The sequence below is a fragment of the Lepisma saccharinum genome, chromosome 7, assembly GCF_977018435.1.
Source record: "Lepisma saccharinum chromosome 7, izLepSacc3.1, whole genome shotgun sequence".
NCBI lineage: Eukaryota > Metazoa > Arthropoda > Insecta > Zygentoma > Lepismatidae > Lepisma > Lepisma saccharinum.
The window spans coordinates 12,608,205-13,761,637 of NC_139235.1; the positions used below are offsets into that span (position 1 = coordinate 12,608,205).

Genomic DNA, 1,153,433 nt, shown 5'->3' on the forward strand with positions numbered 1-1,153,433 from the left:
GGGTCCTGAAATGAGGTAATGTTTGGAAATAATTTGCAGTCATCAGCATACAATAATACTGAACATTCGGAAGAAATATATTCGTGAATCTCATCCATGAAGAGAGAGAAACACAGGGGCCCCAGATAACTTCTTTGGATCACACCGGAAACTACCGGAAACTAAACGTTACCACGACGCCAACGTTTTTATATATTTTTAAATAAAATAAATTCTGCCTTGGTCAGCATATTGAGTTTGTGTTTATACGCGTATTATTGTGAAGGACAAAGTTACTTAATTCTTTCGTAAGAGTTGTTTGTCGAGTACAGCACATGTGGCCAAATAGAGAAATACAGGGTGAGAAAGAAGATGGCGGAGGAAAGTGGAAATAAAATCTAGAAAGAATAAAGGAATAAAGAGAAAAAGGAATAATGAGAGCTAGAAAGAGCGAAAGAATTCAAGAGATAAAGGGATAAGGAGAGAAAGAGAAAGTGAATGAAGTCAAGAGATAAAGGAATAGACAGAGGTTTCAAGAGTGAAGGAATCAAGAGAGAAGGCAATAAAGAGAGTTAGGAAAACTGAAGGAAAGATAAAATGGAATAAAGCGAGAAATGGGGAGCGAAAGAATCAAGAGAAAAAGAAGAAAGGAAAAGAGAAGGAAATCAAGATATAAGGGAATAATGAGAGAAAGAAAGAGTGAAGGAAACAAGTGAAAAATAATAAAGAGTGATAGATAGAGTGAATGGAAATTAATACATACAAGAATAACGGGAGAAAGAAAACTGAAGAATAGCTAGAAATAAAAGAATAATGAGAGAAAGAAAGAGAAAAGGAATTAAGAGAAGAAGGAATAAGGAGAGATAGAAAGAGCGAAGGAAGTCAAAAGATAATGACATAAGGAGAGAAATAAAAAGTGAATAAAATCAAAAGTGAAAGAAGGAGTGAAGAAAACCCAGAGAAAAACGAATAAAGTGTGAAGGAATACATAGAAAAACGAAGAAGGAGAGAAGGAGCAAAGGAAATCAAGAAATAATGTAATAATGAGAGAAAAAAAGTGTGAAGGAACCCCCCAGACAAAAAGCAATGAAGAAAGAAGCTCGAAATATAGGGAGAAGAAAGGAAGAAACTCGAGATAGAGAAAACAAGTGTAGACATAGAGAATCAAGGATAAAACAAAAGAAAGAAGGGATAATATGAGATGGGAGAAACACGAGAACAAGTAGGAAAGAAGATAAAGACTGAGACATATGAATGAAAACAAATATCAAGGAAGGAAGACAGAAAATGGAAATGCGAGAAATAAAATAAATTAAGAACTACTAAATAATCGTTCACAAACAATTGAGACAACTTTTATTTTACTTTTAACTTTATCCCCATTTATGTCTGAATCCACAATTCCTATGTGAACTTTCGGTTTATGTGTTCATTTTCATTTATCAAAGAACATCCAGCATTTTGAAGTTTACATCCGATCACCATCAAGAGTATTGACGAGCAAATGTGACGAAAATGTAAACTTTAATTAGATAACAAAATGTAATAACATTTTTAGGATACAACATAATAGGATTAGTTCTTGTCAAAATACCATTTAAATACAAAGAAATGAAAATGCATTTTTATTAGCAAAGTTTGATTTCATTATGACAACATGTACATAAAGCTATTGAACAATATGTAAAGAGCATTTATGCCATGCATTTATTACTTGTAGTATAAGGCTCTAAAAAGTTTAGTTACAAAATAGAACGTCGTGGAAACTATCGGCGTTCTATTTTAATATTAATTCCACTAATTGGTCTCACTATGAGCTCTTTCACAACTGAAATGTCTTCTCTCCTGTCGAGTGCTGTGACCTTGAACTTTCTCAAAATGGCTGAAATCAGCGTCTTCTCCTCCAGCATGGCAAACTTCTGACCTGAAATAGTAAGAGCAACAATTATATTTGTCGCAATAATAGCTAATTGAAATCTTTCATGTTATCGGATACGATTGTTGCTTCTGTTTGGCTTGCATATTATTTATATAGTTTTCGAATTTAACGGCTTTCAAGTTAGAGTTGACGAGCTGTATCTTTGCGGGTGAACCCTGAGTAATCCCGGATGCGCAGTAGCAAGGGGGAGGAGCTACAGGCTGCGCGTCATTCTCATCTTCCTTCATAAGAGCTCTGGACCACCCAAACGGCGAGAAGATGGCGGAAATGTTTCATTTGATTTTTGTCATTTAGCGTTTCTTTTCTGCCGATTTTGGTAATCTCAAGGATGAGGATAATCCGATGAAATTTAGGAAGAAACAATAAAGATCACTCATGCCAAGGTCAGGATTCTTTAAATACCTCTTCCAGCAGGCCTCATCGCCAGGGAGGTATCAACTCGGGGCAAGCCCCGGCAACTACCAATCTGTTGAGAAAAATTTCCAGTCAGGATTCGAACCTGGGACTACGGCAATGTATGTAACCACAGAGATACAGTTCGTCGACTCTAAGTCCCTGTACTCTAATTTACACAAATAAACGCATTAAAATCATTTGCTAGAATAAATGTGAAATTATAATCAAGAATATTCCTGAGGAGCTGGAATATTTACTTCCATTATCTTGAATTGATGCTGTATGTAAAGTTTAATTAATCAAGTATAAGTCAGAATAAGACTTAACTAAAAATTTAAAGAGATAGGTACGACGTATGTAATAAACTGTCAGTTTATTAATTTATATAACAATTATCGTAGAAATATTTTCACGGAAATGACGAGTCTCATTCATGGAAAGAAAAAAAACAAAACCGTTTTCATGTCTGTACGACAATTAGTTCTCGAAATACGATTTATTTTGTACTTCGCGACAAGTTTGAAAAGCGCGCGCTTGAGAAGGTCCCGTGAGGAGAGGCTTTAGCCTCGCACGAGGCTCCGTCAGCTAAAAGTTTTAACCTGCAGTTTTAGTGTTTATGAACACACGCATTGTTATCATGTAACAGTGGAGTGAGATATAGAAATATGTTGCCATAGAAACGCTCCATTTCAATATTAAGTGACGACCCGCATTGAAAGCTAAGCTAGGAAAATGTCCAGGGACGAAAAATAATTATAATTGCTTAATTATCATAATGGAAATGAATATCGCTAATGGAATGATCAAAGCAAGGGAGGAAGTGGAATTAGCATATTTTTGGTGGATTCTGGTTCTTTGCGTCACTCAGCGGAACAGTCGGCTAATCAAATATTAAAAGCAGCCTAAATTACCAGGGGGTCTTTTTGAGCATTATAACAGGCTTTTTACATGCACGCGAAATTGAATCCTGCTTCCGGCCAACCGGAAACTGATCACACACGCGGCATCCATGTTGTTAATGAAACTGTGGTTGCCCAGTGATTGACGGCTCGTCACTTCGACCTACCCTCCTGACCGAATTGGTCTCCACGGATAGCACGCTGCTGCGACAATAAATGTTTCTGGGTTCGAATTCCGGTTACAGTGTGGACGTTTCTGTCTGTCCTTTTGCCCTTGAGGTCGTCAAATCCTACTTCATCACCGTGGTTAATGAGAAAGCTCTCATAATGTTGGGGGAGATGGTTCACCCTTGCGAGTTCGCTTGGTAAACGATACATACATTTTTATATTCACCGAATTCGAATCTTGTATTACTACCTATGTGACCGAGCATGTTGAGTGGTCGAATCATAAAAATATCAGTGAAGGTTCAATAATTACGCGTCTTGGCTTGTCCAAGAAGAAGTGATAGAAAACATATTTCAATTTTATAAACATTTTTAGTATTTTACGCGACTTTTCTTCCATGTTATTCACTTAATTATGTTAGTAGAATAAAGCATGTTTTACAATTATGCATCCTGAAATCCATATCTGCTGTGCTCAACCTTCTTTCACAATTTTGCATCCTGAGAAGAATCTCTGGTCTGATGAGCGTACTTCTCTTACAATTGTGCATCCCGAAAGTAACCTCTGGTCTGATGAGCGTTTATTCTTTCACAATTGTATATCAACAGAGGAATCTGTGATGTGATGAGAGTTCTTCTTTTAAGATTGCGCATCCCGAAAGTAACCTCTGGTCCTATAAGCATTCTTCCTTTTCAATTGTGCATTTCGAGAGGAATCATTGGTATATTAAGTCTTCATCTTTCACAATTGTACAATCTCAGAAAAATCTGTAATCTGATGAGCGAACTTCTTTTATAATTGCGCATCATGAAAGGATCCTCTGGTCTCATGAGTGTTCTTCATTTAAAACTGTGCATCCCAAAAGAACTTCTGGTCTCATGAGTGTACATCTTTTAATAATTGTGCACCCTGAAAGAACCTCTGGACTCATGAGTGTTCTTCTTTCACAACTGTGCATCCCAAAAGAAATTTTGTCTCCTGAGTGTTCTTCTTTTAATAATTTTGCATCCTGAAAGAACCTCTGTTCTCATGAGTGTTCTTCGCATTCTGAAAGGATCCCTATGTCTCACGAGTGTTCTTCATTTACAACTGTGCAATCCAAAAGAAATTCTGGTCTCATGAGTGTTCTTCTTTTAATAATTGTGCACCTGAAAGAACCTCTGGTCTCATGAGTGTTATTATTTCACAACTGTGCATTGTGAAAGGATCCTCTGGTCTGACGAGTGTTCTTCATTTACAAATGTGCAATCCAAAAGAACTTCTGGTCTCCTGAATATTGTTCTTTTAATAATTTTGCATCCTGAAAGAACCTCTGGTCTCATGAGTGTTCTTCGCATTCTGAAAGGATCCCTATGTCTCACGAGTGTTCTTCATTTACAACTGTGCAATCCAAAAGAAATTCTAGTCTCATGAGTGTTCTTCTTTTAATAATTGTGCACCTGAAAGAACCTCTGGTCTCATGAGTGTTCTTATTTCACAACTGTGCATTGTGAAAGGATCCTCTGGTCTGACGAGTGTTCTTCATTTACAAATGTGCAATCCAAAAGAACTTCTGGTCTCCTGAATGTTGTTCTTTTAATAATTTTGCATCCTGAAAGAACCTCTGGTCTCATGAGTGTTCTTCGCATTCTGAAAGGATCTCTATGTCTCACGAGTGTTCTTCATTTACAACTGTGCAATCCAAAAGAAATTCTGGTCTCATGAGTGTTCTTCTTTTAATAATTGTGCACCTGAAAGAACCTCTGGTCTCATGAGTGTTCTTATTTCACAACTGTGCATTGTGAAAGGATCCTCTGGTCTGACGACTGTTCTTCATTTACAAATGTGCAATCCAAAAGAACTTCTGGTCTCTTGAATGTTGTTCTTTTAATAATTTTGCATCCTGAAAGAACCTCTGGTCTCATGAGTGTTCTTCGCATTCTGAAAGGATCCCTATGTCTCACGAGTGTTCTTCATTTACAACTGTGCAATCCAAAAGAAATTCTGGTCTCATGAGTGTTCTTCTCTTAATAATTGTGCACCTGAAAGAACCTCTGGTCTCATGAGTGTTATTATTTCACAACTGTGCATTGTGAAAGGATCCTCTGGTCTGACGAGTGTTCTTCATTTACAAATGTGCAATCCGAAAGAACTTCTGGTCTCCTGAATGTTCTTCTTTTAATAATTTTGCATCCTGAAAGAACCTCTGGTCTCATGAGTGTTCTTCCTTCGCATTCTGAAAGGATCCCTATGTCTCACGAGTGTTCTTCATTTACAACTGTGCAATCCAAAAGAAATTCTGGTCTCATGAGTGTTCTTCTTTTAATAATTGTGCACCTGAAAGAACCTCTGGTCTCATGAGTGTTCTTATTTCACAACTGTGCATTGTGAAAGGATCCTCTGGTCTGACGAGTGTTCTTCATTTACAAATGTGCAATCCAAAAGAACTTCTGGTCTCCTGAATGTTGTTCTTTTAATAATTTTGCATCCTGAAAGAACCTCTGGTCTCATGAGTGTTCTTCGCATTCTGAAAGGATCCCTATGTCTCACGAGTGTTCTTCATTTACAACTGTGCAATCCAAAAGAAATTCTAGTCTCATGAGTGTTCTTCTTTTAATAATTGTGCACCTGAAAGAACCTCTAGTCTCATGAGTGTTCTTATTTCACAACTGTGCATTGTGAAAGGATCCTCTGGTCTGACGAGTGTTCTTCATTTACAAATGTGCAATCCAAAAGAACTTCTGGTCTCTTGAATGTTCTTCTTTTAATAATTTTGCATCCTGAAAGAACCTCTGGTCTCATGAGTGTTCTTCGCATTCTGAAAGGATCCCTATGTCTCACGAGTGTTCTTCATTTACAACTGTGCAATCCAAAAGAAATTCTGGTCTCATGAGTGTTCTTCTCTTAATAATTGTGCACCTGAAAGAACCTCTGGTCTCATGAGTGTTCTTATTTCACAACTGTGCATTGTGAAAGGATCCTCTGGTCTGACGAGTGTTCTTCATTTACAAATGTGCAATCCGAAAGAACTTCTGGTCTCTTGAATGTTCTTCTTTTAATAATTTTGCATCCTGAAAGAACCTCTGGTCTCATGAGTGTCCTTCGCATTCTGAAAGGATCCCTATGTCTCACGAGTGTTCTTAATTTACAACTGTGCAATCCAAAATAAATTCTGGTCTCATGAGTGTTCTTTTTTTAATAATTGTGCACCTGAAAGAACCTCTGGTTTGATGAGTGTTCTTATTTCACAACTGTGCATTGTGAAAGGATCCTCTGGTCTGACGAGTGTTCTTCATTTACAAATGTGCAATCCGAAAGAACTTCTGGTCTCCTGAATGTTCTTCTTTTAATAATTTTGCATGCTGAAAGAACCTCTGGTCTCATGAGTGTTCTTCGCATTCTGAAAGGATCCCTATGTCTCACGAGTGTTCTTAATTTACAACTGTGCAACCCAAAAGAAATTCTAGTCTCATGATTGTTCTTCTTTTAATAATTATGCACCTGAAAGAACGTCTGGTCTCATGAGTGTTCTTCCTTCGCATTCTGAAAGGATCCCTATGTCTCACGAGTGTTCTTAATTTACAACTGTGCAACCCAAAAGAAATTCTAGTCTCATGATTGTTCTTCTTTTAATAATTATGCATCCTGAAAGAACCTCTGGTCTCATGAGTGTTCTTCCTTCGCATTCTGAAAGGATCCCTATGTCTCACGAGTGTTCTTCATTTTTTACAACTGTGCAACCCAAAAGAAATTCTGGTCTCATGGGTGTTTTCCTTTTAACATTTGAGGGGTCTAGTGAGAGAGGGAGCTATGCCACTATGACAAGAAATGGAAATAAATTGAGTTTTCTAAAGCATTGCGTTGAGTCATAATTTGTATAAGAAAGGGTAATTTTTTTTCTGAACATATTGTTAGATAAATTATTCAAAAGGAAAAATATGAATTTCAATATAAATACCATTTATTATGAACATGTATGGTATATTGTTTTAGTATACCCATGCGGAAAAATCAATCTAGCACATCAAATACTTTGAACAAGGCTTAAATACTTTTGCTTCAGTGTATATCATGTTCACAGGGTTACATATGATCTACATAAAGACAAGTTCATATGTCTTCTGGAGGATCTTCACTGTCCATTGTTTCTGTGGAATTTAGTTTTTGGTAAGCACCATGAAAAACTGAAGGAATATAAGGCATTATTGCCATGAGATCTTTTAACTTCAGGGCTGATATTCAATCTAGCACCAGTTACTGCAACACAACCTCTGCCACTCCTATTGCAGACACCATTAGTAAGTGGCATAGCTCCTTCTCTCACTCAAAATGCTGATGAGAACGTATTCAAGAACTCAGAAAATCTGCTGCAGAACAAGCGGGAGCTATGCCACATGGTTGTAGTTCACATGATAGATGACAGGTGGTAGGAGAAGACTGAAAATGGCAAAAAATAAAATTTTCAAGATTTGTGGCATAGCTCCCTCTCTCACTTGACCCCTTAATTGTGCATCGTGAAAGAACCTCTGGTCTCATGAGTGTTCTTCATTCACAACTGTGCATCGAAAAGAAATTCTGCTGTCATGAGTGTTTTCCTTTTAACAATTTTGCATCCTGAAATTATTCTCTAGTTTGGCAAACTGTATTCTTTCACAAGTGTATTTTCTGAAAAATCATCTTTGGTTTGTCAAAGTTTTTTTTTTTATTTTGCAAGTATGAAGATTAAAAATAAATGTGTGGTGGAGTGAGCATTCATTTTTAACAAGTGTGTGCACTGAAAAATTTTCTATTTCGTTAGGCATCCTATTTTACAAGTGTTCATTTTGGGAAAAAATATAGTGCAATTCTCATTTCTGATGCAACTTAACAGAAGTATAATATCACTTACCTATGCAGTTCCTTGGTCCAGCACTGAAAGGAACATAGGAGTAAGGGTGTCTTCCCTTTATTCTCTCAGGGAGAAAGTTATCCGGGTCGAATATTTCTGGATTAGGGAAATTTTCCGGGTTGTGATGAGCGTCATATATGTTAATTGAAATGGTTGTTCCCGCTGGAATTTTGTAGTTGCCTAAACAGAAGCAGAAAAGAAAATGAGAAAATTCTCAGTTATATTTGTACTTACCTAGACTCTGCCGTGATTACTTACAATGAGAGAAAAGTTTCGTAAAACAAAATGCATCACGAAGTAACAACCTAGGCTAACATGTGGTGCATTCTATTTGTTAGTGTATATTATCGTGTAATATTATTCAAAATACAATGGGGCCGAATTGAAACGCCCTAATTTAAACTGTCTGTAACTCCACATGTATTTGATGCATCCAAATGAATTATGCATTAATGAGTATATATATACACAGGGTGTCATTTTAATGGCGTCCACGGACCACAGATTCGTGTAGAGGACATCAAAACAAACAACTTTTCTCAGTAACATTTTTCACGTTGGTGCGTCAATTCGACGCTACAGCCGTTCAAAAAAGACCGTTTTGCCGCCTGGATGCTGGCAACCCAACACAACATTTGATCGTATCTGTGACGTCATTTCCTGCGGCAAAACAGCGCACGCTAGGGTTGCAAGGAACACACAAATTTTGTGAAAAATGACAAACTACCAACCACATTATTAGCTGTAAAACGAAGCGAGAAACGCGTCCAGTAAACCGAACATCATAGCCTAACAGCCAGAAGATCAGCAGTCATCTCAGGGGAAGGGGGAAGTGACCCAGCGATATGAGAAATGGTAAAAAACGTATTCAAAATGAAGTGTCATTATCGGATTTTGTCTCAGCCTACATGTCAAATATCAACAACAATAACTTTTATTGTACTTACAACTTACATGTGGCTGTTTACGCCCAGCTACATGTCAATTATATTTGCAAATCGCGTTGCAAGGTTGATGTCTACAGGTTTGTGTCCAGATGCCTTGTGGTACTTTGTGCTGATAACGGAAGTATCTGAGGTTCACGTTGTTACATTACAGCTGAAACACGTACAACCACAGTAACAATCTAATGATGAATCAGTAGCGAATATAGTGCTCTGTTCGAGTTGCAAACTATTACATGTGTATCCGGTGCGTAGATAAACACAGTCATCGGAGAGTTTGTTTTACTACTATTTATATCCCTGTATTTTCAACCATTTTTGTCACTTGCCTCATAATGCCCGAAATATACATTATATTATGTGTTGCTTACCTTTGGAATTTTGAGTTCTTTCATTTCTATTTTGTGAGCTGTTCAGTGTGTCACAGAAGGACGAAGTGGATAGACTAAATTGTAGATGCCAACTTGGTAACTAGATTTGCAAATATTTGACATGCAAGCTGATACAAAATTCGATATGACCACTTCCCCTTGAATTCTATTTTCTTTCTACTATTTTTCGTATCGTTTGTTTACTTCCTGTTAGGTTACAGAACGTGTTTTCTTGTTTTGTTTTACGGTACATAATGTGGCTGATTGTAGCTATGTCATTTTTCACAGAATATGTGTTATCCTGGCAACCCTGTAACGCATCGCTGCACGATGGGATATGACGTCACAAATGCAATCAAATGTTGTGTGTGGTTGCCAGCATTCAGGCGGCAAAACGAGCTTGTATGAACGACTGTAGCGCCGAAACGACGCTCCAACGAGAAAAATGTTACTGAAAAAAGTTGTTCGTTTTGATGTCCTCTATACGTTTCCGTGGTCCGTGGGCGCCATTAAAATGACACCCTGTATATATATATATGTATATATATAGTCCTAAAGTTTCTGTGATCAAAGTAGTAATTAGTACACTTAGTACATTTCTAGATGCGCCTGACATTACCCCACTAGCAGTGGCGTATACTGAGTCCAAGATCTGGCCTATCTCACTATGTCACGTGATCCTAGGCTATGAATAGAAATAAATTTATCAACTCCTAAGAAATCAGGTTGCCAACTCATGGGAAATCAGGTTGCCAACTCATAAGAAATCAGGTTGCCAGCTCATGGGAAATCAGGTTGCCAACTCATGGGAAATCAGGTTGCCAACTAATAAGAAATCAGGTTGCCAACTCATAGAAAATCAGGTTGCCAACTCATAAGATATCAGGTTGCCAACTCCAGAATCAGTATCATCATCTCACTTATATGAATAATATTATCTACAATTTCTCCTGTATTTTATTCTATAGACTTCAGGCTTCGCAGATAGGCTAGCTAGACCAGAATATACAGTTCTGCCCACTATAATTTTTTCCTGTGGGGTCATGTCAAGGACATGGTGCATTCAACCAAAGTGACAACTCTGGTACCGCTTCGTGATAGGATTACATGGGACAACCACACATGCTACAGGCAACCTGATGAGAAATCGAGTATCGGCTGGACATCCTCGATGCGACTCGTGGGGCGAACGTGGAAATGTACTAAAAAATGTACCAAATGCTCTAAATGTACTAATTACTACTTTGCTCACAGAAACTATAGGACTGTGTATATTCATTAATGTATAATTCATTTGGATGCATCAAACACATGTGGAGTAGGAGACAGTTGAAATTTGTGCGTTTCAATTCGGACACCCTGTATTAATATTCGTTTTTTAACATATAAGAACACCAGGAGATGAGTAGTTAAGGTACAGTCTCCCCAATGAACAAGTTGTTAAGTCGTAGCCTTGTAATCAAGGTGTCTCGGGTTGGATACCCGGGTGGAAGTAGTACCGGTATTATTGTATTATTGCATAATCTTTATATTATCTTTAGTGTATTATAATGATCATTATGTGTTTTTTTCCTTTTGTTTTTATTCATTTATTGTATCTTTGACAAGGGTTGGTTGTAAGAACGACCCATGAGGCAGAAACACGCCTTATTAATTAAGGACCATTCTAATGTATTCTAATAATTTTTTTTTACTGAAATAGACATTGAATGAACCACACTAGAACTGAAATATAATAGGTTTTATTAATCTAAATTTATCTATGATCTTTTTTAACGCTTAAGAATCGAAGGGTATTTCAGATCATGTGAAGTCACCTAAACTCACACACACACACATTCCTCTCTCTCTCTCCCTCGCACACACACACACACACACACCTCTCTCTCTCTCTCTCTCTCTCTAGAAACACACACACACTCCTCTCTCTCTCTCTCTTTCTCTCTCTTTCTCCCTCTCTTTCTTTCTCCCTCTCTCTCTTTTTCTCTCTCTCTCTTTCTCCCTCTCTCTCTTTCTCCCTTTCTCTCTTTTTCTCTCTCTCTCTTGCACACACACACACACTTCTCTTTCTCTCTCTCTCTTTCTTCCTCTCTCTCTTTCTCTCCCTCTCTCTTTCTCTCTCTCGCGCACATACACACACTCCTCTCTCTCTTTCTTCCGCTCTCTCTTTCTCCCTCTCTCTCTTTTTCTCTTTCTCTCTCGCACACACACACACTTCTCTCTCTCTTTCTCTCTGGAAACACACACACACTCCTCTCTCTCTCTCTCTCTAGAAACACACACACACTCCTCTCTCTCTCTGGAAACACACACACACACCCCTCTCTCTCTGGAAACACACACACACTCCTCTCTCTCTCTCTCTCTTTCTCCCTCTCTCTCTCTCTTTCTACCTTTCTCTCTTTTTCTCTCTCTCTCTTGCACACACACACACACTTCTCTTTCTCTCTCTCTCTTTCTTCCTCTCTTTCTTTCTCCCTCTCTCTCTTTTTCTCTCTCTCTCTTTCTCCCTCTCTCTCTCTCTCTTTCTCTCTTTTTCTCTCTCTCTCTTTCTCCCTCTCTCTCTCTCTCTTTCTCTCTTTTTCTCTCTCTCTCTTGCACACACACACACACTTCTCTTTCTCTCTCTCTCTTTCTTCCTCTCTCTCTTTCTCCCCCTTTCTCTTTCTCTCTCTCGCGCACATACACACACTCCTCTCTCTCTTTCTTCCGCTCTCTCTTTCTCCCTCTCTCTCTTTTTCTCTTTCTCTCTCGCACACACACACACTTCTCTCTCTCTTTCTCTCGTGTCTCTCCATCTTTCTCTCTCTCTCTTTCTCCCTCTCTCTCTTTCTCCCTCTCTCTCCATCTTTCTCTCTCTCTTTCTCCCTTTCTCTCTCTTTCTACCTCTCTCTCTCTCTCTCTCTTTCTCCCTCTCACTCTCTTTTTTTCTCTCTCTCGCACACACACACACACTTCTCTCTCTCTCTCTCCATCTTTCTATCTCTCTCTCTTTCTCCCTCTCTATCTTTCTTCCCCCCCTCTCTCTCTCTCTTTTTCTCTTACTCTCTCGCACACACACATACACTTCTCTCTCTCCATCTTTCTCTCTCTCTTTCTCCCTCTCTCTCTTTCTCTCTCTCTATCTTTCTCTCTATATTTCTTTCTTTCTCTTTCTCCCTCTCTCTGTTTCTCCACCTCTCTCTCTCTTTCTCCCTTTCTCTCTCTCTCTCTCTCTCTCTCTCTCTCTCTCTCTCTCTCTCGCACACACACACTCAGTATATTTTTACCCAGCTTGCAGTCCTCTGTGGTCGTTCGTCCGACACTTCCCACTGTTGGATACACTCTCATGGTCTCCTTGATGCATCTCTCCAGATAGTGGAGGCTGTTTAAGTCTTGCATCGTAGCTGGTCGGTCGCTGTCACCGAATATTTCATGCAGTTCTTCAAATACCTTTTCCTGCAAGAATAACAACACATGATGATGAAAAAGCATATCATGTAGTAGGAACATGCCTACATATTGATCAGACCATCTCCAGAATGTTGTAGATAAGCACGGAAATAGCATCAGTAATCTTTATGGAATGAAAAGGTAACATATTGGTCACACAAGTACTCTTCAGGGAATTTTATTCTCTCATTTGTTTGTGGTGATAGAGCATACGGCATCGGTCTAGTTCATTGATTTAGTGTCTGCGCCGTTTGCACTATGTTCTGGAGCGGCGTAATGTGTGGTGCATGATCACGTGTTGCGTGCTAAATAATCAAACGAACTTTTAATGCAGCAGACAGGCATTTGTTGAATCTTCTGAACTTAAGCACCGCTATCCGCCCACTTCGTTGAACATTTCCTTTCACCAGCCTTGTCGCACTCGCCTAATGGGCACGATGTCCCAAGTACGGTACCTACACGGGGCGGCAAATTTTACAATCGAATTCCCGGTCCCCGGTGGCATATTTTTCATTCCCCGGGAAGGGTCCAAATGTCACAATAGGCAGGAGGTGCCGTTCGTGCGATTGCAAACGATCCAGGTCGAGATCGGATCTCGGGACTGTAGGGTTGCTCAATCAGAGCCGAGGCGGGGATTAAATACCTTGAAATATGACACCTTTAAATTTACCTGAGAACTATCGCCTTCAATAGGAAATAAACACAAATAGCATTATACCTGATACACCTGCTACCTGTAAACGTAAATCACAACTCATACGAACAGTAAAAATATGTATATATATATATATACTTGTCCAAATGTCACAATAGGCAGGAGGTGCCGTTCGTGCGATTGCAAACGATCCAGGTCGAGATCGGATCTCGGGACTGTAGGGTTGCCCAATCAGAGCCGAGGCGGGGATTAAATACCTTGAAATATGACACCTTTAAATTTACCTGAGAACTATCGCCTTCAATAGGAAATAAACACAAATAGCATTATACCTGATACACCTGCTACCTGTAAACGTAAATCACAACTCATACGAACAGTAAAAATATGTATATATATATATATATATATATTATATATATATATATATATATATATATATATATATATATATATAGTAAGTCCCCACTTACTCATACGTGCACCCATTATCTCATCCATACTCTTGGTGTGTTTCAACATGAAAAATGCACTTACAAGGTTCTTATTCTTCAACGTGCTCTTTCTTTTGTTAATATGAAATTAAATTAGGTCATTAGTCTTTGCTCCTGTGCTCAGTACTATCAAAATGCTCCAGTCCTCGAAAAACAATTATCAGAAAGATAGGTAGGCGTGGTCGAACCTTTTGTTGACATGAACATACGCATCAGTACCGCAAGTATGACTTCTTTACCAATTTCTCGGACGGAGGTCTTACAGCAAGCCTCTCTCGTCCTTTGAAAACAATTACCTCTCTACAGGGTGATGCAATACTTAATTAGTCTCCAGCTGCCGGAACACTTTCTTTAACATCGGCGCGAGCAAAAATTACATTATCACTATACAATAGAATAACACCATTAAGCCTTGTTTCCATGATATGAAAAACTCAATATGCTGACCAAGGCAGACATTTATTTTATTATAAAACATAAACTAAACGTAACGTTTCAACCTTCTAGCAAGGTCTTCTTCAGACTCTGCACCAAGTACTAATGTAACAAGGTACAAGACAGGACGATATATATACACAAAAATACTCCCCTCCAGATTATTACTGTAGAAAGTTGTTCTGGAACATTCAAGCAGGTGGCTTTTCCTTGTCAACTGTACTTTCACCTGAAAGTGAATGTGGTTGGACTCTTTATCTCACGCTCTTTTTCCTTCATTCTTCTTCCTTCTTCTCTCCTCTTTCTCTCTTGTCCTTTTCATTCTTTCTAACATCTTCTTCCATTCTTTGTTTATCTTCAGTCCCCCATTACGGTTCATTGTGTCTTCTTCACCTTTCTTCTCTATTTCCTTGGCCTCCTTCCATTTTCTCACTAGTATTCTCTTCTCTATGTCATGTCCTGTTTCTCTCGTGTGTTTAAACTTTCTAATAGTCTGGAGGGAGTATTTTTGTGTATATATATATCGTCCTGTTTTGTACCTTGTTACATTTGTACTTGATACAGAGTCTGAAGAAGACCTTGCTAGAAGGTTGAAACGTTACGTTTAGTTTATGATTTATAATAAAATAAATTGCTGCCTAGGTCAGTATATTGAGTTTTTCATATACAATAGAGAATACCACGCTTGCACGACCCTGGGCAACTTAACATACATATTTCAACAATTAAAAGACCTTTGAGAAGTTAATAGAAACGACTGGGTGGTTTGTTACACTACAATGGAGCATACTTCAACAAGTTACATTTAAATTAGCGTAATAAAATGAGCTTTATCTTTAAATGCAGGTGATCAAAAGATTAAGATTAAACATGAAACGACCTATTTTTTTATAATTACTCGAAATGTAAGACACGAGAGTTAGGTTAGGGATCCTGATACGATTTTGGCTTTAGTGATAGGTCGTCGACAGAAAACAATACATTCGCACGTGGATGTGAATCAACAGAAGAATACTATACCAGACTCAGCTACGTTGTCGGACGTTGAATCTTTCTTTGGTATGATTAATCGCAGTTGGTTTCATCGTGATGAAAAATGTTCATTCGGTCATCCTTGGCACTTTCATTCCTCGGGTAGCGTTCTTGACTCGTCGTTTTCCCACGTCGTGCGTCTCTCTGTTTCCACTGGCGGCGGGCATCTCATGAGCGTCGGTACAATCGGGCGCTGGATGTTCGGGCTGTAGCGTCGCAGTGGATGGAGTTTGGCGTTGGTGTTGGCTGGCTTCTATGGCGTGGAACGTCGATGGTTTTGACACTGGCACTAGTGCGTCGTTGTGGACTTGGAAACCCGACGTCCCTCCTTTTCTTATTCGTCTAGCCGGCCATAGTTTTGGATAGTCCTCTTTTCAAAAAACGAAATAACTACGTATAAATTCGTCCTCTAGTGAGTGATGTAAGTACACGTATCGCAACGCAATGATAGCCACACGCTGATGGTCCTCTAAAAACACTAAGTCCACTGCAGAAGGAGCTCCAGCACGGAGGTGCTCTCGCAACGAGATTCGCGGAAAACTGTGTTGAAAATCCTGAGCCCTGCCGTTTTATACAAGATTCGAAAATTTCAGTTGGAAGGGACGCTAGGATGAGCGTGGTTTTGGTTCCAGCGGAGTACAATAACCTTGGACCTATTGTTCCAAAATGCGGTCAAGACGCGTCTTCAGGTAGGAGCAGCGGATTAAGTGCTCGCCTCACTGTGCTCGCTCGCAGGATTTAACAGCGAATCGTCCAAAAAAAAGAACATTTCTCTCTTACGTCGTGGATACTCGGTTAATCTCTTTGAAATAAAATCCAGTTATCATTTTTAATGTGCCCCTTCTGTTGTCCAAATTACATATAGATCCGCCGATGGGAAGCTGAGATATATCATAAGGTCGATATTCGTACAGGTGCGACGTAAGGAATGAACCTTATTACTGTGGCTCAGAAACGGTCCTTAACTTTCGTTGTCTCGCTTGGATTTCATTTTCAGAACAAATACTTATGAAAAATTCACATGACAAAACCAAATCTCACGCCATACATAAGTCATATTATGATTAATTATACATAATGAAAAATATTGAAATGAGATTTACATGTCACTGGATACCGTGACAGCCTGACACCTAGAGTCAAAAAGTGCAGCAAACTAGACGGGGCTTAAGAGAAACGGTTTCGTATCTCGTCTTCTTTACCCTCTCTCTACCTGCACATCCCTCCTCTATATAAGACCATAGCATATCAAATTTGGCCAACGTCTTTTCGTATCTTCTACAAGACAAGTAACGTAGTCTTGTTCAAATATCAGCAACAACCATATGGACCCTTAGTTGCCAGTTGGCCTCCCCGATGGCGCAGTGGTAGCGTCTACGCCTTGTAATCAAGGGGTCCCGGGTTCGATACCCGGTGGAGGCACATAGTGGTTCGGATCCCACTTTAAACTGCAGCGCCAGCCCCAATGGACATTTCCACTTTGACATGAAAAACGTTTTAAATCCATTCATTTTACAGATAATGACACAAACATGAGACGTGCAAAATATCTCGCCGATATTTGTTTCGGTTCTTGAGAAACACGCGTTCAAACACCGCAGGAATTCACCTACTATGTCACGGATTTGAAAACGTCCTCTCCACAGACAGGAGGTCCTCTGACGTCATCACTTAGAAATGCGTGCAGGCGGGGCTTCTGCTCGTCCCGACAACTTAGCATGAGCCGCGGAAGCGACAGAAAATTCACTTGCTCCTGTGTAAAACAAGTATCTTACAACTTCCAGTGCAAAACTCTGTGCTCCATTTCTTGGAGATGAATTATGTCCTAGCAGTATAGTAGTATTTACTATAATTCAGCCACTCGGTAGAGGGTTTTCCCATTAGGGTGACAAAGCAAACCTTCTAACAATCAATGGCTGAACACGTGAACATCCTTGTTCATTGCGAATACATAGGTTAGTTCTGACTGGCAAGAACTTAATATTATAGGAATGCCCTTTCTGGAATTACAGTTATTTTCGTCATAATATTTTCTTCACAAATTTTAAGATAATACTTTTAGAACACACTGGTTTACCCGCCAATTTCTGCAATATAAGAGGTGATACGGTATAAAAAGGTACGGTGAGTTTTTAAATTTCCTGCAGTAAATGACAGTTTTCTTCATTTAATATATATTGCAAATTTTTGTATTTAGCCTACTTTTACGTCGCTTTTCCGTTCACTTTGTTTAACCACAACGATGAGAACGCATGGTTAATTTATTATAATTTATTTATTAATTATCATCTCTAACATCACATTTCTTCCCACTTTTGGCTAATCGCTACAATGAAGATGAATAACTACAAGCTGTATTCGAAGTCGGGGTGCAGGAGTTCACTCCCTCCCAACACACACACTACCACCAACTGCACAATCTAAGTATCACCCAACCTGCCATGATAAGAGACGAACTTTTTCTTCTGTTCCATCTCATTTCGAAATCATTCATTTGTCCCATCTCCTGTTATGAGACGAGACGGAACATGCCTCGTCTCGTGAGCAACACTAACATTAACAATAGAAGCATCCCCCTAGCTGTCCCCAAAGTCTCGAGCAAACATCCTCCCATGTAACAATTTCCAGTCCAATGAAATGTCACTCACAAGGAAACAATCATGTTCAGGTCGAGAGTCAAACCTGGAACATGCGACTTCCTCAGATAAATCATGAATTTTGTGTATAATAATTACAACGCCAGTTCATTCCTGGTAATTCTGAATCTGCAGTTTGATTTGCATATATAAGCAGGATAATATTTAGTTTTCGAGGGCTGTACCGTCGAAACGAGGAGTAAAAATAATAATAATAATAATAAAAAAATATATTAAGAAAGGTTTTTTTTTGTATTTATAATGATAAGCCTCTGCATACGTTGTTAATTCTACATTTTTCTAGACTTGAGACGAGAACGAGAATTGCCCTCCCAAAACCGAGACGGATGTTTATAAATTGAGACGAGACTGTCAATGAGACATTTACAAATAAACACGAGACAGACATTTACTACTCTCAACGAGAACGAGACCAAGGCTGCCATGTCTCGTCTCGATAAGATCCTTAGTGGTGAAGTTGTGAACCAACCAATTAATGCGTTCGGGGTAACGAGATGAGGCGGCTTTTTTCGCAGTACAAAATTCAAAATAATTATATCGTACCATTTCAGTATCTGATATTGTTATACACATGGGCGTATATATAGTTCACGGGGGGGGGGGGGATGGATGGATCAACTTTTGGTATGATTAGGGTTGCTTTATTTCGTAAGTGAAAATCCAGGACACTGCTGGCCGGAAGTTTGTTGGGGAGCAAGGGGGGAGGGAATGTTAGACCCGACAAAGTTGTGTGTTTGTAGTCACGAAATATTGATACTTTTCTGTTCATCTTGTGCCACTACGTTTTTAAGAACCAAATTTCTTTAATATGATTCGAGGGGGGAAAAATAACTGATTTCATAGTCTCAATGCAGTTTCAGTTTCCGAAACTATCAGGAAATTGCAGATATTAGTCTGCAGTCCCATCTGGTGTGTATAATTACGAAATTTCCTTCCCATCCGTATCCCGTCCTATACGTCTCTAATTTAAGAGAATGAAATAAGTCCGAAGGAATTTTTTATGAACAAGCGGATAGAACAAGGAAACTGGTAATTTTAGTGAACCAAAAAAAGATAGGGGTTGGACCCGTTGAATCCCCCTTAAATACGCCCATGGTTATACACATTATTTCCTTGTAATCATTATACATAAACTAAGTATAGATATGTACTGTGCAACTAATGTAATCTTCTCAGTGTATTTTCTCTTATCTGCACAAAAATGTTTGATCATAATTTGCGCAACAGAAATGGAACACAAACTGAAATTGCTTTATGGAAAAGAAAGTTAAATAGGCTTTATAAATAAAGTGAAGAATGTGAAAATTCCTATTTTGCACTACATAGGGGTTACGGAAAATATCGATAAATATAAGTTTAAAAATATTTTTGAGTGTCTGGTCAGCAATCAATTTTATAAGCAATATTTTTCGCATGACCTGAGAACACACACGCAGCTGAACCCTTTCATTCATCTTGCACGTGAGCAGCACGGATATTTCATAGAAGAATGATCATTACAAAGCATAGCTTTCCTTTCTCCTATCGCTCCTTCTTCCATTATTTAAATCGGTACAGATTTGTAAAACTGCTGCACGTGTTCGCTCACCGTGGGCTACCCATCCGGAACTGGACGCTCGAAGCAGACGACAAACGAGCTCTCCCTAAGGAGTGACGTAGTAACATGGCGGCGGCGTGTTTTCAGCGCAACGCTAGCCTCCCAACTTTGGAAGTCTCGTTTCTGCCTTAAACTGGACGCAGAGAAACGCGAGAACTTGCAGGGGTCATTTTTCCAGGGTGTAGTTTTTAAAATTGTTGTAAAAAAAATTGAGTGGAAATGTCCATTAGCCTTACTGTGCATAAATTGACTTAAAACACGCACTCAATCAATTAACCTTAGTTGTCAGTTTTCTGTAACGTTAAGAATGGGAATTTCAGTTACCTGAAACTCGGGATGTGTGCCTAGAGCGAACAGTATCCAACTCATTCCAGTCGCTGTTGTGTCGTGACCCTGGAAAAGAAAAGAAATTGTGTTAGGTCTATGCTATTGTGCACTAACTTGTTATATCTTGTCCCTAAGTATTTTATTACGATCTTTTTATTTTGGAACACACCTTTATTTTTATACTTATATACATCTTTATTGTTATTTTGTTTACAAGCTTTGTGAAAATAGGCCAATACAATCGATGTACAGTGAAACCTCAATTTTACGTTTTCCAGGAGACCAAGTTGAAAAAACTTAAAATGCAGGAAAATTTAAAATCGGGGAGACATATAATATTTTGATATGTTGAGACCATCTAAATGGAATGTATAATGAAAGAAAATGTGAAATCCGGAAACGTAAAATCGGGGTTCCACTGTATATTATTTCTGTTAATACGCTTCTATGCCTCCTTTGGCTATTCGTGACAATGGGGTTAAGTGAGGAATAGACGAAATTGATGAGGCGAATACTCATACGGAGGGTGGGATTCAAACCCGGAATATTTGGTTGCTCTTGAATCACTTGGGTATCTATCAGGCAAGAATCGATGTAGCTCATATCGAACGGCGGCGCTAGGATTAACCATCTAGGGGTGCTGAGAGTGTGCGGAATGAAATTTAGAGGGGGGGGGGTGTTCAAAATAAAGAAAACATGAGAAACATGCATGTTTTTCCTTCTAAATAAAATACCAATCACCTTTTCGGCATCTATGATAATATGGCGATGAAACTGAAGAATACTAGCGACTTGTTTCATTTTTGCTTGATTTTAGCACAACAACGACATGTTTAGATATTTGAAAGGAACAGCTTGTTCTGGGGAGGCTAATGACATACATGGACGGCCGGATGATTTTATTTCCACAGGGAGGGGAGGGGGCAGGACAAACTGCAACACCCTTACAATAATTTACATAAATTTCTGCGAAATGAAATTGTGTGTGCAAAGTACGAGGTGGTATCAAAAAGTTTTGCCTGTTGAGGTATAATTTGTTTAATAATGGAAAGATTGAAACAATGAATACACATATAGTTTGCCTGTAGTGGCCTCTACTCAGAGTTACCCTTACACATAGTTCCCACCACGTTCGATGCATTTGTGCCAGCGTTTCATCCAGCCCTCAAAACCGGTTTGGAAAAATTCCACAGAACACTCCCTGCTCCACCGTTTAGACCTGTTTTAACCTCCTGTAGGTCCTCGAATCTCATGCTACGAAGCACAGACTTAGCTCCGACTTTATGGTATCCAAAACTCTCAATCATTGCATGTGCTGACCCATAGGACATGTGCACTGCAACAGAAATTTCCTGGATGGTGATGCGTCTATCCTCTCGAATGAGCTCATCATCCCTGTGGCGGTTGTCGTCGGTCAACGACGTTGATGGCCTGCCACTCGTTGTCATGTCCACACTTGCGGTTTCTCCCACCTTGAACTTAACTACTTAAGTCTGAGCTAAGTCTCAGCCGTGCCGCCCCGATCATATTAATCTTAAAAATATGTTCGACGTTCTCTTACAATATTATGCATAAAATTACTATGGTGTACAACAAAAATTATTCGTACTGTGATATCATTGTCACATATTTGTAATTGATTTATTGATTGATTTTCTTTATTTTACTTCGATTTTTGTACCACTTTTGGTTAATTTGCGAAGATGAGGATGAGTGATGACATGATGAAATTGATGAATGGACACTCGCAAACATCCGTGCCCAGGCCGAGTTTCGAACTCGGGACCCCTGGCGTTGTAGCGCGATGTACTAACCACTCCGCCACGGGGGCCGGCGTAATTGAAATTGTAGATATTTTTGTTTTGAAATACCTTGTAAATAATGACTTAGTTATAAATTAGGGATCGAAGAAACATATTAAGGAGGAAGTAACAACAAATGCATAATCATGAATGCCCGAGACTTTATGTCCTATAAAACTGTAAAATATGTATATAATTATGTCATATAAATTAAAAAATATGTCATGAAGAATTACAAATATGTCAGAAAAATGCAGAAATATTCCCAGTAAAGCCAAAAATATGCACAACAGTACTCTCAAATTTCTCCCCTACCCGATAGAGTAGAGTAGGGACTGTAATATACCGAATGTTATTTTTACTTTTGACTGATATTTGTGAAAAGCGAAAAAGGCAAAGAAATGAGAACGAAACTCCTTTACTTCCCTTGCAACAATGAGAGAGAACATTATTCCTCAATAATGTTTGCATGGCTATCAATTGTCCGCAGGATATAAAAAGTGGGCACCATCTAAGAAAAGATGGCACCTTTCTTCCTCCTTAATTTCCATATCCTGCCATCGACAATATGAACTATCCGATGTGGCTACGAATAAACAAATATGAAATAACCGATTATGTGCGAGATAATTACGAAATTATACAGAAATATATCTTATTACAACAAAATTGAAGAAATATGTTGTAAAAACGCGAAATTGGTGAAATATGTCAAAATATGCTTTGTCAAGTTTGTCTATTTCGGCTGATTTTCATCAGATACGTAAATATCTCACCCCAGTAATAGATCCGAAGCCAAAACAGTTATAACATAAAGTCACGGGCCCTAATTATGTTCACATTTTTGTTTTAATAAATGAGTTGCTTATATATTGAGTTGCTTAGAAAATAAAGAATGTCGAAGTTGACATTACATGTGATAAATCTTACTATTTTTTACCTACAGAGAACATATTTTAGTCTTTATTTAATTTTAAATTTTGTTTTGATCTAGATCATATAAATTGTTATTAAGCTAATATGGATTTCAAGACACTAACGACACCTATCGACAGCCTTATCGTCTCAATCCTGCCACATGAAGGGACAATTGTTCAAATTAATTCAGGTAGAATTTTACACATGAAAAGCAATATTTTATGACAATTATCCAAGTTGCTAAAACTTGTAAATATCGGGTTCAGTTGTTCAAATGTGAACGCATATATTGTTTCGCTCGTCGAGTAATTTATTCCCCCAGTATAAACAAAACCGTAATTAATAAGCTACGGGGGAAAAAACCTCTTTAACAATTTCACTCGTTATTACTGTAAAACCACACCAAGTAAAAAAGCTAATATTGTGTGTTGCCAGGTCAATTCTCTTAAAAGTACTATGCATTTATATTGGAATTCTGTGCTTGGTTTGATATTTCCCCAACCAATGAACACAGGCCAGCAGAATACCATTAAGAATATTAACTTGTATGCAATGTTAACTGGGTATAATTAATTGCCTTGAGTACTATTTACCCATCTAACAATAAATTCCGAGATTTCTCGTCTTTATCGGAAGTACGTACTTACTATTTCGTGGATGATGAGAATTAAACCTACAACTTGAGTATTTCTAGGCAATGGAAAATGTAACAATTAAGCTTAGGTGCGACCAAAGAACCATTGTCTCTAACATTCAGGCAATAATGCACGGCATTGTTGATGTTTGCGATTCCAGATTCGAATTTCGTAATATAGGAGGGGGGGGGAATACTGTAAGAGAAAAAGTGAACGTTGCTCTCATATTGGGATAACATTTTTATTTAAAAAATAATTTTTGTTGATTTTTTATTTGTCGATTGCTTGCATGGCTTTTGGCACCATGCACATATATATAGTTTTTCTTTATAGAAAGGCTTTTTTCTAGGAAATGGCCCTGTAAGATATTTGAAAGTTTGATTAAAGCAAATAATACATTTTTCAGATACTGTAACTACTATGGAAGTGTTTGTTGAGTTTGGTAATGAAACTAATAATAATTTCAGTAACTTTTCTTCCAGTGAAAGTAAAATATTCTGGATGTACTGTATAATTGTAACTTAAAATATTAACTTAAATATTTTTATAGTCTTTGTACCTGAATTTTGGAGATATTTTAATGATAGTTCGAAAAATATCAGCTGCCATGTTTATTTATAGTTTAATAATATTAACACTATTTATGGTTTAACACGATTAGTATTTTGTATATTTTTCTACACAAAATGTTTGCTATTTTTGCCCATAAAATTATTGAATTTTTTAAAATCAAGAGAAATCCTGTGTTTAAATTTCCTTTCGTATGAGCTTCACACCATCAGTGCATATTTCCTTTATTTTCCTATCTCAGAACCTAATAAACACCATTAAATGATTACGAGATTAATGTACTTTCACCAAAAGTGCTTCTGATATCTACAAAATCCTTATGTAAATTATTTAAATCCATCCACCCTGGATAACGCCCCTCCCCACACAGACTATGCATCTTCACTGATTCACTTTGTGTGTATGATGAGCCGTGGCGGAGTGCTGCGACGCCAGGGGTCTCGGGTTCGGATCCAGGTTTGGGAATGGGCATTCTTTGTGAGTGTCCCTTCATCAATTTCATCATATCATCACTCATCCTCATCTTCGCGATTAGCCGAAAGTGGCAGAAAAGTTAAGTAAAATAATCCTAATTAACGAAACACTTTGTGTGTGTGTGTGTGTACATGTAAACTTCTCATAAAATTTGTTTTGGATTAAATGTGTCTTGTCTGCGATTATTTTTTTTTTTCATCCCTCGAATATTTTGGGTGTACGGTTACGAGCAATAAACACTGAGATAATTACTTTCTCAAATACTCGCTTTATATGTGTTGCCAATGTCTAGGGTGATAAGGTAACTTCAGTATTAAGTCAAATGCAAGTTCGGTCATCGTCGTTGGGTTAGGCAACACGCGTAACGCCATTCAGAGGAACAAGTATTTAAGTATATTATAATAACCGGTGGCGCAACACCCTTTGAGGGCCAGGGTCAACCTACCGACAGCCGGTCTCATCCCCACCTGCCAATGCGGGCAGATCATCCAAGCAGTAATGGGGTGACGTGTGGTCAGCACGACGAACCCCAAGTTCCTTGACCGATACTCAATTTTAGCTGCCCAACGCCCTTACGCTGGTAAGTGACCACCGGCCCCATGAGCTGGCCGGAATATTAGGAGAAAAGTTGTTACGCGTCCCCAGTGAGACTCGAAACTGCGCGCCTCCCGTGGCCGGACCCCGAAGCATGACGACCTAGAACGCACTGCCACGGTGCGGGACTATTTAAGGATGTTAGAGTCCCATTCTTTTATTGCCGGTGACCGTACCTCGAACATGAAAGTGTCCACTTCTTCCCTGAGCTCCTGGTCGGTCAGCTTCTCACCTTCTTCCGAGGCTTCCAGCAGAAGATCCAGGAATGCCACTCTCTTCTTCATGCCTGAAAGAGTCAAGGATTATAATATGTTAATAGCATTGTAAAATATATTTAAAAAATCTGCTACTGTTCTTCTTTCACGTGATGATTCACTTACCAACTATGGTTTCACTATCCTCATCATAATCTTCTTTCAGCTGCTTTGTCTTGGCTCGTTCTTGCTTTCTTTCCTTTATAACCTGTAAAAGATAAAAATGTGATGTTAGGTTTATCAATAAACTGAAATATAATACGAGTGATTTCCTAATTTTAAATTCCCTGCGTTGTTGGATGAGCTGTTTTGACAGTATACCTTAACAAGGGTTCGAAACGCAGGGCTCTAACGTAAAACATCCTAAGGTTGCAACACTGCCGGCGTACTATATACCTAGGTTTAACGTATTGTTGCTGAATGCCATGAACATGCGCCTGTCCTCGGAACGCAACACTGCATATGTCAGCGATGAGGCTTTTGATCCCGCATAAGAAGTAAATGAAAAAGGTTTACAAACAAAGAGAAATCTCTAGTCATAAATCATGAAACAATATGAAGAGCAGGATGGCTAGTCACCGGGAATTATTTGACAAGGGTTCGAAACTCAGGCTCTGGTGTAAAACATCCTAAGGTTGCAACACTGCTGGCGTACTATATACGTAGGTTTAACCTATTGTTGTGTGAATTATTGGCTCCGGGAATTTACGCCTCAATTTTTCTCTGAAGACGTGAAAAATCACAATTTCTCTTAATCCAAATCCCATTGAATTTGTACCTATTTATAAATGCGCTGAGGCACGTTTCCCACAGTTTAGCTTTTGTATTTACTGAAAAAGGAGAAGAGAAGAAAGTTGCATGAAAAATGAAACAGAATTCCCTCAAATCCATATACTTTGTTAGTGTTCATTGCAGAACAATCTATCTGGGTGATGGAAGATAATGGCAAGATAAATTATCTTGAAGTTCTAGAGTTGAATTTGAGTTTAAAATTCTTGTACAGTTAACAATTTCTATTAGATTGGTATATCCCGTAACATTTGTGACTTGTGTTCAGAGACATATTTCGAGTCTTGGGATGCTAAATGGCAAATTCAAACTCCCCACTAGAGCGCTGCAATGAGCGTTTTTTGCTCGACCGGCAAATAGTTCGCACGGGCGACGCTAGATAGCGTTAGGAACTGCCAGCTCTTCGATCACCATGACATCACTAGCGAATTTCGCTCGAACAGGCAAAACGATCATTATACGCTCGAAGCCCAGTAGCTCACATGTAACCGTAATTTTTCTTTAGTATTGCCCCTTCAAATTAAAATGTAATTTAGTCCATCTTTACAATACATAGCAATTTATGAAAATGAATAGATGATTATGGGCTGAAACTACCAGGACAGATTTTTACGAATATATTTGTACGATTATTGTCCCATTAAAAAGGTATTTGATATTCTATGTATTCGAGCGAATACATATACCATTTAATTTAATTGAATTAGAATTTTTGGATTCATTGGAATCACACAGATCCTTTATATTGTTAATATATCTGTGTGTTTATGTGTGGGTGGTGAGAGGAGGTAGAAATACAGAGAACAACTGTCTGCATGTAGGTACCCTTGAATTTGTGGAAAATATGCCTTGAAAGCCGGGAACTATACGGTACTTGACTTTCATCATGGTCCTAGAGTGGCCATTCTGAAGAGACATTGAGTCCCATAGGTATAGTATACCCAGAAATAAAATACTTTGGCTACTCCAACGGGCCACGTTCTGGCATCCAGAGCGTATAAACCTACCCAACCTTTCCACAACGAACTGACATACACTCACATAACAACACCCCATAAGTCATTAAGTCTAAGCAAATAGATAGTCAAGCACTAAAATACCAGTAAATGCAAATAACGTGTAATTGCAATTACAAACTACAGATACCCATCTTCATTATGTTCTCAATATATTAAAACTAATAAACTCATATACAATGCCTTTTCTGGGCACCAGAATAGGTGTATACTTTTTACTGTTTATATCACCTTTATATTATGTATATATTCTTAGTAAATAAGAACCGATTCAATTCAGAGAAATGGACGTCCTGGCGTATTTAAAGGCACCAGTAATTGAGTGCATACCCTGGAATGTATGCTGGAGGGGTAGTTGCGGGAGTTTCCAACTGCTTATGATCTATATATATATATAAAAAAGTCACACCCAATTTTTTTCCGTCTACAGCACTTTTTACTCCTTTTGCCTATTGTCTTAACTTTTTGCCGGTCTATTAGGATAGTTCATAGTCCTTGCAAACCATGGTTTCGTAGTAACAATAGCATAGAAATGAAATCAATCCTCCAGAGTCTTTAAAAAGTAGTGTAAAACATTCTAAGATTGCAACACTGCTAGTCATTAGTGCGCGAAATTCTTGAAAAAGAGTGGGCAAGTTCCCATCGACAACCAACGGCATACCACAGCACCCGGCTCCTGCGCCAGGGAAATTCTTTGAGTGAATTGGAATTTCTCAGGAACGTGGCTTTTCATTTCCCTCCGCCAAGCCATAAATTGAGACGGAGGCTTTGAAACGCGCTGACATCCTTTAAATTCTTCCACGGCTCTGCAGAAGATGTTGAGGAAGTAGATTATTACGGAGATATGAGAGATGCGGGATCTATGAAATATATATTTAATGTTGTTATTGACATATATTACAGTGGTATGGAGGTCAACATTCTTACAATTAATTTCATGAGATTTGCAAGGAAAACCCCAATTTAACGTTTCTCAATCTTTCCCGTCGCACCGTACAAGGTGTCCGGATCGAGAGGTTCCCGAGCAGTATGGTTACCACTTTTCCCGCCAGGTGTCAGTACGACCGTAATTCACCACGCTATGGAGTGCAAGCACGCAATGCAGAAGCAGATGTCAACTAACTGTCATAACCTATTTACTACTTGACAACTTCTGTGGCGGAGTGGTTAGTACAGCGCATTACGATGCCAGGGGGCGTTCCGGGTTCGGATCCCGGCCTGAAGGTTGGTGTTCCTTGCGATTCATCTTATTAACCGTCACCACAAGTGACGAAGTAAAGTAAACCAAATCAGTCAGTTATCAAACGTATTTAGTAATTTCATTTATATTACGGCATCTGATTTTTTTCTCTTTATAGTTTTTTTTCTATATACAGTACAGTGTTGGTAATAAAATGTACAAGTAGCACCGAGTTGTAAATCGGCCAATGATGTCAATATGTCTGTCGAGCAAGGGCGCACGCAGAGTCAACTTTTATTACTATTATTATTGCTTTTATTGTTGCTATTATTTTTGTTTTTATTATTATTAGTACTCTACTACTACTACTACTACTTCTACAACTTATGTTTTTTTAAACACATACATTTGTAATTTTCATATTCTGTATATCTACACAATTTTCATAACTGTATATTTACAAAAAGCTGTTTTTTATAGTTAGATAGTCAGTGTAAAATAGACTGTAAGCTTAAACCTTACTTCAAATAATAATAAAAATAATTGCTGTAACTTAAGGCATTGTAAGTCCCAGAATATAATATATTTTGTTACAAAATATCGCTACAATTTCACCATTCAAATTACACTAACTCTTTCCAGAAATCTCAGGGGGGGTCAAGTGCCCCCGCCCCGACCTTTGCCAGCGGGCGCGCCCTTGCTGCCGAACGTAGCTCTACAGCAAGTTGAAGCATGCGCTTTTCGCGTCATACATCTCTCCTTCAATTTCACCTATTCCAAGGATTCGGACTCGAACGGTAGGGGGAATCCCCGGGTGCAACAGTGCACTTGTCGATTCGGACATGACTTGTAGAAAAAAAAAGTAGCATTTCAATATGAGTCTGAATTAAATTATCTTGGGCTAATTTTGGATTCAAGAAAATAATTACAAACACACATGTGGAATTCAGAACTCAAGGTTACCTGGATATCAGCTCTCGATAGCTCGAAAACATATCCCAAAATGGCCAGGAGTCGTCTGTACAGCAAACGAACGAAAATAAGACAGACCTCTAAGCAAGTAGTGAATCAGGGGGGGGGGGGGGAAGGGGGTCAATAAACGCGTGAGAGGACGCGGTTGCTGCTACCAACTGTTTGCAGCAGCGTCAACTACTTTGCTCCACCCGCTCACTTTCTCCCCTTCTCTGCCATTATGCGCGACCTTTGTTTCACAGATTCCTGGAACAGACTATAGCTGATATGATCATTCGGCGCCAGGAAAGCGTCAAGAATTATTAAAGCAATTTGAAGGTCATACCCACTCACCTTGTCAGTAAAATCATGAAGAATTTTTATGCATTTTGTTGTTGTTCTCCCAGCAGGAGTTAGGTAGAATACCAAATCAGAAAAAAGCCAAGGTCGAAAGTTTCTGTATATGATCAGCTCACTTAATCTACAAAAAAATATGAAGTCAAATCAACATGGAAAATTACAATTAAAACAAAAAAATATATAAATTATATGCCCTAACCTAATTTTCCTAAACAAATTTTACATTCCTATAATTACATTCGAAATTTAAACAATTATAGTGAACTATACAGTAAGGGGTGTCTCAGAAATATTTTCGCTTTTGAATCCGTCCTCTGGGGCAATTCGCAAGTTTGAGAAATGAGACAGATCGCAAACGCTTGGCAACATTGTTAATATTTAGTTGCCATGGAGCGCTTTACTGGCAGCAACGTGCTTTTTGTGTTCGTGCATTTTATAAAAATAATGATTCTTATGTTGTTGTACGTCGTTTGTACCGGCATCATTATAACCTGGCAGGAATGAGAGACGTCCCAATATTGAGTGAGAAAGTTTGAAAACAATGGAAGCACAATGACGAGTAAACCAAGGACATCAAGATCGAACAGAAATGTTGGCCGTGTGCGCCACACTGTTGGTGATGATCCTCGCCAATAGTTAATAATTGAATGTGAAAACATGAACAGTCACCATTTGTCCAATACTCTTTTCCACAAACAAAAAATTAATGTTTAAGCTTTCTTTTGGTAATAAATTTATCTTTATACAAAAAAATTAAGTATTTATTTTAATAGTTTTAAAAACGAAAATATTTCTGAGACACCCTTTATATTTCTGATCTATAAACTTTAATATTTATTCACAACTTAAAATCTTTTATTTCTGCGTTTTTTTCTAATACTAATTTTCTTTCGGAATTTATTCTTTATTTCTTGCTTAAAACAAGTTTCAAATTTTTCTAAGAATTACCTACTTGTATACTACTTGAAAGTTACCAGTTTTCAGTCAGAATTACTGCTTAAAAGGTACTAATTGTATCTAACAATTGAAGCATTGCACCGAATAACGCTGTATGGCACATTTCAGTGAATGCGAGAACAACGGATAAAACCTGTTGTTAGTTACTGGACTACAGTAGAAACAACATAAAACCTTATGCAAACACAGTAGCAATCTTTATGACTGGCCAGCTTGTAGCTAGTAGAAGCAGGGCCGCTGCATGTTTTCACTGGTAACTCAGCACATTCCCAAAAGTACCATACAGCGTTATTCGGTGGAATGCTTCAATTACTTACTTTTAAAATGCTTAAAATTTTTCAATTTTGTCTCAGAATTACATACTTGTATTATGCTTAAAAGAGTTGCCAACTTTATCCGAGAATTACGAATTTTTATATTGCTTCAAACTTGTCAGTTTTCTTGGAGAATTACTTACTTGTATATTGCTTCAACATACTCTGATGCGATTTCCGATTGGGCATTAACTCCAGTCCCCATTGCAGTTTCTGAAATATTCGAGAATAATATCTTTACTAAAGAAACTAAAAAAGAAGTGAATAAGTAAAAGTCATAAAACCGTTAGGAACAACAATCATTGTAGATGAAAATTCGAATTTAAATCTGATAATACAGGAAATTAATTCCCCGTATTTAATAAGTTTGAATTCTTAATAGATACTCTATCTTTTCAAGTATTTATTTATATTTTTTCTTCATTCAAGTTTTTCAACGACCTACACTCGACGAAGAGGTTATAATCTCTGTAAGAGCAAGGTAGATGGTTCATTTCATGATTATACTAACTAGGAATATAGGGAACCAAAAAATACAAATCTCTCGAGATAAGCAATACAGATGGATGACTCTACTTGATATGAATTTTAGCTCATCATATAATATTTGTACCTTTAGTATTTTCTGAAATGTCTCTCTGTCTGTCTCTGTTTGCCGAAGAGCTTCCTCGATTTCATGGTTGTAACCATATCATCTTGTATTGAAAGGGTTTCTGGTTTTATCCACGGTGGAGTTAGGATCTCATCACTTTAATTGTAGTCACAGAACCGGTTAGTCTGTCTGAGCATAAAGTAGACATATGACAAAAAAAAACTTTGTAAACAAATCCATATTGTTTAAAAAACACTGCATTCTACTATGGAATGTCTTGCCCAGGATTCCATTATGAGGCCCCCCGTTGCTGCAGTGTTGAACGTTAGCTACTGTGTCAGAGCCGAGCAATGTAAGTTTGTTTTCCTCTGAACAAATTTTATTTTTGTAGCTCCATAAGGTTCTCAATTTATGATAGTTGACGAAAACACATTACCATAACAAACAGTGTTGAAATTGTATCCTCAACTGTGAAAAAAGATAATGTGCTCCTCTGTGCTTAGCACCACGCAATGAAGGCGTATAGGCGGTTACGCCCCACACTTTCTTGATCCGGTCGTGAGTAGGGGTGATGTGATGAGCATCATGCCCCTGACCGCCTTTACCCCCCAGGGTTTCCCCCAAGGTACCCATGTCATTCGACGCTGGGTGAGCGCCGGGGCAGCTTCCAACGTTAGAAAAGTTCCCGGATTTGAACCGGCCGGGGATCGAATGGTAGTCAGACGCGTTACCGACTGAGCCACCGCATCCTCAACTGTGTCATGTATTTTTTGTTTCATTTGCAAGTACTTACTAACGACTTCCCTGTGTCATTTGGTAATACCTTTACTTACCTTCTACGGGATTTGCAAAACGTGAGGAAATCTAATCGTACGCAGTGAAAACTTCCTGAGTTATATACGCAAGTGTGTATGGATTTACATTTTCCTACATGTACATTTTCAAGAATAATGAAATGTAGGTAATTTCTCTATGATGATGAACTTACCACAGATAATATCCAAAGCGCAAGCTGTAATGTATGGATATACATTGAACTTTCCAGAACCAACTTCTGCTTTTAGCTTATCAACCAAAATGTTAGCGTTGTCGTTGAACACTTCCAGGAAGTTTTCTAGAATTTTGAAGTGGAAAGTTGGAGTGATCATTTTGCGGTGAGAATGCCATTTCGCTCCTGCAGGAAGAAAGAAGGAAATATTTGTATACGAGTATGTTATGTATATTAAAGCACTGCATGGGACCATTTTCGCCCGGTCCTTCTCGTTCGAGTTTCCCACCCTCGAGCGTATATGCAGATCAAGAATTATCATGGCAGGTTATGTTATTTCGAAGTTTCGACAACTTTGTTGCCCTGCCTTCTAGTCCATATTGTGTCCTTATCTCCATGTCTTGGTTGCAATTCTTATTTTTGTCTCTTCCATTTCTTTTCGCAAGGTTGTCGTGTTACTTGGGTATGGGCATCTTGAAACATTGTATTTCAATTGCCACGTATTGCCTTAGGACCAGGTAATTGGAGCAATAAACCTAATTTAATTTACTCCGAACATGATGAGTTTTTTTTAGTAAACCTTTAATTAACAGTAATTGAAATGCTTTAATTCGGAACACTAGACAGTCACTCATTCAAGTACTTTCCAGACATAACAATGCTTGATTTTCCTTTTCACTAGATTACATTAATAAACTGGCATATTGGATTTGTTTCTTAATTAAGTCTAGGCATTTTGTGAATGCGTCTTATACCTATCTCGTTCGAATGTGACAATAGTCGTAGAAACATACATGTAAAATATCCTGACAGTTTCAGCCCACAATCATCTATTTCATTTTCATATATCATTCTATTGGTAAGATAGACTGAACTACATTTTAACATGGAGATAATGACTATGTTTACTTAAGTTTCAATTTCACTGGACTTTTCCCATATTTGAGGGCTCCCTAGCACAGACTAATTAAGGTTATACGTGTGCTACTAGACTTCAAATGTATGCTGCTCGTTCGAGCATTATTCGCTCGAGCGGAAGAGCTGTCAATTCCGTACGCTATCTAGCGTCGTTTGTGCGAACTATTTGTCGCTAGAACAAAAACCGTTCATTGCAGTACACTTGTGTATCTAAAGTCGCAATGGATGTATTTCTATCATATCTAAGTCATTAATGTCAGACTTCTGATTTCCTCATTCACCCAAATTTTAAGGGATATTTCGGTTCCAATGATACAAAAATGGAAATATATGACATCAGCTTTCGAAAAAAAACTACATTATAACAACTATTCTTCATTCCACCGTTACCACCATTCTACATTTGTTGTACATTACTTTTTACCTGTACCAACATTAAGGGCAGACATTTTTTCTGCTTATATCAATGATCAGTTACATGAACGTTATAAACATTCTCTTCAATAAGAAGGTTAAAATTTATTAGTTGATAAGCTATATATTCCAGCTAATTATGTAGCTTAGCTAGTACCTATTTCGGGGGTTGCCATGTGTCTGGGCTTGACTAATGTTAACGGTGTCTCGGAGAATGAGTTCCTCTTCAAAATCACATTTTCTTTTCGATAAATCCTGATCAGCAAATGATGGTGTGTGCTGCTACAGCGTTATTAAATAATGCATGAAATGTTAATGCTGGCCTCCGTGACGGAGTTAGCGTAACATAGGTACCAGATTCGAACCTTGATCAGAAATGGATGTATCACTGTGTTTATCCCATCGTCAATTCATCATTTTTGTCATGATCAACACAAGAGCTAGAAGAGCGCCAAAATTGAACAAATATAGAAATAGGAAAATAGGTACTGCTTTCTAAAAATCACTTCCCATCAACAAAATGATCGTGATGAGAGTTTTGGTTCTTTGTTGTTTGTTGTAAAACTATCAAAACGTTAAATTTTCCATCACCATTTTACCGTAAAATAACTCCACGATTGCAGTAGAAACAAAAAACTTTAAACGATAAAAAATATTTTGCTTGAAATACCGTTGCGTAACTGTTTACAAAAAAGTCTAAGTTTGCATACATTTATATTTCCTCTATCAACCAACCGCGCCAAGCGTATTTTCCGAAATGTGGGTATGATGTTTGAATACTAAACTGTTTGTTAATATTTTGGCTGTACCATCCATACTCACCCGTGCTTGTTAGTAGCCCGGTTCCCAGCCATGGATGCAGAAAATTGTAAAACGTCGATTTATCCAGATGTTTCGAAGAACCTAGAACGACCTGTAAAATGAAAATAGTTGGCGTAAATTCTTTGAGTTAGTAATTGGATATTATTGTTTCTAAGATTTCCTACATATGTGTAATTAAAATATATATTGTACAGTGGGATCCATGAGTATTACCGTCCAAATTGTCCATCCCCATGTTCGTGAACTTTCTTTGAAGCAAAAAGAGCTTCAAGAATTAAAAGAAAACTCAAAACAAGCTGTTGACAACTTCTGAACTTGCATATATAAAAATCAATTGCTTAAAAACATATAGGATGCACGAGAAAAATTAATGAAAATAGTCATGGACAATTTGCACGGTAATACTCATGGATCCCACTGTACTTCATATGAGATTTGAATGCCAATAATTTTAACTCGTTATCCTATTTTTGTATTTCTAATTATCCACATAATGTTCTTCGGTTTAAGTAATTTTCAACAAAAAAACATTAAACAGGCTTTTGTTAATATTGTTCCCTGCTTACGTCTCAATAAATATGCACTTTGTGCACTTAGTTGAATGTAATTACAGTTCCGGTGATAACATTTATTTTATAATGGTGCACCCAGAACCCTCAATAGGTGCAACGATGTTGCTACCATATTTTCACACTGAGCAGCCACCATCTTTTGCAGCCTGATTTCTATCTACTAGTTATTAGATTGTTAACGATTGTTTCAATAGGTTCCAGATCTCCATTAGAGCACGATAAAGCTGGTGTTACTTATATCTTACTTAGCGGATACAATGTTTCAAGCACAAAAGTGTTTTCCAGCTGTGAATGGTTCGCAAAACTTTTCCAACAGTTGTGTCGTGTTGGATACAGCTAATGTAACATATTCAGTAAGTTGGAATCACTTCTCTCATCGACATTGAATTACCTTGAATTGTGTCATACATTTTGATCCATATTATTATATTTAGAGAATTATTTCTTCCAATTGCCTTATAACTGAAAGACCAAGTGCTAATGATATACGTTGATGTAATATCTTACCTCAAAGTCATTTGGTTTCATTATATTCACTATAGGAATACTTCCAGCCCAGAGTCTGTATATCGGACCATATTTCTTAGTTAGTTCACGTGAAACTTGAAGCCTATCTGCAATATAGTATAAAATATTATAATTGATAATATTTAGTATAAATAAGTATGTATTGATATCGTACCAAATTAATGTATATTGATTAAAGGGTACGATTATCCGCAAAGCGACATTACATTAGATAAATATGAAATATACTAAATCGGATTGTTAGCTGTTTTTAAGATTTTAAATTCGATTCCTTTTTTTCTATCGAACTACTCCCCAATTACATTTTTAACATTCTAGTCTATGATTGTATAAAATGAATAACAGGCTATTGTAAGGTATTTACTTTATAACAAATTCAACAGGATCTAAAAAATGAAGAAATCCTACATGCCTTAATATAAATAAATCACCTCTCCTCGAAAGTGATAGGCCACGTATGCAACTAGAAAAATACATGGTATCCCTTGTTATTCACTTTGACACATTGTTCTGTCTTGGCATTACAATGTTTAACCATATATCGTCAGGTGCAATAATTAATTCATTTAATGAAACAACAATGAAGAGTCAACTTGATACGCACCGTAGTAACCATAGTGCTTGTGTTCGTCTTATTTTACCAAGTGTGTGGTGGCTGTAGGAATGTCCAAAAGTGTTCTTGGTACGATTTCGTGTTGGTATGTATTAACTATTTGAAGTACTGGGTAGTATTTGAAGGGGAGAAGAGAGGAAATTATCCTTCCTGTTCCATCCTACTTTGGTTGCTAATCTTTTTTGCTTGGTAGGGGTATCTACATGTACAATCCCGATGCTTCAACTGTATTTGCTGGCATTCCTTCCCCTGCACTGGAAATGTTTGACACACCACACTAATGAACTATATTATTTAAGATATTATACACTGCTGGACAAAATAAACCGGACACTTGCATTTTTTGTGATAACTCATAAATTCTGGTTCGAAGGCTAACTAAATGTTCAGAAACTGAATTAAGTACGAATGCATAAACAAAGTCCGGGCCTATGAATGGTGCATATGGTACTACATGATCTGCCAAACATTCTGTAATATATCATTGCAATTCAGATGTGAAATATTAAGTTGTTCGGTTTTTTTTTGTCCAGCCGTATATATAGTACATATTAATTCCATGTATTGGTCATTTTGCATTGCATTAGAGTTATGTTATGTAATAGCTACACTCTGTCCTTTGAAGCTCTGCAGCTAGCGAAATGAAAATATTTTTCACATTCTTTAGTGATGATCAAAAGTCCGCTGTTACTTGCACAATAAATGGATTTACTCTAATTCCTAGTAACTTGTGTTGTGTTAGAAATTCTTGATATTATTGGAATTAGATTATGTCGCTTTCTGCCCAATTTGGCTAATGGCGACGATGGGGATGAAGAGTGTCTGGATAAGTATGCACTAAAAATACCTAAAATATGCACTAAAAGATGCAGGATATATAAATAAATATGCACTTTAGAAACCACCTTATCCTTTTTTAAATGTTTTCTTTCAATTACTGAAAAAACCTACATGTTAGGAGATATTAGGTAATGTTTCAGCTCATACGATTTAGCATGTAAGAAATGTAAAAATTATTACATGTTGAAAGTTCTGAATTATTTCACATACTCTTGTTTACTTTACTCTGCTGTTTTATAAATGAAAGAAATATTACACTCCTTGGAGATGATGATTGCACTTGATTACAAGATGATATTGTTAAAGATTACATGTTGTTGACAGATACTAATGCTTACCTTCTCGCGATGAATTCAGAAAAACTGATACAGTTCCTAAGATGGGAACAACCGGAGGTCCTGGTATCTTGTCAATGTCCTTGCGCTTTCCTTTTCCGCGGAGCAGCAACAGAAGAATCGGGAACAAGAGAATAAAACACAGCACGAGAGGAAATATTGCAGGCTCCATGCTTATCAGGTACTGGAGCGATTCTGTACTCAGATTTTATACACATTTTTACTCTGAACTTTCTTGCGCAAATGTTTACAATGCGATTTGCTACAGTTCATGATGAGCTGGCTGTTTTTTTTATTGCTTGTTTTATCTTCGAATGTCGTCTAGAGAGAGGGGATAAAAGAGAGCGAGGATGAGATGAGAGAAATGGTTGGATGAGAGATATTGAGAGAGAAAGAAACAGAAGGTGTGGGAGAATGAAGGAGAAACAGTAAGTGTGCGAGAAAGAGAAAATGTGATAGAAAGAAAGATAAAAAGTAGGAGAGAAAATAAACATGAGAAACAAAGAGAGAATGAGATGTGAGAGAAAGAAAGAGAGGGGGAAAATGTGACAGAAAGAGAAAGTGTGAGAGAAAGAGGAAGTGTGAGAGAAAGAAAAAAACGTGGGAAAGAAAGAGAGAATGAGTTAATGTGAGAGAAAGAAAGAGAGGGGGGAAATGTGAGAGAAAGAGCAAGTGTGCTAGAAAGAGAAAATATGATAAAAAGATCAGAAAGTAAGAGAGAAAGAGAAAAGTGTGAGAGAAAGAAAGGGAGAAAAAGAAAACGTGAGAAAGAAAGAGAGAGTGAGATAATGTGAGACAAAGAAAAAGAGGGGGAAAATGTGAGAGAAAGAGGAAGTGTGAGAGAAAGATAGAAAGTTTCATAGAGAGAGAGAGATAAAAAGAGAGAAGGCGAGAGTAATAGAGTGATATAAAAATAAATGGAAGAGAAAGAGATAGATGGAAAAGGAAACAGAAAGTTTGAGAAAGCCTGAAGAAAGAGTGAAAATGGGAGAGAGAGATAGAGAAAGAGAAGAGAGCACAATAAAGAGAGCGAAAATGAGAAAGATAGAGATAAAAATAGAAAAAGAGAGTGAGAGAAAGATAAGAAGAGAGAAGTGAGGCAGACAGAGGAAGGCAAGGAGAGAGAAATAGAGAGATATGGAAATGTGCGAAAGAGATAGATAGATAAAGAGAAACGGAGAAAAACTTTAAAGACGCAGGTGGAGAAAGAGCAAAAGAGAGAGAGATAGAGAAGAAGAGATTGCTATAGAGAGATATACAAAAAGTGAGAAATAGAGAGAAGTAAATAAAAGGATAGATAAAGAGAGAGAGAGAGATAGAGCAGTGCCAACTGTCAATCAAGTACACTTCATTCCTTTCTTCTGATTCGGAGCAACATACATTTTAGTACCGATAAATTTAGGAATGGCGATATCGACGATCACAATAATATCGGTATCGATATTATGTTTACTATTTCATTGTCGATATCGATATATCGAGGTCGATATTTTGCGATATTGATTCTTCTTTATTCAAAATTTCTACTCGATCTATTGTAATATCGTACAGCCCTAAACGCTAATCAAACTTGTTAGTCAATTTCACGTCTTATCAAAGTATTGTGAGAAACAGATACGTTTTTAAAAGTAATCATGAGTAGATGAAAAAATAAGACCATGACAAGCAACTGAGGGTACAGGCAACACGTAGACCCTTGTATCCTTATGTCATAACTTATCATGCAGGTTGTTTTCAGATAAGAGATACGGTAATAGTTGCGACTGCGAAAGCTCCAAAGGTCATATTTACCTTTATAGAATGGGGTAATGCAAAGAAGGACGGTTTGCATAAACCTTGGCGAATTTTAGGAAATTTTATTCCTCCATTAGCGATATCGTTCCGAAAGGAAGTAAGTAATTATTATATTTTTCGCTTTTGTCGAGTTAGTGGAAAGATCATTGGGAAGCTTTCCGACCAAATTGTCAAGCGTCAGTTGTCACTTGGGAACGAATCTTTAGAAACAATTGCAATCTTTCGCACTGGAGCGACACAAGCTTCACGTGTCACTTGCTTGTCGCCTCCGTCTGGTAGCGCATGCATGGTGTGATTTGATTCTTGTTATCTAGCGTCTCTTTTCTGCCACTTTTGGATAATCGCGACGATGAAGATGAGTCGTGATATGATGAAACTGTTGAAGAGACACTCGCAAAAGAACCCAGCCCGGGATTCGATCCCGGGAGAACTGGCATTGTACCGCGCTGTGCTAACCACTCCGCCACGCATGTCGGCTCAAGTGCCTTTCAGTCTTCTGATACTCTAGTGTCACGTGCTGTTTTTTGCTTGCCACTTCGGTCTGAGTACTAATAGGCTACCTTATGTGATGGTCGTGTCTGGCTGTCCGCCGATCGACGCGGCGGAGTGGTTAACACAACGCGCTACGACGCCAGGGGTCCCGGGTCCGAATCCCGGCCAGGGCATTGGCGTTCTCTGTGAGTATCACTTCATCATTCATCTTCATCTTCACGATTAGCCAAAAGTGGTAGAAAAGTGAAGTACATAATGAACCAAATCAATCGAACTTCACCCTTAATTGTAAAATTATATAGAAAAACACGTAACTGCAACAATTTTTACTATAAATACTTAACATACAAAAAAAATGAAGTAGCATGCCCTTTTACATATGGTTCTTTTCTCTTTTTCCAGGTAGGTGTTATGCAGTAGATAGCATTAATATACATCTTGTGCAGTTTTCCCAGGTAAGCTTTTTAAGTATTTAAGCACGGTGAACTTAAATTCATTAAAGGAAAATACAAATACGAATACAGAAATACAAATGGAAATTTCCTGAAACTTGTTAAAATGTTTTCTCTTTCGAGGTTCATGGAATCTAATAGGTAATTTGTGCGCATTCATGCTTATACTCATGCAATTGGAAATCACCTTTGTCACGAGAAATAAATTACTTTTGATTATCTTATCTGTAAAGACAGAAACATGACCAAGCCCCCCAAAAAAGAAACAGTTGAACATCTGACGCCATAAGTGACCTAGAATTGTGTTCTTTCCAACCCGTCGTTGTTAGGAGCGCGATAATGCCATTCAACAGGTTTGCAACATGTGTGGAGAGAGATATGAGCAGAAAGGAGAGATAGTGAGGTAGTGAGAGAGAATACTGAGAGACATGGTAGCTGCAGTGAGAGAGTGTGGTTGATTGCAACAAAGAGAGAGGAAGAGGAGGATATCAGCGTAAAGGTACAAAGCGAGAGAGAGAGAATTGAACGCAAAATAGAGTAGTATGAGGGGCGAGAGGGAGAGAAGGGTTGAAAGAGCAAAGTAGGAAGCAAGAGATAGGGAAGTAGAGAGCGATAGGTATAAACCAAGAGGAATAGTAAAAGATGAGTGAGAAGGATCAAGGACAATTTGGTGCTACGTAATTTTGGTGCCACACACTTGAAGCATGTTGGTGCTTAACATTTGGTCTTTCTCTTTACACGCCCTTTCACCTCTGACCTCTGGCATTCACTTTCACTTTTCAGTGACCATAAATACTGAATGTGAATACTCATAAAAGCATTCTGTTAATAATTCATAATTAGAAAAAAAAATTAAAAAAACGTAATCGACGCTTTGAGAACTTCTATTTATTACTGGAATACTGGAAGTCCTAAGAATATTAATTCATTTTTCTACACAAAGTTATACATGTATATTGCTTGCACCAATATTAGAGGAAAAGGTCTAAATATGGGCCCCTTTGCTATTTTGTCATTTTTGGACGAAAAATTAATATATCAAGCACCTGCCTTTAAAATGCATATCTATGAAATATATACTTAAATGTAATAGCATGCTAAAGTGTAGAAGGTCTCTATGTTTTTTTTTAAAAAAAGCAATTTCCAAAGAAATGATAAAATGATGTATTTCAAAATTGTGGTCTAAATATGGGCTACTTGTGTCAATATCACAAAAAGCAATTAAAATTTTAAGAAACAGTCATTTATAGCTAAAACATTATAAAATTCATATTTATGAATAATCTGTTGTTTCGTAAATCAGGCGGAATGGGAAACATCGAAATTAAGAAAAACATCGAAATATTTGTTGAAAATGTGATCTCAGCATTATACCTCATGTCATAGCCCATATTTAGACCATCACGCTCTTTTTCTTCTTCAATTTATTTTCGCTCTCTGTGGTACATATTTCACAAACAAATCATGGCATTATAAAAACCCACATTTGTTTTATGTACCGCTAATATCATAACCTATACAAAGCAGATGCGAATTGAGAAAACGCTGAGTTAAAACATACCTGCAAAAAGTTTTCGGAGGTCGCAATTCTGTAACAGCGTCCAAGGCCGAAACTAACCACCACTTTCTCTTTCGAATTGGCTCCGCAACCTTTGTCCTTGACAGATAATCAGTTTCCTTAGCCTCTGCCAGCCAAGCTGCAGCACCCGGGAGCGCTGATAACTCCAAAACCCATATTTAAACCTTCGCCCATATTTAGACCTTCTCCTCTACATGGCACTAGAAAGTCCTAGCACTGAAATGTCCTACTTCCGAGTGAGAGAGGGAGATAAACAAGAAAATGGAGAAGAAAGAGAGAGAGAAAGAGCAAGTAAGAGAAGTATGAGACAGTAGTAGAACAAGAAAAAGAGGGACAGATAGAAAGCGAGAAAAATTGAATGTAGAGCGCATGGTTAAAAGTGAAGTACAGACAAGTAGAAAGAGAGAATGTAAGACAACGAAAAAGTAGGAGTGTAAGAGGGCAGTAGAAAATAGAGAGGAAACAGGAAAGGAGAATAGGTAAGCGATAGAGAGGGGTGGAAAGCGAAAAATAGAGATCGTCGAGAGTAAAGGGAAGAGAAAAGTGGAGAGCACAAAAGACATATATCGAGCAAACGAACGATATATATATATATATATATATATATATATATATATATATATATATATATATAGGGAGAGAGAGAGAGAGAGAGAGAGAGAGAGAGAGAGAGAGAAAGAGAGGATAAACAAACAGCAATAAAGAGAGGACAAGACATAAAGAAGGACGAGAAATAGTAGAGAGAGATAGACGGAAACAAACAGACACAAATATCCGTGCCTTATCCGCGTGTTCTTTCCACCAATTTCCAAGCACTATTAGTTAATCTCGTACACCACTATAATTTTTCAGGCTCTCACTTCTAAATCACCCCATTCACACGATATCCCAGGAAATCCCATTTACAGACGCGTATGTGAGGCTTATCTCTCGTATTCAGCTAAGGCTTGCCTCCACTTTACTGTTGTGCCGAAGTTAAGTACGCAAATGAAACAACGGCTTCCAGTGAGTATAGATTAGCCGGGAATATATGTCACGGTGAAGTACTTAATTCAGTGATTATTCGAAATCTCCTGTGATTCCGTGAAATCACGCTCTGTTCGTAAATGTGAGGGGTCCAAACTGTTTCCCATACAATCACCGTGATGAGTAAAACTTCTAATGACCGTTCACTGAGTCGTCACCCTTTTCAGTAGCCTAATTGCATGAGCAATCAGTTTTATGACGTTCTCGAATATCGCCCTCTTATGTTTATTAGCAGGTCATGCCCATTGTTATCTATAACTCGGGAACTTGTAAAACTAGGGCAGGGGCGGCGCCAGGGTGGCCCGAGGGGGTGCTTGTTCAGCACCCCCTATCCAAGACCTATATTCTACCGAAGACATTACCTCTTACAGTGTCATATTATGCCAAGTCGTTGTCATATCGAGGGCCGAATGTTAGGTACTGAAGTGAGACTGTTGTTATTATTTACAACATTTTCTTGTGCTGTTGGCAGTCTAGAAAGAGCAGCGCCCTTGTCTTTACTTCTTCAGAATTGTTTCTTCTTGTGTTTCAAGTAGTCTGTGTTTTTCGATAAATGTATGTAGCTCAGTATCAGTTCTTGTTGCACTGTTGATACACGGTTTTGTTGTCCACCTACTTGTTCTTCCCCTTTTTTGAAGTGCCATTGGGAAAAAAATCGGTTGCTTTCGAGTATCATCAGGTCGTTCTCGGGCAATTATTTAATGCGAGCGAGTTTTATCGTGACGGCCGTTTCCTTGTTAATTCGTTCTATTTGTTCTAGTAAATGTACAATTTCAGACTTTCCAACGACTGGTAAGAAGATGCCCAAAATTCGCGAAGAAATGTTGTGCTTAGTTGTTGGGAAGAGTGAGGCCCAAGGGATTGTAACTAAGAAGTGCTGTGCAGTTATCGTTTTGTCCTGACACCACAACATCTGGCCAGACGGAAGGGAGGCTTTGTATTATGTATAACGAACGCAACGGAACATTTTCAGAAAAGTGAAGTTACATGGAAATGACTACTTAATTTCGTATTTATTGTGTAATTTTCTTTTTCAAATTCCAGAACTTTAGGTTGCCTTTCTTTTACCTAACGCACACAAACTGAACACTCAACAGTTGTCACCTATACAACGAATTTGACATGGATTAATAACTAAATATTGTACCACAATTGGTTGTGCCTTGTAATCAAGGGATCCCGGGTTCAATAACCAGTGGAGGCACATAGTGGTTCGGATCCCAGTTTAAAATGTAGGTCCAGTGTCGATTAGCCGGTGTGCATAAAGTGTACTTAAAAACAATGGATGTCAATCTAAAAGTGTACATTTCAGTAACGGTAATTTATGTTAATTATTATAAGAATACTAGCGACTTGCTTCATTTTTGCCTGATTTTAGCACAACAATGACGTTTGGTAATATTCGGTTTCATTAGCATATTATCATGACTATACTAAAAGTTGATAGATATTTGATTTAGGGACTAAAACATGCATTCATATTTCATGTTTTATTTATTTTCATCGTAGCACCCCTTAAATTTCATTACCCACCCCGTCAGCACCCCCAGATGTTTAATACTGGCGCTGCCGCTGAGCTAGGGAGATAAAATTTGATGGACTGGCAAAAGAAGACAAAGTCATTGCCGGCCTTCGTGGCGGAATTGTTAGGTCACGCACTACGACGCCTGGGATCCCGGGTTCGAATCCAGGAATGGGCATGGGTGTTCTCTGTGAGTGTCCCTTCATCAATTTTATCACATCATTACTCATCCTTATCTTCGCGATTAGCCAAAAGTTGCAGAAAAGCGAAGTAAAATAAACCGAGTCAATCAACCAATCACGGACAAAGTCATTCTAGTTCGTTCCATCATCCGTGCAGGCCATAGTACAGTCAACAGCAAAGATAACAGTAGGCATATTATCCATCGATATTTTCATTACTTTTTTATTCCGCGTTCTCGATATTTTTTTAATGAATGAAATTCTGTTGATTCGAAGCAGGTATTATCCTCTGTATATTGACGTTTTTCATTTCAGTTCATTATCATCGCGTTGTGTAAAACAGACCGAGTGGAAATGGTGAAGTGGAAATTCGCCCACTGTTTGTTTTGCCGTTGGGTGTACATGTGATACGATCAGCACCGTGCTTGGGTGACCCTTTGCCGCCATCGTTCCTACAGATATCCATTTATTAGCAGCTGAGTAAGTCCCAGAGCTGAAGATACATTGTTGGATAAATTCTCAATTGGGATCACCCACCCTGGAAATCAAACCCAAGTCTCATGTGTGGCAGACATACCGCCTAACGACTGGACCATCACATCACATCATCAGATAGACCGATAGATGCACACATTTTGATCACCTTGGCTGCCTCATCGGAAGAAACAATTTGCCACGTGACTTCATGATCAAATAAAGCACGAGATCTCGTATATCCATTAAAGAACTATCAAGTACTAGATTAACCAATGGCGCCAACCTTTGAAAAACATTGGGTGGACTGAACTCCTTGATATGTTTTATAATTTTATGTAAGAATATGTGTCATAAGTAGGCTAAGAATTTCCTTCATAATGCCTTTCTTTTGTTCCTTGAACAGAAAATGTAGGCACTTACGTTTAAAACCCGTTTCAGGCCATATGTGAGAGGAACACATGAATTTTACAGTGACCTGTTTTGCCTATGGCAAAAGATCCTATTTCGACGGATTTATATGTTTTGGTACTTTTTTTAGAATTGTCAATGCCCATCGATCCTCATCCTGGTTATAATCCCTTATCCTCCCTTACTTTCCTAATAACTAGGGAAATCTGCTAAATTAGATAACTTCCAATAAATATTATATTTAGCACATCACTAAATTTTGAAGCAAATTAGCCATCAATTGACTTGGTAAAGTTTAAATACTAAATATCATTATGTATTCAAATGAAAAAAAAAACATTACCTGATAAAGAAATTCTCTTGGAAACCAGCAGTCACTTTACACGGAACTTTTCATAGCTGCCATCTGGAAAGTAGGGAATGCTGGGGAATTTTACACTGTTGCCAGACAACTATTGAAAGTATACTATTTACCCATATAGATAACATTTCACTAGATGTTTTTTTCAAAAATTGTTTATTTTGTCCCTTTAGTATGAAATTACCGTAAGGTAATTTTATCAACACCTTTTTTTTTACCTTTTTGAAAACATTTCAGAACCTTTTTTTCCGTTCCCGATCATAATTTTTCACCTTAAAATCCTTTCCCTAGAATAACGATATGTCCACGAATAGTGCAAATAATATAGGACACTGAACAATATATTGAATATGTAACAAACTTTTATGAAATACTTCGACAACACTCAGTCATTATTTAGGTTCCGAAAATCCTTTAGGTGTATATTGACGAAACAATTTGTTTCCTTAAACGCAGCTAAAGTAAAATATAATAACAGACAAATTATTGGCTAGGCTCGAGCCCCACAGGCCCATATAAATTGCGCTCATTGATTACAGTCCATCTGATGTTGATAAAATAGTAGTTAATGGTTTCAAAACTCTGGGATTTATATTTAGAAACACAAAGGAAATGCAGTGTAGTAAAGCCTTAACAGTTGTGTATAATGCTCTGGTGAGGAGTAAATTGGAATACGCTAATGTAATCTGGAGTCCTTACTTCCAATTATGTATTGAGAAACTCGAACGAATCCAGAATAAATTTTTAAGATATCTGTTCTTTAAAAAATACAAAAAATCGTCTTATGTTTTAAGAATACCTTATAATATGCTACTAACTGAGTTTGAATTTACCTCTTTGATAACTAGATCTGATATTGCAAAGCATATTTTATTATATAAAGTTGTTAATGGTCTAACCGAAACAGAAGAAGTTTGCAAAGATTAAACTTCTGTACTAAACCTCAATCATTAAGATTGCGTCAACCGTTTATATGCACTTGTTCCAAAAATTTGGTCCATCAGAATTCTGTGGTCATTAGTATGTGTAGACTACATAATAATATTGTTAAGGATAAAATTGATGTAGATTTTGCATTCCCTTACGCAAAGTACATATCAGTAATAAAGGGCTACTATTCAAGACAAAGTTAAGATGTAACGATAAATGGTATTTAATTTTCTTATTTTTATGTTGTGTATTGTATGTATTGAATTGCACTTAACGTTATGGATTTGTATATTATCTTTTATGTTTATATGTTCGATAATCTGAAAAATATCAAAATGAGAGTTGGGTGTTTATCTCTTTTGTTTAGTGCGGGTTTTAATATGGAGTTTCGTTATACTGTTTGAAGTCTGAAGCTTCAGCTTCATGTATATTGGTACTATAGTATTATTCTAGTTTTATAATTTCTATTTTGTTGTATTAGTTGTATTATGTTTGTCGGTGGGTATATTGTATTGTATTTGTATTGTATTTTTTTATCTTTTTATTTTCTTTTTTCTTTTTTTTGTGTTGCATAATGTGAGTATTGTTGTAATATCCCATTGTAATTGGAGCATTGCTCTGTTATGGGATTGCTTATAAATAAATAAATAAATAAATAAATAAATAAATAAATCTGCGTTAGATGCAACCATCGACGCAAGTGTAATACATGCAGAATCCTTGGTACAATCAAATATCTAATTTGACTTTTTTTAAAAAGTTAGTTTGACTTCGTTGCACAATAATTGTAGCCTACAAGTTAATTTTTAATTGGGAGGCTTAGATAATAATGTTGACTCTCATTTTGTTTTACACGTCTGAAATGTTCTTGTAGTACTAAATATATGACATATTCATTCAAATTATAACGTTTAAGTAGAATTTAAAGCCGAATAAAAACAGAATGTTGTAATTGTATTACCCACAAACATTAGCTTTCTCGATCTACTATTTATTCACTTTTATTTATTACATTTTTTTATGTCAGACCATGGGACGCAAGGCCTCTTCAGGTGCGAGGCCCCGGGCGGTTGCCCAATTTACCCACCCTTTGCTACGCCTCTGAAAATTACTATTCTACAGAAAGAAAGGGGCCTCTATGCCGTGACGTCAGCTAAACGGGCAATCCTACACGGGCTCACCTCTAAAAATTCAACCTCTTGTGATGTTCGTTGCTTGCTAAGTAGCGACACCTGTGGTCAGTTTCCGGAAGCTTGTTGTTGCTTGTGTAATGCTTGCTTGAATGTTGCGTGTTGGATGTTTTCGTGTGATACTGCTGCATTTAACGTTGTGAGAGTTTTATAGGGCATAAAGGTATTAAAGCGTGAGAGTTTATTCGCGAGCTTACTGCGAATATTGTATCGTGAAGTGTCGTGTCCAGTTCTTCTTAATAGTAAATTTGTGTTGTACGTCGGTCTAACCGCAAAGCAGAAGCAAGAAATGTGCAAGGCCACGAAATGATTCTAAGGTAAGTTAAGGTAAGGTCGACACCGGATAGAGATTTCAGTGAGTTAGAACGTACGTAAAATGTTCCGTGATTCACAGCTGCTTACTATACGACTTACTCTGAAAGCAGTTGGCTGAATGTTTATTTCACGTATCACGTCAATCACAAGGTGCCATTAACTCACGGAGATAATGTCAGTGGTTCGTGAAAAGTTGGATACACGCTACACATGCTGACAGCGACCTTGAGGGGAAGCTTTCGCAGCTTTCTGTGGTCATAGTCACTGCACCCCAGTGATGTGCGTCTACACTTAAACAATGATAATCTACATTCTACACGTGGACTATTTTATACACTTAGATAACGTAACCTAGGTAAACTACATGGCGAGAGGTGGTGTAGCAAAGGGCGGTGTTGAAGTTAAACAAAATTATACTGCGTATTAGTTGCCGGTGTGTGAGAAGAACCTTGTGTACTCTTCTTTACAATTGTGAACAATTTCTCACCGAGGGAAAAAAACGCAACTTAGGAAATATTCTAGGGTTTTCTGGGAAAGGACTACTTTTGCCCCACAACCACCACCTGTGTTTTATTTCTTTCAGGTAATTTAGCTTTTTTCACAGTTGATTTGTAGAAAGAGAAGAGAGATTTTTTTGTAGAAAAGAGATTCTTGTCAGTTCGTTAGGAACAAATCTAGTTGAAAATGTCACATTCCTTTTTCGAAAGTCTTGAAAATTAATTTTAATATAGCTTAGATTGTCTATGTAGTATATGTAAATTACAGCCAAATGTAATCTACGCGTATATTCTGTGTAGAATACACGCATCTATAGACGTAAACTTGTAGCGTACTACGCATCACTACTGCACCGTCACCATAGACAGTAGACAGCAGGGTTGTTAAAGGTCCAGGAATTTTAATTAAATTCAATTCCGGTCCAGGATAGAAAATCAGCAAGCATAAATGGGTTCTGGACCGTAAAGAACCTTTTTATCTCTAAGTTATTTCAATTCTGTCCAGGAACCTTTTCTCCCGATCAATTTAAATACGGTCCGGGAACCTTTTTTTACTGCTTGAATTCAAATACGGTCCAGGAACCTTTTTCTGAACCAATTTAAATTCGGTCCAGAAACCTTTATTCCAGGATCAATTTAAATACGGTCCAGGAACCTTTTTTTCCGAATCAGTTTAAATAGGGTCCAAGTTCCGTATTGAAATGACAGAATACGCAACTTGGATCGAGTACGGACCTGACGATAGACAAGGTAGAAATGGGCGAAACGCAAACGATGCAGTCACGTTGCCCCTCTCTATGTAGCCCCAATCTCTCTCGCGCGTTCCTGCACTTGGTTGTAGCAGCACTACCCGTCCCTGTTGTGATATCTGCTGGGAACACAGCAGCCTCACGTTACCTCATCGACGGCTCCTATTGGCTGCGGTTCCTGTATCGGATGCCGGAGCAACATGTGACTGGTTTGTTTGAACTCAATGTGACGCCATACTAATATAGTCCATTGCGTTATGTACAGTAACTCTTCTACAGGGGAGTTTTTGAACCTGGCCAACGAGAACAACAGCGTTATGATTTATTCCCTGCGCTACGTTTTCTACAACCGCAGTGTGACATTCTAATGTAAAACGTTCTCGCGGACATTTTTAGAAGGCAACTTTTGATCGGTCAACCCTGGTCCAGGAATTATAAATAAATTCAATCCCGGACTGGGAGAGAAAATCAGCAAACGTAAATGAGTTCTAGACAGTGTATAACCTTTTCATATTTAAAGCAATTCAATTCGGTCCAGGAACCTTTTCCGGATCAATTTAAATACGGTCCAGGAACCTTTTCTCCGGATGAATTTAAATTCGGTCCTGGAACATTTTTTTCCAGAATGAATTTCAATTCGGTCCAGGAACCTTTTTTTTTTCAGAATGAATTTCAATTCGGTCCAGGAACCTTTTTTCTCGCATCAATTTAAATACGGTCCAGGAACACTTTTTCAGTAACAAATTAAAATACGGTCCAGAAACCTTTTTTCAATGTAACAATACGCAACTTGGACCGAATTTAAATTGTGCGAGAATAAAGTTCCGGTCCTGCAGCGGAACCCAACAGAACCCATTAGAATTTATGGGTTCTTGAACCTTTAACAACCCTGATAGACAGATATATCGAGAAGCAATACTAATAATCGCACATTACACTAGAATCTTTCTGTCTCCAGCTCAACTAAAACATGACATTGATAATCGCTCTCTGGTAATGTGTACGCAGTTTTTTTCGGATGGGGCTGGAGCTGTAAAGGTGGATGTACCCTGGACCCTCTGTACCCTCTCGAGAAAGTGTAATTTGCATGATTTATGAAGATTGTGTTGTTTATGGGCGTTTTACGTTGTTTTTACCTAGTCCTTAGCATGTTATCTTACCGTGAAGCAGAACAGCACGAAGGCTTCGCGCAAGTGAATATAGCACCCAACACGACATTCCACAACAGCAGCTACAGTTTTACGTCGTTAGGTTTGGAACTGATAGCAATTTTCGACGTGTTCTTTCCCTATTTCAGTGTGGATACAAACTTTTCTTTACTATTAAAAAGCAGTGAAAGTACTCCCAAAAGGAATTTCACTTAACGCGGGCCATATTTTGGAATCAAATATCTCCGTTATTTGTGCTTTCCTCGCGCTAGAACCAATTTTATATTATGTAAAACATCGAGATATGTCGATTAATAAAAGATTCAACGTCATTCTGGAGAGGTAGAGTGGGTAATCGGCCCCAAGTTGGATATTCTGGGGAGCGAGTTGGGGATACACAATATAATATTTTCTAATTATAATTTTTTTACCTTCGTTTTAAAATCTTTCAAGGATAACAATGATAATCGGAGGATATTATAATGATGCTTCTACCAATTTGGTTTTAGCCTGTCCTTTACTGCTTTCATTATTTCTTTTTTTTATATTTTCTCAATTTCTGGAGGAGTTTTAGCATCAGCTCCTCCTTACGTACGTCCGTGTGTGTTATCGAGAATGCTTCAATTTTCTGTTAATTTTTAACAAACTGTAGTCTCCTTAACAAGTATGCTTCTCGGGTATTTTATAATTTAAAAAAATATAATTAATGAATTAATTATTATTACTGCATATTTTTATTATAATGAAGGGAGTTGGTTGTAAGACGAAAAGTAGCTTTATGTACGTTTTGAGGTATTCGTGTCGCCACCTAAATTCAAAACCGATAAATCGATAGCAATTTGTTTAGAAGCTTTAGACACTTAATCAGCATTATCAACTCATTGCTTCATTAAATACAGGGTGAGAAGAATTGATTTAAAGGATCCAAAGAGAAACATTTGAACATTAAACTAAAACTAATATATTTTCTATGAATTTGTATTATAAAATATTTAATTAAATATTTACAATTTATGTACAAAAATTGATTATTTTTCACGAATTTCGCGTAATTTCTGGAATTCAATTGGTCTTTCGCCGGGGTTGAATCTTGAGGTTGATGCCGTGCAAGGGCCTCAGGACCAGTTCCCCAACGGACACGATGTCTTCCTTCTTGTCCAGAGCAGTGACCTTGAAGTGTCTGAGGATTGTTGAGATGATAGTTTTCTCCTCCAACATGGCAAACTTCTGGCCTGTAACAAGTAACAAAGATATTCTAGTATTATTTGATTGAATATTGTTGACATACTTTTCAAACAATGAAGAAACTCGACACCTAATATTGGTCTAACCCTCTGATCACATCACAGTGTAATTTCGATGAAAAGGCAAAAATTGAAGGAGCAACAATACGTGACGTCACACAAATGTTTTGGCGCTTCACCGGTGGTGTAGTGGTAACCCTTCTTCCTTGTAATCTAGTAGTCCCGGATTCGATCCAAAATTAAACTGTTGCTCCAGAGCCGATGAATCTTTTCGAGCATAAAGGGAAGAAACACACTGTGTGTCAGATATATTCTGATTGTTTACCGAAATATGCTATCGCCACGTGTTCATGAAGAACGTCTTTGCCTATTGTGTGCATTCTCGTTTCGCCTTATCAGCGAAAGATAAGATGTTTTATAACCTGGCTGCAATTTAAATGTGCTTGAAAGCAAAATATATTTTAATGGGGTACAGTTTCTTCATTAACATTGAAATGTACATTTGAAGTTGTTATGATAGCTTCACAACATAATTTTCCATATCAATTGTTGTACGTTTTGACGCAAGATCACGTCTTACGTCTTACGCCTTCTATTGAAAAATATATTTTACATGTAAGTATAAACAACATGTTCTTGCTTATAAAGTTACGAACAGATCATTAGCTATACTATGTTGAAACTGATTACCCTTGGAAATTGTGATCTCCATTAGCAAATCCTCAGCAGAGCGTATATTCGGGGCTAACTAAGCTAGCTGCAAAGCCTGAATCCCAGAGAGTGCACTACATAACATTCGATTAGAAATTGTGAATTTCTGGAGTTGTCATTCATTCATTCATTCATTCATTCCTTTATTTGGAACCTAACAGCTTTTATGCCGTTTTTTGTCCATAACAATACACACACAATTGTTTTACAATTAAATTATCAGTCCAACGCCCCTATTTTACAGATATTATATATATATATATATATATATATATATATATATATATATATATATATATATATATATATTTAAGAACATTTTGCCTTTTACAATTGTATGTTACACTTCCTTAAAAATGATAACAAACTATAACCAATTCTCACATCTGGATTAACAATTAAACTTAACAAATTTGTTGGAAACTGAACTTTTAGATTATTTAAAGTTTTATACAAGATATTTCTCTCTCTATTATATTTTGAGCATTCCAGTATTATATGTTGTGCATCTGCACTTTCCCATCCACATTCACATTTATTATTGTTCGTTATTCCAATTTTGGATAAATGTTGCCTAGTACACAAATGGCCCGTTCTCAGTCTATTAATTAATACAATTACATTTCTTGTAGCACTTACATGATGAAACCATGGTTTTTGTGTTTTGAATTCAGCAAATGGTCTGTATGATTCTCCAACGGTTGTAAGTTCATTTCGACACCAATCAAACCATTCATTCAGAATTTTCTTCTTTACTCTAGGGAGAAGATCCGTATAGTATAATGATAGGTTCGTAATATTTGGGAGGCGCACTGCTTTCTTTGCACATTCATCTACATGAGAATTACCTGTAATATTGCTATGAGCTTTAACCCAAGAAAACTCAATGATTTTTCCAGATTTTTGTATTGTTTGAACTAATTGTATGCAATTTATAATATAAGGGGATAATTTGTAAAGACTCTTGTAAGAAGATTTAAGAGCCTGTAATACACTTTGCGAGTCAGTAAGTATTAAGAACTTTCGTAAATTTAATTTTTGGACATATATTAAAGCTTGGTAAATTGCGTAAGATTATGCTGTAAATATTGAACAGTCTTGTGGAAGCCGAAATAATAGGTCTGTTTTATGTTGTGGATCGTACACTGCACATCCAACTCCTGACTCACTTTTAGATCCATCTGTGTATATGAAATAAAAACTTGGCCATTGAGTAAAATATTCCGATATGTGCAAATAACGAGGGAAATGAATATTATCCAGAGACTGTTGAGGATAATCTAATGAAAAAACAGGCCGTGAACGCATCTGTAGAACATCCTGATATTCTTGACAAAACGAATTATACAATTCTATCCACATAGCAGATTTTCTGTTTGTTATTTTTCCTGTTTCATGTAAGTGTATCATATTTGTTAGCACATTGTTGAAAGGATGCTCATGATATGATTTCACTTTGAAGAGCATATTTGCTGCTAACATCTTCTGTCTACATGAAATGGAACATTCACCCGCTTCCATGTATACTACTGCGTTTGGAGTGCTGTTCATAACTCCTAAACATCTTCTCAAGAATTTCCTCTGTATGACATCAATGGAATTCAATTTTCCTTCTGTCAAGTTACACATTGCCAATAGAGAATAATCTATCATAGGCCGAAAATAATTCTTGTAAAATAAAAGCATAACTCGAGGATGACATCCCCACTGAGTATTTGCTATTGCTTTGAACAAATTAAACACTTTTTCTGATTTGACTTGTATTGCTTTAATTTGGTCCTTCCAAGTTAGTTTTTCACCCAAGATTACACCTAAATATTTTACTCTGGATGTTATGGGAATTCTTGTTTTTCGGGACATTGAGTGAACTATTGGAGGTGTTCCCTTTTTACTAAAAATTGTAATATTAGACATTTTATGGCCTAACTGGAGGCAAAATTTTATGTTACAGCAGATAGAAGTTCAGAGTTGTTATAATAAGGAAGTACTGATGAATAAGTTGTTGTCTGAGTACAAGGCAGTATTTTCAGAACCATCAAAGATCCAAAAGTTATCTTCTCCACTGTCTGTATCCGACCTGTTAGATTTAAACTTCACTTGATGCAGGTGTACCCTTCTCGTTGTTCCACCGGCATTGACCAATAACAAGCGTCTTCCTAAATGACCCGTAACTGTAGCTGTCAACCTGATTTCTTTTGACTTTGCAACCTGGCTGCCATTTCCATGGCAACGTGGCTTTCTTGAAGATGCCGAGAACGAGCAATGTTGTTGCACTTTTTGACTCGATTTGACTCTCTTTGCACCGAAGCGTCTAGTTGGTTGGTTGGTGATTTCGAGTCAAGTAGTGTATTTGGTGTCTGCACTACCTTTCGGACCGGTGTATGTGTGGTGTATGGTCACGTGGTGCGTGCTAACTAATCAAATGACCGTTTAAAGCAGCAGACAGGCATTTGTTGAATCTTCTGAACTTGAACACCTCCATTCGTCTAGTTGGTTGAACGTAATTTCCTTGCACCACTCTGACACTGGATACACCTGCACTGCTCCAAGTGTCACAAAGAGCAGCCAACTACTTATACACAGCGTTTAAGCAAACCTAGTCTTCTCCCTTCCTACATACTGATATAGTTCAGATCCCAGCACACGCCAATATATCTTACTGGTGGTTTACGCCGTTCGATATGTCAGTATCTATACCACTACAAATGAAAAATAGCCTGATTCAGCTATTATTCCCGGTCATCCGACAGGTTGACCAGAAGGATGTTCACCTTCCTTTCCCCTTGGCAGTGTCATTTTTACATGCCTATATAATTTCATACATAAAGATGTACATTTATTAAAATTAGTAATTTTTTTTTTACATGAACATCAGAAGAAACGTCCATTCCTAGTTCGTTAGCACAAACTAACTGCAAACGTAACTAATTTACTTTAAAAGGGTTACTTTGCAAAGTCTTACACCTACCTATGCAGTTCCTTGGACCAGCACTGAATGGGATGTAGGCGTATGGATGGCGAGTTTTCACTTTCTCGGGAAGAAAGTTATCGGGATTGAATTCATCGGGATTCGGGAAGATTTCGGGATTGCGATGGGCGTCGTAGATGTGTATTGATATTTGTGTGTCCTTTGGAATTGTGTAGCCACCTGAAAGAAAAATAGCCCTTAATATTATCCATAATGGAAAATCATCTTATACGTACAGGATAGGTAGGCCTATATCATATCAAAGCAAATGACACATGCATTAAATGGATTTTATTTAACCGGTACTTTTTTCTCATAGCTGAGAATAAGAAAGTTATTTGTGTTAATGAAAGAAATTTGGATGAATATATAAGAATGTACTATCATAACAGAATGTACAACAGTGTTTTAAAAGTACTAATAATGGATTTTGCATGATTATCATTTGTTTCTCCACACCACACCCGAACCTGTCCCCCACAGAAAGCACATGAAATCGTATGTACACACACATATTATACATATTAATGGCCTGTGTCAGATTGAGGTTTGAATCATCTGCATATATGTTGCACGAGCATTCCAATGTCATGGATGAGACTACATTTTTGACATCAAAGTGACTATTCTACTGATAGTTAAGCACAATTTTTCACACAGTTTCTGTACAATGAATTATGGAACTAAACACTGTTGATTAAACATAACTACCCTTAAAATACTTTCCCAGATTTATAGCTACAAGTTAACAATTTTGTGTCTCGAGTGGGATAATACATTGCCTCTTTACTTAATAAGAGATTTATTTTAATTTCCTTGAATTTTCAAATTATGAAAAATAAATTATTTAATACAAAGATGAAGTAATTCACCTTTGAATATTCTAGTGTAGCTGAGGGGTAAATGTAACAGTTAAAGGAGAAATTAATTGTTTTTGGTGTCACGGGTGGGACACAATACATAACAAAAGTAAATCAAAAAGTTAAAATAAACGAACCAAATGTAAAAATACCTTCTTACATAATTATATATAATACTTGAATTTTTATCCAAATGACGAGTTTAGATTGTTGACTCACAAGATAGAAAAAGAAGTTAACGGCATTTCATTTCATTTCAAAAATTGAGATTCAGGGGCACTTTGACATGGAATGCCCAAGATATATACATATATATATAATAAGGGAGAGTTTAATGAAGACCTTAATTTGTTTTTGTTTCTTATCTACTAGATTTCTGTATGTAGGGTTGCACAAGTCTGCTGCATTTTAGCACATACCTATTGCTGGTCTACATACTGTATATTTTCAACTTTGAGCTAGTGCCTGTATGCCTAAGAAGAATAAGTCTTTGGGGTCCACGTGCAGTCACTTATGAGCCACTGCGAAGGCCTTTCCGCCCATCTGCCTGCGAATCTGAGGCCATTGTCGAACTTTTTCTTCCATTAGTAATCTTGCTGGTGTGGTAAGCATGCACAGAGATATTGAATTTTCATTTATTGAGAAATTTCTTTAAATACGTTTTAGGCTGTCAGAAGGCACGAAACCACTCCTCTTCACTCGTACGAGTGTGTAGAGGGGACGCCATCTTTGAAATGACAAAAATGGTGTTTTGAAGCTCACTTGATTAGTGTTGCAGCCTTGAGGTCGTTTTGTAAATAACAGTTGGTACCTCATGTAAAATTGAGCTGTATAAAGTCTGTATTGGATTTCTAAGGTTTTGATTTGATACTTCTGATATCTATCTATATACATAAACAATCAATTGCCTGTGTCAGATTGAGATTTAAATTATCTGCATATAATATGTTGTAATTTTCATTGCAACTTCCTAATACTGTACCTTAGTTCTCCATATTTCTCACAGGATATATTAGAACTATAACTGTAAAATGATGTACGTTTGTCATGTAATACTTACAATATAATTTACTCTCCTGTGTACGTATATTCGATATACTAGTATTTTTAAATTATTTGATCCATTGTTTAAATTATAATAAGATTTTCGTTCACACTTGTAAGCTAGCTGTAAAATCTTGGGTTTGAAAGTGATATATCGTGGCTTTTACAGCTTGTATATAAACCTCCAGGCTGGGTGCAAACACGTGGCAACAAGAGAGGCTGCAGACAATTGCATTTGTATGACGCAGTTTATCAAACTTGCGGTTGAAGGGATGTTTGTGGAAGTGATCTATGGCACCAAAAAGGGACGGAGAGAGATGCTATTACTGCCCTCTGTGGGCGGTCGACATTATGTGTCGGTTGGTGCCAACAGGTGCAAGTTAGTAGCAGCTGGGTACGTAAGCTATCATCATGTGAATTCAGGCGTGGCAATGATTGCGATCGTGAATGACGTCAGAAGTCTGTTCTGATTTAGTTCTCAGCTCCAACTGTTCAGATCTAAATCTGGTAAAAGTCGTTTTCGTGTGGGTTGAAAACTTAATTAATCTCTTGGAACATTCTAAATTTACTAAATTTATTGGTGCAGTGGAAGATAAAGTTAGAGCTGCGTATAGTGCATAACCACGAATTATGATCGCTTTAGAACAAAACAACGATGAGAAATTCGTGTAATGCGAGGTTCATTGAAATGTGTGGCAGCAGCTTTTTATTTTCGATGCATGTTCATTTGATTTAATTTTTGTTATTTAGTATCGCTTTTCCGCTACTTTTGGCTAAACGCGAAGATGAAAATGAGTAATGGTATGATGGAATTGAAGAAGAGACATCACAAAGAACACTCATGCCAGCATTCGAACCCGGAACCCCCTGGCATCGTAACGCGCTGTGCTAACCACTCCGCCACGAAGGTTGGCACCAGGCGTGTTCAATCCATAATTTGGAATAGCGTCAAGATTGTAAATATTGTTTTTAACCATTTCTTTATTTGAAAATTTCCATTAACTCTAATAAAATGCAAATTTAAATATATTTCTTTGATGCTTGTATCGCTGCATATTAAAGTAACTAGACAGAAATGTGAAAATGTTTTATTCGTGATGAATAAACATGATATGACAAATAAATATACCATCCACATAGTCGCGATCAGCCGAAATTGGCATACAATCGACGTTAAATGAAACTACAAGTACGAATGGTTGTGAGCCAACAACATGGCGCCTACCTTGTATTTTAAACTTACCTAGTTTGAAGTCCTCTGTCGCTGTTCGACCTATCTGAGGCACGCTCGGATAGAGTCGCAAGGTCTCCTTTATACAGCGCTCTAGATACTGCATGTTGTTCAAGTCCTGCATGGTCGCTGGTCGGTCACTGTCACCGAATATCTCACTAAGCTCCTCAAAAATTTTATCCTGCAATTTGATAATAATATTAGTAACAGTAGAAAATAATAACTGAAATAGAACAAGTATAATCTTAAACTTTAAAACGGCGTATTTACCGGGGGATCAAGGCATACACTGTTCCCTGTATTATTTTACGTCAAATAGTTGTAACTGTTCTTAAGAACTTTACGTTTGCCACGGTTCAACCCTTGAAAGGAAGATCGTACCTGGTAACACTGACCATGTTTTTATACGTGATATACCGACGAAGAGTGTCTATTTTCAATAAGGCACTTAAAAAAATAGTATCTTCTTCATCACAAGCGAGATATGGGCTTGTGTAAGCTAACAGTCACATAATTCAAATGAGTTCTGGTTCGATTCAGTTTATGTCTGTGGTTAGAATTCTACATCAGACATGTTTTCGATTAGCTATCCTACCTGTGCACAAAATGCTTGTAAACCCTTTGCCATACTTTTTGAGTTTTATCTGCCTACCCTAATAAGGTATATAACTGACAGAGGCGAGTCACTACTTTTTGTACAAACACATGGCTTGTGTTGTTTGTCTTGTCTATCTTGTAGTTAGGTTATCGCTTTTTTGTACATGAATTCAGTGGTGGCATAAAAGCTCTGCAACTGGTAAAAATTGTGTTTGATAGCTTCAGTGATCTCTGATTTGAATACTGGATGAATACTACATGACTGTTCGGTAAAAAGAACGTAAGTCAAAAAAGGCAATTTTTCAGCAGGGAGTTATTTATGTTAATTCTTTTAATAGAGAGCATTACAGACATGATATGCATGTTGACATCACTGTATAGAATATTTACATGTACCCAATATAAATTTATATTTTTAATATTTCTTTAATTGGTTCATTGTTACTTAAATGCTTGCAACAGAAAATAGGAGTTTGTGTCTACCTAAATATGTCGATAAAACTTTGTCATTTGTTAAGGCTGGATTTTCATTAGATAACGCTCCTCCATTGGTTAAAGCAACATTTGAATTTAATTATACTTCTTGCGTATTTAGATTGTGTTTTAAGTTAGTGACACTTGACACTTATTAACACTGACTTTACATTTAGAGACAGTTCGTAACTGGTTAAGACTGAATTTATCACACCTCGTCATTGGTTAAGACCTGAATTTGCATTTTGGTGACATCTCATCATTCGTTCAAATTGAAAATTGCTTTTGTTGGTTACACTTTCTCAATTGTTGAGATTGAATTTACGTTTTCTGATTTTGGTTACGTTATTCATGAATTTTGCATTTAAAGTCACTTCTTCATTGATTTTGCATTTGGTGACAGTTCATCAACAGTTAATACCGAATTTACGTTTTGGCGACCCCTCGTGACTGATTGAGAATTAATTTGCATTTGTGACACTTCGTTGTTGGTTGAGACTAAATTTGCCTTTTGGTTAGACTTCGAAATGAATTTACATTTGGTGACCTTTTATTATTACTTAATACATTTGGCGACACTTCGCCTTTGGTTAAATTATAACGTTGAACATACCTGAATTTCTGGATGTGACCCCAAGGTGAACAAAGCCCAGCACATTCCTGTAGCTGTTGTGTCATGACCCTGAAAATTAAGATATAGATAAATTCTAAATGTGTTCTATTACATATTGGCATAAAATGATATTGAGCTTATTTTAAAAGAAAATGACTATAATTCGTAAACAGCATACATTTTAAGATAAGAATATCCGACGTTTCGGTAGGTATAAAGCCAACGTCGCCAGAAAAAGCTTAAAGGAAAGGGAATGACAATCATCGTTTCGTCATTGTACATCATTTACTCATCCAATCAGTATGTAGAATGTATATTACCTATAAAAAGAGAATACATAACAACAATATGAAAATTACCATTCATATTACTGTTCAGGAGAACTGTCATCATTAACAAACGTGAAGTAATTCATTTGTATTTGCATCTTAAAACAATAATACATCAATCAGGTGAAGAGTCGGCATCAGTTTGGTGAGTAGTCGAGTACTGGAGAAAGTATTTCAGTAGTTCTTCCCTGTGACGTTACATGCCGACGTCTGCAGAATTACCTTGATCAACAACCGAACAGTGGCTTTAGCAAGCGAAACTTCTTCCAGTACTCACTTCAAAGGTAACGCAAGAGTGACCTTTGCTCTTGAAAGCTTGGAATGTTGTCCAGGACGTACTTGATTGCAGTTAGCTCTTCAAATCTGTGTTTTTTTTCAGAACTCGCTTACTCGATAACCATAGAATGATTTTAACGCTGAAAAGCGTGAAATATTATCCAAAACTCTCCTGGATGATCATATAAGAGTGGAGTTTGCACGAAAAGCCTGGAAAATTCTCCAAAACTCACCTGAATGAGCATCTGTGGGTGGAGTTTGCCCTGAAAAGCCTGGAAAATTCTCCAAAACTCACCTAGATGAGCATCTGAGGGTGGAGTTTGCCCCGCAAAGTCTGCAAAATTCTCCAAAACTCACCTAGATGAGCATCTGAGAGTGCAATTTGCCCTTGAAAGTTTGGAATATTCTCCAAAACTCACTTAGATGAGCATCTGAGAGTTGAGTTTGACCCGGAAAACTTGGAATATTCTCGAAAACTCGTCTAGATGATCATCTGAGAGTGAAGTTTGCCTGGGAAGCTTGGAATATTTCCCAACTCACCTGGATGAGCATCTGAGAGTGGAGTTTGTCCCGGAAAACTTGGAATATTTTCCAGAACTCATCTATATGACCATCTGAGAGTGCAATTTGCCCTGGGAAGCTTGGAATTTTCTCCAAAACTCACCTAGATGAGCATCTGAGAGTGGAGTTTACCTGAATGCCGGGAATATTCTCCAAAACTCATCTAGATGATGATCTGAGAGTGGAGTTTGCCCTAAAAAGCCAGAATATTCTTCAAAACTCACCTAGATTAGCATCTGAGAGTGGCCTTTGCCTTGGAAATTTTCGAATGTTCTTCAAAACTGACCAGGCCAGCAACCTTACATAATATTTCTCTTCCTTCCAAGGAAGGCCTCTAAAACATACTTATAATCCATTACGTACCTCAAACATGAAAGTATCGACCTCTTCTCTGATTTCCTGGTCAGTTAACTTAGTTCCATTCACAGACGCCTCTATGAGTAGATCGAGGAAGGCTTCCCTCTTCTTCATTCCTGAAATTCGTAAACGTACAGTAGCGATAAAGATCAAAATTAGACTATCTTAAATTCAATGTGCATTCTCCAGTTTAATTCATTATTTTTTTAAAAAAATTAGCATTGGAGATATCCCAAATCTTGCACAATCCAGGAGAATCTTCCTCAAATTACTCGAAACTAGGTTTCTTTCACAGCCGATGTGTGTAAACCGGTTTAACTATCCTACCTCTCCTCCTTAGAAATCTATTTGGGAGAAGCACATTGTCTCATTCGGTGACGGTGGTAGAGAGACAGAGGTTGAACGTCCATTGTTCTTCTACATGAAATGCACTTTTTATATGGCATGCAGCATATATTATACGAGACTGGTCCCAGAAAATATTTTCGACCCCATCTGCCTCGTTACTTAAATCATTTCATACGCCTTCGTTGGTTTCAGTGTCAACACCTAAGAGGTATCTAGGTGCCTACATTTACCCATTGTTGTTACATTACCAGGGGACGAGAGTTGAAAAAATTTGGATTGGTCTTTGCTGTTTTACATTGTTTTCAATTGCATCTTAAAACTTTCGATATGCTTGAGGACCTCTACTTGTCCACATCCTAAGGAAATTTCTACATTAGAGTTAAAACTCGTTTGGTATTTAAATAAATATAAATACAGCATGCATTGTAGTAAATAAAAATATTTTCTATTCTATTCTATTCCATATTTTTGTTAGGAACTTACCGACTGCAAGTTCATCGTTCTGATTAGTCTGTTTTCCCAATTGCTTCATCTTCGTCCGCTCCTGCTTCCTTTCCTTTATCACCTGTTATAGAGGAAAACAGATGAAGTAATATGAGATCTCTGATGTCCTATTTCACTTTTAGACAGAAAACTATACTGGTTGAAAATGTTTCCATGACACCTTTTTCAACTGAATTATTTTGAGACAATTGTTGTGCTAGTTTCAACAATAATTCTCAATTACCAATGCATTGTTTATCTAACAGTGTCATGAATGTCACAACCACTTAATAGATTGTATTGTTTGAATATCGCCGATCACCACGACAACCTATCAACGATCTATGCTACTGATTTTTATAAGGCACTTGTCATACCGGAAAGAAAGCTCTTGTGGTTACTCGTTAAAGTCATCTGCCAACTGCGTGAAATCTGCTCAATGAAAAACATTGCATCAGCAACGTGAATGGAAGATTCTGCTCGTGGCAAGTGATCAGGTGGCAGATTCTACTTCCTTATAATACCACTACCACTACTGGAACTACCCTATGGATGTATGGGGCTACCTTCTGGTAAGGTACCAAAAAGTCAAAGTAGTACACCTCGGAAATAACTTCTTTTGTCCATCGAGGCTCTCGCACCTGGACTCATAGCCAGAATAATAATTTGTAGGGCTGTGTTGTCATGTGGTTGTCCTTGTGTGTGCTGAGTGTCTCTTTACAGCCTCAGCATTAAACCTATGTAAGGCAATTTTGGTCCTCAGAGATAGTGTAGTTTTAGTTCTTGTTTAGTAATGAATCTAACAATTCGTTATAAATAATGAGCGAGGAAGTTTTAACAGAGGTATTTTATCTTATTCTTAAGGGTCTGTTCTCAATTTTGTTTTAGTTAGGACGGGCTCTATGAGCTGACGTGACAATACCATACAAATTATGCAGTCAATCGATATACTACAAGTACTCAGTTATTCTAACGATAGGTTGCTTCTTTTAATTATTGTATTGCTCACGTGTACCTATGATTCATTATAACATTAGATTATAGAGGAAGTGTACCAAATGTGGGCCCCGTCCTTAGAGCGGGCCCCATACATTTCTGCTCTTGATTATGCTGTAGCTTGGCGGAAATACATGGACCTGGTAGCTTACGTTATTCTCACATACAGTGCTTACGCCCATGTTGATTACTGCGTCTGTTGTTCTCGAATCAGCTCGTGAGTGATTTTGGCCAAGTGGAAAGTTTTATTACTCCCACGTTCAATTGTCGTACTTCGATCACGTGCGAGATAAATGCGTCAACTCTTCTATGAACTTAATCCTAGGTATATGAGCTATCTTTCTATGTAACTGGTAAGTAACAGACGGGAATGAGTGAGAAATATTTAGCATGAAAAAATAAGCACTTGTGGTCCTAAAGTGCACCCCCCCCCCCACGTCTTTCCAGTGGGTTCTGTGCTCTTTATGGCCCCATGTAGATTGTACAGGGGCTGACAAAGACATTTGGATTTGTGATTACTGTAAGTCTTTGATTCTTTGAGTTTTCTTTGAAGATTCCATTCTTCTCTTTCTTTCAGGTTATCAAAGTTTCTTGTGATACAATGTGCTTAACATTCAGAAAACATTTTGTTTTATTCCACAACCTTACATGTATTGTATTTCAGCTTATATCACTATAATTTATGCTGTTGCTAATTGTACTAAATTTAAGGAGGCCAGTTTATGAACGTTTTTTCCCAATGTTCAAAATTGCATCTCTTTGAAAAAATTAAAATTTTCACAATGAAGCCATTTTTTCTCGCTATGGGAGGAGATATACTAAATAAATACATAACGAACTATTTCAGGCATAAGTACCATTTATTTTTGCTTGATGCTTTTCTTTATATGTGGCTCAAAACAAACGGGGTCCCACATTTGGTTCACTTCCTCTATGTATTATTCTTGACGAATATATCCTTATCACATTTCTTACCTTTTCAACAATTTTATACAGAAACAAAACAGGTCAACATTAATTAGAATTATAAAGGAATAGTTCACTTATAATACCACGGATTTTACTAGCAAAAAAGTTCAAACTCTCACCCTATTGGTAAAGCCGTGCAGTATTTTGAGACACTCTGCAGATTCCTTTCCTGTCGGACTGAGGTTGAAAGTCCAGTTAGGATACAGCCATGGACGAGCTAGTCTGTAGATTGTCAGTTCACTTAGTCTGAAAAGATTAAGGTTCTTTGCTTACTTTACCGATTGGAGTGGAAACTTGATATGGATTGAAGTAAGCGGCCCTCTTTGGTGGAATTCTTAGCACAGCGCTCTACGATACTAGGAGTGGTTCGATTTGAGACATGAGTGTGCTTTATGGGTGACAATTCATTAATTTCATCACCCATTCTCATCTTCGCCATTGACCAAAAGTGGCAGACAAGCGAAGTAAAATGAACAAAATCAATCAAATCAATGGTTGAATTAAAGAGAGAGAAGTGAAATCATACGATGAAAAAGAAAACTAACTTTTTCTATTTATGATAACTTGTTGATATCTTATCGTCCACCAATTAGAGAAGTTTGCTTATTACATAAAACCGCAGATTGATTGTTATTTCCAATTTGATTATCTGCAAGGAGCTTCGAAAAAATCTACTGAACTGGACTTGAAATGTATGGGAGCGTGTGAAACTGAAACACGATAGAGCAAATGCTAACACGACAAATAAATAAATAGAAAATTAGTTGTTAGATAAAAATTAAACATGTACTTTTGTCAATTCATTCTCCCGTCATATATAACTTTTGCGATTTACATCTTAAGCTGCTTTAGTATACAATGGAATAAACAAAATATTAAAAAATGTTCTTTTAAATATTTTAGAATGTATGGATCGCTTATGCTATAGCAGTAACTTTATATCAAGATGATTTGTTATTAGTTATTGTAATGTAACTTATGGATTAATTTAGACATGTACGTTACCTGTACACTGCATTCACGTATCCAGAAGAGGACGATGATTGTGCGTTTATTTTAGTCCCCATTGCTGTCTCTGGAATGCATAAAGATTACTAATAGAGTTTTGGAATAGGAATCGCCTTTTAGATGAAATTACTGATACAAGTAGGTTAGTTCTGCACAATTTACGATAGTTAAATAAAGCAAGGTTAGTGTTTCTTGTGAAACGTAAATAATTTTATGACTTGACTTCATGTTAAAATAATGGTTACGACACAGGTGTCGGAAGTGAGGGTACAATTGAAATACACCCCAGTGGTAATTTAGAAACACCTTTAGAGGGACAAGGGTGTATTAGTATATTGCAAATGCCTTAAGCAAGCAAAGGTTTGAATGCCGCGATAAAATTGCAGGAAGTCGATTACAGCAAGCAAACGTTTGAGACTATTGCACACGTCAAATGTTTGTCAGTGTGGAACGCATTGACTATGACCTGGAACTATGCTAATCACATGAGTTTACCCGAGTTTCACACAGGTTTTGCTGTCATGCTGCGTGCCACTATTTGGGATTTGTTTCTATAGCTCAGTTGGCACTGTCATTCGGGTGTAAGTTGTTCAAATGATCCAATGATCTTTCTCAGCTTGTAAATTCTTTCACATCAGTTTTATATCAACAAAGCATCGGCGATGATGGGTTAAACCATTTTGAAACGTATGTTTGTCTCCGCGGTATTTCACCCTGAATTGATATGATTCGAACGTCGACCACTTCTTAAGGCTCGGCTAGAGCTTTGGTTGACGCGAAGGCATTTTTTTCTATTTCCTTTCAAAAACCGCTGTGATATTTCAAAATCCGAATAATTGCATGTGCTGAGAATTCCTTCTAGAGCATTCCCGTGAATCTTCATGTGGTTTGCTATCGCTTTTGGCTAGTTATTATCAATAGTGTCGTGATTACGTAAATTATTGATAACATCTAGGCAATAGCGAAGGCAAACCACGTACACATTGACGTGAATGCTCTAGAAGGAATTTTCAGCACATGTAATTATTCGGATTTTGGAATCTCGCAGCGGATTTTTGAAAGGAGATAAAAATTTGAAAAAAATTGCCTTCGCGTCAGCCAAAGTATACTCTAGCCCTTTTTTCCGGCTGAATTTATATGCGGTCTAGCAACCTCCCCCGCGATTAATTTAAATACGGCACATTAACCTTTTTCTGGCTGCTTTAAATTCCGTCCAAGAACTTCTTTTCCAGACGAATTTAAATACTGTCCAGGAACCTTTTTTCGGCTGAATTTAAATTCAATCCTTGAACATTTTTCCGGATCAATTTGAATACGGTCCAGGAACCTTTTTTCCGGATCATTTTAAATATGGTCCAAAAACCTTTTTTTCCGGATCATATTAAATACGGTCCAGGAACCTGTTTTTACTGATCAATTTAGATACGGTCCAGAAACCTTTTCTCCGGATCAATTTAAATACTCTCCACACAGAGAACTCGAAATGCATCAAATGACACACCTAAACGTGTAATCTTGGATTATTAGAAATTGGCTCGGGGTTTGATGCACTTTCACTGCATCAAATGGGATTTCGACTGTGGAGTGTGTCTTTTGATGCATCTTAGTGTGTCAATTACCCGTCCGATGGGATTTTATTCATCTAAATGCATATCTTTCAATTTACACACTTATATGCATAATTCTTTCTAAGCAACTGTTTGATGATTTTACTTACCTTATATGGAAAATAAATTTTGAACTCTTACGATAATATGAAAGGAATTTTGAATTTATCAGCTTACAAATTGATTGTTTGATTGAATTGGTGTTTTAAGTCCACTTTATGCACAGTAAGGAACTTTTCCCTTGCAGGTATGCAACCGCTTGAGCAAGAAAAAGAAAAAAATTGATGCATTTCAATGTGTCACTCTACACACTAAAGATGCATCAATTTTTTTGACTCCAACGGCACGTTTAGGTGCATCAAACGAAATATCCACTTTAATGTCATTTGACACATTTATTTTGATGCATTTAGGTGCATCTTTCAGTTTGATGCATTTTAGTGAATCATTTGACACATTTTTAATGTGTCATTGGAGTCAAAAAAATTACGCACTTTTGTGTGTCAATTGACACACTTTGAGTTCTGTGTGCAGGAACATTCTTTTCAATGAAACAATACGCAACTTCTACCAAATCTAAATTGTGCGAGGAAGAAAGGTTCCAACCCTGCAGCGAAACCCAATAGAACCCATTAGAATTTATGGGTTTCTGTACCTTTAACAAACCTGCCCACGATGAGAACACTTGATTATTTAGCCTAACCCTGAGCACAACTTACCGCAAATGATGTCCAGTGCGCAGGCCGTGATGTAAGGGTAGACGTTGAACTTCTCAGAGTTAACCTCCTTCTTCAAATTCTGCACCAGCACCTCTGAGTTCTCGTTGAACACCTGCACGAAGTTATCCAGGATCTTGAAGTGAAAGGTGGGGGTGATCATCTTCCTGTGGGAGTGCCACTTGGATCCTGGTGGGACAGGAGGAAAATATGAGTACATGAGGCACGAGTTACACGTTCTCTAGCATGTGTGACATTTCCATAGAAACGAAAGCGTTTATAGATTTCTTTAGGAACGTTAATTCGAAATTGGTTATATGTGCGTGATTATGTCTTGCCCTCTCGCATGTTGAGAGATGGGGTTCCTCAATGCTCATAATTACTTTGGAAATGCATCTAGAAGTGAAGGAAGAGATACAATTGAGCACATTCGCTTTCTTTGAAAAGTTTAGAACTTAACGTTCTGTGTGTACGTGCTTAAATATTGTTCAAATATTTAAAATATTATTGTATATTTCTTAATAATAAATTTCAGTAAGTATTGTCCGTTTCGCAATCGTTAGTAATGCTTCAAGTAAACGAATTTAATAGGCCCATACGAAAATCACTTACCCCTGTTTTCGGGGCAAAATTCCCCTTTCTTTAGGTTTCCTAGCAATGTCGTTTGCCACGGTGAAGAACAAACATGGTAAACACGACAAGCAATTTAAGACAGGCATGATGGAACTATTTTCGTATTTTGAGTACTAAGTTGTACATAACTGTTTATGTAATCTCTGGACTGAATCATCTTATGTAGATGCCATTCTTGTTTGATGCACGTTTTCAAACTAGGATTTGAATAATCTGCGTTACTGTTCATCTCGAGGGTAAAGCAACTAACTAACTAACTCTCTAGCCTTCTTAAAACCGGAGGTTTATAGCTGCAGCAACACAGGCCTTCCATCTGTCCCTATCCTGAGCAAGATCAATCCAATCTTTTCCATACCTACCGATTTCCATTAGGTCAATCTCTCCATCTTCGTCTTGGCCTTCCTACTGGTCCTTTTAAACATTCAAAAGGATAAAGTATGAGAACAAAAATTTCAGGTTTTCCCCCTGGAAACGGACGTTGCTAGGGACGCCAGAACAAGGCATTATCAGCCTTAAAAGGAGGTGAGTGAGTGATGATTGAACTATGTACGGCGAGTTTTAGAGCACCCGACCCAAAGACGAGTAGCACAAATAAGCATAACTTACCAGAGATGAATTTATTGTAATTCGTTTATCTGTGGTTTTACTGAAGTCTCAAATCTTGTTGCCATGACTCTCCGAAAGATGAGTCCGAAGCAACTATTTGATAATGAGCCAGCTAAAAATGTGCTACTATCACCACAAGATAAGTCCTATCAGCTTCAAGGTCAAGAGATGTTTTGCACTCTTATTCTTGTTGACAATGTTACATGATACATTGTTGTTGTACGTCGAATGTGGTGCTTGAGATAAGGCGTTGGTGTTGAATAACCGTATCTCTGAAAGTTCAAGTATGTAAAGCTGGCAGATGATAGAATTTTTAGTTTAATAAATGATTAATAGAATTCATATTCAGGTACGTTTGAAAGTTTTGCACAAAATATTACCTCATGGTCTACTAAAATACCACTAGACGTATTTACGATTTCGTCGGAAGGATTGTGAGCAAGGTAGATTGATATAAATCAGGTTGATTTAATCAATTTAAGGAAATAGTTTTTGGAATAATGTATATAAGGTTTTGTAGATATCAGAATCACTTTTGGTGAAAGTACATTAATCTCGTAATCATTTAATGGTGTTTCTTCGAGTCCTAAGAATGAAAAAAGAAAGAAAATATATGTACTGATGGGGTGAAGCTGAACTTAGTTCACTGTAAACACACTTAAATTTATCTAGATTTAAAATTCAATATTTTTTGTTATAAAAGCATTTTGTCTAGAATAATATACGTACAAAATATTAATCATGCTAAACTGTAAATAGTGTAATTATCATTAAACTGTAAATAATATGGCAGCTGATACTTTGCAAACTATCATTAAAAGAAATTCCCAAAATTCAACTACAAGGACTATAAACAAATTTTAAGTTACGATTATATAGTACATCCAGAATGTTTAATTTTCACTGGGAGAAATGTTACTGAAATTATTATAGTTTCATTAACACACTCAGCAAACGTTCCCATAGTAGATTCATACTGCATATACAGTAGCAGAAACAGAAAAATGCATATTTACATATAATTGTTAATTTGCTTTAATAAAACTGTTGAAGTATTTTACCAGAAAAAAGCCTTTGGAATTGGGTGGGATAGATGAAATGATGAAGACTATACTTTCCTGAAATTTATTTGTATTTAAATGCGTAATATTAAAATGTTCATTTTATTAAACAATCTAACTGCACATTTAACCGCTCCCTCTCGATAATACAAGAGTTATCGAGTTACAAGTAGATGCTACAAAGATATGTGACTTCACGATAGCGCCGCCGTCTGCTAGCGGAACTGAATTTCAGTTGCAAATCTCTTCCATTGCATTATGGTAAACAGTCAGTGCTTGGGTGTCCGCACTGTTCAGTCCGCAGTTCTTAAATAAAGTTCGACATTGTGAGATAGCAGCTTAGTTTATTATGGCACCAAAGAGGAATTTGCAAGATTATTTATATACTTCAAAGTGGATTTATTTCTTTTTTAAGAAGTGTAAAGAATGTGGTAATGGATATGTAGACACACACAACTTTGTCGGGTCCAGCACCCCTCCAAGCTTCCGGTTAGCAGTGTCCCAATTTTCACTTATGAAATATATCAACCCTAATCATACCAAAAGTTGAACCCCCCCCCCGTACGTGAACTATATACAGGGTGACTGGTAATTAGATGTATTCCCTGAAAGGGGTTAAAGTAGAGACAATTTGCAATAAATGTGACCATATGATACCCCGTCCGAAAATTAGTAGTTTTCGAGATAATCGAATTTCAATTGTTTTTTTAAAAAACTGACACTTTTCCACAGAAAATCATGAATTGAGAAAAAACTGCTCATTGTATGGAACTTATTTCAGCGTTTTCTGATAGCTAACGAATAAGTGGTTCGTCGAAAAAAAGTTTTTCCCAAATAACAATCACATGTAAGTACCGGGTGGGTCTAAACTTACAACTGATGATAAAAAAATGCACTCTTAGTTTACTTGGCAACGTATTAATAACAAAAATGGTATGACACGAAGCGTACAAATTACTTTAATTACTTCCTTGTGTCATCTGCTATCCAACAAAGTACAAATGTTGCTGACATTGACATTTGTGTACAAGAAATAATACTTCATTCATCTTCATGTGAATGGAATCAATGAACAATACAATTAAAGAAAATTACACGTCTTGCTCAAAGTGGGCACCTCCGTTACGAATGCAGGCACGCAGGTTTTTACGGACATTTGTTCTCTTAACTCGTGATGTGATGGTGTCCTTGATGTGTTGACCAGCTGCTAAGATCTTCTCCCTGAGATCTTCTTGCGAGTTTACCGGTGTCTTGTCATGTGGCTCCAAATGTAAAAGTCGCAAGGCGTCAAATAGATCGGGGGATCGAGCTGGGCAGTCATCATGCTGATAAATCATGTCACGTCTTGTAGCTAGAGTCACATCCTCCAACAACATTGCCATCCCGTTCCTCAAAAAATGTTCATAAGTGATGCCATTTAAGATTTGGGGCAGGAAAAATGGCTCGATCAAATGATTGTTGATTACGCCCATCCATACTTCTGCCTGGGCGTGCGACAGTGGCTGGATGAAAATTACCCAAAGAAATGCATTGGCCGAGGCGGCCCGTTTCCCTGGCCGGCTCGATTCCCCGATTTGACGTTTTGCTACTTCTACATTTGGAGCCACATGACAAGACACCGGTAAACTCGCAAGAAGATCTCAGGGAGAAGATCTTAGCAGCTGGTCAACACATCAAGGACACCATCACATCACGAGTTAAGAGGCCAAATGTCCGTAAAAACCTGCGTGCCTGCATTCGTAACGGAGGTGCCCACTTTGAGCAAGACGTGTAATGTTCTTTAATTGTATTATTCATTGATTCCATTCACATGAAGATGAATGAAGTATTATTTCTTGTACACAAATGTGAATGTCAGAAACATTTGTACTTTGTTGGATAGCAGATGACACAAGGAAGTAATTAAAGTAATTTGTACGCTTCGTGTCATACCATTTTTGTTATTAATACGTTGCCAAGTAAACTAAGAGTGCATTTTTTTATCATCAGTTGTAAGTTTAGACTCACCCGGTACTTACATGTGATTGTTATTTGGGAAAAACTTTTTTTCGACGAACCACTTATTCGTTAGCTATCAGAAAACGCTGAAATAAGTTCCATACAATGAGCAGTTTTTTCTCAATTCATGTTTTTATGTGAAAAATTGTCATTTCTTTAAAAAACAATTGAAATTCGATTATCTCGAAAACTACTAATTTTCGGACGGGGTATCATATTGTCAAATTTATTGCAAATTGTCTCTACTTTAACCCCTTTCAGGGAATACATCTAATTACCAGTCACCCTGTATACACGCACATTTATAAAACTATGTATCTTCACCTACCTGTGCTCGTAAGCAACCCGGTTCCCAGCCATGAATGCAGAAATGCATAAATTGGGGCCTTGTCTAGATGCTTCGAACTGCTTAGAACAACCTGGAAATAAATCATAGCAGTTCTCTTGAATTATACAAATTTTGAAATTAATGAATGCGTTCAAGCATTAAAATTTTGGGGTGCGTCGGCACATATATTCATTTTAAACACTTCAAAGCATGGAGGAAAATATCCTCCTCTTATCTGAAGTCCTTACGTGCAAGTTAAGAAAGCCGCTCGAGAAATATTAGAAGTTAAGAAACATTCACAGGAAGTACACAATAGATAAAATTAAGGATACCCTAAAATCTATCTCAGAAACAGTTTAAGAGTCCCGCTCTTCTCAGAAAGTTAAACATCGCGATAAACTACAAGTGTCAGGAAAGCGACATAAATGAACAAAAATATAAACACGAAACTTCAAATTTCTTAACGAGAAGACACTACCTAATAATTACTTACAAAATGAAACCGACCTTTCATTTACCTCACGTGGGGTAACTTGAATAAGTGAGGCAAAATTATTTTCAGGAGAATGAAATCTGACTTACCTCAAAATCCTTAGGGTCTAGGATATCGACTTCCGGTATCCATCCAGCCCACATTCTATACAATGGGCCATATTTCTTTGCTATGTCCGATATGATGTTGAAAATTTCTGGAAAATGTGAGATAAACAATAAGAAATATAGGTTATCTTTGTACAGTAATAAGAAATCAGTTCACTTGTGGTTAATTCTTTAAGACCTGTTGGTGCAAAAGGGCCTCCCCGATGGCGCAGTGGTAGCGTCGTCGCCTTATAATCAAGGAGTCTCGAGTTCGATACCCGGTGGAGGCACCTAGTAGTTCGGATCCCACTTTAAACTGTAGGTCCAGTCCCAATTAGCCTTGTTATGCATAAAGTGGACTTTAAACACCAACTAAATAAATCAATCAATCTATTGGTGCACAATACCGCGTGTTTCATAAATAACTGAGTGGTTACAAAAAAAAATATTGCAAGTACTGAACTTACGTTAATGGAATCAGTCCAGAACGAAAGAGGAACCCAAACAGTTTCTTTTAACACCTGCAAATGGTTCAATGTATGCACCACGGCTGACACGGCACGCATCGACACGATTGTCTCTCATTTTTTGTAACTTTTGTCCACTCACTATGCTACAAAGGGAAATATACTGTCCTTGCCCCCCCCACCCCCCAGTTATGGACTGGTTATGGAATATCTAATACTGAAAGTCACTAGAGTTTTACCACAGTAAAGTTCCCCACTGCATTGGAAGATGAGAGTTTGGAGAGTGATTCTCTAGAATGTGGTTACGTTTACTTTTGTTGGGACAATAGGACATCCAGTGTTGAATCCAGATATTTCCTTCGTGGAAGGGGAGGGGGGGGTGATATCAAACTTCCCGGGGGGATGCCATAGAAACCAAATTATAATACTAAGACTATTAAATTACGCCTTATGCAATTAAGTGCACAAGCTCCTCAGTACCAGGGGTGTAAGGGGGTGATTCTTCCACGTTAGACACCCTGGACTGCAATTTGCAGACTAACGAGGCCCTGGCGACTGGCCCTATGGCCAGTATAATTCTGTGTTGTCCTGTATTTTGTCCTTAAGTGTGCTGAGTACCCCTTTACAGCCTCAGTTTTTAACCTAAGTCAGGATGTTTTAATATTTTAGTTATGCAACGTTACAGTTATGTTAAGTTATGGTAAGGGGCTGGACCCCGTATAATGTGACGGATGCAAAATAGCCTAAGTGCTAACGCACTCAAAATTTTATATTCAAATTCAAATTCGTCAGTACCAGCCGTTAAAATAACTGTTAAAAGTTGAAATTCATTACAGCAGCTTACGTTACACTATCCCTGCCTCTCTGTGTCCATTGTTGAGTTTCAATGACGGACAATAATTTAAGTTCGTTCATGATTTTGACTTTTAATTAAAAGATGACTGAATTAGTGCATATTATTACGAAAAAGTCAGAAAAGGTAGGTTGTACGTTAAATTGAAGTGAATGTAAATGAACATGTATATCAAATTTCTTAGCTACGAGGGGCGTACTATAATGATTTACACATTATTTTTGTTTTTCAGGTCCCATGGTACACTATTCAAGAAGTGAGGACTGGCATATGAAGCTACGGGTCTAGTCTACCGATTGCAGGCAGCAGTGCCCAAAAAGGATTCCCGGTGTTCACACAGCAGCACGTTACGTACATCATTGTCAGTGGACTATTGGACAACACGAAAAGCGACTATAATGGTAAGCGTTGGACAAGTTGGTTTCTATGGAGAGAGGGTGTGACTACAGCATAGGTTTACAGACGATTGGTGACAGTGTGTGTTGAACACGCACCTTAACGGAGAACCGTTTAAAATTGGGTGGAAGGCTGGAAAACAGGATGCACGTGAACAGAAAAAGGGAAAAGTTCTGGATAGAAAGTGACTGTGACAACGCCAACAAACATTACACAGGTTGAGCAAGTCATTCTTGAGAACAGGTACATCACGTTTTCTGAAATGGAGGTGACCACGGGTCTGTCAAGAAACACCCTGCAGCGAATCGTGCACCTGTTCTCAAGAATGACTTGCTCAACCTGTGTAATGTTTGTTGGCGTTGTCAGTCACTTTCTATCCAGAACTTTTCCCTTTTTCTGTTCACGTGCATCCTGTTTTCCAGCCTTCCACCCAATTTTAAACGGTTCTCCGTTAAGGTGCGTGTTCAACACACACTGTCACCAATCGTCTGTAAACCTATGCTGTAGTCACACCCTCTCTCCATAGAAACCAACTTGTCCAACGCTGACCATTATAGTCGCTTTCCATGTTGTCCAATAGTCCGCTGACAATGATGTACGGAACGTGCTGCTGTGTGAACACCGAGAATAATTTTTGGCCACTGCTGCCTGCAATCGGTAGACTAAACTCGTAGCTTCATAAGCCAGTCCTCACTTCTCGAATAGTGTACCATGGGACCTGAAAAACAAAAATAAAGTGTAAATCATTATAGTACGCCCCTCGTATTTTGCGAAAGCTATCCCAGGTTATTGATATTTTCTCTAATTCCGGAGGAGATCCCCACATCCCCCGGGGCTTCCTGGGGATTCTGTAACGAAAAACTGGACATTTGGGAACAATGATACGAATATTAAAAACACTAACCTTCACGGGATGCATTGAAGAACGTCGGTGAATTTCCAATGATGGGGTAAGCTTTCGGTCCAGGTAGCTTGTCGATGTAGTTGATGACCCTGGCCCTCTTCCGCCATCTGGTGGCAAGCACAAAAAGCACGGGGAGTAGAAGAAGAGCGTACAGAATCAACGAACTCATCGCGACCACGTTGTCGAATCAAGTGACGCTCATAAACACTCTTCTGCACTGCAACGATAAGCTGGGAAAGACTGTCACTTCATCATGAATGCACTGTTTTCCCCATTTCCTTGTTATCTACCACTAATCTCGTCTCATGGTGATTATGCTGTTTTTAGGCTCCCTGTTTCCGATCTTGTAATCTCTTCTGACTTGTTGCAATTTGTGACGTAATCCAGCCAGAAGCCAACACGCGCCAAGCTCTCGGTAGGGCAAGGCCACAACAATTCGTGACCTTCGCGTGGTCACGGTGCAGCGAAAGCAGAAATGACAGGGGGCAAATAACATTCATTTCGTGGCAGGATATCCCAATTACCACTGTCCGGTGACCACGGGTAGGGGAGAGGGAATCAACTGGAGGAATGCTATTATCTTACTGTAAAAAATGGATGCCGACCTCCGTGGAGGAATGGTTACCACAGCTTGCTCTCACGCCAGGGGTACCGGGTTCGAATCCCTGCCTGGGCATGCGAGCATACCTTCATCAATTTCATCATATCACGACTCATCCTCATCGTAGCAATTAACATGAGAATGAATGCTGATAAGATAAAGTGGATGAAGGGACATTTTTTGATAAGGGGGAGGGCGAAGTGAGCCCACCTCCAACCGCATACATTCAAGGGTATGCGCTTAATTGCTGGTGTCTTTAAATAAACCAGGACGTCAATTCCTGTGAATTTATCGGTTCCCCTGCCTTTTTATTTCTTTCCATATTTATTATTTATAATATACAAACAAAATATATATAATACATAATATAAAGGTGATAGAAGAGGTACAAAGTGTTGACCTACTCTGGTGCCGATATCAGAGGTGTTTAGTCTTAATAAAGGGCGTCCCCAAAAAAAGTAACCAAAATGTAGAAGGTTACCTTATGTGTGCCTTTTTTTGGTTTTACTCTATTGAGAGTATAATAAAGATGAGTGTCTATAGATCGTTGTTGTAATTGCACGTCTATTTGGATTTAATGATGTTTTGATACTTGGTTATCCATTTATTGATAAATATTCTGGGGTTCAGAACAGTTGTTTAGACTTATTGACCTATAGGATGTTGTGAAATGAGTGTATGTTAGAAGGAGTGTTGTTGTGGAAAGGTTGGGTAGGTTGAGATGCGATTTGGCATGCACAAACGCTCCTCACTAATGATGAAGGGACAACTGGACCACACAACACAGTTCCTACAGAGAATTATACTGGCTTCAGGGCCAGTTGCCAAAACCTCGTTTGTTTGAAAAAATGCAGTTCAGAGTGTTTTATGATGTTGACATTTGGGTGCCTAGAAATGGTCACCCCTTAACACCACTTACTCTTTGTAAAAGAATACTGCTCTGCTTTAAGAATTCCATGGTGGCTACTCACCGGGAATTCCTTGAATTCCGAGATTTATGCGTGAATTATTGGCTTCGGGAATTCTGCGTGAATTTTTCTCCATAGACGTGAAAATTTGCAACTTTTATTAATCCAAATCCCTTTGAAATTATACATACTCCCTATGTCCCATAATTATTGTCCGGTACATTTTTGTTTGTTGTCCCATAATAATTGTCCGATAGGCAAACTGTGACATTGGTGTATACAGAAGAAGAAAATAAAGCACGGGAATGAGCCATACAACGTTGTTACTCAAGGATCAGTACAAATTTGCCGATCAAGTATCCAAAAGAACATAAATAAAAAGTCACCATTTTGGCATACTGGACTATAATTATGGTATAGAGGGAGTATTTATTAATGCCCCTTTCACAGTTTATTATTTTTTTTATCGAGGAAGGAAAAGAAAAGAAAGATGCGTGGAAAATAAATTCTTTCAATTCTAGTGTCCTCTGCAGAACAATCTATTTGACAGACTAAAGATTATTGCAAGATATCTTGAATTGATTAGGCAAATTTGAGTTTGAAATCCTTGTACAATTAACAATTTTTCATAGATTAGTATATCTCGTAACATTTGTGACTTGTGTTTGTACATGTATTTCGAGTCTGAGTATGTGATATGGCAAATGAAACTCCACAACTTACGTTAATATGTTAAATGTATGTACCGTTCAATTGAATTGAATTAGAATTTTTGGATATATTGAAATCGCAGAGAATATATTGGTGTGTGTGTGTGTGTGTGTGGTGAGAGGCGGTAATACGTAAGGTTGAAATAGAGGAAACATCTGTTTGTACCCTTGAATTTTTGGAAAGTTTGACTTGAAAACCAGGAATTATACTTGAATTTCATCAAGGTCCTAGTAGGGAACCGTAGCCACCCTGAATTCATATTTTGCTTAGTTTTTCCGTTTTTCTAACTCTTTTTATTCGTGACGATGAGGAAGAAAGAACTCTCATGAAATGTGATTGGCCAATCGCCACTTGCTTCACCAGGGTCAAATCTGAGATTTCTATACTCTGTCCCGGCTATCTCTGAAGCAAGCGAACGAAAGCAAGTCTCTGCGCAAGTACTGACTCGAGAGGTCTAGGCTAATGAACGCGTGAGAGATAAGGTGGTTGAGTGGAGGGGGGAGAGCGACTGCAGCTACCAGCCTTCTCAGCAGCGTGTACTGCTTCGCTCCGCCCACTCGCTTTCTCCCCATCTCTGCCGCTACGCGCGGCCTTGCTTCACAGATTTTCGGGATAGGGTATAGTAATCAAGGCATGGGTTCGATCCCAAGCGGAGGCACGCAAATTGGTCAGGGATTACTTCAAAATGTAGATTTATGTTGAGAGGATTAGAATATTTAAAATTGATGATTGGAAAATATACGACGTCGTACAACCGTTTTCAGGTATTCGGGAAGTACTTAAAAAAAAGTAAAATATGAATAAAACTACTGCACTTATGCGCAGAAATTTGAATAATCAGAAAGAGAGACGTAAAAAAAATCTTACTGTCAAATCGTGCAATGGAAACTGATTCGTTATCATTGTGTTTTGATTATTTTTCCTGTTTGTAGCACAACGCTGTCCGAATACGGAAATTGCTGGTGCAGTAGGTGTGCGTTTCACGTGCGTCAACGACTGTATTTGAAACCGCCACAATTAGAGTTACCAGACGTCCTGTTCTCCGCTGTCATATCCTACATTTTACTCCTATGTCCGGGGTCAGAGAGGAACTTGAAAAGAAAATATTATAAATGTTCTATATTTTCATTGTCACATAGTTCGAATAAAGAAATATATTTAATATTTTTTCACTGCGTATTTCGTAGATACGCGTAGCCTGTATTACAGAGAACGCTACATTATTTTGTGGTTTTTACAACATTTTAGACTCTTTAACTAGTTGCGAGTGAAAGATCACATGAAACATTTTAAGACCAAAAAGTGCATGTATTGCCAATTGTGGCTTCAAGTTCTTTCACAATCAGATATTGCCTTTTCAGGAGATGGTGTCTGAATAATGTGTACCAGAATGATTTCCGTAGGCAGCACAATGTAAAAGGTTAAGAAGTCTTAAAATGAAGCGAATTTGAAAGAGCGAAAAACAAATTCCCTTCGTCGGTGATGAAACATTTCCTTTCTGTAGAAACTAAATATCAGAGAAGCTATATGAGAAAACAAATCCCAAGTGACATCAGGCAGTAATTGCATATCGCAAAAGAACACATACATCCCAAGATGAGAAAGAAAAAAAAATGTCAATTCTGCAAGAGACTCGAACTTGCTCTCTTTAGACACCTTCTTACTACTTTCCCACTTTCTTATTCGAATAGGCTCAGTTGAAATTTTGTCTTAAACGTAGTTAGCAATCTTGAAAACTATTAATCTGCCTGCTATTTCTTCTAGTTTATTTGACAAGCTAGAATATACTTTCTGAGGTCTGCAACTCAGAACTAGATTTTTGTGGTAACGTATTCTGACAAGTTTACTCTAATGTGGCAAATCTCCTGCATATTCCAGCGTTATTTGATTGAACATTGTTGACATACTTTTCAAGCAATGAAGCAATTCGATTCTTAATATGCATCTTACGATCACATCGCAACATATCTCCGAGTGTAATTCAGTTGAAAAGAGAAACATTGTAAGGTTACTACTGCATTTACTATTTTTAATGCAAGGAAGTGTGAAGTGTCAGTGTTACATGTTCCAAACAATTTCTAATTTCTGAGCTTTAGTTTCAGAATTCGCCACTGCATTTGTACATTACAGACATTTGGATTCTAAATCGATTAATGGGTGACCACTGGATTCGATGCTTCAGACACTCAATCAGTATTATCATCTCATTGCCTCATTTAACACAGTGTGCGAATAGTTGATTTCAACAAGTCGTACAGAAACATTTAAATATTAAAAAAATATATTTATTTTCTATAAATTTTTACTACAAATATTTAATTAAATATTCACACGTCTTGTACAAAACTAGATAATTTTTATGTAATTTGAAATAGCAACTATGAAATTCAATTGGTTTTTCGTCGGGGTTCAATCTTGAGGTTGATTCCATGCAAGGGCCTCAGGACCAGTTCCCCAACAGGCACGATGTCTTCTTTCTTGTCCAGAGCAGTGACCTTGAAGTGTCTGAGGATTGTGGAGATGATGGTCTTCTCCTCAAGCAAGGCAAACTTCTGGCCTGTAACAAGTAACAACGAAATTCTACCACTATTTCATTGAGCATTGTTGACATACTTTTCAAACAATGAAGCATTTAGACTAACTAATGTTGGTCTTACGATCACATCGCAACATATCTCCGAGTGTAATTCAAGTGAAAAGAGAAACATTGTAAAGTTCAACATTGCGTGACGTCTAGAATAAGTACTGTAAAAGTAAGCTGCATTTACTATTTAAAGTAACAGTTACTTTTAAAAAAGTAATTGTTACAGAGTTAAGTGTTCGAACAAAGTTGATTGATTTGATATATTTTTATTCGCTTTCTGTCAATTTTGTCTATTCCCGAAGACGTTTTTGAACAATGTAACTCTATAGTGTATATGTAACTTGTTACTTTTAAGATGTAACTTTGCAAAGCCTTATACGTACCTATACAGTTCCTTGGTCCAGCACTGAATGGGACGTAGGCGTAAGGATGGCGACCCTTCACTTTCTCGGGAAGAAAGTTATCGGGATTGAATTCTTCGGGATTCGGGAAGAATTCGGGATTGCGATGGGCTTCGTAAATGTTTATTGTTATCTGTGTATCCTTTGGAATTGTGTAGCCGCCTGAAAGAAAAAAAACAACGATAAATAGATCTTACATTTCATTCATAAAAAAAATCATGCATGATATCAAAACTAATGGTAATTTATATGCATGGTACCTACATGAAAAGTACTGCTATACCTTACAGGTGATGGGAAATAATTATTTACTTTATTCAATATGTTGTAGTTAAATATTCTGTATTTGATATACTGTGTTCATAATTTCAATTTTATAATACGTATATGCACTATCTGAAATATGGCAATTGATATATTAATTCTACACAGATGTAATATAAAGCTATTTTATATCTGTATCCTAGGCCTCCCCGATGGCGTAGTGGTAACGTCGTCGCTTTGTAAGTGGACTTAAAACACAAACTCAACCAGTCAATCAATATTTCTGTATTCAATAGATATTAATATTAAATGCCTGCCTCTGATTGACTGTGATATAATTTTTCTTTGTACAATACATTGTAATATTACTATGTATCGGACAAAGAAAAATATTAGCTATGTATATCTAATACATATTGTAATTTAATTTTCTTGGTCTGGTTGATTGCACTTAAGTGTCGAATACATTATAATTGTAATTATTTGAATCTAATCAAGATATTGTATTCCAATTCCCCACATCTATTATGAGATGATGTAGAACTGTATCCGTAAAGTGTTTAGGTTTATCACTTAATGGTGTTACGTGTCACTGACTTTATCACTGTAAAATGATCCTTGCTCCCATAGCGGAGAACAGCGACACGGAAATTACCACTAAAGACAAGAATAAATTAAAGAATCTTTGAAAGGAAACACTGAATCAGATAACAATAATATTAACATAGAACAACCTTTAATCAATTAAAGGTGCAAAAATTCCACAAAAAACCAAACCACACATCCTTGGATAAGAATACAAAAAAATCACATTATTTTTCTCAGCCCTGGCCCAAAACCATGGTAACGGTTGAAGTTTTTGCGTGCGATGACGTGTGACCGGCCAAGTGAATGCATCACTTCAATGTGAAGTCACGTGAAATGACAAAACGACAGTGTTGCAGTATGCAGATATTAAACACCAGAACAAGAACAATGTCTAGATGAGGATGTGTTCTACAGGCTATGGAAAAGGAGATGCGATAACCACTAACGCCGTCAAACGGTTGGGCGGGAACTTTACGTCACATACCATGAAGAAGTAATAGGATCTGAGCTGATTATGTCCTTCGCGATTAGTCCACTCAGAATTACTTCACTTCATCAAATGATTTACTAAATCTCATCAATTTACATTGTCGAATTCATTATTTGAGTTTTTTTTTTGTTTAGGTACAACATCTTCACCGAAGAGAAAATTATGCTCATTTCTTTGTTTTCCTTGACCCTGTACATCCAGGGTCAAGGAAGTCAGTAATAAGGTGTGTTATATACAGTGTACGTACAACTATAGATTGAATTGTATCTTCTCCAAATATGATGTTTAAAGAAACAAACTGCCGGAGAACTAAGTGAGGTGAGTGTACATTATTATATTACTTTTATAGTGGAACCACAAGCAAAGAAACCTGCGCAGACTCGCGACTCCTGTGCACCGTACTCCAATGTGGAGGGGAGGGGGAGAGTGGAGCATGCTCTCTTATAGCCCGAGTTGAACGGAAGAGGAGGAAGGTTCTTTTTCATGTGGTCGCTCTTGTAAGTAAGGGGAACTGTGATTGGCCATTCATCTATTTTATCACTTCTTCATAATCTCAATTGACTTAAATGGCCGGAAGAGCAAAGTAAATTTATCAAATATAAATACAAACACGTACCGTTTAATAAATAACCAAAATGGAATGAAAAGTTAGCAGTTTGTATTTTTATTGCTTTATGTGAATATGTAGGGAAAAAGCGAGAGAGAATTGTACACCAATGACAAAGAAATGGTAGGCGAAGTATTTACCAGGATTATACTCCCTACATTCCTGCTCATAATAAGGAGTCGAAGGTAACTTCCTTAAGGATCTTTCTTCGATGTAAACCTAGAAGTTGACTTTTCAGATTACGTACATAATATTCTGGGCAGAAATGCGCACTGCAGATTCTAGCATTAGCATGATTCACGTTAGCGTTTCCACACGAATCCAAAGCTCGGTGTCCGAAGAATCCTTTTGAAAAACGTATATAACGTATATATTATGTTCAACGTACTTGGAAGATGTATCTTGTGCTGAACTAAAATAAATAATAATAACAAGTGGTGTGCGGTATCTCGGAAAGTCGGGACCGGGATAGGAAAGAAAAATTCCGTCCCTATCACGACTTCAGCAAATGACTTCCCTAAATTTCTGGATCCCGAGCAGTCGGGAAATACCGAATGGTCATTTTAAAACGGTATTAATTCTTGACGTTTTCTACATTGCAAGTGTCTGGAACTTATTGGAAATTGTTAGTTTTCATTCCAGAAATGCAAAGAAAATCACTTAAGGTGAAAATGAGAATTTGAGATTTCCCGACTAGTCGAGAATATGAGATTTCCCGACTAGTCTAGAATATGAGATTTCCCGACTAGTCTAGAAATTGCGAATATTTCCCGTCCCGATTGTCGGGATTTAAAAAAAATTCCCGTTCCGATCAAAAATATTCTGTCCCGCATAACAATAAGTACCCATCTATATTTATTTTCAATTTGTCTGAAGCCACAAAATGTAAATGGGTGGAAATGCTCATTTGTGTACTCGATTTCGTGTGTTCAGTTTCTGGCATGGTTTCCTATCTGCATAGTGCAACACTAGCCCATAGATTTGGAATTCATTTCATGGATAAATTCACCTCTTACCGTCGTTTCGTCATTACGAGTAAACAACGGTTTGGGCCAACCTATACTTCTAATAACCTTGATTTTTCTCACCTATAAGTAACAATCTCCTAGAAACCGGAAACCTTCAGGTTAGGCAATAACCATGGGAGATTACTTAATTGGATCTATGGTACTAAAATTCTCGTCTTAATATAGGGAAAGTGTTCTGATTTGAACTTAACATTTTTAATGTCGAAATATTCAATTAGACGGAGGTGTAACAGCACTTCAAAACTCATTTCCTTGATTTTGATATAATGTTAGATGTTACAGCAAGCTCTTGGTAATAAGAGTTAAATGACTGCAGACAACTGCATTTACATTAACGATATATGAGGTTGACGAATTGCAGGGTTGTTAATGGTCCAGGAACACATAAATTCTAATGGATTGTATTGTGTTCCGCAACACGACCGGAACCTTTTTCCTCGCACAATTTAAATTCGGTCCAAGTTGCTTATTGTTTCATTGATAAAATTGTTCCTGAACCGTATTTAAATTGATCTGGAAAAAGAGGTTCCTGGATAGTATTTAAATTTAAACGGAAAAACGTTTCCTGGACTCTATTTAAATTGGTCCTGAAGAAAGGTTCCTGGACCGAATTATAGCTGATTTTCTCTCCTGGACCGGAATTGAATTTATCTACAATTCCTGGATCTTTAACAACCCTGGGATTGTTAAAGATACAGGAACCAATACATTTTATTGGGTTCCGTAACAGGATCAGAACCCTTTTCCTCACACAGTTTAAATTCGATCCAAGTTTCGTATATGTTTCATTTCAATACGGAACTTGAACCCTATTCAAACTGATCCGGAAAAAAGGTTCGTGGATCGTACTTAACTTAATCCGGAAAAAGATTCCCCTATCTATAAGTTAAAGAGTAATTGAATGATATCTTGTGATTTATAATTAGGGCAAAATAACAGAAAATCGAAATATTTTATGTTGAATCTATCTAGTAATATAGTTTTTCGACGAGTCAAGTTTCAAAATTGTAAGTTGAGTAGTTCCGAAGACACCTTATGTACCATAAGATGGAGATTTTTCAGATTATTTATCTTGAAAAACAATGATGATTGCCAGATGAATTGTAACGAGATGAATAATGTTACCTAGTCTGAAGTCCTCGGTTGCTTTTCTCCCTATATTAGGCACGCTCGGATAGAGTCGCAAGGTCTCCTTTATACAGCGTTCTAGATACTGCATGTTGTTCAAGTCCTTCATGCTAGCTGGTCGGTGACTGTCTCCGAATATGTCATTAAGCTCCTCAAAAACTTTATCCTGCAATTCAATAACAACAACATAAAATTTGGTAGTAAATGGGAATTTAATATTACGTAATATTGAGCTCGAAAAGCATTTTAGAATTTACAATAAAGACAAGCACAATGTCCCTCTATGTATTTTACTTGCAAATTATTTTGATCGAAGCTTCAAGGCCTCACCTCGATTCAGTAATTCGCTTCTTAATGCGACATTTGTGTCCAAGCTGAAGTTAGTTACTGGTTTAAGACTGAATTTTGTCTTTTGGTGACACCTCGCCACTGGATAAGACCGAATTTGCATTTCGTGGCCGTTCGCGACGGGTTACAGAATGAATTTGTGTTTTAATTACACTTGAAAATAGCTACGAATGAACTTTAGTAAAATTTGCCACGATTTAGGGCCGAATTAAAATTTTAGTGATAATTCATTACCTGTTAGTGAAGAATTTACTTTTCGTAAAAGTTATTACTGGTTGAAACTGAATTTATGAGGTAAAAGCTAATTACTTGTTAAGACAGAACTTGCATTCTACTGATATTTTGCCACTGGTGTAGAATGGATATACATAAGGTGAGAGTTTGGAATTAGTTCGCATTGAATTTGCATTTGGTGACACTTGGTAGTTTTTGAGACTGAATTCCGATTAAGTGGCAATTCCCCACTGATTAAGCTTGAATTTGCATTTGGTGACACTTGGTAGTTTTTGAGACTGAATTCGGATTTAATGGCAATTCCCCACTGTTTAAGATTGATTTTGCATTTTGTGACACTTGGTAGTTTTTGAGACAGAATTCCGATTTAGTGGCAATTCCCCACCGATTAAGCTTGAATTTGTTTCTTTGGTCACACTTTGCAGATATTTATTAATTAATTTTCATTTAGTAATACTGCACCACTGGCTAAAAAATAAATTTGCTCTGTCTTTAATTGGGAATGAAGTTCGTCATCGGTTGAAACTGAATTTGCCTTTTGGTTTCACAACGTCACTTGAGACTGAATTTATATATGGTGTCATTTTGTCACGATAACACGGAATTTGAAGTTGGTGACATTTAATTTGACCACAAACTAGCCATTGTTTAATTTTCGTTGCACTGGACGTACCTGAATTTCTGGGTGTGACCCCAAGGTGAACAAAACCCAGCACATTCCGGTAGCTGTTGTGTCGTGACCCTGAAAATGAAGAAATACATAAATTCTAAATGTGCTCTGTCAAGATGGTGGCATTAAATGATATTGAGCTTATTTTAAAGAAAAATGACTACAATACATAACCAGCATACATGACTACTAACTTACCTCAAACATAAAGGTATCAACCTCTTCTCTAATTTCCTCGTCAGTTAACTTGATTCCACCCACAGACGCCTCTATGAGTAGATCAAGGAAAGCTTCTCTCTTCTTCATTCCTGAAATGTGCATGAAGAACTAAATATCAACATTGAACTATCATAAATTGCATAATCATACCTTCAGATAAACACGAGAGAAATAAATTACACAGAACTTTATGTAATTTAAAGTCCAATTTCGAATAAATTTGACAAGTTTGGTGACCAATCCAGATGGGATATAGTTTAACATTCTTAAGAAATTGTAACATACAATCGCATGGGCGTTACTTGGGACCTAATTAAATTTGGACTTAATTTTAAGGGAGTAGGATCAAACTGGGCCTAATTTTGAGGAAGTAGAATCAAACTGGGCCTCATTTTGAGAGGGGGGTAGAATCAAACTGGGCCTAATTTTGAGGGGGTAGAATCAGACTGGGTCTAACTTTGAGGGGGTAGGATCAAACTGGGCCTAATTTTGAGGGGGTAGAATCAAACTGGGCCTAATTTTGAGGGGGTAAAATCAGACTGGGCCTAACTTTGAGGGGGTAAAATCAAACCTTGGGCTTAAGTTTGGGGGAATACACTCGAAAAGTTTTGCATCCAATATAAACAGCATTCAGGATAGTTTGCTAAATAATTATGACGTTTGTGAAATCAGAAATATTATTATTTATTCCTTTGCTCCTCAGGTCGCCTAACTTGTAAATTTTAATAAACAAACCTGAAATTTGGGGGGGTCAAATACCCCCGCCAAGTTACGCCTATGTACAATTGTAAATGGGAATGATTTTATTTTTGTTCTAAATAGTTTTAATATAACTTCTGTGAAATAAAGGTACAAAGGAAAAAACGATATTTTTTATTTAAAGCAATTATGTATTCTAGAAAGAACTCATGGACAAGAAACGGCTTATCTGTTCGGTCAAAAATAAAATATCGAATTTTAGTCCTTAAAAATGAAAGGTATTAAATGTTTAAAATTTTTAGACATTTGTAGACGTCTTTAGGTCAATATTCGTAGGGATTTTTCCTACATTAAAGTTAAAACTTCCTAATTGTCTTTATATAAAACATCACATTTATTTGTCCTTGTATAGCCTACTTGTATTAGTGGGCTTCCCCGATGGCGCAGTGGTATCGTTGTCGCCTTGTAATCAAGAGGTCCCGGGTTCGATACCCGGTGGAGGCACAAGTGGTTCGGATCCCACTTTAAACTGTAGGTCCAGTCCCGATTAGCCTTACTGTGCATAAAGTGGACTTAAAACAACAAATCAATATCAATACCTACTTGTATTAATATTTTAAGTAACTATAGTGATAGATGCAATATGCGAATTATAATACATGTATTAGTTTTGTTACGGACTTACCGACAGCGAGTTCGTCGTTCTGCTTGGTCTGTTTTTCCAATTGCTTCATCTTCATTCGTTCCTCTTTTCTTTCTTTTATCACCTGTTATAGAAGAAACAAACAAAAATGTATGAGTTCATTGATGTCGTTAGTTACGTCTAGACAAAACATCCTGACGATTTAAGTTCTTTCGTATAAGATTTCCAATGAAAACGTTTCTATGGTAACCTTTTGATATGATCCACATTTTTATGTGACGTCACCAGTAGAAGATATGTCACTAATGTATTTATTTTTTGTAAAAGAAAGCGTAATTTCTTTGTTATTATATGTAATATTGCACCCTGTTCGTAATATATATCTTTTGTTTAATGTTTATTGTATTTTATGCTCTGTTATGAGTAGTTTAATGTATCTTCATGTTTGCAAGAGTGCACTATACGAATTTGTATTTCTAAAGATGTATAGATGTCAGTTTTGTTGGTAGTATCCTTTTGTAGATAGTGAATGATTCATCTGTACTTTAATCTGTGTTCTCGAAAATAGTATAAAAGCGAGGATATCGCTTAAGAATCATCACACTTTTTCGCCACGGATCGACGAAGCTTTTAAACTTAAAAATAACTCCTCGGTGTTGTGCATACATCTTGGTATGGTAGTTCGGGGCGCAAGCTAGGCCTATGTGATCATAGGTACGCCGATAGCCATGCATTGATGATATGCACAATACTGCAACCATTCTACGTAAAAAAAAATAAAGTTAGCCTAAGGATTAATTTGGAAATAAAAGGCTAAAGAGCAAATATTGGCTCAGTTATCATTGCATATCTCTTGGTGTGGTAGTTCGGGGCGCAAGCTAGGTCTATGTGATCATAGGCTTGCCGATAGCCACGCATTGAGTTTATGCGTTTTAATTGAGTCAATTCATCGACAAAGCGAAATCCTCGCCTTCGTCTCAAGTATAGTTGCATTATAATTGCAATAAATAAAGAATAAAACTTTTCAGTTTATACATACGGCACTAACGTGGTTTTATTTCTCTGTGCTGTGAATGTTGTCTTTGCCTAACACTATCCCTGTACCTGAGAGGAGTTTGTGCACTTCACCGAGTCTCATTGTTCACCGCTGAGTATTATTAAGTTAATATTAATAGTAAAATAATACGACGCGTGAAGTAATTGTGCTTAGAACGTATCAAGTGGCAGCTCAACGTGTTGGCTCGATTTTGTAGTGTACAGTGGGATCCATGAGTATTACCTTGCAAATTGTCCATCACCATGTTCGTGCGCTTTATTTGACCCAATAAGAGCTTCAAAAATTAAAAGAAATCTCAAAACAAGCTGTTGACAACTTCTGCACCAGCATACATAAAATCCATCATTTAAAAACATACAGGATGTAAGAGAAAAATTTATGAAAATAGTCGTGGACAATTTGTCATGCAATACTAGTGGATCCCACTGTACAAGGGCAAGACAATTGTTTAAAGTTGAGATTCATTGTGCAAGAGCACTAAACTTTTATATTTGTAGAAAAGCACAGAACTACTTCGTTTGAAATGGAAAGAAAACATTTGCGTAGCGCAAATAAAAATCTTGCTTCAAGTTCAGAGCTTAATGTTCCCGATTGTTGTCGGAACATTGATAAAGATAAAACCACATTTGTGTGCAAGAAATGTACAAAGTTTCTACATTATGAATGTTGTGGCTTAGATGTTCGATCTGAAAGCCACGAAGCTACCGATTTCGTTTGTAAAGAATGTGAATCATTGTCTACAACTATTACATCTGATCCATTTAATATGTTTGAAGCTTTAAAAGCCATGATTAAAGGAATTAGCAAGCAGCAAGTTGAAAGTATGGAAACATTACAGGCTGATATTAGCAAACAGTCTGAAACATTGCAGGCTGATATTAAACAGCAAGCTGATTCCATTAATAACTTGAAGACTGATATTAGCAAACAGTCTGAAACATTGCAGGCTGACATTAAACAGCAAGCTGATTCCATTAATAACTTGAAGGCTGATATTAGCAAACAGTCTGAAACATTGCAGGCTGATATGTGTAAACAGTCTGAAGCATGGAAAGCTGACATTAAACAGCAAGCTGATTCCATTAACGACTTGAAGGCTGATATCTGTAGACAATGTGCGCTATTAAAGGATGATATCGGTAAGCAGCACGATGAATCTATGAAAGCTTTAAGAGCGGAAATAGGCGAGATGGCCTGTGAAATACAACAACTAAAGTCTGAGAACGAGAATACTAGGGCCCGATTCTCTGAAGAAATTCGGCAGGCTAGAGAGATGGACTTTGATGAGTTCCGGCGTAGCTTGGCAGCCGATGTTAATAAAGCCACGGAAAGTGTTCGCATCGATGTAGAGGATATTAATTCGAGATTCACTGAGGAGTGCAATAAGATTATTGAAAAACAGCTGACGATGGAACAGATATTGGCCGAGGCCGAGACTGACAAAATACAGTTCCGGGCTGAGGTCCAAGAAAATATTAGTCAGATTTCCGTCGTTGTGTCTCAAAGAAGCAAGGATGTTGAGGAAATAAAGACTCAGGTAGAACAACTTACGAATCAGTTAGAGACTATGCACGTTTCCCGGCAAACGGAAACAGAAACTGGATCTCGAACAGCTGGTCACCCGTCTGCAGTTGGTGAGAGTGCAGTGTTGCCAACCATTAACATTGAACTAAATGAAGCGATGGACAGAACAGGTGGAGAGAGAACTAGAAAAGACAAACAAGTATGTCGCCCACGAGTTACTGCTGATTCAAGAGCTAATGAAGTGGCCTCTACAGTTCCACCTACCTTTAGTCTTTCGGGCGATGATAGAGGTTACAGAGAGCGTGAATCTCCCAGGGCACGGCATCGTCGTTATGAAGAAGGGGCAAAGAGGAAACGTCTAGCAAGGAAGAAAGATCGCAGTTCCTCCTCTTCCAGCACCAGCTCGGACTCTCAGTATCAAGCGAATATCAGGAAGCGAACTCGAAGGCATGGAAATGTGAGAAGCGGGTCAGATGAGTCACCACCGCGAACTCAGCGATCAACGACGACAGGAACCCCAAGGATGGCAGACCTTAATTCCTTGTCCAAGTTCAAGGGAGACCTGGAAGCCCAGAATGCTGAACAGTATTTAAAAGAACTCAATATAAACTTTGATTTAATGCAAGTTCCATACGAATACCGATTGGAAATTATTCCTCGGTTATTCAAAGGCCAGGCTGAGCATTGGTTTCGAGCAAATCAGTTGGAGTTCAGGTCCTATTCCGATTTCTGCCGCCGTTTTCGCAAGCAATATGCTTCTGAAGAGGCCAAAGAGAGGCAGCTGACGGCAGTGAGATCTCGTCGATATTCAAAGCAGTTTGGTATGAGTATGGAAGAATACGCATGGTCCATTTACTCAGCCTACCGCAATCTGTCTGCCCGTTATGTAGAACCAGAGATAGTGAACTTAATTATCTCTCAGCTTCCATATAGAGCCCGCAGCCTGAGTTTGGCTAATTCTCCTCGAACTGTACGACAGCTTGCTGATTTTTTGAAAAGATTCGAGGTGCTTGAAGAGCAGGACAGTTGGAAGCCTGTGTGGAATAGGGAAGGTGCAGGCCAGGGAAATGCTCCCAGACAAAATAGAATTGGAAACCAACAACCCAGAGTCAGACAAGTTATGCAGAACCAGAGGAATGGATATTCCAATTACAACAGACGACGTAATCCTCCTAGAAGGGATGGCAGGAAAAACTACGCACGTGGGCCGCGTCGTTCCAGATCTGATCCAGAAGACCATTCCTGTGACTCTTCACGTAACGCCTCTGAACCCAGTAACTTCAGAGCGACGGCGCCTCCGTTTGAACCTTCTGCTTCACGTTTGACGAACGAGCAACGTCAAAGCGTCGACATAACAAGAGACTTTTGTTGGGCACCATCGACTAGTGCTAATCCGAGTGGTATGCAGTCGGATTTAGCCAGTCGCCCAACGTGAATTCTTCGTTCCCGATCACGGTTGGGCTAAAATCTTGGACTTCTCTGGGAACCGATGACAGCGTTATAAATAGTGAAGATAATCATCTTTTAGTTGTGCTGACTCTCAATGAAGGAGAACAAAGTTTAGATAGAGCACTACAACAGGCAGTTAGAAAGGAAAATTTACCCAGGGCTCCGTTAATTAAAGCAACTGTAACAGGCGTCGATTTTATTTGTGTTCTGGACACTGGCAGCGAATGTAATCTCATGAGCTACGCCATTTGGAAGAAGATTAAAGAGAAGCTGCCGTCATTGCAGTTACAAACATGTCCAGATGTTAGGCTGACTGATTTCACTGGGAGAAACAAAACTAGAGTTGTAGGATGTAGACAAGTATATCTGGAGATTGCTGGAAGAAATTTATTGGAGGACATGTTTGTCTTGAAGGGTCTCGAAGCTGATTTTATTTTGGGCTACCCATTCCTCAGGAAATATGAAGCAGGAATTGACCTACAGCGCGAGAAGTTATCCCTCACCGTAGACGGAGTTCCGGTAGAGCAGGACCTCGTGAATAATGGATCTTCGAAAGGGACATATGTAAGAAATGTCCGTGAAGATTCCCATGTCGATCAGTGGACGGCTAGTCCTGACGACATTCTGCAGAAGGTCAATGCGAATGAGATTTTATGCGAAAGGGGTAGAAGCCAATTGAAAGAAGTCTTATTAAAGCATAGAGATGTATTTTCCGAGAGACCAGGTACTATTAAAAACTTCCAGTGTGAGATTGGACTCACCACCACAGAACCTGTGTATCGATCTCCATATCCCATACCTATAGCAAAAAGGAAACTCCTGGAGGAAGAATTAGAAAAGTGGAGACAATGGGGTGTTATAATGCCTTGCAATTCCCCTTACTTGAACCCTTTAATTGTAGTCGACAAGCCTGACGGTACAGTACGCCCATGCATTGACTTCAGAAATTTGAATAAAATTGTACGTGTTCCACGAAATTCAGTTGAGCCCATTTCGGATGCCTTACAAAAATTTAAAGGTGCTCGTTATTTTACAAATCTGGATCTGGCTTCTGGATATTTACAGATCCCTGTAAAAACTGACTGCCAACCATGTACTGCCTTCTCCTATAAAGGACGTCAGTGGATGTTTGTTCGAATGCCTTTTGGTATCTCTAGTGCTGTGTCAATTTTCATAGCTTCCATGCATGCTGTATTTGGTCCTGAAACCGAAGAATATCTAACTCAATATATGGATGACTTGCTGATTTTCGACAAAGAACTCTCCAAGCATCTCGAACATCTGGACGAAGTGTTGCAGCGACTCCAAGAAGTGGGCATGACTGTAAAGCTGCGAAAGTGTGAATTTGTCAAAAAGGAAATCACCTACTTGGGTCACGTTGTTTCTGGAGATGCGATCAAAATCCAACCAGACAAAAATTCAGCCTTTAAGTTATTTCCTAAATCTAAAACTAGAAAGGATGTTCGGAAATTTCTTGGCCTCGCCAACTGGAGGCGGAAGTTCATTGAAAATTTTGCAGCTAAATCTGAACCGCTCACCAAGCTGTTAGGTAAAAATCAACGTTGGATTTGGGGAGACGAGGAAGAACAAAGTTTCCAGCTACTGAAGAATGAACTTGTAAGAGATGCTGAATTAGCACAGCCTGATTTTGAACAGGAATTCTGTATCCAATGCGATGCTTCTGGGAAAGGATTGAGTAGTATTCTTTTCCAAATGGATGGTGAAGAGAGAAAGGTCATTCAGTATGCAAGCCGAAAACTGAAGGAGAACGAACGCCATTACTCCATCCATGACTTAGAATGTTTGGCCATAATCTTTGGAGTTGAGAAGTGTGCTGTTTATTTGAAAGGTAGGCCCTTCACTATGTACAGTGATCATAAAGGGTTGGTATGGTTACAAGACGCCCGTAACTGGAACAGTCGTTTGACTCGCTGGTCTTTAAAACTCCAACAGTACCAGTATAAAATAGTATACGTCTCTGGTCGCCAAAACGATCTGGCAGATATTTTATCTCGGTATCCTGCTAATGATATACCCCAGATTCATCCTGAAAATAGCCAGCAGACATTTAGAATAAACTACCTGTGGGCCGAAAGAGGAGAAATAGATGACGTCGACAAGTGGAGAGAGGCACAATCTGAAGATGAATTCTGCAAAAATTTACTCCAATCTCTAAATTCTCAGGAACCTAACCTCAGATTGCACCGTTCCTATCGCATTCAAGAAGGAATTTTATTTAAGAGAGGATCAGACAATCAGTCCCTTTGGAAATTGTGTGTTCCGGTGGTAATGAAGCAACCTCTCTTGAAAGTAATTCATGATGAAGCTGGACATTTTGGAGTATCCAAGACATTGAAGCGATTTGCAGTACGATACTTTTGGAAACGCATGAAGGATGACGTGATACAGTACATCCGAGATTGTGAAATTTGTGCCCAGAGTAAACCAGACAAATTGGGGATACGTACTCAAAGAGACCCTTCATATCAGTCCCAAGCAACCTCATGAGATGCTTTCTCTGGACTTGATTGGGAAGCTTCCTCGGTCTAATGGATACCAGTACATCTTGAGCCTTATTGATGTGGGTACACGTTTTGTCTCCGCATATGCTTTACGGACTGCCAGCACCACAGAAATTATAAACACGCTTCAGAGAGGATATTTTGCTCACTATCCAAACGTTACGTTTACCCTGAGCGACAGAGGAGCTCAGTTTACCTCTAAGCAGTGGCACGAATTTACCAAAAAGCTTGGTATCCATCACGTTTGCACAACAGCTTACAATCCAAACGGGAACATGGTAGAACGAGCAAATCAAGAGATAGTCAGATTACTTCGTTTATTTTGTTATCGAGAACATCAGACTTGGTCTCGATACATATCAAAAGTTGTTTGGTTAATTAATTATTCCATTTCTGAGACTACTGGATATTCACCTGCTGAACTATTCTTCAACCATCCCATACCCAGAGAGATCCTAACCCATTTCAATTGGCCCGAACGGGAAGAAGCCCAACCGGATTGGAAGTCCAAATTATTCTTAGCCCAAGTCAGGGAGAAGAAGAAGCTGTCGAAGAATTTAAAACAGAAGGGAAACGCCAAGACAGTGACAGTTGGAGACTTCGTGATGGTAAAAAACCATTCCTTAAGCTCCTCACTAGATAGGACCATTCAAAAGTTATTTATGTTGTGGATAGGACCTTATCTAGTGGACAAAGTGGAAAATAATGTTGTGACATTGCTAATTCCAAGGACTAAAGAATTATATGGTAAGGTTAACTAAGATAACGTAAAACTGGTGCGTTTTTCGGAGGATAAAAAGAAAGAATTTGTACTTTAAAACTAAGTTTCCTCCAGGTAGATAACTTCCTTCCTGAAACTTAGTTTCCGAATGGAAGGGGCAGATGATATGATCCACATTTTTATGTGACGTCACCAGTAGAAGATATGTCACTAATGTATTTATTTTTTGTAAAAGAAAGCGTAATTTCTTTGTTATTATATGTAATATTGCACCCTGTTTGTAATATATATCTTTTGTTTAATGTTTATTGTATTTTATGCTCTGTTATGAGTAGTTTAATGTATCTTCATGTTTGCAAGAGTGCACTATACGAATTTGTATTTCTAAAGATGTATAGATGTCAGTTTTGTTGGTAGTATCCTTTTGTAGATAGTGAATGATTCATCTGTACTTTAATCTGTGTTCTCGAAAATAGTATAAAAGCGAGGATATCGCTTAAGAATCATCACACTTTTTCGCCACGGATCGACGAAGCTTTTAAACTTAAAAATAACTCCTCGGTGTTGTGCATACATCTTGGTATGGTAGTTCGGGGCGCAAGCTAGGCCTATGTGATCATAGGTACGCCGATAGCCATGCATTGATGATATGCACAATACTGCAACCATTCTACGTAAAAAAAAATAAAGTTAGCCTAAGGATTAATTTGGAAATAAAAGGCTAAAGAGCAAATATTGGCTCAGTTATCATTGCATATCTCTTGGTGTGGTAGTTCGGGGCGCAAGCTAGGTCTATGTGATCATAGGCTTGCCGATAGCCACGCATTGAGTTTATGCGTTTTAATTGAGTCAATTCATCGACAAAGCGAAATCCTCGCCTTCGTCTCAAGTATAGTTGCATTATAATTGCAATAAATAAAGAATAAAACTTTTCAGTTTATACATACGGCACTAACGTGGTTTTATTTCTCTGTGCTGTGAATGTTGTCTTTGCCTAACACTATCCCTGTACCTGAGAGGAGTTTGTGCACTTCACCGAGTCTCATTGTTCACCGCTGAGTATTATTAAGTTAATATTAATAGTAAAATAATACGACGCGTGAAGTAATTGTGCTTAGAACGTATCACTTTTTTCACAATTATTACGCACTAATTGTTGTGTAAGTTTTCAACTAGAGCCCAACGCAGCTAACTTTGCCGTGGCGCAGATACCAATTTTCGTTTCGTCTCCCTCTCTCTTAGAATCACATGTTCTATCCTGCTCGCCAACCTTCCCATTGTTGCCATATTGTCATTCCATTCCTGGACACACTCGCGTAAACATAATTGAAAACAATTTAATAGCGCTCCAGCTCGCGGTTCACACCGTTCGGTAGGGACGGTAATGTGGCAATATAGCATGGCGTAGTGGTTGCTTTTTTTATGCAGTGCATGTTCATCGGCTAGCTAGTGACTAGTGTTGCCAAATGTAAATATGAAGCACTATTTCTGTTACGGGAGAAAGGCAAAATGACGGTGAGTTTTGTTGGATTGTAAAGTGTAAACACCATATTTTTATTATAAGTATTTGACTGGTTTGACATTGTGTGCCAGTATTGCGTGTGTGTAAGTGAAAGTGCATGTGTTTAGTTGGTGAACGTTAAATTCCATAATGCCTTGAGTATTATTGTTCATATTTCATCACTTTAGAATTGCTCAAAAGAAATAAATTATGTGGATACATGAGCATTTCAACCCTCGACTCAGGCACCGGTACGTGTTCTTGTAGGAATTGTGTGATGGAAGCTGTTATTTTTGCTGCTTAATGCGATGCATGTTTTGCTTTCTTTCTTTTTTTTATGTCAAAATTCGCATGTTTTGATGGGTGACAAGTTCATAACAAAAGAGAAAACCGCACAGCTTATCGTCTGGTGGCAATATATGTACTTCTTATTCTTGTTGCGGACGCCGGCATCGTATGTAAATGTACAACAAAGGCAGCCGACTGTCGGCCATCACAGAGAGGCAATAATACTGCTTAAGGAGGAGTGTTTGTGGTCCAATTGTCGCTGTTTAACACGTTCGCAAGTTACACTGTTCTACAAATTTTCACTTTTTTCTTTTACAGAAAGGAAAGTAGCTCTTTGTTACTGAAATTGAGCTCTGAACACGAATACGAATTTCATTTTCTAAGATTGGCTCTTAATTTGAGTTACGGCATAATTCATGTTACCCTTAAGCAATGCGTTGGCTCTTGGGGGGCAGTTGGGAAGAATTAATACAATTCAAATTTTGAAATTAAAGCGTGAAAACACAGATGAGAGATGCCGTGAAAGACAGATGCAAATTAACTTAATGCTGGTGATGCTATATGATAATTCTCTTAACTTTGGGAAAGCATAACTCTCTTTCCTCTACTTTAAACACATCCATATTCAGCATCCTCATATTAGTAAAGGTTGGGTACTCTCATTTCTGTAACAAAACGTGTTTAGAACAGTGTTATTAGTTCTCAAACCAGTGGTAGTGTCAGTCGTGCATCACATATCGTTGCAGTTCCAGTATCAGTGTGGACGGGCTTATTGGGAGTGAACAGTTAAAATGCCACCAGGTTCATTAATGCAATGGAATAATAAAAAAAAATGTTTAATTTTATTTGAAATCACTATGAAGAAGTGTTCTTTACATCATTTTGGGTAATTTTACGCAAGGATTAGTCCACATTTAGCGGTTTTAGTGCATATTTATGTACATATAAAGCCACTTGTTAGCACATATAAATCCCAGCCCTGGTTATAATGCATGGCGTTTAAAACTAACGTTAGAGCTGAGTTCTCTAATTTCCTTGTTCTACGAACAGCTGTGCCTCGGCGCACTGTAGCGATTTTTCTATCGAGCAGATTAGCAACACTGGTTCTCCCGTTCTACTGCGTCGATCGCGGCAGAAATATCTGGGTTTGACTTCTAACATTAGTCCAATGAAAGAATCCGTGTTTCATTTATTTAACTTCCCGTGCCGAAGTAACACGACAGCCGTGCAAAAAGGAATAGATGAGACGAGAAACAGAATTATAGCCAAGACGTGGAGATAAGGCCACAACACAAACTAGAAGGCATGCCAACAAAGTTGTAGAAAATTCAAAATAACTTAACCCACCATGATAAGTATGTATCATGATCTTTATTTAACAAGAGATGCATCAACGTGTGTGTTATTACAACTGTTGCATGTGTGTGTCTCTATACTCTGTCCCAGGAATCTCTGGAGCAAGCGAACGAAAACATGTCCTCCGCGCAACTAGAGGGCTTGACCAAGGAACGGTCGAAAAGGAAAGTGAGTGAGTCCATGGAAGGGAAAATTTGGCCCACCTGCAAGACGATTGCTGCAGCGCGTACTGCTTTGCTCCGCCCATTGGTATTCTCTCCTTATCTGGCGTTATTCACTGTGCTGCTCCACAAATTTCTGGGACAGACTATAGCTGAAATCTCCATTGAAAGTCCGCGGGTTATATCATACGGCTATAAAACACTCCCGTATCTAGATGAAGACACAGAGTACAAATGTCCTGGGTTCGATACCCGGTGGAGGCATATATACCCAGTCCCAGCTAACTGTGGAGCACGTCCGAGCATACCGTCAGAGAAGCGAGTGAAATAAAGTGACCAGAGCGACGCAGTACACGATGCTGGTAACTACAGTCGTTTTTGCCCACTCCACTTAATTCCGTCTCTCTCACGTCTTCATTGGTGGAGCCGTCTCGCGTCACTACGTGCGCAGATACTTGTTTTCGTTTGCCTGCTCTACAGTTAGCTGGGACAGAGTATAGTGGTTCGGATCCCACTTTAATCTGTAGGTCCAGTCCCGATTAGCCTCACTGTGCACAAAGTGGACTTAAAACACCAATTCAATCAATCAATCAATAAAAGAACAGAGTACAAATGAATATCTTACCCTCCAGGATTTACTAGATTTTGCAGTTCAAATGCTCACCTTATTGGTAAAACCGTGGAGTATTTTGAGGCATTCCGCAGATTCCTTTCCTGCTTGGCTGAGGCTGAAGGTCCAGGTATAGTAGAGCCAAGGACGAGTTATCCTGTAGATTGTCAGCTCACTTAATCTGAAAGGGTTACGTGCATTCTTAATTTACTGATTGGAGTGAGAGACCAAAATTACTTGTCTCCGAATAATTTTCCCATAATTAAGAAAATATGACAATTTTCATTTTCATATATATTTTACCGGTGTGCCCATGTCGACATCCGTAGCAGGGTAGTTAACACAACGCGCGACGACGCCAGAGGTCCTGTGTTCGGATACCACTTTCGGCACGGGCGGGAGTGGTTCGCTTTACTCTGTTTGTAAACGAATAAGCATTTTGAAACAAGGGGTATAATAACCAGATCACTTGAAGTACAATTTTTTTTAAAAAAAAAAATTAGATCCAGTGAAATGTATTTGAAAAGAAAGGGTGAGCCCGCGACCGACCACGTGACTCAAGCGAGCGCAACCGATCCCGTGTTAATCGTTGTTTCTGCTGTTCTTTGAATTGTTTGAGTGAGGTAGCAGACGAAATATAATCTGTTAAGGCAGATAAAAAATTCAGTCGTAACCATGACTGTGTACCTTGCGGTTCCATACATACACGATAATGTCAATTTACTTCTATCTACTTCAGTTTCACACACTTTTCTACCTCTTGTGTTTATCACGATGAAGAGGATGAAATAATGAACAACGATACATCATTCTTTACCAGGGTTCGAACCTGCAACCTGCGGCTTTGTAGCACTTGACACTGCCCCAGTTTGACAGGCATGCCGTAAGTGTATAGTCAACTGAAGATGATATTACGAAATCTTGTTCACCTTGTGTACATACATCCTGTCCAACTCTTGTCTGTTATGGTGATACCGTAGAGTCGTAAATGATTTTAAGTATTGCTTGCAAACACTATATGATTGTCACGTACGTCAAGGTGAATTTTAAAAACATAGGTGCAGTGGAAACTCACATAATTAGTGACAAATCACTTGGATAACATAATCTATCGTGTTGTCTGTGATGAATTGTTGATAACATATCGCCAACTAATTATAGAGCTTTGTTTGTTACGCAAACCAACACGGTAATTGTTACATTCAATTTGAATTTCAGTTGGAAGCTACGTAACAATGGCCGAAATGAGTTCAAACTCTTTCCGTGTGTGAAACTGAATACACGATAGACAATGGAAAATTACTTAGATCATGTACGTTTGGTAATTAATTTTCACGAACCTTACTTGTTATGAACTTGTATGGCACTTTTGAAAATTTGTTCTTTTATGCAATGCATTAAGCAAAATATACACGACGCCAGGGATCCCGGGTTCGAATGCCATTTTGGGCATGGGTGTTCTTTGAAAGTGTCCTCTCATCAATTTCATCATATCATTACTCAATTTCGCAATTTATCCAAAAGTAGCAGAAATGTGAAGTAAAATAAGCGAAATCAATCAATCATAGCAAAATATACACAGTCCGTCCAGTGGGAAAGGTGACCGGTTTTTTTTTTTTGCCACGGAACCACCAGTGCCATCTATGGAGAGCTATATGTTCTACGTAGCGACACATTTCCACTTTATTCCGGCAAAGTTGCACAGCGCTAGCTAGCATCGACGGTCGACACGTACGGATCTTGTGACTGACAGTACCTGCTGAACGTCGGTCGGAAACGGAGCAATGGAGCAACGTGCCAACATTAAATTCTATTACAAATTGGGTAAAGTGCAACAGAGACGTTTCAAATGATTCAAACTGTTTACGGTAGTGAGGCATCGAGTCGTAAGAACGTGTTTAAGTGATATACAAGATTTCGTGATGGTCGGGAGAGCATTCAAGACGATCCGCGATCAGGACCTTCAGTGACTGTGCGAACTGACGAAAACGTCCAAAAGCTGGCGGAGATTGTACGCAAGGATCGTTGTGCATCTGCAAGGTTCATGGAGGATCTCACTGGAATTCCGAAGTCCACAGTCCATGGCATTCTAACCGAAAATTTGGGCAAACGGAAGGTCTGTGCGCGGTTTGTGCCACACACACTCAGCGACAAACAAAAACATTGCAGAGTGGAACGAACACTGCAAACAAGCAGCTGATATGGATCCAGGGTTCATGTCAAGCATTGCAACAGGTGATGAAACATGTTGCTTTCAGTACGAACCACTCACAAAGCGTCAGAGCTCGGAATGGAAGGTCTAGCCTATCCAAAAACGAAGAATGTGCGCATGCAGAAGAGCCGAATCAAAACTCTGCTCACTGTTTTCTTTGATTCCAAAGGCATCATCCACAAGGAATTCAATCCAGAGGGTCACACTGTGAAGCTGCGTATTACGTGCGTGCATTGCATCGTCTATTGGCCAGGATTCGTAGAGTTCGGCCTGAATATCGGGAACAGTGCTCATGGTCTCTGTTGCACGACAATGCACCCGTGCACAAGAGCAGGTTGGTACGCCAGTTTTTGGCCAAAATAGGGACACTGGAGCTCGATCAACCCCCATATTCTCCAGATTTAGCTCCATGCGACTTGTGGCTATTTCCAAAACTGAAATTGGCGTTGAAAGGAATGCGTTTCGACACCATTCCAGACATCCAAAAGGCTTTTACCGCGATTTTGGAGGCAATTCCGACACAGGAGGTTCAAGACTGCTTCACAAAGTTCTACAACCGCTTCAGTTCATGTGTTGACTCACGAGGTGTGTATTTTGAATAAACGTTATTGTAAACTACCAGGCCACAACGTCTTGTTTTTCATTTCTCAGAAGTCACCTTTCCCACTGGACGGATTGTGTAATACACAGAGTTCGTTTTAAATGTTTTGAAATTTACACTATTCTATTACCTTTACTTGAGGCTAATTTGTTAGCAGCTATTGTAATGTAAAATGTAACTAAGATAGAGATTCCTTAATTTCGGTCTGTACTTACCTGTACACTGCGTTCACGTATTCAGATGAGGACGATGATTGTGCGTTTATTTTAGTCCCCATTGCTGTTTCTGGAATACATAAAGATTACTAATAGAGTTTTGGAATATGCCCCTTTCGTTGCGTTTCAGATTATATTAGTGGCGTCTGGTGCGGGACACACCCAGCTTGCACCAAACGATAAAACTCAATGCCAACACCTGGCCTACTAACCTAACAATTCTTAATCTACAATTCCTCTTAGATCTATACTCTGTACCAAGTATCCCTGGAGCAGGCGAACGAAAACAAGTCTCTGCTGCGCAATTTGTGACGCGAGCAGGGGGGAAATCGACTGCAGCTACCAGCCTTCTCAGCAGCATGTACTGCTTCGCTCTGCCCACTGGATGTTCTCCCTGGATGACAGTGTAATAATGAGTATAGGTTTATATTATAAGGTTTTGACGTTTGTTGCAAACTGGTTGTATCCCGAACCAGACGCGATATTAGTGTACAAAAAACATTTATGTAGGTTAGTTTTGATTTATGAATTTTTTAAAAAAAAAATCAAAGAATATGTTTCGTGATGTAGTTGTTGATAGTATGAAACTCCCATAGTAAAATAGTGTGGGTAGCAAGGGTGTAAGTTGGCAAGTACTAGTGGCAATTGAGAATCACCTTTACAGGGACAAGGATGAACACTAGATATGTCCTGAGCAAACAAGAGTACAATTGCCTTGAGGAATTGCAGGAATGCAATTACAGCAAACAAGCGTCGAAGATCAATGCATACAAGTGTTTGTCAGAGTGGAAAACGTTTACTATTACGTGGACACCCAATGGACTCATCCTTGCAAGAGCTCTTGTAAACACGTGAGTCCACTTGGATCTCACAGAGCTATTGTGCTGACAATTAGCAGAATTTAGCTTTATCTTCTTTTTAACTTCTATCATTGTTACAAAATTGGTCCTTTTATATTCTTATTAACAATGAGCTCCTAAATTCAAGAAATAGTACAATGAGCATTATGGCTCACAGGGCTCAAATTCAACTTCAAGTTTATTTGAATTTGTCGTACTGTTACACATTGAATGAAGTACAGTGGGTTCGTTTTGGCTCTGGGCCGAGATAGCGCGTGAACAACTTTAACCTTCCGTGACTTGCGCTTATTTCACTTCCCCGAGCAGTTGCATGTTGTACTTTGTGACGATCACTGGTCAATCATTTGCACAATTAAATTCGTTTATAAATATTTCGAACTAAAACGCGAAGGTGAAGATACAACTTCTATGGGTCTATATATTAATGAAATAACTGAGCAATATGCAGTTCGCTATTCCCTTTATTTCTAATTCCATTACATCCATTGCTATATACGACTATTGATTCTCGTTGCTATAGCAACGTTAGAATTCCAAATATTACCTAATTTATACAGCGTTTAGTGCAATAAATAACATAAAACATAATTAATGTTTTACAAAGCAGTTATTATACATTTTTAACTGCTACTTGGAAGTGACTTGTATAATATGAAATTAATAATTTGAATAAACATATAATTATATTGTGCGGATCCACAGGACAGCCACAACTTTTTACAACATATGCAAATTAGCTGCTTTTACAAGTTTAATTTATCTTGTATTTCTGGACTTTTTTTACATTTATATTATATTAATTTTTTTGTTATAAATTGTTTTAATTTATTTTTCTGGGTGATATTATTTCATTAATTTTAGAGAGACAGTCCACAGTGGTTCGGATCAAACTAAAGGTCCTGTTCCGATTAGCCTATGTGTGCCTAAAGTGGACTTAAAACGCCAATTCTAATATTCTATTTTATTATGTTATATCGACGACAAGTTTTTTTTCAAAGAATTTACCATCCACATATTATAAGCAAATGTTTTGTTCCTGCACATGCTGCTTCTTGAGAATTTTATGCTCAATATTTTCTTCACTCAGGACACTTCAACATCACTAATTACGCCAACATCCTTCTCCTCACCTGAAGGTTGTTGAATAAATCGTTCAATTTCACTTGTGTCTAATCCATGTGACATGTTGAATAAAACAAAATCGCTCGCAAAACGTACGACAACCAAAAATAAAATACTACGAGAGAAGGCGCATGTTGTAAAAGTAGAACATTCACTGACAGTAGACCAAAATAGAGAGTTCGAAGCCCTCATTTGGGGCTCGAATCATCATGTGGGGCTCAGTGTTGCCAACTCACCCCACGAAAATTTCACCAACTGATATTTTGAAGCCTTTTATGATGTATTTGAGGGCAGAGTTGGCAACACTGTGGGCTCACTGTAGCCTTTTATGATGTATTTTGAGGACAAAGTTGGCAACACTGTGGGCTCACTGTAGCCTTTTATGAGGGGCTTATGTACTGTCTGGCAACACTGGGGGCACAGAGTTGGCCTGTGGGCCCACTGTAGCTTTTTGAGAGGGGCCTATGTGCGCCCAGAGTTGGCCTGTGGGCCCACTGTAGCCTTATGATGTATTTGAGGACAGAGTTGGCCTGTGGGCTTTTACTGTAAACTTTCAAAGGGCCTGAGGGGCCCATGTACCTATGTCTGGCAACACTGTGGGCTCTTGTCGTAGCCTTTTATGAGGGGGGTCTATGGCCCTCTGTTTATATTTGCCAACCCATCCGAAGACCACTATCTCTCACTGGCTAAGCTAACCTACAAATAGTGGCAGCACTGACGAGGCTCGAATTATTATTTCAGGCTCGAATCATCATTTGACGCTCGAATCATTATTTGAGGCTCGAAACGAATCACTAAATATAAAATAAAATAACAATGCCTATGAACCTGTTTGGCTTCAGGAAGCAAGCTATGGAGGTATTCGCCCAAAGCGCACCATCGCCACCTGCAAGCTGGGACCTGTTACCCTCCCTATTATCTAAACTCAACGGTTTGTTGATTATACACTTGAATAGCATCCTGACCCAGTACGACGAGGATGTGGGCAAGACTTTCTACATATTCAACAACAACTTAAATTATTACCAATTCCCAATCTCCGGCAAACTGCAGTTTGACATGAATCCCGAGAATAAAGGAGAGGCCAAAATTTCCTCCGGCAAGAACATCTATCGCATCAAACACGATAGGATGAACAGAACCACCACGTACGATGTATCTGCTGGCGATCGCCTGTACATAGAGCTCTTGGACGACTACGACCAATTCATCCCTCTTTTCATAGAAATGAAAATTAGCTATCCTATAATAAATAACAATAATGCCTAACGATATTTTTGGCCATACGAAACGCGACGACCATGGCGACGAGCTTCTCATGCTCGACGTCAGGGTCAAGAAGCTGCGAAGCGATCTGCAGGCCCTCCAGTCCACGCTCAACTCCAGCCTCCAGTCCGAGATAGCCAGCTTGCAGTCTCAGTGCTTGGACCCTGTACTCAAGATTGATGCAGAGCTAAAATCGCTGCTGCAAAAATACACCGACCTCGCGTCGATAGACAATCTCGACAAGCTGGCACTGAGTGTGGGCAATCTGCAGAACAAACTTCTGAAGCTGCAACAAACGCAAACCTCAGACGTTGAACAGCTGAAACAACGCTTGCAGGATCAAACAAGCAACATCCAGACCGAACTGCAAACTATCATCCAAAGCATTAAAACACAAGACGACTACGATCGCGTGAACGCTAGTATTGCTAAATTGCGCGAACAGTTTCAATCTTTCGAAATCCCTACGTTGGAAAGCATCAAGGCTGAGCTTCAAACGGATGCTTTGCATGCGGCCATCAACGAAGTAAAAACTAAACTCCAAACGCTGGAGGATTTTATCAACAATCTACCGTCGTCCAGCGAACTGAACGCCATTGCCCGTAGCGTGGCCAACATCAAAATCCAACTTGAGACCTACGAGGATTTCGGGAAGCTGCAAGGCACCATAACCCATATTGAGGATGCTCTTGCTGTCATTAGAAATGATCTGGCGAACGTTCACGATGAGCTGGAAACCAAACTGCCGGGCATCAGGGATACACTGGCCAACGTCCAACAGCAAATCGCTAAACTGGAAAATCTGAATGCAGAATCCGAGTTGTCTCATTTCCATCACTTGATCGACGACATACAGACTAAGTTGGAAACCCTGCAACAATCTACCCCCACCCAGGATGACATAACACAACTGCAAGAAGGCATACGTGCTGCTGCCGATGCCTCCGAGTTGGACGCGGTGAAAAAAGCTTTGGAATCGCTCCAAAACACGGTGGCCACCCTGCCTACCTCTCAGGAACTGAAAAGCGTGAAGAGAACTCTCAACCGAATACTCAAATCCGACGACATCAAAAACATCCAATCCGAAATTGAATCAATACGGGGGTCTGTCGCGACTTTACCTACCAACCAGAACATCACCGAGCTGCATGAATTGTTTGCGGAAATTAGAACCCAGGTCCACGACCTTGTAATACAGAGCTCCAAGTTGACGCTTGTAGAAAGCCTGCAGCAGATTATTGCCAGCGTGAAAGAGCAAATTGGGAGTATCGAGGCAAGTCAGGAATCGACTATAGCTAATTTCAGCACCCAACTACATGACTTAAATGAAAAATTCAAGAGCCTTATTGTCGATGTAAAGATCAAACCAAACTACGACACTGTTGTTCATGCTATCGAGGAACACCTGGAATCGGTGAATGGTAGATTGGAGGATGTGGAGACTGAGGTTCGAACCAACGTAAACACTCTAAATGCCAGCATCGACAATCTCAAGTCTACGATTGTCATCGAACTGTACAGCATACCAAACAGAGAGTTCTCCTCCCCTTTCAATCCAGGTTACAAACTCTACATGTTGACTCCTGCAAAAGCCTATCATCAATTTTTCCTCGCTGGCACACTTCAGTTCGTCAAGGTTTCCTACTGGTCTTTGCCTCACGCAACCCACTACCCAATCATGACCGTGACGAACATTGGCGACGAGCCTAAAATAAGAGGAGTTGAGCTGGTCGATTTCACACACCCCGAAAGTCGCGAGACTGCCTATGCCGAAGATGCCACTCAAATTATCGACATAGAAATAGGTGACAAGCTGTATATAGAAAACCCAGCTTTGTCTGCAGCCAGAAATCCCATCCAGGCTATATTCTTATTTTCGCGCCATGTCTAGGCAGGGTATCGTGAACGAGCTTCATAAACCTGCACGACGAAACTACAAACGACTGGCGGTGGTGACCAAAGGCGTGGATGACCTTTGGCAGGCTGACCTTGTGGAAATGAGTAGCGGCAACCTAAAAAATTTACATAAAATCAACAAAGGATACAAGTATCTTCTTACTGTTATAGATACATTTTCAAAATTTGCGTGGGCTTTGCCCCTCAAGGCTAAAACAGGTGTGTGCGTAATGGAAGCATTCAAAACTATTTTCAATGAAAGTGGCAGGCGACCTCGATTTCTTCAAACGGATAACGGAAAGGAATTTTACAACTCGATATTTCAACGGTTTGTTCAGAAGCAAAATATTCAACATTACTCGACTTTCAGTCACATCAAAGCCAGCGTAGTGGAACGTTTTAACCGTACTCTCAAAACACGCATGTGGAAACGATTCACGCTTCAAGGTAACCACAAGTGGGTCAATGTGCTTCCGGAACTCGTAAACGACTATAATCACAGTTTGCATAGCACGATACGCATGAAGCCTGCCGATGTCAGCAAGTCTGATGAGGCACGACTGATCTCTACTGTTTATTGTCCCAAGTACCGGCCCACTAACAAAAAACCGAAATTCAAAATTGGAGATCAAGTAAGAATTAGTAAATTTAAGCGCATGTTTGAAAAAGGCTTTACCAAAAACTGGAGTACGGAACTTTTCACTGTTGCTCGATTGTTACCCGGTAACCGTCACACGTATATAATAAAAGATAATCGCGACGAAATTTTGAAAGGGCGATTCTACGAGGAGGAACTCTCTAAAACAAAATACCCCAATACGTATCTTATCGAAAAAGTATTACGTAGAAAAGGTGACAAACTGTTGGTGAAATGGTTGGGACTCGAGGAAAAAAGTTGGATCGACGCAAACGAGGTGATTGTGTAACGGGTGCTTGGGATGTGGTGAGGCGACTGCCAGATTTTCCCCCGGAGCGTCAGGCTAGGAAAAACGGCGAACTGTTGCCGGACAACATTCGCTGCCTTATTGTCGGACCTTCAGGGTGTGGGAAAACAACTTTACTTATTGATAATTTTCTTCTTGCTCCCGACTGGTTAGATTGGAAGAACAGGCACTTGTATGTTTTTTCCAAAAGTTTGGAGCAAGCAAAATATCAACAGCTGACAAAACTGTACGAAGGGCTGAGCATAGCTACTTTCGCCTCCGAAGTAATGCCACTAGACTGCTGCCATGAAAATTCGGTGGTGGTCTTCGACGATGTCATCCTGGAGAACCATAACGAAATTCGCAATTTTTTTACACAGGGGCGGCACAGAGGCATGGACTGCTTCTACCTTGCTCAGACTTTTTCTAAAATTCCCAAGCAGCTTCTCCGAGACAACGCTAATTTTATTTGCTTGTTTCGTCAAGACCACACCAATTTAAAACATGCTTACGATGATTATGTAGGCGGGGACATGAACTACAATCAGTTTTCCAAATTTTGCTCTTCATGCTGGAATCAAGATGATTTCGGATTCGCCACGATAGACATGACGAGGAAACCTAATGACGGAAAATACAGAAACAAAATAAACAACTTTCTAAACGTTGCGACGTTACAAGAAACGTCTTGACGTATTATAAATAACAAATGATGAAACGCAAACTCGCAGACGATAACTTGAAGCTGCGCGACTACCTGGCCAAACGCTTCAGGGGTTGGAAATCAGAGAATCGCGGAATTTACGAAGAGAAAAAGCGACAGGACCAACCTATTATTGATGCTATAAGTGGACTAGGTAAAGACATCAAAGATGTTACCGAGCAAAATAAAGATTTAATCAACGAGCTCGTGCCACTTGCTGCTCGAAATTATGCTGTGCCTACACCCATATCCAGTATTCACACTACCCCGTTCGAACTTGGAGCTGCACCTCTGAGACGTCAGGTTCTAGGCAGTACGTCTTCGGACAAGGTAGTTGAATTAGGTCCGTTGGCGAGAGATTACCTGAGCACCGGGAAATTTGAAAAGGACGAGGTGTTTGGATTGTACCCCTCTGTGGAACCTAACGAGGGTGTGGTTTGGAAAATTGGAAAGTCAAAAGTTACGTTCGAAGGTGACGACGTGAAAATTAATTTGGGCGAGAAGAACAGCTGGACTAGGTATCCTGGCACTGTGCGCCTGTGGGAACTTATTACCAAAAAGCAACCTAAAGATTATACAGACGAGGATTACCAAAGTTACACAGAAATTTTAATCATAACGGATGCCCTGTACCAAAACAACGATGCAACACAGAATCGCGTAAAATCAAGCAGTGGAGAAAAATACAGGAACCTCATCAAGCCAATATGGAACCAAATTAAAACTGGCAGCGGTGTCAAACTCTACAATACCCTACCTAAAGAGTTTGTTTGGGTAGACGACGTAAGGAAGCTTGTAGATCGATTGCTGGTTATCGCAGGCGAAGAAAATGCAGGCAATCGCAACTTCCACAACGAGAAGGTGGGCATCATGGACATGATTAGCACCAAGCTTAGCAACTTTATTGTCAACGACAACAAAGGTATAGGTTACCTTATCAAAATCATCAACACCCTGCCTCCCAAATTCTGGAATGTGGCCGAGGGTCGAGGTCTCGTGAACGACATCATCAACAAGCTACCCTTCGAGATGCATCTACCAGGTTACCAATACTGCGGACCGGGTACTAAACTGGAACGGCGACTGGAAAAAGGAGACAAGGGGGTAAATCTGCTGGATGCTGCATGCAAGGATCACGACATTGCTTACAACACATATACGAATTTAGATGCGCGTCACGATGCTGATAGAAAATTGGAGCATGCCGCGTTCGGGAGACTCGTCAGCAGAGACGCCTCGCTGGGAGAAAGAGTTGCAGCATTGGGCACGACCATTGCCATGAATACAAAACGAAAATTGGGGTGGGGGCTGTAATTAAATAACATACAGTAAAAAATGTCTACGCATATAACAGACTTACCAACAGAAGTGTTATACAAAATATTTACATTTACTTTCGACGATAGTCACGAGGATGTTAAAAAAGCTTATTGATTTAGTTAAAATAACACCACAATTTCGCTTGCCCTGTGAAATGCTACTTCTGGATCATCTGAGAAAAATAAGCGGTGTAAAATCTTCTTCTTCTCCCTATGCTCTTTTTCGGGCTGCTGATGAAAAATTGGCTGATAAGATGGACGAACTTCACGAGTGGAGACAGGGGAGGAGACGATATACAGACGACTGGTATGCTTCAAAATGCTGAAACCAGCAGGATCATCGATCACTTGATCGCATTAGGCAATGCCGAAATTTTTTTCTATAAATAACACACTGTAAAAAATCTACGAGACCAAAAAAAAATATTTCTTCGATATGAGTGAAAAAATTAGTGACGTCCAGGCATTAAAACAAATGCTAAATTTGTCAGTCGAATATATAAAAATTCAGGAATTGGAAGTGGACAAACCTTATGCAATAACTTCTGGTTCAATTGTTGCAACCCAGTTTGGTCCTAAAGTACGTCTGTTGCTCAACGGACAATACAGTCTATTTTTACCAGATCGATACGCTAGCATGTTATCCGACGAGAAGCTATCCATTTTAATCGAGAACACAACTCGAATCGTGTACAAGGGGACAAAAGAACTTCTTGGTAAGAAAACAAAGCACATAATCGAATTTGTTTAATAGCTGCAAAGTATATATAAATAACATACCGTAAAAAAATTACACGGGAGGGAAAACAAAAAATCTCTGAACATATATAAAATAACATACCGTAAAAAAAAAATTACATCATGAAGCCCAAGGGCGTCGTGTACCAGATACCATATTCGAATCTGAAAACGCTGGGTGCCCTCAATGGGTTACTCACCAAGAAACAACGCGAGAAGAAACGTTCATGCTTGTCCAAAGGACACGGAATGAAATTGCTGCTCAGCACTCCACAATTGAAAAAGTTGCAGCATTCGCGGAAGCAGCAGAAGATTGGAGGTTTCATATTCAGCATTCCGGCCATCTTGGCAGCTTTGGGTGCAGTGGGCAGCTTGGCAGGAGGCAGTGCCGCTATCGCCAAAACCGTCATCGACTCGAAGAAGAACAAGGCGGAATTGGAAGAACAGAAACGTCACAACCTGGCTATGGAAAAGAAGGGGAAAGGTGTGACCAAAAAGCGAAAAAACAACCTCGATGCTTTGAAGAAATATAAAAAAAAGAAGAAGCCCTGTCCAACTTCGATATTGAATCTCTGATCGAACTGTTGGGAATAAGAAACTTTAGAGGTGTTTTCATGTCCGATTCTCTACCCTCTGCTGTGAAGAAAAAGGAGTATGGCGTGGTCAACCTGGACAGTTACAAAAATCCTGGTACACATTGGATATGCTACCTCAAAATTGACGATGACAAAGCATTTGTTTTCGATTCGTTCGGTGGCACACCGCCTGCCAGGTTGGTGAAGTATCTCAGTGTTGCCAACCTCTACTACAATGACAAACGCATCCAGGGTTTCACCGATGTTAACTGCGGCCACCTATGCCTTTCCGTTCTCGCATACATGTCTAAAATAAATAACCCCTCGGTGGAGCATTTTCAGAAAGCATTGTGGTACCTAAAACACCATGGGAGTGTTCCATCTCACCAGCGAGACTTCGGTCTTGAAACTCGCGTTGCATGACGACATCATCTATCCTAAATCTATTGCTCTTCGTGCATTCTACAGCATGTACCTGATACCCAATGTCACGGAGCACAATAACAAAATTACTGTTGGAAATGAAAAAATAGTTATCACGCCAGGACAGTACAATCTGTCTACCTTGCAAGCCCAATTGCCAAGAAATATACTGCTATCTCAAAATTCTGTAACTCACAGAGTTGAAATTGTGTCTGCTACGGAAACAGTAGACCTAGGCACTGTTGGAGAGCTTCTGGGATTCGAGAACAACACAAAACTCGAACCTGGCATCAAGCACATCGGTGCCAACATTCCTAAATTTCTAGCCATCGAGACTCTGAACATACATTGCAACGTGGCAGAAGGCATGATCACCAAATCCTCGGATGGCATCCCAGGCAGCCACAAGCAGACAGGTATTATCGCTACGTTCAAACCAAACTCTGAATTCATGGAACCGATTATCTACACACCCTCACCACCGATATACTTCCCTATATCTCGTAATCGCATAGACAACATAGAATTGGCAGTGACAAACGAGAAGGGGGAGGTGGTGAATTTTGCCGGAGCTACTACCACCGCCGTCGTGGAGATTAACGTATAATAAATAACAATCAATCATGGAGCAAATCGAAAGTTACGAGTTGCAATCTTTCCCACCCAATCGTCGCACGTTCGCCAATTTGAACGAACCGAACAGGGAGATTGAATACGATGTGGACGTTGGGGATGGGTTCATTCACCCTCACAGAGCTGATTTGTATATCAAGTTTGATGTGGTGAAGAGAGACAACGGGGAAGCATTTAACGCCAATGCAAATTTAAGACTTGTGGACAATTTTGTGCCGCATCTGTTCTCGCAAGTGGAAGTTAGAAAGCATGGCACCGTCATCGATAGGGTTGACTACCCTGGGATTACTTCTACAGCTGTGGGAACACTGAAACTCTCTAAGACCGATGCAGCATACTACCAGGCAGGGGGATTCGAAGCAGATACAAAAATCAAAACTCAAAGCCACACAGTACTGTTTCCCATGCGCTTGCTTCCAGGCTTCTTCTCCGACTACACGGAGATTATGTGGAAGGGTGGCTTGCGCGTCACTTTTCGCAGAAGCGCCAACGACAACGATGTGCTGATGCGTTACAGCACCTTGAGTGCAGACGGTGCAGCACTTGCCAACACACTACCCGACGCAGCCAAGTGCGTCATCCAGTTCATGGAGCTGCGCATGCCTGTGGTGGAATACGAATCTAACTACGGTCTCAAGTACAAAGCCGACATTTTGAAGAACCCCCAAGTACCCATCCAATTTTACGGTTACCAGTGTGTGCAGAAACCTGCTTCCGGCAGCCATTTTGAATTTGATGTTACTACGCAGTTCAACAGCATCCGGTACGATATGCCTGAGTTTACGGTCGTGCTCTTCCAGACGGGGAAAGATAATAACCAAGAGAAAGATTCTAGCCAGTTTGATAATTGCAAAATTAAAAATGTTTACCTCAAAAATGGAAGGAATGAAGTTTTTCCACGCGAGAACTACAATCTAAACATTACGAACAACGATTACCTAAAACTTTACGAGGCGTACACAGCTTACAAGAGAGTGACTTCCGGCAATGTGGACGTGTACTACAACCCCAACGAGTTCATAGCTCGCAGACCCATGTTTGTCATCAACACATCTAAAAGAAAACAGGTGGTTGTTAACGATCGTACCAACATCAAGATTGTATGCGAGTTCCACGACGCCTTGCCTGCAGATACTCTGTGCAGTGTCATTCTTATTGCAGAGAAAACATTTGTGTATGACGTCAAGAATGAAAGAGTAACTGAACAGTTTTAGATACAAAAAAAAAAATTAAAAAAAATAGCACACAATAAGAAATGTGGAATTTTATATACACAAGTACAAACTACAATAAGCAGTTTCCAGAAGTTTAATTTTGCTGTGCCATGCATGCATGTAATCGAGGAAGTTGAAGTAAATTAAAATTGTTTTTTTTTTTCATTTTGCATTGCCTATTACTCTTTGTTACACTCTGGGCAGGCCTTACTAGTCTGAAGGCGATAGTGGCCCCACGGAAGTGTATGGACCCCACATTCAAGAATACACCTCTTATCGTCGTGTGCATCCAGAGCAACTTTCCTGACAATATTAGTTGTAAGCACATGATTGACGCTTTGGATACGATGCTCTTTTTGTAGAATGGGCGATTTTGTTCTGAGGCACTCGAGGTAATCCTCAAACTTAAGGTGCTCCCGAACCACTTGCCTGCTTACACCCTTTGCCTTTTTTGTTACAGAACCCTCAGCCCGGATCGCATAGGCTTTGGCACGAAGTCCAGCAAAATCCACAATCACATCCCCGTCTTTCTCGTCCTTGAGTTTGCCGGGTATTTTTTTGTTCCGGGGCAGAATTCCATACCGGTTTAGCTGGGGATAGCCCGATGTGTCGAAGAGCTTGACAAAAGCTGGAACTTTGGCTATATCACCATACGCATCGGCCGTGCGAACATGGTACACCAAGCTGTCTGTGTCTGTGTAAAGGAGCGAGATATTGTGCTTGTAGTGTGCACGTAGTATGTCGTAATATGTCTCGAACATGCACAACTTGCTCAGATCCAAAACTGCAGCTCCCACATAGATGGGCTTGTTGAGTAGCACCTCGCCCTGGTTCATGTGAATCAGAGACATCTGTTCATTGTAAATTGTTCGAGATCTGAACAGCGAGCTTGCAACAAGTCGACGACACTGTGTTTTCTTCGTCACCAACCTCACATCAACGCGATTTCGCACATTCTCCATAGTCTTCCCAAATACCGCATTGTTCATTAATTTGAAAAAATCGCGATCAAGTTCCGAAGTGGCAGCAGTACGATGTTTGGTGTTCAGTTCGATGTACGGCTTCAACCATGGAGACTGCCTAAACAAGAGCACGCGGTGAACTACTTTGACCGAGACCTCTTGCTGTATTAACCACTGGAGGTTCCGGTAGTGTAGCACATAACATTTTTTGGGCTCCAAGTCCATGACGAGCTTCGGTTGATCCGAGCCAGGTGGACATTTGAATTCCGGAGCAGGCGAAAGGTCGCAGAATGTATCTTGCAGCTTCTCGGGGAACTCAAGGTCCACCTCGGCGAAGAACCCATGTTCCAAATCGTCGAAGCTTTCGATGTCGAATTTGGAAGGATCAGCCCACTCAAACTGTCCTGTTGGGAGTGGCTGCATCATGGAGTGCCCGTAAAGATTATTCACGTCAGTGTACATGATGTAGCTTGATGGTTGGGAGGGGTCGTAACCAGTGGCCATGTGGTGATTGTTGGCATGTGCGAAGCGTTGCGACACTTGGACCATGCCGCCCCGGATAGCTCTCTCGATGAAAAGCATGATATCAACATCGGAGATAAGTGAAAGTTTAACTTTAGTCAGCAGGAGCATGGCCGACCATGCCAGTCCAGGAAGGCTGTAAAAATATACAGGGTCCAGGTTGTAAATGTTTATGGCAGTCGCCCGAAACGCCTGGAACACATCGGCAAGAAGCGTCACATCAAGCTTCAGGTATGCATCGTGGTAATCACCAAAAGTTCGGCAACCCAACTTGACCCACATAGACTGAGCATGCTTGTACTCCTCGTCGGTAATACCTGAACCTCTCAGCTGGCTGTAGAACTTATCCTGGGGAGGCAGCAACTCTTCTTCCAACTTGGAAGAGTCGGTGACGTATTCATAGGGGTAGACCCCTTTACGCCTGATGAGTGCAACATCTAAGTTCGGGAAACTTGATGTAGTAATGGCTAGTTGGTCGTCTCTGAGCTTCCCAGCAAGAGCATCCAGGCTTGCCTGGAGGAACCTCAGAGAGTCGAGGAACCGAAGCTCGATGCTCCTGCTTTTTGAGTCGGGGATCGGCACCCACTTGCTGATGCTAATATAATGCTCCTCGTTCTCTGCCAGGACATTGATTCTCGCATTGTCGTACCCTAGATGTGTGACCAAGTGATGGAAATCATATCCCGAGCCATTGTGAAAAAAGACCGGTATGAAGCGCGGGTCCCTGGCTCTCAAGTTACATCTGTTGCACCACGGGCCAATGTAGCTTCCGGTCCCATAATGGTCATGGTGGTGGACCTTTTTGTTATCGTCAGTGAAGACCGACTTGCAAACAGGACAATTTAGAGCTATTTCGTGCTGATGCTTGTCTTCCGGAGACAGAGGCAGCATGGGCTTGGGGGCTAACAGCACCTTCCCTATCTTGATGGCTTCCTGTTGCATTCTCTTCAGGAAGTGTTTGACCGGGTCGGGACCGCGATACACATAGGGCTCGGAGGCAATATGGTCTCGCCACACCACAACATAGGAGTAACTCGAGGCCTCGTGGATTTGGAAAGGAATAGTAGAGGATGTTTCGGGGTTGGGCTCGCAGTTAGACAGAGGTTGAAGAAAAGCCTCGAAGTCTGCTACAATATAGGCAGGATGCTTCACCATAGCACTGTGCATGCGAAAGCACTCTACTGCACCAGGTTTGGGCAGGATAGTTCGTGCAGGCTTGTTGGTACCACAGTAGAGCATGTGGCGAGCTAGCTTCTCAGCAGCAATGTTGGGTCCTCGAGAGTGTTTGAATTTATATTGTTTTTGGTTGTCGAAAGTGGACAGGCACCTGCGACACACCACGATGTGACCATTATGTCTATTTTTCTGATTTGAAACAAGCCGAGAGAGGGAACGGATAAGGGTGTAATGGTGATGGGTTTCGTTCTTGATGAGCAGGAGGTTGATTTCTCGTGCACTATCATCATCTACATCACTTACCCGAATAGGGTAGACGATGTTTGCCTCGGTGAGACCGTAAATATTGATGGCTAATTGCAGGCCCAACAAGTCACGAGCACGAACCTCAAACTTGCGAATATGCGAGACTTTTACAGGGTAGGCAATCCCGGCCATTGCATCCTCCAGTTCCGACTCATACTGCTTGTAGTGTGCAACACGGTACGAGTGGTTTTTCCAGTGAACAGGGTGCAATGCTGCCAGCACCGACCAGAGGAAGCATTTGGTGTCTTTGTTCTGAATATTGAGAACAGCTTCCCTTCCTTCAACCTCGGGTGGCAGGGCAATATAGCTAGACCCTGCCAGTGGCAGGAACTTGTTAAGTGTCAGACAAAGTTCGTGGGGGTCGCCACACAGCGAACCGCCCGAGCCTTCAGCCTGATGCTCCTCGTGCTTTGCCACAAGCTCCTCGACAAACTTGTCGTAGATGCTGTCGAGGTCAGTGATATCTGCCTGATGCAGTGTTTTTGCTTTTGTGGCATGGAAGAATTTATATATTTCATCAGACGGTTTCTTATACTTGCAGCATAGCACAGCATAGAATTTAGTGGAGTGTGTGGCCAATGCATCGTTGAGGATGGATATTATCTTAGCTCGCTCGCTCCCCAGAAAACTACGCACATCGCAGAAGCTGTCTGATGTTATGTCAAAGTCTTCTAATAAATGCTCAAACGCAAATCGGTCTGCTTTCTTCGCCAGCTTGACGCGTTTGGCAGGTGGCGATGCATCGAGGGAGGTTACTTCTACCTTTCGCTTGGAAGGTTGCGGTAGAGATGTTCCAGTGCTCTTGCAAGTAAGCTGGTGTCGCTTGAAGTTGGCAATAGAAATATTTTTTCCACACTTAGAGCACAGTTTGGTCGCACATATTCGCTTTTCCGGCACACAAGTACGACAGTGTCTTTGAAAATGTTTACTTGACACAGCAGTTTGGCACGTAGGGCAATTTTTTACAGAACGCATAATGCAGAGATTTTTTGGGGGTATGTTATTTAATATCCAATGGTGTGCAATGCAAAATATAATTGCTCACTTTTTTTAACTATTCTCTATGACCTTACTTGGGTTGTTTTTTTCGCCAAATTATATGCTTCTAGTCTCCTATACAATACAATATACGTACAATATTGTTAAGAGCATCATATTTGAGCAAGTTGCTTGTCACCTAAACACTACAGCTGACAGGTTGGTGAAATCTCACATCAAAGCAGATAATACGCCTCAGTCTTATTTATATATAATTTTCACGGGTGTACAATATTGTCAAAAGCGTCATATTTGAGTAAGTCGCTTGTCACCTAAACACTACAGCTGACAGGTTGGCAAAATCTGAAATCAAAGCAGATAATACGCCTCAGTCTTATTTATATATAATTTTACGGGTGTACAATATTGTCAAAAGCGTCATATTTGAGTAAGTCGCTTGTCACCTAAACACTACAGCTGACAGGTTGGCAAAATCTGAAATGAAAGCAGATAATACGCCTCAGTCTTATTTATATATAATTTTTACAAGCGTACAATATTGTCAAAAGCGTCAGTTTCCCTAGAGGTCTCTTTTTCCATCTTCCCTCTATACAGAATCGACAGCTTCCCGATTTTCATCACGTAGTTCCTTTTTCATTCAATAGATGGCAGAGGTTGTATGATCTTTCAAATCTATGACGCGTATGTTTGCGCTGCTCAAGTTTTTTATACCATTTCAAGCGTGTTTTGTTCAGTAATTTCTCATGTAAACAAACCTTCATTTGTTACGTCTTGCAAACATGTTGCATAAAAATGTTGTAAAAGATTCTGCGATTGAAAAGTTGCTTTTCGATAGCCATGAAGAGGAAAATATGGATTTTGGAAGTAGAGGTGAACACAGGGGTTCATTTTGTGTTAGTGAAACTGAAAAATATAGTGAAAATGAGGAAGAGGTGGCTGTGGCAGGAAAAATATAAAAAGTTGAGGAATAGAAATAGAATGCAAAGGTGTGTGTGTGATCAAATTTATTAGGTGAGTTTCTAATTATCTTTCAAGTAAACTGCATATGTGCAAACTTATTACTGTACTTCCACTTCAATATATAAAATTGCTTGAATAGTTTTCACAATATTTGACATCTTGTTTTGCTGTGCACGGGAGATAGCCAAATTTAAATGGTATTTCATGGCAAAAAATTGTCATTTAAATAGTAAGCGGATAGGTTAATATGGATATTGTCACACATTTCTCTTATTTTATACTGTTGTAAATAGAAAAGATTATGTACGGTAAATATTTTGTATATTATAGGGAAAAAATGCAAAATATCCCCCAATTTTAATTCGATTCACCTCTGAATCGAATTTTTACATATTCTCACGCCGCCATATGTTGTTCTATTTTGCTTCTTTTACTTGCCTTGCTTAATTAACTCTCGCTAATTAGCATTTTTTTGGAAGAAGTCAACTAGAACAACATATGGCGGTATGAGAAATATGCAAATTAAAGAATATTTTAGTAATATAAGGGCCCTAGCAATTAGCTTCGTCGACTAAGAGTACTCTTTTAAACGTCTTCAGCTAGATCGTATTACTACGCGAGGACGTTTAAAATGTTTGGGTGTTGAAAAAGTTTGACCTACTTTTTATTTCTATTGTTTGCTAATAAATAACGCTGATAGTACCTCCTCTCTCTCTCCCCTTTTCTCCTCTGCTGTATGATCAAGATTTTGGAGAGCAAAACATAAAATTTGCATGCATCTGATGTCGAACTAGAAACTTTCGGGGAGTCAACATTATTTTTTTACTCAGTCGTCATATAACATGAACACACGCAAACATTCACATGTGCTTTTATTATTTTGTGTTCGGTAAGTACAAGTTTATTCTTACATAAATTATTGTTTAATTTAATAAATTGTAAACTCAGTGCTATACTAACACTCCTGTGTTTCATTATACAGCTCACAGGTTGAATTGAAAGCGAATGTTGCGTGCATACGGAAATAACACAGAAAAAAAAAAGCGAATGGAAGCAATTTAAAATCAGTGGAGCAAGGTTAGTATTACGAGAACGTAAAAACACGTGCTTTCATTGTTGTCCGAATTCGCGGCAAACGTGGAGTTGGAGGGGAGAGCAGAGAGGCGCGACAGATGCACGCTTGAACTCGCCGTGACCCTGCGCTTGGCAGCCATATTCTTACTTTCACTTTGTACAGACAACATTTACTGATTAGACGATGTAAAACTCAGTGATACTTTAACAGTTTATCGATAATACTGAATGTAGAAAAATTGTAAATAATGAAGTAGCACGTTACATTTTTAATATAACTAGTAAATAGGTGAAAATCATTGTGACGTTTGTTTGGCGTCTACCTTCTGCTTTCGCACTGTGCGCCTGCGCCCCAGAGCGCTGTGGGTGAAGTTCGGGCTGACACCTGGCGAGAAAAATGACAACCATACTACAAGGGGACATGTAGATTGGGACGACTTGCACGTGACTTCGACGGCACTCGAGAACAACAGGAGAGAACGGTACGGAGCGCTTGCCAATCGGGACACAGCCTAAGTTGTACAATTAGGTACAAGTATTGTACAATTAGGTACAAATTGTTGTACAATTATTTCCCCCAGTTGCCCAGTTGGAGTTGGGGGCATAACACTGGTATTCATGTATTTTGTTTAATATTTTATTTCAAATTCACTGTCAGAAACTAGTGTTGCCAGTTCCTGGATGTAGGTTTACCTACTCTGTTGGTTGTCACTGTCAAGCTTCCAGTATTCGTACAGCATAAAAAAACAAACTATAACCCCCTCAACAACGCCAAGATGCTCAATAGCCTAGCAACACATCATGAAAAAACATGCCAAGAGGACCCAGTGGGTTTATAAGTCAGTGCTGCCACTATTTGTAGGTTAGCTTAGCCTGTGAAAGATCATATAGTGGAATTTTTGTGAAGTGGGTTGCCAAATATAACAAGGGGACAATGGGTCCCCCTCATAAAAAGCTACAGTAAAAGCCCACAGGTCGCCAACACTAGGTCCCCAACAGTGTTGCCAGACATAGGTACATGAGCCCCTCAGGCCCTTTGATAAAACTTTACAGTGAACCCAGTTGACAACACTGTCAATCTACGGCAGTGTTGCCAGATGTAAACAGGGTAGACCCCCCTCATAAAAGGCTACAGTGGGTCCACAGTGTTGCCAACTCTGCCCTCAAAATATACATAAAAAGCTACGAAATAGTTGGTGAAATTTTCGTGGGGTGAGTTGGCAACACTGAGCCCCACATGATGATTCGAGCCCCAAATGAGGGCTTCGAACTCTCTATTTTGGTCTACTACTGACGCTCATTGTTCGAAACCTTATTTGCCACTGACAAACCTTTAGGGGAGTTACTTGAACTTATGGAAGTGGTGGAGGAGAGTCAAAGCAAAGAATAGACACGGGAGCCACGTTGAAACGATAACAAATGCCTTTGTCATTAACAGAAGAACAACGCTGTTGTCAAATTTACAATGGCGCGCGTCCCGAAGGGTTAAACAACTCTTTATAACAGAGGTTAGTACTCATTATGCAATACAAATATAATTGTCTACATGCTGAAGATTTGTGCGTAAATAATTGAGACGTTACGGGACGTGCCAAAAGGAACGCACTGTAGATGGTAACACTGTCAGGTCTCCTGGAAATCACTTTTAGGATATAAATTGAAAATTTAACTGGCAACCTAGGTTCCCAGCAGCCTACGAAGGGTATCATTGTAAATACTCGTGACACCGAACACCACTAATGCTGTTGACTAAAAATAACAACCCGAAGTTTCTGTTTTTAATCACGGCATACCTGTTCGAATGTATAGCGACAACAACGTCACAGTTGAGGCGAGTTTATTTACATAATGCCATAAGGCTACATAAGTAAAAGTTTCTTGCCAGTTTGATTCTCACTTGTGAAAATAACCAAGACCACAATGATTCACTGTTTATATCAATTCTCCACGTTGTATGGAAGAGAAAGTTCAGGAACTATGTGAATGGTGAGTGAAAGTTCGGGAACTTTAACCAGTATAAAATGTACATAGCCTTCTCTTCCATATCGTGGTTTGTCGAAACCATCACAAAGTGTCTACTTTAAGGAAAACCACTTCTTTTCCCTGTGTCAGAATTCAAAATGCGCTGCCTGAAGGGCTGCGACGTTGCACAGAGGCTTCCTTATTACGTCATTGCGTAAATGATTTTATTGACCTCTGGTGGCAACAATGAATATCATTCTATCAAACTGGCACAAATGAAAGGGAGATATAACAAAATGACGGCTCCGCGAGCACTATGGTCCATATCCAGTACTCTTCTTGCTGGATCGCCGCAAAGGCTTAAGAACAACAATACTTCCTTTCAATCACACTACTAACATGCAACCTAACCAAACTACTTCCACCCTCACTGCAAACACCTAAAAACCAATCAGACTAACCCAAAATATAATAAATATGAATTAAAATAGTAACACACTAACAAAAATGTAATCATATCTGTTTCGGAAAGCCGAACAAATATGGAAATCTGTGATGATACAGTGGTTCCCAAACTTTTTTGTTTGACGGCGCCCTTAGTGTTTCAAGATTTTTCCGTGGCGCCCAAGTCAGAATGTAGGCCTATTTAACACTTGCAAAGCTCACTTAGTGTAGTTACTTTGCTTAAGTTAAAAAATTAACACATGTTTCAAATTCAGAAACATTTTACGTGGGTTGTAAATAAAGTAGTGGCAACACTGTCAGGAAAAGGTGATAACACCCTGCATGTGTTATCAGGCAGTGAGCAATGTCAGTTTGGGCCAATGTCGATGTGTGGAGTGCCAAACGTGGTCGGTACAGCGAGTGCTGTGGTGTATGTACGACGTTGAAATGAACACCGTTTTCTGCACTGCTCTAAAACATGTCTACAAACTTAGAACATTGATTGTGGATCAAAATCCAGGTTGCCTGTGGAAAAAATGCACGACAATGTCAGCAAGACTTTCATGAAGCCTGTAGCAACAATACCTAGCCGTATCTGATGGTTGCATAATGGGTAAGCGCATTTCTTTAGGAGATTGCGATGCGTCTGTGAGAACAACCTCAACATGAGGAAAATTGCATCATCCTGGGTTCTCAATATTATCACCATTGTGGAACCTTCAGGTAAAGCTAGTTATTGTTGCTTCAGGCTTCGTGCAAGTTTTGATCATATTCTTGTGCATTTTTGTCATGATCGAACCTGGATTTTGATACACAATCACTGTTCTACCTTTGTAAACATGTTTTAGAGCAGTACAGAAAATGGTGTTCATTTCAACCTCCCACATACACAACACCACTCGCTGCACCGACCACTTTTGACACTCCAAACTAACATTGCTCACTGCCTGATAGCACATGCACGGTGTCATTACCTTTTCCTGACAGTGTTGCCACTACTATATTTACAACCCACGTATGTATGTAAAAAGTACTAAAGAGACACGTATTTCGAACAATCATACCATTGACTGAATTCGACACGTGTAGACTAACAAGTATGTGCCATTCAGTGAAAATATTGGCATATTTCTCGGCGCGCACTTTGGAAACCACTGAACAAAAGAGAAAGAAAAAACGGTCGGAAAATCTCTTTAAAAAACTCTCAAAATTTAAATCAAATAATGTTAATGAGGAAATGAGGCGTTGAAAGTTCCGTGGCTCACAAAAAGGAAATGCTTTGCTGAGAAGCTTTGCGAAGAACCTTGCTGAATACAGAAACGTCAGTACAAAGCAGAGGTTAAGATTTCCAGCAGTGAAAATACATCTTCTTTGCACCTTTCAAGAACTACATGCTGTTAGAGTTACCCACGAGGAGAACACTTGACTATTTAGCCAGACAGAGCCCCTGAGCACAACTTACCACAGATGATATCCATGGCACAGGCCGTGATGTAAGGGTACACGTTGAACTTCTCCGAGTTAATCTCTTTCTTCAAATTCTGCACCAGCACCTCTGAGTTCTCGTTGAACACATGCACGAAGTTATCCAGGATCTTGAAGTGGAAGGTGGGCGTGATCATCTTCCTGTGAGAGTGCCACTTGGATCCTGGTGGGAGAGAGGGGAAAATACAATGTTTTTTCGGTCTAGTCGCCCACAGAACGGCGGTTAACACTGCGGAAAGTATAATCCCGTCTGCCGGCAAACAGGATGCAATATCCGTGTAACTGGAGCCGCTAGCTATGTAATGTAACGTTCTCTCATTAACGTTGGATCGAACCAAGAACCTTTAACCATTGAGGTTAGTGAAGAAACTCGAGGTATCATTCATTCTCTTGATTTGAGTACTCGCTCTTCTTGGTAAGTCTAATAGTAACGAGATAGAGGTACTAACTACACACTTGGAAATGACAAAACACAAGCATTTGGATTTATACCTAGTCTAGATCAACATGGTTGGAAAGGACTATACCTGTCTGTCTCTGATGATAAAGTTCCGCTGATGGCTGATCGAATCGAATTGTGATCGACCGCTCAATCTCCTCAGTTGTTACTTGTTCGACGACTCCAGGCAAAAGACCCCACACCACCCGTTGCTCTCAGTTTTGTTCTCTTCCCCGTAACCCTGGTTATTGTCCTGCCATTTGCTCATCACCTTAACTCTAGTAAACCAGAAAGATTTGTTAATACCTGACATGGCATTCTTTGAATGAGTAACCGCCGATGACTGAGGTTCAGAATCCTGACTTGATATGATTCTCTATTTAGAGAAGTTTGATACGGTAATGAAGGAAGCTCATACAATTACATGGACAGTTGCAATTAAAATGAGCACGTACCTTGTTTCACGAGGCGTTGGAAGTGATGTCCTCCTGCAACCACACATTTACGGCATTTTTAAAGGAACTTTCACAATCACGTATCAGTTCATCTTCCAAAATTGCTTCAGTTTCCCTCTTGATATATTCTTTCAATTCTTCTAGTATGGTTTCAGGTTTGAAAGCTTGGTAGCTCGCCATGCAGACGTCATGAAAATGTATGTTTCTTGTTCAAACCGCCAGAGGGATTTTTGATCGTACTTCAACTTTTCTCCTCATTAAGCACACGCCGTTTTAGCCTTTGCTTCTTATCAAGAACAGGCCCTGATTACCTAACTTTGGTCACAAGTATCCATCCGAACACTGCCTCTGTGTAAAACATGAACATCCCTAAACGAATTCGTAATGAGGTAAGAGTCGTGCATAAAATTACGTTGTTTCAAATTGTACGGATAGCGTGGCATTATTAGACTGCAGAAAAGCACCAGTAATACGTAAACTAAACACTTGATAACACCTTAACACTTCACAAACACATGCAAACTGGACACCAGCTATCTGACGCGTCCGGTGGCAAGTCAGCGTACAGCTGGGTCTATATGCCGGCAGATGCGAACTTACTTCTCGCCGAGCTAGCCGACGTTCCGCAGGCGACTCAACGAAACAGGCACTGTATAAGCACCCGAGGCACGTTCTCTACCATGTTAACCAAAAACTAAAAATGTTGACCAAGGCAGAATTTACTTTATTTTTAAAATATAAACAAAACGTTACCTTTCAACCTTCTAGCAAGGTCTTCTTCAGACTATGTACCAAATACAAATGAAATAAGGTACAAAACAGGAAGAGAGATATATATACACAAAAATAACTCCCCTCCAGACACAAGATAATTAGATAGTTGTTTATCTGGAACATTCATTTCCAGGTGTTCCAGCAGGTAGCCTTCTCCTGTCAACTGCTGTTTCATCTGACAGACGATTTTGATAAACATTTCCTTTCATCTGGAACGTGGTTGAACTCCTTATCTCATGCTCTTTTTTCTTATCCTTTCTTTCTTCATTCCTCTTCCTTCTTCTCTCCTCCTTCGCTCTTGTCCTTTCTACTCTTTCTAACACCTTCTTCGATTCTTTGCCCATTCCAGTAAATTCTGTCTTCTTCCCCTTTCTTCTCTATTTCCTTGGCCTCCTTCCATTTTCTATCTAGTACTCTAGTAAAATAAATTCTGCCTTGTTCAGCATTTTGAGTTTTTGGTTATCATGGAAACATGGCTTAATGGTGTTATTCTAGCATGTGTGACATTTCCAAAGACAGAATAAATCATTTTCGTTTTTCTTGGTTCATTGAGTTATATAACAATTGTGGGTACGCCAGCGCTTGGGGTATTTGAACCCGTTACATTATACGAGGTCATTATATGGCCCCTTACCATAACTAGAATCAACACTTGTCTCTGAGGAGTAAAAAATTTTTCCGTGTGAATAGCTGAGGTAGTAAATGGCATTCAGAACATGTATGGAAGAAAAATGAGGCAACACACAATCATACAGAGAATTTTACTGGCCATTCGTCCAGTCATCAGAGCTTTGTTGACTTGCAAAACTTCAGTTACCGGGCTGTATTACGTAGAACTGAGATTGACTTTTAAATGCCTTCTCAAAAGGTCATCCATTACATCTCAGTTTCCGTTGGAGAAGTTAATGTGTAAACATTTGGGTGTGGGTGACGAAGGTTGTATATAAGTATATAAAAATGAAACTGCGTGTACGTAATTATGTTCAAATTTTTCACAATGCTTGGATCGTCTTCATTTCATATTGACTCAATTTATATCTCTAGTGTAAATGTGGACCTTTGCGGATATATATCAATCTAGAAAATCCACAAGATCGGAGACTTTACCTACCTGTGCTTGTCAGCAACCCTGTTCCCAGCCAAGAATGTAGAAACAAATAGCTAGGGGCCTTGTCTAGATGCTTCGAACTGCTGAGAACAACCTAGAAACGAAAACGATATGGAAATTTAGTTTTAATTTGAATATTCATAGAAACTATAGGGATGAAAGAAAATTTTCAAGCTCTCTTGAAGGCGATATTCTATCTCTGGATATCATTCTGGTTAGTTCCTGATACTACCGAGAGATAAAGTCACCTCCATCTTCACTTCAATCTCTGAAGATGAGAGTAACATTAGCTCTAAATCCCTGAATATGAGAGTGAAGTTAAGTCTCAGTTCAGTTCTTAAAGACGTTACCTTTCAATCTCAGAGAAGATGAACATGGCATTAGATCTCAATCCCTGAATATGACAGTGACGTTAGCTCTATATTGCTGAAGATGACAGTGACGTTAGATCTCAATCCCTGAATATGACAATGACGTTAGTTCTCACTCACTGAATATGACTGTGACGTTAGATCTCAATCCCTGAATAAGACAGTGACGTTAACTCTCAATCCATGAAGATGACAGTGACGTTAGCTCTATATTGCTGAAGATGACAGTGGCCTTAGATCTCAATGCCTGAATATGAGAATGACGTTAACTCTCAATCACTGAATATGACTGTGACGTTAGCTCTATATTGCTGAAGATGACAGTGAGGTTAGATCTCATTCCCTGAATATGACAATGACGTTAACTCTCAATCCATGAAGATGACAGTGACGTTAGATCTCAATCCCTGAATATGAGAGTGACGTCAACTCTCAATCACTGAATATGACTGTGACGTTAGCTCTCTACGTCTAAAGATTAGAGTGACGTTAGATCTCAATCCCTGAAGATGACAGTGACGATAACTCTCAATCACTGAATATGACTGTGACGTTAGCATTATATTGCTCAAGATGACAGTAACGTTAGATTTTAATCGCTAAATATGACAATGACGTTAGCTGTCAATCACTGAATATGACTGGGACGTTAGCTCTTATTCCCTGAATATGATAGAGACGTTAGCTCTCTATGGCTGAAGTTGACAGTGGTGTTAGGCCTATCGCTGCAGGTGACAGTGACGTTAAATCTCACTCTCTGAAGATGATTGTGATATTAGCTCTCCATCCCTGAAAATCACAGTGACTCCTCTCTATCACTGAAGATGACAGTGGCGTTATATCGCAGTCCCTGAAGATGAGTGTAACATTATCTCTCGAAAGCATATCTGGAACTAACCTGGATGATATATCACTAGAATGCTTTCATTATTGGAGATCGTTTTTCTTAGTGTGCAATATTGGCGAATTTATAAAATACACTAGAAACAGTTCCCATCAAATGACTGAGGGCATTTAAGAAGGTTCTCGATAAGAATCCCATTCATCTTTAATCTCTTCATTCATCCTCATTATCTGGACAGGTTGGATTCGTCTTTAAACTAATATACAAATCTAAGTTTCTTCGGAGCATAAAGTAGTGTTACGTCTCGGTTTATTTCCCAAAGAAGTACAGAAATGATACACGAATGAAAATTATAAGAGATATTGAAACCAATGACTTACTTCCATATCCTTAGGGTGCATGACATTGACGTCCGGTATCCATCCAGCCCACATCCTGTACAATGGACCATATTTCTTTGCCACACCCGATAATGTGCTGAAAAGTTCTGGAGAATATAAGAAAAGTAAGTAAATGGCAGGTAATTTATTAATGCAATACAAAAATTAATTACAATTGTCATGCAGTGCCCTGCGAACTGCACCAAGGGTAGAAGCCCGATCTTACCGAGTTCGAGTCATACCAGACAATGCTCTATTTAGGATTTTATTTTTTGATGAGCTGAACCTGGAGCCTTAAATGTTGATACACATTAATTTAGTTATTTGTACGCTTCCCTCAACGCACAAAAACTGCACTGCTAACCGATATTCAGTTTTTAAAATATTAATTTATTTGTTGATTTGTACTTTTTCCAAGACACACATTCCTACAAATCCACCACGAAATTGTTTTTCACGGTTATACATTTCGGAAAGGGATGACTCAAGCCCCATTAGATTAGCTCTCCTCTTCGATAAGCTCTTGTTGCCAAAGCGTACATTGATATATTAAAATTTAAAAAAATTAAAATTGTTTGTGTCTCAGCACTTACGCTATTTGCACCCATGACATTACACGGGGTCAAGCCCCTTACCATGAATAAATAAAATCAACACCTGTCTCTTGAGGACTACAATCTCCTTACAAATGTTAAAAGCTGAGTCTGTAAAGGAGCACTAAGCACATATATGAACATAACACAACCTTGCATAGGATTATACTAACCGTATGTCCAGACGCCAGGACATCGTTGACCTGAAGTTACCCGGGTGTAATAAGGTTGGCTTTTAAGATCTTACCTTAAAACCCCCAAAGTGTAGAATTTTTTGTGATTAATCGTTTACATATTTCAACTAATCAGCATTGATTCACATCGTCGCAATAAACGTATGGGGAAAAAACGATCTTTTAATAACGAAATGAAAGCAAATAAAATTCAATTTCTATGAGATGACTTAACAGTGACATATTTTCACGTAATTTGGGTTACTGTGGGTAAATTTCCTTTATAATAAGTTCACAATTAAGTGCTAAATTTAGTAAGGCCTTTGTGGCATGGTTGCTAAAGGTGCAGGAATTTTAAATAAATTCGATTTCGGTCCAGGAGAGAAAATCAGCAAGCGTAAATGGGTTCTGGACCATAAAGAACCTTTTTTACCTGCAAAGTAATTCAATTCGGCCCAGAAACCTTTTTTCGGATCAATTTAAATACGGTTCAAGAACCTTTGTTCCGGATGAATTTAAATACGGTCGAGGAACCTTTCTTCAATGAAACAATACGCAATTTGGACCGAATTTAAAATGTGATAAAAGGTTCCGGTCCTGTTGCGGAACCCAAAGAACTCATGGACCTTTACCAACCCTGCTTTGTGGTGCATATTATGCCACTAACCTTCACGTGATGCGTTGAAAAATGTCGGTGAATTTCCAACTATAGGATACGCCTTCGGCCCAGGAAGCTGGTCGATGTAGTGGATGATCCTGCCCCTCTTCAGCCATTTGGCGGCAAGCACAATGAACACGGGCAGGAAGAGTAAACCGTAGACAATCAACGAAGTCATCGCAACCGTGTTGTAAACTTAAGTCGTGCTGGACCAATACTCGGAGTTTTGTATTCTTGCACTGCGTCGATAAACTGTAAGAGACTGTTACTTCATCACTTTTGACCTCTTCCTTGCTATCTGAGTGTTATCTCCTGACACGATGATTCTGCTGCTTTTAGCTTCGAAGATTCCTACCTCCTTATCTATTCTAACTCGTTCCAACGTGTGATGTAAATGCAACCATGAGCCAACCTCTCGTTCTGTACTGCAATGCCATTAACATTCGTGACCTTCTGGTGTTGAGTACATACAAATGACAGCGGGGAAAATGACATTCATTGTCCAGCAGATTACATGTGTCGCCCAGTAATAACCGGAAATATAGAGGTTACCTGTGCCGCCCCCGTGGCGGAGTGGTTAGCACATCGCGCTACGACGCCAGGGGTCCCGGTTTCGAATCCCGGCCTGGACATGGATGTTTGTGTGTCTTTTCATCAATTTCATCATATCATCACTCATCCCCATCTTCGTAAATTAGCCAAAAGTGGCACAAAAAGTGAAGTAAAATAAAACCAATCAATCAATAAATTATTGCTACCTGAATCTTTGTACCAGACTAATGTTAGGGTTCTTAAAAGTCCAGGATAAATTATATTCCAGTCCAGGAGAGAAAATCAGCAAGAGTAAATAGGTTTTGGACCGTAAAGAACCTTTTTATCTGTAAAGTATTTCAATTCGGTCCAGGAACCTATTTTCGGTATCAATTTAAATACTGTCCAAGAACCTTTTTTCCCGGATCAATTTAAATACGATCCAGTAACTTTTTTTCCGGATCAAATTTTAAATTCGTTCCAGGACTTTTTTTTTCAATGAAACAATACAGAACTTGGACCAAATTAAAATTGTGCGAGAAAAAAGATTCCGGTTCTATTGCAGAATCCAATAGAATTAGAATTTGACAACCTTGCTCTTACGTTTAATGCGAGGAAAACAGTTTGGTTTTATAATTCTAAAGTCTCTAGAAACGCAATGGATGGATGATATTCAACCTGACGTCATCATGAAGTCCACTTTGGGAAGAAACAGCATCAAGTCTGGCAAACAGATTTGCGGATGTTTAGGAATGCAAAAGAAAACCTTGTTACAGCGAGGAAATTTAGGATATTTTATACCTATGCATTCCTCACATGTTCATGATATAATCATACCTTGAATCATTTCGACAAATACCATACGCACAATGCGTACCCGGCATGTTTTCAACCCAGGATCTGATCTGTTTGCCCGAAATATGGCGGCAGGGCGTGATTTCGCGCAATGAATTGTGGGGGAAGTTGATCGCTGAATGCCATGCAATGAATCAATAGGATAGTTTGTACCAAAATTTAGGTTAAATTAATATTTGCTAGAGAAGTCGGGTCGGGTACCCTATTCTACACCCTCGAATTTTGAATATTTTTTTTCATTATGAAGATTATGTGATCCTATTTGTGAATTTTAAAAAATTGGAGCGCGGAAAGAAGTATTTACGACTGTACAGCCGTTTAAAGTTGCGATTTTGTCGTTTGAAATTGTTGAGTCCAAATTTCCCACCGGTTCCGGGCTCCGCCCCTGGGGTAATTGACTTAGCACCCCCTACCGCTACCGCGGCCCCGCCTTTATCTATAGAGTCCCTTTTAAAGGCATGTTAGAAATTGGCCGAAGTCACCTGCCCCCAACACTATTTCTCACTGTTTTCCGCATCGACACATGAAGATACAAAAAATGAAGGCTAAAATTAAACCAAAGAAGGTAACTCACCTCTTTTTACCAAGGCCAGGTATTGAATTGTGGGTCGAAGTTCAATTTGTAATTACAAAAATGAAGTAACACCTACGTTGAAAGTCCTTGTTGTCCTTTTCCACAGAATACCAACCTCCACTCCCTTCCCATCATAAAAATTAGAAGTCGCAAATTATACCATCCCACAAGTCATTTAGAAAAAACAACCCTCCCCTTTACGGCATGCAGTTGCAAAAGAAAATAATTATTTCCAATTTCTGAAGTCGCATAAATGAAATCCAATGTCTGAAATGTCCAATCCGCCAATATATCACACAAATCGCAATTGCAAATGTTCCTATTGCACAAGTCAATCATAAGAAGAAAAAGAAGAAAATCAGACGTGCGCCTGTGACTTCAATCGATCATCCGAAATCTTCAGACTTGCGCCTGTGACATGAATGCATCATTCGCCATCATAAAGGTCTGAAAAACCTTTTTGACGTTACGCAAGGAATTTTAATTTCATAAAAAACGTAAGTTTCGTAGCACGTAGATCTAAAAAATTACTTCCCGCGCTATTTAGAAACAATGTTTATTATGAAGAACTAATTTTTGTAACGAGAATATTTGAAATGTGCGAAAAATCGAGGGTGTAGAAAAGGGTACCGGAGCCGAGAAGTCATTATATGCACTTGTATCTTTCTTTTTATGAAGACGATTATCAAAGAAAATTCTGTCTGGCTCAAAATCATATTTGTAAGATAATAATCTTGAGGTCAAAGATTGAGTGTTTTTTATATGTGGCTTCATAATAGATGGAATTGAAATGTAACTTTATTAGAGTTCTTGACGAGATTTATTTCTTATGAGGTGATGATGTGTTTTTACAGCAACCCTGATAAAATATGAGAATTCCCCCCCCCCCTTCTCTCTCTCTCTCTACATCCATTCCTTACTGCAAGGGTTTAGTGGGATGAGGTAAGTCAAGTCCAATATTAGTACTGTCTCTCCCGTCGAGAAGAAGTAATTTTTAACTAGGCTGCGGATTGGACACAGCTGTCTCACACATCGTCATTTGCTGCAAGGGTTGAACCTTGCAATGTGTCGTACATGTAATGTTATTTTAAATTCTCATCGAACGTGCCGATTTTACTTTCGTCAGACAAGGTTTCTATCTTCCCAACTGTTAGGCCTAATCATCCATGTCGAGAGATGATAGCAGTGTTTCAAGAAATGTTACTAGCTTTTTGAGAAGAGCGAGTCTCTCACGCTGTTGCTGAGGAAGTGTTTAGTCTCTCCTTACGTTTTTAATGTGTTGTATGTATCCTGTGCAGATCCTTTACAACCCTGAACTTTCAACCTTTCTCTAAGGGCTCTTTACACCCTTTTTAAATCCCGTAACTGGCGTGGTCCCTGGGACCCGTGGCCTAGAACAAAGCTCTCGCTCTCGGAAGCAATAACACGCACTTCCCTCTCCTTTTCGGTAGCTTTATGTTTTGGAAAATCACGTAACCTGCCCGCACCACTTCGCTAGCTGCGTTTTAGTTTCAGAGCAATAGACACTCGTGGGTCCCACGGTCCCACGCGACGCTGTTTGCGTAAGCGAGTTGACGATCCGTTTTTTTAGTGAAAATAACCTTGACACACATCAATAAGTTGGAAGCGGAAGTGAATTGTCAGATCTGGAGTCTGATAAATAGAGCCCGGAAGTTCAGGCATTTATTTTCGTTAAAATAGGCAGGCAAAACGGCATTTATAATGTGGAAAATAGGCACTGAAAATGAAAAAAAGGCAAAATAAACCGAAAAAGGGCACATCTGGAAGTCGCTTACTTTTATCTATAATTTCTTGCAAAATATTAAAATCTACATTGGGAAGACCATTTCAATTTTCTCCGTCTTGATTGCACATAACTACAAGGTGTTTTTTTAAAGTTCTCAACATTCATTGATAGTCGTCTTGTCAGAGAGAATGTTTTTCATAATAGAAAATGATCTTTCTACTTCGACAGAAGTTATTGGAGCATACATAAAACAAGCTAATGTAGCTGGACTCATTTTGGTAACAGCATTTTCACCTTTTAGAATATCACAAATTGTTTTCAATTGTTTCAAGTCCTCATTTGCACTCACTACCCGTTCGCACTTTTCCGCAACAGCTGACCCCTTTTCTCCTGGCACTTCCATCATCTAATGCATAGATTCCTCGTAGATTTTCATGGATGCTATAATTGTAATTGTCTCTGGCAATGCACCATAATGTGCAAAAATAAACTTGAATAGCACAGGAGTTTTTTCACTTCACGAATTGAAGCCGCTTCATTTTCTGGAAGAGCATCGATCACCTCACTGATTTTTTCAAGGTTGTTAACATAATATATAGCTGCTGATATCCAGGTTCCCCATCTTGTCAAGACTGGTTGCGGAGGTAAACTAAGCTCAGGCGCAACTTCCTGAAATTTTCAGGTTCGAGAGGGAGATTTCAGAAATATCTTCTTTGTGTTCGAAATCAACCTCTCCACTTCAACAGTCAATCATGCACAAGAAATGTTAACCGAAAGGCAATATCCGAACTCAGCATGAAATACTTTTTTCTCACACTTTTCTCCTTCAGCAATGTTGAAAAATGCGTGAGTTCAATATTACTTAAATAAGGCGAAAATTATTCACATAATAAACAGAAGAAAAATAAATGCCAACAACGTTTTTGGGAGAAAACTAATTTATACACATTTTTTAAAAAAATTGTCAAATTTCATTGAAAAAGGCAAAAAAAGGCATTATAATTAAAAATAGGCAGTGAGGTCCCAAATAGGCAAAATAGGCAAAATGAAAAGGCTTCTAAAACATTCGAAACAACATAAAAAACGTATATCCGGAAAGATTTTATCAATATATGCAGTAGATAAAAAGAGGCATTTTGCCAAACGTCCGGGATCTACTGATAAAGGTGATAATGAAGTACTTATCTCCAGTGATTATCGCTGCGATCAATTAGCATGGGTTCGAATCCTTGCCTGGGCATGGATGTTTGTGAATGTCCATTCATCAATTTGATCATATCACCACTCATCCCCATCTTCGCAAATTAGCCAAAAGTGGCACAGAACGCAAAGTAAAGTAAAGCAAATCAATCAATCAATCAATAATTTTGACAGAAATTATTTTGTGTGATTTATTTTATGTCATTTTGTTTTCTTTGTGTAATTACATATATGTTGTGTGATAATTGAACAACTATATGATTTTTTTGTATCTTACAGTCACATAAAATTGTACTTACAGAGCCGTTTTGAAAAAAGGGCAGATTTTTGTAGCGTTAGGTAAATTGAGTAATAAAACAGCAATAACGGAAATAGTGTACAAAGGTTTGTCATAATTCCATAAAAAGGTTCAAAATACATGATAATTTGTAAAGAAGTTCGCTACTGTTTGCCCTTTACATTACAATCTGGCACCATGCAAGTTACGGGTTAACTTTAATCTAAGGATTTTAGATAAGAAGTGTTTTTTCTCTCGTGTTCTTTGAAGGGCGTCAAAAAGACAAATTTTCCTATACACACAAAACTTATAACTCCCCCATTCATTCATTCCAAGGTTTTACGATTAGGTTGTAACAGTACTAACATCCAACTTAGAATTTAACTCATTATTGAAATAATCAGTCCAAAATGTATATCATCAAGTTTCTCATAACCTTAAAAAGTACTAATATATGTTGTTCACATGTGCTTTCCCCAATTACTCCTGTGGGGGCCTCCCCGACGGCGCAGTCGTAGCGTCGTCGACTTATGATCAAGGAGTCCCGGGTTCGATACCCGGTGGAGGTATATGGTGGTTCGGATACCACTTTAAGCTGTAGATTCAGTCCCGAGTAGCCTTTCTGTGCATAAAATTGGAATTAAAACAACAATTCAATTTCAATTAATTCTGCACTTAAGCAAAACACAGATCACACAATAATCTAAATAACAATATCTTCTTATTAATAATAATTAATACTTACGTACCTCGAATTAAATTTTCCCAGTTCTGCTTTATGATTTTTTTACGTCATACGTTTTTCTTTCTTCCCCTTTTATCAGGTGTTTGTTGCTTGGAAGAAACAATGCAAGTATTGTTATATCATCGATTTCCTGTTTCAAATCTAAATATAGAAATTCCAAATACCATTTTCTTTCTTAATCGAACTCTTTTACAAAAATGTTTCTATGCCAACCATCTTTACTCAATTTAATTGTTGCCTCATTGACAGTAGCGACGATAATGGCTATAATAACCATCTTGCGAACTTAATAAGGGAAATGGCGCTATATTTAACAAGTTTCATAACTTTTCGCTGTATTTCACTCTAACTTTCCACACTACAACTCCCAGGCTTTCACTCATACAACGTTCACTATTCCATAGGCTACCGAATCAGTTCAATATAATCTCAAACCAAATAGATATATTCACCTCATATTCATGTTTTATCAGCAACATTGAAAAAATTGTACATAAGTAGTGCTTTTGTGAAACTGATCTATTTACCTTGGTACTGTTTTGGCTTGTTTATTTTTCTTTATTTTATGTTATCCTTTCTTTTGTGTTTTTAATATTAATCTATTGTTTGGAACAGTTCTTTTCCACCACTGTCCATATCTATATTTCATTTCTAATTATTTTCTAATATCATTCAAGAACTCTAGCATTTCTTCATATTTCTAGATCTTTCCAGCATTTCTCCGATTTCGCAGCAACTTCTTGCCAGTATTGCTGTAAGATTCCCCCTCGCAAACCCTAAATCGCCACACATGACCCATGACGGATTCGCCCCGAGTCTAGCCTCGCATCGCACCCATCTTTACTTCTGAAATCCCTATGTCTTTACACTAAACGTTCTCGCGAATATCTTAAATCTGGCAACTATCGGCTAACCTAGCTCTCTCTTCTATTCATCTTTCCACTAATGGCCCAGAGGCAGCCACTGCTATTGTCAACTGTGTGTCTCTCTCCAGCCATTCTGGCGGCACAAGTCATAAAACTCATTGTCTCACAATAACCCCTTTTATACGTCCCGATCATCTGGTCTGCATCCTCCTGTACTGGTTGCAAACTCCAAAGATGTGTCACTAGAATTATAGTAATATAATAATATGGTTGGATACTTTGCTTTGGTGTGGCGGGATTATATTGCCTGAAGGCATAGGAGGTTTGACATCACTGCAAACTGTCCTTTGCTGCTTGTAACTTTTCCCTCCAAATTTCCACCAATAGAATTCAAAAAGTCAACTCAATTTCGGCATAACCATAACATTCTAAATTTTGTGGAAACAGTTTTGGCTCGAATACGGTGAAGGACGGAGGTGTCGAATACCATCGAGATCCGTCGGTGACCACTAAGCAGTACCGAGTGTAAGAGATATTATGGTGGACAGTGTTAAGATACCTAAGTGTGTGAGATGACAAAAACAAGTTGACGTCCAAGTTGCTATGCTTATTTTCAGTACAAGTTTATTGTGCGGACAGTGTTATAAAATACATAAGTGTGAGCAAGGAACTAAATGCACCAATGGATCGGTTTGACCAGTGTAGAACCGGTGTTTTGATAAAGGACCACAGGACGCAACAATAGGAGCTTCACCACGGCAGTGTCGTCCAGGAACCCATGGAAGGGGTAAGAAAACGAAATTAAAGAACAGTGCGCCAGCTCAGGTGATTCAGTAATCATCCCCTCTCGAAAATGTCAATCACAACAACTAGAACTTTTGTATCTAAAAACTTTCTTCTTTAATTATCTTAATCAGCATTAAACTCAAGTAAAATTGTTTCCAATCTTCTTTTTTTGTTTTAAGTAATTATCTTTATTTGCAATGAAAACCTTCAGTGGTGTCCCACCCCTACCGACTAGCTAGCTGGAGGCGGACTGTGGTGATTGTTTCATTGGTATTAGGTTGTATCTACCGAAGGATTAGTTCTTAATCCTGAAGGTAGCGGCACCCTAATATCCGTGCCTCTTTGGCAGTGACCACTGTCCGCCGATGCAATGGAAGAGACCATTGCATCCAAGGATGTTGAATTGTACCATCGCATGTTTTACTGTTGTTTCTTTCTGGTTTAAAATGGCTTCTGCAGTACTGGAAATTTCAATAAATAAATAAATTAATTAAGGGCTTCTATACTAAAAAGTAACAGAAACTCAACGATTTGAACACCATCGTCAATATGCAAGAATAATGGAACAAATGAAACAGTAATACGTAGTAGGTTGCATAATAAATACACTATAATGAATACTACAGATAATGTAATGATTTAAATGTCGACGAGTGTAAGAATTTTATTACAACAAAATACCTCAATTTATTTTTTTATGTAATCATGTCTGTAGAAAACTTATACCTATTCTTGCATTTACACACAAAGTTAGTAAATTCTAGGACACAAGAGAAAATAACAAATGTTTTCTAGTGCTCATCAGTGTTTGAATATAAATTACACTCAGTATTATCAAGATGTTCTAAGACCTCTTGGAGACAACTAGAGAACACCATGAGGGTCCTAGGACCATACTAAAAAACAATATATTTTATTAAGTAATATCGTTTTAATTATGCACTGAATCCTCTCAGTTAATACGATGTCTTGAATAATGTCCTAAACATCGTATGCAAGTAACATTTCAGCAGCTTTCGTGATTATAAACTATAAATTCTAATGCATGTGTTTCTTCTTTTTACAGGTAAGCGTGCACGAGTTTAGATGGTGAAGCGAACAGTGTTCTTGGAAGAAAGGTACGTAATTTGTAAGGATTTTTTAAAAATGTTTGTTGTTGGGAAATCCACAAATTCATCCTCCTCGTGGTTAGAGTTCTTCGGGGTGTGTACTACCTGAATTTTTGGTTGTGTCCTAATTGCGAACAGTCATAATTGCGAACAGCGCCTAAATCGTCCAAATTGCGAACACACAAAAGTGAGAAATAATTCCATGTCCTAATTGCGAACACATGGAACTGAAAAACCTGTTTTTAAAAACAAATAAAGGTAATGACGTAGAGAGACAGCTGGCTAGTATCAATCGTAACGATCTGTAGAATCTTTGAAAATGTAAGGTACGAAGAAGTCCAAATCCCAGACAATTAGCCATCACGTTTCCAGACAGGAAATATCTAGAAACATCTAAGGAATGCGTTGTCAGACATTGCCGAGCTTCCTTGATCGCCATCGTTGTAAACAGGTGTAAACAATCGCAATCAATGAAGAGACGACAGGTAACTGATTCGGCATTATTGAGGAGATTCGATTGCAATAAATGTCTGGAGTCAGTCGCGGTGAGTTGAGAACGAATATTGAGAGGAGAGTCACGAGCATTAGATGAATAGAGGGAGAAGTACAATTGGAGGAAGAAAGAGTTAATGCGAGTCGCGAGTCGGACTCTTTGTACAGTCACGACCATAACCATACTTCGCAGAAATTCAGCTGCTATACAGAGACAGGTATACCTTTCCATTAGCCAAGCTGATCCAGTCTTTGGGCGTTTAATACTCAAACGTTGTGTTTTGCCATTCATATGTGTGTAGTTATTACCTCTCGCACCTTGCCATCACGCTCACCATGAGTAGCGAGTTGCTCCATGTTTAAGGATGAATGATCAGTGAGCTACATCACCCAGTCCGATCCCAGATACCGAAGGTAATGTTACGCAATAGCAAACCTGAGAAACTTATCATGGTCTTCTGCTCTGTAAATCCCTCCAAGGTTATTTCACTCTGTCTGTCTACGTAGGCTTTCATTTGTGTGTTAAACTGTTAATGTCTCGAAAACCCCTTAGTGCCTAAGGACATATGGAACTGCTTCTGCAGGAGGCACCAGACAAATAATGCAGTGGAGCGATGGAACCACAAAATCAACAGTGAACTAGGTAGGCAACATCCAAGAGTTGAAGACTTTGTAGAAACTTTAATGACATGATTCTTAAAATGGAAATGAACCTGAAAGGTGTAAAGTGGAAGAAGAAATATGGTTTATTGGACGCAATGACGGCGAAGAGCGCTAACAATTATAAGAAGATTGGCGCTATTCCTAAATTTTTAAGAGCAGTGTCATATATTTTGAAATTTGAATTTGAAATTTAGGTGAAAGTTAATAATTATTAATTGACGAAGATAATAATTGTATTATTAACTGACAAATCTCTTTTCAGTTAAGAATTGAACAGTATTTTGTCGTAGGTCACACTTTTATTATTAAAATATATATACGAGGGGATGCTGAAAAGTTCGTAGTCCGACCAAGTTCCCAACAAGAAGGTCACATTATGTCTTGAAAGTACATATCCTTGTATGTACATATACCAAAAGGCATTGCATAGGCTTTCTTGTTGTTTCAAGTTTATTAGGTGACCATGTCTGTTTCTCCATGACAATGCTTCTGCCCTTCGAGCAGCAGCAACACAGCAGAAATTGCGAGACCTGTGCTTTCAGTGTTTTGATCATTTACCCTATTCCCCCGATCGGACTACTTTCAGTTTCCTCAGCTCAAACAGCACCTGAAGGGACGCCATTTTGCCTCAGATCAGGAGGTGATTACTCCGACAGAGCATTGGTGCGAGGAGCAAACTTCAGAATTGTTTTATAAGTGGTTTGCAAAAGTTGGAGCACCGGGCCAGAAAGTGCATTGAGCTTCTAGGGGAGTATGTTGAGTAACTATGAAGTCTCATCATTCCAAGTGCATTCCTTCTACATCCGGCTACGAACTTTTCAGCATCCCCTCGTACTTCAACGACGAGTTCAATAATGTCGAATTTTCTATGACACTGGCCAGTCTCAAGTGTTGCAGTCCCTAAGACAGAAAAATGTGTTCGCAATTAGGACACAGCTCTTCGGGTTATTCCCGTTCAAGCAGCAAGTGTTCGCAATTCGGAATGTTCGCAATTCGGACGACACCGAATTTTTTAATGCTTTCGGAGCTTTTGAGAGTTATTCCACACCTGCCTTCAGCGTAATTACACCTGTTCAAGTGGAACTAATTTTCCGGAGAGGTAGACAAACTCTGTCACTTGCCGACAGTTCTGTGAGAATAATACAAGGCACGATACTTAAAACCTTTCCTGCTACCTTAAAATTGATCATAAAATGTCATAGGATTTCGTTAAGAAAGCTTAATGTGCTTTCCTTAACATGTGCGAATGTGTTTGCCCGACTTCGTGCTGTTTCTTCCCAAATTACAGGGTGTACGCGATGAACCTCCGGGATTTTGAAGTGATGGGAAATTAAAACTAACACCCCTGCACATTTCTTGGTAATTTTATTGCGAAGAGCAACTCAAAAAGTTTCTTACAAAAAAATACCACACTTCTACGTGAGCACCTTTAGTGACACGAAGAATGTCCAGTCGGTATTCCATTTCGCGCCACGTGCACTGCAGCACATCGTCATGGATGATATCAATGGCAGCAACAATTCGGTCAAGCAAAGCATTCACGTTTGGCACCTTCGTTGAGTAAACTGAGTCCTTAACATAACCCCAGAGGAAGAAGTGATATCTGATCTACGTGGTGGCTTGCCGGATCGACTTCCGCGGGCTTGTCAATGCTTTCTCTTGAGAAGACGCCATTTTCACAAAAGCGACGACAGCGCTGCCAAGCACGACGCGCGCAAACTAAAAAGCAAAAACACAAACTTGAGCGTATATGGCACCAAATACAAAAGACCGGATTGTCGACACTTTATTTTCTGATTTTTAATATTGCGTCGAAACCCCGGAGGTGTAACGTGTACTCTGTACACTGAATGATGAAGTCAAGTTGAGTATCATCCAGTACAAAATAAGATCAAAATACAAAATACATTTACATTTAACTTATGTATAAAATTGCTCGTATGCACATAATACACACTTGGAGATGCGATATCGAACTTGAAATGTGTTTATTAATGAGCTGTTAACAACAAAAACCTTAGTACAACGCTGGTATACTTTACAACAATGCATAGAACATAACAACAATAGGAAGAGAGAAAAACGTTTATTTGCGGAATATTATAAATATCTACAATACATTAATGTTATAATACATATTTTTAGTATAATTAGTAGATAAACATACATGATAACCATTTTAAGGTTTAAATAATTAATAATTTGAGAAATCATCTGCTAGCTAACGGGTGTCAAGTTTTGCAGTTCTGTAAGCGTATGAGCCTACTTAATGCTGAACTAATAGTGGCGCGTGGTGTTAAATGTAACGTTTTCCTCATGTGAGTTCAGACGTGATCATCTTCGTCAGGAAGCAGGAATAAAATAATCGCCATGCAGAAAGCTTGTCATCTTGCAGATAGAATCAAAATTGTTTATTCAGAATAATAATTACTCGTGGCGCAAAAGCACTTGAAGTCCAAGGCCTATATACCGACTGTCGGTCTCACTCCCACATGCCTCAGCAGAGGTGGACGATCATCCAACCAGTTACGGGGTGACGGTGTGGTCAGCACGACGAACCTCCATTTGATGTAGGTTTCCACGACCGGGTTACGCTACTCATTCCTAGCTCCCTAATTTTCTCATAATGATAGGTGGCCACAAGTCCCATACACTGGTCGAAATCCCAGGAGAAAAGTTGTTATGCCCCACTCCCCTTTCCCCCAAAGGAGACTCGAACAAGTGCGCGTCCCGTACTTTTGTAAGTATGGGTGCTAAACTATGTATGTAGTTTTCTTTTCGTTTTCGTATGTTTTAAAAGGTAGTTAGTTGATGCTTGATGCTCGTCTAGGTGTTGGCTATGTAGTTAGCTAACCTATCGGTAGGTGGCGGCAGCGTGCAGTATGCAATACTCGTTTTCGCGCGTACAGAGCACATGGTCTGTGATTACAGAACGTGCGGTGTGGTGTGGTGTGGCGTGGCGTGGCGTGGCGTGGCGTGGCGTGGCCCTTGTGAATGATCATGCCATTTCAATATCAAAGCGGGTGTTTATTGTCGAGGTGTACTTCGAAAGAAAGTCATATGACTATGTTAGAGAACAATTTCGTGTTAGATTTCCACGTGCACCTGTGAAAAACAAGTCAAGAGTAATGCGAATATTCAGTCGCCTTCGAGAAACCAGGAGTGTTGCTGACAAGAAGAAGAATAGGCGTGCTTCAGTATTGACAGAAGGAAAAATGGAAAAGGTACGTACAGTAATTGAACGGTCTCCAAGGAAAAGTTTGCGTAAATTAGCATCGCAGATAGGAATATAGTTCGGGAGTGCACAAAGGCAACAAAGAAATTAGGTATGCATGCATACCGCATACATTGCGTACACGCACTTAAACCTCCAGACACTGTGTTAAGAATAAGGTACTGCCAGTGGTTTATCAACCAGGTGGAAAGTAATGGGATGGACTTCCTGGATAATATGTTTTTTAGTGATGAGGCGTATTTTCACCTTAGCGGTTACATCAATAGTCAGAACAACAAATATTGGTCAACACACACCACATATCTTACATGAATCGCCACTGCACTCGCAGAAGATATGGGTTTGGTGTGCGATTTCTAGACGACGAATAGTGGACGTGTATATCGAGCAAACGCACGTACTCTACAAGACCTGGTGCAAGCCATTACTCAAGAGATGAATTCCATGAGCCCTGATGTCCTACGAAGGGTGTCAACAAATATGGTGCTAAGGGTTCGGACCTGCCTTCAGGAAGAAGGTTGACATTTCCAACACTTGCTGTAAGACATTACCATTTGTGCGTAACTACATATCATGTATCAAATCAAATGTGAGTATCTGCATTATTGTCCATAGTGGAATTATAGTGTATAGTATCATGATGTGCACGATAAAATGATCACCCGTTATTTAGTTTCCGGTTTTTTCATGGCTCTTTTGTCGTGATTCAATCTTGAGATTGATTCCATGCAAAGGTTTGAGTACCATTTCTGAAACACACAAGATGTCTTCCTTCTTGTCCAGAGCGGTGACCTTGTAGTGTCTGAGGATTGTTGAGATGATGGTTTTCTCCTCCAACAATGCAAACTTCTGCCCTGTAACAATATGAAGTTATCAGCGTTTATTGCTTACAAGTGTTAGTACTGATACAACACCTATACTCTGTCCCAGCTAACTGTGGAGCAGGCTAACGATAACAAGTCTCTGCGCAGGTTGTGACGCGAGACGGCTCCACCAATGAACACGTGAGAGGAACGGAATTACGTGAAGTGGGGGGAAGCGACTGAAGTTAACAGCCTGCCCATCAGTGTGTACTGCTTCGCTGTGGCCAATAGATTTCCCTCGGTTCTCTGACGCTTTGCGCTACCTTGCTCCACAGTTAGCTGGGACGGGACAGGGTATAATTGGGATTGCTTTCGTTATTGTATTTGGTCATTAAACATCACTCCTTTATTTTATCCTCCATCAATGACGGCATTGACACTCCCAATTATCAGGCGAATAACACAAAATAATGAATAGTGGAAACAAACACGAAATAATTTAGAATTTAACCTAATTCCATCTCAGTACGTAGGTCCATATTTCCTATTTCTCTTTTGTCCTGTCCTACACAGTAAAGATTTGATTGGAGAAATGACTATTTGTGACAGTCACTTCTCTCTCTCTCTCTCTCTCTCTCTCTCTCTCTCTCTCTCTCTCTCTCTCTCTCTCTCTCTCTCTCTCTCTCCTCCTCCTCTTTTTCTCCATATTCACTTCCATCCAGCAACAGTAAAACAAAACCACGACCGTTTTTTAAAGTAAAGCTCTCGCAACGAAAACAGTCCAGTCAATGTCACGCCACCCACCTACAGTGTTGCCACTAAGCAACAATTTCAACCGACGAAATCAACGCGTGAAGTGTCGATCGAGCAGCTTAGAAGTGTGGCAACCCTGGAGGGCCAGGAGTGAGGAGGAGGCAAGGGGAAGCTCCGACCTTGACTGGGCTGTTTTCGTGGCGAGAACTATAGTACATGGTTAACCTAAATAATCTTATTGCAATGATTCAGTTTAAAAAATATATTTATGGTGTAAACAATTGCAATTTAGAACAATTTATTTATCTTTATCTTGGAAAAAACCTTCACCACTTCATTTCTCGTGAAATTATAGCCTGCTTTGACAGCCCCTTTTCATTTAAAATGTTTCAGTTGAATTCAATAAATATGGCGGCCAACAGGATTGTGGACCAAAGCTTAATACACACAACTATATTTGCCAACGAGTCTGTTTCTATGACAAGGACCCGGGACTTAATGTCCTGTAAACCTGTAAAAAAATTTATGTAATTATGTTATAAAAATTGGAAAGTATGTCAAAAAATTTAAAATATGTCAAAAAAATGCAGAAATATTCCCAGTAAAGCCAAAAATATGCACAACAGCACTTTCGAATTTCTCATTACACAAAAGTCAGAATCTTCCAGGGAAGATCAACTAGGTTGGGGGTGGTGTATTAAATGAAGTCAGAAGCCCTTTACTCCACGAGAATGGAGATTCAGAAGTGAAGAAAAGGTAAAGAAAATTAGAACAATTAAAACTTGTTTATGGTGATTCTCGTGCCCGCGCAACAATGACTGAGAGCATTTTTCGTCAATAATGTACTACGGCTATCAATAGGTGGGATAGAAAAGACGGTATTATTCTTGAGTACGTACTAGTTGGTAAGAAAAGACAGCATCTACTTTTAATTTCTTTGTCCGTAATATTCTTATCCTACAATCAATAGTATAATCTATCCGTTGTGCTAAATGTACGAAGAAAAAATATTAAAGATTATATGTAAGACAGTTACGAAATTACGAGAAAATTGAAGAAATATGTTGTAAAAACGTGAAATTGGTAAAACATGTCAAAATATGCCTTGTCAAGTTCGTCTATTTTGGCTGATTATCATCAGATACATAAAGATCTCACACCAGTATTTGATCCGATTCCAAATAAGAAATGTTATAATGTCCCGGCCCCTAATGATGACCAAATGTCATTTATAGTGCCGGATCTACAAGCCGCAAAACCCTGCAGTGCGGGGGGGGAGACAAGTAAGGCTTTATGGGGCCCTCAGTCATTGACATAGTAGAGGGTTCGCGTATGTAAAAATTAAACGTAGTTACTCAGGGCCACAGAAACGAATACAATATATACAGGTAAAGTTCCCTGTGCATATAGCACCGTGCCATGATGGCATATTTAGGGTATGTGGGGATGGGACCCCACACATTTTCGATGTCTGACATCTTGGAGGTGATGTGATCAGTACCACGCTCTGGCAGCCTTTACCTCCCACTGGGTACCATTTCATTTGAGTCTGGGTGGGCCCTTGAGCCGCTTTGTGCGGGGACAAAGCCGGAAAAATTCCGAACTTAGATCGCCTACCCCGGGTTTCCCCTGTGGCAGTCAGACTAGAATCAGATCAGGCTAGAATTTTATGAGAAATGCAGTGGTGAAGGTTTCTTCAACCTATCTTTAATCAGGAAGAAGTTATGACTGCATGATTGTAACAAATGTATAATTTTTGAGGTGTTAAAATTCAATATGGCGGTCACCAATATGCTCCGCTTGGAGCACACCAATGTGGTTCCCCCTAAGCCTAACCTGTTTCTATCATGACCAATTGTACCCAGCCTAACTCCTTTACTTTAAGTAGGGGATGTTAAGGAACTTTTGTATGTGACTTTGTCAACATATGATCAAGAACTACACACACACACACACACACACACAGAAAGTTATCGGGATTGAATTCATCGGGATTCGGGAAGGCTTCGGGATTGCGATGGGCGTCGCAGATATGTATTGCTATCTGGGTGTCCTTTGGAATTCTGTACTCTCCTGAAAATTAACAATGAGCGAGAACTTTTCCTTTAGTTTGTAATCTTGAAGAAGCATTCTGTATATGCAGTATGTTATTAAAAATGAATAGTTAAGTTTCACGTATAAAATAAGAGCGACAGTCAGTAGCGGCTTCTGCGTATTTGCACATTCGCACGTGCACACCCAAATAAATCGGCAATGCAATTATTTTTTATTAAACTTATTCACTGAACACTATCTCCTTCAAAACATCAAACGTTCCGAAGCCCAATCGCCCCATCGGCTTCGCATTACCAGTGCCTGCCGCTGAGATACGTTCGCTCGGAACACAAGTCGCCTGTGCTCGTTGACCGCTGTTTGCAGCACGCAAGAAAAGAGAAGGGATTTACTCTTCTAGATCGCGGTATTATTAGATAGCCTCCGAACTTTTAGGTGTTGAAAATCTCATCAATTTCTTCCTTTTTTTTCTGTATACAGCGTGACCAAAAAGCCCACGCAATACGAAAACTCTGTTATTAATAGAGATAGCGAAAAATGGAAAGACAGGAACGTTGTTGGAAATATGCAGTTTCAATCAAATGTGATTATATTTCCAACATAGAATGCGCCGTTGTGGCTGGTACGAGCCTCGACGAGATCGAAAATTGCCTTGTTGCCACATTCTTTGTTCTTAAGGGGAGGAGATACAGTTACGCACCAATTGTGCATTTATTTCAATATCGCCCGAATGGGCACTGCTACCAAAATAAACCCTGGGTGTGCTTAGCACAACGCCATGAAGGCGTATAGGGGGTGTGGAGGTAACGCCCCACACTTTCTTGATCCGGTCGTAAGTGGGGGTGATGTGATCAGCACCACGCCCCTGACCGCCTTTACCCCCAGGGTATCCCCCAGGTACCCATGTTATTCGACGCTGGGTGGGCGCCGGGGCCGCTTCGAACGTTAGAAAAGTTCTCGGTTAGGACGCAATTCGCATTTTGGTTTTCAACGCCCTCCAGTTGGACACCAAAGGGGTCCGTCCCGGGTTCGATACCCGGTGGAGGCACATATAGTGGTACGGATCCCACTTTAAACTGTAGGTCCAGTCCCGATTAGCATTATTGTCCATAAAGTGGACTTAAAACACTAAGTAAATTAATCAATTAATTAAGTTGGACACCAGTCGTCACAAAGTTATTTCCCTACTACTCACTAACGCACAACTTCATATAGTATTAACGTTGCACAAAGCAAAACGAAAATACACCAAAGTTTCTGCACGTAATCATTATTTCAGCGTACCGTTAAAAAGAAACGAAATGAATGCAAACCAATGACACTATTCTGTCATTCCATTTCCCCGTTACCAAGTTTTTGTTGAATCCTCACCTTCGCTTGTTTTTCAACTCAGTCCGTTGTCAGGTGAAAACATTCAGGCGGGTTCACTTCCTCTGCTTAGGTGGAAAAATGACGTCAACCATTACAGACGATGACGCAATTCAAAACATATGTACAAGTTTCAACAACAACTTTACCAGTCTAAATATAGTTGTCTGTGATATTCTGAACAGTTTTTGAAATAACAAACATTTAAAAATCTTAATATCTCAACAAATATCAAGCAAACATTCAGGTTCGTTACAGGTTGCACTTCACTCGTGGTTATGTCTGTTATTGTATTTTGATTACGGTTCTATAGTGGGTTAAGCTAGAAGTGATATGTCACTGAACGTACCTGAACACCGGGATGTGATCCCAAGGTGAATAGAATCCAGCACATTCCGATAGCCGTTGTGTCGTGACCCTGAAAGATAAGTTAGTAGCCTGTATTTAAACGAATTCGAGCTACTTTGTATTATTGGCAGCGTTATGTGATAACGAACTTACGTAAGAACAATTGACCGAGATTCAAGAGAGCTCAAACCGAAAAATATGAGTTGTATCATCAAATAATACCCATGGACTTGAAGTGATGAGAGGGAAGCAGTGTCAGAACTGCAGAAAGTACAGTAAAATTTAATCAAAACGCTATCTCCAATACAAAATTCTCTTGCCTGCGGTGATCGCGCAACTCTCCCCTTCACATGTTTCTACTAGTTTTCCAATTATACTCAACTTTTTGGACACTAATATACAGGGTGTCTCATAAGTAATAGCGCAAACTGACACAGGTGAAAGTACACGATAATAGAAGCACAAAAGTCTCAGTAAACATGGGTCTGCAAATGAGCCGTTCTGGAGATAATCCCGAATTTGTGATTACAAGCCGACACTGACTTCATTGTTTGTAAACGTCGTCCTAGTTGGTAAAATGCTAAGAACATGTGCGAATGTATGGCTAAAAGCCGTCATTGATTGCATTTTGTAAGTACCCAGTGCTTTACTCCTTGCGCGTTCCGAAGTTTGCTCTTCGATTACAAAACAGAACATTTCCGAGAGGTGGCGTTGTAATAAAACAGAATATTTCCGAGAGGTAGTACGGCTTGTATCCACACATTCGCACACATTATTAGCATTTTACCAACTAGGACGACGTTTACAAACAATGAAGTCATTGGCGGCTTGTAATCACACATTCGAGATTATCTCGAAAACGGCTCGTTTGCAGACCCATGTTTACTGAGACTTTTTTGCTTCTATTATCGTGTACTTTCACCTGTGTCAGTTTCCGCTATTACTTTTGAGACACCCTGTATATTATTCTTCACCAATGGTGGAAACTATTATAAGCCGTAATATGCTATCTTTCAGCCTTTTGTAGTTATTTCAGCGATTGTTTAATAATTCAAAAATTACTCTTAATTCATCTGAGCCTGTAAGACACTACATTGCTTTGGTATCTACAATTAATACTGAAGGCTATAAAGGGGCAATACCATTCTGGCGTTTGTGACATTCGGACAAATTTAGATTCATTCTTTAATTATTTTCGTAGCACCTTCAAATGTGCAACTCTATCAATTCATGTAATTTCATTTTCTTTTGATGAAAGTTATTTAATTTGAGAATATTTCTCCCTCATCTCAATTTTCAGCTGCAGAAAATACACTTTTTTCTAATTGTGACGGGTGTGACACTTCTGAGACATGACTTTGGAACCTCCCTTAGTCTTTCAGAAAACTCTGTGCAATATATGGGTTTACTGAAAGAATTTTATTTTATTTTCACAAAGCAAACTTTACTCGACATTTAGATGCTTTTACTTTCAATAAATATGACTACATACTTTCTATATAAACCTTTTTGTCTGTGACGGATGTAACAAAATTTGTGACGGGTGTGACACCATGCACATTATTTACTTCGTAGGATTATGGAACAATGCAAGGGCTATGAAAATTATCATACGTAGATTCTTCAAACCAAGGTTTGTTTGAGAAATGAAGTAGGATACTTCAGAGCTTATGAAACAATAAGACAATTAGAACAAAGTTAGAATTAATTTATAGTTTTCTTATGGTAATGAAACTAAACTAAATGGAGACACCGTACATAATATCCCATTTCTACTATAAAACTAATATGTTTGAAACAAGATGTCATTTAAAAGCCATGAAACTAATGTTTGTATTAATAATTCCAAATTCTGCAATCGTTCCATTAATTTCATACACAATAAGTGATATTGTAATAAAAATAAAATTAACCTTGTTTATCCTCTTTTACATGGAATGAATTATAGGCAAAAAAATATAGAATACAATAAAGTCAGTGATATTATTCGTTTCCCTCAAATCAAATTTGTCCTTTTTAACAAGAAACATGAGATTCACAGATTACCAAGAGACATTATTAGGGAGCTCCTGGAATGCTTATAGACGTGCTAAACCATTAAACGTGCCTCAGATATTAAATCAATAAACATGTTCATTAGATTTGTCAAGATGTTGAGAATATGGCAAAATACCTCATGGAAGCTCTTATGGTTCATAAATCTAAATCATGTCTTCATGATAAGTCTTCAAATATTTAATCATTTTATCATTACCCCAAACATAAAGGTGTCAACTTATTCTCTCAGATCCTGGTCAGTTAATGTGATGCCATCCTCAGATGCTTCCAGGAGTAGGTCAAGAAAGGCTTTCCTCCTCTTCATTCCTGAAATATTCGTCAAGCGAATTCTTACACATGCGGAACTTCCAGAGGTCAAATATGAGGTAAGGGTACAGACACGTAAAAAGCTTTCTTCAAACGCTTGTCATCCACCGCCGACAAATGGTAACAAGCTGTAGGTTGTTTCCAGTGTGGCTGCAGACAAAGGAAACGTCTAAATTTATGAACTTTCGCAGCAAGTGCGTACAAAAAGGGAGAAATGTTTTGAGAATTAATGTTCGATGCTTCCAGGCAGTCTCATTAAAAAAATAACAATTCATTCTTCAGGAAGGATTGGTTGCTGGAGCCCACGTTCCCAATTTCTCGTCAAGGATTCTTCTATGTAAATAGAAGTTCTCATCTCCATCCTCATATAACTAGGAAAATAGTTACTTTTCCATTTTTAACAGTAGAAAAAGGTGGTATTCTCCAAATCGTTGTTATCGATATTAACATCTTGCACTCCTACAGTCCTACTCCCTTTCTACATTTCTGACATTTCTGTGTATTCCACAAGAAACAGTTCACTACCACTTTCATTTGCATCTACAAACTGAACTTGTTTCCAGCTTCCTGAGTGGCCACCTATATCACTCTTAAGCGCTCCAAACCTGCACTTGAAAGTGCAAGGAACATTCCTGCTGATTCCACGCTTCTTACGTGTCTGTATCCATAGAAAATTACTCCATAGCTCAATCCTTGAAACATACTTTAGATTCAATTAGAAATTACTATATACAGGGTGACTGGTAATTAGATGTATTCCCTGAAAGGGGTTAAAGTAGAGACAATTTGCAATAAATTTGACCATATGATACCCCGTCCGAAAATTAGTAGTTTTCGAGATAATCGAGTTTCTATTGTTTTTTCTAAAAATGACAATTTTCCACATAAAAAGATGAATTGAGAAAAAACTGATAATTGTAGGGAACTTATTTAAGCGTTTTCTGATAGCTAACAAACAAGTGGTTCGTTTAAAAAAAAGTTTTTTTCCAAATAACAATCACATGTAAGTACCGGGTGGGTCTAAACTTACAAGTGATGAAAAAAAATTGCACTCTTAGTTTACTTGGCAACGTATTAATAACAAAAATGGTATGACACGAACCGTACAAATTACATTAATTACTTCCTTGAGTCATCAGCTATCCAACAAGATACAAATGTTGCTAACATTTACATTTGTGTACAAGAAATAATACTTCATTCATCTTCATGTGTATGGAATCAATGAAAAATACAATTAAAGAAAATTACACGTCTTGCTCAAAGTGGGCACCTCCGTTACGAATGCAGGCACGTAAGTTTTTACGGGTCATTTGGTCTCTTTAACTCGTGATGTGATGGTGTCCTTGACGTGTTGACCAGCTGTTAAGATCCTCTCCTTGAGCTCTTCTTGCGAGTTTATTGGTACCTTGTCATGTGGCTCCAAATGTAAAAGTCGCAAGGCGTCAAATCGGGGGATCGAGCCGGCCAGGGAATCGGTCCGCCTCGGCCAATCCATTTCTTTGGGTAATTTTCATCCAGCCACTGTCGCACGCCCAGGCAGAAGTATGGATGGGCGTCATCAACAATCATTTCATCGAGCCATTTTTCCTGCCCCAAATCTTAAATGGCATCACTTATGAACATGGCAATGTTGTTGGAGGATGTGCCTCTAGCTACAAGACGTGACATGATTTATCAGCATGATGACTGCCCAGCTCGATCCCCCGATCAATTTGACGCCTTGCGACTTTTACATTTGGAGCCACATGACAAGACACAGGTAAACTCGCAAGAAGAGCTCAGAGAGAGGATCTTAACAGCTGGTCAACACGTCAAGGCCACCATCACATCACGAGTTAAGAGACCAAATGACCCGTAAAAACTTACGTGCCTGCATTCGTAACGGAGGTGCCCACTTTGAGCAAGACGTGTAATGTTCTTTAATTGTATTGTTCATTGATTCCATTCACATGAAGATGAATGAAGTATTATTCCTTGTACACAAATGTAAATGTTAGCAACATTTGTACCTTGTTGGATAGCTGATGACTCAAGGAAGTAATTAATGTAATTTGTACGGTTCGTGTCATACCATTTTTGTTATTAATACGTTGCCAAGTAAACTAAGAGTGCATTTTTTTATCATCACTTGTAAGTTTAGACCCACCCGGTACTTACATGTGATTGTTATTTGGAAAAAAACTTTTTTTTAAAACAAACCACTTGTTTGTTAGCTATCAGAAAACGCTTAAATAAGTTCCCTACAATTATCAGTTTTTTCTCAATTCATCTTTTTATTGTGGAAAATTGTCATTTTTAGAAAAAACAATAGAAATTCGATTATCTCGAAAACTACTAATTTTCGGACTGGGTATCATATGGTCAAATTTATTGCAAATTGTCTCTACTTTAACCCCTTTCAGGGAATACATCTAATTACCAGTCACCCTGTATAATCTTTATCGTGCTCTTTTTATGCAATTAATATGTGAAAAAATCAAACTTTATGATTTACTGTTAATAGTTCTACATTATACTTAATAAGGAATTGCAACATAATAAGTCACACTGCTTATATGTGTAACAAATGCACACATTTTGAACACAAACATAAACTAGATATGCTACACCTACATATATCACATGTTTAACAACATTTATAGTATCATGCCTTCGCATTAGTTATTTGAAATTTTCTAATTTATTACTGTCTGGGTGCAAACTGTTCCTACTACTTTGAAACCATCAACATGACAATTATTAGTTATAATAATAATCTTACAAATTGTAAACAAATCGAGAAATTTTGGCTGTGGTCTATTGAAGATACAATTGTTTCATTTCTGCTATCATCTGAAGCCTACATGTAATCAATATTGATATATTGAGTCTCTTTTTGGCCCATGTTCAGAATTTGGAAGCAGCTACGAGAATGCAAACTCCAACAGCCAATGAAACATTACGACAAATTCCTCAACCAATCACCAGCACCATCCGAGTATGAGATAAACCACTTTCATTCGAACCTCAATCACTTGTGAAAGCTGCTTAGCAATAGTAGTGGTCTTCGGTTCTTACTTTGGCTGTTAGCAGACAAAAATGTTAAATAATAGATGAATCAAAGTAGTTGATGGGTATCCCAAATTATGAATTATTTATTTTACTTTGCTAGCGAATGACAAATTTATAATCATATTGTTTAATCTCCATCTCGTTTCCAGAATGCAGTGTTCTATCTGGTAGGTAGAACATTGACACTCTCAAATCAAAGCTAGTGTTGCTTACTATTGTTCTATCTGAAATTTCAATAATTAATCACATACTTAAATACCTAACCAAACAACTTCTTTTTAGAGAAGCTTCAACATATCAGCCTTTGCAATGCTACAAACTTTCAGCGCAATTGTGACAAAGTCCCAAGAAATATATCATGTCAAACTTTAAAGGGCTCTTCTGAAAAATTGGACATAGAATATATACATTCTCAGTGGACATTTTGCAAACAATTTATTTGTGATTCGACAAAATCAAACGACTTATAGATAAAACTTTTTCATTTAGTGATACACTATTGTAAAGCATTCATGTAGAAATGATCTAACCTCGAATTTATAGAACTTTTAAAAATCTTTGAACGTCAGACATCATCCTTGCGTATGCATTTCGAACTGACAATGTGAACAAATGTTTTGGGGAGGGAATGCAAGATGCATATTCAAACTTAATCTTAGTTTAAAACTTACCGATTACAGGTTCATCAATGCTGCTATTCTGCTTTGCCAATTGCTTTGTCTTTTCACGTCCCTTCCTCTTTTCTTGTATCACCTGTTTCGTATTCGGGAGAAAGAAAGGAACAAGAGTTATATCACTGATGTTCTATTTCATACATACGTTCAAATATACTAGAACTTTCCATACCTCTTTCTATCCAGTCTAAGTTTTCGTAAGAGTTTCTATAGCAATCATATTTTACGCAGTAGCTCAAATTGTTGTACATGTCTGCAACAAACATGAATTCATTAACAATTCATGCTTGATGTTACTCTCGAAAGAGAATTGATCATTTTCTGCATAACACGTTGTATTGTGAAAACATTTCCATTTGTCAATAGTGTCAATTAGAATATTTATTTAAATCCATCTTTGCATCTATTCAATCTGTTACCCTAATGCCATCAGTTCAGAAATATGTAATACATTGTCAAGTCTATATGGCGAATTCCACGAAAAGTGGAACAACTTCATGTAAATAACAAACTTAATCAATCTGAAAATTATTAATGTTTTAATTGCATTAAGGTTTAAATGTTTGTGAATGCATATAATTTACATATTTCACCAACAAAAATTACAAGCATATTTCGCAGACAAATGAGGTCAAACTTTGCTAAATTTTTCAAGCGTCACACACGTAACACATTTTCGTTAATGCTTTTCATGTATTCAGGCTATGTCATCAAACTCAAGTTTTTCGTTTCTTAACAGACACCACAAAAGACTTAATAATTCTATGAAATCCGTTCATTATGAATATTTTAATCCCATCTCATGTCTAGAATCTTACATTTTATGAGTAAAATGTTACGCTGGAATGCACCATATCTGGCTAAGAAATTCACGTTGTTGGCAGTGTTAATCTAATTGTGCTAGCCCAATCTATTGCATCTTGGCCTGCATTACCTCTTACCCTATTATTAGGGTCCCTGGATGTATGACTTGACATCATACCTACCTATTAATAGCTCATCTATTTCGCTGCACGTTTTGGCTATCCTTTCACTTACATGTCTAATTGGTCACATAGTGAAACACCGAGTAGTCTACTTAATTGTTTTGGTATCAGGTACTGTATTTGGTGCCTGCACCGTTACGTTGCGTAAGATACTAGTATTTAAACTGGAAATACTCACTCTATTTGTAAAATCGTGAAGAATTTTCAGGTATTTCGCATATTCCTTTCCTGCTGGGCTTAGGTTGAATACCCAGTTGGAATAGAGCCATGGCCTAACAATGCGGTACATCTGCAAAATGATGTAACTTCGTTCAAGTTTATTGATAGAAAATAAGTTTAATTAAATTATTTATTCATGATGTGCACGTTGGAACAAAAACAACAGTCATGATGGAATGATTTGTGAATAACCACAAACCACAGCTGTTATACTCTGTCCCTATTATCTCTGGAGCGAGCGAACCAAAACAGGTGTTTGCGCAAGTAGTGACGCGACACGGCTCCGCCAATGAACACGTGAGTGGGTACGGGATTCCGTTGAGGAAGGGGGAGAGACTGCAGTTACAAGCTTTCGCAGCAGCGTGTACTGCTTCGGTCTACCCACTGGATTTCCCCTTCTCTGCCAGAGATAGCTGGGACAGAGTATAGGTTACGCAGAGACATTTCTCTGTGTTAAGTGTTTCATCCATTTCCTTCTCGTCGTTGCGATTAACCGTGAGATTTGTAAAAGGAAACTATGTACAAAGCAAATGGACGGGAGCGTATGTTGAGTCAGGCGTTCGTTTGGGAAATCAAACAGGGTTTGGGTTTAGTGTGTGACAGAATTCACCCTTTGTCCTTGTGGACAATTTAGTCTAGAGCTGCAAAGTTTTCTAAGCAACAATCTACTAAAATGGATATAATTTGATGAAACTGTGAAGTTTCCACTTCATGATTCCGCCATGGAGGTTTGACTAATTTTCCAGGAACATCTTTGAAACATCTTACTTCACTTTCGTAAGACTTGACTGAATTGTTTGAGCCTGTACTCAAATTATGAACACCACCATTTGGAAGCGAAAAGTCCGCTGATGGCTGATATCCATCGAACACTCCATGCAGAGATTTCGGCAAACGCCAATATCTATTCCCCTAGATAGGCTGATTTCTTGATAAGGCATAAGGTGGATATCCAGAATTAGAATTCATATACACTGGAACAGGTGGTCCATAAAACCCATATGGACTAAAATAAGGTGATACAACTGGGTGATAGGGAAGGAATAGATTAGATAATCAAGGGCGCTCAGCTTCAATACACATTGGTTCTGATTTTACTTCAAACTGTACATCCAGTCACGATTAGTCTTATCTGCGCATGAAGTAAACTCAAAACTCCAATTATGAAACTTAGGCAAGCTATGATGTACAAATTCTCTCGGACTATTGACCAGGTCAATTCTGGAACAGTTTACAAGCTTTCGGGAGCTATTCTTATCTTCTACCCTAAAGATATCCAGGTCTATCTTCTGGGATTCAGTGTTCCAAAACTGGGATCTACTAGCCAATCTCGTTATGTGTCCTGGACTTGATCCAATGGCTCCACGTGGCCTAGATTTGTTCCTTGCCTGCTGGTTCTAACTGGCTACACTTCTCCTCTGCTGTACTTCTATGAGTTCATCCTTTCTAGCCAGGCGGTCTCAGAAGCTTAGTAAATCCTCATATTTCTTTCAGGTCTGCCTATTTTTAAGGCTGATAACACTATTGCATTATTTCATACATTTATATTCAAGCTAAGTGAAAGATTAGTGAGTTAATTTACAAATGTACTTACTTAGATTGTGCATTCACATATTCAAACCAGGACGACGATTGTTCATGTACATTGATTCCCATCGCCGTTTCTGAAACATATAGAGATAACTTAAGGAATTTTGCAAAACATGTAAAGGTATTTCTCTGTTTTGCTATTTGTTTCAATTTGCCGCAAATTGTTCTACATGACCTCGTATTACTTAAGCCATCACTAAAATCGATATTTAGATGCTGGGGAATGAATGGACTTAATTTGAATGTCGTCTTTAAGTTTGCAGAGTTATTGGTGTTACAATAAACGTTTACAATTGTCGACATCACTTTGAACAACCCTCTGGAACTACCTACATTAAAAGGTATTCTCATGCTTATTGTTAATGCATTAATGTAATAATTGACTCAAGACATGTGTTTGAATTTGGTAGAAGAGGGGAGACAAAAGGGTACATTTTTCTTGATGTAATGGATTTATTACGTATTTTAGGGTCAGGTGGTAAGTAAGGTAGGACTTCTACTCATAATACTACATCAAAGCAGTTGCGCATTAGGGTAGATATAATAAACATCATTGATTCACAAAGTAGCCATTAATAGCCATAATATTTTCTTTTTGTCTAAGATAAGTCAGGGGCCTGATGCCTAATAACCTAATCCTTGAATACTCTACTTAGTTGCCTTTTTCCTCTCGTTTGGATTCTCATTACTCTTTATTGCAGCATATTTTACTTCATTAAACTCCTACTTTCATCTTGGTATAATTTGTGGCTTTATTCTGTCAATGCGAATGCAATATTTTGACGATTCGTTGTTGGTTGATTTGGTGTTTTAAGTCCACTTCATGCACATTTAGGCTAATCGGGACTGGACCTGCAGTTTAAAATGGGATCCGAACCACTATGTGCCTCCACCGGGTATCGAACCCTTGATTACAAAGAGGCCGCAATATTTTGATGAAAATGAGGTTGAAGCAGAATTCAACTCATCCTTAGTACTAATTTTCTTGTCGTTCTTTTTTCACATTTTTGCCATGTTTATTATAAGTGTAACCCTTAAAAACGATATTTTTCTCACCTGCAATCCATTATTTACTAGGGGCAATGAAGAATTATTAAAGTCCAAAAGCTCCTCCAGGAATACAAAATTATGACACTATAGGACACTCATCGGACCGGTTATAGCTTATGGTGCAGAATCCTGGAACTTGCATCCAAAGCAGAAAGCAAGATAATGTGCTTTGAAAGAGAGATCTTACGAAAGATATTTGGCCCCATTAAGAATGAAGATGGATCCTGTAGAATTAGAAATAACATGGAGCTAGAAGAGTTGATCCAACATGAACACGTGGTGAGATACATCAAATCACAACGTTTAAGATGAGCTGGACATCTGATGAGAATGGAAGAGGACATGTTACCACGCCTGGTATTAAACCAGAAACTCGGGAAGACCAAAGGGAAGATGGATCGATGCGATTGAGGATGATTTGAATAGGATGATGTACGTAATTGGAAGAGGGTAGCGCAAGACAGAACGAGGTGGAGGAAGATTGTTTCGGATACCAGAGTCCACCAAGGGCTGTAGTGCAAGAGAAGAAGAAGAAGAATGAAGAATTCAATTGTTGATTCTTTACATGGCCTTCAAGAATGATCTGCCAGCGCGAATATCACATTAAGGCAGGAATATTCTTTCCCAGCTATCCTTGCGATTTTCAACTAACTATTCTATTAGTTGTACACTATCAGACTGGGTAATTATTTAGTCGCATTAAACTTACCGCAGATAATATCCAAGGTGCACATGGTGAGGTACGGGTGGACGTTGAATTGCTCAGAATTGACCTCCTCCTTCAGTCGCTGCACGAGAAGCTCTGAGTTCTGGTTGAACACCTGCACGAAGTTATCCAGGATGTTGAAGTGGAAAGCGGGAGTGATCATCTTCCTGCGGGAGCGCCACTTGGTCCCTGGTGAGAGAGTGGAAAATTCAAGGGTGAGGATTAAATTTTTCAGAGTTAGTTTCCTTACCGAGTCACTGCACGAGCAGTCTGAGTTATGAAGTGGGTGAAGAAGTTTCCTCGGAATATCATCCAGGTGATTTTCGGATAAGTTTCCGAGCTAACGTCACTCTCGTCTTCAGGGATTGAAGTGCAGAGAATAGTTAGGGTATGGTTATATGTATTTTATGTGGAAGGGTTACGGTGTAGGTGGCGAGTCAATCAGGTGCCATCTCTACGACGTCGGCGCTCCCAGTCGACTATCGACTACTCGTTGAACTACTGAGGTCGACTGGGCGTTTAAAGTTATATATATATATATATATATATATATATATATATATATATATTATACACACACACACGTTCCGACATTTTATAAAAGCTGCAAGATAAAGTCGGTTCTATACTGTTACCGATAAGAATGGGTAGTTAGTGAGAAATGTGCTGTAATACAGTTTTTTGTTGGCGGTTAAGAGTTGTGATCTGACTTCGGGAGAGTCCCATTGCAAGGCGTCAAGTAAGCCAAAATTTCGCCTATCTGACGGATCCAAATGTCGCCCATGTTGGAATATCTTGACTGTTCTGGATCCCGAAAAGTCGGAATTCATTTCCCCAAGTCTGCACCTGAGTTCGATAATTCACGCGCCATCGTTTTACTTTTCAAATACAATGCCCTTTGACGCGTAAAAAACATGGAAAATACACAATAAAATATGCCCTAACCCACCTGTGGGAAAATACACAATAAAATATGCCCTAACTAACTTACCTGTGCTCGTTAGTAACCCTGTACCCAGCCAAGGATGCATAAAGGAATAGGTTTGACCCTTGTCTAGATGGTGTGAGCTCCTTAGAACAACCTGGAAGTAAACACGCAAGAAATAATTTAGTACATTTTAGTTACGGGTGATTTGTATCTAGATAAAAATGTAAAGTAACGCATGTATTCGTTAATTTCATAATGTTATTTGTTAACATTTATGTTGCAGATAATGTTAATAAGGATTAGTCTTGCAGTTTACATAAGGATCGAACCACTATACTCTGTCCCAGTATCTCTGGAGCAAGGCCACGCATAGCGGCAGAGAAGCGGGAAAAATCGAGTGGGCAGAGCGAAGCAGTACAGGCAGCTGCGAAGGCTGGTAAGTGCAGTCGCTTCGCTTCTGCAATCCCGTTCCCTCTCATGTGTACATTGGTGGAGCCGTCTCGCGGCTCTACATGCGCAGATACTTGTTTCCGTTCGTCTCCTGCAGAGATACTTGGGACAGGGTATAGTTGGTTACGCAATTCGTCTACTTCGTTGATTTCGTGTCGAAGTAGTGCATTTGGTGTCTGCGCCGTTCTGGAGAGGTGTAATGCATGGTGCGTGCTAACTAATCCAATGAACGTTTAAAGCAGCAGACAGGCATTTGTTGAATCTTCTGAACTTGTTCACCTCTACTCGTCTACTTGGATGAAGGTCATTTCCTTGCACCAGTTTAACACCGGGATACACCTTCACTACACCGAATGTCAACACATGCTACGAACTAGACGGGACCAGTGGTTCGGATCGCACTTTAAACTGTAGGTCCAGTCCCAATTAGCTTATCTAGCATAAAGCTGATTTAAAAATGACTTCCCAATCCCGGCCAGGGCGCTCGCATGTTCTCTTCACTTGCACTGAAATGATCTGGCCGAGCCTAATGTGTCACATTGCTATACCTATTCCTCACTGAAAGTTTTTACCCGCCCTGCCACTGTTCTGTATGGTAATGCATACTCCCCGCAAGCCTCTGGCGCTCTGAATTTTTATCCAACATCACTGCTCCAATTTGGAAACACAGTGGGGGCGATTGGGTTCCAAAACTTGGGGGGAAAGGGAAGGTGCCAAAACTAGGGGGTAAGGACAGTTTATTTTCTCCTTGTAGATAAGGTTTACCACAGGGGTGGATCTTTGCTATGTGCAGTACGTATGCGCAGTCGTCCGTGTATTCATTACGTCATCTGGGAAGAATTGGGTTTGGTGCGGGGCACATTTAGCTACTAACACGTCGCAAAAATCGGAACAAGCAGGTTGTTGATTTTGTAGCGTTCGATTTATTTTTATTGTATTTTTGTACTTGTAGACTGCAATCATGTCTAATTGTGCAGTAGGAAGCTATGAAAACTATAACCAGAAAACTAAAGGAACTGACATAAAATATCATAGATTTCCAGTCGATAATTGCGTAAGTAAACAGTGGATTCATGCTTGTAGACGAAATGTAAAAAATGCAAGTGTGCAGTGCCAATTATTGTGAAGAAGACTATGTGCGAGATCTGAAAGCAGAACTTCTGTATTTTCCACCAAAGAACGTGCTTAAACCAACTGCAGTGCCATCGCTAAAATTACACCCAATTACTTTAGTACCAAATAATCGAGGAAATGTTGTAGTTCTCCTAAACACTGATCTTCACAATATGATTCGCTTGCAGGACTTGTTGATAAGATGTGCAGAGATGTACGCTACGAAAGACATGCAATAAGGAGACGTGCCCTAAACAGGCTAAAGACTATGCTGCCAAAAAAGAGAAAAATATACATACAAACTGCAAGCAATGTTTCGTTGTTGGAAAACATATTCGAGGTTTACAAAGGAGAAACACACGTCTGCATAATGAAGCAAATAAATTTAAGATTACAAACAACCTATTTCAACCTGCTTTAACTAAATAAATAAGTTCGAAATCTTCAACGTAACCTAACCGACAGTATTACAAGAAAAGTCATCAATATCTTGAAAATTTGTTCAACTAGTGCGAAGTACGTAGTGAGCCTAACCGATTTGATTGATTGATTGATTGATTTACTTTATTTTACTTCGCTTCTTGTGCCACTTTTGACTAATTTGCGAAGATAGGGATGAGTAATGAAATGATGAAATTGATGAATGAACACTCACAAACATTCATGACCAGGCCAGAATTCGAACCCGGGCCACTGGCGTTGAAGTGCGATGTGCTAACCACTACGCCAAGGAGGCCGGCTTGTGGAAACAAAGAAAGAGAACGACGGGGAGGGGGGTCCTTTCATATTTAAGAAAAAGACAAAAGCAAAAAAATATACCAAATTTGTCAATTTTGTATTTCTTTGTAACTCTTTCACTATGCAATTCTTCTTTAGCATGCAACGTTTTTTTATTAAAATCACAATATAATTTATGAAATGATGAAATCTGAAATGCTAATGAGAACACGGACAACCTTCTTTGTAACATATCGATCAATTTTCAGAAACATGAATTTTTACAATACGTTTGCATGTGCAATTTTCCCTCTTTTAAAAGTAGCATCTTTTAATTATGTTACTAATCATTAAAGGAATACCTCAATACCATCCCGAAGTATGATAATTAATATTTCCCCCTCAAAGTAATGAAATACTTTCCATCTCTGAAACTCACATAGAAATGATAGCGGCTGTTTGCTTCGGCCAAGACCCGAACCGAGTCACCGAGCATAAACGAAGGGGCCCGATCCTCCCATATGACGTCACGCGCTCGTGCATGATCGGCAATTTTCGGATGGCGCTACCTTATATATTAAGTTACTTTGGGTTTACCATAGGTAGGGACCAAAAGTGAGGAGGGAGGCAAATGCCTCTTCCTTTTCGTTACTGCACAACCATGCGTATAGAGCGACCACAAGGAAAAGAACCTTCGGCGAAAAAGTCTCAGCGCACCTTCACCTCCATCAGTTCAACTCGGGCCGTAAGGAAGCCTGCTCCACTCTGCCCCTCCCCTCCACGCGCGAGTACGATGCACAGGAGTCGCGGTTCTGCGCAATTGCCTGTGGTTCCACTACAGTGCAGGAGTGTCCATTCTATGTATGCTAGGTATCAATTAGCATGTGGTGTAAGTGGAACAAACATTTTTCTGCGCCACTGTTATTCTAGTCACGTGTTGCCACTATTAAAAATCCAGCCCTCGTACCAATCTTATGTTCATTAGAGCTCATTTTGAGAAATACTTCAAACTTCTTAACAACAGGTAATGCCGTGGAGAGTGAAGCCGATCTTTCATTCACTACATTTAGAAGAACCAAAATACAAGTGAACCAAAATTATTTTCAGGATATTGAAACCAGCGACTTACCTCGAAATATTCAGGATCTATGATGTTAACCTCGGGTATCCATCCAATCCACAGTCTATACACGGGTCCATATTTCTTGGCAATATCCGTAAGAATTTTGAAACACTCTGCAATATATGACATGGCCACGATGATATGAAATTTCAAGGTACTCATGTAATCTAATCTATAGAACTAAACGAGACAATTTAATGTTACATATAGTGTTTGTGAAATCGTAAAGAGACGATTCTACAACTTATAAAGGTGTCATTTCATAGAGGCAAGTTTGGTTTTGAATATACTGTACTCGTCGAAGTGTTGCCGAAACTATATTGTATTTTATACGCCGAGGCCATTTCATTTAACAACAGCCGACGGGCCGGAGTCCATTGTCCGGCCGCTCCAGACGACACAGGATGTACGAAGGGGAGAGAATCCACCGCGCATGCCCTGAAGAAGACGTAAAGTCAAACTCGACTTGTGTAGTCTAGAAGTACACTACTGTACGAGTGTCGCTGTTGCAATTAGTGCAATGCAGTGTACGCTTGAGGAACAGGCTGATATGGTGTTCGTGTATGGACGAGCAATTGGGAACTGTAAGGAAGCAGGAAATTGTATCGGACCACGTATCCACGGCGCAGACATTCAGCGCACACCATGTTTCCCAGACTTTTCCAACGATTACGGGAAACGGGGCAAGTGCGACCTCAATTCCACAAGTAAGGAGGAACTGCAAGGACACCCGACCTTGCAGAAGCAGTGCTGGATCAGGTGGAAGGACAACCATCCAATAGTACAGGGACTGTGGCACGTGAAATTGGTGTGGCCCATAGAACTGTTTAGAAAGTTGTTAGGGAGCAGCAGCTGCACTTTTACCATCCACAGCCTGTCCATGCCTTGGGTGCAGCATGTTTCGCACCCCACATCGTGTTTAGTGAATGGTTGCTGCAGCGCTGTGTGGTCGACCCCCAGTTCCATGCCTGTGTGCTTTTCACTGATGAGGCCTGTTTCATGAGAGACGGGATGCTGATTAGTCGCAATATCCATGCATGGGCCGATGAAAATCCCTGTGCCACAGTTGTGAAGGGTCATGAACACAGATTTGCTGTAAACATGTGAGCGGCCATTGTCGGGAAACATTTCATAGATCCGTATCTTTTACCGCCACGATTAACTGTACCAGTGTACACTGTGTTTCTGCGAGACATCCTCCCCGAATTATTGGAACATGTCCCACTTCTGGTTCGTCAACGCATGTGGTTTCAACTTGATGGAACCCCAGCCCACTTCGTAGCTGGTGCTCGTGAATTTTCTGACGCAGACACAGCGGTGGATAAGGAGAGGCGGACCTGTTGTTTGGCCTGGCCGTTCATCTCATCTGATGCCACTTGATTGTTTTTATGGGGTCATGTCAAAAGTATTGTCTACGAGACACCTGTGAGTAACGTAGAGGAACTCTTGGCAAGAATCCATGCAGCCTGTAATCTGGTCCGAACGACTCCTGGGATATAAGAGCGGATGCGACAGAACTTATTGCGACGCTGTCATGCCTGTATCGAGGCAGGGGGCGTCACTTTGAACAACTGCTGTAATGATGGCTGCAGTTACTACTCATTAAAGCCACTACAGTGATTCTTGTGTGTTTGTTTTCCACGTCCCCAGACATCTTTAACGGTTCCGTCCGCGACGTGCTGCCCTTCGAAGGTTTTGGCTTGTAACTTTTGACTGAGGTATTTCCGAACCAGGGTACCCTATCTCATTTTGTTGCCTTTGTTCCCTTCCATCATCTCTGCTCCGCTATGAGTTATGTGATCTTCCGGCAACTGGACGATATAGAAAACAATTTCTTTTGTTCCGAGCCTATGAATCGGACGAGAGCTAGGGTGGAGCCATGGTCGCATACAGGGCGAATAAAAATCGTGATTTTTATGAAATCACGCTAAACATGAAATTTTTAAGAGTGGTGCTATATTCTTCCCACGCTACCTCTCGTAAATGTTCTGTTTTGTAAACGAAGAGTAAACCTCGGAACGCGCATGGAGTAAAGTACTCGGTGTGTATCAAATGCAATCAGTGACAGCTTCTAACCACACATTCGCAGACATTAGCATTTTACCAAAAAGGACGACGTTTACAGACAATGAAGTAAGTGGCGGCTTGTAATCACACATTTGCGATTATCTCGAAAACGGCTCGTTTGCGGACCAATGTTTACTGAGACTTTTTTGCTTCTATTATTGTGTACTTTCACCTATGTCAGTTTGCGCTATTACTTATGAAACACCATGTATGTGTTTGTGTGTGTGTGTGTGTGTGTCTATATATATATATATATATATATACACACACACACAGGGTGACCTGTAATTAGATGTATTCCCCGAAAGGAGTTAAAGTAGAGGCAATTTGCAATAAATTTGACCATATGATACCCCGTCCGAAAATTAGTAGTTTTCGAGATAATCGAATTTGTATTATTTTTTTAGATGACAATTTTCCACATAAAAATACCAATTGAGAAAAAACAGATCATTGCATGTCACTTATTTCAGCGTTTTCTGAAAGATAACAAATAAGTGGCTCGTTGAAAGTAAAGGGTTGATCTAAACTTACAAGTCATGATAAAAAAATGCACTCTTACTTTACTTGGCAACGTATTAATATCAAAAATGGTATGACACGAAGCGTACAAATTACTTAAATTACTTCCTTGTGTCATCAGCTATCCAACAAGGTACAAATGTTGCTAACATTCACATTTGTGTACAAGAAATAATACTTCATTCATCTTGATGTGAATGGAATCAATGAACAATACAATTAAAGAACATTACACGTCTTGCTCAAAGTGGGCACCCCCGTTACAAATGCAGGCACGCAGGTTTTACGGACATTTGGTCTCTTAACTCTTGATGTGGTGGTGTCCTTGATGTGTTGACCAGCTGTTAAGATCCTCTCCCTGAGCTCTTCTTGCGAGTTTACCGGTGTCTTGTAAACTAAGTCTTTCATGTGGCTCAAAATGTAGAAATCGCAAAGCGCAAATCGGGAGATCGAGCCGGCCAGGGAATCGGGTGACCTCGGCCAATACATTTCTTTGGGTAATTTTCATCCAGCCACTGTCGCACGCCCAGGCAGAAGTATGGATGGACGTCATCAACAATCATTTGATCGAGCCATTTTTCCTGCCCCAAATCTTAAATGGCATCACTTATGAACATTTTTTGAGGAACGGGATGGCAATGTTGTTGGAGTATGTGCCTCTAGCTACGAGACGTGACATGATTTACCAGCATGATGGCTGCCCAACTCGATCCCCCGATTGATTTGGCGCCTTGAGACTTTTACATTTGGAGCCACATGAAAGACTTAGTTTACAAGACACCGGTAAACTCGCAAGAAGAGCTCAGGGAAAGGATCTTAATAGCTGGTCAACACATCAAGGACACCATCACATCAAGAGTTAAGAGAACAATTATGCAAAATGTATAATGTTCTTTAATTGTATTGTTCATTGATTCCATTCACATGAAGATGAATGAAGTATTATTTCTTGTACACAAATGTGAATGTTAGCAACATTTGTATCTTGTTGGATAGCTGATGACACAAGGAAGTAATTTAAGTAATTTGTACTCTTCGTGTCATACCATTTTTGTTATTAATATGTTGCCAAGTAAACTAAGAGTGCATTTTTTTATCATCACTTGTAAGTTTAGACCCACCCGTTACTTAAATGTGATTGTTATTTGGGACAAAAGTTTTCCAACCAACCACTTATTTGTTAGTTATCAGAAAATGCTAAATTATGTGGCCGCGGTGGCTCAGTCGGTAACGCGTCTGACTACCATGCTCAAGGTCCCGGGTTCGATCCCCGGCCGGTTCAAATCCGGGAACTTTTCTAACGATGGAAGCGGCCCCGGCGCCCACCCAGCGTCGAATAACATTGGGTACCTGGGGGAAACCCTGGGGGGTAAAGGCGGTCAGGGGCGTGATGCTGATCACATCACCCCCACTCACGACCGGATCAAGAAAGTGTGGGGCGTTACCCCCCCACCCCCTATACGCCTTCATGGCGTGGTGCTAAGCACAGGGGAGCACTTTACCTTTTTTTTTTTTACCTTTATGTGCCGTACAATGTGCAGTTTTTTCTCAATTCATCTTTTTATGTGGAAAATTGTCATTTTTTAAAAAAAAAATAGAAATTCGATTATCTCGAAAACTACTAATTTTCGGACGGGGTATCATATGGTCAAATTTATTGCAAATTGTCTCTAAACCCCTTTCAGGGAATACATCAAAATTCAAGTCACCCTGTATATATATATAATATGTGTGTGTGTGTGTGTGTGTGTTGTATTAACAGTAAATATATCTCACCCTCACGCGATGCCTTGAAAAATGGCAGCAAATTTCCAACAATGGGGTAAGCCTTAGGACCAGGCAACTTGTCGATGTAGTAGATGACCCTGGCTCTCTTCTGCCACCTGGCGACAAGCAGCAGAAGCACGGGAAGAAGAAGCAAGGCGTAAAAAATCAACGAACTCATCACGACTCTGTTGCCGAACTAAGTCTCACTACACCTACACTCACTTCTGTATTGGTGTACCGCGTCGCAAGGTTATCATTCAATCGTGAATTCGTTGTTGACATCTTAGCCTGGCCTCTTGTTATCGTACAGCCTGCTAATATGGTTATTTTTGTCACTTTGTTTTGCACTGCAATTTTATGACCTACCAGGTTTGACTGTGACGCAGTAAGATTATATCTACCACAGTCAATACATTTGCTTATGCAAGAACACGAGTTGAGTAAACAAGACAAGTTGAACCTGAGTTTATTATACAACTGCACTATGTTCAATGGGTACTAATGATACATTCATCAATGGTTCGCATAGGTCATTTGAACACACCAAATCAGGATGAACCCATTCTACTTGACGGCAGGGTTGCTAAAGGTCCAGGAATTTTAAATAGGGGAAGGTTGCAGAAATTGGGCCAGCTTTGGTTTTTCTTAATTTATTTCTCTATTAATGACTAAATCGATTTTTTTTTTTAAAAAAAAGTATAGAACATTACATGCAATTTCATCGGATAGTAATAAATTCTTAAATATATAAGTACTAACATTTATAAAATAAGAAAAAGTAAATTGGATAAATGGTCCAAATTAGGAAACGTTTGCCTAATTTGGACTTACAGTTGCCTAAGTTGGACCTGAGGAGTAAAACTGTAAATAACAATTATTGTTAACATTAGAATGAATTAAAAGTGTTTATTTTTAATACAACAATTTTCATTATACTTACTACGTATTTACTGAAAAATTGGAAATATGAAACTTACGCTTAAAGGATCTACACATGACCCTTAATGTAATGTAACATAAAGAAACATACAATCTTAAGGGGAAATAATATTTGTATGTACTGTTTTACGCTGATGTATTAACATATGTATTAATCATTCCGGTATCACTACTTTCCATTGTATTCTACAATTATATATCTATAGGTATTTTATGTCTGTAATTATTGCACAAGTCTTTGTTCTTGTATGGTGAAAGACAAGAGAAAGGGCCAGATTGTTTAATTTCATTATTGATTATGTTATTGATTACTTGTATTATCGGTTGATATATGTTTATATATTTGCTAATTGTATTGTTTTCTTTGTGTTGTTCTTTTTTCTGCCGTCTGTAATTGGAGGTTTACCTCTGTTGAGGGCAGTAAATTAATAAATTAATAAATTTAAAATATTTTTGTTGAAACAAGCAGCTATTTACCTAAGTGAAATATTTTAAAACTAAGAAAATACATCGGCAACAACAATGTCACTGTAAACAGTATCGCCCTCTCTATTTCTCTGCTTGCCTGACTGTCCTTAATGTAAAAACAAAATATAAAAATACGTAAAAAAATCACTTTGAATTTTTAATGAACACAACTGAATTTCAAGAGTAAAACTAGACATCTGCACTTGGTTCTGAAAATGTTTTCAAAAACGTGCATAAAAAAAGAAGGTGCCGATAAAATGCCTTTTTTCAGGTCTAAACCACTTACATTAATATTATTTATTCCACACTGTAGCATATACCATAATTAGTAATGATTGCATAAAGTAACCAGATTTTAGGAAGTAAACATGGCAGTTACTGGATTTCAATCAACTTGTTACTCAATATTTCTTTGTTTTTTTGTAATGTAAGTCACTGACGCTTTGAGCTCAGGAGATCCTTATATGTGGAGAAACTACATTATCTTGGGAACTATTACAGCTGCAATGATTACACTGGGGAACAGTGAAATTGCGGCACAGTGTTTGAGAGCTAATTTAGGGCAATTTCATGCTGCTGAATAATGATATAATAATATATTTCCTGAATTGGCTCTAATTTATGAAATAAATGCAACTAAACCAAAATGGCGGAAACATAAGACATACATATAAATGAACTTCCAACAACAATTTAATATTTTTTTTGTGATTACAATCATTATTATAAAAATAAATTTATATAGGCCTATGATCAAAATAATTAAGAAAATATGTACACAATGAAGTAACAAACTATGTGGAACGTTTTCTATACGATTTCCTGCTGTATTGCTTTTTAGGACAATCCCTCTGTAAGCTCCAACAGTAGTCGGCCATCACGTGGCGATCCCACCGTCCCTGGTACCTTTCTTCCATTATCCTTATATCCTGATGAAACCTTTCTCCCCGTTCTTCACTAAAATCACCAACGTTCTCAGGGAATCTGTTAATGTGGCTATGCAGAAAATGTATCTTCACACTCATATTAGCTCCCAATTTCTCAAAATTTTTCAACATATTTCCAACTATATCGGGGTACTTTTCTGCTCTGTGATTCCCCAAAATGTTTTTGACGACGGACACAAAGCTCAGCCAGGCCTCAGATTCGATGTAAGACATGTAAGTTGTAAAATTGGCATCATTTATAAGTGTACGAATTTGTGGAGGTCCGTCATTACCTGTCTTCAATTTTTCAATACTTAGTCCTGGAAAAGTGCGGCATATATATTTGAAACAATCTCCACTTGTATCTAAGGCCTTGACAAACTGTTTTATCAACCCAAGTTTAATATGCAGTGGCGGAGGGATGATTTTGTCCCTATCTATCAGCGGTTCATGAATGATATTAGCTTTTCCCACTAATATTCTTCCTTGGGGGCCAAACTTTTATCATCCGATGCTTTTCTCTAGCACGACTGTCCCACAAACATAGGAAACAGGGATACTTTGTGTACCCACTTTGTTGTCCTAGTAAAAAAATCACCACCTTCAAATCCACACACACGAGCCACATATGTTCAGCATATTCAATTTTTTTCTAAAACCATTTTTATGTTTTGGTATTCTTCCTTAAGGTTTGTTGAGTGTCCAATATATTGCCTAGCAATGCTTCATAAGTTGCCTAGCAACAATTTACAAATAAATAAATAAGTTTCTTATGGGAATTTCAGCCCATTATCAAATTTTGATATTACCGAGAAAAGCATAGAGTTATTTTACCTCCTACATTTTCCATGGTGCGTTTATTTTTATAACTGGAGTCAATTCAACTGAACCAATCATACAATTGGCAATCACAGCTGTTTTGTGTGCTGAAACTGTTATTAAACTTTATGCCGCAAAATATTTTTTTTTTTTTGTTCCCCAGTGTTATATTATACCATTTTATAGCTCTCGTTCTGCTCTACAAAATGAGACTATAGGATTTTATGTAGCTGCTCAAGAAGAGTCAAAGTCGTTTATTTTTCTGTCTATTTTTTTTTACAAAACATGAAAGAAAAGGTCAAAAGATGCTGAACCATCAAAAGTGTTAAAAAGGGGATGATGTGCTAATCTCACGAAAAGGTGCAAAAAAGTGTGTTCGTTTTACTTGATTTCATGTCCTAAAATACATATCTCAAACGATCGGTTTGAAAACAGCTATATTTTTGGAAAGGTGCTTCACCGTAAAACCCCTTCCCTGGTATTTTTTTTTGACAGTATCATAGAACTGCTACAATTTCACAAGGATCTACTAATCAAAAGGTCCTGGGTTCCATTCCAGGTGGAGTTACATTGTACAGTGATTCGGATCCCACTCTGAAGTTCCGGTCCCGTTTGGTTTTTCTGAACAAAAATTGAAAAGTAAACGAACCCTTCTAATTGTCTTGATGTGAATGAATACACACACAAATTCACACACACAGCATGCAGCACACGTACACATTTAGGGTGTTATTAATACTAAAAATCGGTATATATATATATATATATATATATATATATATATATATATATATATATATATATATATATATATATATATACAGGGTGTCATTTTAATGGCGCCCACGGACCACGGAAACGTATAGAGGACATAAAAACAAACAACTTTTTTCAGTAACATTTCTCTCGTTGGAGCGTCGTTTCGGCGCTACAGTCGTTCAAAAAAGCCCGTTTTGCCGCCTGAATGCTGGCAACCACACACAACATTTGATTGCATTTGTGACGTCATATCCCGTCGTGAAGCGATGCGTTACAGGGTTACCAGGAAAACACATATTCTGTGAAGAATGACATAGCTACAATCAGCCACATTATGCACCGTAAAACAAAACGAGAAAACACGTTCTGTAACCTAACAGGAAGTAAACAAACGATACGAAAAATGGTAGAAAGAAAATAGAATTCAAGTGGAAGTGGTCATATCGAATTTTGTATCAGCTTGCATGTCAAATATTTGCAAATCTAGTTACCAAGTTGGCATCTAGAATTTAGTCTATCCACTTCGTCCTTCTGATGCTAATTGTCTGTGACACACTGAACAGATGACAAAATAGAAATGAAAGAACTCAAAATTCCAAAGGTAAGCAACACATAATGTAATGTATACATATTCAGGGTATTATGAGGCAAGTGACAAAAATGGTTGAAAATACAGGGATATAAATAGTAGTAAAACAAACTCTCCGACGACTGTGTTTATCTACGCACCGGATACACATGTAATAGTTTGCAACTCGAACAGAGCACTATATTCGCTACTGATTCATCAATAGATTGTTACTGTGGTTGTACGTGTTTCAGCTGTAATGTAACAACGTGAACCTCAGATACTTCCGTTATCAGCACAAAAGTACCACAAGGCATCTGGACACAAACCTGTAGATATCAACCTTGCAACGAGATTTGCAAATATAATTGACATGTAGCTGGGCGTAAACAGCCACATGTAAGTTGTAAGTGCAACAAAAGTTATTGTTGTTGATATTTGACATGTAGGCTGAGACAAAATCCGATATTGACTCTTCATTTTGAACGTTTTTACCATATCTCATATCGTTGGTTCACTTCCCCCTTCCCCTGAGATGACTGCTGATCTTCTGGCTGGTAGGCTATGATGTTCGGTCTTCTGGACGCGTTTCTCGCTTCGTTTTACAGCTAATAATGTGGTTGGTAGTTTGTCATTTTTCACAAAATTTGTGTGTTCCTTGCAACACTACCGTGCGCTGTTTCGCCGCAGGAAATGATGTCACAGATACGATCAAATGTTGTGTTGGGTTGCCAGCATCCAGGCGGCAAAACGGTCTTTTTGAACGGCTGTAGCGTCGAATTGACGCACCAACGTGAAAAATGTTACTGAGAAAAGTTGTTTGTTTTGATGTCCTCTACACTAATCTGTGGTCCGTGGGCGCCATTAAAATGACACCCTGTATATATATATATATATATATATATATATATATATATATATATATATATATATATATATATATATATATATATATATATATATGGTGTCGCAAAGCTCTTTCAACAACGCTTGGGTGCTGGTAGATATCATAAAAACAAGTAACTTTTCCCTATAAAGTTTACCTCGAAAGCGCTTAGTTTCTGCGCTATAAGCGCTTAAAATCTATCCTGTACGTATGCAACCCAACACAGCAAACCCTTGCTCTGACATAACTACCAGGGGCGCGTGGCAGGGTTGCCACTAGCGTTCCTCGGTAAGAGAGACGACTTGAGAACAACATCTTGGGAGTCTTGCCTGAGCAAATCCAAAACATTAATGGTACTTGCGATGTTGTAAGAAGCATTGACAGTATTTACAAACTGACCAAGACAAATAATGGGCAGACTGAAATTCAGGATTACTCATTCTAAAATATCTACATAATTGATTGATTGATTTGGTTTATTTTAATTCGCTTTTCTGCCACTTTTTGCTAATCGCGAAGATGAGGATGATATGATGAAATAACAAATGACACCAATGTCTAGGCCAGGATTTAAACCCGAGACACCTGGTGCAATATCAACAATTGCAAGGGACACGTGAGATAGGGGAAATCCATGAACGAAGAAATTTAAACAGGATGCGTTTGCTGCCTCCTTTCGAACACGTAGACTGTAATGTTATTACAGTTTATTTGAAAATTATTACTTTCTGTGCTTGCGTTATTGCTAATCGTGTTCGTCTCATAAGGAAATAATTGCCAGCCTCTTTAATTTAATGATTAATTGATTCATTGAATGATTAATGGCTTTATTTTACTTCGCTTTTTGTACCACTTTTGGCTAATTTGCGAAGATGGGGATGAGTGATGATATCATGAAATTGATAAATGGACACTCACAAACATCCATACACAAGCCGGGATTCGAACCCAAGAACCCTAGCATTGTAGCGCGATGTTCTAAGCACTCCGCTACGGGGACTGCATTCAATTTAATGAAAAACGTCGTTTAGACATGAATGAATTCACACATTAAAACTAGTGCTGATTAAAAGCCAAAGCCAAGAAATGCATACTTATATCAAGCGCTGAACTGTAAATGGCACTCTTATGGCACATTTGCGTATTATTTAAATTTGTTCGTTCGTGGATTTCCCCTATCTCACTTGTCCCTTGCAATTGTTGATATTGCACCAGGTGTCTCGGGTTTAAATCCTGGCCTAGACATTGGTGTCATTTGTTATTTCATCATATCATCCTCATCTTCGCGATTAGCCAAATTGGCAGAAAAGCGAATTAAAATAAACCAAATCAATCAATCAATTATGTAGATATTTTAGAATGAGTAATCCTGAATTTCAGTCTGCCCATTATTTGTCTTGGTCAGTTTGTAAATACTGTCAATGCTTCTTACAACATCGCAAGTACCATTAATGTTTTGGATTTTGCTCAGGCAAGACTCCCAAGATGTTGTTCTCAAGTCGTCTCTCTTACCGAGGAACGCTAGTGGCAACCCTGCCACGCGCCCCTGGTAGTTATGTCAGAGCAAGGGTTTGCTGTGTTGGGTTGCATACGTACAGGATAGATTTTAAGCGCTTATAGCGCAGAAACTAAGCGCTTCCGAGGTAAACTTTATAGGGAAAAGTTACTTGTTTTTAAGATATCTACCAGCATCCAAGCGTTGTTGAAAGAGTTTTGCGACACCCTGTATATATATATATATATATATATATATATATATATATATATATATATATATATATATATATATATGTCTTCCTCCATCTTGCTAATATGTAGGTGTTATATGTTTCAAGTTTCGTGTATCAGTTCAATATTCCCATGTAACAATACCTTCAGAACTGTACGTCTACTATGCGAAGCTAATTACCACTGGTGAGTTTTTCTCTCTATTTGACAATTGGTGAAATATTGTGTAACCTTTCACTGAAATTCTAAGATAATACGGTGTGTGGAGGTTAAGCAGTACTGTACTCCAGTAGCCTAATGATGTTTACTGTGTGGTAAGCAAATACAACTGACGATAGCTTGTGTTTCATGCAGTCGCAGGGTACATTGATATTTTTTTACAACACCCTGTGTGCGTACACAGGACTGATACTGTTTATTTTCTGCGTATAGGACGTCATAAGTTTTCGCAATTAACTTGAGTCAAGATCGGTCAGTTTTTGTTATTTTTTGGCATGTACTGTATACTTTGTGTTGGCCTCGTGTAGTTCGCTACACTTTTTGACACTATAGCTATTGTATGGTATTGCGGCGGGTGCCATACAGGCTGGCAAGGAAAATGGGGAGCGGGGAAGCTACTAATCCATCGCGATAAGGAACACAGCAGCCTGTAGAACGAGGTGCGCGCAGTACTTCCTCCCGCGACTTCGTAACTCTCGGCACCACCGCTGTTGTCTGCGGCGTACTCCCCGCTCCCCAGGTGTATCCCGGTGTCAGGCTGGTGCAAGGAAATGACGTTAAACCGAGTAGACGGATAGTGGTGTTCAAGTTCGGAAGATTCAGCAAATGCCTGTCTGCTGCTTCAAACGTTCATTTGATTAGTTAGGAAGCACCACGTGACCATACACCGAACAATACACAGCTCCAGAACGTAGCGCAAACGGTGCAGACACCAAATGCACTATTAGACAGTGGCGTATACTAAGTCCAAAATCTGGGCTCTCTCACTATGTCACGTGGTCCTAGCTATGAATAGAAATAAATTTACCAACTCCTAAGAAATCAGGTTGCCAACTCATAAGAAATCAGGTTGCCAACTCATAAGAAATCAGGTTGCCAACTCATAAGAAATCAGGTTGCCAACTCATAAGAAATCAGGCTGCAAACCCATGGGAAATCAGGTTGCCAACCCATAGGAAATAAGGTTAACAACCCATAAGACATCAATTTGCCAATTCACGATTCAGCATCATCATCTCACTAATATGAATAATAAAATTTACAATTTCTGATCGATTTTCCTCCTGAATTTTATTCTCTAGATTTCAGGCTTCGATAGCCTAGCTAGCTTAGAATATACGCTCCTGCTAGACACCAAATCAGCAAAGTAGAGGAGTCGGTGTTGCATCGCGGAACCAACAAGACCCGCGACTGCAGAGAGAGTCAAGAAGTGCAAACTTGACCGGGCTAGTAAGTCTCCTTCCTTTCTCCTTCCTTCTTACGTCTATCAATTTGCTTTTTGTCTTTAATCTCTTTGAAGTCTTGGGCCTCCTCGATGGCGTAGTGGTTGCGTCATCGCCTTGTAATCAAGGGATCCCGGATTCGATATCCGGTGAAGGCACTTTAAACTGAAGACCCAGTCCCGATTAGTATAACTGTGCATAAAGTGGACTTAAAACACCAACTCAATCAATCAATCAATCTTTGGAGTCTTGAACAGAGTGCACAAGGTAATTTCCTTACTGAAGGTCTCGCTATGACATTTAAGCGACCTTGGATTTAGCTCCCATGTAACCATCTTTCACACATTTTTCCAGATTTGATGCTAGACAATATGTAGTGTAGCACACATTAGTGGTTTAAAGATTATTCAGTCTCAATCTCATTCCGATCCAACAATCCATAAATGGGCATGGCTTTTCAAAATTATTTGAACGATAACATGACGTCGCGTAAGGAATATAGCACTACCAGCGATTGAATATCTGGTGAAATATATTCACAAATATCCTAGTTTATTTAGGAACGGGCCCAATAATTCTACCGTCAGTTGGCAGGCTGAGCAGAAGTAAAATAACTGTCGGTAAGGAGAAGAAAGCACTTTGCTTCTTACAATTTCACGCAAGCTGTCCGTGTTGGGTCGAGCAATGTTGATGTTTTTTTTGTTCAGTGATGAATCTACCTATACTCTGTCCCGCGAATCTCTGGAGCAAGGCTACGCATAAGGACAGAGATGGGTAGAAGCGAATGGGCGGAGCTGGAGCAGTACACGCTGCTGCGAAGGCTGGTAACTGCCGTCGCTTTTCCCCCACCCCGCAATCCCGTTCCCTTGCACGTGTTCACTGGTCGAGCCGTCTCGCGTCACTACTTGCGCAGAGATTTGTTTCCGTTTGCTCGCTCCAGAGATTCCCGGGACAGAGGAGACATTGATTGGATGTGCAGCTATCAGCGATCATCACCATCTACGTTTACCACAAGGTCATCGGACCTCTTCCCCTGTCTAAGGTCTGCCAGACGAGTCACTCTTAAAGCCTTTGTCATCTTCGACACCGATATCTCTGCACGATACAGCCTTAGCTCCCCTCGACAAATCGGCAATCGGACTAGCCCCCGCTGCGTCTCAGGTTATGGAATGGAGGACACAGATACCGAGCTGTTTGGTAAAGTGGTGGCAGGACAGTGATGCCAACCCCAGCATAATGATGGCAAACATAGCACAATTTCAGATTTGCAGCAGTTCAGTTGCTTACACGAAAAAAATATATATCGACAGCGCCACAAGGCGAGATGTGACAGAACATTAACATGAAGTGTGGTGGTGACAGATGCAAGACACAATTAAAAATCAATAGCATAATTTATAATTATGCATTTGCATTAAGCGTGGAATATTCACAATAAGACATGATATCAAAATTACTTTCGTTTGGATAATAGAAATACAATTTCAGAAATTATTTTTTGCAAAAAATTAAGAACTCATTTGTTTGTTTCAGTATTTGTAATTTATTAACTTCAAAAGTAACAAATGGCAAAATTAATTTATTTACTACTTCTTGATGTTTTCTTGTTAACAATTCCTTTTACTGCAACAATAGAACACTAATCACAAAACATGTTACTTTGCATTGTTTTGCATTGCATTGTTTATGCAACATAATATTTTACACGGGCAGAAGCCCCCTCTACGACATTACCGATAGTGCCACCTTAACCCCGCCCCCCTTACAGCAACATATTTTTCACATAAACATTTTTCGTACGATGTGCATTTTTGTGATATTTATACTTTTATTTGAAAATGGACCACCCTGTATATTAAACAATGTGTGACGTCATATAAATGTTTCAGAAAACGCAGAACGAAAAAGAGAGCATACGGACATGAATATGAAAAGTAGACAATTTTCCTCTGTGACCCACACTAGAAAAATATCATTATATTAGGCATATATGATGTTTTAGATAAGTCCTCAGCTTGGAATAACAGCATTCTGCTTAATTCCCAAAATCAGCATCTTTAATAAAACTGCCACAATTACAAAATGAGACTCTGTATACAAGAGAGGTAGCCATTAAATTTGTGAACGAAAATCGAGAATACATTGAAAATAGTTCCAGTGTGCGTGTACGTGCGTGCAGAATAATATTGATAGTTGGTAGAGATATAGTGCAAAAGTTTGATGGTTTATTCAAACTGAAAACATCATACGTGTATACAACATTACTACAATTAAAGGAGGTAAGCGTGATCAGTTGTACAAGGTCATTATGACTGTGTTGCATATGTTTCAAAAAGTACATCTTAAAACTGTTACAACTGTTAAAACTAATGACAAACATAAGGAAACTTGCAATCTAACAAGAAACATTTGCTAGGTGCAATTTTTACGTTTGTCAATTGAACTAGAAGAACTATTAGATTTTAGCTGAAGTATATAAAATTGTGTTATTTGGAATTTAAAATGCATATTAGTTACAATGGTTTTATGTACTACACCATATTAATTATTTGTCTCTCTTGTCTTTGTACGTGTTATATACTTAGTCAGCACTACTTTACACTAACATAATATTACAACAGACAAAGAAGCGAAACTTAACATAAATTCTTGAACTTTAAAGTATACAGGGTGTCTCAAAAGTAATAGCGCAAACTGACACAGGTGAAAGTACACGATAATAGAAGCAAAAAAGTCTCCGTAAACATGGGTCTGCAAACGAACCGTTTTGGAGATAATCGCGAATGTGTGTTTAGAAGCCGTCACTGATTGCATTTTGTAAACGCAGAGTGCCTTACTCCTTGCGCGTTTCGAGGCTTGCTCTTTGATTACAAAACAGAACATTTTCAAGAGGTGGCGTTGTAATCAAACAGGATGGATCCAATCAGTACACAGTCTAGCAATGAGATCTCCAATGACTTTTCTTACTGTATTATTAGCATTTTATCAACTAGGACGACGTTTACAAACAATGAAGTCAGTGGCGGCTTGTAATCACACATTCGCGATTATCTCGAAAACGGACCAATGTTTACTGAGACTTTTTTGCTTCTATTATCATGTACTATCACCTGTGTCAGTTTGCGCTATTACTTATGATACACCCTGTATATTTGCTACCAATTTTATGTTGCTGATATTTAAATATTTACAGTGCTTATGGTATGTACAATGCAATTAACATTCGCATACTTCATGAAACTTAATAAGCGAGTCCTCTATTTCACTTGCTCTTTATTCTGGGTTCAATCTTGAGGTTGATTCCGTGCAAGGGTCGAAGTACCATTTCAATTATACGTACAATATCTTCCTTCTTGTCCAGCGCGGTGATCTTGTAGTGTCTGATCAAGGTTGAGATTACGGTCTTCATTTCCAACATGGCGAACTTCTGTCCTGTAAGAAGCAGAGAAATATTTTGTTACAAAATGAGAATTACTCTCGGTCATGGCATTCTAAACTATATTTCTCGTTGATAACAAGAATTCAATGCAGTTGTGTGTAATTGTATTGCAAAAGTAATATGTTGTTAAGAATCCTTTTAGAATAATATGAAAAACTCAATATGCTGACCAAGGAAGAAATTTATTTTATTATGAAACATAAATAAAATAAACGTAACGTTTCAATCTTCTAGCAATCTTCAGACTCTGCACCAAGTACAAATGTAACAAGGTACAAAACAGGACGATATATATACACAAAAATTACTCCCCTCCAAACCGCCTTTCAGGTGAAAGTACAGTTGACAAGGGAAAGCCACCTGCTAGAATGTTCCAGAACTACTTTCTTATAGTCTGAAGAAGACCTTGCTAGAAGGTTGAAACGTTACGTTTAGTTTATTTATGTTATATAATAAAATAAATTTCTGCCTTGGTCAGCATATTGAGTTTTTCATATCATGGAAACAAGGCTTAAGGATGTTATAATAGAATAATAATAAAATTTGTTTCAGCTTTCCCTGTTTTTTTCTTCCTTTATGGACCCCCTTATTGACTGGTTTAATTTGTTTCTTATCGTCACTGTGAATACTACATGCATACGGTTCATACATGTTTTAAGTGTGAGATGAAGTAAATTATACCTACCTATGCAGTTCCTTGGTCCAGCGCTGAAAGGCACGTAAGCATAAGGATGGCGACCTTTCGCTCTCTCGGGAAGAAAGTTATCGGGATTGAATTCTTCGGGATTCGGGAAGATGTCGGGATTGCGATGGGTGTCGTAAAAACGTAATGTTACTTCAGTCCCCTTTGGAATAATGTAACCTCCTGAAAAGATATAAATAAAAAGTGTTCCTTTCTATAAGTAGCATTTTGTAGTACAGGGTGAGGCAAAAGTCCGGCACCACCCTTTTAATTTGAAAACTACTTGACGGAGGGCGATGAAATATCGGATATGCGTAATCGGGGGGGGGGGGGACACCAGATGGGGCTAGTGTGTGTCATGGTGGCCATCTTGAAATCCGCCATCTTAGAATTACATCCAGATTTTCAAATGGGAAGAGAGCCATGTAGCATATCATTTTACATTTGCGTTTTCTCAGAAATAAGAATATGAAGTTTTTTTTCCTCTAACTTTATTTGGTGAGAATATTTCACAGTATACCCACAATAAAGAATTATAGAATAGATATTGTGAGTAAACGTATCGCGGCCTATTCACTCAGGTTCGATATGTATGACAAGTGACACATATCACACCTTGAAACATTAGCCCGTGCTTCGTTCTATTACCACATCTACTTGAGAGAGGCAGATCCCCATATACTCATTACCCTGCGTGCGGGTATATGTGTATCCCAACACAAAGAACTTGTATAACAAATCTTAGAAAGTTCGACTGTTGACGTAGTTACTCAGCACTCAACAGTTCTAAACAAATCACGATTTAAATTCACCAAACGGTTGGTTCTGGACATCAATATGGCGTCTGACATGTTAAGTGAAACGAGAAGTAAAAATGTGGCTTACCTAGCTTACAGTCTTCTGTCGTTACTCTTCCTATATGAGGCACACTGGGATAGAGTCGAATGGTTTCTTTTATACAGCGATCTAGATAATGCATGTTGTGCAAGTCTCGCATAGTTGCTGGTCGGCTACTGTCTCCAAATACGCCGTTCACTTCCTCAAATACTTTGTCCTGCAATCAGAAAAGTACGAGGGTAGTTTGAAAAGTAAGGTAAACGACGCAGAGATGGCAGCACCATAATCAAAATCGAAGCACGGTCGATAAGTTTGATCCTTCAAACGAGACCTTGCAGATCACGCAAAGTAGGTGAACGTGCGAGCGATTTCAAAAATGGACAAAACCACCAGGACAATGCACCTGTTCACAGAGGTTGCTATGGCTAAAATCCATGAACTTAAGTTCGAATTGTTGGATCATCCGCCCTATTAGACCGATCTAGCTCTCTCTTGACTTTCATTTGTTTCCTAACCTCAAAGATGTCTCGGAGGACAACGATTTTTTGATAACGATGAAGTGATTCATGCTGTGAACAGCTCTTTTGCAGACCAGGAGAATTCATTTTATAAACAATAACCTCAAATCTCACTGGGCTGAAACTCTGCAAGGGCTCGTATGAAGGATCAAACTTATCGACCGTGCTTCGATTTTGATTATAGCGCTACCATATCTTCTTCGTTTACCTTACTTTTCAAACTACCCTCGTAATCGAAATAGTAAAATAAGTGTTACACAATTAATTAAAAATAGCCATTCATGACTAGAGGTGGTGCCGGATTATCCCCTTGCCTGAGTATCATCTTCTTCACACAGTTTGCATCATGTCATCACTCATCCTCATTTTCGCGATTAGCCAAAAGTGGCACAAAAGCGAATTTTTAAATAAACTAAATGAAAAGCATTACCACTGGGAAAAGTTTTTTTATGCTAAAAATGTTAACAACACTTGTTTTATGTGGTAAATATATTAAAAATGTGTACTGAAATTATAACAATATTTGACAACAATTAAAACAAAATTACAGCTGTTACCATATTGACAGGCAACAGTCGCCTATGTTTGCTGATTTTTTCCAACATATGGAAAGTGCGTGCTTGTAGGAGAATATTGTTCTAAATATCGGACGTTTCGAGGTAATTCATTCACTTTATGCACAAGTTTATCAGACAGATAATACTTCCTGCACAACTTGGCAAAATATGCTGAAAATATGGAGGGAGGATTAGATAATAACACATAAATATAGTTTGCTACGTATGTTTGACATATTTTTCAAATAGTAATACCCCGTATTAGCCCCCTCCTCCAAATGCTGGCTCCTGAGAAAAAATGGCTGGCGGTTGAATTATTTTTAATTTTCTGTCTATGCCTAGTGCAAACTTCAATTTAATACCATGTAATTTGTTAAAATTTTTGTTTCATGAAATCATGTAGTTCAAGCTTGAGGTATGAATGTCTGAGGACTTCCCTAGTACCAAAGAATACACATGGGTTGGAAATTTAATAGTGGCAACTATTTATTCTCAAATGATACAAAAGAGACACCCCTGTGAAACTTTTACAGCCCTTTGATATAGTCACCAGCCAGCGATATGGAAGATGTAGTATTTCTGTAGCAGTGCATGTTCTGTTGATGGTTCGAATGGAACGGTCTATTGTCTGAAGAATCTCTGGAACAGTCTGGAACCTTCATCTTAGGGATCAAATAAAAGGCTCAGGAGCTGGTAGAGAATCGGCCAGCCCCATCGAGCTAACAAATCAGCCACAGGTTACGCTACATGCACCCGAGCATTGTCCTGCAAAATGATGGGAGGATTCAGTAGAAAGTGTCCCTGTTCTTTCGCACCGCAGGTCGCAGGCTATGTTCCAAACATGAACAGTAATACTGCACATTGACGGTATGTCCTGGAGGTATGCCGAGAATCACAAGTACTTTCACATTAGTGGGGTTCTAACTACACAACTTTAGACCGCCAACTCCAACGATACTCTTTTCCTCTCGTAACTGCGCATGCGCCTCGTGTTGGAAGGAAGAGTCCATTTACTGGGAGGTAGCTTAGGTATCAAACTAACATGTGGTATAACTGAGAAGCACCGGTTCTGTTTCATGGCGTATATATAGCAGAGTTTCCACTATTAAATTTCCAAACCATGTATAAAGATAAGAAGCAAGCCAAACTATATTCTCGTAAAAATAATGTAATATTCAGAAATTTTGAATGCATATCCTAATTATTACGATAAATTTTACGTTATGATAAACCTTGCAAACTATACGCACCTGAATTTCTGGATGGGATCCCAAGTTGAATAAAACCCAACCTAACGCAGTTGCAGTCGTCTCGTGACCCTGGAAAGAAAAATGTATAGGTCTAGATGTGTTTTTTTAAATATGTGAGAGAGTAGTCTCAAAATAAATTTCTTTATATCGAAATTGTGGAATGCTATGTAGGAATGGGGAAGCAATATCGTCACCAATGGTTAGTTTCAAATGTGTGTTGATTGGTTCGCATGTAACGATCATGTGTAAGTGCAGCCGGAAGAATTGCGTCTCTTATTTGTAGTAGGAATTGTCATTATACCTCTTGTCCAGACTTACGGTGGGCGCCCTACATGCTGGCAAGGGAAGTGAGGAGCGGGGAAGCGACCAATCCAGCGGGATGAGAAACGCAGGAAACTGTAGAACGAGGTACACGTAATTGTCTCTCTCCTCGACGTCGTAACTCCCGGCGCCACCGCTGTTGTCTTGTTGGTCTGCTGCGTATTCCCCGCTCTCCACTTCCCTTGCCAGCATCTAGAGCGCCCGCCGTAAGAGTAGAAAAGACCTATAGCAGGGTGGAATTAGCTAAAATTTTGCTCCAAGCCGGAATTAAATACTATAGAGAAGATTTTTTTGGGAATGTTTCCCAATGTTATTGAAACTCAAATCCAAAGTACCAATGATGGAAGCTTGGGGAAATCGTTTTATAGGAGGATCAGTCACTAATTGGTGGAATTAGCGAAAATTTTGCTCCAAGTCGGAATTTGAAACTGCAGAGAAGATCGTTTTACAGGAATGTTCCTCAATGTTAGGGAAATGATGGTAAGAGATGGAAGCTTGGGGAAATCATATTCATACATTAAAATGTAACACATTCCAGCTTGTAACATACTCGTTACGAGGTAATATAATGAAAGGATCTGGTACTATCGTGTAAGAGATTGTCTTTTGTTTGATCACGTGACGTTCTCTGCTCGGCGAGAAAAGGCTCCGCCTGTTAGGGAGTTCTTCCTTCCTGAGCAGCCGCAGAGTGCACACACATATTCTAGGTTGTTTATATGGGTTGTACTTTATTTGTCTGTAGGTAAATGAATACGTTGAGTTGTGTTAAATTATGATGATACATAAGGAATGTAAAACAAATTGTGGCTCAATTATTTAATCATATTTGTAATAAACAAGCAGATAATCCAAAATTAAATACATGTTTTAATTAATGAAACAACAAGACATCTGGTAAAATATTCATGGGTCCACTGCCATACTTTGCTATCTATTGTAGTTACCATTTGTATCTATCTTTCTTTTGTTTTAAGGTGGTTACAAGCTACTGCCACAATTCATGAATGAGAATCAACCTTTTGATAAAGTTTTGTGTTCTTCCTGGCAATGGCTATTTAGTCTCTATTATAGTTACTTAGATATCTAGATTTGCCAAAGGCGTACTGGTTTAGCATTCTGGCCATAAGTTGCCCTGAAGTAGATGAACAACACCTCCAAAGATCACTCCTTTAGTAATTGCTTCCGGGTCATATCCTAATTCCACCCTACCACATGGACATAATAGAGCCTGTCTTACAGACGTGGGCGAATGGCAATAGTTACTAAACGCACATGGTTGGCGCATAACCATTACCTTTTTACATTCATTGAGAAAGTATACGCGTTGCGTGAATAAAACGACATTGCATTTACATATTGTAATGATTTGGCTCTGTATAGTTATAAACATAAATAATTGAAATATGCACTTAAAGGGTGCTAAATAGAAAAAACATGCTTACTTTGGAAAAATTCTTATAATTTTTAAATGTTTTCTTTCAGTTACAGCAAAAACCCTACGTAAACTGATTATTTATCTTTTTCAGCCTTTACGATTCAACATGTAATAAATGTAAAAGTTGCAGTTCTGAATTCTTGCACACACTCTTGTTTACTTTCTATTGTTGTTTTAAACATGAAAGAAGAATCACATTCCTAACAAACTATGATTGCACTTGATTACATCATGATGTCTGACATTTTTAAACTTGAAAACTTTTTAACTCCTGCTTTCGGCAAGAATATTTTTATGCGAAGAAAAAAGTTGCTTCTACTTCACAAGATACAATTGGTTAATATTTTAAGGCAACAGTATTTTACAGGTTAAGTTAAGATCATTAATATAGTGTGTCCATTGCATTGTTGTCATTTACTTCTCAAAATGAGTAGTTGTTTAGTGTTTCCGCGAAGACGATGAAAGAAGTCTTATTTCCTGGTTTTGTAGAAGAAAGTGGAGAATAAGCAGGAGTGTCAGAGGGAAATAGGATATTATTTTTATTAAGAAGACAATAATCCCAACGAACAGCTGTAAAATACAATTTTAATGGTGATTGTTGGCGAATCACTGATCGCATCTCTCATTTAGTGTACCATTAGTGGTGCCATTTTACTATGCTAAGGGATTTCAGCCGTTAACACAGAAATTTCGCTTCCTGTGACACAGAGCTGCCGCCGTTAACACAGGAATTTCGCTGCCCATCCTACGGGGCTTCCGCTGTTAATACAGGGAGCACTCTCTTTTCTACGGAGCTACTATCGTTAACACAGAGATTTCGCTCTCTTTGATACGGGGCTACCGCTATCTACCGCCGTTAACACAGGGATTTCGCTCTCTTTGATACGGAGCTACCGTCGTTAACAGAGAGATTTCGCTCTCTTTGATACGGGGCTACCGCCGTGTACCGCCCTTAACAAAGGGATTTCGCTCTTTTTCTTACGGAGCTACCGCTGTTAACACAGGGATTTCACTCTTTGCTAGGGAGCTACGCCGTTAACACACGGATTTATCTACCTTTGCTACGGAGCTACCGACGTTAACACAGGGATTTCGCCCTCTTTGAAACTAAGCTACCGCCATTAACACAGGGATTTTGATCTCTTTCTTTCTGAGCTACCGCTGTTAACACAGGGATTTCACTATTTGCTACGAAGTTACGCCGTTAGCACAGGGATTTCGCTGTCTTTGCTACGGAGCTACCGACGTTAACACAGGGATTTCGCTCTCTTTCTTACGGAGCTACAGACGTTAACACAGGAATTTTGCTCTCTTTGCTACGGAAGTACTGCCGTTAACACAGGGATTTTGCTCTCTATGCTACGAAGCCATCGCCGTTAGCACAGGGATATCGCTCTCTTTGCTACGGAAGTACTGCCGTTAACACAGGGATTTTGATCTCTTTCTTACGGAACTACCGCTGATAACACAGGGATTTCACACTTTGCTACGGAGCTACCACCGTTAAAACAGGGATTTTGCATCATGGAGCTTCTGTCATACATTGGTCTCAAGTGGAACAATTGTGAGAAGATTCGTCTTCGCCATATCACCGTGGATTTTATTGAAAAATTCTGGTTGTATTTAAGATGCCATGTAAATGAAGATTACCTTACAGGCGAGTTTAACCTTTTACAAAGATGAACATTCTCCCGAGAATAAATCTGAGATAACATCCTTATCATCGCGAAGTGAGTACTAGACAGGCCACCACAGTACTAATTCACAACTTACCTGGTGAACAACCTAGAGAAAGTCTTCATCATCCGTTTCGAGGTAAGATTTGTCAATAAGAATGTTTCAGTAACATATTGAGCATTACCTCAAACATGAAAGTTTCAACCTCTTCTCTCAGTTCCTGGTCAGTTAACTTGGCTCCATCCGTAGATGCTTCTATGAGCAGATCGAGAAATGCTTTGCTGGTCTTCGAACCTGAAATGTTCGTGAAATAATTTGTTACATGCACAAAATACAGGTGACCAGGAATGTGTTCAATTTAATGTAACTGTGAATAATTTTCGTTATTTTAAAATAGAATATTTAGCCATGAGTATAAGCATTTATAGACCTATAATTCGATTCAAATTCGATGAGTTACTTTAGCCAATCACAAATGCATGTATCGTAGATACAATTCAGGTTAACAAAATATCTAGTCACTCGAAAGTAAGAATTATATCATATAAAACAATCTATAAGTTGTGTGAAACTGAACACAGTTTATTAGCAAATGTCAAATGGAAGTAGCAACTAACCTCGAATTTATAACAGCATTAGAAAAGGAGAGAATAATGTTCAAATATTGTACTTTATGCAGCTTTCAATTTTAAGGATCAAGTGTGTTTTTTTGTAACGGGTGTCCCACTAGCTTTCGAACCCGAAAAAAACGTGATAATTTCCGAACAAACATACATAGGAAAATGAAATTCACAATACACGTACCTTGTTTCATGCTGAACACGAGGAAGTGTTGAACATAAACACACGCGTCAAAACAAAGACGGTAGGTGGCGCCAGGGGAAGTGGTGCGTGTGGGTTAGTGTGATGCGCGAGTCCCTGCATCGCGAGGATGGATCGGTACACCGTACCAGAACGCGTGTTCATTGTAAAGAAATATTGGATATCGGGATCGTATCAGACTGTTCAACGTAAATTTGGACGCCGTAAAGGACCATTGAAGGTGGCAGTTTGGAGCGCAATTTCCCGACAGCGTATCATTGGACCCATCTTCTTTGAAGATAAAGTAAACACACAAGTTTACTTACACATCTTCAGTACATTTGTGAATCAGCTGGATGATGAATGACTGCGTCGCAGTTATTTCCAACAAGACGGAGCAACATGCCATACTTCCAACGTGTCCATGGCAGAAATTGAGTTCTGTTTTGGTGACAGAATCATCTCTAAAGGATTGTGGCCGCCAAGATCCCGAGATTTGACACCTCCGGATTTCTTTTTATGGGGTTTCCTTAAAGGTTGTGTCTACAGAAAGAAACCACGATCACTGCAAGAGTTGCGAAACAACTTCGAGAATGCGATTAACGAGATCACACCAGAGAATCTACATCGGACTTTTCGCAATATGGAACGCCGTGTATAAACATGTCTGGACGTCCAGGGAAGACACTTGCAGCACCTGCTGTGACGATCATGTATTCAGCATGAAACAAGGTACGTGTATTGTGAATTTAATTTTCCTATGTATGTTTGTTCGGAAATTATAACGTTTTTTTCGGGTTCGAAAGCTAGTGGGACACCCTGTATATGCTTTCATAAGCAAACATAGATGAGAGAATATAGTATTGTACTCATATTTTTTTTATCTGCATCTACCAAATCTACAAGTATTTTGCGTTGAAACTTACCTACATCGAGTTCTTCCTTTCGGCTGTTCTGCTTTTCCGATTGCCTTTGATGCATATAGATCTCCTTCCTTTCCTTTACCACCTGTTTGGTATTCAGGAGAAACAAATGAACAAATGGTATATTCCTTACGCCTTATTTCAAACATAGACATTTGAAGCATCGAAGATTTGTCACGTAAGAGTCCTATGTCTTCCGATATTTCATATTAAATTATTTCTATGACAATAATCATATACTTAACTATACTGCTACTTATTGTTGTGCGAGTCTTCCACAAAAATGGTTCCATTAACAATGCATGCTTCATTTAGTAAACTAAAAAAAAGTAAAGTGCTTCCCTGTGCTTTGCACCACGCCATGAAGGCGTATAGGGGTGTGGGGTTAGGGCCCTACACTGTCTTGATCTCGGCCAAGCTGGAGGTGATGTGATCAGCACCACGCCCCTGGCTGCCTTTACACCCCAGAGTTTCCTCCAGGTATCACTTTATACGACGCTGGGTGGGCGCCGGAGCCGCTTGAACAGGTTAAATGAGTCCCGGTTCTCCTCCTCCGAAAATCGAACGCGGGTCTCTCGCATGGTAGTCAGACGCCCTAACGACTAAGCTATCACCGCTTTTAGTTACAAAGTTATTTTAGTGTGTGTCTTCTTAGCTAATATATTATGTACAATTAGACCTTTTATATATGATGAGTGCTCGGAGAACTATTGAGTTCCCGCTGTGCAAGTCTTTAATCGGAGACATAAAACATTACTGTTCTTATGGTATCAGTGTTCTTAATGAGATGATGTTGAATGAGATTATCCATAAAGGAAGGTTGTGTACATAAGACAGGAATATATATACTTTTTTTTTGTAAAGTGTCAGGATGAAACATTCAATTGTCATGTGTTCCGTTCAGCACAATATATGTTTTGTCTGCTTTAAATCGACTTTATGATCAGAGCGAAATTACATTTTATTGTGATTTTATAATTTAGCAGTGTGAAGTCTACCTCGACCGGGGATACAACCTGGTGATTACAGGGAGATGGTGTTACCACTACACCATTGCAGAATTTCTTACCACAATATCAACACCTAAATATGTTCCTGACTATGGTTACAATACACATGCTTGTAAATGAAACTGCCCGCAGTCTGGGTAGCTTGTTGCAATATTTGATATTAAATAAAGAAAAAGACAAATGTCACTTAGCATAAAATTATCTTCACCCTGGTAATAAAATCGCCATGGCCAGCAGTAACAGGCCAAAGAGCATTCATGAAGTCTGTACAACAAAATTATCTTCATTGTTTACGGATTATACAAAATCCGTAATATATAAGTGCAAAATGTATTTCAATTAAAGGGCTGTTGCATAAACAAAGCAATGTGTTTATGTTGTTCTTGAAAAGAATTTTTAGTGACTTGTTATCGCTTAGACAAGTTTCCGAACAAATATATTTTTCAACGTGAAAATTTCTTTAATGTAAACACATGAACACAATAAAGATACGTAGAAGTAGTTAGTATCAATTAATAATTCGTTTGTTACGTAACGCAATATGATAGTAAAAACACTAACCTTATTTGTAAAATCGAGAAGAATTTTGAGGTATTTAGCATATTCCCTTCCCGTGTGACTTAGGTTGAATATCCAGTCAAAGTAGAACCAAGGCCGAGAGTACCTTAGTGACAGCAACTCGATTTGTCTGCAAAATAAATGTTGTGTCTGTATTTCATCGATAGTAAATGAATTACTGCAAGCTTTGTTTAACGCTGAGAACTTAAGAAAACTGAAATCAATAAAGTCAGAGTCAGCTATAATCTTATTCAGTGGATTGACTTGGACCCTGTAAACCAGAGTTCATAAGTTCAAATTATGGGTAAGTTATCGGTATTATATTATGTTTGTTTCCTCTTCCACTTCATCATTTTCGAGGATAACCTTGATACGTGTAAATTCGACATAAATTTCAAAATATATACAAAAAAATCATTTTCAGCTTCGTAACGGAGTACCAGCCAAGTGGAATCAAGTTGGGTGTCAATTCTGTTGAAGGAATCATATTTTACTTCATGCCACCAATTATGAAAACTGTAATATACTAAATCAGCAACAAGTTAGATGTAACCGAATTAGTGTTACTTCAATATTCATGAGTTACAACTCATATAACATGTTTCCTGTGTGAATGTTTCACTGTTTCACTAACGACATTAAAAATTACCATGATTTTCCATTAAACTAAACTTGTCTTATATATTTATAAATATAAAAAAACATACAGATAATAACATACAGAGTTAATCCCTATACTTTCAAGATGAAGACGAACATTTCATTTAGTTCCTTACCAAACAATAATTGTGTTAATTTTTGTTGAACCAAGAAGCTGTGACATGCCCAGATTAAACATTATAATGCCGTACGTGTTGTAAAATAAAGGACCTTGCTGCACGTTCAGTGGCGACTTTGGCGGGAAAAATAAAAACACATTTGTGAGCTCTGTCCTAGGGTCCTGACTTTCTACCTCTTCATTCATGTAGGTTGTGTGACTATTATGTACAGTGGGATGCACAAGTATTTCCCAGTAAATTGTGACTATTTTCATTGTTTTTTCTCTTGCTCTCTGTGTATTATTAAGGAATTATAATGGTACAAAGCTTATTAGCTGCTTGTTTGACAGTTTGAATTCTAGAAGCTCTCATTACGTAGAACACAGAGAATAAACATGGTGTAGGAAAATTTGCCTGGTAATTTTTGTGCATCCCACCGTACCCACGAATCTCCGGCGTTCCATGGTACTTCAGATTGTTTCCTATCTACTCTTAATGAAGATAGCACTATTGCATTTTCTAATACTGATATTTTCATTCATTATCATCCTTTGTTTATCATTAGGTTAAACTTGTACTCACCTATACAGTGCGTTCACATATTCAGACGTGATTGACGTTTGTGCATATACTTTGGTTCCCATTGCTGTTTCTGAAATGAATAAAAAAACCTATAAATGATTTTGTGGATAGCATAAGATTCTTTTTCGCTGTGTTTAATTATGAATTGTCCATCTACCTGCTCATGTTAGAAACAAAACACTGTAGCAACGATTATTTTTGTTCTTATTATATTCATTGGTATTGAAGAAATTCTGTATTACGGAATTATTTCATACACAACTAGTGTTTATCACGGTTGTCAGAAGAAATGAATTAAAAGAGAATCTTGCCTCTATCATTTTAAAATATTGTTATATTTAAAAACAATGTGCACTATAAATCTCGGTTTATTTTAATAATTCAGCAAATTATGTTCATACCATATATTTGAATAACGTCTACTTACAGTGTAATGGTTATGATTATTTTTCCAATAAACTTGTAGTAAGTTATTTTTGATGAATACATACTTAGTTATTTCTATAAAACAAAAACAAACCTCCATATTTCCTCTAATAACAAAGTTGAGGAAAACTAAAGTTTGACTAACGTTTAAATTCCTTTAGAGTAAGCAAGCATTTTAATATATATAAGGAATTCTAAAAGAAGAATTGAAGGGCTCAAGTGTAAAACATATTAAGTGGCATCTTGGTCATTTTTGAATTGCAAAGTAAAATTTGCCAACCTTAAATTTTCGAGTGAAACTGCCCTGTCATACAATTTGCATTGGACGCAGTGAAGCCTTCTGAAATTGGTAAACACAAGACGAAAATAATTTATCTAAGGATGAAGGCCCGTTTCGCCTCATTGCGTTTTCACATCCCCCAATACAATTTCAAATTATTTATGTGACACTAACTTTCTAAGGCGAAACGTGATATCCCATTTCGCCTTACCCTGTTTCCTTACACAAAAAAATTTTCCACCAGGACATATTATCAACTTACAATCAACCTAACCTACTCTAACCTAACCTAACCTGGTCGGTGCTCCTGGGTGTCGTGGGGAGGAGCCAAGGTAGGCAACATCACAAGCTCTGCGCTCCCATTATGAATTACCCTTCAAGTCGATAATATCCCCTGGTGGGAAATGTTTTGTGTGTAAGGCGAAACAGCATAAGGCGAAATGGGATGTCCCGTTTCACCTTAGAAAGTTTGTGTCACAAAAATCATTTGAAATTGTATTTGGGGAGGTGAAAACGCAATAAGGCGAAAGGGAGGACACGATCTATAGTATAGCTTCTAATAACTTTTTTTCTTAATGAACTCAAAAATGACCAAAATGTCACTTACCATGTTTCACACCCGAGCCCTTCAATTGTGTTTCGATCAGACCTCTCCCTTAACACGTTTTCTTGTGACGTGTCGGTATTGCATGATGATAAAAGCATACCTTTCATTTCGCTTAGATCTTGTAGATGCTCCTTCTCTTGAAGCATGATTCTAAAATTGACGGGGACATTGGCCATATTTCTTCTATATTATTTGGCAGTGAGAGTGGAAATACTGCACTAAAATACCTATTTTCATCGTTAGCAGTTCTTAAATTACGTACTTCGGCTAATTAAAATTGATGTGTACATGTGTTGGATGGGCTTCAGGATGAAAACTACTATTGGAAAAAATTGACAGAAAACTCACGTTTTATACAGGAACAGCAACCCAAAACACGGAGTATGTTTGAAACGATGTTTTCACCTTCTTTACCCTATTATAAACTAAATATTCTTAAGGCCCCTTTAGCATTTTTGCTAGCATAACTGCTATGTAAATGCTTCCAAAAATCTTATAGCAGATAGTACTTTTACACCCAAGCATTTCATGTAACGTTTAGGTTAGCTTTTGCGATTAAAATGTATAATATATACAGCACGAAAGGCACGTCGAGTTACACCGGTGTTTATAATTTAAACAACTGAAATAATATTTCATACGTTTACTGTATACGTTATAAAGTATGTATGTAAGCAGCGCCATTGCTTTATATCTAAAACATTTTTGTATGAAACTTTATTCCTCTCGATTACATAGTTATTGGCTTTTAAAAATGTGAAGTGATACGTTGCTTACATCTCGCATGGCCGCCATTACAGCTGTACTCGTGACTTAGAGCTCGCTTATGATTGGTTATTCTACGAAAAAAGCTACGGAAATATGACCGATTCTATTCTTGAGAAATGCCATGAAATATGCCTTGGTATCTGAAATTCCATAAGATTTTTCACTTTACACGGTATAATTTTGGCCATGGTAGAAATGTTAAGAAAAATGGCAAGGAAAATGTTTTCGTCTAAAGTGGGCTTTAGTGTTGCCAACCAAGAGAGCATTTGACTACTTATTCAGTGTTGCCAACCAAGAGAACATTTTGCTACTTACTCAGGCTTAAGACTTTGCTACGACTTACCGCAGATTATGTCCAAGGCACAAGCCCAGATATAGTGCTGTACGTTGAAGCTTTCGGAGTTAAGCTCCTTCCCCAGCAGCTTCACTAACAGCTCTGCGTTCTCGTTGAACACCTGCAGGAAGCTGTCCAGAATCTTGAAGTGAAAAGCTGGAGTGATCATCTTCCTGTGGGAGTGCCACTTGGCTCCTGGCGAGAACGGAAAAAGCAGGGAATTGAAGATTTCAAGTATTTAAGTAAAGTACCGCACTACACAAGTATTACATTAAGACAAGAAATTCATGAAAAACTAGAAGAAATGCAAAGTGGGTTGAGACCAAGCGTATGTGCTATGTGAATGCCTTTTTACATCAAGTGAGATTAAAGAGGAAGTTATAGAATATGATGCAGTGAACGTTGTCCATTTGCTGAGTTATTGCTAGTTCTAATATAATACTTGCTCATGCTGTAAAATAAATCTTATACCAATTCTCTACTTTTATTACTTTCTTTCCATTGCACCATACCAAAAGTCACTTATTTAACTGGCAAGAATATCTTTGTTCACCTGAACACGAGAGAAGAGGCGCTCTCTCCAAACGTAGTAGCTCGAAAAGCACTAGATAATTGTTAATGTTCAGTTAGCATTACAAGCTGATAGAGACCCATTGCCACTGATATTTAGAGAATTAATGAAAATAATGGATAAATACATGTGCCTCACATTATTTCACTCCGATGTTAAGTAAAAGGTGAGACGACCATTTTAGACACTTTTCAGAAGTTATGTACTACTCTCACTTTGTAATGAAAATTCAATTTTCGTACCAAGTTTTAAAACCTTGTTATAAATATGAAATAAACACTAACAGAATACATCAAATCTCTTCACAGAATCAAATTGTATTTACGTATTTAAAAAAACTGTCTTTGTAACCTAAAGCAGAGGTAGGTGGCCTGTGATTAAGATACAGGAAATTCGCAGGTGAATAATCCAAAGCTTCTACGTGTAAGTATGCCAAGTTTGGACCAATATGTAATCCATGAATCAAAAATTAAATGCGAAACTTGAATTGACACCAATGCCTTCGAGACATCAGTCCAAGTAACATTTAGCGCAATAGTAAACCATTAGGTATGACTCTCTAAGAATTTCAGTAGCGAAAATATGTTAGTTTGCAGGTGGATATCAAACATGGACACGTGCTAGGGCACTGTGGGTATGTAGCCATGCCTTCACCTACCTGAACTTGTCAGCAGCCCCGTTCCAAGCCAAGGATGCATGAGTGAGTAGAAAAAGGACCTTTCTAGATGCTGGGAACCTCTTAGGACAACCTAGAAAAGAAAACATAGTGAGAACCACATTTGTTCTATTTATAGAATTTCAAAGAGAACGGTTGTTTGGAAAACACAAGAATTGGGCACTTTCTCTTTTGTTATCACAACGATAAAACATTGAAGGCATAATGGGAAAAAAATGGTTATCATAGCTTAACGCAGAATTGAATAAGCTAATTTTGATGTAACTCGTATCTATGTAGGTCTACTGGTTAATTTTTAATTTGAGTCCAAACTCTAGTATCTATAATGTTTAATCCGACAGTAAATAGTACCAGAAAAAATTTCAAAATATTGAAGCTGTCCACTTACCTCCATATCATTCGGCTGTATGATGTGTACTACCGGTATCCATCCAATCCAAATTCTATACACGGGTCCATATCTTTTCGCTACATCTATGTCTATGTTGAAATGTTCTGAAAAGATACGTGAAGGCACTGGTGCATAAGACTGCTGGCAATGAGATGCAATTCCACGCATGGGTCAAACCAAGTTCTCATTCTGCCCTGATCGACTATTCAGGCTACATCTACAGTTTAAATCGGAATCCGAACCACTACAGTACGCTAAGTAGGACTACCAATAATCTTGCCCTCAATAATCCCCCCAAAACAAAAATTTCTGGGGGGAGAGATTTTGTTAAAACACCAGAAGATAAGCAATTACTTTTGACTTCAAATATACATTACTATGGATAATATCGAAAACACATACAGTTGCGAATGTTAAATCTTCTCTTACACTTACTCTATCTTTTTCAAGAGATCATTAACAGATGTCCAGCCAGTAACAATGTACACAGCTCAAAAAAAGTAAAACAAGGCTGCAAGGCAAATATAAGTTTGAAATTGGATAGATTTATATTCAAAGAAAAGCAAAAACTGAACAAAAGCTTTTACATAATACAACTAACTATTACAACTTTTTCGTAATTTATTGACATCTTTAAGCTGTAAGTGAAGGAATTAGTTTGTTACTTTATATACATATACATATATGAGTCGGTGCATAAGTTCGTGGTGTTTTATAACATACGTTAACAGGAATACAATAATTAATTAACACAAGAATTCAGGTGGTAAGATAAAACATTGTTATTGTAGTCTAACAATACACAGTCACAACAACACTCAGTCAGTCATTAATGTAGCCTCCTCCATTATCAATGACCATCTGCCAACGTTGGGGAGGACTTCTATGAAGCGCCTGTACAACTGCTGTGATTTCAGTATATTGCATTAGCCCCGTAGACAGCTTTTGAGTTGAAGAAATCCGGTAGCCAACTTTCAAGAGCAGCTTCATTAGGAAAGACTTGCTACTGCTGAACTTTATCCTCGGTTAAACTCGAAGAGCAGAATGTTCCGGAAATGTTCAACTTTGTCCACTTGACACTCCATCTTGTTTCGTTCGCAAAATAGACAAAATGTGCTCAGAATTAGAATACACTGTGTTTTTACGAACACAAAACTACGCAATGACAATGGAAAAAAGTGGATAACGAACTCTTGGCAACGCAGTGTTGCCAACCCATAACTAAACGCTACGAACTTATGCACCGACCCAATATGTGTGTAGGTTAAGAGCTTCCTTCCCCCACCTGCCTTCAATGATTTAGCACCCCGGTGCTAACCGTGATTCATATTCGGAACCGCTTGATTACAGGGCAACAATAACAGCCATTGCTTTAGGAATGGTTTGAATCAATAGTGAAACAAACTGTTTCAGAATTAGTAATTTTTTTTGTTTGTTTATTTCGTTTAACTCTTCTGCATTTTCTGCACTTCAGGGATATTTTAGTCTTTTAATTTATATGGAAAACTCCTTCGAAACTCTAATAAGTTTACTCTAAGATCTAGTTACAGAAGGTCGCAGACTGTCGTGGCTCTGGGCTGGCTTAATTTATATGCACTCAACCTTCGGGCAGTTTGTCTTAATGAACTGATAGCTTTGTTGCAAACCGTTATATTTTTTGAACGTGAGCCAAATTCCGTTGAATATAAATTGACCATATTAACCGTTGAGTAGCATTTCATGTACAATCACCGGCAAAAAAATTAGGACACCAAGATCCTGAAATACTATACCCTGTCCCAGCTAACTGTGGAGCAGGGTTGCGCATAGCGGCAGAGGAGGAGGAGGGAAATCGAGTGCTGAAGGCGCAGCGTTGCCAACCGTGCGGTCCTGACCGTACATGTACGGACATTTCATGGCATATTCGGACGTACGGTCCAGACCTTAGTCCGTTCGCTAAATATACGGCTTGTCAAAATTTGCTCTTGCAGATTTATCCCTAATATTTCCCTAAGAAATTCTTAAACCAAGCGTACGGACCTGGAGATAAAAATACTACCCGTTTGCCATGTGCGTACGGTATTGTCGCTTTGAAATGTTTGCAACGCTTCCAGAGCGAAGCAGGGAAATCGGGAAACTCCAGTCGTCCATTACGCAATCCCGTTTCTATCACTGTTCATTGGTGGAGCCGTATGGCGTCACTACTTACGCAGAGACTTGTTTTCGCTCACCTGGTCTACAGTTAGCTGGTACAGGGTATAGCTTCCCTGCAAAGTGTAACATGTGTTGCCTAATTTTAAAGCGGTGGTAGAATTTTCCATTGAAAATGGTGCTATTAAAATCCATTTTTCGCCATAGACTTAGGCAACACACAAAAAGACGCCTTGCAGGGAAGCGAGTATTTGAAGATCTTAGTGCACCATTTATGTTGCCGGTGGCCAGTGGCGGCGATTAGGGGGGCGAGAGGGGCAGTTGCCCCCACCACCACCACTTTTCGCCACTTTTGCCCTCACTCTATAATAAATCTTATATACAAAGGGAAATATACTGTCTTGGCCCCCAGTTTTGGCACCTTGCTCCCCCGGGTTTTGGAACCCAATCGCTCCCACTGAAGGTGGCTGTAACTTCACTCTGTCTTGGGAATCTATGGAGCAATGGCACGCATAACGGTAGAGAAGAGGAGAAAGCGAGAGAGCGGTGTAAACGGCTGGTAGATGCAGCAAGGTTTTCCCTCCGTGCATTCGCTTCCCCTCTCACGCGCTCATTAGCCGAGTCCAGCAAGTCCAGAGGACTTGTTTTTGTTCTCTCGCTCCAGAGATTCCCTGGACAGAGTGTAAGTGCACGTTGGGTCTCACTTATAGCACACTTCTCAACCATCATCTTGGTTCATGCCCGCCCTTCGACTTGTGACGTCACAAAATTTGCAATGTGTTCATGCTAAGAGCCCGTAACACAACATGCCTAACCTAACAACGAAAACATTTAGCGGGACGTCAGAAGACGAACGGCGGGCGTCGACCAAGAAAGGTGGTTGAGAAGCGTGCCGTCAGATATACCCTTGCATATTCATTCCATCCCCTTAGTAAATCTGAAAGGAAGGTTGCTAAAGGTGTAGGAATTTTAAATCAATTCAATTCCGGTCCCTGAGAGAAAATCAGCAAGGTAAATGGGTTCTGGACCGTAAGGAATCTTTTTATGTTTAAAGTATTTCAATCCCGTCCAGGAACCATTTTTCATAATCAATTTAAATACGGTCCAGGAACCTTTTTCGGGATCGGTTTAAATAAGGAACTTGAAATGAAACAATACGTAACTTGGACGGAATTTAAATTGTGCAAGAGAAGGTTCCGGTCCTGTTACTGAACCCATCAGAATTTATGGTACCTTTAACAAACCTGTGTGGAAGCTTAGTAACTAACCGTCACGTGATGCATTGAAAAATGTAGGCGAATTTCCAATTATTGGGTACGCTTTCGGCCCAGGCAACTTCTCTATTTGGTGTGCAACCCTGGCCCACCTCTTCCACCTGGCGACAGTCAGAAGAACCAAGGGAAGAAAGAAGAGAACGCACAGAATTAACGAGACCATCCCGACTCTTTTGTCGAACTCAATCTCACTACACGAACACTCACTTTTGTATCGCTGTGTCGCGCGATAACAAGCTACAGGTTAGTTTTTATACTAATCTTGCCTTGTTATCAGTAAGACGGTGAAATTTAAGACGATTTTTTAATTTCTGTTTTCCCTGCTTTGAGTCTTGTAATCTGCCAACAAAACCAATGGGTTTTGTAAAGTGTGACGTAATAAGCCGATATCTCGTACAGGAAATATTCTCACTTGTACACTCCTCTTCACATAAAGTGGCACAATTTATGGGGTTGAGCAGTTGAAGAATGTGCCACTTTATCTGAACAGCAGTGACGACTATCTGTGATTTCAGCATGAACGACAATTGTGGGATACGACATTCGAAAAATGGTATTTAACTTTCTTCAAGATAACTACGACTGTTCGTCTGTACGTTCAATGACATTGTGATAACATCGTAAGCTTGTAATCAAAGGATCCTCGGTTCGATACCCAGTAGAAGCATAGAGTGGTTCGGATCCCACTTCAAACTGTAGGTCCAGTCCAGATTAGCCTTTCCGTCCGTAAAGCGCGCTTAAAACAAATCCTGAAAATAAAACCCCGTTCGTCCGTTCCAACTACCAATAAGTGAGAATCTGTGAGGGCTACAAACACAGAATCAGGTAGCAACACTGAACATATTTTCCTAACCTACATGAACAATCAGTTCATGGGGGTTGAAACATGGTGCCTGGATGTAGGAGACAAATCAGCATCCATCCTCAGTGTGCGAATTAACGTGGGGGATACAGCCCCCCCCCCCACACAAAGAATTTTATCTCTGGCAAAAGACAAGCCAGGGATGTTTTTATCCCCCTGAAAAAAGTGGAAGCATATAGCATACAATTTTTTAACTAGGCAATAAACATGATTGAAAATAATTTGTGTCCATTAATGGAGCAGTTATGAAAGATTTCCTTGTTTAAGAGTATGTAGCCTTGTGAACTAAAAGAGTACGCCATTTTGCAACTGGAAAACTCACCGAGCCAACAGCAGCGTGTTTTCCACTAATAAAGTTTTCCTGGCATAATTCTGATATTTGACATGTATTAAAGTTCAGAAGAAACATGTAGACTCAATAAACCCGCAACCGACCTCTGTGACTGGGTGGTTAGCACAGCACGTCACAACTCCAAAGATCGCAGGTTATTATTTTTTTCTATCAATTTTGAGATGCTGTTTTTTTGATTATACAATTAGCGCAAAATGTTTACTAAACGAATGAGAAGGGGTTTGGACACCCTCAACCCTCAATTTAACTATACAAATTGGAAAGGTACAAAAGATTTCCATCTATTCTACCTTTGTCAGCATTAGGATACGTGAATGTTTATGCAGGCCACGAACATTATGCGACTGAAGTATTGAGGATTTCATGGTCGAGAAAGTAAAAAATCGTTATCACCCTGTTTCTCTCAGTGAGAACTCCAGTTAGCATGTGTATACGCTTCACTCCTTGTAGCTGGAATCGGAAAACTGGAAATTGCTGGAAATTTCTGGAATTATATCCAGCGGGGACACGTTTTCGTGTGGAATAGCCCGTAAGCTTTCGCACAACCTGGCGAATTAAAATTTCAAAAAGGGGTCTTCTCGTGCGAATGAGGGCGTTGGATTAGAAGAAATCCTCCGGCAGCAATGCAGCTCTGCGATAGGCTAATTGTCACGCACAGTGAGTTAACTCCCGGATTTCAAATATGTTAAAAAAATGGTGCCTTGTCCTTGCAAAATGACAGCAAAACTTGGTTATACAGTATCGCTGGCACGTTAAAGAAATAACGATAGTTCCTGAAAGCAGAATTTTAAATGAATGAGTCGATATTTATCATAGTCAACTAGCCTATTGTGTTGTGTGCATTGCAAATTACCCTACAAAGCATTATAGTTACCATACCTTAGGCAGATGTATGTGTTAGAAAGAGGGTATTTGCCCCCTGGGCGGCACTCTGCAATAATATGTTTGGCTTTCTTTAAGTATTTTGTTTTCTATCAAAGAAAAATATCATCTGTTTCATCAAGAATTGTCTGCTATAAATTGATATTATTCCTGTTGCTACAGAGCCATGAAACATAGTGAAAAAGGAAAATAAATTGTTCGTGTTTTGAACCACTTCAAAGGTATATTACTAACATCGTTTCAGGGCCTCTTCGATGGCTTCGACGCCTTGCAATCAAAGTGTCCTGGGTTCGATATACGCTGGTTGTACATATTGGTTCGGTTGGACTCCACTTAAACTCCCAATAAAAAAAACTCAAACGCAATGTTTTTTCACTAAAATAACACTTGAATTTCAATAAGATCAAATTTGCGTATTTTTCAAATATTTTTTACTGGTCACGGCATAAGTGTTCTTTGTGAGTGTTCCTTCATCAAGTTCACCTAACCGTGATTCGTCCTCATGGTCGCAGTTAACCAAAAGTGCCATAAAATCGAAGGTAAATAACTAATTTACACTACAATACACTATGCTATCTTAAAAATTTTGTCATATGACCACAGATCACCTATAGAGAATAGAGAAGCCAATCATTTTTTTTGTTACTAAATTATCTGTTGTTGTTGTTGTTGTTATTATTACATATATTTTATCTCTTTTTTTAGGTCAGTAGAAGTCAACCTCTAACATTCGCTGAGTGGTAAGCTATTAAGCCATTAACTTTAAGCTAATTTATAACGGGACAGTGTAGAAGTTAAACCGTGGATGTAAACCTAATGGTAATACGCTGTACCTGTACCTGGAGGTTTCTCTAAACTAAATGGCAAGAATGTGACTATAGTTTTTTAGCACTCGGTATTTTTTGGCTTAGTTAGACAATCCCTCTATTTTCCCCTAGTGGTTGCTTTGCACCTAATGGTAAAAATGTGAATATAATCTTGGAACACCCTGTAGTTTTCAGCTTGATTAGACAACTCCCCCATTTTCCCCTGGGAGGTGCTCTAAACTTAGTGTAGTTTTGGAACACCCTGTACTTTTCAGCTTCATTAGCCAACTCCCTCTTTTATCGCTCCGAAAGTTAACTAAGGAAGCACAGCTAACAGGATTAAAAGCAAATAAGGCGCTGGCAACCCTGGTGGAAATTTTTCATGCAGAGCGAAAAGACTGCAGCCTCCGGTGTAACTGGAGTGAAGCAGAGCAAATCCTGGCAGACAGGGAAAAACGCCCCCTGGGGGAACGGGGGGGAAAACTCCGCAAGGTTGAACTATTCATCAAACGCATGACAAATGCAACGGGCAACACAAAGTTAATACTATAATGCTCCGGAGGAAGAGAAATGATGAAAAAGAGCTTTTCAAATGAGGCTGCAGGGAGGGAGGGGGGGGGGGTTGGGGATTAGCAGGAAGATGTTGTACAAAAAAAGGCTCGGGCATGTGCAAAAGAATATTTCATGCTTCCTCATTTCCACATCAGAGACTAGGCTCGGGGACTACAATAAAGCCCATGTGTGATACATTATTCACTGCAGCCAGAGTCCTCTGTTGGCGTTTTCCTCAAACGACTGGCACGAAGGTGGTGGTCACCCTGCTGCGCCCAAACTCAAAGTCTCCATTGTGCTAAGGGCCTAATTTATGAGGGACAATTCGACAGCAGGTTCCTTTGTTGAATCACGTCGTGTATCCTGACGGCAACAATTGCAATAGCCGAGACACTCTTGCCACTTGTTGATTGATTACGCTGCTAAACAAGATTTTGTTTATCGTTGTTGTTTGATGAATTTTTATGGATTTCGACCTGCTGAGTACGAATCAGGCATTGTCTTTGTCGTAGTGTCAATATGTTTGGACATATCACATTCATTTTGCGTCTCACGGTAAAGTTTAGTCTGAATAACGTCCATGTACGGGGGGAAGTCAGTTAATAGGTCACAAACTGATGTGGAGTGGTAGCGTCGTCGCCTTCTAATCAAGGGATCCCGGGTTCGATACCCAGTGGAGGCACATCCCACTCTAAACTGTAGGTCCAGTCCCGATTAGCCTACCTGCGCATAAAGTAGACTTAAAAACAACGATTGAAACTTTTCCTCATATGTAAGTTGAGTAGTCATGGATGACAAATGTATCTGTTCTACACACATTTTCAGGTTAACGATTTAAGTGTCGTAAAGTAACTGTTGATAACATTACTTCAATAACTGTTATAGCTACAGGTACCTACTTTCAAATGCAGGGGTGCATGGGGGACCCTTTCCGAATACACCCAAGTGTTACACTCCCTTGAACGTAGTTCAAACTGAACTGTATTTTGTAGGCCAACGAGGTTCTGGCGTGTGAACTCACAGCCACTATAATCCTCTGTGGGGCTCGTGGTGTCGTCCATTTTTGTTTGATTCTCCCACCATACCGTCACGAGACCCAAGGCTGGTCCCTGGAGACACAATTGGGGGCGTTAAAATCTTAGCCGTACCGGATTTCACCCTCTGTATTGGAGGGTAGGATCCGTTGACCAATGGGCGACGAGTCCAAGGTAGAGCAGGTAATTAATGTAATACAAATTGAATAGATATTTGACTGAGGTTTATTTAGTAAGCACTCCAATAGAGTAATAAAAGGGAGAAGCTAGGGGCGGAAGGATTACCACCACAAAGGGGCAGGTACTTATCACGGGATGCTGGAACGGTTGGCTGGGCGCTGGTCCCTCTGGCTTGCCTGAGGCGTCTCGCCTCTGGACAGGGCCAGGCTTATGCCCCACGGCTTCTGGGCGACCCTGTAGCCGATTCTCCGCGTCCGGCACTGTCGCGCTCTCGCGACACGATCTCAATCCCTTGGCGTTCTCTTTGGCTTCTCCTCCTGAGGCAGGTTGTTAACCCCATTTATAGTGCTCTCGGGAGTTAGGAAATGCTGAGGATAAGTTTTCCGGGTATGGTCGGTAACGATATATCTCATCATCATTCATCATCATTCGCGATGAGCCAAAAGTGGCAGAAAAGCTAAATAAACTAAATCAATCAATCAAATACTTTTTACTCAAGAAGTAACTGTTACTTGTAACTGCGTTACTAGTACCTAGTTACTTTCAAACACGGTGATACTGAAAAAACGAAATACAACAGCAAAGATATGTTCAGGACCTTTCCTCAATTCTAACTTAAGAATAACACGTTATCCTAACAGTAGACCAGAGAAGACATATAATAGAAAACGTATGTAACATTTCTATATTATTCACGAAAATTTTGAAAAACTCAATATGCTGACCAAGGCAGTAATTTATTTTATTAAAAACATAAACTAAACGTAACGTTTCAACCTTCTAGCAAGGTCTTCTTCAGACTCTGCACCAAGTACAAATGTAACAAGGTACAAAAACATAATAGTCTGGAGGGGAGTAATGTTTGTGTATATATATCGTCCTGTTTTGTACCTTGTTACATTTGTACTTGGTGCAGAGTCTGAAGAAGACCTTCCTAGAAGGTTGAAACGTTACGTTTAGTTTATGTTTTATAATAAAATAAATTACTGCCTTGCTCAGCATATTGAGTTTTTCTTATCATGAAAACAAGGCTTAATGGTGTTATAATTGAAAATTTTGAGTGCTCGAAAGACCTTCAGTAACATTTCTAGCATTTTGTCACAATTCTTTCTCTCAGGAAAGCCTAGAATGTAACTTTCAGAACAAGAATATCCCATCGAAATATGAAATCATTAGATCGAAGCGCATTGGTGTATATCTCGCGCATAACCTTTTGCTTCCTTAAAAACTTTGGAGAATAACTTCCGAGTAAATTCACTCGGATGTTGCGGGATGGGTTTCGAATATCCGTGACATTGGAAAGCTTCCAGGAAGGCGAGAATCTCATCTTTCCGTCGATGTTACGGAAATCCGATCTGTGCAGTGCGACCGCCGATAAGAGGGGAAACGCTCGATCAACTTCATATGCAAAAGCAGTATGAATATATGCAAAGCTCGCGGATTCGGTTACAACATGGAAGGAATGATATCTTGTTCGATTTGTCGTTTTTCAGTCTTTGTGGAGAAAGCTCGACATTTTAGAAGCAATGAATTCTGAATGATCTGCCCACGGATCCTGTTTCTGGTGTCTCTCTAGGGTTTGGAGCAGATCTGGGTAACTCGCTGTAAATGTGAAGGAGTGCTCTCGTGCGCACATGTACATCGTAGAAGGAAGGTGCTGGAGCGTTGTCAGATTATAAAGCAGTTTTCAAACCTAAGCGCGACAGGGTTTTTTTTTCCACCACAGTGACCAGCGTCAACCACAACACAAGCCCCTTCCAGTCTATGGTAATGTTCCCCGTACATGTAGCACCATGCCATGAAGGCACACATTCTCGATCTTGGTTATTTTGGAGCTAATGTGATCATCACCACGCTCCGACCACTTTTACCCTAGGTATCCATTGATTTGGGGTTGGGTGAGCCCCAGAGCCGGTTTATGCGGGGACAAGACCGGAAAAATTCCGACCTTAGATCCCTGGAATCGAACCCGGGTCTCCCGCGTGGCAGCCAGACGCCTTACCGAGTAGACCAGGAAAAGTATTCATTACGCATGCGCTATCAACAGATCGTCTGTGCTTTCGCTGTGTATAGTTTTCTCTATCATGATATCAAACACTTGGCACTGAAATTGGCAGTGCTGCAGAATTTGGCAACGCAGGAACAGGTGAATAATGAAAGCAGCTGTTTGCCACGTCTTCGCTTCCTCCGCTCGGATTGATAATTCGATGACAGCGCCACGTGGGCATTTTACCTGGGCCAAGCTTTACTAAGCAAATACAGCTTATTCATACAATCCAAGACATTGATCGGTTTAGCTTTCAGTTGGCCTTGCACCCTCTTTCTTGCCCCTGCGAGGCTCGGAACAGGTTGGGATAGCGAACCATCGAAATCTCTCTCTCTCTCTCTTTTAATATTGCAATGATGTGTAGGTTGTCTCGACTCTGTCACACGGTCTAGAAGGAAATTGCAACACTACATTCCAGAACTAAGATAGTGGTGAAATAGTGGAACCACAAGCAACAAAAACCTGCGCAGACCCGCGACTCCGGTGCACCGTACTCCCGCGTGGAGGGGAGGGGACAGAGTGGAGCATGCTTCCTTATGGCCCGAGTTGAACGGAAGAAGAGAAAGCTGCGTGGGACACTTTTCGCCGAAGGTTCTTTTCCTTGTGGTTGCTTATAGCTCAGAAGTTTGCTGTGCGAATGGAGTTTCCAATGATACAATCGGTTTTCTCTACTCGCTTGCTGCAAACAGCCACGGAGTAACATATTTCGAAAAGTGCGAGCGAGCCTCAGTCTTCACGAGAGACATAGTACAGTGTTGCCACTTCGTGTTGTAAATTTGAACTACTTTTTTGTCGGCATTCGCGTTCTCAAGGTCTCCACAGCCTGTATACGAAGTTTCACCGCAATCCTATACTTCTTATGGTCTCCAGAGGGCTCTTAGTAGGCGAACTTCACGACGTATTTAGGGGGTGTTCCAGGGGGTCCGAACCCTCCCTCCGAAAGACTTAAATAAGTACTAAAATTAAATAACAAAATAACAAATTACGTAACTAAAATTATACTTGTCGTTTAATCCAGGGTTATTTACTTCTGCCAAACTTTATGCAAGATTTATTACTACTTATAATAATATGCATAAAATATTATCAGGAACTTTTCTTTTCGTCAACTGAGTATAACAAATTTTGCCGACTTTAACTGTACGTAGACCAGCTCCAGATAATGAATACGTGCTGTATAGCACTATCCTCAATACCGCCTTTTTTACCTATTCATGTAATAGAAATATAATATTAATTAATTTGAATATTTTAATTAGTACTATTTTAATTAATTTAATATAATTATAATTATAATTATTATAGTTTAAACATTATTATTATTATTATTATTATTAATATATATGGATCTGAAACTTGGTCCCTTACATTGAAAGAGGAACATAAATTGAGAGTATTTGGAAATTAGATCCTTAAGAAAATATTTGGACCTACAAGGGATGAGGAGACAGGTGAGTGGAGAAGGTTACATAATTTGTATTCATGTCCAGATATTATTAGAATAATTAAATCAAGAAGACTTAGGTGGGCAGCCCATGTGGCACGAATGGGAGAGGAAAGAGGAGTTTACAGGATTCTTGTTGGGAAACCTGATGGTAAGAGACCTGTAGGAAGGCCAAGACGAAGATGGAGGGACAACGTTGAGATGGACCTAAGAGAAATCGGTAGGGATGGAAAAGAGTATATAGATCTTGCTCAAGATAGGGACAGATGGAAGGCCTGTGTTGCTGCAGCCATGAACCTTCGGGTTTAAGAAGGTTAGAGTGTTAGTTAGTTAGTTATTATTATTATTATTTCGAGACACTTGGTTCGGACCCCCCCCTGCTTTCCAAATATATTTCTAGATACGTTCCTGATTGTGGCCACCCGCCATGTATTGATAGAGCAGTGCCATTATGCTTAGAGAAGACTGGAGCGTTATGCCTTTCTGTGGACCCATGACAGTCTCGGCCCTTTTCTGCTTTATCGATCGTCGTCCGATTGTAAATAAGACGAAAACCATCGGAGAGCAGCTTGGAAAACGCTCAGGAACAAAAGAATCGCCTACGCTGAATTTTATGGCCGCATCCCATTGCGGGCTCGAACCTCGTCTCTAATGCTCCTTGAGGGGCCTTACATCTTTTGTTGCCAACAAATTGAAAAAGAAATCTTTGGACAGAAGAAGGTTTATGGTGGGCAATAGACATCTATTTCTCTTGTGCGTGCGTGATGGGTGGGGGGGGGGGTTGGAGGTGGAGAGGGCTATATACAAGTACACTCTTCATCTGCGTATGTATGAGTTCCATTCGCTGTCGATAAGGAATTGCAAGTTTCAAAAGGGTGATTGCATTAGGTCAAGTGGACAATTGAATGCGGAAGGTTTTATTTATTTATTTCCGCATGCGTCGGTCTGTGTGGAGTATGGTGGATTGGAAAACGAAAAATCCACAGTCGTTCTCTATGATCGTGTTACGCTACTCTTCGTAGCTCCACAATTTCCTCACGATGGTGGGTGGTCACCGGTCCCATACACAGGCCGAATTCTCAGGAGAAAAGTTGTTACGGTTCCTCCAGGAGACTTGAATCAACGAGCCCAAAGCCTGACACCTTACGCCGTAGGCCCTTACCCTCAAAGGCTGTTGCGCTACATGTTCTTTATATAGCAAAATTTTGTTGTCTTCTTGTTTCAAAAAGATGAGTTTGAAATTTCACATCCATCTGACGATTCTAACGCTCGCCACAACGGTTTTGAAGTGTTTTGGGTATGCAACCCCGCAATACATGCCACTCTTAAGCAATTTGAAGGCATTTTTCCACCTGCGAGCATGGCTATGGAGCAAAAACTGTATGTACCGTCACCAGCAATAAAAGTGGGACACCTACATCCAGAAATACTGTCTCCCCGTTATGTGTGTTGCCTAACTCTACTTGGTAATATAAATTACCATTGAAAATTTGCTATCAAAATCCACTTATCGCCATAATGTTAGGCAAAACACATAATGTCTTCCAGAGAAGAGAGCATTTTTTATTGCTGGTAACTGTACATACAGTTTTGCTTCATATACAAAAGAGTGGCATGTATTGCGGGGTTGCATACCCAAAACATTTAAAAGGCGTTGTGGCGAGCATTAGAATCATCGAGATTTCTACGTGAAATTTCAAACTCGTCGGTTGACTAAACTCCAATGCACTTTTGCTCTTGACTGTACAACAAACGGAGCGTAAAACTCTTAATATATCGCTGCCTTAAAGCCATGGCATAATTGGATACGTGTCAACAATGAAATTACAGTACAGCCGTCCTCTTTGGCCACAAATTAAAGTCCCTTATTTACCATCTTCAGCTAAGAACATTAGCGGATATTATATTTACTTTGCAGCGACATTTAGTGTACACTGTTGCCGGACGATCTTGCGCTCTTTTTTTTCTCTCTGAGTTCCTACAAAACCACAGTTAGGCACGTGAGATATTGTCTCAGCCTCGCCTCATTGCATTGCGAGTGTTGCAATTTGTCTTGTAACTCCGGGGTTAGCTTGTTCAGGGAAGACGTCCACCAGTAGAGGGCAGGGTGGTCGCTCGCGGCTAACAAGAGGCAAATAAAGTTAGCCGTGATGTCATTTGACGCGTCAGGAAAGTGGAATGGAGGATAAGAAAGGAATCACCCAACTAGTGTTGCTACTGTGCTATATTGTTTACAATATGCGGTGTGTTTTTAAAACACTAGCTTACCCATGCCGTACGTATCTGAAGAGGTAGCGGCTAAGACTCCCATACTTTTAAATCAAGAAACAATTTTGTTATTGAATCGCTGCTTCCTTGGTTTATGTACGTCCAGTTATATAATAAATTACAACTATTAAAAAAATTACTATCATTAAAAAGAATAATTATTGCATGAGTGTCACACATATACAGAGTGTGTCGCAATAAGTAGCTCCACAGTACACCAAGGCAGTGTTTATCTATCTTCTATATATATATAATTTTATGTATGTATATGTATGTGTGTATATGTGTTTGTTCAGCAATATCTCTAGAACACTTGGAGCAATTTCAACCAAACTTGGTACACGAATCACTTGCAATCTCTAAAGAAATATTGTTGGGGTAAGATACCCACGGAACTCCTAGGGGTGGGGATGGGAAGGGGACATAAAATAGCATCCTGTTGGGTGGCATTTTCATGTCATATCCTGCAAGTTTTGCTTCCTGCAACACAGCACAGCGAAGTTGGTTGCCTACACAGAAGGTGCGATATTGCTATCCTCGAGCAATTTCAACACATATCACTTACAATCTGGAAAGAAATACTGTGGGGGCAAGAAACCCCTGGCACCCCTAGGGGGGGGGGGGAAGAGGGGTGACGTAAAAATAATCGAAAGTGACAAATATTAGTGTGGAATCCATGGTTTTCGGGGTCACTAAGATGAATAGTGACACTCCCAATGCCGTTCAAATCCAAGTTAATTTTACACTATAGTTAGAATTCATTATTTTCCTGGCTAATAGAAGATTGGGATAAATAAATACCCGGGCAACGCCGAGCAATCAGCGGGGATCATTTCTAGCACGTATTATGACAAGTGAGTATGTTTTTAAACCTTCTGAGGTTACACTTATAATGGTAATCAGAAAGTAGTAGTTATAAGGGTACATTATCCAGTTGCTTGTAGTTTCAATCTGGGTCTACTTTTTCATGGACCACTCTGTATTTTATCATTTACTAAACCTCAAAAAGAACATATTTATGTTGCATTAATGTTTTTATTGTTAATATACGAGCAGTTATATGTAGAAATTTTAATAAGTACAAAAATTACCATCATTGCCAACAAATTGTACGCTGTTACAAGCATGAGTGGCATGTCGAAACACACATCCAAAAAGGTGGAGAGGGGGAGGGGCGGCTGATAAAATTAAAATAAAATGAAGGGACAATTTGAAATATCTATGGACTACACAACAAGAGCTCGACAAAGGATCATACCCCAATCATGAAAGTGTTAGTATATTGAGTAAATTTATTGATAAATAAATCAAATCTACGTATAAACAAAACATAACTTGATGTAGTTTCTTAAACAATATGTATTTGTTCGTAAGCAGAGCGCGGTACGACGCCAGGAGTATCGGTTTGGAATCCATCATGGGTAGGCCCGTAGCTAGGATTTTGTTTCAGGAGGGGCTCATGCCTTACCAGCAGTCTACATCTAGAGGTGAAAAAGTGGAGTGCGGTTAGAAGCCCTGAAGATGAATTTCTCAGTATATTTTAAATTATTATACAAAATGTTTAGTTCTGCTAACGGAGTAAATTTAATTACCCTTATTTGTAGGATTTTGGGAGGGCTTCAGCCCCCTAATCAGTCAGTCAAAAGATTTGTTCCTGAAATGAATGTAATCGTGGACTTAAAGCAGATTTTTAAGTTGTTGTAGGCCTACACTCAACCGTACATTCATTTGCACCCCCTTCTCTTCCTGTGTTAGCCTACAAGTAGATTAGCCAATCAATTAACATTTCATACATAGCCTACGAAATATTTTTTCATAAGTGCACTCTTGACTTTTTATTTCACGGTTTTTACTGTGAACTGCTTGTTACAAAAGCAAACAGAAGTATATTTCCCCACGCTCGTTACACTAATTAAGTTAGGTAAAGGTAAAGGTAAAGTGTTCCCCTGTGCTTAGCACCACGCCATGAAGGCGTATAGGGGGTGTGGGGGTAACGCCCCACACTTTCTTGATCCGGTCGTGAGTGGGGGTGATGTGATCAGCATCACGCCCCTGACCGCCTTTACCCCCCAGGGTTTCCCCCAGGTACCCATGTCATTCGACGCTGGGTGGGCGCCGGAGCCGCTTTCAAATGATTATTTTGCCTTACGTAATAATTTGTGCGTTGTCAGCCCTGAAAAGTTCTTCAGAATTTCAGCTGTAATAGAGGGTATTTGAAATACCTTATTTATGCAGTTCTGGGGCTGATAGACACATATGCTATATCTCTCACATTTTTTGTACTCCTGCTGTTTCGGATCTTAGTTGTGCATTTGCAGCGTAGGAGTTGGCAACCCTGCGACTCTCCCGGGCCGCTAATTCAATACGGGATCTTTCGGAGTAACAGTCCTGAAAGAACCAGCGGCAGGGCCTGAAATATGGCGTATGTCCGCCAAACGTTGTCCTGGGTTAAGTGGGCTTACAATTAGATTAAGACATGAAGTGTTCTGGGAGAAGGGCTGGAAATTTAGGACTTCATTCGCTGCGTCGTTGACTCTTAATCCTGGATCCCATTTGCCTCGTGGAGGGAGCCTACGACATTAAACTGCTGTGTTGTTTCTTTCTCCGCTAGTGGCGCTTTCTTTCAAGTTCTGAAAGCTACTATGGTAGGGACTCTGTGCCAGTGTTGCCAGAAGCTGGGAGCTCAATTTACCTTTTACCAGCTGAAAAATTCCTATGTCCCTTCTAATTTTTCGTTATTTACAATGGCCTAGTTAAAGCATGTGCCTTTCCTCCCACTCAACCATTTTCATGGTTTAAAAAATATCATGTTCAAACTCAGGATATCCCAATTCAGGAACTATGACGAAAGTTCCCAATTTCAGAATTATGACGATAGTTCCCAATTCAGGAATTATGACGAAAGTTCCCAAATCAGTAACTATGGCGAAAACCCACAATTCAGGAACTATGACGGAAGTTCCGAAATCAGGAACTAAGACGAAAGTTTCCAATTTAGGAACTATGACGAAAGCTCACAATTCAGGAACTATGACGACAGTTCCAAATTTAGGAACTATGACGACAGTTTTCAATTCAGAGAACTATGGCGAAAACCCCAAATCATGATCTATGGCGTAAATTCCCAATTCAGGAACTATGACGACAGTTCCCAAATCAGGAAATAAGACGAAAGTTCCCAATTCAGGAACTATGGCGAAAGCCCACAAATCAGGAACTAAGACGAAAGTTCCCAATTCAGGAACTATGACGACAGTTCTCAATTCAGGAACTATGGCGAAAGCCCCCAATTCATAATCTATGGCGAAAATTCCCAATTCAGGAACTATGGCGAGAGCCCACAATTCAGGAACTATGACGACAGTTCCCAATTCAGGAACTATGCAGACAGTTCTCAATTCAGGAACTATGGCGAAAGCCTCCAATTCATAATCTATGGCAAAATTCCCAATTCAGGAACTATGACGACAGTTCCCAAATCCGGAACTATGGCGAAAGCCCCCAATTCATGATCTATGGCGAAAATTCCCAATTCAGGAACTATGGCGAGAGCCCACAATTCAGGAACTATGACGACAGTTCCCAATTCAGGAACTATGCCGACAGTTCTCAATTCAGGAACTATGGCGAAAGCCCCCAATTCATAATCTATGGCGAAAATTCCCAATTCAGGAACTATGGCGAAAGCCTCCAATTCATAATCTATGGCAAAATTCCCAATTCAGGAACTATGACGACAGTTCCCAAATCCGGAACTGTGGCGAAAGCCCCCAATTCATGATCTATGGCGAAAATTCCCAATTCAGGAACTATTATTTTCACGTGTAATGTTTGAAGTAGAATGTTACCATCTCGGGAATCGTTGCCTCAGGAGGGAAGAGGGAATGGTAAACCGATTTTTGAGAAGTTCTTATAGTTTCTGCACGTTCGTCACGTTAGGTTTCACTCTCTTCTTGTTTTAATCACTATTCTAAAATTGCCATTCTGTTTTCCTTAACCTTATCTTATCTACAGCTGCAGTAAAGTTCTTATCTAAACAGTTTACCGAGTTGTGTTGTAATGAAAAACTTCCATAAACCTTAAACTCACTCATATAATTAAAGTGTAGCTCTGAAAGTCCACCACTTCTCATGTCAAGTAAGAGTAATCTAGATTCCTTTGCGCTTCAGGTGACGAAAGAAATGTCATCATGCATTTCAAGATTTTCCAAGTCCTGATATTTCGTTATCCACATAAGGAAAAATAAATTTCCTTAACGGTCTTGAGTTTTTGAGATCGAGAACAGTCTTAAAGTTTTGAATGGGCACAAGTGACGAAATTGTTTTGAAAATGGAAGTTTTTACTCAAGAAAAGAGAAAACCATCAAACTAATTTCTTTTGCGCCAAAGACGAGTTGATCACTATTTTTCCTATGTATTTTAGACGTTTCGAGGAATGTTCCTAGACGTCAAACTCTGTTAGTATAGCTTGCTTTTGGTGCTTTATGCACAGATAGGCTAATCAGGACTAGATCTATAAGAAGGACAGGGTGTCTATCTCTGGGAATCCTAGAAAAGTCGTGGAAATGTCATGGAAATTTACTGTTTCTGGAAAAATCAACATTTTTGTTGTAGTGCACTTGAAGTAGATTTCTGAACAAATCCAAGAAGGACAAACAAGAAACATTTAATTCTTTGTGTCTTTGAGTTTGTTATACCTAGTATTAGTGGTAGTTACAGTACAAATTGCATATTAAATACAGGGTGTCCAGACTGGAACTGACAGTTTTTAAATAGTTATTACATTTCAGCAAACGGAGCTTTTTGTTAAGAAAGCTTTGCAAAAGCAATAATAGATTTGTGAGTTTGGTTAAACAAATTTTCATACATGTGCAATTATCAGCGGCGGCGCTAGTGTCACTCAATCAAAGATGGTGTCGATACAGGAAAAGCACGCGTAGCCTATAGAAGTCAATAAGGGAGGCGAGGAATCAGCTAGGATTCCAAGGTCCACTTTTCAGGAGGTCGTGGACAAATGGTTACGTTTGTACGCATACAAGCTGCAGTTTTTGTAAGAAATTTAGCCAGATGACAAGCCGAGAAGACATTCATTTGCCAATGACATTCTGCAGAAGTTTGATATTACCCCTGTAGACTTCTTTCCTTTGGGGGGGGGGATCTGGCCAAAAGATCTACAATAATTGCAGGACCGTATTTAGAATGTTCTTTTTTCTGTAACCCCTCAGATGCTATGGAATGAATGCAGGTTGGACATTCTCCGTGTAACAAACGGAGCTCATGTGGAGTTATACTGGGCTGTAACTGCTTCCAATAAAACTTGTTAAGTTTGCTTTCAAAATGTATGTTTTTGTTTCTAGCCACTCCTTACCATATTAGCATAACACACTTTTGAAAACTGTCAGTACCTCTCCGAACACCCTGTATTACATTAAAAGGGTCATTATTTGAAGTAGAAATCTTGTCGCAATTTTTGGGTTTTCAACGATGTGCACGCCACATGGTGTATTTTTTCTCTTTTCTATGGACCAGTACAGTACCATCAACCCACCCCCCTCCCTTTCGGTAATTAGCATGATGATGATTGGCAAGAGACAAGGGCGTAATGAAGCGGGCAAAAGATGGAGGACGAGGTGGAAAGTAGTGCTTACGGGATCTTCCCGAAGAGGTTTTTCTTCCTTTGAGAGGATTGTTCCACAGGCTGAAGAGGGTGGAAGGGAGAAGGGGTGCTTAATGGAGAAGAGTGATTAGCCCGGTTCGCTTGCTCCTGGACCCACTTTGAACTTGTAATGGTTTCCATGGGTTTTGTGGAGCTTGATCGATTACTAAATGCATGGGAATCGAACCACTTCTGTTTTGCTGAACCAGGAGGAAAAACCGGATGATGAGGGTCTTCGCTTTTCTTTTTTGTCCTTGCTTCCTTGTCGTTGGATTGCGAATGGAGCTGTCTCGTTGAATAATGCATTGCCTGCGCGGATACAACCTGTTGTGCTTACGGACTGATGTTATATCGAAACTTCCAGTCTCGTCTCCAAAACATAATTAATATGCAGCTTTCCCATAATATTATTCAGCGCCAGATATTAAGCCACGCTCAAAGCTGCCGTGATGTATTCATATGGGAAACTGACATTGTACGATGGAGAGAGAAATGAAGACCTTAAAAGTCTGGCAAAAATTATGGGATACAGCTCAAATGTTCAACTGTTACTTACAAAACCACCTCAAAACCGCAGCCTTGAGCTTCGAAACGCCATTTTTGTCATTTTAAAGATGCCAGCACTTCAGCCTGTGACAGCACTTCCTGTGGAGGGGTAAAACCTACAATAATTCTCCGGCAAATGAAAATCCAATATCTCTATGCATGCTTACCACACCAGCAAGTTCACGACTGCAGGAGGAAGTTTGACAATGACCTCAGTTCGCAGACAAATGTGTGAACCTTCGCAGTGGTTCATAAGTGCATCCCAAAGATTCTTCTTCCTGAGATATATAGGCACTAACACAGACTTGCGCCGACCTCCGTGACTGAGTGGTTATCACAGCGCGCTAGGACGCCAGGTGTATTGGGTTCGAATCCTGGCCTGGACATGGGTGATATTTGTTGCTGTCCCTTCATCAGTTTCACCATATCATCACTCTTAATATTTGCGATTAGCCAAAAGTGGCAGAAAAGCGAATTAAAATTAACTAAATCAGTCAATCACAATCAAACCTTAAAAGGCTGATAATATTTGTAGGAAATAGCTCAAGTTTGCATGAGGTGTCAACTGTTATTTACAAGACGACCTCAAAGTTGCAGCACTGATGCAGCTTCTAAACGCCATTTTTGTCATTTAAAGATGGCGCATTCTCTATACACTTGCACCAATGAAGACGGTGCACTCTAGAAGCCTAAAACGTGTAGAAATTCCCCGCCAAATGAAAATCCATTATCTCTATGTATGTTTAGCACAAAAGGAAGTTCACGAATGGAGGAGGAAGTCCTGCAGTGGCCTCAGTTTGCACACAGATGGGTAGAAAGACTTTCGCAGTGGTTCATAGGAGATCAGAAGAGTCTTCTTCTTAAGGTACACAGGCACTAACTCAGGCTTGCGCCGAACTGCGTGGCGGAGTGGTTAGGGAAGCACCCTACGACGCCCCAGGGGTCCCTGGTATTGTACCGTGGTACGTTAACCATTTCACAACATAGTCAAATGGCGACCTTAATTTGTTTCATTCTTTATCTAGTAGATTTCAGCATGTGGGGTTTCACAATTTTGGTGCATTTGAGCATATAACCACTGCTGATCTACATATATTGTCAAGCCTGAGATAATATGATTGATTGATTGAATCTGGTGATTTTATTTTGCCTGTCTGCCACTTTTGGCTAACCGGGTCATTTTCAGACAGTAATTAGAACTTGGACATCTGGCTTTGTAGGGCGCTTCCCTAATTACATCGTCACGGATTTCGGCTCAAGTCTGAGTTAGTGTGTGTGTATATCTCAAGAAGTATCCTTGGGATGCACGTGCAGTCACTTATGAGCCACTGAGAAGTTCTTTCCACGCATTGTCGAACTTCCTCCCATATTCGTAGACTTGCAAATGCACGGAGAAATTAATGTTTAATATGTCGGAGAATTTCTTTAAGATTTAGGCTTACAGAGGGCACTGGTGTGGAGGAGGCGCCATCTTTAAAATTACAAAAATTGCGCTTTGAAGCTCAGTGCTAAGGAGGTCGGCTACACACGGGTTCGAGATATACATAATCTAAACTCGTACCATATTATGAAAGATAAGGCGTAAATCGTCAAATCCGACACAAGTCGGAATACGTCAGAAGGGAAATATTTTCACACCAGCTTTAATCCAGAGGGTCAGTCCCATTACTGTTTTTGATACTTCCTTTTGTTTAAACAAGAAACTGTTCCCAAATTCCGCGCGATGGGTCGCTCCCCCGTGTACATTTGTTTGCGTTTCGTTCGACAGTTTCAACTCAACCCAACTTCAAAACTATCAGCGTGTATGGACGAATTACAATCCAGATATCTCGATAAAGTGCGACCTGCACCAAACCTCTTCTCATCATACGCGTTGTTTGCTCTGCCCCGCTGTGATAACTCTGGTGGGAAATGTGTGTTGAAAATTGAGCATCGCTCAGCCGGCGATTTGAAATTGATCCTCGATATGGTACACACCTGGGATCATCCATATGGGATTTTCTGTAGCCAATGTCAAATAATAGCAATATGTATTCATGGGATGTTTCGTTGGAAGTTAGAGAACGTTCCAAATACATGTATGGTACCTTAATTACAGGTGTGTATGTATTTGCAGGGTTACCCATAAGTCATTTGACACGTACAATTATTCATCTATTCATCTGCATTTCAAGTTATATGTTGTCATTAAAGTGGTTGTCTGATTGACGTCATTTATATTACTCGATTTTCTGCCACTTTTGGCTTATCGCAACGATGAGGATGAATGATGATGAGATGAATTGGATGAAGGGACAATCACAAACATGCAGGGTGTCTCATAAGTAATAGTGCAAGCTGACACGTTAATAGAAGCAAAAAAGTCTCGGTAAACATGGATCTGCAAACGAGCCGTTTTCGAGATAATCGCGAATGTGTGATTACAAGCCGCCAAAGATTTCGTTGTTTGTAAACGTCGTCCTAGTTGGTAAAATTCTAATAATGTGTGCGAATGTGTGGTTAGAAGACTTCACTTATTGCATTTTGTAAACACCGAGTGCTTTACTCCTTGCGCGGTCCGAGGTTTGTTCTCTGTTTACAAAACAGAACATTTCCAAGAGGTAGCGTTGTAATCAAACAGGGTGGATACAATCAGTACAGAGAATTGTACATGCTTGTGACCAATTCCGAAATGATCCGGGGGGTGTTCGAAATAATATTACCAACTAGGACGACGTTTACAAACAATGAAGTCAGTGGCGGCTTGTAATCACACATTCGCGATTATCTCGAAAACTGCTCGTTTGCAGACCTATGTCTACTAAGACTTTTTTGCTTCTATTATCGTTTACTTTCACCTGTGTCAGTTTGCGCTATTACTTTTGAGACACCCTGTATATGGACGACACAACACTAGCCCTCCGGAGGATTATACTGGCTCTGGGTCTAGACGCCAGGGCCTCGCTAGTCTGCTAAATGCAATCCAGGGAAGGGAGGTTTGGTTTTGGGTCTCTCTCTCATTCACAAACATTTATACATTAATGCAATTAATTAGAATAATAATTTTCAGATTAATTCATTTTGCTATATTCATGTATTACGACCACTTTTTGTGGAATGTCCCTATAAGTGTTCCACTCGCGCTGCAAAAATTAGGTAATTGTTCTTGATAGTTTCGGAGAAAAATAATTCCAAAATAATTCAACACGCCTCGTATATAATCGAAAGTAAGTTTTTTTTTTCAAAAAATATATCTCTGAAACTAATAACAATATAGTTTTTTTTCTGTGTTGATTATGTTATAAGCTGGTCTAAAAATATTTTTTTCTGCATCAATTATACGTAGATAAAAGTAAAAAATTGATTTTAAATATGGCGGGGCCCACATAGGCAAATCAACATCTCATTGTCTATTTACTGGGTGATATATACCCACAAACCCATTGCTTTCACTTCTAAAGACAAGACGCTACAGTTTTCGTTCATTCTAATCAAACAAGGTCCAGAGAGCTTGGGAAATTAGCTCTGAAGTTCCCTCGTAAATCACTCGGGGGGGGAGGGGGAGACTCTCGGGCGGAGGGGAGGGGGGATGAAAGCTATCAAAGGTAGAGATCTGAGGAAAGGTGATCGAGTTCCCTGGAGCCGGGACTCCTTTGTGGCCCCGACAGCCCCGGCTGGTCTGGCTCCGTTCGATACTCGCCTGCCTCATTGTGATCTGACAAAACACCGCGTAAAATCAACTTCGACTGCGGTCTCGAATTGTGCTATGCTTAATGGGTTCCTCCTTCGGTGGCATTGCATAGATCCGTGCTTCGAACGTCGAAGCAATTTGTTTCAAGATCGGTTTTACTTGCAGCGGTTTCATCAGTTAAGGAAACTTCAACGGCATCGATTCATAACATATCAGTTGATCAGTAAACGTGCTGATAATACCTTATGCCTATGGGCGGCATCAGAAATTTGTCTGGGGGGGGGGGTTAAGTTATTGTCAAGCTTAAATACAGAAAAGCTAAATATGCTGACCAAGGCAGTAATTTATTTTATTAAAAAATAAACTAAACGTAACGTTTCAACCTTGAAGCAAGGTCTTCTTCAGACTCTGTATCAAGTACAAATGTAACAAGATAAAAAAACAGGGCATTATATATACACAAACATTACTCCCTGCAGACTATTAGAAAGTTGTACTGGAACTTTCTAGCAGGTAGCTTTCCCTTGTCAACTGTACTTTCACCTAAAAGGCTAAACATATTTACTTCCATATAGAATGTGGTTGGACTCTTTATCTCACGCTCTTTTTCCTTCATTCTTCTTCCTTCTTCTCTCCTCTTTCTCTCTTATCCTTTCCACTCTTTCTAACACCTTCTTCCATTCTTTGTTTATCTTCAGTCATCCATTCCAGTTCATTGGGTCTTCTTCACCTTTCTTCTCTATTTCCTTGGCCTCCTTCCATTTTCTCACTAGTATTCTCTTCTCCCTTCCTATCTGCTTAGCCTCATCCCACTCTATGTCATGTCCTGTTTCTCTCGTGTGTTTAAATATCGCATTTCTCTCTCTTTTAAGTCGTACATCATCCCTCTGTTACTTCAACCTGTCTTTTAAGCCTCTTTTTCGTTTCTCCTATGTACACACTCTGACATTCTTTACACTTCACTTCGTAGATAATCCCTTCCTCTTCCTCTTCTCTGTTTTCCTTTTTCTTGTTTGCATTTTTCGCTATTCCTAAGAAACTTCTTCCTCCCTTCCCGTAAGTTTTAATTTTTTAATAAAATAAATTACTGCCTTGGTCAGCATATTTAGTTTTTCGTATCATGGAAACAAGGCTTAATGGTCTTCAATACAGGGTGGTAAATAACCTTTTGCTAGGGGTCCACAGTAAAAAGTAACAACAATTAAGAAATTATGGTAATACCAAATGTTTACTATGACGATTGTGATTACAAAAACAAGATTAAAAGTTACCGGTAGTATGTCCGCCGTTTGCTTCTCTCACAGCACGAAGACGATCAGGGTAGGAGCTCAGAAGATTTGCAAACAAAAAAGCATTTTCTTTGTAGGATGCGAAAGTTTTAAACTAGTGACGTATACATGCTTTTGCTTACATTATAGTTCACCGGACATGTCACCATAAAACACCTGTTCACAATCGTCTAAATGTCATGTATGTGAATTTAATAGGACTACATTCGAAAAGAAACCCAAGTCTTTAAACCGGGTATCTATATCCTCTACCAAATATCTAAAAAAAAGCTTTCGAACCTATGATTTCCCTCTAACTCCTGAACAACCACCTTCCTATTATTTAGACATCATACTATCATAAGACCAGAATGGACAAATGCACTCAGTAAGAAGTCAATAAGAAGTCAATTGTGTTTCGAAGAAAATGGACATTAGTAATGTTGGAACATATCATATACAGTAAAACCTCGTTAATCCGGACTAATGGTGGGGATAAGTTGACCGGTTTAACGAAAGTCTGGATTAACTGAAATAACCTAAAAGAACAGTAAAAAGTGCATTAAAACTGCGTTTATAGCAACAAAACACGTTTATTATGGTTTAGTTAAAAGGTATACGCGTAAATACACTATACAGTACAGTACAAAGTCTGCGAGAAACAGAATTTCATCGGTGGTTGACTGCCTTTTATTTGGGAAGTTCTCTCTTGTTGACTTCTAGCCACATTTAAAACCTTTGATTCTGCTTCTTTTATTTTTTTTACCTGTCCGGATTAAGCGAAGTCCGGCTTATCGGGACCCGGATTAACGAGGATTTACTGTATACATAAGTGATTGTGATAATAGTACCTGAACTCAGGAACTTTGGCTAGAAACCGCAAAAGCACGAGGTGTGAGCCAACCAAATGATGTCGACGATGACGCCCTCCTACAAGGTGAATCAATTGTTTTCAATGTTTCAAGGATAGCCATGCCAATTTCTTGCTTTGCTCTAAGAACTGAAGGATTTCGGTTTTGCATTACAATTATAGTACTTTCAGTACTTGTAGACAGTCATAAAATATACCAAATTCCATTATAAATGACTTTGCCAAATGTTTTGACGGTTCATTAACCTTGAGCTTCTCATGAGTCGATGGGGGTGAAAGAAACGAAGAGAGAAACGTTTGTTGTAGCAGAACAATGTGTCCTTCACTGTCACTTCTAGGAAGGTTACATTGTACCTTCAACAAAGGAGCAATGTACGAAGGGGAACTGTAATTATCCTTTGTTGTTTAGCTCTTCACGATTCTCTTTCCTGCTGTTTTCGTGTAAGAATCCCTAAAGTTCCCAGACGCGAACAGAATATCAATTTCTCACAGGTAGAAGAGAACGCAATTACGATGTCATGGCTGGTCTTTTGTTTGTTTCTCTCCATCGGACACCAAAAGGAAAACCTATTAACAACAAGCCGTAATGAGACTTAGACTCTTCATTTAACTCTGTGTAAGCCATGGAGTTAAATAGACACCCACTTAATGAGAGTGGGGGGGAATACACGTTCCTCTCAGTACTATCTCCCCCCCCCTTGATATTCACTATGACTTAAGACTGTCTTATATGGATTTCTTCAAGATGCTTTCATGATTTTGTTCGATTACGTTGACCAGACAGAAAATCTTCTAATTGTATGTAGCTAGGTACTGGGAAATGATTTTTCCATCAATCTGAATCTATATATCGAGACGGGCCCGAACCAAGAGTCTCACGTGCAATAACAACAATAACGTTCATATTATTATTATTATTATTATGCGAACAGGTAAAAAGATGATATAAGAATAAAGATGGAACACCTATTCATTACGTACCTACTGTCTAGTTAACTAAAATTTGTATAAAACAGCTCTCCTACCAATGAAATTAATTTCAAACATTTTAAAATTGATTATTTATTGAATACCAAAAATGTTTTTAGACCAAGCCATTGACCAATATTTTTATGCGTATAATTATTAGTAGTGCTACCCATAAATTTTCGCAGACACTGTGAACGCAAAGCACTATAGTCACAATTTAATCCTTATCTTTAAATGTAAGTTCTGAGAAAACAAATCAACTTCATATTACACTACAGTAAAAAATCATTCTGCTAATTTAATTTGGACATAGTAATTGTTCGCACCCCCTGTACTGCCTGTGAATACCTCCTTGTTCACAAGGTACCTTATTACGTTCCAAGACGTGACTGATTCTAGTGCTGAAATAAGGAGTCGGGCAACATCATGTCAACAAAGGGGCACTCTTGTAAAACAAAATTATTGAAAAGAAGTTCTTATTGTTATAATTGCTTTTATATTGTTAACAGATGAACATATTTGAATCCATGTTATTTTTTTTTCGTCAAAGGTGTGTGATATGTGTCTATGATAGATACACACCCATATCGCGCGCGCGCACACACACACACACACACACACACACACATATACATACATACATATACAGGACTATTTAAAATGATCGTCCTTGTTTTAGAAAATTGTCTCGCGTTGTATACTTCAGATATGATTATAATGTACTATCCAAGTTTGTGAATAGCTGAACTTACAAAAAGAATAATTGGGATCCCATATTCAGGTACTTTCCCCCATATTTTGAAACCCTGTTTCTCTTACTCTTATAACTCTTGTGTGTATATATATATATTATATACCGGGTGGTGCAAAAGTCCCGGAACGGTCACATATCGTGAGAAATACACATCGATTCGGAAAACGAAAAAATGCGTGTTTAATAAGTGAATGAAAGCTATTCAATGATATCACACTTGATTCCCCACCTCCGCCCCCTGGGGGTGGAGCGGGGGGCAACTGTGAAATTTTGAATGGAAACCCCCATTTTGTATTGTAGAATCGGAAAGAGGACTTAATTCCGAGTCCAACGAGATATCAACCATCCTCCTAGCGTCAAGACCTTTCAATAGAGTACATGGAAGGGGGTGGGGGGACGCTCTGCCTTTAATTGAGCTAGAGTGAAAGCGATTGCAGATTCGGAATCTGCCCGTAAACCCCGGAAATCGGCAACTAATAACAACATAAATGGTACTACAGTACAGAAGACACACCAAAACACAAAATTAACGCTTTTCCACACGACCTTCACAAAAATAACACTTTCCACGTGGCCTCCATCAATTTCAAGTGTCGCAACGGGACAAGGCAGCATTAAACACCTTCTCCAATATAGCCAGAGTGATCATCTCGCATGAATTTCGTATGCGTTCTTTTAGCACTGTGAGATTGGCAACCTTAGTTTTGTAGACCTTCTCTTTGATAAAACCCCAAGCAAAAATCCAGTGGGGTAAGGTCAGGTGAACGGGATGCCCACATACGAAGAGATCCTCTCCTATTCACATGTTGGGAAAGGTAGTGTTGAGGTACTCTCGAACAGTGGTTGCGAAGTGGGGCGGTGCACCGTCTTGTTGGAGGACTTCTTTTGAAATTGATGGAGGTCGTATGGAAAAGTGTTAATTTTGTGTTTTTCTGTCTCTTTTGGAGAAGTTTAAAAAAACTAAGTTTCTGTTGAAAGCCGTATTTTCTTACGTAGTTGAATGTATTGTGCCCATTAATTTCATGAGCCCCCCTCATACATATATATCTATTTATTGTTGTTTACGAAATATTTCCGGTGGTAATTTTAGGTGCCCCACCCGTTGAATCACCAAATCAATTTGTCTCTCGAAAACATGCTCTCAATAATATGCGTTGAAGTATAAATCAATCATTCAAATGCACTTTCAAATATATTAGTTAACTGAAATTTAATTCTTTACTTTTTAAAGTACAATGATCGGAAGTATATTTTATGTTGCAATGTGATGCCCAACTTGAATTCGACCCATGCATTTCTCATGATAAGCAACATGAGCCGAATGGTTTACTGTGAAGTCCTCCAACCCGTGGTTAAAAGTGGTTCTGATTAAACCATCCCAAAGTCTTTCATTGCACGTCAGAAAATTTACGAGATTTTTTTACATCGGTTTCCCTTCGAAATTGCTAATTAAAAGTTGGCTGAAGAAAGATACTCCAGTCGCCTGTTCTGCTTTGATATTTATTAGTCCCTGTTGGATGCCAACTTTCGGAAATCTTGTGTTGCTGACGACGTCGTGGTGATTATTTAACCTTCTTTCTAGCCTGTTCATTGTTGCCACGTGGCTACATACAGGTAGGCTCATAATGTTACAGAATGGACAACTGTATTCCATTAGGCATCTCTGAGATTCTTAAAGGATATGAAAACAAAAGCAATGTAAAAGCTGTCCGAGGAAATAACGGTCTGTGGTAAGTCAATTACCGTTAACATCCACGTGCACCGCACTGAGGAGAAATGTGTAATGTTTCCTGGTATTGTTGCCCTATTCAGAGCCCTCTACAGAAAAATAGTTCAAATTCTCACCACCAGGTGGAAATTTGGCGCTGGAATTAAAATTCCCCTACTCGGAGCCTTCTGGATGCTATTCAAAGCAGCAGATTGCAGTGAAACTTGGTAGAGAGGCTTTGCAGACAATGCAGAAGCCGGCGAAAAATAGTTCACATTTTCACCACCAAGTGTCACTGAGGCGTTGCAGTAACAACAACCAGTAATTTGAGTTTATGTCTGTACAGCAGCGTTTAGTATGCGCCCCGTCAACGTGAATGAAGCTTTAGAAGCGTAATACAGCGTCATCAATGGTCTCGCGAAGCATTTCCTGGGATGATGTTCACTGTGCACCAGATTCCAGCGCCACATTTCAACCTGGTGGTGAACATTTGATGTAATTCTTTTTCCGTCAGCATTCGCTTCTCCATGCTCTCCATAGCGCCTCTACCAAGTTTCACAGCAATCCGATGCCTCGAACGGGCTCCAGAGGGCTCTGAGTAAGTAGCAACTTTAACTGTGACCACCCGGTATAAGCACCCGAGATGCTGTTATGTACTTAGCATGTCTGTACTACCCTAACCCACCCTTTACCCTTTCATAACCATTGACAATGCAATTATTTCTACCTTTGACTAGTCACAAAGCGGTCAGCGTCTCCTAGGACAGAGGGAGAATCCGGTATGACCAAGCCTTAAAGGTCTGCACGCAACATCTTATGTGCTACAAACCTGTACCTCATAAGTAGGAAACGGATTTTAAGGTGCAGCACCCTTCCAAAAATATTGCTGCTTTCATGCCAATCGTTTGAGGTATATACAGGGTGGGCACAAAGTTGCTTTCCACAATAAATGAAGAATTACTTGTTTTGGTGAAAGCGACTTTGTGCCCACCCTGTATTTTAAGAAATCAGTAAAATGAACACACATTGTTGCATTGTTGTTTTTCGTGAGATTAGCACATTTATCCCATTTTCACACCCTCCTTGATGCTTCAGCACCGTTTTCCTTTCTTTTCTTTCATGTTCTGTTTAAAAATTGGACAGAAAAATGCACAATTCTCCATCTTTTTGAGCAGCTGCATAAAATCCTCTATTCTCATTTTGTAGAATAGAATGAGAGCTATAAAATGGTATAAAATAATCATTGCAGCTCCAATAGTTCCAAGATAATGTAGCAAAACCCGCGAGAGAAAACCCAAATTTAATAATAAACCTATTCGGCAGAACTACAGTTCTCTATGCGGTCCGCGCGCATTATATATACAGGAGGCGCAGAAAAATATGGCATTGAAGAAAGGTATTTTATCAGCACCTTTTTTGGCACCTTTTTGAAAACATTTTCAGAACAATTTTTTCCCTTACCCGACCATAATTCTGCACCTTAAAATCCTTTCCTATACTTCGCTATAAGTAAGTTTTAACTAATATTCATCCAGTTGAGTCCCATAAGTAAGTTTTATCCAAGTTCCTCATGTAAGTAACGTTTATGTAATGTTTCATATTCCTTTGAAGGTAGGAAATGCTCAAAGGAAGGCTTACTTGTCCCTGCACAAAGGTCTCTTGTAGGTAGACACAAAGGTAGTCATGTGGATGCCCGAGTTCTGTGGACCTGCAGTAATGCGAACAACAAACACTTCCACTTTGTCGCTGGGTCGTGTCTTAAAGCTTTCTGCGGTGAGTAGAGAAGCCAAATTGCTGGTTCGGTAACCAAGCAACGGACAGCATTTCGTCATCTGTCCTGAAGAGAGGCACTGCAATTCCCTAAATCACCCTCAGATGCTCAACTTTTTAGAAATTCTCCTAATGGCCCTCTTCGTTCGTCAGTGTTGCCACATCTGTGAAAATTTCCCATTTTGGAGGGAAATTTGAACCGAATTTTTAAGCCAAAAGGGAAAAGGCAATTATATTTAAAAAAAAAAAAACACTTACCGAGGTTCCAAGTTCGTAACCGGAATTTCCTTATTATTTCTGCTAGTTTTAGTATAAGTCTATATATCGATATGTCTATTGTATTTTCGTCACTTTTCTGCTTCTTAGGTAAGGATGAATGACGATGAAATGGGCAGTGGGACAATGACAATTGTATGTTCACTCATGTTCACATAAAATGGAACACTTTTTAGGGTTGGGTAGTAGTGAATGTGCCACTATAGGAATTGCAGCTTTCCTGGCGACGTGATTCGAACAAGTGTTCTAAGGTTATCAATCAGGTTAATTCGATGTTACCGTCCAATGTATGCGCTCCAAACGTTGGATGCTAACATCCAATTAACCTGGCTGACAACCTGAGAACACTTGTTCGAATGTGCCACTTTGTATGAACAGGAGTGTACATTCATGTCTGACCAGGCTTACATTCTGAGACATCTGGCCAACGTGGATAATTTTCTTAAACTTTTCTATTTCACATTTGAAGCATTGGCTTACGAAAATACTACTACTTTATTATTATTATTATTATTATTATTATTATTATTATTAGTGCTTTGTCTCTTTCAAGTACTGTTCAAATTGGTTTGCTATGTTATCGTGTTAGTTTGTAATAGTATGATCGTAAGAACTATTGTACTGTGTTCATAATCGATCGTGCAGCCATTGTAGCCACATACACACACACACACACACACATTTCTTTCGTTGAAATAAAATGTCATTAGATTTATTATCACCTGTGAAAAAAGTGCTGGCACGACGTACCGTTGTGTACCACTAGAAAAAAGCAATTATTATTATTATCAGTGCTTTTTTCAGTGGGAAGAAAGGTTCATGTACTCTTCAAGTTGGCTTGGTAATGGTTCATCATAAGAACTTCCAAAATATATTCACAACATACGCATTTCTTACGTTAAAATGTGTTATGGGTTTTAATTTTTCCAATGAAAAGGTGTTGGTATGGCGTAGCATTGCATATCTCCATAAAAAAGCACAATATTGTTATTGATTGAATTAAAAGATTTAGGGTAATGTGCACCTATAACATGATACGTGGAAGTGAGGTTGACAATTGGGTGTTCTACGTGGAGGTGAGGTTGACAATTGGGTGTACTACGTGGAAGTGAGGTTGACAATTGGGTGTACTACGTGGAAGTGAGGTTGACAATTGGGTGTACTACGTGGAAGTGAGGTTGACAATTGAGTGTACTACGTGAAAGTGAGGTTGACATTTGAATGTACTACGTGGAGGTGAGGATGACAAATTGGGTGTACTACGTGGAAGTGAGGTTGACAATTGGGTGTACTACGTGGAAGTGAGGTTGACAATTGGGTGTACTACGTGGAAGTGAGGTTGACAATTGGGTGTACTAGGTGGAAGTGAGGTTGACAATTTAGTGTACTACGTGGAGGTGAGGTTGACAATTGGGTGTACTATGTGGAACGATCGCTCCTTACACTCCATTGTATTATTATTATTATTTATCAGATTTCTCATATGAAGGGGAAAAGTGGGAAATTTTGCCCTTGAATGGGAAATTATGTCCTCAGAGTGTGGCAACACTGGTGCGCGCTCTCGTCTGCCTCTGCGGACTGCAACAGCCAAGTTTGGTAGCTTTTCTTCTCCATGCGTAGTGCCGCGTGCTCCGAAGAGAGCACGGAACGCCGGGTCGCCTGGAGCGCTCGTTCCAGCTCCATGATGAGACCTTCCAGCGACGCACACCGCACGGTCCAGCGGCCTCTTTTATGCTGACCGCTGTGATCGCCCAACCAGAGTTCCGCTCTTAAAATTGGACGGCAGAGGAACGGTTAAAAATAAAAGTGGCGCACTTTGCGAAAGCATACACTCCTGCACTCCACGATAATATTCATGTTGGAAGGAAACGAAAACATTTCAATTTCTGTGTGCGTCACGTGTGAAATGCCGATAAGCTCGCGTTTCACTGAAATTTCCAAAAATAGTCAAAAAGATCGTTCACTGGAACGGCACAAAGAATAGAAGAATGCTCGTGTTCCATCGATACGTTTGATTTTTTTAAAAAAATGTCACAGAATACTCACCTGTTTCCTGCCAATAGTTAGGGTGCTTCTAAGAGGCTATTCAATTCTACAACAATGCTGAGTATCTTCAATTCAAATCTCCGAGCTTATCCGGATTGCATTAGTTTAGTGATCTTTTCTCAGTCCCTCATCGCAAATCCTCAAATCTAATGGGGGCTATGCTTTTTTAAAAAAATAATCGATCATATATTTTGCCATCCTCTTGTCCACGATATTACGATGTTCTTTTCTTTCGAAAAAAAGGGGGTTACAATCCCTTAATCCCTTTTAACCACTTCAGTGTGTTTGCTTTGATTGATTTGTTTTATTTTACTTCTCTTTTCTGCCAATTTTGGGTGATAGCGAAGACGAGTGTGAAGAAACAGTCACAAACATATAGGAACGACACAACACGAGCTTCACAAGGGATTATACTGGCTGTGAGTTCAGACGCCAGAGCCTCGCTAGTCTGACAAATGCTGTCCTGGGTGTATTTCGTGAAAGGAAGGTAGACAGTTTGGTATCTAGAAACGGCCACCCCTTACACCCCGTAATGGTATTGGTAAACAGGGTGGTGGTTTGTAGTGGATAACTGAGCCAACCGACCCCTTTCTGGCTTAGGGCCACGTCTATTCCTTTGTAATCAAGGCGTCGTAGGTTCGATACCGTGTGGAGACACGTAGAGATTCGGATACCACTTTAACCTATCTGTGCATAAACTGAACTTAAAACTCAAGTTCTCACCCCGTTCTGGTTTAACTGTTTTCTCCCAGCTGGCTTGATTTTAATAACAGCTTTTCATTTCTGACTTTAAAAAGGTGTTTAAGTTTAATTTATACTCCCTCTGTCCCATAATTATAGTCCGGTATGCCAAAATGGTAGTACAGGAAATACAGACGAAGAGGCAGATGGAAAGCACACGGATGAGGAGAGGCACAGTAGATCAGTCTTCAAGATTGTGAAGAGGAACAACGTGACCTTATCGCAACGAGCAAGAAATACCGCCCAGACGATTACCAAAAGGGGGCGTTGGGTTGCAACACACCGGTGTGGCACTGTATGGCAACCGGTCTAGCAAGGCACGCTGCAAATCGTTAGTAGAGCACTCCTTCAGTGAGTACATGTGAGAAGAACAGCCATTAACACACAACCCATGACAGGAAGCGACATGGGTAGCAAGAACCTCACGGACAGTAAACGACAGGCAGTGTACGAGTTTCTCTTTGAAAACAGTACGGCTGGGGTAGTGAAGAAAGGTGCCATGACAAGTGCGGCTGAGAAATTTCACGTAAGTACGAGAACAGTACGTCACATTTGGCAACAGGGGCGGCAGTCGTTGAAAGATTTGTGCTGCGGTTGCATCTCGGATGAAAGGCAAAGTCGGACTAAAGAAGAAGGATCTCGCCCTACAACGACTACAGCACCTACCGCTGCGAAAGCGGCAGAATATTCGTTCAATGGCAGTGGCGCTAAATGTTGCTAAGAGTACCCTACACAGGCGTGTGAAGGCAGGAGAGATCAGAGTTCATACGAATGCACTGAAGCCATTATTGACCAACAGCAACAAGACGGAACGTCTAAAATTTGCCTTGTCAATGCTGGATCCTACCACAGTCGCTTGTCCTGAAAGCGGAAATCCGAAGTTCAACATGATGCTGGAGACAGTTCATGTGGATGAAAAATCGTTCTACCTGATGAAGGATGGTCAGAAATTGTACTTTCTGCCCAACAAACCAGACCCGCAGTGAACATGTAAAAGCAAATCTTTTAATCCCAACATCATGTTTGTGGCTGCCGTCGCCCGGCCTCGTTGGGATCCTGGTCGCAAGCAATGGTTTAATGGTAAGTTAGGCATTTGGCCGTTCGTCAGCAAGGAACCTGCCAAGAGGAACAGTAGGAATCGTCCTGCTGGTACAATGGTCACCAAACCATTAACTGTTACCAAAGATGTTTACCGGGACATGCTCATCAACAAGTTAATCCCAACAATAGATGCACAATGGCCTCGTTGGAGAATCCAGGTGTCCGTTCAGCAGGACAATGCGGGTCCGCATATCGTTCCCAATGACCGCGCCTGGATGGATGCTGCAGGGGCCAGTGGAATCACTTTGGATCTCCTATGCCAACCGCCAAACAGTCCTGACATGAATGTTTTAGATCTGGGGTACTTCCGGGCAATTCAGTCTCTCCAGCCTCAGGCAGCTCCACAAACTATTGATGAGTTGATCGCCGCCGTTGAAACATCTTTCTCTGATCTGAAACCCGACAAGCTCAACAACATCTTTTTCACTTTGCAGTCCTGTCTCATTGAAATTATGCGCCTCCAAAGGTGGGAACAACTACAGGATTCCCCATATGCAAAAAGCACACTTAAACCTCCGAAACGACCTGCCATCTCGCTTGGAGTGTCCTCGGAATATTTACGACGAGGCTACAGCAGCACTGCAGCACTAGATCTAGCTCATTGATGGGATGACAACCTTCCTGGACCAACAATCTCTTTCGTCTTGATGTTTTATTTTGTCGAACTTCTTGGTCACTTTGTATTGATCCTGGATTGATTGCTTTTTATTTATGTTCTTTTGGATACTTGATCGGCCAATTTGTACTGATCCTTGAGTAATAAAGTTGTATGACTCATTCCCGTGTTTCATTTTCTTCTTCTGTATACACCAATGTCACAGTTTGAATATCGGACAATTATTATGGGACAACAAACAAAGGTGTACCGGACAATAATTATGGGACAGAGGGAGTAACAAAAATAAAGTTTTAACAAAACGCCATTATGTTTCACATATGTATGTATATGATGATTACATGTATGTACGTTACTTTAATTATATTTATTACTAGCGACACACGACTATCGTATTTCACTTAGATATATAATGCACACAGCGCCATCTCTTAACCACTATAGTTTATAATATGAATAATCATTGTGTCTATGTTCAAGTCTTAGGCTGGTTTATAACATGCTTCACACTATTTTTGACTCCCTTACGGGTTGAATTTTTAAAAGATTCTTTCTTATTACGTGCTTACGTCATAAGAAGAACACAACACTAAAAAGGTTTAGGTTTCTCCGTCAAGGCACTTCGACCGTAAACGTTTCAAAATACAGTGTGTCCATAAAGTCATGGTGGAATTTCAGACTTCCACAGTGTCCGATTAAAAGGACTGTGTTAAATGTATAATTAAATTTTGTAAAGAGAAATTATTTCCATAACATCTTTGGCTGTTATCCATTTGAAGCTTCGGAACGAGTCACAACTCTCGAAGCAGCCAATCAACGAAGCGAGCCGGTGACGTCATCTCAACCCAGAACCTATCTCTAAGATCCCTGCTCATGCTCTACACGCCCAGTAGGCTGGCTAGACAGACTCGCGTAGTCCGCTGGAGATGTTCCGAAAGTAATTCGACTCTACCCTGCAAGCCTTGAGGATTTTATGGAGTTCCAGTGTTACCGACTGGAAGAGTTATCATAAGGGCAAACTGTTGTAATAAGACTAAGTACGCTTGCTGCAGTAGGATAGTGTTTTGTCCGTGAACGTTGCACAATGTTAAACTGTCGCTGTCATTTGTGTGGAATAAAACGCATTCAAAGGATTGCCAAGTGTAATTTTTGTCTCCTATTTGCATTACATTTAAGTTTTTATGAACAAAAGTAATACAGAAATATTGAGAACATCCGAGGGAACAATGTAATTTATTTTCAGATTTTTATAAAAATTTGCACAGTTGAAAATCGAAAAAGTAGAGGTGGTGGTTCTGAGAGGCCCCCACCTCCTAGGGTAAGCGAGAGTTAAGATTGAAATGCCTAATTTTTTCTTCATCTTTAAAACCCTGAGTCTCTTTTAGTAGACCTAGCTTCTCAAATATTGCGCAGTTAATCTCTAGCCCAGGGATTTCCAAACTTTTTTCGTTTCTCGGTGCCCTTAGAGTTTCAAGATTTTTCCGCGGCGCCCAAATCAGAATCTAGGCCTATCTACTAGTAGAGGAGAAGGTCTAAATATGGGCGCGAATGTTTAAATATGGGTTTTGGAGTTATCAGCGCTCCCGGGTGCTGCAGCCTGGCAGAGGCTAAGGGAACTGGACAAAGTTTGCGGCGCCAATTCGTAAGAGAAAGTAGTTGTTAGTTTCGGCCCTGGACGCTGTTCTAGAATTGCGACCTCCGAAAACTTTTTGCAGGTATGTTTTAACTCAGCGTTTTCTCAATTCTCATCTGCTTTGTATAGGTTATGATATTAGCGGTACATAAAACAAACGTGGGCTTTTATAATGCCATGATTTGTTTGTGAAATATGTACCACAGAGAGGGAAAATAAATTGAAGAAGAAAAATAGCGTGATGGTCTAAATATGGGCTGTGAACCTGAGGTCTAATGCTGAGATCACATTTTCAACAAATATTTGGATGTTTTTCTTAATTTCGATTTTCCCCATTCCGCGTGATTTTCAAACAAGATTATTCATAAATATGGATTTTATATTTTTTTTTGCGATAAATGACTGCTTTTTAAATTATAATTGCTTTTTGTGAAATAGCCACTAGTAGCCCATATTTAGACCACAATTTTGAAATGCATCATTTTACCATTTTTTGGAAATTGCTTTTTTTAAAAAAAAATGGAGAACATCTATACTTTAGCATGCTATTACATTTAAGTATATATTTCATCGATATGCATTTTAAAGGCAGGTGCTTGATATATTAATTTTTTTCCTCCGAAAATGACAACATAAAAAGGGGGGCCCATATTTAGACATTTTCCTGTATGGTTAGATTCCTTGCCTTAAGTTAAAAACATTTCAAATTCAGAAAGTAGAAAGTACTAAGTAAGCACATATTTCGAACAAGTGTAATTACAGTGACAATATTGGAACATTTCGTGGCGCCCCTGTGAGCCAGCCATGGCACCGCGGGGCACACATTGGGAACCACTGCTCCATCCTGAGGAATTATTAGGTTCGCCGGGTGCTTAGGGGCAATCGGGTTTACCTCCTGTTTGCCCAGTGCACGGTCGACGCTGAACTTTCGTTTTTCAGCCAGGAAGTGGGTCTGCAAGGTGGGGGAGGAGGAGGTTCTCTGCTTGTTGAATAAGTTAGGAGCGGCAGAGTGCAACAGCACTCCTGGGCCTCATCTTGCCGCCGCATTGACCCCCCCCCCTTTCCTCTGTTCCGTTCGTTGAACCCCCAACCCTCTGCTCGGGGAGAAAGTTTGGAAGAAATTTCACACGTTTGTCCACAGCAGGATACATAGATAGAAGTCTCCTTTTTCTGTGGTTGGAGCTGGAAAACTCTCACATCATTTGTTTTCTATTTTGTTCCCATTGAAGATTTTCAAGTGCGGAACTGACCGCTAGATACTTCCGTTGGGGTGACAGCGTCAAAATTGATGTCACCATTCAACTCAGTACATGGCCTTCCTCGTTGGACGTCACGAAAACATCTCCATAATTATTTCGGTACCTTGGCGGTGGGCAAGGGCGGGAATATGCCTCCTCTCCCAAATTTCATGTTTATAAAAATTTAATTTTGCTAACCTCCTGGGACCAGGGTTGTTAAAGGTCAAGAACCCATAAATTCTAATGGGTTCTGCTGGGTTCCGCTGCAGGACCGGAACCTTTTTTCTCGCACAATTTAAATTCGGTCCAAGTTACATACTGTTTCGTTGAAAAAAGGTTCCTGGACCGTATTTAAATTGAGCCGGAAAAAATATTCCTGGACCGTATTTAAATTGAGCCGAAAAAGGTTCCTGGACCGTATTTAAATTGAGCCGGAAAAAAGGTTCCTGGACCGTATTTAAAATGAGCCGAAAAAGGTTCCCGGACCGAATTGAAAATACTTTACAGATAAAAAGGTTCTTTCCGGTCCGGAACCCATTTACGCTTGCTGATTTTCTCTCCTGGACCGGAATTAAATTGATTTAAAACTGGACCTTGAGCAACCCTGCCTGGGACCTGAGGATCAAGGTAATGAAGGGTAATATTTGTGATTTCGCAATTATGACAGTTATTTTGCATATAATTCTGGACGCTATTTTTCGAGTCGCCTCTCATTGTTAAGCCAAAAGTTCGATTCCGAACTTTGTAAAACCAGAAATTCATGCTAATGTGTTATTTTGTAATGAGTTTTTTTTGTTTCCTCATTTCAAATTTTGTAGGATGTAAATATCACAAATCATGGCACAAGACGAGAATAGTGAAGAACACACACGGAATGTCGATGTTTGATATGCCACGTCCTCTCACGTGAGCATCTACCAGCTTAGCACAGGGTAGAAACGATGAGATACCTCTGGGTACAGACCAAGGTTACTAACACTAAGAATATATGAAAAGAAACAACATATTTAACCCACTACGGAGGGTACAATTCGTACTATATTCTTGAATAATTATATACAAGTGTTAATATCTTTGTAAATCCTTTTATACAATATTATTCTTCTGTTGTGGCTAACCTTCTTTATGCTTCTTCTTCTTGTAATCAATATGGCCTCTTCTTCTTATGGCCTCTTAATTAATGTGGCATCTTCTTCTTATAATTACTGTGGCATCTTCTTCTTATAATTAATATGGCATCTTCTTATAATTAATATGGCATCTTCTTCTTATAGCCTCTTAATTAATGTATCATCTTCTTCTTAAGGTGCCTTCTTCATGCAATTAATAAGGCTTCTTCTTTTTATAATCGCTAAGGCTTCTCCTTCTTGTAATCAATAATATTTCTTATCCCTTTTCTTTATCGATCCAAATTGACGGAAATAAAATCAATCCCCCAGACAAACAAAGAGAAAGGGGTTAGTTAAAGATCGCCGCCTAGCCGGCGCTAACCTTAACTTTGAGCTACAGTGTATGCGCTTCCAAATGTGCTTGGGTGCTGCCGTGAGATGGCGCTACACCTGGGAAATAACAACCCAAAAGCCACACGAAACTCTAAGTTCGTGGGAACCGAAAAAGACACAAAATCGAAATTACAATTCGACTTCATTACTTTTGTATATTAATCACTTATGCCGTTACTGAATGATAATTCCCCTTTTCTCCTTATTTATATCCTGTTATTATGTTAAATTTATTTATTTATTTCCTCATAATTAGTATTAATATATACAATCACTCTTTCATCATATCTGCTCTTTCCGTTGTCTCTATTTACAATCGTATAAGTTCTCCTGGGTGGTGCCATCTCTTACCCACTTTCTAGACTGCTTTATGCATCACCTCATATAACCGTTGTTCCTTTTGCATGGTGCCATCTATGGTCCTTTATTTCAAGGAATAGCAATGCAGTTTGTGTACGTGACACAAAATTCCCCTCCTCTGGGCAAAATTTTTCCTTTTGAGAAGTTTCGTATGCAAGGAAAAATTTTCTTCAACATCCATTCTTACTATTCACTTCTCATGTGTACTTTTAAACATTTGTTTAACGTCTTCTGTACAATTATATCTTTTTACATTATCTAAGTTTTCTCTTCTTACTTCCTTTGTCACCATATCTTGTATAACTATAGTGTTTCTAAACGTTTCTAATACATTATACGGACCTTCGTATTTGAAAAACAATTTTTTAATTGTACGGTCAATGGCCTTACTTATTGGGTGTGTTTTACAATAAACTATATCACCCCTCTTTACTTCTATCTTCTTTCCTTTCACTTCCTCTTTTGACGTCCTCTTCTTTCTTTTGTTATACAGATCATTGAAAAATTCTTTCCTTGTTCCTCTTTCCATAACCTTCTTCGGCCATTCTAAATCATCGAAAATCCTCGGCTCTGCTTCATATCCCAAGAAAATCTCTGTCGGACTCATATTTGCCTCAGCTGATATATAATTATTTAATAATAGAACTATCCTGTTAATTACTGCATACCATCTTGTATGATGATCATGACAGTACATTCTGAGTAACCTCACAATCTCTCCATTGTAACGCTCAATTGGATTTGAACTTGGATGATATCTTGTTACATTAATCAATTTTATCCCTTTGAAATATAGATACTCCTTGAAATACTCTGAAGTAAATTGAGTTCCGTTGTCTGTCAACATTTTCTTTGGACTACCATAATGTTTGATAAATCCTTCATCCAACTTCTTGACTATCTCTTTGGTTGTGGCTTTCTTTAAAGGATAGCACATGATAAACTTGCTACATATGTCCACACACGTCAATATATACAAAAATCCCTTAGACCTAGGTAATGGTCCTATTAGATCTATCGAAACCATGTCTAATGGCCATTTCGCGATAATATGTAATTCTTCTTTCCTGAATTTTATCTTTAATGGTTTAGTTTGTACGCAAACTGTACAATTTCTAAGATGGTTAACAACGTCACTCTTCACAGTCTTCCATACGTAAAATCTTCTAGCTAATCTCAACGTTTTGTCAACTCCGAAGTGGCCAGATCCTTCATGCACTACCTCGAGTACTCTTCTTATCAAGGTTTGTGAAACACTAATCCTTACTTGGTTCGGATTCTCATAACTAACTTGGAAGACGATGCCATTTATAACTTTGTATCTGTTCTTTACCTTAGACATCCTTGTTTTCTTGTTTCCTTCCTCTCCTTTTAGCACCTTGATAATATCCCTTAATTCCTCATCTTCCTCTGTTCCAACTCGCCATTCCTCTTCTTTAATACCATTTACTTCTTCCTCAGCGATAGCGTTGATTTCTAGCCTAATGACTTCCTCTGGTTCCTGATTTCTCTTTAAAGGTGCTCTGCTTAGAGTATCTGCAACATGGTTTTCCTTTCCTTTTATATCTATAACATCAAAACTGTACTGTTGCAGTAATATTGCCCATCTCGTAAGCCTTGCATTCCACTGTCTTGCAGAATTTAACCAAACTAGACTCTTGTGATCACATACCACCTTGAATCTCCTGCCTTTCAGATATGCAGAGAACTTTTCTATTCCAAATAGTATCGCCAAACACTCTAGCTCACTTATCGTATATGCTCTTTCAAAGTTCTTCAAGCTTCTGCTAGCATATTGTATCACATTATCCTCATTGGATTCGTTTTTCTGAAATAGGTATGCTCCCAATCCAATGTTTGATGCATCGGTACCTAAAAAGAACATTTTCCCGTTATCAGGTTGGCTTATAGCTGGTTCTTGTATAAGGTCTTGCTTAAGTCTTTGGAAAGCCTCCTCTTCATCTGCTTCCCATTTCCATTTTATATGTTTTCTGAGGAGTTCAAATAATGGCTTGGCTTTGCTTGCAAAATTTTGTATAAATTTTGATCGCCAATTACATACTCCCAGGAATCTTTGAAGTTGTTTCCTTGTGTTTGGCCTTGGGAACTTGCTTATAGCGTCATTCTTGTCTGGACACATCTTTATTTCACCTCCAGATACTACATGACCTAGGAAACGTATTTCCTTCCTTGCAAAAGAGCATTTTTCCAATTTGACAGTCAATCCTGCTTCTGCCAATTTACTTAATACCCAATCTATTTTTTCTATGTGTGTCTCCCAATCTTTCGTATGTATACACATATCATCCACGTATATAGCAAGCCATTCTCTTGTTTCTATACTAAAAATTCTATTTAGAGCCGTCATAAAAGCTGATACTGACGAATTTAAACCATATGGAAGCCTTCTAAATTGAAATAACCTTGATCCATATCGAAACGCTGTATATTTTCTAGACTCTTCTTCTATTTCTACCTGAAAGTATCCCAAAGTCATATCAAGTGATGTGAAGTATATGCTGCCTGAAAAGGTGTGTAGTAATTCATTTATTCTTTCTACTTGATTTCTGGGAAGTAGCACGTGTTTATTTAGCTCCCTTAAATCCAGTACGGGTCTCACACCTCCATCCGGTTTGTCTACCACGTGCATTGGGCTTACGTGTACGCTATTGGAGTTCTCGATTATCCCCCAACTTAACCATTTCTTCAATTCCTTTTCTACAGCTTCTCTCTTTGCAAAGGGTATAGGATATTGCTTTGACACTATTGGACTCGCTGTGTCTACCTCAATCCTATATGTGTATACATCCGTCACTCCTGGGCGTTGGCTAAATATTCCCCTATGTCTCAACAAAATATATCTTAAATCTTCTTTTTCATTTTCTGAGATCCAATGACACTCATCCACTTTAGCTTGTATTTCTTCTTTCGATGCATTATATTTATGGTCCTCTCTTTCGACCTCTTTTTCATATTCACTTTTTTTATTTTCATTTTCAAGTATATCATCGTAGTCTTTCTTCTTATATACTGCATCATGTTTATGATATACAAGGCTTTGCTTCCTAATGCCTATTTCGCTCTCAGAACTTTTTATTTCATCTTTCATAGGGATATCTACTTTCATGTTCTCCATTGATTCTAAATTTTGCCGTTTTTCTTTTATGTGTATGTGCCCATTGTAGTTTTCTAAGAAAGGTACTCCTAGGATGATATCACACCTCAAACCCTTTATCACCAAAAATTTTACTTCGAAATTAGCTCCTCTAATGCTCATCATTATTCGTACCTATCCCTGAATTTTGTAGTCTTCATTTCCCGCAGCCATAACTAATCTGACTTTGTCTTTTTCAGAAGCGTCTAATTTTGCTTGTGGGTATTTCTCTTTAATTCTCTGCCAAAATTTATAGCTCATTACTTCGACAACGCTCCCACAATCGATCAAGCATTTAACCTTAATTTCAATAATTTCTGCTTCCACATACAATGATCTTCCAGGTTTTAAGTTTTCAAAACTCGGCTCTCCAATCAAAAATAACTTCAGAATTCCTTCTTCATTTATCTTATGTTCTCCCTTCATATATTCAGCATTTTATTTTGCTCTCACACCTGGGAGTTGCTGCGAGAGCTCTACAAGTTTAGCCTCTCGACCGATTCCACGTTCCTCGACTCCTCATTTACCTGCTGCCATCCAGAATTTCCTACTTCGTTCTGCACTTGGCTTCTGACTAATTCCACTGCTTCTCTTCGCTCTTCATTTATCTCAGTATTTCCCCTCTCGTTCCTCTCGTTGTAATTGTTTCCTCTAGGTTGCCTTTCATCTATCTCCATCCTTCTTTCTGAGTTTCTTCGATTCGCATTTTGCCAATAATCATTTCTTCCTCTATATCCGCGGTTTCCTCTCCACGATCCTGTATTTCTTCTATTATAATTTCTTTGCTCTTCCTGAACATTATTTCGCCTTCTGCTGTTTCCGTTATCTTCTAAGAATCCTCTTCCTCTGCCTCTATATGCATTACTGACTTCTATGTTCCTAATCCCGAATTCTTGTTTCCGGAATTTCTGCTCTTGACGTTGTTCCTCTTCAGGATGATGCCTCTTAGGATAATATCTACCTTCCTTTTCTTTATCCCATGACCTTTGCGTCTTTTTCAGCATGTCATCTGTCCTAAGGTATTCAATCAATTCTTCCACCTTCCTTAACTTTACTACAGCCACCGCTCTTTGCGTCCATATTGGTAGTGTTTGTATCACTTGTCTAACCAACTCTTCCTCATTCCATTTTTCATTCAAATTTCTGAAGCTCCTTAACGTTTCCCATGTGTGTGCTTCCAAACTCTCAACCTTGGACCAATCTATATATTTTCTTTTTAATGTCTCCAATTGCCTTTCCTTAATTTCCTCACTACAATAATATTCCAAAAATCTTTTACTAAACTCTTCGAATGTTCCAAACTTGTGCTGATTTAACTGATACCAGCCTGCCGCCGACTTTTCAAAACATCCTTCGATTAAGTCTAGTATCATATTTCTTGGTATCCTCAATAGCTTCACGTTAGTTGTTAGTTCCTTCAGGAATTTTCGTGGACACTTGTCAGATATATTTCCATTAAACTTGGGCAAGTGTTGTAATTCATTAGGTTTAGGGATTCTTGTCTTATATCTTTCCTCTTCCAAATTAATTCCATTTACCTTGTCCAACCATCTTCCATTGTCGCTTCCTTCTTCACTACCTTTCCATTTCCTTTTCTTTCTCTGATGATTCCTTTCATGCTTTATTTCCTCTTCTGTATTCGATTCATCACTACTACTTTCCTTTTTTATTCTTTTCTTTTCGTACTCTCCTTTTCCATCATTTCCTTCTCTATTGAAACCTATTGGCTTATCTTGTATTCTCATATCCTCTATTTTGGAAATTATTTCTCCATTGTACTTTACTCTCTTTCTTTCCTTTGTCGATCTTACTTTCGAGGGTTTGTATTTTCTTATTACTCTCCTCTAATTCTTCCCTAACTTCTTGTCGTTCTCTAATTATCATTTCTCTGAATTTCAAAGTTTCTTTTACTATTGTTTCTTCTGTCACAATTTTCATTTCTTCTACTCTGCTTTCTACTTCCTCTATTTTTGAGATGTTAATATCTATCTGCTTCTTATTTGCAAAATTTTGTTTTCTAAACCTGTACTCGTCTGCTGACATTCTTCATTCACCCTTGAAGCTTTCCTTTCGATCTTTCTATTAGTCTCTTCATATCTTTTATCGGACATCCTCATCATTTCTTCTATCTTTCTCTCAAATGTTTTCCTGTTTTCTTCACATACTTCTGCCACTTCTTCCATTTTCTCTCCCAACCTTCTGCTGTTGTGATCTTGACTTTCTTTTATTTCCATCATCATTTTCATCAACATCTCCATCGTATTTTGTTCTTCTTTCTTTCCTTCCTTTTCCTTTAACTTTACTTTCCTGCATTCCTTGCATTCGTATCCTTCTCCCCTTTCACATATCTTCTCATATTTTTCTTTGCGGATTCCTTCACATAACCAGTGTTTCATTTCTTCACATATCTTACACTGTATTATTTCTTCCTTATTTCCTTCTTCGCCACAACATATATATTTTCCTTCTTCCATATTTGCTTTACTTATCTTTCCAAATTCTTGTTCTTCGCGTTATTTCAACCTCTGGTCTGTATCGAGCCCCACACGTTGGTCGCCATTAATCAATGCCACGTCCTCTCACGTGAGCATCTACCAGCTTAGCACAGGGTAGAAACGATGAGATACCTCTGGGTACAGACCAAGGTTACTAACACTAAGAATATATGAAAAGAAACAACATATTTAACCCACTACGGAGGGTACAATTCGTACTATATTCTTGAATAATTATATACAAGTGTTAATATCTTTGTAAATCCTTTTATACAATATTATTCTTCTGTTGTGGCTAATCTTCTTTATGCTTCTTCTTCTTGTAATCAATATGGCCTCTTCTTCTTATGGCCTCTTAATTAATATGGCATCTTCTTCTTATAATTACTGTGGCATCTTCTTCTTATAATTAATATGGCATCTTCTTATAATTAATATGGCATCTTCTTCTTATAGCCTCTTAATTAATGTATCATCTTCTTCTTAAGGTGCCTTCTTCATGCAATTAATAAGGCTTCTTCTTTTTATAATCGCTAAGGCTTCTCCTTCTTGTAATCAATAATATTTCTTATCCCTTTTCTTTATCGATCCAAATTGACGGAAATAAAATCAATCCCCCAGACAAACAAAGAGAAAGGGGTTAGTTAAAGATCGCCGCCTAGCCGGCGCTAACCTTAACTTTGAGCTACAGTGTATGCGCTTCCAAATGTGCTTGGGTGCTGCCGTGAGATGGCGCTACACCTGGGAAATAACAACCCAAAAGCCACACGAAACTCTAAGTTCGTGGGAACCGAAAAAGACACAAAATCGAAATTACAATTCGACTTCATTACTTTTGTATATTAATCACTTATGCCGTTACTGAATGATAATTCCCCTTTTCTCCTTATTTATATCCTGTTATTATGTTAAATTTATTTATTTATTTCCTCATAATTAGTATTAATATATACAATCACTCTTTCATCATATCTGCTCTTTCCGTTGTCTCTATTTACAATCGTATAAGTTCTCCTGGGTGGTGCCATCTCTTACCCACTTTCTAGACTGCTTTATGCATCACCTCATATAACCGTTGTTCCTTTTGCATGGTGCCATCTATGGTCCTTTATTTCAAAGAATAGCAATGCAGTTTGTGTACGTGACAGATAGTGCGGTGGAGCAAGGAGGGGGAGCGCTAAATCATAATCCTGCCTAGTTACGGGCTGAGAGATTTTCTTACAAACTTCTTGTCTACAACTCAGTCCAGCAGTGGGACTCACATAGCCTGGATCCGAATCCAAGACCTCTAACTATCGAAGGGTTTGGTGTGGGGCATTCAGCTGCTAACAGTCGGTTCCTCAAACATGCTGATATCACCAAACGTGAAGTTCCAAATCAACTAACTTCCATTATTTTCACAATTATAATTCTAATATAACCTGCGTCGTTAGGTTAGAGGGCCAAGTTTAGAGCTGTTAGCAACTCACTTTCGCGACGCGTTGGCAGCTGTCTGTGCCTCTCACTCGGCCCAACTGTCCAGCACGAAATTCTATTCTATGGTGTGTTTAAAATGACCGAAAAGAGTCGTCCACTTCAGAAGAAACGTTCCAACACGAAAACATGGACATATTTTAAAAATAATACCATCTGATTTTATTAGTAGTTTTATGGTTATAAATAGGCCAGAAATGAAAGATGTAAAACAAAATTCATATGTGCTCCTTAAAAAATGTTCTGAGATGAGTCGAAATGAAGGTGCAAATATTATGTTTTGTTGTGGGATATGCTTGTACTGAAAATTGTGTAGTGTCATATTTATGGATAGTGAAACAAGCACAATGATTCCGTGACCTTGTTATATCTCTTCATTATCTTACGAAAATTATAGGTAATTAAGTAAGTACACATTCAAAGTAAGTTTATACTATGATGATGCAGACATCCTGCAATCTACTGAGCTTTTATTAATCTTCCGGCCATGCGGATAAGACCAGTATTCGTATCTCATGAGCATACTCGAAACGAGTCAGGCACGTGACGCTGCAGTGGAAGCTCCTCCCACCCAATAGTTTTCATTCTGCTGCGCATGCGTAAAAGGCCACTGATCATATCTTCTGCGCATACTCAAAGCGAGCCTATATAGTAGGTGGCCTTGATGAACGGGATCTGCGCAATGCATACTTCAGATGTTACAGAGTGCATCTTTATCGCAGCATGGTTAATGTAGGCTTGCTGGCTAGCTCCGTGATTGAATCTGCAAATGTTGCTGAGTTGATCGAACTGTACAGGTTTATGTTTAGTTGAATCCACAAAGGAATATATGGATAGTGATGACTTGGTTCCGTCTTAGTTGAATATCAAAGCATAAGAACGTACAACTGAGTTTTAAATGTTAGAAAAGCACCAGTTTTCGCAGTAACCATGCAAAACTCTTAAAAATTAATCTTCGCGAGCCGGCACCGTTGTAGACCAGCTGAATATCCCAGGGAGCGAGTCCCACCAATCCAATAAGCTTAATAAAGCTCTTATTTTCTGCGGGTCCGAAAATGGAGTCGCGGATCGCATTATCTCACGAGTTAATGGAACGGCGCTATGAACGCGGTAATCCGCTTGCCAGCTCCCCCGGAGTTGATGAAAAGAGTTGGGATAGCTGAGAGAGCGAGTCTTCCATGAATGTGAAACTCGATACGCTCGGTTTTCCGTTACCAGGGATTCGCTAATGAGTGTGTGTGCGTGAACATGCGTGGGGAGGAATTGTGGTAATATCACTGAGCAATATGCGTTAACAACGGGATGTAGGGGCATAAATGTTGTCACAGAGTGCCAGAAAACAGTTTATCAATAAAAACTTGTTAAGTTTCGGTTGGTGCAATTACATCGTGCAACAATGCTGTTAACCTCTTGTCTCTGTGCCTGAGTGGGTAGATGGGCATTGTTGCAGGTTATTAAAAAACTTCAGTGTCCATTTAGCCTTTATGACATTAGCTTTGTGCTAATTGTTGTGTGTAAACAGAATTTTAATTTTTAATAACGCATTGTTGTAACAATTTCCAACAAAACGCGTGACTGCTTTATGTTCTGATAGGCTAATTGAGAACGAATCTACAGTTTCGAGTAGAATCGGAACCAGTACGAGATGGGCCTTCACACAAAGAACAAATTGATTTCACTGCTCAACAAAATGAAACTTGTTGAGATCTGTTTTGGAAATGAGAGGTGATTTAACATAATTCGAGGACGCTGATTACGAATATGCAATCCGTTTTCCCCCCATCAGGTCAGATATTTTCACAAATTGTAAAAATATATTCCACATATCGATATGTACATATTTGCTTGCACCAGCAGCTAGATTTATCTTCCAGAACAACGTGAATTTTCATAAGAAGTTCGAAATGTCATTGGTGACACATGCTTAACTCATGCATGTTTCTGTTTTTTTCGCCTGAAAGCTCCAAAAAACAGATTTCCTCTTGCACCAACGTCCAACGGTAATCCACCATCCGACGCTCAATGCCACTGATTTCCTGGCGACACCTTAACCGTGTTCTTCACTTAGTTTACCCACGTTAACGGGAAAGCTGTCTAATTGAGAATGAAGAAATAGTTCTTGGGTTTAGTTCTCTTTTCTATGCCGCACTCCATGCCATTTCTTTCCTTGCTTCTAAGAGTGAATGATCTGTATTAGGCTCTGTCCGAAAGGTAAAAAGTGCGGACTTGAAGCATGGTTTTGGCGGAAGTGACGGCACCTAGTACAGTTCGAAAGCGCCAAGAACAGAAGCACGCAAGTACACAGCTCGCAGTACAGATGGTTGGTGACTAGGTCACGTGGTTTCCACACTCGTTGTTCATTTGTTTAAAATCACGGAGGTAGAAGCAAGGTAGAACCAGCAAGTTCTTGGTTATAGTTCTTCTAATGTGTGGAAATGTATGTGTACGAGCATTTGAAAATGCAATGTGATTTCTATGATGAAAAACAAGTGTTTAAATGGCGAGGAAAACAACGAGTACTCAGTTTTATATCCTGATCGTATTTGGCGCTGCAGTCGAAGTGCAATTCGAAAGACAACACTTCCAGTCCACGGCTTGAAGACCGCACTCCAAGACCATACTCGGTGGATGCTCGCTTAAGTACGGTCTTGTGCCTTTCAGACACGGCCTTAGAGTACTGCATCGAACCACTTTCGCTCGCTCAAACTCGCTCGAGTGTGCTACGCTCGAGCGTACCGCACTCGTAGTGGAATGATTAACAACGTCCCGTATTTCAGACCCTAATAAGCAGCACTGTCAACTTAAAATATGTTCATGCCCGTATATTATTATGCAAGACTCAAATCCATGCTGACAGACCTGCATAAGCAATTACAAATATCGTATCACAATGCAACAAGAACGTGTATATCATTGTTCACTTACCGAAAAGGTTAATAACATTCTGCGAAATAATAAAATGCAGTTATAACATTCAATCGAGAAACATAAAATGCCAGTCTAGGTAGTTTTAGCCCATAATCACCTATTTCATTTTCACATATCTCTGTAAGATGTACAAAACTACATTTTAACATGGAAATGATGACTATGTTCACTTATTTTTTGAATTTCACTTCGTCTTTTACCACACAATCCATATTTGAGGGCCGACTACCATAGACAAATTACGGAAATAGGTTTACTAATAGGATTCGAGAGTTCGAGTGTATTCCGCTCGTTCGAGCGTTTTTCGCTAGAGCGAAGAATTAACAATTCTGTATGCCATCTAGCGTTGCCCGTGTGAACTATTTGCCGCTCGAGCGAAAAACGCTCATTGTAGCTGTCTATACCCTGTCCCAGATAACTGTAAAGCAGGGCCGCGCATAGCGGCAGAGGAGGAGGAGGGAAATCGAGTGGTGAAAGCGCAGTGTTGCAAACCGTACGGTCCTGACCGTACATGTACAAAAATTTCATGTCATGTGCGGACGTACGGTTTAAACCTTATAGTCCGTACGCTAAATGCATAGCTTATCAAAATTTGCACTTGCTCTTTTATCCCTAATATTTCCCTAAGAAATTCTTAAACCAAGCGTACGGACCTGGAGATAAAAATACGACCCGTTTGCCATGTGCGTACGGTATTGTCGCTTTCATTTGCAACGATGACAGATCGAAGAGGGAAAACGGGAAACTCCAGTCGTCCATTTACGCAATCTCGTTTCTCTCACTGTTCATTGTTGGAGCCGTCTGGCGTCACTACTTACGCAGAGATTGATCTCGTTCGCCTGGTCTACAGTTAGCTAGTACTGAGTTTAGTCTCCTATACAGCAGTTCTTTTGGTGTATGACACACTGAAATATCAGGGCCTGTGGCAGAGATCGTAAAGCTGATGGCAAGTGAGGATATGTTATGCCTTGTTTGTTTTTTTAATTAAAACCTTTAACATCACAGGAGCAGAAATAACAGTTGCTACTGTGGTCTCTTGCTTCACGGCATGTCATTGGTATTGTGCGACATACTGCAAAACTAACTTCATTTTCGTAATTTCCGGTTTTAAATTCATTAGAACACGTTAAGGCGAGGAGGGACAATTTCCCCTTGGTCTTTCTCGCTGGGGCAGCTGCTGATCACTGTTGCCAACTTCGCTCTTTTGGAGCCAAATCTGTCTCTTTCGTGCACTCGTTTGACTGTGAACTGTGGCACCCGCCCTCTGCCCCACTATGATGCCACCACTGGCTCCGGCCCATAAATACCAACTTTTGACATGAGTGTACATTTTGCACGTGACGTGATATTCGTATAGCTATAGGCTGCGTCACCCACCTCTTCTTTCCTCCCCATGTAATTTTATATATAGCGCTGTGGCTAAGATGAAGATGACAATTTTGTTATCCGGGAACCCTTTATTTTCGATTTTATATTAACATCATTGGATTATTGAGATGGGTGATGCCGCCAAATCTAGGCGGTGAAAACTAAGAAAGAATAAATTGCCATCACTTTAAAGCTAACGGTAATAGCAGCACCCCTACCCCTCTGACAACTAAAATTACCCTAGTAGGCACTTTATGCAGCCTTCGTTAATCTAGCTCCTTGAAAGTCCTCTTTAGCTATATTAATGGTGAAATTTAGCTCTATTATGCACATCAGGTTTGGCAACACTGCCAGGATGGCCGTAGGAGGCAAGGAGAAATGCACTAGGCTTATGGGACCATTATTTTATTCGTTCTCTCGGGAATATCAAACATCCGATGACGTAGAAAAGTACATGGACGGAAAAAGGACACGTAGAACTATGTCATAGCAGTAGGAAAAGTCGAAACTCCCATTTGATGAGCCGTAACTTGAAGTTGAAGTTGATGTCCCATAAGGAATATATGGGATTCGGTAAATACTAATTCATCATATTTTTCAAAAATCGTATAAGGCTTAATAATCAACTTAGGAAACCGCTTCCACTTGCCACATGGGGAGAAATTCATACTCTTCATTTCTGCCGGAGATCTTTTTAGTAGCATTGCTCATTCCGACGATATTGGAATAAATGCATGCCTGGTGATAGATAATCGTATTTATACAATTACAATCTAGTAAACGGCCCTGTTAAATGTTTGAACAGTTTGATTAAAGCACATAAAAAATATACGTAAATATACATTTTTCTGTTTCTGATACTGTAACTACTATAGAAATATTTGTTGAGTGTGTTAATGAAACTAATAGTAATTTCAGTAACTTTTCTTCCAGTGAAAATAAAACATTCTGGATATATCTACTCTATTATTGCAACTTAAAATATTAACTTAAATATTTTTATAGTACCTGAATTTTGGAGATTTTTTAATGATAGTTCGAAAAATATTAGCTGCCATGTTTATTTACAGCTCAATGATATTAACACTATTTATGGTCTAACATGATTAGTGTTTTGTATATTTTTCTACACAACATATTTGCTATTTTTGCCCATAAATTTATTGAATTTTAAATCAAGAGAAATCGTGTGTTTACATTTGCTATCACACCATCAGTACATATTTCCTTTATTTTTCTATCTTAGAACCTAATAATCGCCATTAAATGATTACGAGATGAATATACTTTCACCAAAAATGTTTCTGTTATCTACAAAATTCTTATGTACATTATTCTATAAAATATTTGCGTAGAGTGATTTAAATCAGTGATTCTTTTTTTTTTTTAAAAAATCACCTGATTCAAATCGTGATTTCAATCAACCTGATTTAAATCAAGCCACTCTGCTCAGCTCACATGCGGACAAACACAGGACAACACAACCCCACAGGGGATTATATTGGCGGTGTGTACAGACGCCAGTGCCTCGTTAGCCTGCAAGAAGCCACCGGAGTGTACTACGTGGAAGTTAGGTTGAGTTCTGGGTGCCTTCTCAAAAGATCACACCTTACACCCCACAAATATGTTGATTCCAGTAATACAATAAAGTGCATGAGCTGCTAAAGCTACCTATTAATGCATCAATATGCACATAGAAGTGCATCAAAATATATTTTATTATCTTCTATTATAAGTGGTGCACTAGAAGCTCATCATTTGAAAAGATCTCAGCAACCACTTCACTTTTTTTTACAGCTCTTGTGGTTTCTGAGAAACGCAGATAGTTATCACGCGCGGACAAGGCGACTGAAGCGTGATGCGGATCACATCCTTAATAACCCAGATTGTGAATGTGTGGATCATAACTCCGCATCGCTCTTGTGCCTCCATAGCATGTTGCAGTGCACAGGGGATAGATCTGCCTATTTATGCTTTGGGTATACCGGCCGACCTCCGTCCGTGTCGGAGTGGTTAGTACAGCGCGCTACCGGGATCGAATCTCGATCTAGTCATGGCTGTTTTTTGTGTGTGTTCCTTCATCAATTTCATCATATCATCACTCATCCCTATCTTGATTGATTTGGGATATATTTTACCTCGCGCATGTTCGATGAGTGATATGATGAAATTCATGAAAGGGCACTCGCAAAGCAAACCCATACCCATTCTGGGATTCGAACCAAAGAATTAGAGGTTATATAAGTATTAAGAAGGTCCAGGTGTGGCCTGCGAGCCGTAGTTTGGGCGATCCGGTTCTAACTTAATCGCTGCTACGATGATGAATGATTAACTCGTGACGACATACATATGCTTCCCAGAATACAAGCCTAGGCCTCATTACTCTAACCACTCTGCCAGATAGATCGGTGCACAAAGAGCAGCTCGACACTCAGATTCAAACATGAGGGTGGGGAATACACTAGAGATTATTTAATACTGACTTCCCGTATGAAACTAGATAGGTACTGACACAGTATTTCTGGTTGACCTGTATTGTAATGGGTTCACCATTTCGACAGCAAAAGCTATCACACTGCATTTGACATATTGTCGCCATCAATCACTCTGTATCACAATACGCCCAGCAGGAAGGCGACAAAATCTAGCTCGTGCGGTAATAATAGGGGACATATTTTACATAAACAGATTCCCACCCCCTTAATTTATATTCACGTTCCGCTACTCGGATTTGAATTCTACCCGTGTATATAACACACCCTCTGGGTAAGCAAAATGCAACAGATGTTGGATTTTATATGGATATGTTAGTTTCGATTTTTCATTTTGGCGGAACTGGAACTGGCATTTAAAAACTGAATGTTGTTTCCTCTTTACTCGCGGCTAGTTTAACGCAGATCTTGCTGTACAGACTAGTGGTTGATGAATTTCTGCAGATGGCCTATTTATTACTTCCTCCGAATCTGAAAAGTTCAGCAGGGGAACCACACTGTACCCATTACTGAATGCGTAAGTTGTTCAAAATTATATATATTTTTTAATAAAAATATATGTGGTGCTATTATTTTTACAGTGACAAAATGCCGATTTGTTTATACAGAGTGTCCCACTCGTAAGGGGCCCCGAAAAAAGTGTTATATAAATCTTAATAAAAGAGGATATGAAACCAAATTTGTACATGGCATACCTTTATGGTTGAGAAATGAAGGTACATTACAATAAGTGCTAGAAGTGACCTCCCCCCACCTGTATACACAGTTCAACACGGCGCTGCATGTTCGCACTTAACTCGTCGATGGTGCGTGGTTTGTTCTTGTACATACTACCTTTAAGGTGACCCCACAGAAAAAAGTCAGAGGGGTCAAGTCCGGTGACCTTGGGGGCCATAATCCTTTCGAAATCACTCGGTCAGGGAACATTCACGAACATGCAGCGCCGTGTTGAACTGTGTATACAGGTGGGGGGAGGCCACTTCCAGCACTTCTTGTAATGTACCTTCATTTCTCAACCATAAAGGTATGCCATGTACAAATTTGGTTTCATATCCTCTTTTATTAAGATTTTTATAACACTTTTTCCGGGGCCCCAAAAAAGAGAGTGAATTGGAAATGAAGGAGTCAGATTCTCTCTCTCTCTCTCTCTCTCTCTCTCTCTCTTTCACACACACACACAAAGAAAGATAGAGAGAGAAAGATATTGAAAATGAAAAAGTAAGAATCATAGACACACACACACACACACACACACGAGAGAGAGGGGAGAGAGAGAATGGGAATAAAGAAAAGAGAATCTCACAATCGAAGAGAGAGAGAGAGAAAAAGAATGAGAGTGGAAATAAGCTAGAATCACAGGAACACACAGTGAGAGAGAGAGAGAGAGAGAGAGAGAGAGAGAGAGAGAGAGAGAGAGAGAGAATGGGAAATAAAGAAGCATGAATCATGAAGACACAGAGAGAGAGGGGGGAGAGAAAAAGAGAGAAATAGAATGGGTAATATAGAAGCGACAATCTCACAGAGAATAAGGGAGATATGGAGTAAAGAAACGAGAGAGAGAGAGAGAGAGAGAGAGAAGAAGGAGAATAAGTGAGAGAGGGTGCACGAGAAAAGAAAAATGAGAGACAAGGGAATGAGAGATGGATAAAAGTGAAGCGAAAAAGAAGAAAAAGTAGGGAAGGAGAGAGAGAGAGACAGAGAGAGAGAGAGAGAGAGGTAAAAATGGATGATCAAAGGCACTGAGAGAAAGAAAATAAGGCGAAGAAAAAAGGCGACAGAGAAAGAAAGAAACAAAGAACTAAGAGACGAAGAAAGGGTGTGAGAGAAAGAATGTAAAGCTATGAATAGAGAAAAGAGAATCAGAATAAAGGAGAGAAGAATGGTAAAGGAGGCTGATAGAGTAAAGATGATGAGACAGGAAACAGCATAGAAGACACGGAAAAAGAAAAAAATCGTGAACAGACGGAATAAGCACGTAGAAAAAAAACTAGAAAAGGGAGAATAAGAAAAGAATAAAGAGTCTCGAATCAAACACTGCCAAAAATGTTCTAATACTGCTATAATAACACCATCCCCATCCCTAATCTATATCCACCAGTTCAACGCTCGAATATTTCTCCTAATTCAAAGGGTTGAGAAGATGAAAAGCTCAGACGTTATCAGCTAGTTTGCAAGTTCTCCCATTTATCATGTCGCCGCAAGTTTTCATATAAAAAAATGGTTGAATCGTCTGAGCTACAGGTTTTTTGCCTCAGCAACCCTTTAGAGGAAGGGAGAAAGCAAACGTACCTCTAATCGCGCAGCGCCCGTTGATCGCATCATCTGTTGTGTGTGTACTTGGAGGCAGGTCTTTCATTTCTCGGTTTCTGCTCGCTCTTTCTCACGTCACAGCTGCAAAATTACAACCTCGGCAGTGTATCGAACTCATGTTCGGAGAATATTGTGTTGATCATAACAAGAAAAAATCAGTAGCACTTTTATCATTTCCTTCGCGCTTAACTCTGTGCTGCTTTTCGCGCTTACCGCGTTTCGCAAATATTTGTCGCACCCTTGCTAGAGCATCTTCCATTCGTAATCTTTTAAATGCAAATACATCCATTACTAGGGACCAATCAGCATCATTTTATACAGGGTCTTCAACTCGCTCTCAGCCTCTGATTTTCCTTTATAAAAATCAAACTATTGTTCATAATGTAATGAAATTTGCTTCTGACATACCCTGGATGGCGCCACACTAGTCCTTGCGTGAGCATGCGCGTACGTCTGGACGATTCTGCCGTTAAATGCCAAGCCGCACAGACGTGTGCTTTCAGTCTGAGTTCTTGGTCCTGCTGTCGTGAAACACGTGATAGTGGTTGTTCGTTCGAGTTCGGTTGAAAGTTCATGCTTACAATCAGTGGTTCGTGATTACATTACAGTACAGTGGAGCAGCGTGTATATATCGTTCGCACGTATGAAAACTTGGTTCATAAAGGCGTACCAGCGACAATTTATTTCACAGTTTAGGGTTTGGAATCCACCTGCAAAGTCTTCCATTCAATATTTGGCGAAGAAACTGGAAACAACATATGCAGGCATGGATTAATGCTTATGGCGACCACTTCCAACATTCACCCTGACGTCACCATGCTGCTCACCAAGATCTATCCGTAGGAAATTTCATTACATTATGACCAATAGTTTGATTTGTATAAGCGAAAATCAGGGACCGAAGGACACTGTACAGTGGGATCCACGAGTATTACCTTGCAAATTGTCCATCACCATGTTCGTGCACTTTATTTGACCCAATAAGAGCTTCAAGAATTAAAAGAAAACTCAAAACAAGCTGTTGACAACTTCTGCGCCAGCATACATAAAAATCCATCACTTGAAAACACATAGGATGTAAGAGAAAAATTCATGAAAATAGTCATGGACAATTTGCACGGTAATACTCATGGATCCCACTGTACATTTTCAAGTACTAAATACTTCATCCATTCTCCGAGTACAGCATAAAGAGATGGAGAAAATCTCAGTTAGATACTTATAAAAGTAAAATTAGATTCATTAATTCTACTAGGAAAAGTTTTAGGTGCTTGTAAATTATCTCTGGAATTTTTTAGCTACCGAGTGGCCAGAATTGAAGTTACCCAACTCAGAGTCCTCTGTAGCCTGTTTGAGGCATCGTAGAACTCTGAAATTTGGTGAATCCACTAATCAGACCATGGCAGAGGATGGCGATAAAAACATAGTTCAATTTTCAGCCACCAGGTTGAAATGTGGTGCTGTATTTCCATGATGGGCTGTAATAATGACGTGAACTGCTCCAATTGGTTATGGATTTGCCTTTGCCTTGCAATCTTGCAATAAACGACAGATTATTTTCTCGCAACTTCCAGCCACTAACAAATGTCCTTCTAATTATCAACTCAGATAATCACTTAACGTGATTATTTGTACAACCCATCATGGAAGTACAGCGCCACATTTCAACCTGGTGTCGGAAAATTGAACTATTTTTATCGCCATCCTCTTCCCCGTTGTCTGCATAGTGGATTCATCAAATTTCAGAGTTCTACGATGCCTCAAACAGACTACAGAGGGCTCTGAGTTGGGTAACTTTAATTCTGGCCACCCGGCATATTATAAATATTGTTCCGTCAGACTGATAAATATAGTATAGGGGAAACCCGGTTATTGCCGAACACAAGCTTTGATGGTGAATTATGGAATTATTTTAAAACATTTTAGACACTGCATAGATTCTAAGGAAACCTTAATACCTTTCCATAAAACTCAACTCTGTTACAATGTTTCCAAAGTAGTTGATTTGCACAAGAAACTAAGAAGAGGGCACAGCTGTCATGTTCTGCATTGCCCAGATGTTCGTCATTACCCCTTATGGGAAATAGTTACTATAAAAGCGAATTGTCGAAAATAAACAATATTGGCCCTGTTTTAAGTATCTTCAAAAAACTACTCTGTCAGATATTTACTGCAGGAAGGCTTGTTGGTGGTAGGTTTATTCATTTTTAACTTGTTGATATCATTTGTGCAAGGTTTTTGTTTTCAAAACTTGAAGTCTCATGTAGACGCAAGACACTATGGTTCTGATTTGTTTCGTAGATTTGTACACAACAAGTCCATTTTAAATGATAAGCTAACATGCTATGGTAATATGATCACCTGTTCTCTGCGCCTTGTTTTCGTTATAACCATACATGCTGTATATAATATAGGAGCATCCAGTGTGTTTGAGTTAGGTTTGGATTGAGTTAGTGTTTTAAGTCCACTTTATGCACAGTAAGGCTAATCGGGACTGGACCTACAGTTTAAAGTGGAATCCGAACCACTTGTGCCTCCACCGGGTATCGAACCTGGGACCCCTTGATTACAAGGCGACGACGCTACCACTGCGCCATCGGGGAGGCCCCAGTGTGTTTGAAAATTGCCTAAATATATGTACAATCTACAAGAGTAAACGACATTAAAATAAACTAATATTACATTCTCAACTTATATTGAAGTACATACAGCACATACATTACAAACAAAGTTGAAGAAAACAATCTTTGTCCTCTGGCTTCGATGTCTCACAGAATAATGACGACGCGACGATAGGAGCTTAACGCATTTTCCGTGACAGTCGCTAGGTGGAGGAACCAATTAGATCACTCTTGTCAAGGAACCAAAGCATAAAACATAGTGTTCGCCATTACCTCTCTGTTCAGAATTACCCCGGTTTTCTCTACACATTTAAAAGTATGATTTATTTTCTGTTTGTTCACCGCTTGAAATCAATCATTTTAGTTTTCAATGTCTTCCTGCATTCTCATTATTCAATTTTTAACTAAAAAGTTTCCCATGATATTATTTCACACTTAGGGCACAATTTGTGGATTTTCTGCTGACTCATTTATGTAATAAATGCTATTCAAATTGATTTTTATTTAATTATATATTTACGACATAGTGAATTGTGACCAGAAATTTATTACATACAAGAATTTGAAACGTTCTTTAGAAAATAATTCCCAATGTGACCATTAGATGGCACTGAAAGTGCAATGTAAACATATATAAAAACATTATTCCTAGATTATGTGCAATTCTTTTGGTATATGAAAATGAGTAAGGCAAGAATAGTTTGTGCAAAACACAATTTTGCACTTGGAAATAGAGATTATATAGTTCATCTTTTCATTCTCAAGAAAAATTAACTATTGCTAATTTCTAATGATTTTACTACTTAAGCATTCACTTTTGCTTCTTGAAAGAGCTGCATCGCGGAATCTGCCATAAATAGAGTTAGTCGGAATTGATATATTTCATTAGCAGAGATAAGTTAGCTAGCAACATGAAGATCTTTGGTTCCTAGGTACCTATTCCAGGATCGATTTTGGATACTAAATGGCGGTACATCGTGGAAGGTGAGTGGCGACTCTTGATTGGTTGGGGAGGAAAACGTGAATGGATACTGCGGTGTTTGAACTGATCACTTGCTGTAGCAAACTCGGTGAGAACGTGCCCGGACATACATTCCATACATCAAGAGAGACAGTTGGGAGCGAATCGTCTGACCCATCACGCTCAGTCGACCCTTCTAAGGACAATCAGTGAAATCAAGGACAGTCTGTATGGTGCGCCCATGTGCGAAACACTTCAGATACGAGCAGAGAATGTCGGTCGGAGCATTTGCACCACTGCCTAAGTATCAGTGTTCGGAAAGTTACTTTTTAGAAGGTAGCTATTACAGTTACAATTACTTGATTAAAAAAGTAACAGAGTTACAGTTACTCATTTTAAAAAGTTACTCAGTTACAGTTACTTTCTGCCAGAAATTTTTTCTTGCAAATAATTTATACACAATCAATAATCACTAATTGCACTAAAATAATATGTGAAGACTTACATTTGTTTTATTTATGTTTCTGGTTTATAATTTAAGTCTTCATATATTGATATTATCAGTGTTGTGCATAAGAAATTTTCATTGGGAGGAGGGGAATTCTACTAACTGTATGGAAACAGTATGAGATAGAGATTTTTATACCACCTAACATGCCGGTTTCTAACTCTCTCATGGGCACATATATGTGATCGATTAATTGAATTAGGTTATTTTACGTAGCTTTTCTACCATTTTTGGCTAACCATGACGACGAGGATAAGTGATGATATGATAAAATTAATAAAGGGACGCTCACAAAGAACACCCATGCCCAGGCGGGATTCGAACCCGGGACCCCTGGGGCGTAGCATGCTGTATGTGTTTGAAATGTTCAAGAACTTGGACACTATGGAATTATATTTTCACGGGGGGAGGTAATGCGTATAATGAGTGTTACGGAGAGAAATAAATTCAAAGTGCTTGAAAACTAAGTAGTCCGTGAAGCCGAGATTGACATTTAAAACCTACCCCTCCAGTCTTCCCAGAGACGATTACATATGAACAAGCGTGTGTGTAATGTCTAGGTTCTTCCTCTTCCTTGGTTCGCCACAAGAGTGTTGCAATTGCCACACTGTTCTTAGGGAAATATTGCGTAAAGGACTATTGCGCTCAAGACAAGAATTCAATAGAGCTTATCTTCGGCGCAACTATTATTGTTCCGCTCATTCATTCAAACACAGAAGTTCTGCAGTGATGAGTAGATCCCAGTCACATGACGACTTTCGCATTTGTTGTCATGTTATTTTGAGACACATTACATGGACAGAGAAAAGGGAAGGTTGTCCTTGACCATCACTTCAGTGGGTGCCCGGGTGATGCTTTGACGCTTGCCACTTAAGCAATTCCGAGAATAGGGTATCGCTTAAGGCTACTACCACAGAAAAGTAATACAGTAAAAACTGCATATCCCGGAACCTCTATAAGAAGGAAACCTGTAAATACGGGGAAAAAATGTCCCCAGAACGGACCGATTTTATACCTGAAAATGACCTGCTTAAGGCGGAAACCTCCTTAACGCGGAAACGGAACACCATTTAAAGACCAACGAGATGTTTTTATTCTCAGTAAGACGGAAATTTCTTCCTTTATTCTTTTCGCTCGCAAGAAAACAATGCAATACTGTAAGTGGAACACGCCTCTGTTGCCACCCGCTTATCGGTAACATTGCCGATATGACAGAATGCGCTACAATACTCATAGCTGTTACGATTCCGTTTCCTTCTTTCATCTCTTACCCTCTTTCTCCACCTTTCTTTGTCTATTTCTCCTCTGCTCTTTCGTCATCTTTCTATTTTTCTTGTTATCTCTCTTTGTTTCTTTCTTTTCTCTTCACTTCATATTTATCTCAATATTTCTTCACCTCCCTTATTCCATCTCTCATTCTTTCTCTCTCCCTCTATGCACATCGCGCTACGATGTCAGGGGTCCCGGGTTCGAATCCTGGCATGGGCATGGATGTTTGTGAGTGTCCATTTTACTTCGCTTTTTGTGCCACTTTTGGCTAATTTGCGAAGATGGGGATGAGTGATGATATGATGAAATTGATGAATGTATCGCATTTCTATTCATGTACGTACATGAAATTAGTACTCTACATTATAAGTAATGCGAAATGTAAATCTGTCTTTCCATTATTTCCTGCAGCGCTCGATACTGTATTTAAAGTCAACCCTGTATAAGAAGGGAAACTGTTAAGACGGAAAATTTTGCTCGGAACCATCATGTTCCGGGATAGACAGGTTTGACTGTATTAACTTATTTGTGATACTACTTTGTTTGACAAATGCAGCTTCCAACTGTCTGACAGGAAAGTGTGGCAAATCGCAAATGAATGGCGAAAAGGACAATAATAGCCAAACCGTCAATAAGTCATGACACAATAACAATTTAAGTTTCATACAGTAACTAGAAACGTTACTTCTGCTGAAAAAAGTAACTCTGTTACAGTTACAGCTACTTGCGGCCCAAATATATGCCGCACATTTTATCCAAATTTCAATTGTGAAAAATTAGGATGCGTCTTATATTCGCAACCTTAAAAAAATTATGACCTTTCGTCAAATCATAGCTATGCTGTTAAAAATGTGCTGATTTCTCATTTCAAATAATGATAATGCAACAATAGCATTGTAGAGACTGGCCGCATTGTATGTAGATACCATAAAGTTATCCAACGATAGCATTGTTGTTTCTAACTGAAATGATAGCATTGTGGTTTCTAACTGAAATGATAGCATTGTGGTTTCTAACTGAGCATTGTAAAAACTGTCGGCATTCTTGATAACGTACTCTTTGATTTTATTAAGATTGTGTTCGTTCTTCTCTAAGCTTATACATGTATTAATTTCTACTGAAGTAGATATACAGGTTTGTCACCAATATGAACGATCGTGTGGAGAAGAAAGCATCGTCAAGCCTGGGAATAAGGCGTAGTTACAATGTAAGTTTCAAACTTGCAGTTGTTCGTTATGCTAAAACCACAACCAAGAGAGAGGTCGGAAGGAAATAAGAACTTGAATCTAATGTGCGACATTGGGTTGCTGCTGAGCCGAAACTGAAAAATGCACTTTCAACGAGAAGATCTTTCAAGGGACCAATTTTCTTTTCTTCCCTCGGCTTATATTCGGGTATCATCTTTATTTTCATTTCGGTCCTTCAAATTGTAGGGGACGGCTTATATTCGGGCCAATACGGCAACTAGTACAGTTACATTTCTTCAAGAAAAGTAACTGTTACTTGTAACTGAGTTACTTCTAACTAGTTACTTCCGAACACTGCTAGAGTGCGCGTCAAATCTCCTGCATATGTCGATAGCCAATAGAAGCGCACTGCAGTGGTGCCATATCGAGATCTCACACGGAAAAGAGACAGCGTGGTTGAGCGATACGCATTGTCACGGAGAGCACGGAACATTAGATACGAAGGAATTTTACCCTTGACGTAACAATGCCACTTCTCTCCATCAGAAATTTACGACCGTCGTTGGTTTCCCTGTACTTGAAGCCTAATTTTTCAATATTCTCAAGGTGGAAGTTGTAGAGCCTTTGTAAAATGTTTTGTCCCGTAAAGAGTACGTTATATTTTTGGCAGTAGGAAATTTGCCACGATCGTAAAATTCAAAGATGGTTCTACGGACTACGTCTTTTTGAAAGTCATCTAAGCTTGACGTTCTTTTCGGTACGTTAATGTGCTTTCTAGGTGATTGAAACATTGGAGCAGGCCCAGATCTACATTGTTTTGCCCCCGAACATATCCGAGAAACAGTAGCTTGATTCACACCACACGCTTGAGCTGTTAGAGCCTGGCGCTTCTTATAGTCAATTTTACTTCTCTCTTCTTCACTCGAACATTATTTTTTTAAAAAAATGTACACCTGAAAAATCACCTGTCGTGCCTGGCTTCGTACAACACTATATTTTTTCTCTTCTCTCGCTACCACTACCACTTGGTTTACTCAACGACATGCTGCACACAACGACTAAACACACGAAAAAAACGAACAGTGACGGTATCCTCTTCGTCAACTTCTTCTTCTAACATCACTGGGAATGAACGTGCCCTGTTCCCTTCGCTAATCGGAAAGTTTCGGAATGCAACAGGAACGAAGGGAGAGCAAAAACGATTCAATGCAAATACGTTTATAATAACATTGCTTCTACAGAGGGAACGGTATAAGCTACAATCACGCTTGCTTTTCGTACATATTCGCAAATTCATAATCTTTCCATCTGTTGAACTGCTGACACTTGAAATAATCTATTTATATCCGAGCGCCAGGTACACGATTTAGTGGCGAGGTGAAACAGGTTCTGAACTAGGCAACGCCGCACGTCCGTGATTCGCTGGTGCTGTTCGGGCGTTCAAGGCCATATGCAGGAGATTTGACGCGCACTCTAGGTATGTGTACACATACGCTCCAGTGGTACAGGCGGCGGGAGGTCAGACAATTCTGAAAACTGAGGTTGATGACCCTTGCAAGGACCGTCACACCTTAATCCTCCAAGCTCTGTTGCAGCTCCAATTCAGGTCGGGTGTCTTTATGCGTAAACTCCATAGGCCAAAAAGGGGTCGATAGTGGGGTGCTGTTGGACGAAGGGTGAACGGAGGTTGTGTTCGCACAAAGCCGAGTTTTGCCTTCGGAGTGCCTATCCCGCGGAAGCAGACTAGTTCCCTCTCACTGACTTCACAAAGGCACAGACCTTTTATTTATCGATGCTGTTTCAAATCCTAATTTGAACACCTTACTCTTTTCGGTCGTCAGTCCGTCTCGTTTATGAAAGTTACGACACCCCTACTGATTGAACTACCATGCTTCATTCATGCATATATATACAGGAAGGGTGTTTGGTACTAGTATAGTATGGGGGTGACACCTACAAATCATAAATTTCGCACTTTCTTACATTGTTAACGTACTATTTTGGAATGCGGAACATATCCTAAGGGGAAATAATGCATTTCTAACTAAGATAATGTATTTTTCTTACATTTACGAATATTTACTGTTACTTGTTATTTCGATTCTGTAACACACATTATGGCGACAGTGTACTGGTTCCTCGCGCGTTGTGCGAGTGTTTTGTCGATTTATGTAGTGTTGCAACCTCGTTCACCAGAAAATACCTACTTTCGTGCCCGGATTTGAAATTATGCTAATACCTCGCAAACCATTGACGTTAGCCTCACAAACCATTGACGTTAGCCCCAAAAACCATTGACGTTAGCCCCAAAAACCATTCACGTTATCCCCAAAAACCATTTTCCGTAAGGTTAGGTTAGGAAAGCATAGTTTAAAAAAAACTCGACACGTCATGTTATAGTGAAAACACGCCGAGTTTGAAACACTGACTACGGGGTTACGTCATCTAACACACAGAACATTGTGCTCTCGTGCAGAAAGCAAATGACAGCAGCAGCAACAGCGTGTCGGACAGAGATTTTCGCAGAAAACAACATGTATTCGCATTAAAATGAATCAAAACTACATTGACGAACTTCCACAACGCTACAGAAAATGATTTCCGTAAGTACTTTCTCCTGTAAACTTGAAGAAATCCGTCACCCCCATACTATACTGTTACCGGGTGTTTTTTGAAGGGGGAGTGGAAAGGAATTCCTCGCTCTGGTTTTTGCATCCCCCATGAATGCTACTTATTTTCTAGTATTTGGCGGAGACTTATATATACACACACTGTGTACATATGATTTACGTGATGTCCTGATGCTTCGATAGTATACTTCAGTTATCCCTTCCTCCCCATCTGGAACGTTTTTAAATACCACTTCCATATTTTATCTCCGATATAATAACATATTTATAAATTTGAAGATATTTAGGAGTGAAATAATTCGAATTCTTAAAAACATTTCACAATCAATTCAAATAACTGTTAATACTGAAACTACTCTTACCCATTCTATGTGCGACCTGTTTTAGTAACAAAATACTGAAATTTTGTTAGTGATATTGTATAAAAATATTTGTAGGTTGGCAACCATGCCAATCTTGAGGGCACAGCTGGTTCTATAGAGAGTGTTGAATCACTGCCGAAAGTCGGTTGTTCTATTTTTCTCCCAAAAAAAGGGAGAAAAATAAAAGTGACGTGATCAGCTGAAAATCGGCCGGGATCACATCAAATGAGCGAGATAGTCTGAACCTAAAGGGAAAACTAATAACAGCAGAAGAGGTGGTGTCTGCAGTTTAGCCTCATCCATCATACTACCCCACCCCACCTCCCGCCCCCTCAGCCTTTTGCTTCCCCAAGATGAAAAAAATGTTCCTTCAATAAAGATTCTGCCACGTATACTCTGTCGCTAAAATGTTTTAAAAATTACTCTCTAGTGCATTGTATTGGGACACACTGGAGGAATTTACTATTGCAGAAGCTTAGCGAGAAATGTAAGCTTGATCAGGACTTGAAAACTGTCTGCGGTATACCCTGCCTGCTGTTTTAGTCAGTAATGCTTCTGGCTCTGTCCGAAAGTTCCAAAAAGTAAGCTGGAAGTACGGTCTTGTTGGAAGCAACGTCACCTAAACGCACGACCGTGAAATTAGGCGGGTGGCAGAAGTTCGCGCTGTTGCCACGTCGGAGCACAACCCAGTGTGTTCGGAGGTTTAAGGGAATGAAAGATCTTGTTGTAGAGTTGGTCTTTGTAATCCATGTCATACAAGCTGACAGTGTTTGCTCCAGAGGTCAGGGATGACACTCGAACTAGGTAACGCAGCCTCGCTTTGCTTTTGCATATGTGGCACCAGCGCAATTATCCCCAGCCGACTATTTTTATGGGCATGCGTTTAGTGCGGTTCGAAAGCATCAATTAAGAGCAGTCGAGATCGCTGCACGCATCGTTGCAGGCTTGCCTACTTGACTCGCGCACTTCTTCATTTGTTTGAAATCACGGAAGTCGAAAGTCAGCCAGTTGAAGTTCTTCTAATGTGTGGAAATGTAAGAATAAGAAGATTTTAAAATGCTATGATGAAAAACAGTCGTAATAATCCTCAAATATTGGAAATACATTAGATTAAAAGCAGCTCAAAATTCCAGACAGTATCTATCATTTTCCAGACAGGAACTTGTCAATAAGGAATGCTGTTTCAGACATTACCTAGACTCTTCCTGGTCACCAACGGCGGAAACATGTAAACAGGTGAAACCCTGGAAGAGGATACAGGTGACTGACTCCGCATTGCTTAGTAAAATCTATGACAATAAATATCTGGGAGGATAGAGGTCATTAGTGAGTTTGAGAGCGAACGTTGAGAGGGGCAGAACGAGGATTGAGCGAGGATACGTTGAAGCGAGTTGCAAGTCAAACTCTGAAGATACTATGCAGCGCCGCAATCCAATTGCGCACACTTTAGATCCAGGATTGCGCACAAATTTCAGACCTGTGTTACGCACAGATTTTGATCGAAAGTTGCCACTTTGATAGCTTTAAAATCTGTGCGCAAAACTGTTTTTTTCTTTAGACAAGAGGAGAGAGAGAGAAATTAGATATAAAATAGTAAATCATACCAATTTACTCAAACTCGAAAGTTAGGTTAGGTTAATGACTGCAAAAACACGTGTAAGTCCACACACACAAACAAACCCAACAGAAGTGAGAACGGCTTGAGAACATTTTACATCTGACAACATCGCCTCATTTTTTTTTGTGCGCAATCCTGTACATTGTGACAGCTTGTCAACGGCTTATCAGATACCACTGATAAAACCGGAAAGGTGTGCGCAATCCGGCTGTAGCCACTGTACAGTCACGGTCATAATCGCTCACTCTCTCCAGGCAGAGGCAGGTATACTTTTCCATTTACCATGCTGATCCATTCTTTGAGGGTATAAAACTGAAGTGTTGTGTTTTGCCATTTATGTGTATATTTATTACCTCTCGCACGTTGCCATTAAGCTCGCCATGAATAGCGAGTACGCCAGTATTGAGGATGGATGATGAATGAGCTACACTTCCCAGATTCGATCCCAGTTCCCTTGAGGAACGTTACGCAGTGTTTATAACGCGAGGAAAACAATGTTTCCTTAGTTTTATCTACTGATCGTATTTGGCGCTGCAGTCGAAGTGCAATTGGAAAGATTTTCACTTCCAACCAAAGACTTCAAGGCTGAACTTCGAGGTCATTCTTGAAGTATGATCGCTTCAAGTACGGTCTTCCTCCTTTCGGTCACGCCCTGACCGTCTGTTTCGATTCCTGTGATGAGTACAATTTGTTCCTGGAATCTCTAGAGCGATCGAACGAAAGCAAATCCTCTGCGCAAGTAACGACTCGAGAAGGCTCGACCAATGAACGCGAGAGAGGGAAAATGAGTGTGTGAACGGGAACTGTAGTATGATGTAGGGACCTCATCATTCCTCGTTGCTGCACCATCTCTTTGACTTATAATCTCTCCACCGAAGTTCTCGTGTTCGAATTCCGGCTTGGGCGTGGTAAGTTTTCTCCCCCTCCTACAACCATCCAGTCCACAGAACTCTCCCCCTCCTTCAACCATCCAGTCCACAGAACTCTCCCCATCCTACAACCATCCAGTCCACAAGTCTCCCCCTCCTATAACCATCCAGTCCACACAAGTCTCCCCCTCCTACAACCATCCAGTCCACAAAACTCTTCCCCTCCTACAACCATCCAGTGCACGTAACTGTCTCCCTCCTACAACCATCCAGTCCACAAAACTCTCCCCCTCCTACAACCATCCAGTCCACATAACTCTCCCCCTCCTACAACCATCCAGTCCACATAACTCCCCCCCTCCTACAACCATCCAGTCCACAGAACTCTCCCCCTCCTACAACCACCCAGTCCATGAACTCTCCTCCAGCTCGCCGCAGAGAAAAGTTGGTGGGGGAGGAGCGGTTTAGGATCTTTCCAGAACCTCGTTACTGGTTGAACACTGAATCTATTCCTCGTTTATTGGTTTGTACTGCGCGGTTGCATACATACAGGTTAGACGACATAATAAATAAATTCGTTTTTGGATTACTTCTCATGTTAGGAAAGTATTGTCGATGTTCTGAAGGAAGAAATAACATGAGTGTATAAAGAGTAATGCACATACATATAAGGTAACGGTGAATTTCTAAATCATCTGTTTCTTTTCTACTTCCAGGGAGGTTCTGAGTAACGGAAGCCTCTACTTCCCGCAGTTCCGGGCGGAGGAGTACAACTCCGAAATCCACGCGGCCACCTACAGATGCAGAGCTTCCAACCCCGCCGGCGTCATCCTTAGCCGAGAGTGTCGTCTCCGCGCTGGTGAGTACCATCTCTACACTCTTACCATTTATGTTGCTAGCAGTGTTATCATACTTTTTTAAAGTGTAAATTTATTAGTGTAATTTCATAGAAAAATCCCTTTTAAAAATTTCCTTTTCCCAGTAAAATTTCCCTTTTCAATAAAAATCCCCCCTTTTCAGTAAAAAATCCCTTTTGTCATAAGAGATTCCCTCTTTTCAGTGAAAATTCCCTAGTTCAGTAAAATTTCCCTTTTTTCAGTAAAATTTCCATTTTGAGTAAAAATTCCCCTATTCAGCAAAAATTCCCTTTTTCAGTAAAAAATTCCTTTCGCTGTCATAAAATCCCTTTTGTAAAACTTTTCTTTCCATTTTGACGCGTGTACCCTTTACCCGTCGTTCTTGAATTTTCATACGCCAATGACCCTCTTGAAATACCTTTTGATGTTCCGGTCTCCAGGACCCCTGAACTCAGTATTTGAAATCATAAAGTTCGTTAAATATATAAAGTTGTCCAGGAAGGTTCTTTTGTTATATGTCTCGTTATATGTGGTTTAATGGCTGAAACGTAGTCCTATATTGGAATTGCGATTGCACGTTATGTAAAGCTAGAGCTGAAAAACGATATTACGATTTTTCACACAACTATTTAGCTAAGATAGGCAACACCTTTATATCAGTGTTGCCACATAAGGAAAATTCCCTCGGCGTAGGGAAATTAAGATTAAATTTTAGGTGAAAAGGGAAACGTATGAAGAATATCAAAACTGCGGGCAACATCTTCAGAGCAGTGTTGCCACACAAAGGGCAGTTTAGGTGAAAATGGAGAAGATAAGCTGTTATGTATATTGAGGAGAAATTTCAATATCTCTTATTCATTTATTAGATTCAAGGTGTTTTAAAGTCGGAACGACATGGTTTGTTTCTTTCATCACCTAATTCATCCTCCTCCACCCCCCCCCCCCCAGATGCTCCTTTCCAGAGTTAAAGTTAACATAATGTAGGGCTGCTCTACCACCTAACTCAGGACAAGGAATTAAAAGGTTGGAATATATGTGAAAAGCATTAAACAAAATGGTACAGAATATACAGGGTGATTATAAAGTCTCGAACAATTTTTTTTAGAAAGAAGATTGAGAAAAAACAAATGTATTGAATGAACTCCCTAGTGCTTGGTAACACTTAATCAAGATCGAAAGAAATAATATCTGACACAAAAAGTTGTGTATAGAAGAAATTCCGTGAAAGTGTCACTTAAGCCTATTTCCACATAAACACTCTACTTGCCTACACATGAATCCCAATGTCTCATCGTTTCACCAAACACCTTTGAGACCATTGCCCGTATCATGTTGAGCACAATGTGCTGGATACGTTGGCGTAAGTGATGAAGAGGGGTGATCAAATCTTCCTCCTTCACTGCCTGTAACACCCCTGCAGACAGTTTCACGACCAGCATAGTACTCCCTGTCTAACATGTGCACCACCTTAAGGCGGTTGAAACGTTTTTTATGGAGTAATGGAGTATCTTTCGTACAGTCACTGCTTAAACTTTTTGTTGATAGTTTGGGATTCCGGATGATGGCATTTTCTATCCGTTGCACAGTTCCAGCTGCTACGCTGGGCCTTTAAGAACGTTTAGCATTGTGTACAGTACCTATTCGCTTGATGTTAGCCCTGGTTTGGGGCAAGTTTGTGGAATTTCCTTGGAAACGTTGTGTGGGCCTTTTGGAGCTTAATCCCCCCCCCCCCAAACATCCACACGCCACAGCTATTCTCCCGTTACGCGTACTCATGGTAATGATTATATTAATTCTTTTGTATTATTGAAGTGTTAAAATATATTTTTTATTTTATGGTTTTAATCCTTTTACGATTTAATGGTTCTTCATGGATACTGGTTCAAGTTTATATTTTTTTGGTTGTTTTTTGTAGTAGTCAGCATCTTTCATATCACCCACAAGGAAAAGAAGAAATCAACTGTTTCCACAAAAATGGATCAAAACATTATAATCACCCTGTATTAAAAAAAAAAAATAGGAGCACACACACAATATAAGTCAACATTGTATCTGAAAAGAAGTAACTAGTGACATCAAAATTTTCGCATATTTTTCGCAAAGCGTACAATTTGATATCAACAATCCGAGCATTAAGTTACCTATGTATTTCTTTCTTATATTCAAACCATTCGATAAATCCTAGAAGCCTGCAAATTTATATTTTCTATTCGTGTCAATGTACGAGTAAATTAAAAGTTGCGAAGTTTCATGCTCGCAATTTCGATTATTTAGATGACGGGATATTTTGTACCTAGGAAAGGGAGTAGTCCAGTTTAGCCGGTTCTGAAACCTCTTGTGAGGAGCTGAAGTGAGGAGCTCGCCTTAATGGATTTCTCTTGTAAGGCATGAGCTCTATTTGATGGCGCAGTGTTGCTAGCTTCTTACTCGAAAAAATCACCAAGGTTTTTGGGGTAACCTAACCTAAAACAAGGAGCTGGCAACCTTTTTCTCGCAGTGTTGCCAGCTTCTCACTCGAAAAAATCACCAAGGTTTTTGGTTTAACCTAACCTAAAGCAAGGGGCTGGCAATCTTGCTTGAGGCTTCTTAATGGTTTGCTCTTGTAAGGCATAACCCCCCCCTCTCTATTTTCTCGCAGTATTACCAACATCTTACTCGAAAAAAATCACCAAGGTTTTTTTTTCTTGACCTAACGTAACCTAAAGCAAGAAGCTGGCAACCTTGCTTGAGGCTTGTTTTACAGTGCATAAAGCAAGGTTGCCAACCTACTGGTACTTTTGCCATAGCCTTTTACAAAAAAGAGAGAGAGGAGAGAGAGGGAAGAGTTAAACAGCCGACAGCCTACCTACAGCTTTTTTTTGTCTAACCCAACCTAAAGCAAGGGGCTGGCAACCTTACTTAAGGTTTGCTTTACAGTGCATAAAGCAATTTTTGTCAACCTACATATACTAAACAAGGAAAGCCGGCACTGCCGTAAAAGAGAGAGATGGATGGATGGGAACACTACACGGGTTCAACGTCATCAAATAGAAATCATGCCTTACAAGAAAACCATTAAGGCATGATTTCTATTTTCTCGCAGTGCTGCCAACTCCTACCTACACTTTTTTTTTAGTTGGCAAGGGCTAGAGAGAGAGAAAAACTTATAGCTGGGAACGGTAATGAGCGAATGCGCCATATCGTAATTTTCCAACTCCCGGGGGCCAATGTTTGTATATCGCGACCTTTGTAAACCTCTCTCGGGGGAACGACGTGCCGCGCACACACACACACACACGCACACGCACACACACGCACACACGCACACGCACGCACGCGCGCGCGTGCGCAGCCAAAATTTTTGAATTTACGGCTGGAAAAATGTTTTTCTATGACATGTTTTCGTTCGAGGCAAATTCGTAGGTAGATATTGTTAAATAAATATTAATATTGTAAATATATATATTGTATTTAGTTTTTCGGTATCGAAAAGCGACTGTCATATTGTATTTGAAAAAATATTATGCTTTTGCCTGTGGATATCTAGAAAAACGACAATTTCGTTCCCTCTCCCTCTCTGTATTTTACACGGAAAGCATTTCCCGTCAACTAGAAAGAGTTGCCAACACACGCACACTATTGTAAGAGAGATGGATGACTGGGCGGGGCGGCATTTCTGGCTATTCACAGTGGCGGATGTACTTTCTCCCCGCCACCAGGCATAGTTGCGAAGTGCATGTGGCTGAAATCTTGGATTTCTATTGGTCCACGTTGCGTTGGCTAACATATCATTTTTGACGTTATTAGAAAACCGTATAAAACTTAAAGCGCTGGTGTATAAAGTTCTGTTTCATTTTCAACGTTAGTGAAGAGCATTTCCGCAGAATTTCTAAAAGTAAGTAACTTTGTTTCTTAGCTCGCATGAGTTGGCTTTTTGTGGAAGAAAATATACTCACAAAACATACAAAAAGAGAGAGAATATAGAAGGTGTTTCATGTCTCTCTCTGCTTTTATATATTTGAAGCATGCATCTTGGTAGCTGGAATATCTTTTTTCTTCCGTGTGCCGTTGTTGGTAGGTAGGAAATATGTGTGCGGGGCATATTTCAAAAAAATAAATGTGTTAAATTGTTAGAGGAAGACAGGAAAAATAGAGGAGAGTTGCGTGTTTTTGATATCTAATGGAAGTACTGATTGATTGATTGAGTTGGCGTTTTTTTTAAGTCTATTTTATGCACAGTAAGGCTAATCTGGACTGGACCTACAGTTTCAAGAACCACTTATGCCCCCACCGGGTATCGAACCCCTGATTACAAGACAACGACGTTATCGCCACGTCATCGCAGAGGCTAGTGGAAGTACTGATTGATTTGATGTTTTAAGTCTATTTTATGCACAGTAAAACTAATCGGGACTGGACCTACAGTTTCAAGAAGCACTTGTACGGGTATCGAACCCCTGATTACAAGACAACGACGTTATCGCTACGTCATCACAGAGGCTAGTGGAAGTACTGATTGATTTGATGTTTTAAGTCTATTTTATGCACAGTAAAACTAATCGGGACTGGACCTACAGTTTCAAGAAGCACTTGTACGGGTATCGAACCCCTGATTACAAGCCTACCGCTGCGCTATCGCTGTGCTAACGCAGAGGCTAGTGGAAGTACTGATTGATTTGATGTTTTAAGTCTATTTTATGCACAGTAAAACTAATCTGGACTGGACCTACAGTTTCAAGAACCACTTATGCAGGTATCGAACCCTTGATTACAAGGCTATCGCTGTGCTAACGCAAAGGCTAGTGGAAGTACTGATTGATTTGATGTTTTAAGTCTATTTTATGCACAGTAAGGTTAATCTGGACTGGACCTACAGTTTCAAGAACCACTTATGCGGGTATCGAACCCTTGATTACAAGCCTGCCGCTGTGCTAACGCAAAGGCTAGTGAAAGTACTGATTGATTTGATGTTTTAAGTCTATTTTATGCATAGTAAAACTAATCGGGACTGGACCTACAGTTTCAAGAACCACTTGTGCGGGTATCGAACCCTTGAATACAAGCCTACCGCTGCGCCATCGCAAAGGCTAGTGGAAGTACATAGTTATTCGAATCTTATTTATTTAAAATATTTAGTTTTTTTTTATGCACGCTTATTGATTTTAAACCTAAAATTAAATAAAATCCGGCAATTATATCCAATTATACTTATGGCTACAACGAGCATTTGCAAAAAAAAAAAAAAAATAGCTTGAGATTTTTTTACCACGTAAACAAAATAGCTGACATGCCAAATATGAACAGGCTATATAGATTTGAGAGAGAGATGGATAAAAAAAGTTAATTAAAATTTAATTTCATGATTGCAACACGGAACTTAATGATTGATTTAGTTTATTTTATTTTACGTTTTGTACCTCTTGGCTAATTTGCGAAGATTGGGGATGAGTGATGAAATGGACATTCACAAACAACCAAGCCCGACCAGGATTCGAACCCGGGACTCTTGGCGTCGCAGCGCAATGTGCTAACCACTCGGCCACAGGGTTGGGCAAGTGTTGGTATATACATAGATCAAAGTTACATGGTTCTAGGCCCCATAGGAACCGAGAAAATCAATGTCTTGGAAAACGTCTTAAGACAAATATCTCAATCTTTAAGAAAGTCGACTTCCGGTATCTCAAGATGTTACTTCCGGTCTGTCAAGAAAATTTTCTTAAGACAAAAATCTTAAGACGTTTTCCAAGACATTGATTTTCTCGGCTCCTAATTGAGCTAGGATGATGATTTTAGGTTTGTTGGATAGGATTCGACGTGAACTATTCGACTAGCAAATAAAATCGATTCTACCCCCTCAAGTTTCGGAAATACAGACAATTTTTTATTTTTTTGAGAAACTTGATTTGCAGGCTTAGTTTTTGCCCTAATTCGAAAATTTTAATAGCATTCGATACAAAATTAGAAGTACTCTACAACTTATTGGAGGGATGATGACTACTGCCTGCTGTTTTCGAGTTATTTTGGATTAAAATTTCAAGATGTAATTTCTAAGATGTTTTGTAATTCATCAACTATGGGTTGTAGGAAAACGATTCTTGCTCTATCTGCTATCGCTCGACGAATACTATAAACATAAATAATGCTTATGGTTTGATTTTTAAAATGGCGAGCGGAAAATAACTATGTTTTCTGAAATTATGATTTATACTTCATATGCCAAGAGGGCTGAGGGTTAGAAAAAAAAAGATTGTTTGGTAGAATTATGCACACATAATATTTTTGTGTTTTCTATACACAAGCTTAATTATTTTTTTTCAATTATTTACAGGATTCATTAAGAAGCAAGAAGTAGCATAAATAGCACACTCCCACCAAACCCAACACCATTGTGAATTATTGCACAGTATTTATTTTGTGGCACTCCACTATATATATATAATAACATACCCACAAATATTTTCAACAAGATGCGCTCCATGAAAAGTTGTCCTGTGTGCAAGAGAACCATATCAAGCAAACGTTTTGCAAGACATTGTCGCACCTGCGTGCCAGGCAAGCATTTGGCTGCCACCGAACCATGTCCCAGGTGCGGTATACATATTACCATTAATAATTTGAAGAGGCATATAACATCATGCAAAGTTGTCGTCGGAGCACCTGTTCCACAACCGTCGACCAGCTCGACCAAGAGGAAAGCGGAAGCCGACTCGCCACCATCCGCCAAACGCGTCAAGCCTGTGACAAAAACAAACCAGTCTGCTTTCCAGCAGTTGTTAGAGGATTTTGTCATCACTTCGGAGGGCTCATGCGACGTGCGTAGCTTTTTGGAGAACGTGCGAGCCGAAATTATTTCCATCCTCGGCGATGCACTGGCTACGTACTCCACCAAATTCTACGCATCGCTACGTTGCCAGTACAAGAAGCCGTCCGATGAGATTTACAGCTTCTGCCACAACACCAAGGCGAAGACGCTGCATCTGGCGGATGTCGACAACCTCGAGGTTATCTACAACCAGTTTACCGATGAGCTGGTGGCAAAACAGGAGGAACATCAAGCTAAAGGCTCGGGGGGTTCGCTGTGTGGCGAGCCTCACGAACTGTGCGTCAAACTTTGTAAGTTCATGCCTCTCTCCGCCTCCAGCTACGTCCCCTTACCACCTACCATTGTGGAAAAGAAGGCCGTCCTGAACATTCAGAACAATGACGCCAAGTGCTTCGTATGGTGTGTTCTGGCAGCGTTGCACCCTGTCGACCGGAAAAATAATCCACACCGAGTTAACCACTACCTACCCTACGAGTCAGAGCTGGAAGTTGCGATGGCTGGGATCAACTACCCGGTGGCGCTTTCGGACATTCGAAAGTTTGAGGTTCGTGCGCGGTTGGCTATCAACGTTTACGGTCTCACTGACGAAAATGCGGTGTACCCTATTCGCGTGAGCGACGTAAACGTTGATGGTGCGCAGGAAATTCACCTTCTGCTCATCAAGGACGAGACCCATCACCACTACACCCTCATCCGTTCCCTCTCTAGACTTGTTTCGAGCCAGCGGAGCAGTGATAGTCACCACGTCGAGGTGTGTCGCAGGTGCTTGTCAACTTTTGACAATCGAGAACAGCAGGATTACCAGCGCATCAGAGGTCCCAACATCGCTGCAGAGAAGCTCGCTCGCCACAAACTTTATTGCAATGCCAACGAGCCTGGGGTGGCAGTCTTGCCCAAACCTGGCACCGTGGAGCGTTTCCACATGCACGGTGCCATGGTGGAGCACCCCGCTATCATCATCGCGGATTTCGAAGCCTTCCTCAAACCCCTGTCCACTTGCGATCCCGATCCCGAAGTTTCCTCCACCACCCCTTACCAACTCCACGAGGCATCCAGTTTCGCATACGTTGTGGTGCGACGTGACCAGCATATCGCCCCCGAGCCCTACGTGTACCGTGGTCCCGACGCCGCCAAACACTTCCTCGAGAGGATGGTTGTCGAGGCCAACGAGATAGGGAAGGTACTGTTGGCCCCCAAGTCTATGCTCCCACTGTCTCCCGACGATCAGCGTAGACACGACGAGGCCATCGCTTGCCCTGTCTGCGTCAAGGAGTACACCGCCAACAACCGTAAAGTCCAACACCACGATCACTTTAACGGTAGGTATGTTGGTCCATGGTGCAACGGATGCAACCTCGTGGCCCGGGACCCGCGATTTATCCCTGTGTTTTTTCATAATGGCTCGGGATACGACTTCCACCATCTGGTGCCTCACTTTGGGTACGACGACATGCGAATCAACGTCCTGGCGCAGAACGAGGAGCGTTACATTAGCTTGAGCAAGTGGGTGCGAATCCCAGGATCACGCTCTACCGTCGAGCTTCGCTTCCTCGACTCCCTGAGGTTCCTCCCGGCCAGCCTCGATGCTCTCGCGGGGAAGCTTAGCGACGAGCAAATGCTCATCACCTCTGCGAATTTTCCGAACTTGGACGCCGGTCTCTTCAACCGTAAGGGGGTCTACCCCTACGAATATATTACAGACCCTTCCAAGTTCGCAGAGACGTCGCTACCTCCTCGAGCAAACTTCTACAGCAAGCTGCGAGGCTCGAACATCACCGACGAGGAATATCACCATGCCCAGTCCATGTGGCGCGAGCTGGGCTGTCGAACTCTCGGGGACTACCACGACGCCTACCTCAGACTTGATGTGACGCTCCTCGCCGACGTGTTCCAGACGTTCCGTGCGACCGCGAAGACTATCTACCAGCTGGACCCTGCCTACTTCTACAGTCTCCCCGGACTGGCGTGGTCAGCCATGTTTCTGGTGACGAAGATCGAGCTGGAGCTTCTTTCGGACGTGGACATGATGCTGTTTGTGGAACGTGCCGTGCGGGGTGGAATGGTCCAGGTGTCGCAGCGACACTCGCACGCCAACAATCACCACATGTCCACCGGCTACGACCCCTCACAACCGTCCAGCTACATCATGTACACGGACGTCAATAACCTCTACGGACACTCCATGATGCAGCCACTCCCTTTTAGAGGCTTCGAGTGGGCTGACCCTTCCAACTTCGACGTCGAAAGCTTCGACGATTCGGAACATGGGTTCTTCGCCGAGGTGGACCTTGAGTTCTCCGAGAAGCTGCAGGATTTGTTCAGCGATCTTCCCCCTGCACCCGAGTTCAAGTGCCCACCCGATTCCAACCAGAAGAAGCTCGTCATGGATTTCGAGTCCAAAGAGCGTTATGTCCTGCACTACCAGAATCTCCGGTGGTTGATGAAGCAAGGGGTTACCGTCCACGCAGTTCACCACATCCTCAAGTTCGAGCATTCTCCATGGTTGAAGCCATACATCGAGCTCAACACCGAACATCGCACAGTCGCCACTACTGATTTTGATCGCGATTTCTTCAAGTTAATGAATAATGCGGTGTTTGGCAAAACTATGGAGAATGTACGGAATCACATGGACATAAAATTGGTAACGAGGAAAGCACAATGTCGCAGGCTCGTAGCAAACCCGTTATTCAAATCGAGGACCATTTATAATGAGCAGCTTGCTCTGGTGCATATGAGGAAGAGTGAGGTGAGGCTCGACAAGCCAATTTATGTTGGTGCCTCAGTATTAGACCTGAGCAAGCTGCACATGTTCGAGACGTACTACGTCATATTACGTCCACATTATAGCCACAACATCTCGCTTCTCTACACGGACACGGACAGCTTGGTGTACCAAGTCCACTCAGCCGATGCATACGGGGATATAGTCACGGTACCATCTTTGGTCAACCTCTTCGACACCTCGGGCTATCCCCAGCCGAACCAGTACGGCATCCTGCCCCGAAACAAAAAAGTGCCTGGCAAACTCAAAGACGAGAAGGACGGTGATGTAATTCTCGAGTTTGCGGGTCTTCGCGCCAAGGCCTATGCCATCAAAGCCGAGGGCGGCGTTACCAAGAAGGCCAAGGGTGTCGGCAGACAGGTGGTTCGGGAGCATCTCGCATTCGAGGACTTTGTCGATTGCCTCAAGACCAGGCCGTCGGTTCTAAGAGAAGAACAGCGCATCCAGAGCGTCGACCATGTGTTGACCACAAACAAAGTTAGAAAAATTGCCCTGGATCCCAACGACGATAAGAGGTGCGTTCTCGAGTGTGGTATTCACACATTGCCGTGGGGGCACTATCGCTTAGCAGAAAGCAAAACCTGCAACATATGTCCATCTTCAACAGAAGATTCATAAAAACAAAACAAAACAAAAAAAATCATGTTGTTAGTTATTACAAAAAAAAAAAAAAAACATTGACTGTCATTACAAAAAACTTTGACTGTATTCTTAAATAACCAGCATGCCTATGAATTTGTTCGGTTTCAAAAAACAGATCATTATGGAAACCATACCAGATCATGAAGTCTTACCTTCCGTGTTACCTAAACTCAACGGTCTGTTGATCATTCACCTCAACAGCATTTGGACGAAACTGAATGACGATGTGGGCAAGATGTTTTATGTTTTTAATAACAATTTACATTTCTACGAAATTCCGATCGACAGGAAACTTCAAATCACCGTGAATCCGGAAAACGCAGGCGAAATCAAAATTTCTACCGGCAAGAACATTTTTCGAATCAAGCACGACAAGATGCTTTCTAACATTACGTACGATGTTTCTGCAGGAGATTATTTTTACGTGGAACTCCTCGGAGATTACGACAAACTTATTCCTCTCTTCGTAGAATTACGAATCGTCTATCCTATTATAAATAACCGTTAACCAAAAATGCCTAACGACATTTTCGGCAACACCAAGCGTGTAGACCACGCAGAAGAGATTCTCATGTTGGACATTCGAGTTAAGAAGTTGAGGACCGATTTGATCGCTTTGCAGGAAACCTTAAACAAAAGTTTAGAGTCGGAAATCGCTACGCTCCAAACGCAATGTCTCGACCCCATTCTGAAAATCGATTCCGAACTGAAAACGCTGATAAAAAATTATGTCGACGTACCTTCTTACGACAGCGTTCAAAATATACAGTTGAGCGTGGATTCGCTTCAAAATGATTTGGCCAAATTACAGCAATTTCAATCGAAAAATGAAGATTTGGAAAAATTGAAACTCGAAATCGAAGAACGAACTTCCGCAATAGAAAAGAATTTCTCTGAACTTCAAACCGTCGTGAGCGATATAGACGCAGAACGCTTGCATGTCGTCGTTTCCAAATTACAAGAAGAATTCACCAGCACGTTGGAAGAAATTAAATCCAAGTTGCAGACTTTGGAAGATATAATGACGAACCTACCATCGTCGGACGAACTGCAGCTCATCGGTAAAAGCGTCGCGAACATAAAAATTCAATTGGAGGCCTATTAAGATTTCGAACACATTCAAACCACCATCGCTACGCTTCAGGCGTCCTTGGAATTGATCAACGAAGAAGTTAAAAATATTCACGCTGAAGCGAGAGCGTTGACGAGCATTCAAGACACGTTGAGCACGGTTCAGCAGAAGATCGAATATTTAGAAAATTTGAACGTCGAAACGAATCTCGCTCATTTTCATCACGTACTCGACAACATACAGGGTGACTTGGAATCATTACGGACGAGCGTGTCTTCGAGCGAAGATTTGGAAAAATTGAAAACGGCGGTGACGGCACTATCCGAATCGAGCGACATCAAAAGTTCATTGAGCGATCTCGAGAGTAAAGTGGCCAATCTCCCCACCTCCAAAGAATTGCACGCTTTGAAAAGGAACATATCTCGAATGCTGAAACGATTGGAAACGGAAACGGCGAACGTGGAACAGATTCGGGACGAAATTAGTTCGCTGGTGTCGACGCTGCCCACTTCGCAGAGCGTCGCCGATCTTCACACGCAGTTTACAGAGATGCGAAGCATCGTGAACGATCTTACCGAGAAGAGCTCGAAATTGAATCAAGTCGAGAACCTTCAGAATATTGTCGTCAACATCAGAGATCAAGTTGGAGTGCTGGAATCAACGCAGGAATCGACGCTGACCTCTTTCGGTGCCAAGTTGCAAGAACTCAACGAAAACTACAAGCAGTTGAACGTGGAAGTGAAAATCAAACCGTCGTTTTCTGCCGTAGCGGATACCATAATCGAGCATTTGCTGCCCATCGAAAATAAACTCGGACAAGTTCACAGTAATCTGCTCGGCGTCGACACTAAATTCGCTAAACTGCATTCTCTGCAAGCCATCGAAATCAACAGCGTTCCCAATCAACAGAGAATCTCCACGTTCGTCGAAGGTAACAAACTGTACATGTTGCATCCTTATCATCCGTACTACAAGTTTCTCCTCGATGGCACGATTCAGATAAACGAATTTTCGTACTGGTCTCACGGCAGAAAAGCTAGCGTTCCTACCATGACTTTGATATCGAATCGTGGTGTCCAGAAAGCAGGAAACATTCCTCTGGCACGTTGGAACGAAACGCGCAACATATATGAAATACACGAAGACGAAGATCTCACCGTTTTCGACGTGAGTGCCGGCGATAAGCTGATCGTTCAAAACACGAGCGAAGTGCCACCTTCTTTGAATCCCATCACGCTTGTGCTTCTCTTGAAACGTAATCTCTAAAAAAAATGTCTAGGCAAGCCATCGTCGAAGAATTGCATAAACCTGCACGCCGCAACTACGAACGTTTGGCTGTGGTAACCAAGGGCATCGACGACCTCTGGCAAAGCGACCTCGTGGAGATGAGCAGTCATCCTACGGTCGAAGATTTCCAGAAAGCATTGTGGAACCTCAAACAGCATCACTAGGATGGGCGTGTTCCATCTCACGAGCGAATCTTCAATCTTGAAACTCACGCTGCACGACGACATCGTCTATCCTAAATCCGTGGCTCTGCGTGCATTCTACAGCATGTACCTCATACCCAATGTTACGCAGCACAACAACAAAATTAGCGTCGGAAGCGAACACATCGTCGTCACGCCAGGACAATACAATCTTTCCACTTTGCAAGCTCAATTACCCAAAGGTACATACCTTTCTCAAAATTCGGTCACGCACAGAGTGGAAATCCTATCCGCGACGGAGACCGTGGACCTGGGCACCATGGGAGAACTTTTAGGTTTCGAGAACGACACCAAACTCGAAGCTGGCATCAAGCACGTGGCAACCAACATTCCTAAATTCTTGGCCATAGAGACTCTGAACGTACACTGCAACGTGGCCGAAGGTATGATCACGAAATCTTCGGACGGATTGTTAGGAAGTCACAAGCAGACGGGAATCATAGCCACTTTCAAACCAAGTTCCGAGTTCATGGAACCGATCATCTACACGCCCTCTTCGCCGATCTATTTTCCAGTATGTCGCAACCGCATAGACGACATAGAGTTGGTGGTGACGAACGAGAAAGGAGACGTGGTGGATTTCGCAGGTGCCACTACGACGGCCATCGTGGAGATCAACGTATAATAAATAACCATACATGTAAAATGGAGCAAATCGAAAGTTACGAATTGCAATCTTTCCCTCCCAACCGTCGCACGTTCGCCAATCTGAACGAAGCGAACAGGGAGATCGAATACGACGTGGACGTAGGCGACGGGTTCGTTCATCCTCACAGAGCGGACCTCTACCTTCAATTCGACGTGGTGAAGAAGGAAAGCGGAGACGCGTTTCCCGCAGCAGCAAACTTGATACTCGTGGACAACTTCGTGCCTCACCTGTTCTCGCAGGTGGAGGTGAGGAAACACAACACCGTCATCGACAGAATAGATTATCCAGGCATCACGTCGACGGCAGTGGGAACGTTGAAATTATCCAAAACGGACGCAGCGTACTACCAGGCCGGGGGATTCGAAGCCGGGACCAAAATATCGACGAGAAGTCACACGGTGCTCTTTCCCATGCGTCTGCTGCCTGGTTTCTTCTCGGACTACAAGGAGATCATGTGGAAGGGAGGACTGCGCGTTACGTTTCGAAGAGCGGCCAACGACAACGACGCACTGATGCGATACTCTACTTTGGGTCCGGACGCCACCACGCCGATAGCCAACACTCTACCCGAAGCAGCCAAGTGCGTCATCCGGAGCATGGAATTGAGAATGCCGGTGGTGGAATACGAAACAAACTACGCCCTCAAGTACAAAGCGGAGATCTTGAAAAGTCCGCAGGTGCCGATTCACTTTCACGGTTACCAGTGCGTGCAGAAGATGGCGTCGGGGAGACACATGGAATTCGACGTGACGACGCAGTTCAACAACATACAGTTCGACATGCCAGATTTCGTCGTAGTGCTCTTTCAGACCGGACGCGATAACGATCAGGAAAAAGATTCCAGCAAGTTCGACGACTGCAAGATCAAGAACGTTTATCTGAAGAATGGACGCAACGAAGTGTTCCCGCGCGAGAATTACAACCTCGACGTGACCAAAGACGATTACCTCAAACTTTACGAAGCTTACACAGCTTACAAACGCGTGACCGAGGGAAGCGTGGACATGTACTACACGCCCAGCGAGTTCAAAGCACGGAGACCCATGACCGTCATCAACACATCTAAGAGAAAAAAGGTTGTGGTCAACGATCGAACCAACATCAAGGTCGTCTGCGAGTTCCACGATGCCTTGCCCGAGGATACCCTATGCAGTGTCATCCTGATTGCAGAGAAGTCCTTCGCCTACGACGTGAAGAACGAGAGGGTCACAGAGCAGTTTTAACAAGTTTTTAACATTTTTTCTTGCACAATAAGAAATTTTCTGCACTAGCACAATCAGTTACAATGGCACAATACGAATTTCACTAGTTCAGATCAGTTACAAATATCAATTTCATTAGTTATCAGTTACAATATCTTTTTGCACTATAGCACGAGACAATCAGAAAATTTGCACAAAAAAATTTGTTGTTGTTTTTACACGTGAAAATTAACAATAAAATTTCTTTTTTATCGTTTCAGATGCTGTCGAAACATCAAAAACACATACACATACACTAGAAAAAAGCATGCAACTTTATTTGTAACACACACATACATTCTCCATCTTCATCAAGAAAATATTATAATAAACATAATTATTTTTATCTATATCTCACAATAAAACTCTATATCCAAAAATATCACAACATCAAATAACACTAGAGTCGTTAGTACACGTTGCATGCATTACGGAGGTCCTCTGTAGGGTTTCATGGAAGTTTGGGGAAAAAAAAAAACACGTGAAACTCTACAGAGGTGCGGTAATCTATAACCGCAGCCATTAGAAAACTTTTACATTTTTGGTTGGGCACCACGCACCCTGGCGAGGTTATAGGGGCCAGGCATCCTAAAAACAACAATTATTATTTTGTTTGTTTGTTTGTGTTACAATACATATGCGCGCGTGCGTGCGTGTGCGTGTGTGCGTGTGTGTGCGTGTGCGTGTGTGTGTGTGTGTGTGTGCGGCACGTCGTTCCCCGAGAGAGGTTTACAAAGGTCGCGATATACAAACATTGGCCCCCGGGAGTTGGAAAATTACGATATGGCACATTCGCTCATTACCGTTCCCAGCTATAAGTTTTTCTCTCTCTCTAGCCCTTGCCAACTAAAAAAAAGTGTAGGTAGGAGTTGGCAGCACTGCGAGAAAATAGAAATCATGCCTTAATGGTTTTCTTGTAAGGCATGATTTCTATTTGATGACGTTGAACCCGTGTAGTGTTCCCATCCATCCATCTCTCTCTTTTACGGCAGTGCCGGCTTTCCTTGTTTAGTATATGTAGGTTGACAAAAATTGCTTTATGCACTGTAAAGCAAACCTTAAGTAAGGTTGCCAGCCCCTTGCTTTAGGTTGGGTTAGACAAAGAAAAGCTGTAGGTAGGCTGTCGGCTGTTTAACTCTTCCCTCTCTCTCCTCTCTCTCTTTTTTGTAAAAGGCTATGGCAAAAGTACCAGTAGGTTGGCAACCTTGCTTTATGCACTGTAAAACAAGCCTCAAGCAAGGTTGCCAGCTTCTTGCTTTAGGTTACGTTAGGTCAAGAAAAAACCTTGGTGATTTTTTTCGAGTAGGTGTTGGCAACACTGCGAGCCCCACTTCCGGTTGCAGAACTCTCAAGCAAGATTGCCAGCTCCTTGCTTTAGGTTAGGTTAGACCAAAAAAAACCTTGGTGATTTTTTCGAGTAAGAAGTTGGCAACACTGCGAGCCCCCTGAGCCCCACTTCCGGTTTGTGAACTCTCAAGCAAGATTGCCAGCTCCTTGCTTTAGGTTAGGTTAGACCAAGAAAAACCTTGGTGATTTTTTTCGAATCAGCAGCTGGCAACACTGCGAGCCCCCTGAGCCCCAAAAGAGGGTGCAGAACCGGGCCACCTGCACTACTAAAGGGAAATTGTAATCGCTGATTGTGGCAACACTGCTTCAGAGCCTCCTTCGGTACTTCCGGAAAGTTTTCTTGTCAGCGAGTTCAGGAACTCCAAAGGACTTTGCAATTAAAACAACTGACGTGGGTTTATTAGCAATCTGGAAATATGGATTTTATATTAATTATATAAATTGATTGATTGATTTAGTTTATTTTACTTCGCGTTTTGTGCCTCTTGGCTAATTTTCGAAGATGGGGATGAGTGATGAAATTGATGAATGCACATTCACAATTAATCAAGCCCGAGCGGGATTCGAACCCGGGACCCTTGGCGTTGCAGCGCGATGTGCTAACCACTCGGCCACAGGGTCCGGCTTATGTAAATTAATACTATGGATAAAAATATTGTATCACAGATTAAGTACCGCTGCCATATACTGCAAAATTTACATTTAGCTCTCGCAAAAAAAAAAAAATATTTTTTTTTGTTCAGTCACCTGAAAAAATAGGCCCACCTAAGATACTGAAGCACTAGTCTACCTGGAATGTGATGTGTGTGTGTAACTTTTCACTTAAATGAGACAGCACCCATAACATCTACAAAAGGTTCTATGCAAAATCCACACAAAACATTCTCAATACAGACACAGAATTACACAAATATATAAGTACAGCACGATAAATATTAAACTATACCCTGTATCTTCTATCTCTGAAGCCAACGAAAATGAACCTCTGCGCAAGCAGTGACGCGAGAGCGGGTGTATACGCTGGTAAAGTAAACGTCACTTCCGGCGCTGTCGCCATAGCAACGGAAGACCTGGCTTAATACAACGCGCTCCCCGCAGTTCGTATGGAAACGGATCGCGAGGGATACATTTTGTTGTAAGTGACAGCGTTTATCAAAGAAAATGATAATATGTATCTTACACCATTGTAAAGATTAGATTCAGAAGAATACGTAATACAGGTTGCTTACAGGCGAGAAAGAAACAAAAACAGGCATTTTACAAGAAAGTGACCGACAAACAATTGACCAGAACTTACTATTTCTTCGGTTTAGTTACCATAGGCTTGCTGGCGAGTAAAGGAACTTGACGTCACATGGTATTTTGTCTGCGTTCAGATATGTATTATTGCTTTGTGTGTGATTGCAAACATTAGGCACATTTCCTGCCTTTGTACTACTGGGCGTTAAAATAAAGTACAATGCATTTTCTCGCTAAGAAGAATGTATGTGTAGGGCTATATAAGTCCATAGTCAATGGATGTCCTCAGACATTTTTTAGGGGTGGTCAGGCTATTGAGAAATTTGAATAGTAGTAGTAGTATGAGCAGTGCTTAAAGTGGTTTCATTCAACAACCGGAATACGAACCACAATGAAGAGACACGACTTTTCCAAATGAACCAACGCGGAATAGCAATGTAAGGTCGTGCAAAGACCTTTTCCAAATTTCCAGAGCCCAAACGAAATCTGCAGATGCAGCTCCAATTCGAAGAATGTGTAAATCATTTAACGCAGTTACAAAATCAAGGTTCCCAGTGGACATCTTTCTAAGCACCCTAAAATTTAAATCCGAACTCCACACCTACTTCAGAAAAGCGCAAATAGTTCCGTAATTACGAGTAGAACAAACAGGATACCCATACAATATGCATAATACCACAAACATCATTAACTAAATAACATTATAGATTTTTAAGTCAACCTTTTGTATTTTTATATTTTTATTAATGTATTTACTACTAAATTCATCTTCTGTTAATGTAATATGAAAGGTGAAGAGCAAATACGTAAATCACTGAATTGCTTACTCTCATTTTTATCACCATGCCTTAGCTTCGTTCAAAGTCTGTATCTTCTCGTAAATATATTAAATCTCATACAATGTAAATCTGTGTAACCATCTTGTTGTTTAGGCAACATTATATACTTGTATACCTTAATAACAATGGTACATGTATATACGTATGTTTTTGTGTGTGTGTATATATAACTTATACTTATGTAATCACAGAGTTATGTATCCATCTTATATACAATATAGCCTATACTCATGTCATGAGAGAGTAATGTATGAATTACATGTTTGTGTCAATTATTCGTATTAAGGTATGTACAACACTATAAATGGGCATTTGCCTGTAGTGTGAAGTTCTATAAATAAATAGCAACCGGTTGTATACAGCCAACATGACCGCACCCATTTGCGCTGTACGTTAGGTTAGGTTAGAAAGCAACAAATTTGCGCTGAAAATAGGAAATAAGATATTCTCACAATCAGAGCACCGTAACTTTCCAACAGCCAATCAGAGAGCAAGAAATGAACCCGCATTCACATGTTGACTCGAAAAAAATTCGCGCGCGGGACTAGCAGACGACTTTACCAGTGTATTGCGTGCAGGGGGAGCGAAGAGCGACCGCAGTTACCAGCCATTCCAGCAGCGTGTACTGTTTCGCTCTGCCAACTCGACCCCCCCCCCCACCACTGCCGTTATGCGCGTCCTTGTTCCAGAGATAACCGGAACAGGGTATAGAGATGTAACATGAAAATAAGATACAATTTTAATACAATAACACAAATAATTAAATAATAATAATTAATAAAGCGCACCAGGAACAATATTTTCAAGTGGTGACGTTACATAAAATATGGCTCACATCAAACCTCACCCTCAACCTCCGGAAGACTTGTGAGGGTGAGGGAAGTCGACGGCTTGGGTGAGTTGAAAGGGTGAGACGTGTTGGGGAGAGGGAAGGGTGAAGGTGTGTGAGGGGAAGGGCGGAACGAAGTCGTGAGAGTGAGGAAGGTGGATTTAAGATGAACACCTCTCGTCGATTCATAGTATTTTCCCTTCCAGAGTAAAATTTCCCCTTAAAAATTCCCTTTGGAGGGAAACTTCAGCCACGTGGGAACATTTGCGCACCATGTACGTGTGTGTGCGAGTGCATTGAAGATAGAGCGTCGCTGGCCATCTATCACAGCCTGCTGGCACCCGGCCAGGACACTCACCCAACTGCCTGTGACAGCCTCCCGCCAAGCTTTGTCCCCTTGTCTCATTCTATATTGTCGTCTAGTGAATGCCCCCCACCCCACAATACCTTCCATTCCTGATACCGACGAACAAAAATTGTTTCTAGGGGGAGGCTAGGGGGCTCCATAAAACCAAAATCCATCCCTGCTTGGTCGATAATGGTGGTCCTTCGGGAACGCTGTATGCAAATGTGTGCTGGTCGTGGGGTCTTTGTGTTCCGAAGACAATAGCTAAAGTATTTTGTGTGGTGGAGTTCGAACGTGGCATTTATCATTTAGTGCTACAAGTTTTCCCTTTAAGCTGGCAACTTTTAAAGGGAGAGAACGTCACGCTGCGGAACAGCCACTTACGGGCATAGCTATTCGCATGGGCATAACTTGGTACATAATTTTAAGTGTGTCAGAATCCAACTTGTGACTTAACTGGTTGTGCAGAACCTAACTTGGGGTTTGACTGGATGTGCAGAATAGAATTTTGGGCTTAACTGGGGTGCAGAATAGAACTTTGGGCTTATCTGAGGGCAGAATAGAACTTTGGGCTTATCTGAGGGCAGAATAGAACTTTTGACTTAACAAGAGGGGCAGAATCAACTTAAGGCATAACTGGGGTCAAAATCAACTTAGGGGTGCAGAATCGAACATAGGGCTTAACTGGGGCCAATATCGAACTTGGAGCTTAACTGGGGCCAGTATCGAACTTGAAGCTTAAGTTGGGACAGTATCGAACTTGGGGCTTAACTGGCGGTAGTATCGAACTTTGGGCTTAACTGTTTGCAGTATCGAACTTTGGGCTTAACTGGATGCAGTATCGAGCTTTGAGCTTAACTGGGGGCAGTATCAAACTCGGGGCTTAACTGGATGTAGTATCGAACTTGGGGCTTAACTGTGGGCAGTATAGAACTTTGGGCTTATCTGGGGGCAGTATAGAACTTGGGGCTTAACTGGGGGCAGTATAGAACTTGGGGCTTAATTGGGGGCAGTATCGAACTTGGCGCTTAACTGGGTGCAGTATCGAACTTGGCGCTTAACTGGGGCCAGTATCGAACTCGGAGCTTAACTGGGTGTAGTATCGAACTTGGGTTTTAACTGGGGGCAGTATAGAACTTGGGGCTTAACGGGGGGAAGTATCGAACTCGGGGCTTAACGGGGGGAAGTATCGAACTCGGGGCTTAACTGGGGGCAGTATCGAACTTTGGGCTTAACTGGGGACAGTATAGAACTTTGGGGCTTAACTGGAGGCAGTATCGAACTTTGGGCTTAATTGGGGATGGTATAGAACTTGGGGCTTAACTGGGGGCAGTATCGAACTCGGGGCTTAAGTGGTGCAGAATTGAACTTCGGTTTTTTGGATGGGGGATCAAAAAGTTTTCTTTTCCATAAAATAGCGCCCAGGATTATATTGCTCAATAACTGTTAAATTTGAAAAATAAAAAAAAATAGTCATTACTTTGTTTCTCAGATCCAAGGAAGTTAAGAAAAGTACAATTAACTTGTTCATATTAATACACCTGAAAATAAATTTATGGGGTTGGGTATGGGGGCAATCACAGTTCCAAAGTCAGAATTACCGCACCTTTCTAGTCCTAATCTGCGCCATAGGTGAAGTTGGAGGGAAGAGGTAGAAGGTGCGGTAAGTGCAAGTTTCAACTCGCTGCAGCGCAATACGCGGCAACTTTCACTTTGTTGAGGCGACATTTATTGATGGGCCAATCTAAAACTCAGTGCTGGTTGGACACTGTATTTTGGAAAAAACAAATGTAAAAGAAGAAATCACTTGTCACATTTTCAACTTAACTATTAAGTAGGTGAAAGACATGTAGCTTGACGCTTGACTTTTGCTTCCGTACTATGCGCCTGCTCTCCACAGCCGAGTGGGTGACGTTCGAACTGACATCTGACGGGAAATGCGGCAACTATACTGCTCGGTAGCCTTTCGATTCGGACGACTCGAACGACAGATTTGGCAATGAGCAATATGGTCGTCCCCTGTTTGCGTCTACCCTATCTTGGGTTGCCACACGATCTCTTTTCCTATATGTCCGGGATGAATTAAAAAAAAGTAAAGTTCTATGTTCTGAGCATCACATAATTTGCATTAATTTAATAGCAGCTGTTCAAAGTTCTAAAATTACTCAAAACTAAAATTTTGAGAAAGAATGGCTTCTCGGAGTAATCACTTTATGACTTTTGTACTCGGAGTTCATTTTAAAAATCCATAATCTTTTAATTAGAAATTTGCCAGTTTTACATTACATAATATTTCCTAGTAGGGGTGTGGGGGATAGGCAATATAACAACGTTCACTGTTAGACCGGAAATTATCTCCATTCTCAGACAAAGTCTATTCTAGAGGGGAAAATATTCAGGATTTGGCAACACTGTAAAAATCTATATTTTTTTCCACATCATTTCCCTAAGAACTGATGGCTTCTCGCATTTCTGCAATTAAAATTCCCACTAGCAACAATTTTCCGACACTTACGAAAACTTATAATACGAGTACTTATAATACGAGGTCATTCGATATTTCGCGATCGTCTGGGATCCTCTAAATTCAGAATTGAAATGCTGATATTCACTTTCGGACACGAATTCTTTGCCGAATCATGCATCTAAATTTTGGAATTCCACATTCCCAGATTTCCTTTTAAGTTATATTATTTACTTTGAACGAATGTGTCCTGCGCTTTGACTACATTTAGGAACACCGTGTCCTACTTCTATCATGTTTCCTTTCACCACTTTCTTAGCTGGACTCTTGAGGCAGAACAATTATGCTCGATTCTGATCGTCTAGAAACAAACAACTTTCCAGCACTTGACGATTATTACTAAGATAAACAAAAATATTACACTCTGTCCTAAGAATCTCTAGAGTGAACGAACGGAAACAAGTCTCTGCGGAAGTATTGACTTGTGAGATGGGAAGTGGGTGCAGCTACCAGCCGCATACAGCAGCGCGCACTGCTTTGCTCCGTCAAGTCGCTTTCTCCCTTTCTCTTCCGTTACGCGCTGCCTTGCTCCACAGATTCCCTAGACGGAATGTATGTCTTAAAGAGGATCTTTCTCCCCCACACACGCACAAATGAAAATTCACTCGGCATTCTGCTGGCAGCATATCACATTGCTACGAAGCCGACAATTCAAGTAAGTACAATCTAATATATAAAAATGGATGTATGTGTGTGTGTTTGTTCCGGCATAACTCTCGAACACCTGGAGCGATTTCAACCAAACTTGGTACACATATCACTTGCAATCTCGAAAAAAATATTGTGGGGGTAAGACACCCCTGGCACCCCTAGGGATGGGGTGGGAACGGGTGACATGTAAAAATAATAAAAAAACGACCGATATTAGTGTGAAATCCATAGTTTTCGGGTTCGCTAAGATGAATAGTGACACTCCCAATGCCGTTCAACTTCAAGACACCCCTGGCACTCCTAAAGGGTTGGGGTGGGAAGGAATGACATGTAAAAATTATCGAAAACAATCGATGTTAGTGTGGAATCCATAGTTTTCGGGGTCGCTAAGATGAATAGTGACACTCCCATTTATATTCAACTCCAAGACACCCCTGGCAACTAGGGGTGGGTGTGGGAAGGGGGTGACATTTAAAACGACCGATATTAGTGTGGAATCCATAGTTTTCTGGGCCGCTGAGGTGAATAGTGACACTCCCAATGCCGTTCAAATGCAAGTAATTTTACACTATAGTTAGAATTCATTATTTCCTGTCTAATAGAAGATTGGGATAAATAAATACACGGGCAACGCCGGGCAATCAGCTAGTTAAGCATAAATCACAACCAGTGAGAAAAAATATTGTAAAACGTAGTGGACATTCACTTTGAAGTGACCGACCAAGGCACCCCAACCCCGCCCCCCAGAAAAAAAAATAGAAACAAACCCTATCTTCCTGCGACGTCTGCGTCAGCGTTCATATTTCTCGCACGTAGAAAAATGATTAACGATCCTTCTGCAGATAGACCAAGTGCGCATGGCAACGTGGATTTACTTTTGAAGAGGGCTGTGATTTACAGTTGGCGAGCAAAGCGTCGAACAGAAGCCAATCTGAATATCAAAGGGACAATTAATTACAAGGTCGCCGCGCTGCTGGTTTTGACAGCTCGGTAATTCGAGCCACTGTGGTAAGTGAGAAGGCAAACGGTTAGTTTTTATTCCTTTATTATCCAACAAAGCCTTTCCAACCGCGGCCATTTTTTGTTTGTTTGTTGTTGTTTTTTTCAATTTTTCAGCGCTTCGATCATCACACCTTCATCTGGTATCGTTCGAGGTTTGCAAAAAAGAATCAAAGCTAGTGGCTGTAGCTTGCAGCGAAACTGACACGTTGGGTGCAGAAAATATTTTTTTTTATAAAAGTGCACAACATGCGCCATATCTCTGCGCTACTTCCCCCACAGGAGTAAATATGAAATGGAATTGCTTTGGCAGCGCAATAGCTGCAGCCTATCTCAAACTAGGAATATCCTGGATCATGTTTTATATTTAGGCATGGCACTTGGTATAGCGCACCTGTGAGAAAATCAGAAAGCATTACTCTTGTGCACCGGATTCAGGGGGAAATTTCCCAAAGAAAGAAAGGTTTCGAAGGGAAGAGATGTGATAGAAGTGGTAGGGAAAGAAAGGAAAACGAACAGAAAAGGGAGAACCGCCGAAGGAGGGCCCTCCTCCACCCGCATACATTCGAGGGTATGCGCTTATATCCTGGTGCCTTTAAATAAACCTGGACGTCAGTTGCTCTGAATTTATCGGTTCCCCCGCTTTTCCTTTCTGTAAATTCTTTATTTATAATATACAATTACATATATATACTACAAAAGTAAAGAAAAGAAATAGAACAATGTTACACACATAATTTGGTTATGATATGTTTTATGTTATAATAGTTAAATGTGTATTAATATTAAGCCTTATTTTGGTATCCAGAACAAGTCGTCTCTGTTAGCATACAGATAGTTTGGAATTTTGTTAATTATTGTATGTATATGTTATTTTGTGTTGTGTTTTTATAATTTATTCTTGGGGGGAGGGTTGCGAGTAAGTAAGTGAAATAAGCCATTCAGGGATCCAGAAAAGTTGTAAATATGTTGAGGGTAGCAATTGAATGAATATATTTAGGTACTAGGTTCGGTGATGTGGTAATTGTTTATTAGTTGGGTTGTGTGAATAGAGATTCGTTGGATTTACACTTTGCAATAGGGTGTTTGATCCACTCTCGTGTCCAGAGTATGTCATATTTCTAGTATTCCGTGTTTGTTTTTATTTTATTTACATGGAGATCAGTTCTGTGGATATACAACATACATACATAATATGATAGATACATACATGTTAACATACAATGTATACTTGAAGAATTAATATAATTCTGGAATTAACTTCATTTTTGGCTCTTTGATGTAAAATATATCTACCCTACTTACCTAATTGTTACAAATAATATTAATGGAATCCAATAAGGTGGAAATAGAACTAAGTCGAATGGCATTATTATGATTAGGATTAGAATGAAAATTAAATTGAAAGGGAGACTTGAATTGAAAATGAAAATTAAAGTGGTAAATGCAACAAGAATTATAATGATTTTGATTTTATTTATTTAACCCATATTCGTAGATTTCATTTATTCTAGTTTCGTGTTTTTATTTAAATAATAATAATAATAATTCATAACCCGATCTGATTCAGGCCTCCTGGGGAACCACTGGTATCCAGCGGTATTGTAGTCTGTCAATGTGTACTGTCAGTTCGATATTTGTTCATTTACAATTTCTGATTTTTCAAGAGTTAAGCAAGAAACTGTCTACTTTAGAAGTGAGAATTTTGTAGGTATTATAGTTATTAATCATGCCTGTTTTATATATTAAATCCCAGGAGATCCGAAACATCACGTGTTTGTTGCGTTATGTTTGGTTAGTTAATTTATTAATTTTGCCTGGGTCGAATCCTGTTTACATAATCTTCGTGCGCCTCTCCTGGCATGCGTGGTGGACGTATCCTCCGTCGGGCGGTCGCCTTCCGTCTCCCGGTCGACACCCTGCAGTTCTGTGGTCTCGATGCTCCCTCGGGCACTTCTTCCTCCTCTTCCGATTCTTGTTCTTTCGGGGTTGGAGATGGCTCCCGGGGAAGGATCTGGCTCCTACGTCCGCCTCAACCGAATTGCGCACACTTTAGATCCAGGATTGCGCACAAATCTCACTGACCTGTTTTGCGCACAGATTTTCATCGAACGTTGCCACTTTTATAGCTTTAAAGTCTGTGCGCAAAACTATTTTTTTCTTTAGACAAGAAGAGAGAGAGAGATTAGAATTAAATAGTAAATCACACCAATTTACTCAAACTCAAAGGTTAGGTTGGGTTAGGTTAATGACTGCAAAAACACGTGTAAATACACACACAGACACACACACAAACAAACAAACACAACAGAAGTGAGAACGGCTTGAGAACATTTCACATCTGACAACATCGCCTCATTTTTTTGTGCGCAATCCTGTACATTGTGACAGCTTGTGAACGGCTTATTAGATGCCACTGATAAAACCGGAAAAGTGTGCGCAATCCTGTTGTAGCCCCTACGTCTTGTCGATCTTCTGGGTAGGAAAAAGAACACACGCGCAGTAAGGGGACAGGGAGAAAGAGAGAGAAGAAAAATAAGAAAAAAAATTGAATTGATTTTTGTTAGCGTTTCTTTTCGCCACTTTCGACTAATCGCGACGGGAGGATGAGTAATGATATTATGAAATTGATGATGGGACCATAAACCACAGGTCCGTCGATCGAAACCACGTTCTGACTTACAACCGCCTCTCTTTGTTGCATTCCTGCTATATATATATATATATATATATATATATATATATATATATAACTGCCCACATCGGAGGTCCTTAATGCTAGAGAAGTAACAGGCTTTTCAGTACTCGAAACGTGACAACTTAATCCAATTAGATTGTACATTTATATATTGATTGACTAGCTGATTGACCGGCGTTGCCCGGGTATTTATTTATTCCAATCTTCTATTAAAGTTGTCGGTGGGAGAAACATGGCGATCTTAAATCCACTCTGCAGTACCCAATAGACTGCCCCTGTGACTTGTTGATCGTGATCAAGAAAGCCAGTGTCTCTCTCTCTCTCTCTCTCTCTCTCTCTCTTTCTCTCTCTCTCTCTCTCTCTCTCTCTCTCTCAAATGTCATCGTGAATTTCACCAATTAGCTTAGCGACTCCGAAAACTATGGATTCGACACTATTGTAGGTCATTTTTAACATTTTATTCTTCATCCTCTCTCACCCCCATGGCGATATGTAATTAACGTGGAGTTGAACGGCATTGGGAGTGTCACTATTCATCTTAGCGACCCCGAGAACTATGAATTCAACACTAATATCGGTCGTTTTACATGTCACCCTTCCCCCCCCCCCCAGTGGTGCCTTGGAGTTGAACGGCATTGAGAAGTTCACTATTCATCTTAGCGACCCCGAAAACTATGGATTTCACCCTAATATCGGTCGTTTTCAATTATTTTTACATGTCACCGCCTTCACACCCCTAGGGATGCCAGGTGTGTCTTACCCCCACGGTATTTCTTTCCAGATTGTAAGTCATATGTGTACCAAGTTTGGTCAACGTGCATGTCACCAATTAGCTTAGCGACTCCGAAAACTATGGTTTCGACACTAATCTAGGTCATTTTTGACATTTTATTTTTCACCCCTCTCACCCTCCCCTCCATGCAGATAGGTGATGAACTTGTAGTTGAAAGGCATTGGGAGTGTCACTATTCATCTTAGCGACCGCAAAAACTATGGATTCCACGCTAATGTTTTCGATTATTTTTACATATCACCCCCTTCCCACCCCCGCCCTTAGGGGTGCCAGGGGTATCTTGCCCTCACAGTATTTCTCTCCAGATTTCAAGTGATACGTGTACCAAGTTTGGTTGAAATCGCTCCAGGCGTTCGAGAGTTGTGCTGGAACAAACATACATACACACATGCATACATACATACATTATAGATTTTATATATATATAAGATAATTCCAGATTCTGGTTTCAGTAAGTACATGCTTTATGTGGTTGAGAAAGCTGACTTGAGAGAGAAATTTCTTTTCTTTAAGACGGAGAGAATTTAGAAACTCAACTAAAATTATCTTTCCTTCTAATCAATGAACTAATCAATTGACGAACGATCTATATGTAGGTTTCATGTGACGTCAGAATTCGCATTGCGGCCGAGTTGTTTATCGTCTGCAAGGAAATACCCACCACGTAGGAGAATGGGATCCATTCTTTTTGCACGTAGCGTTCGTTACACCTGCGCTAACTGTACGTTTGTTCTTAGAACTGTGCAAAATTTCGGTAACATTGCATACAATTAATGACAATATTGTGCCATCTGGAGATGGGGGTAATTTTTCGTGTTCAAGATCTTTGCGCAGTCGACACAAAAAGATATGGAGAAAAAGGGAAGTTTTGCGGTGTAGATCCATATGAACTGAACGAAATGAAATGAAAAGGCGCCTAAACCTTTGGCCAACTCTAGTTCACGTGTGTTTAATTACTTGACACAGCTACCTGGAATCAATTCGTTTTCGTATTTATTAGTGGTTCGGATTCTGCTTCAAATATTTACATCCAGTAGGCTACAGATTTACTAATATTTTCAAGGCTCTGCCATTATCGTCTCTGTTTACCTTTAAGGTTTGTTCAAGCGCTGTAACTTAAAATGTTGAGTTGCTGAAAAAAGGTAATTTCACTCCTTGCTTTAACAATTTTGGATACGCTGGTTCGAATCCCGGTCTGGGCAAGAGTTTTCTTTGTGAGTGTCCCTTAATCAATTTCATCATATCATCAATCAGCCTTTTCTTCACGATTAGCCAAAACTGGCAGAAAAGCGATGTAAAATGAACCAAATCAATCAATCAATTTGGGATACTTTGATGTATCATTAATATGTTTTAATCTAGCAGTGCTTTTTTTCTAACAGTACACAAAGCCTACTACCGGTACCTTTTCTCATGGATCGGCTAAGAATTATTAAAAGTTTGTATTAAATAACGAAATATAATAATCAAGTACAAACGTAAAATTATCAAGATGAATTTAACGTTGAATGTTATCATTTTTATCGTCAAATTTATCGGAAGTATAAGCACCTTACTACCAAACAAAAACAAAGAAATACTACTTGCAAGTATAATTAAACACACCAGCTTGATCCATTTGTGCTAAAAGTCACAGAAAAAGGTGATATATGAACTTAACTGAGAGGAAATGTTCACTCCACAGTCTGTAATGTTTGCTTTGCTCGTTATTGTTGGCACAATTTATTCTCGCCAATCATCTGATCAACAATCTCCGAGTTCCAAGACGTGAAGTGCACCTTGTGTTCTTTCTCGGGAAATTTTAGGATAAACGTGAGTTTCTGTTAAACAACCGAATACTGCACAATGTATTATCGTAAACAAGGGTAAAATCTCGCGTCCGTCCGTTTAAATTCCGTAAGCTTACAAGAACCGGCTTCAATCATGACTGCTCGATCCCACAATGCAACAGTTTGTGACGTAGGTGAAACACACCTATAGTTCTGATCGAAGAATAAGGACCTAACAAAAAGGTTAGTTTTACTTGTAATTAAATAATCCATGCTTTGTAACTTGACACATAGGATTTAAATATAGAAAGTGCCACCATCTATCGGCGAGTTATTGAAGTCTGTGTTATGCTACAGAGCATTCCCTGATATTCGCTACGAGACTCGGAGGCAAGCGGTCCGGCGCCAGAACTTGTCTTGTCCGGTGAACGGGTCTGCGACAGTCGCTAGAATCGGCTATTAAAATTACAGTTCGTCTACTGTAATTCTCCCGATTTCTCGTACAATACTCTCCTTTAACTCACGGATGGTGTGCGGATTGTCTTTGTATACTTTATTTTTTAGATTTCCCCATTTTTCTTTCCACTTTTATTCAGAACTGACCCTGTTACTCTAAACTTTTTTACGAGGTTTAATATAGTGGTCCTATGTGGAACGGGAACACCAGGAAATTTCGTTGCAAAACGTCGTCGTACTTCTCCACAATTCCTCTTTCCGAAGTAACACTCGACAAGATAAATCCTTTGTTGTAATGTAAACTTTTGTGGTGCCATATTAAGCCACAATCTTCAACACACGGACACGACACAACGCAACTTCCGAGGGAGAATTATACTGGCGTCAGTCTGCAACGTCAACAGAAAGGGAAAGAAAGCGAAGGCAGGGAGAGCGATGAAAACAAGACTCTAGCGTGCGACTGTCTCGGACCCCGTTCACCGGGAAAGACAAGCGCTGACGCCGCAATTTTCTTTTAAACATATTTTCAAATGTCTTGAATACAGGAAGTAGTTCCTATTTGAAAGAGATGGAAAGTAGTGAAAGCTTGTCAATGTTTGATGGAAACGCCCTGTATATATCTTTATAAAGAAGGGTTATAGAGAGAGAGATTCCTATGTATACTGTTTATGTAATACAATGACTTGCTGTACGTACAACCACCCAACTACATTCCATCTACATATTTAAAATTCTCCACCCTATTTGGTGGGGGGATCCGAGCTTCAACTCTTACCAAGCGCGTGGAATTCTGGGAACTGAAGAACCGGGTCAGCATCGCCTCGGTAGAAGTTTTTAATCAGACCAATTACAAACTAGAAACACGCGCTGTGCGTGTTGCGTACGTACAGGATAAACAGCTGGAATTGGATGAAGAGGGCGGAGTAACACGTCACGTTCCCAAAAGGCAGTTGATTTACCGTATCTCCGCTGCATTTCGGTGGAGCCACTAGTTGCATTATTCAGTCAAAGCCCGCTTTTCACGTAGGGTCTCACATATCATACTCACCCTCTCTGCACTGGCCGGAAATTCATCGAATATTCCTCTCACACCGGTCCATAGAGCTATACGGCAATACCCTACTGGTACGAAATCAGGCAACGGACATTGGTTTTAGCAAGATGAGGCGATTGCTCTTTTTTCATCTTATTTTAGAGGAACAAAACAGAAAATGGTTTAGCGAATGGTAATGGGTTCGATTTTTGAGAAGTGCAGTGTACTCCAAAGCACTTTTTTTCCGCCGCTGATAATGCCGTGGTCTCTGTTACAAGTAATTAAGTTTTGCGTTGCGTACCGGGGACAGAAAGAGCACAAAGAGAATGTTTTTTTGTCGCTTCGGTAATCTCGTTAACGTGTGTTCGCCTTGCTGTTCCGGCCAGAGGAGAGCCGTGCTTTCCCAAAGGCTGCTTTTTTAAAAAAAATCGACCTGCGCTTGGAATCGGTGTTGTCGGGTCTAGGTATATGTTGCTGCGCCACCTCGGTGGCTGAGAGCGTTCTCTCTCTCAACCAGACGTTGCCGGTTCGAGTCCTGGCCTAGGTTCCTTTACGGGTATCCCTTTATGTTCATATAGAGCAATCAGGACAGTTTTAAGTGAGATCCGAATTACTGTGCACCCGCGATTACAAAAGCTTAATTGGTGAGTTTTGTTTATATTACTTTACTTGTCTGCCTCTTTTGGCTAACCGCGACGATGAGTATGAGTAATGAAAGATGATGAAATTGATAATCGGACACTCACATGGAATCAATGCCGAGGCCGGGATTTCAACCCGGGACGTTGAAAAAAGGTTCCTGGACCGAATTAAAATTGACCTGGTAAAAAGGTGCCTGGACCGAATTGAAATACTTTACAGATAAAAGGGTTCTTTCCGGTCCGGAACCCATTTACGCTTGCTGATTTTCTCTCCTTTTGCCAATGAACACGTCCAGTTGACGCATGCGCACTTCCGTCCATGCTCTCAGCTAAGGCAGCCAGACAGTATCTGCGTCGAGAGCTGTCAGGACACGAATGGAGCAGGAACGGGGGATGCGGACATGAACCACACACCACATTACGTGAAATGTTTGCATCTGCATCTTGTTAAGCTCTTGATGGTCATTTTTTTTCCTCACTTGAGGAGGCGGGGAAGGTATTATTTCGGGCCCATTCAAGCACGTCACTCCCAAGTGCTGCTATTTTACACCGTTTCATCCACTCAGATGTAACACCCACTCCCCCCTCTCATATGCATCAACCCACGATAAAAGAGGAGTGCGATTTCGTTACTCATCGCGGGGAGAAATTCCGCCCACATCGCGTATGGAAATATCTATTCCATTTGCAGACGACATTTCAACCCTTTCTATCTGAACGACGAGGCATCAACCTGTCATCCTCTCGTACGGGGGTAGCGACACCCCCTTCCCCTTCCTCTCACTTTGCGCAAACGTTTCATATATTCTGCAGATCTGTTCCTTCTTTTACCCCAACTGGACCATCAAGAAACGAAAGAACATGAAACGATTATCATAACTACCACTTAAGGTGATGTTCTGTTCCGCTCGTAAATTACTTCTCCTTATACTGACGTTAGGATTTTGTATGTCTTTCCATATACAAGGGTTGGATAAAAAGTAATGGCAACACTGCTGTCCCGTGAAAGGGGTGAGTCACAGAGCCACAAGCGTTTCGTGACTGATAAAGGAATGTCAGACGAGGAAGTATAGTGAGTGGGAGCGATTGTATGTTTTCAGTCAAAAACAGCAGTGCTCTGAAGCAGAGGACGAGAGTGCAAGCGCCCTAACAATATGTTTAGGCAAGAAGAACAACGTCTCTCAGGCAGACGGTCAACGCAGCCTACTTCTGCACCTTCTTGCAACACCACCTTCGTCTCGCATTAAGAAGGAAGCTACGGCACGGTGTCCCATCATTCTGCTTGACAATGCAAGGTGTCACACTGCGAACAATGTGACGGCGCTCCTGCATAACTGGTAGTGGGAGGTACTGGAACATCCGCCGTATTCACCGGTATGAGACCGTGTGATTACGACCGTTTTGTCAAAATGAAGGAACCACTGAACGGGAAGCACTACGACACGCGCGAAGCCATCATACGTGCTATAGGGCGGTCACTGCGGGACATCGACAGAGATGGACGCGCTGACGGTGTACGACGCCTTCCATATGTGTGACAGAAGGTCGTAGAGATGAGGGGCGATTACTTTGAAGGAATGTAACACGTGCTCCTCTCCCAATACAGTCAAGTACCAATTATACCAGTGTTGCCATTACTTTTTATCCAACCCTTGAATATTTCCCTTTGAATGTAGTCAAGCAAAAATGGCAAACGTCGGCGAATTACAATGTTATGTAGAGCTCGGAAGTTGAAGACCTTAAAATAGCCAAAAAAGACATAAAAAGACCTAAAAATATCAAAAAAGGGAAAAAAGGACGTATAAATGTCATCCAAATTAATTAATAACTTCACTTTTAATTACATATTTAATGAATTAAAAAAAATACAAAATTCAGGTGGTATGGAAAACACTGCGAAAAAACTGAAAGCTTCAAAATAAGAGAAAGTTGCCAGTTACAGCGCGACCTTCCAGACAATTTACGGTTAAAGGACCTTGTACCGTACCTGCTTCAGTCGTCCAAAAATATATTTCTTTCTTTCTTTTTCTTTATTTCTTTACTACAGAAAGGATGTTTACGAGGTGATGAACTGATGATGATTCGAATTGAGAATGGGCAGTAGAAACGTAGTCGAAAGAAGGTGAAGTTGCAAAAAAAGCCGTTAAGACCTTAAAAAAAGGCTAAAAAAGAACCAATAAGCCAAAAAACGCCGAAAAAGGCAAAAAAGGACAAAAACCCACCTTTTTCTGGCCTACAATACCCCAAAATTAACATATATTATGTTGGGCCTCGTCTTCGGACACTAGGAAAAAAAAAGGATTTTTCCTCAACTTCCGAGACCTACTTATGACCAATACATAAGAACTTTATGCTACACATTTTGAGGTATATTACATATTTTCCATTTAGAGTACATATTTTTACATAAAATATGATTTTGTGCCATTTCTTTGTTTTATTGAGTGATGTAGATATTTGCGGGGAGGTAAAAATTCAAAATATGGGTTGAAATCAGTAGCGGCTATGCTAAATCTTATCTACAAAGGGAAATGTACTGTCTTTGCCCCCCCCTCAATTTTTGCACCTTGCCCCCCAGTTTTTGGACCCAATCGCCGCCACTGGCAAAACTAATTCAAAATATGATTTCTCTAAACTCCTCTGTGTATTATCAGATTGTGACAGGTCTGTCACCAAGGTCGCCTGTATATTTTTTTCTCGAGGGGGGTGGGGGGGAAAGCAATGCTGAAAGTGTGGAGAAATATAGAGTGATGCATTCCCTCAGTTAAGAAAATTCCCATAAAGCATCCCTCCTCGAACAGAAACTGGCCAGTCATGTCAGTGTACATCCTGGTTTCCTTGAACTTTCAACACACTTCTCGTGGCCAGAAACTGCTCCTTCCATGCTTTTATGCTGATTATGTGGTTGTGTTTCCTTCCCACACACACAACAAAAGATACACTGCACTTGCACAAAGAAATTCATCTCAGCACAACATCACACGGCTTGTGGTTTCTCTCTGAGACGTCATTTTTTGCGTGGCAAGCACTCTGAGAAGAATCCTCATACTTCCTATATCTAATGCAATGCAATGCATAATGTGCATTCATCATTGTGTAGTGAATTGATTGATTGTTTGAGTTGGTGTTTTAAGACCACTTTTAGACTGGCTGACCATATATTCCTACATAAAATAGTGAATGGCAACATCAGAAGTGACCGCCTTCTTCAGGAAATTCATTTTAGTGTGCCTGCACGCTCAACAAGAAGCACTCAACTTTTTGCTTCTCAGAAGCCCAGGTTGTGCCTCATCCAGCGCTCTCTGTTCCATAGACTGCCCACTGAATATAATAATCTAGGAAGCCAAATAGACATTTTTTGAAAATCTGGACAGTTTTAGAAGAAAGTTAACTAAAAGTATGTAAGTCTCTTAACCACATGTAATTTTTTTGTTATTATTTTTGTTGTATTATGTTATTATTTTTGTCCTTATGTTCTATAAAATCGTTCCAAGGTAAAATGGCTAACGCTGTATTTGGAATCTTCTATTAATTAATTAAATAAATAAATAAAAAGGTTAATAGGGACTGGACCTACAGTTTAAAGAGGGGTACGAACCACTGTGTGCCTCCAGCGGGTATTGAACCAGGCACCCATTGATTTACAAGGCGACGACATTACCACTACGACACCGGGTAGGCCCATGTAGTGAATTGTAGCAGTTAGTTAATTCCACTGGCGTACGCAGAGGGGGAGTTGATGGGGCTAACCTCATACTTGAGGTTAAATTGCATATTCAGCCCTCATTAGCATATCTGCACATCAAGCTATCTCTAAATGAACTTCGAGAACCATTTTTGGTCCTCTTCTTATTTGGAACATAATGCCAGTGTTTATAAAGAAACGAGGGAGTGACAACACAGGCAAGAAACGTCGCGAAATTGCGAGGAGTCATGCGTTACGTAAAGCCCTTTGGGAAGAATTCCCCCTCCTCACGCAGCGTGTTGCTCGTTTCTCTGCCGGGGAACGGTAGATGCCGCCATCTGGTGGGTTTTCTCCATTTTCGGAACAAAAAGAAGAAATGTGTGTCTCTCTGTCTGCACGGGAGTTTTGCGAAGCGTTAATGAACAGCTGGCTTCCTGCGCAGCGCCAAAAACAGCGCCTCAGAACATTTATCCATCGTTAAGGAGATTATTCCATTAACCGGAACGGAATGGGGGAAAGAGGGAATGGGGAGAGAAATCGCGGAACAGAGGGGACTTAATGAGAAATATGGAAATGAAAAAATAAGGGATTCGTGAAAGTAATACTGAGTGTATTCCTTGCAAAACAAGTTCGATAGAACGTATGTAAAAAAAAAAAAAAAAGATTGTCGAATGCTTACTTTTACACCAGAAACCACCACGACAAACCTCCGATGTGGTACTTTTTTATATATAGTGTGGTCCATAAGTACAGAAACACATGCCTAAAATATTTACGAACAGTGAAACAGGAATAATGCAGTCCCAAACTCCACGGGCCCCGGGTTCGAATCCCGGCCTGCGCATGAATGTTTCTGAGTGTCCATTCATCAATTTTCATCACATAATCACACATCCCCATCTTCGCAAATTAGCCAAAAGTGGCACAAAGAGCGAAGTAAAACAAGGCAAATAAATAAATAATGTTGAAATCCGCCATCTTGGATTCAACTTCAGTATTTTAAATGGAAAGGTTGGCGAGATGGAGGATTTCAAGATGGCCGCCATATTGGTTCCATACCTTATCTCTGTATCGTGTTTGGGTCTGTTTCACTGTCCGTAAATTTTTTAGACGGGTGTTTCCGTACTAATGGGCCATCCTGTATGTTTCGTATTAGTTCGGACCTTCGAGGCAATGCTCGCTACAGCGCCAGGAGTTCCGGGTTCGAATCACGGTCTTGGCGTGGGTGTTATTTGGTTGAGTTCCTTCAACAATTTCATCATATCCTCATTCAACCTCATCTTCGCAATTAGCCAAAAGTGGCAGAAAAGCAATTAAAATGAATCAATCAATCAATTTAGGTGGTACCGGAGACTGAGCTCGGTTAGTAAAATTTGAAATGAGAAAGAGAGCATATCCTTCGAGATGAGAACGAGACAGACTTGATTTGATTTGATTTGATTTAGTTTATTTTACTTCGCGTTTTGTGCCTCTTGGCTAATTTGCGAAGATGGGGATGAGTGATGAAATGATGAAATTGATGAATGGACATTCACAAACAACCAAGCCCGACCGGGATTTGAACCCGGGACCCGTGGAGAACGAGACAGACGTCTGTATAAACGAAACGAGACCGAGTGTCAGTGTCGAAATATCTGAGCCAAATTAACTTCCTTATGCGACTTACCAAGACGATATCTACAACATAGTTTATAGATAGGCCATGCCTTATTGACAGTAATTGCAAATTCAATCCGTAATACCTAAAACAAAAAGTATATCCTGGTACCGCTCCCGCCACTCGGTTGCCTCTCTTCTCCTGGAAGACTTTGGCAGATGTCACGTGAGCGCTTCCATCCACTAACAGGAGCGCTCGAGAAAGCACGTGCTTTCGTCTCCGCCAACGAGAGCTCACCGTTCCCTTTGCAAGAGGAATTTGAACACTTGGTTGCCTAATTCATGGCGGAGCGTAGGTGAAGGCAACAGACACAAATAGAGCAGGTATTTCAGATGGCGAGAGAAAAGTAATTTTACCCTTTAAGGGCTTGGATCATTAATATTATTTGCTTTCCCTTTCGAAGGACTCGTGCAACAACGGTGAACAAAACATACGTTTGCCAAAAATGGTCCGCAGACAACAGACCCCTTAGTGACGGAAACGATACCGGAACAAACTTTCCGGCCTGTGACGCGTGGTTGCGCACACATTAAGGGAAATGTTCATCAAGGGCTCGTAACGTCACAAAACACTGAGCCGTACAAAAAATATTATTTATGAAAGGTTATTAAAATACCCGTACACTAAGAAAGTATAAACTTACCCCCCCCCCCCAGAAGGAAATTCACGATTATTCCGTTCAGCCTAATCTTGTACACCCAACGGCGAAAGAAACAGTAGGCGAATTGTCCACCACCATTTTCATTCTGTCTGTATTACACAATGTGATTATTATGAATTGAAATAATGACGTCAATAAACAGAGAACAATGCCTGCTTCGAACCAACATTGTTTCATTCCTTAAAACAACACTAGATGCAGAATGAAATAGTAATTAAAATAGCGGTGGACAATTTGCATACCATTATCTTTGCCGTTGACTGTACTAAAGACAGTTTAGTAACAAATTATTTTTAAGTACCGGTAGCATAATTTTGTTAAAGAAAGAATGCTCACGTAAGTCAAACCCTACTATTTTGCAGAAAAATTAGGCACAAAAACTACGTCGAATATGCGACGAAATACAGTAAACCGAGACAAAATGTATCACCTGGCAACGCATTTCATGACGCTGCACAAAAATCACAGACGGGAAAGATGGGGTGAGGGTATTATCTATATGTCTCTCCCTTTATCGTTCCCTGCAGCCTACAGGCGGAAATCAATATAACAAAAACTGCAGGGAAGTGAGACAACACGGGGAGATATGGCCTTTTCTCTTCCTCGCTGTCTCCTGTAGAAGCGTTGACTCAGCCTCTTTGGGCGGAAACGGTCGGCGGGGACATCCGCTTTGTTCCCAGCTCATCGCTTCACATGATTAATCAAACAATGGAGCCGTTTTCTGTATCCTCGACCGGTCTTTCCCACATTTTCTGCGTGCTATTGCAGTGACTTAATTATGGGATCTTCTGATGATGAGCGCTGTCGTCAGTGCCCGGTGTCGTATGAACTTCACCTAAAGCTGCTCGCAACGTGAATGTTGATTTTTGAGATGAGTTTAAAGGCAGTTAGAACCTGAGGTTTTATATTTTTACACAGACAACTACAATTAGACGATAAAGCCGTTAATTGAACTTGACCCTCCTGAATATTTTCACCTAGCGACGGGCTGAGTCGGAAAAAAACAAGAGGTGGGGAATCGACAGGAACGTGGGGACGCCAAAGAGAATGCAAGAATAGTGTTATTGGTTTGCGTTAATTTTGGTATCATTCTACAGATACGAAAATACAACCTTTGATCAATAAATACGGGGAATTAATTGCTGGCGTAAGGTGTAGTTGATACTACTGATTGACATTCAGATCAGTGAACACATAGGTCTGTCAGTCATCGTTCGCGAAGCCGTGTGGTTGTCCAGAGGTGCAGTTCTTGTGTACGCGTTCTGGAAGTAAGGTACACTGCAGCGACGCTGTTATGGGTGAAACGGAGCAAAGTACGAACGTGAAATTCTGCTTCAAACTGGTATCTACTGCACGATAATGCACGCCCCATACCGCCATAATCGTGCAACAGTTCCTGGCACGTAAGGGGGTTGTTGTATTCCATCACCCCCCTTATTCACCAGATCTGGCCCCTGCCGATTATTTCCTTTTCCCTCGCTTGAAGAAACACTTAACTGTTTTCGGAAATTGCAGACATCCAACGCAATGTGAACGCTGAACTCAACCGCATCACACAGGCTGCCTTCGCCCAAATTATGCGAGACCTCTACACGCGTTCTCAGAAGTGCATTACCATTGGAGGCGATTATTTTGAAGGACAATTAGCTGTAGTCCTGCATACATGTACCGCCTTTCCTGCAAATAAGTCATGAAATCAATCATTCAATCTTTCACCGTATTTATTGATCACACGTTGTAGTATTTACGTACATAAACTTTCTCGTAATCCTGTATGTACTTGTGATATAGTGGGTTGTGATTTTGAAAAACTCTTAAGAATTTTTATTTTCGTTTCTTCGGGCATGAAATGTCAAAACTAGAGAAACGTTTATAAATCTGTACGTTGCTTGTAAGTTCATATACTGTAGATGTATCCGATTAATAAATAAACTTTGTCTAACTTTGAGAACAATGTTGTGTTTTAACTTAGCAAGCCCTAGAGAGTTAAATAGTCTTTCAAGTTCCCGTCACAAGGAGTAGCGAACTAACTTTCTGACGACTGGTGTTCAACTGGAGGGCGTTGCAAACGTAAGAACGAAATAATGGAAATTCGGCATACGGTGGTCGGAAGTCGGCTCAAAGACATCAAGTATGTACAGTCACGGACACTGCTGGGTCGTAATGATTCCATTGAAAGTCAATGCATTCATTACAGCCCAGAACTGTCCGTGACTGTACAAGTCACCGACATTAACCCTTCATCATCCGCGTCCTCATAGTAGCACAATGTCCCGCGCGCGGCGCTCTTGGCCGCCATATCAAGACCAATGTTATTTACAGGAATTATTGATGCAAGTCGATGTTTACACTAGCTTTTACTGGAAATCACGCGAAATATACATGAACGCAAAAATGTCCATTTCAGATATTTTTATTAGCTATAAAAAGAAATAGATCCTAAAATACTCGGCTTCCCTGGAAGGCTTTATGCGTGTTGCCTAAATCTACGGCGGTGATATAAGATGCCATTGAACGTAGAGTTAGTCACGGACACTTCTCCGTTTAAATATCCCATTGATGTAGGTCCAGTCCCGATTAGCCTTACTGTGCACAAAGTGGACTTAAAACATCAACCCAATCTCAAAATATCCCATTGAATGTCAATAAGCTCTTCGGTCGTGAAAATATCCATTAAGATAGTAAAAACAGGCTCTAATTTGGCGAAAATGGGAAGTACAAGGTGATCAAAAAGAGACGCAACCTTATGGGGAAATGTAGTTTATAATTTTTACTATATTTTTACTTAGGTGGTGAGTAACAGTCAAAACTGCATTAATTGAGGCTCTAAACCTGATAAACAGCTGATTAGACAAACTTTTTAGACACTTTCTCAGGAATTGCAAGCAAATATTCCAGACAGCGTTGATGCAGTTTCAAAGCAAACGTTAAGAAATATTTAGAAACATGATTCACCGTATTTACTTGTGAGAATCTCACAATTGCTATCACTTCCAGCAATTATTGTAAATATCCCCATAAAGTTGCGTCTGTTTTTGATCACCCTATAGATGATAACGCTAGCTATGATAATAGTGTCAATACGTATAATAAATCAGAAATGGAGCCTGAGATATGCAAATGCCCATTAGGATAGTGAAAAAAAGCCCTAAGGTGTTGAAAATAGGCAATACAAGATGGAAACGCACAAAACGAAATGTGTACATGATAATGAGATGGAGATGAGCAATACATTAATCAGGACGATGTCCCAAACGTGGAAATTGAACGTAGTAAGATATGAAAAACGTACAAGAAAGCAGGAATAAGCATTCCGATATGAAAAGATGCATTAAGATGACCTCGAAACAGAACAAAGGCGAAAGGAATTACTTTCAAACTTAGTAAGTGCGAAAGAATGACCTCATAGAAACAGAAAAGAAATAATGTCTGGGAATAAACAGCAACCGAAAGCCCGCCAAAAGAGGGAAAAGAAACAGAAACCTCACTTTGGTACTTATATCATTCGTTGCCGTACATTCTATATCATAAAGCGATTTGAGCAAAAAAACACTAACCACCCATGCATATCGCGAAAAAAAGGGACGACACAAAAATCGTTAAAATCCACGCTCAACCACATTTATTTTCCCGCGGTCAGCTTGGCTTTAATATTGATGATCCTATCGTTAACATCCGCTCCCCGAGGCAGCACATCACATCGGCCCATGTATACTTTATCCCCCCGACCGAACTTCATGTGACGTCATGTATGCCATTGGGCGTAGCAGGTAGATGTAATGGCCGAGCAGAATTTATGCCGGCGGCCACTATAAAGCCACCTCTGGTCGAAGCGTAAAACCGAGATCTATAACAACACACTCTAACCGGAGATCAAATGATGCAACGCCGTTCCGTCCAATCGCTGAACTTCAATTGCTATTGAAGTTTAAGCACGTGTACTATATGCAGACGATACTGTTTATAACCATCAGTCTCGGCTTCCATCACAACCAAATTTCGACGACGACAACAACCATAATAAATATTATTATTACTATTATTATTTCTTAGCCAACATTTTTAGTTTTAATGCTTGCTATTTTAATTGGTTCACATCTATATTGAAATCAAATTGAGATCAAATATGCTATAGATTTGAATTTGATTTGGTTTTTGTTATTTAGCCTCGCTCTTCTTCCGCTTTTTGACTAATCGCAACGATGTGAATAAGTGATGATATGATAAAATTGATGAAGGGGCAGTCGCAAAGAACACCAATGTCCAGGCTTGGATTCGAACCACCACTAGCGTTGTAGCTCGCTGTGCTAACGTCGGTACATGCAATAGAAATTTACGGTTGGGAGGAAGAACTGTTATTTGCGTACGTTATAGTTCGTGTATTAACAATAAACCTGTCATTCGTCTCGTTCAGTCACTTTTCGGCTTACAACACCCTGTAACTTCTGTTGGAACGGGCAAAAAGTCCCACGTATCGGGACGAATGTGGAGACCTAATTATAATGCATGAAGTATAACGACCGTGCGTAAATACAGTTCTTATCGTCACAGGGTACACAACATGATGCCCGGCATCTCCACCACGTATAAAACCACACCGGGTTTTTCAGGATCGAATCTAGGCTATGCCAGCCTGAAGCTACTCGCTTGTCGGAGAGGTGCCTTTTATATGTAACGGGACTCGCCCCTGTGAAATAAAGACTACACGAACGACATTCACTATTTAACGCATCTATTGACAGGACATGGCAGGTTATGATAACAATAGAAAGGATGTTCGTTTACCTGTAGATTCCTGTAGAGATCATCGTCTACGCTGATTTGGATGATAAGTCACGGTCCTGAAATGAAACGTCTTTGGGGAGCGCAACTCCCCGTTTCTAACTTAAGACTAGGCTAGGATTTGGGGGGAAGGTTTCTGAAGACTAGGACCCCGGGCCTCGCCCTGCAAAGAGGAAAACATTGCATTGAAAATGGCCACAAAATTAAAAAAAGAAAACAAACAAGATATTTAGTTACGTAAAGAAAATACTGGTAGTAATCTGACATAACTTGATCTACCGAATTTAAATTGTGCGAGAAAAATGGAGCGGAACCAATTCGAATTTATTGGTTTTTGATCTTTAACAACCCGAGCACCATCCTCTGCGGAACTCGTGTTTTCTCCTGGTTGTGTGTGTTTATTAATTTATTTGGTTTATTTTACTTCACTTTTCTGCTAATTTGGCTAATCGTGAACATGAGGAGGAGTGATGATATTATTAAATTGATAAATGTTCACTAACAAACAGCACACGTACTTAAGCCGGGATTCGAACCCGGGACCCTGGCGACGTAGGGCACTACTTCTCGAACTGAGATCGGCACATGTATCAATTTCTTCTTGCAACCTTCTCATCTTTGCAATTAGCCAAAAGTGGCAGAAAGGCGATGCACCAAAACAAATCAAACCAGGGCGCCTCCTCGATGGCGTAGTGTTGTAACGTCGTCGCCTTATAATCAAGCGATCCCGGGTTCGATACTTGGTGGAGGCAAATTCTACAGTGGTTTGGACCCCACTTCAAACTGTAGGTCCAGACCCGATTAAGCTTAAAGTGGACTTAAAACAAAAATTCCAAATCATATCACGTCACAGAAAAATAACTTATACTACTCTGTCCCAGGAATGTGTGAAGCAAGCGAACGAATACAAGAGAGGCCACTCGAGAGGGCTGGACCAATGAGCGTGTGAGAGGGAAAGGGAATGCATGGAGGGGGCAACGCAACTGCATCCACCAGCCATTTGCAGCAGCGCGCAATGCTTTCTCCCCTACTTTACCGTTATTGCTGCACAGACTACAGAGGCAGACCGTAATCTAAATGAATGAACGTAGGAATTACGCCCCGCTGCTTTGTGGCTGGAAACACCGTCCCGCTGACTGACTTCTCCATTGTGAAGCAAAGAGTGCAGCGGGGGAAAGTGGGGTAAAGGGGCACGGAAGGATGAAAAACGAATGACGTGGAACAGAATCGAGAGCAGCTAATATGAGAGGCCATCCTGAACGTGGAGCTCGAAGGGCGCATTGATCTATGTCCCTGCGGCTTAGCCAAAAGGGAGGGGGGGAGGGGGGACGTCCGGCGTTGGCTTCTCTCCAGCCTTCGGCTCACCTCAACATGCAGCGGAGGATTGCGAGCGGAGAGGGAGGGGGTGGACAACAAAGAATTCCGACCAGGATTAGATTAGTTTGCGAGGCCGAACGCTAAAAGCCTACATGTTGCTAAACTCGAGTGCGGTGTCGAGTCATCAAAACTTTGCGTTGGTGCGGAAGCAGAAGCATGCAATTGCTAAGGTGCAACCTGTCGGATAGTGCCGAACAGGGACAGACACTTCAAAATAGATTTTGAGCGAGGGTACACTATATAGCCAAAAGTCACTGGACACCCAGTGCTGTTCATTCCAAAGACACCAGCCAGGTAACTAATAAGATGCCGGACCTTCCTTCGCTAATATTACAGCATTTACTCTTCGGGGTAGACTTTACACTAAGTTCTGATGGATTTTTCCCCCATTCGTCCTGTAACCTCCTGTGGGTGTTTCTCGGTCGAGTGGGTCTGCCACGCAACCGACGCTCCAGTTCATCCCAAGAATGTTCTATGGGGTTCTAGTCGGGGCTTTGAGCGGTCCATCTAAGCACATCCACCTGATTGTCCTCGAACCACAATACAATGGGCCCTGCTTTATGGACAGGGGCATTATCGTGCTTATATTTCCACAGTGTGGGCAGCATGATATTATCTCAAATATGTCCTCATAAACGCCACTGTTCATGTTGTCATTGACCAAAACTAATGTCCCTAGCCCAAACCAGGAAAAACACCCCCAGACCATGACACTTGGGTGTCCAGTGACTTTTGGCTATTAGTGTATGCCTTCTCCGTGGCTGAGAACTTAGTGGCTCTTCAAGGACCAGGGACATGTCTAATTTTGCCGTCTTTTCCTGTCTTTGATGTTATTTCTTTTGGCATACTCTCAGTATGGGGGTTATGTACAGTCGGAGAAAGAATTACCTGGGCCACGGTACCTAGAATTTCGTAACGTCTTAAAGCCTGTTGTTTATGCAACCCAAATAACAAATTATTCGCTTAAGTTTGTCTGGTGGATCTGAGTTCTCGGGAAGGATTGAGCATTGATAGCATGAGTCACATGACTCATGCCCCAGCAACAACAAACAACAGCTGGGTGCTACGTGGCCTCAAGAAGAACATTTCAGCAACTGGTTTCTTAACAAGATCTACTCGTAAGAAAATATTTTTCGAGTGATACTAGTCATTGTCAAGAAGGTTCACTGAAATGATGGTTCTCATCACAGGCCACATGCCACACGCTAATGGTGTAAGTCCACTTTATGCACTGGACCTACAGATTAAAGTGGGATCCGAACCAAATGTTCCTCTATCTGGTATTGAATTCGGAAGCCTTTGATTACATGTCGAAGACGTTAGCACTACGCCATCGGAGAGGCAATGGAACGCCTTGAGAAAGAGACGAGTGAAACCATATTTGACGTAAATTTTAAAAATAAGACAATATTTTGTGGCTACAGTTTCGAACCGTGGGAGGGGCATATATATTATTTTGTCCCATCGTCCATTTCACGAGTTTATAATTCTTCCTCACCGACACGATTAACGTCAGTGGGAGAAGAAAAGCGAAGTAAAATAACTGAAACAGAAATAAAAGGAAAAAGCGAAACAAATTTTATCCATAATATTCTGCAGTCACTTCAGTCGTGTTCAAGGAATCCTACCTTTAAAGAGAGCCGTGGTCTCTAACTTGTCTTTTCCCCTTCCTTTGTGCTCTCGATTCCCTCTGTCACGATTGGTCTAAAACTAATTAATGCGACGTTAATTAAACAATCCAAACAACGAAACAATGCACAATCAACTGCACAAAACAACATTCCATTTGTTTTCGAACCGGAAAACAATTGAGATGCTGTAAAATGAAGCAAGAAGCAGTAATAAACTGGGAATTTGGTACGGTATAGAATTAAATCGGTGAAGATGTTCCATTTGATTAGATTTTGTTATTTAGTGTCGCTATTCTTTCACTTTTGGCAAATAGCGACGATGAAGATGAGTAATGAGTGATTATATGATGACATTGATTAACGGACACTCACCAAGAACACCCATGGCCAAGCCGAGGTTCGAACCAGGGGCCCATGCTGTCGTAGCGCGCTGTGCTAACCACTCCGCCTCGGAGGTTGGTTAGGAGTGGACATTATACCATATTTTGTGTGCGCAATTGGGATCAATCAATCGAAAGACTAGGCATATTATATTATTAATATATTCATATCATAATATCACGTCATATTATTCGGCACGAAGTAACATCATAGACATTCAATCTTGCATTATTGCCTTTCAACTATTTCTTCGACTTCAGGTTAATAACATCAATAAGATAAATTATGAAACAAATGATAATGAATGTGGGATATTGACAGTTATTTCGAATTACCTGACACAAGCAACATTAAGCAGACTCGGTGGGCAAGCTCATTAAGTGGTCAACCTTCGATCTCGTCACCAAAGTTCCCGGATTTGAGTACCGTCCTTGTCACAGGTGTTTGAGTATTTCGTCATTAATTTCATGTAATGGTCAGTGGTCCACGGCTGGGAAGAAAAGTGATGTTACGTAACAAAACTAATAAAAATAAACATGATCGAAGAGTACTTATTTCATATCTCACGAAATCTCCTATAAAACCGGGATATATGAAATATATGTATACTTTTTCGATTTCTATATGTAACTAGCCGAGACCGAGAACGGGAGAGCAATTTTCAATTCGAGAAACCGAGAGACGGATACATTGTAAAGTCTTGTTTCTTTCTTGACATCTCCCTAATTGAGTTGTTGTTCTGTTCGTTATTGGCTTTGTATTGGCAATTATTATCATCATTCCTCCCCTGGAGGTAAACCATAACGACGATTTATGATTAAATACATTAAAGCAGATAAAAGGGCAAGAACAAGAGAGTCATGCGTGCCCGGGACTTCAACCCAGAACCTTAAGTAACGAGATTTGAAATTCTGGAGAAGGCATCTGTGTTTTGCTTGGCTTTCTCTTTCCTCAACTTCTGTTATTTTATCATGCACGTATAATTAAAATGGATCTGAGAAAATACGTTGCCATAATTGTGTTGGTTAGATGCTATAAATGTGAACTCCAACATGGAATAAATTATTCCTTTTGTATGTGGTTGAACATGAAATTTTCTTACACTGTGACAATTTCTTTTTTTTACTTTTTCTGCACAGATAAGCTAATCTGGACTGGACCTTCAGTTTAAAATGACATACGAACTACTACGTGCATCCACCGTGTATCGAACCTGGGATCCCTTGATTATAAGGTGACGACGTTATCATTACGCCATCGAGGAGGCCCCGTGAGAAAATATTATTTACTCGATCTATACAATAATTTATATAAACATTTACATTTTCGTTTTCTTCTTTCTTTTTTGTTAACTACTCTTCTACGACTCTTTTTTTGTCTTGGAATTGTTTCTTGTTTCAGGAAAAAAAATAATACATGCAGGCTGTATACCCCCCCCCCTCCCATACAAATACATAGAAAGCTCACTCTCGAGAACTAATTTATTAATAACGTAACCATTAGGAAACAATTCGAACGTTAACTGATATAACTGCAGATGAAACAATACTTCCAAACTCTAACGAAATATCTATTCTTGCTTAAGCTTACAGACAACAGGTATCTGGTGAGTCATTCACTCTTGCTAACTACGAGCGAAGTTCACGGAACCAAAGGGTGGCAAACAAGCGTCTGCTCTACGAAACTAGGGGTAGCAGACGAGGCGTGTTCCTGTTATCAATGACGTACGAAATAAGGAGGAACACAGCTTTCATATCAAACTAGACCCTTGTTTTGGTCCCGTCATTGCATGTAAACACTTTTTCGTCGTGGCCTTGAATCCCTACCTAAAGGCTTCTCTGCAAGAAAGAAATCTTACCATTGAGGGGAGGAAAAGTGTGTGTGTGTATCGAGGTCCTTCAACTTTCGTATTCTTCTTCATTTCAGAACGCGTGCTGTATCGTCGATTTAATCCAATCTAGCCGTTGTAGGTTCTGTTTCTGTTGGGTAATTTCACATTGTCTTCCTGCTTATGTTATTCGCGACGGAGCTTCTGGTTTCAATAATCTGGACGATAACGGGATTGTGTTGGTTGGTTGATTTGGTGTCTTAAGTCCACTTTATGCACAGTAAGACTAATCGGGAATGCACCTACAGTTTAAAGTGGTATCCGAACCACTATGTGCCTACACATTACTTTGTTGCTAGATATTTGCATGCTAAGATCTAGGAAATGCTACATTTTCAGTGTGTGGAATTGAGAGTTATTTCGGATACGAAGAATTGGAGAATGGAGTAGTGAGAAAAGTATCACCTCACATGTTTGAATTATAGCCCCCCCCCCCCACACACACACAGGACATCGGCCGTGGTTTTTATAACGAAATATAACATGAATGAATTGTGTCAAGAAAAACTGGAGCCTATTCACATCCCTACGGAACTTGGAAGAAGTCCACATAGAAATTAGAAAGTTCTGTTCCGACAAAATCGGGACGTTTAGTAAATGAAAGAGCAAAGTGCTACCTTGTGCTTTGCACCAAGCCATGAAGGCGTGTAGGGGGTGCGGAGTTAGGGTCCCACACTTTCTTGTTACGGCTGAAGGTGGGGATAATGTGATCAGCACCACACCCCTGGCCGCCTTTACCCCTTCCCCCCACAAGTTTCCTAGAGGTACCCACTTTATACGACGCTGGGTGGGCGCCGGAGCCACTTGAACAGGTGGACAAAATTCCAATTCTCCCCAGTCGGAGATCGAACTCAGATCTCTCGCATGGTAATCAAACTCCCAAACGACCGAGCTACCGCGTCACATATAGTATAGTAGCCTTTGTAATTAAGGTAAGAATTATTTTAGCGTTTCGTTCAACGGTTTTAGGGGAATCATTTTCGGACATAGGCTATAACTCTTGTCGGTTCTGCGACCTGGCTTGAGAAAAGGCGATTTTATGACGAACAACATTCCACCTGATGTCACGTGACTTTCCTACATTTCCTGTGTCTGTTGGCTATTGCATAAAAGACGAGTTGGTCCTTGAGACAGACAGAATCACCCGATCACCTAAAGGTGCAATGTGTGTTGCCTACCTTTCCGGCATTATTTACTGCCATTAAAGTCTTATGGGGAAGAACTTTTTTCCACCACTGTACCCCAGGAACCTCCTTGTGCACTCCACTTTCGAGGACTCTAATTTCGAGTCCTAGGCATGCCAACCGTCCTGGGATGGTTGAGAGTCTTCCGGAATCGAACTCACTCTCCCAGTCTCCCGGACAAACTTGGTTATCTCCCGAAATGACGATATTTTGTTATTATTATTATAATTATGGTCTCCTTTGGTATGCATTTGCCGGGCGAGGATATTAGTTATTGCAAGCCAAACAGTAATATTTTGTGAAGACTAGTGATTGTGTAAATAGTCATTGTTTAAGTAAGTGGAGTGGAGAAATAGGAAGTTTTAACACAAAGCGTTTACACAAGAGCTGCAGAATGCAATGACAAAGGTATTGTTGCGTCCAAGTGTCTTCTTTATTTCCCTCCACCAAATTTTACACAATTTTTGTATTTTGTGAAATACACACAGACCCATATTAGTTGGCATCGTTCTCCGTGTCACTCAACAATATTATGGCGTCATGTACGGCTATATATATATATACATCTTCTAATATATAAAAATGGATGTAGACTATATGTGTATGTGTGTGTGTTTGTTCCGCCATAACTCTCGAACGCCTGGAGCGATTTCAACTAAACTTGGTGCACATGTCACTTGCAGTATGGAAAGAAATACTGTGGGTAAGACACCCCTGGAACCCCTAGGGTTGAGGGTGGGAAGGAGTGACATGAAAAATAATCGAAAACGACCGATATTAGTGTGGAATCTATAGTTTTCGGGGTCGCTAAGATGAATAGTGACACTCTCAATGGCTTTCAACCTCAAGACACCCCTGCCACCCCTAGAGGGTTGTGCTGGGAAGGAAGTGACATGTAAAAATAATCGAAAACGACCATATTAGTGTGGAATATATAGTTTTTGGGGTCGCTAAGATGAATAGTGACACTCCCAATGCCGTTCAACTCCAAGACACCCCTGGCATCCATAGAGGGTTGTGGTGGGAAGAAGGTGACATGTAAAAATAATCGAAAACGACCATATTAGTGTGGAATCCATAGTTCTTGGGGTCGCTAAGATGAGTAGTGACACTCGTAATGTCGTTCAACTCCAAGTTCATTTACACTATAGTTAGAATTCATTATTTTCCTGTCTAATAGAAGAATGGGATAAATAAATAGCCGGGCAACGCAGGCCAATCAGAATCCTCACAATAAGTTTGTTGTTAATAATGTTGTTACGTTAGACAATAGGTGATTGACCAGGCCTTGGAATGCAACAAACAACACATGGTATATGTCCGATGGACGTTCTCGTCTTTTCACGCACATATGCCACCGTGCCTATCACCTATTGCCTAATATAATACTATTGTGTGCTGTGCCTAATATAACAATATTTCAAACTCTTTGTGAGAAGTGTGTGTGTGTGTGTATATATATATATATATATATATTTATTATGGAGAAGATAGTACCATGCTATAGGTCCCGGGTTCGATCGCCGGCCGGTTCAAATCCGGGAACTTTTCTAACGTTGGAAGCGGCCCCGGCGCCCACCCAGCGTCGAATGACATGGATACCTGGGGGAAACCCTGGGGGGTAAAGGCGGTCAGGGGCGTGATGCTGATCACATCACCCCCACTCATGACCGGATCAAGAAAGTGTGGGGCGTTACCCCCACACCCCCTATACGCCTTCATCGCGTGGTGCTAAGCACAGGGGAGCACTTTTTTCTTTTTAACACCAGGACTAACAAATAGGAGATGAACAATTTCTCACAAGTGGCTTGCATTTGTTAACAGTGTTTCTTAAAATACATTTTCGAGTGTCATTATTCCCATAGACCACAGTGTCATAAAGTGACGTGCGAATCCATTCACCACGCTTCATACATGCCTCATTAAGCTACTTGAGCTTGGATATTCAGGATCACGCAGCGAATCGATTTCCAGTGGGCAAGTTAGCCGTCTCAATCTTGCGAGGAAAGTGAAGGGTGGTGAGGGGGGGTAGAACATGGGAACGTACTCCCGCCGTGCTCTGGTTTTGACGGACGGGAAGGCTAATATTATCCAGGGTCTTCGATTGCCCCTTTGAACGGGAAATGAGTGGAGGTTTTACGTTAAACTTGGCTACCCCAACGTGGTTGGTGCATTATCTCAGCCAACCACATGCAGCTGTATCTTCATATTGTTCTTTACTACACACTGTTTCTGGATCCTGTGGAACAAGGCCGCGCATAACGGATGAGAAGGGGAGAAAGCGAATGGTTGGAGCAAAGCAATGCAAACGGCTGGTAGCTGCAGTCACGTTTCGCCTTCATGCACTCATTTCCCCTCCCACGCGTTCATTTGTCAAGCCCTCTTCCGTAACTACCTGCGCAAAGGGCGTTCCCTTGACCTAGAGATTCTCGGGACAGTGCGTATGTCTGTAATAGCCTTGAATATTTCCGATTTTTTTGCATTTGTTATAGTTGGCTGTGTTGCAATCGGGGCTCCTGCCTAGCAAAATGTTTAGCGCAGTCGAAATTGAGGCAAGAGACTCCAAGAGCGATGGGGGAATCGAAAATTTCGGCGACGACCAATTAGGGAGGGGGCTGCATGAAAGGAAGTAGCGGACTCCTGTCTCAGAAGTCTCCGAAGCCGGTTATATCATACGAACGCTCCAGCCTATCCATTATAAGTCCACGCGTTTACTGCGTTAACGTCGAAGAACTAAAGAAATCGACCGCCACAAACGTGGATGGGGATAAATAGCGGGCGAGTTGTTTTCGTCCAATGACACTCAACCTTCAGTCAATGGACGCAGCTGTCATTCTGCTCGTCTACTCCACGTGGCGTCTGTCACATGACTGCGGATACGCTGTTGCCGTACTTTGCAACTTCAATGTGGTGACCCTGGGAAGGTGCTTGTGCGCGGAGGGACAAGGTGGCGTAGAGTAGATGTGGAGAGTAGATGTGTGGCAACACTGTGCATTGAATGTGATTGTTGCAGCTGGTGGGCGCGCTGCGTGTACTTCAAAGACAGCCAGCCGTTAACGTAGCTAGCGCGTCGACAACAGTGCGTAGTTAGAGATCGGTTACTTCATCGAACTCTCCAGCCTAACTGTTGCCTATTTTTGTATGAAAAGCAGGAAAAGCTTTGTAAGTCATTGCCATGACTCATCACACATAAGAAGACGCTAGGTGTCGGGGCTTGCTCCAAGTTGGTACCTTCCTGGAGATGAAGCCTGCTCGAAAAGGGTCTCAGAAGCCAGATGTGAATGATTTAGTTAATTTTACATAGTTTTCCTGCCACTTTTGGCTAATCGCGAAGGTAAAGAAGAGTGATGATATAGATCCACAAACTTATTTGAAACCCTGGCCAGAAACAAGTGGCGCTAGTGTCGAATGTTTAGGAGGGGAGCTCGGGAACTCTGGGGCAAGGGAAGGGATGGCAGAAACACGTGTTTTCCCCCTGTGTTGCCAAATCTAGAAGTGGGCGTGTGCCGTGAAAGGTTTGCAAGTAAACAAATATCCAGGCCGAATATTAAGTTTCGTTTCTAGATGTGGTCATTCAAATAACATAGCATAAGAGAAAGGAGGGAGGGGGACACTGAAGTTAAAAAACGCCTGCTGTCTCGCAGAAGGATATCAACAATTTAAACACATAAGATTAATATTCTAAATTATGTAAACTATAAAAAAAATTATGTAAAAAAAAGAAAAAAGCATGAACCCAAGTTTCATCAATGTAAACAACAGGCCTCCCTTCGTTGCGGAATCTGTTGATCGCACGAAGATATCTTGCTCTCCAAACCACAATGTTGCTTCGTTCAACCAGAGCTAAGCGAGAGTTTCTACATTTTTTAAATTTAAAGCCTATTTGTTTCATAATTTCCCGTAATGTTTCTCGCCCCCCCCCCCTGATAATTAATTTCTTCCTGAGCAATAGCTAAAAGTTTCAGTATTGTAGGAACTTCTCTTTTCACTACGTACATTTCATGGACAATTTATGGTCAGGGGTTTGTAAATCTTTTTTCTCTCTTTTCAGTTTTTCAAGCAATGACTCCGACCGTCCCGTTAGATATACTGCTCTCTTTAGGGGTTGATCGCGAGGATAATTCCACCCGTCTCTTTTCTCTTCTTCACACTTCTTGATGATTCGTAGTAGCAAATTTCGGTTACTGCTGTGCACAACTTTCAACATAATTAAAAACACGTCTACGCACATCAACAACACTCCTCGAATTCTTGAAGAGAGTAAAATTAGCAACACTGTGTCAGCGGAATTGGGAAGGTCCTTGCCTGACCAGCACCAGAGCAAACACCGGGGGTGAAAGAAGGGGTGGGGGGAGGCCGGTTAGTTCGCATATTTTCCGAGGTTTCAGAAAGCTTGGTGGATCTATATGATGATACTCCACGTAGCCAAGTGGTTAGCGCTGTCGCCTTTGGTGCTAGCGGTCCCGGGTTCGATGCCCCCAAAATTTCGTCGTTGACCCAGCCAGGAAACGCCAGCGATGGGACTCTATGCACTGGCCACGCGTCGCACAATGAAAAATCAAAAGACATGGCTTTCCAATGCCGTATCATTCGTTACTACCTCCTTTTCATCTTCTTTATAACTTTTACCTACTGATAACGTCGTTGCCTTGTCGTGAAAGGGGCCTGCCTAGTGATATCTAAGTGAATAAAGGAGACTCAAAACTCAAAACCAAAGGCACATAGATTCCCGGGTTAAAATCTAGTCCAATGCATTGTTGATCCTTGTGAAGGTCCCTTCAGTAATTCCATCTGATCATAACTCATTCTCATCGTCGCGATTTTCCAAAAGTGTAAACATAACAGAGATGAGAACAATATTCGAAGTAACGTGTTAATTTTTCGAGGAATGTATATACGAGTTCAATAAACTTCCCGCAGAACTTTTCAAAAAGAAATCATTGTACACCGCAAAATGCAGGCAAGTGTCCTATAAGCAACTTTTTAAATTACGAAGAAAAGGAAACTATTTTCCAAGATGAAAGTCTATTCCAAGTGACGCCATATTGGAATAGTAACATGTACGTCACAGTTAATACACTGCGGAGACCTCTAGTTTGATATTTTTAAACCATACAACCAACTAAACGTTAAGGGGACAAGATACGTCACGTTTGCGGTTACATGCGTGCGCGCACGAGTCCATAAACACAATGTGGGCCTCATCCATAATGTTTCTGCATTTAACGGCATCCAGAGCCAGCATGGGCCGTACACGTAGAGTTGTTAAGCCGCTTATACGATGGAATTACTGCTCTGTTGACGAAAATGCATTGTACATTATTGCTGGCATTTTCAGCATTGATAGTCATTGAAGTACCAGGGGATGATTCATTTTCAGGTCGAACGGGGGCGGGGGGGATATATACGGGTTGTTAGTCTAGTTTGGTTAGTTTATTTGTTTCGTTTCAATTTTTGCTTGTGGATGCTAATTTACTTTGAAAACACTAAACAGCAATGGCAATTCAAGTATTTCCGATAAGCCCTAGCCCTAGCCCTAGCTAGCCCTAGCTATTCGCTGTAGCAATTGCTCTCTGGTGTTGATCCTTACTTGGTACACCCTAGACTTAATGAAACTCGAGACAAAACAGTTCAGGAGAGTCAAGTCTGAGAGAGAGTCGCCCAAAGCCTTGGCCAATCCACCTAGCGGGGATGGTTAAGCGAGGTAGTCCCGAACGTTCCTGGCAAAATGGGGTGGTGCACAATCTTGCAGGAAAGCAACAGTGTCATTTATCCCATCCTGAAAACCATTCATTAGCAATATAAGGAAAATGTAAAGAGACTTTTGGATCACCCTGTGTTGTAAAGGAGATTTCAGACCGATGCGACAAGAGACACGTGTCGCTTGGAAGCCTACAAGCCCAGTATAATTCGCTGCACTTTTTGACTCTCTCTGTTCTCACGCATCAAGTTGGTTACACTGTGCAACACCGACTACGTCTACATCAAGTAGTGTATTTGGTTGATTGATTGAGTTGGTGTTTTAAGCCCACTTTATGCACAATAAGGCTAGTCGGGACTGGACGTATAGTTTAAAGTGCGATCCGAACCACTATGTGTCTCCACCGGGTATTGTATTTGGTGTTTGCACCACGTTCTGGAGCTATGTAATGTGCGGTGTATGGTCACGTGGTGCTACCCAATCAAGTGAACGTTTAAAGCAAGAGACAAGAATTTGTTGAATCTTCTGAATTTGAACACCGTTATTCATCTAGATGGTTGAATGCAATTTCCTTGCACCAGCCCGACGCTGGGATGGATCTACACTACACCGAGTGTCAGAAAGTGCAGGGGACTAGACGGGGCTACAACTAGTGATGTGCCGTAGACTATAAGTTTACGTCTACATGCGTTGTCTACACGTAATCTACGCGTAGATTACATTGGGTTGTAGTTTACATAGACTACGTAGACAATCTAAAGTGCATTAAAATTCATTTTCAAGGCTTTCATGAAAAGAAAGTGACGTTTTCAACTATATTGGTTCCTAACGAAAAATCCTATTTACAACAAAATTTATCTTCTCTTCTATCATCAACTATGCAAGAAGATAAATAGTATGCAAAAAGCAACAACAGATGGCAGTCGTGAGGTAAGAGTGGTCTCTTCCCCATAAAACACTAGAATATTTCCTATATTAGGTTTCTTCTTAGGTGAGAAATTGTTCGAATTTGGAAGAAAGAGTATGAAAAGTTCTCTTCACACATCAGCAACAGATACGCAGTATAATTTTATTTTAATTCCACGGCTCCCTTTGCTAAGTTATCACCTTTCGCCATGTTGTTTACATAGATTACGTAATCTACGTGTATAACATAGTCTACGTGTAGAATGTAGACTATCGTTGTTTACGCGTAGACGCACATCACTGGCTACAACCAGTGATGTGCCGTAGACTACAAGTTTACGTCTACATGCGTTTTCTACGCCTAATCTACACGAAGATTACATTGGCTTATAGTTTACATAGTCGACCATGCAAACAACAGGGAAGAAAGAAATCCCAGTGGTCTTTCAAAGAGAAAGTATTTTTTTCTTTAAACGTGTCGATAGTCTGGGCCTATAACCAACTTAAGACCATCTGACGTAATCAAAGTTGTCGAATTTTCACTAACGAGGGGAAAAGGGTCTACCGGAAGAAAAACAAATGACAGCCATAGTGAAAACTGACATTATTTTTAACACTGACAAAAGGTAAGGCTAAAAATATTGTTTTATCTTATTACTGCATAGGAAAGTGCATGTGTCTTTAAAGCAGATTTCCCACGTGTGAAATAGTGGAAACAGAAGTAAAACAAATCTTGTCATTCTACGGACATCGCATTTTGTATTTATTATTATTATTATTATTATTTTTTTTTGGCATGTCGCGACAAATTCTTAGTGAATTGGTTGAGCGTAAATAAATACTTAAAACACTTATTTCTGGGCAGTGGAGTACTTCACGCTCTCTATGTCCACCTGCTGATGCTGGTTGCTGCTTCTAGAACGATGTGCGTGGCTTGACGGAGGACGCCGAGCGCCATGTTGTCTACGTAGATTACATAGTCTACATTGTCTACACGTAGAATGTAGACAATCGTTGTTTACGCGTAGACACGCATCACTGGCTACAACCTTCCGAACAGAAGCGACACTACAGGCTGCACTTGTCGCTCAGACTGGACCGTTTTCTCAATACGGTGCATTGTGTCGCCTCGGTGTGTTCACGCATGCGCGGTGAATGTTTATCTTTAGACTGAAGGGGTCCGTGACGCTTGTTGCCTGTTGCTTGCAGCTCGAAGCTTCGGTCTGAAAGCTCCCTAAGGTTTTCCATCATATTTTTCATTATCTATACGCTTTCATCATGGAAGTTGCCTATTACGTTTAACAGGAAACTTGATTCCTCTCGGTTGAATAGTTATTGACTTTTAAAAATGTGAAGTGACACGTTGTTTAAATCTCACTCGGCCGCCATTACTACACCTGCACTCGTGACCTAGAGGTCGCTTCTGATTGGCTATGCTACGAAAAATGCTGTGGAAATAGGACCTATTCTACCCTTGGGAAATGCGTGAAATATGCTAAGGAAAATGCTTTCGTCTAAAGCAGGCCTAGCAGTGTTTTGTTTTTTTCAATTTGTTACATTATGTTTACGATGTCCGATCTTGCATACCCAAGTCACATCCATGTGGAACGAGAGAGAAAGACCCCACAAGATAAACCCTCTACCGTTCCGCTCGCAGGGTACGCTAAGCAAAGAAAAAAGAGGGCAGTGCCTCCTAAATTTCCATTCGAAAGCAGGGCCCCGTCCAATCTGGCTCTTTTCCAACATGTTACAAGTTACAGCCACCGAATCTGGTCGCCAACTTTGTCGGGGACCTTCATTATGGCCACTCGTTCATAAAATACAATTGCGCGCACACGCCATTCAAGTTGCAGGGGGGCCTATAAACAGTTCCCCCCGCTGGCATGGGTTGTCCGTTGCACTGCAAGTGACGTGGATTGCTTGAATATAGACGCATTCGCTGGCATGCTTTCATAAAGGCTTGGAACAAGGTGGCGTAATAAGCTAGGCGGGGAATGCCCGCGAAACGGACCAATCGCCGCAAGTAATAAGACGAAATAAAGTATCCCGTGGTGAGAATAAGGTTATAAGTGCAAAGGGTAAATAGCTCTAAGAAAAGATGAGAATCTCAGAGAAATAATTCGACCGTAGGATCATCCACTGACACGAAATTACAAGAAATGGTTGGGATGCAATACCAGCGAAATGGCTTAACACCGATCAAAACTCACTGAAGCATCAACACATAACCCTAACCCCTGGACCTGGCAACATATACTGGAAGTGACGTACGAGCAGGATTGCCAACCGTCAATTTTGAAATTGTTCACATTTCTCAGGGTAAAACTTTTCCTGTAATCCACCATCAACGTGCTTATTGTTCCTTTACTGTATTTTTGAAGAATATAATGTGTCTTCTTCTTCTTTTTCTGACCCTATCAACTGTTAGTCGTTTTTAGTCATCCTTCTGAATTTTTGGCAAAATATATTTAGTTCACTATGCACTTATTTTTTACAAGAAAGAAAGAGAGAGACGAAAATAATTATATTATATATATATATATATATATATATATATATATATATATATGCTGTTTGCTAGATCGTCAAATTACATATTCTTTCATATCCATAAGGAAGCCATATAGTGGGAGGAATGGGATCCGTGGCAATTAGAGATGTACGAAATGGAACTCCATGACGACGCAAACCATTATATAATTTGCCTCGTTCTCTTTCGAAATTAGGACATTGTAAAAAAACATGTGTGGAATCTTGATTAATTTCTCCACATATGCAGGCTTGTTTTGTTGTGATATGTAATCGTGATAAATTATCATTACTGCGAACATGACCTGTAGACGTATTATAAAAATAATAACTGATCTTGAAAGATTAAATGAGTAGTACCAAGTTTTATTTTGTGAATGTTCTGCAAACCATTTATATGTATTGCCCGCGGATTGAAATTGTGCTATACACCACTGTTTCTATTTATCTTAAAGTTTATATTTAACTCTTGGAAGTAGGTGTATGGTGTATGGTGTATGGTGTATGGAAGCCTCGCAAGTGAAATATAGATTCCGATGATCGGGCAGCTTTGGCATATACGTCCACTCGTTCATTTCCAGTATTTACTTGATGAGCCTTTACGTAACTAAACTGTTATATAATGTTAGTGTCAAGACTTTATGGGGTACAGCAGACATACCTTGTAACTATAGTGAAATATGCTGCTAAAAAATGCGACGCGAAAATCTATCGTTAGATTGCAACGCATCCTCAACAACCCTTCCGCCAGATTTGTGATGATTGCATAGCATTATGCTTAAACTTTCTATGAACACACACGGGCAGCCCAAAACACAAATCCTATAGAGGATTTTATTGGTTATGAGCCCAGACACCAGAGCCTCGCTGGCCTGCAAGTCTGTATTGCAAGGAAGAGAGGTTGACAATTGACTGTATTCTTACACCCCTTTCAATTTTAGACATATTTTACGATACCACCCTGTATAACAGTGGTTCAACTTCAAGAAATTGAAGTCAAATCTTTTCGAAAGAAGACTTGAATCCAATAATTTGTTATGTCTTGAAGGCTATTGATCAATATTTCTTGAATTAGATCAGTTTTTCACATAGACACAGGACGACCTAGTATAAGAGTCTATGAGCGCTCCTACAGATCATTTTTATTTAGTTGAATCAAGTCATTTGATGAGTCAGACCTTTTTGAGGAAAAACTTGAATCGAGTGTTTTTTATGTCTTGAAGCTTCTTGTTCAGTATTTCTTGAGTTAGATAAGTTTTCATTTTAGCCATAGGACGACCTAGTATAATAGTGCATGACCTCTCCTACAGATCATTTTTATTGAGTTCAATCAAGTCATTTGATGAGTCAGATCTCTTTGAACGAAATGGAGAGATTTGTATGTCTTCAAGGCTCTTGTTTAATTTTCCTTGAATCAGATAAGTTTTCCACTTAGCCACACCTGGTATAACAGCGTATCCTTTAGTTGATTCAAGCCATTAAGATTGTCGAAAGCTGTTGTTCAATATTTCTTGAATCGTGTTGGGGGAAGAGGCTTTATTGAAAGCGTCATGGGAACGGCGAGGTTAAACATTCCGGTTGGTGGAAACCCACAACCAGAGAGCGAGAACACATTGCTTCCGTTTTGATTTTCCCATCTCAATTTGTAGACACTCGCAGCGGGCAACAGTCCTGGAAGTTCCAGGGGAGTTATTTGAAATTTCCTTCGGAGGGAAAGGTCTTGCTGGAAGTTTGGCAAAGCTCTGGAGATTTCTGACCGGCCGGCCAGGAATTAGCTTCTCCGTATTCCATTATTCATGGCCGAAGCTCGGCTGGGATCTAATCCTCTCCCTCGGGGGTTTCCATCCCCCCAACCCTGTCCACGCTCTTCCTCTCCCCTCGGCGCCGAAACTCCTGCGAGGGCCTAAACCGCACTGAACCTCGAACCCTGGTGTTGTGGGTCCCAGACGCCCTGGGTGACCCCCAATTGCCAGCTCCTTTGAGACCGGTGCTTCCACCTGGCGTGAAACTGTGTAACTGCCTTACACTTTGCCGCTGCTCGCAAGGAGATTGAGTGTGCTTGTGGGTTTGCATGCCGCTGCATTAAAGGGGAGATTCGAGATTGAAATGGCTGAAGCAAATAGCGATTGTTGATCAACATTGTTGCACGTTTACTCGCCCACGTGCACTTCAAAGGAAACATTGTAATATAATTTAGCATGGTTGTATTTATGGTTAACCCCCCCCCCCTCCTCTCCCCGAATCTTCTGGAATGTTGGATTAATACAAGTTACAATAGCCTGAACGTTACGTTACAATTGGGGGGCATTCCATGTGAAAGTGACCTTGAACTTCAATTTTTAAAATTAAGTGCAAGGCTGTAACATTATCCTATCTTGTGAATAAACAATCTAAAATTGTCATTTGCATAAAGATTAAAGCAGTGGCGGCGATTGGGTTCCAAATTTGGGGGGGCAAGGTGCCAAAACTGGTGGTGGTGGGAAGATATTGTGTCATTTCCGTGATCAGCATTCAAAATGCTTCCAGAATGACCTATTGGTTTGTACACAACCGAAATTTCCCTGCATAAATTTATTTTGTTGCGTTCTCTAATAGATGTAATGTAATGGCGAATATGAGAATTTTGATTGTGAAATTGTGAAAAATCCTGACGTGATGGAGAAGAAATGGGTGTCTTTTCCGTGATCAGCATTCAAAATACTTCCAGAATCTCTTGTTGATTTGGAAATAACAACTGATTTTTTAATTATTTTTTTTTTACTTCCCAAAATGTTTATGAGTGTTATCAAGAGAGAGATCCATAGGCACTTTTGTACTTGTTGTCTGTGCAGTCACCACTATATACTTTCTGAGGTAACAAACGGTCTGGTCTGTACATATTATTCAGTGTTTGTTTGCCTCTACCTCGAAATTGTTTGCCACGGACGAGTTTCACCTGGAACTTCCTAAGGCAACCATCATGGTTTGATCCGCTCAAAGAGATTGCGCCAAACAACATGACATTGTGCAGTTGGCATCCGTGATGCGTGTGTGAGAGAGAGAGACTCGCTATCCTGCGGCGAAACGGACTGACGGTTAATATGCACATTTGAATAACAGCTACCAACATCCCGAAACGAGATGTGCTTTGCCAGCGCAAATATTTACCTTTGTCATTACCAGGATTTACTTTGGGCGCTTCCAATATTTACTTTGGCATTAACAAAATTTGCTAATGGCTTTCCCTCCATTTACTATCGCAAATATTTACTTTCCACGCTATACAATGTTAATTTTCGAGTTGTGAATACTTAGTTTTCCCATTACCAATCTTATATGGGTGTAAGGAGATGATACCCACATGTCAACCTCGCTTCCACTTGGTACGCCCTGGGCTGTAGGCTAAGGAGGCTGTAGTGCTTGCGGCCATGACAATCCTCTGTGCGACGTACTATAAACATTTTTCGAGCAGGCCTCATCTCCAGGAAGCTATCAACTCGGGGCAAGCTCCGGCACCTAACGACCTCTTGGGTGAGATGAGTCAAGGCAAGGATACTATAAACCTTTTCCTGCTCCCCCCAAAATAGGCAATAGTTAGGCTGGATAGTTCGATGAACTAACCGATCTCTAACTATGCACCAGAGGCGTATATTCAGGGCTATCTAGGCTATCTGCGAAGCCCAGACTCGGGGAATAAAATACAGAAAAAAAATATCTATCAAAAAATGTACATAAAAATTTTCATTTCAATAAGAAGATGAACCTATTTCTTAGAAGTTGGAAACATTGCCCGCTTTCTTTGAATTCGCGAGACGGCTGGTCCAGCTGGCGGGCAACTGCACGGGGGTGACGGGCTCCGGTCAATGTTCCAAACCAATTTTTCCCACCATGTAATTTCCGAAGGATCGGGGAATTGTGGGGCCAAACTGTTACAGGAGAGAGAACAGGGTTGTATATGGCGCGGAAAAAGCCCACTGAACTTCCTCAACAGTCTGGGTCAATGTTGCAAATCAATTTTCCCCAGCACGTAATTTTCCCAGGAATGGGGAATTTAGAAGCCAAATTATCGCGGGCAAGGGGAAAGTGTCATCTGGCAGGGACAAGAATATCATTGAACGCTTGCAGAGGAGTTGAAAAAGAGGTCGTTGACCTTTAAACAACTAGAGATACAGTGGGGAGTAGAAAATTGTTGACTGAGCAGGGATGGTTTACCGAAATGAAAACGACCAGTTCTAGTCTAGATCGTGTTGAGTGGTCTTGGTGCGTGGAATTTATTTAGAGGCAGCGTGTGAATACAGTAGTGAGTGGATTGTATTTTTGTGAATGATATATGCTGTGTGTTGTGTAGTGAACTGAAATGAGGGGCATAATTAACAAGCTGTCTTTTCGGCTTACGATTTACGATAAGCTCCAAATCGTTGTGGATTTTTCTTATATGTCCACTTTATGAACAGATAAGCTAATGGGGATCGGACCTACAGTTAAAGTGGTATCTAAACAACCATGCATCGATCCCGGGACCCCTTAGTTTCAAGGCAACGACGTTATTACTGCGCCAACAAGGAGTACCCGAACTTAAAATCGTGAAGATAGGTAGGCTGAAATTTTATTTTTATTCTCGTATATAGGCCTACATAATATTTCACAATATGGGCCTCTCATTTATGCAAATAAGAATGAAATTCTTGAAATCCTTTCCTTACTGACAGTGTACATTTTCATGTTTTATTTATGAGGTATATATATTTTTAATCACAGAGTGACATCACTTCAACCCGCCACCCCAAATGAGTTAAAAAAACAGAAACACCCCCACCAGCAAATTTTTGTCCATTCGAACACTATGATATGGTGCGATAGCCCAGGTTCTTAACCCAGTATACGCCACTGCTATACACGTTTTCTGGAATAACAATCCTCTCTGCGACGTGTGCTGCCCAGATATGTTTGTGACTCCATCTAGTTCATCTTATCATCATTCTTCGGAATTAGCCACAAGTAGCAGAAACGCAAAGTAAAATAAGTAAAAACAAACCAAACCTTGTAATCCAAAGGTTATATGTTCAATTCACAATGTGGTGGGTAGTTAGCATATCGTGCTATGTAGTCTAGGGAACAACGAGGGAGAGTCTGAAAAAAAGTCTGCCATCTGCAGAGAGTTTTATTCTGGAGAAAGAGCGCGACATGAGCAGAAAGAAGCGTCATTACTAGGACTGAGCCAATCGGTAAGTATCAGTTTAATTTTCTTAACCAACACCTGCCAAAGATTTTGAGTGGCTAGAAGAGCGGCCAAGAGAAACAACTCGTTTGCCACGATTTGATGTTTTCAAAGGTTCGTTCACCCTTCCTTATGACAGATTGTGGTCCCGCACAGGAATTCCATGTACATATCCGAGAAATGATGCGCCCTCCTGGCAAGCAGATTACTACAAGATCAAAGGCAGGACTGAAGTGAAAGGACTGCACCCAAACGTGACATTGAAGGCATGGGGTCGGCAAAACAACCGCGAAAGGGATTAACGACAAAGTGAAATTTTCGTGGTTAATTCGTTTGACGGTTGTTCCTCTCGCGCTTATTCCGGTTTTCAATTTTGGTTTCGCGGTTATAATCCGTTTCGCTGTTATTCCTTTCGCGCTTATTCAGGTGTTCAATTTTGGTTTCGCGATTAATCCGTTTCGCTGTAACTCGTTTCGCGCTTATTCCGTCTCACTTATATTCCTTTCGCGTTTATTCCTGTGTTACGTTTCGCTGTAACTCCTTTCGCGCTTATTCGGTTTTGCGCTTAATCACTTTCACGGTTGTTCCACCGCCTCAAGGCATGTAACTGCCTTGGAAATAAGCGAAACCATTCGTTGCCAATTGTTGCTTGCAAACTCGTAGGTTAAGAACGTGACGATTTCAAAAACAGATTACTTTCATTCTTGGCTCGTTCTGGAGTTATTGGGAAAGGGATGAATGTCGCTGTGGTAGGGTTGTACATTTTCTTCTTGTGATGTACCCTTCTGTGTGATCTCATACTGACACTGTAGTGATTTGTTTTTATTGCAAATGACAAAGAATAATGTACAGCAGGGCATATACAGTGCCGGCAAAATGAGCATCATTATATATATATATCTCTACTTGTATATATTTTTACGTCTTCTTCCTCCCTCTCCAGGTTAACCCAAAAGACAAGAATGTCGTTTACATGAAATTAAAGCAGTTACACTTATAATAATCCACCGATTTCTCGGTGTAAATGCAACACTTTAAAAAGGCTTGCAACATTTCAAAAACTTCTTCTTTTTGCATCCACTGGGGGTAGAAAGAAGTTCACATACAATGTCACAAGACATTTCAAAGTTCTGTAATCCTACATGATAATAATTTGGGAGTTATTTAATGTCATTAATAGAATGTGATGAGTTTTATGACTCAGTAAGGCCTCCCCGATGGCGCAGTGGTAGCGTCGTCACCTTGTAATCAAGGGGTTCCGGGTTGGATACCCGGTGGAGGCACATAGTGGTTCGGATTCAACTTTAAACTGTAGGTCAAGTCCCAATTAGCCTTTCTGTGCATAAAGTGGACTTAAAAACAACAATTCAATTCAATTATGACTCGGTAACTAGCCTTTGTTATTTAAAACTGGAAATATACAAGTATCGGCAGAGCCCTAACCATTGCACTATTTTTCCACACAATCCCCAGCGACATTCCGGCACTTGTTGTACCGCTTCGTAATTTTCAAGAAACCCCGTTCGTAAAACGGCGTCGCGAAAGTTCCGCTCAGTGAAATATCCGCTCACATTTCCAAGAATCATTACTGACCCTCACCCACCCTAAAAAAATATATATATATACGGTATTTAATATGTTATTCCTATCATACTTTTTCCAGGCTGTGTACTGGCTAAATAATTGAAAGATCATTCAACACACCATCGTCATTACTTTTTGCAAGAAAGCTTTTCAAAATCTAACTTTCTTAGGTTTCCACCCTGGCACAGCTTCCAAGATGTCCTGAAATAGTCTTACATAAGTATCCTTCTTTTTGTTCGGCAACAAAGCAAATACGATCGGATGTATGTTCGTCTCTTCGTTGCTGCTCCCAAAATCAGCGTGAATTGTGTAAATTGGGCAGAACTGTTTGCTTGAACCTTTAAACGTTCCGTCCATGAAAAAGTTGTCATAAATCTGTAAGCTCCCTCTTCCTTTTTCTGTGCTCAGAATAGTAATTCTTTCACCTGAAGTATCCTCTCCTAAAATAAAACTGCTTCCGTCTCTCATTTTTAACAATTCTGCCTCAAACACGATTTCCTCCCGAGTCTTCGGTGACGAAGGGGTGCATTGCTCTCAGCGGTGAGTCATACACAGGTGCGCTTCTTTCCATTTGAGCGGAATTTTCACTGAGCGCGTTTTTCATACAATCTAGTAAAACTGCGTCTCCTGTTTACGAATGAAGTTCTGCACGGCAGCTTCCATTTCTGCCGTTGTGGTGAAACGCTTTCCTCCCAGCATAGGCGTGCGCACACCCTCTGCTTAGTGGGGGGGGGGGGGGGGGCAAAAGCCGTGATGAAAATTCAATCGGGAAAGAAAAACCTCATCCCATCTCACTGTTTTGGTTTTATTTTTATTGGTGGTTTTATATGTATGTATATTGATATAAATATAATTAAATTCAGCAACATGGAGGCAGGATAATTAGAATGTGAGAACGTTAATAACAACAAATTTTCCAGAGTACGAAGCGGTATAGTTCAATTACATAGGTAATAGTGCATCCCCTTCGTTCGTAGTTGCGATGAACTTCCATCAGCTTGAAAATGCTTAATTTTCTTTGAGAGTATAATATCGTTTAATAACGGCGATAATATTCCTCTAAACTAAATTTCTAGATGAAAGTACAATAATATAGGGGCATGTACGTCTGGAAAGAGGCGGGGAGCAAGGATGGTCACATCTCCTCCTTAGAAATCGATCCAATACGTCTCCAGATCTTGTCCAAAACGGGATATCAAAAACACATCCAATTCTGGATATCCAAAACATATCCATGTCTTGTCCAAAATGGGATATCCAAATGCATCCAATTCTGGATATCCAAAACATATCTAGATCTTGTCCAAAACTGGATATTCAAAATACATCCATTTCTGGACATCCTAGACATAGCTAGAACTGATCCAGAACTGGATATCTAACAATGAGCATAAATATTATCTGTTTCGGATAGTAGAGAACGATCATAGTATCTCCGCTATGTATCTACTTTTTCATGCTGTATCGTGGCATTGAAACAATAATTGCATTGAAGCATTAGCTCACTGTAGCCTCCAAATTTGAATTAAATCCATGGGACCGTTCTCGATGCAGGGCCGGATGGGTGAAGCGAGTTGCAGCCCGAGCTGGCAACCATCTGGAAAGATGGCCTTTTGGTCGGGTTCGCATTGCGATAACAGAAAGGCTTTCGCCAAAGGGACTGTATTTCAAATATTATCTTTCGAGGCACATATTTAAAATTAGAAACCTTTTTACGAGTAAGTTGTTGGAATCTGTCATCAACTTTTGAAAAAAAACGAATTTACCGTGCCGCGAGCTTATGAATGTTGAGAACCACTACGGTAGGCTCTTGTCCCCTTTGTCGCCAATTCGAGCCGCCACTGAAAACACGGAACCAAGCACGGATGAATCGGGGAAACTCCACAGTCTATATCGGCCGCAAAGTCACCATCAAAGTAAGGTGCCGGCCAGGATAGAACCTTAGCCTCAACCCCCCCCCCACCTCCTTCCTCTCTACCCCCGTTTGCGGCGTTGACCAAAGCATTACGAGGGTTGGGGAACCGGTGGAGAAGCTCAGGAAGACAAGGTGTTCGGACAGATTATCGGTTTGCCGTAACCAGTGATGGTTTCAGCTGGGGGAGAGGAAAGGGGTAATTCACCCTCCTCCGAGAGGATGGACGCTTCTGTTTACTCTCAGCTGCTCCACCCCATCCCCTTCTGCGGCCAACCTCTCTCTTGATGATCTGTTTTTTACGATCTTGATCACCATCCCGAAAGTCCTCTGCCTCGCGATAGAGTCCTCTATATCTTCCGCAACGTTAAGTGTTACGAACAAGCAGGCTGAAAACTTCGCTAATAATGTATGCCGCTTGATAATTCGAGCTAGCATTGTTGCGCGCTGTGCAACAATCAAGATAATGGCAGTGCCACGTAGCAGATGGCTCCAAGTATCGTAACATGGTGGAGATGGTGCGTTAATATCAATTACGTTTTCTTTATAGGATTCCTGTTCGATAGGCATAATGCTGGTGACGGTGTTGCTAACTGTATGATAAAATTCCTCCTTCTTTCTGCATTCATTGCGTATCAATCCATAAGATTATATTTAAAGCCACTCTGATGCTTCATGTTGACAAGGGCATTCACTTGTTTATCTTAGTTGTCTCACGTGTCATTCTACAGAAAGATGGGATCAGAATTAATCAATGGGTGATGTAACTTATTCATCCTTCATCCTCGATGATGAGAGCACTCGTCATTAACATGACGAGTTAAACGCTTGGCAGTGCGAAAGGCACAACTAGAACTAAACCCCTAGCAACTAAAACTAACAACTAGAAAAGACAATGGTCACTCATTGGGTTTTATGAACCTTTGAACCTGAATCATGGCTGAGTTAGGCTAATCACCTGTCTATCTGAAGAGTGAAGATAAATTCGAAGAATAAAATAAACTTAAGGCATCGTTGCAGGCTCCTTCCTAAGCTCCTCTCTCTCCTCAATCCAAATCAAAAGTCAGTCCCTTCTCAGTCTGTCTCACCCCTATATCACCCAGGCCATGGAGACCTTCCTCCATGCCGAATCGTGATTTTTACTGCCTCTATTGCAAACAGCTGACTCCATAGGCTGATGGAACTTCCTATATCCTGAATACCTCAGGAAGTTTGCAAAGCACAACACTGTGCATTATTTACATACCACAGAGGTTGAGACAAATGAGATAAACAAGTGAATGCCCTGGTCAACACGAAGCATCATCAGAGAGGCTTTAAATAAAATATAATCTTATGGATTGATACGATTGTTATGGAAGTAGATGTAGTATTATCACAGATTTCTCCAACGTTTGATCCCCACCGGCAAAAAAAGAATAAAATTATGTATATATATTGATCTGAAGAGATGAGAGGAGAGGTACTTTCTCAAAAGTTAGTGGTAGAATAGCATGATGGCTATCGGTCAAGAATGTCAAGAAAGTCAAGAACAAGTCAGAAAATTATGCATTTGGTCAAGAATATTTGCTATTTTTTAAATTTGATAAATTTGAATATTTGGAAATTTAAAATTGTATTGGGTTCTGGTTTAGATTTGTTCGCTATGTTTCTTCAGAATAACTTGAGCTTCAGTTTTCATCTTAACGGTTAAGCCTTGTGGTAGAGGTTTTTCATTGAATAAAAATATATATTTTCTTAATTTTGCAACTATACCTAAGCAGGGGGTGATTAAATAAATGTTAAGAAAAAGAAGGAGAGGAAGGGTCAAGAAAGAGTCAAGAATTTTGGATTTGTTATTTCGGTAGACACCCTGAATAGGTAAAAATAGTAGCAGCACTAGAGTGGATAAAGTGAATTGGAGAAATTGTTCATGACAATAGAAGAGTTCCTCTTTCGAAAATTAGTGTTAGGATAGAGGTAGTAGAACACTATATGAGGAAGAGTGTCAGTTGAAGATATTGTTCAAGCAGAAAAGATCCTATCCTTTGCCATCAACTCCTTCCTCCACGTGATTTAGTTCTATTTCGCTTGAAATATTTCATACAGTCTGGGGAAGAGAAATGGGAAATCTTTAAAAGATGGGCTTTTCAGTGCATTCAATTTTGAAGTTCACAACTCTTCAAATAAATCTAATAAGAGAACAAGTTTTCGGATGCTGGATGAGCCTGGATATAATTTTGCTTGTTATGGATGGAGGGAACTGTTGCCAGCAAGAATGGAACAACTTTTGAGCCTTCCGAATTTCATCCCTTACTCCTTTCTTCTCAACGCACCTCCCTTTGTCTAAACAATTTTGAGAAACACGTGAAACGAAACATTCTCCATCCTTATAAATATGTTAATTACAATGAGTTTATTTTGCAATTCGGTGCAGGGTTGAAGAATGTCCATAAATTGTAAATATAGGGGAGACCGGGGCACTTTGTCACAATTTTCACATTTTATTTTTTTGTGGCTCTCACGTAAGGCCGAAAATTATAATTTTTTACATGCAAATACTTAGTTATCTTGTGCACAACATATGTTCCTCTGTACAATGTAACTTATCCTGAACTGGACTTATTAACTCTTCTTTATGATCACTACATTTGTGACAATTTACCCCATATGCGGGGCAAGTCGTCACAATATCTGGGGCAAGTTGTCACATGCTATTTTAGTGGCAGTTTCATTAAATAGGTATATATTATTAATGCAACTTCTAGAAAAAGACTGCCAATGTTACTAGCACTAAATACTTAGCATGTAAAAGAGACTTAAAAGCTAATTAAAATAAAAGATAAATTAGGCTAGTTAAATAGGAAATAAAGTAGGTGGGCCTGTATATTTTCTTCATCCCAAAAGTATCATATATTGTTACATCAATCTTTGTAGGTAAACCAGAACTTTCATGAAAACAACATTAGCTTACAGAGTAGCTAATGAATCAAAACTACAAACTTAAAGTTTACAGAAAACTATTTCAGTAAGAACATTTGCAACAGATAGGGCCTACACTTCCAACACACGAAATTTGCCAGTGGCATTCAACTTTCTTGTGATTTTAGAGTTAATAAATTTCAAAAATATTCCTATATATATGTCCGAAGCTTGTTTTAGGCATGATACTAGTAAGTCTTCCTCATGTTCCGCAAATACTGTTACATGTTGAGTAACCCAATGTGAATGAGCATTGCCCGGACTGTAGTTCACTATCTGAAACACGTGCACAAAATCTCGCCAATGTTCTGTAGTGGACATGAAATTGTTTGGCAGCTTTACGTATTGATACGGTGTTGTCGTTTCTTTTCACGGCTCTTGCTGCAGCCAGTAGGTCTCCCATGGGCGGGACATTCCTCTCAGTCTTTCTCTTGTATGTTCTCACCATCTGCGAAGCAACAGAACCACTTATTAAAAGAGGAATACATCACTTGTATCATGACTCACACACAGTGGGGCACATTGTCACAGTGACAACATGCCCCGTCTTATTTGTGACAACTTGCCCCACGCGTCGTAGTTCCTCTTTTTTAAAAATATCTGTACCAAGCAATAAGATTAAGCGCATTCAGAGTACCACATTATGAAGCTCTATTTCTAACCTACATAACACACACGAAAATACTTACCGCTCACGCTTTCACGAACACACAGTAGGAAAATTCCAGGAATTCAAAAATTTACATTGAAGCACTGAAAACAGACAAAGCTCAACTGACTCAGCCACGTGTTTCCCGCACACCTCTAAGCGAGTACAGTTGGAAGTGATATCTAGTAGGTAAAAAGAGAAAGCAGCACCAGCTCGCTGTCGTTTAGGCTTTTCTCAGAATTGCTACTGTGACAACGTGCCCCTTGTGACAATGTGCCCCGGTCTCCCCTATTCAATTCCGGTCAAGGAAAGAAATTCAGCAAGCGTAAATGGATTCTGGACCGTAAAGAACCTTTTTATGTTTAAAGTATTTCAATTCGGTCCACGAACATCTTTCTCGGTTCAATTTTAATACGGTCCAGGAACCTAATTTCCCGTATCAATTTAAATATGGTCCACAAATCTTCTTTTCCGGATAAATTTAAATACGGTGGAGGAAAATTTTTCAGGACCAATTTAAATACGTTCCAAGTTTCGTATTGAAATGAAACTACGTAACTTGGACCGAATTTAAATTGTGCGTGAAAAATGTTTCCGGTCCTGTTACGGAACCCAATAGAATCCATTAAAATTGATGGGTCCCTGGACTTTTAACAACCCTGGTTTTAATATAGACATGTGCGTGTACAGTCACGGACACTTCTGGGTTGTGTTGATTCCATTGACTTTCAATAGGATCATTCCAACCATAAATATCCGTCACAGTGCCTCTAGCAGTTGTCGAGTTTTGAAGAGACTAAAAGATGTATCATATTTCCACCCAGTTCAGTTTAACCGACCTTCCATATCGACATAAGAAGTGAACCCAGCCACAACATTTCAGGCAGACAGAGTTCTTTATCCGAGCAAATAATTTGAGTGGGCTTTCTACCATTACCCTTCACTATCCTCCAAAAGTCTATTATTAGCAATAATAGATCCCGAGAAGAAAAGTAGAGACAATGAGCAACAAAGAGAATAGGGGAAAAAATGGGAAGCTACTTCATCTCGGGCCTTATAACCTCATTAGCATTCCATCAATTGTAATGAGAAATTGTGGAAGATCTCTTTGGTAATTCCTTCGCTCCAAGAACCACGAATGAACTTAATAGTTGATTTTGTAACTTCTTGCCTTTCCCTTCCGCCATATTTAACAATAATGTCCTTAACGCTCCTGTTCACACGCTCTCTTCTCCTCTTTCTTCAATACTTACCAGACTTTCTAATTTCCACTTCTCGTCGCTGCGAGGAGAGGCCGTGCTACCATAGTACCAGCTCATACGCGTAAGTACAGCGTAATGATAGCGTTTGAAACTTCCTTTTTGTCACAATCAGCGGACGCGCTCGAGCAAGAGTTGATATTAGCCGAGATCTGTGTTAAGGGGACTTTCCGGCCAGGATAGATCTCTATCTTAACTAGTGCTGGGCGATATATCGTCCATACGATACATCGCAATATTGAATAAAGTATCTTCCAGGCGATATCAACTAGACGATATATCGTCACGATATTTTGGCGATATATATCGTGTCTGCGATATATGATTGATTGATTTAGTTTATTTTACTTCGCGTTTTGTGCCTCTTGGCTAATTTGCGAAGATGAGAATGAGTGATGAAAAGATGAAATTGATGAATGGACATTCACAAACAACCAAGCCCGACCAGGATTCGAACCCGGGACCCTTGGCGTCGCAGCGCGATGTGCTAACCGCTCGGCCACAGGGTCGGGCTGTCTGCGATATATCGTCACGATATTTTGGTGATATATATATCGTGTCGGCGATATACCGGGTGGTCCAAAAGTCCCGGAACGGTCACATATCGTGATAAATACACATCGAATCGGAAAACGAAAAAATGCGTGTTTAATAAGTGAAAGAAAGCTATTCAGTGATATCACACTTGATTCCCCATCCCCGCCCCCTGGGAGTGGGGTGGGGGGCAACTGTGAAATTTTAAATAGAAACCCCCATTTTGTATTGTAGAATCGGAAAGAGGACTTCATTCCGAGTCCAACGAGCTATCAATTTTAAATTTTCGCGCAAAAAAAAAAGTGAAAATTTCATAAAACCCAAAAAAATTTCAAAGGGACGCTCTGCCCTTAATTTAGCTAGTATGAAAGCGATTGCAGATTCGGAATCTGTACGTCAAGACCTTTCAATAGAGTATATGGTAGACACCCTTCCCTTTTTTTTTCCCCCGAAAATTTCAAATCGCCATATCTCCGTTCCTAATTGAGCTAGGAGGATGGTTGATAGCTCGTTGGACTCGAAATGAAGTCCTCTCTCCGATTCTATAATACAAAATGGGGGTTTCCATTTAAAATTTCACAGTTGCCAGGGGGCGGGGGTGGGGAATCAAGTGTGATACCATTGAATAGCATTCTTTCACTTATTAAACATATTTTTTTCGTTTTCCGATTCGATGTGTATTTCTCACGATATGTGAACTTTCCGGGACTTTTGGACCTCCCGGTATATCATGGCGACGATATATTGCCGATATCACGATACGGAAAAAAATATCGTATCATCTGTGACGATATATCGCGGTATCAAATTTCCGATGTCGACCATCCCTAACTTTAACCCTAGCTTACCCTTGCCGTACAAGAAACGTACTTACGAGAAGGAGGCTCACAGACCCACACTTCCTTTTATCACTAAAATTCAAGACACTATTTTGTTATCGAATCACTGCTTCCTTTGTTAATTGTATATGTGCAGTTATGTATTAAATATAAAAATTATAATCATAAGAAATAATAACGAATTATTACATGAGTATCACACATATATTTTACCATTCAATAAAACTCATGAGGCGCGACGTAGGGCCATCTACCAGATAGGTATATTTGCACATCCGAATATCACATGTCATATTAATTCATGTACACAGCACAGCTCACTCTCATCATATGATCTATTACCTTTACAAACGCTATTAAAAAAAATCATCAAACCATACCCGATTCTTGGCAAAGACCAATACATACTTTGTGCGTTTCTGGTGCATAAAATATATTTGATGCAATTAGTTTTCTCTGTGTAGAAGCAGAGAGGGGGGAAACGAGAGAGAGGGGTAGGGAAATCCTTATCAATGTTGCGGTATATAGTAACAAAAATTAAGACGTATCTTGTCAGTGATCTTTGTGTGTGGCAGATGCCCACTACGCCAACGGATCTCCCCAATGACGTACACTTCGTTCTGGGAGTATGTGAAGCAACGGTAGAGAAGGGGAGAGCAAAGCAGTGTGCGCTGGTGCAAAGAGCTGATATAGGTCTTTTCAGTTCTTACGGCGGGCGCTCTAGAAGCTGGCAAGTGAAGTGGGGAGCAGGAAAGTGACCAATCGAGCGCGATAAGAAACGCAGCAGCCTGTAGTAGGTACTTATTTCCGCCACGTCGTATCTCTCGGCGCCATCGTTGTTGTCTGATTGGTCTGCTGCGAATTCCCTGCTTCCCACTTCCCGTGACATCTTCTAGAGCGTCCGGCGTAAGAACTGAAAAGACCTATAGATGCAGCCGCGTTTCCCCTCCATGGATTCACTTCCCCTCTCACGCGTAAATTGGTTGAGTCCTCTCGAGTCACTAGTCGAGTAAAGGACTTGTTTTCGTTCGCTTGTTCCAGAGACTCCCGGAACAGTGTGTAATGATAACGCGCCATGTAATCAAGCAGTCAATGGGTCGGAAGCACACTGAGCACTGGCTCTGATTTTTACTTTAAACTGTATGTCCAGACCTGATTAGCAAATCTGACCATATAACTGGGGCTAGAGGAAATTTTAAACCTTTTCAAGACGTCATTAAAAATTAAAGGAGCCTTGGTTGGTTCTTGATGGAGCAAATCCGAGGAGAGTGGTTGGGTTTCCCATTGAGAACATCCTCGTGACGTCATCGCGTCAAAAGCTACCGCGTTCCATGAGCGAGTTAATCACATGTAATCCCCCGGATCTGGCCATGCTTTGCTGCAGACAAATGCTTCCAATTCAATCTGCTGAGTTATTGTGTACATAAAGCTCGGTTCCATTTCCTCGTTACATTTTATTATGCAGACCGCAATTCATGTGGATACCTTTTTTTGTTGTTGTTATTGTTCCGTTTGATTTGTCTGTTTGTCCAGTGTGTAGTAAATTCAATATCGCTGCATGGGAAACTAATCAAGCAAATAAACGAATCCTACCCATCGGTTTGTCTTTTTTATTGGTTGGTGCTGCCTGAATTAAAAGGAAGCGGTGTTTTGTGTTTAATTAAGATATATCAAATTGAAAGAAAAGTCGTGTCCAAATTTGTTTTCCTTTGTGGTGCATTTACCTCACGGATTCTTGAAAAAGGAAAGGACAAATACGTCACAATTATTCTTTTGACGTCATGAGTTGCCACGGCGACAGTGGAGACTCCTGGTATTGGTTAAGGGTTGGTGATAATATTTTCAAGTAGTGTGTATCTCGCTAGTCATGACTGCTAAGATCTTCTCTTACCTTCTTCTCCTGTCTCTCGTTGTGCTTAACCCCTATTTACTTCCTTTTTATTTTTTCCTGTTCTCGTGTCTTTCTCTCTCTCTCTCTATCTGTCTCTGGCCCTGCTCCTTGCTAAATTATTATTTACTACTATTTTTCGCCTCTCTCTCTCTTTCTCTCATCCTACCTCTGTTTCTCTCTCTCTCTTTTTCCGTGCCTCTGTTTATATCTCTCTTTTTCCCAGCACCTGTTTCTCTCTTTTTCCTTGCCTCTGTTTCTCTCTCTCTCGCTTTCTTTCTCTCCCTATCTAACTCTGCTTGTCTCTCACTACCTCTGTTTCTCTATCTCTACGTATGTTTCTCTCTCTCTACGTAAGTTTCTCTCTTCTTATGTCTGTTTCTCTTCTCTCTCTCCACTTCTGTTTCTCTCTCCCTGCCTCTGTATCTCTCTCTCTCTCTCTCTCTCTCTTTGCTTCTCTCTCTGTGTCTCTAACTCTGCTTGTCACTCACTACCTCTGTTTCTCTCTCTCCCTACGTATGTTTCTCTCTTCTTATGTCTGTATCTCTTGTCTCTCTCTCCCTACTTATGTTTCTCTCTTCTTATGTCTGTATCTCTTTTCTCTCTCTCCACTTCTGTTTCTCTCTCTCTTTTCCCTGCTTCTGTTTCTCTCTATATTTTTCTCTGCCTCTGTTTCTCTCTCTTTTTCTGTCTCTGTTTATCTTTATCTTATTCCCTGCCTCTGTTTCTCTTTCTCTCTTTTCCCCTGCTTCTGTCTCTTCTCTCTCTCTCTCTATCTTTCTCTCTCTCTCTCTCTCTCTCTCTCTCTCTCTCTCTCTGTGTGTGTGTGTGTGTGTGTGTGTTTGTTTGTGTGTGTGCCCGCACACGAGAGTTCCAGCTCAATTCAAACGATTGGCCCTGTGTCAAAATGTTTCTTGACCAAAGCTCGTTTCAAGTCCAGTTCATGCTCTGACAATCTAACCGCGATTGCACCTACAGTTTAAAGTAGGATACGAACCAATGTGACGTGCCCCCTCCGAGGATCGAATCCGAGACCCCTTGCTCACAAGGCGACCGCGTTACTACCTCACCATCATGGTAGGAGTAGACCTAGTGGCCCGGTACTGGGCCATCATTTGCGGCTCGAATCATCATTTGTGGCTCGTCGTAGCCTTTTATGATGTATATTTTGAGGGGTAGAGTTGGCAACACTGTGGGCCCACTGTAGCCTTTTATGAGGGGGTCTATTGCCCTCTGTTTACATCTGGTAACACTGCCGTAGTTTGACAGTGTTGTTAACCTACTGGGTTTTTTTCACTGAGGCTCGAATCATCATTTGAGGCTCGTCGTAGCTTTTTATGATGTATATTTTGAGGGCACAGAGTTGGCAACACTGTGGGCTCACTGTAGCCTTTTATGAGGGGGCCTATTGCCCCCCCTGTTTACATCTGGCAACACTACCGTAGATTTTTTGACAGTGTTGTTAACCTACTGGGTTTTTTTCACTGTAAATTTTCATCAAAGGGCCTGAGGGGTCCATGTATTTTTTATGTCTGGCAATACTGTTGGGGGCCTAGTGTTGGCGACACTGTGGGTTTTTACTGTAGCCTTTTATGAGGGGGGTCTATTGTTTTTTTTTTATATTTGGCAACTCTATTGGATGTTTTGTTTGAGGCTTGGGTTTTACCAACCCATCCGAAGAAAATTCCACTATATGATCTTTTACTGGCTAAGCTAACCTACAAATAGAAATTGGCAACACCGACGAGCCTCAAATAATAATTCAAGACTCGTCGGTGTTGCCTACCCACTCTACAAAAATTCTACTATATGATTTTTCACAGGTTAAGCTAACCTACAAATAGGAGTTGGCAGCACTGACTTATAAACCCACTGGGTTCTCTTGGCATGTTTTTTCATAATGTGTTGCTAGGCTATTGAGCATCTTGGCGTATACAATGTATATATTTTGAGAGGGGGTTTATAGCTTTTTATGCTGTACGAATACTGGAAGCTTGACAGTGACAACCAACAGAGTAGGTAAACCTACATCCAGGAACTGGCAACACTAGTTTCTGACAGTGAATTTGAAATAAAATATTAAACAAAATACATGAGTAAGCACTGTGATTACAAATAGTACCAGTGTTATGCCCCCAACTCCAACTGGACAACTGGGGAAGATAATTGTACAACAATTTGTACCTAATTGTAAAATACTTGTACCTAATTGTACAACATATACACAGACATAAAAGAAAGAGCCTTCCCGTAACTTACTTCATGTACAATTTATATGATTTTACAACTGTGAAAAGAAAGCATATGTGTTCTGTATGCACACATTTATTCTTATTTTTCGAAGTTGAATGAAAGCACATGTTTTTACGCTCTCGTAATACTAACCTTGCTCCACTGATTTTAAATTGCTTCCATCCGCTTTTTTTTCTGTGTTATTTCCGCATGCACGCAACATTCGCTTTCAATAGACAGAAGGAATGTTAGTATAGCAGGCTCCGAGTTTACAATTTATTAAATTAAACAATAATTTATGTAAGAATATACTTGTACTTACCGAACACAAAATAATAAAAAGCACATGTGAATATTTGCGTGTGTTTATGTTATATGACGACTGAGTAAAAAAATAATGTTGACTCCCCGAAAGATAAAAGTTCCTAGTTCGACATCAGATGCATGCAAATTTTATGTTTTGCTCTCCAAAATCTTGATTTTTATGTTTGTGCTATTTGTCATACAGCAGAGGAGAAGAGGGGAGAGGGAGGGGAGGGGGTACTATTAGCGCCATCTATTAGCAAACAATAGAAATAAAAAGTAGGGTCAAACTTTTTCAACACCCAAACATTTTAAACGTCCTCGCGTGGTAATACGATCTAGCTGAAGATGTTTAAAAGAGTACTCTTAGTCGACGAAGCTAATTGCTAGGGCCCTTATATTACTAAAATATTCTTTAATTTGCATATTTCTCATACCGCCATATGTTGTTCTATTTGACTTCTTCCAAAAAAATGCTAATTAGCGAGAGTTAATTAAGCAAGGCAAGTAAAAGAAGCAAAATAGAACAACATATGGCGGCGTGAAAATATGTAAAAAATTCGATTCAAAGGTGGATCGAATTAAAGTTGGGGGATATTTTGCATTTTTTCCCTATAATGTACAAAACATTTACCGTACATAATCTTTTCTATTTACAACAGCATAAAATAAGAGGAATGTGTGACAATATCCATATTAATTAGGAAAGTATGTTGTATGCTAGGTTAGCTAATTGTGTCTTCTACAGCTTCACTGTATAGAGGGAAGATGGAAAAAGAGAGCTCTACGGAAACTGACGCTCTTAACAATATTGTACGTCCGTGAAAATTACATATAAATAAGACTTAAGCGTATTATCTGCTTTCATGTCAGATTTTGCCAACCTGTGAGCTGTAGTGTTTAGGTGACAAGCGACCTGCTCAAATATGATACTGTTGACAATATTGTACGCCCGTGAAAATTACATATAAATAAGACTTAAGCGTATTATCTGCTTTCATGTCAGATTTTGCCAACCTGTGAGCTGTAGTGTTTAGGTGACAAGCGACCTGCTCAAATATGATACTGTTGACAATATTGTACGCCCGTGAAAATTACATATAAATAAGACTTAAGCGTATTATCTGCTTTCATGTCAGATTTTACCAACCTGTGAGCTGTAGTGTTTAGGTGACAAGCGACCTGCTCAAATATGATACTGTTGACAATATTGTACGTATATTGTATTGTATAGGAGACTAGAAGCATATAATTTGGCGAAAAAAAAAACCCAAGTAAGGTCATAGAAAATAGTTAAAAAAAAAGTGAGCAATTATATTTTGCATTGCACAGCATTAGGTATTAAATAACATACCCCCAAAAAATCTCTGCATTATGCGTTCTGTATAAAATTGCCCTACGTGCCAAATTGCTGTGTCAAGTAAAACTTTTCAAAGGCACTGTCGTACTTGTGTGCCGGGAAAGCGAATATGTGCGACCAAACTGTGCTCTAAGTGTGGAAAAAAATTTTCTATTGTCAACTTCAAGCGACACCAGCTTACTTGCAAGAGCACTGGAACATCTCTACCGCAACCTTCCAAGCGAAAGGTAGAAGTAACCTCCCTCGATGCATCGCCACCTGCCAAACGCGTCAAGCTGGCGAAGAAAGCAGACCGATTTGCGTTTGAGCATTTATTAGAAGACTTTAACATAACATCAGACAGCTTCTGCGATGTGCGTAGTTTTCTGGAGAGCGAGCGAGCTAAGATAATATCCATCCTCAACGATGCATTGGCTACATACTCCACTAAATTCTATGCTGTGCTATGCTGCAAGTATAAGAAACCGTCTGATGAAATATATAAATTCTTCCATGCCACAAAAGCAAAAACACTGCATCAGGCAGATATCACTGACCTCGACAGCATCTACGAACTTCGTCTGAAACTTAACAAATTCCTGCCACTGGCAGGGTCTAGCTATATTGCCCTGCCACCCGAGGTTGAAGCAAGGAAAGCTGTTCTCAATATTCAGAACAAAGACACCAAATGCTTCCTCTGGTCGGTGCTGGCAGCATTACACCCTATACCTAGGGAAAACCACTCGTACCGTGTTAACCACTACACGCAGTATGAGTCGGAACTGGAGGATGCAATGGCCGGGATTGCCTACCCTGTAGAAGTCTCGCATATTCGCAAGTTTGAGGTTCGTGCTCGTGACTTGTTGGGCCTACAATTAGCCATCAATGTTTACGGTCTCACCGAGAACAAAAATGAGGTCCACCCCATCCGGGTGAGCAACGTGAGCAACAACAACGAGGTACGAGAAATCAACCTCCTGCTCATCAAGGACGAAACCCATCACCATTACACCCTTATCCGTTCCCTCTCTCGGCTTGTTTCGACCCAACGGAGCAGTGATAGTCGCCACGTCGAGGTGTGTCGCAGGTGCTTGGCTACATTTCATAATCGAGAACAGCAGGATTACCGGCGCATCAGAGGTCCCAACATTGCTGCTGAGAAGCTAGCTCGCCACATGTTCTACTGTGGTACCAACAAGCCTGCACGAACTATCCTGCCCGAACCTGGTGCAGTAGAGTGTTTTCGCATGCACAGTGCTATGGTGAAGCATCCTGCCTATATTGTAGCAGACTTCGAGGCCTTTCTTCAACCTCTGTCTAACTGCGAGCCCAACCCCGAAACATCCTCTACCATTCCTTTCCAAATCCACGAGGCCTCGAGTTACTCCTATGTTGTGGTGTGGCGAGACCAACATATTGCCTCCGAGCCCTATGTGTATCGCGGTCCCGACCCGGTCAAACACTTCCTGGAGAGAATGCAACAGGAAGGCATCAAGATAGGGAAGGTGCTGTTGGCCCCCAAGCCCATGCTGCCTCTGTCTCCGGAAGACAAGCATCAGCACGAAATGGCTCTAAATTGTCCTGTTTGCAACTCGGTCTTCACTGACGATAACAAAAAGGTCCACCACCATGACCATTATGGGAGCGGAAGCTACATTGGCCCGTGGTGCAACAGATGTAACTTGAGAGCCAGGGACCCGCGCTTCATACCGGTCTTTTTTCACAATGGCTCGGGATATGATTTCCATCACTTGGTCACACATCTAGGGTACGACAATGCGAGAATCAATGTCCTGGCACAGAACGAGGAGCGTTATATTAGCATCAGCAAGTGGGTGCCGATCCCCGACTCAAGCAGCAGCATCGAGCTTCGGTTCCTCGACTCTCTGAGGTTCCTCCAGGCAAGCCTCGATGCTCTTGCTGGGAAGCTCAGAGACGACCAACTAGCCATTACCACATCAAGTTTCCCGAACTTAGATGTCGCACTCATCAGACGTAAAGGGGTCTACCCCTACGAATACGTCACCGACCCTTCCAAGTTCGAAGAAGAGTTGCTGCCTCCCCAGGATAAGTTCTACAGCCAACTGAGAGGTTCAGGTATTACCGACGAGGAGTACAAGCATGCTCAGTCTATGTGGGTCAAGTTGGGTTGCCGAACTTTCGGTGATTACCACGATGCATACCTGAAGCTTGATGTGACGCTTCTTGCCGATGTGTTCCAGGCGTTTCGGGCAACTGCGATAAACATTTACAACCTGGACCCTGTATATTTTTACAGCCTTCCTGGACTGGCATGGTCGGCCATGCTCCTGCTGACTAAAGTTAAACTTTCACTTATCTCCGATAATGATATCATGCTTTTCATCGAGAGAGCTATCCGGGGCGGCATGGTCCAAGTGTCGCAACGCTTCGCACACGCCAACAATCACCACATGGCCACTGGTTACGACCCCTCCCAACCATCAAGCTACATGTACACTGATGTGAATAATCTTTACGGGCACTCCATGATGCAGCCACTCCCAACAGGACAGTTTAAGTGGGTTGATCCTTTATACCACGACATCGAAAAAGAGTGCGACGAGTTTGGGTTTTTTGCCGAGGTGGACCTTGACTTCCCCGAGAAGCTGCAGGATACATTCTGTGACCTTTCGCCTGCTCCGGAATTCAAGTGTCCACCTGGCTCGGATCAACCGAAGCTCGTCATGGACTTGGAGCCCAAAAAGCGTTATGTGCTACACTACCGGAACCTCCAGTGGTTAATGCAGCAAGGGGTCTCGGTCAAAACAGTTTACCACGTGCTCTTGTTCAGGCAGTCTCCATGGTTGAAGCCGTACATCGAACTGAACACCAACCATCGCACTGATGCCACTTCGGAACTTGATCGCGATTTTTTCAAATTAATGAACAATGCGGTATTTGGGAAGACCATGGAGAATGTGCGAAATCGCGTTGATGTGAGGTTGGTGACGAAGAAAACACAGTGTCGTCGACTTGTTGCAAGCCCGCTGTTCAGGTCTCGAACAATTTACAACGAACAGATGTCTCTGATTCACATGAACCGGGGCAAGGTGCTACTCAACAAGCCCATCTATGTGGGAGCTGCAGTTTTGGATCTGAGCAAGTTGTGCATGTTCGAGACATATTACGGCATACTACGTGCACACTACAACCACAATATCTCGCTCCTCTACACAGACACAGACAGCTTGGTGTACCATGTTCGCACGGCCGATGCGTATGGTGATATAGCCAAAGTTCCAGCTCTTGTCAAGCTCTTCGACACATCGGGCTATCCCCAGCTAAACCGATATGGAATTCTACCCCGGAACAAAAAAATACCCGGCAAACTCAAGGACGAGAAAGACGGGGATGTGATTGTGGAGTTTGCTGGACTTCGTGCCAAAGCCTATGCGATCCGGGCTGAGGGTTCTGTAACAAAAAAGGCAAAGGGTGTAAGCAGGCAAGTGGTTCGGGAGCACCTCAAGTTTGAGGATTACCTCGAGTGCCTCAGAACAAAATCGCCCATTCTACAAAAAGAGCATCGTATCCAAAGCGTCGATCATGTGCTTACAACTAATATTGTCATGAAAGTTGCTCTGGATGCACACGACGACAAGAGGTGTATTCTTGAATGTGGGGTCCATACACTTCCGTGGGGCCACTATCGCCTCCAAACTAGTAAGACCTGCCCAGAGTGTAACAAAAAGTAATAGGCAATGCGAAAAAAAAAAAACAATTTTAATTTACTTCCACTTCCTCGATTACATGCATGCATGGCACAGCAAAATTAAACTTCTGGAAACTACTAATTACAATTTGTACTTATATATATAAAATTCCACATTTCTTATTGTGTGCTATTTTTTTTTTTATTTAAAACTGTTCAGTCACTCTTTCATTCTTGACGTCATACACAAATGTTTTCTCTGCAATAAGAATGACACTGCACAGAGTATCTGCAGGCAAGGCGTCGTGGAACTCGCATACAATCTTGATGTTGGTACGATCGTTGACCACCACTTGCTTTCTTTTCGTGGTGTTGATGACGGTCATGGGTCTCCGTGCTTTGAATTCGCTGGGCGCGTAGTACACGTCCACGCTTCCTTCGGTCACGCGTTTGTAAGCCGTGTAAGCTTCGTAAAGTTTGAGGTAATCGTCTTTGGTCATGTCGAGGTTGTAATTCTCGCGCGGGAACACTTCGTTCCTACCGTTCTTCAGATAAACGTTCTTGATCTTGCAGTCGTCGAACTTGCTGGAATCTTTTTCCTGATCGTTATCGCGTCCGGTCTGAAAAAGCACTACGACGAAATCTGGCATGTCGAACTGTATGTTGTTGAACTGTGTCGTCACGTCGAATTCCATGTGACTTCCCGACGCCATCTTCTGCACGCACTGGTAACCGTGAAAGTGAATCGGCACCTGCGGACTTTTCAAGATCTCCGCTTTGTACTTGAGGGCGTAGTTCGTTTCGTATTCCACCACCGGCATTCTCAATTCCATGCTCCGGATGACGCATTTCGCTGCTTCGGGTAAAGTGTTGGCTATCGGCGTGGTGCCGTCCGGACCCAAAGTAGCGTATCGCATTAGTGCGTCGTTGTCGTTGGCCGCTCTTCGAAACGTGACCCTCAGTCCTCCCTTCCACATGATCTCCTTGTAGTCCGAGAAGAAACCAGGCAGCAGACGCATGGGAAAGAGCACCGTGTGACTTCTCGTCGATATTTTGGTCCCGGCTTCGAATCCCCCGGCCTGGTAGTACGCTGCGTCCGTTTTGGATAATTTCAACGTTCCCACTGCCGTCGACGTGATGCCTGGATAATCTATTCTGTCGATGACGGTGTTGTGTTTCCTCACCTCCACCTGCGAGAACAGGTGAGGCACGAAGTTGTCCACGAGTATCAAGTTTGCTGCTGCAGGAAACGCGTCTCCGCTTTCCTTCTTCACCACGTCGAATTGAAGGTAGAGGTCCGCTCTGTGAGGATGAATGAACCCGTCGCCTACGTCCACGTCGTATTCGATCTCCCTGTTCGCTTCGTTCAGATTGGCGAACGTGCGACGGTTGGGAGGGAAAGATTGCAATTCGTAACTTTCGATTTGCTCCATTTTACATGTATGGTTATTTATTATACGTTGATCTCCACGATGGCCGTCGTAGTGGCACCTGCGAAATCCACCACGTCTCCTTTCTCGTTCGTCACCACCAACTCTATGTCGTCTATGCGGTTGCGACATACTGGAAAATAGATCGGCGAAGAGGGCGTGTAGATGATCGGTTCCATGAACTCGGAACTTGGTTTGAAAGTGGCTATGATTCCCGTCTGCTTGTGACTTCCTAATAATCCGTCCGAAGATTTCGTGATCATACCTTCCGCCACGTTGCAGTGTACGTTCAGAGTCTCTATGGCCAAGAATTTAGGAATGTTGGTTGCTACGTGCTTGATGCCAGCTTCGAGTTTTGGGTGGTTGTTCTCGAAACCTAAAAGTTCTCCCATGGTGCCCAGGTCCACGGTCTCCGTCGCGGATAGGATTTCCACTCTGTGCGTCACCGAATTTTGAGAAAGGTACGTGCCTTTGGGTAATTGAGCTTGCAAAGTGGAAAGATTGTATTCTCCTGGCGTGACGACGATGTGTTCGCTTCCGACGCTAATTTTGTTGTTGTGCTGCGTGACGTTAGGTATGAGGTACATGCTGTAGAATGCACGCAGAGCCACGGATTTAGGATAGACGATGTCGTCGTGCAGCGTGAGTTTCAAGATTGAAGATTCGCTCGTGAGATGGAACACGCCCATCCTAGTGATGCTGTTTGAGGTTCCACAATGCTTTCTGGAAATCCTCGATCGTAGGGTTATTTATTTTAGAGAGAAACGCGAGCACGGAGAGGCAGAGATGGCCGCAGTTCACGTCTCCGAAATTTTGAATGCGTTCGTCGTTGTAGTATATAGAGGTTTTGTTCGTTTTCAGATAATGAATTAAATTTGTAGGTGGAACACCTCCGAAAGAATCGAAAACGAATGCTTTATCATCATTTTTGTGGTAACATATCCAATGCGTGCCTGGATTTTTTTGATTGTCCAAGTTGACTACTCCACATTCTCTTCTTTTGACGGTTGAAGGTAACGAGTCGGACATGAAAACTCCTCTGAAGTGTTTGATTCGTAACGGTCCGATCAGAGATTCAATGTCTCGGTTGGTGAGTGCTGTTGTTTCTTTTTTTAAAACTTCTTCATCACGCCCTTCCCCCCTTTCTTCTCCATGGCCAGGTTGTGACGTTTCTGTTCTTCCAATTTCGCTTTGTTCTTCTTCGAGTCGATGACGGTTTTCGCGATGGCGGCACTTCCGCCGGCCAAACTTCCCACGGCCCCCAATGCTGCCAGGATGGCGGGGATGCTGAATATGAAACCTCCGATCTTTTGCTGTTTCCGCGAACGCTGCAATCTTTTCAATTGAGGTGTGCTGAGCAGTAATTTCATTCCGTGTCCTTTCGACAAGCAAGAACGTTTCTTCTCGCGTTGTTTCTTGGTGAGTAACCCATCGAGAGCACCTAGATTTTTTAGATTGGAGTATGGTATCTGGTACACGACACCCTTGGGTTTCATGTTGATGCTCTATGTGTTATTTTCACGGTATGTTATTTATATATATATTCTGAGATTTTTTCTTGTGTAGTTTTTTACGGTATGTTATTTATATACCCCACCCCAATTTTTGTTTCGTGTTCATGGCGATGGTGGTACCCAGTGCGGCGACCCGTTCACCCAGCGATGCGTCTCTGCTCACGAACCTTTCGAAAGCTGCATGTTCCAATTTTTTGTCTGCTTCGTGACGTGCGTCCAGATCCGTCTGCGTGGTGTTGTAGGCGATGTCGTGATCTTTGCATGCCGCGTCCAACGGATTCACACCCTTGTCTCCTCTCTCCAATCTTTTCTCGAGTTTGGTACCCGGTCCGCAGTACTGGTAGCCAGGTAGATGCATCTCGAAAGGTAACTTGTTGATGATGTCGTTCACGAGTCCCTTTCCTTCGGCCACGTTCCAAAATTTCGGAGGCAGCGTGTTGATGATTTTGATCAGGTAACCTATGCCCTTGTCGTCGTTCACGATGAAGTTGGAAAGTTTCGTGCTGATCATGTCCACGATGCCAACCTTCTCGTTGTAGAAATTACGGTTACCTGCATTCTCTTCGCCGGCTATCACCAACAATCGGTCCACGAGTTTCCTAACGTCGTCCACCCAAACGAATTCTTTGGGTAACGTGTTGTAGCGTTTGACGCCGCTGCCTGTTTTGACCTGGTTCCAAATCGGTTTGATGAGATTCCTGTACTTCTCGCCGCTGCTCGATTTCACCCTATTCTGCGAGGCGTCGTTGTTCTGGTACAAGGCATCCGTCATGATCAGAATTTCCTTGTAACTTTGGTAATCTTCGTCGGTGTAATCTTTCGGCTGCTTTTTGGCGACGAGTTCCCACAGTCCCACCGTACCCGGATACCTGTTCCAACTATCCTTGTCGCCTAAATTGACTTTAATGTCGTTGCCTTCGAAGGTCACCTTCGATTTCCCAATCTTCCACACCACACCGCCGCCTTTGCTGGTTTCCATGCTGGGATACAATCCGAACACTTCATCCTTGTCGAATTTCCCCGTGCTCAGGTAGTCTCGTGCCAAAGGTCCCAACTCGATTTTATCCGAAGACGTGCTGCCTATGGCTCGACGTCGTGCCGGTGCATCCTTCAGTTCGAACGGCGTCGAAGGAATGCTCGAAATAGGCGTGGGTACGGCGTAACTTTTAGCTGCGAGCGGTACGAGTTCGTTGATCAAATTTTTATTTTGTTCCGTGACACTTTTAATTTCCTTACCTAGACTGCTGATGGCATCGATCACGGGTTGATCCTGACGTTTCTTCTCTTCGTAGAATCCGCGATTCTCGGATTTCCAACCTTTGAAGCGTTTCGCGAGGTAATCGCGAAGCTTGAGATTTTCGTCTTCGATTTTTCGTTTCATCATGACGTTATTTATACACGTCGTTTCTCACAACGTTGCAACGTTTAGAAAGTCGTTGATTTTGTTTCTGTATTTTCCGTCGTTGGGTTTCCTCGTCATGTCGATCGTCGCGAATCCGAAATCGTCACCGTTCCAGCAAGTAGAGCAGCAGCGTTCCGAAAATTGATTGTAGTTCATGTCTCCGCCTACGTAGTCATCGTACGCGTGCTTGAGGTTGGTGTGATCTTGACGAAACAAACATATGAAATTAGCGTTGTCGCGTACTAACTGTTTTGGAATTTTGGAAAACGTTTGAGCTAGGTAGAAGCAATCCATTCCTTTGTGACGACCTTGCGTGAAAAAGTTGCGAATTTCATTTTGATTTTCCAGGATGGCGTCGTCGAACACAACGACTGAATTTTCACGACAATCGTCGAGTGGTTTTATTTCCGAGGCAAACGTTGCAATGTCCAGACCATCGTACAGTTTCATCAGTTGCTGGTATTTGGATTGCTCCAAACTTTTCGAGAACACGTACAGGTGCCTGTTCTTCCAATCTAACCAATTCGGTGCGAGGAGAAAATTGTCCACGAGCAGTGTCGTTTTCCCACACCCCGAAGGACCTACGATCAGACAGCGGATGCTGTCGGGAAGCAACTCGCCGTTCTTTTTTTTTCTCGTTTGACTTTCCGGATCCGGTAGACGCTTCACCACGTTCCACGTACTTACAAGATCACTTCGTTCGCGTCGATCCAACTCTTTTCCGGAAGTCCCAGCCATTTGACAAACAGTTTGTCACCTTTCCTACGCAATACTTTCTCGATGAGGTACGTGTTGGGGTGTTTTGTTTTAGAGAGTTCCTCTTCGTAAAATCTTCCTTTCAAAATCTCGCCGCTACTATCTTTTATTATATACGTGTGTCGGTTTCCGGGTAGAACTCGAACCACCGTAAAGAGTTCCGTGCTCCAATTTTTTGTGAATCCCTTCTCGAAGGTGCGTTTGAATTTGCTGATCCTCACCTGGTCTCCAATTTTGTATTTAGCTTTTTTTGTCGTGGGTGTGTACTTTGGACAGTAAACTGTAGAAATTAAACGCTGCTCGTCGGACTTGGTAACGTCGGCTGGCTTCATGCCTATTGTTCTGTGTACCGTATCATTATAGGTGTCGACGAGTTCCGGCAGGATGTCGACCCATTTGTAATTTCCCCGAAGCGTGAATCGTTTCCACATGTGTGTTTTCAAGGTTCGATTGAATCTTTCCACGATGCTGGTTTTGATGTGACTGAAGGTCGAATAATGTTGAATCTTGTGTTTTTGAATAAACTTTTGGAATACGGCGTTGTAAAATTCTTTACCGTTGTCCGTTTGCAGAAACCGTGGTTGTCTGCCGCCGCTTTCGCGAAAAATTAATTTGAATGCTTCCGTGACGCATGTTCCCGTTTTCGCCTTCAAAGGTAGAGCCCATGCGAATTTCGAAAATGTGTCTATGACGGTGAGGAGGTACTTGTTGCCCTTGTTCAATTTATGTACGTTTTTCAAATTGCCGCTACTCATCTCCACGAGGTCGCTTTGCCAGAGGTCGTCGATGCCCTTGGTTACCACAGCCAAACGTTCGTAGTTACGGCGTGCAGGTTTATGCAATTCTTCGATGATGGCTTGCCTAGACATTTTTTTTAGAGATTACGTTTCAAGAGAAGCACAAGCGTGATGGGATTCAAAGAGGGTGGCACTTCGCTCGTGTTTTGAATGATCAGCTTATCGCCGGCACTCACGTCGAAAACGGTAAGATCTTCGTCTTCGTGTATTTCATATATGTTGCGCGTTTCGTTCCAACGTGCCAGAGGAATGTTTCCTGCTTTCTGGACACCACGATTCGATATCAAAGTCATGGTGGGAACGCTAGCTTTTCTACCGTGAGAACAGTACGAAAATTCGTTTATCTGAATCGTGCCATCGAGGAGAAACTTGTAGTACGGATGATAAGGATGCAACATGTACAGTTTGTTACCTTCGACGAACGTGGAGATTCTCTGTTGATTGGGTACGCTGTTGATTTCGATGGCTTGCAGAGAATGCAGTTTAGCGAATTTAGTGTCGACGCCGAGCAGATTACTGTGAACTTGTCCGAGTTTATTTTCGATGGGCAGCAAATGCTCGATTATGGTATCCGTTACGGCAGAAAACGACGGTTTGATTTTCACTTCCACGTTCAACTGCTTGTAGTTTTCGTTGAGTTCTTGCAACTTGGCACCGAAAGAGGCCAGCGTCGATTCCTGCGTGGATTCCAGCACTCCAACTTGATCTCTGATGTTGACGACAATGTTCTGAAGGTTCTCGACTTGATTCAATTTCGAGCTCTTCTCGGTAAGATCGTTCACGATCCTTCGCATCTCTGTAAACTGCGTGTGAAGGTCGGCGACGCTCTGCGAAGTGGGCAGCGTCGACACCAGCGAACTAATTTCGTCTCGAATCTGTTCCACGTTCGCCGTTTCCGTTTCTAGTCGTTTCAGCATTCGAGATATGTTTCTTTTCAAAGCGTGCAATTCTTTGGAGGTGGGGAGATTGGCCACCCTACTCTCGAGATCGCTCAATGAACTTTTGATGTCGTTCGAATCGGATAGTGCCGTCACCGCCGTTTTCAATTTTTCCAAATCTTCGCTCGAAGGCACGCTCGTCCGTAACGATTCCAAGTCACCCTGTATGTTGTCCAGTACGTGATGAAAATGAGCGAGATTCGTTTCGACGTTCAAATTTTCTAAATATTCGATCTTCTGCTGAACCGTGCCCAACGTGTCTTGAATGCTCGTCAACGCTCTCGCTTCAGCGTGAATATTTTTAATTTCTTCGTTGATCAATTCCAAGGACGCCTGAAGCGTGGCGATGGTGGTTTGAATGTGTTCGAAATCTTGATAGGCCTCCAATTGAATTTTTATGTTCGCGACGCTTTTACCGATGACCTGCAGTTCGTCCGACGATGGTAGGTTCGTCATTGTATCTTCCAAAGTCTGCAACTTGGATTTAATTTCTTCCAACATGCTGGTGAATTCTTCTTGTAATTTGGAAACGACGACATGTAAGCGTTCTGCGTCTATATCGTTCACGACGGTTTGAAGTTCAGAGAAATTCTTTTCTATTGCGGAAGTTCGTTCTTCGATTTCGAGTTTCAATTTTTCCAAATCTTCATTTTTCGATTGAAATTGCTGTAATTTGGCCAAATCATTTTGAAGCGAATCCACGCTCAACTGAATATTTTGAACGTTGTCGTAAGAAGGTACGTCGACATAATTTTTTATCAGCGTCTTCAGTTCGGAATCGATTTTCAGAATGGGGTCGAGACATTGCGTTTGGAGCGTAGCGATTTCCGACTCTAAACTTTTGTTTAAGGTCTCCTGCAAAGCAATCAAATCGGTCCTCAACTTCTTAACTCGAATGTCCAACATGAGAATCTCTTCTGCGTGGTCTACACGCTTGGTGTAGCCGAAAATGTCGTTAGGCATTTTTGGTTAACGGTTATTTATAATAGGATAAACGATTCGTAATTCTACAAAGAGAGGAATGAGTTTGTCGTAATCTCCGAGAAGTTCCATGTAAAGATAATCTCCTGCAGAAACATCGTACGTAATGTTAGAAAGCATCTTGTCGTGCTTGATTCGAAAAATGTTCTTGCCGGTAGAAATTTTGATTTCGCCTGCGTTTTCCGGATTCACGGTGATTTGAAGTTTCCCGTCGATCGGAATTTCGTAGAAATGTAAATTGTTATTAAAAACATAAAACATCTTGCCCACATCGTCATTCAGTTTCGTCCAAATGCTGTTGAGATGAACAATCAGTAAACCATTGAGTTTAGATAATACGGAAGGTAAGAGGTTATTGAAATTTGGCGGTGCAGTCTCCATGTTGATCTGTTTGCGGAAGCCAAAAAGATTCATTGTCCTTGTTAGTTATTTAAGAATACGGTCAAAGTTTTTTTTTGTAATGACAGGCAAAGTTTTTTTTTTGTTTGCTTGCGTCACAATACAGGCACGCGCGCGCGCGTGTGTGTGCGACACATTGTTCCCGAAAAAGGTTTACAAAGGTCACGATATATAAACATTTGGTCCCACAGTTGGAAAATTACGATAAGATGCATTCATCCTTCAAGGATGAGAGAGTGCATTCGTCACAATACACGCGCGCGCGTGTAAAAATTATACACCGTGAAAAGCTACGACGAGTTGGAAACACTGCTGGTAGGGTTAACATACACCATAAAAGGCTACGCCTCGCCCCGAGTTGGCAACACTGCTTGTGAGGTTAACATACACCGTGAAAGGCTTCAAAATATCATATAGTGGAATTTTGTTGTAGAGTGGGTTGCCAACACTGACGAGTCTTGAATCATCATTTGAGGCTCGAATCATTATTTGATGCTCGAAATCATCATTTGAGGCTCGAAATCATCATGTGGGGCTCGTCGGTGTTGCCAATTTCTATTTGTAGGTTAGCTTAGCCAGTAAAAGATCATATAGTGGAATTTTCTTCGGATGGGTTGGTAAAACCCAAGCCTCAAACAAAACATCCAATAGAGTTGCCAAATATATAAAAAAAACAATAGGCCCCCCTCATAAAAGGCTACAGTAAAAACCCACAGTGTCGCCAACACTAGGCCCCCAACAGTATTGCCAGACATAAAAAATACATGGACCCCTCAGGCCCTTTGATGAAAATTTACAGTGAAAAAAACCCAGTAGGTTAACAACACTGTCAAAAAATCTACGGTAGTGTTGCCAGATGTAAACAGGGGGGGGCAATAGGCCCTCCTCATAAAAGGCTACAGTGAGCCCACAGTGTTGCCAACTCTGTGCCCTCAAAATATACATCATAAAAAGCTACGACGAGCCTCAAATGATGATTCGAGCCTCAGTGAAAAAAACCCAGTAGGTTAACAACACTGTCAAACTACGGCAGTGTTACCAGATGTAAACAGAGGGCAATAGACCCCCCTCATAAAAGGCTACAGTGGGCCCACAGTGTTGCCAACTCTACCCCTCAAAATATACATCATAAAAGGCTACGACGAGCCACAAATGATGATTCGAGCCGCAAATGATGGCCCAGTACCGGGCCACTAGGTCTACTGGTAGGTCTCAAAACGTTTCTTGGTGTTCAAAGGCTCAGACACTTAGCCCTTCCCGATGGCGTAGTGGTAACGTTGTTGCCTTGTAATCAAGGAGTTCTGGGTTCGATACCTGGTGGAGGCACATGACGCAGTGGTTTGGATTTCACTTTAAGCTGTAGGTCCAGTCCCGATTAGCCTATCTGAATACAATGCAAACTCAGACACTTCGGTCATGTAGTGACTCGATAGGGTGCTACCAATGAACACGTGTGAGGGCACGGGATTGCGTGAATTGGGGGAGTACCGACTGTGGTTACCAGCCTTTGCAGCAGCGTGTACTGTTTCGCTTCACTCGCTCGCTTTCTTCCCTTCCCTACCGTTATATGCGCCCTTGCTCCAAAGATTCCCGGGAGAGGGGTAGGCAGGAGAAGGGTGGAGAAGGACAATTTCGCGGTGGGCTGGAGCCCCCTCTCTCCCACAATATAAGCTAGCTGGCACAAACCTCCATCCTTTCAGTAATTAATGGGCGCCAAACCGTGAAGTTATTTTTAAATATTGCAATCTTTCGTAGCCTTTGCCAGATCTGGCAATCCCTCTCGTTACTTCAGCTCTTGGTCATCATCTGTTGCGGACAGAGGGCACTGGTGTGCCTCCAGTTGCATCGTTTCCCCTTGGAGTGTATGATGAATGTGCGGGATTCCCTTGCCGTTATAAGAGACAAATAGTCCACTGGACAGCTGAGCCAAGGTCCACTGGCAAGGGTCCAGTCCGAGGGAAGGACCAATTTCACGATGGCGACGATTCGGCGATATGTATGGATGGTCCTTGCCAATGCTTTTACAAGAGAATTTCGGGATGGTCTTTTTCCCTCTTTCCACCATGGCTTCTTGAGAGACAAAAATTTGCAGACGATACAACTACTGGCAGGAGCAGAATTGTCGCTAGATGTCGCCAGCTGATCTCTTCCTGGGGTGAACTCATGTGGAAAATTTTTAAAAGCCCTGAGAGGGAATCTTCTTTTGGGATCAAAGTGTCGCAGCATCTTATTCTAGTTTGACAATGATTGCTAATATGCTGCTCAGAGTTATGTCGCCGATATTTCAAGATGAACGAAGAAACCATTTGGGATATGATTATTGATTGGTCGTATCTCAAGCGGTCTGTTTTCTGCCAAAAGTTGCAGAAAACCTAAGTAAAGTACAAGGTGGACTAATAGCAACAATGCGATGTTGTTTGAGTTTTTTTAACTCCATTTTTGTGCACAGAAAGGCTAATCGGGAATGGACCTACATTTTAAAGTGGGATCCGAACCACTATGTGCCTCCACCGAGCTTTGGCCAAGAAACATTTTGACACAAGGTCAATCAATCGTTTATATTGAGCTGGAACTCGCGCTTGCGGGTACACACATAAACACACACACAGAGAGAGAGAGAGAGAGAGAAACAGGCAAGGAAAGAGAGAGAGTGTGTGTGAGAGAGAGAAACAGAAGCAGGGGAAAAGAGGGAGAGAAATAGAGGCAGGGAAGAGAGAGAGAGACAGAGGCAGGGAAAAGAGAAAGAGACAGAGGCAGGGAAAAGAGAGAGAGACAGAGGCAGGGGAAAAGAGAGAGAGACAGAGGCAGGGAAAAAAGAGAGAGAGTCAGAGGAAGGGAAAGAGAGAGAGAGGCAGAGGCAGGGAAAAGGAGAGAGAGACAGATGCAGGAAAAAAGATAAAAAAGCAGGCAGGGAAAAGAGAGAGACAAAGGCAGGGAAAAAGAGAGAGTCAGAGGCAGAGAGAAAGAGAGAAAAGCAGGCAGCGAAAAAAAGAGAGACATAGGCAGGGAAAAAGAGAGACAAGAGGCAGGGAAAAAGAGAGATAGAGACAGAGGCAGGGAAAAAGAGAGAGAGGCAGAGGCAGAAAAAAATAGAGAGAGAAACAGATTGTGAAAAGAGAGAGGGAGAGAGAAACATGTTGTTATAACGTTATTGTTTACGGCATCCGGCACTTGAGGACCAAAAAATGAATTTGATGTGCGGACAATAAAGCTAGAATGTGCGATGTTTTTGTAGGTTCACACTTCAAATCCCTCTAGAATGAATTAATTATATTACCATAGAGCGAATTCACCGCGATCTTCTTTGCGAGGTGTAAATGAAACACATCTGTTAACTATAACGCTGTATTGTAATATTGATATGCACAACACGTTTTACTCTTTCCTGCACTCCTGTCTAAAAGAAACCGTTTATACGAGGTTGGTAGCAGGTGTTACAATAACACGCCAATTAGGATTACGAGACGTCCTCTTTTACCCGGACATGTCCTCCTTTTCGGGTCTTAAAAATGGCCCGGGCGGATTTTTAGGAAAATTGGGAAATGCCTCTTTTTGGGGTACAAACAACTGCATCAACTTCAAGATTCGTAACAAAATTTTACACTTGTAGATAATTGTTAATATTGTTTCCGTGTTGAATTGCAACGTAAGGAAATACAACATTCTTAGTTGCAAGCGCAAAGACAAGAAACTTTTCTTCCAACAAGGAATGAATATAGTTTATGCACTTCGTTCTTCATCTCTTTTAGGTCCAAATTTTCTCCCATCAATTTATGTTCTTTTAAAGTTAGAGACCAAGTTTCACAAACGTATAATACTATCAGCGTAGCCAGTGGCGGCGATTATAAGGGGCGAGAGGGGGCGGTTGCCCCCCCCCCGCAGTTTTTGCAACTTTTGCTCCCGCACTGTGCTACACTTTATGTATCTGGGGAAAGTAAACGCTCCTTGCCCCCCCTCAGTTTTTGGACCCAATCGCCGCCACTGAGCGTAGCAAATAAATATTAGAATATTAAGACATTTGCCTCTCATGAAGCCTATTATTAGTTATACTGAAACGGTGTAAGATTACTTTATATTATAGGGGTGTGTGATCTACAAGCTCACCAAAGCACCAGTAAACACGAAACTTGTGTTCGAAGTGCTGCCTCTGAGAATGTTCTCCTTTTTAAAGTTTGTCTTCTGGTAACCCTAATGCCAGTAGTTCTTAAGTGAAATAATATCGAGCACTGTAACGCTCCTGCGAGAATCAATTATGTTTTACTGCACTACACTGAAATGCCACAAATGAAAGGTAGCCACGTTAGGCCTACGTTAACAATGATTGTCCGCGACGTCTGTTGCCCGAGTGGCTTCTCCAAGAACACTAAACCTGAAGAGTGCGAAGATATGGCGGCAACAAGACACCGCGCCCAGAAAAATTCGACCAATGGGAGTGCAGGTTTCTTAAAGCATTAGATATACACAAAAGAAACAATTGAAGTTACATAGAAACAAATGAATTGCAAAATAAGCATCAAAAAGCTTCTGTTATGCTGAATTATTACAGGTAAAAGAGAGATAAATCGTGCTTACCTTTTTAGAGATAAACCTTCAACAGTTTTTACTGTGGGAAAATGCCGCAAGTATTGTAGAAACTGTATTGAACTGATTAAGATATATTAAAAGGTGAAATACTTGTAAGATTAATGTCAGTGCAGGGGTCAATGGTTGAACTTCTGACTGACTTCTATCGCACAAACAGATGAATTATTACCACACAACATGTGGTAAAGTGCAAGTAAAACAATGACAAATTTCCCGGCAATTTGTATTTAAAAAAAATCTCCCTTTTATCTAATATTTGACCCAGATTTCCCTACACCAAGGAAATTTCCCTTAAATTCCCAACCGTAAGATAACACTGCCACTGCCAAGCGCGGCACAGAAAGCATGAAGGAACAAGCAGTGTTCTCCCGCCGTTTCCAACTGTGAACTCGAGTGTTTTTAAATAGCCACTCGCTTCGGCTCCCTCGCCCTCCCCTTACTATCGGGGAAGAAACCCGGTTGTTACAAGGGTGCGTTGGACAACGATCAGTGGCGTACTTAAACGAGTTCTTTGAGTGCTTTAATTAATGTACTTAAATTCTGGTTTAGAAGCTTGTATTAATAATTTACGTAATACATATATAATGAGCATTTAAGAGGTGGTCTGATCGGTAAGGTGTCTGACTGTCACGCGGGAGACCCAGCTTCGATTTCCGGGGTGGATGATCTAAGGTCGTAATTTGTCTGGCCTTGTCCCCGCATATAGCGCCATAGTGTACAATAACTCATTGGTTACGTATTGAAGACGCAATATACATGTGACTAAGGTAGGGTATGCCATTGCCTAAGCTTCTGCGCTGGGTGAGCGAGGAGTTTAGCGTGGCAGATCCTTGCCGACTGGGGAAGACGTAGGACTAACTGGACACAAGCTGAGTATACTGTTTTTCCGTGTATCACCCTTTCTGGGCCTGCATGGCCTGGTGTAGTTTGCCTAACGTTTATATGGTTATTTCGACCTCTTGAAAATGCTAAAGAAGAAATTTAATTTTTAAGGGTAGATTGTTCCGGGTCATGTAGGCTGTGGGGGTTGCAGTTGACTCGTATAGCCGTTACGTACTGACTTTTGACGATTTAATTGGACGGACTGATACAATTTAATGGGGAGATTATACATGGTTATTATTGTTGAATAAACTAAAATGTTGTTCTTCGGTGTTTAGATGGGTTGGGAATGAACTTTGTGATACATATATAAATGTGGAAAGTATAATCTGATTTGTTAATAAATATTATGGTTGAATGATTATTAAGCTTTACATTAAATAGTTTAATTACCTACTGAATGATAATTAACTTCCACTGCGCCGATAATATAATCCACGTCTCACTTCTTTATTATTTATAAAGGGGAAATAAGAGACGTACAGGATTATAAGCGGCTCTGGGACTCACCCGGCCTCAAATCAGTGGTGCTTGGGTGGGGTAAAGGCAACCGGAGCCTGGTGCTGATTACATCACCTCCAAAATAGCAGAGATCGATTGAATGTGTGGGGCTCTGACCCCACATCCCTCCTAAACATGCCTCATGGCATAGTGCAAATTGCAAGGGGAACTTTACCTTATGTGCCTGGCTGTTGCGTTTTTGAGAACAACCAACCGTCGTCGCCTTCCGGATCTTTCTATTGTCCTCCGACAAGAAAGAGAAAGATATAGGGGGGTGTATAAACAAACGGAAAGACATTCGCAGTCTGCTCTGTGAAACGAACGCCTCATTTGCCTTGACAGCGAATTCTGACTAGAGGAATACGCGCATGGGCAACAATGGGCTATGCCACTCCTTCCCTCCCCCCTACGTCATGCTCATGAAGTCGATGTAATTTTTTGATATGTTGCTTCCTCGTCGGCGCGGAGCGGCCTGGCGTCGCAGATAAAGTCCCGTGTCTCCTCCGCGGGGAATGAAGTGGGCGCGTAATCTATGGCTTCCTGCGAGCAGAGGCATCGCTATCTGCTTCTGCACAAACAGAGTCAATTGAACGGGTCCAAACGGTATGAGAAGTTACGCCACTTACTCAAAGTCCCTTCCCTGCTCTTAGTTTAGCAGTTCTGCCGATGGAGGGCAGGCGGAAAGGTTTGCGTCGGGAAATGAATGCATTTGACTGTGTCTTGCGTTCAACCGATTTTAATCTATGGCGCTATGTACGAGGGGCGTTTGAAAAGTGGACGGACAGCGCGCTGTCTCTGGGATATGTGGAGCAACGCCGCGCATAAGTGGCGATAATGAAGGAGTGGAGCAAAGCGCTGCTGTAAACGGCCGGTGGCTGCATTCGCGTTTTCCCCTCCATGCACTCCCTTCCCCTATAATTTAGCACATAAAAATACATTTTGAATGCTGCTGTTGTCGAGTTTTGTTATTTAGCGTCGCTTTATCGCCACTTTTGCTAATCGCAACGACGAGGATGAGTGACGATATGATGAAATTGATGAAGAGACATTCAGATAGAACACTCATGCGCAGGTCGGGAAAATTTTGAATACATTTGACACTCTAAGGAAAATGGCAATTTTTTTGTAACCAAAAACTCAATATGCTGACCAAGGCAGAATTTATTTTATTATAAAACATAAACTAAACGTTACGTTACAACCTTCTAGCAAGGTCTTCTTCAGACTCTGTAGCAAATACAAATTAAATTAGGTACGAAACAGGAAGATATATATACACAGAAATCACTCCCCTCCAGACACAGGTTGAAAGAACATAGGGATGATGTACGACTTAAGAGAGAGAGAGAAATGCGATATTTAAGCACATGAGAGAGACAGGACATGACATGGAGTGGGATGAGGCTAAGCAGATAGGAAGGGACAAGAGAGTACTAGTGAGAAGATGAAAGGAAGCCAGATAGGAAGGTACAAGAGAGAAAATGGAAGGAGGCCAAGGAAATAGAGAAGAAAGGAGAAGTTGACACAATGAACTGGAATGGGGGACTGAAGATAAACAAAGAATGGAAAAGGTGTTAGATAGAGTGGAAAGGACAAGAGCAAAGGAGGAGAGAAGAAGAAAGAGGAATGAAGAAAGAAAAGATAAGGAAAAAGAGCCTGAGATATGGAGTTCAACCACGTTCCAGATGAAAGGAAATGTTTATCTAAATCGTCTCTCAGTTGAAACAACAGTTAACTGGAGAAGGCCACCTGTTGGAACACCTGGAAAGGAATGTTCCGAATAAACAACTTTCTAATAATCCTGTGTCTGTAGGGGAGTGATTATTGTGTGTGTGTGTGTATATGTATATACAGGGTGGGCTATATTGATGGGACTCATTTCAAATGCATATGTGGAGCATGTAGGAAGCAACATTTATTACCAAATATATGGAAAACACTGCCAAAGGATGGGAGTTTTGCACTGTGTTCAGTGTTTGAAGATTACATCCCTGAGATGGACACCACCTTGACGAGAACATTCTTTGGCTCTAACAGTCATATTCAGCATAGTTTTGCGCAGGGTTTCGGCTGGGATGGCCGCTATCTCCCTTCGGATGTTGTCCTTCAGTTCATTTATGGTAGTGGGCCTTGTGGTGTACACCTTGTCGTTGAGGTAACCCCACAGGAAGTTGTCCGATGGAGTTAGATCCGGGGATCTGGATGGCCAATGGACATCACCGAATCTCGAGATGAGCCGTCCCGGGAAGTGTCGTCGAAGGATTGTCATTGACACTACTGCTGTATGACTAGTGGCACCATCCTGCTGCAGCCACATGTCCCTTAGGTCAGGCCGTCTCATTTCGAGTATGAAGAATGTTCGTAGCATCGAGTTGTACCGCTTAGCGGTGACTGTGACGGTGTCATTCTGTTCGTATTAACAAATGTTCTCGTCAAGGTGGTGTCCATCTCAGGGATGTAATCTTCAAACACTGAACACAGTGCAAAACTCCCGTCCTTTCGCAGTGTTTTCCATATATTTGTTAATAAATGTTGCTTCCTACATGCTCCACATATGCATTTGAAATGTGTCCCATCAATATGGCCCACCCTATATATATATATATATATATATCTGTTTTGTACCTTATTTCATTTTTATTTGGTACATAGTCTGAAGAAGACCTCGCTAGAAGGTTGAAACGTAACGTTTATTATGTTTTATAATAAAATAAATTCTGCCTTGGTCAGCATATTGAGTTTTTGGTTATCATGGAAACAAGTCCTAATGGTGTCATTATTTGTAACTATTTTACAAGTTGACTACATTATGTACCGAGAAGTTTTTAGCCAATTAGAAAGTTTTAATTACATTCGTACCAATCAACTTCCATTAATAAAGTTTCTACTAATTCCAAAGCTTGTTAATTTGCATATATTCCTATTTCCCTGGTCTCCGAATGCTTTCCATTATGCTTTTAACACACATCAAACCTTTTAACATGCTCTACATCTTCTCAAAGTAACTTTGCAATATCCACCATAAACAAACATCCACAAAACTTTGACCTCAGCTCGGGACGAATTGAAAAACAATGAACAGTTTTTTTAGCGGTGCAAACGACAGACTCTATTAAAATGGGATTATGAGAAAATGTGCTAATTGGTGACAACGTAAGCTCCCCTGCAAGTCTGTCGTTCAAATCCTGTCGCTTAATTAAATTTCCCCCAGTGCCCCACGGCCTGGCAACTGTAATATCTTCCCCACCTGGAAAACCCAGCGGAGCGACTCGCTTTAATTGATACAGTTCCTGTAATATGTGTCTGGAATGAGACACGCTCAATTACAGTCTACCAGGCGGTTTCTTCCCCTTTCTGTTTCCTTTGAAAAAGACAAGTTTACAGAGCTGTTTCCATGCACACTGTCATAATCACACTTTAATTTTTTTAAATATCAAATAATTTAACATCTGAGTTTGTGTGTATTTTGTTTTCCAAGATTGTGCTGTAATGAGAAACACATATTATGGGCTGAAACGGCCGATTCAGCATTATGTACATTTTCGTCTCCCCCTCCAACCTCTCTGATAATTCTTGTTGATAAAACTAATGAAGTTTTATATGTGTAAATATTGTGTTGATGTGTAACCATGGAGCTTAAAAAAGTGTTTTACAGTTTCTAAAAGTATTATTTTTACTTAATCAGAAGATTATGTTACTGAGCTCAGTGTTAATTGATTATAGGGCTAAATCCTCTGACCGGTTGGATGTTAAATATTAATTTTAAAATTCTGAGTTAAGAATGGAGAAATTTGTGTTACTGGGATAGACATTGCTACCATATATTTTGTATTTTTAGTTTACTTAATTCAGTGACTTTAATTACAAAAAACTGGATGAGATTTGAATGTTAGTTATGTCTAGGGACCTGAATCCCTAGCGCCCTGTGGAAGATGAAGTTGCCAAAAAAGGAGCATCGTTAACGAGTTGAGAAGGTGGGCTACAGCGTGCCATGAATATTCTTAGCGCACATGAGGAATTTCCAGAGTAATATATTGCAAGAATCACACAGAGGGATAAAAGAGAAAGAGAAGGGGAAAATATGTAAAAAGAATAGAAACAAAGAATTGAAGAGTGAAATGCAAGAAGAAGAAAGGGAAAGTAGAGAAAAAGGAAGAGAGAAACAGAGGAGGATGCTTTGAGAGAGAGAGAGAGAGAGAGAGAGAGAGAGAGAGAGAGAGAGAGAGAAATAGAGAAATAGAAAAAGAAGGAATAAGGAGATAGAATAGTATAAAAAGAAAGAGAAAGAATGAAACTCAGGAATAGGGTAGAAACAGAGAAAAGAAAAGAAAAGAGGGAAAGAGATGCTAATGATAAGAGAAAGAGAAACAAAGAAAGAAACAAAAAAGAAAGAAAGAGAAAGACATAAAATAGAGGAATAAAGAAAGGGACAAAAAGAGGAAGAAAGAAAGAGACATAAAATAGAGGAAGAAAGGGAGAGACATCAAATAGAGGAAGAAAGAGAGAGACATCAAATAGAGGAAGAAAAAGAGAGACATAGAAGAGAAGAAGAAAGAGAGAGACATAAAATAGAAGGAAGAAGAGAGAGAGACATAAATAAGAGGAAGATAGATAGAGACATAAATAGATGAAGAAAGAGAGAGACATAAAATAGAAGAAGAAAGAGAGAGACAGTGTGGAAACATAAAGAAAGAAAGAGAAATACAGGAGAAATGGTAGAATGAAAGAAGAAAATAGAATAACATGGAGAAGTAAAAACGAAAGAAATTAGGAAGAAGAAAGAATAAGTAGGATCAGAAAAGAGAAGGCATGAAGCAAGAAAGGGAGGGCCATAAATAGTCTTAGTTATTATTACTATATCAGTACCAAGTTTAAAAAAAAAAGAACTTTTGTGTTAGCACACAAGCGTGGGAGCATATTTACCAATGTATTTTATCCTACCGTGATTCAAACAGAAAGGCTAATAGGGACTGGGCCTACAGTTTGAAGTGGGTTCCGAACCACTGTGTGGCTCCACCGGGTATCGATCCCAAAATCCCTTGATAACAAGGCGACGACACCCCCACTGCACCAACGGGAAGGCCGTGATTCAAGCACTAGACAAGGGTAATTGAAACAGAGAAGAAATAATAGATTTTAATCCAAACCTCAGGCTTCTATTATACATACGGTATATAGCATGTAGGCTTACTTTCGGGTTGAAAAAGTAGTTGGAAAATGTTTTTCTTGTTTAATTTTATGAGCGCATAAATTTATAGAAACTTCAACTATCAACTTTACGTAAGAAACTAAAATCTTGAATGAACTTCCATTGATTATCGAATCTGTAACCATGTCAATTTAATGCTGATATAGCATCATAATCAGTAGGTTTAAATAGAATAGATTGAGGATATGTAGAGGTATACATACGTGCAAACTATATGTTTATTAGCCTTTTATATGTGCTGCCATCTACATGTATTTCTTACAGTTTCGTAGATAAATACAGATTGATTATGAACTTGCAGTGCTTCACTGGTTTTGACATTTTCCGTAAATAATATCTCACTTTCAAGTACCTCTTGCATAAATATGTTTCTCAATCAATGACATATTATTTGTTTCAGTATTTTCTTAGCAGTTTAAATTTACGAGTGTTCAAATTTCAGTATTGTATTGCATTTGGACGAGGACCGTAGAAGGATAAAATTGGCTTTTGGTTTCGACTTGATTTTGTGTTTTAGGTCCACTTTATGCACAGTAAGGCTAATCGGGACTGGGCCTACAGTTTAGAGTGGGATCCGAACCACTATGTGCCTCCATCGGGTATCGAACCCGGGACCCCTTGATTACAAGGCAACTACGCTACCACTGCGCCATCTGGGAGGCCCAAAATTGGCTTTGAGAACATATAATTACTGTATTATCATCGCGGTGTAAAGAATGGTTGTGTTGAAATAATTGTCTTGCATTTCTGAAATGAAGTGTTGCAACATGCCGAATGAATATTTCGCCAATAGCTTATTTTAGTGCGTGTATTCATCACGATGCTATTTCTTATCACATTTCTCTACAAAAACTAAATATGCTGACCAAGGCAGTAATTTATTTTATTAAAAACATAAACTAAACGTAACGTTTCAACCTTCTAGCAAGGTCTTCTTCAGACTCTGTATCAAGTAATACAATTTCATCTTTTTCATGATTTGCTGCTTTAATCTGTTTTACGGACAAGAGATATTTTGGAAAATAGCTTCTCAATTGTTTAGGTCTGCATTAGAATTGGTTACTTTGTTAACAAGAGAGTGAAGGCCACTCTCTCCTTCATCCTTCCAACCGATGCTACTTTCTCCTCTCAACACACTGCCTCTCAGTGTTACCAATCTATTGTTTTTCTTTATAGATTTTTATTATTACAACAAGTAGAGAATAATGGAACAAGGAGTGATACATTTCATTTTGCTTTCTATGTGTATGCATTTAAATACTTTTTACTTTTTCTTAGCTCTTCCTCCATGTTACAAATTTTGAAGTTAACAATTTAAGTAACTGTAAAAGTAACTGTTGATAAAGTTACTTCAATTTTAAAAAATAGCCTTGTTTCAGTTACTAATAAAAGTAACTAATTACCGTTGGAATTCCGAAAGGAAGTAACCGTTACTTGTACCTTCGTTACTAAACGCACGGCCATGACAATAGCTGGCTGGGCAGAATTGTGCTGGTGCTACACATGGAAAAAAAGTCGCTGGTTCCCGCGCACTGTGTGGCAACGTCAACCGGGCTGCGTTGCCTAGTTGGAGCTTCAGACCGACCTCTCTCTCCGGGGCACTTTGATGTCATCCCTGACCTTTCAAGCAAATACTGTCAGTTTGTATCACATGGATTACAAAGACCAACTCCACAACGAGATCTTTCATTTCCTTAAACACACGGGATAATGCTCTGACATGGCAACAGCGCGAACTTCTGTCACCCGCCTGATTTCATGGGCATGCGTTTAGTAACTAGTTATTTCAAAACACGAGCCATATCGCCTTGCAATGTTCAGCAACTGCTTGGATACACTATTTTGGGTGTATAACGTGATATCTTGCCTACCGGCTGTGTGATTCCCCAGGGTGCGCGGCGCTCAGTTCTTCTGTAGTTTGTGGACGAAGTGAACCGTACATCTGTGCTTCGTCGGAAAAGAAATTAAGTGTGAAAGTCGAACAGCGTATCAATCTGAAGTTTCTTATCAAACTCGGAAAATCCGCCACAGAAACTTATGGTTTGTTGAAGGAAGTGTACGGAGACGATTTATCACGCCCTCAAGTATTTGAGTGGTTTCAAAGGTTTAGAGAGGGACGAGAAGTGATTGCGAACGACAAGCGTCCTGGACGGTCTTGCAAATGTCGGTGAATTGATTCGAATTGTGTACCCGAAGGTCAACCTGTCAACCAACAATATTTCATTACGATGCTGACGAGCCTTCGTGGGCGAGCAAGAAGACGACGACCTGATTTGTGGAAAACAAAGTCATGGATTCTTCATCAGGACAATGTTTCTGCCCACACGGCATTGTCAGTCAAGGCTTTATTGGCCAAGTATGGGATCCCAGTGTTAGAACATCCACCCTATTAGCCGGATCGCGCTCTGTGCGACTCTTTTTATTCCCAAAGGTCAAATCAGCACTGAAAGGAACCAGATTTAAGACCTTAGAATGTGTGAAAACAAAAGCGACGGAGGTCATGAACATGATTTCGATAAATGATTTCCAGCACTGTCTCCAGCAATGGAAGATTCGTATGGAGCGGTGTATCAATAGCGCAGGGGAGTACTTTGAAGGGGAAAATGTTCATATTGTACAAAATAACCAATAAAAGATTTTGTAGCAACAGTCCGGTTTTTTTCTAGCCACACCTCGTATGTGCGGGTATTAAACGAACGGTCTTAAGATAGATGTCTGTGTGTGGAGATAAACCACGATTTGTTCGTACTTGATCATAAGGCTAGTAAAGTGATGTAGCAATGGTGAGATAGACAAGATGGGTATGAAGGGTTGTTTATTTGCCTTTCATGCCATTCCGGTGAGGAGCTCATTAGCTTAACTTATTCCTCTTTCCTAGACCCCTCGTTGATGCTTCGAAAGTCAAATTGCAACCGTAACTGTTCCAAATGCGTGTCAGCATCTTTCGACACCCAAAGGACCTGCGACCTTGGTTTCCGAACTCATTACGCTAACCACGAACCCACCGAGAAGCTGTATTGCACCGTCTCGTGCCAGTTTAGCCTTTACTCTGCCGAGGGGGGTCGTCTGAAAGTAACCCCGGTTTCGCCGATGCCTTTAGCTTGAATTTTGAATTCGTACACTTATTTAACAAAAAAATGTTTTAACTCGTAGGCTATTTGACCAATCTACTTCGGGCAACTTTTGTTTTTCAGCTACGATATTAAGGCATGCAGCCGTGCAGAAATCAAAACGCCAAAGCTAAGAAGAGGGGTTGGGTGGCCCACGGCTCCCAACTTTCAATGAAAAAATCATAAAAATGGGGAGTTTGTTTCACATATTCGATAGTGTAATGCACCCAGGAACATGAAATGACTTTCATTCGGTTGAAAAAGGACAATTCTTTGAAAATAATGCAAAAGTTTGCTTTTTCTTCCGAAAATAGCGGGGGAAGATGGGGCAAAGTCACCATTTTCATGATTTTTTTCGTTGAAAGTTGGGGGCCGCGGCCCATCCAACCCCTCTTATTATCTTTGGCGTTTTGAATTTTACATGGTTGCATGCCCTGGTGTTTTAACTGCAAAACAAAAGTTACCCGAAGTAGATTGGTCAAATAGTCTCAGAGTTATAACATTTTTTTCTCTAATAAGTGTACGAATTTAAAATTCGCGCCACCTTCCATACGTAACTTTGGACTCGGGGTGTAGAGGGTGCATCCACATGACGTGCCAAAGCTTCGCTTAAGTGTTTCCGACCGAACAGAAAAGTATCAATAATAAAAAAATAAAAAAAAAATTGTAATCAGCTGCATTGTCGATATATCGACCAAAATGCGAGTAGCAACTTTATATTCGATGGTCGATATCAACCAAATTACGAGTAAAGGTTAGGAGTCCGAATGTGGTTTTCTATATTTCAAAATTAGACCACACGCGAAACTCCTTCGAGGAGTCGTCATGATAGTCTAGAATTATACGAAGCGGTAAAACTCCACAATTCTGACCAAACTTGTTATGGTCTCGACTCACTGTTCTGACTTTGAGTTTCTTCCTTGTTCTTGGTCCATCAGTTTCACGCAGTGTTGCCAGATTCTGTAAATGAAACTCTTTGACATCTCTTTCAGACAAAAAAGAAACATCCTCCCTAATTTAAAGGTTGAATAAGAAACAATTTGGACACCACTTGAGCGATATATTGTTCAAAAAATAAAACGTGTGAACATGTAACCATAACTTCCCACTGTGTAGATTTCATTCGTGGTAATACAGTATCTATATTATAAAAATATTATTATTAAATTTTGCAGTGCCTTCAATTGGTTATTGTGCCATTAGACTGAATCCTCTGTAGGAGCTCGAAGGACGTCGCTTGCCGGCGGAATTGGATGCACACCAAATACATTTTCCAATATCTATTTTCATTATATTTTTCTGAGATTAAGAAAAAATTAAGCAATTTCAGGGAACGACTTGAGCTTTAATTTCTTCATGTGAACACTGTAATACAGTACCCAGTGGGGAAACGATACAGGGTGAAGTTGGGGCAAGCAAGAACTTTGAAAACTCCCTTCTTCTTTCAATCTCTACCTCAATCCCTATCTCTCTCTCTCTCTCTCTCTCTCTCTCTCTCAATTAATTTATCTTTACTTCTCACTCTATCGCTACATTTTTCTTTCTTTCATTCTCTATCTCACTCCCTTTCTCTATTTCGTTTACTCTCTTTACTTCTCTCTCTATCACCCCCTTGTTCTTTCTTTCTCTTCCCCTCTCACACTCGCTCCCTTTCCCTATTCTTCTTCCTCTCTCACCTTCTATTTTCTCACTCTCTTCCTCTTTCTTTTTCCTTTCATACTCCCTTTTTCCATTTCCTTCTCTCTCTCTCTTTCTTACTCCCTTCCTCTCTCTCTCTCTCTCTCTCTCTCTCTCTCTCTCTCTCTATATATATATATATATATATATATATCACTCCCTTCCTCTTTCTCTGTCTCTCTCACTTCAAGTTTTCTTTCTTTCTCTCTCTCTCTCCTTCTATCAATCCATTCCTCAATCTGTCTCTCTCTCCCTTCAAGTTTTCTTTCTCTCTCTCTCTCTCTCACTCTTTTTCTTTCCCTCTCTCACTCCCTTTCCTTCTCTCTCTCTCACTGCAACCTTTCTTTCTCTCGCTATATCACTCCTATCTCTTTCTTTCTCTTACTCTCTCTCTCTCTCTCTCTCTCTCTCTCTCTCTCTCTCTCTCTCTCTCTGCCTGTGAAAGAGGAAAAATAAGAATGCTAGAGAAAAATGAGACAGGCCATTGCAGAAGATAAATAGACACAGAGAGAGAGAGAGAGAGAGGAGAGAGAGAGAGAGAGAGAGAGAGAGAGAGAGAGAGAGAGAGAAGGAGACAAGAGGAATGGAGAGAAAGGAAGATAACATCGTTGCAGTGGTTTCCTACAAAGATCGGTGTCATATTGAATTTGAGCAATATCGAACAGTAACTTTCACGTTGGCGCAATTTCAACCCACAAAACTTCGGAAAACACACCAGGAGAGATACTTACCGATTGTCTCTTATTGCCATTCCGAAAGTCCTGCCGAGCCAAGCCGCGCAATATCTCCCGTTTGTTTTCTGGTCCATGAAATCTCCATCTCTTTCGCTACAGCACATTACACGTGTCAAATAAAATCCGCCTGCTGTCCTTAGCATCCTACCTTAAATTGAAGACCGCGGGAGAGGCAGCTGCGCTCGCTCATCTCCTGCGGTGCTTACGGAGTGGAAAAAGCCTGAGTTGCAATTATATGCAGGAAATTATTCTCGTTGTCACCAGGAAATGGGTCTCCAAGTAATTCCGAGAGAGGAAGCTTTCAAGTCGGCAACTTGTGCCTCACTCACAGGAAATCCGACACCGTGACAGTCTTGATTGTGTCATCAGGGACGTAAGAATTCCTGGCTTAATGTTTGCCTACAAATTTCCCCGACTCCGTCCTTTAATATCCTACAATGGGATCCCCCATTAAGAGGGGAAATCGCCGATTGAGGCAGTGTATAACTTTTCTTCTCTTTCATAGCAACTGCAGGGTTTATAAAGTGGATTCAAGGTGTCAGAGGAGTATTTGTTTCCCTATTAGCCTCGATCTCAAAACCCTCCCTCCTCTCTCTGCAAAGTTCTCGAATCGAGAAGAAATATGGTTATCAACTTGATCTGCCTATTTGCCTGATTTATTCATTTGCTGGAAAACTTAAAGTTGCTATGTGTTACCTTTGCTGCTTGATTCCAAGAAAACATAGGCTTAAATGTTTTAAATTTGTTACATTGTTGCCTTTGTTTTTAATTTGCAGGAAAATACATACTTTAATGTTTCATATTTGTCACATGTTGCTTATTCATTAATTTTCAGGAAAACACAAACTTCAATGTTTTAAATTTGTTATATGTTGCCTATTTTATTCATTTACAAGAAAACACAGGCATTAATGTTTGAACTTTTGTTTCATATTGCCTATTTTATAAATTTTCAAGAAAATATAGGCTTTAATGTTTTAAATTTGTTACACGTTGCCTATTTTATTCATTTGCAAGAAAACATAGGCATTAATGTTTCAACTTCTGTTTCATATTCCCTATTTTATAATTTTAAGGAAATATAAACTTTAATGTTTTAAATTTGTCACATGTTGCCTATAATATTCATTTGCAAGAAAACATAGGCATTAATGTTTCACCTTTTGTTTCATAGTTCCTATTTTATAAATTTTCAAGAAAATATAGGCTTTAATGTTTTAAATCTGTTACACGTTGCCTATTTTATTAATTTGCAATACAACATAGGTTTTAATTCTTCAAATTTGTTACATATTGCCTATTTTATAAATTTTCAGGAAAACACATACTTTGATGTTTCAAATTTGTTACATGTTGTCTATTTTATTAATTGACAGGATTTATATAGGTTTCAATGTTTCAAATTTGTTACGTGTTGCTTTTTTTCTAGGCTCTAATGATTTAAATTCGTTTCAACTTGTTCCGAACCTTCTAACACATTTATGTAGTGTCCACAAATGCCTATTTTAAGGTTCAGTTCCTACTTCGCATTCTTGTGTAAAAAGAAAGCCGTTATTCGTTATTTTAACTTTCTTTCACTTACTTTCACTGTCTCCACAGCACATTGTAACTTATCTCTACTTCTTGGTTCTTCCTTTTCTATTTTTCTTCACTTTCAACTCTTAACCTTATTCATTTTACGCGTGTCATATACTTACGAACGTACATGAAATGTTTTTGTTTGCAAGAAGTACGTTTCGCCGTCCCGAAATGTTGTCTGATTTCGGCCTCAGCTCCAAATGTTGCGTGTTCGCTTCCCATTCTGGGTAGGGTGTTCTTGCTGAGTGTCAATTCATCAATTTCACCTAATCATCACTCATCCTCATTGCAGCAATTAGCCAAAATGGGAAGATAAGCGATGATTGATAAGAAAACTAAAGATAGAAGGAGCACGTTCAAATTAAATTGTTCAATATTAGAGTTTCAGGTATGTGTCACGTTGGGAGGGTGACTTTAAACAATGAGTTGAAACCGAGCAACAAAACGCTACAGCAAGTACTATAGGTATTTTCTACTCTTACGGCGGGCGGCCTATATGCTGGCAAGGGAAGTGGGGAGCGGGTAATACGCCGCAGACCAAACAGACAACAGCTGTGACGCCGAGAGATAAACGGTCGAAGAGAGGAGGTGCAGCGCGCACCTCGTTCAACAGGCTGCTGTGTTTCTTATCGCGCTGGATTGGTCGCTTCCCCGTTCCCCACTTCCCTTGCCAGCCTGTAGGGCACTCGCCGTAAGAGTAGAAAAGACCTACAGAACGGAGAAACTAATTTGGCCCCTAGCACGACGTACAACAGGCAAAACTGCTGCGTGTTCTCGGTTGCCTATCTGTAAGGATAGGGCAGCAGGTTTACCAATATCCTTGCCTGTTTTTGCTGGCGATTGTACAACTTTTTATGGCCCGCACTGTACACTGTCTCGTGCAACGTTTGTCGTTCCAGAGTACGTCCAGCGTTCTTTAATAGGAGCCGTCCATAAATAACCTCGAGCTTGGTGGAAAAACTCGCTAACTACATCGAGCATTGGCTTTCGAGAAAGAAGTCCGGAACAAACAAGAACAATTGTTCCAGAAGCAGAAATTCCATCTTAGTTCGATGGTGATTGGTCCGAGGGAAAAGCGTAAAGGAAGACGCGAGCAATGGGTTTCAAGAAGTAACTACAGAGAAACCGGCTTTAAAACAGGACTGTAAAAAACTGAACGGCACATTTATTGCTGACCGAAATACAACGGTGCCTAGGAGGGAAAAGTTTCTGTGCAAGGTTTCTCTTCTGTAAACTTTTCATTCCCCCCTACCTCTATTTCTCTATCCCCCTCCCCTAGCTTTTCTCCTGGCAGAACAGGTCGTGATGAGCTCTTTAAAGTGATTTGGCCTCGAGCCAGCAACAACGAAAAGGCTAACGGAAGATGGGGGGGAACTTGCGGTCTAACACACACGCACACCGAGGACAGAGAAGCGTGTCTTTTGCCCCCCTCCTCAATCCTGGGATTCGCCGCTGAAGCGAAAGGTAAGGATCCCGTCCCATTCGTGTTTCAGAAACGAGCCATTTTAGTCTCGGACGGAGCCAATTTCTTGCCGGAAGACCTGTAAACACTGTCTCGACAGAAAGGTCACCGCCCCGGTTCCTGCGAAGACATAATACCTTAAGGAGCAGTGTTGCCAGTCGTGTAAGATTTTTAACAGCATCAACTTCCGGCCTTAAACTCCAATATGATTTATTTTTCTTCTCGTTACAACATTGGTTATCTTCTATATATATATATAAATGGATTATGTTTGTGTGTGTGTGTGGGTGTGTATATTTGTTTGTTCCGGCATAACTCTCGAACGACTGGAGCAATTTCAACCAAACTTGGTACACGTATCACTTGCAATCTGAAAATAAATACTGTGGTGGTAAGACACCCCTGTCACCCCTAGGGATGGGATTGGAAGGGGTGACATGTCAAAATAATCGAAAACCACAGATATTAAATTCCGCACAGGCAGACAGCCGTGACTCTATGCAATCCGCACAACGATAGTGTTTCTCGGGTTGTCAAACATTCAGGCTGTATTGCGAATGGAATCCATAGTTTCCGTGACACTCCCAATGCGGTTCAATTCCAAGTTCATCACCTATCGGCATGAGGGGTGAGAGGAGGTGAAAAATAAAATGCCACATATAACCTAGATTAGTGTCAAATTCATAGTTTTCGGAGTCGTTAAGCTAATTGGTGACATGCATGATCACATTTGAAATTAGTTACATTTTACACTATAGATACAATTCATTATTTTCCAGCCTAATACAAGATTGGGATAAATAAATACCCGGGCAACGCCGGGTAATCATCTAGTTGCATTATATTAGAAGAAGGAGCATTTCAAGAACAACTATGACGTCATGGGATATCATGTGTACGAAAACACGCTTTCGTAGCTTTGCATGGGGTTTCTTTCGCCATCTCCAGACACCCAGTTTTCAGAGTTTGTATCCCAGACTGGCATGGATGTTCTTTGCGAGTTCCCCCTTCATCAATATCATCCATTCATCACTCATCGTCACCATTATGAACAAACGACAGTGACATAAAGGTAATAATAAATAACAAAAATACAAATGCATTATTACATGGCATTACAATTGTTTTCAGACAAATGAATTTAAACTTTTACGAACCGAAAGAATTTCTAAACTCCAACTCCACACACAGAAAACTGAATGCATCAAGTGTATGTGATACACCAGAAACTCAACCATTGTGATGCACTGAAGTGTGGATTTTGGCCTTTGCCAAGAATCAGGCTTATATCGCAGTGTGATGCATTTTTGTACTGTAAATGTAAGGTCAAGATACATCATATGATGCAAGTGAGTCAAGTTGTATTCCAATGCATCAATTGGTGTATTTTTTGATGTACCTACCTGCATGTTTCTTGATGATGCACTTCGACATTTGATCTGAAATACAGACTTTATGCATTTCATGTTTAAACTGATGCATTTACTTTGCATTTCTTGTTTGACTCATTTAGTTGTCTGTTCCATTCAAAAATCGTAACGTTTGATACTCATGGTTACTAAGATTATTTCACACAGCAACGGGTCTATGCTAAGTTTTAGCAAACTTTCCAAGTCCTACATACAAAGATCTACGTGATTAAAAAAAAAACAAATTGACGTTTTCATTTGGCTATCCCTCGTATATATTAGAGATGGGATCGATCTGAATGTTTTTCTGATATCAGTAATGTACTTATCCAATATAAAAGTGCAAATATTCCTTTACATGAATGGTTATTAAAATTGTAGATAAGCAGGTGACTTCAATGGGTTTTCCCCTTGAAAAACTGCATATCCTTAAATTTGCTTTAAAATCCAAGGCTACATTTGTTTATATTCTTAAGCATAATAGCAAATGGTAGAATTAGAACTAAATCAGAGGCTATGTATAGCTACTCGTATATCTGATAGGTGAGTTTATCAGCAATCTTACCAATAAAACAAAGCAAGTAAAAGTCTATATTCGCTGATACAAGTAGAGTACCGACGCTCTTAATGGTCCAGTCGGATGGGTAGAGCCATTAAGCGTTTGCGAGGACACATGACAGATAGAAAAGCTACTTCCAAACTGGGAATTCAGTTCCAAGCAAGACATCAGATTAGTTTGAAAAAACATTTCGGAACATAATCTAAGATCTGCGGTGATCAGTTTGAGAGCTCAGAGTCATCTGATTACTAGGAAATAAACACAACCAGTATTTTATGGGAGAAGATATGCTTTAGCCTTGCCAGTGCGTATTTGTTTCATCGATTTGTGTTCCTTCGCTTCTCCTTCACTTGTGGCTAATCGCGAAGATGGGGAAAGTAATGACGTAATGAAACCAGACCTGGATTCGAACATGGGAGCCCCGGCCCCAGTAGCGGAGTGGTTAGCACATCGCGCTACGATGACAGGAGTCCCGGGTTCGAATCCCTGCCTGGGCATGGATGTTTGTGCGTGTCCATTCATCAATTTCATCACATCATCACTCATCCCCATCTTCGCAAATTAGTCAAAAGTAGCACAAGAGGCGAAGTAAAATAAAGCAAATCGAACATGGAAGCCCTGTAAACTCAAACGTTTACTATACCCTGTCCCAAAATATATCTGGAGCAAGGCTGCACGTAGGGCCAAAGAACCGATCGAGTGCGCTGAGCGAAACAGAACACGCTGCTGGGAAGGCTGATAACTGCAGTCGCTTTCCCCCCTCCACGCGATCCGATTCCTCTCACGTGTTCATTGGTGGAGTCTTCTCGCGTCACTACTTGCGCAGAGACTTGTTTTCGTTTGCTTCCTCCAGAGATAACTGGGACAGAATGTAGACACACAAACTTCTCTGATATCTCCCTAATGTCTTCCTCTCAAGGTGAATTTTTGGCCTCTGAACTAATTTTCTCATTAATCATCCTGTGAGCTATACAACCAAACCAACAGTACTGCTATTTGGGTTGCCTATACACCAGTGTAATAGCAAAACACGATGCACTCGACCATTCCATTCAATTGTCTGCATTCCAATCTACAATGTTCTCTTATCTCTGCTGTGGTTCTATGCTGAACCTCTACATACAGGGTCAGCCAAATTAGTGATCATGCACGTTGAGTGGTCGACTCACGATGTCCCCATCGAAGATTCCGAGCTAGAACCCTGGCCTGGACAAGTGTATATAATTGTGAGTGCGGTCATTTATACTGAAAACAATAATAAAATAGGTACAGTCATGGACACTGCTGGGTTGTAACAATCCTATTGCAAGCTAATGGTATCATTACAACCCAGAAGTGTCCATGATTGTACATCAAGGCTCAGTCCAAGACCCACACAGTGGCGACACCTACCGAGGAAAAAATCAGTGTCGATTTCAAATTTTCGCACTGTGTATCTTTGCTAACTTCGAGTACTTTGAGAAGCCCTCTTTAACGCTTGCTTAAACAAATTACACATACTTCATTCTAGAAAGGTAAATATGTAATTTAAAAGACTAATGTACTCTAGACTGACATCTGGCTAAACACACATGCTGAAACTGAAAACTTGGGGCTTCCTTTTCCGCATAAGATGGGGTATGACGGGTCCAATGCTTTTAACGCGCGAAAGGTCTATTCCTGTATTTGCTTTCTTAGTTGAATCGGGGATGAAAATCTATTTTCACGCAAGGACAAGGTGGAGAAAGGTGTGAGAAAACTTTAATGCGCCATCCAAAAGTTTGGGATACTCACCTTTAAGAACTCATTGCTGTGACTGAAACGAAAACGACAGATACCTGATTCCTTTGAGTGACAGAACAGAGAGATGCCGGTAAAAAGCAATAGAAATGTAGAGTTTAGACTACGTACAGTGTCTCTCAATAGTTTTAGGACAACGACATTTTAAACTAGGCAACCCAATTTACACAAGGCGTTGGTGGGTTGCGTGTAGAGTTAGGCTCAATTTCAGGGTTGCCACATGCACATTAGATATTTATAAAATACGCGAAAGAAAGATATCCAAATATTATTGCATAAAACTAGAAAAAAATCAGTATTACATTTGTTGCAATACTCTCAGAAAGAAACAACGTCGATTTTCTAGTATTTCATTGTTGATGAGTCTACGCAAAGGAAAAGTGGAGAGAGGAAACGAAAGGGAACAAAGGAGAGGAAAAAAGAGAAAGAAAAAGGAGAAGAGGAAAAGTAAAAATGGGAAGAAAATAGAGGAAAGAGGAAGTGGATAGGAGAAGTAATGAGTGGAAAGGAAAAATATGCGAGGAGAGATGAGGAAAATGGAGCAAAGAGGAGAGAAGAGAGGAAGGAAAGCGAGGTGATAGAAGAGGAGGAAAGGAGTTTGGAGAGGAGAGGAGGAGAAGAGAAGAGGGAAGTGGAGAGTAGAGTAAAATAGAGAAAGAGAGAAGAACGAAAAGATGAGGAGAACAGTGCCGTGGAGTCGGAAATATAAGACAGGAGAGGAGATAAGAGGAGTGGAGAAGAGTGGGATGAAGACAAGTGGCGAGAAAAGTAGGGAAGGCGGTATGAGATAAAAATAGAGGGGAAGGACGGGAGAGAAGAAGGAGAAGGAGAAGTTAAGAACAGAAGGGACTGGAGACGAGAGGAGAGAAGGGGTAGTTGCAGAAAATACGTCTCGGCGTCAAGAACTGATGCATTGATAAAATTATCGACATGAAACATTCATTAACATTTTATAATGTATTGGAGAATGTATTAGATCGGTGCGAAATTCCTTTTGGCCGAGTTCAGAGCAAGATAAAATCTTCCACGTAAGATCTTTGATTTTACCTGCGATTATACCACTAAAATCATGAATGTAATTTTCATATTTATAAGAATTATCCAGTTTTTCTCCTCTTCTCGGTTCGTTGAAATTGAGATTTTGTTATTTAACATTTCCCCTCCTCGCATCGTTAATTCCAAACTGAATCATTCCGTTTCATACGGCGTGGACAATGAACACAATGGGATATGTCTAAAACGTACGAAACGTTTCTGCCACCGGAGGGGTTTGAACCTACGACCATCAGATTATCAATCCTTAACGGTAACCACTACCCCAGAAGCTATCGCTCCTGAACACAGGTAGAAGGAGCTGACCAATGTGAAATGCAGATCCAACCCTCCTCCTACATGTCATGTGTAAAGAATACTTGTTTGTTACAAAGAAAACGAAGGTAATACGACTCGGCGAAAACATTTAATGGAGAATTGCACATGATGGAAACTTTTCAGTCGATATTTGTGAAGGTATCTTTGCATTGAACTCGAGTGGAAAAAGGGGTAATATTAGTGTGTCCTGAATTGCCACAAATATAAATGGTTATTTCATTAATATTTGTCAATGTCTTTGAAGCAGAACACAATTATCGTTAGAGTATCATAATTCAAGATCTGATACGTGAAAATATCCCTTTGAACGTGTGTCAATTCATTTATTTGTTTATTTTTTTAGTAAATTCCAGTTTTAGGACAATCTAGCCACTATACACTATTATTACAAATAATGTTGCCATGCTCTTGTTTAATAGAAGAAGAAATATTTTTAAAAAGAAAAAGAAAGAACACTTCGTATGGAGGATCAAACCTAGGACCGCTTACAATGCTCTCAAGAACTCTAACCAATACACTACGTCCTTAATTATTCTGTCGCCTCAATATTGTAAACGTTATCCTGGAAAAACAAAATCAATACTCTCATATTGCTCTGTACTTCTATAATTACTTTATACACATGCATTTGAAATCTTACTCTGAATTTCTTTCTTCGTATTAGTATATTTAAGGTTGTGAATATATTTTATTTGTAATTTCATAACGGTTACATGAACATCTACGAAATAGTTCCTTATAACTTGGTATCTGTAAAGAGATACATTCAAGTTTTCAAATGATTTTAGACCACTAGATTTTGGCAAGGGATTATATGTGATCCGTGTCCAGTCATCATTGCTGAAACAAACGTTTGAAAACTCTGTGGAATTTTCATTCTGAGATAAGTTGCCTTACTTGCTACATGTATGCGAACTACACTCTGTCCCACTTATCTCTGGAGCAGGTGAACAAAACAAGTATCTGAGCAGCGATGAACTCATGAGAGGAACGGGATTGCGTGGAGGGAGGAGATCCACTGCAGTTACCAGCCTTTCCAGCAGCGTGTACTGCCTCGCTCTGTCCACTCGATCCCCCTTCCCCTCTTTCCCCTTCTCTTCCGATTTGCGCGACTTTGCTCCAGACATGGTGGAACAGGGCACAGTTAAATGTGTGCCACACATATAATTCTTACTCAATGTTGTCAATTTGCATTCAGGGGGTAGTTTCACAGTTACAAACTATTTTGGCCTTGATAAGAAGTTTAGTGTAAACAGTCATTTTGTTTATATATTATTATTATTCATCCTCATCCTCGCGATTAGCCAAAAGTAAAATAAGAAAAGTCCTCCTCCGTGATCGCGCGGTCTAAGGCGCTGTGCTTTGGACTCCGACTGCGGGACGGCATGTGTTCGTGTCCGCCTGAGTTCAGTCTCTGGGTTCTCGGCCTGTATATAGGACCGGTGGCAACCCACCATCGTGAGGAAATTGGGGAGCTACGAGTGAGTAGCGTAACCCGGTCTCGTAAATCTCCTATGGGGGATGTTCCTGCGTAAACAAAAAATAGTCGATCAGACAATTCGATTATCGAAGGCGATAAAAGAACTTCCGGTTTGACCAAGTTTCCAATATAAGCTAGTGGAATAGAGATTGTCTTCGAGCTTACTTTGTTAAAAAGGAGCGGATACAAAATGGATCACTTGACATTTTTAAGTGACAGAGAATTAAAGATACCTCGAAGAAATTGACCAGTTCCCGGAGCCAATGGATGAAGATTTATGGAACAATAGAAATCTTTACTGAGACAATGTTGATCCTCTACCAATGGTTTCGTTTTTTTTTTGTTTTGAGTTGATGTTTTAGTCCACTTTGTGCACAGTAAGGTTAATCGGGACTGGACCTACAGTTTAAGTGGAATCCGAACCACTATGTGCCTCGACCGGGTATCGAACCAATGGTTTCGTTGGTATATACATTAAACAAGAAAGTTGATTCGCTTATAAATTAAGTAACAGACTTTTTATATTAAAAAAGAAGTAAATAATAATAAATTCTTAAAGGTAAAAGGAAGATTAAATACACCCATTAAAAGAAAGATATTCTGCTTAGCCTAATAGTTATAAAGTGCACATTTTATTTCTCATTAATAAAACCACAGATCAATTTTTACATTCGATATCTGGTGGAGGCACAATGTGGCTTAAACTCTAGGTTGAGTCCCGAATAGTCTTACTGTGCATAACGTGTACTTAAAACAAAAAAAACTGAAATGTACTCTGATTATATCAGAATGGATAATTTTTCGACATTGTGTATCACTAGAACACAGCTCTCTTAATTGTTCTTTCTTCCACAGATAAAAACATGCATGGTTGTAAAAATTTACATCTTTTAAATTTGTTATGCCAACATATGTGTGTTAGAAAATTATAATTTAAAAACACTTAAATATTTCATAGGTTTTATTTAACGGCGATGAAGTGACGTGTCTAGGGCCTACTTTCTCATGTCGTGGTTCACAGTTTTTTTGCATTACTGCCTGAATCCACTGAGTTTTCGTATCTGGTCTATCGAAAAAAGATTCACAGATACTTGAGAAAAATTATTCGTTCTGGACCTCATATTGCAACCAACAGCCACGCAATGATTGTCGTCTTTTCTGCAAGATATTACCCTTACATCTTTATAATCCATGTTACTCTTTCAAAACCAGAAGTAGGGTCCCGCCCGTGCCGAACAGGAACGAAATTGTAAACATCAGGTGAATAACCCATAATGGTTGAGGGTTCGACGTGCTGACCCCACGTCACTCCATCTGGTTGAAGATCACTAGGAAGGATTGTGGGAGGAAGACTGGCAGTCGGGAGATAGGCCAAGGCCCTTCGAGAGCTGTTGACCCATGCGTTATTGTTATTATTAAAATAAGAAAAACAAGGGAATGAGGAAAAATTAATAAAAAAAATATTTATCTATATTAAACCAACCATTCAATTTTATTTTGTTTTTCATGGATCGGTTGCCCTACTACGCGGTAATCCCAATAAGTATCTTACATGTTACACGATAAAGCACATATTACTTACTATCCGAGTACTCTTTCAATAAGCATTTTTGTTTGCCAGGAATCATTACTTATTGCATGTTGAGCTAGTGCCCACCTAGCCGCCTCTGATGAAATCTATTATTCTTCAGATTGTCTTTAAAATTCGACTCTGGTCACTTGTAATTTGCTGGGTGTAGACGCTGTGCATCGACCCACAATGTTTTGCGATAACAAGCGACCTTGTGAAGCGTGACTCATGAACGCGAACATGCTAGGCTATCAAGCTTATCTGCCTTTGAATACCAAGTCATTTTTTTAACCTTTCCCGAACGCGATTCCTACTGTACAAGTATATATATATTATCTCAAAAGAGCAAGAAAGGAAATTCAACCAATGTTCTCCCGTCGTATAAAACAAAATATTATCTATTAAACGAAAAGTTCACGATTGTCAATAAACGGTTTAACCAATCTGAGCTTTCAGGAACTTTTCACGCATAATTCCACTGTCTAGGCCTATGACAGAAAAGCAAGCAATACTTTTATTTATTCTTTAAATCAATTAAAGGAATGTGTAAGTATTTATAAGAAATAAAGAGCGGAACGGAACGACTTTTGTTCTACCTTAAGAATTGTTGTTCTTCGAAATATTAAAATAAGAAGGATTTAATCCAACAACTTAACACACTGTTCCACGACTCTCTATTGACTAACACTGTCAAATGTGATGTGATTTTATGAATACAATTTTCCGCCTGTTTACGTATAACGTCTCGCACATTTGGCAGTTCGCAAACGTTTTTGCAAACGCTGTAATTATTTCGTGTTACCATACGTAACAGCAAATACATTTCATAAGACTGTTCTGGACACGAGACTTGCGTCAGAAAACATGCATTTCGTATGTTGCAGTATCACAAGAAGAGAACATCGCCCTGCAATGTTCTAGACTCAAGATATTTTTCATTAATAATATCTAATCAACATAATAAGTTAGGTGAAGTAACTAGCATTTTCACAACAACTACCAATATTCTTGTTTTTCTTCATCACTTCCAAAATATATTCTCGAAGATAGCTGCTATACTACAAGAAACAAAAAAAAATTCAAAATTAAAGTAAAATTCAACTACATGTATATCCAAGGACATTTACAATATTGGAGGAACAGAATACTTAAACATTGTTGATTCAACGGACGGTAAGGGCGTGGTGTAGTGGTGGAGTGGTTAGCACATCGCGCTATGACGCCGGGGGTCTCGGGTTCGAATCCCGGCTCGGGCATGGATGTTTGTGATTGTCTGTCCTGAAATTGAGAATTGAATGAAATGATATGGGCTGCTAGCGGTCCCAGGTTCGATCCTCCATACGAGGTGTTCTCTTTTATTTAATTCTCCTTCTATTAAACAAGAGCAAGGTGACATTATTTGTAGTAGTAGTGTAAGTGGTTACATTGTTCTACATCTGGAATTTGCTAAAAAAAAAATAAACAAATAAATGAATTGACACACGTTCAAAGGGATATTTTCACGTATCAGATCTTGAATTATGATACTCTAACGATAATTGTGTTCTGCTTCAAAGACATTGACAAATATTAATGAAATAACCATTTATATTTGTGGCAATTCAGGACACACTAATATTACCCCTTTTTCCACTCGAGTTCAATGCAAAGATACCTTCACAAATATCGACTGAAAAGTTTCCATCATGTGCAATTCTCCATTAAATGTTTTCGCCGAGTCGTATTACCTTCGTTTTCTTTGTAACAAACAAGTATTCTTTACACATGACATGTAGGAGGAGGGTTGGATCTGCATTTCACATTGGTCAGCTCCTTCTACCTGTGTTCAGGAGCGATAGCTTCTGGGGTAGTGGTTACCGTTAAGGATTGATAATCTGATGGTCGTAGGTTCAAACCCCTCCGGTGGCAGAAACGTTTCGTACGTTTTAGACATATCCCATTGTGTTCATTGTCCACGCCGTATGAAACGGAATGATTCAGTTTGGAATTAACGATGGGAGGAGGGGAAATGTTAAATAACAAAATCTCAATTTCAACGAACCGAGAAGAGGAGAAAAACTGGATAATTCTTATAAATATGAAAATTACATTCATGATTTTAGTGGTATAATCGCAGGTAAAATCAAAGATCTTACGTGGAAGATTTTATCTTGCTCTGAACTCGGCCAAAAGGAATTTCGCACCGATCTAATACATTCTCCAATACATTATAAAATGTTAATGAATGTTTCATGTCGATAATTTTATCAATGCATCAGTTCTTGACGCCGAGACGTATTTTCTGCAATTACCCCTTCTCTCCTCTCGTCTCCAGTCCCTTCTGTTCTTAACTTCTCCTTCTCCTTCTTCTCTCCCGTCCTTCCCCTCTATTTTTATCTCATACCGCCTTCCCTACTTTTCTCGCCACTTGTCTTCATCCCACTCTTCTCCACTCCTCTTATCTCCTCTCCTGTCTTATATTTCCGACTCCACGGCACTGTTCTCCTCATCTTTTCGTTCTTCTCTCTTTCTCTATTTTACTCTACTCTCCACTTCCCTCTTCTCTTCTCCTCCTCTCCTCTCCAAACTCCTTTCCTCCTCTTCTATCACCTCGCTTTCCTTCCTCTCTTCTCTCCTCTTTGCTCCATTTTCCTCATCTCTCCTCGCATATTTTTCCTTTCCACTCATTACTTCTCCTATCCACTTCCTCTTTCCTGTATTTTCTTCCCATTTTTACTTTTCCTCTTCTCCTTTTTCTTTCTCTTTTTTCCTCTCCTTTGTTCCCTTTCGTTTCCTCTCTCCACTTTTCCTTTGCGTAGACTCATCAACAATGAAATACTAGAAAATCGACGTTGTTTCTTTCTGAGAGTATTGCAACAAATGTAATACTGATTTTTTTCTAGTTTTATGCAATAATATTTGGATATCTTTCTTTCGCGTATTTTATAAATATCTAATGTGCATGTGGCAACCCTGAAATTGAGCCTAACTCTACACGCAACCCACCAACGCCTTGTGTAAATTGGGTTGCCTAGTTTAAAATGTCGTTGTCCTAAAACTTTTGAGAGACACTGTACAACACGCGTTGAATTTAATTGTTAAAACAATATATCTTAGTAATTTATATGTAATAGTTTTTTAAGACACAGTAAATAAATTTTCGAGCCCGGCTTCGCGACCCACCAAACGCCCCCTCGGGACCCATAGGTTGAGAAACGATGCTCTTCCATGACTGCATATGCATCTACTCCACCGATATCTCACTGAGTTGAGCTTCTGGTAACTCAACAAAAATTTACCTGGATAGATGGGATGGAGATACGGTCATGCAAGACTTTTAAATTGGCTAGGCGCGCTGGTGTACGCAGGGAAGCTGAAGGGGCTGCAGAACCCAGAAATTTTGAGAAGAAAAAAAAAAAGAAAATGCAATGAAAGTTGTACGGAAAATCTCCTTAAAATAGCCCCCCATAACGATTTTTGTCTTGGAATAAGTTTTGAAACGAAGGCTTATAAATGGTAATTGGAGACAGAAAAACAACGAGTACCAACACTGTTTTCTTATTTATGTAATTAAAAGAGAACATCATTGTTGAAAGTCGGATGCGGGGCACACGCAGCCGTTAACACGTCGCGAGAATGGGTTGCCAATAGCCCCAGGCACATATCTAGAAATGCATTTGGGAGGAGTCCAAGCAGGTGCCTCAATAATAATACTACTACTAATAATAATATAATTAGAATAATAATATTTGATTAAAATAAAATATTAATTAAATATGTTAATTAATGAAGACTTTATTATTATTATTATATGAATAGGTAAAAAGATGATAAAAGAATAGATAACAGCATTATCTAGCTTACTTGTAGTTAACATCGCCAAAATTTGTATAGTAACAATTTCCATGGCAAGGAAATTAATGTCAAATAAAAAAAAATATTTATTGACTAACAAAGAAAGGAGTTTGATCTAATTGTAAAAGAATAATTATACGCTGATGACTTTTAATTGCCTGTTACAATTAACGAAAAGTAAAGTTGCTGATTAATTTTTTATGCATATTAGTAGCAGAGTGCATAAATCTTTGGGATTGTCCTTCAAAGCCGTATGAGCCAAATTCCTTGCCTTCCAATGATTTCAGCGGTAATAAATAACCATCGATTATACAACAAGGAACGCTGTAAACCAGGAAAGGATTCGAACCCGGTACTCCTGGAGTGCTAACCACACTGACACACAACGAGGAGGTCCCAGTGTGAAAAACTCAATATTCGCAGTCTGGAGGTTAGGGTCAATTATGGGTCATTTATCGTAATTTTATCTTTATGCATTTCATCAGTCTATGATTTAATCTCATCCTCGCCTTTATCCGAGAACTGTACGAAAAATATAAAGTAATGTGATTTGATATTCTTACGTCGCGTTTGTTTCTTTATGCTAATCGCGACGATGAGAGAGAATGAAAGTATGTGAAATTTTGATCTTCAATTTGCATGGATTTTTAAACTGTGTTCTTATTACTCTAATTGGTTTAACGTTTATGAAAAATCGTTGCAGTACACCGTCCGTAAAACTTCAGCTCAATGGGTAGGCAAGAAAGGTTCTTTAGATTGCAATATCCATGTCATGGCGATGTAAATTAAGTTGACAAAGAAAGCTTTTTTCCGTGCTTTATTATTCGTACAACTACTCCTAAAATATTTCTGTAGGGATCCCGCAATCCCTCTCGCGACATATCCTACCATCAGATCATTAGTAATATATAGGCATTTCTTCACAAAATGTTAATTTTTAAGACAACATATAGTAAACATTATTTCCTGTTTGAGAATATTTTCTGGGATCCCGAGCCCGACATCCCCATTGTACACACCTACACGTGTATTTATTCATGGAGAAACTACGCCTTACCGATGGCTTAATGGTAACATCGTCGCCTTGTAATTCAAGGGTCATGTTCCGGATTCGACACCCGGTGGTTCGGTGCGTAACGTGAACTTAAAACAAAATCTAAAAACTCATAGAGAAACTTGCGACCATCTACTATTAATCCAGTTAACTATTTGGTGATTGACTTTTAAAAATGCAATTTATGACAGGAATTTCACAGAGAATTAACCATGGCCTGGTGAGGATTCGAATCTGATCTGAAATATTCAGTGGCGAGTTGGTGCCCCAAAAGCGACAAATTAAGTTAAAGAAAATAAAATCAGTAAGATGTTTTAAGTAAGTTTATAGGTAAACACCACGTGGCACTGAAAGACGGTCCTGGCCATCTTGATATCACGAAATTTAGGCAACAAGTTCCCTTGCATCGTCTAGAGTATAAACTTCGTGACATTAAACATTGCCTACCTGAATGTATTCCAGAGACTACGAAATAACTCGAAGGGGAAGAGGAGAGGAGAATTTAAAACACAAGGCATATGGCAACTGAGCGCGGAGATAATGATGAAAAACGTTCCAATGAGAGAGAATTAAGATGATAAATGGAGTCTGTCAACAGACGGAAGGAGAGGGATGAGCTTCTGAGACGCCAAAAACTCCGGCGCGGCCAAAGGTAAGACTACTTGTGCCGCTGAACAAAAGCGAACGAAAGTTACGAACAGCAGATTAATCTTCGTGAATAATTGGTCGGATTCGCTTTGCTAGGAATTCGCCCCCTTTTTTGTGCATCGCGAAGGAAATGAGGCTGTGGGAAATTGAGGACTGTTTCTCGGATGGAGAAGCGATCTAATTTTCGTAATTTCTAATTCATCCTCCGTTGCTGTGCATCGGAGTGAAGACATCCGAATAACATCACGGTTCCCCCTTCGCAAAAATGTACGCTGAGACACTTGAAGATGAAGCTAAAGTTAGATTGGGTGTTGGTTTGAGGTACAGTCACCGGCAAGAAATGTTACACTTGAATCCTGAAATACTCGCCTTCCTCTGAGGTGTTATGTGTGTTGCCTAACTCAACGGCGATAAGAGGATTTTAATAGCGTATCACGCCAAAGGCAAGATTCGAACCCGGGACCTCTGGCGTCTTAGCTCGATAGACTAATCTCTTCGCCAAGGCGTCCGGCCGAAGCGCTGGAAGTAGCGTGATACAAGCATATTAGAACCAGTGACCTTCAGCGGATCTGAAAACTCCACAGGAAATCGTTGAAATAACGCAACGTCAGCCTTATGCAAGAAAACACAGTTAACGACAAAACGGAACTCGCCCAACGGCTTTAACGATCGGAAATTTGAAACCCTCCTTAAATAACAGATCTCGCTCTCAGATATAATCAGAAAGTTATCGAGTGCACAGTTCTTGCCTCCAATTTATAGTCGGGTTATCGACTGATACGAAAGAAAGTTACAGCGAGGGGTGTTGTGCTATCAATGTTTCATTTCAGGTACCGTGCCTTATCATCCAAATCAGCGGAGACGAGCTTCACATTTTGATCTACAGGTAAACGAACATCTTTTTCTAACACATCTTGACCTTGCCAGACCAGTCAATCGAAGCGTTAAATATTGAATGTTAAAGTTTACTCTTTATTTCACAGGTGCGAGTCCCATTACATATAAAAGCTACCTCTCGTAGAGGCGAGTTGCTACAGGCTGGAACAGCCTAGGTTCGATCCCATAAAACCCGTAGGAGTTGTGTTAGAAAATGAGCAGTTGCATTGTCTTTCTGCCGCAATGAAAAAATTATTATTATTATTATTATTATTATTATTATTAATAATAATAACCCGTAGCGCAACAGCTCTAGAAGGCCAGGACCGTTTGCCGGCTTCACTCCCGACTGCCAAGGTGGGCGATCATTCAACCTGTTACGGAGTTACGTGCGGTCAGCACGACGAACCCCCAGTCGTAGGTTTACATGACCGAGTTACTCTACTCATTCGTATCTCCCCAATTTCCTCACGATGGTGGGTGGCCACCGGTCCCATACACAGGCCGAAATCTCAGAAGAAAAGTTGTTAGCTTCCCCCAGAAGACTCGAACCTGCGCGCGTCCCGTATTCGGAGTCGTCTTAGCCACGGTGCGGGAAAATGACAAATTATTGCATAGCTTAATTTTAATCCATCTTTGGTCCAGTTGGTTGAGCCACTTAGGGTTTCTAAAAAAGCACACCGTAGTTGAAGGTCTAGTAGGGAAATATGGAGAAATAGGGAAAATTAGATCAATAGCTACACACACTTATTAGAAAATGGGATTTCCAATAAGTATGTGTAACTATTGATGTATCATACCCTTCGGTATGTGGGATCGAGACTCATTCTCACTATTGGCATCCTCGCTGTTCATGGTTAGCTTGTTGGTAAGGTGCGAGAGGTGATAACTAATATGAATGGCAAAACACAACACTTGATCTTTGTACACCCTAAGATTGGATCAACATGGTAAATGGAAAAGTATACCTGTCTCAGTATTATGATCGTGACTGTACGATGGAGGAGAGCTCGACTTGCAACTCCACCAATGTTTCCTCGCTCAATCGTCGTTCCACCCCTCTCAATTCGCTCTATACCAATGGGGGCCTCCCCGATGGCCAGTGATAGCGTCGCCGCCTTGTAATCAAGGGGTCCCGGGTTCGATAATCGGTGGAGGCACAAGTGGTTCGGATCCCACTTTAAACTGTAGGTCCAGTCCCGATTAGCCTTACTGTGCATAAAGTGCATTTAAAACACCAACTCAACAACATATAACTGACCAATGACCTCTCTCCTCCCAGATATTTATTTTGATCGATTTTATTTAGCAAAATTTCGAATCTGTTACCTGTGGCCTCTTCTTGGGTTTAACCTGTTTACATGTTTACGCCGTTGGTGACCCGGAAGACCTTTGGTAATGTCTGACACTGCATTCTTGATTGTGAAGTTCCTGTCTGGAAAATTATAGCTACTGTCTGGTATTTGGAGCTGTTTTAATCTGATATATTTCCAATATTGAGGATTCTTACGATGTAATCTTCTCTACTATCCCATTTTTTCCTACTAGCCCTTCCCCTAATTCTGAGCCACCAGCCGCTGCTGCGTTTGCCTTCTTGTTCTATTCGCCACTGATATAAAACAACAGTGTTCCCACTATTTGTAAACGTCCGGACACATCAGGACACGCTGTCCGCCAGAGCGCGCGGAATTCCATTTCTCTCTTTACCCATCTCAACGACAAACACACAGGGATCTCAGTCCAGGCCTGCACATTGAGCATCCAGCGCCAGGCCATAAAGAAAAGAGACCCCGTTGCGTCCCTCGACAATAAAAGCACCCTTTGTGACGGCGATAGCAGCGCCTCTGCCGGGGAAAGCTTGTCAATAAGAAAAGGAGGGGGCAAAGAGCAACTGTCAGCTAGTCGGGATGATGCTCAAGCCACGGATCTATGACACTCGTTTAAAATTCATCAGGAGAGGCCCCTTCTGTTTAAGGAGCGATCTCTATTCATCTGCAGTGTCCCTGGGAAACTATTGTGCGTGGAGACGCGATGAGAGGATGGAGGGGAGCGGGCATCCGGCGATGAACAAAGAGGATTTTGGATCTTGAGAGTGCGCTGTCGGTTTCGGCCATTCAGCTTCCTTCGCAATGCTTATTTCTGTCTGCACACGTCCGATGTTCGAATTGGACAGAAGGGGCGAGGGAGAAGCGTCAGAAATGTATTTTCCATATTTAAATATATGTTAAGTGTTATGTTTTGATTAAAGTTAGGAATTTCTTGTAACATGCCGTCAAGGTAGAGTACGAGTCCTGATTCAAACGCCACTTCGTTATTTTTGACACAGCTCTAGAGGAAGCCGACCGCGTATCTGGTTTCGTGCCGGCACCTGTTTTTCTGAGAAGCGATATTGTCACCTTTACCTGCAGTGTTTAGACATACAACGCGAACTGCGACGAAGTTACCGTATGCTCCCAAAATCTCCATATTGTATAATAATAATAATAGAAAATAGCACAACAAAATAACACAACCTAGCAAAGATATCCGCAACCTCGCGTTATGAAATCTCTAAAAAACAGAATTGGCAACATCTCTAATACTCCACGTGGACTTGACAAGTGCTATCAGTTCCTGAAACGGACGCTCTTGGTCGGAAAGGTTAAAAGCGAGGATTTACTGGACTCCACGTGGACTTGAAGTATGGTCGTTAGAGGGAAACCGATCTTTCGAAACTTTCTTTGAAGTCAAGTGGCGTTCCAATCAGGACTTTAACCATATATGGAAGAGTATGAAGGTATATGATGAGGTGATGTTGTCAGCGCCACTTTTGCTTAATCGCGAAAACGAGGATGAGTGATGATATGATGATATTGATGAAGAGACGCTCACAAGGACCACCTGGAACCCGTAACGTCGTAGCGCGGTGCCTTAACCACTCCGTCACGGAGGCCGGCTTACCGCAAGGTTTTCCTCAGGTGTCCATTACTAGAGATTGAGTGAACCCCAGAGCCACTTCACGCAGGGACACTGCTGGGAAAATTCCCACCACGCGACTCGAACCCTTGGTCTTCCACGTGCCAGTCATACGTAATAATGACTGAACTTCAACGTTAAGCTTCACCCTTATCAATGTAGTATTTTGGTGACGGTGCAATACGTTATTGAACTAAATATAAGTATACATGCATGTAACGAAAATGATATGGCATGTATATGCTATTTGCTATCTTATCGTATGTTAATCTTATCGTGTCTTGAGCGACATATGGCTCTGATAATATGTAACCTTAAAGCTCGGCTGGACGTTTGGCATGCAAATGGGCGAATATTTTCAAATTTTCCTCTCCATTCGAAAAACCTCTTGGATATTTCAAAATATGAAACATTGCATCAGCTTAGAATTCCTTCTAGAACATTGACGTGAATTTTCATGTAGTTTTCTTTCATTGTTGTCTAGATGTTATCAATAGTTTAATAGACTTATGTAATCACAAAACTATTGTTAATATCTAGACAACAATGAAAGAAAACTACATGAAAATTCACGTCAATGTTCTAGAAGGAATTCTAAGCTGATGCAATGTTTCATATTTTGAAATATCCAAGAGGTTTTTCGAATGGAGAGGAAAATTTGAAAATATTCGCCCATTTGCATGCCAAACGTCCAGCCGAGCTTTAAGAGCGATTAGTTTTTTAACACTGCTATTCCATACGGTCCGTTTGCGGTAGTCGCAACCATACATCCTTCCCCCCCCTTTAAATCTTTCTTTATATCTCATTCTTTGTCTCTACCAGTCTCTGTTATCGCACACATTCCCTCTCACTGCCCATCTCTCTATATATTTCACTTTCGCTCTTTCTCTCTGTCTTTATCTATTCTCTCTCTCTCAGCATTTCTCCTCTCCGTCTCTTTCTCTCGTTTTGTCCTCTCTATCTTACTCATCTCCGTCCCTCTATCAAATCTCCCTCACTTTCTCTCGGGTTCTTCTATTTCTACTCCTTCCTTTCTTATCTTACCTATCTTTGTCTTCTCTATTTTTCTGTCTCCGTTTCTCCTTCAATTTCTCTCTCTTAACTTATCTTTTCTCTCGCACACTCTTTTTCCCTCTCTTTTATCTTTCCTTTGCTTTCACTTTCCACACGCCATAATCACTGAACTGAATGCTCATGATGAGCCGCGGTTGCTCAGTCGTTCGGGCGTCTGACTACCATGCGAGAGACCCGGGTTCGATCCCCGGCGAGGAAGAACCGGGATATTTTCCCACCTCTTCAAGCAGCTCCGGCGCCCACCCAGCGTCGTATAAAGTGGGTACCTGGAGGAAACTCTGGGGGGTAAAGGCGGCCAGGGGCGTGGTGCTGAACACATCACCCCCACCTTCGGCCATGATCAAGAAAGTGTGGGGCCCTAACTCCACACCTCCCATACGCCTTCATGGCCTGGTGCCAAGCACAGGGGAGCACTTTACTTTTACTTTTATGCTGATTTTATAAAATTTAGCTTTCCTGGCGACGTGATTCGAACAAGTGTTCTCTGGTTACAAGCCAGGTTAAATCGGTGACGCTAACTCGAGAAGAAGGCTCGGGTTAAAACATGGTGAGTGACATTTTGGCCATTTTAAGTTACAAAGCAAAATGTGATATCCTTCAATTTTCGAGTGAAATTACCATGTCGTACAATTTGAATTGGACTCAGTGAAGCCTTCTGAAATTGGTAAACACAACACGAAAACAATTTATCTACAGTATAGCTTCTAATAACCTTTTATCTTAATGAACTCAAAAATGACCAAAATGTCACTTACCATGTCTTACACCCGAACCCTTCAATTGTCCGAATTTTAATGCTCATTGTGCAGATTTGACTTAATTCCTATAAGAATTATTAAACCACAAATAATCTATAATTGAATCAGTGAAATTGGTTCATTCAAGTAAAAGGTTTTATCCAGCCCCCGTGGCGGAGTGGTTAGCACATCGTGCTACGGCGCCAGGAGTCCCGGGTTCGAATCCCAGGCTGGGCATGGATGTTTGTGAATGTTTATTCATCATATGATGAATCACTCATCACTCATCCCCATCTTCGCAAATTAGCCAAAAGTGGCACAAAAAGCGAAGTAAAATAGAGTAAATCAAATCAAAGTAAAAAGTTTTGAAACGCAAAGCTTTGAAGGCCGTCACCAGGACAAATGAATAAATCCGCAGCCAATGATGAAGCCGCATAGCACTGAGCTTTCTCATGCGTATAAATGGCACAAAAACAAAAAGCAATCGCATGTCGAGGACAGGCATGTTTTCGTTCTGCTGCATTCCGAGGGAGACGTGGGGAAAGATATGGGTTAACGCTAGTCTGCCTCTGCCCTTCGCGGCGTGAAAAATGTTTAATTTATCCTTCCCATGTGATGGTTTTGAGTTGCAAGTTGACACACTGGGTGGACACAGCAAACAACGATCACACACACGCACACTGTGTTTTGTGGCAGCCATGTTGACTGTTTTGTCCCTGCTTCCAGTGGCCGAGCAAACAAGTAAACGAATTAGGATAATCCAACCACAATGGAGTGTCGGAATCTGTCCTTTGATTCTCGCGAGCGCCTATTTCTGAATCGTCCGCGTCATTGTGGCAGTGTTGCCAACTTCTGGTGAATCTAGGGTTAAGTCAGATCGAGGTGAAAATACGATCGCTAGATGGAAGATGGCTTTATTGATGTCACAGATAGGGCAAATGCTACCAGGGTGATTGGTTTTGGGTGGGAAAACAAACTGGAATTTCCACCATCAACGCACAAATACAGAATCATCATAGATAATTTTCAAAACTTACCCACGTCACAGTACAAATACAATGAAGAGATTGCGAAAAGTATTACTGCAGTTAGAACAAATCTCTCCCTCTCTCTTTTTTAAACTCTCTTTTCATCTCTTTCTTTCTCTTTCTCTCTCTTCTTCTACCTCCCTCTCTGTCAATTATGAATGTAATAAGCATAAGCTAGGTTGTCAAAATGTCCTGAACAAAGTTTTATCCTCAGACCGTTCCGTCACTACAGCACAACTCATAAACATTACCATTGTTCAAAGTGGTGTAATTTTAGCGTACTACACATTTACACACGAACGCGTTGCTTTTTTTATAAACTCCTGCTTTTAAGAGCTTTTAACCAATCCTCCTCGGTTGGCCAGTTCAATTTGAAATTTGAAAGTTTTTTAGGGTCAGGAATCAGATTAACGCAACTGGTAGATAGTACAGAATCGTAAAAAAATGGAACAACTTTCATATGCGTTTACATTGCAAGATCTGAAGCCTGCTACAGAAAAGAACAAAAAAAATCCCTGATAATAAAAAAACGGGCAAACCTAGTCCTAAGAAAAGGAAATTTTGCACCAGGTTAAAACCTAAGCTGAAAATAAAACAGAGCTAGGTTGTTGTTATTTCCTACGGAGAACTGCGTTTGTACATTTTTAACGTGTGCAGATAAATTACAGTTCAACGATTACCTTATTTTGCATTTTGGAAAGTCTCCTATATACTAGGTGAGAATTTCGCGAATCGAACGCAGGCTCGTACCGTTGTCATGCCACTATGGTGTGAAACGTTGCTGCTGAATAGATCGTTTCCAAGCAACAGGTGACGCCTGTTGCTTGTCGCTTTGATGTGAATTCTCCCTTAGCTAACTTTCAGACCGAAGCAACAAGCGACATGAGCCCCTTCAGCCTAAAGCAAACCATAGACTGTGGCGACACGATGCACACCATTGAGAAAACACCCCAGTCCGAGGAACGCGAAAGCCACAAGAGGCACATACAGCTTGCCGTGTCATGTGGCACCGTTAAGAAAGGTTGAATGTATTACTGAGTGTTCTGTTCCAAGGGACACGTGTCGCTTTTCGCTTTGGCCTGAAAGCTCCCAGTAACATTAAGGAAATTTTCAGACCGAAGCGACATGCGACGTGCGGTACTTATCACTTCGAAATGAACCAGAAATAAATTCAACCTTTCATACTGGAGTGGCACGACAACGTTTGTTGCTTGCGTGTCATTCAGACTGGACAGTTTTCTCAGTAGCAAGCAACGTGTCACCTCAGGAAGTTGGGACAGTGAATGCTTTTGAACAGACTTTAGAGGTAAGTGTATGCAGTTTGTGGTCGTGTCCCTTGTCGCTTCGGTCTGGAATTCCCAAAGAATTACGAACCGCCATTGTAGTGTAAGACAGATATCCAATACCAATTTGGGAACTTGAAGATACCTTGTAATTTTATGGCTGACAGAAGAACTTACTTTTCGAAGTACGTCTGTAAAACTCTGAAAAGTTGCATGAAGACCTGACAACGGAGTTCAAACTGAGAAACTTTCATGGTGGACATTTCACGACCATCAAAAGAAAAGAAGTTACATAAACGAACGGCAGTAACGAATAGGAACCAAATACTGCTCTGATATAACTTCTTTCGTATGGCACATCTGAAGAATCTGAAAAGAGACAAGGAATTTTCTTCTCGCGAGGGACGCGTCAAATATCCGAGCAGTGCTCACTCGTTGAGCGAATTGATCAGTGCTTGGCGATTTTCATGTTCTTGTTCCTTGATATGTGAACATCTTTACATTCTTAGAAATTGCATACATGAATTGATTTATATTGAAGAGTGGCGCCGCCAGATATGTTTTATGGGGTCACGGGTGAGCCCTACTTCTGTAATCATGGCTGCCAAGATTACTTTGCTTCTCCTTCAATATTTATTTTCCCAATTTCTGCCTCTCTCTTACATACATCAATTCTTCCCATCTATATATTTTAATTATTTTATTTCTGTCCCTTTTTCTTTCTTCGATTCTCTGTTTCCCCTTTTTTCTCTATCTCTTGCTTCTCTATTTATTTCCCGTCCCTATCTTTTTGCTTTCTCTATTTCTCTCCCTTTGTCTATTTCTTTCTATTTCTCTATTTCTCTCCCTTTCTCGGTTTCTCTTCCTTTTTCAATTTATTTCCCTTTCTCTATTTTTTCAGTTGTTAGCATATGCAGATGATGTAGACTTATTAGGGGATGATATAAATACAATTAAGAATAATGCTAAAATATTTTTCAAAACTGCTAAAGAGATAGGTTTGGAAGTTAGCAAAGAGAAAACTAAATATATGCTTACAGGCCGAAACCAAGTGTTAGGTAATAATCAAAATCTAATTATTGATAACAACTCGTTTGAACCAGTTTCCAAATTCAAATACTTAGGAGTAATATTAACAAATGAAAATTATATTAAAGAGGAAATAAAAAGTAGGCTTAATTCAAAAAATGCATGTTACTTCTCTCTTCATAAACTTTTGTCTTCTCGTTTAATATCTAAGAAACTAAAAGTTAAAATATACAAAACAGTAATTTTGCCTGTAGTATTATATGGGTGTGAAACTTGGTCCCTTACATTGAAAGAGGAACATAGATTGAGAGTATTTGAAAATAAGATCCTTAGGAAAATCTTTGGACCTAAAAGGGATGAGGAGACAGGTGAGTGGAGAAGGTTACATAATTTAGAAGTACATAATTTGTATTCATGTCCAGATATTATTAGAATAATTAAATCAAGAAGACTTAGGTGGGCAGGCCATGTGGCACGAATGGGAGAGGAAAGAGTAGTTTACAGGATTCTTGTTGGGAAACCTGATGGTAAGAGACCTGTAGGAAGGCTAAGACGAAGATGGAGGGACAACGTTGAGATAGGGATGGAAAATAGTATATGGATCTTGCTCAGGATAGAAACAGATGGAGGGCCTGTGTTGCTGCAGGCATGAACCTTCTGTTTTCAGAAGGCTAGAGAGTTAGTTAGTTAGTTAGTTTCTCTATTTTTTCCTTTCACTATGTCATTCCATTTGCCTATTTCATTCCCGTTCTCTATTTCTCTCCCGTTATCTATTCCTTTCCCTTCTCTATTTATTTCCATTTCTCTATTTCTCTCCCTTTCTCTATTTATTTTCCTTTATCTATTTATTTTCTTTTCTCTATTTCTCTCCCATTCTCTATTTCTCTTCCTCTGTCTGTCTTTTCCTTTGCCTATTTATTTTCCTTTCCCTATTTCTCTCCCTTCCTCTATATCTCTTCATTTCTCTATTTCTATCCCCTTCTCTATTTATCTCCCTTTCTCTGTTTCTCTCCTTTTCCTCTGTTTCTCTTCCTTTCTCTGTTTTCCCCTTTGCCTATTTCTTCCCATTCTCTATATCTTTCCCTTTCTATGTCGGCCAAAGTTAAAAAATTAACTCTTTTTTTCATTCATACTTATGAAGAAAATACTCTGGTATCTCCACTCTGGTAATTCACACCCGTATAACTGACTATTACCAATGTTGCTCTGATTTGCGGCTTCATGTCCCTGCCTCATCTTGGCGGCCAATTTCTATCTGAAGTCATCGCTTTGGGAGCCGTTATACACATCCACGCGCGGCTTCTCGGAGGCCTGTATACCTCTGGAAAGCTGTTCATCCCTTCGGGGATATATTGATCAACCTGGCTGTCAAAACGGCATCACCAAGGATCCCGCTTCGGAGGGAATCTTCGGTAAATATCTCCGCCCAAAGCTTCACTTGGCGGTTTATTTTCAGGCGGGTGTTGGTGCTGCCAGATTTTAATGCTGAAGTTATCCTTTTCAGAATCTTCTAAATATTATCGTCATCAACAACAACGTATTTTCGTCACCATTCGCTTAATTTCCTATTATGTATACCAGTGAAATCAAATTCACCGGGAATGGCCCTGCACTTTAAAATGGAAGGTCAAAATTTAAAATCTAAGATGTTTTTTATCACTCATGGGCATAACAGTCGGGGGCAAGGGGTGCACTTGCCCACCAACATTTTCAGATTTGTTAAAATTTACAAGTTTATCTTAACCTCCAGGAATCTTATTAACATAGAAATAGTGATTCTTATGATTTCTCAATGTAACGGCTATTTAGCAAAATTGTCCAAAACACTATTTCTATGGGATGGAGAACTTATCGATTCCGGCCATGTCTCCACAAAGTTAACCTGCAACTTCGCCCCAACCCCGATAATTGGGCCCCAAGTTACACCGAAGGTCCTCTATATGTTCAGTTAGGCTTAAAGGGATTGTACTACAGTTTAAATTTGAATCCGAATTACTGCACTGTGTGATTGATAGATTTTATTGATGTTTTTTATATATGGGCTCATAAGCACATAGGCAATTTTTGCCCATCATGCAATACGGTGATAAGCACCTTAATATGGGATAAGGCCCTAACAAGGCAATAAGATATTTGTTAAAAATTTCCTCACTAAATGTTTAAAACTAATAGTCATCGATTCCCTTTTGTTTACCAGCTATCTATAAATAGATACCTCTAGGTATATCCTTGTTTACCAGCTATCTATATATAGATACCTCGACAAGGTTGTAGTTTTTGCGTCATAATGTCGATATTTATATTTGGAGTACGATTTGTTTTTTATATATTATTGTTAACACATATATTGCACCGTAAGGACTGTTGCACATCTTCTTCTTCCATAAAAAGGCGGGAAAATGGCGGCTTTCGTCGTGGTGGCTTCCTCTGAAGAAAGAAAGCATTGTGCCCAACGAAGACCGGAATTTTTGTTCCACTACAATAGGGCCAATAGTGCAGTTGAACCTCAATTTGAAAATAGTTTGCTGCGATCATTTCCATGTGTATGTTGACAATGTCCTGTACTTTTTTATCCAGGCACGTAGGGGGTGAAGGGGCATTTTTCTTCAGAAATTTTGGAATTTTCCGGTTCCTCCCCCCCCACCTGCATCCATATTATAAACTCATTGTCCATAAATTTTGTATAGTCCGATTCTATTGTTTATTCCGCGTATAATGGTACTTGATTCGTCCGTCTAGGGCAATTAGCTTCGGACCTACAGTCGTTTCAAGGTAACAGCGCATTAGGCTGAATGGCTCAGTGGCGCACAGACATATCGTTTTGGGGGTACAAGTCGTGTTGTATTGTTCACATCATAATAGTGCAATTATTTTCTTGTTCTAGACATGCCAGCGATCATTTCCATGTGTATTTTGACATTATCCTGTACTTTGTTGTCCAGGGGCGGAGGGGGGGGAAGGGCATTTTTCTTCAGAAATTTTGGAATTTTCCGGTTCCTCCCCCCGCATCCATATATACACGCAATGTGCACACATTTTATATAGTCAGAATCTACGGTTCATTCCGCGTATAACGGTATTTGATTCGTTCGTCTAGGGCAATTAGCCTCCGAGCTACAGTCTTCTAAATGAAACTCTGCATTTTGCTAAACATTGGCCCGGTTTCAGCGTGCTTACCTGGCGAAATGGGCTCGGTACACAAAAGGTTAAAGAACTAAAAACAAACACTATCTGTGAGGATGCAATCTCCCTACTCACGTTAAAAGCTGAGGCTGAAAAGAATCACTCAGCACAAGGACAAACGCAGGACAACATCGTAACAATCTGTAGAATCTTTGAAATGTAAAGCACAAAGAACTCCGAACCCCAGACATTTAGCCATCACCTTTCCAGACGGGAAATATCTAGAAACATCTGAGGAATGCCTTGTCAGACATTGCCGAGCTTCCTTGATCGCCATCGTTGTAAACAGGTGTAAACAATCGGAATCAAGGAAGAGACTACAGGTAACTGATTCGGTATTATTTAGTAAATTCGATTGGAATATATGTCTGGGAGGACGGGGATGAGTGGTCAGTCAGTTTGAGACCGAAGATTGAGAGGAGAGTTATGACCATTAGATGAAGAAAGGGAGAAGCACGATTGGAGGAACGTGTTAATGAGAGTCGTTAGTCACTCTTTGTACAGTCGCGACCATAACCTTTCATCGGAGATCATCAACTGCCGTGTAGAGACAGGTATACCATTTTCCACTAAGCCATGCTGATCCAGTCTGTAGGGGTATAGACTCAAGTATTGTGTTTTGCCATTCATATGTGTGTAGTTATTACCTCTCGCACCTTACCATCAAGCCTACCACAAATATCGAGTTGCTCAATAAACGGGGAAAGCTCAATGAGTTGCAGCAACCCATTCGATCCCACATACCTAAGGGTATGATACGACATGACCCCAAAGGTGATTATCCTGGCTGTGGGTCCTGGCGCCAGAGCCTCGTTAGCCCACAATATTGCAGTTATCTACCAGTGGCGAAGCGTGAAATTTTTACGTAGTCATCGCAAGATTTGCCAAACGTCAGAGTCCATCTTTCAACGGAGTGGGGGGATGGGCACAATATTTATCTGCGATAGACGACAAGGTCACTGCCAATTCAATGTAAAAGCTCATACCACAGACCTTACGACTACAAAAGGCACATAATTCTATCCCATACGACGAGAATTATTAAATATGATGGAAACTGAAATGCAAACACCTCAATTGACGCGTTAAAAGGTAAGAACCTTTATGGTTCACCGCCAATTGTTGTTTTGATAATGAAAAGCAGATTCATATCGTTCAATGTGTGCTTTTCCTCTTAACAAGTGGAAATAGCAGACATTCGAGTGGTGTGCTCATAATTTTCGAAGAGGAGGGGGGGGTTTAAGTGTACTTTTTAGTAGTCATTCCTGAAGTCCTCATTTTGCCATCTTTTCCTGCCTTTTCTTTCTTCTTTTTTTCAAAGAATATTGAGCCTGAACAGAATTATGATCCTCATAACCCCTCCTCGAGCACGCCACTGGACACTCGGAAGAATCTTGACGACTGCAGACAAACCCTGCCGTGGCTGTAAACATGGTGATGGGGGCTGAAAAAAGGGCCTGTTATGACCCCAGACCTTCAAGAGTGGGGGAAAGTACAGGTCGTTGGACCTGTCTGCCTGTTCGGAAGCGTTCGGCTGTTCTCGGCACCGGCAGAGACCAGAGAGATTCGCACCATTCTGCGATGAGCTGGGCCGACGAACACCAGTGCCTTCAATATGAAACTTGGCGGGGGAGTTCGGCGCGAGGGGTAGTGCTGGGGCCTCATTTCGATGCGCGAAGATTAGCGAATCACTTGCGTATTTCGAGCTGTTTCATGCTTTGCTTGACTTATTTCGCACAAATATGCGAGTATTTTGACTTATTATTTTTACTGCTTCTCTAAAATATATAAAAATGCAATATTTTTATTATTTTGCTTGGTCATCGCCGCCTCTGTTTTCTTCGTACAACGTGGAAGTGAGGTTGGCTTTTGGGTCATCCGTTACATCCGACTCTACCGGAAATCGAACCCGGGACCGATCTATGTCATCGAATAAGTCCTAAAATAGGAGACACAATATACAGTGGTTAGAATTCAATTTGTGCTGTGTGTTCAGTTCGGATTAGCCTATCTGTGCATAAACTGGACTCAAGCGAACCTTTGGCAAACAAGGAAAGTATCTATCATGTATCCTGTCCATGATTGTCTGTGATTGTCCTTTCATCAGTTTTATATAATCATCATTCGTTTTCATCGTCCCATAACTGGCATAAAAGCGACGGAAATAACGGCAAATAAAAAAGATATAAAGTCACCCCGGCATCCCTTCTCAATTTCTTTAGATTTCTCATATTCTCTCCCTTTCTCTATATCTTTCAGTTTCTCTATTTTCCCTATTTATCTATGTGTCCCTTATGTGTTTCTTTCCATTTCTCTCCCTTTCTCTAGATCTTTACCTTTGCCTATTTCTATCCCTTCTCTATACCTTTCCTATTCTCTATTTTTTGTTTCCCTATTCCTATCCCTTTCTCTACATATTCCAAGCTTATTTCTTTCCTCCTGTATATCTTTCTCTATTTCTCTCAATTTCTACATACCTTTCCATTATCTATCTTTAAGTTTATCTATTTTCCCTTATTTAACTATTATTCTCTTATGTATATCTTTCCATTTCTCAATTCTTCCCCTTTACATATTTCTATGTCGTCTCTCTATTTTCCTCTTCCCTATTTCTATTTTCCTATTTCTTTTCATTCTATATATTTCTCGTTCTATATTCTTCCTTTCTCGATATCTTTCGGTTTGTTTGCCCATTATAAATCTTGTGTTACATTACGATTTAATGTTAGTTTCAGATGTATCAGGGAATGAGGGGAGGAACTGACTTAATCCCCTACAGACATTGCACACACCATGTTGATTTTCGGATTATTGAAAACCCTCTGCCAATACAGAAAACTGCAGAAAAATATCGACTATACATTTCACTGAAATAAAAGCAAATCCCCGTCTTTTTATTGGCTCAGACTTGGGTTCCAGTAGCGATCCGTCACGTAGGGAACTGGATCGTTTTAATTGGAGCATGTCAATCAATGCGTGTGCCGTACGCTGGTGCGTGTGTGCTTTTCAACCAGAGAACTTTGTGTGCACACTCAATTAGTAAGCATTCCCTGGCCACACATGAACCTGCCTGTTATTTGTCGCGCCGCCCGCCGACAGGCGTCCGATCACCAGGAGTGCGATTCGAGAACCGCCTTTTCGATTCCTCGAGAGTAAATAATCTATGTTTGTCCAGCGTTCAAAAAATAAACACTCTTCTGCATAAAACATGGACGTTAATTGCGATTTTGGATCCGCGGTGTTTTGGCGCAGACAGCACATTATTTTTTATTTTGAACATTACCCCCACCTCCCCCCTCTTCATAACTCTCCCTGTGAAAGGTAATTTGCAGTGGAGGATAAAAAAAAAGTCGGAAAAAATTGGCTAAACTGCACAATGTCCACACACAGATCGGTCACTTTGGAATGGTTAACATTACAGGCAAAAGTGACTTTGGGGAGTGGGAGAACCTGAGTTTGTGGACAGTAGAACATGTGTTTACCTAAACATTTTCCTGTTTTGGGGCTTCTTCTTGTTTCAGGGTACGTTCTTATCTACTTTTGATCTTTCTGACTCCTTGTCATCCATGTTGGGAGATGATGACAGTGTTTTGACCAATGACTAAGATTCTGGAGAAATACTGGCTTTTTACACTGTCCCTGAAGTATTATTTTCGTGCATTGCCATACAAATACAGTATGCGCCAAAAAATACAGTACTGAAATGAAAAGATGAACAAAAATATAAGACATGCTACAATATAGTGACTGGTCTATATGCAACTCAAATAACAATCGTGCCTTTTGGGTTGCATAACTGTCAGGAAACCTAAGGTTAGGTTAGGTTAGGGCATGTGGAGTGGACGATTGTCATTTGGGTTGCATATAGACCAGTCACCTTTTTCAAACTCGGTCCACCTTCACGACCGCTTCCGTATGAGCGGAAATAATGCTCAACTATGAATACTTTCTCCTCCGTCGAGAGACCCATTTCCAACAACAACTGCACAACACAACTTCCTTTTCACTACTGCGAACACGTGCAGCTGGAGCTATGCCCCGTCGACAAACGCAACCACGTGTTCGAGATGCGCGAGTTTCAGTACTGTATATTTTGGCGCATACCGTACATAAATTAAAGATGGGGTTCAACGTACAGAACCCCAAGGACGTCACAATACATAGTTAGAATTTAATTGTTAGTATTTATTTATTGAAAATATTTCTTCTTCTTCTACCCCTTGCAAGTCTGGATGGGTAAACAAAGACCGTTCTGCGACTATAAAAATTGATCATTCAATCGACGATATGGTCCTCCTAAATGTATTTTTCCTATTGGCCTGACAGTTAAAATTTTTTGGAGGCAAACGGCATCTGCCATCCTCAGAACTTGTCGATTCCACTTTAAATTATATTTTTGAATTTCTTCCACTATTGCTTTGACCTTCCATTTATTTCGGATTTCTTCACTTCTAATTGTGTCTCGTAAGGTTGTACCACTTGGAGACCACGAAAAATCTAATTTGTGATTCTAGTTTTATCATGTTGAAGAAGAGTCCTACATTCGCTACCATATACAGGGTGGGAAATAACCTTTTGCTAGGGGTCTGCAGGAAAAAGTAACAACAATTAAGAAATTATGGTAATACCAAATGTTTACTACGACAATTGTGGTTACAAAAACAAAATTAAAAGTTAGTTCACGACAAAGCACCTTGCTTCAAGGCAAATGCTAAAACCAAGACCTTCTTTGGCGAAGTGGCATTGACTTCTTCAGCAGTTCTGAATGGCCGGGTGCATCACCGGACCTGAATGCAGCGGAGCACTTTGGGGCTATTCTGAAGGACGCAGTTGAGTCCTTGATGATAGTGGAACGTGGACCGGACCGCTATTCCCGGCCAACATTCCTTGCACATCTGGAACAAGTCCTCCCTGACATGGAATGGAATACGGACTTGTTTGCAAATCTTCTGAGCTCCTACCCTGATCGTCTTCGTGCTGTGAGAGAAGCAAACGGCGGACATACTAACTTTTAATTTTGTTTTTGTAACCACAATTGTCGTAGTAAACATTTGGTATTATCATAATTTCTTAATTGTTGTTACTTTTTACTGTGGACCCCTAGCAAAAGGTTATTTCCCACCCTGTAGAAGAACCAGTTTAAAAATTACCTTATTAACTGGAATTTCTTTTGTAATTTTTTCTCAAACTTTCTTATCAAAATTCCATTTAATATACTATATTTTATTAAATTTTTCTAAATGTTTGCATTGAAATTAGAATTTGGCTATTGTTTTTAAAATGCTTTGTGTGTGAACAGTTGAGATACCTATCAACCAACCTAGTGTTTCGACCAATTATGAGATGTAGGATTTCATTAAATAATTAGTTCAAAATGCTTACTAGGGGCCTGGATCCATTAAACCCTCCCATTATATACGAACAGTGGCGGCAATTGGGAGGGGGCAGTGTTCCAACACTTTTGTCTCTCAGTATGGCCTCTTGTCTACCAAGAGAAAGTAAACTGTCCTTACCTCCCCCAGTTTTGACACCCAAGCGCCGCTACTGTACACGGCCATGTTTTAATACCCCCGAACCCTTTTAATGTTTTGTGCGTTACCTGTGTCACGAGCCGGGAATAAAATGCTTTGTAATCAAAAACGCCAGCAGTCCCCGGGTGACAAGAGGTCGCCGGGGAAGTCTTGATCAAGAGAGCGAAGTGCGAGTGACAGTGTTTAAAAAGTTTTGGGCGAACCCACTGAGGACACCTTCGATGCACCGACACAGCGGCACGTCGTGACTCAGCCGAGGAACCACGAAGGAAACCAGATACAGTGGTCACACTCAGGGTTCATCATTATCAGTGTTTAGATATCTTTCTGGCTCGTGCGTGATCATCCTCCCTCGCTTGTGTGGATTCTATTAAATATTGGTGAAGTGCAATGAGCGTCATTTATTCCATTCCCCATACACACATTCTCTCGCAGCCAAGCAGTTTAAGCCGGCGAACGGCCTAAACGTAACATGGTGGAGGTGCGGGGCATGATCAAATTCTACGTCAATGCCAGACACACTAATTGGTCCGATTTCTTACCAACAGCGGTCTCAGCTATCAACAACACGCCGCATTCATCTGCACGGTACTCACCTACCTATTTACTGATGGGTTATCATCCCCCTCGCCTTACCGGATGCGATTTTTCAAACACCGCCGCAGCATGTGAGCAATTATGAACGGCTGGAACATATGATGCTTTCGCGCCGATTGGCACAAGAAAATCTCCTCAAACGCCACAAAACGGACCGACTTAACACTGTCATTCGCTACACACTTCGCGCTTAGCTCTCTCCCGGGGACTGCTGGCTTTTTTATTACAAAGCATTTTATTTCCGGCTCGTGACACCTGTGCTGGCCCCATAACAATCTTGTACTTTTAATTTATAGAGGCATTCTTAGATAACGGGTTTTCTCCCCTTATAGTGCATACGTGCTAACGCACCTATTAGGATTGAATCATTCATTCTTGTTTCTTCGGGAGGGATGTCAAAATAGTGGTCCATACGCATTCTGGTGTCCACATTTTCAGAAGCATAGGTGCATGTTCGCGTTGACTAAGAACATATAATTTTAATGCTGAAAATATTTGAAATCTTATTATCCCTTAATAGGCCTTCATGAGCATATTTCAATGGATATGGCCTAATTTCAAATACAGTTCTATTCCATAGTGCCGCCTTGTTTCGCTCAATATTGACAGGCATGAGGAAGTTAAGAGTCAGCAAAGATTACAATGGGGAGATGTGACAGCAGATTGGCAACGTGAGATGAGAGAACGCCGCGGTTGTGACAGATAGCGAGGAAGGAGTTTAATGTCGAGAATTCGGTGGCAACATTCATGTCTTCAAAATGCAAGTAACCTCTAATCTTACACATTGCGTCAAATTATGATTGTATCTATAATTGTGTCTGTGAGAATTGCATATTCCTTTTTGATCCTTGAGAGCTGATTGTGCACTACTTGGAGCGATAGAAAGCTACGGAGAGGAGATTGGTTCCCTATTATAGGTCTTTACGCTTAAATTAAAATATACAGCCAATAGAATAACCTTATATTATGAATTAAATCAACACATTTATATGAGAAGGAAAACTGTTTTTTTATGACGGTCGTTATGTAGTGTACATTGTCTACACTTGGAAAGTAGACGCACATTACTAAAAGCAGACCAATCGGGAGTGTTTACGATATTCGGTTCAACAAGCGCTGCTTATTTCAGCTTGTTGCCGCCTGGTTTTTACACACAAGGTAAGTAAACAAGAAAATGGAACAACTTTACATGCAACTAATTATGATAGAAATCAATCAAGGCCTCAATATGAAGAAAAACTCTTGAAATTTTACTCCCACTTGACGAGCTTATGCTGCTTTGCCGCTACTCCACCAGGATCGCCAATGTCCCAAAATGGCGAGTGACTAGTAGATGGCGTATTGTGTGTTGGACCTATCGAGAACTGATTCGATCACAATGCTGAAAAAACATTTCCTCACTTCTTTTGGTAGTCAAATGGCACTTTAAAACCCCCGTTAAAGGTGTGGAAATATGGGACAGAAACAATGTACAGCAAATTTTACGATAAACCATAAAAATGATTTTTGGAACATCTTTTATTGTTATGAACTGAAACCAACGAACTTTGAAAATAGTCTGTTTTCATTGTTGAAGGAGACAGGTGTCATGATAGCTTCCGTTAACCGATAACACGTTGAGTGAATGAGCATGCAAGTGTTTTCTTTTGAAAAACTGTTTCTTTACGGAAGTTTTCGCCTTTTCACCCTCCCTTCACGTTCTTTATCGCTGGAACATCAAAGAAGAAGAAAGAAGGTGAATACCAATATAAACATCTCGACAGAAGGAGAAGGAAAAGAGATACAGTCCCTGCAAACACCGAGCGGCAGTCTGTTCTGTTTTGTCTCGAAAACGATCTTTCAATTTCGTTGTGATTTATCTCCGAGGCTGCTGACGTAAGAGTACCCCCAACCTTCTCTTTCCTCCGAAAATCTTGTTACCATTCGATACTCCGGAAAGAAAAACATTCCCGAGTCGTTTTGCGAGTGGAAGACAAATTCAATACCGGACATAAAAGTGCCTGCATCGACCTTCCGAACCTACGCGTTTTCCCGGTGCTCACTTCCCGCCGGTTTAGCTGTCTCCTGCCAATGGGGACTTGGATCTAACATGGCGGATAAGGCCAGGCTCCCATTTCATGGGCCAGAGACCAAGCGTGAAGTGTCAAGTTCTTGCCGCTAGAGGGAAGATCGATCGGCTACTCATTTCTGGTACAGACTCCCACAATGCGTTACTTTGCTTTCTGTGGGACGATACAGAGAGAAAGACTAAATTATTATGTTCAGAAAAACGATTATTCTGTCTCGTTTAGGCTGTTTTGCACTAATGAAATGCTATATTATTTCGTGCTTTCCCGTAAGTTAAGTTTTTCTCAAACATAATTAAGAATTGAGGTTTGAACGTCAGAGCACAGGTTAACTAATAGCGCAAATATTTCAGTGAGTTATTAAGGTTATGCATGCCTGAGAACATTGAAACAGCAAGACAGTTCAGTTCTTGCTTACCTTATGTATCTTAGCTAGAGCGCTGTACGTTTCTTCTGATTGGCTACTCGTTTTTTCCATTTCACAATGGCTAATGAACAACCGTTAGGCGATACTTATGTTTCGTGTATGCTGAAGTTCGACTCCCGTGTGAAATGTTAGCAGGTGCTATGTTATAAAGGAAACAAGTTACACATTTCTTGTCTTAAATTCACAGCAAACTTTTCCGAGACAAGAGCAACTATCACGTGCGTGCGTTCATGCTTACTACATGCGCAGTGAGTGTTTTCTTTACAGAATAGGTTGTTGAATGTTGAGTTGTTGTGTTAACTCCACTTTATGCACAGATGGGCTAATCGGGACTGGACCTAGAGTTTAAAGTGGGAACCGTAGCACTATGTGCCTCCATCAGGTATCGAACCCGAGCCCCTTTGATTACAACGCGACGGCGCTACCACAACGGACTAGATATCCATGTTTTTTGATCTGTTTTGAGTTGGTGTTTTAAGTCCACTTTATGCACAGTAAGGCTAATCGGGACTGGACCTACAGTTTAAAGTGGAATCGGAACCACTATGAGCCTACAACGGGTATCGAACCCAGGACCCCTTTATTACAAGGCAACGACGAGATATCCATGTAGTTCGTCACTTTGTAATTTCGGTGTGAAACGCCGGACCATGTGGTCGAGTGGTTAGCACATCGCTGCGACGCCAAGGGTCCCGGGTTCGAATCCCGCTCTCCCTTGGTTGTTTGTGAATGTCCATTCATCAATTTCATCACTCATCCCCATTTTCGCAAATTAGCCAAGAGGCACAAAACGAGAAGTAAAATAAACTAAATCAATCAATCGGTGTGAAACAACCGTGTCACTCGTCACCAGTGTTTTGGACGAAACTAAAAGTAACAGTTACTTTTTGAGAAATTCTAACTGTAACTAGCGACTTTTAAAAGAGTTAATTTTTGCAATAGCAGTACTACTATCAACGGTTACTTTCAGTTACTTTAGGATACTTCGATTGTTAAATTGAAAATTTGTAAAGGGGGGGAAGAACAAAATTTGGCAACTCTGTTTCCAACAATGTGTCTTCTCTGGATTCTGCGGTGAAAAGATTTTGGTGAAATCTTCGAAGGCAAGGAAGCTAGGCTTCGATGCATGCTAAATTTAGAACATCCATGCTGTATTGCAAATCTTCATTTCTAATTGTGCCCGGAGACTCCATTGTTTTGGGTACATTGTTGCATTCATTTGGAACGTGATGGTCGAACTTGAGAGAAGTCATTGTGGAGAGAGAGTGTATCTTGTTCAGTTTGGATTGGAAGAGAAAGAAACAGGTGAAATAAAACTGATGGTATCACATGAAAAGTTACGTGGCCGGCATATGAACAATTTATCGAATTAAAATCATTCAAAGAAAGCAGATATCTTATTCCACCCTTTTTCTTATTTATTGTAATGTAAATAAATGAACACTTATTATATGTACCAGGAACTAAGACAGATGCAAGTTTTCATATTTATTTCATTACAATTAGTAATTACTAATTCGTGTAATTTGTTTACATGAAAATTTCTAGCTGATAGTTACTGTGGATGTAACATACAATTACCCGTACGTGTAAATAAGTTACTTTATATATTCAGTAACTCTAACTCAGTCACTTTTTGAACCAAGTAATTGTAATTCGGATACTTTTAAAATTTAACTTTCCAAGCAGCGAGGAAAATGTAGTATTGAATACTGAACCTACAGTTTACAATGGGATCCGAACATCTATGTCAGGTGCCTGCAGTTACGTATCACTCCTTGCTTTCGTTTTGAAGCCAGTGGGCGGAGCTTAAGTTTGTCTGCGTAAGATGGTCGCATCTACTTCAACCAATGACTAGACAGACAGAAGAACATCGCATCGGCTGCTGCAAGCGCACGCGGGCTGGAAGTAGGCTCCATCTACAAACGAAAACTCGAGGTCTTCTTTACACTTAAATACTACAAAACAAACTATATCTAGCTTTATTTGCTTATGGAATATAATTTCTTCAGGTTTCCTGTCGCATCTCTTAGTACCGCCGTGTGTTGAACAGGCACCATTGCTTCGTAAATCTTCTTCAAAAGTACACAAATTACATGCTTTCTTACGGCGACTTCGAATGTTTGGGTCTCACTTCTCCGGTTCTGTCACGTGACCCGGCTTCAGGAAAATCACTCTAGCCTTCCTCCTCCCCCTTCGTATCTCCATGCTCTATGTAGCTCCACTGGGTATCGAACCCGAGGACCCTTGATTACAAGGCGACGACGTTACCAGTACTCCATGGGAGAGGCCCCACAAAGCCACAACTATTGCGTAATACCGTAATGGAAATTATTTATACTGGCAATATAGCGTCAGCTACATAAGTCAAAACCTTTCTTTTTACAATGAAAATTAAGCAATCGTGAAAATTTGCTTTTTGTGACGAAAGAATACAGCGAAAGGAACATTCCTGGTGAATTCCTGAAATTGAAAAAAAAAACTCCGGAAGGGTCCAAAGCTGATTTCCTGCCCCGGTAAGATTACTTCCTCCCTCGTTCCGGAAATATGCAGCGCACTTTAGTGACGTCATAAACGAGGGCCTGCTGATGGCTCTCATCAACGACCAGGTCCTGGCAACGGTGGCGATTACAGCGCTACGACGGTCGCCCGGGCTAACTGCGCACTAAAACACAACCTTTAAAGACGCCATCATGGCCTCCGCGTGGACAACAAATTTCCGACGGAATGGTCCCCCAAGAACGAGGAAAAAACCAAGCGTCTTATTTTCCCCGTCGACCTGAGCAACATAATTTTCCCCGGAATCATATTTGAAGTTTAATGCTGCACTGCAGATTCCCTACCCCCAGATATTACGCAGTCTTTCCAACCATAAGCCTTAAAATTTTGGTTGCAGTGGAACTGAAGTTCAATTAAGCGAGGCAGGCAGTGGCGTGCCCACGATATTCGAAAGGGGGGGGGGGGGTTACGTATACTTTTTTTTAGTAGTCAGCCCTCATTTTGCCATATTTTCGTGCCTTTGGCGTTATTTTTAAGGAACACTGGGCCAAAGGGGGAGAAGGTTATGATCAGGCACTTAGCCAGGGGGAGGGCTCAGGGGGCTGAAGCCCTCTTTTCCTCGAAATTCAACAAATATCTAATTTAAATCGTGTATTGTGGTAATTAATTTAACTTCCTTAGCCGGATTAAACATCTTGCATATTAAGTTATGATATGCTGACAAATTCATCTTCAAGGGTTTTACCACCCCCTCCCCTACTGTTCCGCCTTTTAATGGCGGCTGCTGATAAGGGCTGAGCCCCATCCAAATAAAATTCTGGCTACGGTGCTGGTTATAACCCTCACCCCTCCTCCCTTGGGCACGCCACTGGAGGCATGGCATCTATATCATTTTTGCCTGAACAAGAACATATGAAAGTACAAATGCATGAAGTTATCCATTATATTATCGTCAACATTAAAATAATTTTAGTGTACTATGCAGGACTCATGGGCCGCGTCCGAAAGGTGCAAACCGTACATTCAAGCGAACATCCTTCAAGAATGGTCTCGTACCATAGGGCTCCGACTCCATGTGGCTTGGGGGGCTCGAGCCCCCCATTGTTAACGATGTGGGGGCAGAGCCTCCCAAATAATTTTGCTTAAGAGGTTCTAATGTATTATTTAGCTTCTCTTGTAAAGTTTACTTTGAATTGTGCCACATGAACTTAACTTTAAATACACATTTGCAATGTTCTATACCATCAACTTTGGGGGGGCTGAGACCGCTAAACCATCAACTTTGGGGGGGGGGGCTATGACCAGAGACAGCAAAACAGATGACTTATTACTTTATACTTAGTATGTAATTATGAGTATTGTTAAATTTTTTACAAAAAAGAGTTTCAAAAGACGATGTGCATGAACTAGGGTAGTGGATGGGACGTTCGGGGCTTTGGGCTACAAATGGCTCTCACATGATATTCAGAACGAGATCATTGATATGTTAGGGAGATCTGTTTTATGCTCCGTGGAACCAGATATTAAAAGTCGGGAATATTTTGCTATTATGGTTGACGAAAGTTGTGACATATCCATCCCTGGACAATTAATATTCTGTATTCGAACTGTGAATAAAAATGTTGATATTTTTGAGGAATTCATGGGCTTTTATGAGATTCCGAACACTGAGGCCAAAACTTAAAAAAGGAAGAGAGTGAGTCATTCATTAATTTAATTTATTTCAGTGATCAGAGTCCCCCAATAATTTTGACAAGTCGGCGCCCCTGTCTCGTACTTCAATCTTTTGAAGCCTTGGACAGGAAGCGATAAACTTTCGAATTGCACTTTGACTGCGGAGCCTAATACAGAGGTTGATTCATTTATATTGAGCCGAATTCGAATGTGCCACCTACCTAGGAAATGCAGTGTTTCCACCACCAGCTGTGTTCGATCTGCAGGCCACCACTATTGACTATTGCCCGGCATCGGAGTTTCCATTGCATTAGACTGCGTTGCAGCTGGACCATGGGTATTGCATCCCACTCCTCGTTAGAGGCTTTCCACAGGCCGGAGACGGTGCGGACTCGGCGATGGGACAGGCGCCGCTTGAGGAGTCCGAAAGCACAATAGTCCATTGCGTTGGCAACTGGACTCTTGACACGGATGTCAGAGAAGGGAATTGCAGAAATTCCATTTTTTCTGTTCCACTTCCACCGATCACCCACTTTATGACGTTCAGTTCCTTTTTCGCTCAGCCACATGACATGGTTTCAGGGCATGCACACTGCTCTTGCGAACAACCTTGAGGCGTAAATCCCTGTGAATCGCGTGGTTGATTGTCGCCTGCGATGTGCGGCATTTGCTGGCCATCGCACGCTGTGTGGGGATTTTCGGAGGTCGCCATACGCCGAACAACATGCAATAGCGGCGGGGTCCTCTTCGCGGGAAGCCGGTTTCTAGCTGCTCGCGTCGGTGTGGTGGGCCCAGGACTCTGTGCCGCATATTTCCGTATAATACGAATCTCAGTGGCACGACCTACACGAAAATTACGCACTTTACACATTTCTACGATGCGCGACGCCATGAACTTGCCGTCGGAAAGGGCAACAAAGTACCCCTCTCAGAATCTGTTGTGTTTCGCCGGCATCAAACTATGCTCGACCACATTGCTCTACTGCGTGACTAACGAGATACTGTTGCTTGTGTCGGGGCAATCTCACGGCGATGCTTTGCGCATGCGCAGTACAGTCTCACATTGAATTCGGCTCAATATAAATGAATCAACCTCTGTATGATCAGTAGATAAAACTAAGAACACACTGTTTTTTCAGCTTTACAGAAACTTACTTTTCACCATTGAAATCAACGCATTTGAAAAAAATTCTTATAAAGGGTGTCCCAATAAGAGCGAAGGATTTAATATGCTTAAGAAAATACTGTATATTTACAAAATGACAATTTTTTTTACATCATTACAACGGGTAAATGTTCCAATTTAAGAATGCCAAGTTTGATTTTCGCAACATGTCTTATGGTTGGGTTGGTAACACTGTTCTTACAAGTTCCTTTATCAGTGATTGTTGAAGCTTAGTTGACATGGAGCGTTACACAAAGGAACAACGAGTTTTGTAGAGCAAAATCATTACAAGGATGGCGAGTGTTATGCAGAGAGTGTTAGGAAGCTTCGTGCAATCCTTGGACGTGAAAGTGCGCCTAGTGAGAGAGTACATAAATTTGAGGAAACAGCTTCGACAGCAGACATTAAAACACCGTGCTCTCGATCTAGTCGGGGGACATATGCGGCTGTCATCTTTCATTCTTAAATCGGAACATTTACCCGTTGTAATGATGTAAAAATAAGTGTCATTTTGTAAATATACAGTATTTTCTTAAGCATATTAAATCCGTATCCCTTATTGGGACACCCTTTACTTACATTTCCATACAATTGATGAAGTACAACCAGTGACTGGCTAACATGTGGCTTCCAGGACAAGCGAACAAGTGAAGTAAACGAGTGTGCATTGTCGCGTACTGCATGCTCCCGGCTCGATTGGTTACGTCACTACAACAAGTGACGTCATTTCCGTCAAGACCGTAATTCAAGCCTGCTTTTTGGACCTTTGACACGCACCTTCTGCCTTTAGGGCTTTATGTTAGTCGGTTTTATCGGACTTCTCAAAGGCTTCTAAGGGTTAGTAGGACCAAGCCCTTGCGAGGTTTGTGGTGCAGGATTTCTTTTTAATTATCACCTATGTAGGTTTGAAATGAAAGATCATTAAGATATTTTACTCGAAGATTTATTTATACTTCCGATGATATACAAACACTTTTCAAACAGACAATTCACCCGATACAACTTGTAGGCCTAAACCTATTAGTTATACCGAAGTTTATAACCCTGGTCTTTTTGATGATGCAGGAGAACGCCTTATTCAGAGTTGGGTGTGTGGAATATCTGCCAAATGGAGCACAAGTACACCAGCCAATCCGAAGATTGAAGCAAGATATTACCCAACGCCCCCTGAACCATCAGCCTATCGGCAACCAGGAGAATGTCCCGTAGGCTTACAAAAGTCTAGCTCTTTTATATCATAATTTTGTTTACAATGTACCATGGTTACTACATAGTTGTTTTATATTTCCATAGTTTCAACATGTTTTCCTGATTTAAGTTAAACAATTCATTACCTATTGTAAAATTAACAATAACACAGTTTTAAAGAAAAGATTCCAACGTAGATGAATACAAAATAGATTGAACAGTTTTGTGCTTGAAAAAGCATGTGTTGACAGGGGCGACACACCTTTCGGACACAGACATAGACACCGATTACAAGAGGGTAAGGCATTGTACCCGCGTCCCCCTAAACTCATGAAAGAGGCAGAGTCTGCCCCCAGTATCTACTGTTAAGTAACGTTTCATATATTTAAGTTAATATAGCGAATATATACTATATTTAACTTACGCTTTTTCATTTTCTCTACTTGCAGAGGTTCGTCAGTACTACGAGGTGAAAGTCTACAACGTGTTCGTCATGCGAGGCAACATCGCAGTCTTGAGGTGCGGGGTTCCCGCCTTTGTGAGTGACCAGGTGGTGGTCACGGGGTGGCTGAGGGACGAGGCCATTCTCGGGAGGACAGCCCTTCGCCCAGGCGGCAGGTAAGTTAAAGACAGATCCAGAATTTAACCACGAGAGAGTTGCTGGAAGAGCAACAATGAATATTGTTTAGGTCCCTCCAATACTGTTCCATGGTTAGTTTATACACAGGGTGTCCACAAATGATGTATACAATTTTGGATCGTAATAGAAATAAAACTACAATGAAGAATCAAGAATCATATCTCTACTCCAAACTGTGGATGTTTTATGTGACATATTCAGTAGACCTCCACATTCGCTCTGTTAGTTACACGGATGGTGTTTAAACAATAATCTAGTTCCACTCATGCACGCTGCAAGATGTCAGGTGTTACCTGTTGAAAGGCGTCAGCAATGCGTGTTCGAGCGTCCATTGTTGACGCCACCCTTGTATTGTATACGGTGTCCTTGATGAAGTCCCAAAGAGAGAACTCACATGAAGTAATATCAGGGGAACTGGGTGGCCATTCAATCGGAATACCGCGTCCAATCCAATTACCCTTGAAATGTTGGTTTAAACAAGCTCTAACTTGCCGAGACCAGTGGAGGGACGCACCGTCCTCTTGGTAAATGATGTTGTGAACTTTCTGGATTCATGGAATTACAAATTGTTGCAACATGTTTAGATACGTCATTCCTACAAAGGAATGGTCGTACATATTAAAACAATTCCTGATTCTTTAAACATCTTAATCCACTGACCAATACTCTTTCGTGTCGGAGGCTGTCTGTTCTACAATATTTTGAAATTTTGCTGCACTAAAGTTAGAGATTTTGTCTCCGTAAACCACAATACACAAACACACACACACACACACACACACACACACACACACACACACACACACACACACACACACACACACACACACACACACACACACACACACTACTTTTACTGTGGAGAGACTATTTCTATTGACAATATAACTAGCGCCGCCACTCACCAGAGTCTTGAACTAGCGCAATATTGTCAGTCTATAAAGAAACTTCAACAGTCTCAAACTATTTTATCATGACAAACTATTTCCTTCATTTTTTACACTGCGAAGTTGTTTACTTCACCTCGGTACACACTACAATATAGAGATTCTGTGCCATTCATCAATCCATTGCCAAATTCCATTTTTAGAGGTGAAATATTAATGTTCTGGGAACAAATTTTCGGAGGGTTGAGTTTACCTGTAATTAAATTAATCCAGTATTATATACAGCCAATCTACATATATATATATATAAATGTATGTATGTATATATGTATGTTTGTTCCGGCATAACTCTCGAACGCCTGGAGCAATTTCAACCAAACTTGATACACATATCATTTACAATCTGGGAAGAAATGCTGTGGGGTAAGATACAGCTGGCAACCCTAGCGGTGGGGGTGGGAAGGGGACATAAAATAGTATTCTGTTGCGTGACCTTTTCGTGTGTCATATCCTGCAAGTTATGCTTTCCACTACACAGCACGGCGAATTTGGTTGCATTCACGGAAGGTGCGAAATTGCTATGTAAATCTATCTTCTATATATTTTTTTACATATATAAAAATTGATGTATGTGTGTATATATGTACGTATGTATGTTTGTTCCGGCTGTACACATATCACTTACAATCTGGAAAGAAATACTGTGGGGGTAAGACACCTCTGGCACCTCTAGGGGTGGGGGTGTGAAGGAGTGACATGTAAAAATTATCGAAAACGACTGATATTAGTGTGGTTGGTTGGTTGATTTGGTATTTTAAGTCCACTTTATGCACAGTAAGGCTAATCGCGACTGGACCTACAGTTTAAAGTGGGACCCGAAACACTATGTGCCTCCACCGGGTATCGAACCCCGGGACCACTTGATTACAAGGCGGCGACGCTACCACTGCGCCTTCGGAGAGGCCGATATTAGTGTGGAATCCATAGTTTTCGGGGTCGCTAACATGAATAGTGACACTCCCAATTCCATTCAACTCCAAGTTCATCACCTATCGGCATGGGTCTGAGAGTGGGTGAAAAAAATGTCAAAAATGACCTAGATTAGTGTCGAATACATAGTTTTCGGAGTCGCTAAGCTAAGATACCTGGTCAACGCCGGGTAATCGGCTAGTATACATTATAAAAGTCGGTTTGATAAGCAAGCATTTTAAGTGGTCCTCTTTTGGTCTCGCTGTCCAAGTTCCCCTGTTCGATTCCCGGCCTGGAAATGGGCGTTATTTGTGTGTCACTCTCCTTTAGCCGAGAGTGGCTTTACAAACACTTGCTTTTCACTGTAGAAATGACATAACCTTTTTGAAAAGTTCTTACACTTACATTTCAACACATTAGAAGAACTAGGTAAATATCTGTTATATCGGAGACACATCTCTTCATTTTTACAGAAGAAACTACTTACGGAAATGAGATTCTGTAGCATTTTGAAAGTTCGTGGAGGTATTTTCTCACAACAAGAAATAAGCAGTGTCGATATAATAAACTTGCATTTTCTGCAAAGCGACAACGTTATGCCGTTGTTTCCATTATGTACATGCAGATGGCGCGAGCGTCGAAAGTCACGCGGTCTCGCCAGTGTTTCCAAACATGCCTTTTTTTACGAGATTTTTTTTTAAACTATGCTTACCTAACCTAACCCAACCTAATCTAACCTTGCCGGAAATGGTCTGTGGGGCTATCGTGAATGGTTTTTGGGGCTATCCGTCAATGGTTCGTGGGGCTATCGTGAATGGTTTTTGGGGCTATCCGTCAATGGTTTGTGAACACGAAAGTAGGTATTTTTCGGTTAAGAAGGTTGAAACACTGCATACCCCACTCCAAATCGACAAAACACAAGCACGGCGCGCGTTGATCCGCAGCTGTGCACGCCATATTGTATGTTCCGCAACGGAAGAAAGAAACCAAAAGAATTACTCGTAATGTGAAAAATCGAAGTTATTTTCATGTAAAAATCCTAATGGCACCTTGAACTATGTTCCGCAATACACAATTGGTAAGTACGAACCATCCGAAACACAAAATATCCGATTTTAATGTGTCTCCGATATAACAGGCATTTACAGAAGAACTACAACCAACATCTGGCCGACTTTCAAGTAAATGATAACAAGTGCACGAGTCAAGTATTGAAGCCTGAAAAGATGTGTGTTCCGTGCTACGGTCTCGATTGCCCATTTAACTGGTGCTTTTGAACTGCTCTAGGTGACGCCACTTCCGACAAGACCGTACTTCAAGAATGCCTTTCGGACCTTTCAGACAGAGGCTGAGATCTCTTTCTCACAAGTTTCAGGAATTCCAAACGTTTAAAAATTCTCGCTCGATATTCCCAAGTAAGAGTTTTCCCAGTACTGTTTCCCTGTTCTTGTTGTAAAGCTCTGAATAAGTATTCGAAAATGATTTGAAAATTTTGGTTCCTGAACTTTGAATCTTAAACCCCCATTTAAATACGACCATGGCCGGAGGGGGTTGCGAAGGGGGACAGTTCTCCTGAACACCGAACGAACAAAAAGAGAAAAAAAATGGAACAGAAACGTCTTGGGTTTCCCAAAAAGTATTATTGTTGTAAGTTTGGACAAATTAAACTTTGAAACAAGTCTTGCTTTCTTCATTTTTAATGCAGTGGTTTCTCTAAATCTGCAAAAGATTTATATTGCTTAAAAGCAGTTACTGTGAACCATTTTTTCATCATGATGCGATAAAATGGTACCGCAAATGACTAAAAACTACTATTTAGAATATGTTGCTGTTATCTTGCACAATTTCGAACGCTTCCTATACGCGAAACTGAATTTCAAATTACATTAATAATCAGGTCAGGTGTAGGGCACAATCAACTTGCAACAAAAGCTAAAACTAAATGCTTAGCGCTCTAAACTTGGCCCTATTCAATTTCAATTTTATGATATGTGTAATAATAAACGGTAATATATATATATTTATATATATATATATATATATATATATATATATTCTTTCATTCTTTCATTATTTTCTGCCTAATTGGCAGGTTTTTCACTGCAATCTCCAGCTTTCCCTATTCTCCGCCTTACGCTTCGTAATAGCATACGACCCAGTTAATTTAATATCATCCATAAGCTGATATATCTTTCTTCCAGGGATTATTCCTCCTTCAACCATTCCCTCCAAGGCATCCCTTAGCAGGCAGTTACTTCTTAGACAGTGTCCTAACCAGTTTCTTTTCCTCTTCTTGATGGTCTCCAGTATAGATCTTTTTTCACCAACTCTTTTCAGTACGGCTTCGTTTCTTACCTTGTCCGTCCATTTTACACGCTCCACTTTTCGCCATGTCCACATTTCAAAAGCTTCGAGTCGTTTCTCTTCATTTCTTCTCAACGTCCAGGTTTCTGCACCATATAGTGCTACACTCCACACAAAACATTTCACTAATCTCTTCCTTACACCTATGTCCAAGGGTCCACAAAGAAACATTTCTTCTTCTATTGAAAGCTTCTTTGATGTTGCGATTCTCATTTTCACTTCTTTGTTGCAGCTCATGTCACTGCTTATAGTGCATCCGAGGTACTTGAAGCTATCCACTTGCTGGATTCTTTCACTGTTTGCTCTCACATTAATATTCCTTGGTTTCCGTCTTATAACCATTGCCTTTGTCTTGTTTGCATTAATCTTCATCCCATACTGCTCATATATATATATATATATATATATATATATATATATATATATATATGAAGGATGACTTGAAATCTTACTGTGCCCCACCTCGAGAAAAAATCCTGCAGGCGCCCCTTGTTTGCCAGTACAATTTATATACCGGTATATAAAAATTGACCCCCACTTTTAGCCACTTTTGCAACCGCACTATACTAAACTTTATCTACCAAGGGAAAGTAAATTGGCCCTGCCCCCCAGTTATGGCACCTTGCCCCCCCCCCCCCCGCTAGTTTTGGAACTCAATCGCCGCCACTGCGGTACAATGTATATGCTGGTACAATTTATTAGTCTTTTCGCTACTTTTGTGGTAATTGAGAATTTACGTTTGCTTTTAGATATTTCGGACTTGTGCACGTCATTATTCATTATTGTTGTCGGTTTATTGTTACTTGGTGTATTTCCTCTTCTTGGCACCTTAACCCGATAACAACAAAGCGAGCGCAAGATACTAATATTTCAAGGTCAGACTGCATCACCGTTCAGGAATCGTTAAAGATTGAACGTAATGGCTGCCAAGGTATGCGCATCATGGCGGATTTCATTACTATGTAAATTGTGAGGGAGTAAATTTCCTTCCCGTTCGTTACCTTAAGAGCTACATCTCTCTGGGCTAAAACGGCTGTCAAGGAGCTTGTTTTATGCCCGCCGCCTCTCTCAAAGGCCGTGTTAATGGAGCTGCGAGGCGTAACCTTTAGGAGGTCATTCTCTGCTGGCTCCCAGAGTTAAATGTCAAGCTTGGAACTGTCGACATTAAGGAAACTTTTGAAAAACGGAAAGAGGCGTGTTTCTTTAAAAGTAGCACAGACTCCTTAAGAATCCCCCCGAGTACGTTTCCGTAAGAAAAAGAAGAAAAAAGAGGCGAGGAATTGTTTCCACGTTAGAATGCCTATCTGGAAGAGATCGTTCGAAAGAGTAGCATATTATCAGTGCTGACATCTGTGCCTGAGCGCTACACTAATTTCAAGAATAACTCAGTCTTTTTATTCCAGCTGAGATTTAAGATCAAAACAGAAATATAAACAGTACATTGATTATTATTAATAACTATCTGATTGCCCGGCGTTGCCCGGGTATTTATTTATCCCAATCTTCTATTAGACAGGAAATAATGAATTCTAAGTATAGCGTGAAATGTAACTAATTTTATTTACATGTCAATGTCATCGTGAATGTCACCAATTAGCTTAGCGACTCCGAAAACTATTGATTCGTCACTAATGTAGGTCATTTATGACATTTTATTTTTAACCTCCTCTCACCCCATCCCAATAGTGATGAACTTGGAGTTGAACGGCATTGGGAGTGTCACTATTCATCTTAGCGACCCCGAAAACTATGGATTCCACACTAATATCGATCGTTTTCGATTATTTTTACATGTCACCCGTCACCCCTTCCCAGCCCCACCCCTAGGGGTGCCAGTGGTGTCTTACCCCCACAGTATTTATTCCCAGATTGCAAGTGATATGTCTACCAAGTTTGGGTGAAATTGCTCCAGGCGTTCGAGAGTTATGCCGGAACACACATACTCACACACACACATACATACATGTTTATATATATATAGATTCATAACATCAGATTGTACTACAGTAGCAAGAATTAGAACGATTCTAATTACAGGGTGAGTCAAAAATGACTCCTTTTAATTTCAGAAACGGAATGAATAATGAATTATCTGAGAACCACACAAACAAGGAAAAGAGAGAGAGAGAGAGAGAGAGAGTTTACCTTTCGTGATATAATCGCAACGTTGCCGCCATCTTGGATTCAGGCCAAGTTTTTAAAATGGGACATTTATTAGTAAAAATTCGATATCAGAAAGCAACTAACTTTCCGTGACTACCCTCTCCCTGACGATATCCTCCAACCAGTGCCAGTTAATGCATGTTCCAATAAGCATACAAGAAGCGATTTTCATCTTAATCTCATATTCCTTCGTAGCGTCATCAGCAAAAGGGAAGGAATTTACTTGGAATCAACGAAGCTAACATTCCAGTGGTGCCATCTGGTACGAAGATCGAAGATCGTCTTCTTTTATGTTTGGGACACACATGGTTCCAGCATTGATCGTTGACCCCGTTTTTATTGGTTGCAACTTCTGAAATTTCCGCGACCTCCTCTTCCAGTTGGTTGCTTACGAAAGTATCCCCATACTGATCTGCGAGAATAATTAATACACGTCTAAGTAGGGGGTGCTCCAGGCGGGTGCGAAGGGGTTTTTGCACACCTCTTAATTTTCTTCCGCACCCCATTTTCAAAACCAATTTTTCAACCGAAAATGTTGTTAACTCTTCACAGAGGAAAAGTTTGTAATAACCAAAAAAATTTTCTGGCAACACTTGTTCAAACAAACGACAAATAAATGATTATTCACCAGTACCAGTGGCGTCGATTGGGGGGGGGCGTGGGGGCAGTGCCCCCCAACTTTTTGCCACTTTTGCCCAAGCACTATGTTAAACCTTATGTACCAAGGAAAAGTAAACTGGCCTTGCCAACCTATAACCTGACCCAGCTAACTGTGGAGCAGGCGAACGAATTCAAGTCTCTGCGCAAGTAGTGACGCGAGACGGCTTCACCAATGATCACGTAAGAGGAACGGAATTGCGTGTCAGGGGAGGAAAGCGATTGTAGTTACCAGCCATCGAGCAGCGTGTACGGCCTTGCTCCACACTTAGTTGGGACAGGGTATAGTTTTGGAACCCAATCGTCGCCACTGACCAGTACTAAATGCTCATCACAAGGGTAGGATTTTTATGACTTAGCATTTTTTTTTTCGTAAGGGTGATGAATTCCCTAAATATATAGAAATTCATATTGTGAAGAAACTAATTGAATGAAGGTCCTTTTTAAGGGCACATTTTGGCATATTTGGCCATTTATACGTGATAGAGCATATTTTGATGGATTTTCGGTCATATTCAGCATATTTTCGCTTTTTCAAGAAATATCTTCAACAATCATCTTCTGGAGTCAACTTACCAGTACTGAAAACAGGGAAATAAAATTAAACCTTCGTGTAAACTTGTAGGACCAACACCCACAGACTTTTTCTGTAATTTGAGTATGTTTGTTGTGTGTGTATGTTTATGTTTTACGTGAATTTTTTAATTTTCTTAGTGTGTGTGTATTTTTCTGTTTTTATTTTTTATGTTTTTTTGCGTGTTTTTCTTTTATTTTTCTTGTGTTTTTTTCTGTTTTTGGTATCTCAATGTTCTTAGTTTTTATATATTTCATTTTTTGGTATCTTAAGGTTTTTAGTTTTTATATATCTCACAAACAGTTAGCTATAAAAATCAATTTATAAAATGTAAAGTAGAGATGGTTAAGTGGAAGAAGAAGCTTGTGCCTTAACTTCGCCATCCAAAACAAGGAATAAATAAATAAATAAATAGTAATAACCCCTAGATGGTTAGTCCTGGCGCAGCCGCTGCTAAGTAATGACGGTACAACACAAATCAAATTAGAAATGGGCTTTGTTAATTCCTCTTCACGCGAGAGTCTGTTACAGCACCGGATTCGTAGCAAAATCACAGGTCTGATATAGGTTCGATCCTCACCGCCGACATAAAGACATTTGTTCATCTGAAGACAAGAGAAGAGGTTCTCTCTCGAAACGTGGTGTTAGAATAAGTATAGTTAAAAGCAGTTGCGACGATTGGGTTCCAAAACTGGTGGGGGGAAGGAAAGTTTAGTTATCCTTGGTAGATAAGATTTAGCATAGTAAAAAAAAGGGGGCAACAGCCTCCTGCGCCCCCTAATCACCGCCACTGGTTAAAAGCACTAAAGAGTGAATAATGTCCGATTAGCATTATATGCTGATATAGAACTATTATCACTAATATTCAGAGACAAGTATCATATAAATTTACTAAATAAATAATCCGTATCAGTGTAGTAATCATGGTTTAGGCAAAAACGATAATTTCAATATTATTTATTAACACTCCACGTTACAAAAACTCCATAAGCGATAATTTCAATGACAAAACACAATCTATACCAAACAGAGCCTATCTTCACATGTACTTCTTTTTCCTCTGTCAATCTGCAGTGGTCTTCAACAGAAAAATAAAAATATGTGTTAACAAAAATAGGGACATTTTTTCATCCCGACTGTAGTCAGAAAAAAAATCAGGACAGGAATTGAAAAGGAAAAACTTTCCCGACTAACACAAGTTGCAGTCTGGATTAGCTTATCTTTGCACAAACTGGGTCTCGGTTTATATCAGTCGTCCTGATATATCTTCTCCGCGGTACTACGCCAGAGGTACCGGGTTCGAATCCCGACCTGGGCATGTGTGTACTTTACGATTGTTCCTTCATTAAGTTCATCATATCATCGCTCATCCTCATTGTCGCGATCAGCCGAAAAGCGAAATAAAAACCAATGAATCGGTTTGAATCTAAATATTGTGAAAGCTTATACCTAGGTAATTTGCATATGGCTACACTGCTTAAATAAAGTTCGGCATACACGAAGCAAGAGCGCGGATGGCACAAATGGTTCCACTCCGTGAGTTCCTTGGGATGGTCATTGCTTCTTTCTTTCCTTCTCCGTATTGTCCCCTTCCTCCAAGGCCTGCGCCCCCCTTTCTCCTCCCCTTAAGAACAATCGGAAAGCATCCTCCGGTCCAGAATCTTCCATTTTTGCTAACTTCAGCTTCTTCTCTGCCGTCACATGCTACGAACGTACGAATCTACAGTATCGCACTTCATTTGGCAAAAGGGGGCTTTCCCCCTCTCTCCCCTGACCCCCACGGCCAGATCAATTGAGTCAGCTGTCACATCTATATGCGCGCAGATCGTCCGTGGAGCCACTCTCCCTAGAGATCCCAGGGCCGGTTGTAGTCGATACAAACTGCCCACTCAGCGCCTTCCCCAGATGCTCCCAACTGAGATAAGACTGAATTTGCTGCTTCTATCTCTCTTATTAGCTTGGATCTGTGCTCTGAGAGCTAACCCTTTGGAGGGAGAATCCGTGACATGTGAACTTGACTTTTCATCAAACCTGAAGCTCTTTTCCTGTTCTTTTGCTTGGCTTCCAGCCAGGGATTCAATTTATGATTCCTGTTTCGTAGGTTCCTTTGCATGGCGGAAGTAAGGATGCTCGTTTCTTTTTCGTGCTTCTCTCTCCGTGTTTCCCACTCTCTGTAGCACACAGCCCGTCTCTCCCATCCCTGTTTCTCCCATCCCTGTTTCTCCCAGTTCTCTCTTTATTCCTGTTACTCTCTCTCTCTCTCTCTCTCTCTCTCTCTCTCTCTCTCGTACACACAGCTTCTCTCGATCTTTTCTTATTTCTTCTGTCACTCATCCTCTCTTTCCCCCAGACTCTCATTATCTCTCTATTCACGTCTCTCCCTCTTTCTATCTCTTCACGTCAATCTCTTTCTCTCAATTTACGTCTCTTTCTTTCTCCCTATTCACGTCTCTTTCTTTCTCCCTATTCACGTCTCTTTCTTTCTCCCTATTCACGTCTCTCTCTTTCTCTCTATTCACGTCTCTCCCTCCTTCTCTCTCTTCACGTCAATATTTATCTCTCAATTTACGTCTCTCTCTCTTTCTCTCTATTTACGTCTCTCTCTTTCTCCCTATTCACGTCTCTCCGTCTGTCTATCTCTTCACGTCAATATTTATCTCTCAATTTACGTCTCTCTCTCTTTCTCTCTATCTACGTCTCTCTCTTTCTCCCTATTCACGTCTCTCTCTCTTTCTCCCTTTTCATGTCTCTCTCTTTCTCTCCATTCACGTCTCTCCCTCTGTCTATCTCTTCACGTCAATATTTTTCTCTCAATTTACGTCTCTCTTTCTCTCTATTTACGTCTCTCTCCATATTTACGTCTCACTGTCTTTCTCTGTATTCACGTCTCTCTCTCTATTCACGTCTCTCCCTCTTTCTATCTCTTCACGTCAATCTCTTTCTCTCAATTTACGTGTCTTTCTTTCTCCCTATTCACGTCTCTTTCTTTCTCCCTATTCACGTCTCTCTCTCTCTCTCTCTCTCTCTCTTTCTCCCTATTCACGTCTCTCTCTTTCTCTCCATTCACGTCTCTCCCTCTGTCTATCTCTTCACGTCAATATTTTTCTCTCAATTTACGTCTCTCTTTCTCTCTATTTACGTCTCTCTCCATATTTACGTCTCACTGTCTTTCTCTCTATTCACGTCTCTCTCTTTCTCTCTATTCACGTCTCTCCCTCTTTCTATCTCTTCACGTCAATCTCTTTCTCTCAATTTACGTCTCTTTCTTTCTCCCTATTCACGTCTCTCTCTCTCTCTCTCTCTCTCTCTTTCTCCCTATCCACGTCTCTCTCTCTCTCTCTTTCCATTTACGTGTCTCTCATTGTCACTATTTTACGTCTCTCTATTTCTTCTCTCGCTCATTCATTTTCTCCCTCTTTTCTTTCTTTTCACTTTTTTTTTCTCTCTCTCTCTCTTTTTCTCTCACTCATCCTCTTTTTCTCCCCGACTCTTTTCTCTCTTTTCAAGTGTCTCTCTTTTTCTCTCTACTTCTTATGTCACTCATTCTCTTCCTCCCGTCTCTCATCTTCTCAGCTCATTCTCTATATTTCTTCTGTCATTCATTCTCTCTCTCCCATGTCTTCATCTCTCTCTCCATGTATCTTTCTCTTCCTGTCTCCATATTTATTCTTATTCCTGCCTATCTACTTTTCTTTTTTCTCTTTCTCCATCACTTCTCTGCGTCTCTCACTTTCCCTTTTCCCCTTTAACCCATAGTTTAGCCATTTCTTCAACACAAAAATACGAGGCTCTGTGGGACCACGTTCTTCTGTGTTTCTCCTTGTGCTGAGCGTCCCTTTACAGCCTCAACTTTTAACTAGGGTATGGAGATTTTATCCTGGGACATAATATATAGTTTTAGTTCTTGATAAGTAACGAATGAATGTATTAGTCTTAAAAACTGAGTTAGGAAGGTAATAACATACATACTTAATTTTATTGTTCAGGCCCTTCTCTCAATTTTGTTTGATTTAAAGGGCTTTATCCCATATTGTATGTCTGGCCAAAATAGGATGTGTGCTGACGTGTCCATAATATCGAAATCAATGTGTCAATCAATTGAAAACAAAAACACCTTTGAGTTGGCCATATTGAGCCTCCAAAATAAAGATAAACATATCAGGTTATGATATTTTGTGTTTCAAACAACAGGAACGTGTTTTCATTGAGATTCTGTTGAAAACGAATGTTGGTCCGTCCAAATGCTGAGAGTTCAGAGTTACGTAATTGTTTCCCTCCTGTTTCCTGGAACTCTTAATTGAAACCCTGTGCGTTGTGTGTGTGTGTGTTTGGTTGGGTTACGTTCGCGTGGGTGATTATTAAAAAGAATAACGATGTCTGGTTAATTAGTCGAAAATTTAATGACCAATTAACACTGTAAACATTTTAATACACCCGGCGTATGGGAAACTTCAGATTTACAATTTTTAATTGTAATGAATATGTAACATTTTTATACAGCTAAAAACGAATGGAATTTATTTAATCAGACAAAAATGTTATTTCTCTTAAGATTCAAATGCGTACTTTTGTAATGTACGTACACTCAACGAATTTAGTAGTAATGTGTAATTCAAACAGATTTTGTAAAATTAAGTAGAAAGTGTTCTCGTTATCTTGTGGACCATCCTGTATTACATTTTGTTTCATATATGTCGCTTGTATACTTTTTTGGGTTAGTTTTGGCGACAATGACGTTTCGTGCTAAGAAGACAGAGGTTCCAGATTCGAACCCTGGCCAATGAGTAGATGTATCATTGTGTTTTTCTGATGATCCATCCGTTCTCAGTGTCGTGATTACAACAAGAAGTAGAAGAGCCACGTAAAATAACCGACATGGAAGTATAAGGGCGGACGATTATCAGGTGGAAGAACAAACACGAAGCGCAGTGTGTACTGTGGATCGAACTCGAATCCAAAGCCATTTTAAAAATATTTCTTTATTTTACGTGATTTTCCGCCACTTTTGGCTATTCACGGCGATGAGGATACGAGATACTAAGACGAAATGGATAAAGGTTTTGCAAAGATATATACAAGTCCAGACCAGGATTCCAACCTGGAAACTTCGGTGGCGAGACCGGAAGACAAGCACCGAAACATCATACCCATCATGGGATCAAACTTTTGGGGGGGGGGTCAAAATCGAACTTTGGGCTTCACTTTGGGGGGGGAAGGGGCAGAATCAAACTTAGGACTTAACTTTGTGGATCAAAATAAACTTGCGACTTAGCTTTGGGGACATAATCAATCTTGACACTTGATTTGGTGGGGGGGGTAGAATTAATAAGTATTCCATCCCATAAAAATAGCGCCCAGAACTATTTTGCTGAATAGCTTACATTTGCATAATCATAAAAAATACATTTCAATACTCAGCTACTCAGATCCCAGGAGGTTAACATAAATAACTTTTACAGTTAGTAGCCTGAAAATTTTGGGGGGCAAGTGTCCCCCTTTCCCCCCGCCAAGTTACCCATTATAGTAAGATATAGAATAATTAGACGGACCTTGCCGGTAGCGTAGTGGTAACGTCGTCGCCTTGTAATCAACTAGTCCCAGGTTCGATACCCGGTGGAGGCATATGGCGATTCGGAACCCAGTTTAAACTGTAGGTCCGGTCCACATTAGCCTTCCTGTGAATAAGAGCTTAAAAAACTCATTTCTAAGAAGCAGACGAAGTAAATTTATTTTTCTTATTTGATCTATTATCTAATTATTGTAACACGTAGACCCGACGTGCGGAACGCACTGTATTTGTGAAAGGACGCTCTCGTGTGCACATCTGGACTGCAGAGGGAGCAGCGATACTGTAGCATTGTAAGAGGAGGCTTCGTCGGTTGCGCTCGTACAGTGGAAAAATTCTCATCTGATTTGTGAGTAAAGGTACAGCGTGGCATTGTAACCATGGCACAAAACCTAATGGTAGTTTCGTGAAAAGCAGGGTACCTCCCCACCTCCATTAACCTTACTGGCCTCGAGTTACAGGAAAGAAACTCGCACTGCACGGAGTTCTCCCTGACCCCCACAAGTAATAAGAGTTGCCCAAACCTGAAATGCAGTATGAGAATAGGTGATAGAAACACGTGCTGGAACTATCTTTATAACTTAAAATCATGTGACTCTTAAAATAGCAGTCATTTATTTCAATTCATACGTCTATAGTAGACGGATTGACATATCTCTATTTATAATTAAAACAGACAAGATGGAAACACTTCATCACAGCTACATACTTATGTGCATCACATAAATTACTCTATTGAGGTTTTGTGAAACCCGTAGTGTGAACAGGGACACTTAACAACAACCGTCATTTGAGTATTTGCATTTTGGAAGTATATTTTTTCTTTCATTAACCTGGCAACCCTGCTCTTACTGCTGAAACATCATATACCCTGTTTTTACAGGCCAAATCCCTCTATTTCTGTGCACTCAATTTTGTGCACATCCATTAGCGGATGATACGGATCTCCCCCGGAGGGTATAAAAAGGTTTACTTTGTGTACAATGAAACAGCAATTTGCAGAGAGTCCTCAAACATTACCCGGCATGCTGGTGGAAGTAAAAATTTCATGTAGCAATTGTGCCGCAATGGAACAGGCCTGTTTCGTATGACGTCACATCAGTGCATTGTGAGGCCTGCTCAGATGGCCGCGAATAAAGGGGGCGGATAATGGAATGTCAATTAGGTCGGTGCACCATGTTCAGGGGTGGCCTTACGTCTGGTTCATTTATATTCTGCTGAACGCCGTGTTAAGCTGTTACGCCATCTAGCTGTGGAATTTGGAAGAGATTTTCCGAGCTGCAATGGATGAATTGATGGATGATTTGGTTGGCCTCACTTCACCATTCCTTTCGATAGCCTTTGTAGAGTGGGACGCATAAGTATTACGAGGAAATTGTCCCATCACCGTGATTTAAGAGTTTCAATTTGTACTTGAATTTGTGCTTTTGTTATTTATACAAATTCAAATACGAAATAAATCTCTCGTTGCTTAATCCCGCGTAGCCAAGTGGTTAGCGCTCTCGCCTTTTGGGGAGCGGTCCCGGGTTCGATTCCCGGTGGTATAGGTAAAATACCCGTGCATATCGCACCGTGTCATGAAAGCCCATTTCGGGTATATGGGGATAGGGCCACATTCTGTCTGGCTGCCTTAGCCGAGACCATGGACGGAAGTGCGCATGCGCCAACTGGACGTGTTCATTGGTAAAATAGGGGTGATGGCACTTTGATCAGGAAGCGGGTTCCCTAAAAATGGTCTGCTGTGGAAACAACAAGGAAGATTTAAATGTAGTAACATCGCCGCCAAACTACGTAGAGATGTTTACGAATTATGTAAGGGTATAGAATGAAAAAAAAATAGCTATCCATATACTATATAAGCAAGCAGAATATGTCAGGAAAGTATTCAACATGTCACATTAGTAGATAAACTTGTTTGTAAACATGGAACTTTACTTTGTGTCATTCAATGAAATTGATCTTCAGTAAATATTATAATTAGCACAAATGTGCACAGCAGTAATCATAATAGTATTCACTAATAATAGCATTATAAATATAATAAAGAAAATGTAGTAACTGAATACTTTGTGGCATTGTGTATTGTATCGAGGGCATTTTGTAGAATGTGCAACAGGGACCAAAACGTCAATTTTCTTTGTTCTACTCCGAAACGGTTTGTTACGAATTGCAAGAGACATCACAAACACAACACAACACAGCAAGCAGTAATAAACATAACAAGCGAACCCATACAAGCAAAATGCCACAGGGTGGTTTCGTGAATGTTCTACCTGCTTCCCCCTCTCGCGTTTGGAATCGTACTTCCCAGCTAGTTTCGTTTCCCTTGGCTGGAATTTACATTATCGATCTCACACATCACCATTTTGGAGATGATGTGATCAGCACGATGCTCCGGCCGTCTTTACCCTTCAGGGTTGCCCACAGGTAGTTATTTATTTGAAACTGGGTGAGCCCCAGAGCTGATTTATGCAGCTCTTAGATCACCCACCAGGAATCGAACCCGGGCCCCTCCCGTGGCAGTCAGGCGCCATACCGGCTAGATCACCACGGCCGCGATTCACTATTCAGATTGGAGCTCCCAAAATGTTGATGTCGATCCAGGATTGTGTGGGTAATTGGGGAGCTGCTTGAAAAGAAGAAGAAGCGGACTTCTGTATCGAAAGCCAGGAAACAACAGCGACGATGGGACTCGATGCGCTGACCACGCGTCACCCAACGAAAAGCCACTTGCAAGGCCTTGGCCCTTAGGGGGCTGCTGTGCAGTATTGGAGCTTAATAATTTAACGTCGCTTTTATTTCACCTTTGAGTAATCGCGAATAAGATTAATTGACAGATTTAGTTTATCTTACGCCGCTTTCTGCAACTTTTGACTAATCGCGACGATGGGGATGAGTAGCACTAATATGATACGGATGAGAAGACAATCTCAAAAATATATGGACGACAGAACGCAAGCCCTACAGGGAATTATACTGCCTATAAGACCAGACGCCAGAGCCTCATTAGTAGAGCCCGGATTTGTATGTAATTACATATTCTATTTCTTTCTAGATACATCCCTTAAACAGGAAAATGTCAACGAATTATATAACTGACTTGATTTTGCATAAGTTTTATTACATATTTTTACATAATTGCCAGGATATTACATATTTTACATATTTGCAACTTTGCTTTGCATAAAACAAAAAAAGATTTGTATCTCATGTGACGTCATATTTTCTAATCAATGAGATGCATAATGCTTATGGGCACCTGAAATTGACTGCCAAGTTGAAATTCAGGCTGCAGTAAAAAAAAAAACAGGAATTGTTCTATCGAAATATGCTGTGAAGTTTGTCCCCCCTCCTTCTCTGGTTACATATTTTATATTCGCTTTTAGATTTAAGCAAGACATCTAGAAAGTTGGCATCGGTGGACAAGAAAGCTAATTTACTGTACGAAGCAAGTTACACAGTAAGTTCCCTTGTACACAAAGTATAATAGTAGCTATATATTTTCATTCGATTGTTCTTTCTGTGGACTTTTATTTTACAATTTGTTTCGAAAGTTACAAAGAGCTCTCTTACATATTTACATATTCGGTACTACTTTACTATACCGGAGACACTTGTCAATGATTTATTTCGCACTTTTTTACATTGCTAACGTACTATTCTCCATTCCGGAACATTTATTTAGGTGAAATAATGAATTTCTAACGAAAATAATGCCTATTTCTTACATTTACGAGTACTTACTGTTCTTCCTTATTTCCACACAATATGGCGATAGCTTACCCGTTCATCGCGCGTTGTGCCAGTGTTTTGTCGATTTGGAGTGTGCATGCAGTGTTGCAACCTTGTTCACCGAAAAAATACCTAAATTTTAAAAAAATAATTAAAAACACCACGATTTTTTTTCACGAAAAAAGTTCAATTTTTTACATAAAGAGTAATTATTAAACAATTGACGTTAGCCCCAAAAACCATCCACGGGTAGCCCCAAAAACCATTGACGTTAGACCAAAAATTCACTATAGCCCCACGGGGACGAGGTATGCCTACTAGGTTAGGTTAGGCCTGTTAGGTTAGGTTCCATTAGCACTCCTTTCGTTCAATTTAGCATATACGGACAACGGCACGTCATCTTATAGCGAAAAGACGGCGTAGGTTGAAACACTGACTAAGGTATTGACGTCATCAAACACATGGAACATTGTGCTCTCATGCAGAAAGCAAATGGCGACAGCAGCAATAGGGCATTAAAATGGATGAAAACTACATTACCGAACATCAACAACGCTACAGAAAATGATTTGCGTAAGTACTTTATCCTGTAAATTTGAAGAGATCCGTCTCCGGTATAGTAAAGTGTTACCACATATTCTATAATAATTTGCGATGTGAAACGTAATTAATAGTTGACAAAATTGGATTTTTAAATATGTACACGTTGCTGTGCTTTTGTATATATGACATATTCCTGAAAGTATTTTATTGATTCTGTGTCAGATTTATCATGTTTGTCCACATTTTCCACCAATAGTGTCGGTTCAATATCTCGCTTCCAGCGTGGAGATCACACACTCATAGAAGCGACATGTTAGCCTGTGTCCAAACATCGTAAGGATTTGCAGTAGAGATTACCACTCTAGTGAAATGGCATTATCTTGTATGTACATACCAAATGAATCCCACGATTCCGCAGCCTCGGGAGGGGAAGGTTGAAGGGGTGGGGGTCCTAAAGCAGATTGACGTACAGGATGGGCGATAAAAATATTTATTCCCAAGCGCGCCATGTTGGAAAACAGCCTTTTATCCGTGATAAACGAGCAACTCCACCCTCCCACAGAGTATAGCAACATATCAAGCAACGCAAAACGAAGAACGGGTGATTTACTTGCTGTAGCGAGTCACACAAATCACGGTTACACACGCAAAATATGATGGCCACAATAGGCCGCTTCGCTGTTTGTTTCTTTACGCATTGGAATTCCGTTGATACTTCAGCGCATGCGTAACAAAACTCATTTCACTGTCGCAGAGAAAAAAAGAGTCCCCCCAATCTGCAACAAATCCGCATTAATATCCGCCTAATTGCCGCATCAAAACGCCATTTTTTACCTTTTGTTGACAATATTAAAGGCGCGAAATGTGGCCGTGGTGCAGCAGTGGACATATTTCACGACCGATTGGAAAGTAGGTCGGGTCAGTGCTGCCAGGTCGTGCGGAAGGTATTAATATGGGAACACTTACAAATGTATATATCTTTGGCTAATTCCTATGTTTTCTTTCTTGTTTGAAAGAACAGAAAGTGTTAGATTTACTGTGAATGATGTGAAAGATGTTTAAGAAATATTAATTTGTGCATAATTCCAAAGAATATGAAAGATAAAGGAAGCCGATGTAGTTATTGGAAATATTAAAGTTCTCATACAAATATAATGTTTGGTTTTTGTTATTTACTATCGCTTTTCTTCTAGTTTTGGCTAATCGCGACAACGAGGGTGAGTGATGATATGATGAAACTGATAAAGGGACACTCACAAAGAACACCCATGCCCAAGCCGGGATTCGAACCCGGATCCCTAGCGTCGTAGCGCGCTGCGTTAACCACTCCGCCACGGAGGTGAGCATTAATAGAATGCGAACATAGGCACGTGCAATATAATTCTGAACACCAAGTCGCAGTGTACTTTAAAATTTACTTTACAAGGAAATATGCAGTCATGTGGAGTCTTGCATGCACAAATTAATGTAAAATAGTGTCTTCCGGATGACGTAATGGTGACGTCGATGGCTTTTAATGAAGTTATCCCATTAAAATTTCGGTAACCACCAAACGTCTCTAATTCTTTTATTTTCGTATTTTTAACATTGATACTTACATATTCTGCATTCGTAAGGATTCTTCTATTTCGCGTTTCGTTTTTTGCAGAAAAATAATCTCAATTTTCGAAATATGGAGTATTTTTATTTTCTTCGCTTTTGCTTGCGTTACACGCGATATGGCGGAGAAATCTTGACTAGCGTAGTCCATGATCAGTGGTCATGCAGTGTTGCGACCTTCTTCATAGCAAAATATCTAGGTACTAGTATGGAGAATACGTAAGTATGAATGTGGAAAATACGAAAATAAGGGAATTAGAGACGTTTGGTGGTTACTGAAATTTTAATGATATGGATAACAACATAGGCCTTTAGCCTAAAAATAAACTTCAGTCCGCTGACGTCAGAACGCAAGGTAGCAAGAGTGTTGTGCGATAAGTGATTGAAATAAAACAAAGCAACTGAAACCATTGGCGCGTGGATAGGTTAGTAGGGCCACGCAAAGGTTTCAATAGTGAAAAAGATAGCCCCACGAACCATTGGCGCTAGCCCCACGAACCATTGGCGCGTGGATAGGTTAGTAGGGCCACGCAAAGGTTTCAATAGTTAAAAATATAGCCCCACGGACCATTGGCGCGTGGATAGGTTAGTAGAGCCACGCAAAGGTTTCAATAGTTAAAAATATAGCCCCACGAACCATTGGCGCTAGCCCCACAAACCACTGGCGCGTGGATAGGTTAGTAGGGCCACGCAAAGGTTTCAATAGTGAAAAAGATAGCCCCACGAACCATTGGCGCTAGCCCCACAAACCATTGGCGCTAGCCCCACGAACCATTGGCGCGTGGATAGGTTAGTAGGGCCACGCAAAGGTTTCAATAGTTAAAAATTGGTTTCGAAAAAAATATTCGTAGCCCCACACACCATTCTCGGATAGCCCCACGAACCATTGGCGCTAGTCCCACGAACGATTCACGGATAGCCCCACGAACCATTCACGGATAGCCCCACGAACCATTCACGGATAGCCCCACGAACCATTCATAAATAGCCCCACAAACGATTCACGGATAGCCCCACGAACCATTCATGGATAGCCCCAAGAACCATTCACAGATAGCCCCACGAACCATTCACGGATAGCCCCACGAACCATACATAAATAGCCCACGAACCATTCATAAATAGCCTTAGAGATACTGGGCGAAAGGGGGGGGTTATAGCCCCCATCAACCTCACATTGAGCACGCCACTGATCCTGTGCACGTCATGTTGTCGCAAGTTCGTAATCAGAAATGATGAACAGTAACTCTCGTTTATTTACGTTCTAGAACTGTTACACAGTTACAAAACCGCGTATTTGGAAACACTGACCGGTTGTTACGTCATGAAACGCTCGCAAATATTTGGTTCACGTAGTAGACGGACATCAAGGGAACAGCTTTCGTGCATTGGAGTGACATTAATGTCGAAAATTACATGATTTACCGGCAAAAAAATTTCAACGAGGTGAAAACAAACTTCCAAGACCTTCCTAAAGTATAAATAAACCCATTTCGGTAAGTACTTTCTCCTGTAAAATTGAAGAAATACGTTTTGGGGATACGAAAATTTTACCGTTATCCCTGGCTCGATAACCAGTAGAGGCACAGTGATTCGGATTCCACTTAAAACTGCAGGTTCAGTCCCGATGAGCCTATCTGCACATAAAGTGAACAGAAATGTAATGTAACTATAATAAGAGCTAATATAGAAGATACTAGGCATATTACGTATGCGGTTTATCTTATGAATCACAAACTTACATGTTAAAAAAGACAACGTTTTATGGAAATTCCTTCACGGTCACTGCTACCAGAGCATGGAACGACCTCCTCAATGGCATAAGAAACTCTTCTTCCCTCGGCCAATTCAAATCAAAATTAAGAAATCATCTTCTGGAGTCACCTTACCAGTACTGAAATGAAAACAGGGAAATAAAATTAAACCTTCGTGTAAACTGGTAGGACCAACACCCACCGACTTTTGCTGTAATTTGAGTATGTGTGTATGTGTGTTTTATGTGTATTTTTTTACTTTTCTTAGTGTGTGTGTGTGTTATTTGTTTTTATTTTTTTGCGTGTTTTTCTTTTCTTTTTTCTTGTGTTCTTCTTTTTTTTGGAATCTTAATATTCTTAGTTTTTTATTATTTATTTTTTCTGGTATCTTAATGTTTTTAGTTTTCATATATTTCACAAACAGTTAGCTATAAAAATCAATTTATAAAATGTAAAGTAGAAATGGTTAAGTGGAGGAAAAGGCTTGTGCCTTAACTTCACCATCCAAAACAAGGAATAAATAAATATAATAAGCTGGAGAGTGGAGATTCTTGTAAAACATTAAAAAAAAGACAAGATATGAGAACAAACTTAAAACAGAAAGCATAACATAATAAAGAAGAAACAAGAATAAGATTATGAGGACATGGAAGAAAGCATTAAATAGACCAGAAGAGCAAAAGTGATGAGGAACAAAAAGAAAAATGAAATAAAATTATGGGATACGGAAATAAATTGGGTAGAATCATGGAACAAAAGAGGAGGAATGGTAGAGAGACAGAATAGATTTGAGTTTTGCTTTACAACAAAAAAAATAATGAAAATACTTATAATCGGGGGGCCAAGGTGCCAAAACTGGGGAGGGGGCAGAGACAGTATATTTCCCTTTGTATATAAGATTTAGCATAGTGCAGGTCCTAATCGCCGCCACTGCATCTGTGTATATGAATCTACAATTCTCTGTTTTGTATACATGATTGAATATTTGTATAACTTGTTTATGAAACAATCCGTACTGGTATTTGATGAAATGGAATTGCATAAATTCGATGCCATTTCGTTTTTTATCACTTCTGCATTTTAACAATGGGACAATAACTATGGAAACGACATTCACTACAAGAATGAATAATTTGTTGTTGTTGTTTCTAGGTTTACGGTAACGTCTTCGGGAGCTTTGCACATTCGAGACATCTCGCCAGAAGACGGGTATGCTAGGTTCTCGTGCCAGACGATGCATCGACTGACAGGCGAAAGACGGCCAAGTCTTCCCGGGCAAATCGTCGTTACAGGTGAGTTCTCCTGACTTTCACAATTTTGACTGAATTATACGTAGGCTATTATGTTACGACCGCGCTCGGTTCATGCCCAAACTCTGACGGGCTTACTGTCAAAAACCGCACAGTCACATTAGGTTGGTACTGTCAGACACTGGTAGGAAATATCGGCACAAGGCTTATTGTTAAGCTTCCTTTAGGCCAAGGAAGAGACTTACTACGATGATTATAGATGTAGATAGGGACAAAAAAAGAGACAGTGATGAGGGGGATATAGTATGGGTAGAAAAACAGAGAGAGATAATGGAACAGATGGACACAAAGTGGGAGACAGTTTGAGATTGAAGCAAGAGAGAAAGGGGAAGGGAAAATTTAGGTAGAGACAGAAAGAAGAGAGAGAAAAGGGTATAAACGAAATAAATAAGTGAAGAGACAGTAGAGGACAAAATTAAGAACAGTGAGGATAACAGATTGAAACCGAAAGAGAGTGATGAAGGAACAATATAAGTACACAGAGAAAGGTGTGTGGAGAAATGTAGGTAGAGAATGGATGAGGGGATTATGAGAGGATATAATATAGTTAGAGACAAAGAGAGAGAGAGAGATAGAGTGATGGAAGAAAGAATGAAAGAAGTAAACAGACAGATTGAGACAAAGTGAAGGACCGTGAAGGTAAGAGATTCAAGCAGAGACTGTGATGAAGGAAAATATAGGTAGAGAAAGAAATAGAGTAATGAGATTGAAGTACAGTTAAGACAGAAAGAGAGAGATATATAATGAGGACAATGAGAAAGACAGATGGAGACAAAGTGAAGGCCAGTCAGAGTAAGAAAATGGCAGGGAAGAAGTATGGGGTAGGGGAAATATAGGGAGATGCAAAGGAATAAGTGGAAGAAAATATAGGCAGAGAAAGGAAGAATGGAGAAAGAGGAAAGAGACAAAGTAAAAAAGATGGAAGCAGAAAGAGATAGTAATGAAAATAACATATAGGTAGCGAAAGAAAGGGAGAGTGATGAGAGGAAAAAATAGACACAAAATGAGAGGGAAGCAGGAAATAACGAAGTAGAGAGAGATGGACACAAAGTGATGGGCATGAAGAGTAAGAAATTGAAGAGAGAATGTAAGCAAAATAGGCGAAGGGAGAAAAAAGTGAAACAGAATTAAGAATGATGATTGAAGTAGAGGAGAAGAAAGAAAGATAAAGATGGAAAGAGACTATAATATATAGGATAATGGGAAGAACGAAATAGGTGGGATAAGATGGGAGAAAAAGAGTAGCAGGGAAATTTAAAAAGAGAGTGAGAAAGAAAAGAGAGAGGAAGAGGAGAGAGGGAGACAGAGGGGATTGAGATAGAGGAATTATCAGAAACACAGAACAAACGACGCATTCAGCCTTTGGAGTCAGTCGCTGCAATAAATTTCTCGCCAACGCAATGGCTATACGCGGCAAAAAAAGTCACTTCTGAATTGAGAGCTTACAAAAAAAAAACACATATGGTTGTTTCTCTGTCATGGGGAAATAAAACGGTAAAAGAAATTATGCAAAATCTGATTGGAAGGGAGATTTCCATATTCCACATCAGCTATATTCCGTAGCGCAATGTGGTTCTCTGTACTTGCTATTTCATTGCCTTAACAAAAAATAGCACCATTTTGCAAATAGCTTTGTGAACACAAAATAGAAAAGAATGGAGTGTGTTTCCCTAATAGGGTTCTTGTTTCAATTTTATTGTAGTAAAATCTAATTCTTTCCCAAAAATAGTGTTTCTCCAAAATAATATAATTTCAGTAGCAAAACAACGGCTTTAACGCAGGTCTAGAAACATGTATATTACAAACATTGTATTCATTACATTATTCAAATTGAATTCTTCACATGATATCCGACATTTGTGGAGGTGATGTGATCAGCACCACGCTCCGGCCGCCCATACCCCCTTCGGGTTTCCCCAGGTACGCTTTTATTAAAGGCTGTGCGAATTCCAGAGCAGTTTCAGGTAGATATATATTGCTTGAGAAAAATCCCCGAAATCGCCCAGCCAGGGAATCGAACCCGCTTCACCCACATGGCAGTCAGACGCCATACGAGCTGGACCATAGGCTCAATTCTTTCATCTTTCTCTCACCCTCTGTCTCTGTTATTTAACTCTCTGTATCTCCCTTTCTTCTTCAGTGCCTATGAATGTGGACATATATGACACAATAAAATTATTTCTTATTTTGATAAGGATGCCAAATCGACCCTTTCTAATAGAAAGATGTTGGAAAGGGCATAAAACAAGGATTTCCAGAAATGTAGGATTTGCACAGTGCCAATTCAAAGCACGATTTATGTGCTATGAGTGAATATATTTTTCTTTTACGCCAGAACTGTAAAACACAAGGGTCGCTTGTGCAGTATAGCCTATATATTTATTATTTTGAGTCGCAACTTTTCAACTTCTGCAACTTTTTGAATAGTCGTGACGTTGAGGATGAATGATATATATATGAAACTGATGGAGAGATCGTGGCACGCAACCCCTTCGGCCACCGAAACAATCCTGGGAGACTTGTTATCACGTAACACAATGTAAATTATTCTCATCGGTATGTTCGTGTGTACATGCGAATCGCCAATTGATTTGAAGCGACACGTGAAGTAACGTGTTTGCCATTGGAACAAGACTATTAGTCTCAGGGATTTAAATCACACACACACACACACACACACGATTGGATATTCTATCTACTTATACTGATTTAATTCTGTGTCACATTGTAATAGCATCACAATAAAGTTATGGAAATATTTGGAAAGAAGAAAATACTGCGATACAACAAATTTAAAGTTTTGTCCATCTGTAAGGTAGAGATTATCATTTGCATAATTCTACACTGCCAAATCAATTAATATTACATACACATTTCAACCATAGTTAGTATTCTGTATCAGAGCCTTTAAACTTTATCCAAACGTCCGTAGTTTAATTTTATTGAATAAAATATGACGTCATGTTTCAAATGTTTTACGAGCAAAGAATTGTTGATATCGGTAAACAAATTAGAACGGAATATTAGAAATATAGATTTTACAAATCCCTCACAATTAAACAACCAGGTCATGAGTTTGCGATACTATTTTGTTTTTAAACCACATATCATATTTAATTACCGAAGTGCACCATAAAAGCTGATAACAAAATCCAATAATGTACCTAGGTATATGTACATATGAATGCTTGATACTGTACTCGAATTTCAAAGGAAATATTCAACATTACTTTTCTGTGCGCTGGAGTTTTGTGCCAAACTCTCGGAAGAAACAAGTCAGAATTTCCTTGGATTTGAACCAGAAGGAAATCTTGTTTTCCTAGTTATGGCCCTTTCTTTGGAAATGCAAATATACCAACTTATTTATGGTCCAGAGGTAGCGAGTTTCTGAGTCTTTTGCAAAATTTGCTTTGCTAAATTGAGTGTACGCTGGTAATAATAATAATGCATGTGAGACGTTGTTAAGGTTTTGTTCAGTTTAACCACTTTGTCTTTTTTGTGTTTGGTAATGCACTTCTCTATACGATATGATTACGAAAGCTAATGTGGAACTCATGAATTGTGAGTATGAAAGTCTAGGGGTGAAACAAAGGGCAAGAGGCACTTACCCTCATCTGTTCTATTGTGTTATTTCAATCAAGCATAACAGTGTGAAGGTTTAACGAAAGAATCGATTTCCGTGGCGAAGTGGTTAGCGTAACTCTATAGAAGCCATGCATGCTACCTTCAAGTGCTATAGCTATGTCATCTAATCATCAATTAAACTCGTCGTCGTGATTAAAGTAGAGCGCTATAAAAGCGGCGTAAATGACTGATAACGCTCTTACTTGTAACGGCATGTTTCATATCAATAGTGTACTCAATGGAGAAGCAAATAGTGTTGCAGCTCTCTCAAAACCCTCAGCTAAAACATTGTATGAACATAATTTAGCTGTTATACACAGTTTATGGGATTACGCATAACATATATATATATATATGTATGTATGTATGTATGTTTACATATAACAACACATGCCTAAGATCGGTAGCGGCGATTGGATGCTAAAACTGGTGAGGAAGGACAGTTTACTTTTTTCTTGGTCGACAAGGCTTACCATTAAGAGGTTAGAGAGGTAAAATTTATTACATAAAATTATTTATATTAAATTACGTAGATTATAATTAGAAATGACATCACGAAAATTTCCTAAAAATATAGGTATTTTGACCAAGAAAGCAAAAACTATACTAACATATTAAATTAAATAATTTATATTAATATTGGTGTTTTAAGTCCACTTTATGCACAGTAAGGCTAATCGGGACTGGACCTACAGTTTAAAGTGGGATCCGAACCACTTGTGCCTCCACCGGGTATCGAACCCGGGACCCCTCGATTACAAGGTAATGACGCTACCACTGCGCCATGGGGGAGGCCCTATATTAATATTAACATACGTAATTATATATATATATACAGGGTAATTCAAAATGAATGGTACAAATTTACACAGTTATTGGCATTACTATTTATGACAGAAAATCAGACAAGGCATCAATATAAAGAAGAACTCGCAGTTGTAACTTTGGCAAATATTTCGGAAGGGTGAAACATTTTCATTACTACCGAAAAGCATGCAGAAATGTCTTTGCACCATTGTGATTGATAGCCCCAATACACAATACGCCTTCTACTGGTCATTAGCCATTTTGCGACACTGGCGAGCCTGGTGGAGCATGAGCTAAGCAGAATAAGCCCACTAAGTGGGAATAAAACTTCCAGAGTTTTTCTTTATATTGAGGCCTTGTCTGATTTTCTATCATAAAAAGTAACGTCATAATATCTGTGTAAAGTTGTATCATTCATTTTGAATTACCCTGTATAACCCCAAAGTATAAACATCGTATTTCAAAGGTGAAATTCAGGAAATATGCATATGTAACCTGCATAATGGTATTTTATAATGAAATTTATATGCTAACAATAATGCTTGTAAAAATTGGTTGAGCTTACGAGCATAATCAAATATCTAACCAAAGAGACCAAATTTGCAATGACATAACAGTGATAATATGGAAATTGATATGAATCAATGTGATCAACAATACTTCTATAGTGTTCAAGAAGGGTTTGTTTGAGTTGAATGGCATTGTTACGTTATTTATATTTGTTGTGATACAAGTTTGTATCCAGGAAACCATATATTACGATTGCAAAGAAAGATGCTTTTGATGACATTAGATAAGTGTAAAATACGAAACTAATTTATCAGGTAAGCTATTCGTTAATCTTTTGTAGTTAGCTAAATTCTGTTATCAGTTCACAACACTTATGTGTGGATTAACAGGAAATATGTCTATATTTTTATCAACAGAACCTCAGGGAAGTGTCCGACCGAGGATAGATAATACAGCTCCAAACGTTTACGCGAGAGCGGACAACGCGGCTGACCTGGTCTGTGCAGCGCAGGGCTACCCACCCCCTACATACAAGTAAGTACAGCTACGTTATTGATACTACAGGGTGGCTCAATAAGTCACTTAACACCCCCAGTACAAGGCCACTGCGGCATGGAATTTGAAATTGGCGATGACCAATCGTTATCTGGCCAAGGGGGAACCACATTGACGCCACCCACACGGTCGGCGGCCATCTTGATGTCCGCCATCTTGAATTCAACTTCAGAATTTTAAATGGGAAGGGGGTGATATGATATATCAAATCAGGCTAGAATTTCACGAGAAATGGAATGGTGAAGGTTTTTTCGACGTATCTTTAACCAGTAAAAAGTTATGACTGAATTTTTGTACCAATTTGCTCCTTTTCGAGGTGTTAGAAAAATGCCTTAAAATTTCTTTAGCGCTTCGGTAATGCATCGAGATCAAAGTGACGTCTATGGAGAGACGTTCGCATGCCATTGCACATTATTTTAATCGGATACATCCATGAAGAGCTGTGCATTATGAATGGTTGTCGCGAACAATTTACAGTGTGACGCTTCCATTGAATTAAAAGTCCTTCACAGTGACAAGGCTAATGTTTATGTTCATAAAGAAATTCATAAACAGAATATGCTACCCTTGTCATCTGATAACTAACTTTGGACAAGAACTGGTTCATAACGTTCCCATAAGTGTTCTGGTGTTCTTCCCTATTGAAAAAACTCTGTAAAAAGTACCTTCTTCCATAAGCAAGGATGAAAAAAACTGTTTATTTGACAAATCCAAGTAGCCCTAAGCATTTAAGGTTCTGTTGATGAAAAATTGACTAACCATTCGTGTTCCACACAGCACGCCACACCATTAACTTACCAACTCTAACCATTCAGCTTTGATCTGTCGAAAATGGGTTATCAGATAAAAATCATCGAATGTTCTGTTTATGAACTTCCTTATGAACATAAACATTAGCCTTTTCACTGTGAAGGACTTTTAATTCAATGGAAGCGTCACACTGTAAATTGTTCGCGACAACCATTCATAATGCATAATGTGCAATGGCATGTGAACGTCTCTCCATAGACGTCACTTTGATCTCGATGCATTACCGATGCGCTTAACAAATTTTAAGGCATTTTTCTAACACCTCGAAAAGGAGCAAATTTGTACAAGAATTCAGTCATAACTTTTTACTGGTTAAAGATACGTCGAAAACACCTTCACTATTGCATTTCTCGTGAAATTCTAGCCCATTTTGATATATCGCACGACCCCCTTCCCATTTAAATTTCTGAAGTTGAATTCAAGATGGTGGACAGCAAGATGGTCATCACCATTTCCATGTTGCGCGCTGCAGTGGCCCTGTACTGGGGGTGTTAAGTGACTTATTGAGCCACCCTGTAAATTCTTCTAATAAACCTATTCTTCTAAAATCGGCGATTCAAGGTCAAAACGCTGCTGCTCCACCATGTGTATGTTCTCTCTCATCCCACCGGACACAATAGCGTAGATATAGTGTTGCCAGTGATGTAGAAATGATTCTAACTTGGTCTGGATTGATTTTACTCATTGTCCTGCATAAAAGGTATTGATAAATAGGTGATGTACTCTAGAACTAATAGGGGAAAGAGACTTCTCGAGTCTATGGATATTATTTCTTCCTGCAAAAGTGACTTATGTTTGCACTTGATCTAATGGTCAAAATATTAATTGTTCTTTAAAATGTGCTCGCAATTTTCAAGAAAATTTTCCCAAAAATAAAAAAAAGGAATCGTTTCTCTAAGAGATCGCTACCCCTGGAGTATTAATGGTAGATTGTCTGATATGTAATTTTTTTTCAGTTTTTCTCACACAGTCCTAAATCATATTTTCTTCCATTGCAGTTCGCACTCTTTCCTCGGAATCCAATAAATATTTCCCAATTAATTACAATATAATTGGCATTTCATATAACAAAAGCTTGTGGTAATTCAAAAGTGTTTGCCTATATTTCATTGATGTTAAAATATGAACTATATGTTGGCCTGGGCATGGATGTTTGTGAGTGTCCACTCATCAATTTCGTCATATCATCACTCATCCCCATCTTCGCAAATTAGCCAATAGTGACACAAGTAGGGAAGTAAAATAAAGCAAATCAAAATCAAATCATAACTATATGTTTCTATGTATATATTCTCTGTCTCTGGAGTGAGCATGGCCGCGCGTAACGACAGCGAAAGAGAGAAAGCGAGTTGGCGGAGCAAAACAGTGATTAATTCCTCAAAATACGTTTTTAATTATAGATCTTTCCTTGATGTATAGCAAACTCTACTACAACACGTTCTACTAGCTTCAGAGTAGTTTCTGATGAAATTGCGAAAGCAAAACCCATTTTACGCAGTCTTCAACTACGAACAGTATAGAACTGTCAATGTCCACTAGCCGACTATATTTAGTGAATGGCCCATAAGTGGCCGCGGTGGCTCTGTCGGTAACGCGTCTGACTACCACGCTAAAGGTCCCGAGTTCGATCCCCGGCCGGTTCAAATCCGGGAACTTTTCTAACGTTGGAAGCTGCTCCGGCGCCCACCCAGCGTCGAATAACATGGGTACCTGGAGGAAACCCTTTGGGGTAAAGGCGGTCAGGGGTGTGATGCTGATCACATCACCCCCACTCACGACCGGATCAAGAAAGTGTGGGGCGTTACCCCCACACACCCTATACGCCTTCATGGCGTGGTGCTAAGCACAGGGAGCACTTTACTTTTTTTCCATAAGATTTCAAAAGCGGTGAATTCCAGTTAACCACTATTCCATTATGTTGAATTTACAAGATTTTGGTGGGAAAATATGAGATTGGCAACATTGATCAGAAGGAAAGACGGTAACGTTTGTTAACCAATGGCTAATAGTGGCTGGAAATGAGAGCTTGAAGTATGTGACCTTGAACCGCCGATAGAAAAGTTACATATTACGATAAGCTGATTTCTTCCTGCGTATTGCAATGCAGGAGGAGCACTGCTTGATCCTTTTCCTGAGATTGTATACTCTGTCGTTCCTATCTCTGGAGAAGGCAAACGAAAACAAGTCTCTGAGCAAGTGGTGACGCGAGACGGCTCCACCAATGAACACGTGAGAGGGAACGGGATTGCGTGGAGTGAGGAAAGCGAATGCAGTTACCAGCTTTTGCAGCAGCTCGTGCTGTTTCACTCTGCCCACTCGCTTTCCTCCCCTTCTCTGGCGCTATGCGAGGCGTTGCTCCAGAGATAGTTGGGATATGGTATAATTTCTATTTGTTGATTTTGCATTATCTTATAGTACATTTGAAGTTATGTGCAATAATGATAGCGAATGATTATAAAAATGACTTTTATAATGACTATTATATAATGACTGCACAATTCTTCCTTTGCAGGTGGATGAAAGAGGTGGGTGGCTCGCTGGAAGAGATTATTGGATCCGTGATGATACGTCCTCTCCACAGCGTCCTGCAATTCCCTCGGGTCCAGCCGGAGGATGCTGGGAGATACGTGTGCATCGCCCACAATGCCCTGGGCGAGGACCGCAGGGAACTGTCGCTGTCCGTCTCCACCTCTCTCACCGTCCACATCCAGCCCCAGCAGCAAGTGGTGGACGCAGGATTGAACGCTGCCTTCAACTGCTCTGTCAGCGGAAGTCCAGTGCTGCATCTCTTCTGGCTGAAGGACGGGAGGCCCCTGATATCCGGGGGGAGGTTGAGGTTCCTAGGGGCGGAGGTACTGTTGGTGCAAGGGGTGCGCCGGGAGGACAGAGGGATGTATCAGTGCATTGCCAGGAACAATGAGGAAAGTGCCCAGGGAAGCGCAGAATTAAGTTTGGGAGGTACGTTCTGATTAAAAGTTTGTCTTAAAGCCATGCTTGGTAATGTACAAATTTAGATTCGAGTAAGAACTTTGTGTTCAATCTTTAGTGCTCATCATCATAATATAGTTCCTGAATTAAAAACTTTATTTTTGATGAGTACACGTAGTAAAACCATTCACCTATGTAAAAAAACTATTTTCTAATGCTGGTGATGACTGTAGAAGCATTTAAATGTGTTGAAAGTAAGTCTTAATACTTATGAAGACTACAGAAGCAATCTAATGTGTATTAAATTATGTCCTAATACTTATGAAGACTACAGAAGCAAGCCACTGTGTATTCAATTATGTCCTAATGCTTATGAAGACTGTAGAAGTGCTAGACTGTATGGAAAAATTGTGTGCCATAATATTTATGAAGACTACAGAAACAATAGACTGTGTATTAAATAATGTACTAACTAATGCTTATGAAGACTACAGAAGCAATCGACGGTGTATTAAATGAGGTACTGACTAATACTTATGAAGACTACAGAAGCAACCGACTGTGTATTAAATGATATCCTAATGCTTAGGAAGACTACAGAAGCAACCGACTGTATATTAAATGATCTCCTAATGCTTATGAAAACTACAGAAGCAATATACTGTGTACTAAATGAAGTCCTAATGCTTATGAAGACTACAGAAGCAATCGACTGTGTATTAAATTATGACCTAATGCTTATGAAGACTACAGAAGCGATCGACTGTGTATTAAATGATGGCATTATGGTTACGAAGACTCCAGAAGCAATCGACTGTATATTAAATGACGTCTTAATGCTTATAAAGACTACAAAATCAATCAACTGTGTATTAAATTATGTACTAATGCTTATGAAGACTACAGAATCAATCGACTGTGTATTAATTATGTCCTAATGCTTATGAAGACTGTATAAGCGCTAGACTGTATGTGAAAGTATGTCCTAATACTTTAAAAGACTACAGAAGCAATAGACTGTGAATTAAATTATGTCCTAATACTTATGAAGACAATAGAAGTACTCTACTATGTGTTAAAATACGTCGTAATGCTTACGAAGTACTTATATTGAAGCTCTTGACAGTATACATAATTACGTATGGATTAATACTTGTGAAAACTACAAAAGCAATCAACTGTGTATTAAGATATGTCCTAGTGTTTATGACGATTGAAGAAACATTCGATTGTGCATGGAAGTCCATAGAAGCAGTCGACTGTATACGAAATAATGTACATACGTACTTATGATGCTTATGAAGACTGTGGAAACGCTCGACTCCATGTGACAGAATGTCATAATTCGTAAGAAACCTGTCGTCCTCCGAGAGTGAGCGATTAGGACAGCACGCTACGACACCAGAGGACCCGGGTTAGAATACAGATTGTTTGCGAGTGTCTCTTCATCAATTTTATCACTTCATCAATTCTTCACAATTAGCCATGCCAGAGAAGTGAAGTAAAATAAACCAAATCAAGCAACCAATCGTATGAAGACTATAGGATGACTTCGCTGTGTGAGAAATTATGTCCTGATGCTTACAAGGGCTACAGAAGCACTCAATTTGGCATTAAACTATGTCGTAATGCTTGTGAAGAGTACAGAAGTCCTGGATTGTGCATAAAATCATGTTCTAATGTTTATCAAGACTACAAAAGCACCCGAATCTGTTTGATAGTGCTATACCTTAGAGGTTATGTAGGCTGTGATAACATTATATGTGCAAGGGATCATTTTGCATCTCTGTACTATTTTAATTATTGCAGGGTACATGTACGCTTTCTGCAAATGTTAGTTTCTTTACACTGCTCTTTTGTGTCATCTGCTAATAACTCGAGGACAAGAAAACGAAGGACAACATCTCACTAAATGAGCAGTCCCTCTCTACTGCCCACATCTCTCGCAGAACAACACAGTGATGATCTTCATCCGTGCGTCTCGTCCCATGTGTAGCATAATAGGAGAAGGGTGGGGGTGGTGGAAGTTTGGGACCGACAGGAAAGTTTCACAAAAGAAGTTCAACTTTGCGTGGGCGTTTTTGTGCCTCGCAAGGAGGGTGAAAATGCAGCATGGAGCATGGAAGGAAACCAAAGAATGGAGGAGAGAAATGGGAAAACGCCCTCAACCAGGGCTTTGTGGGGAGCAAGGGAGAATTAAGTTGAACTTCCTGAATTCCCAGAGACATAAATTTCACCAGAGTTAACACATTATAGTAATGTTTACCACAAGAGAACTAACTATCCAAGCCTAAACAAGCTACGTGTAAGCAAATGCCTAAAGTTTATGATAAACGTTAGACTCAAACTAGCATGAATAAAGGTGCGTAAGTACCATACGAAGAAGACCAATCAGAGATCATGAAACTTTATGTACTCAACAAGGAAATATTAATGTTTCCTCACTCTTGTAAACACAGAAGCTTCCTCACAACTTTGTTGTACGATGGAAAACAATTTCGTCGACAGAAATATGGACGCTGGGTCTTCTCGTGCAATGCATTTATTTCTACTCCATAAACTTGATTTCTCGACAGAAAACGTATGCAAGACTTTTCCTCTACCTTTACAATCTTAATACACTTTTAATTAATCATAAATTTATTCCACTGACATGGTGTGCAGTGAATAAACAGAAAGTAGTTCGAGCGAAAACAATATACAATTTCCTCACGTTTTCCTCGAAAAAGTGTTAGGCTGTTAGGAGTAACTTTATTCATTATAGGCATTGTTGGCTGTTGATACAGATCTTATGATTTATTGATTTATTAATTTGCACAGGTTATTAACTTAGGTAGTTAGATTCAACGATTATCCTAATAAAAGCGGTAGCATAGAAATTAAAGGTTAGGCAGTTAGGTTCAGTAGCTCGCCCTTTGTGTGGTCATTAGTGTTTTGTATGAGTGTTCAATCTTTAATTTCATATAATTACTACTCATCATCGCGATTAGATAAATAAGGAAGACAAAGTGCAAAAGTAATCGGTTCGGAATCCTTCAAATATCTAATTAAAATAATGTATAATGGTAAATAATTTTACTTCCTTACCAGGATTAAATATCTCGATTAACAAGGTGTATTATACTGAGAAAATTATCTTCAGGGCTTCTATCTACCCCCACTTTTTTGCCTTTAGATGGCGGCTGCTGATAAGGGATGAACCTCTCCCTCGAAATAAAATTCTCGGTGCGAAATAACTTCGGTGAGTAGGTTAGCTTCGGCGGTTCTCTCTAAAAGTAATCCCTGTCCTGGGAAGGAGTGTTCTTTGTGAGTGTCCCTTCATCAGTTTCATCTGAGGAACACTCATCGTAGCAAAATTGGAACAATAACAACTTGAAATAATAAAAATACCAAAGTGATCGGTGGGGAATTACTGTAGTGAGTATGTCAGTCAGTTAGGTTCAGTGGTTCTTTCTAGAATCACTCCATGGCGTGGGCAAGACTGTTCTTTTGAGTGTGTCGCATTACTCATCGCTGCGATTAGGTCGAAGTGGAAGAAAAGCAATTTCAAATAACAAAATACAGAAGTAATCGGTGGACAAGTGTAGGTACTATCCACGTATCCACTCTACTTACTTTTTGTTTCATTGGCTGCACACGCTGTCAATTAAAGATCTTACTTATAATTTGCTATCATAGTGGCATTATTTAATAATTGTTTTTTGACATTGCACAAACATTAGCTGGTAATTACATCATACTATATAGATTATTTTGGTAAACTAACCTCGCTGTATAAACAAAGGAACTCTTGTTTCTGTGAAAAGATGCAGACTTGTCAGAGGAAGGAGTCCAGGAAAATCACATTTAAGAATATAAAGGCTATCACACCAATGTAGCGTGTCCATGAATACAACCAATATCCAACAATTAGAACAAAAGGAGGGCATTGTTGTTAAAACTCGATCGTTACCTTAAAATAAAGATCGTTATCTTTCAAATTCATATATCATGCTAAAGTTGTTTTCCCAGGCTCAATTGATCTTTTTTTTTATTTGTATCATGTTTAAAATATTCTACAGGAAATTTTCTTTTTAAGTATACTGCATTACTGCATATGTGATGTGTATGTTTGTATCAGAAATTCCATATAATTTTAGATTGTAAGCAAAATATTCAGTTATGTTATAAAGTGTTTATTTGAAAAAATATTTATTTTAAAATGTCAAGATAAATTTAGATTATAAACATAGGCGTCCGAAAATACAAAATGATTCTACTTTATTAAGTTCCAATACTCTCAATACTACAGAGCATTCCCTGACATTCGCTACGTGACTCGGCTGCAAACTGCCCGGCATCAGCGCTTGTCCTTCCCGGTGAACGGGTCAGCGACAGTCGCTAGAGTCGGCTATTAAAATTACAGTTTTCATATTGTGTACTAACCTTGACTACAGAAGGTGTTGAAAATGATGTACCTCTGCTGCAACACATTCCTGGCATCTCCAAAGAAAATTGGCATTTACACGTGCAAGTTTGTCTACTGTAATTCTCCCGATTTCTCGTACAATACTCTCTTTCAACTCACGGATGCTGTGCGGATTGTCTTTGTATAATTTATTTCCCCATCTTTCTTTCCACTTTTATTCAGAACTGACCCTGTTACTCTAAACTTTTTTACGAGGTTTAATATAAGCGACTGTCGCGGACCCGTTCACCGGGCAAGACAAGCTCTGATGCCGGGCCGCTTGCCGCCGAGTCTCGTAGCGAATGTCAGGGAATGCTCCGTATAACACTATTAAGCCTTGTTTCCATGATATGAAAAACTCAATATGCTGACCAATGCAGAAATTTATTTTATTATAAAACATAAACTAAACGTAACGTTTCAACCTTCTAGCAAGGTCTTCTTCAGACTGTGTACAAAGTACAAACGAAACAAGGTACAAAACAGGAAGATATATATACACAAAAGTCACTCAACCTCCAGACACAAGATTATTAGAAAGTTGTTTTTTCTGGAACATTTCAGCAGGTGGCCTTCCCTTGTCAACTGTACTTTCACCTGACAGGCGATTTAGCTAAACATTTCCTTTCATCTGGAAAGTGGTTGGACTCTTTATCTCACACTCTTTTTCCTTATCCTTTCTTTCTTCATTCCTCTTTCTCTCTTGTCCTTTCCACTCTTTCTAACACCTTCTTCCATTCTTTGTTTATCTTCAGTCCCCCATTTAAAAAAATGGAAGAACGAAGAAAGATTGGAAGAAGGTGTTAGAAAGAGTGGAAAGGACAAGAGCGAAAGAGGAGAGAAGAAGGAATAGGAATGAAGAATCAAAAACTGAGTATCTGGGCATAAGACGCACCCTGCTTTTCAGACCTATTTTTAAAGGAAAAGAAAGTGCGTCTTATACGCCGGCAAATATGTTACATGTCAGAAAATATACCACAAATACTCTCATGAGGTCAACTCTCAGAGCCTGGTTTTCTAACTTGGTGATTTTTCCTAACTCTAGTCTGTCCAATGAACAAAATATTAATTCAGCAACGGACGTTATTCACATGTGAAATCCATCGGCAACTTTTTGATCACCATTTACAATACCATGAAACAAACAATGTGATCATGATGAATGAGCTTCTCGCCTCGGAAAAACTAAACAAAATAAGCAATGATGATAATTTCAGGAGTCATCTGAGGGTATATCTGACAATGCAGTAGAATGAATTAAAAACAGATTGCCCGATGTGTTAGACTGAAAACCAATTGAGCAGATGACAAAAAAGACAAGGTTTTTTTTCGGAAATTGGCGGTTACATTTCCCATGGTGACGCTGGAAGTAATTCTGTTCCAGTTATTGACGGGAAATCAATGTAATTACTTGAATTTCCACTTTTTTTTATTTGCAAGTACCCAGGAATAGTCTCGCAAAAAACTCACGAACGAATTAAAATTACTAGTTGCAAGTAATATCTCTGTGTGCTTGTTACTAGAGTAAGATACTATATACTTCTAGATGCGTTTTCTGGGTTTCTTCTGCCACTTTTTCTTGCGAATGCTGGGATGATACCATTAACGAAGGCTAGTTCCCCTTTCTCCCGGTCTCCCCTGGGAGACTGAGAAACTGTGCCCTTGCTCTATTAGGTAGAAAAAACTAATTATCATCATCGATTGTTATCAGAGTGGATAAAAATCGTGATTTAAAAATAATTTTTGGTGTTTCTTCCATTAAAATCGATTTTTTATTGTTTCAAAAATCACTCTCAAAATTGCTTGGGAGCATACGTATAGATATCTTATAGAAGGTCTCTTTCTTCTAAACTGCCCTGTAAAATATTTGAACAGTTTGATTAAAGCAAAGTGAAAAAATATATGTAAAGATACATTTTTCTGTTTCTGATACTGAATATATGAACCTACTATGGAAATGTTTGTTGAGTGTGTTATTGAAAATATAATAATTTCAGTAACTTTTCTTCCAATGTAAATAAAATAAACTGTAATTGTAACTGAAAATATATTTTATAGTCTTGGCAACTATTTAATGATGGTTTATTTACAGCTTAATAATAATGACACGATTTACAGTTTAACATGATTAGCATTGTATATGCTATTTTACACAAAAGTTGTGCTATTTTTCCTATTGAAATTATTGAATATTAAATCAAGATAAATTTAAGTGTGTTTACATTATACATATTACATTTCCTTTCGTGTGAGCTTCACCCCATCAGTACATATATTTTGTTTCCTTTCTTAGAGCCTAATAAACACCATTAAATGATTACAAGGTCAATGTACTTTCACCAAAAGTGATTCTGATGTCTTCAAATTCCTCATGTTCATTATTTTAAAGTTATTTAAATCACGATTTAAGTCAAACCACCTTGATCCATAAGTTAGTGTTCACTTTTTAAAGCCGATGAATGTGGCAGCAAGACATTTTCGTACTAGTGTACGTACACCCTCTACGTTAAAAATTCAAGCACATTAAATTGAAATCCACTTGTTTCCAACAACTTTCTCTTATTTTGCTCTCTGCACTTATTATGAGGTTGTGGGACTTTTGAGTCATTCTGTGTTCTGTATAAATCGAGACTATTTGAAAACAAGATCCTTAGGAAAATATTTGGACCTAAAAGGGATGAGGACACGGGTGAGTGGAGAAGGTTACATAATTTAGAACTACATAATTTGTATTAATGTCCAAATATTATTAGAATGATTAAATCAAGAAGACTTAGGTGGGCAGGCCATTTAGCACGAATGGGTGAGGAAAGAAGAGTTTACAGGATTGTTGTTGGGAATCCTGATGGTAAGAGACCAGTAAGAAGACCAAGACGAAGATGGAGGGATAATGTTGAAATGGACCTAAAGGAAATATGGTATGGATGGAAAAGAGTATATAGATCTTGCTCAGGATAGGGACAGATGGAAGGCCTGTGTTGCTGCAACCATTAACCTTCGGGTTTAAGAAGGCTAGAGAGTTAGTTTAGTTTTAGTTAGTATAAATCGAGGCGAGATCCTGACTGGAATCTATAAACCGAGATGAGAACAAGACGGGCTTTTATATCTCGATACGAGGACGAGACGAAAACGCATATACACGAGACAATTCAAATCTCGCCTCGTCTCAATACCATCCCCACTCCAGAAAAGGTTAGGCCTTGTACAGTGTCTCTCAAAAGTTTTAGGACAACGACATTTTAAACTAGGCAACCCCATTTACACAAGGCGTTGGTGGGTTGCGTGTCGAGTTAGGCTCAATGTCAGGGTTTCCACATGCACAATATATATTTATAAAATACGCGAAAAGAAGAAAAACAAGTAATATTGTAAAAAAATATTAAAAATATCACTATTATATCGCAAGTGACAAAATTCTTTCTCAAAGAAAAAAAATAGGTTTTCTAGTATTTCATCGCTTATGAGTCTACAGAAAGGAAAAGAGGTGAGATAAAACGAAAGGTGACAAAGGAGAGGAGAAAGAGAAAGCGAAAGGAGAAGAGGAAAAGTAGAGGAGAGAAGAAAGAGGGATAGACGAGGAGAGGAGATGTAGTGAGGAGAATGGAAAAAGATTCTAGGAGAGATGAGAAAAATGGAGCAAAGAAGAGAAAAGAGAAGGAAAACGAGATGAGAGAAGAGTGGAGAGTAGAGTAAAGGAGAGAAAAAGAGAAGAACGAAAAGAAGAGGAGAAAAGTGCAGTGGAGTCGGAAATCTAAGACAGGAAAGGAGATACGAGGAGTGGAGATGAGTGGGATGGAGATAAGATGCGAGAAAAGTAGGGAAGGCGATATGAGATAAAAGCAGAGCAGAAGGAGGGGAGAGAAGAAGGAGAAGAAGAAGAGAAGAACAGAAGGGACTGAAGAGAAGAGGTAATTGGAGAAAATATCGTCTCAGCGTCAAGAATTGATGCATTGGTCAAATTATCGACGTGAAATATTCAATAACATTTTGAAATGTATTGGAGAATGTATTAGATCGGTTGTGAAATGCCTTTTGGCTTAGTTCAGAGCAGGGTTTCGGAGCGGAGCGGAGCAACGCTCCGGCTGTTGCCCACGCTCCGGAGCGAGGAGCGAGATTCGAAGAAATGGTTCGCTCCGCTCCGGAGAGGAGCAGCGGGAATCGGAAAATTTCTCGCTCCGCTCTGGAGTGAGGAGCGAAATTCTAGGAAATGGTTCACTCCGCTCCGGAGCGGAGCGCTGCCTTGACACGCTCCGCTCCGGATCGGAGCAGAGGAATTTGGAAAATTTCTCGCTCCGCCCCGGAGCGAGGAGCCAAATTTTAGGGAACGGTTCACTCCGCTCCGGAGCGGAGCGATACCTTGTGACGCTCCGCTCCGGAGCGAGGAGCGATATTCAAAGAACTTGCCCACTCCGCTCCGGAGCGACTCCGGAGCGCTCCGAGGTTGGATAATACGAGTGTATACAGAAAACTAACGATCAAAGGTTCCGAGTACATTTGTAATTTTGTTTGTGGAATTTGTACGGCATTTGAAAATCGCCCGTTATTGTTGTTATAAAACTGATTATTACTAAACGCCAGGGAAACAGTCCAGACAAGATTACGGCACTCACCTATAGTGTTGCCAATAAGTAAGAAATAATCCTTACACAATACACCAGGGAAGGCACAATGAACCGCCCGCATACGTACAATGCGTAATGTGTCAACTGTGAAGCGTAGAAGAAGTGTGGCAAACCTGGAGGGCCAGGGGTGTGGAGGAGGCAAGGGGAAGCTTCGATCTTCACTGGACTGTTTTCGTGAAGAGAGCGTAATTATTATTATTACATTTTCATTATCACTTTTACTACTCTACTACTACTTCTGGGGACAATATATTGCAGGAACATGATAACTTCAAACTGTAGATTTTTTTAAAGGGAGTAATACTATTTTGGGGAAATTCTGCCTCATTCTGCCCCCTCCCTTGGAAAATTATCTTGCTTGTCCCTTCCTGGAAAAAATCCTGAAGACGTCCATGTATCAGCGGCGTTAAAAATTTCATGAAATGTCCATACATCACCGTTGACAAGCACACATAATATGCATGTAATGATACAAGAGAACAAAGCTTTTAAAGGCTTCTTTTTATGACAGTGAAGAGAAGAACAACACGCGCAAGTAATACTTTTAAAAGAGAACAATCTAGCCAGAATTGGTGTAGCATAATTCTAATACAACTGGCAACACTGGATCTGTCCCGCGAAGGCGATGTCTCTACCATGTACGGATAAGTCGAACGCAACGTACAGCGCAGCGAACGAAGTTCTCAACCCCGAAAGCACACACAAACACCCTCCTCCCCTCTTGAAACGGGCACAAGACCAATGCGCTAGCCGATTGCACTGAGTCACCTGCATGGAACACGGAATACGGCACAAAACGAAGCTGTCTGTTGTATGGGGGAGGTGGGTCGGATAAATCCGCAAAGCAGAAAAACTGATTGCTTGAAATTATTCGTAACCCATTCAACACATATCATTCAAACTCTTATATCTAAGAGTCACAATACAAAATAGTACATACAGAAATACTATTTACGTAGTTCATATTTCAACTTACATCAAATGAACAATTTACGTACTATAGCTCTCTCTCTCTCTCTCTCTCTCTCTCTCTCTCTCTCTCTCTCTCTCTCTCTCTCTATTGAGCCAAAACAACATTCTTGTATTGTTTTACCAATGTTTAATGTGCATGATTGATTGATTGATTTAGTTCATTTTACTTCTCTTCTTTGTCGCTTTTGGCTAATCGCGAAGATGGGGATGATCGATGTTATGAATAAATTGATGAACGATACGCACAAAGATTGTACACTCGCCTCACTTAGTACTCCGGCAGTTTGTTTCTTTATACAGCATATTTGCAGAAGATACAATTCAACATACAAGTGTATAAAACAAACTTATTACTAACTTCGTTGACCCTGTACAAGCCCACGCCGGGATTTGAACCATCCCACGGATCCCTGACGTCATAGGGTACTGTGCTGTAGAGCGACCACAAACAAAAAAGCTTCGGCCAAAAGTCCCCGCGCACCTTCTCCTTCACCCGTTCGACTAGAGCCATAAGGAAGCATGATCCACTCTGCCCTCCCCTCCAAGCGGGGGCGATCATACAGACAAACAACTAGAGTACATGGAAACAGGACTGCAGGCTCCGTCACAGAAGTCGGTTGTTAATGTGCACATTCCCATTATTCATAGTTGCATTACAGCATTCGTGTAAAAAAAACTCCTAACCGGATCGGAGCGTGCTGTCAAAAGCACCACGCTCCGGAGCGGAGTGCTGTTGTCTCACGCTCTGCTCCGGATCGGAGCGTGCGTCTAAAAAAATGTGAACCACTCCGCTCCGGAGCGGAGTACTGCTGTATCATGCTCCGCTCCGGATCGGAGCGTGTATCTCAGAAAGCCGAACCACTCCGCTCCGGAGCGGAGTGCTGTTGTATCACGCTCCGCTCCGGATCGGAGCGTACGTCTCAAAAAGCTGAACCACTCCGCTCCGGAGCGGAGTGCTGTTATATCACGCTCCGCTCCGGATCGGAGCGTGCGACTCAAAAAGTCGAACCACTCCGCTCCGGAGCGGAGCGTGTCTCTCAAGAAGTCGAACCACTCCGCTCCGGATCGGAGTGCTGTCGTACCACGCTCCGCTCCGGAGCGAGGAGCGGAGTAGAACTGACGCTTCGAAGTCGTTCCGGAGCGCTCCTTTAGTACGCTCCGCACTCCGCTCCGAAACCCTGGTTCAGAGCAAGTTAAAATCTTCCATGTAAGATCTTTCATTTTACCTGCGATTATACCACTAAAAACATGAATGTAATTTTAATATTTATAAGAATTATCCAATTTTTGTTCACTTCTCGGTTCGTTGAAATGGAGATTTTCTAATTTAATATTTCCCCTCCCCCCCATCCTTAATTCCAAAATGAATTATTCCGTTTCACACTTCGTGGACAATGAACACAATGGGATAGGTCTAAAACTTACAAAAATTTTCTGCCACCGGAAGGATTTGAACCTACGACCATCAGATTGACAGTCCTAAACGGTAAACACTACCCTACAAGCTTTCGCTCCTGAAAGTAAGTAGAAGGAGCTGACCAATGTGAAATGTAGATGGCAACTCTCCTCCTACATGTAATGTGCAAACAATACTTGTTTGTAACAAAGAAAACGAAGGTAGTACGACTCGGCGAAAACATTTAATGGAGAATTGCACATGATGGGAACTTTTCATTCGATATTTGCGGAGCTATCCTTGCATTGAACTCGAGTGGGAAAAGGGGTAAAATTAGTATGTCCTGAATTGCCTTAAATTTAAATAGTTATTTCATTAATATTTGTCAATGTCTTTGAAGCAGTACACAATTATCGTTAGAGTATCATAATTCACGATCTTATACATGAATATATCCCTTTGAACGTGTATCAATTCATTTATTTGTTTATTTTTTATAAATTCCATTTGCAGAACAATGTAGCCACTATACACTTATATTACAAATAATGTTACCATGCTCTTGTTTATAATAAAAGGAGAATTAAAAAAAGAACACCTCCTAAGGAGGATCGAACCTGGGACCACGATCAATGCTTTCAAGAACTCTAACCAATACACCACGCCCTTACCTTCGATTGAAACAACAATTTATTTTTAAGTATTCTGTCTCTCCAATATTGTAAATGACGTTGGGTATACATGTAGTTGAACTTTTACTTTAATTTTGGATTGCTTTCTTGTAGTATAGCAGATATCTTCGAGAAATAAGTTTCGAAGTGATGAAGAAAAACGAGAGACTCGTGGGACACTGTTAAGGTTCTGGAGTAAATCATTCTTATTTTTCTTCCTCGAAGAAGAACAATTTTTAAAGTAGAGCAACAGTCAGTCGTTCCGCTCTTTCTTATTTCCTTTAAATTATTCCACATTCCTTTAATTGGGTTAAATATAAATAAAAATATTGCTTGCATTTCTGTCATTGACGTAGACCAGGCCCGTACGCAGGATTTCTTTGAGGGAGGGGCCAGACCCAAATGTGTGTGTGTGTGTGTGTGTGTATATATATATATATATATATATATATATATATATATATATATATATATATATGAGAGAGAGAGAGAGAGAGACAGATATTACAAAATAGTTCAAATAGTGCGAGCGCCATTGAAAAGTCATGATAATTCTATGTTTAGAAAATAATATATTTATAAATTAAATGTTGCGTACTAGGAATTATTATTACAATAAAAAACATGTCTAATTGTGAGTTAAGAAAAAAACAATAATAAAGAGACATTCTCGCATCACGATTGCAGTTCGAAAAAGTCGGGACAGGGATTAACTGTCCTGACTAAATCGGTGAATCGGACGTCTGCTAGCCTTACATTATAAAACTAAAACCATCCAATATTGCAGCCTGAAGACTTTTGCGCAAGAAACAGATTCATTTATGTAAGAATAAAATTTAAATTTTTACACATTTCTAAAATCGACAATGTTATTTTCGTAGTTATTGATAGGTTCACATTTAAATATTTCAGGGTTCGAGGGGGGCATGGCCCCCATGGCCCCCCTGGGTACTGGCCTGACGTAGACAGAGGGAGAGAAATTTTGGAGAATCTTTGTATTAAATTTATTATTTACATCCACCTTATGCTCAGATAGGTTTATTGACAAACGTGAACTTTTCGTTTAATAGATAATATTTGGTTTTAAACGACGGGAGAACATTGGTCTAATTTCCTTGCTCTTTTGAGAGAATATATATATTTCTACAATAGCAATCGCGTTCGGAAACGGTGAAAAAAAATTACTTGGTTTCCAAAGGCAGACAACCTTGGTAGCGTAGCTTTCTCGCGTTCAAAGTGACTCACTCGCGCTATTTAAGGCCGTTTCTTATCGCAAAACACTGTGTGTCGATGCACGGTGTCTGCACCCAGCAAGTTACAAGTGACCAGAGTCGAATTTTAAAGAGAATCTGAAGAATGATAGATTTCATCAGAGGCGGCTAGGTGGGCACTAGCTCAACATGTAATAGTTTAAGTCATAATTTCTGACAACCAAGAAACCTTATTGAATAAGTATTGGGATAGTAATACGTGTATCCGCTCCTTTTTAACAATGTAAGCTCGAAGACAATCTGTATTCCATTTGTTTATATTGACAACTTGGTCAACCTGAGGTTATTATAAGGAACTATTTCGTAGATGTTCATGTAACCGTTATAAAATTAAAAATAAAATATATTGACAAGCTTAGATATACTAACAACGAAGAAATAAATTCAGAGTTAAATTTCAAATTCATGTGTAGAGTAATTCTAGAAGTACAGAGCTATATCAGAGTATTGAACTTCTTTTTGCAGGATAACATTTACAATATTCACGCGACAGAATAATTATTGGTTAGAGTTCTTGAAAGCATTGATCGTGGTCCCAGGTTCGATCCTCCTTAGGAGGTGTTCTTTTTTTAATTCTCCTTTTATTATAAACAAGAGCATGGTAACATTATTTGTAATATAAGTGTATAGTGGCTACATTGTTCTGCAAATGGAATTTATAAAAAAATAAACAAATAAATGAATTGATACACGTTCAAAGGGATATTTTCATGTATAAGATCGTGAATTATGATACTCTAACGATAATTGTGTACTGCTTCAAAGACATTGACAAATATTAATGAAATAACTATTTAAATTTAAGGCAATTCAGGACATACTAATTTTACCCCTTTTCCCACTCGAGTTCAATGCAAGGATAGCTCCGCAAATATCGAATGAAGAGTTCCCATCATGTGCAATTCTCCATTAAATGTTTTCGCCGAGTCGTACTACCTTCGTTTTCTTTGTTACAAACAAGTATTGTTTGCACATTACATGTAGGAGGAGAGTTGCATCTACATTTCACATTGGTCAGCTCCTTCTACTTACTTTCAGGAGCGAAAACTTGTAGGGTAGTGTTTACCGTTCAGGACTGTCAATCTGATGGTCGTAGGTTCAAATCCTTCCGGTGGCAGAAAATTTTTGTAAGTTTTAGACCTATCCCATTGTGTTCATTGTCCACGCAGTGTGAAACGGAATAATTCATTTTGGAATTAAGGATGGGGGAGGGGAAATATTAAATTAGAAAATCTCCATTTCAATGAACCGAGAAGTGGACAAATAGTGGATAATTCTTATAAATATTAAAATTACATTCATGTTTTTAGTGGTATAATCGCAGGTAAAATGAAAGATCTTACATGGAAGATTTTAACTTGCTCTGAACTAAGCCAAAAGGCATTTCACACCGATGTAATACATTCTCCAACACATTTCAAAATGTTATTGAATATTTCATGTCGATAATTTGACCAATGCATCAATTCTTGACGCTGAGACGATAATCTCTTCTCTTCAGTCCCTTCTGTTCTTCTCTTCTCCTTCTCCTTCTTCTCTCCCCTCCTTCTGCTCTGCTTTTATCTCATATCGCCTTCCCTACTTTTCTCGCATCTATCTCCATCCCACTCATCTCCACTCCTCTGTATACTGTACAACGTCTCTCAAAAGTTTTAGTACAACGACATTATAAACTAGGCAACCCAAATTACGTAAGACGCTGGTGGGTTGCGTGTAGAGTTAGACTCAATTTCAGGGTTGCCATATGCACAATAGATATTTATGAAATACGCGAAAGGAATAAACCCAAGTATTATTGTATAAAACTCTAAAAAAAAAAATCAGTATTACATTTGTCGCAAATGAGAAATACTTTCTGAAAGAAAGAAAATCGATTTTCTAGTATTTCATCGCTGATGAGTCTACACAAAGGAAAAGAGGAGAGAGGAAACGAAAAGGGACAACAAATGAGAGGAGAAAAGAGAGAGCGAAGGGGAAGAGGAAAAGTAAAGGAGGAAAGAAAAGATAGGACAGATGTGGATAGGCGAAGTAATGAGGAGAGAGGGAAAAGATGCAAGGAGAGATGAGGAAAATGGAGCAAAGAGGAGAAGATAGGAGAGAAAGAGATGTGAGGAGAGGAGAAGGGAGACGAGAAGTGGGACGTTGAGAGTAGAGTAAAAGAGAGAACATGAGAAGAACGAATAGAAGAAGAGAAGAGTGCAGTGGAGTCGGAAATCTAAGACAGGAGAGGAGATAAGAGGAGTGGAGAAGAATGGGATGGAGACAAGAGGCGAGAACAGGAGGGAAGGCGATATGACATAAAAGCAGAGGAAGGGGAGAGAAGTAGGAGAATGGAGAGAAGAGAAAGGAGACGATAGGAGTGAAGAGGTGTTTGCAGAAGATATCGTCTCAGCGTCAAGAATTGATGCATTGATCAAAATATCGACATGAAACATTAAAATTATATTTTAAAATGAATTGGAGAATGTATTAGATCGGTGCGAAATGCGTTTGAGCTGAGTTCAAAGCGAGATAACGTATGCTTTTATGTCATATCGCCTTCCCTCCTGTTCTCATCTCTTGTCTCCATCCCATTCTTCTCCACTCCTCTTATCTCCTCTCCTGTCTTAGATTTCCGACTTCACTGCACTCTTCTCTTCTTCTTTTCGTTCTTCTCATGTTCTCTCTTTTACTCTACTCTCAACTTTCCTCTTCTCGTCTCCCCTTCTCCTCTCATCTCTTTCCCTCCTATCTTTTCCTCTTTGCTCCATTTTCCGCATATGTCCTCGCATCTTTTCCCTCTCTCCTCATTACTTCTATCCACATCTGTCCTATCTTTTCTTCTCTCCTTTACTATTCCTCTTCCCCTTTCGCTCTCTTTTCTCCTCTCATGTGTTGTCCCTTTTCATTTCCTCTCCTCTTTTCCTTTGTGTAGACTCATCAGCGATGAAATACTAGAAAATCGATTTTCTTTCTTTCAGAAAGTATTTCTTATTTGCGACAAATGTAATACTGATTTTTTTTTTTTTTTAGTTTTATACAATGATACTTGGGTTTATTCCTTTCGCGTATTTCATAAATATCTATTGTGCATATGGCAACCCTGAAATTGAGCCTAACTCTACACGCAACCCACCAGCGTCTTACGTAATTTGGGTTACCTAGTTTAAAACGTCGTTGTCCTAAAACTTTTGAGAGACTATGTACAGTGGTGGAAAAAATTTCTTCCCCATAAGACTTAAATGGCAGTAAATAATGCCTGAAAGGTAGGCAACACACATTGCACCTTTAGGTGATCGGGTGATTCTGTCTGTCTCAAGGAGCAACTCGTTTTTCATGCAATAGCCAACAGACACAGGAAATGTAGGAAAATCACGTGACATCAGGTGGAATGTTGTTGTTCGTCATAAAATCGCCTTTTCTCAAGCCAGGTCGCAAAACCGACAAGAATTATAGCCTATACCCGAAAATGATTCCCCTAAAACCGTTGAACGAAACGCTAAAATAATTCTTGCCTTAATTACAAAGGCTACTAAACTATATGTGCCGCGGTAGCTCGGTCATTAGGGAGTTTGATTACCATGCGAGAGATCTGAGTTCGATCCCCGACTGGGGAGAATTGGACTTTTGTCCACCTGTTCAAGTGGCTCCGGCGCCCACCCAGCGTCGTATAAAGTGGGTACCTGTAGGAAACTTAAGGGGGGGTAAAGGCGGCCAGGGGCGTGGTGCTGATCACATTATACCCACCACCTTCGGCCGTAACAAGAAAGTGTGGGACCCTAACTCCGCACCCCCTATACGCCTTCATGGCTTGGTGCAAAGCACAAGGTAGCACTTTGCTTTTTCATTTACTATACGTCCCGATTTTGTCGGAACAGAACTTTCTAATTTCTACGTGGACTTTCTTCCAAGTTCCGTAGGGATGTGAATAGGCTCCAGTTTTTCTTGACACAATTCATCCATGTTATATTTCGTTATAAAAACCACGGCCGATATCCTGTGTGTGTGGGGGGGGAGGGCGCTATAATTCAAACATGTGAGGTGATACTTTTCTCACTACTCCATTCTCCGATTCTTCGTATCAGAAATAAATCTTAATTCCACACACTGAAAATGTAGCATTTCCTTCATCTTAGCATGCAAATATCTAGCAGCAAAGTAATGTGTAGGCACATAGTGGTTCGGATACCACTTTAAACTGTATGTGCATTCGCGATTAGTCTTACTGTGCATAAAGTGGACTTAGGACACCAAATCAACCAACCAACATAATCCCGTTACTGTCCAGATTATCGAAACCAGAAGCTTCGTCGCGAATAACATAAGCAGGAAGACAATTTGAAATTACCGAACAGAAACAGAACCTAAATCCTACAACGGATAGATTGGATTAAATCGACGATACAGCACGCGTTCTGAAATGAAGAAGAATACGAAAGTTGAAGGGCCTCGATACACAAGCACACTTTTCCTCCCCTCAATGGTAAGATATCTTTCTTGCAGAGAAGCCTTTACGTAGGCCTTCAAGGCCACGACGAGAAAGTGTTTTACATGCAATGACGGGACCAAAACAAGGGTCTAGTTTGATATGAAAGCTGTGTTCCTCCTTATTTCGTACGTCATTGATAACAGGAACACGGGCCTCGTCTGCTAACCCTAGTTTCGTAGAGCAGACGCCTGCTTGCCACTCTTTGGTTCAGTGACCTTCGCTCGTAGTTAGCAAGAGTGAATGACTCACCAGATACCTGTTGCCTGTGAGCTTATACAAGAATAGATATTTCGTTAGCGTCTGTAAGTATTGTTTCATCTGCAGTTATATCAGTTAACGTTCGAATTGTTTCCTAATGGTTACGTTATTTATAAATTAGTTCTCGAGAGTGAGCTTTCTATCTATTTGTATGGGGGGGTATACAGCCTGCATGTATTATTTTTTTCCTGAAACAAGAAGAAATTCCAAGACAAAAAAAGAGTCGTAGAAGAGTAGTTAACAAAAAAGAAAGAAGAAAACGAAAATGTAAATGTTTAAATAAATTATTGTATAGATCGAGTGAATAATATTTTCTCCTCGATGGCGTAATGATAACGTCGTCACCTTATAATCAAGGGATCCCAGGTTCGATACACGGTGGATGCACGTAGTAGTTCGTATGTCATTTTAAACTGATGGTCCAGTCCAGATTAGCTTATCTGTGCAGAAAAACTAAAAAAAAAATTGTCACAGTGTAAGAAAATGTCATGTTCAACCACATACAAAAGGGAATAATTTATTCCATGTTGGAGTTCACATTTACAGTATAGTATCTAACCAACACAATTATGGATCGCAACGTATTTTCTCAGATCCATTTTAATTATACGTGCATGATAAAATAACAGAAGTTGAGGAAAGAGAAAGTCAAGAGCAAACACAGATGCCTTCTCCAGAATTTCAAATCTCGTTACGTAAGGTTCTGGGTTGAAGTCCCGGGCAGACATGACTTTCTTGTTCTTGCCCTTTTATCTGCTTTATTTCATCTTAAATCGTCGTTATGGTTTACCTACAGGGGAAGAATAATGACAATTGCCAATACAAAGCCAATAACGAACAGACCAACAACTCAATTAGGGAGATGTCAAGAAAGAAACAAGACTTGACAGTGTCTCCGCCTCTCGGTTTCTGGTATTGAAAATTGCTCTCCCGTTCTCGGTCAGTTAAATATAGAAATCGAAAAAGTATGTGAAGATAAATATATTTCATATATCCCGGTTTTATAGGAGATTTCGTGAGAGATGAAATAAGTACTCTTCGATCATGTTTATTTTTATAAGTTTTGTTACGTAACATCACTTTTCTTCCTAGTCGCGGACGAGTGACCATTACATGAAATTAATGACGAAATACTCAAACACCTGTGACAAGGACGGTACTCAAATCCGGGAACTTTGGTGACGAGATCGAATGTTGACCACTTAATGAGCTTGCGCACCGAGTCTGCTTAATGTTGCTTGTGTCAGGTAATTCGAAATAACTGTCAATATCCCACATTCATTATCATTTGTTTCATAATTTATCTTATTGATGTTATTAACCTGAAGTCGAAGAAATAGTTGAAAGGCAATAATGCAAGATTGAATATCTATGATGTTACTTCGTGCCGAATAATATGACGTGATATTATGATATGAATATATTAATAATATAATGTGCCTAGTCATTCCATTGATTGATCCCAATTGCGCACACAAAATATGGTATAATGTCCACTCCTAACCAACCTCCGTGGCGGAGTGGTTAGCACAGCGCGCTACGACAGCATGGGCCCCTGGTTCGAATCTGGGCTTGGCCATGGGTCTTCTTGGTGAGTGTCCGTTAATCAATGTCATCATATCATCACTCATTACTCATCTTCATCGTCGCTATTTGCCAAAAGTGAAAGAATAGCGACACTAAATAACAAAAATCCAATCAAATGGGACATCTTCACCGATTTAATTCTATACCGTACCAAATTCCCATTTTATTACTGCTTCTTGCTTCATTTTACTGCATCTCAATTGTTTTCAGATTCGAAAAAAAATGGAATGTTGAGCAGTTGATTGTGCATTGTTTCGTTGTTTTGATTGTTTAATTAACGTCGCATTAATTAGTTTTAGACCAATCGTGACAGAGGGAATCGAGAGCACAAAGGAAGGGGAAAAGACAAGTTAGAGACCACGGCTCTCTTTAAAGGTAGGATTCCTTGAACACGACTGAAGTGACTGCAGAATATTATGGATAAAATTTGTTTCGCTTTTTCCTTTTATTTCTGTTTCAGCTATTTTACTTCGCTTTTCTTCTCCCACTGGCGTTAATCGTGTCAGTGAGGAAGAAAATATCGTGAAATGGACGATGGGACAAAAAATATATATGCCTCTCCCACGGTTCGAAACTGTGACCACAAAATATTGTCTTATTTTTAAAATTTACGCCAAATATGGTTTCACTTGTCTCTTTCTCAAAGCGTTCCATTGCCTCTCCGATGGCGTAGTGGTAACGTCTTCGACATGTAATCAAAGGCTTTCGAATTCAATACCAGATAGAGGAACATTTGGTTCGGATCCCACTTTAATCTGTAGGTCCAGTGCATAAACTGGACTTAAAACATTAGCGTGTGGCATGTGGCCTGTGATGAGAACCATCATTTCATGAACCTTCTTGACAATGACTAGTATCACTTGAAAAATATTTTCTTACGAGTAGATCTTGTTAAGAAACCACTTGCTGAAATGTTCTTCTTGACGCCACTTAGCACCCAGCTGTTGTTTGTTGTTCCTGGGGCATGAGTCATGTGACTCATGCTATCAATGCTCAATCCTTCCCGAGAACTCAGATCCACCAGACAAACTTAAGCGAATAATTTGTTATTTGGGTTGCATAAACAACAGGCTTTAAGACGTTACAAAATTCTAGGTCCCGTGGCCCAGGTAATTCTTTCTCCGACTGTACCTCACTACCTTAAAACAACCTACCAAAACAGGACAAGGCCAGAAACATAATTTTATCATAAATTCTATCACCAGCTGGTCCTCAGCAGAAACAAATACCTCTGGCGACCCATCCTCAGCCCCCTTCTTAGGAAACTTCTGCGTACACCTTGCCTACTCAATTCGACTTTAAATGCAAGGGTTAGAGGCACGTGATTTTCACGAAGGAGAATCTTCCGAAGATATTATCAGTTTAATTACAAAGTTGTTGAGACGCTTAGTGTGTGGCACTGAAAAAATTAACCAGGCGTAGAGCTAGGAGGGGGAGAGGCGGCTGCGTTCACATTTTTAGAATACAGATCCGACTTTTTATATTTTTTTTGGTTCTCTGAGATTTCCTTCCCACTTGAGGATTCTCAGATTTTCGTCGCTGGAGCTCGTTAAAATTTAATTAGCTGCTCGAGAATGAAAGAGGGTGTGAAAATAACCGGAAGAGGGAATTTTCAGAAACGGATATAGCCACGCGTGTGTAATTTATGCAACGCAACCCGAGGAAATAGAAAGGAGAATGATATCTAGAATAGAACTGTCATGAACTGCTGAGGAAATGTATGCTCAATTTCATTCCAGATGTATTCACGGCACATGATCTGCACAGGTTTTGGAGAAATAGTTTTTCTGTGGCACACCTGGAAGGTTGATGTCATAGGCGTTCTCAGATAAATTTGTAGGGGGCGCGGGTCGGACTTTTGATATAAAATCGAATACCAAAAGTAAGAAAAACTCAATATGATGACCAAGGCAGAAATTTATTTCATTATAAAACATAAACTGAACGTAACGTTTCAACCTTCTAGCAAGGTCTTCTTCAGACTCTGCACCAAGTACAAATGTAACAAGATACAAAAACAGGACGATATATATACAAAAACATTACTCCCCTCCAGACTATTAGAAAGTTGTTTTCCTGGAACATTCCAGCAGGTGGCCTTCCCTTGTCAACTGTACTTTCACCTGTAGCTAAACATTTTCTCTCATCTGGAAGGTGGTTGGACTCTATATCCTCTTTCCTATCTTTCTTCATTGTTCTTCCTTCTTCTCTCCTCTTTCTCTCTCGTCCTTTCCACTCTTTCTAACACCTAAAGTAATAATAATGTCGTAAGCTGAGCCGCAGTAGGTATGGCGTCTGACTACCACTAGGGCTCGATGCCCCGCACATGCGTAGCTTGGCGGGGACACTTGTCCCCCAAAATGATCAGGTTTATGAAAATTTACAAATTAATGGTACTTTTGTTAACCTCCCGGAACGTGAGGAACAAAAAAACGAGTCCTTTTTATGATTTTGCAAATGTCCTGGATGATATTTTATGAGCTCGATAACATTTTGATTCTTCTACTCGCCCCCCCCCCCCCAGAAAGAGATCAAGTTACGCCCATGATTCCAGGGATTTTTTTCAGCAATACTCCTGCATGAAGCGTCTGTGGGGTTTAACCAAACCTCTAATAAATGCGTATCTGTGTGGGGATGGGCGGTAAAGGCCGCCGGAGCGTGGTGCTGATCACATCTCAATAAATGGCCGCGATTATGAATGTGCAGAGCCCTACCTGCTGGTGAAGCTGGTTTAGAAATAATTTTCGGCTTTACAAGGGTTATTTTGTGCAGTTTGGGTTGTAGAACTTGAAACATTGTAATCAAAACGTATCACCTCAGTGGATTGAAATCGGGAAACGTTTGTTATAAGTTTACGTCTACCTACGCGTAGATTACATTTGGTTATAGTTTACATAGACTACGTAGACAATCTAAAGTACATTAGAAATAATTTTGAAGCCTTTCAGGGAAGGAAAGTGACATTTTCAAGTGTATTTGTTCCTAACGAACTGACAAGAATCTTATTTACAACAAAAGTTCTCACTTCTCTTCTACCAAGTTCGAAAGAAAATAAATCGTATGCAAAAAAAAAACAGATGGCAGTCGTGAGGCAAAAGTAGTCCTTTTCCCACAGAACACTAAAATATTTCCTACGTTACGCTTTTTTCCTAGGTGAGGAATTGTTCGAAATTGAAAGGAAGAGTATGAAAGGTTTTTCTAACACATTAGCAACTGATACGCAGTATAATTTTGTTTTATTTCTACAGCGCCCTTTGCTAAGTTATCACCTTTCGTCATGTTGTTTACATATATTACGTTATCTACGTGTATAATATAGTCTACGTGTAGAATATAGACTATCGTTGTTTACACGTAGACGCACATCACTGGGAGTGTACTCACGAATACCATGTTTCTAGATTTTTTTTAAACATATTCTGTTCTGTGAGGGCAACTTAGTAATGATATCAAAACGAGGCAGAAGAGGCTTTGGGTAGGGGTGGTTAGTTTTAAGGTTCTCTAGGCAGAAACATTACTGAATAATCAATGTATATTTATTAGTGTTTTCTCCATTTGTGCCCACGTGGCATATCCCAGAACGAGCGGCTAGCGTCAGCCTTAACAACATGGAAATACATGCAAACAGAACCAAAGATGACTTGCCTGCTATCCACGTATGCATATAATATCTTAAATTAACAAGAATTAACCTGCCTAACATATTTACTACATGCTTATTTCTGCTATTATATGCCTACGGGGATAGGTTAGGCAGGTCAGTTTTGGTGCTGTTAGCATATATCTCCCAAGTTGCTAAGCCTCTCGTTATCACAGAAAGAGTAGTTCGAAAATCTCTCGCCAGATGTCATAACAAATAGTTGAAATCACAAATAGCCTAACGCATTCATTTTCTCTTGTCGTTTCAGCCGTGGCACCGGAACTCCAGTCGACTTTCATCGAGCAGACCCTCCAACCGGGGCCTGCCATTTCCCTCAAGTGCGTGGCCTCTGGGAATCCCCCTCCGAGGATAACTTGGCTCCTGGACGGCGCCGAGCTCGGGCCCCGAGGCTACGTGCTCGGGAGCTTCCTGGACGTCAGCGGCGACGTCGTGGGTCACCTCAACATCTCCCGCTCCAGGGTGGAGGATGGCGGGCTGTACTCGTGCGTCGCTCGAAACATGATGGGGACATCCATGCACCAGGCCAGGCTCAATATTTACGGTAAGCAGTGGGTCCGTCGGAGACCTTTGTGAGTTGTATTTAACGTGCGAGCAGGGCTTAATATCTTGCACCCTTGGAAATATTTCCCTGTGTTTTATCTAACCTACACACAACGCTTAAATCGTACGTGAACTAGTATACAGGGTGTCTCAAAAAATGTGGCAATTTGAAATGAAGGTATAGAGAAGAGAATAAATAGTAGCAAGAGATTTAACCGTGAAAATAAATAGTGCAGATAATGCCATTACATAATTGCATACCGCTAAAGAGATGGGTAGATTTATGCAGTCAAGAAAGTAAAGAAAAAGTCAAGAAATCAACAGGTAGGTCAAGAAAGTAAAGAAAAAAGTCAAGAAATCAACAGGTAGGTCAAGAAAGTAAAGAAAAAAGTCAAGAAATCAACAGGTAGGTCAAGAAAGTAAAGAAAAAAGTCAAGAAATCAACAGGTAGGTCAAGAAAGTAAAGAAAAGTTCAAGAAATCAACAGGTAGGTCAAGAAAGTAAAGAAAAAGTAAAGAAATCAACAGGTAGGTCAAGAAAGTAAAGAAAAAAGTCAAGAAATCAAGAGGTAGGTCAAGTAAGTAAAGAAAAAGTCAAGAAATCAACAGTTAGGTCAAGAAAGTAAAGAAAAAAGTCAAGAAATCATCAGGTAGGTCAAGAAAGTCGAGAAATCAACAGGTAGGTCAAGAAAGTAAAGACAAATCAAGAAATTATGCTTGTGGTCAAGAATTTTTACTACTTTTTCCACAGTATAGTGAACTTACATTATTATATACCTGTACTGGGATTTGATAAAATTGAATATTTGGAAATCTAAAATTGTATTGAGTTGTGGTTAATATTTATTAACTTTGTTTCTTAAGAATTACATTCTCGCATGCGTAAAGTTATGTAATGCAAAAATATTAAATAAAATAATGTTGCCATTCCCCATTCAGGATGAAGTCTGAAGCATTAATTGTTACACGCATTAATAATTAAAGCAAGTCTAAATCTCTTTTTAAAGTACAGCTTCAGTTTTCATCTTAACCGACCTTGTGGTAGGGGTTCCTCATTGAATAAAAATGCATATGTTCTTAATTTCCAATTTACCTAAGCAGGGGCGATTAAATAAATGTTAATAAAAGGGGGGGAGGTTCAAGAAAAAGTCAAGAATTTTGGATTTGTTATTTTTGTAGACACCCTGTTATGGCTTGGTGATGACGTGCAGTAGATGACTACTACTTCTGCGCAAACATTCTAGCAGTCGTTGAGGGACATCCTGCATAGCTCGACTTAACAATGTTAACATGTAGGCCTAATGTCTACAGGTATCTGGGCGATTTCCTTACAGATCCTTTGAACTAGACCTGCTGTAACTGAAGAATCTCTCACAGATTCCTTTCGACATGTTTACCTTTGGGGTGATTCTTGTGTTTTACATGCAGAGCAATTCCAGACCGTCACTTCAGAAACAGTTTTATTTCATTCCTTTTATTCATGATACATATAATGAAAACAATACAACTCAGGACATTTACAAATAGCATAGCATAGCAAAATTTCTTCAAATGTATTCTGCCAGAACCATATAAAAATAAATTTAAAGGTAACAGACTGACACAATTGGCAATCTATGAATTTGGATTTTCTGAATCAAAGTTGGTGTAATAGTACTGAACTTTATGAGGTATTTCTTTTACAGACAAATGTTACAGTTCAGAAACACATGTATTGTATATTCGCAATCTAAAGATGTTCTTCTTTAAAACAATATAGCGCATTGGTCTTCACTGAGATATAATTTTGACCATCAAGGTTGACATTTTTTCTGGAATTGCTCTACAACAAATACAAGTAGATGTGACTTGATTGTATTTACAAATGTAGAAAACCCTTTGGAAGATCTTTTACAGCGTCTCTCAAAAGTTTTAGGACAACGATATTTTAAACTAGGCAACCCAAATTACATAAGACGCTGGTGGGTTGCGTGTCAAGTTAGGCTTAATTTCAGGGTTGCCATTTGCACAATAGATATTTATGAAATACGCGAATGGAATAAAACCAAGCATTATTGTAAAAAAAATCTTAAAAAAATATGAGTATTACATTTGTCGCAAGTAAGAAATACTTTCTGAAAGAAAGAAAATCGATTTTCTAGTATTTCATCGCTGATGAGTCTACAAAAAGGAAAAGAGGAGAGAGGAAACGAAAAGGGACAACAAATGAGATGAGAAAGGAGAGAGGGAAAGTAAAGGAGGGAAGAAAAGATAGGACAGAACTGGATAGGAGAAGTAATGAGGAGAAAAGAAAAACATTCGAGGAGAGATGAGGAAAATGGAGCAAAAGGAAGTACAAGGAGGAAAACAAGATGAGAGAAGAATAGAAGAGGAGTTTGGAGAGGAGAGGAGAGAAGGAGGCGAGAAGAGGGGAGTGGAGAGTATAGTAAAAGAGAGAAAAACAAAAGAAGAGGAGAAGAGTGTAGTGGAGTCGGAAATCGAAGACAGGAGAGGAGATAAGAGGAGTAGAGAAAAGTGGGATGGAGATAAGATGCGAGAAAAGTAGGGAAGGCGATATGAGATAAAAGCAGAAGAGAAGAAGGGAGAGAAGATGGAGAAGAAGAAGAGAAGAGAAGGGACTGGAGATGAGAGGACAGAAGAGGTAGTTGCAGAAAATATCGTCTCGGCGTCTAGAATTGAAGCATTGATCAAATTATCAACATGAATCATTCAATAACATTTTGAAATGTATTGGAGAATTCATTAGATCGGTACGGAATGCCTTTTGGCTAAGTACAGATCAAGATAAAATTTTCCACGTAAGATGTTTGATTTTAGTATTTATAAGAATTATCAATTTTTTTTCCACTTCTAGGTTAGTTGAAATGGAGATTTTGTAATTTATTATTTCCCCTCCCCCCATCGTTAATTCCAAACTGAATCACTCTGTTCCACACAGCATAGACAATGAACACAATGAGATATGTCTAAAACTTACGAAAATTTTCTGCCACCGGAGGGGTTTGAACCCACGACCATCAGGTTGACAATATTTAACGGTAACCACTATCCTACAAGCTTTCGCTCATGATAGTGAATAGAAGTAGCTGACCAGTGTGAAATGTAGATGCAACTCTACTTCAACATGTAATGTGCAAGGAATACTTGTTTGTAACAAAGAAAATGAAGGTACGCGTAGTACGAATCGGCAAAAACATTTAATGGAGAATTGCACATGATGAAAACTTTTCAGTCGATATTTGCGGAGGTATCCTTGCATTGAACTAGAGTGGGAAAATTGGTTTAGTATGTCCTGAATTGTCACAAATATAAATAGTTATTTCATTAATATTTGTCAATGTCTTTGAAGCAGTACACAATTATCGTTAGAGGATCATAATTCACGACGTTATACATGAAAATATCCCTTTGAACGTGTGTCAATTCATTTTCTTAATATATATAAATTCCAGATGCAGAACAATGCAACCACTTTACTCTGCTATTACAAATAATGTCACCACGCTCTTCATTAATAAAAAGAGAATTAAAAAAAGAGAACACCTCGTAAGGAGAACCGAACCTGGGACCACTAGCATCCCAATCGAGAACTCTAACCACTACACCACGCCCTTTTCTTGTGTCGTAACAACAATTTTTAAGTATCCTGTCCCTCCAATATTGTAATTGTGGTTGGGAATACATGTTGTCGAACTGTTACTTTAGTTTTGAATTGCTTTCTTGTAGTACAGCAGCTATCTTCGAGAAATGATTTTCGATATGATGAAAAAAGACGAGAACATTGGTAGTTGTGAAAATGCGAGTTATTTCTTCTAACTTATTATTGTGATTAGATATTATTATTGGAAAATATCTAGAGGCGTGAACATTGCAGGACGATGTTCTCTTCCTGTGATACTGCAACAGTCGAAATGATTGTTTACTGACGCAGTCACGTGTCCTGAACAGTCTACATCTACATTTCACATTGGTCAGCTTCTTCAACCTCTTGACTAACACTGTCAAATGTGATCTGATTTTATGAATACAATTTTCCGCCAGTTTACGTATAACGTTTCGCACATTTGGCAATTTGGAAGCAGTGTAATTATTTCATGTTACCTAGGTATATTACGAAACAGCAAATACATTTCATAAGACTGTTCAGAGTTTTATCTACTACTATCAGGAGCCAAAGCTTGAAGGGTAGTGGTTAACGTTAAGGATTGTCAATCTGATGGTCGTAGGTTCAAACCCCTCCGGTGGCAGAAAGTTTTCGTAAGTTTTAGACATATTCCATTGTGTTCATTGTCCACGCCGTGTGAAACGGAATGATTCAGTTTGGAATTAACGATGGGATGAGGGGAAATATTAAATTACAAAATCTCCATTTCAACGATTCGAGAAGTGGAGAAAAATTTCATAATTCTTATAAATATTAAAATTGCATTCATGTTTTTTGTGATATAATCGCAGGTAAAATCAAACATCTTACTTGCAAGATTTTATCTTGCTCTGAACTCGGCCAAAAGGCATTTCGCACCGGTCTAATACATTCTTCAATACATTTCAAAATGTTTTTGAATGTTTCATGTCGATATTTTGATCAATGTATCAATTCTTGACGCTGAGACGATATTTTCTGCAACTACCTCTTCTTTCCTCTCGTCTCCAGTCCCTTCCATTCTTCTCCTCCTTCTCCTTCGTCTCTCCACTCCTTCTCCTCTGCTTTTATCTCATATCGCCTTCCCTACTTTTCTCGCATCTTGTCCCATCCCACTCTTCGTCACTTCTCTTATCTCCTCTCCTGTCTTCGATTTCTGACTCCACTGCACTATTCTCCTCTACTTTTGTTTTTCTCTCTTTTACTATACTCTCCACTCCCCTCTTCTCGCCTCCTTCTCTCCTCTCCTCTCCAAACTCCTCTTCTATTCTTCTCTCATCTTGTTTTCCTCCTTGTACTTCCTTTTGCTCCATTTTCCTCATCTCTCCTCGAATGTTTTTCTTTTCTCCTCATTACTTCTCCTATCCACTACTGTCCTCTATTTTCTTCCCTCCTTTACTTCTCCTCTTCCTCTTTCTCTCTTTTCCTCTCTTTTGTCCCCATTCGTTTTCTTCTCTTCTCTTTTCTTTGTGTAGACTCATCAGCGATGAAATACTAGAAAATCCATTTTCTTTCTTTCAGAAAGTATTTCTCATTTGCAACAAATGTAATACTGATATTTTTTTCTAGTTTTATACAATAATACTTAGATTTATTTATTTCAAGTATTTCATAAATATCTATTGTGCATGTGGCAACCCTGAAACTGAGCCTAACTCTGCACTCAACCCACCAACGCCTTGTGTAAATTGGGTTCCCTAGTTTAAAATGTCGTTGTCCTAAAACTTTCGAGAGACACTATACAGTCACCATCAATAAAAGTGATCCTGAAATACTCGCGTGACTAAATGCGTTGTGTATGTTGCCTAATTCTACGGCGACGACCGAACTTACTATTGAAAACTTGCCATTTGCATTAAGAAACACACATAAGGAATTGTGGTTGAGAGAGTGTTGCAAGATCCACGCGCCCCATTATTATTCTGGTACCTGTACACATGCTAACAATTACAAGCACGCTTAAGCACATTAAAAAACACAATTCTCTCATATACTGTGTAGTATAAGGTAGGAGTTTTGAAGAAAAATATATATGAATTTCTTATCCCCAACATTAGACGGTTTATTGATTTAGTTTATTTTACTTCGCTTTTGTGCCACTTTTGGCTAGTTTGCGAAGATGGGGATGAGTGATGATATGATGAAATTGATGAATGGACACTCATAAACACCCACGCCCAGGTCGGGATTCGAACCACGGACCCCTGACGTCGTAGCACGATGTGCTAACCATTCCGCTACGGCGGCCGGCTCAACTTTGGACGGAAAAAGTTAATAGCTAAGTAAAATCCGGTAACTTTTCTAACGTTGGAAGCGGCCCCGGCGCCCACCCAGCGTCGAATGACATGGGTACCTGGGGGAAAACCCGGGGGTTTAAAGGCGGTCAGGGGCGTGATGCTGATCACATCACCCCCACTCACGACCGGATCAAGAAAGTGTGGGGCGTTACCCCCACACCCCTATACGCCTTCATGGCGTGGTGCTAAGCACAGGGGAACACTTTATCTTTTTCTCTCAACATTTTCCTTTCGTAGGGGGTTGTAGCCCTCCTTGTATGGGTCAGAGCGGGCATCCATCAGTGAATCTCAGTGCATATGTTAGAATTTCGTGGTGAATTAGGCTTGCATACTTCTGGCAGATCTCGCACAATTTTGCATTTGTGCTACCACCTGGAATTCTTAATATGAACTAATTCACACACATTTCATAGTGTTTATGCAAATTTTCCACTATTTTTGGAAACTTCCAGAATTAACTCAAAATTATACCATGGCATAATTTCCTGCTGAATTTTGGTTGATAGAAATACCAAAAGAAAATTCCACAGAGCCGATTTGATTCCCTGAAACGACCTATCTGTCAACATACATACACACACACCACCTGTTCATTGAACCGTCGTTCAGAGAACCCAAGCTGTCTCAATAACAAATCGAGGAACTTGAAGCAGAGCACGTCATATGGAATCGTTCCGATATTTTTAGTACAAGCCGAGATATTGGTAAAAAAAAATAGACCAAAGTGCACGATTCCTCCATATAGAGCAGCCTACAAACAAGAATAGACGAATCGTTATTCATTTGTTGATAAAATATTGTGTGTGAGGAACCTACAAGCATCAAACGTATAAATGAGGAACATTTTATCAGGCCAGCGGTGTATCTTGTTTACCTCATTGCACCAAAACACGCTTCGTCTTTGTTCGATTTCACTCCCCACCCTCAGTTCTTCCTTGTCTTCATTACTGTTTCGGAAATTACTTTCATCTGTTATCCTTTCGCCCGTCTCCTCCCTGCCATGTTCCTTTGTCAGTTTCTCTTTTGGCGCAATTCTAAGCGACGCCTTTGCAGAAGCTTCTCGTTTCTGCGATTGTGAGTCCAGGAAACCAAAGTTCAACGTTGAAATATTGTGGCCATTTGTTCCTGTCACCGCGAGGGAGGATTTGTAATGTTTTGTGATAAATTCCCGCAAAGTTGAAAGTTGAACTAACGGTGTTATCGAATTGAGTTACTGTGCTTGAAGGCACACAAGTTCCTGAGACAAAAAGGGGAATTTTGTTCATCTCTGCTTCGCCGTGGTTTTTTGCTGCCTCGTCGAGGTAGAACACTACTGTTGCATTTGTCCTGTCTGACAGTCCGTTTGTTTTTCGTGTCCTCTGTGGTCCTTTGTACACATGTAACTGGATGCCTCCACTTTATGCAAACAGGAAGGGGGAGGAATTATAATAATGCACAGGTTTGTTCGTTTGAGGTGTTGGTAACCATTGTATAAAAGAAGGCCTTTACAGCATTTTTGTGCAATATCAGTCGAACCGTATTCTGGATGAGAGTGCTGTGTAAAAAGCACTCGCCTCACTTAGTACTGGCCCAATACACTTCTTTATACAGTGCTTTTTTCCAATGTCCCGCTGTAACCGAGTTACTTTTTTGAGCGAAGTAACTAACTATAACTGGGTTTCTTTTTCAGCAATATAACTGTTGTTTTGTTAACAAAGTAACTGCAACTAAGTTACTTTTTGAGCAAAGTAATTAATAGTTACTTTTTAATCTAGTAATTAATCGAGTTACTTTTTGAGCAAAGTAACTGTAATCGACTTACTTTTTAGCAAAGTAACTGTAACTGAATTGCATTTTTGAGTAAAGTAACTGTAACTGAATTACTTTTTTAGCAAAGCAACTGTAACTGAAATGCTTTTTGAGCAAAGTAACTTACCGAATTACTTTTTGAGCAAAGTAACTGTAACTTAATAACCTTTTAAGCAAAGTAACTGTAACGTAATTACATTTTGAGTAAGGTAACTGTAATCGAGTTACTTTTTGAGCAAAGTAATTCTAATGGGGTTACTTTTTAGCCAAGTAATTGTAACTGTTTCTTTTTTAGAAAAGTAACTGTTACCGAATTACTTTTTGAGCAAAGTAACCATAGCCGAATTACTTTTTGACCAAAGTAACTGTAACTTAATTATCTTTTAAGCAAAGGAACTGTAACTTAATTGCTTTTTGAACAAAGTAACTGTAACGTAATTCGATTTTGAGTAAGGTAACTGTAATCGAGTTACTTTTTGAGCAAAGTAATTCTAATGGGGTTACTTTTTAGCAAAATAATTGTAACTCTGTTTCTTTTTTAGTGAAGTAACTGTTAGTACTTTGTGAACAAATTAACTGTAACTTGGTTACTTTGTGAACACTTTTGAGGAAAGTTACTGTAATCTAATTACATTTTGAACAAAGTAACTGTAACCGATTTACTTTTTAGGAAAGTAAGAGCAATTTTAACTTAGTTACTGGTAACTAATAAACTAATCCATAGTAATCTTACAGAAATTGATTTTTATTTCTTTTTTCCAGCTCGTTGTAATACCACCAGCTTTGGCTTGCTCACCGTAAATGCATCAACTGTGACTGATGGCATTTTCTCTCTCTCTCTCGCAGGTCCACCGTCTGCGAGGCCCCCTAGAAATGTGACAGTCGTCGCGGGAACTGACGTATATTTGCGGTGCCCCGTCGCCGGGTACCCAATTTCAAGCGTCACGTGGCAGAGGGACGGGGAGCCCTTGCCCTCCCACCTGCGGCACCGCCTGTTCCCCAACGGCACCCTCCTCATAGGGCAAGTGGAGGGACGGTCTGACAGGGGGCTCTACACGTGCCTTGCGGCCAACAAGCAGGGACAATCTGCTCGTGGACATCTCACGCTTGATGTGATGAGTAAGTACCATTCTAAATTATAATGAAGGCGCGTTGAATAAATAACAAAATAACGTGTTGTACATCGATGTCATCAAAATTGACCAAGTACAGTAGAACCCCGATTTGACGTTCTCGTACTTCAATTTCGACAAATGTTGCAATCAGTTTTCTCAGATGGATCCTTGCTTCGGTATTCCTAACTTCTCTCTCGTTCTCGTTCTTCCTCTCTATTTATATTTCGTCTTCTCTTTCTTTTACTGTTTTGATTCATTGATTTTTACTTCGCTTTCTGCCACTTTTGGCTAATCGTGAAGTTGAGGATGAAGTGATAAGATGAGATGTATGAAGAGACAATCACAAACATCTACGGACAGTGGCGTAGCAAAGGGTGGGCGAAGTGGGCGACCGCCCGGTGCCTTGCGCATCAAGGGATGTAATAAATAAAAGTGAGAAAATGGAAAAGGCTAATTTTTGTGGGCAATATAATTAAAACAATGTTTTTATTTGGCTTTAAATTCTAGTTTAACGTTATAATTTGAATGAATGCGTCAAATCAGAGGCGTAACGTACAGGCGGGTGGGGCCCTAAGCCTAAGGGGCTGTAAATTTCTCCGTCGCATATTATAAATAAAAATTGTCAGTAATTTATTATTAATATTATTTAAATATAATAATTTGATGACGTATCCTTGAAGATTTTCTATCGATGCACATTGGGATTTCAAATTTAAAGAATAGATGAGGGCCTCGCCTCGCCTAGGACCTCGCGATATGTTGCTACGCCACTGTCTACAGACGACTCAACACTAGCCCCATAGAGGATTATACTGGCTGTACGTCCAGACGCCAGTGCCTCGTTAGTCTGCATAATTCAGTTCAGGGTACACTACGTGGAAGGTAGGATGATATTTGGATGTCTTGAGAAAAGGCCTTCCCTTGCATCCCTCTATCTTATCATTTCATTTCCCTCCTGATTTACCCATAAACCTTTGCTCTCTCTCCTACAAAACAATGGTTGTGTAGAAGTATTTTTGGATCTTGTTTGAAAAGTTTTCAGGGAGTAGACAGAATGATGACTAAGAAAATTTCACGCTGTTTGAGCTCACCATCACTTATACACTGGCGAAGGTCCCTTAAGGAGACTGGCAGTGGCTACATGCTGTTGTCTCATTAAAAAAAATTACTTACGAATATAAAGTAGGGCGTTGTCCTTCATGATCGTGAACTTCGTTAATTGTTCTCCGAATAACACACGCCAAATTCGTCCACATAACTTTTTAATTTCTTTCTTCTGCGTGTTTCGTTAGACGTTACTAATCTCTTTCTTGCGATCATTTATGTTTTAGAGGCATTTCAAAGTAGGCTACTTACTGACACACCAGTAGCCGCGGAAACACGCTTTTCAACTTGTTTAACATCCAACGCAAGACCACTGTCAGCTTCTTTCTTCACAAACTTGAGATAATTTCTCTACTCTGACTGTGTATCACTTTGCTTTTTCCAATATTCTTTCCAGTTTTCACCTCAGCTTCCGCTGAATAAAAGCACCCTAAGCAACACAGGTCAACAGTCACCTTCCTCGTGATACCACGATCTGCCCCCTTCCCTGCGCGAGGGGTTTCACTAACACATATAATCCTCTCTTCTTTCCCTTGAACTATCACCTTGTCAAAGTGTTGAAAAAAAAAACCTCCTACATCCAGACACCACTAAGTCCCGAACACCCCTACCAATAAGCTCTAAAGTCGGATGATGGCTATAGGTAGCCTAATTGTTAAGGCGGTTAGCAACTCTGACCTCAGTGGAACGCGCGCATCGTCGGGCTGAGCGACAGGCTTCTGTGCATCTGAATGCCACAGCTCAAGCTAAACCGAATGGCCTTGTACTATATAGTGCAAGACGTATATAATTAACAGATTTCCCAATTTGTAAAAATATGTGAAAGAACAGTTCTATTTTTAAAAATATGTTACTGAGGGTGAGGGCGTTACAGTCGGGACGCTCTAGCAACCGGCAACCCAAATTATCTCACTTCACGCACCTACATGTGCCTCCCCGATGGTACAGTGGTAGGGTAAGCGTCATCGCCTTGTAATCAAGTAGTCCTGGGTTCGATACCCTGTCGAGGCACATGGTGGTTCGGATCCCACTTCCAACTGTAGGCCCATTCCAGATTAGCCGTAGTGTGCATAAGGTGGACTTTAAAACACCAACTCAATCAATGAATTCACACACGATTGATTTGTTCTTGATAAATTCTTCTTTCTCCGTAATACAGTAACTCAGTTATGTGAAATTCTGTTTTAGAGGTGAATTTTTGTAGGTTCCGTAAAATATAATTTTAAAACGTGTTAACGAAACCAAGTTGTACGTAATTTGTTTATACGTAATTCGCCCTAATTTTCAAGAAATACATTTCATTTGTACGTTCTGCTTCAACAATGTTACAGAAGTATGAATTCCATGTCTTTACAAAATAAAGGGCGAGTTTCGTATACAAAAACAATAGGCGGGTATAGCTGCGGTCGGTATCGAGTTGCGAAAAAGACGAACGCCGCGGCGTGACAAAGAAGGCAAAGAGAGGCGGCATGAAATCAAAGGAGAACGATTTGCCACAGTTGTTCATAACACAAGACGCATTTTCTTTTGTTGGTAATTGTGATACGATACAACACAAGTAAAAAGATGCCGGTAGCTGCTGCTTCCAATGTACCATAATAAAAACACAACAAAGGTTCTTTCAGTGAAGGTTTTCGGTTCCTGTGTAGAGCAGGAAGAGAAAATGTTTCATGCTTGCCAGAAAGTAAAATTCACACGGAAAGTTAACGTTAACCTACAAGAAACTTCAGATTCAAACTTCTAGATTCGTTAATTTATAACTTTACGACGGAAATAACATATAATAGCATACTAATACGTACGTGCTTATTTTCGCGTTTTTCCCGAGCTTGCCAACAGCTGATTAGCCTGTCCGCCTGTTTGTGCGAACGTGGCAACGTAGAAAACCTCCAGCCACATGGCAACCAACGAGGAGACAGAATTTGGTCACGTTGCGTTCTGATTGCACACCGCTTCTTATCATTGCCCGACTTGTAGGTGGCTGTATAAACAATCTTCAGAAAGTGATGATTTTATGCTGAAATATGTAAGAAAATTAAAGTTTCAAATGTAATATAATTAAAGTAGTTTTTATATTAATAATTTACAAAAGAAAATTATTTTTTTACATCTGCTTAAAAAACTAGTTTTCTACGCGAAGTAAATTACTAGTAAATTACGCGTAACTTAGGTAAAAAAACGTAACGAGTAAATTACGTTGCCAACCCTGACTGTATACAACTAAAAAATGCTTCGAATTTAATTAATTACCGATTGCAGTCTTGTGGCACGGTGTCAGATGGTTTAAACTTGGTTTGTTTATCTGCCACACACTTCCTGCGATTCCGTGCAATTCTAAATTTCATGCATCGCGGTCATTCCGCGTGAGGGAGAGCGCTAATGTACCAGAGCCTGGCATTCTTTATCAGACTGCTGTTGTCCAAGTTCCACGATTGCTTCTGCGAGAGTCACCCAACCGAATGCTGACAAATGAGGGGCCTGGAATGCCAGAAATGGCCGGTTTAAATTAAACTCAACTCAACCCAACTGAAAGGCGGTTGGAATTGTGTTTTTCAGGAAGGGAAGGGCGCTGTAGCTTTCGAAAACCAATCGGTCCCTGAGGGGCAAGTAGTGTCCCGAGTTTCCTGAATTCGCCAGAAGACATCGGTGGTGGTTTGGTTTTAAGATTGTTGCAGTGGAAAGCAGGGTGAGAAATCATTGGAGACTGGTTGGGGGAGGAAGATAAAAATCTACACACAAATATACGGTATATCTGTAATGTTATTAAATATAAAAGTCAATTAATTACTACATATTTTTAAAAACTTACTTCACTTATTTCCTTTTGCTCCATCAGGAGCATAGGGCTTCAGTCAAACGCCTCCATTTGGCTCTGTGACGTGCCAACTCCTTGACCTCTCCGGGTTTTTCCTTTCTCGGCTGCTTCTCTTCCATATCTTTCGGGCTCCTTGGGGGTTCCAGCCTAAGGCTGCTTCCTCTATTGCTCCAGTTGGTTTTCGTAAGGTGTGTCCTAACCAACTCCATTATCTTCTTTTTATTTGGGTTGCAATTGGCTGTTGTTTACTTTCTCTCCATAGTTCTTCATTTGATATTATTTCTGGCCATTTTATATCCAGGATACGCCTGAGACAACGATTAATAAAGGTTTGTATCCTTTTTGTGTTAGCTTGTGTGGTTTTCCATGTTTCGCAAGCATACAATAAAACTGATTTTACATTTGTATTGAAAATTCTTATTTTTGTCTTTCTAGAAATATTGCAGGTTTTCCAAATGGGATAAATGCCCCATTGGCTTTCTTTATTCTATTTTGTATGTCTTCATCTGAACCACCTCCTTTTGTTATGATACTTCCTAAGTGCCGGCCCCTGTGGCGGAGTGGTTAGCACATCGCGCTATGACGCCAGGGGTCCCGGGTTCGAATCCTTCAAAAAAAGAAAATCTTGGCCTGGGCATGGATGTTTGTGAGTGTCCATTCATCAGTTTCATCATCTCATCACTCATCCCCATATTCGCAAATTAGCCAAAAGTGGCACAAAAGTCGAAGTAAAATAAAGCAAATCAATCAATCAATCGATGAGTAAATGATTCTACTTGTTCAGCCAGCTCATGACAAACATTCAACTTTTCTTTTCCTTTTGCATGGACTCTCATTTCTTTAGTCTTGTTCACATTAATAGTGACTCCTGCTAACTTCGCTTCCTCCTGTAGTCTTTTTAGTTTCTCCTTCATGTCGCTAAGTCTTTCTGCTAATAAGCAGATGTCATCCGCAAAATCTAAATCTTCTAGTCTATCTTTGAGCCAACATTTCATTCCTATTTTCCTACAACATATCAATTTCTTCATAACTGTATCTAGTATTAATAGAAGTATTGTCAGAGATAGGTTGCAGTCCTGTCTCACTCCGTTTGTAACATCGATGTAGCCTGTCAGATGTCTTCACGCAGGATTTTAATTTACATCAGAAACATTCGTACGTATCTTTAATTAGGTTTAATATCTTCTTTGGAATACCATAATCTGCTAATGTCTGCCACATGACTCTTCTATTTAGTGAGTCAAAAGCCTTTTCAAAATCGATGAACGTAAGATATGAAGTGGCTTGCCATTCACTGTTTTGTTCCAAAATTATTCTAAGAGTATTTATTAAATCGACACAACTACGTTGTCTGCAGAAACCAGCTTGTTCTTTCCTCAGTCTTGATTCAACAACATCCTTCACTCTATTTAATATTATTCTCGATAATATCTTACTTGGTATACTTAGCGAAGTTATGCCCCTCCTGTTTTTACAGTTAGTTGCATCAGAAAGCAAATAAAAGCAACGGCAATTGTGCGTCGGATAAATATTTTTCTTCAAAAATACATGAATTCCCGGTAAAATAGATTCCACGATGGAAGAAAATACCTACACGAACTTTGAAAATGCTACAGAAACTCATTTCCGTAAGTAGTTTCTTCTGTAAAAATGAAGAAATGCATTCGGCGGAGATCGAACAGTTACCATTAAAACATATGCAAATATTATTACGAGTCACTTCTGTCGATGTTGCAAACAAAGAAGTAACGTGTTGTTTCCGAATAATAACTGGCAAAAAAGAAATCTTGTATAATGTTTAGCATGCATACTTTCTTCAAGCTTTCATCACATCAAGGTTGGACAAGATTTAGGCTAAAACATGGTAAATGGTAGCAAGGCAGTAATTAAGTGAGTTAAAAAGAAACAATATTTTTGTTTAAAGTCCACTTTTATGCACAAATAGGCCGGTTAAGTGGTAGAGCAGCCACAGGCTGAACTTCGGCCATGATTAAAGAATTTAATTCTAATTTCTAATAATCAGGATTGGACCTACAAAAATGGGATCTAAATCACTATGTCCCTCCTCCTGGCATTGAACTCATGCCCCTTTGAATACAAGGTGATAATGTTACCACTCCACCATCAAAGAGCACTGAATAAGAAAAATAATAAGAAATATAGACTATAGAAGAAAGAGAGAGAGAGGAAGAGACAAAGAAAATGTGAAAGGGAGTGTTCACATCCATGACCATCGAAGCAGAACCCACCTGAATCCCTCCCCTCTCCCACTTTTTCGAAACTATCTCAAAGAAATACATCATTTGCTGTTCTTAAAGAAAATATATAATATATTGATTTATTATGCTTTTTTCAGAACCTCCAGAAATAGCACCTTTCCAGTTTCCAGCCAATCTCCGAGAAGGAATGCGAGCACAAGTATCATGCAGCATCATTTCTGGGGATTTTCCAATTTCTATTTCTTGGAGGAAAGATGGAGACCCGCTAGCTCAGGAACCAGACATTGTAGAGCAGCAGAACCAGTTTGTTAGCAATCTTCTCTTCATGGATGTCGCAGCCAGACACTCTGGTCACTACACGTGCATTGCAAGTAATGCTGCAGCTACAGCTAATTTCACTGCCAAGCTTCTTGTTAAAGGTACTTTATATCCCTTGCATGTTATGTACTACAATAAAGTGAAGTATAAATGTGCTATTTAAATTCATTTTCCGTGATAATATGCAAGTGTTTTAACACTGAAGGGAAGTGTTTAACAGGTCCAAACATCCCCCATTGGTTTAACAAACATTTGGATTAATTGAATATTCGCATTTGATCAAATCACTATAACACTGGAATCATTTTGAAATTACAGGGTGTCCACAAAGTCTCTTTACAACTTTGCACATTTTTTTTGCGGATACCCTGTGCTGTGTATGTTCATGGCACTTGTTGTATAATATACTGTAAATATCAAAGTTTTAATTGACATTGCCATTGTTTGTTTCAGGTGCCCCAATGACGTGTTGTGTGAAAATGTGGTCCTGGCAGTGGGTCTCTTGGTTCATCGAAACAAAATCTGATGCACACATGCACGGACATTTCCGGACTAAGTAGGGCTTAAAGTGAACCGGAACGCACTGGAACTCTGTTCCGGGAAATCAGTTGTGGACGGAACTCAGTTTATGCTGAGACATTGCATATCCATCTTATGTAAATGAGAACCTAATTTCCTGAAATAACACATGTCAGATCTTGTGTTTATATATTTACTTTGGATAAAATAATAATAATAATAATAATAATAAACACCATTGTTAGTTTAATATGCAGCAGTAATAGTAGTAGTCGTGTCTATTCATTTATGGTTGCTGCTCCGGCTATTGACTGAAACCACTTTCAGCACTGGGACTAAGTATGGGAGAACCCTGCTATTGGCACCAGAAATTTGTAGACTGGGTTTGTGTTGGATAAAGATCATAGTAGCTGCCCACAAATATCGAGTGAAGACATCAAACATGTTTGTGATTCTTTTTCACGAACCCCGAAGAAGTCCATTCGTTCTCCTGATGTCCATGGATGGCCACCATGATCTTGATCCAACATGCATCCAGCATCCATAAATTGCTGGTGCTATTAGCAGGGTTTTCCCTCACAATGAACCAAGTGACCCACTGCACTTTCTCTTGTAGGTACCATATTTTCCTACAACACAGCCTGCTATGTCATTGGGGCACTCAAAACGAACGATTACAATGTCAGCCAAAGCTTTCGTGTTTACAGTACAGGGTGTTCACAATAAATGTGCAAAGTTGTAAAGGGACTTCGTGGATACCCTATATAACTAACAGCTCTAGAACTGAAACCTCCAATTTTCAGACATGAGATCTTAAGTTCAAAAACTTGATGATTGCATAACCATTATAGTTATTTTTTTTCAAATGTATTCCTTTCCAAAATTTTACACAATTCTTTTTAGAAATCTGGACACACTAATTTATGAATTGATAAAATCAATCGCTTTGAATTAGATTTTAATTTATGGATAATAACATTCCCAGATAGCACGCAAGTTAACTGCAAGTTAAGTCAACATTTGATTTAACTTGCAGTTAACCTAGGTGCTATCTGGGTTAATACTCTTTATCTATGTATACATTGCGTTATTAATGCTTGTGTATTTTTCTTCCAGTTGCTCCTTCTTGGTTAATTGAACCTCAAGATGTGTCTGTGCTGTATCAGCATGCTGTTATAATTCACTGCCAGGCAACAGGATTCCCTATGCCAAACATTTCCTGGATGAAGGCCAAAGGTAAAGGAAAAATGTTACAGTTCGTTTGAATTATTGTTTTAATTCCACTTTATACACAGATAGGCTCAACGGAACTGGACCTACTGTTTAAAGTAGGATCCGAACCATTGAGCAATGTGCCTCAGGTATTGAACCCAGGACCCCTTGATTACAAGGTGACTACAGTTTTACACTTTTGGAGACCTCGTATGCATCCAGAGGACGATGTTCAGGTCTTTCTTCTTCATCGTTCGAAGGAGAGTCAGGCCTGTTCAATGTCACTGTCACTCCCTTCTAGCGGTGCCTGAGTTCCTGTTCTAAGGGCTGCCAGAAATCCCAACCCTCATGCATGACTTCTTAGCTCCAAAGTGAGAATCCTCTCTGCGTCACCAATGGAACCAAACTGAAGCGCTGGTGCTGGAAGTCACGTGACATTGGGGAGGCCACAAAGTTATAGTTATATTCATGGCAAGAACACTGTTAAATTAAATTCTTTAGGTTAAAGAATTGCAACTGTGCCTCAGGCACAAAAAGTATTTTAATCGTCCATTGATTTGACGAACTTTCTGCCAACTTTCACAATTTGCTGTTTATTTAGAACCCTAGGGATTAAGAAGTGATCTGCTGGAAGTACAAATAAATATAAAACACTGAAACGTGTATTATACATGTTTGATGAACCAAAACACTATCTTCTAGTTTTAGTTGAATTGCTGAATGATAAAAAAGACAACACATGTTGCACAGAAGCAACTCATTCATTTTCCAACTATTCTGCAAGTTGAAAAAGTGAGAACTACACAGAGAAACATCTACTTTGCAGAGAATAGAAATTCTGGTAAACCATGAGTATGCTATATGTTATTTGGTTGCCAGTTTATTTATTCTCAGCTAAATAAAATCATCAGTTTCAATGTTAGGAGAATAAAATATTGTTACATCAAATAGATTTATATTAATTTAGAAACAGTATAGTAAAAGCCAAATATGCATTTATATTCAGATAAAACATTGAAACTGATGATTTTATTTAGCTGAGAATATTTAAAGTAATGATTGTAAAATAAGATAAAATGTTAATGGAGCATGCCAAGATTACTTTGGAAAGGGCCATAAAGTGGGGGGAATGTTTGAAATGTGGTAAAATATAACTGCAGTACTTAAAATAATCTGGCTTAACTATTATAACTAAAACTGTATATACATCATGGTAAAATTTGCTTAATGTGCATATTGTTTGTCTATGCAGATACACTGAGAAAAGTTTGAAAATACTTACATTTTGGAGTTCCTCAGCAAAGTTGCCAACATTTTTAAGACCACATGCTTTCTTTTCAAAGTGCACTGGACATTGATTTGGGTACCCCTATCAACACCAAGATCTACACTGAAGCTGTGTAATATGTAACCAAACAACATCCACTGTGGATTGAAAATGAAAACATGTGACTTTCAAAATGTGTGCAATTTCTGGTTCGGAGCTCTGCAGGGTTGCCAGGTCCAGAAAGGAAAAGTAGACACTTTCACACACGAAAAAATCATGTTGTTCCCTCGCTAGGCTGTCGAAAACTGTGAGTGGTGAAAGGTGTAGGGGGAGGTAAAGGGTGTGCTGAAGGTGAGGGCTGGTTGTGGGGGGACATTACTGGGTGGCCTTATTCAGGCCTGGGACTGTGGTTGCACTCATGGCTGATATGTAGGCCCTCTCCCATCTTCTACGTACGGAGGTGTTGGTGGATTGAGGCAAGGAGTGGACGATCGCTACCTGAAAGCAGTCATTGAGAGGAATATTGTGGTAATTGGTATGTTGCCATGTGTGTGTGTGTGTGTGTGTGTGTGTGTGTGTGTGTGTGTGTGTGTGTGTGTGTGTGTGTGTGTGTGTGTGTGTGTGTGTGTGTGTGTGTGTGTGTGTGTGTGTGTGTGTGTGTGTGTGTGTGTGTGTGTGTGTGTGTGTGTGTGTGTGTGTGTGTGTGTGTGTGTGTGTGTGTGTGTGTGTGTGTGTGTGTATATATATATATATCAACTGTCTGGGGAAGTGGGGAGAGATGTCTTGCAATGCTATTAGCCCTCGGTCTCTATGTAAATCCAGACCTCGATTGGGTTTAAAATAAAAGTGACTATGAACCACTATCTATCCAAATCTTGTGGTAGAGACCAACGTATATCCAAAATATTATGAGTTTAATTGGAACACGTAAATCAAAATTTCATCTAAAACACCCCATCATCATTGTTGAAACCATGTAATATGTATAATATTAATGAATACTAATTAATAAATGCCAACATTTCATAACGTCGAAACATCAATGATATTTGTAGATTTTTGTGTTTGATAGAACTATAGAATGAATTGTCACTTTGTTTCTTAATTTTCCATGCAGGCTTGCAACCTGGAGAGTATGTGGCATTACAACCAAACCATCACCTTATCATTGCGAATAATGGCTCACTGTACATCCGTTCAGCAGATTCCAGCCAGGAAGGATATTATATCTGCGAAGCTAATAATGAAATTGGTGCTGGTCTCAGCAAAGTGATATTTCTTCGGGTAAATGGTAATGTATGACTTTTTAAATATTAATACACAAAATTAATGATTCTAACTTCTAATTCTTTGTACATAATTATAATCAGTACAAATTGTATAAGGAGGGAGGGGACTGAGAAATTTCTCAAAAAATCTTGACAAGAATATAACCCGAATTCTTCATTTGTAGGGACAATTTATCTGGTATCAATGGCTGATAGAGGTATATTGTTTTATCACTATAACTGCCAATAATATTACTGATATTTCTATGAACATCGTGTAATTTAGTGCAAAGTTCAGCCATTTTGTTATTTTTAATGAACATATAGGTTAATGTAATCTGATTTTGTAAAGTAAATATCCAAATGCAGAGATCATTTTAAGACAAAACCCATTGTTGTTGCATTCTTACATAAGGAATTGGAAAATAAAATGTTCTTCATTAACATTTGTAATTTTATTTTACATCAGTGAATATCAGTCATCAGTATCACAAACATTTCATATCGGTCTCTTCCTAATTTTAACAAGTGAAGTCCCCCTACTCTGATCCCTCTGGATCACGTTCAAAGCATTGGATTGTGTTGAAACTTGGTATAGAGGCTAAGAACACCATGGAGATGTGAATGCTGTTGAGAAAATAAAATTACTTCAAATTTTCTCCACCAGGTGAAAATGTGGCTCTGAAATCTGGTGCACAGTGAACAACATCCTGCTATTGAGTCATTGATCATACTGTCTTACACATTCAAAGGGTCATTCACATTGACGGCATGCATATTGAACACATCTGTACTGAAATAAACTAAAAATAAAGTTTTACATGTCTGATTTCGGGTTGTTGTTATTTCAGCGCCACATTTCCGCCTAGTGGTGAAAATTTGAACTTTTTTTTTCCATCGGCATTTGCTTCCTCCATGGTCTGCATGGACTCCATACAAAGTTTCACTGCAATCCGATGCTTTGAATGGGCTCTAGGTAGAGGAACTTGTGACCACCAGGTACAAAAGTATGTTAAAGTTCATAGTACAGTGGAATGCATAAGTATTGCCAAAAAAATTGTCCATCACCATGTTCATGCACTTTATTTTAAACAATGAGAACTTAAAGACTCTGCTGACAACGTCTGCATACTTAAAATGTATTCCTGAAGAACACACAGCCTGTGAGAAAAATATTAATGGAAATAGTAATGGACAATTTTCCAATCAATACTTTTGCATCCCACTGTACAAACACAATTGAATGCCCTTCTTACATAAATATATAATAATTCCATGTGTCATCATCATCATCATCATCATCCTTTGCCATTTCCTGCCTTTGGCTGGGTCGGCATAGAAGTCGAGCCTCTCCATTTTCTCCTGGTCTTCCACCACTCTCCTCTTTCCACGGTGTTCGAATCTTGTCCTCTTCTCCTAACACACTCCACTATCTGCTCTTTCCACCAACATCTTGGTCTCCCCCTTGCCCTTATTCCCACTCCTTGTGCATGGTAAGCTCTTACTGGTAGTCTTTCTTCATTCATCCTCTTCATGTGTCCGAACCATCTCATCTGTGCCTGATCTATTTAGTCCTGAAGCTTCAACACACCCACTGTCTGTTGGATCTCCTCATTCCTTATTCTATCCCTTCTAGTCTTCCCCAATATACTCCTTAAAAATTTCATCTCCACTGCCTGCAACTTTCTTTTGTGTCTCTCCCTGTCATTGTCCAAGTCTCTGCTCCATGCATAATAATTGGTACATAGTATGTATTATATATTACCTTCTTGCATTTCAAAGGTACATCTCTGTTCCATATTAATCTTCGAATGTTTTGATACAGTCCACCACCCATTTATCCGCATCTGTTTACCTCCTCATCTATTCTTCCACTTCTCTCAATTATGCTTCCTAGATATTTGAAGCTCTACCCTCAACTCTTTCATGTCCATCTTTATTCTTGGTTCATTTCTGGCTATTTCTTGTTATTAGCACCTCACTCTTTTCTGCACTGAATATCATTCCTGCTCTTCTGATTTCCTCATTCACTATCAAGCTGTCTCTGTACTTGTTCTTCCATGTGTGTCTTCCAAAAAAATACTTGATTTGTTTTGTCAGTGAGTGTGACACACAGAATTATTATCTATTTGCATGAGAAGAAAATATAAAAATATAACCAAATATACAATTTATCACATTAAATGTGATTTTTCCTTCAGTTCCAGCACATTTTAGAGCTCGCACGGTAAACCAGAGTGGAGTGGTGGGTGAAGATGCAGTGTTAGTATGTGATGCACAAGGAGATTTGCCCCTGCAAGTAACGTGGTCTGCATCACACCGACAAATAACACTGGACCAAGTGCACGAGATGAGAACTCCTTCTGGTATCACCTCAGAGCTTCACCTCTCATCGCTTTCGAGACAGGATTCTGGAATGTTCCAATGCACAGCTGCTAATGAATTTGCACAAGACGACCTTACAATACATTTTTTAGTAAAAGGTAAGCAATATGCATAGAACACAAAGAATAATTTCTCCAGAAGTGTTTATTTGAAATTCAAATACTTATTATATGTTTGAGTACGCCATGGGACTAGGGATGGTCAAATCTGAATAAAATTTTATCCAGATATCGGATAATTTGATTGGCCTCCCCCATGGTGCAGTGTAATCAAGGGGTCCCGGGTTCGATACCCGGTGGAGGCACAAGTGGTTCGGATCCCACTTTAAACTGTAGGTCCAGTCCCGATTAGCCTTACTATGCACAAAGTGGACTTAAAACAGCAACTCAAACCAAACCAACTCGGATAATTTTATATCAAGATTTCATGTATCCAGATACTGTATCGTATATTCTGATTTGTATATATTCAAATTATCTGGATTTTCCAACATATATTCGATATTCAAATTATCCAAAATGTCATGATATCTGAATGTGTGCTTTATCCAAACAATTTTATAATATATCCTTTTTACAGGCTATCCACATGTTCTTTTACTCATTTTCATACTTCACTGCATGGATTTACTGCAAATCCTTCATCAAATTTGTTCTATCTGGATATGTAAATTATTCAGATATTTAGATATCTGGATTATCCGTTGCATCTCAAAAAGATATAGGATAATTTGAAATCTTGATGTCTGTGATTTTGTGGCGATTCCTACATGCAACAAAAGTCACCATCAGATACTATTTATAATGCAAGAATGCATTATTTGCAAGCAAAATTGAAATAAAAGAGTTGCCATATACATTGTGTGGTAATAATCAGTCTGTTTTTCAATAGAGGGCAGTCAATCCTAATAACATGATTAGGTGTCAAGCTTTCCAATTGAGCTTTGTTTGAATGCTGCACTTAAAAGCATCATTGTGGCAGCAGGCATTAGCGATGTGATTGGTTTTCTGCCTTTTGTTTTCGAGGAGACTGTTGTTTTTATTGAAGTGATGAAAAAAGTTTTCCCTGATTTCTTCATATGCTTCACCAATTTGAGGATCAGCTCGTGTACATCACTGCTTATAACACACAAAACAACAATTAACAGTTTATGAATTTGTGAAAGTATCTGGTAACAGACAAAGAATTCATAAGAATTATGCAACAAGAACTTCTGTTATTATTATTATAAGTTTTAAAGTATGAAATTGCATTACTAATTCTTATTACATCAACATTTATGATGCTTACACTGTACATTTTTATGTTTTTAAGATGGCATATCATATGGATTAAGAACAACAGAATGTTGATGTACAGGCTAATCGGGACTGGACCTACAGTTTAAAGTGGGATCTGAACTAGTATGTGCCTCCACCAGGTATCAAACTTGGGACCCCTTGATTACAAGTCAACAACGTTATCACTATGCCATTGGGGATGTCCTAAATATGAAAGATTTAGATGTATTCTAATTATTTATCTTTCTCCCAAAAAAAACATTTTTTTACAAAAAAGGTAATTGTCAGTATCTTTCGTGGTTTATAAACTTTTTTTACAAACTATTAACTTATATTTATGTTATCACTATCATTAAGAAATAATTGAGATAGGCATGTTTTTTTTTAAATGTTGTGTACTCAGGATTAATGTAATCAATGGAAATGTTTAAGTACAAATTGAAGGGCTCGGGTGTAACACAAGGTAAGTGACATTTTGGTAATTTTTGAGTTACAAATTATTTTCTTAATAAACTCAGAAACCACCAAAATGTCACTTACCATGTTTTACACCCGAGCCCTTCAGTTATCAGTTGAAATTTAGTTACAAAATGCATGAACTGAAAGCTTTTCAAGGTATTTTTCGTTTTTCAGAGTCCCCAGAGCCACCTTCCAATGTGGAAGTTATGGAAGCAGGGAGTAGATGGGTAATGTTAAGCTGGTCTCCACCATATGCAGGTCATGCACCAATATCTCACTATGTGATACAGTTCAGAGAGAGAGCGGAGCATTGGTCGAATCTTACGACTGGTGGAGGAGTTCAGAAAGCCAAAGTGGGAGGACTTCTTCCAGCGACGCACTATCAGCTTCGAGTCATTGCAGTGAATGAGGTTGGAGCTGGACCTCCAAGCATACATATATCAGTGTTCACATCTCAAGAAGGTATTACATTACCCTGCAGTTATGCATGCAGTATGGGAAAGAACTAATGAAACGGAAAGCATCACATCTCCGGAACTATTGCATTTATTGCCTTGATGTTTACATGGTTTCATGAGTGTTCCTACATCAATTTCAACATATCATCACTCATCTTCTTCTTCGTGATTAGCCAACAGTGGCAGAAAAGCAAAGTAAAGTAAACCAAATCAATCAATCAAAGAGTACAATGAGTTCCAGATTGAAAAATGTAGAATTCCCCACAGTTCTCCCTGCAGTTCTGGGAACCTGACAGTGTTGTCACAAATTGTGGGGAGGGGATTTGCCATAATGATATGAAATGGGCACTGTAGGTTTCATCTACATGGACTGGCAAAAAAAACTTTTGAAGTTTTATGTGTATACTTCGAGGCTATTAACTTCAGACATTTCATGCTTTCCTTCTTAGTAGTTCTATCCAGGACACCTTGTGCAATACAAAACGTTAAAAATTTTCATACTTCTTGCTTCTGATATCTGTTTTTCCAATAGTGAATAATGCTCCTATGGATACGACATAGTAGAAATGGGGTACAACATGATCTATACTTGTACATATAGAATTTGAAACTGATTCAATTCATAGATTATTTTGAAACAAGGTCTGTAATCTTCATTTCAGACATTACCTTCTATGTCTAGCATTATCTATGCGAAAATCAATAATAAATGCACACAAATAAGAATTATATACAATTGATTTCAGATGTCACAACAGGAACACACGTGATTTTATATATATTTATGTAGGCAAGATAAAAAGGGATATTAACTTTAAACTCAGTTTACACATTATTTTACAACATTTGTTAATTATCTTTATCAGAATATATACAATCAGAATTACAAAAATTACTTTTCTACCTTGTGGAATAATATATATACTACAAAAATAATTTATATTAAGAGAATTTTTATGCTGCTGCTAAGATTAATTTTGCAAAAAATAGTTAACTTCTACAGAGTAATAACACAGCTCTGGGAAAATACTGCCTTTGTTGAGGAAATATTTTTATGATATCATAAAGAATGTAGGTTAGTAATTTCATTAATTTTATTACTTTCAAAATACAGCAGTTCTGATGACTGCACTATTATTTTGCATTATGATTTTATTTACACGTAAGATAAAAAATAATTTAATTCTTTTTTTTTTTTTTTTTCAGCACCTAGTGGTCCTCCTCTGGATGTTAGTGTCGAACCATTAAGTTCTGAGATGCTGAATGTAAAATGGAAGGTAACTAGCAAAATCAATTCATTCTTCACTTTCTTTCTTTTTTAGATTTTTACAATCAGATTTATATAAACATGCACCATAATGTTTCCACAAGTTTTAGATATTTCTAAGCAAGGGAAAAAAATGCAAATTTTAAAAGTAGTTCATACGAAGGTGAGTCAAAAATTATCTACACTTTTCGTTCTACAATTTATTTACACAAAGGTAGAGGTTCAACACGTACATAATTTTTTTGACATAGTCACCTCCCTTGTCAATGCACTTGGTCCAGCGGTCCACAAGCTTGCGTATTCCTTCCAAGAAGTTTTTCGGTTGGTCGCGGAGTCACTTTTGCACCGCTTCCTGCACGTCTTAAGTCAGTTGAAAATCGACGACCTCACAAATCATCCTTGAGTGGCCCAAACAAATGAAAGTCGTAGGGAGCAAGATCTGGGATGTAGGGAGGGTGTTCCAGTACCTCAAAAGTCAACTTGTTGAGGGTGTTAACGGTGTGCCGAGCCGTGTGTGGTCAGGCATTATCATGCAAAAACAACACTGTCTTAGACAAGAGACCTCGACGTTTGTTGCATATTGCTGGCTCCAGCTTCTTCTCCAACATTTCACTGAGCTCGTCGTGGATGGCAGATGGGCAGAACCATGACTGATGTTTAAAGATGACGCTACCTCATCGATGGTAACTCGCCTATTTGCCAGAACCATCTCTCGAGCTTGCTGAATCTTGTCGTCCGTGGTGGAGGTTGACGGGCGTCCTGCTCTCTCTTTGTGCATCACACTCTTCCGGCCACTTTTAAACTTCTTGATCCACGAAAAAACACTTTTACGTGATAAAGCGTTGTCTCCATATTGTGATAACGGTCTACGATGAATTTCAGCCCCTTTCACACCCTCCGAGCGGAGAAATCGGATCACTGCTCTCTGTTCCTCATTGGTGCATACTTGCAGTCAGTGGCATGCGGTGACATTTAAACTAGGGTACGCAACATGGGCCAACCGAAATGAATTATGGGGGCCAGAACCCCCCCCCCCCCTCTCCCTGGCCTTCATGTTATTCAGAAAATAACTTTTTTCTACAATTTTTTAATGGGATATTTCTCATCCTTGTATCAATATCCAAATGTAATGAGGTAAAATATATTCATGATTGGGAAAAGAGAGACGCGGTAGTATATAAATACGGAGAAACTAGTACTCACTTTTATCCGCGAAGCTGTTTTTTCTTCTTTTTCGATTAATTTCAGTGGCCACTGCCACCATCCTCATTGGAACTTGCTGCGCTGTTCCAACGAGGATGGTGGCAGTGGCCACTGAAATTAATCGAAAAAGAAGAAAAAACAGCTTCGCGGATAAAAGTGAGTACTAGTTTCTCCGTATTTGTAAAATATATGTATGATAATTTATATTCGCAAATATATTCTGATAGTACCTACGTAGAGTCCAACAATTCAACTTTGATTATTTCCTTCATGCAGTGCGATGAACATTGAACGGGAAGGAAATGGCACAATCATTTTCCGTCCTTTCAAATTTCATGTAATAAATTTGATAAATCTCAGTATCATCTACTATTTCACACCTTTCGCAGAGCAAACCAACGAATAAGGCCAACAATAAAGTTTCACTGTTTTTCTACTCAGTCAATCACTCTGTAGAGATATTTTTTCTTCTTCTCAAAAATCAAAATGCCTAATATACTGCTTACCATCCTTCACAACACCTGCCTGAAACAATTTTTCCAAATCAGGAACAGACCTTCCATTTCGGATTGTTTACACTTTCTTCGGAAATTCCGAAAATCCCTTCTCCAGTATGTCATCAATAACTCCCGGTCCCCCTATTTTATCACTTCACAGCACCGACAAGCAATAGAGTTCCTGTAATGTAAATAATATGAACGAAACACTCGCTGCAAATTTCACACGACAGAAGAAAGCAAAAGTCAACCTCCCACGGTACGTTGTGTCCGGTCCGCTATGCCTGAAAACCATGCATTCTTGTGGACGAATGAATCGGAGTTGCCAGTCGACAAAGTATTTTGTAGAAGGGAGATAATTAAGGACAAGTAAAAAATACGTCAGCATACATCCCAGAACACTTCAAAAGTTAAACTACCGTACATCACTTTGCAATGTCTGGCGGGAGGGAGGGGGGCTCATTCGAATCCCATTGTAAGCATTGTGTTTTATTATGTTTTTCTTCTATCATTCATTCATATCGTCGGGTCAACAATCAACACCCATGCTATGGAACTCAAAGGAAATGTTGATCCCGAAAGGAGAAAACAGATACTCTCATACTCTGAGAATTGTGCGAAACTTGCAAATTGTTCATATATTTTCCACTCGACACAGTGACAGTCCATTCTGGTCCTCACCTCCCTATACGAAAAAAAAAAACTTGCTAGTGTAACTTTAACCTCACATAAATATTTTATATGTGATAGTTTACGCGTATATTAAATATGATCTTCCACCACTACATATTCTTGCCCTCCTCTCTGATTCCTGTATCACTTTTAATAATGTATTTTTATTGCAACCCAACAGTGATCTATCTACGCGTGGCTGCTAAATGCTAGTAAGCTAAGCATTCCAGAAAAAAATATGTTGACTACTGTCAACACTGCATATGCTGTCAAAATCTTGGGTACCCTCGATGCTTAGAACCGGAAAATAAGTGAGAGAGAGAGTAAGCATGGGCAGACCCAAACACGTGGTCGTGGCTGATATGAGCCAATGGGGTTACCTTCCGAATTTCTAGGGTACCAAGCAGAAGAAACAGCATCTTTCTGCGGAAATCGGCAGGAATGCAGATCGGGTGGGTGCCGAAGGCAGCGTGTTCTTGCGGAAATCTGAATTTCTTGCAGTGGAACTGCTTTCGGAGCGATAATTGTTGAATTTTCATGTTCGGGGAAGACGAAAAAATGTTTATTTTTTCCTACTGTGTTGAGGGTACGCAGTGCGTACCTTGCGTATCCTGAATGCACGCCGCTGCTTGCAGTGGAACGGCCATGGCTTACCTGCAACAGAAGAAAGAGAAATGGAGCAATTAAGATCAAACTTTTATGACATAACTGCAAGGGTACAACATTATAACATCCAAGGGCAGAAGGCAATGGGGCCACCCTAAGGAGAGTTATGGCGAAAGTGTACATAATTTTTGACTTTTCCTCGTAATTGCAGAGGCTAGGAATGTTTTTGATTTGAGGGGTTATGAACCTCTATGGGCATGCAAATCCAGGGTGTTTGGGAAGAGGCACGTAAGTAACGGACTGCGATTTTCTGTTTCTTTCATCTAAGCCACAATGAACCAATTAACGAAAATATTAAAAATATAATTTTATATTATGTGTAAATATTGTGAACAGTGATGATTCAACTTCTAAATCATGTCTGGAATGTTTGCTGTTAAAAGAACACACACAAATGACTGTCTGCTGTAAAATTCCATTTTTTCACTTGTGTTTTTTTTCCTGGACAGTGTAGAAATGTCCTAGAGACATCTAATGGATGACTCTTGGATATTCGTACAAAGTTGTGGATATAAAAGAGAGATCCAGTAGATACCAATTGGATATCCATATATCTGTCCAGAAGATATCCATAGGATATTCAGGAAGGATGTTTAATGGATATTCTAAGGATAATTTTTGGATATGTTTTGGACATCAGTGCTATGTGGTTTCCATACACATGAAGCCACCTGGACATTTTTATTTGACTTCACAAAAGGAAATAATATTCTGGACTAGAATTGAACCTAATCTGGACATATTTGATTGATTTGCTTTATTTTACTTCGTTTTCTGCCACTTTTAACTAATTGCAAAGATGAGGATGAGTGATGATATGATGAAATTGATGAAGGAAACAATCACAAAGAACAGCCATGTCCTGGCCAGAATTCAAACCTGAGACCCCTGGTGTTGCAGAGTGCTGTGCTAACTACTCTGCTACAGAGGTCAGCTGGACATATTAGACAATGTTTGGACATTATCTGGACATCATTCATATTTTTTCTGCTACATATCAGGCTTTACTAAGTTCTTATTATAATTTTAATTCTACATATTGCAACATTAGCATCTAATGTCTCATATATTTCCTTTTCTAGCCGCCACTGATGACTTACACAAATGGAGAGATATTGGGGTATCAAGTGTCTTTCAGGATGGCAGGAAGTGACGCTCCATTCCAAGTACGGAACATCCGGGGGCATCACCGTCTGGAAACAACTCTGTCAGAACTCCTGCCATACACCCGCTACGAGGTTAACATCAAAGCCTTCAACCAAGTGGGCCCTGGTCCTGCCTCGACGTCCATATTGGTATCCACACTGGAAGGTGGTAGGTAAATATTGGCTTCCTTTCTCTATGAAAATTCTCTCCTTAAATCCAGAGGACAAGAGAAGAAGAATACTACATGGTTATTACATGAGTGATTATAAAACTGAATCTGTTTTTTGAAAAAAATCATTGAATTTTATCAAATGAAATCCCGTACACCCCCTATACGCCTTCATGGCGTGGTGCTATGCACAGGGGAACACTTTACCTTTTTTTTACCAAATGAAATCCCGTAGTGGTCAGTACACCACACTATGATGCCAGAGCTTCTGGGTTCAAATCCTGGCCTGGGCATGTGTGTTCTTTGTGAGTGTCCCTTCATCAATTTATCTCATCACTCATCCACACCTTTGCGATTAGCCACAAGTGGCAGAAATGCAAAGTAAAATAAAGCAAATCAATCAAAACTTTTACATGTGTAGGTTTCAAGTTTTCTAAAGGTGAGAAAGAAAAAATTCCAAATATAATTGATTAGAAAAATATGCACTAATTCTATGACATTCCCGAGTAGTTTCTTTAATTTAATTTCATAGCTATCTGTAATCGTAAGAAAACAGAAAAAAAAAATAGCCGTTCCTGATAAAATTAAATTTTTGCACCATGCAAATACCTTAATTTATACATCTGTTAATAACATTTTTCACAACATTTTTAAAATTCTACTAGTATAACACCATAATCAGAAGCTCTATTTTTTAAAAAAGAAAAAAAAATATTGAATTTTGAGTATTTCTAAAATAAAACTTGTGTTGTGTACTTGTAATTTTTTGTTGTGTGTATTTAATTTCTCATAAATTTTTAAACTGTATTTAATACATTCATGCATTTACTTCTGACATAACTTTGTTTGCATAAGATAATGCGCCCTCTTCATGTTGATTCATACGTTAAAAATGTGAGTGCACTAAACTTCGCCTATTTATAATCTACTTAGTGTCTGTCCAATATTCACTATTTCAGTATTTTAAAAAAATACTAACTTAGTTTTTATCTGAAATCATCTATACATCTAAGATTTACCTTTGTCATTAATTTGTATTTAATTAATTCTAGCTTGTATTACCTGTATGGAAGGAGAATTTACTATTTCATTCAATGGAAATTTATATCTTGTGAATGTGCAGCTCTATTATTCCAATCTCAAGTCTTTTTTTATATTCTTATGTTTATTCAGAAGCCAAAAATGTTGTTAACATATTAAATTTGTCATATCTAAGATGTGTAGCTTCTTTTACCAATAGAAATTCTACTGGATAATTTGACTTAACCATGATTGTATGATGTGAAGTGGGTAAATGAGAATGATTAGGTACAAATAATTCTACTTGAAATGTTTTCTGTTACACAGCAGGAAATACAGTTGATTGGAGAACGAATAGAACATTGGGTTTTTACAAGTATTTTTTCGATAGAATCTATGACATTTAATGTGAGTGCATATTTTTGACTTCAATACTGTTTCCACCTAACAGGTGTTCTGTGCATATCATGTCAATCACAATTAGTCATAAATCTTGTAATTGGCAACCACATGAGGGATTACTAACAGTGATGTAATCTACTTTTAAAAGGACATTATTAATTTCATCAGTAATTATTTCTGTTACTACAATTTATATAGTACTAATTTATTATTGTACAATTTAATCCTGAAGATGGCTTCTTACTGTTTAAAGAAGTAACTTATTATTTAGGGATATACAAATATGAAATATTTGCTGAATACATAAAATTTACCCATAACCAATATTCTACTGATACAGTACAAAATAGTAAATGTTCCCTGTAGAAATGGTTCATTAATATATTTAATTAATGTCACCACATGACTGCAATGGGTTTGCTTTGAAGCAGGAACTGGGTATTTAGACATTTACTTTACAAAAATAAATTACTTATATCCAGAAAAGTAATAACAAAATAACAGAATTTTGCACTACAAGCTCTTTATGGACATATTGGATTGGTAAAAATTTTGCTAATTTAATAAATAAATCTATGCAGTGATAGACCATTATCAATAGGGCACTGATTAATGTGTCAAATTACTATATTATATACATAAATTAAACTCCCTGGACACAACAGGCCTTTGAAAGGAAAGTCCTGCCAGGGAGTTTTCTGTTGGGTGATGTGTGGTCAGCACATTTATTCCCCTGTTTTCTGGCTTTCGAGAGCAGAGCCCACTACTACTTATTTTTAAGTAGCTCCCCCAATTGTCCCCACGATGCTGGATCAACACGAAAATATTTTTGAGCTCCCCACAAGGAATCAAACCCATGACTGCTTGCATCTGAGGAGCGGGAGAGCTAAACTCTTGGCTATGTGGGAGAATGAGTGAGTGTGTGTGTGTGTAAATTAATAATGATAAGTAAGCTTTCCTTACATAACTACCACTATGCAGTATGTTTGCTTTAGCAGTAATTACTGTAACTGCTTTAAAACGTAACTATATACACAAAAATAACTTCAGTGAAAAGTTTAAAAGTTTAGCTTAAAATATAATAATCATAGTTACAAATGATAAGATGCTTCCATAAGTATGTGTAAAGGAAGAAGTCATCTTTTGTTCTTATTTCAGTAATGTTTTGTACTAAAAAACGTTGCTATGTAAATTGTACTTTTATGTAACAGCAATAGTATATCATAATTTGTTGAACAAAATGCTGTTACATAACAGAACTGTTCACATTTTAAATGAAATGATCTATAGATATTTATCTGCATGTTCTCAAAGAAAAATTGCTTCCTATTACTTACTAATTTTGCAGTACCTGACGTGGCACCAATCAATCTGAGATGCTCTGCACTATCTTCATTAAGCCTTAGAGTCCAATGGGAACCTCCACCAATAGAACATAGAAATGGCAACATTGAAGGATATAAAGTGTTCTACAAGCAAGTGAATGCTAACCTAGGTAAGTTCATGACTTTCTTATGATTCAAGAATACTAGTAGAATTTTATTTTTTATTACTGTATTTCATTGAATCCAAGGCACCATCGAATGTAAGGCTGTCTCGCCATTAGAATTTACATTGATCATGTGAACAATATAATTATAATTATAATTGTATTGTAAAGCACATACTTTTTTAATCAGTCTCTTCAGTGCCACTACTGGTACTTTCTCCATCTATAAATAGCCTATCTGATGTAGGAAAGAGATCTACTAGCTTCATGGTTTCAAAATTCCTCATCACACAAAATAATTGTATGTTTAAATGCTGCATCATATGAGTGACGCTTATATTTCTCCATTCTTAATGTTCGTTTAATGTTCACTTTACCAAAGCTAGCTCACTGACTACCTCTTTAATGCAAATAGCACAAGTATAAAACCTTCTTCCTTAATTTTCCTTTTGTACTTTACTGCTAAAAATAGACTGAGTTCTTGTTCTGACACATTAGCCCCGTCTAGTTGGCTGCACTTTTTGACACTCGGCGCAGTGCAGGTGTATCCAGTGTCAGGGTGGTGCAAGGAAATTACGTTCAACCAACCAGACGGAAAGCGGTGTTCAAGTTCAGAAGATTCAGCCATGCCTGTCTGTTGCTTTAAATCGTCATTTGATTAGTTAGCATGCAACCACCTGACCATACACCACACCAGTCTGGAAGGTAGTGCAGACACCAAATACAATTCTTTACTCCAAATCAACGAACTAGACGACTCGGTGTTGCACTGTGCAACCAACTAGACAGGGCTATTGATTGTTGTAACACAACAAATTTAATTGAAAGAAAATTTAGTTGCGAGCATTTTTTATCCATACCTGTATTTCAATAAAACATCCAGGAAAAAACTTGTATATTGAATACCGAGAAAATAGTACTCACTTTTTCCGCGAAACTGTTTTATTTCTAGTTCTATTAATTTCAGTGGCCACTGCCACCAACCTCGTTGAAACTTGTTGCACTATTGCTTAGCTTGCTTCTATTGTTAATAGTTCCCTGCCTGCTGCTAGGTGTTCTGTTGTCAACTGTCCATCTGCATCCGTGTCGTCTGCTATTGCCATAAAACCCAAAAGGTACATGTCAAGCACACAAACCCACACACTCGTAGACACCAAAATCAAGGAAACACACACCACAATGTACTTCCTGCATGATCTAAAAATCAACGGACAGGCACACCACACTTAGATTCCCCTACTGTAACAGTTAAGGCCGGGCAATGACAGACATCACGGATGCAGATGGATGGTTGACAACAGCGTCTTTTCTGTGCAAAGTATGTGCTTCATGCACGAGATTCGAGGACCTACAGGAGGTTAAAACTGCTCTGAAATGGTGGGGCAGGGAGTGTTCTATGGATTTTTTTAAACTCTTTTTGAGGCCTGGATAAAATGTTGGCTCAAATGCATTGAACGTGCTGGGAACTATGTGGAAGGGTAACTCTGGGTAGAGGACACTACAGGCAAACTATATGTATGTTTACTGTTTCAATCTTTCCATTATTAAACAAATTATACCTCAACAGGCGAAACTTTTTGATGCCCCTCGTATTTTTGATATTACTGATATTCTGGTACATAATTAATTCTGAAACAGTACTTAAAAATATCTGAGATCTATCAAATATATTTAAATCTATGATCTATGAAAATATATTTGATAGATCTCAGATAGGTTGATAATATTTTAAACAGTTGCAAAAGCTTCATAACACACCAAAAAAATCTCGGTGCGCACTAACAGTTGAAACATTGACATTGTAAAATGTTATTTGCTTAGAATTTTATATTGCAATCGATTCTAGTTTAAAACTAAGAAATGAATTGAAGGTCACATCTATATAGAAGCATATATTACTTATAGCTTGCATAGCCCTAGGTGTGAATACTGAAAATGGTAAATTTATTTTCTTGAACTGCATTCAGTGTAAAAAATCATGATGAATTAGTTCACATGCTTGTATTTTTAACACAGTAATTCATATACCAATGTTTTTTTATCTTGTAGGGAAGAGTGAACTTGAAATTAAGAAAACTACAAATTTGGAAACAAATTTACATGGATTAACAAAATTTACCAACTATAGCATTCGTGTTCTCGCATATACGTCTGTAGGAGATGGTATCAGAAGTGATCCTGTGTACTGTACAACAGAAGAAGATGGTAAGGTGAAAGTTAAATATGTTTAGTGGTAAAATTCAGTGCATAAAATAAAAGAGAGGCAAGGGGAAAATGCAAGTATTAGTTGATAACTGGCTACGTATGTAGACAATTTGAAATGTAATTCAAGAAGGTGAAGGAATTCATAACAAAATCTGGTTACAGATATTTTGCTGTGCTTATAAGGTAAATCTTGATTAACAGTTTTATTAAGAGTCACAGACTGGCAGACTTTTCTAGTAGTTAGGTCGTATTTTATCTTTACTGGCTCTCTTCAGTAAACATACTATGAAAAAAATACTTTGCCAGATATATAGAGCTCAAATCACAAATTAAAACATAATGTAAGCTACATATAAAAAAATAACAAAATATTATGTAATTGAAGGGTCAGGGGATAAAACCAGGTAAACCACATTTTCTGTTGTAAGGAAGGTAGTAGTGTCGTTAGATCCAATATGAAGAGCTGCATGGTGGAGGCATCGTTTTATGCATCTGACACTTCCATTCTTTAAAGGATATGTTTTCCTACATTTTCATTTACATGGCCAGTAACGTTTTGCAATTAAAATTTCATTTTTCTGGAGTTTGACAAAAGTTGACTTAACTGTTTTTACCCCCTGACCCTTCAATTCATTATGTGAAAATTAAAGATGAAAAATTATCCAAGTTGAATAATTTGAAGAAAATTATTATTCAAAATATCGCGGTGGCTCAGTCGGTAACGCGTCTGACTACCATGCTAAAGGTCCTGGGTTCGATCCCCGGCAGGTTCAAATCCGGGAACTTTTCTAACGATGGAAGCGGCTCCGGCGCCCACCCAGCGTCGAATAACATGGGTACCTGGGGGAAACCCTGGGGGGTAAAGGCGGTCAGGGGCGTGATGCTGATCACATCACCCCCACTCACGACCGGATCAAGAAAGTGTGGGGCGTTACCCCCACACCCCCTATACACCTTCATGGCGTGGTGCTATGCACAGGGGAACACTTTACCTTCTTTTTTTTTTATTTTAAATCTCTACTAGTAGGGAATAATATAGTTTCACGAAGAAGGTACACACGTGCTCCCATTGAAAATAACAGGAAAACATAAGTAGTTTATTCATAACAGACTTGCTTGCAGCAATACTTCTTACTAACAGATTATTTTCATATGCTTCATGTTCTACAGAAAATTTTTGCAAACATATTTATTCAGTTACACGTATCATAAAACTCTGTACAAAATGTTTACTTTTTTATTTCTCGTAATGGCAATATTACATGTATCAACTTGCAGCACAAAAATGTGTAATAGATAGAGGCATGCATATTTCGTTTTTGACAAAAACATGAAATGTGAAATCACATTGTAATGTTAATTTTTCATGTTTCTGAAAGGTGTGAGGGGAATTTTCCTACCGTGTTTTGTCACGAAATGCTGCGAAATGAACTAGAAAATGCAAAATAGACTCTTAAACACGAAACTTAGAGTTTATTTACCAATACGACACTTTCTGAAGTCAGAATTATCCTGTGAGTTATGCAATTCATGGAAAATTGATTAATTCTGCTGTAAATATTTGAGAAGCAAAAATGGACCCCTTTATACAGGAATAAACTTAATATTCTGGTAACGAAAATAAATGTGCTATTAGAAGGGTGTTTATTTTGTGTGATAAGTGCAGTTTTTAAATCAAATTTGGGATTATATTCACATTTTTAAAACCAAAATGTAATTTTATTTACTGCTTTCTCACCTCTATAACAGCGAAATTTTATTTTATTTACTGCTTTTGAACCCGAAATTGACTGTTTTTGTACCGAAATTTTGCTTTTTTATTTACCAAAAATATGTGCCTCTAGTAATAGGGATTAATCTGCTCAGAAATCCATCAACTAGCAGCTCAAATCATTAAAAACTTGTTTGATATTTTCTGATGGCTTCATGCAAGCTATGGTGTGCAGCGTTTTATCCACACACTTTCTAAACTAAACTAAACTAAAACCAAACTAAATTTTTCACAAAAGTCAAATTTATAGTAATTTGGGAGCTAAATTTGCCTTTATATTGCCTAAAAATGACCTTACACCATCGAGATGAAAAATTCAGAATGAACCCCTGAAAACATGTAATTGTGTGATGTGTTTTCTCTGGTCAGGTTGTTGTACTATGCAGACACCATGGGCATCACCAGAAATTTTTGTAAGGGTGGGATGGGGTCAGGCAATTCATAAAAATTCAATGTGGAGATGATAAAAATAAAAATAATAATCGTAGTTATGATCGTTGTTATGCAATAATATCTATTATAAACTGATAGAAATAAGCTTTCATACTCAATCCACCATTTTAAATATTTCATACAGTCAGTGTACCAATGTTCACATACTTATTCTATTTTTTTATATTCTTTTACAGTAAAAAAAGTATAAAAAACTTACATGAGTTAGTATAATGGTTGCAGACGACGTTTCGCGAAGCTACGCTCCGCTTCTTCAGGTCTCTTTTCAGTACATACAGTACTTCGTCATATATGTAAAAAATCCATGATTAGGTAAAAGAGGGTGTTTGGATATGGAATTTAAAATTACATGAAGATAAAAATGCCACGAGGCTAAGAGATAATTCTAAAAGAACGGTGTGCCCATATTACCATATTACCAGTCATTCATTCTGTATGAAACGTCGTCTGCAACCATTATACTCACTCACGTAAGTTTTTTATACTTTTTTTACTGTAAAAGAATATATTTAGTGAGTAAATGTACAGATTTCCAAAATGTACATTATTCTATTTTGTTACTAACATTTACACACAAACGTTGAAGAAAGAAATTAGTCATAATGTTTATGTTAACATATTGATGCATGGCAATTTGAAGTCATCTTCTTGCTCTGCAAGGTGATATGTGTAATACAGCTAAAAAGGCTCAGAGTTTTAGGTTAACACTTTTAAACAGTAAGTTTGTTGCAGCTACCAACGGAATGAAGGTTAGTTAATTTTGTGTTCCAACAGCAACAAGCTATTTTCAATTGAAATATGTTCAGTTCCAGGACCACCAGAAAAAATAAAGGCTCTTGTGATGACTTCGGATTCTATTTTAATTGCATGGACAAGGCCAAGCCAAGCAAATGGGAATATAATCAAATATAATATCTACATACATCAGCTTCAACATGGGAACAAGGTAAAATGTTTTCAACATTCTTCATCAACAATGATGATGATGATGATAGATGCAGGAGGAAATGACACCTCCCAGTCATTCCTCCTCACTACTCTTTCCACAAAACGAACAAAAGAGACAAATAATTGCCTCTTTAGCCCAAAATGTATTTCTTGTGTACTATTTAGGGTTATACAGATAATATCTGTCTGCTTCCCACTCATTTTTATCTGTCATCCTTGTCTGGTTTGACTCCCATGATTATGGAGAAACTGAAGTAAACTACCTCATTATAATCACAAATCGTAAAATTCAATCCATAATACACATTATAGGTTGAATGAATTTGTTCTGGGTTTAGAGTTTTAAGACTTCCTATATTTTCCTATTTGTATTTTCAATTGTTGTGAAGAATATAGTAGTACATATATATAGTCTGTAACCAACCAGAATATTGAAAAAAATATAATAATTTATCAATGTTACTAAAATCTATTTTCTTTCTCACACAAGGTACAATGCATTTCATGGAGGTTTTAAAAATTATGCACCGCTAGCAAGAGAAAGTAATTAAAGATACATAAATTGTTTAAATTAATAGCACAAATATAGTTGAATTCTCTTCTCCTGTAAAAATTTGTTGTGCTTTTTGCAAAATTCACTTAATTCACAAATCAATTTTTGTGACTCACTGTCATCATTCAAATAGATCAGTCAACAGCACTCTTTGAATGGTAACTGCGAGTCACAGAAAATAACAAGTGAATAAAGCAATTTTTCACAAAAAAGACACAAAATTATAGTATTTGTGTAAGTAGGGAATAAATTATTAATTTTACAATAATGCTTCAATCTTCAATGTCCATCTAATCAAGAAAGTTCAACATGTTAAATGAAGTATCAATCAGAAATTATCGAATGTATTAATTTTATATCATGCCAAAAATATAAACTTCAATTTAAATTTCTGTTCTCACTTATTCACTATTTCCTTATTGTACAATTTCAACTTTATTTGCTGAATTAAGAAAGGTTCTTTCTATTTTTTTCTAATCTATTACTTCCTTTCTCCAAATATATTTCTAAGGTAAAGCAAAGAAACTGACATGATGTCTATTGTTTTAAATAGAATATGATTTTTCACATGTTAATGCTATTCCAAATGATTTGTGTTCCCATTGTTTTTCTTGTCTTTAAATACAGGAAGTTCAGAAAGAAGTTTTATTTGGTGACCAAGAACATTCTTACGAAGTAAGAAGGCTAAAAGAATTTCAGAGATATGAATTCTGGGTAACAGCTTCAACTATTGTAGGGGAAGGACAGAGTAGTGCAAAAGTATCACAAGCACCAAAATCTCGAGGTAAGAACCATTTCATTTCATGAATTAATTTGTTGCAGTTTCCGTTGGAAATATCTAGCATATTTTTAATATGTAATATAGAAATAATTAATGAAAAATAACCTAAACACTTCCTCTTCAGATTCAAAATTGGAGCTAAATTTGAAATTCATAGCGGAATTCTCGCTAGAAAAATTTCCGTAATGTGCATGTAAACTGTTCAATGAAATTCTCAAGTACAGTAAGACTCAGCATTGATGAAAACAATACACAGTCATCTAGCGGTTGGTATTTGAGAGAAGTGGTTAAAATACACATGCACGAGAGATGCGGTGAGAATATAGCTCATCCTTCATTCACAATACAAGCACATAACAAAGGGTAGAGACTATGCATATCACCAGGGCTGTAGTCGAGGGTATAAGGCAGTATACATGTATCCTGTGGTTAACCTTACTCATTAGCAAAAGGTATACGCTAATGAGTAATACTTTCTACTGTATTTCTGTTTATATTTCTTTATGTAATTTGTCCATTACTCGAGTGAGCCTATTACAGTTACCTCTGGTTTAACGTGGTCTGGAACACGTTACACACAATGTAAAGATAAGAACTATAGGTTCTTATCTTTAAAATCTATCACTGAGAGGATGAAAAAAAAAGGAAAATTGTTCATTTTTAGTACTGCTTAATGTACGGTTTTGGATTTTCAGTGTTATTGGCAGTATTATTAAAATTATTAACAGTAAATAAACTGACAATTTACAAAAGCAATATCAACAAAAACACAAAATATAATAACATGATGTACTGTACTCTTTGTGTTTAAATAAGAGCTTATTATTAAAAAGTGCATTTCATGTTTTGTTTTTTTTACTTTAAAATGCCTTCTCTATTGTGATGTGCTTCTTTTATGTCAAGTACGAGGGTTGTTCAATAAATAAGTTTCCCTTTCTTGTAATATTTTTATTTGGTAATATATACATGCAAACTCTACATGTCTAGATAAGTACATACCTGTGCTACTTTTCAACATAATCGCCTTGCACATTGAGGCATTTGTCCCAACACTGCACCAGCTTATCGAAGCCCTGTGCAAAAAAGTTCAGGCTCAGGCCTTGCAACACTCATCGACTGTGAAATGTTCAACATGTTGGCCACCTCACGAACCTTGATTCTTCTGTTCCCCCGGATCATTTCATCCACTTTTGCGATGTTCTCATCAGAGGAGCCAGTTGAGGGATGACCGCATCGAACTTCATCAAAAATCCCTACTCTGCCTTCATTGAACATGTTGCACCACCTTCTGACCATCTGCACAGACATTACAGTGTTACCATACACAGCAACGAGCTTCTTGTGGATGTCAAGCCATTTGCCCATTGATACCGAATCACGGCATGCACTTCTTCCTAACACCAGCTGTCCAATACACATGCACCTGCCATGCCGCCCTCCTTTCTAATGGTGCAAACCTGGCGTTTCACGATGTTCCGTCGTTTCCTTCCCATCTGCGGGAGAAATGCCTATTGTTCGTTGAAGGCGACAGATAGGGCTTGTCAACCATGTGCATAGTATTACTCAATTATTTTTGTAACAAATTTTATGCCACAGGGAAACATATTTATTGAACGACCCTCATATGTGCATATTATTATCAGTATTCTACCATCAATGATATTTTTTTGTAGAAATTAAATGACTTAATCCATATATTAAATACAAAACAATCCAAAGTTATTGGAAATTTGTCTCAACATTTTACGACACTTAGTGTATACCCTGGGAAAAATTTGGGACGACAGCATTGCCCATGACTAGAGGCATGCAAATTTCGTTTTTGATGAAAACACGAAATATGAAATAACATGCTGTAATGTTCATTTTTCATGTTTTTGAAAGGTGTGAGGTGCATTTTTCTACCCTCTTTTGTCACGAAATAATGCGAAATGAACTGCAAAATGCGAAATATACTCTTAAACACGAAATTTACCGTTTATATACCGACGCGACACTTTCTAAAGTCTGAAGTATCCTGCAAGTTATGCAATTCACAGAGAATTGATTAATTCTGCTGTAAATATTTGAGAAGCAAAAATAGACCCCTTTACACAGGAATAAACTTAATACTCTGGTAACTACATAAATGTGATATTAGAAGGGGTAAGTTTATTTTGTGTAATAAGAGCAGTTTTAAAATCAAATTTAGATTATATTCACAATTTTAAAACCAAAATGTCATATAATGTAGCACTTTTGATGTGATTATTCACCGCTATAACACCAAAATTTTATTTTATTTACCAATTTTGAACCCGAAATCGACTGTTTTTGTACCGAAATTTTGCTTTTTTATTTACCAAAAATATGTGCCTCTACCCATGACCCATCTTATTGGACAACAGTTATGTACATCACATGTCCAGAATGTGTTAAATATGGCTCTTAATGTGACTTCATACCAAATTTGAAAGTGAGGTGTATTCTCCTGTTGCTTTAATTTTTAATGTTTTAATCTTGGTATAAAGCTAAAATAAAGCTATCCCCTGTGCATTGCACCATGCAATGAAGGCACATAGGAGGGGGGGACTGGAAGTAGAGTTCCACAAAACCTTCATCTCTGCCATACTGGAGGTGATATCAGCTGCTTGCTCCGCATTACTTTGATTAGAGGCTGAGTGACCACAGAGCCACTTTATGCACAGATATTAGTAATGTCTAGGAATCAAACCCAAGTCTCCAGCATAGCATTCACACCTTATAACAGCACCAGTGTCATTCACAATTCAACTACAAATTCCATATGTTTTATGCAGCAGCATTCACAGTGCATTTTGAGTGGGAAATGACTACGATTGTGGCAGCAGTGTCATTACACTATGCGTGAATTGGAATTTGCAGTATGTGCTTCAGTTGTTACTCTGTGAAGTGTGATTGATATCTTGTGACAGACCTTTCAATAGACAGTTACTTCCCCTGGCCAGCTCGTTAGCCAGATTTGTCCCCTCTGGACTACTACTTATGGGGTTTTATTCAGAAAGAAATATTCCAAACACTTCCTGTCATGATCTTGGATCACACCAGAGATGTCGCTACCAGTATCTTGACAAACATGTAAGAACAAGTAATAGACAGCACAGCATCTGATGCCACTCAGAAGAATGTGTTGCACACTGTGGTATTCAATTTTCAGGGGTCATACTCAAACATTGACTGGTAAATGGCATTTCTTTCTGTACAATCAGGTACTAAGGTCATTCAATAAAGTACTTTTTTTTCATATATAATTGTGACTTCAAATTATGCTAAGAACCCTGCTACACCCTGTATAATTCTAGTATTATTTTTTATTCCTTATGTCAGTAACATATTATTTTTATAATTTCAGTTCCAGCAAGAGTGGCGTCTTTCTCCAAGCAGATTATTTCTGCTCATAAGCAGAGCGTCACCCTTCCATGTAAAATGGTTGGATTGCCTGCACCTACCAACAAATGGAAAGTGAATGGGAAAATCATAAGCAGCGAGACCAAATATCGTTTCCTACCTGACGGAAGCCTTATTATTCATAATTTGGAAGAGAAGGAACAAGGAAATTACTCTTGTCATGCGGAAAACATGTTTGGAAAGGACGAAGCTTTCTTTGACTTGATAGTGCAGGTCACTCCGGACGCTCCAGAATTATCTGTGATACACAGCAGCACAAAGTCTGTTTCTCTGCAGTGGAAACTAAAAAGCAATGGAGGTAGTCCTGTTACAGGTAAAAACTTTTAAAACTTCTGCATGAACAGAATCAGTGATAGATGAACAAATAATTGTTAATATTAGTCCAGCATGTCGAATTTAATGAATGGTTGAGAACTTAGTGGAAAGTTCTAGCTAAAACCTAGGGATGAGCCGATACTAGTTTGAACCGATGCTGATACTCTTACCGATATCAATGTTTGTAAATTGTAACAATTAAAAGTTGTTAAAATATTGATTAATATTAATGTGTATATCCTGAATTCCAATTATAAGCATCAATTTATCATAGTTTTGTATCAAAATATTCAAGTTGAAATACCTCTTATGCAATTGCATACAGTTTTTCCATAAAATATTAGTGAAAAATAAATGGAAAGTCTGAATTTTGCAGGATTTTGAGGATAATTAGGTTATGCGAAGTGTTGCTTGGCATTTTTGCAGGCCCTGCAAAAGACCAAAATGCCAGAAAAGTATCAGCTGATTATTACTAAATAATTTCCAACCGATACCAATATCACTGATATCTCCAAATACCGATACATTGTCATCGGTATTGACTCAGCCCTTACTTGCAATTATTATTATTATAATCATGTGTTTTGCTTAATTTTCTTCTATTTCTGTACTCAAATTATTCTACATGAGTAACTTAATCATTCCCCGATGACACAGTGGTAGCATAGTCACCTTGTAATCAAGGGGCCCTAGGTTTGATACCAGGTGGAGGCACATAGTGGCTCGGATCCCATTTTAAACTGTAGGTCTAGTCCCGATTAGCCTAACTGTGCATAAAGTGGACTTAATAACCAAATCAATCAATCAATCATGACATAGTAAGACATTTCTGTATAACTTAAACATTACATTTTGTTGTAGTGATGTAATGGTAATATGTTATTTTTGGAAGCAAAGTATAGGTAACTGTAATGTATTTCTTGTTGAGTAACTTGCCCAATTCTGCCGGTTTCTGAAACTTGAACATGTGTTAATAAACAGATATGTTTACCGTGTTCTTTTAATAACATTGGCAATAGTTAGGAGAGCAGTTAAGAACTCTCATTAATAAATACTGAAAAAATAGTACTAACTTTTGTTTTATTTGTAGTTCTATTAATTTCAGTGGCCACTGCCACCATCCTTGTTGGAACTTGTTGAACTCAGTACTATTTCTTCGGTATTTATCTACTACCACATCTTTCATTTCCCAATTATGAACACTCATTAAATCGAATAGTTTTATCCAAAAGCAAATGGAACATTAAAAATATTTGTCTCTTTTCTATTTCGTATTCTATTAGTTTAGTTGAGCATCCCTCAAGACTGAAACATTCTCATGATTTATTATCATTATTACGTAACTTATAAGCACAAAGTTAACAAACTTCAAGTTTACTGGAATTATGTACAAAATATAGCATGTTATTATCATGACATGAGCTTATTGTTTGATCGTTACTTCTGCTGCAGGGTACATTCTCAGCTACAAAAGGGAGTTTGAAGAATGGCAGGAGACTTCAATAGATCCTGACAGGGAAGCCTACACACTTGATGGCCTTAAATGTGGATCCCCATACCAGCTCTATCTCACAGCAGTTAACGAAGTAGGGAATGGGAAGCCTAGTGACATTGTATCAGCGAAAACAGAAGGATCAGGTAAGGATAACAGATCATGAAGTTTCATGGGCAATATTTAAAGGGAGGGTAGCATTCAATACTCCTGGCATGTTGGATGTATCATTTCAAGTAATGTTAAGGACATTAATATTATTTCAAGTTATGTTAATTGCTGAATATTTGTATGCCATTCCAGGTCACAACGCAAATGTTGAGAGTGTATTTCCATTAATGTCGGCACAATGGACTGATGAAAGAAAGAAATTTTCTATAGAATATGTAAAGAAACCTTCGGGTTTAGGAAGGCTAGAGAGTTAGTTATAAAATCTGTAAAACGTTTGGTGCTTGTTCAGTATAATTTCAAAGTTTCGTAAATACATTTTAACTAAACCTGAAATTTGAGAAAAAAATTGGCACCTCCTAGTACAACCAATTGATTGATTTAAAATTCTTGGGTGCAGCAGCATATATGGGCGTTTTGCACCCTTCAGTACATACAGGGAAATAGCCCCTTATCTAAAACTCTTACATGGGGAGTTAAAAAAAAGGGGTGTAAAAACCCTTGGGAAAAATTAAAAGTGTAAGGTTGTAAACAAACATAAAACATTCAAACGGTAAGAATACACTAAAAAAATTCTCGTAGATAGTGAGAGAGACCAGCTCTTCTCAAAAAGTACAACCGAAAACATGTGTAGTACGAGGGTCACTATTTATATTTTGAGCCTAACAATGAAAAAACAGGAATTTGGCATTGAAAACTGCTTTATTGTTTTTCGAAGTATTCTCCTTTATGGTCAATACACTTTTGCATTCGTTCGAACCATTTGTCAAAGCAGTTTTTCCAATCTTCTTGAGACACCTCCATAATATGGTTTTTGAACGCATCAACGGCGTCTTCCGCCGACGAAAATCGTTGTCCATGCAATTTATTCTTGACATTCGGGAACAAGAAGAAGTCATTGGGTGCCAAATCAGGACTGTATGGCAGATGACCCATCAATTCAATTTCTTGACTGTTCATAAAGTCGGTTGTTAGACGAGATGTGTGACAGCTGGCATTGTCTTGATGAAGAATGATCCGATGGCATTTGTTTATTTTCCTGTAGTTTACGGTTATTACAAGCATAAGAAAACAGTTTTTCTTTGTGACGTTTCAGGAGAACACACGCTCCTTTCATCAGACATTTATTTTCATTTTGATTAAAAAAAAAAAAAAAAAAAAAAAAAAAAAAATTACTAACCATTGTTATAACTGTATCTTTAATCAAAATGAAAATAAATGTCTGATGAAAGGAGCGTGTGTTCTCCTGAAACGTCACAAAGAAAAACTGTTTTCTTATGCTTGTAATAACCGTAAACTACAGGAAAATAATTCTATAATGCAAGCAATGCGTACATACAAGAAAAACTATGGCATTTGTTTGTTTTCCGTATTTGACCGAAGACCTCTGGCAAACAAATTGTTGTGTACCATTCAAAGTTGACCGTTCTACGTTCCTCTAAAGGCACAGTTGCCACATGACCAGTTTTCCCGAAAAAACAGGCGACCATTTGTTTCGATGTGCTTCGAGTGCGAACAACTTTTGTTGGATTGGGTTCATCTTGAAACACCCATACAGTCGACTGCTGTTTACGTTCCAGCTCATATGCATATATCCATGATTCGTCACCTGTTACAATCTTATATACGTCTTTTGAAGCACCACGATTGTATTTATTGAGCATTTGTTTGCACCAATTGACGCGAGCGCCTTTTTGAGTTTTTGTCAAATTGTGTGGGATCCAACGAGAACATATCTTTCTCACAGCTAAATGATCATGTAATATTTTATATATGCTGGTGGAACTAATGCCTATGGTTGCCTCAATCTCACAGTATGTCACATGACGATCTTGCAGTATTAGGTTTTGCACAGCATCAATGTTTTCTTGAACAACTGATTTTGGACGACCTTTGCGAATCTCGTCGGTGAGCAAATGGCGGCCACAATTAAATTCGTTATACCAGCGTTTCACAGTGGCAAAGGATGGGGCTTCATCGCCAAATGTGGAAGTAAGTTGATCGATGCACTCTTGTCTTGATAATCCATGTCGAAAATCGTAAAAAATCATTGCACGAAAATGTTCACGAGTTAATTCCATTTTATTGTTGTCGCGCAATCTCCAAGGCAACATAAACAACACAAATGAAGCTATTGACAAAACATTTGAAGTACGTTATGGTCAATAATGCCAGACGATTCCGTGCAAACGTCAAATCGCGCCTAACTTCAATCAGTGTTGCCAAGGCTCAAAATATAAATAGTGGCCCTCGTAAGAAGTGTATCTTTTAGTATTGAATTTGTGAATAGTTTGTGAATTTTGCATTTCAGAAGTCCTTAAGAAACCATTATCATGGTGGCTACGCACCAGAAATTCCTTAAATTCTGGAAATTATGCATGAATTATTGGCTCTGGGAAATATGCATGAATTCTACGTGAATTTTTCTATGTAAACGTGAAAAATTGCAACTTTCATTGATCCAAATCCCATTGAATTAATTCATATTTATTAATGCCCTGAGGCCATTTTTTCACAGTCTAGCTTTTATTTTTACCAAGGAAGGAGATGAAAGATGTGTGGAAAATAAACAAGAATTCTCTCAATCCGTTTACTTTGTTAGTATCCTCTGCAGAATGATGTATCGGACAGACAGAAGATTATTGCAAGATAAGATATCTTGAAGCTGATTAGTTAAATTTGAGTTTGACATTCTTACACAATTAACAATTGTTTTGTAGATTTATATATTCCGTAAAATTTGTGACTTATGTTTGTAGATGTATTTCAAGTATGAGTATGTGAAATGGCAAATGTTAACTCCGCACCTTAAATTAAATATTATGAATATATAGGCCTATATATTAGAATTTTTGCATGGGATCACACAGACCCTTTATATTGTTAATATATTTGTGGGAGGGGGTGAGAGGGGGTAATAAGTAAGGTTGAAATAGAGAAAACATCTGCTTGTACCCTCGAATTTTTGGAAAGTTCGCCGTGAAAACTTGAATTTTATCAAGGTCCTAGAGTGGCCACCCTGATTATTTTTTAAAAGTGAAAATGTGCTAACATGTTCTAATAATGTGTATTATTTATTGCGAATGATTTGCATCCTAGATTTTAACTTAGTCCTACATGTTGGGACAGCATATCCTGCAGTGCCCTTAAGTAATCAGGTAACCCTAAATAAGGTATGGAGGGTATATGTTGTGGTATTTTACTGCAACTTGCTGAACAAGTTGACAGCATGTAGGACGATAACATATCTTACGTTAGACATCCAAGTATGATGAATGTAAGGAAAAAAACAATGTTATCATGACAATATCCATACCCAGGTAAAGCGTAAGCCTATGGCCAAGTAGAGATTACTACTGTCAATATCACTATTATTATGATTACTTACATTATTTTCTTTATTGCAGCACCGCAAGTGCCACAAATGGAAGATGTTATAAATATTAATTCAACGTCAGTTACTGTCTATCTATATGCCTGGCCTAGTGGTGGATGTGCTTTGCAGTATTATGTAATAGAGTACAAATCAAAACTGTCTTCCAAATGGACGCTTGTGTCGAACAATATCAGCCCACAAGAGGAGGAAATGTTGCTGCCTGATCTCGTACCACAAACATGGTATCAGCTAAGAATCACTGCACACAATGATGCAGGTTCAGCACAAGGAGACTACACGTTTGCTACAAAGACAAGATCGGGAGGTACTGTATATTAACTAACTAAAACAATGTTTTAAAATTCAGTAGGCAGTGGTTCCCAAAGTGGGAGCCATGTTCCAATATTCTCACGAAAATTCAATCAATTGATATGATTGTTCCAATTATGAGCTTATTTAGTACTTTTTACACATAAATTGTCTCTGAATTTAAAATATATCTTTATTTTTTTAAATTTAAAGCAAGCAACATAACCACACTGAGCGTTGCAAGTGTTAGATAGGCCTATATTCTGACTTGGGCGCCGTGGAAAAGTCTTGAAACTCTAAGGGTGCCATGAAACGAAAAAGTTTAGGAACACCTGCAGTAGGCTATTGCTATTACTACAAATTCTTTGCACAGGGAGTGCCAGATTAACAAGAGTGTCAAATTACTGAATGTTCACTAAAGACTTTAGTTTAATACTTTATTCAATTTATTGTTGATAAATAAGCTGTTTCACTATGTAGTATATTTTTCATTATGAGCACATCAATAAAATAAAATATTTCACCAAATTGATTTGATGAAATATTGAATTGTATTCCACCGAATGGCATACATCAATGAAATGCAATTAAAATATTTCACCTAGTTCACTTGATGAAATACTGAATTGTATTTCCACCAAATCAAATACACCAATGAAATATAATGCAATATTTCACCAAATTCACTTTACGAAACACTTAATTGTGTTGCACAAATGGAATACATCAATGAAATACAATCCAATATTTCACCAAGTTAATATGATGAAATAGTGGATTGTATTCTACAAAACAGAATATATCAATAAAATACAATCTAATATTTCACCAAGTTCACTTGATGAAATACTGAATTGTATTGCACTGAAAAAATACCGTATTTATGCGTGTATAATGTGCATGTGTGAATAATGTGCACCTTGGTTTTTGATGGGGAAAAGTGACAAACAATTATATCTCGTATATAATGCGCAGTGTAATCCAGTTTCAAGAAATGACTTTCTTAGTCGTAGGTCGTAAAGCTATTGTTATGCCGATCAAGAGTGAATGACATCATACCTATTTTCACTCTTTAACCACCATATTTATTTTGTAATAGTAGACAACGAGATTAAAATCGTTGGAAATGGCCTTCAAATTTATATACGTGGTTTTGCTCATTCCTTCTTTACTTTTTCTAAGAAAACTTCAAAATATATACTTTTTCCATGACTAACGTAACATTTATATGAGGCACATTGAGGACCCACAAACTAGCAGTTATCAACACAAGATTTCTTCCATTAAGGCATTTACACACTCCATATATATATGATATTATTTGCCAAGTAATACATTTTAATTATTATTTTCTTTTTCCTTATCTTTTCTTTCATCCAAAGTACCATAAACATCAGAACATTCCTTCATTATGAAGTTATTTCAACTGCATTTCACATTAGTGTCACTATCTTGAATGTAATACTGTTACCATATTCAGAAACCGCAGGATTTAAGCTTTACAATGATATATAACATGATAGGGTTCCGTAAACATGAAAAATCAATGAAAGTGTCACAAAATCCTGGAATGACCCTGGCTGTCATATTGGCTGTCAAAATTATTCCATGTATAATACACACCACAGTTTTTGGGAGCAAAAATGTTGGAAAAAAGTGTGCATTATACATGACTAAATACGGTACATCAATGAAATATAATCCAATATTTCACTGCTGAAATCTGGGAGTATATCTCATTGATGTACCTAGCTAACACGAGCTTTGTCTCAAATAAACAAGTTAACTGCTCTAAAATTTCCAGTTTACAGGTCAGTTCTAACATAACGTTCCCCTTCTGAAGCCATAAATGAAGACCACTATGCCACTTTGACCATTTTTCCATGCTACTAAATATAACCACAAAATATAAACATAACCTAACTTTTCTTCTACATGGCTTGTGTCTTTTTACTGCCAGATGCTTTTGATGTCACTCCATTGTTCTCACTTGAAAGGAGGACAAGATTACTTTCCAAGGGAAGCGTAACCCCACTGGTAGAAGCTACATAACTGAGAGGCTGCATTATTAAGGGCCAGATCAGCAAGACACTAGTGTGTGTAGTTTTCTGTACAAATTAAGGCAAAGCAAATGAAAGAGATTCACCCTTGTGTTAAGGTATTCCTACATTCACACGAGATGTCGAAACAGGTTCTAAACTTAATACACAAAGAAAGTGTCTACTGCACCTAAGATATCTAAAAATATCAAGCAATACAAACAGCATCAGTATTGGTTTAAATGTAATTACTCTTACCACCCAATATATTCCACAGCCCAGGATATCCAGCCAGCAGAGGCGTATGTTCAGGGCTATCCAGGCTATCTGCAAAGCCCAGACTCGGGGAATGAAATACAGAAAAAATATCTATCAGAAAATGTGATTAAATTGTTCATTTCAATAAGAAGATCATTTCTTAGAAGTTGGAAACATTGCCTGCTTTCTTTGAATTTGCAAGATGGCTGGCCCAGCTGGCGGTCAACTTCACGGGGGTGACGGGTAAGCTTGACAGGGCTCCGATCAATGTTGCAAACCAATTTTTCCCACCATGTAATTTCCCCAGGATTGGGGAATTGTGGAGTCAAACTGTTACAGGAGAGAGAACAGGGTTGCATATGGCGCGGAAAAACCCTCTGAACTTCCTCAACAGTCTGGGTCAATGTTGCAAACCAATTTTTCCCATCATGTAATTTTCCCAGGAATGGGGAATTATCGCAGGCAAGGGGTAAGGGTCATGTAGCAGGGACAAGAACATCATTGAACGCTTGCAGAGGAGTTGAAAAAGAGGTCGTTGACCTTCAAACAACTAGAGATACAGTGGGGAGTAGAAAATTGTTGACTGAGCAGGGATGGTTTACCGAAATGAAAAGGACCAGGTCTAGTCTAGATCGTGTTGAGTGGTCTTGGTGCGTGGAATTTATTTAGAGGCAGCGTGTGAATACAGTAGTGAGTAGATTGTATTTTTGTGAATGATATGTGCTGTGTGTTGTGTAGTGAACTGAAATGAGGGACATAATTAACAAGCTGTCTTTTCGGCTTACGAATGACGATAAGCTCCAAATCGTTCTGGATTTTTCTTGTATGTCCACTTTATGAACAGATAAGCTAATGGGGATCGGACCTACAGTTAAAGTGGTATCTAAACCACCATGTATCGGACCCGGGACCCCTTAGTTTCAAGGCAACGACGTTATTACTGCGCCAACAAGGAGTACCCGAACTTAAAATTGTGAAAATAGGTAGGTTCAAATTTTATTTTTATTCTCGTATATAGGCCTACATAATATTTCACAATATGGGCCTCTCATTTATGCAAATAAGAATGAAATTCTTGAAATCCTTTCCTTACTGACAGTGTACATTTCCATGTTTTATTTATGAGGTATATATTTGTAATCACAGAGTCATATCACTTCAACCCACCACCCCCAATGAGTTAAAAAAACAAAAACACCCCCACCAGCAAATTTTTGTCCATTCGAACACTATGATATGGTGCGATAGCCCAGGTTCTTAACCCAGTATATGCCACTGCCTGCAAGGTGTGGAAAATTCAATTCATTTGATGTATTTTCTTATTAACAGTTTTTAGTAGAGGAAGCTTCTATTAAAAATTTCTTGATTGTGCATATAATTTTATAAATACGAGTAGAAAATTGTGGTTGTGTAATCAAAATAAATTTTATGCATCTTTAAGAGTGAGAAAAATTGGCCAAACCCTTACATTGTTAGTAAATCCTATTTGATTTGTCATTGTATAATTATTATTTACACAATTGCAAATTATATTATAACTTTTTTTTTTAGATATATCCTCATGCATTTCACATATTTCAATTTCAGATTCCTAACAACAATAATATTTTTTTCTTTTTGATTGATTTGGTTTATTTTACTTTGCATTTCTGCCACTTTTGTTAATCACAAAGATGATGATGAGCCATGATATGATGAATGGACCCACAAAAAACATTCTTGTCCAGGCCAGGATTCAAACTCTGAATGTGTGGCATCGTAGTATGGTGTGCTAATCATTCTGCCACAGAAGCTGGCTTTTTCTTTTGAATTATTTATTATTTAGCATTGCTTTTCTGCTATTTTGGCTAATTGTGATGATGAGGATGAATGGTGATGATATTGAAAGGACGCTGACTAAAAACACCCGTGCCCAGGCTTGGATTCAAACCTGGGACCACTGGCACTGTAGCACATTGTGTTAACCATTCTGCCATGGAGGTCGGACCTAACTCCATTAAGAAACATGTCTGTCATGTTTATATGAGTTTTTTCCGCTAACTGATGTTTGCCCTAATTTCCAATGCAGTTTCACACTGTGTTAACAATGAATTTTAAGAATACTGGGTGTTTCATAAATAATTGAGGGGTTACAAAAAATGTATTGCAAATAAAGTACTGAACTCACGTTAATGAAACCAGTCCAGAACGAACAAGGAACTCACAGTTTTTTGTACACCTATAAATGTTCAATTTGTGCACCATGGGTGACACGGTACACATCTACTTCTTACCACACTCGCATGAACATGGACCTGTCAATAGTGTCTATTGCTGTGATGATACACTCCCCTAGGGCTGCTATATCATGTGACATTGGTGAGACGAATATCATGTCTGGGATGAAACCCCACAAAAAAAGTTGCACAGTGTAAGGTCCGGTGATTTTGGGGACCAAAAAAAAGGTAAAGGTAAAGTGTTCCCCTGTGCATAGCACCATGCCATGAAGGCGTATAGGGGGTGTGGGGGTAACGCCCCACACTTTCTTGATCCTGTCGTGAGTGGGGGTGATGTGATGAGCATCACGCCCCTGACTGCCTTTACCCCCCAGGGTTTCCCCCAGGTACTCATGTTATTTCACGCTGGGTGGGCACCAGGGCCGCTTCCACCGTTAGAAAAGTTTCCAGATTTGAACCGGCCGGGGATCGAACCCGGGACCTTTAGCATGGTGGTCAGACACGTTACCAACTGAGCCACCGCAGCCACATTTTGGGGACCAAAACATAGCACAAAACACTGAGTGATGTGGGTGATTTGAGTGTTGCACAAAACACTGTGAGTCATGTGGGTGATTTGAGTGTCGCACAAAACACTGTGAGTGATGATGGTGATTTGAGTGTCGCCTAGGGATATGAACTCTCAGCTGAAAAAAACATACACGCAGAAACTGTTTGCGTTCCTCGATCGTTCTGGACTGGTTTCATTAATGTAGTTTACTTTCAATAAATTTTTGTAACCCCTCAATTACTAACGAAACACCCAGTATACTGCCAATTAGCCTCTGTGTATAGAATGGTCTTCCAAACTAAGAACATATTATATATTATAATTTATGTACTTTAATAGTGATTGCCAAGTATATGTGTATTTGTACTTCCTTATTCCAGATTCAATTTTGCCAGAGTTAGTTTTGGACAGATCAGATTATCAAGGTCCATTTTATTCAGATTTAACTGTGATAATTCCTATCATATCAGGAGTAATTTGCACAGCAGCCCTTTCCATATGTGTATGTATTCTTATAAGAAGAAGGTAAGTTATAGATTACTGCTTTATTATTATGATAATTATTTCATTGATTTTTTGATTAGGGGATTCTGTGACTAATACATGAAAAAAATATTTCGCACTGACAATATTTTACACAAAAAATTAAGTGTTAAGGTCAGAGTGCTATTTTGCTTATGTTCATATTTGTAGGGAAATTTACATCTAGCATACGAGAATTGTGCATTGTGAAAAAAAGACACTAAAAAAAAATCAAATTTTGAATATTGCGTAATAAAGATAAACCTCAAAAGAACATGAGTGGAAACTATAACTACCAGTACATTTCAAATATTCAAAATATAAAGCAACAATTCAAAAAGGGGGGGGGGGGTTACCAAGAAAAGTTGTTCAACATGATGTTCTCTGTAAAAATTTTGCCAGTGTTATAAAATGGCACCTCATGCAGTCATGGGCACTTCTACGTTGTAACAATACTGCTGACTTTCAACAGAATCATTACTACTGTCCACGATTGTACATTCTTACAAAGGTTCTGAAAATTCATCCTTTTCTCATAGAAACTACTGTATGAATACTACAAGATGATTGAAATTATTGTCATGGTTCCGGAGGTCTATAATTTTCAAGCTGGGACGGCTCACCGAATATGGTGACTCAAAAAGTTTTATAAACTTTAAAATAAACACTGCATAATTTTCTGGTGCAAAGGTATCCAAGCAATAATCAGTTTCGCACATGTTTTTCAACATTTGCAGTATTAAATGTTTGTTTTGTACTAAGTTCTGTAACGAGATCATGATAATGAACTTTATTTGAGTAAACGAAAGAATGCACATTGCTTTCTCTTGAAAAGTCACCATTTTAAAATATGATGTTATAAACTGCCACGTGGAGAGTACAGTGTTGCCAAATGTAGTGTAATCCCAATTTTATGTTCTCATATTTTACGTTCTCCAACATCTTAGGTTTTGGAATCTTAGTACCGTGAAGAACGTAAAACTTTTCTTGTGGTATCCTTTTATATTTTGGGATGCAAGGGGTGGCCCTTTGCGAAGAAACCCATATGTCAACCTCCCTTCCATGTAGTATACTCTGGACTGCATTTTGCAGACTAACAAGGATCTGGTGTCTGGACCCATGGCCAGTATAATCCTATATGGGACTTCTGTTGCGTGCTTTACACATGTGTTTGTGATTGTCCCTTCATCTATTTCATCTTCATCTTTGCAATTAGCCAAAAGTGACAGAAACGCCAAGTCAAATAAACTATTCATTCATTCCATATTATGTGAATAGCTTTATTTTTTAGCTTCCAACTTTAAAATTATAGGCCACAGAAACCCTGCAATAATTTTGAATCACCTTGTATAATTTAAATTTAATTTTTTCATTATAGTTTATAATAGAACTAGTACACAATGACCACAGTGTCACATAGACTCTGCAGTGTGTGGGGCCCTAAATTGGTTTGTTTTGAACTATACCCATTAAGGAGCCTTTCATCTAATCAGTAGTAATTTTGTATATTTAAAAGATATGAATTCTTCAAATGACGAAACTGTGCCGTTTCATTTCAAAATATGAAAAACACCAGCACGATCTTTTTTTAGATTTCTACCTCACTATTTTTACAGTAATCAAATAATTGCATTTAAAAATTGTAACCATATTTTTACTATTATAATTATTTAATTTATTTGATTTTCGTACTTAATGTTAATGGTGTTGTTCCGATTGATAACTTCTTTCTGCATGTTTTATGTGCAAAATCAGGCAGTGTGGCACGTTACATATTAGAAATGACCAGGAAATGTTATGGAACTCCACTTACAAAGAGGTGCTAGTTCAGTTCTGCAAAAAAAAAGGGGGGGACAAACATATTGCCACCACTGGTGGTATAATGGCATCTGTGAATTATAACACCGGGATTGAGTAAGTACTTGTCTGCAAAACTATTTATGTATGGGTCCTATTAATCTCACTGTTCACTGCCTCTGTCCACTTGAGAACATGTCATGTGTTACTGCTTGGTTGGCTTTCAACATTTGCTGCTAGATGCACTTCTAGATTGTTGCAAGGGCCTCTCCCATGGCGCAGTGGTAGCATCTTTGTCTTGAAATCAAGGGGTCCCGGGTTCAATACCCGGTGGAGGCACAAGTGGTTCGGATCCCACTTTAAACTGTAGGTCCAGTCCCGATTAGCCTTACTGTGCATAAAGTGGACTTAAAACAGAAACTCAATAGATTGTTGCATTTTCTGCTACTATTGGATGCTACAAAAATAAAATGAGAAAATAGAAAAATGAATGATTTTGGCCAACTTTTTGCCTCACTGTAATGCATAAAACTCGATAAACTTTAGCAGAAAAATATTTGCTACTAAACCTAGAAATGAATAAATACATTAGATTTTAATGCTTTTTCTCTTCCTCAATAGTCTTATGTACAATATATTTCAAATATTTTATTTTATCTGGGCATTGATTTAATAACATAGCTAGTTGTCTGGCACACCTGGCACTACACTCTGACAAGCCCAATGTTGCCAGTACACCTCGTAATTTTGAAACACATTTTTGTGAATATGTCATAATTAACCTCGTAAGTCATCCTGTAATGCACAAAATATGTAAAAAATTATCGTTCTTTCATCATTTCAATAAATACCCACTGAGAACATTGATACACATCGAAAATTATTGCAAGCTACTCCATAGCTGTATTTTATTCATGCTGGTTTTCACTTCGTACAAAAACTTTTTTACACCTTAGTAATTTCCCCTCCATACTGAATATTCATGTAGAGAATAATTTTCTTGTTTAATGTTTAAAAAAACATTCACATAGACAAAGTTAATAGCCAGTGCAAGGTTCATGTCACTATCGCTTTTTGTACAAAAGTTACGTATGTTCAAAATCTTGATTGTGTGACTTTTTGGACACCCTGTATACACTTTATTTTTATTGCACTGTAAATCACATGAAATAAAAGTTTACTTATTACCACTTGTCGAGCTATTGTTTCATAGCTACACCCAATATCGCATAACGAATATCATACTTGCATGTTACCAGATCTATTTATTATAAAAAAAACATATTAACAAATTATTTATTTTATGTGCAAATACCTTGTTTCAGTTCAGTGTAGGCTGAATGTAATCAAAATTCTATTTAGTCTATTACTGAAGAAATATAATAATAAAATTTGAAATACATATTTCCAGGTACACTGGAACCCCGATTACAATTTCCCAGATTTGACATTTTCCCGCATTATACATTCAATCTTCATGGTTCCAACATAGCAAAATGTCATAAAATTTTCCTCGATTTTGTGTTTTCCCACATTTTAAGTTTTTTCAGTTTGGTCCCCTGAAAAACGTAAAATCGAGATTTCACTGTAATAAAGTTTCTAAATTGTAGAAACAATAATGAAAAATATCAATGGTAATAACATACTAAGAATATACCATTTTGTATCATGTATTTTGTAAAATCAGGGGGAAATTTAAAACATTTTGCTAAGTTCGGGCTATGATGATTGAATGTATAATGGATGAATGGGAATGTAAAACCAGGGTTTCACTCTACATAAAAAAATGTTAACTCATATCCCTGCACTTGAATCCCTGAAGATGAGAGTGACTTTAGCTCTTTAAAGCTTAGAAGTCTATGCTGAACTGTCCTGATCACTTTATCCTGAGAGAATCACTTCGTTATTTGCCACCACAAAAGCTTACATCCTTTCTCAGTAACAAGATTATCATCAATAACATTTCATGAACAATTACAATAGATTGTTTCATAATTCATTCATCTTTATCAATAGCAGAATGGTAGAGATACAGCATATACAATACTTATTAAATAATTAATTAGGATATAAAATTATAATTTATTACCACACGTGTAAAACAATCTTTATAATTTATTACCACACATGTAAAACAATCTTGTTTATTAAAGCTTTTGCCTAAAATGTAGTATTATTATATGATAATTGATTTATTGAATTAGGTTATTGTACGTCACTTTTCTCCTACTTTTGGCTAATTGTGGATGAGTGATATGATGAAATTGATGATTGGATAGTCATAAAGAACATCCATGCCCAGGCCAGGATTTGAATCTGGGACCACTGGCATCATAACACACTGTGCTGACCACCACCACAGGGATTGGCTAATAGTAAGTCAAAGCTATGCAAGACAACATTTACAGCAATCTAATTCTGAAATTATACTAACACTTATATTTATTAAGTCCAGAGTATTCCTAAATTCCAAACTGAAAGTATCATATAATTTTCCACAAAGAAACAGTTAATAATTTTACATTTATTTTCATATAATCATTTTTTTTTAATATTATTACTTTGCTTCATTAAAAATACTTATTGCTTTGCTTCATATTATTTTAAGCAGAATGTAATGAGGATTTTTTTCTTGTAACACACAAATAGGTCGGAAATCTGTTGCAAAGTTCACCAAATATAGTACCACTGCCACCCTTAACTTAACCTCTTCAACGCTCAGGAGATGAGTGGCACTTTGAGGTCCTGCATGGGGTGAGCATTCTCTTTCATGCCATGTTAAATCATTCAGTGTTTGAGCATTTTCTTTAGTGAATCCATTTAAGTTTGCACAAGAAATCTATGCATGTGTATCCGATTTAGTTCGTTTATCCCCTTACATTTTTTATTGCAATTTTCAATGATTTATGTAGGTACTATCATATTTGGTGAAACTTACTCAACATTTATGTGATTTGTTGTTTTGTGAAGCATGCTTCTGGTTTATTTGGATTGTTTTTTTTTAACACCCTTTGAAGAAAAACCAACACATCTATTCTTGTAACCTGCAGTTAAAAGTAAATTCATAAAAAAATGCATAGCCATTTATGCATGCCAATTAAATTAAATTGGAACTGGTTTGTTAATCATATTCTAGCTAATCTAAAATATTCACTACCATACAGGGCCATACTGAGAAGGGATAGGATGGCCATCACTCGCTCTGAGTGAGAAGTTTACCCACTCCGAAGTTTACAAATTCATGCACACCAATGTACAAGGTGTGCAGAAAGTCCCTTTACACTGAATTTGAATTATGTGGTTATGTATACAGCTTATTCCAATGAATCCAAAACGTCCATGTTGGTTCCTCCATGTTCGTAGCATAACCTTATGCAATTCTATGTCTGAGTGTTTATCTACAACAGAATGACATTTTGAAGCATTGCAGGGACAGCATCTTTCATATGTTCATTTTCGGAGTATCAGCGTTTCTGCACCTCTTCTTTCACGAAGACCCCAGAGTGCATTGTCAGGTGTGCTTATATGAGAGTTTCTTGCAGGCCAGGGCAATGGAGTGAGGCATTCTGCTGACACACGTTCATCCAGCGATTCGCGAAAGTTTCGTCCAGGCGTATGCGGACAGACAATCAAAGTGAAATGAACTGGTATGCCGTCGTGTTGAAATCGGACAGTGCTGGCGAATTCCTTTGCCATCAATGGTGGAATAACCAGTCATTGATCATTATCAAATAATTGTTCTGATTATTAACAGAGCCATTGAAAAAATAAGGACCAAAGAAGTGTTCCCCTGTCATCTCTGTCCAAACCATAACATGAAACACATGGTTCTCAATTTCCTTAAAAAAAAAAGTAAGGATTTTCTTTCGTTCAGAAAGGACTTTCCAATTGCATTAGCTGCAATAAATGGCACACTCGTCAGTGACCATGACGTTCTTCTTGTTGTTTGCACTCAGAAATTATTGCAGCAGTAACTGACATGCATGTGAAAGAACATGTGCAGTAACGCCGATATTCTGACGAGCAGCTGAAAGACACTGTCCCTGCAATGTTTCACAATGTAACCCACGGTATGATGTTGCACATAAACAATCAGAGTAGCATAAGGCTATGCTTCAAATATGGAGAAACCTATGCGAACGTTTCGCATTCATTGGAATCAGCTGTGTACATAACCACATAATTCAAATTCAGTGTAAAGGGACTTTCTGCCCACCCTGTATATACCTAACATATTTGCCCACTTTAAAAAAAAGCCCCCTGTAGAATGAATCCTTACTATAGTGTTGCTACAGTAATAGTTTCTTTAAAAAGTAACTAATTATGATAATGTTGTTTTTTAATGAAAAATAATAATGGATGCATCATGGCTTAGTCGTTAGGGTATCTTACTATCATGCGAGAGACCTGGGTTCGATCCCCTGATGTTTTCCATTCATTCAAGAGCCTCTGGCACCCACACAGCATCATATAAAGTGGGTACCTGGAGGAAACTCTTTGGGGTTAAAGGTGGCCAGGGGCATGGTGCTGATCACATCACCCTCATCTTCGGCTGTGATCAAGAAGTGTGGAGCCCTAACTTCACATCCCCTATATGCCTTTATGGCATGGTGCAAAGCACAGAGGAACACTTTACTTCTCACAAATGCAGAGTACAGAATGAAAAATATGACTATCAGAAATTAATTATTACACACATATTTTTTTTAAAAATATTCAGTATGTTTCATCATTTTTTAAATTTTTCATTTCCTTTGGCACATTAAATGTATATTATTTGGAAATGCCCGAAAAAATGTCACGGTGTATACTATGCCATGAATAAGGGACCTTAAGATCAGATTCAAAGAAAATACGAAAGTTGAAGCAACAGGCTGCAACTACTAATATACATATTTTTTTTCAACATTGCATCTAGAACAAAAAAAGATACATTTCTCCCATCAACTTACCTATTGTTCTGGGTAATTTTTCACCACATTTCTTGTAAATATTTCAGGCGAAATTGACTGCTCTAAATGTTGAACCACAAGTCAGTGAATGAGAGTAATTAGTAGAGGTCTAAATTGTGTAGAGTTAGAAACTAAAAATTTACTCCATTACAAGCTAATGATAGTTAAGCATAGGCGAGGTGTCCGGTCATCGGGAGATGCAGGGATGACCAAGCAAAATAATAAAAATATTGAAATTTATATATTTTAGAGAAGCAGTAAAAATAATAAGTCAGTCGGTAACGTGTCTGACTACCATGCTAAAGGTCCCGGGTTCGATCCCCGGCCAGTTCAAATCCGGGAACTTTTCTAACGATGGAAGCGGCCCCGGCGCCCACCCAGCGTCGAATAACATGGGTACCTGGGGGAAACCCTGGGGGGTAAAGGCGGTCAGGGGCATGATGCTGATCACATCACCCCCACTCACAACCGGATCAAGAAAGTGTGTGGCATTACCCCCACACCCCCTATACGCCTTCATGGTGTAGTGCTATGCACAGGGGAGCACTTTACCTTTACCTTTACAGAATACTTGCATATTTGTGCAAAATAAGGCAAGCAACATCATGAAACATCTCGAAATATGCAAGAGATTTGCTAATCATAGTGTATCAAAATGAGGCCCCAGTACTACCCCTCGCACAGAGTTTCCTATTGAAGGCAATGGTGTTCGTCGGCCCAGCTCATCGCAGAATGATGCGAATCTGTTTGGTCTCTGCCTGTGCCGAGAACAGCCGAACGCTTCCGAACAGGCAGACACTCTACAAGGTCCAACGACCTGTACTTTCCCCCACTCTTGAAGGTCTGGGGTCATAATAGGCCCTTTTTCAGCCCCCATCCTATCCCATCCCAATGTTTACAGCCACGGCAGGGTTTGTCTGGAGTCAACAAGATTCTTCCGAGTGTCCAGTGGCATGCTCAAGGAGGGGTGCTGAGGATCATAATTCTGCTTAGGCTCAATATTCTTTGAAAAAAAAAAGAAAAAAGAAAAGGCAGGAAAAAATGGCAAAATTAGGACTTCAGGAATGACTACTAAAAAGTACACTTAACACCCCCCTCCTCTTCAAAAATCCTGGGCGTACTACTCGAATGTCTGCTATTTCTACTTGTTAAGAGGAAAAGCACACATTGAATGATATGAATCTGCTCTTCATTATCGAAACAATTGGCGGTGAACTATAAAGGTTCTTCTTACCTTTTAACGTGACAATTGAGGTGCTTGCATTTCAGTTTCCATCATATTTAATAATTCTCGTCGCATAGGATAGAATTATGTGCCTTTTGTAGTCGTAAGGTCTGTGGTATGAGCTTTTACATTGAATTGGCAGTGACCTTGGCGTTTATCGCAGAGAAATATTGTGCCCCCTCCACCTCTGTTGAAAGATCGACCCTGGCGTTTGGCAAATCTTGCGATGACTACGTAAAAATTTCACGCTTCGCCACTGTAGTTAAGACTAATAATGATGAATTTATGCAAAATGCTACATCAGAAACAAAATTAATGTAATACCTATGAAGTTTTCATCAAAGGTAAACACTGTGAAGCACTTTCTTGAATATTTGCGTAATCACTAGTAATAACTTTCTAAAATAATATGAAAAAGTTTTTTCTGTTAATACACATGGTTCTTCCATTCTGCTGTTGAAAGTTTTTGATCTGTTTCCAGATTTGTCATCAAGGTATCCATAGAATTAAAGCATTGAAAAAATGGGGTGTAACTTTTACATATAGCAGGATCCTGACTTCTCATTATGTTCCCCAGTTTTTTTTTAAAATTTGATTGTAATGTTTTAATTCCTGGAATTCGGTGATGAAGTATCCAGAAATAGATCAGACAAAAAAGTGAAAAACACTTGTAAGTAGGTCTGATCTGATATCGATGCCAATGATATGGGAATGTATCAGTTGTATTTTATTTACGGATGCTGGTCAATAATTTTCTGGCATTTTGGTGTTTCACGTGGTCTGCAAAAATGGCACGCAACACCTTTGTGGATTCTAATTATCCTGGAAATTATTTAAAATTCGAAGTTTCCATTGATTTTGCACTAATATTATGTCGAAAAACTGTATTTCGTGATTACATAAGAAGTGTTTTAATAATATAATGTAATAATTGAATATTTTGAAGCCAAATTCAGATGTGTTGTTACTTATATTTGGAATGCAATACTTACACAGTAAACATAAACATAACCCGTGGCGCAACAGCCCATTGAGGGCCAGGGCCTACCTACTGACTGCTGGCCTCACTCCCACCTGATCCTAGTCACTCATCCGAGGTGGGAGGTCATCAACCAGTTATGGGGTGATGTGTGGTCAAGACCATGAACCTCCAGTCATTCTTGTAGGTTTTCATGACTGGGTTTCGCTACTTATGCGCAGCTCCCTAATTTCCTCATGATGGTGGGTGGCCACTGGTCCCATACACAGGCCTCCAGGGTTTGATTCGGATCCCACTTTAAACTGTAGGTCCAGTCCCGATTAGCCTTCCTGTACATAAAATGGACTTAAAACAACAAATCAATCAATCAATTAAAACAACAAATCAATCAATCAATCAAACCATACACAGGCCGAAATCTCAGAAGGAAAGTTTTTTACTCTTCCCCCAGGAGACTCGAACTACCATGCATCCTGGAGCCTGATGGCTTAGACCGCACGGCCATGGTGCGGGACACTTCCACATTAATATTAATTAATATTTTGAACAACTTTTAATTATTACAATTTTCAATCATCTGTTTTGGTACACATTAATATTAATTAATATTTTGAACAACTTTTGATTATTACAATTTTCAAGCATCTGTTTTGGTACACATTAATATTAATTAATATTTTGAACAACTTTTGATTATTACAATTTTCAAGCATCTGTTTTGGTATCAATGAAAATTGGTAGGTGTGGATATCGGTTCAAAGTGGTATCATCTCAACCCTACTTGCAAGAACAACTTTTTTAAATTAAAAAAAAAAAATAGCATACTGAAGTGACATTTTCTTATGTTGCAGGCATTACCAAGGGTACAAGCAAGGAGATTCGGGATACTCAGCAAAGTCTTTGGCCGAACTGGAAAATCAACGAAATGATCAACAAGTTGGACAGCTGTATTCACCTTCACCAGCAAGAAAAGGTGATTCCTCACTTAGTGGTCAGAAAGGAAGTGATACAACTTCAGGTACAGATGCATACACAAACTCTGTCACCCACTCCACAAAAGAAGTTCAGTTGTAGGCAACATTTCTACACCCAGCACACACTGTAGCAGTACCTGTAGTATACTTTTATTGTTATACTGAGTATGCTGTTATCTTGTCAAAACTGTTTGTAACTGTTAAACGAGAACTTAACAAAGTATGCATTAGGATATATTTTATCAGACTGATCTTCACACTGAATTTTCCAAATTAGGAACTATATTGCTATTAAGATAACAATGATGTTAATTTTAATACAAATGTAATGGCTTACAATACATGAGATAAAATTACAACACGTACTCTGTTTCAATTTCCAAAGTTTTGGACCAACTTCAGTCCTTCAGGAATGGCAGAAAAGAATGACTCATGGAAGGGATAAAACATGGCCGACCTACAAGGTGGAGTGGTTACATTCTTAAGGCTGGGAGAGAAATGTATCATGGAGGGTTTAAATAGTTAAAAAAGACTACATGTACAAAAATGGATTGCCTGTTTATGCTGCTGAAACAGTCAATAGGCTCCGTTTCAGCAGAATGAACAGACCAATATGTTTTTATACTTTTAATCGTTTGTAACTATTTCAACAATATTTTAATTTTGCTGTTCTACCACTTTTGGCTAATCGCAAATGACAATGAGTAATATGATTAATTTAATAGCATCTCTCACAGAGAACACTTATGCCCAGGCCAGCATTCGAACCTGGGACCTTGTAGCATTCTGTGCTAACCAGTAAGCCACAAAGGTCGGCCATGTTTTAACCCTTCCATGATTCATTCTTTTTCTCCCATCCCTGAAGGACTGAAGTCTGTTAAAAAATTCGAAAGACAAAACAAGGTACGTGTTGTGATTTTATTTCATTTTTAACATGCTGATGACACATGGCATACAAAATTACCCTTTGTGTGTAATTACATTACTAGCTCTTAAGTTATGCAAAGAAGAAATTGGGAATAGAACAACCATATTGTTTTCCTGCCATAATTCAAAGCTATATGTGCAATTAATGTTAAAAAAAAAATGTTTAGAAAATCAACACATACATGAGAAATTTATTCAGATTATCATCAATCTTGATTTATCAGATTTGTAGTGTGAACTCCTGCAAATCTGTAACACATTTTTTTATTTCATTGAAGTTTGCTTATTGCACATTTGTTCATTAACACTTTACATCCACCATTTTCTCAAATCACCAGAGGTGTCTCGTGAACGCATTCGGTGCATGCTGCACATGCGTCAATTGTGGGAAAAAGGACAGCTTGCTTTGCGACGACATTAATGAACATTTCTACATTCTAATTTCTTCATATAGGAGAAAAATTTATTTTACACAAGTGCGCTCAACTAAGCTTATATTACATTTCTTGGATTTGAATTGAAAGAAAATAATAATTCTTTTCCCACAATTGATGCATGCATCACTTCAGATCCAAGAAATGTAATATAAGCTTAGTTCAGCACTCTCGTGTAAAATAAATACTTCTCCTATATGAAGAAAATAGAATGAAGAAATGCTCATCAATGCCGTCACAGAGCAAGCTGTCCTTTTTCCCACAATTGACGCATGCGCAGCATGCACCGTATGCGTTCACGAGATGCCTCTGCAAATCACAAAAGCTGTTTGTCATTGGGCAAGGAATTCTTGAAATAAGAAAAATGAAAAAAGCATAAAATACAAGTTAATGTATGTATTTTTCACAGCAAATATTTATTTTCAAGAAGCCTCAAGATAAGAAAGTTTCTATTGTACCATTTTTCACAGATTTGCAACACTACAAATGTTTCCAGACTTTAAACACTACTTCACTGTAGTGCATGTCCTTAGGTTTAAGATTACTGATAAGTTAATAATTTTATAGATTTTGGATGTACAACATGTCCATTTGAAGGCCTTTTGAGAGGTAAAAATCTATGAAATTTTTCAAAATACTATTCTGACATGATTATTAACATTGGAAGACAAAACAAGCAATTTTACATGTAACCGTAAACATTGAAACTGAGAAAATTTTACTAAATTATTATTTCAGGACAAGACTATGAAATATGTCCTTACGCAACATTCAGCCTGCCCGGCACAGCCACTAATGTTCACACAATGGATTATTCAATGCAATTTCAAACATTTAGCCAACAGGAGTGCTATGCTGGGCAGCCACGTCAATTATCTTCAGGCTATGGAAGCAAATCCAATAAAGACTACTCAAAAATTAGAAGAAAATCAAACATATCAAGGAGTGGAGACGACAAAGTGCCTAGAACCTCTAAAAGTCCTCCAGATGGATTGAGTTTAGGTAATGTGAATTTTGTCGTTTAACAATGGCATTTTATTTTGGCAGCAGAGCAATTGTAGGCTTAGATTCAAATTGGCAAAATATATTTGCTATTAGTTATATATTAGTTGCTTTAACAATTTCTATAAATTTAAGAATGTGGGTATGATAAAATAAACCTGTGGTGTAGTGGCAATGTCATAATAATAAGGCTCTACAGCCCGTAAGGGCCTTGGCCTATCTCCCGACTGCCAGTGTCCCTCCCACAATCCTACCTAGAGGTGTGGAGATCTTCAACCAGTAATGGGGTGATGTGTGGTCAGCACGTTACAGGAGATATCTGTGATGAGGTTATGCTACTAACTCGTAGCTTCCCAATTTCATCACGATTATGGGTTGCCACCGGTCCTATACACAGGCCGAGAACCTAGGTGGACTCGAACCCATGCCGTCCTGCAGACTGCACCACCACGGAGGACAGTGGCAATGTCATCACGTTGCAATCAAGGAGTCCGAGGTCAATACTCTGGAGGTACATAGTCGTTGTGTGCTTCTATTTAGTATATACACTGTCTTCCAAAAGTTAAGCAAGCAATGCAAATTTTCGAAAGCATATGTGAATTTGAGTGGCTGAAAATCGCTGTGGATGTAGATGTCAGTTTTTATGTGTAGCTTCCTTTTTGTAAGTAGAGAGTGTACCTAGGTGCTTAATCTGTGCTCTTGAAATAGCATAAAAGCGAGAATTTCGTGCAAGAATCATCACACTTTCGTTGAAGATGCCAGCATTCTGAAGGGTTTGAGGTGCATTTAAAAGCTGATACGAAGTGTTTATAACTTTTGTAGGATTATTTTTGATACTGTGTGTGTTTCTATGGCTGAAAGAAGACAAATGACAGATAGTGAGAGCTGGCATGCAGTCGGACATATTGAAGCAAGACAGTCATTCAAAGATGTCGCTATTTTCTTTGGCGTTGATCATTCGGTAATTTCTCGATTATGGAAATAATTCTGAACAAGTCAAACAGTTGTCCGGAGAACTGTGCCTGGTCGTCCAAGGGTTACCGCAACCTCTGATGATCGATATATTGCTATAGTAGCCAAGCGGAATCGACGAGCAACCTCCACAACTGTTACATCCATGCTTGCAGCGGCACTTGGTAAGACAATATCTGCCAGTACTGTGCGCCGGAGGTTCCATATGAAGTGTCCAAGCCAGAGGGGCAAGATTAAAGTGGTGTCGTCAACATGTCAATTGGACTGTCTCAGTTTAGTACAATGTCCTGTTCACGGACAAGTCCAGATTTGCCCTGGAATCAGATGACAAGCGTGTAAGGGTCTGGAGAGAATGAGGCACACACAATCAGGCCAAGAACATCATGCATTCAGGTGGCAGAGTCATGGTGTAGATTTCAATGGGTTATCGCACCGAGCTGCACATCTTTAAAGGTGGTTCTGTAACGGTTGCACGGTATTGGGATGAAGTCCTAGACCCCATTGTGAGACTCTACGCTGCAGCAGTTGGTCCTGATTTCCTACTTATGGACGATAATGCCCGTCCCCATCGAGCCCACATCATTGACGAGAACCTGGAAAGTGCGGGCATTTCTCGTATGGAGTGGCCAGCGTATTCCCCTGACCTAAATCCCATTGAGAACCTTTGGGATGACCTCGGGCATGCTGTCTCTGCACGTTTACCTCCTACAGCCAGTCTCAGAGAGTTGGAAACTGCCCTAATGGAGGAATGGCCATTGCTCACATCCTATGGTTGATCACCTCATTGAAAGCATGGAAAATTGTTACAAAGTGTGTGTGAAGGTTCGGGGTGGTCATATACCATATTAATGTAAGTTTTGTTTTGTTCACATACATATTACTGTTAAGTTTTGTTTGATTTGTTTGCCTTTAAACATCATTATGTTCATGACCCAAATGTGATGTCATCATATAACTTACGAAAAGTAAATATTTTTTTTTCATCTCTGTACACAATTCTAGTTTTCTTTGATGTATGAACACATTTGCTACCTTCATGTGCAATTTTGTGTTAATGAAAGCTTTACTTTTCCATTTTTGTTGATTTTACCATCGAGTGCTTAACTTTTGGAAGCGTGTTTATAACTGCAGTGCTTTTGTTTAGCTGAATTTTCTTTCTTTATTTTTGTTCTAAGTTCAGCTCCGAGTTGTTCTGTTGCACTTCTAAGCCATGTAATATTAGAAAGTTAATGTCAGTCACATGCTGGGGGACTAAATATGCAAGAAAATATCAAGCATAGAAAGACAGAGTGCACAACAGATTCAGATGTTATACAGAAGTGAGGAAGGTAAGGATACGTAAGTGACCACGACTTTTGTGTTTTAAGTTCACTTTATGCACAGAAAGGATAATCGTGACTGGATGTAATTTAAAGTGAGATCCGAACCACTATGTGGCTCCAACAGGTATCGAACCTGGGTCCCCTTGATTACAAGGTGATCACTGCGCCATCAGAGAGGCCCGAATATTAACTTTATAGTATTATGTCACTTAGAAAGTGCAGCACAAAATTTGAGCTGATCTTAGAAGAAACACAAAGAAAGAATGTTCAGCATGCATGTGCAGTATAGTATAATTCACTATATCTTAAAAGATACTTAAAGGGTTGGGCAACATGCACACCCCATGTGCCTATGTATGTTACAGAAAATAACATGCCTAATGCAGGGTTCATGCTGTCTATATGTAATCCAACCATACACTACTTTGTCCTGGAGCAGCCCTAGGCTGAACTTCACTCAGCAGAAAATAAAAATATCATTCCTTCGGATCCCACTTTAAACTGGTGGTGGTAGAAATTTGTGTGTCATTAATAGGAATTCAATTTATGTGTATGCTTAAGCTTCTATGTGACAATGTGTGATTTCAAAATCAAGCAACTTTTAAACTTGTGGATGAAGTTTGCATGTTTTAACAAAATTTTGCTTGAAGAATATTCACATTTGTGGCATTGAAACATTGAGGATGAAAAGAAAGTTGTGTACCACAACGTGAATTTTCTCTGCAAGATTACTTTTTGGAATAGTAGTAACTGAAACTATAATTCTGTTACTTTTACAGTTACTTTTCTGCACATTTCAATGGTTTGATAAAAAAAAAATAGAAATAACATGGTAATCTTTAAGGAAATGTTTTGCTTGATGTAACTTTCTCAATAAAATTCTGCATAAACCCTTATACTTAACTCCTTGTCGTCACATATAAATATATTAAGTTTATTATTATTTGATGAACATTAGTGTTAATTTTTAGATGGTTACTAGTCAAAAAGAAATAAACAGCCTGCTCGCAGTTCATGCACACATGTTCTGCAAGTTATTGCGTATCCTGAATAAAGTAACAGTAAAAGGAACTTACTTACTTTCTAAAGTAACAATAACTGTAACTGGGTTACTTTTCACAATGAGAAACTATAACTGTAGCAAAGTTAGTTTTTTGAGCAAAGTAACTATCCAAGGAACACCATGTGGCCATACAATCATGTAACAACATGAGGAATAATGAACACATGAAATAGATAATGATGGGACAAGCACAGTGAAACATCAAGGAAAAAAAGGCAGGGAAGGCAAACTCATATCCTTGCTAAATGATGAAAATTTGTCTAAACATAACAAAATAAAAAAGTTGGAAAAATAGAAAAATTAATGTGTTAAAATGCACAAGAATATAACAAAAAAAACATATCAAAAGTATATTTATTGTTTGTGTTTTCGAAATTTGTAAGAAACTTTGTACAAATACGTTATACCTTTCTTATATCAGCGTTCAGAAAGTTATTTTTTAAAAGTAAGCAAGTTACACTTCTAGTTACTCATTTGAAAAAGTAACTCTATTACAGTTACGGTAACTTGAAATGTAACTGTAAGTTTCTTTTACCGTAACTCTAGAAAATTTTATTAAAAACTAATTGCACGCAATCAATGATCATTATTTGTAATAAAATAAATATATGAAAACTTACTTGTGCTTATTTATGTCTCTGGTACATAATATAAGTCTTCATATATTAATTGTATTCCAAAAAATGAAAATAAAGAACATGAATTGCACTTAATGACTTCAGGTTTTGTTCCAATTCCATGAAAATTTTTTCACCTCAGCATGCACAGAAGACACATAGCTGGAAACGAGTTGCCAAATTTAGCTGTTCTCCAAATTTTTTGGTTAACAATTTAAGTGTTGTGCTGTAGATGTAAAAGTAACTGTTCATAATGTTACTTCTACTCAAAACGTGTAACTCTGTTACAGTTATTTACTTTTAAAAATAGCTACTTACTGTTAGTATTTCTTATGATAAAAGTAACCATTACTTACAAACACTGCCTTGTATGATCTGACATGAACATTTTGCTGCAATTTTAGAAATTTCTTGTATATCAAGCCAACAAACCTTGCCTGTAGCTGCACCAAGTGGCAGCCGAGCACCCTCGTCGCACCAAGAAGTGACGTTTGGGCGACCAAGGAGTTGCCCCATGGGAGGTCAACGATCTGATTCTGATACCAGTGGTGGAAGTGCGGAAAGCAAGCTAGTGCCTCAGTATAAACTTCCTGTAAAGCACCGAAGTGCAATGGGGAAGCCAAACGCACAAGGTGGGTAACTGTTTTTATCCAGTGTATGTATGATTATTATTATATTATCACATGTGATATAAAATAGCTTTCATGCATGTCAAATAATTATACAGGGTGTCTACCAAAATAAATCTAAAAATCTTGACTTTTCCTTCCTTTTTCTTAACATTTATTTAACCCCCCCTCCCCTACTTAAGTAGAGTTGGAAATTTAGAAAAGCCCCTATCACAAGACCGGTTAAGATAAAAGTGAAGCTGTACTTTAACAAGAGATTTAGAGTTGCTTTAATTATTAATAATGCATGTGAAAAATAATGCTCCAGACTTCATCCTCGATGGGGAATGGTCACATTACTTTATTTAATATTTTTACAAAACTTCACGCATACAAGAATGTAATTCTTAAGAAACAAAGTGAATAAATTTTAACAACTCAATACAATTTTAGATTTCCAAATATTCAATTTTTTTCAAATCCCAGTACAGGTACAGGGGATGGACAAAAATATGGAAACATCTGCGAAGAAAAGTCTGAATGCTGTAGCTAATAAGGTCCAGGACCGCATTTAGCTTCCAAAACGGCCTGCAGTCTATGAGGAATGGACAAATGCAAGTCCTGAATGGTGGATAATGGGATCTTGCACCATTCTTCATGCAAAATATGGTCACAATCCTTCTGTGTCCATCTGTCTCTGTCACGGAGTGTACATTTTCGTCCATGCAGGTGTTTATCTGATGATGTCTTTCCGTACACACTATTATGTCATCATTGATCTTCGATAGTCCCCCTCTCGATACACCAAACAACATGGCTACTTTGGTAACAGGCCCCTGCAAGGCGGACACCAACAATTTGCCATCTTTGAAACACTGTCAGTTCTGACATGATTCAGTATCAACTGCACTGCACGCAATCTACAGTGCAACTGTCCACTCCTACCAGTCCGACAGAGTCCTATCTCATGGCACAAAACAAAAGAATGCCGCACCAGTCCGATTTCAAGTGGAAAAATTGTGTCTATATCACCTGTTACGATGTCGTGGTGTTTCCATATTTTTGTCCATCCCCTATCTATAATATAACAATGTAAATTCACTATACTGTAAAAGATAGCAAAAATTCTTGACCACAAGCATAATGTCTTGACTTTCTCTTGACTGGTACACATTCTGGTGTAAAACTAATGTAAGTCTTTCACTGCTGAAACCATAATAATGAATTCCGTGGAATGTGTGTTGCCATGATGGAAGCTGTAGATTTGTGGATTCTACATAGCGTGTAATCAGTCAATTGATGCATTTAAAGACAGTATAGTTTGGGCATATGCCTGCTCTTATGGTATTTCATTCTGGTGCAATTTTCCCAAAATACAGAACTTTTTCATATTAAAAATAATACAAGTATCCCTGTCTAGCATGAAAAAACAGATTTTGAAAGAATTTCTAACATTGGAGTAAAAGGTTAGCTGACGATTTCAGACACCACAGTCTTATCAGAACTGATTCAAGAATAGGAATTGCAATATCCTTGCAATGTTATTCAAACAGGTGTTCTCGGGTTACCAGCTAGATTATGTTGGCATTTACTAGGAAGTAAACACTGACTTATCCTGGCTGGTAACTCAAGAACACTTGTTTGAATGCAGTAATTGCTAATGAAAATCTTTTTTTACAGTATATGGTACCCTAAACTGTACTATTTTTGTTCAATACTTTCAATGATGAGCTGTTACAGGCATGTATGCTTATTTTCAAATTTTCTACTTCATGCAGTTTAAAGCATTAATGTAAATTTTGTAACTATTATCATTATCTTTAGTCACTACTTCACTGTCTTTTACTATTTTCATAAATTTCATATTGATACTTGCTACACCGAACTATCCAAGTTAATTTGATTTGATATTTAGCATCGCTTTTCTACTACTTCTGGGGAATTGCGTCAATGAGGATGAGTGACAACATAATGAAATTGATGAAGGGATGCTCGCAAAGAACACCCATTATCGGACTGGGATTCGAACCCAGGATCCCTGGCATCATAGAGTGCTGTGCTAACCACATCATCAGCTGGCCTCCGTAGCCGAGTGGTTAGCACAGCACACTACAACACCAGGGGTCCCAGATTCAAATCCCGGTGTTTGTGCCCCTTCATTAATTCAATCATATCATCACTCAACCTCATGTTCATGATTAGCCAAAAGTGGCAGAAAAGCAAAGTAAAAGAAACCAAATCAAAGAAGTTATCACTGCCTCGAAAGTCAGCTACTAACCTATCACATTACAATTCTTCCTCATTTTAGATTACAGAATGTTTCAAGCACAAAAAATGAAGCAATGGATAGTCTAGTCAGGAAATAGTCTCCCTTCATCAGTGTGTGTGTGTTCTGCTGAAACATAATGTGGCAGAGTGGTTAGCACAGCGTGCTATGACACCAGGGGTTCCAGATTCAAATCCCGACCTGGGCATGAATGTTTGCGAGTGTTAATTCATCATTCTCATAACATCATCACTCATCTTCGCAAATAAGCCCAAAAGATGCACAAATCACGAAGTAAAATAAAGCAAATCAATCAATCCTGAAACATGACAGCAAAAATGTCTTTGCCATGTAATCAAGGGGTCCCGGGTTCTATACTCGGTGGAGGCACAAGTGGTTCGGATCTCACTTTAAACTGTAGGTCCAGTCCCAATTAGCTTTACTGTGCATAAAGTGGACTTAAAACAACAAATCAATCATGACAGCAAAAATTTAATTTATGTGCTTGTAAGAACCGTAAACTGCAATTTAACAATACAAGCGATATGTACATGCGAGGTGCATTCAAATTCTAAGATCTCCTATTTTTTCTTTCATAAACAACTTACACAACAGAGATGAAACTTCATTCACTTCTCAACATAGTCTCCCTCTAGATATACACACTTGTTGCAACGTCGACGCCATGATTGCATGGCTGCCGCGAACGCTTCTTTAGGGGTCTCCTTGCGCCACTGGAAAAGTGACGATGCAATAACATCATGAGAGGAAAATCTGCGGCCCCAGAGAAAGTCCTTCAGCGTTGGGAAAAGCCAAAAATCACTAGGTTATTATTATTATTATTATTTATTATTTCCATAGGGTTACAATTAAGCCATACAACTTTTCATTTGAACAAAATTAATACACGGAACATGTGATTCACTTCAAATTTGTTTTCCATGAAGAGCAGCTGAACAATGGCCACCCAATGAGGAGGTGCGTTGTTCTGATGAAAGAACACAGCTTCAGCCATTTACGGCCGTTTCTTTCACAATGCTGGAAGCAACTTTGTCCTCAAATCCGTTCCATAGCTTGTACCAATCATTGTGGTCACCTTAGGATAGCATTGCGTGAGTATAAACATCCATTTTCTCAGCAATGGAGTAACTGGCATCTGGTTCGTGGGCGAGGCTCCTTTGGTTTGTTTTTGTACGACGTTCGACATTCCTTGAACTATCAGACCCAGTAACGCACATTGCTCACGTCCATGACACCACCACAACATGTCTCTATCAATTTAAGATGAATATCGATGGGTGTTACTCGATGCAGGTGAAGAAAATGGATAATAACACACTGTTCTTTCGATGTAAGTGATGTCATTTCCAGTATCAAAAACATGTCCGTCGTTAGATAGCGCCACTAGCTTCCTATGGGCCGTTTCGTGCTGTCATCTGGCCTCATCAACCTTCAAGAATGGATGCTTCTTCTCAAACAACTTTCACGTCTATAACTGCTTCTAGTAATGAAGAAAAAAATAGGAGACCTTAGAACTTGAATGCACCTCGTATATAAGAGAATGAATATAATGTACATAAGAAATAAGTATATCAACTCAGTCATCAAGTAATTATAAATTTTCTTATCCTAGAATCTGGATTTGACCTAGATTCTAGTACAGAGTCCACGGAGGCTTCTCCCGAGTTGAAGCATAGGCAGAGGAGGAGTGGAGGGAGCAAGGGCCGAAGGGGAGCACCATCCAGGTAGTGCAAGTAGGTGGCATGTAGAGGTAGTTCTATGAGCAATTCTTTTTTACTTATTCTATTAGTGCTTTCACATTTTTAATATGGAGTATTTTTTGCAACCAAAAATAAAATATATTTTTTATATAAAATTATATTTCTTAAATTTGTGAAAGAACTTCACAAAAATGTTTGCGGGATATCTGAACTAGGAGTTGCATATTCTGATAAGTAGAAATAACAGATGGCAGCATCTACCACTGTTGATATGGTGTTATCAACTGATACTCGCTACAATCCTCCGTGTCAAGCAGACTTGTAAAATTTGTCTCTTGAAAGTCTGCCTTATGTACAGATAGGCTAAAACCACAATTTAAAGTGTGAATGCAACCACTGTGTCCCCAAGAGAAACCTTGTATATTCACAATAGTTCGACGTGTTATAATTTATAACATTCTAATGTTTTATTATGAAGGAAGGTAAATTCAGTTTGTTTTTTTTAGTTTGATTAACAGAATTTCAGTGTTATTTCGTGAACTTCGACACTTTTAGTTTCATTTCACATCTTGATTTGTATTTCGCAGAACTTCGTGAATAAATTGGAACAGAAAATGGTCATGTCCACTTGACTCGAAACAAAATTATGCACACTTGAAAGTAATTTCGCATTTAAAACGATCGCGAAATTTCAGTGTCCTCAGTTATAAAACTTCTGAAGAGGTCCCAGGTTTGACATCTGGTGTAGGTAAATTGCACAGTGGTTTGGATTCCACTTTAAACTGTAGGTCCAGTCCCGATTAGCCTTACTGTGCATAAAGTGGACTTAAAACACCAACTCAATCAATCAATCGATGTTATAAAACTTAAGAATATTTAAAAACAACCAAATACGAGTATGTACCGTTATCTAGTATTATTTATCAGAATGTGCAAATCCTACTGCATCTATCTGAAGAGATTTATATTTTTAAAACTTTTAATCAAGGTTTATGAAACAGTTCTGTCAGGAAGAAAACCTGAGATAATTCACTAATTAACACTAAAAACATTTGCACTGTTAATTACTTTTGATCATGGCAGATAAAATTCTTGCTTAATCACACTAGTCTACACCATGCATCGATTTTTTTTATCATGCATATTCAGAAAGCATTTGAGAAAATAAAATTTGTTACAGAAGGCAAGAAAAAAGTTACTTTGTGGTAATAGCAAAGCTGTCCCTATTATTGACTTCGTCTTGTTTCGTATTACTACTTGTCAAGCAGCTCCTCACAATGCCGGATCAACATCAAAATTCTGGGACGACCTAATGTGACACTGCATTAGGCACTTGGAGTGCTAATACCTAATCTCAGGAAATAATATATTTCCACATGCACCTTGATCTTTTAGGTCTTCAAATTCCATTTTACTTACAAGAACTTGGTGAATTTTCTTCTCTCTCCCTTAATTTAACAATCCATTTTATTTACAGTTGACAAATTTTATTTTCCCCTAATTTCCTTAATTTGCCAATTCATTTTACTTGCAAGAACTTGGTGAATTTTCTTTTCTCAAAATTATCCTTAATTTTAACCATTCTTTAAATACTTTCCAAAAACAATGAAAGTTCTTGAGTTGTAATTTTTCCTCCGACTCCTATATTTACGGTGCTAAGTTCAACTATTTCCACAATTATTTACTTTTAAAATTGCTTAATTTACCTTTCTCTCTCAATGTTCAGGGGAGTTGATCATTTTTATGACACACAGGTAAAATTATAGTTTGATGTAATCCTTTCTCATCTAAAAAGCACGATAGAAAGTTTTGAAGAAAATATTAATATACTGGCATGCATTTATGTAAATTTAAGATTCTTATAATATTTTAATGACCATATTTTACCACTATTCCAAATAATTAAATTAGTTAGTAAACTGAAATGCATTATTTTAAGAATTAAATATTGAATGTCTGGAAATATTTTGTTTTGGCATGTATATTGAGCCATTTTTGCTAGTTTAACTTTTGCGGCATCTCTGCATCATTTTCAATAACATTTGCGCATGCTAATAGTTTTGTTGCACCAGACTCAAATTAGAAATTGACAAGATAGAACATCTCCTTTCTCAAATGTGTTAATTTGAATAAATAATCATGTAACATTACAAAGGTAAGATCATTACTTTTTCAAAATCTTGCATGATTCTTTCTGAATGTAGTTTACCATTCTAAATTTATAGCGTTAACTGATGAAGATAATGTTATGAATTATAATCTGATAGGTACAGTGAAGAGGAAAGTATTACACTACATGCTGCTTGTATTTTTATTTTAATATTTTAACCTTGAACTTTTTCCCCCATGCATAATTTCCTACAGGGAGACATTTTTAAATGATTTTTTACACAGAATAGCCAGATTGTGGGATTGAATTGTAGCCTGTATTTAAGGGGATAGATTGCATTTTTAGCTGAGGTGTACATTTATTTCAGTTCTGTGAAAATACATGCAAGTATTAGGAAAAAAAGAGAACAATAAGTTCTAAGTTGTGGAATCCTCTTTGTGTTGCAGTTGCAAGCCTTTGGTATCGGTTGATACCGATCCATCAACATTGGTTCATACATAATTATTAACATTTATGATGAGAACTGATAAGCACATTGACTGTATTGATCAAAGGTTCTGACCTGGCCATGAGTGTTCCTTTCCAAGTATCCACTCAATTACTTGTGTAATCATCATTCATTATTATTGTTGTGATTAGCTGAAAGTTACAGAAAAATTTCACAATATAAGAAAAATACAATTCGGCCTCCCCGATGGCGCAGTGGTAGCATCGTCGCCTTGTAATCAAGGGGTCCCAGGTTCGATACCCGGTGGAGGCACAAGTGGTTCGGATCCCACTTTAAACTGTAGGTCCAGTCCCGATTAGCCTTACTGTGCATAAAGTGGACTTAAAACACTAAATCAATCAATCAATCAATCAATCAATCAAAGAAAAATACAAAATAGTAATACATTATAATCTGAATGGATTTTTCATTATAATCTGTAAAATAATACATATTTATTTTACGGAATTGAGATTCATTAACTGTTAATCCATAATCACAAGAACAGTACCAAAATAGCAATTTATGCACTTATTACTAAATGCTACTAATCATATTGGATCAATAAAATTACTAGCAATTGAACTGAAAAAACTGATACGCCGTTAATAGATACTCATTAAGTACTGACCAGCATTAATTTATATACAATTTTTCCATGGAAAGTTAGTGTGGAAGCTCATGATTAGCATATCAATTAAATAATTTTATTTTCCAGGACAGCCCATAACCAGGACGTCCCAGCGCTTCAGCCTCCCAGTGGGTTCTCGGACAGTCAAGAATTGTCGGAAGCAGAATGTGATAGAGAGGAGAGAAGAAGGGCACGGATCAGGCAAGCCAGCATAGAAAGCCTTGGAGCGTTACCTCTTTTTCGACATGAGGAGTTGGAGCAAGAACTCTCCGCATTGATAAAGAGGTACAGGTTCAATGTTGGTTGATAGCAATGGTCTCATTAGCACACTCCTCACTCATTATACTTTGCTTCCAGTTCTTCATGAACCAATTGCTACTTTATATCATCATCATCCTTCGCCATTTCCTGCCTCTGGCTGGGTCGGGATAGAAGTCTAGCTTCTCCATTTTCTTCAGGTCTTCCACCACTCCTCTCTTTTCACGGTGTTCCAATCTTGTCCTCTTCTCCTAACACTCACCACTAGCATCTTGGTCTACCCCTTGGCCTTATTCCCACTCCATCCTTGTGCATAAGCTATTACTGGTAGTCTTTCTGCATCCATCCTCTTCATGTGTCCGAACCATCTCATCTGTGCCTGATCTATTCTGTTCTGAAGCATCACTACCCCCATTGTCCGTCAGATCTCCTCATTCCTTATTCTATCCCTTCCCCAATATAGTCCTTAAAAATTTCATCTCCACTGCCTGCATCTTTCTTTTGTCTCTCTCTCTCTGTCATTGTCCAAGTCTCTGCTCCATACATAATTAATTGTACATAGTGTGTGTTATACAACCTCTGACAATAAAGTTCGGTGAATGATCCTGAATATCGAAAGTAGACGAATTCTTAATGAAACCTACCTTACTGTCCTTCGAAGTAGTCCCCTCCCAAGGCTATGCACCGTTGAGAACAGCTGTACATGTCCTGGAAACTTTTAGAAAAGTCTTCTTTCGGGATGGTGTTCAAGACCCTCGTCACGTTCCGTTGGATGTCCGGAATATCCTCAAATCTCTGACCTTTCAAAACGATTTTGAGGGGTGGGAAGAGAACAATCTGGAGGATTCAGATCCAAATTTCTTGCAATGCATTGCTGCAGAGGATGAGAGCTAGTGTGTGAGGTACGACCCTGAAACGAAATGCCAAAGAATGGAATGGCGTTCTCCTGCATCACCCCATCGGAAGAAGGTCAAGGCGATGCTTACCACTTTCTTTGTCAGTGATGGCATGATCCACAAGGAATTCCTGCCAGAGGGAACAACAATTTTTCCGCCTTGGCCTTCTTCCGACGGGGTGATGCAGGAGAACGCCATTCCATGCTTTGGCGTTTCGTTTCAGGGTCGTACCTCACACACCAGCTCTCATCCTCTGTAGCAATGCATTGCAAGAAATTTGGATCTGAATCCTCCAGATTTCGTTCTCTTCCCACGCCTCAAAATCGCTTTGAAAGGTCAGAGATTTGAGGATATTCCGGACATCCAACAGAACGTGACGAGGGTCTTGAACACCATCCCGAAATAACACTTTTCTAAAAGTTTCCAGGACATGTACAGCTGTTCTCAATGGTGCATAGCCATGGGAGGGGACTACTTCAAAGGACAGTAAGGTAGTTTTCATTAAGAATTCATCTACTTTCGATATTCAGGATCATTCACCGAACTTTATTGTCAGAGGTTGTATATTGCCTTCTTGCATTTCATAGGTACATCCCTGTATCATATTAATCTTCGAATATTTTGATACAGTCCCATTTGTCATCTTCTATTTACCTCATCTATTCTTCCACATCTCTCAATTATGCTTCCTAGATATTTGATACTTTCCCGCATTATACATTCAATCTTGATGTTCCCAAGATAGCAAAATGTTATACAATATTCCTTGATTTTACATTTTCCTGCATTTTAAGTTCTTTCAGCTTGGTCCTCTGAAATACGTAAAATCTAGGTTCCACTGTGTATCTTTTTATCAGTCTGGCCACACCAATACCAACAATATTGGTATTGGAAACTATCTGTTGGAATATTTGCAGTGATTCTTGGAGTATGCCATGTGACATCTTTGCAGTTATTCTGGAAATTATCGCATATTTAAAGTTTTCATTAATTTACCACTAGCATTATGAGGATAAAAAAGGATTTTTCTAATAGTCCAATGTAATTTTACATATTTTAAAGCAAAACTGTGGTAAATTGATGCATATAAAATTGCATCAATTAAAATTGGAAAGGAAATGTTCATACTGTAATCATTATGAATGCTACAGCAAACACTGTTAACATATCTTCTATATCATACAAGAATCTTTTTCTAATTACCATATTTACTCATATATAATGTGCACTTTTTCCAAATTTTTGTCCCCAAAAACTGTGGTGTGTATTATGCACAGAATAATTTGGACAGCCAACATGAAACTGTACACGGTCATTCCATGTTTTTGTGACACTTAACATTGATTTTTCATGTTTACGGAACGCTATCATGTTATATATCACGGCCATATTTAGAGGGGGGTTTCTAGGGTTCAACATGTTATTTCATATTTCGTGTTTTCGTCAAAGACTAAATTTGCATGCCTCTACTCATTGAATAGGAATGATGTCATTCACTGTTGATCGGCATAGCAACAGCTTTACGACCTACAACTAAGAAAGCCATTTCTTGAACCTGAATTGTACTGCTCATTATATACGACATATATAATTGTTCGTCACTTTTCTCCATCGAAAACCAGGGTGCGCATTATACATGCGTAAATACGGTATAGATAGTAATATGCCAACAGTATTTCAAGGTAGTTTCATAAGCTGTGATACCTGAGAGAGACAGATTAATGGTGTGATTGATTTTCATAGTTATTCCTATCTGCTACTGTGACAGAACTGGAAAAAAAATAATTCTTCAGGCAGCATAAAATTATTACTTTTCTAACCTCGATTTTACATTTTCAGGGGACCAAGCTGAAAACGCTTAAAATCTAAAACCAAGGAAATTTTATAACATTTTGCTACATTCAAACTTGATGGTCCCAATGTGAGAAAACATAAAATCTGGTAACGTGAAATCGGGGCTCCACTGTACTAACAAATTTAACAATGTGCTGGAAAAATATTATTATTTACAATTTGTTTATAAACAACACATTGTTATAACCGGTAATGTTTCACAAACTTCCTTTTTGTATTATTAGATGAAATGGAGTTAGAAGGTAAAAAACCTGTTTGTGGGTTGCATAGTTTGCTGCATCTATTTCAAGATGGTTAATTGTTTGTTGTTCACAAAAGAAAACCAATCGTGTGCTTCGTAACAACAAACCAATATTTTGCAACCGATTCAGCAAATTATGTAATCTGCAATACAGGTTTTACCTTCTGATGAAAATGAGAAGTTTGTGAAACATTACCTGTTATAAAAAAATAAATTTATGTGCCGTTTACAAATAAATAGTAGCATTTAACATCCTTTTATTTCAGGTATCGCCAAGAAAGGGATCGAGAGAAGCAAGATTTTACGATACATGTGTGATAAAAAGCACTTGACATATCTCGATTTCTTATCCAGGGCTTTAGACTGCTATTTGTTAATTTTAAAAACAAAACATATTCAATAAGACTGACAATTAGTTACACACTGCTCCAAACTATTAGCAACTAACTTATGTACAAAAATGTTACACTAGTGGGTTGCAAATCATATCGACTCAAAATTTTTATCCATATCATGATCAGGTGTTAGAGGACTTTTGCTGTAAAGCATTGCACACCAACATAAAAAGTGCCAAAGCTACGACGAGTTGAAGACTAGAGTTGACATGGAACGTTGCCCTCCCATTTTTGCCTTTACATGTTAGAATTTTTTCAACAATTTGTTACATAAAAGTATTGTATTATTATTATGTAAATATGAACATGTACGAATTTTAAAGAATACACTGTAATGTATTTTAAAAAACATTGTATAAATGTGAAAATAAATGATGTTTACATATACATTCGTTTGTTTTAAATTCACTTTTGTGCTTATACACACTCATCGGAGACCAGAGTGCACGTCAAATCTCCTGCATATGGCCTTGAACGGCTGAACAGCACGGCGGCCGTGCTCTCCGTGACAAGGTGTTTCGCTCAACCATGCTGTCTCTTTTCCAAGCGAGATTTCGACATGGCACCGCTGCAGGGCTATCGCCATATGCAGGAGATTTGACGCACACTCTAATAATAGCATTTCCTGTCCTAAATTTACAGTAACATTCATATAATAGTAATTTCAGGAACATATTCAAGGTAAAAAGGTAAAGTTCCCCATGCATTTAGCACTGTGCCATGAAGGCACATTTAGATGAATTTTCTAAACTTATCTTTTAGTTTATGGTTCTCACAAGCACATTATGTTGGATGTTACATTTCAGAACACATGCTCCCTTCATCAGACCTTTATTCATATACTCTGTTCCAGCTAACTGTAGAGCAGGCAAACTAAATCAAGTCTCTGCGGAAGTAGTGACGCAAGACGGCTCCACCAATGAATACGTGAGAGGAACGGAATTGTGTGGAGTGGGGGAAAGCGACTGCTTCGCTCTGGCCACTCAATTTCCTTTGCTTCTCTGACGCTATGCACGGCCTTGCTCCACAGTTAGTTGTCACAGGGTATAGTTTGATACTTTTAAACTACAAGAGAAATACAGGGTGCCCCACATAAAACTGGTACACCTATAATGAGCAATACACAAGATGTGTACCGTTTTTATGCAGGACACCTGGTAATTCTACAATGGAAGCAATATGTACATACAAGACAATTGTTCTAAAGATACCTAGAGAATATTCTTTATAGCTGGTCATGGTGGTTTAACCATTGCACTTGGGTTTTTTATGTACCAGTATTTCAGACACGTTTTGTGTGTTTGAAATGTTGTTATAAAAAAAATATATTAAAAAAATAAAATGAGTACAGTGCTTATGCAAACAAAATGATTTGTTCTCCTAATTAGTTTTATTAAAAGTATAACACAGTAATGTATAAAAACAATCACTTGAATACAAGAACTGTATACAATAACATTTTTCAAAGGATATCAACCACATCATTTCCTGGACACTTGCTATATCAATCAGTGAGAGGCTATGTAGTAGACATTTGGTATTTCGTTGTTTTCTGTTACTTATGGGGAGTAGTTGAAAACTCATAAAGGATCACTTGTAAAGATACAAATATGCCTAGGATAGGGGTTCAACTATGACTTGATGCACTTCATACTTTTCAAGTAGTAAGCATTAGGCCTCGAAGGTTTGTTGCATCACGGCATTTCAGCCTTACATATGTGACATTTTACACACAAAATTTAAGGTTCCAGACATAAGATTGGAATAAAATATTCATAATGAACTGATTTCATAGAATTATGAAATACTTAGTCATGTTTGGTAACAAATTAAATAAAAAACTGAGTATGATGGCATAGGCTGAATGCATGAAAAGCATTAACAAAAGTGTGTTACATGTGGAACGCTTTAAAAATGAAGTAAATTTTGACTTCGTTTGTCTGTGAAGCATATAGGCTGCAGGTGCTAGTAACTTATAATGGTGAAATGTGCAAATTATATGCATTCACAAACATTTCAACTTTAATGCAATTATAAACAATAATTTCCATATTAATTCATGGACTAGGACCACTTTTCGTGGAATGCCGCAACTGCATATTAAGAAAATTTACTTTATAAAACCACAGGACAGGCTGACATCTGTGGTGGAGTGGTTAGCACAGCATGCTACGATGCTAGGTAAAGGTAAAAAGCTAAAGTGTTCCCCTGTGCTTAGCACCATGCCATGAAGGTGTATAGGGGGTGTGGGGGTAATGCCCCACACTTTCTTGATCCGGTCGTGAGTGGGGGTGATGTGATCAGCACCATGCCCCTGCTAGGGGTCCCAAGTTTGAATCCCACCCTGGGCATGGATATTATTTGTGTGTTCCCTTTCATAGATTTCATCATATCGCTCATCCTCATCTTCACCATTAGCTAAAAGTAGCACAAAAGCAAAGTAAAATAAACCAAACCAATCAATCAATCAATACCAGGTTATAAGAAATAGACCTTCATAAAAACAATAACAAAATGATAGAATTTTCAGAAAGCTGAGAGGTACAAATGGCACAACTATGGAGAAAATTTCATGTGATGCTGTTTCCAATGACATTTCAGAAGATTATCTTTTGAGTATGACTGATCCAAAAATATCAATGGATGATGATGATCTTAAGCAAAATAGAATCTCAAAAACAAGAATCAAAAATCAGAAAACATCTGATAAAACTGAAGAGACAGGTGACGAGGGTGATTCTGAGAAGGAAAATAAACAGAAAACCAAAACAAGTCCTAGTTCTCCAGTGCAGAAGAGAAAACCCCCAGATTCCAATTCAAATGTTCCTAGAATGTTGAAAGTAGAGAAGAAGAGCCCAGTGACAAGTGAAAGAGCGATTGACTGTGGTCTGCTGGTGGCCAAGCGTCAGCCATTGCTCCTGGAAGGTGCTGTCATGAGGCCATACCAACTCGAAGGCCTCACGGGCAAAACTATTCAGTGTATTGCTCTTATGTCATTTAATACAAATATACAGTAGAACCCTGATTTTACGTTTTTCAGGAGATCAACAAGTAAAAGTAAAAATTCTAGAAAATATAAAACAGAACATTCTAAAAGAACATGCTTTTATTGGATTCATGAAATTTGAATGTATAATATGTGAAAATGTAAAACTAGGGCTCCACTGTATCTTGGATGGGATATTTTACAGTAATATATAAAATAGGCTTACCTAAAACAAGATAATAAAAACTCTGTCCACAGAAAAACAACACAAGTAATAAGAGTATGCATTCCTTCGTACAACAATTTGGGTGAGAATACTGTCCAAACAAACAAATGATACCTCTGGAATGTTATCAAAACGACGTACACTGCCACTGGTAACAATCTTAGGCTTGCAACAGAATGATAAACAGTTTTGACATCTTTCGAAAATCTAAAATGAGAAGAAAGTGGAAATATACATATGAGAAATACTACTTTTTCAAAGTGATCTATGAGCGGTATTGAGAACGTAAGTTCTGGTATGCTTTTACACGAAAGAGACAAAATTTATTATGGCCAGAATTTTTATGCATGAATATAGTTGTTTTAAGTTCACTTTATGCACAGATAGGCTAATTGGGACTGGACCTATAGTTTTAAAGTTGGATCCGAACCACTGTGCAATGTGCCTCCACCAAGCATTGAGCCCAGAATGCTTTGGTTACAAAGCAATCACATTACCACTACACCATCGAGGAAGTCCCCCCCTGTAGAAATTGGACATCAGATTATTTCTCATAAGTACAACTTCCTATTTGTGCCATTCATGTCACTGTTCTTTCATTGAGCATGGCTAGTTACGTAGAAAATTTCAAACAGTAAAATCTGCGAAATTTCTGGAAACTGTAAGGGGAGATAGGAAATCATGAACCATAGGTCATACAAACATTTTCTATGATCCTAAGACTTAGAGGAAACACACCACCACACAATCAAGATATTAATATCTTGTATTAGCATTTGTGATTTGCCCATGCATTGATGTGTAATGAAACAATAGTGTGAATGGAAATTCATATTCATGAGAAGAATAAGAACAGAAAACCTACAACAACAACTGAGGGGTTCGTCCTGCTGATCACACTATAACTGGATGATATCTCACCAGTGAGGCCAGCAGTTAGTAGGTAGGCACTAGCCCTCATGCACTGTTATACCATGGGTTATATTAATATTAATCAGAATGAAGGGCCTAAAGAGTTAACAATGGTGGTGAATACATTGAGAAGTAATGATGTTTGACTTTGATTTTAGGTTTGAAGTCCACTTTATGCACAGGAAAGCTATCAAGACTGGACCTACAGTTAAAATGTGATCCACATTACTTGTGCTTTCACCAGGTATCGAACCCGGGATCATTTGATTACAAAGCGATGATGTTACCATTATGCCATTGGGGAGGCTCGAGAAGTAATAATATACAATTTGGATCAAAATGTGTGTCCCCCCTCTCCTTTTAACACTACCGGAACTTAATTTTTGAATACCCCTCATATACGATAAATATGAAATGTTCTCTCTTGCTCACGAAGTATTGATGTAAAATATAGCATTACTTTAATGATATGATACAAAGAAAGCACACATTCCCTGATGCATTGCAACATAATTAGTTTGCTTAATTGATGTACATGGCCATGACTCAGGAGTCATGCCTTAGATTTTGTTATAGTTTTGGTGATATTGCATCTACACTGACAAATCTAAAAAGGGCTGAGAAGTTGCAACTTTGAACCTACAGTGATTTTACAAACAGATATTTGAACGACAACAATTTACAGGTGCATCAATATCACAACGTATGTTAGAATGTTTTCACCCATACCAGAATTTGGGTCTGCAAAAATCCCATGCAACACTTTCATGGATTCTACTGTGCAAAATTCAAAATTTTCATTTTTTTTGTGTAAAACATTGCATTTTGTGATTACATGACAGCTACTTTAATATTCCGATGTATTCTTGAAAATTCTGGTAAATTGATGCAGCAGATTCCTTAGACATCAACATTGATTGATTTGGTTTATTTAACTTCGATTTTCTGCCATTTTTGGCTAATAGTGAAGATGAGGATGAGTGACGATGTGATGAATTTGATATAGGAACACTCATGTCCAGGCTGTGATTTGAACCCAGACCCCTGGCATGGTTCAATTTTCAAACATTGGTATTGATATCAGTATTGGTGAATATTGGATTATAGGCACTGGTATTGTTATCACATGTAACAGGTATCTTCTCAGCCCTAATATTTTTTTATTTTATTTTAAACTGTATTTATAGTGCACTATGCAAAAAATTCCAAAGCACAGTATTTTACCCAAATACTCAATCAAATGTCGCAAAGTAAAAGAAGAAAATGAACAAATAAAAAGAACATAAAAATCTCAACAGTAAAAATACGAGGTGCGTTCAAGTTCTAAAGTCTCCCATTTCTTTTTTTCATGAATAGAAGCAGGCATAAAGGTAGAGTTGTTTGAGAAGCATCCATTCTTGAAGGTTGATGAGGCCAGATGGCAGTACGGTGATGGGAGCTAGTGGTGCCGTCTAGCGATGGACGTGTTTTTGATACTGGGAATGGCATTGTTTACATTGAAAGAACAGCATGTTATTATGCATTTTCTTCACCTGCGTGGAGTAACACCCATTGATATTCATCTTCAATTGACTGAGACATGCTGTGGTGATGTCATGGATGTGAAAAATGTGTGTTCGTGGGTGTGATAGTTCAAGGAAGGCCAAACAACATGAAAACAAACCAAAGGAGCCTCAGCCATGAACCAGCTGTCAATTACTGCCAGTGCTGAGAAAATGATGTCTTGGAACACCAAAGGTGGTATACCCACGCATTATTATCCTAAGGGTAGCACAGTGATGGGTACAAGCTATGACACTTTTTTGAGGGCCAAATTGTTTCAGTCTTCGCGAGAGGAACGGCCAGAAAAGGCAGCAGCTGCGTTCTTTCATCAAGACAATGCTTATCCTCATCAGGCAACCACTTTGCACGATTACACATGCTTCATCCATACTCACCTGACCTCGCACTAGAGAGTTTGGGCTCTTTTCAAAGCTCAAGGACAGACTCCGTGGTCGCACATTTTCAAGCCGTTCCACTCTTGCATCCACGATTTTTCAGTATACAAAACAAATCCCCTAAACAATGTTTGCGGAGACCATATGGCAGATTTAAGATTTCTGAGGTGAGTACATTTTTTGAAAATGAATTAGGAGACCTTAGAACTTGAATGCACCTCGTAGTCCGTTAAAGACATATGTTAACGAACAGATAATCTAAATAAAACATGTATACATTCAGTTATTCTTAGTCGCATTATATTGAGTTATTAGATTATGTAAAGGGCTTCCACGTAGCCACACGGTTAACGCTCTCACCTTAGTGCAAGCGGTCCCGGGTTTGATTCCTGGTGGGAACCCCCAAAATATTGGTGTTGACCCAGTGTTGCAAGGACAATTGGGGGAGCTACTTGAAAAAAAGAAGTAGCAGACTGTCATCTTGAAAGCCAGAAAAACAGTGGCGGTGGGACTCAATGTGCTGACCACGTGTGAGCTCTGGCAGGCCTTTGCCCTTAAGCCCCGCGACAGGTTAAGTTTGCAGCAGGTTTTATGTATTAATTCACGCGAGAACAGAGCTCAGCACCTCACGTGCAAATTTTGCCTCAAACGCCAAACAGTTCAATCGTCTATATATGCGAAAAATTGCTGCAAACATCACCTGTCGCGGAGCTTAGAAGGCTGTTAAGCTTGGAGTGTTTTTTTTTTTTTTACCCTAAAAAGCTAACGTATCGTAAAACTCACGATCCAAGATGACCATATTTCACCGAACACCCCTTAGCCGGTGGGCAATGGACTTGTCCGCTCAGTTCAGCTCACCACGTTGCCTTTTGTGTCGGTTTATGGAAGACTCAATTGTCAACCGGCCACCGGTATAATTGTTTTCAGAACGTGCTTGTACGTTTTACGACATGTCAACTTCACTGCCTGGATTTTTGCTAAGTTTCCTGTTGGAGATCCTTCCCTAAAGACACAGTGGAAATTTTGCCACCTTGTAATCAAAGGGCCGCAGGTTCGATACCTGGCAGAGGCACTAGTGATTCGGATCCAGTCTCGATTAGCTTATCTGTGCATACAGTGGACTCAAAACAAAAATTAAGAAAGATGCCTATTTGGGAGGATGGATCCTCCTGCTTCTCCATTCCCAACACTTCTAATCATCATCATCATCATTCTTCCTCATTCTCACAATTAGCCAAAAGTGGCAGAAAGAGACATTAGATAACAGAATATATAAAAAAAAACATTCATCCTCATCGTCATGATTAGCAAAAGTTACAGAAAAGCAACGTAGAAGTAGAAGAAATACATACATTTGGAAACTGCATATTAACTAAAGTAAGTTTCGTTTCTGCAGAAAAGTCAATAACTCGTACATACTTTTTGCAATATCATAAAATATATTGAGGAAACTGATGTGTAAACCCGAGTGTTCTGAACATATTGCAATTTTAATATTTGTGAACAAATATTATGACTAAGATTATTGTAATTCCAGAAACTGTATGGCTATCATTCTTGTAACAATAATTTCTTGCTGGTGAGATTGTATGTATTAAGAGTGATCAATGCTGTTAATGTACTGAGCCATTGAATGCTGGCACTATTGCTTTGTCATTGTCCATCCATGGATCGCTCGTCTTTGCACTGCAATATGTATTTTACACAGTAATTAATAACATTTATCTGTCTCTTATCATATGGGTATCCACAGGATTTGTTTCAGGGTTGGCGCAAACAAGGCTATTTTCTCCCCAAAATAGCGATGCAGCGCAAAAAGCCTAGCTATGCCTGTTAAGTTTAGTTATCTGGATTAGATTTATCCTATACTAATGAAATAAATTATGCGATATCAAGGTATTTATAATCTATATTATATGTAATTCCATGTAATAGACGTTGTATTTATGAACCTCTTGCAAAAGTAAGCGTTATTGTCGAACTTTTCTTTGACGCTGTGGTCACATTCAAAATTTTCCTCAAAATTCAGAGAAGAAATGTAGCTGTAGCTGGCAGGCCTTTGCCCTTAAGCCCCGCGACAGGTTAAGTTTGCAGCAGGTTTTATGTATTAATTCACGCGAGAACAGAGCTCAGCACCTCCCGTGCAAATTTTGCCTCAAACGCCAAACAGTTCAATCGCATACAGTGAGAAAATCTGCAGTATTGCAGCGGGACTATATTCTGCGTGCAAGTTTGGGGTCTATATATGCGAAAAATTGCTGCAAACATCACCTGTCGCGGAGCTTAGAAGGCTGTTAAGCTTGGAGTGTTTTTTTTTTTTTTAACCCTAAAAAGCTAACGTATCGTAAAACTCACGATCCAAGATGACCATATTTCACCGAACACCCCTTAGCCGGTGGGCAATGGACTTGTCCGCTCAGTTCAGCTCACCACGTTGCCTTTTGTGTCGGTTTATGGAAGACTCAATTGTCAACCGGCCACCGGTATAATTGTTTTCAGAACGTGCTTGTACGTTTTACGACATGTCAACTTCTCTGCCTGGATTTTTGCTAACTTTTATGACTTTAAGGTTATGTTTTGATTGAATTATAGTTCAAATTATTTATAAGCACCAAAAACGAATCCACAAAACCAGCCACGCACAATCTACGGAATTTTCCCATCGGCAAAGAGGAGGATGACGTCATCGTACTGCTGCCGCTGCAACAAACCGATCTGTGGGGAGAATCAAGGAAAATGCTGTGTGCACTGCACTCATGAATTTTAAAATAGTTTTTCTGTAACCAAAATGTTTTTCAAGGTGTATTCTAACAAGTCATGTTCATTAAAATTTAATTTTTTAAAAACCTATTGGTTGTCATAGTTCTTTTAACCCCCTCGTAAATTTTATGATACGTTAGCTTTTAACGAAACTTCTCATATACATTAGCTTTCTAGGGTTAAAGGTTATGTAAAAATGATTTAATAACTCAATATAAATATAGCTATCATTTCATCATAAATCCAGATTTACACAAAATTTGGTAATTTTCTTTTGTAACCCTATTACTGGTTACATTTTACCTGCACTTTCAAGTACTTATACATTGTAATTCTGCATAGCAGAAGATTGGATTCTTAATGTATCTGTCATACATTCAATCTTAAAAATTAACATTTATATCAGAAAAGAAATGAACAAAGATATAAGACAGTACTCACTTGTTCACACTTCCATACCTTGCATCTTCAGCTATTTTTCTCATGAGCAGGAGGTAAGACAATACGGGGAAAGTGTATATGTTACTTATCAGCTGGATTCCGACAATAATAGGATTGTAATGAGAAAGTCCTACATATCCTGATGCCAGATCAATGCTCGCGAGGCTGTTTGAATTGCCCTGAAATACAAAGTTATTAATCTTACTAAAGCTTTTAATGAAGACTGGACCAATACTGATACCTTTCTGGAGCCGAGTATATCGTGGAGTCTGCAAAAAAGCCATGTGACACTTTCGTGGATTCAGGACCATAATAAAATTCAAGTATAATTCCTGGTTTTCAAGAACTTTCCAAAAATTCATGGCTAAAAATTCAAGGGTACAGGCAAATGTTTCATCTATGAAAACCTTACTTTTTACCATGTGTAATCATAAGCATATTTGGGAAATCACTATGAATACACAAAACAATATTTAAGAAAAATAAAACATTTCCATCTGCAAGAACATGCACATGAGCGAACAACGAACTGACACTAACGTAGTCAAATTTCAGTCATAAAGGAACTCGTAGCTTACAAGCAGTGATCAGAATGCTTAAAAGTAGCTTTGCTACAGCTACAGTACATTTACCAAAAAGTAGCTCACTACGCTACTCATGTGCACTACTCGCTACTTTTGCGCTACTTCATAAAAAATAAAAAAACTTGAAACAACCACATGGATATTCAAAAGAAGCCCCTAGTATGCTGGAAAATAGATCGTTATTTAATATAATAATTAACGTAATTCGTTAGATATTTGCTCTAACATTGCAGATAGATGGGGCATACTTCTTTGGTATAGCTAAATGAGCAACAAGTGGAGCGATGCTTTACGTAAGTTTCCTGTTTGAAATCCTTCCCTAAAGACACAGTGGAAATTTTTCCACCTTTTAATCAAAGGGCTGCAGGTTCGATACCTGGCAGAGGCACTAGTGATTCGGATCCAGTCTCGATTAGCTTATCTGTGCATAAAGTGGACTCAAAACAAAAATTAGGAAAGATGCCTATTTGGGAGGATGGATCCTCCTGCTTCTCCATTCCCAACACTTCTAATCATCATCATCATCATTCTTCCTCATTCTCACAATTAGCCAAAAGTGGCAGAAAGAGACTTTAGATAACAGAATATAAAAAAAAAAAACATTCATCCTCATCGTCATGATTAGCAAAAGTACAGAAAAGCAACGTAGAAGTAGAAGAAATACATACATTTGGAAACTGTATATTAACTAAAGTAAGTTTCGTTTCTGCAGAAAAGTCAATAACTCGTACATACTTTTTGCAATATCATAAAATATATTGAGGAAACTGATGTGTAAACCCGAGTGTTCTGAACATATTGCAATTTTAATATTTGTGAACAAATATTATGACGAAGATTATTGTAATTCCAGAAACTGTATGGCTATCATTCTTGTAACAATAATTTCTTGCTGGTGAGATTGTATGTATTAAGAGTGATCAATGCTGTTAATGTACTGAGCCATTGAATGCTGGCACTATTGCTTTGTCATTGTCCATCCATGGATCGCTCGTCTTTGCACTGCAATATGTATTTTACACAGTAATTAATAACATTTATCTGTCTCTTATCATATGGGTATCCACAGGATTTGTTTCAGGGTTGGCGCAAACAAGGCTATTTTCTCCCCAAAATAGCGATGCAGCGCAAAAAGCGTAGCTTTGCCAGTTCAGTTTAGTTATCTGGATATTAGATTTATCCTATACTAATGAAATAAATTACGCGATATCAAGATATTTATAATCTATATTATACGTAATTCCATGTAATAGACATTGTATTTATGAACCTCTTGCAAAAGTAAGAGTTATTGTTGAATTTTTCTTTGACGCTGTGGTCACATTCAAAATTTTCCTCAAAATTCAGAGAAGAAATGTAGCTGTAGCACGCTACTTCTGACCACTGCTTACATGCTCCAAAAAGGTCAGGTTTGGAGCCTTCCGAAGACTTGCTATGTCTGCCAGATCGAGTATAGGAATTGAAAGATTTCTGTTTTGTTTTTCACTGCAACTTTATTTTCTTTCCTTGATAAACTGTGAAAACATGTCACAATGCATTTATAAATATGTACGGATTCAATGAGGTTTGGATTAACAAAAGCAGCAATTTTTCACGTCTACGGAGCAAAATTCACGCAGAATTCATGTATAATTCGCAGAGCAAATAATTAATGCATTAATACCGGAAATTAAGGCATTCCTGGTGAGTAGCCAACCTGAGATTCTAAACATCTCGGAAATTTTTCAACACTGTGGGAGAAATGGATTTTGGGATGAAATTATTATCTCACGTGTAATTACAAATATCTTAACCCTAGGTAACTTGATTGGTTGGTTTATTTGGTGTTTTAAGTCCACTTTATGCACAGTAAGGCTAATTGGGACTGAACCTACAGTTTAAAGTGGGATCCGGACCACTATATGTGCCTCCACCAGGTATCGAGCACGGGACCCATTGATTACAAGGCGACGACGCTACCACTGCACCATCAGGGAGATCCCTTAGCTAACCTGAGGGAAGGGTGGGAGGAGGTGGAAAGGGCATGGCAGGCCCTTTCGATTTTTCAACTGTGATCCTTTTTATAAAAAAAATTGAAAATAAATCATATTGTTCCCTAGGGTGTTCCCCATGTTTATGTACTACTTTTGTTCATAAAAAACATTAAGATAACAATCATAGGGTGCAAAATTAATTTGGTTTGCTTATCAGGAACCTTCTTTGGTAATGTGCTCTTCACAATACTCATGTCAGTGACAGTGTACAATGAAGGTAATATTTGTAATTATTATAATTGCTAATATAACTGCACCTATAAACAATATTAATATATTGTTTTAGGTTTAGTGAATGATAAAATATATGTTATGCTTATGTTACTGATGATTATTGTTTATTAATGATGGTAATTTTTACAATTATTATAATTAATATACAACTGCAACAATATAAACAGCAAAGGAAGCAGTGGTAGAATAACAAAATAGTTTCTTGAATTTTAGTGATAAAAAAGTGTAGCCTGTGAGCATCCCCCCCCCCCCCACGCCTAGTGGTAAGTTTCTCCTAATCTAGTATTAAAGCAAAGCTCTGGTAGATTGCTATGATGTAGCTGATATGGAAATGCTTTAAATTGTTACAATTTTCAAGCACCTTTATTGGTGGAAATTGGAAAGAATACCAGTACTGGTATCTGCTCAGCTCTACTTTCAATAGTGAGCCCTCTCTACTTTTTGTTTTCTCAGTGCTAGAGCAGCTCACAAGTGTAGTGCTTTATGCTCTCATGTTGTAATCAAGGGGTGGTACATTTCCAAATGATTCAAATTCCATTTAAAACTGTAGACCCAATTCTGATTAACTTATCCGAGCCTAAAGTGAACTTAAAACAAACAAAGCAACTCTCTTGAGTCTTGATTCTTTTATTGCACTTCTCTTCTCTCCGCTTTTGGTTAAGGCGAGGAGATACAATTATGCACCATGTATGCATTTATTTGAATATCGTCGGAATGGGCAATGCTACTGAAGAGAAACGTGAGGGTGTCAAGAGAGTACGAATTTCTCCCCATGTGGCATGTCGAAGCATTTTTCAAAGTTGATTATTAAGCTAGATAAGACTTGTAAAAAATATGACGAATAAGAATTTTCGGAATCCAATGTATTCCTTATGGGGAATCAACTTCAACATCAAGTTACGGCTAATCAAATGGGAGTTTTGACTTTTATGCTGGGCAATCACTTCTTCAAACTTCCCTCTTCCCGTTGATATCATTATCCATTCCATCGGAAGTTTGATATTCCCAAGATAACAAATCAAAAAATACTCCCATATGTCCAATGCATTTCTACTTGCCTCCTGGCAGTATTGTCAAACCTGGTGCGCATAAAAGAGCTAAATTTCACCTTAAATGGAGTTAAAACTGACTTTCAAGAAGCTAGATTTTCGAAGTGCTTTCTAGAGTAATTAGTTGTCAAAGGGGTGGGGCGTTGCTATTACAGATAACTCTAAATTGATGACAATTTATTCTTAGTTTTCACCATCTAGATCCGGCGGCATCACCCATCTCATAGTCGTACGAAATCGAAAATAAAGGATTCCCTGATAATAATAATATGCCAATTTCACGTCAACATGGCGATATAAAAAATGCATCTGGGGATATAAGAGGGGATGGGCGACGCAGTCAATATAACATCATCACGTCACGTGCGAAATGTATAATCATGACGAAAGTTGTTCTATGTGGGCCAGAACCAGTGATGGTACCATAGTGAGGCATGGGGGCTGGCAACCCAGTTCACAGGCAAATGAGTGCACGAAAGAGGCAGATCTGGCTCCAAAAGGGCTAAGTTGGCAACACTGACTCGGAGAGAAAAGCTGGGCCGAGACTATTTCGCATGCCCTTAATCCCAGAAATGAGGATGAATGGTGATAAGATAAAATCGATGAAGGAACAATCCCTTAGCTAACCTGAGAGAAGAGTGATGTTATTGATTTCCTTCCACTTGAAATTTGACAAGAATTTGAATATTATAATAGAGATGTTGTATGTACAGTCAGTGTCAATAAAAATGACACACGCAAATCATGAAATATTCGCATTCCTGTAAGGCATTGTGTGTTGCCTAACTCCACAATAAGTGGATTTTCAATGGAAACTTCTACCACTGCCGTAGAGTTAGGCAATACACACAACACCTTGCAGGGTAGTGAGTATTTCAGGATCTAGGTGTGCCATTTTTTACTGCTGGCGACTGTACAAACTATATAAGGAAAGGAGGGCAAAAATAGGAAAAACAGGCAGGGAAAAGATTTGAAGAATCTCAACGAACTGTAACCAACCTAACATCAGACTCATCATAATTTTCATTGGTATGAGTAAAAAAACTTAACATGATAGCAGAAATTAAAGTCGTACATGAGTGACATGTTCCCTCAAGTTCCTTACAATAGTGCTTCTGTTTTTTAAATGTAGGATGCATAATGCCACTAACATAAAACAAATTTGTATGGCAGTAAAGCTCTGCTTTTTGCAGTTTCGGGCATGTTTACAGGGTTCACTCTGACCTGCAAAATCTCTGAAAAATTGAAAGTGGCCTGACTAGAATTTTAACTTCTTTCAAACTTTTTCTCTTAGAAAATCCACTTGGTTACTTCAGGCTCATTTCTTTCTTTATAATCTATACCATGTTAAGAAAATGATAATGCCACCCATATAGTACACTACAAGGAAGTTAAAAAAATGACAAGTACTACAGGATCACCTTAAAGTCTGGAACCAATGGGAGAAGTGATGAACAGCACATTGTAACCACTCTCTACACACTTCCTTGAACATTGCGACATGTTTCCTTGAATTCTCTACAAAATGTAAAGATCCATGGTTATCTTTTCCCATGAACTTTCAAGGTGCTGGATTTTTACAGCATGCACCTCAGATTTCAAAATTCACCATATGAATGTAGTTGAGTTCAGGTGACCATGGTGTCCATTTGAGTACTGCATCGAACCACTTTCGATCGGTCAAACTTGTTCGAATCTCCCACACTCGAGCGTGCTATGCTCGAACATACTACACTCAAGTGGAATGATTGACAATTCTAAATAATAATTGCGTATATTATTATGTAAGGCTCAAATACAATATATATATAACTATGCAATATCTACAGACCGACACGTAAAATGGATACACATGCTGACAGACCTGCCTAAGCAATTACAAGTATTGTATCACAGTGCAACAAGTATTTTCTACGTGTACATCATTGTTCACTTACCGAAAAGGATGATCATATTATGCAAAATAATAAAATGCAGTTATAACATTCAATCGAACATCATTTCAATATGAAAATAATTGTAGAAACATAAAATGTCAGTTTAGGTAGTCTCAGCCTATAATCATTATTTCAAATTCCCATATCTTGGTAAGATAGACAAAACTTTATTTTAACATGGAGATGATGACTATGTTCACTTATTTTTCAATTTCACTTTGTCTCTTACTTCAAGATCCATATGGGGGGGGGGGGGGGCTTAAAAGATTGGTACATAATTTTTTCATAGAATGAGGTTCATAGTATAGGTGTGCGTATAAATTTAGGACTAAAACTAAGTACAATAAATTGTGCATCTATGAAAGAAATTTCGGGATTTATTGGGCATCATGGACATCCTCAGGATTTGTTCCAGGGATGGGAAGCAAGATCATTCTTTTCTAGGGGGGACAAACGAGGCACATTTTTCCTTGTAATAGTACTGTTCTCTCAAAAAACACTCCTTCAGTTCCTGCAACGTCTTTATAATAATCATCATAAATTACTGTGACTGAAATGAAATTATGTGTGTAATAAATAGTTTTAGGTTGACATTAATTTTCCAGGCGGGTGTGGCCCCTTTTCCCCTTCCGGACCTCCATGCCTGCAATTATAAAATGACTAATCACAATGGAAATGGAAATGGCAACCAATGGCATATGCGTACTAGATACCTGAGAACCTTTCATTGGAATGTTACAGCTTTTTTTTTCTATCTTCAAATTTGGAGTTGGTCGACCAGAACATGCTTTGTCTCTAATTTTCTTTCAACAGATGAGAGGGTATGTTTCCATTAATTGAATGCATTTTAGCGGTCATTTCTTACCTGCGCAGACAGCAACACCTACACTGCATCAAATGACGTAACATCCTTTGGAGCATCAATATTTTGCAACAACTATCCAAGCACTTCGAAAACTTACAAACTTGAAACATTGACACCGACAGGGTTTGTCACATTTTCCTTTCTTGTCTAAGATCGCGCCGTTCTTTTACTTTCACATATCCGAAGTGTTTCCATCTTTAAGGAAAAAGTCTGAATGCATGCACGAGTTATTTTAGTAATGTATTTATTTTATTTTAATTCATCGTGTCTAATTCCAGCTTTCATTCATTTCTACTCATCCTTCTCTGCCACAATTTTGCAATTATGCCAAGAAGTTCGGTACAAAAAATGATTCAACAGAGAAGATTGAATATGTAACGAATGCGCTTCAAACTTGAACCTCACAGGGCAACACTGGAAGGGAGCAACCAGCTGGGTCTCATTTGCAGCGAGGACGGTGCCTTCTGGCTTCTGCTGCGGCTTCTGAGAGAGCACGAACTGCGCATGACCGTTGGTTGGAGATCGAGGTTCCTCAGTATCCCTTGCCATATATTTTGTCCATATAGCTACCCCGAGCTTCTGCCTGCCACCCGAACCTTCCCTATGGCAAGAGCTCTCCTGTGGGGGTTCAGCTGAGGGTCTGCACGAGGGCGGTCGACTCTCGGTTTCTCTTTCTCAGCAAAAGAATTTGCCGTGTTACGGACACAAATACATGACTTCTTGTGGAGAAATTTTAGCGAAAAATTGTCAAAAGGTAAAGACATTGTTTATTGTCCATTCTCGAGGTAAATGCCGTATATTACTGGGGGTTCACTGATCCTGTGCGCTATAAGGCCAACCGCACCTGCCAGCCAGTCATGCCCGCCATTGGTTCCAGACATTATGGCTATCTTATATATCTCTTCAGAGAGAGTACTTTTATAATTCAACTAAAGAATGAGATCTATTTACCCTATGATAACAATCAATAATATTTACCTGGTAAAAATAAAATGTCATTCCCATCCATACATGAGCAACACTAAGCCAGGCTATTCGGTCCGTCATATATCTATCTGAGTACGAGTGAAGTACTGAGCACTGGATCAATAGTATCACCATAAGAATGACATTATGTGGTCTCTGAAGCAATGCATTAAAAAATATCCAGCAGGGCACAGCTGTTCGAAAGACATGAGCACAAGATTCACTAAAATTATCCATTCTGACTAAATGGAAGCCTTCTATCGTGTCCTTTATGGTAATACACATCAAAATCAATCGGAAAATTTGAGCTTCAAGATGGCCCCTGAAAAAAAAAATTATAAATTGACATGTAAATGAGTGGAAGAAAGTAACCGCCACTCACTGACTGGAAGTAAAACTTGATAACCCACAAAAGTATGAAACCGAGAAAAACTCAAGTGAAACTTTATCCACTGCATTGTGGCTTATTGGTTACCCAGATGTTCCTGTGGACTTTACCAATTGCTGGCTACTGAATAGACCTAGTTGAAATGTATGAGCAACAGGACACTGTGCAGCAACTACACATGATGTCACCTGAATTTTTAATGGGAGTGTGGTTTATCAAGTTTTACTCCCGAGCTGCTCAAATATATGGCAAGCTAATATCGATGCCCATGTATTAGTATTGGGAAGTACTGGTTTGAATTTATTTGCCGATGCTGGCCAATGCCTGGTTAAAACAGACTGCATTCTTCCATTTGATTAAAATTCCCCTCACTTTTTAAGGATACCACTGATTTTGCATGACCAAAATTTTTCCTGATTTTCATTGACCAATTTTCATTTCTCTGACCTTTCAGACTGGGAACACCCTGTACATGTACTGTCTGTGCAGTACAATAATCTGACAGGATGAAAGCTTACACCCAGCTACACATATCAGCTTTTGATACAGCCATCAGAAAATATCAGTCAGCTGTTTGAGAGGGAAGCTGATGGTTTTCAGAGCAGAATGGTCCTTATTGTACATATAATAGAGCCAATAAAAAGAATAAGAAATGGTAGAATTATGCACTAAATTACAGACTATTTATAGAAATAACATTATTATCAGGAAATTAACACAAATTATAACAATAAACGAATATAACTAAATTAACTGATACCAACATTACACTGATAAATACAGGGTGTACATAAAATAATACAGTAGTTTCAACAATTTATTTCTCGTAGCGACGGGTGTGAAAACAAAAGTTACATTTGGATGTAAGAAGAACTGTCCAAGTTTCTGCAACTTACAAGTGTTCAATGTGCAATCTCTTGGTGCAGGCATACATCAGTCGGAAGTCCATCTCCTGCCACACTCGAATCGGCATATCTGATGTGATGGACTGATAGGCTGAAACAATCCGGTTCCTCAATTCAGGCAAATTGGTCGGTATCGGTGGCACGTAAACATAGTCCTTCACAAATCCCGAAAAGAAGAAATTACATGGGGTGTGATTAGAAGAATGTGGCGAACATGAAAGATAAGCAGAATGCTTTCTGCTTGAGAGTTGCCATTTGTCAACAGTAGAGAAATAAATGGTTGAAACTGCCACATTCTTTTATGTACACCCCGTTATGTTCCATTCCTAATATGTACTATTTCTCACTTGAACCCATAACACCATATAATCGAACCTTCACACCCTTACTAAATACATTAAACGTACCTTGATGAAGGATATGCAAAAGGCAACACCACAGTGCCAGCTGCAGAATGGTAGAAGTAAATGCATGCCAACGCAATTGTAGATGCAACAGCCGTCAGCTTTGACTTTGGTTTTATCAACAGGAATAATACGCAAAGGCTCAGGAACAACATTCCTGACAAGAACAGTTTGTTGTTTGCGTGAATCAGCCAGTCCGCAATATCAGGCAGGTGAGACCATTTGTCGCCAGTCTGGTTCAACTTTCTTGCGAAACGATTAAGGATCAACACTCCAATTAGTGAAATGACTAGTTTCCAATCTATCTTTAGTTCACTATTGTTAATTTTATTTTTTACCACACTGCACACAGTCCTCCACAGCATTGCTACATTTAAGGACATCCACAGAAAATACCAAACTTGGTGTTCCTCTTCGACAAAACTACTTGAGAGGAGTGAGATCACGCCAAGAGTGCATCCTGCCAAAAGTAATTTCTTCACAAGGTCCAGATTAGGAATCTGTGAATACATAAGGACAATCAGTCATGTGGGAAGAACAAGAAGATGACAAAAAATAAAACATTCAAGTTCATGCATTTAACCCTAGCTTACCTGAGGGAGGGCTGTAAGGCCTACCACATCTTTTTTTATTTTTCAAGTGTTGATATTTTTATAAAAAATTAAAATAATTACATTGTTCCCTAGGGTGTTCCCAATATTTCTGTATTACTTTTGTTCCAGGAATCGTAAAGGTAACATAAACACGGGCAAATTCAGTTTGTGGATTTATCAGCCCCTCTACCCCCCTTGGGATGATCTGGCATGACACTCCAGCCTGAAACAGTTGGTAATGTCATATGGTAATATTTGTAATTACTATATAACTCAACATATATAAACAAAACAAAAAAAAGCATTGATGCAACATTAATATGTTTTTCGAAGTTTTGTAATTATTATAATTACTACATAACTGAATATATACATACCTAGGTATAAGAAGGCATTGATGCAATATAAATATGTTTTTTCGAAGTTTAGCGAATGATAAAATATGTGTGTGACACTCGTGCAATAATTGTTTCTTATTTTCTGTTAATGATGGTAATTTTTGTAACTACTATACTTAATGTATAATTACAGCTATATGAGCAGCAAAGGAAGCAGTGACTCAATAACAAAATTGTTTATTTAACAATAAAATTGTGGTCCTGTGAGCCCCACCCACACATCTCAGTAAGTTTCTCTTATAGCAAGGGAAAGCTACGGTTAAGCACAAAAGACAGGTCAATGATGATAGTGTTACAGCAATCAATAGATACACCTTTTTTGCATGAAATGTAGAATCTAGGTGCGAGTTGGTACCACTTTGAAGCAATACACTCTCAGCAATTCCCACTTCCAGGATAATTCGACTACGCAAAAGTGTCGTGTCACATTTTTGGGGACCCTAAGAATGATCCAAGCACAAGAAAAGTATTGGCAGATACCTTCTGATGGCATCACCTGATACCGACATATTGGTATTGGCTCAACAACAGTTGAATCCATGTTCTTTACACATCAATATTTTGCATCTATATTGTACAAATTATATGATGCTGGGAGACATTATTCAGAGTTTCCACACTATACCGCGTTTGTTACAACCTGTCCCCTTTCCCACGCTAGGGAGCGCTCGAGAGTTTCGGTGCCAATGAGAAACGAGGAAAAAATCGTCTGCTGGGCAGCGAGGAGCGAATGGAAGCCAGAAGAGAGGCACTTACGTAGACGCTGTTGCGACGTTGCGTATTTTAATTGGCTGCCTGGCTTTGACTTTCCCCAGCACCGAGAAAAGCCAGGCAGCAACTAGCGCGGGAACCGGGACAGGTTGTAACAAACGCGGTATAAATATAATTTTCCCGAGTTCAGAATCCTCAAGTTTTTTTCAGAGTACTCAATACACACTACATTACTGCTGTATTTTATAATTTATTTTCTAATAGCCTCCTAATTTCCTTTCAGAGCTATACCATCCTTTCTTTAATATTATCAGCAATGTGACAGATTAATCGGTACCCTATCTACTGGATGATACAGGTATATCAGTGTATCTGCCATTTTGATGTTATATTTAATAATAATACATTCACTGTGTGCTGATTTAAAGAGGAAAGGGGAGAGTTCAGTAGTTCCCGAAAAAAATAATTTTTTGGGGTGAGCTGATACCACTATGAACAGATACCAATACAGATGACAATGTCATTACAGATACTTGAAAATTGTAATAATTAAAGGTAATTCAAAATATTCATTAACAATAGTGTGTAAGTATTTACTCTAATTATGCATGTATTGACCAAAATGTTTGCTTTAAAATATACAAAAATTGCATTAGAATATTAAATTACATATATCACAAAATTAAGTTTTCTCACTCAAAACTCATGCATTCGATACCCGGTGGAAGCACATAGTGTGCGAATCACACTTTAAAGAGTAGGTAGAGTTCCAATTAGACTTACTGTACATAAAGTGGACTTAAAAACACCAACTCAATCAATCAATCAACTCAATCAATCAATCAAAACTGGTGCAAAATAATGAGAAACTTTGAATTTTGCATTATTTCAAGATTAATTAGGCTCTGTGGAAGTGTCGAGAGGCATTTTTTGCTGAGCCTATGAAAGACCAAAATGCTGGAAAGGTATCGGTCGGTACCAGCAAATAAATCCCAAACCGATACTTTCCGATACCACTGGTATCGGCCGATACCACTGGTATCGGCCGATACCTATAAATCAGCATCGGCTAAGCCCTAGTAATTTTTTGATTTCTTTTCAAAAATATTCTGCCAAGAAATGTTTTCCCTAAAGAAAAATGTGGTAGTGGAATGAAGAGACATTATTTGCATGTATGCTGCTTAAAATGAAGTGCTCTTACGCTGAACTGTGGCACTATTAAAATAATAACCTCGTACAGGAGATTTCTGTAGAAAGATGCCTGTGATTAGTCCACTTTGAATCCTCCCGTATCGATAAGTTGACATGTGAGATTTTTGTTCTGGTTATTTATCCCTGGATGAAATCTATTTTCAAGATAGAAGGAAAAAAGCCAGAGCTATCACATTAGAAAAACAAACCACAATAGAATTTTCCAGAACACTACAACTACAGCCAATGAACAATCCTGAATCCACAGTGGGCCAATCATAGGTTTCTTCTCAAATCCCTGCACCACAAACTTTCTTCAGTCTTCTCCTTGAACATAAGAACTCTTGCCTGTTTTCAAAAGGTAGGACATAAACTCTGATACAGCTTGATTGATCATATGACATCAACTGTTAAAATGTACATTACAATTTCACTACAATTCATACTTAAATAAGTTACTTACTTTTTTCAGCTTGCAAAATCCCAGCCAATATAGGGAAATGAGATATGCATTTGTTGCCAATATTCCGAGTGTAACAACCACAGAGATAATGCATGAGGGAGCATTGGTACATGCAACACTGACAGGTTGAATAGTTGAGCACATCACCATAAGTATGCAATACAAAGTCATACTAATTACGGAAGCAAAAGTAAAGAATCCTATTGCATTATTAGACTTCCTTTCAGCCAACTTTGATGAAACCAATAAAATTATTATCTGAAAAGTAAAAAGCAAATTTACAATATATAAAATAACAAAAATTGTTTAGAAATTACAATATCTAAACATTTTTACAGTATGGTCTTGGAAGGATGATTTGATTTTCCTAATTATCATACATAGAAGAGAAAAACATTTATACACTTTGAACTTAATACCATTCTCCATTTTTTATATACATGGTGGGGCAGAAGTCTGGCCCCATAGAAGATTTGGATAATATATAACAACAAATGGTAGGCTATCAAACATGTTTCTTATGGTTAAGTGTAGGTTTATCAATGTCACACAGTACGAAGGTAAGAATGGAACTCGAGAGCAGTCAGTAACAAAAGTGTGTAATTCACAAATAAATCAATAGAACAGGAATATGCAACTTGCATAAAGCAAAGAATTGTACATGACCATTTATACTGGATGGCAATACAGATTAACAGTGGACATGAGAAAATATGACAAAAGGTTAAAGATACATAATATACATTTATAGTGATGACATAGTTTATGTCTGGTGCACAGCATTAGTCTAAATATGACAGTTATACCATGCTATCTAAGTTAACAATAGTGAAAGAACAGACCTGACTTTGTATTAGTGCATTTGGCTAATATTTAAATGTCTGCTCATACCAAAACACATTTTCCACAAAATGTATTTTAAATAACAAGGTAAAATGAATCAGGTGTTAGGCTAACACTTATCCCATTTAAAATTTTGTTGGTACTGGCCTTGTTCTACCTGTCTGACCTCTAGAAAATGTAAAATTGGAGCTGTAAACTTGCCAGAAGTGTGTTCGTTTTCTGGTTTTATGTGCTGTTACAGAATAACCCTATTAAAAATCCTTTAAATTAAAATCTCCATCTTGGCCATTTTTGCAGGCTCTGGTTGCCTTTATCTCCCAGGGTTGCCCCCCCCCCCCCAGTTACCCATTTATTTGAGGCTAGGTGAACCCTCGAGCTACTTTATGCACGGACAAAATTACAATAATTCCGATCTTAGATTACCCACCGTGGGAAATGAACCACTTAGATTACCCACCGTGGGAAATGAACCACGTGGCAGTTAAGACATCCTACCAGCTAGACCATTGTGGCTAGCTAATGCTTATAAGATACCCACAAATTTGCGACCCATGAAAGAGATCAAATGTGATTTTATCTTATTGATTATTCAAAAAATGGATCTTTACACATATTATGTATTATGTATGTATTATGAATGTCAAATGCAATGAACAGTGATGGTTAGACCTGGCTGTTCGCTGACATTCAACAGTTATTATGTAATTATTTTTTACTAACTCTGGATGGATCACAGGTGACGGATAGTAAAAATCCCCTGATATGAGAAGTTGCGAATAAGGGGAAACCCAAATAAGCAGTCCTCTGGACCAAGGCTATCAGGGTGTGCGAGTGTTCAGTGGCATAGGCATACTCAGCAAATACCACAGTTACTCATGGACAGCCTTCTGTCATGGCGAATAAACACCACCATAAAAGTGTTTGCCCTCACTGCCTTGTGGGCCTGGAGGGATCCAGAAATGCTAAGGGAGTTGGAACCCTCACAGAAAACACGGGTGTACCTGAGAACCCACAGGTGGCAGCCCCACCACCCATGTGTAGGCTGTGACAGGCCCCATTAGCCAACATACAACACATGAAAAATTCGAGAAGAGAGAGAAGCAAGCCAGACTGAAAACTGGAGACAATGCAGGCTATGAATAGGGACATTGCATATTGGAACACTGACAGGAAGGGCTGAAGAAATTGTGGCTCTAATGGAGAGAAGAGGAATCGACATCTTTGGAATGAGCGAAACAAAATGGAAAGGAAGAGGAGAAATGAAATTGAGGAAAGACTATAAACTGTACTGGGCAGGTACCGAAGAGGGCAGGAGAAGTGGGATTGGATTTGTAGTCAGAAGTGGAATAAGTGAGGAAGTAGAGAGGGTAAATGACAGAATAATAAAACTAAAAATGAATGTAAGCGGGGAAAGTAATAGAAATAATTCAAGTGTATGCCCCACAAACAGGATGTACAAGGGAGGAGAAAGCAGAATTTGAATAAGGTTTGGAAGAACATGTAGGAAAGGAATGGCAAATTGTGATGGGTGATTTTAATGCACAAGTGGGAAGAGACAGGAAAGGGTGCATGGAAATACTTGGAGCAGATGGATGGGGACAGAGGAATGAGGAGGGGAGGAAGCTACTGGACTTTTGTAAGAGAAACAGACTGTTAGTAGGTAATAGCTGGTTTAAGAAGAAATATCACAGCCAAAAAATTACAAGAGACAGTTGGAATCATGAAAAAAAAGGCTGTACTAGATTATATATTAGTAAACAAGGAAGTAAAGAAGATAATGAACAACATTAAAGCAATACCAAGTTAGAACTTAGACAGTGACCATAGGTTACTCGTAGGAGATGTGAGGAGATGGAAAATAAAAGATAGAAGGGAGAAACAAGAGAGAAGAATAAGAGTGTGGAAATTGAAGGATAAGATGATAAAAGAGAAATATCAAGAAACATTACGCACTAAAGTGGAATGAGATGAACCCAAAGGAGTAAAAACAGAAAACAGAATGGATAACATTTATAACCGGATTAGTAGAGGCAACCGAAAAGGTATGCGGAAGGACAAGCAAGAAAAGAAAGAAAGAAACACCATCGTGGAATGAAAGAAATAGAGGGGCAGTGAAAAACAAAAATGATGCATTTAGAAAATGGTGTAAAGTTAAATCACAAAATGCACGAAAAGAGTACATGGAAATGAAGAATGAGGTAAGAACATTAGTAAAGGATCAAAGAAGAAAGCGGATGGAAGAATGAGCCAAAGTTCTAGAAGAAGATGTAGATGGGAACAAGAAAGTGTTGCATGGATTAGTGAGAGAAAGAGGAGACAGCTGTAAACTAAGGCCGGCCCCATGGTGGAGTGGTTAGCACATCGCGTTATGACGCCAGGGGTCCCGGCTTCGAATCGAAGCCTGGGCATGGATGTTTGTGAATGTCCATTCATCAATTTCATCACATCATCACTCATCCCCATCTTCGCAAATTAGCCAAAAGTGGCACAAAAAGTGAAGTAAAATAAAGCAAACCAATCAATAAGCTAAGGGATGAAAGGGGAAACATTGTAGATGAAGAAATAGGGAGAATGTGGAGAAGTCATTTTGAGAAATTGCTGAACGTGAAAAAAGGAAATGAACATGAAGAAGTGAATGAAAAAGAAAACAGGAAGGAAAAAATTAATCTCATGGAAATAACTGAATGAAGAGAGGTAGAGCACCTGGAATAGACGCAGTGCCAGTGGAAACGATACTAAGAGCAGGAGTGATTGGTGTGTAGCGGGTGTACAGAGTGATGAAAACAGCGTGGCAAGAGAGAGAGGTGACAAGAGATTAGACAAAGGGACCAATAGTTCCCATATTCATGAAGGGGCAGAAAGGAATGTAAAAACTACACATGAATACCACTAATGTGCTAATGGATGCAAGGTGGGGAAGATAGGAAGGCTCCGTTGTTCGCTGATGACTAAGTAATATGGGGAAACAGGGAGGAAGTACAGAAACAGTTTGATAGTTGGAATGAATAAATTAGAAGAGCAGGAACGACTAGAAACAGAGCCAGAAATGTACCAAGAATAAAAGTGGACACAGAAGATTTGAGGGTAGTGGAGAGCTTCGAAAATTAATATGGAACAGGGATGTCCCTATGAAATTCAAGAAGGTAATATATAACACATACTATGTGCTAATAATTACGTATGGAGCAGAGACTTGGACCATGACAAAAGAAAGTTGCAGGCAGTGGGGATGAAATTTTTAAGGAGTATATTGGGGAAGACTAGAAGAGATAAAATAAGAAATGAGGAGATCCGACAGACAGTGGGGATGGTGAAGATTCAGGACAGAATAGATCAGGCACAGATGAGGTGGTTTGGACACATGAAGAGGATGCATGCAGAAAGACTGCACAAGGAGTGGGAATAAGGCCAAAGGGGAGACCAAGATGTCGGTGGAAAGAACAGATAGTGGAGAATGTTAGGACAAGAGAACAAGATTGGAACACCGTGGAAAGAGAGGAGTGGTGGAAGACCAGAAAAAAATGGACAGGCTTGACTTCTATGCCGACCCAGTCAGAGGCAGGAAACAGCGAAGGCTGATGATGATGATACAGTTCTTGAGAAATATGTAAAATGCAATGAAATTTTGAGGGAATGGGAGACACGTTAGCTAATGCACACGTACAGTTTTTATTACCATCAATTATTTGTTCAGCAATATTAGATAACAATTTGTTCATTCATGATATAACATAGTCATACCAAGAACAGAAGGACCCTGGCCAACTCTTGAACTAAAGTGGACAGTTCTTTGTTTATTTCAATGGCAGTCACTGCAGATGAAAAGGAGTTGAAAAGGTTCTCCTTTACTTTTGTTCAACTGGCCCAGCGTTGCCATAACTAAAACTTCACTCTCTTGCTTCTTTGTCAAAAAAATCAATAAATCTACTTTTGCTGTGTACAGTTTTGCTCTTCATGATGAAACGAATGCTTGGTGCTAAAATGAAAATGTGTTAAAGAATGCGGTGGCTCAGTCGGTAATGCGTCTGACTACCATGCTCAAGGTCCCGGGTTCGATCCCCGGCCGGTTCAAATCCGGGAACTTTTCTAACGTTGGAAGCGGTCCTGGCACCCACCCAGCGTCGAATGACATGAGTACCTGGGGGAAACCCTGGGGGATAAAGTCGGTCAGGGGTGTGATGCTGATCACATCACCCCCACTCATGACTGGATCAAGAAAGTGTGGGGCGTTACCCCCACACCACCTATACGCCTTCATGTCGTGGTGCTAAGCACAGGGGAGTACTTTACCTTTTTTTTTGTTAAAGAATGCCACAAATTTTGGCAAAAGAGAGGCAGGATAACATGGCAAGCAGCTGATGACATCAACTGCACTCACCCCACTCATTTAGGGTTAAAAATTTAACAACAGCACCCAAGTTTTTCTCTTCTTGGTAGAGTTGTACACAGACTATATATTTCAATAAACATGGTGATTCAATAAAAGTGTGCATGCTTATACTGAATCACCCTGTGTATCACATGCATACACAATTTCAGTATTTACCTGCCAGATAATGCCAATTGCTAAAGTCATAGCAATCAAGTCAAAAGTGGCAAATGATTCAGCTAACGTGCTACTCATTTCAATCAAAGCTGCATTATAAAGAGCCACAATTCTTGCCATTAATCCATTCTCTTCTTCTTCCTCTGATGTATACTTCAGCCACTTTTGGTACAAACTGAATGCTTCCTTGTACTGTATATATCCATTTACTGAAAATCAAATAACTGCATTATAACCAGATCATATTTGTAATTGACATTATCGCACCAATGCCAAAACCACACACGTGATAAATCTTACTTTTCAGATAAAAGTATTTTAATATTAAAGATCCTGGGGGGAAAATGGATATATGACGTCATGGGTTATGTACCAACTTATAGGTGTTATTTAGGTCATATAAGTTAGTGTAGGATATATTAATAGAAGTAGTCAGGAACTGAACTAAGTGAAAAGTTGAAATTTGCATATTCATAGTTTTGGCACTGGTGCAACAACATTATGCTTTTAAAAAAAATTGCCTCACTTGTTTTGTTTACCATTTTCAGTCACAATGAAAACAAATGAATGTCTCTTTACATGCATTATGTACATCTAATAAATGAAACAAGTAAAAAAGAAATTAAAACTGCCATTCGATACTGCAGGACAAAAGATGGATACTTGCATTTTTTGTGATAATGCATAATTTAGAATTAACTCTGATTAGAAGGCTAACTAAATGTTGCAGAAATTATTGGAAATAAGAAAACCTGAATATATTCAACAAAAAACAAATATAATGTTCAATTGTTCAACTGAGAGCATAATTCATAAGTAATTGCAATTCACATGTCAAATATTAAGGTGTCTGTTCTTTTGGTTCAGCAGTATAGTTTTGCTAATGAAAATTTCAGCAGCATAAACAATGTATTATTTTACACACACACACAGGAAAATAATGTATAACAAGCTGACAGAACATAGTAATCATAGACGTAACTTGCGACTTAACTCTGGGTGTAGGGGGGCAGAATCAAAAGGTTTTAAGTCCATAAAAATATCCAAGTCAGTCTTGATAAATAACTGTAGCATTTGCAAAAATTATAAAAATTACTCATTACCTTGCTCCTCAGGTTCCAGGAGGTTAACTAAGGTACCAATAACAGGTAAATTTTAACAAACCTGAAAATTTTGGGGGTCAAGCAGCCCCCTTAGCCCCCGCCAAGTTAGGCCTATGACAGTAATTACTCAAGACTTTAAGCAGCAATAGGAAGAGCACAGCTAAAGGCAAAAAAAAAATCCCAGAACATGCGGTGAAGGCATTAGAGGGGAGGGAGGATGCAGGGCCCCATACATTCTGGGCATCGATGTATTTGTATTTTGTATTTTTGTTACTCTAAATCTCTTCTCTGCCCTTTTGGCTGATTGATGAGTGATGATTACGTGAAACTGATGAAGAGATGTTCACAAAGAACAACCATTGCCAGGATGGGATATGAATCTCGGAACTTCTGAAGTGAGTTTGAAAGTCGACCATTTAACCTTATCACTCTATCCTTCCGTAATGTGCCCTGTTATGACCTGGCATCCACATGGATTCCACACTTTAAAACATCCATTTACTGTTGTTTACATAACTTTTGCATTAATCTAAGTATTCTCTTAGTAATGACCTCTGATTCAAGTATTTTATTACTCACTTTTATTCATAAATAAAAAATATTATCACTTTCACTTTATCATAATTACACATTTGTTTTGATATTTCTAAATGTTTACTGCACACACGTCAATGATGGTCTGCTGGTGTACTGGGCAACACAGGATATGGCAATTGGTGCATCGTGTCTTCAGCTTTCTGTTCAAAGAATGTGGACATAGCTGGCAACGTACCTTTTTATTTGACCAGCTTTCTCCCAAAGTCTTTCAAGAACAAGCGACGTCGATGGTGCTTTCAAGATACACAATCTGACAACCTAAATATCCAAATTATGCACCACTAATATCTATGCAGTCCAGCATGTTGGACCGGAAGACCATAGGTCTTCACAATTGAGAAGGGCAGTTGGATGACAGTTGCAATTATGTGTACATAAGAGTGCCACTTCTGAGAAACATACAATGCCCTCTGTCAGGAATCATAGATGGCTCTCGCAACAATTTTCAGTGAGGCGGGAAACTCAAGCAATGCGAATTCTACCTCATAACTATGGGATCCACATGGACCCCAGGTCACAGAAATGTAACATTCATGCGCAAAAATTTAAAAATCCTAACAACCCCTGGTATAAGGGTAGTGAATTTTTTACCCCATGTTGTACATGTTTTGAGACGAGATGTCACGGGATATGACAACTCACAGAATGATGTATTATTTTTGGCAACTAGCTAAAAGTGCTTGGGGTCTACACAGACCCCAGGACAGAGTGAGATGGTTAAAGTGCTCAGCCACTGAGTTTGCACACTGGCAATAATAGGCCATGAGTGACTGCCCTTCAGACATTAGCTCTTGATAACTTTTACTCACTACTATTTCAGGAAAAATTAATATCACAGTCTTTCATAGTAATAATATTTATCACTAACAAAATGCATTTCAATGCTCAATTTTTGAACTAATTGAATAATGATATGGATCTTTTAAACTGGGAATAATTTATAAACGAAAGAAAGGAATCAGATATTATAATAAAGAACCACATAATGAAAGATCCATTTTCAACTTTTTGTTCTGATGAACTTTGACTAAATACTTATTGCTACTTGACATTACAAAACCAAACTGAAAGCCACAAGTGAAAAAACAACAACTAACCTTTATCAAAATTAAGAATGGCATTCTCAAACAATGAAGCAACCTGCACAGCATTGTAATGAAGAATGTATAACTGATAAGAGTTTGGCAGATGGTGGAAAAATTCCATTAATATCCTTCCTATGTTTCCTTTTGGAATGGGAAGACCCAACAATGCTGAGAGTGTTGGAACAATGTCAATCTGTTGAACAATTTCATCAGTCTTACTGAAAAAAAAATTAAAAAATTTAGATATTCATACAGCATAAATAATGTATATTAATTTAAAAAAAAACACATACTTTTGTCATATTGATTGATTTGGTCTTTAAACCACTGTTTAACTTATACATCTGATATTTAGGAGACCTATTCCATCTCAATGGGAGAGGAAAGAAGAGTTTGCTGGATTCGTGTTGGGAAACCTGATGGTAAAAGATCTGCAGGAAGGCCAAGATGAAAATGGAGGGATGACTTTGAAATGGACCTAAAGGAAATTGGTAAGGATGGAAAAGATTGGATTGATTTTGCCCAGGATAAGGACAGATGGAAGTCTTGTGCTGCTGCAGCCATAAACCTTTGTGTTTAAGAAGGCTAGAGATTGAATGATTAATTTGCCTTATTTTACTTCGCTTTTTGTGCCACTTTTGGCTAATTTGCGAAGATGTGGATGAGTGATGACATGAAGAAATTTATGAATGGACACCCACAAACATCCATGCGCAGGCAAGGTTTCGAACCCGGGATAATTTATATAACACATCAATGTTAATTAGCGATAGTAAGCTAAAGTTAGGGTTGGCAACAATTAAAAATGCCAACGTGGAAGTTTTTACATCACCAAGAACACGAAGCGTGGTTCCCCAACTCCTAATATAAACAGCCAATAGGAATATGATATTTTATTGAAAATGAGGGAGAAATATTTGGCTATAATATTACAATATTAAACTATATAGAAATAACTAAACTGATTTTATCAAATAAATCATATTTGCCCTTGCACAAAAAAAAATGATTAAATAAAGATTTAGTTTATAACGAAGACAAATTACTTCAATCTTGTACATTGTTGAACAAAAATCGATATTAAGAAGAAATGTATTTAACTTGTGCTTGAAAAACAATGAAAACGTTGCATATATTATTTGGGATAATTATTAGCCTATAAATTCTGAATAAATATTGCAAAAATACGCAAATAATATAAGATAAAATGTAAATATATATATATATATATGAATTATGAAAACAATTAAGTATAAATAATTTAATCCAAGTTCCTAACTTGAAAGTATACGAATAAGATAAATGCCAATATACAACTTAAATCTGCCTAACATGGCGGTTGTTACAGCTGGATTGGTAACAAGTCCGTCAACAACCGTGTCGCACATGTAATCTGATTCCCAGAAGCGTTCCTCTTCTTTTTCCAATATGCAATACAATAAGGCGTCTGCCTTTGCCGGTCGGGTTTCTTAGCCCTGTGGTTAATCCTGAGAGGAAAGCCTGTTTTTTTTTTAGATTTTACGGCAGAATCTACCCACACCTTAGAAACAGTATGAACTTCATTCACCCACGTTTCATCAAGGAAATACAACTTTCGCCCCTCCCGCCTGTATTCGCGTATTTTCCTCAGGTAGTTTCGGCGCCACAACAATATGTCTTCTCGGTCAACAATAATATTTTTTTCTGTTGCGTTGCACAAACTCGAAGCTGATTTCTTTCAGAAGTGTGTGGAAACTTATTTTCTTAAGGTTCGGCAGATCCGGATCACTATTCACACTCACCAACACTTTATTTATTGTTGCCGCTTTGTTCCTATCCAAAAAGTGATGAACCTTAAGACGGATCCTCCCAAAATCATCGCACTGAGCTTGTAACACAGGCTTTTGACGTCGACGCTTTTTCCCTGGTGTTGTTTAAATCCCCTTATTTAGAACCTCGCTGCGCGCAGATTTTACACTCTTAACAGACACACCAGTAAACTCAGATGTCAATTTCATCACATCCTGGATAACCATAGTTGGATATTTCTCGCAAAACTTTGCGAACACATTCAATACAATTTGTTTCTCGCCGCTTTTCAACGGTTCCCCGCTGCAGTGTTTAACGTAGCCAACGCGAACATCCATCTCGCACAAATTGAAATTCCCTCCCACCTGGCCAGCCTTTACGCATGCGTGTTGTACGCAGAGTAAAAATTGTCACGTCTTGTGTATTTATGTCAACCTGGAGTTCATTTACATACTAAATATTGGTTATGATAATTCTAGAGTACGATAATTACAATTGTGTTGAAGGAATGTTCTATTCTTGCAAGTTAGAAAGTGGACTATATTTTGTTGCACGTGGCAGGGTCTGTTGTTCAAGCAGACTCAATGAGAAGTGTTGCCAATCCGCCTATTCTTTTGCTAAAATTAGCTGTTTTGAACTTTTTGGTCCTGCATTGGTGACAATAATGGCTTTCAGATATTTGCACACTAGTATCATACTTATTTGACTTCATTCAAAAATAGACACGGAAGTGACCTATTTTTCGTTTGTTTATTTATTTTCTTTAACAGCAGTATTAATCCTTGTGGTATTGTTGCAGATGCTCCTATTCGAACGTTCTCTATGTCGCTGTTTGTAACTATGATGCTAGATTTTCAAAATTTTGAAAAATGGAAGAAATAAAGTGGCTGAAGTTCCATTTCGTTGGTAATTTTCGATTTGTCAAACCTCTTACGATTTTTGAGTAAATTAGACGAAATTCTGCACATCTATTCTCTACGTCCATTGCAAGACAGGGTCTACTTCATTTTTGATAGCATAAAAAGAGAAAATCGCGGATCCAGGATGTTGGATTTTTTTTCAAATTCTCCTACAATTTTTGTCCAATTTGCGTGAAATTTGGAAAACTCTAAAAATGTATGAAAAACTAGTTATGTGAATATATTTATACTACATATATATATTTAATAAACCTACGGATATACAAAGATAACACTCGGAAAGAACTGGCCATTCAAAAAATGGCTTTTCTTGTGAGGGACGTGAGGAGGAAAATTTGTATTCTTTATTCTATGAAAACTAGCAACAAATAGGGTATGACATGTCCACATTGTGATTATGATGCTTATCCATAAAAAGCATTTCTACAATATAATGTAGAACCCTACACACTGTGAGAATTCGCTTTTCGCTATAGTCTGCAGTTATTGGTTGGCAACACTGTATTCATACACGTGCATTTGTTTACAGTACAGTTCCTTCTAAGGGCGGATCCAGTATAGTGGCAAGATGGTGGACAGGGACAACATGCAGCACAGCTTTAAGGGTATAATGTACAAAGAGATTAAAGTCATTAACATTTATATAATTGTAAACACACTACGTAATATATTTCGCAGTTATTGATATATAATTAACACATAGTACATCCAGAAAGTTACTTCCGTTTGCAATTTGTGCCACAGTCACGGGATTGTGCAAGTGTGGTGAGTTGTTTGACCCGTTGGCAAGTCACAGACATCAGTTGGAGGAAAGATAAGTGCAGAAGCTTTGCAGTGGATTGTGATATCAGGGAACAGATTTATACTTTTTACCAAAATATGAAGTTAAATATGGACTTAAAATTGTAAAAATTTACCTTTTTAACAATATAAGACACTACATACATAACTCTTCAGTTTTAAAACAATTCATGGTGCTTCTCGGCATTCTAACTATATTACCGTGACTGTCTTGAAGAGAAACAAGAAGTGAATTCCGTTCAGCCCTCATTCTCTATTGTTGACAACAATTGTAAATAAACAGGAATTTCAAATATTTTACAATAGAAAAAGCAAACAGCTGTGAGGTGTAAAATTCAGAAAAATATATGTATTGTTCAGATGACAGAAAACTAGTAATTAATGCAATTGGAGGGTATAAAAAGGTCGTTAACTTTCATATGTTCAACATCGCTTCAAACTTTATCAGTCATTTGCAAGAAATTCACCCAACACTTTCCATGACACGAGGGCATGCAGTTATTGCGCGGATATGGAGTATATGTTGAGAAATGTTCTAAAATATAGTAATAATATGTAAAAATAACTAAAATATGGTAATAATATGTAAAAATAACTAAAATGTGGTAATAATATGTAAAAATAACTAAAATATGGTAATAATATGTAAAAATAACTAAAATATGGAAAAATATGTAAAATAACTAAAATATGGAAAAAATATGTAAAAATAACTAAAATATGGAAATAATATGTAAAAATAACTAAAATATGGAAATAATATGTAAAAATAACTAAAATATGGACAAATATGGAAAATAAAAACAAATTTTTAAGTCTATATGCCAGTATGCGCAAAGATAATACAAAATATAACTGATTTCAGCCTCATACATAAATATGTATTTACATATAAATCTGTTCCCTGGTGATAATGTTCAAGACAATCAAGATGCCCACCACTTATGAAGTGTGGTTTGTGATCTGATATTTGAATGCGCAGAATGTGTCAGAAGCTGAAATCCATCTCAGATTGGCGAGGTGTATGAGGAACAGATCATTAGTGCCTCAATGGTACGGTGATGGGTGTGACAGATTAACGAAGGGTGGAACAATGTGCAGAATGAGGGAACAAATGAGTGACCGACCATGTGTGGTGGCAGAAGACTTGGTCTGTGCAGTGGAAGAGAAGATTACAGAGAACAGACGATTCACCCTGTCGGCACTTTCAGTGCATTTTCCAACATGCTGTTACCACTTGGTTATCATCGCAGGCAGCATCCTTCTATGATAGGGGGATACAAAACATGGTATCTCATTATGTCTGAATAGTGGTGACAACTATGATGAAAATGAGTCCAAAGTATGTACTTCTGTCTGCAATAAGGGTTTTAGTTCCACTACACGTTGTGTTTTTCTTAACCTCTTGAGACCTGAGGCTTTGTTTACAGTAACAAAAACATATTTATGGTTTCCCCTCATTGTTTGTAGTTAATTTCAATTTTGAAAATATTTTTATTTTAGATTAATGAAAAATGGTGGTGTACATATGTGCACCTTCGGTTCCAATTAGTAGAAAAGAATGGAAAATTCTTTTAACATTACCTGTTTTGTTTATTAACTTATATTAATTTTTATTCTGACAATATTGAACTTCTGAACCATTTTTAAATTATTTTTCCTCAATGTACATGTACGTAGCAGAATGGTTAGTGCTATCATTTCTAGCACCAAGTGCTATAGTACCAAGCTCGTTGTCCCACGTTCGATCCCAGATGCCAGTTCTATAATTGTGTTAATCACGATTTTCCGCAAAATTTTTGGTGAGAATGGGGAAGAATACTTGAAAAATAATATCGGGCACTAGGTCTCGAGAGCTAGAAAAATTATGTTGACTCCATGCGCTGACCACTCACTACTTAGCTGTTGAGAATGTCCAAAATGGCCATACATTACTGCAGGTATAGGTTGTTTGCTAACTTTCCTCTGTTTCCTTTCCTCACTCATCTGAATGATAATAGCAAGAATCAATTAATTTCATTTTTAGAGGATGATTGTGACATGATTTGGCCAAATTTGGGCAAAATCACTATATCCAATTAGTGCACTCTATCCGATTAGTGAGTGAGTGAGTGATTTGGTTTATTTTACTTCGAATCTCGGCCTCGGCATGGATATTTGAGAATGTCCATTCATCAATTTCATCACTCATCCCCATCTTCGCAAATTAGCCAAAAGTGACAAAAAAAAGCTAAGTAAAATAAAGCAAATCAATCAATAAGAGTGGATAATGCCTAAATGTCAGTAGCATGACATCTTTATTATTTTACAACTCTCTTCCGAAATTCTCTATGCATCTCATATATTGGATTTTTTTTTAGGAATATTTATTATCCTTACCAGTGGCAGCGATGGAGTTCGAACACTGGAGGATACTGGTGAAAAAACAAGGGGACAAGGGCAGTTTACTTTTCCTTCGTAAATAAGATATAGCATATTACAGAGACGAAAGTGGCAAAAAGTGGGGGCAACATCCTCCCAGGTCCCCCATAATAGCCACCTCTGATCATTACATTATTTCTGTGTTAAAAGTGATGAAGAGTGGTATTTCATATTCAAGTTGCTAAATTCTTATGTACAAATTATTTACGTAAATGTGAAACAAGTAATTACAATATCCAATTTTTATATATTTCATCGTCATCATCCATCATCATCATCACGATTAGTCCAAGAGGCAGAAAGCGACTAAAAATAAAAGTATAATCTCAAACCACCCAACCCATCTTGCATATAGACGTACTTTTACCAAATTAATATTTTTCCTATTTAGGAATGAATGTTTATTTCTATTATTTTACACGGACAGGTGAACTTCTCAGTTCATGTGCATTGAATACCAAGGTACACGTACGTGCACATCAAACTCAAATAAATTTTTAACAGTTATTTTATGCTTACTTTCATACCATAGCAATGCACAACAATTACGGGAGCATCGATAATATCTTTTCACAAGAACCATGAAAATACCTCTGTACAACACACAAAAACATTACTATCTTCACAATGTGTGCTAAAGGACGCCATGTTGCAGGAACGTTAATATTAAACACAACAAATGAAGATCAAATTGGAACTTTTAACGGAAAAGACGGTAGCTACACGTGGGCTGGAAATACACAAAGATGCAACTCAGTTCTCGGCTCAGCGAAACCGTTCAATTCGAAAATGCATAGTTCAGATCGAAGGTGCACACATGTGGCACTGTGGACTGAAGAGGTTAAATTGACAAACAGAACTTATTTTCTGGATGGCCCCTGTATAAATAAATTTCTGTGTTAACTTTTGTAGCATGTTTGAGGTGCAGTATAAAAAGCATGGATCACAAGATGATTGTAAATTGTTATCAGCTATCCATTCCTGAATTTTCCAGGATTTCTAGACTGGTAGATATCCTGATAATCAAACAAACATGTGATTGCAAGACAACATGTTAAGGCTTTTAATTTCAGTAGGCTGAAGTCAACATACACTAATAAATTAGAGTAAAATGTGACAAGTTGGAGTGGCTTCTCTGTGATAGCTGCTCCAGTGTGATTAAATGTTATGATGCCGTATTAATGAATTAGATATATAGACTGTGGGCAGGTGGGATGGAAAATGTCAGAAATGTGTGGTCAGGATCAAAGGGGGTGGTCATATGTTAGGTTGGGCCTGGGCATCGTTTTGCCCAGGTAATAGCATCTCAGATCTATTATATGAGAATGTATTAGGAAAGTCAGTAAATAGGTTACAAACTGATGTTGGATAGCTGAAAATAGTAGCGTATAGTTTCTAAAGGTGTCACTAGGTGGCAGCACAAACCAACTTGATGATATTCAGTTAGCAATCGCTAAATAGATAATAATTGCTGTTTAAAAATGGTGACCGTACTCAAGGAGTGTACTTCAGAAGAAAAGTGTACTGTTGAGAGTTTCTTGTGGGCAAAAGATCTTCATGTAAAGGATATTCATAAGGAAATGTTTCCTGTTTATGGTGAGAAGTGTTTGTAGCATAAAGAGGTGCAGAACTGGGTTGATAACTTCTCATAATGAAGGTCAAACGTTTCGCAGATAATGAAGATGTTGAACATGAGGTGCAACTTAAGCTGGGACAGCAGCACAAAGACTTAAATGGGGACTGATAAAATGATGGGATAAGTGTATCAATGTTGATGGAGATTATGTTGAAAATTAAAAACTGTTCTCAAGTCAGAATCTCTCTTAGTCTGACTTGCTTCTTTCTTTTCTTGATTTTTTTATGTTTTCGGCTGTCGGCTAATCAAGCACGTCACAGCCTACACCCGAGTGGTGGGGCTGCCACCTGTGGGTTCTCAGGTACACCCTTGTTTTCAGGGTTCCAACTCCCTTAGCCTTTCTGGATCCCTCCAGACCCACAAAGCAGTGAGGGCAAACACTTTTATGGCGGTGTTTATTCGCCATGACATAAGGCTGTCGATGGGTAACTGTGGTATTTGCTGAGTATGTCCATGCCACTGGACACCATCCACACCCTGATAACCTTGCCACCTCGGTCCGGTACTGTTTATTTGGGTTTCCCTTTATTCGCAGCTCCCCTCATATCTGAGGTAGGTTTCACTATCCGCCACCTGTGACCCTTCCAGTAGCTGAGGCTCGCATGACCCAGCCAGAGGCAGGAACGGTGAAGGATAATGATCTCCATTAGAATTTTTTTTTTTTAACGTTTAAACAAACCTCTGTGACCTACTTACTGACTAATCCTCATACATGAGGCTAGAGGAGTGGCAAGGGCCTAGTTTCCTTCCATTTTTATCAATACACAAAAAGTAACGCACAATAATTTATATTGATATTAATAAATTCCAATTACCTTTTAGCACACGGAATGCCAACTGCTACAAAAGGAATTAATACCTCTGCTAAAGATGCACCCCCATGGCTACCAGAATCCTTCATACCATGGTCTCCACACACAAGGAGCAGAGAGGGTAAGGTTGACTCTTGATCCTAAGAGATGAAAAGAATAAGTTATGTGGATTGACTACGAAAAGAAGGTAACAATGCCTATTACCAGGGGTAGAACAATACAGGGTGCCCACAGTCACCATGGCACCTGAAAAGCCAAACCCACTACTGGTCTTGCTAAACACATCAAATACAATAGCCATAAAATTCAAAACTACAGGTCAGGCACACCACCCACACACTGGTCGACACCAAAATCAAGGAAACACATACCATATTGCACTTCCCAGTTCCCACATGAACTAAACATCGATAGGTGACAGGCACACCACACTTGGATTCCCGTACTACAACAGTTAACGCTGGGAAATAGCAGATGACACGGATGGAGACATACAGTTAACAGTAGCGCACCTAGCAGCTGCCGGAGAACTAAGAACAATAGAAGCACGCCAAGCAACAGTACAACAAGTTCCAATGAGAATGGTGGCAGTGGCCACTGAAATTAATAGAACAAAGAAGAAAAAGAACAGTTTCGCAGATACAGTGAGTACTATTTTCTCCGTGTTTATTTATGAATGCCATTGTTAATGCATTTCAATCATGCATACTATGTACATGTATTTCCATGCATTAAATGTATTTTTTCCTGTGTTTATTCGTGCATTTACAATTGAAATTTCCCCGTTTCCCTGCACCACCCTGTATTTACAGCAAAAGTAATCAATTTTCCGTGAATTGCATAACTCACAGGATAATTCAAACATCGGTAAATAAACTCAAAATTTCGTGTTTGTCAATTTTGCATTTTTGCAGTTCATTTTCCTTTATTTCATTGCCTTGTAATCAAGGGCTCCCGGGTTCGATACCCGGTGGAGGCACAAGTGGTTCGGATCCCACTTTAAACTGTAGGTCCAGTCCCGATTAGCCTTACTGTGCATAAAGTGGACTTAAAACACCAACTCAATCAATCCTTTATTTCATGACAAAACAGGGTAGGAAAATGCACCTGACACCTCAGAAACATGAAAAATTAACATTGAAATGTGTTATTTCACATTTCGTGTTTTCGTCAAAAACAAAATATGCATGCCTCTAATTATCATACATAATTAGGGCTGAGTTGATTACCTTCATCAGTGGTATTGGTATTGAAAAAGTATTGCTTGAAATAATGACAGTTGCTTTTCTGGGATCGGACTGTCTTGAGGAACCTGTAGCAATGCTGCAAGACACTTTCGCAGTTTAAATATCCTGGAAATTATGGGAAATGCATAATTTTCATTATATTTACAACTTGTGGGAGAAAAGGATTTTATGATTAAATTATTATTGCATGTGAAGTTATGAATATTTTAAAGCAAAACTCTGGCAGATTTCTATGATATACAGTGGAACCCCAAAGTTATGTATGTTTTCCACAACATACAGTCACATAAATATTTTCCAGATTTTACAAGTTCCTGCATGTAAGTTTTTATATCTTGGTCCCATGAAAAATACAACAACAGAGGTTCCACTGCTGTTCCATTGGAAAATGTTATATTAAAATTTATAAATATTATGAAATAATTAGACATTTTACAATTTTTAGCATCGCTATTGGTGGGAAACGGTAAGGGAATTAACAGTATTAACAGCTAAGCCAATCGTTTCTCAAACTATGGGACACAACCCACTGCTAGGTCCCATGGAGGTGATTGGTGGGACGAGAAGTCAGGCTTGAAAATGTATTTACTGTATCTTTAAAACCTACTACATTTAAATTACTAAGATATATTCTTTTAAGAATTTAAATTCAACCCGTGTTGTACTTAGTCTAAACTCTACAATTCTGTTATTCGCGCTCTACGTCTACCATTGCTTTCTACTGGCATCTCTCTGATGTTCAACTCAAGGGAATTGGACTTGACGTGCACTCGATCGCCATTGAACCCAATATACACCCCAGTTTATGAGGAAAAGGTAGCCCCAACCGTCACATTAGTGAGGGGAAAAAATGTTTTCAATTTCAGCATATGTGTTTAGTTACATGTTAAGACTAAATTAATATTTTAAATTACATATTTACTTTTCTAGAATGAAGTATGTGTAATTTGTTTAAGCAAGCATATAAGAGGGCTTCTTAAAGTACTCGATGTTAGCAAAAATATGATTATAAACTGGGTGAACACCCCTGCAAGTAATTCTCCTGGCACCTATGCTTATAGGTCCCATGAAGTGTAACACCCTTCAAGGTGGGTCTGGGACTGAAAAAGGTTGAGTCCACTGGCTCAGCCCTATACATGATATTCGACATTAGTATCGTGGTGATTGGAATCAGGCACATTTAGTCAAGCATCAAGGTGGAAAGTGCGATCCAGATTTCACAAGTAAACAGTGCAGCACCACTGGGAATTCAGTATAATTTTCTCTCGTTTAGTGTTATGTTTCTCCCACTTTCAGCTAATCGGGAAGATGAGGATGAATGGTGATAACATGCAATTGATGAAAGGACATTCACAAAGAAATACACATGATTATACCAGGACTCAGACCTGGGGACATTGTTGGCAAGAGTATGACTCTAGCACTCAATGTGATGTTACCAAGGTGTGAAGTGTTCAAGTTGGTGAGATTAAATATATAAAAAATCGATGAATCAACCATGCACTCACCGAGACTCAAATACAGAACCTCTGAAAGCAAGATAAGAGTAAAGCATCCACTGCTATTCTGACACATACGTTGTTTTGTCATGATTAATTGTTAATAAAAAAACAGAAGTAAATATATCAAATAATTGTAACAAGATAGCACTGATCAGTATATTACAGTAGTGTCAGAAACAAATCATTTTGTAGACGGTAGGGCAAGAGAGACCCTTGCTCAGCATAATATACATTTGCTCCAACTTGGCAGGAGCATTGCATCAACTCAGGGGTCATGCACCTCAGAGTATAAAAGAGTGAGACACAACGTCTCAGCCCTCTCATTGCTACCATTGGGTGTCAATCATAAAGTGTACAACTAGACTGTAACAACCTGAAGTCGACATAATGGGGTTTACGGCTGAGCAAGGTGAGTGAGTGGTAATTGCCTTACCGGTTAGAATCCCTTCAGATATCCTGCCTAGAATTGCCTTACCGGTTACAATCCCTTCAGATATCCTGCCTAGAATTGCCTTACCGGTTACAATCCCTTCAGATATCCTGCCTAGAATTGCCTTACCGGTTACAATCCCTTCAAATATCCTGCCTAGAATTGCCTTACCGGTTACAATCCCTTCAGATATCCTGCCTAGAATTGCCTTACCGGTTACAATCCCTTCAGATATCCTGCCTAGAATTGCCTTACCGGTTACAATCCCTTCAGATATCCTGCCTAGAATTGCCTTACCGGTTACAATCCCTTCAGATATCCTGCCTAGAATTGCCTTACCGGTTACAATCCCTTCAGATATCCTGCCTAGAATTAAATGTATGGAACGAGATGATGTTCTATTCATTAACAATCTACCAACCTCCCAGTGCCATCTCTATCACCCCAAGATAATGGGTGTGAGCAGAGCTGGAGGCTGGAAACGAAAACGTTCTCTACGCCTCTAAGCAGCGACTATATCAGGGTGGGTACTCTAGAACCTTGATAAAATTCAAGTATAATTCCCAGTTTTCAAGGCGAACTATCAGAAAATTCAAGGGTACAAGCAGATGTTTTCTCTATTTCAGCCTTGCGTATTACCTCCTCTCACTGCCCACATACACACAATCACCCACACAAATATATTAGCAATATAAAGGGTCTGTGCGATTCCAATTTATCCAAAAATTCTAATTCAATTCAATTAAACGGTACATATATTTAAAATATTTAATTTAAGGTGCAGAGTTTACATTTGCCATTGCACATACTCAGACTCGAAATGTATGTACAAACACAAGTCACAAATGTTACGGGACATACTAATCTACGAAAAATTGTGAATTGTATAAGAATTTTAAAGTAAAATTTACATAACCAACTTCAAGATATCTTGCAATTATCTTCCGTCTGTAAGATTGTTAGTCTTCTAAAAGTGCATTGCCTTTCCCTACCATCCTATCACATCCAACCACCTTACCAAAGCCCTCCGCTCCCAGAACATCCAAATAGCACACAAACCAACCTCCAAAATAGCTGACCAACTGAACAAACATAAATTGTACTTCCTCTCCCCCTCAACAATCCAGGCGTCTATAATGCTGAATGCGAGTGCAAGGCTCATTACATCAGCAGATCTATCAGGCCCATCAGTGAGAAAATTCAGCAACACCTATCAAATGCATAAACTGCCCAACCCACAACCGGACTTGCCAAGCATAACAAATTCTACAACCATAAAATTGAGAAATTACATGTCAAATACAAAGCACACACTCTCATAGACACAAAAAACAAAGAAAAACACACCATCATGCACTACAACCATGAACTGAACATAGATAGTGGTCAGGCACACCACACCTGGCTTCCGTTACTGCAGTAATTAACACCGGTGAACAGCAGATGACATACACGCAGACATACAGGCGACAGCAGCACACCTAGCGGCGATTTAGGAAAAAACAACAGAAAGGCACCAAGCAACAACACAACGAATTTGAACGTGGATGGTGGCAGTGGCTACCGAAATTAATACAAAATAATGTAAAACAGCTTTGTGGAAAACATTGAGTACCTTAATTATCTATTACTGCGTCTCTAATTAAATGTAAGTAAAGGAATTGAGAGAATTCTGTTTTATTTTTCACGCAGCTTTCTTTTCTTTTCCTTCCTCGGTAACAGAAAGTGTGAAAAACCCGCCTAAGGGCATTAATAAATATGTATAAATCCAATTGGATTTGGATTAATAAAATTTGCAATTTTTCACGTCTACGGAGAAAAATTCACTTAGAATTCACGCATAATTCCCGGAATTCAAGGAATTCTTGGTGAGAAGGTACCCTGTATATCTTGAGGGGATGAGAGACTAAAATTTGAATACTTTTCCATTATAAACTTTAGTGATTTTTTCTAAATACACACTAGGAACTGATACTTTTAAACAAGAAATAAAATTCACTTGAACGTAAAAAAAATTAAAATAGAATACTTCTTTAATATCTTACCAGTGCTTGTAAATGCATCGTAATATTCTTTATAACTTCATCCATCTCAAATAATTTTCCTGGCACTAGTGGACTGTTTGGTCCTTCAAGATGGCCTATATGATCAAGTCCCAGATAATGCAAAATCATGATATTCCAATCATTTTTCTTCAATTCCGTATCTAAATGTCTTGTAACATTATTATCAACCTAAAAAGACAAGGAAGATGATTAAGAGCATTACGATACAGCTTGCTCAAAACTAAGAGAAATCAAAATAGAGGAAGACACAAACTTAATTATTAAGCACATGTCTCTTTCTTTGCTATGTGTATATCTGGTACTTTCTGCCCAAAGAAATTTTAGATGGTAAGGTCATTCAAGAGACCGAATGATGCACTCTATAAAACATACATTTATAATTTTACTCTGATAAGCTTACCTTTCATTTTTCCACGTAAATTTTTCTAGCGATCGATTTTACCACCCGTCTGGTGGCTTCGTCAGGCATGTACTGACTTGCTGCAGGTGGCGTGGTTCCTTCTTCTTCTTCCACTTGTGCTCGTGGCGGTGTTAGTTGATGCACGGCAAAAGAAGGAAGCACTACACCCACACCAGAACGGCAGAAAGTGAAAGGACCACGTTAACTACCACCGCCACGAGCACAAGCGGAAGAAGGAACCACGCTGCCTGCAGCAAGACAGTACATGCCTGACGAAGCCACCTGATGGATGGTGAAATCGACTGCGAGAAAAATGACACGTAAAAATGAAAAGTAAGCTTATCAGAGTAAATTACCTATCTCAGCGTAACCACCAAACAGATATCTTTAGTTACAATACGTTTATTAGTTAATATTGATTTTCAACTGTGATTAACAGATGAAGTTATCGTCCAGTTCATTTCAAGATACTATGAAGCACATGTAAGGGGTGGGACAGGATTTCACGCATTCTCGATCTCAGTTATACTGGAGGTGATGTGATCATCACCATGATCCTACCACCATTACCACCACACTAGGTAAACCTACAGCTACTTTTATGCAGGAATATTCTTGGATAAATTGTAGCCTGAGATTTGAGATCACTAGGGACCCAGACTTTTCGGTGCATTTTTTTTTCTTCCAAAATTGTTTCTTTTTTCTTTTACGGTATTATTTTCACCAAAATTCACTTTCAGATTATAAGTATACTTCACATTCTGTAAAATATATGTAAAATTATACCTTCATTGTGCTTTTAAATTAGCATTTAAAACGTGTACTTTATACATAAATATGGTAAATTCTATTTCTTTAAGCAGTAAACACAATGTTAAATTTTTGCTGTATTTTTTTTATTTTTAAGCACAAAATACATTGGAAATTGCAAAAAGGCCACAATATGCATTTAATGCCAAATTTGCATTATTCTGCAATGTTCAATGCATGATAAATGTGTTTCGAACATGTTACAGAACATACATAAACACTTTTTTGCAAACATTTAATATTATTTGTTGTTGTCGTATTTGCGAAAAGTAAAGCTCCCAAGGAATCAAATATTGTGGGAATCGAACCTGTCTCTCCTGCCTAGCGGTTACTTGCACTACCAAGTGGAGCACCACAGCTTCCGTGAATATAAAGGTATAATCTTCTTTGTTTCTGTACAATAAGAACAAACATAATGAAATACGCACGATTTGAACACGAGATCCTTGATATCATACAGTGCTAATATAACTAATCTCAACGAGAGCTCACCTAAGGCAAGACTCATCAAACATGGTAACATATACTATTTAAAGAAAGTGAATAAATCCCTCAGATACTATTGACTCTGTATGGGGATCAGTATTCCTACAAACATGAAGTACTGAAAGGAAGTAAGGAAGTACTTACTTATAAACACTTTTTTCTTTCTTTTTTGTTAATGTTAGTGGCCACTGTCCTCTCGGGAACTTCAATGCAGTGGTCACAAAAAAATAATGTTTTTCAGTTCCTATCAGTATATTAATTTGCTACAGCATTCCTCAAAACATGGATACAGCTTTAGCTAATACAAACCTCTTCATAATCAGCCACAAAGAATGAAGTTGTTCCCTCACTTCTGGAGAAGCTGTGTGGAAAAAGCTTCAACCAGGTGTCATCTCCATAGAAAATTACACGAAGGTCTTTGGCTTTTGCTTGAGCTATAAAATTGTCCTCTAAAAGTTCTTGACTGCCCAGATTCAGAGCCACATCTATAAATCCTGGCACTGTGCCTGCAGTGATAGCCTGGAATGAGTTTAAACACAAAATATTGTCTATGTGACATGAAGAGAATCATTTAAATTATTATTATAATAAACAATTTTGCATTTACTTAACAATATTTGAGTAGCAGTATAGGTGTGAATTTGTGCAAGCATTGGCGCTGGTATCAATATTGTTTCAAAGTAGGGTTGAGTCAATACCATCAGTACTTCTATTGCAACAGATTCCTGCTGAAACTATTCCAATGTTTTGATCTTTCGCAGGGACTGCAAAAATGTCATGTGACAGTTTCAGAGGGTATAATTATGCTGGACGTTAAGCAAAATTTGAACTTTCCATTTAATTTGTACTCTGGTAAATTGATGATTACAACTGGAGTGGATTGGCCTCCCCGATGGTGCAGTAGTAGCGTCATCACCTTGTAATCAAGGGGTCCCGGGTTCAATAACCAGTAGACACACATAGTGGTTCGGATTCCATTTTAAACTGTAGGTTCAGTCCCGATTAGCCTTACTGTGCATAAAGTGGACTTAAAACACTAAATCAACCAACCAACCAATTGGAGTGAATTGATTTATTGACTTGCTTTATTTTACTTCACTTTTTGTGCCACTTTTGGCTAATTTGCAAAGATGGGGATGAGTGATGATATGATGGAAATTGATGAATGGACACTCACAAATATCCATGCCCAGACCAGTATTCAAACCCAGGACCCCTTGCGTCACAACTAGAGTGGAATACTCACACACTAATATTAACCAATATTTTGTACAACTTTTAATTGTTATTATTTTCAAGCACCATGAATACACATTTAGGTGATGGGGGGATAGGGCCCCACACATTCTCGATCTAGTCTTTTACTTTGTTGTGACAAAGCACCATGCTCTTCGCCACCTTTACACCCCTCCCCCCCTCGGTTCCTATAGATTTTAGGCTGGGTGAATCCCAGAGTTGCTTTATGCGGGCACAAGACCGGAAAATTCCGACCTTAGATCACCCACCCCAAGAATGCAAGTATCGGCACCAATGGGAATCTGTACGGGTATCGACATCGGTGTGGGCATCGGTTCAAAGAGGTATCGGCTCAATCCTTGTTCAATTGATTAATTTACTTTACTTTACTTCGCTTTTTGTGCCACTTTTGGGGATGAGTGATGATATGATGAAATTGATGAATGGACACTCAAAAACATCCATGCCCAGGCCAGAACCCCTGTCATCGTAGCACGATGTGCTAACCACTCTGCCATGGGGGCCGGCAGAATCCTAGTTCAAACATGACCACGATACGATACATATAAAAGTGACTGTCATTTACGTCTATGAATATTGTCTAGAAACTAGCTTATAGTATGTGCATTAGGAAATTATGCCTGCGCAAATAACAATCAAAGAACCAATTATTTTTTCATATACTGTATTTACTCGAATACCCCGAGCACTTTTTTTCGCCTTACAAACGTAGCAGAAAATAGGGGTGCCTGGCTTACTTGAGTATAGAGCTTATAACCAGGCGTAAACAATTCATCCTGCGGAGGTATGCAACCCATTATAAAAGCTTACAAGAGAACGAATGGAGGTCAAGATGTTCTCTCACAGCCTGTGTTCTTGGTAAGAAAACAAAACACGTTTGCCATAATTTGTGTATCAAGTAGGAAAAATCATTCTAAATACGTCCTGGTTCAATTAAACCACAGTTCTCTCTCCCTGCACTGCATTATGTGCATTGTTTCTTGACCACCACCTCCTCCTCTAAAAATTGGGTCAACTTAATTCATGAAAAGCTTACAAACAGAAGGGAAAAGAATATTCTCCTTCGCCTTTTGCCAAGGAAATCATTCTGCAGTCACACTGGCGCCAAAAAAGAGATCAAGGCAGCAACCAGCTGGATGTTTACATCTGGCCAGTCCAGCTGCGTGGGTGGAGGAAGTTGTAAGGCTTGTTTTGTGTTAGCAAGATGGCCACTAAAGGAAGAAGATTGCTATCTCAGCACATGAAAAGTTGTGCATCATTCAAGAAGCGGAGGAAATTGGAAATTGTGCTGCTGCTTGTAAATATAAGTGAGAGTTGTGTGAGAGATTGGAGAAAAAGAAAGGAAATACTGCTAAACACGTGTGGCAATTGGAGAGCTTTTCGAGGACAAAAGGCTAAATTTCCGGAAATAGAAGGTAAGCTGCATGACTATGTTTGTCAAAAACGACAATTTGGATTTGGACTTTCTGCAGAAATGTGTCAATTGAAGGCTCTTTCACTGGCAAAATAAGTTGGGAGTTCATGGTTTTAAAGCAAGTCGGGGTTGGATTGTCAGGTTTTCTAGACGATACAATCTGAGTTTACAAAGAAGACAGAAGATGACTACATATGGGGACAGTGATACAGGGGAAGCAAGCTCTGCTGATGACAGTAGTGGAGAAGAGTAGTTGTAAGTGCAAAAGATGGCTTCTTTTTTGAGAGTCTTAAATTTGAAATAAAATTCCACATTTCTGATAAAGTGTGCTATTTCTTGTTTGTACATAAATAAGGTATCACTCAATAGAGGTAAGGGGCATTCGAGGGCAAGGGGTACTCAAGTAAATATGGTAGCTTTTAGTTCATCACTGCACTTACCTTCAGTCTTGGCATAGTCACAGTTGGAGGATTCGCTTTAGCTTTGAAGACACAAACATTTTCAGATTTCAGACGGTCTTGCAAGTATGGCATGTTTACAGAGTACTTCGAATCAATGACAAAATCTGCACGCAGAGCATCTATCACCATGACGACCAATCTGTTAATTGATGGCTTGTAGTGTGTGTTGTTTTTGGAACTGTCAAAGAAAAAATACCGTATTTACTCATGTATAATGCACACTTTTTTCCAAAATTTTTGCCCCCAAAAACTGTGGTGCGTATTATGCACGGAATAATTCAGACAACCAACATGAAACCGTACAGGGCCATTTCATGACTTTGGGACACTTGCATTGATTTATCATGTTTACGGAACCCTATCATGTTATATATCGTTGTAAAGCTTGAATCCTGCAGTTTCTGAATATGGAAACAGTATTCCATACAAGATAACGATACTAATGTGAAATGCGATTGAAATAAGTTCATCAAAAAATGAAGAAACGTTCTGATTTTTATGGTACTTTGGATGAAAGAAAACCTAAGGAAAAAGATAATAAAAATTAAAATATATTACTGGCCAAATAATATGACATACATGGAATGTGTAAATTCCTTAATAGAAGAAATCTTGTGCTGCAAACCGCTATTTGGAAGGTCCTGAATGTGGCTCGTATAAATGTCACGGAAAGAAAAAGTATATATGTATTTAGAAAAAGAAGGAATGAGCAATTGAATGGGTATGACGTCATTCACTCTTGATCAGCATAGCAACAGCTTTTCAACCTACAACTAAGAAAGCCATTTCTTAAAACTGGATTGTACTGCGCATTATATACGAGATATAATTTTTTGTCACTTTTACCCATCCAAAATCAGAGTGCGCATTATAAACGCACGCATTTATCTTGTTTTAATGGGTTTTTCTAGCACATGCTTATCTTTTGCACAATATTTCAACTAATTCTCTGAAGGTTAGTGACAATGGTTCTTTATTAGCATGCAATGTTAATTGGACATTATCCAGTGCTTTAAACTATGTATTATCCAGTGCTTCAAACTATACTTATTGTACCACTACATTTCAAGAGAGCACCCCTTCTCTCGTCTTCACGTGAAATTTATTTTCCCGGTGGTGGGAATCAGACAGGGAGCACCTAGAGTAGTTGGTTAGACCAACAATTTTTTAGTAAAAAACTCAGGGCTGTCGTAGGTTCAATTCCCACCACTGGCAAAAGAAATGTGTTCATCTGACGATAAGAGAAGAGGTGCCTCTCTCAAAATGTAGTGTTAGAATAAGCATAGTTTAAAGAAGACAGTGGATAATACCCAATTAACATTCCATGCTACCCAACCAAAACTTGAGATTTAAATTTCCATTTTTTTAAAACATGTGAGCAGCCATCATGTAACAAGTGCCTTGTGAAAGAAAACATGAGTTTATTTTCTTTTTTAAAAGACTGGCAACCACATTTCAAAGAACCAAACTGTAATCACTATTTCATTATTTCTCTTGCAGGTTACAGTTGTTACAAGCATAAAAACACATCTTTGGTTTTGACGTATCAGGTTTTACAGGTGTTACAGGTTATCTTGAACGAAAAGTTACAGGTTTTTTTGAGTGTGAAAATTTAACACTTATCTACTATCAACAGTCTCTCGGACCATACTAAATTTATCTTTTACTTTATTTATTGTGCCCCTTCAACCACAAGTGGACTCTTGTCCATACTTTGCAGGTAGGAAGGTCATGCTTTCAAGGTCACCAGGTCTTGCCTTGATTTTTTTTTCATATTTTATTGAATTTCATTTTTGGCGAGTGGTCTGACAGACATACCATAGTTGTTTCCTGTTACATTATGTTTCCAATGGCTCATAACTCATTTTCAATTTCAGCAAAATATTACATTGCTATTACTTTGAACTCCTGCCTGCTCTTCTGGTAACATAAAAATGTAGAAATTTTAGGAATTTGGGGGGGGGGGGGGAAAGGCCATTGTTACAATTTTTGACTGATTTTCTTCCTCTTTCCATAAATTATGTTTAGTTTTTTTTATTAAACAATAATAATTGAAGGGCTCGGGTGTAAAACATGGTAAGTGACATTTTGGCCATTTTTAAGTTACAAAGTAAAATGTGCCATTCCATCAATTTTCGGGTGAAATTGCCAAGTCATACAATTTGCATTGGACTCAATGAAACCTTCTGAAATTGGTAAACACAACACAAAAACAATTTATCTACAGTACAGCTTCTAATAACCTTTTTTCTTAATAAACTCAGAAATGACCAAAATGCCACCATGTTTTAGACCCAAGCCCTTCAATTGAAAACTGCTTCACAGTATTTTTCCTTTACCATGTCACGTCATGTGAAGGTGCCATACATTGAAAATAGCAAAACAGCTAGTTCATAGTTCAAAAGCAGTCTGACAGACAAATTCATATTACGAGGGGACATCAAAAAGTAAGAGTAAATTTCTTACAACCAAATGGAAATGTATTCACAAAAACTGAAATATACATTTGGAAGTACATGGATTTCACCACCTTTCCATGAGATGGCAGGTGTGTGCACCTCGTGCACGCTGAGAGGCAGTTGTTTCAAAATGGCATCTATGCTCGAGACGTTCGACACAGTTGAGCTGTGGAGTGTGATTTGGTTTCTGTGGTCAAGGGGCGGAAACCAGCTGAAATCTATCAAGTTGTGTGCAGTGTATGGTGACATGTGCATGACATTCACAAATGTCTGCAACTGGTGTTCAAAGTTCAACGCAGGTCGTGTAAATGTCTTCGATGAACCCCGTTCTGGACGGCCTCGCACTTCCTACACACAGAGCAATGTTGACGCTGTGGAGGCATTGATTCAGGAGGACCAGCAGTCAACAATCCAAACAACAGTGGATGCAGTGGGCATTTCATATGGCAGTGCATACACCATCATCCATGAAGAACTTTGGTATCGCAAAGTGTCAGCGAGATGAATCCCCAGACAGCTCACATCACAGCATACGGAGGACAGTATGGGATACAGTCTTGACCATTTGCTTCGGTATTATATGGCTGGAAACACATTCCTCAACCGCATTGTTACTGGGGACGAATCGTGGGTTTTCATTTTTCATCACACCCCTGAAGGCAAGCGATAGAGTATGGTATGGAAACACACAAACTCGCCCCCCCCCCCCCACACACACACAAAAAATTCAGGACAAACCCATCTGCAGGAAAGTCTTACAGTTTTCCGGGACAGCAAGGGTGTCATTCTTGCTGTTTTTAGGGTAAAAGGAGCAACCGAAAATGCTGCTGCATATTGTGCTACACTGGATCGTCTATGAGTTGCTCTGCGATTGAAACATCCAACAAAATCTCTGGAGCAGGTCATCATTCTCCATGGCAATGCTCATACCCATGTAGCTGCATCAGTGACGCAAAAAGTCAATTCCTGACATTGGAAAATTCTCAAGCATCCAGCATACAGTCAAGACCTGGCCCCATCAGACTTTCACCTGTTTGGCCCACTGAAGGAACACCTTGCCGGCAAACACTTCAGCTGCGACTCAGAAGTTGCGACAGCCGTGCGTCATTTGTTACACGTCCAGCCGAACGATTTCCACATCATGGGCATCGAAAAATTGGTGTCACGGTGGGACAAATGTATAAATGTGAATGGCTGTTACGTGGAAAAGTAATGATCAAACTTCAAAATGTATATTCCATTTTTTGTGAATACGTTTCCATTTGGCTGTAAACAATGTACTCAATTATTTTTTTGATATCCCCTCGTAGTTACGTGATTATCAATGTCCATAGTACTTAAGGGTTAACTTACCTACTACTATGCTCTTGAATGGCCAAAATGAAGTAGCAGTATTTTTTTCTTTCAATGCTTTATCTATTACACTCACTGTATAAATCTGTCCTTGATTGATGAGAAATTATACACAGGAAAGTAATCTTTACTGTAACATTTGAAAAATACAATGCAGAAGACAAAAAAAATTGAAAACTACATTAAATATGAAAATTCATATACACTATATTACCTGCAATCTAAACCTAATGATTTGATTTATTTTACTTCACATTTTGTACCACTTTTGGTTAATTTGCGAAGATGGAGATGAGTGATGAAATTGATGAATGGACACTCAAAAACATCAATGCCCATGCCATGATTCGAACCCGGGGCCCAAAACCTAATGTTCTAATCTTTACAACTTCTCCCTCATCTTATTATCTTAGGTCATGTTTCTAGCTCTGTAGATTAGACACAACAATGACGACGAATGATAAATGAATGAAATATAGGAGGAGATTTGAGTCTAGGATCACTGGCTTTGTACACTAACAAGGGACCTATTTGACTTCGACATCGCAATCGCAAAATACTGTTGACAGAGTTGTAAGCTTAACATCACGTTCACTGCACATGCACGATATTGGCTGCTAATGGCAACAGGTTCAATCATAATTATCGCAACTGTCTGCAAAGGCCAAAAATACCCAGTCATGAAAGAAAAAATTGCCAGCATTTTAAAACAGTAAAATTTTAGAAAAATAATGCCTGCTTTAAACTACCCCTGCATATGTGTTGGAACAACAAAAATATTAAAAATTTTAAAGGTGGTCAAGCAACCAGAGCTGGAACATTCAGTATGGACCGACCCACATGCATTCTGGACAAAAATTCTGGTCTTACTACAATTTCTGTGAACTAAAAGTGGATGAACATCATAGTAATGTATTAATCCATTAAATTAGGCACACACAGGAGATGTACTAAGTAGATTTTCAGCGAAAAATGCAGGCTCGACCAGGACTCGAACCCGGGTCTCTGGCAATCCGTGCCATTACTCTACCGCTGAGCTACCGAGCCGGCCTGGCTTCCCCCGCATTTTCGCTGGCGCTGTTTTACCTGTGTGAAATCGTCTCTGCAAGTGCTACTGCAACGGGATCTGTTGCCTTTGAAACACTATAGATGTCGACGTTGCCTGGTTCCTCCCAGCGTAGAGATATCAATCCATTAAATTAGGCACACACAGGAGATGTACTATGTAGATTTTCAGCGAAAAATGCAGGCTCGACCAGGACTCGAACCCGGGTCTCTGGCAATCCGTGCCATTGCTCTACCGCTGAGCTACCGAGCCGGCCTGGCTTCCCCCGCAACCAGGAACCAGGCAACGTCGACGTCTATAGTGTTTCAAAGGCAACAGATCCCGTTGCAGTAGCACTTGCAGAGACGATTTCACACAGGTAAAACAGCGCCAGCGAAAATGCGGGGGAAGCCAGGCCGGCTCGGTAGCTCAGCGGTAGAGCAATGGCACGGATTGCCAGAGACCCGGGTTCGAGTCCTGGTCGAGCCTGCATTTTTCGCTGAAAATCTACATAGTATCATAGTAATGTGTCTCCCACTTATTCAACATTTCTAATAATATTACGTGGTGCACACCAAAAGTACGTGCCGTTTTGTTCTGAAGTCAACATTTCTTCTCTTTTCAGGGAAATAACTATGGCATCGGAGACTTCCATCCTTCGTCTTCAAGCAGTGTCAGTTTTGTGTGCTAGGTGGCAGTAGTTGAGTGACAGTGCCTGAAGGAGTAAGACGTGTTTCTGATACTGCCTGTGGAAATGGAATTTCCACTTGAAGAGCAACGAGTAATTGTGAAATTCCTTACCGCAGCTGGACGTTGTGCAGCCGATATTCATAGCCAACTGGAGGCCATGTGTGGTGATAGTGCTCTTGCAGAAAACACTGTTAGGAAGTGGGTGCGTGAGTTCAAAGATGGACGAACGAGTGTGAAAGACGAGCAGAGGTCTGGACGTCCGAAAACAGCATCAACTGATGCTAACATTGACCGTGTTGAACATTTTATCATGGAAGATAGGCGTCACCATGCAGGAGATTTGTGATACCCTGGGGCTAACAATGGGAACAGTAGAACGAATAATCACCAAAGATTTGTGCCTAAAGAAAGTTTCCTCTCGCTGGGTTCCACGATTGCTTAGTGACGATCAAAAGATGCTCGCGTTCGATCCAATGTGTTGCAAATTTGACAGGATTCAGAAGGGAGGGACACAATTTTTTGGACAGTATTGTGACAATGGATGAAACACAAATTCCATTATTCAATCCAGAAACAAAAAGACAGTCGATGCAGTGGAAACACACGGATTCACCACCCCCGACAAAAATTTCGTCAGGTTGCATCAAATGACAAAGTGCTATACGCAATCTTCTGGGATTCCCAGGGAGTGATATTGTCTCATCCAGTTCCCAAAGGTCATACAATTACGGGCGAGTATTTTCGTAAACTTTTGGCTACAGAATTTTTGCCGAAATTGACTATGAAACTACCACAAATGGCTAATGGCAATTTCATTCTCCACATGGACAATGCACCGCCACATCGTGCTAATGTTGTGACCTCATTCTTGGCTGACCACGGTATTGAACTTCTGACACATCCACCATACTCACCAGATTTAGCCCCGAGTGACTTCTGGTTGTTCTCAAACCTCAAGAATTCTCTTCGTGGACGCCATTTTGCCAATAGATCATCCCTGGGAAGTGCTGTTTTCCAGTATCTAAAACATACCTCCAAATATGACTATGCCACATGCTACACAAAATGGACTGAGCGATGGCAACTATGTATCAATAAAGAGGGAGAGTTTGTTGAAAAATAAACACAGGTTATTTCATTGTATTTCATTTTTCTTGAAAATTAGAACGAAACGGCACGTACTTTTGGTGTACACCTCGTATATGCACTCATGTTAGTGGTAATTTGTGAGTGTTTTAGGGCCATTGTTCAAAAATATAGCTGTATGGCAATGGAAAATTCATACACCTTATACTGAAATATGTGATATTTTTACTATGAAAAATATTACCATTCTGATTTTTTTAATATTATGTTTGACATGTATTGGTTTTCATTGTGTTAAAACCTGGGACTCCCTATCAAACAATTACCCGAAATGGGGTGTCTTTTTCATCACAAAATATTACTTTATTTAAAGATTTTTCTACTTTCTGAGCAGGTAAGACTGGCAATACCACCATTTTCTGTTAGGACTGTCATTTTCCTCTCCAACAATACCTAAATCAACACAATACTCCACATAGTTTCCGAGATATGGCATGTTTTGTTTCACATGGTGCATTCATTTGTCCATCCAATTTCTGAAAATCTTGAAAATTTTAAAAAAAAATATAACTTTCGACATACTTGTTGGATAAGTCTAATATTACATATTTGTCATATTGGATCAAGTATCTATCAGTAAAAAAAATATTGAAGCAAATCCATGACTATGAAGGAACCTGCTCTGGGTGATTTCACGTGGAATGACCCACTTGTGACCTCGAGTCGAATAGGTCCCTTGTAAGCTGACTACTTTACCAGAAACAAACAAATAAAGATTAATGAACACTCTATTACTGTAATATCAAACACTTCTTACCTGCTATATTCTGAAACTTCAGGAAGATCATCATATGTAGCCAAGGACTCATTTACAGGCTTCAAAGGGAAAAATCCATACAAAAATATTAAAATTCCATAAACACTGGCAAACATGAAGTAGAGGATTAACAATCTTTCCTTTCTGTTCTTCATTCTTTAGGATTCCTGTAAGTTACATATATTACTAATATAATGTGAAATAATATATGCTGTAGAAAAATTGACAATTAAGATCAAGCTAACAATAAAAACAATACCTCATACACTTAAACAAGGAGAAGGTAGGAACAAGGAAGAAAAAAGACTTGTATGAAAAACAAGCTACGGAAATTCAACCTTTCCTGGAACTGAATTTGAGGAAAATTGGGTGAATGGTGGAAAAGTGAATTTAAATAGTTTTTATCAGAATATAACAATTTCAATAGAATCAGATAATGGTTTAAAAAAGTGAAAGGTACACTGAATGTGGTAGTATTACAAAATTGCATTAACCTTCGAGCGGGCGCGCCTGGGCAAAATTTACGCCAAAAGTAATTTTCTTTAATTTTCTTGTGTTTCCTTTGAATTCGTCGACCTATGCTTTTTATGTATTCCTCAAAGAGGTATTTTGTGTTGCATATTAGCAGTCATTGTTAATAATCCATATGTTATACTCTGTCAATTGTTGTTTATTTCAGATCAGAACACCATGTCGTAAAGTTTGCGCTGCGCGCCTGCTCCTTTTCTGTAATTTTCTCGTCAGGTCATTGTTGAAAATGAGTCGACAAAACGTAGACGTGAGCGAAATTCAGCGTATCCTTTAAGTTTCTTCTGATGAAGAGGGACCACATGAATTGGACAATGATAGTGACTTAAGACTTACATAGAAGTCAATCAATATGACAGTGAATCATTTAGTATTCATTATGAGCAAGGATTTTTATAATATAAACGTAAATTTTTTTGGGTCTACATTTATTTATATCATATCTGAGGTTAATATAAATGAAACATATTTAAATACAAGTTAGAATGCTGAAAAAATTTACTTGTAACTTTTAGGTTTTCAGCAGGAATATCTGTCGTAAAAAGTGCGACATGCGCCTGCTGATGAAAAGCGTGGTGCGCTATAAATATGTAATAAGTTACGTACTGTATTTTTTTTCAGCATTTTAACTTGTATTTCAATATGTTTCATTTATATTAACTTCAGATATGATATAAATAAATGTAGACCCCAAAAAAATTACGTTTATATTATAAAAATCCTTGCTCATAATGAATGATACTAAATGACGTAAAAAATTTTGTTAATTTTCGGTATACTAACTAATTTTGGCCTCCTAATCACGAATCTGTTGTAAAAAACCGGGGGTCACGTCTGGAAATTTGAAAAAAAGCAAATTGAATTTTTTTATGTATAGGTGTATATGCGTAGTTTTAAGAACGAAAATGTAATCTCCTACCATTGTTTCCAACCACGCCTTTGTTTTACAAGAAAATGATTTATGATGTTCAATTTTAGTACGAACCCTACTTTTTTGATCAATTTAGGGGTGAAATGAATGCTAATGGAACCTAACCTAACAGGCCTAACCTAACCTCGTGTGAATGGTTCATGGGGCTACCTGTGTATGGTTTGTGGGGCTACCCGTGGATAGTTTTTGAGGCGATCGTAAATGATTTGTGGGGCTACCCGTGGATGGTTTTTGGGGCTAACGAACAATGTTTCATCGAAATGTACAATTTTCTCTATATTGTCAATTCTTACCGTAATTTTTATCCAGAGTGCTCTTTTTCTCTTAAAAAATAATGTAGACAAAGTAAAAAAGAAATATGTAAGTTCATGTGCAGTACACTGATATGGGAAGAACTGCAAAAAACAGTAATCCCAAATAAATTAAATAAAATATAAATGGGATATAGTGGGTTAAGTGGAGCACCAAAGTAACGTAATTGGACTTTCACTGAGTATTACACTCAACATAAAACCAACACCAAACAGATATATTATTAACACATTCTACCAACATTTGTCTTTTCTGAATATGTGTGTGTGTGTATGTGTTAACAGACATAAATAGAAATTGAACCATGTAAAAAATTTGTGTGTACCATGATTAGTTTAGACTCATCAGAATTTGCACTTTATGCATGTTTAATGTGACAGATGGTCACATAAAAATATTAAATATTGTTTGTTTGAGTTTTTTATGCACTGAAAGGCCTATATCTGGACTAGACCTACAGTTGTAAGTAGGATCCGAACCACTGTGCCTTCATCGGGTATCAAACCCAGGACCCCTTGATCACAAGCATATGTCAATACCAGTGGTGTGTGGTGCTAAATCAGGCAGGGGAACAGGTGACATGCACTTGACCCCTCCCCTCCCATACCTATCGTAATATAATACAGTAGACCAAGTAAAATTCAACACTTGTTCAAATGAACCAAATAAACATACGAAACATATGCTAAAAAATTTCAGAAGTCACATACATGAAGCACGTTAAAATTATAAAAATACGAATGTTAAAGCAAATATGACATAATGTAAAGAAAACATTAAAAACAAAATTGTTGATGCGCAACATAGGGAACATTAATAAAAGCAATTTATGAGTGATCAGAGAAAAAATGTTTTGTCAAAACCGGTTTCATCTCTATTTGTAGATCAAGTTGACATTTTTTTATAGTTGAGCATTGTAATTCAAACGTCCTCAATGCAATAATGGTAATCAGATGGCAGAGTTTTTTATGACGTCCACTCATGGGCGTCCAGAAGGGGGGCCGTGTCCCCCCTGGAAAATGAAAGTCAACCAAAAATTATATATTTGTCACATATAATTTTATTTCAGCCACAATAATATGTGTTAATTATTGCATGAATATGATAAATTCAAATTTAAGCAATGTTTTTTTGAGGGTACAACACTATTATTGGGGAAAAGGAACCTTGCTTGCCCCCCTGGAAAAAATGTCTTCCTTTGCTTTCCCTGGAAAAAATCCTGCGGACGTCCATGCGTCCACTAGATTTGTAGAAATTGTGACAAAACCCGAACTGTTTCAAACTCCCTTCTCGGGAACAAACAAGGACAACAATAATTTGCCACAGGAAGAGTATACAGTTACAGAGTTGTAGTAACTTGTTTGAAAATGCCTTGTGTACGATTTAGTTTTAGTTTTTAATTCGGTTAGGATAGGTGTTGGTTTGCTGTCTTTTCTGTAAAGTTCAATGAACTAAAATCTTTCGTCTTCAGCCGGTCGATCAAACAACACTCGCAACATTCGTCTTGTCCTGCCGCTGCATGCGTCTTGGGGCTGGTGGAACAGGTGGATAGGAGCTGTTCCCTCGGAAGCCATTTCGCAGCGTTTAGCCAAAGCATTTAGCAGATGCTTAGACTGTAGAAGATTTTTCCAGTTCGTTATGAAAGACAGACGCAATTTTGCAATGAGATTAGGAAACTATAGACTTACTACACTCAAAACTATCACTATGACGCAATTAAACTTTAGCACATAGCAAAAACTCGAAGGAAAACGAATTCGATATGTCTCTCGTGGGGAACAGCTAGAGAGTTCAGCTTCCGCGGCACCATGAGGATCGTTTACCTTCGCGCGTGGTCGGAAATACTCGGCAACAGACAGCAGAGGGTGGGACGACGCAAGACTACTAGGCTTGGGGACGACGAGGGTAGGTGAAGTAAACAAACGTCCAGTCACGGTGAAAGTTTTTCTTCGGCATGTTGATTTCGGAAGAAAGAAGTGTTCTTATTATGTAATTATAGATAATTTAAATAGCTAAAAAGGGCGATAAGTAGAAGGGAACAGCCTGTTCCCTCTGTTCCATGGAGGGACCGCCACTGGTCAATACCACTATGCCATCAGGAAGACACACACATAAAAATATGGTGCCAGATTTTACATAATGCAACAATTGAAGCAAATACAGGAAAAACTGCCCAACTTCTTCCTCCTATTTTGGAATCAATACATGTATACACATTTCTTAGGTTTGTCATATCAATGAATAAAAAAAACAAACTGAAAAGTTGCAAGATGTACAGTTGCATTGATACTTTAGTATTATACCTCATTTCTCGGTTAGGTTAGGCTTTTGCTTTCCCATAAAACAGACGGTCTGAAATGAGGTAGTCCGTATAATACTAAAGTACCGTTGCATTTCCCTGGGCTTTATTTTATATTCTAAACAATGAACTGAAAATTATAATGCCCATCACACAAGTTGGCTATTAAACGTAAGTTTAATAACACTCAATTACTTATTTCTGTGCACACAAAAATATACAAATGGAAATGTCACATTAGTCACACAAAGTGAATTACAACAAAAAATACAATAACACATCACCTGATGCTAAATAAATATTTGTCGCAAAACATAAAAATAGAAACTTGCCATCCTTACAGATGGTTAATACTTGGTGGGCCCACGGTCGCTTTTAAAAATGGCTTCCATCCTTCGTGGCATTGATTGAACCAAAGTACTTGTCTTTTCGGTAAAAATTTACTATCCTTCGGACACCTCTAATTTTTTTGTTTCGTCAATTTTTGACATTGGGGCTAGCACCAATGGTTCGTGGGGCTAGTGCCAATGGTTCGTGGGGCTAACGCCAATGGTTCATGGGGCTAGCACCAATGGTTCGTGGGGCTAGCGCCAATGGTTCGTGGGGCTAGCGCCAATGGTTCGTAGGGCTAGCGCCAATGGTTCGTGGGACTAGCGTCAATGGTTCGCAATTATTTCCAATTTCTAGATCCTGATACTAACACGACACCAAATTTTAACTATGTTTCCTAACCTAACCACGTGCCAATGGTTCGTGGGGCTAGCAACACGCCATCCTTCTAACTCTCGTTGCAAACGCAGACAGTTCGAAACACTGGATACCCAATGAACATGAACAAAACACAATCACGATGTGTGATGGTGTACGAAGGTGTACGCACCAAACGCTATTCTCCGTCGAAGAATTAATTTTCAATTTTCAACATGAATTTTAGCTATGAAACATTCCCACATCACACAAAACACCTTCCCGATGTTCGACAATGCTACAGGAACTTATTACGGTAAATAGTTCCTTCTGTAAAAATAAATAAATGTGTTCGAAGGATAGTAAACTAGTACCGTGGACTTAAAATACCAAATCAACTATAGAGTAACCACAACTTGGTGTTGTGAGTCCCATGCTTAAGGTCATTATCTTGGGTGAAGATGTATTCATCAATTAGACCATGTCCTGCACACTATTGGGAGGGTGGGACTTCAGGATGTTGATGTATACTTTATGATCCATGATGCCTTCAACAAAGCACAGCTCCCCAACATCACCCCATAGAAGAATCGAACCTTCTCAAGGTTTCACAGTCAGTGTTAAATTCTTCTCAGCCAGTTCTGTCTTCTTCTTCCACCACACCATGACCCGTCCATCTGACTTGAAAAGATAAAATTTACTCTTGTCTGTGAATATGACTCTCTTCCCGTAGTCATGTGTCATTTTTGTGTGCTTGGTGTAGTCAGTTCTTTTTTGCCTGTTGCATTTGCTGATGTGCGGTTTTGTACACGCAGTTCTTCTCCAATACCCAGCTTGGTGGAGAACACTTCTTACTGTTTCTGCTGAGACAATTTTTCCAGTTTCATTTGCAACCCGAACAGCCAGCTTTGGGGTTCTCACTTTCGGATTTTTCACAACTTTCTGCACTATCACACATTTTTCTTTCTGCGTTAGCTTTGAAGGTCGGTCATTTCTTGGGAGTAGTTTTGTATGTTCTTGTGTTGTTAAACCTATACACAATACTTTGAACTGTGGTGATGGGCCTACTGAGTGTTTACCACTACGAAACAAACTCACCACAATACGCCTTTCCTCTTCGGTACTTTCCTTCAATTTGTGCCCCAGTTTTCCACATACACCCAACCTTGGCCTCCAGCACAGGCATTGCATGTTGCAAGGGAAGAAAGCTTGTACTTGCACTTGGGTCTCAAAAGCGAGTACCTAGGGGGCGTGGCTTCATGCAATTATACCGCGTTTGTTGCAACCTGTCAGCCTTCCCACGCTAGCGATCGCTCGACAGTTTCTGTGCCAATGAGAAACGAGGAAAAAGTCGTCTGCTGGGCAGCGAGGAGCGAATGGAAGCCAAAAGAGAGGCGATTATGCAATCGCTGTTGCCACGTTGGGGTCTAACTCTCATGTGTTTTGTTTGTGTCTGGAAGAAGCTTGTTTTGTAAGCATGGCGCTGACTAGTGTGATGTTTAATTTGTGCATTCCTGCGTATCTTATAAGCAGACTGGCTTCGGTTTTATCCAATGCAGGGTTCACTCGGTCTACAGCGGCAACGGTAACACTTTACTATACCGGAGACGGATTTCTTCAAATTTACAGGAGAAAGTACTTACGCAAATCATTTTCTGTAGCGTTGTTGATGTTTGGGAATGTAGTTTTGATCCATTTTAATGCGAATGCATGTGGTTTTCTACGAAAATCTATTTCCGACGTGCTATTGCTGATGCCGCCATTTGCTTTCTGCACGAGAGCAAAATACGTGCTATTGCTGCTGCTACAACATGATGTGTCGAGGTTGCGGCGTGAAGTTGTTGCCGGGTGTGCAAGATGTCGTGGAATTTGTAATTCCGATGTTGTCCGTATATGCTAAATTGAACGAAAGGAGTGCTAATGGAACCTAACCTAACAGGCCTAACCTAACCTAGTAGGCATACCTCGTCCCCGTGATGGTTCGTGGGGCTATCGTATGTAAGAAATAGACATTATTTTCGTAAGAAATCCATTATTTCACCTAAAGAAATGTTCTGCAATGCAGAATAGTACGTTATCAATGTAAAAAATTGCGAAATAAATCATTGATAGGTGTCTCCGGTATAGTACCAATGTGGTATATGTAGCAGACGAATACACTAGTTTGGTGCGTAATACGACATGGTTTTCGATATTTGTGTTCTGTTCGAACACAACAGGCTATCATTGCTTTTTTTCTTGATTTTCGCAGAACGAATGTGGAAGTGCGTCAGTATTACAGTTTGGTCAAGCTTTTCTTATTTTTCAAAGTGCTATGCATGGTTTTACAGTCTGATTGTGTTCAGACGAATACTTTCCGCAGCCACTGTACATCATATAGCTTCGAGAAAACTGTCCTTGCACTTTTCTCACCCGCTCTTAGCAATGTACAACACACGATACATTAAAAAATAATAACAAAACGAATAAAAGAACTATCATTTCGTAAATCATATTCATGTACATTCATGTGAATATTTTTTACTTGTCTCTGAAAATCCAACATCCTAGCTCAAACCGCGTTTCTCCTGGGTCCTGTCCGGTCCTATTCCTGTAACAAGCATGTCGGTGTGTCATCAAGTTGCTCACCAAGAGTCCGTTAGCCGGGGTTCCGCATATTGTCTCCTGTCTCTCTATTCTCCTTTGGCTGCTTTTCGGGTCTTTGTCTAGTGAGTCACAATTTCCAGACTTTCATCCCTTATTCCAGTGTCTTAGGATTCTCTAGTGTGCTGCCAAATTGTGTTTTAAATCTCGATTCTGCGCCCTGCCATCTAGCGGTGGTCGGCTTTCTCTCTCTGTGCTATTTTAGAGTAGGTAACACAAAATTCAGATTATAGGTATTTAACTTATGATTTTCCTTTGCAGGTAAATAAGTAATAATGTTACCAACGTTTCATTTTAAAAACAGAACAACTGATGGTTTTATGGTGCTTAAAATGACCAACCAGTAGGCCACACAACACGGTTTTTTTTTTACCGGAAGTGGTTTTCTGCTTTGCGAGAAACGACATTTCCGTTTCCGGTAAAAGGCGTCTGTCCAAAGGAAACGATTTTCGAGCTTGATTAATAATTTACGTGGAATTAGACTGCTTCTAGTTTTTGTGAGTATATTAGGAGTTAATTGTTTTTTCTAGAAACAAACCTGTAAGAATAGCAAAAAATGTATAACCTAATTCCGTATCGTTTAAGATAAATTCATCGAAACTCCCCAAGGGTTGTCGATAAATTGTAAGAAAGCATATATTTGAATGGATTCAAACTATCTTGCATTGTTTGGTACTATTATAGTATAAGGGAAATACTTATAAATCATATATTTCGCACTTCTTAACATTGCTAACGTACTATTTTGAAATGCGGAACATTTCCTAAGGTAAAATAATGCATTTCTAACTAAGATAATGTCTATTTCTTACATTTTCGAGTACTTACTGTTACTTGTTATTTCGATTCTGTAACACATTATGGCGGGCGATAACGTACTGGTTCAGGGCGCGTTGTGAGAGGGTTTTGTCGATTTATGCAGTGTTGCAACTTCGTTCACCGGAAAATACCTACTTTCGTGCCCGGATTTAAAATTATGCTAATACGTCGCAAACCATTGACGTTAGCCCCAAAAACCATTCACGTTAGCCCCAAAAACCATTTTCCGTAAAGTTAGGTTAGGCAAGCATAGTTAAAAAAAAATACTCGACAAGTCATGTTCTAGTGAAAACACGGAGAGGCTGAAACACTGACTATGAGGTTGGGTCACCTTAACACATGGAACATTGTACTCTCGTGTAGAAAGCAAATAGCGGCAGCAGAAACAGCGTGTCTGACAGAGATTTTCGCAGAAAATGAAATGTTTTTGCATTAAAATGGATCAAAACTACATTCACGAACTTCCACAACGCTACAGAAAATGATTTCCGTAAGTACTTTCTCCTGTAAATTTGAAGAAATCCGTTTCCCTTATACTATAATGTTACCCATTATTTTAGACATAACTGGGTCAGTTTGATTTACATGTACATTACTGGCATAAGAGCATGACAATTTTCCTTGCATTTTTGAAGTACATCATATTTTAAACGTAGAAATCCAACTTACTTGGCATTTCGGTGATGGACTGTACGCCCTCTAAAATTTCGATCTTTTAAAATGTAATCGACAGATTTCAGTGTTTTACATCACATAAAATGAATTTCAAGGTGTGTAAACCACAATCCGAGATATCTAGTTCTGAAATGTAACAACCAACGTTCGTCCTACTCCTATTATTATTATTATTATTATTATTATTTACGTAATATCGTTGAACGCTGCACATAATTGAAAAAAGATGCAGAAAGTCTAACTGCATCCAATCTGGTAACAGTTCGTCATATCGGAGACACATTTCTTTATTTTTACGCAAGAAACTACTTACGGAAATGAGTTTCTCTTAAGGTTTCCAACGTTCGTCGAGGTATATTCTTCCATCGTGGAATCTATTTGACCGGGAAATCATGTATTTTTCAAGATAAATATCTCACCGACGCACAAGTGCCATTGCTTTCGCTACGTGAACTGCATGCTGCATACGTTTGATGAGATAGGCCTGTCAGTGTTTCCAACCCCCTTTTTTTTAACTATGCTTGCCTAACCTAACCTTATTGGAAATGGTTCGTGGGGCTATCCGTCAATTTGCACACGTGACGAACACGATGGTAGATATTTTTCGTTGAAGAAGGTTGGAAACACTGCATACCCAGAATATGAGTCAAGTTGTGCCTGCCATATTGTGTTACGGAAGCGAAGAAAGGAATAAAAAAAATCACTCTGTAGGCCTATGTGAAAAATTGTATTTGTTTTCGTGTAAAAAGCATAATGGCACCTTGAACTATGTTCCGCAACACACAATTGGTAAGTACGAACCATGTGAAACACTAAATTTCCGATTTTAATGTGTCTGATATAACGAACTGTTACCATAAGAGAAGAATCGCTACAAAAAAAAGGATCTTTGTGAATTTGTTGGTCCAATTTGGCATATCATGAAGCACTTTTAAAAACAAAATATCACTGCATTGGAACACAAAGCCAAAAAGAAATACCCACATGGAAATTCTAACAGCATTAAACACCTAATTGTCCTAACATAACAAATCGTAATATGGACCAAGTTCCTTTTGTTTCATTGCGATTTCATCATGCTATGAATGCAATTTTAACATATTTCGATTTACTTCTGTCAACACATTTAGCAATTACTTAAGATTTTGTTCAATATCCGCTTTTGTAGTTAGGTTATGCAGGCCAGGTTTGGTTCTCTTAGCATTAAAATGAAGTTCCTAAATGCATTCTACTAAAGTTCCGATTTACTTCTACATTAATTCCTACTAGTCTACAATGCTTACAGTAGCTTGTCAACGGAAAACACATTGAAGTGCACATGCTTGCATAAGGTAATTTTTAAGTTGTTTTGGTATATTTCTCGTAAGGGACATACAGCTGAAATTTGCTAGTTCATTTGATTTGAATATTCGTACTTACGTATTCTGCATTGAGAAACATTGCTGAAGGTGGCATTTCGCTTATTTCACGGAAATAAGCTCCATTTGCGACAAGTTTTCTTCATTTCTTTTTGCCTTCGGTAACACACAAAATGGCAGTCACAGTTTCACTACCGTACTCTGCATGCAGTGTTTCCACCTCACTGCTTCCAAAAATACCTACATAGCCCCACAAACCATTGACGCATAGCGCCACAAACCATTCATACATAGCCCCACGAACCATTTCCGGTAAGGTTAGGTAGGGTCACGTATAGGTTATAATAGTTAAAAATTGGTTTCGAAGAAATTATGCTTATCCCCACACACCATTCTCGCATAGCCCCACGAACTATTGACACATAGCCCCACAAACCATTTGCAGAAACGTACCTTCTTCAGTTACAAAAACACATGTTTGGAAACACTGACCGGCATTACGTCATCACACACAGGCTACATCCACCTGCAAGTAAATGGATGCAAGAGCTTTCATGCATCGGTCACACATTTATATCGAAAAATAGATAATTTACTGGCAAAATTCAATGAACGTTGCAAGAAAACACTTTCCCGAACTTCCAGAAGTATAATGAAACTGCATTCAATAAGTAATTTCTCCTGTAAATTTGATGAAATCTGTCTGTCCCTTACGAGAAATTTACCGTTGTTTTTTTCAACATAAATAACTTTTTCGAAATCTAAACATTGCTCATTATTTTAAGGAAGGTTCAAATTTCATGTGACAATGATTGCCAAAATTCTACGATGCTAGCAGAATTTGAAAAAATCATAAAACAATCGGAACAATCTTCAGTGTCTCCGATGGACTGGGAATGGATAGACACCACCACCAAAGCCGGCATGGAACTACAAGCCAGCAAGACCACAGCCAAGCCGAGCACTAAATACTCTCGCCTAGCTTCATCCGTCAGTCAACCGACAGCCGACCGACAAAACCGACAGAACGCTATCCATCGCACAGTTGTCAACCTAACGGACAAACGTTTCGACGAAGCCTCGATCTCCATCCTGTCTAAGGGTTTGAACTTCACTCCCGCTCCTAAAACCATTCCTACCACAGACATAATCAGCAGCATCGAACAAGCCGTAAAAGACCTCCCAGTGACAGCCGCCCAGGACATTCGTCGAGAAGTATATGTGGCCCTTAAAAGGGCCGCTCAGCCTAAACCGAATATCACAGCAGCAGAGAGAGCCGCACTCAAGCAACTGAGAGAAGATCAGGATATCATCATTCTACCAGCAGACAAACGAAACACCACTGTTATACTTGAATCCACAGAGTATGACAGCAAAATTACCGACATTCTCACCGACGGCACATACCGACCTTTACTCCGAGACCCCACAGCTGCAATAGAGAGGAAAACCAGAGCTCTACTGAAGAAATCCACACTGCCGAAAGAAACCGGGGACCGGATAACTCCCAATGGAACAGTACCTCCACGACTTACGGACTTCCGAAAATACACAAAATTGATGATCATTTAAGACCTTCAAGACCAATCGTCAGCGCAATTGGATGCCCTACCTACAGACTCGCCAAATTCCTAACGGCACAACTCCAACCTCTGACGGAAAGTGCCAACACCATGTTAAAAACTCATTGGACTTTGTCAAGACCCTTCAGAACATCAGAACTTCTCCCGGAGACCTTCTAGTCAGCTTCGACGTAGTATTGCTTTTCACCAAAGTGCCGCTTCAAGATTCTTTAACACTGTTGGAGCAACATTTCACACCAGATATCATTAGTCTCTTCAAACATACCCTGACTTCAACATACTTCAGCTACAAGGACAAGTACTATGAACAGACCGACGGAGTGGCAATGGGATCCCCACTCTCACCAGCAATAGCCAATTTCTTCATGGAGGACTTCGAACACGAGGCACTCCGTTCAGCTCCACAGAAACCTTCCGCATTCTACAGATACATAGACGACACCTTTGTCATTTGGCCGCACGGTGAAGCTGCGCTACAGACGTTCCTGGATCACCTCAACAACCAGCACCAGAACATCAAATTCACCATGGAGACAGAGATCAACGGCAGCCTTCCATTCCTGGACATCCTCATTACACGCAAACCGGACATGACCTTAGGACACAGCGTATACAGGAAACCTACTCACACCAACCTATACCTCAATGCCAAGAGTCTTCACCATCCAGGGCAGCGATCAACAGTACTCTCGACATTGTTTCACCGAGCCATCGCCATCAGGGACACAGAGCACCTGCAAGAGGAAATAAGACACCTACGCACAGCTTTCAGACATAATGGATACAGTGAAGGCATTATCAACAAAACGCTAAAGAAAGTAACACACAAGAACAACCAACGAACAAACCCGGATCCACCTGATGACCAAGAATATAGCCATCGTACCATACACCGGTAACCTCTCTGCAGTCATCAGCCGCATTCTCTCAAAACGCAACATCAAGACCATCCACAAACCACCATCGAAAGTTAGAAGCCGACTTCGAAACCCCAAAGACGACCTAGGACAGAAGACACCCGGGGTTTACCGTATCGCCTGTGCCTGTGGTAAAGCCTACATTGGACAAATGGGGAAGACAATCGAACAACGCTGCAAAGAACACGCCAGCTACATAAAGAATTTTCATCCGGAAAAATCAGGGTTAGCAGAACATTCAATCCAGGGTAGCCATAGAATTGACTTCACAACCATCGAGATCATCAAATTACTGGGACCGTCTCATCAAAGAAGCAATAGCCGTACACGGAAAAAAGGACAACCTCAACAGGGACACGGGACTTGAACTGGACCCGCCTGGTTAACGATAGTCGATTGGGAGCGCGGACGTCGGAGAAATGCCACCTGATTGACCCGCCACCTATACCGGACCCCTCCCACACCAAATACATACTATAACGTCACCCTGACTTACTTCTGCACTTCATTCCCTGAAGATGAGAGTGACGTTAGCTCTCAAAAGCTTGGAAGCCTTTCCGGAAATCACCTGGCTGATTGCCTGAGAAAACCTTTTCAAATATTATTATGTTTGGATACAGTACTTCCATAACCTATTCTCCATATTAATTTCTGACCAGTTATTTTTAGAAAGAGTCTAGAGAATCTAGTTGCTTGCTTGTGTATGAGAAAACACACAGATAATACTTGCTATCATTTAACTAACTGTAAAAGTTAATTTTATTGACAAAAGTAACAGTTACTGCTATTTGTTAGAAATTGTGATTAATTGTAATTTCATTATGTACATGCATGTATAAGTGATGTAATACATACATTTTTGAAGGTATTAACTCAAATTCTACTTTCCATTCTAGATCCCATACAAGGCATTGTTTTGCCCACCATGGCTTCAAAAGTGGAAGAAGTTTGGAAAGAAATCACAATGAATATTCCCTCCACAATTTCTGATGCCTGGTGGACTGTAGTTGCAGAAAAATACAGCAGTGACAAGAGAAAGTACCATAACATTGGACATTTACAAGAAAAATTTAATCATTTAGAATCAGTGAAACCAATACTGAAGAATTCAAACGCTGTTGCCTTTGCCATTTTCTTCCACTAGTAAGTATTGAAGAATGACATCTGATCATGAAATGGTGGTAGAAATAGTAAAATAGTTGGTACATGAAATAAAATGCTAGACACTATGTTTTAGCATGCACCGAAATTTCTGTGACCCTATGTAGCGCTTGAAGTGGAAAATTAGCTGGGGGAATGTTTGGTCGAACCTTGGGGTTAGATGCTCCTATGGTTTAACATGGTGACAATAAGACAGCTGACAAATGCTCTGAAAATTTTGCTTGTTGGGAACACCATCAACAGACACTTCGAGCACTGACTATATATTGAAACACAAAGGGTTACATACACACTCTGCACAGATAAACTTTATTAGCATGCATTTTGCACATTCGCAATTTCATGAATTTGACATAGTATGTTCACCTGTCACATTACTGACATTCGTTTTTTCAACTATGGGTCGGTCATTCCATGCCATATCATCACAAAAAATGAACTTTTCAACCCAACCATATCGGATTTTCATGAAATTTGGTAGGATGGTAGACAGCATGAAGTAACTTACATGTGTAAAATGTAATAGCCCTCAATGATACATCATGTTTGTACAGCAGGATTGCCAACTTTATAAAAAAAATCTCAAATTCTTGCTTACAAGGTAAACAAAAAAAATTAATAACTTTTCTTCCAATTATTTCTCTTGTAGTCTACGGTTATTACAAGCTTAAAAACATAGTTTTTCATTGCAATGTTTCAGGAGAACACATGCTGGTGTGTGTGTGTGTGTGTGTGTGTGTGAATATATATATATACATAACTGATTCTTTTCCATTGTTATAATTGTATCTTTAATCAAACTAAAATTAAATGTCTGATGAAGGGAGTGTGTGTTCTCCTGAAACATTGCAACAGAAAACTGTGTTTTTAAGCTTGTAATAACCGTAGAAATAATTCTACAGTGCAAGCAATGTGTACATACAAGAAAAAATGTCTTCCAATTTTCTTCATCTTGGGCCTGTTTTGAAGCTAAGGGAGACTTAGTTTTCGTAAAAAAAAAATGGTCTTACATGAAAATATTGAAATTTTCATTTCAAGGTCACATGACCTTTGACCTTGAATGCTTAAAAAAAACGTATGGTGCAAGTTTCATTTTGTTGGATGTTGTTTTTGGAAAGTTTGCCTTGAAAATCTGGAATTATACTTGAATTTCATCATGGTCTTAGATTGACCACCCTGAACTATGTTCTAGAACTTCTGTATTACTGTCTCTAGACCAAGTGTCACCATTGAATATTTTGACCAGTGCTTGCGGTTAAAATTCCTAGATGGGGAATGCTTAGATGCTTGTATGGTTCAACATTGAGACAACACAGTAGGTGGATTAATTATTATGCAAATTATTCTGGGCCAGATACTTTATGATTTTTTTTTTTAACTTTGGAGGATATCTGTGTTCCTTCCCATTTCAAGTACTGATTCTGGATTTGAGCACTGGTGTGTGTGTGTGAATATTCATCTATATTCATAAACTTCATTGTAATCATAATCGTCCCTCATCATCACAATGAATCTAACGAGGTAGAGGAAAATGCATAAAATAAATGTTGTAGGATAGTGTGTAAAGTTCGTGTAATGTAGAAACTTCAGGAAATGACTTCTTCTTCTTTCTTTTTGTAAAGATAATATACGTGTAATATGGATGTTGATAATTTAGAACAGAGAGAAAGTGAATGTGTGTGTGTGTGTGTGTGTGTGTGTGTGTGTGTGTGTGTGTCTGTTATCAAAGTGTAAATGCATGTAACCATGTGAAGCTAGCATTTCATTTTACATATATCTTTTGTTTCTTTCTTTTCATTTTGTTTTCAGTGTTTTGTGAATAATGTACACCCATGAAGAATATCTTCTGTTCTACAGCTTCAACCATCACATTATTTGTTTCTTCTTAAGAACTATTTTGGTTAGTATTATTTATTTTGTTTTATTTTGCAAATAGGTTCACTTTTTTGTGTCGTGTATGAAAGTTATTGCCAGTCTCCGTGATGGAGTTAATAGCTGTATGAAACTGAAGACTTTATGTTGGAAACTTGGTTAAACCATTGCTTACCAATTCAGTTTGTACATATTATTGAAATTTAAGGAAATACGAGGGCAAATCGAAAAGTCGTTGCCTCTATTTTTTTCAGCCAAAATATAATTGTGATTGAGAAACCGAGATATACATTCAATGCAATAGGCTTTTCTTGGAATGGCCCAGAGTTAACTCTCGGCTGCTCCGTGGCAAGGTGCTGCTGTGAGTTTGCAAAGATGGCTGTAGTACTCAACGTGTCCACGTCGTATGAAGAGCAAAGTGCTATGGAGCAAGGGATGAATGCCCATTGAGATTCATAAGGAAGTGCAGCAGACGTACAGGGACAAGTGTCTTGCTTTGAGAAGTGTGCGGTGGTGATGTTGACATCAGGAAGCAAAGGGATTCTCGATGTGGACAATGTGGTTATCCTCCATGATAACGCCAGGCCTCATATGGCAAACAGGACTATCGACAGACTTCACTCATTCGAATGGGAGATTCTGGAGCATGCACCGTATGGTCCAGACCTCGCCTCCAGTGATTTCCATGTGTTCGGTCCACTGAAGAAGTTCCTGGCAGGACAGAGGCTCATTTGCGACAACGAAGTAAAGACAGCTGTCCGGTGGTGGTTCCACGATCAACCGGCCGAATTCTACAACAGCAGCATTTCAAAGCTAGTGGTGTGATGGGACAAATCGCCTGAACCACTTCGGTGACTATGTGGAAAAATAGTGCAAGGTACATAAAATAATTCCTATATTTTGATTTCCCTGAATGTTTATTATTTCGGCTGAAAAAAAATATGTGCAAAGACTTTTTGATTTACCTTTGTACATGAGTGTCATTGAAATCAAGTAATTGAAATAAAACATTTTCACATAGATTTTTATTTTCCATACATTTTATGATTATCTGATGGAAAAATTTTGGGAATATAGTATATGTCCATGCAGTGTAGATTTAAAATTATATCCTTTCAACATGTATCCTTATTTGTTAAAATTAATTTGAGCTTGAATACCCACAATATCTTGAAGACGTGGTCAGAAGTTATTCTCCATACATTCTCTGTTGTAACTGCAGATAGATATTGTGTGTTCATTACCATACTTGGGGTGTAAGGGGAGAAGTTTTCATTTTGCAGACCAATGAGACTTTGGCATCTGGGCCTACAGCCAGTATACTGTGTTGTGTCTTGTTCATGTGTGATTTTGATTGGCCTCTCCTCAATTTCATTCTCATCATTGCAATTAGCCAAAAGTGGCAGAAAAGTAAAAGTAAAATAAATCAGTCATTATCATAAATAACATCATTTTTAGTTTTTGGGTTCGAATCCCAAGTTGTCGTCTTGTAATCAAGGAGTCCCGGGTTCGATCTCCGATGGAGGCAAATGGCACAGTGGTTTGAATCCCACCTCAAACTGTAGGTACAGTCCCGATTAGCCTTTCTGTGCATAAAGTGTACTTAAAACAATAATTCAATCAATCAATCGAATCCCAAGTTGAGCATGGATGTTTCTTTTAATATTACATCATTATTCATCTTCATCACAATTAGCGAAAAAGTGGCAGAAAAGTAATATAATGTCAGAAAAAAGCTATATTCTCTCTCCCATATATATTTTTGTTATTTAGTACACACCAGTTTAAGTTCATGTAAATGTTATTCTTATGCTTAAGAAACCACACTTAGTTTTGATGAAGACGTTTTCTCAGGATATCAACCAGATGATTTCACTTCAATCCCAGAAGATGAGAGTGATGTTAGTTCTCGAAAGCTTGGAAGCCTATCTGGAAATCACCTGGGAAAACCTCTTCATCATTCTTCTCCAGGAAAGCTTCGAGAATTATTTCACACTTATTTTTATTTGCAGCTTTGAGTATGATCCTAAGGCCTCAGACAATGAGCAGAAAAGTATTGAACAATTTAAGAAATTCAGCAGCGAAGGTGGCATAGAAGAAGTAAGTGTAATATGCCCTTGAAAATGTAAGGTTAAAACAATTCAAAGAAACAAAGGATAGTGTCAAATTAGCATTGCATGCTACATGTTAACTTGTTACAAATAAAGCACAAAGTATTATTTTTCAATTATTTTAACTTGGTGGTTGAAGTTTCTTACCTAAATCATGTCTATATACATTGCAAAACGAAGAAGGATTAATATATGTGAACAAGGCAAATATTTTATGTTAGCAATACTTCTTTATTTTTCATACTTTCTCATTCAAAATAAAGACGAGACTGATTAAATTGATACACAGTGTTTATTGGGAAATGAAAATATTTTGGTTCATCAGTAACATTATCAAAAATTTTACTCAATATGATATTTCTATTAAGGAAATACTGATATGAAACTTTTACCACCTACCTCCATGGCCAAGTGGTCAGAACAATTCACTCTGAAACAAAAATGTTCCCGGTTCAAAGCCTTGGGAATGCATAGGCATTGTATTCCTTCCATTATCTATTTCATCAGTTCGCCATTCATCTTCAACATTGTGGTTAATTAAGAAGTAGCAACACAATGTAAAATAACTGAACTAGAAAGAAAAAACAATCTCACCAGTAAATTTTACCTCTACTGGTGATGAATATTTTATGTATTTTTATTTTAAGGTTCGTGACTTTTCTCATATTAATACAAAGTACTTTGTTTATTAATTGAAGGGCTGGGGTGTAAAACATGGTAATATTTTGGTCAATTCTGAGGTAATTAAGAAAAAAGTTTATTAGAAGCTATACTTTTGTGAACTAGATTTTTAAAATAAATGTCAGCAATTGTAATATTTTTATTATTGCATTGTTACATTCAGATTTTGCATTGGAATTTAATTATTGGGTATGGTTCATCCTAGTGATTGTGGAAAGTTGATTTTGATTGAATTTTATATTAACGTTTGTGTCGCACACAAAAAAGAAAAAAAACAATTATGCCATTTTGATTTCCTAGGAATCCGAATTGCACAAGGAAGTGATTTCGTTGATAGAATCTGCAGTTTCACATTGCACAGATGAACACAAAACAAATGACATGTATGGGAAGGAGGATGTTCACTACTTTCTGGACATGGACATGGTGGTTTTAGGATCTGCTCCAGAAGAATATCTGGAGTATTCCAAGAAAATAAGGGAAGAGTACGATTTTCTTCCTGACAATATTTACAAAAGTCTGAGAATGAAGGTAAGAGTGGTTCGTCATATTTTTTGTTACATCTCTATTTTTCTTTTTTTGTTAATATTAAACACTGGAAATCTCCATACCATAAATTCCTTTTAATCTTTTTTGGTGTATCCATATAAGTGGGGAAATGTGTACATGCAGTGTTTCTTCTTCTTCGTTTTCCAAGCTGTAGAATGCTGAAGAATCAAGTTCCAAAAATTAAAGTTATAAGTTTGGTCAGTGCTGGGTTTGCAAGCTAAAAACACACTCGTGCATATGCTAATGTACCTCATCATATTGATGAATTGGGCATGCTATATGTATACAATAGTAGAAAATTGAAAATAATAATGCTTTCAGATGAATTAAGTACCAAAGTTACTTTATTTTTGGAGTAAGCTATCTTGATCACACACAGAACAGGGTGGCGACAGACCTGGAAAACCTGGAAAACCGGGAAAAGTCAGGGAATTTGAGGTGTCTAAAAGAGTCAGGGAAATGTCAGGGAATTTCGTCTCATTTTCTTATTATTTATTTATTTAAAGATATCGTTATGGAACTCTGCACGGGAACAGGAAATCTCGTTTGTAAGTTTCGGCCTCAACTTTTAGGCCCCTTTTATCCGTAACACAACCACGGTGAAACCAGTGATGGCAGGAGGAGAGAGAGGGGGAGGGAGAGGCATCTCGGCGGGAATTTTAAATTCGAACACACTTTGGAGGAAAATTGTTATAACTCGGGCACTATGGGAGCAATCTACTTCCGATAACTTTCGTTTTTCAGGTAAAACATTAGAGCATGCAACCGGGGAAGGGGGATTTGGGGGTCACGGCCCCCGAATTTCAATGGAAAAAAACATAAAAATCAGGAGTTTGCCCCTTCTCCCACTATTTTGGGGGAGAAGCCGCGAACTTTAGTATTCTTTTCAAAGAATGGACATTTCTCAAGAGAACGTAACATGTTTCATGTTCTTGGGTGCCATACAAGTTGAATAATAAGCCAAAATGTGATTTTTATATTTTTACGAAAAATAGGTAATTCGCATTTTTGGAGGAAAATTGTTATAACTCTGGCACTATGGGAACAATCTACTTCGGATAAGTTTTGTTTTGCAGCTAGAACATCAGAGCATGCGACCGTGTAGAATTCAGAACGCCTTCCCGAGGAAGGGGGCTTGGGGATTGCAAGTCCCCCGAATTTCAATGGAAAGAACATAAAAATCTGGAGTTTGCTCCCTCTTCTCCCGCTATTTTGAGGAGAAGGCGCAAACCTTAGTATTCTTTTCAAAGAATGGAGGGATATTTCTCAAGAGAATGAAACATGTTTCATGTTTCTGGGTGCGATACAAGTTGAATAATGAGCCAAAATGTGGAACTCTGCTCGGAAATGTGGCATGGATATGTTGCGAAGAGGGGGGAGGTTGGTCATCAATATGAATTTCACAGGCTTGCTCCAGACCTGTGTCAGAGTCTCCACCCAAACATAAGAGTATGAAGGTCCAAAATGCACATTCATTTCGTAATCAGAAGGGGAATTGTCAACAGATGGAGGGGATGGGAGCGGGTGGCGCTGTCCGATAGTTATCGGACGTCGTACTAAGGCATTTTGTTGGGCAAACTGAAGGATCATGGAAACAAATAGGTTCCATTGATACATACGATTTTTGTCGAAAAAGTATCTCACTACAACATGCGACAGAAATTGCATGGACTGCAACATCCAACAAAAATCGCATGCATAAACAAGAAGAGTTTTATGCTGCAAATATGCTGTTGGATTGTTACTACTCTTCTGGCTCACTTCACCTTATTTAATGTAGCAGTGCTTACGAAGGTTTTCATCATCCTGACATATTACTGGTTTCGCAGAAGTTAACATACGTTTACAATGACATTGCACTATTCTTAGGTATCAAGAAGAATCCAACCAAACGGGATATATATTGAATACTATCACGACAAAGTGAAACATAAATCTGCATTGGTGAACGTTATAAAAATTGGCAAGTGCAACCTCAAATTTACTGCAACAACAACATTATTGCAATGAAATTAACGCCACTCTCTGTCGTGTCTGTTTAAACTCATGAGAGATGGTCATTAATCTCTCACTGAGTAAGGTTAATGTCCAATATTATGAAATAAAATACTAATAACAAATACGTACATATTTTAATATCATATTTGCTCGAATCATTCAATCATAAAAGCAAATCACTTTCTTCCAGAATTGACTTTTCTCTGCCAGTCCTGCTAAATTTTCACTTTCAATCTACTGATTTATATGAGGTGTGGCCAGAAATTAATTTCCAATTAGTAGGAACATTGATTTTTCGCAAACACCAAAACCGTGAAAAATGGTAATTGCTGCAAAGTTATGTTTAGGAACATGCAGTGATATTTGGACACATTTTTCGCCCGTTCGAAATATCGAAATAATGCGAATTTGGCATAAAATGCGAATTGTTGGCATTTTTAGCGATTTTTTTAAAAGAAATTTCCTAAAACAACGAAAAATTCCATGAAATCCAACATTCTTGTCTTTTGTAGGCCATGTTTGTGTACATAGAACATGCAAGTTTTCCAACATTTTACTATAGAGTTAAACTATAGAGTTATACGTACATGGAATAATTCCAACAGCCACATTAAATCATGTATTTTCCACGATTTTTTCAACATCTATCAAAACCATTTGCATCACAGAGCAAAGTGGCAGGGTTCTAACAGGAGATCGAGTGCGTATCTACCGTCACACGGGAGCCACATCTTCGTATTTGTAGCACGAGATATGTTTTGAATTACCAAGTTAAGTGCGCACCATAGGCATTTGTCGAGCGAGTAATAATGGAGCTCAGTTGTTAGGGCGTCTGACTACTATGTGAGAGACCCGGGGGCGATCACCTGCGTGGGAGAACCGGGATGTTTTCCACCTATTGAAACTTCTCCGCCCCCCCCCCCCCCCCAGTATCATATGAAGGTGGTACCTTGAGGAAACTTTGAAGGATCAAGACAGTCAGGAGCGTGGTGCTGATCACACACCCCTACCTTCAACTGTGATCAAGAAAGTGTGGGGCCCTAACTCCACACCCCTATACACCTTCATGGAAAAGTGCAGGGGAGCACTTTACTTTTACTTCCTCAAAAATCTGGTCCAACATATCAAACTGTCACGAAAATACGTAGATCATGTGACCTACAATTTAAAATAATAGTTTAAAAGCACAATGGAGTATTACGTTTCAGCATATTTGGCAGATAAATGTTCTAAAACAAAAACGCAATTTTTGGAAACCGGAACACTTACAAGTCAAAAAAATATAATGCCAATTTTTGGTGCCATAATATATCGGTATCTGTCACGTGAGATTGATTGATTTTAATTTTTTGGGTCCGTCGCCACTTATGGTCATTATGCACCCTTCAGTATATACGGGGAAAATTCCATTATCAAAAATTCTTACCTTAAAATTAAAAAAGGGGTATGGAAAATAACTTTCCCAAAATAACTTTCAAGATATCAAACTTTCACGAAGAAACGTAAGCCATGTGACTTACAATTTGAAACATTAGTTTAAAAACACCATGAAGGTATAATTTCAGATATGTACCAGAAAATGCGCTAAAATGAAAATGTGAAAATGCACCAATTTGAAAAAAAAATAACAAAATATCAAGGTCCCTACCGATTAGGCATAAATAAAACAAGAATATCAGTTGTAATTTATTGCATTAGTAACAATGAGTCCTAACCTAATTTTCGGCATAATCACCACCGTTGTTCTGTCATTTGTCGTAGCATGGCACTAAATTTTGTATGCCCATGGTATGTGTGTCTGACAGCAAAGACTGGAACTATATCTACAGCAGTTTAGCTGACAAATCCTTGCCCTGCCAGAAACCTCTTCAGTTAAACAAAGAGATGGAAGTCGATACATGCAAGGCCAGGGGTGTACAGGGAGTGGTCCAAGATCTCTCACCTGAAGTGATGCAAAGGGCCCCTGTGTACTTAGCTGTATGGGGCTGTGCACATTCGATTGGCCTTCCGTGAATTGTCTGCACCATCGTCTGACCATACTATCACTCACGACGCCCGGTCTGCACACCTCACACGATTGCTGGTGGCTCTGTGCCAAATTCTGAGCATGCAATGTAGGCTACATCAGAGTTGGTCTGAGACTGAATGATATGAGAGCTGCAATCTTTAACCTAGAACTGTCCTAAAACGGCTGCTTTGCAACTGTACCAGATTACAGCTACGTGCCACTTCTTCCTGCCTGCATGTGTGTGTGTGTCACTCTTCGACCACTAGTGCTGCGTATAGGCACCATTGGAGCTTTTTTCAGGATGCTCCTCGTATATGAACTTTGAGAAGCTTTTATTATTAGTGTTTTCCTGTTTTAATGTTTGGTTACCTAAATCAGGTACCTATACAATGCAATTCTATAAATTCCTTGCGTTACATTTCTAATACCTACATACCCTTTTCACCAGCATTAATGGTATAACTGCATGTTGTCAGTTTCACAGTACTTCACTTAGATATACTGTACTGAAGCAGAAATCCCATTGATAATGTAAGGAAATATGAAAATATGACACTTTATTTTGTTCGATTCAATTGTTTCACTTATATGCAAGAGTTAAGTTGTTTGCTTTACAGAGAAGAGAGAAGTAGCTTTATGCATTGAAAAATGAATCCGCACTCATGGTTCTTGCAAGCAGAGGGTTCCAAACCAACATAAGTTACGTATAAGAAGACTGATAAATTACAAATTGCATTTCTTAATCATTCACTCTTCATTGTTATCTCATTTAGTCGTAACTTTAAAAATAATCAAGTATTTTATTTTAAACTTACTGCGTATGACAAAATTCCGTAATCCTTCCCTAGCTTGTGAATTGTAATAATTTTCCAAATTCACTATTTTGCAGTTTGAATTCAAATCATAGAGAATAGAGAAATTAAGCCAATTTCATAGAAGATAATATTGGTACTTAACAAAACCATACGTGTATCTGTGTGATTTTATTATTTCTATTTGCAAGAACATCGATTTAGTTTAGTTTGTAATTGTCAGGGAAAAATGTAAATTTTGTCCTGGAAAACCTGGAAATGTCAGGGAATTTCATTTCTGCTTGTTTGTAGCCACCCTGCAGAAGCAAGCTATTGTGCTGTTTTCAACACAAAATCTGATCTGTTTGCCCGAAATGTGGCACAGTGAATTATGCAGGAAATTGTTCGCTGAATATCAGTTGCTGTTCGACCAATAATTTCACTATATTCAATCGTATACAAGAGTTTGAAAATGAGAAATATTGATATAGCAAATTCTCAAATAAAATGATATGTCATGCATACAGTAATGAATTAATGTATTGTTATTATATTTTCAGGTGTTGCAGAGTTTCTTGTTAATACCAAATATATTTTCAACAAAAGAATTTAGAGAAAAATTTGAAAATCAAGCAAAAGAAAATATATTAAAAGAAATTGAAAGTCTGAAGTAGTTAAATAGAAATTTGAAGCAAGTGCATTAACAAACAGTTCAGGATAAAACTTAAGTAATTTGTGTTGCTAGTAATTACTGACATCTTGTCAGCTGCACATTCATTTAAAATTGTATTTGCTTTAATGATGGACCATGATGACAGACCTGGTATTTATTCTTGTGAATATGGCATTTATTTGTTTTCCGTTTTATGTACATTTATGTCTGTATAGTTGTAACTGTATATCCTGTGTAAGAAAGGGTCATTGAACGTGTTCGGAATGTACTTAAAGCTAGGTTTAAATGCTCTCTTGTCTGTTTTTACTTTATAGCATATTTTTATATTTTAAAATGTTGTCTTACATTGAAATGAAGCTCTCATAGATACTTTGGTACGTTAAAATACCAGATTGAAAAGAACATCACATAAATTAGGTTTCTCCTCAAAGTAGCGTTATTTGATCTTTTGTTGTATGAGGACTGATAAGATTCATCGTCCTTGAATTGCCCAGCCTGTATTTTTCACCTTGCTGTTATTCATCACATTATATCCTTCATAGCCTTCATATGCATGTAGGAGAAAGTCAGTGTTTTCATGGAGTAAAATTCCTATTATTTTTACCAGCGATTCCCAAACTGTGTTGCATTAATGTTCCGCAAAGAATATCCAAGTGCCCTGCGAACAGATTGGGAAGGAAAATAATTTTGAAAAGTCTCAAAATTGTGAATTTCTGCAGCAACTAATGCTGTATAAGTTAGTAGAGAAAATAACATGAGTGAAATAAAAGTAGATGTTTAGCATACACAAATGCTTACAAATACCCTCCATCGTCATGCTGACATTCAGTTTAATATCCACATAGGTGCAAGAACAATGTTTTGAGAGAACAATGTTCGAAACTCCAATTTTTAATGACTTTCCAATTAAGTTTACATCAAAATTCAGGTTATTTAGAATTTGAAAAATAATTCATGTTTTTGTTACGATAAGATATTGACTAACAACATCAAAACTGCTTGTACATGCCTTTGGTATAAGGGTGACTTCAGTTCGGAACAAATCTCTCTCCTGAAGAGTACTCTATTGCTCAAATAGTTTGGTAACCACTGATTTATACTCTGTTTATACAGGGTGGCCAACATTACAGGTGGACAGGCTGTCTGACAGTCACACCCAATCCACAATTTTCAGTTCCAACGATTGCAGCACCTCCTATACCAACTGAGCCTCTACATGGAACAAACAGGGGGGAGGGGGAGTCATGAGTTTCTCTTTTTTTGCCACAAGCTATGCAGCTGTAACTGTAATTAATAGTTTCTTTGTAATAAATCTTTGTAAATGTTGGAAAGACTTTATGGCCATCCTGTACTAGCAGACAACCATAAGAACTATACAAATTAAACTGCCAATACAGGCCTTAAGCACATGTATCAATAATTCCAAAACAGTTTTGTATGTGAATGTACACTTTTGATTTCTGCCGTACGTTCATCTGATCTCCTTGATTCATTGGGAATGCTTTTATATTTCAGAAGAGATAGGCATGACAAAAGACAGAGGTGTAGGCAGTGTGATGGCTTTCATCTCCATTCTGGGAGAAACCATGCCCATATGCGTGTAGAACATGCTGAGAAAGAAAAGCTAGTTCCACTTTGCCAAATTTCTTGCCATTTTTCCCTCCATTAACCAGGACAGGGTGGGGGTGTGGTGCAGATGGTATGTTCTGCTGTGTATTAGCTGATCGAATTATTGAGTATTAACAGTTTTTTGTGCTTTTTTTCATCTCTGCGGCCATGCAGTTGTATCTATTTTACAATTGTTTTACTTGAATAATTATAAACTCTTTTCCCTGTTATATAATTAAAGGGTTTCCTGTGCTTTTAAAAAAGATGATACATACAGTTTGTTGGCATTATAATAGCTTCAAGAGCTTGTGAAAATTCACTATAGCAGTAAAATACTAATATTGCATAACTTATGCTTTGATAATTTATGTTATGACATTATTTATGTTATTTACAGTTGTAAAAGAAACTGTATGTGCTTGTTCATGTAAATAATTTGTCATTTAGTGAATGTATGCTGTCATAAATTAAAGATTGTTGTGATAAACTTTTATATTGGTATGAAATAAAATATATTAGTGTTCTAATTTGTTTTACTCATTCGTATATTGATTGATTGAGTTGGTGTTTTAAGTCTACTTTATGCACAGCAAGGGTAGTTGGGACTGGACCTACAGTTTAAAGTGGGATTCAAACCACTATGTGCCTCTACAAAGTATCGAACCAGGGACCCCTTGAACTCGTTGGCATAGTTCAAGTTGAGAAAAGGGATGGGAGAAAAAAGGTAAAGCATTCCCTGTGCACTGCACCATATCATAAAGGCACATAGGGGGTGTGGTTGTAGGGTTCCACACATTCTCAATCTTGGGATTTTCCTGCTTGGGATACTGCACCTGAAAGCCAGAAGCAACAGAGCAGGAGTGTGGAGCAACTTGCGTTACAAAGTAAAGGAAGGAAAAAAAAAACTGCATATGAAAGTGTCCTCTTTTTTGTATAACCTTGTTCTTATGCCATGATTACCATGCCACACTGCAGTTATTCATGAATCAGATGACCAACAAGTTTCCCACTATGAACACAACTGAGGAAGCTTTCTGCCAAACACACCCTCCGTGCCACCCCTCTTACAAAGCTGGAGTACCCCTAATATCTGTGAAGTCTGCATGTACTTATGAGAGAGCTCTTTCACAAATACAGAAGGTTGACAAGGCCTACATCAAGTGGTTGACTTTTTATCTTTGTCACTGAAGTTCCCTAGTTCAAATTTTGGCCTGAATAATGGTGTTCATTGCGAGTGTACCTTCGTCAATTTCATCTAATCATAACTCAACATCAATGCCCTGATTAGCCAAAATTTGGCATAAAATAATTTGATTTCTTGTGTGAAGTCCTCTTTATACACAAAGGCTAATCAGGACTGCATCTACAGTTTAAAGTGTGATCTGTGACATGTGCCTCCACTGAATATCGAACCTGAAACATGGATTACAAGGTGACGACATTACCACTATGCCATCTGGGAAGCTCAGACAGAAAATAAATGTGAGATAAAATTACAAATAGATGTGATGAGAACCATACTCCTGCAGGCTTGTCTGAGGGTAACTATTGACGAGGCTGGGTGAAACCCAGAACCACTTTATGCAGGGACATGGTCAGAAAACATTCCCACCTCAACAATCAAACCCATACACCTGCACAACAGACTGAACTATCAGAGCAACAGTGAAGTAAAAATTGTCGTGAATATAAAGAGGTATTTTAACTTTACTGATGTGCAAAGCAAATAAATGTTAATAAAATTTGAAATGGCATCAATTTGCATAGCTATATAACTGCACCACAATAGGAGTTTAAAGGTATACGTTCACGACTACTGTACATATAACTAGATATTCACCATAATTTGTATTCTGTTGATCCAATAGAAAATGAAAATATTCCATGCATACCGTTCAAGACATCCAGATTCCAAAAAGTGGCAATACATAGTGATGATTAAATTTGAACTATACGTACTTATTGACACTGGTACAGTCACTGGCACTTCTGGTTTGTAACAATTCCCTTGAACATTAATTGGATCGGTACAACTCAGAAGTGTCCGTGACCGTACCAGTGGTATCAGCCAATAATAATATTTGAATCATCTCGGCATAATTTTAAATGTCAAGAAAGAACTTCAGGAAATATAATGAACATGGAAGTTATGAGGGGCAGTCAAATTAAAATTGAACACCCGCTACAAAGTGACAATGGAGTTTGTTTTATTCAAAAGTAATTGCCACAAGTGTTAAGATATTTATCCCACTGGGAGACGAGACAATCAATTCCAGTCTTGTAGAAAAAGGTAGGTCGCTGACGGATCTACAACCTCACCCACTGTTGCACTTCCTCGTCCGAATGAAACTGACGTGCACGAATGTCTTTCTTCAGGTCACCAAAAATGTGGAAGTCTCAAGGGGAAAGATCGGGGCTGTATGGAGGATGTTCAAGCGTTTCCCAGCCAAATGTCTGAAGCTTATCCCTCACCAGATTGGCAGTATGGGGACGGGCGTTATCATGCAAAAGGATGATTCCGTCCGACAGCATTCCAGGGCATTTTGACTTTATGGCACGTCGCAGTTTCTGCAACGTGTCTGCATAGCACTGCGCATTGATTGTAGCTCCACGCTCTAGGAAGTCGACAAGCAGAGGGCCCTTGCAGTCGAAGAAGCAGCTCATCATGACCTTACCGGAACTCGTATGGACAGCTTTGGATTTCTTTGGTGGGGGAGAATCGACGTGTTTCCATTGTTGGGTTTGCCGTTTGCTCTCGCGTGTTCCTGCACCCTCAGCCACTAAGAAACAAACCACACCTCTCTGCTCTTCTTTGCTTTCTTCCATTTCCAATGCTGAACGACCACACTTTTCACTACGCTCACCTCCTGAGCAATGACGAAGTAACTGTGTGGACCTGTGCGTTTTCACTATGCATTTCTCCTACCCTACAGATGGCAGTATCGATACGTAACAACAGTGTTGCCAACTTTTGCGAGGAATGTGTGTTATGGTGGGTGTTTGGTTTTCATTTGACTGTCCCTCGTATAAATATGGAGAAACTAGTAGTACTCACTAGTACTAGTTTCTCCATATTTATATGCTACCGTGTCTCTTTTCCCAATTATGAATGAGTTATATTTTAAAGAGTACTTTTTTTTTATTTAGAAAAAATATAATATACAGCTCTCTATATATTTCAGGAAATTGACAATGCATAAGAAAACTATTAGACCTTTCTTGAATTTTAACCTGATCTTTTATCATTGTTTAATGTAGCAAATTTAAAATATATGAAATTATGATTCTATCTTCATGTGGAGTGGTTTTGAGTACAACATACTTCTCATGTCATGGGACCTAAGTTTGTTGTTGGCCATGTTGTATTTTGAAAGAATCCTCTCTGCTTGACCATTTGCTGGTAATACTTTGCTGAAGTTTTCCACGTCCTTGTTCGTTCCGGATCAGTAAAATTAACTTGGATAAGGCCATATTTTTGTCTGAAACAGAATACATCAACATTTCAATTGTGCACAGATTTTTTTAAAAAAAATAGCAAATCATATGTCAAAAAATTAATTTGCTAAATGCGGCAAAATATAATCTCAAGACTATAGCAGCACGTTCACAATACATTAAATACCAGTGGCATATCCTGAAAATCTGATCTTTTTTACTACCACAATTCTTACTTATTCTACATATTTATTATATATTAATTATATATAATAAAAATAACACACTAATGCAGGCATTCAAGTAAACTAAAAACAGAAGTTGGAGAACTTCAAATTTTCTGGCAATTTCTGTATATATGAAAAAAAGTTTGTTTACTGATGGTAAACCATGTAACACAGGACAATATACCTCTATTAGATACACACATCCAAGCAATCAGTGTGACTAAAATTGAATATGCTATTAAAAAGATGAAACCGAAAAATACTGTTGGATCCAGTGGGTTCCAAAACCAGCCGGGGGGGTGGGGGGTGGCAGGGGGGGCAAAGACAGTATATTTCCCTTTGTAGATAAGGTTTAGCATAATGCGGGGGCAAAAGTGGCGAAAAGCAGGGGTGGGGGCAACTGCCCCCCCCCCCCAATCACTTCCACTGGCTGGATCACATAAAACCTCAATCGACATGTCAAAGGATGTTTTTTTTTTTTAAAAACAGCCTCTTTTACTTATTTACAAATGCATTGATGCACAAAGGTGGTACAAAGTTTGCAGTTAAAGGGTGTGCAAAATAAGTATATATTAATAGTATTTACATTAACAGACAGGAATTATTAATGTTTGCAAGTATTTTTTTATGCTTCATCTTTAAGGAAGTGCATACACATGTACTCATCAACAGAATTTTGCAAATTTGTATCTCTTGCTTCTGTAAATTTATTTTAATAATACACAGTGGGAGTGAGTGACCATTGTTGTTTGCAACTTGAAAAACATGTGGTTTCACAAGAGGCATGCTTATATATTTGCAGTTCTAAATTTTCACACCAGGCTTTGAAACTTTACTAAACTAATATATAGCTTGCTCATATTTCACTCCCTGAACTTTGCCAAGTTGCTACTGAACAGAGTGAACTTACGATAAACTAGTCGTCTTTTACTTTTACATTAATAAACCTTGTGCTGTTTAAGTCTAATGATTTTATCTAACTGGCAGACAGATCAGTCCTTACACACACACTGTCGAATAACCTATGTTAAAGTCATGATGGACTGATCATTCAATGAGTTCTCGCGCATCATGCAAACCATGTATAATGATGTGTCATTCCATTTATGTTGTTGCTCCTATTCTTGAACATGGTCCTAATTTACTTATTGTTTTAGATTGTATCTAAAGATATCCATTTGGCAGTTACACGGAGAGAGTTATTCACTGTAATTGAATAGTGTAATAACAGTAACAGTGTAATAAGTTCACTTCATTCTTACATGCGCTTTTTGTTCGCTATTCACTCTAATATGTTCATGGTTCATTTTTCTGCACAATTTTTGTTTGCATTCACTCTAATAAGTTCATGGTTAATTTTTTCATGCAGATTTTTTTTCGCTGAACAAAAAGGAACAAAAGATTGAGAGAACCGATCTTTGTTTAAACAATGCAAACGAAAATTGTGCAGAAAAATTAATCGTGAATTATTGTTTTGGTGCTACTGCTTCTATATACTGACTTTATGTTATTTTTTCTACTCCAAGTTTCAGTTTGTGCGCACTTTAAATATCAGCAATGAAAACTCTGGTGAAAAACACTAAAGAATATTACATAACTTGCATAATACTGTATTTTTGATTGTATTGTGTACCATTGATTGTAATGTAGACTCCGTAACTGTCTTTATACTGCACTATAACTTTTAGATCATTGCACGCATTCCATTCATAATATTTGCAGTTGATCACCTTGAAGTAATGTTGCCAGGGTGTCATAGGTTTCCTTCATTCACCAAGGAGGGCCACATTTTTCATTAATGCAAGAGCACTTCCTTTTACCTGAATTTGGTTGAATCTGCAAAAGCTACCATCCATAGATATTGTATTTCAGTCTGTATTCATGTGATTTTGATACAAGCACACTCATTAAGAAAAATCATTCATCGTCTCTACAGTTTGTCGACAAATTTAAATCATAACTTCTCAATTCATATAAAATTAATTTCTCATTGTTGTACAAATAAATATTAAAATGATTATCTCACTTCCGATTAAAAGAAATGTTTCAAAGAAATCAAAACTGACTACATGAATATTTTTTAAAGTCTAAACTTGGTGATAAGCCAAGGTATAGCTGTCAAACAACACTTGTTGATTGGTTGATTTGATTTATTTTACTTCACTTATCTGCCACTTTTAGCTAATCACGAAGATAGGGATGAGTGATGATATGATGAAATTGATAAAGGGACAGTCACAAAGAACACCCATGTCTAGGCCAGGATTCGAACCTGGGACCCCTGGCAGACTGCTAACCACTCCACCATGGAGGTGTGCAGACAGCACTTGTTATGTTGACAGATCTTTGCTTAAGGTGGAGACCAGAATCCATAAATTCCAGATACAAGGAATGTCACTCTTTAGATGTTCCTGATTGGATGAGTAACACCTGCTGTAACAATTTTATCCATTGTTGGTACACTTCGCAACATCTTATTTGACCGACCCGAAAGAATTCTAAGTCCCGAAATCGTAAACTTAGCAACATTGCACTTCAGCTCCAGGTGAGAGTAGCCAACTTTGAGTAGGTCCTTCCACTAGACGAAAAACGCTGCGGTGATAGGTTTTCAATTTAACACTTTCCATGAACTTAGAAACTATATACCGCTATTATAATACACAATCAAACAGAAATAATAAATTGGAAAAAAAAACTTGAAGGATATTTACGATTCTGCTTGCTCGACTTGAAATTTGGGGGGTTTGAAACACTGAATAGAGTTTTTCTCCACCTGGAGGAAATTGCCATCAAGTTTGTGCAGAAAGAAGCAAATTTGTGAGAAGTTTATGCGACATTTTATTTACAATACCTTGCATAATATCGAACAGTTCTCAAAAACATATATTTCACACGACTTGTCGAGAAAATGTGCTTGAAACACAGGAAGGTGGGAGTCTTCATAAACGTCAACATGTTTTTAAGGGTATTATGTCATGAATTTAACGTAGAGCAGTTGGTTAGGCGCTGCTGACCTTATTTTTCATCAAGCGTGAAAGGTCGCGGGTTCAAATCCCACCCTCTCCTCTTTCTTTCTTCTTCTTTTTGTTTGCTGAATAGATACCGTTGATATTAGAATATTTAAAAAATGAATCCGATGCACACTTGAGGGAAGTCCCTTCTGCACATATTTCCCCTTAGAAGTTGGATATTTCCAGTATTTAAAGTTAAACTTTTCTTTTTAGTTATTGTTCATATGTTGTGTTAACACACACATCATGATTAATTCACAAATCACATATATGTATTCAGGATGCAAAATGTAATGTTATTTAAGTTATGTCGTTTGCTGCGGGACGGCGTAGGTTCGAATCCGACTCTGGTCGGAATTTATTCGGCCTACGTATAGGACGGTGGCAACCAACCATCGTGAGGAAATTGGGGAGCTTCGAATGGGTAAGCGTAATTCGGTCCCGGAAACCTACTATAACGGCTGGGGATACGTCGGGCTGACCCCCCGACTATTCCAATACTGGTTGAAGATCTCCACGCTTAGAGGTGACGAAGGAAAGCGTGGGAGGGAGACCGGCAATCGGTATGCCTAGGCCCTTCATGGACTGTTGCGCGACTGATTATTATTATTGTTTGTTCTTCACTGACACTTAAAATATTGATTATTTGATTTCGATATACTAAAAAAAGATATACAGTTATGTTAAGTAGTGATGTAGTGCAGTACTGTAACGAAGGAGAGCGTTTAATGAGTTCAGATTGCTAAGATTGGTATGTCCGTTCCTTCATAATGAATGTTGTCAATCCCTTCACCAGCATCTTACCATGCGTCTAAAACTAATAGTAAATCGCTAATTAACATAAATAAATTGTTATTGCGACGAAGGCCGATTCGATAAGAAACTACTAATAAGTATTTATATAGTGAGTGACAAACAAAAAATTCAAAACCTCATAATGATCGTTAATTCCTCACTGCTTTGTATCTAAAATGTTTGTCTTCTTTGAACAGAAAGTACGAGTATCAGATATAACAAACTTTCCCCACTAACTTTGCAATATTCGAAACCACCATTACATACTTAGCTCTACGTAACTTGATTCTGCGCATTCCACGTGGCATGTGACTTCCTCCTATCATCGAAATAACTTTCTCTTACTATTTCCTTTCCTCTCGTGAAATACAGAGACCAATGTTAACTTCTTAGCACGGTGGATACACTAAACACCCAACGATATACTCCTAAAAAAAATCCTGCCTAGGTGGAGAATCGAACCTACGACCTCCCTCTTAAGAATCAAGCACGCTACCTATTCTCCAGGTAGCTCATGTTAAAATTTGTTACCAGTTTGAAGAAACCAATTCACACATAATATCTGATCTATAACTTCATGGCAATTTTCATGAGGAAACGAATTCAGATAAAATCGAGAAACGCTGAAAGGGAAAAATGATGAACATGTCTATTGGCGTTTTGTCATATTTTGTAAATTGTGTAAAAATTCCATGTTTTGAACAAGGAATCGTTTAGTTACGAAGTATTTTGTTGTTTGTTTAAAGTAGGAACAGGAGAGCGAAAAGGAGTAATTTGAACCAGACCCCGTTTGACAAGGAACTTCAGCTTTTTTCCAAAGACTGTATGAAAAGAGAGAGGAACGTATGAAATATAAAATATGCGTGAAATTAAAACAATGGAAACCTTGAAAGATAATACTAACGAACTTCAAACTATGAAAAACATATTTTCGTGGTGGAAAACTCCAAGTCATTTTCGAAATATGAAAATATATCTTTATTATGAAGTGGAGATATGGGACGATATGATCCCTCAACAAGAAAATTTTAAGTCAGCTACCTCCAACTTTTTCAATGGTCATAATTACTAAGTTGATGAAAAATCAACTTTTATTCTGACCCTTAAAAACAATGCTAAACCTGATATCAAGACCGTTTCCCTTCAGTTAGAGCCGGAAAACACTTTCTATTTTACATTTTTTCATTTTTCGGCCTTTTTTGGCTTTTAGTTTATTTGTCAGTATTTTAACAGTTTTTGTTGAATTTTTACTTATTTTTGAGGTTTATTTTTCTCCTCCCATGTTGTTTCGTGCATTTTAAATGCATTTACTAGTAAAACTTTCATATTTAGATTTCTTGACATGGTTCTTTTAGCAAATTCACCATGAATCGAAAATACGGCAATGGAAAAGCATAATATTATTATTAACTGAAATGTTTGGCAATGGATTAAAATACTTTGTGTGAAGATCTACTTTGAGGTTCTTTTTCTGGACACTATTATCGCTTTAATCTGTAGTTTTAAAGTAAAATTAGTCACAATATTAGATGCAATTACACTCTGGTATACGCGAAGCAGAACTGTATTTTCGGATGCTGGCCGACTACAGTATCATTGAAGGCCAACTCTAAAAGGAGTTGATTTGGTGTTTGAAGTCAATTTTATGCATAGTAAGGCTAATCGGGACTGGACCTACAGTTTAAAGCGGCTTTGGACGAGAATGCTTATCTACGTTTCTTGGATATTTCCGTTGATATTTATGCGATTTATGCCCAGCATTTCCGGATGCAGAAAGTTGACATGTAAGTTCTTAATATGTGTTAACTTATAACAGCTGAATGAAAGGAAAAGTATTTCCTAAAATCCTGCCAATCACTGAAAGATTAAAAACATTAGTAGAAGCATTACTTGAGGCATGCACAGTGGCGACGAGTATGGAATGTGGAGGGGCAGATGACCCAGCACTATGCTAAACATTATTTACCAAGTGAAAGAAACTGTCCTTGCCCCCCTCCCCCCCACCTTGCCCCATCAGTTTTGAAACCCAATCGCCGCCACTGAACATGCATCGCATAAATATTTACAGTAATATCATATAATATTATATTACGTTATTAGAACACTTCGTACTCGGTAAATAAAAAGGAAAAAAATAATAAGGAAAGAGTGGGATTTGAACCTACGATGTTTCGATCTTGCCGAAAACAGTAAAAACGAAAGTGCTGTCATCTAACCAACTACTCCAGGAGTTTGCTAACAGAGAGCTCAGTAAAACATTAATCTCAGTTGAAACAACATTGTGCCGGAGTTTCGAACCATTTTTCGCCAAGAACCAAGGAAAAGACACACTTTGCAGAATCGTTTGGTGTTGTGCAAGGTATCTTTACTAAACATTTCGCATATAATCATCATAAATTTGCGTTCTTGCATTCAAATCTGACCGCAATTCTTTCCAGGTGGATGAGAACCTGTTCAGTGTTTCACAATGCACATACATTTTCCTATTTTCAAATTCAGAACGAAGAATCTTGAAATATTTTCAACATTCGTATTTCTACTTAACATTTTTTTTGTCTACTGATATATTTTATTACTGCTTTAGGGTATCTTTACTTTATGGAATGTGAAAGAATGAAAATAATATCACGAGCGTTTTCATTCAGGAAGAAGAAATGTTGCAAAGTTGGCTACTCTTAGTTGGCTCTGAAGCGCTATGCTGCCAAATTTACGAATTCCGGACTTTGAAATTTTTCAGGGCGGTCAAATAACATGTTGCGAAGTGTACTTCAGAATAGAACAAATTTCCCTGACTTTTTCAAGACTTCTTCAGAAAAAAATAAATATCATGGTTTTTCCAGACTGGTAGACACCATGATATGCTTTTATGGTGCAGAGTGAGTGTTCCCCAAAGTAATCATTAAGCTACAGATGTATTTCTTTGCATAACTTACGTGTATCCCTCATTCCACTCAAAGTTATCAATAAAAGCCCATGGCATATATGCTTTCACAGGACATTTGTCTATCGTAATTGCTTTCAGCACTTCATTCATGTATCCCTAAAAGAAATAAATTAATTATATTCACACAATGAAATTATTAATTAGTACATAAAAATGAAGAAACATTATTTACCGCTGGAATTGAACATATGGATTACAAATGTAATTCAGTCCAATTCATTCTATTATTATTTATTTATTTATTTACATAGCCCACTTGAAAGTCATTTGCCGAGATAGTTTACATCTGTAATTCATGATACATTTACAACCACATAAGTTGCATAAGCATTTTTAACATATTCTTCAATCACTGTTTCCAGCTGTGATGATTGGTGCACAAACATTTTGTAATTTATCAAATCCATGAACGTTGGATGCTAATTTGAGTAGATAGAAGAAACGTGAATTAGTGTTACCACGCATCTGCTATACTGAAATGGTGCCATACTCGACCCTAGCTAATAGAGACGTTCTGGGTTTGTTACCTAGTGGATGGACATGGCACAGTCGTTCGGATTCCACTTTAATCTGTAGGTCCAGTCCTGATTAGCCTTTCTGTGCATAAACTGGACTTAAAACAACATATCAAACAAGCAAACAAACTCAACCCTAGCAAGCACCCCTAGTAACACACATTTGAAATGCAAATTAAATGTAAGAAAGAAACTTATATTTTCGTAGTAAACTGTCTGCCATGTGTAAATTTGATGAAGTGTCCTTTTTGCAGCATATTTTAATTTCTGAATTTGGATGATTTACAAAACTTAAATTACCCAGCCACCCTCTTCTCCTCAGGTTGAAATCCAGTCCTGATCAGGGAACGCACCATAATACAAATTTATAAGAAGAGGCATTTTTTCTGTTTCATAAGTCCCGTCTTGAATTTTAAGTTTGGCAGTAGTATCAAGCCCATATGGAAGAGTTGAAGGCATGCCAATGGACTTAGCCACCATTTTCTTCGCTAGGAGATAGTAGTGTGCAAACATTGCATTTTCAGGTGAACAGGAAGCTCTTTATGCCCTGCATTTTGCTATTTTACCCGATCAGGCACTTACCTAGAAGTAAATTGGGGGGCAGGGGAGTACTTAAAACTACTACTACTACTACTACTACAGGGTGGCTACTCGCCGGGAATTATACGTGAATTATTGGCTCCGGGAATTATACTTGAATTTTTCTCCGTAGACGTGAAAAATTACATTTTTTATTACCGCCCACAACTTCACATTTTATGCAAATAAAAATACTTTCATAAAATTTTCTTGCTCGCTTCACTTGCAATTCCTATTTTTCTTAGTCTTCCGAACCACTGTGCCATGTGCCTCCACCGGGTATCGAACCCGGCACCCTTTCATCACAAGGCGACAATGTTACCACTACACCCTCAGGGGCCACGAAAGTTGTAAAAAAGAAAATGCTTTGGCATCCCATGAAATTAGTTGCGCCCTATTAAATCAATATTGATTTCAGCCTGCAAAAAATTGGATCAGTGGAAATTGGTCAAAAGTTTCACAAGAAGTGAAGTGAAATAAAGCAAATCAATAATAATAATAATAGTAATGTTATAATAATAACATTATTATTAACACTATTATTATTAGTTTATTCTGGTACTTACCCCCCTCCCCCCACAGAAATTCGTGGTTGCACCTCTGATTGTAAATAGAAGCTCAGCCCCTTAAATTAAATATTTTAATTATATTACGTATATCGTTTAATGAATTATAATTTTTGGATGTTGGAATCACATAGACCCTTTATATTATTAACATATTTGTGTGTGGATGTTGAGAGGCGGTAATATATGTAAGGTTCAAATAGAAAAAAAAATTCTGCTTGAATTTTTGGAAAGTTTTCCTTGAAAACTGGGAATTATACTTGATGGTCCTAGAGTAGCCACCCTGTACTACTGAGACACTTGGTCCGAACCTAGTGTCTCAATAATAGTAGTAGTAGTAGTAGTAATGTTTAAATTTATATAATTTATTAATATTACATGAATAGATAAAAAGACTGAAAAAGAATAGAGATAGAATCGACGTATTCATTATCTAGTTTATCTGTAGTTAAGATCGGCATAATTGTTATACAAACAAGTGCCCTGACAAGGAAATTAATGTCAAATAGATGAATAATTAAATATATATTGAATAAAAAAGAGGATCTTAGATCCAGTTGGCAAAAAGTAAAGTTCCTGATTAATATTTTATGCATGTTATCATAAATAGTAATGTGCAGGCATAAATCTTTGGTACTGCCGTTCAAAGCCCAATCATCCCAATATTATCCTTGTCTTCCAATAAGTTCAGAGGAAACTGTAACCATCGATTATACAATAAATGCTAAACAAGTATATTTTCATTATATAATTTTTGTACTAGGTAAGTCTTTCGGGGGGGTCCAGACCCCCTGGACTTCCCCCCATCCTGCCCATAAATACATCCTTACACTCGACCTCACTCGTGACTTTTTCTGTGTATGTTAAAGATTGTGTTTATGTGCCAAATTTATCAAGAGATTTATCAGAGCTTGAACAAAGAATCGTGGATTCAGTTGCTACTATTGACATTGATATTTTGGAACATGTGTGGCAGGAGCTAGATTACAAGACTGATGTCTGTCAAGTCACCAACAGAAGACACATGTATTTGTACGAGGGCCACTATTTATATTTTGAGCCTTGGCAACACTGATTGAAGTTAGGCGCGATTTGACGTTTGCACGGAATCGTCTGGCATTATTGACCATAACGTACTTCAAATGTTTTGTCAATAGCTTGATTTGTGTTGATTAGGTTGCCTTGGAGATTGCACGACAACAATAAAATGGAATTAACTCGTGAACATTTTCGTGTGATGATTTTTTACGATTTTCGACGTGGATTATCAAGACAAGAGTGCATCGATCAACTTACTTCCACATTTGGCGATGAAGCCCCATCCTTTGCCACTGTGAAATGCTGGTATAACGAATTTAATCGTGGCCGCCATTCGCTCACCGACGAGATTCGCGAAGGTCGTCCAAAATCAGTTGTTGTTCAAGAAAACATTAATGCTGTGCAAAACCTAATACTGTAAGATCGTCATATGACATACTGTGAGATTGAGGCAACCATAGGCATTAGTTCCACCAGCATATATAAAATATTACAAAATCATTTAGCTGTGAGAAAGGTATGTTCTCGTTGGATCCCACACAATTTGACAAAAACTCAAAAAGACGCTCACGTCAATTGGTGCAAACAAATGCTCAATAAATACAATCGTGGTGCTTCAAAAGACGTATATAAGATTGTAACAGGTGACGAATCATGGATATATGCATATGAGCCGGAACGTAAATAGCAGTCGACTGTATGGGTGTTTCAAGATGAACCCAATCCAACAAAAGTTGTTCGCGCTCGAAGCACATCGAAACAAATGGTCGCCTGTTTTTTCAGGAAAACTGGTCATGTGGCAACTGTGCCTTTAGAGGAACGTAGAACGGTCAACTCTGAATGGTACACAACAATTTGTTTGCCAGAGGTCTTCGGTCAAATACGGAAAACAAACAAACGTCGTCGGATCATTCTTCATCAAGACAATGCCAGCTGTCACACATCTCGTATAACAACCGACTTTATGAACAGTCAAAAAATCTAATTGATGGGTCATCCGCTGTACAGTCCTGATTTGGCACCCAATGACTTCTTCTTGTTCCCGAATGTCAAGAATAAATTGCATGGACAACGATTTTCGTCGGCGGAAAACGCCGTTGATGCGTTCAAAAACCATATTATGGAGGTGTCTCAAGAAGATTGGAAAAACTGCTTTGACAAATGGTTCGAACGAATGCAAAAGTGTATTGACCATAAAGGAGAATACTTCGAAAAACAATAAAGCAGTTTTCAATGCCAAATTCCTGTTTTTTTCATTGTTAGGCTCAAAATATAAATAGTGACCCTCGTAAGGTAGGTTTGATATTGACTTTCACTAATATGCTCCTATTGCCATGGAAGAGTTGGTCTCTGAACTACCACATTCCAAAATCCCAGAGGTGCTTATGGAACACCCTGTACATTTGGAACTCTACGTAGTATTGTTAAAATGTAATTTTGGAAGGTACAAACAAAATGATCAACTTTACTTATAAACAGGCATTGAATGAAGTTTGAATATATAATCATGATAATGACTATTGAATACATATTACATATCATTTTTGTTGTAAGCAAATATTGCATACCTGATAAAACCTTACTCTCTGCATGTCATCTAATGTTCCATTGTCCGGAATACCATTTTCAGTTATATAAACAGGGTAGTCACCATAATTCTCTTTTATCCAGTTCAGTATTTTCCTCATGCCAAATGGAGTCATCTAAAACAATATGCACAAAACATGCATTTTAGTTAGACATGAAGATATGAACAGCAATTAGCGAACATATATTTGGTGCATACAATCCAAAAGTTCGATATAGTGCTAAAGACTGGCATTGTAATAAGTATCTCAGTTAGCCAGAATGTCAAGGCTTTAGGTTTATTTTCTGGTTCAACCAACAGTTTTACAACTTGTCATCATTAATAAATGGTAATCTTATTGTCAAAGTTGTGATAGAATCTAATTAGTGGCGTAGTGTTATAGTATGCCCATATGCTTGGCGTTCCCTGATTTAAAATTTCAAAAATGCGTAAATGCTGTAAATACAGGGTGTCCCACGAACGGCGCAACTGGAAATTAAGAGTGTACTTTGTAACCGAAACCTGTACATACATGCAGTGTTGCCAAATGTAAGTGAAAGTGTAAATTTATTTTTCCACAAAGCATGGAAAATTGCATGTCAAACATTCGTACGGAAATTTGGATGTCAATTTCCACCTTGGGTAGGTGGACTATTTCGCCATCTATAGTTCAGAGAAGAAAACCGATCGTTTTCGCATATAGCCAATCCTGAAATGCCTCGTAAAGACGTACCGGTCCAAATGGGTGTTTTAAAAAAAATATGAGGTACAGTGGCAACACTGTTGATGTTTGAAGGCAACAAAAGGTGTGTTTAGTGATGGTCTATGACATGGAAATACTGGAAACAGGAAAAAAAGAAAATGAAAATTATGGTGAAAAAAGTGTTACTTACCTACTCCTGGCAACCATGCAATGTGATAAGAGCGCCCACCGAACGAGAACGAAAGAATCAGTTAGTTGTGTACTCAGAACTGTTTGAGCAGTGCATTTCGCATTGTTCGTAGGGGAAGATTAGAATTGTTCTGTGAAATGAAGTAGTCTTTGGAAGAGAGGGTGTTCATTGTGGAACATTATTTTTGTTCAAAATTGTACGCTAGTGTAAAAACTGTGTTTTGCGAGAAATATCAGAATAACAGTGTTCCAGAAAATTCGACGATATATAGACTTGTTTCCAGATTTCGTGAAACAGGATCAGTTAAAAAAAAAAAAACCTACCACAGACAACCACCAGTTTTGACACAAGGTGTGCTGCAGGATGTGGAGCAGAGAATATCACAATCTCCCAGGAAATCTGTTCATAAACTTGCTGGACAGTCAGGTGTATCAAAAACAACAACTCACCGAGCGTTAAAACAATTGCATCTACGTGCAAAGGTACAGGCTGTGCAAGAACTGAAGGAAGCAGACAAAGGTGCACGTGTAAGATACTGCCAGTGGTTTAGAAATTTTATTAGAGACAATGGTGTGAATATTTTGGATAAGGTTTTTTTCACGGATGAAGCATGGTTCCACTTAAATGGATATGTCAACAGTCAAAATTCTCGACACTGGTCAAGTAACAATCCCCATTTGTTACATGAACAATCACTTCATCCACAAAAGATCGGTGTGTGGTGCACGATTTCGATGAGAAAAATAATCGGTCCATTCTTTTTCAACACAATAGTTGACGGAATAGTTTATCGTGACCTTATCACACAGTTTATTTCTCTGTTGGAACGTGACGAATGTCATTGTTGGTTTCAACAAGACTCCGCAACATGTCACACGTCTAATGAAACTTTAGACATGTTGGCAGAGTTTTTTGGTGCTCACATCATAAGCAAAAACTTATGGCCCAGTCGCTCCCCGAATCTGACTTCTCCAGATTTTTTTCTGTGGGGTTATTTGAAACAAACAGTTTACATTAATAACCCAAGAACACTTGATGATCTAAAAATAAACATTTGCACAGCCATTAACAATATAAACCAATCAACCTTGCATAAAGTTGCTTCCAACATGATAAAACGTGTTGATGAATGCCTCAGGGAAAATGGTTGTCATTTTCAACATCTTTTGTAAAGCTACACTGCTTGTTACGTGCATTGCATGGTTGCCAGGAGTAGGTAAGTAACACTTTTTTCACCATAATTTTCATTTTCTTTTTTTCCTGTTTCCAGTATTTCCATGTCATAGACCATCACTAAACACACCTTTTGTTGCCTTCAAACATCAACAGTGTTGCCACTGTACCTCATTTTTTTAAAAAAACACCCATTTGGACCGGTACGCCTTTACGAGGCATTTCAGGATTGGCTATACGCTAAAACGATCGGTTTTCTTCTCTGAACTATAGATGGCAAAATAATCCACCTACCCAAGGTGGAAATTGACGTCCAAATTTCCGTACAAATGTTTGACATGCAATTTTCCATGCTTTGTGGAAAAATAAATTTACACTTTCACTTACATTTGGCAACACTGCATGAACAACACTGCACCCCATTTGTTGTTTCTATGTTTAAAAATATCTACTTGGACAGGGCTAACATTTGGTGTATGACTTATGTATGTACAGGTTTCGGTTACAAAGTAACGCCACTCTTAATTCCCAGTTGCGCCGTTCGTGGGACACCCTGTATAAAGTAAATCTTAACAAATTTCATATATGTTTGACCTTCATGGCATTATAATAGCTATTTTTTGCGATCCGCTTGCAACGCTCCACTAACAACACTCATTCTAGCACTTTTTTTCAATACCTTTCCTGCCTGGATGCCGGGCAGGTTCGGCGTAAAGAGCTCTATATTCCTTGCTCTCTATCTGGAGGGAAAGCTTGGATCTCTAAGCACGTGCGCAATGCTCTCTCGTACGCCAGCGTATGGAGCAGAGAGCTACGTGATTGGTTCTAGAGTTCATGTGACCCTTCCTGCATTCTGAAGCAGATGACAGCGGTAGAATTCCTACCCAGTTCTTTGCGCTTGTTCCACTCGTGCTATGTGATGCTACAACCTGTATGCAATATTGACTGACATAACTTTACCAAACTCAAATATACCATTTCTTAATGACCACTGCATTGTATAATTTATCGCACAAACAGCGATGTGCATTAAAAACTAAAAGATCAACACAATTTTTGTCAAATAAGTTGGTGAAGTCCTTGTGGTAGAAGTTCAGCCTGTGGCTGCTCTACCACTTAACCTGCAAAATTATCCCTTTTTAATTATTTTTTCTTTCGTTAGTATCTACTGCTTCATATTGGGTCAATGGAAATGTTTAGCATTCATTTGAAAACTCTTTAACATCGAATGATCTGTGGACAAAATCATTTTAAAATGAAATGACACCCAGCTCCGTGTCAGAGTGTTTTGCACAGCGCGCCAAGACGACAGAGGTCCCTAGTTTGAATCCCAGCATTAGCACGGGTATTCTTTATGAGTGTCTCTTCATCAACTTCATAAATATCATCACTCACATTCATATTCGTGATTAACCAAAAGTGGTAGAAAAGTGAAGTAAAATAAACCAAATCAATCAGTAGTTGGATCATCTACAACAATGACTTCTACTGTTGTTCAGAGGCGCTTGTGATTCAGGTAGGTTTTCTGATGACTTGCGTCATCCGAAATGTATAAATCACCAGAGTTCAAAACATTTGTTGCTCAGTGAGATCTCATTTTCTAGCTAAAACATGCATGGATGATGTTTTATTGAAAACCCAACTGACTTCAGGCAAATAAACAATACCTGTGGCCAGGGCCGGATTAAGACAAAATTGGGCCTGATGCTTGAAATCTTCGGTGAACAATAATTAAACACAACGACATTATAGTTATGTCACAACACAAAGAATAATAGTAACTGTATAATAAGTAACGCTGTGTCTAGGCATCCGAAATTGGGGCTCCAAATTTCATTCTAAGATTTATTTTCAGGTTAATATAGCAAAAGAAAACTGTTCAGCTTTTTGGAAGAATTCTTGTCTGTTTTCATCTGGGCCTATTTCAGGAATGGGCCTAATGCTGCAGCATCAATAGCACCCAAATTAATCCGACCCTTCCTTCGGACTTGGCGTTCCCACCCAAAATGCCCATGCTATGCCACTGCCTAATATACAGGGTTATTCAAAAAGAATGGTACAAAAGTTAAGTTAATTTATTTTTAAGTGAAAAGATATCCAAAAGCAATTCTGGTGGTTGGGCAATTACAAATGTTGGATATGAGCACCCTGAGTAACACGGCAGATGTCAAAACGATAATTCTATCCACTGTCTCCCTCGACATTCTGGGAATTTTTCTACTGCACAGACATCCAGTTGATTCAAACTTCTGCACCCATCGTGTAATGCAGTGTCTATTGGTGTTTGTTTCTTGAATTCGCACAAAAGTGTCTGAACTGTAACAACTGCCCTGTTCCATTACGCAATATGCTTGTTCTACCTTTGTTGATACCATTTTAGCTATCAACAACAAGTAGCACCTCTAGCAGATTTTATGTCAACTACAACCACAGGCAATAAATTTACAACCTTCCATTCTTCTTTCCCACCAGAATTGCTTTTGTATCTGTCTTCACTTAAAAATAAATTAACCTTACTTTTGTACCATTCTTTTTTAATAACGCTGTATAATTGCATAGAAAATAGTTATTATATTTCACAAAGAGAATAATCATTTCCTCATGATAATTTTCTATAATACCTGCTAGAGTAGTTTGTAATTCCTATCTGAATATTAGTGACAATGACTCTTCACTTTCTTCGAATATGATATGAGATTATTCATGCACAGAGTGCTATAATGCCAGGCATCCTGGGTTTGAATCCAAACCTGGACATGGGTGTTCTTTGTGAATGCCCCTTTCATCAATTTAATCATATCTGTACAATCAGTCATCTTCACGATTAGCTAAAAGTGCCAGAAAAATGAATTAAAATAAACCAAATCAATCAGTCAATAAATTTATTTGTGATATTCGCATGATTCAAATCTATACTAATGTTCAATTTCTAATAATTTGAATTTATAATGTGAATTAAACGTAAATAAATAAACTGATATTATGCTGTAGTTGCATGTCTATGTCTTGGTGGATAATTATATAAGACATAGTGGTAGCGTCACATTTGCATTCACATATCAACATATTCTTTCCTAAAAATATTAATACAAAAGTGGAAGCTTACATTATTTTCCTCTTAGCCATGAATATCAAGATTGTTTCACCAAATGAATTTGACATATGTGTGGAACATCCATGAATGAGAGACTCGACTATTATAGTTGTGATGGTGATCTGTGACAATTTTTCTTTATGTAGAAACTTTGAATTTTCACTAACTTGCATACACACTTCACTTCTTTACTACATACTGGGTGGTGAAAATTCGAACTTTTTTTTTCATCAGCATTTGCATCCCCATGGGTCCCATAGCCTCTATATAGGGTGACCATAATATTTCGACCCAAAAAGGAACACCCAAGGAGATCAATCCCCCCCCCCCCCGGCTTCCTGAAAATTGGTTAGGCCTAATGATAAAATTATTGTTATTATTAATGTATTAATATTTATTAAAGGATGGATCACATAAATGATACGTCATAAACAATAAATGAAATATGGTCTCCTGCTGTCAAAAGGAATTAATTATTATAATCTTGGTTTGACTTACATAGCGTTTCTCGTCCTTTCTGATCAAACTTTAATGTTAGTCCTATGCTGAAATTGAGTAGTGCCGGAATTTTTTAGAAAAAGTACCAATCGTCTTGAGAGCAGTTTTATTCTTCACCAACCATTTATAAATCTCCCAGAAAACCTTACCCTACATACCAGACACTCTAGATTTTTCTTTTGAGTTTGTGTCAAGATGCAGGAACTATAAATTATTGTTGCAATTCCGTAAAGAAACTGCATGCTCATTCACCGCTCTACGTAATAACGGAACACATGCAAAACAATACAATATCTTTTTTAGCATGAAATGTCTCTCAAAATTATGCTTGGTTTCCAAGATAACTCCTAGATTTTTATAAAATAAGACAAATAGTGACTTTTTAATAATATGGACGGATCAACGGGGATGGGACATGCCTCTCAAATGGGACTGTCCCAGTCAAAACGGGACATATGGTCATCCTACACCTAGACCAAGTTTCAGCGCAATCTGTTGCTTCGAACGGGCTCCCGACGACTCTGAGTAGGGCAAATTTGATTGTAGCCACCTAGTACGTCTTGGTTGCATTAAATGTAGTTACCTGTAGACACACACAACATGGCCTACACTTAAGGAAACACTTTTATAACTTCTCTTTCATTTTTAATGAATTAACTCATTCAAAACATACCAACCTTTCTCCCAGGAATTTTAGTTGCTGGCCAACTTGGCTCACTACTCAACTTCACAGCAACATCATTATAATAAGATACAGTAGGATTATTTGAATCTGGTTGAGCTAATCGAGTGTCATAATGATTAACTCCAAAATAATCTGCAGTTCCTGGAAATAAACAAAAGAATTAATAATGAAGAGATTCTCAAACGATTATAAAATGCATGTCTGTAAAGAAATTGAAATCTCCTTAATCCTTTAATTTCACAAATATTTGCACCACTTACCTTTAATGAATCTGCGCCACCTTGCAGTGAAGGCCGGAAGTCTTGATTCCTTCAATCCTTCTCTCTTGCTGCGTGCATCAATGACACTTCTCATGACAGGTGGGTAGCCACCAATGTATATTGGATGTGTAAACCAACCAACCTAAAAGAACACATGTCCAAGTCACAATGTATTTTATCCAGTGTTCAAAGGGACCTATACCTTACCTGTTTCATTGTTCTCAATTTTCTGCCCAAGCAAATAAATATATCCCACCTAACAATTTTCACTTTCAACAGTATTTTTTTTTATCAAAGCAAATATTTAGTTTTATCTTTACATAACATCATTGGTATTCTGAGCACTTGTCCTGGTACACTGCAACAATTCTTATTTATTGTATATATTTATTATATATTAATTAGATATAGTAGAAATAAAACAAATCCAGGCATTCAAGTAAAACAAAAACAGAAGTCCGACAACTTCACATTTTCCTAAAATTTCTATATATATGAAGAAAGTTGGTTTACCAGTGGCAAATACGATAACTTGCATAACATTTTATAAGGTTATTAAAAATATGTTGCTCTCATAATTAAAATATGTATAAAATATTATTACACCATTTTTCATCTGAACAAAATAGAGGAAAATAAATTAAAATTGTTTTAATATAAAATTTTGTCCCATGAAAGTTATGGAAGGGATTCATTTCAGCAGTACTTTATCTAATAATACATTAGTAAAAAGAGCAATTAAAATTCATATTGCTAAATTAAATATATATATATTGTTTCAGAGGTAAAAATAATTAAAATTATACATGTGAATAACGATTTATATTGCCCTAGGAAATATATATATATATATTCCTATCTCAGAAAAATATATTTGCCACCTAGCATGCTGTATTTAAGTAGCTAGGTGTGGGGGCTTGTTGAAATAATACCGGGTGTTCCGTTCAAATCTCCCTAATTTCAATTAGTCGTAGAAAAGAAAGTATGAATGATAGAGCAATGAAAATTTCAGAGAATTGAAGAAAAACTCATAAATTTTATTTTCCACACACTAATACACCTCCACATGTGCCCCATTGGTAGCACCACGAGCGTATATTCTAGTCTAGCTAGGCTGTCTGCGAAGCCTCAAGTCTAGAGAATAAAATACAGGAGGAAAATCGATGAGAAATTATAAATAGAATTATTCATATCAGTGAGATGATGATGGTGATTCTGCAGTTGGCAACCTGATTTATTGTGAGTTGGTAACCTGATTTCCTATGAGTTGGCAACCTGATTTCCTGTCAGTTGGTAACCTGATTTCTTATGAGTTGGCAACCTGATTTCTTATGAGTTGGCAACCTGATATCTTATGAGTTGGAAACCTGATATCCCCTGAGTTGGCAACGTGATTTCTCATGAGTTGGCAACCTGATTTCTTAGGAGTTGGCAACTTGATTTCTTAGATGTTGGTAAACTTACTTCTATTCATAGCCTAGGACCTTGTGACATAGTGAGACAGCCCAGATACGCCACTGGGTAGCACGAACAATATCCAGTCAGTATTCAACTTCTTGCCATGTTCTCTCCAACATGTCCCCTGTTACTGTTGCAATCGTATCACGTATGCGGGTTCGTAACTCTGTCATGTTATTCACTGGAGTCGCCAACACACGAATTGCCTAGATGCCTGGCGGATGCATTTACTCGGGCTTCTCCGACACCCCTCTCGAATTTCTTCCACCTTTTCCGCCGACACACGATGCCGAGCTCCGCCAGATTGTTTTCGGACACTGCCGGTTGTTAGAAACTTACTAAACCGCAGCCTAATTGATTTAGCATCAGGTGCAACTCCTCCGTGCACTCGTCTCAAATTTCGTTGCAATCACAGATTTTGTCCCAGCATACCACACCACTGTCTGCGCGCGTTGTTGAACAGTCGCCATTTTTATTTATGCGACCGTGGCGCTGCATAGTGAGCAAAAGTACAACTTCAAGTCATGAAAACAAAACTTGAAGATCTGGCCTTTCATTTGGTGTTACAGTTATTTCAAAGTTCATCGTACTTCGTTCACAGTAATTAATTGAAATTAGGGAGATTTGAATGGAACACTCTGTATATTGTTTTATAGACCTTGGACCGAGTATTCAGTCTTGAAAATTTGATATTTGGGGGTGGAGGTTTAATTCCCTTACTATTATTTAATTACTATTCTAATTAAGACCCCCGGTGGAGGCACACAGTAGTTCGGATCCCACTTTAAAAACTGTAGGTCCAGTCCTGATTAGCCTTACTGTGCATAAAGTGGACTTAAAACACCAAATCAACCAATCAAAATCTAATTAAGACCATAATTGCTTCCTTAGTGAGATTGCATTGTTCTCAAGAAGGGCAACTTAACATCTGTAGGATCTGGATTCAGCACAAAAAAAAAAAAAATGACCCCATTATTTCCAGTTTCAGGCAGCCTATCACCAGACTAATATAATATATAAGGAATGAAGTTTGAATGAGGTTCTTGCTCTACTTTTAGGTTCATTTGATGCTGAGATATGCTAATCGGCATTGGACCTACATTGTGAAATGGGATCTGAACCACTGTGCAATATGCTGCTACTGGAGATGGAGCCCAGAATTTCTTAATTATAAAGTGACAGTGTTACTGCTGTACAATTGGACAGACCCATCACCACTTTGGAAAATATAGGGGGAGTACTTGTAGCTTGATTAAGAGGAATATTTTTTATGCAATAAAATAATTTATATTGCACACAGTGAATGATATGATAGTGTACCTAGTATTTTTAATATAGTATTTTCCATACTTGTTTTACATTCATGCTAATTTTAATGTTATTTTTGTCATATTTATGTCATAATTTCTCATTATATTATTTATTGTATCTATCATGAAGATATTATGATCAGTGAATAATTCAGGGGGATCTCCTCTGGAAATTAGAAAGTCTCCCCCCAAAACCTGATAGAACATTTGGACAATAGCTAAGAAATTTGGCAACGATGTGTGCCTTTCCTTTCTTTCATTCACTTTAATTTAATGTAGAACATACTTTTGTTGAATTTTTCATAATATTAAGCACTGCTTCCATCTTGTTTGAAATTAAAGATCAAAATAATGAATGAATTTAAATTATTATCCATTTTGATAACTGCTATGAGAAATATAGAATAAAATTCATTCATTCCTTCTTTTGACCATGTCAAACAAAAAGCTGTCGACTTTGGCCAATGTTCGTGTCCCTTGTAGCAAACAATATAGGGAAAAAATCAATTTCAATGAAACACAGCAATGGACACAAGTAGAGGGGCAGGGTAATGTAATCTTCTATTGTTGCAACAAATTTCAAATTCTTGCAACTATTTTAACGGTTAGTCCAGGCAAGGGCTCGTGCCTTATTTTCCTGCAGGTTCACCGAAGTCATATGACACATATTCAGTTTCCGCAAATAGACTTTCTTCGCCAAACAAAAGGATTCGGGGGGGGGGGGGCTTAAAATATTGGTACATAATTTTTTCATCTTTGAGAATTAGGTTTCATAGTAGACGTGCGTGAATAAATTTAGGTCTGCTTAAACTAACAATAAAGTGTGCCTCTATGAAATAAATTTGGAGCTTTATTGGAAAATCAAGGATATCTCAGGATTTGTTCCAGGGATGGGAAGCAAGATCATTTTTTTTACAGGGGAGACAAACGAGGCACATTTTCCCCGGTAATAGTGTTTTTCTCTCAAGAAACACTCCTGCAGTCCCTGCAACGTCTTTATAATAATTATCGTAAATTACTGTGACTGAAATGAAATTATTTGTGTGTAATAAATAGTTTTAGGTTGACATTAATTTTCCAGGTGGGTGTGTCCCCTTTTCCCCTTCCAGACATCCATGCCTGCAATTAAAAAAACTACTAATTACAATGGTTGCTAGTGATACTGAATTATGTGGTGTATCTTCAGTTGCATATCCTCATTCTTTGAAGAAGGAGTGTATTATTTCTGACACATCATCAAGTCATCCAGAATCAAGTGTTAAATGTAAGTTTAAGCACCAGCAAAAATTGCAGTGTAGGTACACTGATCACAATCAGAGTGGGATTTTTGCAAACTACATGCTATAATATTATTTTATTGATTCTCATAATCTCATTCTTAAAACAATAGTTTATTACACCTAATTTACACTCAATTTAATTTAATTACATATCAAAGGTAAGGAGAAATTTAAAAATGTTAGTAGTGTTTTATAATATTATAATGTGATGTCTATGACATGCTCCTCCCATGCAGTTTTATATCACTCCCCCCACCCTGAAGGAAATAGGCTGGATTCAACACTGATTACAATCATATTTTTGTGCAATACAACATATATATATAATTGCTAAACAATTAATAAGGATAATGATGCTGAGGTTTACTTACCATAAACTGCATAGCCCTTTCAGCAGCTGCTTTATCTTCGGGAGCAGATGTTTTAGGTTCAAACCACCAAACATTTAAAACAATTGAAACTAATCCTGAAAGAGGAAGAAGTGTGAAGCTGCTATAATTGGAAATGAATAATTTGTACATTTATTATTAAACCTTAACTACTACGTATGGATCATTTCTGAGACCACACTGAGTTTTTCTTTTACTGCATTTCTCACACCCTTTCCACCACATGTGGACCCTTCTCCAAACCTTTTGAGGTGCTGGCTATATTCTGTCAAGGCCACGTGGTTTTGCCTTTGTTTGTTCAAATCTTATTGAATTCCATTTTCGGCAAGCAGTCTGACAGACGTACTGTAGTTGTTAATGTGTTTTTGTTATGTTGTGCTTCCAATGCCTAATTTTTAATTTCAGCAAAACATTACATATTACTTTGAACTCCTGACCTTCTGACAACATAAACATGTAGAAATTGTAACAAATTTGAATTTCAAAATAAATAAAGAAGCCATTGTTGCAATTTTTGACTGATTTTCTATCTCTTTGCATAAATTACATTACATTTCTTAACCAAACATCTTCTATAACGATGTCAAGTCATGTGAAATGCATCAGAAAGTGAAAATAGCGAAACAGCTAGTTTACAGTTCAATATCAAAACAGGGGTCTGACAGTCCATAGTATGTAAGAGTTAAAAATTTTGTTCCAACAAACTAATCATATACATTTCAAATAGGGTTGGAAAGTTGCACTTGTAGATGGAAATAACTGCCCAAAGCAACTTTATGTAAGATGTTTTCTAAACACATTCAAACAATTTATATAAATAAAAAAAATATAAACAATAACAGTTTGAATTCCCTCTCTCATCCAGCTGTTAAATGGTAAAGTTATGTGAAGAGTATTGTAGGAAAAAGTAGAAATTTTATTATTTTATGAAGATTAACACCTGACTTGTGTTCATTGGTTTATCTCATACCTTTATACTTTAGTGGAATGTTTTATTTCACTCTAGGTATGACCCTCTCCAATTGCATAGTGATAAGATTGTCACCTTGCAATCAAAGGGTCCCAGGTTCGATACTCAGGGTGGTTTGTGTCCCACTTCAAACTGTAGATGCAGTTTTGATTAGCCCATCTGTGCATAAAGTGAATTTGAAACAAATTTTAAATTCAGATGGGTTGTCTTGAACTTTGAGTGTCTTGAAATAGAGAAAGAAATTGTTATTATTATTTTTTTTTAGAATTTTCAAATTCAGATGGACACATCTTGCAAATTTTACTTGAAATTATTTTCCATGAATAGGTGATAGGCACATTTGAAGGGTCAGAAGAAAAAAACAGTCAATTTTCTGTCATAAACAAGGTAGTGGTGTCATTTCCTACATGTTCTTACTATTCTAGACTTTACAATATCAAAGTATATGTTTTTTGAACCTTTTCATTTACATGTTTAGTAAGATTTTGCAACAAAATTTTTTTCTGAGTTTGACAAGCATTGACTTACCTGTTTTTTTCCCTCTGACCCTTCATATGTCCTCTGCAGAATTTAGAATTCTGTGTTCTGTAATGAAAGCTCTGATAGATACCTCCATTTTGAACTATATTTTTTTAAAGAAAGAATTCCATAATATTCTACAATAATAAAAATAAATAATAACCTGTGGCTCAACAGCCCTTGAAGGGCCTAGGCCTATCTTCCGACTGCCAGTCTCCCTTCCACAATCCTACCTAGAGGTGTGGAGATCTTCAACTGGTAATGGAGTGACATGGGGTCAGCATGTCGAACCCCCAGCCATTATAGGAGATTCCCGAGACTGGGTTACGCTACTCACTCGTAGCTCTCCAATTTAATCACGATGGTGGGTTGCCACCAGTCCTATACACAGGCCGAAAACCCAGAGACTGAACCCAGGCCGAGTCGAACCCATGTCGTCCCACAGTTGGAGTCCAAAGCACAGCAAGTTAGAGGAGGAGGATAATATTCTACAATACTGGTACAGAAAACTCTCATACTTTAGGATTAGAAATTGTGGTTTGTTCTGATACTTTGGAACATAACCATGTTGCAAAAACTAGTAGCTTAATGCATTTCTCTTGAAATTCTAGCATTTTTGTATGTCACATGTCCACTGAGGAACTCAAGATGGCAGACTTGATGCTATTGCAATCAAGTACTATATAAACTTATTAATTTCACATTAACAATGGCACCCACCTTTTTGTGTTTTTCTAAACATCTTGTCATATGCACGGTATGCAAGAGCATGTGCTTTAATCATTTCATGTCCTGCTTTATAATCCAAAATTCCAGACCTATTGTAGCCTGGTGCAAGCATTCCTTCTCCATAGCCGAAAAGTGAATAAATATTAGCTTCATTTATTGTAGTCCAGTATTTTACCTAAGGAACAACCGAATTTCATAAAAAGTCAAACACCATTAAAAAAAAATACTTGGAAGAAATTATTCATATTCTTTGATCGTGATAAGTGTATAAACTATAAAATGAAATTAAACAAGAGAGAAAATTAACCATTGAATAAAGCCTTTTTAATTTTTAAGTTAATTAGTGTACCATATTTAAAATAATTTACATTTGTCCTTCCTTTGGCAAGGTACGTCATTTTTTTCCCTAATCTTTTGAATATTTATGCAACAATTAAACATATTTCATAGAACAAAATTGCTGTAAGGAGAGCAAAAGAACAAAAATATTATATTTACTCTAGGGCTGAGGTAATACACTTACCAATTCTCACTGATACTAATACTTGTAACAATTAAATGTTGTTTTCAGAATATTTATAAATATTAATACACAAGTATTTTATTGCAATTATAACATATCTTGTGGGTTGATGAATTTGAAGAGTTTCATGAATTCATCTACAAGAGTCAAATTGAAAATGTAATCAATAGTTCCAACATTGGATGCCATCTCACATGTTATATCTGTTATGTCACTTGAGTGTAATTTTTAGTTTAATTTTATGATGTTATAAGTCTTACCTTTATATTATCTCACAATATTTCATTTAATCTTTTAATCCATTACAGAACACATATATTCATTTTACATTGTAACCTGAAATGTTTTACTGGTGTTACTTTTATATAATAGACTGTATCGCTAATACGAGTACACTCCTTCCAGCGTAAAACTTTAATAGGTTAAGGTATCACTTCCTTGTATCAACTCACTATATTATATTATTGTATTTCATTGTATTACTATATTGTAATGTGAACACAAATTGACATGTCCAATATCACAGCATGCAAATGCAAACATGTGATTCATGGATGAAATAAATGTAATCTAATTTATCGATGTGTCAAGAGTGTTGCTTCAAAAGATTCAAATAATTACATAATAGATAATTGGAATATTAAAATAACTAGCATTTAAATGTGAGATTCTATTGCCACACAATGTTGGTGCAATATTAGAGAAGAATTATGCATTTTGCATAATTTACAGAATAATTAGATTTCACCCAAATATCACATGACATTTTGCAGACTGTGTGAAATAACCAGTAAAGGTAATTAAATTGGAATTAATGATTTCTTGTAATGACACATTGGTAGCAATATGTCCTAATTTAATTTAATACAATATTTAAGCATTAAACTTCACATATCTAAATGTGTTCTAAAAGTAGTATAGCAACATATTCTGATGTACTGATGGCCACGGCAATAATTGTTTTGTGGAGTGTGCATGATGGGCAGTGACAATACAGAAGGGGATATGGGGGTATTGATATTGGATAATCCCTCTGACCACCAGTCAACATCCTTACTACTCTACACACAGTAAAGACAAGTAAATTATGTGATCATCAGGGGTAACACCAGGGCTGTGTGAAGGGGTGCTTGCACACCTCTTCATTTTCTTCCCCACACCTTCCCCAAAACCTATTTTCAACCGAAAACATTTATTAATTTTATAGTGTCATTTTATGTCATGACCTGACTTATTAAAACCACATTGTCACATTGAGTTTAGAATTTTAGGTATTGAAGTGAGACTGCTATTATTATATACTACAGTCAAGCCATTGTTCCTAATCTGAAAGAGAAAAGACACATTTGCTTTCCTGCAATTGTGGTAGTCTCTACAAAGAACAGCTGGTTTGTCTTTCACTAGCATTGTTGTTAGGAATTGTTTCTTTTTTTTTGTTTATTTACATGGTTCTGTATTAGTGGCAGTTTTATGTGGCCTCCCACAAGTAAAATATTAGTAACAGCAAATAAATTATCAAGAATACAGTACTATAATATATATGCCATGGAAAATGCCACAGGGGTGGACAGATGTACAATAGTTAGTTAGCCCCTGCACCTCCCCCCCCCCCCTGTGTGCACACAGTTATAAGGTTGTATAGTTGAAGTATTTGCCACTTTATCTGAATAGGAGTGTAAAAGAAATTAACTTTTGCCCCAAATACCCAGGGCTTATACAGGGTGTACACGATGAACCTCCGGGTTTTCGACGCAATGTTAAAAATCAGAAAATAAAGTTATGAAAATCCAGCCTTTTCTATTTGATGCCATATACGCTCAAGTTTGTGTGTTTTTTTTTAGTTCGTGTGTGTCATGCTTGGCAGCGCTGCCGTCACTTTTGTGAAAGTGGTGTCTTCTCAAGAGAAAGCACACACTTTCAGGCAAGGTGGCCCTATCCTCTGGCCACCATATAGCCCAGATATCACTCCTCTGGACTTCTTCCTCTGGGGGTATGTTAAGGATGCAGTTTACTCAAGGAAGGTGCCAGACATTAATGCTTGCATGACCGAATTGTTGCTGCCATTGATACCATTCCTGACGAAGTGCTGCAACTCACGTTGGTGCAAAGTGCAAAACCAGCTGGACATTTTTCGTGTCACTGAATTTGCACACATAGAAGTGTGGTAAATTTTTGTAAGAAACTTTTTGAGTTGCTCTTTGTAATAAAATTACCAAAAAATGTGCAGGTGTGTTCGTTTTAATTTCCCATCATTTTCTAAATCCTGGAGGTTCTTCGTGTACACCCTGTACATTATTGTGGTAGCTTCTGGAGACTAAATCAGGATATGAATCTCATAAATAACTGGAAGAGGAAATTGGAAAAAAATGATTTTACTTCAATGCAATAGCGGAGACAGGATTCATTCTTTGAGACGAATATGTAGTGCATGATATTTTGTATCTTTCACTTGATATTTCTTTTGAATAAGCAAATAAGTCACACATATACAAAGCTGATATTCAAAAAATAGTGTTTTGGTGAATTGTTTAAAGGATAGTAAACACTCCTCGTTGGACTTGGAGGTGGGTGATGCTTTAACCCACAGAGCCATCCCCTTGGCTGCGCCAGTTCGAAAATTCAACGGAAACATTGCTCACATTCGCCTACTAATACTAATAGTGACAAATATATCAAGTAAACTTACCATTTCAGTTTTGAGGGTTGTACTGGATCTCTAAATTGTTCATTTTAAATACCAAACTTAAAACTAATATTAGTAGTAAAAGTCCATGAGTTATGAAGTTTGACTATTTATTGCATGGCTTTAGGACTGGATTGACAACTGTAAACAATTTACCCTCTATAAGTTTATGACAAAATGCATAAGTGTTGTTTTTTTTCTATCGATGGCTATCTGTAAGTAAATTAATTCAGCATTTCAAAGAGGTCTTACATGTCAAGTCGCCCGGGGCTCCTCTGACTGAGCCAGTTCATCCCTGCTTATTAATGCAGACTCACCTTACTCACCTTAGTTTGAATTGTGTCATTGTTGACCCACATTTGCTTCATAAATATTTTTTTATAAACCACAGTATCTGTTGAATTTTGGGGATTATTAAAAACTTCAAGAGCACAAATAGAGCATTGTGGGCCTCCTACAGAGGATGTCATTTTTAATTGCTGAGTTGTTCAAAGGTACCAAAGTGGTATCACATATTTGTTGACTCTTTGTACTATATACTACAAACATATATAAAATTTTAAAAAAATAAGTTCCAACTGGGTTTCTCTCATGCATACTGGACCCTACAAATTATGAATGAAATGCTCTGTTTTATTTTTTAAAAAACATAGCATGATACATGCAGTTAACTATGTATATTATATATAACCGTGTGTAATTATGCAAATTAATCATAGAAAGAAAAAAATATGTGGCAATATTTACCCTATCTCCAAACAGTCGAAAGCAGAGAATTGCATATTCTCTGAAGAGATATGCTGTTTTTTCACTGAGCCATCCTCCAATATCTTCAATAGGTTGAGGAAGATCAAAATGTAAAATTGTTACCTGAAATATATATACTTGTATAATTGTGTACGTGCAAATTAATGTTTGATCTTTAATAGAATGCACTCTTTTTGTTTGCATTGTAAAGCTGTCTTACATTACTCATTAATCAATTTCAAAACATTTGTTGTAAGGTTAAAAATTAAAATTCTACATTGGAGACACTTACAATACCCTCAGATTTGTCACACACAGGAGATGCATTATACAGACAATTTCATACAGGTAAAACTGGGGGAAGTGAAAAATCAAGCAATATCAAGGTTTTCTCAGTAGCTCAGTTGGTGTAGAATGCACTACACAGATATAATCAGGCCATTACCAAAGGGGGCAGGGGGCCATGCCCCCTCCCTTTGAGCCATGAAAAATTTTAATTTGATTGTAAAATTATGTTGATGGTTTTTCAAATTTTGCATGAATTTCGATTTTGTCCTTGCACAAATGAATAGGTTGTTTCTGGAGAGAGGCAGGCTCTAGAAGTCTGCACTCTGCAATATTGGGCTTTTTTAGTTCTATAACCATTGATGCAAGGCTATCAGATGTTCCGAATTAGTCGGGACAGTCCATTCCTTTTTTAATCCATGTCCCGACTTGCTATAAGGGAAGAAAGACTCTTGCACCACTACAGACATTGTACTGGTTATGTAAGACTTTCTGTAGAATACTGTGTACATTTTTAAAATTGTCTGAACTTTTTGTCAGTCAAAAACAGTTGTTTGATGACATTCGACAAATATTAAATGGTTTCTTCTATTACAGTGTCACTAATGTTTCACATAATTAGAATAAAGGGCAATTTTCTGTACGCTGTACGTTATGGAAGAAAGGTTCCTCAATGACTGCAATACAAAACCAACTATATAAGGGCAGTTAGCTCTCCACCCACATCTCAAGGCCTGTGACCCTTTTTGCCACTACTGAGCAGAAATATAAAAACTTTGTTTTCTTTCTCCAACTTCAGGGGTTTTCTGCAACTGATGTCCATTCTGCCACTCAATGGCTTAGGGTTAATTAATATTATGTAAATAGAAGAATCCACTTGACAGCAGAATCGTTGCTAGATATTTGGGGTAAAAAATTGTCTGAAGTACTTTTAACATGTAGAAGAATTTCTACAGCATATCTATAACTACTTTCTCTGTCTCCCCCATGTACATAATCAATTGGACACAATATATATATATCAACATGTATGAAACCTTAATTAATCTGATATGCATCCCATATATGTAATCTAGTGGATGTAATATATATTTGAAACTCAATTATGCTGATCTATATCCCAAATGTGTAATGAAGGGTATGTAATATATATTTGTAACTCAATTATGCTGATCTGCATCCCATATATGTAATCTAGTAGATGTAATATACATTTGTAACTCAAGTATGCTGATCTACATCCCAAATATGTTATCAAGGGTATGTAATATATATTTGTAACCATAACTGCTATATGCCATGTATGTAATCAAACCGATATGTAATAATATATACTTGTAACTTTAATTATAGTGCATCCCAAATAAGTAATCAAGTGGATGTATTTGTACTGAAATCATGCTAATGTTATATGTAACAAATGACGTTCTCTATACTGCTGCAGACAGAAATATCTACAATGTAGTCAACAAAACAAGAATAAATTACAATTACAATTATATATATTGTTATTTGTCAAGAAATTAAGTACATTATTATTTACTAAATTCTGTCAATTGGAATTTGTTTTATTGCAACTTTTCTTCTTTTCTACCTGTAATTGTCTTGAACATAAATACACAGTGGTGTGACCATACAACAGATAACTTTCACAGTGTGCAGAGGACATCAAGGCCAAAAAATTTGGTGCTACGAGCTGTTGAAAATGGCATTTTCTATCCCACATGTATGCATCCCCATTTAATAGCTTATTGGTTGCCACTGGCATTTATTTTTACTGTCGAATAAGATTCTACTTTTTGTTTTGGAAGAGTAAAATATAGCATTCTGATCACTGAAATAAATTCCAATTTGTTGTTATGAGCTTGCAATGAACATTCAGCACTGGTAATTTCATGCAGGAGAATGATTAAAGATGTGTAAAAATTTGTATATTTAATAATTCTACATAATAATGGAACACAAAGAGGAGCAACTAAGAATAATACTTACAAATGGAGTTAAATTATTATCCAGTAAGAGACCTATAAGTTGATTATAATAATTAACCCCTGCTGCATTAACATGGTTGGTTCTGCCTGTTGGAAGAATTCTTGACCATGAAATGGACATTCTGTAAATTTGAACCTAAGAAAAAAAAGGAACATATAATATTATGTGGACAGGAAAAATATAATAATCAGGGTTTGAAACTGGGCTTCAGTCTTTCTGCACCATTTAGTCATAGAAGCACAAAGGATAAAAGCTAAAAATTTAGTTGCCACAATATTTTATCCAATAGCAATAAAGAAAATTATATATTTTTGCTCTTTCTTAAAATCATACAAGCTCAATCTGAACTTATCAAAAATAATGCTTAATTTTGCAAAAGTTGAATTCAAGAATAAAGCATTCTTGTATTCCCTTATTCATGCATTCACCTAATTGTCAGTCTTTCTCATCATCACATTTAATCTAGAGGCAGAAAGGGAACACACAAAAAGTAAAAATACATTGAAGTATGATGCAAATTGCTTGTGTATATAACTATAATGCAAATTGCCAATTATCAGACTTGCATCGATATTCTACATCCATGCATCAAAATGAACAAAGCAAAATGTGCAAATGCACCATCACGTTAGTAAACATAAGAATTGTGTAGTCACCAAAAGTCTATTTTCTGGATCCCTTGGATATGAACTGAAATAACTTGGGAGGACTAAGATAGGCCACGAACAAAAATTGGTCACTTTTTGAATTTTGCAATTATCAATTTACAACGATGATAACTAATGTGTCAATACACAACAAGGTGCTGATAAGTCTTTACCTTTACCTAGAAGAAACGAAATTTGGAAAATGGTGTTGAGGATATTATTGAACATATCCTCCATAGAGACTAACAGGTGTCACCTTTCTTTGAACTTTTGAGGATGTTCTAAAAAGATGTCTTTGGTTGCTCTTTAAACCATATTTACAGCCTGGATGGCCTCAGTAATGGTGTCAAAGTAAGTCCCCTTCACATGTTTTTTTTTTCTAGATTTGGGAAGATTGGCTAATCTGAAGGTGCTAAATCTGGGGAAAGCGCATTGGGCCAACTGGAGTTTTTATGTGGGAATGGTTTGGTTTATGTTGATTGGCAAATTGAAGTTGGTCTTATGTTGGACCAACACTAGTCCAACCATGGAAAAGTGAGTAAAAAAAATCAGTTTTATAAACTGCTTTCTTATGTTAAGACAACTTTCAAAAATAAATTGTGTGATAGTGTTTCATACTGAACATTTCAGTCACAGTGCATACAGATAATATAATATTTTGTTAATGAAAGTAGAAGCTATTCATAGCATGAAGTCACTCATCAGTCCTTTGTCAGCTGCCATGGATGAAAAATATTTCTGTGTTGGGAATTGCTTATGGTTTGTCTGTTTAGTTATAGCAGAACAAGAACATTCTTACAAATATTCTTGTGAAAGTTGTTCATTATCGATCTAAATATAAAATAAAAAATGCTTTGTGCAGACTAAATTCTCTGAAATGTATAAAAATAAATAGACTCTAGAAAGTGTTTTGTGGTACCATTTGAACATACTTTGTAAACAATGATACCATACCAATGGGAAAGTGTTGTATAAATTATCAATTATACAAATAAATTAAACTAGAGTTTATATTTGGCCTTGCAATAAATTATATACATGTATCACAATACAAACCTATACAGTATATACTTTAGCTTTCAGTATGTTAGCCCAATGTAGAAACTACCCATTGGGCCAACATCACAATTGCCCAATGGTATGTTCTTACATTTGGCCAAACATTTTTAGTACATTTGGCCAAGTATTGAGCCAATGACTTTTGGTTAGTTGGGCTAGGATTTTGAACCCCTAGTCAGCCAATTTCTCCCATTGTGACAGTGTCCAGTGCTGTGATGTGTTGTCCTGGAGGAAGAAGACTTGTTTGGACAACTTCCTGTGATGTGCTGATACTTGTTTCTGCTTCAGCTGATCGAAAAGTGACTTGAATTATTCACTTGTTATACTGGAGCCCTTCTCGAGGTAGTCAACTACACTATCCTTGTCCCAGAAGACTGTTGCACGAACCTTGGCAACTGACTTCTGGACCCTGTACTTCTTTGGATATGGTGAACCACTGTGCTTTCACGCACGACTGTTCTTTTGTCTCAGGATTGCAAATAGGACCAATTCTCATCGACCATCATGAATTGGGCCACAAAGCTATCACCATTCCACTGAAACTTTTGAAGAACTGCTTTGGATGGAATGGCATGAGCATGATTTGGTCTGCATTGAGAAGTTTCAAGATCCACTTTGCTCAAACTTCATGTCAAGGTGGTCATGAAAAATTACACCAAATCTTCCATGACAGATATTCTCAGCTATGTGCTTGGCAGACATTCTTCTATTCTCTAAAATCATTTCATGCACAGTGTCAACTGTTCCTTGCACAATTATGATTGGAGGCCTCCACGGACATGACTCATTGTCTGTGCTGAAATGCCTGGTCCGAAACTGGGCAACCCAGTTGGGGCTGTGGTACCCCAATGCTTGTGCCACATTCTCATGAATTTGACTTGTGGATTTTCCTTGTAAGAAGAAATGCTTGATCACTGCCCTGCTGACATTTCCACTGAAGCTTTCCTGAATTGCTGACAGAATCTGTTCACACTGTCAAAACACAAAGAGATAATTACGTTAGAATGCTCAAGGATGAAGGTCCATTACAACCTACAATTTTGTTCATATCAAAACCGAAGAAGACACAATGGCTCGCTAAAGACTTATCAGCACCTCGTCATAGTTAATTTACATAGACCAACACATAATTACCCCTAACTTTTTCAGGTTTGATACGTCTTCTCCATATTTGTGATAAGAATCACATGCTACATCTCCAGTGCTTCCATCTACAATAGGACTTGGGCTTTGATGAACAAATTTATCCCATATATTCATTCCCTTTCCTGAAAAGAAAACTTGGCTTTTATTGTACAATCACACTTCATTTCTTTTGATATGCACAAGGAAAGTGATCAGAAATAGTGTATTTTCCTGTAGGAAATATATAACGTGAGAATGAAGTAAAAATATAAGTAAGGTATTCTTTCACACTGACAAGCTACAAATGATACATGACACTTGAAAACAAAATGATACAACCTTTCATATGAGCAGGTTGGAAGTAAAACTTGATAACCCACAAAAAGTATGAAACCAAGAAAAACACGGCTGATACCGGTAGTTTGTCCATTACATTAATGTGGCTTATGGGTTACTCAGATTTTCCCCTGTGCTTCTGACCACCACTGACTGAAGAAACTTCATTCACTATTGTACAACAACTGAAGACTGTTCAGGACTTGCATCTAATGTTAACTCAATTTTGAACAGAGTGTGGGTTATCAAGTTCTACTTCCAAGCTGCTCACATGAAAGGTTAGGTGGTAAAGCAGCCCTAGGCTGAACCTCACTGAGTAGAAAATAAAAAGACTATTCTATTCTATAAGGCCACCATGATAGCGTCATACCAATGTTGCATATATTCTAGTTGATTAATCCATTTTCAAATAACACGTAACAAGTGTCCCTAGACACTTAAGTCTAAACCCCCTATGACCCTGAACTTAAAAAAGTAAAAAAAAAAGTAATAAGTGCTCCCCAGTGTTTCGTACCATGCCAAGAAGGCGTATAGGGGGTGTGGATTTAGGGCCCCATACTTTCTTGATCACGGTCGAAGGTGGGGGGTGATGTGATCAGCAGCACACCCTTGGCCGCCTTTACCCCACAGAGCTTCCTCCAGGTATCCCCTTTATATGACGCTGCGTGGGCCCGGACCCGCTTGAACAGGTGGGAAAAAATCGCGGTTCTCCCCTACGGGTCTCTCGCAGTAGTCAGACCCTGAACTTAGGATATGTAAATTTGTTTAATATTTGCAAACATCTGCAGTAACTTCCAATAAAATTAATCATGTAACAGTTATTTGCTGAATTTTCCTGTTAGAAGAAAACAGTGATCATCCATGTACAGTGGCGGCGATTAGTGGGGGGGCAAGGGGGGCAGTTGCCTTCCACATTTTGCCACTTTTACCCCCGAAATATGCTAAACCTTATTTACCAAGGGAAAGTAAACTATCCTTACCCCCCTTCTGTGTAGCATGATGGACCAAGGGGAGGTTCTGACCACCATAACCTCCTCCTCCTTCGGTTCGCCCATGGATGGAACTGATGAAGCGATATTAAAAAAGAAACACACATACACAGGCCAGAACTGGAACCTTGGATCCTGGTAAGTTGATCGCTCAACGCGCTTGCGACAAGCGGCGAAACTAGGAGAACTATGATGACTGTTTTCCAGTGATCAGAACGCTACATTTTATAAGTAGCTTCGCTACAACTACAGCTACTCTTCCAAAATGTAGCTTCGCTACAGCTACAACTACATTTACCAAAAAGTAGCTCGCTACGCTACTCCTGTTCGCTACTCGCTACTTCGCTACTTTTGCGCTACTTCTGTATTAAAAACTTAAACAACTACATGGCTATTCAAAAGAAGCCCTAGTATGATAGTTGTACGTACTGAAAAATAGATTCTGTTATTTATTACCATGATTCCCTTCATTCTATAATTTTTATAGCAGTGTTACTTCAGTTACATATTTTTAATAAAGTGTTTGAGAATAAAGTACCTTGTAAGTGGCATATCAATTCAAAAAACTAAGTCTTACACGTATGCGTGATGTTCAGATTGTCATTTTAAAAATATTTATGTGACAGACTTCTTTTTAAATTAATTGGAAGAATATCACATGTATTGAAATTAACTAGAACGTGTTGCACAAAATGGGAATAAGATAAAAATGTGATATGTAGCAATTTTATCTTCTTAACTTAAACAGAATGTTATTTGGGGGATGGCGGATATTTGCTCGAACCTTGAGGATAGCTGGGGGATGCCTCGAATGGTATAAATGAGAAACAGCTGGAACAATGCTTTACGTAAGTTTTTTTATTGGAAATGCTTCCTCGAAGACACAGTGGAAATTGTAATTGTCACCTTGTATTCAAAGGGCCCTAGGTTCAATTCCCGGCGGAGGGCACATGGTGGTTCGTATCAGTCTCGATCAGCTGATTTGTGCATAAAGTGGACTCAAAACAATCACTAGGAAAGACTCCTAGTTGGGAAGATGGGATCCTCCTGCTCCTCCATTCCCCACTCATCATTCTTCCGCATTCTCACAATTAGCCAAAAGTGGCAGAAAACGGCCATAGATAAGAAAATAACTAAATAAACAATGCATCCTCATTGCCATGATTAGAAAAAGTTACAGGAAAGGGACGCAAAAGTAGGAAAAATATATAAATTTGAAAACTGTGTATTTTAACAAAAAAATGTCATTTCTGCAGGAAAGTCATTAACTTGTACGTTTTTTTTTTTACAATATGATAAAATATATTGAGGAAACTGATGCGTATACCCGAGTGTTCTAAACATATTGTAATTTTAAAATTTGCGAACAAATATCATGACCAAAATAAATGTAATTCCAGAAACAATCGTTATTGTAACAATAATTTCCTGCAGGTGTGATCCTATACACTGACAATGATCAATGCTGTTAACGTACTGAACCACTGATTGCTAGCACTTTGTCAGATTAGTAGAAAATGGATCGCCCGTTTCTGAACTGTAAGTTGTGTTTTACACAGTAATTATCGATATTTTGCTGTCTGTTACGCCATCGATATCCACAGGATTTGTTCCAGGGGTGGCACAAACGGGGCATTTTTTCCTGGCGGTGTAGCAAATGCGGCCTGATTCTCCCCAAAATAGCGATGCAGCTAAAATAAATGGCTATTAGCCTGAATATATTCATATATGCTAGTTAGTTATCTGGATATTAGAATTATTCAGATGCTAATTAAATAAATTACGCAGATATTTATAATCTGCAATATAAAGATATTTATAATCTAGATTATCTGTATTTGCATGTAATGGACTTCGTCTTTTTGAGTCTCTTGCAAAAGTAAGAAATATTGTCATTTATTTTTGACGCCGTTGCCACATTCAAAAATTACCTCAAAATGCTGAGAAAAAATGTAGCTGTAGCGAAATTTTCGCTACAACTACAGGAATTTTGTAGCTTCGCTACCGCTACAACTACAATTTAAAAAATGTAGTGCCGCTACAGCTACCGCTACAAATTTTGTAGCTAGCTACAGTAGCGACACTACAAGTAGCGCGCTACTTCCGACCACTGCTGTTTTCTATGAGAATGATCTCCGTCTTTTGAGCTCTGGGATTCACGTTTTATTGCCTTCTTCAATCTTCTTTGAAGGTAGAGTTTCTTCCTTTGACACAAGTATCTACAAAAGAACTGGGGCAAAATTATACAGGTTGGAAAGTTGACTTTCCCTACTAATAAAATTTATTGCCGACGTCGAAAGTTATCGCAAGTGTGCAGTGCTCAAGCCTACTTGTGTATCTTCAGTTTTACTGGAACTGCACCTCACAGAATCGAAAAACAACAACTTGATTACAGTTGCGTGTGATAAAATTTATCCTCGAGAAAGAAGCTCCAGAAAAGAATAGAAAGTTAAACTCAGCTATAGAGTTCTTTAAGAGCGTGAGGAACAGTTTCCGCGAGGCTCTTCCCCCCGCGGCACTGTTGCCAACTTAGCTCTTTTGGAGCCAGATCTGGTTCTTTCGTGAACTCGTTTGGCTGTGAACTGGGGCGCCCAACCCCGTGCCACACTATGATGCCATCACTGGCTCAGACCCACAAAGACCAACTTTTGCCATATACAGTATATACATTTGCACGTGACGTGATATTGTTATATTGGCTGCATCGCCCCACCGCCTCTTATTTCTCCAGCTACTTTTTTATAATACCGCGGCTGACGTGAAGATGGCATAATATTGTTATCCGGGAATACTTTATTTTCGATTTCATACGACCAGCGATGGATTATTGAAATAGCTGATGCCGTCGGATCTAGACGGTAAAAACTAAGAATAAATTGTCATCACTCTAAAGTTAACGGTGATAGCAGCACCCCTCCCTCCTAACCCCTTTGACACCTAAAAATTGACCTATCCTTGAAAGTGAATTCTAACTCCATTTAAGTTGAAATTTAGCTCTCTTATGAACATCAGATTTGGCAATCCTGCCAGGATGAGCGTAGAGGCAAGGAGAAATGCATTGCGCTTATGGAAGTATTATTTGATTTGTTCTCTTGGAAATATACAACTTCCGATTGCATAGGAAAATATATCAACGGAAAGAGAACAGTTTGAAGATGTAATTGACATACGGAAAAGTCGAAACTTCCATTTGATTAGCCGTAATATGAAGTTGAAGTTCATTCCCCATAAGGAATACATGGGATTCTGAAAATTCTTATTCATCATATTTTTCAAATATCGTGTCTAGCTTAATAATCAACATAAAAAAACGCTTCCATTTGCAACATGGGGAGAAATTTATACTCTATGTTCTCTCGTCAACGCTGTTTGCAGCGGTGGAACTGACCACTCAGGTCCCGTTTTTCTTCTTAAAATAGCCACTAGCACTTGTTTATTTATTTCCACCGAACTTACTGGAAGGCAAGGATTATATTGCGATCATACGGCTTTGTGTGACAGTAACGAAGAAGATTTATGAACACTACTATTGATAATAACTTTACATTTCGCTAATTGGATCTAACCTAGGTTTATTTTGCTTTTCAATGAATATTCCATTCTGTATCTGTTTTTTTTTAAAAAATCCATTTTTTATTTTATTGTTGCTTGCCAGAACAGTTGCTATTACACAAGTTTTGTTGACCGTAACTACACGCTCGCTAGATATTGAATACAAGCTGTTACATCTCTATTCTTAAATCTATTCTTTTTATCTATTCATGTAATAATAACAATACAATATTAATTTATTTACACAATTATGAGTAAACCTATAAGTAATATTACGTATAATTTTAAATATTGTTGTTATTATTATTATTATTTCTGAATCACTTGGTTCAGACTAGGCCCACCCCGATGGCGCAATGGTAGCGTCGTCGCCTTGTAATCAAGGGGCCCCGGGTTCGATATCCGAAGGAGGCACATAGTGGTTCGGATCCAACTTTAAACTGTAGGTCCAGTCCCAATTAGCCTTACTGTGCATCAAGTGGACTTAAAACACGAACTCAACTTGGTTCAGACCCTCAGCCTCTTCTGGATACGTGCCTGAATATAAAATATACCATTCAGTTAGTTTAATTTATTAATAAATAGTAACAGAAACGTTTGTAATGTTAACGGGTTTTCTACATCTAAAATTCTTTGAAATTGCACAAAATACATGTTAATTTGACATTTTCAAAAGAAGAAAACCCCCTTGCCTTTTTTAAAGAAGTTTTAACTGACAATTCCAGGGTTTTTTCAAACTGCACAGCAGCTGTGAAAAACGTTATTTATTCCTCTTAAGAAAGAAATAATTACCTAAGTTGCATTTTGTTTGATAAGTTAACCGACTATTCCAGAGGCAGTTATGAAAGAAATATTTCGCCATGAAAAAATTCCATGCCATGATTTAGAAAGAAATGCTTGTCCTCCTTGCCTTTTTTATAAGAAGTTAACAGATAATTCCAGGAGGTTTCAAACTGTGTTGAGGCTACATACAAAAAACCTCGATCTCAAGTGAAGTGTGTTGGGAAATATTAATAACATATACGTGGTTTGTCCCCAGAGGCCGTAACTTCATGAAAATATTTGGGAAAGAGGGGTGGGGGGAAGCAAGATTGACAATATTTTTTACGCATAATGTATATACGAGGTGTGGCTAGAAAAAAACCGGATTGATGTTGCTGTCGACAAACGGCAAGCGCGTGAAAGCCAAGCGGTGCATGGGTGTATAACGTGATATCCTGCGTATCGACTGTGTGATTACCCAGGGTGCGTACAGAAACTTATGTTTTGTTAAAGGAAGTGTACGCGGAGATGAGTGTTTATCACGCACTCAATTGTTTGAGTGGTTTCAAATCTTTATAGAGGGACGAGAAGTGATCGCGGACGACTCGCATCCTTGATGGCCTTGCACGTCACAAACGGAATCAAACATTGCAAATGTCGGTGAATTGATTCGAATTCGGTACCCGAAGATCAAACAGTCAACCAACATTATTTCATTACGGTGCTGAGGAGCCTTCGTGAGCGAGTAAGAAGATGACGACCTGATTTGTGGAAAGCAAGTCATGAATTCTTCAACAGGGCATTGTCAGTCAAGGCTTTTTTTGGCCAAGTATGGAATCCCAGTGTTAGAATATCCATCCTATTCGCCGGATCTTGCTCCGTGCGACTTTTTATTTGTTCCCAAAGGTCAAATCAGCAGTGAAAGGAACCAGATTTACGACCGTAGAATCTGTGAAAACAAAACGACGGAGGTCATGAACATGGTTTCAGAAAATTATTTCCAGCACTGCTTCCAGCAATGGAAGATTCGTATGGAGCGGTGTATCGATAGTGCAGGGGAGTACTTTGAAGTGAATAATGTTCGTATTGTACAAAATAACCAATAAAAGATTTTGTAGCAACAGTCCGGCTTTTTCTAGTCACAGCTCGTACTTCTTGAGGAATTGAGATGGGGGGAAGAAAGTGCATCACCCTCCTAAGTCAGCGCCTATGCTTGTCCCACAAAAATATAACATTTTAAAAATATATGTAGAGCGAAACACGAACTGGCTTCCTTTCACGCATTCGCACATTTCTAGTAACATATACATAAAATAGTTAGGTATTTCACATTGGAAATGTAGGTACACAATTAATAAATACATATCTAGGAAAGGAAACATCCGATCCTGGCTCTTCCAGGGTTATGCAGCTATATGCGCTGCAAGAAATAACCATAATTACGGCTAACGAAGACCTCCTGTGTGGCTTCACTCGTCCACGCCGAGTCAGCTATCTACCTATCTATTCATATATCAGCTATCTACCTATCTATTCATATATCATTGACTAATTCCAACCCTTCCTGCGTACAATCGAGAAGGGTCGTCAGAAGGGTGTGCTGTAGGAAGATCAGTAGCATACACAAACCAGTCTTTAAGCTCTTAAAATAATTTACTAAATTCTAGTTTAAAAGCTTGTTTTAATAATTTGTGTAATACCGTATTTCATTGCATAATCGTCGCACCCTGTTCTTTTTTTTCAGTCCATAAATTGGTTTATAGCCTTTCATCACGTAATCGTCGTTAAGGTAACGAAGTCAATGATAGCGGCACAGAATCTTCGGACACAGAAGATTAAAATTTGTAAGTCTGTATCTTCGCAACACTGTAGTAAATTTTCTCAAGTGAAATATTTAGACTACACTCTGTAAAGAAAAATAGCAACACTTGGTCGTATATGGTTTTCACAAGATACATTAACCAACACACCCAGTTCTTTTCTATTTTCATTTATTTTCTTAGGTTTCAATGCAAGAGGCTCTCTGGTGCTACTCTGTTGCATGGAGGCGGATGAGTGCTTCGTGCGATGCGAACTTCCCGCCTGCACAATGCTCCTCAAAAGCAACAGAGTAGCACCAGAGGGAGCATCTTGCATTGAAACATAAAGAAATAAATGAAAATAGAAAATAACTGGGGGTGTTGGATAATTGTCATCGTTTTCGCAAAACCACCTCCCGTTTCTTCTGCGATGATAGGAGGGAGTGAGAGAGGGATCACATGACGAGAGGTTTTCCATCGAACCAACACGACCGACGATCCCTCCTGCCTCTCTCGCTCCCTCCTATCCGCTCCCTTGCAACGCTTCAGCACCCCTGCTCGTTCTACAGTTTACTAATACATTCGAGAACGCTCCATCACAAATACGGCTGGTGGACAAATCCTACTTTTCTTATTGTTTTAATTCACTTCATAATCTTGTGAAAACCATATCCGAGCAAGTGTCGCTATTTTCTCTTTACAGAGTGTATAATGCACAAATCAATAACAACTAATGTGTTAACTCCTTTTTCGAATGTTAGCTAAACTGTCACGAAGAAATGATGTCCGTTGATTTGGACTGTATTTAATTTCAACGTAGCACAAAGGTCATCCCGAAATTAATGCCTCCACCTTAAACATTCCTCATATTGTTATCGGATTGCAATGAAACTTCAGACATTTATAATGCGATATAATAATATATAATGCACATAATTTTTCATTTGCAGGCAACTATATAAACAACATGGCCTCTCCGATGGCGCAGTGGTATCATCGTCGCCTTGTAATCAAGGGGTCCCGGTTTCAATACCCGGTAGAGGCACATATTGGTTCGGATCCCACTCTAAACTGTAGGTCCAGTCCCGATTAACTTTACTGTGCATAAAGTGGACCTAAAACACCAATTCAATCAATCAATATATACACTGGTCAAAACAATTAGGGGAGCAAGCAAGAAATCCCAAAACCAAAGTTGGAAAGTCAAAAGTAGCAATGTATGTTGATGTAGTGAGTGTGTCCTCAACCAGTACAATTCATCTATGATGAATCATCAGCATGAAGAGCTCTCTAGTGACACCATAAGGCACGTGGCAGAATTCTTGATATGAGGAGCAATCACGAGGTCACTTGGGAACACCGGTTGTGTGGTGCTGGCAGACCGTAAGTGCAGGTGGGATTCAGTTGAGTAGTGTTGAATAGGAACGATGGCAGAACAACACGATTTAGGGGAATCTAGTGCATGGAGAGCCATTGGGAGGATGGAAGCAGCGCAAACACAACGTGAGGTGGCTGCAGCCCTTGGTGTGTCACGCAGTGTCATTTCCAGGTTGTGGACACGATTTCAACAGACAGGTACAGTACGAAGGAGGCCTGGGCAAGGTCGCCCACGGTCAACAACAGTTAGGGAAGACCGGTACTTAGCATTGTCGGCTCGCAGGAATAGGCAGCAAACTGCAACTGACTTGCAACGCGGCCTTGTTTTGGCAACAGGACGAAGAGTCTCGGGCCAAACTGTACGAAATCGCCTGCGGGAAAGGGGTCTTTATGCAAGAAGACCAATGGTGTGTCCCTCTGAATGCCCAACACCGTAGGGCCCGCAGACAGTGGGCTGTGGAACATCGTGAGTAGGGACATGGAGAGTGGAGTTCAGTTCTCTTCTCGGATGAGTCGCGTTTCAGTCTCCAGTCAGATAATCGACGCATTCTCATCTGGAGGGAACGAGGGACTCGCAATTATCCCTCACATGTGCGCGAAGTGTCTCAGTATGGTGGCGGTGGCTTAATGGTATGGGCAGGGATCAGTGTTGGTCGACGTACCCCCTTCACATTATCCGGAACGGTACTTTGACAGCCTTACGGTACCGGGATGAGATCCTCAGGCCTCATGTTGTCCCAATGGCTGCAGATATCGGTGATCGTTTCATTTTTGTGGACGATAATGCCCGACCTCACCGAGCACGTCTGGTTGACGCCATGCTACGGGATGAGGGTATCGAACGAATGGTATGGCCAGCGTCCTCCCCAGACTTGAATCCCATTGAACATGTGTGGGACACACTCGGAAGACGCATTGCTGCTCGGCCAGCGCCGCCTACAACTCTGCAACAGTTGGAAATGGCCTTTCTGGAGGAATGGGTGAATATCCCGCAGGCTGTCGTTGATAACCTTATTGGTTCCATGCAAAACAGATGTGCAGCTGTCATAGCAGTTCATGGCGACAACACGCCTTATTAGAGGTATGGATCTGTTGCGTATCTGTCCATTTCTGTTGTCTTATCACCGTGCTGTTCTCCTGATTTTGTGCAGTACCTTGCAGAAATCACCCCTAGAACTCTGTTGTGCTAATGACTCAATAGACATGTATTGTACTGGTTGAGGACACACTCGCCTAATCAAAATACATTGCTACTTTTGACTTACCAACTTTGGTTTTGGGATTTTTTGCTTGCTCCCCTATTTTTTTTGTCCAGTGTATATAAACAACATGAATAGCAGAGAAAAACAAAGAGCTGTAATTCAGTTCTTGCAAATAGAGCGTTGTCACAGGCCATTGCCAAAATGGGATGGTTAGTAATCCCCCAATTCCTTTACAGTTCTCATTTAGCTCCATTGGACTTCCATTTGTTTGCCCTTCTCAAAACAGTCATCGCGTGGACAGCATTACCAGGGTGTGGAAGACATTAAATTAGCTGTGAATGCATGGGTCAAAGAACAACTTGAGATTTTTTTCCAGAGAGGATTTCAGCTTTGAGTTGAACGGTGGCAGAAATGTATCGAAAGCAACGGACGCTATTTTGAATAGCCTTAATAGATACGCAACATGTGTATCTATATTCACACAAATTTTGAACTTTCATTGCAATCCGATAACAATATGAGAAGTTATTAAGGTGGAGGCATTCATTTCGGGATGGCCTTTGTATGAGTATTCTGTTCATTCTAACCTTGCAACAAAAACAGTTTAAAAAAATTATATACGGCATAATGAGCTATATATTATATATAAATGTATAAAAATATATGAGAAACATTGGTTTACAGGCGATAAACGAGGCAAGGTGGAGAATACGCCACTGGCTATCACGAAGACATTGCTGGAGGTAAGGGCCCCCTGAAATTTCTAGAAAGAGTTCATGTAATTCGAATGGTGAAATTGTAGAGATATTTTATTAAAAAAAGAATATTGTTTTCTGTGACTTACAGGCCATAAGTTACAGCAACTATTATTATTATTATCATTATTGTTATTATTATTTTACAGTACCCTTCAGCACGTAAAACATGGAGCAGAGGTACCATGAAGGACAGTAGATTAAGTGGTCTCTCACTCTGATATCTGTGCAAACCGCTCCCCGTGGCGGAGTGGTTAGCACATCGCGCTACGACGCTATGGATCCTGGGTTCGAATCCAGGCCTGTGCATGGATGTTTGTGAGTGTCCATTAATCAATTTCATCATGTCATCGCTCATCCCCATCTTTGCAAATTAGCCAAAAGTGGCACAAAAAGTGAAGTAAAATAAAGCAAATCAAATCAAATATCTGTGTATTGTGAAAAGGTACAAAAAGAAAAGAACTGTTCATCAACGAAGTGATAGGCTAGATGTTTATTGAAAGGAATAAAGGCAAATCTAGTTACTAGTACTAGTACTACTACTACTACTACTACTACTACTACTACTACTACTACTACTACTAATAATAATAATAATAATAATAATAATAATAATAATAATAATAATAAATGTTTCTATGACTCTGCCCCCCTGAGAAAAAAATCCTGTGGGCGCCCTTAGCTGGATGGCGTCTGATTTCTCAGAAGGTTATTTCTTCTCCCGAATATAGTTATGTGAAAAAGAATGGGTGCGTAAACAAGGGCAATTGGTAGAGGCAGCAAAGAATTCCCTGAACGCTACTTTTCCACATGGTCTGAAAGTCTGAAAGCAACACCACTATTAGATAAACGTATCTCGAAGAAAATGAGGCTGTCTGGGACTGGAAGTAAACACACACACACATGTCCTTAGCACGAGGAACAACAACCTTCCTTGCTAAGTGGAACAAGTACAGTTAATTGTGGCACGTGGGGGTGGGGAATATTCTCTATCGCTTAGTGCTAATCGTTTTGGATACCAAGTTGCACGTAACGCAGTTAAACGTCTTTTTTTTCCTTTGATTATTTTACTTCGGTTTTCCTAGACTAATCGCGAAAATGAGGATGACAAGGTAACTTAATATATAAGGTAGCGCCATCCGAAAATTGCCGATCATGCACAAACTCATGACGTCATATGGGAGGCTCGGTTATGCTCGGTGCCCCTTCGGTTATGTTCGTTCGGGGCTTGGCCGAAGCAAACGGCCGCTATCATTTCTATGCGAGTTTCAGAGAAAGTGTTTCATTACTTTGAGGGGAAATATTAATTATCATACGTCGGGATGGTATTGAGGTATTCCTAGGTGGCTGCGGTGGCTCAGTCGGTAACGCGTCTGACTACCATGCTCAAGGTCCCGGGTTCGATCCCCGGCCGGTTCAAATCCGGGAACTTTTCTAACGATGGAAGCGGCGAATAACATGGGTACCTGGGGAAAACCCTGAGGGGTAAAGGCGGTCAGGGGCGTGATGCTGATCACATCACCCTCACTCACGACAGGATCAAGAAAGTGTAGGGCGTTACCACCACACCCCCTATACGCCTTCATGACGTGGTGCTAAGCACAGGGGAACACTTTACTTTTATTTTTACTTTTTATTGAGGTATTCCTTGAGAGGGAAAATTGCACATGCAAACGTATTGTAAAAAACTATGTTTCTGAAACCTGATCGATATATTACAAAGAAGGTTGTCCGTGTTCTCATTAGCATTTCAGATTTCATCAATTCATAAATCGTATTATGATTTTAATAAAAAACGTTGCATGCTAAAGAAGAATTGCATAGTGAAAGAGTTACAAAGAATTAATTGATTGACAGATTTGGCTTATTTATGCTTTTCTGTCTTCCTTATAAATATGAAAGGAAAACCCATAAGCGGTAGTCCCCCCCCCCCCCCCGTCGATCTCTTTCTTTGTTTCCACAAGCCGGCATCCTTGGCGTAGTGGTTAGCACATCGCGCTTCAACGCCAGGTGTTCGGGTTCGAATCCTGGACTGGGCATGGATGTTTGTGAGTGTTCATTCATCAATTTCATCACTCATCCCTATCTTCGCAAATTAGCCAAAAGTGGCACAAGAAGCGAAGTAAAATAAAGCAAATCAATCTTTGTTTCTACATATACTATCACATTTACTAAATTCTCAATTTTCTTATTAAGGACAAATCAATGTCTTATTGGAATCTGTGACTGACCCAAAGATGTTAATTTATTATTTATTGTTTAATTTTGTTTTTAACATGCATTATGATATTTAGGTTGTTATCAATTACTATTTTGTTATGTTCCAAAACGTTGTTGAATTAATAAGATGTATAATTAATTATTGATAATGTGAAATTGCGATGTATAAATTTCTATACTTATTTTGAGCATAGCAACGAAATACAAAAGACAGTAGATCAATAAGTGAAAATATATTGAAATTATATATAGTGACGTCCGAGTTTTCTTTGAATTTAACAAACTGTAAGTAGATTTGGATAAAGATAAATACTAGGATGTTTCGTTGAAGTGTGTGTGAAAGACTTGCTTCAATAATTTGGCGCCTACAGCCAGGATCCAAGAAAAAAAGGACAATCTTCTGATGCGTGGTTTGAGGTTTGCGCAATGGTTGTTACAGACTTTTAAAATTTTATTTTGTCTTCGAGTTGCAATTTGTTGAACATGTTGCGAAGGCAAAATTGGCGACCCTAAATATTTTATTTATGTTTATTATTATTCTGTGCAGTCATGGCAGATAAATCTAAAGAAACGAAGCCTAGACATTCACGTAGGCTAAAATCTAATGTTGCATATGAAGGAACCTACTTAAATAGTAGTAATTCTCACGATGGGGACATTTGTGATGTACAGTCAGGTAAGATTGAAGAAGTGACGTGTTGTGATAAGCTCGATAATGACCTGAGGTATGAGAAATGTTTTGACTGCCGTTCGTGGTATCATGTTTCATGTTTGAAGCTTTCCGTCACACATTGGACAATTTATTCTACCACTAAGGAAAAATATTGTTGTAAGAAATGTGATTCCGGTTACGATCCTTACCAATTGCCAGTGTATTTGGAAAGTATAAATCCTAATTTAAATGACATACTAAACAGCATTAGAAACATACAATTAGCTGTTGTAAATTCTAATGAGGAACTTAAGACTCAGTTTGAACAGTTTAATCAGGAATTTAAACAGTCTAATCAAGAACTCAAACAGTCCAATCAGGAACTTAAGACTCAGTTTGAACAGTCTAATCAGGAACTTAAGACTCAGTTTGAACAGTCTAATCAGGAACTTAAGACTCAGTTTGAACAGTCTAATCAGGAACTTAAACAGTCTAATCAGGAACTTAAGACTCAGTTTGAACAGTCTCATCAGGAACTTAAGACTCAGTTTGAACAGTCTAATCAGGAACTTAGATCAGAATTAAATCTGTCTAATGAAAATATTCAGGTTAAACTTGACGTTATATCTTTAAAACAAGCTGAATTATCTAGTGCACATACACAGTTATCTTCACAGCTTGATGTCAAATTTGAAGCTGTTAATCATGATATTAGTCATGTTAACAATCGGCTCAATATTTTAATGTCTGAATTTAAGGACAAAATAGATGCGGTTAGTACAGCGTGTTTACAATCAACTACAAGTCTTGAATCTGTGTTTGATAATAAATGTCGTAATGTTGATGTCAAACTATCTGAATTTGAAAATGTGCAATTATCATTGAAAGAACACGTTCTTGATTATGACCAACGTTTAGATAATCTCAATTCAAATTGTAATGAATGCTCTGCTAATATAGTTGATCTTATATCTAGAGTCACTATTTTAGAAAGTAAAAGCGATGTTAATGCTGATGTACATAAGCATATTTCTCATTGTACACAAAGGTTCCAACAGTTTAATTCCCATATTGAGGGTATAGAACAAAATATCAAAAAGCTTCAAGCTGATGGCAAGGATTTAACAGCCAAGGTTAACGATAATGATGAAGGTAGCGTAGCCCTTACACATAATTCCTCTGCTCATAATTCTGTTGTTACAAATAGTAATAGTAGAACAAAATCAATTGTTGTGGATAATACAGAATCTAATACACGTAGGAATGGAAAAACTCAGTGTGATGTTGTACTCAGTACTTCGTCTAGTGATGTATCAGATGATTCTTCTAGGACAGTTTCCGGTAAGAAGAATGTTACTAACACTCGTGCTCGTAAACATGTCCGTTGGAAGCACAAGTATAATAAATCTGTAAGATCCAGCTCTGAAGAAACTTCCGTAAAGAAATTCCGAAGTGACGACTCAGAAGGTCCATTCCAAAAACGAGAGTTAGGTGCTGAGAAATATAACTACACTAACGCTTGCTATCAACTGTTTGGTACAAATTCACATCCTACTTCTAGTTTTGTGCTTACTAAGAATAATGACAATGTTAGTAATGTACATAATAATCCACATTGTCATCTGGATCAAAGCGTTAATTCTCCTTGTATGTGATGTGATTTTAACCCACAAATATCAGAACCTAACCCACAAAATGATTGTGTTAGTAATATCTATCGTGATGCAAGTGTACCATGTTCAGTTTCGAACAATCACGATGATCCTCATTCTTCTGTAAATGGTTCGAGATTGCATAACTGTAGCAACACAGGGTTAAACGGAGCAAATCATATTTGCTATAATCGACCGTATAGTTTGAGAGGAAGAAGTGATCATCCTATAAGTAGAAATACATGCAATGGAGATGGAAATGCAAGAAGTGGACGTTTAAAATTAAGTGAATTATCTCAATTGCCTAAGTTCTCGGGAAAGATAGAGCAACAATCAGCTAGAGAATATATTGAGCAGCTGGATAACATATTAAATGTTGTAGGAGTGCCAACAGAAATGAAACTGCAAAGTATCCAACAATGCTTCACTGGGAGAGCTGGTTATTGGTTTCGGACTCATAACTATTATTTTAATTCTTATGATCAGTTTGTACAAGAATTCATTAATCAGTTTGCTTCTTCGGAAGTTATCCAATCACAACTCTCCGTATTGAGGAATCGCAAATACGATCCCAGTGTACATGGCAGTTTAGAGACTTTTGCTTTAAAAACTCACTCTAGTTATTGCAATTTGGTTGAAAATCCTCAAGATATAGATGTTGTGCAGTTAATACTTAGCCAATTACCTGATAATATTGCCAATCACATTACTTGTCACGAAATTCGTTCAGTAGATCAACTAACTAGCATGTTAAGAAGAATAGATGTAATAAAATTTAGTAGAAAGGGGCTTGTTGTTCTTCCTAATGAAGACAACGAACGTGAAAATATTCCAAAGATTTTTAAGAACTCTGAACAAAATAGAGGCAAGTTAAATGTGCGGCAAGTTAATGTTCGACGTTCGAAGACCACTAGTGTTTGTACTCAGACTCCAACTAGTAGTGAGTTAGAAGCCAATGTTGTTATCAATCAAGGTTACGAAAATCGGCAGGGAAACAATCTTCGAGGTCGATATTTCAACAATTTTAGGCGAACCTCTAATAATTATGGACATCATGGAAATTTTACTGCACGAAACAATTATAATGGCTTGAGATCTAGAAACGGAGGACAATTCCGAAATAATTACAGGCAAGATAATTATCGTTCAGCTACAGGACAATTTAATGATGAAAATTTGCTCAATCAATCGCGATTCTATTACAGGAATGAAAATCGCAGTGCTAATAATAATACAATGCCATATCAGAGTTTTCCTTCAAATTCAAATTCATTAAATTCTCAACCTGAAGCAGCAGGTTTGGTATCACAAATTAATTCTGATTCTACAAGAATGACACGTGAACAAAATACTTCGCGAATAGATTAAGTACAAGGATCGATACAGCAACAAATTCCTAACTCAGCATCTTTAAATTAGTTGCGCAGAAGGAAGTGCCTCAGTCCCTCTGCTGTCCTGTTAAGAGGCAACGTTCAATTGATGATAGTGTTAGTGAAGAAGATCGTATTAATGTTGTAAATAATGCGAGTTCATCTTTCAAAACATTTGAAATAAACTTTCTGTTAGAATGGTTCGACGATGAACCCGACTGGACTTTTAATGAGGATGGTGTTCCTATTCCTGTAACGGAAGTTCCAATCATACATGGACTCATATGTAAATTACTTATTACTTGTATAATAGACTCTGGAAGTCAAGCAAATGTTTTAAATTACGAAGTTTGGTGCAAAATAACATCATTGATTGGTAATCTTAGATTAGACAAGGTTGAAGATATCAGATTGTCTGGATTTGTTGGAAGTAAAAGGTGCAAGATTGCTGGTTGCAAAACGATAAGCCTTCAAATTGATGATGAATATTTTCCTATGGAATTCTTTATTATAAAGGAACTTAACGCTGATGTTATTTTGGGAGTTCCATTCTTACAAAAGTATAAGGCTATAGTAGATCTCAGGTCACAGCACATAAGTTTAGTAAGTTCTTCAGGTAAGGAAATTTGTGCTTCATTAAATAATGAAGATTCTAATTTGTTACACTCTAAATGTGATGAATATTGTAGCTCTACGATTAAGAATGAACCTCAATCCAAAGCAAATAAATTGAAGTGTTGTGGATTGTTAAATTATGTGCCTGTATGAGATATCGAATACATGCCTTCTAAGAGCGATATTTACAATAAAGTTTTTGAAATTAACGACATAAATGAAGTACAAAAACAAGATTTACTTTCACTTTTATGGAAGTATCATAACCAATTTTCTGATAGACCAAGACATGCAAATGTAGAGGTATATAAGATACAATTGGACACAGAAATACCTGTATCTACTGCACCATATCCTATTCCGATTTCTAGAAGAAAACCTTTGGAAGAAGAACTTGCCAAACGGGAAAGTTGGGGCATCATTTACCAAGAGTCTTCGCCATATTTAAATCCTTTGCACATAGTCCCGAAACAGGGGGGTCTGTGGAGGCCAGTTGTGGATTTTAGGAATTTAAATAAGCATGTTATTAGTCCGCAAGTTAGAGTGGAACCAATCAATGAAATGTTGCAACGCTTTTTAGGAGCGCAGTATTTTTCTTCTATTGACTTATCTTGTGGATATTTTCAGATCCCGTTAAGTCCGGATTCATATATTTATACTGCTTTTTCATATCGTGGAAGACAGTATCTTTTTAGATATCTTCCTTTTGGTATAAAGTCTGCAGTTTCTGTTTGCCAAGACAGAATGAATAAGATATTCACAAGGGAATTTAATGATTACGTTGCTTGCTACTTGGATGACCTCTTGATCTTCAGTAAAACTTGGCAGGAACATTTACGGCATATAGAAGCTGTTATTCAGAAACTCAAGGAGGCTAATATGTCAATTAAGTTTTCGAAGTGCAAATTTTCATGTAAGGAAATTTCTTTTCTTGGCCATATAGTTTCTGGAAGCCAAATTAAAGTTGATTCAAGCAAGAATTCTGCAATAATAAATTTTCCGACACCTAATAACAAAAGAGCTCTTCGTAAATTCCTTGGCTTGGTCAACTGGAGACGAAAATTTATAAATAAATTTGCAGAAACTGCTCAGCCTCTTTATGAACTTCTGAAATCTGATGTTCCTTGGATGTGGAAGGAATTGCATTCAAAGGCATTTGAGAAGTTACGTGAGTTAGTTATATCTCCCGAGGGTTTAGCACAACCTGATTTTTCAAAACCTTTCAACATAAATGTAGATGGCTCGAAGAAGGGGATCGGTGCGGTTTTATGGCAAAATGGCGACACTTCAGAAGAGGATCTCAAGATTATACAATATGCAAGCAGAGTTCTTCGCGGTAATGAGGTGACTTACAGTACGCACGAGATCGAATGTTTGGCAATTCTTTTTGCTTTTGAAAAATTTTATATATATGTTGCTGGAACCAAAGTTCATTTGTATACTGATCACAAATCATTATCATGGCTGGAGTCTGCGAAGTCATTAAATCAGAGACTCAACAGATGGTCCTTAAAACTACAAGGATTTGATTATTCCGTGCATCATATACCTGGAACTTGTAACCAAGCTGCCGATACTCTTAGTAGGTATCCTGATTTAACTACAGGCGTTCCTCTCATCAATGAATTATACATTAATTATTTGAATCTAGATATTGTTGATGAGGACACAGTTGACTTTTGGAAGGAGAGTCAAAGACTGGATCAATGCTGTTCTGAAATTATATGGCATTTAAAGGAAGGCAATACTCCGAAAGGATCCAAAGAGATTTACACATTCCATGACGGTCTTCTGTTTCTGAAGCACTTTCCAGACGATAAGTGGAAACTGGTAGTTCCAAGGGAGTTGGTACCTAAAATTTTACATCGACTTCACGATAAGCAAGGACATTTTGGATATTTTAAGGTTCATAATAAATGCAAAGATTGTTTTTATTGGCCAAAAATGAAAGATACTATTAAGGAATATCTCAGAAACTGCTTAACATGTGCAAAGACTAAACAGGCAGTCTTAAAAATTGATAAAGAAATTTTGCATGTACATACTACAACCCCTCACAGTATGCTTTCTATAGACCTTATTGGACCTTTACCGAAATCACAAGGTTATAGCTTTATTATAACAATAGTGGACGTTATGTCGAAATTTATAATGGCCTACCCTTTGAGAAAAGCTACAACCAAGGAAATTATAAATAAGTTCCAACTGCAATATTTTTATCATTATCCACTTTCTAAAGTAATTTTGTCTGACAATGGATCTCAATTTCGATCAGTTGAATGGAAGAGTTTTGTAGAATCGAATGGAATAAAACATGTTACAACATCAGTGTATTCACCTTTCGCCAACCCAATTGAGCGATACAATAAGGAAATAATCAGGCTACTAAGACTATACACAAAGGATAATCATCAGCAGTGGTTTAAACACTTAAGTGTAATCGTTGGACTTTTAAACAGTCCGGTATCTGAGGATACAGGATTTACGCCGAATGAATTGTTTCTTCATGATAATGTCAAGAATACAGTATTTCATCAAATTAATTGGCCATCTGAACTGGAGAAGGTGACATGGCAGAATAAATGTCTAATGGCAAAAACAAGAATGAAGAAAATGGCTATAACCAAACCGAAGAAAGAGGATGGAAGGAGTATCACAATCGCAGTCAACGATATTGTTCTTGTTAAAAACCACGAGAAGAGCAGCTTTCTTAATAAGAAAATTCACAAATTTATGGATTTATGGTTAGGTCCTTACTTAGTTAAAAATGTTAAGAACAATTATGTGGAACTTATGTCTCTAGATGGGAAGAAATCTGTAAATAAGCAAAATGTGTCTAATGTAAAGAAGTTTAATTGTTCAGCCGACAGGAAAACAGAGTTGCTTAAATTTGCCTAAATAATTCTTGAATGTAATTAGGTTAAGGTAACTACGGATACTTCTACAATGAAAAATGTTGGATATTTGCATATTCAAGAATATTGTCTTTAGTTTAATGTACTGAATGCATGCAACTAAAACAAAATGAAGAATATGTCAGTCAAGTTTGATTCACGGAGATCATAGTGAACTGAATTAATATTGTTTGAAAAAATATAATTTATGTTGTAATTTAAAATTGCAATGTTCACAAGTTTGTAACTAAATGTAAAATTTTCGATATTTACAGAATTTAAATAATAAGAAAATTTTCACCCGGAAGGGGTGCGTATTGTGACTGACCCAAAGATGTTCATTTATTATTTATTGTTTAATTTTGTGTTTAACATGCATTATGATATTTAGGTTGTTATCAATTACTATTTTGTTATGTTCCAAAACGCTGTTGAATTAATAAGATGTATAATTAATTATTGATAATGTGAAATTGCGATGTATAAATTTCTATACTTATTTTGAGCATAGCAACGAAATACAAAAGACAGTAGATCAATAAGTGAAAATATATTGAAATTATATATAGTGACGTCCGAGTTTTCTTTGAATTTAACAAACTGTAAGTAGATTTGGATAAAGATAAATACTAGGATGTTTCGTTGAAGTGTGTGTGAAAGACTTGCTTCAAATCCGGGACCCTTGGCATCGTAGTGCGCTGTTCTAACAACTCCCCCACGGAGATCGACAGAGGCCTCCGAGGTACTACGGGCCTCACAGAACTTCACAGGAGTATTATCGGATTATAAATTATGAATATTAGAGTTTGGATAATAAATAAATAAAATATATAATATATAATCTATAAATAAAAAACACCCGTTCTTTATTTATAGAATTTCAAAGAGAGTGATAGTTTGCCAAACTAAAAAATATCCAAATTTGTTCTCACGACGATAAAAATAGAAGGCATAATCGAAAAAAAAATGGTACTATAGAACACACAGAATTGAATAAGCTGAATTTTGATGAAGGCGTATATGAAGGCGTATAGGGGGTGTGGGGTTAACGCCCCACACTTTCTTGATCCGATCGTGAGTGGGGATGATGTGATCCCTGACCGCCTTTACCCCCCAGGGTTTCCCCCAGGTACCCATGTTATTCGACGCTGGGTGGGCGCCGGAGCCGCTTCCAACGTTAGAAAAGTTCCCGGATTTGAACCGGCCGGGGATAGAACCCGGGACCTTGAGCATGGTAGTCAGACGCGTTTCCGACTGAGCCACCGAGGCCACCACAACAAAGAAATAAGAGTACAAAATTATCCACAATGTATTTGTGAAATATCAAAATTGAACAAAGTTGAAAAAAATTCAATGATGGGTGTAATATTCACGCATGCATTATTTACCATCGTGCATACAACGCTATGTAACTCGAATTGAAATGTAAGTGAATTTCATTTCCAATAACGTGAAAGTCAATACGCGATCTTCGAAATGCACATTTCCGACAACGTCTTTCACAATAATGTGAACATACAAATCACAATCAACATCGGTTTGTGTTAAATAAATAAATTTGTTAGTAATTACAAATCCGACTTACATAAAATGTACATAACAAATCAGGCACACTACGTGCTTCGCACTAGTTGAACACATTTTCAAGATATTGATGACTTTTCTTGTAGTACTGTCGGTTAGGTTACGTTGTAGATTTTGAACTTCTTTATTCTTTAAAACACGTTGAAAGAGGTTGTTTGGAATCTTTAATTTATATGCTTCATTATGCAGATGTGTGTTTCTCCTTTGTAAACGATCGAATATGTTTTCCAACAACGAAACATTGCTTGCAGATTGTGTATATATTTTTCTCTTTTTTGGCAGCATAGTCTTTAGCCTGTTTAGGGCACGTCTCCTTCCTTGGTCTCCTTATTGCATGTCTTTCGTAGCGTACATCTCTGCTAACCTTATCAACACGTCCTGCAAGCGAATCATATTGTGAAGATAAGTGTTTAGGAGAAGTACAATATTTCCTCGATTATTTGGTACTAAAGTAATTGGGTTTAATTTTATCGATGGCACTGCGAGTTCAGCAATATAGAACCTGATAGAATAGGAAATAGTAAAAAATAAGGTTTTTAACATGCCAAAGTAATTAGTTTAGTTTGTTAATTATAAGAAACATAAGTTAATTACAAGAAATATAAATGAAATGGTTTGAAGGTAGTGGATATATCGAATTTGTGCAAAAGTTTGCATTATAACCAGTGAATTAAACAACGTTTGCGTTAGAATAGCACAAAATAGCATACTTATTAGATTAATAACAAACTTTCTGATGCAGTAAAGTATTGACTAGGGCTGAATGATTCAATTACTGTAAAATATTAGTCTCAGATTGAAGTAAATAAAGTGTAAACAATACCATTTGTTTGTAAAATAGGGTTGTTAATTCCTCTGATAGCAGCAATATCAACTTGCACACAGTAAATTTGAGAGTTTTAGCAATATTTGTCCTGAAATGGATATAAGTGTAACGTGCCAAATACAAAATATTTAAGAAACAGTACAGTATAACCTCAATTTTGAAAGCTAACAGTACTCTAGTGTTTCTACGTAGGCGTCTGTAGTGGTAAAATACATCCAGTCCTTAAGATTTTTGGCTATCCATTCATCCTCAGCGTCACGATCAGTCACAAAAGCAAAAAAGCGAAATCTTGTGGTTGTTATAATTTCTACTTTTCATGCAATCACCTACACTATAGTACTAAGTTTAGTGAATTTTGTCGTCTTCCTGATTGGTCTGTTAAAGTTAGTAATCAATAAAAATATACTTACATAGAAAAAATCCTGATATAGTTGGATTCTCAAAAGTATGTACAATCAGTGTTCTTGCTACATTTAGCACCTAATAAAGTATAAATTGAAGTCTAGTTAGTGTTGGGCTGTAAAATGTTCTGGTACATGTAGTTACTTGAAATAGCAAATATTGGCTGTGTAACTGGTAAAGCACTCAAAAAAATCAACTTCGTTTCCTCGTAGTACTCCCTGAAAGTGCTTCTTGCACGCTAATAAGGCTCTGGCGTGTGTTCCTATGCCTCCTACTAGCCTCTGTAAAATTCATATTGACCAGTGCTTAACCATTCAACATGCTGTAGAGCCTAAGCTTTAAGCTTCAGTCAGTGGAATTTAGTTCTCAGGGACATATAGTGATTGTAGAATAAAAAATAGAAGCCTCGAATAATACAGCATAACAGATACAAATAACCCCTGGTGTTAATCAAACACTCAAGAAAAGTCAATAGTACTTGAAACGTACCCCGAATAAAAGACTGTAAGGGTAAATAACATGGTAAAAAAGTTTGGCAGGTGGGCTTAAGAGCCACGTAGTCATCTGCTAACATCGACTTGTCCTGTGATTTGTCATTATATTGTTAAGTTGTTATATTTAAGGGATGAAAGAAACAATATTAATAAACATTCAGTTATAGTACTCTTGGTAAAGGGGTCTCAGTGCCTAGAGACATAATAATTTTAGTTACAGTAAAAGTTTGGCCTCTTATAAGTGCAAAAAAAGTACAAATATTAAACATTTCATACAGTTTATCTAGTAAGCAAAAGCAAAAATACAATAACTGCGCAACATACTTAAAAAATAAGCAAGCCGTGATATTCTACTGGCCCATAATAAGTCTAAAATATACTCGAAAATACTCTGACATAAGGTTGACGGTTATCTGAGATCGAAATTTTCAAGCTTTCTCTCATGCATAAAGTGGCTCTAGGAATCACTAAGCCTCAATAAAATGGAAACATTCAGTAAAAGCACTTGGAGAGTTGTGGTGATCACATCATATGAAAAACATGCAAGAACAAGAATATATGGAACCCTACTCATATATTTAGGAAACTTTACCTACCCTAGAAGTAAGAAAATACCGAGGAAACTCTAAAACAAACAAACTTTGCTACGAAGCAAACCAAAAATAGCGTAGTGGAAGTCAATAAACCCTAATAACAACAACAAGATTCAACAACTACATCAAAACAAAAACAACAACAAAATAATAATAATAATAATAATAATAATAATAAAGTTTGTGGGTACAGTTTTACTTAAAAGTACTTCTTCCATAGTGATTAGAGAATTTTTTTTAAATAAAGAACAAAACTCAATGTTAAGAATTAAAAAAATATAAGATACAAAAGGCAATAAATAGAAAAATTAATAAAAGAAGTTGAAAAAATTATCTTTGCAAGTCTAAACTGGAATAAACACTCCTGCCAGAATAGATGAAATTGTGATATTAGAGTAAAAAATGGAAATAAACTTTTAAAATAGCAAGTTAAAAGTTGAAAAAATGTCTTTGTGAGTCCAAAATTTAATAAAAAATGTTGCCTGAATAGATGAAATTGTGATATTAGAGTAAAAAATAAACCTAAACTTCAGCTAAAGTTGAAGAAACACAGTTTGTGTGTCTAAATTGCCATGCAAACTCTTGCTTGAATCGTTCAAATAGCGTTTTCTGAGTAAAAATACACAAAAAATGCGAAATATTGGCCTTAACAGTAAAAACATCTGGTCAATTTTATGTGAATCCTGATGTTTATAAGTCAATAATCAAAGGGTCCGTGGTTCGCAACCTAGAAATAAGGGCAAATAGTGGATCGCATCGACTTTAACCTGTAGATACTGGAACTGATTGTTCCTAGTTCAGCCAAATTCCTTACGCCTTAGGTCAAATAGTCTTTGCAATGTTACAAAAGGCAGAAGAAAAAAGAACGCGTAAATTACTTCCACAAAATAAAATTGGGAACCTCAAAGAAAATCAATACACGCGTGTAAAAAAATTGGCGGCACTTGACTTCCGTTCAGCTCCCGTAAGGGTGAACATACGTAACAATAGAGTCGTTTCTTCCCTCACGCGTCAATGATCGCTCGCGGTTTGGGGTGACGATGAATGCAACCACGTAACAGGTTCTTGCTGTAAGCGTATTCTTCCCTTTTTTAAGAGCAATTATTGATAATAACATGCATTCTTCCCGTATACTTCGTTTTCATATAGGGTACATCGTTCAATTTTTCGCCTTTAAAGCGAACATAGGCTAACGCCATATATTGTGTTATAATATCTTCTACCTCCGATCGCATCGGCACCGGTTGAATTCGGATCAATCCAGATCCTTAATTATAGCTAATATAATCCACCACCGACGCCTAAATGGCCGCTCGTGACGACTTAGAATAGGCCGGAACTCGGTTCCTTGGGTTAGAATAGGCCGAAAACGAACTCCATAATAGTGTCTTTTGTACATTAATGGAAAAACCATTAATTCCAAACTCCCACGTCTGTATAAATCAACTGTGACTCATATCCGGCTGAAACACATATATAAAATACAACAATAGGGTTAGGTTAGGGTAAAAAACGAACTCCACAATAGTATCTTTTGTACATTAATGGAAATCCATTAATTTCAAACTCATCGATGACTCATCTCCTCTTCCACCCTCGACACGTGACGCTTGATTAATTAACAATAGCGTCACCCTCGATAAGAAATTAAAAAAAAACATTAATGTCAATTAAAATGATGATTAATTGCTTCCATCTCGGTCCAATTCTACTGGTAAATAATGCATGAGTGAATATTACACTCATCACTGAAATTTTTTCAACCTATACTTCTTCATGGCGTGGTGCTAAGCATAGGGGAGCACTTTACCTTTTACTTTAACTATTAAGTTCACAAAGAGATGGTTTAATGTTGGATATTACCTTCATTAGAAGCAGCGAAGTTTAAGATAAAAGAGAAATGTCTGGTAATCCTAGATCGGGCAGCGCTCGCAAAGTTAAGCGCGTGCATCCCAGTTGCCCGTAGTGTTAAAAGCATACGCGTAATACTTCGCGTTATGATTCACAGATTATTTTTTACCTTTTACTTTGACTAAGTTGCTTGATATGCTTTTCAAAATGTGCGCAAATATCGTAACCAAGATAATGAGTAATATTCTCGAATGCATTTCCATTTGCAAATTTGATCCTACGCATTTCCTACAAATGGCTTTTTAGTGAAAGAAAAAGAATAATAAGAATAAAAATATGACATGACCTTCCAGAAGAAGAGTTTGAGTCCTTAACTAAGCTGTATGCGAAATTTGTCAATTGCTAATAGTTGAAAGTTGAGCCACAGGTAACTTATTCTGAAGCCGAATATTGAGTAAAGAGTGTGTTTGAACTTCATGAGTACTTGCGTACTAACCATTTGAATGAAGCTGTTGAACAAGTGTACAAACTAACAGAATTGTTCCTCACTGTTCCTGCCTGAAGCTCGTCGGTGAAAAAGTCGTTTTCTGCACTGAAGAGGATTCATACATTTCAACGCAGCACACAGATTCAGGCAAGGAAATCTGACTTGGGACGCGTATCCATTGTGCTGCTAAAGACATTGACCAGAAACTTCCGATTCTACGACGACGTGATTGAGGTGTTCAGACTAAAGGATCGTCGCATCGAGTTACAGTATAAATGAGAATTTTCAGTAAGTAATATGCTATTATTGTTAACATAGAGTGTGTGCATTTTGTGTTTGAAATTGAGTATGTCCATACATGGCATACATTCAAATATATTCTATTTAGTTAAAATATCTTTGGGTTTTCTTTATCCAATATTCAGATCAGGTTTATCTAAGGAAGCCTTACACCTTTCATACAATCACGCTACGTCACTGGTGTGCATTAATTTGTGGTTGGCGTTCCGTCTGTTGACTGAAACCACCTTAAGATTTACTTTATTTTAAGTAGATTTTCTACCTCTGTAGGTAAATCACACCGACAAGGATGAATGTCGATGTAATGTGTGTATTTGTATTTTTCTTATTTAAGTGCGCTCTTCTGCCACTTTTGGCTAATCGCGACGAAGAAGATGAACGATGATTAGAGAAACACCGAGCAAGGAGACTTTCCATACTGCAACTCCCAGACTATCACTCATACAACGTTCATTATTCCATAGGCTACCGGACCAATTCAATATCATCTCAAACCAAATAGATATTTTCAGTTCATATTCGTCTTTTATCACCAACTTAGAAAAATTGTACATAAGTAATGCATTGTGAAAGTAATCTGTTTACCTTGGCACTGTCTTGGCTTGTTTATGTTTATATTTATGTTTATATTTTGTTTATTTTATTTTATCTTGTTTCGTGTGTTCTTTTTAACACCAGGGTACTGTTTTACTGTTGTGTCTTTCCGGTTTAAAATGGCTTCTGCTGTACTGGAAATTGCAATAAATAAATAAATAAAATTGATAAAGGGACACTCATTGATTGATTGAGTTGGTGTTTTAAGTCCACTTTATGCACTGTAAGGCTAATCGGGACTGGACCTACAGTTTAAAGTGGGATCCGAACCACTACGTGCCTCCACTGGGTATCGAACCCGGGACAAAAAGGGACACTCAAAATAAGAACATACATCCCTAGGCTTAGACTCGAACCCGGGAACTTCGGTGGCGAACATCGATACTCGACGCACTGAGCATTAGTGCCTGAAACTTTCAGTTTCGTTCGAGCCATTGCTATACCTTAACGTGTGGTATTTGAAAACCGGAAGTACTTTACTTATTCAGACATGCCAAGCTAATGTCTCATTATTTAGACAAGTCGTATATTTCAAACATACGTTCAGTAATTGAAAAGCCAATCCATCCGTGATAACTGTAACTGTGAGTTTGTTGTTCGTGCATTTATTCAGTTCCATAAAGTTAACTTTCCTAGGGTTCATAGAATCGAAAAGGCGTCAGGAAGAAACATATTAAGTATAGTTGTTTGCCCCAATGACCTCTTTCTGGTGTGAAAGTCTGTGCAGTGCAGCAGTTATCACAGATAACCTATGCAACAGATAGTGGTAATTCTGATGCAGAGATAGAACGACACACGCAGCGTAAAGTTGTCATATTCAAAGTTTCTTTAATACATAGCTACTACATATTACTTATTATTTAAATGCATTACATAATCAATTCATCCGCCTCATGACAAACTAACAGCAAAAATTCGTAAGAGGTCAGAAAGAGGTCATTCCGGCAAACAACTTTACTTAGTAGGATTACACATCTTGCATGAGAAGTTGTAATATACCGAAAAATTCATCTTCATGGCTCTATCCCCCCCCCCCAATTTCTCGCCTTTAGATGGCGGCTGCTGATAAGAGATGGTCTCCTCCAGAAATAAAATCTTAGCTACGGAGTTTGCCCCCTCTCCCCCCGAAGCTCACTTAAGCATGGTCCACATGTAATGTTTTGTCGTCTTGCATGATAAGGTATAACTCTGTCCCAGCTAACTGTAGAGCATGCAAACGAAAACAAGTCTTTGCGCAAGTAGTGACGCGAGACGGCTCCACCAATGAACACGCGAGAGAGAACGGGGTTACATGGAGTGGGGGAAAGCCACTGCAGTTACCAGCCTTCTCAGCAGCGTGTACTGCTTCGCTCTGGCCACTCGATTTCCCTCCCTCCTCTGACGCTATGCGCAGCCTTGCTTCACAGTTATCTGGGACAGGGTATAAGTTTGGAAGATGAGACTGACGCAAAACACGGGGCTACATTATTCATGCTTTCTCTAGGTGTTCTCTTCAGTTGTTCCAAGAACACCATGGATGAAGCACTATTCATAAGTACAATTTCAGTGTGTGCGGTGAGATTAAAGGGGGAAAAAATGGACAACGATCACGATGGTCTCAAGAGTAGTTACTTAAGAGGGGTAAATTCTCACATGTCAATTTGTTCCATAAATTACAGCAGAAACATGAGGATTGGTATAATTATTTGCGTATGGACACCTACTACAAATTATTAACGCTACTAACCAGAGGAATTGAAAAACAAGACATTAGTCGTCCAACATCAACGAGATCCGGCTCAAAGTTAAACGACGTTTGACCGATTAAATGCATGTGCGCATGGAACAACTTTTCCATTTTGTTTGAAAACAAACCTCCAGCCCATCCGTGTTTCGAGCGGTCGCCAAACCTTTTCAGTTCATGCAAGACGTCCGACCGTAGGGCTGGAGCGCACAAACCAAAGGCTGCGTGCGCTTGTGGTTAAAAATGTATACCACGAGCGCACAAAATCCATGGCGATGTTGCCACGTTGTGTCAACTGTTTCGGCCTTTCAAGGGACCCCGGCTGGGTCCTTACGAGTTGACATATTATGTATCATATATTATGTGAATGGCTATATTCATAACACCCTATTCCATTTAAATAACCTCACTATCTCAAAGAATTTGGACTCGTAAGACGGGCAATGTATCGCTGCAGAAGGAGGGAGACCCCAGCAGACCCCAGAGACATAGTCGAAGCTAACCTAACCTGTACATTACACAATCATAGATGTGGCAACGCAGCATTGGATATTGTGCGCTCGTGGCACCTTTCATGCGCTAGTGGACTGCATCCAGACGTCCACACGTAATGTTTTGTTTGATCCGTCTGGCATGATCATACAAGACTAACGATGAAACATTACATGTGGACCATTTGGTCATGTTTTCGGTGTTACTAGTTCGATCAGGCCCGTAGCCAGGATTTTATTTCGGGGGGGGGGGGGCTCTACCCTTATCAGCACAGCCGTCGACAGAAATATTTGTATAAGGGGGCAGGCCATCTATAATACTTGAGTAGTAGAAATAATAATGACAATAATTATTTCCAATGTTATAATTGTAATTTTACAATAATAACTAATATAAGTTATTAAAACCAATTTTAATCCAAATTTGTTATTATTATTATTATTATTAGATAAATGGAGAGACTTTGCTATTTGATCCACCGTATGAGTGAATATCCAACACAAGTATTGTCCATTATTTTTCTTACATTTTGTACAGTTAGTATACTGAAGTTCATAATTATTGTATTTTGTTATTAACATTTCATTCCGTCAAAAAAAGGCTTTAAAAGTTATGGCCAAATTTTACTCAAAGCTTATATTGTTTGACCTCTCACAAAGAAAACTATACATTTTGGGAGCTGTGGATCCATTTATTCTTGGATTAAATGGTAGAATATAAAAATATAAACTGGGTTTTTCTATTATACACTAAACTTCTTTTCGATCTAATGTTTAATGCTGTTAAGGAAGTAAAATTAATTACCAGTATACACTATTTATGTAAATTAGATATTTGGCCTCCCTGATGGCTCGGTAGCGTCGTCGCCTTGTAATCAATGGGTCCCGGGTTCGATACCCGGGTGGAGGCACATAGTGGTTCGGATCGCACTTTAAACTGTAGCTTCAGTCCCAATTAGCATTACTGTGAATAAAGTGGACTTAAAACACCAACTCAATCAATCAACCAATGTAAATTAGATATTTGTAGGATTTCGGGGGGGCTACGTGCCTGAGTTCGATCGCTCTTTTTGTGTGTGAGTTTCGGTTTTCTTAGCATGTAAATATACTAAGTGTTTCTAAGTTATGTGTAAATGTTATCATAAAATCTAATGACCTCGGATAGGACCAATTTTCTAAGGTACTTAGGACCGCAAGGCAATTTGCAAATGCAAAATAAATAAATAAATTTAAAAAACAAATGAAATCACAAATACGCCGCTGAGTGGGCATCCCCCCACCCCCCGAGCAAAAAGATTAATTCGCACAGTGTGGAAAAGAAAGCAGAAATGAAGTGAAGTTTGTTATAAGTCCATTCTGTTCAGTAATCTTGACTGGACCTACACTTCAAATTGGGATTCGATCTACTAGGTACCTCACCGGGTGTCGAACCAGAGACCCTTTGATTACAAGGCGACGACGTTAACACTACTCCACGAAAGAAAGAGAAAAGGTTGAAAAAAAAGAGGCAACGTTTTAGAAAAACCTGACCTACTTCAAAACTGAAAAAAAATGTCTCACCATCTTCGTTCCATCCGCCTTCGATTTGATACGCAGCACCGGAAATTCCAAATTTGAAATCAGGAGGAAATGTCCCAAACAGAAATTCACAAGACGAAGGATGTAATATCCAGCACACTGCGACAACAAACACCTTCTCTCCACAAGAATTCATGCTCGAATCTGCTTACCCGCCACGTTTACACTATACTTTATATTTCTTAAGCATGTCGATTGCCATGACTGGTTTCACTTTGAAGGGTTACCCTTTTTGAGGTCTGAGATAAGCCGGTATCTACCGGTAGTCAACCTCGTTTTGGAAAAGTCCACACGCACATGCATTGCTTTCTATCAGTGCCTTTTACATGTGTGATGTCTAACGTGATGATAAATTTATTTTTGTTTTTCCTCTGTTTTTGTTGCTCTTCTTCAGAGAGCATTATTCCTTTACTTTATCTTTAAAGAGACGTTTCCTTTCAGTAGCGTGCAGGAGAGAGGTGTTTGGCCTCTGTGACCAGAGGTGGTCACCCTCTAGCGGACGACTCTCACGAGAGCAGACTCACTCTCACGCCCTCTCACCATGAGGGTGAGTGCGAAAGGTAAGTCGTGAGGGAGGTTGAACGAAAATGACCACCTCTGTCCATGGATGCCGATTTTCGTGACGGAGTGGTTAGCGCACAACACCATGTCTCCCGGAGGAAGTTACACTAGGCAGAAATATATTCTGGAAACACACTGCTGGAATTTCCTGTTTCAACAAAGTAGTGCTAATAGTACGTTTTTAAATATGTTCTTCAGACACTAAGACGTCACTGAAATGCAAACTATGAATCATTAATATTATTTTAAACGAGTTTTTCTTCGTTTCCTCATTTCGAAATGTGTAGGATGTATATATCACAAACCATGGCTTAAGAAGAAAATATCGAAGGATGCACATAAAATGTCAATGCTTGCTTCGGTAGTACACGGGTGGGTGTCAAAGTACAACTTGCCTAAGGCTCCAAAATATCCAGTTACGTGATACGTACGGGACTGGCCGAGTTTGATTGATTGATTGATTGATTTGGTGTTTTAAGTCCACTTTATGCACAGTAAGGCTAATCGGGACTGGACCTACAGTTTAAAGTGGGATCCGAACCACTTGTGCCTCCACCGGGACCCCTTGATTACAAGGCAGTGACGCTATGGCTGAGTTTGAATTCTGGGCATTGTATTCTATTCTTCATGATGAAAACAACGAATGGAAAAGAAAGAGAAGGAAAAAATAGTGGAAATACAATTGAAATTCATGACTGGACTTTATAAAAAGTCAATGGTCAGTTTTGAGCTCTAGTCAGGCATATATCCAAACATCAATTCGTCATTCATCCTCTTCGTAGCGATTAACTCCAAAAGGGAGCGACGTAAAATTACCAAAATAGAAAGAGAATACGAGAGGCTTCGATGGCGAAGGGGAGACTGAGTCTTCAGTTTGCTTTCAAGTCCACTTTATGTACTGGAATGCTAATTGGGACGGACCTACAGTTCAAAGTGAGAACAAACCATTATGTGCCTCCACCTGGTATACTCATAACCCCTTGATTACAAGGCGACGACGTTACCACTACGTCATTGGGGAAGCACAGGGAGTGGGTACAGATATAAAATTGAATGGTAGAAATAATAATAATTGATTAATAAATGTACGAGGCTCACTATTTATATTTTGAGCCTTGGCAACACTGATTGAAGTTAGGCGCGATTTGACGTTTACACGGAATCGTCTGGCATTATTGACCATAACGTACTTCAAATGTTTTGTCAATAGCTTGATTTGTGTTGTTTATGTTGCTTTGGAGATTGCGCGAAACAATAAAATGGAATTAACTCGTGAACATTTTCGTGCGATGATTATTTACGATTTTCGACGTGGATTATCAAGACAAGAGTGCATCGATCAACTTACTTCCACATTTGGTGATGAAGCCCCATCCTTTGTCACTGTGAAACGCTGGTATAACGAATTTAATCGTGGCCGCCATTCGCTCACCGACGAGATTAGCGAAGGTCGTCCAAAATCAGTTGTTGTTCAAAAAAACATTGATGCTGTGCAAAACCTAATACTGCAAGATCGTCATGTGACATACTGTGAGATTGAGGAAACCATAGGCATTAGTTGCACCAGCTTATATAAAATTTTACATGATCATTTAGCTGTGAGAAAGGTATGTTCTCGTTGGATCCCACACAATTTGACAAAAACTCAAAAAGACGCTCGCGTCAATTGGTGCAAACAAATGCTCAATAAATACAATCGTGGTGCTTCAAAAGACGTATATAAGATTGTAACAGGTGACGAATCATGGATATATGCATATGAGCCGGAACGTAACCAGCAGTCGACTGTATGGGTGTTCAAATTCAACAAAAGTTTATTCGCGCTCGAAGCACATCGAAATAAATGGTCGCCTGTTTTTTCGGGAAAACTGGTCATGTGGCAACTGTGCCTTTAGAGGAACGTAGAACGGTCAACTCTGAATGGTACACAACAATTCGGTCAAATACGGAAAACAAACAAACGCCATCGGATCATTATTCATCAAGACAATGCCAGCTGTCACACATCTCGTCTAACAACCGACTTTATGAACAGTCAAAAAATCAAATTGATGGGTCATCCGCCGTACAGTTCTGATTTGGCACCCAATGACTTCTTCTTGTTCCCGAATGTCAAGAATAAATTGCGTGGACAACGATTTTCGTCGGCGAAAGACGCCGTTGATGAGTTGAAAAACCATATTATGGAGGTTTCTCAAGACGATTGGAAAAAACTGCTTTGACAAATGGTTCGAACGAATGCAAAAGTGTATTGACCATAAAGGAGAATACTTCGAAAAGCAATAAAGCAGCTTTCAATGCCAAATTCCTGTTTTTTCATTGTTAGGCTCAAAATATAAATAGTGACCCTCGTATTATAAACTAATAAACAATACATTGTAGTGTTATTATCAACTTATTATTATTATTATTATTATTATTATTATTATTATTATTATTATTAAGGCTAGTAACAGAATTTAACGCATTTTAACTTGAAATTATTTACCCAAGACCCGACAACTACCTATAGGGCTGCCCCTGGTCAAGATCTTCCTTCCATGTCTAGTTGGCAACCAGTTAATAATTTACCTGCTACCATGTTTTAACGTCTATCTTTTTCGTTTAGTTAAATTCCACTTGATCAGATAGGCTATCCGTAACTGAACCTACAGTTTAAAGTGGAATCATAGGCGTAGCTACGGGGTGTGCCGGGTGTGTCTAGGCACACCCTAATGGGCTGCTTTATCAAAGAGAATTAAATACAGATAATTCAATAAGAGAGAAAATAAGCGGCAGTTTGTAAGAAGTTGAAAATGTCATTACTTGGTACAAACGTGTGCATTATCGCTGATGAAACGAGTGTCTATAGATTTTCGATTTTTTTATGTCATTGGAGAAAGAAGATATTTACTGCATTCTACTCTGTACTGCAGCGCTTTTCTTCTATACCTGTCACAAGCTGCACGTGTGAGAGAGCTTTCTCCAAGCTTACCCAAGTTAAAACTAAATTAAGAGCAACTCAGAAGCAGGATAGATTGGAAGCCCTGCTCTTGCTATTTGTGGAACAGGAAAAAGCTTAGTCTATTGATGTAAATGAAGTTATTGATGAGTTTAAGAACATTGTACCTTTTGACAGACGTCTCTTGTTATAGATGACGTGTATTTTGATGTATTTGTTTGTAACATTTATGAACATTTTGTGTGTGTGTGTAATTTCTATGCAATTTGATTTTTTTCTACTACATATATTCAGAAATTTTCAACACGGTCATTTAGTGAATTTATATTCCTTCAGTGCAGTTAAAGAGCCAAGTGATTGTGTTGCAAAATATGCTATTAAAAAAATACAAGACCTCATTTTTTTCTTTGTGCACACCCAAATATAAAGTTCTAGCTACGCCTATGAGTGGAATTATGACTCCACCGGGATGGAATTCGGGATGTGGTGAAAGCTTCAGAAAGATATGGTAACGTAAGTGTCAATAAAGTGAATGTTACCAGTGTAAACATGTCGAGGAAAGAAAGTGCTATCTTCCATTTATCACAGAACATGTACGCAAACAACAAAATGCACGAAATGGCGATGCTGAAAGCGAATTGAGCATGAACTATCACGAAATAGGACAGTACGAGGCCTAATCAACGACAATCTTAGTATTGTTGATACTTGCACACAATAAAAATGACGGATAATCGTTCAATAACAGCAGAAAATGGCACGCTGCCTATCATTCATGCGTCATAAACAGTTTAAAAAAGAATGTCCAACATTATCTCCTATCACAGCAGACAAGTAACTAATCCCAAGTTTAGAAACTTACGTGCATCCATTGTTAAATATACAACCTATTTATTACTTGACCACAAACAGTTCATGTTTCCTGTTCACACTTGTACAGTCACGGACACTTCTGGGTTGTAATGATCTCATTTACGATCTCTTACGTTATAGAATCGTTAGGCTACATCCCAGAAGTGTCTGTGACTGTATCTATACAGTTTATTTACATGACTCTCCCCCTTCCCTATGTACAGTCACGGACACTTCTGGGCAGTGGCGCAGGAAAGTTTTCATTTTGGAGGGTACAAAATTCTGCCTCTTATATATATATATATTACTTCACAGGTACCTACCTATTCCTAGGTATAATATGAAGGCATGGGAAATATTCCATTTTAGAACAGCACACACAAATTTCCTTCTATGTAATGCAAAATTTGCACAAATATTTTTTTCTTCGTTTTTCTTAGAATTTATGATTATTTTGAAAACAGATTTTAAGACCCGATAATAATTCCGAAACTTGCTCTGGACCTTGTTCTGGGCTCATTTTGAATTTAACGTAACGGAAAATCAGGAGTTGGAAATGTGAAAATTGCCAACAAAGATACATGTGTCCATTTTCATGCAGGTTGCGATTTAAAGGGTGTGAGGAGTATTCCAACCCCCTCTATCTTGAGCCATCCCAACCAGGAATAATCATCTCCCACCTACTGGATATATGAATCATATTATTGAATATATCATACTTAAAGAGTTCCACTTCAGTTCAATTCATTTTAGTTTTAAAGTCTCATGCCTACATATAAAAATATATTTAAAAAAATCATGGCAAAGCATTTATTTGTAATATAATTAGCTGTACCTAACAAAGTCCTTCAGATCTCAGAGCAAGCATGGAAAACCATACATCTTTGGTGGAAAATATGAAGACCCAGCCAAGGTTTCTTTTCATATGTAGTGGTATTAAATGTAGATACATGCGTGTATTTTAGGGTGACATGCCAATTCCTCGTCCTCCGTGGCGGAGTGGTTAGCATAGCGCACTACGATGACAGAGGTCCCGGGTTTGAATCCCGGCCTGGGCATGGGTGTTATTTGTGAGTGTCCCTTCATCAATTTCATCATATCATCACTCATCCTCCTCTTCTCGATTAGCCAAAAGTGGCAGAAATGTGAAATAAAATAAACCTAATCAATCAATCAAACATTCCCATCTCACTTCCCCAAAGACCTTGTGAATCTAATCCAAAATCTACCAATAACTACAACTGAATGTGAAAGAGATTCAATGCAATAAACCTAACCTTCACTGATTAGAGAAATCATTTAGAAGTTTTAAACCTACTGTTGCTTTCAATAAATAGACCCCAGTGCATTGTTTTCATGAAGAAAAATTTGCAAGAAATTGGATCAAGCACCGTTGACAAGCCAACTGGCAAACCATAGAACCTGCAGTGATTCTCATTTATCTCGTGCATTCATCTGATTTTCTTAGTTTGACTTTTGGGTTTAACTTAAAATGGCGTTGTCTTTGTGTTTCATTCGATATCAAATTAGATTTTAAGCAACTACTGTCTAATTCTAAGTATAGTTAATACATAGGTAAAAATAAGTCCGCCTCCCTCTGATAAAAAAACACAAATCGCACTCTGTTTTAATGTCTAGGAAACATTTCATTTACATTTACATGTTTCTGTAACATTAGCAATGTTATGTCATGTTCGCGGACATTTCCACATTACTGAAACTTACCCGAAACATTTCTGTAATGTTCTGCAACATTGCTGCAATGTTACAATGTTTCACGACTTACGTGTTGCTAACGTATCTCAAACCATGTTGCGATGAAACGAGTCGAGAATTGTCACAGCCTCACCTCGTCTCCTGTGTGGTGATATTCTTCTCGTTCTTGTCTGTGCTTATTCTTGCCTCGGTCTCGGATCAGAAGTTATTTAACTTTTTTTAGATTCACTTCATGCTCAGATAGGCTAATCGGGACTGGATCTACAGTTTAAAGTGGAATCCAAAGCAATGTGCATGTGGAACCCCTCAATTACAAAGCGAGATATCTCGTCCTGACCCACGAAATGTTTAGTATAAGCAACACGTACATTGTGTCACCACTCTCACAATGTACAATATGTCATTAAAGTAAAAACTTTTCTTATTAACGATTTTCTGCTTTACATCTTGATTCGACACTGCGAACCGTCGAAATACGGAATTTTATCCTGAATAGATGAATCCGGGCAGCACAGACTCGCAATTGCCACTAAAATATACGGCTAATTTGAAAAATCAATTAGATATACACTTGGCATGTCTGAATAAGACATAGTATTTTAAATTTATTTTAAGCAATTTTTTCAAATATGATAACCAGAATTTCCAACGATATCGCTTTGATTTTGCAGAGATTTATTTCATTCTCGTCCTGAAATTTGAGAGGAAAGATACTTTTATTTGTCTTAGTAACATCTCTATTTTCAACAAATCTCTTAATACATAGGTTTAAGTATAGTTTTCCAAACACCCTCTTACAAAGTTATGAAAATTATGGGTGAGGTACAGGAGTGCATTGTACCCCCCCAAGTTGGTCTGTTTGTGTAAGTATTTCGTTTCGCAAAATTCCATTTGAAAACTTCAAATGAAAAAGTCAGTCATATACTCTTCTGACGAAGATGTATATCTTATCTTCGAATCGACGCGACCATATCTTACGCGAAAGAGCATTCGCCTGGAGAGTGGTTTTCTGAGAAAAGGCTAAACTGTACCTGATTCCACTGTTCCACACACATTTTAAACAATTTCATCTCCTTAAAGAAGTTTCCAAGTATACAGGTCAATGAACTATATCGTAGCAAGTATAATGCAGTAGAGTAAGTTTACAATGGTTTGAATTTCTGTGGTAAGGAAGATAATGCTTACATGTTATAAACAATTTAAACTTCTCTTATTGAGCTAATTCAAAATAGGTTAACAGTAGCACCTTGAGTCTGTCAAATTATCGGTAATTATGCGATATCGCCCGAACATCTCTCACTCGTTTATTTCGTTAATTTTAGCATTGATACTTACCTATTCTGCATTGCGGAAGATTCTTTAAGGTGAGGTTATGCCTTTTTCCATAAAATAGTGTCAACTTTACATATTACGAGTCATTATTTGTCTTCCTTGTTCCACTTGGGTAACAGACAATATGGCGTGCACTCATCATGGATTATCGCGCGTCGTCCTTGTGTTTTGCCAATTTTGAGTGGGTATGGAGTGTTTCAACCTTCTTAACCAAAAAAAAACATACTTTCGTGTTCATTATGTCATCACAAACCATTGACGGATATCCCCAAAAAAACATTCACGATAGCTCCACAAAACATTGACGGATAGCCCCAAAAGTTATTCACGATAAGCCGTAGCCAAGAACCATACATGTAGCTTCAATACGGATTTGCAACAAAAATTTAAATTCCTGCGTCTTGACACAAACTCAAATATCTGTCAGATATCTGGGGTTAATTTTTCGGGAAATTTTATGAACTGCTAGTGAAGCATAAAGCTGTTTTCAAGAAGATTGGTTCTTCTGGCTAATACTTCTACCATTTCTCAACTTCAGCGTAGGACTAACAACAAAGGCTGATCATAAGGGGCCAGAAATGCTATGTACTGTAAGTCATACCGATATTATAATAACATCTTTTGACAACGGGAGATTATATTTAATTTATTATATGTATCATTTATGAGATCCATACTTTAAAAAATAATAACAATACGTTATAATTAGGCCTAACCGATTTTTCAGGATTGGTAAACTGACCTCCTTGGGGTCAAAATATTATGGTCACCCTACCCATGACTGTACATTATACACACAGCTAGTGTTGCAAACCACAGCAGAAATTAGAAAGAAAACACATCCAACTTAACTACAGCACTACGTAGATAGATCGTCAGTTTTCTTCTTCCAAAAAGAGCACAACGTAATTTCAATCTTTACCATGACACAGTGCCCTAAAATCTTGGCACCTTTGTTGGTTGTGAAAGAAGTAATTTGGAACGGACTGATTACAGTTTTGCCAAGAAGCTGTAACCAGGTCAAAAACAAAGTTTTCACACCTCCGAGCCAGTAACGGGCGGTGTTGGCCAACCACTTCCTGTCATGACAAGTCAGAACATTTATCTCAAGTGATTTATTGTTCAAGCGAACGAAAACAAAACAAGTTGGTAACACTGTGTAGCCCTGTTTCCATGTTAATAAAACAATAAAATGCTGATCAAGGCAAAATGTAACGTTTCTGAAGAAGACCCTGTTAGAAGGTGGAAACGTTACGTTTTTAGTGTATATTTTTATACAATAAATTTTATTGACCAATACCTGGGTCAGCATTTTAATACTCGTAGTTTGAGTTGGTGTTTTAAGTCCACTTTGTGCACAGTAAGGCTAATCGAGACTGAACCTACAGTTTAAAGCGTAATCCGAACCACTGTGTCTCCACCGGGTATCGAACCAGGGACCCCTTGATTACAAGGCGACGACGCTACCACAGCGCCATTGGGAAGCCCTTATTTTAATGTTTTATGAATGTTTTTATACATATTCAATGGGATCCGTGTAGCTTGTCGCTTCAGTTTGAAACCATCGTGTCGCTTGTCTGACGCTTTGGTCTGAAAGTTCTTTTACAGTTTCTTTTAATATGTTTCTTCCTTTTCTTTATCTCTCCTTTTTTGTGTTTGTGTCCGAGTTTTAGATCTCCTGCAAACCATTTTCTTCGTGTCTTCCATAATATCCAGGGTTGGACTCCATCTGTGTACTGAAAAACTGCGAGTTTTAAGGCAACACAAACAGTGGACTCAGGATATCCACGCCACATTTTGATCAAAGTTTTACCTCAGTGATATTGATCAACACCAGTAAAATTATAGGTTGGCCAAATATGGTACCGACCCTTTGGAAAACTGTCTGCGTCTCTTTAACATCATTTTCTTACTGTGTGTGAATTAGACGATCAGAAGAATAATCAAACTGTTACTCAAGTGGGAACCCTTTAGGGTTTCAGGAAGCTCGATTTGAAAGAGCTCCAGAAACCAGTGGAACAGCAGAATGTAAAACATTGTTTCTGCTAATGTATTTTTTTAAAAATTCCTGTAACTAATAACCGAAGGAAACATTGCTCTACTTGGACCAATGGTTAGTAAGATTTGTCACGTACCTAGAAGGAAACCTAACAATTAAGCATGCGCGTGCAGGGAGGTGCAGTCTGGTGTTCGGAAAAGTTCGGAACCATTCGTAAACCTCCACGGATGACGTCAGCCACGGGACATGTCAAAGACGAGCACCAGCAACGGCATAGGAATTCACACTTCTTCCGTGTTTTCGGAAATAAATTTGTTATAAAATCGAATGAATGTTCTAGCGTGTGTGTATAAATAAATGTATATATGTATAGAGCAGACTATATCTAGTAAACTGTGTCGCTGAAAGTTAACTATCAATAGAATTACATGTAATGAAAAGCGCGAAAGCCGGCTCGGAGGTGGAGCAGAGAGGTTTGTTCAGAATTTTCTATTTGAGTGGTGTAAATTCGTGTTTATGGGGGTGAAAAGTTATACTTAGAGCCAAAATTACCACAAAGTTGTCCTTTTAAAAACATTGTGTGGGTGTTAGGGCGAAGTTGTTGGATAAATCACTGGGATCGAGATATTACAACTTCATGTTTATAATCCAAAAGTTACTTTTTTAGCACTTTCATCCTGCAGTGTTTGCAGTTTCTTTATTTGTTCTTCAGCACATTTTAATTTCTTTTTCAGAGTTTCCAACACACTATCTTGTTGGAGATTGGGTATATTGGGTATATTTCCAGTACTCAAAGTCTCTCAATTATGTGCCATGCAAATTCTTTTGCGAGGAGACAACTCTTCAAGTCTGTCCACTGCTCGCTTTCGAATCTGACGTTTATTGGCACGTAAACTCCGATCAATTATACCATTTGGCTAATTGAACACTACTACAATTCACCACACAACCACGCAAATTTAAACATGGTACAGCGTTCCTAATAAGCTGCGGTCTACGGGTAATAATACTCACAGCAGTTCTGCTTTTAAGTTCCGTTCGTAATCGGCATACAGAAAATGCAATGAGCACACTGTCGCTGTTTTGGTGTTAACAGGATCAAATCTCTTCACTTTGAAACCCACATCTTGCACGTAATCGGATCCTTTAGGAACGAAAAATAGCTTACACCCAGGCACGTATCCAGGAATTCCTTTCAGCGTGGTGGGTGAACACCATTTTTAAGGGGTATTGTATGTTTAAGGCCAGTGGTGGCAATTTGGTTCTAAAACTGGGGGGTTTGCGAGGAAAGTTTACTTTCTCTTGATAGACTAGGCTTAGCATTAAGAGGACATAGGAGGCAAGAAAATGGGGAGCAACTATCCCCTAAATCGTCGTCACTGTTTAAGGCTCTCATTTTAATCAGAACGTGAAATCGGGACATTTTTTACCACTCGACTCCTGTTTCCATGCTATAACTTTGTGTGCAGGAACCTTCTCAGTATGTGTGTTTATCAATTTCTTCTGATCAGGATCAAACCATCTGTGTACCAGAAGTGCTTTTACGAAGCTGTTACACATACACGAGAGGACAATCCACTCGACAACGCGAGATTCAAGCTGTGGGCTGCGAACTGGACACAGACAGTTCTCGAATATTTCTCTCTGATTCGAGCCTGAACACTACTAATGTGTCTTGTCCTCCCATGTTTGCACCAAGTGTGCAAAATTGTCTGTCACAGCTTCCGCAGTCTCACACATCGGCACGAAACAAAGGAAGTCTTCTAGAATACAGTTGGATTGCGAAACAGTTAATGCACAGTTCCCAACACATCTAATGTTTCGTCTCCCAATATGGTTAAATGCTTACTTATTTATCTCCAGTGATGTGCCCAAGGAAGGGTTGGGGGGGGGGGGGGGGCTCATAGCCCCATTTGAACGTCAAAGACAGGAAAAGATGGCAAAATGAGGACTGACCACCAAAAATAGTATACGTAACCACTTTCCCTTCCGAAAATCCTGGTAACGCCACTCGTTATCTCGGACACATTTTTTGAAATCAAGTCCCCAGAAGTTTTTATGATCTCGTTTTTGGAGACTGAAGTAAAGCGCCTTGTACATGATCAAATAAATCATGAACTAGTCCTTGAATTGTACACTTAAAAGTCAATGAAGTCAGAAACAACGCAATTTTTCTCATTGGATCCAAGATCCTGTCAAAGTAATATCTATTTAGAAATGGTTCTAATTAACGCATATTTATCCTCATTATATTCTAGAATGTTCCGCAGATAAACGATTCATAGATATTGCCAGTAGTTCGACTCCTCTTATTCAAGAATATTCCCTCTCGCTTCTTCCAGAGATTAGAAATTACAACGAATCGCCCTACGTGTGGAGCTACCTTTGTTGTGCAGCTTCCAAATAATGACAAGTCTCTACATAGTGCTCAAGTTCACTGCGACAACACTGAAAGCTCAAGTAAAGTTTACGTGCAATATTATCAACAACAGGGTAATTCTCCGTCTTGCTTTCATAAGTATTTCTCTCCTTAAATTATCGCCCCATTATTCAAGAAGATAAAAACCTAATTTTATGTAGTGTAAACTGAAAAATTACCTGAGGGGACTCGAGCCACCTGATCCCCATCTTGGATACGCGCTAGTAACAATAACAGGGTTATAGAACATTCTCAGTCATATTATTGACGAAGCCGAAAGCCTAATTTTATCTAATGTAAACTGAAAAATTTCCTGGAGAGGGGGGTCAAGCCCCCTATACCCTACTTTGGATGCGTGCTATTATCAATAACAGGGTTACAGAACATTCTCCGTCTTGCCTTGATAATAATTTCTCTCATTAAATTATCGTCACATTATCTTATTTCGCACAACAAGAAACCAAAATCGTCATTTTATCTAGTTTAAACCGAAAACTTTTGCTTCGATACGTGCCTGTCCTACTGTATTGGTTGCGTTGTTCAGGCACAAAGCAACAGCACAATTGCGCGGCATTTTCCTGAAATGTTATTGTTGTTGAAAAAAATTGTCCACTATCACATAAGAGCTACAGAAAAAAAAACACAAGGCACTTTCACGTTCCCTCACACAAATGCAGATCCTATAACAAGCGGAAAGGTCTGTGACAGCGTCAGTTCTGTCCCGTGAGTGACGTCAGGGTTGGGAACGCCCACGACCCTCTTTTTTCAGCTTCGGGAGGGAAGACTGCGCTACTTTCTCAACTATATTATATACTTACTTTGTGCGCGTGCACTCCGGTTCAGCAAGGCCAGCAGTGGTGGTACACAGCATAACTGTTACAAATTACTTCTTTAACTTTTGTTTTTTCATTATTTCTTCCGTGTTGCCTCAACAGAATCAACCTGAACGCCTCCAAGGTTCGACCTTTTTCCGATATAGGGCCATCAACATCCTCTCGCGGCGTGTTGACAAAACATCGCCCTCGCCAGACTGTAGCCTACAATGCCACCAAGGGTCCGAAAAATCAACAGGCGACCTTGAAGGATCCAATGGGAGGGTGCGTTTTGCGGAGGCAAATTTTGTTTTCCAATGGGCAAGGACTGAAAGAAAAATCCAGAGTGCCATCGATTCAGTCTGTTGATGTCCTCAGTGTTGCGAACTGCACGATTAAGTGTCCAAGTGTACTGTATCCTGTCAGCGATGTAGCAAGCTAGTTAAAATTTATATTCATAAATAAACTATAACCTTACATAATATAATATACTGCGGGGTTGCTAGTCCCCCATCGGGCGCCTCCCTAGGTGGCGGATAAGGGAACACCTGCATATATGGAGGGTACTAATTTTTTTCAGTATAACGTGCCATGTAGAAGCAATAGAAGCAACGAATTCTTTGTTTTCTTAATTTTTCGGGATCTGCTTCCCCTACGGAAAATGTCACCGCACGCCACTGCAATTAAGCAATGTTTTTATTAACATTGTCTATCTATAAAATAGCAAACAACCTTTGGCAAGGAATGGCAATTTGAATCCAGTCTATCAATTAGACGAAGGTCAATATTACATACTACTCGTCAGATAACCTTCCATTATAAAAGGAAGAAAAGTAACCGAATAATCTAAGATGTTTTAGGCTTAGTACATCCAATTTCATCGTGATAAATGTAGGACATTATTCGCATATATACAAGCCAGTGTTGTACATTCTCTTCATTATATTCTCCCAAAGGATCACGCACAATGCTTGGCTGGATGAGATTTTCGGTATTTTGCTTCGCAGCAATTCAAGTAAGTACGTGGGGAATTACTTTTCTCAGGGGTGACCATCCCCCCTAAAAGCCAAATCATGTTACACTCCTCAAAGTATTTAATTACGACAGCGTGTCTAGTGAAAGTAACTTTTTTAGTTTTACTTAACACTATGCTTGACGAGAATGTCATTTATGACTTGTAATGCATGTAATTCCTCACAATCACCTCATCAGAACGCCAAGCACGCCTATTTGTAATGCATTATTGAGACCGAAGCGAGCAAGAACATTTTTACATGCATTTCTTTGCAGGCTTGCAAGAACATTAATTTAATGGGTGTGTCAATACTTTCATAGGATCCCGCGATATTTACTTTTCCAGCTCATCATTTCTCACTTTCACGCCGAAAACGTGTGCATACCACATCGCTAAATATCGTCTCCAAAATATAAAGCCGGATCCCTCCCTCCCTCCCTCCCACTACAGAAGTCCCTTGACAGCCTAAGATTTTATGAAGAAAAAATCTATTCTCAGTCTCCACAACAGAATTTCCGCAACAATCTCAGACGTAATAGTAGGGCTACCACACAAGAGTTAGCTGTCCCTCCAGACTTATAATAGTTCAATGAAACATAATTTACCTACGCGTACAGTGGGATCCATGAGTATTACCGTGCAAATTGTCCATTACTATTTTCATTAATTTTTCTCTTATACCCTATGTGTTTTTAAGCTAAGGATTTTTATGTATGCTGGTGCAGAAGTTGTCAACAGCTTGTTTTGAGTTTTCTTTTTAATTCTTGAAGCTCTTATTGGGTCAAATAAAGTGCACGGACATGGAGATGGACAATTTGCACGGTAATTCTCATGGATCCCACTATACAATCAACATTACGTGGCTAGTTTACATTTTGGAGAAACTACTAAAACGAGAAATATTACATTTGGCTACTTGATTTTTATCTTTTAGAGAAAGATAAATATTTTTTTAAAAATAATTTCCCACATACTAAACTAACTAACTAACTAACTCTCTAGCCTTCTTAAACCCGAAGGTTCATGGCTGCAGCAACACAGGCCTTCCATCTGTCGCTATCTTGAGCAAGATCTATATACTCTTTTCCATCCATACCGATTTCCTTTAGGTCCATCTCAACGTTGTCCCTCCATCTTCGTCTTGGCCTTCCTACAGGTCTCTTACCATCAGGTTTCCCAACAAGAATCCTGTAAACTCCTCTTTCCTCTCCCATTCGTGCCACATGGCCTGCCCACCTAAGTCTTCTTGATTTAATTATTCTAATAATATCTGGACATGAGTACAAATTATGTAGTTCTAAATTATGTAACCTTCTCCACTCACCTGTCTCCTCATACCTTTTAGGTCTAAATATTTTCCTAAGGATCTTATTTTCAAATACTCTCAATTTATGTTCCTCTTTCAATGTAAGGAACCAAGTTTCACACCCATATAATACTACAGGCAAAATTACTGTTTTGTATATTTTAACTTTTAGTTTCTTAGATATTAAACGAGAAGACAAAAGTTTATGAAGAGAGAAGTAACATGCATTTCCTGAATTAAGCCTACTTTTTATTTCCTCTTTAATATAATTTTCATTTGTTAATATTACTCCTAAGTATTTGAATTTGGAAACTGGTTCATACGAGTTGTTATCAATAATTAGATTTTGATTATTACCTAACACTTGGTTTCGGCCTGTAAGCATATATTTAGTTTTCTCTTTGTTAACTTCCAAACTTATCTCTTTAGCAATTTTGGAAAATATTTTAGCATTATTCTTAATTGTATTCACATCATCCCCCAGTAAGTCTACATCATCTGCATATGCTAACAACTGAGTCACACCTTTTAATTTCTTTAGTTTCTTATACGGTCCTAACAGCATATTCTAAGACAAAATTAAAGAGCAATGGAGATAATGCATCTCCTTGTTTTAACCCATCATGAATTGTAAATTTGTCAGACATATTATTTTACTTTCTCTTTCACTGGTGCATATTTTTATCATACTAACAAGCTTCTTAGGTATTCCAAACTCTACTAACATATTATATAATTTATCTCTTTTGACCGAATCATATGCTTTTTGAAATCAATGAATAGTTGATGGACATTTTGATTATATTCCCACTTTTTTCAAGTGTCTGTCTGATGTGAAAAATTTGATCTGTATTTGATCGGTTACGTTTAAAACCACATTGATAATCACCTATAATTTCATTAGCATATGGGGTTAGTCTTGTTAAAAGAATGTTAGACAATATTTTGTATGTTGTTGAGAGTACAGAAATTCCACGGTAATTACTGCAGTTCATTTTATCACATTTTTTAAACATACTTCTTAAGTTATATTCATAGCTATTTCATTCTTTCTTATAGCTGACAACATGTACATTCATTACTCGAGGTGAGATATATTAATTTGCTCTCTTTATACATTTTAAGAAACGTGTTACTATTATGCAATTTGTAGTCGCAGACACTTCTAGGTGGTAATGATCTCATTGAATGTCAATGTTGTTGTTAAAATCCTGGAGTGTTCGTGACTGTACAGCAACTATATACAGTGACTTTTCAGTCTAGTCGCCCGCGAAACGGCGGTTAGCGCGGCGGAAAGTAAGATCGCGTATGCCGGCAAATAGGATGCAATATCCGTGTAACTGGAGCCGCTAGCTATGTAGCTCGTACGTACAATTACATTGACAGTTACAATTAAAATGAGCACTTACGTTGATACACGAGGCGTTGGAAATGATGTCTTCCTGCATCCACACATGAACGGCATTTTTAAAGGAAATTTTCACTAACACGTATCAGTTCCTCTTCCAAAATTGCTTCAGTTTCCCTCCTGATATATTCTTTCAATTCTTATAATGTATAGTTTCAGGCTTGAAAACTTGGCAGCTCGCCAAACAGACGTCATGAAAATGTCCGTTTCTTGTGCAAGGCGCAGGAGAGATTTTTGATCGTAATTCAACGTTTATCCTGATTAAGCACACGTTGTTTTATCCTTTGCTTCTTATCAAGAACAGACCTTCATTACAAATTTGTTCACAAGTATCCAAACTCTGTCTCTGTGTATTTTAACTTCCCTACAAGAATTCGTAATGACGTAAGAGTTGTGGATAAAATTACGTTGTTTCAAATTGTACGGATACCGTGTCATTACTAGACTGCAGAAAGCACCAGTAATACGTAAACTAAAACAAAACAATCTAAAACACTTGTTAACACCTTAACACTTCACAAACACTTACAAACTGGACACCAGCTATCTAGATACTGAAGCACTGACGCGTCCAGTGCAAAGGTCAGCGTACAGCTGTGGGTGTAAATGCCGGCAGATACGATCTTACTTCACGCCGAGCTAGCCGCCGTTCCGCGAACGGCTCGGCTAAAAAAAGGCACTGTAGTATAGTAGGAACCATCTTAAACATTGTTTGAAGTAGTATGAAAGTACATATAACCAGGACGAGAAATGATGACCCCCCTCAGGCAGATTTGTCTACACTTAAAACTAGCTCAACATGCCCATTTGAGCTTTTTGCTCAAGTGTGGTAGTCTGTCCAATCCAAGATTTTTGTAAAAATGCCCTCGAGAATTGCCCGTGAAATGATGAGCCCCCTCAGATTGATTTGGCTACACTTACAAAAGGCACTTCTGTGAGATTGTTGTCCATAATCCTGTCAAAAATATGCCTCTCTTGATATTTTTTTTGGCTACACCTAAAACTAAGCCAAGATGCTACACACACACACACACACACACACATACACCCACACCCATCCACCCACCCACACACACACACACACACACACACACACACATACACACACACACATACACACACACACATATTGACCTTTACCTTGACCTTGAGATGACCTTGACCCCGACCTTGACCCTGACCTTGATCTTGACCCCGACCTTGACCTTGACCTTGAGATGACCTTGACCTTGACCACACCCACCCACATACACACCCACACCCACCCACACCCACCCACATACACACCCACACACACCCACACCCACCCACACATATTTACTTCCGGTCCACTTGTGGCCTATTTCTGGTTTATTTCAATTGCATCATGTTGTGCAACAAATTATTACCCAATATTATGCAATAAATTATTAGGGATGTGTTGTTTTCTGATTGGTTGGTTATGACATAATGTGATGACGTGTTATATTCTGATTGGCTTATTGTTTCAGATGTTTTCAATGCGGTCTGTGCTTAGGCTATATAAAGAGATTTTGCATTGCATATCAGCCAGTATTGTGAGAGTTGTTGAAGAGAAAGGGTGTGTTGTTGCAGTGCTGCTCATATTTTTTAAACACAAAAATATTGCAGATTTGTATAAATTGAATTACAAATCTATTTGATTTAATATACAGAATTTTTGACAACCTGTCATAGGTTTATTAAGTATAGAGTTTTGATTTGAACCCCAAGAAATTTTATATAAATACCAAAGCCAAAAATATTAACAAACATACACACACACACACACACACACACACAAAAATCACACTACTGAACCCAACTGATATTTTTTTATTAAGTATAAAGTTTTGATTTGGACCCCAGGAAATATTATATAATAAACAACAACAAAAATGCCAAATCAAAAATATTGTAATCAATGCAAAAAGAATATAACCAGCCCCAATTGGGCCAGGCACCAAAAGAATTGTAATCCAGACAAATGCAGAACCCCCACAAAAATATGCTCTAAATGCCATAGAAAATATAGTCTCGAATATTTCACATATAAACATAAAGTTATCAACATTGCCCCCACAACCATCTACATCTGGTCTGAAAAGAAAGCATGAAGCACCTGTTAATGCTGGACCTGCAAAGCAGCCACGCTATGCACCTATCCATAGCAGTTTTGCTGGCCAACTTAGGGATTACCGGTTTGTATCAGAGCAAAAATGTGGTATTAAGAATTTTTTGAACAGTATAAATTCTGATGTGCAGGCAATTCTAAATGCACAAAATGGCTCTTATAAGCTGTCCCTCAAATTGTTTACACAATATAAGAAATCAAATGGCACAAAATTTACACAGCCCCACATAACAGAAACTGTACCTGTATATTCAAATGCAAATTCAGACAAAATAATAAGCAGTTTGATAGATCAATTGAATATTAAACACTCTGAATTTGCTGGAAAAGAGTCTGGATGGAGCCTATGTGGATCTCCACACAAGCTCTATGTTAATATTTCTGAATTCAGCCCATTACAAGGATCTACATATTTGCCATTACCTGCCAATATTAAAAACAAACAAGCCGTGGTTAATATAAAAAATAATGATGAGAAATGCTTTTTGTGGTGTATTTTAGCTGCTTTGTATCCAGTTTCAAGGCATCCTGAGCGAATAAGTTATTACAAACAACATGAACATGATTTTGATGAAGCAATGGAGGGTTTAGAATATACAATGTCTATTCAGAATATTGATAAATTTGAAAAAAAGGCCAGGAATATCAATGGTAAACAATTATCTATTAATGTATTTATTTGTTCTACTGGCCGTGGCAATTGCTTGATAGCACCTCTCAGAATCAGTACATTTGATGATGATTCTGCTGTTCCGATTGATCTGCTCTTAATTGAAGGGGATGATACACATCATTACACTCTGATACATAATCTTGAAGCTTTAGTGAGAACACAACTAGACAAATCCAATACAATATTCAAGTTGTGTAGAAGATGTTTAATTGTATTTGATGGTAAAAAAATAATAAATGGTGTGTGTGAAAGGAATGCAGAAATTGCTAAAAACAAGTTAATTGAGCATCTGAAATACTGTGGCAATCATAAACCTGTTCATATGGTAATGCCTAACCCAAGTGAAAATGCAAAATTCAAAAAATTTGAAGCCCTGTTGGAACACCCAGCATATATAGTCTGTGATTTTGAATCAAACCTCAAACCTCTTGCATTCTGCAGCCCAGATCCTGAGGAATCTTCAATTACACCATACCAGTTACATGAACCTTCTAGTTTTTATTATGTGATTGTACAGGATGGTGTTGTTAGTAAAAAATATTTATACATGGGACCAGATGCCATCAAAAAATTTGCACATAGAATAGAAAATGAGTGCCATGACATAGCATCTAATATCTTATTAAAATCAAAACCCATGTTGCCTTTAACAGAGAAACAGATTGAAGATTTCAACAATGCAGAAAAATGCCCGGTATGTGATTCTGAATTTTCAGATACAAATATCAAGGTACATCACCATTCTCATATAGATGGTAAATTTAAAATGGCCCTGTGTAATAGCTGTAATATTAAGATCCAGAGACCAAAATTTGTCCCCATATTTTGCCATGGTGCATCTAATTATGATTTCCATCATCTGATCAGGTACGAGGGGTTTGAGAAGCAGAATTTAAATATTTTAGCAGAAAATGATGAGAAATATATAGCTATTAGCAAAATAATTAAAGTTAATGGTGTTCCTTTTCACTTAAGATTTCTTGATTCCTACAAAATTCTGTCTGCTAGCCTGGCTACACTGGCCACTCAATTATCTGATGATCAATTCAAAATCACATGTGCTTTGTTTCCAAATCAGGACCTGAAATTAATTAGGCGGAAGGGTGTATATCCATATGACTATGTTACAGATTTTTCTAAATTTGATGAGTGTGCTCTGCCACCACAACAAGAGTTTTACAGCAAAATCAGAGGATCTGGAATCACTGATGAAGATTATCACCATGCCCAGTTGATGTGGAACAATTTAAAATGCCAGACATTTGGTGATTATCACAAGGCATACTTAAAACTTGATGTGACCCTCTTAGCTGATATACTTCAGGCATTCAGAAAATCTTCCATGCAAAATTATAAGCTGGATCCAATGTATTTTTACAGTGCGCCAGGCCTAACATGGTCTGCAATGTTTTTAAACACTAAAATGCAATTGGATCTGATTCAGGATCAAGACATGTATCTGTTTATGGAGCAATGTATAAGAGGAGGCATGGTGCAATGCTCTCAGAGATATGCCAGAGCAAATAACAAATATATTCCTGATTATGATCCAGCACTGCCATCAAATTATATACTGTATGTAGATGCCAACAGCCTCTATGGTTATGCTATGGTGGATAAACTGCCATATGCAGGGCTTGAGTGGGTTGAAGATTTCAATATTGAAGATCTTAAGGATTTTGATGACAGTGACTATGGCCTCTTCTTAGAGGTTGATCTGACAATTCCTGATGATTTACACAACACATTTTCTGATCTGCCCCCAATTCCTGAGGTTCAGTGCTCACCTGGCTCTAAACAGAAGAAATTGATGATGACTCTGGAGCCAAAACAGGATTATGTCATATATTACAAAAACCTCCAGTTCCTGATGAATCATGGTGTTCAAGTGACCAAAGTTGGAAAAGTTTTGAGGTTCAGGCACTCAAGATGGTTGAAGCCATATATTGATACAAACACAGAGCTTCGAACATCTGCAATGAGCCAATTTGATAAGACCTTGTTTAAATTGATGGTAAATTCAGTGTATGGCAAAACAATAGAAAATATCAGAAAATATACTGATGTTAAAATAATTACTGATCTCAGCCGGAGCAAAAAATTGATAGCAAAGCCCAACTTCAATTACAGAAGAATTTATGATGAGCATATGGCACTTTTCAACATGAAAAAAACAAAGATTAAGTTTGATAAGCCTATTTATGTAGGGGCTGTGATATTGGAATTGGCCAAATTACACATGTTAAAATTGTATTATGATGTGTTGAAGCCTTTTTATAAGGATCGTGTAAAACTGATGTACATGGACACAGATAGTTTTGTTCTTGATATTCAGACAGAAGATGTTTATCAAGATATAGCACAGCCTGCATTGCTTGAATATTTTGATACCAGTGAACATTCAAAAATTCACCCCCACAACAAAAAGGTGCCTGGCAAGTTAAAAGATGAGACACTTGGTGATGTTATTGTGGCATTTGCTGGGTTAAGGGCCAAGATGTACAGTTTTGAAACATGTAGTGGCGCTGTTGCCAAAAAGGCCAAGGGCATTGGCAGAGTGACTGTAGACAAAGAGCTTGAATTTGAAGATTACAAAAATTGCCTCAAATCACAGAGTTTAATCAGAACATCAGAAAATAGAATTCAAAGTGTGGATCACTTGTTGACTAGCAATATTGTAAGAAAAATGGCTCTGGACCCACATGATGATAAGAGATGCATTTTGTCATGTGGCATACATACTTTACCATGGGGTCATTGTGATTTGAAAAATGGCAATCAATGCCCAATTACAGAGCATGATTTGAAATAAATAAACATGCCTATGAACTTATTTGGGTTCAAAAAAACAGGCTATTATGGAGCTGCCAACACCACAAGCCTCTTCTGATATAATATCTAAACTAAGTGCTTTGTTAATTATTCATCTGAACAGCATACTTACAGATGTTGATGATGAAACAGGTAAAATATTGTACATATTTAACAATAATTTAAATCATTACCAATTACCTGTAGGTGGTCAATTGCAATTTATTACAACCCCTGAGGGTAATGTCAAGATTTCAATAGGGAGAAATATTTATAGAATTAAGCACTCAAACATGGTTTCTGGCACTGTATATACTGTTTCTGCTGGTGACTGCTTATATATTGAGGTCCCGGGATCCTATGACAAGCTTATACCTTTTTTTATAGAATTAAGAATTAGATATTCAATAATAAATAACCACTAAAACAAAATGCCTAATGATATATTTGGCCATACAAGACATGAAGATCACAGTGATGAGATTCTGATGCTTGATGTCAGAGTCAAGAAATTAAGAAGTGATTTACAAGCTTTACAAACCACACTGAATGCCAGTCTTCAACTAGAAATTACAAATTTGCAATCACAATGCATGGACCCTCTTCTTAAAATTGATTCTGAACTCAAATTATTGCTTCAGAAATATACTGATTTGGCCACATTGGATAATTTTCAAAGTTTAGAAGAAGATGTAGCAGCTCTTCAAGTCAAATTTAATACCCAGGCCACCAAATCTGAGCAATTGAAACAACAATTGGAAGAGCAGATTAATAATGTCCAGACACAGCTCCAAACAATTGTCAAAAGCATAAAATCACAAGAAGATTTTGATCTAGTGATTTCCACTCTAAAAGAACAGATTCAATCACTGGAGATTCCTAATCTGGGCCCTCTAAACAATGCCATAGCCGAGGTTAAAGAAAAAATTGAGACACTTGAAAATTTTATGAACAACTTGCCATCTTCTGATGCTTTGAGTGCAATAACTCGGAGTGTTGCCAACATTAAGCTGCAACTTGAAACAAATGAAGATTTTGGAAAAATTCAAAGTATCATAACCCATCTTGAGGGTACAATAGCAGTAGTGCAAAGTGATTTGACAAATGTACAAGAAACTCTAGAATCCCGATTGCCTGGGATTGTAGATACCCTTGTCAGTGTCCAGCAACAGATCACAAAACTTGAAAACCTCAACACTGAATCTGAGCTATCTCATTTTCATCACTTGATCGATGATATCCAAACAAAGCTTGAAATTTTACAACAATCAACACCTACTCAGGCAGATATAGCCCTGCTCCAAGATGCTATGCGTGGTGTGGTTGATGCTTCTGAATTAAATGATGTGAAATTGGCACTTGAATCTTTGCAAAATACTGTATCAAATCTGCCTACATCACAGGAACTTAAAAATATAAAAAAGGCAGTGAATCGCATATTGAAATCAGAAGATATCAGGAATATCCAAACAGAGATCAAACAACTTACTCAGACAGTGGCCACTCTTCCAACCAATCAACATATTAATGAACTGCATGCCCTGTTTGAGGATATCAGAAGACAGGTCCATGATCTTACTGCTCAAAATTCAAAATTGGCAAATTGTTGAAAATTTACAGCAAATTGTAGCTAATATCAAGCAACAGCTAGGGACCATGGAATCCAATCAAGCAAATGCTCTGTCTGTTTTTGCCACCCAGCTTCAAGAGATTGTGCAACAATACAAGAAACTTGTTGTGGACATAAAAATCAAACCAGGCCATGATGATGTTGTTAGGACTATCAATGAGCATCTAGAATCTGTAACAAGTAGATTGCTTACAGCAGAAAAAGAAATAACCGGCATAATCGAGAATCCTAAACATACAGTAATTCTTGAATTGTACAGTATCCCCAACAAAGAATATGATTCACCATTTACACCAGGTGGCAAAATATATATGCTGTCCCCTGCACAATTTTATTACCAGTTTTATTTGGGGGGCACACTGAGACCAATCAAGATCAAATATTGGCTACAACCACAGGCACACTACTACCCTACCTTATCAATAACAAATGCTGACAACAAACCAAAAATCACCAGTGTAGAATTAGAGGATTTTACAGATCCCAATACATTAGAAACATCTTATGCTGAAGATGATGGCTCTCTGGAATTTTATATACAAATAGGAGACAAACTGTATTTAGAAAATCCTGTAGTATCAGCTGCTGAACACCCTATAGTTGCAATATTCTTGTTTACATATTATGTCTAGACAAATTATTGTTGATGAATTACACAGACAAGCCAGACATAATTTTAAGAGACTGCCAGTAGTCACAAAAAGGCATAGATGATTTATGGCAGTGCGACTTGATTGAGATGGCAAGTGGACAGCTGAAAAACTTAGACAAAATCAACAAGGGCTACAAGTATCTACTCACTGTCATAGATACATTTTCAAAATTTGCCTGGGCTGTGCCACTCAAATCCAAGACTGGAGCATGTGTTACAGAAGCCTTCAGGACAATCATCAATCAGAGTGGAAGATCACCGCGCTATTTGCAAACAGATAATGGCAAAGAATTTTATAATTCTGTATTCCAACAATTTATTAAAAGCCAGTCAATAAAACATTACTTGAGTTACAGTGATCTCAAGGCCTCAATTGTAGAGAGATTCAACAGAACCCTAAAAAATCATATGTATAAACAATTTACACTTCAAGGTAATTATAAATGGCTTAATATTCTTCCAGAACTTCTACAAAAATATAACAACTCGGTCCATTCCACAATCAACATGAAACCCTCTGAAGTAACTTCATCTGATGAGCAAAAATTGATCAGCACTGTTTATTATCCTAGATACCAGCCAACAACAAGAAAAGCTAAATACAAGGTGGGTGATCAAGTAAGAATCAGCAAATATAAGCACTTATTCAAAAGAGGCTTTACAAGAAACTGGAGCACTGAATTATTTACAGTGGTTCAAGTTAAACCTGGGACCCTTAACACATATATAATAAAAGACCACCGAGGAGAAATTCTCAAAGGCAGGTTCTATGAAGAAGAACTCAACAAAACTAAACAGCCTGACACATATCTCATAGAAAAAAATCATCCGCAGAAAAGGCAACAAGTTATTTGTCAAATGGCTAGGACTTCCAGAACACAGCTGGATCGATGCAAACAAAATAATAATATGAATACCTGGGATGTTATAAAGAGGCTGCCAGAACCTGAACAGCAGATTAAGAGAAATGGCAAGTTGCTACCTGATAATATTAGATGTCTTATTGTTGGGCCATCGGCTTGTGGTAAAACTACACTAATGATTGATAATTTTTTATTGGCACCCAACTGGTTAGACTGGAAAAACAGGCACTTGTATGTCTTCTCTAAGAGCTTGGAACAATTAAAATATCAGCAACTGATGAAGCTATATGATGGACTGGATATAGCCACTTTTGAAACAGATGTTAAGCCACTCCATGAATGTCTCGATAATTCTGTTGTTGTGTTTGATGACATTATACTGGATAATCAAAACAAGGTTAGAAATTTTTTTACACAGGGCCGACACAAAAACATTGATTGCTTCTACCTGGCACAGACTTTTTCAAAAATATCGAAGCAGCTGATCCGAGACAACAGCAATTTTATATGTGTGTTTCATCAAGATCATACCAACCTCAAACACATACATGATGAATATGTAGGTGGGGACTTGAGCTACAATGATTTTTCCAAGTTTTGCAGTGGATGCTGGAACCAGGACAGTTATGGGTTTGTCACAATTGATATGACAAGAACACCTAATACTGGTAAATATAGAAATAAAATCAACAATTTTCTAGACATTGAAACATATATAAATAACCATGAAAAGGCCAATCATTGATGATCTTAAATTAAGAGATTATCTTGTAAAAAGATTTAAGGGATAGAAATCAGAGAACCGAGGAATTTATGAAAAACACAAGCAAACAGAACAGCCTATTATTGATGCTATTAGTGAATTAGGTAAAAATATCAAAACTGTTACAGAGCAAAAACAAAATTTGATCACAGAGCTTGTACCTGTAGCTGCTAGGAACATATTAGATTATCCAATCACCCCACTTTCTAGTATTCATACACCTAGTCCTGTTGCTCCTAGAAGAATTGAAGCTACTCAGGATCCTATTGAATTGGGTCTTCTTGCTCAAAAATATTTAAGCACACCTAAAGACAACAAAGATGAGGTCTTTGGCTTATATGCTGACACAGAGCGTGATGGTAGCATCATACATAGAATTGGCAATTTCAGAGTAACATTTATGGGAGATGATCTGATTGTATATTCAGAATCTCATCTTGGAGAAAAAGGTGGTTTTGTTAAGTATCTTGGCACACCTGGATTGTGGGAACTGATGACTAGGAAAAGGCCTGGCAGCTATACAGATCAAGATTATGAGCATTACAAAGAAATATTAATAAAATCAGATGCTCTATACCAGAACAATGATCCCACACAAAAAAGAGTCAAGTCTAGCAGTGGAGCAAAATACAACAATTTAATCAAGCCCATATGGTCACAGATCAAGACTGGCAGTGGAATCAAACATTACAACACCCTGCCCAAAGAATTTGTGTGGGTTGATGATGTCAGGAAACTTGTAGATAGGTTATTGGTGATAGCTGGGGAGGAAAATGCTGGCAACCACAATTTTTACAATGAAAAGGTTGGAATTATGGACATGATAAGCACCAAATTGTCTAATTTTATAGTGAATGACACTAAGGGGATTGGATATCTTATAAAAATTATTAATACTCTACCACCTAAATTTTGGAATATTTCTGAGGGTCGGGGGTTGGTTAATGACATTATAAACAAGCTGCCATTTGAATTACACATTCCAGGCTATCAGTATTGTGGTCCCGGTACAAAATTGGACCATAGATTAAACAGAGGTGATCCTGGTGTTAATCCCCTAGATGCTGCTTGTAGAGACCATGACATAGCATACAACACACATTCTGATCTTGACAAGAGACATGTTGCAGACAAGAAATTAGAAGAGGCTGCATTTGGTAGATTTGTAAGCAAAGATGCTTCTTTAAGTGAAAGAATAGCAGCATTGGGGACCACCATAGCTATGAACACCAAACAAAAACTGGGGTGGGGGTTGTGAATATGTATATAATAAACCTACAATGAAGGCCAAGGGTGTTATGTATCAGGTACCTTATGCAGGTCTTAAATCTCTTAAAACTATTGATAGTCTTTTAACCAAAAAGCAGCGCAAGAAAAAAATTCTTGTATTGCCAAGGGCCATGGTATGAAATTGTTGCTTAGTACCCCTCAATTAAAAAAATTACAACAATCTAGAAAAAAATCACATGTGGGTGGCTTCATATTTACTATCCCGGCCATCTTAGCAGCACTTGGGGCTGTTGGGAGCTTGGCTGGGGGATCAGCTGCCATAGCAAAAACAGTAATAGATGCCAAAAAAAATAAGGCAGAATTAGATGAATTGAAGCGCCATAACCTGGCCATTGAGAAACAAGGCAAAGGTGTTAAGAGAGCCATGAATAAGTTTAAAAAAAACAAGAGCCGCTTACAAACCAAGATATTGAAGCTTTAATCAAGCCACTGGGCATCAAAAATTTTAGAGGTGTGTACATGTCTGATTCTTTACCAGAACAACCACTCAACAAAGAGTGTGGCATAGTTAATTTGGATAAGTACAAAAATCAGGGCACTCATTGGATTTGTTATCTTAAATATTTAAACAATAAGGCATTTGTGTTTGATTCATTTGGAGGTATTCCACCTGAAAATTTAGTAAAATATCTAAAATCAACTAATTTTTATTACAATAATGCCTGTGTTCAAAATTTCAAAGATGTTAATTGTGGACATCTGTGTTTATCTGTTCTTAGATATATGTCTCAAATAAATAAACCATCAATTGAAGATTTTCAAAAAGCCTCGTGGTATTTAAAACATCATGGGGGTATTCCATCTCACCAGCCAAAATTCAATATTGAAACTCAGATTACATGATGACATAGTGTATCCCAAAACAATAGCTCTCAGAGCATTTTATGGCATGTACTTGATCCCCAATATTACACACCACAACAACACAATTGCAGTTGGGGATCAAAAAATTGTCATCACTCCAGGGCAGTATAATCTGTCCACTCTAAATGCTCAATTACCCAGAGGTATAGTATTAACTCAAAATTCTGTCACTCACAGAGTAGAGATTGTATCTGCTACAGAGACAGTAGATCTGGGTACTATAGGAGAGCTGTTAGGCTTTGAGAACAACACAAAACTTGAAGCGGCCATCAAACACACTGCTATTAATATACCCAAATTCTTAGCCATAGAAACTCTGAATATTCACTGTAATGTGGCCGAGGGTATGATCACCAAATCAAATGGCATAGGCACTCACAAACAAACTGGCATCATTGCAACATTCAAACCTAATTCTGAATTTATGGAGCCCATCATCTACACTCCATCACCAACATTATATTTTCCTGTGTGCCATAATAGAATAGATTATATTGAGTTGATGGTCACTAATGAAAAAGAAGAATTAGTTGATTTTGCTGGAGCCACAACAACTGCAATCATAGAGATTAATATTTAAATAAAAATACATAGAAAAAAAATATGGAAAATATTGAGAGTTATGAGCTACAATCATTCCCCCCAAACAGGAGGACATTTGCAAATTTAAATCAACCCAACACAGAGATTGAGGTTGATCTTGATGTAGGGGATGGCTTTATACACCCCCACAGAGCAGATCTATACATCAAATTTGATGTTGTAAAGCTCGATGGTACAGATTATCCGGCAAATTCAAATATAAGATTGGTGGACAATTTTGTGCCACATCTGTTCTCTGAAATTGAGATCAGAAAACATGGTGTTGTTATAAACAGAGTAGATTATCCCGGCATTTCCTCCACAGCTTTGGCCACACTAAAATTATCCAAAACCGAGGCTTCTTACTACAAAATAGGTGGATTTGAGGCTGGTGATAAAATATTATCCAAGAGCCACACAGTGCTGTTTCCTATGCGCCTATTGCCAGGATTCTTCTCAGATTACAAAGAAATTATGTGGAAGGGTGGTTTAAGAATTACATTTAGAAGAGCTGCCAATGATAATAATGCTTTGATGAGGTACAGTACATTAAACTCTACAGGGGAAGCTCTGCCTAATACCCTACCTGATGAGGGCAAGTGCATTATTCAGACTATGGAGCTAAGAATTCCAGTTGTTGAATATGAAGCCAGTTATGCTCTTAAATACAAAGCAGATATAATAAAAAATCCACAGGTACCTTTACAATTTTATACATATCAATGTGTACAAAAGCCTGCCACTGGTACCTATTATGAGTTTGATGCTACAAATTCATTCTCCAGTATACAATATGACATGCCAGATTTTGTGGTGGTACTGTTTCAGACTGGAAGACACAATAATCAGGAAAAAAATTCAAGTAAATTTGATAGCTGCAACATCAAGAACATATATCTTAAAAATGGCAGAAATGAGGTATTTCCCAGAGAAAATTACAATTTAGACATGTCCAAGGATGATTTTCTTAAATTATATGAAGCATTTACAGCATACAAAAGGGTCACTACTGGCAATACTGACATGTATTACACACCAGATGAATTCAAAGCACAGAGACCCATGTTTGTCATCAACACTTCAAAAAGGAAACAAGTTGTGGTTAATGACAGGACAAACATTAAAATTATCTGTGAATGCCACGATACACTCCCTGATGACACCATATGTAGTGTTATTCTTATAGGTGAAAAATCATATGTTTATGATGTAAGAAATGAAAGAGTCACAGAGCAATTCTAGAGGGCCTCTGCATATTGCACAAGTTGGGCCTGGTGTATAATTAAACTTAAACCGGAAATTAATATGTGTGAATGTGGGTGGGTGTGGGTGTGTGTGTGGGTGGGTGTGGGTGTATGTGTGTGTGTGTGTGTGTGTGTGTGTGTGTAGCATCTTGGCTTAGTTTTAGGTGTAGCCAAAAAAATATCAAGAGGGGCACATTTTTGACAGGATTATGGACAACAATCTCACAGAAGTGCCTTTTGTAAGTGTAGCCAAATCAATCTGAGGGGGCTCATCATTTCACGGGCAATTCTCGAGGGCATTTTTACAAAAATCTTGGATTGGACAGAGTACCACACTTGAGCAAAAAGCTCATATGGGCATGTTGAGCTAGTTTTAAGTGTAGACAAATCTGCCTGAGGGGGGTCATCATTTCTCGTCCTGGTTATATGTACTTTCATACTACTGTTTGACATTTTCCATCTTCAAAATGAAAAATCGGATGGTTGACTGGTAAATAGAACAGGAGAGGAGGATTTCCTTAGTATATATTTCTTATCGCAAGTGTAAATTATCTTTCTCTGTCTATAAATATGTTCTGTCACTTTTGTGTACGTGATCCTGCTAACACTGACGTATGTTTTTCGGAGGGGGCTGGAATTGAAAAGGTGGATATAGTTTCTTCCAGGGGGATGAGGGCTGGACAAACTCTAAAATATTTCGTAATCATCCTTCTTAACCTTCGTTTCGTAAGTTGTTCGAAGACAAAAAAGATAATCGGGGGTCATTTCTTAAGGCCGCACTAAAGCCGATTTTCCTGTAACTTTTCGATAACAGATGTCAGCAGCGTTTGTCAAGGCAACCGAAAGCCATGTTGCCAGATCTCCTCGTGAATATAACCAAGGTAGATGCATGCAGGTTGGTCGATTAGGGCACTCGTTGATGTGAGATGACGTGTTGGTTAGTGGCAGGTTTTGTTTATTTATTTATTGAAATTCCCAGTACAGCAGAAGCCATTTTAAACCAGAAAGAAACAACAGTAAAACAATGGACTAAGATTAAAAACTAGGTGTTAGGGTTCGGGGTAAAGGACTTGGTAATGTGGATTAATAACCAGACGGTAAACAATTAACATATTTAATATTCACTGGACGTTATGTCCGAAACATACAAAATACATTGAACCATGATATAACAAGCATTTCACAGAATATATCTCTTGTGATTTTTCTCTTCTTCTTGACCGTGAAGATCAAGCCTTGTAGCCATACCTGGACCGTATCATCCCTCCAGGTGTCCCATTAAAAAAAAAATCAGGTATGCTGATGACCGTATCGATCTGGTGGGCGGCGAACCCTGGTAGACCTTCTCGGAGACGAGTGAGGTGTGCTAGGACCTGGTCCTGGGTATCCGGCTCTGCCTGGGGTAGGTTCTGGTACTATTCCACCGGGGATTGTTGAATTTCTATTTGGTATTGTAACGTTGAAGTCGTCGTCATCTGCAGTGTCACGTGAAACACGTCTCTTCAACCACCTGGGATGTACCACTCGTTTGATTCCATCTTCCAACATTATCTCGTAGAGGATGCTATCCCCAATTCGACGAATGACAACTCCTGGGATGTAATTTGGAGTACCGTGCTTAGGTGATTGAACCCAAACTGCTGAGTTGATGGCGAAAGTACCATATTTCGACGAAGAGTCGTTCCGAAACTTTGCTGACTTCCTCGGCTTGAACGGAGATTCACTCGACAGAGGCACATTGTTTGGTTCCCACCAAAATCTGGGTCGGTGTTTCAAGACCGAAAGTGCTGGTAGGCTTCCTTTTCCACCCAGTCGCGTGTTCCGAAGGATGAAAAGAAACGCAATCTGTAGCTACTGCAAACGACAAGGCCATTGGAATATACGATGCAGAAAGAAGCAGAAAGATAGAGCCGTGAATAGAACGTCCAGTTCAACCTCACGGAGCACTACATCCGATGTGTTGTCTACGTTCAGCTTCAACCATCTCAACACCGATGCGCTCAGTCATCATTCCACACTGGTTACTTCTACTCAACACATTTTGGAGCAACAATTCAGTTCGGATAGCTTCATAATAAATCTCGAAATCAATAAGTGTATTGTTAAATGTGAAGTAGATACTGGGTCTGCTGTAACACTTTTCAACGAAAAGTATTTTGACCAGTTGTTTCCACACTATGTTAAATGTAATTCTAGCCTACGATTACGAGGTGTAAACGAAGGATATGTACGTGTTACAGCACAAACATCAGTCAAACTATACTTAGACAATAGGGATTATACTTTACCTGTCTTTCTCTGCCAGGAGAAACTTTTATATCCATTGATCGGTCGTACATGGTTGGACATTATTCAACCATCTTGGAGGCGATTATTAGTTACAGCCAGTGTTCTTTCAACTAACACAGTACAAGGTACTATTACTAGCGCTGGTGCCGACGACCTAAGACGAGAGGTGGACGTGTGAGTTTGGGGTTGTCTGAATTGCTTTAATTTGTTGGAAATATTGACCAGTTATTGTTACGCTAAGTGAAGCACTTTTAAGTGGTATAGAACTGTAATTCGTATATTTTATATCTCCGAGTGCTGGAACATATAGGCAATCATGCCTAAAGTGCGGAGTAGAAGAACACACCACGTTAGCTTCAGCTATTCCATGCTAAAGCAGAGGGAAATTGGGCAACGATTTCCCCTAGGATTTGCAGATCGTTTTTCTAAAGAAATGTACTCAGCAATGCTACCATGCAATTCTTGGGACCACAGTGAGAGGCTCAAAGACCCCCTTCATGGCGGAGTTTTTAATTTGGAATTCTCTCCTGATGGGTCCCTACTGGTAGCAGCATGCGAAAAGAAAAGTGTTCTTCTGTTTGATCCATTGTGCAGGCGACTGATAGATAGTGTAAACGATGCTCATGGTGACTGTGTCAACTGTATAAGGTTTTTGGATTCACGTGTGTTTGCAACATGCAGTGATGATAACACTGTGGCATTGTGGGATGCAAGAAATCTAAAATCCCGAATACGTACCCTGAATGGCCACTCAAATTGGGTGAAGAATATAGAATTTTCATCTCGGGATGGTTTATTGGTAACGTCTGGCTTCGATGGAAGTATTTATACATGGGATATTAACAGCTACACAGAAAATGGATTTGTGTACAACAGGATCTTTCACACCAATGGGCTCATGAGAACTCGCCTTAACCCCGATGCTTCCAAAATGATCATTTGCACCACTGGGGGATATTTGATCATTGTACATGACTTAAACCTACGGTCACTCTCACAGGACTTACTAGGATTCAAGCCAAACATGTATAGGTTAATGCAACTGAGCCAAACTACTATTCCTGCGGCAGCCAGCTTCACTCACTTGTTCTCACGAGACCGGAAACGGAACCGAGTGGAGTTCATTTCAGACTTCCCGTACGGAGATGATGCGGAAGTGGTCTCTTCGCTGCAGGTGCATCCTCAGGGCTGGTGCGTGCTCAGTCGGAACATTAGCAGCGATGAGAACTCTGAGTGGAGCTGTGTTCATGACATTCAAGATAAGGAGCCTTCCGAGATGGTACCAAAACACTTTCCAGATGGAACTGGACTTTCACAGGAATCTCGCTGCTCATCCGCAGCCCTGTTGTCATACAGGCAGGACCTGATAAACCCTTATTCGTTTAGTGACAGTGACAGTGATGCAGATCGGGAAGTAGGTGATGGAAGTGCACTAACATCGTCAGCAGCAGCAGCCCCGCAACCAAGTGGCCGTGGTACTGTTGTGCGACCAGTAGTACAAGTGCGAGTGAACACGCCAGCTCCCGAGCGTAGTCAGACCAATGGTCCAAGTCAGGAAAGACAATCGAGAGACGAAGCAGAAAACTCCGATCCCATACGATCCAGAGTTTCGAACATTGAATTCCACGTTACGTCCGCTGACGTGTGGGAAGCATTGGTTGCAATTCGTGAGTCACGGGCTCGTCGGGAAGGGCTAAGACTTTCCAGCCAGGCTCACCGCGAACCGATAGTTCTCTCACTGCGAACGAGAGGCCTCGTAAACTCAGAAAGACCCGAACAACAAGATGTCGGGGTGCAGGTTAGGCCGGAGGGAAGTCAGAGCAGTGCTGAAGACACTGTGGAGTCAAGTCGACCAAGGCGATCGGAAACTCCACCGCCATCATCTGCACCGAATCCTGATGAAGGTTCATCGAGCAACGATGACACCGCAAATGCCTATTTGATCCGCACTGGCTCTAACCTTGCGTCACGGACTGTCTTACTCCTCGGTGCTAACAGGTCGCCATCAAAGCGATACACAGTTCCAGCTAATCATAAGATTCACCAAAACATTCCCCGCCTTACTCATTTCACGGAAGAGCCCAATGTAGGAAAAGGTTTTATAAAAGAGCTCTGTTTCAGTTCCGATGGCCGCCTAATCTGTTCTCCATTCGGTTATGGTGTTAGACTGTTAGCCTTCAATCCGGACTGTGCAGAACTATCTACATGTGTTCCAGAAAGTCCGGTTAAACTGTACGAATTAGCTACTAATGTTTGTCATGCGGATATTGTTGTTAGTACTAAATTTTCTCCAACACATTGCCTACTGGTGTCAGGATGTCTGAGTGGGAAAATTGTATGGCATCAGCCGGTACTTTAAATGTTTAGCATTTTATTTCAATCAGCAGTTGCAAGAAAGTTTTTTTTTCCCCCTAGAACAAAAGTGTTTCCGTTTGACTGCTTATCTAATTGTACAAATACCTAATGCGCCATGAAATCCTGCAGAAGAAATTTGAAATAGGTGTGTGTCTAGTCCAGCTGTTAATGTTAAATTTATTGCAAACTGGAAGGGTATCCTGGAAAAAAAACACTTCTTGTATGTGTGTGTATTTGTACATTCTGCTTTCCCATCACTATTCCAAGAGTGAAAAGTCATATAATAATACTTTACAATTGTAGAGTTACAAGAATGGGAATTTGTAGGGGCAAACTTTGTAAAGAAAATTTGTAAATAGACACTTGTATAAAGTACATAAATTTTTCTTCAGTAAATACAGAAGTGTCTTATATTGTAAAAAAAAAAAAAAAAAAAAAAAAAAAATCAGGTATGCTGATGACCGTATCGATCTGGTGGGCGGCGAACCCTGGTACACCTTCTCGGAGACGAGTGAGGTGTGCTAGGACCTGGTCCTGGGTATCCGGCTCTGCCTGGGGTAGGTTCTGGTACTATTCCACCGGGGATTGTTGAATTTCTATTTGGTATTGTAACGTTGAAGTCGTCGTCATCTGCAGTGTCACGTGAAACACGTCTCTTCAACCACCTGGGATGTACCACTCGTTTGATTCCATCTTCCAACATTATCTCGTAGAGGATGCTATCCCCAATTCGACGAATGACAACTCCTGGGATGTAATTTGGAGTACCGTGCTTAGGTGATTGAACCCAAACTGCTGAGTTGATGGCGAAAGTACCATATTTCAGGTTGGCGATCCCCATATCAAGTTCAAGCGTGCTCAGATTGGGTTTGTCAGTTATAAGCTTGACAAGAGCGGTTTTGATAGTACGAACGTATCGTTCGGCTAAGCCGTTGCTAGGGCTGTGATAAGGCGGTGAAGTAACATGTTTGATACCATTCTTAAGGCAAAAGTTACGAAATTCGAGAGAAGTGAACGTTGGGCCGTTGTCGGATACGATAGTATTTGGTATCCCTAGCGTGGCGCAAGATTGCATAAGCCAGCGGATCGTTTCCTTTGTGTCCAATGTGTGTACAGGCCATACTTCTGTCCACTTGCTGAAGGCGTCTACTATCAGTAGGAACTTACGCCCTGCAAAGAAAAAGTGGTCTATATGCCATCTCTCGTTCACGTACGAAGCGAGAGGCCATGAAGAATCGGGTCCGTTTCGGACCTTAGGAGCGTTTGCTCGGCATGTATTGCAGCTCGCTACAAAATCCGTAATCTCTGCTGACATGCCTGGCCACCAAAATCTGGATAGACATAACTCTTTCATACGAGTTGAACCTATGTGTCCATCGTGTAAAGCTCTAAGAACTTCATTCCGTTTAACTGTGGGAATGATAAGTCTACCCGACCACATGAGCGTTCCCTGCTCGTACGTAAGGTGAGCTCTTCTTTCGAAGAACGGTGCGAGCTTCTTCCGTTCAGTAGACGTGTTGAGTTGATCTGGCCAACCATTTACTACACAGGACACAACTAATGAGAGCAGTGGGTCTTCTGAAGTGGCGTTCTGTATTGCGTCTCGAGAAAGAGGAGTTACAGCGTCTTCAATGGACCCGAAATATGCATGAAGTTCTTCTTCTCCAGCTGGTATTGTGTCACGTGTTTGCGTAGGCAACCTGCTTAGCATGTCAGCTACTTCTACCTTGCTGGAATGAATTATATTATATTGGTATGAAGATAAAAGTAGAGCCCATCTCATCAATCTATTGGATGAATGTTTTGAAATGGCTCGATCCGGAGAAAATATAAACTTTACAGCACGCGCGTCTGTAACAATCTCGAACTTAGATCCGAGTAAAAATTTGTGAAATCGCTTGATACCGTGAACTATGGCTAGAGCTTCTCTCTCTACCTGGGAGTATCTCCGCTCCGTCTCACTGAAGGTGGTAGAAGAGCAGGCGATGGTCTGTAGACCGCTTTCAACTCGATGACACAATTGCGCGCCACAGCCGAAAGGAGAGCCATCAGTGATAAGTACAACTGGCTTTGTTGGGTCGAAAGGTACAATAGGATTTACCTGTCGAAGTTCCGCCATGATGCTGTCGAACTCGTGTTGACAGTTATCGTCCCAGTTCCAAGAGACGTTTTTCTTGAGTAAAGAAAGCAAAAAGTGAAGTTTCGAAGCTAAGTTCGGTACAAACTTTCGATGAAAGTTGATCATCCCGATGAAGGAACGTAATTGTGATTTGTCTTGAGGTGGTGGAGAATTTAGGACGGCCTCCAAGTTCTTGCCTGATGGCCGTATACCAGTGACGTCAATCTTGTATCCTAGGTACTCGATAGATGAGGTTAGGAATTGGCTTTTGCTGGCGCTCGCTTTGACATTGTGTTTGGCCAGACGATTCAGGACATCACACGTGCGTGTGAAGCATTCTTGCAAAGTTTCACCTCCGATGATGACGTCATCAAAGTAGAAAGAAACTCCGGGAATGTCATCTAGAATCTTCGCTAGGACCATTTGAAACAGATCTCCACTTATGTTTATGCCAAAAGGTAGTCTGTGAGGTTTATATAAGCCCCAAGGTGTGTTGACGACAGTGATGCGTTTGGCAGCTTCAGAAAGTTCCAACTGTCCGTAAGCCATTTGAAGGTCAATTACCGTAAAGTATTTACACCTGGCCAACTTAGAGAAAATATCCTCGACTCTAGCAATGGGAAACTTGACGTTTTCGGTCATTTTATTCACCGTTCCTGAGAAGTCAGTGCAGAGACGAAGTGAGCCATCTTTCTTGGTAACAACGACAAGTGGTGAGGCCCAATCAGAATATTCGACCGGTTCCCATAACCCTACTTTCACTAGATTTTGAATAGAATCCTGAACACGGTCTCGAATACCGTAAGGAACTTCGTAATGTCTACGAAATATCGGTGCAGAGTTGGATCTGAGTGGTATATCGACCATATAAGGTGCAATTGGCTTGGACAAATCACCATCAAAGATTTTCTCGTATCTAGAAGAAATTTCTTGCCTTAGGTCGTTGGCACCAGCGTTAGTAATAGTACCTTGTACTGTGTTAGTTGCAAGAAGACTGGCTGTAACTAATAATCGCCTCCAAGATGGTTGAATAATGTCCAACCATGTACGACCGATCAATGGATATAAAAGTTTCTCCTGACAGAGAAAGACAGGTAAAGTATAATCCCTATTGTCTAAGTATAGTTTGACGGATGTTTGTGCTGTAAGACGTACATATCCTTCGTTTACACCTCGTAATCGTAGGCTAGAATTACATTTAACATAGTGTGGAAACAACTGATCAAAATACTTTTCGTTGAAAAGAGTAACAGCAGACCCAGTATCTACTTCACATTTAACAATTCACTTATTGATTTCGAGATTTATTATGAAGCTATCCGAACTGAATTGTTGCTCCAAAATGTGTTGAGTAGAAGTAACCAGTTTGGAATGATGCCTGAGCGCAGCAGTGTTGAGATGGTTGAAGCTGAACGTAGACAACTCATCGGATGTTGTGCTCCGTGAGGTTGAACTGGACGTTCTATTCACGGCTCTATCTTTCTGCTTCTTTCTGCATCGTATATTCCAATGGCCTTGTCGTTTGCAGTAGCTACATATTGCGTTTCTTGCCGGGCATAGACCTTGTGTGTGATTCTTTGTGCAGTTGCCGCACTGGAAGTGAGGATTTTGCTTGGTAGCAGTTGAGTTCTGAGGTTGATTGCGGATGTTCTGCTTCATTTCTCCCTTGCGCGAACTCGTCGAAGGGTCTGTGTGGCGATCTGGATTCATCCGCGTCAAATTTCTTGAGCTGGTGGCAAAAGTCACAGAATCTGCATTGTACTTATTTGAGAATAATTTAACTTCTCGTTCTAATAACTCACAATGCAAAGCAATTTCTTGACATTTAGCAAAGGAAAGATCACTTTCAGATAATAATCTTTTCCGAGCAGAATCTGAATGTATACCAACGATGAATTGTTCAACAAGTGCCTCATCTAAATACTGCTCATACACACATTTGGCTGCTTGTTGTTTGATTCTCACTACGAATTGAGAAACGGATTCTCCTGGAGACTGAATACATTTTCGAAACTTGAACCTCTCTGTAAACTTGTTTGTTTTGGGCCTGAAGTGCTGAACCATTTTGTCGTGAATGACAGCATATGTTAGATTATATGGCATTTCAGGAGCCGTAATATTGCGAAGTACTTGGAAAGCCTTAGGACCAATGACTGCTAATAGAACTGCTGCTTTTCTTTCATTTGCCACATTCTGTGCAAGGCAGAGTTGATCAAAACGCATGAAATAACTCTCGATATCTTCATTTTCTTCAGCAAATTCGCTGAATGTAATGTTGAGAGCCATGTTATCGAAACTTCAAATTACATTACCTGATAGAAATCACTGGCATGTATGAAAGTTACGATGTGTAACTGAAACTTGCATGTAGAAAATTAGCAAACTTAAACGTTACATGTAAGACCGTCTTGTTGATTTGCTACAGAAATCTTACTTGTTATAATCCCGTGCCGATATGATTAGAATCCTTCAAATCTTCTGATCACTGTCCACAGCGCCAAATTGTTAGGGTTCGGGGTGAAGGACTTGGTAATGTGGATTAATAACCAGACGGTAAACAATTAACATATTTAATACTAGGGGTCTGCGGGATTCCGCAAAGTCGGGACCGGGATCGGGGAAAAAAAAAATTATCGTCCCGATCCCGACTTTTCGGGATCCCGAGCAGTCGCGAAATACCGAATGGTCATTTTAAAATGTAGTTAATTCTCAACGTTTTCTCCATTGTAAATGTTTGGAACTTATCGAAAATAGTTAAAGTCCATTTTTTTCCACTACGAAGTGGATGTAAACACAAGCACGTGTTCTAGAGAAAGCCAGTGCAGCCCTATTGGTGGATTCTGGCAGTAATTCATTCCGCAGACCTTTGCACCCTGATAGATAGTCCATTCAATGCCATCTTGAAACTAGAGTAATACAGCATTGTATGCTGTTCAAAGCATTTACTAGCCTTATCCTTGCTTATGAATTCATAACCATTCTTTACTAAAGCACCTACGGTGACATTCACTCATTCAAATTAACGAAATTCCCGCTACTTGTCCGTCACTCTGTGTTGTGCAGTGTTGCAAATTCGCAATATTAAGTAAAGTCTATAATCTTGAAACACTGGACTAGACAGAATCAGAAAACATGATTTAGACTGACATGGGAATCTCTAGATTACACACGTGTTGATATATATACCACAAACACGCACAGACTACTTTCAACTTCATGCGTTTTATCTAGAATAGTAAAATCAACACATTGCAAAAGATTGTAGGGAAACCTTTGAGAAAGCCAAAGTAGTTGGTGCAAATACAACCAGTGATGCTTAAAATCGTACGGAATGTTACTTTAGCATTTATTAAATGATCCACCTACGCTTCGTTTCTGTACTTCCCACATAAAACATGCTCAGATTTCAGAAACCTGAATTCCCCCAGCTTGTCAAAGAAAAATGCCAGATGCATACACTGGCAACTGCTTCCAAGAAGGAATTTGTAGAGGGCGAGGACACAAGCTTTTGGCGTTACAGATGGGCCATTCAGTGTTGCTACCCGACCTTTATACAAACATCGTCACAATTCGTTAATATTCCAAAGATGTTATCGTATCTAATTGCTATATAGCCAATTTCGCAACTACAAAGTTATATTAATGTTCCAACACGGGTGTACGTAATAAGACCTTCACATTTCTTGTATCTAATTCGTTAGGGAAAAAATAACATAGTTGGAGACACTACTTCTCGTGGTCAAGAATCTTCCGAAACACTATCCTCAAGCACACGGCTATTTATAGCTTTCCTCCCCTCGACCCTGCAAAACCTGCCCTCCTCTCCCTTGCCGTGTGGTGGTTCTCGAGATTTTGCGTAGTTTATAGGTTGCAGTGTTGCCAGGTCTACTGATTTCGCAAGAGATTTCCTGATTTTTAGCACGATCTACTGATCTCCTGACAAGTTTCAGGAAAATGTGGAAATCTCCTGATTTTTTGCTTCCTCAAATATTTCTAATGAACAACTATTTAAAAAATCGAAAGTTGATTTAAACTTTACATATTCAGCTAAGACCCACGAATATTCCGCAGAGAGAGAGAGAGAGAGAGAGAGAGAGTGAGAGAGATTTGGGAGAGGAGGGTCATAACAGGCTGGATGACATTGGGAAAGACACGCGGCTTTTTGAGCCCTTTGTGCATTGGGAACTCCAGACGGGTGTCTTTTCTTTTCCCATCTGGTGCGGTTTTGGTCAAAGGAGAGGCAACTGGAAACTGGATACAATACCAATGTTGCCACCCACACCTACGAGACACTGGTTCAGGTTTTTAACTCTGATAAAAAATAAAATAAAAAAAGGTATTCCACATTACGAATGCAGGCAAAGGTTATGGTTGCACAAGGTGTTGATTGATTGATTTGTTTTATTTTACTTCGCATTTCTGCCACTTTTGGCTAATCGCGAAGACGAGGATGAGTGATGATATGATGAAATTGATGAAGGGACAACCATGCCCAGACAGAGATTCGAACCCCAGAACCCTTGGTGTCATAGCGCTCTGCTAAGCACTCAGCCACGGAGGCCTGTTAGAAAACTGTTGTTGCAGACTTATACGTCGCAGTTTTATTAGAAATTATTTATTAGAAATAATAGTTCATGTTTTTATAATGTTCTTTTTCTTTTAGCAATTTCTGAGCGTAACTGCTTCTACAATTGGTCTTATCTCCCTTTATACACAATCAATACTTTGGCGGTAGAAATTCAATTTCCCGATATTATACCAGGTAATCGACGAATGCAAAAAGCTGATTTAATTAACATTTACTTTGTCTGGAGTGACTGAGGAAAGAATGAAGAAAAACCTGCAACCTGATACTGGGCCCCAGGTTCGAATCTCTGACTGAGCATGGGTGCTCTTTGTGAGTGTCCTTTCGCCAATTTCACATCTTCACGATTAGCCAAAAGTTGCCGATGCGAAGTAAATTAAACCAAATCAATCAATCTATCTGTCTAATACGGCTTCATTGCCTTCCGTTATCATAAAGGAAAAATCTTGGTTCAAGGATATTTCGGGGGTCCAGGCATGATAGCCCTTCTCCATTACCATTAATGCAAGTATGCTTTGAATGTGTTGTTAAAAAAAAAAAAAGTGTGGACTTTCTTTCATCCCGTAAACTTTGGCTAGTTTTAAATAAAAGCAAGCTAAGGTGTTATCAAGTAGAGTATCCCCGAATGTGTAGTGGCTGAAGCTCCAGTCTCATTTTAACACAAAAATCACGAAATGTTTCCATCAACTTTAAATGCTAAGTACATAAATCCACGCAGTCACAAGTATTTATTCTAGAATATTTCTGAGATGAACAGAAAATGGAGGTCGAATTTTTCCCAGTAATATTACTGCTTTTTGCAATGTGTAGGGGCAGTGCCGTCGAGTAGGGGGCCAATGAGAGCAGTCCTTGCACCCCCCCTCCCAGTTTTGGCACCCGATCGTCGCCACTGGTAGGAGGAAACTGTACCTTTACCTTAGGTGAATTAAGGGGGTGGGGTTATCGTACTCCTTGAAGTGCAAATCATAACAATTTTTTTATTAACATAAGAGTAATAATTTTATATTTTGACATTAAAATTAATAATTAATGTTCAATAAAGATAGTGGAAAGCTTTTCCCACTCTACGCCCCCCCCCCAAGAACGTTGTTAATCCGCTATTATTAGTTCTTCTGATTTTTTAATAGATCTCCTGTTTTTTCAGGGGACGATCTCCCGATTTTTAAAAATCTGACCTGGCAACGCTGATAGGTTGTAAGTATCATTGAATGTTGATGTGGCTTCAACAGCAAGTGTTACAAAACATCTATATTTGAAACTTTGAACAAGTGGCGATACCAAAATTGCGGTGGATCCAGAGCATTGTGTTGAATCGTTAACTTCTGAACAGGTGTCTTAAAAACAAGCATTTGTGCGGTCCGCAACGAAATTCAGCCGAACAAAAAAGCGGATGGCACATTTTAGTCGATTTTGGACTTGCTGCCGTCAGCAGGAAAGTGGATGGTTTTTTCATGGATATGAGTTTGTCTACGCTGGTTAAATTATTGCATGTTTCATTTGGTTTATTTTACTTCGCATTTCTGCCACACTTGGCTAATCGCGAGGATGAGTGATGATATGGTGAAATTGATGAAATAACACTCACAAAGAACATCCATGCCCAGGCCAAGATTCAAACTCGGGACTCCTGGCGTCGTAGCGTGCAGTGATATACCACTCCGCTACAACGGACAGCTGTCTTCTTACATGGTTTATTACCATTGACGAGAACTGACATCGTTGGTAAGTGTTTACCTCTATTTTATTATATTTTCTTCATCTCTCGTATTTACAACAGTGTTCATTTTAAAAACTAATATTTGCACATTTTTAAAAGTTATTATAGTTTCGAAACGTTGTGAAAAATAGTGACACTGAAGCTAACACGTGCGCTGGGAGGGAGGGGCAAGTGCTGGCGAATAGAAAGTGGGCACCGCACGCATTAATACAAATTTCGGTAACTTATTGGCCACACCTACTTCGTTTTAAAGCTGGAAACAGATGTTTCTATAAAGGTCGGGTAGCAACACTGAATGGCCCATCTGTAACGCCAAAAGCTTGTGTCCCCGCCCTCTACAAATTCCTTCTTGCAAGCAATTGCCAGTGTATGCATCTGGCATTTTTCTTTGACAAATTGGGGGAATTCGGGTTTTTGAAATCTGAGCATGTTTTATGTGAGAAGTAAAGGAAAGGAAGCGTAGGTGGATCATTTAATAAATGCTAAAGTAACATTCCGTACAATTTTAAGCATCACTGGTTGTATTTGGACCAAGCACTTTGGCTCTTCTCAAAGGTGTCCCTACAATCTTTTGCAGTGCGTTGATTTTACCATTCTAGATAAAACGCATGAAGTTGAAAGTAGTGTGTGCGTGTTTGTGGTATATATATCAACACGTGTGTAATCTAGAGATTCCCATGTCAGTCTAAATCATGTTTTCTGATTCTGTCTAGTCCGGTGCTTTAAGATTATAGACTTTACTTAATATTGCGAATTTGCAACACTGCACAACACAGAGTGACGGAAAAGTAGCGGGAATTTCGTTAATTTGAATGAGTGAATGTCACCGTAGGTGCTTTAGTAAAGAATGGTTATGAATTCATAAGCAAGGATAAGGCTAGTAAATGTTTTGAACAGCATACAATGCTGTATTACTCTAGTTTCAAGATGGCATTGAATGGACTATCTATCAGGGTGCAAAGGTCTGCGGAGGGATTACTGCCAGAATCCACCAATAGGGCTGCACTGGCTTTCTCTAGAACACGTGCTTGTGTTTACATCCACTTCGTAGTGGAAAAAAATGGACAATACTTTGTTTTAAAGATGGAAACAGAATACTCCCTCTGTCCCATAATTATAGTCCGGTATGCCAAAATGGTAGTACAGGAATTACAGACGAAGAGGCAGATGAAAAGCACATGGATGAGGAGAGGCACAGTACATCAGTCTTCAAGATTGTGAAGAGGAACAACGTGACCTTATCGAAACGAGCAAGAAATACCGCCCAGACGATTACCAAATGGAGGCGTTGGGTTGCAACACACCGGTGTGGCACTGTATGCAAACCGGTCTAGCAAGGCACGCTGGAAATCGTTCGTAGAGCACTCCTTCAGTGAGTACATGTGAGAAGAACAGCCATGAACACACAACCCATGATAGGAAGCGACAGGGGTAGCAAGAACCTCACGGACAGTAAACGACAAGCAGTGTACGATTTTTTCTTTGAAAACAGTACGGCTGGGGTAGTGAAGAATGGTCACCAAACCATTAACTGTTACCAAAGATGTTTACCGGGACATGCTCATCAACAAGTTAATCCCGGCAATAGATGCACAATGGCCTCGTTGACTGCGCGCAGGGAGAATCCAGGTGTCCGTTCAGCAGGACAATGCGTGTCCGCATATCGTTCCCAATGACCGCTCCTGGATGGATGCTGCAGCGACCTGTGGAATCACTTTGGATCTCCTTTGCCAACCGCCAAACAGTCCGGACATGAATGTTTTAGATCTGGGGTACTTCCGGGTAATTCAGTCTCTCCAGCATCAGGCAGCTCCACAAACTATTGATAAGTTGATCGCCGCAGTTGAAAAATCTATCTCTGATCTGACACGCGACAAGCTCAACAACATCTTTTTCACTTTGCAGTCCTGTCTCATTGAAATTATGCGCCTCCAAAGGTGGGGACAACCACAGGATTCTCCATATGCAAAAAGCACACTTGTACCGCCGAAACGTCCTGCCATCTCGCTTGGAGTGTCCTCGAAACATTTAAGACGAGTCTACAGCAGCACTGCAGCACTAGATCTAGCTCGTTGAGGGGATGACAACCTTCCTGGACCAACAATATCTTGATGTTTTATTTTGTCGAACTTCTTGGTCACTTTGTATTGATCCTGGATTGATTAATTTTTATTTAGGTTCTTTTGGATACTTGATCGGCCAATTTGTACTGATCCTTGAGTTATAAAGTTGTATGACTCATTCCCGTGTTTCATTTTCTTCTTCTGTATACACCAATGTCACAGTTTGAATATCGGACAATTATTATGGGACAACAAACAAAGGTGTACCGGACAATAATTATGGGACAGAGGGAGTAGTTTACCAGAAATGCAAAAACAATCACTTAAAGTGAAAATTACTTGTAGAATTCGATATTTCCAGAGCTTCGGGGAATATCTAACATTTCCCGTCCCGAAAATTTCCAGACTTTGTCGGAAAATTGCGAATTTTTCCCTTCCCGAATGTCGGAATTTAAAAAAATTCCAGTCCCGATCCCGTCTGTCCCGCATACCCCTATTAAAAACAAAAAAATAGGATAGCATAAAATAAAGAAAAATAAACAAGCCAAAACAGTACCAAAGTAAACAGATCAGTTTCACAAAAGCATTACTTAGGTAAGTACAATTTTTTCTATGTTAGTGATAAAAAATGAATATGAAGTGAATATATCTATTTGGTTTGAGAGTGAATTAATAAAAAAGTAGTAGTGAATCAGCGTAATTGTAACAAAATTATCAGTATTCAAGATTGTAGTGAATAAAACAATATTTAATATCGAAAACTTTCTTCCTTACCAAATCTATATTAGTTGTACGATTATCCAAACGAATTTGGGTCTATGCTTTAGTATGGCTTTAGAACCACCCCCTTAAAGGGAGTTTGCACTTGTCATTTAGGTTTCTCCGGAGGTCTTTACAGCTTTCATTGAAAATTTTGATTTTTAGCTGGCCCCCCTTGCGTGATGACAGCTAATCTGTAAACCAAATCTATGATGATGATGGATTTTGACAAACGATAAATCAATTTGGAAAGAAAGTTTTGGGCACATTCTACAAGTCCATTGGCGCAATGAATGGTGGAAGAGGCTTAACACTACAAGTGAGCAATCTTTGGTTTGTTCTGCATAGCATCAGTGAAAAACGGCCATTCTAACCAGTGACGTGGTTGTTCAAGATTTAGTTTGGCCACATCTTAAGGAAAAAAGTATATTGAGCATTATCTGCACACGTTCACTTTAGTGTATTTTCTCATCGAAATCTGCCTATTACATTTTGACATGGTGGACCAACCTTTCTGGATGAACCGTGACCTCCACTATCTCACCCTTGAAGCCACCTTGATCTGAATACAAAACACCACTACGAATTCAGTAACGACACCTCAACTGCAGAATGTTTTCGGAAATTGTGTATGGCACTCGGAAATTGTAATATCTCTAAATAGGATTCAGAACCACAGTGTGTCTTCACCGGCACCATATCCCGGACACCTTGATTACAGCAAACATGTCTTAATTGTAGTAAAAATCCTTTGACTCAAATGCTCTTTCGAGCAGTGTGCCCTTTGAGAATCTAAAAGTTGACAACAGTGACTGCATGTCTCAAGGTCCTTGAGCCGGTGCACAGCTGGAATGAGAGTTTGCTTTATCTTGTAAAGTTTGTAAGTCCTCCATACAGCCGTGTGTGTGAGGTCTTTGAGGCTTGGAGAATATCGTCAGAGCGGCAGGAAGAATCTAGTGGCCATAGTGAAGCAATAAACGCTGATGGGAAGACTGGTAACGGCAGTCTCTTTCCCCCAGTCCACAAAATCCAGTTCCCTCTCACGTGTTCATTGGTGGAGCTGCCTCGCGTCACTACTTGCGCAGAGACTTGTTTTCGTCCGCCTGCTCCAGAAATAGCTGGGATAGAGTATAGGATATATAAGCAGATCTACAGGGCGCTGAGCTACTATAGGCTAGAGCGAACACAAAGAAGAGAACCTTCGGACAATCATCTCCACGTACCTTCCCCTCCATCGATTCAACTCTGGCCATAAGGAAGCATGCTCCACTCTGCCCCTCCCCTCCGATGCACAAGAGTCGCTGGTCTGCGCAGGCTCTTTTGCCTGTGGGTTCACTATAGCAGGATAATCTTTTCTGTGTGTGATCACGCTCACAAATAATTATCTGTTAGCAATCATGCGACTGAACTTGAAGCCTGGATGCAGCTTTATGTTAAAGATAGATATATTTTAAAACGTAGGTCTATATGTATGCTAAGTACAGTGCTATACACAAGTAAACCTCGGCAAATTGTTCATGCCTATTTTCATTTATGTTTTTTAAATAACAGATTTTTTCGTATGCTGATGAAGAGGATATCGGCAGCTTGTTTGGCATTTTGTTTCAATTCTTGAAATTCTCACTGTATATAATAAAGTGCATGAATATGGTAATTTGCTTTACTTTAATTTTTCTTTCCAGGTTGCAATGAACAAGCGAGCACGCAAGAGCTAGGTATGATCTTAGAAGAAAAGATGTTATGTAATGAAGGCAAACTGATGGATTCAATAATTAGCCAATTAACGGATTCCGAACACACCAGTCCCGTAGCCAGGCAGGGGCCAGGGGAGGCTGAGCCCCCCTGGCACTGCCATCAGCCCCCTTGACATTAGGTAAAACTATTTTGTGTAATTTGTTTGCAGTAAAGCGTGAAAAAGTAGACAGCAGATATTACTTTGCTCACAACTTTGGTGAAGGATAAATTCACAGAACGTGAACAGCAGCTATTACATTCGTTCATCTTTGAGCACAAGTCTAATTAGCGGAAGGTATTTACAAGGTTCTCTAGACTTTAGAAAGTTCTTTCATAGCGGAGCTTCTTTATCTGGACCTTTGCAGCCTCTCATTTAGAAACAAATCTGTAACTATGACGTTATCGTTCCTTGCATATCTGCGTCAAAGGCAACAGCTCCCAAGTTTTGGGAATGAAGAGAAGTTTACGGTAGGCACTGTGATTAAATATTATGCATTCTTGCTTGTATAATATACATATCTGCATCATCAAAAGTAGTATGGAATGTGTAGTAAGGGATGATGTCAGTAGCAGTCAATTAACACTTCAAGAGATGTTTTAGAAGACATAGAAAAAAAACTGTAGTATTTGTATGATCTTTCTAAATTTTATATTTTATATTAACTTAATGACCCCCCCCCCCCGACACACACACGCATAATTTACCTTCATTTAATACTGTTAAACTTTTGAAAAACGAACTGAGTATACAAAGCCCCCCTGATAATCCGCGAGCGCCTCCTGGAGATAAATTCTAGCTACGGGCCTGGAACATCAATATCGCCAGTCTTCTTGCGCTAAGTTTTCTAATTTGTTTTTTACAAATACCAAATTATCTCCCTATCAAGAGCAATTATTTCTAGATATGAATCTTAAATGATTAGTTAACATTTTGAAATGTTTAATTTTTATGTATTTATAAACTTCAGTTTCTTTAATTGAGGTCAATTAGACGCTAATTAAATACTAATATAAATTCCAATGTTATAATTGCTACATTTAATTCAGTATAAATTCAGTAAAATGATATGCTTTTGAATTAGTGACACTTTGAATTTAAAATAATGATAATTTCTATCAAGTAATTTTGTACTGAATAATGAAGAGAATTCAAGTATATAAAGAGTGATGCATGACAATGTTGCATTTTCATAATTATTAGAATTTCTATATTTTAATCTCAATCATTTAACTGTTTAGAATTGCTAGTGGTAGGCTTAAATGATTAATTCTCCGAGTCTAAACTATATATTTAGATCTGGGTGCAAAGTGCTCAATAAGTCTTATGTATTTTTTCTTCCTTCTACAGGGTAGGAGGAAGAAAAGGTGTATTTAAAAAATGTTTTCCAACTTGTAAATTGCAAGTCAAAATGATGGACCCGATTGCAGACATTTATTCTGTGAAATATAATAAACAAATGTTATTGTGAGACATGTGCTAAGAAAGGTAAACTGTCAAAGTTTTTTTCAAACAAATCACAAGTGTTCTATGTGAGCACCTCGCGTAACACGGCACACATCAAGCCGATAGTCTATCTCCTGCCAAACCTTGTGTAGATTGTTGCGGTCAATATCAGCAATGGCTGCTGTGATGCGGGCACGCAGGTCATCCAATGTTGTTGGAAGTGGTGGTACGTAAACATGATCCTTGACAAAACCCCACATGAGGAAATCACATGGGTCAAGTCGGGGGAATGAGGTGGCCAATGAAGGAGAGGTCAATCCTCTGGAGATGCACGGCCTATCCAACGTTGTTCCAATGCTCCATTGAGATGGTCCCGAACACTGCCATGGTAATACGCAGGGGCACCATCCAATTGGAGAATGAAATCTGCGCTATCCTCTGCAAGCTGTGGAAGGAGCCATAGTTGCAGCATATCAAGGAAAACAAGTCCTGTCACAGTACGTTCATGGAAGAAAAAGGGTCCATACAACTTTTCATGGGGGATGGCACAAAAGGCATTCACTTTCGGAGAATCGCGTTCGTGTTCCACAAATTCATTGGGGTTACCAGTTCCCCAAATCCCTACGTTGTGTCTATTCACTTTCCCTGAAAGGTGAAAAGTTGCTTCATCACTGTAAATTAACCTCTCAGAGAACCCATCAGTTTCAATTAATGCGAGGAAATCAGCACAGAAGGACGCGCGCAAAGCATAATCAGTGTCTTTTAAGGCTTGAACTAGTTGCAAGCGGTAGGGTTTCATTTGTAAACGTTTCCGCAGAACCCGCCAGACAGTTTTCTGTGGAAGTTGAAGTTCTCTCGCTGCCCGGTAGGTGGACTTCTGTGGACTCCGCACGAAACATGTGCGCACTCGTTACACTGTCTCTTCCCCAGTCGATTTTCGTTTACAGATGCAGCCCGAATCTCTGAAATGTTCATACCACTTGCGAATGGCCTTCCCCGTAGGTGGTTCTCTCCGATATTTGGTACGGAAATGCCGTTGCACACTAATCACAGACTTGTTCACATGATAATCAAGCACACAGAAAGATCTCTGTTCTCCAGTCAACGCCATTTTCATGCTCGCTGCCGACTCCTAGCGGTAGAAAGTGGAAACACTGCGTGGAAACTAAACTTTGAAAGTTAACCTTTCGAAGTGCATGTCTCACAATAACATATGTTTATTAGATTTCACAGAATAAATTTCTGTAATCGGGTCCATCATTTTGACTTACCCTGTATACTAAGAGGACATGCCCAATGTTGTGATGCGCCAACTTTGTTACGGTTCTATGTGATACCATTATGTAGAAGTCCCATCCGTAGTCAACTTCTTCCCTCACTGTTAAGGAGCATCACTGGTAACCAGTGGCGGGGCGATTAGGGGAGCGGGGGGGCCTTTGCCGTCCTTCCCCGGTTTCCTACTTTCATTGTATGGAATACCGGTTTGTTAAGATGAATATTTCGTTGAATTCAGGAGAGACTGAATGAAACTGTTACTTATCTGTTCTACGGTAAAGTGCATGCATGTCCTGTCTAATGGGACAATGGAACATTTGTCCCCTGGCCATCATTCTAAGATTAGTTTTTAAACCCCTTGAACTTTGCATTGATAACAAAGCAGAAAAATGCTTTATTGAATACCGTATGCTATGTGTAACAACTTATTTATTTATTGAGAAAATTTCAGATACACCACAAATGGCCATTTTACACTAGAATAATTAACAGGGCAATTCCATGTGTGACGGAATTACCTTTTGGACAGCTATGTAATTACATATTCCCTCATACGATTACATATATAGTACAATATGTGACTTGTCGTGCTATATGTATTGACACAATGTACGAGCAAAACAACCTGCGCAGACCCGCGACTTCCGTGCACCGTACTCCCGCGAGAAGGGGAGGGGGAGGGTGGACCATGCTTCCTTATGGCCCGAGCTGAACGGAAGAAGGGAAAGCTGCGCGGGGACTTTTCGTCCAAGGTTTTTTTCCTTGTGGTCGCTCTATATCCCTGTTGCTCGCGCTCTGGACTGTTGGTAGGCTCACTAACTGGACTCGCGCTGTCAGCTGGAGATGTTATGAAAATAATCTGACTCTACCAACACTGTGTGCATCAAAAGCTATTGAAACTTGAATTATTTTGTTACATACTGGCGTATGTCAGTGTTTATATTTATATACTTTATAAGTTTTAATGTTCTTTTTAATTGAATTCTTTATTATTAGACCCTACACGTGTTAGAGGCCTCCCAGATGGCGCATTGGTAGCGTCGTCGCCTTGTATTCAAGGGGTCCCGGGTTCGATACCCGGTGGAGGTACATAGTGGTTCGGATCCCACTTTATACTGTAGGTTCAGTCCTGATTAGCCTTTCTGTGCATAAAGTGAACTTAAAACAACAATTCAATCAACCTACATGTGTAAAATGCTTTTATTTCTTTTCATTTTGAAGAGAGGCGTCACTTTCCATTCATGGGCCATGTTTGGCAAAAATTTGGTGGCTGGTGGAGACACTGTGCTGCAACTCTTTTGAATGAAGAATGGCTCATCACACCAGCTCACTGTGTCAGTGGGTAAGTTGTAAGAGGGGAAGAAGAGAATAGCTTACAAATTCCAATAATAGGAGAAATTATGTGCTCCATAGGAAGTCGCAAACACTCTAATTAGTGCGTGTAATGTAATAGAGACGTTGCAATATTTAAAAAATATGAATTAGGTATTGTTTGTTGTATGTGAAGTCACAGATAAATGTAATGTATGCACGTGTAACGTAATGGACATTATAACATTACAAAAACCTGAATCATGCTTTTTGGGTGTACAACTCACACATATATCATGCGTAGAGAAACGGGGACAATGCAGCATTGGAATATAAATATGTTTATTTGAGTTGTTAATAGTGGAACTTCAACATAAAATGTTTAAAAAGTACATTTGAGACCATATTTCATGAAACCATCATTTGACATATTATTTAACATATTGCCAATATTACACAAAAATAATGAAAATTAGTTAATTATATACGTTGTGCAATATACCATAATTATACACATTACGATTAACCCTCGGATGCATGTGTGGGGTCATTTTGACCCCACCGTCTGTTTATTTCCTGGTATTATAATAAAATCTAAATAAAAAATTCTGATTTTCTGTGACATCTTACCATGCTACTTCAGCTATAGGAACATGTATAAATAAATTTCTTACAATTTATTTTAAATTATATTTTTAATGTTTTTTTAACAATACCCCTCCTTTCCATGTGTGGGGTCATTTTGACCCCAGCCTGAAAACATCAGGAAAACATTCATAAAGGGAAATTAATCCTACATATTATGCCCAAACTAAACGCAATCATCTCAAGGTCAACCACCCACCTTGCCATGACTCACTGCAAAGTGCGCATGCGCAGATGTATTTGGCGCGGATCGAGGAGAAACAAGCCACCATCTAATCTGTGCAAGCCACCAGTTATTGTGTAACGAGGCGGCGTGTGAGTCGGTCGGTATTTCTACAGTTCATCGTTTAGATTTCATTGTTGCGTACGAAGAGTTGCCGACAGCGTCTGGTAGGTCGTCGCATTGTGTTTGTGACCAGGTACTTTCTTAGTGCTGCTTTGTAGCCTACCACTCTAAAAGCGTCTGTGTATTACATTGAAAGTGACACTGACAGTAATGACCACAAGAGGATTAACTCTGAATAAAATTCACGAGCTGCTATATAGAAGAAGACGATGATGATGTTGCCAGTTACACTGACAGCTTTGACGAAGAGGATGGTGTTACAGAAGCGGAAGAGGTTCCGAAAGAGAGCAGTGATGTTGAAACAGACATAAGCAGTGAAGACCGTGAAGAGGATGATGCAACAGATGACCAAGAACCTTTCGGCATGATCTCAAATAATGGAATTCAGTGGAAAAGCAAGCCGTCAAGCTCTTGTTAGACTGTTGCACACAACATACGAAAACCAGCATGTCTCCCGCGGTCTGTAGACTTGACGTCACCAAAAGAAAGCTTCGACTTGTTCATTTTCTCAAACATTATGGAGGAAATTGTACAATGCACGAATTTAGAGGGAAGAAGAGTCGCAGTGAAATCTGGTAAAAAGTGGACTGATCTAACATTGGAAGAGCTTCAGGCTTTCATTGGCATCCTCCTTATCGCGGGGACTGAGAGAAGTTGGGATGTTCCTGTTGTTGAGCTTTTTCTCAACAAATTCTCCAACCCGAAGTACAAAGCAACCTTTGGAGTAAATCGTTTCGAAGACATCAGAAGACTGCTCCGATTTGATTACAAACGTACTCACGCTGCACGTCTAGTGACTGATCACATGGCTGCATTTCGATATACCTGGACACTTTTTATCGAAAACTGTCGCAGAATCATGGTACCAGGCGCCTTTCTTACGATTGATGAACAGTTAGTGCCTTTCCGTGGGAGATGCAAGTTCGTGCAATACATGCCAAGTAAGCCGGCCAAATACGGCATCAAGATCTTTTGGTTGTGCGATGCTGATAACTTTTACGCCAAAGACGGTATAATCTACTTAGGACGACAGCCAGGAGAACCAGTTCAAAAGAACCTCGCCAGCAACGTCGTGAAGAAACTGTGCTACACACTGCGGAACTCTGGAAGAAATATCACAACTGACCAATTTTTCACATGTCATGACTTGGCTAACGATCTCCTGTTACAAAATGTAACCATTGTTGGAACAGTAAAGAAAAACAAACGTGAAATCCCACCTGCACTTACCAATATCAAGACAAGACAGCCTTGCACATCACAATTCGCCTTCCATGAAAATGAGACCCTGGTAAGCTACGTGCCGAAGAAAAACAAGAATGTCATTCTACTCAGCACCATGCATCATGACATACACATTGATGATGATGATTCTAAGAAGATGCCAGAAATCATAAAGTTTTACAAGCAAACAAAGAGTGTAGTGGACCCCATGGACAAACTGGTTCAAACATACACCTGCAGAAGACAGACACGTCGATGGCCAATGACCCTCTTCTATAATGTAATCAATGTAGGCGTTCTCAATGCATACACATGCTACTTGTCACAGCATTCTGATTACCATTCAGGCGTCAGCCACAGACGCCGTATGATCCTTATCGAGTTGGCGAATGAGTTGATTCTTGCTCACATGCGGGGGAGGTGCCAAAACTTGAATCTGAAGAAACCAGTAACCGAGGCAATGAAACTTTGTGGCGTAGTAAGGCAGGCACAGAGACTGGAGGATAGATCTTCAAAGAAAAGAGTAAGATGCCAGGTCTCCACAAGACAAGAGGACAGGAAGACGACGGTACGTTGCAGAAGATGTGGGAAACCTGTGTGCAAGATCCACAGCAGTGTGATTGTGGTGTGCTCAGATTGCGAGTGAGGTGTATTTCATTGCCAGGAGAGGCCGTCACATTCTTCTTTTTATTTATTTATTTATTTTTATTTTTTAAAATTTATTTGTTCTAGAAAAAAGAATATTTAGTGCTGTATTGTGCTATCTCTAAAATACTGATTCTCAGGTCACCTGAAGTTCTGATAATTGCGAGCGAAGTGTAACTACCACTAATATGTAGAACAGTGAATTGTCAATACATTGTTATTTTTTGGGTGGGGGTTAAATAATAATAATAAAAGGGTAAGTGTTTCCTATGTTATATTCAGAGAAATTATTGATCAATAAACCATATTAGCTGAACTATTTACTCTGTCGTACTTATTTCAATGCATAATTGCATTGGGGTCAAATTGACCCCACATATGTAAAGTTGTAAAAGAAAAGTGACATGCATCCGAGGAAATTAGTTAATTATATACGTTGTGCAATATACAATAATTATACATATTACGATTAAAGAATAGTATTCAACAGACTTGATGAGTAACTTGATAAATTTCTGCTTGTACTTGCAGTAATATAATTTTGGTTTCTGGCATTGTATTTTAATAATAATAAATCGCCTTTATTGAGAAGCCGTGTTTCGGCTCTAAATCAGTGGTTCTCAAACTGTGGTACGCGTACCACCAGGGGTACATGAACTGCTTGAAGGGGGTACGCAATCAGCTCGGAGAGTGTTTTCTCATCCATGGTGTAGCTAAAAAACAAGTACCGAGATAGACTAAATTTGGAGCCGAATCTCTGCTTGAAAGTTTCTAGTGCACAACCACATATCAAGAAATTGTGTCAGGATATACAGGCACATTCTTCTCACTAGAATCACTGAGGATTTGCAATAAAATCTCCAAAATTGTGCTCGATAGTTTGCTTACAAACATATATATGTTCACTATTTTCTTAATTACTCTGGAAAAAATATGTGACAATTAAAGTTTGTAATATACTTTTAGCATACATGTGTTTCAAATTTTTATTTTTGTAACTAAACAATCATAAATATTGTAAACGTAGGAATACCCAATAAAATAATACACGTAGGATTCCAATGTTTATTTGTTTATCATCTTTCCACATGCAGCCCGAATGCCATTTTGCTCTATTGCAGATGCATGCCTTCAACGTATCGAAAACGCCCCACTAACCAGGCGTCTAAAAAAAATCCCTAAAACCCACTATTCGGAGATAACCTATGGTGGAGGTACATTACACTTTTAGTTACGACTGAAGGGTACAATGAGAGAAAGGTTTGAGAATCTCTGCTCTAAATCATACATAGAATAAAATGCACTTGCTATCATAGAAACCGTATATAGATTTTGCTCAGGATAGGTACAGACGGAAGGCCTGTGTTGCTGCAGCCATGAACCTTCTGGTTTAAGAAGGCTAGAGAGTTAATTAGTTATCATTAGGGCTAGGATTTTCATGACTTAGCATTTTTTTGGTAAGGGTGATGTGTTCCTTAAACATATAGAAATTCATATTATGAAGAAACTAAGTTAAGGCGCTTTTAAAGGGCATATTTGGCCATTTTAGCGTGATATAGCATATTTTGATTGATTTTTGGTCATATTCAGCATACGTTTGCATTTTAAAGAAATATACCGTCTTTTTCGAAGTGGATTTGTTCTTACTCCCATATTTACTCGATATTTTTTTATCTGTGGCAAAATCTTTCATTTTTATTTGAAAATGTAGAGAAAGTATTCATTGTGCATTGCAACTCAGGACCATAAAGTGAACTAAAAATAGTCTTCTTCTTCTCCTATGGCGCTGCAGCCCGATATCGAGCCCTGGCCTCCATAATAGAGCCCCTCCATGCTTCTCTGTCCAATGCTTTCCTCCTCCAATTTCTCATTCCTAACATTCCTTTCACATCTTCCTCCACCGCCTCCATCCATCTTCTCCTGGGTTTCCCTACAGATCTTCTACCTCATATTGTACTATAAGCCACCATCTTTGGTATGAGATGTGCATCCATTCTTTGGACATGTCCTGCCCACTCTAGTCTTTTAAATTTAATAAAGTGGGATATACATAATTCCTTGTATAGATGGTACAATTCATTGTTATATCTTAGTCTCCATCCATCTCTGTCTCTTACTGGTCCCCCTATTCTTCTCATAATATTCCTTTCAAAAGCATCCATGTCCATCTCGGATTTCTTATTGAACGTCCAGCTCTCGCTTCCATAGTAGAATGTTGGTCTGATTATAGATTTATATAGTTTAACCTTAGTTACTCTGTGTACTTCCCTGGTTTTGAATATCGGCAATAGGGAAAATAAACTTTGTTTCCCTGATTTATTCTCCTTTTGATTTCATAGCTTTCATTTCCATCTTTATGTATTTTTGCTCCCAAATATACAAATTCTTCTACTAGGTCAATATCGTCAATACCTACTGATATTGTTTTTCTTGCATCATATGCCTTGGTCTTTCGACTCTGGATCATCATTTTTGTTATATTTAAGTTTATTTGTAGGCCAACTGTTTTAGCTGCATTTTTAAATTGAGTATATGTTTCTTCTGCTGCAGCCATTGTTCTTGAAATGATAATTACGTCGTCTGCGTAAGCCATTATCTGAGTGGTTTTATATACTATAGTGCTATTTCTGTCTATATTAGTTTGTCTTATATATTCTAAAACCATATTGAAAAGTAAAGGATCAAGTCCGTCACCTTGTTTCAATCCCTGGTTCACTAGTATGTCTTCTGTGAGTTCGTTCTGTATTTTAATTTGGCTTTTGGTTCCTGTCATTGTCTGACTAATCAGTTTAATCAGTTTTTCTGGTATTTTAAATGTCCGTAGTATGTTTTCCAATTGCCACTCAGTACACTATCATATGCCTGTTTAAAATCTATAAAAATCATATATAGATCCACATTGTATTCCCAGCATCTCTCAGTAATCTGTCTTAATGTGTAAATCTGATCTGTTGTTGATCTTCCTATACGAAAACCTGCTTGGTATTCTCCTATGCATTTTTCCGCCAAGGGTTCCAATCTCTCTTTAAGAAGTCCTGATAATATTTTATATGTTGTTGATAGAAGTAATATACCTCTGTAGTTGTTACATGTTAGCTTATCCCCTTTTTTATATATAGGGCATATAATACTATTCTTCCTTTCTTCCGGCATATGTTCTTCTTCCCATATTTTATATATCAACTGGCATATTTCCTTTATTAATTCCGGTCCTCCTTTTTTTAGTAGTTCACTGGGTATTCCATCTCTTCCCGGTGCCTTATTCCTTTTCTGTCTGTCCATTACTTTCTTAAGTTCTTCTTCTGTTGGTGGTTCGATTTGTACTTCTATATTACCTTGCTGCTGTTCTCTATTTATCTGTATTTCTATTACATTATCTTCTACGTTCAGGGGTGGGTTTAGTAGCTGTTCAAAATAGTCTTTCCATACTTGCATAATCTCCTGTCTTTCACTTACTATTTCTCCCTAACTTTTGCGGATTAGTTCTGTTCTTGGTTTGTATCCTTCTTTGAAGGATCTAACTTTTCTAAAAGCTTGTTTTATATTATTTGCCTTAAAATTTTCTTCTATCTGTCTCAGGTTATCATTTATATATTTCCGTTTCTTCTTTCTACAAATTTTATCCGCTGCCCTTCTTGCTTCTTTATACACTTCTTCTCTTCCTCTAGTTGGTCTATCCTGGTATTCCATGTATTTTCTATTCCTAAATTCAATCGCTTCCTTACATTCAGTATCAAACCATTCCTGTTGTTTTGGTTTCGCTTGATATCCTAGGATCTCTCGCTGTTGTTGTTACATTCTCCCTCACTTTTTCCCACATTTCTTCTATAAAGTCTCCTGGTATTATTGGGTTTATTTGCATTTTTTTGCTTTATAACTCCTCTGTATTAGTTAGTTTTTTCTTCTTGATATAATCCCTCAGTCTTGTATTTGTCCTGCCTACTATTTTTACTTAGTTTATTTTTGTTCATTCTGCATCTATATTTGATTGTTACTAGGTGATGATCCGATCCACAATGTGCTCCTCGCATGGTTCTTACATCTAATATGTTTGTGGCGAATCTTTTATCTATTAGGACATGGTCAATTTGATTAAATGTTTAATCATCCGGTGATATCCATGTTCTTTTGTGTACATCTTTATGTGGGAAAATAGTGGAGCTAATTATCATGTTCTTACTTACTGCAAATTCCATTAGTCTCATCCCATTCTCATTGGATTCATTGTGCAGACTATGCATACCTATCGTTCCTAAAAACTAAAAATAGTACGTATGTGAAAATATCTCAGCATTTAGATTTTGATGTTTGACACAGTCCAGTTATAAGGGCATATTTTTCAAATTATAGTGCATATTTTTTAAAATTTTAGATCATAAGAGCATATTTTATTTTGCATATTTTGGTGATTCTTAGGTCATAAAAATCCTAGCTCTAGGTATCATAGACACCCGTAAATCCTTAGAGATATGACCATCCATGACGCTACAACCCACTTTGGACCTTGACCTGAAATCTTCCTCTTCATTCTTCTTCTATATCCCCAACAAAGGTACTTGGTGCATTTAAAAATTTGATACAGCAGTCATCTAAACATGTAGTATTAGATATATATTACACATTTTGTTCTACTTTCAGAGATGGAGACAAGGTAACAGTGTACCTTGGTTCATTGTACCTCTACAACAAGGACGATCCTAAGCAAATAGAAATAGATGCTTCGGAAGTGGTGATCCACCCAAGTTACTCGCACCGTTCTCACACTGCGAATGATATTGCACTGGTTAAGCTCAAGCACTCGGTTTCTTTCTCAGGTAATAACGAATACAAATTTAAATTGAACATTGTAATGGCTGAAATAGTGTTTAACATAAATGAAGGCCTTTACCTAAACAACCCCTACACATGAAATGATGAAAAAATGTTCCTCTCAATGGAACTGAAGTTGAATCATTAGTCTATATGCATGTAGACAAGGTTGGACTGGTCATTCGTTAAGTTGTTGTTGTTGAGTTGGTGTTTTAAGTCCACTTTATGCACAGTAAGGCTAATCGGGTCTGGACCTACAGTTTAAAGTGGGAACCGATTCGATACCCAATGCCTCCAAGAGTTATTGTTCCCTGGGTCTTCACCTCAGGACTAGATTTGGGATGTAACAATTTGATTTAGTGGCTCAGAAATATATACATAAATTTGTACATACTGTAGAGATATGGAGACCATTAAACCGAGAAAACCTCGTCATGTTAATATTCACACTTGTTTATTTCCTGAACTTGTCCGACCAGCGAGTGATCCCAAGAATGCGCTAACTAGTAACTTCCGTAAAAACCAGGAACTGGAAAGGCAAACGCGTGGATCTAAACAGGATCTACCGCGTTTGAAAGGTTTAACAACCTTTCGACGCCTAGAATGATAAAAGCAAGCTCCTACCCGGAGCTAGCGCTCTTTTGATTCTGACACTCATCGACGCTACATGGATAGCTAGTCCGATTACTTTACAACACGTTACACTGCTAACTACGACGATGGAACACGGAGTTACCGCTGCCTAGCATGCTACAAGGCGCAAGGGATCGCTTGGCTTGGTGAACTGAGGGTCGCTGGATAGAACCTTGGAACTGTCACGATTCGGTCTGCGAGAAGCATCAGGACAAGACATCACACACACCTACCAGGTATGAACAAGCGTGAATAACCTTTTACACCAACTTTCCATATCTCTACCCTCCTAACGGAGCAGGTTCAGCTACAGATATTATTAAGCTCTACCTAAATGTTTAAATGAAACTTCCCTGTGACCTCAGAGCCCAGGTAAAACGGGCTTACAACATGGTGGAGGTGCTTCAGGCCCTTTTTTGCAATTAAGTACCCTCCTGTACGAATTGCTTTACATTAAATTAGTCTCCCTCCCCCCCTCCCTCCCACTTTGGGAGCATTTTTAAAGTAAATTTTTAGTAATTCCAATTCATACTCCCACAGTACGCTTAAGATGCGTCAGACCCAGTGACAATTTTGTGTATTACCCTATGGAAAACAACCCCTCTTTTTCTTTTATGCCGAGCCCCCCCCTTTTTCAACAAAAATCTAGTTCTTCTGCATAACATGTATTCAAGCATCATTCACACAGGAATGAGAACACTTGCTTATATTTATTTAACCAGCGATATATTAATGACATAAATAACTGTATACCCATACTTTCATTTGTTCTTTGGTCAGCACGACGAACCTTCGTTTATGAATACGTCACAGATAGCGTTGCACGAACACCTAGATTCCTCCCTCGACCAAATCATAGAGTTAGCAACTGCAATCACGGCAAATCCAATAAATTCACGACCTTTATCCCCAATTCCCTCCCCTCCACTAACACGGTTAAGGTCTGCTAATAGAAATTACCCTCAATTTGTCCTTGGACTGGAAACACCCAACAAAAACCAACCCCAGCCCTTAGCAAGTACCCCAGGTGAAGTTCCTACTCCCTCTAAAGGTACTAATAACTCTGATCACTTAACTGTACAAATTCCCACGACTAACATGGCCACCTCAATTCCAACTGCATTATACCCGGCACCATTTAGCGGAAATGACCCTAAGCACATTGACTCATTTTTCCTTAAGTTTCAAAATGTAGCACACGCCGCAGGATGGTCGGAAGCTAAGCGTAAAGAGATGCTACCTTTATTTTTGACGGACACCGCTTTAACTTATTTTCATGACATACAGAAACGACCCAATTTTGTAGACTTGACATACACCTATATCAAAGACGAGCTAAGTACGCTATTTAAGGGATCATACTTGTCAGCAGATCCTGTACAGATAATTCTCCAGAGAAAACAAGTGGTAACCGAGCCCATTCACACCTACGTTATTGCTAAAAAGGCATTAGTCCAGCAATACTTCCCGAACGCCACTGAAGAACAAACACTCTCTTACATCATCACGGGACTGCGAGCCAAATACATTGGCTGTTTAACCAACAAGCATTTTGCTAGAACAGAAGAATTAATTGCCCACCTACAGAATTTCGAACGCCAGCAGTCATTAATTAATTCCCGTATGTTGGAAGAGAAATTGGAAATAGATCAGGCCATTGCACAGGCAAGCTTACCCCAGACATTCACCCCGTCACCACTTCACAGCTGTTCGCATGCACAGGTCTATTCCCCCCTCCCCAGTCATTCTCACAACCCAGCTCAGCAGTTTGTGTCATACAACCAGTGTTCATCTCCTTCTCTCCCACCATTGACACATCAAGTCCAAAGTCTACAGTCCAACCCGGCTCTCGTAAATAGTTCCCACACAGTGTATCAAGGAATGTATCATATACCGAGTTCTAATAGTGCCCGCTGCGCGGCGACACCAGCCGTACCCAGAGTAGAACACGCTCCAAGTGCTACCTCTGGTGACGAAATAAACAAACTTTCGTCACAAATCTCGACCTTAACTCTGCACTCGAACGAAGAGATGAATGCAAATTCTCTCTTCAATCTTTGCTCAAATGTGCTGGAATTTGCGAAAACGGCTAATCAAAACGCACATAACAGAGGTTTCAACAAGGGGAATAATAAGTCCTCTTCATACAGAAATAATAATAATTCTAGAGCTAATCACAGAGGTAATTATAGATCGAACTCAAGAGGCCAGTTCAGAAGTAATGGTAACAAGAGGTTTCAACGTCGAGATCAGGCTAATCGCGACGATGCAAATACCTCAGCCTGTAAGTTCTGTGGTCGTTATAATCACGAGAGCGACAACTGCTTTTACAAGCCACAACGAGACAGTGTTTTAAACTAAAATCGTCTTCGACTTGCAGGAACGAAATCGAAGATAATACCAGATTAGATAATGTTCCTATAATTGAGAGAAATGGCCTATACTTTATTAATAGTAGCCTACAAGGCAAACAGGTAGATTTACTTATTGACGTGGGTTCCCAAATCTCAATTTATCCTTCCCACCTTCTCCCTACTGAAAGAAAAACATACAAGGTACAATCCACAATCCAAGGTGTGTCCGGATCGAAACTGAGTGTGTCTGAAATTGTAGTTCTTCCAATCATAATTGGAAAGCGTAAATATTCGCACCCATTTAGAATAGTAGATTCAAATAACGTCCCTCCCCTTTTAGGAAATGACTTTTTACGAACGCAGAGGTGCGAAATGTCATTAAAAGACAATACAATAACTCTTTGTCATTTAGGACGTACTCCTAATTATAGTATTTTAAGATCAAAGTACAAGACTCATCAGCTGTCCCATGACATATTCACTCAAATTGAGAATGTAAATGTGTATGAGGGAAAAGCTACCCTTTCAAACACAGTTCAGTTAAGTCCACGATCCAAGACTTATATCAATTTGAACATTACCGCTACGACACCTAACACCCCTAAGCCTGTACTTTTTACTCCATCTGCTTCCCTTATGGCCCAGCATCCAGTAGTCCTTCCCAATGCTGCAGTAAACCCGCAGTCACCTGTCATTCACATACACAACCCTACGGAAACCACAATCACTTTGGAAAGTGACACAATATTAGGCGAAATATCGACCTGTGAAATTTTAACTGATGTTACTTCCGTTTGGGAACATAAAAACGAAGATGTCGCATTTTCATACTCTTGTAATGAAAATAGTACAGTGAAGCAACAAATCAGTGAAAGTCAAAAGAAATTTGACCCCTCCCTCCTCACAGTTAACCCTGATATTCCCCGAGAAGAAAGAGAAAAAATCCTAAAGCTCGCATACACGTATGCAGATATTTTTCTCTGGCCAGGGGATAAATTGACGACAACTAATGTTTTGGAATACGATATCAAACTGACAGATGACACCCCAGTGTATGCCAAAACCTACCCTATTCCTTTTCATTACCGAGAACCCATGAAACAGGAAGTTCAGAAATTACTAGACCAAGGTGTTATAGAACGCTGTGAAGGGAGTCCCTATCGACACCCAGTCCTATTAGTTAAGAAACCCAATGGGACTTACCGTTTTATCTCTGACCTCCGCGACCTTAACAGAATAATAGCTCCGATTTCCTTACAATCCCCAGACATAAAAACCATCATGACAGAGATGGCTGGAAAGAAATATTACTCAATTTTAGATATGTCCAGTGCATTTTTTCAGGTTGCATTAACAGAACGTTCTAAAGACATTACCGCCTTTTCTATTAACAATCTTGGTAGTTTTAGATATGCTAGGTTATGCCAGGGATTGAAAACATCCCCCGGTGTAATGAATCGCGTAAGCGAACTTGTCCTTAGCGGAATAGACAGTTCAGAACTTTCTGTTTACACTGATGATATTATTATTTACAGTTCAAATCTCCCACACATGCTTAACATACTGGACAGAGTGTTTCAAAAGTTACGAACAGCATCCCTTAAATTATCACCCTCTAAGTGTAGGCTAGCTTTTACCGAAGTAAAAGTCCTTGGTAACTTGGTATCTCAAAAGGGAGTTAAGATTTCAGAACACATTCTTAAAGCTATTTTGGAATATCCCACCCCTACCACCAAACGCAAGCTTCGTAGTTTTCTAGGACTTGTAAATTTCATTCGACGATTTGTGCAAGGTTTTGCAGGACCAACAGAATGTTTATTTAAGCTTCTTAAAAAGAATGTTAAGTTTCAATGGACTGATGAACACCAGAAAAGCTTCGAAACACTGAAAGAAATGATCACGTCCGCCCCTATCCTCCGCCCTTATGACCCTAAACGCCCCTCATATGTATACATTGATGCGAGCGGAATTGGCATTGGAGGAGCCTTGTTACAGCCTGATGAAGAAGGAAATTTACATCCATGTGCCTATTGTTCACGAGCCTTAACAGACACAGAGAAAAGAGCTGACACATTTTCACTCGAAATTGCAGGTGCATATTATGTATTGAAATCTTTCAAATTTTTTCTTATGAATCAACATTTTGTGGTTCTCACAGACAACAAAGCCTTATCCTATCTTCGTTCAACTAAACACCATAGTTCTATTTTAGGAAGAAGAGCCCTTTATTTTCAGAATTTTGATTTCGAAATAAGGCATGTCAGCGCTAGTAAAAATGAACTTGCGGATGCACTCTCCCGTGCAAGTTTACCGCTTGACAAGACTAATCATGACAAGAAAGATGATGATGATGATGATGACTTATTCTTTCATCAAGTATTTCATGCACAAGCAGCAGATTTTGATATTAGTTCAGAACAACGTAAAGACCCCTATTTCAGAGACATTATTGACGTATTAGAAAACAAAGATAAAGCTAGTGACCCTAAACTAGAAAAGCTTTCGTATTCTTATGTACTCAAAAATGGAGTCTTATACAGGACTAATAAAATCAAAACTGGTAATCGGGATAGACTTTGTATTCCCCATGCATTAAGAAATCAAGTTTTCGACCTTATTCATGCACACAAAATGAATGGAAGTCATCAAGGTGCACAAAAGACATATAATTTAATGCTTATGCGCTACTTTTTCCCCAATATGAAGAAATTTGTGTACGATAAGGTTCGACATTGCATCCCTTGTCAGATCTCAAAGAAACCACAAGGTTCTAAACCGCATACGCTGCAAACATTTCAACCAGCCCAAATTCCTTTCCAACGAATCCATATTGACGTATGTGGTCCTTTAGTCTCTTCAAAAACGCACAAATACAAATATTTCCTATCAGTAGTCGATAGTTGTACAAGGTAAGTAATTACAGCTCCTTTGGCTAATCACGATGCACAAAACATAGCAACAGCTTTAGTTGAGAAAGTCTTTTTAGTACATGGCATCCCGGAAACGATCTATTTAGATCGTTCAACACCCAATTCAAGTTTACTCTTACGAGAGTTAGCTAATATTACAGGCGTACAACTAAAATATGTAGATACTTGTGCCCATTTCACGAATGGATTAGTTGAAAGTTCATTTAGTTACTTAAAGAAGGTTATGAGAGTCTTTGTGTTAGAAAAGAAAGCTTCGTGGTGTGACTATTTAGCTAGCGCAGCGTTCAGCCACAACGTTACAATCCATTCTGGATCCCTCCAGAGCCCGTATTTTACTTTATTTGGCTACAACCCAAGGATCTTAGCTGACGCAGTCCTTCCTTCGAACCCCGACAATGTCTCCCAGACGAACGCACAGAGACTTGAACTCCTGACTTCCATACGTAAGACAGCACATGACAACTTGAACAAGCGTTACGAACAGCAGAAAAAGTACGTAGACAGCACTTCTAGGAAAATACAATACTCACCAGGACAACATGTATGGATTCTAGATGCCACTCCAACTCCAGGCGTGTCAAAAGCCTTTGCGTCCTCTTATAAGTACAAAGGAACTATTCTTCGCAAAGTTAATGAGAATTCCTACGAAGTAACTTACATCGCCGGCAGGAATAAACAAAAGACTGACACTATTACTATTTCTAGACTCAAAGCCCGCTACGACTAGTGCCATGAAAACCCCACTAACATTCATTAACACACCACTCCGTTGTCACTCGCTTTAGCCTCCTCGCTCCTCGTTGCGTACATTGCACATGCTAGCATCTCATGATTCAGCATTTTCTCACGCTCATCGACTCCCCTCCCCCCTCTTTCCACTTCCCGTCCTCGCACTTCATTTCTGCGTTAGAACGAACTCATTTTTATTTTTAATACAACATGGTTATTTTTATTTTTAACAAGATCAGAATTACAGAATGCTATCTCAATCGTCGGAACATTTATAATACATCTCTTGCCTAATAATTAATTTTTTTTTACAGATATTTTAATGTTATTTTATAATTTGCGTTTAAACGCATGGTAATAGTCAGAACATATCACTTAGCTGATTTGACTAATAAGTACTTAGTGTGTTTATGATTCTAACTAGCAAATATTTTTTTTCCCCCATTTGCTGGTACATATACGCTCAAATGAAAAAAAAAAAAAGTACAAAGAAAGAAATAAAGAACGAATGAACTAAGATAGAACAAGATCAATGATTTAAAGAACAAATGAACTGCGTAGAACTTGCTTGAACTATTGGCTTTTTGGCCATAGCAATTTTTTTTATTTACGCTCAGGTGTACCGCGAACTGCTTCTTTGAAAGCTGCAATGCACTAAATATGTTAATAAAGCATATAATAAAATAGGCAAATGTTCCCACTCTCTCTTTAATTTTATAATTCAAATATTGATAGCATACAACATGGTATAGCTCATATCCCATGAAATTACAATCTACTGTATTTTTCAACGAACTCTTACACAAATCTATTACTTACTCTTTCTCACTTCTTTTTCATTTTTTTTTATTAGCAGCGAATCGAAGGCGCTTAAACCTTTGTCCACAAGACACGTAAAATTCTAGCAATTGTTTTTATAAACGACATTTACACATATTACGGAAGGAAATGTCTCGTAATCACTTAGTTCGTTCTATTATCGCTGAATTCTCCTTTCTTTTCTCATTTCATTCCCGGCTAAGCCGACTATTCAAATTCCCCCCCCCCCCCCGTTGCGCCCCGACGAACTTTCCTTACAACATGGAATTATTCCACCTACTTCCCCCCTTAAAAACACTACATCATATAAGCAACAACGCCCCTTCGCCGTCCCTACGATTAGATATTACCTCCCCTCCCCCCCAAAATAATTCACCAGTTTTAACTGAAAGTCCCTTTTCAATCGATTTTATAACCCGTCATCACTTATTGTAACTCTGCTCCACTACCTTTTGCTTTTCCTAATTTTTCCCTTCTTTTGCGCTTGTTTCATTTTCATCGCCACGGATGTTACTGGACCCATGACGACCACCGGCTTGTACCATCGAGCGACAGACCTAGGCTCTTCGCAGAGACCAACAACGATCTTGTGGAGTTCCAGCACCAACAAGGACCCGTTCCCGTCTGGATCCCATGGCTGATTTTTCCATCTTCCGCGCCGCGACCCAGATGTGGAGCGCTTTACCCAGGACGTTTGTTGACCCAAAGCGCCATTGCAAATTTGACTTCCAGACTGCCCTCCCATGACGATCTACATCGACAAGGCCCCGCCCACTGAGTGCATTGTGCTCTTGTTTCCTGACGTCATATGATGCATATGTTATTTTTCATCGGCTAAAAGTGTTCCGGTGCTCAGCTACTTCAAGTACCGTAAGGCACACGCTATTAGTACGCACGCATGTCCATTACAGTGCCAAAGTTTGTGCCCATGGGTGCTACCCATATTGGATTAGAGATACGTCTCTTTCTTTTTTTTTTTATCGTCAGCTGCACAGCACGTCCAGCCTATGGCGGCATGCAGTTTACAGCGTTGCCATGGCAACTAACCTCAAGGCTCCGCCCCAGCATCGTGTGTTATATGCCAAGTGTACTTTGAACTCAACAGTGAATACAACCGCGTGCGGTTCACGGCAGTTCTTCACACTGTGCTGACATGTGTTTTTTTTATTCTCGTGTTGTCATCGTTCTCAAAACTAGTTCAGTGTCACACTTATGTAATTATTTTTATCCATGCCTCAAGACTTAGTTAATTGTGCTCGTACTTTTTGAGTTTATAAGAGGCTATGACCTACAATTTAATTTTTTTTCTCTACGTGTTTTTATAATTTCTCAACGGTATTTGGTGCCACGTTATTTTGATGATATGACTATTCTGGTGCTTTCAATTTTTTTTTTACGGTGATGTGATTCTTCTAGTGATTGGTTTACTGTATTGGTTTTCTACAAGTTTTGATATGTTAATAAATCATAATTTTTAAATATAACCTACTCCGGACGAGGTAGTCGACCATCACAGAGTGGTTCGATTATTTCAACAAGGGGAATGTAGAGATATGGAGACCATTAAACCGAGAAAACCTCGTCATGTTAATATTCACACTTGTTTATTTCCTGAACTTGTCCGACCAGCAAGTGATCCCAAGAATGCGCTAACTAGTAACTTCCGTAAAAACCAGGAACTGGAAAGGCAAACGCGTGGATCTAAACAGGATCTACCGCGTTTGAAAGGTTTAACAACCTTTCGACGCCTAGAATGATAAAAGCAAGCTCCTACCCGGAGCTAGCGCTCTTTTGATTCTGACACTCATCGACGCTACATGGATAGCTAGTCCGATTACTTTACAACACGTTACACTGCTAACTACGACGATGGAACACGGAGTTACCGCTGCCTAGCATGCTACAAGGCGCAAGGGATCGCTTGGCTTGGTGAACTGAGGGTCGCTGGATAGAACCTTGGAACTGTCACGATTCGGTCTGCGAGAAGCATCAGGACAAGACATCACACACACCTACCAGGTATGAACAAGCGTGAATAACCTTTTACACCAACTTTCCATATCTCTACCCTCCTAACGGAGCAGGTTCAGCTACAGATATTATTAAGCTCTACCTAAATGTTTAAATGAAACTTCCCTGTGACCTCAGAGCCCAGGTAAAACGGGCTTACAACAATACATATGATACATACGTACATATGCAATATATTGATACAATAAGTATTTTATTTTTAAAAAAAATACGGCTATTTTTTTATTTCTGTGAAAGTTTAGATACATGTGTATTATTACATAGTTTTGTAAAATCACCAAGATGAAGATTGTTGGTTAAATGAATATATGAATAAAATATTGTATTTTTATGCAGATACGGTGGAACCCATCACTTTGCCTTCTTCTTCGCTTATGTCGCATTCGTTTGAAGGGAAGAAAGCGACGTTACTTGGTTGGGGAACTCGTGAAAACAGTAAGTATTCAATTTTTGTTAATACGGTTCGCAAAAGTTTATAAAATAAACGCTAGAACGTGTCATTTGGGTACATTAATTATGATCTTGATCAAATCAAAAATATTTTACACTTCACAAATCTTCCTTACAGAATAACTCTAAAATGTTTCAATTGTGGTGTTAGCTAACTAAATATTGAAGTAGTTCTATAACTTTCCCTAATTGCTAACAGATTAATGTTCCTACATTCTATATTTTATTTCGAAAGTAATATGGAACTGTCATAACTGGTAAGAATATCTGAGCTCATTTTTTAAATTGATTATCTAAGTTGAAATATATTAACACTATTATATTAAAGATCGTGCATACAAAACACTGAAATAATTGACAACAGACTCGATTTTAGACACGAAATACACAATAACTACACCATTTGATACTCTACGAAATTTCACCAGGACCACTATAGAAAATCAGTAGCTGTACCTATCGTCAGTTCACTCTGCATACTGTTTGAATGCCCTACCTCTACATGTTACCTCGTATGATAAATACAGCAGCTTTAAACAAGCTGGCAGTAACAAAATTACTTCTTCATGAGCAGGAACAGAACTTCAGTAAATATTAATAGAATCAGCGTACGTTGAAATAAAAACAGAATACATAAGCAGTTTCGGATTTGGAAACTACGAGTATTTTAATTTGTGTGGTATTGTAGTGTTACGTAATGAAATATTTAGTACGAATGAATGCATTTGGATGCTTGTATCTATCATGGTGTTATTGTATTTTTTGTTTGTAAAAGATTTGGAAGTTAAAAAGGGCAGTCCCAGGGTGACTTCGGCCATCTGAATATTTGAATATCTGAAAAGAAGTTAGTAATAATTACATTCTTTAAACAAACATTTCTTCCTTAGATGGTAACGAGAGTGGCAAATATTACAAAGGAATGCCTGTGACTGTACTGTCAAATTTGGAGTGCAAAGCTACTTCATACGATATTCACGATTCTGAATTATGTGCGATGGGAGATCGAAGTGTAAACAATTGTGTGGTGAGTATATTGTGAAACTTACAATTGGTGGTTAAAAACTAGAATCTTTCTAAAATTTATCATAAAAAATCCTTTAAAATACAGGGTGTATCATAAGTAATAGCGCAAACTGACACAGTTGAAAGTACACGATAATAGAAACAAAAAAGTTTCAGTAAACATGTGTGTCCAAATGAGCCGTTTTCGAGATAATTGCGAATGTGTGGTTACAAGCCGCCACTGACATCATTGTTTGTAAACGTCGTCCTAGTTGGTAAAAGTTGTGAGAATGTGTCACTCATTGCATTTTGTAAACACCGAGTGCTTTACTCCTTGCGCGGTCCGAGGTTTGCTCTCAGAACATTTCCGATTGGTGGCGTTGTAATCAAACAGGATGGATACAATCAGTACAGAGAATTGTACTAGTTATAAGTAACAGTTACTTTTTCAGGAATTCTAGCTAACTAGATACGTTTAAAAGTAAGTACGTGTGACTGTAACAGAGTTACTTTTTTGCAATAAAAGTAACGTTATCAACAGTTACTTTACGACATCTAAATTGTTAACTTGAAATCTGTATTGTAGGGGAAGAGCTCAATTTGGCAACGTTGTTTCCAACTGTGTCTTCCCTGGATGCTAAGGTGAAAGGATTTTCATGAAAACGCCTAAGGCAAGAAACCTGCCCGTCGTTGCATACGAAATTTAGAACATCCATGCTTTATTGCAATTCGTCATTTCTAATTGAGCAAAAATGTCAGTGTTTTGGGTGGATTATCTTATCCCATCGATTCGGAACGTGGTAGCTGAGATACAAAGAAGAAATTGTTGATGAAATGGAATGGGCTTGGCTTTGAAGAGGAAGAAACCTGTCTGTACTGTGGCGGACATACAAATGTTTTTTCGAATTGAAATCAGTCAAGGAACCGACTCCTTGTTCGATCACTTATTTGTTACAGTAACATTAACACTCCTCACAAAAAAGTTTGCAATATTGTTACGTAAAACAATAGGTGATTGACACGGCCTTGGAATGCAACAACCCATGGTATCTATCTCGTGGACGCTCTCGTCTTTCCGCCGACATATGCCACCGTGCCTATCACCTATTACCTGTAACAATATTCCAAACTTGTGAGGAGTGTATTTATGAAGACTTACATTATTTATCAGATACATTATATACATGTATGTCTTCATATATTTATTTTACAATTAATGATCAGTGATAGCCATTGTTGGTTGTGTTATTTCTATTATCTGTCTGCTGTAAGCATGAAGTCCAAGAAAATAAACTTACTTGCTTGAGAGAAATTCTATTGGTTACTCTAATGACATCTGTGCAGGATATCTTAGGTGCAAGAGTATATTAGAGGAAAATCAACAAAACCAACATACCATTTTATTTTTTACCCTTAACTCGGAGTTGAGGAAGAATTTTCCGAAGTGGAATGCATCATCACCAACTCCATGCCGAAGTATAATAAGCTGTGTAACAATGACTATTACAACGACTTTTTGTTTCATAAAATAGTTTTTTTTTCCGAAAGGTACAATTATGTCATATGAGGAAATGAGTTCTTAAAACAACATACATGTTTAAATAAGGCATTAACTTGTGAAACGATGCAAACAAATATATGTAAGTCATAATATTTTAATGGCTTCTATTAGAGAATAAAGCAGTTCCTTTAACCAACATGAAAGACAATGTAATTTCTTTTGACTATTTAGCCTTCAATGGCAACACATATGTATAAAGCCATTTAAGAAATTACAGACGTGCACGTCATGTTCTGCACCTGCACATTGAACATGAGCCCAAAGATTACAGATGATACACATTATCCATTCTTCATCACTACTGGCATCTTCAGAATAGAGTCCTTCACAAAACATACATTCAGCGTCTAGGGCATCTTCATCTGGCGCAACGGTATAGGGAACCCACTTATTGGTGTATGTCGGTTTAGGGAACAACGGCATCAATAACAATACCCTCAAAAATCTACAAACACCACATCATCACAACTAAATCTATGTTCGGAATCGTTATCCTATCTACAATAATGTGATAAAACTGTAAAACTTTACTCATCATTTGTATGAATAATATAGTAAATACGTGTATCTGTGATAATACTATGCACACACAAATAAAAGTATTGAAATCACCCCAAAACAAAAAAAAATCTTCCTACACATTATTGTGTGGTTATCATTAGCACTAAAACAAATATAATAAGAAAAATGAGCAAAATTAATTTAATCTCATTTATTCCATTAATTTCTGCACCAAACAATCAACGAAATACAGAGTTCAACGCCCTCGAAATAATACTACAGTGCACTATTTTTAATTCGAACGTCAAGAGGACACGAAAAAATTCGAATTATCCTTTTCACCAACGCTCATTTCGCTGGTCGCACACTATCTTGGGAGCCTAAAGAACAGAGTTACCCTTTTATCGCAAAATGGCGGCTGTGAAATAAGAGTGTGTCGGTTTAGGAGACCTGGTGACTTTCCTCTACATTTGGTTAAGCCATTAACATAGGAACTATATTGAAATTGTGGAACGCAATGTTATGAGCTCTACAGCTAAGACCAATATATTCATGGACAAGATAAGGCACAAACAATCAAATATGAAAGTAAGTATTTCTGAGAAATAACATTATTATTCTGAATTAAAAGTATTGCCAAACACAATTGATTTGTACTGTAATACAGTCCTACTTCTTATTACAATTCTTTTTTTTTTCAGCGTAATAGAGGAGGTCCATTAATCATCAATGATAATGGCCAGTATATGTTAATCGGCATTCATTCCTGGGATGACTGGAGATGCCCACCGGAACAACCACGTGTCTATACACGTCTTTCATATTACATGGGATGGATCTCTCAAGTCACGGGAATAACATTCGCGAAGTGTGCTACCTCAGATAATATTATTAAGTCATGTTGAATTTTAGGGGCCTATTCCCAGAAAATGTAATCGCCTGTACTCAATCCAAGCATCAATGTGACAAGAGGCATTTCTAAGGGCGCCCGCAAGGGGAAGCACTTGTCCCGCTTCGAATGGTGAAATTGTAGCATTAAAACATAGACGAGGAGTGTCATGAAAGATAGCAGATCAAGTAGTTTCTGATATCTGTGCATCGTGGAAAAGTACAGAAAGACAAAGAACTCTTCATCAACAAAGTGTTTATGTTTATGGAAAGGAAACAAGTCGTATCTAGTTTCTATTTAAATAGTGCACTAAAGTGTGAACTCGACAATAACGCCACGGTATTTTCAAGATTCATGCCCAATTCACAGATTCCCAATTCACAGACTGAATGAATTCCTTCCCGATTCAACGATCATGATCCCCTGCGGAGTGTGACACGTGCAGTCTTATCGAAACTCTTCCAAATTCACATATTTCTCCCCTCCCCCCGTCCACAATACGCGCGCGCCTCCTCGGAGGAAGTACCTTACCACTCCCCCCACAAGCACCTTCACGGATTCATTCAATAAACACACAAAATTGACGTGGTTGCGCGAAGTGAACATTTTGTGATCCAAGTGAAATATGTTTGGTTTTTGCGATATGGAAGAAATAATTATGGAGGTAAGTTTTATTGATATGGAAACTGCGTTACTTCCTCGTTACGTACCTGCTCAAATACAGTTATGACCTATCTAACCTAACCTCTTACAATCAAGGAAGTGGGGAGCGGAGGGACGAAACTGGGAAGAGGTTCTGCACGTGAAGAGAAGACTGCACGTGTCACACTCCGCCGGGGGTCATGATCGGTGAATCGGGAAGGAATTCAGGCAGTCTGTGAATTTTGAATCTGAACTGGGAAGACACCATTTTCAATTCCATTTCAATTTTATGATTTGTAGAACAATAATAATAATAAAAGTTAAAACAGAGCTTATGACTGAAGGGCTAGATATGAAATCTCACTCTACCCTTCAGTGCTCGAAGTGGAAATTCCTAGTTTGCTCAGTTTGGGGGAAGGTGGGAGGATGCCTATGCAAATTATCTTAGTGGGAGATGCTTTGTAGAATTTTATTAACGGGGTGGAGGGGGGGGGGGTGATAGCATTATCTATCATTAGTTCTAATAATTTAAAGAAGAAATTCCGATCAGTGATTTTTCCACATACCTGAACACTGACTGACTAACACCCTCCAAATTCTCTAAACACCTTTTAAAACTTCTCATAAAGGCCTAATTTATGGTCATCTTGGCTCTAAACTTAGACTTCTATCCCCTAAATATGAAGTTACATCCCCACTTTTGGATAAACCCCTGATTCCAACTCAAATTGAGCTTAAAAGTAAGAGAACCCCATTCACTTGCATTATGAGAGTAAAGTGCAATTAGAAAATATGAGAAATATTACAACGGCTATTCAAATCTTATCACGATACTACTGCAGATGTCCAACTGTAAAATATAACGAACAAATACAAAAACTTCAAATGTTTGCATTTTAATACTTCCACATCTTTGTTAAAAATTCACTAGAAATTTAAGCTTTAGTTTGTAGGTACTTATTGTACACGAAATTGAATTTGATCCTTAGTGTAGAATGTTTACGAACTTTCATTGATGAAATACAATATTTGGTCAAATTTCAGAATGATCTGAAAATGAAAAGTGCATAGTTTTATCACTAATATGTTATTTGCAACCATGTATACTTACGTACGCTTAACTAATTCTTCATTTGATTTTTCTCATAGCAACAATCTTAAATATAAATTATTTTCTTTTTTATATTTTGAACTTGCTGTAATATGTTTTTAAGATTTTTGTAAACAATGAAGATTAACATATGAATGTGAAATGTGTATCTACACAAAGCGGTACATTAAAGAGTGAAGAAAATATTTGCAAATCAAATTTTATTTATCATCTTTATTTTCCCCCCCAATACACGAAAAACTAGAACTCCAAATATACACTGATAATTAAGTAGTTGACAAATATCCCATTTACATCGTTAGAGCATTGAGCAGAAAAAGTGAGTGGTGGAAAAGTGAAACGACAGTTGGTGAAGGTGATGAGAAGGGGACGTTTATTCGATATCCCTGATTATCACATAAGGAAAACATGTATGTGGTAAAAGTTTGTAAAATGCTTCGATTTTGTACGTAGAGAAAGTAACTGTATAGTTTGAAATTCAAATACGGGATATTTCAACAACTTAAACATCCTGTGCAGATAAAAAATCTTTCCATATACACTGCTCGCCATTAAAATTGCAACACCCAGAAGGAAATGAGATAGAAACACGAAACTTGGCAAATATGTAGTTCATAATAAGATAAGAAAATGATTACAGTTAGAGCTCGGTGGTGTGACATGTGACACGTAGAACATGGTTGCATAATCCCAAGGAGCTAGTAGCGTGTACAGCCTCCACGGGCGGCAATAACTGCTGCAACACGGCGAGGCATGGACAGAATGAGTCTATCGATGTCTGCTTGCGGTATGGCGTCCCAAGCGGCTTCCACACAGTGCCAGAGGTCTTCAACATTACGTGCCGGAAACCTGAGTTGGGCCAGCCGGCAACCCACCATGGACCAGACATGTTCAATTGGCGACATATCCGGCGAACGTGCTGGCCAAGGAAGCAGGGGTACGTGGTTAGCTTCCATAAATGCGAGGACATTCCTTGCAACATGGGGGCGCGCGTTATCCTGTTGAAAAGTGGCATTATGCAGTGCATGGATTAATGGGACAGCAACAGGGGTGAGAACCTGTGTGATGTACCGTTGGCTGTTCAATGTCCCTTGAATGCGTACGAGACGCGAACGAACACCTATGGCGATGGCACCCCATACCATGATACCAATTGAAGGCCCTGTGTGATTATGCATGATGCAGGAATCATGAAGCCTAGTGCCACGGTGCCGCCACACGCGTGTACGTCCATCATGATGTTGTATACAGAAGCGGGATTCATCAGAGAACACTACAGCATTCCACTCCGCCATCCATGTACGACAGTCTTGGCACCATCTCAGACGCAAACGCCTATGCTCTAGCGTCAGAGGAATCCGCAACAGTGGGCGCCGGGAAAAAAATCCCCGGTTCGCCAAACGACGAAGCACGGTTCGTGGGGACACTGGACGTTGTAAAACATCCCGTACTTCATGCGCAATCCTCGTTGACGTGGCCGTTCTGTCTGTAAGGGCCATGCGTATCAGACGTCTGTCCTCTCGTTCCTTCGTCCGACGCGGACGTTGTGCACCTCTACGTCGCTCTACAGTGCCTTCCTGGACCCACTGGTTCCATACACGGATCACTGTGGATGCATTCCGTCCTACACGGGCACCGATCTCACGGTAGGATAATCCGCATTCACGGTATGCAACAATTCGGCAGCGATCGAACTGGGAAACCTGCTGGAATCGCTGCCGTATTCGACGACGTGGCATTGCTGACCGATTTTAACACACTACACTCACGACCATGCACTTTCACTGCTCTTCTGCACCTATCTGACCTGCTACAGGTACTACTTACCAGATGGCGTGGCAGGCGCACATGACGCATGACGGCCTTGAACACCTAATCATTTCCTTCTGTACCTCTCCTCTACACACTGTGCACATTTCGTCCGATTCCGATTACTCCTTCTGGGTGTTGCATTTTTAATGGCGAGAAGTTTATTTGCATAGAGATAATTGATTGATTGAGTTGATGTTTTAAGTCCACTCTATGCATAGTAAGGCTAATCGGGACTGGACCTACAGTTTAAAGTGGGATGATTCGAACCACTATGTGTCTCCACCGGGAATCGAACTCGGGACCCCTTGATTACAAGGCGACGACGCTAACACTGCGCCATAGGGGAGGCCCTAATGAGATAAGAATTTCATGTATGGTAAAATACAAATGAATTTGTGTTTAACTGAAAATATATATGTTGCATTGAAAACAGTGAAAAAAAAACTATGTCTTTGATTATTTGTCATCCAGGGTTTTCTAAGAATGAAATTCATCCATGCAGTAGTCTACCTCATTATTTTAACGTAAATCCAACATTTAATGTGCCTCAATCAATTATTATTGATTTTTATTCTAAGTAGTCGAAAAGAAAAGTTCTTCACAATGGCCATCCAGCTAAACGGTTTAGTAAGTTTAGATATCGAACTGAATGGAACACAATACAATCACTACTGAAGTCTTGAATGCACTCTTCCTCCGTGACACTGATAGCCAACCTGAATTATACAAGGTGCGTCTGAAAAGTTCGGTGAATGGTCTCAGAAAATAAAGGATACAAGAGTTACAAACAAAATACCTTTACTGGCCTTCAAAGTAATTACCATTAGCTACAACACACGTCTGACATCGGTTGTAAAGCTGTTGGACACTGCCAGCAAACGCTTCTTTTGGAATCGTTTGAAGCACCGTGGTCACGCGTTGTTGGATATCCGCAACGTCTGCGAAGCGGAAGCCTTTCAGGGCTAATTTAAGGCGGGGAAACAAAAATAAGTCTTCCGGCGCCAAATCTGGAGAATACGGAGGGTGTGGAAGAACAGTCACCTGGCGTTGAGCGAGAAAGTTGACCAAGCGGATCGCAGTGTGCGGACGTGCGTTGTCATGGAGGAAAGTCCACTGTCCACTCCGGTACAGTTCTGGCCGAACCCGCCGGATGCGTTTCAGCAGCCGTTTCAAAACTCCCTCGTAAACTTCCGTGTTGACAGTTTGACCCGCGGGTAGAAATTCATGATGGATCAAGCCCTTGCTGTCGAAAAAGGCGAACAACATCGTCTTAATCTTGGATTTTGTCAGCCGACGTTTTTTTGGGGAGTCAGGGAAGACGATGAACACCATGCCATTGACTGTCGCTTGGTCTCCGGATCGTATTGATAGCACCAGGTCTTATCTCCAGTAATGATGGTTTCCAAAAACTGCGGATTCCGGTCAGACATGTCGATGACATCTCAAGACGTTTCCATCCTTTTTGCTTCTGCTCGTTTGTCAGCGTGTGCGGTACAAACCGGGCACAATTTTTCGCTTTTTCAAATGTTCGTGAACAATAGTGCGAAACATGGCGGGAGGGCTCGGCGCGAAGGGTAGTACTGGGGCCTCATTTCGCTCCGCTAAGATTATTGAACCTTTACACTGAATTTGAATTATGTGGTTATGTACACAGCTCATTCCAATGAATCCAAAACGTCCGCATAGGTTTCTCCATATTTGAAGCATAGCCTTATGCTACTCTGATTGTTTATGTGCAACATCATACCATGGGTTACATTGTGAAACATTGCAGGGACAGTTGAGTGTACAAGTTTGTGTGATATTTGTAACAAATAAAAATTAAGGAAGTTGAAAAGTCAATCATTAAATCAAATTAGTATAAAATAGGGAATACTGCTGTATGCATGAATACACAGAAAATAAAATCATTACCCCCACACAGCACAAATCTCCAAGATATATTCATTGGATATCCACAATATATTGTTCACATTCATGGATATATTTTTAACGTTCATTTGTTATTTGTTTCTGTGTATCAAGAGGACACATTTTAGATATCTAATAATGATATCTAACATTGCCCAATTTTGGATATACCCTACAAGTTTCAGAATTAAGCTTAAGATTAATTTTGTATGATAAAATGGCCACTTGTCAAGATTCTTGTTAGTTCTCTTTTGATATGTATATTTGCGTTAACTTTAACGCGGGATAAATTGCTTCTTTAAAGTTAGGCATTATTTTGATGTAATGATTTGGCGACAGTTCTATGTGTACGTAACGTTACTCACACAGGGACAGAAGAGAGTGATGAGGATGTCACATGTAATTTCAGTTGATGTTTCAAAATTTATTTTGCCACTGTACACTTATTTTACTTTACCAGTTTAAACAATATACATTTTGTCATGTGGCTGGTGAAAATAATAGATTGTTATTTAAAGATGATACTTAGATTCCTTCCAAAATTCACCTGATTGATAATAATCTCTTAATGATTCAAATAGTACACTAGTTCAACTTTTTTCAATGCAATGTATGTTAGTCTATCTGTATCACTCAGAAATAGCACAAGCCACAACATCTCTGTCACAATTCAATACTAAAGTGTGTGGTATTAGCTTATAATCAATTGATAAAACGTTGATATTTATTACATAGGTTCAGGGGAATTGTTCACCATGAAATAGCCTCTGAAGTACAGCGGTATGCTTAAGTATTATCACGCAAATTGTCAATCACTATATTTTTATATTTGTTTTTGGTAACAAGAGCTTCAAGAATTGAAAAAAAAATGCCAAACAAGCTGCTGACATTCTCTGCATCAGCATATGTAAAAATCCATGTTTTAAAATCAGTTAGAATGCAAGAGAAAAATTCATGAATATAGTCCTGGACAATTTGCCCAGCAATACTTCTGCATCCCACTGTACTCGAGCGTTATCCTTGCAGAAAATAAGTTACTTATATAGAAAACTTCTGTGACCTGATGCACACATCGATTGTCTATTGTTGAAGTGGAAACGACAAGCTTCATGTAGAAAACAAATTAAAGATAATATGATGCCTATCATATACATGATATATGCACCTTGAAGATTTGATAATGTTATGACTGTAGGTTGACTATTTCCAGAACTAACCTGGTTTAACATTTCTACGGGTGGGATAGATCTGTAAATTCTAATGACCTGGTTGAGCAAATAATGAACTATTCCTCCCTCGTAAAGTATTTCAATTATATCATTCAAGTCACTTCTTAATCCATCATTGTTGCTAATTGCTATCCCGATGTTATTCTTAAAAGGAACCTCCTTCATTACGTGGAATTGCAACAATGTGCGATTACTCAGATGAGAAATATCAGCTAGATAATCATCTGCCACCACATCACAGAACGTAGCATAATTACCTTTGGTTGCACGAGCAGCAACTGCTTCCTCATTTTCAAAGACGAATCTGGAACCCAAAATGTTCAAATGCACATTGTCAGCCTTCAAAAGCATGTCAGGTACATATTTTCGTATTCCACCTATTGGTATATTACTCTTGACAAGCTGTTCAAATGTTGCAATTTGTTTTGTGTAATGAGGAACGGTTAGACTTGACACTAGGGTGCTTGAATACCCTATGGTCAAAAGGAGACAGACAACGTACCACCAATTTCGAAGATGTCTTTGGGGTTCTTCAACATTAGGTTGAGGACTAACCAAGGCCAGTGCACGGATAGTCTCCAAGAAGCAGTAGGATATATTTGAGTATCTTGAGTGTTGCGTAATTAGTCGTGTTAGTGTAAAAGTGGAAAGAGTATGCAAGATCATCGCCAAAATAATAGCAATCCAAACAGGAAACTCGTAAGGTAGATATAACGATTTCCATTGAGGGTATAATTGAGGTTTTGGCACTAAAAATTCAACATTTGATCTCATGTATGATCTAGTGTACTCAAGCTCGGGACCATTGTAGTTTTCGACGTAAATGCCACTTAATGCAATATCTGCTCTTCCATGAACAACATCTCCTCTCAGACCGATCCATGTTCCGTTTGGAAGTGGTTTCCCCCAATCCTTATCATCCATTGGCTCAACAAAAGTGTAATTCACGTGAAGTGCGGATGCTATGATATCAAGCAACCTCACTTCAACACCGTCATAATCTATCACTCCATTGCTTCGTTCATACTTCATAACTTCATAACATAATGAAAACAGCTTGCAACAATAGTCACACCAGTATATCTGCCCTTTTTAGAAAGGTGGCGACGAACGCCACCATTTGTTGCTACAGGCGAACACTGTACGGTTCTTCTTGCCCTTAAAGAAGTAGCCAGTCTTCTGCAAATGGCCAATGAGCAATGAACTTTCGGTTGGGAGAGATGGATGTTTTTTTGAAATTTTCCAATTTCTTTAACAGAGATAACATATACTTTTGTTTTTGGTGGGAATGGATCGGTTTCTACTAATTTCAACACCGTGTCCTTTGTTTGTTGATCAATGATGAATAGGTACCTTAAGCAATTTGTTAAAAATTCTAGTTTTGTGTAATTGTTATCGAGTGCATTCATAACAACTGGTACAGAAGATTTGAACATGGACACAGTTCGCACGAGTGATTCCTCAACACCATCATTATCAGCGTACACTATATTCAAGCAGTTGTGGGCAATATCCCTTTTTATACCTTCCACTTGAGGCCTGTATAAAGAACAGGGCGTTACCTTTCTTGAGATCGTTGTAGACAGGGACAAAATCAAGGTCAGTAGCACCGGACTTATATTTTCCTCCATGTTTTACCTGAAAATAAACTAAAATATCTCATTTTCGTAGTTATCAGTGATCAACATATACTCTATGTGGTCAGAAGTATCCGGACACCCACCTGAAAATAAAGTACAAGTTTGGGCAACCCTCCATCGGGAACACTGGCAATCAATACGGTGTTGGCCCACCCTTAGCCTTGATGACAGTGTTCACTCTCACAGGCATACTTTCAATCAGGTGCCGGAAGGTTTCCTGAGAAATGACAGTCCATTTCTCGCAGAGCGCCAAAATGAGAAGAGGTATTGATGTGGATCGGTGTGGTCTAGCACGAAGTCGGCATTCCAAAACATCAGAGAGATGTTCTATGGGATACAAATCAGGACTCTGCGCAGGCCAGTCCATTAGTGGGACTTTGTTGTCGTCAAACCACTCCCCCACAAGCCCTGCAATATGGACGGGTGCTAGGTCGTGTTGAAAGACACAATGGTCACCCCCGAACTGGTCTTCGACGGTAGGCAGCATGAAAGCTATTAAAATGTCAACGTAAGCTTGTGCCCTGACATTGCCATGTAAAGCAACAAGGGGGCCAAGCCCCCTCCAGGAGAAACATGACCACACTGTAACCCTACCACCTCCGAATTTCACTGTCGGCACTATAAAGGCTGGTAGATGACGTTCACCAGGCATTCGCCACACCCACACCCTACCATCGGATCGCCACATTGTGTACTGTGATTCATCACTTCACACAATGGTTTTTCACTGATCTATGGTCCAGTTTCGACGCTCCTTGCACCACACGAGGCAGCGTTTGGCATTTGTCTGTGTGATGTTTGACGTATGGGCAGCTTTTCGGCCATGGAAACCAAGTTGCCGCACCTTGTGCCAAACAGAAATGGTGCTTGGAGTAGATCCTGATGCAGTTCGGAATTCCTGTGTGATGGTGGCGATGGATGATTGACGATAATGCTGTACGACCCTCTTCAACACTCGATGGTCTCTGGAGGTGAACATGGGAGGTTGGTCTGCACGCTTTTGGGTTGTACACATCCCTTCACTATAACATTGGAAACAGTGGACAGAGGCATGTTTAGGAGGCTGCAAATCTCACACACAGACTTCCTACACAAGTGGCACCCAACCAACTGATCACGTTGAAAGTCTGTGAGTTCCTCAGACCATCCCATACTGCTGTCTCACACTGTCTGTAGACTACTGAGTTCGCTGACTATGTGTTCCACGCGGTAGATAGCAGTACTGTGTCGCCCTCTATGATAAACACACGTTTCGCGGTGTGTCCGGATACTTTTGATCACATAGAGTACTCGTAAAAAACTTTTGACATGTGTAAATTATGTATATTTATCACCTAGTTATAGAGGAACCATAATTAGGTTGTAACACTTTACTTGCATAAATATTTCCGTGTGTACAGTCGGAGAAAGAATTACCTGGGCCACGGGACCTAGAATTTCGTAACGTTTTAAAGCCTGTTGTTTATGCAACCCAAATAACAAATTGTTCGCTTAAGTTTGGCTGGTGGATCTGAGTTCTCGGGAAGGATTGAGCATTGATAGCATGAGTCACATGACTCATACCCCAGCAACAACAAACAACAGCTGGGTGCTACGTGGCCTCAAGAACATTTCAGCAACTGGTTTCTTGACAAGATCTACTCGTAAGGAAATATTCTTTGGAGTGATACTAGTCATTGTCAAGAAGGTTCACTGAAATGATAGTTCTCATCACAGGCCACATGCCACACGCTAATTGTTTAAGTCCAGTTTATGCACTGGACCTACAGATTAAAGTGGGAAACCAAATGTTCCTCTATCTGGTATTGAATTCGGAAGCCTTTGATTACATGTCGAAGACGTTACCACTACGCCATCGGAGAGGCAATAGAACGCCTTGAGAAAGAGACGAATGAAACCATATTTGACGTAAATTTTAAAAATAAGACAATATTTTGTGGTCACATTTTCGAACCGTGGGAAAGACATATATATTTTTTTGTCCCATTGTCCATTTCACAAGTTTATAATTCTTCATCACCGACACGATTAACACGAGTGGTAGAAGATAAGCGAAGTAAAATAACTGAAACAGAAGTAAAAGGAAAAAGCGAAACAAATTTTATACATACTATTCTGCAGTCACTTCAGTCGTGTTCAAGGAATGTTACCTTTAAAGAGAGCCGTGGTCTCTAACTTGTCTTTTCCCCTTCCTTTGTGTCTCGATTCCCTCTTTCACGATTGGTCTGAAACTAATTAATGCGACGTTAATTAAACAATCCAAACAACGAAACAATGCACAATCAACTGCTCAACATTCCATTTTTTTTTTGAATCGGAAAACAATTGAGATGCAGAAAAATGAAGCAAGAAGCAGTAATAAGCTGAGAATTTGGTACGGTATAGAATTAAATCGGTAAAGATGTTCCATTTGATTTGATTTTTGTTATTTAGTGTCGCTATTCTTTCACTTTTGGCAAATAGCGACGATGAAGATGAGTTATGAGTGATGATATGATGACATTGATTAACGGACACTCACCAAGAACACCCATTGCCAAGCCGAGATTCGAACCAGGGGCCCATGCCGTCGTAGCGCGCTGTGCTAACCACTCCGCTACGGAGGTTGGTTAGGAATGGACATTATACCATATGTTGTGTGCGAAATTGGGATCAATCAATGGAATGACTAGGCATAATATATTATTAATATATTCATATCATAATATCACGTCATATTATTCGGCACGACGTAACATCATAGACATGCAATCTTGCATTATTGCCTTTCAACTATTTCTTCGACTTCAGGTTAATAACATCAATAAGAGAAATTATGAAACAAATGATAATGAATGTGGGATATTGACAGTTATTTCGAATTACCTGACACATGCAACATTAAGCAGACTCGGTGAGCAAGCTCATTAAGTGGTCAACCTTCGATCTCGTCACCAAAGTTCCCGGGTTTGAGTACCGTCCTTGTCACAGATGTTTGAGTATTTCGTCATTAATTTCATGTAATGGTCAATCGTCCGCGACTAGGAAGAAAAGGGATGTTACGTAACAAAACTAATAAAAATAAACATGATCGAAGAGTACTTATTTCATCTCTCACGAAATCTCCTATAAAACCGGGATATATGAAATATATGTATCTTCACATACTTTTTCGATTTCTATATTTAACTAGCCGAGACCGAGAACGGGAGAGCAATTTTCAATTCGAGAAACCGAGAGACGGAGACACTGTAAAGTCTTGTTTCTTTCTTGACATCTCCCTAATTGAGTTGTTGTTTTGTTCGTTATTGGCTTTGTATTGGCAATTATTGTCATTATTCCTCCCCTGTAGGTAAACCATAACGACGATTTATGATGAAATACAGTAGAGCATATAAAAGGGCAAGAACAAGAGAGTCATGCCTGCCCGGGACTTCAACCCAGAACCTTATGTAACGAGATTTGAAATTCTGGAGAAGGCATCTGTGTTTCGCTTGGCTTTCTCTTTCCTCAACTTCTGTTATTTTATCATGCACGTATAATTAAAATGGGTCTGAGAAAATACGTTGAGATCCATAATTGTGTTGGTTAGATGCTATAAATGTGAACTCCAACATGGAATAAATTATTCCCTTTTGTATGTGATTGAACATGAAATTTTCTTACACTGTGACAATTTCTTTTTTAGTTTTTCTGCACAGATAAGCTAATCTCGACTGGACCTTCAGTTTAAAATGACATACGAACTACTACGTGCATCCACCGTGTATCGAACCCGGGATCCCTTGATTATAAGGTGACTTCGTTATCATTACGCCATCGAGGAGGCCCCGTGAGAAAATATTATTCACTCGATCTATACAATAATTTATTTAAACATTTACATTTTCGTTATCTTCTTTCTTTTTTGTTAACTACTCTTCTACGACTCTTTTTTTGTCTTGGAATTTCTTCTTGTTTCAGGAAAAAATAATACAATCAGGCTGTATACCCCCCCCATTCAAATTAGATAGAAAGCTCACTCTCGAGAACTAATTTATAAATAACGTAACCATTAGGAAACAATTCGAACGTTAACTGATATAACTGCAGATGAAACAATACTTGCAGACGCTAACGAAATATCTATTCTTGTATAAGCTCACAGGCAACAGGTATCTGGTGAGTCACTCACTCTTGCTAACTACGAGCGAAGGTCACAGAACCAAAGGGTGGCAAACAGGCCTCTGCTCTACGAAACTAGGGTTAGCAGACGAGGCTCGTGTTCCTGTTATCAATGACGTACGAAATAAGGAGGAACACAGCTTTCATATCAAAGTAGACCTGTGTTTTGGTCCCGTCATTGAATGTAAAACACTTTCTCGTCGTGGCCTTGAAGGCCTACGTAAAGGCTTCTCTGCAAGAAAGATATCTTACCATTGAGGGGAGGAAAAGTGTGTGTGTGTGTGTGTATCGAGGTCCTTCAACTTTCGTATTCTTCTTCATTTCAGAACGCGTGCTGTATCGTCGATTTAATCTAATCTAGCCGTTCTAGGTTCTGTTTCTGTTCGGTAATTTCACATTGTCTTCCTGCTTATGTTATTCGCGACGAAGCTTCTGGTTTCGATAATCTGGACGATAATGGGATTGTGTTGGTTGGTTGATTTGGTGTCTTAAGTCCACTTTATGCACATAAGACTAATCGGGAATGCACCTATAGTTTAAAGTGGTATCCGAACCACTATGTGCCTACACATTACTTTGCTGCTAGATATTTGCATGCTAAGATGTAGGAAGTGCTACATTTTCAGTGTGTGGAATTAAGATTTATTTTTGATACGAAGAATCGGAGAATGGAGTAGTGAGAAAAGTATCACCTCACATGTTTGAATTATAGCCCCCCACCCCCCCCACACACAGGATATCGGCCGTGGTTTTTATAACGAAATATAACATGGACGAATTGTGTCAAGAAAAACTGGAGCCTATTCACATCCCTACGGAACTTGGAAGAAAGTCCACGTAGAAATTAGAAAGTTCTGTTCCGCCAAAATCGGGACGTATAGTAAATGAAAAAGCAAAGTGCTACCTTGTGCTTTGCAGCAAGCCATGAAGGCGTGTAGGGGGTGCGGAGTTAGGGTCCCACACTTTCTTGTTACGTCCGAAGGTGGGGATAATGTGATCAGCACCACGCCCCTGGCCGCCTTTACCCCTCCCCCAAGTTTCCTAGAGGTACCCACTTTATACGACGCTGGGTAGGCGCCGGAGCCACTTGAACCGGTGGACAATATTCCAATTCTCCCCAGTCCGAGATCGAACTCAGATCTCTCGCATGGTAATCAAACTCCCTAACAACCGAGCTACCGCGGCACATATAGTATAGCAGACTCTGTAATTAAGGCAAGAATTATTTTAGCGTTTCGTTCAACGGTTTTAGGGGAATCATTTTCGGACATAGGCTATAACTCTTGTCGGTTCTGCGACCTGGCTTGAGAAAAGGCGATTTTATGACGAACAACATTCCACCTGATGTCACGTGACTTTCCTACATTTCCTGTGTCTGTTGGCTATTGCATGAAAGACGAGTTGCTCCTTGAGACAGACAGAATCACCCGATCACCTAAAGGTGCAATGTGTGTTGCCTACCTTTCCGGCATTATTTACTGCCATTAAAGTCTTATGGGGAAGAACTTTTTTCTACCACTGTACGTGTCACATATATTTCACGACATGAAGAAACCAAACAAAAATTATTTGTTTTCCGATACCTTGTTTCGTGAATTGCTGTGCGGTCTAATGTGCCTGGGCTCGGGCTATGGAACGCACTCTGATTTCGAGACTCCTGGGGGAACCGTAAAAACGTTTCTCCTATTTCGGGCAGTGTACGCGACCGTGCTCACCATTGTGAGGATATTAGAGAGCTTCGAATGAGTAGCGTAACCCGGTCATGGGTTACGTAGTCGCGTTGACCACGCGTCACTCCGTAACTTTTTGGATGATCTTCCACCTCGGCAAGTGGGAGTGGGGTCGGCATTTGGCACATCGGTCCCTCATGGGCTGTTGCGCCACGGGATACTATTTTCATTATATTTGCCAATAACACCCCATGTCTGTTTTAGTTTGTTAGTGAACTTCGAGAGACGTTGCAGCAAAAGTATGGCTACACATATTGCATTCAGTTATCGATTACTTCTACGTTACGTAAATCTGGCCCAATAGAGGATATCCACAAAATATTTTCAGGAAGGTGCAAGCGAGGCATTTTATTTGGATAACTCTACGATAAGCACGTTAATTATGGATGAAGGGGCAGTCACCCGGGTTCCAACAGTCAAAAAGAGATAAGTTGTTAAGGAGTAAACGTCGTGATGCCTTTTAAATTAACCATTGTCAGTTATGTTTAGAGCTAAAATTTTCTTGCTCGCAAATCGCAATGCAATAGGCTTGCAGACACATATCAAATTTAAACATATTGCTTAAATGCATTAAATCTTGTAATGATCCTGAGAGATCATACTCGTTAGTAACACTAATGTTTATTTACTCATTGTATATGTAACCATTGTTATTATGTTCAAAGTTATTTTATTTACTTGTTCAATGTTACATGTGTTAATACCTGCTTTGATAATTGTGTTTATCAGTAGTAATTTATTATTATACTGTTAATAAGGCCCTGCCTGGTTGCAAAAAATATGTATTATGTATCTTATAATTGTATATTAACGTTTAGCACACGTTTAATATAATAATATGTATTATCGTTGGTGCCTTGAGCACGTAGTTCAATCTACTGCCGTAGAGATGGCCTTGCCTGCTCTAGCACGGTTCCACGTAGTTTGCGTGAACGGCGCTAGAGGCGCTACTTGAACCGAGGCTATATAACCAGCCGCGGAATGGATCAGTGACCGGTTAGTTCATATGAACTTTCCAGCCTGATCATTACCAGTGCGTAGTTAGAGATCGGTTAGTTCATTGAACTCTACAGCCTAATTATTGCCTATTTTTGTTGGAGCAGGAAAAGGTTTATTATCCATTTTCCTCAGTTGGCTTTCGGGTCGGCTTACGATAAGATCTCTCTTACAAAACTGACCTGGAAGAAAGGAGCTCTCCGCTCTTGCGAGAGACCCAGCACCCTAGAGAAATTGTCCTCCGCCTGCGGGGAGTGGTTGAACTCTGCCTCTGGCAAGAGAACTCACTCCACTTTCGAGTGAGAGATACCCCACTCCGCTTATTGGCGAGAGATAAACTCCACTTTAGAGTGAGAGGACCCGCTCCGCTTGCTGCGAGAGGTTTCCTCCCCTATCAACCTGCGGCACCCCGCCAGGGTAGTGTGGTGTTGGGTTTGTAGGCAACCATCCAGAAGGTAAAATTACAGGTCAGTTAAAATACTACGGTTATCGTGAGGGTGACCTTAATAGATGCCCTTTGTTCCCCAAAAGCCAACAGTTCCCTGTGAAAACCCTGCAGCTACAGAAGTCGGCACAAGGACAGCACATTCCTAACGAGGTTGGAGCTACCTTTTCGAAGGCAGAGGGCAGCAGCAGCAGTGTTCCTGTTCTCAGTTTACAGCAGTTGCAGAAGCCATTCTTCCCCCATTGTGTGGCAGTACATAGGCCAGTGAGTGTAATATCCTACGCGGGCGTGTGCTAAACGTACAACGATTACAGTGTATCCAGCTATAGTCATTGTAGTCATTAAACTTTCTCTAACTTTAGACAGTGTACTTTTTCCCGAACCCTGAGTGAAATAGTGTCTCATGTCACCACTGGAGAAAAGGTTAGCATAATGGGTTAAACTTTACAGTGCGTTTGGTACTACTGATGGGTCGTTGCCAAGCTAGTAGAATTCCATTCCGCTGACGTACTCGTGTAGGTGTAGTAGGCACCTTTCTCGAGGAGGACGTTTGCAATCTATATAATTCGTTTATATGATAATGTAGTGTGTGCGGTATCGATTAGTGAATAATATAATAATATATGTACATGAGATTTTGAGATCGCAAATGGTCAAATACTTGGGAAAGTGTTTGGCATTTTATTCTAGTTATTTGTACCGTATATTTTTGTTAGTTTTGCGTCGCTTTCCAGCGACTTTTGTCTAGTTGCGACGATGAAGATGAATGATGCTTTGGTGAAATTGAAGGGGAGAAAGCGAGTGCACAGAGAAAAGCAGAGTATACGTGCCTGCTTGTTGATAAACTGTAATTACCAGTGGAGGCTATTAGGAGGGGGTGCGAGGGGGGCAGTTGCCCCCACTTTTCGCCACTTTTTCCCCGGCACTATGCTAAACCTTATTTACGAAGGAAAATATACTGTATTTGCCCCGCCCATCAGTTTTGGCACCTTGCCCCCCCCCCCCTCGGTTCTGGAACCAAATCGCCGCCAATGGTAATTTCAATTATAAATAATCAAAATGTAAGGGTTTCAACTCTCACAACTAAACCAAACTTACTGTTAAATGCTTTTTGTACTACAGTTCCCGATAATCCGGACTGTTTGTCGGACTCACAATGCAACCAATAACTTCTTATAATTCATAATAGTGCAGATTTAAATTCAGTGTTGCCACATAATGCTCACTGCATGGTTTAAGTGTGCTTCAGACTGGAGAAAAACACTATACAGTACAGGTAAACCTGGAACAAATAAATGTTTCCTTTTGACTGCCTCTTGGAAGTGTTCGTGCTCTATTCCTCGGCTGACGCTAGCAATGACATACAAACAAACAAACAAGAGCAATAGTCTTCAATATTTAGTAGACTCATTAGATATTCCGTTACGTTCGGAGCACTGACAAAATCATGCATTTTGATAATATCAATTATCCTCTTCAGGCTCCAATCGGCTGCCTCTCACTCTCATGATATATTAATGAGATTTGTTGTGATTCTTGACATAAGCGTGTCACAGTAACCAATACAAGAGCACGCGAGAATGAAGTAAACGACGAAGGAAAGAAGGAAGTATTCCGGTCACATGCGTTGCTTGGAAAGACTTTGGGAGATTAGTATCATACGAGACGTGTGTGTCCTTAATTAGGAGGACAGTGACTTTCTAGAAATTGATTCTAAGGAGGAATTCTAATTCGATATTACGTAAATATTTTTAGTTTGTTTCATATTTCCCTCCATTATGTTATTGTTGCTTAATTTGGACCTACCCGATGGCATAGTGGTAACCAGTGGCGTAGCAAGGGGTGGGCAAAGTGGGCGACCGCCCGGGGCCTAAAAGGGCGTCTCGCATCCCATGGGAATGAAACGAAAAGTATAATAAATAAAGGTAAAAAAGGTAACGTTCTCCCCTGTGCTTAGCACTACGCCATGAAGACGAATGGGGGGTGTGGGGGTAACGCCCCACACTTAAATATTATAAATAGAAGTGAGAAAAAATGAAAAGGCTAATTTTTGTGAGCAATAACATTAAAATATTCTGTTTTTAAATTCTAGTTAAACATTATAATTGGAATGAATACGTCAAATCAGGGGCGTAACATACGGGCAGGCCAAAGGAAGGAAGTAAACATTATCGTCGTATTTCTCATGTGAAATATTTACGCAAAAATTCACGATAACTTGCTTGGCCATTTTTACAAATTTAAACTTTTCTTGAATAAGAAGCACTCTAGCTTGAATTTTCTTACTACTCTTGATCTTGCACTTCCGATTTTAATAAATTAACAACCGCCAGGATCAAGTGTGAGGCATTTTAATGCTCCCGTTGTTTCCTTCCTTCCTACCTACTAAATCAGTCTACAAACTTGCATCAATGGTTATAAAACAAAAAAATTACTCGAAGTTGCAAACTGTAGACTTCTGGAGCATGCCTCTCTCCCCAAACATTCCATTCATATATGCAAGGACAAAATCAAGATTCTTGCACAATCCGAAAAATCGTCAATATTATTTTCGTAGTTAGGGTGAGAGTAGTGTATTTGGTGGTAGGGAGAGCACAAGAAAGGAAGAGCCCCCCTCAAGCAGATTTGTTTACACTTAAACCTAGCTCAACATGCCCATATGAGCTTTTTGCTCAAGTGTGGAACCCTGCCTAATCCAAGATTTTTTGTAAAAAAGCCCTCATGGACTCCATGAGAAAGGAAGAGCCTCTTCGGATTGATGTGCCTATACTTACAAAAGGCACTTCTCTGAGATTGTTGTCTATAAACTTGTCAAAAATTGATATTTTTTTTGGCCACACTTAAACTAGGCCAAGACACACACACATACACACACATACACACTCATATACACACATATTTACTTCCAATTTAAGTTTAATTGGACCCCAGCCTCAACTTGCATATCCAATATTAAAACAATGTAATATGCAGAGACCCTCTAGAATTGCTCTGTGACTCTCTCATTTCTTACATCATAAACATATGATTTTTCTCCTATGAGAATAACACTACATATGGTGTCATCAGGTAATGCTTCATGAAATTCACAGATAATTTTAATATTTGTCCTGTCATTCACTACAACTTGTTTCCTTTTTGAAGTGTTGATTACAAACATGGGTCTCTGTGCTTTGAATTCATCTGGTGTGTAATACATGTCAGTATTGCCAGTAGTGACCCTTTTGAAAGCCGTAAAAGCTTCATATAATTTCAGGAAATCATCCTTGGACATGTCTAAATTGTAATTTTCTCTAGGAAAGACCTCATTTCTGCCATTTTTAAGATATATGTTCTTGATGTTGCAGCTATCAAATTTACTTGAAATTTTTTCCTGATTGTTGTGTCTTCCAGTCTGAAACAGTACCACTACAAAATCAGGCATGTCAAATTGAATACTGGAGAATGAATTTGTAGCATCAAACTCATAATATGTACCAGATGCGGGCTTCTGTACGCATTGATATGTATAAAATTGCAAAGGAACCTGTGGATTTTTTAGAATATCTGCTTTGTATTTAAGACCATAACTGGCCTCGTATTCAACAACAGGGATTCTTAACTCCATAGTCTGAATAATGCATTTGCCTGCATCTGGTAGGGTATTAGGCAGAGCTTCCCCTGTAGAGTTTATTGAACTGTACCTCATCAAAGCATTGTTATCATTTGCAGCTCTTCTAAATGTGATTCTTAACCCACCCTTCCACATAATATCTTTGTAATCTGAGAAGAATCCTGGCAACAGGCGCATAGGGAACAGCACTGTGTGGTTTTTAGATAATATCTTATCACCAGCCTCGAATCCTCCTATTTTGTAGTATGAAGCCTCGGTTTTGGATAATTTTAGTGTGGCCAAAGCTGTGGAGGTAATGCCGGGATAATCTACTCTGTTTATAACAACACCATGCTTTCTGATCTCAATTTCAGAGAATAGATGTGGCACAAAATTGTCTACAAGTCTTATATTTGAATTTGCTGGATAATCGGTACCATCGAGCTTTACAACATCAAATTTGATGTATAGATCTGCTCTGTGGGGGTGTATAAATCCATCCCCTACATCAAGATCAACCTCAATCTGTGTGTTGGGTTGATTTAAATTTGCAAATGTCCTCCTGTTTGGAGGGAATGATTGTAGCTCATAACTCTCAATATTTTCCATTGTATGTATTTTTATTTAAATATTAATCTCTATGATTGCAGTTGTTGTGGCTCCAGCAAAATCAACTAATTCTTCTTTTTCATTAGTGACCATCAATTCAATGTAATCTATTCTATTATGGCACACAGGAAAATATAATGTTGGGGATGGATTGTAGATGATGGGCTCCATGAATTCAGAATTAGGTTTGAATGTTGCAATGATGCCTGTTTGTTTGTGAGAGCCTATGCCATTTGATTTGGTGATCATACCCTCGGCCACATTACAGTGAATATTCAGAGTCTCTATGGCTAAGAATTTAGGTATATTCATAGCAGTATGTTTGATGCCTGGTTCAAGTTTTGTGTTGTTCTCAAATCCTAACAGCTCTCCTATGGTACCCAGATCCACTGTTTCTGTAGCAGATACAATTTCTACTCTGTGAGTGACAGAATTTTGACTTAACACTATACCTCTGGGTAATTGAGCATTTAGAGTGGACAGATTATATTGCCCTGGAGTGATGACAATTTTTTCATCCCCAACTGCAATTGTGTTGTTGTGGTGTGTAATATTAGGGATCAGGTACATGCCATAAAATGCCCTGAGAGCTATTGTTTTGGGATATACAATGTCATCATGTAATTTGAGTTTCAATATTGAATTTTGGCTGGTGAGATGAAATACCCCCATGATGTTTCAGATACCACAAGGCTTTTTGAAAATCTTCAATTGATGGTTTATTTATTTGAGACATGTATCTAAGAACAGATAAACACAAATGTCCGCAATTAACATCTTTGAAGTTTTGAACACGGGCATTATTGTAATAAAGATTAGCTGAATTTAAATATTTTACTAAATTTTCAGGTGGAACACCTCCAAATGAATCAAACACAAATGCCTCATTTTTTAAATATTTAAGATAGCAGATCCAGTGAGTGCCCTGATTTTTATACTTATCCAAATTAACAATGCCACACTCTTTGTTGAGTGGTTGTTCTGGCAAAGAATCAGACATGTACACACCTCTAAAATGTTTGATGCCCAGTGGCTTGATTAAAGCTTCAATATCTTGGTTTGTAAGCGGCTCTTGTTTTTTTTAAACTTATTCATGGCTCTCTTAACACCCTTGCCTTTTTTCTCCATTACCAGGTTGTGGCGCCTCTGCTCATCTAATTCTGCCCTATTTTTCTTGGCATCTATTACTGTTTTTGCTATAGCAGCTGATCCCCCCGCCAAGCTCCCAACAGCCCCGAGAGCAGCTAAGATGGCAGGGATGGTAAATATAAATCCCCCCACATGTGATTTTTTTCTTGATTGTTGTAATTTTTTTAATTGGGGGGTGCTAAGCAACAATTTCATACCATGCCCCTTGGCAATACAAGAATTTTTCTTCTTGCGCTGCTTTTTGGTTAAGAGACTGTCAATAGTTTTAAGAGATTTGAGACCTGCATAAGGTATTTGATACATAACACCCTTGGCCTTCATTGTAGGTTTATTATATACATATTCACAACCCCCACCCCAATTTTTGTTTGGTGCTCATAGCTATGGTGGTTCCCAATGCTGCTATTTTTTCACTTAAAGATGCATCTTTGCTTACAAATCTGTCAAATGCAGCCTCTTCTAATTTCTTGTCTGCAACATGTCTCTTGTCAAGATCAGAATGTGTGTTGTATGCAATGTCATGGTCTCTACAAGCAGCATCTAGGGGATTAACACCAGGATCACCTCTGTTTAATCTATGGTCCAATTTTGTGCCTGGACCACAATACTGATAGCCTGGAATATGTAGTTCAAATGGCAGTTTGTTTATAATGTCATTAACCAAGCCCCGACCCTCAGAAATATTCCAAAATTTGGGGGGTAGAGTATTAATTATTTTTATAAGATATCCAATCCCCTTAGTGTCATTCACTATAAAATTAGACAATTTTGTGCTTATCATGTCCATAATTCCAACCTTTTCATTGTAAAAATTGTGGTTCCCAGCATTTTCCTCCCCAGCTATCACCAATAACCTATCTACAAGTTTCCTGACATCATCAACCCACACAAATTCTTTGGGCAGGGTGTTGTATTGTTTGATTCCACTTCCAGTCTTGATCTGAGACCATATGGGCTTGATTAAATTATTGTATTTTGCCCCACTACTCGACTTAACCCTTTTTTGTGTGGGATCATTGTTCTGGTATAGAGCATCTGATTTTATTAATATTTCTTTGTAATCCTCATAATCTTGATCTGTATAACTGCCAGGTCTCTTCCTAGTCATCAGTTCCCACAATCCAGGTGTTCCGAGATACTTAACAAAAGCACCTTTTTCTCCAAGTCGAGATTCTGAATATACAATTATATCATCTCCCATAAATGTTACTCTGAAATTGCCAATTCTATGTATAATGCTACCATCAAGCTCTGTGTCAGCATATAAGCCAAACACCTCGTCTTTGTTGTCTTTAGGTGTGGTTAAATATTTTTGAGCAAGAAGACCCAATTCAATAGGATCCTGACTAGCCTCAATTCTTCTAGGAGGACTAGGTGTATGAATACTGGAAAGTGGGGTGAATGGATAATCTAATATGTTCCTTGCAGCTACAGGTACAAGCTCTGTGAGCAAATTTTGATTCTGCTCTGTAACAGTTTTGATATTCTTACCTAATTCACTAATAGCGTCAATAATAGGCTGTTCTGTTTGTTTGTGTTTTTCATAAATTCCTCGGTTCTCTGATTTCCATCCCTTAAATCTTTTTACAAGATAATCTCTTAATTTAAGATCATCAATAATTGGCCTTTTCATGTTTATTTATATACGTCTCTACGTCTAAAAAATTGTTGATTTTATTTCTGTATTTGCCACTATTGGGTGTTCTTGTCATATCAATTGTGACAAACCCATAACTGTCCTGGTTCCAGCACCTGCTGCAAATCTTGGAAAAATCATTGTAGCTCAAGTCCCCACCTACATATTCATCATGTATGTGTTTGAGGTTGGTATGGTCTTGATGAAATATACATATAAAATTGCTGTTGTCTCGGATCAGCTGCTTGGGTATTTTTGAAAAAGTCTGTGCCAGGTAGAAGCAATCAATGTTTTTGTGCCGGCCCTGTGTAAAGAAATTTCTAACCTTGTTTTGATTATCCAGTATAATGTCATCAAACACAACAACAGAATTATCGAGACATTCATGGAGTGGCTTAACATCTGGTTCAAAAGTGGCTATATCCAATCCATCATACAGCTTCATCAGCTGCTGATATTTTAATTGTTCCAAGCTCTTAGAGAAGACATACAAGTGCCTGTTTTTCCAGTCTAACCAGTTGGGTGCCAATAAAAAATTATCAACCATTAGTGTAGTTTTACCACAAGCAGATGGCCCAACAATAAGACACCTAATATTATCAGGTAACAAGTTGCCATTTCTCTTATTCTGTTGTTCAGGTTCTGGCAGCCTTTTTATAACATCCCAGGTGCTCATATTATTATTTTGTTTGCATCGATCCAGCTGTGTTCTGGGAGTCCTAGCCATTTGACAAGTAATTTGTTGCCTTTTCTGCGGATAATTTTTTCTATGAGATATGTGTCAGGCTGTTTAGTTTTGCTGAGCTCTTGTTCATAGAACCTGCCTTTGAGAATTTCTCCTCGGTGATCCTTTATTATATATGTGTTAAGGGTCCCAGGTTTAACCTGAACCACTGTAAATAATTCTGTGCTCCAGTTTCTTGTAAAGCCTCTCTTGAATAAGTGCTTATATTTACTGATTCTTACTTGATCACCCACCCTGTATTTGGCCTTTCTTGTTGTTGGCTGATATTTAGGATAATAAACAGTGCTGATCAATTTTTGCTCATCAGATGAAGTTACTTCAGAGGGTTTCATGTTGATTGTGGAATGGACCGAGTTGTTATATTTATGTAGAAGTTCTGGAAGAATATTAATCCATTTATAATTACCCTGCAGTGTAAATTGTTTATACATAAGATTTTTTAAGGTTCTGTTGAATCTCTCTACAATTGAGGCCTTGAGTTCACTGTAACTCGAATAATGTTGTATTGCCTGGCTTTTAATAAATTGTTGAAACACTGAATTATAAAATTCTTTGCCATTATCTGTTTGCAAATAGCGTGGGGATCTTCCACTCTGATTAATGATTGTCCTAAAAGCTTCTGTAACACATTTTCCAGTCTTGGATTTGAGTGGCACAGCCCAGGCAAATTTTGAAAATGTGTTTATTACAGTGAGTAGATACTTGTAGCCCTTGTTGATTTTGTCTAAGTTTTTCAACTGCCCACTTGACATTTCAATCAAGTCGCTCTGCCATAAATCATCTATGCCCTTTGTGACTACTGGGAGTCTCTTAAAATTATGTCAGGCCTGTCTGTGTAATTCATCAACAATAATTTGTCTAGACATAATATGTAAACAAGAATATTGCAACTATAGGGTGTTCAGCAGCTGATACTGCAGGATTTTCTAAATATAATTTGTCCCCTATCTGTATTTTAAATTCCAGAGTGCCATCATCTTCAACATAGGCTGTTTCCAATGTATTGGGGTCTGTAAAATCCTGTAACTCTACACTGGTGATTTTTACTTTGTTATCAGCATTTGTTATTGATAATGTAGGGTAGTGGTGTGCCTGTGGTTGAAGCCAATATTTGATTTTGATTGGTCTCAATGTGCCCCCAACAAAAAACTGGTAATAAAATTGTGCAGGGGACAGCATATATATTTTGCCACCTGGTGTAAATGGAGAATCATATTCTTTGTTGGGGATACTGTACAATTCAAGAATTACTGTATGTTTTGGATTTTCAATTATGCCTGTTATTTCCTTTTCTGCTGTGAGCAATCTGCTTGTTACAGATTCAAGGTGCTCATTGATAGTTCTAACAACATCATCATGGCCTGGCTTTATTTTTATGTCCACAGCAAGTCTCTTGTATTGTTGCACAATTTCTTGTAGCTGGGTGGCAAAAACAGACAGAGCATTTGCTTGATTGGATTCCATGGTCCCTAGCTGTTGCTTGATATTAGCTACAATTTGTTGCAAATTTTCAACAACTGCCAATTTTGAATTTTGAGCTGTAAGATCATGGACCTGTCTTCTGATATCCTCAAACAGTGCATGCAGTTCATTAATATGTTGATTGGTTGGTAGAGTGGCCACTGTCTGAGTGAGATGTTTGATCTCTACCTGGATATTTTTGATATCTTCTGATTTCAATATGCGATTCACTGCCCTCTTAATATTTTTAAGTTCCTGTGATGTAGGCAGATTTGATACTGTATTTTGCAAAAATTCAAGTGCCAATTTTACATTGTGTAATTCAGTAGCATCAGCCACATTTTGCATAGCATTTTGGAGCAGGGCTATATCTGCCTGAGAGGGTGTGGATTGTTGTAAAATTTCAAGTTTTGTTTGGATATCATCTATCAAGTGATGAAAATGAGACAGTTCAGATTCAGTGTTGAGGTTTTCAAGCTTTGTGATTTGTTGCTGGACACTGACAAGGGTATCTACAATCCCGGGCAATCTGGATTCAAGTACATTTGCCAAATCACTTTGCACTGCTGCTATTGTACCTTCAAGATGGGTTATGGAACTTTGAATTTTTCCAAAATCTTCGTATGTTTCAAGTTGCAGCTTAATATTTGCAACACTCCGAGTTATTGCATTCAAAGCATCAGAAGATGGCAAATTGTTCATAAAATTTTCAAGTGTCTCAATTTTTTCTTTAACTTCGGCTATGGCATTGTTCAGAGGGTCCAGATTAGGTATTTGGAGTGACTGAATCTGTTCTTTTAGAGTGGAAATCACTAGATCAAAATCTTCTTGTGATTTTATGCTTTTGACAATTGTTTGGAGTTGTGTCTGGACATTATTTATCTGCTCTTCTAATTGTTGTTTCAATTGCTCAGACTTGTTAGCCTGGGTCTTGAATTTGGCTTGAAGAGCTGCTACAGCTTCTTCTAAACTTTGAAAATTATCTAATGTAGCTAGGTCAGTATATTTCTGAAGCAACAATTTGAGTTCAGAATCAATTTTAAGAAGAGGGTCCATGCATTGTGATTGCAAATTTGTAATTTCTAATTGAAGACTGGCATTCAGTGTGGTTTGTAAAGCTTGTAAATCACTTCTTAATTTCTTGACTCTGACATCAAGCATCAAAATCTCATCACTGTGATCTTCATGTCTTGTATGGCCAAAAATATCATTAGGCATTTTGTTTAGTAGTTATTTATTATTGAATATCTGATTCTTAATTCTATAAAAAAGGGTATAAGCTTATCATAAGATCCAGGGACCTCAATATATAAGCAGTCACCAGCAGAAACAGTATAAACAGTGCCAGAAACCATGTTTGAGTGCTTAATTCTGTAAATATTTCTCCCTACTGAAATCTTGACATCACCCTCAGGGGTTGTAATAAATTGCAATTGCCCACCTACAGGTAATTGGTAATGATTTAAATTATTGTTAAATATGTACAATATTTTGCCTGTTTCATCATCAACATCTGTAAGTATGCTGTTCAGATGAATAATTAAGAAACCACTCAGTTTAGACAGCATATCAGAAGAGGGTTGTGGGGTTGGCAGGTCCATAATACCTTGTTTCTTGAACCCAAATAAGTTCATAGGCATGTTTGTTTATTTCAAATCATGCTCTGTGCTTGGGCATTGATTCCCATTTTTCAAATCACAATGACCCCGTGGTAAAGTATGTATGCCACATGATAAAATACATCTCTTATCATCATGTGGGTCCAGAGCCACTTTTCTTACAACATTTGAAGTCAATAGGTGATCCACACTCTGAATTCTGGATTCTGATGTTTTGATTAAGCTCTGGGATTTGAGGCAATTTTTATAATCTTCAAATTGGAGCTCTTTTTCCACAGTTACTCTGCCAATGCCCTTGGCCTTTTTGACAACAGCACTACATGTTTTAAAACTGTACATCTTGGCACTTAACCCGGCAAATTCCACAATAACATCACCAAGTGTCTCATCTTTTAACTTGCCAGGCACTTTTTTGTTGTGGGGTTGAATATTCAGATGGTCTGGCAATTCACTGGTATCAAAGTATTGAAATAATTCAGGCTGTGCTATATCTTTATAAACATCTTCTGTTTTAATATCAAGAATAAAACTATCCGTGTCCATGTACATCAATTTTACATTATCACCATAAAAAGGTTTCAACACATCATAATACAATGTTAACATATGTAATTTGGACAATTCCAATATTGCAGCCCCTACATAAATAGGTTTATCAAACTTAATCTTTGTTTTTTTCATGTTGAAAAGTGCCATATTTTCATCATATATTCTTCTGTAATTGAAATTAGGCTTTGCAACCAATTTTTTGCTCAGGCTGGGGTCAGTAATTATTTTAACATCGGTATGTTTTCTGACATTTTCAATTGTTTTGCCATATACAGAATTAACCATTAATTTAAACAAGGTCTTATCAAATTCGCTCTTTGCAGATGTTCGAAGCTCCGTATTTGTATTAATATATGGTTTCAACCATTCTGAGTGCCTGAATCTCAAAACTTTTCCAAGTTTGGTCACTTGAACACCATGTTTCATCAGGAACTGGAGGTTCTTGTAATATATGACATATCCCTGTTTTGCCTCCAGTGTCATCATGAGCTTCTTCTGTTTAGAGCCAGGTGAGCACTGAACCTCGGGAATTGGGGGCAACTCAGAAAATTTGTTATGTAAATAATGAGGAAATATCAGATCAACCTCTAAGAAGAGGCCATGTTCTCTGTCATCATAGTTCTGAAGATCCTCAATATTGAAATCTTCAACCCATTCAAGCCCTGCATATGGCAATTTTTGCATCATTGCGTGACCATAGAGGCTGTTTGCATCCACATACAATATATAATTTGATGGCCGTGTTGGATCATAACCAGGAATATATTTGTTATTTGCTCTGGCATATCTCTGAGAACATTGCACCATGCCTCCTCTTATACCTTGCTCCATAAACAGATACATATCTTGATCTTGGATCAGATCCAATTGCTTTTTGGTGTTTAAAAACATTGCAGCCCATGCTAGGCCCGGGGTACTGTAAAAATACACTGGGTCCAGTTTATAATTTTGCATCGAAGATTTTCTGAATGCCTGCAGTATATCAGCTAAGAGGGTCACATCAAGTTTCAAATATGCCATGTGATAATCACCAAATGTCTGGCATTTTAAATTGTTCCACATCAATTGGGCATGGTGATAATCTTCATCTGTGATTCCAGAACCTCTGATTTTGCTGTAAAACTCATGTTGTGGAGGCAGGGAACACTCATCAAATTTAGAAAAATCTGTGACATAATCATAAGGATATACCCCCTTTCGCCTAATTAATTTCAGATCCTGATTTGGAAACAATGCACGTGTGATTTTGAATTGATAATCAGGTAATTGAGTGGTCAGTGTAGCCAGGCTAGCAGGTAAAAATCTGCAAGAATCAAGAAGTCTTATTTGAATAGAAAATCCATTAACTTTAATTGTTTTGCTAATAGATATATATTTCTCATCATTTTCAGCTAAAATATTTCAATTCTGCTTCTCAAACCCCTCGTACCTGATCAGATGATGGAAATCATAATTGGATGCTCCATGGCAAAATATGGGGATAAATCTTGGTCTCTGGATCTTAATATTACAGCTATTACACAGGGCCTGTTTATATCGACCATCTGTATGAGAAGGGTGTTTCACCTTGATATTTGTATCTGAAAATTCAGAATCACATACCGGGCATTTTTCTGCATTGTTGAAATCTTCAATCTGTTTCTCTGTTAAAGGCAACATGGGTTTTGATTTTAATAATATTTTTGATGCTATGTCACGGCACTCATTTTCTATGCTATGTGCAAATATTTTGATGGCATCTGGTCCCATGTATGAATATTCTTTGGTAACAACACCATCCTGTACAATCACATAACAAAAGCTGGAAGGTTCATGTAGCTGGTATGGTGTAACTGAGGATTCTTCAGGATCTGGATTGCAGGATGCAAGAGATTTGAGATTTGATTCAAAATCACAGACAATATATGCTGGGTGTTCCAACAAGGCTTCAAACTTTTTGAATTTGCAATTTTCACTTGGCATTGGCATCACCATATGAACAGGTTTATGTTTGCCACAGTATTTTAAATGCTCAATTAACTTGTTTTTGGCAATTTCTGCACTCTCTTTACGAACCCCATTCACCATTTTTCTACCATCAAATCCAGTTAAACATCTTATGCACACCTCGAATATTCTATTAGATTTGTCTAGTTGTGTTCTCACTAAAGCTAGAAAATTATGTATCAGAGTGTAATGATTTGTGCCATCTCCTTCAATTAAGAGCAAATTAATCGGAACAGCAGAATCATCATGAAATGCACTGATTCTGAGAGGTGCTATCAAGCAATTATCACGGCCAGTGGAGCAAATATATACATTAATAGATAATTGTTTGCCATTGATATCCCGGGCCTTTTTTTTCAAATTTATCAATATTCTGAACAGACATTGGATATTCTAAACCCTCCATTGCATCGTCAAAATCATGTTCATGTTGTTTGTAATAACTTATTCTCTGAGAATTTCTTGAAACTGGAAACAAAGCAGCTAAAATACACCACAAAAAGCATTTCTGGTCGGTATTTTTAATATTAACCACGGCTCTTTTGTTTTTAATATTAGCAGGTAATGGCAGATATGTAGATCCTTGTAATGGGCTGAATTCAGAAATATTAACATAGAGCCTGTGTGGAGAGCCGCATAGGCTCCATCCAGACTCTTTTGCCGCAAATTCAGAGTGGTTAATATTCAATTGATCTATCAAACTGCTTATTATTGTGTCTGAATTTATATTTGAATATACCGGTACAGTTTCTGTTATGTGGGGCTGTGTAAATTTTATGCCATTTGCTTTCTTATATTCTGTATACAATTTGAGGGACAGCTTATAAGAGCCATTTTGTGCATTTAGAATTGCCTGCAGATCAGGTTTTACACTGTTCAAGAAATTCTCAATACCACATCTTGGCTCTGATACAAACCGATAATCCCTAAGTTGGGCATTAAAACTGCTATGGATGGGTTCATAGCGTGGATGCTTTGCTGCTCTGGCATTAACAGGTGCTTCATGCTTTCTTTTCAGACCAGATGTAGATGGTTGTGGGGGCAATGTTGATGACTGTACAGAACAAGTATCTTTATGTGTATATGTGAAGTATTGCATGTTATATTTACTATGGCATTTGGGGCATATTTTTGTGGGAGCTCTGCATTTGTCTGGGTTACAAATTTTTTGGTGTCTGGCCCAATTAGAGCTAAATATATTCTTATTGCATTGGTCACAATATTTTTGACTTGGCATTTTTTCTGTTGTTTATTATATACAATTTCCCGGGTTTCAATTCAAAACTTTATACTGGATCAGTTGGGTTCAACACTGTGCTTTGTATACCTAGTGTGTATACCTAGTGCATGTGTATGTATGTTTGGCTATGGAATTTATGTTGTTGTTTATTATATACAATTTCTGGGGAATCAAATCAAAACTCTATACTGGATCAGTTGGGTTCAGTGCAGACAAAAAAAACTGCATAGCTCTATGTCAATTAGTTCTTGAGATTTGTATTTAGGAACCACTTTGACCCCCCTGCCAAAAATTTGGTTTTTATTGTATTAGTGTATATTGTTTCTATGACCTTACTTGGGTTATTCCGCCAAATTATATGCTTCAAGTCTCCTATACTTTGGTGGAGCCTGTTCAGGTTCTATCCCCCACAAGTGGGGGACTCTGCATGGCTGGAGTATTTTCTCCTGTGCGTACCTCCCATTTTTCTGCTGGGTGTACATGCAATCAACACTGCACGCCATGCCCTGGTGCTCGCAGGAACTAATCCATCAAGGCAATTGCTGAAGGCAAATAAAACTTCCTCAAGTATTGATCGTACCACAATGCTGCCTCCACCCCTATACACCCACACCTCGGGAATCCGAGGTACTAATGTATTGATCCAATGCTCACAGCAATCCGATGCTCACAGCGCCATGCGAGAATTTGAGGAACTGCTCCTCCAACTGGCAATAAAACTACTAATAAGACTGCAGGTGCTGCTAATGGAATTGCTGAATGCAATAGAACAAATCAATATATTGATTCCCAGGCCGGTTGAGAACTGGGTCTTGAGAAGAAAGCAGCGGCCTTCAGAGGCACTGACCTAGCACAAATACCTGCACAAACATGCATGTCCCAGAAGGCACTGACCTAATGCCATGTGTATTGATTTTAACAACTTGGACAGATATAAGCCTGACTCTAAATATGAATAGATTACAACAAATAAGCTAGATGTAACAAATATCAGATTTTGTATAAAAAAATGCAAAATATCCCAGTTTCAATTCAATCCATTTATCTGAATCGAAGAAACCAACAATTCACATATCCCCATATCATTGTATGCTTGCCCTATGAGCACCTCTTTTGCTGTTGTGCTCAATTAATTTTCACTAATTGGCAATTTTCTTGAAGAGGCCTAATAGAACAAGATATGGCGGTATGAGAAATATGTGAATTAAAGATATTTTAGTAATATACGACGTCTTAAGAAAGGCATATTCGGCTCCAAAGTACTTTGTCTAATGCTTACTACCATTCCCTATTACTAACAAAGAGAGTTAAAAATGATGTAGTATTGATAAAAGTTGGCTTGTTCCCAAGTGTTCACCGAGTTCAGACATTTGCTCATAGATGGCCCTGTTGTTGTTGCTTATCAAATATTGGAATATTTCTAAAACAAGCAAATTTTGTTTACTGTTTTCTACAATTGGCAATACTGACATGTATTACACACCAGATGAATTCAAAGCACAGAGACCCATGTTTGTAATCAACACTTCAAAAAGGAAACAAGTTGTAGTGAATGACAGGACAAATATTAAAATTATCTGTGAATTTCATGAAGCATTACCTGATGACACCATATGTAGTGTTATTCTCATAGGAGAAAAATCATATGTTTATGATGTAAGAAATGAGAGAGTCACAGAGCAATTCTAGAGGGTCTCTGCATATTACATTGTTTTAATATTGGATATGCAAGTTGAGGCTGGGGTCCAATTAAACTTAAATTGGAAGTAAATATGTGTGTATATGAGTGTGTATGTGTGTGTATGTGTGTGTGTCTTGGCCTAGTTTAAGTGTGGCCAAAAAAAATATCAATTTTTGACAAGTTTATAGACAACAATCTCAGAGAAGTGCCTTTTGTAAGTATAGGCACATCAATCCGAAGAGGCTCTTCCTTTCTCATGGAGTCCATGAGGGCTTTTTTACAAAAAATCTTGGATTAGGCAGGGTTCCACACTTGAGCAAAAAGCTCATATGGGCATGTTGAGCTAGGTTTAAGTGTAAACAAATCTGCTTGAGGGGGGCTCTTCCTTTCTTGTGCTCTCCCTACCACCAAATACACTACTGGTGAGTAAAATTATTAAATATCATTTTCGACAGTAATTTATTATCATTATTTAGATATGATAAATTGCTGACGTATCCGTGAAAATTTTGTGTAGATTCACATTGAGATTTCAAATTTAAAGAACTGACGGGGGCCTCCAATTCTAATCTCGCCCAGGGCCTCGCGATATATTGCTACGCCACTGGTGGTAACGACGTTGCCTTGTAATCGAGGGATCCTGGGATAGATACCCGATGGAAACACATAGTTCTTCGGATCCGACTTTAAACTGTAGGTCCAGTCCCACTTAGCCTATCTGTGCATAAAGTTGACTTTAAAGAAAAACTCAAAAATAAATCTTGTTGAGGATTTCGAATCGCAAAATTGCTAAAAGAACAATTAAAATTTTCTACCATTCTATAATTTCTGTTGACCCTAATTTGTGTCCAAGTCAGGTCGATACTTTGTTCGAGATCCTGTTTATTGAATTGCGCCACTTCAGCAAGAGGCTACATATGGGAACTTCAGTAGACCTTGAGATTTCCGCTTGCAGAAATTCGTGGCCCCACACGCATAATGCTTATTCCGCCAGAAAACTGTGTGGGTTTGAAAAGAGTGAGCCAAAGTTAGGAATACTTCGGTGGACCGTGTGGTTTAAGGGGTAACCCTTTCTGAGGAACCCAAATATGAACCTCACTTCCACGTAGTGCACCCTGAACCCAGTATCGGTATAATCCTCTGTGGGCCTTTGCGTACTTAAGGGGAAGCTCATGGGGCTACACCCCTTCGAAATTTCGAGAAAATCTAAATTTTAAATAAAACAGTAAGTACCAGGGAAAATCCAAGTGGTAAATGCAACCCCCCATCAAAATGGTCTCCAATTGCAGTTTTTGTCTTTTGAATAATTTTTAAAACGAAGTTAAAATACAATTACGAAATATTTGATTGCGTATCCCACCACCTAGAACAGCATTGTATCATACACCTTTACAATTCCAACGACCTCCGAAAATTATCCTGTGTACGCTAGTGTCTGTGAGGTTTGTGTTGTGTTGTACATATATGGTTGTGATTGTCCCTGCATGAATCCATCTCATCACCCACCATTCATCTTCATTATCACGATTAGCCAAAGTGACAGAAAGTGTGACGTAATATAAACTAAATCAATCAATCAATCAATCGAGTGAACCAAAAGATGACTTGTTTTCGCCTTGTAATCAAAGTGTCTAGGGTTCGATACCCGATGATACACAGATCGCTTCGGATCCCACTTTAAAATGTAGGTCCAGTCCCAATTAGCCTTCTTTGCATATCTTAAAACAAGAACTCAAACTCAAATATTTAAGAATATTTACGGTACTTTTCTGCTTCATTAGGGCTTCCCCGATAAGGCAGTGGTAACGACGTTGCCTTTTAATAAAGGGATCCTGGGTTCGACACCCGTAGAAGGCATTCAGTGATTCAGATCGCGATTAGCCCTTTTGTGTATAAAATGTACTTTAAAAAATAACTACTTCATTTAAGTTAATTACAACAGGAAGAAGCTGGTGAAGAGAAAAAACACCAAGGTCCATATCGGAATCGACCCTAGACTTTTTGGATGGGAACCTCATGAATCGAGAACACTAAGATTGCTAAATATCAAGAAGAAAATTAAATTGATTTTACATAAGCCCGGAGTTCCTGTGCCTTAGCAGAATGGCCTTGTACAGTCAACGACAGTTCTGAGTTATAGGAATCCCATTGAAAATATATTGGGCTGTTACAACCCAGAAGTGTCCGTGATTGTACAAACCCCATACACTATGCAAGTTAAAATACATTCTTATTACGTTAACGTAATATATACCACATTGCAATACACTAAAAATTTCTTAGGTCCAAATCATAAGTTCCTATACTGTCAGCGCATTAAGTTAACATTTCCGACCCTGTTTCTTGGCCGAGCGCATTAAGTTGTTCTTTGTGCGTGTCGCGAAACTAAAGCAGTCATTCAGCCATTGTAATCGACAACCGCAGCATGTAAACTTACAAAATATGCAATTGCATGTTGTACGTACGAGGATGAATTGAATATTTGCAGGCCATATGCTCTGAAGGCTGCACGTACCGTCCTGTATATTATTCTCTTTGCTCGCTTGACAACATGCACACAGAATGCAATGTAGAAATTTCCACATAATTAGTTAATGGAGACATGTATGCAATATGACTTTATAAAGTAGACTACACGCAATGACATCTGATGAAAAACTATGGTTGTAAGCATAAGTGTGATCTATACTGTACATTGATTTCAGTGATGGCGACAAGACAAATGAGTGGGAAATTCGAGAAGGACAAGAATATTTTATGTTGCATAGACACATTTAATAAACTTTTAATCACTTAGGAAAATGCATATTTACGTCAAAAGAGCATTTGTTTTTGTAATTTTTCTTTTATGTTGAGCTGGTGGTGTAGGATGACGGGGTGGTTGGTATATATTTGATTGCCAACCTAAACTTCAGTGTCTGTGATCTTGTCATGGACAAAAATTATTAAAAGTTAAATTTCAATTAGGATTTTAGTTTCCAGAAGATACAGAAAATAATTTTAAAGTGGTGCAATAGCGTCTATCATGTAAAACCTGTTGAGATGTCCGATCTATGGGAAGCAATAACAACATACCAAAGTTCCACAACCCCTTTATACATATCCTGACGTCATTACGTCTCCAACGTGAATGTGTTTAGTTAAGTATACCTTAATACATGATCATATTGTAAGAACATTTATCTATGTATTTTAGACAATTGTACAGCTTAACGATCCTTGCACCTTCAGCCTGTGAAGACGAAGCCCATAAAGAATAGGTATTCGTGGAGAGACTTATGTACCGGGTGCCCAGAATTAAAGTTACCAAACTTAGAGCCCTCTGTAGACTGTTTGAGGCATTGTAGAACTCTAAAATTTGATGAATCCACTATGCAGATCATGGGGAAGAGGATGGCGATAAAAAAAGAAAAAAAAAATATAAAAAAGTTCAATTTTCCGCCACCAGGTTGAAATGTGGCACTGTACTACCATGATGGGTTGTACAAATAATCACGTTAAGTGATTTATTTGAGTTATTAATTAGAAAGACATTTGTTAGTGGCTGGAAGTTGCGAGAAAATAATCTCTCGTTTATTGCAAGATTGCAAGGTAAAGGCAAATCCATAACCAATTGGAGCAGTTTCCGTCATTATTACAACCCATCATGGAAGTACAGCGCCACATTTCAACTTGGTGGCGTAAAATTGAACTATTTTCTTTAAATGCCATCCTCTTCCCCATGGTCTTCAATCCATTTTTGTCACGTTTCCTATTTACGTTGCATAAAAGGCGCAAATTAGATACCTATAAATATCTCTCTTATATTCTGCAAGGGAGACTTGGGTTTGATTTCCGGTGTGGATGAATTTCTTGTTTTGTTCTTCTGAGAGTTTTGGAATGCTTACAAAGGTAAAGTGCTCCCCTGTGCTTAGCACCACGCCATAAAGGCGTATAGGGGTGTGGGGGTAACGCCCCACACTTTCTTGATCCGGTCATGAGTTAGGATGATGTGATCAGCATCACGCCCCTGGCCGCCTTTACCCCCCAGGATTTCCCCCAGGTACCCATGTCATTCGACGCTGGGTGGACGCCGGGGCCGCTTCCAACGTTAGAAAAGTTCCGGGATTTGAACCGGTCGAACCCGGGACCTTGAGCATGGTAGTCAGATGCGTTACCGACTGAGCTACAGCGGCCTTTGGAATGCTTACACATCTTGAATTCTGTTTTTAAAATTGTTTATGTCCGTTCCTCAATTATACTACAGGTAGCGGCCTCATCGTTTTTACAGAAAGTAGTCTACATATTCCCTGTAGGTTTCGGTGGTGTATAATCGATTTTAAATATGTTTTAGATATGAGATTACAATTGCATATTTGACCAAACGCTTCGGAGATTTCCTGTCTCAGGCCCTGAGTAGTGGCGCTACAGGATATTTGTAAACAGGGGTTAGGTCTGTTTTGTCACCTGTTTCTGCATTTGACGTTCTATTATTTTTTAAGAATGCCAGACCGTAGAGGAGTAACCCTCACCAATTTATCTTGGGTACACCCACAGACCTGATTAATTCATGCCGTATTTGCCGGCCTATAAGACGCACTTTTTCCTTCAACAATGGGTCTGAAAAACAGAGTTCGTTTTAAACTCCGATACTCAGATTACACAATTAGGGAGAAGGAAGTTCGTGCATGGGTCAAAGTTTCATGGGATGCTGTAAAAACTGACAATGGGTAAATCATTAAAGAAGTGTTGCATTAGTAATGCACTGGATAGTACAGAGGGCAGTTTGTTGTAAGAGGACTCAGATTCTGATTTAGGAGGTTTCAATAATATTGAGACCGATATGTCTATCCGTGAAGTAATAATATTACGCCTCATAAATCTATCAAAGGAGCGATATTACGACTCGTACAAATCTATAATCATTACGTACATGGTTACCATAAAGGTTATTTAGTTTTTCATTCTAATAATAAGAATTGTAATTGACATACGGAAGCATACAGTGGTTCATATGATGCACTAACTCAAAAGTCCTTTCGTGTTCAGTTCACTTCGACATATACACTTCTGTAACACCATTAAGCCTTGTTTCCATGATTATGAAAAAATAAATATGCTGACCAAGGCAGTAATTTATTTTATTAAAAACATAAACTAAACGTAACGTTTCAACCTTCTAGCAAGGTCTTCTTCAGACTCTGCACCAAGTACAAATGTAACAAGATACGAAAACAGATACGTTACGTTTAGTTTATGTTTTATAATAAAATAAATTATTGCCTTGGTCAGCATATTTATTTTTTCATATACACTTCTGGTTAGGCGTACACCATTTAAACTGGATTCCAACTGTTCAATATCAATGAGCTACAGTGCAATATCGTGGGATATACAAACAGACAATGAAACCACTTCTATCGATCGGACGTGCTGGAAAAAGTTGGTTAATTTTCAAATTATGTTAACAAAACAAGTTATTAAGACCATGAGGCAAAACCTTTTTGACTTGCATCTTTTTTACAAGGATTTAATGTGACTACGAAGAAACACGAATCATTATAATATTGGTGTAGATTTTTCCATTCCACTTTTTCATTAAATGTTTTTAATAGCTGAAAATACTCCAAATATTATTAAGTATATCTTGAAGTCGTATTGCTTTGATTGCACTGATGACATTTGAAAGCACGAAACAATACTTTTATCACGATCAAGTCTGTGTTATAATATTAAATGTAACTATATATTGCATTAAGGGGATGAAAGTTTATCTCTTTTCCTATGTATGATTGTCTAATGGGGAGGGGGCTGTACCTCGACATTAACCAGCGCCCAGCTAACAAGGAACACACTGTAACATTTGAAAAACAGCCAACTCTTCATGTGCATACAACAATTTATTTCAGTAGCATACAGGAATAATATAGAGAAGATATACAAAATTATTATACTAGAAATATTGAATATTTTGGATTATTCCATGCTCTTCGTTGCAGTTTATATATATGGTGTAGAAATCCTTTATGGAATATGAACCCTCGTGGTTTTAGCAATCCAATCCAGGTAAGATGATACCCTTGCAAATCCATTGGGCTTCCGCGAGGGACACTGTCCATCATTGAAGGAAGATATTCCGACTTGCACTGTCCTGCCTCCGTAATTCACCACTACTGGACCTCCGCTGTCACCCTTCATAAGAATAGTTATTGCATTATGTAATTCATGAACAAAGTATATAGAGTGAGATTACATTCGTAACATCTCCGGCTATTAAGCTTCTGCAGCTTGAGTGCGAGTCCTAACTCTCGAACCCTCAAATCACCAAGTAATTCGCTGATGTCATTCGACGTCAACCCTACACCAATCGCTAACTCTCTTGCTCACGCTCTATAGCTTGCTAGATGCGCGCAGTCAGCTGGAGATATTACGGAAAACTCGAACACAGCGTTATGAAATAAATTGTAATAATATAAAAGTTTGAAATACTTTATCCCTTTCTAATGTCAATGCCATATTGATATTACTCTTTAAAGCAACGTACCTATAACTGAGTTATAGTTAACCAATTTTAAAAATTTGTAAAAATTTGAAATTGATTTTTGAATATTAGTTTTTCAAACACTGCATGAGGTTTTCGCAGTACCGTTGGAGGAGTAGAAGCTAAAGTTTCCTGCTGCTGTGTGAATATGTTGAGATAGGAAGGTTATAGAGACGGTACACGTTTTGTTCAATGGGCAAGGAGGTAGTAATTATTGAATGAAGGATTATTTTGACCAAAATGTTCTTGAGGTTGGTGAGAGGGTCGTTGGAAGACTATCCCTATTTGTCAGGCAAAATGTCCTGTTGTGTGGATCACTGTGGAGGGTGTGCCTGGGTTTGCTGAGGTGGGCATAGTTTTAGATATCAATAACGAAGAAAAATGGTGGTTGTTCCCCAAAGTGACTGGAAATTAAGTGAAATAATAATAGTAACTTGTAAAATCATAAAATTACAGACTGTATACTTACGCTGCAGATGCCACGCACGTTATTCCCTAATGTGCATAAACCAGAATCTGGCATCGACCATCCTTTTTGTAGACACTCTTGATTGCTGATCACTTTGACCTGGGCGTATTTGAGGTAGTCGTTGTTCGCATTGTTGCCTGAAAATAGTTTTAAATTTGATCACTGCTTCATCGAGGCATAGAAACAGCATCACAAGCATATCCATCAATTTTTTTGATGAAACTTTCAAGAATTAAGCTTCTGGTCAAACTATTCGGAGCGATGTTATAAAATTCCCACAGAATTTGTTACATTTATAAACATATTTACAAACATGTTCTGCATTACGTTCAGTATTTTTAGCAGTGTGCTATTTGAAGAATTTCCAGTGGAGGGAAATTCCAGTATTTTTTCCGATCAGGGATATTTTTAAACGTAGAATACTCCCAGGGGATTAAAATATTTTAACCACAGGGGAGAATTGGCCTCAGGCCATATTAGTAAGATAACACTGATTTGTAGTGAACAATGTTCCAATCCTTTTGAAAGAGTTTAATAAAATGTTATCAATTCTCGTATGGTTGATTTTACGCAAATGAGTAAAGATACGATGCGTCCATAACTATGAGTTTTATTCAGTTTATATATGGAAGTGGGCAAGGCAATACATTCATAAAAAGCAAAGATCTGTAGAGAGAAGAATACATCAGAAATAATGGACGCTGTATGAAACTACTTCTCCCACGACACTTCCTTTTAGGATGACTTTGCACAATTGATTTGAAGATGTGTATCTTGAACAAGCAAAGTTCTTGTACACCCTCAAGACAGGAAGTCCTCTTCACCAAGGGATCTTCTATTGAATACGATCGAAACAAATTCTTAAAAACAGCGGCGAACTTACCATCGTTATCTAGACCCCAACCAACTGCAGTGGCTGTTCTTCCCGCAAATGTTTCCTTCTGTTGAGACCGATACGGTAGGCTGATGGGTTTAATGGTACCTGTGAACAAACAGAATTTCGCGTGACCTTCAAATAGGAAAAAAAAGTTATTTCTGATGCTTTTTGATAAACTTCTTCTATGGCGTCAGTATGTTGCAAAAAATAACAGGATTTGCTGATAATATCATAAATACTCATAAATATCTTCCAAATGCTAGACTGATTTCAAATACAGTATCTTATTATTAAAGGCAGCGTCCGTTCATCGATTAGCCAAACATGGCAGAATAGCAAAGTAAAGTAAGCCAAATCAAAATAAGGTCCGAAATTAATAATTCAAACTGAAACGCAAACCTGGCAACTTTAATCCTAGAACCTCTTACTCCAAGTGTGTAAGATTCAGCGGGTATAGGTGTAGTATGTCTCCACATTGGAAGAAGAAGAAGAAAGACAATAAGTGTAAGTGTAATATGTCTCCACATTTGAATAGGTAGGACGTTCTTCATTTTTGTATGTTTTCTTTATTTTACTTTCACGTAGGTTAGGTTAGGTTAGGAGTGTTCAGTGAACACTGCAAATCAGAAAACTGACTCAATCAGGACTTTTAGAAGATAGTTATCACCAGTGAACACTCCTAACCTAACCTAACCTTACCTTTGTGAAAGTAAAGTAAAGAAAACATACAAAGGATCAGTCCATCCGATTTTCGTATGTCGAGAATGTGGATACATACTGCCGTGATTAAATGTGGAGACATAACTTACTACACCTATACCGATTCAGCGTAATTACTGAGCGCATATTATTAAGTACTTCATTCATACTTGAGAAAATATAAGTTTGTGGAACTTTAGGATACGAAATCTTCACACAAGGGGCATATCTAATTACATCAAGTTCATTGAAATCGAGCCGTTATAACACGGAATCGTTCGTGATTAATGAACTTACATATGTGTACAGAGTATGTTAGTCACCTCGATTACCGAGATATTGAATGCTGTGGCATCAATATTCATCATCGCAAAACTGAAAACTGTAAGAATTCTCTTAAATAATTGTAGCTGATAAGGATACTAGATTTATATTACACAATAATTGCAAGTAATAGGAAAATAATTGACAATGAAATATAATATTGCGCATACGGTATACTAAAAATTCATATTTAATTTATATAATCTTAACTACGTATTTAATTCTCTTTGTCGATTATAAGTTAACAAAGTATAACTATTTGCAGTAAAGATATGGTTAAATTATAAACGTCATTTACTTAGCATACTTAATCCTATTTTCTCTTGTAAGAAGATGCTGTATTATAAACGTCATTCACTTAGCATACGTAATCCTATTTCCTCTTGTAAGAAGGAGATGCTGTATATCTCCCCTCGTAAATATATAGTTGAAGTACCAGTTACTTATTCACACTTAACATCCTCATGAATACAAAACTATTTAGCAATCTCGTAACATAAGTTAAAGAGAAACAGATGTTATTGGTATTTGAATTAGAAACTCACTTGTAAACCTAACTGCCCGTGGTAGTTTCAAGACTGCAATGTCATTCCTCGGAAAGTTGTAGTTGGGATGTTCGATAGCACGTGTGTTAGTTGTCAGCTTCAAATAGCCAGACTCCTTTGGGTTGTTCGAATTCACAGCTCCAAGGATTATCATAAAACGGTTTTGTCCCCTGAAGAAAAAAGCGATAGTTTTCTTTGTTTATAAATAATTGCATGCAATATTTTAATATGTTCTCATGGTTATAGCATATAACAATAATAAAATAACACAATTGTAGCTTTGATTATAATCCATTTCATCGTATGTAATTAATTGACTGTAGTCCTTTTACATTCACTCGCTAACGTGCATAAATAAAATTTAAAAAATTGATTGCCTTGCAATTGTTTTATTTCTAATGAATGAAGTATTTTGGAATGGTTTATCTTAACTTTCAGTAAAGTTTCGGCATTGAGGTTTCCTCTACACACTGTTCCGGGAATCTGTGGAGCAAGCGAATGAAAACAAGTCCTCTGCGCAAGTTGGATTCGAGAGAGCTCGACCAATGAACGCGTGAGAGGGGAAGTGAGTGCATGGACGGTAAAACGTCCCTGCAGCTACCAGCCGTTTGCAGCAGCTTGCACTGCTTTTCTCTGCCCACCCGCTTTCTTCCCTTCTCTACCGTTATGCGCGGCCTTGCTTCACAGGTTCCCAAGACAGTGTGTTGTTGTATTCACTGGAAGTTAGGTGTGGAAATGGTATCTTTCAATGCGTCATGAGTTCTTCAAATTTCATTTACACCACTCCTTATAACCGTGTGTGATTTACCTAACAGTTCAAAATCGCGGCGTTACGTAAGTAATTCATGCAATGGTCATGAGAAAGTTGACTCACTTGTGTACGCAATGGGCTGCTGTCAATATCCACTGCTTATCGATGAGGGTGGCGCCGCAAACAATCCACGAGTTGCCGCCACTGAACTGCCACAGCCGAACCATCCAGGGGAACTGCCCTCGACGAGCCAGACTGCCACCTGCAATTCTAGTCTCGGGTCCTGTGAACTCTGCTGTCTCTGCATCCATATCTGTGATGTTGAAACGAATATTAACATCAATTTGAAGGCAGAGAGCACAATATAAATAACACCAGAGGACATTTTCCCTCACCGAAATGGTGCAAAATACGATAGCCCGGATCTCTTCTACCCGTTCCCGAGATGTTGATGGCCGGTTTCTTACTGCATAAAGTTACCTACTCCAATAGGCATTCTGTACATTTTGGAAGTTTCCCTGGCTATTAATGCTGAAGATATTCTCTCGTGATATTGAACGGGTGCTCCTGGAAACGTTTCCAAGATCTTTTTAGGGACTGAATATGAAAGTAATATTCGCTCTAAGCTAGAAAGGTTATCCTAAACAGTAACAGCGCAGACAAACTTATCTTAAACACATGTTCACCATTGGTAAACGTTACTTTCTCTGAGAAACTATCTTGTCCATTGGCGTACGCAAGGGGGGAACTGAAGGGGCTACAGCCCCTCCCGAAATTTTCAGAAAATCAAAATTTTCAAATGAAAGCAGTAAAGAACTCGAAAAAAAAATGGTAACGGAAAGCTTCCTTAAAAGTATCCCTCATTACCATTTTGTCTTTGAACAACTCAACCAGTGGTATCGGTTGAATATTATTTACCGATAACGGTCAATACTTTCCTGGCGTCTTCAAAAATGAAGCGCCGCGGAGCTTAACAAGCATTTTAATATTCTCTTGTAATTCTTGAATATTTTAAAACAACGCTCTAATAAATTGATGCATATAATATGAAATAGTTACTTGGACAAAAAAATTTGTCAATACTTTTAGCAACTTTAAATTATTACACTTTTCAAAACCGGTCTCTGTATCGGTTCAGCACTAGTACTTACGAAATACTTTATTTTGTATCCTACACACCACCGCACCAACTCTGCATCTATGTAATACAGTCCCCTCCGAAATGAAATCGTGCGTACGCCAGTGGTCTTGTCAATTATAAATTCCAAAATTAAAGCCATAATATTTATAAAAATCATTTTCTTCTTAGGCTTGCAATTCAAAAACATTATAACCGATTTTTTGTTCTTGAATTTTTTTTATTCTTTAAATTGTTTCTCTTTCATTAATATCTTAAAATGAATAACTCTAACTGAGTCTGTTACTTTATTTCCGGAACTCGAAACGAAACGAACACTAATTGTCTTTGTAAGTTTCAACATTAAAAATAACTTCTTTTTTTTATTCGTCATATAGCTATACATTTGTTTACTGTTTGGTTTGACATAGTTTTTTCAAGTGCAGGATTTACTTTTAATTTTCTTGTCTCTACATTTTCATAGTAAAATATATAGTTTATTAAGGAAAATTTGTGTAAATTTCACACAATTATCAGTAAAAAGATAGATTATAGAAACCGATCGCATTTAATGAATAAAGCCCGTTCTAAGGTAACTTATTTCTTTTTATAACAACGGTAGCTTGTACATGTCGGAAATAGGAGTAATATCAAAGTTACTCAGTTACCCTTCTCTTTTCAAATTCCATCGAAGAACTTTCATCCTCGTCGCCACGATTATACTAGTAAAAACAACAAAATAACGTATTTTGATATATACACGGAAAGAATCTCGAAACTTACATGTTTCCGTTATGTTTTCTGGTAGCGTTACCAATCTTAAATTAGGTGATGCTGGAGGTTCTGGCACCACTGGCCCTCCCTAAAAACAAAGAACAATATAAATTGTTGCGCATTGACTAAAAATCTGATTACATGGCATGCCTTGATGATGGATAATGTACATCTATATATAAAATATATCTTCATTGAATATATTGAGCTTAGTTATTAAAATGAATATTTTTTTATTGGCAATGTTGAGTAAATGAATGGGGAATGAATGATTAGAATACAGATATTAATATACTCGTAATAACATTTGTTTTACCAATCATCGTGTTGAAATTCACAAAATATTACTCTTGTATTTCCCTTCCTTATTTGTAGTCAGGTCAGTGTTCGAAGTGGGGAGGAACTATCTCCCCTAGATAAGAAAATTTTCATGAAGCATCCCCAGATAAGATCCATCCACCTATCCCCCAAATTCCACCGAGCACCCTCCCAGCTAGAAATTTCCACATTGAGCATTGATTCTGTTTACAATGAATTGATATGAAAACCCAGGTGGACTGAGGCAACTATTAGCAACTGTTTTAAAATGTACTTCAAAATTTTTACCTCGATCACCACCAAGAAGAAGCTAGTCAAGAGAAGGAACTTCATTTCGTTCAACTGTACAGCTCGATCAAGTATTTTGTGTTTATATACTCACATGAAAGTCCTTGTTTCCTTCTAGCTTCCATAAATAAAATAGAAGCCACAATGAAAATTACCTGGCTATAAATTTTCTCTAATCTTCTGTAAAGTTCATTGTGTTTTCCTTGTTCTCCTAGTGAACATCAGGCTTAGTAATGTTTACATCTAGCATTAATGGATGGAATAATGTTGCTCCTTTCCTCATGTAGTGTACTGTTAGCGAGCTTGCCTTTGTCGCATTTTTCTCTGACTGAATTCCAGATAAGGGCAATGTCTTCGTTAACAATTCAACATAGAGGATAATTGAGGAGCTGCTTAATAATGTTGAAGGAGTAGAATATCAGAATAACTCCCTGTTGAAAGCTGGTCTTGGAAGTACTGAACCTACGCAGAAGACTTATACATAGACCCCGAATTTTAGGCAAAATGCCTATTCGTTTCCGCCGGACCCTATGGCGGAGTGATAAACATATCACGCTGCGACGTCAAGGGTCCCGGGTTCGAATCCCGCTCGGGCTTGGTTGTTTGTGAATGTTCATTCCATTCATCAATTTCATAATTTCATCACTCATCCATCTTCGCAAATTAGCCAAGAGGCACAAAACGCGAAGTAAAATAAACTAAATCAAATCAAAGCCTATTCGTTTCCGACGCTGGTAGACAAAAATTGAACACAAAAGTACACCGATCCGAAGGTTCTTAACATTCTGAACAATACTTTATGTTGCCTTTTTGTGACTCTTTTGTCATTCCGACAAGGCATTATGTTGCCTTTTTTGCCTATTTCACCTTACGCTGCCTTTTCAAACATTTTTGCCTTTTTTTGCCTCTTTTGTCATTCCGACAAGGCATTTTTTAAAATTATATTTCTCTTCTTCTATTTGATTTCGTTTTTCAATAACCCTTGTTATTCAAATTATTATTTGTAAATACATTTTTAAAGATTTATGAAGAATTTAAGTCCTTCTCTTCAATTTTTAATGCCTCTTCTTCAATTTTCACTGCTTCTTTCTGAAACATGACTGCCTTTTTTTTTCGACATACACTGCCTTTTTTTAATTTTTCGTTACCTTATTGCCTGCCATTTTTAATATGTACTTTTCAGTGCCTGAACATCCGGGTTCTACTTATAAATAACCAATACTTTTGAGTTTATAAAATTTTGAATTTTTCTTAGATTGAGTACATAGATAAAAAAAATCTAAGATAATTAAAAATGAATTAACATGCTATATACTTCGTATTATCGGACAGAAAACTAATTCTATTTACTGCTACCTTCTTTGCTTCAAATGTATTAGTTACCAAGCGTCAACCTCTCTTCCACTCTTGCACTTTATTTTGTGGACTAATGGAACTCTGGCGGCTTGACCCACATCCAGTATGTATGTTGTCCACATACATAGACGTAACTTGGAGGGGGCAAGGGGGGCCACTTGCCCCCCAAAATTTCGTGTTTATTAAAATGTACAAGTTAGGGGCCTGAGGAGCAAAGTACGGTAATAAAGAGTAATATTTTAAATTTCGCAAACGTCACAGTAATTCAGCAAATAAACCTGGACGATATTTTTATGGGATGAAAAACTTTTCGAGTTTCTTCCCCCAAAGATAGGCCCCACGTTTGATTCTACACCCTCAAAAATTAAAGTCTGATTCTTACCTCTCAAAATTAGGTCCAAGTTTAATTCTGCCCCTTCAAAATTAGGTCCAGTTTAATTCTGCTCCCTCAAAAGTAGGCCCAAATTAATTCTGCCCCCTCAAAATTAGGACAAGTTTGATTCTGCCCCCTCAAAATTAGGCCGTTTAATTCTGCCCTCTCACAATTATGCCCAGTTTAATTCTGCTCCCTCATAATTAGGCCCAGTTTGCTTCTACTCCCTTAAAATCAGGCCTAGTTTGATTCTGCCTCCTCAAAATTAGGCCCAGTTTGATTCTGCCCCTCAAAACTGTGCTTTTAATTCTGCCCTCTCACAATTATGCCCAGTTTAATTCTACTCCCTCAAAAGTAGGCCCAGTTTGATTCTGCTCCCTTAAAATTTGGCCCAGTTTGGTTCTGCCTCCTCAAAATTTGGCCCAGTTTGATTCTGACCCCTCAAAATTAGGCCGTTTAATTCTGCCCTCTCACAATTATGCCCAGTTTAATTCTGCTCCCTCATAATTAGGCCCAGTTTGCTTCTACTCCCTTAAAATCAGGCCTAGTTTGATTCTGCCTCCTCAAAATTAGGCCCAGTTTGATTCTGCCCCTCAAAACTGTGCTTTTAATTCTGCCCTCTCACAATTATGCCCAGTTTAATTCTACTCCCTCAAAAGTAGGCCCAGTTTGATTCTGCTCCCTTAAAATTTGGCCCAGTTTGGTTCTGCCTCCTCAAAATTTGGCCCAGTTTGATTCTGACCCCTCAAAATTAGGCCGTTTAATTCTGCCCTCTCACAATTATGCCCAGTTTAATTCTACTCCCTCATAATTAGGCCCAGTTTGCTTCTGCTCCCTTAAAATTAGGCCCAGTTTCATTCTGTCTCCTCAAAATTAGGCACAGTTTGATTCTGCCCTCTCAAAATTGGGCCCAGTTTGTTTCTGCTCCCTCAAAATTAGGTCAAGTTTGTTTCTACTCCCTCAAAATTAAACCCAGTTTGTTTCTGCTGACTCAAAATTAGGCCCAGTTTGTTTCTGCTCATTCAAAATTAAGCACAGTTTGTTTCTGCCCTCTCAAAGTTGGGCTCAGTTTGTTTCTGCTCCCTCAAAATTAGGCCCAGTTTGTTTCTGCTCCCTCAAAATTAGGACGAGTTTGATTCTGCCCCCCCTCAAAATTAGGCCGTTTTATTCTACCCTTTCAAAATTAGGGCCACTTTAATTCTTCCCCCTCAAAAGTAGGCCCAAGTTAATTCTGCCCCCTCAAATTTAGGACGAGTTTCATTCTGCCCCCCTCAAAATTAGGCCGTTTATTTCTGGCCTCTCACAATTATGCCCAGTTTAATTCTGCTCCCTCATAATTAGGCCCAGTTTGCTTTTGCTCCCTTAAAATTAGGCCCAGTTTGATCTGCCTCCTCAAAATTAGGCCCAGTTTGTTTCTGCTCCCTCAAAATTAGGCCCAGTTTGTTTCTGCTCCCTCAAAATTAAGCCCAGTTTGTTTCTGCTCCTTCAAAATTAAGCAAAGTTTGTTTCTGCCCTCTCAAAGTTGGGCTCAGTTTGTTTCTGCTCCCTCAAAATTAGGCCCAGTTTGTTTCTGCTCACTCAAAATTAGGCCCAGTTTGTTTCTGCTTCCTTAAAATTAAGCCCAGTTTTTTTCTGCTCCTTCAAAATTAAGCCCAGTCTGTTTCTGCCCTCTCAAAATTGGGCTCAGTTTGTTTCTGCTCCCTCAAAATTAGGCCCAGTTTGTTTCTGCTCCCTCAAAATTAGGCCCAGTTTGTTTCTGCTCCCTCAAAATTAGGCCCAGTTTGATTCTGCCCCCTCAAAATTAGGCCCAGTTTGTTTCTGCCCTCTCAAAATTAGGCCCAGTTTGATTCTGCCCCCTCAAAATTAGGCCCAGTTTGATTCTGCCCCCTCAAAATTAGGCCCAGTTTGTTTCTGCCCTCTCAAAATTAGGCCCAGTTTGATTCTGCACTCTCAAAATTAGGCCCAGTTTGATTCTGCCCCCTCAAAATTAGGCCTAGCTACTTTGATTCTACCCCCTCAAAATTAGGTCCCAAGTTACGCCCACGTCCACATATGTTTGTGATTGTCTCTTCATCCACTTCATCTTATCTCCATTCATCCCCGTCATCACGATTAGCCAATGTGGTAGAAAACTGACGTCAAATAATCTTGATTCAGTCAATCATTATCTTCTTTCTAACAATTTATTCGATTGGCTCCTCAATTGACAAAATAGGCCCAATGGTGGATAGACGATGATAGACGTTTTCTTTGCTTTTGATGACCGTTATTCTAGCTGCGTCCAACTATGAAAATTGCTGTTGTTAGAGACTTATTGAGAAACACACTTGCAAAAGAGTGACCCTCTTGCATTGACCCGTGCGGTGAAGGCAGAGAAGAATGTGGAGGTAAGTCCCCTATTCTTCATCTCGGTCATATTAGAAGCGACCAGTTGCGTCAGGATTTTCGAAAGGGGGAGTTACGCATACTTTTCTTTAAGTAGTCAGCCCTCATTTTACCATATTTTCCTCCATTTGACGTTCTTTTTTTTTTTTTTTTTTTTTTTTTAGGAATGCAGGGCCAAATTGGGGGGGTTATAACTTCCACCAACCCCCTCTTGGGCACGTGATCAGGATCACGTTTCGTCAGCCTTTCTCACGCTTACTAGAGACTGGGTGAGTTTCAGAGGGGCTTAATGCAGGGATGGGAAGAGTCTCTACCAAACCTGAAGGCTCTTTTCGAAGGTACGTAATATAAGGGTCAGAGGCGTCTCGTGAACGCTTGCGTCAATTCTGGGAAAAAGAACAGCTTGCTCTGCGACGACATTAATGAGCATATCTACATTCTAATTCCTTCATATGGGAGAAGTATTTATTTTACACGAGATCGCTCAACTAAGCTTGTATTATATTTCTTGGATCTGAAGTGACGCATGCGTCAATTGTGGGAAAATTATTATCACTTTCTTTCACTTCAGATCCAAGAAATGTAATATAAACTTGGTTGAGCGCTCTCGTGTAAAATAAATACTTCTCCTATATGAAGAAATTAGAATGTAGAAATGCTCATTAATGTCGCCGCAGAACAAGCTGTCCTTTTTCCACAATTGAAGCACCGCATGCGTTCTCTCGAGCTGCGATTTCATGAGTCTCTTCTCTCATCTTGTAATAATGACGTCAAGAAGGCAAATCTCTTTACTTTTACATTAAATTGAAGATTTATCTTACGTTCGAATCGTCACGGTGCGGAATAATCATTCCGTCTCCAGTTAATCTGCCTGTGTGTATCTCCCCTGTGACGTAGTGGTAACGTGATATAAAACCAAATTTACATACTTAATCGATCCGGTAAACCTTAACAGTACTACGCCAAAACACACTGAAAATATTATTTTAATCTCTTTTTAAAAACATTTTATGAACTTGTAAGCACTAATTATCGAAATAAGTAATTTTGGGCACAATAGATTTTACATATACCGTAATGACTGTAGAGAGCTCACTAATTTGTCCAGCTTTCACACTTTATGCTGAGATTTGATTTTTTATTTAGCGTCCCTTTTTGCCACTTTTGTCTAATCGCGACGTTGAGGATCAGTGATGAGGTTGAGTTAGAATGAAACTGATGAAGGGACACTCGCAAAGAACACCCATTCTCAGACCGGGATTCGAATCCGGGACACCTGCCGTCGTAGCTCTGTAAACATTATGGTCTCGTATTTTTGGATATTCATATTTACATTAGGTTCATATTTGTTGAAGACGTAATGAAAATTATTTTCATTATTCACTCAAAAATTGTGTTGTTAAAAAAGCGTATATTTATATACAATAATAGTAAACAAAGTCAAACGATTTTTATTGGTCAAAAATTGTGGCGGGGGAGAGGTGTAAGGCTAGATCCTTAGTGAAGGCATCAAAATGCCAACCTCTTTTCCACGTAGTTCACCTTGCACTGCATTTTTCAATCTGAGTGTTTGGCGTTTGGACCCACAGCCAGTATAACTTCTGTGAGGTTAGTGTTGTGTCGTCCTGATATGTTAACATTGTCCGCGTTACACTTAATTGAAGTTCTCTGTAGAAGACATTATTCGCGTCAAAATGTCCAAAAGGAAAGAAATGTTAAAGGTTCATTTCGGTGGTGTGCACAAAGGGGAGGGTTAGTGGGTGTCATAACCACCCTTTTGCCCAGCATTTCTAAAAAAAAAACGTCATATGTAGGAAAAGGTGGCAAATTGAGGGATAACTACTCAATAAAGTATACGTAGCTTCCCCTTTCGAAAATCCTGCGCACGCCACTGGTTCATTGTATGTACATATGGACTAATTAGGGGTTTTCCGATGTCGGCTAGTAATCAAGTGGTCCCGGGTGCGATCCCACGTTGAGGCACATTGCATAGTGGTTCAGATCCAACCTTGACTTGTGGGTATAGGGTGACCATACGTCTGGTTTTGACCGGGACAGTCCCGTTTCAGAGGCGTATCCCGGTTGTCCCGTCCATATTATTAAAAAGTCACTACTTGTCCCGCTTTATAAAAGTCCAGGAGTTAGCTTGAAAACGCAAGTATAAATTTGAGAGACATTTCATTCTGTAAAAGAAGCATTGTTTTGTATGTGTTCCGTTATTCGTAGAGCAAAATAAGCATGCAGTTTCTCTACGGAATTGCAAAAATAATTTAAAGTTACTGCGTCTTGACACAAACTCAAAAAGAAACATCTAATAGTTGCGTTTTTGATATGTGGGGGTAAGGTTTCCGGGAAGATTTGTGAACAGTTGGTGAAGAATAAAGCTGTTCTCAACAAGATTTGGTTTTCTGGTAAACACTTCTGGCATTTCAGCTTTAACATCAAAAGTTGATCAGGAAGGATGAGAAACGTTATGTATTTTTTTTGACAACGGAAGATCACATTTCATTTACTGTTTATGATGTATCATTTATGTAATCCGTTCTTTAATAAATAATAATAATACATTAAAAATAATGAAGTGTGTGTGTGGGGAGTAGGGTAGACTGATCTCCTTGGGATATCCCGTTTTTGGTTCAAAATATTATGTTCCCCTAACTGTGGTTTGAGTCCCAGTTAGCTTATCTGTACATAAAGTGGACATCAAACAATTTTTTTTTTTAGAATTGAACGTGCAGTTTAAAATGGAATCCTATTCACTGAAACATGATCTCAACAGAAATTGAATCCTGAACACATACAGGGCCATAACGAAAATGGTTATGGGGGTCATAAACCCTTTCCTTTGGACTTTATTTGATTTGAAGAATTTCCTTCTCAGAGGTAAATTTAACAAGAACAAGTATTTCAGTTAGTTTACCCTTGTTAGAAGCTTCCCGAATGCACTTGTGTTTGTATTGAAAGTTGTTAATATAATACTGAGTGCAGAAAGGAAGACGCTTTGTTAATGCAATTTAAGCTTCTGATAAGACATTGCATATTTTTTACTTAACTGTAGTTTTATCTCATTTTCAAGGTAATTGACTTTTCTTCATTGTTTTCCTTCAAAGCAAAGTGCATTGACCATTAGAAGGGAAAAGTAAGTTAATTTCTGCACTTTTATATAACACACTCAAAAACTTGCAAACAATTACTTGAGTTTATACAGACGATTTTTGATGATTCCATTAAATCACGTTCGTGTAGTACTTAACTATTTTCATTAATTTTTCTCTTACATCCTGTGTGTTTTTTAAGCGATGGATTTTTCTGTATGCTGGTGCAGAAGTTGTCAACAGCTTGTTTTGAGTTTTCTTTTAATTCCTGAAGCTTTTATTGGGTCAAATAAACTGCACGCACATGGTGATGGACAATTTGCACCGTAATACTCATGAATCCCACTGTACATCTATGGTATGGACTACGCCAGTGAGTGTTACAATATAAAATTAATATATTTTCTATAATATGTAACCTACTTGACAAAATTAAATGAAATTAAGTTAATATCAAATCAACATTAATAACATCCTAAAGAAATACCAAAGGTTGCAGCACAGATAAACGTATTGTTTATCTGTGGTTACACTAATATGATACATGGGATGATACCCAGCGTATTATGGATTTATGTCGATACTATTCATTAATTACAGTTTTGCTTGCTCGCACTATGTGAGAGTTTGTGGGTTGATGGATTAGAGGTGCATAAAATGCATTCACAGAGAAAAAGCAGTAGTACAATGCGCGTAGATATTTTGAATTTTGCCATTGGTTATTTGTTCTCATCATTTTCTTGCAAATTCAGCTGCAAACTTTACTATTTATTCGTCCAGTTTTCAGTGGTATTGTTTTAATAAACTTCTCCATTCAACAATAAATCGAAATTGTCAAAATTGTTGCAGTACAATAGACGTGCTCAACCAGCCTTCTTTGTGCAAGAGCGCTCTCGTATGCACGCGTGGACTGCAGAACGAGCAGTGGTGCTGTAGCGTTGTAAGAGGGGTAGAAAGAGGGGAGTGAGCGAGGCAGGAGACTTCGTCGGTCACGTTCGTGCGGTTGCATGCGGGAATCTCGCATCCCACGGGAGCGCTCTCTGACCTCCACAAGTGCAAGTTGAAGAATTCTCTTGAACATTTTCTCCATTTTCAAACTGGGAGGGATGACGTAGGGAAATTTTTAGGAGAGTTGAGAGGTAAATGTTCGTTATTCTTCCTGAGATTTGGGAGTTGTTTGCGAATCGAATGGTTAGCGCTCTCACCTTTGGTGCGAGCTGTCTCTGGTCGATCCCCGATGGAAAGTTCAAAATGGTATAATTCCATTAGAACATTGTTGGGAAAGTGTGACAAGTTGAAAGAGACTACGAACGTAGTAAAAAGGTTGAAATAATTAATATTTTCCTTTCAGTCTACCTTGTTTAACAAACCACTCACGTACATTACCCCTACCCTTTTTCTACATATTAATAGTGAAATAGGGATGTGAAGGGTGGCTCCTTCCGAGGACACCCTAATGTCAACCTCCCTTTCACGTAAAACACCTTGAACTGGATTTTTCAGACTGGCGAGGCTCTGGCGACTGGACTCACAGCCAGTATGTTCATTTCTGGGGTGTTATGTCGCCTGTTTGAAATGTCCTTTGTCCAACCCATCTTATCACTAGTCATCATTATATTATCTTCGCAATTAGCAATAGTGGCAGAAAAGCGAAGTAAAAAAAAAAACTCAATCAATCAATTAGTAGTGGGAAAACTGCTATGAATTGAAAAGTTAGTGACGGGGTAAAATTAATGTTAAGACTTTCAGTAATTGTGAAACTTAATCACTGCATTATTCATACGTCTGGCAAACTATATCTGTTTAAAAATGATAGAGTGGAATTCATGATGTCTGTCTGAAATCGCAAAGACATAATTAAATTAAAAATATATTTAAAAAAACAATACTTATCTGTTTGAAACTAAGTATTTTATAAACATAATGACCAAAGGCCAGCGATAGTAGAAGTGAAATAAAGAGCACAAATGATAATAGGTCATTAGGTCAATACTAGTGTCATATAATGCCAAAAGTGAATCAACTGAATTCACCGACAAAACCTTCCTTGACGGACGCAGGACTGAACATCGTCTGATAATTTAATATCTGAAGTAAGTAAATTTGATATTCAATTGCTTTACATGTTGTTTTAAATAATATGGCATTACACGTCTGCCTAACTTGCACAGTCATTTTAAGTTTTACAATGAAAGATCTGGAGTGCAGATTAGTTCCATTTTGCGGAATTTATCGACTCTTGTATGTTATAAATATGGTCATATGCAGATTTTGATCGGATCTGGCCTCTGTGATTTTCGCTCTATTCTTAGAATCAGTAAACCCCGGGTTCGATTCCAGGCGGGAATATAGTGCAGTGAGTTTGTTCAGCCTCTGTTACCTTATTTCAGTATAAAGTGTACTTAAAATATACCTAATGAAACAAACGAATTTTACATCTGAATGGGAAATTATTAACGCATGTTTCAACTACGACCAGGGTGCTTGGCGTCAAATTGACCTAAATATTTCTTCGTGTGGTTCGCTTTCGCTGCTGTCTAGATATTCAAAATAGTTTCGTACGTATGTAAGCCTAATTTCCATCATGGATATCTAGGCAACAGCGAAACAAGCCCCTAGAAAACTCACGATAGTGCTCTAGAACAGTGTTCATGAAGGAGGCCCCTGGCATAAATTATACCGGGCCGCGCACGGGAGGTTCTCCTGAAGTTTGGGGCTTGCAGCCCGAGCTGGCAATCACCTGAAAGGATGGCCTTTCGTTCGGGTTTCGATTGTGATAACAGGAAATGCTTCCCCATTAGTGTGGCGAGCGATCAAAGGATCTAACCGGGGGACCCGTTGCTTCCTGTCTCCAAATTTCGAGGTTGACTGACGGCACCACTGTCAATTTAGTTTTATTGAAGTAAAAATATTTTGATTAATTTGAATTTTTCGGTATTCGAATTGGAGCATTCGGATGAACATAAGCACTTACCAAATTAATTTAGTGATATTGGCCAGAGGGAACTAAAACATTCCATGTCCAGTTGTTGTAAACTAATTTAAAACAAATCTTATGTTTTGCCAACAAGCGTAGACATTATCGAACTAATACTCTCTATGATTGTTATAATTTATTTAATAATGTAAAAATTTGAGTACATATTAATTAATATATAAAGCTAAAAACTTAAAAAGCAATTTACGATAATTTTTTTTGGGATCGGGGCATCGACTTTAAGAAGAGTTGCTACAGGATCGTTCAATGTTGACCGGGACATATGTGCACCAAAAAGTGGCGAATAGCTGGAGAACGATAAAACTGCTTGAGAATGTACCTGCATCCTTCGTGAGTGTTGCACGGAACGTTCGTCCCGATGTAGTTGGCGCATGCGCAGTCATGTGCAGTAGTGTTTATGAAAATGGCAGTAGTGTGTCTGTAACTGTAGGACAGTAGTGTATAATCAAATTCCTTGTGAAGGAGAAGGAAGATTAATCGAACTGAAATTTTGAGAAGATTGCAAGCACAGTATGGGAACAACGATGCCATGACCGAAAGTGTGTGAATGATATCAACAGTTTGGTGAAGATAATTGTTAACAAATGAACCGCATGGACCCCATTCATCCAACTTGGACATGTAAGGTGTTATTCATGCGGTTGTTTTGGAGGAAGGAACAGGATTAATGCATAGTATTACTGCACATTGATGAAGGGATGCCGTACGTAATGCCATTTGCAAGAAAAGACCGGTAATATTGTCTGAACATGTCATTTTTCATCATGATAATCCCTGGCCCCTCACGGTTAATCTGACAGCAACAACTCTCGGCAAAATACACCCGGGACGTTTTGTTCCATATAGACTACTAACACTCCAGACTTAGCCCTCATTGATTGTCTCATTTGAAGACTAAAATTGGTAAACGCTGTGAGTGCCACAATAATTTAAACACCGTTTTCCACGTTAAACTGTGAAATGTGCCATGCTTTATAATGTGGTAAAGGTGAAATGTGGTTGGTAGCCCTCTAAGTAGTTCAAAGGGCATGTAAAGAGGTCACGAGTGTGAATGTTTTTACGGGCTGATGGGCGGAACGATGCGATTTCCCAACACTTTCGCTTTTGGCACTTACAACGTTTACCACTTTTAGTCCTCATTTGCTTTAGCTCGTTAAAGAGCATATGAGAGGGGAGAAATTGAAGAAAGAAGGGATACTGACAAGAAAGATGCCCTGTAGTGGCTACAACAGCAATCAACTTCCTTCTATGCATAGGCGTGCGCACGGGGAGCAATTCCCCCCCCCCCGGTAATCATGGACGTCCGCAGATTTTTTTTTACCAGGGGGACAAGTAAGGTAATTTTCCATGGGGGTATATTACCTCGATAATAGTGTTGCCCTCTCAAAAGACACTACTTGAATTTGAAGCTATCGCATTAATGTATGTAAATTACTGTGACTGAAATCAAATTATACGTGTGAAATATATACTGTTTAGGTTGACATTCGATTTCTAAGGGGGAGGTGTGTCCATCCTTGCACTCCCCTTCCAGACGTCCATGTTTCTACATTATTATACTTTCACCTAGAAATTAGTGTAGAGGATTTTTTTTTATTTATTGTTATTTGAAGTAGGGTTACACTTAAGCTTACAGTATTTTTACACAGATTATCTTACTATAGAATCGTTAATAAACGATATTATACTCTTAAAGAAAATTAAGTATTTTCAAGCCGATTAAAGTTTAAAGCAACAACGGGGGGAAGGGGTGCAGTGGCGCAACTTCAAGGGGGCAATGTGCATTGCCCCTCCCCAACCTTGGATGGAAACCAATTCTAGAGGGGCAGAGGGGGGGCAAACATTGAAGAAAATTTAAGCAAGACTAGTAGAATCTAAGAGTAGCAGAACAAAAGGATACTCAAGATGGAATTAGTTTTTACGATTTTCTTGCATTATTTCTTCCAGGCGGCCAAGAGCACCTGCAGGGGGGCAATTGTCCCCCTCGATATCAAATTTTATACAAAAAAAAATACATTTCGTAAAATTTTCTTGCTCGCTTCGCTCGCAATATCTGCTTTTCTTGCAGTCTTGTAAAGTTCAGAGCCATAGCTAGGAGGCGGCGGGAGTTGTCCCTGGGCGTCGAACGATCTAAATGAAAAAAATTAAAAAAAGAATGCCATAGTGCCCCATGATATTTTTGTGCCATGTTAAATCAATATTGTTTTTAGTTTGCATTGTAAATTACCAAAGAGGGAAGTTTACTTCAGACTCTTGCTACTGAACAGTTTTATATTAAATGCATGAACACAATTGTTTGGAGGAAAATGAGCACGGCACATTTCAGGGACAATTTATTTATTCGTTATGGTTCACCTATGTTGCTCCATATATCAATGCAATGCAACTAATAACAGTGAGATAAAATGAGTTGTTTTTTTCCCGACTGAACTTTTATCAAGGCTTTTGCTCCCCCTAAACAGAGGGTCTGTGCACACCTATCCTTCTATGTCATAGGATCCAGGGAACTGACACAACGATGTTAGCAGTGCCTGGATGCTCAGGAGGAATACTTGGAGAAACTGGCCTAGTTTAGTGCTTGTAGGACTTTTGAACTCTTTATTAGAAATGAATGTCCCAGTCAACGTTGAACAACCCTAGTAACTTTTTGTGTAAAAAAATAATATTAAAAACATTCTGATTTAAGTACTTTTAACAGACATCTTTTTTTTTTTGTTTCAAAAAACACAACACAATATTAGCATAAGAAAAGAAGTAGAATATAATTTAAGAGATTCTGTCAATCGGAATTTATTTTACTGCAACTTTTTGCTACTTGTAAATGTGTTGAACATAAGTACACAACTTTCTTAGGAAAGGTTTGCTCTTCGAACCCTCACTTTGATGCTACAAGCCATCAAAAAGTGGCATTTTCTAACCAAAATGTATGCCAAGGGTTCCCAAACTTTTTTGTTTCATGGCACCCTTCGTGTTTCAAGATTTTTCCACGGCACCCAAATCAAAATGTAGGCCTATCTAACACTTGCAACGCTCAGTTAGTGTGGTTAGGTTGATTGCCTTAAGTTAAAAAATAAACACATATTTCAAATTCAGAATCATTTTACATGTAAAAGGTAGTAAAAAAAAGCACATATTTGGAACAAGTGTCATTTCACTGAAAATATTGGAACAGCCATGGTGCTCCAGAGTGCCACGGTGCACACTTTGGAAACTACTACTGTATGCAATCCTTTCGTTGCCACTGGTATTTGTTTTTACTAAAGGATAAGATACTACAAATGATACTATGCACAGATGCTATCAGGGTGAAGTTATTGACATTTTTCCTTCAGATAATACATTTATCACTACCCACACATATTTCTTCCATATTTGATGTGTTTGCATCAAAAAAATAATTAGTAACAATTAAATAGATATTTACACTTCACAGGAAGCCAACCCTATCCCATATCATACTAAAAATTTTGTAGCTTTCTAACAGAAATAATAACCATGAATCTTTGTTACATGGTGTTGCATACATCTAAGATAGAAAAAGTCATTTTTTAGGATTCATAGCACCCCAATGAGCAAACCAGAAAGTCACTTTGCAATGTGCCTCCACCAGGGATCGAACCCAGTCCTCTTAATTACAAGGCAATAGTGTTACACCATTGGCGAGGTATGAAATGAGCAATATGTTATTCAGAGAACTTGGCGATTTTCATGTTCTCTATGCTCTTTGAAAATGTATCAGTGAAGTATGGCTACATCGTGTATAAACCCCTTCCCTATACACACATAAAAAAGACAATTTAACTCCCTATACACACATAAAAAAGACAATTTAACCTAATTTCATTCTTATCAAGCAGGAGCAGTTCACAGATTATCTATAACCTTTACTCTCTTGCAATCCTCATACAAAAATAACAGAGAAAAGATTTCAATGACCTGGAAATTTTATCTAGAAATCCTAGCGCAAATAGACAAAAAAATAATTTTACACAAAGGTAACTAGTGAAATAGTAGAATAAAATATGGAAATGTATTGTTTGTCATAATGGAAGTGTGTTGACATTTATATCTTCAAAGCAGCTCGTAGCCTATGGTTCTTGCACATATTATTTCAAGCTAAGTTCTTTACCTTAAAATGGACATTTTTAAAGATGAAAGAAACAAATTGAGTATGAAATCATTGGCTGGTACTCTAACATTATAATGAATAGTTTTACATTTAAATTGAATTTTAGGTTTTAAAAAATGAAAACTTTCATTTTGGCTGATTTATGTTAGATTCCTCCCTGGCATCAGTTATACTGGACTGCAAAAGGTTCATTAGATTCAGTGGTTGACTATTAATTTAAACCTAACTTTATATTTGTGTACAAGCCTAGATATAATTGAACTATTAATCTTTATGATAATGCCATAATTTATTGTTATTTAATTTCAAGGGTACAGGTTAATGCATAAAGTTTTATTTTAAAAAAAAAAAAAAAAAGATGCTCTTAAAGCAACATCCAATGCTCAGATCAGGATGCAAATGTGGATCCTTCGATGGTGAGAAACATAAAATATAACATAATAAAAATAAAGTATGTGTACAATCATGTATGTTTCTGTAGGAACAAAATTGCGAGATTTAAGTTCACTTTATCCATCCTCAGATAGGCACTTTCAAGTGAAATTCAAACCTCTGTGCAATTTACCATTATTAATTATTCATGTGCAATATATTAGAATGTTGATGAATAGTGCCTGCAAAGCATTCCCATCTCAGTTATCTGGAAAGACCTCATATAATTCAAATTATGAAAGTGTAGTGTGAAAAGAATGGCAAGGGATGTCATGACAGACAGCAGATTAAGTGACTATGAAATTATCCTATTGCTGGGGACATGGGCGTCCAGAAGGGGAGGCAAGAGGGGGGTCGTTGCCGCCCCTGGAAAATGAAAGTCAACCAAACATTTTATATTTCACACATATAATTTCATTTTAGCCACAATAATATGTGTTAATTATTGCATGAACGCCATAAATTCAAAATTAAGCAATGTTTTGTTTGGTGCTAAGCACAAGGGAGCACTTTACCTTTTTTTATGATAAACAAAAGTAAATGAACAAGATATTACATAACCAAGACACACAAATATTTTCTAACCATTCCTAAATCAAAATAAATTTAAAAAAGCAATTAGAATGGGAAAATATTAGCTTTAATTGTGCACCTTTACATTACAATACATGTAATACATTAAAAGATATTTTCATGCATTCCACAATTGTGCCCTGATATTTTATTGCATTCTCTTGGTACTTGCCACGATGTACTTTCTACATTTACAACCATGATACTAACACCATTCTTGAATGAAAAAATAAACTTCAATACTCTGATAGATAAAAGCTTATGAATAATATTTTGTGTCAACATAATTATAAATTTAGAATTAAGGTAATATTATTTTTAACATTAAAAAATAACTCTTCTTCATTTTGCAGGGTCTCTATTTCATACCTTGTGTAAAAATGAGAAACACGCTGCAAGAAATATGTTTTAATCTTCTCATTCTCCACTTTTCTGCCTTTGTATTTAGTAAGTATATTTATACTGTTTCTAGTATCAAATTAAAAACTTTTAAAACTTTCAAATAATATTGAAGGAGTTAAATATCTAGCAAATTTAAATTTGAAAAGATTTTCACTTGTTCAAATTTCATTCTTCCCTACTAAAATTACCTTCACTAATTTCAGCATGCCTCTTAGATATTATAAACATTGATTACTTGGCCTCCTCTCCTTTGGCACATATTTTGCATCTGTGCTTGGATATTTACCATAATTTCTTTTCTACCATATAAGTTAATCCTGCTGATATGGATGAATGATTATTCAATGAATTAGTTGAAAAAAGATACAGAGTATATGGCCTGGTAGCAGGAGCGGCTCAAGATAAAATTTTCTCCTGAGCAAGGTACATTTTTGGCACCCCTTACTTTTCACCCCACCCCCTCCCCCTGCTGCCCATCTTTCTACCTTGGTCCACCTGCTTTCCTGCTTCCTCGAATAAAAAGACATAACTATATCATATATTTTTGGCTTTAATGATAAAAACATAGCCTTATTTTTTAAACTACTTTCAGTGTTACTGTAAAAGAGCATGTAGGTGTGTGTTTATTTTGTGCCTACATAATGACATCAAAATAACAGTAATCTCTAGGTTAAAAATTGCACATGGTTTTGCAATATACTTATGTTGATATTGTGGAGCTGTAACTTCAATTACTTCTTGTCAAAAATAAATCCAACTTTTTAAAAATTGAATAGCCCAGTACCTGGTGGGGGTATATAAGTGGTTCAGATCCAACTTTAAACTGTAGGTCCAATCCCGATTAGTCTATCCATGCATAAGTGGCTTAAAAATAAACTCAAAGAAACAAATAGTCACGCTTATGTGATCAGAAATCAGATTTTGGCCCTAATCAAGGGAGATGTCATGGTTTGCCAATCCCCAAGGATGGTGCCTCAGGCAGTTGCCCAGGTTGTCCAGCCCTTAAGCCCCCCCTGCCTGGCAGTGACTTGACCTCAAATTCTTAGAAGAATAAAATCATGTTAATAAAATAATTATAAATAAAAAAAAGGAAACTCAACTATTCATGTGTGTATGATTTGATATTTATGTTTGATACCAGATGCATTAAATGTTATTATTTAATACTGCAAGTTTTGCAACACTGTATTGTAAAATTATAATTTTGATTTGTACATTGTAATACTAATTGTTCCTCATTATTATTCAAAATACAGGTACAGTCACGGACACTGCCAGCTTGAAATGATTCCATTGAAAGTCAATATATTCATTACAAGCCAGCAGTGTCCATGACTGTACAAGTATATCAAATCACTACTTGCTTTATTCCAATTTACATCAAGTAAAAAAATATACATGTTGTTTATACAATATAATAATTTCAAGAAAGAATGGTAAACTTTTAAAAAAATAATTTAATCACACAAATGCTAATTTTTGTTACCCTCAAGTTTGAAGCTTGAAGAAACCCATATTTTTTCAAACTATGTTTGTGACAAATTGTCTGTATCACAAAGTATCGGTAAATGTTTCTTTTCAGTATTTTCTCCAAGTACATTCAGATGGAAATAGTTGCAAATAATTTGATACATAGGTATATTTTGCCTCAGTAAAAATGTTAACCACTTTATAAATCCGACATTATTCAATTAACTAATTCTCTGCAGTGAAGCTATATACAGACTCTCTAAAATTGGGCCTTTTTGGCGGGGTGTCTATATATAGACAGTATTTGAAAGTTAACGGTTCTTGTATTGTGGCAAGTCATTTTTATAGACACCACTTTTTCATGCTATTATTAGTCTATATGGGCTATTGGCAATCAAAACATCCATTGTTGATGCTTTTCCAGTTCTATTGAACCAGTCTAGTTGGTAGGGTGTCTGACTGCCATGCGAGAGAACGAGGGTTTGATTCCTGGGGTGGGTGTTCTGAGGTAGGAATTTTACTGGTCTAGTCCCTTCATAAAGTGTCTCTGGGGCTCACTCGGCATCAAATAAATGTGTATCTGGGGGCAACCCTGGAGGGTAAAGGTGGCCAGAGCATGGTGCTAATCACTTCACCTAAAAATGGCCAAGAACAAGAACATGTAGTGGGGGTGTGGGGCCCTACCCCAAAACCCCTAAATGTGCCTTCATGGCATGATGCTGTATGCAGGTGGCACTTTACTTTTGGCCTTAACTAATATGAAATGTTTATTTGCAGCAGAGTCTACGTATAGATTGTTTTCCTTAGCTTCATTTTGTATTTTTATAGTTAGTTTTTTGCATTATTTATGATGAAACGAATTTGCGGTTGCATCTATATATAGACAATTTATTGTTGGTTGCACTTCCCTTTAAGGTCGCCCCAGGGAAGGGGTTAATGTGAATGCTTTGTGATTAAGAATCCAATAGAAATTATCCCTTCTTGTATGAAGGTAATACTTTAATCTACAATGGATATATTCAGAATATTCTTGTAAATATTTAAAGGTTCTGATGTCACAACTATCTACAGATTCTATGGTGATGGCAATGAGAAAACAGTGGAGTGCCATGCGAGAACAGATGCACTTGGATATCCATTCATAGACAAGGATGGCATGTATGTAGGTAAGTTATATATTTGTTGTCTCTTCAGGGTTGCTCATGAGTAGAGTTGTATTAGTCATTGCCTTCAGAGAAATCCTTCAAATTCTAATACCATAATTGAGTGATATGGGATTAAGAAGAACGGAAAATACATATATAGAAATAAGTCAAGAAAAATCTACATTGAAACCATAACACAAGGAGTATTCCAAGGATCAATATTAACTACTATTGACTACTTATGAAGAGTATGTATTTTGAGCAGTGGCATGCCCAAGGGTGGAGTTGGTGGGGCTCATAACCCCCCTTTGGCCTAGTATTCCTAATCCTAAAAATAATGTCAAAAGCAGGTAAACATGTCAAAATGAGGGTTGACTACAAGAAAAATTTAACCTTTTGAAAATCCTGGGCAAGTCACTGGTTTTGAGTATTTATCTACTGTCTGTATTGTTACTAGAATTAGATTGATTGGTTTAGTTGTTTTTTTTTTCACCCTTGGGGATGAATGGTAATAAGATGAGATGGATGAACGGATAATCACAAACATATAGGGATGGCACAACATGGGCTCCACAGAGGATTATACTCCATATGCCATAGTCACCCTAGTCTGCAAAATTCAGTCCAGGGTGTAGTATGTGGAAACAAGATTGACATTTTGATGTCATTGGAAAGGGTCACCCCTTGCACCCCCATTGCGTGAATTGTAGGTTTGTGTCTTATCCCAAAAATCCAGTACCGGGATCCCAAGCAATCAAGAATTCATAAAATGTAATGCTTAAAAGTGTAACACTATTAAGCCTTGTTTCCATGATTATGAAAAACTAAATATGCTGACCAAGGCAGTAATTTATTTTATTAAAAACATAAACTAAACGTAACGTTTCAACCTTCTAGCAAGGTCTTCTTCAGACTCTGTATCAAGTACAAAAGTAACAAGATACAAAAACAGGGCATTATATATACACACAAACATTACTCCCTCCAGACTATTTAGAAAGTTGTTTGGAACTTTCTAGCAGGTGACTTTCACTTGCCAACTTTACTTTCACCTAAAAGGCTAAACACAATTACTTCCATATAGAATGTGGTTGTACTTGATACAGAGTCTGAAGAAGACCTTGCTAGAAGGTTGAAACGTTATGTTTAGTTTATGTTTTTAATAAGATAAATTACTGCCTTGGTCAGCATATTTAGTTTTTGCTTAAAAGTGGTTAATTCTTGATATTTTCTGTATTGTAAGTGCCTGAAACTTCTCAGAAATTATTAATTCTTATTCCAGAAATTCAAAACACAATCACATAAGGGAAAATGACATGTAGAATTCAAGTTTTCCACAGAACTGGGGAATTTCGAACATTTCCTAGCCTGAAAATTTCCAGACTTGGTCAGAAAATTGCAAATTTTTCCCATCCTGAACTTCAGGATCAAGAAATTTCCCATCCCAAGCAAGAAATTTCTGGCCTGCACCTGTACAGAATTGTTATGTCCATTGCATTGTATTAAATTTCATGTAATATGTTAGCATTCTTTGTGCATCAAATAAACACATGAAGTAATGTGTCTAATGAAATGTAAAATAATAGGTAACCCAATGAAATGTACAATGAACCCATGAATGTACACATTCTAAAGTTGAATAAGTATATATTTATATAACTTGTATGTATGTGATAATCTGTTCTTTCATGAGTTGCCTGAACTGAGATGATCTTATAAATTTATTTCACTTTTCTACATAGGTTTACACTTAAATTCGCATAGTGAATCACTCGTAACTCTATCTTATGATATTTCAATTTTCTTGCAGATCCAACTGTAGGGTCAGATATTCCACCATGTGGTTCACAGCCTGACTATGAATGCAAGTGGGAGAGCAATGGTTGGTCCACTGTCAGGGCTTCAGAAATTTCAGATGAACCTCCACCTTATTTCAAAGGTATTTATCGTATATTATGCATAATATGTTGAGTTATGTAGAAATAATGTAGTTTAGATTGCCTGTTGTTTGAAAAGTAAGAGTCAAAAGATCTTTTAGTTTTTCTTTTGACCTTGCCTATTTTTACTTGTATTAAACCTAGCTTCTAATCTCTGAGGAAGAAATACAAGTCTAAGAATAAATTAGGATGAAACTAGTAAGACACTGTTCTTTAGTTCATAGACATTTCTATGCTGATTTGATGAAATTTGTAAATGCACTATGTAACTATTTTTCTGTCCTGGGAATCTCTGGAGCTAGTAAACGAAAGCAAATCTCTGCATAAATTGTGCCTCGAGATGGCTCGACCAATAAAGTTGTGAGAGGGGAACTGATTGCAGCTCCCAGCCGTTTGCATCAGTGCAGATTGCTTTGCTCTGCCAACTTGCTTTCTCCCCTTCTCTTCCATTATTCATGGCCTTGTTCTAAAGATTTCGTTGACAGAGTATTGATAAAGCATAACTCATACTAATGTCAGAATTTTCACATGGGTAAGTTCACTTTTTTCAAGGGGGGGAGAGAACTAAATGACAAGGTAGCCAAAAGTGAACTATACCTATATAAATGGCGAACAAGTCAATCATGAACAACGGTTTAATGTTATTGTATAACTTCTAAAAGACGATGATTGAGATTTCAAAGTAAAAGAACGAATGGGGACCTCATATTCTAATCTTGCCCAGAGCCCTGTGATATTTTGCTTCCCTAATGCTTGCATACTTTTGTTGCTGTATGCAAATATATTAAAACTACTTTTTTTTAACATTTCTTGACATTTTCTCAAAATGCAATTAATAAATACCATTTCTATCATTTAGGAGTTCGAGAATTCACTACTGATGGTACTTCAACAACAGTTCCTCCTGTCCCAGTTCATGATGGTTCTTTGAATTTCTCTGTAAGAACTTCCAAGCTGTACGGCAGTCTCATGATATACTTACTTACACAAAGAAGCTTGGATTCACTAACTATGTATGTAGTTAGCTTCAAGAATGACCTCTTTGGGGATGCTGAAGTGTTACGTTGTAGTGTCTCAGGAAAGAAAACTGTTGTTCTGCCAGGAGATTCAACCAGAAATTGCCATCTTGTTATGAAGCAGGCAGTGGTAAGTGTGAACAGCTGAGTTATATTGAATTCCTGTGTAAGATATAGTGTACCTGAATTCTCTGTTTTGAAATGGACCAAGATGGAAAAGCTTAAAATCTACAATCCATGAACATTTTGTAGCATGTTGCCTTCTTTTGGAACCATGCACAGTAAGTTGAATGTATAAGCAGGAAAGTTTGAAATCCTGGAACATGAAAGAGAGGCTACACTGTGTATGGTTTTTACATAAAAATCATTAAATTTTCATTGCATTGAACATTACATTGAACATTAGTGTAGATATTGTGTGGTTGGAGACATTGATGCAGCTTTACCATAGAGCATTGGGGTAATGTTTCAAAGTGAAAATGGAATTCCTATTATATATACGTGTGCTTCTTTAATAATTTTAATTTATTCTTACCCCTTAGCCTAAATATAATTCATTCTGTTTTGTGTTCAGCTTTGAAAGTTACATCTTTTACTTTATAGATGGTGTACATTAATATGTAATAAATTTTTAGAATATAATATTAGCACAGTGATCATATCCTACACTCATGTACATACAGTCTGTGGTTTAACAAAGCCATGATTTAAACATGAAAATGTAGGAATATTGATATTATTCAATCATAAGTAGTTCACAAACAAAGATAGGTTGACAATAGACAATTATGTATATACTTAAATATTGCCTGTATTTTTTACAAAGCAATATAATAATTTCCTTTCAATGTTCTTGTTAGTTTAACATAGTTTCATGTGCACAAAAATACTTGAAGTGGACAGCATTACTTATTAACAATAATAGAATCGAACAACAGAGAAATTGAAATAAGTAATCAAAAGGTAATTATACTGTCCCAGTAATCTGTGGAACAAGGAAATAAAAACAAATCTCTCTGCAAGTAGTGACTTGAGGGTACTCGACTAACAAATGTGTGAGAGGAAGTGAGTCCATGGAGAGGAAAATTCTGGTACAGCTACCAGCACTTTGCAAGAGTGTGCACTGTTTTGCTCCACCCACTCACTTTCTCCTCTTTTCTACCATTATACATGGCCTTGGTCTGCAGATTCCCAAGAAAGAGTGTAGTTCATAAGTTACTGAACTGAAATACCAAGCTAGGGGTTGAAAATCTGGTTGATACAATTTATATTGTAGTATACAATTTCAGTTTACAAGGAAAATTGGAACTGTATAACTCAGAGTTCCTACAGTTGCAAATGCGAGGTTTAAATTTAAAGGATATTCCTCATCTCTTTTTAAATTATGTTTTAGGTTTTGTTAACAATGGGACAAAACAAATGGGTCGATTTTCAACTGAGCATTCAAGATGATGCTTTTACACTGTTGGTGGGCGAGAGCTCAAAACCATTTGTAGAATGGCAGGATACAGCACCACTAGATGTCAGTCATGTTAGCTTTGGCTCTGATGAAATCCAAGCTGAATGGCAATTGGATTTGGGTGAGTTTTGCACACACTTTGTTTAGTAGAAATCATAGGCGTAACTTTGCAGGGACATGTTGATGGAGCACTTGCCTAAAGTTAGGTCTCAAGTTATGTCTATGGTAGAAACATACATTGTCATTCATTTTAATAAAAATAAAATTAATAAGAAGCTATAAAACTCAAATATAATATTTAACAATAATATGAAAATTAGATTTCTATGATATTTAGGAACAAGTTTATTCGTGAATTGCTTCAAGAAAGTGATGATAAAAGTAATATTCTTGCACTTGACAGAAAAATGTTGCATGATTGCTTTCTTCAGTTTACTTCAGTATACTTCCATTGAAGCTAAAGTGTATGTACTTTTATTCTGATGTTTCTTTGCTGATCTGATTACATAACTCTCAAGGAGTACACTCTGTTCTGGGAATCTCTGGAGCAGGTGAATAGAAACAATTGTCTGCACAAGTAGTGACTCAAGAGAGAGCTTGACCAGTGAACACATGAGAGGGGAACTGAATGTATGGTGTGGAAAATGAAGTTGCAGCTACCACTTCACTTACTTTCTCCCCTTCTCTATCGCATTATGCATAGCCTTGCTCCACAGATTCCAAAGACAGAGTGTTGGTGTTTCTTAGCAATGGAAGAAATTAATTTGGATTTAGTCATATGAGCCAACAATGACTGGTTACTGATCATTTTACAAATCTAATATTTCAGTAATTGAATGTGGAATTCCTCCATTTCATGACTGCTTTTGACTGCTTTTATGGAAATAAGGTTATAATTTGAAGGGCTCTGGTGTGAAACATGGTAAGAGACAATTTGGTAATTTTTGAGTTACAAAGTAAAATGTATCATCCTTCAATTTTCGAGTGAAATTGCCATGTCATACAATTTGCATTGGACTCAGTGAAGCCTTCTGAAATTGGTAAACACAACAGAAAAACAATTTATCTGCAGTATAGCTTGTAATAAACCTTTTTTCTTAATGAACTCAGAAATGACCAAAATGTCACTTACCATGTTTTACACCTGAGCCCTTCATTTATATACTCTAGTTTTAAAAGAAAGCTGCGGTAGGGTTTCTGACTGTCACGTGGGAGATCCAGGTTTAATTCCCATAGTGGGCGATCTAAGGTCAGAATTTTTCCGACCTTGTCCCCACATAAAGTTGCTCTGAGACTCACCCAGCCCAAAATAAATGGGTACCTTGGGGCAACCATGGGGGTAAAGGCAGCTGGAGCATGGTGCTGATCACATCACCTCCAAAATAGCCGATATAGAATGTGTGGAGCCCTACCCCTACATCGTCCTTATGTAAGCCTCATGGCATGGTGCAAAGTGCATGGGGAACTTTTACTATTACATAATTTTAGAACATGAGATTTCACTTAATAGAATTCTTTCCTAAGTTAAAATTCAGAGCCATGGACACAATCATTAAGGCTGATTGATTTAGTTGGTGTTTTAAGTCCACTTTATGCACAGTAAGGCTAATCAGGACTGGACCTAGAGTTTAAATTGGGATTGGAATGCTATGTGCCTCCACTGGGTATCGAACCCAGGATCTCTTGATTAGAAGGTGATGACGCTACCAGTACACCGTCAGGGAGGCCTACAATCATTAAGAAAGAGAACAAATCACTTGACTTCTTGATAAAATTTTTGCCTCATAAGGATAGATCTTTTCATAAGGCCTTCAAGAGCTAACCCCTCTTTCACACTGTACACTCTGGACTGTAATTTGCAGACTAGCAAGGCTCTGGCATCTGGACTCACAGCCACTATAGGGTCATTCCATGTCAAGTGAACCAATGAAAAACACCTAACCATCTCTAATTTTATTCATACTTAATTGTCATGAAGTATTACCTAAGGTAGGAAGAACGGCAAATTTTCAGATTTTTTCTGTTGTACTTTTCTAGTTAGACCCCTCTAAAGTATGAAAAATAGTATAATTTGCGGCACACATGCAATCACAAAAAAAGTCATAAATCAAGCTAGAATTGACGTAGAGCTTTATTTAGGTATATCACATGACTACCTTTCAATTTTTTTTCATTTCAAGGTCATTCAAACTTTTTTTGAAAATCGAATTTTTCGAAAACCTATATTTTGAATTTTTTAAAAAATACACATAGAAACATACATATTTCAACATCAAGTCTTAGAAATTTTGTTATGGGATCGCAATGGGATCATAGTTTTTGACATGTATAAACAAATACTATTCACTAGGTAAGGCCGTATGGCACGGGAATATTACAGTTAAATCTAAAAGTTCATTACACTCTATAAGGAAAACATAATTATCATACCTTCCCTTCTTTCATGGCAACAACTTTAATTTACTGTATGGTAATTTTCAAGAGCCATGGTTGCTGCATCCATTTCTTCCTTTGAAAGGTAGTAACTACAGCCGGGCCAGTAGGACATCTGGGTTTCACAAGGGTGAGGATCTGGCAGAAACTCAACTTCCACCGTATTTGCAGCCTCATTCTTGTCCAAGACTACAGCAAGCCACCAATGATTGTTGTTCTCACATATTACATATCCTTTCACTTCTGCCAGTTGCAGCCTCTGTTTCACGCCTGCTCCTAACATAGTAAAAGTGCACGACTGTTCACTTGTTGAAAATACCTTTGTCGCTAACACTGTATCAGACACTGGGATGAAACTGTGGAATTTATGTGTACCTGTTATCAGTTTTGCAGACAGAAATCTATCTACAAGTATTGTTTGTTCTTCATTGTGTAGTTTTTCATTGAAGAAGAAGAACTGTATGGAGTCGATGTTTTCCTCACACCATGTAAACAGCTGTGATGGTGTAATTATTTGATCATCATAGGACCTCTGCAGGCTTGCCCTTCCTGCAAGTCTTTTCACATTACCACCCAGACCATCACACACTCCTTTCCCATGAGCTGTAGCATAGAACGTCCCCACAGCTACGTATTCCGATCGGCCGCAGAGAGAGGGGAGGGAAGGAGAAACAGTAGCGCCATTTTCTTTCAAGAATGGGTGAAAACGTCATGAGAGAGAGCGACCCCTACCCGCCTGACCATCAAACAGTCTCAACCCCCGTTACTCGGTCAAAGACCCACGACACCCTGGTTCGGAAGCAGAGGTTGCCAAATTTATCCGACCTCAGCATAGCACACGCAAACGTTCGTTCTTTAATCCCGAAAATAGACGAACTGAGGTTCGTGGTACGCCAACGTGCTTACGATATCGTAATAATAACGGAAACGTGGCTCTGTAGCGCAGACGGGACGAACGAAATCAACATCCCCGGTTACTCGGTTTTCCGTAACGACAGAAACAAGAAAGAGGGCGGGGGCATTGCCATATTTATCCGCTCGGCGCTGGCAGTAAAATTCGTAGACTTCCGACCATCCGAAGCCAATGATATTGAATATATTAGCATGATAGTTAGTGTAAGTGACCTAAAACTTGGCATTTGCGCATTTTACCGTCCACCAAATGTACCCTATACAAATCTCGCCATCATGGAAGAAATTATTTCAGATAACTATGCCAGCGTAGACGCTTTCCTTATGCTAGGTGATTTTAATTGCGACATGCTCAGCACACAAAAAGCGGAGGCCCTGTTTCTTAAAGATATTATAAAATCGTATAGTTTAACACAATTGATTGATAAACCCACTAGAATAACAGAATCTTCCGAAACATTGTTAGATTTAATAATTGTTGACAACCCCAACATTGTATCTTCTTTCGAAATCGCGAGTCCAATCGGAACTTCAGACCACTGCTTGACGAGCGTGTCACTGCATTGCGCAAAACCCAGGGATAAAGCCAAGTACGTTACGTACCGAGATTTTAAGAAATTTGAATATGAAAATTTTTGTCTAGATGCTGTAAACATCAATTGGAATGAAACGTTTAAACTTGGAAACATCGATTCTAAAATAGAATTTCTTGAGAAAAATCTCGTCGCCTTGTTTAACGTTCACGCCCCATTACTAACGGTTAGGGTGACGAAAGAGCCAGCGCCGTGGCTAACGGATAATCTTAAGCTGCTCATGAAACTTAGGGATGGTGCGCTGCGTAAATACAAGCGAAGTAAATTAATTTTACATTGGGACGAATATAAAAGATTAAGAAATTTTACCACTTCTGTTATGAGGCAAGAGAAAAAAGCTTATTTTTCTTTTATTGTAAATAACAATAAGAGAAATTCAAAGAATATGTGGAATAGCCTAAAAACAATTGGTATCGGTAGCAAACGGAACGCGGGAGAACTTCCGCCTCACCTGAGCAGTCCCTCTGAAATTAATAAACATTTTGCAAAGGTCTACGACAGTGTTCCTCGAGACAACGCCATTATTGCAAAGGAGTGCAAGTATTTCTTAGAGAACTGCTTTCAAAACGATGCAAAAGAATTATCCTTTCGCCAGGTTCAAGATTCTGAGGTTGAAAAGGCCGTGTACAGTATTCGATCAAATGCTGCAGGAGTGGACAACATTACGTGCAAAATGCTTAAACTGGCCCTTCCCTTCATACTTACGGCACTCACGCATACCATAAATTTTTCTCTGAAAACCAGCCAATTTCCAAATGCATGGAAAGAAGCTCGAGTTATTCCGCTCCCCAAAAAGCAGGCGTTAACCTCTCTAAGTGATTTAAGACCAATCAGCATTCTATCAATATTTTCAAAAGTCACAGAAAAGATAATATCTATACAATTAAAAGAGTACATTGCAAAATATAATATCTTACCTGATTCTCAATCAGGTTTCCGTACTTCTCATAGTACAACCACGGCATTATTATCTGTCACGGACAATATTTTACGTTCGATTAACGATAAAAAACTAACTATACTAGTATTATTAGACCTTTCTAAAGCTTTCGATCTTGTCAATCATAACCTTCTCCTAGCAAAAATGAAATACTACAGTTTTTCGAAGCCTGTAATAAACTGGTTCCAATCATATCTAAATGAAAGAAGACAAAGGGTTTTTTACCCTGCCGACACCGGATCATCACCAATAACATTAAATGGAGGAGTCCCGCAAGGTTCCATTCTGGCCCCCCTTTTATACACCTTATACGTCGCTGATATATCAAAGACCATCAGCCATTGTAATATACATTGTTACGCGGATGATACGCAGTTGATGATATCGTCATCACCATCGGATTTGTTAAACAAGATTGATAATCTAAACAATGATCTACATACCCTTAACAATTGGCTCACTGCAAATGGGCTCGCAATTAACCAGAATAAATGCGTATACACAATTTTAGGCTCTAGCTATTATCTTGAAAAAGTAAATTATGATACGATTAACATCAAAATTAAAAACCAAAACATAATTTATGCACCAACCGTTAAAAATCTAGGCCTTACTTTTGATCCCAAATTTTCCTGGGCAGGGCATATTTCAGCGCAATGCACAAAAGCGCTAACAATAATGAGATCACTCTACAGGAGGAGAGACTTTTTCACTACAGAAACTAAATTATATCTCATCGAAACTCTAATATATCCTATTTTCGATTACTGTGATGTGGTGTACGGCACGAATTTACAACGTAAAATATCGAACAGAATACAAAAAATACAGAATTCTTGCATTCGTTACGTTTTCTCGATCAGGAGAAATCAGCACATCCTACCCTTGCTCAATACATACAAAATCCTTAACATGTCTAGGCGACGCCTCCTGCATCAGTGTTCTACAATATATAATGTATTAAAATTGCAAACACCTAGCTATCTCCACGAGAAACTGGCATTTAGAAATTCCATACATCCATACAATACTAGAGGTCGGCGAAAAATCGACATTCCCCGCCACTCTGCTGTCAGTTTCGAAGGCTCCTTCTCCCTCTGGTCTGCAAAGGTTTGGAATGCTCTCCCCGATTATGTTTCTTTTGCTACGACACCCAAAAACTTCAAAGAACAAGTCGTATTATTTTTATTGCAAAGACAAAAATTGAGCATTAGCTCGTACGGCTAAGCAACAGGAATCAAGTAAAGTAAAACCATGTATTTTGCAAACACTTATCTGACACAAAGAATATTTCAACCTGTGTGCATGCTATTTTAGTATCGATCTGGAAATTGCGTATGTACACGTGTGTATGTGTGTGTGTGTGTTAATATATCTGTCATTGTATTCTCTTATAATTTTATTATTTTTCATTTATGTCATATTCATTCATGTTATGTTATTTGATTTCAGTATTATTCAGTATTATAAATGTATGTATTGTAACTTTTATTCACCAGAGTTAGGTGGTAGAGCAGCCCAAGGCTGAATCTCGCTCTGTAGTAAATAAAAAGACTTTTCAATTCAATTCAATTCAATTCAAAAAAGCCACTCGCTACTCCAAAATCATTAACATGGTGTCAAATGTTCGAGAAGTTTTTCCTGTTTTTGAACTGCCCAGCTGAACCATCTGAGAAGTAGTAAATTAGTTTCAAATCCCTAATCAGTGCCAATCTAAGATGAGAGATAAGCTTTTTTTAAAATAAATTTAACCATCCTAAATCAGAGGCATAACTTGGGGGACAAGGGCCTGCACTTACTTTCCCCAATATTTTGAGACTTATAACAATGCTTTATAATAACCTGGTAATTATCAAAACTTTTAAATATGTTATACAATAGTAGTTTCAAATGGAATCGTATCCAAATATACAAATTTGTACATTTTTTTTAGATGGGCCAAGATATTTTAAAGAAATATTTGTTAACAACTTGCCCTCCCCTCCAAAAAAGCGAGACCCCAAGTTATGCCCCTTTCCTACATACCCATTATTTCACCATTTGGCCCATTTGGTAAACAACATAGTCCCTTTACAAATGAATGGAATTTACATTGCAATATTTCCGTGTCATATGGTCTTACCTAGTTTATAGTATTTGTTTATACATGTCAAAAACTATGATCCCATTGAGAACCCATAACAAAACTTCTAAGACTTGATTTATGAGTTTTTTTGTGATTTCATGTGTGCCGAAAATTGTGCTTTTTTCCAAATTTCAGACGCTTCTAACTGGAGAACTACTACAATTTTGCACTTTTTAGATGGTACTTCATAACAACTAAGTATGAATAAAATCAGAGATGGTAACATTCAAAATTGACCAAAATTTGGTTCATTTGACATGGAATGATCTTATAATCCTCCGTGATGCCGATCTTTTGTGCTGTCCATGTGTGTTTGTGATTACCCTTTCATCAGTTTCATCTTATCACCATTCATCCTCATCTTGACAATTAACTAAAAGTGTCAGAAAAGTGAAGTAAAATAAACTAAATCAATCAATAGAGATAAATTTATATCTGTACTCCATTTATATCAATATCAATTTGAGTATTGGTATGGGTAAATCCTATACCTGTACTTTTCCTGCATTAATAAAAATTTACTATTGATCCATCCAGTGGCGGTGATTGGGTTCCAAAAACCAGGGGTGAAAGGTTCCAAAACTTGGGGGGGGGGGGGGCAAAGACAGTATATTTCCCTTTGTAGATAAGCTTTAGCATAGTGTGGGGTCAAAAGTGGCAAAAAGTAGGGGGCAACTGTCCCCTCTCACCCCCTCTAATCGCTACTACTGGATCCATCTGTACTTTTACTGCCTACACATGCAGACTGTGAAGAGTAAAATGCTTGATAATATAATCCATTATTGAATGATATAAATAATTTGCCATCTGGTGTTGAAAGTTCTGATGAAATGCATGCAATATGAAAATGAAGTTATTTGGTCACCAAATTAGACAGCAGGCATCATTTCCATATATTTTTGAGTAATTTGTTACTACAGTTCAAAAAGTATTGTGAACTAAGTAATCTCAAGTTTGATTCCTGGTGAGACACATTGCACAGTGGTATATTTAATGCATAATTCATACTTATAAAATTACATCTTCTGCAGCTAGTGGCATTGATATTATATAGTATTTATTGTTTTGAATGGCAAAGTTAAGTTAAGGAACAAGACTTTTCTTCCACTTAACCATTTCTACTTTAGATTTTACAAGTCCATGATTATTAAAATACCTAATAGTTTAAGAAAGGTAAGAAATAAAATCATTTAGATATAAATTTTAAATGAAAAACAACATTAATTAATACACAGAAAAGATAATGAGTGCTGTTCCTACAAGTTTGCATCTAATTAAGGTTATATTTTGTTTTATTACCTTGTTGTCAGTACTGGTAAGTTAACTCCAGATTATGATATCTAAATTTTAATATAAAGTGGCGAAAAGAAGAAACTTTAATTGAATTTGGTTTTTGGAGAGTTCCATTCTGTGATGTTTGTTGTGAACTTTTTATCTTCCGATGAAAAGTATATTGTTTATCTTCTGTAGATGGGCCAGTGAATCTTCTGTCTCTTTATGGTGGATGGTTGAGGAGTCCAAATTTTGAAACAGTTTCAAGTAAACTTTGTGTATCACTGTATACAGCAATGACTGCAGGAGCAAGTATTCTAGTTAGTGTGCAATATAACAATGGAAGCTTTGTTAAAGGTGAAAAAATAATTGCTCCAGATCAAAACCAGGTAAGTTCAATCATTCTGTTGGATATGTGATAAAGAGAATAAAATATTACAAAAATGGTGAATTGTTATTTGTCACATTTTTCAAATGTATACAAAATTATTAATCATTTGCAGCTTCTTCAACTGAAAGAAATCTGTTATATCTGTGTATTACTGTTTACAATTAACCTAAAGTATAAAATTAAGTACACCAAGATTATAGGTTTAGAAATCAAAATACGTGTCTGTGATGTGTTACCAAAATATATGAGAGATTAAAAATAACCCATGGTGCAATAGCCTGTGAGATCAACCAACCAGTTATGGGGTGGCATGTGGTGAGCATAACAAACCCCAAGTCATTGTTGTAAGTTTTCCATGACTGGGTTGTCCTACTCATTCATAGCTCCCCAATGTCCTCATGATGGTTGCTACGCCCCTGTGGGTACGTACTCAGATGTTATTTACCACGGCTACAGATATCTTAATCTCAGGGGGATAGGTTCTTTATTTGAGAATTCCAATAAAAAAAGCGTTTTATAGCCAAGAGGATATAGTTAAATGCGAATCTATATTCTGAGAACTATACAAAATACAGAGAAATATATATATATATATGTATAATCAAAAAGGCTTCTCTTTTGGTTATCAAAAAGGCTTCTTCTTCTTTGACTATCAACAAGGCTTTTTCTTCTTTTAATATAGAAAAGGCTTCTTCTTCTTTTAATATCAAAATATATGAATTGCTTCTTCTTTCTTCAATTTCCACTTCTTTTCTTTGGTAAAAGGATAATCTTCCTTTTCTTTCTTCTACCTTTTATAACAATCTCTTTCTTCTATTTACAAAAAAATAGTCATCCCCTTTTATTCATCGCTGTTCCTTTTTTTCTCTATTCAGATCAATTCTTATTTCTTCTTTCAGCAGCAATTCTTATTATCTTCTATATTCCGACGAGATATTCTTATATTCTCGATAAATTCTTCTATTTATTCTTTCCACAGCAAATTCTTATTTCTTCTATTCTTCTTTGCCACTGGAAAAAGTCTTATTTCTCTCATTTATTGCAAATATTTCTCTTTACCATATCTCTTCTCAATAATATATAGACAAATCATTATGCTGCATTCCTTGTAGAGAATTGAACCAAAGCTATAGAGGATTTTTAGGAGTGTCTAATCTGACAATAGGGCCTCCTCCTAAAACAACAACCAATGGAGATAACCAGGATCACTAATAACAAGCGCTGCCAATGGCCCAGTGCGACTAATAAAGAGTGCAGCCAAAAAATGCTTCTGGGCGTCTAATTTGACAACAGCGCCACCGGGGACAAACAACCAAAACATGGCGACGTTCTCCTCACCAGAGAATCAAAAAGAGATAGATTTCTGAATTCGTCCGCTTACTTAATAACTTTCCTAAACATTTCATATGCGGCCATATTCTTAATTATTTTAATTTGCTACATATAACATTCTATTTATTTCTTTTATAGTATTTGAACTATTCTTTTTATATATTTCTCAATTTTCTATAATATATATAATTCCTCTTCTCCGCTCTAAGTTTTTTATAATTTCCTTTGCTCCTCTTTATATATATAGCATGCTGCCATCTCTTGTCAATTCCGAGAAACCATTTCTCCTTGCAACCTTCATTGTGTCATCGAAACTGGCACGTGACATGGTGGGTGTCCATCGGTCCCATACACAGGCTGAAATCTCAGAAGAAAAGTTGTAACACCCCCCCCCCCCTTTCCCACATCCCCCTTATAGGATCTCAAATCAGCACATGTTGCATAGTCCGATTCCAAAGCCTGACACCTTAGACCGCACAGCCATGGTGGGGACGGGACGTATGTGAGATTAGTTTACATATATTAAAAACTGGGATATGATTTTTCAACAAACAAATCACCAGAGGTGCCTGTCTCTTACACCCCACAAAATAACCTCACACCAACCCTTCTGTATCGGTCATTATATGTACTCTCCTGTCATCACAAAAATCAAGCTGCTTTCCATTTCCCTTTTTCTCAACTTCCACAGTGATCTTGAAACTAGGGATGTCTTTAAGACAAACTTATGTCCCTCCAAAACTCAGCAATATCTTGATCAAAAATATGCCACATCATGCTTTCTTTCAGCTCTGGAAGAGTCCATACAAGTCACTGATAAACACGATCTTTTAGGTATCTGCACAGTCAGAAATCACATTGGTTCAAGTCCAGAAAATGGGCTGGAAAACTTCTGGAAATGACATAAGGTGACACGAAACAGACCCTTCATTTGTCAACCAACATGTGGGTATGCTCCTCCTTCAATGAAGACAGTGGTCTCTGAACATTCTTCAATAAAGGCTGGCCATAATGGCTGACTGCTTTCTGGCACTGATGTCTTGCATTTGATTCATCAGCAGGATGTTGTCTACACTGCACCAGGTTCAAGCAGCATATTTCTGCTTGGCGGCAAAAATTTGCACTACTTTCTTCATTAGCATTTTCTTTCCCATGCCTATATACCATGATTCACCACAATCCATTGCTCTGAGTAAGATAATGTTAATTCTAACCAACTTGTAGAGTTTCATATTTGAAATGCATGTTCAATTTTCACACATTTTATCTGGCTACACTGTGACATCAACAGCCATTTTTACTCTAATTTTCAATGTGATTAGTAATGGAATATTAACAATTTAGTTATAATTTTATGTTAATTTGAAAACTAATTGATTTGAAAAAGTAATATTCTAATATTGCAAATACTTTTTTATATTGCCTATAAATGTACCACAAACCTTTATCTTGTGATGTTTTGTAGAATATTTGCATTTGTTAAATTTTCAGCTTAAGTGGCATTATCATCGTCTATTAATAGATCTCAAATCTGTGGAGAAAAGAAGGGCCCAACTTTATTTGGAAGGGTTTATTGAGAAACCTGATGATATAGTAGCTGTTCATCGAATAATTGGATGCAATCCTGAAGGTGAATAAATTAGAATTTAAAATATAAAACCTATTTTTAATCCAAATCTCAAAACTGATTCCTTTGCCTTGTGAAGGATCTAGATTTGAGTTAATTGCCCATCTTTCAAAAATAAAATGCAGTTCTTGAGAATTTAGCACTTATGAGTGAAGTTCAGCAAAATGATATTTGCTCCTATTACTAATTTTGAGCAACTAAAAATTCTGATTGTGTGACGAGACATGTTCTTCTATTTTGAGTTTGAAAATTTGTTTCACACAATGTAATCAATGATGAAATCTTCTTGTGTCGCAGGTTACTACCATGCCATACTTTAGTCTCAACAGTACCAGGAATTCATACAACTTTTGCTTTTTTTTTATTTAGCATGTTCTTTTATGTGAACAGACTAGTCTAGATAGAGGTCATCATGAATACAAGTATATTAACTTGTTTCTAAATATTCAGAGTGTGATTATTTTTTGCTGATGTTAGACTGTAGTCTTCTGTTTTGTCAAGGTTTTCTAGTTTAACACAAATACTTACAACTAAATGCATACATTTGTTTGGATTTATCTTTAATGAGTTGTCCTGTGCACACTTACAAATCATGTTTAAATCCTCTTGCCTACTCTCATGCAATATGTTTGAATGGTGCAATTGAACATTGTCATGGGGCAATTTCTTAAAAGATACATATTAAACTTAATTTTCTAATGACTTTCTGAACATTCCTCGTATATCTATCATTTAATAAGGCCAACATAAAAAAAAACACTTTTTGATTAATTATGTATCTGCCACTTCTTTCTAGGTGAAGAAGATATACTTATGATGGACGTTCCCAGTGACGACCCAAAATATATTTGTAGAACCTTGAAAAATATAGAGTCCCAAATTTATAGTAAGTAAATATTTCAGTACATGTCAAGGTATGAATGAAAACGTGGCTGTCAGTATGCATGTTGTTTAATATCAAAATGCAGTTTTGCTTATAATTGCATTTTTAAATTTGATATTACACATTACAATATGTGTTTCACCTATGTCACAAACTGTTGCATTGTGGTTCCTAGCAGCCATGATTGAGGCCAGGCCTTGTACGGAATTCAAGCGAACAGGAGGGAGATACTAATACAGACATTTGTGATTTGAAACAAACATGCAGTTGGTGCACAGATGTAACGAACGCTAAGTGCAGGATAGTTCCTTGCAAATGACAAATAAAATTGGCTGCAAGCATGGTGGCTGTGCTCATCACATAAAACCCACCTATATTAGCCCTTACCTTGTGAGGTGCAGTCTCACAGACCCCTTGAGGTTTTGGAAGTTTCAGATTACCGCCTTTCCTTGAAGCTAGTGTCGCCACCTTCCATCTACCTTGCGCAATAGTGTCCTTGGCCCTCTTCACAGCATCAGTTTCTCGCCAACTTATTGCATGTAAGGAGTGAAGCTTTCTTTATTGCTAAGTGCAGTCTGCCTGACATACCTCACAATGAGTGTTATGGCGAGTGACACACAGTCTTCTATTAGAATTAGAAAAACTAAAAATATTTTTGAACACTTTTGCTTTCTGTAGTTAAATTGCGCTTACTAGTTGCCAAATATATCGTAAAGGGTTATTTTTTGTGTATATTTTTGACAGTACAACAAGTGAAATGAATATGTTCACATTTGTAATAATTTTTGTAGATGAATAAACTACTAATAAAGCCACAGTTATCCAGTCAGTAGGGCATCTGTCTGCCAGACAATAGTCTCAAATTTAATTCTCAGAGTAAGTGATTTCTGGCGGGAATTTTTCTGACAATGCTCCTTCATAAATTGGCTCTGGGGTTCACCCAGTCAGTTCCCTCTGGGAGGTATATGTGCCCTGAGTATGATACTGATGATATCGGATTCACAGTGGCTGAGATTACATATGAGTGAGACCCCTTTCTCCACACTTCCTTATGTACAGTCATGGACACTTGTGGGTTGTAATGATCCTATTGAAAGTAATTGGAGTCATTATAACCTAGAAGTGTAAGGGACTGTATCGTCATGGTACGTACATTAGAGTGTGCAAGCTTGCAGGTTGATTGATTTGATGCAACAAATTTACTATTTGTGTGACAAATTAATATTAAATGAACAATATCTCTACAAGATAATGTAAGATGGCAAATGTGATAATTATGTTCATGAAACAAATTAAAAGAAAGCACTTTTTTAATAATATATATGTTTGCAGGAGCTTGCCCTATCTGTTTGAATGGTGGCGCTTGTGATCAAAATACAGGAAGCTGCATTTGTCCACCAGGATTTAGGGGAATTTCTTGTGAAGAAGGTAATATTTGACTAAATTTATTATAATTCATATTTCAATGTAATGATGCATAATGTAAATGTTCTTGTATGATTAAGAAGTAGATGAGAGAATGATAAATGCAATAATTCATGAAACAGAACACCTGAATTTCAGTCTGTGCTACTGTAATTTAGTAAGCAAAAATTAAAAATAATATATTGGTATTTGTTATTTGTAAGCTGTGTGATTTATTCATTGAACTTGTGAAATAATGTATGCCATTTTATACTGGAAGCCATGGGTCCAGTTTAGAATTGTCCTGACAATGTCCCTGCATAAAGAGGCTCTGAAGGTCACTCAACCTCAAACAAAATTTATATAGTGGAACCCAAACAATAGGATCTGCGCAGAACCACATCATACTTGCATGTGTAGGGGAGAGCAGAGTAAATCAGTCTTCAGTGTGGTCTGTGTCAGTGTTGCCAAGTCTATTGATTTCACAGGAGAGTTCATTAGTAAACTCTTGCCAGACTTATACATCACAGTTTTGTTTTCCCCAGTTATCTCCAAACTTAGAAAGAAGAGTTCAAAGCGTTGTTTTTTAAACTATTTCTGAGTGTAGGTACTTTTAGAACTACGTGTATATTCGCATACCATTATAGCCAGTATTGTGGCAGAGGATAGGTCCTTTGTTGCTTTTACACCAGGTAATTGGCCGACCTCCATGGCAGAGTGGTTAGCACAGCACCCTATGATGTTAGGGGTCCCAGGTTCGAATCCAGGGTTGGAAATGGGTGTTCTTTGTGAGTGTCCTTTCATCAATTTCATATCACTCATCCTCATCTTTGACATTAGCCAAAAGTGGCAGAAAAGCGAAGTAAAATAAACCAAATCAATCAGTCAGTCAACCAGGTAATCATAGAATTTAATAAATTCTGATTTAATTAATGACATTTACTCTGCCTGAACTGACTGAGAAAAAATTAGAGAAATCAGTTTCAAAGAAGGGTTGCTAGTATTTAAACCTATGACTTGTCTCATGGACATAACTTAGGGAGTAATTTTGAGGTGGCAGAATCGAACTTAGGGCTTAACTTTGCAAACACGACTGATTGTATTACTTTAGCAGGTGCAACTGATGAAGGGTTAATATGAATTTTTTGCTACTTATTTTAAACAGTTCTAATTAATCAGAGAAAACTTACGCATTGTGCCAACTTTAATAAGAATAAATAACATTAGTGATTAGTTTCCATATTATTGGTTCTGGCACATGAAGAAATCCAAAACCAACTTGTGGCCATCCCAAGCCATAACTAGTATTAATGTAAGTGAAAACTCTGTAAATTGTAATGTTTCAAATGTTTTGTCACATGAACAATATTTCAGGTTGTGGTCCAAATAGATATGGTGACGATTGTGGTGGTTGGTGCTCCAGAGCAAGATATGGCTGCCGAGGAATGTTGTTATGTAAAAACTTGCTGGGCTGCGATTGTGCAACTGGTTACATGGGAGATCGGTGTTTACAGAGTAAGAGATAATATTTTTCTTCTAAGCATGAATTACAAAACTTCATTTTTTAAATTGTAAATTTTGGTTTGTTAATAAATAGTATGAAATGAAATGCATGAAATTTTGATGCACATAGATAATATTTGACTGCTAGAGTTGAACAAAATAATATTTCAATTTTTTTCACCATATGTGATTTATTCTGACACACTAAACCATTCTCGGGCCATTATTCATAAGTTCAATAAGAAGTAATGAAAATAAACAAGAGCATTTTTGAAAATAATTAATGTAGATTGTCTGATCTTAGTGCCAAAGTTTTGTTTAAAATATGTGCAAGCAATGAGTGCTTCAACAGAATTATATGAATGACATTCATTTCCAAACTCTAAAATTTGAGTAAAAATATCAAGAAATTATTAAAGTATTGATTCAAAATATATCATTTGTAATGGACTAACTGAAGCGAGATGAAATTTCACCACTATGCATCAAGCCTACCTATTGTTCTCCTGAGGGGGAAGGGGAGCAGCAAAAGTGCCTAAAGTGGGGGAAACGTGGAGTGATGCTTTCCCACAGTTAAGAGAATTCTCACAAAGCATCTCCTGCATTTGGATAATTTGCATAGGTACCTAATCTGCAGTCTTTATAAGCTTCCTTCATCCATGTTTTCATGCTACACTTTCACTATTTAAATTATATATGAAGTCTTTTCAGATGTCTCAGGGGGTCCCTCTGCGGGCACTCTTGTTATGCGTGCTAACTAACCTGTTTTGAATTTCATATGATATTCTACAATTACTACATCTTGGAATATTTGTATTGAAAAGTGGTACATCAAATGTTACTTGCATAGTGAGTCTTACATATATTTCAAAGTGCTTTAGTTTCAGTGCTTCAAAGTGGAAATTCTGGGGAGGGGATGCTTTGTCGAGTTGGGGGTTAGGAGGGGGGATGTTTTTATGCATTACATAGGAATAATGCAGTAAGTGGGAGAGATGCTTATGCAAATTATCTTAGCTGGGGATGCTTCATGAGAATTTTCTTAACTGAGGAGATAATTCCTGTGTGTTCACCCCATTTCAAATTCTGGTTCAATGCCATTGGAAAATTCTAAGGTGTGTTTGTGTCATCATATTTGATCTTCTATTGAAAACATTCCATTACCCCAAATTAACACAGCCTCTCTCTCTCTCTCTCTCTCTCTCTCCATATAAATGCATATACACATTATATACATAATTTTCGTATAGTTGTAATTATGCAGACGTTTGTGCGGGAAGAATGTTAAATCCTTCATTCCACTTTGGAAAATTATAATTTTTATTTCAATGGTAGATTGTGAACCTGGTTTCTATGGTGTCAGATGTCAGCAGCGGTGTGGTTATTGCAATAATGGAGTTTGCGATCCTCATACAGGACGTTGTCCACATGGATGCCAAGCAGGATTCTACCCTCCAGACTGCAGAACAAGTAAGGTGGAAAAGTTATTCATATTTGGGGATAGTGAAATATATCATGACTCATATACTGTATATTAAGGTCCAAATATTCATATAGATGCAATTTCTACTTATTTTTATTACTATGTTTGCTTGATGAATAAACCTAAGTACTGATCATTAAATTATAATAAATAATGGAGCATTTAGAGGTATTTTGATAAATTGACTTTGTTACAGCAAGAAAATAATAACAGCAAGAATAAATTAAGTACCTTGCTTCATCAGAGATAATCATCCTTATGAGATTAAATATAATAACTAGTCTTTAAGAAATATGAAAATGTTGACATTTCAAATTGTAGCGGTAAGATCCTTCATCAGGTCAATGTTGTAAACAAATAAAACAGTCCAAGTGAAAGGATGTGAGGATATATCAGGAATAATTGTAACTGTATTATTATTACGTAGGTGGTAATCAGAGAAGTGCATCATCCATTTAAGTCAGCGACACGTATTCTCCAAGAAAATGCAAAGTTGGATTTTGAAGATGTTCATAACTGTTTTTGTGACATTTCAAATTAATAAATAAAATGAAAATATGGGAGTTCATTACAACATATGCTGAAATATAAACAAGCAGTATTTTTGAATATTGCTTTCCTAGTTATAGGTACTTTTTTCCCGGTACTGATTTCTTCAGAAATATTTTTCCAATATTTTTTTTCAATTAAATATTTCCGTTACTTATCTGACATCAGTTATTTATTATTGCAGTTTTGTGACTACATAAATAATTATTTAGCAGTGAAAAGTATAACTTATAAGAGTGCCAAACCTCAGGTCAATGGTACGATATTTCAAATCGAATTTTTGACACTGAAAATATTTCAAAATATGTTATTTTATCATATTCACAACCGATATAATGCTAATTCATTTTTCTTTTGCTTGAATGTAGCATATGCATATATTTCCAACCCGCCAAAGATTTTGGCCACTGGTTATGAAAATTTAACCTTGGATTTTAATTTAGAGAGATATAATGGCCGTGGGAATCCAGTCTTTTATCAGATCCAATACAAGGTGAGCCAATATCTCATCATTAACATTGAAGCATAGTTGATTTATTAAAGTACATTTTTCATATACTTTATTAAGAATTTACTTTCACATAAATTTCGTAAGAGGTTACTACAAGAAAAATTGTATTTCATAGTTAATAAAATTTAAGTATTTTGATTAAATAATAAATGTGATACAAGAACTCATGGACTTTGAAATACCAAATTAACTTTACTTTTCCATACATATCTTGTATCCCATATTGCAGGAGTTTTTATTTCATCTTAGCTTTACAAGAAAACAGTTGCAATGTAAATATATTATTTTGTATCATTTGAATTGTGGATCCTTTTTATTCAGCACTGATGTTTTGACTCATTGTATACTATTATTTATCCTGCTTGATCAATGAAATTCATGTTCATTTACAACTATGTATATCTGTGCGAGTACTTTCAGTCTTTTACTTTATATGGCAATTTTTGTTATTTCAATTTTGCTGGCAATAAGTTTTTATTACATGAATAATTCTGCTATCATTCACGGTTATCAGTGTTTGTGTAATGTATTATAATAACTTCATATGTAACCCAACTGTTACATTTATTCTTCAAATTGTTACTTGTGTATTAAAATTTAGGAAGCAGACTCCAATGATTGGCTGGAGAGAAGCCCAGTTCTGATTCGAAATGAAATTCTGCAAGATCACGATCTGATGAAAACTGCAACAGGTCTTTCTCCTGGAAAAGAAATTGTGGTTAGGATCGTTTTGCTTGATGAAGATGGTAACAGCTATCAAGGAGAATTAGTACCAATAGCCACTGGAAATACAAATTGCATCAGTAAGTTTTAGTGTGCTTACATATGTTTATGTGCATAATGTTGAATCATTTCTAATGCTTACTTATTTGCACTTAAAAAACTACTTTAATTCATCATACTTTAAAAAAAAATTATGCCTTTAAGCATGTGATCACAAATATCCCATTTATGAAATTTGTAATTTTGTAAGTCAAACTAGTCATCAATTTCTATATCCTGTCATCTCACACAAAAGCTCTTGACAAATAACCAGTTCTCAGTAAAAAAAAAAAAAAAAGTATCTATTCTCAAGGTATTTTTAAACCACATTAAGTTCATCCATCTTTGAATGCTCATAGACTATTTTAGTTATTAAATGTTTTCATGTGGCAGGCAGCAGGATAGTTGTTCTTGGACTGCTGTTAAACAGTTATAGAAATAATATTCTAGTTAATTTATTCATATATTTCTTAACAGACATGGCAATCTATTTCAAATGGTACACTTGAATAAAATTTGATGCATTTTTAAATGCTAATAACTGAATACCTATTATTGTTACAGTATATGAACCTACATACACAGTGTGTCTACAAAGTTTTAAGACTGACTTAATAAAAAGTAGAGATGGGCCGATATGAAATTTTGGCCGATACCGATAAAGTACTAATATAAAATTTACTGATACCGATAACAGATATTCTACCGATCCGATATAAAATTACAAATCGTCCTTGAAAAACATGAAAGGTTCATTGACCTCCTTAATAAATGTGTGTTTCAAGGTGACTGCAGTGCAAAAGAAGTTGCATATTTAGATATTTACTTTTTTAGAAAGTAGGGCATGGATATTATCCATAAAAATTACAACAAAATGGCAGAATTTTGCACTAAATTATAAGATATTTATCGATATATCGGATCTGTAAAATAATCGGTAATTTTACCAATAAACCGAAAAACCGATATGCCTATATCGGCCATTACCGATAGAGTACAGATTAATCGGTCTCATCCCTAATAAAAAGTGTAAATATGTGAGACTGGCCATAAGCCTTGGTTAGTTTTTGATGCACATCCCTCCTAAGTCTACACACTTAGTGACATGGCTGTACATGCTAATGATGTCAAAACGCTGGCCCCTCAGGTGTGGAATAAAAAGTAGTCAGCCAATGCCAATTCTGGCGAATAAAGCAGATGGTTTAACACAATCACTTGTTTCCGTGCCAAAAACTGTTGGACAATAATTGCCTTGTCACTTGGGGCATCGCTGTGCTGCACGAACCAAGCACCAGATTCAACCAGCTCTGGTTTCACTCATCGTAATCTCTCTAGCAAACGCTCCGAAATGGATCTACAGACAGCTGCAATAACCAATCATCAGCAGCAATTATCATCAGTGACTGTGCCCAGATTTCATTCAGTTCTTGTCGAACATTTTCGACATTACCGCCACTTTGAAAACATTGGATTGACAAAAGGTGTCATTGCCGTAAGCAGTTTTCAGCATTTCAATGATTTCTGAAGGGGTTTTATGAGTTACACAAAACTTAATCACCACTCGTTGTTCTGTTTTCAAATGCATGACGAGGGTACAAAACACTGCACTAGTATAAAAGCTGTAACTCACTCAATATTGCACCGGATCAGACACCAATTTCACTACACACTCGCTACATGTGACACTACGAAATACATGTACCAAATGGCACCAGAGGGAGCCACTCCAGGATTTGCACAGCATTGGCTAGAGCTTGTGACGTCACCAAGAGGACACCAGAGGAAAAAAAAAAAGATATGTGGAGAATGTACGTAGTACAATGGCCCATGAAACACTGTGTTTTCATACATCTTTTGATATTATACATCAAAACTGTTAATTTAGTGTGATAAGAGATGAAATACGTGATAGAAGAATACATTTATTCCAAGACAATGCATAGTTTTGTTTTTTCAGACACTGTTTGCGCGATATCTTGTTCATGTAGTCCTGCTTGTCTTTGAAGCTAACCTTCGCATTGATTTGGAGAGACATATTTAAATGTCTTATTCTAAGGAAAGTTCTTGTCCGGACGTATTCTGAAAGGACTTTTCATGAATATCCTAGAATTTTCCTTTAATATTTTTATGTTACCTTTCAGATTCTCCAGTTGATCACGGCAATGAGTATACATTTGTATTTCTGTTTTGATATTTAGCGTCGCTTTTCTTACACTTTTGGCTAATTGCAATGAAAAGGATGAGGGATGATTACTTTAAATTGATGAAGGGACACTCGGAGGGAACATCTATGCACCCACTGCGACTCAGGTGTGCCATTCCCCTAAAGGCAATGTCGCATCCCCCCAAAATCATGTCATGAGTATCCCCCCCCCCCCCAAATCATATCATTCGCTCCCTCAAACCATATCGTAATCTCCACAAAGTATTTAATTACAACAGCGTGTCTACCAAAAGTAACTTTTTTCCTAGCTTTACTGAACACTATACTTGATATGCCCCTCCTCCCTAAATAGAGGGCCCACCACTCAAGATCACCCCTAAAATCGTTCATCATAATCGAGAATATCGCTTGTCTTGTAATGCAGCTATAGTTTAAAAATGATGTGTTTGCTAACACATCATTGCGAGCGAAGTGAAAAAGAAAATTTTTACATCCATTTCTTTGCAGACTTTCAAGAATATTAATTTAATAGAATGTCAATACATTCTTAGTCTTTTCCAGCTTCTCCTTTGGCACGTTTGGGGTTGAAAACGTGTGGATATCAACCATATTGCTAAATACAGTCTCCAAAATTTAATGTTCGAACTCTCTCTCCACTACAGAAATCCCTTGACAGTCTAAGATTTAACACTTTATCAAGAGCTTTCTATCTCCCCCTTTAAATTTAATACTCAATCAATTTTAGACTTACTGTTGATATTGAAGAGTGGATATTGCCTCCTCCAAAAAATTAATTCTCAGTCTCCACACCAGAATTTCCGCAACAGTCTAAGATAATAGCAATACACAAGAATTGGATATCCCCTCAATTAATGCTCAATCCCTCTCTAACTAAAATACCCGCCACTATCTAAATCCTAGAGTTGGATACTGTCCCCCCTCCAAAAATAATTCAGAATCCCCCCCCCCCCGAGAACACACATGTCAATTAAGGTCTAATATGTAAAAGTTGGATATCTCTCTCCCCCACCACCTTCGATAATACCCTTAAATACTTTCTTTTTTTCATCTAATGGATTAAATATGGTGCATTTAAGGGTTAAAATCTTTACATATATTTTGGAAAAAGATATAAATGTTTTAATTTTACATTATTTGAAGGGAAAACAATCCCCCCCAAAAATCTCGATGGCGCAACCTGTGCCATAATCCTCCCCTGTGGGCACCCCTGCTGGGACTTGAACCCGGGAACTTCGGAGACGAAATCGAAAGTCGACCACTTAATGCTCTTGGCTACCGAGTCGGTGAATGAATTAGATGATGGAAAAGTAAATGGTAGCTTTTGGGGAACATTCAAATAGCAATATTTCTTCAAGATATTATATGTAGGAACTTCATTATTTCGGGCTAACAAGGCTCTGGCATGTGGGCCAACAATCTGTGTATTACTGTGTAAGGTTTGTGTTCTTTGTCATGGATTTGTGATTGATGTGATCTTCCCTCCATCAATTCCATCTACTCATCATTCATTTTCATCGTTCTGATTAGTCAAGTGGTAAATTATACGACAAAAAACCAATACAAATACAAAAGACAAATAATAGAACGAACGTTACAGCTTCCTCTGGATTCGAATGTAGGTTTCCTGTATTTAGGCACGTCGCACTTATCAGCCAACAGTCAGAGATTGCTTTTCGGTTGAATGATACTTATAATAATAGGAGGTAAATGCAAGCTAAGAATTATATTTTGATCTTTGATCCACCTGAGTTTGAGGATCTCTTTTGACATTTCATTCCTAACAATATTTTAAGGTAAATACTTATGCGAGTTCCTATCATAATGTGTAATAGTTACATTTTTTGTAAGAACATACTTAATACATTAATTTACTTTATGTAAATATTACATTATCCGTTGCTTTCCTAATTCATCCCTGATGGCGCAGTGGTAGCGTTGTCACCTTGTAATCAAACCCGGGACCCCTGGCATCATAGCACGATGTGCTAACCACTCTGTCACGGAGGCCGACTATTAAATCTACGTGATAAGAGTCTTTGCAGTATGTTTGAGTTGAGTCAAACAAATTTCATAAAGTGTCAGTATTCCCGTGCCATGTATCCAAATATATACTAAGAACCCGTGGTGCAACAGCCCGTGAGGGCTAAGATCTATCTACCGACTGCCGACCTCACTTCCACCTGCCGAGGCAGGAGATCATCCGACCAATGGGGTGACGTGTGGTGAGCAAGGTGAACTTCTATACCCTGTCCCAGCTAACTGTGGAGCAGGGCCGCGCATATCGGTAAAGTAGGAGGAAGGAAATTGAGTGGGCAAAGCCAATGCGAAGAAGGGAAATCAGGTAAATCCAGTCGCATCCCACCTCTCTATTATGTAATCCCATTCCTCTTGCTGTTCATTGGTGGAGCCATCTCACGTCACTACTCGTGCAGAGACTTGTTCTCGTTCGTCTGCTCCACAGATAGCTGGGACAGGGTATCATCATTGTTGTTGTTTCCCTGAAAGAGTTACGCTACTCATTCATAGTTCCTTAATTTCCTCACAATGGTGGGTGACCATCGGTCTCATACAAAAGCCGAAATCTCAGGAGGAATGTTGCTATGCATCATCCCAGGAGACTCAAACCTGCGCATTCTGTAGCCGGAGACCAAAGCATGATGGCTTAAACCGAAAGGCCACTGTGTGGGACTAAATATGTGCTAAGTTTTAAAAGCAAAAGTACCTTCTGCGCATTGCAGCTTGCCATGAATGAATATAGGAATTATGATTCACAATCTCTGCCATTTATAAAGGTGGTGTTAGCATTACGTTCCACCCATTAAGCCCCAGATACTACTTTTTTATTAGACCCTTGAGCACTAACTAAATAGTAGTAGACCCTCAAAACAGTTTTCATGCAAGGACGTTGCTGAGATAATCCCACTGGGGACCAACCACCCAGAGGAACAGAATCCGTGTCTCCAGCGTGGCAGTCAGACTATTTACCGACTGGACCACAGCAGCTTTTTAAAGCACATTGGAAATGAATTAAAGCCAGCAAAATAGTATTATATTTGTAGAATATCCTTACATTATCATATATAAATATAATAGTCATGTATATAAACTATTATATTGATAATACAAAAATTATTGATAAACTTGTTCTCACTTTAATAAGTGTGCACAACAGCTTCTTTCAGAATTATCTACATGAAAGCTTATCTCATTGTTTGACGAGAATGTAGAAAGGATGTGCAAGGGCCAAACGTCCATCTTGTAAGTCGTACATTACATTTTCAGCATTATTTCTCAACAAACATACATGAGGCAAAGTAACACAGTGCAATTGTTAATTAAGTGACCCACGAGATGTTCATAGAATTATTTTCGTGGGCGATGTTTCAACTTCAAAGCTTAAAAGATGTTATGTTGCTCTCAATATTCAATAAAGCAATAATTAGAAACTGAGTTCCGATTGTGTAATGGTTTTTGAAAGTTGCACACTTGATGATGCAGAAGGCGAGTGTGGAAGTAAGTTGGAAGTTTGGAGGAACGAATTAAATCAATCCTGTTTTTTGGGAAGCGTTGTTTACTTTATTCCAGGCGATTTTCTTGAATTATTATTGCATGTGGCAATAGCACAAACAGAGTAATTCGTACTCATTATACTGGCATTCAAGAAAAGGTGTGTATACGTAAGAAATCCACCCATTTATTTCAAGCTTCCATATACGCTAACAAAGTAAGTTTGATTTTGTCCTTTTCATGATGCCATAGCATACACAGGATCATGGGAAAAAATCTCGGAACCTCGGGAATGGCCTACCTAATAAAGGTACCTTGAAATGGCACATTGCAGCATTTATCTTGTTACAATGTTGCCAGTCTTAAAACTTTGTAGACACACTGTGTATAAATACAACAGAAATTATAGGACTTTTCGCTCTATGTAATGTACACTATTGTTAATTTATACTTTTAATATTGTTGCAAGTTCAAGAAAAAACATTTAACTGTTTCCACTTATTATGCATCTTTACATAATTGATATTCGTCATGAACCTCCTCGATGGCATAGTGGTAACACCAAATACCTTGTAATTGGGGGAGGTTGGGGCATTTTGTTCTCCACTGGAGGCACGTTGTACACTGGTTTAGCTCCCACTTTAATCCAATATATATAAAGCCCCAATCCCACCACTCACTCACTGACTCACTGACATAAATGTTCTCCATGAAGGAAGCCCCGGAGGTGAAAAATGCCCGATTACGACCCCCCATGAAATCGTCCCAAAAGACCGAGAAAATTAAAAAATCGCTCAATCGGCCCTTCCTTAAGGGTTAAAATGCCCTTTTCTCACGTCCTTAGCAACCGTTGCCACGGGCATTTCTTTTGCACACATTGTTTCCTTCAAATCTTAATTGTCCAGCTACATTATATTTCTCACAGATAAGTAACACACAGATGAATCAACTCCTGGTTTTGAAAAGGTGCCTGAAACAAGGCTGACATCTACGTACATAATAAGGAGTTTCAGCCCAGATGAAACTATACACTACTCCAATATATCACAGAAGTTTTAGACATTCTCAGTTCACGAAAAAGAGTAAATTTTTCACGACTAATTTTTCCAAAAATTCATTGGTGGACTTCGGAGTGCGAGACAGCAAAAGCCAACCGAAAAAGGAGTGAGAATCATTTTGCTTCATATCCCACCCTTGAAAATCGAATATTATGGAAAAAATCAATAGCACAAGGAAAAAAAATATTTCTACAAGCAAAACGTGAAGCGTGGATTAAATATTGCAATTCAATAGACATGCAGGAATCATCCCGAAATGTGTGGCATAAATTTAATTCCTTACGGAAACCATGTCCACCTCGTAGAAAACCTATAGATAATAGTTGGCAAGACCAATTTTTAATGCTTTTGGCTCCACCATCAGTACACCTTCCATATAAAAAAAAAGAGGAAAATATTTCTAACTTTTCACTTGAATTCCCTCCCATTTCTACAGAGGAATTAAAAAAGATAATTAATAATATTAAACCCACTGCACCAGGTTTAGATGGAATACCATACCAAGCCATAAAATATCTACCTAAAGCAGGTTTAGATATTCTTGTATCTTTTTACAATAACATATTCCGTACCGGTATAGTACCGAGGGAGTGGAAAGATTATATAGTTCTCCCAGTTTTAAAAGCAAATAAATCACCACATTGTGCTACATCTTACAGACCCATAATGTTAATTTCAGTCTTGGAAAAAATATTCGAACGAACGATATACCTCAGAATTACCTGGACACTAGAACGTCAACGTTTCTTTTATCCTACTCAACTTGGCTTTAGAATCAATTATGGCAGTCAAGATGCAATAGCTATCCTAAGCACTGCAATTCAAAATAGCAAAATTAGTCGTTCACACTGTTATAGTATTTTTATAGATGTGGAAAAAGCATATGATTCTATCAATTTACATATGCTCTGTAACAAATTAGAAAATCTTTTCATTCATCCTCAATTATCGTTAATCATATGGAACCTATATTCCAATAGAAAGATATATGGATGGTTCTCAGAAACAATTAGTGACCCTCGTTTCACTACCATAGGAATTCCTCAAGGTGCACCTTTAAGTCCTTTATTATTTAATATTTACACAAATGAAATTCACTCCTTACCTCTTTATCCGTTCCAGTTAGTACAATACGCAGATGATTTCTGTTTTTACTGTACTACAGATGATGCAACCCAAGGTATAATCAAAACACAGAGATTAATTAACACCATTAGAGAATGGTTTCATAATGCAGGATTAACCCTTAGTGAAAATAAATCCAAAATCATTTGCTTTAATAACAAACGCACAGATAGTTATCCCAATAATATTTTACAAATTTCTGACATCCCAGTGACAGATTCTCACAAATATTTAGGTGTACATTTTGATAGACGTCTTACATGGAATACACACATTTTATATTTATTAAACAAAGGTCAAAAGTTTTTAAATATAATTCGTAGCATGACAACAACAAAATGGGGAGGCCACCCAAAAATTTTACTTCTCTTTTATAAAAATTGCTTTCGCTCATTTTTCGACTATGCAGCTTTCAGCTACGGGGGAGCAAAACCCAGTCTACTCGACAAAATAGATATATTACAAAGAAAAGCATTGAGAATTTGTCTAGGTCTTATGCAATCAAGCCCCAATGTAAGTGTTTATATGGAGAGTAAAGAGACTTCTTTGAGTCACAGGCGGATTCAATTAACAATAAAATTCCTCCTTAAATCATGGGAAAATCATCCTCATCCATTTAATAAATTGTTTGAAATACAAAAACAATGGGCTGAAGCCGATGTAATAAATCCTCATACCACCTCATATTTCCTTGTGTACTGTCATTACTTATTTCCAGAACTTCGATCTAATACTTTCACTCTCTTACATCCTTTGATCTATCAACTAGATATTCCATTATATACTCAATGTTCAATCCACTTCAGAGATCTAGGTTTACATGCATTGTACAGAGAAAAATGGCCAATGCATGTAATGATTTACACCGATGGTTCTAAGAATAACAATAATGTAGGATGTGCCTATTACATCCCAGAGAAAAACATTTATCAACAATTTAGATTACCTATAGATTCATCTATTTTTACTGCGGAAAGTTACGCCCTATACAAAGCCTTACAATATGGAATAGCGGAAGACTTTAAAAAAATTCTTCTCCTTACAGATTCTCTGAGTGTTCTTCAAGCATTATCTACATCCTATCCCAAATTATGCCACCAATCATATCTTATTATTTTAATTATTCAACAAATTCAATTTGCTTGCAAAAGAAACATTGACATACAATTCAGTTATGTCAAAGCACATAATATTAATGTAGGAAATGATAGAGTGGACATGTATGCTAAACAGGCCAGAGACTTACAACTCATAAGTTTCAATAGGTTAATGTATACTGATTTATTACCACGAGTAAAAATCAAAATTATGGAACAATGGAATGAATGGTGCAAGGATCAATTTAAGTTTGTGGGCAACACATATAGATGGATTGCAGAATTTAAATCTAAAGTCCCTTGGTTCAATTCATACACACTCCCACGGCAAGTCATAGTTTTTATTAATAGATTAAGAACAGGACACGTACGTACACCAGCTCATTTAGTAAAAATAAAAATTAAAACTCAAGAAAATTGTAAATGTGGCAATAATAACCCTGATGCTCAACATTTAATTCTAGAATGTCCAATCTATTCAGATCAACAAATCATACTCTACAAAGGTTTTCAACGTTTAAAAATTCCATTTCCAATATCACTATCATCCATTTTAACAGATTTATCCCCTTCATTGATATGGATGCTGTATGCATATTCTCGAAAATGTAGAATTGAAATATAAAGTGATTTTTAAGAAACAGCAAAATGGACAAAAAAAGTGAAATATTTATAATAATTGTTATATATTTGTGATTCCGATTAATTTGTGAGACTAACTATCAACTTTAGAAGAAAACATTAAAACAAATAAAAAACAATAACGATGTCCAAAGTCGACAAGATAATGTTGACAGGGACAAGAAAAAGAAGAAGAAGAATTCAGCCCAGATACAATTACGTATATATTGTTATACTCAATGCGTAAATATCTGCATCGTCCTTGTTTCAACTAAATGTTTAGGGAGTATAATGACAAACAATTCCTTAGAGCTTGCCGTGCTTGTTGTTTACCATGGAAACGGACGTTGCTAGGAACTTAAAGAAAGTTTATTTTCACCCCGAATGCTACTGTAAGGGAATTATGCTAGAGTTTTCGATTGATTGATTGATTTGGTGTTTTAAGTCCACTTTGTGCACAGTATTAGAGTTTTAGAATTTTAAAATGTGAGCATCAGAATTCATTGCAGAGGAGAGATAGAAATTTGCGAAGAATGAAGGAAAACATTTCTTTATTTCAATTATGTTTAAAAATGTAAAACTGACTACAGAAGTAAAATGTTACTTTTCCAATTTAGTGTCGCTATTGAATTCGTTTACATAAAACATCTAACTAACTATCCTGAAACTGTTATTACTTACCCAGCTTATTATTAAGAAAGAAACCAATAATATTTTGATTATTTGTACATATTACAGCGCATACACACATAAATTTACGTTCAAAACTTTCCAAATAAGCGAACCACGTCGGCGAGCGCACGAGAATGTGCGCACGAAAGTGCGCGAGTCTATAGATACAGTCCTTATTAGCATATCTGAGCATGCAGACTTAAACAAACTTTGGTACGCCATATGGTAGAAACTAGGACTAGACATTTTGCAGATAAAGTTTATAGACTAGCATGAGCTATCAAATGTTAAAAGTAGATGATACTATGTGAAATCACACAGTGATAAATCACTACAATGAAGGAAATTCCCCATTTTTTTTTAAAAAAAAACAACTTTCTTTTTTGTAATGTTACAAACTGTAATTGCAACCTCTAGTTTTCAGTTTGTATAAAGTATAGGAAATTATATTAGTAATGAAAATTAAATACATAAAGGTTATTTCTGATGTAATTTTTCATTGTTTCTCTTTCTGCAGTTCCTTCTAATCCAGTTTACAACCCTACAGTCACCAGTAAAAATGAAAGTTCTTTTCGAATTGAGTGGCAAGTAAGTATATCATGTTTTTAATAATAAAAGTAAACTGCACAGGTTATGTGGTAAATATTCAGAGTAATAGAAGTTTTAAAATTCTTAAATGCATAAGTATTAATATATTTGAGAAAAATTATTCACCTAATATTAGAAAATAACTTTTGTTGATTGTTTATTTTCAGTAAATTAATCTAAATTTAATATCGATAAAATTTGGTATTTTCTGTCATTTTAATAGTTTATTCTTTCTTCTGGAAAAATAACACGTCCTACCTACCGGCTGCTGGCTTCACTCCCACCTACCAAAATGTGAGATTATACAACCTGTTATGGGGTGATATCTGGTCAGCACAAGGAACCCCCAGTCATTGTTGTAGTGTCCATGACCGTGTTACGCTACTCATTCGTAGTTCCCCAATATCCTCACGATGGTGGGTGGCCACCGGTCACATACAAATTGAGAAATATATAATCTAGTCTGATATATTAAACTTAACTCCGAAAAAATATATTCAAATCCAATGATTTTTAATTTGATGTCTGACCTAACTCATTAGTTCATATTCTGAAGTGTCCCCATAATTCTTTTTAAGAATAGGGTATAACTGCTGAATAAATATTTGGAATGCAATTAAGAATAGGAAAAATGGAGTGAATTAATATTATTGTCGCATTTTTTTTTCAGCTAAATGGGATGCGTAAGTTTTTGTTTTTATGCTGAAGGATAAAAATCGACAATTTCCATTAAGAAATTGCAGCTTAAAATTGCATCCAGTAAGTTGTGCTCTGTGAGGGTATCTAGCACTGCCTGTTATGTTTCTACATATTGTAACCAAATATTGGTAATTTAACTTCCTATGTATTCATGACTTGGGTTAGGTGACAGAGCAGCCTTTGGTTGAACCTAACCCACACAAAGAGTGAATTTGAACCTCGAGTAGTACAAAAGTTTTTTCTATCATATCCCACATAGAAAGTTTCAACTTTTATTTAACATCACTCAATGTTACATGATGAAGGTAAATTTACAATTCTTGGGACATATTGTGTTTCTATTTTTATTAAATTTTCTTTTATGTGTACTTTATTTTTTTAGTACCAAACTGATGTGGAGTCACCATGTCCTCTATCGCATTACAATGTACACATCAAAGAAGATTGGAGATGGTTCCTGTATGAGTCTGTCTTCTCCCCAGAAGTTCTTGTTATAGATCGAATACCTTTTACAGAATATCAGCTTGCGATAGAGGCTGTGACCGCATGGGGTGCTGCTGGTAGATCTGATCCAATTGTTATAGTAACTGGTGAAGAAGGTATGGGTTGCTACTTTAATAATTGTTAATACATTTAAGTCACACTATTAGAATTTCTGATACAGAATATCTAAGAAATAAATTTTAAAAAAGTTAACGCATAGAGTTAGAAAATGTCTGAAATTATAGTTATCAAATCTTCCAAGGAAATACAGATAATGAATTTATGAGGTGGTATCCAAAATTTTTTTGGAATGGTGCTACAATCAGGTCAAAAACTCATCTTGGGCCTATTGGCTTCCTTCAGCCTCGATGTAGTCCCCTTCTGCACATGCACACTGGTGCCAGTGATTCTGCAATTTTAAAATTGCATCCAGTAAGTTGTCTTCTGTGAGGGTGTTTAACACTGCCTGCATTTCTGCTTGAATCATCTCAGTCATGTCAAACTTGATCTTCAGTTAGGAAAACAGAAAAATGTCACAGGAAATCAAGTCAGGCAAGTAGGGTGGGGGGCAATACTTATGTTATTTATGGTCAAAGTGAACAAGAAAATGTGAGATTGTGCATTGTCATGATGCAGAAGTTAGTTATTTTGTTGCCGAAGTTCAGGGCAACATTTTTGTACATTTTCACACATTTTCAAACTGCGAAACATCACAACAGTAGGTGGAATTGACTGGAAGGAATTCCTTATGCCCTGGATATCAAAGAAAGTGATAAGCATGCTCTTGGCTATTTACCTGTCTTGTTTTTTTTGTTTTTTTTGTCTTGATGAAATTGGACTTTCCCATTGGAAGGATTGTTGCTTTGTCACAAGGTTCTAACCATAAACCCAGTTTTCATCAGTGATAACCCTGATGAACGATCACTGGACAAACCTAATGAAGCTACTTCCAACAACGCTGCTGTTGCTTCTGATCAGTTGTCTTTATTCTCAGCACAAATTTGGCACTGACAAGATGCATGCTCAATTCAGCATCAGAATCTGCTGACATGCTCCATAACCAATTCCCACCTCATCAGCACAGTAATGAATGATTTGACTTAATCCCCATGAACTGTTGAACTTTGGCATCAACGCCAGTCATTGTGCAGCTGAGGGTCCTCCCTGTGTGTTTATCATCCTCAACAGATGTCAAACAAGCTCTGAACTGAACATGTCATTCAAACACCTGTGTAGGGCTCATTATTTCTTCCCTGAAGACTTGCGTAATTAATGCAAGAGTCTCCATCGCACTTTCCCTGAGATTTGCACACTCACTGTTTTTTTTCAGATCGTCATAAAATTACCGTACCCCTCATACCCGACTCCAAATGAAAAGTCATACAAAGGGCCAGTGTGTTCACCCACCTGCATGGCATTTTATGCACTAATACCCAAGATATGCTTATAACACCATTAAGCCTTGTTTCCATTGTATGAAAAAATCAGTATGCTGACCAAGGCAGTAATTTATTTTATTATAAAACATAAACTAAACATAATGTTTCAACCTTCTAACAAGGTCTTCTTCAGACTCTGCACTTGATGCACTTGGTGCAGAGTCTGAAGAAGACCTTGTTAGAAGGTTGAAACATTATGTTTATTTTTATGTTTTATAATAAAATAAATTACTGCCTTGGTCAGCATACTGATTTTTACAAGATATGCTTGTCTACTATCTACTGTTGCATCTTGCTGCTACAACTGCTGTCCAGGTGGCAGCATCACTAGTCTCAAAGTTTCTGGATAGTACCTTATAAGTCCACTCATGAAGTGGAAATTATAAGGGAAAGGGTAATGTTTACTTGAGCCTTCTGTATAGGTGGAAAGATACTTAACTGTTACCAGCTATCTATAAATAGATACCTCTAGGTATACCTCTTGTTTACCAGCTATCTATAAACAGATACCTCTAGGTATACCCCTTGTTTACAGGCACGTATCCAGAGGGGGGGCTTAGGGGGCTCGAGCCCCCCCCGAAAGTTTTAGGTTTACACTAGATAAAATGAGGTTTTTGACTTCTTGTGGTGTGAAATAAAATAATGTGACAATAATTTAAGGAGAGAAATAATTATCGAGACAAGACGGAGAATGTTCCGTAACCCTGTTATTGATAATAGCACGTATCCAAGATGGGGCACAGGGGGCTCGGCCCTTTCCCCAGGAAATTTTTCAGTTTACGTTAGATAAAATTAGGTTTTTGGCTTCTTAAATAATGTGAAAATAATGTAAGAAGAGAAATAATTATTGAGGCTAGACGGAGCATGTTTTCTACCCCTGTTATTGTTAATGGCTCGAGCCCCCACCCCCTCCCTCAGGAAATTTTTCAATTTACACTAGATAAAATTAGATTGTTGGCGTCCTGAATAATGTGAAGACAATAAATTTATAAATCTGAGAGAAATAATTATCGAGACAAAACGGAGAGTGTTCTATAACCCTATTATTGTCAATAGCACGTATCCAAGGTGGGAATCAGGAGGCTCGAGCCCCCTTCAGGATTTTTTTCTGTTTACACTAGATAAAATTAGGATTTTGGCTTCTTGAATAATGTGATGATAATTTGGGAGAAATAATTATCGAGACAAGATGGAGAATGTTCTATAACCCTGTCATTGTTAATAGCACGTATCCAAGCTGGGGTTGAGGTGGCTCAAGCCCCCCCCCCCATGATTTTTTTTTATTTTACACTAGATAAAATAAGGTTTTTGGCTTTTTGAATAATGTGACGATGATTTAAGGAGATAGACAATTATCGAGGCAAGACGGAGAATGTTCTATAAAACTGTTGTTGATAATATTGCACGTACACTTTTCTTGAGCTTTCGGTGTTGTCGCAGCGCACTTGAGCACTATGTAGAAACTTGTCAGCATTTGGAAGCTGCACAAGAAAGGTAGCGCCACACGTAGGGCGATTTGTTGTAATTTCTAATCTCTGGAAGGCGGGAGAGGGTACGTTCTTGAATGAGAGAAGGAGTCAACTACTGGCGATATTAACGAATCGTTTTATCTGCGGAACGTTCTAGAATATAATGAGGATGTAAATACGCAGATTCAATTTTTCGGTTGATCTGTACAAAGAATCGGTTAATGAGATTTCAGAGGTAAGTGTGACAATTCACACAGTCGATTAGTGATCAGTCAGCGTCCTCTGGTTGCTTTATAAGATATAGTGATACGAAAATGAAGACATTGACGACAGCGAAACTTCCGGGGCCTCAGTGTAGCGCTAGCACGGTTCGAGGGCCGAAGAGATCAAAGGTCTCTCTCTAAAGTGAATATTTCAGCAGTACCGGATATTGGAGTGGTTTATTAAAACAGAAATAAGCTGCATGGATCAACTGAAAGTCGAAGTTTTGAGTGATGATTTAGTTTTGCCAGAACTAAATTTCGTATATGCAGTCCGAGAATTTCATGGTATAAAAAAATACTTTTGTTTAAGCCTACTGGGTTCGAAACACATTCAAACACTTAACTACCGTAACGAGACAGCCGAAAATTTTATGAATGTCGAGAAGAGAAAGCAAGATGATGTTGCATATGTAGACATTTTAGGCGGTAATTGCAGGCTCTGCCAGGACCCAAATCAGGACTCTACCAACTGAGCCACCTAGCCATCCTTGACTTCAACCGATTTTTCGTTAAAATGTCTACATAGTACATGTCCTGTGTATATCAAATTGTAAGGTGTTGCCTGTATAGTGAACAAGCACAGAAAATATAGGAGAGAGAAGGAAACTGAGGAGCATTATCACCGGTTGAGGATAATTTTTTCTGTGGTCCACAAGAGCTACTACTTCGAGGTGACAATGACAGTGGCCTAATAAGGGAGATTTCACACCGTGTCGCCTGAAGATTAGGTTTGTGCGGCCTTTTGTGTCGCTATGGTGTGAAACGTTGCTGTTGATTGGCCCATTCCAATCGACATGTATCGCGTGTCCCTTCGGTCTGAAACCTTCCTAAGTCTTGAAAATCCAAGTCACAAGGATGGAAAATTAGGACCTTGTTAAGGTTAGGTATGAAGGCAGACAGACGACAGCACCCTTAAGGATCATTAAAACCAATAAGTTGCTGACCAAAGTTTGGTTCTTCGTCTGAGGAAGACCCTGATACAGGGTCGAAACGTTACGTGTTAAGTGTTTTTATCTTAATAAACTGCCTTGGTCAGCAACTTATTGGTTTTAATATGGAAACAAGGCTTAATTATATTACAATTAAGGATCATATCCAAACCTGCAGGAAGAACGCATCTTACTTCAATGTCCAATACGATGATAAAAACTTTTGGTGAGTTGATTTTAAAAAATGTGTCCGAGATAAAGAGAGGCGTGCCCAGGATTTTTGGAAGGGAAAGGGGTTACGCATACTATTGTTGGTGGTCAGTCCTGATTTTGCCATTTTTTCCCTGTCTTTGACGTTCCTTTTTTTTTTTTTTTTTTTTTTAAGAATACTGGGTCAAATGGGGTTATTACCTCACCAAACCTCCCTTGGGCACGTCACTAGAGATAAATGAGTAAGCATTTCATCATACTGGGAGACGAAACATTAGATGTGTTGGGAACGGAAGGGTTTTCACTGTGCATTAATTGTTTCGTGATCCACCTGTATTCGAGAAGACTTCATTTGTTTCGTGCCGATATATGACAAGACTCCGGAAGCTGTGAGAGGCATTTTTGAACACTTGTGAGTGCTAAGGCCTGAATCTGAACAATTTGTTGGGTTTCGGCTTTTATAAGAGCTGAAAAAATGGGAGGACAAGACACGTTAGTGGTGTTCAGGCTCGAATCAGAGATAAATATTCGAGAGCTGTCTGCGTCCAGTTCGCAGCCCACAATTTGAATCTCGCGTTGTCGAGTGGATTGTCCATTCCGTGCATGTGTAACACCTTCGTAAAAACACTCAAAGACACCATAGATGATTTTATGCCTGATGAGAAGAAATGGACAAACCCACATACTGAGATGGTTCCGGCACAGAGGAGTCGAGTGGTAAAATGTTCCGATTTCACGTTCTGATTAAAATGATAGCTTTACAGTGGCAACGATTTAAGGGATAGTTGCTCCCCATTTTTATTTTTTTTGCCTGAACATTATGACCTCTTAATGTTAAGCCTTGGCTACCAAGAGAAAGTAAACTTTCCTTGCAACGCCCTCCGCACCCCCCCGTTTTGGAACCCAATTGCCACCTCTGGTCTTAAACACACAATTGTGATGTTCTTACTATACCCCTTTAAAAAATGGTGTTGAGCCCCCCCCGAAAGGAATTCCTGGATACGTGCCTGCTTGTTTACCAGCTATTTATATATAGATACCTCAACAAGGTCGTAGTTTTTACGTCATAATGTCACTATTTTTCACTGGAATTGCGATTTTCTTCTTTTATATTATTGTTAACACATATACTACACCCTATAAAAAGGGGGAGGAAAATGCCGGGAAAATGGCAGCTTCCTTTGAAACTGAGTCAGTGGTGCATAGACATGTCTTTTGGGGGGTACAAGTTGTGTTCTATTACTTGTATGATAATAATGCAACTATTTTCTTGTTCCAAATATGCCTGCGATCATTTCCATGTGTATTTTGACAATGTCCTGTACTTTGTTGTCCAGGGGCGGAGGGGCATTTTTTCTGAGATTTTGAAATTTTCCGGTTCATCCCCTCCCCTGCATCCATATATACACTCAATGTACATAAATTGTATGTAGTCCGAATGTATGGTTCATTCCGCATATAATAATATATCATTCATCTGTCTAGGGCAATTACCCTCCGATCTACAATCATCTAAATGAAACTCTGCATTTTGCTTAAAATTGGCCCAGTAGCAAGGAGCTTACCTGGCAAAATGGCTTTGTAAACAAAAGGTTAATGAGGTCAGTCACCTGTTGCATTGCCACCATGGAAGACTTGGAAATAGTAAATATTTTTTGCTTTATGGTGGGGGATAACATCCCCTCCCCCTACTTAAACCACTGATTTTAATCACCCAGTTTACATCATCATCATCATCATAAATTATCATTCTATACATATTTCCCAGATCGATAAATGAATTTGCTACACCATATTCTTCCTTATTTTTTTGGGCCCGACTTCTAACTCTTGTTTTCCCATATCATTCTGGACAGCTTCTACACATTTCATATGTGACCTTCCACTTTGACTTATTTCCCTTTTCCCAATAATTTCCTTGGGTTCTTTATCTGTGTGTACTTTGATTTATTTCTACATTTCTATGTCAGAAAAAGAAAGAAAGTAGCAGAGGGGCAGATAAATAAAAAAGGAAGGAAACCGCAATCAGCACACAAAATAAACATTTCTATGTATAACAGCCTGGCCTTATGCTCACTGGTAAAGTAAAATCCTTTCTTTTTTCATGTTGTGTTAAGTGTTTACTATTACCATCCATATTTATCTTGGATTGTTTTACATATTATGCTTCTAATCTCAACTGCTTTGTGTGTCTTTTGTATGGTCCATCTTTCTGCTCCATAAGGTATTATTTTGGGTGAGATATGTTTTGTGTATGACACTCTTACATTCTTATTCCAGATGTGGTTGTGCATCTGCCTATAATGTTCACTTCCATGAGCTCTTCTGCTTATTTGCTTTACTCTTTTAGCTTTTTTGCTCACTGTACTGCCCACATATTTAAAGCATATATCATTTTCCCTTCTTCCATTCTAATTCCATACATTGATACAATTAAATATTACCCTTCATGGTTATTTTCTTCTTGTCCAAGGGGTCCTGGGTTAAAATTCCGGTGTGCACATGGATGTTTGTGAGTGTCCATTCATCAATTTCATCACATCATCACTTATCCCCATCTTTGCAAATTAGCCAAAAGTGGCACAAAAAGCAAAGTAAATTAAAGCAAATCGAACAATCAATCAATCTTCTTGTACAAAAATTAATCCAAAATATAAGTTTTCCAAGCTCTTAATTTTCATCTTAAATACATATGCCACATCCAAGCATATGTATTCAATTTCATATTCATGTTACTACAATATCCTAGTTTCTTTTTTGTAATTCGTATGCAAAATTATGTGCTGCAACTATAAATTAACATATCTACATTGAGGAGATTAATAAATAATTACAGTATCACAAAGAAAAAAAATTGGAGATTTAAATTCCATGTAACAAATATATATTCTCTTCTTTCTAGCTCCTTCTCAAGTTCAAAACCTAAGAGTAAGTCACCAAGGAGCAAAAGAATTGCAGTTTGTGTGGAATCCATCACGGCATGTAACAGGCGTAATAAAGTTTTACCAAATTGAATACAAGGTAATTTGAAGGACTATATATCAGTGAAAAGAAATGAATGTTCCATTAAAATTATTTTCTCTTTTAATGTTCCTATTACAGATAAAAATTTTATGATTTTTGCAAATTTGAAAATGTTTTATTGAAGAAAATTGGAATGTAATATTAATTTCACAAGAGAAAAAAAAACTTTTTGTGATTTTGAAATTTAAAAAACTGCACTTATTCTTTGTTACAGATTATTTGGTGATCTTTTACCACTAAATTATTTTTAATAATTTTATTTTCAAATGTTTTAAAAAGGTAAGGTTATCCCCTGTGCACCATTCCATGTAGTCACATATGAAGTGTGGAAGTAGAGCTTTGCAGGTTCTTGTTATTGGCCTTAGTTGAGGTGATGTGATCAGCACGATGCTTCAGATGCTTTTACACCAATGTCCCCACTTTATGCAAGCCCACCCTGAAAATTGAACCTCGATCGTGTGCACAATATCAGGTTCCCTACCAACTGGAACAACTTATCTATAGTAATAATAACAGCAGGGCTGGCCCTAAGGAGGTGCAACTCGGGCACTCACCCGAGGTCCCATGCCAGATAAAAATATGTTTGTGTACAATACATTACATTTTTATATAAGACACTGGTAATTCCAATTAAGCAATTAATCTGATGATTTCTCCTGATTTCATGGATTGTTTTGGCATGCTTAAACATATCCAAAATTACTGGAATAATTTTCTAAACAAAGTTCTACATAAAAATCTTAGCACTTTGATACGCAAAATGATAGTTTCATATTGAACACCCAGTTTTGTAATTAAATATAATGAACGTCACACCAATGGTGCAGCACAAATGAAAAGAAACACTAATTTAGAAACCTTTATTAGCCTAGAATTTTTAGTTTCAACCTTTAACATGTTCTCCTTATTGCTCTTAGGCAATAATACGAAATATGTAAAATATTATTAACTGAAGGGCTCAGGTGTAAAACATGGTGACATTTTGGTCATTTCTGAGTTCCTTAAGAAAAAGAGTTAGTAGAAGCTATACTGTAGATAAATCGTTTTTCTGTTGTGTTTACCAATTTCACAAGGCTTCACTGAGTCCGATGCAAATTTTATGACATGACAATTTCACTCGAAAATTGAAGGATGGCACATTTCACTTTGTACCTCAAAAATTACCAAAATGACACTTACCATGTTTTACACCAGAGACCTTCAATTGTAATAATGTTTATAATTGTTCAAAATCCTGTACAATAACGACAATGCCAAAAATGTTCTATTTTCAACGTTTAAACAATTAAGTTCCTGGACTTACTTAAACATTAAAAATATAACATTTTTGACATTGTCGTTATTCTACAGGATTCTGAACAACAAGGAACCTAAATATTTATATGATCAAATTTCCTCATACAGGAAGAAGGGGAAACAAATTAACCTTCGTCAAAAAATACAATTCACGATCCCCACACACAGTACAATACTCTATGGAAATTCCTGCATAGTCACTGCAATAAAAGAATGGAATGACCTGCCCCCAACACTGACCTCAGGGGACCTCCACCCTGCAACACACAAAATAAACCTAAAGAAGCATCTACTGTCCAATCAATAGGGTGTGGCTTTGTCTTTTCTGTAATGAATAGGAATTAGGTATTCGTTTTAGTTTTATCTCTGTAATAATTGTATTCTAATTGTGGTTTTAGATTTAACTCTGTACCTTCAGTACATTAACTGTTTATATTATAAGTATGAATATTTTATTTTTATTTTTCTACTGCAACAGTGAATTTCAGGAAGTGTAAAGTGTCAAATGTAATATGTATTTCACAAGGATTTGTTGTAAGAATAGCCCGCGAGGCCAAAACACGCCTTCTCAATAAAGGCGATTTATTATTATTATTATAATTATCATCATCATTATTATTATTATAATTATTATTATGTGATTGTGTAGGACACCTGTGTTTCAAACTAGGGAACAAAAATCTCTGATTTTTCAGTTCTGTGAAAATTTTGGTTCCCACCTGCCTAGGACAGGCCCTGAATGTTAACACTAGTTGTAGTAGTATCCCACCAGTGAATAGCAAGATTTTTGGCACACTTGGTCCTCCCTTGCTCTGCAAATATACACAATAGTTGTATTACAACAGAGTGAGACAATTAAATGAATTAGAATAAATTTGCAATGAAAATTTTTCTGTGTTTTATATCTGAATATTTGTGCATTCAATATTACAGTTGCTTTAAAAAATACACATTAAGTTCATTTTTCTAAAAACTGATAGTGACACTGAATTTCAAACAATTAAAATAATATATTCAAGTTGTTACTATGATAGATAAATTACTCTTTAACTTTGTGTAGAAAAGTAAAGCAAATATATTGCTTTTATAAAAACACAAAATAACCAAACCTAACATGTTCATGACTTTGTATATGCATATGTTTATGATTAGGGTGTGTATTTTAAATTTGGTTAATTAACTATAGAATACATTTTATTCCATGTTTTAGTGTATTCGTCAACTTGCTTGCCATTACAAATACTGCAATGAGTCCACACACAGAACAAGAACTTTATCTACAGGATTTAAACTAACTGGATTGAATCCTCACACCTCATATGAGGTAACTGTGAGTGCGGTTACAGTAGATACTGGGATACCTGCCACTATTACTGCTACAACTCTTCATACAGGTAACAAACATATCTATAGATACAGAAATTTGAAAATTAAATTTCTAAACTTCTTCAAAGGACCTACCCAATGGCATAGTGGTAATGCTGTTGCCTTGCAATCAAGGGGTCCCAGGTTCAATACCAGGTGGAGGCACATGGCTGTTCGGATCCCACTTTAAACTAGGTCCAGCCCCGATTAGCCTTACTGTGCATGAAGTGGACTTAAAACACTCACTCAGTAAACTTCTTCAAATCTTACTTCGTTAGTTTTTCATCTAGTCATTTTTATTGGATATAAAATTAGGCATTGTTTGTGAGGAAAATATAGTAATTTATTAATAATATTTTACGATTAATTTTACGTCAAAAAATAGCCACAAAACATGGGCAACTTATTGTCTTAACTTTATATACACTCATATCTTGATCAACTTAGAATATGCATTTCTAGTACTATTCTGAATGTACAACATTGAGAAGTTTACCTTAAATTAATATACGACGTGCATTTGAAAAGAAAGGGACTGGCAACAGTGATCAGATTGTGCCTGCACAATAATATCAACTGGTCCATTGGCGACGTAACAATCATATTTTTGGTAGTCAGCTGTTGGTTATCCTGTGAGTTAGAGCATGTTCAGCTGTTGGTTATCCTGTGAGTTAGAGCATGTTAAAATGGCTGCACGATTACACAGTCCACCAGTTGAGAAGTATGGTCTGTGGTTTGATTTCTGAACACCAAAGGTCATAATGCTGCCGAAATTCATAGAGAATTGTATGAAGTGTATGGTTCGAATGTAATGAGTGAAGGAATAGTAGGGCAATGGTGTTGTACATTTACATACACCAAATGCGAAAGAGTTCAAGCAAACTCTATCTGCATGAAAAGTCATGTGTTCTGGGATTAACAAGGTGTGTTATTGGTGGATTTCATGCAGTGGGGCAAAACAATCGCATCGCAGGCATAATGTGAAACAGTGTCAAAACTTAGACATGCCATACAAAACCGATGACGTGGAATCCTGTGCCCAGGAACTGTTCTTATCCACGACAACACTACACCACACACTGTTGCCCTCACTCTGCAGACGAATGAGAGGTTCGAATGGGAACTTTATGATCACTCCCCGTACAATCTGGACCTTACACCTAGTGACTATCACGTCTTTCTGCACCTCAAAAAGTTACTTGCATGTCAATGATTTGCAAAAACTGAGGGGTTGTAAATGGTAGTGTTAGATTAGCTGAACTCTCCAGGTGGAGAACTTCTATGCAGAAGATATAAAATAAACTTATTCAACGGCACCAAAATTACTTGGAAAATTATGGTGACTGTGTTGAGAAATGAAGTAGATATGTACCTGTTTGTAACCACTAATACAGTGTTGCTACACTTCTTTTCTTCTTTGATATAATGAATAGGCCCTTATTTTTTAAATACACCTCGTAGCAACTTCTGAAGAAATTTCTGCTATTTGTTTATTTCTGTACATGAGACCATAATGATGTAAAAATGTATGACAATGTTGAGAAAGTTAAATGTGGCGTATACATATAATAATTTATCAGCATCGTATTCTCTATGATACCATATTTACTGCATCTACTCTCTCGCATTGTATAGTTCCTGAGAGCAGAGTGCGAAATCATTGAAAACTGGTGGGGGGGGAGAAAGTTCTTAATCTTCAAACCTCCTTCCCCACAAACATAATGTGTAAATTATACGATATATATATTTGTAATGTTATTAAAAGTAAAAATAAATTATTCAATTAAAAATATATTATTATTATTATTATTAATAATAATCATTACATAGAGGAAATTAATTTGTTACTTTTATACATATCAGATAGTGTAAAGCAGCTAACTAATTTCTTTAGTAACTGGTTAAAGATGTTAATAAATAATGAAATTGTTGAAGTGGTTTTATTATGTGTAAGTTTTTGTTTTAGTTTGTGATTTTATGTTAATATAAATCAATTAGATTTCACAGTTATTTTTGTCTTGTATTCTTGTTTTACTTTTATTGTGCGTATTGATGTAGATTTGTTATGATCTCTTGACAAAGAGAAAGCATTCAATAGTCACAACTACACTAATTTGTGTCTGTTTTGAATACTATTCTTAGTAAATAAAGTATATTTGAAATTAAAAGTAATTACTTATCTTTTGTTTGTTATAACAAAAAGTCTCCCCTCAGAATTTTTTGGTGGGGGGAGGAGTTTTGAGGCCAACATTGTTGGTGGGGGGAAATCCCCCTGTCCCCCAGGATTTCGCACAATGCCTGAGAGAATATGTGAGAAGATTGTAAAATATAACAGTAAAAAAAATAATAAAGTGCTCCCCTGTGCTTAGCACCATGCCATGAAGGTGTATAGGGGGTGTAGGGTTAACGCCCCACAATTTCTTGATCCAGTCGCGAGTGGGGGTGATGTGATCAGCATCAAGCCCCTGACCGCCTTTACACCCCAGGGTTTCCCCCACTGGGTGGGCACCGGGGCCGCTTCCAATGTTAGAAAAGTTAGTGACAACTAAAAAATTATTATAAATATTATGCATGGTAAATAATGCCTGTCATGGTGATTATATTCTAACTGCAAATTTTGCTAACTCATACAATTTTTTTTTCAGAACCAGAAATTACACCTGCTAGAAATGAACACCACATTCCAGATGTAACAAGTAGTTCTTTCACTGTGCACTGGTCAGAGCCACCAGAATGTGAACTGTTCCATGGATACCTTCAAGGATATAGATATGACTTTGTTTCTTTACCATCACACAGTATTATTGACACAGGGATTACAGAAAAAACTTCCTTGACCTTTTCAGAACTTGAACCATTTTCAGATTATGCTGTAATGATATATCTGTTAGTGACAGGATACTCATACAACAAAAATAAATCTCTATATATCGAAGTAAGAACAAAAGCAACAGGTAAGAAAGAGTAATATTTGTACTTGATACAATATTTTCAATAAACATGTACTAATGGAATTATTAATGATTGCCAAGGTAAAGAAAAACATCGTGAATAAATTATTCCTTCACAGCAAATATGCATCTGTATTTTTCTATTAACGTAGTTAAAGTTAATAAATTAACCCGGCATTGGTCGACCGATGTTGGAGTGATGTTGATGGTCGACATCTTAGTACAATGCTAACACCTCCATTTTTTAAAAAAAAATTGTTGATCTTTTTTGTTCTCAAGTTCATTATGTGAATATTCCATATTGTTGTTTTGCCACGTCCAGTGTACTGTGGCTCATGATAATTTCTTTGACTTTGATTGTCATCTTCGTCGGTTGTTACTTCACTGTTGCTGTCATGATCGCTTATGCCAGGCTGCTCATCATCACTATCTTCTGAATAAAGAATATTGCACTTCTAATTACATACACTTTCATAGTCTGTATCATCCATTATGCAATATGAGTATTGTCCATCTTGAAAAAAAAGTAAAGTTCTTCCCTGTGCTTTTGACCATGCCATTAAGGCATATAGAGGGTGTGGAGTTAGGGCCCCACATTTTCTTGATCACGGCCAAAGGTGGGGGTGATGTGATCAGCACCATGCCCTTGGCCAACTTTACCCCCAGAGTTTCCTTCAGGTACCCACTTTATATGACGCTGGGTGGGTGCCAGAGCTGCTTGAATAGGTGGAAAAAATCCTGATTCTTCCCCGCCGGGGATTGATTCGTGTACTAGCAATTGATAGAATCAAGCATGTATAGTAGTAAAGATAAACAAATACATGACATTTGAACATCAATATTTTCTTGTTTAAAGTTCACATTACCACTGATGTATGTTACAAAACAATACAATTTATGTTACTTTAAAAATGGTTTTAAAAGAAAGATGTATTGTCTTATTTGGATTCAACGAAGTATATATAGTGGAATTTTAAACTTATAGCAACGAAAAGATGTTTAAAGGGTAATCTTGAGATATTTCAAGTTAATAAAAGATAGTTGTGTAAAATGATGTAAAAATAAGTCATGTCTTTTCTGCCAGCTCCTGGGCCTGTCCGTGATGTGGTGGTGTATGAACAAGGAAGGCGACATCTTGCATTAAGGTGGTCAGCACCACTGGAAGGACATGGAAGTTTGGAGTCATTTTCTATTGCATATTGGAGAACTGGCTCTGATGAACTACAAACTGCTACTGCACCTGTTGAAAACTGCCAAGTGTGGAGAGAAATGTTCTGTTATGCTATATCTTCACTTGATCCAGATACAGAATATTTTGTCAGAGTCAGTAAATCTCAGTTTTGTTCTAATTTCTACATGAAGTAGCTTCCTATGACTGTTTCAAAAGTTCAAATTTAACTACCCTTCTGTCAAGAAAACTACATTTTGTGTATAAAATTCTTATTGTAGAAAGTTTATATGAATATGGTTATTTATCATGGTTAAAAATCTTTTTAACTTTCGATATTTTCTTTGTTGATTTTCTCCTTAAAAAGAAAGAAACTTGTGAAAAAAATCACTCCATAATTAATCAACATGATTTAAGTCCATTTAAACCTTTTCAATATAATTTTGTGATTTGTCATATTCATTTCTTTTCATTGTTTCTACCAAGCTGAACTTAAAGATCTAATAATCAACAGATATGTGTAGTTTCTTTAAATTTATCATTTCTGTATTTAGTCACTAAAACTGATAAGAGAGAGGGAAAAATCTTTTGACAATTGTACTGATAATAAAAAAAAAAAGGTTTGTTGTCCTCGTTAACTTTAGTCCTTCTTTCAAAGTCATCATGAAATCTAGTACTATACTTACCACAGAATTTAAAAAGGCAAGATTTTAACAAAATTCATCATATTTCAACTATAATGAAACATTGAAGTAACATCCAGTCATTTTTGGACCAATTTTGTATTTTTTTCTCTTCAGATTCAAGCGAAAAATACTGATGTCGATGAAGAAAGTGAGCCAATAACAGTTTCGGCAATAACTACTGAGAAAGGTATCTAGTACTTTTATTATATTTTCAAATAAAGTATTTATTTAAAATATTATCCTTGAAAGTATTCAGGAGCAATTGATTTGATTATATACAAATGAAAAAAAAATAGTAATTTCAATTTGAGTTTAGGATTATACCTGACTTCAATGTTTTAAAATAACAAAAAGATAGGGGATTTGTGGCATATAATATGTGTAGGGCCTAAAACTATCAATTGACCAAATGAATTGACTCAAGAAGTTGGAAAAATTGAGAGCCTTAGTCAGCTTTCAGACTAATGTGCCAAGTGACACAAGAAGCAACAAGCAAGAAGTACCACTTTGAAACAAATCTTCAGAAATAAATGCATGCTAACTTTCATAATGAATTGACAAGTGACAAGCAGCTACATATGCTACTTGTTACTGCATGTCCATTTTCTTAATAGCAGGCATTATGTTGCCTTAGTCTGTTCGCCACTTATGCATAGTGAATCCATTTTTCACATACTGGAGGTGTCCATGCCATTTGTTGCTTGCCACTTCAGTGTGAAACTCTCATGACATGTGTCACTTGTCACTCACCTCCATGGGGATAGGCAATCTGTTGTAGAGAGTGGTTAGCAGAGTACTACAGTGCCAGGGATCCAGGTTTGAATCCTATCCTGGGCATATGGGTGGTCTTGTTTAATAGTGTCCTTCATAATCAATTTCATCATATTATCCATCGCTCAGTCCTGCACTGTGGCCATGTGGTCTCAGGCAGCATGTTTTGGGCTTTGGTTAGGGCTCATGTGCAGGTAGGAGTCTCCTTGGGAAAGCATAACAACTTTCTTCTGAGATTTAGGTCTCTGTATGGTCCACCCACTGTTATGAGGAAATTGGGGGAACTATGAATAAGTAGTGTAACCTTGAACCTACGACGACAACTGGGGTTTCGTTGCGCTGATGACGTATCACCCAATCTCTGGAGGAAGTGAGCTGACAGTCGATAAGTAGGCACTGGCATGTACTATTAGGCTACAGGTTATTGTGCAATTTTGTTGTAATTTTTATGGTTACAAACATGTAATTTCAATTCTGTTCTTAAAGTAAATGTCTAAATATGCAGCTTCTTTTGTATTGCAAAATCATCTGCTAACATACATTTATTATGAATCATTTGGAATTTTATATCAGATTGGTAGAATATCTTGTTATCGGTATCAGTAAATTTTATATCTGTACATTACCAGTATTGGCCCAAATTCTACATCGATCCATCCCTACTGATAATAATGTTATGATTAAATAACTATATAACAGATACATTTAATTTATTTAGCACCAGAGAAGCCTTCCTTTCTTCAAGTGGCATCACAGAATGACACTAGCCTTCTTCTTCAGTGGGGTCATCCTAATATATCGCATGGGGCACTTCGCTCTTTCCTTGTAAATGTAGAAGAAATTGATTCCTTCCAACATGAGAAATGTTGCAAGTTCTTCCCCATCAATGAAATACCAATAGAGAGAGAATCATACCAATACTCAGTAACAGTAAGTATGAAACTATTTTTATTGCATAAAACATCCACACAAGCAGAAAGTAATCATACATATTCATTTGTTGTGTGGTAAACATAGTGTGGATATTTTGTGGCAAAAGTTCCTTGTTCCTGTGCTATCCTTATTGAGCATTTGCAGATGATTTAGTCATGTGGGAAAATTGCGGATGAGTACTCAATTGATATCATCCAATATAGGCATATCAATGTAATTTGTTTATCAGTAAATTTGCCAATAATTTCATTGCTTTGATATTTCTATGTATGAATAGCATTTAATTTACTACAAATTTCTACTCTGGTTTTGTTAGGCGATTGTCAAATTTTTTTTGTTTTCTAAGGCAAAGCCCATCAGAATCACATGGCTATATTAATTAATTAAGGAGGTGAATGTGTAATTAAGGTCCTCATGAAACAGTTACAATATTTGCAATTTGCAAGAAGTTAGTATACAACACATTCTGGTGGTGGACATTGAGATTGAAATACCTGGAATGCAGACACTAACCTTTATTAGTATAGTGTTGGGCCATCAACAACACATCTGGGTAAGGTACCAACAGAGGTTCTGCACAGGAGTGAGAGAGATTTGCAGCCATTCCTCCTGAAGCACACCAATGAGATCATGACACGTTGGGTTGGAGGGAAATTTGTCAGCACATGATACTCCAAAAGACCCCATAAGGGTTCAATAATGTTCAGGTCTGGCGACTGGGTGGACCATGGCAGATGTTCAATCTCACATTAATGCTTGTCAAACCACACTGTGACCAATTTAGCTGCGTGTATCTGTTCGTTATCATCCTAGAATACTGCACCACCAACCAGGAACAATATTTGCACCATAGGGTTCAGATGGCCCTCCAGAATGGCCTATAGTCCTTGGCAGTGACATGTCCCTCTAAAATGATCAGTAATCTCAAAGACTGCACGATATTGCACCTCCAACCATCACGGATCACCATGTTTCACTCTGGACACTAAGCAGTCTGGTTGGTATGCTTTGGATGGACTTCTCCACACTTAAACTCTTCCAGATGTCAGAAAAATAGTGAAGGTGGAATCATCCGAGAACACATGTGTCCACGATTTGCGCAGCTGACACCAGTCAGCATACTTTTTGGTACTGGTGCTAGTGACCAAGGGTCTCGGTGGCAACCCTGTCGTGGATGAATGAACATGAAGGGTTTTGGTAGAAACAGGTTCAGTCAAGTATGTATTCAATTCTGCAGTGACTGTTGCAGTGGTGGTTTTACACTTTTTGGACACAATCCTTAGCCTGAGGTCCCTGTCAGACAACTTCCACTTCCCCAGACAGTTACTCCTCCTGTATGTGGTTCGTCCTTCATTCTGGTATGCTGCCACGACTCTTCATTCTGTTTCTCTCAATACCCTACAAATATTTGCATTCTCCATTACTGATGCACTGGCGAGACGAGCACCAACAATTTGCCCTCTTTGGAACTCTGATATATCCCCCATTCTACTGCTCGAAACTGAATACAGCATTCAACATGCCTTCCAGCTACTGCTGTGCCAACATGACTGGCAGGCACACACCTATGTACTTCAATGCCCGCTACACTGTGCATGACCAACAGGTGACACAGGTGAGCCCTCCAGTGGCATGTTCTATAATCACCGGTGTTTCAGTTTCAATGTCCACCACCTGTACTTATAATTTTGTATGGAGGAGAGGCTAGGAAAACGAAGAGAAGCAGAAGTAAAGTAGATGTAGTACAGATGATTTTTTTAAAGACTACTGTATAAAATATCAAAAGAGACAGAATAAGGAATGCAGAGCTTTGAAAAAAAAAAAAGAGGTTATGTTTTGTATCCATCAACCAAACTAGGGTGTTAAACTAATATCACATGTAAAAAAATAAAAATCATGAAATTTATGATAACTGCAGTGTTTTCAAATATTGGTTCTATTGAACTAAAGCTCAGCTTACTGATACACTATTTTCTTTGACTTTATCTTGCAGGTGTCTGGTTTGGATCCAGCTTCCACATACACAGTTAGTGTCTCAGGGAAAACTGTTTCTGTAGGTCCTGCATACACACTGACTGTTAGCACATGGCCATCAGTTCCAACAATAGAACATTCTCCAGAGATAGTGAATACATCTGACACCAATAATACGTACAGGGTTCTGTTACATCCATCTCAGTTTGCAGGGGGTCCCATCAGGTGATTTTTTGTGGTGGTGTTATTATATTGTCTTTGCAATGGGAATTTAGTGTTCTAGATGTGCATGTGCTAACTTTTAAAACATTTAAAATTTTGAAGTCAACTGAATGTGCCACTTTTTGTTGTCTAATATACTTTGTTTCATAAAAATGAAATGATAATCAGAGCAATCTTAGCATTAATTAAAACTGTTTTTCTTTGAAGTGACTACAAAAATAAAAATGCATCATCTCTTATGCTCATATAGTATAGTTATGAAACTTAAAAAAAAAAACGTTAAAAATGTTTCCATAATTTTGCTACTTTTTCAGTGCATATCTTCTTATAGTCCTTTGTCCTTACTGCACTGATCTGGGTGAGGAAAAATTTGCAATTACTGTAATGAGGGAAGAACTAGCCGATCTTCTTGAAGCACCATTCTATGTTGCAGCTGAATTACAAAAGGTATCTACACTTATTTTTACAAAATATGAATTGAAATGATGAAGTGCATTCTGGTTTAGTTAAATGGAAATTTTGAGTTGGAGTGTATTTAATTATCTTTTCAGTCCTTCATGTAGGAATTAAGCCAAGCAATGACATCTGAAGCAGGAAGAACAAGGGAGAACACATCCCTCTTAATATTCCACAAATATATTGAATCATTTCATGCCCAGTCTTTTGAATCATTCTATTAAAATTTGAATTATTCATATTTCATTATGTTATATACTATACAGTATTTAGCAATATTAATGCACAAATATAGTCAATTGCAGAATTAATATAATGCTATTCTCCATGTAGAACTTTAGGACTGGTGTGAAACTGCCCTCTATGAAAATCCATATATACCACTGATATTTTTATAATGATCTATTGTAAAGACTTCATTGAAACCTAATAATAGTAATAATAATAATGTTGATGATGAAAATAGTAATTGGCGAGTTACAAACTGCAGCAGTAATATGGAGCTGAGTTTGAGCCAAGAATAAACTGTGCATGTGCATAAACATTATGTCTGTTCCAGTAATTAAAGAGTAGAGTATGTAGTTGTTATTTACACTTATTTTCTCACTCTTCTTAATTTCAGGATGATTTGAATGAAGAATTACTCTTTGAGATAGGAAAGGGTCAGGTGACAACAGGGAAATATGGAACATTCATGAACAGCCCCCTGCAGCCTCAGACAGAATACTATTTATCTTTAGTGCTTGTATCTGAATATGATGGCGTTAGAAGCTATGGGCATGCAGAAAGTGACACATTTATAACATCGTAATGTTGTATGTTGTAAATGATAAAATTCTGTAAATAATGAAAGTCTCCAATCTAACTTTGGTATTATATAATAAATGTATTTGTATGAAACAAAAATGTTGATGCTTCTAGAATTAGCCTAAGATCAAAGAATAAAATATAAATTGTTTTTAATAATTCAATATTGTTTTCTGTTGATGTTAATGTAAATTATTTTTATGTTATAGTTTTCAAGGCATAAACAATAAAAGATATCCATGAAAGATTTATTATGATTGCATAAAGGGGGCAACATGCTGCAGCTACCAGCCATTTGCAGCAGCAGTGTGAACTGGTTTCCTCCATCCACTCATTTTCTATGCTTCTCTACCATTATGTGCAACATTACTCTAGATTCCTGAGACGAAGTAGCCACACCTAAATCCGCTCTGTGCTATGTTTGGATACCTATCACTCCAGGGGCATTTCAAAGGATCACAGGAATTCTCGCTATGACATTCAAGGAGATATGAAGGCTTCTTACAGCTCAGTGCTCAGCTTCGGTAAATACTTATCCTGTCACTGGCATACGCAGAGGGGGCTAATGGATCTGGTATTTACACGGACATGTTTTGGCCATGCTTGACTGACAGATGTTTTGGCCATGTGGATAGACATTGCATCAGGAAAATAGTGTGCTGGCAGAGTATGATTTTTACAATGCACCAAAATGACTGACAAAATGTTACATTGGAAATCGCTACTGAAAAATTTATTGGGGAGGTTGAAAGGGGTAGGTTAACAAGATATTGAAGGATTTTATATTATTTGTGGATATTTTTTAAGTAAAATTGTAGAGTTTGTTCCATTTGGTGGTCAGTGAATCACGGCTGTGCACCAGTGGCGGATCCAGGAATGGCACTTGGACAGAGTAGATTTTCCCATGGAAGTTCATTCTAACCAATAAAGCAATGTATAGTATCACGGTATACTGGGTCCAAATCTTGGATAAATAAAGAATGTTTATTATTTTCTTCCAACTTTCATCATTATTGTATGTTTCATAGTCGTGATACACCTAACGTTATAAAGATACAACTAAAGGTGATGAAACACTATGAAGAAACGAGGACCTTTTCTCTCATGTTGCCCCTGTTCAGGTCAAATTATAATTACTTAAAGCATAATGGTCGTTATTTACTTAATTAATTTTTATTTGAAATGCAGATGATTACCAGAAGACTTCAATACAGAAATATATAAATTGTAGCTATAGCGCTACAATTTTTGTCCTGTAATTTTATTTTACTGCTTATTCTCTCTGCAAACCTATCTGTGATATGTTCGATTGTGAATGACTACCAATTCTAAAATCAGGTCTACTGTTTCAACTACTGAAAATTGGTGGTTAGCATATTGAGCTAATAAAGCTCCTAGTAAAAAATAATAAAAAATTGGGGGTCTCCACAAAATATTTTGCCCAAGGGCCTACACAAACCTTGATATGGCCCTGATTGGACTATAATAATTATTTCATGGACATATTCAATTGTATTTTTAGCCCCACAACATAACACATTCAGAGTCTACCTCCGTGGTGGAATGGTTAGCACAACGTGCTTCAACGACAGAGGGGCCAGGTTCGAATCCTGGTCTGAGCATGGTTGTCCTTCATCGTTTTCATCATATCATATTTCATCCTGGCAATTAGTCAAACATGGAAGAAAATCAAAGTAAAATATACCAAATCAATCATCATATCATCCTCATCTTCGCAATTTACCAAAATTGGAAGAAAAGCGACGCTAAATAACAGAAATCAAAAAGTCAAAAAAAAATAAATGAATAAGAGACCTTGTTGTTTGCAGCAAGATGATGCACCATCCCATTTCGCTGAATCGTTTGGGACTATCTCGCTGACACCTTTCCCTATAGGTGGATCAACTGTGGCTCAACAAGACTTTGGGTGGCTAGGTGTCCAGACCTGACTCCCCTAGACTTTTTTCATTAAGTCTAGGGTGTACCAAATAAAGATCAACATCATAGAGCAACTGACACAGTGAATAGCTGCAGCAGAAAGGGAGATCATATTGGAGCATGTGTTCCGGTCTAAGGAAGAGAGGTGTGTGCTATGCCTATACACACAGGGCCACCACATTGAAATCTACTGAGTACGCTGAGACGAGAAATACGTCACATTTTTACAGGGTGAATTGACTATCATAGGACACCCTTTCATTTCAGAAAGAGAATGGATAATTAGATATTCGAGTACCACAGGTAAAAAGGTGTGACAGGACCTACCTTTCAAGATAGAACTCCAACATAGCCACCGTACTGAAATCCGCCATCTGGGGTTCATATTAGTTATTTTCAAAAGGGAAGGTTGTCATGATGATGTGCAAATCAGGCAAGGATTTTTCTCTCTCAGAAATACTTTTCTGCAATCCACTTTGCCATATGTGGTGTGTTTAAACGTTAACTTATTATTTGGTGTTTTAGTTAAACCATGTTCTTGTGACTAAAATAACGTGTAAACCCCTACTTGCATCTATCCTGTTGCGACCATGTTGAAGATTGGCCGGTATTCGATTGCTTGGGAATGTTTTCATTTTCGTGGTACCTTAGAAACATGTTGCTGTTTGTTGAAAATCCACCTGTTCCAAGGTAATTTTCTCCACAGGTCGTGGAAAAAAACTTGTGTTTTAAATAAACTGTTTTGATATTGTGCAGGATATTCTAAACCACATGTACTCTAAATATCTTCATAGATTTTCCTCTTTCTGCTCAAAAGTGATGTCGATTTCCTCCAGGCGATGCAAAAAAAAAAAAAAAGGTGTTACAAACCTTACATCAATTTATCTGATTTCAAATTGAGCATGCAGAAACGTATAAATTCTCTAAAATTCTTAATCCAATTTACAATCTGTTTGATTGTGTATTATATTAGCGGTTTATAGTTTCTAAGTTCATGGGATGTGCGAGATTGGAAACATTTTAGAGCAACGTTTTTCGCCTAGTTGTGAGAGACTCATCTGAGCCTTGGCTACTCTAAAGTCCAATGTTGCTAAATTTACGTACGAACTCTGGAGTGAAAATTTCGGGGCGGTCAAAGAAGAAGTTGCGAAGTATAGCTACCTTTCTACACAATTTAAGGTGACCAGACGTTCCGTATTATTCAGAACAGTCCCTTTTTTGAGTCTCCTGATTTTTTTTAACGTAAAACGGGACGGTAAAATGTTCCTTTTTTGTGACCACGACTTGTCGGCATAGAATTACTGCAATAATACCTTTTCTCTACTATTACTATGAACTATTGCATAGTAACATTGAGTCATTCACATGCGACTACATCACGGTTTATATTAGAGATCTTCACAGCTGCAGTTATGTGGGAGAATAAGATGCGACTTTCGTGCCGACTTTTCGTCGCCCTGCGCACAGGTAAGAAGAAACTGAATGACTTCTACTAATTCTAAAGGACTGCTTGGTTGGAGTGCAGTTCAGAGCACCATATTATGCAAGTTATTTTCACAGTATTATTTAATTAGTTTTCAAACATTAATATTTATGACGGAACAGTTTCTGTATTAAAATGTGTACATTTTGCCGTCTCGTTTTGTCCCGTTCTTGCCTGAAGAAAATGTGAAACGTTTCCCGTTTTGTTGTTTTAAGAATCTGGTCCCCTTAAAAGCAAAGTATCCCAACAGAGTGGTCGCAGAGTCGGACATAAGATCGTATGTCTCCTCCATAGAGCAGGATGGGAAGGAACTTCGAAAGTAGAAGAAAGAAGCGCACTCGTTACATTGACGTCAGTAATTCAAACAATTTTTCTTACGAATACTTGCCATGCAGTTGTAACAGCATTTTCTTTGATACCATATTATGGAATAATTGATTTTTTTACTAAATGCTGAGAACATCAAAAACACTAAAAGTGTACTATGGTATTAGCTAAAGCCAATACTTCTCAGAAACGAAATTCCCGAATTTTCATTGGTTGTAAAAGTACAAGTTTGCTCTGACGGCCACACACACACACACACACACACACACACACACACACACACACACACACAAATAAATGGACTCCGCGGCTTTGTCCTTGGATGAAAAGGGCTCTGCGGTTTGAATAGATTGAGAACCGCCTGGCTAGTACATTTCAGTTCAAACCTTGAAATTTAAGCATGACATGCAATTGGGCTGGAGAGCAATTAAACAAAAATATTTACTTTCTTCTTTAGTCCATTAATAACGTACAATTAATAAACTAAGGATATGCCAAACGTATACTTATAATCACCCACGGAGCATACGTAGTACAAGAGGCCGGAACTTGTTTGTTACAAAATTGGAGCTGTCTCTCGTCGATTCTTTACAGTTCTCATAATTCATTTGCAAGTGACCTTAGACATAACATGATATTTTGTTGTCTAAATTTTTTGAAATTCAGAGAAATTGTCGCCAAATAACATTTGCGTGTTGTGTATTTTCCTTTTTATATGCTATTCAATATTCCACATCGTATTAGAACTTCAGAGCAAGCAGTTCTGAAAGATATTGGTAAATAGCAATCGTGGAACCTGGAATCTCAGGTAAAATATAAGTATACTCTGTTCCAGGGAGGCTCTGGCCCCCTTTGATCCACCTTGATCTTCGATTAGTCCACTTTTGCTTGTTGTTTACATCCACAAGTGTGTACGTATGGAAATACCCTTTACTTGTTTGCAAACGGGACCCTTTATATTTGACAGTGAAGTAAGAATGTGCACTGTGTGACTGTTTTCATATTGTAAAATGTATAATCACTTCTTGTGTAAAAGAAAAAAAAAGAAATGTTATAGCATACTGTTTTGTTGCGTAGTAACCAGTTGCAAGAAATAATTGAAAGGAGATAACAAGAATGTTTGTGAGTAGTTCGGATCACTTCAAATCGAGCATAAACTAATGTATTCATTTAGCGAAAATAACAAGTATATTCACCAAAGAATGGTGTTGTGATTTTGAACTATTTACATTACTCTTATTTCATAATTTGCTGTGAAGTAGCATAGTGATTTACTGAGCATAAAGTAAAATGTTCAAGCCTCTACGACACTAGCAAAAAGTGGCGACCGTGTGACAGGACTCTGAAGTTAAGCAGTTCTTCGGATAAATGATGTGAAATATAATGTCAGTAGGTCTGGGGTTGAAGCGGATTCTAACTGCATTTGATTGATATTCAAGTATTTAAGTGTGTGTAAGTCTTTTTTTTTCATTAATAAAAAATGTCTTCCAGAGGTTCATCTAAATCTCGTAGCAGAAAGAAAACTGCTATGCAATACGAGGGCACATATTTAGCAACGTTTACAAACGTTCAAGGTCAAGAAGTTAATTCTGATGATAAGACTGATACCAGTACTCGCAAGGTGGAATGTTGTGGTGATTCGAAAGCTGACATCAGATTTGGGCAGTGCTATAAATGACTTTCATGGTTTCACTTTTCTTGTCTTAAGTTGTCAGTTGTTCATTGGTCTATTTATTCTACTACGGTAGAGAATTACTTTTGTAAATCTTGTGAACCTAGTTATAATCCATAGGAATTGTCAGCTTACAAAGAAAGTATTAGTCCTAATTTTAATGATCTGCTAGAAACAATCAAGAGCATTCAGTTCGTTGTAGTTAATTCTAGTAAAGATTGAAGATTCCAACAAAGAATTAAAATCTCAGTTTGAAGATTCCAACAAAGAATTAAATTCTCAGCTTGAAGCTCCTAATAGAGAATTGAAATCTTCCAGCGAGGAATTAAAATCTCAGCTTGAAGCTTCCAACGAAGAATTAAAATCCAAAATTGAAGCTTCCAAAGTCGAATTACAGTCTAAAATTGAATCTATGAATTTTGATGTAAAGCAGGTTAATAACCGTATAGACATGTTGGCTTCTGATGTAGCAATAAGAATCGAATCTTTAGCAGAAACGTGTGTAAGTTCAAATGAAGAACTAAACCAGATGTTGCAAGAAAGCATGCGAAATTATGACTGTAAAATATCAGACATTCATAGTACACCAGATGTTCTTGAGAAACAAATAAATGAAATTGAAGGTTCTTTGCAAGGTGCAAAAGACAATATAGGTAAACTCAAATGTGGATTTGATGATTGTTGCTCGCAAGTTGAAACATTCGATTCTAAGGTTACACAGTGTTTCGAAATGGTTAATCAGTACGATAATAATTTGAAACAGCTTGCATTGCGTGTTGATGTCATTGAGAATAATATGCATAAACCAGTAAATGCAAATTATGGTGGTGCTGATTGTAATGTTACAGGTACTTCTCATAACAAATATTCTAATACGAACACTCAAGTTCATGGTATTGATAATGTTGCAAATCGCCAATCGAGAAGGTTAAATGTAAGGCGTGATTCTGGAACTGGTCATAAGCATGATTCTGGTTTGAGTGATTCAGATAGAAGTTCTATTAACTCTACGGATCCTACTAAAGTAAAGACGTTTTATGTAAGAGAACCGCATCTTAAACATGTATGTTGGAAGCAAAATCGCAAACAATCTAGTTTACATAATGCTAGAAAGATGCAAGTAAATTCTAATTGCTCTTGTATTAATAGATCTAGTTGTATTTTGAACGAACACAGAGTACAAACTGAGAATAACATTGATGTTTTCTCGAATAACGCATTTCCTGAAACAACATCAAATACGTTAGGTAGGCCAGTGGACTTCCGCAGTTATGGAGGATATTGTAATTTGAATTACACAAACTAACCTTGAACTTGGTGTTCTGGTTCTACTAATTATACTCAAATTCATCCAGACAGGTCTGATAACACAGATTCAAGAATGAATAATACACAGAGAGCATTTAATTCTCATAATGATAACGATGAGTCTAGAAGGAAACTCTTTAATCGTTCTTACCCTTGCACATATTTTGCTGGTAATCAACAGTCACCAAACATTCATGCTAGTGCATTTGTGAATGGAATAGAAAATTGTAATGGTGCACATAATTTTCAAGAAGATTGTAATGCAAGACCGGACTCTGATTCTTTGCCCTTGTACATGAGGAAAGATAGACATTTGAAGTTAAATTAATTGTCTTTATTACCAAAGTTCTCAGGTCGAGTTGAAATGCAATCTGCAAGAGAATACTTGGAACAATTAAAATCAACGTTAGATCTGAAAGGAGTGCCTGCTGATAAACGATTGCAGAGCATTCAGAATTGTTTTACAAATCGAGCAGCTTATTGGTTTAGAACACACAAAAGATATTTCTGTTCTTATACTGATTTCGAAAGTAAGTTTATTCAACAGTTTGCTTCGCCCGAAATGTTACAGTCAGAATTCGCTGTTCTAAGGAATCAAAAATATGACCAAAATTCACATGGAAGTTTAGAAACTTTTGCATTAAAAACACATTCCACGTATTGTAATTTAGTGAACAATCCGGATGATGTTGATGTTATACAACTGATAATGAACCAGTTGCCTGATAATGTTGCTAACAATATTGCTTGTCATAGTGTTCAGATGATGGATCAGCTTACAAATATGCTTCATAAGTTAGATGTTATTAGAACTAGTAAAAAAGGAGTTATTTATTTACCTGAAGATTTAGATTGCGACAAGTCTAACAAAGGTCTTAAGAAGAATAAACATCAAAGATTAAATGTACGACAAACAAGAAGTACTAGTACTTCTTCTACTCAAACTCTGCCTTCTGATAATTTGTGTGCCTCTGTTGGAAATAGTTCAGACAATGTAAACCAATCTATGAGTTCAAGATATAATGCAAGTAATGCTACTAATTTTGGAAATTTCCGACGAAATAGAAATCGGATGTTTCCTAGGAAATTTTACAATATTGGCAGGTTTTTACCATAATAATAATAGAAATATCCCGAATGAGAATTTCAGGCAAGATAATGGTCTTAATTTTAGGCAGCCTAACTACAGATTTTCTAGGAATGGTTACTTTAATAGTAACAGATCTTTTTGTTTCCCTCTGTTTACGAAAACTGTCCACCACAAAATCGAGATGTGCCAGTGGTGAGTGATACAATGAGGAATCAGCCCAGCAATATGCAAAGTTATATAATGACGAGTTCATCTAATACTGGTGTAAGTCCTAATTTGACTCAAAATCCAACTTCTGGTGTTCAGTCTTTACAATTTAATGATGTTAGGCAACAACAGTTGGAAAGGCAGTCTACTTTAAATTAAAGTGGCAGTCAGAAGAGCCTCTTTCCCTCTGCACTACCTACAAGAGGCACAAGGAAGAGTCAAATGATTTATTTAATGTTTGTGATTCTATGCAATTTTTGAATGAAAATGCATTAAGTAATTTGAAAATTATTTTTTTGTTAGAATGGTTTGAGGATGAACCTGACCGGGTTATTAACGATGAAGATATTCCTGTACCTTTAACAGAAGTTCCAATTGTACATGGAATTATATGTCAATTGCCTATCATTTGTATAATAGATTGTGGTAGCCAAGCAAATGTTATGAATTATGAGGTTTGGTGTAAGATATCATCATGTATTGGTAATCTTACGTTGGACAAGGTGGATGACATTAGATTATGTGGATTTGCTGGAAATAAAAAGTGCAAAATTGTCAGTTGTAAGACGATAAATATTCAGATTGACAGCGAATACTTTCGAAAGGAATTTTTCATTTTAAAAGAACTTAATGCAGACATTATTTTAGTTGTTCCTTTCTTACAAAGGTACAAATCAATTGTGGATTTTAGGAATCAGAATATAAGATTAATAACTTCATCAGGAAAGCAAGTGTGTACAACATTAGATAACAAGGATTCTAGTACGATAAGTGTTGAATCTGACAAGCTTGTATCTGGTGTGAAGCATGATACTGACATAACGGAGAATGAATTCCAGTCGTGTAGGATGTTAAAATATGTACATATGTTAGATATTGAAGCAAATTATATGACTTCTCAGAGGGATATTCACGAGAAAGTATTTGCAATTGAAGATATCGGTAATTCACAGGAACGTGATTTATTTTCACTCTTATGGAATTATCACGAACAATTTTCTGACAAACCAAGACATGCCAAGGTAGAACCATATACTGTAAGATACAGTTAGACAGTGACGTTCCTATTGCCATGGCACCTTATCCTATACCAATTTCTAGGAGAAAGAATTTAGAAGATGAACTTGCCAAATGGGAAAGTAGGGGTATCATATATCAAGAATCTTCCCCATATTTAAATCCTCTACACATTGTGCCAAAACAAGGTGGTTTATGGAGACCAGTAGTGGATTTTAGAAATTTGAATAAGCATGTCATCAGTCCTCAAGTTAGAGTTGAACCAATTCATGAAATGTTACAACGATTTTTGGGATCAAAATATTTCTCTTCTATTGATTTATCGTGTGGCTATTTCCATATCCCATTAACTCCAGAATCACATCTTTATACTGCTTTCTCATATTGTGGTAGACAGAATTTATTTCGATATCTTCCCTTCGGCATACGATCTGCTGTGACCACTTTTCAAGACAGGATGAACAAAATTTTCACGAGAGAATTCAACGACTTTGTTGTTTGCTATTTAGATGATATCTTGATCTTTAGTAAAACTTGGCAGGAGCATTTAACACATCTGGAAGCTGTTCTGCAAAAATTGAAAGATGTTAATATGTCCATCAAGTTTTCCAAGTGCAAATTTACTTCTAAAGAAATTTCTGTTCTTGAACATATTGTTTCTGGAAATGAAATTAAGATAGATAGTAGAAAGAATTCTGCTATAATAAATTTTCCAACACCAAATAACAAAAGGTCACTTCAAAAATTCTTGGGTTTAGTCAACTGGAAAAGAAAATTCGTGAATAAATTTGCAGAAGTTGCCCATCCACTTTATGAACTTCTAAAATCGAATATTCTCTGGATGTGGAAGGAAGTGCATGTAGAAGATTTTGAAAGGTTATGTGATTTTGTTATATCTCCAGAGGCTTTAGCACAGCCTAATTTTTCTAAACCTTTTAACATAAATGTAGATGGTTCAAAGAAAGTTATTGGAGGTGTTTTATGGCAAAATGGAGAGACACCAGAAGATAATCCCAGGATTATTCAATATGCAAGTAGAGTTCTTCGTGGTAATGAGTTATCTTACAGTACACATGAAATCGAATATTTAGCAATTATTTTTGTTTTTGAGAAATTTTATATTTATGTAGCCGGAACTAAAACTAATTTGTTTGAAGATTACAAATCTCTTTCTTGACTGGAGTCAGCAAGAACTTTCAATCCACGTTTAAATAGATGGTGTTTAAAACTGCAAGGTTTTGATTATGAAATCCGCCATGTTTCTGGAGTAAACAATCAAGCGGCTGACATATTAAGTTGATATCCCGATACTACTACAGGAAATATTTCTTTATCCGAGTTGTTTATTAATAACTTAAAATTGGATATTATTGAAGAAGATACTTTGGAGTTCTGGAAGGAGTGTCAACATCATGACGCATATTGTAGTGCTTTAATTCAGAAGATTGAGAACGGAAATCTTTCCAAGTCTTGTAAGACTCAGTATGCTTTCCAAGATAGCATTTTATTTTTAAAATATGTGTTTCTGAAGATAATTGGAGATTAGTTGTGCCAGTTTCATTAATACCGAAAATCTTACATAAACTGCATGATTTGCAAGGACATTTTGGATATAGAAAGGTTTTCAGTAAATGTAAGAAATTATATTATTGGCCAAAGATGAACTTCAGTATTAAATAGTATTTGAATAATTGCTTAACTTGCGCCAGAACTAAACAAGCTGTTTTGAAAAATGAAAAGTATGATTTACACGTTTATTCTACCAGTCCACATTATTTGATTTCAGTTGATTTGATAGGACCACTTCCGAAATCTCAAGGTTACACATTTATATTGACTGTAATAGATGTAATGTTTAAGTTTCTTATGGCATATCCTTTAAGGAAAGCAACATCTAGAGAAGTAATTAATAAATTTAAAGTGCAATATTTTTATCATTATCCTGTATGTAATAGTCTACTGTCCGATAATGGTTCGCAATTCAAGTAACAAGAATGGAAAACTTTTGTGGAAGAATTTAAAATAAGACATATCACAACTTCATTTTATTCTCCGTTTGCCAATCCTATTGAACAATACAACAAGGAGTTAATTAGATTATTAAGACTGAACATAAGCAAAAATCATGAACATTAGTCAAAATATTTAAGTTTTGTTTTAGGACTATTATATAACTCCGTATCTGAAGTAACGGGATACACTCCAAATGAATTATTTTTGCATTATGAAATAAGAGATCCTGTTTTAAACCAAATTGATTGGCCGGATACATTGAAAGCAGTTCCTTGGAAATATAAATATTTAATTGCCAAATCTCGTTTGAAGGAAAAATATAAAATTAAGCCTAAGGAAACTAGTGATAGATACACAAGGATAGATATAGTATTAGTCAAAAACCATAGACAAAGCCGTGCTGAGTGTAAACGAATACACAAAAGTAGGGAGAACGGTACGTTCTGAGCCACCCCCAAAATTTTGGTTTACTTTTATTGTGTATACCTATACAGTAATATACTCAAAATCGAACTTTGACTGTTACAAAAGTGACACAATACAAGCGCAAAAAAAAAAGTCAAAGCTCAAATTCCAATTTTCATAGTGCAAAATTGCTAATTTTCGAAAATCCCTCTATAACTTTTGCTAAAATTTTATTTTTCAATAATTAAAGCGAAGTGCTAAGTTAAAAGTAAGTGCTAAGTCACTTCCGGTCTACTTCCGGTCTACTTCCGGTCTACTTATAAATTATTACAAATTTTAGCAAAATACCCCAGCATCCTGTATTTGTATATCTCTATATCACCATATGTGTACTAATTTTTATTTCTTATACTGTTAGTGCTTCGACCGGCAATATAATAGCAATATGAACCCTACTGCCGCTCTTCGAAATATGATTCTCAGTCCTCCCTTCCACATAATCTTTTTTTAGATTTTTCCTAAGTCTTACCGTTTCCAAGATAACCCCACTTCCGGTCGCCATTTTGGATTTCCGAGCATAGGTTCTATTCATACTTTTTCTCACATATAGGCGTACATGATGAATCCGCAAACAGTGGTTCTTTGTTTGTGTGTAAAAAAGAAATGCAATGCTTTTTGCACTTGGTTATCATCACCTAACATGTTATTAATTGTTTTTAAAATTAATTACAAATGAAAACTAATAATTAATATTATCTAAAGTTACTAATTAATATTATACAAATAATTGATATATTTTTTTTGTTCTTGTTGCTAGTGTTGGGTAATTATAGTTGTTGCAAAATATACCTCTCGCGTATGACAGTTTCTGAGTTTCGTTGGGTATATATAGACGAATCGAAATTTTACTTATGTTAAATTGTATGTTAGGGTACATGGTAAGAAAAATCATTGTATATTAGAGCGCTCTTTTAATGATTTGCCTATAACTGCATACAGGCAGCCGTAAATTTAGCATAAAATATCCTGATCCTGTTTCTGCTAGCATTTGCTACGTTTGTTGGGGTGGGATCATTGGGGGAAATGTGATTCTCCCATGATGTCATCTGACTTACTAGCAAAAACGATACGAAGAACTCGTGTGTATGTGGCTTACTAGGATTAGGCTCATGGTAATGAGGTCCTAGTAGCTGAAACGTTGTCGGGGTATTTTGCAAAAAATTTCCTTAAACAGTTAACAAATATAATATATATTTTTTTAAATTCAGATATTAGATGGATTTTACAAATATATTTAAAAAAATACGTTAGGAAATTGTGGCTTCTACAGCTCGTCGCAAAAATATACCTAAAATTTTATTGTTTTAAGAAGAATCCTAAAAAAATATTTTACATATATAAAACCCAAATTATAAAAATATAGATATAAACCAAAAGTTTACTGATTAATAAATTAAGATTATAAATACAAATATTTTGCTATTATCAATTATTATTTGAGAATTAGAAGTTGAGAGAATATTAATATTAATATTAATATTTAATATTAAATAATTAATTTACCTAAAATTTTATTGTTTTGACAAGAATCCTAAAAAAATATTTTGTATATATAAAACCCAAATTATAAAAATATAGATATAAAACCCAATTATAACAAAATGAATAATCAAATTAAAAATCCAAACCAAGATATTTTATATCATGTTGTATATAATACAACACATGTAGATAATGAAGAATTAGATATTCCAAATTTTCTAGCTAAACTTAAACCTAAATTTAAAAATTTAATTTGTGATAAACTTAAACAATATTCTCTCAAATTATATTGTATTTTATCATCAAATTATATAAATCCTGGTAATAAAATAGAAAAATTTTATCATCAGACTCATGTGTTAAAATTATACTATAATGATACTAATAATTTAGATGATATTTATGATAGAATTTGTGAAGAACTTAAGTTACAACAACAACAGTTCGAAAAACAAGATTCAGGTTGGTCTCTTTGTGATACAAACCATGAACTTGAATTGAAAATAGCAAAAAATGCCCCTTTTGGAGGATCTGGTTATATTAAATTACCTAAAGAGATTGAAAACAAATTTGCTGTATTAAATATTCAAAATAATGATAATAAATGTTTCCTCTGGTGCATCATAGCATATTTTCATCCAGTTAAAAATCATACTGATCACAAATATCGTGTCTCCCATTATGAAAAATTTGAAACAGAATTTAAAAAATTCATGTCAGGAATAAAATATCCAGTACAAATTTTAGATATTGAGAAATTTGAAAAGCAATATCAACAATACAATAAAAAATTAATAAATGTTCATGTTTATGGTTATGATATAAATAATAATATTTATCCACTCAGACACCATCCACCATCTGCTGGTGCACATATCATAAGATTATTATATGTTACAGAGAGAAATAAGAAACACTATTGTCTCATACAAAATCTAACAAAATTGGTGCATAATCAAATAACATCAAATCATCATAAAATTGCTATATGTGATAGATGCTTGTCAAAATTTTATGGAAGAAGTCACAAATCATGTGAACAACAATTAGAGGAACATATTGAAAAATGTTATTATTATCCTCATGCAACTTACAAATTTCCATCCAAAAGTATAAAATTTTCTAATTATGAATCGCTGGTACAACATCCATTTGTAATCTATGCTGATTTTGAAACAATATAGATACCGATGCAAACATGTCTTCCCGATCCAAATGAATCATATACAACAAATATAGCTAACCATGAATCTTGTGGTTTTGTACTAAAATTAGTAAAAACTTATGAAGAAAATCATCCACAACAATTATTTATTTATAGAGGTAAAAATGCATCTCGAATATTTATTGAAAAACTTAGAGAGTGGGTAAAAGATTTTGCTCCAATTTTATATAATACAAAATTGATGAATAAACTTACACCAGAACAACATCAGAAACATTATGATACCAAACAATGCAAATATTGTAAAAATAATTTTAATTCATTTAATCCAAAAGTTAAACACCATAACCATTTTAATGGACAATATATTGAAACAATTTGCAATTCATGTAACTTGAAAATAAAGAAACCAAATTTTATTCCAGTATTTATTCATAATTTACAAAATTTTGACGCACATTTATTTATCAAAGAATTAGGATATGATACAGAAAATATTAATATTATACCACGCAGTAAAGATAAATATATTACCATAGAAAAAACTATCAGATTAGAAAATGGACAAATAACTAAACTTAGGTTTCTAGATTCATATCAGTTTCTATCTAGTAGTTTGGCAAATCTGGTGAAACAATTATCCGATGATGAATTTATTCACACAAGAAAATATTTTAATAATGTTAATATGGAATTGCTAAAAAGAAAAGGAGTTTACCCCTATCAATACATGGATAGTTTTGATAAATTTAATGAGACACAGTTACCACCGAAAAATAAATTTTATAACCATCTTCAGGATGAAGAATGTAGTGAAATAGATTATCAATATGCCCAGACAATTTGGAATATATTAAATTGTAAAACAATGGGAGATTATCATGATATCTATTTAAAACTGGATGGTCTTTTGTTAGCCGATGTGTTCGAGATTTTTCGAAATCGTTGTTTCAAGAAATACAATTTGGATCCTGTTTTTATGTATACAACACCTGGTTTATCTTGGCAAGCTATGCTTTTAAATACAGAGGTTGAAATTGGTCTTGTTACCGATATCGAACAGTTCATGTTTGTTGAATCTGGTAAGCGTGGTGGTATAGTCCAGTGTCCTTTAAGATATGCAAAAGCAAATAATAAATATTTATCTAGAAATTATAATGCTAATAAAAAATTTAAATATATTTTATATATTGACATGAACAATTTATATGGTTATGTCATGAATCAATCACTACCAATTGGCAATTACGAATGGATGACAGATACAGAACTTGAAGACAAAGATTTCTTAGACTGGTCTGAAGATCATGCAAAAGGTTGTCTACTGGAAGTTGATTTGGAATATCCATCACATCTACATGACCAACACCATGGTTTTGCTATGGCACCAGTTTCTCAAAAAGTACCAGGTACAGATGAAACAAAATTGATATTATCATTTGAAAATAAAAATAATTATGTACTTCATTATCGACTGTTACAGTATTATTTGAAACATAGTATGAAATTAACAAAAATCCATAAAGGGTTAAAATTTGATCAAGAAAGATGGTTAGCTCAATATATTGAGAAAAATACAAATAATCGAATACAAACAAATTCTAAAGTTGAAAAAAATCTTTATAAATTAATGAGTAATTCCATATATGGAAAATGTTTAGAGAACAAAAGAAATCGAGTGAGGTGTAATTTGGTGTCAGACCGAAAAAAACTTCTGAAACTTATTGCCGACCCCACATATAAAAGTTTTACAAAAATTACTAATAATCTAATTCTTATTGAAAGATCCAACACTAATATAATGTGTGATGCACCGATAGCTGTCGGTGTTACAGTTTTAGAATTATCAAAATTGGAAATGTATAAATTTCATTATGATGTTATGAAATCTAAATACAAAAATAGAATTAAAGTAGCTTATATGGATACTGATAGTTTTGTATATGAGATAGAAACAAATAATTTATACAATGACTTGTTCTCTCTAAATACATATTTTGATTTTAGCAATTATCCAAAAAATCATCCATTATACAATATTGAAAACCAGATGATCCCTGGGAAAATGAAAGATGAGGCAGCAGGGTCCATAATATCAGAATTTGCCGGACTCAGATCGAAAATGTATTGCATGAAAATGGATGGGGAAGAAAAAGAAATTAAAAAAGCTAAGGGTGTAAAACAGGCATGTACAAGAAAACTTGCAATAGATGATTTCAAACAATGTTTAAAAAATAAAAAAAAAAATATACATGCCTGCCTACCATCTTAATAGTAAATTAGATGGTGTTTATACTACAATAGAAAATAAAATAGCTCTCGATGGGAATGATAATAAATTGCAAGTATTAAATTGCAATATCCATACTAGAGAATATGGACACTATAATACATTAAAAAATTGTTTTAAATGTTATAAATTCAAAAATTAACATAAATATTACAATTTAAAATTATTTTATTATATTATATTTTTATTAAAATTATTCTATAAATTCAAAAAAATTAATTCAAATATTACATAATTTATTTTCTATAATTAATATTTTTTTTTAATTATTTTTTAAAAATTTTTTTTAATTTTTTAATTTTTTTAAAATTTTTTTAAATCTTTTTTTTAATTTTTTTTTTAAATAATACAGCAACCTAACACTTAAAATTGTTCTATCACTCTTTCATTTTTTACATCATATATGTATGATTTCTCCACAATTAAAATTGCACTACATATGGTATTTTCAGGTAAAGTTTCATGAAATTCACACATTAACTTAATATTAGTTCGATCATTGATAACCACCAATTTTCTTTTTGATGCATTTATTAAAAACATAGGTCTGTGAACTATGAACTCGTCTGGGTTATAATACATATCGTTATTTCCTTCAGTTACTCTTTTAAATGCAGAATATGCTTCATATAATTTTAAATAATCTTGTTCTGTAATATTTAAATTGTATATATTGTACGTGGGAATACCTCATTCCTACCATTCTTAAGATATATATTTTTAATTTTACAGTTATCAAATTTGCTGCTATCTTTTTCCTGATTGTCATCTCTCCCTGTCTGAAACAATACAGCTACAAATTCTGGCATGTCATATTGTAGAGATTGGAACTGATTAGAAATGTCGTACTCGAAAAATTTACCCTCTACAGGTTTCTGTATGCATTGATATGTATAAAATTGTATTGGAATTTGAGGATTTTTCAAAATGTTGGATTTGTACTTCAGAGCATAATTCGATTCATATTCAACTATAGGCATGCGTAACTCCATAGACTGGATCACACATTTTGCAACTTCGGGTAAACTAGCGTCGTTGGCTGTTCCATCTGCATTTAAAGTTTTATATCTCATTATAGCATTATAATCATTGGGTGATCTGCGAAATATGATGCTTAAACCACCTTTCCACATAATTTCTTTATAATCGGAGAAAAAACCAAATAACAATCTCATGGGGAACAGTACTGTGTGACTTTTTGTCATAATTTTTGTTCCAGCTTCGAATCCACCTATTTTATAATATACACTTTCTGATTTTGATAATTTTAATGTTGCCACAGTAGTGGATGTAATTCCAGGATAATCAATCCTGTCAATCACTGTACCATGTTTCCTGACTTCAATTTGTGAGAACAAGAATGGAACAAAATTGTCTATAAGTTTTATATTAGCAGCAGCTGGAAATTCTTCACTATTACTTTGTTTTACAATATCAAATTTTATATACAGATCGGATCTATGAGGATGAATAAATCCGTCCCCGACAGAAATATCAAACTGTACTTCCTTATTCGGTTGATTAAGATTAGCAAATGTCCTCCTGTTTGGAGGGAATAACTGTAACTCATAACTTTCGATATTTTCCATTTTGGGTATTTATTTATATAATTTTAAATATTAATTTCTATTATTGCAGTGGTATTAGCACCGGCAAAATCGACTATCTCGTTTTTCTCATTTGTAATTCTTATCTCTATGTAATTAACTTTATCATAGTAAACAGGAAAATAGATTGGTGAGATTGGGGAATAAAAAATAGGTTCCATAAATTCAGAATTCGGTTTAAATGTAGCAATAATACCTGTTTCCTTGTGAGTACCAATTGAATTTTTTTCGGCTTTGATAATCATTCCTTTAGCAATATTACAGTGAACATTCAACGTCTCGATAGCTAGGAATTTCGGTATAAATTTACCTATGTGTCTAGTACCAGGTTCTAATTTTGAATTGTTCTCAAATCCTAGAAGTTCACCCATGTTAGATAGATCTACTGTTTCATTGGTGGATACAATCTCTACTCTGTGTGTTACAGAATTTTGAGAGAGTAGTACAGTATTAGGAAATTCTGATTGTAGAGTAGATAAATTATATTGTCCAGGAGGAATAATAATTTTCTCGTTACCTACAAATATAGTATTGTTGTATGATGTTACATTCGGAATCAGATACATGCTGTAGAATGCTCTCAGAGCTATAGATTTTGGATATATAATATCATCGTGGAGATGCAGTTCCAAGATCGAAGTTTCACTAGAAAGATGAAAAATTCCCATACTTTATGTATAATACTGCTTTCTGAAAATCTTGTAATTTTATGTGTGGTATTTTATTTAATATTCTTAGCATCGTAATACAAATATGGCCACATATAATTTGATCAAAATCTTGTATGCGCTGGTCGTTGTAATAAATATTACAATATTTTAAATAATTAACTAATTCTCTAGGTGGTCTCCCTCCAAAGGAATCAAAAATAAAAGCATTGTTGTTTTGTTTATAATAACAGATCCAGTGGGTACCAATATTTTCGGACTTATCCAAATTGACCACACCACATTCTCGAGAGTGACTATTTTTAGGGAGAGAATCCGACATGAAAACTCCTCTGAAATGTTGAATTTTAAATATTTTAACTAAAGATTCAATGTCTTGGTTCGTGAGCGGCTTTTCTTTTTTTTTAATTTTCTGAGTACTCTGGATTTCACACCACTACCCCCTCGTAGGGGGCTCTCCATAGCCAGATTATGGCGTTTTTGTTCCTCTAATTCGGCTTTATTTTTTTTTGAATCGAGTACAGTTTTTGCAATAGCAGCACTGCCACCAGCTAAACTTCCCACGGCACCCAAAGCAGCTAGGATAGCAGGAATGCTGAATATGAATCCACCACTATGTGCTTTTTTTCTTATATTTTGCAATCGTTTTAATTGTGGTGTACTAAGTAATAACTTCATCCCATTTCCTTTGGATACACATTGTTTTTTTTTCTCCTGTTGTTTTTTAGTTAAAATTGAATTTACAATTTTTAAATTTTTGAGATCCCGATATGGAATTTGATATACTACTCCTTTCGGTTTCATATTTTTTTAAAATTATTTTTAAGGGTATTTATTTATATATTAACAAACTAAATTACTAACTAAAATTAACTAATTTTCTACAAACCCCACCCTAATTTTTGTTTTGTGTTCATAGCAATTGTTGTACCCAATGCTGCTATTTTCTCACCCAAAGAAGCATCTCTACTGGTTAATCTTCCAAATGCTGCATGCTCCAATTTTTGATCGGCTGCATGACGATTGTCGAGGTCTGTGTGTGTATTGTATGCAATATCATGATCTTTACAAGCGGCATCAAGTTGATTAATTCCCCTATCTCTTCTTTCTAATCGTTTATCAAGTTTGGTGCCCGGACCACAGTACTGGTAACCAGGTACATGTAATTCGAATGGAAGTTTATTTATAATATCATTAACCAAACCTCGACCTTCTGATACATTCCAGAATTTAGGAGGTAGAGTATTGATAATTTTAATTAAGTATCCTATACCTTTTGGATCATTTACAATAAAATTGGTTAATTTATCACTGATCATGTTTACAATACCTATTTTTTCATTATAGAAATTATTGTTCCCAGCATTTTCTTCTCCGGCTATAACCAGCAATCTATCTATGAGTTTTCTCACATCATCCACCCAGACAAACTCTTTAGGTAAAGTATTATATTGTTTGATACCACTACCGGTTTTAAGTTGGTTCCAGATCGGTTTAATTAGATTTTTGTATTTGTCGCCACTGCTCGATTTAACTCTATTCTGACTGGCATCATTATTTTGGTATAGAGCATCGGACAATATCAAAATTTCGGAGTAACTCTGGTAATCTTCATCTGTGTAATCTTTAGGGTATTTCTTGGTAATCAGTTCCCACAACCCTATAGTTCCCGGGTATCTCGACCAACTATTTTTTTCACCCAAATTTATTTTCACATCATCGCCTTGAAATGTTACTCTAGATTTCCCAATTTTCCATACTACACCTTCATTTGGTTCCATGGTCGGATACAATCCAAACACTTCATCTTTTTCAAATTTTCCAGTACTTAGGTAATCTCTTGCCAGAGGACCCAACTCAATTTTCTCAGGTTCACCTATAGTTTTAATAGGCGGCTGTTGGAGTGTTAGGGGAGTATGGATACTAGATAATGGTGTAGGAGGAAAATCTGCATAATTTTTAGCAGTAAGAGGTACCAATTCATTTATGAGGTTTTTATTTTGTTCTGTCACACCTTTAATTTCTTTACCAAGACCACTGATTGCATCTATAATTGGCTGATCTTGACGTTTGTGTTGTTCATAGAATCCTCGATTTTCTGATTTCCAACCTTTGAATCGTTTGGTGAGGTACTCACGTAATTTAGAATTGTCTTCTATTTTGTGTTTTGTCATTTTTTTGATTAGAGGTTATTTTTATAACGTTTTAACGATTTTTATATCGATTTAACGTTCATGAAATCGTTGATTTTATTTCTATATTTTCCATTGTTAGGTTTTCTAGTCATGTCGATTGTAACAAATCCAAAATCATAATCGTTCCAACAGGATGAACAAAATTTTGAAAATTGGTCGTAATTTAAATCTCCCCCCACATAATCATCATGAACATGTTTAAGGTTAGTGTGATCTTGACGAAACAAACATATTAAATTTGAATTATCCCTCAGTAACTGTTTGGGAATCTTAGAATATGTTTGAGCCAAATAAAAACAATCTATTCCTCTGTGTCGACCTTGAGTGAAGAAATTTCGAATTAAAATTTGATTTTCCAGAATCACATCATCAAATACCACAACAGAATTTTCTAAACAGTGGTCGAGAGGTTTAATTTCTGATCCAAATGTGGCTATACCCAGTCCCTTATACAATTTCATGAGTTGCTGGTATTTTGGTTGTTCTAAACTTTTTGAGAATACATACAGGTGCCTATTTTTCCAGTCTAACCAATTAGGCGCAAGCAAGAAATTATCTACCAGCAGTGTAGTTTTACCACAACCGGATGGGCCTACAATAAGACACCTAATATTGTCTGGTAACAACTCACCATTTTTTTTACTAGTTTCTACTAACTCTGGCAAACGTTGCACAACGTTCCAAGTTGGTATCATAGAATCACCTGGTTTGCCTCTATCCAACTTTTTTCTGGCAATCCTAGCCATTTTACATACAATTTGTTATTCTTTTTCTTTAATATTTTTTCAATAAGATATGTATCTGGATATTTTGTTTTACTGAGTTCCTCTTCATAAAATCTTCCTTTCAGTATTTTATTATAATTATCTTTTAATATATAAGTATACCTGTTGCCTGGTAAAACTCGAACCACTGTAAACAATTCGGTGCTCCAATTTTTTGTGTAACTTTTCTCAAATAAATGCTTAAATTTACTAACTCGCACCTTATCTCCTATTTTAAATCTGGGTTTCTCTGTTGTGTATTTATACTTATGACAGTAAACAGTAGAAATCAATCGTTGTTCATCAGATTTAGTTACCTCGGCAGGTTTCATATGTATGGTTCTATGCATGGAATTATTGTAATTATGTACTAGGTCAGGTAAAATTTCTACCCATTTATAGTTACCCTGTAGAGTAAATTGTTTCCACATGAGATTTTTTAATGTTCTGTTGAATCGTTCTACTATACTTGCTTTAAGATCACTGTATGTAGAATAATGTTTAATATTATGTTGATTCATTAATTTGGTAAATGTGGAATTGTAAAATTCTTTTCCTCTATCTGTGTGCAAATAATTCGGTATCCTACCTTGCTCGAAAATAAATTTGAAAGCTTCAGCAACACAAGTTGCTGTTTTAGATTTTATAGGAATTGCCCATGCATATTTGCTAAATGTATCTATCACGGTAAGTAAATATTTGTAACCATGATTTATCTTATGTAAATTTTTTAAAACCCCCGTAGACATTTCTATCAGATCACCCTCCCACAGATCATCTATGCTTTTTGTTACCACAGATAATCGTTTGTAATTACGACGGGCTGGTCTGTGTAATTCATTAACTATACCTTGTCTAGACATCTAGTACGAAGAGAAAATATTACATAAAATGGATTAACCTCAGGGTATAATTGTCTTATGTCAAAAATTAATTTATCACCAGTTTCAATATTAAAAAGCGATAATTGTTCATCCTCATGTATTTTATATTTGTTGGCAGATTCATCCCAGTATGCTATAGGTATTTGAACTGCTTTGTGTATACCATCTTTTCTTATTATAGTAAATTTGGGAACTTCGACATGTTTTATATTATTTAAAAATCTAAACTTCAAAAATCTAAGTTGGCCATCAACAAAAAATTCGTGTGCCTGTGCATACGGGTATAATTTGTAAACATTACCTGCATTAACATATGTCCAGTGCCCTCGAGTGTTTGGAATACTTTGTAACCTAACAATTTCCATAGAATAAAACTGCTGAGAATCTGCATCGTCTAATCTGCTTAATACCGGTTCCAAGTGTTCGCTGATAGTACGAACCAACTCATCGTAACCCGGTTTAATTTTCACATCCACATATACCTGTTTGAATTGTTCTTTCAAATCATGCAATTGATTGGCAAAATTCGATAAGTTCGATTCTTGTGCTGCTTCAATGGTGCTAATTTGCACCTTAATGTTCGAGATAATCTGCTGTAAACTTTCTACTAGTTTCAATTTCGAACTCTGGCTAGCGAGATCGTGTACTTGATTTCTGATGTCCATAAATAATAAGTTTAGTTCATTGATTATTTGGTTGGTGGGAAGATTAACAACAGTTTCTTTGATTTGTGCAATTTCCCCCTGAATATTTTTAATATCTTCAGATTTGAGTATTCGATTTACTGCTCTCTTCATGGCTCTTATTTCTTGTGAAGTAGGCAACCCTGCTACAGTATTCTGAAGTGTGGTCAGAGTTAATTTTACATCATCCAGTTCGGTTGCAGATGCAACAGTTTTCAAAATTTCTTGCAGTTGGGTTATGTCATCTTGAGTAGGCGTAGATTGCTGCAGTGTTTCTAACTTATTCTGTATGTCATCTATGAGACGGTGGAAATGAGATAATTCAGATTCGGTATTGAGATTTTCTAATTTAGCAACTTGTTGTTGTACTAGGGCTAAAGTTTCGGTGATACCTGGCAATTTTGATTCCAGAGTTTCCTGTACAGTAATTAATTCATTTTTCATAGTTTTAAGAGTATCTTCGATGTGAGCTATGGTTGCTTGTATCTTACCAAAATCCTCAAAAGTTTCCAGCTGCAATTTAATATTTGTTACACTACGAGCAATGGCATTGAGTTCAGTAGATGAAGGCAAATTATGAATAAAATCTTCCAATGTTTGAAGTTTGGTTTGAACTTCGGTTATGGCTGAATGCAGTTCATTTGTCTGCAGTTCTATTTTAATATTTTCCAGTGTAGGAATCTCGAAAGATTGAACCTGTTCTCGTAATTTGGTAATACTCGCATTTACTTGTTCAAATTCCTCTTGAGTTTTGATACCCTGAACAATGGTTTGCAGTTCGGTGCGAATACTATTCGCTTGCTCGTTTAATTGTTGTTTCAATTGTTCGGTATTGGTTATCTGCATTTGTCGAAATTTATCGAGTTCATTTTTTAATTTGGCTACACTTTCCTCCAAGTTTTGAAGATTGTCTATTGAGGCTAAATTGGTATATTTTTCCAGTAGAGATTTGAGTTCTCCATCAATTTTTACTATGGGGTCAATCAGTTGAGTTTGAAGATTTGTGATTTCTGCTTGTATATTCACATTTAATGAATTTTGTAAAATTAATAAATCTGATTTAAGTTTTTTTAGACGTTCATCTAATCTAGCAATATCATTGGAATTATCCGGTATTTCCTGTCTTCTCCTGTTCCCAAATATGTCCATAATATATTTGTTATTTTATTTATTTATTATTATTTTGTTTTTTGGTATTTTATATATTTCATAAATTCATAGATTCATAGATTATTCTTATTTCGATGAAGAGAGGAATTAATTTATTATACTCCCCAATTGTTTCAGCATACAGGAATTCACCTGCTTGCACTTCGTATGTTGTGTCGGGACTAATTGCATTATGCTTAATTCTATACAAATTCCGACCTATGTGTACAAGTGCTGCATTGGATGGAGAGATACTTATTTGCATTTTCCCACTGACAGGAATTGTATATGATGGTTTGTTATTATTGAATACATGTAATTGTTTCCCTGTGTCTTCATCAATTTGGTACCAGATACTATTTAGATGAATGATGACCAAACTTCTCAGTTTACTAAGAATATTTTTTATAATATCCATGTTGACTGGAATTTTCTCTATTTGTTGAATATGTTGTTTCTTAAACCCAAACACATACATTGGCATAATTAGAAAATATTTATATGGTTATTTTATTAATATATTTGCATAAAATATGTTGAGGTTTAGGATTCTTCTCAAAACTATAAAATTTTAGATAATTAATTATTTTAACAAACCTAACAGTATAAGAAATAAAAATTAGTACACATATGGTGATATAGAGATATACAAATACAGAATCTTCGGTTCAGATCTGAACCGAATAGATGCTGGGGTATTTTGCTAAAATTTGTAATAATTTATAAGTGGACCGGAAGTGGACTGGAAGTAGACCGGAAGTAGACCGGAAGTGGACCGGAAGTGGACCGGAAGTGGACCGGAAGTAACTTAGCACTTACTTTTAACTTAGCACTTCGCTTTAATTATTGTAAAATAAAATTTTAGCAAAAGTTATAGAGGGATTTTCAAAAATTAGCAATTTTGCACTATGAAAATTGGAATTTGAGCTTTGACTTTTTTTTTTGCGCTTGTATTGTGTCATTTTTGTAACAGTCAAAGTTTGATTTTGAGTATATTACTGTATAGGTATACACAATAAAAGTAAACCAAAATTTTGGGGGTGGCTCAGAACGTACCGTTCTCCCTACTCACAAATTTATGGATTTGTGGCTTGGTCCATATTTAGTTAAAGAAGCCAATGGTAACTCTTGTGAACTGTTATCGTTGGACGGAAAGGGAACTGTACAAACACATAATGTATCCAATTTAAAGAAATTCAATTGTAGTCAGGAAAGAAAGGACGAATTATGTAAACTTAAGTAAATTCAAAAGATTTCAACAGCCTTTTATTAAGAAATGTTAATATGTTTTAAATAATTATGATATGTTTTCAATATTTTCTGTGTTAATTAATGACAATATGTATGTCATGAGAAAGTTTGTTTTCTTTGTAATTTTTATGTTATCTAAAAATTTAAAACCGATGTTCTAAATTTTTTCTCCGTAGGAGGGAGAATGTTGTGACTGTTTTCAAATTGTAAAATGTATAGTCACTTCTTGTGTATAAGAAAAAGAAAGAAATATTATAGCATACTGTTTTGTTGCGTAGCAACCAGTTGTAAGAAACAAGTGAAAGGAGATAACAAGAAAGTTTGTGAGTAGTTCGGATCACTTCAAATCGAGCATAAACTAATATATTCATTTAGTGAACATAACAAGTATATTCACCAGAGAACGGCGTTGTGATTTTGAACTATTTACATTACTCTTATTTCATAATTTGCTGTGAAGTAGAATAGTGATTTCCTGAGCATAAAGTAAAATGTTCAAGCCTCTATGACACTAGCAAACTGTAAAAACAACTATGTTCAAGAAACACAGACAGTCGTCTCAGGAGGCAAAGAGGCGGAAAATAAATTGTGGTCTAAGGTATTGAATAATTCATTGATGTGTTTGCTTCTGCAAACGTGTAAAAAATTACAAAATTATAATTATAATCTAATCATAAAAATTAATTATCCCCCTTTCTCTTCCTGAAATGGATATTCTGAAAAATCAGTGGCGGAACTACAGGGGAAAGGGGGCATTGCCCATTAATCTTGGATGGAAAAGAGTTATTTGGGGGCAGACATTGATGGTCAAGAGTACCTGCAGGGGGCACCTAATGTTATGCAAAATAAAAATACTTTTCGTAAAACTTTCTTGCTCGCTTCGCTCACTTTTCTTAGTCTTATCAATTTGAGAGCCGTAGCTAGGGGGCGGCCCTGGGTTCCGAACGATGTAAAAGAAAGTAGTTCGAAAAGAGAGAATGCCATGGTGACCCGCGAAATTATTTGCTCCCTATTGAAATTATTTGCTCCCTATTAAATCAATATTGATTTCAGTCTGCAAAAAGAATCGGATCGCAAAATTCGCTCGCAATGTGTGATTGTTTTCTGTAATGCATTGTAAATTACCAGAGAGAGAAGTAAGACTTCTCTTAATTGATTTTGTTTTAAATGCATAAGCAATTGTTTTGAGGAAAATCAACGTGCACATTTATATAATTTATATAATTTTCGCTGTTGGTTTATTATGAAGTGCAAGAATTAATTGTGTGATGTATTTAAATAATATAATGTAGTGTAATGTAGTGTAAGTGTATTGTTTCAACGCAGCACTTTGTAGGTATTCTCTTTTTTTATCAATTGAATATCACTTTTTAACATATTTTGACAATTTTTTGTCAACGTTTTAGCGTTTAGCGATGTTTTTAGTACAATTTTTAATGCACTAATTTTTTTCCCACCTCGCACTTGGTAGGTATATCACGATCTTACGTGATATAACTTAACCTATCTATTTTATTCGTGCTAAACTACACGAGAGCCTCTACGTGCTTTGACCTACTGTAGGTGGAACCGTACGTTCTGGAGCTGCCCTTTGACCTACTTTTTATTTTACGACGTTTTACGCACTAAACTAACCTACAATGAGAGAAAAATGAACAGAAAAAGCTCTGACATCACTTTTTAAGCTTTTTTTTTACCTCCTGCAAATCTTGCTCTTATGCTACCTCGCCTTTTGACCTACTTTTGAATTGACTTACGATATTTTCCTATAAGGAGGCTGTCTCCTCTTACTGTAAGGTCCCTTAGTGTAATCTACTACGACCTGCTAATATATAGGCTTCTGCTCTCAGTGTAATCCGTTTTACGGACTAAACTAACCTACAATGAGAGAAAAGTGGACAGAAGCAAAAGCTCTGGCATCATTTTTTGTTTTTTAGCTATTTTTTACCTCCTGCAAAAATTTGCTCTTATGCTAACTCGTCCTTTGACCTACATTTTTGAAATAACTTAAGACATTTTCCTATAAGGCTGCTGTCTCCTCTTACTGTAAGGTTCCTCAGTGTAATCTACCACGACCTTGTGCTCTCAGCGTAATCTGCCACGATGTTTTTTTTTTTTAAACTCTCATGTGTGATCTTCTACAATGTGTGTGCCCTCCTCCTGCTACGACCTAAACCGGGACACCTCTCTCCTACGATGTTTTTGGGCCTCCTCTCCTCCTGCTACGATGTTTTTCTCCTCATGATGCAAAAAAAAAAAAAAAATGATATTGTAGCGACTGTGCCGCGTGAAGGGCATACATGTTCAGTGAACAAATAGGAGAGTGGGAGAGAGAGTACAAGCAAGCGCCGCCTCCTCAATTTTTTTTTTTTTAAGAACATGACGACCTATGTTTATTTTGGTATGGGAGGACAGAGGACACCGAGACACGACCGACGCACTAAACCCGACCTCTCTACGACTATTCGTTCAAAAGTTACGAGTGATCAAAAGTTTTGGGAGGGGGTGGGCTAACTTCTTACCCCTTGACCTCAGGACCACCAAAACTTGGTATACGTATTCTACACCTCCAAAATCGACAGGGGGCATCTAACGATGCCGTATGGGGGTGTTTTTCGATATATTTTTTCGATAACTCTTACTATTTTCGAGATATTTGCAATTTAAGATTTTTTTAACGCTGGACTTAGAAAATTTTCGGAATATTTTTTTTTGTTCCATGACGACCTATGTTTATTTTGGTATGGGAGGACAGAGGACACCTAGACGATGCTAACGCAAGAAATCCCAGCTCTCTATGATCATCCTTTCGAAAGTTACGAGCGATGAAAAAAAATATTTTGGCAATTGGCCCACTCTTGACCCAGGACCTCTAAAAAACTTTGTACACGTACTCTGCATCACCAATATCGACAAAAGGGTCAACGGGGAGGATTTTTGCACTATCTCTCTCTCTCACTGTTTTTCGAGACATTTGCAATTTAACGCTGGACTTGGAAAATTTTTCGACAGAGAGGGGTCAAATTTTGTTCCATGACAACCTATGTTTATTTTGTTAGAAGATCAAAAAGGACACCGAGACTCGACCGACGCACTAAACCCGATCTTTCTACGACTATTCGTTCAAAAGTTACGAGTGATCAAAATTTTGGAGGGTGGGCTAACTTCTTACCCCTTGACCTCAGGACCACCAAAACTTGGTATACGTATTCTACACCTCCAAAATCGACAGGGGGGGTAGCTTCGCTACCGGGATGGGGGTGTTTTTCGATATATTTTTTCGATAACTCTTACTATTTTCGAGATATTTGCAATTTAAGATTTTTTTAACGCTGTGGACTTAGAAAATTTTCGATTGATGAAAAATTGGTTCTATGACGACCTATGCCAATTTTGGTAGGAGAGGACAGAGGACACCTAGACTCGACCGATGCACTAAACCCGACCTCTCTACGCCTACTCTACGTTACCAAAAAAAATCGACAAGGGGATATTTTTCGATAACTCTCACTGTTTCTAAGGTACTTAGGTTTTTTTTGATAGACGACAACGACGGAGTCATCAATGAGTAATCATCTGTGAACTCGGTGAACACAAGTCAATTTTTTTCAGTAGGTCAATATTTTTTTTTTTATTTCTTAGTGAATGGGTTAGGTGACTTGCAACGACGAAGGTCTTCTAGCAACACGTACTTAGCTTATGCCGGCGTAATTTGCTAAAATATGTCTTTAACTATTGTTATTTAGGAACCGCCTCAGTCCTGTTGTTAATTTTGGAAAAGGTAATTGATCCAAAAATAACAAGGGGTGGGGGGGGCAATTAAAGGTTCCAAATGACAATAGTTAGAGTTTTTATCCAATCTAGTAAAGGGTGGATTGGTTGAAATCTCCAAGGCGTATTTTGCATTTTTTTTTCAAATATGAACATGTTAAAACTGAACTGGGCTAATAATTTCTTAATTGCAATTATTTTTCCAAAAAAAAAAACTTCTGCAACACAGAAATGTTAGCAAGAATTCTCATGTAACCTAGTTGTTTTTACTCAGACAAAATCAATAGTTTTGCATTCCAAATATTCCCCGAGTGTGCGTGTGTGTGTGTGTGTGTGTGTGTGTGTGTAGATGTGACGTCGACCTATTAAGAATGTCACGTCAATAATACTAGCTTAGATATGTCATGATCTTCTTTTTTCTCTATAAAAGAGAGAGAGAGAGGGGGGGGGTCATGTAACTGGTGATTTGCTTGGCTAAGGGAAACTTCCTGAGAATTTTTTCTATTCCAAATATTCTTGCATATGTGTGTGTGTGGTTGTGTAGAGATTGATGCGCTTATGTATGTGTGTAAATATTAAGTTTTTGATCTGTTAAGAATATTATATCAATAATATTGTCTCGGGAATGTTATGCTCTTCCCTTTTCTCTATAAAAAAAGAGAGATTTGTGTTGATTGTTTGGTTAAAAAGAATTTCCTAATTATTTGTTTTGGCACAAGAATTGTTTGCATTCCAAATATTCCTAAGTGTTTGCGTAAAGATTGATGCATTAACCTGTTAAGAATATCACATCAATAATACCGGCTCGGAAATGTCATGTCCTCTCCCTCTATAGAAGGTCATATAAATGTGCTAATTGGTTGGCTAAGGGGGATTTCCTGATTAGTAAATTGAGGTTATAAATACGTACGCATAAAGATTTTGCTAATATGGAATGCTAAAGCTCAGTACTTGGCTTTCTCAGGGATTCGAATTTTTTTTAGGTTAAACAGCATAGAAATTTCACAGCAAGAATTCTCATATTTACTGACGACATTCTTAACAACCTGTGTTGTGATTCCACTATAAACGGTATACAAAATATGCAGTCCCTAGAATGAGATGGACGAGGCTTATGAACCTCGACCTATACAGTTGTACAATCTGGTAATGAATAGATGTTTCTTTTTATTAAGCATAGCAGTGTGTTTTCGCTTATTTTAATATCAGGCAACAATGTTAGAAAGTGCCCCCCCCCCCCAAGAATACAATTTAAAATCACTAATGTGATATGGGCCTCTTCGATGGTGCAGTGGTAGCGTCGTCGCCTTGTAATCAAGGGGTCCCGGGTTCGATCCCTGGTGGAGACATGTAGTGGTTTGGATCTCATTTTAAACTGTAGGCCCAGTACCGATTAGCCTTACTGTGCATAAAGTGGACTTAAAACACCAACTCAACTCAACGAATGTGATATGAACTTTTTTTTTTTCACTTGTGTGTATTTCAATATGAAAGTGAGGTACTTTGAATGATTGAGGGGAACAATCACAAATAAGCTTGCAACGGTATTGGGAGGTGTCACGAGTTCAAACTTCAGACGATTTCTGTTAATCTGCTAAGGCAATATCAGTACGAAAAATTTTGTAAAAAAAGAAGAGGCAATTTTAGCTAATGGCAACGATGAGGATGAATAATGGTAATTATGATGAAATTGATGTGTGGCACTTAGAAAACAAAACTTCAAAGTGTATTGCAAAAAACAGCTACAATTGACCCCCCCCCCTCCCCAAATACAAGGCAGTTAACAGAGGTGTATTTTTGTTGGTTTACGAGTCTGAGGGCACATTAAGATGTTACGATGTCGTAAATCTCGTGGCCCAAGAACTACTTTCTCTGACTGTACTTCACATAGCAACGAGCACCCCCTGGACCAGAAGGACCTCTACTGTAACCTATAGACATGTCTACCGTTACAGTCTTATTTTCAGTGATGATAATCTTTACAACTCGCCACTCTCTATGCCTTGTACAAGATATCATTGAGAGAGATGCCGTTCATGAGAATAATTATAACCTACAATTATCACTCTTTCTATTAAATACATTTAGGGAAAAGTGTCCAGACAGGTTAAGCCTCATAATCGTCTTCCATTCACCTGCGAAAACTATAATCAACGAATGTGCAAGGAAAGGTGGATAATCTGTGTAACATTACTGTTGTGATTCATTATGTGAATGATATTGATGACGTAGATGCATCAATCAGAGAGCAGAACATTAACAGAGATTACTTTTTGTTTGTAGCAGACAACATCACTTCTTTCTATAGAATGATCATGAAAACACACAAGTTACTGGGAATAAAACGAAACGACAAAATCATTGTGGCGCTAACTAGCGGGAATGCAGAAGGTTTGGAAAGAGTCTTCCACCTGCTTTGGAAGGAGAAAGTTCTCAACATCGAAGTCGTGGCTCCAGAAGAAAGCTCAAGATCTAGTGAAGTTCTCCATTTTGTATTTATCTCATACAACCCCTTCGACAAAAGGGAGAGAAAATCCCCAACCAGTAATTCAAATTATGAAGTGTGATTCTTTCAATATCTTTGAAGACAAAACGAAGAACGTGAATGGGTATCCTCTGTACATAAGTGACTATAATGTCCCTCCTCGATACTGGAGTTATATAAATGCAGAAGGAACTCTAATCACAAGTGACTTCTCCGGAATCATACTGGACACCATCGTTAAAAGAATGAACTTCACTCCAGTTCTCGTGAAACAATTCGAAAGCAGAATGACGGACGTACGGCTATCCAATGGAACATGGATTGGATCTTTTGGTGAAGTTGTGACCGGTTTTGCAGACATTTCTTCCCAAGTATTCAATGTTTTTTGAGACAGACATTTGTTTGTAGACTATACAAAAATAATTCGATGTACATTCCTTGAATTCGTTGCTCCTAAAGCTCTTCCTGTACCTCCGTGGATTCGTTTTTTCCTTCCTTTTTTATATGTACTTATGGATGTGTATCCTAGGAACAATTGCATTTATTCTGGTTACTGTGTATTTTGTAGAGTACATCAATTCTGGCAGAAATAAGCTACCAAACTTTATGGCAAGCTTGTTGTACATTCTATCCTTTGTCCTTCACGTTTCCGTTCCACGTATCCCCAAGGGAAGAGCTTTGAGAACTGTATACATATTCACCAATCACAGGTACTATAATTGTAGATAGTTTGTACGATGCAAAAATTACTGACGTATATTATCAAGCCTCAGTACTATATTAACTCCGTTCAGGATGTTATAAATGCTAAGTTGCCAATACTAGCAATTAGTTCAGTTGTTTATCAATTTAGAAGTTACTCTGATTCTTACGATGATCTTAGGTTTAAAATACTGGCCAAGAAGATTGTTGAAACAAATAATATTTCTGAATTGGTTTTGAGTGTAACACAAGCCAGGAACGCAATAATATACATTGATGATGAAAGTGCTAAAGTTATGGAGAAATGGCATACATCGTTAATACATGTCGCAGAAGAACTGACTCAATGGGCAACAGTTTCTTTCGTTGTTCCGAAAGGGTCTCCATATATATCTTCAGAATGAACCGCATCCTGTAACAGGTGTTCGAAGCTGGTTTTGTTAATAAGTGGAGCGTGGACAACAACAGAGCCAAATTACCGAAACGGAGAGAAATCATTTCCTATGAGGGTGTTTCTTTGTCTGTGCATCACATGGAGACACCCTTTTCTATCTTGGACATTTGTCTTTCTTTGAGTTTCCTTGTTCTCTTGAAATAACTTTATCAGAGTCGTAGAAAAGGATTGAAATGTGTATATTAACATAAGAATTCAGTGATCTACATTCCTTTGGAGATCTCAAGTAAAATATGGAGGCTGTCGTTGCAGATAAAATACGTGATACATTAATTATCAGTAAATTTAGGGTTTTGTTTTACTACTTAAGAAGAATGTATGTATATACTGTGAAGATCTATTACCTTGGTTCTCGGTGTAGCCAATATCTAAGATATTTTATTAAACGGAAGGGATAGTGATAATTTATTTAACAGATTACTTTTTGTTTGTAGCAAACAACAGCACTTCTTTCTATAGAATGATCATGAAAACCCACAAGTTACTGGGAATAAAACGAAACGACAAAATCATTGTGGCGCTAACTAGCGGGAAGGCGGAAGGTTTGGAAAGAGTCTTCAACCTGCTTTCGAAGGACAAGGTTCTGAACATCGAAGTCGTGGTTCCAGAAGAACGCTCACGATCAGATTATGTGTTGCACTAAGTTTGTTTGTAACTAGGTTTGTAACCAGAGCTATATTAAGGCTTAGCGCTGTAGGGATGCATACATTGTATAAAGATAATTTTCCTTTCGTACAGAGAAATTCATGTAGAATATCAGGTAGAAAGGAAAACGTGTTATTAAAATTACACGAAGATTAGAATGTATTTTGCTCACTTAACTTCAATCTCATTAGACGGTGAAATATATTTTGTTTATTTCATAGAGTAATTCTCCCTCAAAAGAAACCAAATTACATTTGAAAATTTATAGGGAACAATCAACATGTTACATATTATCATCTCACGACTTCTTTAAAGTTCAGTACGTAGCGATAACGCCCCCTAGAACTGGTCGGAAATGGTCTAAACAAATCTCTGTACAATTTCACTCCTGGGCGTGGTTGATTGCGACTTCTCATGAATCCCATCTTTTTAGAAGAATCTGGAGTGTATCTCAAACAGATGAGGCATGATCTGCAGTAATCTCTAACATCAGAGTAAACATTTTTCCACGTAAACTGTTCCAAAATCTTGAACAGAGTCTTAGCTGCCCCTGGATGTGCAGCGTGAACTTCGTCATGGGATATTCGCAGCACTTCCGGTTTCAAGGAATCCGGTGTCCAAATCATTTGCTGTTGTCCAAACACGGGAAATATTCCCTTCCCTTCTTCTATGTTTCTGTAGAGAATCCCATCTTCATCCAGGTCAGAAGTGCTCAGATGAAAATCGAAAACTTTCTTGTTCAATTACTCATCCAATTGAACTTCCTTTCCCTTAAGGCACGCAATTAAGCTCGAACGCTTACGAGATTCAAATCTCCTTGTTCGTAAATGTATTAATTTAACTATGTTCTGGCGAAGCAAATGCTTTTTCTGAGGGTAGATCCATTGAAACGGAGGCTCTCCCCTTAGAGCCGCCGCTGACCTGAACTGAATTAATGCCTGTATGTAGGTCTGGCACGATGTTGCCATTTTTCTTACACACAGGAAATTCAAGTAGAAATTCGGGTAAAAAAAAAGAAAAATGAAATTGAAAAAAAAAATGAAAAATATATTTGGTTCCCGTATTAAATTTAAGCTGCCAAGATTGTGAAGTATATTTTTATATTCGTCGAGTAATTATTTCTCCTAAAAGTAACCAAAATTGAAACTTGAAAATTTCTTGGGAGCAATTCATATCTTCCCATTATCATCAAAATTTTGGTTAGGTTATTACAATAACACTGCTAGAATTTCGCATATTTTTCGCAAGGTATAAAATTTGTTATTGAAGACATTTGTTGCTATTCCCTTCTACTTTCAACATTTCAATCCGTCGCAATATTTCTGTTAATTATTGTTCTATATGAGTCAATGGAAATATTATTGATTCTAGTATTAGCTAGTGTAATAATAATTCATAAACTCCTGTATTAATGATTTCAATTTTTCGAAAATGATGTAAAGACATGATGAATAGGATAAATTTTGCATTTGTGGCAACTAGGGGTGTGCGGGATCCCCAAAAGTTGGGAAATACCGAATGGTCATTTTAAACAGTTGTTAATTCTCAACGTTTTCTGCATTGCAAGTGTCTGGAACTTATCGGAAATTGTTTGTTTTTATTCCAGAAATGCAAAAACAATCACTTAAGTTGAAAATAACGTGTATAATTCCAGATTTTTAGAGCTTCGGGAAATTTCGACCATTTCCCGTCCCGAAACTTTCCCGACTTTGTCGAGAAAGGGCGAATTTTTCCTGTCCCGAATGTCGGGATTAATAAAAATTCTGTCCCGCACACCCCTAGTGGCAACAAACATCCCTGCAGCATATTCAGGTATGAATATCCAGCAATAATCTTTCCAGCGAAGGAGAAGAGTCCTTATAATTTTCGGCGTGACAACGTGCAGGAAAAATTAATCTTAAAGTTTTCATCTTCAACCATTTAATAGATATTTACTAAAGGATTTTAATAAAACAACCAGTGTCACAACTTAGATATTGCATGAAATGTTTATTGAATTTGTATTTATGAATATTTATCGCTTGCAGTCTGTTTTCATTCAACTTAGTATTGAACAATTGAACATCGCAATGGGTAATTTGACTGGTAATGTTACAGCGCCTTGAATAATGTAGTGTGGAAAACGGCGCAGTTCTGGCATCTCTGGCTAAATCCACTCGAAAATGATACCGCTAGAGGCGCTGGTGTTGGTACACGTGCAGGGCATTCGTCTGCTTATAATGGAAGTAAATGGAGTTCTCGCTGCAGCAACGTCTGATTCTTTTACATGAAGCATTTCTATGAATGTGATATTTGGTACAGTGGTCGCGAAGATATTAACGAACATTCTAGACAGTCGACCACGTCCTGTTATCGTCATACTTTCGTTAATAATACGGGAGAAAAAATACGCGTGGAATGCTCTTGGCAACTAAATTTTTGTGTATGAATTAGGTTCATTATTATTGTCATCATCATCATTTCTTTTAAAGATATACACACTGAAGCATTTGTATTTTTGATATTTACTGTCTCTTTTTTTCCGCTTTAAACTAATCACGGCGATGATGATAATGATGGTTGCATGCAACGACAAGGGGAACCCCACAAAACTTTCTTAGTGCCATCGACATGAGTGTAAGGAAACTTTCAAACCAATGGAACAAGCGACACGGGATGTTCATACTGTCACACTAGTGACACACACTTCCAGACTGTAAAATAGCATTCATTGCACATGAGGGTCCAAACAGCAAACGACACGTTCATATGGCGTATTCGCGTGCTACTTGTTACTTTGGTCGGAAAGCTCCTTAATGGAAGGGTGCTCAGACCGAAGCGACGCGCTACCATGGTACCTTCAGTCTATTAGCAAGCGTTCGCTGCTAATTTTGCGAACAACAGATAGGCGACAGGATAAACCGCACATTACAACAACAGATCTAGGCGACACGATAAGCCACACGTGTCGCTTTGTAGCTTGTGCGTCGCTCAAACTAGGCCATTTCCTCAATAGCTTGCAACATGTTGCCGTGGTTTGTTGTTCGCGCATGCGCGATGCAATGAGTGTCTTGCTTTAGGGAGATTGCGTACCAAAGCGACAAGTGGCACGCGAGACTTATCGCTTGATGATTTCACCAACCGAACGCTGGCCTGTGCTTCCCGTCATTCCGATACGATGTGAAATGTTGCTTTTGATTGGCTCGTTTCCAAGCAACATGTGTCGCTTCGGTATGAAAGTTGCCTTGGACCGAAGTATCTGTATCGCTTTGGTGTGAAATCCTCGTGTCGTTTGTGGCGTGTCGCTTTGGTGTAAAATCTCCTTGAAGAAACGGTGCAGTCAGAGCTTGTGTCCCTATGGTTCGAAAGGATGCATTGATTACGGACTGCTCGCTTCCAAGCGACACTTGTGGTTTGTCGCCTCGGTATGAAATATCTCTCAGGATACTATTTATATTCTAATAACATAGAAAAATAAAACTCTAGTACACAATCCAACACCTGACGTCCGGAATCACATTGCGATGTTTCTTCTTGTGTTACGCACGCATGCTATTTATTTATTAATTTTATTTTACGTTTCTTTCCAAATTAATGCCGTTTCGTGACTGCAAATCACACTCCACAAATATAACTGTTTCCATCAATTCACGTACCACATTTCAAGACAAACAAATCTACACAATATATTCCAAAAACTAACTAAGCCGCAAATGACAAATTAAGATGGACATATCATATTGACCGTGTATGCAAAAAAGTAGGGAAAAACTTATATCTCCTAAAACTCCTAACACAATATCATGTGTCTGAAATAAACACAAATCTATACTATGGACTTGTATATCCATACCTTGAATATTGCATAATAGCATGGGGAAGAGCTGTGCAGGAATACACTCAAAGATTGCTTACTCTACAGAAAAGAGCAATACGGTATATGTTCAAAATACCAATTAGAAACTCATGTAGAGAATTATTTTGAGAAAATAAAATTATGACCATATATTCCCTATATATTTACAAAGTAATTGAATATGTACTAAAACACCACAAATTAGATAAGAATTCGACCGTCCATCAGCACAACACACGTCAAAAAGAGAACTTCCACATGCAAACACACAGACTTGTTCTCTCAGACAAATCACCTCGTGTTGCAGGAATAAAATACCATAACAAACTTCCCACACACATCAAACAAATTACAGAAACTCACAAGAAACTGAAAGCAATTAAACAGTATTTAACAGATATGCCTCTATATAATCTCAATGAATTTCAATAGTTATACTGGATTAGTAAATTGAAGCATTTAAATTCTTTTTATATTGTATGTCTCCTATGTTTGGATTTTCTCTTTTACAAGTTTAGTATGTGACACTTATAACTGTTTATGTTTAACCCATATGATTTTTTGTATTTTTGTGTTTGCATTTTGTTCTTTTCATTGTAATCCTACTCCATTTGTAATATTTAGTATTGTATGACGTTTTCCACACCCATGGATATGGGTCTACGGAAATTATTATTATTTATTATTATTACTTTCATAACAAAATTAGCACTCGTACTTATCGCACTGCCATCTATGTTTTCATCCGTCTCTGGGTCGTTTTCCACACTACGTTATTGGTAAGGTCTTGCCCGGTCCCCCCGGAACTTCCGGTTTAGGCCAGTCCCCGTTGTTGCCAGTGCAGATTCGCCGGCATACGAAGTAAGAAATGAGCGCTTGTTTTCATCTGTTGTGTGAAAGGTATTTGTTAAAGTTCTACTATGAAGGAGTGGACGTCTAGAATCCGTCGGATGATCAACTGCAGAGCAGATTATTAAAATACGACGTGTCTTTGTGGCCACCAGTTGTATAGCGCACTACGTACCATACACGTTAGGTGGCAGAGCAGCCTACGGCTGAACCTCGCCCGCTAAATAAAATTATTATTATTATTATGTACACGAACGACGAACGTTTAGATATATTCAATTATTTTGTAAATGGAAAAGTGAGGGAAAGATAATTCTATAAAACTAGTGATATTATTATATAATAAAGTATGCTTAAGTGAATCTTTGCCAACAAATCTGCAGAAGTAATGACACATAACAAATGCTAGTAAATATATGTGCTTTCAACGTCGCCTTTTCACCTGAGGGATTTAGGGAAAACCTATGATATTACATGCCACTTTCACTTGCAGGAATTTACTTCAAGCAACAAGGGAGTTTTCAGACTGAAGCGACAAGCGATATCGGGATTTCGCACAGAAGCATTCGATCTTAAGCAAACCATTCACCAGTCACGCTTGCGTAAATAACGTGTCGGGGCAATACAATGCACGGTATTGATAAAATGGCCCAGTCCGAGCGACAAGCGACACCTGCAATTTGTGGTTCGGAAGGTGTTGTTTATTTTTTAATGTTGGTTTCCAAGAGAGACGTATCGCTGCAGTCTGAAAGCTTCCTTTGGAACCAATTCACCACGAGAAAATGCACGTGTCGCTTGGACTAGACTGTTGTTTTCTCAGTACTGTACCTTGTGTCCCCTAGCTCTGCTGTACTCGTATGCAAGGTGAATTGTTTCCTTTAGAGTAAAGGGGCTGTTGCTTGTCGCTTCGGTGTGTAATCTCCGTGCCACTTAAAATAAAGTGAATCCTCAGTGATCATGAAATTTTTCGAACAGAAGCGACACGACAAGCTGCACGTGTCACTCAGATTCCCAATGGCGTGTATTGTGCTCCCTGACACTTGATTTCCCATGACTGGTAAATGCTTATTTATAGACTAAATGGACCTGTGTCGCTTGTCACTTCGGTACGAACTACTGCTGTCGCGTGTCGCTTCGGTTTGAAACCTCACTAAGAGGCGTGCTTTTCACCACAGCACAATACGCAGATAAACGATCAACATGCTTGTAACAAAATGCAAGTCGTACAAATACTTTCCGGGTAAAAATCCTTTCTCGTTCTGCTTGTATCAAATTGTTTCATCTCTCTACATCCTTCAAACAAAAAAAAAAGGATAACAGCTGACAGCAAAACAGTAACAGTGGTGATTTCTTTTATTTCATTTAGGAGAACCACCAGCTTCAAAACTGGATATGTCCTAAAATTTATCGTAAGTCAGTCACAAATAAAGTGGTTCTCCTAAATGAAATAAATAAATCACTACCACTGTTACTGTTGTGCTGTCAGCTGTTATCTTGTTTGTTTTGTTTTAAGGGTTTTCAATTTCTCATGTTTTGATAACATATTCCCATCTAACAGTTGATTCTGGATAAGAATGGTTTTACGTACGATAAATTAGTTAAGAGTAATCTTTTAAAGTAAGTTCTATTGCCTTTCTCAAAAAAAAAAAAATATATAATATTTGTGTGCAGTATTTCTCTGTTTATTGTATTCTATAAATTACCACGTTCCACTAGGACGTAATATTAAATCTGCGTATTGCTCCCATCGCCCCTACTTTTTAGAGAAAGTTATTTTTTTAATAAGTGGGAACATTGCCAAAAAAGTTTCTGAGTTTGAAAAATTCTATATCCATTTTTAAGTATGTTCCATTCCACATTAAATTTACAATTTCAAAACTGCTACAATGGTAATTTAACTTGCTGTTAAACGGGTCGTGTGACCCGTATATTATAAGGGTTGACCAAATGAAAGACTTTTGTCGCAGCGTCGTAGCTTTACTAACGAGCAGCTAGGGACAGCATTAGCAACTTGGATATACATGCTAACGGAACCAAACATAACCTGCCTAACCTATCCACGCAGGCATATAATAGCTGAAATAAACATGTAAATATGTTAGGCAGTTTAGATTTTGTCTATTTAAACTATTATATGTATTCGTGGGTAACAGTTCGTTATATTGGAGACATTAAAATCTGATATTTTGTGTTTTTCATGGTTCGTAGTTACGAATTGTGTATTGCGGAACATAGTTCAAGGTGCCATTATGCTTTTTACATGAAAACAAACACAATTTTTCACATATAGAGTAGTGTTTGTTATTCATTTTTTCGCTTCCCTAACACAATATGGCGGGCACACGTTCACTAACGTTATCGGTATGCAGGGTTTCCAACCTTAGTCACCGAAAAATACCTACTATCGTGTTCGTCACGCGTGCAAATTGAACATTATACATGGGTAGCTGACGGATAGCCCCACGAACCATTTCTGATAAGGTTAGGTTTGGTTAGGTTAAGCAAGCATAGTTAAAAAAAAGGGGGGTTGGAAACACTGACCGGGGGTTACGTCATCAAACGTATGGAGCATCCAGTTCACATAGGAAAGCAATGGCAATTGTGCGTCGGTGAGATATTTCTCTTACAAAATACATGATTTCCCGGTCAAATAGATTCCTCGATGAAAGAAAATACCTTGACGAACGTTAGAAACCTTAGAGAAAGTAGTAAAAAGTAGTACTCCGTAAGTAGTTTCTTGTGTAAAAATGAAGAAATGTGTCTCCGATATAACGAATTGTTACTGTATACATGTATAGGTTAGGCAGGTTGGGTTTGGTGCTGTTAGCATGTATTTCCAAGTTGCTAATGCTGTCCCTAGCCGCTCGTGCTTAACTACGCAGAGCTTTGTGTTTGCTCTGTTAGGTGGTGTTGCATGTGAGAAAGCATACAACCTCTGACAATAAAGTTCGGTGAATGATCCGGAATATCGAAAGTAGACGAATTCTTAATGAAACCTACCTTACTGTCCTTCGAAGTAGTCCCCTCCCATGGCTATGCACCATTGAGAAGGGCTGTACATGTCCTGGAAACTTTTAGAAAAGTCTTCTTTCGGGATGGTGTTCAACACCCTCGTCATGTTCCGTTCGATGTCCGGAATATCCTCAAATCTCTGACCTTTCAAAGCGATTTTGGGGCATGGGAAGAGAAAGAAATCTGGAGGATTCAGATCCAAATTTCTTGCAATGCATTGCTACAGAGGATGAGAGCTGGTGGGTGAGGTACGACCCTGCAACGAAACGCCAAAGCATGGAATGGCGTTCTCCTGCATCACCCCGTCGGAAGAAGGCCAAGGTGGAAAAATTGCTGTTCCCTCCGGCAGGAATTCCTTGTGGATCATGCCATCACTGTCAAAGAAAGTGATAAGCATCGTCTTGATGCGTGATTTTTACACCTTGACCTTCTTTCGACGGGGTGATGCAGAAAAACGCCATTCCATGCTTTGGCGTTTCGTTGCAGGGTCGTACCTCACACACCAGCTCTCATCTTCTGTAGCAATGCATTGCAATAAATTTGGATCTGAATCCTCCAGATTTCTTTCTCTTCCCACGCTTCAAAATCGCTGTGAAAGGTCAGAGATTTGAGGATATTCCGGACATCCAACGGAACGTGACGAGGGTGTTGAACACCATCCCGAAAGAAGACTTTTCTAAAAGTTTCCAGGACATGTACAGCTGTTCTCGACAGTGCATAGCCATGGGAGGGAACTACTTCGAAGGTCAGTAAGATAGGTTTCATTAACAATTTGTCTACTTTCGATATTCAGGATCATTCACCGAACTTTATTGTCAGAGGTTGTATATTGTATGCATACCTGGTATGGTCTGATGGCGCAGTGTGTTGTTTACATGTGCAGAAGCACGTTTACAACATGGATTCATCAAAAATGGGCCCAGCGAGCAGTTATTCAATTGCACAGGTGTGCCGTGATCTGTTGCAGCGTTTCTGCTGGGAGGTCCTCGACCATCCTCTCTACAGCCCGATTTCTCTCCCTGCGACTACCACATCTTTGGGCCACTAAAAAAAAAAATCTGAAGGGCCGCCGGTTTGCCAACGATGCTGAGGTCCGTGATGCCGTTGAAGATCGGTTCCGCAGTCAACCATGGACGTTCTTCGCTCAGGGTATTGACACGCTGGGACACTTGCTTGAACAGACAAGGTGACTATGTGTAGAGCATATGTCACCCATGGATCACTTTTACTTCCTGTATGTTCATATATTCAAACTAATAAATCATTATAATGATTTTCTGTAATTACAGAAAAGAACCAAGAGTCTTACTTATAGAATACCCAATGGAATTTTTTGGAACAGTTACTTTTAGATAAACCTTTGCTGTTTTTGAGGTAGTATGAAACCATTTTAGAGTTCGGAAACTTGTATGCAGAGTAGGATACATAACATTACCAGCTAAATTACTCATTGCCATCTTCAATTGCTTTGTTGTGTGCAAATCAAAGATGAATGAAAACATACTGCAAACAACACTGTTTATAACTTCAACATCATACATGATGTATGAATGAAAATACTGCTAAACAATTTATCTGGTATATCTTTTACATCCCACTGTTTAGAGCTACCGATGTTAGAATATATTCTGAAATGGGCTCTAGTTCTGATTCTTTAATTCCGAACTAATCTGGTATACATATTTTTTTTACACGGTTCGATGGTAACAGATTCGAATGTTTAATTACTTTTGGTATCAGTGAGTGCTTTAATATTATTTTTTTTAAATATTTTCAATAAATATTTCATACAATAACTAAGTTGTAACACTGCTTGTTTTATCAAAATCTTTTGGTAAATACCTACATGTCCCACAGAAGTAACGTGATAGGAAATGTACATATATATATATATATATATATTTACAGCCCTTAAATAGAAGAAATACAAAATTAAATTTCCCAGAAAATCAGATATATGTACAAGGGTCGTTCAAGGTTGACCGGGATTTTCGTACGTAAAAAATCGATGAATAGCCGGATCATGATGAAACGTGCAGGTGACGTAATGTATTCCTTCGCGAGTAACTAGCGCCCGGCATGACGTATTTCACGCATGCGCAGCAGTTGCAGCGAACATGGCGGCAAGCAGTGTGTCTGTGGCTGTGGAGCAGCGGTGTGTAATCAAATTTCTCGTGAAGGAGAAAGTGAAACCAGCTGATATTTTCAGACGATTGCAAGCACAGTATGGTGAACAAACGATGTCGCGGACAAGAGTGTACGAATGGTGTGAGCAGTTTCGTGAAGGACGGGAGCTGGTGACAAATGAAGCGCATGGACACATTCGTCCGACTGCAGTCACACCAGTGAATATCGCACGTGTTGAGCAAATGATTCTTGAGAACCGGCGAGTAACAGTGCGGGATATTGCTGCCGAGGTGAATATCAGTGTCGGGAGTGTTGAGACAATCATTCACGACCACTTATGCTTCCGCAAAATCTGTGCAAGGTGGGTTCCCCGCCAGCTGACATTCGATCAGAAGTGGACATGCAGGATGGTCTGTGAACAGCTACTGAATCGGTTTTGAGCAGAAGGTGATGAATTGTTGCAATCCATCATCACGTGTGATGAAACATGGTTGCACAATTCAACCCCAGAGACCAAAAGACGCAGCATATAGTGGCGGCATAAAGGTTCCCCGCCCCCCAAGAAAAGCAAAATGCAGCCGTCCGCTGGAAAGATCATGGCAAGTGTCTTCTGCGACATGAAGGGCGTTATCCATGTGGGTTTTCTGGACAAAGGGAGCACGATTAATGCCCAGTATTACTCCACATTGTTGAGTGGTGCTGTACGAAAGTCCATTCGCAAGAAAAGACCTGGGATGTTGTCTGGAAATGCCATTCTTCTCCATGACAATGCCCGCCCTCACACAGCCAATGTGACAACAACAACTCTGGCCGGCATGCGCTTTGAAGTTCTGCCCCATGCCCCCTACAGTCCGGATTTAGCCCCAAGTGATTATCATTTGTTTGCACCCCTTAAAGATCATCTGGGAGGGAAGAAATTCACAACAGACGAAGCACTGCGGAGCGATGTCCTCCAGTGGCTACGACAACAACCAAGTTCTTTCTATGCCAAAGGAATTCGGGAGCTGCCAGAACGATGGCAACGGTGCTTCGGCGTGCACGGAGAATACTTTGAACAACTGACATAGTTTGGTGTTTCTTCTCTGCAGAAATAAAAGTCCCGGTCAACCTTGAACGACCCTTGTAGTACTACAAAATATAACAAAATTGGTATGGGTGGGATGTTTTAGTTATTGAAATTGAACAGAATGTTCAAAGTTAGTTTCTGAACGTGAGATCAGATTGTGTATTATTTTCTGTTTGAAACGATTAATCTTGCAGTACTGAAATCTGGCTCACTCTAAAATATGAAGCCAATTATTTATTCCGTCCCCTTTAAAAAGGTTATAACACCATTAAGCCTTGTTTCCATGATTATGAAAAACTAAATATGCCGACCAAGGCAGTAATTTATTTTATTAATTTATTTAGTTTTTTTAAAAAGGTACAGAAATGAACGTTTTCGAAAACTGCCCTTGTTTTTGTGGGTCACATTCCATGCGAAACCATCCAATGATGGTTGCATGACCATTTTAGAAAAAAATAATTTTTAGTACATAGGTTTGTACATGTTTCTAGATATCAAAACCAATGTTAAAAAAAATTATTGTCTTTAGTTCTCCTGGGGCAGCCATTTTTCCAACATGGCGCATGTTTTTTTTTGCTCATGTAGCAGTATACAGAAACCTTAATATCTCAAAAACCATTAGATCTAGAGACCTGAAACAAAATTCATTTTGTAGCTAATGAAGTATACTTCCTATGATATTCAGGTATGTTTTGCTTGAAATTGCATCGTAAGTACGAAAATTATGGTGGAAAATGGGGTAACAATAGTTTAAAAATTGCATTTTTAAGCCTGATTTTTTTAATGAAGGGGTTTAGTCTAAGGCTTGATTTTTTTTCATGTGTAGACCTACCTGCAGGGTGTCTGTAAATAAAATATCAGTGCCTAGAAATGCACCCCTTTTCTACAGCATGAGCTCAAACATGGTCGTTCATTGAATTTTGACAGTTTTCGGGGTTAAATATCTCAGATGGGTCCCCTTTAAAAATTCTGAAAGTTGGCACATAGGAAGCCCTTTATGAACCTAACTCACAGTAAAAATCTCAACTTTTAGATTCAACTCGTTTTAGTCAATTGGTAACCTAATTTCTGACGTTGCAAAGTAAGGTTAAACTACATCCCATACTTAGAATAATGAAGTCTTTTATTTTTTAAATTTGGGTTAAATAAAGCCTCAGAAAGTTTAGTAACATAAGGTTTTAATAATTAACTTACCACAAATTGAAATCACAAGGTATGACAATTGAAAATCTGCAAAATTTCATTGCAAAAGGTTTGATTTATTAGGTACCCACGACCAGTTGGTATTGTCAGCTCGTTTCCTATTCATTCTCTTTGTTAAACCAGGCAGGATTCTTTGTTCTTTCACTAAGTTCCTAAGTAAATTATCAGAAAAAAAAACATGCGCCATGTTGGAAAAATGGAGCTAAAGACAATAATTTTTTTGAACATTGGTTTTGATATCTAGAAACATGTACAAACCTATGTACTAAAAATGATTTTTTTTTTAAATGGTCATGCAAACCACCATTGGATGGTTTGGCATGGAATGACCCTATGGGGACTGCTACTAGAAAGAGAGAGAGAGCACAGTTAACTCCCCCCCCCCCCCCGAAGGCTGTGGATTTTTCTAAAATGGTCATGCAACCAAATATTTTAAAATTGGTTGATTTGACATGGAATGACCCTTGTGCAAATGAAACTTGTTCCCCGAAGTTTGTCAGAATCAAGAATTACAATGGTCAGTGTCTATATAATTTGATTTTAAATTACTCTTGTAATTAACCCGATTTTCTTTTCAAGAAATTATTTGCTATTTTTATTCTTTTCATCAGATTTGGGCACTTCACTTCAGTAAGACATAGACATGGAGAGCTCAATGAAGGATTGCAAGTTACTTGATTCCAATGATGAGACATTTGTAAGTGGTTTAAAATATGTAAAGGAAGAGGTAAACATTGAGTCTTTTGATACAGTGGATGAATTCACATCCTGTGGAGTAGTGAAGGTGGAAAATGAAGAAGACAGTATGTTTTCAGGGAGTTTTTCAACTGCTGTGCATGAGGAATTTCGCACCAATGAAAGTGATTATGACTATCCAGTACAAAAACAAGAAGGCATTGATCTTGATGAAGGAAATGTGTCTACATTAAATATTAAAGAAGAATACCTTCCTCTTTCTGATGAAATGTCAGAAATGATAACAAGCAGAGAGGATATGAAGGATGAACCTCTACGAAATGAAGGGTAATTATACTTTACTTGGCTTAATATACTTTTTAATCTCTAATACTTCATACATTATATAAGTTACAATACTGGTGTGTTCTATCAAAATATTTTAGTAAATACACAAGTTCCATTGTTAAAGTTTTAAATTGGTGAGAATTTAGCATTGCAATTAGACCACACTAATCTGGCATAGCTTTGCTTTAAAATTTTGGTCACACATATGAAATAATCACAATGTATTCAAATAACTATAATCATGAAGTAAACATTTCACCGATTAATTTCTGGGAAAGAAAATGATAAAAATTTGTCAATTTTGTAACTTTTGTTAAGGAATTTAGACTCCATGAAAATGTTATATAACAGTTTAGAAACTTTGTAAGGTAGCCTACTTTGTCTTGGAATAAGTTTTGGATGGTTTTTATGATAAAATATATAGTCAGCCCTTTTTTGGATTTTAAATTGAGGAAATTGATAGAAAATGCCAGGCAAAATGCTAGTTGTTTTTAACCCTAGCTTACCCATGTGGTACAAGAAACTTACTTACCTGAAGGGGGGTGGGGGCTCACAGACCCACACTTTTTTTATCACTCATTTTCAAGAAACCATTTTGTTATTAAATCACTGCTTCTTTTGTTGATTAAATATGTTTATTATTTATTAATTACTATAATAGTTACAAAAATTACCATCATTTATAAATAATAATAACCAATTATTGCATGAGTGTCGCACACGAATTTTACCATTAGCTAAAGCTCACAAAAACCACAATAATTTTTATTGATGCTTTTTCGTTCATATAGGAGGCAGTTGTTTATTAATTATAATTATGCAAAAATTACCATCACTACAAACCAATTTTACACTGTCAATGGCATGTGTGTCTCAAATAACACACATTCAAAAATGGCATCTGGTAGAACCAACAAGTGCATTTTACACTATTTACATTACATTTATATTTCTATGAACAAAAGTAGTACAGAAATATTGAGAACAAGGTATTTTATTTTCATTTTTTCATCCCCCTCGGGTAAGCTAGGGTTAACTTTTAATGGACAGTTGTTAGTTCACATATGTGCCAGTCCGATGTGATACCAACAACACATAATTTCTATGAAAGTACAGATGATACTTCAGTTCATTTATATGCATGTGAAGGTCTGACATACTCAAGTTCCAGCACAATATCAGTATTGGATGTTGGTCCAAAGCTGGTTTTAGTTTTTAGTGAAGTATTTTTAAATTTAAAAATAGTAAATAATAGGGTTGAGCCAATATCACTGCAAATTGATACTGATACTAGTGCCAGTATTACTGATTCCCACCAATACTGATACTTGAAAATTGTAACAATTCAAGGTGATTCAGATTATTTATAATTTTAATATGTGTTCATGTTTCAGGGAATGAATAGCAAATTAGGTGAAGATTTTCACACCAGGTGTGCATTTATTTCAATATCGTTGGTACGGGCAGGCTGTTATTTGTAGGGGGGATGGGGGATTTCCCCTTCTGGGTACTCGTGTCCCCCCATCTGCTTGATACATTTTATACATGGGGTAAAATGTTATATGGCATGAAGTCATTATCTCATGCTGTCTACACATGAAAAAAAATCAAGCCTTAGACTAAACCCCTTCATTAAAAAAATTGGGCTAAAAAATGCAATTTTTTAACTATTGTTACCCCATTTGCCACCATAATTTTCGTACTTACGATGCAATTTCAAGCAAAACATACCTGCATATAGGAAGTATACTTCATTAGCTACAAAATGAATTTTGTTTCAGGTGTCTAGCTTTAATGGTTTTTGAGATATTAAGGTTTCTGTATACTACTACATGAGCAAAAAAAAACATGCGCCATGTTGGAAAAATGGCTGCCCCAGGAAAACTAAAGAAAATATATTTTTTTGAACATTGGTTTTGATATCTAGAAACATGTACAAACCTATGTACTAAAAATGATTTTTTTTCTAAAATGGTCATGCAAACCACCATTGGATGGTTTGGCATGGAATGACCCTATGGGGACTGCTACTATAAAAAGAGAGAGAGCACAGTTACCCCCCCCCCCCCGAAGGCTGTGGACGCATCCCCCAAAGTTGTTCATCAAAATCCCCCTCACAAAAGAATTGTTCATCACAACCCTCCCCCCCCCACACACACACAGATATAGTTAGGATAAACACACAGTAATCAGTAATTGGTTTTTGTTTGAATGTCTATAATTTGATTTTTCTTTAAATTAAATTTTGAAATTCGTAAGCTTTTCACCAGAGGCGGCACGTTTAAAAAAATTGGTGAGGGGCAAAGCTTGGCGTAAACAATATTTGATATATGTAAATATACATATCTGTCCCTGTCGGCAAATTGGGGGGGGCAGAAAGTGCCTATGCTTTACACAACAAAATCTGACAGTATTTTACAATTATCCAGTAAGTCGTAGCTCAGGAACACTTATAGGAAAAAAATCGTGCCTGAAATAATTCAACACTAAAACTGATGTCCGCATGTTGGATGTTAGGAGCCGACTCGGAAGTACAACAATTAAAACAGCTGGCCGAGATGCCAACAATCAAAAGGTGCATGACATTCAATACCTTTCATTCCAGTTGAAATTAAAAGTCTAAGGAAAGAAAAAGCACGGCTCACTTTCATGTTTGCTACAGGAAATAGTGTTCTTGTGGGTCTTGTTAAGTCACGAAGTAGATGCTGAATATCTAATAACCACAACTAAAAATAATTAACCAGTCAGTCAATTGAAACAATCACTCCATTTTTGTGTGAAGATAACAAAAAAGGTAAAGTGCTCCCCTGTGCATAGCACCACGCCATGAAGGCGTATAGGGGGTGTGGGGGTAACGCCCCACACTTTCTTGATCCAGTCGTGAGTGGGGGTGATGTGATCAATGGTAGCTAAACTATAAAATTTTGTCCCATCATGCAAGCCCCCCCTCCTGTGGGCACCCCTAATAGACAGTATGAGTTTGTCCCCATGCTGCAAGTGGAAGCGATTTTTCAAGTTATTATATCATGTATGAAATATATGATATAGACAAATTTTCAGTCATTCTTTATGGATAAAAAACTGCAACAACTTAAACTTCAAGTTATAGCTAATGAAATGGGACTTTTTTTTCAATGACAGATAAAATCTTCAACGTGCCCTCTTTCCATTCATGTATTTTTCTACTCCATGAGAAGTGTTGTATTCCCAAGAGAACAAGTAAAATAATACTCCCATATGCACAATGCTAAGTTTTCTCCTCCTATGACCATCTAGCGCACATATCTCTTTTCTTCAGCTCACCGCGGAGAAAGTTTGGTGGAGGAGGAGCAGTTTAGGATCTGGACACAAACCCTTCCTCCTGCCCTTAATGTAAAAGAAGTACTCCTTTATCAACAAAACTATTTATTACACTTGTTGAGCAATAGGATATACGTCTTGAGTGGATAGTAGTAGTTCCCATTTCTTCCTATAATATTGTTGCAAAAATAAATTTGAGCTGACCCACTCCGATACCACCAGTACTGGCTCAACCTTAGTAAAGAATAAATCTTTGAAACATAGTGCATAGTTAAGGAAGATTTGGATTTCGGATAGAGGGTATATTCCAAATTATATTACCGTACTCTACACTAACTGCTTTAAAATTTGAGCTTACAAGGTGAAGTCCACTTAAGTTGAATTCTGTATACACTATGTTATTAATTTCTCAAATATATTTAATAATAATAATAATAATTAATTTCTTCATCATTTCAGCATGCACTATGTTAATTATATTTTTATAACTATTCATTTAATGTGTTGCATATGTTTTCTAATAACACTGCTCAACATTTGAAAGAAGTTGAATGATATTTTGAAATTAACAGGTGAACCTTAATGGATTTGTCATGCTGAGTTTGAAAATGATATCTGTTTTCTTCTCTATCACGTCAAGTTTTTCACAAATGGCACAAACTGGATTTGGTTGATGAGTGTACTACTGGTGCAGGTGTAGCCTACAATGGATATGGATAACAAATCACACACACACAATAATTTAATGCCAATACTTTTTACACACATGATGGTAAGTGGGCTATGTGATGAAATAAGCCTGTCATATCAGTAAAGTGTCATATTTTAGAGCATTTGTTACCATGTGCTAAGATCTTGTAAGAAAGAAATAGTTAGGTGCTGCTAATACAATTTAATCATGGGAATAACATGTTCTTTCTTCTCGACTTCTTGTCTGTGGTACCTTTGAAGCAGGAACATCCCTTTTTAGCATCGAGCAGTAATCTGTCATCTGCATTATACCTGCCCTAGTGTCTTAAATGTCTGTCTTGAAACTTACCCAGGCTACATTTTCAGATTGGGTTATTGTATTTTCAAATTAGCTGTCGGCCATCAATTTTTAGATTTGTGGGCCAATAGAAATGCAATCCTTAAGTTTATCCAAAGTGATTGATGGGATTTTCCTGGCAGTATGCTGAAAGCATTTGCTTTCTCTATTCAGTGCCTTCACGAACTGTTTCATTATGTCTAACTTGAATAAATATGGTGGAAGTGAGACTTGAGACTGATCAAGCAATTTTTGACGTGACACATGGTGACAGACAATCTCAACGTAGCTAAGTTTTGTCCTGGCTGTCCCATTCACAAAGAAAGAAAGGTATTTGGTGCTTCCAGCCTGCAACCTTAGCAACAAACCTATTACTTTGAAATCGCCACATACATACCACCTGACCAGTGTTCTTCATATTTCACTTTATAGTGCATTATCTTTACATTTTCATAGATTCCTTCATCGAAACTTAATAAGCTATTCAGACATATAGAAACACATTGCCATTATGTTGTAGTACATATTTCAAGTTTGTCTTCAATACACTATAAACCACCCCGTAGAATTGAAACCGCTTCCACTTCCCTTTGGTAAATTTAATTTCTGTAGTAGGTCATTCAAGTGCTCTTGTGTGAACACTTACGGCATGCCACCACTTGTACCAAAATATGCATGGTATGCGTTTATCACAAATTCATTAGTTCTGTCTTTGCCTCTTCACCAAATATCTGCCACAAATATAACAAAATAGGACTAGAGAATTCATAGGGTGATTTCAGACTAAAGCAACGTACAAAACATGTCACTTGGGAATGAGCCAATCAATGACAATGTTGCACACTGTAGTGGCATGACAAGCTGCGCAAGTCTGCATTTGATTGGTGAAATCTCGCGTGCACTTCCGACCTGACATTCTGATCACTTTCACTTTCAAGAACAAAACAAACAAATGCCACTTAGTGGGTAAATTGAAAAAGTGAAAAATTAAAAACCAGAGTTTTTAAAACACAGATGTTGATGAAAAATTCGAACCTGTTGCAAAATCATCTGCCAAGGGACTGTTATAAAACACACTCACATCAAAATCTTCGGAACCCATGTTGAGCAGTGCAATTAATCAAAGTGAAGTTTCCTCAATTTTGCTCTCTTCTAACACTAATCTTGTTTAAGAATTTCTAAGCTTTATAGGATTGTAATGTAATTGTACTTTGCATAGCAGTATGTCATCAACTTTCACCCAATTAATCAAATATCTTCACATTTCAGAAATCAGCTAATGGACATACCAGCTAACACAAATCATGTGATTGATGTATTTGAAAGTAAAGAATTTGGTTCAATTCACTACTGTAATACTTGCAACATAGTGCTTCCTTTGAAAAGCAGTTTAGATGATCACTTGCAAAATCATGAAGAAGAAAAAGTTTTCAAGTGCAGTTATTGCGAAAAAGAATTTATGACAAAGAAAAAACTGATATTTCACCTTAGAATTCATGAAGGAATTCGTCCGTTCCAATGTACTCAGTGCAAAAAAGACTTTACGCGGAAGCAAAACCTCATTAGGCATATGAAAATTCATGTTGCAGTTCGTCCCTTCAAGTGTAATATTTGTGAGAAAAAATTTTTGGACAGTAGTCAATTGAAACGACATCAAACAATTCATGATGAGCATCGCCCATTCAAATGTAATCATTGTGATAAATCATATACCTGTACACAAAACTTAAATAGGCACCGTAAAATCCACGAAGAGATTCTTCCATTCAAGTGCAGTCAATGTGAAAAAGCTTTTACAGAAAAATCAAAATTAAATAGACATCTAAAAGTTCATAAAAGCATTGCACCGTATAAACTACCCTTATCATTTGCAATAACATTACCACTTGACAGATTTTTAAACATTATTTAATTCCAATTTGAATCATTTTAAGAGGCATTAACAGAAGTTTTTAATATTATTATTGGTACCAACTGTATGTGTTTTGATGGTATCACAAACTAAGATCATGGTTGTTTTCTTCCAATTTTTTATCACTTTACTTCCATAGTCCTCCATATCACTTCATCAAAATTCTACTTCAATAAGCACAAGAAAATTGGACAACTAGAAAATAGCAGATACTGTATTTCACCACATAATCATTGCACTCTGTTTTTGTTCAGTCCAAAATTTTATTTATACCCTTTCATTGTGTAATTGTCACATCGGTGTGTCAGAATTATAGTGGTGCAGAACCTTTGGACACGGAAGATTATATTTTATAAACCCGTACCTAGTAACACTGAGTAAATTTTTTCAAGTTAATACAGGGTGAGTCATAAGTCTCCATACAAATTGTGAAAATTTTCCTTTTCAGGAAGGTGAACCAATGAAAAAGAGACGCCACTAACGGAGGAAGAACAGATTGACATCATTCTGTTGGCTGGGACCCATCGCCTCTGCGGAAATTGGAATCCGCCAAAGCAGTGTCATGCGCATTTTGCAAATGAACAAGTGGCACCCATACAAGCTGCAGCTCTTGCAACATGTTACATCCTGACCGTAGAGCAGAGTTCCGTGAAAGGGCACTGAATTTCTTGATAAGTTTGGCCACGGTGTCATGGGTTATCTGCGTTCTGTGGGTTGCATTGAATGTACGTGCTACATGACGGCTGGTACCACTCCCAGCCAACAGAATGATGTCAATCCATTCTTCCTTCGTTAGTGGCATCTCTTTTTCGTTGGTTCACCTGCCTGACAAGGAAAAATAAACATTACTCACCGTTTTCACAATTTGTATGGAGACTTATGACTCACCCTGTATATGACCATAATGCACAAACCATTCAAGAACAACTAATGTGCTGACTTTTTTTTTTTCCAGACTTGCAAAATATTTGCTAAATTATCCGAAAGAAATTATGTGCGTCGATATGGAATATTCAATTTTAACGTACATTCACAAGTATTCTGTGCATCCTAATCTTTCACCAAAGACAGTTTACCTAGTAATAAATTATTTTCAAGTACCGTTGATACTAGTACATTTTTTCAAGCTTCACATAGTAGAAACACCCCACTTTTTCTGTTAAAATATTTGGCATAAAATCTGAGATGATTATGTGCTGAAATACAGTAAGTACAGCTCATACATCATGAATTGACCAGTCTCTTTACAACATTTTTTCATAAAGAATGTTTTTTTTTTTTTTTTGTGTATCCATAAGCAACAGTACAAGTAACTGGCAGTAAGAGAAATGCATTTCCTTGGCATTTCAAACCAGGCATTTTAGGGAAGGGGGGGAGCACTTTGTATATTTACTATTTAGAAATTATTTACAAGGTGGTGATGAAAAAAATAAGATCTTGTGAATACAGAAGTTAGTTTTTCTAAGGTATTGTTGTAATTAGACATTTTTCAAAGAAAACATTTATAGGTTTGAACATTACAGAATGTTTTCTTTGTGGAATTATGCTCGCATACTGCATAGATATGCATTAATTTTAAAAAAGTGTAAACTTCTGTGAGATATCAAGAATATGCAAATATCATTTATTGTCTTTATTTACATTCTTCTCATTTTTTATAGTTTTTTTTAACAAATTGTTGTTGAAAATTGATGTAATAATTTATAATCATTCACATGTCAATTTATATTGCATATCATCATTATGTTTGTGACAAAAACACTCCAACAAGAAGTTTTTGTACAAAAACTATGAACTGGGTTTTTAACTAACTGTTTCTGTTACAGAGACTGAGTCCCACGAATTCATCTTTTGTACTTATCGAAGTAGATACACTCTGAATGCACTTACTTGAAATAAATTATTGTGTAGGATTAAAATGTTAATTCCATTCATCTTTGTGACTGAAAAATCTGTCAAATTTTATATGTATTTTTGTATTGCATTTCTACATGTCCGTAAGTACACAATTTTGTTAAACATCTCTGTATATAGCAGTTAAAATAATTTTGTCTTATATATTATTGTTTTCTGTGTTTCTTTCTGTTTATACGTGTTTGAGATATTAAATATTTCGGAAGTGCCTTGAGCTTTTATTTATTTACATACTTTTCACCAAACTTGCCTGTTAACTATAATGTGTAGCCATGTTGTTTTAATTTGTAGCAAATAGACATCATCAGAGCCTTGTTTATATATATTTTTTTAAAGTCAATAGTAATCATTGTAAAATGGTAATTGTAGGCTCTGGATAATGGGCTTATTTTTTTAGCTTATTAGGCAAAAACATTTAAGACCTTAAGAATCATTATAATAGTGCAAAGATTGTATTATATTTTTGATGCTGCTTATTTTCTCTCCATACAGAGTAGGGTCCTTCATACAAAAGTTAAACGAAACTAGAAATAAAATACCCATGAATAGCAGAAAAAAACATTCTAGCACTCTCTGCACCATTAACAATTGCAATTTGTTAATAGTTCTATAACTTCCAACCAAGAAAATTTTCACTTGGGTTCATGATGCTCAGGGTGCACCATTGGAGTAATATTTTAAACATTTTTTTGCATTTTTTTCGGAGAAACTAGGAAGTAAAAGAGGTTCACATGGTAGATTGTACACTGGCTTCTCCCTGCCATATCTGGCGTGTTTTCTTGTGAAGAATTGGTTAAATTTCTTAAGTTTGAAGCATCGTGAAACTTTATTAACTTATACAGGGTGTCATTTTAATGGCGCCCACGGACCACAGATTCGTATAGAGGACATCAAAACAAACAACTTTTCTCAGTAACTTTTTCCTCGGTGCGTCGATTTGACGCTACAGCCATTCAAAAAAGGCTGTTTTGCAGCCTGGATGCTTGCAACCCAACACAACATTTAATCGTATCTGTGTCATCATTTCCTAAGGCGAAACGGTGCACGGCAGGGTTGCAAAGAACACACAATTTTTTTGAAAAATGACAAACTACCAACCACATTATTAGCTGTAAAACGAAGCGAGAAACGCGTCCAGTAGACCAAACATCATAACCTACCAGCCAGAAGATCAGCAGTCATCTCAGAACGAAGTGTCAATATCGGATTTTATCTCAGCCTACATGTCAAATATCAACAATAATAATTTTTATTGGACTTACAGTTTACATGTGGCTGTTTACGCCCAGCTACATGTCAAATATTTTCAAACTCGTTGCAAGGTTGATATCTATAGGTTTGTGTCCAGATGCCTTGCGATACTTTTGTGCTGATAACGGAAGTATCCTAGGTCCACATTGTTACATTACGGCTAAAACACGTACAACCACAGTAACAATGTAATGATGAATCAGTTGCGAATATAGTGCCCAGTTGTGAACTATTACATGTGTATCCGGTGCATAGATAAACACAGTTGTCGAAGACGAATTTCTATTACTACTACTTATATCCTTTTTTTTTTCAACCATTTTTGCCACTTGCCTTAGAATGCCCTGAATATACATTATATTTTTTTGTTGCTTATCTTCGGAATTTTGAGTTCTTTCATTTCTATTTTGTCATCTGTTCTGTGACACAGACAACTAGTATCAGAAGGACGAAGTGGATAGACTAAATTGTAGATGCCAACTTAGTAACTAGACTTGCAAATATTTCACATGTAAGCTGAGACAAAATTTGATATGACCGCTTCCACTTGAATTCTATTTTCTTTCTACCATTTTTCGTATTGTTTGTTTACTTCCTGTTAGGTTACAGAACTTGTTTTCTCGTTTTGTTTTACGGTACATAATGTGGCTGATTGTAGCTATGTCATTTTTCGTTGAATATGTGTGTTCCCAGCAACCCTGGAATGCATCGCTTCACGACGGGATATGACGTCACAAATGCAATCAAATGTTGTGTGTGGTTGCCAGCATTCAGGTGGCAAAATGGGCATTTTTGAATGACTGTAGCGCTGAACTGATGCACCAACGAGAAAAATGTTACTGAGAAAAGTTGTTTGTTTCCATGTCCTCTATACGTTTCCGTGGTGCATGGGCGCCATTAAATCAACGCCCCTGCACAAGAGATTAAGTCTGCATGCACATCTGTAATGTTGAGTTGTTATCTTGTATTATACAGGGTGTCTCAAAAGTAATAGGCAACCTGACACACGTGAAAGTACATGATAATAGAAGCAAAAAGTCTCAGTAAACATGGGTCTGCAAACGAGCCGTTTTCGAGATAATCACGAATGTGTGATTACAAGCTGCCACTGACTTAATTGTTTGTAAACGCCGTCCTAGTTGGTAAAATGCTAATAATGTGTACGGATATGTGGGTACAAGCTGTACCACCTCTCGGAAATGTTCTCTTTGATTGCAACGCGACCTCTCGGAAATGTTCTGTTTTGTAAACAAAGAGCAAACCTCAGATCGCGCAAGGAGTAAAGCACTCTGTGTTTACAAAATGTAATCAATGACGTCTTGTAACCACACATTCGCACACATTATTAGCATTTTACCAACTAGAACGACGTTTACAAACAATGAAGTCAGTGGCAGCTTGTAATCACACATTCGCAATTATCTTGAAAATGGTTCGTTTGCAAACCCATATGTTTACTGAGATTTTTTTTTTGCTTCTATTAACGTGTACTTTCACCTGTGTCAGTTTGTGCTATTACTTGTGAGACACCCTGTATATTAGAAAACTAAGAATTGCCTCTGAAAATCAGCAAATTCAAAGTGCTTGACGTGAAAAACTATTGAATTTTAGTAGTTATGAACCATAAAGAAACACATCTGAGTATAAACATCTGTGCTTGATCTCAAGTTTTCACTTTGTACTATTTTATGATATGTGGATAATACAACACTTCCATGTGAGTGGTAACCTCCATTGCAGAGTGGTTAGCACAGTGCCCTACAATGCCAGGGGTCCCACATGTGAATCCCAGCCTGGACATGTCTGTTCTTTGTGGGTGTCTCTTCGTCAACATCATCACTCATCCTCATATTTGCAATTAGTCAAAAGTGGAAGAAAGTGAACTAAAATAAGCCGTCATGTAAGTTTTCAAGGGTTATGTTCACATGCTCCCTCATTACATCATCAGACAGTATGAATATTGAGTAACCAAGCAGATGACTCAAACTTTCATTTATTTATTTGCCTGAGTTTCAGATGCAGTTCTGAAGGATCATTTTATACTGAAACAGTAACAACAGAATAGCAACAATACAAGATAGCACAGAAAATAAGCATAAAGGGTTACATATACATTCTTTGGAAACCTTGTTCTGGTAAGAATATGTCAACATTTGGAGGCAGGTTATTATGTAAGCAAGGAAGCCTTCAGAAACGGAACTGCTGTAGAAGGAAGAGCCTTGTAGTGAGATTGTGAAAGGGATTTACTTTGCAGGTAGGCTGTGAGGATACTACCATCTGTGACAAAAATATTGAACCCTCGGTTTACGTGTTTGTAAAATTGTACTCCGTGGGAGGAAAAAAAGTCAAATATACTTCATTGGAAAGCTACAAGTGTCTGCTTTTAAACAAAAGTAAGAAGAAGTGATTTTAACTCTGTCTGTTTTCTATTCAGACAAAAATGGTCATAAAAGTGTAGTTTTTCGGCTGTTTTTTACATAAGTCGAATTCAATTGTGTGTAGCTTCATGTAAAACAGTCGTAAAAATATGATTTTTTATGTGATTGAACCTTGTTTATGTAGAAATATCTCAGCCAAATATAATGGTACTATCATCTGTGGAACAGTCACAATTAATGATTACTTATGATTTTGCAATCTCGGTAATTGTCAGCCCAATGGTCATGAAATTCATATCAAAATGATGGCCGTGGAATAAAAATCAAACTTTCATATCTCATTCTTGCACACTTTGCAAATTGAAAACAAGAGAGAGAATTGTTTTTCTTGGCAACCGGTTCCCGTGCAATTCACATCCTTGCTAAGTACGCATGTAGAGTGTTGCCAAGCGTCGCCTCTTGCCCTTTAAACTCCGCGTCCAAGCAGCTTTGACACGGGAAATGAGCCGAAACAATGTGTTGCGCAAAGGAAAGCATTATAGAGATGCCGAAATTTTCTTTTGCCACTTCTGTGTTTACATTGCTGCCATGAAGTATTGCCTGAACTCCCACATAGCCTTAATAAATCTTACGTGCATTCTATCCAGGCAGTCGGTCTCTCACAAGTTTGCGTGTTTGTTCGTACGCACAGTATTGAGTGATGGCGGTTCTGTGAAGTGATTTTTTTGTTGCATGAAAATGGAAAGACTGTAATATCATAGTGGTGCAAAAGAAATGATAGTCAGTGCCAAGAGATATTTCGACCAGGGGAAACGAATAGGTGCATCTCACAACATCAACCAAGGTGACAAGTGCACGGCGGAGTGTTTGGGGGTTACGTCAACACAGTGAAAAAGGTATGTAAAGAAAAAGAGAACAACAACAATTTTCATCGACCCAATATTTTGTCGGGTAAGTTTTTCCAAGGTGTGGTGAGAAGAAAGATACAAGACTTTTATTTTAATTATCCAGTTAAACAGAATCCATTGTGAGCAGCATTTTATACTTTTACCTTTCACTCATATTTATTGAAAATATATTAATGTTTTTAGTCCATTTGTCTCTCTTAATCAGTGACGTGCACTGAGGAGTAGCTAGTCTAGCAGAGATAGATCAATCAATCTCACATCTCTAATTACTTTCAAATCACACAGTTCATGCAACACTTTCTTTTTCACACGCTTCTCCTCCCTCGGTGTGATCCATGGACAAAACTGGCCTAGCTCACTCTTCTTCGGCCTTAGAAGTTCCAGTTAGAAACGGGTTTGTGAAGGGAAAGGGAAGATTTCTGCCTCTACTTCTCTTGCCCCCTCGCCCCCGCTGGAATGGTTGAAAGCCCGTGCTTTCAGGTCCCTCAGTCTATCTCCTATAGGACAGATAGGGGATTGGTTTCCATTCGATTCCTTTTAAATCCTCTAAGAACTCAAGGGAAAATTTTCTGCAGTACTTATGTTCTCTGTATTTACACAACCTTTTACACGTTGTACAATATGTACGAGGGTCACTATTTATATTTTGAGCCTAACAATGAAAAAACAGGAATTTGGCATTGAAAACTGCTTTATTGTTTTTCGAAGTATTCTCCTTTATGGTCAATACACTTTTGCATTCGTTCGAACCATTTGTCAAAGCAGTTTTTCCAATCTTCTTGAGACACCTCCATAATATGGTTTTTGAACGCATCAACGGCGTCTTCCGCCGACGAAAATCGTTGTCCACGCAATTTATTCTTGACATTCGTTAACAAGAAGAAGTCATTGGGTGCCAAATCAGGACTGTACGGCGGATGACCCATCAATTCGATTTTCTGACTGTTCATAAAGTCGGTTGTTAGACGAGATGTGTGACAGCTGGCATTGTCTTGGTGAAGAATGATCCGACGGCGTTTGTTTGTTTTCCGTATTTGACCGAAGACCTCTGGCAAACAAATTGTTGTGTACCATTCAGAGTTGACCGTTCTACGTTCCTCTAAAGGCACAGTTGCCACATGACCAGTTTTCCCGAAAAAACAGGCGACCGTTTGTTTCGATGTGCTTGGAACGCGAACAACTTTTGTTGGATTGGGTTCATCTTGAAACACCCATACAGTCGACTGCTGTTTACGTTCCGGCTCATATGCATATCTCCATGATTCGTCACCTGTTACAATCTTATATACGTCTTTTGAAGCACCACGATTGTATTTATTGAGCATTTGTTTGCACCAATTGACGCGAGCGTCTTTTTGTGTGGGATCCAACGAGAACATACCTTTCTCACAGCTAAATGATCATGTAATATTTTATATATGCTGGTGCAACTAATGCCTATGGTTGCCTCAATCTCACAATATGTCACATGACTATCTTGCAGTATTAGGTTTTGCACAGCATCAATGTTTTCTTGAACAACAACTGATTTTGGACGACCTTCGCGAATCTCGTCGGTGAGTGAATGGCGGCCACGATTAACCTTTTGCCGCCCAAGGCCTTTTTCAGAAGTAAGCCTCGGTTGCCCAAGCCGATTTTGAGCCAAATGCAGAGTTTCAATTAAATGAGTGTAGATCGGAAGCTAATTGCCCTAGAGAGATGAGTGATATACCGTTGTACGCGGAATGAACCAGAGATTCAGACTATATGAAATTTTTGCAAATTCGGCGTATATGTGGCGGGGGGAGGGGGCTAACTCTCAAAATTCCAAAATTTCGGGAAAAAAATTGTTCCCCCCCCTCCTCTCAAGCAAAAAGTACATGACAGTGTCGACATGCACATGGAAATGATCGCTAACATGTAAGGAATACAAAAATATTTGCATTATTATCATATGACCAATGTAACTTGAGTTATACCCCCAAAAGGAATTGTCGGCACGCCACTGATTCAAGCTTCAATATGCAGCGGTACCTTGAAATGACTATAGCTCAGAAACTAAATGCTCTGGAGATATGAAAGATATACCGCTGTACGCAGAATGAATCACAGATTTAGACGATATATAATTTATACACAGTCGGCGTATATATGGAGGGGAAAGGGGGAAATCCCCTGAAAATACTTTTTTTTAAAAAAAATGGGGTTTCGCCCCCCCGCTCCCCGAAAAAAAGGATATGAAAAGTTCAAAATGCACATAGAAATTATCGCTGGCATGTAAGAAACAGAAAAATATTTGCATCATTGTCGTATGACCAATGTAACTTGAGTTATACCCCCAAAAGGAATGGTCGGGACGCCACTGATTCAAGCTTCAAAATGCAGCGGTACCTTGAAATGACTATAGCTCAGAAACTAAATGCTCTGGAGATATGAAAGATATACCGTTGTACGCAGAATGAATCACAGATTTCGACGATATATAATGTATGCACATTCGGTGTATATATGGAGGGGGAAAGGGGGGAAATCCCCTGAAAATACTTTTTTTTTAAAGAAAAAGGGGTCTCGCCTCCCCGCCCCCCGAAAAAAGGATATGAAAAGTTCAAAATGTACATAGAAATTATCGCTGGCATGTAAGAAACAGAAAAATATTTGCATCATTGTCGTATGACCAATGTAACTTGAGTTGTACCCCCAAAAGGAATGGCCACTGATTCAAGCTTCAAAATACAGCGGTACCTTGAAATGACTATAGCTCAGAAACTAAATGCCCTAGAGATATGAAAGATATACCGTTGAACGCAGAATGAATCACAGATTCAGACGATATATAATTTATGCACATTCGGCGTACATATGGAGGGAGAAAGGGGGGAAATCCCCTCAAAAATACTTTAAAAAAAATGGCGTTTCCCCCCCCCCCCCCCGCCCCGAAAAAATGTCAAAATGCACAAAATGCAAAATTTATGCAAATTTGGTGTATATATGGAGGGGGAAGGGAGAAAGCCCCCAAAAATTATTTTAAAAAATTGTCACTTCACCCAAAAATGTCCTCGCACTTGGGCACAAAACGACACCTACGCACAACATTCAAGGGCGAAAAGCTAGAACGTAGTGACAAATGAGCGCCAATTCTTGCAGCTGCTTGAAATTCTATTTTTAGACAATGCTGGGTAACCCCTGTTGCCACTTGTGGACACTTGTGTTAGAAAAACAAAGGTTTCCTTCAGCGCGCTTCGAAATTCCATTCTCACAACGCAGATTCAACAACCAGTCTCCCCCCTCCCCCCACCCATTGCTTGCGCCCTCTCGAAAAACTTTCATTTTGACATTGGATACTGATAAACAAGCTTCCTTCGAATGCACTTAGCTGGAGGGAGTGAAAAGCTTTGCTTTAGAACAACAAAGCCGGTCTTCCTGTGTCGGCAAAATATTGACCTTGAAAAGAGACGCAAAAGAGAAGTCCCTTTTCCCGCCTTTCCCCCTCCATTTTCATGAAGACAAAAAAAAATGCAAAAAAACCATTTCTGTTAAATACATGTGTTAGGAACAATATAAAAAAATAAAATCGAAATTCTAGTCAAAAATAGAAACGTTATAACGTAAAAACTACGACCTTGACACAGCGTCTCGATCGAGATGCTTGGTACCGTGAGGGTTATTTTTGGGTATCTCGATCGAGACGCTTGGGCAGCAAAAGGTTAAATTCGTTATACCAGCGTTTCACAGTGTCAAAGGATGGGGCTTCATCGCCAAATGTGGAAGTAAGTTGATCGATGCACTCTTGTCTTGATAATCCACGTCGAAAATCGTAAAAAATCAACGCACGAAAATGTTCACGAGTTAATTCCATTTTATTGTTGTCGCGCAATCTCCAAGGCAACATAAACAACACAAATGAAGCTATTGACAAAACATTTGAAGTACGTTATGGTCAATAATGCCAGACGATTCCGTGCAAACGTCAAATCGCGCCTAACTTCAATCAGTGTTGCCAAGGCTCAAAATATAAATAGTGGCTCTCGTATGTATAATATGGGATGTAGTTTTATTATTTATGAAATGGGAACATGTTATGTGCAGACAATAATGTTATGGTTTCTTTATTTTTTTGTTATTTTGTTTTTCAAATATGGAATATATAATGATTAAATTACAAATATTTGCTCAGGCTCTCTCTCGCTCTTGTTTTAGTAGTGTTTTTTTTAACTATACTAATATCTTGGCCTCCAACGAATGTATTTATTTGGGCAAGAGATCGCACATTCATATTGTTGTTGGTCTGGTTTATTTTACGTCGCTTTTCTGCCACATTTGGTTATCGTGAAAATGAGGATGATGTGATAAAATTAATGAAGGGACCTCGAACAATCCAGGCCGGGATTCGAACCCATGATAAGCGTGCATTCTAGTTCCTGTGTTGTACTCTGCAGTGAATAATGATATAATTTGAAATGAAAAATGTATCTCAGAACTCAAGAAGCCAAATTAATATTATTGAAGAAACTTCAAAAAAGTTTTGTTACCTCTTTTTGTTTCGGTGCATAAAGTGGACTTAAATCACCAAATCAACCAACCGTGGTGAGAGTGGTTATCACAGCGTGCTGGGACACCAGGAGTTCCGGGTTCGAACTCCGACCTGCACATGGGTGTTATTTGTGTTTGTCCCTTCATTAATTTATCGTATCATCTTCGCAATTAACCAATTGTGAGAAAAAAGCGACGTTAAGTAAGAAATATCAAGTCAAATCATTGATTGGTTGCTTGATCTGGTTTATTTTACTTCGCTTTTCCGACACTTTTGGCTAATCGCGAAGATGATACAATATAATTGATGAAGGGACACACTCAAATATTACCCATGGCCAAGCCGAGATTCGAACCCAGGATCTCTGGCTTAGTAGTCAAATCATTTTTTTTTTCAAATGAGGGTGGGGGTTACGTGTACTTTTTTTTAGTACTCATTCATCATTTTGCAATCTTTCCCTGTTATTGACGTACTATTTTTAGGAATACTGGGCCCTAAAAGGGGGAAGGGTATGAGCCACACAACCCCCCCCTGAGCACGCCATTGATTGCTACCCCAAGTGTCGACGTCACCGCACGTCACTGCTCTTAATAAACCCTCAACTCCTTGCTTATTACAAGAGTTGCAGCTGTGAAACAGACCAAAATATAAGAGCAATATTTCAGGTGCGTTAAATGCTGAAACCACCACCACTACTCGACACGATGATTAAGTTAATTTTACAAGAGAAACACAATTTACATGCGTATTTGCTCGAAATATATTTTATTAAAATGTTAGTTGGTGTGAAGGCTTCAAATGCGTAATTTTCTAAATATAATTTCTATGCGTTGCTATCGCTCTGTTTCCCTTTCTTATGAAATCGCTGTACACAGCAGGTGCGTTATTCTTGTATACAGAGAAGACTGGATCTCGCATTGACTTCATTCAAAACGTCCTCATCGAACATCGTTTTACTCAACATATAAGTATGTTTAAATGTGCGACATAAAATAATACTGGGAAAATGATGTTCTCTTTAAGTCCACTTTATGCACAGGTAGGCTAATCGGGAATGGACTTAACAGTTTAAAGTGGGATCCTAACCACTATGTACCTTCGCTGGGTACTGAAGGAGACAATGTTTATATGAAGATTAAAGCTAGAGAAAATGAGGAAAAAAACCTGCAATACAGCAGTAATCCATTTGCAATATGATAAATATTTCATTCATTATTTTATGCAGCGACAATACTTTGGATCGGCTCGACGGAACGCTCTTGCGCGATTCTCGCAGCGAAGCGGCAACGCTGTAGAAGCAAGGCCATCTTAGAGTCTCAGGCCACAACGCTCAGTCCTGACGTCATCATCTGGAGGCGATCATCTTAACGCTCTAAAAGGAAGGCAATATTTCATCATAGAGAATTTAAGTTCGTTTGTTTCTTATTTTTTGAATGACTGGAATCTCAGAGGAAGTCACATTTTAACTTTTACCCTCACGTAAATATGGTTAGAAGAGATAGAAGAAAAAAAAGAATATTTACACCAACATTTTCGTTCAAGAAGCCACTATGGCCACCACAAAAAATCCCTATTATAACCCAAATTCATATTGAAAATCGTTACAAACTTCCTGATGGATTTTTTTAAAAAAATGCATGTATTTATGAAATATTATCCGTAATATTTTTAAGTTTTACATAAAACTCGTTACAGTTTTTGTAAGAAAAGTATAAAACAAATAGAAGAAGTTAATTACCCCCTCTTACGTTGACAGGAACTTGGTCAAGTTGCCTAACCAATTAATAAACTCTTAGGCACATCGCTAGCACTTTCAATATTATTATCATTTAATTTTCTTTTTGATAGCACTTTGTAGTACCAACACCCAATTTTTTTTTGACAATTGAATAATACAAACAGCAAAAAAAGTTTAGAGTGTGGGGAGTTTTCTTCTTTTGTGTCGGCCTTAACAAAGTTATTTACTCTTTTACAATAATTATTTAACAAAGTATTTGTTGAGGGCCACAAAATTATCCTCAAAACGTTTTCGTATTCGTGTCCATTATTGCACCTTACCAACCACTGGTGTAGCGTCAAATCATCGCCGACAAAACATCGACAGCACAAAACATCGACAGAACAAAACATCGACGGCAAGAACATCGACGCCAAAAACATCGACACCAAAAACATCGACGGAAAAAATATTTTTTGACAAAGTTTTTCACACTAAGGAATTCAAATCTAGTCCCGAATATTTTGAGAAGGGCTACCCTAAATTATAAAGTGTTTCAGTGAAATGAACAATGCGTAATGAGTGAATTCGAGTTGTTAACTTACAATGCTATCGTACTACCAATGTACATTCATGTACAATGGTCATTGATAAGATTACACAAACAATGAGATTGCGCAGTGATCGTGGTTGTTTAGTTTTTGGTAACCATTTATCACTTCTCGCCAGCAGCGTTTTTCGTCGGGGGCAAGGTAAAGGAAGGCTCCTCCGTGTGAAAGATGAAAAGGCCACCAACTATTGTTATTCCTTGTTTATAAGAGACAGGAGACCGAAAGGACCAATATACAACTTGACTTTTCCGCAGTGACTTTCTTTCGGTCCATGCAATTGTATGGCATGGCCTCTTGCTATCAAAACGAGCTACGTGAGTAACATTGTACACGTAATTTTCGGTCAAGCAAAGCAAACTTACCTTTCCTTTCAAGTCACATGTACATGTGTACATGCACGCGTATACACCGTGTGCAAGTAATATAACTGCCGCCTTGCAATATTTTCTCGTTCCCTTCCCCTCCACACATTTTCCCTGAGCGCCGTCACCACGAAGCGCCGTCACTGTGTATTATAGTGCAGGAGGCCTGATAAAGAGCGTTTCGCGGGCTAACAGCAGACGTCGCTCGCACACTATTGCCGATACTCTCTTGTCGTCTGCTCCTCAGCCGAACAAACAGGCCGAGGTAGCAAGAGGCAGAGGTCACTCACCCTTCCAGAAGGGTGCAGCGAGATAGCTGTGGCAACCGGGCTCGCTCATTCGCGGACCTGATTGGTTCTCGCAGACACACCCCCATATTGTCGTCTGCTGTAAGCCCGCGAAGCGATCTTTCTAAGGCCTCATGGAGTATAGTACCGCTGCTGTATTTGAATCAAGGGGTCCGAGGTTCGATCCCGGTGGAGGAAAGTTGCACAGTGGTATGAATTCTTTAAACTATAGGTTCAGTTCCGATTAACCCTTCATGGGTCATTCACACCAGAAAAATTACCTTATTGATCGCTCACGGTGCCAGAGACCGGGCTCTTAATATATGTTAAATTAAAGTTCTAAAACGCCAAATCTTCAATTATTACGATTATATATATATATACACAGGGTCATTGGAATTGGACCTATTCCTGAAAAGGGGTAATACTAGAGCACATTTGCAACAAATTTGACCCTATGCACCGGGGGTCGGAAATCAATGGTTTCGAGATATTGCAGTTTGTAGATTTTCGTGACATATTCTTACTTGCGACCAAAAAACTACTCATTGTGAAAAAACTGCTACACCCTGGGCACTTAATTGACACGTTGCTAACAGCTGACGAATGAGTGATTACCGAGAAAAAAATTCATGCCTAAAATTCCCATACTCACAGAAAGAAACAGTCATTGGAGCACACGTCCTGAAGAAATTTGGAAATTTTCGTTTAAATCGAAAAGGATTACTCATAAAAAGGGTAACACACTTAGAGTAAAAATTATGGAAAAAACTTCCTCATTTCATAATCTCTCCAAAAATATAAAAATGTTGTCAACTGACACACGGGTTGGGGGAAAGTCTGAATAAAAAACGGAGAAGGCGCGTTGTAGACCTCTTTGTAAAGTGAAAAGAAGTTGTCGGTTGTGAGAAATAAATGAACGAAAATGAGAAGTAATAATGTTATTTATCATTCTCATGATTCCAGGTTGTCAGAATTAACAGTTACAAAAACTACAAATCCTGTTCAAATTGCATTCCCCGGTTACGTATGCAAGAACGCAGCCTGCGGCGTACTTCAGACACAGTCACTCGCGTTGACACTCTGTCTGTCATGTATTGGGCGGCTGTCACAATTCTTTCTCTCAACTCTTCTTGGGAATCCACTGGTGTACTGAACTCTTTCATGTAACCGCAAATGTAAAAGTCGCATGGCATCAAATACGGACTCTTCGCCGGCGTGGGAGTCGGGCCGCCTCGACCAATCCATCGCGTGGGACAATTGTCGTCCAGCCACTGTCTCACACCCCGAAAATAGTAAGCTGGGCAGCCATCATGTTAGTAAATCATACCCCTTCTTGTGGCGAGCGGCACATCCTCCAGCAGCGTCGTCAATTCTTACCTTAGGAAGTTTTGGTACGTAATGCCGTTTACCTTTTGTGGCAGAAAGAATGGCCCGATCACATGATTGTGGATGATTCCCATCCACAAATTTATTGAGAATTTTCTCTGGTGAGCCTTTTCTTTAGATTTTATTGGGTAATGATCCTTAGGGGCCCAAAAATGCGCATTAAGAAAATTCGTAATACCATAGCGGTCGAATTTGGATTCTTCCGTCCACAGAATTCTTGTCAGATGATGGGGGTCTTCAGTGTCGGTATTTAGTAAAAATAGATAAAAATCCATCCTTCTGACAGTATCTCCCCCCCTCAGTAACATGCACTGGCGTGTAATGGTATGGATACAGTCGTGAACAATCAAAATACACATAAAAGACTTAATTGAGATTAGTTGCGAGAGAATTGTGGCAGCCGCTCAATACATAACAGACAGAGTGTCAACGCGAGTGACTGTGTCTGAAGTACGCCGCAGGCTGCGTTCTTGCATACGTAAGCGGGGGAGGCAATTTGAACAGGATTTGTAGTTTTTGTAACTGTTAATTCTGACAACCTGGAATCATGAGAATGATAAATAACATTATTACTTCTCATTTTCGTTCATTTATTTCTCACAACCGACAACTTCTTTTCACTTTACAAAGAGGTCTACAACGCGCCTTCTTCGTTTTTTATTCAGACTTTCCCCCAACCCGTGTGTCAGTTAACAACATTTGTATCTTTTTGGAGAGCTTATGAAATGAGAAAGTTTTTTCCGTAATTTTTACTCTAAGTGTGTTACCCTTTTTATGAGTAATCCTCTTCGATTTAAACGAAAATTTCCAAATTTCTTCACGACGTGTGCTCCAATGATTGTTTCTTTCTGTGAGTATGGGAATTTTAGGCATGAATTTTTTTCTCGGTAATCACTCATTCGTCAGCTGTTAGCAACGTGTCAATTAAGTGCCCAGGGTGTAGCAGTTTTTTCACAATGAGTAGTTTTTTGGTCGCAAGTAAGAATATGTCACGAAAATCTACAAACTGCAATATCTCGAAACCATTGATTTCCGACCCCCGGTGCATAGGGTCAAATTTGTTGCAAATGTGCTCTAGTATTACCCCTTTTCAGGAATAGGTCGAATTACCAATCACCCTGTATATATGTATATATATATAATTGAGATTGTATAAAACTACGAATTGCATGTTTCAGTTTTAAAAGATAAATATACAGCACAAAATAAGTAATAGGTATTCCAAATAACGAAAATTTCAATGCTACATGTGCACCCATAAAACTATAGAAAATAATAAAAAATATATATTTTCGTTTTAAGTCCTTTTTATGCACAAAGACGTTAATCGGGACTGGATCCACAGTTTAAAATAGGATCTGAACCACCATGTGCTTTCACTGGGTATCGAACCCAGGACCCCTTGTTTACAGGGTAACACTGCGTTTATTGCGGAGACAATTGGATAAATTAGTTTCCTCTGCAAATAAAGTAACTTGTGATTGAAAGTATTTTAAAAAATTTCACTGCACTATTACAAATATTACACTGATGGATATCAATGGCCATGTGAATCAAACTGCCCATCTAGTGAGTTACTTTCCCTCAGAATATTCTTCTTCCCTTATGTCCACCTTATCAGGGACGGCGTTCCAGGCGGGATAGGGAACTAGACGCATTTCGACTACTTGCTATTTTTAGGAATAGGTCTAACAGGTGCGAAAATATTTTTTTATAAGTAGGAGGACGTTCAACACCTAACAAACACTTAAGCTTCATTTTCATAGACGTGCGTACGGGGAGGCAAGGGTGGCCGACTGTCCCCCCTAATCCTTTTCTTAGAAATGTAATGTAATCTTATTGCAGTTATACTATTACACTCTAAAAGAAAGCTACCCATGTTTAAGGCGATAAATGTTCAAGCAACTACGGGAGAGGGGGTTGCTTGTATTACTTTGTATATAGTTAAACTATTCGAATCCGTTTTCTAGGATATTTCTTGTTATTAACACCCACTCATACTTTATTCGTTAGCTGTGAGCTGTGTTGCATAATGTGGCTGGCGAGTAAATAGCTTATACTTGGAAATTAATAAATTATGTGTAGTTGTTTTGAATCTAAACAATTTAAACAGTGTGATCTTTTCTTTTTGATAATGCAATACATATATACTAGGGTGAATCAAATATAAACGGGAATTTATTTTTCATACTTTATTGAAACAAAATGCAAATACAAAACAAAGTAATTACTTTTCTACATAACTCCCTTGAACTGAAATGCACTTTTGCCAGCGGATAGGGAGTTTGGCAATCCCTTTGTCCCAGAAAGTTATCGGTCGTGTGTGCAGCCAGTTGCACACGAACTCTTCCACTTCTGCGTCATCCTGAAAATGCTTACCTCCGAGTGCTTCTTTCAGGGGTCCAAACAAGTGATAATCACAAGGGGATAAGTCTGGACTGTATGGAGGATGTTCAAGTGGTGTCCAATGAATTTCGTCCAGTTTGGCAGGTGTTGCACCAACTGTGTTTAAAGTCATGAAGCAACAGAACACTTCTGATGGGTGTACCACGTCGTTTGGTCCGATAAGCAGTCTTAACACTTTCCAGGAGTTGACAATAGTAAGCAGCATTTACTGTTCTTCTTTCATGAAGATAATCAATAAAAATGACACCTCTGAAATCCCAAAAAAAACTATGGCAAGAATCTTCCCAGCTGATGCGTGGCTTTGACCTTGACTGGCCCAGCCTCTTCTTTTTTCCGCCACTCCTTGCTGGCCTGTTTTTACTCTGGTGTGTAGTGGTGGACCCAAGTTTCATCACAGGTGACAAGACGGTGCAAAAATTCATCCCCTTATCTCTCATAACGATCCAGGAGCCTTTGAGAGATTTCCAGTCGAATATTTTTCTGCACCCACTATCATCACCTCAAGGCCTGGGACCCACCTCGAAGCGATTTTTCTGTAGCCCAAGTTTCATGAATGATCGTGTGAGCACTACCATAACTTATGCCCACTGCAGATGAAATTTCACTGACTGCCAAGCGACGGTCACCTTCAATCAAGTCCTGAACAGCCTGAATGTTTTCTTGAGTGATGCTTTTTCTTGGCCGCCATTGATGTCTTTCATTTTCCACAGTTTCCCGTCCTCCCAAAAACATGTTGTTCCATTCATACACACGGGTCTCTGAAAGGGTGGACTCACCAAACTGTGCTCGAAGTCTGGTCAAAATTTCACTTGGTTTTACCCCTTCGTTTGTAAGAAATTTGATAATGATGCGTTGCGCAATGGACGGGTGTACCTCCTACTCACTCATCGTGCTACTGACTGATGTTAAAAGTAGACAAGGACTCCAGGGAAGGAACAGACTCCAGATACACCCACTATCATCACCTCAAGGCCACAGGACTCCACCACACTTTCCCTGAAAGTAAGAAATAAATTCCCGTTTATATTTGATTCACCCACATAGCTTAATTGCAAGTAGTCCAACAACTCATGGTATCTTCGAAAACATCTTAAGAGATGCAAGATATTTCTTCAAATATCCTATCTGTAACAAAATGGGCTTGATGTGCGAATGCTATGACAGTCATAAGATCTTTCCGTAAATATTTGATATCAGGAAATAGTCTCAAGTACAAATGTAACTGAAGTGAAGGCAATAGAAGAGGACTGCTTTCGCAAATGAGAATGGAGGCAGGAAGAAAGGGGAGCGAGCATTGGCTGTCTATAATTTTCATGTTTATTAAAATTTACAAGTCAATGGTATTTTTGTTCACCTCCTTGGACCAGAAGAGCAATTTTTATGATTTCACAGATGTGGCAGTTATTTCACAAAATAATAATAATAATCTTGGACGCTATTTTTGTGGCCTAGAAAACTTTTTAATTCTTCCAAAATAGGTAAGCGGCAAGTTCGATTGTCACCCCCTAAAGTTAGATTCCAAGTTACGCCCATGAACTTGGATAAAGAAATTCCTCGTGAAAACAAACGGACTAGATAATACGTGGAAAAATGATATTCAAAAGTGGCGGCGATTGGTTTCCAAAATTGAGGAGGGAAGGTGCCAAAACTAGGGGGCGAAGGCAAGGACAGTTTACTTTCCCTTGGTACATAAGGTTTAGCATATTGCGGAAGAAAATGTGCGAGGGGGGGGGTGCAACTGCCCCCAACGCCCCCATAATCTCCGCTACTATAAGTCGTTTTCACGTTCAGAAGACACAATGGGCTCTTATGGACAATGCTTTTCTTATGGGAAATACGAGCGCGCTGTTGTGAAATTTCTCGATTTTCAAATTTAGCTTACGTAAAATCGGTACCTGCAGTTTTGCAGGAAATTTTGAGAGAATACGATGGTGAGCACAAAAAAGTGGTAACTTGTTTACATATTTTTAGATAAATTAAAAACTCAAATTTTCTGTGAAAACAAAATTTTTACATTGTTTTCATTCCTAACGTTGAAACATGCCGTAAAATTGAAGCATTCATTATGAAAAAAATTGACACGGTTTTCTAATTGTCATAGGTGATGGTGGTGCTCAGAATTTATCAATACTTTAAAGAATATTCGCATTAAAAAAATATTTAAATAAAGTATGTGGAGATTTTTTATATTCGTGCAGTAGAAAATGTCGTCGCTGGCCATTTTTTGTTATGTAATTCCAAGTAAAAACTTCCAGCGACAAAGTTGTGAAGAAAATAATGAAATTATTTTTTATAACCACTCAAAGGTTCCCAGAAATATTACTTCCATGCATTTGGAGTTTCTTTTTAACTCGAACCGCGCGCGAAGTAAGGGGACGTTGTCTGGCCATCTTGAGCCGAGTCACCGCAGCTTTCCGGCTAATCACCACCAAGTTTTCGAGTTGTTATTTTATTTTCATTTAGTAAAAATATTAACTTCATTCAGTTTGTTATAATAGAATTGCAATTACTTTAATTTAATAATTGACAATTATTTCCAATGCTGCTGTTGTGAGCAACATTAGTGCTATCGAAAAAAATACACTTTGTTTTTGTTTACATTACTGTCGACATTAATACTGAAATGAAGATCACCTTTCAGTTTCCAACGTACACATAAATTCATAGACAATAATGAATTTATATATATATATATATATGTAACACATTACCATATCTCAATGTTATTCTATGAAATAATTACAGAGAAAGGCGAATGAATATTAAATGTGCCTGTGTATTAAATTAAATTAATGGGAAAATGACATGCTAATGAACTGTAATGTTCACAGTATAATATTAATAATAATTACATATAATTATCATTATATATATAAAATATGTAACACCTACATTTTGAAGGAAGCTCATCATTTCCCGGCGACATGAGCTAGCGCTGTATTGGCAACACTGTGCGGTTTCTCCATAAGCGCCGTTGTGTCTTGTGAACGTGAAAACGACTTTAGTTGAATTGTGAAAGAACATTTTTCTACTTTACAGCAAATCATGGGTTACCTTCGTAATGGAATTGGTATAACTAGAGGTTGAGTGCTGTATTTATTCTTTCAAATGTAACAGTTAACAAAATAGTCCTGGACATTATTTTTATGGGATGGAAACACTTTTTGATTCTTGATTAGTGCAGTGGCGGCGATTAGGATGGCATGAGGGTGCAGATGCCCCCCCCCATACTTTTTGCCGCTTTTGCCCCCGCATTATGCTAAACCGTATGTACCAAGAGAAAGTAAATTGTTCTTGCCCCCCCCCCCCCAAGTTTTGTATCCCAATCGCCTCCACTGCATTTAGCTGTTGATGAATAACTCAAAGTTTATAAAGTTCGTTAAAGGCAAATTTGAACGTTTCAACCATTGCAAGCAGTTGCTGAAGGGTTCTTATTTGTAATTCCCTTCCATATCACAACAGTTGTGAGCGGCGGAAGATTGTAGCTTTCCGTACTTCATAAATTCGGAACTTTTTAAATTGAAATGGCCAAATCCAATTAACACATCACATATCCTTAGTAAAAGCTTTCCTTTAATTTAGAAATTAATAAACCATAATTTTAATATTCTCTTCACATGTAGCTCTTTTGCTTTCACATGCTGGAATCGAAATGGGCTACTAAGACCAGGTACGTATCCAAGGGGGGGTTTAGGGGGCTCCAGCCCCCCCGAAAGTTTTCGGTTTACACTAGATAAAATGAGATTTTTTGTTTCTTGTGGTGTTAAATAAAATAATGTGACGTTAATTTAAGGAGAGAATAATTATCGAGGCAAGACTGAGAATATTCTATAACCCTGTTATTGGTAACAGCTCGTATCCAAGGTGGGAATCAGGGGGCTCAAGCCCCCATTCAAATAATTTTCAGTTTACGCTAGATAAAATTATGTTTTTGGCTTCTTGAATGATGTGATGATAAATTGAGAGAGATAATTATCTAGGCAAGACGGAGAATGTTATATAAGCATGTTATTGTTAATAGCGCGTATCCAAGGTAGGGATCAGGTGTCTCGAGGCTCCCACAGGACATTTTTCAGTTTACACTGATAAAATTAGGTTTTTGACTTCTTGAATAATGTGACGATAATTTATGGAGAGAAATAATTATCGAGACAAGACAGAGAATGTTCTATAACCCTATTATTGTTTATGGCACGTATCCAAGGTGGGGATCAGGGGCTCGAGCCCTCACCCCCCTCTTAAGGGAATTGTTTTGTATACACTAGATAAAATTACGTAGGTTTTTGGCTTCTTGAATAATGTGATAATAATTTCAGATATATAATTATCGACGCGAGACGGAGAATGTTCTATAACCCTGTTATTATTAATAGTGCGTATCCAAGGTGGGCATCAGGTGTCTCGAGCCCCTCCCCCAGAATTTTTTACAGTTTACACTAGATAAAATTAGGTTCTTGTCTTCTTGAATAATGTGACGATAATTTAAGGAGAGAAATACTTATCAAGGCAAGACGGAGAATGTTCTATAACCATGTTGTTGATAATATTGCACGTAAACTTTTCTTACGCTTTCGGTGTTGTCGTAGCGAACTTGAACACTATGTAGAGACTTGTCAGTATTTGGAAGCTGCACAACAAATGTAGTGCCACACGTAGGGCGATTCGGATTCATTGTATTTTTTTTAATCTCTGGAAAGCGAGGGAGGGAACGTTCTTGAATAAGAGAAGGAGTCGAACTACTGGCAATATTTACGAATCGTTTTATCTAGCATATAATGAGGATATTAATATGCGACTTCAATTTCCCGGTTGATCTGTACAACAGAATAGGTTGAGACTTCAGAGGTAAGTGTGACAATTCATACAGTCGCTTAGTGATCAGTCAGTGTCCATTGGTTGCTTTATAAGATCTAGTGATTCGAAAATGAAATGGACTAAATACCGTAAAGTAACGAAGTCTACCACTAGTTCCAGTTCGGTCCCAAAGCTAAAGACATTGACGACAGCGGAACTTCGAGTAGTGCTACGAGTAGTTCGGGTCGAAAGATGAAGAGATCGAAGTTCTCTCTCTCTAAAGTGAATATTTCGGCAGTATCGGGCTGGGCATTAGAGCGATTTATTAAAAAAGAAATAAGCTGCACAGATCAACTGAAACTCAAAGTTTCGAGTGATGATTTGGTTGTGCCAGGACCAAATTTTGTGTATGCAGCCCGAGAATTTCGTGGCATAAAAAAATACTTTTGTTTAAGGCTACTGGGTTCGACACACACTCAACAGACAATTTTGGACACTTGCGAGTGCTTAGGCATGAATATGAACAATTTGGTGGGTTTCGGCTTTTATAAGAGCTGCAAACATGGGAAGACAAGACGTATTAGTGGTGTTCAGGCTCGAATGAGAGAGAAATATTCGTGAACTGTCTGCGTCCAGTTCCCAGCACACAGTTGTCGAGTGGATTGTGCATCCCGTGCATGCGTAACACCTTCGTAAAAACACTCCTGGTACATAGATGTTTTGATGCCTGATGAGAAGAAATGGACAAACACACATGCTGAGATGGTTCCGGCACACAATGTTAGTGCATGGAAACAGAAGAGTTGAGTGGTAGATAAAATTCCGATTTCACGTTCTGATTAAAATGACAACCTTAAACAGTGGCGACGATCTAGGTGATAGTTGCTCCCCATTCTTTTGCCTTCACACTATCACACTCTGGTCTCTTAATGCTAAGTCTTGTCTACCAAGAGGAAGGAAAACTTTCCTTGTCCCCCCCCCGGATATTTTGGAACCCAATTGCCACCACTGGCCTTAAACATACAATTGTGATACACCTTTAAAAAATGGTATTCAGCCTCCCCCCGAAAGGAATTCCTGGATACGTGCCTGACTATGACAGTGCAGAAATTATTTTCTAACCTCAGAAATGAAGTTAATATAAATCCAACCAAGTAAATACTACAATATGGTTAAAAAGTCAGCACGCTGGCGCAATGTAGGCATGCTCCCAAGACTCAGAAGAGCATTAAATTGCCCAAGCGGGCTGACGTTTGCACAAGTTGTAGTATTTTAATATTTATAATTCATAGTTTGTTAACTCCATTTCATAATGTTTAGCGATAAGGATATACGTATACAGTGCCTTTCACGGCCGAGGTGGCCGTTGGGCGGCGGCTCGCGCGTCGGAAAGCAAGAGCACATCTGCCGGCATTTAAACCCACAACTGTACGCTGACCTTGGCATTGTACACGCCAGTGCTTCAGTATCCAGACAGCTGTTGTCCAGTTTGCACGTGTTTGTGAAGTGTTAAATTGTTAACAAGTGTTTCAGAATGTTTTATTTTAGTTTACGTATTACCAGTTTTGTTCTGCAGTCTAATAATGCCACTCTATCCGTACAATTTTAAACAACGAATTTTTATATACGACTCTTACGTCATTTCGAATTCTTGTAGGGAAGTTAGAATGCGTTTTGCAGCAGAATTCCCACATGTTCCTGTTTCACACAGAGACAGCGATCTGTTACTTGGGAACAAATTTAGGAAAATATGGTCTGCTCTTGTTAAGGTAAAACGGCATGTGCTTACTGAGAATAAACTAGACGACGCTGGAACACGATTGAAACATACTGCTAAAAAAATCTCTCCGGCTCCTTGCACAAGAAACAGACATATTTTTCACGTTATCGTGCGAACTACCAAGCTTTTATACCGGAAGCCATATACACTGCCCTCCAGAAATTAAGCAACAACAAGAAAATGTGAGGTAAAACAGAAAACAGTTGGAGAAAAGAGAAGAAGAGTGGTGGGCACGCTGAAAGAAAGCAACGAATGCGTTAGGGAAAACAGGTGAATCATAAAGTGCGATCATCGTGCCCTCGCACGGATTTCTGGCGTACCAGGTATTGGAGTCGAAAACGCGCGTGCACGGAAGAGGTCACCATTTGTTGCTTAATTTATGGAGAGCAGTGTATTAGAAGAATTGAAACAAAATATGAAGAAATAAATTGAAGCAATTTCGGAAGAGGAACTGATACGTGTTAGTGAAAATTTCCTATAAATATGTGGATGTAGGAGAACATCATTTCAAACATCTCTTGTAACACGGTATGTGTTCATTTTAATTTTAACTGTCAATGCAATTGTACGAGCTTATTTAATTACCGTACAAAGTCCCGATCGTTTAAATTAAGGGATCGTAGATAGGCTATGTGAAGCCTGTTATTCGAAGTTATTTGGCTGCGAGAAGTGTATCGTAAGAGGGGGTATAACTCTGAAAAGCTACGTCTACACTTAACCAAGCAAGGGGGCTAGCCCCGTGAAATAAGAACACTCACGATTAACTTTAAACACTACAATTGACTGGATTGGCAAGGGTGTGAGAGAATTAAAGACAAGGATAGAGGAACGTTCGTTACCTGTAGATCTGGAAGTGACGATTGACTCGCTGGTTCGTTGATGAAACTCTCCTGAAATAAAACTCCTTTCCGATAGCGTACTACTCCTCGCTGTAACTCCTTTCCGATAGCGTACTACTCCTCGCTGTAACTCCTTTTCGATAGCGTTCGGTAACAACTATTCACGCCATAACTTTCTTATTTCAACAACTTGATAGATTTCAGATACCGACTGGGAGAGAAATATTCTCTCAAGCTATTTAAACGAAATTCGAACTTCGGCCGTTGAGAGACCGCGTCTCTCAATAACGGTCCTTTCAGCATAAAGCTGTGTTTGCAGTATCTTTCCTGCGATTCCGGAAGAATTCGTATCAGCGGATTTTTACATCCGCTGAAGATCGCAGGTGGCATTTGCTTGAAAGAAGCTCTTTCCAGCTTCTTTCATACTCGGGCCCTTTTTATGAAATAATGAGACTATCGGACTATGGCGCCCGGGGTCCCGGATTCGAGTCATGCCTTCGGCATGATACGACACACCTGCCTGGGGCAAAAAATTAAATTCACGCAGGGAAGTTAATTTTTTGTAACGCGAGCCCGACCATACCAGTCAACTCTAGAAGATAATTTATTTACACCAACCCAAAAAAAAATACTATTATACAAGGGTGGGTGTAAGGAAAAATAAATTTTACACACAACCAAAAATCATGCACTTAAATATCTAAACATGCTGGATTATAAACAATATTGATGGCACTCGTACTACGCGGGGTCAGCTGATGCTGACTCGCCATTTCTCATGGTGTCACCGTAGCGGTGTTTATCACTGTACACACGGAGCACACGCAATCACTGTAGCACTCGTAAGAGAGAAGAAAATGTATCTTCGCTTCCTGGGCAAGGTCAGTTCCATTGCATATAGGTCAGAAAACGCGGAGTATGTTTATACACTTTCAAATGTTTAAATAAGTTACTAAAAAAAACTTGGGAAGCAGCACCCAAGAAAAAAAATTGCCATGCAATATATACAGCAGGATCAACCTGAAGGATTCACAAGTACAAACATCCAAATTGCGATATGATATATATATATATATATACATGGGGCGTTCCGCCCCCAAACTATTGTCTGTTTAATTAATACACATAATTTGAGAAAAAAATAATAATAACAGTAGTGGCAGAAATTTAGGTCGAAAATAATTTAAGTCTTTCTGCCGGTCTGAAAAAAAACTGATTCCCAATGTGACACTTCGAGTTTGTGTTTTTGACATATAGTACTGGCTGAAATGTTGGTTGGCCAGAGGGAAACAGAAAAAAAAGACACTTAGGTAGCGTTCTTGATGTAACTGAAGGATACCCCATTAGCAATCGCGATGGCGAGCGTCCATTGCTAACGGAGATCGGCGAAATGTTCTTGAAGATCCGGCGACGAGAGTCAAACCAGGAGCACACGAATCGACGCGGACACACGCATTTGTATAGGGGCTATCCATGAGTAAACAAAAACATATCGAACAGCACAATCGATTGTGGAACTGTAGGGAATCAGCTAGCGATTCCAGTTACGCGGATGTTGCATCCAGTTTGCCGGCAGACGCGTTCCTAGCCGTCGCTCCACGGCCACCTCGGCGGTGAAAGGCACTGTATAATTATGACACGAATGAGAGAACATTGCTGACACTAATATTGTCGGTACTCGAATGAGGAACTAACTAACAAACAGAAAGGTAGTGTCTGCTGCCACGTTCTTTTTCTGCTGGAACCTCAAAAAAGATGTGCGTGGCAGCAGACTCGCTCTTTGTTTTATCGTGATTTCATCATGCTATGTATGCAATTACGTCTGTAACACATAAGCTACTGTGAAGTTTTAGCGTTTACTTACACAAAAATATTTTAAGATTAGGTCCCTTAGCATTCTTCTAATATTAAACCTAAATGCTCCCATAGTTAGGTTAGGTTCTGTTAGCATTAAAATAATATCGCTAAATGCTTTCTAAAAAAAAAATTCTTAATTCCCTGTACATTTTTTCCCACTTGTCATAAACTAGCATTTTTCTCGTCTTCATCTGTTCTTAAAATTTGTAACATCTTTTTAGCAGACGAATTACGTGACAGGAGTAAATTTGACGCTTATTTTTATTGCTGACACGCGCGTGGCAGCAGACTCGGCCAAACAGAAATCAAGCTTAAAGGTTTATTAGATGTTGAACGTCCTCCTGCTTATAAAATAATATATTCTCACCTGTTAGAACTATTCTAAAAATAGTGATTCGATTTATAAGAGAATTTTACACATTCAGCTGTATATGCAGTGGCACAGGAAGGTTTTTCATTTGGGGAAGGGGGTACAAAATTCTTCAGCCTCATATATATATATATATACAGAGTGGCTCAATAAGTCACTTAACACCCCCAGTACAACGCCACTGCGGCATGGAACGTGAAAATGGCGATGACCAATCGTTATCAGGCCAAGGGGGAACCACACTGACGTCACCCGCATGGTCGGCAGCCATCTTGATGCCCGCCATCTTGAATTCAACTTCATAAATTTAAATGGGAAGGGGGTCGTGCGACATATTAAAATGGGCTACAATTTCACCAGGAAAACAACTGTGACGTTTGTTTTCACCTAACTTTAAATTTAAGGGCGATTTCCGCATGGGGGAGTGACACGTCCTTTCCATTTTGCTTAAATGTTTATTGTTCAAATAATCGTTAGTATGTGATTATGTGGTATTTATTGTTAGACCAATCACTGAAAATGTCCGGATATTGACTTACCGGTATGTACATATCTTGTAGTATTGGTTGGCATGGGAATTACGATTGTGTTTTGTCTTTACATAAAAGTTTAAAAGAGTGATGATGTGAATTGATCGTGTCAAGAGTAGCATATTTCATTTTTCACTGATCTGAACGAAAATGCCACTAACACGTGAGGAACGGATTGCCATCACATTGATGTCAGGGGAGAGAAGTACGCGTGACATTGCCGCAGACTTCAATAACCGCAATCCTGCAAGACAACCGGTGTCACATGTGGCCGTCAGCCAGTTGCTGGCAAAGTTCCAAGATACTGGATCTGTGGATGACAAGCCGCGACATGGACGTCCGAAAACGGCCACGGATGAGGGTACTGCTGTAGCGGTGTTGGCATCATTTGCAAAGTCCCCAACCCGTAGCACACGGAGACTGGCGCTGGAAAGCGGTGTCAGCAGGGGTCCACCACTGGCATCCGTATAAGATACAGCTGCAGCAGCACCTTAGTGAGGACGATCCAGACAGGCGTTTGCAGTTTTGTGAGTGGGCTATAGCACAACTGCAACGTGACCCTGCCGTCGGTAGCAAGATTCTGTTCAGTGATGAGGCTATTTTTTATGTGTCGGGAGAGGTGAATAAGCAAAATCTGCGGTACTGGTCACCCGAAAATCCACATTGGACAGATCCCAGCAAGGTGACGGGAGGCGGGAAGCTAATGGTGTGGTGTGGTACTTGGGGTTCCCGACTTGTTGGTCCATTTTTCATTGAGGGCAACTTAAATGCAGATGGCTACTTGTTTCTGCTACGGGAGCAGATCTTATCATCCTTACTGTCCGGGGATGGGAGTTATCCTGAATGGTTCCATCAAGATGGTGCTCCACCACACTATGGGATGATAGTCCGTCAGTATCTGGATCAATAATCCCCTCACCACTTGATTGGTTGCCGAGGGACTGTGGAATGACCTGACCTGACACCATTGGACTTTAACCTCTGGGGACACCTGAAAGCCATGGTGAGTGCTACGAAAATCAGGGATCTGGCCCATTTGTGCACACGCATTGTGGATGCCTGTACTGCAATAACTCCTGAGGTTCTTCAGAATGTGGTAAGGTCATGGGAGAGACGATTACACGTGCGTGTTGCGCAAGAGGGACGTCATATTGAGCATGTGTTATAACTTTGTGGTATTGTTAACTCTGCAACAATTAAAGTTAGGTGAAAACAAATGTCACAGTCGTTTTCCTGGTGAAATTCTAGCCCATTTTGAAATGTCGCACGACCCCCTTCCCATTTAAATTTCTGAAGTTGAATTCAAGATGGCGGGCATCAAGATGGCTGCCGACCATGCGGGTGACGTCAGTGTGGTTCCCCTCTGGCCAGGCAACGATTGGTCATCGCCCTTTTCACGTTCCATGCCGCAGTGGCCTTGTACTGGGGGTGTTAAGTGACTTATTGAGCCATAACTTTGTGGTATTGTTAACTCTGCAACAATTAAAGTTAGGTGAAAACAAATGTCACAGTTGTTTTCTTGGTGAAATTCTAGCCCATTTTGATATGTCGCACGACCTCCTTCCCATTTAAATTTATGAAGTTGAATTCAAGATGGCGGGCATCAAGATGGCTGCCGACCATGCGGGTGACGTCAATGTGGTTCCCCCTTGGCCTGATAACGATTGGTCATCGCCATTTTCACGTCCCATGCCGCAGTGGCGTTGTACTGGGGGTGTTAAGTGACTTATTGAGCCACCCTGTATTATATCTATAAACATTCCAAACACACACACACACACACACACACTACCTAGCAGGCACGTATCTAAACATACATTTCGGGGGGTCCAACCAAGTGTCGCAATAATAAATATAATAATAATTAAAAATAATTATATTTAATTAAATTAAAATATTAATTAAATATGTTAATTAATTAATATTGTATTGTCATTATTACATGAAGAGGTACAAGATAGTAATGGAATAGAGATATAACAGCACGTATTCATTATCTAGCTTACGTGTAATTAAGATCGCCAAGATTTGCATAAAAACAAATACCCTGTCAAGGAATTTAATGTCAAATAGAAAAAGAATTGAATATTTATTGAATAACAAAAAAAAAAAAGGAGTTAAATCCAAATAGCGAAAAGTGAAGTTCCTGATTAATATTTTACGGATATTATCATTAGTAGTGTGCATAAATCTTTGGAATCTTCAAAGCTGTATGAGTCAAATTCCTTGCTTTCCGAAAAGTTCCGCGGAAATAACCATCGATTATATAACAAATGCTAAACAATTATATTTTGATTATTTACCATTACTACTTGGTAAGTCTTTCGGTGAGGTCCGTACTCCCTGGACCTCCCTAAATACGACATTGGTACCTAGATATGATGTGAAGCCATGAGAAATATTTTATTTTAGAACAGCATACACGAATATTTTGTTTGTTTTTAGAATTCATGTTTTTTCGGTTGTTTTTTAAAAAAATTTAAAACCAGACAACAATTCTGAAACATGAAACTGTGGACCTCGTTCCGGATTTATTTTAATTTAAGGGAACGGAAAATTAGGAGTTCGAAATGTGAAAATTGTGAACCAAGACACGTCTATTCATTTTTAAGCAGGTTGAGATTAAAGGGGTGAGGAGATCTTGAACCACCCCAACCAGGAATAATCATCTCCCACCCACTGGATATAGAAACTACATTATTGAATATATCATACTTATAGAGTTCCACTTCAGTTCAGTTCATTTAAATTTTAAGTCCCATAGCTACGCATAAGTATATCTTTAAACAATTTATGGTGGATGTGTACCCCAACCAATGCCATTTGGTATTTTCTCAGAAATCTATAGGGCGTTGTATTAAAAAAGAAAAACGACTGATTTGAGATGGTTCCCGATTAACTCGTAAGAAGTCTAACTTTGAAATATTTGTGAAACATTTGACAAAGCATTTATTTGTTATATTATTAGCTGTATCTAATGACACTCATCAAGCACTGAAAGTACTATCAATACATATACAAAACCGACATCCTCAGATCTCAGAGGAAGCAAGGAAAGCCGAATGTTCAAAGGTTTTTTTTCTTTTCAATCGTTGGAGGGCAATATGAAGAGCCCGCCAAGGTTTCTTTTCGTATGCAATGGTATAAAATGCAGGTGCATGCGTGTGTTTTTAGGTGATATGTCAATTTCTTGTTTATGTGAAAAGGTAAACTTTAATATAAGCAAAATATTTTCGCATCTACAAAGAAAATACACATTCCCACCTAGCCGGCCTTCGTGGAGGAGGGGTTAGCATAGTGCGCTATGACGCCAGAGGTCTCAGGTTCGAGTCCTGGGCATTGGTGTTATTTGGGATTTGTGAGTGTCCATCGATTTCATAATATCCTGACTCATCCTCATCTTCGCGATTAGCCAAAAGTGGCAGAAAAGTGAAGTAAAATAAACCAAATAAATAAATCCCATCTCACTTCAAGAACCTTGTGAATTCAATCAAAAATCTACCAATAGAACCTGCAGTGAGTCTCACCTATCTCGTTCATTCATCTGACTAATGTAATTTCCTTACAGTTTGACTTTAGGGTCTAACTTAAAATTACATTGTCTTCGTGTTGCATTCAATATCAAAATTAGATTTTAAGCAATTAATGTCCAATTATAAGTAGGGTAAAAATAAGCCCCCCCCCTATCTGATAAAATCGCAAATTGCACCGTATTTAAATGTCTAGGGAAAATGTCATTTCACCTAGGAATGATATGGCTTTGCGATGAGCTAGATTAAGGCTTAGCGCTGTAGGCATGCATACATTGTATAAAGAGAAATTTCATTTCGTACAGAGAAATTCATATACTAGAAAATCAGGTGAAAAGAGAAACGTGTTATTAAAACTAATCGAAAATTAGAATATATTTTGCTCAATTAACTTCAAGCTCACTAGACGGTGAAGTATATTTTGCTTATTTCATAGAGTAATTCTCCACCAAAAGAAACCAAATTACATTTGAAAATTTATAGGGAACAATCAACATGTTACAATTATCATCTGACGACTTCTTTAAAGTTCATTGTAATATCACGCCTTTAATGAATGTAATATTTATTAATTTTCACATTTCGTATATTTCTCGCATTCTGCAATACATGTTATTCCTTTCTACTTTTGTATTTCTTTGAATTAATGTTTTGTATAATGTAACTTGCAGTTTCTGAGAGTTACATAATAGGGCGTTTCCTCAACAAGGAAATACGAAAGCAGACCAGGAAGTACGGACACGTGTGATTCAGCCAAGCCCTTCCCTACCCCTACACTACCAACGGCAAGATTTCCGACAAGGTAACTTTCTGGAAGTTGTGTGGCTTAGCGTAAACAAGGCCAGAACCTTAGCCGTGAATATTCTGGGAAAAATAGTGACTACAAGCCTTCGTCATGGGCAGCAAGGCCAACCCTTTTCCCCATTATAGACGGTCACGAAATTAGCTACAAGGTTGTGAGCTCTTTCAGCTGGATTGAGGATAGAAACAAGGTCGTAACTTCAATAAATTGCCCTGGAAACAAGTCTCGAGTGTCTTGGGTCGTGGTACATCGAGAGACGCTGAGAGGCCACTCTTCTGTTCGCTGCTCCGCGGCGGTGGGGAAAATATTATTCTTTTCGGGTGCAAATTCGTACGCTAGGTGTCTCTGCACTCGACGCGTTCTTGCCTTTTTTAAGAGCAATTATTATTAATAACATGCATTCTGCTCGTATACTTCGTTTTCATATAGACTACATCGTTCAATTTCTTCGCCTTTAAAGCGCACATAATGCTGTGTTATAATAGCCTCTACCCAGGCCCCTTCGACCTCCTCAATACCAAATATGACTCACCACCGACGCCAAAATGGCGGCTCATGACGTTATCGGCGACTGCAAACCACGGATGACGCCAAAAATTGGCTTAGAATAGGACGGAACCGTCTCCTCGTTAGTGAATAAAACGCATTAACTTCCCACGACTACATGAATCAGCCTTGACTCATTCTCGCGTATAAGAAAAGCATAAGCTGCCTTAGAATAGGCCGGAACCGGGTTCCATAATAGTATCTATTGTGCACTGATGGAAAACCATTAATTCCAAGCTCCCTCGACGGCATAAATCATCCATGACTCATATCCGGCTGTAACGCATATACAGGGTGTTTCGTAAGTTCGTTTCCAACGCTTGGGAGGTGATTGTACGAGTGAAAATAAGGCGGAGAGTTCATGTAACGAAATTCCGGAAACGGCTTTGTTGCCGAGTTATTGACGTTTGAAAACGTGGGAAAATGATTTTCCGAAGTGAATAATGGCAAAACGGGTGGAGAGAAGTCGTCGGTGTTGGGCGGTCTACTAAGAAATTAGGTACTCTCTTGTCAAAAAATCACGCGGCAATGTTGTGCAATGTCGGCGCAAGGGATTACCCAAAGGACGCGAACGAAGATGTTGACGGGAGTGGGGTGGGTGTGCGTTCTGCGTGAGCTGGTATTGACGAAAATTGGCATGTGTTGAATGGCACCAAAAAACAAAGAAAATTTCCTGAGCGAAGGGCACCATGTCGTAAAAACGAAAAAATGAACTGTCATAGGTTGCATACCCTGAAGGGCTGATGGGTGTCCGTGTGATCTGACGTTAAGTACCACATTTCCCGCTAGGAAAATTGGGGATAGTTTCAATTTGATGAACAAACCATTGGCAAAAGTCCTCACCGTGGGCCAAAGTCCCGAGGTAAAAGATCTTGCACTTTCTTCAATTGTACGGGTGCATCCCCTCTTCTGCCAGGACTCGCCACACATTCACATGGGAGGTGTTTCGTTCGTGGGCTAGTGCGCGCGAACTGATGCCTGGATGATCCATCACTGCAGTTAACACATCTTCCACAAACCGTCGTGTTCACACACCTCGCGGTCGTCCAACTTCTCGACGAGGTGGCAACACTGATCCTGTTTCCCGAAGTCGAGTGTCTACAGTTTGAAATAAGGTGTGCGATGGTAACACCCTATTTGGAAAACGTGCCCCATACAGACGCCTTGCAGCAAGGCTATTACCTCCAGCCTCCCCATAAATCAGATGCATGTCCGCCAGCTCTTGGGACGTGTATGCAGCCATCCCTTACACCGGGCTACAAGTATTTATGGCAGTTAACACTAGTACACTTCACAGAACACGATGGGCTGTGGCTAAGAATTAACACGTAACACTGCTAGGTCAAATGTGTGCCCAACACTACTGTCCAAGAACCTCACGTCTTTCCATTCAACCGTGAATGTTTAACAACCTGCTGCTAGCACAGCACCTAAAGCACGAATGGCTCAGACACGTGCGCTCCTTCATGAGGAAACCTACACTGTTGGCGCCCCTAGCGGGAAATGTGGTACTTAACGTCAGATCACACGGACACCCATCAGCCCTTCAGGGTATGCAACCTATGACAGTTCATTTTTTCGTTTTTACGACATGGTGCCCTTCGCTCAGGAAATTTTCTTTGCTTTTGGTGCCATTCAACACATGCCAATTTTCGTCAATACCAGCTCACGCAGAACGCACACCCACCCCACTCCCTTCAACATCTTCGTTCACGTCCTTTGCGGAATCCCTTACGCCGGCATTGCACAACATTGCCGCGTGATTTTTTGACAAGAGCGTACCCAATTTCTTAGTGGACCGCCCAACACAGACGACTTCTCTCCACCCGTTTTGCCATTATTCACTTCGGAAAATCATTTTCCCACGTTTTCAAACGTCAATAACTCGGCAACAAAGCCGTTTCCGGAATTTCGTTACATGAACTTTCCACCTTATTTTCACTCGTACAATCACCTCCCAAGCGTTGGAAAAGAACTTACGAAACACCCTGTATAAAGTACAACAATATGGATAGGTTATGGTAAAACGGGATACATAATAGTAACTATTGTGCACTAATTGAAAATTAATAAATCCAAGCTCCCACGTGAGCATGAGTCGTCCATGACACATCTCCCTCCCCCTCCCCTTCTTCTTATACTCTCTGCTTTATTAATTAACAATAGCGTCACCCCTCGATATTGAATATAAAACCCATATCAATTAAAAATGATAGAATAACAATAGTCGAGCGTCGTTATGAATAAATTAATGTCCGGTAACTCCAATCCCATCTACTCTTGCAAAGTCTATCAATCTCATTCCGTTATCATTGCTTACTTCATGTAGGCTTTCTTTCCCAATTATACTTCTGTATATTTCTTCTCTTCATATTTTGACGTTTATGTCTATGACAATAAAAATAATACATTGTCATAACTACATTTGAAAATGGTTAGGCTAAGTCCAAAGTTCCACATTTGTGCAATATCTATAATAATTTAGTCATATGATTGCTCAAAATTTTATTCATATAATGCAATTAAGTGTCTGAAATTACTATTTAAACTAATTTCATTAAATATGATGTTTAAAAAAGCCAATTTGTATATCATGACAAAATTATCAAATTGTGCAATATTCTGAATTCATATTCATAACAGTTATTTTTGACTGACAATATGAAAAAACAAATATCTTCAATCATATGTGTTCTTTCAGGCAAGCAAGATAAGTTACATTCAAATTTATAATTAAATTTATTGAAATTATGTACATTTGCATTGACATCAAGGTTTATATACAAAGGTCAACTCTTTAAAATTGTTCAATGTTTAATATGATGTCATACTTTGTATTTTGTACCAACATTCAAAAAATAGCAATTGTAATCATTAGATAAGTATATTGTGATATACATAGTAAAATAGCTGTAACAGAGCAAATATGTACATTTACAACACAAACATTCAAGCTGTTAAGCACTTATGGACAAAAATATAAAACAAAAACAATTGAAGATAACACATACTAAAAAATCTGGCTTGAACTAGTTGCTCTAATACTAGTTGTCTGTGACTTTTAAAAGAATCTCAAGATGGATGGTACATAAGTAAAAATGTGAGGATTGGTAAAGGTTTGATATCATTAAAAATCTGGATCTTTTGAGAGATTATACTTGATAAGTTAATCTTTAATAGTTTGTTGAAACTATATAGAGACATTTTGTTGATAACAGAAGCTTGAAAATGCTTTTATAATGGAATAATCTGTATAACGAAAAAGGAAAGATTTGGAACTGGTGTAAAGTGCCTAGTTTAATAATTGAGAGCAGGAAATTATTATCTGCTGGCATCAGCATTAACTAGCTAGTAAATGAATATTGCATTATCTAAAATGAAATGTTATGAGAAATAAGACTAAGTGAGTGTAATATTTTCTACATTTTGAATGTGAACAAGCCAAATGTGAAGTTTTGAAAATTGAAGGAAGCCATCTTGTGGACCTGATTGAGGAATCTGACATGTTGAGTGTGCTCAGATGTAGAACTGACGCATACTCAAATATTTAGTGAAAAACTTGCTCTGTCTCACAAGGAGATAATATAGAAATGTTTTCTACATATAAATAACATTTATATGTTATAAATGTTCTTGTAAATAATTGCATAATTTGATGCTATTGTAATTCTTGTTGTTTCTAGTTTGTTTTTTTTCTTTCTTTTCATTTTTATCAATATAATAATTATAAAGTTATCAGTATATGTAAATTTAAATTTCCTTTTCAACATAGCACCATAGCTACCTATTGTGCTGATACTGAGTTTAAATTATACTGACAAAGTTGTTATATGTCCCCTAGTATGATTTTTACATCGTGCATTTGTACATGATTTATTTCTTTTCTTCTAATTTTGAGCAAAAAGCATCTTTCTTCTCCTCCCCCTCTGCTTCTTCTGTGGAGAAATACATACAAAACATTGTAATATTGAAGAATTCTGCTCTGACTCTGATTGAACCTGTCATTGATTGCTGTAAAGTTAATAATACTTGGTTTGATAGACTTTTGGATGAGGAACCCTGTATCATTATTACCAGTGTCTCCTCCACTATACATCAGTATATGATTCTCAGACGTTATCATTCCTTGTCCATTCCAGCGTATTTCTTGTCATGCTACCACTTTCACTCCATACTTTTCTATTTCTTCTATTATTTCTCTCAGCTTTCCTGGTTTCTTCAATATTATCACGTTCCAGGTTGCGAGCATTATATCGGTTATTCTTCTCATTAACCTTTTTCTTCGCCGGCTCGTCAACAAATTATTCGATCTCCTCCGAGGCAATCTTGTGGTATCCGTAACAGGTTAGGGGAGTTAACCCTACGCCAAACCCCCCAACCTGAGGGAACAGGATTTATTTAAGGTTTACTTTTCTAGGTAGTTTGGTGTTACTTCGCCTTCGGAGCCCTTCCTGCCCCTTGGTTTTCTGTCAGGGAATCCTTCCCTTAGCCTTTGGGGATACCTTCCCTCCCTGCAAGGCAGCAGGGGCTGTGTTTATTTAATGTTTGTACTTCATCGCCATGTCACAGTGCTGTCTTTGGACATTTCTGGGTTCTAATGGGTGTGATCCTGCCACAGATCACTCCCTCAAGACCCTGATATCATTGCCGCCTCGGTCCGGGGAAGCTTATTTGACTGTGCCTTATTCGCAGCTAACCATCATATCTGATGGTCATTCGTTATCCGCCACCTGCGACCCGCCCGTTAGCTGAGGCCCGCCCGGTAGCTGAGGCCCGCCCGGTAGCTGAAGCCCGCCCTGGGAAATGCAATATTGGTCTTGTTTTGAAGCTCTTTGCATCTGCTTTTAAAATACATTATCATTGTCAATTCGCATTGTGAAACCGATTTTGTACAGATTTCTATTCAACGGAGTAAAGATGTACGTAGAATGTGATAACATCGCATGGATTGTCTCGCTGGGGCAGCCCTAAGTATCAACAGTTCAACGGATATCGATCGCTGTGTGCCGTGTTCCCGCGTCCCACCCACATCTTTACTCTGTTGAATAAAAATCTGTATAAAATCGCTTTCGCAATGTGAATTGACAATGATATGGATTTTTAAAACAGATGTAATGAGCATCAAAACAAGACCAATATTGTATTTGTAGTACTATAGAATACCAAGAAAAAGTTGTTTCGCAAAATTGAAAATAACGGTTTTTGACAAATCTTAAAAATCCGAAAATTAAGATTTGTATTCAAAACCTTTCTGTCTGCACCATAATAAAATTTCATCAGGATCGGACCACCCGTTTTTTTATTTATGTAATTTGAAAAAGAGCGATCGTTTGCAAAACCTGAAAAAAGTGGTACTTTTTTTTGTTCTCACGACGATAAAAAATAGAAGAAATTCTCGAAAAGAAAATTTGGTTAGCATAGATTAGCGCAGAATTGAATAAGCTAAGTTTTGATGTAACACCTTTTCATGTAGGTCTACCGGTTAATTTTTAATTGGAGTCCAAACTCGAGTATCTATAATTTTTAATTCGACAGTAATTCTAAAGGACTGCTTGCCTGGAGTGCAGTTCATAGCACCATATTATGCAAGTTATTTACACAGTATTATTTAATTAGTTTTCAAACATTAGCATTTATGATGATACCGTTTTTGCATTACATTTTGCCGACTCGTTTTGTCCCGTTTTTCCCTGAGGAAAATGTGAAAAATTTCTCGTTTTGTTGCTTTAAAAATCTGGTCCTCTTGAAATCAAAGTATCACAACAGAGTGGTCGCAGAGCCGGACATAAGATCGTAAGTCTCCTCCATAGAGCAGGTTTTGAAAGGATTTAGTAAGTAGAAGAAACAAGCGCACTCGTCACATTGACGCCAGTAATTCAAACGCTATTTGTTACGAATACTTGCCATGCAGTTGTAAGAGCATTTTCTTTGATACCATATTATGAAATAATTGATTATTTTTACTAAATGCCGAGAATATCAAAAACACTAAAAGTGCACTATGGTATTAGCTAAAGGCAATTCTTTTCAGAAACGAAATTCCCGAATTTTCATTTGCTGTAAAAGTACACTTTTGCTCTGAGGGGCAAAAAAAGAGTTTGGACTCCGCGGCTTCGTTTTTGGTTGAAAAGAGCTCTGCGGTTTGAATAGATTGAGAACAGCTGAGCTAGTACATTTCAATTCAAAGTTTGGCATTTAAGCAGAACATGGCAATTGGGCGTGAGAGGAGAGCAATTGAACAAAAATATTTATTTTCTTCTTTAGTCCGTTAATGACATACACTACCGACAAAAAGTTTAAGACCACCAGGAAAAAGTGCCAAATATCAGTAGAAATGAATGTATTTTGTAATTAATGTACAAGAAATAGATGTAAGAATCTGCTTCGCAATGTACAAACATAGGTACATCCACTATACATACTAATGTCACCTCATATTTTGATTTCATCAATATGTCCGCCATGGGCATTAATAACAGCAGCGCAAACATTTTGCATGCGCTCTAATAGTTTGTCCAGATAGGATGGTTGAATGTTACGGCAGGCATCGTTGATGAATTCCCATAGCTGTTGAGTGTTGCTGGGTAACTTCTTCCTGATGTCCCTAACGATTTGGTCCCATAGCAGTTCAATTGGTGAAAGATCAGCAGACTGTGGTGGTCACATCATGAGAACTAATGCCTCTTCTCTTGCCGTGGGTTCCAAATACCGCGTGCACAATTTGGGTGTATGTTTGGGATCATTATCTTGTTGAAAAATAAACCCATTACCAACAAGACGACGACCAGAGGGGATGGCATGGTGCACCAATATCTGATGATACCCTTCCTTTACCAATGTTCCCTGAATTTCATGAAGGTCCCACATCTGGTTTCCGACAAAACATCCCCACACCATTACACTTCCACCCTCCCTGTTTCACTGTGGGAACAAGACACTCTTCTTTCATTCTCTCGCCGACCTTTCGACGCACAAAGGTTCGCCTATTGCTGTCAAATAATTCATATTTGGATTCGTCCGTCCAGAGTACCCGTTTCCAGTTATCCACAGTCCAACCTTGGTGCGTTTTAGCACAGGCCAATCGTTTCTTCTTGCTCACACGTCGTAACAATGACTTTCTAGCAGCTACTCTGTCATGCAGCCCTTCTTCACGCAAGCTATTCTTCACCGTTGACGCTGACACAGGCGTCACTCTGCTGTTATTCAGGGAAGCAGCGATAACTGGTGCTGTTAGGTGCCTATTCCGTTTGCTAGTTACTGCAATATATCTGTCGCCAGCTGCAGACGTTACACGAGCTCTTCCACTACATGCACGGTCAGCATGACTGTTGGTTTTACGGTATCTGTCCAATGCACATTGAACACCAGTCTTGGAAATATTCAGTTTTCTTGCTATTTCGCGTTCCGCATAACCTTCATTTTTCAGTACACTTATCACAGCACGCTTTTCAACCGAAATCGCCTGTTCCCCACGATGACGGACCATTTCGCACATCTCCACTTACCTTGCACACCTCGCACACAATAATGGGCTCACAATGTTGCCTGCATGAACAGCAACTGACCCTGAGCTAATGATAAGGATGCGCATGAGGCTGGATATCGTACTGACCGGTTTCACGCACACAGCTGCAATGTTGCCAGCTTCAGCAACATTTTTGTCACTTTCCATTTTGCCAACCACATGCTCCACATTCCGCAAAAAATTGGTGTCGCGTCTTGTGAGGTTCAAACTAGACTACATTGCATTTTCCATGTGTATCATCGCCACGTCTTTCTTGGACAGGAACCGTTGGTTCCATACAACATTCTATACTGATTTTTTGGCCGTTTTCCGGGGTGGTCTTAAACTTTTTGTCGGTAGTGTACAATCAATAAACTACTTGAACTCGTTTGATGCAAAATTGTAGCCGACTGGATGTCTCTTCGATTCTATACAGTTATGCATAATTTATTAGCAAGTGGCCTTCGGAATGACATGATATTTTGTTGTCTATATTAGCCCACGCCCAAGTTTGTTGTTCAGAGACGTTGTCACCAAATACCAATGCATGTTGCGTATTTTCCGCTTGTCGATTTTACTAACATATACTATTCGATATTCTACATGGTATTAGAACTTCAGAGTAAGCAGTTCTGAGAGAGATTGGTAAATATCAATCGTGGAATCCGATATCTCAGGTAAAATATAACTGTACTCTGGCCCAAGAGTTTGTGCGACAACGCCGCGGGTTAAATTAAGTCTGAATGACACTTTTATCATAAATTCCTGTGTGTGTGTGTGTGTGTGTGTGTGTGTGTGTGTGTGTGTGTGTGTGTGTGTGTGTGTGTGTGTGTGTGTGTTGTAACCTATATCTGTTGCTTATCGTTGTGACTGGAGATTTGCTCATTAAGGACTAATAGCGGAAAGCACTTTTCGGTTCAAATATTGAAAATCAAAATAAATTACTCCTAGTTTATTTCATTTGAAAGAATATTTTACGATAAAAGTATATTACAATGGGGTAATTTCTTAACCTTCAACATCCTATATCATTGATTTAAATTATATTTAATGCCCCCATTTCCTCAGAATTTACTTTGTTTATTTACTGATTTTAGGAGAGGCTCTAGCCTCATTTGATATACCTTGATCTCCGATTAGTTCACCTTTGCTTGCTGTTTACATCGACGAGTGTGTACGTATGGAAATCCCCTTTACTTGTTTACCAACGGGACCCTTTAGTGTTGACAGTGAAGTAAGAAAGTGCACTTTAACCACAACTGTTCAAGAAACACAGACTAGTCTCAGGAGGCAAGCGGAAAATAAATTGTGCTCTAAGGTATTGAATAACTCATTGATATGTTTGCTTCTGCAAACGTGTAAAAAATTCCAAATTATAATTATAATCTAATCATAAACAATAATTATCCCCCCTTTCTCTACCTGAAATGGATATTCTGAACAATCATTTCCACTAAAGCCATGTATTAATTTCTATATTCTCTTTATTGAGTAAACTTACTAATCTAAAGTATTTTGTCTAAAATTTTATTTGATTCCGCTTCGTAATTCTGCAGAACACCAGGTAAACGCCATATATTCTACTAGGTTCCATTAGATAGACGAATCATAACTAAAATTTTTACGGGACTCTATTACAGGGACTGGATTAATCTGCATGGGCGTATCTATTGGGATACAAGGTGGGAAACTTTCGCCATCACCTGCTGGAAAACGACTAGTTAAATTCCATTTAGATCATTGTGCTTATTATGTGCAACTAATTAAAAAAAGTATTGACACAATTGGGAAATATATATTTCTTGCTATTCCTGGGAAAGTGTCGTGTGTCCTTTTGGGAGGAGTTGTGTTTGCCCCTCCCCCGAAGAAAAACTTGGCTATAAAAAATCAAATTTACAGTATCACGAATTTTGAGACTAATTTTCACCGATAAATTTTGATAATATTTTATTCAACTGTTGTTTTATTTTCAGCTAACTCGACCTTAAGGACCTCTACTGTAACCTATAGACATGTCTACCGTTACAGTCTTATTTTCAGTGATGATGATCTTCACAACTCGCCACTCTCTATGCCTTGTACAAGATATCATTGAGAGAGATGCCGTCCATGAGAATAATTATAACCTTCAATTATCACTCTTTCTATTAAATACATTTAGAGAAAAGTGTTCTGAGAAGCTAAGCCTCATAATTGTCTTCCATTCACCTGCGAAAACTATAATCAACGAAGTGCTAGGAAAGGTGGATAATCTGTGTAACATTACTGTTGTGATTCATTATGTGAATGATATTGATGACGTAGATGCATCAATCAGAGAGCAGAACATTAACAGAGATTACTTTTTGTTTGTAGCAGACAACATCACTTCTTTCTATAGAATGATCATGAAAACACACAAGTTACTGGGAATAAAACGAAACGACAAAATCATTGTGGCGCTAACTAGCGGGAATGCAGAAGGTTTGGAAAGAGTCTTCCACCTGCTTTGGAAGGAGAAAGTTCTCAACATCGAAGTCGTGGCTCCAGAAGAAAGCTCAAGATCTAGTGAAGTTCTCCACTTTGTATTTATCTCATACAACCCCTTCGACAAAAGGAACGTGAGAGAAAATCCCCAACCGGTAATTCAAATTATGAAGTGTGATTCTTTCAATATCTTTGAAGACAAAACTAAGAACGTGAATGGGTATCCTCTGTACATAAGTGACTATAATGTCCCTCCTCGATACTGGAGTTACATAAATGCAGAAGGAACTCTAATCACAAGTGACTTCTCCGGAACCATACTGGACACCATCGTTAAAAGAATGAACTTCACTCCAGTTCTCGTGAAACAATTCGAAAGCAGAATGACGGAAGTACGGCTATCCAATGGAACATGGATTGGATCTTTTGGTGAAGTTGTGACGGGTTTTGCAGACATTTCATCCCAAGTATACAATGTTTTTGGAGGCAGACATCTGTTTGTAGACTTTACTAAAATAATTCGATGTACATTCCTTGTATTCGTTGCTCCTAAAGCTCTTCCTGTACCTCAGTGGATGCGTTTTTTCCTTCCTTTTGATATGTACTTATGGATGTGTATCCTAGGAACAATTGCATTTATTCTGGCTGCTGTGTATTTTATAGAATACATACACTTTGGCAGAACTAAGATTCCAGACTTTATGGAAAGCTTTTTGTACATTCTTTCCATTGTCCTACAAGTTTCCGTAGCACGTAAGCCCAAGGGAAGAGCTTTGAGGACTGTTTACGTATTCACAATCACAGGTTCTATAATCGTTGATAGTTTGTACGATGCAAAATTAATGACGTATATTATCAAGCCTCAGTACTATCACGATATTAACTCCGTTGAGGATGTTATAAATTCCAAGTTGCCAATACTAGCAATTAGTTCAGTTGCATATCTCTTTCAAACATACTCTGCTTCTTACGATGATCTTAGGTTTAAAATACTGGCCAAGAAGATTGTTGAAACAAATAATATTACTGAATTGGTTGTGAGTGTAACAGAAGCCAGGAATGCAATAATATACATTGACGATGAAAGTGCTAAAGTTATGGAGAAAAGGCATACATCTTTAATACATGTCGCAGAAGAACTGACTCAATGGGCAACAGCTTCTTTCGTTGTTCCGAAAGGGTCTCCATATATATTCAGAATGAACCGCATCCTGCAACAGGTGTTCGAAGCTGGTTTTGTTAATAAGTGGACCGTGGACAACAACAGAGCCAAATTACCGAAACATAGAGAAATCATTTCCTACGAGGATGTTTCTTTGTCTGTGCGTCACCTGGAGACACCCTTTGCTATCTTGGGAATTTGTCTTTCTTTGAGTTTCCTTGTTCTCTTGAAAGAACTTTATCAGGGTCGTAGAAAAGGACTGAAATGTGTATATTAACATAAGAATTCAGTAATCTACATTCCTTCGGAGATCTCAAGTGAATGATGGCGGCTGTCGTTGGAGACAAAATACGTGATACATGAATTATCAGAAAATTAAGGTCTTGTTTTACTACTTAAGAAGAATGTATGTAGATACTGTGAAGATCTATTACCTTGGTTCTCGGTGTAGCCGATATCTAAGATATATATTTTTTTAACAATAGAAGGTATATTGATAATCAGATTATGTGTTGCACTAAGTGTTCCACACCGTGGCTGTGCATTCTAAGGTATCAGGCTTTTGGCTCAGGCTACACGATGCGCACTGGTTCAAGTCTACTGAGAAAAGCTTATCAACCCTTCTCCTAAAATTCGGCCATTTTATGGGACCGGTAGCCACCCACCGTCGATAGCAAATTGGGGAGCTACGAATGAGTAGCGTAACTCAGTCGTGGAAACCTACAACAACGACTTGGGTTTCGTCCTGCAGACCACACGTCACCCCGTAACTGGTTGGATGTTCGTCTACCTATGCTGAGGATTGTAGGAGTGAGGCTGGCAATAGGTAGTCCTGGTCCTCACGGTCTGTTGCTCCACGGATTATTATTAGTGGCGGCTCCTGGTGAGTCAAACTAGAGGGGCGATCCTCCGTCGACAAGGAATTTGAGTTTAGATGAGATATTTCTAATTTATTTAACCGCCAACGTAATGAGGAATTTTGAATTTTTATCGAATATGATATTTTACACGTTTGAATCACCTATTATTGGCGTAATACAAAGATCATGAAAGATGGAAAAATATATAATGCTAGCAAATTTAGCTGTAGGGTTTTTCTAACTAAACGGGAGTAAAGAAATTCAGAAGGAAAGTTGCCTGACAACTCTGCCACATTATCTGGAAAATAAAAATAATACATATGTGTCATAACGTTGCAAGTAATGAGAATGCGTAGCTGGCCTCCGCGACGGAGGTTTATCACAGCGTACTACAATGCAGGGGGTCCCGCGTTGGAATTCTGGCCCGGCCATGGGTGTTCTTTGTGAGTGTCCCTTAATCAGTTTCATCGTATGATCACTTATCCTCATCGTCGCTATTAACAAAAAGCGAGAAAAGACAATAATCAAACTTGAATTTGTCCGCCATTTTTCAATATGGCGGACTTCACGGCAGGGTGATCACCGAAGTGTCTTTATATGTTGTTATCAATGTTACAAAGAAGCTATGTACCAAATATTTTTCCCATTTTGACTGCACTATTATTCTAATTGAGACATGTACTTCTGATCTGCATAAAGAGCCTTGAATTAGGCACATCTAATATCGGAAATCTTAGGTAATTAATGAACAAATGTGATATAACTTAATTTAAATTTTTATGAAATTACAAATAGCAGGATATTTTAATAGCTTCATTTCTCAAGGGATCGTGCAGGCATTAAGATGCAGATAGAATGAATTCCAAAACGATGTATCAACAGAGTAAATAAACGTGGTACATCGTAACTCGCTGACTGTTTGCATCTTTTCGATTTTATAGAGTCCTGCATTATTATTTTCTTGTGCGACATGGTGTTTACTTTTTACCATCACTCTTGCGTGATATGTGATTGCAATAAAGATAGGTAGCCACAATGTAACATTTCGTGTTGATTATTTTCCCTTGTGACTTTTGCTTTGCAATATTCCACTTAAGAGCGAAATATCATTCATAGAATCTCAGGTAAAAAATAACTTCCTGTTGTTTTCCTTCCGTGAAGTTTATGGGTATGTGTACTTCAACAATTTACTAACAGCCAGTCAGTGGCGTGTCCAAAGGGGTGATTGGGTGATGGGAGTTATAACCATCAACTATTGCTCAGTATTATTGAAGAAGAGAACGTCATAGGCGTTCTCCAGTAGCATAGTAATAACGACTATTGGTTTGTAACCAGAGCTAGATTAAGGCTTATCGCTGTAGGCATAGATACATTGTATAAAGAGAAATTTCATTTCGTACAAAGAAATTCATGTAGAATATCAGAGAAACGTGTTATTAATATTAATCGAAAATTAGAATGTATTTTGCTCACTTCACTTCAAGCTTATTAGTCGGTGAAGTATATTTTATTTATTTCATAGAGTAATCCTCCCCCAAAAGATACGAAATTACATTTAAAAATTTATAGGGAACAATCAACATGTTACAATTATCATCTGACGACTTCTTTAAAGTTCATTGTAATATCACGACTGTAATAAATTTAATGTTTATTAACTTTTACATTTCGTATATTTCTCGCATTCAGCAATATATGTTATTCCTTTCTCCTTTTGTATTTCTGTGAATTAATGGTTTGTATATTGTAACGAGCAGATTCTGTGAGTTACATAATAAGGCGTTTCCTCAAGAAGGAAATACAAAATCAGACAAGGAAGTATGGACATGTGTCGCACACACTTGTCTCATCCTCGACACAAGTGATTCAGCCAAGCCCTTCCCTCCCACCTATACTACCAAGGGCAAGGTTTCCTACAATGTAACCTGCAGGAAGTTGGGTGGCTTAGAGTCAACAAGCCCAGAACCTTGACCGTGAATATTCTGGGAATAATACTGACTAAAGGCCTTCGTCATGGCCAGCAAGACCATCCCTCTCCCCCAGAGTGGACAGTCACGAAAATAGCCACAAGGTTGTGAGTTCTCTCAGCTGGGTTGAGGATAGAGCAAGATTGTAACTTCAATAAATACTCCTGGAAACAAGTATGGAGAGTCTTGAGTCCTGGTACATCGAGATACGCTGAGAGGCCGCTCTACTGTTCGCTGCTCCTAAGTTAGAAGTAGGGATGTGACGAAGCTGAAAAGTTACCGATGCCGATGTACTTACCGATAATTTTTGGAACCGATACCGATGCCGATATTTAACCGATTCCGATACATAAGATTATTATTCAGAAATGGGATGTTATTTTCAGCATGACAAAAATAAATTTGCTATGTACATTTCTATTGCATATCATATGTATATACATATATATTCTCAAGAGATGCGAATGTACATTTGCATCTACAAAATGTTATGTAAACCTTTAAGAAGAACATGGATTCTCAAGAGATTAAACATTAGTACACAAGCATTTCTTTGAAATGCAAAATGAATTCCTGTTCTGCCAGATTCAACTTCAGAAACACGAGATATGGAAGCACTTCAGGAAGTAACCTAGTTCTTCTCTTATCTCAAATCTGTTCAGCAACACTGAACACTCAATCACTGAATACTGATGCAGCAGTTATGCCCAAGTATTTTCTCAGGACTTGCTTCACGTTTGAATATTCGTTTCTGAATTTCCAGTACAACAGCAGATCCTGGTTCAGCAATGTACTGTTTTATTTCCGATTTATAGTTAGGTTGATCCTCTGAATGAGTTTGCAATAATTTTATTACAAAAATTCTACAATAATAACGAATCATAACCAAATTTTCAATAAATCTTACAAAACTAGAATATAAAACTTATTAGAAGGTAAAAACTCTATTATAATCTGTACCGGTTTAAATATCGGATTTTTGCCGATTCCGATACCGATGCTGATGTGTTAATTTCGGCCGATTTTCATACATCTGTAATCGGCTTCGGCACATCCCTAGTTAGAAGGTAAGCCTCATTTTCGTAAGTGGTGATACTTGGGAATTTCTTCTATTATAGTATAAGATCAAGTCACATAATGACCAGATAGTCAGAGTTATTATAATTGTTAGACACTTAGACCAATAAATATATGTTAAATATTGAGCGAGTGCGTTTATATGTCTACCATCAATTAAGGCCATAACTCAAATTAGCGCTATTTGCCCCCATAGCGTTACATTGAGTCGATGAAAATTATTATTATTATTATGCTACTACTAATAGAAGATAATAATTACAATAGTTGATAACTCCTGTGTTGTAGATTTCAATTTCTTAAATTAGGATGTAAAGGCGAAACGTTACCTTGTAGAAGGAAAATTGATGTTTCTAGTTCTGGCAACACTGGACTAGAGGTACACCTGCCTCAATTCGGTCTGGGCGCTTCCTTTATAGTTTCTTTTATTTTATCTTTACTACTTTTCATTCTTATTTACCCAGCGACGTATACTGAGGATATAAGGCCACGCTTCTTAGGACTACGTTAGGAAGAGTTAAATATTATTTTGCTCTTTTTCGTATTGAGGCGAATCAGTGGCGTAGCGCAGTTCTCTGGGGTCCCCCTGCAAGTAAAATATTGGGGGCCCCTCGGTGGATAAAAGAAACATCGAGATGATGCCAGAGTGGAACGGAGACACAATAGTTAGCAACCCCCCCCCCAGTTGTAAAATGAATTAACTTTAACCCTTCCTTCCCATTTTTTGTCATCGACTTAGGCTATACATCGGTTTAGTAGTTTGTCAAAACTAAATCAGGGTTGTCTGAATCTCTGATAAAGAGACATCGGATTTTAGGTTTTTAACCAATTTTCTTCCTTTACAGGTACGTAAGAAGTAATAAGTTATGTCAGCGTTTAGTTAAAGAACTTAACAACTGATCACATTTTATAATGCCTAAAAAAAATATTTTGCTTGTTAGAACCTATTTTAGGTTTATGCGCCTAAATCAAGCCTTTTTTTAGGTTTTTATATATTTTTAAAGGAGAGGCATTTGCTTTGTTTGGTCACGAAAAGATTCAATGATAAATGTGTTTGAAACGTACTCTCTGTCGATTTCCCTTCCTCCAAGTCCATGGTGATATTTCGAAGCTCTATACCAGTGGTTTACAACTTCTAAAGGTCCGAGGGCCAAAATTATATCCAGCAGAAGGTTGGCGGGTCGTATTTTTTTGTGGGTTGGAGGGGGGTCATTTAGTGAAGAATGCAATGCAACGCTGGACAATTTACAATTTTACAATTTAGTAATGATACAAACCCACGAGGAAAGGAAAGAAAATATATATATAAGGCATAAAGGACAAAAGTCAAGATTACGTTATTGGAATTAATGTACATATAACGAAAGATTATATACATACTGGGTGGTGCAAAATTCCGTTTACAACGCGGAGGAGGTGAATCACCAAGTGAAATGAAGACGAAAATGTAAATGGAATTTTGTCGAATGACGCACCGTGTCAGAGCTAGAGGATGACGAAATCGTGTGAAAATGGACTTCACACCTCCATATGCCGACAAATAGTACTCATAAAGAAGATGCGGCACGCTATCCCAAAAGGAAACGCAGGTATCGAATGGGGGTACAAAGGGAAATGACGGATGTCACAGCACATGAAGAACATTTCGCCAGGAAGTGTCCGAAAAGCAGGCTGCAGAAGGGGATTCTCCAGAGAAGAGGGGACACAGACAACATGCGCAAGAGGTGTACTATGATGACACACACGTACACAAGTAGTATCCAACGCTGTACGTAGAAATGAAATACGTACGTACACGTGAGAGAACGACCAGCACGTACTGATATCGGCTCCAAACACTACGACGGAAGACGTAGTAGTACATAAAGCTCCGCTAGTGGCGCTCAGCGGGATGCTACATTTTCACGGCCCGCTATCGCTGGTATACGTCCGTACAGTGGCTCTCAAAAGTTTTAGGACAACGACATTTTAAACTAGGCAACCCAACTTACCCAAGGCGTTGTTGGGTTGCGTGTAGAGTTAGGCTAAATTTCAGGGTTGCCACATGCACAATATATATTTATAAAATACGCGTTTGTGGCCATTCAGGACATACTACTTTAACCCCTTTCCCCCCTCGAGTTCAATGCAAGGATACCTCCGCAAATATCGAATGAACAGTTTTCATCACGTGCAATCTCCATTAAATGTTTTCGCCGATTCGTACTACCTTCGTTTTCTTTGTTACAAACATGTATTCATTGCACATTACATGTAGGAGGAGAGTTTGATCTACACTTCACATTGGTCAGCTGTTTCTACCTGCTTTCAGGAGCACAATCTTGTAGGGTAGTGGATACCGTTAAGGATTGCCAACCTGACGGTCGTGGGTTCAAACCCCTCCGGTGGCAGAAAATTTTCATAAGTTTTAGACATATCCCATTGTGCTCATTGTCCACGCCGCCGTGTGAAACGGAAAGATTCAGTTTGGAATTAACGATGGAGGAGGGGAAATAACAAAATCTCCATTCCAACGAACCGAGAAGTGGAGAAAAATTGGATAATTCTTATAAATATGAAAATTACATTCATGTTTTTAGTGGTATAATCGCAGGTAAAATCAAAGATCTTACGTGGAAGATTTTATCTTGCTCTGACCCAACCAAAAGACATTTCGCACCTATCTAATACATTCTCCAATACATTTTAAAATGTTATTGAATGTTTCATGTCGATAATTTGATCAATGTATCAATTCTTGACGCCGAGACGATATTTTCTGCAACTACATCTTACCTCCTCTCGTCTCCATTATTTTCTGTTCTTCTTTTCTCCTTCTCCTTCTTCTCTCCCCTCCTTTCTCCTCTGCTTTATCTCATATCGTCTTCCCTCCATTTCTCCCCTCTTGTCTCCATCCCACTCTTCTCCACTCCTCTTATCTCCTCTCCTGTCTTATATTTCCGACTCCACTGCACTCTTCTCCTCTTCTTTTCGTTCTTCTCTTTCTCTCTCTTTCACTCTATTCTCCTCTCCCCTCTTCTCGTCTTCTTCTCTCCTCCTCTTCTCTCATCCTGATTGCCTTCCTCTCTTCTCTCCTCCTTGCTCCATTTTCCCCATCTCTTCTCGCATCTCGCATCTCGCATCTCGCATCTTTTGCCTTTCTCCTCATTACTTCTCCTATCCACTTCTGTCCTTCATTTTCTTCCCTCCTTTGCTTTTCCTCTTCCCCTTCTGCTTTCTCTCTTCTCCTCTCTGTTGTCCCCTTCTGTTTCATCTCTCATCTTTTCCTTTATGTAGGCTAATTAGCTATGAAATACTAGAAAATCGATTTTCTTTCTTTCAGAAAGTATTTCTCATTTACAACAAATGTAATACTGATATTTTTTTCTAGTTTTATACAATAATACTTGGATTTCTTTTTTCGCGTATTTTATAAATATCTATTGTGCATGTGGCAACCCTGAAATTTAGCTTAACTCTACACGCAACCCAACAACGCCTTGGGTAAGTTGGGTTGGTTAGTTTAAAATGTCGTTGTCCTAAAACTTTTGAGAGCCACTGTACAAACAACGCGTCAGTGTACGCGACTAGCGATCTGTCTGTCAGTTACGCGTGTTGTCGCAAGGTGTTCATCCTGAGGCGTGTGGTGAAATTGAGCACATTGCTAAAGTGGCCGTTAGGAAGTACGTAGTGCGTACCATCTGTGTTGTCTGTACGGGGTGGACACCTGTGTGGAGTGTTCAGTGCTGTAGTCGTGAACGGTACATCACAAGTTAGTTTCGTACGTATTCGTGTGCTCCTTTGTGAGCCTGACAATGGTGACATACACCACCAACGAGCTTGCCGATATGCATCTCGTTTACGGTGAGACACACCAAAACAGCCATCAGGCAAGGCGTGTGTATCGCGAACGATTTCCAAATCGGCGCCTACCATCACATGTTCTGTTTCAACAGGTGGATGCTCGTTTACGTGAAACTGGATCTGTACTACCTAGGGTGTGGGATCGTGGCAGACCGCGCAGTGTGCGCAGTGTCCAATTTGAGGAGGAAGTGTTGGACAGGATACGGGAGACGCCAGGCACCAGCACCCGTGCCATTGCCCATGTGCGACACACGCACCATAGAGTGCATCACACATAAATTTGCCGTTGCGTAGATACCAATTTTCGTTTCGTCTCCCTCTCTCTTAGTATCACGTGTTCTACCCTGCTCGAAAACCTTCGCTATTGTTGCCATATTGTCATTCCATTCCTGGACACACTCGCGCAAACGTCATTGAAAATAATTGAATAGCGCTCCAGCTCGCGGTTCACACCGTTCGGCAGGGACGGTAATGTGGCAATATAGCACGGCGTAGTGGTTGCTTCTTTTATGCAGTGCATGTTGATTGGCTAGCTAGTGACTAGTGTTGCCAACTGTAATAATGAAGCACTATTTCTGTCACGGAAGGGGAAAGGCAGGTAAAATGACGGTGAGTTTTGTTGGATTGGAAGCACCATATTTTTATTTTATACTAAGTTCTTGAACGAACAATCAGGGCTATCATGAACGAAAGACAATCTCTTGAGATGTCAGAAGGTCCCTCCACATCATTCCACACTCCCGGGAAAGAACGACAAAGACCAGCGACCAAATCGTCAGTGGACGCTTTCGATGAAAACGTTATCCGTAGGCGCATATACGACTACGCTCTGCGTGAAAATGAAGTGCCGACATTGAAAAAATTGCATGTCAAATTACAGGCGGACATACATTTTGCGGGAAGTCAAGAGAGTTTGCGACGTTTGCTGCGAAAGATGGGATTTAGGTGGAGGAAGAGGAGGCTGTCATTTTTGCTGCTTAATGCGATACATATTGTTTTCTGTGTTAAAATTGCCATGCTTTAATGGGTGACCAAGTTCATAGCAGGGCCGGCGGAAGGGGAGGGCGAACCGTGCCATCTCCCAGAGCGGTAAAATTTGAAGAGAAGAAAAAAATAAGCCTATTGAAAACTGTGATCGAGCGAGATATTCTTTTGCGCTGAATAGTATTGAAATAGCATAAGAAGTCTCATTACTTATTTTATATTTTGATGTTTTAGTTAGGAATATATTGATTTTCAATTTTCCGTTGCTGCGTAATGACCGGGGGGGGGGGGTCGAAATAGAGCGGCATCTGCCGCCACCTCCCAGGGAGGCAAAATGACTAGCGCCGGCCCTGGTTCATAACAAAAGAAAAAGCCGCGCAGCTTATCGTCTAGTGGCAGTGTATGTACTTGTTATTGTTGTGGAAGCCGGCATCATTTGTAAATGTACAACAAAGGCAACCGACTGTCGCCGATCTCAGAGAGGAAATAATAATACTGCTTGAGGAGGAGTGTTATGGTGCAATTGTAGCGGTTTAACACGTTGGCATGTTATTATCTGCCGTTGCAGTTCCATACCAGTGTATACGGGTTTTGGGAGTGAAAAGTTAGAACGCCACCAGTGCATTAATGCAATGAAAAATAATATATATATATTTTTTTTATTTTGTTTGAAATCACTCAAATAAGAAATCGTATCTTTGCAGCATTTTTGGTAATTTTACTTATGTGTTAGTTCATATTTTGCGAATTTTTAGTACATACAAAGCCACTTGTTAGTACATATTAATCCTAGTCCTGGTATAATGCATGACGTTTAAAACTCAACGTTAGATAGACCTGAATTCTCTAATTTTATTGTTGTACGTAACAGCTGTGCATCGGCGCACTGCAGCGATTTTTCTATCTGCTCCATTAGCAACACTGCTTCTTTAGTTGTTTCGCGCATCGCACGGCAGAAATATCTGCGCTGGACTCTACCAATGTGTTACGCGTGCTGCACGATGAGGGTGTGCACCCATACAAAGTGCAGAGGGTGCAACACCTGCAGCCGATGGACTTTCCCCTACGCCTTGATTTTTGTCAGTGGTATTTGCAACAAACCCTTGCAAACCCCAATTTTCTAAATGCAGTGTTGTGGACTGACGAGGCACTATTCACCAGAGAAGGCGTCTTCAATACCCATAATAGTCACGTGTGGGATGTTCGAAATCGGCATGCAATCATTGAGCGTCATTTTCAGCGACGGTTCGCAGTGAATGTGAGGTGTGGCATTGTCGGGGACAACCTGATAAGTCCGTACGTGTTGAACAATACTTTGTCCGGTGGGAACTATTGTGTGTACCTAGGGGAAGTTCTACCTGAACTGTTGGAAAATGTACTCCTTGCAATTAGGCAAGATGTATGGTATCAACATGACGGTGCTCCTGCACATTTTGACCGCCGAGCCAGAGCTGTACTCAACAATACATACGGTGATAGATGGATTGGTAGGCGTGGACCTTTTCTGTGGCCACCTCAGTCACCTGACCTCACAATGCTAGATTTCTTCTTGTGAGGCGAAATGAAGAGGCTGGTCTACGAAACCCCGGTGGAAAGTGTGGAGGACCTCGTTGCTCGAGTTACCGTCGCTGCTGGGATGATCACTGACATGCCCAACGTATTTGAGCATACCAGAGCGTCCCTGCTACGCCGATGCAGTTTGTGTGTAGATGTGTCTGGCGGACATTTTCAACAACGTCTGTGATATGTATCGTATGTCATTTCCACAGCCAATAAAGAATACTACTTGTGTACGTGTGTGTCATCATACACCTCTTGCACTTGTTGTCTATGCCCCTTCTTCTCTGGGGAATTCCCTTCAGCAGCCTGCTTTTCGGACACTTCCTGGCGAAATGTTCTTCATGTGCTGTGACATTTCCGTCATTTCTCTTTGTACCCCCATTCGATACCTGCGTTCCATGTCGGACATATTCCCGGGAATCCCTCACTTCTTGTGGGGAATCCCTGCCCCATTCATTTTCGACACGCGATTTGTGCATCATTCGCTAGCCCAGGTGTGTTTTCTTTGGGGATATCGTGCCACATCTTCTTTATGAGTACTTTTTTGTCGGCATATGGAGGTGTGAAGTCCATTTTCACACGATTTCGTCATCCTCTAGCTCTGACACGGTGCGTCATTCGACAAAATTCCATTTACATTTTCGTCTTCATTTCACTTGGCGATTCACCTCCTCCGCGGTGCACCACCCTGTATAAAAATACATGTAGATACATTATGTAATAAATCAGATTATGCTAAAAAAAAGGACGAAGGAGCCTTTCCCGTAGTCTAATATAAAAAAGAAGAAGAAGCCTTTTTCCCAAATCAAAGATAGAAAGAAGAAGCCTTTCTTATTAGAAGAAGATATGAAATCATTTGAAGAAGATGAAGAAGACTATTTCTTTTTAATTATACAAGAAGAATATAACCTATGTATTTTTGTATCAACATACATATATGTTTTTATGTACATACAAGCTTCTCTCTCTCTCTCTCTCTCTCTCTCTCTCTCTCTCTCTCTATATATATATATATATATATATATATATATATATATATATATATATCTGTATTGTGTACAGTTTTCAGAATATAGATCCACATTTAACTAAATCCCTTTGGCTATAAAACGCTTTCTTATTTGGAATTCTCGAATAAAGAACCTATCCCCTGAGATTAAGATTTTTAGCTAGGCGTGGTAAATAACATTTAAGTACATACACGAAAGAGGTGTAGCACGACACATAACGTTATGCAAGATAGAGCGTATTTCAAAATAGGTATAGGTGTCCCATTTTCATTGCCGGTGACTTTACCTATTCAGTATTTTTCAGGAATTTTGAACTATTATAAGCTTTCTTTAACCTATTTCAGGATTTTCGAGCATAATATTTTTAGGACCTATTTTAGGGTTTTTCGAAACTATTTTAGGATTTTTATATCATATTTTAGGAACCTAAAAGCACACTTTTTAGAACCTAAAAATCCGAGGTCTAATGATAAATAACCGGATGAAGAAATTGGAAATATTTTCTCTTACTTCAACGTGATGGCACAGCCAGGATTCCTTTTTTAAGGAGGGTGGAGGCTTCACACAGGCAACTATTTTGTTCGAAAAGTTTTTTAATTTTTTTATGTAGGTTACATACTATAATACACATATATTTAAAAAACACTGTTTCGGGAAATTTTTAAAGGATAGCAAACACTTCTTTTTTGGACTTAGAGGTGGATGCACCTTCAGCCCACAAAAGCCATCCTCTGGCTATGTCAAGCCAAGATTCAACGTAAGAGCCGCTCACATTACACTTCTAATACTACGAAAATTGAAAAACTTGTAATAGTGAGTTATATACTGGAGCAAACTTATCATTTCAGTTACAGGGGTTGAACTGGACCACTACATTGTATAGCAATTCTATGTTGCTCCATGTTGAAAATACTTTCCTTCGGAAAGTTGGGAACTATGTTTCTTTCTGTGTGGGCTACGTTTCTTCCTTCCCCAGCCAGGGAGGGACCAGGACGAAGGAATGGGAGAAGTGACAAATGAGCCCTGGATCCCTTCGACTGGACACGGTCCATCACCACCGAACTAATTTAGGTAACATGTGGCAGAAACTGTAGGATCCAGAGAATGGCCAGGAGATGCTGTTCCCACGGTTTGGTCAAAACCACGCCGGACAATCTCATTGGGCCAGGGGGACACGTGATCAACCAAAAGCTACAGTTTTTGGGAAATAGTTTTGAAGAAAGGACAGTGTGTGACGAGACTTGAAATAGACATTACCCGCCAAGATGCGTTAAGAACACAAGAGTGCGCCAGTAACTGATACGATACAGAAGTGTGTTAAGACTCGTGTGATGAGAGTTCGAACCCGGGATAGTAAGGTACCATGAAGTTGTACACGTGGGTGTGGTAAGAGTGCCAGTTTGATTAAAGTGTCAATTGGAGATACGTTTTCTTTTACATGTGACAAGTGTATCCTTTTCGTGTAAGTATGCTAGGTTTAGTTGTTCATTAATTAAATATGTTAAAAATCTCTATGTGTTTCCCTTATCTGCAAGATTAAGAAATTAAGTATCTGATCATTGGTAACTGCAACAGGTAAACAGGACCAGGTAACGTTAGGTCGAGCTCTTGGCTCATAAATTCCCCTAGCTTCCCTGGCCGAATCCTGGAACGGACCGTTACTAAACCCACCAAATCTGTTGTAATTGTCAATGGTGACCCTAATTTCAAAGGGTCATTTGTAGTCTGCTGCGAAGAACGAGAGGCTGTCGCAAGTCCTGAGAGATAGAAAATTAAGCAGCGACTGGACTTCATTCACTGACAATTTGTCACTCAATGAAATGCCGATTGGAGGGATTGGAGGGATTGGAGCACTTAGAACACTGTATACGTTGTATACCCTGCGTGGCGGAATTAGGGCTACTGGACTTAAGGGCAAAGGGAAAATTGCCCCTGGGCTCAACATCCTGAGTTTTTAGGCCCCCTTGAAAATATTTGGTGAGAAGCTACATTTTAAATATGACGTAATATTGCTGGTAATAAAAAAGGTCATAAATTATCAAGTTTCTTTGTTTACGTATTGTGTATAAGACATGGACCGGTTGAGCAACTGAATCTTTCTAGTCGATTCACAACTGTATTACACTTCACTACACTACGTTTTCGAAAATTACGTAGCTATAAAGGTATGATATGAGAGAAGTTTCCTATCGATTGTAATCTGTGAGCAAGTAACTTAATTCTGAACTTCGGAGGAGACCCATAATGTCAAGTTGAACGGGCCCCTCTGGTTGAGACAAAACACCACTGCTTGTTATCGCAGACGTCGTCATATGACATGTTACTAGGAACCAACTTTCTGTTTCGTAAATCCATTTTTTTAAAATAAGCGACAGTAACTGTTGAATTTCTGGGATTATATAAAATTTCAGGTTCACAGAGAGAGAACATAACGGGACCCCTACAGCTCGGAGCCCCCTGCATTGCGGGGGTTGCGGGGCGGCTGCTACGCCACTGAGGCAAATATTTTAACTAACCGGACATAATACTTTGAACAGAAGATGCTCTGTAATTTCAGCGATACGAGTTTGAAGTGAATCATAGGTTAGTATGGAGAGTTGTTCGTGACTAGGGCTCATAAGTTAATGACCTCAAAAAAAGAACCGGCCAAGGACCTTAAAATTATTTTAAAATGGCCTTAAAATTTCCATATTAAAATGAAAGTGATTTTTTTTAAAATAAATTACAAAAGAGTAGTAGAATAATTCGATAAAACCCATTGTTTAGTGGTTTAAACCACCTCTTTATTTTTACCTGAAATTTATATAACACATACCACAAGGTTTTTCTGTATGTCACTCACCTACTTTCAGAGTGGGCTTTGAATGATACAGATTTCTATTCAGCGAAGTAAAGCTGTTCTTTGAACGTGGCAACACGGCCTACAGCGGTGACCATTGAACCGTGGAAATTGCCGGCGGCTCTGCGGGTCAATGCGTGCGGCCTTGCCACGTTCCACGTACAGCTTTAGTCCGCTGAATGCAAATCTGTATAAACTCGGTTTCGAAATCTCAATTGACAGTGATAATTAATTTTAAAAACACATGCAAAGAGCTTCAAAACAAGAACAATATTACTTTTGTGGGACTACCAAATACCAAGAGAAAGTTGATTGACAAAATTGAAAATAATTGTATTTGAGAAATTCTGAAAACCTGAAAAATTTATAATTGTGTTTAAAATCTTTCTGCCTGTACCCTACTAAAATGTCGTAACGATCGGGGAACCCGTTTTTTATTTACAGAATTTCAGAGGTAGCGATCGTTAGCAAAAATATAAGAACCGGCCCTTTATTTGTTATCATGACGATAAAAAATAGAAGGCATGATCGAAAAAAAATTGGTCAGCATTGATTAACGCAGAGTTGAATAAGCTAAATTTTAATGTAACTCGTTTTCATGTAGGTCTACTGGTTATTTTTTAATTGGAGTTCAAACTCGAGTACCTAAATTTTTTAATCCGATACTAGTTGCTCTGTGGGGTTTCGTGTTGTATTGTGTGTTGTCATTGTTTATTCCAAAACGCCCTATACAGTTCACCACTTGACAAAAGTATGTATAATTTGGTTTTAGTTCTTAATAAGGAGTTGGTGCCTGTATTAGTTCTAATGTGTGAATGAATTAATGTTTAATCGAAGTTCTTCATTTTATTTCAAGACCCTTTACCATTATTTTCCTTTCAGTAAGTGTTTGCGTGATAAGATCGACTAAGCCAAGCGTCAGGTTAACCTTGCAGCAGGTTTTCGCATATGTAGATCCAAACGTGCGCGCAGAATATAGTTCCACTGAGACGGGTTATATTCCGACACAACTGCATACTTGCAAGAAAACAGTTATTTAATTTGTAAAATGCAGACAAAATAATACATCCATTAGCAGGTGTGGACTTGATCGGTTGCAATCACTGTGCAGACGAACTTGGATCCACAGATTCGACAACTGGAGTTTGTATTGCCCTGAGGAATCGCTGAAGCCCAAGTGCGAGTCGAGTAAGACTGAATACGTTGCAGAGCGCGTGGAATCCGTGATACCAGTGTTGCACATCCCACTATTTTAACCCTATGTTTATTGTGATTAATAATCGTGCTATACAGCGGCGAGAATGGATGAATGGAGGTCTCCTGTTCAGCGAGTGTTATTGTGGGCTTCATCCGAAGGGAAAAGCTATTCAAATCAAGCAAGTTGTTTAAAATGCATAATCCTCCTTACGGAAACAAGATCAAAGTAAAACAGGGCGTGAGGTGATTTGCCGTCAATGTGCGCACGAACTGTATCCCGGGTGTTGAATGATTTGCGGTTTAAGTTTAGGAAGGGGAAACGATTGTTTGCTGTTTGACGACAAAAGAATGTCCACGGTATTAAAAGATAACCCCGTGAGAAGAAACATGTTTATTATTTGGACCAGAAGTGCTTTAACTCGGTGAGGGGGGGGGGGCGGGTGCGTACATGGAAATTTTTTATATATACCACCGTGCACAACCACCGCCAGGGCTGAAGAAACCGACGAGAAAGGGAGAGGGGAAGGAGGAGGCTTATTGTTTCACCCACTGGCAGCAATGAAGTCTTTGTTAAACGCGCATATTTACTGTTCCGTGCAAAGAAAGGGAAGGATGATTAGCAAGAAATGGACAGAACAAGATTTGAATCCTGGTTTAGTGAAGTGATTCATAAATTGAAACCAGAGTAATAGCAGCAGACAATGCACATGATTGTATATATCACCAATAACAAATCATGCTTTTTTTTGCTGGTATAACTTGAAGTGCGTGTGTCTTATAGTAACCAAGTTTTTCATAAATGTATTTTTTTATAAACCAAAAACAATAATTTGTCATTAAATTCAAGAAGGCCTATCGTTGTTTACTTATATATATATAACAGTTGGGCTGAAAAGTTCGTAGGCTGACTCATAGATGGCGTTACTAGAATTAAATCCATGTGATTTTTACTTAGTACTAACCTTCAAAAGATACGTGTATAAATTTCACAGCTGCCGGATAATTAGTTCGTGAGATATGGCATTGTGAGTGAAGCAGCTTTTGTTATTGTGAAAAAATGGATAAAAAAAGAATTTCGTGTGTTAATAAAGCATTGCTTTTTGGCGAAAAAAAATACTGTTGAAGCCAAGGCTTGGCTTGATAAACATTATTCGGACTCTGCACCAGGAAAATCAACCGTTGAGAAGTGGTTTGCTAAATTTAAACGAGGCGAAATGAGCATCGAAAACGATGCACGCAGTGGACGCCCCAAAGAGGCTGTTACCGACGAAAACATAAAAAAGTCCACAAAATAATTTTAAATGATCGTAAAGTGAAGTTGATCGAGATAGCTGAGATTATTACATAGCGTTGTTGGAGCGTTTAAAGGATGAAAGCACGAAAAAACGGCCCCATTTCAAGAAGAAAAAAGTGCTGTTTCATCAAGACAATGCACCGTGTCACAAATCAATGAAAACGATGGCAAAATTATATGAATTAGACTACGAATTGCTTCCCCATCCACCATATTCTCCAGATCTGGCCCCCCAGTGACTTTTTCCTGTTTGCAGACCTTAAAAGAATGCTCACTGGAAAGAAATTTAGCACCGATGAAGAAGTAATCGCCGAAACTGAGGCCTATTTTGAGGCTAAAGAGAAATCGTACTATAAAAATGGCATCGAAAAATTGTATGACCGCTATAATCGTTGTATCGCCCTCAAAGGCAACTATATTGAATAATAAAATCGAATTTTGTCAAAAAAATATTTTTTACTATGTTAGCCTACGAACTTTTCAGCCCAACTGTTATCTTTGTTTATTTTTATCTTTGCGTGCTCGAAATATACACACATGCTCATGGACGGCAAGGGGCAAGGGGGCCGTGCTCCCCCCTGGAAAATGAAAGTCAACCAAAAATTATGTATTTCACACACATAATTTCATTTTAGCCACAATAATATGTGTTAATTATTGCATTAACACAATAAATTCAAATTTAAGCAATGTTTTTTTAGGGAACTACACTCTTTTGGGGGAAAATGTGACTTGTTTGCGCCTCTGGAAAAAAAAACCTTCCTTGCCCCCTCCCTGAAAAAAATCCATTCACAATCTCTCATGTTTCGAAGATATTTCGCATTTATATTAAGTAATGACACATTTTTTAAATAATTTATGCGCCGAAAGTACTTTTAAAATGCTATGTTTCAGGAGGCAAAGAGAAGCAAAAATACATTCCACTTGACATGCATGCGGGTTTTGATGTGTTGTGCGGTTGGCAATACTGTGGATTTTCTCAGTGTCTGTGATGTAAGCAGCTCGGCGGTTGAGGCAAGACTGGCACGGAAGATTCTGAGCTCAATTCTTGCGCGGATTGATACATAAAATATGCTGCAAACTTAGCCTGACGCGCGGCTTAGAGTGCGCGTCAAATCTCCTGCATATGACGATAGCCAATAGCAGCGCACTGCAGCAGTGCCATGTCCAAATCTCACACGGAAAAGAGACAGCGTGGTTGAGCAAAACGCCTTGTCACGAAACCAGGCAACGCCGCACGTCTGTGATTCACTGGTGCTGTTCAGCCGTTCAAGGCCATATGCAGGAGATTTGACGCGCACTGTAGCAATTATACTAACATACTTAGCCGTAATTTTGAAATAAATTAATGGTTATAAAATTATAGTCTCCGTGTTGGAAACGAAGCGGCGAACGTAATTATTACGTTTACATTTGTTTATTCGTCAATTTCATTAATATCTCTATCACACGTGTCTTGTAATAACTGATATTTCATGACACTCAAAATACGATGGAGTCATTTTAGAATGAACAGTCTTGAATTTCAGTCCGCAGTGGAAATTCTTTATCTCTGCTAGTTTTTAAATACTTTAATACTTCTTACAACACCGCAAGTAACATAATTCTTTTGGATTTTGCTCAGGTAAGACTCCAAGGTTGTTGTTTACAAAACGTCTCTCTTAACAAGGGCACTAGCAGCAACCCTGCCACGTGGCAATACTGTTCTTGGAAGTTACGTCAGATCGATCATTTGCTGTGTTGTGTGGTTGTCTACATACAGGTCAGACATAAACTAAGCGCTTTCGATGTAATATTTATAAGGAGAAGTTTCTTGCTTTTATGATATCTACCAACACACAACTGTTAATCAAGTTGTTTTCCCACACCCTGTATATGTATATAATACTGTGTATGCGTATGTGTATTACTGATCTCCGTGGCAGAGTGGTTAGCAAAATTCGTTATGACGTCATGGGTCAAATCTCGGCTTGAGCATGGATGTTTTTTTGTGAGTGTCTCTTCATCAAATTTCATCACTCATTCTAGTCGTTGCGATTAGCCAGAAGTGGCAGAAAAGCGACGCAAAATAAACGAAATCGTTAAACAATAAACAAAGTATTCCAATCGGTTATCAACGCCATGTTTATTTTTCACACAGCACAGAGAGGTGACGTCATGAATGCGCATGCGCTCGCTCACTCCCTTTCCCAGACACACAAATGGACGCGTCCCTATTATTTTACAAATTAAGGTGTTCAATGAATAAGTATAATAATAATGATATTTATTACAGATTTATTTGGGTGTGCATGTGCGATAGGCAGAAGCCGCTACTGTCTGGCAGTAATTATAGATGATGATGGTGTGTTCATTTTATTAGTATTACAACATATACACTAAAGACTTTCACAGTAAATAGTATGGAAAGGGTATCATTTTAAAATGGTGGAGGAGGGGATGCACATTAAATCTGGTGCTATTTGAAATGAAGGAATCCAATTATTACATCAACTCTGCAGTAAAGTACTGTAGCTTAGGGAGATAACTAATCTGGTGAAATTGGAATTGTATATAATCAATAACTCAGGTGCATTGTGCAGGTCAACAAGAGGGGTCACAAATATACAAATAGCAGTTGAGTACATCGTCGTCACCAAGAATCGTCTCACTCATGTGTCTGCACGATCCATGGAAATTCGATTTCTATTCCATCTGCAGTTGCATCTAGCGGCGAAGATAGCGAGTACTCTATATGCAAGGGTTGGTATCATGAAGACAATCAAGGTGAAGAAGAAGAGTGGATACGTTGTGAACACTGTTCCGTGTGGTATCATAATAATTGCGTTGGCATAGAGGAGGAAGAAGTACATTTTATTTGCCCTGCTTGTCATGGGTAAAGGGCTATTTGAGACATGCAAGTTAATTTTATGATATGTATCGTATTGAAGAATCATTCAGTCTTATATCGTGACTTGCCTTTAGTGTATGTTTTGTAATATTTACTTTCAACTCATCATGATCATGTTTCCCAACAGTGTGCTCATATTACCCCCACTGTTCGGGGTAAAATGGGTTTTGTAGTCGTTTTGTTTTTTTATTGTTTCTCATTTGCATGAAGAGAATTCCGCTCATGTGTACTACTATGTATTGCGGAAAGACTGTTCTAAATTTTGCAATATGTATTTTTTCTGTATTTCAATACATCTCTGAAATATTTTAAATTTTGTGATAAGATGGTCATATTCCCCCCACTTCCCCTATATTTTATTTTAATTCCAATGTTCTTTCTCTGTACATTACTGAAAAATTGTGAGTCTGTCTAGCACAATGTTATTGTCCGGTAAAAAATATTGCTACAACAAGACTTAAAAAAAGTACAAAATATAATATAGTCTGAAAATTCAATTTTCACGAACCGCCATTTTGAGGCCCGAAAACGTAAACAAATAGTCGATTTAGAGAGAAATTTCTCTGGCCGTTTCATGCCACATTTAGTTGTTTAGAGAAGTGTTCATGTTTTATTCCCTTACCGAAAAGTGAAAATGACTTTTTTTGGCATTCTGGATCACTGTGCAGTGGTGCGATTTGGGAACCGGTGCGATTTAGGCAACTTTCCCCTATGTAATTACAAAATACATCTCCCCCACACAATATTGGTGCAATATAAATGTACAGTTCGAATTTTGAAAAATTTCCAGGATAATTATATTCTGGGAGAGTTTCGCGCGACATTTTTGCGGACCCTGAGAAAGACCAAAACGCGGAAAAGTATCGGCCGGTGTCGTAAGTAAAATCCAACCGATACAGCTGGTATCGACCGATTTCGAGATATCGGCACCGATATAGGCTCAGCCATACAATTAAGCAACAATTTCAGTTTAACTTTAATTCTCTAGTCCTTCCGTTAAAGAAAAACAACATCAAAGAAATCATGCAATCAATAAACCGGGAATGTGCCAACGTATAGGTAGTAAACAAAGCAGGGGCAGACTGGATGTTTTTCTTCGATTCCTAAGAGTTATAAATAATTAATTTATAAGGGGCGTGTAACACGTCACGATATTTTACTGTTTGTAATGGTCCTGGCATGATGATGTACCAGATAAGTTATCATAAAAAATATTGCGTGTTGAGTTCTTCCCGTTTGTTGACCTCAATGGGCTTTGTTCCACATCGTACTAGAAAATAAGAGTGAACAGTTCTAAACAAATTGGTAAATTTAATTGGCATGATCCTAATCTCAGGTAAAATATAACTAGCTGTTGTTATTTGTCCATGAAATTGTACTTGAGCCATTCAGTTAAGATAATTTTAAGCGTCTCCAGTAGCAAAGTTGTAACGGGTATTGGTTTGTAACCGGAACTGAATTAATACCTGTAAGTCTGCTATGATGTTGTCCCGTTCCTCTCGCACAGTGAATTCAAGTAGAATTTTATGCAAAAAGAGAAAAGTTAAATTGAATAAAAATATTAAAATTACAAACACTAAGTTACTGTTCGTCTGAGGAAGACCCTGATACAGGATTGAAACGTTACATGTTAAGTGTTTTTAGATTTTAATAAACTGCCTTGGTCAGCAACTTTGTGTTTTTAATATTGAAACAAGACTTAATTATATTACAATTAAAATTACAAAGAAATTGGAAGATATTTGGCTCACATATTCAATTCAAGCTATCTATACGGTGAAGTATATTTTAATTTCGTCTAGTAATTTTTTTCCCCCTAAAAGGAAACAAAATTGAAACTTGAAAATTTCTTGGGACCAATTTATATCTTCCCATTATCATCCAACTTTTTGAAATTGATTATAAAAGCACAACTAGAATAAACGGAACGTTAGTGTTCATTTCTCATATTTTTCGCAAAGTATAACATTTGCTATTAAAAACATCTATTTTCATTCTTTCAATCCGTCGTAATATTTCTGATAATTAATGTTTTATATGAGTCAATGCAAATGTTATTAATTCTAGTATTACTAATAATAATAATAATAATAATAATAATAATTCATAAAATCCTGTATTCGTGATTTAGATTTTTCGAAAATGATGTAAAAAAACATGATGGATAGGAAATTATGCATTTGTGGCAACAACTATCCCTGCAACATAATCAGGTATGAATATCCAGCAACAATATTTTCGGCGAAGAAGAATAGTCCGTAAAATTTCGGCGTGATATTCAACTTAGTTTTAATTTTCCTCCATAAAATAGTTGCACTGAACGTTACTCTAGACGAAACACTACGGATGACACTTACCTTTTTCTCGGCGTATGACAAACTGCTCAGTAAAACTGTTGGTGTATGATTTGATATATAACTTAATATCCCCCACAGAACGTAACCTTTACATCAGAATGATATGATTCAATCTATTGAATGTTTTACTCATACCTTTGTGACACCTCAGTCTCACTAACACCACCTCTGCCAGATAGATCACTGCATTTTAGAAATGAGATTAGGTAGTTGTTCCGTAATGGAGATGAAACAATTTCATTATTAATTTATCATTCGTTAGCGAAGTATTATAAATACGTAAATACAATAAATCAACTATTTTAATTCCACGATTACTCAAAATGTTTGTGTTAACAACAAAAGTAACAACCGAAGTCCACACAAGTGATAGAGGTTAGAATGCGAGTGGTTTATCTCATACTCAGATGTCACTTGTGGTTAGTTGATGGAAACTGTAAGGTTTCATTGGCTGTTGGAGTTTTCATTCTCGTGGCTGCTTCAAAGTTTTGCAAATGAACCAAAAACACTGTCGATATATGAATAATGGTTGTATATATGTAGGCATAAGACGATAGCAGAGATGAAAGAATTGCATCCTAATCAGACCACAGCAAAAATATATTGATTTGTTAACAATTTGGAGAGAGAACATTTATACATTCTCAGCAGATGAACTGTTATTTCCAATCTCACACGTTGTGGAAGGATGTGTTTAGAAACGATACTTTCCCTCGCGTGAATTATTTCCCACTCCACAGTTTCAAAGCAAAATGGTAAATAGGCGATAGACTTCCTTTCATGCCTTGAATTGACCGCTGTAGATCAATCGAATTTTCCGTGCTGATAAGACATAAAGCGAAGTGCGAAAAGGCGGAACTGACTTGAATCTTGTTCATAACACTATTGTTTACTATATCAGGTTCCTATTTCAATTTCTTTCTGTAAGAACACGTAATAGTGTAATTCAATATGTTAATTTAATTTATTTCTCAACAGATTATGTATGGGAACGATACAGCAAAAATTCCTTAATTAAATGTATTGGTTCAAATAAAATCACAATGTCCCTCATACCACATATAATCTTCCCAAAGTAATCAATAAATACGTCTCTATACACTTCATTAATTAGAGGTATAACAACAAGTCACCCTTTACGAGGACACCCAAATGTCAAACTCTCTTCCACGTTTTCATTTTGTAGATTAATGAGACTCTGGTGTGAAATATTATTACCATTTATAGCCCCTATAATCCTTTATGAGATTTGTATTGCATGCTATCCATGTGTGTTTGTGATTGTTCTTTTATTAACTTCATCTTATAAGCATTCATCCCCATCTTCGCGATTAGTCAAAATTGGTGGAGTTACATTAATTGACTATATTCTTTACATTTTTTACAAATCCAGCAAATTGATATAATCTCAGATGAACCATCACGTAGTGTATCACATCTTCTATAATTTCTTCATTTATTACTCCTGTTAAAACTAAAAATGTTGGTAAATCTTAAATATCATTAATACAAAGCCTACACAAATCAATTTTATTACAGTAAAGTTAATATATCATATTAAATAAAGTTTCTGTTCTTACAGGACGAAGCTCAAATGGACAAACGAGTAATAATTACCTTATTTGCTATTATAATTCTTCGACATCAACTGGAAGGGAAAATATTAAGCTTTAATCCTTACGACAAGATTTGGGAACTTAAGGCAAATTCACTCTTTACAATTATTCAAAACCAATTTTCAAGCCGTTCATTCTTTTGCTTAAAAGACTTATATGGAAAGTCAGGATTTGTTGATGTTCTTGTTGGAAATATTGAAAAGAAGATTTCCTTGCCCTTAACAGTTGTTAGTTCTTTTAATTTAAGTCAGAAATTTCACAGCTCACAACCAGAAAACAGAATAGTGGAGACGAGTGATAATTATATTATTCTACTTGATAGCTCTGTGATGTTACTGATTTAACTCTGCTAGTTGACAATTTCAAACATTGTAATTCCAGAGGAAGATTTGTTATTGTTTTAGAAAAACAAGAACTAACTGAACAGTTATTTCAAATTTTCCAAATAGCTTGGAAACATAACATTCTAGATATCATACTAGCAACGTGGAGAAATATTACTATAAATGATGATATTAATAACAGTATTGAATGGCAAATGGAAGTAATAATGTACAATCCATTCACTGGCACCTTTTCTTTGAAGTCATTTAACGAGGAGAATCAGCTCCACGAAGACTTATTTCCCAACAAGTTGTTAAATATTTATAAGTATCCAATATACGTAATCAATGTAAATCACTTACCATTTATTGTCTTTCATATATCAAATAACACAAACATTCAGTACGAAGGCTTCGCTGGGAAAATTTTCGAAACCATGTCTAAACAAATGAACTCTACTCCCGTTCACAAGATTGTTTATAATAGTTCAAAGAAATATGGAGTAAATTTACCTAATGGATCATTTACTGGTATGATAGGTGATATTTCTAACAAGAAAGCAGACATTGCATCTAATGCATTGTTCAAAACTTTAGAAAGGTTGAAAGTTATTGACTTTACAGTGTCATTTATAACTACAGAGTTAAAGTTCCTTGCGCCAAGAAAAAGTATCCCTCCTTGGAGGAATATTTTTTTGGTCTACGAAAAGAACGCATGGTTGGCTATTTTCATTACTCTCACAATATTTCAGCTTTCTTATGCACACATTATAAGAATATTTGAGAAACATAGAAAAGATAGAACCATTAGTTATCATCTCTTGTATATTTTCTCATTGTTTTGTTCTGTGTCTGTGAAGAATCAACCAAAATCCTATGTTTTCAGAACATTATTTATGATTTTTGTACTCTTCTGTATAATTATTCACTCTATCTATCAAAGCACAATTGTGAAAATGCTCACCGTGCCACACTACATGAAAGACTTTGATACTATAGACGAAATATCAAATTCCAAGTTAGAAATAGCAATTCCAAGTGACTGTTTGAGGCATATGATTCAAGGCTCGAATAGTCCTCAGGTTCGCAAAATGGCGAGGAGATTCACGAAATTTGAAGGAATGGAATCAACCACAAAGAAAATCTCAGAAGGTAATGATATAGCGCTTTTTACATTTCGAGAAGAACTGGAATTTGCAGTTAACATAGAAACTCCTAAACAATTCAGGCCAAGATTGCATATTGCTTTGGAACCTGTAGGTGCGATGGATATGTCATTTGGACTCTCCAAAGGTTCTCCTTATCTGCCAAGAATGAACGAACTAATTTCGTGAATGGTTAATTCAGGTCTTTCTAATAAATGGATAATGGACTTTGTTGCTAGCAATACATATCAGAAGGGTGAAAATGCATTAAAGAAGCTTACCTTGGAACACCTACAGGTAGCGTTTTATTGCTTAATTATAGGGTTATGTGTTAGTTTGATTTGTTTGTCTATTGAAATATGGGCAAGACAGTAATTTAGTAATTGACCAATTGAAAGATCTTGGTGTCATATATCGTACCCAGTTGACATTGAGTGCTGATGTAGATCATCCCATTTATAATATTTTAAAATGTTGTGCAATTTAAAACAATGTAAAATATTATAATTTCATTTCTATTTACGCTCGAGAAAGTACATGAATTTTCTTAAGTGTGATGAAACTTGACTGACATTCACTGAATATAATCGATCGTCATACAGAAAATATTTGTGAAAATGCTCTAAAACTATTTTCACATCTACTGTGAATACTCAACGGTATTTTAAAAAATGTTAATTATTGTCAGTTACATGCCAGGAGGTTACAGGGATGCATAATATGATATACACAAGATGTTGCCCTCTGCTATCGGTTTAAATATTATAGATACTTGAGTTTGGACTCCAATTAAGAAATAATCAGTACGCCTACATAAAAACGAGTTACATCAAAATTTAGCTTATTTAATTCTGCTTTAATCAATGCTAACCAAAATCTTTTTCGAGTATGCCTTATATTTTTTAGTTTCGCAAACGATTGCTCTCTTTGAAATTATGCAAATATAAAACGAGTTGTCCGGTCGTTATGCAATTTTAGTAGGGTACAGGTAGAAAGGTTTTAAAGACAGTTATTAATTTTCGGATTTTTAGAATTTGTCAAACCGTTCTTTCCAATTTTGCGAAACAACTTTTCTTAGTATTGGGTAGTGCTAAAAATACGATATTGGTCTTGTTTTAAAGCTCTTTGCATGTGTTTTTAAAATGAATTATCACTGTCAATGGACTCCATTAGTGGTGACGTCATAGCAGACGACAAATCAGGATTTGAGTCTACACAACAAGAAAACGTGTTTTCTTCCTATTCAATTCAATGCTATTTTCCTTCGGAAGGGGTAGCTTTAATTATTGTGACAGCAGTTATGAAACAAAATTATGGTGCTTATCGTACATCAATGAAAAGATAAGATATCGGAGAATACGACTATCTCGTATCACACATATCTTACAGAGAATAAGGTAAAGAATGGGCCTGGTCAAAGCAAACTATTGTAACTATTGTAAGTTTGTTGTGTCCTCACGCTTTTGATCGGCAATTGTTCTCTCATTTAAATACATGGGAAATTTGATGCCGAACGTGCTGCTATTACATTAAATTTCAAGTTTAATATCATCTTAACTTCAGAAATGATGTCTGAACATGGTAGTTGAATAATCAGTGCTGTAAAAGTAAGACTTTTGAAACGACGATCGTCAACAACAGAAAAGATATCGGAAGCCTTAAAATTTGCACAGGACTTTTTTACGTCACTTGCAATTTTCACAATTTAAGTCATCTATTTTTGAGAATCCGGTAAAGAATAATGCATAATAATTCCACGCGACTGTACTTTTATTTTTAAAGTTATTTTTAATAACTTTTTTCACGTGATATTATACTTTTCCACGTACTCCTTTGTTTTATATACACACATTTATTGTCAAGAATGTTATTACAAAAAATATTTTTTCTTCTGTTTCATGTCTCGCAACCTCTAGGGCTATCTTATATACAGGAATTATAATTTTAAAATTGTTGTTACCAAGAAAAAGAATGACGAAAATACGAGGGGAAAATATCTGTTTCATACAATGAAAACATACGTTAATATTAAATTATCAGATAGGGCATAATGTCAGTCATAGTGTATAATAATATTTATCATACGTTTACGCACTTAATACATTTATCTTTACAATGTTGGGAGTTTCTTCGATTCCTACCCGCCGTGGAATTACACATGCTCGCAACCAGAAAAAAAGCAAAGCATAGTGTAAAAAATTAAATTTTTGTATTTTCGACCCATGACAGCTAGAGACGACCCAAATGACGTCAAGTTTAGTGTTCTTTGTGCATAAACGTACTATATTTAGCTCGTTTTCGCAACCATTCCGTTGCGCCTTAATATATTAATTCTTAGGTTCAGGAGAATGTAATTTTCGGAAACTTATGACTGGCTACATAATCTTTAAGCTTTCCTAAACTCATTTTTATTTTCGATTTACACGAGAAATTCTTACCTTCATTAAAAATAACGTTTGAATAGCCATCCGATCGCGCTCGAATGTAAAGGTTAGGGCAACCAAATGACGAACCAAAGTTATTTATGGACGCAACAGGGGTGGCGCCGCCACCGGAAAAGTTTGGCAATGAACAGCCCCATAACTGCAGGGCGATTCACGAAAATGACTACAAAATCGAGTCTACAACGAAGTAGTAGTTTTTAGTAGTAAAAGATGTAGTAAAGTGCGATTCACGAAACCGTATACTAAGAATCGACTATATCTTTAATTGTCTACAGCGCACGGCTACAAGGAAAGTGGTGAACTTGGCGAAACTAAGCAATATCTATGGAAATAATCTATATTTTTATCGATTGTTGTGCTATTTCCTTGACATTATCGATGCATGTCATACTTCGAGATTCCGAGAGTTGTTTGTTTACGCAGAATGCATAGAAAACTAGTTTAGTTTGTTAAAACTGCGAAGTAATCGTAATGTTCGCGTAACCGTAAAGTAATTTGTATAAAGTGAAAATACTCGTTGAATTAAAGCAATTGTGTGTAAATACACGAAATTTAATAACAGATGCTATGTTTTACCTTACCTTCTACTGTATGTCACTGTTGAAACATATACAGCAGAACTAAGGAATACTATTTTTCTTATGTTGCAATTGAATGATGCAACATGTAAAGGCAGCTGATTTTTCATGCTTTGTCATTATTATCTATAATGCAGGGAGTAAGAAACCATTAAATTATCCACCCATTGAATATCTCGTGGAAACTCAATTTTCTTCTTTTTACAAATGTCAAATTTTTAGTTGTTTGGCATTACATTTTCTTAAGTTAGTCGTTCGTAGCAGGAACGTCTACGTTTTCTTAACATGTTCAAACCCATTAAGATTAACGTTGCCAGTTTCGTACGAACTGTTTCTCTTTACTCAACTTTATGCACAAATAGCCCTGCTGAGCAGCCATCATCTTATGCTAAGCACATTTTAAATTACATACACATTAAAAATAATGCTAAAGAAATTATTTACACTTTTAGTCTTTCTTCTGTACTGTTTTCAGTACATCAACAGGTGTTTTGAAACATCTACTGTGTTTAGATTTTCAAGCAGATATGAAAACAAATCGTTTATCATGAGGAATGACAATTTATATTTACAGCCAATATGTTAAAGAAATGGTAGGCGAGTGTGTCCGTAACAGTTTTCATTTGGTCTGTTCTACAAAATGTGAAATTTAAATGAAAATGTAAAAAAAGTGGAGGACAATATGTGCTTCACTTCAACAGAATTCCATTCTTTAAAGCAACATATGATGTGGAATGAAAAAATGAAAAGATCAATGAACTATTTGCCTATTATTTTTTCTCTTGGCTGTACATTAGATCTACTGTAGGTGTTTGGTAGAAAACCATTCAGTTTCAGTAATTTCCAAGAAAACAGTAGATTACAATTGATAACAGTTGTAAATAGAAATTCCCAGCTAATCGGGCCACTATGTACCTCCACTGAGTATCGAACCTAGTAAAGTAGAATCTGAACAATTGGAATCACTAGCGAAAATTAAGTTCAAGGTTCACGGATTACAAATGCGTGAACCTCGCGCATGCGTATTAATACAACCCAATTGTACATGATTACCGTGTCAGTAATTATTAGAACACACTTTTGAATGTTTTTGTGCTCAAAAATTGTTCATGCCTTGAACTTGGCCAAACTTTTAATTGATGAATAAAATATTGTCATGTTACATGCTACATTTGTACATATGAATTTGATTTCTGACTGAATGCACATACTACGGAAACATAAAAGATAGGCCTACATGATACTTCTTTTTTCTTTAAGGATGATTTTCATGTCCCATGTTATACTGTATGGAATTGTCAGCAGACAGTCATTCATTATTTGTTGCCAAGAAGATGGACCAGTACTGCCACCACCTGGCAAAAAAAACAAAATACAATTGCATTATCTATAAGCAGCTAGTGACAGCAACTTGGAGTATGGTAAAAGCACCAAACCCTGACGTACCTAACCTACTCACACCTGCATCTGAGATCAGAAATAAATCAAACTTAACCAGCCTAACCTTTTCAGATGTTTGTTTTTGCTATCAGATGCATATGCTAGTAGGTTTGGTGTTTTTAGCATGTAACACCAAGCTGCTATAGCTGCTGTTAGCTGCTCATGTATTATCTATGTATAAAACAACCACTCACATCACATTTGCTTACACCTCAAATTTACAGAAATTTCATTCAATGAGAATGTCAAGAAATTCTTAAAAGTTACACACATCACAATTTGATACACTCCAGAATATACCTTGCATTCCTGTTGATAACAAAAAAAAGAAATGTTGACATTTGTAACAATTTGGATTAGAAATCACGGAACGACTTGAGATGACCGGACCCCTCTCCGATTTTCTTCACATTTGGCATACTCACTAATTGAGGCCTCCTAATCACGAATCTGAAGTTAAAATTTGCCGGAAACGTCTAGAAATTGCAAAATACGCGAAAATAAGGCGTTAGTTTTCGGAATGGAAACTGTCGATTTTCGAGAATTTTTTTGTTTTACAAAAAATATATATATTCCTGATACTACCACGACACCAAATTTTAACTATGTTTGCTTAACCTAACCACGCGCCAATGGTTCGCAATTATTTCCAATTTCTAGATCCTCATACTACCACAACACCAAATTTTAACTATGTTTGCCTAACCTAACCGAAACTAATCTAACCACGTGCCAATGGTTCGTGAGGCTAGCGTCAATGGTTCGCAATTTCTAGACGTGACCGACAAATTTTAACTTCAGATTCGTGATTAGGAGGCCTCAATTAGTGAGTAGGCTATGTCAAATATGAAGAAAATCGGAGAGGGGTCCGGTCATCTCAAGTCATACCCAAAATCACACAATAATGAAAGAACCAACCATATGGGATTATAGATTTAAAATAAAAATGCTCTGTTCACATATTTTTTTAACCTATTTATTGATTTATTTATTGCATTGATCTTCTGCTACTTTTGGCTAATCATGAAGATGGGGATGAGGAATGACATGTTTAAATTGACGAAAGGACACTCACAATAACATCCATGTCCTGGGAAGGATTTGAACCCTTAACTCCTGGCATCATAGCAAACTTTGCTAACCTCGATAACAGTTCGTTATATCGGAGACACATTTCTTCATTTTTACAGAAGAAACTACTTACAACGTTCGTTGAGGTATTTTCTTTCATCCTGGAATCTATTTGACCGGGAAATCATGTATTTTTCAAGAGAAACATCTCACCGACGCACAAGCGCCATTGCTTTCGCTACGTGAACTGGATGCTACATACGTTTGATGATGTAACCCCCTGTCAGTTTCCAACCCCCCTTTTTTTAACTATGCTTGCCTAACCTTACCTAACCTTATCAGAAATGGTTCGTGGGGCTATCCGTCAGCTACCCGTGCATAATGTACAATTTGCACACGTGACGAACACGATAGTAGGTATTTTTCGGTAAAGAAGGTTGGAAACACTGCATACCTACAACAGTAGTCAACCTCTGCCCACCATATTGTGTGTTACGGAAGCGAAAAAAGGAATAACAAAAACTACTCTCTATGTGAAAAATTGTGTTTGTTTTTGTGTAAAAAGCATAATGGCACCTTGAACTATGTTTCACAATACACAATTGGTAAGTACGAACCATGCGAAACACAAAATATCCAATTTTAATGTGTCTCCGATATAACGAACTGTTACCCTAACCTCTTTACCTATTTACACTAAAATGGTTTGGTGCAACAAATTAATTTTAAAAAAATCATGTTCTAATGCAATTTCCTCTCATGTATTAACTATTTTGAAAGTTATGTTGTTTTACAATAATTGCTACAACAATTGTTTAACCGTTAAAAAATAAGTAGTGTTACATAATTAAACATGAATGTGCTGAGGGGTTGCCAATAGAGGAAATATAGTGCTTCTTGTTTATAATAGTGATATCCCTAATATTTTATATGCATCGAAAGATGTTTTATGCTGGCTGATACAGGATTTGAACTGAGAAGTTTTATGTACAATACACTTCCCAAGCACAAATCCCATACCGTGCCTTGCATTAATGCTCCTGAGTCTGGATCCCAGGGAAGCCAGAATGAACTTGGAACCTGAGAAAAATAAAATAAAAAATATATAGTTTGCACATGGTAATGAACACATAATCGTCACATCAAACTCTAAATGTTTACATGTGTTTGTGTCAGTACAGTGTACTGTTTTGTTCTAGCAGATAATATGTGCTCTATCTACACTATGCCCTAAGTATACAACATGCTCTATCTACACTATGTCCTAAGTATAAAATGTGTAAATAAAACCTGCTGTAAAGTACAATTTTTATCCACATCTAATTTTTAAATGACATATGTTTCAACAATTTGTATTAATGCATGATCATTATAAAAATTATTTCATAATAAATGCATCATTATTGTGCTGTGAATTTTATTTATAAATTAAGTAAATGCTTAATAAATTTATGTAAAACTATATTTCACACAAATCTTGAGCACTGCACAAAGAAGAAAAATAGCTCTCATGGGACTTCATTGAAGCCCATGTTAACAATTGAGACGGTTAGGTTGATTTGATTTGCTTTATTTTACTTCGCTTTTGAGCCACTTTTGGCTAATTTGCAAAGATGGGAATGAGGGATGATATGATGAAATTGATGAATGGCCACTCAGAAACAGCCATGCCCAGGCCAGGATTCGAACCCGGGACCCCTAGCATCATAGCACAATGTGCTAACCACATCGCTGGCAATTGAGAAGGTGAATGGAATGGCATGGATAAATAACAATAATAAAAACATCATCACAACGATTGTACATAACTGGCAAAAATATAGGCTGCTATGATAAGTGGTGTGTGTACTGTGAACATTTTCGATGCATGCGTTTGTATGATTTAGCAACCTTAAGTAGCCTATCAAGAGTTTTCATTTCTTTTCAGAAATGTTTTCACTATTTGTACTGTTCCGTTTATTTTGTCCTGTTACAGCCATCGATAACCTATGCACATTTTTTTCACTTAAGTTTGTGCTGCTTCTTCTCATCCGTCTGCCTGCAAGCACGTTCATACAAAACCAAACTGCGTACTGTTGGGGCTTGACTTCCGTATAATTACAATTTTGGCATGGCTTATGGGATGCATAAGATTCAAAATGAGTGGTTATTATTTATGATCTGTAGAAGATGAAATTGCTGTTTTTAAATCGCAGGAAATCCTAGGTAACAGTTCCGAATGTTTCATGATTTTTCACAAATTTTATAGGAGTATTAGGAAGTGTTTACAAAACTGGAAATGATTGTGGGAGTAAGTTAGAAACTTGGAGAAACTAATTAGCACAGTTAAAAGTTGCACAAAGTATTAATTACAAGATAAATTATGTTTTGAAATGTATTGTGCACGAGCAGGAATGCCTGCAAAGAGGTGCTAACAAATTATGCCTACCAAACTTAATCTGCTCGTGGAAGTGTATTTTCATATAAATTAGTGCAAGATATCGATAATTATTATTATTACTAACTTGGATTACACGAGGTTGAGAGAAACAATCCTTTTGTTGGGAAAATGAGGTTCCACAATTTTGATCAATCCGGCTCCTCCTGTTCAATGACAAATTACAATGAAGATATTTTCGAAACAGAAAAAGGATTTCCGATATCTCTAAGATGTGTTTTAAGTACACGCAAATGCCCACTGTTATTTCCTTCTGCTTTTCGAAAACGTGAAAACAGATTATGGGCCATTTTGGTAGCTCTATTTTCTTCTTTGAAGTTGGATGTCATACACAAACACAGAATATGACGAATGTAGTTCGCTGTAGCCCGCTCTAGGAGGGTTAAAAAGGGTCCTACAAGAACTGTCTACAACTGTGGCCCGATATGTAGTCGACTGTAGCCTGTAGATAGTTTGAAGAATCGCAAATTCAGGAATTGACTACAAATTTGACCACAAGCCTGACGTGGCTACATATTAGACTACATATCGGACTACTAACAGTTCGTGAATCGCGCCGCTGGAGTAAGAAAATCACGCATTTTCAAAACATTCCCCTTCCGAGCACAGCCGAACCTGTGCCGAAGCTTACACGACCTCAAGTCGGCCTCGTTGCCGCTATGGATGCTGGGAAACCAGCAGCCTCAGGCGATTGAACCGACGACGCCCATTGGCTGAAATTTCTTTTGTAGCATTCGCTTTACTCGATTTCCTACTCCATTTATTCTTTACATTCTCATCTGTAAGGTGTATGTCATATATTCTCCGAAATCTCATCTTTACATTGATGTACGATGCACATCACAATTTTGTTTAACTGCTGTCACAATAATTAAAGCTACCCCTTCCGAACGAAAATAGCATTGATTTGAAAGGAAGAAAAGCACGTTTTTATTTGTTTAGACTCAGTCCCAGCGCGTCGTCTGCTGTGACGTCACACTATTGGACTCCATTCACATTTCGAAACCGATTTTATACAGATTTTTATTCAGCGGAGTTAAGCTGTACGTGGAACGGGCAAGACCGCACGCATTGACTCGCAGCGCTTCCGGCAGTTTCCACGATTCAACGGTCACCGCTGTGGCCCGTGTTTCCATGTTCCTCGAACAGCTTTACTCCGCTGAATAAAAATGTGTATAAGATACGTCTCGCAATGTGAATTGACAATGAATATGCATTTTTTAAAAACAGATGCAAAGGGCTTCAAAACAAGATGAACAATGTATTTGTAGGACTACCCAATAGTAAGAAAACGTTGTTTCGCAAAATTGCTAAAAACTGTTCTTTGATAAAGTTTGAAAACCTGAAAATTAATAGCATTGTTTAAAACCTTTCTGCCTACACCGTACTCAAATTTCATAACGATCCGACAACCTATTTTTGATTTACAGAATTTCAAAGTGAACAATCGTTTGCAAAACTAAAGAAACTACCCTGTTTTTTGTTCTCACGACGATAAAAAATATAAAGCATACTAGAAAAAAATTGTGTGGTATTGATTAACGCAGAATTACGTACGCTAAATTTTGATGTAACTCGTTTTTATGTAGGTCAACTGGTTAATTCTTAATTGGAGTCCAAACTCGAGTATCTATATTTTGTAATCCTAGAGTCATAAGCGTAGCTACGGGGTGTGCGGGTATGCAGGCACACCCTAATGGGTTGCTTTTTCAAAGGGAATTAAAGACAGATATTTCAATAAGAGAGAAAATAAGCGACAGTTTGTTAGAAATTGAAAATGTAATTACTTGGCACAAATGTGAGCATTATCGCTGATGAAACGAGTGTCTATAGATTTTCGATTTTTTTATGTAATTTGAGAAAGAAGATATTTACTGCATTCTACTCTGTACTACAGCGCTTTTCTTCCATATCTGTCACAAGCTGCACGTGTGAGAGAGCTTTCTCCAAGCTTACCCAAGTTAAAACTAAATTAAGAACAACTCAGAAGCAGGATAGATTGGAAGCCCTGCTCTTGCTATTTGTGGTACAGGAAAAAGCTTAGTCTATTAATGTAAATGAAGTTATTGATGAGTTTGAGAACATTGTACCTTTTGACAGCCGTCTCTTGTTATAGATGACGTGTATTTTGATGTATTTGTTTGTAACATTTATGAACATTTTGTGTGTGTGTAATTTCTATGTAATTTGATTTTCTACTACATATTTTCAGAAATTTTCAACACAGTGTAACGACCCTGCGTGGTCGCCACATTTAACGACCCTGGGTGGTCGCCACATTTAACGACCCTGTGCGATCGCAATATTATATTTTGTTAAGAAGGTTTGGATAAAGAGTGCATGCTAAAAGTCCCTGCGATACGTACGCTTTTAGTTTAAATGTGTTAACGGATCCACCTCTACGTATTATTTGACCCTGCGTGGTCGCTGTATTCTGTAAACGCTAACGGATCCACCTCTACGTTTATTAGCTTCGACCCCGCGTGGTCACTGTATTCGGTGAATGTTATAATTTATTGTCATTTATACTGTTCAATTCGTTGGAGAGTCCTGCGAGGCTCAATATCAATTGTATTGTCTGAATGCACACAGTTTTAGTTTATATTGACACGTGCAACTAGTGATTTTCCCACTAGTGTTTTCTTAATGTTACTTCTTGGATGTTTCTTAGTACGAAAGTTGCAATATGTAAAAAAATGAGTTAGCAGCGCGTACTTGTAGTTAAAATTTTCACCACCCATGCGCCACCGCGAGTATAAAGCCAGCGCAGCGGTCGGCTCACGATAAGATCTCTCTTACCAACGGACCTGGAAGAAGGATCACTCCGCTCTTGCGAGAGTTCAAACATCCTAAGGAAGGAAGGAAGTTACCATCCGCTCTTGCGAGAGGCCAAGCACCTGAGAGAAGCCGCACTCCGCTTTCCAGCGAGAGAGGTTGAACTTTGCCTTTGGCAAGAGAACCCACTCCACTTTCGAGTAAGAGATACCCCACTCCACTTTAGAGTGAGAGGACCCGCTCCGTTTGCTGCGAGAGGTTTCCTTCCCCTATCAACCTGCGGCACCCCGCCAGGATAGTGTGGCGTTGAGTTTCCAGACAACCTACTATCTCTCTTTCAGAGGAACCCGTGACGACTGCGTCGACCAGGCCCTAAATAAAATTAGGTTCCCATACTCCCCATTGGCGCCTCACTGCGAGGAATGAATAGGATGTTCCCTGTTCCCCCCTTTTTCTTCGAGTCTAAGGGTGGTACAGGTAAAAGCACGTAAGGGATACAGGTAAAGACTAGTGTGCTAACGGACCTCTTTGTGTTCTGATTATAATAAACTTTATATATATATATAAACCTGGTTTAATCTTTCTTTACACCCAGCAAGCCCTGAGATATTTCTGAGTCTTTGTACTACGACTGAATCAGTTAGCACATATGGGTAAACTTTTGCCGACCACCCAACTGCAGTGTTTAGCATGTTGAACGCAGCCAGTGCCAGTACTCCTGCGCAGTGGTGCTGAGCTCTGCGTGGGTGGACGTTGCAACTGTCATTTAGTGAATTTATATTCCTTTACAAACATCAGTGCAGTTAAAGAGCCAAGTGATTGTGTTGCAAAATATGCTTTTAAAAAGTACAAGACCTATTTTTTTTACTTTGTGCACACCCAAATATAAAGTTCTAGCTACGCCTATGCCTACAGTATGATTCCTCATTATTAGTAACCAAATATAAAATGTATCCTTTGTCTACGTTATCTCGACATTCGAAAGAATCAATGTAATACTACATCTTAGTACTAATGGATGATATTCAATTTGACGTCATCACCCAGTGCACGTTTGAAGGAAACAGCTGGAGTGGGACAAACAGATTCACATATGCTAAGGAAAGTTTATGAGAAAACCTCTTACAGCGAGAGATTTACGATATTTTATATGTATATGTATATGTACATCTTGAATCACTTCTGCAAAGACCATACGCGCAATGGTTACCTGGCATGTTTTCAACGCAGGGTCTGACCTGTTTGCCCGAAACATGGCGGCGGAGGGCGTTTCCCGAAATGGATTGTGGGGAAAGTTGTTCGCTGATTATCAACCATTACCTCACCTGATCTGTACTCTGCAAAGACTTTATGAAGAAGTGAGAAACGTTTTACAATTAGTACATAACGATGGAATGGAAGAGGTTTTCTAGCTTGAACATGATTTTAAAACCTGCTTTCTTGAAAATAGCCATTTTATAAAAAAAAATCATTGACTTTGTGAATATTGTTTTCTTATTTGCAGTAGCCTACAAGTGTATGATTATTTTATTGTAGAAATTGATCGTTACACAGCATGTATTAAAATGAAATGGTCCTGTGTTTTTGTGTGCACGTGTCTGCATGTATACTATGTAAGTGTGTGTGTGTGTGTGTGTGCTTATGGCGGTTGATCTTTGTACCTTCTCGAATCAAACTCGTTTCTGTACCAATTTTATTGATGTCTTATATGGTTGAAATTTGCAAATATAACATTTACGGTAAACAAAATTAACACATATTTTATTGTTTTCCTTTTATACTCTGTACCGAAATATGTTAGGGAATTGCTGCTATTGTGCTTGTTGTTTTCCTGTTTTTATGTTATTTAGTATCATCAATTTGAAAAATATAATGATTATAATAATAATGTAAAATAGAGATATCAGGCCTTGGTGGGCGGAACAGAGAGAGAAAATGAATCCCCCACCGATCTACTGTAGATGGTCAGATACAGGGCTCGCGGGCCGCATGCGTCCCTCAAATAATTTTGTTCAATTTCCTAATTCACAGTGGCAAAGATATCGTTGATTTTATGTAGTTTCGCAAAATTAAAAGTGACTTTGCCAAAATGACCGTTTCCACGTTTTGAAATAGTTTAATCTGCAAGTTTACTTTTAAAAAAAATAACATCTACTCAGATTAATCGACTAATTGTCGCCACTACATGAAGACTGTTGTCTTTCCGTATTGGCAATGACTTTGAAGAACTGGTCAGTTCATGATGATTGTCTACAGTGTTCACATGGAGAAGAGGTCGTGTTAAGTGCTATAATCGTTGCAGATCCGCCTTTTGCATCAAGCATACGTTTGGCAACAAGAGCCAGCAGACGACAGAATACTTCCTGGTGAGAACTGTAAGAGTTTCACATCTTCTGCTTTCTTAAACACTTCTTTGTTCTTCAATTTTGTGAGATAATTGCTAAACACACATTTAGGACATGAGTGCTCGGCTAATTTCACTAGCATATCTTACATGAAATAATTTGAAGCTATTCTGAACATTTCTCTACGAACAAAATTCAAGGTATTATTTTCATATATAATATTAAATCTCCCAGGGGGCTTACTATTAGTAAGTACGTGGGGTGGCGACCATGGGGCCCCGAGCTAATTTCGCTCCAAAGGCGGAAGAAGATGGATGGAAAACCTAGAGAAGTAACGCCTCTTTAAAAAACCTTGGTCCATCTGGCTCCGGATGGTAGTGCCTTGTAAGGGCCCCTAGCCAGGGTAACGGCGAAGACCTCAACGACAGATGCGGCGGAGAAGGAGACCTTCAGTCCGGCGCAGATGGCGGAAGAGGCAACCCTCCCTCTTGGGGTTAAAAATAAAAAGGGAACCCACTGCCTTGGGATGAGGAGGCATCCTCAAAGGCTAAGGAAAGGAAAACTCTGACAGAAAAGCAACGGGAAGAGGGAACTCTAATGTATGGTGAAGCCGATCTCTCTAAGGGAGGTAAGAAAATCCAGGTCCTCCAATAGTACAGTAAAAATAGGCAAAATGTCATAAAAGAATGGAAAAAATTCCAACAGAGATAAAAATTGGTAGATATCACTGGCATGGTATTTCAAACAACATACTGAAAGTCCCCTACAATCCGAGTTGTGATCTGGCCGCCATATTGGAAAATGGCGGATGAACGGTGACGTTTGATCATAATTGCTTGATTAACTAAAAATGGTGAAGGCTGAGCCGAAAATGTGTTCAGACATAAATTATAGAAAATAAAATTTCCAATAACTGTAATAAGATAAATTTTTGTGATTTAACAAACCTATCTAATAATGTAAAAAATAAATTTAACAAATATAATTCAATAATGTAAAAAATAAATTTAGCTCTGTGGAAACTTCTCCCATTTTTTTGTAATCAAATTTGCTTGGTGTTGATTGAAGTTTTCCACTTTTATTTCGTGACTTGTAACGAATAATCGCAAACACATGTACACACAGGAAAAAGATGGTATATACTTTTTAAAAATCGATATATTATGACGATTGAGATAAATAAACATATATCACAATTGAGATAATACTGACATATGGTCATATTGTTTTGAGAATGGTTTTAATCTTCTTCTGAATCAAGTTCTTGTGAATAACATTCGTTGTCATGTGTGAGACGATTTTTTTAGCAATATTACAGTTTGCAGTATAGAAATTTGCATCTGCCTCCTCTTCATCTGTCTTCACTTTCTATGTCATTGTATATTTTATAGTTAGAACACTCGTCACCACAACATACACCACAAAGTTGGGAACATTTTAGTCCAGCCTGCCGACAACCACATGCCTTTCCACATTCCTTCTTGCAATTGCACGAAACCAGTTTCAGTAAAGATGTGGGAGCTGGAGCCAAATCAGTTGTCACGGTCATCAAGAAACCGTTTTGCATCTTCCAACCCCAGTCAGTTAGATTCAGTTCTCTTCCATGCCATAACTGAACTTGGTGATAAACTCTCATTGAGTGCTGTTTCACTGCTGCACTAGTTGGGGGTAAAGCAGCCAAATGTATTGGCTTCTGTATTGGACAACTAACTACAGTTCTAGTGAATTTATAATGTCGTAATAAATCCAATGACTTGATGCTGGTTGGTGAGCTATACACAGACAGCAGAAACTGTTCTCCTGCTACTGTTACTGCACTAACTGTTTGATGTTGCTCATTGAATATCTGAACTAACTTCACTAACAATTCACTATTATTTAACATTGTAAATGCCTTCTTCTTTCTTTGTCGAAATAAAGCAGAGGTTGTGTCGCAACCTGTCGCCACATGGAAGAACAATATACAATTGCACATTTCTACTCCGAGTTTTTGCTGGAGTTGTTGCGAGCTATACAACTTCTTTGGAATATTACCTCCTCCAGGTTTCACAAAGTATATATTTACATTCTGATCAGCTAATACAATTAACAGCAAAATTAAGTCAATATCGTCTCCAACCACTACAACATTTGAATCAGCGTGAGATAGATCTACGCCAGTGGTTATGATCAATCTGTCCGCATCTGCAAAGGCTTGCTTCACCTGAATTCCGACACTTTCCAGATAATGGGATAAAGACTCAATGAATCTTGTTTTATTACTACTGTTGGCTAGGAACTTCTCTTGAGTTGTGCTCGTTATCATTTCTCCCGAAAATTTAATATCTGCAGAATATAGTTTCCTTGAACGACGATTTCTCTCTTCTGATTTAGTACATGTTGGGGAGTTGTACCCATCGAAGACAAAAACACTAGCACCATAATGATTGAAGATGTATGATGCGTAGGTAGCATACAAGTCATTATAAGTCGTTTGACGGTGCCAAAAAACTCGATGCAGTATATGCCCACCATCGACAACATATGTGCATGTTTCCTCCGGAAGTGTGATTTCACATGGAACGAGTTTTTCCAGAACTTCATATAAAACTGATTTTTTACATTTCCGCATCACAGTTGACTCATCAAATAAGGAAAGTGGTTGTGGCGCTAACTCATACTGAAAACATGCTGGTAGATCTTGTGTGTCTACTGAGCACATAATGCGACTAAACAAGTGCATCGTGTTCACAGGTATGATTTCATTATGCACCCTAATACTAGAGAAAACAGCAGACAAAGGTTTTACTCTGTTGGTACGTTTTAACTTTACATCTGCAAAATTGCTGTTTGTCATTACTTTCATGGCATATGTTCCAAGATCAATTGCTGTGTCACAATTTATTGTTTCGTCACCAACAATACCAGTAGCAATAGACACAAGTTCGCCTGTTTTCTAAAGGGTGGATGTTCTTGAAACCATGCTTTTATAAGAGCTGCAAACATGGGAGGACAAGACACATTAGTGGTGTTCAGGCTCGAATGAGAGAGAAATATTCGAGAACTGTCTGCTTCCAGTTCCCAGCACACAGTTTGAATCTCGCGTTGTCGAGTGGATTGTGCATCCCGTGCATGCGTAACACCTTCGTAAAAACACTCCTGGCACATAGATGTTTTGATGCCTGATGAGAAGAAATGGACAAACACACATGCTGAGATGGTTCCGGCACACAATGTTAATGCATGGAAAACAGAGGAGTTGAGTGGAAGAAAATGTCCCGATTTCACGTTCTGACTAAAATGACAACCTTAAACAGTGGCGACGATTTAGGTGATTGTTGCTCCCCATTCTTTTGCCTTCACACTATCACACTCTGGTCTCTTAATGCTAAGTCTTGTCTACCAAGAGGAAGTAAACTTTCCTTGCCCCCCCCCCCGACATTTTGGAACCTAATTGCCACCACTGACCTTAAACATACAATTGTGATACACCTTTCAAAAAATGGTATTCAGCTCCCCCCCGAAAGGAATACCTGGATACGTGCCTGACTATGACAGTGCAGAAATTATTTTCTAACCTCAGAAATGAAGTTAATATAAATCCAACCAAGTAAATACTACAATACGGTTGAAAAGTCAGCACGCTTGGGCAATGTAGGCATACTCCTAAGACTCAGAACAGCATTAAATTGCCCAAGCGGGCTGACGTTTGCACAAGTTGCAGTATTTTAATATTTATAATTCATAGTTTGTTAACTCCTTGATTTCATAATGTTTAGGGATAAGGATGTACGTATACAGTGCCTTTGACGGCCGAGGTGGCCGTTGGGCGGCGGCTCGCGCGTCGGAAAGCAAGAGCACATCTGCCGGCATTTAAACCCACAACTGTACGCTGACCTTGGCATTGTACACGCCAGTGCTTCAGTATCCAGACAGCTGTTGTCCAGTTTGCACGTGTTTGTGAAGTGTTAAATTGTTAACAAGTGTTTCAGAATGTTTTGTTTTAGTTTACGTATTACCAGTTTTTTTTTCTGCAGTCTAATAATGTCACTCTATCCGTACAATTTTAAACAACGAATTTTTATATACGACTCTTACGTCATTTCGAATTCTTGTAGGGAAGTTAGAATGCGTTTTGCAGCAGAATTCCCAAATGTTCCTGGTTCACACAGAGACAGTGTTCTGTTACTTGGGAACAAATTTAGGAAAATATGGTCTGCTCTTGTTAAGGTAAAACGGCATGTGCTTACTGAGAATAAACTAGACGACGCTGGAATACGATAAAACATACTGCTAAAAAAATCTCTCCGGCGCCTTGCACAAGAAACAGATATATTTTTAACGTCATCGTGCGAACTACCAAGCTTTTATACAGGAAGCCATTAGAAGAATTGAAAGAAAATATGAAGAAATGAATTGAAGCAATTTCGGAAGAGGAACTGATACGTGTTAGTGAAAATTTCCTATAAATATGTGGATGCAGGAGAACATCATTTCAAACACCTTTTGTAACACGGTACGTGTTCATTTTAATTTTAACTGTGAATGCAATTGTACGAGCTTATTTAATTACATAGCTAGCGATTCCAGTTACGCGGATGTTGCAACCAGTTTGCCGGTAGACGCGTTCCTAGCCGCCGCTCCACGGCCACTTCGGCCGTGAAAGGCACCGTATAATTATGACACGAATCAGAGAACATTGCTGACACTAATGTTGTCGGTACTCGAATGAGGAACTAACTAACAAACAGAAAGGTAGTGTCTGCTGCCACATTCCTTTTCTGCTGTAACCTCAAAAGAGATGCGCGTGGCAGCAGACTCGGTCTTTGTTTTACCGTGATTTCATCATGCTATGTATGCAATTACGTCTGTAACACATACTGTGAAGTTTTAGCGATTACTTACACAAACATGTTTCAAGATTAGGTCCCTTAGCATTCTTCTAATATTAAACCCAAATGCTCCCATAGTTAGGTTAGGTTCTGTTAGCATTAAAATAATATCGCTAAATGCTTTCTAAAAAAAAAGCTCTAAATTCCCTGTACATTTTTCCCCACTTGTCATAAACTTGCATTTTTCTCACCTTCATCTGTTTTTAAGATTTGTAACATGCTCTTAGCAGACGAATTACGTGACAGGAGTAAATTTGACGCTTATTTTTACTGCAGCAGACTCGGCCAAACAGAAATGAAGCTTAAAAGTTAATTAGATGTTGAACGTCCTCCTGCTTATAAAATAATATATTCTCACCTGTTAGACCTATTCCAAAAATAGCGATTCAATTTATAGGAGAATTATACACATTCAGCTGTATATGCAGTGGCACAGGAACGTTTTTCATTTGGGGGAGAGGGTACAAAATTCTTCAGCCTCATATATATATATATATTATCTATAAACATTCACACACACACACTACCTAGCAGGCACGTATCTAGACATACATTTCGGGGGGTCGCAATAATAAATATAATAACAATTAAAAATAATTATATTTAATTAAATTAAAATATTAGTAGAGAGGCAGCATTTCGTTCCTACGCGTCAGCAAAAATTCGATGCGACTGGTGTTATGTTACATCCGGTGTAGCGGGGTACGAGCGATTTTATTGTTGAGTCAGCAGAACGTGTCTGATCACGTTGAAGACATCGGAAGCGGTGGGGGAGGGGGGTCAATGGATTTGTCACGTTGTTTCTTGATGTATGCTAACCTAACACGTGCGTATGTTTGTGTGTGTGTGTGTGTTTGTGGAGGAAATGCGCGCGCAACCATTGCGTATGATGCAAACACATGAAGAAATGATTTAAAGATGGCGCCGAAAGTGCTGTACCCCCGAAAGCTTAGCGGCTAAGGTTATTGCTCTGTAAAACAAGAGGCGTCGAGGGTTCGATTCCTGGTAGAGTCAATATTGATTGATTGATAGATTGAGTTAGTTTTTTAAGTTCGTTTTATGCACGGCAAGACTAATCAGGATTGGACCTACAGTTGAAAAGTGGTGATTCGGACCACTATGTGCCTCCACCGAGTATCGAACCTGGGACCCCTTGATTACAAGGCGACGATGTCAATATTGAATGGTCTCGATTAGCCTGTGTGTACATAAAGCCAACAAAATGGCTGAGTTCGAAAATCGAGTTGGGTTAGTGGTTAATGTTGTCACCTGGCAATGAAGAGGTCGCGGGTTCGATTCTCTAGGTAGTTAAATTAGGCCAATTGTTTAGTCCCGCCATTATAGGTCGCGATTAGTCCATCTGTGCATAAATAGTGATTGAATAAAAACAATATGGCGGCTTTGGGTTAGTGGTTAATGTTGTCGCCTGGTAATGAAGAGGTCGCGGGGTTCGATTTTCTAGGTAGTTAAATGAGGCCAATTGTTTTGTCCCGCCATTATAGGTCCCGATTAGTCCCTCTGTGCATAAATAGTATTTGAATAAAATCAATATGGCGGCCGCGTTTTGTGTTTAGCGGCGACGGCGGCGGCGGCGGCGGCGCGGGTGTTTTTTATTCCGCGAGATGTTTCAACCAAGTGGTTGAGGGTTCGATTCCCAATGTTGGTGAAAATTGGATATTCAATTGTATTTGTTTAAAAGTTCCGATTAGCTTTTGTGCACAAAGAGAAAATGAACTAATTGGAAATAGGATGTTTATGCTGTAATGAAAAGGTCCCGGGTTCGATTCACAATGTCAAAATGGCTGATAATGATGTTGTTTTTAAAATAAAAAACGGCGCGGTGCGGGTGTTTTTTATTCCGCGAGATGTTTTAACCAAGTGGTTGAGGGTTCGATTCCCAATTTTGGTGAAAATTGGATATTCAATTGTATTTGTTTAAAAGTTCCGATTAGCTTTTGTGCACAAAGAGAAAATGAACTAATTGGAAATAGGATGTTTATGCTGTAATGAAAAGGTCCCGGGTTCGATACATAGAAATTGTTGTCAAAGTGCCTAATAATGATTTTCTGTTTAAATAAAAAAGAAGTGTGTTATCAGTTCCGATTAGCACGAACAGATATTCAAAAAGCAAAACAAAATAGCTGATATTGTTGTTTAGTATTCAAAAGGTTTTGGGTTCCAATGCTGGCAAATTTTGCAGAATAACATTGATTTGTTTAAAAAGTGAGTTACTATTCCCGATTATTTTTGATACACAAATAGAAAATGGGGTGATTTTGGAGTTTTGCAACCAAAGGGGGTCGAGGGTTCGAGTTTCACTAGGGGCTAATGTTGGCGTTTTTAACGCAGTCCCGATTAACCGTAATGCATAAAGCTGTTTCAACGAATATCGAACCTGGAACCTTTTGATTACAATGCAAAGACTTTACCACTAATGTATGCTATGTTTTAAAACCAAAAATAAATAATAGTATCGATTTTTTTAAGAAATGCGTTACCAGTCTCGATTAGCCATTATGCACAAAGAGATGTGTTTTGAAACCAAGGGGGTCGATGGTTCGATTACAACTGTGTATGAGTGTTGAGGAAGCTAAAGGTCAACAGGCATGGAAAGTTTTTAGTCGCCATCTCAAAATAAGTTTTTGGGGGTTGGTACAGGTAGCTTTTTGTAGAAAGCCCCACAACGGCATCAACGTGGCTACCATCTGTGGGGGCCTCTTTTTTTTTTTAAGTTGGAGAGGGGCACAAGGCCGTTTGTACCATACAACGTTGCACCGAAGAACCAACTTGTCAACTAGTCACTCACTCCATCATTAAAGTGCACAATATAATATCAGATTTGCACTGATAATAAGCAAAAAATTATAGCGGCTGCATAATTATATTTCAATGACAGCAAATGGTTTCAAATGAATGGTTTTCACTTTATTTTTTACTAAGTAACAGATTTGGTTAAGAAAAGCTTTAACATTTGCATATAATATGAGATTTCTTTTGGTAGCCAGTTTGTATGTTGACCAAATCACAGATATACTATTACTAAGGATAGCATTAACTTAATCTAATAAAAATATATTCCAGTGCATTACAAAATTAACTCATTCTGTTTTCTGTTGTTTGAATCCATATGGTAAAGTCTCGAAACTTGATGCACATCTTTTTCTTTTGGTATATACCACCTGAAAAACCCTTATTTCCGACTTACTAACAACGGAATGTGTTTTTGTGCGTACGATTTTGTTCGAGTTGATTAAATTAAAGAGGAGGTGTTGTTGAGAATAGCATTGGTGAGTGATTCGAAATTGATTGTGCTGCTGTTTTTATGGTTTAGACTTATGCCTTTCACCTTGCAAACAGTAGTAACATTAGTATTGTCTGGATTTACTACCTCAAATGCATAACTTTTCGGCCCACTGGATGAAAATGCTCTGATATAAGCATTTTTCCCATAGAGTTCTAGTTCATTTGTTAGAAAAGGCGCATTTAAGAATTCCCCGAGTCACAGGTAGTAAAGTAAACTTTTGCCCCCATCCAGCAGAAAGTGATTATTCAGTATTTTTAAGTTCAAAAATAGTTTAAAAAACTCAGTTTGCTGTGCTCTGTAGTGATAAAAAGTTAAGCCGATTGTTTCGCTGCTATACCTTTTTATTTTTGCTGCAATCCAACAATGCAACTGGAGGTAAGTGCGTGATATGAGTTTGTTTTTCTAGTTAACTATTATTTCAAACTGCTTACCCTACTTCTCTAATGGTTACTAATTTTAATCTCTAGTGCGTGTGTGTCTGGTGTGTAGTTTGACCAATGTAGCTCAACCAACAGTAGAATTCACCAACGATAAGATGTAAACCAAATTGAAATGGATTAAAATTAACACTGCAATAAAAAATTCTAGGGTTCGAATCAAAGCGGGGTTATATGTATCTATATAAATTTGTTTTTTAAAAACTGTGTCACCAGCCCCAATCAACCGCTGTGCGCAAACAACGAAATTGTTTAGATGGCCGCTTTATGCACAGATGGGGTAATCGGGGCTGGATCTACAGTTTGAAGCGGAGCATTATGTATGTATTTAAATTAGTTTTTAAAACTGTTTCACCAGTCCCAATCAACCGCTGGGGCGCAAAATGAGAAATTATTTAGAAGTCCGCTTTATGCACAGATGGGGGTAATCGGGGTTGGACCTACAGTTTGAAGCGGAGTGATATCTATCTATTTAAATTAGTTTTTAAAACTGTGTCACCAGTCCCAATCAGCCGCAGTGCGCAAACAGCGAAATTGTTTAGAAGGCCGCTTTATGCATAGATCGCATAATCGGGACTGAACCTACAGTTTGAAGCGGAGTTATATTTATCAATTTAAATTAGTTTTTAAAACCGTGTTACCAGTCCCAATCAGCCGCAGTGCGCAAAAAGAGAAATTGTTTAGATGGCCGCTTTATGCACAGATGGGGGTAATCGGGGTTGGACCTACAGTTTGAAGCGGAGTGATATTTATCTATTTAAATTAGTTTTTAAAACTGTGTCACCAGTCCCAATCAGTCGCTGTGCGCAAAATGAGAAATTGTTTAGAAGGCAGCTTTATGCACAGATGGGGGTAATCGGGGCTGGATCTACAGTTTGAAGCGGAGTGATATCTATCTATTTAAATTAGTTTTTAAAAACTGTGTCACCAGTTCCAATCAGTCGCTGTGCGTAAAACAAGAAATTGTTTAGAAGGCCAGTCCCAATCAGCTATTGTGCGCAATAACATGAACTGTTTAGTAGACCGTTTTATGCACAAAAAGGGGTAATCGGAACTGGACCCACAGTTTGAAGCAGAGCTATATGTATCTATATATATATTTTTAAATTGTCACCAGTTCCAATCAGCCGCTGTATGCAGAAAAAAATTGTTTAGAAGGCTGCTTTCTGCACAGATGGGGTAATCGGAACTGGATTTCTGTATTTGTTTAAAAAGCCATAATATACACAGATAGGCTAATTGGGACTGGAACTACAGTTTGAAGCGGGGTCGATATTATCTATTTATCTATATAAAACCGTGTTTGTAAAATTGTCTCCAGCCCCAATCTGCCTTTGTGCAAAAAATAATAAATAAATAAATGATTGTTTAAAAAAGCCATATTATACACAGATAGGCAAACGGGGATTGGTTCTACAGTTTAAAGTGTGTTTAAAGTGTGTTTTCAACGCATTCTTGTTGAACTGAAAATCATATAGTTTGAGTTTTTTTATGTAAATACATATTATTCACAGATAAGCTATAAAAGGGTGACTCTACAGTTATTGTGTATTTATAGAAAATAAAAACACATGTTGTTAGGTAATTTTAAACTTTATAATTTTCAGATATCTTCGAAAAAATGGAAACTGGAAATACTACTAATTTTGAGAGGGTTATTGAAATAAGCACCCAAGAGGTGTTGAATAAAATCAGAAATGAAATCGGAGAATTTAGTCAAAGTAGCTGTATATCCACCCAAGGTGTGCTCAATGATTTGGATTTGGCCTTGGGTACAGATGGAGCAAATAAAACGATTGACAACATAGACAAATCTGTAAACATTGATACTCAGGATATTTTTGTTGCTATTGCCAATGAATTGGGGGAAAATAATGCTAATAAATCAACGAGGGTTGATTATTCACAACAGCATAATAAGCACAAACAGAATGTTTCTTCTACTGTTCATAGTACTGTTCATGACCTCAACCAATCTACCCCCTCTACCTCTACTGCTATTAACAGCAATCAATCCAAACCCTCTGTCTCTATTTCTAGTGAGACCAACCAACATGTTGAAATGTTTCCTAACAAGTATAACAACCAGGATACAGATATATTTGGGTGTATTGGAACAACCGATGAAAAATGTGGAGATATTTTCCATTTAGAATCTGTTTTAGAGACTAAAGAATTGGAGCAATGTACAAATCATATTTCGCCAGCGTTATACCAAATGGTTCTTCGGGATTGTATCGAGGAAGCGGAATTGTGCAGACAGGTAGGCGGTGGCGATGATGCAGTGTTATATCATGTTGAAGTTATAGAAGAGACAAAAAGGCGTTACCAAAGATTCAATATGGAAGGACGAATGGTGCGTGCTCGGTTGCGGGGGGCACCACACAATGAGAATCCGGTGATATGGGTTCAGGAGGGATTGCAAGAACTAATCCAATATCTTCTACGTGATGTGGCCGAGCATGACCAAGTTGGTATTACTATCAGAAATGAAGATCACCCTGATCGCCCTTTTTGGTTATCTTTTAGGGAAGCACAGGCGATAAATATGGAGATATTATGGGCAGCATTGGAAAAAGTATTGCAGAGCAATACAACATTTCTTTCTGACAACAATTTCTATGTATATCTCCATCATGTCCAAATGCCACGAGGGGAGGACGTGTTCGCCAAAATGCAATGAATGGGGAACAATTCTGTAAACTAAAAAAAGGAATTATAACTATTAAAAATTCCGATAGCAGGTGTTTGGCTTATGCGTTGGTTGTAGCAAGAGGTATTAATGTTTACAAAAATGAACCTAAAAAACGTTATCAGTATGTTAGACAACATAAATGTGTTATGGAAGAAGAAGTGGATAAACTGTGCAGAGAAGCTGGGGAAAATTTGAATGGTGGTGGAGGAACTACCGAAATTCAAAAATTTCAGGACTATTTATCTGATTTCAAGATTACCGTATATAATGGATTTTCCGGGAGTGATGTGATATATGAAGGTCCTTTATTACCTAGGCGCGAAACTTTAAATTTGGTGTACATAAACAACCATTTTAATGTTATAACATCTCTTACAGCTGCATTCTCCGCTAATTTCTATTGTGAAACTTGCCATAAAAAATATGATCATGTTTCTAAACACCTAGGATCCTGTACAGATGTTTGTTCACAATGCCAAAAAAAGCCCAAATGTACTGTTTCAGAAACCAAAATAAAGTGCACTGATTGTAACAGATTTTTCTATGGTCAAAAATGTTACAATAATCATAAAACATGTTACAATAGAAAAAACTCTCTTTGTCAGACAGTAAAATGTTCTGAAAAATGCCTGAAAGCGTATGCTATCCGTACAAACAGAAATCCTCATATATGTGGGGAGAAATTTTGTGTCAGCTGTAAAAATATGGTACCATCTGAACATCTATGTCACATCCAAAAAATTTATGGCAAACAAATATCTTCTCTTATATCAAAAAAAGCAATGCTTGTTTTCTACGATATTGAATCGAGGCAGGACACAAAACTAGAAGGCACTGAAAACAATTTTCTGCATATTCCAAATCTTTTGGTGTGCCAAAATGTATGCTATAATTGCATTGAGAACAAAGATATGTCTCAATGGTGCAGTGTATGCGGGAATAATCAGCACATTTTTGATAGTACAGAACCTGTTTACAATTTTCTGCAATTTGTTTCAGCTCACCGCACCAAAATTAACAATATTGTGTGTATTGCACACAATAGTAGAGGGTATGATTCGCACTTTGTACTGCAAACTATGATCGAAAAAATGAAATGGACACCGTCTGTTATCATGAATGGAGCCAAAATATTATCTTTGAAGATGCATAATATCCATTTCATAGATTCCCTCAACTTTATTCCAATGGCGCTCAACAAATTACCGAAAGCATTTGATCTCCCAATGTCCAAAGGGTATTTTCCTCATTTTTTTAATACTTTGAAAAATAAAGAATATGTAGGATGTATCCCTGGTACTGAATTTTACGGTGTTGATTCTATGATGGAGAATCAGAGAACCAGTTTTTTGGAATGGCATAGTGAACAACAGAAAACAGGGGTAGTTTTCGATATGCAGAAGGAGTTGAGAAAGTACTGTGTAGAACATGTTAATGTACTACGTGCTGCCTGTTTGAAATTCATGACCACTTTTGAAAAAGAAACAACAGTGAACCCATTATTGGAAGCCATCACCATCGCTTCAGCTTGTAATAAAGTATTCCGTAAAAGATTTTTGAAAGCAGAACATATAGGAATTATTCCTAAAAACGGATACAGATGGTGTGATATTCAGTCTATAGAGGCTATTCAATGGTTGGTATGGGAGGGAAAAAAAACATAAAATCGAAATCCAACATGCAGCCAGAGGACCAGAAGTAAAAGTTGGAGGAAATTTGAAAGTAGATGGATATTTTAAAGATCAAAAGGGGCAAGAGCATGTATTTGAATATCAAGGATGCAGAACACATGGTTGTGTCAAATGTTTCCCTACTTCACGTACAGAACCTCTTCATGATGACCCATATGATACTTTGTCTTTTCGGTATGAAAGAACAGAAAATAAAATTACCAGATCAAAGCACTTAACTACATTGTCCATGAGATGTGGGGGTGCGAATTTCACCAGCAGTTGAGAAATAACAAAACCATGAAACATTATGTTGAAAATCATCCGTTATCAATTAAAGCCCCCATAATTCCCCGGGAGGCGTTTTATGGTGGTAGAACTAATGCTACCAAACTACATTACACTGTGAAAGAAAATGAAACAATTCAATATAAGGATGTATGTAGCCTGTACCCTTATTGTTGCAAAGTTAAAAAGTTTCCAGTTGGCCATCCGGTGAAAATTTATGTGGGGGAAGAACGCCCCGATATTTATTCTTTTGAAGGGCTTGTCAAAGCAACAATACTTCCACCGACAGATCTGTACCATCCTGTGTTACCATATCGAACCAATTCAAAATTAACTTTCCCTCTATGTAGAACTTGTGCCAATGAAATAAACCAGGCGGAATGTAACCATACTGCTAGGGAAAGAGCTATAACTGGAACCTGGGTTGTGGATGAAGTTCAGAAGGCAGTTCAAAAGAAATACAAAATTTTAGAATTACATGAGGTATGGGAATATAATGTTGAACAATATGATCCTGCAAAAAATCAGGTGGTGTTTTTGCAGAGTACATCAATACATTTCTCAAAGCAAAAGTTGAAGCAAGCGGCTGGCCATTGTAGTGTATTGATGAAAAATCAAAAAAAAAAAATACATAGCTGACTATTTTGAAAAGTAGGGTGTGTTGTTGGATGAAAACAGAATATGTGCTAATCCTGGATTACGAAGCTTAGCAAAACTTATGCTGAATTCATTTTGGGGTAAATTTGGACAGAGAGAAAACCCTGGTCAAGTTAGTATTATCAAAAATCCTAAGGATTTTTTCGATAAACTAGAAAGTCCCAATGTTCAAGTACATCAAGTTATACCTATAAATGACGATATGTTGATAGTTCACTGGCAATATCTCGAAGAATCTGCACTTCCATTATCGACTGTAAATGTAGTTATTGCAGCATACACTACAACCCATGCACGATTAGAGCTTTATGAATATTTGGATACATTAGGCGAAAATGTATTGTACTATGATACCGATAGTGTTATTTATATTCAAAGGCCAGGTGATGTTGATCTGCCTGTTGGAGACTACCTAGGGCAGTTAACAAATGAACTAGAACTCTATGGGAAAAATGCTTATATCAGAGCATTTTCATCCAGTGGGCCGAAAAGTTATGCATTTGAGGTAGTAAATCCAGACAATACTAATGTTACTACTGTTTGCAAGGTGAAAGGCATAAGTCTAAACCATAAAAACAGCAGCACAATCAATTTCGAATCACTCACCAATGCTATTCTCAACAACACCTCCTCTTTAATTTAATCAACTCGAACAAAATCGTACGCACAAAAACACATTCCGTTGTTAGTAAGTCGGAAATAAGGGTTTTTCAGGTGGTATATACCAAAAGAAAAAGATGTGCATCAAGTTTCGAGACTTTACCATATGGATTCAAACAACAGAAAACAGAATGAGTTAATTTTGTAATGCACTGGAATATATTTTTATTAGATTAAGTTAATGCTATCCTTAGTAATAGTATATCTGTGATTTGGTCAACATACAAACTGGCTACCAAAAGAAATCTCATATTATATGCAAATGTTAAAGCTTTTCTTAACCAAATCTGTTACTTAGTAAAAAATAAAGTGAAAACCATTCATTTGAAACCATTTGCTGTCATTGAAATATAATTATGCAGCCGCTATAATTTTTTGCTTATTATCAGTGCAAATCTGATATTATATTGTGCACTTTAATGATGGAGTGAGTGACTAGTTGACAAGTTGGTTCTTCGGTGCAACGTTGTATGGTATGGTTGTATGAGATGGCGACTAAAAACTTTCCATGCCTGTTGACCTTTAGCTTCCTCAACACACATACACAGTTGTAATCGATCCATCGACCCCCTTGGTTTCAAAACACATCTCTTTGTGCATAATGGCTAATCGAGACTGGTAACGCATTTCTTAAAAAAATCGATACTATTATTTATTTTTGGTTTTAAAACATAGCATACATTAGTGGTAAAGTCTTTGCATTGTAATCAAAAGGTTCCAGGTTCGATATTCGTTGAAACAGCTTTATGCATTACGGTTAATCGGGACTGCGTTAAAAACGCCAACATTAGCCCCTAGTGAAACTCGAACCCTCGACCCCCTTTGGTTGCAAAACTCCAAAATCACCCCATTTTCTATTTGTGTATCAAAAATAATCGGGAATAGTAACTCACTTTTTAAACAAATCAATGTTATTCTGCAAAATTTGCCAGCATTGGAACCCAAAACCTTTTGAATACAAAACAACATTATCAGCTATTTTGTTTTGCTTTTTGAATATCTGTTCGTGCTAATCGGAACTGATAACACACTTCTTTTTTATTTAAACAGAAAATCATTATTAGGCACTTTGACAACAATTTCTATGTATATCTCCAACATATCCAAATGCCACAAAGGGGGAGGACGTGTTCGCCAAAATGCAATAAATGGGGAATAATTCTGTAAACTAAAAATATATATATATATATATAACTATTAAATTAAAAATTTGCCAACATTTGGACTCGAACCTGGAACCTCTCGAATACAAAACACCAGTGTCAACCATTTTGTTTTGATTTTTAATATCTGTTCCTGCATAAATACTAATGGGGACTCAACACACTTCTTTTTTTTATTTTAAAAACAACATCATTATCAGCCAATTTGACATTGTGAATCGAACCCGGGACCTTTTCATTACAGCATAAACATCCTATTTCCAATTAGTTCATTTTCTCTTTGTGCACAAAAGCTAATCGGAACTTTTAAACAAATACAATTGAATATCCAATTTTCACCAAAATTGGGAATCGAACCCTCAACCACTTGGTTAAAACATCTCGCGGAATAAAAAACACCCGCACCGCGCCGTTTTTTATTTTAAAAACAACATCATTATCAGCCATTTTGACATTGTGAATCGAACCCGGGACCTTTTCATTACAGCATAAACATCCTATTTCCAATTAGTTCATTTTCTCTTTGTGCACAAAAGCTAATCGGAACTTTTAAACAAATACAATTGAATATCCAATTTTCACCAACATTGGGAATCGAACCCTCAACCACTTGGTTGAAACATCTCGCGGAATAAAAAACACCCGCGCCGCCGCCGCCGCCGCCGTCGCCGCTAAACACAAAACGCGGCCGCCATATTGATTTTATTCAAATACTATTTATGCACAGAGGGACTAATCGGGACCTATAATGGCGGGACAAAACAATTGGCCTCATTTAACTACCTAGAAAATCGAACCCCGCGACCTCTTCATTACCAGGCGACAACATTAACCACTAACCCAAAGCCGCCATATTGTTTTTATTCAATCACTATTTATGCACAGATGGACTAATCGCGACCTATAATGGCGGGACTAAACAATTGGCCTAATTTAACTACCTAGAGTATCGAACCCGCGACCTCTTCATTGCCAGGTGACAACATTAACCACTAACCCAACTCGATTTTCGAACTCAGCCATTTTGTTGGCTTTATGTACACACAGGCTAATCGAGACCATTCAATATTGACATCGTCGCCTTGTAATCAAGGGGTCCCAGGTTCGATACTCGGTGGAGGCACATAGTGGTCCGAATCACTACTTTTCAACTGTAGGTCCAATCCTGATTAGTCTTGCCGTGAATAAAACGGACTTAAAAAACTAACTCAATCTATCAATCAATCAATATTGACTCTACCAGGAATCGAACCCTCGACGCCTCTTGTTTTACAGAGCAATAACCTTAGCCGCTAAGCTTTCGGGGGTACAGCACCTTCGGCGCCATCTTTAAATCATTTCTTCATGTGTTTGTATCATACGCAATGGTTGCGCGCGCATTTCCTCCACAAACACGCACACACACAAACATACGCACGTGTTAGGTTAGCATACATCAAGAAACAACGTGACAAATCCATTGACCCCCCTCCCCCACCGCTTCCGATGTCTTCAACGTGATCAGACACGTTCTGCTGACTCAACAATAAAATCGCTCGTACCCCGCTACACCGGATGTAACATAACACCAGTCGCATCGAATTTTTGCTGACGCGTAGGAACGAAATGCTTCCTCTCTACTATATTAATTAAATATGTCAATTAATTAATATTGTATTGTCATTATTACATGAACTGGTAAAAGATAGTAATGGAATAGAGATATAACAGTACGTATTCATTATCTAGCTTACGTGTAATTAAGATCGCCAAGATTTGCATAAAAACAAATACACTGGCAAGGAATTTAATGTCAAATAGAAAAAGAATTGAATATTTATTGAATAACAAAAAAGGGAGTTAAATCCAATTAACGAAAAGTGAAGTTCCTGATTAATATTTTACGGATATTATCATTAGTAGTGTGCATAAATCTTTGGAACCTTCGAAGCCGTATGAGTCAAATTCCTTGCTTTCCAAAAAGTTCCGCAGAATTAACCATCGATTATATAACAAATGCTAAACAATTATATTTTAATTATTTACCATTACTACTTGGTAAGTCTTTCGGGGAGGGTCCGGACTCCCTGGACCTCCCTAAATACGACCTCGGTACCTAGATATGATGTGAAACTATGAGAAATATTTTATTTTAGAACAGCATACACGAATATTTTGTTTGTTTTTAGAATTCAAGTTTTTTCGTGTTTTTTTTTTAAAATTTATAACCAGACAACAATTCTGAAACATGAAACTGTGGACCTCGTTCCGGATTTATTTTAATTTAAGGGAACGGAAAATTAGGAGTTCGAAATGTGAAAATTGCGAACCGAGACACGTCTATTCATTTTAATGCAGGTTGAGATTAAAGGGGTGAGGAGATCTTTGTACCCCATCCAAAGCCTTTTAGAAGTCATCTATAGGGCGTTGTATTAAAAAAGAAAAAAGACTGATTTGAGATGGTTCCCGATTAACTCGTAAGAAGTCTAACTTTGAAATATTTGTGAAACATTTGACAAAGCATTTATTTGTTATATTATTAGCTGTATCTAATGACACTCATCAAGCACTGAAAGTACTATCAATACATATACAAAACCGACATCCTTCAGATCTCAGAGGAAGCAAGGAAAGCCAAATGTTCAAAGGTTTTTCTTTTCTTTTCAATCGTTGGAGGGCAATATGAAGAGCCGGCCAAGGTTTCTTTTCGTATGCAATGGTATAAAATGCAGGTGCATGCGTGTGTTATTGGGTGATATGTCAATTTCTCGTTTATGTGAAAAGGTAAACTTTAATATAAGCAAAATATTTTCGCATCTACAAAGAAAATCCAATACACATTCCCACCTAGCCGGCCTCCGTGGCGGAGGGGTTAGCATAGTGCGCTATGACGCCAGAGGTCCCAGGTTCGAATCTTGGGCATTGGTGTTATTTGGGATTTGTGAGTGTCCATCAATTTCATAGTATCCTGACTCATCCTCATCTTCGCAATTAGGCAAAAGTGGCAGAAAAGTGAAGTAAAATAAACCAAATAAATAAATCCCATCTCACTCAAGAACCTTGTGATTTCAATCAAAAATCTACCAATAGAACCTGCAGTGAGTCTCACCTATCTCGTTCATTCATCTGACTAATGTAATTTCCTTACAGTTTGACTTTAAGGTCTAACTTAAAATTACATTGTGTTCGTGTTGCATTCAATATCAAAATTAGATTTTAAGCAATTAATGTCCAATTATAAGTATACCTAATACATAGGTAAAAATCCCCCTATCTGATAAAATCACAAATTGCACCGTATTTAAGTGTCTAGGGAAAATGTCATTTCACCTAGGAATGATATGGCTTTGCGATGAGCTAGATTAAGGCTTAGCGCTGTAGGCATGCATACATTGTATAAAGATAAATTTCATTTCGTACAGAGAAATTCATGTACTAGAAAATCAGGTAAAAAGAGAAACGTGTTATTAAAACTAATCGAAAATTAGAATATATTTTGCTCACTTAACTTCAAGCTCACTAGACGGTGAAGTATATTTTGCTTATTTCATAGAGTAATTCTCCACCAAAAGAAACCAAATTACATTTGAAAATTTATAGGGAACCATCAACATGTTACAATTATCATCTGACGACTTCTTTAAAGTTCATTGTAATATCACGCCTTTAATGAATGTAATATTTATTAACTTTCACATTTCGTATATTTCTCGCATTCTGCAATACATGTTATTCCTTTCTACTTTTGTATTTCTTTGAATTAATGTTTTGTATAATGTAACGAGCAGTTTCTGAGAGTTACATAATAGGGCGTTTCCTCAACAAGGAAATACTAAAGCAGACCAGGAAGTACGGACACGTGTGATTCAGGCAAGCCCTTCCCTACCCCTATACTACCAACGGCAAGATTTCCGACAAGGTAACTTTCAGGAAGTTGTGTGGCTTAGCGTAAACAAGGCCAGAACCTTAGCCGTGAATATTCTGGGGAAAATACTGACTACAAGCCTTCGTCATGGGCAGCAAGGCCAACCCTTTTCCCCAGAATAGACTGTCACGAAATTAGATACAAGGTTGTGAGCTCTTTCAGCTGGATTGAGGATAGAAACAAGGTCGTAACTTCAATAAATACTCCTGGAAACAAGTCTCGAGAGTCTTGGGTCCTGGTACATCGAGAGACGCTGAGATGCCACTGTTCGCTGCTCCGCGGGGGTGGGGAAAATATTATTCTTTTCGGGTGCAAATTCGTACGCTAGGTGTCTCTGCACTCGACGCGTTCTTGCCTTTTTAAGAGCAATTGGGTAGGTGGGGGTAAAGGTCCGCAGTTTTTACGTTTGATTTTTTGTCGATTTTTGGTCTTAAGTTTTTAATCTCAAAAGTCATAAATGGATACATTATTTATACAGCTAAAATGAACACCTGTTTTAGAACCCGCAAAGTTAATGGTTTAAGGGCCAGTTTTTCAATGTCCTGTTAATCTTTCTGTTAACAAACTGCCAGTTGGAGATAACAGCCAGTCTTAACCAGCACCAGGTTTTTCAATGTGAAAGTAACTGCCAGTTAACTAAACCATGGTTCGTTCTCCGAAACAGTGTGTTGGCAATTCTGAAGCACGGAAATTACAGGAAATCGATTTGCGCGCCATCTGTTAGTTTAGTTTCAAACCGCGTCGCCTGGCACACAGCCTGGAGTTTAAATGTAGAACTACAAGCACGGCGCGCTCGAAAGCACGTTATTGCATTGTGAAACGATATGAACAATGGCAGCGCATCCATTTTGTATGCTTACGAAATAAATTAAGGAAAGACAGCACTACAAATTTGGTTTTCTTCTAATAAAGGTCAATCCCACGTGGGGAAAATGATGTTATGAGGCACAAGCGCAGACACTTTCTTGAAGAAGAAGCGTGAAGATCTCGAAAGTCGAGACATTAATAATATCTGCTTGTTGATATAAACACTATTATTATTAATAATATGTAAATATTGTATATTTGACTGCATGCTTTGTACCTCTCTTTGCATGTTGTTGAGCGAAAAAACATCATGTTAATAGTAAGCATGCTTACTAAACTTCTAAAAATATGAAGGTACGAGTAAAAATAATTTTAAAATTTACTGTAATATTTCTCGGAGAAGATCATTCAACAATAAAGCGTGAATTGAAGGCAACATACGTAATAAATAATTGACAAGAAAAAAAAATATCCGTTACCAGGACTTGAACTCGTATTACAAAAGACTACACGGTCCGAGAGGTGGTGCCGGTAACCACTGCACCAAATTACTGTTTGGAGATTGTCCCGCCTGGTAGACCGGATATCATGGACACAAATTCTCTAACACAACCTTGCCAAGCGAATTCTAGCAACTACGCTGCTTAATTTCTATATTTGCATGGACGTTGGTAAGCTCTGCCAAACAAAACAAGTATTTTTCTGTACGAATTTAAAAGTTTTATGAATCATATTTTGTTTAATCTGACAGTGAAGTTGCGAGTGTGGAACTTCGATAGCTGCACGAGGCATCCATGTTGCTTCGTAACTTCCAGTTAGGCTGGTAACTGCAAGAAGAAGTACCAGTAAAGATAATCGCCACCAGAGTTCCAGTTACGAGCTAACTGTACATTGAAAAACAGAAATTTTCACTAACTTCCAGTTACGTGCTAACATGAACCTTAACTGAACATTGAAAAACCGGCCCTTAAGTAAGAATTTGATTTTATCGACATAAGCAAATTCGGATTTTGCCCCATAGCATGGGGCAAAATCCCGCAGGTGTACTATGTTGCGGATTCTTGCCGCACACAACAAAAAGAAAATTATTACAATAACTTTTGCTATATTTACTGTATTAAACTGAATTATGATAACCATAGAACATAAAATAGTCTCTCATTTTAAATTGACAAGTAGGTATCCCAAGATTTCAATAACTTTAAAAATTAAACTCAAATAAGTTTAGAACAAAAACAAATCACTCAGCTCAGTCTTAAAACCTATCATGTCTTTGAATCGAGTAGAACTGCTTTGAATCGGTGTGGACAATTTCCTCACAACATCGTCTTTATGAAAGAACGATCGTTCATCAGTTTTCTTGAATCTCATAGTTTGCGGAGCCCTTTTGTAAAAGACACCAATGTAGCCATCAACGTCAAGTTCAATGATTTTAGCTACGTACAAACGGAATGATGATTTAGTTTTTCCATACACTTTCACCACAACAAAGTCACCGGGTAGAAGTTCAGCTGGAATGTTGTCACATTCTGATTCATCGCTGGTTACTACAAATGCAGAATCATCGCTGCTTTCATGATTTCATGAAGGGAAAATTGGGATTCTGATTCAGACGACGACAGAATTTCTTCATCAACTCTTTTCTTCGGGTTATCTGTACTTTCAAAGAGTCTCTTCTTTGATTTTTTTGATTCGTAGACGTTCTTCCCGTGATCTACCTACCGTTCCCTGTCGTAGTGCTTCAAGTTGTTCCTTGTGTGGTGTCGAAGTGAGAAGAGTAGATTTTTGGCCTCTTCCGGTACGTTTTTTTCTAATATTTAATTTCGGGAGTGGAATAATATCATGGGGAGACACTGATGATTGACGAGAACTAGAAGTCCCAGGTGCAAGATTTTGCAGAGCAGCTTTGTTGCTTGTCCTATCAATGGAAGAGGAAGGGACAGGAGTAGGATTTCCTAGAGCAGCCACGTTGCTGGACTCATCATTCCTTGTTTCTACAAAAGAAGACTGGGAGTTTTCAGGCAGACTATCTTCAAAGCAAATTCTTCCACGCAGGTCAGTATCTTCAAGATCAACAGTATCAATTTCATGTTCTTGTTCTGTTACTGAGGCTGGTAAAAAATTTTCATCATTAAAAATATTGATATCCAATGGATGAATTCCAGTCACTCGAAATCCTTGAGTGGTTTTTTGTACTGTGGCTGTTTTCTCGAATGCTCGATTAAATATACCTGCTACGTGGTACTCAGTTAATAGCTGACCAGGATTCGATGTGATCCAATCGTCGCATAAATCATCATAATAGGCTTTCAATGGCCTAAACAAAGCACGATCCAAGGGTTGGGTTCGGTGGCTGCTATGAGGAGGAATTCTAACCATGTGTATGTTGTGTTTCTTAGCTGAAGTAATAGCCTGGAGGGAAATATGTGATATGTGATTATCCAAAATAAGCAAAACTGTGACTTCTGCAGAGGGGTTAGTGTGTTTTCTAAAATGGTCTAGATAAACTAAAAATGTTTCCACATTTATATAACCAGAATCTGTCACAGCCATTGCAGAACCGATTGGCCCATCTTTCAGAAGAAGCGGATTGTTTCTTTTTCGTGAAAATATGAAAAATGGTGGGACGTGATGTCCTGTAGCACTCATCACACAAGCAACTGTAATTGTTTTTCCTCTGTCAGCTGACACATTTTTTGACACTTCTCGTTTACCTTTTGGAGCAACATGTTTAGATAATTTATTTGGAACGGTTTGGAAGCCACTTTCGTCCATGTTGTAGATGCGGTTTGGCGGAAAGTGGTATTTCTCCAGGATTTGTTTCAAATTTTGAAAATATTGGGTCAATTGTTGGCTGTTGAATCCCATTGTTCTAGCAACACTTGTCTTTCTCGGAGTTCTCAGAGAGAGATGATTCCTCTTCATAAACTCCCTTGTCCAGTCTCTGCCAGCTAACTTAGATTCCTTTGAAAAGGAATGCGTGATTTCATTTCTTTCTGCATATTCATAGGCAAGGAAGCGTAGAGACTTCAATGTAAGTCAATAGAAACGGGTATCCAAGTCTTTAAGATGTGTCAGTATTTCCTTTTCTTGTTCGGGCGTGAACACACGTTTGAAACGTCCTAGCGACCCAACTCCGTTGCCAGCTTTCAATCTTTTACGAACTGTTGATTCATCGAACCCAAGAACTCTACCGATTTCTCTTACAGACATGCCATCTGCTTTCATTTGTTGTGCTTGTTGAAAAAGAGCATCGGTCAGTGGTCTCACTTCTGCTTTCTTTCTTTTGTAGTTCCTGCAACGAGAAAATGAGGTTTGTATGAGGACTTCTATCATTAGAAAGTATTCTTTATCAGATATATTATGTACATTTGACAATAATTGAGTATATTCCCACGATTGAATTTTTCCTGTTGAATCAAAATTTTGCGGTGTTGTTTGAGAAATACTCTAAGCTCTATTTTAGTGCTATAATTAATTCAGAAGCTATCAACACAAAATGTCTAATTTTGCTTCCACTTTCACATGATTCGACAAAGCTACAAAGAGAAAAATTTTCAACAATACCGGTACCTAAAAAATTTCATGAAGTTTAATAGATAGCTATGCAATTATAAATTAATACAGAAAGAATTTTTAAAGACAAAAAATTATTTAGCAATTCAGCATGAAACCTCAACCACAAGACAAAACTTGGCAATAATTTAGTTGGTCGGTCTATAGCCTTGAATTGTTAGCCTTTTTTAGACATTGCTAATACAGTATAATCCCAACAATAATCTTACCAGGTTGTTAAACTATCAGCAGTTAAACAAAACAAGTATACCTAAATAAATGAAGCCATGTAGAGAGAAAATAGCGCAGTTTCTGTTTTAGATACGTATTGTTACCACACAAACTCTACTTACAGAGAAAAATATGTTTTTACAACCATAATTATTTATATAGATAATTTATATAGATATTAACAATGTAAGGTAGAGCAAATTTTAATGAGGAATTGAATATACGATTTGAAAAATTACACGAATGGGGTAAAAGTCCGCAGCGGACGTTTGCCCCACTCTCTCAGCGGATTTTTACAAGATATCGCCATGTTATAAAATGCTGCCAATTCCCGCCAAATAACAGCATATTTTGGTGGACTTCCTCCATTAAATGATTAATAAAGCTTTATACATAAACACACAAACATAGTAATACATGAACCTATAACCACGCCAGTGTCAGAGAAGTGGTTTGTTTATTCCAAATTACATCAAACTATACAAAAACGTAACTTACCTCATAGCTGTAAAGGTTTTTGTTCTAGGAACACCACTCTTCGTACGTCCGATCTCCTTCACTATACCTCGTGATCTGAACAACAGTGGTGCCACTTCAATTCAAATGTACATATTTACATGTGTTCCAGTCGTTCATAATTGCTCACATGCTGAGGCGGGGTTTGAAAAATCGCATCCGGTAAGGTGCGGGGATGATAACCCATCAGTAAATAAGTAGGTGAGTACCGTGCAGATGAATGCGGCGTGTTGTTGATAGCTGAGACCGCTGTTGGTAAGAAATTGGACCAATTATTGTGTTTGGCATTGACATAAAATTTGATCATTCCTTCCAGCGTTTGTTGCGTTTTTTCAACTAAGCCAAGGCTCTGATGAAATCCTGGGCTGACAAAGCTTAGTTCAATTTGGAATTTGTTGGCCAATTCTTTGAATAAATCTGAAGTTTGACCTGGAAGTTGGTCCGCTATGATTTTTTCTGGAAAGCCAAATGGTAATATGATTTTCGTGTACAAAAAATCCGCCAGAACTTCAGCAGTGAGAGAATGTGTCGGTGCGGCTACTACGTAACGCGTGGCTGCGTCAGTGCACGTGATCACGTAGCGATGTCCCTCTGGTCCTGATGTGACATATGGACCGCATTGGTCCAAGGCGATAATTTGGAAAGGTGTCAGAGAAGTCCTTGTTTGTAGTTCGAAGTGCTTTGGTTGGCGGGACTGCTTAAGTCGTGCACACTGTTCACATTCTTTGCATTTCTTGTAGATGAAGGATTTCTGGGAAGGAAAATAATAACGGTCCTTCGCATAGGCATATGTTTTATAGTATCCAAAATGGTTGAGAGCGTGTGGAGAAGAGTGCACTTGTTCGAACCATATATCTTGTAATGCATGTGGGATGCAAGTCAGTAGCATTTCTTGTTTGTCTGAACTTCGGGTCCTCCTGTAAATAATATCATCTAGGAGACGGAATTGCTGGCTGGTTCTGTCATATTTAGGGTCGGCTTCTTTACTTCCAATTAAATGTAGGTAAATATTTTTGAGAAAAGGGTCTGCTTGTTGTTCTCTGGCAAGGTCAAATTCACGTGTTCTCAAAACAGATACAATTTCATCTTCCAGGAGAGGAGAAAAAGCTTCATCTTGGATCCTCGTGTTACGGCTAATGGCGTCCGAGGCACTGTTGTCTGTTCCCTTTAGATGTTGAATGACGAAATCGTAGTAGGACAGAAATTGTGAAAAACGCCAAAGGCGGCCTTTGAGGGCAGTTGATTGTCGTAAATTTTGAATACATTTGGAATCGGTGTGTAATATAAATCTTTTGAAAAGGATGTAGTGTCGGAATGCTTTTAAAGCAAATATTATGCCAGAGAGTTCTAACATGTTTATATCTTGTTCTCTTTCCTTATCATTTAGTATCCTGCTTGCATATGCAATGGGCTTAACATTTCCTTGGGGGTCTTCGTGAGCAATGACAGCCCCTAGAGCTATTTTGCTACTGTCCGTGTATATGTGAATAGGAAGAGAGGGATCGTATCTGGCTAATACTGGGCTCGTGATTAGTGAATGCTTTAAAGCATTGAATGCCTCGTTTTGTGCTTCTGTCCATCGAAATTTTCTCTCCTTCTTCAGCAGTTGTGTAAGAACTGATGCGTGTTTGAAAAAATGTGGAGAGTAACGACGGGAAAAATTTGCCAGGCCCAAAAATTGGCGTAAAGTCTTCTTGCTTGTAGGTGTCGGATACGACTTAACAGTTTCTAGCATCTTAGGTGAAATAGCGCATCCTTTTTCGGATAAATGGTGTCCAAGATAGACAATATCTTCGTACAGGAATTTTGCCTTTTTAGGAGCCAATTTTAATCCAGCGAGCCTAAGTCTTTCAAAAGTGTGACGCAATATCTTCAAGGAAGTGGGTACGTCATCAGAGACTGCCAGGAGATCATCTGCATAGAAGAACAAATGGCGGTTGTCAACGACGTTGAGGGCTAAATTCAGCGCTATCGCTAACGCTGTTCCCGACGTGACAAATCCTAGTGGGGCATAATTAAAAGCGTAAGTCCCCATCTGCGGCACTTGAAAACTCACTTTTTCACGGCTACTTGGTGTGAGGCGTATCTGAAAATAAGCCGAGAGGATGTCCATAGATGAATAATATTTGAAACCTGCCCGCCCTCTCTACGATGTCTAGGAGATGAGGTGCCGGAAAACTTATCTTCTTGGCGACGGCGTTGATTCGACGAGCGTCGAAGCAGACGCGGTACGTGTTATTTGGTTTCTTCACAAGCAAAATAGGAGAATTCCAGCGTGGCGCTAAAATAGGAGAAACAACACCCTGTTGTAGCAGTTTCTTGATTTCTTGTTGCATGATTGGAAGTGTATGGGGTGGTATCCTGTGGGGTCGAGTGTACACCGGAGGCGAATCTCCTGTATCGATATCCAGTTCATACAGGGTGCAACTTCCTATATCGTCCTCTTTCCAACTAAAGACATCAGCGAACTCGTGCGTCAGTTCTAGTAGTTTATCTCGGTCTTCTTCACAGACGTTGGGGTTGATGTCGATCTTCGTTTTGTCAAAGTTGTTCCGAGATTCAGAAATGCGCTTTTGGAGTTCTTCAGAATTTTCCTTCAAAAAATGTCGATGTGGCTTCCTATCGTCGCTGTTATTTTCCTTTAGCGGGTTCCAGATAGGTTCCGTCCTTGCCTCGGCAGGACCGTTTGTGTCTCCCGTTTCCTGCTGGCCAATTATTTCCAAGACAGCATCAGCTTTCCCTATCGTCGTGAATGTCGGAATGGTAACTGGATCATTGGAAAAATTTGTAATGAGGACGTGTGGTTCGTGTTCATGCATGAGGGAGGTAGGTATGCAAGTTCCTTTAGGGGATGAAAATCTAGGAATTGGGTTTAATATATGGCTACTGTCGCTGGTTGTGCAATTTATAAGCTGTACTTTTACCACCGCTTGTTCTCTAGGGTTTAGTTTTACTTCCTCCTGTGTTGTGTAGGTGGGTTGGATACACTGTTCTAAATGTTCCGTGGCGATTTTTGATAATTTGTGTACTTGTTCCTGAGCATTCTTTTCTCTTTGCAATTTCCAGGAGCCAAAACGAGTAATTTGCAAGGTTCGTCTACTTGTGTCTATGACGGCTCTATGTGCCGTTAGAAAATCATTTCCCAAAATGTTGAGGTTTCCTGACCCTTCATACAGAAGTGCCGTGTGCAGAAAAGGTTGATCGGCCAATTTGAAGTGTAAGTCGGTTTCGTTTGTTAGTGAAAATTTTGAATTGTTAAAAGCACTTAAAACATGAAATTTCTGTTTTACCTTGATATTTCGAGGTAAGTCTTGCCTGTTCATGACAGTTGTGGTACTACCTGAATCTAAAAGCATTGGTATTTGCTTGTTTCCTACAGTTATGTCAACGAAGAAAAGGTTGTTGATTTTTGTTAGAGGAAGTGTGATTTTCTGAAATTTTTCTGAAATTCCAGCGTTATCTTCCTCTGCACTGGCAAGTGAAGTAACAAGATTACGATTTTGCTTCTGTTTAGGTTTCTCCTTTCTCGCATGTCGTCCTTTCATTTCATCTGTACATTCGGAAAACGAGAACAGCTGTTTGAATTCGCCTTCAAATATCTCTTTGTCAGAATTTGCATGAGTACAAAACGTAATACAGTCTATTTCATCAGGATGTTCTTCTAAAAATTGCTTCGCACATGAAAGGGCTATATTGGCTGCGGCTGCTGAGTCAAACCCGAAAGCACCTGTGGCTAGGTGTGGGAAAGCAATGGATCTTTGGCCTAAAGCTAAGAGTAAATTTAGGCAATTAACATAGCATTTTCGCAAAATTTCAGGGTCCTTGTTGTTTGGAGTGACGGAATGAAAAATATAATTAGCAGACAGATTGTACGCTGGGGTAACTCTGACGTTGCCAGCCTGTGTTTTGTTGAAGATTTTAAGTTCATCGTCCAGTTGCTGTCCGCATGCTCTAGAAAAAGCTAAAGCTACTCCGCCGATAGGTAGAAAATCAGGGTTGCAAGCTGAAACCAAAACATTTGCATCTGCTTTTGTGATATCAGCTGTTATGATGTTAATCTTGCTCGTGTGCGACGACAACCTGTGTTGTACTTTGCTCTCGGTTTCGCTCGAACTCTGCTCGGTCGTCTGTGAGCACTGAGGTTCGTGCTGACGAGAGAAAAATTTCTCGACTTCTTTAAGTAATTGAGAGCGCTGAGCGGCATATCCGATGAATTGAACGCCCTTTGCTTGCGAGCTGGAATGTGCTGACTGCCGCCTAGAGTTCAATTCCCTACGTACCTGATTTCTAAGATCGTCGTGATCTTTACGGAGAGCAAGAGTCATGGAGACTAAATTTTGTAAGACACATACGTTACCCTGTAATGCATCAAAAATGCCTTGTTGATTTTTAGAGAGCTGGTTGTGAACAATTTGTGATTCTGATATATGTGACGTCAAAGCAGGGTCTCTTAGCACTGTGTTAGGCATAGCTCTAACTTGCAAGAACGGATTGTTTGCACTAAATGTATCGAGGCCGGTGAAATTGTTTCTCGCCTGCGAATCCCTGAGAACTTCTTCCGCGGCTTTAATGAGCTCCTCGTTGGGAAATTTTGTGACTTCAGAAAACATAGTCATTGTTCCAATTGACGTGATTATTTTAATTTACTTATTGAAGGGGGGGGGGGACCGGTAGGTATTTTGCCTATACTGCGACAAAACCGGCGCACTAACCACCATGTTACGTTTAGGCCGTTCGCCGGCGTAAACTGCTTGGCTGCAAGAGGTTGTGTGTATGAAGAATGGAATAAATTACTCTCATTGCTCTTTACCAATATTTAATAGAATCGCACAAGTGAGAAGGGGGGGGGGAGATCACGCACGAGCCAGCAAGATATCTAAACACTGACAATAATAAACCCAAAGTGTCACCACTGTACCTGATTTCCTTCGAGGTTTCTCGGTTGAGTCACGACGTGGCGCTCTATCGGTCCATTGAAGGTGTCCTCAGTGGGTTCGCCCAAACCTTTTAAATGGACCGACTTAACACTGTCACTCGCAATCCACTTCGCGCTTCGCTCCCTCGACCAAGACCCCCTCGGCGACCTCTCGTCACCCGGGGACTGCTGGCGTTTTTGATTACACAGCATTTTATTTCCGGCTCGTGACACCTGACTACCCTTATTATTAATAATATGCATTCTGCTCGTATACTTCGTTTTCATATAGACTACATCGTTCAATTTCTTCGCCTTTAAAGCGCACATAATGCTGTGTTATAATAGCCCCTAAACATGCCCCTTCGACCTCCTCAATACCAAATATGACTCACCACCGACACCAAAATGGCGGCTCATGACGTTATCGGCGACTGCAAACCACGAATGACGCCAAACATTGGCTTAGAATAGGACGGAACCGTCTCGTCGTTAGTGAATAAAACGCATTAACTCCCCACGACTACATGAATCAGCATTGACTCATTCTCGCGTATAAGAAAAGCATAAGCTGCCTTAGAATAGGCCGGAACCGGGTTCCATAATAGTATCTATTGTGCTCTGATGGAAAACCATTAATTCCAAGCTCCCTGGACGGCATAAATCATCCATGACTCATATCCGGCTGTAACGCATATACAGAGTTTTTCGTAAGTTTCTTTCCAACGCTTGGGAGGTGATTGTACGAGTGAAAATAAGGTGGAAAGTTCATGTAACGAAATTCCGGAAACGGCTTTGTTGCCGAGTTATTGACGTTTGAAAACGTGGGAAAATGATTTTCCGAAGTGAATAATGGCAAAACGGGTGGAGAGAAGTCGTCGGTGTTGGGCGGTCCACTAAGAAATTGGGTACGCTCTTGTCAAAAAATCACGCGGCAATGTTGTGCAATGTCGGCGCAAGGGATTCCCCAAAGGACGCGAACGAAGATGTTGAAGGGAGTGGGGTGGGTGTGCGTTCTGCGTGAGCTGGTATCGACGAAAATTGGCATGTGTTGAATGGCACCAAAAAACAAAGAAAATTTCCTGAGCGAAGGGCTCCATGACGTAAAAACGAAAAAAATGAACTGTCATAGGTTGCATACCCTGAAGGGCACACAGTATGCTTAATGGAAATGTGAAGGGAACCTCTTCACAGACGGTTTTCAAAGTGTCCACGATGTACTTCCAAGCAGAGGCGACAACGGCGAATTGAGGATAGTCTAGTGCGACCCAATAACCCCGGCGTTTCTGCTATCGATGATGCAGCTACATTGATACCAGCTGACACGACAGGTGTTCGTAAATGAGGAGTTTCATCTCTCCCAGAGGAAGAAATCCAGGGGCGTAATATCAATCGATCGAGGTGGCCATGGCACAGGCCCTCCCCTGCCAATTAACTGGTTGTGGAATACGGTATTGGGGAAATGGCGCACATTCCGATCGAAATGTTGGGGTGCACCGTCATGTTGAAGCCACAGTCTTTGTCTCAGTGCCAACTGCATGTCCTCTAGTAGTTCAGGCAAAACCTCACTGAGACTTGCTTGATAAGTGGGTCCACATAGGCGAACAGGGAGAATGTATGGTCCAATCAAATGGTCATGCAGTATCCCGCACCACACATTCACTGCAAATCTGTGCTGATGATGTGCCACTAGCAGTGCATGTGGATTTTCATGTTCCCACACATGACTGTTTTTACTATTGAACACACCAGTTTTCGTGAAGATAGCCTCATCAGTCCATAGTACCGTATTCTGAAAATTGGGGATAGTTTCAATTTGATGAACAAACCATTGACAAAAGTCCTCACGTGGGCCAAAGTCCCGAGGTAAAAGATCTTGCACTTTCTTCAATTTGTACGGGTGCATCCCCTCTTCTGCCAGGACTCGCCACACATTCACATGGGAGGTGTTTCGTTCGTGGGCTAGTGCGCGCGTACTGGTGCCTGGATGATCCATCACTGCAGTTAGCACATCTTCCACAAACCGTAGTGTTCGCACACTGCGCGGTCGTACAACTTGTCGACGAGGTGGCAACACTGATCCTATTTCTCGAAGTCGAGTGTCTACAATTTGAAATAAGGTGTGCGATGGTAACACCCTATTTGGAAAACGTGACCCATACAGATGCCTTGCAGCACGGCTATTACCTGCAGCCTCCCCATAAATAAGATGCATGTCCGCCAGCTCTTGGGACGTGTATGCAGCCATCCCTTACACCGGGCTACAAGTATTTATGGCAGTTAACACTAGTACACTTCACAGAACACGATGGGCTGTGGCTAAGAATTAACACGTAACACTGCTAGGTCAAATGTTTGCCCAACACTACTGTCCAAGAACCTCACGTCTTTCCATTCAACCTGCTGCTGGCACAGCACCTAAAGCACGAATGGCACAGACACGTGCGCTCCTTCATGAGGAAACCTACACTGTTGGCGCCCCTAGCGGGAAATGTGGTACTTAACGTCAGATCACACGGACACCCATCAGCCCTTCAGGGTATGCAACCTATGACAGTTCATTTTTTCGTTTTTACGACATGGTGCCCTTCGCTCAGGAAATTTTCTTTGTTTTTTGGTGCCATTCAACACATGCCAATTTTCGTCGATACCAGCTCACGCAGAACGCAAACCCACCCCCACTCCCTTCAACATCTTCGTTCGCGTCCTTTGAGGAATCCCTTGCGCCGACATTGCACAACATTGCCGCGTGATTTTTTGACAAGAGCGTACCCAATTTCTTAGTAGACCGCCCAACACCGACGACTTCTCTCCACCCGTTTTGCCATTATTCACTTCGGAAAATCATTTTCCCACGTTTTCAAACGTCAATAACTCGGCAACAAAGCCGTTTCCGGAATTTCGTTACATGAACTTTCCACCTTATTTTCACTCGTACAATCACCTCCCTAGCGTTGGAAACGAACTTACGAAACACCCTGTATAAAGTACAAAAATATGGATAGGTTATGGTAAAAGGGATACATAATAGTAACTGTTGTGCACTAATTGAAAATTAATATATCCAAGCTCCCACGTGAGCATGAGTCGTCCATGACACATCACCCTCCCCCTCCTCTTCTTCTTATACTCTCTGCTTTATTAATTAACAATAGCGTCACCCCTCGATATTGAATAAAAAACCCATATCAATTAAAAATGATAGAATAACAATAGCCGAGCGTCGTTATGAATAACTTAATATCCGGTAACTCCAATCCCATCTACTCTTGCAAAGTCTATCAATCTCATTCCGTTATCATTGCTTACTTCATGTATGATTTCTTTCCCAATTATACTTCTGTATATTTCTTCTCTTCATATTTTGACGTTTATGTCCCCTAGTATGATTTTTACATCGTGCATTTGTACATGATTTATTTCTTCTTCTAATTTTGAGTAAAAAGCATCTTTCATCTCCTCCTCCTCTGCTTCTTCTGTGGAAAAATACATACAAAACATTGTAATATTGAAGAATTCTGCTCTAACTCTGATTGATCCTGTCATTGATTGCTGTAAAGTTAATAATACTTGATTTGATAGACTTTTGGATGAGGAACCCTGTATCATTATTACCAGTGTCTCCTCCACTATACATCAGTATATGATTCTCAGACGTTATCATTCTTTGTCCATTCCAGCGTATTTCTTGTCATGCTACCACTTTCACTCCATACTTTTCTATTTCTTCTATTATTTCTCTCAGCTTGCCTGGTTTCTTCAATATTATCACATTCCAGGTTGCGAGCATTATATCGGTTTTCCTTCTCATTAACCTTTTTCTTCGCCGGCTCGTCAAGAAATTATCCGATCTCCTGCGAGGCAATCGTATGGTATCCGTAACAGGTTAGTTGAGTTAACCCTACGCTAAACCCCCAACCTGAGGGACCAGGATTTATTTAAGGTTTACTTTTCTAGGTAGTTTGGTGTTACTTCGCCTTCGGAGCCCTTCCTGCCCCTTGGTTTTCTGTCAGGGAATCCATCCCTTAGCCTTTGGGGATCCCTTCCCTCCCTGCAAGGCAGCAGGGGCTGTTTATTCAATGGCGGTACTTCATCGCCATGTCACAGTGCTGTCTTTGGACATTTCTGGGTTCTAATGGGTGTGATCCTGCCACAGATCCCTCAAGACCCTGATATCATTGCCGGCTCGGTCTTATTCGCAGCTAACCATCATATTCGCTATCCGCCCTGGAAAATACAATATTGGTCTTTTTTTGAAGCTCTTTGCATCTGCTTTAAAATACATTATCATTGTCAATTCGCATTTTATACAGATTTTATACAGATTTCTATTCAACGGAGTTAAGATGTACGTGGAATGTAATAACACCGCACGCATTGTCTCGCTGGGGCAGCCCTAAGTTTCAACAGTTCAACGGATATCGATCGATGTGTCCCGTGTTCCCGCGTCCCACCCACATCTTTACTCTGTTGAATAAAAATCTGTATAAAATCGCTTTCGCAATGTGAATTGACAATGATATGGATTTTTAAAACAGATGTAATGAGCATCGAAACAAGACCAATATTATATTTGTAGTACTATAGAATACCAAGAAAAAGTTTTTTCGAAAAATTGAAAATAACGGCTTTTGACAAATCTTAAAAATCCGAAAATTAAGATTTGTGTTTAAAACCTTTCTGTCTGCACCATAATAAAATTTCATAACGATCGGACCACCCGTTTTTTATTGATGTAATTTTAAAAAGAGCGATCGTTTGCAAAACCTGAAAAAAGCGGTACTTTTTTTTGTTCTCACGACGATAAAAAATAGAAGAAATACTCGAAAAGAAAATTTGGTTAGCATAGATTAGCGCAGAATTGAATAAGCTAAGTTTTGATGTAACACCTTTTCATGTAGGTCTACCGGTTAATTTTTAATTGAAGTCCAAACTCGAGTATATATAATTTTTAATCCGACAGTAATCCTAAACGAATGCTTGGTTGGAGTGCAGTTCATACGCGTAGCACCATATTATGCAAGTTATTTACACAGTATTATTTAATTAGTTTTCAAACATTAGTATTTATGATGAAACAGTTTTTGTATTAAAATGTGTAAATTTTGCCGACTCGTTTTGTCCCGTTTTTCCCTGAGGAAATTGTGAAAAATTTCTCGTTTTGTTGCTTTAAAAATCTGGTCCTCTTAAAATGAAAGTATCACAACAGAGTGGTCGTAGAGCCGGATATAAGATCGTATGTCTCCTCCATAGAATAGGATTTCAAAGAGCTTCGTAAGTACAAGAAACAAACGCACTCGTCACATTGACGCCAGTAATTCAAACGCTATTTGTTACGAATACTTGCCATGCAGTTGTAAGAGCATTTTCTTTTTGATACAATATTATGAAATAATTGATAATTTTTAATAAATGCCGAGAATATCAAAAACACTAAAAGTGTACTATGGTATTAGCTAAAGCCAATTCTTCTCAGAAACGAAATTCCCGAATTTTCGTTTGCTGTAAAAGTACACTTTTGCTCTGACGGGCAAAAAAAGAGTTTGGACTCCGCGGCTTCGTCTTTGGGTGAAATGGGCTCTGCGGTTTGAATATATTGAGAACATCTGGGCTAGTACATTTCAATTCAAAGTTTGGCATTTAAGCAGAACATGGCAATTGGGCGGGAGAAGAGAGCAATTGAACAAAAATATTTATTTTCTTCTTTAGTCTGTTAATGACATACAATCAATAAACTACTTAGGGATATGCCAAATGTACTTATAATCACCAACGGAGCATACGTAGTACAAGAGGCCGGAACTCGTTTGATGCAAAATTGTAGCCGACTGGATGTCTCTCTTCGATTCTATACAGTTATGCATAATTTATTAGGAAGTGGCCTTCGGCATGACATGATATTTTGTTGTCTATAGTAACCAACGCATGATAATGTTTGTTGTTCAGAGACGTTGTCACCAAATACCAATGCATGTTGCGTATTTTCCGCTTGTCGATTTTACTAAACATATGCTATTCAATATTCCACATTGTCTGAGCTTATTTCAGAGTAAGCAGTTCTGAAAGAGATTGGTAAATATCAATCGTGCAATCCGATATCTCAGGTGGGTCAACGCCGCTAGTTAACCTAAGTCTGAATGACATTTTTATCATAAATTCCTGTGTGTGTGTGTGTTGTAACCTATATCTGTTGCTTATCGTTGTGACTGGAGATTTGCTCATTAAGGACTAATAGCGGAAAGCACTTTTCGGTTCAAATATTGAAAATCAAAATAAATTAATCCTAGCTGATTTCATTTGAAAGAAAATTTTACGATAAAAGTATATTACAATGGGGTCATTTCTTAACCTTCAACATCCTTTATCATTGATTTAAATTCTATTTAATGCCCTTATTTTCTTAGAATTCATTTTGTTTATTTACTGATTTTTTTTTTTTGGGGGGGGGGCTCTAGCTTCATTTGGTTAACCTTGATCTCCGATTAGTCCACCTTTACTTGCTGTTTACATTGACGAGTGTGTACGTATGGAAATCCCCTTTACTTGTTTACCAACGGTACCCTTTAGTGTTGACAGTGAAGTAAGAAAGTGCACTGTAAAAAGAACTGTTCAAGAAACACAGACAGTAGTCTCAGGGGGCAAGCAAAAAATAAACTGTGCGCTAAGGTACTGAAATGATATATTTGCTTCTGCAAACGTGTAAAAAATTCCAAATTATAATTATAATCTAATCATAAACAATAATTACCCCCCTTTCTCTACCTGAAATGGATATTCGGAACAATCATTTCCACTAAAGCCTTGTATTAATTTCTATATTCTCTTTATTGAGTAAACTTACTAATCTAAAGTATCAGAACACCAGGTGTAAATTTCTTTTTTTGCGCCATATGCATGGGCGTATCTATTGGGATGCAAGGTGGGAAAGTTTCGCCATCACCCACTGGAAAACGTCTAGTTAAATTCCATTTAGATCATTGTGCTTATTATGTGCAACTAATTAAAAAAAAGTATTGACACAATTGCGAAATATACATTTCTTCCTATTCCTGGGAAAGTGTCGTGTGTCCTCTTGGGAGGAGTTGTGTTTGCACCTCCCCCGAAGAAAAACTTGGCTATAAACAATCAAATTTACAGTATCACGACTTTTGAGACTAATTTTCACCGATAAACTTTGATAATATTTTATTCAACTGTTGTTTTATTTTCAGCTAACTCGACCTTAAGAACCTCTACTGTAACCTATAGACATGTCTACCGTTACAGTTTCATTTTCAGTGATGATGATCTTCACAACTCGCCACTCTCTATGCCTTGTACAGTGTCTCCCAAACGTTTTAGGACAACGACATTTTAAACTAGGCAACCCAATTTACACAAGGCGTTGGTGGGTTGCGTGTAGAGTTAGGCTAAATTTCAGGGTTGCCACATGCACATTAGGTATTTATAAAATACGCGAAAGAAAGATATCCAAATATTATTGCATAAAACTAGAAAAAAATCAGTATTACATTTGTTGCAATACTCTCAGAAAGAAACAACGTCGATTTTCTAGTATTTCATTGTTGATGAGTCTACACAAAGGAAAAGTGGAGAGGAAACGAAAGGAAACAAAGGAGAGGAGAAAAGAGAAAGCAATAGGAGAAGAGGAAAAGTAAAGAAGGGAAGAAAATAGAGGACAGAGGAAGTGGATAGGAGAAGTAACAAGGAGAAAGGAAACAGATGCGAGGAGAGATGAGGAAAATGGAGCAGAGAGCAGAGAAGAGAGGTAGGAAAGCGAGGTGATAGAAGAGGAGGAAAGAAGTTTGGAGAGGAGAGAAGGAGACGAGAAGAGGGGAGTGGAGAGTTGAGTAAAAGAGAGAAAGAGAGAAGAACGAAAAGATAAGGAGAACAGTGCCGTGGAGTCGGATATATAAGACAGGAGAGGAGATAAGAGGAGTGGAGAAGAGTGGGATGGAGACAAGAGGCGAGAAAATTAGGGAAGGCGGTATGAGATAAAAATAGAGAAAAAGGAGAAGGTGATTTTAAGAACAGAAGGAACTGGATACGAGAGGAGAGAAGGGGTAGTTGCAGAAAATAATCTCGGCGTCAAGTACTGATGCACTGATAACATTATCGACATGAAACATTCATTAACATTTTATAATGTATTGGAGAATGTATTAGATCGGTGAGAAATTCCTTTTGGCCGAGTTCAGAGTAAGATAAAATCTTCCACGTAAGATCTTTGATTTTACCTGCGATTATACCACTAAAAACATGAATGTAATTTTCATATTTATAAGATATCCAATTCTTCTCCTCTTCTCGGTTCGTTGAAATTGAGATTTTGTTATTTAACATTTCCCCTCCCACCACCGTTAATTCCAAACTGAATCATTCCGTTTCATACGGCGTGGGCAATGAACGCAATGGGATATGTCTAAAACGTACGAAAAGTTTCTGCCACCGGAGGGGTTTGAACCTACGACCATCAAATTATCAATCTTTAACGGTAACCACTACCCCACATGCTCTCGCTCCTGAACACAGGTAGAAGGAGCTGACCAATGTGAAATGCAGATCCAACCCCCCTTCTACATGTCATGTGCAAAAAATACTTGTTTGTAACAAAGAAAACGAAGGTAATACGACTGGGCGAAAACATTTAATGGAGAATTGCACATGATGGAAACTTTTCAGTCGATATTTGTGAAGGTATCTTTGCATTGAACTCGAGTGGAAAAAAGTGTAATATTAGTGTGTCTTGAATTGCCACAAATATAAATGGTTATTTCATTAATATTTGTCAATGTCTTTGAAGCAGAACACAATTATCGTTAGAGTATCATAATTCAAGATCTGATACGTGAAAATATCCCTTTGAAAGTGTGTCAATTCATTTATTTGTTTATTTTTTTTTTTAGCAAATTCGAGATGTAGAACAATGTAACCATTTACACTATAATAACCCGCAGCGCTACAGCCCGTAAGGGCCTTGGCTTACCTACCGACTGCTGGTCTCCCTCCCACACTGTTCCTCCGTCACCTGTTATAGCTTGGAGATCTTAGACCAGTATTGGAATAGTCGGGGGGTCAGCCCGACGTATCCCCAGCCGTTGTAGGTCTTCTCGACCGGATTACCGCTCACTCATTCGCAGCTCCCCAATTTCCTCACGATGGTGGGTTGCCACCGGCCCTATACGTAGGCCGAATAAATTCCTACCAGAGCCGGATTCGAACCTATGCCGTCCCGCAGCGAACGATCTCAAGACGAAACCATTTACACTACTACTACAAATAATATCACCTTGCTCCTGTTTAATAGAAGGAGAATTAAATAAAAGAGAATACCTCGTAAGGAGAATCGAACCTGGGACCACTAGCAGCCCATATCATTTCACTCAATTCTCAATCTCAGGACTTTTGAGGACAGACAATCACAAACATCCATGCCCGAGCCGGGATTCGAATCCGGGACCCGCGGCGTCGTAGCGCGATGTGCTAACCACATCCACCACGGGGGCCGACACCACTACACCACACCCTTACCTTCCTTTGAATCAACAATATTTAAATATTCTGTTCCTCCAATATTGTAAATGTCCTTGGATATACATGTAGTTGAATTTTATTTTAATTTTGAATTGTTTCTTGTAGTATAGCAGCTATCTTCGAGAATATATTTTGAAAGTGATGAAGAAAAACAAGAATATTGGTAGTTGTTGTGAAAATGCTAGTTACTTCACCTAACTTATTATGTTGATTAGATATTATTAATGAAAAATATCTTGAGTCTTGAACATTTCAGGGCGATGTTCTCTTCTTGTGATGCTGCAACATACGAAATGCTTGTTTTCTGACGCAAGTCTCGTGTCCGGAACAGTCTTATGAAATGTATTTGCTGTTACGTATGGTAACACGAAATAATTACAGCGTTTGCAAGAACGTTTGCGAACTGCCAAATGTGCGAGACGTTATACGTAAACAGGCGGAAAATCGTATTCATAAAACCATATCACATTTAACAGTGTTAGTCAATAGAGAGTCGTGGAACAGTGTGTTAAGGTGTTGGATTAAATCCTTCTTATTTTTTTATTTCGAAGAACAACAATTTTTAAGGTAGAACAACAGTCGTTCCGTTCCGCTCTTTATTTCTTATAAATTCTTACACATTCCTTTAATTGATTTAAATAATAAATACAAGTATTGCTTGCTTTTCTGTCATTGGCCTAGACAGTGGAATTATGCGTGAAAAGTTCCTGAAAGCTCAGATTGGTTAAACCGTTTATTGACAATCGTGAACTTTTCGTTTAATAGATAATATTTGGTTTTATACGACGGGAGAACATTGGTTGAATTTCCTTTCTTGCTCTTTTGAGATAATATATATGCACATATATATATACACACACTTTTATAGTAGCAATCGCGTTCGGGAAAGGTTAAAAAAATGACTTGGTATTCAAAGGCAGATAAGCTTGGTAGCCTAGCTTGTTCGCGTTCATGAGTCACGCTTCACAACGCCGCTTCTTATCGCAAAACATTGTGCGTCGATGCACAGCGTCTACACCCAACAAATTACACGTGACCAAAGTCCAATTTTAAAGAAAATCTGAAGAATAATAATAGATTTCATCAGAGGGGGCTAGGTGCGCACTAGCTCAACATGCAATAAGTAATGATTCCTGGCAAACAAAAATGCTTATTGAAAGAGTACTCGGATAGTAAGTAATATGTGCTTTATCGTGTAACATGTAAGATACTTATTGGGATTACCGTGTATTAGGGCAACCGATCCATGAAAAACAAAATAAAATTGAATGGTTGGTTTAATATAGATAAATATTTTTTTGATTAATTTTTCCTCATTCCATTGTTTTTTCTTATTTTAATAATAACAATAACGCATGGCTCAACAGCTCTCGAAGGGCCTTGGCCTATCTCCCGACTGCCAGTCTCCCTCCCACAATCCTTCCTAGTGATCTTCAACCAGATGTGGTGACGTGGGATCAGCACGTCGAACCCTCTACCATTATGGTGGTTATTCACCTGATGTTTACATTTTCGTTCCTGTTCGTCACGGGCGGGACCCTACTTCTTGTTTTGAAAGAGTAACATGGATTATAAAGATGTAAGGGTAATATCTTGCAGAAAAGACGACAATCATTGCGTGGCTGTTGGTTGCAATATGAGGTCCAGAACGAATAAGTTTTCTCAAGTATCTGTGAATCTTTTTTCGACAGACCAGATACGAAAACTTAGTGGATTCAGGCAGAAATGCAAAAAGAGTGAACTACGACATGAGAAAGTAGGCCCTAGACATGTCACTTAATCGCCGTTAAATAAGCCCGATTAAATATTTAAGTGTTTTTAAATTATAATTTTCTAACGCACATATGTTGGCATAACAAATTTAAAAGATGTAATTTTTTGCAACCATGCATGTTATTATCTGTGGAAGAAAGAACAATTAAGAGAGCTGTATTCTAGTAGATACACAATGTCGAAAAATTATCCATTCTGATATAATCAGAGTACATTTCAGTTTGTTTTTTTGTTTTGTTTTAAGTACACATTATGCACAGTAAGGCTATTCGGGACTCAACCTAGAGTTTAAGCTACATTGTGCCTCCACCAGATATCCTGGGACACCTTGATTACACGGCAGTGACGTTACAGCTACGCCATCGGGAAGCTTCCGAGTATTTGAATGTTTTTCAATAATGTAAGCTTTATTTCAACCTGCCGAATCCTCCAACTTCCTGCATATTCGTATCATGTGTGGAATTGCATGTTTTTTTTTCGTTTTCGTGGAATTAAAAATCAACTGGCATAGCTATATATATTAATGATTAATTAGAATGATAATTATAAAGAATGAGAAGTGGCCAAACATAAATTAGAACCAAGTTAAAATACACGTTTATGTAAAAATTGATCTGTGGTTTTATTAATGAGAAATAAAATGTGCACTTTATAACTATTAGGCTAAGTAGAATATCTTTGTTTTTCATCGGTGTATTTAATCTTCCTTTTACCTTTAAGAATTTATTATTATTTACTTATTTTTTAATATAAAAAATCTGTAGCTTAATTTATAAGCGAATGAACTTTCATGTTTAATGTATATACCAACGAAACCATTAGGTTCGATGCCCGGTGGAGGCACATAGTTGTTCGGATTCCACTTTAAACTGCAGATCCAGTCCCGATTAGCCTTACTGTGCACAAAGTGAACTTTTTAAAAACATCAACTCAAAACAAAAAAACAAACAAAAAACATTGGTAGAAGATCAACATTGTCTCAGTAAAGATTTCTATTGTTCCATAAATCTTCATCCAATGGCTCCGGGAACTGGTCAATATCTTCGAGGTATCTTTAATTCTCTGTCACTTAAAAATTTCAAGTGATCCATTTTGTATCCGCTCCTTTTTAACAAAGTAAGCTCGAAGACAATCTGTATTCCACTAGCTTATATTGGAAACTTGGTCAAACCGGAAGTTCTTTTATCGCCTTCGATAATCGAATTGTCTGATCTACTATTTTTTGTTTACCCAGGAACATCCCCCATAGGAGATTTACGAGACCTAGTTACGCTACTCACTCGTAGCTCCCCAATTTCCTCACGATGGTGGGTTGCCACCGGTCCTATATACAGGCCGAGAACCCAGAGACTAAACCCAGGCGGACTCGAACACATGCCCTCCCGCAGTCGGAGTCCAAAGCACAGCGCCTTAGATCGCACGATCACGGAGGAGGCCTTTTCTTATTTTATTTTTGGCTAATCGCGTGGATGAGAGAGAATAATGAATAGAAAAATAAAAAGAAGGTCACGCACAAAGAACATGACGGGTCTTCAACCTCTTAGGTGACGAGTTCAAGCCCTAAATATGAGGATTTCAACCATAGACCTCAATTTTTTAAAAAAATATAAACAAAATTCCTATTTACACTAAACTTCTTATCAAGGCCAAAATAGTTTGTAACTGTGAAACTACCCCCTGAATGCAAATTGACAACATTTTTTTTCTTCATGTGAGTAAGAATTCAGTGTGTGGCACACAGAGATACTTCTTGCGAAAACAAATAACTGTGGCCTGTCCCAGCATCTCTGGAGCAAAGCCGCGCATAGCGGAAGAGAAAGGGAAAGAGGGGGAGGGGGAATGGGGGGATCGAGTGGACAGAGCGAGGCAGTACACGCTGCTGGGGAGGCTGGTAACTGCAGTGGCTTTTCTCCCTCCACGCAATTCCGTTCCTCCCATGTGTTCATCGGTGCTCAGATTCTTGTTTTGTTCACCTGCTTTAGAGATAAGTGTGACAGAGTTTAGTTCGCATACATGTAGCAAGTAAGGCAACTTATCTCAGAATGAAAATTCCACAGTTCTCAAACGTTTGTTTCAGCAATGATAACTGGACACGGATCACACATAATCCCTTGCCAAAATCAAGACACACTAATATTACACATTTTTCCACTCGAGTTCAATGCAAAGATACCTTCACAAATATCGACTGAAAAGTTTCCATCATGTGCAATTCTCCATTAAATGTTTTCGGCCAGTCGTATTACCTTCGTTTTCTTTGTTACAAACAAGTATTCTTTGCACATGACATGTAGGAGGGGGGTTGGATCTGCATTTCACATTGGTCAGCTCCTTCTACCTGTGTTCAGGAGCGAAAGCTTGTGGGGTAGTGGTTACCGTTAAGGATTGATAATTTGATGGTCGTAGGTTCAAACCCCTCCGGTGGCAGAAACTTTTCGTACGTTTTAGACATATCCCATTGCGTTCATTGTCCACGCCGTATGAAACGGAATGATTCAGTTTGGAATTAACCATGGTGGAAGGGGAAATGTTAAATAACAAAATCTCAATTTCAACGAACCGAGAAGAGGAGAAGAATTGGATAATTCTTATAAATATGAAAATTACATTCATGTTTTTAGTGGTATAATCGCAGGTAAAATCAAATATCTTACGTGGAAGATTTTATCTTACTCTGAACTCGGCCAAAAGGAATTTCTCACCGATCTAATACATTCTCCAATACATTATAAAATGTTAATGAATGTTTCATGTCGATAATGTTATCAGTGCATCAGTTCTTGATGCCGAGACTATTTTCTGCAACTACCCCTTCTCTCCTCTCGTCTCCAGTTCCTTCTGTTCTTAACTTCTCCTTCTCCTTCTTCTCTCCCGTCCTTCTTCTCTATTTTTATCTCATACCGCCTTCCCTACTTTTCTCGCCTCTTGTCTCCATCCCACTCTTCTCCACTCCTCTTATCTCCTCTCATGTCTTATATATCCGACTCCACGGCACTGTTCTCCTCATCATTTCGTTCTTCTCTCTTTCTCTCTTTTACTCAACTTTCCACTTCCCTCTTCTCGTCTCCTTCTCTCCTCTCCAAACTCCTTTCCTCCTCTTCTATCACCTCGCTTTCCTTCCTCTCTTCTCTGCTCTCTGCTCCATTTTCCTCATCTCTCCTCGCATCTGTTTCCTTTCTCCTTGTTACTTCTCCTATCCACTTCCTCTGTCCTCTATTTTCTTCCCTTCTTTACTTTTCCTCTTCTCCTATTGCTTTCTCTTTTCTCCTCTCCTTTGTTTCCTTTCGTTTCCTCTCCACTTTTCCTTTGTGTAGACTCATCAACAATGAAATACTAGAAAATCGACGTTGTTTCTTTCTGAGAGTATTGCAACAAATGGAATACTGATTTTTTTCTAGTTTTATGCAATAATATTTGGATATCTTTCTTTCGCGTATTTTATAAATACCTAATGTGCATGTGGCAACCCTGAAATTTAGCCTAGCTCTACACGCAACCCACCAACGCCTTGTGTAAATTGGGTTGCCTAGTTTAAAATGTCGTTGTCCTAAAACTTTTGAGAGACACTGTACATCGTAACTCGCTAACTGTTTGCTTCTTTTCGATTTTATAGAGTTCTGCATTTTTTTTGTGCGACATGTAGTTTACTTTTTACCATCACTCTTGCGTGATATGTGATTGCAGTAAAGAGAGGTAGCCACAATGTAACATTTCGTGTTGAGTATTTCACATTGTGACTTTTGCAATGCAATATTCCACATCGTACTAAGACTTAAGAGTGAACAGTTTTAAAATAAATTGCGAAATATCATTCATAGAATCCGGAATCTCAGGGGGAAAAAATAACTTGCTCTTGTTTTCCCTCCGTGAAGTTTATTGGTATGTGTACTTCAGCAATTTACTAACAGCCAGTCAGTGGCGTGTCCAAAGGGGTGAGTGGGTGATGGGAGTTATAACCATCAACTATTGCTCAGTATTATTAAAGAAGAGAACGTCATAGGGGTTCTCCAGTAGCATAGTAATAACTACTATTGGTTTGTAACCAGAGCTAGAATAAGGCTTAGCGCTGTAGGCATGCATACATTGTATAAAGAGAAATTTCATTTCGTACAGAGAAATTCATGTAGAATATCAGAGAAACGTGTTATTAAAATTAATCGAAAATTAGAATGCATTTTGCTCACTTAACTTCAAGCTCACTAGTCGGTGAAGTATATTTTATTTATTTCATAGAGTAATCCTCCCCCAAAACAAACGAAATTGCATTTAAAAACGAAACGTTCCCTTGTAGAAGGAAAATTGTTGTTTCTAGTTCTGGTAACACTGGACTAGAGGTACACGATTTGACTGGAGCATTACCCTGTCTTAATTCGGTCTGGGCGCTTCGTTTATAGTTTATTTTATTTTATCTTTACTACTTTCCATTCTTATTTATCCAGCGACGTATATAGAGGATATAAGGCCACGCTTCTTAGGAGTACGTTAGGAAGAGTTAAATATTATTTTGCTCTTTTTGGTATTGAGGCGAATCAGTGGCGTAGCGCAGTTCTCTGCGTGACCCTGCAGGTAAAATATTGGGAGGCTCTCAGTGGAAAAAATAAACATCGAGATGATGCCAAAGTGGAACGGACACACAATAGTTAGCAAACCCCCCAGTTGTAAAGTGAATTAACTTTAACCCTTCCTTCCCAGTTTTTGTCATCGACTTAGGCTATATATCAGTTTAGTAGTTTGTCAAAACTAAATCAGGGTTGTCTGAATCTCTGATAAAGAGACGTCGGATTTTAGGTTTTAACCTATTTTTTCCTTTACAGGTTTGTAAGAAGTAATAAGTTATGTCAGCGTTTAGTTAAAAAAACTTAACAACTGATCAAATTTTATAATGCCTAAAGAAACTATTTTGCCTGTTAGAATCTATTTTAGGTTTATGCGCCTAAATCGAGCCTTTTTTAGGTTTTTATATATTTTTAAAGGTTTTAAGGGATTTTTATGTCACACAGAGGCATTTGCTTTGTTTGGTCACGAAAAGATTCAATGACAAATGTGTTTGAAACGTAGTCTCTGTCGATTTCCCTTCCTCCAAGTCCATGGTGATATTTCGAAGCTCTAAACCAGTGGTTTCCAACTTCAAAAGGTCCGAGGGTCAAAATTATATCCAGCAGTTGATTGGCGGGCCGCATTTTTTTTGGGGGGAGGGGGCATTTAGTGAATAATGCAATGCAACGCTGGACATTTTACTCCACTTTCCTTAAGCAATCCTACAAATCCAGATTTTTCTCCAGTGATCGATTTTGCTCCATCTGTTCCAATGCATCAACACTTATGAAAACCTCCGATCTTATCTACAGATTTTTTTTACCGCATCATATATGTCCTTCCCTTTAGTGGTTCCGTGAAGAGAGCAGATATTAAATAATTCTTCGTTTGTTGAAAAATCGTTCTGCCTTAAACGTATAAATATCAAGAGCTGACTCACATCTGTTTGATCTGTACTTTCATCCAGACACGACGAAAAACAGAAACTACTTTTAACCATGTTATACATTTTTCTGTTACTTGTTCTCCCATATCCATAACCCGTTTTTGTACAATCTCGTTAGAAAGTGACACTGATTCAAATTTGCTGTGAAGAGAAAGTTACGTCACTTTAGATTCTTCTGATGATCATTATTGACTGCAAAATCAATTGTCTTTCTTCACAGAGCTTCCGTTCCTTTAGTAAAAATAGAACGTATTTTAATAAAAATTTATAAAATTGATTTATTTTGCAAACTGGCTTTGCGGGCCGCAAAAAAAAAAGGCATCGTAGGCCGCCAGTTGGAGACCCCTGCTCTAAACAAAGCAAAATGTCTGGTGCCATTGCTACCTGTACAGTCCAAAGTGCAAACTTCTGATTTGTGTGTTCTTGCTCACTTTCCGCGTCACTTTCGTGCTTCGTGGCATTCACGCCTTGCAAACTGACATTTCAGCATGGAAGTTTGCAATGACTATGTTTTTGTTGAAAGATTATTTTCAGCATATAAGATAAAATTGCGGAATTTTACTGTGGATAACATAAAAAGCTATTTTTGCTAACTATAAGGCGAAGAGTGGATTTTAATATCAAATTTCCAATGGTAGGTTCTGCCATCGCCGTAGGGTTAGGCAAGACTGTCGCGTGCCAGATCCGACGACACAATGAAAAATGCAAGGAAGAAATGTTTCCCGAGAGCGACGATAGATGACAGCGCGTCATATAAGGAGAAGCAGAGTTAATTGTAGAAACTAGAAGCGGAGAAGAGTGATTATATATTACAGTATATGCAAAATACATAAAGGAAGAGTATAAAAATTATAGAAGGAGTGAATAAAATGTTGTAAATAGCCAATTAAAATAATCAAGAATATACCCATACGAAACAAGTAGGAAAGTTAATAAGTGACCAGAAGGTATCATGGTTTATTTTGAATCCACGAAGTTCGAAAAATGCTATGTAATGCCGCCTCAAAGCTTAAGTGTTAGGCAATACCCCGGTCTTCTTTATTACATTCATTGTTTTGAATATGGAGATAATGTAAACAAAGAAGAATTTTTATATTTAGCTACAAATAACGAGTGATCTTTGAAGAGCAGCATCCTGTGTATGTCATATTATGCATCTCTGTAGCCTCTGGCATGTAAGGCAGTTAACATTTTTTTTTTTCAAATACCTTGCGTGGAGTATTCATAGTAGATGTTATACATTTGAAAATAATTCTTGAGCAATATCATTAATAGTTCCTGTATCTCTGTATTGACGAACCATTATATTTAGTGTATGTAAACTTTCATCGCGCTTAATAAAATTGATATACACGCTCGATCTTATATAAATATAAATAATAAAATAAAATACTTAACATTTTTAAGAAAGTACATAAGATTTTAAAATATTATGATATAATGATAAAATAATATAATGAATGATTGATCTTTTAAAGGGCTGATGTACAATAGGGTTCACTGTCAACTGGGTACGAAATATGACACCAAGATCTTTCAATTGGTCAATTCCTTCAGCATAATGAAATGACTACTAAATTACTCTTTTACCCATATTTCAATAGACAAACAAAACAAACTAACACTTAAACCTACAATTAAACAGTAAAACATTACCTGTAGGTTTTCCAAGGTAAGCGTCTTTAATGCACTTTCACTCTTCTGATATGTATTGCTAGCAACAACGTCCTTTAACCATTTATTATAAATACTTGAATTTACCATTCGCGAAATTAGTTCGTTCATTCTTGGCATGGCCGTATTTAGAGGGGGGGTTTCTAGGGTTCAACCCCCCCCGAAACTTCTGACATGTTGCATTAATGGATATTCAGAAACCAAAATCTGTAACAAATTTTCATTTTTTTTTCGAAGCATCACAAAAATACAAGGAGACAATGTTGAAACGATCGAGCTACAATTTTCATACATTTGGAATTCTGAAAGTTGAGTGAAACAGGATTTATTCTCGGAATCGCAGCCCACCGGCGACCCCTCCATTTACACTTCTGCTGTCATCTTTCCAGTGTTGTTCCTGCGTCACAAGGAATATAGACTGAAGATTCCCTTATGATTGTCCCAAAATTCCCTTTCGAGCTTTTAAATTCCCCGTCCGATAAAGTCGAAAATAAATCCCCCTTGATAGGAGTTCAAACCTAGTACCTCCAGTTTCGTAGCGCATTACGTTGGCGATTGAGGTTACAATGCATGCACCAGGCTAAGCTTTTAAAGAGAATAACTGGTTCCACACTTTTCAAAATTCCAAAAATTTAATTTTAAAGTCAAACAACAAAAACTTTGTGACTAAAATTTCCATCTAACTTTTAAAGTTTTTTCTTGAAGGTATCTAAAGTTTAATGACGAAGTAAAATAATTGTGCATTACAGTACACACTGTATGAAACGTAAAAAAAAACAAAAATAAACTTATGCTGGATATTCACTCATCTGCTGGATTGAGTAAGCCCCCTCAAGGATATAACAATAATATAATAATAATAATTATTAGTATTATTATTATGGAATAAAATTGTTTTATTATTATGAAATTTTAATTATTATTGTACAATTATTATTATTATTTCTATTATTCAAATTTCTGGCGACGCCCTGGGAATAATTATGAATGAACCCCCCCCGAAAATTTTTCCTGCCTACGGCCATGATTCTTGGCAAATAAGGAAAACCTTTGGAGAGTCCAAATGACAAATCGATCACACTTAGAGGTTCCAAAGCAATGTGCATTCTTGGCTTGAATTGTTTCGGAGTTCTTTTGTTAACTGAAAATTCCATATCTTCCCTTAGGGTTAAAAGCGCTATATCATGTCCTTCTGAGACTTTGCTTGTGGTTGATTCCATTCCTTCAAATCTCGTTAACCTTCTCCCCATATTTTGTATCTGAGGACTACTCGAGCCTTGTATTTTTTGCTTCAATGGTACACTTCGAGTTGCTATTTCTAACTTGGAATTTGATATTTCCTCTATAGTATCAAAGTCTTTCATGTAATGCGGTACAGTGAACATTTCCACAATTTTACCTTGATAGATAGAGTGAATAATTATACAGAAGAGCACAAAAATCATAAATAATGTTCGAAAAACATAGGATTTTGGTTGATTCTTCACAGACAGAGAACAAAATAATGAAAAGATATAGCCTACGAGAGATGATAACTAATGGTTCTATCTTTGCCATGTTTATCAAATGTTTTCATAATGGATGCATAAGAAATCTGAAAAAGTATGAGACTAAGAAAAATAACCAGCCATGCGTTTTTTTCGTAGACCAAGAAAATATTTGTCCAAGGAGGGATACTTCTTTTTGGTACAGTGTCTCTCAAAAGTTTTAGGACAAAGACATTTTAAACTAGGCAACCCAATTTACGCAAGGCGTTGGTGGGTTGCGTGTAGAGTTAGGCTCAATTTCAGGGTTGCCACACGCAGAATAGATATTTATGAAATACGCGAAAGAAATAATAAAAAAGTATGATTGTATAAAAATATAAAAATATCACTATTATATCGCAAATTACAAAATTCTTTCTGAAAGAAAAATAATAGGTTTTCTAGCATTTCGTCGCTGATGAGTCTACAGAAAAGAAAAGAGTTGAGAGGAAACGAAAGGTGACAAAGGAGAGGAGAAAGAGAAAGCGAAAGGAGAAGATGAAAAGTAGAGGTTAGAGGAAAGAGAGGATAGACGAAGAGAGGACAAGTAGTGAGAAGAAAGGGAAAAGATTCGAGGAGAGTTGAGGAAAATGGAGCAAAGAAGAGAAGAGAGTAGGAAAATGAGAGGAGAGGGGAGGAGACGAGAAGAGGGGAGTAGAGAGTACAGTTAAAAAGGGAAAAAGAAGAACGAAAAGAAGACAAGATGCGAAAAAAGCAGGGAAGACAATATGAGATAAAAACAGAGGAGAAGCAGGTGAAAAAAGAAGGAGAAGGAGAGGATAAGAACTGAAGGGACTGGAGACGAGAGGAGAGAAGAGGTAGTTGCAGAAAAAATCGTCTCTGCGTCAAGAATAGATGCATTGATCAAATTATCGACATGAAACATTCGATAACATTTTAAAATATATTAGAGAATGTACTCGTATTAGATCGGTGCAAAATTCCATTTGATCTTCCACGTAAGATCTTTTATTTTACCTGCGATTATATCACTAAAAATATAAATGTAAATTTAATAGTTATCCAATTTTTCTCCACTTCTCCGTTCGTTGAAATGGAGATTTTTTAATTTAAAACCTCCCCTGCCCCCATAGTTAATTCCAAACTGAATCATTCCGTTTCACACGGCGTGGCCTATGTCTAAAACTTACGAAAATGTTCTGCCATCGGAGGGGTTTGAACCTACGACCATTAGGTTTACAATCCTTAACTGTAACCACTATTCTACAAGCTTTCGCTCCTGATAGCATGTAGAAGGAGCTGCCCAATATGAAATGTAGATTCAACTCTCCTCCTACATGTAATGTGCAAAGAATACTTGTTTGTAACAATGCAAACTAAAGCACGCGTAGCACGAATCGATGAATACATTTAATGGAGAATTGAACACGATGAAAACTTTTCAGTCGATATTTGCATTGAACTCGAGTGGGAAAATGGGTAAAATTAGTATGTCTTGAATTGCCACAAATATAAATAGTTATTTCATTACTATTTTTCAATGTCTTTGAAGCAGTACACAATTATCGTTGAAGTATCATAATTCACGATCTTATACATGAAAATATCCTTTTGAACGTGTGTCAATTCATTTTTCTTATATATATAAATTCCAGATGCAAAGCAATGTATCAACTTTACTCTGCTATTACAAATAATGTCACCATGCTCTTCATTAATAAAAAAAAATTAAAAAAAGGAGAACACCTCGTAAGGAGAATCGAACCTACGACCACTATCAGCCCAATCGAGAACTCTAACCACTATTTTTTTTTATTGTCTCATTCTGATACACAAGTTATGGAATTACATTGTTGTTGACATAAGTGTATTACTGCTATTACAATTTGAATGTCTATCTGGTTAACCTTTACATTTTTGTTTGACCTAAATTAAGTATAAAGCACTAATAAGAAATTTGCATACCATTTCTTCCTTGCTTGGAGAGGATTTTTTCGTATTGTTCTTGCAAAAAGATACTGAATTGTTTCTGAAAACTGCTCACGTTATTGTAAAATATATATAATAAGTATTCAGTTATCAACCATTGTACTGCTCGTTGTTTTGTTGGTGGAAAAAAATTGAAATCAGGAAAAACTATATCTGTATCCGTAAACTTTGTTAATGAGGTGCGGCATATACGACTGAGCATTGTTCTCAATTTGTGGAGGAGTTTCGACACTTCGTTATCCTGTGGGCTAAAGAGTCTGGCACGTTGCATGATATAGAGTTAGGAGAGTCACTTATTCCATATTGGTATGTCCTATCTCTTGTCACTATAACACGATGAACCACTTTGTACCATATATGATTTGCCAGCTTTTGAAAGGTGTTTGGCGGAGACATTTTCCCATATTTGTGGCCAATTATGTGTATTGAAATCTCTGACTATTCGTGGTACTGTGTTCTTTGAACTATTGATTTCACTATATAACTTTTTAACAGATGGTGTAATTATGTCATGTCGTAATAACTGGTAGCATACCTGTAAAGCGATGTCCTTATAAAACAAAAACCTTTTGGGGAAACTTTGGATATCGATGGGAGCTTCTAATGGAATGTTCCGTATTATCGTGTGTATACATGCTTGGGTCGTTGACTCGTGCAGTGAGAAAGCTGTTTGAAGGCCAGTCTGTACAAACAATGCTCTTGCCAGTGTGTTCGCGTGTATTAGTGCCAACCCACCTGTCTTCTCTGATAACGTGACCTCATATATTGCCACCCGGAAAATTGTATCGTGCCACATAAAGCAGCCAACAGCTTTGTTGACCTTGGCTAACTGCTGTGTTTTGAAGGGCAGGATTTTTGCTACATGACAAAGTTTAGAGAGAGCAAAAACATTGATAAATCTTACTCGTGCTTTTAAACTGAGAGAGCGCAGCTTGTTCGCTCTGAGGACGTAGATCGCCCTCTCGCACGGGAGTTTACTATTGGCTTCGATCGTTTCATCAATATTTGCATAAAAGTTTATACCTAAAACTTTTATTTTCTTGTCTACAGGGATCTCCGTATTGTTTGTGAAAGGATTCTCCTTGCCAAGGGGCATCAGGAATGACTTGCGATTGTTTAGTTTTGCTCCTGATGTGAGCTCAAAAGTATGTATTTGGCTTTTAACACTGTGCAGATCCCTTTCATCCTTGAGAAAAATTGTGACGTCATCCATGAAACTGCCAACTTGTATTGTGGTGGAAGCCATAGAAATGCCCTGTAAATGATGCTCGATACTAAACAAAAAGGGGGCTATTGTGAGGACGTACAATGTGCTACTCAAGGGACTACCTTGTACTGTAGTACACCTCGTCGCATTTTAAAACTTGTTGTCAAGAAACCATTTGTTTTGAGTTTTAGCAGCATATGATTATATAATGTTTTGATCCAATTAATAAAAGTGTCTCCGAAGCCATATGCTTCTAAGACTTTGCACAGATATTCGTGACTCACTCTGTCATATGCTTGGGCAAAGTCTACAGATAGAATTGCCTCCGATGCATTCTTATTGTGTTTGGTAATAATTACGTCTCTTATCGTTTGCAGCAAATGATGTATACTTTGAGACGTATTACATGCGAACTGTAAATTGCCATATATTTTTTTAAAACGCTGATTTATGCCCCAGCACCTACTTATAAGTTTGATGTCACTACTCAATATTGAAATTGGCCTAAAATCTGTGACGAACTTTGGATTTGCCTTTTTGGGAACTAACACTATAACTCCCGTGCTACTGGTCTTCCCTATTGTCCCTGTTGTCAACACTTCGTTGACCCATTTCGTTAATTCGTCTCCTATTAGATCCCAGAAACATTGATAGAATTCTGATGGTAATCCATCTTCTGCTGTAGTTTTATTCCTCGGAGCTTTGAATACTGCATCATGAACCTCCTTTTTACTAAACGGTTGTGTGAGCTCAGTTCTTTAATTTTCCGTCAGTGATGCAGGGAGGTAGTTCAAAAAATTACATTGCGTTTCTGTTGGTTTAAAGGCTTGACCAAGAAGATTTTTATAGTATTCCAAAAACCTGTCGTGTATACTATGAGGGCTAGTGACAACTTCACCGGAATCTAAAGTTAGTTTATGAATGACGTGACTTTTTGCGTGTTTATGTTCTTGGAGAATATGACTTAGTGTGGCTTGCTCGTCAGGGTCTATAGGAAGAATCTTGCTCTTTATTATTGCTGCAGATTTTCGTTTCCTATGTATAGAAAGTAATTGCGCTTTTCTTTCATTTGCATGGGATGATCAAAATTAACGATGGAGATCATTCAAGACTGCATACAAAAAATTATATTTGTTTCTTTGATCTCTACTAACCTCTGCACTGAAGAATTTACTGACCTGACGAAATTTAGGCTTAACTCGAGTTTCCCACCACTCGATTAGGGTCTTTTGCACTGCCCGAGAGGCCTTGAGTTCGTTCCACGTTTCCCTGATTAGCTGAACATAACTACCATTGTGTAATAATGTGCTATTTAAAACCAGTATCCGCTACCTTGTCGGGGTTTGATCAAATCTAAATTTATTTTGAGAATTGGAACACTATGGTCACTAAAGCATACTGGAAAATTTTGAACACTAATTATATATTCCTGAAATCTTGGTGCGACATAAAACCTATCGATCCTTGACGTACTATTGGAGGTGATATGTGTGTAACCTTGACTTTCGCCGTTGGCGTGTATCCAAGCGTCACGCAGTTGTAAGCCCTGCGTTAATTCATAGAGCGCACGTGAGAAGTTGTATCCTGGATTTTGATCTTGTGAACGAATTACACAGTTAAAATCTCCCACTAGTATAGTGTCTAGTGTGTGGGATGTCAACTCGGGCCCTACAACTGTTGAAAAAAAAATCTTCACTTTCCCGTCTGTTTTGGCTTCCTGACGGAGCATATACATTACAGAGAAACACTGAGCCTAATTTGGCACTTATTTGTCTGCCCGTGGGATGGGGCACTACATTACGTAAATCCAAGTGTCGCCGACATGCTATGGCAGTCCCTTGTGCAAAGGGAGTAAAATTGTTGTATACTTTAAACATGATCAGTATAGAAAAATCGTCTATGGCGACTTCTTGAAAGAGGGCGACATCAATAGACGATTTAATGAGAAAGTCATTGAGAGCAATTATTTTGGTCTTACTTTGCATTTGATTCAAATTTATAGATGCCAAGGTAAATGTTTGCATGATTACAACTGTCCACAAAAGAAAACTAAACTTACTTACATTCTTGAACATTACTGATCCCTAATTTCTGCTTATAATGCATTAACTATGCTTTCCACTGAATAAATCTGGGGTAAGTTTGTTACTCGTTGAAGGTTTCTCTTTAGTTACATTTGCTGAATTACTTGTCAAACTAACATTTGAAACATCTTGGTTTGGGGTACCAGGTTCTACTCTAAATTCGTTATGAACTATTGTGGAACTTACGCATTCATTATTTTTCATCTTCTTTCTACGTAGCACCATGGACTCTTCCGCCACTGACCGTAACCTTGATACAGATCTTGACCGTGATTTCCTAGGAGAGGTAACTACGGGGAATTCTGCCTCCGCGAACAAAGCACTTGAGGGTGGGGGCGGGGGTATGTGATGCATCTCCTCTGAAGTGGTCAATGTTGGCTGCTCCATCTCTTCCCTTCCTGTTGGTGCATTCTTCACACTAACTTCGTGTCTGGTACCTGTCTCCTCGTTGGTGATTCTGGTGCTATCCGTGTTCCCTCCATTGTTATCTCCTGACGCAGGGACTTCTGCACCTGATGGAGCCGAATCTCTTGGTTTAGTCCGTACGGGTAGCACAGTTGGTTCATATACCATCGGGACATTGTCAGCGGGTATATTAACCGGCCCCATACGGGGCTGGTTCCCTGAGGATCGACGCTTGGGACACTGAGCCACAATGTGACCCTCCTCGGAACACGCGAGGTAAGTACGAACCTTCCGAGGGTATGTTACCCAATAGGAGTCTCCATTCATGATTACATATGAGGGTATGGGTTTACGTAGTATCATTTTGATCAAGACACGTCCAGTTCGAGTAGGGTAAATGTGATCTGCAGAGTATGTCTCGTCTTCGATTTTCAACACTTCCCCATAAGACCTCATGACACGACTTATCACTTCTGCACTTAATTCAATTGGGACTACATGGATTCTGACAATTACATGTCGCTGGTGGGCCCATTCCACTTCAACTTTATGATCACCATCTACGTCACTATAGAGTACCTCAGCACCAAAATCATTTAGTAACCGTTCTCCTACCACTTTTGTCGCAAATTTCACGTACAAACACTTACGAAAGTAATCTATTTCAAAACTGAACACATGGTTCGTAGGCACTTGATAGACATCATGAAACCATCGATGAAAATCCAATGACGTAGGTCGCGTTTTGACATCACTTAAAACAAATTTCAAGGTGTTTTCTCTTTGTGTATTCATCGTGAACTATTTCATCGTATCTTCACTGGCTCACGGTAATTGTAGCCAAAACCTCACTTGCACTCCAAAGGAGAAAAAGAACTAACACAACACTAGCAAACCGCATACGGCCCTATCTAACTCGGACAGTTCGATCACTAAGCCTTTTGTCACGCGAAGAGCGGAGCTCGCTACGAACTGATTCCTGCACGAGTTGCAGGCAGACTAACACTACACCACGCCCTTTCCTTTCATTGTAACAACAATTTTTAAGTATTCTGTCCCTCCAATATTGTAACTGTCGTTGGATATACTGGTAGTTGAACTGTTACTTTAGTTTTGAATTGGTTTCTTGTAGTATAGCAGCTATCTTCGAGAAATAATTTTCGAAGGATGATGAAAAACGAGAATATTGGTAGTTGTGAAAATGCAAATTATTTCTTCCTGCTTATTATTGTGATTAGACATTATTAATGGAAAATATCTAGAGGCTTGAACAATGCAGGACGATAATTGAATATAATTTGCATTTTTATGCATCTACGTTTCACATTGGGCAGCTCATTCTGCCTGCTTTCAGGAGCGAAAGCTTATAGGGTTAAGGATCGTCAACCTGATGGTCGTAGGTTCAAACCCCTACGGTGGCAGAACATTTTCGTAAGTTTTAGACATATCCCATTGTGTTCATTGTCCACGCCGTGTGAAATGGAATGATTCAATTTGAGTTAATGATGAGGGGGGGATGGAATTTTCAGTTAACAAAAGAACTCAAACAATTCAAGCCAAGAATGCACATTGCTTTGGAACCTCTAAGTGTGATCGATTTGTCATTTGGACTCTCCAAAGGTTCTCCTTATTTGCCAAGAATGAACGAACTGATTTCGCGAATGGTAAATTCAAGTATTTATAATAAATGGTTAAAGGACGTTGTTGCTAGCAATACATATCAGAAGAGTGAAAATGCATTAAAGACGCTTACCTTGGAAAACCTACAGGTAATGTTTTACTGTTTAATTGTAGGTTTATGTGTTAGTTTGTTTTGTTTGTCTATTGAAATATGGGTAAAAGAGTAATTTAGTAGTCATTTCATTATGCTGAAGGAATTGACCAATTGAAAGATGTTGGTGTCATATTTCGTACCCAGTTGACAGTGAATCCTATTGTACATCAGCCCTTTAAAAGATCAATCATTCATTATATTATTTTATCATAATATCATAATATTTTAAAATCTTATGTACTTTTTAAAAATGTTAAGTATTTTATTTTATTATGTATGGTATAAGATCGAGCGTGTATATCAATTTTCTTAGGCGTGATGAAAGTTTACATACACTAAATATAATCGTTCGTCAACACAGAGATACAGGAACTATTTATGATATTGCTCAAGAATTATTTTCAAATGTATAACATCTACTATGAATACTCCATGCACGTTATTAGAAAAAATATTGTTAACTTCCTTACATGCCAAAGGTTAGAGAGATTCATAATATGGCATACACAGGATGCTGCTCTTCAAAGATCATTCATTATTTGTAGCTAAATATAAAAATTCTTCTTTGTTTACATTATCTCCACATTCAAAACAATGAATGTAATAGGGAAGACCGGGGTAGAGTACAACACACATATCGTTGCCGTTGCGTAGATACCAATTTTCGTTTCGTCTCCCTCTCTCTTAGCATCACGTGTTTTACCCTGCTCGCTAACCTTCGCTATTGTTGCCACATTGTCATTCCATTCCTGGACACACTCGCGCAAACATCATTGAAAACAATTGAATAGCGCTCCAGCTCGCGGTTCATACCGTTCGGCAGGGACGGTAATGTGGCAATATAGCACGGCATAGTGGTTGCTTCTTTTATGCAGTGCATGTTCATTGGCTAGCTAGTAACTAGTGTTGCCAACTGTAATAATGAAGCACTATTTCTGTCACGGAAGGGGAAAGGGTAAAGTGACGGTGAGTTTTGTTGGATTGGAAGCACCATATTTTTATTTTATACTAAGTATTTGACCGGTTTGACGTTGTGTGCGAGTGCTTCTGAACTGTAGACAATTTACCGAACCCATAGCTGTGTTCAATGTTATCTACTGGTTATAATCAAGGCTAGGATTTATAGGTAAATACATACTTTTAGTTTGACGAAATATCGCTGAAATTTTGTGATATCTTTGCGAAGAGCAATGTTTGTAGTGATTTAAGGTACATTTTATTGTCAATATTTTTCCATATTTCTAACTTTAATAAATACTTACTTTTACATATTTAAGGCAAATATACTTAATTTTACATATTTCAACAGGTATAATTCACAAATTGTTCATATTTCATAATATTGGAATTGTTCAAAATAAATAAATTATGTGGCTCCAACAGCATTTCAACTCTTGGCTCCGGCACGTGTTCTTGTAGAAATTGCATAGAGGAGGCTGTCATTTTTGCTGCTTAATGCGATGCATATTGTTTTCTGTGTTAAATTTGCCATGCTTTGATGGGTGACCAAGTTCATAGCAGGGCCGGCGGAAGGGGAGGGCGAACCGTGCCACCCCCCCCCCAGAGCGGCAAATTTTCAGGGCGGCAAAATTTGAAGAGAAGAAAAAAATAAGCCTATTGAAAACTGTGGTCGAGCGAGATATTCTTTTGCGCTTAATAGTATTGAAATAGCATAAGAAGTCTCATTATTTATTTTATATTTTGATGTTTTACTTAGGAATATATTGATTTTCAATTTTCCGTTCCTGCGTAATGACGGGGGGGGGGGTTCGAAATGGAGCGGCATCTGCCGCCACCGCCCAGGGAGGCAAAATGACTAGCGCCGGCCCTGGTTCATAGCAAAAGAAAAAGCCGCGCAGCTTATCGTCTAGTGGCAGTATATGTTGTTATTGTTTGGGAAGCTGGCATCGTTTGTAAATGTACAACAAAGGCAACCGACTGTCGCCGATCACAGAGAGGAAATAATAATACTGCTTGAGGCGGAGTGTTGTGGTCCAATTGTCGCGGTTTAACACGTTGGCATGTTATTATCTGCCGTTGCAGTTCCGTACCAGTGTATACGGGTTTTGGGAGTGAACAGTTAGAACGCCACCAGTGCAATAATGCAATGGAAAATAATATTTTTTTAATTTTGTTTGAAGTCACTCAAATAAGGAATCGTATGAAGAAGTCTTCTTTGCAGCATTTTTGGTAATTTTACGTATGTGTTAGTTCATATTTTGCGAATTTTTAGTCCATATGTATGTAGCTACATACAAAGCCACTTGTTAGTACATATTAATCCTAGTCCTGGTATAATGCATGACGTTTAAAACTCAACATTAGATAGACCTAAATTCTCTAATTTTTTTGTTGTACGTAACAGCTGTGCATTGGCGCGCACTGCAGCGATTTTTCTATCTGCTCTATTAGCAACACTGCTTCTTGAGTTGTGTCGCGCATCGCACGGCAGAAATATCTGTGCTGGACTCTATTGCCTAACACTTAAGCTTTGAGGTGGCAGTACATAGCATTTTTCGAAACCTTTTCTAAAGAAACCTTGATACCTTCTCTTCCAAATTAATACAAGAAAAGTGCTCCCAAACTATTTGCTGTACATAAAAAAAAACATGAAAAGGGCACATCTACCATGCTCGGCATTGTCTGAATTTAAGGTTAATACCGAACACTTGTGTTCGCCATTACCCCTTATGAAAAATGACTATGATGAGGGCAGCTGGCTTTCGATGTCTTGCTTGGAGGGTTCCTCATCTGAAATTTAAGTGTTGCTGCAGTTAGAAATTTCGTTTTGCAATAATTTTCTGTCAAGGAAACAGTATAAAAAGCTAATTCAATAACATATAACAAGAATTTCGAGATTCGAACTGGAGACCTTAGAACACAAGAAATAAGTGTCCAAGGCTAATATAGACGCTAGACTCGTATGATTTATTTGTTGCGTTTTTTTTTCAAAACAAAATTATAAGAATATAAACTAACTGACCGGGATAATGCCGAACATCTTTTCTCAATTAGCCCTTTCTGCGCCTTGTTCTTTTCATTATCACCATGCGTGCTGCATTTAATTTTCTAACACAGCAGTGCGTTTTAAAATTGTCAAAATAAATGTACAGTCTACAACAGTAAACGACATTAAAGAATAATATAACATTCTTCACTTTCCTCGACGTAAACGCACCTTCTACATTCCAAGCAAAGTGGACGAAAACAGTTTTTACGCTTTAGCTTCTGCGTCTGACAGAACATTGGCTACGCAATAGTGATGGGTCGTTCCTGAACGAACCGTTCCTTTGAACGACTCCCTCTTGGGAACTGTGAAGTGCTCGCTCCTTCGGAGTGAACGAGCAGTTCCTCGTTCCAGGAGTCGTGAGCTTTGCGTTTATTGTTACTGCTGTGTATGTTCTCTGGTTTTCTTGTGGGAAGTCGGGTAGCAAGCGCAGTTCCCTCTCCCCTAATACGTTTCACTCAAGCTAAATCCAGCAAGTCCTCCCCCACTCCCTTTACTTCAGCTGCACGAAACCAACATCGGGAGGAGTTTGTCGTTCCTTTGAATGGCTGCTGGAGTGAGCGAGCTCCGGTGAACTGCTTCCCGAAAAGGAACTGCCATGACCCGTGGAGTCGTGAGCTTTGCTTGTATGTTGCCAACGCTCCCAGTCGATGACTCACTTCTACGAACCTAAGAGAGAGAGAGAGAGAGAGAGAGAAAGCGCGCGCGAGGTTCCGTCTTTTGTTGCTGATTATAGTGACGGTTTTCTGCGTAACTATGCGTGCAACTCTGTTTACAGCAATGCTGCAGAAGATCAACAATGAGGGAGGGATGGGCAAGTAATTCACTTTTAACCCTTTTTGTGGCATGTTTTCGCAACTCGCATTGCAATGAACTGTAGAAGGAACTTGACAGATAGAAGATCATCATATCTAACTTACGACAACGTTCCGTTTCCGTGCTTTTCCATTATCGTAAAGTAAAAGTGGGGCCGGGAGGCGGAGAGAACTTGAAACATACGAATGCTATTCTTCGTAGTCCAAGGTTTAGCGTCATTTCTTCCATTCTCTTACGGGTGTTTTGTTTTAACCGTGTATCCATTTCATTGCATGAAAGTCTGGAAAGGTGGGGAGGGGTGACGGCTACCCTAGAAAATAAATTGCAACATAAAATTTGTACAATTTACACATATCATTTCATTTCAATCTCAATTTATGTTAATTATTAGAAGGCCGTTACAAATGCATGCCAACTTCAAACTCAAGTTTTTTTGTTTTTTTTTTAAGGAGATTATACTATTTTGAAAGAAAATATGCCTCGTTTAACACCTTGTAAAAAAACATTGTTTGCCGTTCCCTGGAAAAAATGCAACGGACGTCCATGTTTAAAATATTTACAATTATTTTTCCTCATCTATCACCAGGCGCTGTAATGCACTGCGGCAACAAGGGGTAGGAATTCATTTTTGGAAAGGAAGAGGGGAGAATATAACTTGTCCAACTTTTCCTTTATTAACGGCACCGCTTTGTTCAGGTTTGCCTTCTACTTTCCGATGAGGACTTTTGTCCGCTAAGGTTCAATTATCCATTAAAATGTATTTTTATTCACCCTCACCTCCCCCCCCCCCCCCCCCCCCCGAAAGCAGCTCCCGAACCTCGGTCGGTCAGTCGATACATTAGCTGTTTAATATGTGCGCGAAGGCGGATTCCTCCACTCTTATTGTTTTCACCCACTCCAGAAGCAGTCTCCCACATCCCCTCCTCCGCCGAACGAAGCCAACTTCGAGCTGTGTTGGTATGGTAGCGCCTCCTGTGAACGACTCCTTCAACGAGGAAGCTCCAGTGAACTGCCTTTCTAAAAGGAACTGCCTCGTCCGAGAGCAAAGAATGCTCCATGGCTTCCTACTTCCTTTGAATGACTTCCAGTGAACGCTTCCTTTCGGTGAGCGAGCTCCGGTGAACTGCTTCCCGAAAAGGAACTGCCATGACCCATCACTACTACGCAAGCAGCTTACCACAGTGTCCGTGACAGGTGCTAGATGGCAGCACCAATTGGATCACTCTTAACAAGGAATAAAAGCTGAAAACCTGGTGTTCGCCATTACCCAAGTTTTCGCGAATTCCCTGGTCTCCCATACTACATGGCGGTACTGATGGATGACTAGGGTTACCAGATCGCTGTAAGGGAAATGTAGGACATGATGTCCCAAAACGTAAGACATTAAGTCAAAATGTAGGACACAAAACATTCTCAATAAATAACACATAGTTCTATAGAACACGTTAGAAAGTAGTTGAGAAATGACACTTTTCAGTTTTAAAAAATGAATTTTTAATGAATTTTTAAATGCAAAATTTCAAAACTTGCAATCATACTAATGAATGCACCTCTTACTACATGATTTAAGTGGTACTTCTCACAGGAGACAATTTTTATCAAAATTTCAGGTTTAGTCAAACTATATTTGACAGTCAAACTCTTTGAAATTATAGGGACCAGTACCAAACATTTTACAGACTTTATAAAAAAATCATTTCTGTCGTGAGTCTGTTGTGCTGATGGTAATGAAAGTACTCCCTCAACATTCGAATTATGACCTGTAATGGCAAACAAATATTCAGCAATTACCGTAATTTAAAATGGTTCCAGAAGTTTCATCTTGGGTAGTTTTTAGTTCAATAACAGGGTGTCTACCTCTACCAAAATAACACATCCAGAGTTCTTCACTTTTTCTGGACTTTTCTAGACCTTTTTCCGTTTTTTTGACGTTTATTTATTCGTCCCAGGTAAAGTTGAAAATAAGTAATTATGAAAATAAATATTTATTTAATGAAAATCCCTACCAAAGGGCCAGTAAAAATCAAAACTGAAGCTGAATTTAAGAAGAGAATTAGATCTGCTTTCTCGTATTAATGCATCCTGAACTGTGTTTGGCAGACAAGCGAGGCTTTTGCGTCTCGACTCACAGCCAGCATAATCTTATGTGGGGCTTGAGTCAGTTGTCCCTATATGTTTGTGACTGTCCCTTCATCCATCTTATCTTACCACCATTCATCCTCATCTTCGCGATTAGCCAAAGGGACAGAAAAAAGTGAAGTAAAATAAACTAAATCAACCAATCAGTCATTATGATAGAAAAAATTCTTGACCACAAGAATAATTTATTGCCTTTTTATTGACTTATTTACCTACTTGTTGATTTCTTTACTATTTCTTGACTTCCATGACTTTCTTGACTGGCAGACACCCTGAATAACTTTGTTATCTATACCCCTGCTTTACAATAAATTTATATTGAATATTGAATAAGAATGGACAACACCTTGTTCCATCAGTATAAATCCTAAGGCACGAAATTCTGCTCAGGCATTGAACAGTGACGTTATCAGAAAGTAGTCCCAAAACTTTGTTCATTAATTGCTCCCGTTTGTTAAAAAGCAGGACAAACTTTTTTTCTTTTTGAGCAATGACTGAATCAAAATAAATTTCGCTATTGAGTTTGGAAGCGCAGTCCATAGACTTGTAACTTGCATGATTTTTTTCTGTTACGTATTTTCCTAATTAATATTATGTGACGCTCAAAATGTAGGACATTCATGATATTTTTCTAATTCCTCCCGGCCGCCGGACATACGGCTAAAATGTAGGACATGTCCGGGAAAAACCGGACGTCTTGTAATCCTATGGATGACGTCATCACAGAGTGAACTTTGGGAGGAAACAGCATGAAGTCGGCGAAACAGATTCGCACGTGTTAAGGAAAGCGAATGAAAAGCCTTACAGCGAGAAATTGACGATATTTTATATGTACACGTTCCTCATATGATCATAATAATCACACCTTGAATCACTTCGGCAAAGACCATACGCACAATGCTTATCCGGCATTTTTTCAACGGAAATGTTGCCGGAAATATGACGGCGGAGCCTGATTTCGGGAAGTGAATAAGCATCCATTACCTCACCTGATCTGTACTCTGCAAGGACTTTATAATGAAGTAAAAACTGTTTACAATGAGTGCATAAGGATGGAATGAAAGAGCTTTTCTAGCTTGTACATAATTTTAAAACCTGTTATCTTGAAAGTAGTCAATTAAAAAGAAATTGATTTTGTGAATATTTTTTATTATTTTTAGTATTATTGTATAATAACATATATATATATATATATATATATATATATATATATTAATCAATTTTTATTACTGTTATTATTTCTAGTATTAAAGTTCTATTATTTACCCATCCGCTCCTTGCACAAATTTCTGGTGACTCCTATGGTTGGAATACTAAGTATGTAAATGAACTTTTTTCTGTTATTATTATTATTATTGTTAGCAATATCAATAACAAAACTTTGTTTTTGTGACTTGAACGACTACAATTTCCAGGGGTTGGTTGACACACCCGGTTATGGTTGTGACACGCTCGGCTTTCCCGGGCGTGTCAATTTCGCATAACTTCTAAGGTCTACCTTTCTCAAACTGTGTCGAATAAACAAAACTATTTTGCACAATATTAATATGAAGTGAATGGCATGCAGTGATATAGTTAAAATCATATATACATATAATTTCACAGAAATTTTTCTAGGAGTAGAGGGGCACGATGATTGTCTAGTACATTTAAATTCAAACTCTGGAATTTAAGAACCACAATGAAATTAAATTAGTTTTGATTGATTAATTTGCGTTATTTTACTTTGCTTTTGTGCCACTTTTTGGATGATTCCGAAGATGGGGATGAGTGATGATATGATGAAATTGATGAATGGACGCTCAAACATCCATGCAAAGGTCGAGATTCGGCGTGGGACTCGGGAGAGGCAATTAAGTACGGCCGAACTAATACTCTTACCGATTTTCACCGATATTGTTTGATAATTGTAATAATTGAAAGTTGTTTATGGATTAATATTAGTTTGTAAAAATTGCATGCCAATTATAAGCATGAGCTTATCACGTTGTTGCTTCATTTTTTAAAAATATAGGCTGCTTCAAAATTATGTGAACGATTTCAACTCCTTATATATATATTTTTTTTATTTTTCGTCCAAATTGCTTTGAATTTTACCTGTAATTCCTAAAACTGTCCAAGTTTTTGTGATAAAATTTTGAACACAGTATCTCACAAATGTTCTATGTGAGCCCCCTTTGTTACCCTACATACATCAATTTGGTAATCCAATTCCGCCCAGATCCGTTTCAACATGTCTGCATCAATAGTTTGCACTGCAGCAGCAGTTTGTCAATAAAATCATCACCACCACTGCATAACTCTAGAAATGATTCACAAATTTTTTTGCGGGACGTGTGATCATTAGGTGTTAAATGTTGTTAACAACTGCACTCGATAGGGATACATCTTTAAACGCCTACGCACTACGCGCCAAACAGTTGTTCGAGCCATTGTCAGCTCTTGACTCACTTTCCTTGTAGACTTTTGGGGGCTGCGTTGAAAACTAGCTCGAACTCTCTCGACATCTGCCTCAGACGTGGACTGTGTACCGGACGATTTTCGTTTGCAAATGCATCCCGTTGTCTTGAATTTATCATACCACTTACGTATGGAGTTCTTGGATGGTGGTTCTTTACGAAATTTCGTACGAAACTCACGCTGAACACTAACAACAGATCGACAAACGTGAAACTGTAGAACGCAAAAAGCTTTCTATGCGCCACAGGCAGCCATCTTAGAACTTATCACCCTGTCCCCTAGTGGAGAAATTTGGAACTACTACGACCGTTGGAAACAAAACTCGAGGATATGGTTGAAAGTATTTACATAAAACTTTAAAGTTGATAAAGTTTTGTCGCTCCTGGAACGGTTTCTTATCGTTCAAACCATTTTGAAGCACACATTAGAATATAAAAATACCCGCACCCGCCGGCCGTTTCCTCTGTTCAACGGACATCGCTGTGTACAGTGTTGCCACGTCCAGCGTACAGCTTTACTCTGCTGAATAAAAATCTATATAAAATCGGTTTCGAAATGTAAATTTACAGTGATATAATTCATTTTAAAAACACATGCAAAGAGCTTCAAAACAAGAACAATATCGTATTTGTAGGACTACTAAGAAAAAGTTGTTTCGCCAAATTGAACAGAGCAGTTCCTTGACAAATTTTAAAAATCTGAAAATTAATAATTGTGTTTAAAACCTTTCTACATGCACCCTACTAAAAAAAATGATTTTTTTAAATTTGAATTTAAAATTTTTGGGTGCGTCATCACTTCGGCTATTTTGCACCCGTCACATTGCACAGGGTCCAGCCCCTTACCATAACTAAAATAGCATAATTGCAGTGTCGTGTTACGAAAATATTAAAATATTCTGACTTTCGTTAAAAGCTGAGGCTGTAAAGTGGCACTCAGCACACTCAAGGACAAAAAACAGGACAACACACACAAAATTATACTGGCCATAGTGCCAGTCGCCAGAGCCTCGTTCGTCTGAAAAATGCCGTCCAGGGTGTACTGCGTGAAAGTGAGGTTGACAATTGGGTGTACTGCGTGGAAGGTCACCCCTTACACCCCTACTAAAATATGACGATCGGACAACCCGTTTTTGATTTACAGCATTACAAAGAGAGCGATCATTTGCAAAACTCAAAAATACTGGCCGTTTTATTGATATATTCGAAAAATAATTTGCTTAACACAGATTGATTCATTGATTGTTTTGTTGTTTTAAGTCCATTTTATGCACAGGAAGGCTAATCGGGACTGGACCTACAGTTTATAGTGGGATCCGAACCACTGTGTTTATGTGCCTCCACCGGGTATCGAACCCGGGACTCCTTGATTATAAGGCGGTGACGTTACCACTGCGCCATCGGGGAGGTCCCAGTTAGTACAGATTAATGCAGATTTGAATATACTAAATTTTGATGTAACACATTTTTATGTAGGTCTACTGGTTAATTTTTAATTGGAGTCCGAAATCGAGTGTCTATAATTTTTAATCCGATAGTACGCATCAGCTGATGGCGAAATCGGAGGCCTTCGATTCCACAGCGCGAGCACACGTGATCACTCTTCATTCAGGGTTGCCAGCTGACCAATGAACGGCGTGGCACATGTTCACAGATAAGCTAAATTTGTCAAAAATAGAAAAAAAAACTAGCAAAACATTTCTTCTGTATCGTTTTTACAATATTTTAAAGTATCCTTTGCTTTAGAAATTATCGCGGGAAATAGCGGTGAAAGCTATGTTAACTGAAGGTAACTCTTTTATTTTCAAGTAAAAATAAAAACGTTATATTTTATTTTAATTCTAATGTTCTTTTTCTGTACATTACTTAAAAGTTGTGAGTCTACCTAGCACAATGTTATTGTCCGGTAAAAAATATTGCTACAACAAGACTTAAAAAAAAGTACAAAGATACTATAGTCTGAAAATTCAATTTTCACGAACCTCCATTTTGAGGCCCAAAAACGTAAACAAATAGTCGATTTAGAGATAAATTTCTCTGGCAGTTTCATGCCACATTTAGTTGTTTAGAGAAAATGAAAATGCCTTTTTTTTGTCATTCTGGATCACTGTGCAGTGGTGCGATTTGGGAACCGGTGCGATTTAGGCAACTTTCCCCTGTGTAATTACAAAATACATCCCCCCCACACAATATTGGTGCAATATAAATGGACAGTTCGAATTTTGAATAATTTCCAGGATAATTATATTCTATAAGAGTTTCGCGCGAAATTTTTGCGGACCCTGAGAAAGACCAAAACGCGGAAAAGTATCGGCCGGTATCGGTAAGTAATATCCAATCGATACAGCTGGTATTGACCGATTTCGAGATATCGGCACCGATATAGGCTCAGCCATACAATTAAGCAACAATTTCAGTTTAACTTTAATTCTCTCATGCAATCAATAAACCGGGAATGTGCCAACGTATAGGTAGTAAACAAAGTACGGGCAGATTGAATGTTTTTCTTCGATTCCTAAGAGTTCTAAATAATTAATTTGTAAGGGGCGTGTAACACGGCACGATATTTTACTGTTTGTAATGGCCCTGGCATGATGATGTACCAGATACGTTATCATAAAAAATATTGCGCGTTGAGTTCTTCCCGTTTGTTGACCTCAATGAGCTTTGTTCCACATCGTACTAGAAAATAAGAGTGAACAGTTCTAAACAAATTGGTAAATTTAATTGGCATGATCCTAATCTCAGGTAAAATATAACTAGCTGTTGTTATTTGTCCTGAGATGTCCTGAGAGATCATTCTCATTAGTAACGCTAATGATTATTTACTCAGTGTATATGTAACCATGTTATTATGTTCAAAGTTATTTTAATTACTTGTTCAATGTTACATGTGTTAATACCTCCTTTGATAATTGTGTTTATCAGTAGTGATTTTTTATTATTCTCTTAATAAGACCCTGCGTGGTCGCAAAGAAAATGTATCATTTATCTGATAATTGTATATTAACGTTTAGCACACGTTTATTTTTATATGTATTTATCGTTTGTGCCTTGAGCGCGTAGTTCAATCGTCTGCCGTAGAGATGGCCTTGCCTGCTCTAGAACGGTTCCACGTAGTTCGAGTGAACGGCGCTAGAGGCGCTACTTGAATCGAGGCTATATAACCAGCCGCCGAGCAGATTTTCTTCAGTTGGCTTTCAGGTCGGTTCACGATAAGATCTCTCTTACCAACTGACCCGGAAGAAAGGAGCACCCCGCTCTTGCGAGAGGCCAAGCTTCTTAAGGAAGGAAGGAAGGAAGGTGCACTCCGCTCTAGCGAGAGACCAAGCTCCCTAGAGAAGTTGCCCTCCGCCTACGGGCGAGAGAAGTCGCACTCCGCTTTCCAGCGAGAGAGGTTGAACTCTGCCTTTGGCAAGAGAGCCCACTCCACTTTCGAGTGAGAAATACCCCACTCCGCTTATTGGCGAGAGAGAACAACTCCACTTTAGAGTGAGAGGACCCGCTCCGCTTGCTGCGAGAGATTTCCTCCCCCTATCAACCTGCGGCACCCCGCCAGGGTAGTGTGGCGTTGGGTTTCTAGGCAACCGCCCAGAAGGTAAAATTACAGGTCAGGGGAAATACTACGGTTATCGTGAGGGTAACCCTAATAGATGCCCTTGCTCCCCGAAAGCCAACAGTTCCCTGTAAAAGCCTGCAGCTACAGAAGTCGGCGCTAGTAAAGGACTGCACTTCCTGACGTTTGTTGCAGCTAAGGATATGACCCCAGAGGGCAGCAGCAGCAGTGTATCTGTTCCAAGTTTACGGCAGTTTGCAGAAGCCATTCTCCCCCTCATTGTGTGGCAATATATTGGCCAAGTGAGTAATATCCTTCACGGGCGTGTGCTAAACTTACAACGTTTACAGTTGCATAAGTGTATCCAGCTATATTCATTAAACTTTTTCTGACGTTGGACAGTGTACCTATTCCCGAACCCTGAGTGAAATAGAGTCTCATACCACCGCTGGAGAAAAGATTAGCATAATGGGTGAAACTTTGCAGAGCGTATGGTGCTACTGATTGGCCGTGGCCAAGTTATTAGACTTGCATCCCGCTGACGTGCTCGTGTAGGTGTAGTAGGCATTTTCCCGAGCAGGACGTTGCAAAGTTAATTGGCGCTAACACCGTGGGGCCGGAGGTGTATATTACGAACTGTTAAAGTTGAGTGTTGAACCTAAGTGAGGACATGGAAGGTGATAAATTAGGGAAGAATCTCGGAAGTAGATCTAAGAAAACAATGGATCTAGAGACTGAATTTGCTTGCTGTAGAAACCAGGGAGAGCTAAAGGACTCATTCCAGTGTAGCCAGTGTCATAAAAATTTCCATTGTCACTGTGAAGGGAAAGAGATGACTAATATAACTGAAGGTGAACTCTTGTGTCGGACGTGTTTGTCAATGCTTGCCGTAGCCTCCGATCTCTGCTCCAGCTCCAGGTTTACTAGAGTGGTTGATGAAGGATAAAGAGGAAAGGAAATGTGAAAAGATTGACGAAGAAAAACAGCGGAAGAATGAAATGGCAGCAGCAGAGAAAGCTAGAAAGAAAGATATTCTTGATGTTACTCGCTTGATTGAATCACTTGAAGAGAAAAGAGAACTTGAGAAGCGAGAATTTGAAGAGAAAAGAGGACTTGAGAAGCGAGAATTGGAGGAGAAAAGACTGCTAGAAGCTGCTGAAAATGAATCTAAACGTGAAAGTGAAAAAGCTGAAAGAAAGCAAGAGCTTAAAACTCTAATGCAGTTTCATGAAGAGAAAAGAGAAATTAAGAAAAAGGCGTCTGGAGCTAGAAGACAAGAAGACTGGAGATGTTTCAGAAATTAGTTGAAAGTCTAGAAGAAAGGAGAAAATAAGAGAAGGAGGAGGAAGATGAAAAGCGTAGAGTAGAATTACAGGCTCTTACAGGGCAATTACAGGAGGAAATGAGCAAAACAACTGTAAAGTTAAAGGAACATGTTAGTGAAGATGTAGAACCTGTAAGAACTTGGCAAAGTGAAATCAATAGAAACATCGATTCTTACTTGGAGCTGGCCCAGGATTTAGCCGAGAAGGTAAAAAATAGTGAACTTCATGAAGAGAAGGTGAGAAATATTGAAAACACAGTAGAGTCCATTCAAGCTTCTGTTCAAGTGTTAAATGACAGAACTGAAGTAATAGAAAGAGAAGTCCAAAAACAGCATGAACTTATTGAGGTTGCCACTTCCACTCTTCGGCATGAAGTTGAGAGGACAACTGTAGATAAGATTAAAAATCTTCAAGTACAAAATCAGAAACTGGAAGTAAGCTTAAGGCGGGAATTACAAGAACAAACTGGGCTATTTGTTAGAAGAGTGGACGACTTGCAGGAGCAGTTCCAAAATTTAAAAATTCAACCTGAGCTTACTCATGGGATAAGTTCTTCCATAGTAACTCCAGATAGAAGCTTAAATCCCGAAGCAGAATCATTTGAATTTCCAGCTACAGTGCGAAACCCATTCTGTATTACAGATAAAGACCGACTAGAACGGAGAAAGAGACCTCGTGATGGTGATAGTTCAGATGAATTCCCTCCAAGGAGAAAGTCGCACTTTAAGATGACCAGAATGACAGATATCGGTCATATACCTAAATTTAAAGGCGATATAGAAGCACAATCTGCTGAGAAATATCTCCGAGAGCTCAATGTTAGCTTCGAGCTCATGCAGATACCAGAACACTATCGGCTTGAATTACTTCCCCGAGTTTTTACTGGAAAGGCAGAACATTGGTTAGCAGGCAACATGGATAACTTTGTTGATTATACAGATTTCTGTGATAGGTTCAGAGAAGAGTTTGCCTCTAAAAAAGCTAAGCAAAGACAATTGGCGGCTGTCAGAAATCGAAAGTATTCTCGATTGGTGTATGAAAACATGGAAAGCTTTGCTTGGAGTGTTTACGCTGCATACAGGAATCTGGCGGAGAATTTCAGTGAAAGTGAAGTTCTTAACTTAATTATTGGACAATTGTCTAATCGGATGAGAAGCCTTTGTCTAGCCCATGCTCCTAGGACAGTGTATGAACTAACTCAGTTTTTGAAAGACTTTGACATCTACGATGAACCAGAGCCCTGGAAAAACAAAGAGGATTCACGAGTAAAGGAAGTTAATGGAGCTAAAAATTTTAAGGTAAGAAACATCGAAACTAGACCTACTGGAAGAGAAGGCATTAATGGTAGGGCTTGGAGATATAATAGATGGGGTGCACGATATGGTAATACTCGAAATGATGATCAGAGAAATGCTTTCCTAAGAAACCGTAACCAAGGTAGGAAGTCACCAGGACCTAGAGAAAGTAACCAAAGCTCTGATGTTCCTAATTCCACTAGACCAAATCCTCCTCGAAACTTGTAAATGCCTCCTGAGATAAGAGATGACCTGACATCTGAACAGGAGGAAGCTATTGATACGGCTCGTGAGTTCCATCAGAATCAAAGGTCCCAATATTGTCAAACAAACTAGGACCTTGTCTTCTTGCTTCGTTCCCATTTAGGCAAGGGGCTTCAAATGAGCGACTTATTTCAACTACAAGAGATGTTCAAGAGTTACAAGTTGATTTCCAGTTAACAGAGACAGAAGAAAGTTGGTTACAACAAGAGTTGAAATCTGCACGTGAGTCCAGAACTAAATACAGATCTCCTATTATTCAGGCCAAACTAATGGACATTTTGGTGAATTGTGTTATTGACACAGGAAGTGAGTGCTCCATCCTTAGTGATTCAGTGTGGACTAAGTTAGTGGAAAAAGTTCCAGGCATACGGATTCAAAAAGTACCAGAGGTAAGATTGGTTGATTTCTCTGGAAGTCACAGGAAACGAGTTATGGAAGTCGTAGTGTTGAATTGGAAATTGGTGGAATGAATTTCAGCACAGAAGTGTTTATCCTCAGAGGTTTCGGAACGGACCTTCTATTAGGAATGCCTTTTCTTAAGCAGCATGAAGCCGAGATTAGCTTCAAAGATAATAAAGTAATTTTATACTTCGGAAGGACTCGTGAACATGAAGAGGGAAATCCCTTAAATATAGATATAGTACGCTACGTCCAAAGGATCCAAGAAGAGGATGATGAATGGATGAATAGCCCTGAGGACCTCAAAGAGAAGGTCGAAACTATAAATATATTGAATGATTCGATTCCCAAAAGCAGGGGTTGTTTGAAGTGTTGCTACGCTATTTAGAGGTGTTTTCTGAAAGACCAGGAACGATGGAAACTGCTGAATGTGAAATTATGTTGAAAACTTCTGAACCTGTCCACCGGGCTCCATATCCGGTACCACTTTCCGAGAGAAAGCCTTTGGAAAAAGAGTTAAATCTATGGAAGACGTGGAATATCATACAACCTTCCGTCTCTCCCTACCTGAATCCTTTACTGGTTGTCGACAAGCCTGACGGAAGTGTAAGACCGTGTTTAGATTTTCGGCAGCTCAATGCTATCATGATTATACCAAAAAGTTCAGTTCCACACATTGACGAGAGTCTTCAAAGATTCAAAGGTTCTCGATATTTTACCAGTTTGGACCTGTCCTCTGGATATCTACAAATTCCTTTAAAACCTGAGTGCAGAAAGTATACTGCCTTTTCTTATAAAGGTCGGCAGTACGAATTTTTGAAGATGCCTTATGGCCCGTCTAATGCTGTTTCAACTTTTGTTTCGGTAATGCATAAAGTTTTTGGCCCCGAAACTGAAGAATATCTAACTGTATACTTGATGATCTTCTAATTTTTGATGCAGATTTTCAATCTCATTTGAGACATATTGAAAAGGTCCTCCATATATTGGAAGAAGTGGGTCTCAAAGTTAAATTAAGAAAATGTGATTTCGTAAATGGAGAACTAGTATATCTCGGACATCTCATCTCTGGAGACACAATTAAAGTAGATCCCAAGAAAAACGAAGCCATCCTTAAGTTCCCTCAACCTAAATGTAGAAAAGACGTTAGAAAATTTTTGGGATTGGCCAACTGGCGAAGGAAGTTTATTAAAAACTTTTCGGCAAAGACAGAACCACTCGTGAAACTATTATCCAAGGCTTGTACATGGACTTGGAGTCAAGATCAAGAAACAGCTTTTAACCTTCTCAAAGAAGAATTAGTTAGTACCTCAACCCAATCTGAACCAAGAATTCTGCATTCAGAGTGATGCTTCTACTAAAGGTCTTGGTTGCATACTGTTTCAAGAATAACAACACCACTAAGCCTTGTTTCCATGATTATGAAAAACTAAATATGCTGACCAAGGCAGTAATTTAATTTTAATTACAGGACATGACATAGAGTGGGATGAGGCTAAGCAGATAGGAAGGGAGAAGAGAATGCTAGTGAGAAAATGGAAGGAAGCCAAGGAAATAGAGAAGAGAGGTGAAGAAGACATAATGAACTGGAATGGGGGACTGAAGTTAAACAAAGAATGGAAGAAGGTGTTAGAAAGAGTGGAAAGGACAAGAGAGAAAGAGGAGAGGAGAAGGGAGAAAAATGAAGGAAAAAGAGCGTGAGGTATTCTATATGAATATCTCTTCACATTCTATATGAAAGCCTTTTAGGTGAAAGTTCAGTTGGAAAGTGAAAGCCACCTGCTAGAAAGTTCCTAACAACTTTCTAATAGTCTGGAGGGAGTAATGTTTGTGTATATATAATGCCTTTTTGGTGTATCTTGTTACTTTTGTACTTGATACAGAGTCTGATGAAGACCTTGCTAGAAGGTTGAAACGTTACGTTTTAGTTTATGTTTTTAATAAAATTAATTTACTGCCTTGGTCAGTATATTTAGTTTTTCATGTTTCAAGAAGAAGGTAGTGAAAAAGCCAAAATCCAATATGCTAGCCGAAAGCTAAAGGATAATGAGATGCATTATTCTATTCACGAGTTGGAATGCTTGGCAATATTATTTGGGGTAAATAAGTTTGAAATTTATTTAAAAGGAAGACACTTTAAAATCTACACAGATCATAGAGGTCTAATTTGGCTACAAAATTCCAAGAACTGGAACTGTCGCCTTACTAGATGGTCATTAAAATTACAATCTTACTCTTTCGAAATAATTTACATTAAAGGAAAGGATAATGTAATTCCCGATGTACTCAGTAGGTATCCAGCAGAGGATAACCATATAGAAGAGAATCCCAAGTTTTTTCATGTAAATTACATATGGCAAGAACGAGAAGAGCTAGAGAATGCTGAGAATTGGACCAAAGCACAAGAAACTGATATTTTTTGTCAGCCTATCATTAAGCTTCTAAACCAAAACTCCCAAGAAGACTCTCCTTTAGAGGCCAAGTTGCAAAAATTATACCAAGTTCATGGAAACTTATTGTTCAGAAAGACTTCTGGTGACGAAATTTTGTGGAAATTATGTGTTCCTGAGCAATTTAAAACCAAAGTTATAAAAGAAAACCATGATGAGCAAGGACATTTTGGGTTGGGAAAGACTCTTAGAAGGGTTAAACTCTGATACTTTTGGCCAAAGTTAAAGCAAGATATAGCTAGGCATATCAGAGACTGTCTTACTTGTGCTAAAACTAAAATGGATAAGTTGGGCATTCTTAAGTAAAAACTCCACATTAGTCAAAAGGAGCCTCATGAACTATTGTCAATTGATTTAATAGGTCAATTACCTATCTCACAAGGTTACCAGTATATACTATCCCTTGTGGATTTAGGTACCAAGTTCGTATCAGTTTATCCATTACGTCGTGGAACTGCCAGAGAAGTGGTAAATGTAATGGAAAGAGGTTTCTTTACTCATTTCCCTAAAGTAAAGGCCATCTTATCCGACAGAGGGACTCAATTTACGTCACACATATGGAAGGAATACCTTGACGGCAAGCAAATCAAATATTTCTTCACTACAGCTTACCACCCAGTAGTAACTCCATAGAGAGAATGAACCAAGAAATAGTCAGACTGCTTAGACTGTTTTGCCATAGTGAACATCAGCGTTGGTCAAAACATTTAACAGACATTTCATGGTTGCTGAACAATTCCGTGTCAGAAGTTACTGGATATGCTCCTTCGGAATTATTCTTTAACCGACCCGTGCCCAATGAGGTGCTGGACCATTTCACCTGGCCCAATGACGAAGCTGACGCTCAAATTACCAATTGGAACCAAAAGTTATTCCTCGCTAAGACCCGTGAGAGAAGAAAGTGTGATAAACGCAAGTTTAAAACTAAAGGATATGCCCAGGAATTAAGCGAAAATGACTTAGTGTTAGTGAGAAATCACAAGCTTAGCTCTAGAAAGACTAGAACTATACCTAAGCTTTTCGAGGTGTTCATCGGCCCTTTCATTGCCACTGACCTTCGAAACAACACTGCCTTGCTGGTTCATCCCAAGACGAAGCAAAGTGTGGATCGAGTGAACTTCGATAATCTGCTCCTATTTCAGTGTTCCCCAGGTCGGAGAAGTGAAATACTAGGGGAGCTCAATGTGTGTTAAGTGCTCAAAAATTTTTCAGAAATTTGGAATTTGAATTAAGAACTTGAACTTAAAATTTCTTCAAAATTTTTCCCCAGGAGAGGGGCATTTGTAATGATCCCTAGAGATCATTCTCATTAGTAACGCTAATGATTATTTACTCAGTGTATATGTAACCATGTTATTATGTTCAAAGATATTTTAATTACTTGTTCAATGTTACATGTGTTAATACCTCCTTTGATAATTGTGTTTATCAGTAGTGATTTTTTATTATTCTCTTAATAAGACCCTGCGAGGTCGCAAAGAATATGTATTATTTATCTGATAATTGTATATTAACGTTTAGCACACGTTTATTTTTATATGTATTTATCGTTTGTGCCTTGAGCGCGTAGTTCAATCGTCTGCCGTAGAGATGGCCTTGCCTGCTCTAGAACGGTTCCACGTAGTTCGAGTGAACGGCGCTAGAGGCGCTACTTGAATCGAGGCTATATAACCAGCCGCCGAGCAGATTTTCTTCAGTTGGCTTTCAGGTCGGTTCACGATAAGATCTCTCTTACCAACTGACCCGGAAGAAAGGAGCACCCCGCTCTTGCGAGAGGCCAAGCTTCTTAAGGAAGGAAGGAAGGAAGGTGCACTCCGCTCTAGCGAGAGACCAAGCTCCCTAGAGAAGTTGCCCTCCGCCTACGGGCGAGAGAAGTCGCACTCCGCTTTCCAGCGAGAGAGGTTGAACTCTGCCTTTGGCAAGAGAGCCCACTCCACTTTCGAGTGAAAGATACCCCACTCCGCTTATTGGCGAGAGAGAACAACTCCACTTTAGAGTGAGAGGACCCGCTCCGCTTGCTGCGAGAGATTTCCTCCCCCTATCAACCTGTGGCACCCCGCCAGGGTAGTGTGGCGTTGGGTTTCTAGGCAACCGCCCAGAAGGTAAAATTACAGGTCAGGGGAAATACTACGGTTATCGTGAGGGTAACCCTAATAGATGCCCTTGCTCCCCGAAAGCCAACAGTTCCCTGTAAAAGCCTGCAGCTACAGAAGTCGGCGCTAGTAAAGGACTGCACTTCCTGACGTTTGTTGCAGCTAAGGATACGACCCCAGAGGGCAGCAGCAGCAGTGTATCTGTTCCAAGTTTACGGCAGTTTGCAGAAGCCATTCTCCCCCTCATTGTGTGGCAATATATTGGCCAAGTGAGTAATATCCTTCACGGGCGTGTGCTAAACTTACAACGTTTACAGTTGCATAAGTGTATCCAGCTACATTCATTAAACTTTCTCTGACGTTGGACAGTGTACTTATTCTCGAACCCTGAGTGAAATAGAGTCTCATACCACCGCTGGAGAAAAGATTAGCATAATGGGTGAAACTTTGCAGAGCGTATGGTGCTACTGATTGGCCGTGGCCAAGTTATTAGACTTGCATCCCGCTGACGTGCTCGTGTAGGTGTAGTAGGCACTTTTCCCGAGCAGGACGTTGCAGTTATCATAAAAAATATTGCGCGTTGAGTTCTTCCCGTTTGTTGACCTCAATAAGCTTTGTTCCACATCGTACTAGAACATAAGAGTGAACAGTTCTAAACAAATTGGTAAATTTAATTGGCAGGATCCTAATCTCGGGTAAAATATAACTAGCTGTTGTTATTTGTCCATGAAATTGTACTTGAGCCATTTACATTCAGTTAATGTAATTTTAAGGGTCTCCAGTAGCAAAGTTGTAACGGGTATTGGTTTGTAACCAGAACTGAATTAATACCTGTAAGTCTACCATGATGTTGTCACGTTCCTCTCGCAAAGTGAATTTTATGTAAAAAGAGAAAAGTTAAATTGATTAAAAATATTAAAATTACAAACACTAAGTTACTGTTCGTCTGAGGAAGACCCTGATACAGGATTGAAATGTTACATGTTAAGAGTTTTTAGATTTTAATAAACTGCCTTGGTCAGCAACTTTGTGTTTTTAATATTGAAACAAGACTTAATTATATTACAATTAAAATTACAAAGAAATTGGAAGATATTTGGCTCACATATTAAATTCAAGCTATCTATACGGTGAAGTATATTTTAATTTCGTCTAATAATTTCTTTCCCCCTAAAAGGAAACAAAATTGAAACTTGAAAATTTCTTGGGAGCAATTTATATCTTCCCATTATCATCCAACTTTTTGAAATTGATTATAAAAGCTAGAATAAACGGAACGTTCATGTTCCATTTCTCATATTTCTCGCAAGGTATAACATTTGCTATTAAACATTTCTACGAGGGTCACTATTTATATTTTGAGCCTAACAATGAAAAAACAGGAATTTGGCATTGGAAACTGCTTTATTGTTTTTCGAAGTATTCTCCTTTATGGTCAATACACTTTTGCATTCGTTCGAACCATTTGTCAAAGCAGTATTTCCAATCTTCTTGAGACACCTCCATAATATGGTTTTTGAACGCATCAACGGCGTCTTCCGCCGACGAAAATCGTTGTCCACGCAATTTATTCTTGACATTCGGGAACAAGAAGAAGTCATTGGTTGCCAAATCAGGACTGTACAGCGGATGACCCATCAATTCGATATTTTGACTGTTCATAAAGTCGGTTGTTAGACGAGATGTGTGACAGCTGGCATTGTCTTGATGAAGAATGATCCGACGGCGTTTGTTTGTTTTCCGTATTTGACCGAAGATCTCTGGCAAACAAATTGTTGTGTACCATTAAGAGTTGACCGTTCTACGTTCCTCTAAAGGCACAGTTGCCACATGACCAGTTTTCCCTAAAAAACAGGCGACCATTTGTTTCGATGTGCTTCGAGCGCGAACAACTTTTGTTGGATTGGGTTCATCTTGAAACACCCATACAGTCGACTGCTGTTTACGTTCCGTCTCATATGCATATATCCATGATTCGTCACCTGTTACAATCTTATATACGTCTTTTGAAGCACCACGATTGTATTTATTGAGCATTTGTTTGCACCAATTGACGCGAGCGTCTTTTTGAGTTTTTGTCAAATTGTGTGGGATCCAACGAGAACATACCTTTCTCACAGCTAAATCATCATGTAATATTTTATATATGCTGGTGGAACTAATGCCTATGGTTGCCTCAATCTCACAGCATGTCACATGACGATCTTGCAATATTAGGTTTTGCACAGCATAATGTTTTCTTGAACAACAACTGATTTTGGACGACCTTCGCGAATCTCGTCGGTGAGCGAATGGCGGCCACGATTAAATTCGTTATACCAGCGTTTCACAGTGGCAAAGGATGGGGCTTCATCGCCAAATGTGGAAGTAAGTTGATCGATGCACTCTTGTCTTGATAATCCACGTCGAAAATCGTAAAAAATCATCGCACGAAAATGTTCACGAGTTAATTCCATTTTATTGTTGTCGCGCAATCTCCAAGGCAACATAAACAACACAAATGAAGCTATTGGCAAAACATTTGAAGTAGGTTATGGTCAATAATGCCAGACGATTCCGTGTAAACGTCAAATCGCGCCTAACTTCAATCAGTGTTACCAAGGCTCAAAATATAAATAGTGACCCTGGTACTTTCATTCTTTCAATCCGTCGTAATATTTCTGATAGTTAATGTTGTATATGAGTCAATGCAAATGTTATTATTTCTAGTATTACTAACTAACTAACTAACTCTCTAGTCTTCTTAAACCCGAAGGTTCGCGGCTGCAGCAACACAGGCCTTCCATCTTTCCATATCTTGGGCAAGATCTATATACTCTTTTCCATCCCTACCGATTTCCCTTAGGTCCATCTCAACGTTGTCCCTCCATCTTCGTCTTGGCCTTCCTACAGGTCTCTTACCATCAGGTTTCCCAACAAGGATCCTGTAAACGCCTCTTTCCTCTCCCATTCGTGCCACATGGCCTGCCCACCTAAGTCTTCTTGATTTAATTATTCTAATAATATCTGGACATGAATACAAATTATGTAGTTCTAAATTATGTAACCTTCTCCACTCACCTGTCTCCTCATCCCTTTTAGGTCCAAAGATTTTTCCTAAGGATCTTATTCTAAAATACTCTCAATTTATGTTCCTCTTTCAATGTAGGGGACCAAGTATCACATCCATATAATACTACAGGCAAAATTACTGTTTTGTATATTTTAACTTTTAGTTTCTTAGATATTAAACGAGAAGACAAAAGTTTATGAAGAGAGAAGTAACATGCATTTCCTGAATTAAGCCTACTTTTTATTTCCTCTTTAATATAATTTTCATTTCTTAATATTACTCCTAAGTATTTGAATTTGGAAACTGGTTCAAACGAGTTGTTATCAATAATTAGATTTTGATTATTACCTAACACTTGGTTTCGGCCTGTAAGCATAGATTTAGTTTTCTCTTTGCTAACTTCCAAACCTATCTCTTTAGCAGTTTTGAAAAATATTTTAGCATTATTCTTAATGGTATTCACATCATCCCCCAGTAAGTCTACATCATCTGCATATGCTAACAACTGAGTCATACAATTTAATTTTAGTCCTTCTTTAGTTTCTTTTACCTTCCTAACAGCATATTCTAAGGCAAAATTAAAGAGCAATGGAGATAATGCATCTACTTGTTTTAACCCATCATGAATTGTAAATTTGTCAGACATATTAATACCCACACGAATTTTACTTTCTCTTTCACTGGTGCATATTTTTATCATACTAACAAGCTTCTTAGGTATTCCAAACTCTACTTATATATTATATAATTTATCTCTTTTGACCAAATCATATGCTTTTTTGAAATCAATGAATAGCTGATGGACATTTTGATTATATTTCCACTTTTTTTCAAGTGTCTGTCTGATGTGAAAAATTTGATCTGTGGTTGATCTGTTACGTTTAAATCCACATTGATAATCACCTATAATTTCATTAGCATATGGTGTTAGTCTTGTTAAAATAATGTTAGACAATATTTTGTATGTTGTTGAGAGTAGAGAAATTCCACGGTAATTATTGCAGTTCATTTTATCACCTTTTTTAAACACAGGAACAATTATGGATTCTTTCCACTGTTGAGGGATTTCTTCTTTATTCCATATTAAACAAATTAATTTATGAATTTGACATATTAATGAATTTCCACCATATTTAATTAACTCAGCTGGTATTAAATCAATGCCAGGTGCTTTGTATTCTTTAGCCTTTTAGTAGCATCTTTAACTCCAGTCAAGTTAGGTTCTGGAACTAAAGGTTCTGCTGTGTGGACTTCATTTACTTCTGATTTATCTCCTACATGAACATTTAAAAGGTCATTAAAGTAGTTCTTCCATCTATTTAGAATATCACTTGGGTCAGCTAGAAAATCACCTTCTTTATCTTTTATCAAGTTTACTTTAGGTTGCCACTCCTTTCTAAACTCATTTACACCTTTATATAAATCTCTGATATTTTTGTTTTTGCTGTTTGTTTCAATTTCGTTAATTTTGCTTTTCAAGTAATCTCTTTTTTTACTTCTAAACGTGTGGTTAACTTCTCGCTTTATTCTATTATAATTGTTTAGATTTGTATCATCAGAGTTATTTAACCACATAAGTCTAGCCTGATTTCTTATTTCTATTAGATTATGACATTCATTATCAAACCATGGCTTACTTTTTCTCGGTTTATGGTATCCTATACTTTCTTTAGCTGCTGATTCTATTGCATTACGTATGTTCTCCCAATTCTTATTTACGTCTGTTTCATTTATATTTTCATCATCATTTAAATCCTGCAAAACATCAAATCTATTTGACAGTTTAATTTGGTAATCTTTCTTAATTCTTTCATCAGTAAACTTTCCTGTATCAAATTTTATAACTTTTAGATTTTGTTGCTAATGATTTATCACTGAGAGTCTTTCTCTTAATTTAGCAATTACTAAATAATGGTCACTGGCACAGTCAGCACCTCTATGTGTACGAACGTCAATTATACTAGTATGCCTTCTCTTATCAATGAGAATATGATCTATCTGATTATGAGTTTTACCATCTGGAGAAGACCAGGTATATTTATGGATATCTTTATGTTTAAAAGTGGTACTTTTCACAATTAAATTCTTTGAGGTTGCAAAAGTAATCAATCTTATACCATTATCATTACTTAATTCATGAAGACTTTCTTTACCAATCGTGGGTTTAAATGTCTCTTCTTTGCCAATCTGTGCATTACAGTCACCTAACAGAATTTTCATATCATACTGAGAAAATTTATCAAAGACCTGTTCTAACTCTGTATAAAAATCATCTTTAGTATTATCATCTTTATCTTCCGTTGGTGCATATATGTTTATTAAAATAATTTTTCACCACCTACCCTGTAAAACTGCATATCATTACCCTGTAAAACTGCATCCTATCATTAATAAATTCTACTGTTTTAAGAGCCGAGATAATTCTCTTATTTATGAAAAAGCCTGTTCCAAAATTATGATTTTCAGTACACCATAGAAAAAAGTATAATTTTTAGTTTTACAATTCCCTTCTCCTGGCCACCTAACTTCCTGGACAGCTACTACATCTAATTTATACTTAACTATCTCATTAACTGTACACTGAAATGCCCCAGGCCGGTAAAGGCTCAGAACATTCCAGGTGCCTAATTTAATATCCTTATTCCTAACGTAGATCTTATCCTTAGTCCAGGGACGTCCCAAAGTAGTCCCCACCCGGAGATCCGAACGGGAGACTATTTTACCTCCGGAATATTTTACCTTGGGAACATCCATGCCCTTATATTGCTGTTTCTTGACATGTCTTTTTACAGTGCAGAGTTATCAGCTCTACGCCTAACCCCCAATATGAATGGAGGAACTACTACACAAGACTAGTATTACTAATAGTAATAATAATAATAATTCATAAAATCCTTTATTCGTGATTTAAATTTTTCGAAAATGATGTAAAAAAACATGATGAATAGGAAATTATGCATATGTGGCAACAACTATCCCTGCAACATAATCAGGTATGAATATCCAGCAACAATATTTTCGGCGAAGATGAATAGTACGTAAAATTTCGGCGTGACATTCACCTTATACTGCTTTTCCGGATTCTCTGGAGTAGCGACGCGCAGAGGGTAAAGCTTGTGGACGGGGCCAGACTATGTGGGGAAGGGTGCGGGATGAAAGCAACGAAGTGCTGAGCGGTGTAACGGTAGTAAAGCAAAACGCTTTCTGCTGCCAATTTCTTCTTTTATTCTTAACAATGGCCAGTGTATTGTTCTACACAAATAACAAATAATATTGCACGTTTTTTTGTCTTTTGATGCTACGAAGAACAGAAAAAAAATTAAAACAAATTTAAACATACATTTAAAAAAAATGCAAATAACCACAAACTATGAAATATCATGTATCAAAATGTGTTTTAAACAAGTCTGAAAAACGTGTTTCAAACACTTTAAACTTTTCAAACAAGTTGTTCTCGAACACATTCAACACTATGTGGCGCTCTCCTTAATGCAGAGTTCCCCTAGACTTGCGAGCTGACATGTTTACTACGGAACTACTGGACCGCGAATGAGCCCCTCCCGTGGATGCCCCTCCCTCCCGTGGATGCCCCTCCCCTCCGCGCGTTCATTGGACGAGGCGCACACCCTTCAATATGCGCACAGAACGCGTTCGCGTTCTATTACTCCAGAGAATCCGGGAAAGGAATATAGTTTTAATTTTCCTCCATAAAATAGTTGCACTAAACGTTGCTCTAGACGAAACACTCCGGATGACACCTTTTTCTCGGCGTATGACAAACTGTTCAATAAAACTGTTGGTGTATAATATCCCCCACAGAACGTAACCTTTACATCAGAATGATATGATTCAATCTATTATGTTTTACTCATATCTTTGTGACACCTCGGTCTCACTAACCCCACCTCTGCCAGATAGATCACTGCATTTTATAAATGAGATTAGGTAGTTGTTCCGTAATGGAGATGAAACGATTTCATTATTAATTTATCATTCGGTAGCGAAGTATTATAAATACGTAAATACAATAAATCAACTACTTTAATTCCACTATTACTCAAAATGTTTGTGTTAACAACAAAAGTAACACCCGAAGTACACACAAGTGATAGAGGTTAGAATGCAAGTGGTTTATTTCATACTCAGATGTCACTTGTGGTTAGTTGATGGAAATTGTAAGGTTTCATTGGCTGTTGGAGTTTGCATTCTCCTGGCTGATTTCAAGTTTTGCAAATGAACCAAAAACACTGTCGATATATGAATATTGTTGTATATATGTAGGCATAAGACGATAGCAGAGATGAAAGAATTGCATCCTAATCAGACCACAGCAAAAATATATTGATTTGTTAACAATTTGGAGAGAGAACATTTACATTCTCAGCGGATGAACTGTTATTTCCAATCTCACAGGTTGTGGAAGGATGTGTTTAAAAACGATAATTTCCCTCGCGTGAATTATTTCCCACTCCACAGTTTCAAAGCAAAATGGTAAATAGACTTCCTTTCATGCCTTGAATTGACCGCTGTAGATCAATCGAATTTTCCTTGCTCATAAGACATAAAGCGAAGTGCGAAAAGGCGGAACTGACTTGAATCTTGTTCATAACACTATTGTTTACTATATCAGGTTCCTATTTCAATTTCTTTCTGTAAGAACACGTTATGACGAACGGTCATAAGGTATTCTAGAAACTTGAGTTTTGTGTGTGTTTGTTGGGGTAAAGTAGCCCAACTTATGTCCTAAGACGATGAACTCGTCTAGTGCAGAGAATTCACGATAGGTGGAATGCCTATGCAATATAAAAACTTTGTTGCTTTAGTACTTACGCGAAGAATCGCTAGATGGCTCTGACCGTTGTGCGCGTTTAAGTTGTAAATTCCTTTGTTTGATATCCGATTTTCTCGCGGTTTCCTTATGCACAAGGACATTTTGATGTGTCGGTCATTGCACGCATGGACAATTCGCGGTAATGGCGCAAAATAATAACATTTACAGCGTTTTGGTCTAGATGCCATTGGTTAATTAACAGCAAAAAGTTTATCTTAATAAGCATTACAATAGGTTCTTTAATGCATACACATATTTGTTAACGTGTGAGTTCTAAATCATGTAAATTGTTGCTTGGTAAAGACAATTGTGCTCTGCGAAAAAGAATGGTAGTTATCGATAGGGGTGTGTGGTGATCGAAAGAGGACTTCCGGTACAGAAATGGAGTGAAGAAAGTTATGTCACGACGATTGAGGAAATTGTAATTGTTTTCAGTGGTTTCTGGACGAATATGACATCGGCTGTTAGGATAAAACGGCGGATAAAAGCATGGAGTAAAAGTACAACGTAGATAAAACGTTGGAAGTGAGTCGAACTCTCGGTTCCCAGGGAGGTAAGGAGTGAACTCGTGCATGCTGGATTCTTTGTTCCGGAGACACAAGGTAAGGGAACTAAATTTCCTTAAGTGACTTTGAGAAGAAGAAAATTCTCGCAAATCGTGGAATCTACAGATACGCAAAGTTCGTTTAAGAGATAGCTATCTCGCGTGTGTTGGAACTTATTTGACACGGTACTAGTACTCGTTACAAACCATGCGTTAATTACAAAATGGCCATCGACGCCATGTCTGAATAAGGTTGTGTGCACACACAAAACGTACTATTCTCGTTCGAGAAACGTACAAAACATGCTAAAATAAATGAGTAGTATGTTCCCAGATTGGTTTTACGTCAATTTGAGGAAATAATATGGACTTGTGTAACCCATTTTATATAACATAAAAATGTGTATGCCCAATGACCATAAATGGTAATTTTTTCAGTCACGTATAGACAGTTGTTTCACGTCTCATAGTACAATAAGGACTGATTCATAATGCTCTCATAAACAAGAAACATTTGTTATTTTCAACTCAATAAATAAGTTCATTGTTTCTTATGTTTCTATTTGCGTTCTTCAACATTTCTTTCATTCGTATTTCGTTGATGTGTAAATGATTAATTCTTCTTTTTCAGAAGGGGGGAATTTCGCATGTGTAAATTGGGTTAGTGTTGTTACCATGGAAAGTGGTTATTGTTAGTTGTAAATCAATTATTTTGAAATCCAAAGGTATAAAAATTTCTATCGCAGTGCACTGCGCGCGTCACCGGCGTTACCAGGCAAATTTTCGCAATACAAATAATTTGAACGAATGTCATGTAGCTCGTCGCAAGATTGATGTGATTCAATTATTGAGTCGTTGCTGCTGGGTTCAAACTATTAAATTTAATCTAATCTTATTTAGTCCGTCGCAAGATTACGAGGACTCAAGTGCAGAGGGGCTGCGGTATTGAATTTTTTGTTGGGTTTCAAGTAGGTTAATCTTTAGTTGGTTAATTGCTGTTGTTAAAGCTAATATTAATAATGGCAACAGAGCAGGAACCGGTTACATTAGATTCCTTGTTCGCCTTTATTAAACAAAGTCAGGAAAGGTACAAGGAATGCACTGAGTCACTCAAATCAGTGCTCAAATCAGAACTCAATGAAAGAAATCAGTTGCTCAAATCAGAACTTGCAGCTCATACAAGTAAGGTAGTGGGGAAACTGCAGTCTGATCTAGAGGGCACCAGTAAATGCATCTTAGAGCTGCGGCGAGATGTAGTTAAAACAAATGAGGGTCTGCACGATCTCACGTTTTCAGTATCACAGTACAGGGCTGAGTTGGTAGAAAAAAGGCATGAGTCTTTGACAAAGGAGTTTGATTGGTCAGGGAGTAAAGTTGAACTGATGAATGGTGTTGTAACTTCTTATGCGGTCACCAATTGCATGTGTACTTCACATTCGGTCGAACATGACCACTGCACATGTACTCTGACTTCCTGGTCAGAAAGTTATGCACAGAGTACCAGCGAACTGAACCGAAACAGAACGTTAGAGCAAAAACACCACAAGGGTAATAAAGGAAAATATTTGATAAGCGAGGAGTGGTCTTTTGGGGTGTCGGGTAACAGAGACGAGTCTTTCCCTGTCGGCTTCTGCACAAAAGATGCATCTTTCCCAAAACCGAGCTTGCAAATTCCTTTACTGGGTGTTGGTTGTAAACAAAGTGGTTCTCTGGGTTCATGTTCGTTGAGTAAGCGTGTCCACACGGTGCAAGTTGATACAGGGTGTTCGGAAAGTAAGGTGGATTCTCATTGCCTACACTCAAATTCCGTATCATCTCAGAACAAATCTATCCTGTCTGTTGGGGAAAATAGTATTGACTTACCTTTAGTGTCCATAGTTCAAGATCATTCGGTACACAACGTAGTCATACCAGTAGTTGGTTATCCATTGCAGACTGTTGTGAGGAATTCAGTAATCGAACCCAGAAGTTGCATTAGGTGTGGTCCTATGCGTGTTCTTATGCCCAAAAGAATTGCCAGTATGGCATGTGTCGTTTCTTTCATGAAATTAGGCACTGGTTATTCAGTCAGATATGGGAGGCGCATCAGAGTTAAAATGAAGTCACCTACTGACTCACTTCCCAAGAAAACTTTGGTAGTAAGTCGAACTGTTGCTGGAGGAAGAGTGTCTCTCCATCCAAGCCATATTAGGAAGAGAAGAACAAAAAGGTCTCCTCGGAAAAGTACCAGCACAAAAGTTTTGGGGGAAATTTTGAGTATTTGTCTTCTCTTGGCTTTGTCTCTTTGGTACAGGGTTAGATTGATCTGGCATCGCACTCATGTCAGAAGAAAATGGCATGGGATGCATATGGTTGAGTATGATTGCTCAAAGATGAAGCCTGTTGAGATCATCGGAGCGATCATCACTCTTTAATCAGTGAAAGTAACTTCGCTTTGTACAAAATGTAAATATTAAAGATAATATATTTAATTTGAAGGATTTAATAACGTATATATCTTTGGGTAGTTTAAAATAAATTTTTGAATATAATTATCATTGGAATACTATTTTTTTTTTATTGTCAAACGTCAGTTCAGTTGGGGTCTAGTGTCAAATTTATAGCTCAGGAAAGATATCTGATGGACAGTCTGATGCGGGAAATTTGAAATGGGAGCATTTAACAAGTCAAGCAGCCTCACTATCATTTTGGAGCCAACAGCCTTTAAGTGGGCAGTATCATTTTGAATTTGTTGTCACGTGTGCATGCAAGTTTCATTGTAAAATATTGTGCGAATTTCTCAGGGGTAGAATCGTGTTGATTGACGTTCTAAAGAAACGTAGGGGAACATCAGGGACACTAGATGTTGTATTTGTTCGTCCTTTGTAAAATACGTCTCCACGCAAGGAAATGTGAGAACGATAAAGTGTTGAGGGGACATTTGCCATTAGTATAGGCTTAGTCCTGACACAAGTTCGTTTGGAGTCTGTATTTTGGAGAGTTTAAGTAACGACATTCAATAGGTTTGCTTTCTCTGTATACATGACATGGTGATGGTAGGGGGTATCTGAGATATGCCACCCGATGGTAACCAGTATTCAAGAGGGAACAAATTAATTTCAATTAATCTTGCATAGCAGCGTGAAATTATAAGACATATAAAACGTATCTTTGGTTTACTTAAGGCGAGTATTCTGGTTCGGTTCCAAGATTAATAACAAAAATGGTAGTGGTACATTTGGTGGCAGTGATTGCGCGCCATGTATTTACGGAGCTGTTGTCATCATCTGTTTGATGCAGCTTCTGGCTTCAGTGAATTCTCCTTGCACAGTTGCATTTATCGTTGCTGAGTTTGTCCAAACATCGAATTGTGTTTGTAAGAAAAACATATTTCTGGCTATCTGACACACCAAATTTTGAGTTCTATGGGATTTATTTTGAAAATAGATATTGTGTAAAAGTAAATTTAACATGTTAGAAGGGTTCTGGGATGTTTCAACTGGTTAGCGAAGTATATTCCCAATTATGCCATGGTGGCATACCCGGTGGTTAATAGCAATGCTAATACCATTCTGAATAAATTGTCAAAAGTGTACTTTGTTCATTTGGGAATTCCTCAGAGGATAGTTTCTGATAATGGGCCACAATTTAAGTCGAAAATTTTTCAGAATGCAATGAAAACTTGGGGGGTACAACTTGTTTACACTCCGGTGTACCATCCGAGCTCAAATTGGGTAGAGCGCTATCATTCGGAATTGAACCGTTTGATGAGAATACTCTGTAATTCCAATCATAACAAATGGCCGGAAAAAGTACCTGAAGGTCTGCGCCTTCTGAATGGTTCCATTTCGTCACAAACAGGATATTCTCCAATGGAGTTGAGATTAAACATGACAAGGAGTTTGACCGATATACCGACGCTGGGGGTCGATGCTAACAATGTCACTTGGAATGACAAGCTAGTTATGGCGAATCTGTCTAGCCTCAGTAAAAGGCAAAATAAATTGAAGCAACAAAATGCTAAGATGGATGTGAAACCTGTAGTGGGAGAGGGAATGCTAATCTTCGTTAAAAATCAGATCTTAGGTGGCACCGGAGATAAGGTGATAAGGAAATATTGTGACCTCTTTGTCGGCCCTTATCTTTGTGTTAAGAACAGTAAAGATTCCACGCTTTCATTGATAGATTGTGTGACAGGAGAAAAATTGGATCACCAGTCGATAGAAAATTGTAAAGTTTGGAATTGTTCAGAGGACAAGGTAAAAATGTGGGTGAAAAGATTACTAGATTTGAATTTGGAAGGTGTGGATGAAATGTTACAGACGATGGGGTTTAGTTGTAAATCAGACGTGGTAGTTAAGGACAGTGTAGATAAAGGCGGGGTAGGGGAAGTTCAAGGTTAAAATTTCTCGTTTGGGTAAAGTGAGATTGAGCCTGCGGCGGGTGAGTTGACCAAGTAGGTGAAATTTCTGCGGCGTACTAGCATGCGAGATGAGCCTGAAATCTTCCTGATTGCTCCAAAATAAGGTGAAACATTTACAATAGTTATTAGCTCTGATTGAATGAATCCATAAGCAAAATAAAAAGTTGTTTAGGTAGTTCCATGGGGGCTATGTTGAGTTTGCGGGTGAGGGCAGGTATGATGTGGTAAAGGTCAAGTTAGGTTATGCTTGCGGCGGGCTATTGGTCAAGTAAGTATAATGTTGCGGTGGGCCTAGGCATTCATTTGTTTCCTGCTCCAACCAAGAATATACAAGCCACTATGTTTTGCAAGACACCAAGACACATGCGGGGTTCCTTCTTTCGGAAGAATGATGAAGTCACCAGAGTTGGTGATCCGGGATGTTTCATATTGTAAACAATATAGTAATATGTCTGTATATATTAAATATGTATATTAGTGAAAATGTAGAATATGAATGTTTATTTGATGTAAGTCTAAATTTAGTATTGTATCAAAAGTATTGTGTGAGGGTTCAGTCCTATGTTGGGCGCCATTTATGACGAACGGTCATAAGGTATTCTAGAAACTTGAGTTTTTTGTGTGTTTGTTGGGGTAAAGTAGCCCAACTTATGTCCTAAGACGATGAACTCGTCTAGTGCAGAGAATTCACGATAGGTGGAATGCCTATGCAATATAAAAACTTTGTTGCTTTAGTACTTACGCGAAGAATCGCTAGATGGCTCTGACCGTTGTGCGCGTTTAAGTTGTAAATTCCTTTGTTTGATATCCGATTTTCTCGCGGTTTCCTTATGCACAAGGACATTTTGATGTGTCGGTCATTGCACGCATGGACAATTCGCGGTAATGGCGCAAAATAATAACATTTACAGCGTTTTGGTCTAGATGCCATTGGTTAATTAACAGCAAAAAGTTTATCTTAATAAGCATTACAATAGGTTCTTTAACGCATACACATATTTGTTAACGTGTGAGTTCTAAATCATGTAAATTGTTGCTTGGTAAAGACAATTGTGCTCTGCGAAAAAGAATGGTAGTTATCGATAGGGGTGTGTGGTGATCGAAAGAGGACTTCCGGTACAGAAATGGAGTGAAGAAAGTTATGTCACGACGATTGAGGAAATTGTAATTGTTTTCAGTGGTTTCTGGACGAATATGACATCGGCTGTTAGGATAAAACGGCGGATAAAAGCATGGAGTAAAAGTACAACGTAGATAAAACGTTGGAAGTGAGTCGAACTCTCGGTTCCCAGGGAGGTAAGGAGTGAACTCGTGCATGCTGGATTCTTTGTTCCGGAGACACAAGGTAAGGGAACTAAATTTCCTTAAGTGACTTTGAGAAGAAGAAAATTCTCGCAAATCGTGGAATCTACAGATACGCAAAGTTCGTTTAAGAGATAGCTATCTCGCGTGTGTTGGAACTTATTTGACACGGTACTAGTACTCGTTACAAACCATGCGTTAATTACAAAATGGCCATCGACGCCATGTCTGAATAAGGTTGTGTGCACACACAAAACGTACTATTCTCGTTCGAGAAACGTACAAAACATGCTAAAATAAATGAGTAGTATGTTCCCAGATTGGTTTTACGTCAATTTGAGGAAATAATATGGACTTGTGTAACCCATTTTATATAACATAAAAATGTGTATGCCCAATGACCATAAATGGTAATTTTTTCAGTCACGTATAGACAGTTGTTTCACGTCTCATAGTACAATAAGGACTGATTCATAATGCTCTCATAAACAAGAAACATTTGTTATTTTCAACTCAATAAATAAGTTCATTGTTTCTTATGTTTCTATTTGCGTTCTTCAACATTTCTTTCATTCGTATTTCGTTGATGTGTAAATGTGTAAATGATTAATTCTTCTTTTTCAGAAGGGGGGAATTTCGCATGTGTAAATTGGGTTAGTGTTGTTACCATGGAAAGTGGTTATTGTTAGTTGTAAATCAATTATTTTGAAATCCAAAGGTATAAAAATTTCTATCGCAGTGCGCTGCGCGCGTCACCGGCGTTACCAGGCAAATTTTCGCAATACAAATAATTTGAACGAATGTCATGTAGCTCGTCGCAAGATTGATGTGATTCAATTATTGAGTCGTTGCTGCTGGGTTCAAACTATTAAATTTAATCTAATCTTATTTAGTCCGTCGCAACGTAATAGTGTAATTCAATATGTTAATTTAATTTATTTCTCAACAGTTTATGTATGTGAACGATACAGCAAAAATTCCTTAATGAAATGTAGTGGCTCAAATAATATCACAATGTCCCTCATATCATGATCTTCCCAAAGTAATAAATAAATACGTCTCTATATACTTCATTAATTAGAGGTATAACAACAAGTCACCCTTTACGAGGACACCCAAATGTCAAACTCTCTCCCACGTTTTCATTTTGTCGATTAATGAGACTCTGGTGTGAAAAATTATTACCATTTATAGCCGCTATAATCCTTTATGAGATTTGTATTGCATGCTATCCATGTGTGTTTGTGATTGTTCTTTTATTAACTTCATCTTATAAGCATTCATCCCCATCTTCGCGATTAGTCAAAAGTGGTGGAACTACATTAATTGACTTTATTCTTTACAATCCAGCGAATTGGTATAATCTCAGATGAACCATCACGTAGTGTATCACATCTTCTATAATTTCTTCATTTATTACTCCTGTTAAAACTAAAAATGTTGGTAAATCTTAAATATCATTAATACAAAGCCTACACAAATCAATTTTATTACAGTAAAGTTAATATATCATATTAAATAAAGTTTCTGTTCTTACAGGACGAAGCTCAAATGGACAAACGAGTAATAATTACCTTATTTGCTATTATAATTCTTCGACATCAACTGACTCCGTGTGAAGGGAAAATATTAAGCTTTAATCCTTACGACAAGATTTGGGAACTTAAGGCAAATTCACTCTTTACAATTATTCAAAACCAATTTTCAAGCCGTTCATTCTTTTGCTTAATAGACTTATATGGAAAGTCAGGATTTGTTGATGTTCTTGTTGGAAATATTGAAAAGAAGATTTCCTTGCCCTTAACAGTTGTTAGTTCTTTTAATTTAAGTCAGAAATTTCACAGCTCACAACCAGAAAACAGAATAGTGGAGACGAGTGATAATTATATTATTCTACTTGATAGCTCTGTGAATGTTACTGATTTAACTCTGCTAGTTGACAATTTCAAACATTGTAATTCCAGAGGAAGATTTGTTATTGTTTTAGAAAAACAAGAACTAACTGAACAGTTATTTCAAATTTTCCAAATAGCTTGGAAACATAACATTCTAGATATCATACTAGCAACGTGGAGAAATATTACTATAAATGATGATATTAATAACAGTATTGAATGGCAAATGGAAGTAATAATGTACAATCCATTCACTGGCACCTTTTCTTTGAAGACATTTAACGAGGAGAATCAGCTCCACGAAGACTTATTTCCCAACAAGTTGTTAAATATTTATAAGTATCCAATATACGTAATCAATGTAAATCACTTACCATTAATTGTCGTGCATGTATCAAATAACACAAACATTCAGTACGAAGGCTTCGCTGGGAAAATTTTCGAAACCATGTCTAAACAAATGAACTCTACTCCCGTTCACAAGATTGTTTATAATAGTTCAAAGAAATATGGAGTAAATTTACCTAATGGATCATTTACTGGTATGATAGGTGATATTTCTAACAAGAAAGCAGACATTGCATCTAATGCATTGTTCAAAACTTTAGAAAGGTTGAAAGTTATTGACTTTACAGTGTCATTTATAACTACAGAGTTAAAGTTCCTTGCGCCAAGAAAAAGTATCCCTCCTTGGAGGAATATTTTTTTGGTCTACGAAAAGAACGCATGGTTGGCTATTTTCATTACTCTCACAATATTTCAGCTTTCTTATGCACACATTATAAGAATATTTGAGAAACATAGAAAAGATAGAACCATTAGTTATCATCTCTTGTATATTTTCTCATTGTTTTGTTCTGTGTCTGTGAAGAATCAACCAAAATCCTATGTTTTCAGAACATTATTTATGATTTTTGTACTCTTCTGTATAATTATTCACTCTATCTATCAAAGCACAATTGTGAAAATGCTCACCGTGCCACACTACATGAAAGACTTTGATACTATAGACGAAATATCAAATTCCAAGTTAGAAATAGCAATCCCAACTGACTCTTTGAGGGATATCATTCAAGGCTCGAATAGTCCTCAGGTTCGCAAAATGGCGAGGAGATTCACGAAATTTGAAGGAATGGAATCAACCACAAAGAAAATCTCAGAAGGTAATGATATAGCGCTTTTTGCAATTCGAGAAGAACTGGAATTTGCAGTTAACATACAAACTCCTAAACAATTCAGGCCAAGATTGCATATTGCTTTGGAACCTGTAGGTGCGATGGATATGTCATTTGGACTCTCCAAAGGTTCTCCTTATTTGCCAAGAATGAACAAACTAATTTCGCGAATGGTTAATTCAGGTCTTTGTAATAAGTGGATAATGGACGTTGTTGCTAGCAATACATATCAGAAGGGTGAAAATGCATTAAAGAAGCTTACCTTGGAAAACCTACAGGTAGCGTTTTATTGCTTAATTATAGGGTTATGTGTTAGTTTGATTTGTTTGTCTATTGAAATATGGGCAAGACAGTAATTTAGTAATTGACCAATTGAAAGATCTTGGTGTCATATATCGTACCCCGTTGACATTGAGTGCTGGTGTAGATCAACCCATTTATAATATTTTAAAATGTTGTGCAATTTTAAACAATGTAGGATATTATAGTTTCATTTCTATGTACGCTCGAGAAAGTACATGAATTTTCTTAAGTGTGATGAAACTTGACTGACATTCACTGAATATAATCGATCGTCATACAGAAAATATTTGTGAAAATGCTCTAAAACTATTTTCACATCTACTGTGAATACTCAACGGTATTTTAAAAAATGTTAATTATTGTCAGTTACATGCCAGGAGGTTACAGGGATGCATAATATGATATACACAAGATGTTGCCCTCTGCTATCGGTTTAAAAATTATAGATACTTGAGTTTGGACTCCAATTAAGAAATAATCAGTACGCCTACATAAAAACGAGTTACATCAAAATTTAGCTTATTTAATTCTGCTTTAATCAATGCTAACCAAATTCTTTTTCGAGTATGGCTTATATTTTTTAGTTTCGCAAACGATTGCTCTCTTTGAAATTATGCAAATATAAAACGGGTTGTCCGATCGTTATGCAATTTTAGTAGGGTACAGGTAGAAAGGTTTTAAACACAGTTATTAATTTTCGGATTTTTAGAATTTGTCAATAAACCGTTCTTTCCAATTTTGCGAAACAACTTTTCTTAGTATTGGGTAGTGCTATAAATACGATATTGGTCTTGTTTTAAAGCTCTTTGCATGTGTTTTTAAAATGAATTATCACTGTCAATGGACTCCATTAGTGGTGACGTCATAGCAGACGACAAATCAGGATTTGAGTCTACACAACAAGAAAACGTGTTTTCTTCCTATTCAATTCAATGCTATTTTCCTTCGGAAGGGGTAGCTTTAATTATTGTGACAGCAGTTATGAAACAAAATTATGGTGCGTATCGTACATCAATGAAAAGATAAGATATCGGAGAATACGACTATATATCACACATATCTTACAGAGAATAAGGTAAAGAATGGGCCTGGTCAAAACAAACTATTGTAAGTGGCAGCAGCCCTGTTGTGTCCTCACGCTTTTGATCGGCAATTGTTCTTCCATTTAAATACATGGGAAATTTGATGCCGAACGTGCTGCTATTACATTAAATTGCAAGTTTAATATCATCTTAACCTCAGAAATGATGTCTGAACATGATAGTTGAATAATCAGTGCTGTAAAAGTAAGACTTTTGAAACGACGATCGTCAACAACAGAAAAGATATCGGAAGCCTTAAAATTTGCACAGGACTTTTTTACGTCACTTGCAATTTTCACAATTTAAGTCATCTATTTTTGAGAATCCGGTAAAGAATAATGCATAATAATTCCACGCGACTGCACTTTTATTTTTAAAGTTATTTTTAATAACTAACATTTTTTCACGTGAGATTATACTTTTCCACGTAGTCCTTTGTTTTATATACACACATTTATTGTCAAGAATGTTATTACAAAAATATTTTTTCTTCTGTTTCAAGTCTCGCAACCTCTAGGGCTATCTTATATACAGGAATTATAATTTTAAAATTGTTGTTACCAAGAAAAGAATGACGAAAATACGAGGGGAAAATATCTGTTTCATACAATGAAAACATACGTTAATATTAAATTATCAGATAGGGCATAATGTCAGTCATAGTGTATAATAATATTTATCATACGTTTACGCACTTAATACATTTATCTTTATAATGTTGGGAGTTGCTTCGATTCCTACCCGCCGTGGAATTACACATGCTCGCAACCAGAAAAAAAAGCAAAGCATAGTGAAAAAAATTAATTTTTTGTATTTTCGACCCGTGACAGCTAGAGGCGACCCAAATGACGTCAAGTTTAGTGTTCTTTGTGCATAAACGTACTATATTTAGCTCGTTTTCGCAACCATTCCGTTGCGCCTTAATATATTAATTCTTAGGTTCAGGAGAATGTAATTTTTGGAAACTTATGACCGGCTACATAATCTTAAGCTTTCATAAACCCATATTTATTTTCGATTTACACGAGAAATTCTTACCTTCATTAAAAATAACTCTTGAATAGCCATCCGATAGCGGTCCAATGTAAAGCTTAGGGCAACCAAATGACGAACGAAATTATTTAGGGACGCAACAGGGGTGGCGCCGCCACCGGAAAAGTTTGGCAATGAACAGCCCCATAACCGGAGTAAGAAATTCATGCATTTTCTAAACATTCCTCTTCCGAGCACAGCCGAACCTGTGCCGAAGCTCACACGACCTCAAGTCGGCCACGCTGCCGCTATGGATGATGGGAACCCAGCAGCCTCAGGCGATTAAACCGACGACGCCCATTGGCTGAAATTTCTTTTGGAGCATTCGCTTTACTCGATTTCCTACTCCATTTATTCTTTACATTCTCATCTGTAAGGTGTATGTCATATATTCTCCGAAATCTCATCTTTACATTGATGTACGATGCACATCACAATTTTGTTTAACTGCTGTCACAATAATTAAAGCTACCTCTTCCGAACGAAAATAGCATTGATTTGATAGGAAGAAAAGCACGTTTATATTGGTTTAGACGCAGTCCCAGCGCGTCGTCTGCTGTGACGTCACACTCTTGGACTCCATTCACATTTCGAAACCGATTTTATACAGATTTTTATTCAGCGGAGTAAAGCTGTACGTGGAACGTGGCAAGACCACACGCATTGGCTCGCAGCGTCCGCCGGCAGTTTCCACGATTCAACGGTCACCGCTGTGGTCCATGTTGCCGCTCCGCTGAATAAAAATGTGTATAAGATACGTCTCGCAATGTGAATTGACAATGAATATGCATTTTTAAAAACAGATGCAAAGGGCTTCAAAACAAGATGAACACTGTATTTGTAGGACTACCCAATATTAAGAAAACGTTGTTTCGCAAAATTGCTAAAAACTGTTTTTTGATCAAGTTTGAAAACCTGAAAATTAATAGTTTTGTTTAAAACCTTTCTGCCTACACCGTACTCAAATTTTATAACGATCCGACAACCTATTTTTGATTTACAGAATTTTAAAGTGAACAAACGTTTGCAAAAGTAAAGAAACTGCCTTGTTTTTTGTTCTCACGACGATAAAGAATATAATGCATCCTAGAAAGAAAATTGTTTAGTATTGATTAACGCAGAATTACATACGCTAAATTTTGATGTAACTCGTTTTTATGTAGGTCAACTGGTTAATTCTTAATTGGAGTCCAAACTCGAGTATCTATATTTTGTAATCCTACAGTCATAAGCGTAGCTACGGGGTGTGCCTAGGCACACCCTAATGGGTTGCTTTTTCAAAGAGAATTAAAGACAGATATTTCAATAAGAGAGAAAATAAGCGACAGTTTGTAAGAAGTTGAAAATGTCATTACTTGGCACAAACGTGTGCATTATCGCTGATGAAACGAGTGTCTATAGATTTTCGATTTTTTGATGTCATTTGAGAAAGAAGATATTTACTGCATTCTACTCTGTACTACAGCCCTTTTCTTCCATACCTGTCACAAGCTGCACGTGCGAGAGAGCTTTCTCCAAGCTTACCCAAGTTAAAACTAAATTAAGAGCAACTCAGAAGCAGGATAGATTGGAAGCCCTGCTCTTGTTATTTGTGGAACAGGAAAAAGCTTAGTCTATTGATGTAAATGAAGTTATTGATGAGTTTAAGAACATTGTACCTTTTGACAGACGTCTCTTGTTATAGATAACGTGTATTTTGATGTATTTGTTTGTAACATTTATGAACATTTTTTGTGTGTGTAATTTCTATGTAATTTGATTTTCTACTACATATTTCCAGAAATTTTCAACACTGTCATTTAGTGAATTTATATTCCTTTACAAACATCAGTGCAGTTAAAGAGCCAAGTGATTGTGTTGCAAAATATGCTTTTAAAAAGTTACAAGACTTATTTTTTTTTACTTTGTGCACACCCAAATATAAAGTTCTAGCTACGCCTATGCCTACAGTATGATTCCTCATTATTAGTAACCAAATATAAAATGTCTCCTTTGTCTACGTTATCTCGATATTCGAAAGAATCAATGTAATACTACATCTTAGTACTAATGGATGATATTCAATTTGACGTCATCACCCAGTGCACGTTTGAAGGAAACACCTGGAGTGGGACAAACAGATTCACATATGCTAAGGAAAGTTTATGAGAAAGCCTCTTACAGCGAGAGATTTACGATATTTTATATGTACACATTCCTCATATGATCATGATGTTCATATCTTGAATCACTTCGGCAAGGATCATAGGCGCAATGCTTACCTGGCATGTTTTCAACGCAGGGTCTGACCTGTTTGCCCGAAACATGGCGGCGGAGCGCGTTTCCCGAAATGGATTGTGGGGAAAGTTGTTCTCTGATTATCAGCCATTGCCTCACCTGATCTGTACTCTGCAAAGACTTTATGAAGAAGTGAGAAACGTTTTACAATTAGTACATAACGATGGAATGGAAGAGGTTTTCTAGCTTGAACATGATTTTAAAACCTGTTATCTTTAAAATAGACATTTTTTAAAAAATCATTGATTTTGTGAAAATTGTTTTCTTATTTACAGTAGCCTACAAGTGTATGATTATTTTTTGTAGAAATTGATCGTTACGCAGCATGTATTAAAATGAAATGGTCCTGTGTTTTTGTGTGCACGTGTCTGCATATATACTATGTAAATGTTTGTGTGTGTGTGTTTATGGTTGATCTTTGTACCTTCCCGAACCAAACTCGTTTCTGTACCATTTTTATTGATGTCTTATATGGTTAAAATTTGCAAATATAACATTTACGGTAAACAAAATTAACACATATTTTATTGTTTTCCTTTCATACTCTGTACTGAAATTTGTTAGGGAATTGCTGCTATTGTGCTTGTTGTTTTCCTGTTTTTATGTTATTTAGTATCATCAATTTGAAAAATATAATGATTATAATAATAATGTAAAATAGAGATATCAGGCCTTGGTGGGCGGAACAGAGAGAGAAAATGAATCCCCCACCGATCTACTGTAGATGGTCGGATACAAGGCTCGCGGGCCGCATGCGTCCCTCAAATAATTTTGTTCAATTTCCTAATTCACAGTGACAAAGATATCGTTGATTTTATGTAGTTTCGCAAAATTAAAAGTGACTTTGCCAAAATGACCGTTTCCACGTTTTGAAATAGTTTAATCTGCAAGTTTACTTTAAAAAAAAATAACATCTACTCAGATTAATCGGCTAATTGTCGCCACTACAAGAAGACTGTTGTTTTCTCGTATTGGCAATAACTTTGAAGAACTGGTCAGTTCATGATGATTGTCTACAGTGTTCACATGGAGAAGAAGTCGTGTTAAGTGCTATAATCGTTGCAGATCCGCCTTTTTCATCAAGCATACGTTTGGCAACAAGGGCCAGCAGAGGACAGAATACTTCCTGGTGAGAACTGTAAGAGTTTTACATCTTCTGCTTTCTTAAACACTCCTTTGTTCTTCAATTTTTTGAGATAATTGCTAAACACACATTTAGGACATGAGTGCTCGGCTAATTTCACTAGCATATCTTACATGAAATAACTTGAAGCTATTCTGAACATCTACGAACAACGTATTCAAGGTATTATTTTCATATATAATATTAAATCCCCCAGGGGGCTTACTATTAGTAAGTACGTGGGGTGGCGATCGCGGGGTCCCGAGCTAGTTCGGCTCCAAAGGCGGAAGAAGATGGATGGAAAACATAGAGGAGTAACACCTCTTTAAAAAACCTTGGTCCATCTGGCTCCGGATGGTAGTGCCTTGTAAGGGTCCCTAGCCAGGGTAACGGCGAAGACCTCTACGACAGATGCGGCGGAGAAGAAGACCTTTGGTACGGCGCAGATGGCGGAAGAGGCAACCCTCCCTCTTGGGGTTAAAAATAAAAAAGGAACCCACTGCCTTGTGGTGAGAAGGGATCGTCAAAGGCTAAGAAAAGGAAAACTCTGACAGAAAACCAAGGGGAAGAGGGAACTCCAATGCATGGTGAAGCCGAAGCATATAAAAATCGAGCCCGTCCCTGTGGCCAAGTGCACATTGCGCTGCGACGCCAAGGGTCCCGGGTTCGAATCCCGGTCGGGTTTGGATGTTTGTGAATGTCCATTCATCAATTTCATCATTTCATCACTCATCCCATCTTCGCAAATTAGCCAAGAGGCACAAAACGCGAAGTAAAATAAACTAAACTAAATCAAATCATAAAAATCGAAATCTCCATTTGTTAAAATATTATTCTGAAGCTCTATATTACTTAATAACAGATTTGTATTTCCCTGTGCAACTACATTCTTAAATGTTGATTCGTTGTTATCAGTTGTGTATCAAACATTCCATTTTTCCTCTGAATTACTTGTCAAGTACAATGAATCTTAACGTCAATATTTCCTGACACAGCTGAAGTTCCCGCCAAACTGAATAAACAAACATGTTGTTTCTCTTTTTTTTTCTTATTGGAACACAAAAATACTGTAGCACCACCTGCTGCTTTTTCTAAAATAAGAAGAAGCTCTAATTGGAAAATTACGTTAGAAAAACCATGACCTAATTCGATGCAGTAACTTATATGAGGAAGCAGGTGTGCGTTCTGTTGATATTGCAGCATCATGCCATGGCGTCACAAGTCAAAAGTCAAATGGAAGATTCCTTGCAGAAACATGAAGTGAAGTAAATTCAAATTTTGGTCTCTTAGTAGTTGTGTCCGAATTATATGTTTGAAAATAGCTCATGGAGAAAATACGTACATTTGTAACACGGTGTGTATTATTCTATGGTTTTATAATGTGTATATTGATAGGCTTATTTCACACTCTTTGTACGCACGGTTAGAGGCTTTATCATCTTCATTAAAAAGAATAGAATAGAAATAATACATTGCAAGAAGGTGTAGAAATTGTGGCTTTATGGCAATCCATTCATGTAGGTTGAATTCTACATTTTGCTAATGCGTTGTGTAAAGAAACAATCCACCGGAGTAGTGAGGTAAGTGTAATATTAAAGAGTATAATAGAATGTAAATATAGTCTAGTTGTGGGTATAAACTTGCAAGGTAGATGCGAAATACTGGATCTGTTGTTTTCAAGTTAACCCACATACCACATTTTTATCTCAATAATAATAAAATATGTGGATGCAAGTTAAAAATAGTTCATATTGTGATAAAATAATCTGCTACTCCGTTTCCGGCAGCGAATCCGCCTATACAAGAAATTACTTGCAATCTGGTATTTGAAAACTTCCTATAAGTGGTATGAAAATTCCAGAATAGTACATAAATTATGTATATGGTTCCGCCCCTGCCTCCATAATGACGAAAAATTAGCAACTTTCCTCATGCTTCCCGTCAAAATCAATTCTGCTTACTTGTACTACGCTTTCTTCAGAATTGTACTGATTTCTAGTTTCATTACCTATATTTTGTTTATGCAGTATTAGTGTATAATAAGGGCCTCCCAGATGGGGCAGTGGTAGCGTCGTAGCCTTGTACTCAAGGGTCCCGTGTTCGATTCCTGGTGGAGGCACATAGTGGTTCGGATCCCACTTCAAATTGTAGGTCCAGTCCCGATTAACCTTCGTGCATAAAGCGGACTTAAAACACTAACTCAATCAATCAATCAATAGTGTATAATAAGTCAGATAATTATTAATAACATTATACCTTCAATGTGTTTAGGTCAAAAGCAGGTGCAAAATGATAGAAGCTGCTAGGTACTCCCCTAAAAGGAGATCAAACTATCTTTAGCGATAGAGTTAAATTTTAATTCCTGCAAGGAAAATTTTCATCCTCCCATAAATATTACTTATGTTCCAAATGTAGATTTTTTTCATGAAGCAACAATCGCTTATTTCAGATTTCCAATTTACCTTCCAGGCTATCCTATTCGAATTAGGATACTTAACATCTCTAACATCCCTGCCCATACCAAAAATTATATAAAAGAACGTTTTTATATTCAATATTACACCCAAAGGAAGCTTGTTGCGAAGAAAAAAACTAAATGTGTTTTCGGTTCCCAATAATAGCAGCCAAAAACCATTTAATTTCACTGACTTTTTTCAGGTTTTGAATTCCATGGTGTATTTTCGCTTTAAAAACAGCCCACAGTAAAAATAAATTCCAGTGGTAAGCTATTGAATGGAGCTGTATGCACATAGGATGGAAATTGTCATTTTCAATAGCTTGTAGCTTCGAAACAGATCTCAAAAAGCAAAACTTTATACGGCCACACCTGTGTATTTATGTTCAAGACAATTACAAGTTGAAAAGAAGAAAAGTTGCAGTAAAATAAATTCTGGTTGACAGAATCTCTCAAATAATATACTACTTCAATGTTTTGGAAAATTAAAAATTATCTGCTAAAAGTACTTCAGGCAAATTTTGACAAAAGAATCTAGCAACTCTTCTGCTGTGAAGTAGATTCTCCTATTTACATGATATCATTAATCTTACGCCATTCTGTGACTGGCAGAATAGATGTCAGTTGCAGATAAGCCTGAGATTTGGTAAAGAAGAAATAGTTTTTTTTATATATCCTCCATCTCAGTGGCGGCTAAAAGAATACATAATGTGAAGAGTTTACAAAGTTACCCTCTATGAAAATGAATGCAAAACAGTAAAGGTTCAAGAAACAATTCAGCAATTTCAGCGATCAAGGGGTTCCTATTCGTTTGTAGAGTGTTAAACAACTGGTTTTGACTCAAAAAAATTCAAAATGATTTTAACAATGTACACAGAGTCTATAGAATGCCCTGCATAACCAGTATAATGTCCAGAGTGGTGCAAGAAACTCCCTTTATAGCAAGTAGTATCCGAGGTAGATTCCGAGAGGAAAAAAGGAATGGACTCCCGACTAAATCGGAACATCTGATAGACTTGCATCAATGGTTATGAAAATACAATTACCAAATATTGCAGACTGCAAACTTCTTTTGCCTGACAATCTCCACAAACAACTCATTCATTCTACAAGGACAAAATCGAGTTTCTTGTGAAATCTGAAAAATCATCAATGTTATTTTCATAGGTTTTTGTACGTTCACATTAAAATATTTCATATCACTGGATGGGCATGATCCCCATGCCCCCCCTCCCGCCTGGGTACTGGCCTGCCTCTATTCTGAACGAAAGACATACTCTAGTAATGAAGGTTGGGAAATATATTCAGGTTTCGGTTTTGGGTTTTGTTAAAAATACAAGTGTCTGGATTGGAATCCAATTGAATTGAATTGTAGAATTCTGATTAGAACCGTCCATATGTCGAAAATATGAGCCTTGAATGAATAGTGTAAAAATGAGAAAGGTGAGGAACTCAAAGCAAGATACAGTACAAAGCGTAAGTGTATGTAAGTTATAAATTCATCATAGTCTGCTAAAAATACTAGTTCAGTTTCATGTAAATGTGGTAACTCACAAGATCGAAGACACATGTTAACTTGGAAATGATTTCGAGTAAATAATCGATCGTGAAAAGCACTCTTTGCATACAAAATATTTACTTGAGCTGCGAGGAAAGAAGCCTAATTATCAATAATATTCGGAATCTTGAAAAATATTATGTTTACATTTGCTTAGGTGATAAAGAACATGCTAATAGTATTATTCGAGTGCGCAGACAATATACAAATAGGACATGAAATATAGAAAGTACTACGTCGACAGTACGTAAATAACAGTGGTTATCATAATGCAATTCCATTCACTATATAACCCAAGAGAACAAATAGTACAAAAGAATGTTTATGTCAGACAAATATTGTTTGGTAGGGGCAATTACCGTCTATTCTGCTTGAATATATTATCATATAATCTACATGTCTAGACAATCGGGATACTGAAGAAAATGTGGTGAATTATGTATTCAAAGTTGCGTATGAACAATTGATAGGTGTTAGATTCCATGGTAAGTTAATAGGTCATGTTAACTTCGCTGAAAATGATAAAATCCATCATGCTCTTTACTTTTACGCTTATGTATTCATCTAAAGTTACTAAGTCATTAATTTATACTAGCTTCTAGAAGCGTGTTTTTACCTTTGAATTATTGGGCTATATGCTGTATAATACACCAATATATTTAATATGCATACATATTTCACCGGATAATTGTCGCCATTAGTGTTGCCCACGGGACGAGACGGGACAGGCTTTTAAAAATTCGAGACTAGACGAGATTGACCATGTGTCATGAGACAAACGAATATTTTCGAGACGAGACAGCATTTCCACGAGACGAGACTTGCCAAAGTCTTGTCTCGTGGGCAACACTAGCCATAATTATCGCATCGTTTTTTTTTTTTCAAACCAAAAGTTGGTTTATAACCTCTCCTCGCGTAATCGTCTCATCGGCGCGTCAGATAACGAAACCAATCATGACGGCGCAGAATCTTCGGACACAGAAGATTCAATTTTACAAGTCCACACTTTCGACTATAATGAATAAGTCAATAACAATTAATGATTTAACTTTCTTGTCAGACCGGGAAAATATTCGCTAAACCTTCAGGAAATGATGTGCCTCAATTTGAACTATTCAATTTTAACTAATATTCTCGAGTATTCGTGCATTCTAATCTTTCACCAAATACACTTTGGTAATAAATGATTTTAAAATATCGGTAATACTGACACAATTTTTTTAACGATGTGACATACAATCTGCGACGATTATGCGCTGAAATAAGGTAATACTTTATTATTATTATTATTATTATTATTATTATTATTATTAAGATTATGGGCAGACACGCCACGTTCTCCCGTTAACGACGCCCGTGCGATAAATTATCCACTTCGGAGGTTCACTAACTTCTAAAACCAGGTTACGTTAGGTGTCCTATGAGCTATGTACAGTGGGATCCATGAATATTGCCGAGCAAATTGTCCATTGCCATGTTCGTCCACTTTATTTGACCCAATAAGAGCTTCAAGAATTAAAAGAAACCTCAAAACAAGCTGTTGACAACTTCTGCGCCAGCATACATAAAAATCCAGCGCTTAAAAACACACAGGATTTAAGAGAGAAATTAATTAAAATAGTCATGGACAATTTGCACGGCAATACTCATGGATCCCACTGTAGCCAACGGCAAAGATAATAGTGGGCAAATTGTAAATCACTATTTTCATTCTTTCTTATTCTACTTCCTGAGTTGTTTTAAAATATGGAATTCTGTTGTAGTGAAGCAGATATTAACCTCTGCTTATTGATGTTTATATTTCAATTAATTATTATCATATTGTGGAAAAAAAGACTTGACTGAAAATGGTGATGGACAATTCGTCTACTATTTATTTTGCCGTTGAGGTACTATATATGAGTGGAAGCTATAAATACAGATTTACAATAGCCCCCGGCTTCGAATCCCGGCCTGTCATGAGTGTGAGTGTCCCTGCATCAACTTCATCATATCATCAATCATTCTCATTTGCAGTTAGCCCGATGTAGCAGAAAAGCGAAGAAAAATAAAATAGATCAATCAAATCAGATTTACAATAGCGTCACACTAACGCTTGCATTTGTCGCACCATCCATCCATATCCTCTGGCTCCAGCTGTGCAGTGAATTCGCACTATAAAGATTGACCGCCTCCCCCCACTCAGACGCGGAGAAACTCGGCGGCAGAACGCAACAGACCCGTTTCCGGCGTTTCAGTCGGCGATAACCTGTGAGATAACCTGCAGACTTCTGGCACGGAAATTCCCGCTTCGGTACCGCGCGTTTCCCTGTAGTGGGCGTTACACCATTTGATTTCAATAGAAGCAGACAACAGAACTCCTGTTGCTTTCTGTCTCCGCGTCTCTGTGGACATCAAGCTTAACGGTGCTTTGGAGGATAGCAGCTGAGGATTCGGACACTGTCTTATTCAACGACACCGTTTCTAATTAATACTTGAAAATACAATTTTGGGATAAAATAATTATTTACAATGCGATTGTATAGTCAGTACTTGGGCATATCCTGCATACATGACCAGACAAAATTTTGGACTGTTTATGTTGCCAAACAATATGCCACAATAGTATCACTTTTTCGCTTTGTTCGCAGAATCACTTTCATGAACCCGAAAAGTACTCCACACACACACTAAGAATAATAATGGAGTAAATTACAAAATATTTATTTTTCAAACTTTGTTGCTAAGAATATTCGTTGTATCAAAACAAAACGATTCCTTGTTAAACAAGCGGTTTAACAAGAAAACACTGTATTTTCTTGCCAAAAATTTTACAAAGAAATATTTTATAGCATTGCGTTTCCTTAGTCGCAAATCACAGATGAACATAGAACAAATTACAAAACTTCTAAGTATATCTTAGTCATTAAATTAATTTTACCACTTTCTCTCCTGAAATTGTTGATTGATTGATTGATTGATTGATTTGATTAATTTTACTTCTCTTCTTTGCCACTCTTGGCTAATTCCGAAGATGAGGATGAATAATGATGTGATGAAATTGATGCCAGACCGGGATTCGAACCCGGGATCCCAGGCATTGTAGGGTGCTATGCTATCTCCTGAAATGGATCTTCCGAAAAAAAATCTCACTTGAGAGATGAATTAATTTCTATCTTTCCTGTATTCAGTAAACTCGCTAGTCTAAATTATTTAAAAAATATTATTTGAGAAGGCTTCATAATACAGAAAATCAGGTGTAAATATTTCTTATTTTGTGCTATAAGCATGGGCGTATTAAGAGGGGCAAGGAAATTCACTTGCCTCCCTCTAACTAACTAACTCTCTAGCCTTCTTAAACCCGAAGGTTCATGGCTGCAGCAACACAGGCCTTCCATCTGTCCCTATCTTGAGCAAGATCTATATACTCTTTTCCATTCCTACCGATTTCCTTTAGGTCCATCTCAACGTTGTCCCTCCATCTTCGTCTTTGCCTTCCTACAGGTCTCTTATTATCAGGTTTTCACAACAAGAATCCTGTAAACTCCTCTTTCCTCTCCCATTCGTGCCACATGGCCTGCCCACCTAAGTCTTCTTGATTTTATTATTCTAATAATATCTGAACATGAATACAAATTATGTAGTTCTAAATTATGTAACCTTCTCCACTCACCTGTCTCCTCATCCCTTTTAGGTCCAAAGATTTTCCTAAGGATCTTATTTTCAAATACTCTCAATTTATGTTCCTCTTTCAATGTAAGGGACAAAGTTTCATACCCATATAATACTACAGGTAAAATTACTGTTTTGTATATTTCAACTTTTAGTGTCTTAGATATTAAACGAAAATACAAAAGTTTATGAAGAGAGAAGTAATATGCATTTCCTGAATTAAGCCTACTTTTTATTTCCTCTTTAACAGTGGCGGCTGGCAGCTAGTATGATGGGTAGTGCCAACATGACCAAAAAATCGAAAAAGTTTCGCTAGCATATGTCATAGAAATCTAATGAAAGAGATCATTTTAATGGAACTTTGTTTACTTAAATTTCAGACAAAAATTCAGAGTTCCTAAGATTGGTTTATTTTACTTCGCATTTGTACTACTTTTGGCTAATCGCGAAGATAAGGATGAGTGAAAACTCACAAAAACACCGATGCCCAGGCCGAGATTGGAACCCGCAACCCCTGGCGTCGTAGCATGCTGTGCGGAGGTCGGTCAGAGTTTCTAGGAAATAAATGCGACTATTAAAATTTCGACGCCTGTCACCTTTACCATTTTTTTTTATAGTTTTAAATAGAATTGATGTTTAAATCTGGCGTGGGACAGCCAATTTGTTTAACTTTTAATTTAATATCGTATAGCACCTTGGAAAACGGTGTATGTAATAATGCTCTAATCTGACTCATCTTTACTAACTACCCTTTATTTCACACACCATCGGACACTTTCACTTCACTAAAAAGAAAAACACCCAACAATTAGAGACACCGAGTCGATCACAGTATTCTCGCCTTGTTTGTTTATAATTTTCAACCCAGCACGGCAGACGGTACATCAACAATCGGTGTTACTAACAACTGAAATATGGTTATCTGCTATAGCTCTTTTCAGTTCTTACGGCGCGCGATCTAGAAGCTGGCAGGGTAGTGGGGAGCGGGGAACATGCCGCTGACCAACCAGAGAACAGACCACCTAGCGGTGGAGCCGAGAGTTACGCAGTCTCGGGAGGAAGCTGCAGCGCTAACTTCGTTCTGCACGTTGCTGTGTTGCCAATTTACCGCGTTGCTGATGGTGTTTTGCCCCAGTGTTGATTTCTGTTTGTTATGAGCGGAATGTAGGAATAACATACGTGGGAGTAATTGTTGTCGCGTCGTGTATTGCCTAACTGCATTGTTTCTTCGATAAACGTGTATGTGGCATGTCATGTGACGTTTATTTGTACTCTCGCTGTTCCATTGGGAGCTTTGTGTTTATCAACGCAGTAAGTATCGTACGATGGCGAACAGGAAGGAGTTAGTTCGTAGCCAAGGCAGGAAAATAATCAGTGGGGTTCATGAATATTTTCAAAATGAAGCAGAAAACAGTGGTCCCTTGGTAAGTGTGCACAAAGTGCAACAGAGAGTGTCGGAAGATTATGGAGTGAGTAAGCGAACTGTGCAGCGTATTGTTAGGGAAGGCAAAGAGAGTCTTGAGGCTATGGGTTCCACGTAATTTAAATCACCGCGCAAACGAATCAAAAGGAACAGTATCACAAAGGCAATCGACGGTTGCGATAAAGATATAATAAGAAGAATTATCCTCGGGTATTATGTAAAGGGTGAATATCCAACACTGAACAAGTTTTCGTTGATTAGCATACATTAATAAGCTTTCAGTGGGGAGTTTCGTCGTTGTGGAGGATACTGAAGTATATGGGGTTCAAGTACAAAAAGGGCAATGACGGGAGACGATTTCTGATGGAGAGAGCCGATATAGTTACAGCCAGAGTAACGTTTTTGCGAAAAATGCATCTTCTAAAAAATAAGGAACCTTTGCCCTATATAGGTATTTTATTTAGATGAAACTTGCATACATCAGAATTACGCTCCAACGAAAATCTGGCAAAATAAAGAGGGTGCAGGGGGTTTAAAAGTGCCCGTGGGTAAAGGTGGGCGCATTATTGTTTGTCACGTAGGTTCCAGTCACACTGGTTTTCTACAGGAATGTAAATTAGTTTTCAGTGGTGTTTGCAGTTTTAGATATGCTTGACGAAAGAAACATCAAAGACGCAGTGATTGTAATGGACAATGCTAGCTACCATTCGGTACAGTTGGAAAGAATTCCTACAACGTATACACTTGATATCATACACTTATCGATATTCTACTGACCACAAGATGGGGATAATACACATTCTCAGGCCATACGCGAACAATGGGACGTCTGTATTTCATGGTTCTTTCGATTTCAACTCGCCTTTCCCGCTACTCTGGCAACGCTGCAGTCTCTCTCTCTAACCGGCCTGTCTCGTTGCGCTGGATAGGTCGTTTCCCCGCTCTCCACTTCCCCTGCTAGCTTCTAGAGCGCACGACGTAACAACTGAAAAGAGCTATAAATGAACTGTAGATCTACAATTTTTAGAATTCATTGCAAGAAATTGAATTATATCTCCAAGTGAAATTCTTATACTGATAGATTTTCCGTGTGATTTTTTTACAAATATTAATGTAAAAAAATCCTCTTGTTATGCGAATTCCCTTTCATATTTAGGCAATTCTTTTGTACAGAAAATGTCTTCAATGTTGTCAACGTCAGTTGCGACACATGAGTGTCTGTGTGCGTGAGAGCAAGGAATATATATTTTCTTAAGGAAGAAATCGATAACAAAAAAGTCTGGATGGCTCTTTAGACGCATCTATCAAAATGGTTATATTGGCCTTATTCTTTACATTCTCATCTGTAACGTGTATGTCATATATTCTCCGAAATCTCATATTTACATTGATGTACGATGCACATCACAATTTTGTTTAATTAAAGCTACCTCTTCCGAACGAAAATAGCATTGATTTGATAAGAAGAAAAGCACGTTTATATTGGTTTAGACTCAGTCCGAGCGCGTCGTCTGCTTTGACGTCACACTATTGGACTCCATTCACATTTAGAAACCGATTTTATACAGATTTTTATTCAGCGGAGTAAAGCTGTACGTGGAACGTGGCAAGACCGCACGCATTGACTCGCAGCGCCCGCCGGCAGTTTCCATGATTCAACGGTCATCGCTGTGGTCCGTGTTGCCATGTTCCTCGAACAGCTTTACTCCGCTGTAGTGTTGCCCACGGGACGAGACGGGACAGGCTTTTAAAAATTCGAGACGAGACGAGATTGACCATGTGTCATAAGACAAACGAATATTTTCGAGACGAGACAGCATTTCCAGGAGACTCCACGAGACGAGACAGGCCAAAGTCTCGTCTCGTGGGCAACACTACTCCGCTGAATAAAAATGTGTATAAGATACGTCTCGCAATGTGAATTGACAATGAATATTCATTTTTAAAAACAGATGCAAAGGGCTTCAAAACAAGATGAACACTGTATTTGTAGGACTACCCAATATTAAGAAAACGTTGTTTCGCAAAATTGCTAAAAACTGTTTTTTGATAAAGTTTGAAAACCTGAAAATTAATAGTTTTGTTAAAAAACCTTTCTGCCTACACCGTACTCAAATTTTATAACCATCCGACAACCTATTTTTGATTTACAGAATTTTAAAGTGAACAAACCTTTGCAAAAGTAAAGAAACTGCCTTGTTTTTTGTTCTCACGACGATAAAAAATATAATGCATACTAGAAAGAAAATTGTTTAGTATTGATTAACGCAGAATTACATACGCTAAATTTTGATATAACTCGTTTTTATGTAGGTCAACTGGTTAATTCTTAATTGGAGTCCAAACTCGAGTATCTATATTTTGTAATCCTACAGTCATAGGCGTAGCTACGGGGTGTGCCTAGGCACACCCTAATGGGTTGCTTTTTCAAAGACAATTAAAGACAGATATTTCAATAAGAGAGAAAATAAGCGACAGTTTGTAAGAAGTTGAAAATGTAATTACTTGGCACAAACGTGTGCATTATCGCCGATGAAACGAGTGTCTATAGATTTTCGATTTTTTGATGTCATTTGAGAAAGAAGATATTTACTGCATTCTACTCTGTACTACAGCGCTTTTCTTCCATATCTGTCACAAGCTGCACGTGTGAGAGAGCTTTCTCCAAGCTTACCCAAGTTAAAACTAAATTAAGAGCAACTCAGAAGCAGGATAGATTGGAAGCCCTGCTATTACTATTTGTGGAACAGGAAAAAGCTTAGTCTATTGATGTAAATGAAGTTATTGATGAGTTTAAGAACATTGTACCTTTTGACAGACGTCTCTTGTTATAGATGACGTGTATTTTGACGTATTTGTTTGTAACATTTATGAACATTTTGTGTGTGTGTGTAATTTCTATGTAATTTGATTTTCTACTACATATTTTCAGAAATTTTCAAGTCATTTAGTGAATTTATATTCCTTTACAAACATCAGTGCAGTTAAAGAGCCAAGTGATTGTGTTGCAAAATATGCTTTTAAAAAGGTACAAGACCTATTTTTTTTTACTTTGTGCACACACAAATATAAAGTTCTAGCTACGCCTATGCCTACAGTATGATTCCTCATTATTAGTAACCAAATATAAAATGTCTCCTTTGTCTACGTTATCTCGATATTCGAAAGAATCAATGTAATACTACATCTTAGTACTAATGGATGATATTCAATTTGACGTCATCACCCAGTGCACGTTTGAAGGAAACAGCTGGAGTGGGACAAACAGATTCACATATGCTAAGGAAAGTTTATGAGAAAGCCTCTTACAGCGAGAGATTTACGATATTTTATATGTACACATTCCTCATATGATCATATCTTGAATCACTTCTGCAAAGATCATACGCGCAATGCTTACCTGGCATGTTTTCAACACAGGGTCTGACCTGTTTGCCCGAAACATGGCGGAGGAGCGCGTTTACCGAAATGAATTGTGGGGAAAGTTGTTCGCTGATTATCAGCCATTACCTCACCTGATCTGTACTCTGCAAAGACTTTATGAAGAAGTGAGAAATGTTTTACAATTAGTACATAACGATGGAATGGAAGAGGTTTTCTAGCTTGAACGTGATTTTCAAACCTGTTAATTTTGAAAATAGCCATTATTTAAAAAAAGAAATCATTGATTTTGTGAATATTGTTTTCTTATTTGCAGTAGCCTACAAGTGTATGATTATTTTTTGTAGAAATTGATCGTTACTCAGCATGTATTAAAATGAAATGGTCCTGTGCTTTTGTGTGCACGTGTCTGCATATACAGGGTGTCGCAAAACTCTTCCAACAACGCTTGGGAGCTGGTAGATATCATAAAAACAAGTAACTTTTCCCTATAAAGTTTACCTCGAAAGCGCTTAGTTTCTGTGCTATAAGCGCTTAAAGTCTATCCTGTACGTATGCAACCCAACACAGCAAACGCTTGCTCTGACTTAACTAGCAGGGGGCGAGTGGCAGGGTTGCCACTAGCGTTCCTCGTTAAGAGAGACGACTTAAAAACAACAACTTGGGAGTCTTGCTTGAGCAAAATCCAAAACATTAATGATACTTGCGATGTTGTAAAAAGGATTCTCAGTATTTATAAACTGACCAAAACAAATAATGGGCAGACTGAAATTCAAGATTACTCATTCTAAAATATCTCCATAATTGATTGATTGATTTGGTTTATTTTAATTCCCTTTTCTGCCACCTTTGGCTAATCGCGAAGATGAGGATGATATGATGAAATAACAAATGACATCAATGTCTAGACCAGGATTTAAACCCGAGACACCTGGCGCCGTAGCGAGATGTGCTAACCACATCACCACGGAGTGTTTCGTATATCATGCAATATCAACAATTGCAAGGGACACGTGATATAGGGGAAATCCACGAACGAACAAATGTAAGCATGATGTGTTTGCTGCCTCGTTTCGAACACGCAGACTGTAATGTAATTACATTTTATTTATTAGAAATAAAGTGAACTAGCGCTATTGCAAATCGAGTTCGTTATAAAAAGCAGGCTGAAAAGAAACAAAAATCACTGGCAGATGAATATTCTTGAGCCATTTCGGTGACTGAGTACGTTTAGTGATCAACACATGATCCCTCTCTACCGAATGTTCCGGACACGAGTTTCGACCTGGACAAAAATGTCACTGAATCGTTTGTCCTCGTATTTACTATTTGCCCGAAAGTGTAGGAAAATTACGTACAATGAGAATAATATAAATTCACACGAATTATTCCGGAAATTCATCTAGATGTCAGAATCTCGCTCGTTTGCTACAAAACGTTGTTTCCAGGGTGAACTAAAAGTTGACATTTTGGTGCCTTCCGAAAATATTACTCTTACATTTCAATGTTGATATCAGTAGTGTATACTTGGCGGTTCAACGCAGTACTTTGTAGGTATCTCTTTTTTTTATCAATTGAATATCAGTTTTTGACATATTTTGACAATTTTTTGTCCACGTTTTAGCGTTCAGCGATGTTTTTAGTACAATTTTCAATGCAAAATTTTTTTCCCCACTCGTACTTGGTAGGTATATCACGATCTTACGTGATACAACTTAACCTATCTTTTTTTCTTACGATTTTTTAATTTTTTTTTACGATCCTAACTTAACCTATCATTTTTTTTATATTTACGCATCGAACTAACCTACAAGGGACTCTGTTTGTTTTAATATTTCAGTCGACATCTAGTAGCACACACTAGAACTATTTCCTCAGGTATCGTCTTCATGTTCTAGTGTTTGCTACTAGATGTCGCCACCAGCGATGTAAACGCAGTGTTGCCACACTATGAGGGCACAATTTCCCAAGGGGCAAAATTTCCCTTTTTGGACCATTTTTTCCCTTTCACCTAAGCAAATGACATAATAGAATAATAATTAGTTGTGGCAGTAAAAAGCAGCATTATTAGCGGTGGTGCAGTTGCGGTATTGTGGTATTTTTAATCGCAATTTCTCTTTTGGCTAAAAATCTCGGTCATGTGGCAACACTGCGTGGATGCATAAAAGAACAATTTTACACAACCTTTTTCGGTTCTCCTCCGTAGCCGTGCTTGTTAAGGCGTTCACTCGTTCTTGTCATTGTTCGTTCTACGTGTGGCCTATAGGTTCGAACCCGGTCGTGGTCGAAAGTTTTTCAGCGTGTCTAGGAGTCTTGATAAGCGTGTATATTTACTTCTCGAGTGTTGAATCTTCGGATTCTGATCAGGGTTGTGGAATGTATATGTTGATCTTGATATATATATATATGGTGTTCATGTATGTATCCAAAGCACATTGGAAACAATATTCGATCATTAGGTGCGTTCAACCACTGCTTCGGAGGAGTAACCACCCCCAGTCCCCGGGGGTCCCCCCCCCCCTGTCCCTGGGCTCGTGTTCCCGGGGTCACTGTTCCCGGGCTCGTGTTCCCGGTTAGGTTAAGTTAGGTTAAGTTGTCTAATGTCTATGTCTAATGTCTATGTGTAATGTCCATGTCTCTGTCTTTGTAGGTTTTTTTTTTTTGTCCTAAGATTTTTTTTTAACGCTGTGGACTTAGAAAATTTTTGATTGATGAAAAAATTGGTTCCATGACGACCTATGTTTATTTTGGTATGGGAGGACAGAGGACACCGAGACTCGACCAACGCACTAAACCCGACCTCTCTACGACTATTCGTTCGAAAGTTACGAGTGATCAAAGTTTTGGGAGGTGGGCTAACTTCTTACCCCTTGACCCCAGGACCACCAAAACTTGGTACACGTATTCTACACCTCCAAAATCGACAGGGGGGGTAGCACCAGTATGGGGGTGTTTTTCGATATATTTTTTCGATAACTCTTACCATTTTCGAGATATTTGCAATGTAAGATTTTTTTAACGCTGGACTTAGAAAATTTTCGATTGATGAAAAATTGGTTCCATGACAACCTATGTTTATTTTGGTATGGGAGGACAGATGACACCGAGACTTGACCGACACACTAAACCCGACCTCTCTACGCGTACTCTACGTCACCAAAAAAAAAAAAAAAAAAAAAAAATCGACAAGGAGAGGTGGTGTTTGGAGAGATTTTTCGATTTCTCTCACTGTTTCCACTTGTGATTTTAGGTTGTTTTTTTTGATAGACGACAACGACAGAGCCATGTATGAGTAAACATCTGAACTCGGTGAACAAGTCAACTTTTTTCAGTACGTCAACATTTTTCTCTCTCATTTCTTAGTGAATGGGTTAGGTGACTTGCAACGACGAAGGCCTTCTAGCAACACGTACTTAGCTTATGCCGGCGTAATTCGCTAAAATATGTCTTTAACTATTGTCATTTAGGAACCGCATCAGTCCTGTTGTTAATTTGGTTAAGGTAATTGATCCAAAAATAACAAGGGGGAGGGGGGCAATTAAAAGTTCGAAATGACAATAGTTAGAGGTTTCTCCAATCTAGTAAAGTGGATTGGTTGAAATTTCCAAGGCGTATTTTGTATTTTTTTTTTTTTCAAATATGAACATGTTTAAACTGAACTGTGTCGGATTTTGAGTTTTGTATTCACCCCCGAGAAAATTCTATATAAAATAACATACCTGGAAATTATATTCACGTTAAGTTGAATTTTGATTTTTTGTAATCACCCCGAGAAATTCTATATAAAATAACGTACCTGGAAATTATATTCACGTTAAGTTGAATTTTGATTTTTGTAATCACCCCGAGAAATTCTATATAAATAACATACTTGAAAATTGTATTCACAGTAGATTGAATTTTTTGAGTTTTGTATTCACCCCAAGAAATTCTATATAAATAACATACTTGAAAATTGTATTCACAGTACATTGAATTTTTGAGTTTTGTATTTGCCCCAAAAAATTCTATATATAAATAACATACCTGAAAATTGTATCGCTATATACTAGACTTTTTGATTTCTGTGATTTTCGAAAAAGCAATGGCATCCACCACCAGTTTCAATCGTAAAAATGATAAAACTGAATGTGTCACTTGTGGGAAGCTAATTTCAAGGAACAATTTATCGGTACACAGGGCAAGATGTAGCGAAACAGGTTCGAGAATTAATCGTTCCTTACCTTCTAAGTCTTGTGCTCGATGCGGAAAAATGATTAGCATTACAAATTTAAGTAAACACCTCAAAATTTGCAAACCATCGACCGGACAAGCATCGAAAAGGAAAATCGATAATTCAGAAACGGAAGCTTCCACTTCCAAACAAGTTAAATTATCGGATGAACAAAAACCAATTAGATCTGCATTCAACCGTCATATTCAGGATTTCTCTTTTACTTCGGAACCAGGCCGGGACATTCTTAGTTTCTTGCGTGAAACGAAAACATCCGTGATAAATATTCTAAAAAATAAATTGGAAAATAATTCCATAAAAGTATACGTTGATCTATTTTCCGAATACGAAAAAGTCGATGGTACAACAAGTATTTTTTATCATCGAACAAAAAACCAGGCTCTTCATTTGGCGGACGTCGATAATTTGGACGAATTTTATTCTGATCTTTCCAACGAGCTGGTTAAGAAACACGACGATTTCGAGGCTAAAGGGTCGGGATGGTCTCTGTGTGGAAGTCCTCACACTTTAACTGTTTACGTGAACCAATTCTCACCTCTTCGCGCTTCCAGCTACGTTCCTCTTCCACCGAACATTCAACACAAGAGGGCTGTGTTAAATATACAGAACAGCGATAACAAGTGTTTTCTCTGGTGTATATTGGCTGCACTGCATCCTGTTCATTGGTCAAATAATCCAGAACACGTTTCTAATTACAAGCAATACGAGTCCGAGTTTGAAAGTGTAATGTCTGGCATCGAATACCCGGTGACATTGTCGGATATAACAAAGTTCGAAAATCGTGCAGGAAAACGCATCGCTATTAATGTATATTCCTTCACGTCAGATAAATATCTCGTGCATCCCGTCAGGATAAGCGACATCGACGATGACGATGCTTGTGTAATAAATCTCCTTCTCATTTCCAACGACAGTGTTCACCATTACTGTCTTATTCGTTCACTATCACGCTTGGTCAGAAGTCAAACTACCAAGTATGCAAACAACATCGAAGTTTGCCCGAGATGCCTAACCACGTTCAACGATATAAAACAAGTCGATTATCGAAAATACACTGGACGTCAGATTGCTATCGAGAAACTTGCCGAACATAAAATTTACTGCGGTGACAACAGACCGACTCGCATGTTGATGCCGAAATCAAAAGAGGTCGAAGAATTTAGGATGCATAAGGCATTGTTGGAACATCCCGCAATCATCATTGCTGATTTTGAGTCTTTTCTCAAACCGTTGTCGTACTGCGAACCAGATCCCGAACTTTCTTCCACAACACCGTATCAGTTGCACGAAGCCTCGAGTTTCGGATATGTTGTCGTGCGACAGGATAGGATAGATGAACCGTACGTTTACCGAGGACCAGAAACGTTTCTCACAACGTTGCAACGTTTAGAAAGTCGTTGATTTTGTTTCTGTATTTTTCCGTCGTTGGGTTTCCTCGTCATGTCGATCGTCGCAAATCCGAAATCGTCACTGTTCCAGCAAGAAGAGCAGCGTTCCGAAAATTGATTGATCAACAGGCCGTTGAGTTTAGATAACATGGAAGGTAGAAATTCATGATCTGCCGTGCGGTGTACAGTCTCCATTGTTTGCTTTCGGAAACCAAAAAGATTCATTGTCATTGCTAGTTATTTATTGTGTATGTGATAATTTGAGACAGTTAAAGGTTGTTTTTTTTTAGTTATAGTTATTTAAGATTATTTTTTTTTCATTTGCATTGCCTACAATTTTTACTAATTTCTAAACGATAGTGCCCCCAAGCCAACGTGTGGATTCCACAAGACAAAATACATCTTTTATCGTCATGCGGATCTAATGCTACTTTCCTAACTTTGTTTGTTGTAATCACGTGGTCTACGCTTTGTATCCTTGTGTCCAAACGTAGAATCCTCGACTGTGAATAGAGGCAATTGATGTAATCCTCGAACACAAGTTTGTTTTTCACGGTATTTTTACCAACACCTTTGGCTTTTTTGGTGATGCTGGTTTCTGTTTTCACCACATACATTTTGGAACGTAAGCCGGCGAACTCCAGAATGATTTCTCCGTTGCATTCATCCTTCATTTTACCAAGCACTTTTTTATTGCGAGAAGGGAGATCAAATCTGTTTGATTGAGGGAAGGAAGATGTGTCGAAATGATCAATCATTTTCGGTTGTTTCAAATTGTTGTAGAGGTCAGATGTTTGTACGGAATAAATAAAACTGTCCGTGTCCGTGTACAAAAGTGTTATATTTTCATTATAGAAGGGTTTCATGACATTATAATGAAATTCAAACATATGCAGTTTAGATAAATCCAAAACCGTCGCCCCCACGTAGATTGGTTTGTTGAACTTGATAATTTTTTTATCCATCACAAACAGGGCCAGGCTTTCATCGTATATATTTCGTGATTTGAATGTCGGCGATGCTATCAATTTTCTACATTTATTTGAATCGGGAACTAATCTCACGTCCACGTGCTTCCTGACGTTCTCCATTGTTTTTCCGTAAACAGCATTATTCATGAGTTTAAAAAAATCTTTATCTAAATCTGACGTGGCGCGTGTTCTATGATACGTATTTTTTTCAATGTAAGGTTTTAACCACTCGGAATGTTTGAATTTCATTATTCTTCTCACATTCATTACTTGAACTCCCTTTTCAATTAAGAATTGAAGATTTTTGTAATGGAGAACGTATCTCTCTTTCCTATCCAATGTTAACAGAAGCTTACGTTGATTTGAATCGGGCGAACATTTTAGTTCGGGTGCAGGAGGTAGGTCTTTGAAGTAATCGTGTAGATGGTCGGGGAATTCGAGGTCCACCTCTATAAACAAGCCAAATTCACAGTCGTTGAAATTATTAATGTTAATGGAAGTGGTATCCACCCATTCGAACCCGCCGTAAGGAAGTTTTTGTATCATAGCATGTCCGTATAAATTATTTGCATCCACATAAAATATGTATTTCGATTGTTCGTTAGGATCGTATTCTTCTGTCATGTGAACGTTATTTGCTTTTGCATGTCTCTGTACGCATTGCACCATTCCACCTCGTATCCCCCTCTCGATAAAATATAACATGTCCACGTCCGGTATCAATTCCAGTTTTATTTTTGTCTGTAATAACATGGCAGACCACGCTAAGCCCGAGAGACCGTAAAAATATGCAGGATCTAATTTGTAAATATTCGCCGACGTTTTCCTGAATGCTTGAAAAACATCCGCGAGTATCGTCACGTCCAGTTTTAAGTAGGCATCGTGATAATCGCCGAGTGTTCTACATCCTAATTTGTCCCACATCCGTTCGGCGTGTTCGTATTCATCGTCCGTGATTCCTTTCTCTCTGAGTCGACTGTAAAATTCTTTTTGAGGTGGAAGAGTGTCGTCGTTAAATTTAGAATTATCACTAACATATTCGTAAGGATAAATACCTTTACGTCTAATCATCTCTATGTCTACGGTGGGAAAACTAGCTCTCCTTATTCTAAATTGTTCAGCCGAAAGTTTGCTTGCAAGAGCGTCCAGGCTGGCAGATAAAAATCTGTAAGAATCTAAAAATCTCATCTCCACACTTTGGTTAGTTCCCGGAATCAATACTCGCTTGCTGACACTGATGTACCTTTCTTCATTCTCTGCTAGAATATTTATTTTTTGTCTATCATATCCAAGATTCCGAATTAAGATATGGAAGTCGTAACCGCTGCCATTATGAAGGTATATGGGGACAAAGGTAGGTTTTTGGATCTTTAGATTGCACGTGTTACAGATTCCACCGATGTAGTTTCCGGTGAAGTGATTATGGTGAAATACTTTCCGATTCTCGTCGGTGAAACGTTGATCGCACACCGGACACGTTTCAATGTTATTGTGAGCTTGAAGTTCATCGCTGGATAATGGAAGCATTGGTTTCGATTCGCGTAAGAGGCTGCCAATGGTCTCAACCTCTTCAACCATCTTTTCAAAAAAATGTTTGATTACGTCTGGTCCTCGGTAAACGTACGGTTCATCTATCCTATCCTGTCGCACGACAACATATCCGAAACTCGAGGCTTCGTGCAACTGATACGGTGTTGTGGAAGAAAGTTCGGGATCTGGTTCGCAGTACGACAACGGTTTGAGAAAAGACTCAAAATCAGCAATGATGATTGCGGGATGTTCCAACAATGCCTTATGCATCCTAAATTCTTCGACCTCTTTTGATTTCGGCATCAACATGCGAGTCGGTCTGTTGTCACCGCAGTAAATTTTATGTTCGGCAAGTTTCTCGATAGCAATCTGACGTCCAGTGTATTTTCGATAATCGACTTGTTTTATATCGTTGAACGTGGTTAGGCATCTCGGGCAAACTTCGATGTTGTTTGCATACTTGGTAGTTTGACTTCTGACCAAGCGTGATAGTGAACGAATAAAACAGTAATGGTGAACACTGTCGTTGGAAATGAGAAGGAGATTTATTACACAAGCATCGTCATCGTCGATGTCGCTTATCCTGACGGGATGCACGAGATATTTATCTGACGTGAAGGAATATACATTAATAGCGATGCGTTTTCCTGCACGATTTTCGAACTTTGTTATATCCGACAATGTCACCGGGTATTCGATGCCAGACATTACACTTTCAAACTCGGACTCGTATTGCTTGTAATTAGAAACCTGTTCTGGATTATTTGACCAATGAACAGGATGCAGTGCAGCCAATATACACCAGAGAAAACACTTGTTATCGCTGTTCTGTATATTTAACACAGCCCTCTTGTGTTGAATGTTCGGTGGAAGAGGAACGTAGCTGGAAGCGCGAAGAGGTGAGAATTGGTTCACGTAAACAGTTAAAGTGTGAGGACTTCCACACAGAGACCATCCCGACCCTTTAGCCTCGAAATCGTCGTGTTTCTTAACCAGCTCGTTGGAAAGATCAGAATAAAATTCGTCCAAATTATCGACGTCCGCCAAATGAAGAGCCTGGTTTTTTGTTCGATGATAAAAAATACTTGTTGTACCATCGACTTTTTCGTATTCGGAAAATAGATCAACGTATACTTTTATGGAATTATTTTCCAATTTATTTTTTAGAATATTTATCACGGATGTTTTCGTTTCACGCAAGAAACTAAGAATGTCCCGGCCTGGTTCCGAAGTAAAAGAGAAATCCTGAATATGACGGTTGAATGCAGATCTAATTGGTTTTTGTTCATCCGATAATTTAACTTGTTTGGAAGTGGAAGCTTCCGTTTCTGAATTATCGATTTTCCTTTTCGATGCTTGTCCGGTCGATGGTTTGCAAATTTTGAGGTGTTTACTTAAATTTGTAATGCTAATCATTTTTCCGCATCGAGCACAAGACTTAGAAGGTAAGGAACGATTAATTCTCGAACCTGTTTCGCTACATCTTGCCCTGTGTACCGATAAATTGTTCCTTGAAATTAGCTTCCCACAAGTGACACATTCAGTTTTATCATTTTTACGATTGAAACTGGTGGTGGATGCCATTGCTTTTTCGAAAATCACAGAAATCAAAAAGTCTAGTATATAGCGATACAATTTTCAGGTATGTTATTTATATATAGAATTTTTTGGGGCAAATACAAAACTCAAAAATTCAATGTACTGTGAATTTTCAAGTATGTTATTTATATAGAATTTCTCGGGGTGATTACAAAAATCAAAATTCAACTTAACGTGAATATAATTTCCAGGTACGTTATTTTATATAGAATTTCTCGGGGTGATTACAAAAAATCAAAATTCAACTTAACGTGAATATAATTTCCAGGTATGTTATTTTATATAGAATTTTCTCGGGGGTGAATACAAAACTCAAAATCCGACACAGTTCAGTTTTAACATGTTCATATTTGAAAAAAAAAAAAAATGCAAAATACGCCTTGGAAATTTCAACCAATCCACTTTACTAGATTGGAGAAACCTCTAACTATTGTCATTTCGAACTTTTAATTGCCCCCCTCCCCCTTGTTATTTTTGGATCAATTACCTTAACCAAATTAACAACAGGACTGATGCGGTTCCTAAATGACAATAGTTAAAGACATATTTTAGCGAATTACGCCGGCATAAGCTAAGTACGTGTTGCTAGAAGGCCTTCGTCGTTGCAAGTCACCTAACCCATTCACTAAGAAATGAGAGAGAAAAATGTTGACGTACTGAAAAAAGTTGACTTGTTCACCGAGTTCAGATGTTTACTCATACATGGCTCTGTCGTTGTCGTCTATAAAAAAAAAACCCTAAAATCACAAGTGGAAACAGTGAGAGATATCGAAAAATCTCTCCAAACACCACCTCCCCTTGTCGATTTTTTTTTTTTTTTTTTTTTTTTTTGGTGACGTAGAGTACCCGTAGAGAGGTCGGGTTTAGTGTGTCGGTCAAGTCTCGGTGTCCTCTGTCCTCCCATACCAAAATAAACATAGGTTGTCATGGAACCAATTTTTCATCAATCGAAAATTTTCTAAGTCCAGCGTTAAAAAAATCTTACATTGCAAATATCTCGAAAATGGTAAGAGTTATCGAAAAAATATATCGAAAAACACCCCCATACTGGTGCTACCCCCCCTGTCGATTTTGGAGGTGTAGAATACGTGTACCAAGTTTTGGTGGTCCTGGGGTCAAGGGGTAAGAAGTTAGCCCACCTCCCAAAACTTTGATCACTCGTAACTTTCGAACGAATAGTCGTAGAGAGGTCGGGTTTAGTGCGTTGGTCGAGTCTCGGTGTCCTCTGTCCTCCCATACCAAAATAAACATAGGTCGTCATGGAACCAATTTTTTCATCAATCAAAAATTTTCTAAGTCCACAGCGTTAAAAAAAATCTTAGGACAAAAAAAAACCTACAAAGACAGAGACATGGACATTACACATAGACATTAGACATAGACATTAGACATAGACATAGACATTAGACAACTTAACCTAACTTAACCTAACCGGGAACACGAGCCCGGGAACAGTGACCCCGGGAACACGAGCCCAGGGACAGGGGGGGACCCCCGGGGACAGGGGGTGGTTACTCCTCCGAGGCAGTGGTTGAACGCAGCT

At 38.4% G+C, this 1,153,433-nt stretch overlaps 17 protein-coding genes, 1 non-coding gene and 2 pseudogenes across 21 annotated transcripts in view; 8 read left to right on the forward strand and 12 right to left on the reverse strand.

Annotated features, from left to right (window-relative positions):
• Nucleotides 1-37,827, reverse strand: part of LOC145990096 (cytochrome P450 4C1-like) — a 62,514-nt gene extending 24,687 nt beyond the window's left edge. The window contains exons 1-12 of the mRNA XM_083125748.1: nucleotides 37,633-37,827; nucleotides 35,821-35,927; nucleotides 34,742-34,832; nucleotides 32,588-32,773; nucleotides 31,151-31,220; nucleotides 29,731-29,857; nucleotides 25,567-25,648; nucleotides 25,363-25,472; nucleotides 20,191-20,259; nucleotides 12,834-13,002; nucleotides 8,250-8,429; nucleotides 1,747-1,903 (exon numbers count right to left, since the gene is read on the reverse strand). Of these exons, the coding sequence (XP_082981874.1) occupies nucleotides 1,747-1,903; nucleotides 8,250-8,429; nucleotides 12,834-13,002; nucleotides 20,191-20,259; nucleotides 25,363-25,472; nucleotides 25,567-25,648; nucleotides 29,731-29,857; nucleotides 31,151-31,220; nucleotides 32,588-32,773; nucleotides 34,742-34,832; nucleotides 35,821-35,927; nucleotides 37,633-37,801 (1,517 nt within the window). The 5' untranslated portion in view covers nucleotides 37,802-37,827. The remainder of the gene's footprint in view (nucleotides 1-1,746; nucleotides 1,904-8,249; nucleotides 8,430-12,833; nucleotides 13,003-20,190; nucleotides 20,260-25,362; nucleotides 25,473-25,566; nucleotides 25,649-29,730; nucleotides 29,858-31,150; nucleotides 31,221-32,587; nucleotides 32,774-34,741; nucleotides 34,833-35,820; nucleotides 35,928-37,632) is intronic.
• A 10,483-nt stretch (nucleotides 37,828-48,310) lies between these two features.
• Nucleotides 48,311-553,460, forward strand: LOC145989730 (cell adhesion molecule Dscam1-like). Its single transcript, XM_083125004.1, has 29 exons — nucleotides 48,311-48,359; nucleotides 264,852-264,994; nucleotides 416,006-416,174; nucleotides 438,157-438,296; nucleotides 443,672-443,789; nucleotides 447,133-447,578; nucleotides 471,149-471,442; nucleotides 480,015-480,287; nucleotides 486,559-486,840; nucleotides 488,375-488,494; nucleotides 490,855-491,028; nucleotides 493,207-493,488; nucleotides 495,304-495,591; nucleotides 496,794-496,864; nucleotides 500,975-501,206; nucleotides 503,978-504,124; nucleotides 506,168-506,323; nucleotides 509,354-509,493; nucleotides 510,676-510,832; nucleotides 514,200-514,568; nucleotides 516,023-516,208; nucleotides 519,638-519,931; nucleotides 525,359-525,503; nucleotides 535,305-535,471; nucleotides 537,527-537,790; nucleotides 542,169-542,396; nucleotides 546,272-546,383; nucleotides 549,675-549,872; nucleotides 553,103-553,460. The coding sequence occupies exons 1-29, from the start codon at nucleotides 48,349-48,351 to the stop codon at nucleotides 553,152-553,154; spliced, it is 5,658 nt and encodes a 1,885-aa protein (XP_082981130.1). The 5' UTR covers nucleotides 48,311-48,348; the 3' UTR covers nucleotides 553,155-553,460.
• Nucleotides 51,696-198,959, reverse strand: LOC145989733 (cytochrome P450 4C1-like). The gene is made up of 13 exons (XM_083125006.1): nucleotides 198,947-198,959; nucleotides 75,969-76,180; nucleotides 73,352-73,458; nucleotides 72,770-72,860; nucleotides 68,147-68,332; nucleotides 65,818-65,887; nucleotides 64,932-65,058; nucleotides 62,848-62,929; nucleotides 62,023-62,132; nucleotides 60,494-60,562; nucleotides 58,822-58,990; nucleotides 55,675-55,854; nucleotides 51,696-51,983 (listed from the first exon to the last, which is right to left on the reverse strand). The coding sequence occupies exons 2-13, from the start codon at nucleotides 76,135-76,137 to the stop codon at nucleotides 51,814-51,816; spliced, it is 1,530 nt and encodes a 509-aa protein (XP_082981132.1). The 5' UTR covers nucleotides 76,138-76,180; nucleotides 198,947-198,959; the 3' UTR covers nucleotides 51,696-51,813.
• LOC145989731 (cytochrome P450 4C1-like) lies at nucleotides 80,458-129,947 on the reverse strand. Its single transcript, XM_083125005.1, has 12 exons — nucleotides 129,675-129,947; nucleotides 128,242-128,348; nucleotides 126,650-126,740; nucleotides 123,848-124,033; nucleotides 102,309-102,378; nucleotides 99,335-99,461; nucleotides 88,134-88,215; nucleotides 86,729-86,838; nucleotides 86,534-86,602; nucleotides 85,276-85,444; nucleotides 81,156-81,335; nucleotides 80,458-80,745 (listed from the first exon to the last, which is right to left on the reverse strand). The coding sequence occupies exons 1-12, from the start codon at nucleotides 129,841-129,843 to the stop codon at nucleotides 80,576-80,578; spliced, it is 1,530 nt and encodes a 509-aa protein (XP_082981131.1). The 5' UTR covers nucleotides 129,844-129,947; the 3' UTR covers nucleotides 80,458-80,575.
• LOC145990067 (cytochrome P450 4C1-like) lies at nucleotides 141,119-167,577 on the reverse strand (annotated as a pseudogene). Its single transcript, XR_014441928.1, has 9 exons — nucleotides 167,409-167,577; nucleotides 163,050-163,156; nucleotides 159,704-159,794; nucleotides 158,716-158,901; nucleotides 156,961-157,030; nucleotides 155,326-155,419; nucleotides 154,159-154,240; nucleotides 150,324-150,433; nucleotides 141,119-141,229 (listed from the first exon to the last, which is right to left on the reverse strand). The product of XR_014441928.1 is annotated as a cytochrome P450 4C1-like (transcript).
• Nucleotides 177,460-198,946, reverse strand: LOC145989734 (cytochrome P450 4C1-like). Its single transcript, XM_083125007.1, has 12 exons — nucleotides 198,734-198,946; nucleotides 195,333-195,439; nucleotides 194,927-195,017; nucleotides 193,707-193,892; nucleotides 191,283-191,352; nucleotides 189,946-190,072; nucleotides 188,378-188,459; nucleotides 186,835-186,944; nucleotides 183,218-183,286; nucleotides 180,941-181,109; nucleotides 180,059-180,238; nucleotides 177,460-179,366 (listed from the first exon to the last, which is right to left on the reverse strand). Exons 1-12 carry the CDS (start codon nucleotides 198,900-198,902, stop codon nucleotides 179,197-179,199), a joined length of 1,530 nt encoding a protein of 509 aa, XP_082981133.1. The 5' UTR covers nucleotides 198,903-198,946; the 3' UTR covers nucleotides 177,460-179,196.
• On the forward strand, nucleotides 527,562-527,636 carry TRNAS-UGA (transfer RNA serine (anticodon UGA)). Its single transcript has one exon. It is a non-coding gene; the product is annotated as a tRNA-Ser (tRNA).
• A 1,154-nt stretch (nucleotides 553,461-554,614) lies between the features above and the next one.
• Nucleotides 554,615-571,522, reverse strand: LOC145990097 (GPI ethanolamine phosphate transferase 2, catalytic subunit-like). The gene is made up of 4 exons (XM_083125749.1): nucleotides 571,446-571,522; nucleotides 570,174-570,483; nucleotides 562,494-562,672; nucleotides 554,615-556,650 (listed from the first exon to the last, which is right to left on the reverse strand). Exons 1-4 carry the CDS (start codon nucleotides 571,520-571,522, stop codon nucleotides 556,440-556,442), a joined length of 777 nt encoding a protein of 258 aa, XP_082981875.1. The 3' UTR covers nucleotides 554,615-556,439.
• Nucleotides 571,523-571,851: 329 nt separating this feature from the next.
• Nucleotides 571,852-617,030, reverse strand: LOC145990098 (GPI ethanolamine phosphate transferase 2, catalytic subunit-like). The gene is made up of 10 exons (XM_083125751.1): nucleotides 616,571-617,030; nucleotides 609,290-609,456; nucleotides 601,819-602,017; nucleotides 599,017-599,226; nucleotides 596,991-597,179; nucleotides 591,770-591,906; nucleotides 583,401-583,606; nucleotides 580,604-580,812; nucleotides 575,215-575,472; nucleotides 571,852-572,358 (listed from the first exon to the last, which is right to left on the reverse strand). The coding sequence occupies exons 2-10, from the start codon at nucleotides 609,442-609,444 to the stop codon at nucleotides 571,852-571,854; spliced, it is 2,070 nt and encodes a 689-aa protein (XP_082981877.1). The 5' UTR covers nucleotides 609,445-609,456; nucleotides 616,571-617,030.
• LOC145990099 (uncharacterized) lies at nucleotides 614,647-615,237 on the reverse strand. Its single transcript, XM_083125752.1, has one exon. The coding sequence runs from the start codon at nucleotides 615,235-615,237 to the stop codon at nucleotides 614,647-614,649; it is 591 nt and encodes a 196-aa protein (XP_082981878.1).
• A 76-nt stretch (nucleotides 617,031-617,106) lies between the features above and the next one.
• LOC145989735 (uncharacterized) lies at nucleotides 617,107-634,878 on the forward strand. The gene is made up of 5 exons (XM_083125008.1): nucleotides 617,107-617,186; nucleotides 622,938-623,184; nucleotides 627,087-627,174; nucleotides 628,167-628,397; nucleotides 633,773-634,878. Exons 2-5 carry the CDS (start codon nucleotides 622,967-622,969, stop codon nucleotides 633,884-633,886), a joined length of 651 nt encoding a protein of 216 aa, XP_082981134.1. The 5' UTR covers nucleotides 617,107-617,186; nucleotides 622,938-622,966; the 3' UTR covers nucleotides 633,887-634,878.
• Nucleotides 621,145-622,023, forward strand: LOC145990100 (uncharacterized). The gene has a single exon (XM_083125753.1). It carries the CDS (start codon nucleotides 621,145-621,147, stop codon nucleotides 622,021-622,023), a length of 879 nt encoding a protein of 292 aa, XP_082981879.1.
• Nucleotides 634,879-638,693: 3,815 nt separating the features above from the next.
• On the reverse strand, nucleotides 638,694-703,643 carry LOC145990137 (cytosolic beta-glucosidase-like). Its single transcript, XM_083125800.1, has 11 exons — nucleotides 703,570-703,643; nucleotides 672,499-672,632; nucleotides 669,659-669,793; nucleotides 667,382-667,504; nucleotides 663,420-663,603; nucleotides 661,193-661,287; nucleotides 656,774-656,915; nucleotides 656,506-656,654; nucleotides 650,172-650,306; nucleotides 645,895-646,001; nucleotides 638,694-638,972 (listed from the first exon to the last, which is right to left on the reverse strand). Exons 2-11 carry the CDS (start codon nucleotides 672,622-672,624, stop codon nucleotides 638,819-638,821), a joined length of 1,350 nt encoding a protein of 449 aa, XP_082981926.1. The 5' UTR covers nucleotides 672,625-672,632; nucleotides 703,570-703,643; the 3' UTR covers nucleotides 638,694-638,818.
• Nucleotides 703,644-717,105: 13,462 nt separating this feature from the next.
• LOC145990101 (vitamin K-dependent protein C-like) lies at nucleotides 717,106-773,539 on the forward strand. Its single transcript, XM_083125754.1, has 7 exons — nucleotides 717,106-717,234; nucleotides 719,600-719,627; nucleotides 751,021-751,211; nucleotides 755,013-755,133; nucleotides 762,601-762,776; nucleotides 772,604-772,702; nucleotides 773,493-773,539. Exons 4-7 carry the CDS (start codon nucleotides 755,033-755,035, stop codon nucleotides 773,537-773,539), a joined length of 423 nt encoding a protein of 140 aa, XP_082981880.1. The 5' UTR covers nucleotides 717,106-717,234; nucleotides 719,600-719,627; nucleotides 751,021-751,211; nucleotides 755,013-755,032.
• Nucleotides 735,912-738,507, forward strand: LOC145989736 (DDB1- and CUL4-associated factor 10 homolog pseudogene; annotated as a pseudogene).
• Nucleotides 773,540-783,180: 9,641 nt separating the features above from the next.
• LOC145990102 (glutamate receptor ionotropic, delta-1-like) lies at nucleotides 783,181-784,407 on the reverse strand. The gene has a single exon (XM_083125755.1). It carries the CDS (start codon nucleotides 784,405-784,407, stop codon nucleotides 783,181-783,183), a length of 1,227 nt encoding a protein of 408 aa, XP_082981881.1.
• A 30,055-nt stretch (nucleotides 784,408-814,462) lies between these two features.
• Nucleotides 814,463-819,107, reverse strand: LOC145990138 (chymotrypsin-2-like). Its single transcript, XM_083125801.1, has 5 exons — nucleotides 818,905-819,107; nucleotides 818,031-818,200; nucleotides 816,469-816,567; nucleotides 815,586-815,722; nucleotides 814,463-814,767 (listed from the first exon to the last, which is right to left on the reverse strand). The coding sequence occupies exons 1-5, from the start codon at nucleotides 819,090-819,092 to the stop codon at nucleotides 814,600-814,602; spliced, it is 762 nt and encodes a 253-aa protein (XP_082981927.1). The 5' UTR covers nucleotides 819,093-819,107; the 3' UTR covers nucleotides 814,463-814,599.
• Nucleotides 819,108-830,509: 11,402 nt separating this feature from the next.
• On the forward strand, nucleotides 830,510-894,963 carry LOC145989737 (uncharacterized). Of its 2 annotated transcripts, XM_083125009.1 has the most exons (25): nucleotides 830,510-830,580; nucleotides 836,973-837,066; nucleotides 839,538-839,657; nucleotides 841,447-841,575; nucleotides 842,433-842,719; nucleotides 843,983-844,169; nucleotides 852,522-852,712; nucleotides 855,538-855,676; nucleotides 856,470-856,559; nucleotides 857,889-857,984; nucleotides 859,335-859,475; nucleotides 860,796-860,930; nucleotides 861,861-861,985; nucleotides 862,605-862,806; nucleotides 873,548-873,618; nucleotides 874,700-874,916; nucleotides 882,013-882,131; nucleotides 884,641-884,824; nucleotides 887,441-887,749; nucleotides 888,831-889,069; nucleotides 889,715-889,787; nucleotides 891,090-891,301; nucleotides 893,298-893,503; nucleotides 893,815-893,947; nucleotides 894,579-894,963. In XM_083125009.1, the coding sequence occupies exons 2-25, from the start codon at nucleotides 837,000-837,002 to the stop codon at nucleotides 894,765-894,767; spliced, it is 3,861 nt and encodes a 1,286-aa protein (XP_082981135.1). In that variant the 5' UTR covers nucleotides 830,510-830,580; nucleotides 836,973-836,999; the 3' UTR covers nucleotides 894,768-894,963. The 2 variants fall into 2 exon arrangements, with proteins under 2 accessions (XP_082981135.1, XP_082981136.1); XM_083125010.1 differs by lacking the exon at nucleotides 830,510-830,580 and having other exon boundaries at nucleotides 836,975-837,066; nucleotides 839,563-839,657; nucleotides 894,579-894,962.
• Nucleotides 894,964-934,583: 39,620 nt separating this feature from the next.
• Nucleotides 934,584-949,919, forward strand: LOC145989738 (uncharacterized). 2 transcript variants are annotated; one of them, XM_083125011.1, is made up of 3 exons: nucleotides 934,584-934,779; nucleotides 941,182-941,593; nucleotides 947,190-949,919. In XM_083125011.1, exons 2-3 carry the CDS (start codon nucleotides 941,214-941,216, stop codon nucleotides 947,830-947,832), a joined length of 1,023 nt encoding a protein of 340 aa, XP_082981137.1. In that variant the 5' UTR covers nucleotides 934,584-934,779; nucleotides 941,182-941,213; the 3' UTR covers nucleotides 947,833-949,919. The 2 variants fall into 2 exon arrangements, with proteins under 2 accessions (XP_082981137.1, XP_082981138.1); XM_083125012.1 differs by lacking the exon at nucleotides 934,584-934,779 and adding an exon at nucleotides 937,894-937,913.
• Nucleotides 949,920-985,325: 35,406 nt separating this feature from the next.
• Nucleotides 985,326-988,099, reverse strand: LOC145990103 (uncharacterized). The gene is made up of 2 exons (XM_083125756.1): nucleotides 987,644-988,099; nucleotides 985,326-985,409 (listed from the first exon to the last, which is right to left on the reverse strand). The coding sequence occupies exons 1-2, from the start codon at nucleotides 988,097-988,099 to the stop codon at nucleotides 985,326-985,328; spliced, it is 540 nt and encodes a 179-aa protein (XP_082981882.1).
• Nucleotides 988,100-1,153,433: the final 165,334 nt, after the last annotated feature.

What these genes read in the sequence shown, in the direction of transcription:
- LOC145989730 (XM_083125004.1), top strand. An exon ending in TGGAGGTAGTCCTGTTACAG is followed by an intron (nt 514,569 to 516,022) that starts GTAAAAACTTTT and finishes CTTCTGCTGCAG; the next exon opens with GGTACATTCTCAGCTACAAA. An exon ending in TACAAAGACAAGATCGGGAG is followed by an intron (nt 519,932 to 525,358) that starts GTACTGTATATT and finishes TCCTTATTCCAG; the next exon opens with ATTCAATTTTGCCAGAGTTA.
- LOC145989733 (XM_083125006.1), bottom strand. Translation starts at nt 76,137, where the DNA reads ATGAGTTCGTTGATTCTGTACGCTCTTCTTCTACTCCCCGTGCTTTTT. An exon ending in TAGACCCTAAGGATTTTGAG is followed by an intron (nt 72,861 to 73,351) that starts GTAAGTCAGATT and finishes ATTTATTTCCAG; the next exon opens with GTTGTTCTAAGCAGTTCGAA. An exon ending in TACGTGAATGCAGTGTACAG is followed by an intron (nt 65,059 to 65,817) that starts GTAACGTACATG and finishes TAATCTTTTCAG; the next exon opens with ACTAAGTGAACTGACAATCT.
- LOC145989731 (XM_083125005.1), bottom strand. Translation starts at nt 129,843, where the DNA reads ATGACTTCGTTGATTGTCTACGGTTTACTCTTCCTGCCCGTGTTCATT. An exon ending in TGCACCCTAAGGATATGGAA is followed by an intron (nt 126,741 to 128,241) that starts GTAAGTCATTGG and finishes TTTCGTTTCTAG; the next exon opens with GTTGTTCTCAGCAGTTCGAA. An exon ending in TGCCATGGATATCATCTGTG is followed by an intron (nt 102,379 to 123,847) that starts GTAAGTTGTGCT and finishes TATGTATTCCAG; the next exon opens with AAACAGCAATGGGGACTAAA.
- LOC145989734 (XM_083125007.1), bottom strand. Translation starts at nt 198,902, where the DNA reads ATGGTCTCGTTAATTCTGTGCGTTCTCTTCTTTCTTCCCTTGGTTCTT. An exon ending in GGGGCTGCTGACAAGTTCAG is followed by an intron (nt 193,893 to 194,926) that starts GTAGGTGAAGGC and finishes CGTTCTCGCCAG; the next exon opens with GAGCCAAGTGGCACTCCCAC. An exon ending in TTGAAACTTTCATGTTTGAG is followed by an intron (nt 183,287 to 186,834) that starts GTAATGCTCAAT and finishes TTTTCTTTCCAG; the next exon opens with GGTCACGAGACGACTGCAAC.
- LOC145990097 (XM_083125749.1), bottom strand. Translation starts at nt 571,522, where the DNA reads ATGCCGATTCGAGTGTGGCAGGAGATGGACTTCCGACTGATGTATGCC. An exon ending in AGATTGCACATTGAACACTT is followed by an intron (nt 570,484 to 571,445) that starts GTAAGTTGCAGA and finishes TTTTTTTTTCAG; the next exon opens with GGGCCATCTTGAAGCTCAAA. An exon ending in TGACATTTTATTTTTACCAG is followed by an intron (nt 562,673 to 570,173) that starts GTAAATATTATT and finishes TTTGTATTTCAG; the next exon opens with GGCAATTCAAACAGCCTCGC.
- LOC145990098 (XM_083125751.1), bottom strand. Translation starts at nt 609,444, where the DNA reads ATGAAGAACAGAAAGGAAAGATTGTTAATCCTCTACTTCATGTTTGCC. An exon ending in TGACTATGCCAAGACTGAAG is followed by an intron (nt 599,227 to 601,818) that starts GTAAGTGCAGTG and finishes AACTCATTCCAG; the next exon opens with GCTATCACTGCAGGCACAGT. An exon ending in CAATTGGCATTATCTGGCAG is followed by an intron (nt 575,473 to 580,603) that starts GTAAATACTGAA and finishes TTTACTTTTCAG; the next exon opens with ATAATAATTTTATTGGTTTC.
- LOC145990099 (XM_083125752.1), bottom strand. Translation starts at nt 615,237, where the DNA reads ATGCAATGCCTGTGCTGGAGGCCAAGGTTGGGTGTATGTGGAAAACTG.
- LOC145990100 (XM_083125753.1), top strand. Translation starts at nt 621,145, where the DNA reads ATGCCCTACCTACAGACTCGCCAAATTCCTAACGGCACAACTCCAACC.
- LOC145989735 (XM_083125008.1), top strand. Translation starts at nt 622,967, where the DNA reads ATGGCTTCAAAAGTGGAAGAAGTTTGGAAAGAAATCACAATGAATATT. An exon ending in TTTGCCATTTTCTTCCACTA is followed by an intron (nt 623,185 to 627,086) that starts GTAAGTATTGAA and finishes TTTTATTTGCAG; the next exon opens with CTTTGAGTATGATCCTAAGG. An exon ending in ACAAAAGTCTGAGAATGAAG is followed by an intron (nt 628,398 to 633,772) that starts GTAAGAGTGGTT and finishes TTATATTTTCAG; the next exon opens with GTGTTGCAGAGTTTCTTGTT.
- LOC145990137 (XM_083125800.1), bottom strand. Translation starts at nt 672,624, where the DNA reads ATGAATATATGGGATAAATTTGTTCATCAAAGCCCAAGTCCTATTGTA. An exon ending in ATAATAATTTAACTCCATTT is followed by an intron (nt 667,505 to 669,658) that starts GTAAGTATTATT and finishes TATATATTTCAG; the next exon opens with GTAACAATTTTACATTTTGA. An exon ending in AAAGGGCTATGCAGTTTATG is followed by an intron (nt 656,916 to 661,192) that starts GTAAGTAAACCT and finishes GTGTTCTTTTAG; the next exon opens with GTTGGTTGGTTTACACATCC.
- LOC145990101 (XM_083125754.1), top strand. Translation starts at nt 755,033, where the DNA reads ATGGGCCATGTTTGGCAAAAATTTGGTGGCTGGTGGAGACACTGTGCT. An exon ending in CCAGCTCACTGTGTCAGTGG is followed by an intron (nt 755,134 to 762,600) that starts GTAAGTTGTAAG and finishes TTCTACTTTCAG; the next exon opens with AGATGGAGACAAGGTAACAG. An exon ending in TTGGGGAACTCGTGAAAACA is followed by an intron (nt 772,703 to 773,492) that starts GTAAGTATTCAA and finishes TGTTTGTAAAAG; the next exon opens with ATTTGGAAGTTAAAAAGGGC.
- LOC145990102 (XM_083125755.1), bottom strand. Translation starts at nt 784,407, where the DNA reads ATGAAGTATGAACGAAGCAATGGAGTGATAGATTATGACGGTGTTGAA.
- LOC145990138 (XM_083125801.1), bottom strand. Translation starts at nt 819,092, where the DNA reads ATGGATGCAGAGACAGCAGAGTTCACAGGACCCGAGACTAGAATTGCA. An exon ending in GCAGCCCATTGCGTACACAA is followed by an intron (nt 818,201 to 818,904) that starts GTGAGTCAACTT and finishes TTTTTTCTTCAG; the next exon opens with GGGACAAAACCGTTTTATGA. An exon ending in ACGTGCGTGGCATCTGCAGC is followed by an intron (nt 814,768 to 815,585) that starts GTAAGTATACAG and finishes ATTCTTATGAAG; the next exon opens with GGTGACAGCGGAGGTCCAGT.
- LOC145989737 (XM_083125009.1), top strand. Translation starts at nt 837,000, where the DNA reads ATGAGAAACACGCTGCAAGAAATATGTTTTAATCTTCTCATTCTCCAC. An exon ending in TTTATCAGATCCAATACAAG is followed by an intron (nt 861,986 to 862,604) that starts GTGAGCCAATAT and finishes ATTAAAATTTAG; the next exon opens with GAAGCAGACTCCAATGATTG. An exon ending in CATACCAATACTCAGTAACA is followed by an intron (nt 891,302 to 893,297) that starts GTAAGTATGAAA and finishes TTTATCTTGCAG; the next exon opens with GTGTCTGGTTTGGATCCAGC.
- LOC145989738 (XM_083125011.1), top strand. Translation starts at nt 941,214, where the DNA reads ATGGAGAGCTCAATGAAGGATTGCAAGTTACTTGATTCCAATGATGAG. An exon ending in GAACCTCTACGAAATGAAGG is followed by an intron (nt 941,594 to 947,189) that starts GTAATTATACTT and finishes TTCACATTTCAG; the next exon opens with AAATCAGCTAATGGACATAC.
- LOC145990103 (XM_083125756.1), bottom strand. Translation starts at nt 988,099, where the DNA reads ATGGTCCGTCATCGTGGGGAACAGGCGATTTCGGTTGAAAAGCGTGCT. An exon ending in CTGTGGATAACTGGAAACGG is followed by an intron (nt 985,410 to 987,643) that starts GTACTCTGGACG and finishes TGCATTTCCCAG; the next exon opens with GGCGGGCTTCAGCTACCGGG.